Raw genomic sequence first — 1,100,463 nt, 5'->3', positions numbered from 1 at the left:
CCCTCTCTCTCCTCCCTCTCCTCCCTCTCCCTCTCTCTTTTGTCTTTCTCTCTCCCTCACCCCTGCCCTCTCCCCATCTCTCTCCCTCCCTCTCCTCATCTCTCTCCCTCCCTCTCCTCTCTGCTGTGCTCATCTCAGGAGCTGGCCTCTCTCTTGCCTCCAGCACACAGACTCCCTCTCCCCACTATAGAAACATGGCCGCCCCCCGGTGCACACCCTGACCTCAGTGCACCCCTTGCCCTGCAGCTGGACTGCACGTGGCGACTGGGCCCTCACCTGGCCTGGCCTCGGATGGATGCCTGCGTCCCCTGCAAGCGACCCCACAGATGCAGGTCACATGTTTACGTTGTGCCAGGTGGGAGGGACATTTTGATCAACAGCCACCATAAAGCCACGGGGTCGGTGGGGGCGGGTGTGGCAGGGCAGGGCGGAGGTGTGAGGAGGATCTATTTAAGGGAAGGAGAGCATTTACTACAGCAGGGAACAGGAGGAAAGGAAACGGCCACCAGTGCTGGTACTCCAGCTTGGCCCGCAGCTGCCCCCTCGCCATGCACCTATTTGATTGGCTGCTTCCTGCTTTTCCTGTGTGGGTGGATGGAGGGTGGGACGGGAAGGCAGGAGGGTGTCTGAGCATCCGTGATCTGGGCCCGGAGGGGACTGGCTCCAGCTGGGTTTGGAACTCAACAAAGTCCCTAGTGGTGGCACCAATCATCACAGAGCAGCACGTTTACCCAGAACTTCTTGAGTTTTGCTCAGCAAAGGAACACGGAGCAGTTTCCGCAGCTCAGGAGTGGCTGGTCCTGCAGCTGAGGAGCCGAGCGTCCAGCCTTCCTCATGCCCCATCCAGGGGTCGGTGCTTCATCCGGGGACAATGGGGAGCCAGAGAAGGACGTTGAGGGGGCAGTCACCCATCAGGGGCGCACTGTGGAACCAACTCTTTAGCTGCTGGTGTGGAGAAGGTGTGGGAGGCAGGGGGCAGGGAGAGCATGAGGAGCCTCATCCCAGGCTACAGAGAAACACGGAGGCTCACCAGGGCCGTGGCTGGGAGGTGGCACTGGCCGAGGGCCTGAAGGACTCTGCTGCTGCTAAGACTGTGGGTGTGGAGGGGAGGGAGCCGAGTGGGACCGCGGTGCCAATGGCTTCAGAAGCCACTTTGTTAATAGATAAGCGAGGAGAGGAATGATTAGAATGAGTAACCAAGCAGAAGGTGGGCGGTGGGTAAGAGGGATCACTCGTGGAAAATTCCTTGCTGCCAATCTGGCTGGAGAAGGATCTGGAACCTTGAGTCGAAGGCTGTTGCTCTGCAGAGTTCTCCTGGAGCCATGATCCACCTGTCAGGAGGACACACCCAGGCCACCCAGGGCCACCAGGGATCGCTGGCGCGATCTTGAGTTTGGGTCCTGGGCCATCACCTCCCAGAGCCCCCCGATCTGTAGGAGGCGCATACATTCCCATGGAGCTCCCTGATCTGTAGGAGCTGCCACTTCACTGGCAGCTGCAGAGCATCTCCAGCATCCATGCCGCAGAGCCAGGCCTCCCCCAGGCAGACACAGAGTCCTTCCGATCCGGCCTGCACTCCGGGACCACATGGTCTGGTACAAGGTGCTAAGGCCCTACGGGGACAATGTAGAGGGCAGAGATGGAGGGGCCTAGAGGAGAGGTCTTGTGGGCTTCCTGGAGGAGGTGGTGTTTGCATGGAGATCAAGAAGAGCACGCCTGTGGGCCTCAGTGCAGCCAGTGCACGTCCATACCACATGCATGTGTACACAGATGCACACGCCTCACGCCTGACTTGGATGCCTCTTCCTGTAGAGGCTGAGGTACTCCTCACAGTGACGTGCCCCACCCGGACAGGCCAGCTCTCCCCCTGTCCCAAGAGCACAAAGAAGACCCAAGAGGCCTCTGGCCCGGCTGGGTCCAGGGTGAGGAAAGGCCTTCCACAGAGAGCACTTGCCCTGGGAATTATTCTCCCTCGAAGACGCCGTGTGGGTGACAAGCCCTCTCTCCCCACCCACAGGCTGGTTCTGAAAACCCGAGGGCGGCGGCCCCTCCTCCTGAGCCATTTCCTTACTTCTTGTGGCACTAACATCATTTCCAGGAGCAGGTATAATCTCTCAGAATAGCTCCTTCTGGATGACGCAGCCTTAGCTTGGCCTCCCTGAGCCCCAGGGTGAGGTGGGAGTTGCAGGTTGGCTGGGTCAGGACCTGGGCCAAGACAAGAGGGCCCCAGCCACAGGTCCTGGACTCCCCTGCAGTACCTGTCTCCCTGGCACCTCCCCAACCCTGCCTATCTCTCACGGGCATTGGGGAGGCACCCAGGATGTGGACAGCTCCAAGTGCAAACCCTGGCTCTCTGCTCACTTGCTGTGGATGAGTCTGTTCTCACACTGCTATAAAGACATACCTGAGACTAGGTAATTTACAAAGGAAAGAGGTTTAATGGACTCACAGTTCCGTATGGTTGGGGAGGCCTCAGGAAACTTACAATCATGGCAGAAGGTGAGAGAGAAGCAAAGGCACATCTTACATGGCAGCGGGAGAGAGAGAGAGCACACGCACGAACAAGAAAATCACTCATCGGATCTCGTGAGAACTCACTATCACGAGAAAAGCATCGGAAACCACCTCCATGACCCAATTACCTCCCACCAGGTCCCTCCCTCGACAGGTGGGGATTATGGGGATTACAATTTGAGATGAGATTTGAGTGGGGACACAGAGCCAAGCCATATCATGCTGTGTGGCCTTGGGCCCATTACTTGACCTCTCTGTGATCCAAATCCCTGACTCCTAAAAATGAAGAAGCCTACCTCACTGGGCTCTTGTAGGAGGAAATATATTCACAGCTATACACCCACCCCATAAATCCTGGCCCACAGGAGGTGTACAGCGAACACCGCTGTCATTGTTCCCAACTCTGCCTCAGTGTAGGTCAGCTTTCTTTAGTGCATGCCTCACACGAGGCTCTGTGGCTACTCCCCACACTGGAGGCCACCTAGTTCTATGGCTGTGGAAACTGAGGCACAGGCCTGTCGGTCAGGAACAGTGTCAGGCTTGGGACTGGCAGACCTGAAGCTGAGCAGCGCCAGGCCTGTGCTCTGGGCCTCGGCTGCCTCCGGGGATCCACAGGTGGATGGCTGGGTCCATGTTCTTGAGTGGAGTGGGGAAGTCAGGCATACACACACACGCCTGACACACACACACACACACACACACACCACCCATGCGCAGGGCAGGTGCTAGTACAGAGGTGTTTACAACGTGCTGAGGGGGCAGGAGAAGGTTTCTCTGAGGATGGTGCTTGACTAGGTTTTGAACTTCAAGCAAATAGTTCTGAGACCAGGAAATCAAAAAGGGGGCTCCCAACAGGGGCACAAGCTGTGCCAAGGCCCAGCGGTAGGGAGGTGCCTGAGCACGGGCACAGCGGGAGTGGGGCTGGGAAGGCAGATTGGATCCCGGGGCTATCAGGGATCTTGATGATCCCTGTGCAGTCCACAGGGCTGGGGCACAAGGAGGGCCCCCAGGCTCTGCTTTCACCCAGATGGTGCCGCGGGATGGGCCTTGGGGCAGAACTCTGCCAGGTTGACCAGGCCAGGCCTCTCAGGGAGGCAGGGGTGGTGCTGGGACCTGCTTCCTGCCGCACCCTCCCCCACTGTGACAGGTCGCCGGCCCTGCCTGGGCCCCTTCCTGCCCACTTGTCCTCCCCCAGGGGTCATCCTCCCCCGCCTCCCCAGGGCTCTCTCTTGGCCACGTGAGGGCAGCATGGAAGTGCTGGGCTCTTGTTGGGGGTGGCAGTGGAGGATGACTTTCCAGCACCTTTGCCTTCAGGGGGGGTGACAGCGGGCATGCTCTCCCATGGCTCAGAACCTAGTGCCTGCTCACAACACACCTGTAGCGGCCCCTCCCCTTCCTGGTCTCACTGTCCCGCTCCCTGCCCTGCCTCCTGTGGCCCTCAAACAAGCTGATTGCACTGGAATCCCAGTCTCAGGGTCTACTTCTGGGAGCCCAGCCTAACAGCCCCTCCTAGCAGACGACAGGTGCCCTGGGTGTTGGGGTCAGGGACATTGGCACAGAAGCAGGGAAGCCTGGAGAGCCAGGGAGGCCCTCGGGACACAAAGGGGCTCTGTCTTCAGGGCCTAGCCCAGCCCCAAAGGGCCGTCTGGTCCCACTGCCTGGGTAGGCCCTTTCCTGGGGCTGCTCCTCCTGTTACACCAGGACTCATATGCTGCCTTCTCCTGGAAGCCCCCCTGATTGTATTCCCTCCACCCAGAGCTCCCCATGGGTTTGCTCTGTTTCATTCCCTGCTCCCTGGGCTGAGCCCCGCAGTCTCCCTGCCCCTTCCCTCCAGCTGGAATGGCCTTGGCTTTCCACCCCTCCTCTGCTTCCTGGAGAACACGTGTTCTTCTCTCACGCCCCCTGTGGCATCCTCTGCTCCTGGGGAATATAGCAGAGCGCTGTCAGCCCCTGAGCCTCTGGCTGGCCCAAGGAAGGGTCCTCCCTGGCTCCCTGGCCTGACTCTTGATCTCCTTGCGGGCAGGACCAGCTCCAACCCCCCTTGACAGCTGCAGGGCTGGGGCACAGCCAGGGCGCAGTCTGGGTGCTGAGACCAGGAGATGGCACCTCCCACTTCGAGGTCACCTGTCCTTGACCAGAGGGTGAGAGTAGTTAGGGGTGGCAGGTGGGGCCATGAGCAGGGCTCTGCTGACCCGGGGCACGTGCCACCCTTGCTTCCCCGGCTGACCATCCTGTGCGTAGAGGTGTTGGTAGGGCAGGTCCTGAAGGGAGGAGAGAACAGGAGGATGAGATATCCCATTGACTGAGGCTGAGCAGAAAACCAATTAGCCACGGTCGCCTCTGGGCTCCACCCAAAGGATTAAAAAGACAAAGGCAGACGGGGCATCCCCAGCTGGAGGAAGAAAGGCTGCCACTGTGCAGTGCAGCTGGGGGAACGGGGCGGCGCTCTCACTGGGGCCTCTTGCCCATCTCCCTATCCCAGGCTTCCAGAATATTCGCTCTTATCCTCACCTGCACCGTGCTCCTCCCACACCTAGGTCTCCACCCCACCTCCAGCCACACCTGTGCCAGGGGCAGAGTGGCTCAGCCCCTCCAGCTTCATGCCCTGCCCCTCCCAGCCAGGTGGTCCCCCTTTGGGTCACCCACACACATCCCTGGCTCACCTGGGCTGCCCCTAGACGTCTGGGGATGGCCCGGGGTGGCCCTGCCTGCCTACTTGTCCGATTCCCTCATAGACAGTGAGTAGGACAAGAGCAGAGGCTGTGCCGGTTGATCTCTGTGCAGCCCTTCCATGTGCCCAGTACGGGCCTGGCACCTAGCCGCATGTGGCACCCAGCCGCATGTGGCACCCACCTGCTGAGTGGCCATGTCCACAAGCACTTTCCAGTTATTAGACGAAAGCGTGATGGAGGGTCCTGCATTAGCTTGCAGGGACCATGTTTGCTGGCATGTTCCATGCGTGCCTGTAAGTGCTGTTGGTACATATGTGTGTGCACGTTAGTATCCATGCATGGGCCGTGGGAGGCCATGCATGCCACACGTGTGTGTTTGTAAGTGCTGTGGGTGCGTGTGCACATTGCACCCGTGCATGTGTGTGAACGAGTTCCATCGCAGTTGCACAGTGCTGCAAGCTGGCACAGCCACAGCCCTGCCTCCAACTTTCCCCATCTGGGCCGAGGGCTGGGTGGCCCAAGCCCCCTGTGAGGCTGGTCCTCCACCATCGGAAGGTTCTGGGAGTCCCAGATGCCAAGCTGCTGTGTGATCCTGGTCCTGACCGTCCCCCTGTGAAGTGAAGGTGACATATTAGCTTATGGTCCTCAAAATGTGGTCTTGTGAACAGCCGCTGACAATTCCCTGGACCTGGTTCAAATGCAGACTCCTGGGCTTGTCCCGGGTCTCCTGGGTCAGAGCTTGTGGAAGCAGGGCCCTGGAATTGGCATTTTAGCCCGTACCCTCGGGAGCATCTGTGCCTCCTGGGGGCTATGCTGTGGTTGGAATCATTCTTGCTGCATCGCTGCTCACCGTGTCTTATGGAAGAACAAGTTGTCTCCAGGGCTGGAGACTCCTCCCTGGCCTTGATTTGTTGTCCCTTGATGCCACCAACCACAAATGCCCTCACCACATGAGGCAGGACTCTGTCCTCCTGGTACAGATGAGGAAACTGAGGCCGAGGACGCAGAGGGCAAGCTGGGAAAGAGCCAGGCCCACACTCGAGGCAGCCTTGCAAATGCCAAGGAGGCGGCTTTTCATGCCCCGTGGGAGAGAGCCTGCCGACCGCCACATTGATGGAACAGGCTGTCTTAGTGGTAGTGAGCACCCTGTTGCTGGAAGTATTCAAGAGGGGACCTGAATAACCACCCATCGCAGCAGCCCTCTTCCTGTAGAGGCTGGGAATTTTTCTGCCTCCAAGATGCCACATGGAATTTCAGTAGTCGATGGAAAGGCCCTTCCAAAGCCAGGATCCTGGGCACCAAATGGATGCTGCTGGTTTGAGTTTTGATCTTGTGTGTGCTCTCTGGGAAGCGGAGTAAACTGGGATCTTGAGGAGCCAGGCGGGCTCAGCCCTGCTTCCGTACTGGAAGCTCCACAGTGCCTCAGCAGCTCCTCATCACACAGCCGCCCATTCGGGGTCTGGGGCAGGGCCCTGAAGTCTGAATTTCTAATGCATTCCACGAGGCTCCCAAGGCTGGGGAGCAGAGCCTTGGGAAACTAGGTCCTGGGGAGCCGCTGGCTTTCTCTGCCACGCATCAGGCAAGAACCCCAACCTCCATTTCTCACCCCAGGCAGGGGGCAGCATCCAGGGGGCAGAGCCCAGAGAGCTGAGCCTGGGACACTGCCCAGTCCTCCTGCAGAGAATCTGAGCAGGCTCAGCGGCCTCGCCGGCAGGTCTGCACTCTGAACCCAGCACCAGCCTTCCAGAACAGCCTCGTGGGGTCAACAGGGCAGCCTCCCTACACAGCACACAGCCTCGCCGAGGGTTGGGCCTGCAGCCAGCTTCCCGAGCAGCTCTGCCATTCGTCCCTCCCTGGTGGCACACTGCCCGGTGGCTCAGCTTAGCAGCGTCTTTCCAGAGCTGAGGGATGGGGCTGCGGGAGGTATCGGCCAGTCAGGGGCCTGGGCTCCCTGGGCTGCCTGTGTTGCAGGACCCCCATCTGGGCAGAGGGCTGGGTGGCCCAAGCCCCCTGTGAGGCTGGTCCTCCACCATCGGGAGGTTCTGGGACTAAGCCAGACTCCAGACAACCCTGGCTGACCTTCCTCTGGGACTTGCTGCCAAGGGACTCGTCCAGCCGGTCCCAGTGACCTCCACTGAGCTGTGCCCAGGGCTCCCAGGTCACTGCAGGACATTCCTTGAGAGTCGCCAGGCCCCAAAGCCCAGGAGAAGTGGGTGGAGGCCCGTGGCCACACGGGGTGGAGCCGCCCCTGCTCGGCTTTCCTGGATCTCAGGAGCAAGCCAGTGGGTGACGGCATGGCCCGTAGGAAGGCCCCTTCCCACTCTGACTTGTGCATGCACCCGCCCCCCACCCCTTGGCCCCGACACACACACACACACACACACACACACACACACACACGTGAGTCAGCTCTGGAACTCTTCAGGGAGGTGGGCAGGAAGGATGCCCAGGGGGGATTGTAGGCAGCCCCTTTGGACCCCTCCCTAAGGACACACGGCCCAGGAGGTGGGGACACGTGAGCTTCCCCGGGCAGGTGAGGGACAGGGGCTCGGGAGGGTTCTGGGGTGAATACTGTCCCCCTCCACTCCATGTCTGCCTGGAAACTCAGATGGTGACCTCTGGAGGTCGGGTCTTTGTAGACATAATTATTTAAAGTAAGATGAGGTCAGACTGGATTCAGGGGAGCCCGATCCCAATATGACTGATGTCCTTAGAAGAGAAAAAGCAGAGACACAGAGACAGGAGAGAGACCAGCCGAGCTGAGGAGCACCGAGGATGACCAGAAGCTGCACCTGGCCAGGAGAGAGCCCTTCCTGGAGCCCCTGAGGGGAGCACCGTCCCGCCAACACCCAGGCTTTGGGCTTCTGGCCTCCAGCAGCGTGAGGTAATGAGCTTCTGTGTCTGACGCACGCAGGGCACCAGACCCTGGGGGGTGGCTTACCCGAGACATCGGAATCAAGACACCGTGGCCTCTGCACTACATCCAACCACGTCCTCAAAACTTGATCGAGTTCTCCATCCAGGAAGATGGAGAAGTGTGGTCCCTACCTTCAGAGTCAGATGCAGTCACAATTTGCTACCAGGAGCCCTGGGAGGAGGCAGTGTCTGCGGGGGTCGGAGCCAGACAGAGGTGGGTTGGGATTCTTGACTTCTCTGGGCCTCTGGTTTCTCGCCTGTGAAATGGGGCCATGACTGGGCTGCTATGAGCAACAACAGAAGGCTTGTAAAGTGCTTATCAGGAGGCGGGGCCCACGACCATCCCGACATAAACGCGAGTCATTATTTTCAAAATTCCCCGACAAAGAAGTGTTTGTTAATCACAGAAGCCAGGATCTTGTGCCAGGATGATCAATGCAACTTTTCCAGGATTTGGCACCTGGTACTTTGCTCTCAGCCTTGGGGTCCTTGACATTTCAGCCAAAGACCCAAAGGCTGAGAGCAAAGTACCAGGTTCCAAATCTCCGAAGCTGGTGCAGGGGTTGTAACAGGGCCTCTTGTGCAGGGGTTGTAACGGAGCCTCCCGTGCGGGAATTGTAACGGGGCCTCCCGTGCGGGAATTGTAACGGGGCCTCCCGTGCGGGAATTGTAACGGGGCCTCCCGTGCAGGGGTTGTAACGGGGCCTCCCGTGCGGGAATTGTAACGGGGCCTCCCGTGCGGGAATTGTAATGTGGCCTCCCTTGCAGGAATTTTAACGGGGCCTCCTGTGCAGGGGTTTTAATGGGGCCTCCTGTGCAGGGGTGCAGGGATTGTAACGGAACTTTCTGTTCAGAGATTGTAACGGGACCTTCTGTGCAGGGGTTGTAACAGGGCATCCTGTGCAGGGGTTGTAACAGGGTCACCTGTGCAGCGGTTATAACACAGCCTCCTGTGCAGGGTTTGTAACAGGGGCACCTTTGCAGGGGTTGTAACAGCTGAAGCCTGAAGCTGGTCCTGTAGCATCGGCCCTTCACCCATGTCCCAGTTTTCTGTTGCTGAGTGATAAACCACCCAGTATTTCATGGAGCAAAACAGCCATTATTAAAGCCCCAGGTTCTGTGGGGCAGAAATTCAGGAGGGGCTTGGCCAGGCGATTCTTCTGCTCCGTGCGGCCTTGGCTGGCATCGCTCGGTGGTACTCGGCAGGTGGGTGGCTGGGTCTGGAAAGCCAAGGTGGCAGCACTCACATCTGGCACCTTGGCTGGGGTGACTGGCAGACTGGACGCATCTGGGGCTGCCAGTCAGAGCAACCCCACGTGGCCCAGCCTCAGGGTCAGACTTCCACTGGGAGGGCTAGGCGGCATACGCTAATTCACTTGTTCATTCATTCATTTGGCAAATATTTATTGTGTACCCACCATGTGGCAGGCCCTGTTTTAGGGGCTGGGGATACATCAATCATCAATAAAAACTCCTGTCCACGCAGTGCTTTCATTCTGGGGGGGAAGCAGATAGAAACCAGATTAATGAGTCAGAGAAAATGCAAGAGGGAGGACAGCGACCCAGAGGAGATGACATGTTGAGGAGGGGCCTGACAAAATTGTAGGTCCCATGTTCCAAAAGTGGCACTTGGGCAAGACCTGGAGTGAGTAAGGGTGCTGGGCACACCAGCCCCCAGGGGAGGAGCAAGTGCCAAGACCCGGAGGCAGGAGCAGGCCAACCTGTGGGTGCAGGAGCCCTGAGCACCGAGATGATGAGGTCAGAGAGGTCGCAGGTGGGGTCACGTCAGCTCCTGAAGGCTGCAGGAGGGATTTTGGGTGTTACTGAGTGGGTGGGAGTGTAGGAAGGTGCCGAGCAGAGGTGACCAGGACCCCTCTGGAGGCTCTGTGGCCATGGAGACAGCAGCAAGGAGCCACGGCGGCCACCAAGGCCAGGGATGGTGGCTCGGAGCAGGTGGAACCACAGTGACGGGGAGGTGCTTTCCATTTCTGGGTACATTTAGCCAACGGGAAGAGCTAGCAGGCTTTGCTGATGGTCCAGACGTGGGACATGAGAAGAAGAGAGGAGACAACCATGACATGAGCTTGGGGCCCCAGCAAGGTAGAGCCACCGCTGGTGATGGAGGAGCCAGCGGGGAACGGCCAGGAGGGGGATGGGACGCCGTAGGGGCATGTTGAGTTTGAGAAGCCTCAGGAGCAGGCAGCCAGGTGCAGATGGTGCGGAGGCAGCTGGATAGTGGATCCAGGGATCCAGGAGCAAATCCAGGCTGGAGATGGGCTTTAGAGTTGGGACAGAGATGGAATTTGCAGGCCTGATGGGAATGAGGTCACCGGCAGGGAGGGCAGTGGAGAGGAGAGCCCTGAAGACAGGGGCCAAGGTGGCTGGCAGGAGCCGGGTAGAGAAAGCCTTTGAAGGAGGTGGTGAGAGAGTGCCATGGAGAGTGCTGAGGGAGGTGAGCTGGGGGCTGGGAACTGCCCGGCTTCGTGGGGAGCAAGGGCAGGTGCTTCCCTGCAAGTGGGCATTTGAGGGGAGCCTGGGAGGATGGCAGGGGTGTCCAGCAGCCAAGACAGGGAGGTGTGCCTGGGACAGGTCAGCCAGGTGCAGGAATGAGTCGGGACGGGAGGCAGGTGAGCAGCATGCGGGTGCAGGTTTCAGACAGGCTCAAGGGCCAGCAGGCTGAGAAGGCAGGTGGGCCCAGATCCCAGGGTCTCGATGTCCTGGGGCGGCGAGAGAGTTCTGAGAGCTTCAGGTGTGGCAGTGCCACCCAGGAGCAGGGGCCGCTGCTTCGCTGCGCCTTGGCTGGAACCCCGCGGGCGCACTGTGCAGGGAGGCTAATTACCGCTGCTGTCAGGCAGCTTCCTCACCAGCCTTCGAGGCACTCAAAAATAACTTGTACAAAATGAGTCACTTGATCTGCCAGGCCACCGAGTCGCAGACTTGTCTAACTGCCTCTATGCTCCGAGGCGGGTGGGATCTCGTCACACGTGGAGTCGCTGCATTTAGCACCTTTCTCTGGGTAACAGGCCACAGTGGGGTGTCCCCGTCTCTGGTCCTTTTTCTACGGCCTGATGCTCCCGCCTCTGGGGCCAGCAGGAGGGCTGGCCTCCACCCACACTGGAAGGGGCACCCGAGCATGCCTGGATGCCTCCCAAGGGCTGGAGATCCACAGCATCCCAGTGTCATCTGCAGCCTGGGTTGGGGACATGGTCTCCTTCCGGCCGACAGGTTCACACTGGACTTTGGATTCAGAACGGGAGATTCCAGTCCGATTCCAAAGCGGGAGGCTGGGAGACAAGGCGAGCTGGGCAGGTGGTCCACAGGGCAGCCCGGTCTACTCCTTCCTCGCAGTGACAAAGTCAAACACAAACCCCACAATCCCAAGCACAGCGAAGGCCAAGGAAGTTGTGTGCTTTGTAGCCTTTGAGGAAGAATTGGCAAGATGTGTTTTTTGTTTTGTTTTGTTTTGTTTTTGGTTTGGTTTTTGTTTTGAGACCCAGTCGCACTCTGTCACCAGGCTGGAGTGCAGTGGCGCGATCTCGGCTCACTACAAGCTCCGCCTCCTGGGTTCAAGCAATTCTCCTGCCTCAGCCTCCCGAGTAGCTGGGACTACAGGCGTCCATCACCACGCCCAGCTAATTTTTTGTATTTTTAATAGAGACGGGGTTTCACCGTGTTGGCCAGGATGGTCTTGAACTCCTGACATCGTGTCTGCCCACCTCGGCCTCCCAAAGTCCTGGGATTACAGGTGTGAGCCACCGCGCCCCACTGGCAAGATGTGTTTTTAAACCTTAAAATGTTCTGTTCCTTTTAACCCAGGAATTCCACACCTGAGGCAGGAATCACAAGTGAAATTTCAGGTCGGCCTGTGGCATCACATGTTCGCTAAAGTGGTCTTGGTGATAGCGACATGTTGGGTACCACATAAAGGCCCAGTGATGAGGGGTTCAAGGACTGACGGTCCTCATGGGGGGCTGAGAGACAGCCCCCAAAGATGCCATGCCCTAATCCCTAGCAGCTGTGATGATGTCACTTTTCATGGTAAGAGGGACTTGGCAGAGGGGATTAGATTAAGGATCTTGGAATTAGGAGATTATCCTGGACTTCCCAGGTGGGTGCAGGGCCAGCGTTAAAGGAGGGGCGGGAGGAGAAGGGGCGGAGAAGAGCACGTGTTGGTGGCTGCAGGGAGAGAGAGAGGGATCTGAAGATGTCTCGAGGCTGGCTTTGAAGGTGGAGGAAGGGAGCCAGGGAATGCAGGTGCCTGGAGAAGGTGGAAATATCGAGGAAATGACTCTCCCTGAGCCTCCAGGAGGAATGACGTCTGCAGGCACCTTGCCTGTGGGACTTCGGGCCTCGGCAGCTGGGAGGCCACCCTTGTGTTGTCTGAAGACACTACGTGTGTGAGAGTGTGTTGAGCAGCTGCAGGAAGCTACATGGCGGGAGGTTATTGGGCCACACCCCAGCAAGAATGTTCCAGGCTCACGCTGAGTAGGGGAGGCAGGCTGCGGGCCGGTGCGGGACGATTGCACCTCTGTCCATTGGTTAAGGACCTATAGGGCATTTCCCGGGCACTGCCAGGTGGGAGGGGAGGCCGGGAGTGGGGCCTTGAGCCAGGCCAGCTGGGAGGCCTGAGTGCAGCCTTCTGAGGACGGGAAGACCAGATGGAGAGGGAGACGGGGCGTGTAGGAGGTTGCGGGGAGGAGACCCCAGGGCAGCTGAGGGCCGAGAGCATGGGGCAGCCTCCCTGGGGTCCAAGGGAGGAGCAGCAGCTTCAGCCCAGGCCCAGGGGGATGAGGCTTCAGGCAGGACCTGCGTGGGGGTGTCCAGGCTGAGAGAGCAGCCTTTGAGGTAATCAAGCTCGCATTTTTACTTGGTTACTTCATTCCTGTTAGGAAGCCACTGAGAGACCATGGGCTGTGCTAGGGACTGGGCCTGCCGCACCCCCTAGGCTGGCACTGGGCCTGCACCCAGGACCTCGAGAGTAAAGAGTGGCTGCTTGGCCTGGACTTGGGGAGCTGCCGATGAGATGGGGGAGGGGCACTTCCAAAGCAGCAGGTGCCTTTGTCAGACTCCAGGCCCCCGAGCCAAAGCCTGGTCACTGAGGACACAGCCCTGCCTTTCCCTGCCCCAGGGAGCCCACACCCCACCTCCTGCACAGGCGTACCACCCCAGTGGCCAGCCTGGCCCCTGCTGAGACCACATCAGTGCCCCTGCCTGCCCCAGCCCTGCTGAGACTGCTCCAGCGCCCGTGCCTGCCCCAGTCTGTGTCGCTCCATCAGCCAGACCTGCCCACAGCCTCCCCTGCCCGCTACGCTCCAGGCCACAGAAAGCAGCCTCCACCGTCCGCAGCCTCTGAGGGCAGCCTCGGGCTCAGGCCCCTGCTGTGTCCCCTGTGTCGGTCCAGCTCCTTCCCTGAGGCAGCTCCCCCATGTGTCCCACTGACGCCACATGCTCCACAGGCCATGCTGAGCTCACCATCCCCCAGACCCCACCCTGGCCCCTTCCTGGCTGACGCTTCTCCATCCTCACACTGTTCAAGCCAGAAATCTGCCTCACCCTCCGCCTCACGCCATCCATCTGCAGACCCCACCGGTGATGTTCCTTAAACGTCTCTGGACTGCCCTAACCCCACGCCCGGTGCCTCTGCCCAGTCCAGGCCTTTTCACCACCACCCAGCACATCCCTGCGTCCTCCTGATGCCGCCATCAGTCTCACACCCAACCCACCTTCGTGCTTCTGTTGGACCTGACCCAGACCGCCCCCTCTCTAAATTCCTCCACGGCTCCCCAGCACCCTCAGCAAGCTCTGCACCCCTGGCCTGTGCTCCGGCTCTCCGTGCCCTGTCCCTGCCGGCCCTTCAGCTTCCCGAGCCTGTCCCGGCAGTGGCCTCCCTGCAGTTCTCCCAGCACACCTGCTGTCCCTTTCCTCGAGCATCCCCTGCCCCCTCTTCTTGCTGGTTATTTCCTTATTGTTGACAATCCAGCTCAAGGTCTTGGCCTCCGGGAAGTTCCCTCCTGGGTGGGTCTTCCCTTTCTGTGCACTCCCAGGGCCCGGGCCCCTCCTGTCGCACCTGTGCTGAGAGTGAGGGGGACTGGCCTGATCCACCCCCATCCCAACATGCCCCACACATGCTGGGCCTGGGGACGGTGGCTCTGTAGATTTGGGTCCTGTTGGACCTGTGTCCCTGGGGCCCTGAGCCAGAGGAGCAGCAGATGGAAATGTTGGGAAGGAGCGGAAGCATGTGCCGTGCACAGAGGGTGGGTGCTGCTGGGGCCAGTGAGTGCTCAGGGTCCTGCAGGTGAGGGAGGGCGCGGCTCAGGGGCCATGGCGCAGGCATGCACAGCTGCAGGTCTGCCTCTGGAATGGGAGTTCAGAGGCCCCACCCCAGCCCCAGCCCGGGCCACTCACAGTCTATCCCATCAGCTCCTCCTTTTATCTCCTTAACATAGACCTTGGTTTGTGATGCATCCTTTACTCCCTTGGGAGTTGATCATCTCCCCTGACTCCTGCATCCTTCCCTGCAGGAGTGTCCCTAAGGTTGATGGACCAGTGGGGGCCCAGGACCTCCCAGTGCTGGAGGCAATGCCAGCTTCCACCCAAGAGAGTTCCCCCGCATGACCCCTGTGGCAGATTCAGCTGATGCTGCTCTGCGGGCTCGGCCCCCCAGCAAGGATTCTGAGGGCAGAGGTGCAGTGCTCCCACTGCGGGGTCAGTTTTGGGACCAGGTGTCTGCTGAGGATGAATCACACCTTTGAGTCTCGTCCATGTTTGATTTAGATTATATTTAGATAGAGACATTCCCCTTGGGGTAGCAGGTGCCCGGGGAGAGGGGTCCAGAGGCAGGGCAGGGACCTGAGAAAGCTGCTGTGGACTGAATCATGTCCCCCTAAAATTCACACGTTGGAGCCCTAACCCCTGATGGGACGGTGTTTGGAGAGTGGGGTGGAATGAAGGAAGGCTTTTGGGTTTTTTGGATGATGATGCTATTCAGCTGCAAATGTGGACCGTTCTTGAAGAAGACAGAAAAAATGACCCCAAGGGAATTCAGAGATCATCTGGCCACTGCCTTGATTCAGCTGGCCAGGTGGCCTTAGGTGGGACTGCCTTGCAGAGTCCTGAGGATGGGACTCTGGCCCCGCAAAGCCACGGGGGCAGGGGCCTTTCAGAGACCCGCGTGTCAAGCCTGCCTGCCGAGTGGTGCGGTGACGCTGCCTCCCCAGCGGGCCCGGAGAGCTGAGTGTGGAGCCGAAGGGGATTCTGCAGCCTTCATAGCGAATGCAATTGGCCTTGCTAAGCTGTAGACATGCGTGCCCCCCATCACTTCCTCTTTCTTTCTGATTTCTCCCTTTTGGAATGGGAATGTCTATCCCATGCCTGTCCCACCATGGCGTTTTGGAAGCACGTAGCTTGTCTGCTTTCACAGGTTCACAGCTGGAGAGGAATTTTGCCTTAGGATGAATCACACCCTTGAGTCTCATCCATGTTTGATTTGGATTATATTTACATAGAGACATTGGACTTTAGTCTTTAGAGTCGATGCCGGAATGTGTTAAGACTGTTGGGACTCAATAGAGTCAATGTGTTTTGTATATGAGAAAGACATGAATTTCAGGGGACCAGAGGCAGAATGCTATGGACGGAATGGTGTCACCCCAGAATTCCTAGGTTGAAGCCCTAACCCTCCAGGTGATGGTATGTGGAGTGGGGCACTTGTTTGGATGAGGGCCTGAGGGTGAGGCCCTTATGATGGGACCAGTGCCCTTACAAAGGAGACACCCGAGCTCTCTCCATGTGAAGATGCGGTGGAAAGTCAGTGTGGCCGTGAGCAAGCCAGGAAGAGACCCTCCCCAGAATCCGACCATGCCTGCACCTGGATCGTGGACTTCCAGCCTCCAGAACCATAAGAGTGAATGTTGGTGTCCAAGCCCTGCCTGTGGTGTGTTGTCATGGCAGCCCGAGCAGACGAATGCAGAGGATTTCTTGGGCTTTGTCCCCTGGTAGGAAACATCTCTGCTCTGAGGACAGGAGGGCCAGGATCCCCCCTATCCTGAGCAGCCACAGTGGGGTCTCGAATGACTCCCCAGTGACCTCTTGTATTACTCTGTTCTCATGCTGCTCTGAAGAAATACCTGAGACTGGATGATTTATAAAGAAAAGAGGTTTAATTGACTCACAGTTCCACATGGCTGGGGAGGCCTTGGGAAACTTACAATCATGGCGGAAGGCACCTCTTCACAGGGCAGCAGGAGAGGGAATAACAGCCAGCAGGGGAAATGCCAGATGCTTATAAAACCATCAGACTCACTCATCACAAGAACAGCATGGCGGAAACCACCCCCATGATCCAATTACCTCCACCTGGTCCCACCCTTGACGCCTGGGGATTATCACAATTCACAGTGAGATCTGGGTGGGGACTCAGAGCCAAACCATATCACCTCCCCAGTTCCATCCATAAACACACGTCTTTGAACTATAGGAGCCATTACAGATTGCCAGATGGTGTTTTGACTTACACACCATTGGCCTTCAAAATGTTTAAACATTTTTTCAATTAGGTGTCAACATTTAAGAACAGGGTAATTTTATATTCAGCAAGTTTAGATTTCTAGCTTCCCTTGGAAAAATGTCAGAGGACTCCCCCACCTGCAGTGGGCAGGGGCAGAGGGGAGGCCACCCCTCAGGGTGCGATGTGCTTTCCCCGCCTGAGTGCTGGCTGCCCTTCACTATTGCTCTCGAGCTACGTGTTTCTACCGTGGAGTCTCATGTCCATGGCCTCCATCAAAGGTGCGATAATGGCAGAGCCTGGGTAGGTCTCTCTCTCTCACTTGAGGGCCCCCCTCTGGGAAGCCCAGCCCCATGGGCACAAGCCTTGATGGTTCTCAGGTCCTCCAGCCTAATCAGGGGGTCACATGCCCTGTGGCATCACAGCCTCAGACATGGGAGGTGACCACACATCCACTGCCCTTTGAATAGCAGTGGTAAGGACCAGACATACATGAAAAGGTGTTCAGAAGGCGCATTCAGGGTGTAGCAGTTGATACAGGAAGGAACAGGCATGATACTGCGTGATCTCTGTGTGTGTGGAGCGGGGGCATCATGCCTCTCCTATGATTCATGGATTCCTTTGTTTACTAACAAATGCTGTCAAAGTGCTCACTGCACACCAGAGCCTGGACGGGGCGCTGGGACTCACTGGTGAGGCCTGAGACCTCTGCCCCAGCCGCAGCCTCTCTAGGCCTCAGTTTCCCTGCCTGTGATGGGAATGGGCTGAATTAGGAGTCCTGGGGGATTCCAGCCATGCTTTCCTGGGAGGTCAGGACATAGAATGTAATAAAATGGGGTCTCAGGCCTACACCCAGCATTCAGGCCAGACCGAGGCTCCCCCCATAGCTGCCTCCACCAACCTGGAGAGGAGTGTCTAGAACCTGCGGTAGAGATTCCTGTGCTGGCAATGTCCAGACCTCCTTCTCTTCCTGGGCACATGGGAGGACGTTGCAGGAGTCCCTGTGCTCAGGTGGGGCCATGTGACCAGCTGCAGCCAATGGGCTATGAGTGGAAGGATGGGCTAGGCAGGTAGGAGTCGGTATGGGTTCTCTGCATCCTCCCTCATCTCCTGACAAGCAACCCCAGAAGCCATCTGCTGAGCCCCTGGAACCTGTGACACAGACTAGGGGTGCAGGTTGCCAAGTACCTGCAGCCCTGATCTGCAGTGGCATAGCCTGACATGACAACATTTAAGAACAGGGTTCATTTGTTACCAAGCATAACCTCACCTGTGCTGACCAAAACATCACGGGGCTTCTCTTCCATGCTTTCCCCCACACCATCTTTAGGTAAGGGTTCCCCTTGGGATCAGCTCTGAGGAACTGTGGCTGCTGCCTGGGGCCCCCTGCCACTCCATTCCTGGGACAGGGTCCGGGTTTTCAGCAGGTGTGTCTTCTGCACTGTTTTGAGCTGAGGGCATGCTCAGCATCTGGGTAGATTTTGCAGATGAGACTGGGAAGACCTACAGTAAGTGCATGCACTGGATTGGAGTCCACCAAGGCAGGTCCACATCAAAGATGGGAGCTCCTTGTGTGCCAGGATCTCATCAGTAAAAGTGGATGATCACAGGCCCACCTTTGCAGAGTGGTGTGGGGAGCAAGGGGTCCATGTGGCACCACACTGAGCAGGGTCTACACTGAGAGGGATGGGAAGGCTTGTGGCCTGGGACCCACTGAGACCAGGATGGCCAACCCAGAGCCACTCGCTGCTCCTGGGAACACTGGGTCAATGGTCACTCAGCAAGCCTGTGCTGGACCCAGGGGTAGGCCCTGCCTGTCCTCCACTCCTGTGACCAAGGGAGCCCCTGCTACCTGCAGCACAAAGGCCACATGCCCCAGGCTGGCCCAGCAGGGTCCCCTTTCTGTAGGATACACCACGATGCCTGTAACTGTCCTTCCACACGACAGGTGGGATTTTTCCAGGCAAGCTCTGGGGCTTCCCAGGCCCACATCCCGGCCCCTGAGCACTGGCTCAAACGCAGGAACAGAGACCAGGAAGCCAACGGGCTGCATAGGAAGAGCGAGTGCCAGAACCAGCTTCACGACATCCTGGCTGTGGGACTCTGGCAAGCTGCCCCATCTCCAAAGGAATTAGTCCTTCCCACCAAAAATCAAAGAAGATTATGCCCATTCGAAAAGGCTGCTGTGAGGGTGATGAGATATGGCACAGAGAAACAGAGGGCACAGAGGTCAGAGGGGCAGGGGCCTGGACTGGCCTTCATAAAGCTGGTGCCTCCATCTGATGTGCCTTCAACCCTGAGGAGAGAGGGACCTCTCCCCAAGGCAGGCAGGAGGGACTGTCTTACTTATTTCTCCCACAGACACTAGGTAGCACACATTCAGGCCAGTCTTTGCTTTAAGTGCTTGGGAATACTAGCTCATCCCATTCCACTTATGCCAGATGATAGCTCAGAAGGAAGAATGGGATATTCTCATATGGTATGATGTAGTGGAGTATGGCATACTATATAGTATAGTGCAGTAGACTGTAATAGAGTACCCTATCAACTGATGGAGTGGGTAGAGTTTAGTACAGTGGCGTATAGTACAGTGTAGTACCGCCTGATGGAGTGGGTATAGTATAGCATAGTGGGGTATTGTGTGGAGTACAGCCTGATGGAGTGGGTATTTTATAGTACAGTGGAGTACAGTGCAGTACAGCCTGATGGAGTGGGTAGTGCATAGCATAGTGGAGTATAGTAGAGTGCAGTACAGCCTGATGGAGTGGGTATAGTATAGTATAGTATAGTATAGTATAGTATAGTGGAGTAGAGGGCAGTACAGCCTGATGGAATGCGTATAGTATAGTATAGTGGAGTATAGTAGATTGTGGTACAGCCTGATGGAATGGGTATTGTATAGCAGAGTAGAGTAGAGTAGAGTAGAATGCAGTACAGCCTGATGGAGTGGGGAGTGTATAGTATAGTGGAGTATAGTAGAGTGTAGTACAGCCTGATGGAGTGGGTATAGTATAGTATAGTGGAGTATTGTGTGCAGTACAGCCTGATGGAATGGGTATAGTGTAGTATAGTATAGTATATTGGAGTACAGTAGAGTGTAGTACAGCCTGATGGAGTGGGTATACTATAGTATAGTGGAGTATAGTATAGTATAGTGGACTATAGTGAACCATAGTAGAGTGCAGTACAGCCTGATGGAGTGGGTATAGTGTAGTATAGTATACTGGAGTATAGTAGAGTGCAGTACAGCCTGATGCAATGGGTATTGTAGAGTATACTGGAGTATAATAGAGTGTAACACAGCTTGATGGAGTGGGTATTGTATAGTGGAGTATAGTAGAGTGCAGTACAGCTGGATGGAGTGGGTAGTGTATAGTATAGTGGAGTATAGTAGAGTGCAGTACAGCTGGATGGAGTGGGTATTGTATAGTGGAGTATAGTAGAGCACAGTACAGCTGGATGGAGTGGGTAGTGTATAGTATAGTGGAGTATAGTGGAGTGCAGTACAGCTGGATGGAGTGGGTAGTGTATAGTATAGTGGAGTATAGTAGAGTGCAGTACAGCTTGATGGAGTGGGTAGTGTATAGTATACTGGAGTATAGTAGAGTGGAGTACAGCCTGATGGAGTGGGTATAGTGTAGTATAATGGAATTGAGTGTCGTGGAGTATAGTAGTGCTTAGTGTAGTGGAGTGTGGTGTGGTGTGATTTAATGTAGCATAGTAGAGCATAAATGAGGAAGGCATAGAATAGCACCAGTTATAGCACGATGAGCAACATGAGGCTAGAGAGGTTAAGTGACATCCCCAAGGTCACCCAGCTCCTAAGTCACAGAGCCTGCCTTCTAATGCAGACCTGTTGGGCTCCAGGGCTTTGTTCCCCACTGTGTCTTGCAAGCAAAGAGCCTTCACTCAGGAAACAGACCTCATCTGTCCTGACAAGTCAGAGGCTGACCAGCCATGAAATGATTTCAAGAGAATGCTTTTGGGTCTGCCGGCTGGGGGCTCAAGAGGAGGGTTTAGCATCTGTGCTGCCTCCAGGTGTGAGGTGGCCAGGGGGCAGTGGGCGGGGCCTGGGGGGTCATAAGGTGTTCTAGACCTTCTACCTTGGTGGTCTCTGAGCCTTGAGGCTGGAGAACACCATGGGGGCTGAGGTTAGACAGCTCTGAGTCTGGGGGCGTGCTCCAACCAGAGGTGGGGCCATGTGAGGAGAGAAGGGGAGCGCCATGGATTTGGGGGAGAGCAGCTCCTGGGAGCCAAGAGAAGGATGTGTCTCCTGGGAGGAGGCTGATGTCTGAGGCTGAAAGACCAAGGTGCAAGACAGTCTGAGAACCGACTGCTGGATTCAGGAACGCAGGGGCACTGGGGACAGGTTGTGAGTGGTTTGAGAGGTGAAGGAGAAGGTGGGGCCAGGATAGGACCACTGGGGACGTGAGCACATGCACGTCTCTGCCTAGCTGGCAGTCTGTCTTCCCAACAAGCAGGCTCTTTCTGCCCTGGCGTCACATTGTGTTCTAATCATAATAATTATCAGAGCATGATGAGCTCTTACTGCGTGCCCTGCATGGGGCTCAGATATCTGGGCTGGTGGAACATCCTTCTGAAGTGCTGGTCATTGAACACCTCCCCGAAGTGTGTGTGCGTGGGAGCACTTGTGAGCCTGTGCGTGAGAGCACGTGTGAGCGTGTGGTCCTGGAGCGCTGGACCAGGAATCCCACATGGGGCTTTGCGCTCCAGCCCCACCCCTCACCACTGTGTGGCCTCGTGGGGTCCTAAGGAGATGCCAGTTTGAGAGCTCCCTGCCACCTCCATCCTCTCCAGGGCCCTGGCACCAGCCACAGTACTCAGCATGGGCCCTGGTCGCTGAAGGATCATGGTTGCTTTTGCGTCCAGAGGCAGAGCTGAAGGTGGAGCAGGGGGCTGAGTTTCACTTCTAGTCCCTTTGGGTGCCTGAAGGAAATCATCTCATTCCCACTGAAAGCCTCAGTGTCCTGGAGTCAGGCAGAGGTGAGCGAGTCCTCCGTGGGCACGTTCTCAGCCGGGTGATCGTCATCCAAGCCCGCACAGCCGCCCCGGATCTTCAGTGCCTCTCTCCAGCTTCCTGTGCTGCTGTCCCCAGCTACCTGGAGCTCAGTGGCTTTGCCGCAGTGCGAGTTCCAGCTCTCGCAGCTGTGGAGGCCAGAAGTCTAAAGTCAAGGGGTCGGTGGGGCTGGGTCCTCCTGGAAGCTCCCCGGGAGATTCCGTTTCCTTGCCTTTTACAGCTTCTAGAGGCCGCCTACGTTCCTTGGGTTGTGGCCCCTTCCTGGAATCACAGCAGCCTCTTGTGTCCATCATCCCATCTCTGACTCCGACCCTCCTCCTCCTGTGAGGATGCTTGTGATTTATGGGGCCACCTGGATCACCCAGGACCTTCTTCCGTCTCCAGATCTTCCATGCAGCTCTTTCCCCATGCAAGAGAACATACTTCCGGTTTCAGGGGTTAGGGCCTGGGCACAGTTGGAGGCCATTTTTCCTTTGGCAGGGCACCCCCACCTGAAGGCACACTGACTCTGCTAGCTGCCCTCAGCATCTGTAGCACTGGCCTTGGTCTCAGTGACCCACACAAGTTCCGCATGTGCTGAAAACAAGAGCAGGAGCCGCGTGACCTCAGCCCTCCCATCTTTTGAACGGGGTTGACCCAACAGCATGTCAGAGTTGCTGTGCAGGTCAGAGGATTGGTGTGTTGAAATAGGTGACACACGACCCCGCCCTACAGATGCTACCTGCTGAAGGTGACAGCATCATGGTCGGTCTGCCAAGTGCCCGGGACGGTCATGGAGGGAGGCCCACAGGGACCTCAGACTGCACACAGGCAGAGGTGGCTGCCGAACCCCGACCAGGGGACCCCCACCAAGCAGAGCTCAGGTGAGGAGGGCCTCGTGGGTGGGCACTTTGCTCATCACTGAGGTTGCTTGCTTGGCGAAAGACACTTTCCCTGAAGTGCCTGCTCCCAGGCTGGCTCCTAAATGTCAGCTCAGTTGAATCAGAAAACACAGTGCCGCACAGAGCCCGTGGGGTGCTGGGAAGAACCTCGAGAGGCTCTCCTGAGGCTGACTTCCCCCGCATCTGAGGGGGTCCCACCTCTGAGTGGGGCTCAGAATCCCCCCAGGAGAGGTCAGGCCATTGTAGGAATCCTGGCGTGGCCGGGGGGAAGCCTCCCAGGAGTGTAGGGTGGGGCCATGGCACCCAGCTGGTGGCATTCTCGCCAGCAAAGGCTTCATTCAAACTCAAAGTAACTTCAATAGAGGAGTATTAATTCCAGAGCAAACCAGATGGGACAATTCCTCTGCTTAAAAACCTTCTGCGCCCCTCATCAGAAGAGAATTCCCAAACGCCTTTGTGGGGAGCCCTGAGGCCCACTGCCCCACATCCTGTCTCACCTGGGCCATGGCCCTCAACACCCAGGCATCCATGTGGGCCACCAGCCTCTGGGGACACTTATCCCTTTGGCCTGGAGTGGCGGGCTCTGGTTCCCACTGGCATGCCTGCAGGCAGCTCCATCCCAAAAGGCCAAACCCCAAGAGAGACCCTCAAAGGCTCCCCCTGACCCCTGTGCACCTGACAGGAGGCTGCTCACCTGCGCAGTTTCCTGAAATGCCACAAGGCCCTCAAAGGTGGGCCCTGCAGGCGAGTCAGGCCTGGGCGGCTGCATCCACCCAGATCTGACCAGGGCTGGTGTCCAGGGGCAGCTTCATAAACACCACACACAACCCCCGCATGGAGGCCACACCAGCACCCCCCTCCCTGCACTGAGCACATTGGAGACGTTGCCTGTCTTCCTCTCCACTGCCCATGGGGTAGACAGATACTGTCCTGCTTCCACAGATGGGGAATCAGGGGCTTGGAGGACCGGCTCCATGCTTCAGGCTCCATGCTCCATGCTCCACGCTCCACATGGTGCATTCAGTTCTCACCGGGACCGCCAGGCAGTCCAGGGTGCACAGCACCATGACACCCCTCCAGCCAAAGCCCCAGGCCACGGGGGCTTCTCCAAGTCACAGAGCTGGGCGGGCAGAGCCAAGGCTGAGAATGGCAAAGAAATGGGCCAGGCGGCAGATCAGTGTGAGTGTGGCAGCCGTGCCCAACAGGCGCCGAGTGCCAGGCTCAGAGGCAGGCTTTGCTGCCACACCCTGCAGCTACCCTGAGGGTCCACATCGCCACCCCGCTGTGCGGTGAGGAGCTCAGAGGGGTCAGGGCCATGGGCAGCTTCATGGCCCTGTGTTCCATTGCCCCATCTGCTTGCTATGTGACTGCCATGGCTTAGATGTCTGTCCCCTCAGACCTCAGGTTGACGTTTGATCTCCAGTGTTGGCAGTGGGGCCTCATGGGAGGTGTTGGGTCCTCGTGGCGGTGAGGGGTGAGTGGGCGCCCGTGGGAGCTGGCTGTTGAGAAGAGCCCAGCACCTCCCACCTCTCTCTCCATGTGGTCTCTGCACACACGGGCTCCCTTCACCCTCCACTGTGAGTGGAGGCAGCCCAAGGCCTCCAGCAGAGGCAGGTACTGGCTTCTGTGCATGGTTCCGGTGCAGCCTGCAGAACCGCCAGCCAGAGACCCCTGTTCTCTCTACCTCGCTGAGCCTCAGGTGCTCCCTGATAGCAACGCAGAAGGACTAAGCCAGCGACCTTGGGAAAGGTACTTAACCTCTCAGCGCCTCCCCCACAAGATCTGTTTGGATCCACTCAGGGTCCCAGCTCTGCTTCAGGAGATGATGATCCACTGGGGTCCCCGACCAATGGTCAGGAGAGACCCCGTGATAACAACGTCTCAGGCAGGGACGGTGGGCAGGACCACGTCTCCAGGGCCACCAGGCAATAAGCCCGCTCTGCAGCTCGGCAGGGGGGTTGGCAAGCGTGCTGGGCCCTGGGCCATGCCAGGCTGGAGGAGTGAGGTCTGGCCCTGTCACTCACCCACCCAAGACCTTCTGGGACTCCCAGTCACCTAAGCCCAAGAGGTACAGCCTGGCAGCCACATGGCCCTGTGATCAGGCCCCAGCACATGCCTGGCCCTGGTGTGCTCTGACCCATGGTGACTCGAGCCTCCAGCCTAAACACCCTTCCCTTCTGCCTCCATCACGGCACCAGGCTGCCCACGAGACCCCAGCCCCCTCACGCAGCTCCCGACCCTCCCTACACAGGGGGAGCTGGCATGTGTGAGCCAGAGAGGGCAAAAGCACACTCACGCCAAGAGCTCCTGGGGGGCAGGCACTGAGTGCTCACGGCCATGGCCCTCACCCTCACACACACCTATGAGCTATGTTAGTCCATTTTGAGATGGGAAATAGAGACCAAGGGAAGTTAAGATGCTTGCCCTGCCCCCCACCAAGTAGAAAGTGGCAGAGCCAGGTTCAAACCAGAGTTGCCAATCCCGGAGCCCAGCTCCCAGCCCCTCCACTCTTGGCTGGCTGTCCACCCACGCCTCCCGCACTCCCTGGTCCAGGCTCATAGGCTTGTCAATTCCACCCCTCTGCTGATGGCGCGTGGATCTGCACCTCCAGCCCCAACATCGCCCTGGAAGACCAGGCTTATATATCAGCGATCTCCACTTGATGGCCTAACAGGCATCACATAAAAGCCAAACCTTTTACTTCCCAGCTCAAAGCCTGTTCTAGTCTTCCCCGTCTCGGCTGCTGGCCAATCCATGCTTCTACCTCTCGGGGCCAGTCCTGATTCCTCCCTCTCCGTCTCCCTCTCGGTCTCTGCCGGCTTCCAAATGGCTGGTGAATCCCGTCAGCTCTCCCTTCAGCTGCCATCCAGAGCCCAGCCTGGTCTGCGCCACCACCCTTGAGCATCTGCTTCTCCCTGGTGCCCTGGTCTTGCCCTTACCAGCTCTTCCCTACACAGCACCAGGGACACCTCCGCAACAGAAGGCAGAACTCGTCCCTCTTCTGCTCAGAACCTTCCAGTGAGCTCTGAGCCACTCGGAGTCAAATCCAAAGTCCCTCCACAGCCTCCGAGGCCCAAAGGATCTGACCTCCTGACTCTTCGTCCCCTCCTCTGGTTCACAACTCTGTGCTATACCCGGACTGCACCGCACGCCTCTGCGCTACGCCCGGACCGCACCGGACGCCTCTGCGCTGCGCCCTGATGGCACCACACGCCTCTGTGCTATGCCCGGACAGCACCGCCCACTTCTGCGCTGTGCCCTGACAGCACCGCACGCCTCTGCGCTATGCCCTGACCACACCACACACCTCTGTGCTATGCCCAAACTGCACCGCACACTTCTGCGCTATGCCGGGACCGCACCGCACGCCTCTGCGCTATGCCCTGACTGCATCACATGCTGCAGCCCCGGGTGCTGCCGCCTCCGAGGGGAGGTGCTGCCCAAGCTCTCCTGGGTCTGCTCCAGTGCCCCTTTCTGGGGAAGGGACCTTCCCTGACCCCACATGTAGAACGAAAAACCCCCACGGTCTCTCTACCACACTAGCTCTACATTCATTTCCTCCTTAACTCTTAGCACCACCTGGCACAAGTGCTTCCGGTTTATCGTCACTCTCTCCCAGTGGAATGGAAGCTCCTGGGTGTGGGTCTTGGCACCTTGGTTGTCTGCTGTATTCCTCATGCCTAGAACAGATAGGCACGTAGATACGCTGAGTAAGCATCTGTGGAATGAACCTGCCATCATTTGGGGGGATATTTTTTTATTGCTATATAATACAAGAGTTGTACATATTTTGGGAGTGCATGTGATATTTTGATACATGTATACAGTGTAATGATCAAATCAGGGTAATTAGGCTATCTGTCACCTCCAACATTCACCTGCCCACTCATTCTTCTTCCTGGGGGTCTCCTCCATACCAGACACCACCGCGAGTGCCAGAACCAATGAACTCAGCAACATTCCATTTCACGTTTGAAATCTGCATCAAGGGTAAATCTCCAGGGTTACAAAAAGATCAGTGAAATTCATTCTCAAGGACCCAGATTAAATTTAAATAGAAAAGCACTATTTATCCAACCCAGGAAAACATTTATATAAATGTGCTTATATAATACATTAAAATGCCAAGGAAAGCTACTTGTGCAGTCACATCAGTATTTCTCACGCGGAACACGGCATATGCTGCAACCACTCAAATCCACTCTGAACCTTCGGCTCTTAAAGCTCTGAGATTAATCCTACATGCTTTTCCCCTTAAGAAATATGTCCTTTCTTTGTTTTACTCCTAAGTAGCTGCAGGTTTTGTGATTTCAAAATGAAATGAAGCCATCCCAGGGGGTGGTGAGCCCAGATCTTTATGATAAACATTCTTCTTTTGTTTTTCTCAAATTTGTGAAGACTTGTTGGTCTCTGTGGGGGAGATGTCGGGTCCTGGAGGGGTCAATCTGATTAGTGGCTAATCTCTCGGCGCTAGTTGCCCAGTGCAGAGGACCCTCCTCGTGCCTGAGCTCAGCTTCCAGGGGTTTTGTCCCTGCCTGCAGGGCTCAGAGCTTCCTCAGAACGGGTCTTCCACAGAACCTTTTGTTCTCGAAATAGCGTGTGACTGACAATTCATTCCTCCGAGTTGAAAAATAGTTAAATGAATTAGACGTTCTCAGAAACGCCACATTTGAATTGGGGGGTGTTGATTCAAATACTGGAAGAGAAATCATTTTGAATTTTTAAGAAATGATGAAATATGTATTTTTTTCTTTTGTATTTTTGAGGTGGGTGACAGAAAATCAGTGAATTTTTTAAAACCTGGAATTGTTTAAAAAATATATCATGTTATGTGTGACAAATTTCATGGTCCCTGGTTGCAGCAGGTTTTATTTGGAGGAAATTTTTCGAAAGCATAAATCTGTTATCTTCCCACTCGCTCATTAGCACCTCCCTGCTGCCAGAGGGAAATGTTTTGCCCTGGGCCACCCAGTGACCCCCTTGCATTGGATCCTGGAATTCTCTGTTGGCAACCTGTATATGTGTTCCCAAGGAAAACGTGGAAAGTGCTTGTTTAAAAAGAAACCAGTGGGGCGCAGTGGCTCACGCCTGTAATCCCAGCACTTTGGAAGGCCAAAGCAGGCAGATCACCTGAGGTTAGGAGTTCAAGACCAGCCTGGCCAAAATGATTAAACCCCGTCTCTACTAAAAAAATAAAAAAAAATTTACCCGGGCGTGGTGGGGGCGCCTGTATTCCCAGCTACTCGGGAGGCTGAGGCAGGAGAATTGCTTGAACTCAAGAGGTAGAGGTTGCAGCGAGCTGAGATCGTGCCACTACACACCAGCCTGGGCAACAAGAGCGAAACTCTGTCAAAAAGAAAGAAAGAGGGAAAGAGAGAGAGAGGGAGAGAGAGAGAGAGGGAGGAGGGAGGGAGGGAGGAGGAAGGAAGGGAGGGAGGAAGGAAGGAAGGAAGGAAGGAAAGAAGGAAAGAAGGAAGGAAGGAGACACCATAATTGATACGAGCTTCATTTGAGCAGATGACAGGGTCAGGTTGGTTAGAAAGAAAACTTAATCTTCAGTTACATTAATAGGAGCAAAGTGTCCAGAATAATGGAGGCGATCATTCAGCTGCACTAGGGGTTGATCATACCATTCTTTGCAGCGTTGTGGTTGGTTCTGGGTCCCTTTAGGTAATCTGTGCCTCGGCCGATTAGAGTGGGCTTATTAGCAATGATGGGGTTGGAAAGCCAGTCTGAAACTGGGTCCTTAGAGAAATGTCTGAAGGAATCAGAGCTGTTTCACTGAGAGAACAGACTCTGGGGACCTAGGAACTGTCTGCAGATTTCTGGAGGACTATCATGGGGCATGCGGAATGGGTTTCATTGGCCCTGAGGCCAGAGTCAGGACCACGCGGTATTCTGTGCATCTATTCTTGCATTAAAAAAATGTGGCTGTGTGTGCTGGCTCACGCCTGTAATGCCAGCACTTTGGGAGGACGAGTTGGGTGGATCATGAGGTCAGGAGTTCAAGACCAGCATGGCCAAGATAGTGAAACCCCGTCTCTACTAGAAATACAAAAATTAGCCAGGCATGGTGGCAGGTGCCTATAATCCCAGCTACTTGGGAGGCTGAGGCAGGAGAATCGCTAGAACCCGGGTGGCAGAGTTTGCAGTGAGCCGAGATCACACCACTGTACTCCAGCCTGGGCGACAAGAGTGAGACTCTGTCTCAAAAAAAAAAAAAGCTTACTAGTGTAAAACCACAATGTATCATTATGTCTTCCAGTTCTGTGGGTTGACCAGGCTCTGCTGGGAGGCTGTAACTTGGGTCTCACCACTGGCTGCAGTGGGGTGTCTGCCAGGGCTGCTCTCACATGGGTGCTCCCCTGGGATGCCCTCCAGGCTCATCACTCAATGCTGTAGCTGAGGCTGGCAGTCAGCTGAGGGCCGCACTGGGGCTGTTGAGGACAGGCCCACACGTGGTCTCTCCATGTGGCTTGGGGTTCTCCGGGATGGCGGCAGGGCTCCAAGAGGGAGTGAGTACTCCGAGATGCCCAGGCAGAGGCTGCTCAGCGTCTTCTGACCCAGCTCGGAGCCCCAGAAAGTCACTGCTGCCATTTTCCACTGGCCAAGCAAGGCCCTGAAGCCAGCCTGGATCCACGCAGGAGAAAGTTTTGAAGGGAGAGGGGCACGCACTGCCAATGCCAGCCTTCGTCAAGGCCAACCACCAGACAAGGAGATGAGGGCCGCAGGGAAACCTGCAGGAGGGGCATCCTTCTCCTTGTTTATTTCCTGCCATTGGCAAAGGCTATCAATGACCAGTCCTGGGGCATCGCAGGGAAGGAGCTGTCAACAGGCCTCAGGCAGACAGGCCCAGTTGCCAACCGGATCCATCTGCCTGGGGCCACCATAACAAACTAGCGAAGACCAGGGGCTTAAACAACAGAAACTGATGACCTCACAGTCTTGAAGGCTGGGAGTCCAAGGTCAAGGTGTGTCATAGTTCACCTGTGTTGCTGTAAAGGACTCCTGAGATTGGGTAATTGATAAAAAAAACAGGTTCATTTGGCTCCCAGTTCTGTAGACTGTACAAGAAGCATGGAGCCAGTATCTGCTCGGCTTCTGGGAGGCCTCAGGAAGCTTCCCCCAATGGCGGCAGTGGGAGAGGAGCTACCTGTGCAGACCTCACATGGTGAAACAGAAGCCAGCGAGTGGGGAGGTGCCAGGCTCTTTCCAACAGCCAGCTCTCACAGGAGCTAACACAGTGAGAACTCACTCCTGACTGCGAGGAAGACACCAAGATATTCATGAGGGATCCGCCTCCGTGACCCAAACACCTCCCACCAGGCCCCACCTCCAACATCGGGATCACATTTCAACAGGAGACTTGGCAGGGTCAAGCCAACCCTATCTAAACCACTGCAGGATGTCACCAAGGCTCCAGGCTCAAGAGTCAAGGCTTGGTGTCTCCCGAGGCCTCTCCTTGGCTTGGAGATGGCCACTCTCTCCTTGCAACCTCATGGGGTGTTCCTGTCTGTGTCTCCATCACCTCTTCTCATGAGGTCTGCAGTCACACGGGGTTAGGGCCACCCTCATGACCTTACTTTACCTTAATTTCTTTTTTTTTTTTTTTTTTTTGAGACAGAGTTTCACTCTTGTTGCTCAGACTGGAGAGCAATGGTGCCATCTCAGCTCACTGCAACCTCCGCCTCCCAGGTTCAAGAGATTCTCCTGCCTCAGCCTCCTCAGTAGCTGGGATTACAGGCACCCACCACCACACCCAGCTAGTTTTTGTATTTTTAGTAGAGATAGGGTTTCACCATGTTGGCCAGGCTGATCTCTAACTCCTGGCCTCGGGTGGCCCCCACCCTTGGCCTCCAAAAGTGCTGGGACTCCAGGTGTGAGCCACCATGCCCAGTCACTTTAGTTACTTCTCTAAAGGCCCCATATCTGCCTACAGTCCTATTCTGAGGTCCAGAGGGCCAGGACTTCCACATGAGGCTTTTGTGGGGACACAAGTCATTCCACAGCACCAAGGGAGTGCGTTTCCTCACGAACAAGGAGAAGGGCCCACGTCACAGAGGCCAGGAGAACTGTCAGCCAGGAAAAGTGTGAGGTGGACATTAGACCAGAAGAGGTTTCAGAGGGTTCCAGGAGGAGATGTTTGCAGTGGAGACTGGAAGAGTGAGCAGGAGTCAGCTGGTGGAGGGGCGGGGGATGAGGGGAGATGGAGGGGGGTCAGGAGCATTTGGATAAACAGGAAGAGGAGGAGGCATCTCTGGTGAGGGGTCTGCAGGGACACACACCTGGCAGTGGGATGTACAAGGTGGGGGCTGTCTCAGGCCAGGAGTCACAGAAGCGGACCTGAGACAAGGGTGACTTCAGGGAGAGCTCCCAGGAAACCCAGGAGGGCATGGCGGGCAGGAGCCCCCGAAAGGGTGTGAACAACCAAGCCCGAGACCCTCCCCACACCTGCACAGCCCCTCTCAGGGGTGGAGGGTGACAGCAATCACTGGTGGGGCAGGAGAGTGGGCAGCTGAGAGCCCACCTGAGAGTGCGGGAGGGGTGGGAGGCGGGATCGCCCATGAACCAAAGCTCCAAACTCTCTATGGGACGTCACTCACAAACACAAAGTCAAAGATAAAATCGTTAGGAATTTCAAGGCGGAGACCTAAAAGCATAAACCCCCAGAACGGGGCCCCTCTGAGCGAAGGGAGGGGTCCTGGGTGAACGCACTGGTCTCACAGAGAGCAACTTTGGAGAGACTGCAGTGCCCATCCCCAAGTGCCCTGACGGGGTCAGGGAGGGAGCTGGGGCATTTGCAGGGCTCCTATCGTCCGGGCTGCCGGGTGGGGGGCTGGGGGAGGAGGGCCACGTCCTGGGCACACCCTGCTCGGTGCGCACAGGGCTGTGGGCTTTCCGGCACAAGGCCGCCCTCGAGCAGGGGAGGCGGGGCTGGCTGTCTGGAGGCTGCACTCTGGGACGGGGCGTGCGTGAAACAGTTCAGAGTCTCTAGAGCATCTGCCGTGTGGCCACAGGAAGCCCCAACATGGGGGGACCCTCAGTCCGGGGGCCACTGCCCTCCTCCTGTTTTCATCCTAATCATGGTCAACCCCTTCATCAAAGGAATCCTGACCAGCCCAGACTTGAGCCCTTGGTCCTGCTCCACCTCCCAGCCTTGGCCGACCCTCAGAGGAGACCCCCGAGCCCCCCACCCTGAATCAGCCCTTGCCACCCAGTGCTGCCACTGTCCCGCCAGACCAGGCATGTCCAGTCCCCGGTGTCCCCAGCCTCCCAAGCTAACAGGACTCTCTGTGGCTGCTGTTCAGCTCAGCTTCCTCAACGCGGGGGTGGGGACAGCCACAAGTCCAGGACCCTTACGAGAGGCCCCGGAAGCCAGTGGGCTTCAGAATTCAGCCTTGACAAAGCCACGTGGTGCCTGTTCTGTGTATTTCACCACACCCATAGGGGGCTGGGCCAGACCGTCCCATTCAAATGAATCCACTGCTCTGCAGCCAAACAACATCCAAGAAATAGAGATCAATCATCAGGCCAGGTTTTGTCACCAAATGAGTTATTAAAGAAAAACACCAAGAAGACATACTTGAAGTGGTCAAAGCTTTGAGGATAAGGACTGGGACCTGTGACGCCCTCTCCAGCCCCTCCCCCAGGGGTCAGCCTTGGATTAAAAGATCCTGGGTGGGCCAAGTTCTGAGCATGCAGTTGGTGCTCACAAGTCAGGGGTGAGACAGAATGTGGCTTGCAAATGGCTTCAGGCTACAGCTGTCTAGGAGAGAAGGCATCAGTGGTCCATGCCTCCCCTGCCCCAGAGTCCAGGACAAAGGTGCTGCTTTGAAAAGGCCTGGGAGGAATGCAGAGGGGGCCCTTATTCTATTACTGCCTGTGGGCGTCTATTTGGTAAGACTAAGTGCCTGCCATGGGTCCTTTGCCACCTTTACCGCTGTTTTCATATGTTCTTCTCCCGTGGAGTTCTACCACCCCCGTCAGAGGCTTGTTTATTGTTGAAGCACAAAGGAGTGGCAGGTGTGACTCGGAGAGAGGCCCAGCCTCACAGCAGGCAGGGAGGGGCCTTCACCTGGGGCTCCTGGGACCCCAGAAAGCCAGGGGTCAGGGAGTATGCAGCAGACTCACGCTTCTCCAGGCTCGGGGGGCCAGGGAGCACGTCACAGAGGCCTCAGCATTGGGGCGTGCCCGCGGCCCGCCCCTGCAGGGTGATGCTGGGTGAGGCGCCCCCCTGCTCTGAGCTTTGGTGTCCTTATCTACAAAAAAAGGAGAGTAAGAATAAGAGGAACAACACATCCCATCCTCCTTGGGGTGCCCCAGGGTTAAGAGATGACACAGAAATGGGAAGAACCATGCGGCAGACTCAGACTCCAGGGCTCTGGGAGAGAGGGCTCTTCACCACCATCTGCTCCATTGACAGGCCAGTCAGCTTGGGGCCTGGGAGGAGCATGGGGATGTGGGGCACTTCCGCTCTGCTGGGGAATGTTAAGCAGCTCTCCAAAGTGGGGGGGCTTCACAGAAAGCCTTCTCCGCTGCCCTTGCTACGGTTGCCAGAGAAAATAAGGGATGCCCAGTTAAACTTTAGTATGAGATGGGCAATGAGTAATCTTTAGAATAAGTATTTCTTAATATTGCATGGGATGTATTTATACCAGAAATGTAGACATTGTTTATTTGAAATTGACGTATAGCTGGGTACCCCGGATTTTTATCTGCTAACTCTGGCCCGCCCATTGTCCAGTCGGGAACTCAGGGGCCGGCAGGGCCCAGCTTCCAGCTACCACAGTACCTGTGCTGAGCAGGGTCTCGATCCTGGGAGGAGTTGGCAGGCAACGTTGTCCCAGACCTCCACCCTGCCCCATGTCTGGCTACATCAGAATTCAAAGATCGAGAACAGAGTTTGGGGTGAGACTGTCTTAGGGCTGGGTTGGCCACTTTAGCTATGGGTCCTCTGGCAAGTGGCTCAACCTCTCTGGGCCTTGGTTTCCTCATCTGCTTAAAGGAGGAGGTGCCGACCTCACTACGGTGCTGTTGGGATAAGCAGCAGCACAGGGCTGTCCTCAGGACCTGGAACTCGGCACACGGGGCCCATCCAGGGACCCAATGGGAGGACCCAATGGAAACCAGACACGATGACATCAGCTCCTTGTAGGATCCTTGTGAGGATGAGCAAAGTCACCTGTGCGTAATTCCTGGATCACAGTTTTGAGTCGTCACCTCCAGGCAAAGGGTGACATGTGTCGTTCATCGCTCATTCACCAGCTACCAGCTTCAGGCACCAGGCAGCTCCAATGCCTGGTCATTGTTTTTGACCGGCTCTTTCCCTAGCAATTAATTTTCACGGGCGGCCGGCAGCCTGTTGCCGACCAACTACTGATAGGAATAAATCAGCGTAGGGAAGATGATGGAGCCTGGGGAAGGCAGGCTTTCCATTCAGATGGAAATCAACTCCCACTCTCCACTCCAGTGCCCTGCCTCTGCCTCTCGGCCCCTCCACAGGGTCATGTTCAGGGAAGGGAGGGCACGGCCCCACCCTCTGTTGGGGCTACCTGCCCTGATGCACCTGCATGGCCCACCAGCAGCACAGTGCCTACCTGAGGTCCACAGAAGTTTCAGGGGCTCAGGAAAATGTTCGAATTTCTTAGAAGTCAGAAGACTAAAATGAACTTTTAGTTTTAGTATGTTTAATTTTAATGTGATGTTTTCCATTTTAGTGTATAATGTGAATATGCACATCTTTCTAAGCTGCTCCACTGTGGTAGACCAGACCTGAGCTCCCTGTGGGCAGGGACATCGGCCCCTCCCTGTGGAACCCCCAGCCAGGGCTCTGCATGCTGCAGAAGGGCATTGCATGCGTGAATGAGGGGCCTAAAGCCACTCTATCAATAGATCCCCTTCTTGCTGGCGTGACATGTGGGAGGAATCACTGTACTGAGCGGCTGGCGGAGCTGTGGCCGTTCCGTGAACCCAAGCCCATCTGAATCCCTCTCGCCCTCACGGCAGAACTGGGAACCCAGGGTTGAGCCTGGCATCGTCTCCAATGTTCCCTGACTTGCTTCGCCTGAGACTGTGACATCTTCAGGAGCAGGTGGTGGCGTCCTCTCCTCCTGCCCCCTGCACCTGGACTGGGGCATAAACTGAAGCACCTACATCCATCTTTCCCATTTCCATATGGGGCTCCACATCCTTCTAAATCCACGAAGGCTTGCTGGAAACCACAAGCCCTGCAAGGGACATTCTGAAAACCCGACCTTTTGTTGCTGTTGTTGTTGAGATGGAGTTTCGCTGTGTCACCCAGGCTGGAGTGCAGTGGTGCGATCTCAGCTCACTGCAACCTCCGCCTCCCAGGTTCAAGCAATTCTCCTGCCTCAGCCTCCCGAGTAGCTGGGATTACAAGTACTGGCCACCACGCCTGGCTAATTTTTGTATTTTTTTGGTAGAGATGGGGTTTCACCATGTTGACAGGCTGGTCTTGAACTCCTGACCTCAGGTGATCTGCCCACTTTGGCCTCCCAAAGTGCTGGGATTACAGGCGTGCCTGGCCTGAAAACCTAATCTTTAGAGGAAGAGCCTGAGGTCAGGGAGGCAAAGCAACTTGCCGCCAAGCTCGATGATTTTAAGCTCTGCTCACAAAGTAAGGCTAATCATATTAATAACATAGCTTCACATCTGCATAATTCTGAGTCACCCACGAGGCCCTTGCACGGTACACAGGCACGCGAGTGGCCTGCGTCAGCGAGGGTCTGGGGGCCAGGTGTGCGGGTGGTGGAGTGGAGGCCGGAGTATCCCCGCCATGATGCTTTTCCCTGAGCTGCGTCACTGTTCACTCCGTGCCTCACTGTCTGCACCTGGAAGGTGAGGCCTGGTGCACAAAGGGCCCGGTGTATGGATGGATGAGGCTCAAACCCATGTCTGGCCGTGTGGGCCAGAGCAGAGGTGTCCTGGAGGCTCCTTCACCTCTGGGTGTCCCTGGAGCATGGATCCTCATCCTGCTGCTGCTGAACCATGAAATCCCCTCCCACGAGCCTCCGTTTCTCTTTCTGGGTGGAGTGATGGAATGCACTTTGCCAGATATCCTTAAAGACCCTGGAGATCGCTTGGCCTGGGCCCGGCCTGTCAGGCAGCCTGGGGAGCCCTGTTCTTTCCCCTTCTCTCGATTTTTCCTGTTCGTTCAAGCCCCTGCTCTCCCTGAATGCCTCCCTCTCTGCCTCTCTTGGCTCAGGAAGAGTTTCTGGAGAGATGGAGAAGAAGTCAGTGCCCAGGAGGAGGTCCCCACAACCTTTGGGAGAGTCTTGTGATTAGGAACAAAAGCTCATCCCTGGGCACCCTGTATCTGAGTCAGTGAGTGGCCCCAGTGGTGAAAGTTGGGAGGAGGAGAGAGGAATCCCTGAGGGCTTCCTGAAGGAGGCAGACTCCTCAGTTTTGGAGTGGGAGAGAAGAGAGTGGTCATAGGATAAGGAGTCCAAGAGTCCCACACGAAGTTGGAATGGTCTCCAAAACTCTGACCAGCACATTTGAAACCGTCTTTGCCAAGGCTAGGTGTCCAGTGACTGTTACACATTTCTGTGAAAGTAAATGTTTATGAGTGATTCACAAAGCCATCCATCACTCACCCAAGGCCCCGTCTGGTAGCTCAGCCCCTAAGGTCTGAGCTGTGCTGGGGGGCGGTGCCCACAGACCCACCTGCACAACCAGCAACCACAACCCAAGCCCAGGCAACTGATCAGGAAAATTCTCCAGTCACCGCCAGGCTCTGGCCAGGCAGGAGCCCAGAGGCTCATGCAAGCGAAATGGATGTGTCTAGAGACCAGAGATTTGGACTACTTGCACACTGGCATGGAGCTGGCCCGAGCAGGCATTAAGTGGATGCATAATTTATCATCTGTCGAGAGCCGAAGCAGCTGTCTGAGACCCCCACAGAGCAGGATGAGAGTCGGGAATTGGGGAGCATCTCCCAGCCAGGAACACGAAATCCAATTTCCATCCTGTCCTAAGGACAAAAAGCTTTCTGTAAACAGCCACACCAAATTCTCAGATCCAATTAACCATGGCCCGGGGGCCTTGCCAAGAGGAAGGGAAATCCAGGCTTCTGAGAGTCCAGCGGCCTAAGTTCTGGGCAGCAGAGTCAGGACCAGTCCCCAGAGGTGGACACCCCACCCTGACTCTGCCCCACCAGCCCGCTGCCTCCAAGAACTTCTGCACGCATAACATCCCTGCCCGCACACCGGTCCTTCCGTCCCGTCTCCCAGACAGGACTCCATGTGCCGCAGGGCCCCAGTCCACCTGACACTCCTTCTCCTTCACCTGCAGAAGGCCTCGGTTCTCGGTTCTCCCCTCTCCTGGGCCCTGCCGCTGTCCCCAGTCACTGCCTCTCCTCTCTGCCTCACTACCCAGGGACTTGTTCAGAAGAGCAGCCCACCTTTGTGGCCTTCCTCTCCCGCATCCGTCCTGGCTGTCTGCCCCTCTGACTCTGGACCCTGAGCTGGCCCAGTGCCCCCAGCCCCTGCACGTTAAAGGCACTCCTGTCCAGGGTTCTTGGCTGCGCAGGGCATACCCACCCCCAACCGCCCCCCAGGCTCCTGGACCACTCCCAAAGCTGCTCTACAGCCTCTGCGGCCCTGCGCGGGTGAAGTGGCTCCTCTGGGCTCTCCCGGGCTCCTTGCCCTGTGACTTTGAAGTCCCTCTCCATTATGGCTTCATGCCCCTCCAAGCTTCTTTAGTGCTGGCTTCACCCCAAATATCCCTACCAAACTCAGAAAGCACCCGGTGCCCACTAGAGGACCACTCCACAAGGCATTGCTGGAAAGCCCACCTTTTCCAAAGCCATCCCACAGGGCAGAGCCCGGGGTGAAGTTAATCACTGTGACACACATGTACATGCACACACATACATGTTCGTGGCCAAATATGAGGGGAAACTGTCTCTTGGAGATTCAGTGGTGCATTAGCAGATTAAAGACTCTGAGAAGTCTGGCAATTAAATGCAACTGTTTAACTTGGTTTAACCCAGTATTTTCTCAAATGCAGATGTCTTTTTGATGGCACATCTATTAGCGCCTTAAGAACGAGTGTTCTATGGGACTCCAGTGTGGAAAATTACTTTACAGCTGGACTTAGGAAATCAAGGCTACAAGTGAGAGAAAACAGCAGATGCTCATATTGTGTATGTTTTGTGCTAGGCACTTTTCAATGTGCTTTACCTATAAGAAGCCTGTTAATCTTCACACCCACCCCAAAAGGTAGGTGCTGTCATTATCCCCTCTTTCCTGTTGAGGAAGCTAAACCACAGATTGCTCAAGTAACATAGGAAGCCAATTGTATCAGTCAGCTTGGGCTAGGTGATGCTGCAGTAACAAACATCCCCACACTCAGTGGCTGATAGCAATCCATGCCTACCTCGCACTCAAGCTGCCTATCTATCATCTTCACTCCAGTGTCCAGGTGAATGGGGCAGCCACCAGGTGGGGTACTGCCCAGGGGAGGAGCCTCGCAGAGAACCTCATGCTTCCCAAGAGAGACACATCACTTCCAGTGGCCTTTCATTGTCGAAAGTCAGTCACATCTCTACTCCTGAGTTCAATGGTGTGGAGGTATAGTTGGGCAGTGAACATATGCAAATGGTCATGTGGGCATTTGAGCCCTGGATGTCTGACTGCAGCCCCTGCTCACATCCACCATGCTCCACAGCACTGGCTCTTAGGTGAAGGACTCTGGTCCTCATGGCGGGAGAATCCCAGTGAGTGACTCTGTGACCCCCCAATTCCCTGTGCAGGACTCTGTCACATGGTCCACACCATTGCCCCCTCTTAGAATGTCCACACCCATCCCTCCCACCAGCTGAAATCACAAGCACCTGCCCAGGTCAATGTGAACACAGTCCCTTCTACAAAGCACTACTCAGTTCTCCCATTGGAGGAACCCACTTCCTACCCTGAACTTCTGTGTCAGTCTCCTGGAGTTTCCTTTGTGCTCTAGCCATTGGTGGTCTAATTTAGTCCCTGCCCCCACTCCTTCCTTAGCCATTGGCTGTGATTCCTTGAGGATAGGGCTCTATCAAGTCCCTCTGACTCCCTGCCCTGTGGTCCTTTCTACTGCAGTGAAGACTCCACGTGACTATGAGAGTCTAGGAGCATGATCACAGCTTTGCAAGACCAGGGGTGGCTTGTCGGTGGGTTCAGTGGGCCCACATATATTGCAAAATAAGTAATTACTGGGCACCTCTATGCATAGCTACCTTTAAGGAACATACAACCTAACTGAAGTAACTCTAAACTATCTAGAAAGTATTCATCAACTTAATAGAAGAGCCAGGACTATGGGGCTTATAAGGACTTGGCAAACCAAGGGTCTGGGGAGGCCAGGGAGGTTTGCCAGGCTGGAGCTGGAGCTGAAAGTCAGAGCCAGCTGCAAAAGGTGGGCAGAAGGAGAAGGGGCTCCCCAGGACAGGAAGCCACTTAGCTTTAAATCACATAAAGGCAGTGGCAGTAACAGCAACACGATGTTGTTAAAATTTGACCTGGGTGAGGGAGTCTATCCCTGACTTGCTCCTGATCTAAGGAGAAAAGCATTCAGTCTTTCACCATTAAGTATGTCAGCTGTAGGCTTTTCATAAATCCCCTTCATTGGGTTAAGGAAATCCCCTAATTCCTACTTTGCTAAGGGTTTTTTTTTTTTTTTTCAGTCAGAAATGGATGTTGGATTTTGTCCAATGCATCTCTGAATCTATTGAGATGGTCATGTGGTTTTTCTTTTGTAGCCTGCTAACATGTTGAGTTACATTGACTGATATTTGAATGTTAAACCAACCTTGCATTCTTGCGATAAAACCCACTTGGCCATGATGTATCATCCTCTTTACATATTACTGGATTCAGCTTGATAACATTTTGTTAGAAAATGTTTACATCTGTGTTAATGAGAGATATTGGTCCCTAATTATCTTTTCTTGTAATGTCTTTGTCTGCTTTTGGTATCAGGGTAATATTAGTCTCATAGGACAAGTTAATATTTATTCTCTCCTCTCTTATTTCCTAGCAGTGTTTGTGTACAGCTGGTATTATTTTTATTGAAATCTTTGGTACAATCCAAACATTGGGGAAGCCATCTGGGCCTGTAGTTTTCTTTGTGGGAAGGTGTTTTACCACAAATCCAATTTCTTTAACACTTACAGTGCTATTCCAGTTACCAATTTCTTCTTTAGTAAGCTTTGATAGTTTGTATTTTTCAAAGAATTTGTTCATATCTTCTAGGAGTCAAAAGTATTGTAAAGTTGCTCATAACATTCCCTATTATCCTTTCAATATCTGTAGGATCTATAGTGATGTCACCTATTTCATTCCTGAAACTGGTGATTTATTTCTTCTTCTTTGTTCTATCAGTCTGCTAGAGATTTATCAGTTTTATTCATTTTCTCAAGTAATTGGTTTTGGTTTTATTGATTTTCTTTATTGTTCTTCTGTTTTCTATTTCACTGACTTCTGATCTGCTCTTTATTTATTTTCTCCTGTCTACTTTGGGTTTAATTTGCCCTTCTTTTGCTAGTTTCCTGAGGTGAAGTCTAAGATCATTGATTGGAGACCTTCTTCTTTTCTAGTCTAAGCATGTAGTGTTATGCATTTCCCTCTAAGCACTGTTTAAGCAACATTCCACCATTTTTAATATGTTGTGTTTTTATTTTCATCCAGTTAAAAATATCTTCAATTTTCCATTTTGATATTTTCTTTAGCCCATGGGTTCTTTAGAAGTGTATCAATTGTTTCCAAAAATTTTGAGATTTTCTTTTGAGATATAATTCTGTTATTGATTTCTGACTTAATTACATTGTGGTCAGAGAACATATTTTGTGTGATTTGTATCATTTCGAAGTTAGTAATACTTGTTTTTATAACACAGAATATGGTCTAATGTCATTGTTCAGTATACACTTGAAAGGAATGTACGTTCTTCTGGTGGTGGTAGCATGTGTATAAATGTCAATCAGGTCACGTTGGTGATAGTGTTATTCAAGTCTTCTATTTCTTTATTGGTTTTGGGCTTACTTGTTCTATTAATTACTGAGAAAGGTGTAGTGAAATCCCAGACCATCATTGTGGAGTTTCTATTTCTCCATTTAGTTATATCCGTTTTATTTATTTTCACTTTATTTACTTTAAGCTCTGTTGTTATGTGCATATACATTTAAGATTGTTCTGTTTTCTTATTGAATTGATCTCTTAGTCATTATGAAATGATTCATTATCATGATTCATCTTTTCATCTCTGATAACATGCTTTCCTCTGAAATGTACCTTGATGTTGTTTTCAAAACTGATTAAAAATACCCTAGCAATCTGTGGTAACTTGATGCCACTTTCCTGGGCATTCTAATGGTGCCAGTCCATGATATCCAACTTTGCCATTTCCTGATGCCCCTGAAAAGGTGGACCTGGGGCAGGAGCCAAGCTTTCCTTTTGTCTCTGTGAAGCCCAACACCTCTGTTGCTTGCTGGAAATGGGGCAGAGGCCCCTTTCCCATTTGCTAGGCCCTGACTGTGAGGCAGGAGAGTCTGAGAGAACATCACTCAGTTCCATTCATCCCACAGGCTCAGAGCCACTGCCTGATGCCAGAGTCGAGGGCACCAAGCACTAAGAGTTAGCCATAGGGCCCCTGGCCAGCAGCAGACAGTGCAGAGGGTCCAGGTGGCTGGTGTCTGCATGGTACAGGGTGGCACATGGGAGGGGCCCCTTGTGCTGGACACTGAAGGATGAGTGAGGTCACCAGGCAGAGGGTGGAGGAAGCAGCACATGTCAAGGGAAGGGCTGAGGGAAGCAGCACATGTCTGAAGGACGGGCTGCAAGATGGCTCTAGGAATAGTGAAGGCTTTGGGATGTCACATGTAACCAGGGTGGCCCTCGCCTCTCTCTTAGCCACACCCACAATGTCCAAATTGGCCTTACCCAGCACATAGCAATCATGTCACCTCCTCCTCTCCCTGCCCTTGGCAGGCATCACTAGTCGATTGTGGCATTATTCCCATGGACCCCAGTGTGCAACTGGAAACCTATTGAACACTGCCAGACTGAAACCCGCTCCCATCACAGCTGACTGTGAAATTAATTTTAACCTGATATTCCAGCTATGGAAAGTTAGAGACAAACGTGAAGGTTTTCCCTGGCTGTTTTTACCTCCCGAAGCTGACTCTGGCCCCAGACCTCACCAAGCCCAGCTGTCCTTGGGAAAGAGGCTGATCTGATACTGCTTATCTATACCAACTCCCGCAAAAAAAAAAAATAATCAGAATGCAAGAACTGAGGGAGAGGCAGAGGGGAGGAAAAGAGCAAAGAGAGAGAGGGAAGGAGACAGAGGAGAGGAGAGTTGAAGAGAGAAGAGTGAGGAGCCCCACGGATGCCTTTGGACACCCCCGATCTGACACTCAGGAAAACCCAGCAGCAACTCTCATCAGGTGGTGGAGAGATCAGCTCTGTTGTGCTGGGAACATGAATTAGACCCTGCAGCGCCCCCTTCAGGCTTGCCTTCCCAGGGCAAGCCCTCTACAGTTCATCAAGAGAAGTCTTTCTTTATGTGGGTCTTTTTGAGAAAAATAAAAACTGAAAATGCTGTCTGCATCTTGCCTTTGGACATGTGACCTGAAGAAATGCTTTATTTATATGTCTAGATGTATACCTGTGCCCACACACCTGCTCCACAGCACACACATGTGTGCATACCACAGGAGTGGGCACAACACCCACCCCAACACACACCTACATGCGCATTCCTCGTCCTCTGATCTGGTGCCCACGACTGCAAACCCATATCAGCTCACGACAATCTCATTTCCTACTGAAATTGAAGGGCTGTCCCTGCCCATGGCTGACTTAGGCTAAGCCAGGATTTATGTTGGAAGGAACAGAGGCATGCAGGACACAGGCATTTTCAGAAATGCACGTACTGAAAGGGCCAGTGGAAGGGTGGGAGCAGATGGTACCCACCAGCCATTCTGCCGACTCACACACATGTTTCCAGCAGGCATTGACAGGGTGTGAGCCTTCTTCCATGAACGGGAAGCTGAGGTAAAGGGTGGTGGGAAGTCTCCTGAATGTAGGGTTGGGGTCTGGGATGGCCCCTTGGTCACCCTATGGTGAGCAGTGCTTCCCCCACTGCTGTGTGCACACTGGTCAACTGGGGAGAACAGTGGCTCCCTTTTGGGCTGGTGGGCCCCCTGACTTAGGAACTCGGGATGTGAGGGGCGCTACCATCATATGTTCCATGTCTCTGCTCCAACTGAGTCCAGAGACGCCAGTGGCTGCCTGGAGCGCCCTTGCCTGCGCTGATGACCTGCTGCCAGGGAGGCCAGGCATGCCTGCGCCTTCAGCACCACCCTTGCGCGGACAGCTCCACTCAGCCTTCTGTGAAGCTCACCTGCTGGTTTGCAGGCAGCTCAGGCACCTCCCGCTCAGCATGGCAGAACCAGCTCCAGACCTCTCCTCATCCTCATGTCTCCCTCCTGCAGCCCCCCATCTCCCTAAAGGGCACCCCCACCTGCCAGGTGCTCCAGCCGTGAGACATCATGGGCGCTTCCCTCCCAAACCCTCTGGCTGTCCCTTCAAGCCTTCAGAGTATGTTGGAGCTGGGGACTAGATGGTGAGGAGCATGAGAGGAAGGGAGGAGACTCCGAGACGCCAACATGTCAGTGTTGGTGGCGGGAGACACCAGGGGCTGAGAGGGAAGGCGAGGGCAGCAGGATGTTTTGGGGGAGCAGGCTTTGGACTCAGCTGTCGGAGGGGCTTGTTGGACAGCCAGGGAGAGGTGTCAGGGTGGTGAGTGGAGGTGCAGGGATGGAGGTCGTTCCCAACAGCCAGGGCCAGGCACGCAAATATGGGGCCCTTGTGTGGTGTGCAGGGGGTCTCAGGAGGAGCAGCACTGAGCTCTGGGGCCCCAACCCCCAGAGGAATCAGCAACTCAGGTGGGGTAAGGGAGGGGCCGCAGGGCCCCAGACACCCAGAAGGAACCTGTGCAGGAGGACAGGGCGAGCATCCAGGTGAGGGCATTCGAGACGCCAGCACACAGAGGTGCCAGGCGTGGTGGCCAGGCTTGGTGGCCCAGGGTTGCTGTGGGCCTTGATAAACGTCTGGCCAGAGGGTACCAGGGAAGGTGAGGGCAGACGGGGCTCAGACAAACCCCTTCTCTTTCAAGAAGACCTGCTGTGAAGAAAAGAATGGCAGAGCCTAGGGGGCCACAGGGGGATGGCTTGTCCAGGGGTCCCGCACTCCCTGGGTACAGCCTCCTGGGTGAAATCCCTAAGAGGGAGCCTGGGCTCCAGACCTCTGTGCCTCAGTTTCCTCACCTGGGGGGTGCAGTAAGAGCTTCGTGTGGGGCTGCAGTTGGCATCTTTAGGGCCTAGGAAGGGTTGATGGGGAGATGAAGGTGGACAAATAGGAATGGCAGTTATGGGAAGGGAGGGTGCAGGAGCTAGGGCGAGGGATAGGCAGGGCATGCCCTTTGAGGGTGGGTGGGAGACAGGCCCAGGCTGTTCCATCCAATGGCCTCTGTCCTCAGGAAACATGAGCAGGAAGGTCAAGACCTGCATGTGCAGACAGGAGAGGAGAGAAGTGTTCTTTTTCCTGGGAGAGGGGAGGAAGGTTTGCCACACAGAACTGTGTGCATACATGTGTGTGTGCATCTATGCGTGTGTGCGTGCACGTATGTGTGTGTGCCTGGGTGTGCATGTGCATGTATGCATGTGTGTGTGTGTGGTCCTAGGTATAAAGTGAAGCCAGCTAGCAGGGCAGGGCAGGGCTGCGTGCATGGAGAGAAAGGGACGGGGAGGGAACAAGGGAGAGAGGAGCACAGAGCTCCAGGTGGGCGGCTGAGGATGTAGGGAAGGAAGCCATTATAGCATCATGATGAGGTGGGAGGAGGGACCCCACACCTGCACTTCCTGGGCCTGGAGTCTTGGGGTGCTCCATTAGAGACACAGCCTCCTCCACAGAAGCTGGCAAGGCAGTCAGAGATCACAGCAACAGGCTTTCCCAGGTCAGGTGGGCTGGAGCAGCTCAGAGGATGAGGGTTCTGGGGGCTTCACCACCCTGAGAGGGCAGCGTGATTGCTGAGCAGGGACACTAGGGGCAGCACCAGGTGCCAGCCTCATGCCAGGTCTACGCCCAAGCCGCCATCTCCCTCTATGGGCCCTGGGGCCATCTCAGAGCAGCTGCAGGAAGTAAAGCTGGCCTGGTCTGGCCGGAACGGTGCTGCCTAACTTAGGAAAGCTCGGACTGAAGTCAGGAGCCAGCCAGGTCCAGCTGTTATGGGCGAGTTACCCCATCTCCAAGCCCAGGTCCCCTGGCTGGAAAAGGGAAAATTGATCCACTCCTGGACGCGTCCATCACAGGCACTGCGCCAGGCGCGAGGACACAGCTGTGGACAAAAGATCCCCAACCTCGAAGTTCATCTTGATGGGAGGGTTATTATCATTACTTTAAATGCCTTTAATTTGAGATTCACTTCCTCTTTGACTCTGAGCCATCTGGAGAAGACTTTGAGATGGAGAGATAAGGATGGCCATCCCATTCTGCACAGGTTGCAGTGTGGACGGCTATGGCTGTAGAAGGCAGCAAGCCAGGTGCCGGCCTCCAGGGATGAGGGCATGATGGGGGTGGCAGCCATGGGGATTGGGGAGTAGGTCTGGGCCCTGAGGAGTGGGGTGCAGGGCCTGGAAGCAGCGATGGAGAACCAGGCGAGCCCGGCCAGTCCCCAGGGGGTACGGTGTGAGGGTGGGCAGGCCTGGCTGGGGTTGGGGAAGGGGGGAATGGAGGCGGAAAGGGCTGGGACAGTTCTGAGCAGGACTGGTGGGCTCACCGGGGTCTGAGGTGGAGCAGTTGTGGGCTCAAGTTAGAAGAACACGTGAAGCAGGGTTGAGGGGACCCAGGAAGGTAGACTTGGGGGGCTGGGACCCTGGAGGCCTGCATTAATTTCCTGGGGCTGCCTTCACAGATGATCACAAACTGGGGCCTTCAAACAGCAGAGATGTCTTTTCATGTGTTCTGGAGGCCAGAAGTCTGAGATCCAGGTGTGGTCAGAGCCTCACTCCCAAGGTGTTAGAGACTCCAGGGAGGCTACCTCCTGCCTCTCCAGCTCCTAGTGGGTCCAGGCGTTTCTTGGCTTTTGGGTGCATTGCTCCAGCCTCTGCCTCCATCTCCGCGTGGCCTCCTCCCCATGTCTCTGAGTCTCTGTCTTTTCTTCTTATAAAGACACCAGTTGTTGGGTTTAGGGTGCACCCTCATCCAGTATAAACTCATCTTACCTGATTACATCTGCAGAGACCAGACCTCCACAGAAGACCACAGTTTGAGGCTCCAGATGGACGTGAATTGGGAGGGGACATTATTCACCCCTCTACGGGGATGGAGGAAAACGGTGACAGGACAGGAAGGAGGAAGCTAGGATGGCCCCTTAGAGGAGCTGCTGGGCCAGGTGGCCACTTTCACCCCCTTTCCCCTGCCCCCCATGCCCTTGGCTCTCCGTGGGGTTCATCTCCCAGGTGGCCCCCAGCACCTCCTCAAGGCTCTTTCCTTTTGCAGCGCCTCAGAGCATGTCCAGCACACTGTGCACAGCCTGGAAGGCCTGGGCCAATGAAAAATCAGCAGAGAAACACCAGCTCCCCGACCTAGGTGGGAAGGTTCAGAGGCAGCCTCTGCCACCCAGAGACCGACCTGACAGCAAAGTTGCATCCTCTCGCAGGACGGGAACGAGCTTGAAGGACACCCACTTTAAGCAAGGCCAAGGCTTCAGTGCCACCCTCAAAATGCCACCTCTCCTGCGCTAAAGGAGGGCCCAGGACTTGCCCAATTGCCACTTTACCCCGCTGCAGGCCTCCTTCCCTGCAGACGCGACTGAGTAGATGCCCATCACGGAACTGCCGCTTCCGACCGCATCTGGTCTGGAGACAACCCCACTGCTGCCTCAGCCCTCCTCACATTGCCCAACCGAAGCCCAAACCCTACAAGTTCTGACACCCTCTTACCACCACATCCCACGGCACGCTGTCCCGTGACACACCGAGGAATGAACCTGACCTGTGCTTGGTGTGGCCTTGGACCACCCCTCCCCTGCCGGGACCCAAGCCCAAATGCCTCGCCTTCTCTTCCCAGCTCACTGTCCTCCCTCCCTGCCTGTGCCCCCTGGGGCCACCTCCCAGTAAGCTGCCTGCTCCCAAGCCCTCCAGCCTGAGTCCTGGTGCCAGGCTCCAGATGAGCAGTGTGTGTGGTGTCCACGCCACCGTGACATGGCCTGACTTCCTGCTCTGCTGTGTCCAGAAACAGCAGAGGGGCAGGAGCTGGAGGGGCAGGAGGGGCAGGAGCTGGAGGGCTGGGGCCAGATGGAGCCCCAGGGGCCAGTGCTTTATGTCATCTCAGAAACACAGGGAGCATCTCAGAAGCACAGCCCGTGGCTTTCACTCAACAGATACAACCCCAGCCGCCTCCATCCCCATTCCCTGTGGCCACCCACCTTACCCCAGCCCAGCTCTCCATCCACCCCCTCAGGAAGCTGAACCACGTCTGATCTGCCTGGAGAAAGCCCGGCCTTCCTAACGTGGTTCTTGGCGCCCGCAGGGTGTGGACGTCCCACACCCACCCTTGCCCCGCTCCGTACCACCCACCACATGCATGCTCACCTGAGGCCTCTCCCGGGCTCTTCTCTCCCTTTCCACCTGCTCGACCCTGGCTCATTCCCCGAGCTCCTGACACTGCCTCCAGGAAGCCCTTCCTGGGCCGAGGCACGGCCTCCTCGCCACCCTCCCCAGACAGCAGGCCCATTGTCCAGGGCTGTGTCCGCCCTGCCCCAGGGCGCGGCCTTCAGGGACTGCCCCCGAGGCCTCTTTCATCTTCAAGTCTCCAGGACCACAAGGGAAGTCTTGATGAGGCAAAACTGAAGAAGAGTTAAAAGCTTGTGTCTGCACAGAAAGCTGCACTCAGCTTTATAGCAGCTTTATTAGTGATTGTCAAAACTTGGAAGCAACCACGATGTCCTTCAGCATGTGAGTGGATAAACAAACTGTGCTACATCCCGATAATCGAACATTATTCATGCGCTTTCAAGCCATGAAGACACACGAGGAGCCCTAAACGTATGTTGCTAAGTGAAAAGAGCAAGTCTGAAGAGGCCACACTGCAGGATTCCAACTAGGGGACATTCTGGAAAAGGCAGCACTGTGGAGACTTCGGTAGCACTATGGTAAAAAGATCAGCGGTTGCCAGAGGGGAGGGGGAGGGAGGGGTGAGTCAGCAGAGCCCCACGGGGGACAGTGATGTTTAGGGCAGTGTCACTGCTCTGCACGGTATTATAATAGTGGATGCATGCTACTATATATGTGTCCAGACCCAGAGAATATCCAACACCAAAATCAACCCTAATGTGAACTGTGGGCTTCGGTTAATGACGCCACATCAGTATCGGCTCATCAGCTGGTACCTCCTCAGTACCAGATGCTCGACATGAGGGAAACGGGGGCACATAGGAACCCTCTCTATGATTTTCTCATTTTTTTTCCTTTTTCTGTAAACCTAAACCTTCTTAAGACATAAAGTTCATCATTAATTAAAACATGCAAAAGCTGGTTGGTAAAGACACGAGGTTTTTGCTGCTCTTGAGCATCAATCGGTTTGCGTGTAGCCAGGCAGAAAGTGGCCTGGGGTGAAGCTGGCCTGGTCCCCTGCCTCTGGGTCCAGCCCCCAATTTCCCGCGAGTTTGTGGGGAGGCTGCTTCCAGTGCGTATGTGCTCCAGGTGGGAGGAGGCCAGCTGGGCCTCCAGGCATCTCAGCTTGCTTGGTCAAGGCTGCAGGAGGCTCCTTCCCTCCCTGGGGCTCTCTCCTGAGGGCAGGCAGCTCTCTCCCACTCTGCAGGGATGGTGCAAAAAAGGCTTGGGCCCTACTTGTGGAGCCCCGCCTACCCTCCTCTTTCTCTCTCTGCTTGGATGTTCAGAAACCCACTTTCCAGGAGGGACCTGGCACACAGCACTGCAGCGATGGAAACAGGCCAGGGAGTGGTTGTGAGATGGAAGAGCTGAACCTTTGCCCCCAGCACTGATTGGCTGGCAGCCTTGGCTGCAGCCAGGCCTGGCACAGTGAAAATGCAGAAGGCTGTCCAGGCAGCACCAGCAGGTGGCCACTCAGCTCTGTGCCCAGCACGTCGCCAGCCCTCTTTGTGGCCCTGGGCTGCCAGCCTGGGTCTGCGTGGCCTCTGCTTCTCCCGGGGAAGGGAGCGGCTGCCTGAACAGCAGCATTGCATTTCTCGGCACTGCAGATGACACCAACCTGCAGGAGGCCCCATCTGTGCTCAGGGCTCCCAAAATTCTCTCTGGGCTGGACTTCTCTCCGAGCTTCACACTCAAAGCTCAAGAAGCCTCCTCGCCTTTCTCCCAAGTCCACCCCCTCCTGCAGGAGTCCGGTCATTAGCCTGGGGTTGGGGGGCAGTCTCCATCTCTGTCTTTTCCCTTTCCCTTCCATCCCACCCTCCATAGAGTCCTATTCATAGAGCACAGGGATCATGGCTGGCCCTGGCTGCCCCTCCTCAGCCCTGAGCATGACCATCGCTTTGTGGGAGCTCAATCCATAACCACATTATGGCCAGGTGCATGGCTCATGCCTGTAATCCCAGCACTGTCATCCCAGTACTTTGGGAGGCCGAAGCAGGAGGATTCCAGGAGCCCAGAGGCTGGAGACCAGCCTGGGCAACATGGTGCAACCCTATCTCTACCAAAAAAATATAAAAATTAGCCCGCATGGTTGCACATGCCTACGGTCCCAGCTACTCAGGAGGCTGAGGTAGGAGGAGGGTCGCTTGAGCCTGGAAGGTTGAGGCTGCAGTGAATCCTGATAGTACCACTGCACCCCAGCCTGGGCAAAAAAAACAGACCCTGTCTCTAAATAAATAAATAACTGAATTGGGCACCTGGGCAAAAGTGAATGCCATAGCCACTTGCAGCGACCTGGGTTACTGCTGGGGGAGTGGTCCTCACATGCCTGCTCAGGCTGATGAGACAGGACCCCACACTCATCGAGTGGGACCCGCAAGTGTCGCTGCCTCCCTGGCTTTGCTGATGAGACCACAGAGTTGCCGGGGTGCTCATATCCAAGACAGAAGCAGGGCTGGCCCCGCCCCCGGCTCCCCCACCAAACCTCTGGAAATTGCACCAAGGCCCAGGTGGGTGAATCCCAGTGAACCGAGAATCAGGCCCAAGCAGCTTGGCATCAACCCCAAATCCCGCCTACTCAGGGCCTCAGTTTCCCCATCTGCAAAGTGGTGCTGTCCTCGCCCCAGCCGATCATGCTCCAAATTCGCAGCTGCTGGAGAACTCTCTAGAGGAGAAGGAACAGCTGAGACACAGCTAAAGCAATACTGGCGTTCACCACAGAAAGAGCAGGTTCCATCCACGGAACTTTCTGGAATCCACATGAGTGAGGCCTGCCTGAGAAGCACGTGCAGGATTGGGGTCTCACCCCTGTGACAGTGCAGGACCCAAGTTGGGCCTATGCGGAGGTTCCCAGCGCCTTGGACTTGGTGCTGAGCTCTGAGCCGGAGCCCGAACCACATTTCCTCTTTGAAGGTTTGCTAGAAATCTCAAAGGTCAGCTGTTCTCATGTTTCCAGAATTTATTGATTTTGTCTGGGCTGGAAAGGCAACAAAAAGGCTTTTATTGCTGTTTCTGTGGCTGCACTGGGGAGCGGGGAGAGGATGCACTGCCCCCTGCACCTGTCCCAGGGGCCCGTCGGCCAACATTCAGGCCCCGAGGGGCCCCCATCGCCTGTCCCAGACTCACCCCACCTCACCCGACCGGCCTGTCCTATTGCGTGTCCTCACATGCCTGTGCCAGCTGATGAGACAAGCCCCCACACGCATGGAGCAGCACCTGTGTCACTGCCTCCCTGGCTTTGCTGATGAGGTGATGGAGTCACTGGGAAGGGCGCATCCAAGCCAGAAGGAAGGCTGGCCCCGCCCCCAGCTCCCCCACCAAGCCCCTCCCCACCCCAAGGCTCCGGGGAGTCCAGCTCAGCCTCCTGGAATGAGAGGAGACTCAGGGGCACTCCGAGTGCCTCTGAGAAGGGGACAGCCTGTGACAAGGGTGGGAGAGGCAGAGACGAGAAAAGGAAGGCGAGGGCATGGGCAGGCCGGGCGCAGGGAGCTCTGAGGGAAGCTGGTGCACTGCTGGCCACCGCCTGAACTATCATTCATTCCCTCACTCATTCATTCTTCACTCACGCATCGCTCCAACCTCCTGGACTGAATTCCCCCTTGTGTGCCCAGCCCCGGCTGATGCTGTCCACCCCGGGAACCGTCAGCCCAGGGCAGCTGTCCGGGAGCCCCTGATCCATCACGGGATCAAGTGCTCCAGGTCCGTGCCTTAGGAAGCCAGGGCCCATCCTTCATGCAGCGGGCAGGCTGCACCCGCAGTGTATTCTAGGCTTAGGATCCTATTCTAGGCGGGTGTAAGGAGGCATTGCCTTGGGCCAGCTGGGTGGGGTCCCTCTTCACCCCCGCCCCGGGGCTGTGCTTGCTCGGGTTGTTCCGATTCTCACCGCCCAGGGCTGGGAGGCGCTGCAGACTGTGCGTGGGCGTCTTACAGGCTAGTGAAGCAGCAGTGTTCACATCCTACCTGGACAGGTCCCCTCGACCCCCAAGCCTTGCTCCTCTCCTATAAAATGGGGGTGCTTCAGTCCCCACCCTCGCCGAGCGCTGCTCTGGGGCCGCTGAGAGGCTGATCCCCTTGAGCTGCCATATATTAGACATGCACCACCAGCTGCTGCCATCATGCCGGGTACGTGGCCCTCCCCACGGAGGACAGAGGACCCTCACTGTGGCTGCCGTGGGGACCTGTGCGGAGGAAGCTGGAGGCTGAGGGGCTCACCCCAGGGCTGCTTTTCCCAGGGGGTCCCAGCTTGGTCCCAGCTCCCTGCATGGGTGGCCTTTGTCTCAGCTGCCACCTGTGACTGAGGCTCCTCCCACCCAATTCCTTTCTCCTTTAGGAGTGTCAAACCTGCATCATGGTCTTGTCACAGCCAAGCCAGCCCTGAGCTCCATCCCCTGAAAGGGCAGCCCCTCCGCAAGCCCCTTCCTCCCTCCCAGCCCTGGCACAGGGCCTGGCATGTAGCAGGTGCTCAGTAAACACTCATAGGTGGAGACAGCAGGACAGACGGGAGCTCTGAGTCTCCTCCCCTGCAGTCTTGGTGATGAGCCCCTGCAATGAAGGGGGGCTGCACTGGGAAGTAGTGAGCATCCCATCATCAGAGGCATGCAAGAGGACCAGGATACCCATTTGAGGGAGACTTTGTAGGCACAAGGGTGAAACATGAATCAGCACAAAGTATGGCTTCTGAAAACTTCTTTCTTGCCTCAAAACAACAATAAAGCCCTATGCTGGGCGCTCCAAGCTCCATGGGAACGCTGCAGGTTGAGCAAGTGATTTGGAAACATCGCAGTCAACAAAGCTGCCGTCTCCCGGTGCGCCCCTTCTCGCTGGGTTCTAAATGAAAGCTGTTCATTAGGGCGACAGGTTTACCATCTTGCAATGAGAATTGCTGGGAGGTTTTTCCCCCTGAGGAGGAGAAATCATGTTTGAGTAGCGAGCACAGTTGCAGGGGACAATGTTTTCGTGGCTGTGGCTGTGGGAAGAGCTTTATTTGGGGATTTTTCCTCTCCGTGTCAGCAGCACAGGAGAAAATGACTCCAGTGAGCTTCGCTGCTGCAGTTTTATGGCACCGCCAGGACGCTGGGTCTGAAATTGTGCCCATTGCTCAGAGCTCAGTATCTGTTCCTGGGAACTGGGAGGCAGCGGTCGCATCAGTGTGGTCTGGAGGTTCCCAGGTTGGGGGCAGCACAGGCCTCTGGCCCCGGCTTCAGCAGATCCAGCCCTAGCACAGAGCACAGCAGAGCCTGGGCTCAGGGGAAAAGTCAGGGTTGGGAGCTAGGGAGGGGCCCACCTGGGGAAGGCTTGCTCACTCACTCGCTCAAGCAGGGGCGGGGCTGGAAGAGGGCCCTCAGGGCAGTCCTGAGCCGAGGACACCACTGCCACCAGGGAGCCAGGCCAGAGGCCAGAGGGAGAACTTTCTCCATACAAGCCAGGTTTGAAGGTGGCGCAGAGGCAGGCTGGGGCTCAGCAGCCGAGAGCTCCATGCTCCAGGGGCACAGACCCCTGCCCTCGAGGCTGTGAAGCCCAGGGTGTGGCAAGGGAGTGCCGTGCAGGGCAGGACACCTGGAGGCAACTATCAGTGCAGGCCCAAGAGACACCAGCCTGCAGCTGCTCAGGGGCCAGTGGGGCTTCAGGGAGGAGGTGGGCAAAGCAGTCTTACCTCCCCTGCAGGGCCGCCTCCCACCTGAACGACCGCCTGGCGGCAGTGTCTGACGTCCCTGTGCAGAATCATCTCTGTCCCCACCGGAGGCCCCTGGGGCCGAGTGGCTTCACTGCAATTTTGGGAGCGTGTGGGACCTGCCCTGGGACCCCCTCTTCGTGGGGCTGCCAAGCTGGGGTATCATACTGCAGCCGCTGGTGGTCATCCCAACACTTTGTGGGCATTCATGAGAAGCAGGAAAGCAGGTGGGCACCAATGAAAGGAGACTGACCACTGACATCCACACACCTGGACGCAGAGGGGACTCCCAGCCCCAGCGTCTCAACACGGTGGCTGGAGGAGTGTGATCTTCCTCCCCTTAGTGCTCCTTCCCCAGCCTGGAAGAAGCTTTCAGGGCCTTCCTTCCACTGAAGCCTCAGTTCCCCCAGAGGGCTGGCTACAGGCTCACGTGGGGCCCGAGGGGAGGAGTTTCATGGGGGGGAGGAGTTTGGTGGGCGGAGGAGTGTCATGTGAGGGGAGGGGTTTCATGTGGGGGGAGGAGTTTCATATGAGGGGAGGAGTTTCGTGTGAGGGGAGGAGTTTGGTGTGAGGGGAGGAGTTTCGTGCGGGAGGAGGAGTTTGGTGTGGGGAGGAGTTTCGTGTGGGAGGAAGACGTGGGGAGGAGTTTTGTGTGGGAGGAGGAGTTTCGTGTGGTGGGGAGGAGTTTCATGTGAGGGGAGGAGTTTCATGTGGCGGAAGAGTTTCATGTGGGAGGAGGAGTTTCGTGTGTGGGGAGGAGTTTCATGTGAGGAGGGAGTTTCGTGTGAGGGGAGGAGTTTCATGTGAGGGGAGGAGTTTCTTGCGGGCGGAGGTGTTTCGTGGGGGGAGGAGTTTCATATGGGGGAGGAGTTTCATGAGGGGGAGGAGTTTCGTGTGGGTCCTGTGGTGCTGCCTGCTGAGGGCATAGACATGTGTCCCTCCATTTCTGTTCTCTCCCTTGGCCCGGCTCAGGCCACGTCCAGAGAAGCCACAGAAACTCCAGTAACTGTATGTCAGCTGAGACCCCAACCCAGAGCCGTGGGCGGCTCAGGGCTCTGGGAGGCAGATTTGTGGGGCAGCTGCCTGCCTCCCTGCAAGGTCCATCCCCGGCGAAGTCACAGCCCTGTTGGGAGGGGCTCCCACTGCGTCATGAACGCTGGTCCCCGGCTCACCTCATGTCGGGGGCACCTGGGGATGGAATTCCAATCCCAGCCCCAGCCTAGATCAGCCCTGTGGCAGGTGCGGGCCGCCCTCTGCTCCCAGCCTCGGCCTCCCACATCCTGGGGGATGACCAGGCGCCTCACCGAGCTTTGGGAGACAGGGTCCTGGTAAAGGGTGCGCAGGGTCTCCAAGCTGCACGACATAGCAGGTGCTAAGCAACTCAGCTGTTGGCAGGGTTTGTTAAGAGAGGTGCAGGAATGTGCTGAGGTCACACAGGGGGGACAGGACAGAGCCAGGATCTGAACCCCCCTCAGGGATAGGCCATTCTAGACTCCTGGCATTGCATGTCACAGGCTGGGTGGGGACCTGGCAGGAGTCCAGGGCCAGCCCTTAGGGCAGGTGGAGCCACAGGGCCTCTCCTTCTCCAGGAGCAGAGGTGCCCCATCCTCCTGCCGGCTGGGGGCTGGGCCGAGGCCTCTGGCGAGCCGATGGGAGATAAGAGCTCTGGCTGGAGCTGTGCAGACAGGCTGGTAGTTTTCCGTCATCCCCGCAAATGACAAACCTTGCAGGAGGCCAGGTTGGGCTGGAGGGTCCCTCCTCCTCACCTCTGAGCAATGTGACCAGGCTTACCTTTCCAGAACCTCTGGGCTGGGCTTGGGAGCCAGTCTCTCCCACCCTCTGCAGGCCCCGGTGGCTATGCAGCCACCCCATGGCTTACTGAGCCTGAGAATAAATTTTAACTGGGGTGCTGCACTTTACAGTTTACAAAGCACGCCCACACCCACCTCCAGGAATCTCCTGCCACCCACTGCCCCTGTGAAGTCCACATCAATATCCACATCTACAGATGGAGAAGTTAAATAATGCCAAGAGGACAGAGGGGACTCTGTGCTTGCTGCTCAATTTTTCTATGGATCTAAAACTGCTTAAAAAATAGTCTATTCAACAAAATGTCACGTAAATGGAGCCAGGGAGCACGTTGACTTTGAGGCGGGCTTCTCTGGCTTTGCGGCTCACCCAGGCCTTTGCAAGAAGTTGCAGCTTGCCCTCTTCACTGCTGAGTAGTATTCCATTGTCTGGAGGCACCTGCAGTTTGTTTATCCATTTACCAGTTGTTTAGGGTTGTTTCCAGTTTTTTGCTATTATGAATAAAGCTATCATGAACATTAAAAACAAAACAAATACTGGCCAAGGGTTGCACAGGTGACAGGCTGCAAAGCCCAGCTCAGCAGGGAACCAGCAAAAGCCATGTGGCTGCCTCCAGAGTCAACATGGCCTGGACCTGCCCTCCGGGGAGCCAGCGCCCGAGCTGGCCTGGCTGCTGCACAGCCATGTGACGGCCACATAACGGCCACCTCCTCCCAAGGCTCCCTCAGTGCAGGCCCACAGGAGGCATGGCCTTGGGAGGAGCTAGGACATGGATCACAGCCTTGCAGCCCACAGACTTGCCCACGGGACAGGCCTCATGTTCCTGCACCACCAGTGGATGGACATCAAGGACCCCTCTCCACGCCCAGAGCCACAAACAATCTTAGATGCTGCACCTGTATCCTCACCAGCCCAGGGACATGAGTGTGGACTGCCCAGCCCTGCCCCTCCCCTGCTGGGGTACCTGGTTATTGCTTGACAGCCCCAAGGCTCACATTTCTCAACTGCAGGGGCATCAAAACCCTCCCTGTAGGCCGGGCACGGTGGCTCACGCCTATAATCCCAGCACTTTAGGAGGCCAAGGCGGGTGGATCACCTGATATCGGGAGTTTGAGACCAGCCTGGCCAACATGGTGAAACCCCGTCTCTGCTAAAAATACAAAAATTAGCCAGACGTGGTGGCAGGTGCCTGTAGTCCCAGCTACTCAGGAGGATGAAGCAGGAGAATGGCTTGAACCTGAGAGGCAGAGGTTGCAGTGAGCTGAGATTGTGCCACTACACTCCAGCCTGGGCGACAGAGTGAGGCTCCATCTCAAAAAAACCAAACCAAAACAAAACAAAACAAAAACCCTCCCTGTAGGGTCAGAGTGAGGCCCCAGCACAGCCATGGGGGGAATGGGCCTTCCCTGACCTGGCTAGCACCAGGCACCCTGCCAGGACTTTCCATGGGCTTCTCAAAATTGCCCCCCACACAGCAGGTGCTGTTACAGGCCTTGGGCTACAGCTGGAGAAATCAAGGCAGAAGAAGGAGGGAACGTGCCCCCGTCACACAGGCCCATGTGGGGAGGGAAATGGACTCAGGAGGTGTCATGGGCCAGGGTGTGTCCTCCCCAAATTCCTATGTAGAAGCCCTGACCCTCAGGACCTCAGAATGGGACTGTGTTTGGAGACAGCTTCTTTAAAGGGGTAATTAAGGTAAACTGAGGTCATATGGGTGGGCCCTAATCCAGTCTGACTGGTGTCTGGTAAGAAGGGGAGATGAGGACACAGACACACACAGAAGGAAGACCAGGTGAAGACGGAGCGAAGATGGTGTCTGCAAGCCGGGAGGGAGCCTCAGGAGAAACCGCCCCTGCCAACACCTTGATCTTGGACTTCCAGCCTCCGGAGCTATGAGATGGTAAGCTTCTGTTGTTGAAGCCGCACAGGCTGGGGTATTCCGCTAAGGCATCCCCAGCGGACTCATGTGGGGGCTAACCCCAGAGCACCCGCTCCCAGCTGCTGCTGCTGCAGCTGACCCTATAACCTGCCAGGAGGTGGCTGCCCACCCCAACCCACCTTCGCCACCCCACCCCACCCAGACAGGGCAGGTCCTTGTATAAAACTGCTACAGTTTACAATTTTGTACTTGCTTATGTGATCGTCTATTGCCTGCCCCATCACAAGACTGCACAGGTCATGAGGACAGGGGTGTCTCTGTCTTGCTAACCTCGTGGCCGGTGTGCTGTGGGCACTTGATATATGCTTTTTAGAGGAATGATTATAAATGTGCATTGGTTTTTGCTATATGACAGAATTATAGAAGGGCTTAAACCGTTGCAGGAAATCATGGAGGTTCTGTGTTTTTCTCAGTGTTCTCACGCGCAGCTGATGTTGAATAAACGCTTCTTGAATAAATGAAATGGATGATGGATGAACCAATGGATGGATGGAGGGATGAATGAATGAATGAATGAATGAATGAATGAATGAACGAACTTCCTCTCGGAGAGCAAAGCCAAAGATAGCAGAAGCAGGAGCCTCTGCTGACACCTCACAGATCCGGGAGGGTTGTTGGGGACACAGTCCCATGGGAATTATCTTCCAATCTGGAGTTTCTTCTGCCTTTAGAGAGAAGCCCGGTTAATGCTTGGAGGAGGGCCGGTCTCGTGGTCAGCCGTGTGTCAGTGAGATCCCGTGGAGCGCTGTGCTTAGAAGGGTGCCATGCTCAGAGGGCACCCACTTGGGGTTTCGTGCTCTCCAGTTGCCTCTTGAAATTCTTAACAACCTTGGCTTTGAACTTGTGCTTTTTGAGGGATGTATGAAGGGACCAGACCCTTGGCTCACATGTGATCTCCCCTCTGGCTAACCCCAGGACAGCTGTCATGCCCACTCCCTACCCTGGACACTTTTCCTGGTCTCCTCTCCCCGATCTCATCCTACAAACAGTCACCTACCACCCCTGGAGGGGCCCAGTGAGACCAAGCAGGCATCCCATGGCATCAGGGCAGGGCAGGGTGGAGGTCACCCCTGGCACGGGTTGGCATTCAGCCCACTCCCCATCCAGACATCCAGCACATTTGGGAATTGAGTTTCCATCCCTGGGGACCTCAGGGCAATAGGCCCATAGGCAGGGGAGACTGGCCTCCCTCAGCCGGCGCTCCAAGCTTTCATTTTGCACAAAGCCAGCCCTCCGTCCCTGCTCCTGCAGCCAGTGGGCCTTTGGCCTCTGAGTATGGCCATGTCACAAGCCCATGGCAGATGCTGTGTACCTGGCCCAACCCCACAGGGCTCCCACTTAGGGTGGGAACAAACCACAAAAGTACCCACCCTTTCAGGCGGTGAACACTCCCTGGGAAGCCGCTTCAGCCACTCTTGGGCTTGGGAAACCCACATCTCTGGAGGCACCGCAGAGAGGGGCTCGGGCTGCCTGCTCTAATTCTGATGTCTGGCTTGGTCGCTGAGCAGCCTGGGGACTCGGGCAAGCCAAGCCACTCAGCCTGGCCGAGCCCTCCCTGGCCCGGGATAATAAGAGTGGGCAGGAGCAGGTGCCTCCCTGCTGAGGGGCAGGGACGTCGTTCCTTGAGATGCCCCTCAGTGGTGGGGAGCACGCAGGACACTGGGTAACAACGCCTGGCCTTGCACTGCAGCAATCCAGCCACACGCGTTCCCTGACCTCAGGTCATACTCTCAGCGCTGTGTCTGAAGCCTCTTCCTGCTCTTGAGTGGCTAAGCCAGGGCGTCAACACCTGGATGCCATGGTGGTGTTCTCTGAGAATCACCTGAGGCTGGGTCAGCCTGGGGAACAGACCTTCATGGAGTTGAAGGGGCCCTCATCCCACCCCAAGAGCTGGGTGACCAAGGACTGGCCAGGCGACCAAGGGCCCTTGCCTCAGCAGCCAGCTCCTGCCCGGTAGGTGCCAGAGGAGGTGGACGGGGCAAACACCCCCGGGTCCTGGTGGAGCTCTCTGGCTGGAAGGGTGGTCAAGGGACCAGCAGTCGGGGGACTCAGGTCAGGAGAGGAAGGGTGCATGCAGCATTGCGGAGGCTGGCCAGGCTGCCCAGTGCTCCTGGGTGACTGTGTTGTCCCCTGAGTCCTGTGGCCATTGTGTATCTGTGGCAATCTGAGGGATGCTTTGAGTGAACCAGGGGCATCCTGTGGTGCTGGAGGCACCCCTGCTCCTTGGACAGAGCCAAGGAAGAGGCGAGAAGCGTGTCCGTTACAAGCACGGATCTCCCAGAGGACCCAGACCTGGGAGCCTGGGATCATCAGCCGCATCTGACGGAAGAGAAGACGGAGGTGCGGAGCCTCCCTCCCCGCTACGTCTGCTCTGAAGATGCTGTCCTGCTTCCCCAACCGGATCAGAGCCACCTTGAGGGCAGAACTGTACCTTTGACACATTCACATAAATTCTTCCAACATTTATTAAGTGCCCGCTGTGTGCAGGCCTCTGTGCAGGGCCTGGGAGTGAGGTGAGACAGAAGCAGGCTGCCTGGAGGAATTTCTTCCCATCCTAGGACAGGGCCTGAGCACCCAGGCTATGCACAGTTGTCCAGGGAGCCCCTCCCCTCCAGCCAGGGCCGTCCTCCCCGTGCCCCCAAGGTCAAGTGGCCACTCATCTGGAGGGCCTGTGCCAGGCCAGCTGGAGCTTTTGGGGTTAAGACTAGGTCTGGTCTGCCCAGAACCAACACCCTGCAGAGTCCAGCCCTTTAATGAGCGTGTTTGACATTTGTTCCTGGGGTCTCCAGGGTCCTCATGGCTCTGCACAGAAGCTGTGGGAGGTCAGGGGGGTGGGCTTCGGCCCATTCTCCAGAGGACGCAGGCTCAGGGCGCCACATGATTCAGTGAGGTTTCAAGCCTGAGTCAGGGGCCCCAAAGCCTGGGGGCTGCATGTCCAACTTTAGCAACCTTGAGAAACCTACCCCCGTGCCAGGTGACAAAAGCGTCACCCACAGTCATTCCTCATCCCACCCTCATAAGGGGGTCCCCAAAGAGGCTTCGTCACGAGGCTCTGAAACAGACAGCCCTGAGCGGGCCCAGGTGACATCCATCAACTTCCTACAGCCCTCCTGCCCTCTCCCGGCACATGAGCAATCGTCTGTTTATTCCCAATTTGCAAATTACGCCCCTGCATTCAGCAAACCCCACCTTGGCAGGGAGCCCCAGCCGTGGCACTGGCGACCGCCGGGCTCCGTGGGTTACTGAACGGTATCGAGAGGAGAGAATCCCTCTATTGTTTGCCTCCTATTTGAATAGTGGCGGAAACAACAGCAATCAATTTTGAATAACAGTTTCATTTGGACTAATTAGAAGCGGACTGATTTTGCTTGAAATTCAGTTTGCAATGGCAGCACACTCTAGGAAACGGGTAACTGATTTTTCACCACAAACATGTTGGCATTGTGTGTCCTGGGTGGGGTGATCTTTAAAAGCAGCCTCATTGTTCTGAATTGTTTCTAAGATGACATAATAAACACAGAGCCAGGCCTTATTCCCATTGTGAAGGGGCACAGCTCTGCTGTTTTTATGGAGCTGCTGAAGTTTAAGTGCACGGGTTATGTCAAAAATAATGAAGCAATGCCGGTGGAGTGTGAGCATTGAGCCCCGTCTGATCCCATTGGCTCAACGTGTAATCTAGGCATTGTTTGCAATGGAAAAGGCAGAGCGACAGCTCAAAGTTAGGTGGCGTGGACGCTGGATGTGGAAGATAGAAGACAAATTGGAGAAGTCACGTGCACACTCTGAGCCGGTTTTCTCATCTGTAGAATGAAGCTAATATCGTGGACGGTGACGGCTCGCCGAGGGATCCCCTGTGGTGGGGTGAGTATGGAGCACATTCCAGCGTCTGGCTCTCAGACAGCATCTCTCTATGGCAGCCCCTTTCTGGAGCTCAGTTTTCTCATCTGTAAAATGGGTGCATCGATCCTGCCTGGCAGAATTATGAAAAGCACATGCACAGAGCACCTGGCCCAAAGACTGGCACATGGTGGGCACACATCGAACACTAACTGCTGGGTTCACTGTCATGTCTGCTCTTTGTCATTATTATGCTTGAAGCCACCCCTCTCTGGGCCTCTCTGCAGAGTGGGAAGGGGGCTATTGAATGAGACGGCCCCTCGGGTATCTCTTTCCCCAGCACTCGCTAAGGAGTCTAACAGTTGAGTTAGGCTTCTAAAGGCGGTATGGAAATGCCTGTTTTCATCGATGCTGCAGTCGGTTAAGAGCTGATTAACCGGGGAAAAAGCCCGCCCCCCACAAGAGCAGAGCAGACACTGCAGCAGCCGGGCCGCACGTGAAGTGGAAAATCGTCCCCCGCAGCACCAGCCCCCAGCTCCCAGCACGCCGGCCTCTTGCTGTAAGAAGTTTCTCACCGACAGCCTGGGGGGCCCGTGTCCTGGCACAGTGAGGACGGCAGGAGTGGCTGTTGGATTTGGAGTCCAGAGATGATCCTTTTAGGACTTCCACATGGGAGAGGACAGGTGGCTCCACACCGCGGGGGAGGCCTGCTCTGCCCAGCTGCCGCCTGGCTGGATTACTCACTGTCCCTGTGCCCCGCTGGGCTCCATGCACTGAGCGGGGCAGTGTCTAGTCCAGCCTCTGGGACCTGGGGCTGGGGAGGGCAGGGTTGGAGGCTCCACGGGCGCTCTGGAGACGGGGCCTGGTCTGAGTCGTGAAGGCCATGTGTGAAGCTGTCACGTGACACAGGGCGGGAAGGGCACTCCTGGGGGACAAAGCATTAATTCACAAAGGCGTGGGGCACGGCCAAGCCAGAGCAGGAAGTGGGATGAACGGAGGTGAGGACAGAGGAGTTGGCAGCGATTGTGACCTGCCCGGGAGCCCTAGGAGGGTGGGATTGTGCTGGGCCAGTGTAGGCCGCACAGCCACAGGCCAGTCTGGGACACCGGGCTGGGAGCCACTGCCCCATGGCTGTCCTCCCCCACAGCCTCCCCAGTGCAGAGCCAGGGCCTGGTGGGGAGTGTTGCTGGAATGAATAATAAATGGCCCAGTCTGGTGCAGCTGGAGATGGAGGCCAGGACGGGGATTGGACAATTCCCCCACCCCAATAGGGAATCTGGCATGAATGTCCCGCTGGGGTTCTCTGCAGTCCCCAAAGCCCTCCTCTGGAGGCAGAGTTTCCAGAATTGTGGAGATCTTGTGGGACTGGTGGTCTTCTAGGTGGGTCTAGCTGCCAACTCCTAGTCTATAGACCTTCCTGTCAACCATGCATCAGGTGGTGGAGGGAGTTCGTATCCTGTTCCCCTTTTCTCCATGGCTGCCAGGCAGCTCTGGGCATGTTTTGTGCTCGGACATAAGGGCAGAATGTCTTTAACTGAGCTTTCTGGGCCAGCGCCCCACCTCTACCTTGCATGGTTTGACTCCTTATCAGGACCATCACAACACCATTGTACCCAAGGCTTTTACTAGGAGCAGCCACAAACCCTCTTGGCAGGAAGGAAGGGCATTTTCGGTCCCCAGGGCTTTCTTTTGGCCCGGAGTTTGCAGTTGACTCTGCTTCCCAGGCAGATTTCAGAGGGGTGGCACTGAGCCCTGCTGGAGTAGAGGCCCTGGCCTTGGCAGGAGACACCGCAGCCTATTTACACTGGTGGTCAGGCAGGGCATGCCCCAGGGAGCCTGTCAGATCCCCAGTCTCCCCATCCTCCTCCACTGCCTGCTGCAATCCATGCTCTCCACGGTCCTGCTGGGTCACGGGGGTGCGGACCCCCGGGAGTGGGGCCAGAGGTCCCCTGGCCACTCAAGGGAAACCCGGTGGGAGGACAACGGGGACCTCAAGATGGAAAAGCTTCCCCTGGGCCTTGGAGTCTTAGGCATCTCCCTCCTCTGCTCCTCAGCTCTAGGGACTCTCCTATCTTTGTCAGCCCCCATCTCACATCCATGTCATGACCCTCAGATCCCCCCTGGCACGTAGCGGAGGCTGCCCATGCCTGCCCAGGGACGGTGGAGGCACCTGCATAAAGGGGTACCTGTGGCACTCCGCACAGGGCCCTCCGCACAGGGCTGCTCCTCCCCCACCCCTTGCACGTGGGGGCCACCACGGGCTGACGGGAGTGGGGACATGGAGGGGCCGTGGCTGTCCAACCAGCCTCGAGATGGGCCTGCAGGCGCCGTGTGTTTTGATCCGACACGGCACGGAATATTTGAGCCCTGCCGATGGATGTGATAGAAAAATACAGCCGGCTGCCAGCACAGCCGGGAAGGGCGGCTTCCTCGCCAGCAAGTGCCACGGCAACGTGTTTCCCCCACCCTCCAGCCCCCACCCCCGGAGTCGGGGGCAGGATCCAAAGCCTGGAGCTGCTTCTATAAAGTACTAACATTGCTGCCTGCACCAAGGAATATTTCCTTTTGAATTCCATACTGAGCTGCAATGGAATATTTGGATTCTTTCTTTTCCCTCCTTTCCTACCAACAGCCATAGGATTAAAATACAGGAGTTAATGAAAACATATGCATGTCTATGTATATCTGGTAGGAGCTGCATCTGTGACAGGCTTGGGCCAGGTACACAGGAACCCTGAGCAGGACGGCGTTCGAGCCAGCACCCTCCACACAGGGCAAGCCCTCCTCCGTCGGTAGTGGCTGCTTTATTTTATTTTGCCTGAAATCTCCCAAGAGCCCAACGGGGAGCTCTGCCCAGGAAACCGGTCGTGGAAAACGCTGCTCTGTGGCTTGCTTGGGACGGGGTGAGATCAGAGCCCAGGCTCTCTGCAGAGGGACCTTTCTGAGTCCACAGTTTGCTCTGCCCCCTCACCCCTAGGGGTCCCTGGCCACACAGTCACCTCTAGGCCTCAGTTTCCACAACCACATATGGGGGTTGACATCAGGCCACTCTGGATCCATGAAGTCGGCATGAAGAAGTGAGGCAGGCCCAGGCCTCGTCCGTGGAGAGGAGAGCCACTCAGGAAGTCAGGGGCCGTGGTGGACAGGTCGGCAGAGGGGAGGGCCCTGCTCTGGGCGTTGAGAAGTCCCCTTGGCGGGTGGTTCCTGGGCTGGGTTTGGAGGCACTCGGGGCTCATCTTACCCTCGGGGTGGGTGTCAGTGCCCCCTTCATGGATGAAGACACCAGGACTCAGAGCAAGGTGACACGTGTCCCTGCAGCAGGCAGGGTGAGAAGCCAGGTTTCTGTCTCTGTTTATCCAGCTGAAAAGAAAGTCTCTCCAGGCGGCAACCAAGATCGAGTGGTGAACATCTGCCGGCTGCAGTCCCGGCCATAGCCCTGGAGGGTGTGACTGGCAGGGTCAGGACGGGAAGAGGAGGAAGGTTTGCTGACATTCTTCCCCGAGCGTGTACCAGGCTGCGTGCCCTGCTGTATCCTCGAAGTTAATCTCCCAGGATCCCTGGGTGTGGGGGGGCTGTGGTTATCCCCTTGCAGGGAGGAGGATCTGCAGTTCAGAGGTGACATGCTCAGTCGGCCACACTGCTGAGCAGGTGACAGGGCAGGCTCCAGCCCTGGGAGGTTGCATTTCCTCTGCAGACCTCACAGCCCCCAGGGGGTCAGATCAAAACCTGACACTCTGTCCAAGCACCCTCCCACCAGCTTCTCCCCTGCAGCCTGGCACACGGCCCCTCTGTCCAGCCTCCTGTCTGCATTGTCTCCCCCTCCCCATGCTGGCACCCCATTTCCTAAAACACACTTGCACCTCCTACCTCCAAACCCTTGCTCATCATGCTGTGCCTCCACGTGGGGTCTGCCCTCAGCTGTGGGAAGTTGCCCATTCCTGAAGACCTCCCAGGAGGCAGTAGGAAATGGTGGAGATACTCAAGAAATACTTGTTATCTGGTTGAATTTGGGGCCAGGAAACCTGGGCCCTGTTGGGTCTTATCACCAGCTGTGTGACCTCAGGCAGGTTAATCCACCTCTCTGAGTCCCATGAAATGTACGAGTTATCCCATGAAATGCTGGTGCTCTCAAGGGAAGGGTGCCCTGGGCGGGACTTGGGGTCTTGAGTGCTGGCAGGTGAGGGGTTGGGGGTCTGCCCTCCCGTCTTGCAGTTGTGAGTTTTGGACCCCTCCTGCCGGCTTGGTAAGATGCAGATTCTGGAGCAGAAATCCTGAGCTCTGGAGTCTTTTTCATGTGTGTACAGTGATTCTCTCGCAGCCCAAGGCCTGCCCTCAGAGTGTCCCTGGGTGCGATGTCAGCCATGGAGTCTCTGAGGTGGGGTCTCCTGTGGTCCCAGGCTCAGGGGATAGATTGCCCAACAGATTGGCAGGCCTGGCAGGGCCCAAGAGGGCTCCCAGGACCCCCTCCACTTCCCAGGTGGGGCACCGAGGCCCAGAGAGCAGGGATTTGTCTGAGCCAGTACAACAGCTCCAGGACAAGCTGGGCCAACAGTTCAGGACTCCCTGCCCAGGCCTGGTCGGGGGAGGTCAGGGATGTCCTCATCGGCCTTGACTGGCCATGTTCTCCACCCCTCCCCTGCCCCCACTGCTGTCTGTATCTCCCCACCTGTGTCTGAGACTAGCACACAGCAGGTGTGAGCATTAGCACATGTGCCAGCTGTGGACACGGCTGGGAGAGCTCTTCCCAGCTGGGGTATCCTGAAGACCCATCATCTGGGGTGGAAGCCAGGCAGCTGCGGCGAGGGGGTTCTCCAAGGGCCAACTCTGGCAAGTCAGGTCCCCCTGCTCTGGAACCTGACTTCGCGGACGGGGGCTTGCAGAAGAACACAGGACCCAGGGCTGACCCCTCCCCAGGCAGACCCTGGCCCCCCATGCCAAAGAGAGAGGTGGGTATCCAGGATGGATCTGGGCTGGGCTCAGCAGGCAGGGTCTGGCAGGGGAGGGTACACATAGGGAAGCCCAGGGGGGCCTCCCAGGGATGGGAAGGGGGACGGGAATGGGGAATGGATGGTCACAAGCAGGAGGCCTGACACAGCCCCCACACGCCTACCGAGCTGTCTGTGCGTGTGTGTTGGGGGGACCCCTGCCCAGCTCCTGCCAGGCGCAGGTCCCGCTTTTGCCCCTCCCCTCCAGCCATCCTGGCAACTTCCAGGCCCTGTGACACGGCTGAGTCTGAGTGGTCCCTACACCATGAAGGCCCAGCACCAGGAAGCCCACCTTGGTATTCTGTCCCCCACTTTCCACTGCCCTTCCTCAAGCAGCAGTGTGAACAGTGTGGACACCTGCTGGGCCTGACGGTGGAGCAAGGGGGAAAGGCAGGGCTGCACTGGGAAGACCCTGGGGGCACCACAGGAAACAGGCCGGCCCCAGGCCCCTCTCCAGACATTGCTGGTTTGTTCCACTCCACTGCTCTGGGGCCTCAATGACTTTCAGTTTGTTTCGGAAATAAGAAAGTGCCTGTTGTTCAACCTGGCTCTGGCCAGGCCTCTGGCCTAAGAGTGATGGTGTGGGGGCTTGCCGGCCTCACGCCCACCCTCTCTCCACCCAAGAGCCACGCCCACAAAATGTTCAGAGCCAGGAGGACTAGCTCAAAGCTACTCTCAGTCTTGGACTGGAAGAGCCCCACCTCTTTCCACCGGAGGCCCTGAATATCAGAGTGGGGAAGGGCAGGGGGCAGGGATGGGAATGCAGGGAAGACAGTCCCCCAGAATCTAAACTTGGGGTCAACTTGGGGGTTCTAGGCTCCTTTCACCTCTTCGCTACTCTCAGCACAGGAATTTTGAGTACATATTTTCCATGTACATAAAGGGTTAGCTTGAGAAAAAGCAAGACCCCTCCTTCTCATGCAAGAAGGAAGTTGTAACCCGGAGGCCCAGGGTGCCCTCCGTCCAGCATTGTGGGGTGGGGGAGATGGGGGAGGGTGTCAGGCAGGGTGAGGGTCTGGAAGATACCCCCAGCCCCCAAGCTCAAGGACTGACTGCGGCACCCAACATTAGATTACAAAGGTTTATTTAGAAAATAGTTTGGTTGTTTTGGCTGTTGTTTTTGGCAAACATTTAAATACTTTCAGTAATCAAAGATTGTCGGTGCTTTCTCCTTGCCCCCTGGCAGCCACCCCCCGACTAGGTCCTGGAGAAGTCAGCCCTTGGTCAGACGGGGATGGGGAGTGGTAGTGTCTTTGGGGGGCTCCTTGCTTGCCCATTTAGGGGGCTACCTCTGCCACTGCTCTCTAAAACCCTGACCTCACAGCCACACCTCGGCAGGGCTCCCAGAGCTGGATCCAGGCAGGGAGCCCCAGAAGCAGCCCCTTGCTGAGGGGGGAAGGCAAAGGGGTCTCCCCCTCTCTCCTCCCCACTCCCTGGAGCCCGGCTATCTCTCTGCCAAGCTCCTGCCCTGCCGCACCCTCCCCTGCGCCCTGGAGGCCAATCCATCCCCGGGTCTCTGGGAAAGCTCCCCCGTCCGGGCCGCCCCTTCTGCCCAGCCCCGAGCGCGGAGCTGTCCAGGATTCCCAGACGGGTGCGAGTCACTGCCTGAAGCCCCTTCTCCTCCGTCGGAAGAGGATGTGCTTAAAGGATCGCCGGAAATCCTGGTTGAAGACCGTGTAGATGACCGGGTTGAGCGAGCTGTTGCAGTAGCCGATCCAGAAGAAGAACTTGAAGAGCGGGCCGGGCACCTGGCAGGCCTCGCGGCAGATGCCGTACAGGCTGTAGCTGAAGAAGAAGGGGAACCAGCAGAGCACGAACACGCCCATGACCACAGCCAGCACAAAGGTGAAGCGCTTCTCGCGCGCCTGGGCCACCTTGCGGCGGCACACGCTGCTGCGCGCCCGGCGCCGGCGCGACAGGAAGAACTCGACGGAGCGCGAGCTGGCGCGCGACAGGCGGCCACCGGGCCCCGGGGACCTGGAGGCGGTCAGCGCCCCCGACTCAGCCGCCCCCGGCCCCGCCCCCTGCCCGTCCGCACCGCCCGCGCCCCCCTCCGCGCCCGCTCGCCGCCGCCCGCCCCGCCGCAACGCGCCCCGGCGCCGCCGCCTCTCGGCCGCTGCGCTGCTCTCGTCCGGCTCCACGTCGGCGGGCGGGGGCGCGCAGTGCCCGTTCTCGCCTGCGCCTGCCGCCGCGCCCAGCCCGTTTTCGGTAGTCGGGGACGCACCGTCGGGGCCCACGGGGGCGCGCTTCTCGCTGAGCGTGCGCGTGCGCAGCTTGGCCACTCGGTAGATGCGCGCGTAGACCAGGCCCATGATGAGGCAGGGCGCGAAGAAGGAGCCGATGCAGGAGGACAGGATGTACCAGGTCTCGTCGTTGAGGCCGCACTGCGGGTAGGCGGCGCCGTCGGGCTGGCGGTAGAGCGAGACCAGCGGCGGGAAGGAGATGACGGCCGAGATGAGCCACACGGCCACGATGGTGGCCTTGACGCGGCGTGGTGTGCGCTTCAGGTTGTACTCGACGGCCTGCGTCACCGACCAGTAGCGGTCCAGGCTGATGGCACACAGATGCACGATCGACGAGGTGCAAAACAGCACATCGAGCGCCAGGTACACGCCGCACCACACCTGCCCGAAGTACCAGTAGGCCATGAGCTCGTTGGCCAACGAGAAGGGCATGACCAGCGTGGCCACCAGGATGTCGGCCGAGGCCAGCGACACCAGGAAGAGGTTCTGTGGCGCGCGCAGCGCCCGGCTGGTCAGCACGGCGATCACCACCAGCACGTTGCCCACCACGGTGAAGACGATGAGGAAGCCCACCACGGCAGCCAGCCCTGCCACCGCGCCCGCCGAGTACTGGCCGCGCGGCGGCCCCCAGGAAGCCCCCGAGGCATTGGCAACCCCGCCGCTGCCCCTCTCGCCCGCGCCGCTCGCATTGGGGCCCGCCGCTGCCGCCACCGCCAGCGCCGCCGCCAGCGCCGGGGACGCCATGGTCCTCCCGCGAGCTACGCCGTCCCTCCTGGAGCCGGGGCGCAGCCGCGGCAGCTCGGGCGCCCCCCAGCCGGGGTCGGCGCCCGCATCGCCGCCTGCTGCTCGGGCGCGCCCGCCGGGGACCGCGGCGCCCAGCAGCCGGCCCTCGGCCGTGGTGGCTCCGCGGGCGGCGCGCCGGAGAGCGTGGCTGCCGGGCTCCCCGCAGCTGCCGAGCGTGTAAGTGCAGAGCAGGAGGCGCCCGGAGCGAGCGGCGACGCGGCTGCGGGGGGAGGGGGGCAGGTCCCGGGGTCCTCGCGCGGCCCCGCCCTCGGCCCGGCTCACGGGGAGCGCCCCGGCGTCGAGCCCACGGCGACGCGGCGCCCGAGCGGGCGTGCCTGAGCGGCCCCGCGGTCCCGGAGCCCAGCCGGGGCGCAGGCGACAGGCGGCGGCGGCCCGGGCGCTCCGCCTCCCATCCGGCCGGCTAGGGCTCGGCGCGCCGGGGCGCCGGCCGCCGCTCCTCCGGGCCCCCGCGCCCGCGCGCTCCCTCCGTCTCCAACTTTACTTTCCCGGGCGGGGCGCCGGCGCCGCCGCGAGTCCTCCGGCTGCTCCCGGGCGCGGGCGCCCCCCGCGGTCCACGCTTGGCCGTGCGGCCGCCGCCTCGCTCGCCGGAGCTGCGCCGCCGCCGCCGCCGCCGCCCTGCGCTGGGCGCGAGTGCGGCCGCCTGCGATCGGCTTCCAACTTGGGTCGAGTTGCGCAGCGGGGCGGGCGCGCGGGGCGGGGCGGGCCGCGGGCCCTGGGGAGCTGGCCGGGAACCGGAGCCCGCGGCCGCCTGGTCGAACCTGCCCGCGCGGCGCCGGGGAGGAGTCCGGGGCGGCGGCGCGGGGCGCGCGCTCGGCGAGGGCGCCCCCTCCAGGGCCGCCTGCAGCCTGCGGGACGGGGCCGAGCGGCGGCCGGCCTGGGTGGTGAGTTCCAGAAGCTGCTCTTTCTAAGACTGGAGCCTCCTTCGCCTCCCCCGGCGCAGGCATGGGCGCAGGCGGGGGCGCGCACACGCGCGCGCGCAGCACGGGCGGCTCGGGGTCCATGGCCTGATGGCAGAGCAACCTCTCGCAGCCTGGGGGAGGACGCGACGCTACCTGCGTGCGCACAGGTCCTGCCGAGCTCAGGGTCCGGACCAGATCCTGGATCGGCGCTCCCCGTCAGAGCCACCTCCGCACCCACCCCGGCCTCAGTTCCCTCGGCCCACTTCCCAGCGCTGCTGGAGCATGAATCATAACTAACGGCGGTGTCTGTGGAAGCCCTGGGCAAGCTCCCAAGCTCTGCACCCATGTTAGCAGTGATTGAAGTTTAATCCTTAGGCTCTCAGGCCCTGCTTTTAAAGGATGGAGAGGTGTTCAAAGTCACCACCTCTGACAAACACCCAGAACGGAGCTGCCTGGATGATGGAGCTTTTTGCAAGGGTGGGCTCAGGGGAGAGCGGCCGTTGAGGTAGCCCCCGTGCACCCTCGCCCCCGTCCGCGCACCTCCATTCTGCAGATGTGCACTGCCACGTGCACTGCCACTCTGTGGCCCATGTTGGGTGCTGGCTTCTGCCTCCAGGCAGCCTGGGGTCTGTGGGAGAGGGACTTCCAGGGACGAGGTGATCCAGGAGGAGAGCTGGAGTTCTCAGGCCTGACGTTTCTCTGCTAGGACCGAAGGGACGACCCTTCTCCCAAACGTCCAGAAACGAACCCCAGCTGGCTGGCCTCTCCCTGCATGGGCCCGCAGGAGAGAGGGAGGGAAGGTCTGTCCATCCTGTGGCTAGAACCGGCGGGGAAGGGGCGCTTCTGAGTGCCCGGGAGGTCATCATGAAGAGCGGCTGGAGTGACTGCCCTACCCCCGGGATGCCTATCCATGCCCGTGGCCTGGGGCAGCTTCTCTCTGAGCTCCTGAAGGGCGCCAGCTTTAGCCTCAGAGCCTGTCGTGTTCTCTGCTGCTCAGCCCTACTGGGGAGCATGTCTGTCTCCGCAGAGACACTGCCAGGAGCTACGGCTTCGTTCTTCACCATGTTTGTCACCAGCAGGGCCTGCATTGGGGGTGTGGAGGCCGAGCCAGGGCCCGGCAGAAAGCAAATATTTCAGATGATGGGCCTGCCAAGCAGGGGCGCACGTTGGAGCCAAAGCCTTCTGTGCCAGTCCTGTGCTAGTCTAGGGCACATATGCCCTTCGGGGAGGCAACAGGCCATGGCTGTCCTGTGGGAGGTGTGTGACCTGGGGATGGTGGAGGGTCACCATCCTTACTAAAGGCCCTCCTGGTTCTGGTTGCCTAAAAGGTGCCACCTGTCCAGGGCACCTGGAGGTGCATTTTTCAGGGAAGCCCACACACACCTGCTTCCTTCATGGTCGGCCCGCTGGAGCCCTTGTCTCTATTGAGCCCTCTGCGATGGCAGAGAGTGAGGGGGGCCTGGCCTCAGTTGAGGTGCTCACCATCTGTGGGTGGATGGGGCCACCCACTGAGGTGAATGCGCTGACAACCATCAGTGCCCTGGGGCTCCTCCCCCAGCCTGGGAGCGGGGTTGTCAAGGAAGCCTTCCTGGAGGAGGTGACCAAACTGTGCTTAGAGAGTGAGGAGGTGTTATGAGGAAGGGGGAGGCCTCTGTAGGCTGTCCTTCTTCCAGTGGGAGTGGGCTTTGTACTGGGGGCGTGGGGAGACAGGAGGACTAGGAAAGAGCAGTGGCAGGGGCCAGATGCAGGCTTTGGAGAAGGTCTCTCTCCCTCGGCATCAGCGTGCCTCCCACCCCCATCCTGAAGGGCTCTCTTTTTGAGAAGTGCTTTGGGGGATGCGCAGGGGCATGGGGATCTATCTAGGATCCTGGCTCCTATGTTCCCAAGAGATGGCAGCCCAGGCACGGGAATTTGGAGGGAAAAGGACACGGAGCACCTGGGGCCCTGAGCCAGATGAGCCTCCCACTGCCCAGGAGGGCTGAAGGCAGGGGCCACTCACAGGCCAGGCTGAGGGCATCTGGAGTGCCTGGCCAGTGAGCGGCCCAGGCCCTTGGGGATGGCAGCCAACAGGCTGACATGCTGCTGGCAACACCTCCTGGCATGACCAGGGAGGGGTCAGAAGGGTCCACTCCAGGGCCTGGATGGAGCCAAGGGCAAAAAGCTGGGGCCTGGAGTCATTAGGAGGAGCGAAGCCCTGGGCCATGCATAGGGGTTGCATTGCACGCAGGCCTGCCTGTGGTGGGAGGGCCCGGGACCGCAGCTGTTTGCAAGGAAGCTGGAGAGGACTCTTCCCCCAGACCTTGAAATTAGGCTTGAGGAACTGCTCCGGATTGTCCGTAACAAGCAGAACAGCACGTACCCAGCAAGACTTCCTGTCCTGACGAGGCACGACGCGAGCTGGCACGACCAGGAGGGGCGAGGAAGGAGGGTGCTGGGGGAGTCAGGCTGCACTGGCGGGGGTTGTGGGGGCTGTCTGTGTGTACGTGTGCAGGGGAGTACATGGCAGAAGTGGGCATATTTCAGAGGGGAAACCTACAGGTGTTTCCTAGAACTGAGAACCTAGAAGTGGCACGTCCTGGAGCTGCAGAGGCGAACCTGCCTGTATCTCACCCATGATGCGTGGGGCCTAGGAGGACAGGGTTGGTCCAGCAGGGCCATACAGCCATGGGACATTGGGCCCTGGCTGCTGTGCCGGAGAGAGCTGGGTGCCTGCCTGGGATGCCGCGCTCTAGGCTTCGTGAGCAGCCTCAGCTCGGGTGGAGGGGAGTTTGGCTCCTTGAGCCCCCTCCCTGCACATGCAGGCATGCATGCACATACGCAGATGTACAGTGTCCACACACATATATGTATCCACACACATCCTTGTGCACACATAGATCCATGCACACACATGAATATACATATCATGAATACACGTGTGTTCATGCAAGCATGAACACCCATACATACACATATCCACACATGCATGCAAGCATGCAACCTATTCATGCACACTTGCATGCCTTCACACACACATGCATGCACACATCCACACACACACTGTCTACATATACCATGTGGATTTACAGTGCATCCATGCCTACAGAATATACACACATGTATGCACACATACATGTTCCCACACATGCACACATGCCTGCGTGTGCATACACATGCCCGTGTACTCTTCACATGCAGGTGCATATATACATATGCACTATCATACACACGTGCTTTTTGCACACGTATGTCTACACATGCATATGTATCACACTGGCATATGTAGAAATGATGCACCCATGCTGTGCACACACCTGTGCATACTGCGGGCACGCACAGCCTTCCCTGTGCAGATAACACGAATCCATGCACATTGCACACACGTGTGTATGCCTGTGCTGCACACATCTGTCCCTATGCATGACACCAGTCATGCATGTGCACACATGGCTTCGCATATATGGATGTGTACACACATATGCGGCACCTGTGGCCTTGCCCACCCTCCTAGGCTGAGGAGAAGATGTATTTCTGGGTTGCTGCTGCAGCCAGCTCTTCCGGGGCTGCGGCTGGGTTCTGCCTCGCCTGCCTGGTCTGCACAGCTCCACCTGGCTCCTGCGGTCAGCCCTCCTCTCCACGCTGTGAGCTGTGAGGACATTTCTCATTAACTCTTGTGGACCCTGGGCCTGACCATGTGCTGTCCGCAGGCCTGGATGCCCTCTGCCTCATCTTTCCTGGGGCTCGCTTCCTTCAAGACTTGTCCCATGATGTTCCTCCTTCAGGAAGCCTCCCGTGACCTCCCGGGCTGGATCTGGGCCACTTTTGCCGGCCTCCTGCATGCCCCATGGGGCATGGCCATCATCAGTAACCATACATCTCAGCTGTGTCCCATCCCCACTGCCTGGTCCAGGGCTGGGCTCTCAGCTCACAGAAAGAGCTGAATGAAGGCCTGGTGGCAGGATGGGTGCCGTGAAGGGCAGATGGGCTTGTGGGCCTGGCTCTAGCCTCCTTAGCCGCACTGATGCTTGCTGGGTGCTGAGTGCAGGGGGTGCCTTCACCTGGTGGCTGCTTGTGCCAGGCCCCAGTGCCCCTGGCCAACAGGCCCTTTTCTCAGTTCCATGGAGTTTGGGGTCATCAGATGTGGCTTTAGGCTCCTGCTCATTCCCTTACTTATTGTCTGGCAGTGGGGGAGCCTTCTGGCTTCCAGGGCCTCAGTTTCCCCTGTCTGTAAAATGGGAGCATTGGACCAGAGCATTCCGAGGCCCATGCCAGCCCTGAGTGACCCCCTCCCCCAACTTGGCTGTGAGCTCCTGGGGGTGGGGGTGGCGCCTGCCTGCCCATCTCTGCCCTCGGTTGGTGTCCGCAGGGGAAAGGGAAGAGGCTGGACTCGGGGAGAGACCCCTCTCCACTCAGCCCTGGTGGGTGCGGGAACCAAGGGAAGCCAGCCCTATCTTCTTGTCTCAAGACCAAGAGGACATGTTTTCTCCCTGGAGCTGAGCTGAGCTTTCTTTCCCTATGTTTATTTGAAATTTCATTTTTAAAGACGAGTCAGGGAAAAATGAGGCTTGCTTCTCTCCCTGCCCCTCCCTGAAGAATTCCAGAAGCTGATTTGTCTTGTCAGGATGTGGCAGGGAGCCGTGGCCTGGGCTGGCTCTCTGAGCTGTTGCATATTGATCAGCATTGATGGGTTTGGCACAGTCGAGTTCTTACAGAGCTGGCGGAAGTCCCTCTGGAGAAAGAACTGCTTCGGGGACTGGCTTTGATTTGCAATGAGTGTAATAGATTAAAGCAGTGGGTCAGCATGTCTTATTGAGCACCAGCTGTGTACCTCAGCCCTGGCCCTGCTGGGATCCAAGCTCAGATCCCCGCCTCCCCCGACCCTCTCGGTTGCCACCGAGCCCCACCTCTGCCTGCCCGCTGCACCTGCTCCAGTCTCCACCTGGCTTCTCCTGCTAGGGGCTGTGCCCTGCCCGCTAGCTGCCTGAGCCTGACATTCAGGGCCCTCCAGTGCCCAACCTCAACCCACAGCCCTTCACTGGTTCAGTTGTCATGCAGTCCGCAGACACCAGGAAGCATCCTCTGCGTGCAGCCCTGGAGATGTAGAGGTGACGAAGGCAGGGCGGCCCAGAAGACCTCACCTCCTGCTCCACCATCCTGGGCCTGGGCCTAGCGGGGTAGGCTGGCAGCAGGCCTGCTGCCTGGACTCTGGGTTCGAGCTGGCTGGGTTTTCCTCTGTGACCTTTCCCAGCCTTGGTGGCCGCTGTGCACACTCCTCAGAATGACGTCTGCAGAGCTCTCAGCCTGGGGCCTGCCCGTTGCTGGGTGGTTGCAGGAAGGAGGCCACTTGACCCCGTTCCAGCCAATGATACCTCCCTGAGGACAAGGGTGAAAGGTGCCGGGAGGCCCACTGCCTGCCTTCCTGCTTGCTTGGGCACATGTGAGGATGTGATGCCCGGAGCAGCAGCAGCTGTCATGTGACCAGGAGGAGCTGAGGATGAGGATGAAAACCATGGAAGGAAAGAGGGTGTGTCCCCTGTGCCATTGTTCTTGAGCCTCCAAGAACCCACCCGGGACCTACCCTTTGTCCAGACTTCCTCCTGCCGAAGGACGTACTAAGTGGACTTACTGTTTTACCCTTTTAGGGAGGAAGGTTCTGTAACTTGCGGCTGAATGCGTCCAAGCCATGAGTTGTCCCCCAAGCTCGTGAGTTGTCCCCAGCTCAATTCTGCCTCCTTTGGAGAGTGACGTCCCACACACCTGTGCAACCTTGCATGCCAAAAGGACTTTGCAGACATGACTGAGGACCTTGCATGCGGGAGGTGATCCCCACGACACCTGTGGACCCAGTGTCATCAGGGTCCTTGTAAGTGAAAGAGGCAAGAGGACCCCAGAAGAGGAGGTGTGATGACAGAAGTGGAGGTCGGAGTGACATGGAGACGGGACCCCTGGCTGCAGGATGCAGTGCTTCTGGGAGCTGGAGAGGCCAAGAGACAGACTCTGGCCTGGAGCCTTCGGAAGGCACCGGCCCTGCAGACCACTTCAGACTTCCGACCTCCAGGGCCGGAAGAGGAAGCTTGGTGTGGTTCTAAGCGGTGGCATTTGTGATCATTTCTCACCGCAGCCACAGTAGATGGAGGCAACACCCGTGGGTGTTTGAGGGATGGATGAGTGGAAGCATGCGTGTGGTGGAGGCCACTGCACCGTCCAATTCCAGACAGTCCCGAGGAACGCCCGCTGGCAGCCCTGCCTCGGCTGTTGAGTCATTATGTGATCTTGGGCAAGTCTGAACCTCTGCTTCACCACCTGTGAATTCAGGGACAGGACTCAGTGGTCTTTCTCGGTCTTTCCAGGCCCTCAAGTCCTGGAGGGCACTGTGGGAGTGTGAGGTGGAGCCCGGGAGTCCCGCGGATGGAGATGAAAATGCCAGCCCTGCTAGATCCAGGCGGGATGGAGTGTGGGGTGTGGGCACAGTGGCTTGTACAGGCCTGGGCTGGGCAGACTTGCCCCGGAGTCTCAGGCCACTGCGGAAGGAGGACGCGTGGCCAGCAGGTGCCACCAGGAGAGGAGAGGAGGGCCAGGCTGAGCTGCATCTCTGGACTCCAAGGAGAGCTTGGAGAGGTGACTGAAACCCTGCCCCACCCCCAGCCTGTCTCCATCTGTGGGTCCTTGGGCAAATTGCCTCATCTCTCTGAGCCTCGAATGCGTAGCTTTCAGGACTAACTAGGGTACTGTGTACCAACTGCCTCTGCCAACGCCCCTGCACTGGGCAGCCCTGGGTACCTGGCTTGGGGGAGGAGTAGGCCTGGGAGGAGACTGATGCTACATTTCTCTTTATCTATCCCTGTATTGTTTAATTTGTTCCAAGTGCTTGAGTTACTTTGGCAAATAGAAACAATTCTAATAAAGAGAACTAAGACCTTAGGATCCCTGGCGCGTAGCAAGCTCTCGGCAAATCGCAGTTGACCCTCCTCTTCCTCTTCCCCCTCATCATCTTCATCATCATTATCATCATCACTGTTGGATCTGCTCCCAGCTGACATTTGAGTCTGCCTTGTGATGTGCCTCAGGCCGTTCCCAGCCTCTGCTTGCACACCCCAGGCGATGGGGAGCTCACTGCTTTCTGAGCAGCGTGCTTCCGTCTTAGGACAGCTCTGATTATTTTCAACACAGCAGACGGTTGTGGTGCTCCGCTGTGTGAGGTTCCATGCCACGCTTGGGGTCACAGATAAATCAGCCTTGGGCAGTGCCTGGCCACAGGAGCTGAGGGTGCCTGTGCTGGCTTGGGGCAGTAGGAAGGGCTTCTTGTGGAGGGGGCTTCTGCCCTGGCCTTCACAGCACAGGGAAGGCTTCCTGGGCCATTTCCCCACTGCTCTATGGGCCGCCCCTCCCCGCCTCAGCCGGGCTGCCAGAGTCCAGGACCTGTGGCCAGTGCATCCTCTACTGACCCATGGAGGCTCACCCCTAGACCTCCCTAACCTGGGTGGCTGTCCCCTGGAGACCTCCGAGTACTTCTCAGAGTGTTCAACAGAGTTTGAAAGCCTTTTGCTTTATTTCACCTTGATATCGCCCCTGAGGGTTGGGTGCCATGGTTTCCCCACTTTGCAGATGAGAAAGCGGAGGCCGTGGGAGCAGATGCGGCTCCCCAGGTCCCCAAGGAGTGGCTGGTAGATTGGGGCTCGGGCTCAGGCCTTGCCCCATCCAGTCTCTACCCACAGTGACCACCTCTGCGGTAGCCACCCACCCCAACAAAGACCACATAGGGGCCCCTGGATGGACACCGGGGCTTCTTTCCCTAAGGTGGTCACCTCCACGGGGACCCCAGTCAACCACACTTTCCTGCTGTGGGGGCTGCTGTTTACCACGTAGCCTGTTTGGGATGCGCACCCCAGTGCTAATCAACCCTTCGCCCCAGCACCCGGCATGGTGAATGCATGAAGGAACCCCTCTCTCCACGAGGCAGGCAGTTTTCCTTCAGTGAAGACACTGAGACCCAGCAAGCACCTGTGCCCAGCGCTCACCTGAGCCACTCTCCACCCTGCATTGCTGCCTCTCATTTGCTGAGCCCTGAATATGTGCACAGCTCCAAAGGGCCACAGAGTGGTGCAGCTCCTGTCCCCAGCTGTGGCCAAAGGTTACGGAAACCACAGACGCCACACACCACCTGCTCTCGTGCCCGCGTGGAAAGTGTGGGCGTGCCCGCGTGGAAAGTGTGGGCAGGCCCACAGGTGGCGGGTGCCCATGTGTGAGGCGTGACGTGCTCCCTAAGGCCACCCTTGCCATCCTCAGGTTTGATACCTTGTATTGCAGCTGCTTCCAGGTAGAATCCAGAGAATGTTCTGGGTAGGAATGGTTAATTCAACAAAAGTAATTTATGCCCACGATTTGTGAATCTGACCAGAGCAGACAAGTGCTTCAGAGCTGGAGGGAGTTCAGAGATTTGTTTTGTTTTGTTTGCTTTGAGGTTTTCTTTAATAGGAAAATGAAGAAGAGTCCTTAACATGTTTGGGAAAATAAACTAAGAATGCTCACATTTGCCATGACCCTGGGAGCTTCCTCCAGCTTCCTGCATCGATCCTGATTCCCAAGTATTTGTGGAAGGCAGGGATGCGGGCTGAGCCGTCCTCGCCACTGCCCACAGCCCTGGAATGTTTGTGTTGGAACCTGGACACCTTGGGCCCACACTCAGCAAGATCTGCTATGTTTTCTTCTCGAGTTTTCCCATCCCAGAAAGGCTCTGATTTAAACCAGAAATTTGTCATAGGAGGCAACGGGACTGGACTGAGATAACTGTGAGTAAGTCAAGGTACAGGTGATGTTGCTGTAACAAGAAAACCCCAAAGCACAGCAGCTTGAGCAAGATAAAAGATCCTTTCTGTCCCACATGGAAGCCTGGGCAGGACTTCCTGGCCCCTTCTGCCTTTTCCCTGCCATCCCCAGTGGGCAGCCCCAGTTTCAGGCCCCTTTTGCCTTTTCCCTGCCATCCCTAGTGGGCAGCTTGGGCCCCGGCACCACATCCATGGCATCACAACAGTGGGATGGGGGCCCATGGCCCTTCCATCACAGGGCGACTTCACCTGGAAGTTGTGTTCCTCCCTTACGCTGATGCCCCATTGGCCAGAACTTGGTCACATGCCCACCCCTAATGTCGGGGAAGCTGGGAAATGTAGTCTTTACATGGCAGCCATATTCCCAGATCAATATCCTATCACCGTAGAACAGAGTTTCTCCACCTGTGTCTTGTGACATTTTGGGCTGCACTCGTCTTTGTCGTGGGGGCTGCCCTGTGTGTTGTAGGAAGTTTGGCAGCATCCCGGGCCTCCATCCACTAGACACCAGGAGCACTTCTCAGTTGCAACAACCAAATATGTCTTCAGATATTGCCAGATATCCCCTGGGGGGCAAAATCACCCCCAGTTGCAAACCACTGGGCAGATCAAGGGCCTGCAACTTCAGGGCTGCAGCACCCAGGTCACAGGAGGGCTGGGAGGGTGGTCCGTGGCACATACCCTATCAGAAGGAGACAGCTACCTCTCAAGTCCACCCTGCAAGTTCTCATGCAGGAAGAGGGACAGAGATCTGGATTTTCATGGGAAATATACTAATGGTTTTCTGATAGCACACAATTAAAAAAAAGAAAGAAAGCCATGGTTATGGAATGAATTGTGTCCCCCCAAAAAGATATATCCACGTCCTAACCCCTAGCACATGTGAATGTGATCTTATTGGATTGGAGCCCATCCTAATCCACTATGACTGGTGTCCTTATTAGAAGAGGAGACACCCAGGGAGGGAGGCCATGTGCAGATGGAGGGGGAGACTGGAGAGATGGGGTCACAGCCAAAGAACTCCTGGAGCCCTCATGGGGAGCACAGTGCTGCCAACACCTTGACCTCAGAATTCCGGCTTCCATTGCTGTGAGAATAAATTTCTATTGCTTTAAGCCACTAATTGAATTTGCTGGAGACAGAAGGAGGCTCCGCAGACACGTGCTGATAGGCGAGTATGCAGGCCCAGCCGCCACTGATGGACATGCTCACTCTCCATTCATCCAACAAATGTTTATGAAGTGCTCACTCTGTGTTGGGCACTGTCTGAAACCTAGGGATACATCAGTGAACAAAATGGACTCCTAGAGCCTAAAAGGTTGTCAACTGAAGAATGACAAGGTTCGTAAGTTTGGAAAGGAGAGCCTTATTTCTCATAAAGGGTTGCAGCCTGCAGAGCAGCCATTCTGATGGCTGAGAAGCGTAGCCTCAGGCCAGAAGCTGCAAACAGACATTTTGAGGGAGGGGCAAAGGGAACAGGAAGGTTCCCTTTGCTGAGCAGGGGGTGCCTAATGTACATATTCAACAAGCTATGGAAGGAGTCATGAATATACATGAAAGGAGAAACACGTGCGTGCACTTGAGCTTCCTGCCTCTCCATAGGACCCACGTTCAAGACACGACAATGGCAGCATGACCTAAGGGTGGAGTTTTCCACCCTCTGATGTGGAAAGGTGAAGCGGAGGACACGGAAACCCTTGCTGTACATCCCCCGCCGACTGGCCAGAAGCTCTCTGTGGCCCGTGGTCTCCTATCAGGAAGGAACGCTGGCTGGTTGCTGTGTCAAACTCGCACCAGGGAGGGGCAGGTCAGGTGTTGGTTGAAACCAGGGCGGAATCTTTCGGAAGATCCGGTTTCTCTGCAGCCCTTAGAGGGGAAGCCCAGTGATGGTTAGCAAGGGAGGGAGGGGGTACAACGAGGTGGGTCCCACCTCCCTCACATCACGGTGGGAACTCAGCTTCCAAGGTTTCTCTGGGGTCCCTTTGGCCAAGGGGTGTTCTGCTCAGTCTGTTGGGGGTCTTAGGATTTCATTTTTATTTCTCACGACAAAGGACGTGAGAGCGCTCTCTGCAAAGTGTGACGTCCTTCAGGGATGTATTTGCCTTTTCTCTGGTTGGAAGGTGGTTGGAGTTGGGGTCAGGGCTAGGGTTGGGATGTTGATGGGGTTGGGTTAGGGTTGGAGTAGGGTTGGGTGCTGATGGGGTTAGGTAGGGTGAGGATTAGGGTCAGGGTTGGGGTGCTGATGGCATCAAGGCACAGTGGAATTGGAACGCCGACCATCACCTGTTCCTCTGCCAGCTACCAGCCTCCCGCATCCCTTTCCTTACTTCCCTCTGCCCAGCCCCTGACCTCCTGGCTCTTACCTTAGTCTGGTGCTCTATAACCTTCTGACGCGCTGAGGGACTCACCCCAGGACTCAGTTTATCTTGCTGACAAATGAGTGGGTTGGCTCTGATTTCTCTAAAGGCTCTCCCACTTCTAAAAATTCTAATTGGGTGGGATCTTCTTCAAGTGAGCAGGAACTATCAGCTATTGTTATGCAGGAACACAGGAGTACAAAGGTACTTTCGAAATAGAGCCAGAACAAAAGATGAAGTAGATTGCATCAGGCTCGGTATTATACTTAGAGAAACTATTTAAAAACCAAAGTACTTTTGAGTGCAGTGTTCATTGGAATTGCCCTGGGAAACTGTGTTTGACTCTAACAAAAGCTTTGTATCGACAGGATGTGTTATCGCTCAATTTCTAGGAAAGAGCGGTAATTAGATGCCTCACACCAGATATTGTTTCAATTGCAGGAAATAAAATACAAATCCTGCGAGGAGGCACATTCCTCCTTTTCATGACCGAGGAGGCACCCTTCCTGGTTCCAGGTCACAGGACCCCCGCCTGCCGCGGTCTTGGAGGTCCGCCCCTGCCTTCGTAGCTGGGAGGGAAGGGAGAAGGTGAAGTGCAGGTGTCTTTGGGAAACTTACAGCACCGGCGGCAAGGCCCGCCAGTGCCCAGGAGGGGAATTCCACCGCCCCCACGTCCCCTGCCCCCCACCAGCCAGCCCTAAGCGCCAGGCCTCGGGGGGCAGAGGGACCACAACTGCATGCCTCAGGTGCCATTCTGCCCCTGCCCCATGCACTCCCCCAGTGTGTCGGGGGGGCTGGCCATGGGGCATTCGGCCTCAGGGGAGCTGCCTGAGCCCAGGCCAGTTGGGCCTCGCCAGGAGGGACCTTCCAGGGATCTCCCTCGCTGTTTGGGCAGGAGTGCAGCCCAGCCAGGAGCCCCCAGGGGTGGCTGGGAGCCTGTGCCCCTCCTCATGCCTCCTGCCCCACAGGTGCCACTCCAGGAGACCAGGCTCTGCTCTGTCCCCGTGCCCCCCCAGTGCCCTCCCACAAGGGTGCCTCAGCACAGAATGCCTGTCCCACCCTGACCGTCTTGGCCTGCTCTTCTTTAGCCGCCAAGAACAGCCCAGCCATCTCCTCCAGGAAGCCCTCCTGCACCCCTGGAAGGGTTAGATCCCCCCTGGGCTCCTCAGGACGCCTGAGGGCTGCCAAGGCCCCAGCATGGGGATGAGGGGACGTGGACTCATTCTTTGGCTGCCTCTTGTGCCCTCCGGGGCTACTCAGGGGAGGGACCTGGGACCAGCCCGGGGTGGGATCCTCAGGAATGGCTGGCAGGTGGGTGCGGAGGTGGGGAGAGTGGGCATCCTCAGTCCTGCTTGCTCTCAGGCAGGTTCTGGGCTGAGAGTGGCCAGGTCAACCTCCTCTCTCCTCAGCCGGCAGATGCAGCCAAAGGTGCCAAGGGAGGGGGTGTAAAACCTGCAGGAGTCCCCCAGGTCAAACTGCAGGGTGTGCCGAGCCTCAGGGTTCCAGGGGACAGAGGTGGAGGGGCCCTGGGCTGGGGCATGAGGTGACCGGCCTGGTGGGAGGGGACAGGGACAGGGTAGCCTGGCTTACCTTGCTCCTGATCTCTCTACCTGGGCCTCTTTTTCCCAACTGTTCCCCTGGCTGAGATTCGAGGTGTGGGACAGAGGTGGGGTACGGTCTCCCCAGAGCCCTCCCTGCCAGGCCAGGCTCAGGCAGGGCTGCCACCCTCTTGGGAGGCCTCCAGCACTGCTGGGTTCCCCTAGGCCCTGGCGTGGTGCCGGCCCTCACCATTGCCGACTTCCCTATGGGGTCCCTTCTCCCTTGCTCTACACAACCTACCACCGTCTTCCAGGACCCTGCAGAACCCACCCCGAGTGGAGAGTGGTGCAGGCCCCTCGCAGGGTTCTTGGAGACACCAGGCGCCCGGCTGTGTTCCTGCCGCACACCCTTACTGTGGGAACTGAGCCGGCCTGCCATCCACCTCCGGTCCCCAGCAGACCTGCTCTGCAGGCTCAAGCGGGGCCAGCTCCCAGAAAGGAGGGAAGCCCCAGCTGCCCAACCCCAGCTCACATCCCGAGGCTGCTGTGGCGGCATTCAGTCGTTGCTTCAATTTCATTATCAGTCCTGCCAGGGAGCATTCTCTGGTGGAGGACTCTTCCCAAGTGACCAGGCTGCTTCCCTGGGTGGGAACCTCATGCTGTTTAAATATAAACAGTGGAGTGTGCATGAGGAAGGCCAGCACTCCGGGCCACCTATGGGGAGTCCAAGGTCGCAGGTGCTATCTCCCCACATCTGTGCCTGACTTAGTGGAGCATTTCCATTGACCGCCCCGCCTTGGTGACTGGCACGGCAGCTGGCTGCCTGCAGGCCAGCCCACGGCTGTGCTAAGCTCCCTGGCCAGGCATCTCACCTGCTCTTGGGGTTCCTGAGAAAGCTGCAAAGGGACAGGATCATTCATGAACAAATGTGTGTGGCACGACCCTCCTGCTCCCACCTCTGTGTCCAGAGTGGCTGCCCGAGGCCTTATGTCTGCAGGTGCAGGGCCGCCCTGGGCCATGGCCAGATGGACCACGGGCCACTCAGTGCAGCTTCTCCTCTGCTCTCCCCTGCACTGCCCGGGCGCCATCGCCTCTTGCTGGGTTCTGCCAACCAGGAGCACTCAAGTGGGACTCGGGAGGTTTGGAAGCTGAGGGCATGGTCCTGTGACTGCTTCTTCACCAGAGGGGGGCAGACACGTGGGCATGTCCCACCGGCTGTGACTGCCTGAGATCTACTCTTGCTGGTGACGAAGGTGGCGGCCAGGACCCACCTTTCCTACAGCCCCTGACCCTGATCATCATTGCTGGCCCCCCAGACAGTCCCTGAGCATCAGGTCCATGGGGCACGTTCTGGTGTCAGCTGGGAGGGGGACAGAAAGTCAGAGACTAGTGAGGAAGAGGAGCGAGGATGGGTAAAATAGAAAGGCAGGACAGGGCTAGATGGTGCATGGCCCTGACCCCTTTCAACAGTGCCTAGTGGGCAGGGCGGGGCAGGTGACACACACACACACACACACACACACACACACACGCACATGACATGGCTCTGCAGGGCTCAGGGCCGTGGCAGCAGGGGCCGGGGCTCTGGGCTCATGTTTGCTACGGGAGACACGCTTGGCATGTAGTGAAACCAACCAACAGGTGGAAGGGAGGCAGCGTGGCGTGCGGGGTGATGCAGGGCCCAGGCTCTCCGACTCCACCGGCCTCGGGCTGGGGTTTCACAGACCTTGCCCATCCACACACGCTGACGGCTGACGGCTGTTTGTTGAATCCCCACTCCTGGACCACAGGCCACTCTGTCTCTGATGTTTCCAAAGGGAGCTGAGCAAGGCCCGCCCCATGGGATGGGCACGCTTCCCATCGGGACCGGCATTCATGTGGGTTTTGGAAAATCTGGGCCCTTGTCTCATTAAGCCATTAGGAGTGGGTAGCCATGGAAACCATGGTACTTGGGTACTCAACACGAATGAATATTTATTCAATTAGCAGGGCCGGGGTGCTAGGCGGACCTGGCTCCAGCTGTGACTGGATGGTGGGGGCTCCCAGGAGCAAGAGCCACCTTTTAGAGGGCAAACCACGCCCAGGAACTTCACCTACATGATCTGATTAATCTTTGCTGTGACCCCTTGAGACAGTCACTGCTGTCCCGTGGTGTGGAAGAGAAGGCTCAGGAGAGCCAAGCAGGACATGAGGCCCAGAGGGTCTGCCCAGGAGACACAGCAAATGGCCCTTCCACCTCTGGGGTCCCTGGGCTGGCAGCTGACAGCTCTGTGTCTTGGTTCCCCCGCTCGATGGCCGTGGGTCCTCCAGCAGCTCACTTGAATTCCCTGTGCCCTCGTGGGCCGTCTGGGTTGGGCCCAACCTAACGCCTCCTCAGGTTGCTGGTGGAACTGGAGGGGCCTGTGTGTCCTGTGCCTGGCCCAGGGCCTGGCACACAGTAGGAGCTCAGCCAGTGCCAGCTCCAGCTGGAAAGAACAAGGAGAGCCCGGGGCTACCCAGGAGCACGGAAACGTCCCTGGAGGCTCTTCCCAGTGGCACACGGTGCTGGGGGAGTGGGGGCAGCCTCTCATTCTCCTGGTCTGATTCTGCACTGCCCGGCTGGTGCTTCTGGAAGCTTTGGGGACTCATTCACGTGCCCTGCATGTGGGGGCGTGTGTGGGTGTGCACCCACGTCTACATATGTTGCTCCAGAAAGGCAAGGCCAGGGGCCACCCTTTTTCATGAGACACGGATGGCTTTGCAGATCTTGGTTTTTCCCTTCTGTCCCTGCTGCTGCAGCTGGCAGCAGTGCACAGCCTGTGTCTGTTGTTTGCATCTCCCTGCCTCCTGCACACATGCAGGGCCACAGCCTTTGGGGATCAGACCCTCTGGGTCCTCTGCCTGGTCCTGGTGCATCTCCCACCCCCAAGCCGCTGGTACTGCTGGGCCCGCCACTTGGTTTGGTAAAGCAGCTGCACACGTTTGTTCAGGAACAATGCTGTCCCTGGCTGCTTTCCCACTGCAACGCAATAGCTGAAAGGCAGAAGCCACCCAGATGTCCGTCATCAGGTGATGGATAAACACAGTGTGGTCCATCCATACCACAGAATATTATTCAGCCTTGAAGAGGAAGGACATTCTGACACAGGCTACAACATGGATGACCCTTGAGGACACCATGCTCAGCGAAATCAGCCAGTCACAGAAGGACAAACATTATCCAATTCCACTTACATGGGATTCCTAGAGCAGTCAAATTCATAGAGACAGAGAATAGAAGGGTGGGTGCCAGGGAGGCCCGGGAGTTGTTTAATGGGGACATCTTCTGGTTTACTGAAAACATCCTGGAGAGGTTTGGTGGTGGTGGCTGTGGGACACAGTGTGGATGTACTGAACACTCCGGAACTGGTTTAGATGGTAAATGTTATGTTCTGTGTATTTGACCGCAATTAAATTGTTTTTAATTTTGAAAAAGGAAAGCCTTCTGCATCTCAGGTGGCAACTGGGTGCTGGCTCAAATGCACTCCCTCTGAGCGAGCTTCTGGGGGCTCGCTGATAGCACAGCCACCCCGCCCAGCTCGACCTGGAATGCAAGGGCCCTGGAGCGCTTGTTAGGGATCGCCTATAGCCGAGCTCCACCGGGCGGGCATCCAGGGGATATGAGGGGCCACAGCCTGCCCACTCCACTCGCCCACTGGAGAAAGTCTGCGAAGGGTCAGTGTGGGCAGCTCCCCCTACCCAGGGCGGGGCTCAGTTTGAGGCACCATGCTCCCTGGGCAGTGCTCTGAGCTCTGGGCCCAGCCACCCAGGGCACCAGGCACCAGGGCTGGGCTCCTGCCTCTGCCTGCCCTTTCTGCAGCTGCACTCTGGTCTGGCTTCCCCAGGGGAGCTACAAGGGAGGGTCCCAGACTCTCTGGAGCTTTGGGGACAGCCCCCAGGAATCTGCACAGCAACAGGCTCCCTGGGGGACTGCCATCCAGGTGGGCCGAGAGACCACCGTTTGAGAAGCTGCTTCAGAATTCCCAAAGCTTTGTCCTTTTCTGATTTCACTTCATCCTCACCACAGCCCGGCAAAACAGGTATCAAGACTCCCCTTTAAAAACTTGACAACTTTATTGAGGCATCATTTATAGAGCACACATTTCACTTCGCTGCCGTGACGATCTGATGGAGTCTGGTAAATGCTTTATAAACTGTGAAGTGGTGTGCACACACGGGGGTTCGTTATTACAGCAGATTATAATTGTTATTACTGTACAAGCTTTATTATTATGATGGTGGGGTGTTCTTGCATCATTTATCTCAAGGGTTCCTGGAGGGGTAACTAGGTAGGGGGCATGAGTTGGCCGCTTTGCAAGATTTTTGCAAACAGCAGCGATTTGCTTGCATGCGATGTCTGTGTGCCTCACTTAGACACTTTGGTGGAGAGCAGGGTTTTCGTTGTGTTGTTTTTTTCAACATTTTGTTTGGACATAATTTCAAACAACAGAAAAACTACAAAAATAAAAATAGTACAAGAACAGCATAGACCTTTCACCTGGGCTTAATGACTGCGCCCAGCCTGCCCCATTTATTTTCTCATTGGCTTGCTTGCTGGTGCGCTGCGGGTGACTTTTCTGAACCATTCGGTATTAAGTTGCAAGCATGTATCACACCTCCTTGCCTTTAAAGAGACCCTAGAGACAGACAGCTCTTCCCACATCATCCCTAACTGTGTTAGGATGCGAGCTTGCCATCACAGCCGCATCCTAACACAGTCCTCTCTCCCAGCTGTGTTCCCGTGTTCCCAGCTGACCCCAGAATGTCCTTCACGGCTCTTGTCCTCCAGCACAGGGCCACTCTGGGGTCAGGTGTTGCATTGATGCGTCTTGTCTCTGTGGTTCTCTTTCATCTGGAACATTTCCATGGTTTTGGTCATGTACACTGCTGACATTTGGGAAGAACACGGGGCTTTTTTTTAATAGATGGGTCCTCATTTGGGGTCGTCTGGCAGTTCCTGGGACTGGACGGAGCCTGCACATTTTTGGCTTCAGCGCCACAAGAAAGAGTGTGTGTCTTTCTTGGGCACAGGATGTCCATTCGCCTCTCACTGCTGGTGTTGTTTCTGATGCTGGTGATGTTTCTGATGGAGGAGCTGCGGAGTGATCTGCTGGACAACCGCTCAGTGTTTCCTTCCAGCTCAGGGGCACTCTCGGGGGTCGGGGCGGGGGACGCTTTACCAGCATGGACACGGTCTGCTCCTCACCAGAGCTCCCCCTGGAGGAATGTCCCGTGAACGACGCCGGCCAGAACGTCAGCTTTGGAACCCGGCACTTCCCCGACATTCACCAGTCAGCAGCTGGCCTTCCGCTGAAACAACAGCCCTTCCATCTCACCTATCATCCATCAGTCACCTACCTATCTATCTATCCATCTATTTCTCAATCTGTCGTCTATCAATCAGCTATCTGTGTAATCCATCTACCTACCTATCTACCTACCTGTCACATATCTATCATCTGTCTATCTACCTATCATGTACCTACCTGTCTATCTTCTACACATCATCGACCTATCAATCATCTCTATCTCTCTGGCCATCAATCATCCGTCAGCTACTATAGTATGTTCTTTTGGATCCCCATTTTTTTTTCAAGGATTTGTGATTCATTGCTGTACTTCCATATTTTGGTGCTCAAATGGTTCCAAATTTGGTCAGAAGGCGCCCCTCCGTGCTGGCTCTGGAGTCTGTGACATGCCACCTTTGTTTGCCTGTGTGTGTGCCTCGTTACTTTCTGGCATAACATGATGTTCCAGGCTATTTTTGTACTTTTCTTGCACCAGCCCTAAAATCAGCCACTTCTCTGAGGAGCCCTGGTAATATAATGGGTAATATATTAGCAACCAAGGTCTGGGTATATAATGGGTAATATATTAGCAACCAAGGTCTGGGTATATAATGGGTAATATATTAGCAACCAAGGTCTGGGAGCCAGTGGCAAGGTCTGGGTGCCAGTGTCAAAGATAGAAGGGTTTTAAGCCTTTCAGCCGACAGACCTAAGAGATGCACACAGGCACATCACCCAGAGACACACACACACACACACACACACACACGGACATAAAGACAGGCACACGAGGACACGCGTCTGCACGTGCTCACGCACGCATGCGTGTTTCTGAGAGCATGACTCACGCATGCGTGTTTCTGAGAGCATGACTCACGCATGCGTGTTTCTGAGAGCATGACTCACGCATGCGTGTTTCTGAGAGCATGACTCACGCATGCGTGTTTCTGAGAGCATGACTCACGCATGCGTGTTTCTGAGAGCATGACTCACGCATGCGTGTTTCTGAGAGCATGACGCACGCATGCGTGTTTCTGAGAGCATGACGCACGCATGCGTGTTTCTGAGAGCATGACGCACGCATGCGTGTTTCTGAGAGCATGACGCACGCATGCGTGTTTCTGAGAGCATGACTCACGCTGACGTGCAGTCCCTGCCTGAGGGGTTCTTCCTGGCCCTCCACGTTCCTGATGGTCTGTCTCTTCTTCCAGTGACGTGGATGTGTGACCTGGTGTGCACGGCTGTGCCAGCGCCTGTGATGCCTTTAGTGTGGCCATGTTCATTCCACTACAAGAGTAAAACTCATGCACCAGAGAAGCTGCCCTGGGCCCGTTCGCACTCCCCGCTTACCTTCTGACCTTGCCTGAGGCTGCCGGACAGACACCGTGTTCATGGCTTCTTGGATTAGTTCTTCATTTCTTTTTGGTTTCCACTGTGGCTGTGTTCTTCATTTGAGATGTAATTTGCCCATTTTTCCCGTTTTCTGTCCATTTTATTTTTCCCTTTCTCATACCTCCTGATTTAATATGTAGAACACGAATATGCTTCTGCAAGTCAGAAGTGCAGAAAAGGTGTGCTGGGCTGCCTCCCTGGAGAATCCCTCCCCGCCCCTCCCCCACTCCCTGCAGGAAGCTAATCTAATTGTTGTCTTGTTTATTCTTCCTGTGCTGCTGCTTGTAAAGACAGGCAGTCGTATCTACACTCCGTGCAACAGGCAGCGTACTACTGTGTTGTTTGGCGTGGTGCTTTCTTTCACTTATCAATATCTTCTAGAAGTCTTATAGAAAAAATCAGCAAACTGCGTGAACACACAGTTCCCAAGCAGGGATGTAAAAACGGCCCTTAGCTGCCTGAAAAGGTGTTCAACTTCCTCACAGAAGAGAAATGCAAATTGAAGCCACACCAAGGAAACACTTCTCTGCCATCACATTGGCAAAAATCAAACGTCTGAGGACACACCCTGCCGGCGACGCTGTGGGGAAGGTCGTGGGATTAGAGCAGAGCAGCTCTTACACTTTGCATTTGTGCTTCTTAACTTTGAAAAGTTCTTTGTGTAGTAGAGACATGAGACATGAGCCTTTTCTCTAGGAAGCGAGTTCCAAATATTTTCTCCTGGTTCATTTGTCGTTTCGTTTTGCTTAGTTTTTTCCTTGCATAAGCTGCTTTCATTGGCAATTGTATGAATATTTTCTTTGATTACACCTGGATTTGTAGTCACAGAAAGCCCTTCTTCATTGCTCTTATAGAGGAATTCACAAATGTTTGCTTCTAGCATTTGTATATTTCAGTTTTTTGCATTTAGGACTCCCATCTACTTGGAGTTTATTCTTGGGCATGGTGTGAGAAATGGATCTAATTTTATCTTTTTTGCAAATGGTTTTCCACTTGTCCCAGTACCATTTTATGTGAAATACCAAGACCGTTCTAGTGACTGGAGCGCCCCCTCCTCACACACGGCGTCAGCGGGGGGCCTGTCTCTGTCCCTCCTCTCCCACGGCCCTGTGTATTTTTGTGTCATTTGGCACTGTTCTCATTAAAGAGGCCCCACTGCGTGCTTTAGCGTCTGATAGGGCTGGCCCCGTTCACCCCGCCCTTCCCTGGCAAGGCTTGTTTATTTTTCCATGTGAACGTTAGTATCAGTTCTAGCTCTCTTTGAAAGAGAAACGCATGGGGTTGTTATTAGAATCGCATTAAATTTATACCCTAAATTAGGGAGAGCTGACATCTCGGTGATGCTGGAACATCCTAACTGTTCTATTTCGGGTTTTTTTTGTGTCTTCAGGAGTGTTTTATGATTGCCTTCGTATAGGTTATGAACACTTATTGTTAAGTTTCTGTTGACGGGTTAGAGAGCACGGGTTTGGCTGTGTGCTGGTTATTCTCTGTGTGCCCCCCAGACACCCCCACCCAGCCTTACCCGTATCCCGTATGGCTGTGTCAAGGGGCGCCCCTGCCCACCAGCTGCTCATCGTGTATGGCTAAGAGGAAGCTCACAGAAAATAATGGGGTGGGGCGAGAGAGATCGGGGTTTTATCCCCAGACCCCTTCTCCCGGTCCTGGGCAGGAGCGCCTGCGTCTCCCTGCCATGGACTGCTGGGCGGCCCGGGCCCTCCTCTGGGGTCTGCCTGCGTCCCTCCTGTCCTCAGGCGTGGGTCAGCCCTGGCTCCCCGGCTACCTACCCCAGGTTCTGCTCTGTCCTTTCCTAGTTCCCCTGACTCTACCCATACCGTAGAGACCGCCCCTTCTTTAAACCCTCTGGGCTCACTCTGCTGGTGTGCGCCCTCTGCTCCCGCCTGGACTCGACTCGCTCTGCTGGTGGGCGCCCTCTGCTCCCACCTGAACTCGACTCGCTCTGCTGGTGTGCGCCCTCTGCTCCCGCCTGGACTCAACTCGCTCTGCTGGTGTGTGCCCTCTGCTCCTGCCTGGACTCTGCCCCAGGCACCTGCCCGGCACCCTCACCTTTTTGGAGAGAGCCCCTTGGGAGCCCACCCTCTTCCCACTCACTGTCCCTTGCCTTGCAAGGAACAGATCCCTCCCCAGCTCTTAAGGCAGCCGCATCAGGAGCGGCACTCACAGCAGACCATCCCCTAGGCCAGAGGGGTCTAGGGTTGGTGCACGGCCCCAGGCAACTCGGGGAGCTTCCATGCGGGGCTTTATCCAGAACTCCCGAAAAGAAGGCATTTCTCCTCACCCTAGAGGGCAGGAGCCGGGCTGTTCTTACCACCGGAAAGCACAAGCCTCCCTCAGACTAAAGCAGAACTGCAAGAAGAGGAGACTCCATCCCAAGAACGGGGTTCGGCTCCTGGATTCCACCACGCCCAGAGCCCGGGATTAACCTCCAGGCTTTTCCATCACATAAGCCAATAAAGTCACTTTTTTGTTTCAGCCAGTTTGGTTTTGTTTCTGTCACTTGCAACCTGGGTCCCCCGACCTGCACAGGCTTCCAGAGGAGTTTTGTACCGTGTGAGCCAGGGTGATGATGGGGAGCCCAAACACGAGGAGGGGCAAGCTGAAACCCATCAGAGAGAGTCCCTGCACCGCAGCTCAGGCCACAGCAGGACCTGTTTCCAGCCCCAAACAAGAGGTGACCTAAGCATCACACCATTCTTGGTTCAAGAGCCCCTCCAACATTGCAGGGGCAGGCCCACCACCTGAAGCCCACCCGCACCCCACCCCTGGGGGCTCAAGTCAAGATTCTGCAGGCCCAGGGCAAGCTGACCAGAGGAGCAGCCCCCAGAACCTGCCAGAATGAGGCTGTGCCTTTGGGGCAGGCTATGCAATGCATATGGTCACCCTCCCATCACTTATCTGCACATGGTCCTGGGAGGCACATCATATCAGCACCTCGATTTTGCAGTTGACAAAACCAAGCCTCAGAGAGGCTGATTGATTTGCCCACGGTCACCCAGAGAAGGCTCCCAGTCTGCCTTGCAGGATGGGCTGGCCAGCAGAAGGGGCGCGAGGCTTTTGCTTGTGGCCAGGGCAGTGCTGCAGGGTGTAGCTTGAACGTGGTCTGGCACAGCCATGAGATGTCACCTTGGTGGGGAGTTGGATGGGGGAAGGTGGCAGTGGAGTGGAGCCAGGCTTGGATGGCCTCAAACACCAGGCAGCTGAAGACTAATCCTAACACTGCCACAACTTGTAAGACTCTGCAACTTGTAAGGTTCTGCCTCCTTGGCTGCTGAGCTGGGTGGGTCTAGGGCTTGAGGAACACAGTGGATCACAAAAATGGCCTCAGCCCTTCACTCTTGAATGAGCTAAACAAATGGTTATTGTAAATTGCTAAATTGGGGCTGTTTGTTACGCAGCAGTAGCTAACTGACACAGGGTGACTGAAGGGGGAAAATAAATGAATGTGGTGACTACAGGGCCTGCATGGCTGGTCTTCTGCTGAACATGATGGTGCAGGGTCCTCACCACTGGGGACTGGCAGCATCCTGTGCCACAGCCTGGTGTGGAGCACATCCACACAGTGCTCCGTGACCCAGCGTCTCCTGCCTGAGGTCCCACCACAGAGAATGAGTCCCTCCAAGCCTGCCTCTGATGCCTGATAGAAGGTAGTCCCACTAGGGGCTCATTTTCTGCTATTGACATCTTGGTGGGATGAGGGGCCCCAGAGCAGGTTTAGATGCACTGGAGGAGCTGAGAGCTCTGGGGGTGTGAAGGGGGAGGAAGGGGATAAAGCTCACCAAGGGCAAATGTGGCAGCCAAATTGGGTCCCCCAGATTTATCCATACCCTGGTACCTGTGAACGTCACATTGCATATAATGTAATTTTGCAAGAAGGATTTTGTAGATGTAATTACAGTTACTAATCAGAGATGTTAAGACAGGGAGATTGTCCTGGATTATCTGGGAGGGCCTGGTCTAAGCACAGAAGGCATTAGAAACAGGGAACTCCATCAGGCTGGAGTCAGGGCAGTGTAGGAGAAGTCAGAGAGATCCAAAGAGTGGGAAAGACTCCACCTGCCACTGCTGGTTGGAAGATGTAAGGACAGTGTGATAGGGGATTCAGGGAGCCTTGCAGGGCTAGGGACAGCCCCACTGGCCATCAGCAAGGGATAGGGACCTCAGTCCTAGGATGGTGTATCATTCGGTTTATCTCCAGATAAACCGAACCCAGAGGTCGTGTGTGTGTGTATGTGTATGTGTGTGTGTGTGTGTGTGTCTGTGTGTGTGTGTGGTTGCAGGGGCTGTCAAGTCCAAAATCCGCACGGCAGGCTGGCAGGCTGGCAGGCTGGGAAGAGTTGTGCTGAAGCTCCAGTCCGAGTCCGTCGGCTGCCGAAATCCTCTCTTCCTCCATAGGGAGTGTGGCCTTTTCTCTGAAAGCCTTCACCTGATCAGATGAGGCCCTCCCACATCCAATCAGGTGAAGCAGATGGCCTGATTTAAATCTTAATCTTTAAGAAAAAAAATTACCTTCACAGCAACATTTAGAATATGGTTTGACTAAATAAATATCTGAGTACCATGGCCCAGCCACGCTGGAGCATAAATTTCACCATTCAAACTCAAGCATCGGGATTCTGCCACACCCTGCACCAGGCCAGAAGCAGGTTCTCACCAAGAGCCTCCAAAGCACAGCCAGGCCCTGGCATCTTGATTCCGGCCTGGTTAAACCTGGAGCAGGGGGACTGGCTGAGCCCGTAGGACTCCGGACCTACACAGCCGTGGGAGGAGAAACATGTGCTTCTCAACACCACGGAGCTTGTGGTCACTGGTTACAGCAGCGTGGGCAGCCCACAGGGTAAGCCCTTGATGGCAGCGGGCCTGCTGGGGTGGAGAAGCGCTCAAGTGGGTGAGATCGAGATGCCACACAGCTGAATCTGGGCATTGTCTTGGGCCTTTTGCCAAGTTCCAAGGTGAGCTGGCGTGAAATCTCTTAGCCAGCAGAGCAGGGAGATCTCTGTGACACTGCGGCTGAGGGAGACCCACCGGCCTCACATCAGGGATGTGCTGGCTGTTTCTCAAAGCCTCCAGTGAATAAGCCACAGTCCACCCCTCCACACTGTCACATGGGACAGCACCTCTTAAGCCATGGTCAGCCTTATCCTGATTGCCCTGGGGTCATTAGTGGCCTGCCACCCCTCACCTGCCCTTCTCACCCCGGGTGCCTCCCCCTCCAGCCTGTCCTCCAAGTGGCTGGGAGCCCAGGTGTGTGGTGCTCCTGGGACCTCCAGCCACAGAACAGGAGCTGTTCCCTCCTCCCCTGCTTCATCCCTCAGGACCCTGCAAAGGACTTTGCTCTAAAACCAGCTTCTGCTAAAGTCATTGATCACCTCAATTTCCTGAGTGAGGTGACATGGCCCTGGGGGATGGGTGACCACCCCAGCACAGGGATGATAGCAGAGACTTGGACCTCCTGATGCCCAAACCCAGCTCTTCCTCCACGGCATGGGGTGGTGCAGATGATGCTGTCATCCCACGTGTTCGTGGCACTTTGATCATTTTGAGGGACAAAAATCCTAAGTGACAGGTCATGAAATTACGGCCAGCATGGTTAATCAGCAGCGGAACTGGCCCCGGCCAGCATGGTTAATCGGCAGCTGAACTGGCCTCGGCCAGCATGGTTGATCGGCGGCGGAACTGGCCTCGGCCAGCGTGGTTGATCAGGGCGGAAGTGGTGTAGGCCAGCGTGGTTGATCGGGGCGGAACTGGCCTCTCTCCCTGTCACTAGCGGCAGAACTCGTCGAGTGGCCTATCGTGCTCTTTGATGAGCGTTTACAGCTGTGGCTTGTGTGACCTCTGATTCTCACGGAGAGGGCCCCGGACGCGCGTGGGGCCCTTCACAGTCTGGCAGTGCTGCTGTGCTGGGTTTCTGGGGGTGGAGGTTCCTCCCACACCCAGGCCACACCTTCTTCCAGCAAAGCGGGGCAGGGGTGCTGTGGGCAGGGTGGGCTTGCTGGCAAACCGCTGTCACATTCGCCCAGATAGCTGTGTTCTCCTCCTCTCCCTACTGGGGACTGGCCACTCCCCCAGGTCCTGGAGGGCCCAAGGACCAGGCTGAGGGAGGGAGGTCTCTTTGCTGAAGCTTGAGGGAGCCTGGGATCCAGGGATCCTGCAGAGCCCACCTGTGCCCAGGTCTGGGGTACAGGTGGCTCCCAGAGGGGAATCCTCAACTAACGGGAAACTGACAAGCTGGCGGGGACTAGAGGGCCACAGAGGCCCATGGGAGTCCCAGGGGTGCCTCACCCCGCCCAGGGAATCCCAAAGACTCCCTGGAGGAGGCCAGGCAGCTGGGCCACCACAGTTGGTCTGTGACTGTGGTTTCAGGGGGAGCATGGTGAGTGCTGCCCACGCACCTCAGCCCGGTGGGATGGCGCCAAGGCCTTGTGGCGCTGGACGAGGTCATCTCAGCTCTGCGCTGTGGAGGGGCCTCTGCCAGCTGCAGGCCACGCCCTCGCCTCATGTCCCTGGGACCTCACATCGCAGCCCCGGGACAGCTGCACCTGCCACAGGCCAGGTCAGGACTGGCCTCATTCCCCCGACCCTCGGTGTCAGGCCTCCAGGGTGGGAGCATGAGGCTGTGCTGGACCCAGAACTGCAGCTGTTGGTGGGGCCAGGTGGAGAGAGGGAGCCCCAGGCAGCCAAGCCTCCTCTCTGTACCCCGAACATATGAGATCCCCAGGGCTGCCATAAAGAGTGCCACAGACTGGGGCCTAAACAACAGAAACAGAAAGATCTCCTCTCCCAGCTCTGGAGGCCGGGAGTCCGGGTCAGGGTGTGGGCAGGTCTGGCTCCCCTCGAGGCTGCGAGGGAAGAATGGTCCCATCCTCTACCCAGCTCCTGGTGGCGCCAGCAGCCGCGGCCGCTCCTTGGCTTGAGGAAGTGACACCCCGACCCCTGCCTTCTTCCTCCCACGGCACTCTCCCTCCGTGCCTGTGTCCAAATCTCCCCCTTTATAAGGACATCAGCCAGATTGAATTAGGGGCTTCCCTATCCCAGCATGACCTCATCTTAACTCATGACATCTCCAACGACCTTATTTCCAAATAAGGGCCCACTCTGAGGTCCTGGGGTTGGGACTTCAATATGAATTTTGGGATAACACAGTTCCCCCATAACCCCAAGCATGGGCCCAATTTGCCCACTGCACGGGGCAGAACTAAAGCCCCACGCCGCCCCTACCCTCTTTGCAGGGGGTCAAGGCCATGCAGAGCTCCCTGGCCTCCCCCAGGGAAGACCTGACCTCCAGGCCAAGCAGCTCACCCAGGTCCCTCTCCAACCCCACCCGGAGCTCTCTTTGACAAACGCAGAGGTTGCATCTTATCATCTCATGGCCTCTCCGGCCCTGTGGGCGCCGCTTGTAGGCTGGCCCCGGGAAGCTGTCCAGTTTAAACCTAGCCAGGCGCGGTGGCTCATGCCTGTAATCCCAGCACTTTGGGAGGCCAAGGTGAGCGGATCACAAGGTCAGGAGATCGAGACCATCCTGGCTAACATGGTGAAACCCCGTCTCTACTAAAAAATAAAAAATAATTAGCCGGGCGCGGTGGTGGGCACCTGTAGTCCCAGCTACTGGGAAGGCTGAGGCAGGAGAATGGCATGAACCCAGGAGGCGGAGCTTGCAGTGAGCCGAGATCACGCCACTGCACTCCAGTCTGGGCAACAGAGCGAGACTCTGTCTCAAAAAATAAAATAAAATAAAAAAATTTAAAAATAAATAAATAAATAAACCTGGGGCAGCCGTCTCTCCAGGGTAAGCGACAGTGAATCACACCAGTGGACGGGCAAAGCCAGGGATGAGCAGGGCCCACTCCTCCGTGGGTGGCGAGGGAGCAGGCCACCTCACCTCCCCGGCTCTCTGCTGTAGCAGCCACTGAGGGTCTGCAGGAGTGCCACCCTCACCCCACCAGAAACGCCCCACCTTCCTGTCTCCTTTCCGCTCACTGTCCTCACAGCCTGTCCTATGCCCAGCCTTGCCTCAGTGGAGATGAATAAGCCACAGTCCACCCCTCCACTGTGTCACGTGGGACAGCCCTCTCAAGCCGCAGTCAGCCTCATCCTCACTGCCCTGGGGCCGGTGGTGACCTCCTACCTGCCCTCCTTACTGTGAGCGCCTCCCCTATCCAGCCCATCCTCTGAGCGGCCTCCAAAGGCCCCCCTAAAATGCCTGTCTCATCGTATCCCTTCCTGGCTTATCCAAACCCCAGTGGAATTACCAGGCTCTGTGCCCATCTCACCCCTCCTGAGACCCCACAGAAGAACAAGTGAGAACTGGTTCATGCCAGGAAGGAGCTTGGGAGGGATACAGGTGCCAAGCAGTGAGAGACGCCAACCAGTTTCTGGACCATGGAAAGGAATGGGAGTGGACTCTCGGTGAACGGAAGAGAAACCCACAGCCTGGCGTCTCCACGAGTGGCCGCAGGGGTGAAGCAGGGTGGGCTCCGGACTCAGAGCCCAGGGACAGCCAAAGGCAGGTGTGAGAGGAGGGGCTGGAGGGGACAACTGCCCCTCACCCCCAATTCCTCACTTGGAGTGAAGACAGGAAGCTTATACCCCAGGAAGTAAATTAGATTATTCTCCAAGCAACTCAAAAGAACTGCCTGTGGATACCAGCAGGCCCCCCAAAGGCCTGTCTCCTTCCAGCTCCTGGGACACCAAGCGGGAGAGGTGGCCGCTTTGCCATTCCCTCAAAGCGGAGCTTCCAGGTGACACCTTGTCCTACCCCAGGGGAAAGAAGAGCTACTCAGACAAGAGCAGAGGTTGCTCCCGCCTGCCCCTGCCCAGCATCCCTCCAACAGCCTGAAACGGCAGCATGGACCTCAGGGGAAGCAGGGGCTCTTGAAACAAGTCCCAGCACATTAAGCTTAAAAACAAGAACTTCTAATGAAAGTGCTCAGAGGACTCATGAAAATATCACAATCATAGGAAGACACAAATAGAAACAATGAGAGAACAAGAAAGAACACTGGGAGGTTGAAATACAATTGCCAAAATACAAACTTCAGCAGAGAATATGGAAAATAAAGTCGAGAACATCCACCAGAATTTAGATTAAAACAAAAGTAAAGGACCAAACCAGAGGACCTAATATCGGACAGACAGAGTCCCAATAAGAAACACAGGAAACAGAGGGAGACGATGGCCAGGGAATTCACAGAACAGATGGTACAGCACCAGTGTCACGATTTCTTCCATTTCCTGTGGCCTTCCCTGGATGGTGGGAGGAAAATAGCCCATAGCCAGAGGCATCGTTGCTGAATTTCCAATCTCCATGGATGGCTTCCAAATTTCCAGGAAAAGAAAACAGGTGAGCCACAAAGGGAGCAGAATCAGAAGGACTTTTTTTTTTTGAGACAGAGTCTCACTGTCACCAGGCTGGAGTGCAGTGGCTCGATCTCGGCTCACTGCAACCTCTGCCTCCCGGGTTCAAGCCATCTTCCTGCCTCAGCCTCCAGAGTAGCTGGGACTACAGGCACGCACCACCACACCCAACTAATTGACTTTCTAGATCTCACTGGCAACACTGGAGTCTGGGGAGAAGATGCTTTCTCGGTTCTGAGGCAAGTAATGTTCGACCTGGCATTCTATACACAGTCAAATGGTTTATCAAGTGAGAGGACAGAATAAAAACATTTTCACAAATGCCAGAGCACACGTATTTGTTTTTCATACCCTTGTTGCTAGGAAGTTACTTGAGGATGTGCTCCAGCAGGAGCAGGTGGCAAAACAAAGAAAGGGAAACACAGGCACTATGACTCTGTAGATCCAGCTCTGTGTGGAGGGAAGGGAAGGTCGGGAATAGTGGAGCAGACCTGGGGACAACCAGTCCACACTGGAACAGACACCAGGGGATGCGGGGAGGCTTCTGGGCAGCAGGGGGTGGGACAGAATGGATGTTATGATGGAGAAACAACGATTTTGAGGGAGAAAAATAATGATAAATAAAGGCATACATATAAAAATTGGGTCATTAAATCTCCACGAAAACAAGAAATCACACAGGAGACTTGGGGAAAGACTGAAATGTGATATGATCTGGAACAATGAGTGGAGAATGAGTAAAGAACCCATTTGGCTGGGGGCGGTGGCTCACGCCTGGAATCCCAGCACTTTGGGAGGCAGAGGCAGGCAGATCTTTTGAGCCCAGGAGTTTGAGACCAGCTTGGGCAACATGGCGAAACCCTGGACCATGCCTGTGGTCCTAGCTACTCAGGAGGCTGAGGCAGGAGGATTGCTTGAGCCCAGGAGCTTGAGGCTGCAGTGAGCCAAGATCATGCCACTGCACTCCAGCCTGGGCGACAGAGCGAGACCTTGTCTCAAACAAACAAAAAAATAACCCACTTGCTCTGCAGTTACCCTCAAATTCCCAGGGATTGTGGGAGAAGACGTCACGGCAGGCCTGGCCTCACCCTGAGTGATACTTACACAGTCATCACCATCCACACACTCCTGGCTGATTTTTGAATGTCAAGGCATCTCAGGGCCAGGCCTAGTAGGGCCAGGCATGGTCCCAGGACCGAGGACACCCCCAGCCTGGACGCTGTGGAGGGACGTGGGAGGTGGAGCTGGGTCTGTGGTTGGACCCACAGCTTTTTGGGATTCTGTTCGTTTGCCCACCGGCTCCTCTGGCTTCCATCGCTCTCCTGCACTAGAACGTAAGCTTCATGGGGCTGAGCCCAAGACCGTCTTGTCCCCTCCTGCTGGGGCCTCCTCACATGGAACCTGGGGCCAGGTGTGCACTGGGCCACATTCACGGGCAACCGACTGAGCTCCTGGGCCACCCAGCCCCTGGGAAGAGCCAGCTGCCACAGTCACAACCTCGTCCCCAGGTCACAGCCGCTGCTAGGCCCTCGCACTCCTCCAGAGCTCCAGGCCCATCCCTGTGCCGCGTCTCCTGACAGCCTCGCCTCTGCCCCACCTGGCCCATGGGATGGGCCTTCTCCCCTAGAGCCTGGGGGTCTAGCTGCGTCCTCCAGGGTGAGAGGGCACTGCCTGGTACATAGGGTGCTCAAGGCCACCTCAATACTGTCTATAAAACTGGGTTTGCCCCACTAAGCACCATGGTGATGTCGTCTTTCCAAGCCACAGCCTTTGCCTCCATCAAGGGGGTGGGAATTGGGGCCAAGGGTTTAAGCCAAGTTTTATGAAAACGACTGGGTGAAACCTCCACACTGCAATGCCTGTTACACAGTCTCCCGCACCCCACACCACGCGCCTTCACACACACACGGGGAATGAGCGTCTCTCGTCTCCGGGGTGGCTGATGGGACCTCAGGGGCACCTTCCTTGGGGCCATCCCACTTTATGCCCTTCCCTCCTTTCTGGCAACAGACCTCTGCTTTTGCTGTCATCTGACTATGCCTGATCCCACGGTCCAGTCTGCCCAGGTCTCTGGGTGGGCACCTGACCTAGGTGAGCCCACTCCCCAGCCACGGGGATTGCCCCAGAGGAGCCCATCAGACGCTTCCCCGGGACACATTTCTAGGGCCACAGGGCTGGGCACTTTCCTCTCCCCTGGACTGCTAAGCTGGGCAGACGCAGCGACTGTAAGACGTGCCTGGCAGCAGCCTCCAGCCTGGACTTGGACAGAGATACGGGCCCCTTCTCATGTCGTTGGGTCCTGCTGTGCCTGGGCCCATCCTGGTCCCCAGACCCCGTTACAAAATCTTGACTGGCTTGAGTCAGGCCGTGTGTGGTCCCTGCTGCCAAGAAGGCTACATCTTCTGGGGCTGCCCCTTTCCCACGGGGAACCCCCCGTGTCCTCCCTCTTGCACAGGAGCCCCCGTTTTGCCTGTGACTGCCCAGGTCTTTGGGTCCCCGCTTCCCATCCCCGCCAGCAGGGCCTCATACACGGCGGGCCGGTTGCCTGCCCAGTGGAGATCTCGGGATGTGAAGATGAATGAGGAGTGTGGCCTCCCTGGTGTGGGGACCTACTCTGTCGTGGGCAGGTTAGCGACATCGTCCTTCACGCCATCTCGCCTTACAGGCTCCGAGAGTAACTCATGTGGGTGCAGCACTGGGCTTCGAACCCAGGCCGCTGGGACTCTGGGCCCATGCTGCCTCACCTTCCCCAGGGGCCAGCGCCTATGGCATTGGGCTTGTTTCCAGATCTCAAGGCTGCAAGGCCGAGGTCAGGGTTGACTTTTACCTGCATATTGAGTGACAAGACTTGAGAGGCATCTTTCAGAACCGCTCGGCTTTGGTGAGGCAGTTCTGGGCACCTGAGCTCACACCTGCCTGCCACAGGCAGCGCCTCCGAGCACCAGGAACATGGGGCCGGTGTCTCAGTTTCCCTCAAGAGGCCACTCATGGCCAGCACTGCCCGGTGGCTCCAGGCTCCTGACAGCATTTTGTTATTTGGAGTGATCCTCCAGAGGCAGACGAACTGCTTGAGCTGCCAAATTTCCCCCAGAAAGAAAGAAAAAAAAAAGATGATTTTGAAGCTTTTAGAAAAAGCAAATATTTTACTTTACAAAATGCGATCTTCTCTACATTCTTCAAGGGAAGGGTGTGCAGAGAAGTCAGTGGAGGGAAAAGCTCTTCTCACAGAGCTCCGGGCTCCGCTCTGGAGAGGCGCTCAGGAGATGCAGACACTTGTCAATCACGGTTCCAGCGCGATTCAGGGGAGAGAAGGCAGGTGGGGGGCAGGCTGCAGGTGGCCCGTAGCTCACCTCCCCCTCTATCTTTGGGACAAGTCCCTGCCTGGCTCTGGGCGGCAGTGTTTCTGAAGCTTCTAGCCAATCCTGAGCACTCCTGTGTCCACACCTGGAGTTCCATCCCCCAGGCAGGCGGGTAGGGCCTCAGGGGTCAGCTGCTGGGGCCTGGCTCCAGTCTCGCCCCCCTTCCCCAGGACAGCAGCCACCGGCAGCCCTGCTCCCTCAAGCTCCACTGCAGACCATGCAGGAGCCCACCCGCCAGCCCTAGACCTGAAGCAGCATCTCTGCCCAGAAGCCCTGTGGAGGCACCTTCCCAGGAGGGCGGGTGTCCTCTGGAGTAAGCAGGTGTCCCTCCATACTAAACATATTTACTGCATGCCCACTGTTCGCTGTACATACAGGTATGTTCCTTGTGAATTTCACCGCTTCTGTCTCTCCCACAGATGGCGAACATCTCACGGGACACGGCTAATGTCTACTGAGCATTTTACCCTGGTGGGGTGTGTGTGTGTTGGGGGGAGGCTGTTGTTTGCATTCATTAACTCATTCGGCCTTCAAACCAGCCCTCTCAGGGAGAGATTATGATCATCCCAATTTTACTGAGAAGGAGCAGAGGCCCAGCGAGGTTCAGAAACTTGCCTGAGGACACACAGCGAGGAAGCATCAGAGCCCACGCTGACACAGACAGCCCACCTCCCGGGCCTACTCTGTCTCATGCTGTGCTGTCTCCTGAAAGCTCCTTGCTGATTAGTGGGGATGAGGTGGCTCCCATTTTAATCCGGGAGCATCAGTGCAGGAGGCCCTTCTTATTATCTCACTGTTCCCCATGCTGCATGGAGAAATGAGGAGTTCCTCCCATTTCACAGATCGGGTCCTCAGGGGTGAGTGGGGAGCCACACGTTCAGCCCCGGGCCGTGCTGCCCTTTGGTGAGGACACCGTCTCTGGCAGGGTCTGAGCTTTCAAGCTCCCCCGGACAGGGTGCGGCCACATCACCTGTGCGGTGTCTGCAGCGCTGCCCGCCACCGGGCCTCGGACCCACACATGGGCAGCACGCTGAGTCGTTGCCACAGGCCTGGGGGTGGCCACTCCTGGGGTGAACATTCCCTTGGGTGGCAGGCAACAGGCCTGGCCCGGCTCTCTTTTCTGTTTCTGCCTCTCCATCCTCTGTAAGCCCAGGGAGAAGAGGCTTCCTCCTTGTGCAGTGGGGATGATAAAAAAACAGCCCCGCCGGCTCATGTTTAGAAAAGTGCAGGCGAAGTTTCCTTGGAAACGACACCTGCTTTTCTCCGGCATGGAGATGCACCTCCTCGCCAGGCTCCCCCGAGCACCAGTGCAAACAGGGCTCCTGTTGGGGCCTGGCCCCAGCCCCAGGTTGCTGGCGAGTGTTTATCTAAGCCCCCGTCTGTAACTGGCAGCCACAGCTCAACGAGAAATAAGGGCATGTCCTCATTACTGCTAAATGCAGCTTGAAGAAGCTCATGGCTTTCCCTTATTTGATAAAACAAGAAATCGATCATAAGCACTGCTCTCAGAAAATCATGTGGGCCCTGGGAAGGGGATCCAGAGGAGCGAGGCTTGGTCCCTTCCCCTGGGGAGCCTGCAGCCCAGCAGGGCATCCCAGCAAAGCAGACGCTGGAGGCCGAATCTCAGAATGCAAGAGAATGGACTTCCTCCACCCCAGCCTGCACTCCGGAATCGCAGAATCTGAGCACCTGAGGCCAGGGCACCCTGGAAGCATGAGCTGTTAGTCTCAGAATGTGAGGATACTGGAGGCTCAAACCCTACAAACTCCTGAGTGTGTTTATCTCAGAAGACTAGAAAAACCCGCTCAACAGCAGGGCCAAGAGCCGGGAGGCAGGCACCGGGCTTAGCAAGCATCCTTCCCCACCTCCAGCTTGCCTCTGGACTTCACCGGAGGCTCCTGGATTCCCGTGGAGCCCACCTCTGTCTCTGTCAGGCCAGGCAGAGGTCACAGGGCCAGCCTAGGCCCAGCATCTACACTTCGAATGACGTGGCCAGGAGCCATGGGGGCCATGAGAGCCATTCTGCCTGTGTCTGGACTCTCCACGGCCACTGGCTCTCCAGTCAAAGTGGAAGGAGACAGCACTGGCCATGAGAACTTGCCGCTTGATAACATTTATGCCTAGTGTTTCATTATTGGAACGCTAAGCCTGTGGGAGTTATTTATATCCAACTGCTCAATGTCATCACCAAGGTCTGATTTTTTACTCATGTAAACATTTTAAAAATTGCAACCTCAAGCATAAATGGGTTAAACCCAGAAGGGGCCTAGGGGTGATGAGATGGGCCCTTGTGAGCTCCCAGCCCTGGGCAGAAGAGCTGGCCTGGAGATCCCGGCGGACATGGCCATGATGGCCCTGAACCAGCAGCTTCCTTAAGAGTGAAGGGGCTGACGGACCCCCTACTCCAGGGCCAGGGCCTGGCCCCCAGGGAATTGCAGGCCCCCCAGCTCCTCTCTGCCAGCTCATCCTGCCACCTCCCACCTCAGGGCAGGCCCGGGAGGTTCTGTGGCAGGTGGTCTGTGCACAAAGCCTATGGCACCCTGCCAGACTGTTAGCTGTCATGGGAAAAGAACAATGTCACAGGGAACATTGGTGACAACTCAGGGTGCTACAGGGCCATGGACTGAGGGCGGGACGGCACTGCTATGTATCTATGCACATGTATACAGTTATTTATTTTCAAATGTCTTTAGAGCAGTTTTAAGTTCATAGGAAAAATGAGCAGAAGGTACAGAGTTCCCAAACCTCTCGTGCCCCCTGCCCCCACCAGCACCTGCCCTGCGCCCCCTGCCCCCACCGGCACCCCCGCCCTGGGGCCCCAGCCCCCACTGGCCCCTGCCCTGCACCCCCAGCCCCCACTGGCCCCTGCCCTGCACCCCCAGCCCCCACTGGCACCCGCCCTGTGCCCCCAATCCCCACCGGCACCCACCCTGCACCCCCAGCCCCCACCGGCACCCACCCTGCACCCCCAGCCCCCACGGGCCTCTGTCCTGCGTCCCCAGCCCCCACCAGCACCCCCCACGCCCCCAGCCCCCACCCTGTGCCCCCAGCCCCCACTGGTCCCTGCCCTGTGCCCCCAGCCCCCACCAGCACCCGCCCTGGGCACCCCCAGCCCCCACCGGCACCCTAAATGCCCTGCATGTCCATGGCACTCAGCATCCGTGGAATGTAAACCCGACCAGCTGTGCCCCGAATTCCTGGGAGCCAAGGGGAGGACCTCCCTGCAGGACACACTGGGGGTTTCCTAGGTTTGAGGTGGTGCAGGGGAGCATGAGAGGGGGTCTGGCCGGAAGATGAGTAGGGCAGCACGCCCTTGGTCCCCACCCTCATGAATAGAAGGGCGAGCAGATGTGGCCCCAGGAACCAACACCACCCTGGAGTCAGGGTCAGAGTCGGGGGCCAGACTGGAAACTCACCAGAGCTAGGGCCACTCTGCTCCTCCCCATTTGTCTCTGGATAGGGGGAGGGTCTGGGTGTGTGCTCGTCCTCCAGGACCACACCTTGGGGTGGGGCCACCGCATCTCCCCTTGAGGTCAGGGTAAGAACTTCAACTTTCAAACAGGTGATGGCAGTTTGAAACAAGGTGGAAATGAGGCCACCCAATCTGAGGCCCTGTGGGGCCCCCCACCATCCTCTGAGCTTCCTGGGGGCCAGGCCCAGTGGGGGCTGAATTTGGGGCATCAGTAATTGAGCTTTTTGCTATACAAGGAGGAACGGGGCAAGAAGCACGTCAGCTGAACACTCTGGAAATGAGAGACTAAGCACACAGGAATCCCAGAGCTCCAAATAGTCATCTGCTGCCAGGTCTCCCGGCATCCAGCCCTGCAGTGGCTGTTCGCCTGGGATTGATGTGAAACCTGGAGCCGTGCAAGGACGGAAATTCAGTCTAAACAGTCGTTAGCATCTCTACCCCTGAGATCGCACAGAGACTGGATGATCAATTTTTCAGTGACTTTAATGGAATATTATCTCCTTCTCCTTTGAAATCAATTTCACCAAGGCCAAAGCTCTGGTTAGGTTAAATAGCTATTGAAATGCAGGAGACAGAATCAACCAACAAGCTTTCTCAGAACTGAAGTGGGAGAACAGGGCAGATGTCAAAGAACTGGGGAGCCATGGATGGTTCTATGGTCTCAGGAGAGAGCAGGGCCCATGAGTTATTCATCAATCCTTGACAGAAGGGTGGTGAGAAAATGCTAGTAATTGCCTGTGCGCACCTGTGAGTGAGCGGATGGATGAATGACTGAGAGTGTGCAGGAAGTGAGCTTGTTCACCCGATCATGGGTGTGGCAGTGACCATGACAGTGACAGCAATTGCTTGCCTGCCTCAGAGACACAAAGTGAGGATGAAGTGATGCCAGAGTTCCCCAGCTCAGCCCCCACAGCCCTCTGGGTCACCATCGGGGATTCTGAACCCAGTTGGGTGTTGTTTCCCATGCTGGCCCAGGGACCGCCCCGGGTGGTGTTGGATCCTGGGGCCACATCTGCTCGCCCTTCTATTCTGGAGGGCGGGGTCCGGGGGCGTGCTGCCCCACTCATCTTCCACGCAGACCCCCTCTCATGCTCCCTGCACCAGCTCAAACCCAAGAACCCCCCAGGAGACAGACAGGATGCAATGGCCAAGATGGCGAGTCAGGCAGAGCCCAGCAGCGGGTCCTGTCCCTGTCCTGGGGAAGCTCAGCCCTGGGGGTGCCCGTGTGCACAGACGGCCCCTTGCAGGGCAAGCCGCAGTGACACCCACGGGAGGGGAGCAGGCCCCGTGCCCTGAGAGGTTCCCAGGGGAAAGCTGCTGCCCGGACGATTTTTTTTCAGGCATCAGGAAACTCTTCCGGTGTTTTCCTGATCCTCACACCCTCTCCCTGGGGACAGGAATGACGGCCCAGGCCCGACCAGGTGCCCTGGGCTGGGTTTCCGAAGCTGGGCCAGAGGTGGGGCCAGGTGAGGGGAGCTTCTTCGAGGTGGTCAGGACCCTAGCCTTCGTGTCTGACCAGTGTGGATTCTGATGCCACCACTCATTGGAAGGCCCTGGGAAAGCCGCTGCCCGCCGTGAGCTGCGGGGCTCCCCTTTGGGGAGTGAGGGGGTGGCCCCATCTCTGGGAGTCCAAGGAGGACAGTGGAGACAGAGGGTGAGAGACGCTTGGCCACCACACACGGGGGGAGTCCAGCAGTGGGATCCGGGGGTGACTGGCAGGGGGAGGGGCCTGGACTCTGTCCTGCTGTGTCCCGGGAGGCTGGCTGGGCTCCAAGGCTCCCCGCAGGGGGCACCGCTCAGCATGGGGGCATTGCAGAGGAAGGGATACTTGGACAGCCAGACTTGGGGGTAAACCTGTGGGAGCCCCACCCCCACTGGCCTTCTTGTGGGGATGGCAGGATTCAGGGCCCTCCTCCAGGCCTGCAGACGGCCACAGCTGGTAGCCAGTGCTGAGGCAGGAGCGGTGGCCCCCACGGTGGGGAGGGACTGGGCCCTGAGACCTGGGGAGCCCCAGTCCCTGTGCAGGGAGAGGCTGGGGGACGTGGGGCTCCCCGCTGGGCTGTGCGGGGGCCATCTGCAGGGAGACCTCTTCGTGTTGCTTCTTGCTTTTCTGATGACAGAATTTGACCATTTCCACCATGGACATTTGGGAGAATGTAAGAAAAGGCAAAGCAAATAAAAATCATTTGCTGGCCGGGCGCGGTGGCTCACGCCTGTAATCCCAGCACTTTGGGAGGCCGAGGCGGGCGGATCACGAGGTCAGGAGATCTAGACCATCCCGGCTAACACGGTGAAACCCCGTCTCTACTAAAAATACAAAAAATTAGCCGGGCGTGGTAGCGGGCGCCTGTAGTCCCAGCTACTCGGGAGGCTGAGGCAGGAGAATGGTGTGAACCCGGGAGGCGGAGCTTGCAGTGAGCCGAGGTCGCGCCACTGCCCTCCAGCCTGGGCCACAGAGCGAGACTCCGGCTCAAAAAAACAAAAAAAATCATTTGCTGCGGATCACCCCACCCCTGCTGAGTAATTATAGGGGCGCAGCAGAGATCAGGGGTCTCAGGGGCCTGGGGCCTGAACCGCAGGGTCATGGCGCCTTCCGTCAGTGCTGCTTATAGAACACAGGAACTGAAGGTCCCCGCGCTGTCCACATGGTCGTGTGGCCTTGAAGTCGGGTGGTGAGACATGAGTGTCTAAGTGGTGTGTCCCAGAAACCGACTCCCAGACTCATACAAAGCTGGGGCGCTCCAGGGTGGGCCACAACCATCCTGGGGGGTGATGAGGACGGCTTTCTGCTGCTGTGCCAGCCTGAGACCACCCAGCCAGCAGCTCCCAGTGCAGGGTGGGAGGAGCACATGGCCGGCCGAGGGCCAGCGCCGACCCTGCCGCTCCCCAGGGCCCCTCCCTGTGAGTATGGGGGCAAGCAGAGGTGGTGTGCGTGGGGACACCCACCAGCATCCCGGGCGCTGACTGTGGGCTGAGGCTCCGGGGAGATCTGAGCACAGTCTGTCTCCGCCTGAGACCCTCCCCTCAGTTGTGGGGAGACATGGGGGGCAGAGGCTCAGAGGGGGACAGTCCTGCCTGATGCACTTGGCAACCTGCTACCTGGAGGTGGCCCCCAGAGCCGCTCAGCGCCCCCACCCCTCCACGCCAGCTGCGTCCCACTGACTCCACTCAATGGGGCCCTGCCGCAGGGTCCCCACACTGAGGGGCTCACGGTGGATGGGGAGGAAGAACCGCTGGAGTCACATGGCCGTGGGGAAGGCTGTGGGGTTTTTAATTCCCTGGGAAAAGCGATGAGAAGCAAAGCAGCTGGGTTAGGGCTCAGGGCAGTGGGGCGGTGGGTGGGGCATGTTTTGAGGAGTTTGCAGAGGTCAACACAACTGCCCTGAGGCAGGAGTTGACGTCCCTGAACTGTACTCGCAAGTATCTGAGCCCAAGATACCTAATTCAAAGCCTTGAGCCTGGAAGAATTCAGCCCTCCCTCCCTCTCTCTCTCCCTCCTTCTCTCTCTCTCCATCCCTCCCTCTGTCTCTCCCTCTCTCTCTCTCCCTCCCTCCCTTCCTCTCTCTCTCCCTTCCTCTCTCTCCTCTCCCTCTCTCTCTCCCTCCCTTCCTCTCTCTCTCCTCTCCCTCTCCCTCCCTCCCTTCCTCTCTCCTCTCCCTCTCTCTCTCTCCTTCCCTCCCTTCCTCTCTCTCTCCCTCCATCCCTTCCTCTCTCTCTCCCTCCATCCCTTCCTCTCTCTCTCCCTCCATCCCTCCCTCTCTCTCTCCCTCCCTCGCTTTCTCTCTCTCTCCTCTCCCTCTCTACCTCCCTCTCTCTCTCCTCTCCCTCTGTCCTCTCTCCCTCCCTCCCTTTCTCTCTCTCCTCTCCCTCCCTCTCTCTCTCCCTCCCTTCCTCTTTCTGTCCTCTCCCTCCCTCCCTCTCTCATCTCCCACCCTGTCTCTCTCCCTCCCTCCCTCCCTCTCTCATCTCCCACCCTGTCTCTCTCCCTCCCTCCCTCCCTCTCTCTCTCCTCTCCCTTCCTCTCCCCTTTCCCTCCCTCTCTTTCTCCCTTCCCCCGCCCCCTTCATTATGTCCTGGGGTCAAGTTGCTAAGGAAAGGGATATTTTTTACTTCTCAGGGCCATAAGGAGCCAGCTCAGGGAAGGGCAGGTGGGGGCCAGCCGAGATGCTCAGAGATAGCCTGAGACCCAACTCTCCCCACGACAGAACAGCCAGGGGAGGGCCGGGGGCTGGCTCCGGGGTGCCCATTGACGCCACATTCATCAAGGCAGGATGGCTTCATGGTTAGGACTGTGGCCCCTGACCCTGGCGGCCTGAGCCATGAAGCTCTGCCGCCTAACATGGGTTAGGTGCCCATCGTGGGAAGTTGCTGAACCTCCCATGCCTCAGTTTCCCCCTCTATAAAACAGGGCTGAGAATGACGCTTATTTCATGGGATGGAACATGAAGCGCCCTGGAGAGCAGGCACAAGGGCACATTATTCCCCCATGTCCTGGCCCCCGTTGCACACATCGGCCACCTCTTCCTTGCTGCAGCCGAGGCTGGGCGAGCCTTTGGTTTGGTGGAAAGAGAAGGCGAGGGGAGGACTTGGGTGCTGAGTTCAGCCCCTCAGAAGCAGCTTGGTTCTACCCACAGAGAGCCAGCCCCGGAATGTGCCCCCTGAGGCAGCAGCGTGTGGGAAAGGGTGGAAGTGGCCCCCCAGCCCCGGCGCTTGGCCCTGACCACCGCAACCACGGCCGGCCAGGCACATCAGCCCTGACTTCCAGTTCCCAGGCAGGGGCCACCAGCCAGGGCACGTTTATGTCAGTGAGGGTTTTTGTGGGATATGCAGTTCAATAAGCCCCCTGGGGCGCGTGCCTGGGACCGCTCTGCCTGGCGCCGGGGGACACAGGCTGGCCCGTGGTCCCGGGTACTGGAAAAGGCTGCGCTGAGCCAGGACGTCCGGGTCCCACCTCCTGCTCCCGTACGTCCCCAGGCAAATACCTCAAGCTCTCCCCGCCTCAGTTCCCTCCACTAGAAGCCGACCGTAGCACGGGTTGGCGCCTCCTTGATGCTTGGAAAGTGTCCCTTCCCCGCGGACCCTGAGTACCACCCTCCACAGGAAGAGGGCCAGGCAGTCTCCCAGGAAGGCCGGCAGGTGCCAGCCCTCGCACGCACGCTGTGATTGCGCCACACTTAAAACAACTTTTAAAATCACTATTACTCCTCTACTAATTGTGCTCATTGCTCATCCCTTCCTACCATCCTCATAAATCACATGTAATTGTTTTCGGCTAATCCTTTAGAAACCCATTGTTAACTCAGCTCCTCAAAGTGTCTGCCCACGCCAGTGTGGGGCGGGGCACAGCGTGGGGCAGGGCACAGTGTGGGGCGGGCCACTCTCGGTGGTTTGGGCAGGTGGGTATTTGGTTTTTGTCTTGGCTTTGGTGCTTTGATAGCACCTGGACGGATGCTAAAATTTCCTCTGGAAGTTGGAAGCTGGCGTCCCAGCCTCATCCCAGAGCCGGAGATGAACTGCCCGGTAACAACAGCCGCGGCCATCTCCAGAGGATTAATTGGGTGCGAGCTCCTGCGCTGGGCGTTTTACCTCATTTTACCTGCATTCTCTGCGTTAATCCTCACAAGAACCTGATGAGGAAGCGTCGTTCCGCATTTAATCACCCAGGAAGTCAGGGCTCAGAAAAGTGCCTGTCACTAAGAAAATCACTTTTTCTCCCTCCCGGCCCTCCCTCTTCCTCATCCCCCCAGCTCTCCTCGGCTGGAGCTGCAGGAGGGGGTCCCTGGCTCTCCTCACTCTGTCTCCTTGGCAGTGGGGGCAGCACCTCCTGGGCAGGGCTGGCTGCCTCGCCAGAGCCCCCTCCTGAGACCCCCTTCTTGGGGCACAGCTGCACCAACTGTGGGAGGGACGAAGGCCCCTGGGCGACGCTCAGAGCCCCACCCTCGGGGGCCGTGGGTGGAATTTTAAGCTCAAGAATATTCTTAAAAAGTACCCATGCGGTTAGTTAAACCTCCTAAAATAATTGCAGTCAAGCAATTACATCTTTTAAGGGCCTTCAGAGGTGCTAGGATCCAGGCTCATGTATTTCAAGACCAAAGCAAGTCATTTCGTGCCACGCCTGGGGTGGGATTGCTTTGGGGGCTGATCCTCTCTGTTCAACAGCTGCTCCCGGATTCAGATTCAGGATTCGTGGGGGTGCAGGGTGCAGTGCAGCCTTTTGTGATGACGCCCCTCCTCCTGCCAGCCTGCACACCTCCAGGCCAGGGCAGGGAGCCTGAGGATGAGCCGGGAAGGCCAGGAAGGGGGAGCGTCAGTGCTTTCAGATTCCCAGCAGAAGAAAGAGCAATTCTGCACAAGGCATTTTGGAGAAGTGGCTGCCTCCCAAAGCAAGGCCTGGCTGGCAGGGCCAGCTCCTGCCCCTCTTGACCACCTAGGCTGTCCTCTGCAGGGAGGGGCAGAACAGCTGAGAGGTGCAGGTCCTAGGGGCCCGCCCACCCCTGGGCCCAGAAGCGCTTTTGGGAGTCATTCCTCCCTCCTCTCTCTCTGAGTGTGAGTCTGGCATCTGCATCTTCCGTTCTTCCTCCCTCCCTGTCTTCCTCTCTGTCTCGCCCTCGCCCTCCCTCCCTTCCTTGATTCCTCATGAAACACTGTTGTGTGCCAACACCACAGGGCAGCAGTGATTCCAGGCAGCCCCGACCTTGGGGAGCCTCCAGTCCTGAGCTGGCAGACAGCAGGGTAGGATTACAGGGGATGGGCACAGGACTCGAAGTGGGTGCCTGCACGGTCCGGGGAACCAGGGGTGCTTCATAAAGCAAGGAGGCGGAATGTAAGATGACCACTCAGCAAAGGTCACCCCCGGCCCCCACAGCACCACTGGGAAGCTGTCTTGGCAGTAGGGCCGGAGGGTTGCCAGCGTGAGTATTCTGGGCCCACACCACAAGCATCTCCTGCCTCTGCCAGTCCCTCTACAAGTGCCCAGCCTCCACCATGAAAAGGGCATGACTGGCTGGTCCCCTGCTCCCAGCAGCAGGGACGAAGCACAGAGCAGAGGAGAACCCTCCGCCTGGAGCCCTGCCTAGCCCCTGCCAGCTCACAGACTCAAGAGCAAGAAAGAAACACTTTCTGCTGCAAGCCATTGTGCTGGATGGTTTGTTACGCAGCTTTCCTGTGGATAGAACTGACCCATGCAAGGTGACTCTAATTCTGGAACTTTCAGCCAGTAGGCCTGGGCTTTGGGGGATGAGCAGCCTGGACAAAGGGAATGGTGACCCAGGAAGGGGTGCTGAGCCTGGAACCAGGACTCTGAGCCCACCCCTGGCTCTGCCCACCCTGCACACTCCTCCCCACCCAGCCAGACCCAGAAGGACGCCCTTTGCGGCTGGAATCCAGAGGCCCAGGGACGAGTTTATCTGTGGGCCCAAGGGGCAGGGTCATCTGCAGAGTCAGCTAAGCCAGACTGGAGTTGCAGCAAGACCAGGGAGACCCTCCCACGGGCCCCTCACCATGGGCTCTGCTGTGGCCACACCCCAGAGCCCATCTCTCACCTGCACCTTCCTTTCAGGAACCCTCTTCTCCCCCAGTTCCTGCAAGAGAAGCCAGTTGCACCAATGGACTAACCCCAGGCTTCACCTGCCCCCACTTAACGGTCCATACCCCCCCACCCTCCACCCAGCCCCCACCTGACCCTCCACCCAGCCACCACCTGACCCTCCACCCAGCCACCACCTGACCCTCCACCCGGCCCCACCTGACCCTCCACCCCGCCCCCTCCTGACCCTCCACCCAGCCCCCACCTGACTCTCTACCCAGCACCCACCTCTGGACCTGAGCTCCTGGCCTTTCCTCTGCCTAGGAGAGTCATCTCTGCCCATGATTCCCCCCGCCCCCCGCCGTGGCCACTGCCCATCCTCAGGACCATGTCTGCCACTCTGGTAGGCAGCACTCCACCTGCATCTGATGGCCCTGGGCACTTTCTGCATGTGGCAGCTTGGTATTGGTTCATGTACCTGTGCATGGCAGTGAGCACTGAAGCCACAGGGGCCCTCGGACAGGTATGCACCTGGACTCCTGCAGTTGCTAGGATGCAGATTCCCAGGCCATGCCTCCAGAGAATCAACTGCATTTGACTCAGAGGTGGGACCCTGGAATCTGTACTCCTTGGGCCACATCGAGAAGCATTACCCCTGCCAGCCACAGGGCCTGGGTCTGACGCACCACCCTGCCCCCTCTCCTCCCGGGCGTGGAGAGCAGGCATTTGTCCCAGGAAGCTGGTCTCCTCCACCGCCAGAGCTCTGTGCCCAGAGGACATTCCAAGCTGTCAGCCTTGGAGATGAAGAAAAATGGCCTGGTTCCCCCCTCTGGAAGAAACACTCCATTTTGGCTTCCTCATTTGGAGAATGGGCTCCACCATCTTGGACCCCTGCCTGGGACCCAGGCGAGTAGAGACCACAGCCCCGTCCCTGCACTCCTGCAACTCTGGCAGATGGTGGTCAGCCCATCTCTCCCCGACACCACACACCACCCTGCTCTGGCCCTGGGGCACTGGCATTCCTTCAGGAGGTTGGACCCAGAGGCTTCAGGGCCCCTCCACTTTGACAAACCTGAAAGGAGACCTCTCCCAGTTCCCTCCCACCCCCAGCCCCCAGGTCCCAGCCCCACGGGAATGACAGACGGCAGGCACGGGCCTCCGCCTCCACAGCTGTCCCAGCCCCACGGGAATGACAGACAGCAGACACGGGCCTCCCCCTCCACAGCTGTCCTTCCCTCAGACCAGGTACCTCCTCTTAGCTCCTCAGACCCTAAGCTGTCACAAGAGTGCTGGGTGGCCCTCAGGACCAGAGTCTCCTGGGGCGATCACTGAATGTGAGCTTACTTTCTCTTCCCCGGGCCCCCACTCCCACCAGAGCTTGGGCTGGGCCATGGGGCACAGGCAGAGGAACCCCCCAAGACCAGGGCACAGGGCCCACCCCGAGACTGCATGACCACAGAGCACACTTTTCCTCGGAGCCAGGTAGGAGGGGGGTTCATGGCTGCAAACAGGGTCAACGTTTCCTTCTCCTGGGTTTTCAACACAGAGGAAGGAGATACAGATAGCACTGAAGAACAAAACTTGGTACCTCAAAATCAAATCCAGTTCTGAATAGCATTTGTTATTCAGCCGTCCTGCAGCTCTCAACACTGTGAGTGGAAATTTTATGTCTTGGAAGTGAGACCTTTTACTCCCGGGGCTCAGGCAGAAAAGGCCTGAATCATTCCACAACAAATTAACTCCCAATTAGCCAGAGCATCTCAAAACAACAAAGAAAGAGCACTCAGTGGATTTCCTCCACCTATTTAAACATTGCTTTCAACATGGTGCAGAGATGTTTACTCAAATACACATTACAATCCCAGAGGGCTGAACAATTAGTCTCGGCTTTCCAAGGCAACCGTGTACTGACTTGTTAAGGAAGGCACCAATTTATCAGATAAATAAACCATTTTTAAGGCGGCTGTAAACTGATTTCTATGTTTACTTAAATGGACTATGGTGATTCCAGTACCTGCTTATTCCACCTGTTACACAGAAAATAAGCACAAATTGGACCTCACACTTTGATTTTCCCGTTCCCGCCTTCACAGGTCCCCTTCCCTCTGTTCACTCCTCCTGGGAGGCCCGGCATGTATCTCCTGAGGATCTGCGGCCACGTGTGGCCCTGGGAGGCCTGGCATGTGTCTCCTGTGGATCTGCAACCACATGTAGCCCTGGGGACAGACACTTGGAACACGTCACCTGTCTCCTGTCTAAATGTATTGGCCTGTTCCAACCCCATCGAAAAGACCAGAAAAATGGAAACCGTGGCAATGCTCACAGCACTGGAAAGCGTGACTTTGGGAGACCCTGGATCACTTAGTGCCCCCGGGATGAAGCTGGGGAGGGCCCGGGGCAGGATAGGCCACCAGCCACCAGTGCCGCGACATGGCAGAGTGAGGGAGGGAGTCGACAGCACTGCAGGGGCGCAGGGCACAGCCTCGTGGTGACTTCAGGGACAGTTGCACACAGCATGAGGGCAGGCGGCCTGGGAGCTCAGGAAGGCCCGAGGGGTCTTGTCACCCTGCCAGGGTGTGTTTTTGTGAGCTGGTGGTGGCAGGTAGGGGGCAACCAGCATGGGTTTTTAAGCAGTGAGGAGACTTTTAAGAGAATGATTTTTTTTAAATCCAAGATGAAAATGGCTTTATAAAGCCAATATCTGTTTGCAGTTAAAAAAAAATAGATAGTATAGAAAGCTATAAAGAAAAGAATAGAAATCATCCCAAGGCTCCCACCCTGAAATCACAGTCACAGGTCAAGTTTTGATGAAGACCCTTCCGAACACCAGTGTCTGAACACGCACATTCATCCCTCGGTGCAGCTGGACCTGCTCCATGCTCTGTGACTCGCTTTTGCTGCTCAGTAATAGGTTCTGAATGGCTTTTTCTGGCAATGGACTTAGACCTGGCCCATCACTTTCAGTTGGATGGAATTCCTGTTCAGGATGGACCCAAACCCATGAGATGGGTCCCCTGTTGAAGCACATTTAGGCTGGTCCAGCTTTTCAACATCATAAACACCACTGCAAAGAGCATTCGCCCCCTGCATGGAGCCCTGACCGTGGGAGGAGGTCCAAGTCGGTCCACACACAGCCTGCTTGGTGCCAGGCCCCGCTGGGTGGGTTCGGGGTTGGGGGCAGCTCAGAGCCAGATTATTAGGCAAATGTGTCACGGAGCCTGACTCTTACATACAATACAGTCACAGATCACCAACATTAGAGAAGACCACTGACATGAAAGACACATCCAAATGAGAGAGGAACTGGGAGCAGAGAGACTCCCTCGCCCAAGAAAAAGAGAGAGCCTCAGAGACCTGAGAGAAGACCATACATTCAGAAAATAAGACACAACAGAGTCCCATAGAAAATGAACATTCAGCCCCGATGCCTGCATATTAATAAATGACCACAGACAGCAGAGCAGGGAAAGTGAGGACACACCACAGGAGAGCAAGAGAACAAAGAGACAAATGTGGTGAAGGATGGGGGAGGTGTGGGAATTGGAGGAAGAACCCAGAAGAGCCAGCAGTGAGCAAAAGCATTTCTGAAGGAGAGGATGGTGACTGTGGAAGGAGGAGTGTTCACAGCAATAACTCACACCTGTCCCAGAACAAAGACCACGAATAAGAGCCCCAGGACCTCCAGAGTCCAGTACGAGGCACAAATACAGAGCCACAAAGGTGCATTCGTGTGCAATTTTACAGCACCAAGAATACAGTTTTCAGGGGAAAAGTGGAAACAGGTCACAAACAGGATGAGGAGTGAGAATGGATTCCAGCTTCTCAGTAGCCACCCTCTGTGGCTGGGAGAGAGTGGAGCTGAGAAGGTTCAGGCCCACCCCCTCCTGGAATTCTATACCCAGCCCTGCTATCCACAAGGCACCAGCTATGGACAAAGATTCTCCATTTACTCAGAGTTTACTGCCCATGCCCCTGGGTCAGGACCTCCTCCATGTTTCTCCTGTGATATGCACCACCACACAGAGGAACAAAACAATATAAAGGAAGACACAAGACCTAGGAAACGGGGTTCCTCATAGGGAAGAGACAGGATGTTCTCTCAGGGTGACAGTGGAGCAGCTTAGAGCAGGAGAAAGAAGAGATGTCCAAGACAGGGGTTCCCAGAGAGAGAAGCGGGCAGAACAAGCCACCTGCTGTGGGACTAGCCACCTGCTGTACCTGACGTGAAAGAGAATAAGGTCGCTGCTTTGTTGAAAAGTTCAGGGCTAGAATTAGTAAGGGGAACACGGAGAACCGAGCGAGGAGAAGTGCAGGGCACAATATGAGGAGACGCACGGAAGGGAACACACGGGGTAGGGACTGCGGTCGGCCATGGGGAGAGGGTGGAAAATGTGATGGGTCACGGCAATGGTTTAACTAACGAATTGCTTTGTTGCTTCAACCAAATTTAAAAGATTTAATCAACACGTTGATGTATTGATTAGTATTTGAACAGTAATTAGATCCCAAACATGGTTTTCCTGGATGGGGAGGTGGGGAGGAAGCGGGGATGAGGCCGTCTGCCATAGTCAGAAGTCAAGAGGCGGTATCTAAAATCTGAAAATCAACAGCAGATTAAACATGCCATTTGGAAATATAGAGAAAAATACCAAACTAGTGGAACCAAACAAAAACAAAAACAGATGAAAAGTTGAAAGGAGTGGCTCCCAGGGGAGTGAACTCATGGCGGGAGAGGGGGAGGGTGAGAGATGGTTGCTTTTTAGGATAAACCTGTGAGAATGAGTTGGCTTTTTAAATTATGTACTTAACATAATGTTTCCATAAAATAAAAAACTATAAGCAGGAAGCTGCTGATTTAGAAATTGGTCATGTGCTTTCTGTCTGGAAAGAGCAAAGCATTTAGGGCAGGGCCTCCCCAGAGCCCCCACCGCCCTGCACTCAGGCCTCCACCCACCGCTGGAGGTGGATGCTGGGACCCCACTCTAGTTGGTGCAGGGCCAGACCTGCTCAGCAAGAGCGGAGGAGGAAGTCATCAGAGCCCTGCCTGGTCCAGGGCTGGTGGAGGGAGGCCCGGGCAGTCTAGCCAGATGGGGCAGAGGTGCTGTCTGGGCCCAGGTCCAGTGACCCAGTCAAGTTGACCCCTAACATCACCCATCACAATGACATGGTGGGGTCCCAGGAGGGCCAGGAAGTCCTCTAAGGCATTGTTCGTGCTGTTCTCTCGCCTGTAACACCCTTCCTCCTGCTTCATACAGCAAATTTCCACTTCAACTTCAAGACCAAGTTCCAGCATCCCCTTGGGAAGGCCTTTTCTGACCCCATGACTGGACCAGGTGCCCCTACATGTTACTGGCCTTGGGCACCCCTCATTCAGAGCAGTGGCCTCATGGTGTCCCTACTCATCCCGCCAGGGTCCCCAGGACACAGGAGGCGCTTGACAGGTGTTTGCAGAACAAGCCTTGCTTCTGGCTCACAAACCCTCCCCAGGAGATGTCGGTAACGGCGGCAGCTGCTGCAACTACCTTCAGTGTCAGAGCTCAAGCCCCAGGGCCAAGGTCCCCCAGCAGGATACATATCTGTTTGGAGACACACTCCTGGAATGTTCCCTGCCTGGCTTCTGTCTCCCCCAGTCCATGATTGCAACTCACAGGGCCTGGCCCAGGGTAGGAAGACAGAGAACAGTGGGCCAGGTTCAGCCCTAGATGTCCCTGGAGGGCCCCCACCGACTGCTCCCCTAAACAGACCTACCCAGGAACCAGAGCCCGGGGGGACCTGGAACCCCCTCATCTCCAGGGCCAGCCACCAGGCCCCGGTCAGGAACAGAAGGAAAGGTAGACACATCTGACAGCCTGAAGAAGGGCCCACAGGGACAATGGCCGCTCCTGGGAACGAAGCCCTGTTTGGGGCAATCTCAGACCAAAGAAAGCCACACATGACAGAGACCCTCAAGCTAGGGGAGGGAGAGGGGGCTCGAACAGCAGCAATTCTCTCCCGCACGGCTCTGGGGGCTACAAGTTTGGAAGCCCCCAGGGAGGATCTTTCCTGCCTGTCCTGGGTTCCCAGCTGCACGGTTCCGTCTCTGCCTCTGTGGTCCCGGGGCCTCCCTGTCTGTGTCGGTGCCACCTCTTCTTCTTCTAGGGACACCTGTCATCGGGGCAAGGGCTGGTCCTCGTCCAGTACAACCTCAATTCTGCAAAGACCCTATTTCCAAATAAGGTCACCCTGTGGGGTTCTGGGTTAGTGCAAGGTTAGCTCCAGGATAGCCAGGCCAGAGAGGCTGAGCCAAAATTAGCCTGCGGGGGACACCCCTGTCTCGTGAACCCCCGGCCACTCTGCTCCATCCCTGCTTCTAACACTGCTGAGCAGGAAACTGTGGCCTCTTGGCCTGGGGCTGACCATCTCCCGTCCCAGAATCTCCAGATCCTTCCTCTACTACCAGACTCTGTCCAAGGGCCCAGCCACCAGGCACAGGAGTGCCTTTCCCAGCATCTACAAGAGGTAGCCTGGCATCAACTCCCCAGGAAGACAGCCCCATGGGCAACGGGAGCTGGAGGGCGTCCTCCCCGTCCTCCTTCTGAGGGGATTGTGCCAGGCATGGCACGTCCTCATCCCATGAGGACGTCTGGCTGCTCCCGGGGACCACGGCTCGCCCGTTAGTCACCTGCGTCGTTTCTGCCTTTCCCTGACTCCCCTCCCTTTTCCTCCCTCTTGCTGCCCTGAAATTGCACCCTTCCCTCCCCAAATAAACCCTTAGCGCTTAATCCATGCCTCAGGCTCTGCTTTCTAGAACTCTTAGCAAAGATGAGTGGCAAGGGCAGGGAGGAGTATTTCAGTCAGAGGGAACAGGCTGTGCGCCCGGTGGGGAGACGCCCTCATGCGATACGGTAGCAGGCCCAGGCATGGGATCAGCTATCCTAGTGAATTCCTGGCTTTGCCATTTCCAAGCTCACCGTGACAGGCTCCCAAGTCTCCCGAGCCCCAGCCCGCTCTGTACAGGAGGGGCAGTGATGCAGTGTCACCACGGTACGCGGTTGCTGGGCTGCTGGAGTGGGTGGATCTGTCAGCAGCGTGGCTCGTGGGGAGGCCTGGCTCCTGGGCCTTGCCCCCACCGGCCCCCAGACCCAGGAACTACAGCACAGGGATGCCCCCCACTGACCCCAGGAAGGGCGGCCTCCAAGGTGAGAAGCCCCGGCGCACCCACCTTTCCCAATACTTCCTCCAGCTTCTATTTGAAAGCCCATGTGTAACTGGAGAGCCTCGTGCGGCATTCGTTTCTCATTTGCACCTGCCAAGGCTGCCCGGAGCCTTTCCTCGTTCTTTCCAGTTGTTTGTTGGCTTGTTTTTGATCAAAGTCAGGAAACTACTTAAAAAAAAAACAAGGCTAGTGAACTGGAAAATGTGGAGTTCAAGTTTGGGTCAAAATAACCAACTCTGAATTCAAGGTAAGCTTATGGCTCCAAGCAATTAGTTCCAACCTGATCACAGCTGTGTGCATTCACACACTGACACACAGAGACACACACACATACACACATCACACATGCACATGCTCACACACACACCCTCCACAGACACGACACACACACATGCACACACACACACAGAGACACATACACACACACACACCCTCCACAGACATGACACACACACAGGCACACACACACAGAGACACATACACATCCACACATCACACGTACACACACACCCTCCACAGACACGACACACACACATGCACACACACACACAGAGACACACACATCCACACATCACACATACACACACACACACACCCTCCACAGACATGACATACACTCACAAACACACATGCACACACACATACAGAGACACATACAGAGATACAGAGACATACACACATCCACGCATCACACACATGCACACACACACCCTTCACAGACATAACATACACCCACACACATGCACACACACACAGAGACACATGCAGAGATACACACACACCCACACATCACACACATGCACACACACACCCTCCACAGACATGACACACACGAACACACATGCACACACACACACAGACACATGCAGATACACACAGAGACACACACACACCCATGCATCACACACATGCACACACACCCTCCACAGACATGGCACACACTCACAAACACACATGCACACACACAGAGAGACACATGCAGACACACACACACATCCACACATCCACACATCGCACATATGCACACACACATACCCTCCACAGACATGACACATGCAAACACACATGCACACACACACAGACACACACATACACCCCACAGACACGACACACACCGAGACTGCTGGACAGGCCCAGGCAGCACAGAATAGGGAAGGAGCTGGGCAGAGCCTGGGGTAGTGCCATGGCAGTCCAAGCAGGGTCTGTGTCCATGGTTTGCTGTGACCCCGGCCTCAGCTCTCACTGCTGGAGCAGTCATTCCTGCCATTTGCTGATCCCAGGGGTGCTGGGGTTTGTGCTGGAGTCACACAGCGTGCCCTTCACTGTGCAGCCAGGGAAACTGAGGCAACACTGCAGAGTGAGGCCCACAGCGGCGGCAGCGGCTCTCAATTTGGGTTTGTGAACGTGGTGGTGAATTTTACGTGTCAACTTGATTGAGCCACAATGTGTCCAGATATTTGGTCCAACATGACTCTGGCGGTGTCTGTGAGGTGCCCCTGGACGGGATTCACATTTGAATGGGCAAACTGAGTCAAGCAGATGGCCCTCGCCAGTGTGGGAGAGCAGATTGGCCTCGGCCAATCAGTTGAAGGCCCAAATAGAGCAGAAAGGCTGAGTAAGGGGAGCTCCTGCTGCCTGACGGCTGAGCTGGTTTTTCGCTGGCCTTCCAGCCTGCACTGAACCATTAGCCCCTCCTGGGTTTAAGTCTCCAGCCTGCCAGCTTCCAGGCTAGAACTGCACCGTTGGCTCTCCCGGGTCTCCAGCTTGCCACCTGCAGATCTCAGGGCTTGTCCACCTCCAGGGTCCAGTGAGCCCATTCCTGACAATCAATCTCTTGCTATCTCTCTATACATATCCGTCCTATTGGTTCTATTTCCTGAGAGCCCTGAATACAGGGAGTGAGGGGCGTGTGGGCTTTGAACCCGGCTCAGTGGGACTTTGCACAGTGATCATTGCAGCCCTGAGATTCCTGGGACACACATACCACACACCAGCCACAGCTCTGGGCACTTGGCTTGTAGCCGCCGCGACACTCGTCTGTAGTTTATAGGGGCACACAGAGGACTGAGGGAACGTGCTGGAAGCCATGCAGATAGCAAGCGACCGAGCCGGGGTTTGAACCTGGGCGGGGGCCAGCTCCAAGGCCTGTACTCTCGACCTCTGCCCCAAGTCTTGTGGCCCCCGTGACCAGGCGACTCTGGCCTTCTGGGCCTGCCCTACTCTAATCGCCTCAGTGGCTGCGCTGGCCCCGCAGTGGCTGTGCTCTCAGAGGCAGCAGCGGGCAGTGCTGCTGGGACCGTCTTGGAACTCCGCTTGGGTGTGGGGACTGGCCGGGGCAGAGGGGGAGGAGTGGGCGGCTGGACAGGATGATGGGAGCAAGGTGAGGGTCACAGGGCCCACAACTGTGAGAGGTCCCGGCTGATGTGCCAGTCAGCATTCTCCACTGAGAAACAGCTGATGGGAGAGAGGTCCATGTTGAGACATGTATTTTAGGGAATCAGCCCACGCAGTTGTGGGGGCTGGCAAGATCCCCCTGCGGATCAGGCTGCAGACCCAGGCAGGGCTTCTCCACCACAGTCTCCAGGCAGAATTCCTGCTTCCTCCACGTAGGCTCAGAGTTTGCTCCGAGGGCCCCAGTGGATTGGATGAGGCTGCCGCAGGCTATGCGGGGCCATCTCCTTTCCTTAAAGTCAGCTGACTGCCAATGTGCGTCACATCGCAAAACACTGGCACAGCAACCTCTAGACATGTGTTGGGATCATGGGGGACCACGGCCTGGCCAGGTTGGCACATACAACCGAGCAGCATGGTTGGGAAGGGACCACAGCAGGCTTGGAATTAGGGGCTCCAAATTCCAGCACCAGCTACCAAGGTTTCTGCAACTTGGAGATTGTTGCGCTAGGTGTGGCCTCAGTTTCCCCATCAGTAAAGGGGGGATCCTGTCCCTCAGTATATTCCATCCTCCCTGTGCTATAGAGAGCAGAGGAGAGAAGACCTAGTCCCTGCCCTGAGTCGAGGGGGGCCTGCTGGATTTTGATGTCTGTGTAGGAGTTTGCTAGGCACCCCAGGGCAAGGATGTGCCCCAGGTGGCCGGGTCATGGGGAGAAGCAGAGGGTGTTGGGGAGGTGGAGGCAGGGTGGGCTGGCTCTGTCCTTCTCCCTGCCACAGGCTCTGGTTTGGGGTGAGGAGGAAGAAGTTTGTTGTCCACAAATATGACCCCGTCATTTCCCAGCTCAGGGACTGCCTATACAGACAACATCCGAAGACCCCAGTATGATTTCTGGGCTGCGTTGGTTAGGGGAGCGCACTGGGCTGAGGCCAGCTGGGACGAGGACCCACAGGGTAGGGACGGGGTAGACAGGGCCAGCCCTGGACAGCCCCGCCCCTGGTGGCCCCAGGATGACCACAGTTGGATGCTTGAGTTCTGGGGTGTCCCCTAAAGCAAAAGCCTCGGTGTTGCCGTCATAGCTCAAAGCAGGTTTGGGGCAACTTTGTGATACTCCTCATGGTACGCCCACCTCACTTCCACCACTGGTGACGTCGAGAGCCAGGTAACGACGCCCCATCCAAGGGCCGTGAGAGGGAGTGGTCTGAAAGCACCAACACCGGGGGCTGGCACAAGGTCTCACTCATTCATTCCTGCATTCATTCATTGAACAAATAGGTCAGAACTCCTGCTGTGGGCCTGGCCCTGCCTGGACTCTGGGGAAACCGGAACAAACAGCCAGCCTCACACATCCCTGCCCGCCGTGTAGCAGACCTTGGGCGGAGGAGCAGGCAGCCTCTGAATAGTCAATCCACGGCCAAGAAGGTCCACAGAGGGCGAAGACGGCCGCACTGGGGACGGGACGGGGCGTCTGTGCGGGTCTCCTTCTCCTCTGCCCGAGGGGTCTGCTCCCACCCTCTTTCTTACCGAGCAAAGCATGCCCAGACCTTGATAAGCTCAAGCCTGCTCCTGACCACGTGGAAGGGAGCAGCTCCACACGGGCCAGTCAAACTCTGCAGACAGCACAGGCTTTGCATGTGGGAGACAGAGCAGCCGGCTCCATCACCAAGTATGTTGCTGATGCTCATTTTCTCGGTTTTTTTTTGCCCAAAATGTCAAATTGCTCTGCTGCGTGCTCCTGATAGAGGCCTGACAGGGCCGTGGGAGAAGCACGGTGGAGGGTGGTGCTAGGAAGACAGGGAGCTCGACGAAGACCCTGGTGGGACCCCTAGGGGATGTGGATCTGGAAGCTTCCTGGCCACCCCAGGAGCTGCAGCTGAGGAGCTGGCAAGGGGGGTTGGGTATGCCATAAGTGACACAGAGCAGGAGCAAGAACAGGCCAGGCTGGCCTCGAGTGACCCTGGACACATGCCCCCTCCAAGCCAGGCCCCACACCTGCAAAATCAGGGTGGGTGGCCATCGCCACCAACACAGCGAACCCGCAGCAGGACCCCCTTCACTCCAGGGTCCCCACTGCCACTCTGTGTCTGAAGGCCCCCCGCAAGGAGGACCAGAACCTTCTGTGTGCCTCCCCGCACACACTGAGTTAGAATTCCACTGGAATGCGGAGCGTGGTCAGGCGTGACCTCCCTCCATGCCTCCTGACAGGAGGCACAGCCTTCTCCCACTCCCCCACCGCGGTGTGCTGGACTAGCAAATTCCAGAGCAGAGAGGCTGTGGCCATGGAAACCTGGCAGACCTCAGATTCCCCGGGACAGGGCAGGAGCAGGGCCGGGAAGGGCCTGGCAAGCCCACTGCGGGGGGTGGGTGGGCAGGATTGTCAGAGGATGGCCACTGTGGCAGAAGCCTCAGAAGATCAGACGCTTCCAGAGTCTGGACGAGCCGCCTTCCCGGCCGGTGCTTCCCGGCTCTCTGCCCCCTGGGTGAGTGTTCTAGGTGGGGCTCCTAGAAGCAGGGATGGGTCCAGTCTGATCCCTCTGGGTGTCCCAAGTGCTGGATACATGGTTACAGGGCAGCAATGTGGGGCCGCTCAGCTCTCTCCTCCAATTCTCTGGAGGAAAGCACCAAAGCAGGCTCAGAGAGGAGAAGCCACGCCCCCAAGGTCACACAGCTTGGACTCTGCGGAGCAGAGATCGTAGTCCTGGTCCTTCTGACTTCCAGGCAGCAGACAGCCCCGAGGCGTCCCAGAAATTAGCGCAAAGTTCTGCAACCGGGTTAGGAAATCATCACCCTGCAAACCCTGGAGCGGGGAACTTGGTTGAATGAAATTCAGGTCAGGAAGGCTGGAGGCCTCCGGGCCTCCTCCCCTGGATGAGCACGCTAGTGCTCCGGACGAGGCTGTGAGTCCGCAAGCCTTCGGTAGAGGATTCTGGCTGCTTCCTTGTGTCTGGGGCGTGAAATCCTGACCATGACCTTCAGGAAGCTCGTCCCCCTGCCAGGAGGGCTCCATTGGCCCTGGCCCAGGTCCTCGGTGGGTTTTCACAGTACCTGCAGCTCCCCTCACCTACTCCATGACAGCCAAAACAACCCCAAACAGAGACCGATTATTAATTTGAGCCCTTCTCACCTCCTGTTACCCCCAAAATGCATCCAGACCTGGGGAGGTTGTGGGAAGGGGCCTCCTTTTCACAGTCCTCCAGGTCCCTCTTAGCACAAAACAGCATTTTGGGGTGCGGCCTTGCTCCTAGACCGTGGTGTGGACAATCAGCCAAGAGTGCAGCACCCCTCCCTGAACAACCCCCATGACGGAGGTGGTCCCGAACACGTCGCTCCTGCTGAATCATCACCCCTAGCCCAGAGCCAGGCACTGCAGGCCTCAGCACTTCCTTGTTGAATAAATATCATGGAAGGAAGCCCTAAGAAGTCAGTGGCAACAGCTCGTATATGTCAGAGCAGGCGTCTCTAGGCTCCCTCCATTTCCGTCCTAGAATTCAATGGCTACCATAACCCCCCATCCCCAGTAGCTGATTCCAGCAGCGAAACCCTTGTAATCCATGTCCCAGTGGGAGTCCCATGCCACACATTCACAGAGGGCTCCCACGGCCAAAGTCTGGATATTAATTAGGATCCAAGAGTGTGACGTGATGAGCAGTTCTGAGGCCTGGATCTTTGCTTTCACCTTTGAATGTGTGAATCATGGAAGTCCGGGCAGCCTGGAGATGTGCTGGCATGCCTGGGACCTGAGCTGGTCTGAGGTGGAGCAGGTGGGTTTCTGATAAATCCTATATGCCTGAATGTGTGAGTGGATGGGTGAGGGGATGTACAGGTGGGTGGGTGGGTAGGTAGCCTGGGGAATGATTGTGCAAGGCTGGGGGAGTGGATTGTGGTTGAATAATTGGATGGATGGATGGATGGATGGATGGGAGGGCCCAACAAGGGGCTGAGAGGCCTGCAGCCCAGCCCGCTGCCACCAGCACTGGCTGAGGTCCTTGGAGGGTGCAGTCCCAGCAGGAGGGTTGGGCATGGCTCTCTGCCGGCTTGGTGTCCTTCTGGGGCACACAGGGATGCTGGAGGCTCCATCCTGGTTTTGAGACCCCAGGGTCAGAGGCTCCAGGTAGCACCTGCGACATCCTGCACTGAGTCTTGCAGAATGGGATGGGATGCAGGTGGTGAGGGGAAACTCTAGTGGGCCGAGTGCTCCAGAGCGAAGGCGGGCTGGGGTATCTGCAAGGGCTGGCCTGTTGGTCCCTCCCTGATGTGAAGCCCTGCGGACCTCCATCCCTTCAGTGCTGGTGGGTTCGTTCACCCCTTCTGCAGTAAATTCAGGGTGGACAGGGGAATATCACCTTCCCCTTTAAAGAAGAGGAACCAAGTCCCAGGAGGGCAGAAAGACTTCTGGGGGCCCTTCCACCCTGCAGAGGCCAGAGGCAGCTCCGGCCCCCTGGCCACCTCCCCGTTCTGTCTCCACGATGGTTTCAGGAGGAAGTGGGCGTCCGCGGAGGCAACCACATGGCCCTTGGCTTGGCTGTCCCCATCACCAGCCCCCAGTCCCCTAGGGCGGGGCCAGGCTCTATTTCGGGAGTGAGAATGGAGAGAGGCGGGGGAACCACAGGCTCCCCAAGGGACTGCTGCCTCACAGGAGTCATCCAAAAAATTCCTGCCATGCAGCCCAGAGCAGATGGAGCCAGTGTGTAGCCAGCAGAGCCCCCAGCGCAGTGGCTGGAGGAGGGAGGGTGCGTGGGCGTGGGGCGGAGAGAGCCTGTACTGGGAGCCAGAGGCCTGGGTACAAAGCCTACAGCTTCAGTGTGCTCTGAGAGAGTAGGCAGAAGTACCTCCCGTAGGCCTCGCTCTTAGCTCCTAAATTGGCTCACGCTGGCCACAGCTCACACTTGAGGCCCCACACCAGGCACTCATCTGCCAGCCACCCCTGCCTGCAGGAACTACCATCGGCCAGGACCTAAGTTGGATGGATCTAATCACCCCATCTCCAGACACGCTGTACTCGCAGCCTCAGCTCTCTGCCCTCTGCTATTCTGCCCGGTATGACCAGAACCACCCTGGACACAACCCTCCGCCACTGGCACATTCTGCTCCCAGACACTCCAGCCTCCTCCAGAACCCCCTCCATGGATATTCCAGATGTGGCGGTCCTGCAGCCTTGGACTCCCTCGGCCCAACACACTGATGAGTGAGTAAGAGTGTAGCTGAGCTTCCAGGTCCTGCAGCCTCCGGGGAATGTCCAGGGTGTGGATAGACACTGGGCCTGAAGCTCCAGGCTGTGGTCAGCGCTGGGATGGAAGGAGGCAGGTGCACAGGGAGCAGAGGCCGGGGACACAGCTGACTGACCCTCTAAGCATGGACAGAGGAGGAGGTGCTGGAAAACAGACGGAGAAGGAAGGGAGGGAGTGGCCAGGAAGCGCTCTGCAGCAGCGACTCAGCGTCCTGCATCTTCATGGCATCCAAGGCCCCATGCCCAGAGGAGTGGCGGCAGAGGAAGCTGGGTATGGCTTGTGGGGTGCAGTCCCCCCATCACTATCTGGGGCCATTTGTGCCAAAACCAATGCACTGCCACAGCCCCTGAGTCCAGCACATCCTCGCACCCTGCGTCCCTGGACTGTGGTCCACCCTAGCCAGCAGCACCCAGAGCTCTCCTAACCAGGCAGGAGCTCCATGTGACAGATGAGGAAACTGAGGCCAGGGCAGGTGGCGCCGACCTCACTCCAGAATAGGCACGGACAGTGGGACCCAGAATGCCCACGGGCACCATGTTGGGAGCTGGATGGGCACTGAGGGTGAGGCTGGACCCCTTTCTGAAGGAGGGACGTGGTGTCTGCTCCTGTACCCCATGGTGGGTGCTCACCATCTCCCCAGCCCACAGTTTACTTGGACAGCCCCACAGTGACCCACTTTCTCCCCGAAATGGGCTGGATCTGCCTCTAGGTGTTTTCTGTCTCGGCCCAGGCTTTCCTAACACCGGCTGGTGCCATCCAAGCCTCCTGCAGGGTCAGCAGATTTGCAAACCACAGGTTTCTCCAATTTCTTTGGAGAAAAAAAAAAGGAAAAAAGAAAGAAGGAAATAATTTTCCAAAGTATTATGTTTCTTCCCAATAAATCAAGGCCACCAGGCCTGGCAATGGCCCCAGACTTGTCGGGCAGCAGAGCTTGGTGACACCCTGGGATGGGCTGGGAGCAACAGAGCTTGGTCACACCCCGAGATGGGCTGGGGAGGTTTGGGTGTCCAGCATGGGGAGTGGCTCCTACCTGGAGCCACTGCCAGGACGGGAGCATCTCCAGAAGCCACCAGGAGGGGATCTGGCCCAGTGAGGTGGGCAGGGAAACTCCTGTCTACCCCCGCACGGATGGCAGGGCCCCTGTGTTCACAGGGTAGGGAGGCATCACTGCTTTCCAGGTGTGAAGCGGGGGTCTGGAGGCCTCTCTAAACCAGCTCAGTGGCCACCGTCAAAGTTCCTTCCCTTTGACAAAAGTTTCCGGAGGCTGTTAGGGGACCACCCCCAGCAGTCCTGCCCCACCCTGACCCCTGGAAGGCCTGGGTCCTCCACCACCAGTGTCAGGGACGGGCAATCAGGGCTCACAGCTTTTCGGGAAGGGAAAGATGCGTGAGGAACATGGTGGCCATGAGGCCCCTGGGTTTGGGGCAGGGCTATGAGGCACCCAGCCCAGCACGGGGCCCACCTGTGCTGAGGAACTGACAGAAGGTCGCTGGCCGTCCTTCAGGGACACGGTCACATGGTGGCTTTAACAAGATGTGTCCACATCCTGATCCCTGAGCTGGTGAATGTGCCCTCACATGGCCGAGGTTGTGAGGAGGCTCAAATCTCATGCTGGACGCTTGGAACCGCTTGCTGCCCTAGGAACTGCTCTAGTTCACAGCAGCCCACCAGACAGAGGGAAGCTGCCGCACCTGGGGCCTCTGTCCTAGTGGAGAGGGCAGGTAGAGACAAGAGGGACAAGTGGTGAAAAGAGGGCCATTGTGTAGACGCTTCTCTGTGCCACGGAGGAAAATGAAACAGGAAGGGGCTGAGAGGTGTAGGGTGGGGGCTGTGGCTTACAAAAGGTGCTCAAAAGAGGTCACATTAGATGGGGATGCAGGAAATGGGGTCAGCAGCACATTTCTGGAGGCTGCCTTCCCAGCAGGCAGGCAGCAAGAGCGAGGACGTGGCGCGTCAGATGGGAGCTGCTTCCGGGCCCCACCTCCAATCCAGGCCTCGCGGGGGCGAGACTGGAAGGACCCAAGCACTGTCCCAGCCATCCCATTGTCAGCCACACAGCCTGAGGCTTGGTCTGGAGCCCGCTGGCAGCCCATGGGCCAAGACCGGCAGGAGGGCCCCCTCAGAGGCCGTTCCAATAACCCAGTGGAAAGGTGGCAGGCTGGGAGTCAGCGAGCGATTGACTTAGGGTGGAGGACACATCTCTGGATAAGGGATGGTCAAGGAATGCCAGGAGGACTGTCCTGTGGACATCACAGTCACCGACGCTGGGGCTGCAGCCTGCCTGCCGCTAAACACCAGGACAGCCCTGGAGAGTTGGTTGGACATTTATAGCAGAGGGAGCGTGTGTTTCATCCCCTAGCCTGCACCTCCCAACCTGGGGCTTTAGGTTGGAGAAAGGGGGCTTCCCCACCAAGTAAGCCATGTGACTGGACGTCTCTGCACCTGAGGCAGAGATCATAACCCCAGGGCAGTTTGACCCATTTAGGGGAGAACAGTTTCCCTCCCTCACCTCAAAAGGCTCCCACTCCACCCACGCAAAATAGCAATTAAGAGTCGAGCCAGGAAAAAGAGAAATAATTAATATTTTCTCCAAAGCAGAGTTCCTTGTTTAAGAGCTAAATAACACAGAGACAGCTTAACCGCTACCCAGCACAATCAATTCTCTCTGGTTCTAACCTGCTCATGTGTGTTTCTTTAATCAGAGCTATTAAGAGACATTTCTGAGAGCTTCAATGTGGGGTTGTGCTGGGTTTTTGATTTGCCAGAAATGATGATCGGGATGATTATACGCCCACACGAGAGGCGCCTCAGCAGAGGGTCATCCTGGCTTCACAGTCCACAGAGCTGGAGGCAGCGCCGGCCGTGGGCACTGACTGGTCCAGTCCTCCCAGCAAGTTCCTTCCTTTCTCTGTGCCTCATCTGTGAAATGCAGATTCCACTAACAATCTCTAAGTGGTTATGGGAAGTAAGTGGCTTTTGACATGCAGAGGTGATAGAAATAGCGATCTTTATCGCTATCTGTTCGTAACAAGCACTGGGTCTAAGCACCTTAGATTTACTCGTTAGCTGAAGCCCTGCAAAACCCCCACCGCTAGATTTCACCATGATTCCCACTTTACAGATGGGAAAACCAAAGCACAAGGTGTAACTCACTTGCTGTCCAGCAGAGTAGCAGGTGGGGACACTGGGGGCTCAGAGGGTCATTGGTTGAGTGTGTGGTGCTCGGGGGAGTCCCAGGGTGGACCTTGGGGAAGAGAGTCCACGTGGACGTCCCCAGGGAAGAGGTTGAGGGGAGGCCCTGGAATTGCAGGGAAGGGAGGTGGAAAGAGTGCCAGTCACATGAGGCTGGTGTGCTTGTGGTGGGGGCGCCCGGAGGAGGCAGACACGGGGCGTGGGGTCCCAGCCAGCTGTCCTGGGAAGCCCAGACACCCTCAGGAGCCTGTGTGTAAGGGGCCACCCTCCCCATTCTCCTGGGACTAGGGGAGTTTCCTGGGACATGGGATTTTCTGTGCTAAAACCAGGACGGTCCTGGGCGAGCCACGACAATAGGTCACTCTATGAGTTGCTCCCAAACCGCAGAGGGTGCGAGGAAGCCCAGGAAGCCGCCAGCCACGGCTCCCCACCCACCTGCTGCCTGGCCTCCCACCGCTCGGCATCTCGCCTTCTGGGAGGCTGTCTCCTTGCAGGAGTTTATTTTCACCCACCGATGGGATAATTACAGGGAAGAGGGGAAAAAAATGAAGTTGACAGAATCACAGATTAGAGAGAAATGCAGCCCACTTCCTCTGAGTTCCTCGGTGCATTTAAAGAAACCTGAGATCATCAGTGCCTTTGTCTCTGCACACCGCGCCCACCGGTAATAGCTCTGGCAGCGGCTCCTGTCCTTAGCTGGTCCCAGGGAGGCAGGAGAGTCCTGGGAGATTCCAAAGGATGGGGCCCAGCCCCGCGGCCCGTCTTCCCGTGGGGCTGGCATGTCGGCCCTCCTCTCCAGGTCTCAGGTGGCAGTTTGATCCTTGGTGGGGACGTGCCTGGCACTGACAGAACCCAGCCAGGTCCCAACATCCCTTACAGTGATGGGAGCTCTCCCTGAAGTCCCCACCCTGGGCCTCGCCCCCATTAGCTACAGAAAGCCCCCCACACTGACAGGCAGAACTCCCAACTTCCCCTCCCCACCCTCTCTTCTTCCCATGATGCCAGATGGGGCCTCTGGAGGCCGAAGGGGTCCAGAGCCCTGGGCTGACTGTTCCAGAAGGCGGCTGCCCCCACCCTGCCCCCATCTCTGCTGCTACCGTGCCATTCTGTGCTTCTCTCAGGGACAAGCTGCAAATGGCCTTGGGATGGGGACAGGTTCCGAGGTCAGCCACCCTCCTCCAGAGCCACCCGCACCCTCACTGCTGTCCTGCCCCTCACCCTTCCCCCCCCTCTTAATTAATGGACTTCAGTGTTTAGAGCAGTTTTAGGTCACAGGGAAACTGGGCCTGAAGCACAGCACGCAGCTCCGCACACCTCCCGCCCCACAGGCTCCGCGAGTGCCTCGTGCACTGGTGCGGTGGGGGCGTCTGCCGCACTGAGGGGCCATATGGACGCGTCGCCATTAGCTGAAGCCCACGGTCGGCACGAGGGCTCCCCGTCTGTGTGGCACCTTCTACGGTCGTGACAAATGTCCAGCCCCCACCGTGACGGCATCACGTGCTCCTCCTGTCCACCCCTCCTCCCTCTCCTTGGAGCCCCCCTTGCCAAGCACGGGGGAGGGGGGCTGGATTCAGAACTCAGGGACTCCAAGGAAAGGAGCAGACCTGAGAGCTAACGTGGGGTGGGGCCTCTCTGGGTGGGCCAGGCCTGCCCCGCAGGGACAGCTGGGCCCCCCGATCTTGGCCAGCACCGAGGGCTGCTCCCCTGACCTGGGGCAGGCCCTGCACTGAAGCCCCTGTGGAGGCCTCAGCTCTGCACTCCCCACCCCTTCCCCTGCAGCCCCTGCCCCTGGAGTCAGCACTGAGCTCCCCCCAGGAGGCTGGACCAAGGATGCTGCCGGCCTTAGCGGAAGGAGGGTCACCCCACGGGGAGAGATAGGAGCAGAGGCAGATGCAGGAGCGGGGGAAAGGAAGAGTGTTGGGCACCAAAATGGGGGGTGCCTGGGAGGGACCCGGGCATCATAACGGGCGCCCTCCCGTCGTATGGGCAACCTCTTATTTTTTGGATGGGGAAACTGAGGCCCAGCTTGGGAGAGGTTCACCCAGAGTGACACAGTCAGTCCGGGCAGTGGGAGGGGGGTCAGTCCGGGCAGTGGGAGGAGGGTCAGTCTGGGCAGTGGGAGGGGGGTCAGTCCGGGCAGTGGGAGGGGGGTCACACAGCAGAAGCATCTCCTGCAGCCCAAACACCAAGCACCCCAGAGCCCCTGAGACCTGGGGGCCACGGGATCGCGGCCGAGGGAGACTGAGGCCAGCCTGGAGGTCCTCTCCTGCCCTCGGGAGATGTGTGGCTGGGCAGGCGGCTCTCCTTCTCCAGGCCTGTTCTGTCATCTGCAAGTGGGCCTCCTAATTGTGCAAATACCAGCAGGCGGTCTGAGTTGAAGGGAGCTGGGAGTGCCCCACAGGTGCTGATCTGTGTTACGTGTTACCTCCCTTCCCCCAGGGAACCCACCAAGAACTCCGGCAGGCGCAAAGGCAGCGGTGCAGGAGGAACCAGGGTTGTGAGGCTGCTAACGCCAGAGCTCGCCTGTTTCTGTAGCAACCTGGAGCTGCGACTCGCTTCTGGAGGGGACGGTGGGGCTCCAGGATGACCTGGGATGGGGGGCGCACTAAGGCGAAAAGAGGGCCAGGACCCAGCCTCCCCCACACAGCCCCTTGCAGCGGAACCCTGATCCTCCCATTCCTGAAGAGACCCCATGATCAAAGCAGCTGCTGCTGCCTGGAGATGGAGCCTCCCGGGCCCTCCGTGGGAGGGGCTGGGGCAGGAGGCTCACAGAGGGCGGGAAGGGGTGACCCCAGCAACAGCAGGGATGGCTCTTGTTTCCCAGGGGCTCACCCCGCCCGCCTGGCTTCCTCTTCTCAGGCCCCCTGGAGGACAGCACCAGCATCCTCCAGCCTTGTTTTCTAAGGAGGATGTGAGCTGGATGGGGAGCCAGGTGACAGCTTCCTGGGCCCAGCCGGGTGAGACAGCCAGGACCCTGCCCTCTGTGGCTGCCAAGGCCCAGGGCACCAGCTGAGAGGGAGCAGGGCAGAGCTGGCAACTCCTGAGCCCCCGCGGCCCACCCCCAGTGGAGCCCGGTCATGTGCAGGAGCTGTCCAGGGTGTGGACGGGCTCCGCACCAGTCTCGGAGCTGAACCACAGCCAGTGCAGGGCAGTGGCAGGGAGCCAGTCTGGGCTCTGAGAAGCAGTGACCTCCCTCCCCATCCGGGGAGGATTCATGCGCCCGCTGGCTGTGGGGAGCACCTATGGCACACAGGGTGGACTTGGCGACCGCTTCAGAGGCTCCCCTGGGAGGATCCACCCTCTTAAAGGATTCACTGAGAGAACCTGGCCCTGGGTAAACAGGGGCTCATAGACCAGGGCCAGAAGGGAGAGAAGCCATGGTTTGCCTCCAAAATGCAGAGGCCCTGGTATTCATCCCTCAGAAGAAGAAGGGGTTCCTAGCCCCTGCTGGCATGCAGACAGGTACACCTGCTCACAAGTGCCTCCCCCACACGGATGCACAACCCCCCACACATCCCACACAGCCCCACACATCCGCATGCAGGCACACAGACCCTACAACTACCACGGCCACGTACGGGGGCCTTGCCGCTTCCACCGCTCACTGAAGGTGGGGTGGGAGGGTTCCAGGGAGGGTACAGAGGTGAGGCTGGCAGCAAACCCCACAAACAGAACAATTGCCCCAGGCCATCGCATCAGGAAGGGCCAAGTCCCACGCAGCTGAGGATTACTAAGGGCTGGAACGCTCTTAGATTCCAAACTCAACTCTGAGGCTCCCATTTCAGCAAATCCATCCAGCCTGGCCTAGGCCAGCTCACCTCAAATTTAATTCAGTTCAGTTTATTTCATTTCAATTCAGTCCAGATCCAACTCAATACAGATCCAAATTTATTTCCATTCATTTTAACTCAACCCAATCAAAATGCAGCTCACCCCTAACCCATCTGCCCAGTCTGCAAGGAGCAGCGCCTCCTATGAGGGACCTTCCAGAAATTTCCCCCAAAACCTAGTACAGACTGCCCACCTGTCACCTGCCCAGCCATCCGCCTGTCGGCCTGCCCATCCGCCCTCCTGGGCGGGGCACAGACCCAGGCTACCCGGCCCAGCCCCAGAATCCTGTTCATCAGTGCCACCATCCTCTCCTGCTCTCCCTCCTCCTCCACTCCTCCCCTCCTCCTTCCTCTCCCCTTCCTCCTCCCACTTCCTCCCCCTCCTCCTCCCCCTCCCCTCCTCCCCTCCACTCTTCCCCCTCCTCCTTACCCTCCCCACTCCTCCCCTACCTCCCCCCCTCCCCCTCCACTCCTCCCAGCATCATCATCATTCTTATCCTCTTTTCAGCAGCAGCAGCAGCAGCATTTTCAGCTTCATCATCGTCTCCTTCACCTCCATCTTTGTCTTTGCTGAGTCCTCCCTCTGCACTGGGGATGCCCAGCCCATTCCAAGCACAGCAGCTTCTATCCTCGCAGGAGCCCCGGGAGACAGTCTCCGTCAACCTTGTCACTGGAGGGAAAGCGGGGGTGCCCAGAGGAACAGGAAGTGGCCACCACAGCCAGGAGCAGGCTGCAGGCCGGGCCCATCCCAGGTCCCGCACCTCCCCTTCCAAGGTTCCTGCCTGGCCCCAGGGGCATTAGTGCTCAGGAGTGTTGGCACTCACTGCCCGGTGCTCCCCAGGCCCCCAGCCCTCTTGCCTCTGCCCCTCAGTGCTTCCAGCACCCTGAGCAGCCCCTCACCACCCGCGGGTCCCTGCAGCAGCTCTGCTGCCTTCTCCTGGCACCCGGGCCCTTCTGCCCCCGCCCCTCCAGGGAGAGAAGCTCAGTGGGTCACATTTGCTGCACCCGCGACTCCGTGTCTGCCTCCATCTCCCTCCTAGCCTGGCGAGCCCTCCCAGGCCCACTCACTACACTCCCACCAGGCCTGTTGGAGGTTCCTGGGTTGGTTTTTATCAAAACCATTAATGATTTCAAATACTCTAAAGAGGGCCATCTTCTCCTGCCTCCACCACAGCCACTTAGATCCACTGTGGCTCACTGAGATTTGGCAGAGACTTCGGTTGTCATGGTGTGGGTGTGGCCGGCCCCCCTGCTGGGACGGTGCCGACCCGGTCAGGGCAAGCATGGCCCCCAGGAGGGGTCTGTCTGGTGAATGATATAGAAATGGATGAGCAGAGAGGCAGTCTGATTTTTTTTAAAACAAAATTATTTGATGATTGTACAAACACTCTATGTCCAATATGAGAATTTTGCAAAAATACAGAAGAGTGGAAAGTGAAAAGAAGAAAACCACAAGCCCCCAAACTCCCTAGAGAAAACTGCCATGAACATTTTGGGGTTATTTCTTCTATACAGGCTTCCATAGTATGCATAGTTTTGTATATTACCTTTTGCACTTAACATTTTCCAGTCCATTAAATGTCCATTGAAAGCATGATTTTAAAAACCATGTTATTATGGAATTTCTCCAGGTGCTCACCCCCACTTCAACAATCATCAATATGTTGTCAGTCTTACATTTGTCTATTGTCACTCCTATTTTTATTTCTGCTTTTGGTGGAATACCCTTATGGGTTGAATTGTGCTCCCCAAAAACATATGTTGACATGCTGACCCCTCCCTCACAGACTTCAGGATGCGACCTGATTTGGAAATAGGGTTGCTGTGGCTGCCACTAGTTCAGTTGGCGATGGTCATGCTGGAGTGAGGTAGTGCCTAACCCAATATACCTGGTGTTCTTGTCAGAGGGAAGATTCAGAAAGAGAGACAGAGGGAGAAGGCCACACACACACACCTTCAATCCTATGATGGCCATGGGAAGGTGGAGGCAGAGGTTGGAGTGACAGAGCTGCAAGCCGAGGAGCATGGAGGATGGACGAGGTCACCACCATGGAAGGATTCTACTAGGAGTCCCAGGGGGAGCTCCACCGACACTTTCATTTCAGCCTCAGAACTGTGAGATGTTAAATTGCTGTTGTTTTAGTCACGCAGTTTGTGGCACCTTGTTATAGCAGGCAGATTTCTCCCTGATGGGGTGAAACTGATACAAACACTAAAGCATGACTGTGTAATGTTTCATCAGATAGCGGTGCCATGTGACGAGATCATGAGTGGAGGAAAATTGTTGAAAAATGACGTACAAAGCCTACCATGAAAACGGACACCAATAGAAGACAGGAAGGAAACACATCAAAAAGTTCTTAATTATTTTTACTGAGGGATTCAAATATTTTGAGTCCTTTTCTTGTTTGTTTAGTTTTTTTGGGTTTTTGCAGGGAGGCGAGGTCTCACTATATTGACCCAGTTGGAATGCAGTGGAATGGTCACAGCTCACTGCAGCTTCAACCCCCTGGGCTCAAGCAATCCTCCCACCTCAGCCCCCTGAGTAGCTGTGACTAGAGGCACATGCCCCCACACATGGCTAATTTTTATTATTATTTGTAGAGACAGTGTCTCACTATGTTGCCTAGGCTGGTGTTAAACTTCTGGGCTCAAGTAATCCTCCCACCTCAGCCTCCCAAAGTGCCAGGATTACAGGCGTGAGCCACTGTGCCTGGCCTATTTTGAGTCCTTACTCTGTGCCAGGCACCACACAAGGTATTGTACCTCATTTAATATGTCCAAGAACCCTCTGAGGTCACTCTCCTGGTAAATGGCCAAGTTAAGATCCAAAACACACCAGACCCAGCCCTTTCTCCATCCCCACCAGGGTTTGGATGGTTACATGTGTCCTGTGTATCTCTATCTCTGTGGATGGTGCCTAGAGCAGACATTCCAGCTCAGCACCAGCTGGACTACTGGTTCCTTGACCTTCTCTTCTCCTCTGATACAGCCATTCACTCCTTCAGTATCTCATCTCCCTGAAAATGCCGTAGATTTTCCCATTGCCATAAAAGGCACACCTTACAGAGTCTTACTTTCAAGACTTAGAGCCTCACGTCTTTCCATCTCATCCCAGCAAGTACTCACCCCAGCAACATGACTGTCCTGGGACTCACAATCCTTTATGCCCATCACCCCTTTACTGGCCCTCACCCCCTTCACACCCTCATTTCCCTCATGCACCTTTACTACCCCCACCCCCTTCGTGCCCTCATTCCCTCACACAAACACACATACGTACACTTTCAATCATCTTACCCTTCTCTCATTTTAGCACACTCAGTTATAACACCCCAACCCTGGTGACATTCAACTCTCCACCTAATCTGTATTTGCACTTGGTCTAGAAACAAAGAGAGGACACCAATTGCCAATATCATGAATGAAAGAGGAGACAGTACTACAGACCCTACAGACATGAAGAGCATAATAAGGAAATGTAATGAACAACTTCATGTCAATGAGTTGAGCAGCTTTGATGAAATACAAGAGTTGAAAGATAGTTTATCAAAATGGACTAAGCATGGATACAGGAATTGCACAATTCAGTAATGGATAGCAGATGGTGGGAGACAGATTTCTGTCTGATGGGGTGAGAGGTTACAGATAAGCAAGGGGAGGAGGCTAGAATGATCCATGTGATAATTGCTTAGGAATAGACCTCAATGTGAACTCATGTCCAGCTTCGTACAGATACAGGGGGTTATATATAGAAATATGTAAAGATACGTATATATACACAGGTTGCTATGCATGCATATTTCCTTGCTTTGCCAGCTGAGAGGGCTGAGAAGCAATGACTCCCCAGTAACAGCAGGTCCCATTTTTGGTTTCTAATACTGCTCTCCAATGAAAAGAACCAGGGCTCTTCAGGGAAATGGGTGATTCTAAGCCTGTGTAAAGAATGATCCAAGATGAGTCTGGAGCACCTTGTAGTGCTAGAAACTGAGAAAGTGCTCAGAAAAGGACCGCATGCACACACATGTGCACACACACACACAACTGAGGCTGTGTCAAAGGAACACAGGAGTCAAGTGAAAGAGCTTCCAATGGCTAAAACCAGAAAAATTTAAACAACAAAATAAGGCGCTACCCAGCAGCCATGAGTTTACACTGATAGGAATAAAATGATCAGATACTGGGAGAGATGAGCAGATCTCCAGGCAGGATTCCAAATAAGTTATGGAGCTACTCTGCCCTCAGGAGGAGAGCATGGCTCCCCGCTCCTTAACTGTGAGCTGTGCACAGTGACTTCTTGCCAGAAAGCAGAGTATGGAAGGGGGAGGGGCAATTTTTTGGTGACCAAAGTCAACATCAGCAGTGATGAGCTCTGTTGACACTGTGAACCCTTGAACCACAGACGAGAAGAGCACCTCACAACTGTGGTATTCCTCCCTAAACCCATTGACACTGTTTAGCCATGAGAAAAACATCAAATACATCCAATTAAGGGACATTTTACAAAACGTTTCACCAGCACTCCTTAAATTCATCAAGGTCATCAAAACAAAGAAAGTTTAAGAAATTGTCACAAGAGCATAACATAACAACTAAAAGTAATATGGGATTCTGAATGGGATTCTAGCAAGAAACAAAAGGCTTTAGGTAAAAACTAAGAAAATATGAATAAAATATGGACTTTAGTTCATAATAATGTATAAATATTGGTTCATTAATTGTGACATACATCATATACTAATATAAGATGCTAATAATAGGGGAAGCTGATCGTGGAGTTTATGAAAACTTCTTTTACTATCTTTGCAATTTTTCTGTTATCTAAAACTATTATAAAATAAAACTTACTTTAAATAGTACTATATCAATTAAAGAAGTCGAATTTAATTAAACATGTGTCCACAAAGAAAACTCCTTTGAGAACACTGACAAACATTTAAAATAAATAATAACAACCCCCCCACAAGCTCCTTCAGAAAAAGAGAGGTAGGGAAAACACTTCCAAACTCATTTTATGATACCTGGCACCAAAACCAGGCAAATATATTATAAGAAAAGAAAACTACAGACTGGTATCCTTCATGAACACAAGTATAAAACTTCTTAACAGAATATTACCAAATGGAATCTAGTAAAAATGATGAGGTATGTGTGATAAAACTTCATGATTAAGTGGATTTCTTCCAAGAATGCAAGGTTAGCTCAACATTGAAAATCATTCTACATGACTCACTACATCAACAGACTAAAAAAAAAGAAATGATAAGATCGTCTGAATAGATGCATGAAAACAAATGCATATGACAAACATCAACATCTGTTCATTAAAAATGCTCTCATTAAACTAGGAATACATAGCAACTTCTCCACCTGATAAGAGGCATCTAGAAAAACAAACCTGCAGATCATATCATACCTCATGGTGAAAGAAGAAATACCTTCTCCAAAGCAAGGATTCTACCTTCACCCCTGAGGGTCCTAGCCAGTGCAATAAAGAAAATACATGAAGAAAGCGTCTAGAACCAGCCCATGAGTTTAGCAGTCACAGGATATGAAAGGTGTAGTGTAGTTCTATATACTAGCAACTTAAAATTAGAGACTGAAGTTTTAAAATACCATTCACAATGGAATAAAATACTTTCAAAAGTATTAGAAAGTGAAAAGGTAAGATACTTAAGGACAAACCTAATAAAATATGTACAAGATTTGTAGGTTGAAAACTACAAAGCATTTCTGAAATAAATTAAAGACCCAAATAAATGGAGAGATATACTGAGTTTACAGGTGAGAAGATCCGTTGTTATTAAGATGTCCTCAAAATTAATCTATCAATTTAATGTAATCCCAGGCAGCTTTTTAAAAATAGAAGTTGACAAATTGATAATAAAAATTATGTTGAAGTGTGAAAGACATCAAATGGTTAAAGCCATGCTGATGAAGAAGAACATATTTGAAAGACTCACTCAACCTGGTTTCAATACATCATAAAGTTGCGGTAAGCTAGATGGTATGGTATTGGCGTGATGATAAGCATGTAGTTTAATAAAACAGCATGCAGTCCAGAGGTAAATCCACAAATGTATGGTCCACTGATTTTCAAAAAACATACCAAGGTAATTCAATAGGGAAAAAATAGTGTCTTCTTAAAAAGTGCTGAAACACATTTAACATCTATACGGAAAAGAAAAAAATGAACCTTAATCTTTAATCTACACCATATACAAAATTAACATTAAATAGATCATCAGAACAAAATTAACACGAAATAGATCATTAGACTTAAATGTAAGACTTAAACCTATGAAACTTCTAGGAGATTACATAGGAGAAAAGCTTTGTTACATCTTGGTCAAGCAAAGATTTATGAGATCAAACATGTAAAACACAAACCATAAAAGACAAAGTTAATTGGGCTTCAGTAAAATAATAAAATTTCTGATCTTTGAAAAATACCACTAAGAAAGTGAAAAGACAAGCTAGAGACAATGAAAAAGCATTTGCATTACATATGTCTGACAAAGGACTTGCTTTCAGAATGTGTGAAGAAATTCAACCCAATAATACACACAACTCAATCATAAGAAAGCAAAAAACTTTAAAATAAGCAAGAGATTGGAACAGAAACTTTACAAAAGAGAAGATGCCAATGAGTAATAAACATATGGAAGGAGGCTCAACAGCATGGGTGATCCAGGAATACGAATGGGGACCACACTGAGACACGTCTGCACAACCTCTGGACAGCTAAGGCTAAACAGATCGACAACGCCCAGCATGGGGCAGTATGTGGGGCACCTAGAACTCTCTAGCATTGACTGCAGGAACGTGAAAGAGGACAATCTCCTTGGAAAACAGGCTCACGGTTTCGTACAATGTTAACTATAGGACGTGGTTTGACTCTGTGTCCCCACCCAAATCTCATCTTGAATTGTAATCCCCAACGTTGGGGGAGGGACCTGGTGGGAGGTGATTGAATCACGGGGGTGGATTTCCCCCATGTTGTTCTGGTGCTAGTGAGTTTGCATGAGATCTGGTTGTTTAAAAGTGTGTAGCACACCCCCCCCCTTTTTCTCTCCTGTTGCCATGTGAAAACGTGCCTGTTTCCACTTCGCCCTTTCACTGTGATTGTAAGTTTCCTGAGGCCTCCTCAGCCATGCCTCCTATACAGCCTGCAGAACTGTAAGTCAGTTAAACCTCTTTTCTTCATAAATTACTCAGTCTCAGGCAGTTCTTTATAGCAGTGTGAGAGTGGACTAACACACTATACAATCCAGAACATGTCTATGCAAAGACTTGTGCACAAAGGCTTTTTATTCGCAATAGTCCCAAACTGGGCACAGCCCAAATGTCTATCAACAGGTGAATAAGCAAAACAATGTGGTCCCTCCATACAACAGAGTCCTGGTCGGCAGTGAAAACGGGGAACTCCCTGTGCACAGACCCAGATGGATCCTAAAAGCATGCTAGTCAAAGAAGCCAGGCACCAAAGTGTGCATACTGCATGGGTCTGTGTAGAGAAAATCCCAGAAGGATAATTCTAACCTGGGTGACCCAGAGCATGTGCCTGAGGCTGGGGGAGGACGGACAGGGAAGGGATGCAGAGGCTTCTGAGGTGACGGAAATGCTTCATGTCTTGAGTGTGGGGTGGCTCTGCAGGTGCATAAACTTACCCAAACTCACCAAATGGTAGAGTTAAAAGCAGTGCATGTTATTGTATGTAAATCATAAAATTTAAAAACATAGAATTATGTATTATGGTATAAGAATTATAAAACTTAAAAATTGCTAACTTCCCACCCCTCTCCCCATCCCACTCATCCTCTATTTATTTTCTGTATAACTTAATGACTTCTAGCATACTATTTAATTTACTTATTTATTATGATTTTTTTCCTGCCTCTTCCTGAGCAAGAGAAGGGATTTTTATTTGTTTTATTCATGGATGGATTGCACAGAGCCTAGGACCAAGCCAGGCACTTAGCAAATTCTCAGTAAATATTTGCTAAATTAATCAGTTAGTGAGCAAGGAACAAGTCAGAAGGACTTGCCCTTTTAGATCACAAGCATTTCTGTAAAGTTATAATATGTTTAAAGTAGGTGGTTTTGAGCAGGGATGGGCACTATCACCAATGGAAAGTAACAGAGTGCCCAGAAAGGGATGCAACCACATAAAGAAATGACCCCAGCAGGGTGGGCCACAGGTCTGCACCAGGAGGAAGGTCTCCCTTCATAAACGATGCTGGGAAAATGGTTATGGTACACGTGAGAACGAACTGGTTGCCTTCTTCACAACAGATACAAAAACTCACATCTAGGTAATTTAGTGCTTTAAATGTGAAAGACAACACTTTAAAACGAAAAAAAGGAAAACTATTTTTATAACCTCAGATTGGGTAAGGATTTCATAGCAAGCCACACAACCCACCAACCATAGCAAAATGACTGATCCGTTTAGCTCCATGAAGGTAGTAACTTCTGTTCGTTATAATCCAGCATGTATTCTCTTTATTTTTTAAAAAAATGCCTGGTGAAATATCTACAAGGAAACGAAATGGAGCTGAGATTTTGATGCAAAAGATATTTAAGTGATTATGGTAAAAAAAAGAACAAGACACCAGAAAGAAAGTGAAAAGACAGTAATATACTCAGTGCCACACACATAACTCAACAAAGGATTTTGGTCCAGAACATGTAAAGAGCATTCACAAACCAACAAGAAAATAACAGTGACACAATAGAAAAGCACATAAAGACAGAAACAGGGTTGCACAGAAGAAGAAATACAAATGGCAGCTAAACACTCATCCATTATTACCTCAACCCTTATGCAAATTAAGAATTGCAAATTAATACCACCATGAGGTATCCTGTGAGGCCTGCCAGGTAGCCCAAGGTAAGACATCTAACAACAGCAAGGGCTGTGAGGCAGGGACCTGCAGGGACTCTTCCGCTCAGCCAGAGGGGTATAAATGACACAGCGCTGGTTTGGGCAGATGAACATCCCACTCCCATAGCCCCACAGCTGACCGCAGGTGAGCCTAACCCTTGAAGGAGCATTTGCTGAGCGGCTGTGGTGTGCTGGATACTCTCAGCATAGTTCACTCAACCTTCAAAGCATTTTATAAGATGGCGAGCATCATTTTAAGAGGCCATGCAGAAACAAAGTGGCCAGTCCTGGCTGGCCCGCTGCCTCTCCCATTATGCCAAACCCTGGGATATGGCCGTGGGCGCCCAGGAATCTCCTCTCCTGGGGTGATGCTGACATAGGCAGGGATCAGCACCCTAGAGATAAGGCAGGCAGGTTCCTTACATGGGAGGCAGCATGGAAATATTCATGTTACTCAGCTATTCAAATTATTTTTCAAGTGGGTCGGAAACACCTGTTTCTTTACTATCGTGAGGCATCATCAGCCTAGTGCAAGCCATTCTGCGGGAAAGAAGCCTGCGCCCTGTCTGGCAGGGCCTGGCTCATCTCCTCGTCTTTGGAAACTCCATTTCCCCCATAATGGAATTGGAAAGTTCCTTATGATTATTTAACAGTCGACGCTGAAGCACGGACCCCTGACATGGGCCCTGGGCATCCAAAGAACAAAGACACAGCCAAGGCCCCCAAGCCCTACCTGCAGGAAACTGGGTGCAGTCAGTGAACAGGAGCCTTGGGCCGCTGCAGTCGCGAGGCTGGGTGGCGGTGGGCCTGGAATTCGCTGCCGCCTGGTCAGCCTTCAGCTAAGTGGCCTGCCTGGAAGACACCGTAGCTCCCCATGGCAGGGCCCTGGGGCCACCTTCCTCTGCGCTGCTCTTGGGCCGGGTGTGAAGTTGTCGTGTGTAAGATCCCTGGAGCGAGATCCCGGGGTTTCAACCCCAGTCCTTGCAGGATGAGCCAGAGGCCTTCGGCATTGCCCTGGCTTCACTGTGCCTCAATTCCGTGGTGGGTAAAATGGGGCGAGGACAGAGCCTCCCTGATACTGCCCCAAGGACCCAAAGTTAATACAGGTGAGACTCGTTCAGAAGGGCCCTGCACAGGGTGAGTACAGACACACGTCAGCCGGTGGGATTACTATGGCTTCACAGTGTACATGCAGAGGACTCTAGCAGTGAAAGCTTAGCCCGGCCCTCCCCTGCAAATCCCAACTCTGCTGCAAACACGTCCCCAGCAAAACTCCAGATCCCACAACCTCAGCCTGCTCTCCTGCAGGAGGCTCACCTGCTTCCGTCACCAGGGACCTTGTCCTGCCCAGACCTGGAAACCTCAGAGCCCGTATCAGTCAGGGCCGGCCGGGCCAGACTGCGGTAGCCCTCAAGCCGAATCCCAGGGACTAGAGCAGGACAGCCAGCGCCCCACCCCCATTCACGCAGTCCCTCGAGGACGCAGGCTGACAGAGGCTTCACCACTCTGGCTCTCAAAGCTGCCACCCAAGGGGATAGCTATGTGCCCTCCTGTCCACGTCACTGGCCGAACTCACCCATACCCTGCCCGGCTTCTGAAGCAGGGATCCTGTGGGTGGCCGTGGCCAGCAGTGCCGCCTCCCGAAGCCATCCCTGGCGCCACCTTCTCACACCCAACTTCAGTGATGCTTCCACACATCCCGCCGGCTCTGCCTCCGAGTGTACTTGGCGTTCCATCTGCTCTCACCACCTCTGCCGCCCGACCCACGCCCAGGCCGCCGTATCCTTTGGAGACCTGCTGTCCCTGCCCGGCCATCCCCCCTTACCTCCTGCCCACAATCTGGTTCAATCCCACGATGGGGAGCTTTCGGAATTCAGGCTCCCCTGCTGCCCACAGCCCAGGCAAGGTTCACAGGCCTCCACCATGAACCAAATCCAAACTCCCATGCCTTCCAGGTGGAAGCTGGGCAGCCCCTGCATCTGTCCTGAGAAGGGCATAAGCCATCTCCCCTGCACCTCAGCTCCCAACGGCCCCCTCCCTGGACGAGGCCCTCTCCTCCACCCGCTTCTGCACAGGACAGAAGATGATGTGGGCTTCAGGAATCACACGCTGCAGAGGCCACCAGCCCCCCGACCTTGCCACACGCCTCTCCGAGCAGCCCAGAGACACCGCAGTTTCTCATACGACGTCCTGGAGGCTTGTCAGGGGCGGGGATTCAAAATAATGTCCTCGGGTTGACCATTTCAAAGCAAGCAGTGCACCACGGATGTCCCCGTGGCCTTACCTGTCCGTCAGAAGCGTGACTTTGAATTGCATCGCAGACTTTAGATTTCCTTGGATAACTGCCCAGAGTCAGACACTGTCATAGTCCATCTTGTGCTGCCACAACAGAATACCGTAGACTGTCATTTATAAAGGAGAGACATTTATTTGGCTCACTGTCCTGGAGGCTGGGAAGTCGAGGTGGAGGCAGTCCCTGGAGAGGGCCTTACTGCGTCCTCCCGTGGCAAGAGCCGCAAACAAAAGGGGCGGAACTCACCTTCCTAACAAGCCCACCCCCACAATCACGACACCGATGCACCCGTGGTGGCAGAGCCCTCGTGACCACACCGCCTCTTCCAGGCCCCACCCCTCAGCACCGCGGCCGGCCGTGGGATCCAGCTTCCACCGCGTGAGCCTCTGGGGACGCTCTCAGGCCACGGCAGGCACGCAGGTGTGTCTCAAGTTCTTCTACCAATAATCAAAGCCTCTGATGCTCCTATTGCTTGTGTGATTTTTTAAAATTGTCGGCATCACAGACTATCGGGATCATTTTTCACAATTTTCAATATTCCTTAAAGCAGTGCTTGTCACCTAGGTGGCCTCGATTCCTGTTCTTTGGGTGCAATTTGAAACATGTGGCCGGCTCCTTACTGTGGGATGTGAGGGCTGGTGGTGAATGACCCCTGGTCACACAGCCAGAAGGGGCAGCGCGTGGACAGGGGCCTTCAGGGAGGTCTGACTGTGGCCACAGAGCCTGGGCCAGGGAGGGGGTGGGCGTCCGGTCATCTCAGGATGGCTGCACCCACCTGCACCAGCTTCCTCTCCCACCCTCCCCAGGCCCCCATCACCCCCACTGCCACTACCTGTCCCCTAGCCACCTCCTGCTCACCATAAGGGATTGCACTTGCCCCGCCTCCTCATGGCACCTGCTCTGGGCTCAGAGGGCGGCTCACACACACCTCCATGGTGTGCTCCCCCACCGGTGGGTGCTCCCTGTCACCTGCACCTCCTCCCTCAGGGCCTTAGGGACCCAGGTGGAGCTGGTCACTTCTGCCTCCCCTCTCCCATCACCCACCACAGCCACTCACACCCAAGACAGAGTCGGGCTCCAGGCCTCTGCGGCCCCACGTCCCCAGGGCCCCGTCCCAGGACTGCCCTGATCCCTTGCAGAGTTCTGGGGTGTGTGGCAGGGGGCACAGCACATAGAGCTGAACTGTAAACAGCACCCCATGCAGTTACATGAGCATCAGACATTTCTGTCACTCAAGACATGCAGAAGAGACAAATCGGGGAGCGCTCTGTATGACTCACACGACCGCAGCTCGACTGCCAATCCTGCGACCAAGCAGAGAGGTGAGGTCACTGTGCAGTGCAGAACACCGCAACGTGAGCCTGTCCTGTGTTCTCTCCAACTCCCGTAAAGTGTTAGTTTTAAACTTCACTTCGTCATCAACATTTAAAAACTAGGACATTTTACCAACCAGCCAAATGTCTGGCCTCTCCTAAAAAATCCAGAGTTCAGCCCACCTAGGGCCTACACCCGCTCAGCACAGCTGGCTGGAAGCAGCAGCCCCCCAAACCCCCCTCTCCACCTCAACATCCCCCCCAACTCCTGCCAGTCTCCCACCCACCCAGCCCCACCTCCAGATGGACTGTGGCCTCCAGTCCCCCCCAGACCTTCTGGCCTCTCGGCTCACGCCACCACCTGCCTGGCCCTGCGGGCGCTGGGTCCTCAACAGCCCTGCCAGGCATGCTTTACAGTTGCAGAACAAAACCAGATGTGGCCCCGGAATGCACTAAGGGCATGCACTGCATCTCCCGCACCCGGCCTGGCTTCGCGGGGAAGATGGCACCACTGCACAGACTTGGCCTCCTAGGGCCTCCTGGGAAAGAGTCCAGTCTCCATCCAGCTCCCACGCTGGTGCTTCTAGACCACTCCTCCATCTTTCGCGTGGCTCCTCTCATAAATGGTGCTTCAGGCTTGATTCATCTTTTACGCTGGTTGCTGTTAAGGCCTAAGAACCCGCACCTGCCCAGCATCCATGGAGTCCCATCCTGCCGCGACCATGTGCTCGGTACTTCCAGAATGTTTTGTTGTGGTTGAACCATTTCAGCTTTCTTTTCTCTTTTCTTTCTTTCTTTCTTTCTTTTTTTTTTTTTGAGATGGAGTCTCGCTCTGTCGCACAGGCTGGAGTGCAGTGGTGCGATCTCAGCTCACTGCAAGCTCTGCCTCCTGGGTTCACACCATTCTCCTGCCTCAGCCTCCCGAGTAGCTGGGACTACAGGCGCCCGCCACCACGCCCAGCTAATTTTTTGCATTTTTAAGTAGAGACGGGGTTTCACTGTGTTAGCCAGGACGGTCTTGATCTCCTGACCTTGTGATCCGCCTGCCTCGGCCTCCCAAAGTGCCGGGATTACAGGCGTGAGCCACCACGCCTGGCCCATTTCAGCTTTCTTGGTGCATAGCCGTATGGGGTAAGGAATGGATAATATTCCTCTCTCTAACTCCCATGCCTCGCATTTGGGTTTCATGTCAGATTACCCTGACCAGCCCAAAAGCATGTGGAATAATCACTGTGACACGAGCTCCACCCTGATACTGATCTCAGTAGAAACATGTGCCATGCTTCAGGCTCATTTTTTTGGGCAACTGTTTTAGACACGTGTTCTTTGTCAGATTAAGGAGACAGCCTTTTCTTTCTGGCATGCAAAACTTTGTTTTTAAATTAAAGAAGTTGGATTTAATTAATTAATATGTTATATTAATCTATCAGCATCTAGCAGTATCTGGCATTTAATAAGTGCCCGACAAATATTTAGAAATAAATGTATAAATGTATGAATCTAATAAAACTGCAGTTTATTTTCCTTATCCTACTCTTTTATGTGATTTATTGTTTTTCTGAATGTACAACCTTTGAATTTCTAGAATAAGCTTTCCTTGGTTACAGAAGATTAATCTTCTCCCGTGACGTGATGCTGGATTTTATCTGCTGGTATTTTGATTGGGTTCTGAGCCTATATTCGTGATGTGCTAGTTCTGTAGTCTGTGTGTCTGTGTATGTCATGTTTTACAGATTTTGACATGAACCTAGCTTCATAAAAATTAATTAGGGGGTTCTCCATCTTTTTCTCTCCCCTGGAAAAAAAATTGATAGAGCTCTAGTATCATCAGTTCTTCTGATGTTTAAAAGAAGTCACTGGAAAAACCACCAGACCCTAAAGCTGTGGGAAGAGGCAATGGTGAGAATTCTTCAATATCTTCCTTACATATTCAGGTTTTCTTCTTCCTGTCTTGACGTGATCTTGATCATCCATATTTTCCAAGAAAATATCATTTTTATCAGAATGCGTAGATTAGTTACTTAGAACCTCTTCAGGTCTATTTTTGTGTTCCCTTTCTGTTTGCTGGTTTAGAATTCATTTTTTCTTGTTCAAATGGGCTGGAGGTTTGTTTCTGTTGGAGAGTGTGTGTGCACACCTGTGCCTGTGTGCGTGCCTGTGTGTGTGCACGTATGTGTATGTGTGTGCATGAGTGTGTGTGCATGTGTGTGTGTGCATATGTGTGCACACGTGTGTGGGGGGGGTGGGTGGTAGGGTAAAGCTCATAGATCCATGTATCAATTCCGCCATTAATTAAACCTACTGTTAACGCCACTGATCTCTGCTCTGATCTTTTTTATCTGTTTTGACTTTCAGTGCCTCAGATCAAAATACCAGCAGGTAAAATCCAGAGGGCACTGGTGGCTGAGGATGAGACCTGGGGTCTCCCTGTGCAGGGTGCAAAGTGACAACTTCAGCTTCATTGCAATCTTCTCAAGTCTTTCCCCCTAAGGTTAGGGCGCCCGTTGTCTCTTAGGGAAGAAAGATGTCCCGGGATCCAGGTCACATGAACCCATGGACATGTGACTGTAATGACTGTTCAGAACTTGAAAAGAGCGAGTTTCAAGGCTGCTGACAAGGGAAGTGTGGGAAGAGGTGTGTGGCTGGACCCCCGGGAGTGGGGGTCTCGGTGATGAGCTGGACGAGATGCCTTCTCATGTGGATATCTTCCAGCCTCACTCTCCAGCTGCCTTAGTGCATATGAGGGCATGTGTCTGAATGGTCATGTATGAAGGGTCAGTGCAGTAGTGGGGGGCCAACAGCACGGACACCCCCTCACGAAGGCCGCCCTAGCTGCCCTCATTCTTGTATGTCCAGCCTGTTGACAGCCCAGGCCAATGCTGACCTCCCACGAGGCACTGTCCCAGGCTGCCCTATTGGTAGGTGGATTCTGGTAGCCCCTTCTCGTGATGGAGGGGCCGGTGGAAAGGCTGCGAGGAAGCTGGGGCTGTCACTCCACACCTGCACAGAGAGGCTGGATGCTTGTCCTCAGCCATAAATGCCCTCGTGGAAGGAGATACGTGTTTGGGATGTGAATTGCCTTTCCCAAATCCCATTCAATTGTCAGCATCGTCGTCTGTGGTCCTGCAAACACCTATTCACTCCCGAGGTATCTCGTCCAACATTATTTCTGACCAAGAAACTCAATTTTCTCTGAAAGAAAGTGTAGCTCTGGGCTTTTGTCCCTGGGTTTCGTGGGCCTAACTTACACGCCGTTCCTGGGCACAGCTGGCCTGATGGAGGAATAGAAGGGCCTGCAGGAGACCAGCTCTGGAGCTGGATTCTACAGGGGGATGGGGCACAGGCTTTAAGTGAATGACTAATGCCTGGCGCCATTTCCCCCATTTCCAGTACACTCCATTGGGAGCCACAGGCAGGAGGTGAGAGCAGCCCCCGAACTGTTACTCAAATAACCCATTAAACAGTGCTCAGCCGCCCTCCGTGGCTCTGGGCCGGACGACCTGGAGGGTCCGGTGTTGGTGGGAGGAGTGCTGTCTTAGGAAACAGCTGTGGTCCCTGCAGGTTAGGAACTGAGATTGCTGTCAGGCCTCTGGTGGGCTTTACCTTCCAGCCAGCAGACAGGAAAGGGCTTGCCCTGGGTGCTAAGCAAATCCTCAGAGACACGGGGGCCAGGAGGATGCTATAAGTCTCAGGGTGCCCGCCAGCATTCCCATACTCAGTAACACGGGACAAAGAAAACGACCAGCACAGACAGGCCCTGGAGGTCTCAGATCCGCAGAAATGGAGACGGGCCGCCTGACCACCTAGCCGTGGTGGGATGGAGGGTAGGGGGAGCCTGGGATGCAGTGAGCCCCCGAAGTGGGTGTCTGCCTGCAGTGAGGCTAGCCTGGGGTGAGGACCTGTGTGGCTTCAATCCCCTGGGGAACACGAGCCGGACTGGGAAGGGAAGGAGCTCCAGGAGCGGGGATGCCAGCCAGTCCCCAGGGGAACTCTGGGGCAGTGCAAGTTGGACATCGGAGTGTCCCCACTGATGGCAGCAGCCAGGGCGTTGACACTCCTGCCCCTTCCGCCACTGGCCCGGAGCAGGGGTGCCTCTGGCCCTCCAGCGGGCAGGTGAAGCACGTTCCCCACAGAGGCAGCGATAGCTGTGGGGGAGGTGCACAGCTGGGGTCCACGCACGGCACCAGGACCTGGAGAACACAGGCGGGGGACTGAGCTGCCGAAACCGTGGGTGACAGGGAAACCCCGAATGATCCTGATGCTGTGAGAGGTTTGAGGACAAGCATCTGAGGGCGCAACACCATCCCATCTCACAACAGCAAGGAAAGGGGCATGAGTGGGTCTCGGGGAGGAGCGGCTGGGCCCCAAACATCAAGTTCAACACGCTTCCTCGGTGTCCAAGCAGGGTGTCAGGCGTGTAGGCGGATGGTGCATCTGGAGCTCGAGGCGCCGCTGGGGCTGTTGGGGTGAACGGTGATCGGGGCGGGTGGAGGAGGTGGGGCGGCGAGGAGATGGAGGAGCGAGGGCAGTGGAGAGAGGATGAGAAGCACAGGCGCGGCCAACACGAAGATCAGGGGCACGTGGAAACCTACAGACAGACTGAGGAAAAGGGCGACCCCACCTCCGCAGCTGGGAGGGCCACCAGCCAACCTCCAGGCCCAGCGTGGGGCCCGCGGCCTTCACCGTCCAGCAGAGCTGCGGGGAGGGGACCTGACTGGGGGTCCCAAGGAGAATGGGAGGTGGGGCTGTGGGGCCTGTTTACAAAAGGAACGGAGTTTGCAGCAAGGGGAGCAGGGAAGTGGGAAGTCACAGGACCACAGTGTTCTGCACCCCGAGTCCAGCCACACCCCCACCAAAAGCCCCCCCCGATATCCCCTCCGGCCCTGTCCCAACGTCACACTTTCTCCTTCAGTGTCTGGGTGTCTGTTCTTCTCAGGAGGCTCCGAACTGCAGCAGGACAAGGGTTGGGCCTTCTGGAATAATCCTGCAGCTGGCTGGGGTTCGGAGGTGCTGGGGGAGAATCACAACGTGAGCAGAGTACATACGCGGGTCGGGCATCCTGCCCAGGACATGCACCTGTGGCCTCAGGAACCCTCTCCCTTCACAGATCCTCAGCATCATCCTCTGAGGTTGGTTCTCACTTTGCAGCTGAGGAAACTCAGGCACGGAAGTCCCATCATCTGGTCACTTCCCGGGTGACTGCTCAGTAGAGCAGATTCAAACCCAACCTCCCAGCTCCAGAGTCCAGCTTCCACTCCCTGTGCTCCCGGGAACCGGTCTTCTGCACCAAAGTCATTTCCAGTAACAAAATATTCCCCCTGTTATGATCCCACCCACCTCATCCTGTAATCCCCTCCTGGGTGTGCTTTGGGAGGCCCTAAAACCAGGGCTCACCCAGGACACACACAGCCTCAGCGTCTTTGCAGGCCCATTGTGACCAGTGGAGGGTCTTGACCTCGAGTCGCCCAGGTTCTTGGTGTTTTGAACAAAGAATTGGATAAAATGCACAAACGAAGCAACGAAAGAGTGAAGCAAGAAAGCACAGATTTACTGAAATGAAAGTACACTCCACAGAGCGGGAGCCAGCTGGGGCAAGCGGCTCAAGGGCCCTGGCCGCAGAACTCTCTGCAGTCCAAATACCCTCTAGAGGTTTCCCATCCGTTACTTGGCCTCACCCCACGCAGACGAAGTAGTGGCCCATGACCAGCCCTGAAGGCCGGAGGGGACTCATCAGAGGTCCCCTCCACCCTTCATCTGTGACGCCTGCGAAGGGAGCAGCCCCAATCCCTCCTGCCTGTCCGCCCCCACCATCAACCTGGGTGTGGAGAGGTGGGGGCCTCCCCACAACACTCAGTTTCTGGAAGCCAGCATGAAACAGCCCCAGGCTCCCTGCCTCCAGACCCCACTCTCCTGCCTCACAATGGCTTGTTTTGGAATCTTACCTATTGTTTTTTGTGTGTGTGTGTGGTTTTTTTTGTTGTTGTTTGTTTTTTTGAGATGGAGTCTTGCTCTGTCACCCAGGCTGGAGTGCAGTGGTGCGATCTGGGCTCACCGCAAGCTCTGCCTCCAGGGTTCCCACCATTCTCCTGCCTCAGCCTCCCGAGTAGCTGGGACTGCAGGTGCCCGACACCGCGCCCAGGTAATTTTTTTTTTTTTTTTGTATTTTTAGTAGAGATGGGGTTTCATCATGTTAGCCAGGATGGTCTTGATCTCCTGACCTTGTGATCCGCCTACCTCGGCCTCCCAAAGTGCTGGGATTACGGGCGTGAGCCACCGCGCCCAGCCCCTATTGTTTTTAAGTATTTAAGTTTCTTTTTTTCTTTTCCAATTCTGCCTGTATTTGTGAGCCTGAGGCTGATTTTGGTGTTCTGGAAATTTAGGTTAGAACGTGAGGGTGTGTAGATGTGTGTCCATGTGGGATTTCTGTGGAAAGGCTGGTGTGGTGGCTGTGGCTCAGTCTCAGCAGGGGCCCAGATGGCAGAGAGCCCCAGCACCGATCACAGGCAGGCCCAGGCCGGCCACCGCTCCCCAGGAAGAGGGGCTGCCAGCCCTGTGGGCCAGGTTGATGAGATAGCTTTCCTGTAACCAAATGGGGGCTTAAAACACCAGACATTCATCCTGCCATGGCTCGTGGCAACCTCCTGTTTGTTCTCCGAAAACATTGTTCAAAAGCCTGATTTTGGTCTTTGGAGGCCCAAAGACCAAAACGAAGATGCTGGCAGGGCTGTGTTCCTTCCAAAGCTCTAGGGGAGGCTCCATCCTGCGTCTTCCAGCTCCCGGTGGCCGCGGTCCTTCCTCAGCCGGTGGTGCATCGCCCCGTCCCTGCCTCCGCCTGCACACAACGCCTCCCCTCGGGCTGCTCCTCCTCTGTCTGTCTCAAATTCCCTTCACATTTTCTCATATAAAAAAATTTCTCCTGATGTGTCACTGGGTGCAGGTCCCACCCGGATAATTCAGGATTGCCTCCTCATCTCAAGATCCTTAATTACAGCTGCAGAGACCATTTCTCCAAATAAGACCCCTGCACAACTCCAGGCACTGGGGCGCCTTTGGGTGGCCACCGTTGAACCTATGATGACAAATGCTGGCCAAGCCAGTGAGCAGAAAGGTGATTTAACCTTTCTTTGAAGTCCACCCTCAGAGAGAGGGTGCATAACTCCTCACTCCCTACGTGTGGAAGAGAGGACAGTGAGGCAGGAGGGGAGAGATCACCATCCCGAGGAGAGAGGGGAGTGGAAATGCACCAAGGCATGGGGTCCCGGCGGGATCCTGCGCCCAAGGAAGACACCGAGGACGGAGGAGACTGGAATCCAGCTAGGCTATAGTTCACAATGATGCATGCGTATCGGGTTAGTAGCTGTGACACATGCCCCATGCAAACGGCACACGCTAATAACGGGGAAACTGGGTGGGGCGCGGGCAAACTCTCTAGACTCTCTTCTGCATTTTGATGTAACCTAAAACTGTTCCAAAAAATAGTCTATGAAGACTAAAAAGTTGAGCCGGGCGCAGTGGCTCACACCTGTAATCCCAGCACTTCAGGAGGCCAAGGCGGGTGGATCACTTGAGGTCAAGAGTTCAAGGCCAGCCTGGTCAATATGGTGAAAACCTCTCTCTACTAAAAATACACAAATTAGCCAGGTGTGGCAGCGTGCGCCTATAGCCCCAGCTATTCGGGAGGCTAGAGAATCACCTGAACCCGGGAGATGGAGGCTGCAGTGAGCCAAGATTGAGCCACTACACTCCAGCCTGGGCGACAGAATGAGACAACCTCCCCCACCCCGCCAAAAAAAAAAAAGACTAAAAAATAGAAAAAAAAAAGAAGGCACGCATAGGTCAGAAGTGGTGAGAGAAGAGGCAGGCACCCACATCCCCCACCCCCAACAACACACACGACCCCAGCCCCGCACCCCCAGCCCAGCGAACCCAGGCCTTGCGCCCTGCACACCCACTGTGCTCTAGGCACCCCCAGCTGTCCTCCCGGAGGCACGGGGCACCGGCGCAGTCACAGGTGTGAACGTCCACCTCCAGCCCACCTCCAAGCAGGGAGCATGGAATGACTGCTCCCAAATCCCAGAATGAGGGGCTCTGCTGCAGGGCAGGACCAGGACCGCCGAACCTCAAGCCAACTGCATATAAGTCTACTGAGCAAGCGGCCCGCCCGGACCTGCAGGAGACCCTTGCTGATAGGAGAAGGCGGAGGTGACTTACTCTCAGCCACTGCGGCCGCTGGGGCTGGGCGGGGCCGGAGCAGCTGTCTCCCGTCACGCATGATGCATCCGCCCCGAATCCACGGCTCGTGGCAACCTCCTGTCCTCTGAAAACATTGTGCAAAGGACTGATTTTGACTAAAGGAGCTCAGGGCAGCCACTGTGAAAGAGATGTGTGTTTGTCTAAATTATTTAGAGTGAGGGAAGCGGGCTCGGGGGCAGGAGGCGATGAAGTTCTCTTCTGAATTTCATTTCAGTCAGCCAGGCTTGGAGCCGGTCAGCTGCTCCCCCAGGAACGCTTGTGGCTGCAGGCAGAAGGCTCCTCAAGCCCCCAGGAACCCCTGGGAAGAGCAGGGCCCCCCAGAGCGAGTCCCAAGCCTGTGGGAAGAGGGGGCCGAGCTGAGGGTACGCAGGGCTGGGGTCAGGGGAGCTGGATCAGGCCTGAGTCTGGCCTCTCCTCTCCGCTGCACCGAGATGAGGAAGTGGCCAAGAAATCCAGTCCAGTCCAGAGCTTGCTTCTTAAACAGCAGATGCTGGTGAAATCAATGAATCTGTGGATTCCTAACACGGGAAATGGGCGACGCGGAGATGCTGTCTGGAGGACGATGCGTCCCGAAACCTCTGCCCAGGCTGCCCTGAGCCCATGCCCCCTCCAACATCTCTGAACCCCACATCTCCATCCTCTCTGTCATGGCCGTTTCTGCTCCATCCCCTGCACCCATAACTCCGGACCCTTCCGGACGCCCATAGCAGATACCACGCAAGGCCGGGCTAGGCCAGCGGGGATCCTGGGGCTCATCAGGACCTGTCTGGCACCCACGTATCCGCCCTGCCTGGGGAAAGGCCTTTCAGGGCACCCTGTGACCCAGGCTCAGACTGCAGGGCAAAGTCCAGGGGGCCTGGGATTCAGAGGCCACAAAGCTCAGGTCCTGCCATCCCAGCACCAGGCCAGGGACAGAATTGGGAAGGGGTTGGGGTGCCTCTGCTGTGCGGGCAGCCTGAGAGTTTCAGGGAAAGAAACAAGGTGAGGAGCAGGTACTTGGAGACCACAGAAATGGTTGCAGAGTCAGCCCTTGCCAGGCACCTCACTCCTTACTCCTCACCTCCTATATCCTCACTCCTCAGCTTCTCACCTCCTCACTCCTCACCTCCTCACTCCTCACCTCCTCACCTCCTCACTCCTCACTCCTCACCTCCTCACTCCTCACCTCCTCACCTCCTCTCTCCTCACTCCTCATCTCCTCACTCCTCACCTTCTCACTCCTCACCTCCTCACTCCTCACTCCTCACCTCTTACCTCCTCAGTCCTCACCTCCTCACTCCTCATTCCTCACTCCTCACCTCCTCACTCCTCACTCCTCAGTTTCTTACCTCCTCAACTTCCCTCCTCCTCACCTCCTCACCTCCTCAACTCCTCACTCCTCAACTCCTCACTCCTCACCTCCTCACTCCTCACTCCTCACCTCCTCACCTCCTCACTCCTCACCTCCTCACCTCCTCACTCCTCACCTCCTCACCTCCTCACTCCTCACCTCTTACCTCCTCACTCCTCACCTCCTCACTCCTCATTCCTCACTCCTCACCTCCTTGTTCCTCACCTCCTCACATCCTCTCTCCTCACTCCTCACCTCCTCACTCCTCATTCCTCACTCCTCACGTCCTCATTCCTCACCTCCTCACATCCTCTCTCCTCACTCCTCACCTCTTACCTCCTCACTCCTCACCTCCTCACTCCTCACCTCTTGCCTCCTCACTCCTCACCTCCTCACTCCTCACCTCCTCACTCCTCATTCCTCACTCCTCACCTCCTCATTCCTCACCTTCTCACATCCTCTCTCCTCACTCCTCACCTCCTCACTCCTCACCTCCTCACTCCTCACCTCCTCACCTCCTCACCTCCTCACCTTCCTCACCCTCCTCTCCTCCTCACCCTCAGCTGCTATTTTCTGCAGGGCCTGGGCTTCACTCTGCTGCTCCTAGCTTGCCTTGTTCTTAGTCAACAGTGAACCACAGGCCAGCTGCAGCTTCCTCATATTGTGATGTAACTCAGGCAAGGGCTGGACACAGAGCTTTTACCACGCCTTCTGTCACTGAGAGCAAAACAGAGCTGTGGGGGTCTCGGCTTCCCCCACTGCACAGCAGCTCCCGAGCTGCAGGGAGAGCGGGAGTGCACGGGCACCAAACTGCGCCTCTTGGGGGTGCTGCAGCGGATTTTCTAACAGATATTTTCCTCTCCTTTATTCTAGGATCTGGAAGAACTGTGCCTCACCTCCGTCTCTCTGCCTCTGACTGCTCCCTCTACTCCCCAGGCCTTGCTGTCAGCACCTGCAACAGAGCTGTCCCTGCTGTGGTCTGGGGAAAGTTCCAGCCAGGCCCTCTGTGGCGCATCTATCCCTGGGGTGGGGCATCCAGGGTATTGAATCTACAAAATGCATCCATTTCACCTCCAAGTCAGCTCTGTGCACACCAAGCCGTGTGCAGGATAGGCTACCCTAGAGAGCCTGGGTACCCACGCAGCCTTCCACGAAGCCCCACCTACATGGCTGCTGCAGGTTCTCACCATCCTGTGCTCACCGGGAAGGCTGGCAGGTCCACACCGGAAACCATGGGCTGGGGAGAAGCAGGGCCTTGGTGCTAGAGAGACCTGCCCAAGCATTCTTCTGCAAGCCCCGAGACAGAGGAGTGAGCAAGCCTCAGGGGCGTGACAGGTGCTCAGGAGAGAGCAGGACACATGCAGAACCTGGAGAGAGCCAGAGAGGGACCGGCCACAGAGAAGCCCATCGCCTGCCAGCACTGACGTGGACGTTGGGAAAAGGTCAACCCCCAGCCCCGGGCTCCTCCCGCTGCTCTCAGCCCGGCCTGCTGTGCACCGTTCGGCTGGGTGGGGCTGCAAATGTACCCCGCGTGCTTGTGCTCCAGCCGCATCAGCCCCGGCCCCCAGTGCTCACTGGGTCCCCACTGCAGCAATGGAGCAGCGAGGAGACCAGTCTGGAGCCATCTAGACCCACAATGAGGATAGCAGGATTCCTGGGGACAGCCCAAGGCATACCTGTCCTTCATAAATGCTGATAAACAGCGTAAAATAGAGCTGGGAAAGATTAAAACCACAGAGCCAGCGTCCAGAGCGGGGCCTGCCTGTCATTGGTGTTTATGTCGCCATAGCAGCGACCAGGCAGGTGACTTGCTCCTGGGGGCAGGCCCCTGTTGAATGACCTCCCAGGATGAAGCACAGATCCCACCCCCTTAGTCCCCAGAACTCCTCACCTTGCAGCCCACTCCTCACACCAGGTCCTCTTCCCTGCAGGTTTCTGCTGGTGGCCCAGCCCTGGCTGGGATTCCTCACTCCCACGCCTCAAGCCTGAGAATCCTTCCGGAAACACAAGGTGAGCACATGCGACATGCAGATTCCACAGGGTCTTTTCCACATTAGCCCCATGCCCAGTGCTGTTGTTCGCCTCTCTACAGGTGGGAAATGGAGACCCAGAGTGGTCAGGAGGCAGCTCCAGGGAGGCAGAGCTCTGAGCCACACTTGTGCCTGTCTGTCTCCACAACCCAGGTGGCCTTTCCAGGGGGAGGGTGCCTGAGTGTCCCTGAGGCCCAGCAGGTGGCTGTGTCAGGAGATCTGAGCAGCCCTGGCCCTGGTGTAAAGAAAGCCTGGGACTCTCTCGCCAGAACCTAAGGGGTAGGTCGTTGGCAGAGGCAGGGGCAGGCACAGCGTAGAGAGGCGGCCCAGAGGCACCTGACACTTAGGAGCGTGGATGCTGACTCTGCTGGGGGCTTTGTCCCTGAGTGAAAGTCACTAAGCCATTGTCGTGTTCTAAAGCGTACATCTCAGAATCTCAGGGTCTGCAGAAGACTTTGGGGACCTCGGTCCCCACCCTCCCATGCTTCCTCCCCAGCTGGAGCCCCACCTCCCCACCTCCCCACCTCCCCACCTCCCCACCTCCCCATTGTCCTCGGAGTCCCCAGCTGGCCTCTCTCAGCCCCCTGGGAAGTTCACAACATTTGCAGCCCCATATCCCAGAACAAGCAGCTGGGCCTGTCCCTGGGGCGGTGGGACCTATGCTGGCTCCACAGCTGCGGGACAGGTTCCGGGTTCCCGGGTGTCCGCCCTTGTCTGAAGAATGTACACCCATCGTGGTGAAACCATAAAATCCTCGCCATACGACAATGCTGATGGCAGCCGTGGGCCACCGAGCCATTTCTCGATTCCCCGTGCCCACACTTGGCCCAGAGTATCACACCTAATCCTTCCCGCAGTGTGTGCTGTTAGTGTGAGCCCCATGTCATGGATACGAGGCACAGAGGCAGAGTGCTGGTAGCCTGTGCCCTGGTCGCAGCCCGGGGTTCCCTGGTCATCCTGATGCCAAAGCTCACCACTTCCCTGTGCTGTCCCCTCTCAGAAAGCCGCCTGCAATGCGCCTGTGGTGGGGGGTGGGGTGGCGCATGTGTGCCTAGGAAACGTGCCTGTGCCTCTGTGGATGACGTCGGGACTCGACGCCTCCTGCAGGAGGCAGCCTGGGGCTTCTGGCTCATCTCTATTCTGGCTGGCAGGAGCCAGCCCTTGTCAAGGCTGTCTCGGCCGCTAGAGCCGGGCTTCAGGTGTGAGCCTGTGCCTAGGACATGCGCAAGTCCACAGCACAGCCAGTGCATGCCGGGCCTCAGAGCCTCCTGTGTGATGGGAGCCCTTACCTGCTCTGAGAGTGGCGCAGCTCTCAGGAGGGGTCACCTCCGCCTTAGGCTCAGCTCAGCCAGACAGGCTAGCCTCTTACACTGCACACAGTAGGTGCTCAATAGGGAGTTTTTGGTTAATAAATTACTGAAGGAAGGAGGAAGAGAAAGGAAGACAGGGAGGAAGGAAGGGAGGGAGGGAAAGAAGGAGGGAGAAAAGGAGGGAGGGAGGGAGGGAGAAAGAAGGGAGGGAGGAAGGGAGGGAGGGAGAGAGGGAAGGAGAAAGGGAGGAGGGGAGGGAGAGAGGGAGGGAGGAAGGAAGAGAGGGAGGGAGGGAGGAGGAAAGAAGGGAGGGAAGAAGGGAGGGAGGGAGGGATGATGGGAAGGAGGGAGGGAGAAAGGAAGGGACAGAGGCAGGGAGGGAGGGAGGGAGGAAGGGAGGAAATGCTCTTTGTCCCCGCAGCCTGCTCTGAGCAAGGCCCTGGAAGACACAGGTGTCTGCTCTGTGGCTCTGGGCATCCTGGGTCCACGGAGGTCCACAACGGCTCAGCAGGGTGTCCTGGAACCACAAGAACAGGATGAGGGTTGTGACCAGGGCAGAGGCCCCTTGGACAGTGACCCTGAGGCAGCTCTCCAGGGACACAGGGTCAGGACGGGGGTCGGGATGAAGGAGGCAGTGCAGACAGGAAAGCTGGCCTGGACCCAGCCCCCTGCACATCAGTGCAGCTGCAACCCCCGGCCTCCACCTCCCCACAGCCCTCCTGTGCTCCTGGCTCCAAGATCACGGCCTACCCCACGTCCATGTGACAGGGCCCTAGTACTGGGGAAAAGAGCAGCAGCAGCATTACATGTGCAATTGGGAAAATTATGAAAATTATTGATATTTATAAAAAGACCATTTTTTCCAATCCTATGTCTACAAAGAGCCACGGGTCACTTTTTCCTGTGCCTGGAGTCTCCTCTGCAATGGAAGGTGGCAAGGATCCTTGGAGGGCCGCCGACTCCACATTCTAGGGAGGAGATAGCCGGAACCACCTAGAACATCCTGTTTTGCCAGAAAGCAAGGATGCTTTCCAGACACCAGGGGTTCTTCCGGAAGGACAAAGCATCCTGCTTGAAGGCTCTCCCTCCTGCCAAGTTATAATAATCTGAGCACAAAAACAATAATAATTACAACACTGATTAATTAAATCAGTTGAGTTTCAGAAGGTCTCTCGGTCCGTAAGGCTCCTCACAGGAGGAAAGTTAACACACAGCGTGCCACCCCTCATGGTGCGGGCTGCAGACTTTCTTCCTAGGGAGGGAACTAGGCCAGGGCTGCCCTGCCGGACCCACCTCAGGCCCAGCCATGAAGGTGCTCCAGGAGTCTGTTCTGGCCTGTGCCACATCCAGGCTTGGATGGGGCTGGAGATACTGGCCTTGCATCCTTCTCACTCCTCTCCACTTCCCGTAGGCTGGACCTGCACCTGCCAGGTGACCATGGCCTCGGTGTGGGAGCAACATGGGGAGACCTGGGTCCCTGAGTGGCCATGACCATCGACCTGGAGCAATCAGCTCAGGACTGTTAGGTGGGAGCAGCAATCATCCAGCTCCTTCAAGCTGCAGCATCCAGGGGTCTCTTCATTCCATTATGGATATAGCCTAAGAAATGGTGACAGTAAAGGGTCTCATACAACACGTCCCATTTTTATTAATTTTAATAAATAGGAGAAATTGAATATACATGGGTAGTCCATTTGTTGAACTAAGCTTCTGTCTGCTTATAAAGGTTGGATACACATTTGCTTTTCTGTCTAAGAGGAGAAGAGTGTTTGCAGGAAACTGAGACAGCAGTGTCTGTGTTAAGAGTAGGAAGGCAGGGCCTGCTCCAGAACCTGCCTCCAAATCCCAGAGACCACGGTGCCCCCAGAGTGGCCTGCCCGAGCCCACATCCCAAAAGGCACAGCTTGTTCACAGGCTCCGTCCTTCAGCACCCAAGACAGGACACCATGCCAGTGCTAATGACCAGTCCACATATAACAGTCTGGGCCAGGGAACCCCAGGGAGGAAAACCACAAGGCATTGCTGTGAACTGAAGGTTTGCATCGCCCCCAGATCCCCTGTGGGATGGTGTATTGGTCTGTTCTCACACTGCCAATAAAGACATACCTGAGACTGGGTAAGTTATTCAAAAAAAAAAGGCTTAATTGACTCATACTTCCACATGGCTGGGGAGGCCTCAGGAAACTTACAATCATGGCGGAAGGGGAAGCAAACACGTCCTTCTTCACATGACAGCAGTAAGGAGAAGTGCAGAGCAAAAGAGGGGAAAGCCCCTTATAAAACCATCAGATCTCCTGAGAGCTCAGTCACTATCACGAGAACAGCATGAAGGTAACCGCCCCCATGATTCAATTACCTCCCACTGGGTCCCTCCCACGAGACACAGGGATTATGGGAACTACAATTGAAGGTGAGATTTGGGTGGGGACACAGCCAAACCATATCACATGTATTGAGAGGTGAGGACTTTGGGAGGTGGTTAGGGTCAGACGAGGTCCTGAGGGTGGGACCTCACAGTGGTCCCTTATGAGAAGAGACTCCAGGGAGATGGCCTCTCTCCACCATGTGAGACACAGCAAGAAGGCGCCGTCTGCAAATCAGGAAGGGAGCCCTCACCACACACCATATCTGCCAGCCCCTTGCTCTTGGACTTCCCAGCCTCCAGAACTATGAGAAATAAAGAGCTATTATTTAAGGTCCCCATCTGTGGTATTCTTACAGCAGCCCAAAGTGACTCAGACAGACACACATCCTAAAGAAAACACCAGGGTGCAAAACAGAGAAAGATGAGAGCCCAAAGAGTCTATCAGCATAAGCCGTGAACTTGAACAATGAAAGGAAGCTCAGCTGCACAGGGGCTGCAGATCTGGGAGACACTCCAGGTCCATGTCATGTTCTCCAGACTCCACGGACACCCTGCGGGACCAGAGGAGGTGTCAGTGAAGGCAGGTGTTACTGTAACACCAGAATGTCACCCAGGAGTGGCGGCTCCAGGAGACAGGAGGACAGGGAGGCAGAGGGGGAGGGAGGCAGGAGAAGGGGAAGGAGGGAACAAAGAACAGATAAGACAATGAAAGGAATATTAACAGGCCACTATGTCGCCGGATTTTTAGGCTTGAAATCCAAAACCGTATGTTCTGCTTTTTGAAGTGTTGAAAGCAATAAGGAGATAGATAGATTACTTCCATGATTTTAACTGAATGTTTAGAAGAGTTTCATTATAATCAATGTTTACATATCTGGGGAAATGTAATCTGTTGAATTCCTGTTTTGATGTATGAGTCATGTAAGCCCTGTGTAAATATTTAGAGAAATGTTGGCTGTTTGATGTCTTCAAGGAGTATTTGTCATTTATAGATTCAGAGAAGTGAGGCAGAGGAAAGGCCCCTCCTGGACACCCAGGTCCCTTGGCTTGAAGATCTCCTGGCTGAGTGAACCCACACTGCCCACCCCGTCCCACTGTTCTCCTGCTTGCAGCACCCCCAGAAAGCTCTTCCTTGGCACTGGCCCCCACTCAGCCAGGTAGAGACCCTGCCGGAGCCTTGGACCCTGCCCTCACCCTCACTGCCCCCCACGCAGGGCTGGGCTCCTTGATGGCAGTGACAGTGCTGGGCACTGAAGCCCTATAGCGAAAAGTGATGTCTGAGTGGATGAATGAGTGATTGACAGAACCCTAGAAGGTGGACTTCGTAAAGCAAAGAAGTGGCCTGGCGATGCCCCCACGCTGGTCTACACCTTCCACACCATCCCCATCAGAATCCCAGCTGACTTTGTTGTAGATAGATGGGGACGGAATTATTCTAGAATACATGTGGAAACACATGGGCCCAGAAGAGCCAAGGGAATCTCGAGAAAGAACAACCAAGTAGGAGGACTCCAGCTTCCAAGCCGAGCACACAGCGACAGCAGCAAGGCGGTGTGGCGTGGCGTGGCGCAGGGAGAGACAGCCAGACCCGTGCAGCAGACCTGAGGGCCACAAACAGGCCCGTTGTCTCTGTCCACTGACTTTCAACATGGTGGCCAAGGCCAGTCTGATGGGGAAAGAATCATCTCTTCCAGGAGGAGCCTGGACCAGGGTGCATGGCTCGGCGGCTCACCAGGTGCCTAATAGACATCAACCCAGGCCAGTTCTACAGCCGCCCAGGGAGCCCCTGCCCCGGGCCGGGCCCCAGAGGTACAGGGTGGAGCCAGGAGGCCTCAGTCTAGCCTAGGGGTATCACTGGAATAGAGTGAAGCAACCCCAGCTGGTGTGAACAGCAGAGAGGGCACATCCGAGACACGCGGGAGGAAGGGGAGGCAGCGATGTTCTCTGCCGGGGGCACAGGAGCAGTGGGGGCTCCCCAAGCCTGCCGCTCCCGGGACAGGGCTCCTGCCACAGCAGACATGGAAGCAGGGATGGTCCAGGGATCTTGGTCACCAGAGCCCCCTGCCCATGCGAGTGGGAAATTGCGGGAGACGTGGGCTGGGCCAGTCCCTGCACGCTCCGGACACACTGCCAAGGTGCTGGACCTCAGGTGGGCAGCAAGGAGCCTTTGGAAGGTGAGTAAGGGGGTCAGGGCTGCGCGTTCAAAGGTGGCCTGAGACCTACAGCATGAGGGAGGGAAGTCCAGCCTGCCGCAAGCCCTCCTCACCTCCACGCCTCCACTTTCCTGCCCCCGCCTGCAAGAGCGCACCAGGGTCCTGGCCTCCCCGGACCTCACAGGGGATGCACAGCCTGGCGGCAACACGCCCAGGCTCTGAGGAGGGCCGCTGGACTCGGACACAATGGTGTCGCTTAATAGATGTGTGACGGGGCAAGCTTGTTCCTTGCCTCCTGTGGGGTCACAGCAGCCTCTGTCTCACAGGCTGATGGTGCCTGGTTGAAACTAAACACTCAATAAATGTCAGTCATTTTCCTTACATAAAATCTGTGCTTTGAAGAGGCTGCTGAATAATTGGAAACTCTGGTTCCTGCTTCAGCTAAATTTGAATACTTAGATGGAAAACCGGGCCTTTTATTTTTACTGGGGAAGGGATTTAACTCAGTCTTTTGGAAGTACTTAAGAAAGCAGAGAATGTCTCTTTTCTCAGAGAATATTGTACCCTGAATCAAAACAGAGAGTCAAATTATCTTAATGGTTGTTATATAAAGTGATGCTTAGTCATTTTCTTAAACTATTTGTCTGAAATGGGAAATTTCTCTAAATCACATATAAGACTGAAACCAACTAAAATTCATTTTTCTCTCCAACAAAATCAACGGTAAGTGTCCCGCAGCTGAGAGTCTTCAAATCACAGTCATTGCAAGGACAATATTAATCACGGCACACGCGGCCCCGCCCGCATGTCAATACCCTCACCTACTGTCACATTCAAGGTGTCACCATCTCCAGCAGGCAGGCCAGCTGTGGCAGGGATGGACACACCACAGGGCCGGACGCCAGCCACACACTCACACCGGCTCAGCACCCAACCAGAGAGGATCTTCCGGAGCCAGCACCCCCGCCGGCGTGGGCCGCCTCCTTGGTTGCCAGCAACTCGGCTTTGAAGATGGAAAGTTTTGCCATGGGCCGGGGCTCTGCAGTTTGGCTTCTGAATTCAGTCCACGGGGACAGACAGCGTTCGCTAAGATGAAACCACGTCTCGATGACGCTGTGTCGTGGAAGGTGCCCCGACTGCTGGTGGCGTGGCCCAGCCAGTGTTTGGGCCAGCAGCACAAATAGCCAATTTCGGTCCCCGCCGCTGCAGCAGCTGCCAGGAAGCTGGGCGATAAAGTGGCCCCCATTTTAAACCGATGGAGCTGCAGTTGGGGGGCGGCCGCGCAGACAGCTGCAGAATGAACCGTGAGCCTCCCGGAGCAACGATGAAGTTTAAGGATTCGAGTTCTTGACTCAGGGCATCTGGGGTCTTCCAAGCCCTGGAGCAGCGCCCTCTCCCTGGCTGCCCTTCGCTCGTTCGGCAGGCACCATTCAAAGACCCCCAAGTACCTCCCAGAGGGGGCGTGTCGAGGGCTCCCACTTGGCCAGGAGGTGCTCCACCCCAGGCCCCCTTGTGCCGCTGGGCCTCCCCAGCCTTGGTCCCTGTGGACCTGAGCCAGCAGCGATGCCTGCTGTGTGGGGCTGCTGTGGGGACGGAGCTGGTGACCCACAGAAGGCTCTCCGCAGGGCCAGTGCACAGACGGGCTCTGCCATCGGAAGCCACCATGTGCACACAGGCCAGCCACTAGGGCCTCACAGTCCCGCCAGGGGTCAGGCAGGAAAGGATGAGGGCCCAGAGTGAGGGCTCCGGTGGACTTCCTGCAAGGCAAAGTGAGACACAGAGAGAGGTTGAGGTCGCCTCCATCTGGGCACCAGGTGAACGGACAGCCCCCAAGGAGAAGGTGCCCCAGGGCCGAGGTCTGGAGAAGTCGGTTTTTGTGTGGTGGGCTTTGGGGATATGGGCATTCCAGGCTAAAAGCTCAATCTAAGCAAGGGCCTGAAGGCTTGAAATCCCCCGAGCCCCATTTGGGGGCTGCAGTAGACTGTGTGCAAGCAAGACTAGCGGGGAACAAATGGCGGGGGTGGGGGGGCAAGGGACAGAACGTGCCAGACCTTGCATGTCAGGCACCGGCTTTGGCCTGCAGCCCAAGGGCAATGGGGAGCCATGGAAGAGGTTTGGGCACGGGAGTTAAGCCAGAAGAGTGCTTAGGGAGGCTGTCTCAGGTGTATCTTCAGATGCAGGGGCAGGGCAGCCTGGACCATGCCACCCAGAGCAGACAAAGGGGGCACAGATGAAAGCCAAGCCTGATTCAAAACAACAAGGCTTCTTAGTGGGCAGGTGACATTATTTTTAGGTTATTGGAGTCATTATTGTTATCATTATTAAATAGCCCCCACCTTACAGGGATATTAGAACTTCATGCTTTTCAAATTATTTACACATATTTTGGCTCATTTGATTCTTCCAAGAGTCAGTGAGGTCAGGGTGCGTCTCATTAGTGTCATTCCTGTTTTCCACACGTGCACGACTTAGCCTCTTACTTGAAGCCAGATACCTGTGTGGATTGCATTAGGATGGATATGCAGACTCCCAGTTCCTTGTCCTGGGACTCAGGGACCACAGACTCTTTAACTACCCATCCGAGGAATTGAATCTTAGCAGCATTTATTTTAGAAGGTTTTAGGTCCAAGTGTCAGAGTGCGGGCTAGAGACTTACGTTGCCCTCAGATCCTCATTGCGGTCTAGCTGCAGACCCAAAAAAGTGCAAATTTAGAGTATGTGTGTGTCATATGTGTGTGTGTTTGTGTCTGTGGTGTGTGTGTTTGTGTGTGTGGTGTGTGTTTGTGTGTGGTGTGTGTTTGTGTATGTGGTGTGTGTGTGTGTGGTGTGTGTGTTTGTATGTGTGTGTGTGGTGTGTTTGTGTGCGGTATGTGTGTTTGTGTGTGTGTGTGTGTTTAAACTGAGCACATGAGATCAACAGAAATCATTAGACTTCAGGAAATTAAGGTCAAGAAAAACCATCATTCATAGAAAGGGTTTTCTCCTCCTCTCCTCCCCGACTTCTCCATTCCCCTCTCTTCTCCTTTCTCTCTCACTAGGGATCCTCCTCCTGTCACCTTCAGCTCCTCCCAGTTCCATCCTCTCCCTCCCTTTCTCATTCCCTCCTTCCTTCCCTGCCTTCCTTCCTTCCTGTTATTATTGGTGTCCTGAGAATTCAGGCAGTGCCTTTAAAATTCCTGTTCTCTCTCAGTCAGCTATCGCTGTGTAACAAAGGCTTAAAACATAGACCATTCATTTGGCTCAAGATTCTGAGGTTCAGCAGTTCAGGCTGGGCTCAGCTGGGAGGTTCTTCACTAGGCCTCTCATGCGTCGGCCAGCAGAGGCAGGTTGAGAGCGTGGTTTTGCTGGTTCCACTTGAGCTTCCTCACATCTCAGGGACTTCTGCAAGAAAGACGGGTGGCTCAACTCTGCTTATGCTGCCCTGTCCCTAGCAGGCTGGCCAGCCTGGCTCAGATGGTGGCAGCAGGGGTCCCGACAAGGACGAACAGCACACAGGGCTTCTTGAGGCTGAGGTTTGGAGCTGCTATGTCATTGTCACTTCCAGCCCATTCCACCAGCCAAGGCAAGACATGAGGTCAGCCAGGGTCCAGGGGTATGGGATTAGGCCCCAGCCCTTGATCAGAGGAGCTGCAAAGTCACATGGTGAATGGTGTGATATGAGCAGGAGTGCAGCCCTGGGGACCCTGCTGCCATGGACCCCTGGCCCTGTGCTCAGGCCTGCCCATCTCCCAGTGTGACTTCCTGTCCTGTGCATTACCAGATGTTGGCATCCCGGGTTGAGGGCCCCCTCAAGTCCCCTCCTCCCTGGACCCTTGGGCCCAGCAGCAACTCTGCAGGGCCTGAGCCCCCACCGGCCCAACCTGGGCAATGGAATTCCCTCTGGCCATGACCTCCTTTCCCTGTGGGCCAGAACGACTTTGGGGAGGAGGCTTGCCGGGGCCAGGCAGGACCCTGAGTGCCAACCCAGGATGGGTGTGGGTTCATCTCCAGGAAGCCTCCCACCGGCCCCCAGAACACCTGCTGTGTTCTCCCACTCGAGGAGCTCTCAGCAGTCTCCCCTGGGGACACCACAAATGTTTCTGTAAACAGCCTCGCACACGAGTCCCGTACATGCTGGAGCTGCGGGCTCTGCTGCGTTTTCCCTGCAGGATGGGCTCCCTGATGGCTGCCCAGTCAAATGCATTTTGCTTTATTTTGTCACAGGGCCAGGCAAACAATGGTCATTGGCCAAATCCAGCCCATGGCCTGTTTTTCTAAATAAAGTTTTATTGGGACACAGCCACACCCAGTCATTCATGAATCCTCCATGGCTGCTTTTACTACAAAAGCAGAAGTGAGTAGTTTCAATAGACTCACAAAACACATAAGATGGGTCACAAAACCAAAAATATTGATTTTCTGGTTCTTTATAGAAAAGATCTGCCAACACTTGTCCTGTATTAACAGATCCCTGGTGTGATCTTCTAAAACCGCTCTCTGGCTACTCTGTGTTTAAACCCTTCAGAGGTTTAAACCCTGATGGGAGGAAGTCCCCATGCCCCTTCCTAGTGGCCAAGTTGTTGTCTGCTCGAGAAACAGAGGCTGCTCAGGGCTCCCTGCACTCATCTACCCGGGGCAGGCCTCTGCACCTCTGCTCCTGGGATTTTCCAGTTTTCTCTGTTGACAAGACCACACTGCCCTGGACCTCCACTTCCTCCATTTCTGAGACTCACCAGCAATTCCAGCAGGACTCAGCTTAGGCCCCGCCCTCCCAAGAAGACTTCACCGCTAGATGGGTACCTCCTCTGTGCTCCTGCAGCTCCAGGGCTGCCCTGCCCTATCGGAAATCACTCTCAGTCCCTCTCACGATGCGGCAAGCTCCTGGGAGCCAGCATGGGATCTGTCCCATCTCTGTGTGCCAAATGCCCAGCACAGGCTGCAGGCTGTGCATTTGGAAATGTGCACATAGGAAATGGCCCATGGATAGATGGGTGGTGAGGGAAGGAAAGAAGGAAGGAAGGGATTGAGTGGGTAAAAGGATGCATGGATGGATGGATGGGTGGATCAAGGAGTGGATGGATGCATGGATGAATGGATGGATGAGTGGATGGGTGGGTGAATGGATGGGTGGGTGGATGGATGGATGGATGGATGAATGGATAGAGGGGTGGATGGGTGGGTGAATGGATGGGTGGATGGATGGATGGATGACTGGAGGGGTGGATGGATGGGTGGATGACTGGATGGGTGGGTGAATGGATAGGTGGGTGGGTGGATGAATGGATGAATGGATAGAGGGGTGGATGGGTGGGTGTATGGATGGGTGGTTGGGTGGATGGATGAATGGGATGGATGGATTAATGCATAGGTACATGGTGAATAGATAGTCATGAATGGATGGACGGATAGATGTATATGTGGGGAACAGATGGATGAGCACACAAACTGTCTGCCTGGGAGTCTGGAGACCTAAGATTGTCTGGACCTATAAGTTCCTCCACAGACTCAGCCCTGCCCCTAACAGCAATGCTGTTAAAATTAACCATGGATTTTTTTTCTTTCTTGTTCTAAATGTACTGGGTAGCTGAGCCCGCTGGTGGTTTGCAGAGCGGGTTTCATCTGCTCTCAAAGCCAGTCCACATGAAGCCCAGCCTTGGTAGCTGTTTTTCCTCCTCTATCTTTCGAGCAGACGCATTTGGCAGACAGCAGATTTTGTCATTTTTCTTCACTTGGGCTGTTATTCCTGAGTAATAACTCATGCTCACAGGAAGGTTGGACTTCTCAGTAATGATATTGAAATTGGATCCCTGGGCACAGGGCATGCAGCAAGCCAGTGAGGCCCTAGCATGTCAATGAGGCGGGCCTGGCCTGGCAGTGCCCAGGGCTGTCTGTCTGGAGAGGGGCTGCTCTTGTACAGCATCTCCCTGAGCCAGGGCCTGGGCTGCACCTCGGCAACCTCCCAACTGCCTCCAACTTGCACAGCAGAACCACGAGAAAATCCCCAGTGAGTGTCTCCTAGTTAAGGACCTAATGTGTCTTACCCAGGAGTGACCATGTCCCAGCTCTGAGCACGGACATCTGTGGTAAGAATAGTACCACGTGCCCGGGAGTCAGGCCCTTGTCACTGAGTCCAGTTCAGAAAGCCCCTGGGCCTATATTCAGCTGTGAATGCAGAAGACACAAATCAGACCACACCACTGTAGGACCCAGAAAAAAAATGCAAATGCATGGTCCTCACCGAAAATTATTAACAATTTCAGGATGGCAACAAGAGAGAATTAAACCAAGCACCGAGTCCCCTTGAGCACTGAGACCTGAGCACAGGGTCCTCCTGAGCACCAAGTCCTCCTGAGCGCTGAGTCCTTCTGAGCAACGAGTCCTCCTGAGCACAGTCTCCCTAAGCACGGGTCCTCCTAAGCATGGAGTCCTCCTGAGCACCAAGGTCTCCTGGGCACCAAGTCCTCCTGAGCACGGGGTCCTCCTGGGCACTGAGTCTCCCTGAGCACCAGGTCCTTCTGAGCACTGGGTCCTCCTGAGCATGAGGTCCTCCTGAGCACGGGGTCCTCCTGAGCACTGAGTCCTCCTGAGCACAGGGTCCTCCCGAGCCCAGGGTCCTCCTGATCAGTGAGTCCTCCTGAGCCCGGGGCCCTCCTGAGAGGGGTTCTGTGTGTCTGCTGGGGGCACAGCCTGTGAAGCTGGCCAGGGACACAGCTTTGGCTCTGAGCTCCCTGAGGCTCTGCTCTCTGCATGCCTGGGTTGAGCAATTTCACTCACAGCCCAGCTGCAGGTTATCAGCTGGGGCCATGCAAGTAGGTGCCACTAAGGACAGGCTTGCAGGTGGCCATTATTCAGGTGGCAGGCACTTCCTCCTCACTCCACCTCATCACCGTTGCCCATCTTCTCCCCAGTGGCCGTCCTGAGCGTGCTCTGGACCTTGGTGGATGGGCCCCGGGCTGTCTGTTGTTGCTGCTGTGGTTCTGTTTGAAAAGCTCCCCTTGTCACCAGGGACGCAGGCTCTGCCTGGAAGGGCTGTCCCTGGCTTCCCCCCGGCCTGTCCTCTCCCCTCCTGTTTGAGTTGCTGTTCTACAGTCTCCATTGCAACCTCACCTTTTCCGAGGTCGCCCATGGGTTGGCACACACTGTTGGCCATGCACCCTCTGCCGCCTCTCCAGAGGATGGCAAGGAAGAATATGAGGTGAAACAAAGGCACTCACACACATGGGTGCACTCTCACACACACTACACTCACACACACTGCACTCTCACACACACTGCACTCACACACACTGCACTCTCACACACTACACTCTCACACACACTACATTCTCACACACTCTACACTTTCACACACTACACTCACACACACTACATTCTCTCACACACTACACACACACACTACACTCACACACACACTACACTCACACACACTACATTCTCACACACACTACACTCACACACTACACGCTCACACACACTGCACTCACACACACTACATTCTCTCACACACTACACACACACACTGCATTCACACACACTACACTCACACACACACTACACTCACACACACTACATTCTCACACACACTACACTCACACACTACACGCTCACACACACTGCACTCACACGCACTGCACTCTCACACACACTACATTCTCACACACACTACACTCTCACACACTGCAGTCACACACTACACGCTCACACACACTGCACTCACACACACTGCACTCACACACACACTGCACTCTCACACACACACTGTACACACACCACTGTAGGACACACCACTGTCTCCTATGTGACGAGAGGGGCAGCCCCAGGCCAAAGGTGAATGAAAAGGAGACATTGGTTCTCGGGCCCAAGTGGTGGCATCACAACAGCGTCGTAAAGGATTTTCCAGGGTGGTCCCATCTCCACACAACTCCGATGTTAGGATCACTGACTTCGGTGCCTCATGTCTCCCAGGATGACCTCCAGGGTGTTTCGAAAGGAAGAAGACAGCAGCCACGGGGCGCCGGAGCAGGTGGGACCGGCTCTGCCCCTGCAGCCTGGAAGAAGGCCGGGGTTCTCCCACTAAGTCACGCAGCTTCCAAAGCTGGGCGACCCCACCCACCTCTTCTGCTGTGAAAGGGGCCTCCTCACCCGGGACGCAGTGCAGGGGCTGTTGCCATTTCAGGAGAGTCCCCTAGAGGCCAAGGACCCCACCTCCCGAGCAGGTTGCAAGACCTGCATTTGGGCGGGACTGTATCCCCAGAGTCAAACGGCAGCTGCGGAAACAGAAGCAAGCTTACTTTCTTTTCCACTGAACAAATTCAACTTTGGGATGCAATGAAGCGCGACTTCTTCAAATGGACAAACAGGTAGCAAGCGCTGACTTGGGAGAGCGATCTCTCAGAGTAAATTGTAGGACAGCAAAGTCGCAAGACTCCTCTGCTGTTCCCAGATAGGACTTTCCAGGCACAACTGTGCAGTTGTAGCTGTGAGTGCAGGAAGGGCTCTGCCGGAGGCTCAAGGGCCTTCCCTCATCCGCCCTCCACGCGCCCTCATCCTCTCTCCACGCGCCATCCCTCCTGCCCGCGACCTCTTCTCCAGCGGTGAGCCAAGCCACGTGGCCGGCAGGGGTCCTGGCCGCACTCTCCCCTCCCGGTGTCTACTGTCTGTGCCATGTGACTTTGCCTTTGCTCCCACCAGCCTTGACTCTGGTTCACTTGTGAGTTGTTTGATGGCAGAGGTGATGAAGCAGGGCCTTGGTGTGTGCCTGAGGGGTAACCAGGAGGGGAATACACCCTAGGAGGGCAGCCTCTGCAGCCTGGGCCCCAGGACAACCACCGGAGGAGGGGGACCTGCGTGGGAGCCACATCCATCAAGAGCACAGCGTGAAGCAGGACCAGTCAGTCCTTGCCGTGAGCAGACCTCAGCCGACCCTCAAGCCCGAGAGGAACACGCGCTCCCCTCCTCAGGCCAGGGTGGACGCCTGCAGCTGGTCTGCAGCAGCACTGACAGGCGCGTTTCCCCCACAGCCCCTCTCCATCAGACACTGTGTGAGACTCCCGACAGCTCCAGATCACTCCTGTGAGCTTCAAGAATTCAGACCTTTTTATTTGTTGTTGCAAGGTTTGCAAAATCCTTTTGGAGTATTTTGATGCATATAGAATCTTCCGGAAGGTCTGGGTTTTGTGCCTGAGGACAAGGCTGGTGGTGGGCAGGGTATGTTAGATAAGTGGCCAGGCCCTGGTGAATATTTTCATTTTGGAAGGCACTAGCTCTGAGAATGCTGCACACATGCAGGGGTGCCCTGGGCACCTGCCCCTGCCCGGCACAGGTCGTGGGAAGCTATTAGGAACCCTAGACTGGGTATCGGATCCCAGCTGTATAGCCTCCCTTTGCTGTTCCCTCACCCCGTGAGATCCTGGGGCAGGCCCTCCTCACTGTGGGCGTCGCATGCCCCATCTGTCCAAGGGGACAACCAGACGGGCTCTGGGGCCTTCTGAGGCCAGCTCAGCTCTGGTCTTCGGCCCCGTCCACAGCCCACCCTCCGCTCCCCAGCTCCTCTGAATTCTTGTCACTTTGGCTTGGCTGGCAGGGAGGGCACCCCCAACCTGCCTCCAGCCTGCAGACCCCCCTGCCACCCACTGTGGAAGGCTGGGCAGGAGAAGGGCCACAACCCAGGTGTCCCCGTCAGAGTTCTAACTGTGTGGCTGCTTCTGACACACGCAAGGGTGTTTTCTTCCACCTCTGCCTCCCTGAGACAGCGTTTCCCTGGGGAGCCCTGAGCACTCCCTCACTCTACCACCCCTTCCTTTCACCCCAGGGCCCCCAGCTGCCTCAGGGCCCTCTCACCTCCTGCCACAGTGACAAGGTTAGGGTCAGGGTCAGGGTCACCACACACAAACACACACAACACACACACACGCACACCACACACACATACACACCACACATCACACACACACACACACAGCACACACAACACACACTATACAGCACACACACACTACACAGCACACTACACAACACACACACCATACACATCACACACACCATACACATCACACACAAGCCCTGGCCATGAAGGGCCGACTGTTAGAGCTGCTGTTTAGCCTCCTGGTTGTCGAGGGAGAGCAGTCGCCTCCCTGCAAGTCTGCCATGCAGCTGGCTTCTCGGCTGGGTGCCGAGGCTGGGCTTGGTTCCCTGGGCCAGCAGCTGCAGGTGTGGTCTGAGCTCTGCATTTCAGGATGGCTGGGCGGTTGTCCGCTTGTGTGTTCAGACACTCACAGCACAGCTGTCTGCATCTCGTGCCTGTCTACCGGGGGATCCTGACCCCACCCCCTGGGAAGACCGTAGGGGATTACGTGAATGACAGGGCAGACACCAGCCCCTGATACAAGCAACCCCACAGGGCCGCTGAACCGTGACCAGGATTCCTGTCCTCAGGGAGGTGATTTTGGACCCACCCCACCCCTCCGTGCAGGCAGGTCGCATTCAAGTTCCTTCCGTGACCCGCAAGAGGTTCGGAGGCTCCCAGGTCCCCAGCCCCAGCCCCTGGTCTGTCACAGACGATGGGCGGTTCCGCAGATCCCCTCCAGGCTCTGCCCAAAGCTTGCCTGTCTCTCATCTGGGATAAGCTGCCTGGTGTGGGTTACAGTCCAGAGGAATGTCACCCGCAACCACTGGACATGGGGAGCCCCAAAGAAATCAGGGTTGGACCAAGGGCCGAAAATGAAGGAAAAATGTGCAGGGTGAGACTACGTAGGGGGACAGCGCTACATATCCATGGGGAACACCGAGACCTGAAACATCCGGGGACAGGTGTGTGCCCAGTTGCCAGTGACACCAGGCTCTGCACTGCCGGGAGAGGCCAGGCAGAGCCATCTTGGTGAGAAAGCACCGGATAGCCCTCCCCAGACAAGCGCCCCCTCCCCTCATTGGTCAGGGAAGCCACTGGGGACCTGGGAGTTTTTGGAAGGGCCTGTGGGGGATCAAAGGGAGGAGGTGAGCCCAGAGAGCTGGCTGCAGACTCCAAGGGAGTGGCTGCGTGTCCCAGCGGGGAGGTCCATGCTATCCAGTCAGGTGGGTGGGCATGTGCCTGTCGGTGCAGAGGCAGATAGCAGGGGCTGGAGTCCAGGAGAGAGGTGGCCCCTGCAGCAAGTGTGTGGTGGGGGGCGTTCAGAGGGAGCAGGGAGAGGTGTGGGACCCCTGCTCACCAGGTCCCTGGTTTAATAAAACGTGACCAGAATGACTCCATCTTGAAGTGTGTAACTAGGCACTCACAAGGCACCTGTAAGGTAATGCTTGTGTTCTGAAAATAGCCACATCCTAAGCTGACCACCAGTGATAATTGCAGAATATTTATGGCCATACAGGACATCTCCTGGCAAGCCTGCAGGACATCCAGATGTCCTGAGAGTGCAGGCCACTGTGCTCAGGGATGAGGACAGTTAGCGGCTGAGGCTGGAGGATGCACGGTCACTGACAGTCCTCGGTTGAGTGAGAGCATCTGCACGTTCCAGGCTCAGTTAGAGCTCCTGATGGTTTCTTACGAAATGGCAGCACCAGTGGAGGATGCTGCCTTCATCCTCCCGCTTTTGGAGGACGCCCTACTCTGTAATGAAGTCATTTCGAATCAACTTGCCTCTTTCGCAGAGCTCTGTGACTCGCTTGAATTCTTTCCTGAGTGAGATCTAAGAACCCGTGTTGGGGTCTGGATCGGGACCCACTTTTCTGGCAGCAGCACATCCTCCAGAGCCCTTTCTGGCTGGGGACTCAGGGAGCTTGTGGGCCAGGGCAGAGAGACAAAGGAGAGGAGGGAAGGCTGGGGACAGGGACAGAAGGTCCAGGACAGACTTGGGGGCCGTTAGCAGAAGAGACCAGAAGGGCCCAGCAGGAGAGACCACGTCCCCGAGGCTGGAGGGCGGGTGTGTGGGGAGATGTCAGATCTGCAGACACCGTGTGTCTAGCGGCCCCCATGTCGTGTATGTCAAAGTGTGCAACTCTGCTGGAGCCTGGAGCAGGGCAGGATGGAACAGAACAGCCTTTAGGGGAAGGGAAGGGGACCGGGGGCTGGAGACCAGGGTGCCTCATGCCGTGTGAGGTTGGGCAGACGCCAGGAGAAAGCCCCAGCCTGGCAGGGAGCCCGGGGCTTCCTGGGGCTGCTGAGAGCTGGCCGGGGTGCCAGCGGGTTGGATTGTGGGGTTTGTATCCTCCTTGTTTTGAAACAGGGACAAGCAGCCTGCTGAAAGCAAACACAACTGCAAGGTAAAATAAAATGCTAGAGAAGCTCCCAAGGAAATCTGAGCCCAGGGAGAGGAAAGACGGCCGAGAGTGACTAAAGCAAGGCTGGTCCCACAGTGAAGGCCCCAGGCACTGCGACCCTGGGAGAGGCTGCCAGGCACAGGGGAGGGGAGGCACCAGGAGGGTCAGAGAGGAAGCACACAGGGGAGTGGGGACCAGAGACAGGTCTCCCTGGGCCCCTCTGCCAGGCCCAGCCGGGTGGAGACGGGCTGTGCCAGGAGAAGCCTGAGCCAGGGTTCCAGGACGCCCAGCCGGCTCCTCGGTGGAGGAAGGCGTGGCTCAGAGCTCGGCGCTCCAGGCCTTGGTGTGAGACTGAAGAGGGGGTGCTGTGTATGTGTGCGGGCGGGGGGGTGCTCCAGGCGTGAGGCATTGCAAGGCATTGCACCCTAGGGATGTCATGGGATTGTTTTCTGGTGCAGGGTTGGCAGCCTCCTGTGGGGCCCGGCCGCTGTGTGTTCTGAGCTCTGACACCTCCTCACCACTGGGGAATTCATGACGCACTCCCCGAGAGGGCCAGGGCGCACATACTTCGTAGTTACATTGAGTTAAGAGAATGTTATTTTTAAGTATTTTGGAAAAACACTTGAAGAAGCCAGGACAAATCCCCAAAGCCATGTCAGAGATCCCTGGTTTAGGGGCGACTTCCTCTCCCTCTTCCAGCCTCACATCCTCCACCAGCGAGACGGAGGGTCAGCGACGGAGACGCCAACATTTTCCTCCAGTCGTCTCCTCTTAGGAAGAAAAACGAGCTTATTCTCACCAAAGTGTCAGGGGCTGGGTTTGTCATCAGCATGGTGTGTATTCATGTTTGAAAAACCAGAGAAAGGGAGTCAGTGGGTAGGCGACAAGGGTCACCTGAATGTGGACCTGCAGGCAGAGGGTGAAGCCCCTGCCTTTCCCCCACCCCAGGCAGCCCCCATGAGAGGTGGGAGAGGGAGCCGGACCCCTCCTCACTCAGACCCCAGCCAGCGCCTGGGCTTGGAGTTGGCGCGTTGCTTCCTGGCCGTGCTTCTGCCCCTTGGGCCCTCACTTCGCTGATCTGTAAAATGGCACGAGAATAGTTGTATCCATCCTCATGGAGTTGCTGAGGGGATTGATTGAGAACATGCAAAGTCCTTAGCACCTTAGCACAGGGCCTCCACTTAGGTGCTCAGTAAACACCAGATATTACCATTAGGCACCTGTGCAGAGAGGGGGAGCGGGAGAGGGAAGAGGGGGACCAGGGGAGGGAGGGAGCCCACATCCCCGGGCACAGGCAGACTTGACATCCTTATTTGCATGAAAAAAGAGTGCACTGGCTTCCGGGTGTCATAAACCTCCTGTTTCAAGTACGCACAGCCAATTTATTTTTATGAAGCACTGAGGCCTTAGACTGTCTGGAAGCTGATTGGCCACACTCGGTGCCATTTCTCTCCCGACCTGCAGGCTTTCCTGCCTTTTGTTTTGTGTCTTCTTTCCTCTGGGCAGAGCGGGGAGTGGATTCCTCGGCTTCGCATTTTTTCCTTTTTTTTGCAATAAATGAAGAGGAAACAGATCCATAGACACAAAGGTGTGGCCTGGCCAGCCCTGAGCATCTGAAGTTTGAGATCATCCTTCTAGGGGGCTCTGGGGCTCAGGCCTGGGCCAGGAGCCAGGCCCTCCCTGCAGGGTGTCCTGCCACAGCTCACAGTGCATAGGCCACCAGCACACATGCACCTGCCACGCGCCAGACCCACAGAAGGGATGAGGGAAGCCCTGGGGGTCCCGCCAACGATGCTGAGTCCACAGCACTGCGGTTTCATCTTCCTTATTGTTGTCACAACCCCAGACCCTGGAGCGGGACACAGCACACCTGTGCCCCATGAATATCGCGGTGTGAATGAGTAAGTGACAGAAAGCACGGATGGGCGATTTTAAAGAATAGGGACCTGTGGGCTGTGACGGGCAGGATGCCTGCGCCCCAGGGCTCACGGTCTCGGCAGGGATGTGGTTTTGGTAGCCCCTACATCGAGTGAGGACTTCTGTGATAATGACCACTGTCAATCACAAGAAAGAAACTGAGGCACAATGAACAGAGAGAGTTTATTTGGGTCAAGGTTGAGGACGGTGGCTGGGACATTGGGGGTGCTACCTCGGCCTTTGTTACAAGCAGGTTTTAAAGGCAAAGCAGGTAAGGAGTGGGCGGATACAAAGTCCTCTGACAGGAGTTCTCATTGGTTTAAGAGACAGCATGGATCGGTGATTGGCCGTCACCATTGATTCTAGAGGATGAGTTACAGGGTCCAGCAGGAGGCACTTTATGGCTACCCGGTGTCAGCCTAGAGCCCATACAGCTGGCAGATTCAAGAGGTCGTTCTCTAGCTCGAGGGGGAGTGGGACGTGGCTGCTGTCACATTTTAATGCCTCTCTGGGCCTGATAATTTAACGGAGCTCACATTCCTCAGATTAAAAGTTTCTTTTCTTTCTCACATAAAATGCTGGCACAGGGTCAGGAGCATGGGTGCTCTGTGGTAACAATCATAAATGTGTTACATTCAGCTTAGCAGAAAGCTGCCTCCTTCTGTATTGTGAGTTCCGCCTAAAGGTTTCTAGGTCTGTAGTGAACTGTACCTAACTGCAGGTGTACAGACGTGACCCACTCCTGCAGCAACCAAGCCGGCTGTTTCTGGACGTCACCTCCATCTCTGTGGGCAAATGCTATCCAACCGCGGGGCCACCCTGGAGTCTCTCAGAACCTATTCCGCCCCCAGGGGCTGCCCAGCTGAGAATCGTTCCCTCCTCAATCAGCTTTAATTTGCCTGAAGTTTTTCTCTGAACAAGTGCAACAAGGGAGGATCAGCCTCAGGGGAGGGAGGGGGACAACCCTGGGGAGGGAGGATCAGCCCCGGGGGAGGGAGGATCAGCCTTAGGGGAGGGAGGATCAGCCTTAGGGGAGGGAGGATCAGCCCTGGGGGAGGGAGGATCAGCCTCAGGGGAGGGAGGGGGACAACCCTGGGGAGGGAGGATCAGCCCCGGGGGAGGGAGGGGGACAGCCCTGGGGGAGGGAGGGAAGATCAGCTCCAGGTGACTGAAGACCCTTGGCCTCCTTCCGGTGCTGCCCAGAACCGGGCTCCTTATCCAGCTGGGGGAAGGGATCCATTTGGACCCTTCTGTCTTCAGGAGGTAGTGGGGACAGACTTGGTGACAGGGTGGACAGGTGAGGGTTCAAGGAGGACAAGAAGAGCCCCAGCAACCGCAGGGCAGCCAGACTCTGAGGGGCCACAAGTCCAGTTGCCCCAGGCACCGGCTGCCGTGGCACATTGTGAAAGGCTGAGTGTCTCCCGACTCAGAGAAGCTGGTCATGAAGACACCAGAGCCAGCAGAAGGGATCACGTGCCACCCAGCATCTCCACAGAAGAACGGGTCACTTGGGCCCTGGCCCTGGGTGCCCATCACAGAGAAGGAAGCAGGGCAGCTATTGGTGGGCAAGTGTCCCCCGGTAGATGGAGCCATCCTGCCCCCACCATCCTGGAATGGAAGGGTCATCAGACTTGGGTTTGAGGAAGACCATGCCGCCAGTGCCGCATATGTCAGAGGGGCCAAAGTGAGGGTGAGACTTAGGTGAGTGGTGGGGTCACAGAGAGGAAGGGGTGGGGCAGGCCTGTGTCCTCACAGGACCCTCGTGGGGTGTGGCATTACCCTACTCCACAGACCTCAAGACCCAGGGCCAGAAGCAGTGAGCAACCACCCACGGTCACCACCGAATACAAACGCGGGGCAGGGGCAGGCTTCATGCCCAGCACCCATGCACCACGCCCCACACTCTTCTTGTGGGCTGAAATCAGGGTCTCCAGGGGCAAAGCTCTTGGGGAGCAATGGGCTCCCGAGCCTAGCGGTGCACATGCTTTCACGCTGCCTTCCCAGACGCTGCGGCCACGCGGGTGGGGCCTCTCCTCCCGGGACCTGGCCTGGGGAGGGGCCTGAGCTTTCAGGATCCCCTGACTGTTTACCGGTACCTTAGCCAGGGAAGAGCTCTCAGGGCACCAGAGAACTGCCCAGAGCCGCAGAAATGACCAGACGGGAAGCAGATGTTCCAGAACCGCAGAGGACGAAGTCTTGGCCGTGCCAGGTTCTGCACAGGTGGGCAGCCAGGACCGGCACGTGGACAGAGGAGCCTCAGTCAAGGAGGGACTGCAGAACCTGCCAGAACCTGCCGGGACCTGCTGGAACCTTCATTTTCCCTGGAGGCTGGGTCTGGCCAGGTCCACCCCTCCCAGTGGCCTGGAATTGCCTGCGGCCGACCTGCTCACCGCTATGGGCAGCAAAGAGCACCTTGGAGCTGCCAGAGGTGGCCGAGGACAGATGCCATGCTGGGGCCTCGGTTTCCTCCTGAGAAAATGGGAGTAATAACCCTGCTCGCATGCTGTAGGAGGATGCGAGGTAGCGCTGGTGGGAGATGCAGGCAGGGCCACTCAACTTCCCTCCACCTCCGCCCGCTCAGGGCCTCAGTTTCCCCACCTGCAACTGAGAAGCCTGAACTAGACCATTTTAGAAGGAACTCCTGTCTGGGACTTATTTATTCAACCACATACTCCATTCTTTCGAGAAGTATTTATTAAGACTGCTTTGTTCCCAGACCCCACAGCCAGCGAGGGGAGGGCTCCCTGGTCTCCAGCAGAAGACAGGTGAACAAGTAAGCAGCTCAGGAGCCTGAGCGGACAGAGTGGCTGTGCTGGGAGGGCAGGCAGGCAGAGGAAGGGCGGAGATTTAGTGGGTGGTGTGCTTGGAGGTCACGGGAGAGGTGCCTCTGCGGAGGGCAACAGGAGGCGTGGAATTGGGGAGGGGACGGCAGGCACAAAGGCCCTGGGCAGAGGCATTGGGCCAGGCACACTCCCTGGACTCACAGATGCTCCTTCCCCTGGTGAAGGCTGGAACCCCTGGCCAGGCCTGGGCCGGGGAGACCCAAAGAGGCACAGTAGCCAGTCGGAGTTTTATCCAGAGCATGAGGGGCAGCCCCTATGAGTGTCAGCTGGGGGCGGTGGCATATGGTGTCTGCCTTCCACTCTCAAAGGCCTCTCTGGCTGTCTTCAGGACCGCAAGCAGAGTGGGAGTCCCCGGCCAGGGCCAGGCCATGGGAACAGTCTGGGGAGCAGCCAGGGTAACTTGTGCCAAGCTGACGGCCAAGGAGGTGAGACTCAGGTGCCTTCGAGAGCAAAGTCTGCCTGCAGACCCGGGGGCATCAAAGCAGATTCTGGGGTTCTGGGCTAAGCCCCTGGACAGGTGGCAGGGCCGGACCTGAGATGAGGCAGAGAGCAGAAGAAACCAGCGTCCATCTACACATGCTCAGGTTGTGGTGCCTGTCAGATACCTGCTGGAGGAAACGAGGGATTCTGCACAGAATTCTTCAGGGATTCTTACCAACAAGCGGGAGACAGACGGGCCCTGGGACCCAGGCCAGCACTCTGCAAACTGTTCTACACACCTGGGGAGCCCACGGGAGAGGGCAGTGCTCAGGGCTGCAGCCCAGGGCCTCTGTGCACAGAGGGGAAACTGAGGCTTAAAGAGGAGGAGCTGTTGACTAAAAGTCACAGAGCTGGCCCTGGAGCCCAGACTCCCCCTCCCAGGTCTGCCCCCATGACCTGCAGTGAGTGCACACGCACTCAAGCACAAGCACACAAGTGCACACACGCACATGCACATAAGCACACACATGCACACACGCACACGCGTACAAGCACACACATGCACACACACGCACACATGCACACACACGCACACACCATGCAGCCTTGTTCCCGGCAGCCGACAGCCCCCACTCCCTGGCGTACCGCGTTTGTTTCCTCCCGAAGGCCTCACCCGCCCAACAGTGCCTCTTCAATGCTGGAAGATGCCAATCTCTGCCTTGAGAGGGCTTGGAGCATTTCATTTCCCTTTGCCTCCTCCCTCTGACCCACCAGCTGCTCGCCTTTACCGGTGCACCCAAGAACCCTGGGCGCAGCAGCAGCTCCAGGTGCAGCAGTGCAGAGGGTGAATTCAGACAGGCCCCTCCCTCCCTCCAGCCACTGGGTCAAGCCCCAGGGAGGAGAGGTCCCTGCTTGGGGCCACGGAGGGGAAGGAGAGCAGAAGGAACTGAATGGAAACCCAAGGCTCCACCCCCGCCCCCACCTCAGTAACCCTGGCCCTTCGGGCGAGCAACATACCCTGGTATTTATAATGGATTTTCCACATCCTTTGATGTCTTGCAAAACATAATAACACGCAGAGTCATTTTCCAAAAGCAAGTGGGCTGAAGTTCGCTGAGAGGGGTCTGCCACCAATTTACTCAAAAGCAAGCCTTTCTTTTGCCCAAGCTGCCCTCTCAAGGGGTGCCAGTGCAGAAGCACAAGGGGCGCCAGTGCAGAAGCACAAGGGGCAAGGTGGGCCAGGACCTATAGACGGGAGAGCTGCTCCGGCCAGGATGTGGCTCCAGGGCTCAACCCAGCAGCCAAGACAAACTCAGCATTTAACCACGGATGAAAATGAGCACCTTCGGGATGTTCCTGAATCCCCAGGATTCCCCAGGGAGGGTGCTGCCTCCAGAGCCTCCAACCCCGTGGGGAAGGGCAGGGGAAGCACTGTGCCCTGCGGGTCCTGCCCCAACCCACTACCTGGAAGTGGGCCCAGCTGGGAGCCGGGGAGTGTCAGGCAGAGCCACCCCTTCTCAAGCCCTCTGCTTCCCACTGTGAGCTCCCTGAGCCCTGGCGGGAAGCTCAACATCCGCGTGGGTAAATGGTGGTGAAGGCAGCGGTGAGGGCCGGAGAGATGACACTCGCTTTTACTTCAGTTAGCACCAGCTAACAGCAAAAGAGAGGAGGATACTGCAACTGTTCAGTAATTGATTAACCGGTGTAAAGCAAACTGGTGAAGTGACTTACGTCATTGGTTTAAAAGAGCAAAGACACGCTACTATATTAACTTTTGAGTTTGTAGGTTTGTAGGGGAAGGAGAACGATGAAAAGCTCTAACCTCACTAAGCTCCGGGCGCTGGGCAGCCGTGACAACAGAGCTGGTGCACACAGGCTGGCACTGTGGGGCGGCCCCTCTGCCTGCCCTGCCCACGCACTGCCATTCCACAGTGTACAGATGGGGAAACTGAGGCACGGTACAGGGACATGGTTTCCCCCCTTCCTGGAGCCAGGACCCATTTCTTTCTCCACCTGGAAAGGTGGGCAGCAGGAAAACACCACACACCTCTGCTTTGAGATAAAAAAAAACTGCTGGCTGCTGGCACTGCCAGGAAAGGCAGCCCCAGCACTCCAGGCCCCTCCACAATGTGCTGGGCGGCTCCCCATGGAGGGCTACCGAGTACAGTTCCTTCAGAGCATTTGGGTTGGGTGGGCTGGCAGAGGGGACAGGTCAGAAGGTGAGGCCGGGCCGAGCCACGTCTTCCATCCATCTTGGAGGCAGAAAGAGGCCACTTCCAGAGCTCCTGGGGTCTGAGGCCATGTGAGAGACGCCGGCCATACAGCAGCAGATGCCAGACCTCTCCCTGTCTGCACGCAGGGATGCCGGAGTGCAGAGCCAGGACCAGCTCTGTACAAATAAGTAACAGTCTAGCTATCAGACCTGCCCCGTAAGGAAGTGGCCACCCCATGTGGGAGTTCCTTGTCCCTGGAAAGGTCCAAACAGAAACCACGGGACCCCATCTCAGAGGAGCTACGTGCAAACATTTGCTCTATGTGAAATATATTTGTTACAGTATTCAACCTTAAAATGGAAGGAACGGCCGGCACACCATGACAGGGAGCACCTTGAGGGCGTTGTGCTCAGTGGAATAAGCCGGTCACAAAAGGACAAATCCTGTAGGAGTCTATCGTACGAGGTCCCTAGAGTCAAACTCATAGAGACAGAGAGAAGGGCAGGTGCCAGGGGCTGCGGGAAGGGGAGCGGTTGGCGTTTAAAGGGGACAGGGCTTCAGTCTGAGAAGAAAGGCTCCACGGGTGGAGGGTACTGAGGGCTGCGCAGCATTGTGAATGTGCTTAGTGACACCGAACTGTGCATGTGAAATGGTTAAAATGCTAAGTTTTATGTCATGTTATCAATTACATTTTTAAGAATGCATCCATCGTCACCCGCCCGTACTGTGAATGAGAGACGCTGTCCCTGCTTTCGAGACTTATGGTCTGAGGGGAGAGGCAGCCTGGAAAGTGGCAATTAGGATGCCCAGAGGGGAGAGAGAGCAGCAAAGAGTGAGGGTGTCCTGGGAGGGCACAGAAGAGGAACCAAGAGCGGGGCGGGCTCCCAGGAAGGAGTGAGTGCCAGTCCCAGGTCGGAGTAAGGGGCCACTCTGGCAAAAACCACATCCAAAAGCCCAGAGGAGACAGAAGCTGCACATCTGGGGACCTGAAAGCAAACCCAGAGGGCCAGTGTCACAGACAGAATGGGCAGAGTGGGAGGAGGCCTCATCCCAGAGCATCCACGCCTTGGAAAGCAGGTGCCCCTGGGAGCCAGGCAGGTCCACGCTGCCTTCCCACCTAACAAAGGAAACAAATGAACAAACCCCAGCTCCCGAGGGGCCAGGCCCTGGGCACTCCATTCCCCAGCATCACCTGACTCAGTCCTCAAGATCCCCCCAAAAACGCCCATAACAGTGGGTATATTACTCCCATTTTACAGATGAGGAAACTGCAGCCTGATGGAGGTGAGCTCCGCCTCGATGCAGGAAGTGTTTTATGACAGTGCGGTAGAATTTTAAAACAAAAGAACACGCGATCAGGCGTGCACTGTGCCACCCACGCTGACCGAGATGCGTCGACTTCTCACAGCACAGATTCCTCTGCTGACTCTAAACCCAGGAGCTTCTGAGCCCTCAGCCCTAAACCAGAGCAGCCACTCTGAGCTGAGTGTCTCCTCTGCATCCGGCACGATTTCAGACTTGACGGGGGTGCAGAGAAAATGTGAGGCGTCACTTCCGCCCCTCAAAAACTGACATTTTAAATGAGAGGTGCAGAGTCTCATGTGTGGGAAAAATTGGAACAATCGTGGGACTGTTGCTTTAAAACAGCCCCTGGTCCACGGTTCCCCATCTCAGGGCTTATAAGAGAACAAGGCTCACAGAGCATTGGAAGCTAGGACAGGTATGAGTGTGTGTCGCCTACAAAGTGATTCCAAACGCAGTGAGGTAGAGAGATGAAGCCAGCCCGCCAGGATGAACACAGGGAAGGAGGTGCTTCATCTCCTCTCTCACGTCCCAAAATAGAAAAATGCTTTTTTCCCCACCAGAAGACGGGGTCTGCCTCCTATGCACTGACACTGCCTTCTCTTCCCACTCATCAGTCTTCAAAACCCACCGGGAGTGGGGACAGTTGAGCTGGAGGTGAGCCCTGCATTCAGAAGGCAGCATCCTGCCCTGGACCACGGCCCTGTTCACACTGGGTATACAGCAGGCGTTTTGTCTGACACTTCATCCATTCAGTGGGTCGGGAAACAGGGCTGCCGGAAAGAGACAAACCAGAAATGTGTCTCCCAGGAGCTGTGCACGCCAGGCCACCCCTGCGGAGTCTGAGGAAGGGGTTAGACTGTCAGCCCGGGGCCCGGCCGCTTGGGCTGAGGGCCATCCACTCATCCCGAGTGTGGGTGAAACCTGAGTGGGTGGACCCTTTCTCACCTGAGGATGAGGAAGAGGAAGCCCAGCAACCGGGGCCTTGGAAAATTGCGGCAGGACGAATCAAACACAACCGCATCTCATAAGGCTGGGAGGGAGGGTGCCCCATGAAAATGATTTCTCCAGCCGCCCGCCCGAAGGGTATTTTTAGCAACTGTCGCATGCCCACCATGGGCAAGCCAGGCTGATGAGAAAGACAGCGGGAACTGGAGAATGGAATGATGGCAACGAAATAAAACCACGCGTGGATCAAAACTGCCTGGGAACAGAAACATACAGAACTGATGCTGAAGAAGACAAAATATGTGACGCGGAGAATGAAGCGGGGAAGGAGGGAGCCCGGGCATGGCAGGAAGGGGCAGGGAGCTGGGCAGCAGGTGCTCCCCAGAGGAAAGAGAGGCAGGGTGGGGAGCAGGTGAGGAGGAGGAGGAAGCGCTGAACTTTCCTGAGCTGCGGAGGCGGGCGGGGTCGGGGGTGGTTTGGGGACAAACCAAGTTCCCAGTAACTTGAAGAAGTGCACTTCAGAGGACCAGGCCTCACGCAGCTCCGGCTGAGTTTGTGAGCCCGGTGATGCAGCAGCACCCTGGCCTCCACGCCCGGAAGGAACATGTTGGTGCCAGGCCACCTTTCCCGTTCCTGAAGGTCGCAGAAGGGCCTTCTCAAATCAATGGGCAGACAATGCTATCCTCAGGAACAACTTTGAAAAGCTGACTTGAACATGAGCCCCAAACCCTGAGGGATGAATCAAAGCTAAGAATTCAAGACTAGGGAAGTTACTGGGACCCCAGACTCAAGAATCAGGCCATCGCTGGTGCAGGGTAGGGGCAAGAAGGATGGGGTGTGGTGGGGAGTTCTGCCCCCATGACTTCCCCGCCCTGCTTTTCTTGGGCTTGGTTCCTTCCTTGATTCTACAAAATGTGCTTTGGACCAATCAGTGAAACGATATTAAATTGTCCATTTTGTAGGTTAAAATTCTATAGGGTTCAACCTAATATTTGGCTTTGCGGTTCAGAGAGACTCTCTTTCCGCATCTGATTCTTCAGCATTGTACCTGGCACCAGAGCCTTCCACATGCCAAGCTGTTGCAGGCTGGGCCCCCATCCAGGAGCAATTACTGAACGAAACACTTCTTTTTCCCCTTAAAAAGACTCGTGAAGCCACACCATGCCACTGTTATTGCCAAGGTGCTTGAGCGATGATTTTCCACATGCTTGTGGCCGTAACTTACATTTAATGACATGAGTCAGGGGCTTGTTTCTGCACCAGAAGACCAATAAGCCTCCCGGTGACAGATAGGGTCTGTCACCCCATTCGTCAAACTCTACGTCATGTCACCTCATGATATTCCCAATGATGCCTTACAGTCGCCATATGCACAACGGCCTCCGTAGTACGCAGCTGAGTGTGAAACATATGGAGAGAGTAAAAGGCTGTGCTAATGTCTGCTGGAGTCAACGATTCCTAAGTGGAGGGTCTGTGCCATTTTGCTTTTCCTTCTTTCTTATAATTTTCTGCAGATTCTTCATTTTCTACAGGGCATGTCTCACTCCGTTCAGCTTTCTGTAACAAAATACCATAGACTGGGTGGCTTATAAACAACAGGAATCTATTTCTCTCAGTTCTGGAGGCTGGAAGTCCAAGATTAAGGTGCCTGCAGATTTGGTGTCTGGTGAAGCCACCTCCCCATTGGACAGCCGTCTGTCTTTTTGCTGGGTGGCATGTGGCAGAGGGGGTGAGGGGTCTCTCCCTGGCCTCTTTCATAAGGAAACTAATTCCATTCATGACCTAATCACCTCCCCTTGTCCTAGCATCATCAGCCTGGGGATGAGGTTTCACCTCCCCTCCTCCTAGTATCACCAGCCTGGGGATGAGGATTCACCTCCCCTCCTCCTAGTATCACCAGCCTGAGGACGAGGATTCACCTTCCCTCCTCCTAGCATCACCAGCCTGGGGACGAGTATTCACCTCCCCTCCTCCTAGTATCATCAGCCTGGGGATGAGGATTCACCTCCCCTCCTCCTAGTATCACCAGCCTGAGGATGAGGATTCACCTCCCCTCCTCCTAGTATCATCAGCCTGGGGACGAGTATTCACCTCCCCTCCTCCTAGCATCATCAGCCTGGGGACTAGGATTTCAACATCTGAGCTTGGGGGACAGAAACAGCCCGTAGCAAAGCATGTGCATTTTTATCATGGAAAACGTGTTTTTCAAATTTGAATCAGCATTTTGTCTACATGATGGCATAGACACCGGGGGTCCCCACCTGGTCCCCAGCACTGGCGGCTGCACCGTCGCCAGCTCCTGGGAGTGAGGTCTGACAGCTTGCAGCCACTCCATTCCCCAGATAGCTGAGTCTGGCCACAGGGAGCTGCTGCTCCTGGGGAGCTGTCCTCCCACCAGTGAAGGCCTCGCCAGTGACTGACCACGTGGAGGCACAGAAGGCGTCCCCTGGCCTCAGGGCAGGCCCACCCCAGGGTGCAGCTCCCACTCCGGAGCACCTGTGGGGGACCAGACCACGGTGCAACTCGAGCTGAGGTCACCTCCCTGCTCAGCCCCTTCACCCACCCGGTCCTGCTCCCCACCCTCTGTCCTGAGGAAACCCCAATAAATCATGTGATGTGATGAGAATTATGTCACTGCCACAGGACTGCTGTGAGAATCGTGAAGTAAAGGGGCTGGCACCTGGTACACTGAGGGGCTCACCAAACTCCAGCGTCCCAGCACTGTGGGGCTCCAGCCGGCCAGGCATCTGATAGGCAGCGCCTTGGCATTCCAGAAGGGCGGCTGTGAACACGGGGTTCAGAGCCTGCACACTGGCAGAGGCGTCTGCACCATAGACCGAGCCAGGTGCCGGGGCAGAGCACAAGCAGCCTGTCCTCGCTCCAAGACCCCAATTCCCCTTCTCCTGTCAGTGGGAACCTAGGTCCCAGGCTCTCTGTGGAGCCCCATGCTGCAAAATATCTTAGTCGGCGCCCTGTTCCTGTCAGGCCCAGGTTCTGGGGAGAGCAGGGGTGGGAGAGGGCGCTGGGTGCTGGCCAGGGCAGTGCACACAGTTGTCTGTCCTGGCCGTAGGGCAGTGACCCTGTTCCCACCACAGGCGGCCCTGGCAGGCAGGCAAACCACCAACAGACCCCAGGCCCTGCACCTGACGTCTGCTCTGGAAGTCGGTCTGCATTTAGTTTTGGGTTTAACAAACATTTTTAACCCCATCATTTTCAACGAGTGTAAGATTCACAAAAGCATTGGAAGTTCTATTAAAAAGAGGCTCAAAATTACTACAGAAACCAAAGGACAGAGTTTTAAAAATAGCAACTGGTGAGAAAAATGACAAATGCCGCACATTTGATGGGGTGAGTCATCTCCTGGCGGCGCCATCCTCAGCCACACCCGAGTGAAGGGCTGCGCCTGATGCTGTCCTCAGGGACCAGCTGGACAGGGACGCGGGGACGTGCTTCTCTATGTGCGGGGAGAGGCGGGCGTAGGCGGCTGGCGCTGGCTCCCCGACGGCAAACCAAGGAGCTTAAAGGCCAGGCAGGGACAAGGGGTTGCTGAGGAAACTTCCGGGGCTTCTCAGGTCCAGGCTGACCAGGTTTACACACCAGAAAGTGAGGGCCCCGCACAGGGCAGGGATCCTCGGCCAGGGCGAGGTGGGCAGGGCAGGGCTGCCCCATGTGGACATTCATTCATTCCTACCCACGCCTGCCACACATTCATTCATTCATTTCCACCTGCACCCATCACACATCCATTCCTTCCCTCCCCCGCCCACCACATTCATCCCTTCCCCCCGAGCCTGCCACACATTCATTCGTTCATTCCCACCAGCGCCCACCATTCATTCACTCCCACCCGCGCCCACCACACATTCATTCACTCCCACCCATGCCCATCACATATTCATTCATTCATTCCCACCAGCGCCCATCACACATTCATTCCTTCCCGCTGGCGCCTGCCACACATTCATTCCTTCCCGCTGGCGCCTGCCACACATTCATTCATCCCACCGCACCCGCCACACATTCATTCATTCATTCCCACTGGCGCCCACCATTCACACCCAGCTGCACCCGCCACACATTCATTCATCCTACCCACCCCCGCCACTGCCACAGACCCCAGGACTCCCAGGGAAGGACACACCCTTGGAGAATGCGGGCATGGAGTTCCCAGGAGCCCCTCACTCTCTGTGGAGAGGAAAGCTCTGGCTCACAGTCCAAAGGGCCTGATCCATCTCCTGCTCAGTGGAGGCACCTCAGAAACTTCTGGAAGTTTCCTGCCCTAGAAAGCTCACCTTTTTTGCCTGAGGCTTCAGGAAATGCTGCTGCCCCAACCCTTCAAGACCTTACTCTGAACCAAGGAAGGGTTCTGACGTGGGGAGCCTGCACCGTCCTTCCCACTCCATCCCAGCACCCCCCAGGCCCAGCACAAGCGTGGCAGCAACAGAGGCAGCTTCAGCGAGGACCCTCTAGAGGGTGGGAGAGAGTATCTGGGAAATCAACCCCAGAGGAGCATCCAGAATATCACAGAGAGGCACCTGGTCGGACTCCACAGGGCACAGGATGCCCACCAGCTTGGCCTGGCCCATCCTGGGGCATCCCACCCAGCCTGGGCTGACCCTCGATCCCAGTCCCGGAGCTGCCTTAACGAAGACCCACAAACTGGGAACTCAAACAACAGGAATGTTTTCTCTCCCTGTTCTGGAGGCCGAAGTCCCAGATCAAGGTGTCGGCCTGACGGTGCTGCCCCTGGGGGCTCCGCGGGAGGCTCCTTCCTCTTCCTGCCTCTTCCAGCTTCTGTCGCTGTCTCCACATGGCCTCCGTCCCTGTGTGCGTCTCCCCTCGTTTCTGATAAGGAACATGTCCCTGGATTTCGGGCCCATCCACGATGGCCTTACCTCAAGATCCTTCACTTTATAGCAGCTGCAGAGATGGCTTTTCCAAATAAAGTCGCATCCGCAGGATCTGGGGCTGGGGATGTGCTCATATCATTGAGGGCCATCATTCAACCCCTCCAAGCCCCTAGGTCTCCTCGGGCGGCCGAGCTTCCCCAGCACCCGCCACCTGGAGTGTCCTCCCAGAAATGTCAGAGTCTCTCCCCTGAGGGGCTCCCCCATCCCACCTGCACAAGGTCCACCCAATCCCACTTAGGGCCAGGGGTTGAACTTCGTCCAGGAGTGGCCTCCCACTCTGGTGGGGCAGGATGTGTTCCCGCCCCAGCCCAAGGTGTGCCAAGGCCTCACCTCCCCATGACAAACGCCCAGCAAAGAGGCAGTGAGTGTGGCATGGGGGTAGGCCACTCAGCTCTGCTCCTGCCCAACTGTGCAACCTTAAGCAAGTGCCTGCACCTCTCTGAGCCTCGGTCTGTCCCTCTGTGGAATGGTATGACCAGAGCAGTTCACCCACCTCCAAGGTGTCAGCCTGTCTGTGAGTCAAACAAGGCCAGAGTGCCTGGCAGCCGGGCACCTCACTCAGTCCACAGCTGTTGTGATTAACCTGTACTGCATCCAGGGGACAGGCCTCCCAGGGCAGTGGGGAAACCCACACCCCATACACAAATCAGCCCCATGCCCCAGCAACAGAGCAGGTCACAGGGAGGGGCAGGGGCTGGGCAGGCCGCCCCAGGACCCCCACATCCTTGCTGAGCCTAGAGGAGGAGGAAGAGGGCATTTCCTGTGACAGCGTGGGGGTGGGGGAGGTGGGGAGAAGCCTCCAGGCAGAGAAAGGTCACCTGGCATCGCATCCAGAGACCATGTGCCCTGGGCCTCCTCCGGCTTGTGGGGAATTTCAGCCCTCACCCTCAGGGCAGTGGAGAGCCAGGACAGCCGATGGGCTTCCAGCTGCTGGAGGGGTGCAGAGGAACCGCCCTGCACATGTCCCAGCAGGAGACCACCCGGCCTGAAGGACGGGCTGCCAGGCCTGGCTGTGTCATCTGGAGAAACCAGGCCTGGAATGCTCCAGCCTCGTCCGGCAGGCAGGGGTGACTAAAGACTGTACCTGTCCCGCCTGCCTGCACAGGGTGGTTTTTATCTGGAGAAAGCACTTGGCCCCATGCAGACACACTCAGTACCCCCCGTCCCCACACTGATGTCCTTCCCTTAACACGGGCCTGGAACCCGCAGAGGGTCCAGCCAGCTCCGGAACTAAACTAATATGGAGAAACCCCCCAACCCGAAGGACAGAGACCAAATAAACCTTCGGAGGAGGATAGAAGAAGGTGGCAATGGCGCTTCTGTGGGGCAGCCTGGAAAGTAATCCTCTCTCCCAGGCACACGGCATCCTGACGGTGGGACAAGAAGAAGATGCCTGGAGAAGAGCACAGAGCACGTGAGAGCCCCGGAAACCCGCGCAGAGCACGCGAGAGTCCTGGAAACCAACCCACACAGAGCACGCGAGAGCCCCGCACACCCGCGCAGAGCACGCGAGAGTCCTGGAAACCGACTCACAGAGCACGTGAGAGCCCCGGAAACCCGCGCAGAGCACGCGAGAGTCCCGGAAACCAACCCACACAGAGCATGCGAGAGCCCCGCACACCCGCGCAGAGCACGCGAGAGTCCTGGAAACCGACCCACGCAGAGCAAGCGAGAGCCCCGGAAACGGACCAACGCGGAGCAAGTGAGAGCCCCGGAAATCGACCAACGCAGAGCACGCGGGAGTCCCAGGAAACCGACCTGCGCAGAGCACGCCAGAGTCCCCGAAACCCGCGCAGAGCACGCGGTAGTCCTGGAAACCGACCCGCGCAGAGCACGCGAGAGCCCCGGAAACCGACCAACGCGGAGCACGCGAGAGCCCCGGAAACCGACCCGCACGAAGCACGCGGGAGCCACCGCTTCATTCCACGCACCACCCACTTGCTGGGCGTCTTCAGAGTTCTAAAAACCCAAGAAAGAAAAAGATTGGAAGAGGAGGTGAAGATGTCCCAGAAAGTGGAATAAAAATGTACCGAGATAAAGCGCAGAGACAAAGGCAAGACCCGAGCACTACAGTGAGGCCCAGCTGCCGGGGAGAAGATTTGTAGAAAGTTCCAGAGTGGGAAAAAATGGAAGGGAAAATGGAAGGTGCCCAAGCACCATTTAGGAGAACACTTCCCAAAGCTCAGGCCAAGCAAGTCCATCTGGATGCCTTGGAGTCCCTCGCCCTGGGCAGGGGGCCCACGTTTAGCCTTCTCCTGGTACTGTTTTCATAAACGAGGCTCGGCCACTTCCCGTCCGGCAAAGCAAAGCCCGCGCACCACAAAGGACGGGAGCACAAAGGCATAGATTTTCTCTTCCTTATGACTTTCTTTTCTCTCTCTCGCTCTTTTTTTTTTTTTTTTTTTTTGTGTGTGTGTGTGTGACGAGGTATCACTCTGTCACCCAGGCTGGAGTGTGGTGGTGCAATCTTGGTTCACTGCAGCCTCCGCCTCCCAGGCTCAAACGATCCTCCCACCTCAGCCTCCTCAGTAGCCAGGACTGCAGGCACATGCCACCACAACCAGCCAATTTTTGTATTTTTAGTAGAGATGGCGTTTCACCATGTTGCCCAGAGTGGTCTCAAACTCCTGAGCTCAAGCCATCCACCTGCCTCGGCCTCCCAAAGTGCTGGGATTACAGGTGTGAGCCACTGTGCCTGGCCTTTTTGATTTTCTTAACATTTTCTCTTCTCCAGCTTACTTTATTGTAAGAACACAGAATATAATACATGTAACAGACAAAATATGTGTTCATCAACTGTGCATGTTAACGGTGAGGCTTCCGGTCTGCTGGTGGCTATTAGTGGTTATGTCTGAAGGGAGTCCAGAGTTACATGCAGACTTCTTACTGCTTAGAAGGTGGGTCCCCCTAACACATACACACATGGACACACACACACCTGGTTTTGTTTCACTGGAGAACCTGACATACATAGAAAATAAGCAAATGAGAGATGGGCAATTCGCTCCAGGAAAACAAGATCAGGAAAGAAAGGGACGGAGCATCGCACAGTAGAACAGCTGAGTCTTCTCTGAGCCAGGCAGGTCTAAGCAGCCCATGCTCCTTGGGGAGCCCTTGGCCAGCCTCCTCGTCCCCACGGACGGCTTTGTCCCTGGGGGAGCCACGTGTGGGTGACTCAGGAACAGCAGCTGAGTCACCGTCACGGTCCCAGACCGCCCCCTCTCTGCCCCTCTCTGCTGTTTCCAGGGCCTCTTCCCTCCCATTCCTCCACATGACGTTCTCAGCGTTGGCCGCCCTAGCGTCTGCCCCAGGCTAACTGATTTGACCCCATGGCTTTGAGACTCCCGGCTCGTCCCTGGTCCACCCTCTTTCCATCTTGTCTCTCTCCTGTGCCTTCTTCCCGTCCACCCTCCTTCCAGAGCTGAATCTCCCGGGGGTCCTCCACCTGGAGCCCCGTGCCCACAAACCTCAGCTTTCCTGATCCCGCCTGAGCCCCTCTTCCCTCCCAGGCCCTTTTGCTCCTCCACAGCCTGCTCTCCTGGGGCCTGGCCTCCTCCTTCTCCCTCCCACTCAACTTCTTAGCCACATCTTGCCAGCCCCTCCCTCCTCCCACCCCATGCCATCAGTCGCAAGCCCCCAGGTGCCCCCTAAGCCACTCCTCACCCGCTGTCTTCCAGCCTCTTCCCTGAGCACTGGCACCCTTCGGAAGGAGCTGAGCTCTTGCTTCCGGCCCCTCCTGTACTCCTCATCCCCCACAGTCCTAGGCTTTGAGTCTAACCACATCAGCATCTGCTCTAGAACCTTACTGAGCTCCCCGTGACCCGCCAACCACCACCCAGAGGCCTGCATTCCAGGCCTCCCACGATAAACTCCGTTTGCTACCAAAGCCTATACCCGACTCTGCACTTAGCAAAGCTGCATCACCTATGGAAAACGTTCTGAAAATACCCCAGATGTTCTTACCTCTGACTCGGTCACTCACCTTCCCTGGCTCACCTGTGCCATCCATCCTAGACCAAGGCGAGGCTTCCCATGGGCTTCCCGAGGAGCCCTAGATCCTCGTGGACTAACTGCACAGCCAGCAGTAGCCGGAGCGGTGCTGCTGGTCAGACAGACCTGGCTGGAATCCTGGCTCCACTGCTTTCTGGCTGCATGTCAAGGTGCAAGTCACTGTGCCTCTCTCTGGACCTGTTTCTTCATCTTTAAAGTCAGGGAAAAATTTCACAGCACCTCGAGGTGGTTGTGAAAATTCAATAAAATAAATAATATATGCCCCCCACCTATTGCAGAGGCCGGGATGGGGCCAGTGTTTATATCCCAACCTCACAATTTGGCACTGAACATGGACATCCCAGGCAGCTGGGCCCCGTGTGAGCATCCTGACTCCCCAGGCAGGCTGCAGACTCAGAGCAAACACTGTGCCTTCCTTTGATCTGTTCACCCCTTGGGCCTTCATACAGCCCGACGCCCGGCAGAACCACCAGAGACTGAGTAAGGGAACAGTTGGGAAGTGTTTGTTCCTCTTTAATTTTCTGGAAGAGTATCTCTGGAATTGGCATTCTTTCTTCCTTCGATGTTTGCTATGATGCACTATTGCAGCCCTCTGGACCCAGAAGTTGCCTTATGGAAAAGTGTTTAACTAAGAATGCAATGTCTCTAATACCAGCATGGCTATTCAGGGTCTCTGTTTCTTCCAACGTGAGCTTTGGTAGTCTGTGTCTTTCAGCGTATTTGTCCATTTCATCTAAGCTGTCAAATGTACTGGCCTAAGGTTATTGACAGTATTCCCTTGTTATCACGGAAGCACCTGTGGAGTCTGTGGTGGTATCATGTCTCTTGTTCCTGATAGTGAAGCTTTACATCTTCTTTCTTTTTTTCCTGACCACTACAGCTAGAGGTTTATGAATTTTATTGATATTCCAAAGAACCATCTTTGGGTTTCATTCATTTTCTCTGTTGTTTTTGTTTTCCATTTCACTGATTTCCACTCTTATCTTTATTATTCCGTTTCTTCTAGTTATATTGGGTTCAATTTGCCCTTCTTTCTTCCGGTTTTGTGATGTGGGAGTTGAGTTCATTGATGTGAGACCTGCCTTCTTTCCTAATACAAGCATTTGAATGCTATACAACTCCCACCAAATACTGCTTCAGCTGCATCCCATAAATGTTGATATATTGTTCAGTTAGAAACACATTCTAATTTTCCCTTTGATTTCGTCTTTGACTCAAGAGTTCTGTGGAAATGTGTTAGCTGTTTTCCAAATATCTGGGGATTTTCCAGATGTCTTTCTGCTGCTGCTATTGATTTGTAAGTTAGTTCCACTGTGGTCAGAGAAGATATTTCAAATGATTCAAGTCCTTTTAAATTATTAAGTCTTGTTTTATGACTCAAAATATGACCTGTCATGGCAAATGTTCTGTGTGTGCTTGAAACGAAGTGTTCTGCTGATGTCAGGGTAGGGTTTCCATAAACGTCACTTAGGTCAAGATGGTGGATGGAGTTCAAGTCTTCTATATCCTTGCCAGTTTTATGTCTACTTGAGTCAACTTTTGAAAGATGAGTGTTGAAATCTCCAATTATAATTGTAAACTTCCATCTTGCTTTGTAGTTGTTTCGACTTGGAAGGTCTGCTAGAAGGTGCATAAACTTTGAGGATGTTATGTCCCTCAATGAACTGACCTCCATGGCGTCATGAAGTGACCCCTTCATCCCTGCGGCCATTCTTACTCTGAAGTCTACTTAGGGAGTAACATCTCCACTCCAGCTTTCTTTTGATGAGTGATTGCATGTATGTCTTTTTCCATTCTTTCAGGTTTATCCTATTTTGCCTGCATATTTAAAGTTTTTTATGCCTATCATATTTTGGTTCTTTCTTTTTCTTTATCTGGCAAACTCTGCCTTTAAATTGAAGTGTTTAGAACATTTATATTTAATTATTAATGATCACTTTTAAAACTGTCGTCTTGCTGTTTTTTCCCCCTTTTTTGGGTTCCTGTTTCCTCTTTTTCCACCTTCTTCTGAATTCATTGGGAATGTATTACGGGTCTATTTCATGTCCTTTGCTGGCCTGGCCACGGCATCCCGCATTGAAGCCTGGACATTCTCTGCAGGCAGTGAGCTGGGGAGGCGCTGGCTCGCAGAACGGGTTTCCTGTCTCTTAGCAATTGCGCTCCTTGGCTGAACTGCAGCCAATGTCATGAACGCCATGTTTCATTTGTTCTCTCTGGAGCTTTGGCTGTTTTTTATTGCTCCCTGTTATACCATTTTGGCTGGAATTGGAAATCTCTGAAAATCTCTTTAAAATTGAGTCCATTGGAGCCAGCGTCTCTTTGCTTGCAACCAAAGACTTGGAACTGAGCCTCCCCCTGCTGTCCGAATCCTGTCCACCCCGCCGCGGCCTGGCATCTCCGCCTCTCCTTCAGGTCTCCCTTCAGACACCAGCTCCTCCAGAGCCTCCTGGCCCCAACGCCTGCCTTAGATGCCTCACCCATCCCGGCCCCTCCCCACCGTGCCTCCGTTGTCTGCCTCCTGTTGACCTCCCCCACCAGACTTGGGATTCCTTGAGCATGGGGACTGCCCCATTGCCTCACACTGTGCCTGGCACATAGTGAGTGCCCAGCTGGCTTGTGTTCACCAAATAATCAGTGATTTTCACTTCTCCTACCCATGAGATCCCAAGCCTTTCCTGTCTGGAAAGAACAAGGCACACTGGGGAGAGCTTACCTGCTGAACCCTGGCCCCCACCTCACCAGCTTCAGAGGCAGGAGTGCAGAGTGGGTAAGACCGAAGACCAGGGTCAGCGCCTGGGTTTGAAGCCTGTCCTGAACAGGTCTCAGCCTTGTGGCCTGGGGCGAGGTCCTCGCCTCTCTCATCTGATGTTCCTCCGTGACTGGTAACAGTGGTCATCGCCTTAGTCCTCTGGAAGACCAACCAGTGCCTGCCCAGGGTTGGCAAGTGCTGGACGGATACATGCTGTCACTGCTGTCCTTCCATCACCACCCCATGATGCAGGGTACTGTGCTGGGCACACCAGGGAAGAACACAGACAAAAGTCTCTGCCCCACGGAGACAGCCCACACACAGGAAACCAGGCAAGTGAGTCACACAGCACATCAGGAGGTGGTCATGCTATGGGGGGAGATATCAACATGGAGCAGGGGGCAGGAGCAAGAGGAAGAGGTGCAGCAGGGGCAACATTGAGCCCGGTGGGTGGCGTGGGCCTCCTTTGAGATGGGACTTGGAGCACGAACTCCAAGGAGGTGGCCATTATCAGACTTGCATTTCAGAGCAATTGCCCAGCTGCTCGTGGAGAAGGTGTTGAGATGGATGGGGTTGGGGGACTGTCCCCAGTGAGATGCAGATCAAGGGGTGGTACTGACCACATTGTCAGGACAGAGGCAGCCATCGGGAGGACTGTGAGACTGTGTAGTATATATGTGGCCCTGTCCCTGTTTCCCAGCATACAACTCCTAAAGCCCTTGACTCTCTGGAGTGGTGAGAGTGTCTTCTGTGTGCTCATGAGCTGGCTGGGGGCTGGGGTCTCCTAGACAGCTTCAGGATGGAGCTGGTCACCCAGAAAGACCAGGCATGATTAGAGGATTAGGACTTCCAGCCCCACCCCTTGACCTCTAGGAAGGGGAGATGGGAGGGGCTGAAGGTTGAGTTGATTGCCAATGGCCAATGATGCAATCAATCAGGCTAGGAAGGGGAGATAGGAGGGGCTGAAGGTTGAGTTGATTGCCAACGGCCAATGATGCAATCAATCAGGCTAGGAAGGGGAGATGGGAGGGGCTGAAGGTTGAGTTGATTGCCAACGGCCAATAATGCAATCAATCAGGCTAGGAAGGGGAGATGGGAGGGGCTGAAGGTTGAGTTGATTGCCAATGGCCAATGATGCAATCAATCAGGCTGAGTAATGGAGCCTCCATAAAACCCAAAGGACTGGCTCAGGGAGCTCCTGGAAAGCTGAACACACAGAAGTGCCTGGAGGGAGTGCCCAGGACGGCATGGAAGCTCCATGCCCCTCCCCAACACTTCACCCTACGCATCTCTTCATCTCTATCCTTCACAGTGTTCTTTAGAATAAACCAGTAAACATGCATAAAGTGTTTCCCTGAGTTCTGTGAGCTGTTCTAGCAAATTAAACCCAAGGCGGGGGTCGTGGGAACCCTGACTTAGAACCAGCTGGTCAGAAGCACAGGCTATGCCGGGACTTGCCATCAGCCTCTAACGTGGGGGCCATCTTGCAGGACTCAGCCCTCATTGTGGGCTCTCACGTCACTCCAGGTGGGACCAGCATCTGAAGGGCGGGGCCATCTTGCGGGACTGAGTCCTCACTGTGGGTTCTCACGTCACTCCAGGTGGGACCAGCATCTGAAGGGGGCGGGGGCTGTCTTGCGGGATTGAGCCCTCACTGTGGGCTCTGAGGCTCACCCTGGGTGGACGGCATCAGGTTGGAGTTGAATAGAGGACCCCCGGCTGCTGTCCACTGCAGGACCACTTGCTGGTGGGGAGAAACGCACATGTTTTGGTGATCAGTCAGCTGTGTTGACTGAGGATGGGAGGAACCGTTTGGTTTGTCCCTGTGTTTTACAAAGGCTGATGTCACTGCACCGACGGACGGGCCTAGAGTGGTGAGGGGAGAGGCCTGGTGGTTTCCCGCTGCTCCCGCCCTTCGCCCTGCCTCCCTCGCTCCCTGCTTCTCAGCACTCCCCACCTCCATGATGGTTTTGAGGCCCTGGGCCTCAAGTTTGTTTTGCTTCAGCCCAAGGTAAACATGCCTGTTTAATTTATGGAGAAACATCTGCAGAGTCCAGTTTTATGGCTTGTTCTTTGAAACGATCACTTCGGATACATAAAAAATGAGGTCAGTAACATTGAGTCCCAAAGCAAAGAGCCGGCCTTTCCGGGCTCACCACGTAGCTTCCTCCCCGGCCCTGCTCATGGCCCTGCCTGGCTGTCTCCTCTGCCTGGAGGCCTCTCACTCACCTTTAGGGTGGGCTCCTGGCAGGGCAGGGTGGCCTGAGGGGCCTTAGGGAGGATTTAGGGGTGAACACCCAAGATCCCGGGTCCATGAGATTCCTGGAGCCAGGAGAAGGTGGCTTCACCACTCAATTCAGTCATAGGGACCAGCCAGGCCCAGTCCCACAGATGAGGAGTCCTGGAGGGTCCTAGGCCTGGTAAGGGTGGTCCTGGTTCTACAGGGGGTCCCCTGGAGAGTCCCGTGAGTACTTGGGGGAGATCCCCTGGTGGGCAAAGCAGCCCACGAGGGAAGCACCTCAGCCACACCCCTCCCTGGTCAGCTCAGGTCCTCAGGAAGCAGATGCTGAGCGGACCTGGGGCATGCGACAGGTGACAGTAATGCCCAGAAGAGATGGGGCGTCAGGAGTCACCCGACTGGCCTGAAAATCTGATGGCACCTCCAGCGCCACGGCGAGCTCTGGGGCCAGGGCCACCTGCTGCAGGGACCACGGGTTGAGTGGCAACATCCAGGCCCCAGCCACTTGCATCTCAGCCACTGGAAAGGTAGGGGCCTCTGGGGGGCTACCCTGTTCACAGATCTTTCTAGGGGAGACCCCAGAGACGGCCTCCCTGGAGCCACATTGCGAGTGGCCAGAGCCGCATCCCGCATCACGCCCTCTGAGGGGCCAGCAGACAGCTCCAGGCGGAGCTCAAAGTGTCCTCGGACTCCAGCAGGAAGTGCTGGACTGGATGTCGGTGGGGGCCTTTGAGATCCCGATTCTGCAACCTCAGCTCCCGGGGCTCTCCAGGCCCACAGTCCTGCTGACTGAAATGTTGGCAATGGTGGCCACTGCGCCTCCGCTCAAGAGTTTGCAGGAAGTTCCATGCGGGAGATCAAGTGAGAGTGGCCAGGGGCCTCTAGCAGTGACCAGCAGACAAAGCCTGGTCTCCAGGCATCACCAGGCCACTGGGCCAGGAGCCTGAGCTGTGGGCTCTGTGGTGGGTGGATGCTGGTTTTCTTCACTGGTACGGGAGAAAATGGGGATCCTGAGAGATCCCATGGAGAAGCTTCCAGCAAGCTGGGCCTGGATCCCAGCCCGCCTCTGCTCAGGTGTTCATAGTTGTGGACGCTGAGTATCTGCCGGTCCTAGTCCCTCGGAGGGACCCATGCACTCCAGGACGCAGCCTCAGACCCAGGGAGGTGGTATCATGCACTGACGATGGCAAGGCCTCCTGGAAGCCCCTGGGGCAAAACCTCTTGGCAGTGCTCAAGGCCCCACACTGGAAAGTGGACACAGCACAGTGATTTGCCATGCCCAGGCCGGTGCAGAGCAGCAGGCAGCCCACGTCACTCTCCTGGGCCATCTCTCTGCAGGGGACAGCCACCATCCGAGCCCCCCATCCAGGGGTTCCCATGTGGGGACACCTTCTGGCAGCCCAGCTGAGCTCCCACCCCTAGCAAACACTGCCGGCCTCTCACCCCAGAGCGCTTTCAATGGCAGCAGCCTCCAAGGGCACCCACTGAGAGACCCCAACTGAGAGCCCCCAACCACGCCCTCCGAACTCCTGGCCAGTGGGACGGTGAGTGAGGAGGCCCGAGATCTGCCTCACAACTCGGTAACAGAGCAGAGCATGCCTGCTCCAAGCCGGGGTTCTCTCCAGACATGGAAGGAGGGAGGGAGAGAAGGAGGGAGGGAGGGAAGGAGGGAGGGAGGGGAAGGGGGAGGGGAGGGGAGGGACCAGGGAGGATAATGAAAAGGACCTGGCACTATTTGTAGAGACACACTTCTGCCCACTGAGAAGGTCCTCGGCCTTGATGTCCAGCTCTGCGGTGACGGAACCTGGACAGAGAGAGCAGGACCCCAGCATGAGAGTAGCAATGGACGTCACAGCAAAACATCCACGTTTCACAGTCACGACTTCCAGGAGCAAACCGAGCCTCTCCAGCAGCAGGGTGAGAGGTGACAGGGCACAGTTGAGGAGTCCCAGGGCTGCCGCGATAGGGGTGCCCACACAGGGCTTCAACAACGGGCGTCCACTCCCTCGCAGTCTGGAGTCCCACGTCCCAGATGGAGGTGCGGGCAGGGCCGTGCTGCCTCTGAAGGTTCTGCAGGAGCACCCTTCCTGCGTCTTCCACTCCTGGTGGCTCCAGGCGTCCTTGGCTTGTGGCCGCATCACCCCACTGTCTACTCTGTCGTCTCAGCCTCCTTCTCCTCCTCTCTGTGTCTGAGTCTGGATTTCCCTCTTCCTGTGAGGACACCCATCACCAGGTTCAGGGCCCACCCTACCCCCATATCTCATCTGAACTAATTCCACCGGCAAAGAGCCTATTTCCAAATAAGGTCACATTCTGAGGTTCTGGATGAACATGACTTTACGGGGGACACCGTCTAACCCTGAACATATGGTGTCGGGAGCAGGCACTGCAGGAACTGAGGTGAATCTGTTTCCATCTCTGTGACTCCTGGACACCCCAGACAGCCTTAGAGCCATGGGGAGGCCGCAGTGCCACCAGTCAGGCTGGAGACCCCTAAGTGGGTGCCCAGACAGGGCCCATGGCAGGAGGGCAGTGGGCACAGAGGAGGAAGGCCGGGCTGCTCCCTGCTTCTCCTCTCCCTCCTCCTTCTCCACTGGAAAGTTCCACAGAAGAGTCATCTGGAGGTGAGCAAGGACTCAGTAGGGCTATTGCCCTGGAGAGGAGGCGGCCGAGGAAGGAGAGCCCAGCACGGCTCTCGGAGGCTTCGCAGGGAGTAGGAGTCAAATACCTGGGAGGAACGAGGGCCCTCTCCAGGAAGAAAATGTCTCCAAACCCTCAGAACCCTCCGCAGACCTCATTGCCAAACAAAGAAACATGTTTTCTCAAGTTCCATCCTCAGCTTCAAGATGACCCTGCGTGGGCGAGCTGTGTTTGTTTGACCCCAGCTGGAGAGGAGGGGCCTGTGGTCACAGCCCAGTCACCAGCCCAGTCTCGGGTTCTTGGCCCCATACAGGCGCTGAAGAAAGGCAAGGGGGCTGGGGTCGCTGTGGGTGGTGCCACGTGGGAGGACGCGTGTTAGAGGCACACAGCCGGTGTAGGTCCCTCCCTTTGTCACTGGCCAGCAGTGTTCTGCCCCCGGTCAGCTATTTCCCTTCCACAGGCCTCAGTTCCCCTCTGAAAACACCAGCATCACCGGCCAGTGGTAAAAATTAAACACGCTCTTAATCTTCCAGGCTCTGTCCTGGACACACGGTGACCATCACCAGCATGAGTCAAAGGCCACAAACCAGGCATGTGTGGCTTCAGGACGAATGGACTGCACCCACACCCCATTCAGTGGGGTGACCCCTTCCTGCTTCATCCTGCTCCCCAGCAGCCACCTCCTCCCTCGGGGTGCTGGCTCTCCCCAGACGCACAGCAGCCCGCACAGACCCGTGGCCTGTGTCCTGTCTCCCCATCCCCCCAGGACAGCCAGGCTGTGTAGACAGGGCAGGGGACCAGCATCTTCTGAGGCCCCAGACACGGCTCCTCACACACCTCCACCCCGCAAGGGGGATCCTCACGGGGCAGCAGTGATGCCCCACGGAGTGTCCTGGAGGGTGGGGCAGGGTGAGCGCCCATGCAGGCAGGGCAAGGCCATGCAAGGCAGGCTCCCCATCTCCGGCTCATCAAACATCTGCTGCCGCGGGCCCGCCCAGAGAAAAGTGGGATCAAGGCCTACAGGGGCTCCTGCCTCGCGCTCTGCTGGGGTCCCCAGGGAGGTGAAGCCTTTGCTGGTCCACTGCGGCCCTAAAGGCTGCAGTTGAGACACCCGGGCTGCCAGCTCCAGACTTACAGGGGCATCTCCACCCTTTACATGCCTAAACCACCCCCCGACCCCTCCTTCTCCCACACTGGGACCCTCCCAGGGCACTAGACCCCACCCGGCCCCAAGGTCCCCAGGGGCCATAAGACCCCCCTCCCACCCCACCCCAGGAGGAACACTGCCCGTAGCTCACTGAGGCAACGTCCAGCCTCTAAGCCCAGAAGCTGCCTGTGCTGGAAAATCACCTCCCATTTCCGGGTGAGGCCTGGGCCGGGAGAGTGCTCTCTCCCCACCCTCTGCACCCCGCCCCAGCTTCTTCCCCTGCCTGCCATGTGCCTCGGCCCCCAGGAGCCCCAGTCCCCGCCCACAGCCTGCAGCAAAGCCCCATTCACACCTCCTATGACATGGTCCTGCTGCCCTCCAGAACCCTATCGCCTAGTGCAGGACGGGTGACCAGCAGGCAGGGCACAGCAGCTAGGAGCAGCTCCTAGGAGCCCCCGAGCCCCGCCCTGGCTGATGCCTCCTGGGCCATGTCTGACACATGCTCAGAAGCCCATTTCTCAGATGCGGTATCCTCAGCCTTTGGGAGGGATTTGCGACACTTGAGCAGGGCCCTGAAGCATGTGTAGGAGTTCTCCTATCCCGACTTTCAGGCCACCTGTGGTCAGGGGGCTCCCTGTGCTGCCCGAGGTCCCACCGTGCCTGCTGCACTAGCTGGGGTGCCCTCCCTTTCAGCGGTCCTCAAAGGAGTCTCACCACGCTAGGAAATTGTAAACCCCAGCCTCAGCCTGCACGGTCCCCTCCCCCTGAGGCGCCCCTCATTGTCTTGTCCCCTCTTCTGTGGGTGCTCCCTGACCCTCCTTTTCCCCCTCCAGGCTGGCCCCAGGCGCTCCCTCTCCTCCTACAGCCCTGAGAGGTCATAGCTTTGACCTCCCCACATTGCCAGCACTCACGTCTGGGTCTCTGTCTCTCCCACCAGAATAGGGGCTCCTTTACGGATGGGGGTCCTGTCCAGCTCCTCCCTGAACCCCGGAAGGCACAGGGAAGGAGCCACTCTGTGACTCCAATTCCAAGACTGCCTCTGAGCTTCATAACTGCCTCCCTCTCTGCCATTGAGGGCTCATGCATTTTAAAACTTTCTCCGGAGGAATAATTCACTCTTTGCCATGACCCAGTTATCTTTCCAGTTTCTGGGCAGAGGTGCTGAGCGATGTTCTGAGGGTGGCTTGGTGAGCAGGCTGGCAGCGGGAGAAGGGTCTCACCTGCAGGCTGCCCAGGGGCTCTTCCTCCCACCCTCCCGGGCCCGAGGCCCCTTCCCACACCCCTAGCTCCACAGCAGCAAAGCGGGGCTGTGGGGTGGGCCAATGCCTCGAGGCGTCACCACAGCCAGGCTCTGGAGCAGAGGGCCCTGCGTCTGTGTGCGCTGCCTTTGCAGCCTCAGTTCAGGCTCAGGCGCAGCTCTAAGCCTCAGTTTCCCCAGCAGTAAATGGGCTGGTTCGGGGATTCCATGAGTTGACACCTGTTGTCAGCACCGCACTGGGCACCAAGGGAAGAGCCCAGAAAGGGACTCTGGACTCAGAGGGAGCCAGGGCCCAAGCCTGCTTCTCCTGCTGCCTGCTGGTCTGTCTTGGGGTCTGCCTTCTGCTCTGTCATGTCCCCCGCTGAGCCTCAGTTTCCCCAAATATAAATGTAATTGAGGTTTTTAGTACCTTCCTTACTGGTAGCTGGGAGGACCAAGTGAGAAAACGCCTCTGAAATAACCTAATCAAGTAGACAGTGCTCGCCAGATGAGCTCAGAGGCTGCAGTGGAGACCACGTTCCTGCACCCGACAGACACTCCAGGCCCGCCCCAAGGAGCCCGTCCGATGGAGGAGGCACGCACATGTGTTACAGGACCAGCAGATGTGTATGCCCACAGCGCTGTAACACACCCCTGACGTGGAGACAGCAGGGTTTGCAGCAGAGAAAGGGCTTATTGATCACAGGGCAGTGAGTGAGGGGGTGGGAGGGAGCCGCAAATCCCTGTCCCTGAAGAGTTCCGGGCTGGGGTTTTTAAGGGGATCATGGAAGGTGAGAGGCTGGAGAACTGGGTTGGCTGATTGGCCAGGGTAAGGGACTGAAATCATCAAGGTGTGGGGACTTGATGATTCTTCGGTAGCTCAGGTCCTCCAGGGTCCTACGGGCCAGCTGGCGTCAGGAGCTTCCTCGGTACGCAGGGCCTGAAGGGGCATCTCAGAGGGAAACACACGTTCCCAGCGCTCATCCGCAGAGCAGTCGAGGAGGCAGTGGACTTGTGGCCGGGCCTGTGTGACTCTGGGGCCACAGGCAGCAGACAGGCTTGAGGCAGCCCGTCAGAGCATGACCACCCAGGGACGAGTGTGAGGGCGCCGGGCTGGGTTAATTTTCGTTTCTCCCCCTCCCTTCTTCTCTGGTTAATTTTATGAAGTTTATGGGGACGATTTCACACACACACCTGCGCGCACACTCCTGCCCACTCCATACAGCTCCCAGGCAGTCACAAGGTGAAGGCTGCCCTTCTGACAAGGGGCTGGTGCTCTGCCAACTGGAAGGGGCACAGGGAAGGGACCCCCCGCCAAGCCCGTTGGCCTCCAACATCCTCCCAGGAGGCAGGTGTTCAGCCCCAGACACCCCCACCCCAGCCAGCCGACGCAGCTCAGGAGGGGGTGGGAGTGGAGCTGCTCCCACCACAGCGCACCCACATTGCCACCCCAGGTGAGGCGGGGACAGCACCGTGGGAGGGAGGGAGGGGCACAGTGACAGCTGCACGTGGAGACGCAGCGAGACGAGTCTCAGAACCTTCCAGACAGAGCTGGTCAGAATCTCATCAGTTAAGGTTAACGTTAGCTTTGGGAGGCAACTTCCAGCCCCGCTTAGAGTGGTGCAACCACATCACTCCAGTTTTTGCTGTTGGATTCTCCAGGCAGCACTGGTTTCCGGATCCCTGACTTTTAAACAGGAACTAGCGTCCTTTTTCTGCCCGGCCAGCATCTCCTGCAGGCGGGCCTGGCTGCAGCTCAGATGCCGGGAGAGTAGGTTCACATCAGGACATGCCGAATCAATCCCTCACTCTCATCAGGACCCCCACGGGGGGAGCACCAGCTCCAGGGTTTCCCATCAGCCTCTGGTCTGAGTGGCTGCTCCTAGCCCCCCTCCCATGAAACTCCCCAGCAGGAGCTCTGGCCTCTCACAGGCGGGGTTCAGCTCCAGAAAACTCCCGCTGAGGATCTGTGCTGACCTGGGGCTTCCTGAGAAGAACGAGGGTCCCGAAGAGTCCTACAGACCCTCAACCACAAGTGTCCTTGGAGGACAGGAAAGGAGCTGGGAGGCAGGACACTTCGGCTTTGGCAGGGCCTGATCCTGTGAGCCCCCAGGTGCAGGGCGGGTTACAAGATGGACTGTAGGATGGGGTCACCCACTGCTCAGTCCAGCCAGCCAGCCACATGACCATTCATCCAGCTGCCAGCGCATCCCCCTCATTATCCATCTACACACGGCCATTCATCCTCCATGAGTCTATCCCCACACCAACACCTGCCAGTGCAGCCGCCTCACCATCCATCTACACACACACCGGCCAACGCCCAGCTCCTCCAGTGCCACCCACCATCTCCCACAAGCCCAACCTAACAGTCCTCCTACCCACTAGCCATTCATTGCCATCAAACCATCCAGCTACCTGCGTACCCATTCTCCATGCACATCCAGCCAGCCACTCACCCTGACCCACCTGTCAACCTACCACCCACGTGCCCTTCATTTACCCAACACACACTTAGCAACTAGTTATCCACTTGCTTGCCACATCAATCCAATAGCAACCAGTACCTCCATCCAATCAGCAAAAGATTCATTGATCAGCCCCTTTATTCAACCAGGAATCCATTCACCCATCCACCCCAACCCAAACCACCTCTTCAGTAATACAACCACACACCAACTAATCCACCAGCCGTCTGTCAGTCTGGCTGATCCTCCTATTCACACATCACCCATGCATTTAACCAGCCACCTACCCATCTGTCCATCAGTCTATCAGCTATCCACGTGCCAAACCATTCCTCCACCCACCCCATCATCCACCCATCCATCCAACACCCCAGGCAAGCATCCATAGTGACTGCCCCCCATCCATCTACCCATCTCTTCACCTGTCATCCGTCCACCCCTTCCAACTATCCAGGCCACCTCCTGAACCCTCCTTCCATCTCTTCCCCACATATCCAGCCACCCACGAATTCATTCAACAAATATGCATTCACTAACAAACACTTAGCAAGCACTCACCAACACCAGGTGTTGACTGAGGTGCTGGGTACACCTCAGGAACAAATCAGACAGAGGAGCACGCATTCTAGCTGGGTGAGACGAACAGGAAGCATCAACAAAGAGCTGTTGCACGTCAGGGGATAAGTGCTACACGTAAGGCAGAACTGGGTCCTGGAGGGAGAAACGGGCTTCTCTTCTGGGTGAGGCGGTGGGGAGGGCCTCTCCGAAAAAGGCGGCAACCGAGGAGAGGAGGGAGACATGAAGCACGAAGGGCATTCCAGGTAGAGGGCACAGGAAGCACGTGGCTCTGAGGCCTGAGCATGCTCTGGAGGTTGGAGGGGACTGAGTGGCTGTCAGCCATCCAGAACTGAGGCCGTGAGAAGCAGCAGATGCCAGCCCCTCTGTGGGTGAATAGGAGGCAGGGCTGGCCTGGACAGGTACGATCAGCCTCACATCCCAAGCCCGGGCCACCTGCCGTAGCCCCAAGCCTCTGGAAACAGGCTCATCCTCCACCTGAGTGACGTTCAGACTTGGGGAAGGGTGGGAGCGGCTGGAACATAGGCTGGGAGGTCAGCAGGGCCCGCCCACTGGCAGTGGGCACAGAGGTGGCCAAGGCACTGACTCTGGGCGGGAGCTTTGCCCTGACTCCTGCAGCCCCCAGCTGCCTGCCTTTCCCTCAGAGGCTCCACGCTTGGCTGTTCCTCAGTCCCACGGTTTCTCGGGACCAGCATCAGGGCCGCATTGAGCCTCCACCTTTGAGGCCACACCAGGCCCCGGCTGGGTGGAACCCTGAGGATCCAGACTCACAGAGGCCAGGCACACACGCCACCTTGACATGTGTTGCTTTCCACCATGAGGATCGTGTCTGCCGCCAGCTCCCCTCAGGCTGCTCAGGGCCGTGCCCTCCACAGACCACTCACCCTCAGCAACCAAGCAGGGGTCCTGAGACGAGGCTGGAAGGGTCCGGGTTTCCTGCCCAGCCCCCGTTCCTGTTCGGGTGGCCTTGGATGAGTCGCTTTCTCTCTCTGCTCCTAAGCTGCACTGTTCCTAGAATGGGATCTCGAACGTGGACCCTGAAGAGCTGTGGTGACAATTATATGTGACAGCCGATGTGAAAACAAGTTCTAAATGTTTTCTGAGCCCTTCCTTATTTCACATGTGCTCACGTCGGCCCTGGGGGACAAGTCATTGCCAGTCACACTAGAGTATACACAAGGTGTCCCCCTGTGCCTGGCCCTGGGGAGGAGGAGGTTGGTCCTACCTGGGGCAGGAGGATGGAGAGAAAGGAGACCAGACCCAGCTGTGAGGCTGCGACGGTTCTGGCCAGGCAAGCAGGGGCAAGCAGCATCTGCAAAGAGGCTGGGGTGTAATTCTAGCAACAGCTTGATGGGGATCTAAGTCGGGGGAGGCTGGAGAGGTGGCTGTGAGTAACCAATGAACTCTACTAAATAGGAATTCAATCCAGGGCCTGGCACTGTAACCCAAATATCTCCAGGGGTCCAGATGGCCCAGTCCATGCACAGACTTCCCTTCAAAGGAAGCCAAATCAGAGCTGAGGGACTTGAGGAATTGTAGTTCTTCACTGTCAATTTCCTCATTAAACCTCCCTGCGGTTTACAGGGAACACCATGAAGAAATCCAACCCAGACATCTTTCCTTCACAGACTCCACACTCAGCTTCTCCCCCTCCCACGCTGCTCCTCCCTGTCCTTCCCAGACCCCACACTCAGCCTCTCCCTCACACTGATCCTCCCTAGTCCATCCCAGACCTCATCCTCAGTTTCTCCCCATCCCACACTGCTTCTCCTTGTCCTTCCCAGACCCTATGCTCAGCTTCTCCCCATCTCACCCTGCTCCTTCCTAGTCTTTCCCAGATCCCACACTCAGCTTCTCCCTCCCAGCTGCTCTTCCCCAGTCCTTCCTAAACCCCACACTCAGCCTCTCCCTCCCAGCTGCTCCTCCCCAGTCCTTCCCATACCCCACACTCAGCTTCTCCCTCTCACACTGCTCCCCGCTAGTCCTTCCCATACCCCAGGCTCAGCTTCTTCCTCTCATGCTGATCCTCCCTCATCCCTCCCAGACCCCACATTCAGCTTCTCCCTCCCACCTGCTCCGCCCTTGTCCTTCCCAGAACCCACGCTCAGCTTCTCCCCATCCCAGGCTGCTCCCCCCATCCCTCCCAGACCCCATGTTCAGCCTCCCCCATCCCAGGCTGCTCCTCCCCTGTCTTTCCCAGACCCCACACTCAGCCTCCCCCTCCCAGGCTGCTCCTCCCTGTCCTACCCAGACCCCACATTCAGCTTCTCCCTCCCACACTGCTCCTCCCCTGCCCTTCCCAGACCCCACGCTCAGCCTCTCCCTCCCACGCTGCTCCCCCCTGTCCTTCCCAGACCCCATGCTCAGCTTCTCCCTCCCACGCTGCTCCCCCCTGTCCTTCCCAGAACCCACACTCAGCTTCTCCCCCTCCCAGGCTGCCCCTCCCCATCCCTCCCAGAACCCACACTCAGCTTCTCCCCCTCCCAGGCTGCCCCTCCCCATCCCTCCCAGAACCCACGCTCAGCTTCTCCCACTCCCATGCTGCTCCCCCCGTCTTGCTGCTCCCTGCTCCTTTCTCCTTCCTCCTGGGCCTCCACCCACCCATCCTGCCTGCTGGTCACAGTCACTGTGCTAACGCCCTCCCCCACACAGCCCACAGGGCCCACCCCCCAGGCTCGCTGTAACTGCTTTCTCTGAGAGGGCTGTGCGTGGGCAGCTCTGGTGACACACACTGGCATGTCACCCTGGGCGTGTCGTGGAGAGCCACTGGAGAAACCCTACACTAGAGCAAGGAATCAGCAAGAAGAAGGGCAGCCTGAGCCAGAGCTGGGAGGGGAGTGGGAAGGCTGCGGGGTATAGGGAGGCGGCAGGGTGGGAGTGGCGAAGCCCTGCGGCAGAGGGGGAAGCTGCTCCCGCCCACATCTGCTCCCACAGGAAGATGCCAGAAGACCCTTCCCCCAACTTTGCCTTTAGTTTCTGGTTTCCAAGGAAATCTGAGAGCCTGGACACGCTTTAATGAGCCCTGGAGGTGACACCTCCTGGTGGGTCCCACTTGAAAGGCTGTCAACTCTGCTCTAGGCCCTCCCTTTGAGCCATCCTGGGGCACCTGCCTGGGACATACATCCCCAAGGAGACACCATCCCATGAGGCACAACGCCTGCACTAAGCGTGCTGCAGTCACCTGCTCTGTCATTCTGGAAGGGGGCTCAGCCCACCCTCACTGGGGCAGAAGGCAGAATCAGACCACCTGTGTACGAGGGGCAGTGATATTCAGAAAGAAATCAGCACTGAGCTTATGAAAACACCAGCGGCACAAGCAGAAGAGCAAGGGAACAAGGGCTCAGAGGAAAATCCTTCCTCACAAATAGATGTGCTTCACGTAACAGAAAAAAATATATATATATTTTTAAAAAAGATTTACTGTGCTATCCATAAGGCACAAGGACTACAGCTGCTAAAAATCAAAATCAAGCTCACAGGGGCCAGGACACTCTGATCAACAGGAGGAAGATTCTAAGAGGCAATGTCAATGGAGTGATTGCCCACCACGTGCCAGAAAACGGGGTGCCCCTCACACATATGGACTCAGCACTTCCCGGCGGAGTGCCCTGGCATGCAGGAGTAGCCTGGTATGTGGGCGAGTCACAGGTGAGTCTAGACGGGGTGCCTGGTCCTGTATCCTCCAGATGTTGCATGGAAATTGTCATTATCAGTGTCTTCCCCCATGAGCACAAACCTGAGAACTGCTGTGTGCACTTCATCCACATCCACATTCTAAGCTCCAGCGTTCACTACAAGTATCCTCATTTTAAAGACAGTAGGCCCACATGAAGTAATTCTCCCAAAGTCACGCATCTCACCGTGAAGGAACCAAGATTTGAACCCAGGCAGTTTGGCTCCAGGTGCTGTACCTCCAACCACTAAACTACAAAATCACTAACCTTTACTAAATGCTTTCTATGTGCCAAGCACAACAGCCGCATTATCTCATTTAATTCTCCCAGTGACTCTCTAAGATAGGAATTTGTGTTTCTATGTTAAAGATGGTACAATGAGATGAACTGAGGCTAGGTTACACAGCTGGGATATGATGGAGTTCTAACAAAATGGTTCAGGGCTCTGAAACTAAAATCAAGGGAAAAGTGTATCCGAGACCACCTGATCCACCAAGGAGAACCAAACAAGTAGATCACCCTTGAAAACAATAACAAGAAATTAAGACAGTGTGGCATTGGTATAAGGATAGGCAAATTGACGGGCAGAACCTAAGAGAGAGTCCGGAAGCCACCGCCATTTGTGCAGTCACCTGATCTATAACAAAGACAAGTCTGAGATGTGGGGCTGGGGGGCTGGTGGGGTGTGGTCTTTTCCATTGCTGAGTCGACTGGATATCCAAATGGAAAAAAGAAAGCAGCCTTACCCCTGCCTCACACCACATACAAAAATAAATTTCAGATGGCCTGGAGATCTAAATGCAAAAGGGAACACAATCATGCTTTTAGAGGAAAACACAAAAAAAACTTCATGACCTCAGCTTAAGCAAAGATTTCTTAAACAAAACACAAATCATTAACCCTGCATTTGTGGGAGGCCAAGGTGGGCAAATCACTTGAGCCCAGGAGTTTGAGACCAGCCAGGGCAACATGCCAAAACCCTGTCTCCACAAAAATTACAACAATTATCCAGCTGTGGTGGTGCACACCTGTAGTTCCAGATACTCAGGAGCCTGAGGCATGAGGATTGCTGAAGCCTGGGAGGTCAAGGTTGCAGTGAGCCAAGATCGCAGCACTTTACTCCAGCCTGGGTGACAGAGCGAGACCCTGTCTCAACAAACGAGACAAAACAACAACAACAAAAAACTTCATATCATCAAAAGACACTGTTATGAGAACTGCAATTCATATATCTGAAAAAGGACTCTTAACCAAAACATATGAAGAACTCATGTAAACCAACAAAAATAAGATTGATATCCCACAGAAAAGGGGAAAAATACTTGCACAGATGCTTCGCAAAAGAAGCAATTCAAATGGCCAAGCAATATACAAAAAAGTGTTTGACACCATTAATCATCAGGAAAATGCAAATTGAAACTACAGTGTAATCCACTTACACACCTACCAGCATGACTAAAATAAGGAGACAGAAAATAATAGGTGTTGGCAAGGATATGGAACAACTAGAACTGTCTTGCAGCTGCTGGTGAGAGAGTCAATGGGGCAGTCACCTGAGGCAGAAGTTTCACCCAGCCCCAATATGACCTCATCTTAACTGATAACATCTGCAACAACTCTATATACTAATAAGCTTGCATTCTGGAATTACTGGGGGTTAAGGCTTCAATATATCTTTTTTATTAATTAATTTATTTATTTGAGACAGAGTCTTACTCTGTCACCCAGGCTGGAATGCAATGGTGCAATCACAGCTCACTTCAGCCTTGGACTCCTGGGCTCAAGAGATCCTCCCATCTCAGCCTCCTGAGCAGCTGGGACGACAGGTGCATGTCACCATGCCTGGCTAATTTATTTTATTTTTTTAGATTTGGGGGTCTTACTATGTTGCCCAGGCTGGTCTTAAACTCCTGCTGGGATTACAGGTGTGAGCCACTGTGCCCAGCCTCCTGCAACATATCTTTTGGGGGGACACTATTCCACTCATAACAGTGTGTTTGTCTATAACACACCTTATACTCCAATAAAAGTGTGTTTGAATTCACAATAAAAATAGCTGATATGCATTAAACATTGGCAACGACCTGGCCTCTGCTCCATGCACTATACATGCCTTGCTTCCTCCTCACTCAAAGTGCTCTGGATCCTTGGAAAGGAGGCCTAGACGTGGGTGCAGTGGAGAGAAAGGGAGAGGGGCCTGCAGCCCATGCAAGGCAGACTGTCCTCATGTCCTGGGCATTTGCCTCAGGAGAATGTAATGTCTGTGTCCCACTCCCCCACCCCCCACCCCCAGGCTCCTGCCCAGGAGAAGGTCAAAAGCTGATTGGGTCTTAGGGCATGACCCAAACAGAAGGCTCACTCAGCTGCACTGAGGCAGGAGAATAGGGTCTGGAGGCAGGGAACCTGAGGCCAATTCACGCTGACTTCCTAGAGCTAAATCAAAAGGAAAACCTCAACTTTCCACACCTAAGTAACAGAAGGACCAGGGGCTATTCCCTTTGCAAACCCCCCTCCTTTTCTGCTTTGCAGATTGAAAATTGAAACTACCTCTGATTGGTAACTTTCTGCAACCAATCAGATATTTGCATAGGAGTGTAACTTTGTAACTTCACTTTAGCCTCTAACTGGTTGCTTTCACAACCAATCAGACGCTTGCATAGGGTGTAACCTTTGTAACGTCACTTCAGCCTCTGATTGGCGGCTTCTCAATCAGACTGATTGCCAGCCATTACCTCATTTACATAGGGTGTACACCCAGTAACGAATGGGAAATTTCTAGAGGGTATTTAAATGCCAGAAAATTCTGTAACGGGGCTCTTGAGCCCCTGTGCTCAGCCGGCTCCCAACTTGTAGAGTGTACTTTCATTTTCAATAAATCTCTGCTGCTGCCCCCCACCTTGTAGAGTGTACTTTCATTTTCAATAAATCTCTGCTTCTTTCCTTGCTTGGTTTGTGCATTTTGTCCAAGTCTTTGTTCAAAATGCCAAGAAACTGAACACCTTCCACCAATAATAATGCCTGGGGCTCAGGTGCCTGTGACCTGGTCCTCTCTGTTTCTTCTTCCCTGAGGAGCATCTTGCTCAGCTCCTCTTAGGAACCAAATATTTGGGTCCCCCCAAAATGTATACATTGAACCCTATCCGTTAGTGTGGCTATAGTTGGAGCTGGTGCCTCTAAGGAAGTAATTAAGGTTCAATGAGATTATGAGGGTGGAGTGCAATCCAACAGGATGAGTGTCCTTAGAAGAAGAGACACCAGAGAGCTCTCTCTCCCCCCACTCCCTCACACTCAGAGGACAGGCCTTGTGAGGACACAGTAAGAAGGCGGCCGCCCACAGCCCAGGGAAGAGCCCTCCCCAGATGCTAGCCCTACTGGCCTATGGATCCTGCACTGCCAGTCTCAGCCCTTCTGGCCCCAAGATCCTGCACTCCTGGTCTCCCGAAGTGTGAGGGATAAATGTCTGCTGTTGGAGCTGCCCAGTCTGTGGCATTTCCTTATGGCAAAGAGAGCCAACTAAGACAACTCCTGACATTCATTAAGGAAAATGGAAGAGCCGGTAACTCTGCTGCTTTATCCTTCACAGAGGCAGGAATCTGAATTTCATCAGGATTTAAAACTGTCTGTCGCTGGAGGCTGGGTAATGCTGACCAGGACAAGATCATTATCTGTGGAGGCCCTTTCATTTCATCATACTCTCAAGGCTGAAACTTGATTTCTCCCTCAGAGCTCAAGGCAAGACCAATACTCTCCTCTGTGAACAAGAAACACAACAGCTGCTGTAAAATCTTCAGTGTAAATGGCAGACTTGCAGCTGCAGAAAAGCAAAGTCGTGGTACAACAGAAAAATTTGAGAAACACTTCCAAATCGCAAGCGAAATTAAAATATAGAAGTGAAAAGTCAGGAACAGAGGCAGGTTGGATGTGAAGGTCTTACAGAGCCAAACCACACACAGCAGATGCTCCTGAGGAGAAAATGAAGAAGGGAGCAGAAGTAGCAGCCAAAAACATAATAGAAGAAAACTTTCCAGGTGGAGAAATTGAAAATGCTGAGCAAAAAAATAATGCAGAGAGAGCAATAATGCCAGAGGGTGTTGTGCTACACTGAAGTTTGCACTTCAGGAAAAACAGGGCATCAGAAAAGCTCCCAAGAGGACAAAAGTCAACAGATTATCTTCAAATAAGCTAAAATTAAGTTGTCTTCAAATGTGTCTGCTGAAATAAAAGATGCCTCCAGACCATGTGATATGGTTCCGCTGTGTCCCCACCCAAATCTCATCGTGAATTGTAGCTCTCATGATCCCCAAGTAGTGTGGGAGGGACCTGGTAGGAGGTAATTAAATCATGGAGGTGGTTACTCTCATGCTGTTCTCATGATAGAGAGTGAGTTCTCACAAGATCTGATGGTTTTATAATGGGCTTTTTCCTCTTTGCTCAGCACTTCTCCTTCCTGCCATCATGTGAATAAGGACACGTTTTCTTCCCCTTCCACCATGATTGTAAGTTTCCCTAGCCCTCCCCAGCCATGAAGAACTGTGAGTCAATTAAATCTCTTTCCTTTATAAATTACCCAGTCTCAGGCAGTTCTTTACAGCAGCGTGAGAAAGGACTAATACACCATGGGATAACTGATACTGGCATATCTGTGTGGGAAACCCTAGGACCTGAGAACTTTCTGGCCATTTCTAAAAGCTCCAGATGGCTGCACCTGTCGCCTCTTCTGTAAAAGCTGCTTGAACGGAATCCTTCAAAATACCAAACAGGACAGCAGGGACATCACCATAGAAAGAATTGGGCTGGAATGATAGGCCAGGTAAAAATAAGAGAATCAAAGCATTCACAACTCTTGTGAGAAAGGCTGCTGCTCACACAAATTTAAAATACAGTTATAACAATGCCAACAAAGTGGAACGCATTGGAAAACTTTAAGGGGTTTAAAATTTCAAGTAAAAAGTATGAGGTTTGTAAATTCAGAGGAAATTAATGCACTTAGGAAAGGGATGAAGATAACAAGGAGGAGCAGCATTAAGTTCTCTGTTTTCCATAAAAGGGAGTCAAATGTCATTGTTTAATCTTTCATTGTTAGACAAATATAAGTTTAAGACTGTTTCAAAAACACGATATCTGCCTTCTAAATCATTACAGATTTTTTAAAAGAAGAAATATATGGACAGAAAAAATGTGACTGAAACACCAGGAGTTTGATGTTGGTCTTGTTGCTCACTGCACAGAAAGCCAGTCACCAAGACAATGAATACTGCAGGGAAGAAGGAAGGCTTCATGCAGGTGCGCAGCTGAGGAGGTAGGAGCTCATTCTGAAATCCATCTCCTCAACTGGCTAAATTTAGGGGTTTATAGAGCAGGGAAGAAAAGTAACCACATGTAGAAAAACAAGAATTGGGGGGTGCAAAGAAGAGGAGGTGGTCAACAGGAAGAAGGTGGTCCCTTAGACAGTCATGATGGGTGCAGGTCAGCCGTCTCATTGTCCGGGAAGGGGGGGAGGGGAAGGGAGGAATGGGAGGGAAAAAGGAAGATAGGGAGGGGGGGAGAAGGGAGGGAAGGGAGGAGAAGGGAGGGATGGGAGGGAAGAAAGGAGGGAGGGGAAGGAAGAAGGGAGGGATGGGAGGTGGGAAGGAAAGGAGGGAGGGGAGGGAAGAAGGGAGGGGAAGGAAGGGAGGGGCAAGAAGGAAGAAGGGAGGGAGGAGGGAGGAGAAGGGAAGGAGGGGAGGGGAAGGGAGGGATGGGAGGGAAGAAGGAAGGGAGGGCTGGGAGGGGAAAGGAGGGAGGGAAGAGGAGGGGAAGGGAGGAATGGGAGGGAAAAGGAAGGAAGGGAGGAGAGGGGATGGAAGGACAGGAGGGAAGAAGGGAGGGAGGGGAGGGAAGGAGGAAGAGAGGGATGGGAGGGAGGGGAAGTGAGAGATGGGAGGGAAGAAGGAAGGAAGGAATGGGATGAGAGGGAAGAAGGGAGGGAGGGGAGGGGAAGGGAGGGAGGAAGAAAAGAAGAGAGGGAGGGAGGGGAAGGGAAGGGAGGGAAGGGAGAGAGGGGAAGGGAAGGAGGGGAGGGGAAGAGAGGGATAGGAGGGAAGAAGGTAGAGGAAGAAAGGGACGGGAGGGAAGAAGGAAGGGAGACTGGGAGGGGAAGGGAGGGACAGGAGGGAAGAAGGGAGGGAAGGAGGGGGAAGAGGGGGAGGGGAAGGACGAGAGGTCAATATGACACACTCATTCCAAATACCAGGTAGAATTATGTAAATATAAAGGATTTCTGATTACAAAAAAAAAAAGACCAGTCTAATGTCTTACCACTTATAAGAGACTTCATAAAGCAAAATAACACAGAAAGGTTTAAAATGAAAAGATGAAAAAAATCACAGACTACAGTAAAAGTCAAGAAAGCTGGGGCTGGCACATTAGTATTGCAAAATTGAATTTACAACAGGAAGCATTCACTGTTACATCAGGAATCATTTTATAATCTTCACATATGCAAATAAAGATGGAGTGCTAACAGTAAGCAGCATTTGTGAACTCACCAAGACAGCAGCAAAACACCAAAAAAAAGGGAAATCTTTATAAATATGGGGGAAGGGATTAGGTCCACTCTGAAGGCCATAATACATGAGTCCAGCGAGGGGTGGGAAGACAAGATGAGCAGGGCTTTGGCGTTGCAGGAGCGCCTGGCACAGGGATGCCTACTGCAACCATTTAGACGCAAAGTAAATCTAAGTAAATATTTAAAATGCAAAATTTACACCACTCTTGCTTTCTCGTAATGCAATGGAGCTACAAATCATAAAAGTTTAAACAAAGAAGCCAACTGCTTAGAAATATAAAAGTAAGGGAGCAAAGAGGACATACAATGACGTATCGTTTGTACTAAAATAAATATAAGCATACTACGTAGCAAACGAGACAGAGCCCAAACTGTCACTGGGCATCAATCTGTAGCTTCAACCGCGAATGCCATTTCTTAAAGTCAGACAAAAGAAACATGTGGGGCGCAAACCCCAGGAGTTTAGGAAAACACTTCTGGTTTAAAGAGGCATGTCAAGTGGCCCTCACACAGACCCCGCCGACCCACCACCAGAATCCCTGCAATCAACAGAGACCACAGCTCACACCGCCGCCACTCCCGCAGGTGGACAGGCAAGCTAGGCTGGGGAAATGGGGTGAAACCCACCACTCAATGCCGCCTTAGGCCCCCTGCCCCTAAAGGGACCCCGTGCCTGAGGTCCACCCACCATGGGGCTTGGGGTCCTGGAGGGCCATCACACTAATCCCCCCTGCCACCTCTCCCCATCTCCAGCGTTCACGGTGACCCAGGAACTTTGTGCTCAGCCGTCTGGGGCAATTCTGTCCGCCTCCAATCCATCTGTCAAAGCCCTGAGTCCCAGGACTTCAGAATGTGACCGTGTTTGGAGACAGGGACTCGATAGGGGAGATTAATACGAAGTGAGGTCACATGGGTGACCCTAATCCCATCTGACACGTGTCCTTATAGGAAGAGGAGATGAAGACACAGATACGCACAGAGGGGCAGCCCTGTGAGGACACGTGGAGAAGACGGCGCGTGCGAGCCAGGGAGACAGAAACCAACCCTGACAACCCCTGATCTCAGACTTCCAGCCTCCAGAGCTGGGGGAAAGTACGTTTCTGCTGTTGAAGCTGCCAGTCTGTGGTGCCGGGTTACGCGCCAGTACCCACGCGCCAGCCGAGACAGCAATAGCGAGACACTCCGGACAGGCGGAGGGCGTGCGGCCTTCCCACCGCCCACCTGAAAACACTGCCTAAAGGTGAGCCCAGTCCACGAAGCCTGCATGAAATGACGCGTTCAACAGCAGGAAGGACCTGGGTGGCATAAAAAGAAAAAGAGTCAGGGAGACCAAGTCAGGAGAGGGGAGAATGAGAGTGGAAATGGTTTGGCTGTGTCCCCACACAAATCTCATCTTGAATTGCAGCTCCCATAATTCCCATGTGTTGTGGGAGGGACCCAGTGGGAGATAATTGAATCGTGGGGGCGGTTTGCCCATAGCGTTCTCATGGTAGTGAGTAAGTCCTGAGATCTGATGGTTTTAAAAGCGGAAACTCCTCTCGCTTGACTCTCATTCTGTTTTGTCTGCTGCCACGTAAGACGTGCCTTTCGCCTTTCACCAGGATTGTGAGGCCTCCCCAGCCACGTGGAACTGTCTGTCCCTTAAACCTCTTTCTCTTCATAAATTACCCAGTCTTGGGTATGTCATTATCAGCAGTGTGAAAACGGACTAATACAAGACTCTTCAAAGGACGCCGAGCCCAGCACCTCCCCAAAGCCTGAGGAACTGGAGCGACATGAGGGCTTGGTTCAATCTTCCTGACCGTTGAGTTCTGACCCCACCTCCCGGGGGGCAGGGAGATGTGGAGTGAGGAGGTATTCACTGAACATTTCTGGACAAGTGGAGGCCGCAGTGGGCACTTGGGCAGACAGCAGTCTGTGACGTGCAGGCTGCCCAGGAGGCTGGAGCTGGGTGCAGGGCCCCATAGCAGTCAGCCCCTGCAGCCAACAAGCACCTGTGAAATCTCGACGGCGCGCAATGCAGTAATTTATCTGGGCTGCGCCGGGAGGCTGGCTGGCTGGAGCCGTTGGGTCTGGGGTGTCCCCTTGTTGCTTCTCCTTCGTGGACTGGGGGCTGGTGGGGACGAGCTGCTTCCCTCAGCAATGGCGAAGGTGCTGGGGAGAGTAGAAAACCCTCCACCTCTGTAGGCCCAGGCCCCGGGCCTGCACACTCTCTCCTCCGCCCACGTGCCCCGGGGTGAGCCCAGTTCAGGGCCAGGACACGCATTCCTCCTTCTGAGGGAGGAACGGTCTCCTGGCAGAGGGCCTGGATGCAGGGCAGAGTGAAAAATTGTGGCCAATTATGCCATCTGCCACACCGGCCTGAGAAGTTGGACTGCATCCCAGGGCAGCAGGGGCCATCAGCAAGTGACAGGGAGCTGGGCTGCAGGGAGGTGGGAGGCCGAGAAACCTGTCGGAGGCCACTGTAGTTCATCGTCCAGGAGAGAGATGGCAGAGGCCTCGATCCGGGGGCGGGAGAGAGGGCAAAAGGCCACAGAAAGAAGAGTTTAGGAGGCAGAACCTTAGGCCTGGACCCTGGCTGTCTGCCAGCCGGTGGTTCAGGATAAGTTCCTGGTGACTGGCTGGAGAAGCTGAGGATGGGAGGGGCAGAGCCCAGGGGCAGAGTCACTGGGTAGGGGAGCCCTCCTCCAACCCAGACTCTGGCCCGTGTGGCTGAGACTCCGTTCTGTGTTGTGTAGTGTGTGTGTGTGTGTGTGTGTGTGTGTGTGTGTGTGTGTGTTTACAGCAGTATGCGTGTGTGCCGTGTGTGCTGTGTGTGGTGTGTTTGCATGTCTGATGTATGTGCCGTGTGTGCTGTGTGTGGTGTGTTTGCATGTCTGATGCATGTGCCGTGTGTGCTGTGTGTGGTGTGTTTGCATGTCTGATGCATGTGCCGTGTGTGCTGTGTGTGGTGTGTTTGCATGTCTGATGCATGTGCCGTGTGTGCTGTGTGTGGTGTGTTTGCATGTCTGATGCATGTGCCGTGTGTGCTGTGTGTGGTGTGTTTGCATGTCTGATGCATGTGCCGTGTGTGCTGTGTGTGGTGTGTTTGCATGTCTGATGCATGTGCCATGTGTGCTGTGTGTGGTGTGTTTGCATGTCTGATGCATGTGCCATGTGTGCTGTGTGTGGTGTGTTTGCATGTCTGATGCATGTGCCATGTGTGCTGTGTGTGGTGTGTTTGCATGTCTGATGCATGTGCCATGTGTGCTGTGTGTGGTGTGTTTGCATGTCTGATGCATGTGCCATGTGTGCTGTGTGTGGTGTGTTTGCATGTCTGATGCATATGCCATGTGTGGTATGTGTGGTGTGTTTGCATGTCTGATGCATGTTCCATGTGTGCTGTGTGTGTTGTGTTTGCATGTCTGATGCATGTTCCATGTGTGCTGTGTGTTGTGTTTGCATGTCTGATGTATGTGCCATGTGTGCTGTGTGTGGTGTGTTTGCATGCATGATGCATGTGCTGTGTGTGGCATATGATGTGTGTGGTGTGTTGAATGTATGATGTATGTGCTGGGTGTGTGGCATATGCCGTGTGTGGTGTGTGTTCTGTGTGTGTTGTGGTGCATGTATGAAACATGTGCTGTGTGTGGTGTATGTGATGTGTGTGGTGTGTTGCTTGTATGGTGTGTGTGCTGTGTGTGTCCTGTCATGTGTGTGGTGTGTTGCATGTCTGATGCATGTGCCATGTGTGGTGTGCATAGTGTGTGTGGTGTGTTTGCATGTATGCTGCATGTGCTGTATGATGTCTGCATGAGTGTGTGGCATGTGTGTTGTTCTCCATCAGAGCACCCCTTTCCTCAGGGATTGGGGCATTTACACCCCTAGAATAGACCCTCCATCCCATCCTTCTCCCCCAGATCTCTCGGACCTCTGGACTGAGCTATGGGGAGCCTGCCTGAAGTTCCCTCCCCACCCTCCACTGGACCAGCCCCTCCCCAGAACCTAGAGCCTGTTCCCCTGCCTGGGATCAGGTCTTGGGGCCTGGAGGGTCACCACAGAGGCCCTCTGCTGTCTCCCAGCCTGGAGCCTTGTGGGAAAGAAGTAGCTGTTGCTGTGGCAACCTGCAGATAGGCCCACCCCTCCTCCCCACTGGCTAAGCCTCCGGGGTCTGCCCACACCTCTCCCAGGTGGGCAGGGAGAGAAACCCGAAATCTCTGATGCACTGAGACCTGCAGCTTCACTGCCAGGAGGCCAGGGTCTCTGAAATGAACAATCCCAGAGGGGAGGCAGAGTCCTCCTGCCCAGTGGCCTGGGACAGTGGCATTGCACTCCCTGCCCTCGGTCCATCATACACACAGGGATGCCCGCCCTGAACCCCTCAGGGACCCCCACCCCTAGATCTGTCCTCCAAAATCCTCTCAAACCCCCACAGTCACTGCCTCCTCCTGCCCTACACCCTTTAAGTAAACTCAAACAGCACCAAGAGCTAATTAAGGCAAGGTGACTCCATGACTCCAGAGCTCCGTGGGACCCTGGGGACACCCCACATGCAGAGTGGGCTTGGGGAGCAGGGTCTGCTCTCAAGGTCTTGGGTCTGTGAGGCTGTCTCCCACATGTGGGCCCCAGTCCCTGAGCAGAACCCACAGGCATCCTCAGCTCTGTCTCCACACTCCAGGAGGTCAGGAAGACACAGTCCTCGCCCCCGGCCTTCCCAGACCACGCAACCCTCGACTCCGCGAGGAGTGACGAGGACCCTTCCCTTCTGTAACCTGCCGCTGGGCCCCCAGGGCGAGGCACCCTGAGAAGATGCCTCTCTGCCCAGCCTTGCTCTCCGCGCTCCACACGCTAGCCTGTCTCTCAGCCCCTTAGGCTGGTGCCCAAGGCCGCTCCCATGAGAAACCTCCCCCAAAAAATAAAGGAAGTCCCTGCTTTTCTTCTCTCTTTGGTCTTCACAACCTGGGGAACTTGCAGCCTGGGTGCTGCTGGAGGCAAGGGTGCCAACCACCCTGCCCCACCACCCCCGGTACACAGCAGAGCCCATGTGCAGCTCCAGGCTGGGCTCTGAGCTAACAGCCAGGCCAGCAAGTGCGAAGGGCCTCTCTCAGCTCCTGCTCAGCTGGGAGCCTCCCCAGGCAGCAGGGTCAGGAAACGGGGCACCCTGCTGACCCCCCACCCTCATTCAGGGGCCCTCATTGTGTGGGGGCTCCAGGACAAGGACCTGCCCCTGGGCACAGATGGTGAGAGCAGGAGGCCAGGCCAAGGTGTCAGAAACCACCCCCACCTGGACGGAGGAGAAATCCCGCTCCTACAGAGAGCAGGGGCTGAGTGAGAGAGGGGAGTGGCGGACAGTGTGAAGGGAGGGCAAACATCCCTGCCCGTGTGTGGGTGCTCCTGGAGGCCTCTGCCCATGAACATGCATACACAACACACCACACACACACAACACACTTACAAACCACTCACACAAACCACACAACACAAAGCCTGAGGTGAGCACAGTCTTCCCGAGACACGCAGCATGGCCCCAGAAAGATTGATGGTTTGACAAGGGCAAGTGAGGGGGGAGGAAATACCTGTTTAGACAGATGAATGGATGGGTGACAGACGATGGGTAGATAATGGATGGGTGAATGGATAATGGATGGGTGGATGGATGATGGATGGGTGGGTGGATGGGTAGATGGATGGATGCATGTGTCGATGGAGGTTAAGGTGGGTGGATGTATGGGTGGATGATAGGTGGTTGCATGGGTGTAACATGGATGATGGATGGATGAGTGGATGATGGATAGATGGATGGATGAGTGGATGATGGATAGATGGATGGATGAGTGGATGATGGATAGATGGATGGATGAGTGGATGATGGATGATGGATGGATGAGTGGATGATGGATAGATGGATGGATGAGTGGATGATGGATGATGGATGGATGAGTGGATGATGGATAGATGGATGGATGAGTGGATGATGGATGATGGATGGATGAGTGGATGATGGATAGATGGATGGATGAGTGGATGATGGATAGATGGATGGATGAGTGGATGATGGATAGATGGATGGGTGAGTGGATGATGGATGATGGATGGATGAGTGGATGATGGATAGATGGATGGATGAGTGGATGATGGATGATGGATGGATGAGTGGATGATGGATAGATGGATGGATGAGTGGATGATGGATGATGGATGGATGAGTGGATGATGGATAGATGGATGGATGAGTGGATGATGGATGATGGATGGATGAGTGGATGATGGATAGATGGATGGATGAGTGGATGATGGATGATGGATGAGTGGATGATGGATAGATGGATGGATGAGTGGATGATGGATGATGGATGGATGAGTGGATGATGGATAGATGGATGGATGAGTGGATGGGCGGATAGATGATGAATGGGTGAATGGATGATGGATGGGTGGGTGGATGGGTAGATGGATGGACGCATGGGTGGACATTAAGGTGGGTGGATGATGGATGGATGGGTGGTTGAATGGGTGGATGGATAATAGATGGATGGATGATGGATGGGTGGATGGATGTTCAAGTGAGTGGATGGATGGGTGGATGGTGGATATATCACGGATGATGGATAATGGATGAGTGGATAGGTGGATGGGTGGGTGGATGATGGATGAGTGGATGGGTGGATGGGTGGGTGTATAATGGATGAGTGGATGGGTGGATGGGTGGGTGGATGATGGATGAGTGGATGGGTGAATGGGTGGGTGTATAATGGATGAGTGGATGGGTGGATGGGTGGGTGGATGATGGATGAGTGGATGGAGGATGGATGGATGCATGTATGCATGGATGGATGATGGATGGGTGGATGGATGGATGGATGATTATATCATGGATGATGGGTGGATCAATGGTACATAGGTGGATGGATGGGTGGATGGATGTTCAGGTGGGTGGATGAATGAGTGAGCAAATATTTGGGTCATAAATGAAAAGTGTGTGATAAGTGAAGGGACAATGAGTCAATCAATGGCCCAAACTGGGGCCATATCCTAGCAGAGTGTGGCCAATGAACAGAGGCCAGATCAAGCAGCCCCCAGGGTAGGGCTGGGCAGCTGTCAGAAACACACCCTCTACAAGCCCAAGCCAGGGGAAAGACGGCAGCAAGACAAGGCTGCACAGCCTTGAGCCTCACCTCCCTGTGTGTGTGCATCTGTGTGTGGCTGTGTGTACACATGGAGTTGTGTGTCTGAGAGTTCCAGTGTGTGTTTCTAACTGTATGCAAACCTGTTTGAGTGTGCTCTCATGGGTGAATGTATGTGTGCATGTGTCTGTGTGTTGGGGCATAGCTGTGCCTGTGGCGTGTGGGTGAGTGCATGTGTCTGTCTGCCTGTCTGAAGTCTCTGTGTTTTCGCGTGTTGGATGTATCTGTGTCTGCATGTAAGCGTGTCTATATGTGCCTGCATGTGCTGGGCGTCCTGTCCACACCTTCGGCCTGGGACCTTTCTCTGTTTTGAGCTCTCCCTCTTCCCTGTCAGTGCCGTGCTGGTAAAGATTTAACAACTGGCTCTGCATCGGGGCTTGGGAGAGCCCTGACTTTAGCATTTGCTGATATCCATGGTGTAAACCCAACCGTGGCTGACTTGGAGCCCCCAAGGCACTGAAAGCAGCATTGGGAGGAGACACAGAAGCACAGCCAGCTCTCCGGAGCCTGTGTCACTGACCCCAGATGCTTCGGCCTGGCTCTGACTCCTCATGCATCAAAGCCCTCCTCACGTGGTTCTACCTTGGACCATAGGCTCAAGCACCTCCACGGTGGCCTGGGGCCTCTGCTCTCTCTGCACAGTCAGGGGCCAGCCTGAACCGTCCAGGTGTGCTGGGTCACAGAACTCTACCCAGGGGTTCCAGGGGCAGGACAGGGCAGCGCTCTGCAGAGGAGAGGACCAGCAGCTCCCCAGGGTTGGCGCCTACAGGCCACAGCCCTGGAGCTAACTCTGCCCTGAGAGAGTGACCACCCCATGATCCCTCCCTGCCCCAGTGCCTCCAGGAAGCCCTCCCTGCCCTACCAGCCACCTCTCATCTTGCAGACAGCAGTGCATTCATCATGGAACCCTCGAGACTCTCCTTGAATGCGTGCCACGCTGACTCGAACCCTGGGTGGGGCTGTGGGACACCACTGCTGATCCATTCTACAGAAAGTCTACTCTCCTCCACTCTGTTCCAAGCATCGTGCTAGATGCTGAGAGTACAGAGACAAATAAGTTCTATCCCCGCTGTCATGGAGCCCCCTAAAATGAGCCCCACCACTGCAAACTATCACTCCTTCAAGCTCAGCCTGGCCCCTGGCCAAGCTATATCCAGACCTGACAGCTGCATGTTAATAAGCCCTCCCCTGCCATGGCCACAGTGCACACTGAGCAGCACCACCTGGCCGGTGGGCGTACCACCCCTGCAGGCTGCCTAGACGAAGGACAGCCCTGCTCACCCCCCAGGCCCCCATCTCTCACGCACACACAGTCGGAGGCAGGACAGAGCTCAGCTCCCTCTGCCCAGGGCTGCCTGCCAGGTCAGAAAGCAGTGCCCCCACCTCAGTGGAGAGGGAGGAAGGGTGCGTGCCCTCGGCAGACAGTGTCCGGGGCGAGGGCGGGCCCTGGGCTCTGCTCAGAGGGAGGAGGCCTCTTCACTCTTCTGTGTCCAGCAAGGTCAGATGGCCCCTGGCACAGTCTCCCTGCTTGTGAGTGTCTCACCATCTGTGCACAACCTTGGCCGCCAGCTCTGCCCTGGGCCTGCCCCCAGCCTGGCCCTCCTCTTCCCCCACCTGTCATTAACCTTCTCCAGGGAGGGTTTGTACAGCATGGCTCTGCCTGTAGCCTCTGTGGTTTCCCATTGCCCTCGGGACAAAGCCGGGACCCCTACGCAGCTAGCATAGACCGTCTCCTCTGTCCCGGGCCGGGCCTGGCCCTGCCCTCCGCCCAGGCTCTGGACACATCCTTCCTCTCCCCTGGACACTCAATGTGAGGCCTCAGCCCTGTCCTGGGTTCATGGCTGCACACGCCTGTGCGTAGCGCATTTTGCACTGCTCCTTGTAGACCATTCCTTCTTTCCACATGCACTCTGAGTGCCCGATCCATGCCAGGAAAGCCACAGGGAGCAAGAGTGCACGAGAGACAAAACCCATAAAACAGGGGGGTCACCTGCAGGGGAGACCTCGCTGGGGTTGCTTAGGGAGAGACACGGGGGCCGGGGAGGGAGCCACGTGGACACAGGGAATCCTGTTCCAGGCAGCAAGTGCAAAGGCCCTGAGGCACCAGCTTCCAGCAGGCTGAGGAAGAGCCTGAGGGGCAGGGCAGCTGCGTGGGGTGAGGGCCGTGGAAGATGTGCTTGGGAGAAGACAGGGCTGCCAGGCTGCAGGGTGGGCATGCCGGGTGTGTGAATTCCGTAGGATGGGCTTCTGGGAGCAGCCCACAGAGTGCCTGGCCCAGTGATACTGATACCTAATCGGGCTTCCCATGTGCAGGCCCCACCCTACATACACATTCATGCACCACAGTTATGCAATCCTCACAGCTCCCCCACTAGGCCCATTTTGCAGATAAATAAGCAGAAGCAGAGAGGTGAAGTAGAAGGCCCAGGGCCAAGCAGCAGGCAAGGGCAGAGATGGAAAGCAAACCCAGGCAGGCGACTCTGCATTCACCCACGTGCCCCACCCCACTGTGGCTTGGTCCCCAGGAACAGGGATGCATCCTCCTCCTCCCTGAGCCTGGCCCCAGGCCAGTGAGGCCCCATCTGCGTGGATCATGAGGTGACAACTTAGCACCCCACAGCATCCAGAGACCTCCCAGGAACTCGCTGAACTGGAGGGGCCTAATGCACCTTCGTCCTCCAGGGTCTATGGGCTCTGAACTCACTAATTCATTTCTTCATTCCCTCACTCATTCACTCACCTACTAACTCATTCACTCACTCACTCATTCACTCACTCACTCATTCATTCATTCACTCACTCACTCACTCATTTACTCACTCATTCACTCACTCACTCACTCATTCACTCACTCATTCATTTGCTCACTCATTCACTCATTCACTCATTCACTCACTCATTCACTCATTCACTCATTCATTTGCTCATTCATTCATTCACTCACTCATTCACTCACTCACTCATTCACTCATTCATTCACTCGCTCACTCATTCACTTGTTCACTTATTCACTTGCTCACTCACTCACCCGCTCATTTGTTCATTCACCCATTCACTCACTCACTCATTCACTCACTCATCCATTCACTCATTCATTCATTCACTCACTCATTCACTCACTCACTCATTCACTCATTCATTTGCTCACTCACTCATTCACTCATTCATTCATTTGCTCACTCACTCATTCATTCGCTCAATCACTCATTCACTCACTCACTCATTCACTTGTTCACTTATTCACTTGCTCACTCACTCACTCACCTGCTCATTTTTTCATTCACCCATTCACTCACTCACTCATTCAGTCATTCACTCACTCACTCATTCACTCTTTCACTCACTCATTCACTCACTCATCCATTTGACAAATCTAGCCTAGCCCTACCTACTCCCTGGGGCCAAGCTAAAAGTGCTGAAATGCATCATTGTTGTCCCACCATGGGGACATCTCAGGCTGGTGCTCATGGACACAGACAGGGACAAGGAGGGAGGCCCAAGGATGTCTGAGCTCTGAGGAGACCTCTCTGCTGGGCAGAGTCCAAGGGCACTCCCCTGCTCGGTGGGATGGCAACCCTCTCTACCCTGTAGGGCCACAGTGTCCATTCCAGTCCCAGGTGTCTGAGGGACACAGAGACCCTGTGGTTTCCTGCCTGGCCCCACATCCTGCTCTGTGTCCCTGCCTGAGAAAAGAGGAGTCACCTGACAGTGGTTACAGCGATGGCACGCAGCCTCCTGCCATTCCGGCCAGCATCAGAGACCGCTGAGCTCAAGGGGCCGGCAGACAGACTACGGCAGGAGCTGGCTGTGCCTGGCAGGCCCTCGGACATACGGAGGCGGGCAGGGGCTGGTCAGGCCAGACCTCAGGCAGGGGGACGTGGAGCCAAGGTCTCGAGCCAAGACGGACTGGGAAAGAGAGAGGGTTAGCTGTCCTTGCCTCAGCCCACGGGGGAGGGGGTGGCTGAAAGGGGCTGGAGATGTGGTCACTGAGGGGTCCCAGACACCAGACAAGCCGGAAGCCTAAAGCAGAGGGAGCCCCGCGCCCCAAAGGACAGCCCAGGGAGACTGCAGACATCGGAGCTGGGGTCCTGCCGGGCTCATCACTCCTGGCTGCACAGGCTTGGGGTAATGGTGACAGCCAGCCCATCTGGAGCAGTTACTGAGCGCCAAGGCCACACCTGGCCTCACCATCTTTGACTCACTCGAGCCTCGTAACAACCGGTGAGGTCTCCATGGTTCCCACACAGTTAACTAAAGCTCAGAGAGGCCAACGGTCTCCTACAAAGGGGGCTATGAGCCCACCACAGGTGGGAAGCCAAGAGCCCCTGCTCCCTGCCCCTCCAATCCCTTACCGAGGAAACGGGACACATACACATTCCCTATGGACATTCCCTAAGGAGGCCCAGAACCTGCCACTTCACTAGTGAGGTCCTGGGCCCGAGACCCTGTGGGATGATCAGGCCAGCCCCAGGAGCCTTCCCTGCGAAGCTTGAAGTGCCCCGACCCACGTGCCCAAGGAGGCCAGCCTAGGGAGTGACGAGGGCTCCAGGCATGCCCTGCCTGCCTCTCCCTGGTCCATGGCCTCGGGCAGCTCAGCTCACCCTTAACCCACTGGCTCTCTGACCACCTATAGGCCCCGGTCCTCGTCCCCACACAGCTCCCACAGTCCCACTGGAGGCCCCCCGCTGCCCCACCTCTGGTCCTCAGACATCCTGGCAAGCCCCTCCCGAGCCCCTCCCTCTGCAGGAGTCCTAGGGACCTGGAAGGGAGGTGGGGCAGTGGGCGGTCCCACGAGAGGCTTCTAACAGGAGTAGCCTGGTCCTGGGCTCAGACCAGTCCAGGTCCCACAAAGGCCAGCCCGGTGTGGCCAATGGGCTCTGCCTCAGAACCAGCAGGGAGGTGATAAATGCAGGTCCCTCACCTCATTCTGACTTCCTGAGTCCAGGTCTCCAAGTGGAACCTGGAAACTGGATTTTACAGGTGCCAGGGCCTTCTTAGCGGGAGGCTGGTGAGCTGAGAATGCTGGTCCCAGAGGCCTGGCGAACCCCAGCTCGTGAGCCCCCACCCGCAGAGCAGCAGCTCCTGAAGCAGAGCCCAAAGGCCACTGCCCCCCATGCCCTTGGTGCCCAGCACAGTGTGGGCAGAGTAAGGAGCCAGGAGGATGAGTGAATGAATGAATGAATGAATGGGTAAATGAATGAATGAATGAATGAATTCAAACTCCCTTCCAGTTCAGCCAGTGCAACTGCCCCCAAGAGGCCTGCTAATCCACAACAACTTAGAAGAATGTTGACCCTGGCCCAAGACCCTCGGCCCCTCAATGCACAGGGCCTCCTCATGCCCCCTCCCACCCTGGGGTCCCCGCTCCCCTGACTAGAGACATCAGAGACCAAAGTGGCCGAGACAGAACGACTCAGGGTTAATTTCCTTGTTCTTTGGGCTGTGTGCCCCAGGGCCAGTAACTCAACCTCTCTGAGCAGCTGTTTCCCACTTCTGAAAGTCCCACTTACTTCCCAGGGGTGTTTGGGGCCCAGTGAGATAACAGATAGTCTGGCCAAATGGGGAAGCACAACCCACTGGAAGGTGCTGACCGGACAGGGCTGGTACGGCGGCAGCAGCACCCTCACTCTATGCTCCACACACACAGCCCTGAAGCCGCTGGGTCTCCCTGCCTGGGGCTTTGCACACACGCACATAGGCCCAGAGAGGTGAGCAGGTTGCCAGAGGTCCCAGCTCCTCCAGGTGTGGGGCAGGATTTGAACTTGGGGCTCCCTGGCCTGTGAGCGCTGCTCTGAACCCTTCTGCCAGCACAGGTACCCCATACACACCACACTGGCTCCTCCACAGCATTCCCTCTGCTTGGAATGCCTTTCAAAGTTCAGCACAGACCCGCCACCTCCTCCTGGAAGCCTTCCCTGACTTCCCAGCCCCACAAGCTACTGGTGTACATGCCTCCTCTCTGGCAGAAGCTACTCTAAAGACACGTGCCCTGTTGTTGGTTCATTCAGCACACTCTGTGCAGGCACCATGTGCTTCTCAGGGGTGTTCTCTCCATTCCCTGGCACACAGTAGGGCTGGTACTTTGCTGGCGCCCTGCTCCATGGGTCCCTGTCTGAATCATTTCCACCCTTGGGCAGCTATGAGTAAATGCCGGGACCTCCAGCCAAGATCTTTTCATTGGCTCTTTGTTTGGGCTGTTTTTGCCCTTTTAAAGTAAAAATAGTTTATTTTTAACATATTGATGCTGTTGTTTTCTTTTTAAGAAGGTGCAAAAATAAAAAACCAGGCTGGTTTCTCCTCTTGGCCAGTATGTCTGTGGCAGCCCTTATCAGACACCCGGAAGCTCTGTAAAGGACCCCCAGGCACCCGGGTTCCCGGAGAGAGTGGAGGGGCTCAGGATTGGGGGCGCTGCCACCAGAGGTAAAGGAGGCATGGCCTGTCCTCTTGGGGACAAACCAAAGGTGCAGGGGAGGGCCCAGGAGGACCCTCTACCCCTGGAACAAGGGCCTCTGTGGGTGGAACCAAGAGCGTGAGAGCTGCCTGGGCCATCTGGAAGACGAACAGCAATCCTCTCTGCAAGTCCCTCTGGGCAGCGCCTCCCTAAAGCCAGCTCTGCCCTTGGGAAGCTCACAGGACAGAGGGGGAGGCAAGGGGAGTGGAGGGCTGAGGCCAAGTAAGGAAAGGGGAATAGGGACACAAAGAAGAGCCCAGGAAGGCCTCTCGGGAGAGGCAGCTCCTAAACCGAGCCCTGAAGGATGATAAGAGTTATGCAGACGAACGAGGACCAGACAGGACACTGCAAGGAGCCGCCCCCCTGAGACGGTAACCTTATCCCCCACCTGGAGACTCAGTCTCCTACGCTGTTGAATGGGACAGTCCTAGTGGGTCTGGCCAGGCAGGGTTCTCACAAGGACCCAGCAGCAGTCTCACTACCCATTTGTTCATTGCTTTCATGATCAATCGTCACCTGTCTTCCTTGACACCATCCCACGCCAGGGCCTGGAGAGGCCAACAAGGATCAGATAAGCCCCTGGAAGGTTCTGGCTACTCCCAGGCCAGAAAGGAAGATGGATGAGAAGAGATGATGACAGTCTGCATTCAGGCAGGGTCTCCAGACGGGGAGGGTCTGAGTCTTTCAGGGACATTCACATCCACTTTGCTACAGATCAAGGATGAAGAGGAGGTGGGTGGCTCTGGAAGGCCAACAGGGAGATGTACTGAATGACGAAAAGTCCCCAGGCAGGGCCCCCAAGGCAGAAAGCTGAGGCGGGAGCTCAGAGACCCACCCTAGCTCGAATATGCCACAGAGACAGCAATGGCTGCACTGAAAAGGCAGTGGGACCAAGTGCAGCCACCCACAGCTCTGCCCACACTGCTCTGGCCCACAATTGCCCAGTGACCCCCACAGGGACTTGCTGAGGCCTGGGGTAGGGCCCACTCCCCAGGGCAACCAATCAGAGACAGCTGTGGCATATGGACATGAGGCCAAGGGCAGGAGCAGCTCCTGTCTGGGTCTCAGTTCTCTCCTCATCTCCCCCGTGATAAAGCAAAGACAAAGTGAGGCTTCCAGGAACTCAGCGCTGCAGAGGTGGTTGTCGCCATGGCAGTCTACCCTGAGCCAGCAGGACCCAGTTCCTGATGGGGAAGTGGGAGGGGGAGAGAGAAGAGAGAAGCAGGTGCAGCCGGTCCCCTGCCAAGGCGCCTGGGCCAGCGCTGGATGCAGGGGATCCCACAGCGCACCATCTGCCCTACACGTAAAGACTTTCTGACCATTGCCTAGGTGTGGTTCTCTGGGCTGGGAGCGGCCTCCTTCCTGCCCTGCAGACCATTCCCCCAACAGCAGCCAGAGGGGTCTTTCAAACGCCAGAGTCACCCCCAGGCTCAAAACCCTGGGAGCCTGCTGTCTTCAGAACACATTTCACAGTCCTTGGCCTGGGAGGCAGCCTGGCTGGGAGTTTCAGGCCTGGGCCTAAATCCGGCCTCTCAGAGCACCAGCCATGCGGGTGGTCAGTGCTCCAGCAGCCGGGCCCAGGGCCTCCCTTGCACACAGAGGAGGGTCCACGGCGTCAGAAAAACAAAGAAAGAGTATATATGGACCAAGCTCCTTGCTGTCAGGCACGCACAGCCCTCAAGGACAGAGTGGACGAATGCACAAGCCTCAGCCCTGGACCCAGGCTTCCCCTGCGCACAGAATCCCTCAGGCTTCCTGCCCTCAATGAGGTGGGTCTGGGCACATGAGGCCCCTGCTCCCTGACCGCTGGGCTGTGGGAGGGCCACCTGGGTCACCCCAGAGGTCCAGCAGCTCCTGGAAATCAGTGCCCACCAGGTGCGGGAAGCGCCTCTGCCCTTGCCCCTCCAGGCCCAAGGCAGGGAAGGGTAATTTTCTGGACAATGTCCAGGTGAGGCTGCTCCTCCAGGTGCTCCCAGGTAAGCTCCAGGTAAACGGGCTTTCCCAGCCCCTGCTGGTTTCCCTAACCACCCCTCTCACCCCAAAACATCCTTCATCAGCCCCACAATTGCCCACTGGAGATTCTGTGGCTCCTTCACGCCAGGTCCCTGATTCATGGAGAGTCACTCAGAGGGAGACAAACTAGAAAGTAGAAGCGGTGGCTCACGCCTGGAATCCCAGCACTATGGGAGGCCGAGGCAGGCAAATCACTTGAGGTCAGGAGTTTGAGACCAGCCTGGCCAACATTGTGAAACTCCGTCTCTACCAAAAATACAAAAATTAGCTGGGCATGGTGGTGCATGCCTGTAATCCCAGCTACTCAAGAAGCTGAGGTATGAGAATTGCTTGAACCCGGGAGGCACAGTTTGCAGTGAGCTGAGATCGCACCACTGCACTCCAGCCTGGGCGACAGAGGGAGACTCCATCTCAAAAACAAAACGTAGAAGTCCCATAGCCTCAGCCCTGGGAGGCTGTGAGAGACAGCCCGGTCCCCACCCTCACTCCCTGCCTGGCCCAGGGAGCAAAGCCCCCACAAAAAGCAAGTGCAAAGCAATGCATGGGCAGAGGTGCAGGAGGGGAACTAGGCTGGCAAATGCGAATTTAAACGAGCCATTCATTGCCAAGCAGTGTGTCATGGCACTCAGAGACATATAAAGGGACGCTTGACATAAAAAGGACCCCCTTAGCTCCAGGCCCACCTCCTGTTCTTGTTCTGCCCGATCCTTCACCTGCGGGCATGAGGCTGGGTGGGGTGTCCCTCCCCTTCCTGTGATTTCTCCTGCAAAAAGCATCCAGGGCAGCATTTATGGACCACCTGCAGCATACCTAGCCCTGGGCTAAAAAAAAGTAAGGAATGTCAACTGCCGTGTCTGGGAAGCCTTGCTGGTGCTGGTGACCAGGGCAGGACGCTGAGTGGACACAAACTAGGGAAGGGGCGGGGCTTGGAGTCACCACCGCCGGCGGCCTCCCGCCTCTGAAAAGGTCCCTGTCCTCAGGCTGGGCCCTTCCAGCCGCATAGCTCAAATTAATCTTCCTGCCTCCCCAGCCTGTGGAGAGGGGAGGAAGCTCTGTGGGCCTGGGACTGCCTGGGACTCCCACTAACACTGTATCTGGGAGAGCAATGCCCCCCCCACACACAGATGCATACAGACACATATGCACACCTGGCCCACACACACAGACACATGTGCACACCTGACCCACACACACAGACAAATGTGCACACCTGCCCACACACAGTGCACACCTGCTCACACAGACACATGTGCACACCTGCTTACACACATACACATGTGCACACCTGCCCACACAAATATGTGCACACCTGCCCACATGCATACATACACATGTGCACACCTGCCCACACACATACACATGTGCACACCTGCACACACATACACATGTGCACACCTGCCCCCACACACATGCACACCTGCTCACAGACATATGCACACCTGCTTACACACATACACATGTGCACACCTGCCTAAACGTGCACACCTACTCACATGCACACAGACGTGCACACCTGCTCACACTCAAACACACGTCCACACCTGCCTTCACATACACACATATGTGCACACCTGCTCACACAGACACAGGCACACCTGCCCACACACATGCACAACTGCTCACACTCAGACACACGTGAACACCTGCCTTCACATACATACACATGTGTACACCTGCTCACAGATATGCACACCTGCTTACACACATACACATGTGCACACCTGCCTAAACATGTGCACACCTACTCACATGCACACAGACGTGCACACCTGCTCACACTGACACACGTCCACACCTGCCTTCACATACATACATATGTGCACACCTGCCCACACATACATACACATGTGCACACCTGCCCACACACATGTACACCTGCTTACACTCAGACACACGTGCACACCTGCCTTCACATACACATGTGCACACCTGCCCACACATACATGCACATGTGCACACCTGCCCACACATATGCACACCTGCCCACATTCACATGCACACCTGCTCACACTCAGACACACGTGCACACCTGCCTTCACATACGTACACATGTGTACACCTGCCCCCACACACGTGCACACCTGCTCACACAAACACACATGCGCATCTGCTTACACACATACACATGTGCACGCCTGCCCCCACACTCATGCACATCTGCTCACATGCACACAGACATGTGCACACCTGCTCACACACAGACACATGTGCACACCTGCCCACACATACATACACATGTGCACAACTGCTCACACACACGCACAACTGCTCACACACAGACACATGCACACCTGCTCTCACACACATATGCACACCTGCTCTCACACACGTGCACATCTGTTCACATGCACACATACACATGTGCACACTTGCTCACACTCAGACACAAGTGCAACCTGCCCACATGCATACACATGTGCACACCTGTTGCCATGCACACATACTCATGTGCACATTTGCTCACATATATGCATACCTGCTCACACACACAGGCACGTGCATACCTGCTCACACACACATATACATGTCCACACCTGCTCACACACAGACGTGTACACCTGCTCACACGCATACATATATGTTCATGTGTGCACACCCCCAGCAGGTGCATGTGCCCTGTGGTTGCCTGACTTCCACACCACAGGCTTGTGAAAGTGATGGGCACTAATGTTGCCAGCTGCATCTCTGGGCAGGTTTCCTTGGCAACCTCTCTCTCCTACTCTCTCAGTTTGGGTCCCAGCGTCTCCGTGAGAGCATCAGAGCCATTGGGAGCAGAGTTCTGTAACCTCTTAAAAAGATGTGTCAGGTTTGACAAACACATCTTGGCACAGCACCCAATCATGGAGCTCTGCGTTTCAGGTGCTGGCCTCGTGATGGAAACCTGCTTGGACCCCAAAACGCTGTGCAACCTTCTGGAAGACTCGGCCTTTCTGAACCCCAGCTCTGGGGCTGAGGCCATGGGAGCAGTGCTGCTGCCTCACAGGCTGCGTCCAGCACACGTAGCTGGGAAGGGCAGCCAGTCATCCCAGGAGCTGCACCTGGGAAACGCTCTCCCTTGCAGACCCAGGAGGGAACCATCCCTGCTGACACCTTGACCTCGGATTTCTGACCTCCAGAACTGGGAGACGATTCATTTCCGTGGTGAAAGCCCCTGGTCTGTGGCATGTTTTCCTGGCCACCTTGCACTCTGTCCTAAAGCAGAGGGGCAGCCATCAGCCCCACCTCCACCTGCCCCGCACACCAGCTCTGTTGCAGGAGCCTCAGGTCCCCCGGCCTGTGTCAACTAACCCAGGGGTCAGTCAGGAAGTTTTGAGAGCAGCTGAACTGAGCCGCGAGGGACCAGCCAGTTGGATCCGTCAGAACTGACCCTGCCTTCCGATGGATTGGACACCTTCCGGCTGCAGGATAGAAAGTGACCTTGGGTGTAGGGCCAGCTGCACATGGAAGACACCTTTGGAAAAGCTCGTCCTGAGACCGGATCCCTGGGGCCTGCCCCCTCAGCCCGTATCCTGTCCTGCCAGGCCCGGGTGCCCCTCCCCTGCCTGACTCAGCTTCCCTGACCCCACCCTGGACTCTGCTTCCCCAGCCTCACCCCATAGCCCAGGCCTTCCCGACCCTGTTGGACACCTGCACCGGGCCCCCGAGTCTAGCGGAGCCTTCCCGCCCCTCCCTTCTGCTCCAGCGTCCACAGCTTGACCCTCAGCTTGGCTCTTGAGGTGTCTGCGGCCTGCCCCTCGCAAGGTGACCCCCCCGCCAGCCTCCTCCACCCCACAGGCTCCTCCTGGACCTGCCACCTTCCTCTTGTCCGGATGGCACTGAGGCAGGGGCTTTGTCCTTCCTGCACAGTCTTCGAGGGGCTGGAGGGTCCTCAGAGGCAGAGCTCCTGGGGGCGGTGGGGCCATCACCTCAGTGGGAGGAGCAGTCCCATGGATCATTCACCAGGCAGAGGGGCTGGGGGGTCTGGGGCTGGCCTTGCCCCTGGTAAACCAGGGGGCATCGTGAGTCTTGCCTGAGTCCCTCGAGGAAGGGGCTCCTTTCAGGAAGCCTTTTTCCAGAACACACAGTAGGGGCTACAAGCAAGCCTGTGCTGAGCCCAAGTGAAACTCAGCATTATAAGAACAACTGGATAAACATTTAGAAAAGATAGAATGGGATCTGACTTTATGGCATATCCCAGAGTCAACTCCAAATGGATCAGAGATTGAAATGTAAAAAATGAAACCACAGGGCCTGGCGCAGTGGCTCACGCCTCCCAGCACTTCGTGAGGCTGAGGCGGGAGGATCGCTTGAGCCCAGGAGTCCAAGACCTGCCTAGGCAACTTAGGGAGTCCTCGTCTCTATTTTTAAAAAAAAAGAAAGAAAGAAAGAAAGAAAAGAAGAAATGAAACTACAAATGATCCCAAGGAATTTGCAGCGTGTGAATTTTTTATAATCTAAGAGCGGGAATAACTGTGGCTCCAAAGTCAGAAGCAATCATGGAAGATACTGATGATATTGATGTGTGAATGTTATAATTACATACAAAAAATTGAGACCATGCCAAAAAGCAAAATATAAACAAAGTTAAAACACACATGATCAACACAGAGGGGAAAAATCCACAATTTATGTCACGGTCAAAGGGCTGATCTCCCTAACGCAGAAAGAGCTCTGATAAAAACAGGGAGGGGAAAAGACCAAAACCTGATCAGAACAAAAGGGACATAAAAGATGTCAACAGGCAGGTCGGAGAGACACGCAGACATGCAGACCACCCTCAAACAGAAGCCATCAGAGGGACCTCACTTAACAAGGGTGCCTGGGAGCTGCCTGGAGACACCGCTTCTTCCCCATCAGTGGGCGCTGCCCTGGGGCTTGACCACGTGCTCTGCAGGCAGCTGTGCGGAGAAGTGGGCCCTGTCTCCCACCGCTTGGAGCATACACGACAGTACCATTCCTGCGGGGCACAAAGTGCCGCAGTGCGCAGGGAAGATCCAGCCACCTATGAGCAAAGTACAGGTGTATCGCCTGAAGCAGCCGCCTCCAATGTAGGAAATCACATACGCCCAAGGGCGTTTGTTATGGCATTATAAGCAGTATCAAAACAACGGAGACATCCCAGCTGTCCTTCAGCAAGGGCCTGGTCAGATGAACCAGGGTGCGGCCATGCGATGGGCACCAGGCAGCCGTGAGGAGGAAGCAGTCCTCTCTACGCGCTCTCCCGCGCCTGCTCTCCAGGACGCGGCCTTCAGGGACAACAGAGAGGAACAAGGAGTGCAGAATGCCCCCTTCTGTGCAGCGGAAAACATGCACTTGACCTTCTGCTTCTGCCATGACAAATGAACATGCACAGGACAAGCATTCCTACCATACACGACTATCAAGCTGGGCAAAATCGACAAAGCGGCTGTTTGCAGACACTGGGCCACAGGCTGTGACACTGTGCCCTGTGCTCTCCCTAACTTCTGCCTGGAGGCACTTTCTGGACCCAGGATGGGCAGGTGGAGCCTAGGCAGAGCACAGGGGTCTCACTGAGCTCGGTCAGTCTGGGGAGACTGAGGCAGCTGGGATTTGCAGGGCAGAGGATCAGAGAGGAGGGAGCTGCACAGAGAAGAGATTCAGAAACGCATGGAAGGTCTTCTAAGGGCTTCTGGATACTGAGCTGCCCACGTGAAAGGCAAGATGAGGCCTGACGGAGGACATCTCTGAATGAAGGGACTGGAGCTAAGGACAGCCCGGAGGCGACACGCTGCTGAGAGTCATTCACATCCCAACCAGCCAGAGCTGGAGGCCTGGGTGCCCAGCAAGAATGCCAGGCATTGGGAGTTGGCTTCCTGGCCCTAGAGTAAAGGCTGCACCAGACCCACCCTACCAAAGCTGAAAAGCAGCTCGGCAGGACCATCTGACCCAGGAAAATGCCCACCAGCGAGGATGCACTGCTGCAAGTCCAGGTGCAACAGTGGAGCATCTTTAATGTCCAGCGTATGTTAAATAAATAAATAAATAAATAAATAAATAAATAAATAAAAATTTTAAAAAAACCCTACACATGGAGATTTGGGAAAATCTGACACACAGCCAGGGAAAAGGACTAACGGTAAATAGAAATACACCCAGAGACACTGGAGTTCACAGACGAGCACTTAGAAATGCCTATTACAAATATGTTCAAGAGCTTAGAAGAACAGACGGTGACGATAAGCAAACAGATGGAGACTCTCGGCAGAAATGAAACGCCCTGAAACAAAATGGAAATTCTGACACTGAAAACTACACTCTCTGGAACAAAAACAACCCTGGGCGAGCTTCACAAACAGATTGGAGACAGCAGAAGAAAGAATCAGTGAACTGAAAGACAGAGCAACAGAAGTTATTCAATGTGAAGGAAAAAGAGAGAGAAAGCATTGAGAAAATAGAGAGATTCAGTGAGACAATGTCAAGTCGTCTAACATAAGTGTCAATATCCATTGAATCCATTCCTGGAGCCCCAGAAGGAGAGGAGAAAAAGACTGCAGCTGGGATAAAAAACGGATTTGAAGAAATAATGGACAAAATTTTTCAAAATATCATGAAAAGTGCCAGGCACAGGGGCTCACGCCTGTCATCCCAGCACTTTGGGAAGCCGAGGTGGGTGGATCTCCTGAGGTCAGGAGTTCGAGACCAGCCTGGCCAAACTGGTGAAACCCCGTCTCTACTAAAAATACAAAAATTAGCTGAGTGTGGTGACGTGTGCCTGTAGTCCCAGCTACTTAGGAGGCTGAAGCAGGAGAATTGTTTGAACCCAGGAAGCAGAGGTTGCAGTGAACCAAGATCATGCCACTGCACTCCAGCCTGGGTGACAGAGCGAGACTCCATCTCAAAAAAAAAAAAATCATGAAAAACATCAACCTACAGAAGAAATAACAAGTCCTAAGCATAACGTGCATGCATGCACACACACAGACACACACACAAACACACAGACACACACACAAACATACAGAGACACATACACAGAAACACACACACCACACACACAGACAGACACATGCACACCACACACATAGACACACACACAAACACACACACAAACACACACCACACATAGACAAACACATGAACACACACACACATACACACACACAGAGACACACACACAGAGACACACACCACACACAGACACACACACCACACACACCCCACACACAAATATGTGCATGCACACACCCCACACACAGAGAGACACACACACACCATACACATACACAAACACACCAAGGTACTTTATAACAAATACTGAAAACCAAAAATAAAAATACACTCTGAAAAGCAGCTAGAGAAAAATTAAACATGACATGTAGGAGGGGAAGAAAAGAAATACCTCCAGCTTCTCATTAGAAACAATGCCGGCAGGAGACAGTGGATGACATCCTTGCAGACTGAAAAAATCGTCAGCCTAGAATCCTACATCTCACAAAAATACCTTTCAAGAGCGAAAGCAGATTTCCAGTTTCAGCTTGAAGACAGCAGAAAGAGCCTTGGTTCAGCCCTTACAATAAGAAAAAAAGCTGAGAAACTGCAAGTTAACGATTTTTTCATCAGGCCTTCAGAGAAATGGAGTCACAGGGAAAACAAGCAAGCCAAAATCTGGAGAAAAACAGGCTTCCGGGGAGAAACAGGACCTGAGCATGTTCTCACCTGGGGCAGATGCCACTGAGTCTATTACAGGCTGTTAGATATAGATCTATATTGTGTAGAAATGTGTAAGAATTTACTAAAGGCCAAGCATGGATAAGCATGGGAGTGTGACACCCCTGGTGCCACAGACATATGGGAGGTTCTCACCCTCTTGAAGCTTTTCTTCCAAGGATCCCACCAACCGCTCCCAGGGAAGACACAAGGAAAATCCTAGGGAGACTTTACCTGGGGTAGTGGTGGAAGGAAACACATTTACCCCCAAAATTCTGCCCAGACCCATCCCCACTCTCTGCGCAATGGAACAAAGTCTGCAAAGAAAAACAACAACAACACAAAAATCCGAGCCTCTGTCACTGGTAGGAGTCCATGGAAGCTGGGAGAGGAAAACAGAAAAAAGAAAAAACTCTACCTTAGGAGAGGGTCAGACACACATGCTAACCATGGCACCACCCCGGAAGAGGGCAGGCACATGTGGGAAGAGCCTGGAACAACATTGGATGGCCTAACATACATGTAGTGCAGTTCCAGAAGGAGAAGACACAGAGAAGAGGCTGGAAGAAGTATTTGAAGACCTAACGGCTAAAAATTCTCCAATATGAGTGACAGACACCAGATCACAGATTCAGGAAGCCCAGAGAACATCAAGAAGGGTAAACACCAGGAAAATCCACACCTGGATACATCTTCAAACCACCACAAAGGAAAGACAAAGACAATCTTCTTGAAACCGGATGGGGAAAAAGATACATTATCTGCAGAGAAACATAGATAAGAATTTCCACAGACTTCTCATCAGAAACCATGCAAGCAAAAAGACAAAGGAGAGATTTCTTTTTTTTTTTAAGAACTGAATGAAAAATGAAGACCTCCAAAAAAAAAAAAACCTGAAAGAATTCATTACCAGAAAACCCACTCTACACAAAAAATATTAAAGTCCTTCAAGTGGAAGGAATATTATATAGACAGAAACTTGAATCTAGAAAAAGAAATGAAGATACTGGAAATTGACTGAAGACAAAAGAAAATCATTTTTAAATTTAATTTCTCTAAAACATCATTGTTTAAAGGGAAGATTATAATAATTTATTGTATGTTTGTGACATATGTCAAAGTGAAGTGTGTAATAAAAACGACACAGGAAGAGCAGGGAGGAATTCCATGTATACTGGTCCTTACACTGCACTTGAAGAAGTACAATATTATTTTAAGGTATGCTCAGATTGTTTAAAAATATAAATTGTGGGCCGGGCACGGTGATTCACGCCTGTAATCCCAGCATTTTGGGAGGCCGAGGCAGGTGGATCACAAGGTCAGGAGATCGAGACCATCTTGGGTAACATGGTGAAACCTCGTCTCTACTAAAAACACAAAAAATTAGCCAGGAATGGTGGGGGGCACCTGTAGTCCCAGCTACTTGGGAGGCTGAGGCAGGAGAATGGCATGAACCTGGGAGGTGGAGCTTGCAGTGAACCGAGATCGCGCCACTGCACTCCAGCCTGAGTGACAGAGCGAGACTCCATCTCAAAAAAAAAATTGTGTGTATGTATATATATATATATATATATATATATATATATATATACACATATATATATATACACATATATATATACATATATATATATATATAGTGAACCAGAAGAATACCTCTAAAAGGTTTTTTAAAGAGGCATCAATAAGTCAATAGAGGAGATATAATGGGATAATAAAATGCTCAATTATGATCAGAAGATGGAGGAAAAGATGGGAAATGAGACAAAAAAGCAAATGTAATAACCTGTCACATGGTCCTGAAGCACAGCAGCATAAAGCGTAGCAGTACAAAGAACATAGCTTCACTTATGGAGCATAAAGTGAATCCCTATGAAGGATTTATACCTAAATTTCAATATACAGAAAAGACAGGGGGACAGAGGAACAAGCTGAGCCTGTCATGAAGAAACAGAAGAACTCAAACTGTGGGCGCTCTTCAAGACATAGCCCTTCAAGAGGAAAAGTCAAGAAAATAATGTCGAGAAACTATATTTTTAACCTAAAACTTTCAATCTGGAAGGAACAGGAACTTTTCTAGTTTTAGAGACAGGTGAGGCAGTGCGTGAAACTTGGTTAAGTCTTGGTTCAAAGTCACAGCTATGAGAGATGTAGGGAGCACTGGGCACTTTTAACCTGGACAGGATATTAGATAGTATTTGAGAACTGATTCCTAATTTCCTTACATGTGATCAAGGTATTGTGGTTCTGTAGAAAATGTCCTTGTTTTCAACACATGCAAGTGAAAGGATTGGGAGCAAAGTGTCACAGTGCCTCAAACTCATTGTGAAATGCTCAGCAAAACTTTAGAGGAAGGAAAGAGAGAAACATACATGGCAATATGCTAATAATTGTTGAACCTAAGTGGGAGAGATACAGGTTTTCATATGCTATTCTTCATTTATTCTTCCATAATGAACATTTTCATAATTTAAAAAATCCTCCCATTATCCACAGACCCGATTTTCAGGAGGTGCCACCATCTGGTTCACAGGCATATGCCCAAAAGTAAGCGAGGAGCTCTGAGCAGCCAGCGTGGCAGTCACCAAGCCCTCCAGGCTGCAGCTCCCAAGGTGGGTGTTTATTGATTGAGCTCAACGTCTGCTCCCCCTTCCCATCTGCTCTGACTTCCGTTTGGAGATCCACGTGGTTTAGGAGAAGCTGGCTCCCCTCCAATCTGAATATTCTATCCCCTGACCACAGAGAGTCAGGGACACACATGTGATCTAAGGCAGTCCAGTCCCCCCACAGGGGGCAGGAGTTGCCCACAACCAGCTCAAGAATGAAGGGGAACCAACCCTAAGCAAAGCCAATCCTGCAGAAGCAGTGCCCAGAGGTTAAAGGACCTTGGGGACATCATGGAGAGCCCCTGGAGCATCCCTCACCCGAAGCCACCACGTCCACCGGATTGGTCTGTTGAAGAAGCCAATAGATTCATTTAGGCTGCGATGCTGCTGCTTGCAATCAGAAAGATGCTGAGTCATACAATTCCATAGAAGAATCCCTCGGACCCTCACTTCCAGCCGGAAATCAGTAAACAATGTTCAGGTGCCATTCTGAAATCTGTATCTTGTTTCCGGGAACTCAGGAGTGGAGACCCTGTAGACTAAGAGAGGCAAGGGCCGTGCAGGCAGGCACGCCACCCGCACCCACAGTGAGCGCTGACAGCCCGCAAGCCGGCAGGCTCTTCCCAGGAGAGGAAGCCTGGCACTCAGCCTCTGCATAATTAGAGAAATGGAAATTAAAACCACAACAAGATCCACTTCACACCCACCAGGCTGGCAAAATCTCCAAGCCGGGATAATATCCAGTGCTGGCAAGGATGTGTGACACCTCAGATACCCAAATGCTGCTGGTAGGAGTGTAAATTTATGGAATTCACGTTGGATAGCAATTGGCAGATATCTACATATGTTATATGCACGTGTATATACATGTATATATGTGTGTATGCATATGCTTGTGTGTGGATGTGTGTGAGTGTGTGTGTATTTCCATGTACAGTCATGTGCCACATAAAGCACTTCTGTCAAGAATAGACGGCATATACAGTGGTGGCCCCATAAGATTAGAACAGAGCAGACCTTGTACAGGTGTACTGTATTTGATCTTTTATACCATATTTTTACTACACTGTTTCTATGTTTAGGTATGTTTACATGCACAAATACTTACCATTGTGTTACAATCACCTGCACCATTCAGTACAGTACCACCCTGCCTGGGTTTGTAGCCCGGTAGCAGGAGGTCCTGCCATACAGCCCAGGCGTGTGGGAGGCGATGAGTCTGTGCCATCTAGGTTTGAGTAAGTTCACACTATGATGCTCGCACAGCGACGAAATCGCCTAACAGCGCCTTCCTCAGAACCATCCCTGCCATCGGGCGATGTGTGACTGTATGTGTATATGTGTATACACAGACATGTACGTGTATACATACAGTGCAAAATATTGACAGTTGGTGAATCTAACTGAGGGGCATGCAAGTGGTCCTTGTCTATTCTTTCAACGTGTCTGTTTGCTCGAAAGTCCTCAAGGTAAGCTGGGGGAAATCATCTAAAAGGCGGCAAGAAAGGAAAGAATTTATACACAGAATCTGCAAACAAACAGTATACGTAAAAGAAAACAGCAGCTCCAAACTTAGATGTATCAGTAATTGCATTAAGTATAAACAGACGAAGAGCTCTACTTGTGAGCCTATGTCGTTGACTCTGTGTGTGTGTGTCTGTGCATGTGTGTGTGATGGATTTGTCTGTGTGTGTGTGTGTGTGTGTCTGTGCATGTGTGTGTGATGGATTTGTCTATATGTGTTTTCTATTTTTAAAAAGCCAACATTGGCAGAGCAAATGCAGTTACCTGGAGCTGTCCAGCAAAGGTAGCCTGATACCCAGCATCCTCTGCATGTGGCATGTTCAGGGAACGTTTTCTCTAAAATAACTAAGAAAACAAAACAACACATTCACACATGGGGGATGTCTCTAGCTGTCACGCCATGGACTTAGGGGCTGATGCTTGGCTGACGCCCCAACCCCAGGTGGCACTGCTTGGCGCCCTCCCCAGCGAGGGTCTCCTAGCCTGGCTCACTGAGAAACCCCACCACACATCACCCTGGATCTGCCTCAGGGAGAGAGGTTCGCTGAACTGCACTAACACACACCCCAGAGACCCAGGTGCCAGCCAGCCAGACGCCTTGTATTAAGTGACCTGAGGGATGGGCCATCTGGCAGCCAGACCTTCCTGTCACTGAGCCAGGGCTCTCCTCCCTGGGGACAAGTCCAGTGGGAAGGCAGAACCACAGGACAGCTTAGGAGCCGGAGCCAGGCCAGGAGAGGGGGCAGCTTCAGCCAGGTGCTCACCTCCAAACAGGGGCAGTGGGGCAGTTGGAGTTGGGGAGAGGAGACCCTCCACAGTGCTGCTGGGGATATGTTCACCTGCACATATTCTAGGCTTCCTGGCTGTGTTGAGACTGGGATACCTTTGGTCAGGTGGCTTTGTCCTCCCCCTCCATGTCAAATGTCTGCATGTCGCTCCTCTGCACCTGCCACCGCCATGTCTATCCACCCTATTCGATCCTCACTGACCCTGGAAAAGCCTACCTCCCAAGACAGCACTCAAGGTCAAAGGTCAAAAAAAGCCAGACACCTGTGGAATGCAGCCTAGGTCTCTTCTCCCTGGAAATTCACCTGAGAGTCTGTGCCTGGAGGCGCAGGTGCACCAGGAAGTTCCACCTAGAAGTGCAGGTGCTCAAGGGATTCTCACCAGGAAGTATGGGTGCATCAGGAAGTTCACCCGTAAATGCAGATGCAGCAGAACATCTTACCTAGAAGTGCAGGTGCATCAGGAAGTGCAGATGCCCAAGGGATTCTCACCAGGAAGTTGCAGATGAACCAAGAAGTCTGCACCAGGAAGTGCAGGTGCACCAGGAAGTCTGCATCTGGGAGTGCAGGTGCACCCGGAAGTCTCATGTGGAAGTGCAGGTGCACCAGAAAGTCTCATCTGGAAGTACAGGTGCACCAGGAAGTCTGCATCTGGGAGTGTAGGTGCACCTGGAAGTCTCACCTGGGAGTACATGTGCACCAGGAAGTCTCATCTGGAAGTGCAGGTGCACCAGGAAGTCTCACCTGGGAGTGCAGGCGCACCAGGAAGTCTCATCTGGGAGTGCAGGCGCACCTGGAAATCTACATGTTCCACATGAGGTGACTCCTGGGCCTGCTTTCTGATTCTGTTTCCAGCCCTGCCGACATTAATCCACCACCCCAGTGTCTCTCAGCTCTAAAGCCATGACCCCCTCACACTCCACGCTTCTGGCCTGGCCTGTGCCTCTTTGCCCCTGTGACAGGGAAGGGTGGCGGAGCAAGTGCTGCACATAGGAGTCCAGGGCTGGCCGGTCATGGCCACCTTGGGCCCAGGCCTCCTCCTCTTGTGAGGAGGCAGGCAGGCAGCCAGTGATGCCTGGGCACCCTCCTGACACTATGCCCTCCAGGGAGGACAGGAGTGCCAGGCCTGGGAGTGGAGTATGGAAGCCTCAGAAGTTGCCTGCTCCAAGAGCATGGGGGGCTGAGCCAGGCTTTCTGCCCAGCCGGGAGGATCCAAGGGCCCCTTGTTTCTGAGGGCCCTTTGTTTCCGAGGGGCCCTGCACTTTCTGAGGAACTTCCTTGGATTCAGCCCTCTGCCACGTCTCAAATTCTCTGCCTGCTTCTGCTACATGCAGCCATGAGGTGGGGCCCACCCAGCAGCTCCCAGCTCCATGAGAGCGAGTCCACGGCCATCTCCAAAGACCACAGTGGCCTGGCCAGGTGGATGTGACATCTTTACTGCCCACTGCTGAGACCTTTCTGCCTCTTGTTTCAATGCTGGGGTGTTCAGGGAAGGACTGCCAGGCCCGGTGCCTCGGGGCAGAAGCTCCATTTTCACCAGAAGCTGAGAATGAGAGGAAGGTCCAGGTAGGTGCAGAGGTGAGAACCCTGCAGGGGCTGAGCCGGCCCAGCCCAGCCAAATCCCAGCCCGGGACCAGGGGCAAACTGTTTAACCTCGGTGCCCACAGTTATAAAGCAGCAGTGATGGCAGCTCCAGGCTCCTACGCACTTCGACAGGCACATGGTGGCCTAAGTGAGGGCAGGCCGCCTGCCCAGGGCCCCCGCTGCTGCAGCTGCGTTCCTTGTTGTTGCTGTTGGCACTGTCCTATCAGAAGCACCTGGGCATACACCACAGCAGGAAAGCTGGAAGTCTCATCTGGGACTCTCATCTGTGGCTCCCACCCTGGCAGAGCCATCTGGGCTGTTCTGAGCACAGGTTCACCCACAACCTAAGGAACGGGAAACTCCTTACATTCGACGCCTCTTAGCTTGTTTTAAACAAGGCCCACGGCTTCCATTTTCCTACACTATGGCAGGCCATGACCTTTACTCATGCCTCCCACACAACAAAATCAAATAAAATAAATCCTGGGTAATTTGTGGTAAATTGTGAACATTGATAAACTGACAAAGAAGCTTTATTCCAAGAGCTTGGGTTAGAGTTCAGTAGGGACTGACAGGGCCTTCAGGAACACGGCAGAAGTAAACACAGATCCCTTCTGTACCACAGGACCCCCAGCAGTTTGGGAGGCTGAGGCTGGCAGATCACCTGAGATCAGGAATTCGAGACAAGCCTGACCAATATGGTGAAACCCAGTCTCTACTAAAAATACAAAAATCAGCCATGCATGGTGGCATGCACCTGTAGTCCCAGCTACTTGGGAGGCTGGGGCAGGAGAATTGCTTGAACCTGGGAGGCAGAGGTTGCAGTGAGCCGAGATCGCCCCATTGCACTCCAGCCTGGGTGACAGAGTGAGACTCCGACTCAAGAAAAAAGGAATTCAGATAATCAGATAATGGCCTTATCACACACAGAGGACGAGAAATTAAAGGACCAAAAAGATTCAAAAAATAACTACGCCCACCCTGAGAAGCTCTCCTAGAATGAAAATACATAACTGAAATTCAAAGGCAATGAATGCATTTGACTGCAGAGCAGACACAGCAGAGGAGAGGATGGATGAGCCTGGGGGAAGCGGAAGCCGTTCTCCACGCAGCACAGGAAGTCAGACAGAAAGTGCGGAGGAGAAAATGGGAGGAGGGGAAGCCGGCAGAAAGGGTCTGGCACACATCCATGTTGACACCCGGAAGGAGAGAGAGGAAAATACAGAGTAAAGTCTGAAAAGAGGGTGACTGACCACAGGTCTGTCTGATTCTGTCAAGAACAATTCAGAAGGAGCTGCAAGTAAAGCACTTGGGTTAATGAGTTTGGCAGGTTTGCTAGATACAAACCAAAATGCAAACATCTGTTGTATTGCCATATATGAGCAACAAAAAAAAATAGAAACTATAACTTTTTAAATGATGCTGTATTAGGGCTGGGCATGGTGGCTCATACCTGTAATCCCAGCACTTTGGAAGGCCAAGGCAGGCAAATCACTTGAGGTCAAGGGTTCAAGACCAGCCTGGCCAACAAAGTGAAACCCCATCTCTACTAAAAATACAAAATTAACCAGACATGGTGGCACACGCCTGTAGTCCTAGCTACTCGGAAGGCTGAGGCACAGGAATCACTTGAACCCAGGAGGCAGAGCTTGGCAGTGAGCCAAGATCACGCCACTGCACTCCAGCCTGGGTGACACAGTGAGACCCTGTCTCAAAAAAACAAAAACAAAAAAAGATACTGTATTAGTTAGGATTCTCCAGAGAAACAGAACCAACAAGATGTGTGTGTACGTGCATGCATGCATGTGCCTGTGTGTGTACGCATCGTGCATGTGTGTGTGTGCACGTGTTTGTGTACACAGAGAGATTATTGATTTTTTTTTTTTTTGAGACAGAGTTTCGCTCTTTCACCCAGGCTGGAGTGCAGTGGTACGATCTCGGCTCACTGCAACCTCTGCCTCCCAGTTTCAAGGGATTCTCCTGCCTCAGCCTCCCAAGTAGCTGGGATTACAGGTGCCCGCCACCACACCCAGCTAATTTTTGTATTTTTAATAGAGACGGGGTTTCACCATGTTGGCCAGGCTGGTCTCAAACTCCTGACCTCATAATCCACCTGCCTTGGCCTCCCAAAGTGCTGGGATTACAGGCGTGAGCCACCGATTTTTTTAAGGAATTGGCCCACATAATTGTGGAGGTGTAGCAGGTCCAAAGTCTGCAGGGCAGGCTGACAGTCTGGAAACTCAGGGAGCAGTTGGAGTTTGAGTCCAAAGGCCACTTGCTGGCAGAATTCCCTCTTCCCTTGGGGAGGTCGGTCTGTGTTCTAGTCAGGTCTTCACCTGATTGGACGAGGCCCACCCACATTATGGCGCGCCGTCTGCCTAACTGAAGGTCAGCTGATTTCAGTGTGTATCTTATCCGAAAAGCAGCCTCACGGCAACATCCTGACCAAGTACTTGGGCACTGTGGCCCAGCCAAGTTGGCATACAATTAACCATCCCAGAGACCATTACAGTAGTACAGCTGGCAAGAAGTATCTAGGAATAAACCTAACAAAATACGTGCAAGATACACAGAGAAAAAATAAGAAGTTTTACTGCATGTCATGAATGAAGATCTAAATAAATGGAGAAATAAAACATACTTGTTTTCAAAAAATAAACATGTATATGGATTGGAAAACTCAATAATATTACAGAGATACCAATTTTTCCCCAAAATGATGTGTAGAGCCACTACAATGCCAATCACAATCCCAAGTGGTGCGTGCATGTGTGTGAGTGTGCACGCATGTGCATATGTGTGTGCATGGGTGTGTGCATGGGTGCATGTATGTGCATGTGTGTGCACATGGGTGTGTGTGTGTGTGTGTTTGTAGACTTTAACAAGATGATTCTAAAATTTACATGGAATTGGAGCAGGCACCACTGTAAACCTATTCTGATTCTGGTGCCCAATAAAGATCTTTTTTAACTTTTTAAAAAGAGCCAGGAATAGCCAAAATATTCTTAATGAAGAATAAAAAGCGGGAAGGTTGGTCTTTCTGTTCCCTAAGATTTCCTTTAAAGCCTTAGCAAAGCAGACAATTAGGTATCGGCACACAGGTAACGCATACCAGACGGAAACAGAGCAGGCCTGGATGCTGGAGGAGACAGGCAGATCGATGGGGACAAGACAGTCCCATTTAAAATCAGTTTGGAGAACTGATTATCCATAGAGGGAAAAATATTACTTACACTCCTGCTCTGTACTGTCCACAAAGGTCAATGCTGAGAAAAAATAATTTTAAATCAAAAATCAATACCAGGTGGATTAAATATGAAAGATGAACCCACAGACCTTTTGGAAAGGCATAAAGAAGAAAATCTGACTTCAGAGTAAAGAGACATTCCTTAAGCAAGACACAAAGGACACAAGCCATAAAGCAAAAGAGGAATTAATTGGACTTCATTAAAATGTACTACTTCTGTTCATCAGACACCGCATTGAAATGGAAAGATAAGACACACTGGGAGAAGATGTCTGCAGGACGGATAATTGGCAAAGAGTCACTTAGGAAATATATAAAGAATTCTTGTAACTAGTCACCAAAAAACAAAAAATATGTAATGGACAAAAGACTTGAACAGGTGCTTCACATAAAAGAAAATCCAGTTGGCAAATACACATAGGCAAAGATGCAGAACCTCATTCCCTACCAAGGAAATGCAAATTAAAACCATAGCAAACTAAAACCACAGCTAGTGCTACTTCACATTCACTAGACCGTCAACATAGTAAAATCTCAGGAAGCTGGGAGAATTGCTTGAGCCCAGGAGTTCGAGGCCAACCTGGGTGACATAGCAAGACCCCATTTCTAATAAGGAAAAAAAGTTTAAAAATGTTAAATTCAGACAAAACCAAGTGTTGACAAGGATGTGGAGCAACAGTACCTTTTATAGGTTGCTGCTGGGTATGCACTTTAGAAAATCATTCAGCAGTATCTAGTAAAGTTGAAGCTGTCCAAACTGCTGACAAAGTAGCTCTGGCTATTTTCAGTAAATACCTGCTTGGAAAAGATGGTTCCAATGTTTACAGTGGTCACAGCAGCATTTCTTTAGTGGTGCAGGCATACCATGGAATACTACACAGCCAGGAAAATGAACAGCGACAGCTACACACATCTGCAAAGAAGAGTCGTCTGAGCAATAGAAATGAGTCACGGAAGCATTCCCAGGATGTGATCCCATCAGGTAGCATTCGAAAACAGACAAAAACTAAGCATCTGTTTAGGGGTGCCTACGTAGGTGGGAAAATTGTAACTAAAAGGCAGAAAATGATTACCCCAAAAGTCAGGTGAGTGGTCCCCAAGGGGAGAGGGAAGGAACCCAGGAAGTTTCTGGGATGGTGGCAATAGCGTGTCGCTCCAGGGGCTCACATTACCATTCGTGTGTGCCATTCACTTCATGACAATAAAATCATATTGTTTACAAGGATGCCCTGCTCTGCCCATTGGTCTGGGAGGGGCTGTCTTGCCCTGTACAGAGAGAGTGCAGGTGCAAAAGTGCAGAGGGACCAGGGGTGAGCCCAGTTCTGGGACCAGACTGCCAGGAGACCAGAAGCACGGAGGCCAGGGCCCTCCCTGAAGGTATCTAATTTGACTGAGTCATGCATGGGGCTGCACCTGTGACGGCCACAGAGGCCCTGCAGCTGTGCCTGGCAGACACCTCCCTGCACCGGAAGGGTTCCACCATCTCTGACCAGTCCCCTCATCGCACCTCCTCTTACGGGAGCCCAGGAAAGAGCCCAGGCAGGCACCTCTTCTCCTCCAAGGCATGGCACAGCCCCGGTCACAGAAATGGGAGAAAGTCTGCTTTGACCACCCTTCAGTGTGCCCCTGTCCCCACTGACTCAGACTCCAGCTCCGCCCGCCCCTCCTTCCAGCCCCCTTTGAGGACATATTGGTCCCCTCCCTTTACAGAAGAATCAGACTTGCAGGCTCTGCACCTACCCAAGCCCCACGGCAGGAAACAGGCTTTGCCTGGTGCCTGCACCATGCCCCCTGCCTGTGCCCGGCCTTGTTCTAGAACATAATACAGGACCAGCCATGCCCGCTGTGAGAGCCTGGAGGAGGCAGCTGGGTGGGGCAGGGGCAGGCTCTGAGGATCCAGGGGACCATCCCCACCAGGCTGCCCAGAGGACAGGCAGAGTGACCAGCAGGCTCCTGGCACCAGAGGGACCATGGGCCTGGCAGATGGCGGTGGATGGGGACAGTAGGAGCTCCCCACGCCACAGGGTAGCAGCCTTCGGGACAGGCAGGCAGAGGGTCTCAGGTGAACCTGGAGCTGAGAGCATTCAACATGACCACAGGGGCCATGGGGCCGCAGGACCAGGGCAGCCCCGCAGAACGCAGGGAAGATGGCTGATTCTCGAGCCCCATCTGGAGCCAGGGCTGGGGCCGCACCTGAGGGACCCACGCTGGGGGCACAAACAGCCTCTCCCCAGGCCTCTCTGCACCCTGTGCTCCCTGGGAGGAGCTATGGGAATGGGCTGTCTACTGTGCCTTCCAAGGCCAGCTCATTATTCCTGGTCAGTCCCTGCAGCCCAGACCTGGCTCTGTCAGGCCCTAAGGGCAGTGCAGGGAGAGCTTAGAGGAAAGCCCCCAGAGAGACTGGATTCCCTTTGGTGGGGCAGAGGCTGTTCAAAATGGAAAGCCACCCCCTTCTCTTCATTTCTCAGAGCAACACATTCAGCCCCACTTAGCTCTCTTCACAGCCGCAGTAGGACTTTGGTCTGTGTCCAGAACCCCCAGAGGCTACCCCGCCTCAATGCACACACATGTCGGGATGAGCCAGCATCTAGCAGGATGCCTGGCTGTAGCTCAGCATGGGCAGTGTTGGCAGGGGCAGGCCACAGTCCAGGCTCTGCTCCCACACACGCCCACACGCACTGACCCGTGGCCCTCACCAGGAGCCTATGAGGTCGGTGCTCCTTTGTCTCCGTGGACCAATGTCATCCAGCGAGCAAATAGTAGAGGTGGGATTTCAACCCAGGCCATTGGTACCATAGCCCACATGCTAACCACTGTGCTCATGATCACCAGATCACTGTAGGGGGCGAGATGGCAAAGTCAAGGAAAAATGACAGAGCAGAGGGACAGAGCTAGTCTCTCCCAACACTGAGAAGTCAGAAAAGTCTGTGGGTCCAGAAGCAGCTCCCCTTTAGGTGTAGGTACTTTTTTTCTAGTGTCTGCTGCCTACTAGGTCCTTTAATAAATATTTCCTAGGTAGATAGGTGAATGGGTGAATGGACAAGTAGATAAATGGATGGATGGATAGATGATTGGAGGATGGAAATGGGTGGATGAATGATGAATGGATAGGTGGGTGGGGGGGTGATGGATGGATGGATGGATGGATGGACGGACAGATGGATGGATGGATGGAGGATGGAAATGGATGGATGGATGGATGGATGGATGGATGGATGATTGGAGGATGGAAATGGGTGGATGAATGATGAATGGAAAGGTGGGTGGGTGATGGATGGATGGATGGATGGATGGACGGATGGATGAACGGACGGACGGATGGTTGGATGGATGGAGGATGGAAATGGATGGATGGATGGATGGATGGATGGATGGATGGATGAATAAATGGGTGGGTAGGTGGGAGTGTTAAAGGACAGGTGGATAGGAGGATAGAGAGAAGGGAGAGTAAAGGGTAAATAAGTGAGTGGTTGGATGGATGGATGGGAGAATAAGTCGGCATGGTGCTAATGTGATATTTATTTTATGTCCTCAAAGGCTTTTTTTGCACATATGATAGATTATTCAGAAATTACTTTGGGTTTTAAAAAATTAAAATTTGTATGTACTGATGATACAAAATCAGAAACGTATGTTTTTCTCCCTTAAACTATTGAGCCGAATCTACAAATCTTATCATTATAAGTTTAAGAAATCTCAAAACTCTTTCTAAAAGTTATTTCATTAGCAGTAGTTCCTACTACTTAATAAAACACCTTCAAAAACTTAATTACATCAACAAACTTAATATATTAGATCTTGCCTGACAAATATTCCCAAATTAACTAGTTCTTTTAAATTTAAAAACATAACTTCCTAATATGATGAAACTTAGATTCTCTTAAATGTTCCAACATTTTATATAAACTTTATGATTTCAACTGATAGTCATAAGTCTAAATCAAGTAATTCAGTGTATATTTCAAATGTTAATTAAAAGGCCAAACTGTCCCTTCTAATAACCCCAAATCTCTTAAACATCACAAATGCTTATAATACCAAACACGCCCAGATTCCTTCACTCAAAACTATGAATACTGGAAGTTGATACCATAAAACATTTCTGTACCTAATTCTAAATATTCCCTTGGGTTTAAACATTTTTTTTTTTCACTGAGGAAACAACTAAGAGATTTGAGCAGCATTATCTAGGTAATTGGAGGTTAGAAAATACTAGCATTATCAGTCAGTGTACTGATGGTATTTTCATCTACCACACAGACGGGAGTTGCAGAAACCTATTTATGTATTGTTACAGGGACTCCAGATCTTAGAGTTTGGTTTTGAGCCCTCGACCCCATATAGAACTTGATCCTGTTCCTTTCATGCACATCTATAAACCCCACCCAGGGGGTTCAAATGGGTTTTGCATTTATCAGACTTCTCCATGATTGGCATAGTCTTCCTGGTGAGACCTGGAGTGTGGCTCCCAGACACCCAAACTTGGCTGGAGTCCTGAAGCAGGCGCAGCTAATCTGGCTGATCTACTCCTTCACACTCGTGGAGCAGATGGGGAAACAGACCAGAGGGGCAGCCCAGGAAGCAAATTTGGATGATCCAAATCTCAAAGCTGAGTTGGAATCTGTGGACAAAGCTTCTAAAGTCATACGAGTGATGTGTGGTGTTTGGATGGATGGATGGATGGATGGATGGATGGATGGATGGATGGATAGATGGGTGGATAGAGGATGGATGATGGGTCTTTGGGTAGATGGGTAGATGGGTGGATGGATAGGTGGGTGGACCACAGTCTGATGGGTAGATGGGTTGATAGGTGGTTGTTTGAGTAGGTGGATAGAATGGATGGATAGAAGTTTTATGAGGGTATGGGTGAATGGGGAGTAGTGGATAAGTAGGTGAAGCAGTCAATGGGTAAGTGAGTGAATGTGTAGGAGGATCATGCATGAATGGGTGAGTGGATGTCATGGGTATATGGGTATAGGAGAGGTAGATAAGTATGTGTACAGATGGGCAAAGGGAAGGATGTGGGCGTGTTATGGGGTGGTTGGGTAGGTTGACGGATGGATGGGTGGATAAGTATTGTGTTACATGGGAGAAAACAAGTTTAGTTAGGTTGATGGGTGAATGGATGAGTGAGTAGTTGGATATAGACATGGAAGCTGGCTAGCTGGGTGGATGGATGATGGGTGAGTGAATGGATGGGTGGGTGATGAAAGAAAGGGAGGACGGATGGGTGGATGGATGGATGAGTGAGTGAATGAATGGATAGGTGGGTGAATGGAATAGGTGGATGGATGGATGGACGGATGGATGGATGGATGGATGGATGGATGGATGGATGGATGATGAAAGAAAGAAAGCATGAAAGGATGGGTGGGTGAATAGAATAGGTGGATGAATGGATGGATGGTTGGAAGGATGGATAGATAAGTGAATAATGAATGGGTGGACGAATATGTGGATGAATGGATGGATGGGTGGATAGATGGATGATGAAAGAAAGAAAGGGTGAATGGATGGGTGGATGGGAGAGTGAATAAATGAATGGGTGGATGAATGGGTAGATGGATGGATGGGTGGATGGATGAATGAATGAGTGAGAGGATGGGTGGGTGATGAAAGAAAGGAAGGATGAAAGGGTGGACGGGTAGGTGGATGAATGTATGATAGGATGGAAGCTGGCTGGATGTGGGGGTGGATGAGTTGAATGGACAGATGGGTAAGAGGGTGAGTAAGTGGGTGGATGGTGAAGGAATTAATAATGTTATTATTATAAACATTATTATTATTATATGAATAAGTTTCTGGTTTAGAAGACTAGTATCCTTCTGAGAGCTCTCTCAGAGTGTCAGGCTCTACAAATTTGCTTCCTTGGGCTGCCCCTCTCTGGGTTGTTTCCCCATTTGCTCCATGAGTGTGAAGGAGTAGATTGGCCAGATTAGCTGCGCCTGCTCCAGGGGCCCAGCCCAAGCCCAGGTGCCTGGGAGTCACACTCCAGGACACTCGACCCCTGCCCTCTGGGGCCAGGGTCAGCAGCCTCTGGCCAGACCCCTCTTCTTAAAACAAGCTCAGGTAGGGAGAGAACACTGCCCTGCTGGTGGTTGCCATGGAAAATCCTTCATTGCTTGTTTTTCTCCTCGACTGATTAAGAAAAGGGAGTCATAAAATGACAGGGCGTCACTGGGCCTTGCCGCTGGCCAGCTTTGACTTATCCCCTGACATTTCCCAGGAGCCAGCTAACCTTTTCTGCCACAAATAGACTGAAGCGGGTCCCTTGAGGCAGTCTAGCCTGAACAGAGTCCATCTCAGGGGAGGTCAGGACCCGGGATACAGCAACAGGAGCCGGGTCATTCAAATAACCAGGAAGGAGAGCAGACAGTGCTGGGACCGAGAGCACAGCGAGGACCCTAAGGAAGCCACCAAAAAACAGCCTTCGCAACAGTCAGGACTGCTGTCAGGACCACCAGGCAGAGCCCAGGGAGCAAACACCTGCTCTCCCTCCCTGGGGTCCCCGCTGTGTTCCCAGGCATGACACTCACCTCCCAGAGCAGCAGCCTGGCCTCTGCTCCTCTCCGGGCAGAAACGACACAGGGATGCTCCCCAGTCAGTGTGCTGGGGTCCTAGGGGCGTTGGCGACGCCGGGGCAGGTTCCACCATAGATCCTGCTGCCTCAATCCAGAGGGCTTTCGGAAGGCGCCCCTGCTATGGCATCGCAGAGGGAGGAGACCCGGGATGTGGCCCAGCAGGGCTGTGTATACACCAAGATGCCTCCGTCTGCCCTTCCAGCTGTAAATCAAGACTCAGCCGTGGAGAGGGAGGATAAAGTCCACAGGGGCTGAACCTCCTCCCCAGCCCTGGTCTCAGCCTCAGGATAGAAGACTTTAACCCCAGAAGGCCCTCAGGAGGCCAGGCAAGCCAACACCCTCGAACCTGTGCCACGATGGGGGGCGATGGGGCGAGGACAGAGCCTGGAGTCACAGACCAGGAAACTGGGTTGCCTCAGCTCACCCAGGGTCCCAAGGCCAGGACAGGGCAGAGCCGAGACCAAAGTCCCTGCGAGGCCGCCCTCATGAAGGGACTCGGGAGGGTTCACTGGGTGAATGGATGAGCCTGTACAGTGAATGAAGGCCGAGCCCACGGCTGGGAGCTGCCATCCCCGGCTTCCTCTGAATACAGACAGCCTGATGCGCAGGTCTCAGATCTGGAAGGGGGCCTGGGCCCCTTGACCCCATCTCTTCATTTACTGCTGGGGAAACCGAGGGCCAGCCTGCCACAGTAATGCCGTGGGTGCCTGAGTCATCTCCTCCTCCTCCTCTTCCTTCTCCTCCTCCTCCTCTTCCTCCCCCTTCCTCATCTCCCCCTTTCCTCCTTCTCTTCCTCTTCCTCCCTTCCTCCCACCCGTCTCCCTCTCCTGAGCCCCAGCTCTGCTCTGCCACCAGGCCTTGTCCCTTTTAGGGTCCAAAAGAGCAGGTCCTGCCCTGGGGCCAGTCAGCATGAAAAGGGATGACCATCTCTTCCTCCAGAGGACAGGGACTCTATGCCCCAGGCACTCCAAGGTCAAACCTGGCTCCCACTCAGACTATGAAGACAGCATCCACTGGGTCAGAGTCATGAAGCCACGGGTCCCAGGGGACAGCTCAGGTGGCCACAGGGCCAGACTGGCAGGCTGCCCTCTGCCTCCTGTTAGCACAAACACCCCTCCCCTCAGGCCTGAACTCTGACATGAGCCAGTGGGCACCGGGCCCTGTCAGGAACAGGAGGAGGCCACAGCCATCCTCAGGAGAGAACAAAGGACACACAGGCCTCCGGGGAGAGCAGTGGGTGGCAGTGACAGGAGGGGCTACTCAGAATTCATGAGCGAGGGCCAGGCAGCTTGGCCACCTTGGAGGAGCCGCTGCACCTATCCAAGCCCAGGTTTCCCTGCTGAAGGCAGCACCGGTGTCTCCTCCTGGGGGTGTTGAGAGGGTCATCCCAGGCCAGGGAGGTCGAAGGGCTCTGTGAGCTGTGAAGCGCTGGGCACCTGTGGGGCGGGGGCGTTCATCCTGCGGTCAGTCTGCCCTGGAGGGCGGAACACCTACGCACTGTTCCAGCGGGAGGGGTATGGCGTCCAGTGAGGCCCAGCTCCCCGAGCCTTTCCTGATGGCACTGGAAGACAGGCAGCATCCCAGAAACATATAAAAGGCCCAGGGGCTGGTGCTGGGGGCACATGACCGGGGCGACCCTGGGCTGGGCTGTGTACCCCCGGAGCACTGCAGCAGACAGAGCAGGGGTGCGAACTCCAGGGTCCCAGGATCCATCTCCTTCCCTGCAACAAACCCCTCTCTGCTGGAAATCCCTGGAGCGGTTCCTCCATCCTGCTCTGAACCTCCTTGACTGATCCCACCGACCGGTGCACTGCACAGCTGCCTGGAGACCAGAAGATTCCATACGTCTCCCTCCACCTGCCCAACACCCACAAGCCCAGGAGGCTGCCCTCCATAATTCTGGCTTTTCTGCGTATTTTTCAAAGCACAGGGCACTGGAAGAATGCCTGCATGAGACATTCTTGCAAGCCAGAGCCCGCTGGAGGCATGCAGGAGAGCAAAACCTCCCTGCTGTGTCTGCAGATTTGCACACATTTCTGGGAAATAAACCTGCGGCCCCTCCTCTCCCCGAGACGTTGGTTTATCTTCCAGGGCAAAAGGATACCGTCTTTTCTGTGGCAAAGATGGGGGCGAGATGGCTAGCAGTCCCCTTAGAAGATCAAGGGTTTCCTCGGCTGACACAAACCTGCTCTGTTTGCCCCCTGAGATGTGGGGGACAAGGCAGAGGGATAAGGACATGCTGTACCCTGAGTAATAAATGGTCAGGACCCTTCAGGCTTGTCGCTTCCTTACTGGTCACGTTTATGGAAGTGTGGCGCAAACGTGGCCGCTACTTGGTCAAGTGACTGCGAGTTCCCGTGCGTCTCGGGTCACCAGTGTTTCTCCCTGGCTGTGCCCACACCTCACCTGGCCTCCCAGGCCCTGTCTCCCTGAGCTTCTCACAGCACGCTCCCTCGCGGTCTGTGTACCGCCTCTTGGGTCGCCTTCCACACCTTGAAGCAGGAGTGTGAGTTCCTTCCGCGGACCCGGTGCGGGCTCCTGTGGCCCCGCTCAGCCCGTTCTCATCCTTCAGGGAGTCTCAGATTATTTTTGTTTGTTGTTTCTTTTTTTTTCCTTCCAACTTCTATTTGAGGTTCTAGGTATACACGTGCAGGTCTGTTACACGGGTAAACCGCGTGTCACGGGGTCTTGGTGTACAGATTATTTCATCACCCAGGCACTGTGCATTGTACCGACAGGTGGTTTTTTTTTGTTTTTTTTTTTTGTTTTTTGTTTTTTGTTTTGTTTTTTTTTCTGAGATGGAGTCTTGCTCTGTCACCAAGGCTGGAGTGCAGTGGCACGATCTCGGCTCACTGCAACCTCTGCCTCCTTGGTTCAAGCAATTCTCTGCCTCAGCCTCCCGAGTAGCTGGGATTACAGGCACCCTCCGCCAAACCTGGCTAAATTTTTTTGTGTATTTTTAGTAGAGACGGGGTTTCACTATCTTGGCCAGGCTGGTCTTGAACTCCTGACCTCGTGTTCCACCTGCCTTGGCCTCCCAAAGTGCTGAGATGACAGACAGGAGCCACTGCGCCCAGCCAACAGGTGGTTTTTCTATGCTGACCCTCCTCCCGCCTCCGCCCTCAAGTGGGCCAGTGTCCATGTGTCCATCTGTACTCAATGTTTAGCTCCCACTTACAAGCGAGAACATGTAGTATTTGGTTTTCTGTTCCCATGTTCCATCACTTGGACAGGAGTCTCAGAATAAACACAGCCTCCTCAAGAGAGGCCTTCCCTGGCCACTTTCCCAAAACTAGTCACCCCTCTCCCACGTGTCACACGCCCCTCCCGTCCGCCTCACACCCCTCTCCCACGTGCCACACCCCCTCCCCCCACCTCACACCCCTCTCCCACCCGTGTCACACCCCCTCCCCCATCTCACACCCCTCTCCCACGTGTCACACCCCCCTCCCGTCGGCCTCACACCCCTCTCCCACCTGTGTCACACCCCCTCCCGCCACCTCACAGCCCTCTCCCACCCGCATAGCCCTTCTCACTCTGGTTTTCATGCCATCTTATTCCAGGTCCTCTGCAGAGGAGACACCAAGCGGGATTAAATGTGCAAGGAGACTTTTGAATGGAGGGATGCACCCACCCCTGAGTGGCAGCACAGAGGCCAGGAAGGCTGGTGAGCATGAGACCTTGACGAACACGGGGAGGCCAGGCGGCAGCCCCTGGGCCCTGGGAGGCTGAGGAAGGTCCGCAAGGCCATCTGGATGACCATCAGCAGGGGCCCAGCATCCCAGGCACGGGCCTGCCTTGGTGTCCCGGCCACGCGGGGAATACCTGTGACGTGGGATCTCAGCCTGGCCCTCTGCAGCTGGAGGTGCATGAGCCAAGTTCTGTGAGCCATGGACAGATGCTCTCCACACTGGAATGTCCCCCGTCCCAGGCATTGCCCATCCCGGAACCCAGAGGTTCACCGGCACGCAGCAGATGCTTCACTGATGGCTGAGTGAGGTGTGTGCTAAGGGGCAAAAACAGCCGCAAGCCCCCACCTCACATGCTGTGTGCACACCCCTTTACATCTGTCCATGTAACTCAGAGACTCCATCGGGGAGTAGACCATCTTTCTCCACCCCTTGACAGGAGCCTGGCCTTGCGACCTGCAGTGCCACAGAGGCTGGAGAAGCAGGGCAGAGGGGATCACCCCCCACCAGGCCATGCTGGCGGGTAACTCGCAGTGGGGCTCACCACGTGCAGGCAGAGGAGAGAGGCCTCTCTTCCTCATACACTCACATGAAGCAGAAGTGCAGGGCATCCTGGCACTGTTCTTGCAACTACGTTCTAATTTCCTCTCTTCTGTTTTCGCTCCGTGAGCCCCTCTGCAAGTGCCTCTGCCAGCATGGCCTGCTGGGGCATGATCCTCTCTGCCTGCTGTTCCCACGACCAGGATGATTCCTGGAGCTCCAGTTGGAGCATCCAGTCGGAGGCGGGCGGCAGACAGGGGGCAGCAGGGACAAGGCCACGCATGGGCCTGGGAGGCCCCTGGCAGGGACCCGCTTTGCACAAAGCTTTGGGCACTGCTGTGCTTCTTAGAGCACCACTTCTGACCGCGTCCTGGGGCTGGCTCTCCCTTGCTTGCAGGAAGCCTGTGACTCCTCTACGTGAAGGTGCTGGGGCTCTGGAAGGTGACACCAGCCCGGTCATCCCCATCTCTCCAGCTGACATCAAGCCCAGCACCAAACAAGGGAGGGAGACCATCTAGAACTTCCAAGCCACTGGCTGACCAGAGTGACTGCCACCAGCTGAGACCAGGGAAGCCGTCACCTGATCCAACAAGCATCGGCTAAATAAGATAGCTGGTGTGTTAAGCCACCCAGGTGCAAGGAGTTTTATACAGCCAAAGCTGGGGAGCCCAGACTGCTCTTCCTCGGGTCCCTATGGGCACTGCAGGCCAAGGCTGAATGCAAGAGCCCGGTCCCGCCCGGAGATGCAGACGCAGCATCCCCCACACCTCCAGGATGGGGTGCGGGCTCCAGATTCTGCTGCTGTCTGCCTCCGTCAAGTATACACATGAGGAATTCCACTGGACAACACGGATATGCTTCCATTCATCACCCAGCTAGTTCCCCAAACTGGAAAAAGATGGTGCTGTGCGTTTTTATTTCCCTACTTCCCAAAAAACGTGAAGGAGAAGGCCGAGCAAGGTGGCTCATGCCTGTAATTCCAGCACTTTGAAGGCAGAGGCAGAAGGATCACTTGAGGACAGGAGTTTGAGAACAGCCTGGGCAACATGGCGAAACCCCATCTCTATAAAAATCAAAAATTAGCCAGGCGTGGTGGCGTGCACCTGCAATCCCAGCTACTTGGGAGGCCGAGGGGGCGGATCGCTGGAGCCCAGGTGGTCGAAGCTGCAGTGAGCTGAGATGATGCCACTGCATTCCAGCCTGGGCAACAGAGCGAGACCCAGAAGCAAAGAAGAAGAATCATCCTGGTCATGGGAACAGCAGGCAGAGAGGATCCCCAGGCCATGCTAGCCGGGGACTTGCAGAGGGGCTCACGGGGCATGCACACAAGAGAGGCAATCAGAACACAGTTGCGAGAACAGCACCAGGGTGCCCTGCACTCCAGCTTCCTCCCTCACCCCCACAGCTGTGGGGCAGACACAGACACAGAGACACACACATCTCCAGCATTGCTAAAACATAACTCGTTATTAACACGGACACAATAATGATGCCTAGTGCACAGCAAATACTCAAAATGTCCCAATTCTCCAAAATTGTCCTTTCCAGCCACATATACGTATATAGGATCCAAAAGTCCCAGAGAAACACACGTTGCAGGCGTTGACAGGGCTCTCCGGTGCCTCTTACACCAGACGAGCTCTTTTCCTTTAGTGACACCACTGGCTTCCAGGGTCTGGCCAGCTGTCCGGCAGGATGCAGCATAACCCGGACTGGCCCAGCGTGAAATTCGGGTGTGGTGTTTTGTGCAGCAACACTCACAGGAGACGCTGTCCTCCGCCCGTCACAGCAGGGGACATGTCAGCTGTACCTCCCAGGTGATGCTACATCCAGTCATGGGGGAAGGACTGTCGCCAGCTGCTCCTGCGTAAGTCCCCCCTCCCCTTTGTAACTGGTGGTCCTAGGAGCGTGAATATCCTGTTCCCCAACAGCCCTTAACTCAATGGCTTTGGCACCCGAGTTAGTTGCCTGTGGCTGCTGTAACAGATTACCACAAACAACACAGGTGTGTTCTCTTCCAGCTCTGTAGACCGGAAGTCTAAAATGGGTCACACCGGGCCGAGATCGGTGTCGGCAGGGCTGCATTCCTTCTGCCTGTGTTCCTGGGTACATGTGTGGCCCTTTCCTCCGTTTCCAAACCCCATCCCTCCAAGCTCCGCGTCCATCACTGCATCCCCTCCTCAGGCTCTGACCCTCCTGCCTCCCTCTTAAAAGGACCCTGAAGATCACCAGAGCCCACCTGGATAATCCAGGGTGGCCTCCCCGTCTCCAGGTCCCTCACTTAGCCACATTTGCAAAGCCCCTCTTGCCATACAAGGGGACCTGTGATTACAGGTTCTGGGGCTTAGGACAGGCACCTGCCTTGGGGATGCTATTCAGCCGACTTCAACATCCGCTGCTGATCTTCACCTGAATGTGTTCATTCCAGGGGGAGTGCACAAATGGGGACTTTCAAACCCATCGCCTCTCCCACGTTGGCTGGATTGTTCCAGGAGGAAGTGCTCCCTCCTTCTAGGGCCGCCATGGACTATACTGTTCATCCAATGCTCTTCATCCTATGTCTCAAATTTGGCCGCCAGAGCCCCTTCCACCTGGCCTTTTTGGCCTGTTGAGGCATCCCCGTCTGTCCTCAAGTGCATCCGCCCTCCTGGCGCAACGCGATCCATACTCCGGCTCATCCTGTGCCCACCTCCACCAAGATCCAGACTTAGGCCCCACCGTGCCGCACAGCTTCGGAAACCACCCGTGTGCCTCTGTGCTTGGGTAGCACCCATGTTAGCTCCTTTCAGTGGTTAGAGACAGAAAATGGATGTTTTTTGAATTATGAGTTATTGCTGCCGCTTCCAGTCCAAGCACAAGCCCCCGGGAACCCTCTTTGTCTCCCGTTCCACATCCCTATCTCCCGCCTCCCAGCGAGAGAAAGAGTCCTGGTTCCAAGGAGGACCACCAAGCTGCTGGGGGTGACCAGCCCTTAATCCACAGACAGTGGTTTCAGACGACCACAGCAGCACTGCTGCTGCGACAAAGCCGGCCTGCGACGCGGAGCTGCGGGTCCCCACAGCCAGAGGCCCCTTCGAAAGCCGCTTCCATTCTTGTTTCCATCTGGTGTTGCTGTCAATTGTTTTAGGTTCATTGATTTCTGTTTGAATTCAATGCTCAATTTTTTTGTGCTTGTCAATTTAATTCTATTTCTGAACGTGTAAACATTTACGTGTTTCAAAAGTCAACACCTATGTAAAGGATTCTCTGACTTCTCACTCCACCCAGTCCTCCCACCTGGTGGTTATTTATGTGTGTGTGTAGTTTCTGTATGTAGTTTACATGTGTGTGTAACTCGTGTGTATGGTTTATATTGTGTGTACAGTTTGTGTGTGTGGTTTATGTGCATGTGTATAGTTTGCATATGTAGTTTATATGTGTGTAGTCTGTGTGTGTAGTTTATGTGCATATAGTTTGCATGTGTAGTTTATATGTGTGTAGTTTATGTGTGTATACTTTGTGTGTGTGGTTTATATGTGTGTGTGTAGTTTGTGTGTGTATCATTTATATGAATGGATAGTTTGTGTGTGAAGTTTATGTGTGTATAGTTTGTGTGTATGGTTTATATGGGTGTGTATAGTTTGCCTAGTTTGTATGTGTGTGTGTATAGTTCCTGTGTGCAGTTTATGTGTGTGTAGTTTGTGTGTGTGGTTTATATGTGTGTGTAGTTTGTGTGTGTATTGTTTATATGAATGTGTAGTTTGTGAAGTTTATGTGTGTGTAGGTTGTGTGTGTGGTTTATATGTGTGTGTAGAGTTTGTGTGTGTAGTTTGTGTGTGATTTATGTGTGTGTAGTTTATGTGTGTGTAGTTTGTGTGTGTGGTTTATATGTGTGTGTATAGCTTCTGTGTGTAGTTTATGTATGTGTAGTTTGTGTGTGTGGTTTATATGTGTATCATTTCTGTGTGTAGTTTACGTGTGTGTACTTTGTGTGTGGGGTTTATATGTGTGTGTATAGTTTGCATGTGTAGTTTATGTGTGTGTACTTTGTGTGTGTGATTTATATGTGTGTATAGTTTGTGTGTGCAGTTTACATGTATGTACTTTGTGTGTGTGGTTTATATGTGTGTATAGTTTGTGTGTGTAGTTTATGAAAGTGTAGTTTGTGTGTGGGGTTTACATGTGCGTGTAGTTTGTGTGTGTAGTTTATGTGTTTGTGTATAGTGTGTGTATGTGGTTTATATGTGTGTGTGGTTCGTGTGTACTTTATGTGTGTGTACTTTGTGTGTGTGGTTTATTTGTGTGTGTATAGTTTGTGTGTGCAGTTTACAGGTGTATACTTTGTGTGATTTATATGTGTGTGTATAGTTTGTGTGTGCAGTTTACATGTGTGTACTTTGTGTGTGTGGTTTATATGTGTGTATAGTTTGTGTGTGTAGTTTATGAATGTGTACTTTGAGTGTGTGGTTTATATGTGCATGTAGTTTGTGTGTGTAGTTTATGTGTTTGTGTATAGTTTGTGTATGTGGTTTGTATGTGTGTGTGGTTTGTGTGTAGCTTATGTGTGTGCACTTTGTGTGTATACTTTGTGTGTGCAGTTTACATGTGTGTACTTTGCGTGTGTGGTTTATATGTGTATGTAGTTTGTGTGTGTAGTTTATGTGTTTGTGTATAGTTTGTGTATGTGGTTTATATGTGTGTGTGTAGTTTGTGTATAGTTTATGTGTGTGTATTTGTGTGTGTGGTTTATATGTATGTGTATGGTTTGTGTGTGTACTTTGTGTGTGTGGTTTATATGTGTGTGTGGTTTGTGTGTATAGTTTGTGTGTACTTTGTGTTTTTATATGTGTGAACAGTTTGTGTGTGTAGTTTATATGTGTGTGTGGTTTGTGTGTGTAGTTTGTGTGTGAATAGTTTGTGTATCATTTATATGTATGTGTAGTTTGTGTGTGAAGTTTACGTGTGTGTAGTTTGTGTGTGTGGTTTATATGTGTATGTATAGTTTGTGTGTGTGGTTTATGTGTGTGTAGTTTGTGTGTGTGGTTTATGTGTGTGTGTTTTGTGTGTGTGGTCTATATCTGTGTGTAGTTTGTGTGTGTAGTTTGTGTGTAGTTCACAGGTGTAGGTGTAGTATGTGCCGTGTGTGTGCATGTGGGTGATTTGTGTGTGTATAGTGTGTAGTTTATATGTGCATGTATAGTGTGTGTATGATTTGTGTGTATAGGTTGTGTGTGTAGTTTATGTGTGTGTAATTTACATATGCATGTGTAGTGTGTCTGCCTGTGTGATTTCTGTGTGTAGTTTATATATGCGTGTGTAGTGAAGGAATGTGTGATTTTTGTGTGTATAGTTGACGTGTGTGGTGTGTGTGCGTGTATAGGATTTGTGTGTGTGTGGTTTACATGTGCGTGTATGGTGTGTGCCGTGATTTACGTGTGTGTGTACAATGTGTGTGATTTGTGTGTGTGTGGTTTATGTGTGTATGTGGTGTGTGTGATTTGTGTGTGTGGTCTCCATGTGCATGTGTGGTGTGTCTGATGTGTGTGATTTGTGTGTGTGGCTTACATGTGCGTGTGTGGTGTGCGTGATTGTGTGTGTGGTTTACATGTGCATGTGTGGTGTGTCTGATGTGTGTGGTTTGTGTGTGCGGTTTAAGTGTGTGTGTAGTGTGTGTGATTTGTATGTGGTTTACATGTGCATGTATGGTGCATGTGTGTGATTGTGTGTGGTTTACATGTGCCTGTGTGGTGTATCTGATGTGTGTGGTTTGTGTGTGTGGTTTACGTGTGTGTGGTGTGTGATTGTGTGTGTGGTTTACATGTGCGTGTGTGGTGCGTCTGAGTGTGTGATTTGTGTGTGTGGCTTATGTGTGTGTGTGATTTGTGTGTGTGGTTTGCATGTGCATGTGTGGTGTGTGTGTGTGTCCCCTTACACCCCCTTCTCACCCACCTGCAGGCGGCCTCGGCGCTGCACCTGCCACACTGAGCAGCCTGTCTGTCCTCCCGTGCTCCGACTCCCTGAGTTCTCCCCAGTCCCCCCAGGCCCCCCAGGCTCCCCACGGCCACATGATGCCCCGCGCTGTGGCTGTTCCCGTTTGCACAGCCCTGCCTGGTGAATGAGCACTCAGGTCGTTCCCACTGTCTCGCTGTGACAAATGAGGCTGTGCTGCATCCCTCAAGCATGCACTGTTCCCTATTTGCAGAGGTGTCACCTCGGGGGAAATTCCTAGAAATGGAATCGCTGGGTCAAGGGGCAAAGCCAGTGTAATTTTGTTAGCTACTGCCACCTTCCGCTCCCTCGGGTGAAGGACAGTTTCCCTCCTAGTGTCTGAGGGAGCCAGTTTCCCACGGCCTCCTCCACCGCAGTCGCGCTTTTGAATCTCTGCCAGTCTGATATGTGAGAAACTGCATCTCCGCATAGCTTGTATTTGCATTTCTTTACTACGAGCCTCTTTCCCTATGTTTCAGAGCCATTTGTTATCTTGTTCTACACACTCTGTCCATGGATTTTACCTACTTCTCTGTAGAGTTTCCGGGTTTTTCCCATTGGCTTGAGTGAGCCACGCACACAGGGAACCAGAGGCAAAGGGGACGTGAGACCTGCCCACGGGAGGATCAAGGAGGTGACTGCCCCACAGACGGCCTGGGGAAGCCCACCCAGCTGGGAGACAGTGGGCGCGTCGCCTTGGCTCTGGAAGCAGTGGGAAAAGCAGAAAAAGGTCACCCCAGGAAATTCCAGTCACAAGCCCACCTCAGGGGCAGTGTGGCCAGAACTCACGCTCACTAGATGACTGGAAAAACCCCAGGCCAAAAATTTAGTTTGAGGGAGTCCTGGCAACCCAAGCTTCTGGGAGAAGCAAAGGCGAAACCTTTCCAGAGAAAGGCGTTGGAAACCTGGACCTCAGAGAATCCTCGCAGATGGGGGTCCGGGGAACGCAGCCTTGCCACCTTACAAGTTACCCACACGCAGGAGAAAATCTGCCCTCCCCAGGACAGGAGCCCCCCGCAACGGCGTCTGGGAAACGTCAGGTCCACTCTGCCAGCCACAAGGCCCCTGGAAGCAGCGTGGCCTGGGTGCAAAGCAACCGACACCTCACCCGCGCCCCTGGGCCTCCTGAGGAAAGAAAGCCCCAGGTCCCCAGAGTGCCTGTGCGGCCCCTCATCTCCGTGCATGACAGCCCCTTTGGCTGTGACCTGGGGGAAAGAAATTGAATCCCATCATTTGGGACTTTCACTTAAAACTCAAAGTTCTGAGCTTTGGCTTTTAAATGGTGAGGGCAAGAAAATGCATTTTCACTTTAAAGTCTAGCAACTGTAATTGGCAAGGGCGTTTGACCTACAGATTTCTTCGATCAAGTAATACAGGAATGGAAGAGCCCCCCACGTTTGGGCCCCTGTGTGTCACAGTCTTGCCGTCGCCATGGCACAGCTGCAATGTCGCGTGACTGTGCAGTGGAGACCGCGTGGGGCCGCCGTGTGTCACAGTCTTGCCTTCACCATGGCACAGCTGCAATGTCGCGTGCCTGTGCAGTGGACACCGTGTGGGGCCGCCGTGTGTCACAGTCTTGCCATTGCCACGGCAGTGCTGCAATGTCGTGTGACTGTGCAGTGGACACTGCGTGCGGCCGCCGTGTGTCACAGTCTTGCCATCACCACAGCAGTGCTGCAATGTCACGTGACTGTGCAGTGGACACCGCGTGGGGCCGCCGTGTGTCACAGTCTTGCCGTTGCCACGGTGGAGCTGCAATGTCACGTGACTGTGCAGTGGAGACCGCATGCGGCCGCCGTGTGTCACAGTCTTGCCGTCACCATGGCACAGCTGCAATGTCGCGTGACTGTGCAGTGGACACCGCGTGGGGCCGCCGTCACAGTCTTGCCGTCACCATGGCACAGCTGCAATGTCGCGTGACTGTGCAGTGGAGACCGCGTGGGGCCGCCGTGTGTCACAGTCTTGCCATTGCCACGGCAGTGCTGCAATGTCATGTGACTGTGCAGTGGACACCGCGTGCGGCCGCCGTGTGTCACAGTCTTTCCGTCGCCACAGCAGTGCTGCAATGTCACGTGACTGTGCAGTGGACACCGCGTGGGGCCGCCGTGTGTCACAGTCTTGCCGTCACCATGGCACAGCTGCAATGTCGCGTGCCTGTGCAGTGGACACCGTGTGGGGCCGCCGTGTGTCACAGTCTTGCCATTGCCACGGCAGTGCTGCAATGTCGTGTGACTGTGCAGTGGACACCGCGTGCGGCCGCCGTGTGTCACAGTCTTGCCGTCACCACGGCAGTGCTGCAATGTCGCGTGACTGTGCAGTGGACACCGCGTGGGGCCGCCGTGTGTCACAGTCTTGCCATTGCCACGGCAGTGCCGCAATGTCGTGTGACTGTGCAGTGGACACCGCATGCGGCCGCCGTGTGTCACAGTCTTGCCGTCACCATGGCACAGCTGCAATGTCATGTGACTGTGCAGTGGACACCGCGTGGGGCCGCTGTGTGTCACAGTCTTGCCATTGCCATGGCAGTGCTGCAATGTCGTGTGACTGTGCAGTGGACACCGCATGCGGCCGCCGTGTGTCACAGTCTTGCCGTCACCATGGCACAGCTGCAATGTCATGTGACTGTGTAGTGGACACCGCGTGCGGCCGCCGTGTGTCACAGTCTTGCCCTCACCACAGCAGTGCTGCAATGTCACGTGACTGTGCAGTGGACACCGCGTGGGGCCGCCGTGTGTCACAGTCTTGCCGTCACCATGGCACAGCTGCAATGTCGCGTGACTGTGCAGTGGAGACCGTGTGGGGCTGCCGTGTGTCACAGTCTTGCAGTCACCATGGCACAGCTGCAATGTCGCATGACTGTGCAGTGGACACCGTGTGGGGCCGCCGTGTGTCACAGTCTTGCCATTGCCACGGCAGTGCTGCAATGTCGTGTGACTGTGCAGTGGACACCGCGTGCGGCCGCCGTGTGTCACAGTCTTGCCCTCACCATGGCACAGCTGCAATGTCGCATGACTGTGCAGTGGACACCGTGTGGGGCCGCCGTGTGTCACAGTCTTGCCATTGCCATGGCAGTGCTGCAATGTCGTGTGACTGTGCAGTGGACACCGTGTGCGGCCGCCGTGTGTCACAGTCTTGCTGTCACCACAGCAGTGCTGCAATGTCGTGTGACTGTGCAGTGGACACCGCGTGGGGCCGCCGTGTGTCACAGTCTTGCCATTGCCACGGCAGAGCTGCAATGTCACGTGACCATGCAGCTAGACACCGCGTGACCGTGCAGCTGGATACCACGTGGACGGCGGGTGGGAGGCATGAGTTCCAGCTTTGGCACAAACGAGCTTTGCATCAGTTTCATTAATCCTGTTGTAACTGCCCAGTGTGTTCACCTCGCCGGCTGCCTAGACACAGCCGAATTATCAAGACAGGGGAATTGCAAAGGAGAAGGAGTAACTCAACGCAGAGCCAGCTGTGCGGGAGACCAGAGTTTTATTATTACTCAAAAGGGTCTCCCCGAGCATTTGGGGATCAGAGTTTTTAAAGATAATTTGGCAGGTAGGGGCTCAGGAAGTGGGGAATGCCGGTTGGTCCGTTTGGAGATGGACTCATAGGGGGTCAAAGTGAGTTTTTCTTGCTGTCTTCTGTTCCTGGGTGGGATGGCGGAACTGGTTGAGTCAGATGACTGGTCTAGGTGGTGTCAGCTGATCCATGAGTGCGGGGTCTGCAGAATATCCCCAGCACTGATCTCAGGTTTTACAATAGTGAGGTGATCCCCAGAAGCAATCTGGGGAGGTTCAGACTCTCACAGCCGGAGGCCGCAAGACCCCTAAACCATAATTTCTAATCTTGCAGCTAATTTGTTAGTCCTACAAAGGCCGACTGGTCCTCAGGCAAGAAGGGGGTCTATTCGGGAAAGGGCTGTTATCAGTTTTGTTTCAGAGTCAAACCATGAACTGAATTCCTTCCCAAAGTTAGTTCGGCCTACGCCCAGGGATGAATAAGGACAGCTTAAAGGTTAGAAGGAATATGGAGTCGGTTAGGTCTGATTTCTTTCACTGTCATCATTTCCTCACTTATAATTTTTGCAAAGGCAGTTTCATGGGGGGTAAACCCAAACGGCCCCCTGCAGTCCTGGGAGTGGCTTCATGAAGGGGACCCCGACAGTTCTCCTCTCCCTAGGGGCGGCCCCCCAGCTGACCACAAGTGTGACCACGAGGCCCTTGGGTAGGGCAACAAAAGGCCGGGGAAGGTGGGGGTGTCCTCCCCAACTCCCGAGCCTCCTTCCACGTGGAGAAAACTGACTTCTCCGACCCCTGCCTCTCTCCCACCATTTGTCACCCACCCCCACGCAGGGAGGGGTTGGCAAATCCAGGCGGGGTCTGCAGGGCAGGCTGAGCTCACTCTCCGCTGCCACCTGCAGGGGTGGCCTGCTCTGCTGAACAGGTGGGGGCTCCCTGGAGGCTGGCCTGGGCTGCACCTTTGGGCAGGTGGCCCCTCCACTCTGGGGTTCAGGGAAGGCCCCCTTGGCCTTCACTCTGAGCCGCGTCCTCCGACCAGCCTCCATTGGGAATAACGGGCAGCCTGGCATCACAGCCTCTGTGGGCCCCTCCTCTGGGCTAAAGTATTACGAATGATGTTTCATAACTGCGTTTGTAGAAAGATGACTACAGCCCAGGCTGCACTGTGTTTATTCTGATTTTAGAAGGCATTAAACCACTTTCCTGACCCCTAAAAGTCTCCTGGGCCCTGGCACTAAGCCTGCTACACCCTGTGAAAGGAAAATCAATCTCAGGCCCCAAAATTACCAAGCCAAGGGAAGAGTCAAGCTAGGTACTGCTCAGGCAAACCTGCCTCCCAGTCCACTCCTGAATAAGATGGCTACAGAGACTAAAAAGCCACTACCTCCCTCAAAATTTGCCCATGAGGAAATTCCTCATAGACAAATGACAGACAGGACCCAACGCCATCCCTCTGCTCCCCTGAGACAAATCCATATCTGATGGCTTCCTCTGCCCTATTGTTGATATAAAAATACAGATTCCCTGAGCCAGACTAAATTGTGTTTCAGTGGGAAGCCGATCAAGGTCTCAAAAGAATGCAACAGTTTGTCTCTTACCTACTTATGACCTGGAAGTCCCCCACCCCCGCAAGTTGTCAAGCTGCCCCACCTTACCTGACCAAACAAACGTACATCTTACACATATTGATTGATGTCTCATGTCCCCCTAAAATGTACAAAAGAAAGCATGGTGGCTCACGCCTGTAATCCCAGCACTTTGGGAGACCAAGGCAGGTGGATGACGAGGTCAGGAGCTCGAGACCAGTCTGGCCAAGATGGTGAAACCCTGTCTCTACTAAAAATACAAAAACTTAGCCATGCATGGTACCATGCGCCTATATTCCCAGCTACTGGGGAGGCTGGGACAGAGAATTGCTTGAACCCGGGAGACGGAGGTTGCAGTGAGCCGAGATCGCACCACTGCACTCCAGCCTGAGCAACAGAGTGAGACTCTATCTCAATAAAATAAAATAACAAAAAAAAAAAAAAAAGCAAACTGTACCCTGACCACTTTGGGCACATGTCGTCAAGACCTCCTGAGGCTGTGTCACAGGCCCTTACTTCACCTTGGCAAAATAAGTGTTTTAAATTTATTGAGACCTGTCTCAGATATCTTTTGGTTTACAACCTGATGGAGGAGTTGGCACTGATAGAAGGGTTTTGGGTTTCCAGCACCTGCCTTCATGCCTTACTTCTCGGTGGGCTCAGGACTCAGAATGGAAAAGAGTCCCAGGAGACCCCAGTAGCTCTTCAACTCTTTTACTCTCGCTGTTTTCTCTCCTTTACAGCAGACACCACTATCTGCAAAGGGTCCTGTTCGCTGCTTCTGCCTGCCAGGAAGCACAGCCTAGAGGGCAGTGTCCATGACTGTCCTGAGTAACCACTGGGTCCCCAGCATCTCAGCTTCACAGCTGTTCCGTAATGACCTTCAGATGGAGGGACGAGGCGGGTGGGTGGGGGGATGGATGGATGGATGCATGGATGGGTGGATGGGTGGATAGGTGAGTGGGTGGGTGGATGGATGAGTGGGTGCATGGGCAGGTATGTGGATAGATGGAAGTATGGGTAGATGGATGGGTGGATGGATGGGTCAATACGTGGATGGGTGGGTGGGTGAATGGGTGGATGGATGGATGAATGGATGAGTAGATGGATGCATGAATGGATGGTTGGATGGATGGTGGATGGATGGGTGAGTAGGTGGATGGACAGATGGGGAATGGATGGATAGATGAACAAATAAGTGATGGATGGGTGGGTGTATGGATGGATGGGTGGGTGGATGGGTGGGTGGGTGGATGGGTGTGTGGGTGGATGGATGGATGTGTAGATGGGTGGATGGATAAGTGGATGGATGGGTGAATGGGTGGATAAGTAGATGAATGGGTGGGTGGAGAAATACATGAGTGTGTGGATGAATAGGTTACAGAGTAAAATGCCACCACCAGAGCAGTGCAACAGCGTGCTTTGCACTCAGCTCTGCCATGGAAAAAGTGGTTCCTTCCCAGGCTCTCACCAGGCTCACATGGGCTCCAGACCCCTGCACCCCCAACCAGACTGGGGACACAGGGACTGTCTGCTCAGATCTGCATCCATGCACCTGGCCAACACCAAGTGAGTCACAGGGAACCAGGTGGCCTGAGAGAAGGACCGATGACAGATGGCCTCACCCATGTCGCCAGGAGGCTTGGGTCCCAGTCCTGTGGCCCCACCAGCCAAGAGCTTGTGGACATTCAGAATCAGGCTTGCTGGTTTAAGCCCGGGCATGCAGCACCAACATTGTCTGCCCATGGGCTCTCTGGGTCGTGCCCTGCCTGACTCAGTCCCTGCATCACCAGTGCCAGGCCAGGCACAGACAGGCTCAGTGGGGTGGGCTAAGTAGTGCTGGGGACCCAAACCAGGCATCAGAGGGATTGAGATGCCCCCAGGCTGACTCCCACTCAAGCGGGTCCCCCCGCCTCCCCCCGAGCCCATCCCCTCTGTCCACCTGCTGCCACTCTGACAGCTACAACCAACCCAGGCTCGGGGCTGCCTGGACTCTGCCTACAACTTCACAGGCTCACTCCCATGCTGTCCTTCACACCTGGAGAAGTGCCAAGGTTACCAGTGCCACAGAACAAACAGCCGCATGCACTCTGCACCCTGCTCAGCCATTGAGACAGCAGATTCTGTAGCTTTGGGCAGTTCCCACATCCTTCCAGTCCTGATCTTTCCCCTGGAAGCCAAGGAGCATTCAGCGCCTTCTCTACGTGCTCTTGGCCCCTGTCCACAACAAAGGCCACAGGTCTCTTGTTGTGGAACTATGAGTGAACCCAGCGTTCTCCCCAGGGACCCCAGCACAAAACAAGCTCTCAACACACATGAGTGAATAAAATTGTCCCAGAAAGCGGGAGACTTTACACAGTGGCTACAATGTCCCTAGTACACTGCCACAGTCCAGAAGGGAGAGAAGGGGCTGTGCACACCAGGAAGCCAGAAGCCCACATGCACCTGCACAGGGTCTGTGCATGGAGCTCCGGCAGGTCCAATCTCTTGGCCTTCAGAATAATGATGTAAATACAGGCACAAACATGGAGCAGGCGCCACTCAATGTGCAAACCCTCCCCCTTCTTCTGGTGAGGCCAGAAGTACCTAGGTAGGAGCAGCCCCTACCTCCGACCACCTCCCTCCCTGCAGTGGGAATAGCAGCCCAATCCCCAGGCTGCAGGGATCCACAGGCTGTGCAAGTGTGGCTGTACCCCAGCATGCCCTGGTGCGAAGCTGTGCCCAGGGAGATGTTATCTGCACCCCAGACTGCCTGTGGTGCTGCAGAGTGGTGCCGAGGACGGAGCAGGGCACACCTGGAGTCTATATCACCTGCCTTCCCTAGGGAGTCTTGGGCCCTCTCCACATTCAAGGCGAGGGGAGCAGGGGATCTCCACGAAGACCCCCTGAGCACCTCCCTTCTCTTTTTGCTGATAAATAACCCAAGGCTTAAGGGGTTTTGGAACCAAGACATGGTCACTGATGTTAGAGGAATGGCTCGCTCTCCCTCCTAGCATCCCTACCAGGTAAGGGGGGGCAATTGGTTGCTCCAAGCACCCTGGTTGCTGTAGGAAGGAGAATGGAGACATCGGGCTGAGCCCACTGGCCTCCTTCAGCGCTCGGGCTCTCCCCTGCAGACAGCCTTCCTCAGCAGCCGCACAGCTCAGGGCTTCTCCTCCCTGGGTGCCAGTAACCCCAGGTAAGCCTCTGGCTGCCCGGCAATTCCAATACCCAGAGGGAGGAGCCAACAGGGCAGGCCACGTTCTCACCAAGCCATCTGCAGAGGGGTCAGGTCCACCCTGAGTCCTCCCTTCTCAGTAACAAGCTGCTACTGTGTTTTCCATTGTCCCACAGCTGATTTGTCAGTCAGTGCAATCACAGCGAGGACAAACACTAATGCCCCTCCTGAGACCTCTCTTCCGGCTGATGGTGTGGACCTTGACTCCACAGCAGGTGTCTGCAGGCCCTCCAGCTGGCCCTCGGTAGCCTGGAGTGGCTCATCCTGGACAGACTCACCGCTATGACGCAGGGGGAACTGCCAGGAGTCCCTGAGCGAGGTGATCTGAGAAATGCCATGGCAGTGTTCTAAGCCAGCAGCCTGGCTTACTCACAACCTCTCTGCTGTGTGACCTTGAGCAAGTGCCTTAACCTCTCTGAGCCTCAGCTTGCCCCTCTGTTAAAGAATGATCATATATGACACCTAACAACGTTATGTGGAGTATCAGCAACAAGGAATCCACTGCAGCCAGTGTTGCAGGTGCAACTGGCTGGGGCTGGTGTCACGGGTGGTAAAAGAATTTACCGAGACAGTCGTGGGTAAAGAAAGTCTGAAGACACCTTGCAAGAGAACAGCAGGCAGCATGGCAGAGAGAAGGCCACCTCCCCAGGGGCAGGGGCCAGGGGGAAGTTTGATAGGGTCACACTGGAGAGGCGACATGCAGACAGGGTCATGCTGGAGAGGCCACATGCAAACAGAGTCACACTGGAGAGGCCACATGTGGATACAGTCATGCTGGAGAGGCGACATGCAGACAGGGTCACTCTGGAGAGGCCACACGCAGACAGGGTCACGCTGGAGAGGCCCCACGCAGACAGGGTCACGCTGGAGAGGCCCCACGCAGACAGGGTCACGCTGGAGAGGCCCCACGCAGACAGGGTCACGCAGGAGAGGCCCCACGCAGACAGGGTCACGCTGGAGAGGCCCCACGCAGACAGGGTCACGCTGGAGAGGCCCCACGCAGACAGGGTCACGCTGGAGAGGCCCCACGCAGACAGGGTCACGCTGGAGAGGCCCCACGCAGACAGCATCACGCTGGAGAGGCCACATGCAGACAGGGTCACTCTGGAGAGGCCACATGCAGACAGGGTCACTCTGGAGAGGCCACATGCAGACAGGGTCATGCTGGAGAGGCTACATGTGGAAACGGTCACACTGGAGAGGCGACATGCAAACAGGGTCACGCTGGAGAGGCCACATGCAGACAGGGTCACGCTGGAGAGGCCCCATGCAGACAGGGTCATGCTGCTGGAGCTAACGTGCAGAGTGAGGTATTTGGTAACATGAGGTTGTGCAAGCGGGCTGCTTGTGGTTAGCCATTTCTTAGAACAACGGCTCTCCCCGACCCTAGTTCATGTTCTTGCCAGCTAGGGCCTGTGGTGCCATGGAGCTGTGCAGAGGAGGGAACCCCTTCCTCATTTCTATCAGCTGATCGGGACTCCACAGTTTGGTTTCGCTGCATATGACAATCCCAGCAAAAGAAGCATAAACAAGAAAGAAGCTGATTTCTTTCTGAAGGGAGAATCTGGGGATGACTGATTGAGGGTGAGGTGGCAGCTCCTCGATGTCCTCAGGGACCCAGATCCTGGCTGTCCTGCTCCTCGTCCTCCACGCATAGTGTCTAGCCTCAAAGCCACTCCATGGTCCAAGGTGGCTGCTGGTGCTCCAGCCATCAAGACCACAGGACAGGTGGAAGAAAGCTGGAAAAGTACAGGGCAGAAAAGGGCCCCTCCCAGAAGTCCCAGCTGAGTCAGCTTGTTTTTGAGCCATCTTCCTGGAAGTCTCCTACAGCACTTCTGCCTTTAACCCACTGGCCACGACTTAGCAGCTCGGCTCCACTTAGCCTCAGGGAGGAGGCTGGGAGATGCAGGTTTTCATTCTGGCCAGCTACATGCCCCACGACGCATCAGGGTTCTGCCTCCGCGGAGGAAGGGAAGAGGACCATGTCTGTACAAGGGGAGCTAGACCCACGATAAACATGAGCCACGCTAATGTTGTCAGCATCCCCAGAACAGCCGGCAACACAGCCTCACATCACACCCAACCTCCCGCCAGCCTCCAGCCCTGGGCAGCGTCCTCACTGCACCGCAGCCTAGAGAGGGAGCCAGAGTGCAAAAGGGACAGAAAGGGAGAGAACCGGAGGCCACGCTGACCCGAGCAGCCAGGGACAGAGGACAGACCCGGGAGGCAGATGGGAGTTCAGGGCAAGGAAAGTCTTGGGGGCTGCCTGGGGCGGGGGGAGGGAGATGTGGGGGGCAGAGGTAGGGGTGAGCTGCACCTGGGAGGGAACATGCACCCTCTTCCTAAGGAGACCCTGAGAGGCTCAGGGGAGACGGTAGCATGCAACAGCACCTGCTGCTCCCCTCTGCAGGAGGCCGACTCCACGGAGGACCATGCTCTGGCAGAGGAACCCAAATATGCATTTTTCCCACACCTCAGCCTCTCCTGGCCCCAAGGCAGGTACAGGCTCAGAGCTGGGGAACCGGCTGGAGATTTTCCTCTTTTTGCTGACTCTGCCCTGGCATATTCTGAGATACAGGGGTCAAGACTTCAACATATGAATTTGGGAGTCACAGTTCAACCCAGCATGCTATACAGATCTCAAGGGTGTCACTCAGGGAGTTGACAAAAGCGGACTCCACCAAGATAAGAACCTGACCACCCCCGAGATATGCGCTCATCAGTCCCCACTGCACCCCCTCCAGAGGCGACTTTTCATTGCAGATCAGCGTGACCTGTTCTAGAGCTTCCTACAGGCAGAGTCAGGCCGCACTGGCCCGCCCCAGCTCTCAGAGGCCGGCCATCACTGTGCACCCACACACCACCAGCTGTAACCCAGGCACAGGACCTCAAGGTGGGCTGGCTCAGCTGCCAACAGGAGCGAGTGGTGCTGAGGTCCTCCCAGGAGCCGTGGCCCAGCACCTCCTGGCCGGAACAACCATCCTATTCAAATAAACGAGTAACAAGAATGGGCACGCTCTCCACTTCCAAAAGCAATGCTGGCCGGGCGCAGTGGCTCACGCCTGAAATCCCAATGCCAGAGGCGTGTGAACCAGAGCAACTCCATCTTGAACAGGAGCTGGGTAAAATGAGGCTGAGACCTGCCGGGCTGCATTCCCAGGAGGTTAGGCATTCTAAGTCACAGGATGAGATAGGAGGTCGGCACAAGATACAGGTCATGAAGACCTTGCTCATAAAGGAGGTTGCAGTAAAGAAGCCGGCCAAAGCCCACCAAAACCAAGGCGGCCACGAGAGTGACCTCTGATTGTCCTCACGGCTCATTATATGCCAATTAGAATGCATTAGCTGCTAAAAGACACCCCCACCAGCACCATGACAGCTTACAGATGCCATGGCAATGTCTGGAGGTTACCTTATAAGGTCTCAAAAGGGAGGGGAGGAGACCTCAGATCCTCTTCATCCCTTTACTTTCCTGATAAACTTGCTCTCACTTTACTCCGTGAACTCGCTCCAAAGTCTTTCTCGCATGAGATCAAAGAGACCTCTCTTGGGGTCTGGATCAGAGCCCCCCCTTTTCCAGTAACACCAGCACTTTGTGGGAAAGACAGAGGCGGGAGGATTGAGTGAGGCCAGGAGTTCAAGATCAGCCTGGCCAACATAAGGAGACCTAAGTGTCTAACTTAAAAAAAAAAAAAAGGCCAGGCACAGTGGCTCACGCCCAATACTTTGGGAGACCAAGGTGGGCAGATCACTTGAGCCCAGCAGTTCGAGACCAGCCTGGACAACATCGTGAAACCTTGTCTCTACAAAAAAAAAAATAATAATAATACTAAGAAATTCCCGGGCACGATAGTGTGCACCTGTAGTCCCAGCTATTCAGAAGGCTGAGATGGGAGAATCGCTTGAGCCCAGGAGGTAGAAATTGCAGTGAGCTGAGATTGTGCCACTGCATTCCAGCCTGGGTGACAGAGGGAGACCCTCTCTCAAAAAAATAAAAAAAGAAACCCAGGCAGGCATGGTGGCATGCACCTATAGTCCCCAGCTGCTCCGGAGGCAGAGGCAGCAGAATTGCTCGAGTGCAGGCTGTAGGTCAAGGCTCTAGTGAGTTACGATTGTGCCACCGCACTCCAGCCTGCGTCACAGAGCAAGCTGCAGTCTTAAAAAATAAAAATAAAAAATAAAAGCAGTGCTATTCTCCTACAAATGAAGAAATCTCATCAGACAAATACTGCCACAAACCAGATGAAAATCATGATCTAATATTCCAACAAGAACTTCAGCTCCGAAGGGAGACTACAGCACAGAATAAGAACAGAGGAGAATAAGCACAGAATAAGAACGCAGGGAAGAGGTGGCCAAACGGCAGCGGAGTCTGTGGTAGGAAATGACAGAATTCAGGAAGGAAACTGAAGAAAAAGACAAAACCATTTCAGAAATGAAGAAATGAAGTTACAGGTAATACGAGAGCAGAGACACCACGAAAATCATGTAAAAAAGGAAAAAGTGAGCAAATGGAAAGAAAGAGGAAAGAGATTAAAAAGGATTAGAGAGAAAGTGACTATAAAAGACCAGTAAAGGGCCGGGCGCGGTGGCTCCCGCCTGTAATCCGAGCTCCGAGCTCTTTGGGAGGCAAGACAGTTGGATCACAAGGTCAGGAGTTCAAGACCAGCCTTGCCAAGATGGTGAAACCCCGTCTCTACTAAAAATACAAAAATTAGCCGGGCATGGTGATGTGTGCCTGTAATCCCAGCTACTCGGGAGGCTGAGGCAGGAGTATCACTTGAACCCAGGAGGCAGAGGTTGCAGTGAGCTGAGACTGTGCCATTACACTCCAGCCTGGCAACAGAGCGAGACTCTGTCTCAAAAAAAAAAAAAAAAAAAAAAAAAAAACAGTAAAGGGGCTCCAGCGTACACATACGATAGGCAAAACTAACAGATCAGAACAATTGACTACTTGATTTATGTGAGAGATGATCTCATATAAGCTAGCGTTGCCCAGGCTGGCCTTGAACTTCTGGCCTCCTGAGTAGCTGGGACCACAGGTGTGCACCACAGCACCTGATGAACAAGGATTGAAACTATCATTCAAGACCTCTTTTATTGAAATGCAGGCAGACTTGCGCCTGCCTGTAAAAGTGCATGCTGTATACTTGTGTGTGTTGGCCCAGAACAGTCAACACAAAACATGCCTTTGTAAAATCACTGGACTTTGAAGATAAAGAAATAATCCTTTAGGCAGCCAGACAGAAAGACCAAGTATCTTATAAAGCAAAGAAAACCAACTTGACATCAGACTTCTCCAAAGTGACATTCAATACCAGAAGAAAAAAGAAGCAATGCCTCCTTATCTAGAATTTGTGGGTAGAATTCTGTCCCCCAGAAAGATATGTTACACTTTGGGAAATTGAGGCAAGTGGATCACTTGAGATCAGGAGTTCGAGACCAGCCTGGCCAACATGGTGAAACCCTAGCTCTAATAAAAATACAAAAATTAGCCAGGCATGGTGGGGTGGGTGGGGGCGCCTGTAATTCTAGCTACTCAGGAGGCTGAGGCAAGAGAATTTCTTGAACCCAGGAGGTGGAGGTTGCAGTGAGCCGAGATCGCGCCACTGCACTCCAGCCTGTGCGACAGAGCAAGACTCTGTCTCAAAAAAATAATAAAAATTTTAAAAGATATGTTAAAGCCTCAACCCCTGGTACCTATGAATGCAACCGTTTTGGAAATAGGGCCTTTGCAGATATAATCAAGTGAAGTCGCAGTCACACCTGATTGGAGTGGGCCCTGATTCAATACAACTCACCTCCTTATAAGAAGACAAAAAAGGCCTGGTGTGGTGGCTCATGCCTGTAATCCCAGCACTTTGGGAGGCCAAGGTGAGTGGAGCACTTGAGGTCAGGAGTTCGAGACCAGCCTGGCCAACATGGTGAAATCCCATCTCTACTAAAAACACAAAAATTAGCCAGTCATGGTGGCGGGCACTTGTAATCCCAGCTCTTTGGGAGGCTGAGGCAGGAGAATGGCGTGAACCCGGGAGGCGGAGCATGCAGTGAGCAGAGATCATGCCACTGCACTCCAGCCTGGGCGACGGGGCAAGACTCTGTCTCAAAAAAAATAAAAAATAAAAAATAGAAGATGATTCGGCTTATGATTCTGGAGGATGGGAAGTCCAAGTTTGAGGGGCTGCATCTGGTGAGGGCCTTCCTGCTGTGTCATCACATGGCAGAAGGCATCACATGGCAAGAGAGTGTGAGAGAGTGAGAGAACACATGCCCAGCCTCGAGGCCTTTTGTTACCTGCATGGATCATCCATGGATCATCCTAAACACCTCCCCTTAGGCCCTACCTCCCAACACTGTTGCATTGAGGACTGAGTTTCCAACACGTGTTTTTAGAGGGACACATTCAAATCACAGCTTCCCCCCTCCACCACCCATTTTAATCCTGGGCTTTGCCTGGCTCCAATTCCTCTCTTATGTAAAGCAATGGATCAGACACACAGCCTTGGGGGATCTGTGAGAACTGAAGGGACTGGGGCCTCTCTCACACAGAACCCCAAAACCCTCCCATGCCTCCAGGACCCCCAGCAGGGAAGAACCCCACCTAACTCAGGGCCCAATCAGAGGCAGGGCCAAGGGTTATCCCTGCCCTCAGACTGGTTTTCCCAGGCTAGGGTCTGAGAACCCCGAGCAGCCAGTCCTTCTTCCCATGGGATGCGACTGGGCAGGGCCAGTGAAGGAACCCAGAGGCATGTTAGTCAAAGTGGGTTTCAGTCTCTGGGTGAGGGGTCCTGCATGGTGAGAAGCTGGGCCCACCTCCCACAGAGCCCACAGAACAGACTCAAACTCAGACACCAACAAGAAGATGCCAAGGCTGGGGAGGGCAGGCCCAGCCCGCAGAGTTCCTGCAAGGACTCTTCCCTGGCTGTGGTCGGAGCAGCTGCTCAGGAAATCCCTGGCAGCAGAGTGGGCACCCCCTCCGGGCACCAGGAGGAGAGGTGTGCAGGGGGGATTCCGGGGCAGCCATTGGGATTTGAGACTAGCCTGGACACCCACATCCACTTCTCCCCTACCAGGCGTTTCTCCCATCAGGGAAGAGGAATGCTCAGATGGGCCCAGAGGCCATGCAGAAAGAAGGAGGCCTCCCCGGGGGCTGAGAAGGCAGTGATGGGAGGCCGGCCCCAGGCTTGGGGTGTGGGTGGTTTCAATTGGAAAACTTTTATAATAAAAAATTGGAAGAAAGAATGTAATTCCCTCTACAAAAATATGTCCTCGTGATGCCACGTACCCACCTATACCCACCTGACCCCAGGCGCCTCCTTCCACAGCCAGCCACTGCAAAGGAGGCCAGGGAATGCGTCTTCCTGGTGCCCACGAAGGAGACACAGAGCTGGAGGGCATGGGGACCCAAGGTTCCAGGCTTCGGAAGGGAAAGCGTCCACAGCGACCCCACAGTAAGGACAGCCTCTGATGGCAGCCCCCACTGGCCAAACTACATCCCCCTGGGCAGAGTGCACCGGGCCTGGCTTCCCTCCATGCTGGTTCCAACTCACAGCCGGGGTGAGGCCAGGGCGAGGCCAGGTCCCCCCTCACGGGGAAGGCTCCCTGGGTGCTTCCCTGGTCAGGGCTGTGCATTCTGGTCACCAGTCCCTCCCTGACCCCAGTGACTCTGGCTAGGCCTCCACCCCTGCCCAGACCCACCCCACCACAGAAGACCCTGATCTACCATTCACTCTTTTTTAAATATTTTATTTTTTCAGAGACAGGGTCTCACTGTGTTTCCCAGGCTAGAATATAGCGGCTGTTCACAAGCATGATCATAGCTCACTGCAGCCTGGAATCTCTGGCCTAAAGCAATCCTCCTGACTCAGCCTCCTGAGTAGCTACAGAGCCACAGGCCACACCCGGCTCTCAGCATTCCCTCTTTTACTTTATTTTATTTATTTATTTATTTATTTATTTATTTATTTATTTATTTATTTATTTTGAGGTGGAGTTTCACTCTTGTCACCCAGGCTGGAGTGCAATGGTGGGATCTCGGCTCACTGCAACCTTTGCCTCCCAGATTCAAGTGATTCTCCTGCCTCAGCCTCCCCAGTAGCTGGGATTACAGGCACCTGCCACCACGTCCAGCTAATTTTTGTATTTTTTTTTTTTAGTAGAGATGGGGTTTTGCCATTTAGGCCAGGCTGGTCTTGAACTCCTGACCTCAAGTGATCCGCCCACCTCAGCTTCCCAAAGTGCTGGGATTACAGGCATGAGCCACCATGCCTGGCCGGCTTTCCCTCTTGAGCACATGCATGTAGGCAGGAATCCCAGCCCCCTTTGCAGATGAGCAAACTGAGGCACAGAGAGGTTCAGCCACCTGCGAAGGTTGCACAGCCAGGATCCACCGCCTTCTCGCAGCACCCACCCTCTTCCCAAGGAGTGCCCAGTTCAGCAAGGCAAGTGACACCAATCCCAACTGGGCAGCCAGGTTTTATGAGGCCAGGACAAACAGCACTGATTTGAAGCCTCGTAGAAGGGTTCAAATCACAGGCCCTGCCACAGGCTGGCCTCAGGGTCCTGGGGGAGCTGTGGGCATGCTTCTGAGCCGTAGCTCCTCTATCCACCCAAGGGAGCTGGTAGCACTGGCCTTAAGAGTGTGCTGTGAGCCCGGGGGGTTGCAGGTGGGCATTGAATGATTCCTACCACCCCACAAATACTACTCTGCCCCTCCAACGGGGGCAACCCCTCATGGCCTGCCTCGGCAGCCTGGAAGTTACACTCTATTGCATCACCCCCAGGAAGATGGAGAGAGGCCCCCAGGACCTCATGAGGGTGGTTTTCTGCGTAATGAGATGCCTTGGATATTCCTAGAGGTCCGAGCCTAGGCCTCTGTCAGCACATCAGTGAATGCAGCCCTGCTGGACAAGCTCAGGAGGACTCCAGGATCCCGAGTGACACATTCCACATCCACACAGGCAGACCGGGGCCTGCAATTACAGATGGGAGGTCCCAAGGTCAAGGCGGGGGCTCCCACATGTTCCCAGGAAAGCACCAGGCAGGGAGGGTGGTGGGCAGCAGTTCTGGGCTCTGCTCCTCCCCAGGCCCCATTTCTTCATCTGTAAAATGGGGAGAAAATATTTTCCCTTCCTAACTGCATTGGAAAGACGAGATAAGCAGCCGACTGGGGAAGGTGGAACTTCCCACTCATGCAATATTGGGCGAAATAAGTGGGTTCAGAGACTGAGCAGTGGTGCTGGCCCCAGACACTGGTGTGGATGCAACACGTCGCAGGACTCAGCCCGTCGAACCCCTGCCCGCCGCTGCACTGATGCCTCCTTCCCCCTCAAAGAGCCCTGATGCCCGGCCATCCTGATGGCGGGAGCTCCTCTAGGCCTCCACAGCCGTGGTCCAAACGAACCCTGCACTCCACACCAGGGCTCCTCACCACTGGGGCACCCTGGGCTGCCCTCGGGGCTGGCACTCTCTACATCCCGGCATCCAGCACCGCCCCCTGCTGAGGGCTCGGCCAATGTTTCCTGAATGAATGAGTGGCCCCTGGATGTGAGCATGGGTCACACACCTCACGGTGATTGGGTGGGGGTTTCTCATGAGTAGAGGGACCCCCACATGCCAGGGCTGCGCTGAGCAGGGACGTCAGTGACTCCCTCTCTGAAGGCGGCCATCTGAGGCAGGACTCTAGGAGCCTCTGTCACACCCGGCAGTGCACAGGATGATTCAGAGAGAGGCTGTCCCAAGGCCTCCCGGCTCACTGGTCGCAGTCTTCCCGGTCCTCCCGCCACCCTCCACACAGCACCACTGCCACCCACATCCCTGCTGGGCAGGAGAGGGGGTCGGGAGGGCAGACACAGGGCAGTGGGCGAGTCTGATCCAGGTTTTGTGAGGCCTCCCTATAAAGAAAAGAATACAAACTTACAAAAACAAAATTAGGTATGACAGTGAATATTTCTTTAGGATGAGGAAAAAAAAAAAGCAAACATACAAAATCCAGAAAACCAACATCGTGTTTTTACGAAGGGCCTGCTCCATCTCCATAACACTTCTTCCTGCACTTTTTGGCTGCGTACTTTTTATCTATCTCATTGTTTGAGAATTTTACATCACCTACGATAGAAGGAATAGAAACATAATTGCTCTTCCTCCAGCATGGCTGATTGAAATTTGTTTTTTCTTATTTATAATTAGAACACATAGAACAGATGACTTAACACATGTGCACACAGCTTTGCAGTACAGCTAGAGGTCTGTGTACATTAAACAACAAGTTCTGATCAATTCTATTTACAAGATTCCTGTTTGCGAAAGGAAGCAGGCCAGGCATAGTGGCTCCCACCTGTAATGCCAGTACTTTGGGAGCCCAAGGTGGGCGGATCACTTGAGCGCAGGAGTTTAAGACCAGCCTGGCCAACATGGTGAGATCCTGTGTCTACCAAAAAAAAAAAAAAAATAGCTGGATGTGTAGTTCCAGCTACTCAGGAGGCTGAGGTGGAAGGATTGCTTGAGCCTGGGAGGTTGAGGCTGCAGTGAGCTGTGACTGCCCTACTGCGCTGCAGCCTGGGCGACAGAGCAAGTCCCTATATCAAAAAAAAAGAGGAAGCAGCAATGCTGGGTGCACATTTATAATTGTATACGATGCATTTATCAACAGACCATTTCTGCTCTGGCGAGGCCCTGATGAGAGCTGAATACTCTGCTTACAATGGCACACGCCCGAGGACCGTCAGAGAGTCCACCGGGCGCTTGGGCTCCGTGTGTTTCAGACCAGCCTGGCCAACATGGTAAAATCTGCATCCATGTGCAGTGCAGAGCATGGCAGGGTGCATTCTCCTCCTCACCGTCTCTCCCAAGCACCTTCAGGTCGTGATGCCGAAGAAACCATCTATGCCCAGGTCTTAATCCATAAAGGTGCCTAACAGAGGTCAGCGCTATTGAAAGGAAAGTCTAACATCGCTCTGGAAACATTCGCTAGAAATGAGAGACATGGCAGGCCCCGCAGGGCGGCAGGGGGAAGCCGCAGGCAGACCAGGAGGCAGAAAGGAGCGAGGGAAAGGCCAAGCCACAGCCTCTGTTGGCTTCCTGGGAAAGCCGGGCAGAGCAGGGGAGACAGCTTGGGACGGGCTGATTTGTCTGATTCTGGGTTCCGGGGCTGTCCCTTGTGGTCTGGTTCTGGGCCTGGGTTGACACTGGGCAGGGAAATATTGGCTGGGGGTACAGAAGATGAATGAAGTGGTTTGGAGCAGGGGCTCTGGGCAGGAGGGGAGGTGCCAACAGCCCTGGTCAGGAGGTTGGCCCTGTCATCATGACCGCAAGTAGTCAAACGCAGGATCTAAGGAGGCACAAATCAAGGACGAAGCCAGCAGGAAGGTCAGTGGGGATGAGGGGGACTTGGGGTCTTTCTTCCTCTGCCTCCTTCCCCTTCCCACACGGGAGGGTAAATTGTGTTCTTCTGTGAAAGTCACAAGAACTCTCAGACACCCAGAGAGAGTTCATACACAAACACAGGAAAAGACACAAGTCGTATGACCATCTCAACAGATGCAGCCGAGTGTTTGATGACACTCACTGTCTGTTCTTAAGGAAAAGCTCAGCCCTCTGGGAAGAAAAGACCCGTTGTTAAGCTGATGAAGGCCATCTATGGAAAAAGTCAGAGCTGCCAACACAGCTAACAGGAAAATGTTGAAAGCTTTCTTTACAAGATTGGCAAGGGGACAAAGACACCTATTGGTGCCGCTGCTATTCAATATCAGCCTGGATGTGGCAGACTGCACAGTGAGTTGGGTAAAGTTTGTGAAGAAGAAAACAAAACTGTCTTTATTCACAGATGATATGGTTGTGTATGCAGAAGAGTCTACATAATCCACAGGGAAATTCTGAGGATTCAGAGGAGTTTAGCAAAGTTGTTGGGTTCAAAATCCATAGGCAACATTCCATTTTCTTACTATATATTAGCAACAATGTTGGAAAAATAAAATTTATAAAAAGACATAATAGCACAAAATATCAAGAATCTAAGAATAATGTACAAGGTCACTATACAGAAATGTTATTAGCAGGCATTAAAGATGGTCTAAACAAATGGAGATACCATGTTCATGGATTAGAAGACTCAAAATGAATTCTTCCCAAATTAATTAATTTTTTCCAAATTGATTTGTAGAACTAAAGAAATTGCTATCCAAATCCTAACCAGGTTTTTGTGGAACTTAAAATACTTACTCTAAAATTTGTGTTGTTTTCGTTTTTGATTTTTTTTTTTTCTTTTTCTTCTTCTTCTTATATTGAGACGGGGTTTCTCTATGTTTTCCAGGCTGGTCTCAAACTCCTGGGCTCAAGCCATCTGCCCGCCTCAGCCTCTCAAAGTGCTTGGATTACAGGCATGAAGCACTTCATCCAGACTAAAATTTGTATGGAAATACAAATTCAATTTGACAAATATTTGGCCAGGCATGGTGGCTCATGTCTATAATCCCAGCACGCTGGGAGGCTGAGGCGGGTGGATCACTTGAGGTCAGGAGTTCGTGACCAGCCTGGCCAACATGGTGAAACCCCGTCTCTACTAAAAATACAAAAATTAGCCTGAAATCACTTGAACCCAGGAGGCGAAGGCTGCAGTGAGCCAAGATTGTGCCACTGTACTCCAGCCTGGGCAAGAGAGAGAGACTGCATCTCAAAAAGAAAAAATAATAAATAAAAAATATTTCTTGAGCCCCTTAGTCCAGGGACTGCTTCTGGTACTTGGGATGCCTCTAAGAACCCCACCCACAAAGACCCTTCTTCGTAGACCTTAGCAGGAGAGACACACAGTAAAGAGTAAACACAATACATAAGCAAAGTACCCAGTATGGCAGGAGGTCATAAGTGTTTTGCAAAAAACCAAGACTACAGAGGGGAGGGTCACCAGGACATCTAGGGGCAGAGGTGGGGTGAGAATCCAACCTTCCACACAGGCCATCTCTGCGACCCATCTCTGTGACCCCAACAAGAGGCCCCTCGCCGGCCATCCCCGTTCCAGCTTCTGATGTCCTGATGTAGAAGCGTCTCCTCTGCAGCTCTGAGGTGAGAGGCCAAGCCCTCCGTGACCCCAAAAGGCCAGGGCTCCCCAAGTGTTATCCACAAACACCCCTGTGGGGACGGCAGGCTCCTACAAGGCGCCCTTGCACAGGTCTCTTGCAGAGCTTCTCCACCCACTCTCTGGGCCCTGACACAGTGGGAGGGTGCCTGTCCTTACCCCAGCCGGATGTCCCACCACACTCCTGCCTGGGGACTTCTGGCACGCAGGAGAGGCTGGACACACAGATGCAGAGAGGCTTGCCCCAACGCCATTGCCCGTTTTACCTTGAAGTTCGTGGTTCTTTAATTCTTGTTCCAAACTGTGAGTCAACCTTTAAAATATATGATATTGAAGTTCTCCTTCAGCCTCCGGTCTTTCATCACAGTTAAATCCAGAGATTTCACGAGCAGTAGATAAATCTGCAGTAGAGAAAAGTGCTCCAAAGGTGGGCGCGCCAGGCTCCCATTTGGAGCTGTTTATAAATGCTTTTATGTAGACCCCTCCTAGATGACGAGGAATGGCCTCAGAGCAACCCTGGGAAGGATGAGGAGGGGTCCGGGGACTCCAGACGAAATCGCACAGCCACCTACCGTGTGAGTGGAAACCCATGCTGCTTCTGCCTGGCCTCTAGGATCCGCGTTCAGGGGAAGCCGTGTCCCTGGGGTCATGAGACGTGATTGTTCAGACCAATGGATGAGGCTGAGCAGAATCATTTCATTTCCCCCGCACTTGCCAAGGGCAGGGACTTTCCCGTTTGTCCCTGCCTGATATGCAGGAAGGACTCAGAACTACTTAAGAACAAATCAATGAACCTATGGCTTTATGGCAAATACCACAGAAACAACCTTAGAAATGGGCTGAGGAGGCTGTCTGGCCTCTAACAAATGACCTCATCTCTCTGAACCTTAATTTCCTCATCAGTAAAGTGGCAGTGCAGCCCCTCCCTCACAGGACGCTCCATGGCAGAGTGCAGCCCTGCCGTGCAGCAGCCGGTATGACCTCATCCTTGTGATCAGGAGGGCCCTGCTGAACTGTTTCCGCCCCGCAGGTGCCTACGAAGCCCGGGAAATGATGTGGCCTTCCTGGAGCCATGCAACAGCACTGTTGTCACCAGGAAAAGGGCCTGTGGCACCCGCCTGGCCACTCACGTCCTAAATGAGACAGGCCCTCTTCATCGGCCTCAGTGGCTCATTGAGATGAGGACTTGGGAATTTTGCTGTTTCACAGAGCAACTGAGCGCCCAGGTGGCTGCCCCAGCAGACCCTGGAGACGTTTCAGGAGACCTGCCAGGGACCTAAGCCTCTGCCACTGCACCAGGCCCTGGCCAGAGGGCTGGGCTCAGAGCTCTTTATTTTTTTATTTTTATTTTTTATTTTTTAGAGACAGAGTATTGCCCTGTCTCCCAGGCTGGAGCACAGCAGTTGAAACCATACCTCACTGCAGCCTCGATCTCCCAGGCTTAAATGATTCTCCTGCCTCAGCCTCCAAGTAGCTGGGACCACAGGCATATGCCACCATGCCAGCCTTATTGTTAAATGTTTTTGGTAGATCCCATCTCCCTATGTTGCTCAGGCTGGTCTTGAACTCCTGGGCTCAAGCGTTCCTCACATCTCGGCCTCTTGAGTAGCTGAGACCACAAGTGTGTGCCACCGCACCTGGCCCCAGAGCCCCTTTTAAACTGCAACTCACAGTCTCCAAGTTAGACTCACAGAGAGAAGATCTAAATATGTGTCTCCTTGAGGGAGGCTGAGGAGTGGAGGAGGATGAACTCTTACAAAACGTCAACCTTTTTAAAAATGTGTTTTCAGTAATTGCTGTTCTGCGCCAAGTTTTATCCTAGTGGGAGTTTCATGTCGGAATTACTAAGTAGGAGTTCATAACAGACAAGTTAATCGCCCTTGTGTAGGGGCGAGGCACCGAGCAATGATCTCTGTACCCAGGTAGGTGCTTCCTGGATCCACACAAGCACAGGAGATGGCAGGTGGGGAGTGGGTGGGGGGTTATGAAGGGCAGCCGAGGAGGGGCAGGGGGCAGGGGGAAGCAGGATCTCTGATGGTAGAAGGGAGTGGTCACTACGTCCCCAACACACCCCCTTCATGTCCCCGCTATAGCCACACACCACGGGGGAAAGGCTACAGGCCAGCCCCCATCCCCTCAGGACCATGATGCGGGCATCTGCAGAAACGGGTGGGGGCTGTCTGGCCTGAGAGGCCTAGAGCCAGGAAGAGGTGGTTTAGAGCTGCCCTCCTCCTCCAACCTCAGCCCCAACCCCCTTCCTCAGCAGCAGATCCCACCTGAGTCTCTCCTAGGCCTGTTCTGGATCCGAAGTGGGTATGAGATATTCACCATCTATTCCTTTGCTCCACCATCACCAGAGGCTTTGTGGTACCTTATTTTTGAGAAGAGGCAACATATTCTAGGACTAGGCTGGGAACAAGGGAGAAATTCATCATGCATCCATCCATCCATCCATCATCCATCCCTCCATCCATCCATCCATCCATCCATCCATCATCCATTCTCCCACCTACCCACTCATTCCCCATCCAGCTACCCACTCATCCATCCATCCATTTGTCCATTCACCTACCAATCCATTTATCTATCCATCCATCCCCATCCATCCATCCATCCATCCATCCATCCATCATCCATTCTCCCACCTACCCACTCATTCCCCATCCAGCTACCCACTCATCCATCCATCCATTTGTCCATTCACCTACCAATCCATTTATCTATCCATCCATCCCCATCCATCCATCCATCCATCCATCCATCCATCATCCATTCTCCCACCTACCCACTCATTCCCCATCCAGCTACCCACTCATCCATCCATCCATTTGTCCATTCACCTACCAATCCATTTATCTATCCATCCATCCCCATCCATCCATCCATCCATCCATCCATCATCCATTCTCCCACCTACCCACTCATTCCCCATCCAGCTACCCACTCATCCATCCATCCATTTGTCCATTCACCTACCAATCCATTTATCTATCCATCCATCCCCATCCATCCATCCATCCATCCATCCATCATCCATTCTCCCACCTACCCACTCATTCCCCATCCAGCTACCCACTCATCCATCCATCCATTTGTCCATTCACCTACCAATCCATTTATCTATCCATCCATCCCCATCCATCCATCCATCCATCCATCCATCCATCCGTCATCCATTCTCCCACCTACCCACTCATTCCCCATCCAGCTACCCACTCATCCATCCATCCATTTGTCCATTCACCTACCAATCCATTTATCTATCCATCCATCCCCATCCATCCATTCATCAATCATTATCGATCCATCTATCCACTCATCCATCTATCCACCTACCAATCCATTCATTATCCATTCATCCCTGTCCATCCATCCATGTATCTACCTATCAATCCATTCATTATCCATCCACCTACCAATCCATTCATTATCCATCTACCCCATCCATCCATTCACCTACCAATTCTTATATTATCCATCCATCCCCATCCATCCATCCATCCACCCACTCATCCACCTATCAATTCATTCATTATCAATCCCTCTCCATCCATCCACCCACCCACTCATCCATTCATCATCCATCTATCCCCATCTACCCATCCACCTACCCATCCATCCATCCACCCATCCATCCATCCACCCACCCACCCACCTATCAATTCATTCATTATCAATCCATCCCCATCCATCTACCCATCCACCCACTCATCCATTCATCATCTATTCCCATCCATCCATCCACTTACCCATCCATCCATCCACCCCATCTACCCATCCATCTATCCACCCCATCTACCCATCCATCCATCCACCCATCCACCTACCAATGCATTCATTATCCATCTATCCACCCACCCACCCATCCATTCATCATCCATCTATCCCCATCCATCCATCAACCCACCCACCCATTCAGCATCCATCTATTCCCATCCATCCATCCACCCACTCAACCACCCATCCACCCATCCATCCATCCACCCACCCATCCACTTACCAATTCATTCATTATCCATCCATCCCCATCCATCTATCCCCCCACTCATCCATCCATCCACTCATCATCCATCTATCTCCATCCATCCATCTGTCCCCACCCATCCACCTACCCATCTACCCACTCATCATCCATCTGCCTACCCATCCAGCCACCCATCCATTCTTCATCTGGATGGACAAATCTTCATTGAGCACCAATTCTGTGCTGGGCAACAGGAGACAGAGATGCAGGAAACACAATCTCTGCTCTCAGAGAACATGCTTTCCAGGGACAAGAAGACATGGATAGAAGCACCAGGTGAAGATGCTAGGACATGGCTGATCTGTGGTCCATATCCTGTTGGGGAAAACTGGGGGCCTGGGGATGTTGGTCTAATGAAGAGAAGACTTGGAGGAACTGGCATATGCTGCTGAGAATGTTTGGTGCCCACCATAATACCTGGGAGGGGGGAGGGAGGACAGAGGGGTGACCACAGTGAAAATGTGGAGGGATCAGTGGAGTGTAAGCCCAGCCATTGAAGGAATGTTTAGGTGAGGCACTGCAGAAGTCAGCTGGACACAATCAGGAGTGTAAGTGTTAAAGAAAGAGGAAAGAAACACAAAACGCAGCCTTGGGGCTGACATATCTCTGGCCGGAGGGGAGGTTATCTCGGGGCTGGCATGCCTCTGGTGAGGGAGGGGTTTGGAATGTTTCTGGTCTGAGATGTTATTTGTGGTTTTTGGTCATGCTGACCTTAGCCATTAGGCTGATGCCCTTTGGATTTAGGCGGTTTTTGATCAGGGTGAACTTAAAATGGCAGTGCTTGTCCAAGATGGCAATACTCCTGCTGCTGGTTGGCCACTCGGAATTGTCTTCGTGGAGAGAGAAGACTTTATGGTTATGGGCCACAATATCTAGGGTGTGGCCATGGGAGAGGAGGGCTGGGGTAGTTTTGAGGTCAAGACCATGAAAGGAGAGCAGGCCAGGGTTTTGCAGGGATCACCCCCTGGAAACGGAAATCACCAAAAGTTATAAGAGGAGGAGGAGTGCTGGAGAGCGATGCGGTCCTTGAGGGGCAAGCGGGTGTCCATCTCCAGTTACAGCACAGTCAAGGGGATGCTCAAAGTGTCGACAAAAAAGAGTCAAACTCTGTAAAATATTTGAAGAGAGTTATTCTGAACCAAACCTGAGTGATCATGGCCCATGATGCAGCCCCCGGGAGGTCCTGAGAACATATGTCCAAGGTGGTCAGGGTGCAACTTCATTTTACACATTTTAGGGAGACATGAGACCTCAATCTAATACATTTAAGAAATAAATTGGTTCAGAAAAGCAAGAGAGCTAGAAGGCGGGGGGTGGGGGGGGGACTTCCAGGCTATAGGCAGATTTAAAAATTTTCTGGGTGACAATTGGTTGAGTTGATTTAAAGACCTGGGATCAATAGAAAGAAAATGTTTGGGTTAAGATAAAGGATTGTGGAAACCAAAGTTCTTATTTGCAGAGGAAGCCTTCAGGTGGCAGGCTTCAGAGAGAATAGACTGTAAAATATTTCTTATCAGACTAAAGTGTGTTGATGTTAATGCTGGAGCGATAATCATGCAAGTCCGATCCCCACTTCCCATCATGGCCTGAACCAGTCTTTCAGATTACATTTTAAGAGTGCCCTGGGGAAAGAAAATTGGAAAGGCTCCTCCTCTCCCTCTCCCTCCTCTCCCTCTCCCTCCTCTCCCTCTCCCTCTCCCTCTCCCTCCTCTCCCTCTCCCTCTCCCTCTCCCCACGGTCTCCCTCTCCCCACGGTCTCCCTCTGCCTCTTTCCACGGTCTCCCCCTGATGCTGAGCCAAAGCTGGACTGTACTGCTGCCATCTCGGCTCACTGCAACCTCCCTGCCTGATTCTCCTGCCTCAGCCTGACGAGTGCCTGCGATTGCAGGCGCGCGCCGCCACGCCTGACTGGTTTTCGTATTTTTTTGGTGGAGACGGGGTTTCGCTGTGTTGGCCGGGCTGGTCTCCAGCTCCTAACCGCAAGTGATCCACCAGCCTCGGCCTCCCGAGGTGCCGGGATGGCAGACGGAGTCGCGTTCACTCAGTGCTCAATGGTGCCCAGGCTGGAGTGCAGTGGCGTGATCTCCGCTCGCTACAACCTCCACTTCCCAGCTGCCTGCCTTGGCCCCGCAAAGTGCCGAGATTGCAGCCTCTGCCCGGCCGCCACCCCGTCTGGGAAGTGAGGAGCGTCTCTGCCTGGCCGCCCATCGTCTGGGATGTGAGGAGCCTCTCTGCCTGGCCGCCCAGCCTGGAAAGTGAGGAGCGTCACTGCCCGGCCGCCATCCCATCTAGGAAGTGAGGAGCGTCTCTGCCAGGCCGCCCATCGTCTGAGATGTGGGGAGCTCCTCTGCCCTGCCGCCCTGTCTGGGATGTGAGGAGCGTCTCTGCCCGGCCGCCCCTACTGGGAAGTGAGGAGTCCCTCTGCCCGGCCAGCCGCCCCGTCCGGGAAGGAGGTGGGGGGGTCAGCCCCCCGCCCAGCCAGCTGCCCCGTCTGGGAGGTGAGGGGCGCCTCTGCCCAGCCGCCCCTACTGGGAAGAGAGGAGCCCCTCTGCCTGGCCAGCTGCCCCATCCGGGAGGGAGGTGGGGGAGTCAGCCCCTGGCCCGGCCAGCCGCCCCATCCGGGAGGGAGGCGGGGAGGTCAGCCCCCCGCCCGGCCAGCCGCCCTGTCCGGGAGGGAGGCGGGGGGGCCAGCACCCCGCCCAGCCAGCCGCCCCATCTGGGAGGTGAGGGGCGCCTCTGCCTGGCTGCCCCTACTGGGAAATGAGGAGCCCCTCTGCCCGGCCAGCTGCCCCGTCCAGGAGGTGAGGGGCACCTCTGCCCAGCCGCCCCTACTGGGAAGAGAGGAGCCCCTCTGCCCGGCCAGCTGCCCCATCCGGGAGGGAGGTGGGGGGGTCAGCCCCCCACCCGGCCAGCTGCCCCATCCGGGAGGGAGGCGGGGAGGTCAGCCCCCCACCCGGCCAGCCACCGCGTCCGGGAGGGAGGCGGGGGGGTCAGCCCCCCGCCCGGCCAGCCACCCTGTCCAGGAGGTGAGGGGCACCTCTGCCCAGCCGCCCCTACTGGGAAGTGAGGAGCCCATCTGCCCGGCCACCACCCCGTCTGGGAGGTGTACTCAACAGCTCATTGAGAACGGGCCATGATGACAATGGCGGTTTTGTGGAATAGAAAGGGGGGAAAGGTGGGGAAAAGATTGAGAAATCGGATGGTTGCCATGTCTGTGTAGAAAGAGGTAGACATGGGAGACTTTTCATTTTGTTCTGCACTAAGAAAAATTCTTCTGCCTTGGGATCCTGTTGATCTGTGACCTTACCCCCAACCCTGTGCTCTCTGAAACATGTGCTGTGTCCCCTCAGGGTTGAATGGATTAAGGGTGGTGCAAGATGTGCTTTGTTAAACAGATGCTTGAAGGCAGCATGCTCGTTAAGAGTCATCACCACTCCCTAATCTCAAGTACCCAGGGACACAAACACTGCGGAAGGCCGCAGGGTCCTCTGCCTAGGAAAACCAGAGACCTTTGTTCACTTATCTGCTGACCTTCCCTCCACTATTGTCCTGTGACCCTGCCAAATCCCCCTCTGCGAGAAACACCCAAGAATGATCAATAAAAAAAAAAAAAAAAAAAAAAAAAAAAAGAAAGTTGGAAAGGCTTCAGGATTGTCAGTTAAATATAATTGTTTTTGCCTGGGTCTACTGACAGACAGGTTTACATCGTCTCTATTACTTTTCTTTTTCTTTTTTTTTTTTTTTAAATTTGTTTTTTGTTTTTGAGCTGGAGTTTTGCTCTCATTGCCCAGGCTGGAGTGCAGTGGTGAGATCTCAGCTCACCACAACTTCCGTCTCCCAGGTTCAAGTGATTCTCCTGCCTCAGCCTTCCGAATAGCTAAACTACATGTGTATGCCACCATACTTGGCTAATTGTTGTATTTGCAGTAGAAACAGGATTTCACCATGTTGGCCAGGCTGGTCTCGAACTCCTGACCTCAATTGATCTGCCCACCTTGGCCTCCCAAAGTGCTGGGATTACAGGCATGGGCCACCGTGCCCAGCCTATTACATGTTTTAAGGTCATAAAACTGCTACTTCTGGAATATTTCTTAAACTTGCTTGATTTGTCTAAATTGAGCTAAAGCTGTAAGGTCTGGCTGCTGGGCTCCCTGAAACCTTGCACATATCTTACTGTATGACTGTATTTCGTTTTGAGTCTCTGGATTCTGGGGTTTGGACAGATGACCATAGTGAGGCCTGCAGAAATATGCATGTCCTCAGTGATTGGACTGCCAGCTGCAAGGCAGAGCCAAACCCAATATGGCCCCATCATCCCTGGCTCAGCTGTGCTACCTGGCCATGCTGGAAGGGGTTTGATCTTCCAGGAATTTGCTTCACAGCTCTTTCCTGTCCCAAGATCTATGCCTGATGTGTAAATTCAGGACCCAAAAGGGCACAAAAAAGCAATAACTACTAAATATAAGGAAAACAACTCTGTATACAGCATGTATAAAGAAAAGCAAGATATATTTGGGGAGATAAAAGTTGTAAAGGCATTAAGATGTGTGTTTGTTGAGAAAAAATAAATTTGTGCATTTAAGAAGTTAAAAAAAAAAAAAAAAAAAAAAAAGAGTGCCCTGGCAGAGGAGGAAGTCCATTCAGATGGCTGGGGGGCCCTCAGAATTTTATTTTTGGTTTACAAAAAGTTTAGGATATGGGGGACGTTGCTCATGGCTGGTCAGGAGCTCGAGAGTGGAAGGGTTTGAGGGAACTGGGGATGGGGGAAGGGGTCTGAGAAGGGGATTTACAGAGCTGTCTGGGGCAAGGGGTGGCCTGGGGGGACTCGAACTTTCCATACAGAGGGAGAAGCAGCATAATGAGCTTCATCCTGGGGTCTACAGTGGCAGACAGTGGGGAAAGCAGTGACAGGGAGTTTGCCAGCAGAGGAGGCAGCTGAGGGTGTCTTACTCAAAGACCCTCCCTGAATGCTGGGAGCTGGGAAGGGGTTGGTTTTGCCCAAGCACATGGGGTCTCACTTGTCTTCAGGCAATGGTGGCTGCCTGAGGATAGCGGAGGCTCATTGCCCTAGGCCAAGTGGGAAAACTGCCTCACCCAGAAGGTCACACCCTCCCCCACAACCCAGTGCCTGATTGATGAGGGGAGGGAGAGGAGACACAAAATGGTCCTGGCCTCAAGGCAGGGACAGCCGTGAGGTGCAGTGCTCCCGAGCTCCCCTTCATCCAACCAGGCTGAAGCAGTCACAGCCTTGCTCAGCTCTCTGCACCGGCTCTCTACCCCCACTCTCCTTTCCTAGGAGCACCCCTCCATAATCACCTCCACAGGAATTCCATCTCAGCTCTGCTTCCAGGAAACCTGACCCAAGACAGAGGTTGTTGCAAGGGCAGAGGCCACAGGCATCTACACCAGCCTCTGTGCGTTCAGTCTGTGAGCGGCCCAACGCTGCCCATGTGCTCCTCCTTAAAGCCTACTCAACCCTGGGGTCTACAGGCAAATTCCTCGCGGGCACCTTCCCTTGTCCTGGCTGCCGCTCTGCTTCCTTTGCAAGCTCCTTCTCGCACCCTTGCGCTGGCTCCCTCCAGAGGGCTCCATCCCCTGCCCACTGTGCCTTCGTGGGTGGTGCCCAGATCTCTGTCTCCTCTGCCCTGGACCCCTCTGCCCCTGACTGGCAGATCTATAGAGTTCAGTGCCCCTGGAGGGCTCCACGTCCATCCCACAGGGACCCGGACTCTCATCTTCCTCCTGAGCGTGCTCTCCCTGGAGACCTGGCATTGGAATTCGCCCTGCCACCTTCTGGTCTCCCCAAGTGGAAACCTGGGCGTCAGTCTGGACGCTTGTCACCAAATTCTGTCCCTTCCACCTTCACATGGCCTCTCCATCTTCACTGCCTCCGTGTCTCTATCTCATCCCGATCACCTTCGCCTCTCCTCTGGCGGAGAGCACCAGCATTCCCACTGGTCTCTGCTTTTCCTCAAACGCATCTCTGTGTAACTCTCCCCTCAGGATCACTCTGTGGCCCCCATTGCTCTGGGTGGAATCTTCCTTCCAGTGGCGTTTCAGTCCCCTGGGTCTGCCTCACTCTTCACCACCGTCTTGTGCTTCTGCACTGAGCTCCAGCCAGACCACCTGCCTGCAGCCACCTGGCGCTACCTGTTCCCGTGTGCTTCCTGCCTTTGCCTGGAGAGAATAACAATCTATAGTCCAAACTCAAGGACAAAAACAAACTGCTTTTTGGCCGTGGTGGCATGAAACCCCAATAAGTCAATGACAATGCTGCATGCTTCTGAAAGCCGGCCAGTCAGGGACAGCCCCACACTACAGAACAGGCCCAGGCAGCAAGAACCTTGTGCCCCTGAAGTCAGGCTGAACACTCTCACTTCTGAAAGCTGGACAATCCTCAATGCCAGGCTTCCCAAGAGACTCAATTTGTTTTGCTCTGAGAGATGGTCCTATAAGCACAGTTCCCCTTTTCTCTCGTAAGCAAGATACTCAGCTTCAGCACTGACCAGCCTCACAATCCGTCCTCACCAAGTGGAGGGCCCTCCCTCCGGGTTCCTCCACGGCCGTATCTGTCTCTGTTCATACACCTTCCCCTCAGCACTTAGAGACACGGGCTGGCATGGCGGGTGCTGGCGGCAGGGGTGAGAAATAAACTTTCAGCCCTAGAGGAGGAGCCCAAGAGGAGAGCATGCCGTCACCTGGAGTCTCTGGTATGTGCCTGGCACCTGTACTGATTGCATTAACCACTGTGATTTTTTAGAAGATGTACTAGTTTGAAATGTATAATACATACGGAGAAGTGTATGAAATATGTACAATTTAAAGATAAGGAAAAATGCATGCCTGTGTGCCCACCACCTAGTGAAGAACTACAACCTGGACACCACTTTGGAAGCCTGTCTGTGTTCACCCGTCGCATTCTCCCTCCTCCCCCAGCCCAGGTATCCTCCATCCTTTAGCCATCCCCTGACTTTCTTTAGTTTCATTGCCTGTGTATGCAGCCACGAATAAAATATTGCTTAGTTATCTGGGAAACCGGGCTGTATAGGAAAAGGGCTCTTAGAACCCCACACCACTGTCAGATGCAGGATCCCAGAAGACTCTGCTCCCAGTCCAGCTTCCAATTCCTGTGGGTTTATAACGGGCCTTTCTAGAGACACTGGGGGCAGGATTCACAGAGCTGGAACATTTGCAGTTAGGACCACATTCCAGATGACCAACAGGGACATGCTTGGGGGGGATAGGCCAATTTGGACTATCCCCTTCTAAGCCCACCAAGACCTACCTGTAGCTCTCAGGAGTGGGGTCAGGGCAAAACATGTATGTGGGGTAAAACAGGTGACCTCTGATTCTAGGCACCAGGAGATGGAGAGAAGAGCAGGAACGAGGGAACACAAGGGGAAGGCAGGCACAGGTGAGAATCTAGGCCAGGCTCACCTGGCCATTCTGTCCTGAGGCTTAAAAACATGCAATGATGGCAATGACAGCATTTGATCTGTCTCTGGAGTCACTTCGCATGAGGTCATTCTCCCTCCACCACCCTCCTGGGGGATTCCTTTACCTCCTCTCCCCCATACATCCCATATTGGGAACTTGTGCTTCCAGCTAAGATGCAGTAACAGACTGAATTTACCCTCTTGCCTGAAACAACTCAACAGCTGGAAAAAAAGAAATGAAACGATGGCTCTGAAAATACTAGAAAAGCAGCACAGGACAGAAGCAGATCACCTTGATTCCAGGGACCTGAAATCTTCTCTGGAACAACACAAGATACAATTTAAATGTAAATTAGGGTAGGCCCAGTGGCCCACGCCTGTAATCCCAGCACTTTGGGGGACCAAGACGGGAGGGTTGCTTGAGCCCAGGAGTTGGAGAACAGCCTGGACAACATAGGGAGACCTAATTTCTACCAAAAAATTTCAAAAATTAGCTGGGCGTGGTGACACGCACCTATAGTTCCAGCTACTTGGGAGGCTGAGGCAGGAGGATCGCTTTAGCCCAGGAGGTCGAGGCTGCAGTGAGCCATGATCATGCCACTGCACTCCAGCCTCGATGACAGAGACCCTATCCCCCCACGCAAAAAAAGGAAATGAATTAACATTAATTCCTCTCAAGATGCCCAGGCTCTATTCACCCCCTTTGTCATTGTCCCTCCAGTTGGAAATTCCTCCCTCCCCCCGCAAAATCCCGCCCACCCTTGGAGGCCTTTTCAGATCATTCTTGCCAGATGAGCTCCCCTTGTCCCTTCTCTGAGCCCAAAGGGGCCCAGCTGCTGTCTGTCTCCCTCCTTCCCCTTGTTTCCCGCGCTACCTCCAGGGCACTTCCCAACTCACTGGCCAAGCCCCCAACGAGCGGTCTATGCTAACTTTGGCTCTGTGAATTTCCTAGAGTGTCATGGGTTGGGGAAAAGCGCGCGAAGTCCTGCCTTGCAGCAGGCGCGAGAGCAGGCGCTTGGGACGCGGGTTGGGGCAGGGGCCCCGGGACGTAGGGGGACGTCTGCGCGGCCCTGCGTCCCCGGGACAACCTGGCCTGGGCTTACCCACGGCCAGGCGCTCCGCGGAGGGCAGAAGCGGGCTGGGCCAGGCTCCTCAGCGCCAGGCCCGGGCCGCAGTGCCAACCCCGCAACGGCACTGGACATGCAAGAGTCGGCGTCAGTGCGCGTGAAGCCGGAGCATTATCAGGCTCAGCCAAACGCGGCCCGGTTCTTGGGCTTTCCGCTCTTTCTGTGGGGCAGAGAGGGAAAGAGGCCTCGAGTCGTGCGGGCTCCAGGCTCCGGGCTCTGGGTGAGGCCTGATCCCTGCTCCCACCCGGCCACCCTCATTCTCCAGTTGTATCCCCTGCCAGAGTCTGCAGCCTCGGGCCGCGGCGTGGTTGCCTGGGAAACGCTTGCGCCTGCGCAGGGCTTCCTAGGCGCTGGAGTCCGCCGGCGGCCTCGCCGCTGCCGGCCGCTCACGGAGGAACTACAATTCCCAGGAGACCGCGCGGTGGGTGGGGGCGGGGTAGTGGGCGGGGCATCGGCAGGCTAGGTTTTCTCCGCGCAGCGCCAGTCGCAGAGGAAGATGGCGCCGCGGAGGGTCAGGTCGTTTCTGCGCGGGCTCCCGGCGCTGCTACTGCTGCTGCTCTTCCTCGGGCCCTGGCCCGCTGCGAGCCACGGCGGCAAGTACTCGCGGGAGAAGAACCAGCCCAAGCCGTCCCCGAAACGCGAGTCCGGAGAGGAGTTCCGCATGGAGAAGTTGAACCAGCTGTGGGAGAAGGCCCAGCGAGTGAGCGCGGCCCGCGGTCGGTGGAGCGGGGCCTGGGGGCGGGGGCCGTGGTTGGGGTCGTTGGAGCGGGGCCCAGGGGTCGGAGGCGGAGGGGGGCGCAGCCGGGGCACCTGTGCCCTACGCGCCCTGTCCTTGGCACAGCCTCCCCCAAGTGTCAGGTGGGGCGCCCCGACCCCTTCTGCAGCAGGAAAGGTACCCGTGCCGGCGACGACGCCGTGTGAAGCAGGTGGCGGCCGGCACCCCGAGGGTCAGTGTCGCCCTCCCCAGCCTGGGCGGCCTGCTGACCCGAGCGTAGGGACAGAACCAGGCTAGATCACAGGTCTCCTGCCTCCCGAGCCTTTGCCTGTTCCCTCAACCTTATCTCCCTATGTGGGGAAACAAGAAAAACAAAATGTTGGGTAGAAAGACGTGTCCAGGGACAGAAGGAATCCCAGTAGCAAGCCCGTGCTTGTTCATTTGAGCGAGAAATGAGGAGGTGAGGAGATGGGATCGGTTTAGAGCACATAAAACGCGACCTTGGGAATGCTGAAAGTCAGTCTTAACAGGGCGCTCACCTGACCTCTCCTTCATTTGAGAGATGAGGGTACGGAGGCCCCGAGGGGAAAGGGCACCCCCAAGGTGGCTCGGCCGGTGGGGCCCCCCGGGACAACAGCTTCCTAATTGGTGCGTGACCCTGGGCCAGCTGCTCTCTTCATTAAGATACGGTTGCTTCATTTGTTAGGTGTTCCTGAAAACACCTGAAATGGGTGTTTTCGAACTATGCCGACCATCTGGGCCTCATTATCTCATCTCAAATGCAGGAGTCAGATTAGATCTCTGTCTCAATAGTCCAGTTTTAAGCATTCCTGAGTCTTTGAGAGGGAAAGTAAGTGATTTGCAGAATAAGAAGGAACTTTTGGAACGAAAAGGGAGAGGAGAAACAGGTGGGGGACAGACAGACGACAGACGGTTATAAGACTGCGTGGGGATGGGGATTGACGCCTGGGCATCAGCTCCACAGGCCCTTCCTGAACTGCTCCTGGGACCAGCAGTCAAGCCCCAGGCGTAATGTTCAGCCTGCGGAGGTGGGAGGTGGGAGAACGCTCTGGGCTGGAGCGGCAGGGCGGCTTCTTGGAGGAAGGGATTCTGGAGGGGCTGGGGACACGGCTGGGTTTGGATGTGTTGATGGCCTCCCAGCAGCAGGGAACAGGTGTGACCAGGAGCAGCCGGGATGCAGTGCTGCCTCCCCGTGCCCACTGCACTGGGCATCTGTTGAGTGGGTGGAGTCCCCCCTCCCCATGAGGAATGGGGAGCCCGAAATAGACTCCCTGACCGATTGGAGGTGGCGCTGAGGAAGTGCACTCGGACCCAGGAACCCCAGCGGCTCCCTTTTGGGTGCTGGCCCAAGTCTTCCACCTGCTCTGCAGGGCCGCCCTGGTGCGCTCCACCTTACCTCCAGCCACCTCCAGCTGGTCCTCTGTCTTTGTCAGCCCAGGCCTCCTGCAGCAATACACCTGCCCTCAGGCTGCCCCTGCACTGGTCCAGCTACCCTCGGGCTGCCCCTGCACTGTCCCCCGGTGCTGGGTGCTCGCCTGACCAGTTTCAGTCTTGGGTTGGGTCATGTCTCCTAAACCTCCCTGAGGTTCACTGGGCACCATGGTAGGGCGAGCTGCTCACCTCCACTTTGGACTGAGCCTTGGACTAGATGATCTTTCTGGTCCCTTTAAGTCCTGAAGTTCTAGTTGTGTGGGCAAGTCTTTTTTGCTGAACAGAACGTGAAGTTCTTCGGGGGTGAGGGTGTTTTGGGGGATTTTGTGTGTCTTCCCCCATTCCAGAGAGCCTGGTACTATGGCAGGCAGGCCTGCAGAGCCCATTCGTCCTGATTTTCCTTCCAGATAACGGAAGCTTGGAGGGTGGCGGTGCTGTGAGGGTGTTCTATCCTGGAGCCAAGTGTGCAGGCGTCAGACCCGTCCGGGTCTTTTTGAGGTTCTCAGTGGCGGTAGTGCATCCCGGGTGGTCTTTGTGCTGTGGCTCTTTCTGCCGAGCGTGCCAGGGCCCAGGGTGGTCAGGAGGCAGGAGGAGCCACAGTCAGTTCAAACGTAGGGGGAGAGAATTGTTCGTGCAAATAGTCACTCCAGTCGGCTTCTTACCCCACCTGACTCGCCGCTCTAGGTAGGTATCAGACGGAGACGGGGTCTTGGATCGCCCCCTGGAAGATAATTGAGGTGAGGGCTGCTTTTTCAGAGAAGCACTTCCTGCCCGGCTCTGCAGCCACTGCTCTCAGCCTCCTGCGACCTGCGCTCAGCAGCCAGGACGGTCTTGTCCTTTCTTTGGTTTGCTTCATGAAAACATCGTGTCCCTGTTTTCTGCATGTAAAGCCACATCCTGGCATATAGGATTGCGTAGTGTGTCAGTAGGCATAGGGTGAAGGGAGCGTTTCAGGAAACCTTTGCCTTTGATGGGCTTGGGCTGTGAGACCTGCGTTGAGGTTGCCGCCAAGAAGATGCTGAGACCCGCTTTCATCAGGCGAGACCCGGCCAGGGGGGTGCTGCTTCATCCTCTCCAGCAACTTGAATCTTGACTTTCTGTGACTCTCCCAGTTCCTCTTTCACAGGCGGGCTCCACTGTGTTGCAAGACTCCTGAGCAGAGGCTGTCCCTGGAGCTTTGGAGGTCAGAGGCCATGCAGAGCCCTTGTGCTCACAGACGACTTCTGAGGACTCTGCCTCTTCAGAGCTCTGTGTGTTGTGTTGATGCTGAGGAGTAAGCTCCAGGGTCTGCATGGTCCAGCTGCGGCGCTCAGGGACACACTCGTGTACCTCTTGGCCTGGGCTGCACGGTGCCATGAGCTCGGAGTCCTTGGCCATAGGTCCTTAGTTTTTTTGGTTTTTTGTTTTTTTGTTTTTTTTGAGACAGAGTCTCACTCTGTCGCCGAGGCTGGGGTGCAGTGGCGTGATCTCGGCTCACTGCAACCTCCGCCTCCCAGGTTCAAGCGATTCTCGTGCCTCAGCCTCCTGAGTAGCTGGGATTACAGGCATGCACCACCATGCCTGGCTAATTTTTATATTTTTAGTAGAGACGGGGTTTCACCATGTTGGCCAGGCTGGTCTCGAACTCCTGGGCTCAAGTGATCCTCCCGCCTCTGCCTCCTAAAGTGTTGGGATTACAGGTGTAGTCCCAGGAGGCACCGCACGCAGACAGTCCTTAGTTCTGACGTGAATGGTGACTGCAATGAGAGTGTGTGAAGCATCTTGTTCTCAGAGGTCTGACGAGTGGAAACTGAGGTCTGCAGAGAGGAGCCCTCAGAGCCCCACCCCAGCTCTCAAGCGTCCCCCCTGGCTTGAGAAGGGCCTCTGAGGATGGGCCAGCCAGTGGCCTCCATGGGCACCTAGGACTCGCCAGGCCAATGCATGACCTCACAGCAGCTCAAGGCGGGTACGGCTGTGCCCTTGTCCACGGAGCTCAGGTGGAAGGAGCTGGGGCACAGTGGCTGGGCTGGGACAGTGCATGCCACCTGCCGTGGTGAGACAGGTACAGCGTGCCAGGAAGCCTTGGTCACCGCCACAGCCTGCTCCTCATGGTGGGTGCCTTGCAGTCTGGCGCGGGCACTCAGGTGAGCGCTGGGAGGATGGCACATGCCCTCTGAAGAGGTGGTCCATTGGCGGTCCTGGTGGCATTGGAACCTGCCCAGCCTGAACTGTGCGGTGTGTGCAGGTTGACACCAGTGGTGTAGCTGTGGACCCTGGCCTGGGTTTCCTGGGGCGTTGAGAAGCAGCAGCAGGTTATTGGAAAGTTCCAGAAAGCTCTGCTGGCACGCGGGTGGTGCTGTGTGGGGAAGGGCCACTGCTGAGGTCCCAAGCAGTGCTGGGCCCTTGGGTCTGGTCAGGAGGACACGGTCGGCTCTGCTTGTGTCTGGGGACACAGGACCGGCGTCGTTTGATCAGCTGAGCCGGCTTTCTTGCCTGCATGTATACCCTGGTTGTTGATGATTTGCCTCGCTGCTTCATGTTTGACAGGTTCTTTTCTGCAGTTGGTTTCCACAGGGTACTTCTAACTTGATGCGTTAACATTTAACTTGAGAGAGGTGAAAGAATCCAGACGTGGGGTCTGGGGTCTGCACGTGACCTGCTGGTCTTCCTCTGCACAGAGCTGGGGCTGCTTTTTGTGGTGGTGCTGCCAGGCTGGCCCCTTCTGCGCTGAGCACTGGCAGCCACACATCAGGGGAAAGGGAGCTGGCTTTTGTGAGACATGCGGTGTGAAATTTAGACCCCCTGTTGCCTGAGAGTTGGGGAATCAGAGGGAGAAAATGACTTTCCCCTGTGGGTTGCAGATTTTACAGCCCACAGAGCACCTGCCCTTGATTCTCCCAGCACCCTAGGGAGGCAGACAGGAAGCCAGTGAGGACTGCAAGTTACAGGGGTTGGTGCCTGGCTGTGAGCCTGCCAGGATGGGCCCAGGACTTCAGCAGCCCTGGGTCTTCAGCTCCGCTTTCCAGCAGGCAGCCCATGGGCAGTCATGGGACACCTGCATCCTCTCCCCTGCAGCCAAAGAGGGCAGACCCGGGGCCCCTCAAGGCCAGCACACACTTGAGAGCATGGGCCTGAATTGCCTGCCCCAGGGTGCTGCTTCTGGCTCAGACCATCACTGTGGGCCTCGCATCTCAGACCCTCCCGGGCAGTGCAGCACGGTAAGTAAGGCGCCTACAGGGTAGCAGCAGCCACGGGGAAGTAGAGATGGAAGCAGACCTGTTCCTCCAGGAGTTTGGGTCACAAACAAGATAGGCAGGTGTGGGCTCCCCCTCCTCCTGAGGCACCGACTGCCCCTCCTGAGAGTTCAGCGTCACTCAGGTGCCTCATTGTCCTGGGTCCTCCTGCTGGGAATGCTCAGATCAGACCTCAGGTCTCCTAGGGCCTTCCAGTGGACGCCGCAGGCAAGTGTCCAGGGCACAGAGGGGCACGGGGTGGAGCTCTGGGGAGAAGGGGCTGGGTGGATGGGGCTGGCTGGGTGGATGGGGCTGGCTGGGGAAGAGGCACACAGGTAGGGGTGTGTCGAAGGCTGCCAGGGAAAGGGTTTTCAGGTTGGGACAATCCTGGAAAGCAGCCCCTGCAGAGATGGGGGCGCAGAGCATCTACCAGGAGGGCCCAGACAAAAGACTGTCCTGGGACCACCCACTAAGGGTTAGAGAACCTTCTAGAGAATTAGAAGCTTTCCTCTGCCCTAGGCCCTGCCATTCATTTTGTGCCTACCGTTTGCTATCTTTTTACCATTGGGGATCTTGGCTCAGTAATCTGAATTCATCCCTAACTAAATTTTAAACTCCTGGAGGGTGGGGCCTGTGTGGCTAGGGCAGCCACAGAGTCAGGCTGGGCTTCTGAGAGAAGAGAGGGCGGAGCTGACAGCCCCAGCACCCAGCTGGAGACAGGGCCTGTGGTCAGGGGTCTCCTTCCTCCCAGGCCCAACACAGACTGAGCTGCAGGGAGCAGGATGGGCTCAGTCTAGATACAGGCAGAGTGAGGCGAGGAGGTTCCGGAGTGTGGGGTGTGCCAAACACACAGAATTGGCTTCGTGCGAGTCTTGAAAGAAACGTGTGCCCCTGCGCGGCGCGGACCTGAGGGCTGGGCCTCCTGAGGTCTCGGGCTGCAAGGCAGTGTGGGCCACAAGGCGGCGCGGGCTGCGGGACACTGGGAAGGCAGCCGGCTCTTGACGCTTCGTGGGGATGTTCACTGTTTTACGTAAACTTTATTGAAATATAACACACATACTTTGGATACTAGCTTGTGTTGTATTTATGTTAGAAAATAGCTAATGAAATATAGATAAAAGATTAATATTTCAAACGTCTAAGGGAAAACAGACTCCATATTTAAACACACATGATCAGAGACAGGCGTTAGGTGATGGGCACCTGGAGCTCAGAGGCAGGAGCTGGGGTTCCCTCCTAGAGCCACGGGCAGCTCATGAGGACCAGCCCCGGGGGAATGTGAGAATGCAGGTGCTCAGGGAAGGGGACCCTCCTGAGAGCCGAGAGATTTGGGGATCTGCACTGCACAGTGCCGAGCACTTCCTTTGCTGCAGGACTCCACAGAGGCTTTAATGCGCTGGCGTCACTACAGGCATGCGGTGCAGCCTCCCCAGTTAGCCAGGGACAGCACCCTGTCTCCGTGAACCCTGGTCCCACCTCATGACACGTTCTGGTTCACACAGCTGGGCCACTCTGCTCTGCACGGAAGAGCCTTCGCTTCCCTGAAGGGCTAGCCTGCCCCAGCGCACGCCTCTTAGCGGCCGGGCCAGCCCCGAGGCCAGAGTTGATGAGAGCTGGCCGGTGGGTTTCATTCTGCTGCTTGCCTCGGCCGCCTGGCATTCTGGCCCAGTCTTTCTGACGTGGGGACACTCTTGGCCTAAATCCTGTCTTTGCAACCAAAAAGCAGTGTGCCCAGCGGTCACCTCACTTGCTTCCTTCTCTCACCCAGGGTCCCAGAGCTGGGAGGGCAGGGGTGGGATGAATGAAGCGTGGCCTGCCCTGCGGAGAGGGATGAGGGTGGGGCGGGGAAGTTCCTCAGCCCCAGTGCGGCAGCTCGTTCCGGGGCGCTGCCTGTGTGGTCTACGCCAGCAGGTAAGTGAGAGGGTGACAGATTCCTGCTCCAGAAGGATCTGGGGCTGTGTAAGAACCGTCTCAGCAAGACAGTTCGGATCATGGTACACTTGAGAGGTGGTGACTGAGGGTCTTTGGGAAATGAAGATGGGGCAGATCTGAGATTACAGTGATTTTTTTTAAAAAAGAACTTCTAGGTGTCTGTGTCCTTGCAATATGTATCTGCAATGGTAATGCAGTGGGTATCTTCTTCCTGCTCTGTTTATCCGAGTGCCCGATGACTGTCCTCAGGTGCTAGGGTGGGGTGTCCTGTTACAGCCGGACAGGAATGAGCAGCCGCTGCTGGTGGGGAGCCCCCGATGGACTTGGGGTTTCCGGATCGTGTATACAGACAGGCCTAGAGACTGGTGTCCATGTTGAGTTCTTGTCTAAACCTGTGGGGTTTGAATCCTGCTGACAGTGACCCTGACTCCACCTCTTCCTGGTCTCCCAGAACCTCCCGGTGGCCAGCCTCCTCCGAGGTCAGTTTCTCGCTGTGTCCTGGTCCGTCCTGCTCGTGGCTCACAGGCTCCTCCCCTTCGTTCGCAGCTGCATCTTCCTCCCGTGAGGCTGGCCGAGCTCCACGCTGATCTGAAGATACAGGAGAGGGACGAACTCGCCTGGAAGAAACTAAAGCTTGACGGCTTGGACGAAGATGGGGAGAAGGAAGCGAGACTCATACGCAACCTCAATGGTACGTTTGTTTCTTTCCTAATGCAGGTCGAGTATCCCTCTTCCTAAATGCTTGAGAGCGGCAGTGTTTTGGATGTCGGATTTTGTTTTTGGATTTGGGAATATTTGCATTATGCTTAATCTGGATATCCAAAATGAGCCTTTCCCCGAGCATCCTGAGTGCCCAGAAAGCTTAGGATTTGTGTTGGGGGCTCACCCTCATGAGGGAGGTGGCCACTGGCTTCAGTGTTTGGGGGGGCTAACCCTCATGAGGGATGGTGGCTGCTCGCCTCAGTGCTGTGGGCTACGCCTCTGACTCCTTGGCTTTTGGCCAAGGGGCCCATTGGGCACAGCCTGCGGGGGGCTATCCTCCGAGCACAGATGCGCCCTTGGCCGTGGTCTCAGTTTGCTGTCACAGATGCCATTGGCACGCCAGAGGGAGGGCCAAGGCAGGGGCTCTGGGTGCAGGAAGGGGCCGGAGGACAGCAGGAGGCTCTGTCACCCAGAGGAGGAAGCAGGTCTGCCCTAGCATCTTGAAGTTTTGGGGACATACTCCAGATGTCATCAGAATGGACACTTGGTTGTCATGCGCTTAGTGAGTCCTCGTCCCTGTGGGTATTCAAGAAGAGGCAGGACAGTCGCCTGCTTGGTACCAGCATACGGAAGACAGGTGTGTCCTCAGAGCCGGGAGGGTTTTAAATGACAGAGTTGCGACTGTTCCTTTTGGACCCCTCTCCTCCGCCATCCTCCCTCACCACGGGCCCGTCGGCAGGGCACTGGCGGGCAGAGGACGCACACCAGGTGGGCCCGTGGGACTGGGGTTGGGGCTGCTCCGGAGAGTCGAGTGCTCAGCTGCCTGCTGTCAGCTATGTGTAGCAGCCCTAGGAGCTGCTGTGCCTCCACCCAACTGCTGCCCCTGGGCCTGACCCCAGGCACCCCTTCCCCAATCCCCTCCCCCGCTGCTCCCTGTGTGACCTGGGCCCCCGGCACAGTCCCCTGCCCCCCACCTCCGTTTCCTCCTCCTGTCTCACAGGACGGTGGTGTGAACCAAGTGGGATACTCCCCACTGTGGTGGGGGTGGGGGTGGCTGCCATCGCACTTGTTGCTGTCGTGAGGGTGGCCCCAGAGCCCTGGCCATGTCTGGAGTCTGCTGTAGCCCTGCTTTTCACACGCGCTGATGGCCTCAGGCATTGCAGCGCCCGGGTTGTCTCTGGTAAAGAGAGGAGGTGTCTACGGAGTTCCTTCGTTAGGCCTGATGCTCTAACACCTACTCCTCAAAACTCGTTGTCGTCCCATTTGACAGGCTCAGAGAGGGTGATTTGTCTGGAGTTGCAGAGCCGAGTAGTGCAGCAAAGATTTGGAGTCAGGGTTTTCTGACTCCTGAGCAGGTGGTCTGTTCCCAGCCACCCCTCTTCTCCCATTGGCAGGCATCAGCAGACATGTCATGTGGCTGCGCCCGGGTTAAAGACAGAGGGCCGGCTTCATTTTTGCTGGTTTATGCCACCATGTTCAAGAGTCTGGTTGAGACGTAAGCCAAGATACGGCGGCAGGGACTGCCTGGGGAAGAGAGACATGGCTGAAACAATTCTGGATGGTTGCGTCCCCACCAGCGTGTCTAGTGGGCCATTCCCAAGGGCCAAGAAAGAGCCTGTCCTGGAGGTGCCCCCAGGAAGAAGGGACTGGCTATGCAGCAGGGCAGCATTCGGGGCCTGGAGGAGACAGAGTAGCTTGCAGGGGGCACAGAAGTGGGCTAAGAACCAGCTCCCTCCTGCAGGCCAGGCAGTGTCCTTGCAGGGTGTCCAGGTCTGTGGCCCAAGTGGAGCTGTCTTGTTTTCTGCCATTGCCTAGTGACCTGGCAGAAAACTTAGTGGGACTCTAGGAGCCGGCGTCCCAGAAGCAGACCCTGCCCACACTCAGGAAAGAGGCTCGTCCTGGCCAGTTCCCCGCCATCTTCTGGGTGTGGTCCCTGGACCCCCGAGGTCCCCCGTGCCATTATCAAGTGTGATACCATACCTGGGGGACCAGCCATAGCCAGGTGTGCCTGCCCTTGGCACCCTCCATGCTGAGGTCCACCCTGAGACAGACGGGCCACGCTCCACTCTGCCCTGCCCTGCTCTGCTCTGGGGTTCGCTCCTGTCCTCACCCCCACCGCGCCCCCAGGGCCACTTCACTCCCCAGGCAGGGAGTGTGGGGCGGCGTCCGTCCTCCCCAGGCAGGGGGTGTGGGGCGGCGTCTGTCCTCCCCAGGCAGGGGGTGTGGGGCGGCGTCCGTCCTCCCCAGGCAGGGGGTGTGGGGCGGCGTCTGTCCTCCCCAGGCAGGGGGTGTGGGGCGGCGTCCGACTTCCCCAGGCAGGGAGTGTGGGGTGGCGTCTGTCCTCCCCGGGCAGGGCGTGTGGGATGACGTCCGTCCTCCCCAGGCAGGGAGTGTGGGGCCGTGTTCATCCTCCCCAGGAGCTCTAAGGGCTCGGTGCTCCTGAGGCCGCCTCCAGCTTCAGTGCTCTGTGACTCCATTCCATGCAGAAGAACCCAGCACCTCCAGAATCCAGAACCTTCCATAGTCCCTGCTGCTGATCGCAGCCGTGGGTACTCTGCCTTTTGATGGGGTCTGACCAGCCACTTTGGGCTCTGGCTCAGAGCTTTTGGCTCCAACTAGGAAGGCTTGAGCCAGGCTAGCCTCAGAGCCCCAGGACATGGCCCACCCTCCCCGTCTCCCCCTCTCCTCCTCTCGGGCTCAGGGGTGCACGGCCTGGGGGTGGGACCTCAGTGCTGCTGAGCAGTGGCTGGACTTGGGGGTCTGGGCAGGACGGCCTTCACAGGCAGGCCTGGCACTGGCTTTCTAAGGCCAGGAGGCATCCAGGCCACTTTTTTAAAAAGTTTGTGTATTTTTGTATGTATTTATTTCATTTATTTTCTCATCCCCCACAGCCGGTATTATTTATTTAATTATTTATTTATTTTAAAAGATGGGGTCTCACTTTGCTGCCCTGGCTGGTCTTGAACACCTGGGTTCAGACGGCCCTCCTGCCTTGGCCTCCCAAAGTGCTGGGATCACAGGCATGAGCCACCGCGCCCGGCCTAAAATAGTTATTTCAGGTATAAATTCCCTGCCATGGAAGACAGGCCCAGCATGTGGTTGAGCTTTGAAGCATGCATCTACGGGACCCGTGCCCAGCGCCAGCAGCTCTTGACTGCTGTCAGGAGAGACGGCTTTCCTCAGGGACAAGACCACAGGCTGGTTTTTCACGCTTAGGAAGATCACAAGCGCTTCCAGGCTGGAACACAAGAAGCACATGCTGCGTGTGGCCTTGAGACCCCCATGGCCCAGGCTTCCGGACAGAGTGAGACAGGAGGGATCAGAGGCCAGGGTGGTGTCGATGAGAAAGGAGGCCTGAGGCTTTCAGGGTGTCCCTCGAGCAGGGACACTCCCCAGGGCTGGCAGTGACAGAGGATGGACCTTTGGGAGAGGTGCGGGGGTGGGGCCTGCTGAGCCCAGAGCATGTGGAGGCCCCGCTGGGAGTAGTTCTGTCCAGTAGGGTCACGGGTGAAGGCCCAGAGGAGGCGCTGGGGTCCGGGAGTCACCATCTGGGTGAAGAGGTCCTCGGGGTGAGGGGAAGTGTGAGGCGAAGGGAGGCTCCGAGCCCAGCATCTTGGGAGAGGCCTACTCGGGGCCCTCTCGGCCCGGAGGGGAAGGCAGGACCCCATTCTGTGGGAGGCGGGGCCCTGGGAGAATTCCCCCAGCCCCCAGGAAAGGGCGGGCAGGCAAGCCCACCGCCCGCTAAGGAGGCGGGTGTGGTTGCATGGGCCCCGGATTCCAGGGGACCTAGTAGAGGGCCTGTCACACAGAGCCACAGCACAGGACTTGGAAGTGGGAATTGGGGCCTGGGGAGAGCTACTGCCGTGGAGGGCGAGGCCAGCCCCCAGGCTCTGCTCTCACATCCCAAGTGCAGGACTTGTCCTGTTGGCACCAGGGCCCGCGTCGAGCGCCTGCTTTCATATCATGTTGGTGGCAGCGTGTGGTGACAGACACAGCCCACAGATGCCGAGTCCCCCCTAGGGAAGCGGGGCTAGGGGAGCACCACGTGGGCAGATCCTAGAGGGCTCCCCGAGTGGCTGGGCCACAGCACACTGCAGACTATTTATTCCTCCTGGCTGCTACCAGTAACTTTTTGTTAGAAGCTGCTGACACTGACGTTTCTCCTTTAGAAACTGTTTTTCCTCCCAATAAATATAAGATGTGTGCTGTCAGAAAGCCCTGCCACCCTGCACAGTCTGCAGGTGGCCTCTGTCCTGTGGTCCTTAGAGTTTTTGCCCTATGGCAGCAGGTGAGGCTGCAAATTTTGTTCTTGAAAATCTGTGCAGCTGGTCGCTAAAGACGGGCCAATCGGTAACCACTCTTACAGCCCAGCCCACCAGCTGCTTTCGACAGCTGCGTCTCAGGGGGACACAGCTTGATGGAGGACTCCAGCCGGCGTGTCCCTGGTAGGAAAGAGGGAGGTCCTGGGGGTGTCCCGTGAGTCGCCAGACCCGTTCCTAAGTGCTGGGAGACCACAGACCCCACGCTTGTTTACATTCTTGTTCTCCCCAGATCTCCAGTGGTCATCCAGGAAACAGGTGAAAGGAAACTACTGGAAAATGAGAGGCAAACCTGTCTCACCCACCGTGGCAACCCAGATGTGTTGGCTTTTGACTGTTTTTCACAGGAAACCATATCAAATAGAACCTCCCCTCTCTCCTAGTCATCTTGGCCAAGTATGGTCTGGACGGAAAGAAGGACGCTCGGCAGGTGACCAGCAACTCCCTCAGTGGCACCCAGGAAGACGGGCTGGATGACCCCAGGCTGGAAAAGCTGTGGCACAAGGTACTCTTCGATTGTTTGCATACCTTGCAGAATTGGTGCCGTTACGTTGAGTGTTAAGGCGGGGGCTGTGAGGGGCAGTCTCTGCTCTGCATGGGAGCCGGGGTTTGGGAAAGTCTCAGGAAGACGGTGGCTTCCTAAGGAAGCCATTCCACTGTCATTCTGTGAATCTTTTCAGCTTTCCTGTTTAGAAGATTCCTTGCTCTTTGAGTAAAGGAGCTCTGTTTGGCCTTTGGCCTGCAGCTGTCAGACCTTCAGCTCAGGTCACGTGTGGTTACGGGATGGTGACGTAGCATGGGCTGCGTTCTTTACTCCGTGTCGGATTTTTAATGTAGTGAGTGGTGCCGTGGACGTGCCTCTGTGATTAGAAAGGTGCCCTCGTGTGTGGGGCTGGGCTTTCACCCTGTGCCTGGGAAGGGTGCGGGGCCAGGCGCTGGGACCCAGCAGGGCCTGGTGGGCTGTGGCAGGGTGTTTACCTGCCGCAGCTCCCCCATTTCCAGCGGCTCCTGCTCCAGAACAGTTTCTCTGGATCACATTGATTTGGGGTCAACAGTTAGACTTCTTGTACTAGCCCAGTCTCAGCTCAATGTCCTTGGCCAGGAGAGATGGAGTCGGTAGAAGGGGGCAGAGAGGGAGAGAGGGCCCTGTGTGGCCTCCCTGGACGTGTGTGAGCCACGTCATCTCACAACCAGGAGGCAGGTGGGATGACAATGAGGGGCTGGCAGAGGTCCCCCTAGGAAGGTGGCCTTGCTGTCCTCACCACCTGCAGCCGGGAGAGCCAGGCAAGCCCGGGGTCACCGGGCTGCTGCCCTGTCCCCCTCCTTGGGATCTTCTGCTCCCCACCCCAGCCAGCTCGGTAGCTGTCCCCTGTTGAGCCTGGACACGTCCAAGAGAAGGGTGGTTGCCTGCCGGCAGCTCTTCTCCGGTTTGTTTTTTGTTTTCCTGCCCTTCGTGAGGCCAAGAACCTGGCCTGGCACTCACGTAGGCAAGGGCCTGCCTGGCCATGAGGAGTGGTTGGCTGAAGAGCGGCCCTGGCCACACGAGCCCGCGGCGGGTTCACTCCAGGCCTTGTTTCCCTCTTAGGCGAAGACCTCTGGGAAATTCTCCGGCGAAGAACTGGACAAGCTCTGGCGGGAGTTCCTGCATCACAAAGAGAAAGTTCACGAGTACAACGTCCTGCTGGAGACCCTGAGCAGGACCGAAGGTGCCCCCCGCCCCCACCCCCTCCTGCCCTCTGCCCCACCCCCTCCTGCCCCCCACCCCTCCTGCACCTGAGGCTCGTTGTGCTCAGTGGGCAGCCTCAGCTCCCCTCAGGAACACAGCAGGGGCAGGGAGGCGGCACCAGACGCCCTCCCAGGGTTCCACCGGACTTGTGAGTGGGGAGGTTGCTGTGCAGGCAGGCTCTGGGAGTCGCCTGCCTGCATTGGATGAACCAAGTCTCACCGGCGCCTGCCCCCACTATGGGCACAGCTGCTGCCTTTGTCAGACCTGAGCTTCGCTGATGGGTCCTTCATTCTGGACTCGTGACCCTCCCCAAATGTGTGACTTTCCCACCCCACAAAGCTGGAGTAAAATGGAGGGTGACCCAGCAGAGAGGGGGCAGGGCAGGGGTCCAGAGTCAGCCCCCAGGGGACCTGGTGCCCCAGCTGTCACCGCCAGGCGCCACTTGGTGCGCGTGTCCCGGCGTCTCGCCTGTCTCGCCTGGAAAGGAAGCTGTGCCAACGGTCGTTTCTGCGGCGCTGCAGGACCGCGGAAGGGGGACATTTTCAGCCCAGAAATGAGAGCGAGTTTGAGCTCCCCAGCAGTGGGCGTTCTAGACAGTGGTCTGGGCAGGCAGTGCGAGGACTCCCAGCCTCATGGCGTCCTGCCTTCGGTTTTACAGAAATCCACGAGAACGTCATTAGCCCCTCGGACCTGAGCGACATCAAGGGCAGCGTCCTGCACAGCAGGCACACGGAGCTGAAGGAGAAGCTGCGCAGCATCAACCAGGGCCTGGACCGCCTGCGCAGGGTCAGCCACCAGGGCTACAGCACTGAGGCTGGTGAGTGCCCGCCCGGGACTGTTGGTTCCCGAGGGTGGGGCCGTCTCTGGTTGTGTTTTGGGGACAAGCAGGCAGGTGCTTGTAGCGACGGGAACCTGGGCCTGTGGACGCAGCGGAGACCCTCGGCGCGCTCAGTCTACCCACGGGTGGTCACAGGCCTCGCTCCCAGGAGCTGCTCCGTGAAGGTCACTCGCCGTCCCCAGCCTTGTACCTGGAGACTAGCAGAGGGCAGTGGCGGCAGCGGGCCTGGGAGCAGCCCTTCCCAGCGTCTCCCCAGCCTCAGCAGCACGGCCCCTCCCGTGCTGCTGTTGGCCAAGAACAGAGACCACTCGTCAAACATAGCTCCGTCTCCATCTCATGCCACCCACACCGTCCATCAGTCCCCCTCAGCCCGGCAGGGGCAGGACGCCCGCTGAGGCCACAGAGCTTGTGGCTCCGTCTCAGCAGCTCATCTCCCTCCACTGCAGGCCCTCAGTGGCCAGGCTCTGCACCACTGCTTCTTGCCCCGTACCCGGGCCAGAGCCTTGTGCAGGGTGTACCAGAAGCCTGCTGGCCTCACTCACGCAGCTTCCGATTCTGTACCTCATCCTCCACGTGCACACTGAGCACCAGCTGCACGCCAGGCACTGCTCTAGGCTCGAGGAGACAGCAGCCGCCAGGAGATGGCATCTGTGCCCTCATGGTGATAAGACAGCAGGGCTGGTCTCTGTCCCCGGTGCCAGGCAGAGCCACCGCCTCGTCTCCAGGATGGTCTGCCCAGAGGCAGCCTCCAGCACAGCAGTCAAATGTGTCCACGCGGGCCCAGGTCCCCTTGGGTGGCTGTGCTGCTGTCACCTGAGTGCCCTTGGGCAAGACCCCTCACCACCCACCCCCAAACCCAGGCTCCCTTAGCCTGACCTGGTGCTGGTGACTGTCAGCCGTAGGCTTTTGGCCGTAGTGCTGGGGGCTGGACCACCTTGTAGGCCTGCGATGCAGTTTGCTGAGTTCCTGTGCTGGAGAGACCCGGATGAGCCTGGCTATAGTCCATGCAGGAAAGGGCGACTCAGCCCCACACACTTCTCTTCCCACCTCGGGCTGTCCCCAAGGCAGTTGTGTCCAGCGGCTCCTGCAGTTCTCTTGCGGGTCTGCCTGGGCCTTCCAGCAAGCCCCACCAGCCCAGGGTCCTCGGGGTCCTGAGCAGGAAGGGGTCAGCAGAGGAGGGAGCAGGGGCCACTGTTGCGGGGCTCCATGGGCAGGCGGCTCTGGACTACTCACTCCTGGTTGGAGAGTGGTGACAGCCCCGGAGTCTCTCACTGCGTCCCTTCGTGAGCACCAGGGTCCAGGAGCCGTCTTGGTTTGTTTGGCTCCTCCCAGGAGCCCGAATGTTTGACTTTCACGAGCACAACATCCTGCTGGAGACCCTGAGCAGGACCGAAGGGAAACGGCCTGTGCCTGCGTCTGGACCTGGCTGAACTTGCAGGTGCCCCCACCCGAGGTCCTGGCAGCCTCTGCACACAGGCCACGTCCATCCTCTGCCTCCTGCTTCAGAGGCAGCCAGGGCGGGCTGTGGCGCTTCCCAGGCTCTGATGGAGGCAGGTGTTTCTGGACACAAAGGAGAAGCAGTTGTTTGGCCAAGGGGACAGAGAAGCCACATTTCAGCGAGGTCATGTGAGCTACTGAGCAGATGCCCTCTGTGCCCCATAAGACTTTGAGTGCACGCACCCGTGTTTCACACACATGCAGGTCGCGCCTGCAAACCCTCATAGGCTCCACGCACACTCAGCGTGGTTGCCGCGGGGCTGGCTGTGGTGTGCACCCCGGGTGCTGCTGAGGCCACTCTTGCTCCTCCCCTGCAGAGTTCGAGGAGCCCAGGGTGATTGACCTGTGGGACCTGGCGCAGTCCGCCAACCTCACGGACAAGGAGCTGGAGGCGTTCCGGGTAAGGAAACACGGCCCTCTCCTTCTAGCTCTCTCCTGTGGTGAAGATTCTCTTGCAGTTTCCGGGTAAGGAAATGCAGCCCTCTCCTCCAAGCTCTCTCTCTCAAGATTCTCGCAGTTTCTTCCTTAACCACTCGGTGAACCTGCTTGCGTTTTCCTTCTCATCTGCGTGGGAACTCGTGTTTCAGGGGCGGGGCCAGGCTCTGGAGGGAGGGGCTTTGGTTCTTTTGTCCGTGTTCACGTCTGAGCGTGGCCTTGGTGCGGGTCCTGTGGATGGTCAACAGTTGGTCGGGACCCAGCCACAGCCTGGGGGGAGGGGACCAAGGACACTACCGGGATCGTTTAGGGGTGTCACCACTTCCTGAGATGGAGGCCCAGGGAGGGAAGGAGACCACCTCAGGTGGCAGGGGCTCCTGGGGCGTGTGGAGTGCCAGATCATTCTGAGGGTGGAGAATTCATCAGCTCGGTGAGCACCCAGCAGGGCTGTGAGGAGTGGGGAGTCCATCGGGGGTCCTGGGTGGGCAGCCTTGAGTATGGTATCCGGCCATGAGTTCACCCAGGGTCCCTATAGCTGGTGTCTGTTGGGAGGGAGGTGGGTGTGGTCCTGCCCTCATAGGACTTGGGACTTTCCTGGCCCCAGGAAGGGCCCTTAGCACCTCCCCCAGAAAGGGGTCAGGAGCTTCCCTCTGGGGCTGGGGCACCTTAGCTGGCCGCAGGCACGTGCATGGGGCTTGGCAGGTGGGGCCACATGGAGGGCCCTGGGTCTGGAGCGTGGGGTCAAGGCAGGGCAGGGCACCTACAGGAGCAGGGACAGAGCTGCAGTCCAGCAGCAGTGGAGCCCAGGCAGGCTGGGGGCAGGGTGCAGAGGCAGCCACCACAGAAGCACAGCCCCTGGACATGGGGTCTGGCTGGGAACGAGCTGGAGGCCCCCTAGATTCGGGGGGCGGGGGTGCCATTTGCAGAGACAGGGAAGGGGTCGGCTTAGGGCTGCCAAGGAGGCGCGGGCTGGGACCCGTTGCTAGTGTGATGGCCTCCCAGCTGCCGCCCCCTCATTGCCCATGTCACCGCAAGGCCTGTCCTGCCCCGGGTATGGCGCCGTCCTTTGGCGTCCTTGCAGTTCACCCGGGACCACAAGATGGCGTGGCGAGCACGGGAAGGGAACACTCACCTATGGAAACCTTGTTCCAGGAGGAGCTCAAGCACTTCGAAGCCAAAATCGAGAAGCACAACCACTACCAGAAGCAGCTGGAGATTGCGCACGAGAAGCTGAGGCACGCAGAGAGCGTGGGCGACGGCGAGCGTGTGAGCCGCAGCCGCGAGAAGCACGCCCTGCTGGAGGGGCGGACCAAGGAGCTGGGCTACACGGTGCGCACGGGTTCCAGGACCGGGGAGGCCACAGTTCCCCTGCAGGAAAGATGAGGCCGCCCACATGCAGCTCAGGGCTTCCTGTAGATGGGGTGTGGGCCCCACGCTGCTGTCTTCCCTGTCCGAGTTGAACCCCAGGGCCACAAGTGTGTGGGGCACTGAAGGCCACAGCAGCCATGCTAGGGGAGCCCCCCGGGCTTGTAGTGCAGTCCCCCGACCCTCAGGTGAGAGCGCAGGCCCCGGCGGGCCACTGCCTCGTCCTCCTGTGACCAGGATGGGGCGTGACCTGGATACCCACAGCCAGCCCATGAGTCAGGGCACTCTCCAGCCTTTGAGACAGGCGAGCCTCCTTCCCCACAGCCCCTGGGATGTGAGGGGAGGAGGGGCAGAGCCCAGGAGAAGCTGAAGCCAGCGCACAGCCTTGCCACAGAGGCACAGAAAACCCTGGAAGCTCATGCCAAGTTCTTTCTGGAGGGAGCTGGGGCTCAGGAGCCCCATCTGTGCCTTTTAAACTTTGAACTGCAGGCATGTGTTACCGATTCAAAAATAGCAAAGGCCTAAAAAATAAATGAAGGTAGAAGTTCTGATAGGAGAGGGTGGTGCGGGTCTGCCTGGCAGAATGTGCAGGAGAGCAGCCTGTGGCCCTTGCCCGTGGGCAGGAGCTCAGGTCCAGGGTGAGCACCACCATGTGGGGTTTGCAGGGCGCTCCCGCGAGACGCGGGGATGGAATGCTAGCGTGCACCTAGCTTCACCTGACCACGGCAAAGCTCGGTGTTGGTTAAGAAAGCCGTGTGGCACTGCCTGAGGCACCCGCACCGTTGGGGCAGAGGTCAGGGCCGCTGAGAGAAGGGACCTTCGGTGAGTTATTCACCCTGAGCCACGGGCTTCTATGTGGAGAGGGAGGTGGCGCCCACGAGCAGGGTTTTGTGAGAATCTGGGGAGAGCTACAGTGACCCCAGCCCAGGCTGGGCTGACGCAGCACCTGCTGCCACTGGGGTGGTATCTGTGGGGATGCTCTGGGCTGTTGTGATGTGAGGAGCTGGAGGTCCCTCTCCTTCCCTCCCAGGCCCTGAGGAGGAAGGCGCCTTTCCCAGAGCTCTGTCCCAGTCTCTCTGGTCATTGCTTTTAAAAATAACACTGTGGGGCTGGGCACAGTGGCTTACACCTGTAATCCCAGCACTTTGGGAGGCTGAGGTGGGTGGATCATCTGAGCTCAGGAGTTCGAGACCAGCCTGGGCAACATGGTAGAACCCCATCTCTACCAAAAGTAGAAAAAATTAGCCGGGCGTGGCGGTGGGCACCTGTAGTCCTAAGTACATGGGAGGCTGAGGTGGGAGGATCACTTGAGCCTGGGAGGCAGAGGTTGCAGTGAGCTGAGATCATGCCACTGCACTCCAGCCTGGGTGACAGAGCGAGACCCTTTCAGTAAGTAAATAAATAACACCATGGGCCTATCACAGAGACCCTGAGCTTTCCACTTCAGCATGAACTGCTCCTGGCTGGTGGCTCTTAGCGTTCTTTGGTGGGATTTTCTAGTTAGTACTGAGCTGCTTTTGTGATTTGAGCATTTCTGGATGGGTGTGGAATTGGAAAGTCAGATGTGCAGGGCTTGCGCCTTTTCCTTTTGGATCGCGCGTCTCCTGACATGAGGCTGAGCTCACAGAGCTGGCCTCGAGGCGCGCTGTCCCCAGCTGATGAGACGTTTCTGTCCACAGGTGAAGAAGCATCTGCAGGACCTGTCCGGCAGGATCTCCAGAGCTCGGCACAACGAACTCTGAAGGCATTGGGGAGCCCAGCCCGGCAGGGAAGAGGCCAGCGTGAAGGACCTGGGCTCTTGGCCGTGGCATTTCCGTGGACAGCCCGCCGTCAGGGTGGCTGGGGCTGGCACGGGTGTCGAGGCAGGAAGGATTGTTTCTGGTGACTGCAGCCGCTGCCGTCGCGACACAGGGCTTGGTGGTGGTAGCATTTGGGTCTGAGATCGGCCCAGCTCTGACTGAAGGGGCTTGGCTTCCACTCAGCATCAGCGTGGCAGTCACCACCCCAGTGAGGACCTCGATGTCCAGCTGCTGTCAGGTCTGATAGTCCTCTGCTAAAACAACACGATTTACATAAAAAATCTTACACATCTGCCACCGGAAATACCATGCACAGAGTCCTTAAAAAATAGAGTGCAGTATTTAAACCACCCGCTTGTTGGCTGGTCACTAAGTGTCCTGGTGGCTGGGGCCGGAGCCAGTGCTCTTGAAGGGATCGCGTCATAGCCAGCTTCCCCTCTGGGCCCTGTGGGTCTTTGCAGCCAACCTCCTTTTCCCGTGAGACGGCCCGGCCTGATTTAAAGCCAAGAGCGCTTGAGTTGAGTTTGAGGGGAAGATGTGGAGCGTGTGGTTCTGTGGACAGTCAGAGACTGTGGCCTGGGGGCAGCGTCTTTCAACTCTCACCTCTGCAGCTCAGGGACCTCGGGAGACCTCACCAAACCTGCAGGGCCTCCGTGTCCCTAAGTGTGCTGTGTAAATGCCCCATCTCATGGGGGAGAGACAGCCACGGAGGCCTTCCTCTGACCATAGCTGATGGACTGGCGGTTGCTCAGGTCCGGCTCCGAGAATGTTCCTGTGTCTGAGCCTGGAAGAGGCTCGGGTCTGGCTCCAGGCGTGGTTCCCTTCCCGTGTCTGAGCCTGGAAGAGGCTCGGGTCCGGCTCCGAGCGTGGTTCCCTTCCCGTGTCTGAGCCTGGAAGAGGCTCGGGTCCGGCTCCGAGCGTGGTTCCCTTCCCGTGTCTGAGCCTGGAAGAGGCTCGGGTCCGGCTCCGAGCGTGGTTCCCTTCCCGTGTCTGAGCCTGGAAGAGGCTCGGGTCCGGCTCCGAGCGTGGTTCCCTTCCCGTGTCTGAGCCTGGAAGAGGCTCGGGTCCGGCTCTGGGCGTGGTTCCCTTCCCGTGTCTGAGCCTGGAAGAGGCTCGGGTCCGGCTCTGGGCGTGGTTCCCGTGTCTGAGCCTGGAAGAGGCTCGGGTCCGGGTCCAGCTCCGAGCGTGGTTCCCGTGTTTGAACCTGGAAGAGGCTCCACCAGGCGTATTGTGTTTTGACTGCAGCTGGATCTTGGCTTGACTGTTGAGATCTGCCAAACATCCGCTAAGCTATCATTTCTGAGAAAGGTCAAGGCTAGAGGCAGCATGTCGGGAGTTGGCGCATCAGGGTTGGAAGGGCCCCAGGGTACAGCATGTGGGTGCCTGTTCCTTTGTGGACTTGTGTGTGTGTGGCTGGTGGGGCGGGGGGTGGATTCTGGTTCTTTTTTTTCCCATTATCCTGAGAGCCTTAAGGTACTCAGTGTGTTGGTGAGACTCAGCCCTGTCATCTAGCAGAAGTGTGTTCCTTTTCATTGCTGTATAGTATTCCATTGCATGACTGTCCTGTGCTCTGATTTTAATGCACTTTATTGTGGGTGGATATTTGAGTTGCTTCCTTTCTGGGGTAATAACACTCACTTGGAAATAGCTGTGGTGAACACTCGTGTGGGGGTGGGGGTGGGGGCCAACTCTAGGAGCACCTAATGGATCTTACGAAGCGTGTTGTCCAAGTATAGAGATGATTCCAAAGTGGTTGGACTGTGTTTCTTTCTCCCAGCTGGGTGGAAGGAGAACACTAGTGGATTGCTGAGACTTGGTGCTCGGTATTTTTAATTATGGACAGCCTGGCTGGCGTTTTGTGGTGTCTAATTGCGGAGTAGCGTGTCTTACTGTATAATGGCCTCTTTTGTATGTGGGAGACCATGGTGTTGAGGGGAGGCAGTTACACAAAAAACCCAGATACCGAGTGTTAGTTCCATGGGTGTGGCTGGTCATGGTGCGCACTCACGAAGGATGTAGGTGATGCCCTCCACTCCGCAGAGCCAGTCCCACAGGGGTACCCATTCTGACTCCTACCACCGCAGCTCCCTACCTCCCGCCTGCCATGGGTTCCACGTGCATGGCTCTGGGCAGTCTGTGTCTTTGCGTGCGTCTGTGTATGTCTGCGTGTATCTGCTTACATTCGCTCAGCATCTGAGATTCACCCAGGCTTTTGCGTGGATCAGCGGCAGACTCCTGATTGCCGCGTGGCGGCCTGTTGTGTGGGTGTGTGCCGCGTGTGTATCCAGTCCCTACTCAGGAGTGTACGTTTCCAGTGTGGGTTGCAGTCAGGATCCATTTCTCCCTTAACTTTCAGATTATTTGCTGCATAGGCTTTTTTCTCCTAATTTGGCGCCTTTGTCAGAAATCAACTGACCTACCTGTGTGGGTCTGTTTCTGTTTGTCCTTACGCTCTTGCCATTGCCACACTTTAGACAAGGTCTTGCTCTGTCCCTCAGGCTGGAGTGCAGTAGCGTGATCTCAGCTCACTGCACCCTTGACCTCCCATACTCCAGCAATCCCCTCGCCTCAGTCTCCTGAGTAGTAGCTGCGACCACAGGCGTGTGTCACCACACCCGGCTGATTTTATTTTTTTTATTTTTATTTTTTTTGTAGAGACGGGGTTTTACTATGTTGCCCAGGCAGGTCTTGATCTGGGCTCAAGTGATGCTCCTGTCTCAGCCTCCCAAACTACTGGGATTACAGGTTGTAGGTGTGAGCCATGGTGCCCGGCCGCCACACTGTCTTGGCTACAGTTGGGTTTATAATAAACCCTGAATCGAGGTGATGTGCATTTTCCAACTCTTCTTTTTAAAGATTCTTGTGGCTGTTTATGTCCTTGGTGTTTCCATATATGTTTTACAATCAGTGTCTCAATTTCTACCAAAAAAACATGCCTTCTGGAATTTCAATAGCAATTCCCTTGAACGCATTTTTGAATACCTTTTCTGAATGTCTTGAATACATGTTGGGAAGAATCGGTGTCTTAACAGTCTCCAGTGTCCACGCGTTGACTGCCGTGTGTGACTCCAGTCGGCGTCTCAACAGTCTCCAGTGTCCACGCGTTGACTGCCGTGTGTGACTCCAGTCGGCGTCTCAGCAGTCTCCAGTGTCCACGCGTTGACTGCCGTGTGTGACTCCAGTCGGCGTCTCAGCAGTCTCCAGTGTCCACGCGTTGACTGCCGTGTGTGACTCCAGTCGGCGTCTCAGCAGTCTCCGGTGTCCACGCGTTGACTGCCGTGTGTGACTCCAGTCGGCGTCTCAACAGTCTCCGGTGTCCACGCGTTGACTGCCGTGTGTGACTCCAGTCGGCGTCTCAACAGTCTCCGGTGTCCACGCGTTGACTGCCGTGTGTGACTCCAGTCGGCGTCTCAACAGTCTCCGGTGTCCACGCGTTGACTGCCGTGTGTGACTCCAGTCGGCGTCTCAACAGTCTCCGGTGTCCACGCGTTGACTGCCGTGTGTGACTCCAGTCGGCGTCTCAACAGTCTCCGGTGTCCACGCGTTGACTGCCGTGTGTGACTCCAGTCGGCGTCTCAACAGTCTCCGGTGTCCACGCGTTGACTGCCGTGTGTGACTCCAGTCGGCGTCTCAACAGTCTCCGGTGTCCACGCGTTGACTGCCGTGTGTGACTCCAGTCGGCGTCTCAACAGTCTCCGGTGTCCATGCGTTGACTGCCATGTATGACTCCAGGTATTGAGTTCATCTTCAACTTCTCCCAACAATGAACTGGAGTTTTCTGTGCATGTGTCTGGCATGTTTTCCTTTAGATCTAGTCCTAGGTGTTCGATATGCTATTGAGGACTGTGTATTTTTATTTCATTTGTCACCTGTGCGTGGTGCTTTAATCCTGTGCCCTAAACTCCCGCCTTGGCCATGGCGGTGTTTCTGTGGACTCGTGGGGTTTCCGTGTGCACACGCGTGTCCTCTGTCTGACAGTGGCTTTGCTTCCCCTTGTCAGTCTGTGCCTCGGCTTCTCACTGCACTGGTGAGGTGAGCCGGCGCTCGCTAATCTTATTCCCAGTCTCGGTGAACATGGGCTCAGTCTCTCCCGGCTCAGTGTTGGGTTTGCACTGGTGCACTTACAGGCAGAAGAGCTTCCTCATTTGCTGAGGGCTTTTCCTGAATCCGTGTTGAATGTGGTCAGCTGCCTTTCCTGCACCTAGTGAGATGCTCATGAGGTCACTTCCTTACCGCATTACTGTAGTGAATTACGCTGACTTTCATATGCCAAGATGACCTGGCATTTCCAGGTAAGTCCCTGTGGCCATGGTGCATTGGCCTTTTCTCTGCATGGCCAGATGAGATTTGCTCATACCGGGCTAAGGACCTCCTGTGTAGGAATGCTCTTGAGGGACACTGGGCTTGGATGTTCATTGTCTTGTCATGTGATGTGTCTGTCATGGTTTGATATTGCATTAAGTGGGCCTCCTGAAACAAGTTCTGCCATAGTTTGTATAGGATTGGCATTATTTGTTTCATAGAGATGTGATGGGTGAGGCCATCTATGCCTGCCATTTTCTTTTTGCTTAGGTTTTTCATTAAGAACTTGATTTTTAAAAATAGACATGAGGCCTGGCATGGTGGCTCACGCTTGTAATCCCAGCACTTTGGGAGGCCAACGTGGATGGATCACCTGAGGTCAGGAGTTTGAGACCAACCTAGTCAACATGGTGAAACCCCGTCTCCATTAAAAATATAAAAATTAGCAGGGTGTGGTGGTGCATGCCTGTAATCCCAGCTACTCTGGAGGCTGAGGCAGGAGAATCACTTGAACTCAGGAGGTGGAGGTTGCAGTGAGCTGAGATCACACCACTGCACTCCAGCCTGGGCAACAGAGCGAGGCTCTGTCTCAAAAAAAAAGACATGAGGCTTTTGGATTTTCTGTTTCTTCCTTTGTCATTTTTTTAAAGATAGGTTTGTCGCAGAATTTCATCTAAGTTATCAAAACAATTTACATAAATCATTCACAGTATCCTCTGTGCAGTGATGTCCATTCTCATTCCTGCTCTGGGCCATTTGTGTTTTCTTTTCCCCCTGATCAGACTAGCTAAGAGTTTATCATTTTTACAGATATTTTCCCCAAAGAAACCTACTTTTGGGTCCATTGATTTTTTTTTTCTATTGTTTTCTTTTTCATTGACTTTTGCTCTTTTCTTATGAATTTCCTTTCTTCTACCTATTTTGTGTTCAATTTGCTGTCCTTGTTTTAGGTTCTTTTGATAGAGGCTTAGATCATTGATGAAGAATATGAAAGAATGGGATAATACAGTTAAAAACTTGGTCTACTTATGCCCATTAGAGAAAACATTCTTAAGCACGCATGGAATCTTTTAAAAATGGACGAGGTACTAGGACCCAAAGCAAATGTCAGTAATTCGCAGATGATAATGTATAAATATATGATATGTAGGTAAATAATACAAATCACATTCTTTGGCCAGAGTGCAATTGAGGAGGAAATCAGTAACAAAAAGACAATTAAATCCATTTGATTCTTTTGTTTTCGTTTTGTAGTAACTTGCACTTCCCTGGTGCCAGAGGCATGACACCTTTTTGTCTGCTCTTGGCCATTTGGGTGGCGTCTTTGGGAAGGGCCTACTTAATTCTTTTGCCTATTTAAAAAACTGGGTCTTGGAAATCTTGTCTTTTTTTTTGAGTCAGGATCTTTCTCGCACAGGCTTGGAGTGCAGTGGTGCGATCATAGCTCACTGCAACCTCAAACTCCTGGGCTCAAGCGAGCCTCCCACCTCGGTCTTCTGAGTAGCTGGGACTACAGGCATGCATCACTATGCTCTGCTAATTTAAAGAAAAGGTTTTTTTTATAGAGACTGGGTCTCGCTGTGTTGCCCAGGCTGGTCTCGGAGTCCTGGTCTCAAGTGATTCACCTGCCTCCACCTCGCGGAGTGCCAGGATTACAGGTGGCGGGAGCCGCCACACCCAGCCTGGTCTTAGCGTTATTCCCAGGTCTAGGTGTGAGTCCTTCCTCAGATATGTGTTGTGAATAATTTCCGATCCTCTGGCTTGCTATTTTACTTTCTTAATGGTTATCTTTTGGAAAGCAAAGGTTTCCAGTTTGATGAAATCTAATTTTTATTTTTTATTTTTCCGTTCTAGTGGTCTTTCTATTTTCTCATCAAATTGAGACTTTGGGGAAACTACACAGCAGCAAACCAGGATATATCCTCTTAAAAACAGCTCGAGCCGGCCGGGTGCGGTGGCTCATGCCTGGAATCCCAGCACTTTGGGAGGTGGAGGTGGGCGGATCACGTGAGGTCAGGAGTTTGAGACCAGCCTGGCCAACATGGTGAAACCCCATCTCTACTAAAAATAAAAAATTAGCCAGGCATGGTGGCAGGCACCTGTAATCCCAGCTACTTGGGAGGCTGAGGCAGGAGAATGGCTTGAACCTGGGAGGCAGAGGTTGCAGTGAGCCGAGATCGCGCCATTGCACTCCGGCCTGGGGACAAGAGCAAGACTTCGCCTCAAAAAAAAAAAAAAACCCAGCTTGAGCCAAGTGTGGGTGGCTCCCGCCTGGAATCCCAGCACTTTGGGAGGCTGAGGCGGGCAGATCACTTGAGGCCAGGAGTTTGAGACCAGCCTGGCCAACATCACAAAATCCCATCTCTACTAAAAATACAAAAATTAACCAGGAGTGGTGGCAGCATCTGCCTATAATCCCAGCTACTCGGGAGCCTAAGGCACGAGAATCACTTGAAGCTGGGAGACAGAGTTTGCAGTGAGCCAAAATCGTGCCATTGCTCTCCAGCATGGATAACAGAGCAAGACTCTGTCTCAAAAAAAAAAAGCTTGAAAATTTAAAAATATCTCAATAATTATGAGATGCAGTGATTTTTTTTTTACTTCCCTAAGCTGGGTTTCCAGGTATCTCTAGGTTCAGCTCCTCCGGGGCTGGAAGTACATGAAGGGCAGCATTGCCCACCTTGACCAGAGCAGGCTCGGAGCAGGGCAGTGGAAGAGCTGGTCCCAGCTCAGCCCAGCCTGCTGGGTCAGCATCCATCTGAAAGGTCATCTCTACCCAGGAACTTGATGGCTTCCAGCTCCACCCTAACAGAAACCTCCCCAGCATCTTGCCGAGTTGTAATCCAGGGTGGTGGTATAGACGGTCTTGGGGTAGCTGGTATAGACGGTCTTGGCGTAGCTGGTATAGACGGTCTTGGGGTAGCTGGTATAGACGGTCTTGGGGTAGCTGGTATAGACGGTCTTGGGGTAGCTGGTATAGACGGGCTTGGGGTAGCTGGTAGTGGTGCTCAGGAGGCGTGTGGGCTGCTGGTGCAGCTGGAAGCGCACCTCAGCCATGGTGTTGTGCCAGGTGTGGTTGGGGATGCAGGGGACGTTCCGGCCGCAGGAGGCCCCTGCCAGGCACAGGCAGCTGCGCGGTGTGGAAGAAGTGCCGCTCGGAGTCATGCTTGACAAGGAAGTACACCTTACTCCTCTCAGTGGTGAGGGGTCAAACCACTCCTTCCCAGCGATGGGGCCAGCAGCCTGGCGAGGGCTAGGCACCGGGGAGGGATGCTGGATTTGGAGCTGGGGGGAAGGGGTCACCCTGCATTGGGCTCCAGTGCTCCGGGTGCCATGCCTGCTCCCCCACCACTGCCACCGCAGCCGCTGCGGGACACCAGGGGCTGGGGCTGAAGAGCAGCCTCGAGCTGGGCTGTCCAGGACACGGTCGCCCTTCTTCCTCGTGTCCGTGAGCTCAGGCACAACCTGCAGCTTAGCCAGCCCACTATGGCTGCGTGCGTGGCAGGACCCGGGCCACCATGGCTGCGTGCATGGTAGGGCACATGATTATTTTAGCCTCTGGTATCACTAACCATCCCTAAAGTCTCCAATGGTCTGTTCCTGTCTTTCCCTCTGGTTCACTTGTGGGGTCATGTTGTCTTCTGTTCTTTGTTATTTATTTTTTTCTTGAGACGGAGTCTTGCTCTGTCGCCCAGGCTGGAGTGCGTTGGTGCGATCTCGGCTCACTGCAACCTCTGCCTCCCAGGTTCATGCGATTCCCCTGCCTCAGCCTCCCAAGTAGCTGGGATTATGGGCACCTGCCACCATACCCAGCTAATTTTTCTGTGTGTGTGTGTGTTTTGTTTTTTGGTTTTTTTTTTTTTTTTTTTGAGATGGAATCTCAATTGCTCAGGCTGCAGTGCAATGGCGCAATCTTGGCTCACTGCAACCTCCACCTCCTGGGTTCAAGAAATTCTCCTGCCTCAGCCTCGCAAGTAGCTGGGATTACAGGCCCCTACCACCACAGTGGGCTAATGTTTGTATTTTTAGTAGAGACAGGGTTTCACCATGTTGGCCAGGCTGGTCTCGAACTCCTGACCTCAGGCAATCCGCCCACCTCGGCCTCCCAAAGTGCTGGGATTGTAGGCATGAGCCACCATGCCTGGCCTAATTTTTCTGTTTTTAGTAGAGACAGGACTTCACCATGTTGGCCAGGCTGGTCTCAAATTCCTGACCTCAAGTGATGTGCCCACCTCGGCTGCCCAAAGTGCTGGGATTACAGGCATGAGCTTCTGTGCCCGGCCTGAACTGTTAAGTGTTTGTGAAGAATTATTTGGGGGCCTATTTGAGAGCTGTTATATGGATCATCCTCCTGGAGAGGGTTCTTAAGCCTCTGAGACCGGGTTTGGGGCTGAGGCTTTCTGACCCACACAAGTCATGCTGACCCCTGAAGGGCCGCAGGCCAGATCTTGCCAGGTGAGCACTTTCCCCGCTCACATTCAGGATAGGGCGAGGGGGTTGGTACCGATTCACCCTCAGGGCCTAGATTTGGGGGCTTCAGCTTGCTGCAGATAGGTGCTCCCTTCACTCTCACCTGAGGCTGGGCTGGAGCCTGGTGTCTGCCCCACCCTGCTGGTCAGCCCCCTAGGACCTGAGCCCCGTAAGCCTGGACTGGCCACGCCCTGGGGCAGCAGCACTGGGTGCTTGGCGCTCACGACCTTCCTGGGCCCCTGGGTCCCTCACTTCTCCCTTGTTTCTACCTTCCTGGCTTGTCAGATTCCCACAGCTCTTAAGGAGAAATTCAGTATTTACTGCAGCATGTGTTTTCAGTGTGATGGTTCATCTAGGTACCCTAGCCTGTCATTGCTGGAGTTGGAAATCTCTGTTGTCTGCTGTTGTTTTGTGAAACAAGCGCGTGAGGTTATAAGTTTCCCTCAACGTACCACACTAACCACATTTCCCTAAGTTTTGATGTGTAGTGTTTTCACTGCCATTCAGTTCAAAATATTTTCTCATTTCAAGTATGATGTCTTCTTTGATCCATGTGTATTTTTAAGTTGCTAAGTGTACTTACTTTGGCCGGGCATGGTGGCTTACGCATGTAATCCCAACACTTTAGGAAACTGCGGGGGGGAAGGATCACTTGAACGCAGGAGGCTGAGGCTGCACGTCACAGGGAGAGACGGGCCGCGGTGATGTACGAGCTTCCTGTTGATAGGCAGTTAAGTTGGTTCGGGATAACGTGGCCTGCCTGGCACGGGTATTCCCAGAGTCACAGATGCTCACCCGTGCCAGCGTTGGCTGCTTGGGACATGGGGACGGCGAGGTCCCCACACCCCACATGTGAGCTGCTGGTAGCTGGGCTGAGCCCAGGTCCCATCCGTGTGTGGGGCGTGAGTGTGCGGTGCCATCGGGTCTGCACGGGCCTCGCCTCGTCCCGGACGCTCCAGGCTTCCTGTGGCACGGGTGCCGAGAGGGACCAGCCTGGGCCTGCTGAACCGAGGGGGTGGTCTAGGGCAGAGGCTCCTGCTCTGACAAAAGGGAAGGTGAAAGGCAGGAGCACCAGGAGGGGCAGCACGAGGACAGGGCGTGGGGTGGCAGCCGAATGGGTGGTGTGGCTCGAGGGCAGTGGGCCAAGGCCGGGGCAGTCTCAGGCCCAGGGATGGAAGCCCCATGCGGGCACAGGTTGGAGTCCAGGGTGCCCGAGACACGATGGCCCGTGTGCTCCACCTCCTCACATCTTCAACAGCTTTGCAGAGATGACCCTGTCAGGCTTTGGCTGCTGGTCACAACTCCAGGGGAAGGTCAGGCTTCCTGTTCAGTTTGTCCAGTCACAGCTCTGGCCTTGAGTGGCTGTCCTGGGCCAAGGGCAGCTGCCCTGAGATCAGAGCAACCCCGCCTTGGCCAGCATCGTCCCTTCCCACGGCTCCTCCACCACACAACTGGGACCCATGGGTGCCAGATACAGCGTGGGCCATCACAGCCTCCCCGGGCACTCTGCTGGAGGCCTGGGTGTACCTGAGCCCCATACCACGCCCACCCGTGGTGCCCTGGCTAGGTCTTACTCTGACCCCTGCTTCCTGGCTTTCCACAGCCGTGGGACCAGCCCCAGCCCCACATCCACACTTCGTGTGGCCATTTCCTCAGGACATGGCCTGGCCACTCCATTGTGCCGAGAGGATGTGGCCCAAGGCACACCCAGACACACTGGGTCTAGGCTCCAAACCCGCCCCCACAGCCCCACGATCCCATCAGCAGCAGAGGGGCTGACCCTTTCTCCCACTTTGTGAACAGGAAGCCTGAGCTCCAGCAAGCTAGGGTCACGGGGAGGGGTGGGGCTGTGCCACCCAGGTTGCGTGTCTGAGCTGGTGCATGTGGCCAGCCCCGGAGGTGGACATCTCAACTCTGCCACCCTAAGGGCCCGACACGGCTGCAGCCCTGGATCAGGGTGCAGGCCATGCCTTGCCCCAACTTGCAGCTGAAAGTCTTGTCCATGGACCCTCCAGGCTGAGAGCCCAGCCCAGCCCTGCCCTGTCTGTCAGAATGCTCCCCAGGGCCTTTGCGTCGAAGCGGGAGATCTCTGTCCTGGCCCCAGCTGGCTCCGGTTGACCCTGCATCCTGCCACCTTGACGCCAAGCGTCCTCAGCAGTCACATGCAGAGCGGGGGCGCCAGGAGGGCCAGTGCTCTGAGCCTGCCCACTGAGGGCCCCGCTGAGCAGCAGTGGCAGCTGCCTGCCATACCCGGGGCAGGCCAACCACAGACTCTCTGGGTCCTTGGTGGGCTCCTGGGGGAGGGGCGGGGGAAGGACGGGCAGGAAGATGAAAGAAAGGGACGAATACGGATGGAGCCATGCAGAGCAGAGAGCCCCATCTCCAGGAGCAAGGCAGGGGGCCCGCCCGGTGCTTCCTCCTGCCACAGGGGTTGAGGGCATGCAGGACGCCCACCACCTATGCACATAGCCCCGTCACCTCACCCACCCCCAAGCCACAGCACCGCACCGACGCAGGAGGAAGCCCCAACCCCGTGCCACCAAGGAAGGCAGCTCTGCTCGCCCCAACCCCGAGCACCCCCAGGTGAAGACATCAGACCCATGTCCAGGAGCAGAAACCAGGAGAGAGAAAATAGGCATTGTCAGAAACAGAACAGTCACAATGGCTCTTTACATGACTGGCTGTAATAGGTCCCAAGAAGTGGAGCGGTCAGGTGGCTGGGAGAGTCCAGGCTCCGTCCCCAGGTGCAGGGTGGCGGTGGCCCAGGCAGGACAGCCGGGAGGCGGGGAGGGGATTCCGGGAGTGTCTGAGCCGCCAGTCTCAGGAGCGGGCATGGTGCCGACAGTGGGAGCGGGCACTGGGTCCTGGCTCTGCAGGGCCACAACACCCAGGTGAAGGGATGAGCATTTTGCCAGGACACGGCTGTCATCCATGCAGTCACCCCCAGGGTGAGAGGGCGGTTTGCATCCCAGGCACCACAAACCATGCTCCCAAACTCCTGGGCAGCAGCCTCTGCCTGAGATGCCACAGCAGCTACCAGAGCTGCCTGATGCCTGGAAGCAGGGCCTCAGTCAGCCTGGGGTCCAGAGCAACTCTTTCAGGCCGAAGGGTCAGCCCCGGACACCTGTGAGGCAGGAGGCCTGGCCGTGGGCCCTGAAAACTTCCTGTTTGCACCATGGCCCGGAGACCGGCCATGCCTGCTCCTGCGACTGGGAGCTCCCTGGGGACCAGACCACGCCCAACAGAAGGGGCTGGCCTGCCGGGGGCCACGGGGCCGCACAGCGCACCGGGTTTGCGGTCAGCTCCTGGCGCTGTGACCTCACTGCGGGGCTGCCTTCCTCTGCTCCAGCTCCGACAGCTGCTCCTCCCGGGCCCGTGCGTGCCGCACCCCCACTCTGTGCGCCGTCTCGGTGGCCATGATGTCGATCTGGGCGTAGAGGGAGGCGCCAGCCCCTGAAAGAATTCTGTAGTGAGCGGCAGCCTGCGCCCCGAGCCACCCAGCCCTGTGACCCTGCCCTCCACACCAGTCCCCCAGCCAGGCCCTCGGAAGCATCTGAGTGGGGACACCCTCAGGGGATGTGGCCTGGCCAGGGATGGAGTTGGGGACATTTGCCTCCTGGGGGGAGGCTGTAGGAAAAGCTCCCTGGCCAAGGGCTGCTGGGTGGGGCTGGGGGCTCAGGGCCCTGAGGCTGTGGTCCCAGCCCCCAATTGTCAGTGCCTCCACGCAGGGCGGGGACCCACCTCGGACACCCTCGCTGGCCTCCTGGAGCTCCAGGCCCATGTAGTGCAGCTGCTTTCTGGAGGATGGGCTGACGGGGATGTTCACGTAAGTGGGCGACTCGCCGCGCGGCCTCTCTGGTCCTGGGCTGTCCACAGCCACGGGTCCTGGGGATCCTGTGGGGGGAGCGGCTGTGAAGCCCCGGTGGGGACCGAGAGGGGCACAGATCTCAAAGATTGTGCAGTAAAGAGCTGCCCACCCTGCCTAGCCCCTCCTCCCCACTCCGCCTCTCCTGCACCTTGGAAGTTCCCGCTCCATGTTCCTGACCGTCCATCTTTGGCCCAGCGCTGCCCCATCCTGAGGCCCCCCCCACACTGTCCACTCCTGGTCCAAGTACCCACAGAGCAGAAGGAAGCGCTGTCCCCTCCACTGTGCCGCCTCCCCTGCAGGAATTGCCGACCCCCCCATGGGCCCCCCAAGGCCCACTCTTCTGTCCCTGCGCCCCTCGCCCCGCACCTTCCCAACTCTCTCCACCAACCGCCCCTCCTTGGCTGTCCCAGCACCTTCTCTACCTAACCCTCCCGGGCCAGCACAGCCCTGCTTTGTCCTGGCCCCCAGCACCTCCCCCTCACTGTCCTCCGGGGTCACCCCCACCTGCTGCAGGCTCCAGGGACCCCCTCCTCTCCTGCACACAGGCCCACGCTCCCTCTGCATCCCCTCCAGGACACCCAGGTGCCCCACACCCTCTCCCCCCTCATAGGAGCTACTCCCTTCCCCCGACCCCCTTCCTAATAGCTGATGGTTCTGTCTGCACACCCCATTGGTGCTGGGGAGGGCAGAGCAGGAGCAGGATAGGAGGGGACCCCACAGGCCCGGCTGGGTGGGACTTGAGGCAGGCTCCCACCTTAGGGGGTTGGACGCACACCGGCCCCTCCTCTGCAGGCCTGAGGGCTCCGCACCGTGGGCACCCAGGTTCTACAGGAAGGACCCCGTTCTCCAGTGCCTCCTCCCATTCTTGTCATCAGGACCTCGTGAGGGAACGCACAGCCACGTGAGGCAGGGGAGGTGACAGCAAGTCCCCCCCCATTCCCTGAGCCAGTGGCTGGGAGACACAGCCAAGCCCCACCCACAGTGACCTCCCCACCCCCAGCACACTCCGAGCCCTCAGAATTCAGGTGGGGGCTGGGATCCAGCGGGTGACAGCCCTGCAGGGTCGGCCTCCCTGAAACACCTGCCTGTCCAGGGGAGGGGCCTGACTCAAGGCTGGGCCTCCCTGCCCCAGGGATGCATCCTCAGCAGACCAGGTTCTCCTGTGGCCACCCGCTGCCCGGCACCTGCCGCAGACATCCACTCTGCCTGGCTCCTCTCACCCTTGTCCCCGTCACTCCCTGCAGCAGGGCTAGGGGTGAGGAACTTTCACTTGCTTGCTCCCAGTGGGGAAACTGAGGCCAGGGAGACCTGACTCGCTGATTCTGCAGGCAGCAGCTGGGACAGAGCGAGATGGAGCCCAGGTCGACGAGGGTTCGCTCACCTGATTCCATGAACTAAAGCAACCAACACAATTCTGCCCCAACCCTGCCTGGCCCTGAGGCCCTGGGGAGACCCCCCTCCTGCAAATGTGTGGTCCTAGAGGGCTGGTCCCCTCGGAATGCCAGGACCCCTTCATCGAGATGAGCCACAGAACATAGCGGCCAAGTTCTGGTGCCCAGGCAGGCACCTGGGCCAGCAGGGACAGGGCCAGCAGGGCCAGCTGCCTAGAGGAGGGGGCATGGCTGAGGGGCTAGGCCAAGAGGGGGTGGTGGGAGAGGCAGGTGGGGTGAGGGCCTGGGGAGAGCTGAGGGAGCGCCGGGGCCTGGCGTCTGGAAAGGGGGCCTTGAAGCCAAGGGGCAGGGCCGGGGCTTGCCCACGGTGGGGCTGGACACCCCCCTGCAGCCTGGTACCTCGTTTTAGGATTGCATCCGTTCTTCCAAGTTTGCTCCCAAGGTTGGGCGGTGAGGGGTGAGGGTGGAAGCAGGAAGGAGCATGAGGCCTGACTGCAGGGAAAGGGGACGAATGTTCCCAACACCACCCGGAGTCACACGGGGGCTGTAAGCAGCGCTGGGCCAGCAGTGTGTCCGTATCTGTATCTCCCCCAAGGCCACTGGCTCCAGGGCCCTCAGTGCTCCTCCTCCCGTCCCCTCCTTGGGACTTGGATTTTGCTTCGGCTTCTGTGAGCATCGCTTCCAGTACCTCGGATACTCTTTCAGTGAAGCAGCAACCGGGAATCGGCTGGCCCTTCTGCACTCTCCTCCCAGACCCCGCCCTGGGCTGGCAGCCCGACGCTACCACTTGGGCCTGGCTCATCTCTGTCCCATGACAGACCCCAGGCGCCCCTCCTGAGCCCCCGGCCTCTGTGGAAAAGATTCACATCCTCCAGCAGATACTGGGCCTGTCCCCTTGATCCCCACACCTGTGTCCCAGGGCACCCCTGTCTGGGTAAAAGACATCTGAAGGGTACGGGTGGCCTCGGGGAGGCAACAGCAGGCTGCCCAGGAGGACCCTTGGGGCAGGGCTGGCCCCACCACCTCTGGTCTGGTGGCTGCCTCAGCACACTGGACTGCAGGGATCGGTGTCCAGCCCAGGGCCAAGGCAGACTGGTGGGGGCTTTCCCAAGCTGCCCCTGCCTGCCTGTGGCTCCGCCCCCATCCCTGACTGTCCCCTCCAGGCCTGCCTGGGCGCCTCCCCCACCCTGGGTGTCCTCTCCAGGCCTGCCTGGACCCCGCCCCCCTGTAGGTGCCACCTGCCTGGGAAGAAGGGATTGAGGAATCCAAGGTTTAGCCCGCAGTGGCTCCTACTCCACAAGGAAACAGGCACAGAACTGGCCCTGATGCCACCCATCTACCCCAGGCCAGCCGTCCTCATCTCCAGCCTCTCAGCCCTGCCCAACCTTCAGCAGGGCTCTGTCCCCAGTGACTGCCAGGCTTCTCTAGGGAGACCCTGGGGATCCGTACCTTCCCACTGCCTCCCTGCCTGGCCCTCCCTCCCAACCTGGCCCCAAAACTGCACCTGCCAGGGCACCAATGCCCTGCCCTTCGCCGAGTCGCTCACCACCAGCCCAGCCTCCACAGGCCCCCACCGCTGTCTGAGGACACAGCCCCTCCTCCCTGAGCTGGGGCTCCTGGACCCCAACCCTGACTGCCTTCCTGCCATGCCCCCTCCCAGGAACAGGTCCACACTCAGGGCTTGGGGACCCGTGGACCCCAGTCTGTGTCTCCCAACCTTCAGTCCATCCTCCAGCAGCCTGCCCTCTACCCACTGCCCTGCTGTCCACACCTGGGCTGGGACTCACCCCCACTGCCCACTGCCACCCAGCAACCACTGTCAACTGTCACCCAACACCCACTGCCACCCAACATCCACTGTCAGCCAACAACCACTTTCACCACATTGCCCACATTCCCTGCTGGCAGTGGGCCCCCCACCCTCCCCCCTCCCCATCTAGTCAAACTCTGGCTGCCATCTGCGCCCACCCAGACTCCCGCCTTCCTGTCCCCGAGCTCTGGGGGACTGGCTCCAGGTGCCTACCTGAATGTGCTGTCGCAGGTCCTGGGGCTGAGGCTGCCGCTCCCTAGACCAAAGAGAACCTGGGTCAGTGCATCCTTCAGTCTTCCCCTCATCCTGTGCCCGGGGGGCCACCGAGAACAAGGACACTACCCCCCAAGAGTGACACAGGCTGGGGGACCTGGGTCACCTGCAGGGAGTCCAGCCCGCCATACCTGATGCCTTCTCTCCAGGGCCCTTTGCCCCACAGCCCCCAGATCTCCGGGCCACCCACTGCCTTGACCACCCAGCCTGGTGGTAGCCCCCATAACCACCCATGGGGGAGCTGGAGGCCTCGGCATCTGGGGAGGGGGCGGTTCCCAGCCCTGAGGCCCAGTCCAGCCCCACTATTTTGCTATTAGAGCTTTATCGGAGGAGTACCACGCCCATGCAAGGTAGTGTCTGGGCTCCGACCTCAGAGCTGAGCGGCTGCTCCGAGGGTGCCTGTGATTTCCTTTCCCGTCCTTGAGGGTGTGGGCCCTGCTCTCTGCAGCTGGTGGGGAAGGCTCCGCAGGGGGGTGCCCCTGGAAAATGCCCCACTGGGAGGCCCCAGATGAGATGAGCAAAGTTCCCTGACACTGCAGGCGACCTTCTCCTGGGCCTCTGAAGTGGGCCGTGCCTAACGGGGTGCCCCAAGTCCCTGGAGGAGCCTATGGTGGGGTCTGAAGGGCGCTTGCGGGAGGGACAGCGGCCCACGGCTGAGCAGAGGCTTCCTGCCCACCTCCAGCCCAGATGAGCAGAAGCGGGGCCAGCCCAAGACAATGTCCCACATGGGTTCCGGCAGCCGGCAGCTAGAAAGAAGGCGCAGCACCCTCCTGTTCTGAGGGGCCTCGTGGGTGGGGGCTGGGAGGCCGGAAATGGGGGCTCAGCACCTAGCACTGGTGCAGGCCAGACTCAAGGGCAGACAGTCACAGGGCTGGGACCCTCACACGAGGCCCCCTGAGCAAACTGAGCTGGTCTAGACTTTGAGAACCTTTGACAACAGGCCGACACCCCCTGAGCTCATCACATACACAGGCTCCTGAGAGGGCCCCTCCCCAGCTGCTCCCGGTGGGGGCAGGCGGGTAGGTGTGGATGGTGCAGAGCCCGAACCAGCGAAGGTCCACCCTGTCCCCTGCCTGGCCAGGCCCAGGTGCTCCAGGGCCGTCAAGAAAACAGAACCAGTGTCTGTCCCATCTGGTTGCCCCTGGCCTGAGGAGGAGCCCCCAGCCTGTTGGCCACCCACCTGGGAACTGGGTACTGAGGCTGGAGACCCTGGGCTGCCGTAGCAGGCGGTGGCCGGAACCTTCAGACGCCCGGAGCGAGGCCCACTCACGAGCATCGTGAGGAGAGGCAGATGTCCCGGCCGCATCCCCACAGGGAAAGGCTGTCCAGGGGCCCAGCCCCGCCAGGCAAGAGGCCCCATGACTCCAGGCCACCGCTGTGGGGTGCTTCAGTCTGGTCCCATCAGAGGGACCTTGCCCCCACTAGCCTTGGGCAGGCGACCCGTGGGAACACAGAGGGCTGAGCGTGGATGATGAAGACTAGCGGGAAGGGCCTGGCTCCCCAGCAAAGGAGCCACAGCCTCACTCGTCCTGCAACAAGACTGGCGCGGCCACCTCCGGAGGTGACAGCAGCAGGGGTAATGGTGACGGGCAGCTATTGAGCGCCTGAAGAGTGACCTCATCAGACCCTCAGTGCAGCCCAGTGAGGCGGGGTCTGTCATCCCGTTTGCAAGAGGAAACTGAGGCTCAGAGAGGGGCGGGGCTTGTAGGGTCACCCAGCCAGCAGGTAGTGGATGTGGCCCAAACTCAGTCCCCAAAGCCCACGCTTGCTCACCAGGCACTGCTGCAGAAGCCCTCCAGAACTCCCCGCTCAGAGTCAGTCCCTGACAGGGTGGCAGGCAAAGGGACAGGCAGGCACCCACAACAGGGTGGCGGGTGAGGGGGCAGGCAGGCACCCACACAGATGTGCAGGGGTGACTGAGACAAGCCTGGAACTCGGCCCCATGTAGGGGAGACAGGCAGGGCAGGGGCCCTGGGCTCAGAGCCAGCCCCCTCCTGAGGTCCGCCCTCACCGGGACCTGAGGAGCCCCATGCCTGAGGGACTACTGCAGACCCCACTGTGGTCTCCAGGACACACCCAGGAATGTGCCACACGTGCACACACCACACATGCACATCCCAGCCCGGGGGCTGCCCGGAGCTGCCTCTCCGCACACCACAGCATTCAGGCCCAAGGCTCACAAGACAGATGAGGCCTCTCGCACTCTCTGAGATAAAGGCCAGGGAAGCCGGGCCCGGGGACTTCGCATCCAGGCAGAGGCCCCACGTGGAGGGTGGGCGAGGAGGCGGAGAGGGCTGGGCAACGGACTAGGACAAGGTGGTAAGGAAAGAACATTTTATTTCCAGTCTATTACAAACAGTGTCTGGGTTTAGAAACAGCTGACAGTGAAGGGACAAAGAGGTGTTCACAGGGAGCTGCTGGGCTGTGGTCAGGGCAGGCTCCAGGCTGTGCAAGAGGAAGCCACCCAGGGCGGGGGACAATGGGCCCAACACAGCCCCACCTCCGACGCAGGGGCTGAGGCCTGGGCCAGGGGAAACACAGGCCAAGCCAGCCTTTGGCCCTGCGAGGAGGTTCAGACAGGAGCCAGCAGAGCTCCCACCAGGGGCCCGAGGCACGGCGCCTCTCCCAGTGGGGTCAGCAGGCGAGGCTGCTCTGAGGACACCACCTGCTCCCGGAACCTTCCCACAAGGGCTTCACTGGGGAACAGTGGGGCCCAGAACCCAGAGACCCCGCAAGCCACACAGCCTCCTGAGCTTCAGTTTCCTCCCATAGATGGGGATGAGGCCCAGCGCACACGGAGCCCAGGGGGGCTGGGCTGGTGGAGCCCAGGTGGCCGGAGCCTCTGTGGTAGCTTGATGCTTAACAGGTGGTGTGACTGCCCCAGAGAGGTGATGGGGAGAACCGGCCACCCCCGAAGGGGGCGTGAGGCCCAAGGAGGACAAGGCCAGCGGCAGGGCCTCCAGCCCTTGGCACCCCAGTGCAAGGCACGAGCCAACAGAGGTGCAGCACTCACCTGATCCTCAGGGGTGGGGGACACGGAGTGAAGCAGCTGAGCATTGGGGCTCTGGTGACCCCGACCTGCCGGACCCAGAGCCCCTGCCTTCCAGAACTCACCTCCCCAAGTCAGCCCCTTCCTCCGGTGGCAGCCACAGGGCGCGCCCTCCAGCTCCCCTCTCCGGGAGACCCCCGGTCCCTCCCACAGAACACAGAGCACCAGTCTGCAAGGAGGCTGGCGCCACTTCCTCTGCCATCTGGGGGCAAATTCAGCCCCTTTGCAGCCGCGGGGCGGGATCTGCGGCTCTCAAGGAGGGGGGTTTACCTTGAGTCCTCCACAGACTGGACATGCCGAAAAGAAAGCCGGGGGTGGCCCCGCGTGGGGGCCGCCTGCTTCCCAGGGCTCGCCAGGGGCAGGGCCAGGCAGTGTGGCCTCGCTGCCCTGGGGGGCCTCCATCACCAGGCCCCGCCGTCTCGTGCCCAGCCAGCCAGAGGGACACCCGGCGGACGTCTGGCCGCCTGAGTCCCTGGCCGCACTGTTGCCGGGGCTGCCCTGTGAGGGGGGGCTGTGGTCTCTAGGAGCCAGGCAAAGGCTGCGTGGTGTGTCATAGTGGGCCCGCAGGGAGGTGGGCACCTGGTACTCGACTGTCCCGGGCAGGCAGGTGCACAGGCTGGGCTCGGGGGCCCCCGCTGCTGGCAGGCTGAGCAGTGAGCCCAGTTCATCTGTGGCCCGCCACACGTCCAGGCTGCTGCCCGCGTAGGACGAGAGGCTGCTGGAGTAAGAGGAGTGGCTGCCAGTGGCGATGCCGCTGTCCGAGGAGCTCTGGCGGCCAACCTCCTGCAGCTGCCGCGGACGCAGCGGCTTGGGGGGTGGCCTTGAGGCACCCACCATGGCTTCCCCGGCGGCCTGGGCAGCTGCTGGTCTAGGCCCCTCCTGTGACGTGCTGGCTGACGACGAGGATTGCTCTGGCCATGCGGTGAGCCGGCTGCTGGCGCTGACGTCCAAGTGACTGGCCTCTGAGGATGAGCTGGACAGGCTGCGGTCATCCCCTGAGACAGAGCAGGAAGCCAAGGCAGTTGTGGGGGTACAGGGGTCTGGGCAGGACGTGGCTGATGCCTGGTGGACCCCCACAGGCCAGCACTCTCTGGTCTCGCCCCACCCCTTCCAGCCCCCAAGCCCCGGGGCCTACAGCAGAAACCTGGCTTCACCAACAACAACCCCTCTACCCCTCATCCACTCCTGTTCTTTGTCCGTTCCTGTCCTTCTGCCACCTGTTCTCCTACGGCCTGCGCCCCTCCCTCTCAGCACCCCTGCCACTACCTTGGTCCCCGCCTCCTCCCCTTCCCTAGAGCTCCCCACCCTCCCTGCCTAACACCCCACGCTCCATACCCAGCCATCCCGACTACCTTCCAGGGCCACCTGGGGCAGCTTGCCCTCCGCACCATCACGGCCCCAGGCTGGTCTGGACGTCCCTTCCCCAAGAACTTCCCAGGCCCTGCCAGCCTGGACACGAGGCACCAGCTGTGCCCACACACCTCGACTCGCCCCCTGCCCTCACCATGCTGGCGTCCTTGCCTCACTCCCAGTCTCCCTCCCTGCGGGGGATGAGAAGCACACCCAATGCAGATCCCAGGCTGCCTCCCGCCTGCCAGGCCAGGCCCCTCCCGTGCTCTTGGGAAAGCCACTTTCATCTCTGCTGCGTCTCTAAGCTGCCTGCTCTGCCTTCCAGGGCTCCCAAATGGAAAGCAGCTGTGAGTCACCCCCAGGAAGGCAAAAGCTTATTGCAAACCTGAGTCCCCTCCTCCTGGGGCAGGGCAGGAGGGGAGATGACCACTGTCTGCTTGGTGCCCTCTGGGGGACAAGCAGTGATCAGAGGGCACTGGCCGGACCAGCACGGCTCCTGCACTTGGCCGTGGGAACACAGGTCACCCATGCAGCCACCCTTCGGGGAGCACAGCGGCCCCTCCTGCTCTGCCAGCCCCTTCCACCACCACCTCTCCCCACAATGGCAACAGAGCCAGAGCCACCGGCAGCTGAGGAGGTGCCTCTGCTCCTGGGCAGCCAGCTCACCTGCCTTAGAGCCTTTTGTCTGGGCACAGAAGGTAAAACCAACATGCAGGGCCTTGGTCTCCCCCAGCCACAAGCTGGTGGGCAGGAAAGGATTCAAAGGCTCTCAGGGCAGAACCACCTTTCCCGTCAGCACCTCAGACCAGAGTTTAGTAAATGTGGAACCATAAGTGAAGGAAGGAATGAATGAATAGGTGGGAGAAGGAAGAAATGAATGAACAGACAGAAGGAAGGAATAAGCGGAGGGACAAGGAAAGAATGAATGAGTGAGAGAGAAATTGAGTAGGGAGAGAAGAAAGAAATGAATGAGCAGGGGAAGAAGGAAAGAAGGAAGCTGGGGTGAGCAGGAAGGAATGAACGAGCAGGGGGAGCAGAGGAAGGAAGGAACAAGCAGGCGAAGAAGGAAGGAATGAATGAGCAGGGGGAGAAGGCAGGAATGAATGAGCGGGGGGGCGGAGGAAGGAATGAATGAAGGAATGAATGAGCAAGGGGAGAAGGAATGAAAGAGCAGCGGGAGAAGGAAGGAATGAGCAGGGGGGAAGGAATGAGCAGGGGGGAAGGAATGAATGAGCAGGAGGAAGAAGGAAGGAAGGAATGGGGGGAAGGGAGAAACGAATGAACGAGCAGGGGGAGAGGGAAGGAATTAATGAGCAGGAGTGGGGAGAAGGAAGGAATGAGCCGGGGGAAAAGAAAGGAAGGAATGGGGGGGAAGGAAGGAATGAATGAGCAGGAAGAAGAAGGAAGGAATGAATGAGCAGGAGGGAAATGAAGAAATGAGCAGGGGGAGAAGGAATGAATGAGCAGGGGAAGAAGGAAGGAATGAATGAGCAGAGGAGAGAAGGAAGAAATTAATGAGCAGGAGGGTAATGAAGGAATGAAATGAGTGGGGGGGAAGGAAGGAATGAATGGGGGGAAGGCAGGAATGAATGAGCGGGGGGGCAGAGGAAGGAATGAATGAGCCGGGGGAGAAGGAAAGAAGGAATGAGCAGGAGGAAGAAGGAAGGAAGGAATGAGTGGGGGGAAATGAAGGAATGCATGAGGGGGGAAGGAAGGAAGGAATGCGGGGAAGGGAGGAATGAATGAGCAGGAGGGAAATGAACGAGCAGGCGGAGAGGGAAGGAATGAACGAGCAGGGAGAGAAGAAATGAAGGAATGAGCAGAGAGAGAAGGAAAAAACGAATGAGCAGGGGGAGAAGGAAGGAACGAATGAGCGGGGGGGTGAAGGAAAGAATGAGCAGGGGGAAAAGGAAGGAATGAATGAGCAGAGGGAGAAGAAAGGAATGAATGAGCAGGAGAGAAATGAAGGAATGAATGAGCGGGGCGGTGGGGGGGGTGAAAGAAGGACTGAATGAGCAGGGGGTGGGGGGAAGGAAGGAATGAATGAGTGTGGGGAAAAGGAAGGAATGAATGGAGGTAAGGCAAGAATGAGCCGGGGGGGCGGAGGAAGAAATGAATGAGCAAGGTGGGGAAGGAAGGAATGAATGAGCAGGGAGAAAAGGAAGGAATGAATGAGGGGGTGAAGACAGGAATGAATGAGGGGGGAAGGAATGAGTGGGGGGGGCGGAGGAAGAAATGAATGAGCAGGGTGGGGAAGGAAGGAATGAATGAGCAGGGAGAAAAGGAATGAATGGGGGTGAAGAAAGGAATGAATGAGGGGGTGAAGAAAGGAATGGGGGGAGGAAGGAATTAATGAGTAGGAGGAAGAAGGAAGGAATGAATGAGCAGGAGGAGAAGGAAGGAATGAGCAGGGTGGTGGGGAAGGAAGGATGAATGAGTAGCGGGCGGGGCGGGGAGTTGGGGGAAGAATGAATGAGCAGGAGACAGAAGGAATGAATGAATGAGCAGAGGGAGCCTGCAGCCCCCACACATGCATGGATGCCTCCTGAGCTCTCCTGCTGGAGGCTTAGCCGAGGTCCCACAGCCCAGGTCAGCCCCCGGCCCTACCTCCACTGCCCGGCCTGCCCGCATGTGAGAGGAGGCTCAGCCGCTTCTCCAGCTGTAGGGTTTCCAGGGCTTCCTGGGCCACACGCTCCTCCACAGTCGAGGGTCCCGGGGGACTTGGGTCTGTGGCAGAGAGAAGACTCGGTGGAGGAGGTGGCCACCACCGCCCACCCTCGCCCGCAGGCACCAGGCCCAGCCTGACTCAGTGGTTATCCCCCTCTGTGGAGTGGCAGTCCCCTGGGAGTCCCCGCTCCTCCCGATGCCTCATCCCAGAGGCTGGCCCTCAAACGCAGACACCCACACCACCCCTATCCAGGCCACCATGCGCCCAGCTGGGTCCCTGTGCCCGTGGATGGCCCTGCCACCTGCCCACTCACCAGGACCCCACGCCGGCCAGACCCCTCCTTCCTCATCTTCCTCACCACCGAGTTTTTCAATTTTCTGTTCCAAAAAATGACCAGCCCCTCCCCCATCCCCAGGGCCGGCCTCGCTGCAAGAGGGGCTGCCTGCCCCTCATTCACGGTGCCCATTTCTCACAGGCTCCCCTCCACCTGGGGAAATGCCCGCCCACCTTGCAGTGTCCCCACCGTTCCCTGGGGTCTCGGATGGAGACTCATACTGTGCCCAAGGCTCAGAGCATGGTGGTCTGCGGACCCTCGGCCCCACCTAGCCCCTCCCCTCAGGGCTGCATCCAGGGAGCACCAGCCTCGCCTTCTCTATTCATCGTCCATGTGTCCTCTGCGACTGAGTGGCAGGAAACCTCCCCTTCCTGCCCAGGCAGGGTGGGACCTCTCACTGGCCCCTCAGCACCGCTGCTGCGAGCCTCAGCATCACTGCCCTGGTCCCCAAGCCCCCGCCCATGCTGGGATGTCCCAGGCACTAAGTGATGTGAACACTGGGCCAAGTGGCTACCTTGCTCCAAACAGCAGGGCTCAAGACCCTGCCCCTTCCACATCCACAGCACCCACGGCCACAGCCATCCCAAAGAGTTTCCCTGGCAGGGAAGCCACAGCCACACCCGCAAGAGCAAACCGACCCCGTCCTGCTCCAAGTGGCCTCCTCTGGGCCTCCAGAACACACCTCCTGACACCCACCTTGGGGGCACCTGCAGGACTGAGCCGAAACAGGTCCAAGGACCTGCTCTCCCCAAAGTCCAGGAGCAGTGGCAGCATGAAAAGTTTACACCAAATTCTGCAGCGCACAGAGGACCAGAAGGTACAGTCCCCAGCCTGGGACACCTAGATCAGAGCCTCAGCGGACAGAACCCAGCCTGGCGGAGGCTGGAGCCAGACGTCCCGACCCCATGGTCAGCGCTCCGGAGAAACAAACAGAGAAAGCAATGGTGTCCCTGTCCAGGTTCACATCTAGGCTGAAGAGGCCCTGTCCCTGATAGGACACTGTCCTCTGCTGATGCCTTCAGCCCACACAGGTGCCCAGCTGGGGCCCTTGCTCACTACAGGAGACCCCATCAGGACCTCAGAACAGGGCCCTCCCCACGGGCAGGTGAGAGCTCACAGCACCGGGCCCAGGAACACAAGAAGGGCCTGGAGGAGCCTCCCCCACCTCTGGGTATGGCCACCCCAAGGCACTGCCCCGGTCAGCCTGGGGCCCTGCCAGCCCAAGACCCTGTGGCCCTGTCTGTAGCATTGCCGGGGACAGGGATGGGGGTGGCACAAGCCTCTCTCCTGTCCCCTCCCTGCCTGTGCCTGGGAGGGTGGAAGGCGATGGCAGCCAAGGCTGTGCCAGCTCAGGCATCAGTCCCTCCCGACACGGCCTGCTGGTGGCCATGGAGCCCACAGGCCACACGGCTTAGCAGCTCCTGGCACTTTCACAGACACATTCAGCCACGTGGGCAGGACAGCAGGCACCAGTCCTGGCTCCTTGGTGCACTGAGGGTCCAGGCTGAAGACAAGCACAGTGACAGGACAGCACAACTGCCCCTCAGCCCTGGGACATTCCGACCAGGGCCACCCTCAAAGCCAATGCCCCACAGGTGGGACGGAGAGTGGCCCCTCGGTGACACCAGGGTCAGGATGCAGGACACAACCTCCCACCATTTCCCGTCCAGTAACTGGTGGGCCAGCAAGACACGGATCGACTCCCAGCTCCACCACACGCCCCCTGAGCCTCTCACCCTCGTCTGCAAAATGGGGTGCAGCAACGGTGCACCCCCGTGGAGGCCAGGCCAAGAAGGTAACATGCACGCCATACTCGGAGCATGGTGGACCCCAGACCTCTGAGCCCTTCCCTCCTGCTCCTGGTGGGTCTGGCTGCCTCTGGGACTCGGTGTCCACATGCGGAAGACCAAGGGGCTGGACTTCCTGCATCTCTTGGCCCCTCCAGTGGGTCACAGCGGGCTCAGCACAGGAGGACGGCAGAAAGCCCAGAGCTTGAGGATGCCGCCCGCAGGGCTCTATTGTGGGAGTCCTGTGATCACGGGGCTCCAGTGTGCTGCCAGCACAGGCAGACGAACCCATCAGCCCAGACCCTCCAGTAAGTCCAGCCTGCGGGGGCTGGGCCCACGGCTTCTCTGGTGGGGTGCTGCCCAGCATAGTGTCCCAGCTCAACCCACCTCCGGGTGGCCTGAGGCCCCCACACACCTGCAGAGGCACAGCTTGGGGGCACAGCTGCAGGCCGAGGCCCTGACAACAGAGCTTTCTGAGAGCTCCCAGCTGACTCTGACAAAGATGTCCTGTGGAGTGGGGTCTGGGACTTCTGGTCAGCCCAACCCCCTCCAGCTGTCAGCAATGGCCCCGCCTGGGGCTGGCCCACGTGCTGCCTGCGGTGGAGCCTGTCCCATCTAGTGGCTGTCCCAGGCAAACCCTCCCTGGCATCCTCTGCCCAGTACTGCTTCCCTGCTTCCCTCTGCTCCCCGGGAACTGCCTGAGGGGAGCAGGAGAGAGCAGGGAGCCCTGCTCAGCCTCCTGCTGCCCCTGCCCGGCCCTGTCCCCGCCCTGCACTCTGCACACCCTCGCCTTGCACAGCCAAACACACCGACCACATCATCCACGCTGACCACACCATCCACACCTGCCTGCAGCCGCTAGGCAGGAAGACACCTGCAGGGGTGCATCCACTAGGCAGGAAGACACCTGCAGGGGTGCATCCACTAGGCAGGAAGACACCTACAGGGGTGCAGCTGCACCATCCAGCATGGCAGGGCAGCGGGGAGGGCGCTGGCCATAGGTGCCACCTCCCCACTCCCAGGGCTGCCCCCAACGGGACTTTGCTGGTGTGGGCAGGGGGCATTGGGGGCTGTGGCCAGGAGAAGGGAGGCCCAGGTCCCACCCCACATGCTGCTCGCCTCTGCCCTCCCAGTCACCCTTCCCCGCCACACCACGGCGGGGGTGCCAGTGCCAGGAGGCGCCACATGTGAGCTTGCTGCTCACCCGCCACATGGCCTAGGCCTTGGCCTCACTTGGACGTTGGGTCAAGCGCTGCCCTCGTGGAGCAAGAGGAGCATTTGAGAGAGCCCATGGAGGCACCTGGCCCAGCACCCGCCCCGACCTGGGGAGCCCCACCGTGCCCAGGCACCAGAGCCCCTCTGGGGTCCAGCAACATCCCTGGCCAAGGACTCCTGCAGAGAGTGCCGCAGCCACAGCCAAGGAAGTGTGGGTGAGACAAGACGAGACCCCCTCAGCCCAACGTGTCCTGAGACCCCACAGCCAGGGGACCTCCCGAGGTGGCCTTGGGCCTAAACACCGGGCTCAGGCAGAGCCAGTCCCGACCCCAGCTGCAGAGTCAGACCAGCTGCCCCCGGGCCACCGAGCTCGGGCAAGGCCTTCCCTGCTCCTGGGCGTGGAAGATGGTGGTGGTGGGTCAGAGGGTCTCTTACTGCACAGTGGCAGCTGTGGCTGACTGTCCCAGCCAGAAAGCTCTAGGGCCAAGCGTTCCAACAGCTCGGACCCCCGAGGGAGAGCACCTGCAGGTACGAGCCCAGCCCCCGCTGCTCTGAATCCCTCAGCAGGGCTTGCAGAAGCCCAGGCTGCAATCCTGGCCTGGAAAGGTTCTGGTTCCTTAGCTGGGGGTGGGGAGGCTGGCCATCTAACTGGGGCTGACAAATCACTGTGGCCCCCCGCCCCGGGACGTCGCACAGCCTGCCGAGCGCACCCTCCCCGGCCGGCCAGGCTCCCACACGCACCTGGTAGAACCGGCCGCAGCCCAAAGGGGCCCTTGGTGGGGGAGATGCCTCGGACGATGCAGTCGAACAGGAAGCTGATCTGCTCCCCCTCGGCCGAGGACAGGAAGAAGACGCCAGCCCCTGCAGAGGAAGGACAGAGACAGGTCAGTCTGGCCCGAGGGCGGGCTGGGGACCCTGAAGAGGAGGAACACAGGAAACCGCAGCAAACTCCACCAAGAGCCGACAATGACACCCTGCCTGGCCCCACGAAGTCAGATGCCCAGAGCCGACACCCCGCCTGGCCCCGTGAATCCGGGTGCCCAGAGCCGACACCCCACCTGGCTCTGTGAAGCTGGGTCCCCAGAGCCTCTGGACTCCCCAGGGACCCCGCCGCACCCTTCAAACTTGGGCGCTGGGGTGAGTGCTGCCCCGCCCATCCTAGGTCCTGCAGCCGACAGGGCATGGGGAGGAGGGAGGGGGTGCCCTGCCCTGGACAGATGGGTGCCCCCGCCCACATACCTGCCTTCCGGGCTTGCTTGGGGGGATGGGGGGATGTGGCTGCTCTGCCACCCAGCAGGCACTTGATCAGTCCCTCCTCTGCCCCAAGGTCCCAGCGACCCTGCCCCCACAGCCGTCTTGAGGGCAAATGAAGCAGCCAGGAGACCCCAGAGACATCAAGTAGGGTCCCCTCAGGGCTCCAAGGCCACAGGAGAAGGGAGCTGTGCCACCTGGAGCTGGGGTCACATCCCAGGAAGGCTGCCATGTGACCACACTTCCTTCCCCCGGGCTGTTGGGAGGGCTGCATTCAGATGTTTGTAAAAGGTGTGGCACGGCACCTGCCCACACATGCTGCAGCCGTCACTGCTGGCCAGCACCGCGTCCTCCCCACCTCCTCGGTCATCTTTCAGGGGAAGCTGGAGCTGCCAGTGTGTGGGTGCTGCCCTGAGGCCGTGTGCAGCATCCTGGGGCCAGCATCCACCCCTGCACCCCCACAGCAGCAGGAGGGCCCCCAGGGACCAGCCCAGCGTCACTGGCAGAGCGATGCAGCCGCCACCCGTGGAGAAGCCCCAGCTGCGAGTCACGGGGGCGCTGCCCTCCCGGCCAGGGGTGAATGAAGCCCTGGCGGCCGCGTGAATGGGCCACTGGGCTGGCTGCACCCGGCTGGACACTCCGGCTGGCGTCACCTCACAGGAATCCCGCCCGCTCCGGGGCCTCTGCCCATTGCCCAAAGAAAGGTACGCAGGAGGGAAGGCGCCGGGGTGGGCAGGAGTTGGGGGGAAGGGAAATCTCGGCATTAGAACCCCCGCTGCCTGCTGCCCAGTCATGCTCTGCCTTCACGGAACACAGGCTGTAGATTCCAGGGACACGGAACTCAGGCCAGCCCCGACACGTGGCGACGCTGCCGGCCCCTTGGCAGCCACCCCGGGCACACGAGGGCGAGCGGCACCTTGTGCTGTGGATGCTTCCTTCCACGTAGTGTCCCCAAACCGGGTCATGGGACAGCGCCATTCCTACTTTAGCAAAAAGGACACTGAGGCCCAGAGAAGGCACGCCACCTGTCCACCATCACACAGCCACGAGGTGGACTCAAGTCCAAGTCCCCTGGCCCCCTGTGCACCTTCTGGCCCGATAGAGCTTCCAGTCCTACTGTGGGTGAGGGGTGCTCCTGATCAGAATTGGAGGTGGGCATGGAGGGGAGGCCAATGCCCGCTGCGATGCCATCCAGGAGGATGCCCCGAGAGGCTCATGAGGGCCGTGATGGGGTGGGGCCCCCAAGCTGGGTAGGGTGGGCAGAAGAGAGCCTGCACCAGGCCCTGGGGGCAGGCAAGGAGAAGGCCGTCATGCTGTCTGCTGGCTGGCTCACTCAGTGCCAGGCAGTCGCTCCCTGTCCCCGTGGTCCACCCCTCCCTGTGAAGGGCTCAGCCGGCACAGCCCCAGCTCTCACGAAAGGCCAGGCTCTCTAATCCTGAGCTTACAGACAGCTGGCAGTGGCCACGGGACAATGAGTCCCCCGACTATAAAAAACCACATTACGGAAGGAGTGGAGCCGGCCCCGCATTCCATGCGGCGTCTGCGGAGCGTCACTCACCCCGAAGACACGGTCAACCGGGCAAGGCCTGGAGCACAGCCCACCGCCAGCCTCGGGCTCCCACGTGCCCACGCGACACCCTCGCCAGCCACCCCCATCATCCATGCCAGCAGAGCTGACATCAGTGGCCCTGGAGGAAGATGCCCATCTCCAATGCTGGTCTGCCAAGGTCTTGGGCCATGGCCTCCCAGGACACCGCACGACTAGGCTCTCGCTGGGCCTCCCTGGGTTCATGCTCCACCCCCGCTCCCACCCAGCCCCCCCCGGTCTTGGGAATGCTCAAAGCTCCCTCTGCACACCAGGTCTGCCTGCCATCTCCACTCAGGAGGCTGCCGTCCCCACCCTCCACACCCCTACATCTCCACTCAGGAGGCTGCCGTCCCCACCCTCCACACCCCTACATCTCCACTCAGGAGGCTGCCGTCCCCACCCTCCACACCCCTACATCTCCACTCAGGAGGCTGCCGTCCCCACCCTCCACACCCCTACATCTCCACTCAGGAGGCTGCCACCCCCACCCTCCACACCCCTGGCCACCTAGAACACCCCAGACCTTTCCAGACTCAGGCCACATAACGACACCTTTCATGATGCTTTTCTTGGCCTCTGGCCCCCTTCAGTCCCCTGACCCCGACAGCCCCTCTGTGGTGCTCTCACGGACGCCTCCTCTGGGGTTCAGCCCCACCTGCTGCCGTCCCGGCTGCCAGGCTGAGCACCTTGCCGGCAGGGAGCACAAGCCGTCTGTGGTCTCAGTGTCCACCCAAGCGCCCATAACCAGGAGACCCCCAGTGCTCGGCCTTGGGTGGAAAGACATAGGTGAGAGGCTGCTGACCGCCCCCCTGCCCCTTCCCCAAGACAGGGTGCGCATGTTTCCTGTTTGCCTGTGTGTTTGGGGAAAGGGGGGAGAACAGGGCCTGCCCCATTTTGCTATATCACACAGGTGTGACTGCAGCAAAGCCGGCCACTCTGTTTCCCCTATCCCTGCCCTCAGAGGCCGCTCCTTCTCCAGAGGCTGGTCCACTCCCTCCCTGGAATCGAAGCCAGCCAGTGATGGCTCTGGCATAAAGTGGCATGAGGGATGCTCTCCCAGCCCTGCCCCAAGACCGTCAGAGGCCTGGCAGCTTCTGCTCTCTTGGAACCTATTGAGAAGCCCAAGGTGTCCTATCGGAGGGTGAGGTTCCTGGAGGGAAACTGAGGCAACCCAGCCAACAGCCGGCACAGTGCTTTCCTGGGCCTTTGGGCCCCACCATAGCCAAATGCCACTGCCCGAGGGACCCCAGGCAGCACCTCATGGGGCAGAGATGAGCTGTCCTCACTGAGCCCCGTCCAGATCCCTGGCCCACAGAATTGCCAGCCAGGGAACAGCCGCCAGCCGCTAGGTGTGGCAGGGTAAATAGGAGTTAGCTCAGCTGTTAGAGGGTAAGCGGTGGAGGGGGGTGAAAAGGGCACGTCAGACATCTTTGAGCACAAACGGGTGTCCCAAAGGGCTGTATAGGAGCCCTGTTGTGGGGGATAGGAGGCGTGAGGGTAAGAGGAAAGAGCATGGAAGACGCAGAGAAGCAGGACAGAGTCAGCAGAACACAAGCAGAAGGCCAGGAGCTGCGGGGCTCAGGGCGGCGCCAACTCTGGACAGAGGCTGGGGTTGCTGAGCGGCAGGCAAACCTCACCCACGTTACAGACGCACCTGCTTCCTGAGAAACACGTCTCCAGTGAAAAAGCTGTTGCACTAACTCCAGGACTCACCGGCTTGAGAAAGAAAATGCTCCTCCACGCAGACATTTAATGAGCCAATTAGATCTAAGATGGTTTCCATCTGAATATTCTTGAGTGCCCTCGTGGCTGCCCCTTGATGTCAGAATCTTAAGTGCTCATAATCCCAGCTCCTCAGAGAACAAACATCGGGGTGACCAGGGTGTCCTGGATGGCTCATGCCAGGTAGGCATGGGCAGGACTGAGAAGTCTTGATAACATGACCCTCAGCCCTCTCCATCCCCCAAGGTGGCAGCTTCTTGTACACTTGGGAGTGGCCCCACCTAGTGGGTCTCGGGTGGAGGAAGGCCTGGAGCCTGGCAGTGGGTGTTGGCTCCCACCCCTCCTCTGCCCTCCTGAAGCAGCCCCAGTCCAGGGGCACCACTCTAGAAGGCCCCCCCTTCCCGGGCCGGCCCTCCTCCCCTTGTCCATCACCACCTTGTTAACATTCCTGCAATCCACAGGGTTCCCATCCCCCAACCAGGCAGCTGCTGCCTGGGGCAGCCTCGCCCTCCATCTTCTGGACCTCAATCAGAACCTTCTCTGGCCCCTGCCAGCCTCTTCCTCCAAGCTCATCTGCACCCCGGGGTCAACATTAGCATATAAAACACTCCCCATGCTCAAGCACCTTCAATGGCTCCCTGCTGCTCCGAGACAATGGTGCAAACAAACACTGGTCCAATTAGCCAGCTCTCTACAACCCAGCCCTGTCTCCTCCTCCTCCTCCACCCTCACGCCTCCTATCCCCCCCAACAGGGCTCCTACACAGCCCTTCGGGACACCCATTCGTGCTCAAAGATGTCTGAAGTGCCCTTTTCACCCCCCTCCACCCCTTACCCTCTGACAGCTGAGCTAACTCCTATTCACCCTGCAGAAGTCCCCTGAGGCTCGCCCCTCCAGAGAGCTTCCCCGCAGTGCCCCCAGCCTGGGGTCTGTGCCCCTCCTGGCTCCCCTCGCACCCTCTGAGGACTGAAAATGCCTCACTCAGTCTCACGCAGCCTCTGAGGCCGGACCGTCTGATCCCTAGGCCCAGCGCCCGGCAATGAGAAACTGCTGAAGGCGCTCCCTGCTGCCTGACAGAGGCCAGGGTTCCAGCCAGCTCTGTCCAGGCTGCCCCCGCAGGCTGCAGTGGCCAAAGGTGGCCGGCAGGGGGCTCTCCAGAGCTGGGCAGATGCCGCGTTCATGTAGCAAGAGCCTCCTAGTTCAGGTTTTCATTCTTTACTCTTCTTTTTTTGAGACAGAGCCTGGCTCTGTTGCCTTGGCTGGACTGCAATGGCGGGATCTCAGCTCACTGCAACCTCCAACTCCCAGGTTCAAGTGATTTTCCCACCTCAGCCTCTGGAGTAGCTGGGATTACAGGCACCTGCTACCACACCTGCCTAATTTTTGTATTTTTAGTAGAGATGGGGTTTCACCATGTTGACCAGGCTGATCTCGAACTCCTGACCTCAGGTGATCCTCCCACCTCCGCCTCCCAAAGTGCTGGGATTACAGACATGAGCCACTGTGCCTGGCCACATTCTTAATCATTTTTAAAAGTCAAAATGAGTTTCAAATGCTCCGGGCGGCCCCCAGAGGCTGGGCAAAGAGGCAGATATGGTCCTTGGACTGGACCCAGCTGGAGAGAGCAGGTAAGGGGGGAAAAAGGGGGCACCTCCAAAAGCTTCCATTCACCCTCAAGGCCCAGCTCAAACGTCCCCCTGCGCCTCCAAAGCCCTCCCTTCCTAGGCTCTGGGTGGGCTCACCCTCTCTGGGGCCCACCACCGTCTGTGCTGCAAGCTGAGCCTGTCCCAGGGCGAGTGGCCCTCTCTGCATCACTCTCCACCACGCACAGTCCATCCCCGAAGGCGGGGCCCAGTCACTTGCCCGTGTGTGAGGCTGGAGCCTGCAGACCTGAGCTGTCCACAGACCGTCGCCTGCCATGTGCCAAGTGCGCTCGGGCCAAGCTCCAGGAGTCCACACTACAGGCCCGTGACCAACAGAGACGGGGAATTGGGCCACACTGGGGACCCGGGGGTTGCTGTCACCAAGCCACCTCCTGTCCCATTCTGAACAGGCAGCTGTCCACAGAGAGACCTCTGCCCCCCAGGCACCAAGACCAGCCAGGCCTGTCTCCACCCGACCCCCACCAGGGCCCCCGTGATGCACAGCCACGCCCAGTGTCTCAGGATGAGTGAGGCGCAGCCATCGCCTTGGGCCAGGGTCACCCTCTCTGCTCTCTGCAGAGCTGGCTGTGGCGGGGCCAAGTGAGGCGGTTCTGGGGATCGGGGGCCAGGCTAGGACCTGTCCCTGGGGAAGGAGGGAATGTGGATTTCCTACACCCAAGAACTTCCAGGGCCTTCCCACGACTCCAGCCCAGCTGTGACCTCCAGACTGAATGTGACGACACCCACAGACTTATTGGGATTCAGATTCTGGATATTTCTCCGTCCCAGTGGCCCCAGTTGTCGGCCAAATGGTGGCCCACAAAATGTGTTCACATACCAGGGCCTGTGAACAGGAGCCTCTGCGGATGGAATTGATGGTCTCGGGATGGGGTCACCCTGGGTCATCCAGGTGGGCCCTAAGTCCACAGACTGCAAGAGACTGAAGAGGAGGCTCACGCAGGAGCCAGCAGGCGCAGGGACTGGAGTGGCACAGCCACGAGCCGAGGCCGCCGGGGCCACCAGCGGCTGGAAGGGGCAGGAAGGACCTTCCCATGGGTCCTCCCCAAGAGCTTTTGGAAAAAGCCAACCCTGAGGACCCCTTGATTTGGGGTTTCTGGCCTCCAGGCTGCAGAAGGAACCCGTTCTGGACACTTGGCCCTCTCTTGGGGGTCATCTGCTACAGAAGCCCCAGGAAGCTGATGCCGCTGCCCCTGGACCACCCGAGTTGCCGGCTCCCTCCCGCAGGAGGCCCCAGGCTGCCCACACGTGCCGCAGACTCCCCGTCCCTCCAGCCAGACGGCCTGCACTCAGTGCTGCGTTGAGAACACCACCGCTTGGCCGAGTCTAAGACCCAGCCTAAACCACCCAGGGTGGTGGCCACGCCTGTCTCCAGGAGGATACAGCCCAGCAGGGCCTGCTGGGGACAGGGATGGGTGGCTCGGCCAAGCCTTCCAGCCTGGCCTCCAGAACCCACCTACCCTACGGGGTGTGCAGCCGTCGGTGACCGAATTCCCAGAGCCCTTCCTCTCTCAGGCCAGGGTACCACCGGGGACGAGAACATTCAGCACTGAGCTGCAAAGGCGGGTTCTGTGGGGCCAGCCCCCGTTTGCGGGTTCTGTGGGGCCAGCCCAGTCTGCAGGTTTGTGGGTTCTGTGGGGCCAGCCCGGTTTGCAGGTTTTCAGGTTCTGTGGGGCCAGCCTGGTTTGCAGGTTTGCGGGTGGGGCTGCTCTAACAGCTTGCCCCGGAGAGGCAGCAGCAAGACAGACGGCCCCACAAGAGTGCCCCCAGCTTTTGAGCAGCCCAGGAAAACGGCACAGTAGCCTCGCCCTGGGGAGAAGCACAGCCCCAGGTGTGGGATTGTTTACCAGCGGAAAAGGGGCCACCCACACCTCGGCAGGGATGTGAACCTCCACGGCCTCAGAGGAAAAACATCCAGTGTCCCCATTCCATTATGGCCCAGACAAAATAAGCAGGTCTCCAAGGAAACGGGTCCTCCTGCTGTGCCCCGGCTTAGAGGGTGAGCACGCGGCGCCACCCCGGCCGGCTGCCTGCCCGTGCCAAGGAATTCCACAGACAGAAAGGAAGGTATGGGTCCCCCTCCTCCAGGCACCCCCAAACCTAGCACACAACAGACAGGACAGGCTGCCTGTGTCAGGACAACTACAGCCTGCAGCTCTGGCTTCCCACACGACAAAGGACAGGGACGCTGGGCCCACCCACTGTGCCCAGCCACCGCCAACCCACTCCCCAGTGGCTCCCGAAGCCCCAGTACTGAACCTCTGGCCTGCCGCAGGGAGGGCCTGGGGGCAGATGGGACCCCGACAGGTGTCCTAGCTCTCCCGGGAACCACCCCCCACCCCACCCCCCGCACCAGCTCACAGCTGGCATAGGCAGCGGCCCTGCCCATCCATACTGGCTCTCCAATCCCAGAGGGGCCAAGGCCCTTTGGACTCTGGCTATGGCCCCTGCCAGCCCCAGGGGCCGAGACTCCGGGCCAGCTCTGCCGCACGTGCCTCCTGCAGCTGGCTGTGTACGCCCCCAGTCCGTGGAGCCTGAGCCTCACTGCCCTGTTCCCCTTTCAAGGGTCAGATGTCGTCTCCTCAAAGGCCCCAACAGGGCTGGCTCCTGCCACAAGACCTACTGGGTTTGCTCCCAGCGCCCAGCGCAGAAGGTGGCAGAACGTGGCACCCAGATGGGCTTGCGCCCGTGCCCCAGCTGGCCTTTGCAGGATGAGGTCCCAGGCGGCCAGTGTGGCCCGTGTCCTTGCCTGCGTTTCCTCCACCCAGACACATCCAGGCTCCACCAGAGCCCCCACCAGTGTGAGCCAAGTGCAGTCCCTCAGTCCTCTCAGCCCCAAACCAGGCCCACAGGAGGTCCCTCTGCCCGCCTTCAGCCCGGCCAATGAGCAGCTGCCCCTCCAGAGAGAAGAGAGGAGGCGTCACACCCTCCGCGGGGACTGCAGGTCCACAGGGCAACCTGGCGCATCTGCACCCAACATGGGAGAAAGTGGAGGGGGTTGCTGGAACAACCTGCTCCTGCACAGCCCCGGCGGGCACCTCAGACTCTCTGGGCAGGGCTGGGTGCCTTCCTGCTCCGATTTCCCTCACTCCCCTGGCTGAGTGAGGACAGCTCTCAGGCCTTCACAGGCCCAGAGGACTCAGGCCATCCCCACCCACGGCCTGGCCACCTCACTGGGGACATTAGGGCAGCTCTGGGCGGCCCACAGGCGGGGTGGCTGGCATGTCCACCAGGAATTCTTGGTCCAAGAATATGTTTCTGCGGTGCTTATGCGGGAGCTCACACTCCCCACTGCTAAATGCGTTTGTTCTTTGTTTTTTCCTTTCCATGAAATCTGGATATGAGCGGCTCTGAGGCTCTGTGGCCTCAGGCCCCTCCTCGCATCCCTGAACTCTCTCCCTCCAGTGAGGAAGAGCAGAGGTAGCCGAGGCCCCTCCTCGACACTCCACACTGAGGTTCCTGCGGGCAGAGGACCTTGGACATCGAGCGTGGGGAGACTCCGTCCACCTGCCGGCGCATTCTGGAAATGCCAGCAGGCCAGCCTGCAAGTGGGGTCGGCCGGCCCGAAGCCAGCAGTTCTCAGGGGAAGTGGGGGGTGCTGCTGCTGCCCAGTGACCCCACACATCCGTACTTACAGTACCCACACCTGGTCCCGCCTTCAAAGATGAATCCGCTTGGCACGGCCCCGTAGCGCCGGAGGTCAGACAGCTTCCACTGCCCCGTGACAGCCGGGGGGATGTCCCTGGCCAAGACGAGGACATCATTGCAGAGGTGCAGGGTAGCCGGGCCGCTCTCCAACTTGGTGCCTGGAGCCACTGTCACATGGAACCTATGCACTGCGGGCAGGCGGGGCAAGAGGGCATCACGGGCGGGCAGGGTGAGAGGACATCACGGGCGGGTGGGGTGAGAGGGCATCACGGGCGGGTGGGGTGAGAGGGCATCACGGGCAGGCGGGGCGAGAGGGCATCATGGGCGGGTGAGGTGAGAGGGCATCGAGGGTGGGCGGGGCGAGAGGGCATCACGGTCAGGCGGGGCGAGAGGGCATCATGAGAGGAGGCAACAGGGGCCACTGTGGACAGGTGGGGTGAGAGGGCATCTCGGGAGGAGGCAGCAGGGGCAGGGGCCAGGCTGGGGCAGGTGGGGGCAGCCGCCCAGGTGTCAGCCGGGGAGGCAGCGACGGCAGGATGAGCAAATGGCACTCCTCACAGCCACGAGGGGGCCTGGGGGCTGCACTTCTCTCCTTGCCATCCTCCCAGGAACTATCTTTGTTCAGGGGCAAGGAAGTCCCAGAGGGGCCTGACCTCGGACCTCCACCTCCCTCCCCTCCCACCACGGAGGTGCTAGGGAGGACAGGGCAGCTGAGTGCCCTGGCTGGGCTCCCACCCCCGGCACCTCTCCAGGAAGGCTCTCTCTCCACAGCTGTGTGGCTCCATCACAGAAGGGGAAACCGAGGCTCAGGGATCCCCCAGCCTCCAGTTCGGGTGTGGAGAGTCTGGAGTCTGTATCGAGGCCCCAGCCTGGCCACGGGAACCTCAGGGCACCACCGGCCCTCTCTCCATCCAGGTGGCCATTCACCCAAACCCTGAGCACCCCCATGGTCCTGTGCACTGGCTCTGCCCAGGCCCCTGCCCCTGAAAGCCTCAGAGAGGACAGTGGTCCTGAATGCTGTCCCCACCTCCCCTGTCTTCCCAGGTCAGCACACCAGGCAGACAGCAGCCTCCCCACCAGGGGCCCCACCTGCTCCATCTCCAACCCCCAGAGCCAAAGGGACCCCTGTTCCCATCCCACCTCCCCCTTCTCTGCCTCCTCTACCTGCTCCAAGCTGTGGCCTCAGGCGCATCCTTGTCAGGCCACGTTCTATCAAGATGAAGCTGCCTGGGCGGTGCCCAGCGGCCTCTGTGCCATGGCCCTGCGCCAGCGGATGAAGGAAGCAGACCCATGCCGCTGAGCCAGGCTGGAGGGAACCCCCAACGGGAGAACTTTCTGGAAAGATGCAGTTCTTCCCTCCTAATGTCTCCTTCCCCTGCGCCCTCCTGCAGAGCCAACCGCACCTCCTCCCACTAAGCCCCCAGCTTCTCTCTCCCCACTCAATGGAGCAGGAGGGGCTGCTGCCTTGGGGACAAGACTGGGGGAGCGGGACACTCACCTCCAAGGCCAAAGAACTCAGCCATCAAGGGCCAGGATATTTTAATCAATATTTTAAAAAGTAAAGTTATGCAGAGTCCATGCTGATCAAAATAGCAAGTTTTTTTGTGTTTGTTTTTTTGAGACAGGGTCTCACTCTGTCGCCCAGGCTAGAGGGCAGTGGCACAACCTCAGGTCACCGCAACCTCCACCTCCCAGCTCTTTTTTTTTTGAGATGGAGTCCTACTCTGTTGCCCAGGCTGGAGTGCAATGGCGCGATCTCAGCTCATTGCAACCTCTGCCTCCCAGGTTCAAGCGATTCTCCTGTCTCAGCCTCCTGAGTAGCTGGGATTACATGTGCCCACCACCACACCAGGCTAATTTTTCCATTTTTAGTAGAGATGGGGCTTCGCTATGTTGGCCAGGCTGGTCTCGAAGTCCTGACCTCAGGTGATCTGCCCGCCTTGGCCTCCCAAAGCACAAGGTTTACAGGCATGAGCCACTGCACCTGGCCATCATTTTTGTATTTTTAGTAGAGACGAGGTTTCGCCACGTTGCCCAGGGTGGTCTGGTCTCTATCTCCTGGGCTCAGGTGATCCACCCACCTCAGCCTCCCGAAGTACTGGAATTACAGGTATGAGCCACCGTGCCCAGCCTAAAATAGCAAGTTTTTAAAGGGAGGGCAGCTGTGGCTGCTGGGATTATTGGGTGGGTGCCAGGGTAGGACCAGGACTCAACTCAGTGGACATTCTACTGTTTTGCTCATTATGGGGTTTTGGCACTGATTTTGGTTTCTTAGGAGATGCAGGATTATGCTTGCTCTGCCGCTGAGTGCCCAGGGCCCCATCACCACCCACCTCTGCTCACAGCCCCAGGGCAGCTCAGCCCCCAGAGGCCCCCAGGCACCCATTCGAAGCCCCTGCAGGGCTGGGACTGACGTTCCACCTCTTCCAGGGCCAGTTCCACAGGGGAGCACTCCCTTCCCCTCCCTCTCCCCTCCCTCTATTCCCTCCCTCCCTCCCATCCTGTTTTGGGGGGAAGCTGGGGTGGGACCGCCCAGCCTGGGGCTCTCCTTCCTAGCCAGGCTCTGGGCTCCACTGTCCAGTGTAGGAAGCAAAGGGCAGGGCTTTGGGAAGCCACGTCCCTCCAAAGGCCACCAGCTTGGGTTAAAGGCTCCAGTTGTAACTAACGGTCAGGCTAGGGAGCTCTAAAGACACCATAGCCCAGCAGACTCCCCCTCCCAAACCCTCGTGGGCACCCCCAGGCTGGAGCTCAGTCCACCCTAAGGCACCCATGAATGTCCCATCTTCCTGCACGGTTCCCTGGAGCCGCTCCCACCTCTGCAGCCCACGTTGGTGAGGGGCCCCGGCACACCTGAACGGGGAGCCCCCGCCCGGCCCCGGCCCCCGTCACTCACCCTCGCCGAGCGCATAGCGGATCCGGGCATCCCACGCACACATGGCCTCGTGGCTGTCAAAGCCCAGCATGATGGCCTGGGACAGGCAGACAATGGCCAGCGTGTGGACCAGGCCCTCGTAGGGCAGGCCGGGCTCCAGCCCGCAGATGTCCTCTAGCGTCAGGCTGCTGCGCTCCCGCAGGCCCTTGATACGCTCCGACTTGTCCTTGTAGACCAGCATCAGCAGGCAGTCTGCAAGGAGCGTGGCCGTCAGGGACGCCAGCCAACACCGCCTGCCCGCACCCTTGGCGTCCCCGGGGAGGCCGTGACAGTGCAGAGACCCGGGCTGGGGTCATGACCTCAAGCCAGCCACTCAGCCATGCCAAGGCTTCGACTCCCGGCATACAAAATGGGGCGATCCCCTCCCCTTGCAAGACCCACAGGCTGCAAGAGCGGAAATGAACTCAGAATATTCATGTCTGTGCCCAGCCCCCGACGCTGGCTCCCATGACTGGGTTCTGGACCTTCACTGGCGGATTTGCCCTGTCCCAGGCCCTGGAGCCCCCTGGGCCACACTGAGGGCTGCAGGATCTGTGGTCACGGGCTTGGGGGCCCAGCGTGGGGCCTGCCCGGTGGCTGTGGCCTCCTGCCCTGGTTCTGCCAGTCCGCTCCTATCCTGCCGCCCTGCCAGCCACACCTGTGCCCACTCCCTGCTGCCTCGAGACCCACCGCCCCTCCTGGTTCCTTTAGTTCCCAGGTTGTGGCTGAGCTTCAGCCCCAGGGGGTAGGGGAGGTCGATGGGCCTTGGGTCCCATCCCCATCCACCCGGCCACTGCCCAGCACAGCAGGCCCTAGTCTCTTCCTCGGCTGCTGGGGACCTGCCTGCGTTCTGCCTCCCGGACCCTCCAGGGCAACTCGGGTCCCCGTCTCCACCCCCACCTTCCCATTTTCCAACGTCACTGTCACCACAGGCAACCGGCTGGTGCTGTCTACTCCACCAGGTGCAGCTCAAACCTGGCACAGCACAGTCCCTGTGTGGCCTTGGGCAAACCACCTGGCCCGGGGACACTCCTGTGAATGGCGGGGGCAGCAGGTCTGCCTGAGAGAGCAGAGAGGACGGCGCAGGAAGACTCCCGGCCCTCCCGGCATGGCTCCAGGCTTGATGACCAGGCCTCCTCCCACCTAGGCCCCGGCAGCTGGGCTCCAGGATACCCGGCTTCGGCGAGGGTGTAGGTTTTGGGACCTCATACAAACACCCCAAATCCCTGTGAGCATGCAGGAGGGGATTGGGGAGAATGTCCCCGAAGAGGATTGCAGAATGACGTGTCATCTGAAGCTCTGAAAAGCAGGTGCTCACTCTTCACACAGGCCCTGCAAAGCCACGTGAGAACCAAAATCCCAAATGAATTTGACGCAGACACTCATTTTTGCAATGGAGTCCAGAGCAGACATGGTGCTCAGCTTCCCTCCCCAGCCGTGCCCACCTCCCCGGGCCACATGGCCACAGCCCGCAGAGCCAGGGGGTCTGTGTGACCACAGGGGCCAGCGGTCAGCAAGCTTCCTCTGCAAGGGGCCAGAGGGCAAGCATGCAGCTTTCAGGGCCACACAGGCTCTGCGGCCACTACTCAGCACCGCCACCCTTGCTGCGTGAAAGCAGCCTCAGACCCTGTGTAGACCCTTGGGCGCAGCTGCATGCCAGGAAGCTTGATTCACAAAAGCAAGGCGTGGTGTGGGCGCGGCGACAGTGCGTTCACTTCCCATTGGAGGATCTGTCCGCAGCGTCTGAAACGTTTACAGCTAGAAAAAAGCTAGGCATTCCCAATTTGAGAAAGAAGCCCCCTCATTCCCGCACCTACAGAACTCCGCCTGCCCAGCTGAGGCTTTCCAGACAATCTCCTGGCCCCCTCTGGAAACTCCAAGGCAGGAAGCAGGACGCCCGGCCCCAAGAGAGAAATCAAACACAGCGGCGTAATCGGAATTCGCCGTAACAGCAATGTCCCTCAAATGCGTCACCAGAGCACCCAAGAAATGACGGTGTGTGGGAACAGCATGAACACGGGTGGCTCCGCGCAGGACGGGGGCCCCAGGGCCGCTTGAGCCGGAGGACAGCCCGCAGTCTCCACCGTCTGCAGTTGAAGTGTGTTGTGAGATCGCTGCAGGGGCCCGGGCCACCTCTGCCTTGGGGGACCCTAAAAAGCTGAGCCACACCCATGTTGAAACTTCCACTGAGGATAATCACGCACCATACAGACCACCCCTTCACTCCCTTCCCCTAAGGGGCAAGGCCCCTGGGAATCCCTGCTCTGACCTCCCAGCTGTATGGCCTTGGGATCTTGGCCTCAGTTTCCTCATCTGTGACCTGGGGACAGTGGCACCCCCACCTGCAGCAATGCCGTAAGGACCATCTGCAGGAAGGTGTGGAGGCCCTGTGTGCAGTAAGCACTCAATACATGCTTGCATATTCAGGTACACATCTGTCTGCGTTACCAGCTATAAGGCCAGAGCGTCTTCCCTGCAATCTGGCTGCCCATGCACAGAGGGACCAGGTGACCCATGGCTCACCCTCAGTGCTCAGCAAGGGGCACACACTGGCCAACCATCCACCACCTTCCACCTCGAGGGCCTCAGCTTCCTCGGAGCCTTGGTGGGCTGATCACCCAGAAGTCAGGCAGGGACCTTTCCTCCCCTGTGGCTCTGCTCTGTGGTGGTGGCACCTTGGCCACACCCTGGCAGACAGCTCCGGCACCTGATAACAACCAGTTCCTTCCATTGCCCCCAACCAGCACCTCCTTTGTTCAACAAGTTACATTCCCAATAATACAGTCAGGACTGGGGTCAGGAGCTTGCCTGTAAAGAGCCCGACGTCACCCTTTTGGCTTGATTGAGCTTAAAGTCTCCTTTACCATACTTAGCTGGAAAGCAGCCACAGATGACACGTGTGGGAATGGCTGCGAGCCAATAAAACTTTATTTACAAAAACAGGTTCCGGCAGGATTTGGCCCAGAGACCACAGTGAGCCGACTCCTGGCCAAGAGTTGAATTTGCCACGACGGCTTCTCACACCTTCCACAAGCCAGCCGGCCCCACCCTAGACCTCTACCCCTGCAAGGCTGGTGGTGGGGCGCATGCTGAACCCACGCTCGACCCTCAGACCTCTTTCTGATTCACGGACGCCACCCCTCGGCCTGTCTGACTTTTCTGGACTCTGTCTACAAATGCAGACTCACATCCTGCACCTTGGGAACGCCTGAAAATCCAGGAGCACTTACAGGCAGGGGCTGAGCGTGGCCCCCAGCAAGACGTGTCCACTCCCGACCCCGGAACCTGTATGTCCTTATTTGGGAACAGGGTTTCTGCATATGTAATCGAGTTCAGGATCCTGGATTGTCTGAACGCAGCAGCAAGTGTCCTTGTAAGGGGGAGAACAGGAGGCGCAGACACAGGGAAGGTCACCTGAATGGGGACGGAGGCAGGGACTGGAGCGCTGAGGCCACAGCCAAGGGACACCTGTGTCTAACAGGAGCTGGGAGAGGCAGGAAGGAGCCCCTCTGGGAAGCCTGGAGGGAGCGTGGCCCTACGGGCCCCTCGACTGCAGAGCTCTAACTCCCAGGACTCAGTGGGTGAATTCTCATTGTTTGAAGGCCCAGCTGTGGTGCTTTCTTCTGTCGGCCACAGGAAACTGACGACCACCCAAACCACCGATTTCATTTTCAAACATGAACAGAAGCCGAGAGGTCAGAGCTGGGGGCCCGCTCGTCCCTCCTGCCTGGCAGAAGCTTCTCCGGCAGCTGACGCCCACCCCCTCACGCTCAGGCCGCCCTCTCCTCATCACCAACAATAAATCGATCCTGTTTTTAAAGTGCATCTCTCGGGGAGTGCCAGGGGGCAAAGCGCTGCAGGAACTGGTACCAGAGAGATGGAAGCTCCAGGCCCAGGGCTGAGACCAAGCCAGGTCAAGGCCGGGACACCAGAGCCCCAGGACGCAGCGGCTCTCCCTGGGACACAGCACGTGTGCCGGGTAGACACAGGTCTGGGGGACTCAGGAGTGGATGGCCACTGGCCAGCTCCCCGGGCGCCAGGCCCAGAGGGCCCCAGCCACACCCTCCCAGGAGGCCTGGGCACCTGGGAGTCTCTCACCCAGCGGCTGAGGAAGCACCATCGGCCCTGCTCACCCACCCTCCGGCTGGGGGTCTCTTGCCTGGCGGCTGAGGAACCACCATCAGCCCTGCCCACCCACCCTCTGGCTGCGGGCATTGGCTGCAACCTGGCCAGGGAAGGCTTTTGCAGAACTTGGAGGGTTCCCGGGGCTCTGGCAGGCAGCACTGGGCTGGGTGGAGGGCACCGGGTCGTGATGCTGAAAGGAGACAAACGAGGAAGAGGCACCAGGAGAGGCCAAGGCACAGAGACCATGTGGAACAAGCAGGCACACACGCACACTCACACAGAGGCACACACACTCATACATGCACACTCACACAGACGCACACACACACATGCACACTCATACACAGACACATACACGCACACACACAATGTGTGCACACATACATGCACGCACACACAGGCACACACATGTACACTCAGGCACACACACTAATGCACACACAGACATGCACACTCATACACATACACAGGCACACACACTCATACACGCACACTCACACATGCATACACAGGCACACGTACACTCATACAGGCACCACACTCACACGTGCACAAAAGCACGCACACTCATACACACATACACACACAGACATGCACACATACACAGGCACACTCGTACACAGGCATGCACACTCATACGCGCACACACATACACGCACACACACACTCCATGCATACACACACAGGCACACACAGACATACATGATCACAGGCACACATACATGCACACACACACGCACACAGACACATACACAGGCAGACATACAGGCACGCACACATACACACACATACACAGACATACATGCACACACAGGCATGCACACAGGCACACACACTCATACATGCACACACACAGGCATATACACACGCACACACAAAGGCACGCACACACCAATACACGCACACTCAGACAAGCACACACATTCATACATGCTCACACAGGCACACACACATACACTCACAGTCACACACACTCATACACGCACACACGCACATGCACACTCATACATGTACACAGAGGCACACATACATGCACACACAGGCACACACTCGTACATGTACATTCACACAGGCACACACACTGCTGCATGCCCATGCAGACACCGGCACACACTTGCACACACAGACACACGCACACAGACAAGCATTTGAGCTCACACACACTCGCACACACAGGTATTCACACGCATGTGCACACGTGCACACACACTCCCACAGGTATTCACATGCACGCGGACACACACTTGCACACATACACCCCCACACAGGTATTCACATGCACACACACACACTTGTGCACACACACCCCCACACACAGGTATTCACATGCACACACACACTTGCATACACACCTGCACACACAGGTATTCACATGCACACACACGTGGACACAGTCATGCACTTGCACTCATGCTTGTGCACACACAGAAGCGTGCACTCATGCACTCAGTGCTGGGGTCTGAATCTGAAATTCCAGTGTTGAAATCTTCACCCCCAAGGCGATGGGTTAGTGGTGGGGCCTTTGGGATGCGATGAGGTCATCAGGGTGGAGCCTCAAGAATGGGACCAGTACCTGATGAGGGGGCCCCAGGGCGCTTCCTCCCCCTACACCATATAAGGACAGAGAAAGCGCCACCTATGCAGCAGGACATGGTCCTCACGAGACACCCAGGACGCGGATCCTCACCAGACACCCAGGCTGCCTTGATCTTGGACCTCCAGCCCCCAGAACCGTGAGCAGTGACTGGCTGTCGTCTGAGCCGCCCAGGCTGTGGCATTCGCTAAGAGCCGCCTGAGCTAAGACAGCCACACAAGCCCACACTCACACATTCACTCTTACACACTCACCCAAATGCTCACACTTGCTCACACGTGCACACGCTCCCACGGTGTGTACAGGTGCACATGTACATCCTCACACACACACACGCACGTGCACACACGCTCCCCCTGCATTCACCTCCACAGCCACAGGGAAACGAGGAATCCAGGATGAGCCCTGGGACTTGGGTTGGGGAGGGATGTCTGGGGTGGGGGGGGGGGGTCTTCCCTGGACACGTGAGGCTGAGAAGCCCACCAGACACCGGGCGGCGATGCACACAGGCAGTTGGACGCAGGCTTCTGGAGATGTAAAAATAACTGTGGAGTCATGAGCACACGGAAGGCCTTACAGCCAGGGCGGAGAGCCGGGGAGGGCGGGAGGGAAGAAGGAGGAGGGGGAGAAGCCGCAGGGAAGATGGAGCAAGCAGGCATGGTGGCCCAGGGAAGGCAGGGGCATGTGTGGGCCGGGGACGCAGTGGGGGGGGTCCCCGCCCACACTGAACACGATGGGAGTCCGCAGAAGTGGCTGCGGGACAGCCTTTGGAGGTCACAGTGACCTTGAGGCTGTGCCCTTAGCAACGCAGGTGGTAGCCGCCTGAGGGGACCCTGCTGGGGTGCAGCAGCCTGGAGCCGCCCCCAGAAGCTGGGCAGGAGCAAGGGGGGCGGCCATCGACCAGGCCGGCCTGCTGATGCCTCCTCGGGCCAGGCCACAGCCAGGACACACGAGACCAAGATCCAGTGCCTAGCCCCGGACCCATTCACAATCTGGTTCGGGAAGGAAACGCGTGAGGGTGCCCCTGCCCGGCACAGGTGTTGGAGGTGTGGTGCAGGTGGGCCCCCCAGACCACAGACATCACCAAGGGCAGCCCAGGACGAGGCTCCAGATGCCAGGGCCAGGCCCTCGCGCCCACCTCTCCATTGCCCTCAAGAGCCCTGTGAGTAGACGAGGACGCAGGCGGGGAATGAGCCGTCCCAGGTCACTGCTCCCACATGTGGAGCTGAGAGCTGAACCCCAGCTCTCTGATTCCCTGTCCTGACGCGGGGGCTGAGGGAAGGTCGCCCTGTTCTTGATGTTTCTATGGGGAGAGGATAACTGGCCACCACCCACGCCCGGTCTTCAGCCCGGAGCTGGGATGTCAGCCCCAGTCCGTTGGGGCAGGAGCCAGACGCACAGGAAATCCACCACCAGGAGGCTCTGCTCAGGAAGGGCCGACCCAGTGTCCACCCCCAGCCCCTCGTTAGCGGAGGCGCTGTGGAGGGCAGGGCCCCAGGACAGCACTAGCCGTGGGGCAGCTCCGGGGCTCACGGGGCACCTGCCAGGGGGCTCCCGGCTCCTGCGCCGTCTCCGTGGGGTCCCTCCTGCAGGCCGGGCTCAGTCCCACCGAGAGCAAGGATAGGGGAGACTAAGCAAGGGCCCAGCCATCAGCCCGGGGGCAGGCGCGGAACTTCCAGCCAGCTGTGGGGGGCAAGGTTTGGGCTGGCTGGGGGGAACTGGGCTCTGCCCAGCAGTCCATGTCTTGGGCCAGATCCCTCGGGTTTCTGAGTTTCAGCTTCCCCCCACCATGGTGACTCCAAGACCCTGCCAGCTCCAGGACTCGGGCCCTCCCGGTGGCTTTTCTGAGCTGGATGAAGCCCCCAGGGGCAGCCCCTGTGGGAAGCAGGCCCCCTCAAGTGTCTGGCCTGGGGCCACACTCTCCACAGGATGTCAAGAACACTTTCCTCACCACCCCCAGCCCCCGCACCTGGGAGGAAGAAGAGAGGGGCTGGGCCAGGCGCCGCTGGCATGCAGGGCCACCAGCAGTGAGTCCTGGGCCACAACTGGACACAGACCACCCTCCTCCCCCGGGGCCCTGCCCAGAGAGGGGACGCAGACACGCATTCCGCAGTGAGGACGCGGTGGAGACATTGAGGAACGTGGTCCCACTGCAGGGCACCCTGCAGTCCCACACCGAGGCAGACGGCCCGACGTCCACTGGCCATGCCAGGCGCTGTGGCTGAGCAGCCCTTTGATAAAAGGGTTTCCCTTTCATTCGCTAAACCTTGTCATAACAGAAAGACGTGCTCACGATTGAGAAAAACGCAAGGAGGAGAAAGGTGCCAGTGGAAAAGGTGCACATCGGGGCCCTTCCCAGAAGGAAATCACCACTGGTAACAAAAAGAACCCTGCCTGTCTTACAAGGAAGCAGACGGGACCCTTCCTCTCTCCCTCACACCAGGAGCGCAGGGTCTGTGCTGTCTGCTCCTCCAGGGCTGGGGCCTGCTCCCTCCACGCCGGGCCCATCCACAAGGGAGGTGGTCTCCAGCGCTGAGCGGGAAGGCAGCTGGGTGAAGGCAAAGGGGGCAGCATCTAGGGAGGCTTATGAGGGGCCAGGGGAAGAGGCATCAGGGCCTCTGAGCGGAGAGGAGGTGCCAGGCTGGCCTGGTCAGGGTGGGGAGGTGGGCGTGAGAACTCCGCTCTGTCCCATCCCCTCATCTGACCGACCTCTGGGCAACCCCACAGGGTGTCAGTTTCAACCCTGGGCTGCTGGAGTGACCAACACAGAAAGCAGGTGTCCAAAGCAATGGGTCCCAGGCCAGTGAGTCAGTGGGTGCTAGGGACACCTGGCCTCAAGGCTTGGAATGAACATCCACCCAGAGGGGGCATGGCACCTTCTACTACCCCACATCACCTCCCACGCCAGCCCCAGAAGGCTGCAGATCTCAACTGCGCAGGATACGGGATAACCCAGCAGACGCTCGGGAGCCACCATGTTCACCTACAGACTCACAGATTGTCCCACCTGGGGGACCCATTGCAAACTCCTGTCACTCCACTCAGGCACTCACCGGCCGGGGGAGCACACCCTCTTGAGGCTGGCAGGCCCTGCCTCCTGGGACTGTCTGATGCAGAAAGAAAATCCCTCCAACAGGGACAAAGACTTCTCCCCCGACACTCCTCTTTGGGGGCTGCTGTCCCGGGTGCCTTCCTGGGATGCGGCCTCTCTGGAGGGTCTGCACCGGCTCCAGCCCAGCACCATCCACCAAGCATCACCTGCCCCACCACGGCCCCGACCCAGCCACAGCTGACTAAAGCCTGTCATCCGCCCCAGCCTGGCAGGGCCTCTCACTCTGCCCAGACCCCATCCCTTCCTATACCAGGTCCCCTGCAGCCCCGGAGGACAAAGACGCCCTCCCAGGCTCTGTCGGTGCCCCCACAGCTCCAGGCAGGAGGTCTGGGCACGGAGGGCTGAGTGGAGAAGTGACCAGCGTGCAGTCCAGGCCCTGCAAGGGGAGGCGGAGGCAGGCAGGAAGTGCTTTCCTCCAGGACCACCTGAGGCCCTGCAGAGGGGACGCAGGAGGGATCCCTGCCCCACACCCTCCCTGGGAGTCACAGACACCCGTCCTGGAGGGTGCTCTGGCAGCCCCCTGGCGTACAGCCCCCCATGCACACAGGCCGAGCATCCCACCCAGACCCGGGCCTGGCCGGCTCTGCCGCACCTGTCCTCTGGAGCAGCTGCAGGCCCGGCTCAGCCCTCCCTACAGGCCCAGCGCTGCAGGCGGCCTGGGCTGCCAGACCTGGGGGCTCCATGCTGACCCTCCCCAAGCTGGGGTGCTGGCTCAGGGCGGGGACTGGGGGGGGACCCCTGCCTCCTCCCAGAGGACTGTTCCCCCAGCAATGTGGCAGTCACTCTGCCCTGCCCTACCGCAGCCCAGCCTCTCGTCTGCCTGGGAGGGGTCCAGGGTCAGCGCTAACCCACGCAGCACCCCTGGAGGCTGGGTTCGGGGGCCCTGCTCTGAGCGTTTCCACAAGCACAGCTCAACCCTCAGGTATGTGGGGCTTTGCTTCTGGGGGGCCCCTTGCTGCTCTGCTGGGGGGCTCAGGGCCTGCGTCCCCTCCGCCTACAGGGCCACCAGGCAGCCCCTCGGGCCTCAGTCTGCCCTGCTGGAAAGAGGGTTCTTCCGTCCAGGGCCCCCACCTGCGCTCCCAGGGGCGCCGGGGGGTCCGGGTCCGCACGGGGCTCTCGGGTTTCCCGGCGGGGTGACAGCGGCGGCGATTTTGGGCAAGCTGGCATTACTGCCCCGGGCCTCGGTAACCCGTGTCGCTACCCCCGCGCCCCCCGTCCCCCGCCCGCCCCGCTCACCTGCCACGGGCGACGGCTTCCGCAGCACCAGCCACCTACTCTTCCACTGCGGGGACAGGGGGGAGCGTGAGCCGCCGCCCGCGCCCGCGCCCCCCCCCCCCGCGCCCCCGACGCGCCCCGACCTTCTTGCCGTCCCGCAGCTTGACCTGGCCCTCCACCAGCGCCGCCTCGGTCATCTTCTGTCATGGTTCCGCGCCGCCGCGCTCGCCCCGGCGCCCCAGCCCAGGGTCACTTTCAAAATAGCTCGCAGGGCCCTGGGCTGGGCCAGGAGGGCGGGCCCGCGGGCAGGGCGGCGACACCGGCGACTCCAGGGCCGGCGCGGGCGGGGCTCCTTCTCCTGCGGGCGGCTCCCCCACCCCCACGGGCCCCTCTGGCCCCACCGTCCCGCGGCGGCCACTGGAGCCGCCCGCCCTCTGGAGCAAGCGCACCATCTGGGCTCAGACGCTCAGACCAGCGCCTGGCGGGGCGGGGGTCGGGCGGGGACTTCTTTTTCAAAAAGCAGAGACAACCACCTAGCAGACATCGGCCCCGCTCTGGGCACTGCTCCCAACTTTAAAGTTGGTCTTCAAACAATCCGGCTTCCCAGACTGGCATCTGCCCCTACCCCAGGGGTCACTAGACACCCGGACAACAGACTGGCCACAGGCAGCCCAGGCCTAGGATGCTCTCACATCCCCAGGCTTCCCCCACACTGAGGTGACCCCTCCCCAGGCAGGCAGTAGGGGTCGGGGAGCCCCTGGCAGCCTCTGTCTCTTCCTCCATTTCTGTTCCCATTAAAAGCCTGCAGGGACCCCAGTGCAGGTGGGCGGGTCCAGGACCCACAGTGCCGCCTCAGGGCCCCAGGTCTCCACCTCTTCTGCCCCCATCCCAGGCAAGAGCAGGCCCTGGTTAGGCCAGCCGGCTCCGATGGGCAGAGGAGCTGCCTGCTTTGTAAAGGACCTGCCAGCAGCCCTCCCAGCTGGGTGGACTTTGCGCTTCTGGACTCCCCCTCCTTGACCCTGTGGCTCCAGTCCAGCTGTCCCCAAGCTCTGGCCTGGGCATTAGATGTCACATCCAGGTTCTTCTGCAGAGAGGCCATGTGCTTTGGGGGACCTGGCAGGTCCGTGCCTTGGGTGTCAGCCCCATCCGAGAGACGGCCTCCACCACCCTGGGGTTGGGGACACCCAGCAGATACGGGAACAGCAGTGGGGAGGGGCGATGGCACCCTAGAAGATAAGCACCTGGACAAACAGCAAAGCTCCGTCCACATGCCCTACCCTAGACCCCATCCTCACGGGGCTGACGGTTCTCGGGGGAGAAGAAGGAAGGGGTAGACAGTGTCCCGTTAGGGAGGAGACGTCTTCATTTCATCCCATCCAGACCCTAGGCTGGGCTCTGTCTGCCTCGCACTGAGGAGCAAATGGAATCAGGGCAGCGTGAGGCCTCACAGCCAGGACTGAGCCACATCGGCTGACCTCAGAGCAGGGCTCAGAGGCATCGGGAGCCCTGGGCGCCCCTCCCCACTGCCCCTGTGATCCAAGAGACAGGTCTCCGGTGGGCCACAAGGGTTGGCTTTGGTGCTTCGGTGATGTCTTGTCAGGGCCTCATGCAAGGCGGGGGACACCAGGCCCAGGAAGCAGAATTTTGCATCCCCCACCCACCCCCGCAGTCACCTGTGCAGCCACCAGCCGCCTTCCGCAGAACAGTTGCTGGGTCACAGAGCCCCATTCATGCTCCCCACACATCCCAGGCCCCCAAGGGGCTGGCCCAGGACAGCCGGTGCGGAGGCGGGGGCCGTTGGGGCTGTAGCCACAGACACATCCGCTGCCCTGGGCGCCTGGCACTTGCTTATCCCTACAGGGAGAGGCAGGGCCCTGCTGCATTCCTGAGTGCTGGCCCGGGCCCAGGCTCCTGCCATGCCTGGCAGCTGCACCTGCTCCCACACAGCCTGGAACACACAGGATGCCGGAGGGTAGACAACTCCCTTCCCTGCTCCATGCGGCTCCAGGGCTGCTGAAAGGTGGAGGAAGCTTCCTGCAGGAGGAGGAGGTGGCCTGGCTGCCACTCCCAGACTGGCCGAGAGCGCTGTGACCCTGGGCAAGCTCCTGCCCCGCTCCGTGCCTCAGAAGTTATAGCCAGAAGTTTCCCCAGAAGTTATAGCCAGGGTTGCTGGTTGCAAATGGAGAAATAGGCTGGCCACTGAGTAGGAAGGGGTTGATTGGAAGCAAATCAGGTCTCCAAGAACCAAGGGGAAGGCTGGAGAGCTGGTAGGCAGTGAAAACAGAGCCACATCCTGAAAGAGGAGGACACCACAGCTCAGCCCCACAGCACAGCTGGGCTCCACACGAGGGGCAGGGTCACCACCTTCAAAGGAGCCCACAGTCTCAGGTCACAGCAGCACCCCTGTCTGACCACAGAGCCCTGCTGCGGCTGCCATGCTGCTGCTGGACACTGTGGCCAGGGACACTGCCATCTCTGCCAGACCCCATGGTCGTGGCACATTGCCACCCGCCAGTGGCTCTGTGGCCAAGGGACCTGTCCCTGACTAGCCACACCACCTTCAGCCACCATGTGATCTTACTGGTCTCAGCTTCCTCTTCTACCTTGATACTGTGATGAGCCCCAATGAGATGGCGTCCATGAGCATCTTTCAAAATGATCCAGGGTTTTCCAAGGTGATTCCAAGGGGATGATGGGGACCAGGGGTGGGCTGCTTTGTCTTGCATCTCCAAGTGGCCTGGTGTGTGGGAGAGAAACACGTCAGCTGAGTGTGGCAAGCACTGTACCCTGTGGTCACACCCGTTTGTGCATCCACATTTCCCAGTACCACCACCCCGCCCCCATCAGGTAAGGCTGTATGAGTGAGTTCTGGCCAGTAAGGCATGGGTGGAAGGGGTAACCAACACTTCTGGCCTGCCCATAGGATGCCTGATACAGTTCGACTGTGTCCCCACCCAAATCTCATCTTGAATTGTATTAATAATATTAGCTCCCGTAATCCTCATGTGTTGTGGGAGGGACCAAGTGGGAGGAAATTTAATCATGGGGGTGGGGTTTTCCTGTGCTGTTCTCATGAGAGTGAATAAGTCTCATGAGATCTCATGGTTTTATGAAGGGCAGTTCCCTGCACATGCTCTTTGCCTGCCGCCATGTAAGAGGTGCCTTTGCTCCTCCTTCACCTTCACCATTTCCCTTTGCCTTCAGCAAGCACCTCAGCAGTTCATGTTTTTTTTTTTCCTGGTGGAGTGACCCAAACCTTCATTCCTGAAGTGTCTGGGGGATTTGTAGTCCTGCCTGGATTGGGCTGTTGTAGTTTCCCATTGACCTTAATCACAGGGCATGGTAATATTAATAGACGCCCTAATGGATCTTTTGTAATTCTATGCATACTCTTACTTACCTCCTTTGTGGAGCTGTAGACTGATTTCATCTCGAGAGTCTGGGTCAATCACTCCAGCCAACACTGTAACTCCTTCTTAGCCTGTTGACTTAAAGGTAGGAGGAGCCCAGAGTGTCCAGGTGGCAATCTTAACTTCTAGCTTAATGGAACAGTTGTGTCTCCTGGTGGCAGCGTTCCTCCCTCTGGAACTAAGACCTCTAGGCCAGCAGAACATAATGTCGTGGGAACAGGAAGCAAACATTTTGCTAGTGGATCACTAGGGGTGATGGCGAGTGGTGCCACTTCCACTTGAGTGCCTTGATTCCTGGACCCGTGCATCCTGGCTAAGGGAGAAACAATATCATATCTTGGATGCTGATTCAGAGCATACATGGCCTTCTGGAGAACTTGGTCCCAGCCCTGCAAAGTATTGTCACCTAGTTGGTGTTGTAATTGTGACTTCAGAAGGCCATTCCACCGTTCTACCAATCCAGCTGCTTCAGGATGATGGGGAACGTGGTAAGATCAGTGAATTCCATGAGCATGAGCCCACTGCCACACTTCTTTAGCTGTAAAGTGAGTGCCTTGCTCAGAGGCAATGCTGTGTGGAACACCCTGATGGTGGATGAGGCATTCCGTGAGTCCATGGATGGCAGTCTTGGCAGAAGCACTGCGTGCAAGATAGGCAAACCCACATCAGGAGTAAGTGTCTATTCCGGTGAGGACAAACCTCTGCCCTTTCCAGGATGGAAGAGGTCCAATATAATCAACCTGCCACCGGGGAGCTGGCTGATCACCCTGAGGAATGGTGCCATATTGAGGCTCAGTGTTAGTCTCTGCTGCTGCCAAATTGGGCACTCAGCAGTGGCTGTAGACAGGCCAGCCTTGGCTAGTGGAGGGCTACGTTGCTGAATCTCCATGTGTAATCTCCATCCCTGCCACCATGGCCACTTTGTTCATGGGCCCACTGGGCGATGACAGGGGTGGCTGGGGAAAGAAGCTGAGTGGTGTCCACAGAACAGGTCATCCTACCCACTTGATTATTAAAATCCTCCTCTGCTGAGTTCACCCATTGGTGAGCACTCACAGGGGACACAAATATCTTCCGTTTTTGACCACTCGGAGAGGTCCATCCACATACCTCTTCCCCAAATGTCTTTGTCACCAATTTTCCAATCATGCTTCTTCCAAGTCCCTGACCATCCAGCCAAACCATTGTCTACAGCCCATGAATCAGTACATAATCACACACCTGGCCATTTCTCCTCCCATGCAAAGTGCACAACCAGGTGCACCGCTCCAAGTTCTGCCCACTGGGAAGACTTCCCTTCACTGCTGTCCTTCAGGCATGTCCTAAAAAGGGGCTGTAGTGCCGCAGCTGACCACTTTCGGGTGGTGCCTGCATATCGTGCAGAAGCATCTGTGAGCCAGGTCCTAGTCTTCTCTTCCTCTGTCAAATGATTGTTGCAGGCCGAAAGAGTGAGGGTCACGATCAACTCAGTATACCACCAGAGGCTATACGAGTAAACAGCAAACTGTTCTCATAAAAGCAGGTTGTTGGTGAACTGACAAACCACATATGCTGCCCAGAAGGACTGCTGAGAGCAGTCACGACCCACGCACAAGTGTTTCTTGTGATTAGGTAACTATGAAGCCTGTTAGCAATAATGTGAACCTGAGATCAATTAAGGAGCTGACCAATCATTACCTCCTGCTCCCTGATCTTTCTACCCAACATGAAGGGCTATAGAAGCTCAGGGTGGCTGCCCTTGCTCACTAGAAACTGGGAGCCCTCTTCTTCCCCGTGCTCTTCCTTTAAAATAGTTTCTTGTTTTTTGTTTTCATTTCTACATTCATCCTCCTTCGTTCAGTCCCGTAGTAACCATGGCAAACCGCGGCAAATGATCACAGGGAACTCCCCATGAGGCCATTGGTGCAGGCTGGGGGAGAGGAGGCAGGGTGGCAGGAGTGGAGACCATGGGCATTTGAGCCACTTCCTCATGTAAAACTTACTTGTGCCTTCAGGATCTGCTTGAGCCCAGTCACATATATACCACTTCTCTTTGATGACGGAATGCTGCTGTGCATGACCCACTTTATGGCTAGACGGGTTGGAAAGCACCCGTTCATGACGGGCAGTTCAGGTTGCATGGTGACTTGATGACCCATAGTCAAATGTTCAGTTTCCACCAAAGCCCAGTAACAGGCCAAGAGCTGTCTTTCAAAAGGAGAGTAGTTATCTGCGGAAGATGGCAGGGCCTTGCCCCAAAATCTGAGAGGTCTGTGCTGTGATTCACCTATGGGGGCCTGCCAGAGACTCCAAACAGCATCCCTATGTGCCACTGACACCTCAAGCACCATTGGATCTCTTGGGTCATATGGCCCAAGTGGCAGAGCAGCTTGCACAGCAGCCTGGACCTGTTGCAGAGCCTTCTCCTGTTCTGGACCCCACCCAAAGCTGGCAGCCTTTCAGGTCACTCGGTAAATGTACCAGAGTAACACACCCAAATGAGGACTGTGTTACCTCCAAAATCCATATAGGCCCACTAAGCATTGTGCCTCTTTCTTGGTTGTAAGAGGGTCCAAATGCAGCAACTTATCCTTCACCTTAGGAATATCTCGACAGGCCCCAAACCACTGGACCCCTAGAAATGTTGTTGATGTAGAAGGTCCCTGAATTTTAGTCGGATTTATTTCCCATCCTCTGGCACACAAACGTCTCACCAATAAGTCCAGTGTGTTTGCTACTTCTTGCTCACTGAATCCAGTCACTGTAATGTCATCAATGTAATGAACCAGTGTGATATCTTGCAGAAGCGAAAAGCGATCAAGGTCTCTCCGAATAAGATTATGACACAAAGCCGGAGAGTTGATATACCCCTGAGGGAGGACAGTAAAGGTATATTGCTGCCTTTGCCAGCTGAAGGCAAATTGCTTCTGGTGGGCCTTATGGACAGGAATGGAGAAAAAGGCATTTGCCAAGACAATGGCTGCATACCAGGTACCAGGAGATGTGTTAATTTGCTCAAGCAATGAAACCACATCTGGTACAGCAGCTGCAACTGGAGTGACCACTTGCTTAAGCTTACGGTAATCCACTGTCATTCCCCAAGATCCATCTGTCTTCTGCACAGGCCAAATGGGAGAGTTGAGTGGGGATGTGGTGGGAATCACCACCCCTGCGTCTTTCAAGTCCTTGATGGTGGCACTAATCTCTGCAGACCCTCCAGGGATGTGATATTGTTTTTGATTTACTCTTTTTGTAGGTAGAGGCAGCTCTAATGGCTTCCATTTGGCCTTCCCCACCATAATAACCCTCACTCTACCTGTCAGGGAGCTAATGTGGGGGTTCTGCCTGCTGCTAAGTATGTCTATACCAATTACGCATTCTGGCACTGGGGAAATGACCACAGGATGAGCCCGGGGACCCACTGGACCCACTGAAAGTCAGACCTGAGCTAAAACTCCATTAATTACCTGACCTCCATAAGCGCCTACTTTAACTGGAGGACCACAATGACGTTTTGGGTCTCCTGGAATCAATGTCATCTTAGAGCCAGTGTCCAGTAGTCCCCAAAATGTCTGATCATTTCCCTTTCCCCAACATAGTTACCCTGGTATAAGGCTGGAGGTCTCCTTGGGGAAGGATGGGAGAAAGATTAACAGCATAGGCCGGGTGCGGTGGCTCACGCCTGTAATCCCAGCACTTTGGGAGGCCGAGGTGGGTGGATCATGAGGTCAGGAGATCGAGACCATCCAGACTAACAAGGTGAAACCCCATCTCTACTAAAAATAGAAAAAATTAGCTGGGTGTGGTGGCAGGCGCCTGTAATCCCAGCTACTTGGGAGGTTGAGGCAGGAGAATGGCGTGAACCCGGGAGGCGGAGCTTGCAGTGAGCCGAGATTGCACCACTGCACTCCAGCCTAGGTGACAGAGCAAGACTCTGTCTCAAAAAAAAAAAAAAAGAAAGAAAGAAAGATTAACAGCATAAATTGTCAGTAGTGTAGTGGAGTCCTTCCTCAAGGGGACCCAGCCTCCCCTTCATTCAAGGGGTTCTGGGTCTGTAAACTGTCTCAAGTCTGGAAATTGATTGAGGGGCTGTGATTCTCTGTTTTTATAATTCATATTAGTCTTTTGTCCATTCGCCCTAGAAGTTTTCTGCTTATATAAATTAAGCAGGATTGCAGTAGGCTTCCTGTCAATTTCACTTTTTAGGAACACTGTGATTAATTAGCCAATGCCAGAGCTCTACACAAGTCAGACTATTCTGATTGCCACTTTGCCTCTGCTGTCCATTATGGTAGCTGTGCCCACCTTGCCTTTGATGGTTGAGTGCCGCCACTTGGCCCCTGCCACCTCAGGATCCAGTTATTCCCATCATCCCATTAAATCATATTTAAATTTTGTAGTTGAGTGACTGTGGTTCCCACTGTTAGATCTGACATACAGAGAAGAGCAATTACAGGGCCCTTCAAAGACGCAGGTGCTGCCCTCAAAAATCTATTTCGCAAGGCATTGGTCAAGGGTATATCTTCTGGACCCTCCCAGCTGGGATGAGTAGGTCTAAAGTGACTAATCCACTCCACCACCTCAATCTCCCTAAGCCTTTGGATCCCTTCCTCTACATTAAGCCAAGGGAGATCAGGCATTTCCAACTTGCTCACAGTGGGCCATCTTTTAATCCATATTTCAGCCAACCAAGCAAATAAACTATTAGAACCTTTTTGAACTCCTGAGCTGTGACATTAAATGCAGAGTCCCTGCTTAGTGGGCCCAAATCAATAAATCCAGCCCGATCCAACTCTATGTTCCTTCCACCATTATCCCACACCCTTAATATCCATTCCCATGCCTGTTCTCCAGATTTCTGTTTATATCAATTAGAGAATTCAAATGCTTATTTTCAAGTGTAGCACACCTCCTTATGGGTCACACTCTCAACCTCACCTCTAGGCGCCCACTGGGACTTTAGTCTAGTTATAGGTTGAGAAACAAACAGGGGTGTTAGGGTTGGCTCCTCAGGAGAATCAACATTATCTTGTCTGGCAACTGCCTCATGGGAGGCCATCACTGTTGCCTCAGGCAGTGCAGGATTTATCTCCTCAGACAAAGGTGGAAAGGCTGATGGCAGCATGGGTTAGGGAGGGAATGTTGCCACTACTGGGGATGGGGAAGCTCTTCCTTCTGGTGAAAAATGTTCATCAGAGTTTACAAACTCAGTGTCCCCAGCTTCATCAGGGTCCTCCCACACATCCCCATTCCAAGTTGCAGGGTCCTATTCTTTTCCAATCAGTGCCCTCACTTTAACAGTAGACACCTGGCGAGGCTGTGCACGTACCTTTCATTGCAGGTCAGTCACTCGCATGGTAAGAGCTTGTGTCTGTTTTTCCACGATTTCAGCTCTTTCTCTAAAGGAGATAAGACTCTCAATGAGGGCAATCTTAGAAGATTTGAGGCTCAGTATCTGCTTCTGAAGCTGAGAGTTAGAATCCCTGAGTTCATCATTTTCTTTCATCACTTTGTCCACCGAACTTTAGGAGCAACCAACCAGCTTCATTAGCTCTTTGGTTCTCCACATGTGGTCAAAGGTATTATGTATAGAGTCACTAAACTCCCTGCCTCTCATGAGCAGTGAATCAAGAGTGTCAAATGCATTTAATTTGCATAGCTCTCTAAATAGTTCATGCCAAGGACTATCGGTGTTCTCCATGCCATTAGAAGTAGAGTCCTTAGAATTTTTGGGTCTAATCATATTAAGCAGGCAACTCCAGAAATCCCAAAACCAACAAAAGAAGTCCATCCTTAATATTCTATTCTTCTAGAACCACTCCTGGTACCAAAATCTGTATTAGGGCTCTCTAGAGGGACAGAACTAATAAGATAGATAGACATATATAAAGGGGAGTTTATGAAGTATTAACTCACGTGATTGCAAGGTCCCGCAATAGGCTATCTGCAAGCTGAGGAGCAAAGAAAGCCAGTCTGAGTCCAAAAACTGAAGAACTTGAAGTCCAATGTACAAGGGCAGAAAGCAGCCAGCACAGGAGAAAGATGTAGGCTGGGAGGCTAGGCCAGTCTAGTCTTTTCGTTTTTGTGTCTGCTTATATTCTAGCCACACTGGCAGCTGATTAGATGGTACCCACCCAGATAAAGGGTGGATATGCCTTCCCCAGCCAAATGACTCAAATGTTAATCTCTTCTGGCCACACTCTAACAGACATACCAAGGATCAATACTTTGTATGCTTCAATCCAATCAAGTTGACACTCAGTATTAAACATCACAGTGGAACTTCCCGAGAGTGGGTCTTCCTCTCCCCAGTCCACTGACTCAATTGTTAATCTCTTCTGGCAACACCCAGAAACACCCAGATACACTCAGAAACAATAATTTATATCCTTCGACCCAGTCAAGTTGACACTTCATATTAACCATCACAACCAGGAACAACTTTGTGTCAATGAATATAAAAAATTAGACAGATGAATTTTTTTTTTCTGTGAGACAGAGTCTTGCTTTGTCACCCAGCCTGGAATGCAGTGACAGGATCTCAGCCCACTGCAATCTCCACCTCCCAGGTTCAAGCAATTCTCTTGCCTCAGCCTCCTGAGTAGCTGGGATTACAGACACCTGCCACCACACCCAGCTAATTTTTGTATTTTTAGTAGAGATGGGGTTTCACCATGTTGGCCAGGCTGGTCTCAAACTCCTAACCTTGTGATCCACCCGCCTCGGCCTCCCAAAGTGCTGGCATTACAGGCATAAGCCACCACACCTGGGTGACAGATAAATTTATAAAAGCATAACTTCCTGTAACTGACTCAAGAAGAAATAAAACTAGTCCCATAACTATTAAAGACATTGAATCAGTAGTTAAATACAATCCTGTAAAGAAAACACCAAGACAGGTAATTTTATGGGTGAATTCCATTTAACTTTCAAAGGATAGATCCTTCCAACTATATACAGAATTTTCCAGTGAATTTTGATAAAAGAAGAACTTATTTTATGAGGCTGGGATAGCCTTGATAACAGTCATTCAGAGAATATAGGAAAGGAAAATTATAGGCCAATCTCATAAACATACATGCAAAATCCTAAATAAAATATAAATTTTAAAAAGTTTTTAAAAACCAATACAGCATGTATCAGTCAGGGTCCCAATAGGCGGGCACACACAGTGGAACAGTTCAAGGAGGGTTTTTATATACAAAGTTGTGGTCAAAATGTGGACAATCACAGTCAGAAACTCCAGAGCCCAGGGCTGGTTAAGGTGGAGGGGCCACACCAGTTCTAGAATGCTGGCAATGGCAGGAGTGGACCCCGGAGCCTCAGAAGGAGAAAGTCTTTTACATCTTGAGAGCAGCGCTGACCTTCAGTCCCAGGATGCAGCCAACCTGAGGGTATTTGTTTGCTACGGGGACCATAATAAACTGCCACAGATTGGGTGCCTTCGACAAGAGAAGCTTATCACCTTGCAGTTCTGGAAGCCAGAAGTCCAAAACCCAGGGGGCAGCAGGCTTGGCTCCCTTGGAGTCCAGCAGGGGGCACCTGCTCTAGGCCTCTGGCCCTGGTTTGTGGACGGCCATCTTCTCTCCAGGTGTCTCCCATCGCCCTCCTACTGTACATGTCTGCGTCCTGTAAAAAGAAGCCATTCAAAACCAAAGTTGTTGGAACTTTAAATTATTTTGCATCTTCAAGGAACATGATTATAGGACCTGAGTTGCGTATGACGGTCAGCTGTAGCTTAGGCAGCTGTAACCTTTGTTCCTCTGATTATAGATTAGCTTTTTCTTTACCTACATTGTTCTGTAAAATGTTATAAAAGACTACAGGACACCAGGGAAGACCCCTTCCCTCTTCATGTTGATCTTCACTGTAGATTTGCTCCCCTCTGACTTCTCTTACACAGAGACCTCACTGGCCACCACGTTGTCTAAGACAGAACGTTCAATAGGCTCTTTCAAATTGGAAAAGGAAAAGAAAACAAGCTGTGATTAATCAAATTGCTGTGACTCATAAACCAGCCTTGCATGGGAAGCACTGTAACCCTGTTCAATTTGTTTATTTTCTGCCTGTATAAGCAAGACCTTCACTTTTTGGCTTTGGGGTACTGGCTCTAATCCTCTGGAGTCTGTGTGTCCTGAGTGGCTATTTTCAGCTTCGTGCCTGCATATGCTCTTTTAAACTGGATTCTGATCCTTTTGATTATTTCAGGTGGATAGTCCAAATTTTCTCTTCTCATTAGGACACCAGTCATATTGAGTTAGTGCCCATCCTAATAACCTAATTTGAACTTGATTGCCTTTTTAAACATTCTATCTCCAAATACAGTCACATGCTGGGCTATTAGGGGTTAGGACTTCAACATATGAATTAATTAATTTATTAAAACAGGATCCTGCTCTGTACCCAGGCTGGAGTGCAGTGGCGTGATCATGGCTCACTGCAACCTCCACCTCCTGGTGGAGGTGATCCTTCCCCTTCAGCCTCCTGAGTAGCTGAGACTACAGGTGCATGCCACCATGCCCGGCTAATTTTTTTGTAGAGACTGGGTTTCATCCTGTTGCCCAGGCTGGTCTTGAATTCCCACCTGGGCCTCCCAAAGTGCTGGGATGACAGGTGTGAGCCACTGCGCCCAGTCATCATATGAATTCTAGAAGGACATAATTCCACCTGAAACACTGAGGTGACTGACCCCAAAGAAAGGGAGCCAGGAAAATACATGCCCAGTCTCTCTCCCCTGCCTCTGATCTCCCAATAGCCCAACAAGAAACAAGAGAGTGCACAGCCCATTGCAGACCAGAGAGGCCAGCCTCCCGCGGCAGAGCACGACGGGAACAAGCAGGGCACAAGTGGGAGGGGCAAAGGGAAGACCCCAGCTCACACTTCAGCTCAATACCGTCCACTCGAGGAATACAAGGCCAACCTGAGTTAGAAAACCTATCATGTGCCGGGCGCAGTGACTCACGCCTGTAATCCCAGCACTTTGGGTGGCCGAGTTGGGCGGATCATTTGAAGTCAGGAGTTCAAGACCAGCCTGGGCAACGTGGTGAAACCCCATCTCTACTAAAAATACAAAAATTAGCCGGGCGTGGTGGCAGGCACCTGTAATCCCAGCTACTCGGGAGGATGAGGCAGAAGAATCACTTGAGCCTGGGAGGCAGAGGTTGTGGTAAGCCAAGATCGCGCCACTGCACTCCAGGCTGGGTGGCAGAGTGAGACCCTGTCTCAGAAAGAAAGAAAAAAAATGAAGAAAAGAAAGAAAGAGAGAGAGAGAGAGAAAGAAGAAAGAAAGAAGAAGAAAAAAGAAAAAAGAGAGAAAAAGAGAGAGAGAAAGAAGAAGAAAGGAAGGAAGAAAAGGAAGGAAAGAAGGAAGAAGGGAGGGAGGAAGGAAGGAAGAAGGGAGGGAGGGAGGGAGGGAGGAAGGAAACCTATCATGGAAGTCATCATGTTAGTGAAGCCAAAGGGAAAATGTGTACATTTATCTCAACAGAGGCTGAGGAAGCATGTGAAAATGCTCACCGCTCATGGCGGAAGGGTCAGGGACGGCTCACATCGGATGTGGGTGAAGCGGGGCTGAAGCCATGAGGTTCAGAGCCCCAGAACCAGCTGCTGGAGGCCCCCACACTCAGGAGGAAGAGCGGCTCCACTCTCAGGATCCTGGGGCACAGGTGCCAGACTCAGTCCCCCAGCCACTGCCCAGGCTGCACCAACACTGTGGCAGGGGCAGGGGTCTTCAGTGGCAAGTTCGTTCCGTGAGCTCGAAGGCTCTGAGGCCCATGCACAGCAGCAGGGGCCGTGGGGAGAAGGGCCTGGCCATGTCTCTCTTCCCTCTTTGCTCAGAACCCGGCTTTGCTTGGGGCGGTAACTGTGTGGCCCCAATGCCCCATTTCCTGCCCTCCCAGCCTCCGTACAGCCTGGGGCGGCGCCAATCTGCTGGGGAAGGGGCTCCCGACGAAAGGGAACAGCTGTAACTGCAAACCACTGCCTCCCCGAGACCAGGACGCCAGGAAGGAGGTGGGGCGCAGGAGAGAAGGTCCTGGGTGCCTCGAAGCAGGGAGGAGGCCTGACCCCCACCAGCCACACTCCCGCCCTCTCTGCCCTCTGGCCCCACCTCCCCCTGTCTCCTGTCCTCCCTGGCTGGAGGGAGGGTACGGCCTCTGCCTGCCCAGCAGTGACCCTCTAACTGGGCCCCATCTAGCACATGGGCCCCTCCCTCCCTCAGCCCCCACAGAGGCAGCCTGTGGCCTCCTCCCTCCCGGGAAGTGCAGCCCAGGCTCAGGCAGGCGGGCTGCCATCTGGAAGACCAACGACGGCCTGCGGGTGTTCCCGTGGGGCCGCTCTTTCTTCTTCAGGTTCAATACTCCGTGCACCACGCGGATCGGACCCCTCCACGCCTGGGGGCCTGGACTTGGTTTCCACTTCCTGCCCTGGGACAACCCAGGTGCTGAGCCCCGGCCTGGGGCTGGCCTGGGAGGGGGCTGGACTCTGCTGGGGCCTGGAGAGGCCCAGACCTCATCCCCTGACAACTCTCTGGGCCGTGGGGCCAGACCCCGCTGTGGGGCCACAGGCTCCGTCTCCACTGAGGACTGTGTGCGCTCCAGAACGGCAGCCTGAGGCCTGCTGCGCATAGACCTGGGCCCCAGTCATGGCCTGGAGGGGAAGGCGGGGCCGCAGGCAGGGGCCAGGCAGCGTGGGCCGGGTTCTTGGAAATATCTTTATTGTCAGCAAGGCAGGGAATGGTGGGAACCAGGGTGTCCCGCTGGAGGGTCAGGAGGGAGCCACAAGCCGCCTGGGAGGCCGTATCCGGTCGTTGATCCAGTCCACATAGTTGGCCACGCGGGTGTAGACCCCCGGCTTGTGGAGCCGCCCGCAGCCGTCACCCCAGCTGATGATGCCGTAGAGGTAAGCCACGCCGTTCTTCTCGCAGGCCAGGGGCCCCCCTGAGTCCCCCTGGGCAGAGACGTTGGTCAGAGCCACCCTCCCAGGGGCCTGGTTCAGGGACCCCCCTCTCCCCCAAGTGGCAGCTTGGGGACAGAGGACAAAGGCATTTCTGAGCAAGGGAGCTGATCCACTCTCCTGAACCTCATGAAAAGGTGTCTCATTCCCTGGGGGCAGCACTGGCTGGGCCAGGGCATCCAACCACGTTATTCCCCTTCCTGAAGCCACGGTCCCCCTCTCCCCACCAGCATGAACCCTGTGTGGACCACACAGCCACCCTGTGTCCCAGCACCTCCTGAAATGACTTCTTCACTCCCTGGAAAACTCCTACGCATCACTCAGGACCAGTGCAAACACTCCCTCCTCCAGGAAACCATCCTGACTTCCCTTATCGAGGTCCAGTGACAAGCCCTACCCACTCTACCACTCCTGGGCTTTGTGGCCTTGGAAGAGTGAATTGACTGCCTGGGGCTCAGTCTCCCCAGCTATAAAATGGGGCATAAGAGAGCCGTCGCATGCCAGGGTTGCCGTGCCGCCTGAGCACACAGGCCTGCAGAGCCCAGGACGTGGTTGGGCTGTTGGGCTTATTGAAGGTTGAAGAACTTATTGAAGGTTGAAGAGCTGGCTTGAGAGAACTCGGGGCAAAGGGGCCTTTGGTGCCTAGTGTCACACGGAAAGCACTGCCTTGGGCTGGACAGCCAGGAACTGTCCGGGCTCTGTGGGACCCCAGGCCCCTCTCAGAGCCTGGGTCTCCCCTTCTGTGTGAGGAGGATGCCCTTCCGGCAGGGCTCTGGGTGGCCCTGGGGTGCTGGCCACCGACAGTAAGTGTGCTCCCTGCCCAGGGGTCCCTGGCTGGCCCTGCCAGGTTGGGGTGCCGCCAGGCTCTGGGCTCCCCAGGGGCAAGCATCTCGGAGACTCAGGACCAGCTGAGCCCCCACCAGTCGGGTCCTGGTGGGGCGGGCACCAGCTCACCTGGCAGGCGTCGGACTTGCAGTCGAAGTAGCCGGCACAGAGCATGTTGGGGCTGATGTCGGCGCCGTAGACCTCAGGGCTGCTGCACTTGTGGTCGGCGACCAGGGGGACCAGGGCCTCCCGCAGGGAGCTGGAGTAGCCGCTCACGTCTGTGGGACACAATGCCCTCAGCGTGACACCCACACTGTGGCTGGCCACTGTCCACCCTGGCGGGGCGCTGGGCGCCCCCCTCCCAACTCACTCTCATCCAAGTGGCCCCAGCCCGCAATCTGGCACTTGTGTCCTGCGGGGAAGGTGCTGCCGGGCTCGGGCAGGCAGATGGGCTGCACGAACTGCGAGCGTGTGGCACAGCGGTCCCCTTTCTTCTTCAGCCGGATCAGGACTGATCAGAAGAGTGGCCAGGGTCAGCCTGTGGTGTGCGGGCTGAACGGGAGGCTGTCGGGGCCCGTGGTGGAGGGAGGGTAGCCAGTGGGGTCCACAGGGCAGCCTGGGAGATCCAGAAGGGAGCGGTGCCCTGTCCTCCCTGCCCTGCCCCCAGCTTCCCCCGCACCACATGTCTGCCCAGCTCCTGCCCCTGTCTGGGCCTGGCCTGGGGAGCACAGGGCCCACCTGCCCAGAGTGCAGCCACGACACGCCGGAGCTCACCGAGGTCGTGGTCGCTGGGGTTGAACACCGAGTACAGGGTGTACGGGATGTACTTCTCGATGCCGAAGGTCTGCGTCACGTCCGTCGTGCGGTTGAAGAAGTGCTGGCCCAGCACCACGGAGACGCTGTCCCTGGGGGGGCTGTGCAAGGGGGGCTGGAGGCTGCATGGACCAGCCCTCCCCCAGCCACCGGGCTCACCTCTCCCCACCCCCTGTCAGGCCCACGGAGGCCAATGGTGTGGGACCCTGGTCCCGGGGAGGGGTCTGAGCAGGTGCCTGGGTGTGGGCTGTTGATACTGGGGAGACAGGGACCACCAAGCAGGGGCTATTGCCAGTCACCCCCAGATCCAGGCATGGGAGCTGAAGTGCGGTGCCATCCCTCCTGACAACACTGGTCACAAGCCCTGGGGGGAGTCTCAGGCCAAGCCCAGGCAGGATCGGCTGCAAGGCCGACCCGAGTGGGTGGAGACCTGGCCTGCTCAGGCCCTGCCCCAGCTTCCATCCACATTGTGGGGTCCCCAGATGCAGCCCTCACTCCTGCTGGGCACAGAGCCTGGGCCCCTGAGCCTGGCTCCCATCTGCTGTGTGGAGGTCGCTCCACCCTGCCTCGGCCTCCTGCCCTGGGCTCCATGTGGGGAACCCCATTTCTCCACACTGAGGAAGGCTCTGGCCCCATTTGCAGGCCCAGGAGCCGCCGGCTGCAGGTTCTGCAGGGCCACGCAGGACCCCACCCTGGGAGCTGTGGTCCTCGAAAGGCCGCCAGACCCTCGGCTGGCCGGACCCCTGCCCCTAATCACTGGGGTGCCCATCGAAGGTGGAAGGGCGTCTGGCCCAGGCTGCTCCGTCTCAGGGTCTCCCCACTCGAGGCCCGCCTCCCAGAGTGTGGGCCTGGGTGGCTGTGCGCCCCCACTGAGGGGAGCCGGCTGAGTGGGCTGGGCCTCAGTTTCCCTGGCTGTGCTTGGGCTCCTAGGGCTCTGACGCATTGTCACTGCGCTCCCTGGCTCCCTACTGAGAGCCAGGACTCTGGGAGGGGCGGGGCCTGCGGGGAGGACAGGACCTGGCCCACTGCACTCTCCGCAGGCGCTGGGTCCTCTGTGGAAATGCCACTGACCCCTGGCCTCCCTCAATAGGGACAGGGTTTCTGGAGTGTCCATGCATGCCCAGCTCAGGACTGAGCCCCAAGACCCAGAGGGGTCAGAGAGGGTTACCGGGGACCCCGGGAAGGGGTCAGCAGAGGCACCGGGATGGGGTCCGCAAGCGGGTGGGGACAGGCGCATAGTGACGCTGGATGGTGTGTGGGGCCTCAGGGCAGGTGACTGGGGCCCAGAGGAGGTGCACCTGTGGGAGAAGCAGTGGGCGGCCGACACCACCCAGCAGGTGTGGACCAGGCTCCCGGCGCAGAAGCTGTCCCCGATGTAGATGGCGGCCAGCCAGGGGTGCGAGCCGGGCAGCGAGGAGGAGCCGCCGATGATACGTGGCCGCAGGAACGTCCTCTTCTTGTGCCTCCTGCCGCAGGCCTGGCGCCCCGGGGAGGCTGGCTCAGGCAGGGTCGCCAGGAGATCCGGTGACAGTTGGACTCTGGTGAGGGATTCTGGGAGCAAAGGTCACCGGGTCACACCCCTGGGGTTCACAGGGCCAGCCCCCTTCCACACACAGGCCCTACCCGGCAGGAGGCGCTGCAGAGGGCCATGGCCGGACCCCCTGTCCACGCTGCTCAGGCCCTGGCGCCCACTCACCTCTGCCCTCAGTTTCCAAATCTGTAGAATGGGGTTTGATGCCCGATCCCGAGGCTCTGTGAGGGCCAGAGGGGCTGGACACACGGAGGCCTTTGTGGCCCCCTCAGCAGCCCGGAACCCCACAGCCAGCCCCAGCACAGTCAGAGACCCCCACATGAGAGCCCCGGGCTGGCCCCGCCGGGGTCCTAGGGAGCCGGGGGGCCTCTCCCCAGGGCAGGAAGCAGGTGGCCTCTGGGGGGCCTGCACGCTGCCCTCCCTGCACCTCCCTGAAAGGCTTCTGCGGCCATCCTGGGCATGGTCCAGGCTGGGCAGGTGCCACCCCGAGGCCGTCGCCTGGTGACCAGCCCCCTGCAGCGGGCTGCTTCCCCACTGTGACCCCAGTACCGACCCACTGCGTGACCTTGGACCAGCCTGATCCCGTGAGCTCCAGTTTCCCCATTTGTCAGAGATGCAGTAGCCAGGTGTGCGGAGGGGCTAGGAGGATCACGGGGAAAACTGCTGTGACCTCGGTGGGGCCCAAGGCAGCACCCCCCGCCAGCCGCGCACCGCAGGCCTCCAGGCGGCAGTACTCCCAGGAGAGCGCGCTGTCCTTCACCACGTAGCACCAGGGCCTCTCGTCATTGTCCGGATTCCTGCGGTGCATAAGTGGGGGCTGGCAGGGAGTCACACTGCCCCTCGAAGAGGGCATGGGGAGGGGGCATCGGAACCCCCAGCAGGGCGGTTCCCCGCACCTGGAGCAGTGGGAAGAGAGTGGCCCTCCCTCGGGCAGCCTCCCAGGCAGAGGTTCCGGGGCCTGTCTGGACGGAGCTGGCCCCGCCTGGGTCCTAGGGAGCCGGGGGGCCTCTCCCCAGGACAAATCCTGCCTGCCCCGCATGCGGCGGCCTGGAGCGGCGTGGTGCTGACCGGCAGTAGGCATGGGGGCCCAGGCCCAGCAGGGCCGCGGCGCCCACGGAGTCCACGTGCAGCTCCTGGTAGAGCAGATCGGAGTTCCAGGCCAGGCAGCTGAGGCCCGAGGCTGAGGTGCTGGCCACGCCACGGTACCCAGTGCCGTTCCCCAAGAAGCAGCGCTCATCAGGCTCTGCGGGCAGAGGGGCAGTGAGGCCGGCCCACGGTGGGTCCACCCGGCACTGCCCCAGGGCACCCCGGGGGGCTGACCCACTCACCGATGTTGCAGAGCCGTCCAGCGAAGCCTGGTGGGCAGGCACACACGGTGGTCCCGGTGGCCACGATCAGGTGGCAGGTGCCCCCGTTCAGGCAAGGGCTGCTCAGACAAGCTGGGGGCAGGGCCGAGGAGCTGGGCCAGGGGCCGCGCAGTGCCCCACGACAGCGGAGTCGGGGCCGGGGTCCACCCCTTGTCCCTTGTTTCTGGGTGACCTCAGGCCATTCCTCCCACTCGGGTGTGGACAGGGACACCCGTCAGGGGTCAGTGGCACGGCTCACACCCCGTGGCGCACCTGTATGTCGGGTGCCTTCGCACCAGGTCCGGCCCCCGAAGCACTCGCACTGTTCCACGTGGCCCTGGCGCACGCGGGCCCAGCGGTCGCCCCCCTCCAGGTACTCGTAGCGGGTCTCATCAAAGCATTTCTCTGAGGGGTGCACAGTAAGCCCTCACACCCTGCCACCTGCTGTCCCCGTGCAGGGCCCCTGCCCTGCACTCGGGAGCCACCTGTTCTCCCATCCTCCGGGGACTTGCTCCGGCCCCTGGACCCCTGCGGACCTCCGAGGCCCAGCTCACCTGTGCCGCAGTCCTTGCCGGTGAAGGCCCGGGGGCAGCTGCAGTGATAGGACTGGGGGTCCTGGGTATTGGAGCAGGAGCCTCCATTGAGGCAGGGGCCGGAGGCACAGGGATCCAGGGCAGCTGGGGACATGCGGGAGGGGGTGTGAGGGGCGGACTGGGAGGCTCAGGGTCCCTCTGTGACATTCTCTGCTTGCTAAGGCGTCCATCAGGCCCCAGTGAGGGGCTCTGAGAGCAAAGGGGCCCTCTCTACGCCCCTCGGGGTGCAAGGTCCCTGGGAGGGGCACAGACCTCCCCTTCCTCCCAGCGTCCCCCACTCAACACCTGGGCCACTGGCCCAGCTGTGCACGTGGCTTCCTGGAAGCCTGACACCCACACTGTCAGGCAGCAGACCCCTCCCATGTGTCCCAGGACCCATGTGAGCAGGGCGGCTGGCACCGCACCCCACAGACCCTGCCCACCTGTCCCCTGCCTGGGGCACGCCTGTGTGGCTGCAGGGCCCGGCCTCACCACCAGGCGGCGCCTTGGCCCCAGCGATGGCCGCGCAGCCACCATGAGACGCAGGTCCCACCTGGGAGAGGCTCTGGCCCTAAGTGGCACCCACCGGGGTTAATCCCAGAGCTCCTCTTCTGCTCCCCTCCAGCCAGGACCCCTGCCCGGGTCCGCCCCATCCTCCCCTTGGCCCTTCTGGCCTGGCCCAGTGCCCCCTGCCCGCCCCAGGCTACCCAACCCAGCACCCACCTGGGCCCCCTGGAGGCGGGGTGGCCTCCACACAGTAGCCCCAGGCCCTGTCCCGGTCGTAGTTGTGAGTTGTGGCACACCTGGGGGGCGACACCTGCGTGCATGGGGGTCCCAGGCAGAGGCCCCCCACCCCACCCCACCACCCTGGAGGGTCTCTGGGTTCACTGGGTCCGCCTGCTGCGTGGTGAGCGCCTACTGTGTGCCCGGCTCCCAGAAAAGCAGGCAGCGTGGGGCAGGTGACCCCAGCTCGGGTGCCCCGGCTGCCCGGACCCACCACTTCCTGTGTGCACTGCCCTCCGAAGTGCAGGCATGCAGCATGCGGCCCCCGTAGCGGAAGGGGAACCTGCAGGGCCTCCCGTCCTCGGTGAGTGCTGTGGGGAGGGGGTGGCAGGGTCAGGGCTCCCTCGAGGGGCACCCGAGCCCCTCAGGACCTCCAGCCGCAGCCATGCTCCTCCCACCCAGCCCTAAGGTGAAGCACGACACCTCCTCCCAGGCCCACCTGACCCACCTTGGGCCTGGGGGCTACTGCTCGAGGGAACTGCCCTGGGCGGGGGCGGGAGCCCCCCACTTTGGGGTCCCTCTGCCTCTGGAGCACTTGTTGCTGGGGTCTCAGAGGTCACAGAGGTCACCAGGATAGTGGGGATCGCAGGGGTCGCTGTGGCATTAGGTTCTGGGGACTCCGTACGGTTCTAGGAGGAGCAGAAAGGGTGTCAGTGTGGGACAGACCCTCACACTCAGGTCCTGCCGGGCAGGAGGTCACAGCCCTGAGCCTGTTTCCATACTGGGGCCCCCAGATCTCGGAGCAGGTTCCAGGAGGACACACGACATTCCTGAGGCCTCAGCCAGGCCCTGACACCTTCCCCGCCCTCGGCCCCTAGTTAACACCTGCTCAGGGTCACTGCCCAGGCCCAGGCACTGCTACCCACCAAGCTTAAACCCTGACGTCAGTTTTTGGTGATGGGAGCAGCTAGGAGGCCCTGGGAGGTTCCCCCAACCTCACGCATCCAGACCCAACAGAGGTCCAGAGAGAGGGGGCAGCCCCCAGACCCATAGGGGCCCAGGCCAGGCCGCACAGGGATGACAGCCCCCAGGTGGGGCTCCGTGAGCCCAGGCCCCAGCCTCCAAGGCCAGTCCAGCACCCACCTGCCCTGTGAGGGCCAGCTTTCAACGTAAGCCCCCTGCTCGGACCCCCGCCCCCTCAAATCCCCACGCTCTGTGGCGACCCTCCCTCTGGCCTCCTCCCAAGGACCCCAAGTAGCCACTGGGAACCTCTGGTCGCACTGCGACAAGGTCAGTGCTCACCCCGCCAGGCTGGGGCTGGAACCCCCGTGGCAGCAGCAGCAGCAGCAGGAGGAGGAGGAGGAAGGGGCCCAGCCCCGGTGGGGGCCAGGGGCTGGGGACCCAGGCCCAGCGCCCCATGGCTCCTGAGCTGGCCTGAGGGGCAGTGGGAGGCGGGAGCAGAGCGGCCAAGGCAGGTGGGGTCAAGGCTTCGTGGAAATGATTAACCCTGGCTGCCTCCCACGTCAGGCGGGCCCAGCCGGAGAGGAAGTCCCCGAGTCCCCTGGCCCCCACACCTGCTGCCCACCTCACTTTGACCCTACCTGGAAGCCCAGCTGTCTCTCTGGCCTCGGCCTGCACTGGTCCTAGTCCTAGACCTGACATGGTCCTTGGGCCTCAGCTTAGAAGCCTCCTCCAGGAAGTCTTCCAGGATAATGCAGATAGGTTGGGGCCTAGATGGTCTGGCGCCGCTCCCAGTCCCTGCAGGCCACAGAGCTGGCCACCATCTGCCTGTGAATTGTCCATGATGAGAGCCACTACGGGCGCTGGGCCTTGGAGGTGTCCAGCTCTGTGCCCAGCACAGCACAGACAGTAGCAGTGGGGATGGGATTGTCCCTGTCCCACAGACGGCAGCACTGGGGGCTCCTGGAGGGTTCGGTGCTGCATCCTCTCGGTGGCCCCAGGGCTGGCCAAAAGGCCAGGCACAGGGAGGAGAGGGGCCACGCAATGGCTGAGTGTAGCATAGGATGACCTGAGATCCTGCCCCACCTGCCTGTTCTGACTCTGGGGGTGGCCAGGGCCCCCCAGCAGCCCCTGGTGATGTTCAGAGTGTCCCTTCCTCCCCGTCTCCCAGACAGACCCAGGAGTCCACTCCAAGAAGCCTTTCCAACCCCAGCTCCCCACCGCCGCCTGGATGGTACAGGCCAAGTCTGCGGCAGCACAACCCTGGGCCAGGTACCCTGGGGCCTGGGATGGAGCTGGAGTCACGGAATTCGTGACTTGGGGCTGTGGGCAGAGCTGCCTGAGGAACCTCTTCTGCAATATTGGAGCAGCCGCTACGGCACCTCGGGTTCCTCCTGAGTCAGCAGCGACATCCCAGGGCTGCCGAGGTGGGAGGAGGGGTGAGTGAACCACTGTGGCCTGGAGACCAGCGAGGGCTGAAGCTGCCTCCCTGTATCCCCTAAAACCCCTCTCTCTGCCCCCCATTTGCCTGTCTGTGCAGAGGGAGAGAGAATGGACACCCACTGACCACCCAGCTTGACACCGTGGGCCCCAGGGGGCACAGTGCACATGGAGGCGTGGTGGGCCCTGGGGGCACGGTGAATGGGGGGTTGGGGGTTGGGGGGGAGGTCATGGTGGGCCCTGGGGCACGGTGAATGGGGGGTTGGGGGTTGGGGGGGAGGTCATGGTGGGCCCTGGGGGCACGGTGAATGTGGAGGCATGGTGGGTGCTGGGGGCACGGTGAATGGGGGGTTGGGGGTTGGGGGGGAGGTCATGGTGGGCCCTGGGGGCACGGTGAATGTGGAGGCATGGTGGGTGCTGGGAGCAGGATGGATGCGGGCTTGTGGTGGGTGGTACACACAGCTGGCACTGGGCTTCATCTTCCATTCCGACCCCTCCCCCAGCCCCCTTCCTAGAGCACCACTAAGTGGGGTGCATCCACTCCCTGGAAGCTTCTAGAACAGCCCCAGGGGACTGGCTGTGCTCTCGGGCCTCTAGGATGGTCTGAGGAGCTCACCAACCACCCTGTACCGAGGGTACTTGGCTTTAGGGGTTCCATCAAGGCAACCTGGGGAATGGCCCTGCCTCTTCCGACTCAACCCAGCCCCCAAGGCCCCGGCCTCCCCTGCAGCCACACCTGGTTCCCTTTCTGTAATCAGACCCTCCTTAGCCCCAGGGCCTTGGCACAGGCCCAGGGCTCTTTCTAGACTTCCTCTGCCGTCCAGTTGCAGTTTACATGGTCCCTCCCCAGAAAGGCCCTCAGACCACCCTGCTAAACAAGGCTGGGGCAGGGTCCCCACGTGACGGCGAGAGCCAGTCTCTGCCATCTGGTCCTGGCCCTCAGGCCCCAGGAGCCAAGCTTCCCTCTCCTCAAAGCCCCCTTGACCTTACCCTGGGGCACTTCTCCTCCTCAGGCCCCTCTGTTTCCTGCATGACCTCCTGGGGATGTGCTCGGAGTCCCCGAGAACGAGGAGTCTGTGTCCCCAGCACCCAGCACCAGGCCGACGCTTGGGTCCTCAGAAATGCTTTATTGGGCAGCAGGAGGCCAGGGCCAGGGAGCCCCATGGCCAGCATGGCGAATGTCCGGGGCCAGTGCCTCCAGCGAGGTCACCCCCTGCCCTCCTGGCTGGGCTCCTGAGGGTGTGGTGGCCAGGGTGGCCCCCCTGAGGCCCACAGAATCCACCTGGGCTGCCCCACCCCGACATGTCCACAGGAGAGTTGGCCAGGCCAGGGCAGCTCAGACGAAGGTGGCGTGGTGAGCGCTGGTCTTGGGCTTAGCAGGCTCACCCGGGACGGGGCCCAAGCCAGGGAGGTCTGATGTAGGAGGCCCACCACTGGCCTGCGACCTCCCAGGGCCAGCCTGTGCCCCCGCTATGCCACCATCCCGCCCGGGCGCCGAGCCAGTTACAAGATCCACATCGATGATTCTGTTGACTGGGAGGTCTCGGCTGCCATGGGTCCCACTTCCTGTCACAAGGAGAAGAGAAGCTGTCACTTGCCTGGCCCGGCCCTGGGCCCCCGGAACCCACCCCCTACCCCGAAGGCCCCTGCACAGACAGCATGGTAGGGGTCCCTGAAATATCCCAAACACATCCCAGAGGCAGCTGGCGTCCCGCTGTGGGCCTCCAGGCTGGGGCAGGTACGCCCAGGGGAGGTGCAGTGTTCCCAGAGCCCTCCACATAACACCTGCCACCAAGTGGGGGAGCCGACCCACTCAGAAACCCTACCACCCTGCTTCCCCACTGCAGCTCAGGAACAGAGCTGGGCCCCCGGCAGAGCCCCCGCCCCAACTGCCCCCCTAATTCCTCCTGGGGGCGTCCTCAGGGGCCCCCCCAGGCCCAGGGCCCATCCTCAAGGGCCACCCCCAGGGGGCTGAGCACTAGGGTTCAGTTCCAGATAGGCTGGACCCTCTTGGCCTGGTGGAACGGGCCCTGAGCCCTGTGTCTGCTGCCCCATCCCACCCTGCCAGGCTGGCCACCTGCTCGCCCACCTGCCTCGCTGCCTCAGCACCGTCTTCACCGTACACACCCTGCTCTGGGCCTCCCGGTCGTGTCCCCTCCCCCTCCATCCCTGGCCCCCCTACTGAGGCCCCTCTTTCCGGCTGGTCAGTGACTCTTGCCCCACTTCTGGCTCCAATGCCCACTCCAGCCCCAGGAGATCCCGGCTGCCTGAACCGGCCTTGGAAGCTTCTAGACCCAACATGGGCAGGCCATCTCCTTGCCAGCACCCCCGGGAGGCCTCCCTACCCAGGGCGTCACTGCCCTGCCACATCTGGTGACCTCCACGTGGACCCCTGGAAGACACAGTTGTGTCTATGCCAGGGTGGAGTCCCCAGGGGCCAACGAAGGCTGGGGCCAAGGAAAGTGAACGGTGCACGCAGAATGGCTGGGTTCATGTGCCGCCCGGAGCTCCATGGCAGGACCCCAGGGCCTGGGAAGGGGCAGTGAAGCCCCCGTGCTGGGAGAGCCCAGCCCTTCCCGCCCACTGACCCCACCCCCCCATCTGTACGGTGGGGGTGACGTTGCCGACCCGCCCAGTGACCCCACCCCCCCATCTGTGCGGTGGGGGTGACGTTGCCGACCCAGAGGAGCAGGCTTCGGGGGCAGGTTCCTGCGTACCTAGCGTGTCTCCTAGGCAGGGGTCCAGGAGCTCCCTTCCTCAGTGAGCCTGGGGCTGAGGCCCTGAGACAGTCATGTCCATGCCAGGGTGGAGGCCTTGAGGCGCCTATGGGGTGGCAGGAGCCCCAGGCCTGGGCCCACAGCAGACAGGAGGCAGGAAGAGCCAGCCCCCGGCACATGAGAACCAGGGACAGGGGGTCCCTGCTACCAACTGCTGCCCTCCACAGGTGAATCGAAGGCCTGGGAAGGTGAAGACCCTCCTCGATCTACAGTTCTGAGGTCCCTGAAATGGCCGCAGGGTCCTTGCTGCCCCAGCGGCTCCGTGGCCACCAAGGTCCCCAATCCCAGCGTGCCCCTCCTCACCCTCAGTCCAAGCTTCCGGAAGCAGCCTCCATGAGGCATCTGTGAACAAGTCCGGGCTGCGGGCGGAAGGTGTGACTCCCCTCTTGAGCGTGCCCAGCCCGTTCTCTTGAACAGGTCCCAGCAGTGGCCCCAGAGGCCCTCATCCTGGCCTCGACGCAGCAGCCCAGCCAGCATGTGGGAGCTGTGTGGGGCCTGTGTGTCTTACTCAGCCAGGCCCGGTGGAGATGCCATCTGGAGGCCCAGGGGTCCATGTGGAGCAGCTGAGACTAGAAACTTCTCCCAGTCAGGCCTCTGCTCATTCAACAAGTGTCCTACTAGGTTCTGCCAGGGCTAGGAGCTAGCCCTGCCCCCAGGGGACAAGGGGACAGTTCTGCCCATCTCCTTCTTGTCACCAGGTCCGCATGGCTCCAGATGCCAGGCTGCAGGGCTGGGAGATATCGTGTGGGGAGAGGCAGGGGTTTGCCCCCTCTCGCCGGTCAATACCGTGGGCATTTGGGCATTTGCCTGGAGTGTTCATAGGGCTCTGAAGGGGCCTGCAACACCACACATGTCCAGAAGCCCGGCTCTACCCCGCCAGCCCCACATGGACAGATGGGAGGACAGGCCCCTGAGGGCCCCAGGAAGCTAGTGTGCTCAGGATGGAGAAACACTTGTTTCTGGAGACAGGACAGCTCTGTATGGACCAAGGATGTCCACATCACAAGGAGGGGGCCACAGCCAGGCCCTTCCTGCCTACGGGAGCCAGCCTCGCCCTCCTGTGCAGGGCAGCCAGCCCCAGGCCTGTGACTCAGCTGCCTGGCCCCGCCCTGAGCAGCACGCTGCCTCACCACCTACATGCCAGGGCCTGCCCGGGGAGCACCTTCTTGCCCAGCATTTCCCTGGCAGGGATGGCAACACAGAGGACCCAGCAGAGCCTGCACCACCTCCAGAGGGGCCTGGCCTCCTGGTCTCACTCCTGGTGCCACATCTCCAAACATCCAGACCTGAGGCCACACTGGGATCTTGTTCCCTGCCGCTTGGGCCACCTGTGAACCTCTCCCCGGCGCCCCACGGCTCCCTGCCCTCGGCTGGCTGGTCCTGCCGGCTCCGACTGTGCTGTCCAGCCTTCCCAGGAGGGGGTCCTGCTGGAGGCCCCACAAGATGCAGCAGGAAGGCCCCTCTTTCCACATGCGCAGGCCCCTCACCGGCTGCCGGTCGCCCCCAGGCCTCCCAGACACTTGTCCATGAATGTCTCTGTGCCAGCCACTGCCAGCTGCTCTGGCCTAGGCCTGGGGCAGGACCCCGCCCCACCCTGGTCCTCAAAGCTGAGTCAGGAACCCTGGCAGGCACAGCGGGAGCAGGGGCTGCACTGGCCTGGCCGGGGCAGGGGCATGGCCTGAACTCTCCCAGGCTCTCCTTCGAGACCCAGGCCTGGCACCTCTCCCACTGCCCGCCCTTCCTGCCCCCCGAGGGACCCCGTCCCCCAGGCACTTTGCTCAGCCTCTGCCTCCATGCTCCACATCATCTGTGCTGCCAAGCGCAGCCACCTCCTCTGTGAAGCCTCCCCAGCGCCCCTTGGAAGCTCGCAGGGCACAAGGACACCCAGGCAAGGCTGAGCCGGCTCACACTGAGAACACGGCAGGAAGGGGGGAGCGAGGGGAGCCAGAGGCGGGGACCCTACAATCCACTGTGGCTCCCAAGGCCCCTTCCCTTCCCAGCCTTCCCACCACAGCGCACCCCACGGGCTCCTGCTAAGGCCTGTGCACTCCTGCTGATGGGCCCCCATGGGAACGAGAGCACCCCCAGAACCTTAGTTCCAGAGTGTGACCCCCCCAAGGTCCCCCTGTCCGTGTGGGTCCCCAGCCAGGATCATGACTGTGTGTGATGGGCTGGGGCTGGGATAGAGCTCCTCAAATATTTGCTGGGCATTGGCGAGGGAGTGGACAGCGCCCAGCAGGGTGCACAGTGTGGTGAGTGGGGAATAGGGGAGTGGGGAATAGGGGAGTGGGGGTGACTGAGGGCACAGGAGTGCATGTGGCAGACCCCAGGGAGGGGCTTCAAGCCGGAGCTCCAGCAGTGCGGGCTGAGATGGGCACAGGTGGCCAGTCCTGGAGGGAACATGGGGGTAGGCCAGGTCACAGTCACTTGCAGGCCTGAGACTTCCACTCTGCAAGACCTGGCTGGAACTTCAGGTGGAAGGCAGACACTTCAGGGGAGGAGGGGGAGCAACCTAGGGTGGCTTCTGGTGGGATCCGGGAGGACCACGTGTCACAACCAGGCTGGGGGCTGTGGAGGAGGGCCGAGGCCAGCTGGTCAGTTCAGGAATCCCCTGGGGAGCCACGGAGCTGGGCAGGAGCCAGGAGATGCTGGGGGGAGACAGGGCTCTGGGGAGACGGGGCTCTGGAGAGAGGGGGCTCTAGGGAGAGGGGGCTCTGGGGAGAGGGGGCTTTGGAGAGGCACCTAGCAGATGCCCTCAGCAGCTTTGCAGGCCTGAGACCAGTGGCAGGCTCCTGGGGCTGTGTCCCCAAGAAAACCAGCGGTCTCAATCCACATCAGAGTGAGGGGGTCTAAGCTGCATCTGCTCCTGCGGAGGGCGGGGCACGGGAGCTGCCGAGGAGGCCTCTCTTGGACAGAGCAGGAGCCAGGTGGGGCTGCATCCTCACCCGGTACAACACAATGGCCATGCCATGGGGGGTACTTTCACCCCCAGGGTGAGGGGCGTGACCTCACTTCCAGGCTGCAGAAGCCCCGGCAGGCAAACATCGCACATCTGGCAGGTAGCTGAGCTCCGGGGGCCCTGAGGGCAGCCACTGGGCCCAAAAGTGTTCCTAGGGGATACTGGCAGCTGTGACACTGGGGCCTCCAGGTTGAGTGACCCCTGAGCCCGCCCAGTGAGCTGCCCCAGGGGACCCCAGCCCCAGGAGAGCTATGCGGGGACCCCTCCTGGGGTGGTGCCTAGCATCTCCCTGCCGGCAGGTGGAGTCCATCCTCTTGGGATGTCTGCACCAGGAGCTCAGTCAGGCCATGGGGCTGGGTACTCAGCCTTACCAAAGGGGCTGGGAGGAGCCACTGGCCTCCAGCCCCCAGCCAGGACCCCTGACTGTCGCCTTGCAGCCAGCAGGGCAGCAGTGAGACCACCCAGCTCCCGGGCTTTTTGTTGGAAACGAAGCAGATCTGGTTAAGAAAGCAATTGGGAATTATTACCAACACAACCGTAAGAACCCGTTTTAAGATGGCGCGTACAGAAGGAGCACTGTGCATTGGAAACTCGGGTGTGGGTGCACGCGACCTTTTGAATGCCTCTCTCCTTTGTGAAAACACAAAGCGCAGACGTCTGCTTCTGTGCAGGGGTGGAAGATGACTGCTAAAGGCGGGACACAGCAGTGCTGGAGGGACAGCTGCTCCCTCCCCACGAGAACAGAAGGTGAGCATTTTGGAGGGTCCCTGTGTCGAGACACAGATATGCACAAAACGTGCCATGCAGACACATGGCAGGTGCACACACCGACACATGCCACACGAACACACACCAGGCATGCACGCACATGGGTATATCTGCCTGACACACTGATATGGTTTGGCTCCGTGTCCCCACCCAAACCTCACCGTGAATTGTGATAATCCCCCGGTATCAAGGGTGGGACCAGGTAGAGGTGACTGGATCATGGGGGCAGGTCCCCCCATGCTGTTCTCATGATAGTGAGTCTCAGGAGAGCTGATGGTTTTATAAGCGTCTGGCATTTCCTCTGCCGGTTCTCGTACTCTCTCCTGCTGCCCTGTGAAGAGGTGCCTTCTGCCATGACTGTAAGTTTCCTGAGGCTTCCCCAGCCATGCAGAACTGTGGGTCAATTACACCTCTTTTCTTTATAAATTACCTAGTCTTGGGTATTTCTTCATAGCAACATGAGAACGGCCTCATACACACAGCACTGTGTGGACACATGCACACCTCTGCCAGCGTGCCCTGGAGCCTCACGAGGGGCCTGACACTTCTCCCGCTTGAGGCCTCTGTTGTGTGTGTCAGACAGCTAAGGCTCAGGGCCATTAGACTGGGTGGCCTGGCAGCAAGTGGCCAAAGGGAAAGGAGACCCACCCACATGCCTCCCGGGACCAGACATGCATGGGGGCACCGGCCAGCCTGCATGGTGCATGGTCTCGGTCTCGGTGCGTGGTGCTGGGGCTAGACAGACGGGGTGGAGTGCCGCGTGGCGTGTGGCGCTGGGGCTAGAAGCATGGGGCGGTGCGGTGCATGACGCTGAGGCTAGAAGGGCGTGGTGGAGCACCACGTGGCGCAGGGGCTGGAACAGGGTGGCATGGCACGTGGTGCTGGGGCTAGGATGGGGTGGTGTGGCATGTGGCACTGGGGCTAGGACAGGGTGGCATGGCACGTGGTGCTGGGGCTAGGATGGGGTGGTGTGGCATGTGGCATTGGGGCTAGGACAGGGTGGCATGGCACGTGGTGCTGGGGCTAGGATGGGGTGGTGTGGCATGTGGCACTGGGGCTAGGACAGGGTGGCACAGTGCATGGCACTGAGGCTGGAAGGGCAAAGTGGTGTGGCACAGCTCTGTGGAGACTCCCCCTACCTCAAGGCTGTTGCTGGCAGCCCCCACGCGTAGCCGGCATGCTGCCCACCATGGCAATGGGGAGGGCGGGAGCCCGTGGGCTTGGCTACACCTCCTGTTGTGTTTCTCACCCCGGACGCTGGGTCCAGGGCGGCTGCCACATTGTGAGGAAGCATCCCACAGCAACTGTCAACGTCGGAGAGCGTGACCCGGGATGACCCCCAAGCTCCTAAACCCTGAAAACGGACAGGTCAGCACTCAGTCCAGGCTCGCCCCGGCCCACAGATGTGAAAGAGGTTCCATCAGGCCACCACGGCATTCACAGCCTGTTTCCTTTGCCGCCATGGGCAGGTGAACTCTCCAATACAGAGAATCCCATTAGAGTGGGGGTTCCAGAAGCAAGCTGCACAGAGCAGTTTCTGTCCCAACGCCCCCCAGCAGGCTTGAGCCAACATCACAGGAAGACTGGGCAGGTCCTCAGCAGTTGTCCTGTGTCGCCACGGACAGGCACGTGGAGGACACACACCTACGACCTATGGCCAAAGCCACTCCCACCTCCTTCTCCCACTCACTGGGTCTCCTCCTAGGAGACAGCCCAAGAGCCAAGGATCCAGGGTACCCACCTGCCCAGGGGCTGAGGAGCCAGCGGGGCGGGGAACCAGTTCTGGCCAGTGGCAGTCGGGGCAGCCACCAGAGCGCAGGGGGACCTGCTCCTCCCAAGGCCGGTACCACCCACCCTCCTGCCACAAACAAGTCAGGGATGTCAGCCGGGGCGCTCAGCTGGGCCTGCGCTGTAAACCACCTCTGTGCTAATGGCCCTTGGCAGGCAGGAGAACTGACCCCCCACGTGGGTCTGTCTGGCCCTCCCAGGCAGCCTGACACACGCCACACCTGTGCGCAGAGCCAGCCACAGCCCCAGGGCTGCAGGGCCGGGGTGTGGGTGCGGGACTGCAGCCCGAAGGCCAGCAGGCCAGCTCATCTCAGCACCCGCCACCGGGCCACCAGCTCTTCTGCTGTCCCGCCGCACAGCTGTGCTGCTGGGAGCACACCAGGTGCTCAAGAGTTTTGTTCAGTGGATGGTATATTTTTAAAAGCCAGTAGATTACGGTAAATCCACTTAATCTCCTAAAAATGTGTGATATTTCCCCTAGATTAAAATACTTTTATTATTTTCTAAAGTGGAAACAAAGTTTCAAATGAGAAAGAAAAGTTGTAAGCCAGTCCAGTGATGATGTCCAGAATTTATTACTCCTGGAAGAACAGACTCAAAACGCAGGTGAGAGCCACACAGGTGTCCACCAAGACGGATGGAGGGGGACTCAGGCCAGGGGTGGAGGCTGCAGAGTGGCACCGGTGGGCATGCCAGGCACCTCAGGCTTTCTCATCCAGGCGTGTCCTGGCTGTGAAAGGGACCAGGTAGCCCCTCCCATGCCACACGTGGCCTCCAAAGGCCCAGATATGTACAGATCTACAGACGTGCACTCCCTGGTCCCCCGGCGAGGTCCAGGCTACAGGTCTGACAAGACCAAACCTCACGGCAGGCCTCTCACTGCTGTCAGCATCCTGGACCAGGGCACAGGACGGAGAGGCGCTCCCATCGCCCCCAGCAGCAAACCACAGCAGAGGTGTCCACGCACCCCTGAGCACACTCCATGACGCGCACCCTGAGCGGCTCCTCTCTCCAGGGGATGGCCACGCAGGCCACGGCCCTCGGACCCCTGGAAACACCTTTCCCTACCGGCTGCTGGGAGCCTCGCCTCAGTTTCTGGTATTTGTGGCTCACGGAAACATCCCTGCTGCCAGGCCATCCTGTTCACCTTCACACTCACTGAATCCCCTGCTTCCTTTGAGAAATGCCCGTGACACCCGCGGTCAGAGAGCGCTGCTGACGTCACCTCCACTCCCGAGCACCCACACCACCTGCTACGGGGGCCGCCGGTGGGTCCGAGCTGCACTCTCAAGGCTCTTCCGAGGACGGGCCTGTGTCTGGGAGCCCTCTCCTGCTATGAACACAGCGGGCTTCACTTCCTCACTCAAGACAAATGCTATTGTTTTCCAGTCTTGAGACAGAAACACTAAAAACGATCGCTGTCCAGATTTGGAAAGGAATGCCTCCATTTTCGGAAACCCCCAGGCCTCACCCAGGGTGTTCCCAGACCTCGCTGCAGGCACTGCCACGTATCATTCCTGCAAGAGCCTCTCAGGACACCAGGATGCCTGCCCAGAGCGCCTCGGGGGGACCATCCTGACAGACACTGGCCTGGGGCCACACGAGCCCCTCCTTTCCAAGAGGGCCAAGGAAGCCCCCAACCAGCAGGTGAGGAGGGGGTCACGGAGACCACCAGCAAACAGTGGCAGCCGGGGGCCCACTGTCCTTTCTGACTGGAAGCTGAGCAGACCACGCTTACGGGGCCAAGGTGGAGGGATCAGAACCTGGAGGTACCTGGTCTGGAAGGTCCTGGCACTTCCTGGGGGGTGGAGGGCGGCGGCAGCAAGGTGCTGTTGGGGCTGCTGATGTCCCCCTCCCCCATCAGGGTCAGCTCGGCCACGTGCTCATCCTCCACCGTCTGGATGCCCCCGGCCTCCACTTCCTGAGACTGCCTCTTCCAGATCTGGGCGGTGCCCTCCTGCGCGAGGGAGACGGGGGACTGGGGAGTGCAGAAGGGCCCGCTGGGAGACTTCTGCCCGGGGGGGGTCGTCCCAGGAGGTCCAGGGGGGCTGGAGGCTGAGCCCGGGCTGGTGGACGGGCTGTCGCTGCTCTCCTGGACTGGCTCCCACTGCTCGCCAGGCTGGGAGGCGCTCTCCCGGCCGTTGCCTGTGGCGCTTCTCTTGCTAAAGCCCTTGGCCACAGCAGCTGGAGTGGGGAGGGTGAGTTCTGTGGAACCAGGAGGTAAACGGAGGAACTCTGGCAACACCAGGTCTTCCTTCCTTAGCAGCCCACGTTGGTCATCTGCTCTGTTGCTCTGAGCTTTGGAAATAAGCTCAAAAAACTCTATTGGAAGAAAACCCAGAGTGACCGTGTTTTAGAGAGTTTCACATTAATGACTGTCACCGCAGAACATTCTAGAAAGCTCTCATCCTGGGCTGTCCTAACACCCTATCAGCTGTGGGTCAACAAGAGCCCTTTTCCGTCCACACTATCTTCCCACAGACAGCGGAAGGGACAGCCCTGGGGCTTCTAGCATACTCTGTCTTCAGGAGTCTGAAAAAGCTGTGTACTCCCTAAAAACCACGCTGTGTGAGGTCCAGACTTGAACAAACGAGACGCTTGACTCAACACGGTTACGCGCTGATGCCGTCTGAGTAGGAAACTGTGGGACTCTCTGGCCTGGGCTTTCAATTTAACACTTGGGGCCCTCTGAGGACTGGCCCCCTCCTCCGGTTGGTCAGCATCTGAAGCACCCGCCCGGGTCCCAGCTGCAGCTGCAGTCCTCAAAGTCGGGAGCAGAATGAACCCGAGGAGGGGTGGTAGAGGAAGGCCCTGAGACGGGTGGTCTGGGAAGGGGCACCCTCAAATCCACGCCTGCCTCTCGGGGTCACTGCCTCTGGGCAGAGGGTGGTCCTCCCAGGCCTAGGGCAGAGGGGGGCAACACGTGCTCTCCCTCTCCGCACTGAAGCTCCACAGCCCCGAGGGGCCAGGACGGGTGCCCCTGGGCCTCCCACTGCCCAGCCACTGTGGGGGCCTGCAGGTGCCTCCAGCTTCTTGGCTGGCTCCTCCAGAACTCTCCTTTTCTTACCTGGGCTGGGTTTTCTAGTGTAGCAGGCCCCAAGGCCACCATTCGAGGTAGATGGCGTCTAAACTGGGCTTTCTCTAGCATTGGAATTATACTCGGAGTTTTTAACAACTACAAGGAACCTCAAATCTCTGACTTCACTGGTTCTCAGAAACATACAAGCTTCAAAGAGGGCGTGTGATTTACTTGTGCTCGGTGGCCAACAAAGGCTGGAGGTGTGTTTTAGTTTTACCGTGAGGTCAGACTCCACAGCCAGCTGTGACAAAGCCGTGACACGCCAGGTGGACTGGCAAGTACGCCCTGGATGAAAATTCAGGTCACGGTGACAGCTGCTGGTTTTGACTCTGTTTTCAATGCTTCTCCTTGTTATAAACTTCTGGAGAAAAAGGAGCTTCAAGAAAGGACTCATCTCTCCATCTCAGTCTTCCAGTGTGCCTGTTGTCTCTCCTGGAGGCCAGGGGTGTGCAGGCTGACCTTCCTCACTGACCCCCGCAGCCAAGAGAGCTCAGCAAGCCCACGGTCCTTCCAGACCAGTGTGCTCCACCTCCCCTCACCTGGGTGCCCAGCTCTGCCTAGGGTGGACTCTCTAATGCTAACTGTGCCTCCAGTCACGCTGGGGACCCTGGCACAAGCCAGTGGTGGGGCCATAGGGAGGAGCTGGGGTGAGAGGGAGGCAGAGCCTGCGGGGGCCTCTGGCATCTCAGGGCAGACAGTGCTGCTCACATCGGCTGCCCCTGATGCCCTAGGAGGCCTGGCACTCAGTCTCAAAACTGGGGTTTCGGTGGAGTGATCCCAACAGCCCACAGACTGCCCCCGGGAGAAACATGTCTTCCAGGCCACAGGGACGGACCGCAGTCACCCAGATGCTGACAGCTCAAAGCAGATCTACTGACTATACTGGAAACTAACTGTGCATTTACTAAAAACGTGGAAGTTTTAAAAAGTTCACATACCCTCTGCTTCGTCCAAATTAATTTTCTGATATTTTTTTTTCCCAATCTTTGCAATAGATTCTTCTCTCTTTGAAAGCCGGGGATCCCTAGCATTTTTTCCATTTTCTCCTTTTATTTTAATAGAATTAGACTTGCCTAGTGTTCTTTCCTCTCCCTGCATTAGAAGGAAAGTCAAAGTTCTACTTTCATTTCAATACACGACAATACATCATTCATTAGTTAGAGAGTAGAAGGCTCTATGAAATAGATTGCATTGATACAGAATTTACATGCATTGCAGAAAAACCATTGCAATGATAAGGATTACAAACAAGAATAGCATTTAAGGCACAACCACTCCCACCTCAGAAGAAAAGAAAGCCAGTCCTTCACAGGTAAGAGGGAGCTGGGCATCGGCAGGGACGAGAGAGACCCCGCCAAGGAGCGTGGGGGAGACACACAGTGATAAGCAGGCGGTAAGGAAGCACCAGGGCACTGCGCAGGGCAGGCGGGGGCCACAGCGAGAGGAGCAGGGCACAGGGTGGGCCAGGGTGGGGAATTACCGTAGCCGAGTGGTTTCTGGAGCTGGAATTTACAGCTGTGTTCTGTTTCACTGGCACACCTTTCTGTTTATCTGCGGATGCTAAACATAAGAAAGCTTTATGACTTCAGGGACTCGCAAATCCATCTGAATGTTTCATAGACAACCTGCTCCTACTGTCTCTGAGAGCAAAGCTGTAGAGAAGCCACAAGGCATCTGCTGCCCTTATTCACCACGCACAGCCCTGAGGGGAGTCCCCATGGGACAGGAGAGAGGGCCCGTCCTCCACGCACACAGCCGGGCTCCGTACATCTAACTAGGGACTTGCTGGAGGAGTGATGTTGAAATTGAAAAGCTCATTTCATATACTATTTGGCATAAATATTCTCTAGAAAGTCAGAGTCTTACATTTATGACATATTTTCTTTCTCTTTTCTTTCTTTTTTTTCTTTTTTTGAGACAGAGTCTCACTCTGTCTCCCAGGCTGGAGTGCAGTGGCACGATCTCGGCTCACTGCAACCCCCGCATCCTGGGTTCAAGCAATTCTCCTGCCTCAGCCTCCCATGTAGCTGGGATTACAGGCATGTGCCACCACACCCAGCTAATTTTTGTATTTTTAGTAGAAACGAGGTTTCACCATGCTGGCCAGGCTGGTTTCGAACTCCTGACCTCAGGTGATCCACCCACCTTGGCCTCCAAAAGTGCTGGGATTACAGGCATGAGCCACTGTGCCAGTCCATGACATATTTTCAAATACAGCCTTTGCCCCATGCCAGGGCCACAGGCTGGCCTCTGCTGGCACTAACGGCCTCAAGCCCATTTCTGTGGCCCAAATGTGACTGGAGGAGTCGCGCTCCTGCCCCACATACAGCCCTACAAAAACGCTGAGCGCCAAGCTCCACCACAGGACTTGCCTGTACACAAACAAGCCCCGAGGCCCAGCAGGCCCTGGGCACAGAGGGTCAGCCGGGGCAAAGCTGCTGGCCGCCCTGCTGGGTTACACATGCTGTGCCTGCCCCACCTGCCTGGGTGGGTGTCAGGGCCCAGCGTAAGGCTTTCCCTAGAGCAAAGGGTGGGCTCGGGGAAGGGTCTCTGCTCTGTGAGGAGTTGGGGAGGGGAGCAAGAGTTGGAGCTCCAGGACTAATGGCCTCAGCGCTTGCTTCTGACTGGGACCCATGGCCCAGGTCTCCCTGGGTGGGGACAAGTGAGCCACGTGCTCCCTGCGTGACATCATCAGGGCCAACAACCTGAAAGGCAGAGGGGCAGCCCAATGTCACCTGAAGTGGCTCCTCACAAAGTGAGCTCTCTACCTAGAACATCTGCAGGTGGGTTTCCAGAAAGCTCTTTCCAAGACACACCTCCCTACGGCACCTGCACCTGCAGGCCCCAAGGCCACGCCTCTGCCTGTCCCTGGGGACAGCTACAAACAGGACCCACCCTCCTGGGTCTGAGTAACCTTCCTCACGCACGGTTCTCAACAAGGGCTCTAAGGAGGGCCGGCTCCTGCGCGTCAGGATGAGGTGGGGGCCGGGCGACGAGCCCATCTCCGAAGGCTGCTGGCCGGACCCAGCTTCCCCAGGGCAGGACTGTCATGACCAAGGCAACACGTTGGAAAGAGCTCTGTCGACCGCCCGATTCCCTGCACGCAAGGAACTGCAGAACCAGCCCAAATGACCGAGCCTGCAGCCTCCATTTTGCCGGGCAGAGCACAGGCGCCTACTGCCCTGGCTTCCTGTTTTGTGCCTGGAGGGAAGGGCGCCAGATCAGGGCACCAAGGAGGGACCAGGGGGCCCAGACCAATTCTCTTTTGTGTACTAACTCCAAAGCCTCCCCCTCCCCTGGGCCAGCCCCGCCTGCCCTCTCTCCTGCACAAGCCCCACTCACCCCCTCCCCTGCACTGGCCCCGCTCGCCCTCTCCCCTATGCCAACCCCACAGCCCCCTCCCCTGCACTGGCCCCACTCGCCCTCTCCCCTATGCCAACCCCACAGCCCCCTCCCCTGCACTGGCCCCACTCGCCCTCTCCCCTATGCCAACCCCACAGCCCCCTCCCCTGCACTGGCCCCACTCGCCCTCTCCCCTATGCCAACCCCACAGCCCCCTCCCCTGCACTGGCCCCGCTCGCCCTCTCCCCTGTGCCAACTCCACAGCCCCCTCCCCTGCACTGGCCCCGCTCACCCTCTCCCCTATGCCAACCCCTGCCCCCTACCCTGTGCAGGCCCCACAGCCCCCTCCCCTGCGCTGGCCCCACTCGCCCTCTCCCCTGTGCCAACTCCACAGCCCCCTCCCCTGCACTGGCCCCGCTCACCCTCTCCCCTATGCCAACGCCACAGCCCCCTCCCCTGCACTGGCCCCGCTCGCCCTCTCCCCTATGCCAACGCCACAGCCCCCTCCCCTGCACTGGCCCCGCTCACCCTCTCCCCTATGCCAACGCCACAGCCCCCTCCCCTGCGCTGGCCCCACTTACCCTCTACTCTGTGCAGGCCCCGCCCACCCCCTCTCCTGCGCAAGCCCCACCTGCCCCTCCCCTGCACTGGCCCCACTCACCCCCTCCCCTGCACCGGCTCCATAGCCCCCTCCCCTGCACTGGACCCACTCACCCTCTCCCCATCCGCTGCACCAGCCCTACTCACCCTTTCCTCTGGAAGGATCCTTCTCCTCCAAGACAACCCGCTGTCCGTCCAGACTCGATATAGGGGCGCCAAGGTCCAGGGGCTCCTTCTCTCCACTCTAGGGCAGAGATCAGCACTGAATAATTTACCCAGACTGGAACTTCAGGGAACAGATGTGTGTGATCCCACCCGACTGCATGACTGTCCTAGGCTTGATGGAGTCACGCAGGAGATGGCCCCGAGGTGAGGCCTGCCTGACTGAGGCACACAAGCTGGGGCTGAGCCATGCTCCTGACATGGGTCCCGACTACACGACCATCCTAAGCTCGATGGAATCACGCAGGAGGTGGCAACCCTTGGTCGCTGCTACAAGGGGAACACTGACCCTCGGACGCTGCTATGAGGGAAATACTGACCCTCGAAACTGCTATGAGGGGAATACTGAGAGCAGATGTTCCCCTTTGTAAACAAGGAAGCAAAGACAGACAACTTTAGGACCAGGTTTGAGGCTGAAATGAAGCGCCACTAGCCACCGGGCTGGAGTTCTTGTCTCTGCATCAGAGCTCTCCTCTGGCAGAGAATCTGACTCTTCACCTGCCATAGTCACTGTTAAGAAAAGACATCTGAACATGTTTGGCATTCACGATCTGTCAGTCAGGGGAATGACAGCTGTCCAATGCCAGGCGGGAGAGGCTCTAAGCTCCTGAAGGGGCTGGTCCGCTGGGCAGGCGTGGTGGGCCCTGCGGGGGAAGCAGAGGAACTGCCCCAGGTCCCGCCTTCTCCACCACATTCGTGGACACAGGGGGCCACAGAATTCACTGGAGAGGTCAGGAGACAGCGTCCAAGGAAAAGCCACATCCCAAACAACCCATTCCACACGAATCCTCCATAGCCCCCACAGCCTCGGCAGCCGAGGGCCGCAGCTCACAGGGAACGAGCCTGACCGCAGCCAGCCCTTCCACCCTGGTGCCCCCCAACCATGCCACGAGCACGCTGCCACGACCAACCCCATTTTACAGTCAGGGAAACTGTGACACACAGGGGCTAAACAATTGCGCAGCGTCTCCCCAGAGTCGGCCAGAGGGGCACACCTGGGAGCCAGGCCAGGTCTGTCTCCCACCTGCAGATTTCTGGACTCCAGGATGGAGCCTGCAGCGCGGGGAAGAGGCTTCAGGTTACCCTCGGAGGTGGTGTCTGTAAATAATTTAATAGGTTCTTCTTGTTCACTTCAAAGCTCTTGAATAATTTTGAGTGTAGTTTCAGGGAAAACTAAAATCCTGAAAATACTTGAAATCATTGCTCCAATAAAGTTTTCAAGGAAAGAAGACTAGGCAGACACTGTGCCCGGAACCCCCACGCTCCAGAGCACCCTCAGCGGGGCCCAGCTCTCGCCATCTCGCGTGGCCTGCCCAGCACCTGCGGTCACCACCCCACGCGGTGTTTTCTTTCTTAACCCCATTCACATCATAATGGCGCAGCCTGGAAATGCCAGCTGAGTTCTTCCATCTACAAAGTGCAGGTGAGAATCAGGACATCTCCATGTGACCGTGCACTGGGGGCATGAGCACAATGCCCGGGCCCAGCAGGTGCAGTGGGGGCAGGGCCATCCGCACTCTCTTATCTGATCACATTGGCCAACAGCGGAGGATAGTCCAGGGTTGGTTGCTTTGTTTCTCATTTTGGCCTCCCTGGAGCAAAACCACCTCTCAAATATCAATTCTTTTTGGAATGACCAAGGTACAAATAAACCATGATGGCTCCCACTGCACAGAACGAGAACTGGGGATGGCAGAGGCTGTCTCCTCTCCTCCAAGGGGGACAACCAGATCAGGGGAAGACACCGCTTCTTGGTGTGCCCTCTTCAGTGAACAACACAGAGGCTGCCAAAGGGAACAGACAGTGCCTGCGGTGACGACGCCCGGGCCCCGTGCAACACTCACCAGCCTCACCAGCAGGCCACTGAGGTCCAGGCCGTATCTGGCCACCACGGGCCGCAGCACCTCCGTGACGGGCTTGGTGGGCTTGGCCTTGAGTCCCACTGACCGGTTAATCGGAACAAGATCCAGCCTGGTGGGGGATGAAAAAATTCACTACCAACTCATGTCAGCCCTCATTAGGAGATCAGTCTCACGAGCAGAACTACAGCACAGCCCCAGGCCGCCCTCAAGGCCTCGGTGTGCCCCCCAGTTCAGCCCCAGCTGATCAGAACGTGCCTTCCTCCACGTGGGAAAAGTCAGGCCAAGCAAGGGCTATGGTCTCCTCCTCCAGGGATAGCAGTGTCCTGCACAGCAGCCTGGCTACCTGTGGGGCATCCACCCTACAGAGAGCACTCCTGCCCCTCCCTCTCGGCATCTTAGGGGGCTGGGCTCACCAGGCCAGGGCAGTCCCTGTTCACGGGACAGGGAGGAGAGGGCGCCTCTCACCCCCGGGCTTGTAGGGGGGCTGCCTCGTGTGGGCCTCCACCCTCCCCCCGCCCCGACACCCCATCGTAGCCCAGCATGGAGCATCCACAGGCCGCCCGCTAAGCGCAGAGACCAGCAGGTGGTGGGCACACGGGGTTGGCTCTGGGAGCCTCAGGTGAATGACAGCGATCTTCCTCTTACCGAAACAAGGTGCGCTTTTCTAGGCGCAGGTCCCTTGACTCCAAGATGCTACTGTCTTGGTGCAGCACCAGAGGCTGAGGAACAGAGAGACCAGAATCAACGTGGGCACAGCAGGCAGCCCCCCAAACGCAGACCCACGTGCCCCAGGCACACAGCTGTGCAGAGCAGAAGAGCAGCTTCAAAAACAGCCATCCAAAGAAAGCGATCACCCTTTCCACACCAACCCAGCACCCACGTGCAAAGTGCTCCCAGCAGATAGCTCAGTTCAGATAATCCGGCCTCCGCCCCAGGCGCTGTTGAAATGAGGAGCGCAGGAGGGGGCAGCCTGAGGACTCTGACAAAGCTGGGGGCCAGGGAGCGGGGAGGTCATGGCCTGAGGGCAGCACGAGGGTCAGGCGGGCCCAGTACCTTGTCCCCGCCCACCAGGAAGAGGTCCGCGGCCGCCCCGTTGATGCCATGCCGCTCACAGAGTCCGGACAGGATGTCTTTGATGGAGAAGCCCGCCTTGACAGCCACCACGCAGGATGTCCCATCCGGGAGATGAATGCAGCAGTGCTTGGTGGCCTTGTCCTTCTCGGGTGCCAAAGTCCTGCAGGCCTCCGACTGGGGAGCAGCGAGACAAGCAGCCGTGAGGGAACCAGCGTCACAGGGGTGCGGGGCACCTCCCAGAGCAGCCCAGCTGGCCCAGGCCGCACGTGCTGGGGAGGCTGGCGCCCTGCCACGGTCCCACCTGCAGCTCCCCAGGTGCACACATCTCAGGCTCAGTCCACACTGCCTGAGGTGCTGGGTTTTGTGAATTAACACGAGAGAGCGGTCATCATTCTCTCAGCTCTGGGCCTCAAGGGCCATCGTGCTCAGAAGGCACATCTGGGCTTCTCCACCCAGAAGCAGGGCTGTCCTGCGGGGCCCACTGAAGCTGCCCTGTGAGGACCACTCCCTCCCAGGGCTCTGGGTTCCAGCACCCTGTCCTCTCTATACACAGCTCCCCATGCACATCGTTCCAATGGAAACGTCGCCTGGACTGTGACTTCGTCGGCACTGCCTTCCGGTAGTCTGAGGTCTCTTTTCCCTGAGCATTATTTCAGGAAACTAGTTTGTACAGTGGTAGGCTGGCTGCACAAGTGGTTCCCAACCATCCCCTTCCCTGTATCTGTGCCCCTCATAATGCGGCTCTGTGGCTCCTCCCATGAAGAGGTGGAGTCAGCCCCAGCCCAGACCTGGGTGGGCAGAAGGAGCGGCTCCAAGCCTGGGCCTCCAGAGGCCGTCCTTACTCTGCTCACTGTCAGGGTCCCTGAGCCGGCTGTGGGACGGGGTGAACTGGCCTCCGCTGAGTGAGGCGAACGAAGGGTCCTGTCAGTGCTCCTTCCCCAGCCAAGGGCCAGCCATGCAACTGAGGGCCTCTGGGACCAGCCAGCTGGCTCACGTGCCAGGTAACCAGAAACACACGGCAAGGCCGGCCAGAATGGGCAGAACCACCCAGGCGACCCAGACACCCAGCACAACAGTAATTGTTTCCAGCCTCTGAGTTTGGGGGTGCGGAGGTATTAGGCAACAAGAGCTAACTGATACCTGGTAAATCCTTACAGCTTTCAATGTTATTTGGAACAACTGAAGAAGAAATTATATTCTACATTCATTCCTGCCTGAAAATTTCAAATGACCAGGATGCTGGCAACCAGTGAGGTTTTCCAAAATTCCTATCAAACAACATCTAACAAGCTCACGAGTCCTGCCTGCGCCTGCTCATCTCCCTCATCTGCTGGAAACTGGGGCCAGGACGAGCACCAGCCAAGCAGTGAGCAGGTGTGAGAGGGTGTGGGTGAGACAGGCGGCCCGCAGGCAGAGGGGTAAATCCTGCAGTGTGGGAGTGGGTGGGATGCTCACGCGCTGAGACAGGGAGCGCCTGATTTCGACACCTTCTGTTGATTCTTAGTGGGAGTTCACAAAAACTAAATTACAACAAAAAGACTTAAGAAATAAATCCAAAGATACTTTGAGTTCCCTCCCTCGTATAACTAATAGTTTTTCGTGCCCTCTCAGGAGCCCTAGGCTGGGGGACCATGAGGCCGGGGCCTGATGGGGCACTGGGCCACCCTGCACTTTGCCACTGTGCCTGGGCCGGCACCCGAGCCTTGTCCCCCAGCTTTACAAAGTGAACGCTGAGTTTTGTAAACACAGGTTTCCATGGGAGAGAGGTGTCATCAGTCAGCTGGTGGGGACACCCCTGAGGCCTGTGGGACGAGGGGAGACAGTGACTCACCAGGTCCAGGCTCCCCGCAGAGGACACAGAGCCCTGCGACTCTCGGCGACACAGGCCTCCATTGGCATGCAGGGCGTCTTGACAGGGGAAACACAGTGACTCACGTCAATCAGAACCCTGTTTATTCGGTCACATCTCCCAACCCTCTGCCCCCTTTAGGCTGAGCAGACAGACGCCAGGAAGCCCCCCCCACCCATCCCCCACCAGGCATCACTTTGCCGTCTCTGGTGGAGACGAGTCACATGTGTCTTCCTAACCCTGGAAGCCAGTCAGGGACCAACAAGGCTCTACCCACCATGCAGCAGAGATGCTACTCTCTGCCCTGTCTACTGCCACATCCTGGCTCCAAAACATGCTTGGCTCATGGCAGGTGCCCAACAAATCACATCAGTACGTGCAGTTACACAGCACAGACCCAGGTGCATGTCCCGGTAAGGGCCTTTCCTCCATTCCATCTGGAGCTTTCATCCCCAAATGTAGTTTCTGGGCCTAACTGGAAACCCCCAACTGTGGCAACAGCCAGCGCTCTCAGCCGGATGCGGCCTCCAGACCCACTCGGTCCACGTCCTTTTCCTCTGACGTCCTGACATGAACCGTAATGAAGTGTCAATTTTCACCAACCTCAACTAACTATATTCTTAGGCTAACCTACAAATCATGAAAATTCGGACACAGGACTTTTCAAACAGCACCTGCTCCCAAACCACACCGCTGCACATGGGCTCTGGGGCCTGAGGAGAGAGGGGAAGGCAGCTCCCAGACCTACTGGCCTGCAGACTGCAGCCACCTTCCACAGGAACAGATGCCCAGGCCACATCCTGGGCCAAGATCAGAATGTGTTACTTCTGGGGGTGCCTGCAGTCTGGGTTTTATTTTTTGGTTGGCTTTGTGTTTTTTAGAGACAGAGCGTCGCTGTGTCCCCCAGGCTGGAGTACAGTGGCACAATCATAGCTCACTGCAGCCTCCAACTCCAGGACCCAAGCAATTTTCTTCCCACCTCAGCCTCCCCAGTAGCTAGGGCAACAGGTGCGCCACCACACTTGGCTAATTTTTAATTTTTTTTTGTAGAGATGAGTGTCTTGCTGTGTTGCCCAGGCTGGTATTGAACTCCTAGACTCAAACGATCCTCACACCTCGCCCCACCGCCAAAGCGCTGGGATTTAAAGGCATGAGCCACCAGGCGCCACTGCTATCAAGGTTTGCTTTCATTTATTTATTTATTTATTTATTTTGAGACAGTCTTGTTCTGTCACACAAACTGGAGTGTAGTTCTCCACTCACTGCAACCTCTGCCTCCCGGGTTCAAGCGATTCTCATGCCTCAGCCTCCCAAGTAACTGGGACTGAAAGTACCCACCATCACACCCAGCTAATTTTTTTTTTTTTTTTGAGACGGAGTCTCGCTCTGTTGCCCAGGCTGGAGTTCAATGGCACAATCTCAGCTCACTGCAACCTCCACCTCCCGGGTTCAACTAATTCTCCTGTCTCAGCCTCCTGAGTAGCTGGGATTACAGGCATGTGCCATCACATCTGGCTAATTTTTGTATTTTTAGTAGAGACGGGGTTTCATCATGTTGGCCAGGCTGGTCTCGAACTTCTGACCTCAGTTGATCTGCCCACCTCAGCCTCCCAAAGTGATGGGATTACAGGCATGAGCCACCGTGCCTGGCCCCTAATTTTTTTTTTTTTTTTTTTTTTTGGATTTTTAGTAGAGCCTTACCATGTTGCCCAGGCTGGTCACCAACTCCTGAGCTCAGGCAATCCGCCTGCCTCGGCCTCCCAAAGTGCTGGGATTACAGGCGTGAGCTCCCACGCCTGGCTCTATCAAGGTTTTCAAAGCCCTTTGCAGATCTGCCAGGTATGGGGATGGGCACGAGTGGATGGACTGTCTGAAGCGAACACTCCCATCTCCCAGGTACTCGGGAGGCCTGGCCCCACCTAATAACATAGTGTCCATCTCCCAGGTGGCCTCCGACAAAGGTGAACTCTGCAACTCTCAGCTGCCTTTGCTCGGAGAAGAGCACCTCACAGCATGGCCAGAAGCTCAGGGCTGCCCACGTCAAGCCCTCACCAGCGCGTCCTTCAGCGCCCCGGGAACAACGCTTCCCCCTGCAGGCGGGGAGCAGCCACGCACAAATGCTTGGCACTGCAGGGCACACACAGGAGCCGCAGCCACGGAGCGCAGAGCACCCTGCTCACCTGCCTCCACCAGGGCCATGCCAGCTGGTGCTATCGCAATCACCTCACTGCCTGATTTAAACTTGGAGACCACAGGCTAAGTGCCAGTCCCCTGCCTTCAGGCAGGACACTCATTCCTGAAAACTAATCCCTTTCCCAAAAATCTCTAGAGAAGAAAATCTTCCCAGTTCTCCCCTATGTGCTTTTCAGCACCTGGTACAGAACAGCCTCATCTTCGCCAGCGTTCAGCATGGGCATCTCCATGCCCTCTGCCCTGCCACCTGCCAAAACCACCCGGCTGGTGTCTGGAGCTCGGCCAGGAGCCGCCAAGGGCCCTGCAGCCCCACCCCCTGGCGCCCTGGGAGCCGTCTCTCTGCCTAACTTTTGTTACAGGAAGTCTCAGATGTGCGAAGAAAAAAGGGACAGAGCATCCAGAATGGGCAGCCCCCAATATCAAATACCAATCTTAACTTGAAAAATGCTCACTACTCCAACTATGCTACTACATTTTAAAAAACCACACACATGTAAAAGGCACATGGACCCTGACATCTACCTAGGAAAAAGCCCTGGCAGAGAACCAAGCTGCCACTGGGGGAGACACCCAATAGCACATTTGTGTGTTCCTATTTTTACTTGATTGTATTTTCCAAATTTTCTACCAAAAACACCTATTACTTGGATAGTGAAAAGCAGGAGAGGACACAGATGTTCAGCCGCCACTGTGTGGGGTAGGCCTGAGGTAGGCATGGGCTGAAATGTATTGAGCCCTTTTCTCTGGAAGATTCTGGAGCAGCCCTGCTGCCCTCTGGCTGGCTGACAGGTCGTGTCCCCAGACACAGCGGCATTCCTTATTCATTCAGAGAAGCTTCCTCGACCCGCCAACAGGGCCTCTCACTGCACACATGGCCCAAGGTCACCGCCAACCACCAGAGCGACGCCAGGACGGGGACGCGGCTGCCTGGCCTGGACACCACAGCCCAGGAGCCACCCCACAAACCGTCTGCGTGGTCCCCGTGCTCCCTCTTTTTCTGGGACCTCCCGGTGCTCCTGGTCCGCGACCACGAGAAAAACGCGCCTTTCCGCTTCTTCTCGCTGTCCTCATCCCCCAGCTCTTCATTCAGGGATCGGCCGGATTTTGATTTTCCACTTAACTGTCATCAAATGGAAACCTTGGTTAAAACAATGTGAAGTTATTTTACTATTACGTTAAGTGCAAAGGAGGCAATACTGAGCTGTAAACACAAGCACTCTATGGGATGGTATCACTTCTACAGGTCATGGTGTGGCCCTGACAGGACTCCAGACAGCAGCTGGAACTTTCCAGCATGGAGCGTCACCCACCACTGGTGAAGACGCCGACAGGGCCTCTTTTCACTCCCCACAGAACAGCTCTCAGCTGATGACACACAACCCACAGGGGCGTGAGGCCAGCCTCGGGGAGGTCACCTTTTTTGGCGTGGACACACTGGAGTGGTCTGAACCGAGGCTGTGCTTGGAAGCCGGGCTGCTGGGGACCTGCTGCGAGTCCGGGAGTGCACGGCCCTCCACTTCCGCCAGGATGCATTCCTGGTACAGCGGGGACTTCAGAAAGCGAGTGTAGCTATCAAACTTCATGAGATTGAAGATCTGGGGAGAAGATGTAAGGTGGGACAGTCACAGGAGGGACCCAGACATGCAGCCTCAGGCGCGAGGCTGCTTGGCGACCTGTAGGCAACCACTGGCCCTGTCCTGAAAGGACATCGTTTCAGTCCATTTTCCCCCGCCAGCCCTGAGGGTACTTAAGAGTTATTTCCAGTGTGCCTCTATATCTGAGTCTTCTTTCTCATAACGAACCAGCCTTTATCACTCTTAAAATTAAGTGAATCCTGACAACTTACAGAAGCCATCAACACGAGCAGACCCCAGAGAACTTTTATTTTGTTAAATAAGATTAAAACCAAAAGCGACTAGAAATCTTACAGTAGACTGCTTTGAAAATGCCACCCTATGCTTCTGTGAACGTGACCCACGTGCCGCAGCGACATGCACAGGCACGTCTCGAATAGCCTGGGGCCTAATGCCCATGACCACAGCAATGTCCTACGATGCAAAACTTCAAACGCAGATGCGCCATCCCCCAGGCAGGTGTGATTCCACACACGCACAGGATCGAAACATGAGCCAGCGTGAACAGCCGGCTCATTGCAGACAGACACGCAGTGGTTCGGGACTTATTTCATGGCCCTACTGAAAGCCCCACTTTCTGTCTGCGTTTCTCTACCCTACTGAAAGCCCCACTTTCTGTCTGCGTTTCTCTACCTGCGTCTGTGATGCTCTCGATCCACTGGCCTGCCTGATAGCACGTGTTCTTTGAAGGTGGACCCTATACCCCGAGCCCTAGCCTGGACTCCCCACAAGCTCCCACAGCCTGCGGTTACCTGCAGCTGCTGCTCCTTGAACATGTCTGGGTGAGGTGCGCGGAGGACGTCGTCTGCTAGCTGGGCCTGGCTGTCGATGTTGACCGGGGTGGTGGCTTTGCTGCAGAGAAACTTACTGAAAATCTCCCGGGCCCTGTAGGAAAGCTGACAGGAAAGGCACCTGAGCAGCCCGGCAAGGCTTCCTCTCCCCGCACTCCTGCTGCCTGCCAAGGCCCGACACCCCCGGGCTCTACAGATGTGTTCTCACGGGCCCCAGTAAATACCTCTTGCTTGAATAAATAAATAAAAGTGTGGCCAGAATGCAGCAGCACTGCGCGGGCTCCTCTACGATTGTTTAAACGGATACTTAAAGTGTCCCAAAGACCCGGGCGATGCTAGCCCAGCAGCAGCTGCGCAGGGGCAATACTGCCGTGTGTCGCCACACACCTGGTCTTGGCAAGGTGGGAGTGCAGGAGAGCAGCGCCCTCTGAGCATTGCGAGCAGACGAAAGCAGCCCCGAAGCCTGGAAGCCAGGCCACAGGCCAACTGAGGAAACAGCAGCCAGGCCGGGCCAGGCCAAGGCGTCTCTCCCAGGCTTCTCCTGCACCTCCCACGAGGCGCAGGAGGAGCTGCGAAAGCACGGCCCGGGATGCCCTCCTGCCTCCAATTTGCTTTCAAATTCCCCTAAATACACGTTCCTTCCTCAGAATTCCAGCACACTGAAAGACACCCCATCTGCTGTGAAAGCTGTGGCTGAGGGCGTTATACAAACCAGGTTTAGGCAAAATTAAATATCATGTATATTTAAAAATTTATTCTGAAAAAGAAATGATTTTTTTCAAGCCATGTGAAAATATTTTATCATCCACTTTCCAACTGCTCTAGATGCTCCCTGCACCGAGCCAGCCTCCAATGAGGCCACGCGGCCCTCTCACACACACGCGGCCCTCTCACACGCGGCCCTATCACACACGCCCCTCACACACACGCGGCCCTCTCACACACGCCCCTCACACACACGCGGCCCTCTCACACGCGACCTCTCACACGCCCCTCACACACGCGACCTCACACGCCCCTCACACACAGGTGGCCCTCTCACACGTCCCTCTCACACGCCCCTCTCACACACGCCCCTCACACGCCCCTCACACGCAACCTCTCACACGCCCCTCTCACGCCCCTCACACACACCCCTCACATGCCCCTCACACACGTGGCCCTCTCACACACCCCTCACATGCGTCTCTCTCACACGCCACTCTCACACAGCCCCCACTTCCCAAGCGTGGACTTACCTCCTTTTTGTCATGTGCAGGAACATGATTAAAATATTCACAGGCCTGCCAGAATAAAATGTTTTCTTCACTGAATTCTTTCCTTAGAAAATCCTAAGAAAGACAAAGACACCATTTATTAACACTGACACAGGGTCCTCCTTTTTCCTACTTCCCCTTCTACAGAAACCACGGGGTCACTGGCTGCTCAGTGAGCTGCCCGAGGGCCTGGAGAGAGAAACCTCATCGCTGCCCAGCACTTTAGGGAACCGCACTGCTGCTTCCAGCTGTTTCCCCAAAAGCAAAACATCTCTTTGAAGAGCTGGCAACAGGCACCTGGCTTCTTAACACAGATAGGAAGCTCCAGTGCTGCGGGCTGCAGAGAGACCCCAGTAGAGAGCGGGAGGGCCAGGGACGCTCCCTGGGGGCAGAACCAGGGGCAGGATTCAACCCACCCTCCTCTGAGCTCTTGAGAGGGTGGCGGTCCAGGGAGGGGAGACCCCTGCCACGGGGCTGCTCAGGGCCCGCAGGGTGCCGCTGTCTCTAGGGCGGCCCACAGATCCTGCTCGGTAGTCTCTGCAGAGCACAGACCGCTCCGCTGCTCCTGGGCCCTTCCCTACTCACAGAGAAGTAGCGGACACCGACGGGGTCCTGCAGCAGGCGCTCAAAGGACACGGCCCAGCTGGCGACCCTCCTCTCACGCAGGCGCCGGCAGCTCTGCACGCTGGGGAGGCTGGCATTGCTGCTCAGGCTGTTGTTGCTGACGCAGTCCTTCAGGTCGGCGCCCGTCAACTCTGCGGGACCAGCACAGACAGCACCTGCACCCCTGCCCTCCGCCCCGGCCCAGTGACTGCTCTGCCCGCCCACAGGAGACCCTGGGACACGCAGCAAGCTCTGTCCCCTCCAACACCCATTCAGTCAACAACTATGCACAGCACACCTACCACCTGCCAGTGCATTCTACACACAGGGATGGAGCAGGGAACAAAACACAGACCCCAACCTTGAGCGGCTGCACATGTGTGTGCACGAGCACACACACATGTTCACATGTGCAGGCCCACACAGCACCCTTGCACGCACACTCATATGCTCACACGTGCACACTCGCCCAAGCAACAACAAACTACAGCCACAGGGTTGAACAGGAAAAGCAACTAACCTTACACAGGAGCATGTGCACACAGAGCACTAAGACCATCATGGCAACAAGATGTTTCCCAAACAGGCTTGCTAGAGCGAAAGCAGCTGGGCGCGGGGCGCCGCGTATGCCACGTGAGTTACGTCCTGACCCACGGTGCCCTCGGGAGCGTGCTCAGTCGAAGGGGGCACGAGGCTCACCTTCCGGATGCGAAGCCCACACACCCGTGACTGCACACTGCTCTGCATGTGGGCTCCTTCTCAACACGAAACTCTCAGGCACAGTGTCCAGAGCTAAGCCCTCAGCCACGCATGTCGGCTCGGCGGCTCATTTACAGGAGACCCGATGTGGGATATGGCACAGCGCGCTCCCAGGACACCGGATCCTGCCTGACGTGTCTGCAAAACGGCCCTCAGTAGCCTTTGGTTCCCAGTATCTCCTGAGCTCTCGAATAAAGAGAAGGGAGGTCCCCAGGAAATCCCCGTTCATCACCCTTGTCCACTGGATGCGAGCAGTGTGGGGGCGCCCCCGTCCCTCCTGACGCGAGCAGTGTGGGGGCGCCCCCGTCCCTCCTGACGCGAGCAGTGTGGGGGCGCCCCCGTCCCTCCTGACGCGAGCAGTGTGGGGGCGCCCCCGTCCCTCCTGACGTGAGCAGTGTGGGGGCGCCCCCGTCCCTCCTGACGCGAGCAGTGTGGGGGCGCCCCCGTCCCTCCTGACGCGAGCAGTGTGGGGGCGCCCCCGTCCCTCCTGACGTGAGCAGTGTGGGGGCGCCCCTGTCCCAGAGTGGCCGGCCTGGCCTGAGCCCAAGAAGGGATGTGGGCCAGTGTGAGCCCAGCTTCAGGGACCGCTGCCCACCGTGCCAGAGCACGTATGTCTCCTCTGTGAGCATAGGGTGTCCCACACGGGCTGTCCTTAGCCTGCAGCTGAGCCATGCCCTGCTGACCACAGATGACGTGTGACAAGGTGGCCACTAAACCTGTGTTGTTAAGAAGCCCTGGGCTTTGGGCTTGGTTTTCTGCTGCAGCTTTATGGAATGCAGCTGACTGACAGAGCAGCCTCACAGAATGTTCTCAGCAGCATAATAAAATACGCTATGTTCCCCTCCTGCCCCTTCACCAGCCTCCTGTGGCACGGTGCGCAGGATAAGCCGCCCAGGCTGGCACTGCTGTAAAGTCAAGGCCACAGGACTGATCCCAGCGGACGAGCTGATGGGCTCCAGCTCCAGGCCAGCAAATAGAACACATCTTATTATCAGCAAGGGGCCAGGGGTAGAAAGAGACCAGGAGGGGGTCAGTGAGGCAGCATCAACTCCTCTCAGGGGCAGAAGCGACACTAAACCTTATGGATTCAGCCCAGTCTGCAGACGTGCTGTAGGCGACAGGCAGAGGCCTGGCAGGAGGCTTCCAAGGAGGCCACAGCGTGGGCCCCGCTAATCCAGAGAAAAGTGGAGCCCTAGAGCCCAGGAGACCAAACCAGGGCTTTGATCCAACAGTGTCCCTCATGGTCAGCATGGCAGCCAGAGGCTACGCTCGGCAGGAGTCATTCAAAGTGCGAAGAGCATTTAGATTAAAAAAGAAAATGTTAAAGAATAATCAAATAATGTAAACTGCTATAGAAAAAAATTAAAAGAAGACCGAAAGGAAGTTCTGGGATAGGATCAGAAACACGGTGGTAATGTTTCCTTGAATCCACCATGCTGTTGATCTGTTATAGATCAAATGTGTGACCGCGGTGGCCGCCAGCACGCACTGAAGTTTCAGAGGCCTGCGGCTGGGGCTCACACGGAAGCCCTGACTCCGAGCTGCGGTGGAAGGGGCGGCACGCACTGCAAGAAGACGCGCACCAGCGCTCACACGCAGGACAGGGCGGCCAAGCCAGGAGGGCTGGGGCCAAGGACAGAAGGACAGGGGCCATGTGAGGCTCCCTCAAAGAATCCCAACATCCAAGACTCCCCCCCATGTGGCAAGTGCCCCGTTCTGCATGTAAGCCAGGTGTGAAACTCTCACACACACTCAACTTGCACACTCACTCTCTCTGGGGCAGGGGTCCTTGGAGTGGGCTGACTCTTTGTGCTTGCCTAATATCCTGTCACCAGGGAAGTGAGGAGCAAAACATCACAGACAGGAATTCTCCCTAAATGGACATATCACGCCGATACTTGCCTATGGGTGTCTTGTTAGAACCACACAAGTGGAGCGTGAAAGCTCCCGTGGAAAGCTAAGCAGAAATGAGGGGAACAAACAAGATGAGCAAGACGCCAGAGCAGGCCAGCCTAACACGAGAACACACACAGACCACAATCCCGAACACGCAGAGCCAGACAGGCCTAACACGAGAACACACACAGACCACAATCCCGAACACGCAGAGCCAGACAGGCCTAACACGAGAACACACACAGACCACAATCCCGAACACGCAGGGGACAGCATCGGTGTCACCTGCAGGACACAACAGAGTACAGAAACAAACCCTGAGTGTCTAAGTCACGGTCAGGGTAGTGAGTGGGGTGCACGGGGAAGATGACCTCTGAAAAACTATCTAGTCGGATCTCTTCCTTCCAGCACACACTGAAACAAATCCCAATGAATCAAAGATTTAAGTGTAAATTAGAGAAATACCAGAAGAAAATGTGGGATGATCTTTTAAAACATTGGAGTGAGGAAAGCCTCCGGAAGGAAGACACGAAGCCCAGAGCCACGAAGGCAACACTGATACAGTGCACGGCACAGAGGCGCAAATCTCAGTAGGGAAAAGCACCATCAGCCAAGTCCCTGGACAGGAAACTGTGGGGCACCGGCCACACATCACACAGGTGGCGGGCTGGCTCCCTTTTCTACATCAGAGCACCTAAACGCCAAGAAGAAAACCATCAACAAGCCAAAAGGAAAACAGAAGGGTACAGGCAGCCACCAGGTAGGAGGAGGCCCCCGGACACTCGTAGGTTCACTGGCCTCATCACAGAACGCCAGCCATGAGCCTAAGCCTCAGGCTGTTTGTAGCCATCCTCCTGGCCAAGATCACGATGGCAGTGAAGTCTGAGCCAAGAGGCACCTTCTGCACTGCTGGGAGGAGCAAACGCAGATCAACCCCTCTGATTATATTGATCAAACATGAAGTATAAATGCCCAGAGCCGGCTACTGCTGCCGGGGTGCACTTCGTTCATCAGCCACGGTGAAGCTGTAGGACCTCCCGCCCAGTGCTGGGAGACGGAAGACCAGAGCTGGCTGGACAGCCCCCCCAAAGGCACAGAATACACAATGGCACGCCCTGCACCAGAAACAGCCTCGGGGGCCGATCCTGTTCTGTGTACATTCCAGTGCATGGGCACATACTACCTATTTAAAAAATAAGATCATGCAGGCTGGATGATCACTTGAGGCCAAGAGTTTAAGACCAGCCTGGGCAACACAGTGAGACCCTATCTCTACAGAAAATGAAAATAAATTAAAAAATTAGCTGGGCAGGGTAGCAGGCACCTGTGGTCCCAGCTATTCCAGAGGATGGCTTGAGCCCAGAATTCGAGGCAGCAGTGTTGCTAACCTTGCTATATTTTATGCTGACAAATGAGGCAATCCTCATGAATGAAGTTTCTGCATTATGAGCACCATGACATTTTTCCTCCAGCTTTTTTTCCTGAGACAATAAAGGCTAGCTGAGAACTGAGGGAGAAATAGACGTTAACTGGCCTCCAGGGAGCAAGGGAGAACTTCCATGACAGGACAAGCCACGCTGAGCTGGGCAGAGCAGGGAGCCAGCACGGAGCAGCACGAAGTTCACCCTGGGGGACAGTGATGAGCAAGAGACTGCAGGGTCCCTCTGGCTGCCTGGAGGGTGGCCTGGAGGCTGCCTAGGCGAGGCCCAGCTGAGGGGCCCTGGGAAGAACCAGGACGGGAAGACAGGGGAGGCAGAAAGGAGGCTGCCCCACTGCACGCTGTGGCTGGCACAGCTCAACCCCCCACGGTTGCTGACGCTTTTGCTCCTCAAACAAAAGGTGTTTCAATTCCAACACACAAGCACGGTGACGTGAACCGTCTGCCTCCCTTGCTGCCGGTGGAGGGGAGATGGGCCTCTCCCTGGTACCATGTGGAAGTCCCACACCAGCCCCCGGGCCCACCTCCCCTGTTCCCTGGCCACTCCCTAGGCCTTGCCGCCTCCCTCAGCAATGGGACCAGCTACCCACAGGGCTGCTCTCCCCATTCCCACACTGGTGTATTTGTGGAATGAATGAATGGTGACTGATATAAATTCTGAGTGAAAGATGACTGGTGTATTGACTAACATCATGTTCAAAAGTTTTGGCAGATACTAATTATTTTCTAAGACTCACAAATCAATAACTGACCCTTTAAAAGTCTAATCAAGAAAGAAACATGATTGTATTTTAAACAGTAAATGATGACCTGTCTGGTGTGCTCGGCTCCCCTGTGCCTGGTGTGCCCGCCCAGGGAATCTGTATTCCCTCCCCAGTGTGCTCCTGCTCCTGCCCTTGGGGTCCTGCAGAGGCAGATGCTGTGTACAGGAAACCACATGGCAGACCCTCCTGAGAGAGCACAGCCTCGGGTACAGAGGAGCACGGCAGAGAGCAGATGCAGGCATGGCTTGGGGGCGGTGTGGGTGCCAGACCCTCTCCTGGGCCTGCCCAGGCTCCAGGACCCACTCAAGTGAGAGTTGCTTTAGCTGCAAATAAACCATTTCCAAGGAAGGGAAAGAGGTTGCAGTCCATGCTCTTCTCTGGTATTGCAAAGACAGGAGGCGTCACCTTGCCAATTGCTCCCAGCACTGCTGGGGGTGAGAGCCACGCCCCCTTCACACAATCTCATTTTGTAGCTTTCTGCTGACATAGGAATTGTGCTCCAGTAATTCCTCCCAGTGTGAGGCCACAGCAAGCGGGGGCCTCAACTCAAGCACAGGAGCCTGGAGAGTAGAGGAAGCAGACACATTACCTGGAGGAGCCGGAAAGAGAAGCCTCTGGGCCACAGCCCCGGCTGCCCATGCCACCCCTGCCTAAGGATCAGGACAGAAAACTCATGACCCAGCTCCTCAGCTTCCCGAGGGCACAGACGGGACCTGCTGGGCACGTGGACCCTCCTGAGTCCAGGCACTGAGTCCAGCGATTCGCAAAGGACAGTGGAATCTCCAGCAACACACACGTTTTTCAAAAACTGGCTACCGGAAAACGTCCACCCGGAATTCTTGCAATCATAAGCTCTCCTGGTGAATTTTTACGATTCCATCTGGACAAAATTCATGCAGGTGACTTGCAGAGGAACACAGCAGAGCCAGGTGCGAGGCAGAGCCCCCTGAGCACCATTTTTCTTTGCTACGTGGCTCAACACACACGGAAAGTCGTCTCCTCTCTAACACTCACTTTCAATTATGGATTTCACAATTCACAGCACTTTCATGTGCTCTGGAGTTGTTCTCGTCACGTGGAAAATAGTGCACAGTCACAGAAGGCCTGACCTTGAACCCTGAGCAGCACTCACCTAAAATAAAATTCCTTGCACAAGCCACCATTCCGACCCCAGCTCCAAGGCCAGAACGCGGGAGGGATGCCACCACGTCTGTAACTCACTGGCCTGCTTGCAGTGGCTTGCCTGATTCTCTGGTGCTGAACACGTGAGTCAAACCCACACTTGTGATCTAAGCCAAAGAAGAAAAGAGATCCACAAAACACAGCCCACATCCCAACACCACCTTAGAGAACACGGTCCAGTTTACGGTATTGTTGTGGGATTTTTTCTTTCGACTGACCCATCTGAGTCAAAGAAATGCTTTCCTGGTGAAAAAGAGTTTAAAGTCTGTTTAGATTTGCTGCTAATTGGAAAAGCCGCCATGTATATATTGGTGGGTCAAACATGTAGGTTACGTTACAAATGTTAATACCGTAAGATGAAAAGTTTGCAGTTAGTTCTGTAACACACGGCCCGGGCCCGTTGTTATCTCATCCAAACCGTAACCTCAAACACTCTGACTCTTTAAGTCATAACTCCAAGTCAGATCACGAAACACGTCACTGCACAGGCACCCCTATGGGCCCCTCATCCCCGACACAATCCCGCTGCGGCAAACATACCTGAAGACCACATAAGTCAGTGTGCCCCTGACAACGCGACAAGGTACGCAGATGGGGACAAGGGACTTTACCTGGGTAGAGCTGATAAGAGCCACTGTGATGCCACTTAACCAAATACTTCCAACCATGCACTGCAAACCACCCCTCTGAGTCCATACCAGGGTCAGCCGGCAGAGCCCGGGCGGCCCCGAGCAAAGGCCTGCGTCCCACACAGGGACATTGCTCCTGAGCTCACACTCCCAGGAGGCCAATTATTGCAGTTTCTCCCGCGATCCCAGCACACGGCTGACAAAGACGGCTCTGCCCTGCCTGCACGCAGGCTCACGGATGGGAAGCCAACAGGAGACGTCGCACGAAGCCTTGCCGAAGACGCATGCATAATTCACAGCAGCCCCTCAGCTGCTGCCGCCACGGAGCCTGAATTATTGAAGGCGGGCCGAGCACAGCTAGGTGACTGCACGTGGCATAAACACTGCAGATGGAACCCCGGCCTCCCAACACGCTACTCCACTTCAGCAATTTGTGCTTTATTAAACAAGCAGTGGCAAAGGAAAAAAAAGTACTTGTAGGCTTTTTGTATAGTTTTTAACTCTTCTTTCCACATGTAACTTAAATTAAAAAATTTTTAGTCCCATAAATATAAAACCTATCTTTTTATAAGCAGGTGATCACTCAAACAGCGTGTTATCAGGAATATGTATTTAGTTAGGAAATAAGCAACTATACCAAACTGGACCACCTGTGAACCATAAGGAACATTTTTACAACCAAGCAAAATATGCCAACTCACAGACATTTCTGAACAACCTGTGGGCATCCTGGAGGCGGCCTGCCCACCACATGGGGTGGTCCCTTTCCGAGGTGGGGTGCCACACCCACCTCTGTTGCTCCTGCCCCCAGGCCGAGCAGGGCCTCATCTCTGAGAGGATCTCCTGGGTCTTGGTTCAAGGGTTAGGAAACATCCGCTAACACCACAGGTGAGGCCCAGCAAAGTTCCCTGGAGAGGGCGGGTGACACACAGTCTCCATTTTTCTAGGACACTGCACTCTCTGCAGTTAGGACAGAAGCGGCCCCCGACAGCAACTGCAGGAATGGGCATGGCCATCCCACTGACACTTCATTACACAAAGCTGGTTGGTGGCAGGGTTTGGCTGAAGGCGCTGTTTGTTGACCCCATCTACTGACTCCCGGATGGACACTGCCACACAAGCAGCTCTAACTTGATGGAAGCTCCACTACAAAGGCATCCAATCAAGCTCCACATTTTCCAAGAAAAAAGTCCTGGAAAGGCTGTAGAAGGCAGAGCTTGGCCTCATTCGGCCCACCCGTCCATCATGTGCTTCTTGGCCTCCAGTTTCTGAGGCACAGGAAGCCCTTCTCCCCCATTCACAGGGCGGCCCAGGCAGGAGGCGTGGGTGCAGGCTCTGAGCCCGCCCTGGCCGGAGTTCTGCACTCCTTTCTGGCCGGTCACCTCGGCGGGGCCCCACAGTCCCGTGGGCCTCAGTCCCCGTGTCCATCTGCGGCTGGCAGGGGCTTGCAGGGCTGTTGTGAGGGCCAGGAGAATGAAGATGGGCAAGTGGCCGAAGCCCAGATGTAGGCACTATCAGTGCAGCTAAATGTGCTTATGGGGGAGCCGGGACATACGAGCACCGAGATGCCACAGGAAACCTTTGTTCACACCCAAACCAGCCCTCTCCTAGACAATGTGTGCCATCCTTTTTGGGGGGGCAACTTTTTCTTTTGAAATAATTTCAAACTTGCAGAAAAATTATAAGAATAATAAAAGGGACTCCCATATCCGTTTGCCCAGATTCACCAAATGTCCGCATTCTTCCTGCTTGCTGTATCATCCCGTCCCTCTCCCTTCCGCCCATTCTCCCTTCCTCTAAACACGTTCACACCTGCACACACGCAACCTTTTTCCAGACTATCTGAGATTAAGTTGGAGACAGCATGCCTCTTTGCCCCTAAACACGTCAGTGTAGATTTCCTAAGAAGGTGGACATTCTCTCATAACCAAGTACCGACATCAAAATCAGGAAATTTAACAAGCCATCTTCCAGCTTCGTCAATCCTGTCCTTTCCAGCTCTTTTCCCCAGAGCAGGGTGGAACTCAGGGTGGCTGCTGCTGTGTGTCTGCAGTCTCCTTCCATCTGGAATGTTCCCCAGCCTCTCTGTGGTTCCAACCCTGACAGAGGCTGGTTATTTTTAAGACTGCCCCTCAGTTTGGGCTTGGCTGATGTTTCTTTGTGACTGGCTGGAATGCCCTGGAAGCCATGCGGTGTCCCTCTGGGACCTCCTCTGAGGAGGCACGTGGTGTCAGTTTACTGCAGGGTGGGTGACGCTGGCTCTCATCATGTGGCTGGGGCACCAGATTTGTCCGCTGTCGTTTCTAGGGTTCCCTGGTGATAATAAGCTTCGTGCAGAACTACCCCGAGGCTCTGTAAGTGTCTTGCTTCGCATCAAGCCTGAGTCCACAACTTTAGCACCCTCTGATGATTTCCTGACGCACTGTTCAGCTGTATTCTGCTCTAAGAGCCCCCCTCCTGTTACTACAAAGCCATTTATCTGTGTTAGTGTGGACTTGCTGGGTTTTTATTTTAGTCCATGGCTCATACCCCATGAACACCTTTCTTTTTTGGAAGCTCAGTCCCTCCTTCAGGCTGGCACCTGTATCCTGCTCATGTGTCCTCATCATGCCTTAAGCACTGCCTTATTTTCTGGTGTGAAAAAAAATAAAAGCGAAGCTCCAGCTTCATCCTGTGTTTTTCCCACTCCAGCCCAGGAATTAGTCTTTGCTCCACAGAGCCTGACACCCTCTACAGAAAAGAGGTATAGACACCAAAATCTGGACATGCAGGTGCTCACTGCTACTGGGGTTTCCCTGCCTCCAGCCCCACCCTGGTGGACAGAGCTGGGAAATGTGGATGCACACGCACACACTGCTATGTCTATCTCTCCATCCACACATCCCTCTATTGAAAGCCATCGGTTCATACTGACGCCTCCAATGCCAACCCAACACCCTGAGCACATCCTCACCTCCTCTTCCATCTCTGTAACTCCCTGCTGGCAGTGGGGAACTGGCTCCCATGAGCTCTGATGTGTTTGTCCCTGTGCTCAAGCCTGGCACAAACAGAAAGCAGCTTAAGAACGACTGACCCACACCCCTGCACAGACAGACCTACTTACTCGCCCAGCTTAAAATCCTACCACCTACTGTTTAAAGCCTGCACTTGATCACCAAAGTGATTTTGTTTCCCTTTCGAAACAGCCAGGCCTCGTGAATACCTACCATGCAGTCACTACAGCGGCAAAATTCACTTTCACAGAAAATCCCCATGTGGAGACTTGTGCCTCAGGACAATCCTTCTGTCTCTGGCTGCCATGATGTGATTGATCACATGGCCTTGAGCATGTCTGTGCCTTGGTTTTCTCATGGAAGAGAACTAATCTTTGCAAGGCTTGGGGCAAGTGTAGACGAAGGAGCTTACACCATATATCTAAATGCTGGAAAATTGTAACAAAGGCTAACACATTGTTAAATAAGCTATATGCCATCTCGCTACCCTCCAACAACCTGGAAGGCCAGGTTTAATTTAGAATTCTGGAACCTAAGTTCTGCACAGAAGTGTGGTAGTGCAGGGAGGGCTGCCACAGCCCATAGCCCCCTCCTTACTCCCTTAGCTTCACCCCAGCCTCATACTGGGGTGTGAAATTTTGTATCCACATTTTGTCACATCACCCCACGTCAATAGCCCCCTTTGGGTCTCAGAGTATCTATTTCATTCCCCAGTTATCAACTGGAAGATGCTTTTCAAACTTAAAGCAATGAGGCCTTTCTTCCCAGAGAAATCTTACGGGAATCCCTGTGAGGGGCTGGCTTGCGGAGGAAGGAGGACATGTCGGGCAAGAACAGGTAGGGTAGGCTCAGGCCCCCTCTGCTTTAAGCAGCACAGGCTGCGGAGGCCGGCCCAGCTCTGCATCTCAACAAAAGCCTGCCACAACAGCAGAGCCTGCTGAGGGTTAGAAAACAGGGATCTGGAATAGCACCTCCTCAGAAAAGTGTTTACATGCTATCGATCTCAGTCAATCAGCCCATTTTACAGATGAAGCTGCTGAGGTCCAAAACATTCCATGACCTGCCTGGGCTGACATCAGTGACTATGCTGGGCCCAGACTCCACATTCTCCATGGTGAGGTCCCGGTATCCCCAGCAGCACTTTCTGGGCTGACCGTGAGTCTGGCCCCCACAGCCAGACCTCACAGCCCTGCAGAGGAGCTGCCACGCCTGGCAGGTCTCACGGACCCCTCGAGATATAGTGTACTTCCCGTTACCTCAGAGGGCCAGAAGAAATGTGGGCCCAAACAGGAGAAATCTGAATTCTGGGTCTTTCCTGGAGTCAGTACTAGAAACGTGTGATTTATAACTATTCTGGCAGAGCCCAGCAAAACAAACTCTCTACGTCTGAAGTGACACCAAGTCCTTCTGGAGAGTGAAATGCCAACAGGCGGGGGTGAAATGCTGCCAGAGCCCATGAGGCCATGCGAGTGAGCAGAGCGGCTCCTGCGAAGGTCAGTGTGGGAAGTGTTAGGCGATGTGCAAAGACGAGTGAATTATGTCACTTGTCACTCTGAATTTTTAGGATTCTAGGCTTAGAGCTACCAACTATGACCATAAGTAGTTGGTGAGGTCACATCTGACCACAGGGAGCCCTCAGGATGCTCCAAGAAAAGACACAGAACATTTTTCAAAGATCAACCCTAACTGACTTCATTTATTATGCTTACTTGAGCTGAAAAAACTTCACATTACTCATTTAGTGGTTAATTCCTTTGTGAAACTGACTTACTTCATTTTGATGAATAAAATATTTATACTTTGTAAAGACATTCTTCTTCTATTCTTGTGCCAGTGGCCACACAGGAAGTTCAGACCTTCTGGTTGTGGCTTGGCCCCACCAGAGGACACCACCCAACGCAGAGGACGCCACCCAACGCAGAGGACGCCACCCAATGCAGAAGCCCAGGGGCCCCAAATGCTGACCTCATGAGGAAGACTCAAAAGTGGTCCTAAACCCTTCCCTCAAGCCAAGGTGGGGCCACCCACACAGAAAACTGAAGACACAGTCCTGGGGACCTGTGCTTCCACTGAAAGAGTCCAGGGATAGAGAGGACGAAAGGGCACCCTACCCAGCAGGACTGAGGCCAGAGGACCAGGCTTCAGGGAAGGAGGAAGGGCCTGAGTGTGTAAAAGCATAAAGGATTTGTGACATTTAGAGGCCACCCCATAAGCCAAAAAGAGGTAACACAAGACACGGAAAAAAGGCCTACTCTACACATCAGGGGCAGATGGTGGATGCTCTCAGCCATGGTGGCCATATAAATGGTATTTGCTGGGACTGTGATGACTTCACATAATTTTAATAATAAATATAATATGTTAGATGTAAAACTAAGCATAATGCAATGTTTGTACCTTTTATATAACTTCTGATATCAAACAATCAAACTTAAAAAGTCATTTGTCCTAAACCGGGCTTCCAAAAATCTGGTCACCATGCTGGTCCCATGTCCACTGGCCCAGGGAGGTAGGCAGCGCTCACGGGCTCCAGGGCCTGCTGCCTGTGGTCTGGCCCCTTCCCAGGGGTGGAGCTGGGGCTCAGGGGGCCACCTCTGGAGACTGCTTCTCCTTGCTGACTGTGGAGAGGCTCTGCAAAGCCCTGGACTTTTACGCAGCAAGAGACGAGGCTAAGGCAGGGCTCTCCTCCATGGGGAACCCAGCCATTCTGCCCATTCTCTTCCTAAAACCGGGTGGGCAAGTTTAAGGTGAGCATGCGGTAAATGAGGCCACCGCCTCCTTCTCACGATTCACAGGTGCTGACGGGATGTCTGCTCTATGGCAAGCTGTATTCTAGGAGGTGGATCCTCAGCCTGGTGTTACCTAGTCCACAGTGTGCCGGTTCACGGCGTGGTTCCAGAGTCACACTGTTTGGATCTGACTCAGAGCTCCGCTCCTTCCTCACTGGGCAAGACACTCCCCCCGCTGTAAAACCGCAGTAAAAACCGTGCTCGGACTTCACAGGGACAGCGTGAGAACTCCCCTCCTCACCAAGTAACTTACGAGTTACTTAACTTTCCTATAAAGCTGGGATAATAACTATGCGTCTATGCTGACATGAAAGGAACACTGTGACAAACAGTGCGAGGCACATCCTAGGCATCCAATAACATCGTCTGACTAAGTGGATTGCTTGTCCCAAGTAACAGCTAATGAGAGACTACAGGCTGAAAGGGATATAAACTGACATTATAATGCATAATTCATAAAATATTTTCTTCCTTGAAAAAATGTAAATATAAATCTAAAATCCCTATTGGGCTTATCACCTAAAATTCTGGTCCTATACCCCCTCCCCAAAGATAATCCATCTTATTAATTTGGTGTTGGTCTGTCGAATTTTTAAAGCATTTTTACCAACATACATATGCTCCCATGGAAATCATGTGTTTTGCTTAGGAAAGCCGCCAGGGTTGATCTCACTGAACTCTGCCAGGTTTAAAAGTTGGACCTGGCCATGGGCTATGCTTTCGGTTTTGTATAATAGTTAGATAATAATATTATTTGTAAATGATGATTATCTTTTTTCTTCCCAAGTTTAATATTTTTTTCTTGCCATGTAGTGCTGGCCAGAATCTCAATACAATGTTAAAACAGTTGCTGAGATAGAGAACATCCTTGCCTATTCCTGGCTCTAATAGGAATTTTTCTAATATATATACTATTACTAATAGTATAATTATTATTATATGTATTCTATTAAGTATAACTTTGTAAAAAAGGAATGAGTGCTTTTTCTATTCATTATCATATATATTCTATTACTAATTATTAATACTAATGAGTATTACTAATGAGTATTACTAATACTAATAAGCAATTAGTATTACTAATACTAATACTAATTCTAATAGTAATACTAGCTAGTAGTTAGTATTACTAAAACTAATACTATTACTAATAGAATATATAATATATAATAATTAATAGAGTACATTCATGTATTCTATTAAGTATAACTTTTTAAAAAAGGAATGAGTGCTTTTTATCAGTAATTCTATTAGATGCTCCTTTGGCCTCCAGTGTGGTAATAATATGATTTTCGTCCTTTAATCTATTAATGTAACACAATCCGTTGTTTTGTTCACCAATGTATCCCTAGTTCCTAGAAGAGTTTTTTGAAGAAAAGTGAGAGCCCCACAAAAATCACTGTTGAATGAATGGTGGGATGAATGGAAAATTCCCTAAGGGTGAACTATCTTTGCATTTCTTGTGTAAACCAAACTTCACAAGGATGCATTAAAAAATGCTACTGGATTTGATTTGCTAATTATTTTATTTACAAACTTCTATATTTACTCATAAGTGAAACTGGCCAATAATTCAATTTTCCTGTGCCATCTTTCTCCAATATTGGTATCAGGAATATGCCAGTCTTGCAAACTGAGGTGAGAAGCTTCCCATCTTCTATGCCCTGTGTAAAGACAATATTAAGTTGGAAATGTTTGTTGCCCCCCCTTGTGGAAGATCATTCAAGCCCTGTGTACTGACGTCAGGCAAACCATGTGTTATGCTTTGGCCAATGAATGTGAAACAGTATGGCTGAGAGCCATGACCTGATTCTGCCCTGCCGTCTTTTCCCTCGGCCACAAGGCCTGCAGTGCCCCATTTAGGAAGCGCTCCAATAGCCTGGCTCCTGGAGGAAAACACTTAGAACAAAAACAAAGCCAAACTGCAGTAGGCATGTAATGTAGTGTAAGAAATGAACATCTGCTTTGTTAAACCCACCAGGATTTTTGGTGTTATTTGTTATTGCAATATTACTTAGCCTAAGCTGACTGATATACTCATCTGTATATTGGTTTGGGCATGGTGCCTATGGGGGTTTTGATCTTTGACTTCCAAATCATTTTTGCCTATGTTGATTTATCTAATCAGTTTCTACTTCTTCTTAGGCCAACTTTGATCATTTATATTTTCCTAAAGATTGTCCGGTTAATCAAATGTACAGTATAAAGTTGTTAATGGAATTGTCCTATAGTGTTACTTCTTAGTCTCTAACTGTACTTAGGACCTGTCTTTCATTCTTGATGTTATCTTTGTCCTCTTCCTCTTTTTCTTTTTTTGTAGAGATGGTGTTTTGTCCAGGCTGGTCTCAAATTCCTGGGCCCAAGTGATCCTCCTGCATCAGCCTCCCAAAGTGCTGAGATTACAGGCATAAGCCACTGTGCCTGGCCTCCCTCTTTTTCTTGATTATACTTTTGTTCATACTTTTAGTTGTATACTGTTTGGTTTTTTCTATTTTGATAATTTCTGCATTTATCTTCATTTCCTTAATTTGCATTTCCTTTTTTCCGTACTTGCTTCTGTTGAAAACTTATTTCCTATATTTTCAAACTTTTTTCTAATATATACATTTAATGCTACAATTTTTTCACTGAAAATCACTTTGATTATATTCTACTGGTGATGATGTGTAGTATAGAACCATAAATGGTTCTAAACTGTATGATAACTCCCATTTTAATTTCTTCCTTGACCCATGGATTATTTAGAAGTATGGTTTTAAACTTTAAAATGTATGAATTCTTTTTTGTTATCATTTTATGATCGACTTCTATTCAAATACACTGCTGTCAGGAGCTATTCTCTGTATGCTATAATTTTTTTAAATTTGTAGCAACTGCATGTGTGGCATATTGTATGCCACAACTTTAGTAAATGTTCCACGTACTTTAGAAAAAAAGTGTATTTTCCATTTGGTACAAAGCTCTCTATGTGTCTGTTAGATTTAATTTGCTCATTTTTCCATTCACATACTTTGTAATCTTACTATTTTTTTTTTTCAGCTTGATCTCTTGGTTTCTGAAAAAGGTGTGTAATAATTCCCCCTCGGAGTACTTACCCATGTTGATACCGTGCCATTTACTTCTGTTCTGCAAATCTCATGCTACTTTTGGTGCACACTGTCTTTTTTGTTCTTTTTATTGCTTTTTCACTTTGTCTGATATTAATATTGTTATGCCACTTCTCTTTTTTCTTAATATTGCTTGTTATATCCTCTCATTTAGTTGTTTTCAAACTTTTGTCACTTATTGTTGTTTGTTTGTTTGTTTTCAGAAGGAGTCAAACTATATTGCCCAGGCTGGTCTCAAACTTTTGGCCTCAAGTGAGCCTCCTGCCTCAGCTTCCCAAGCATTCCCTATAATCCACAGCTAGGATTATAGGTGTGCACCACCGTGCCTGGTTCAACATCGCTTATTTTAAAATTGGGTTTTTAACAATCAAAGTGGAGAGTTTTTCTCCTCTGATGCTCTTTCTCTTGTTGATCTTGTAAGCTTCTTCAGGACCTCCTGGCTTATTTTCTCTACCCAGTCCCTCTAAATAATTTTATTCACTTCCAGTGGTCAATTATATTGAAAATGCAATTAAAATGCCATTACAAATAATGGCAGTTATCATTTATATAACTCCTTATAATGTACCAGGTATTGTCCGATGTACTTCACATATATTAAATCATTTACTTCCTGTAAGAAGTCTGTAAGTAATGGGTCCTACTATTATTCCATTTTACAGATGAGAGAAATGAGACCCACAGCTAGGAAGTAGCAGAATTAGGATGTAAACCTAAATAATTTGGCTCCAGAGGCCATACTCTTAATTGTTCTATGTCCTATTGCCTCTCAAACCACATCTTCAGCATCTTCTGGTTTCCCATGTGTCTTATGGGTTTGAGACTCGCCTTTTCTGCATGATCTATAATTACTCAAGTTTACCAAGCCAATGAGTTTCATTGAAACGCTGATGACTCCCAAATTTCTATTTTCAAGCCCAACCACTTTTCTGCATTCTGTACTCATTTATCCAACTGTCTACACAATATCTCCAGTAGATTTTGAATAAACATCTCAAAAATCCCATGTCCAAAGCAGAATTCTTGGTTATCACCCCCCTATCTGCTCCTCCCACCCTAGTCTTCCCCATCTCTGCAAACACCCTCATCCTCCGAGCTGCCTGAGGCAAAACCCTGAGGTTAGTCTTGGGACCCCTCTCACGTCGTTCCACTGCTCCTCCCATGGACATGTGCACACACGACTACTCTCTCTTGGGTTCCTCGCGACCCCCTGGCTGCCATCTCAGCTTTTTCCTGGTTCTTCCTGTCTTCCCAAACTCATATGAGGGTTAATCCTCACCCATCTGTCAGGTCTCAGCTCTGCTCGGCCATCCTGACCACAGGGTGGGCTCTGGCCCGGCCACGCACTTGCACAGCTCCTTCTTCTTCTATCGCAGCCAGTGTGGCATCCCACCACAGCCCACCTCGGCACCCAGAGGCACACAGGGGCTTCCCACTGGCTTCTCTGATGCAACCAGTCCCTTTTTTCTCAAGTCCTTGCAAGGTCTTGTGTGTCCCAGGCTGCTCCCTCACCTTCTTTCGAGCAAGAGTCTATTTGAGGGTGATGCATTAGCCTGAAATCATCTCCATTAATGCTGGTGTTAGATACTTATAGAGGTCATTCATCCAGAAGAGATGGTTTTTTAAAAGGCAAACCAAGCCAGATTTAGTATTTATTCCTGGGAGGAATGGTCTCAAGACTTTGAGAGCAAGAATGAGTAACTACATATTGAAGATCACATATGTATAATTACAGCAATTAAAAAAAAAAAACCCCAATTGTCCAAATGTCAATGGCTGCATGTGGCTTGTGATAACATTTCCAGGAAAAGCATCAACACAGATTCCAGAAATGCTATGTCTCAACCAGCTTGGACAAAAGTGAAGATGACTCTGGAAAGCTGCCAGTGACTTGAAAATTGCCTCCAAAATATATAAGGAAATGCAAGGGCCAGGAATAACCAAGGCAATCTTAAAGACAAGCAAAATGAAGACTATAGCACTAGATATCCAAATGCCAGGGACGAGAATTACGACATGAAGTCCTGATCCAATGATAGACAAACAGACCAATGGAACAGAATACAGAGGCCAGAAACAGACCCACAAATATATGATTACCTGATACAGGTGTTGCTTCAAGTTATTGGGAAGGATTGTCTTTTCATTACATGGAGCTGGGACAACTGAATACCATGTAGAAAAAATGAATCTTACCCCTACCTCACACCATAGACAAAAATACCAATTCCAGATGAATCAGAGATTTAAATATTGAAGATAAAACAAAACAGATTTACTTTCATGGTCTTGGGAAGGGCAAAGCCTGCTCTAAAGGGACATAAGCATTACCCTAAGGGGAAAAATGATAAACTGGATTATATTAAGAACTTTCAGTCATCACAAGATACCACTAAGAGAATGAACAGGTAAGGTATAGAAAGGCTTAACTACATACATAAATCTATCACAAACACATAAATCCAAAACACAAGGTATATCTAATACAGCCAGCCCTCCGCACCCACAGTTCTGCATCCACAGATTCAACCAACTGTGGATGGAAAATATTTGGGAAAATATTTGGAAAAAAAATTAATGGAAAAAAAATAACAATACAACAAAAAATACAAATAAAAACAATATAGTATAACAACTGTTTACATACCATTTACATTGTATTAGCTGTTATCAGTAATCTAGAAATGATTTAAAGTACCCAGGAAGGTATGGGTAGGTTATATGCAAACGCTACACCATTTTATATCAGGGACTCAAGTATCTGCAGATTTTGGTATCCTCAAGGGGTCTTGGAACCAATTCCCTAGAGACACTAAGGGAAAACTATACGTAAATCCACCATAAAATCATTTCCAGAATATATTTTTAAAATATTCTATAAATCAATAAGGAAAGGCAGATAACCTAACAGAAAAATAAGCAAAAGTCTTGAACAAGCACTTCACAAAATAAGATATTCAAAGGGCCAAAAATATATGAAAAGGTGATCAATTCATAGTCATCAGGGGACTGAGAACTAAAACTATTAATACAATTAAAGCCCTATGTATGTGGCTACAGGGAAAGTGTTGAGAGGATGTTGAACACCTAGAATTCTTATATACTGCTAGTCAATGTGGACACTGTAAAAATCATTTGGAAATTGGCAGTATTTACTATAGGTGAATATATACAAACCCCCAGCCTATCAGAGCAGAAATGTATGCAGATGCCCACCCAAAAGACCTGTACAAGCATGTTATATGGCACCATCTGTAACGGCCAAAAGTCAGAACCAACACGATGTCATCAAGAGAAGAATGGAGGAACGATGCCATATTTGCACCATGGACAGTCCACAGCTAGGAGAGTAAACAGCTCCTGATAGACTCACAGGAGCAAAATGCACCATCCTATGTTAAATAAAGGAAGCTAGACACTAAACAGCATACGCTGCGTTGAGTCTTTTTTTTTTTTTTTAGATGGACTCTCACTCTGTTACCCAGGCTGGAGTGCAGTGGCGCAAACTCTGCTCACTGCAACCTCTGCCTACTATAACCTTCACCTCCCAGGTTCAAGAGATTCTCCTGCCTCAGCTACCCTAGTAGCTGGGATTACAGGCATGCGCCACCACATCCAGCTAATGTTTTTTTTTGTTTTGTTTTGTTTTTTTGTATTTTTGGTAGAGACGGGGTTTTGCCATATTGGCCAGGCTGGTCTTGAACTCTTGGCCTCAAGGAATCCACCTGTCTCGGCCTCCCAAAGTGCTGGGATTACAGATGTGAACCACTGTGCCCAGTCAGTCTTCTTTTTTTTTTAAGTTTGAAAACAGGCAACAGCCGTCGGGTGAGAGGTCCCTTCCGGAGCTGGTGACTGAGGGCCTGCAGGGGCGCTTGGGCTGCTGGTAATGTTCTGTCTCTTGGTCTGAGTGCTGATAACACACATGTGTTCATTCTGTGAAAATCTCTCAAATTGCTTATTGATCATGTATGTACCTTTCAGCGTGTAAGCTATTCTTCAATAAAAAGTTTTCATTACTTGAAAAACAATTGCAACAAAAATGCATCTGAAGTGTTTAAATAGTGTCACGAAATGTGAGCAGAATAGAGCCACCTTTCTACATCAGTATCATTTAATATAAAATGCAATTCCTAATAGAGTATTCTCATTAGATATTTGTTACCTACATTCCTTTCTAGATTTGTTATTTACATTTCACATATTCGGCTGAGCATGGTAGCTCACGCCTGTAATCCCACCACTTTGGGAGGCCAAGGTGGGTCTATCACCTGAGGTCAGGAGTTCGAGACCAGCCTGGGCAACATGGTGAAACACCATCTCTACTAAAAATACAAAAATTAGCCAGGCGTGGTGGTGTACATCTGCAATACCAGCTACTTGAGAGACTGAGGCACAAGAATCACTTGAACCCAAGAGGCAGAGGTTGTAGTGAGTCAAGATTGCACCACTGTACTCTAGCCTGGGTGACAGAGCGAGACTCTGTCTCAAAAAAGAAAAAAAAAAAAGATGTGCTGAAGGAGCAGACGGATGAAATGCCGTGGAAGGGCACCACGTTCAGAGAGATGCCGGCAGGAAGGGTCAGTCGCAGGTGCTCTGAGGGCCGGGCAGAGGCTTGGTCTCTGCACTTCACCTAGGGAGCCAGCCAGGCCAAGTCCAACCTGGGCTGGGCAGCTTCCTCCCCAAATTCCAGCCATTTCCCCATAGACCCAGCATGGTGCTGGCCTCAGATGCTCCAGGGACGGGCCTGGGGAGAGGAGAACCTGCTCTTTCTGGGTTGTGAGGCAGCTTTTGGGAAATCAGTGAAGCTCTTTGTACAAGGTGCCGTCATGACCTGAGTTTTGTTCTGAACTTTACAGACCACATCCCACAAGTAAGGTGAAAAAAATTATATCACAGAACTCTATCTGCCGTGGGAGAGCACCTGGGACAGGCCTTCCCCTCCTGCCAGACAGTAGAATAGTAGACAAAATACGCAGAGCATCAGAACCTGCGGGAAAAGACAGAAAAAAGAAAAGCAAAATATGCGAAGCAACAGTTCCCAAAATTGGACCACAGTCACCAGAAGGGGTGTAATTCCTGATGAAAAAATTAATAAGGTGAGCCCTGTGACCACCCAGAGCTGTCAGCCCAGAGGCACTCCATGAACCACAGCACAAGGTGGGGCCCAGGTAGAACCACCGTCCAGAGCTGAGGAGACAGGTCAGAATCGGGGAAGGCCAGGGTGGCTGGAGCTGCAGGTGCAGGAGAGACCTAGCAGGGAAAGTGCCCAGGGACCTCACAGGAGCCTCCACCTGTGGCTGAGTTCTAAGCTGTGCATGCACAGCCGAGACCCCACGAGGCAGGCAAAGATCAGCCGGGGGCTGCGGCGGGAACAGCTGCCAGAACTCACACAGGGTCAGGGGGTTCCCGAGTTCCAGCCAGTTCTGGGTGAATCCCCAGCTTTTAGAGGAGTCCCCAAATGTAGCTTTACAAACCTCTGTATTTTTTAAAGGAAGGCAACAAAATTCAGCACTCAGTCAAGAACTGCCAGACAAATGAATACTCAGAAAAATGTAACCCATAACCAGGAGAAAAGTCAGTCAATAAAGGGACCCAGAAAGACAGAGATGATAGCACTGGCATCTAAGGGCTTTACATGTCTTATAAATATACAAACATTTTGGGGTTTTTTGTTTTTGTTTTGAGACAGTCTCACTCTGCCCCCAGGCTGGAGTGCAGTGGCACCATCTCAGCTCACTACAACCTCTGCCTCCTGAGTTCAAGAGATTCTCCTGCCTCAGCCTCCCGAGTAGCTGGGATTACAGGCATCTGCCACCATGCCCAGCTATTTTTATATTTTTATTAGACACGGGGTTTCACCATGTTGGCCGGGGTGGTCTTGAACTCCTGACCTCAGCTGATCCGCCCACCTCAGCCTCCCAAAGTGCTGGGATTACAGGCATGAACCACTGCACCCAGCCAACATTTTTGGGGTTTTAAAGCAAAGCGTGAAGAGAATCAGTAGAAAGAAATGAAAAAAATAGAAGGAACTGCTAAAGATGAAAACACAGTCTCTGAGATGACAGGCTGATCGGCAGGAATTCCCTCACAGGAGGGAATGAGCTGTATATCTGACACTAAAATGACAGATCAGTGAACTGCAGGATAGAGCAAGAGAAACAATGAAATGGCAAGCATGCAGGCGACACAGAAGCCTGAACATGAAACGGCCTCCATGAGCTGAAGGGAAAACCAGGTGGCCTAACATGCTTGCATAATTAGAGTCTCAAAAGTGGGAAACAATGAAAAAAATACCTGAACCCCAACAAATCCCAAACACAACAGACACAGAAAAACCAACCTGAGACTCATCATAATCAAATTGCTGAAAACCGACAATAAGGAGAAAGTCTTAAAAGCTTTCTGTTAGGTGGTATGCCCAGAGGGGATCTCTTCCCACAGTCTATCTAGCCTGGGGGTAGGGGAAGGATCTTCCTCAACTGCATAAAACTGCACAGGTCCTGTCCCTGAGAAAAGCCCTTGAGCTCTCCCCACACTCAGGATCTACTTCTAGACCTTTTCCTTAAATCATTTTGGCCAATCTGATTTTCAATCCAATCTACATAATGCTTTCTTTCTGCAAACTTCATACATACTCTCCTGAGAGCAAATCTATTAACATTTTCAGACCATTTTGAAAGTCCTTAGGTTAAAAGTTCCAGAAATTTAAAATATTAATTATTTTAGTAAACTATTAAGATATACAGAAAAGTGCACAGATTATGAGCATATGGCTTGGTGGAGTTTTGCAGGTGAACATCCTCCCAGACCGAGAAGCTGAGCAGGAGGAGCTTCCCTGGAGCACCCAGGCAGCCCTCTCTGACGCCCCCAAACACCCCAGGCAGCCCTCTCTGGTGAGGCCCCCAAACACCCCAGGCAGCCCTCTCTGACGAGGCCCCCAAACACGCCAGGCAGCCCTCTCTGACATGGCCTCCAGACCACCAAACAGGGCGGACACTGCTTCTCACGCCTAGGGTTGCATGAGAGGAGTTCTTCGTTTGTTTTATCTTTTCCCCAAGAATCTAACTAAGAAACTCCCTTGGAGTGGGAAGGGGTGGCGCCTGCTTCCAAGTGTGGCCTCTGGGGAGGGGATGCAGCCGCAGGGGCACCAAGGGCTTCTGTGGTCACCCCAGCCCTGAGTCAATTCTCAGGCACAGGCCCCCTGGCTAGCACACGTTAACTCTGGAAGATAGGTATGCAGTTAGTGGTTTTATTACCTTTGAATTTGTTTGCTTGAAAAAATAATTTCACAATATTAAAAACTAGTAATAAAAACTCTCCAAATATCTTGTAGAATTGGAAAGAAACAAGTACATCGGAAGGCATCCTGGCAGAAATCAAGTCTCCACACTTCCAAAACTGAAAATCTCCAGTCTGACTCCTGTTTACAAATACTAATACGGTATTCCACACCCTACAAATACACTGTGTGATTCTGAGCATCATTTTGAAGTCCAAAAGCAAACCAAAAGAATGTGACATATTAAATCAAGTAAAGGGTTCTGGTTAAAACAACCACTCCCACAATAGCGCATTACAAATTAACATTCTGTTTCTGCTATTTAGCAAACATTTTTGGAAAATGTGCAATTAGGCTGCACTGTTTTTCTGATGAGGAAAATGTAAATTTATCAACTAATTCTATGTAAGTACTGATGGTTCTACTCTCAAGCTTTTCCCTTTCTCTTTCAAAATTGTATAGAATACAAATTTTGGCATTTGCCAAAAATATCAACAATTATACTTTATATTTTAAAGAGGAATGCAGTTTAAAGTCCCCCAAGTTAATCCGGCAATTACGGTAACCCTCCCCCATCAGGCAGCCGTTTGTGACAGCTCCCCAGGCCTCAGTGCCTGTTCGCTAACAAGGACCGGCGAGATGAAGACACAAGGCTAGGAGAGAGAAAGTGACTTGCCCCAAGAGATCGGCCTGTCAGCTGTGGAGCTGCAGGTGGAGCCCGAATCTTCCGCCATGGCCAGGTCTGAGCTCCAAAGGCCCGCGTGTTGGGTGAAGGCACTGGAAGAGCCTGGCAGGCGCGCAGAGCAGCCCAGGAGGAGGCGGCGGCAGTGGGTCCACCCCGCAACACCAGTCACACAGGAGTTTCTGCTTCTGTGCTTGTGTGTGCTTTTTGAGAAGGTTTCACGACTAAAAGGAAAATCACTGAAAGCCACTGTCCCCGCCCAAGCCTCGCCCTGACGCTCTGGCTGATGTCTGCTGAACACCCGATCATTCACTCAACAGACAGCTCTCGTGCCAGCCGCTGTGCCGGGTGCCGGGACAACTCTGACCTGCCACGTGGAGGTCACACCAGCTGGGGGGACAAAAGCACCAACACAGATGAATAATTAAAATGATGGAAGCTGCCCCTAGCACGGGCAGGAAATTGACAGTGGCCATCGCTCAGGATGGGGGCAGGTGGTCAGGAAGGGAAGAGGGAAACCGCATGTGCCTGAGGCACCATTGGAGACCAGGGTGGGACGCAGGATGGTTGGGGGAACAGGGGCTCTGAGCTGGTGGAGGGGTCCAGTGCAGGGGCTGGGCAGATCACTGCTGCTGCTGTGGGGGCAACCACCAGCGTTCAGGAGAAGGGAGCGGGAGGATGGCTGCAGAGACAGGGCCAAGACTGAGGTCTGCATGGAGGACGAGTAGGGGGGCAGCTGAGTGGACAGAGTGGGGTCAGGGCAGAGCTGAGGCACAAGGCATGAGGAGGACATGGGGATGGAGGACTGCGACTAGTACGTGTCGGGGGTCCCCAGGGTGAGGCTGCGAGAACGGAGTGTTTGAGAAGCAGCTGGAGCACCGGGGTCATGTATGTGGGGTGTCATGTGGACCTGCCACCGTCCCCCAAAGCCAGAGCCGCACAGTTCCCCGGCTTTCCTGCTGGCACAGACGCCGTACGCAGGAGGAGGTGGGCGCTCTGGGAGCTCCCCGATAGTCTCCACACCCCGACTTCAGAAGGTGAGGTGGTCACAGCGGGAACATCCACCTGTGGAGGCTGCAGTGGGTGAGGGGATTCTGGCAGGCCTCTTGGCACAGAGCTTGACCAACGGAGGAAGCCACAAGAACGGGCTTCTGTGCGGCCGCGGCTCCAGCTCTGTGCAGAGCCAGACCAGGAGAGGTGAGAGGTTCCTTTTTCCAGGAGCAACCGGGCATCTTCCTTTTCTCATTTCTTCACAACGCCCCATCTCCCTCCAGCTCGACCTCACACTTCTGTCTGAATAACTTCCCACAAGGCAGACCATTCCCCTGCTAAGCCTCTCTATAATGCTAGAATGTGCTTCCTTCTCTCCAGCTGGAATCTGCTCCCTGCCCCCACCCACAGCCCTGCCGTGCCCCCCAGAGACCAGCTGTAACCCTTTTTCCCGAGGGCACTCTTTGGCTACAAACGGGTGGCCATTATCAGCCCCTTTCTTCTGAAAAAGTGAAAAAACACACTCCAACTTGACAAAGATTGCCAAAATAGCATAGTCCAACTTCCTTAAAACCGAGCCACAAAACTAAAACTCTCCAGCGAGAGCCTAAGCTATAAAAGCACGATACGCGTCACAGAATGAAACCGTGGCATGAACACGAACTCTCTCACTGGCACGGCTCGTTGAACACAAAATATTTCTAAGTGAGTGATCTATTAATCACCAAAACTAGACAGGATGACCAGGCAGAGACAGCCCAGCTGAGCAGATTGCTCCCCAAGCCAACTCCTCAGTCCCTCCTTGGAACTCGGGGAGCATTTTTCCCATAAAAACACTGGGGTGCTGGAGTTCCCAGGCCCACCTCAGTGCACTGAGTCTCCCACTGACCACAGCCTATAAAAAGATCTCTGTGTGGAAACACAGCCAGAGTTTCCCTGGGACCACCCCCCCACCCCGACCCCGCCCAGGCTCCTGTCACTGCCGTGGAGGGCAGGGTGTGGGGGAGGGGGCCTCTTTCTGCCTGAGGCACCAGAAGGGGCAGCAGGGGCTGCAGGCGCTGGAGGGTCCAGGGCTGGAGCGGGGGACTCTCCAGGACCATGGGGCTGGGCGTGTGGAGGCCCAGGGCTGGGGGGTGGGTGGGAGCCAGGGTGGAGGGGCCTCTCAGCCAGGGCTTTCCCCTGCAGGCCTGAGTCTGGCCATCTCACCTGCAGACTACTGTGAGCTGCTGGATCTCCCCACTCTGCCTCGGTGCCCTACATCTAACAACGGCAGAATGTGACACCGATCTAGAGCTCATGTGCACATTAAACAAGATAACTGGCTCTTTTTACTCTTATAAGCAAAGAAACTGAAGATGGAAAAATAACAAAAACACAAAAAGGAACTAAATAAACATCCAGCCCGCCCACTGCGGTTCCTGAAATTCAGGGTGTGCTGATGACTGTCTCCTCCCTCCCGTCTCCTCCTCCCTCCCGTCTCCTCCTCCCTCCCGTCTCCTCCTCCCTCCCGTCTCCTCCTCTGTGACTGGGGCTCTCCATGGAGGGACGGGCCTGTCCCAGTGGCCCCAGGGTCTGACACTGGGAAAAGAAGGAGGAGCAGGGGGTGGAAAGCCCTAGCACCAGGGGATCTCTGCGTGGCCAGGATACACTTCCTCAGAGGGACACACAGAGCCAGCGTGGCGAGGAGCCAGGACACACTTCCTCAGAGGGACACACAGAGCCAGCACGGCGAGGAGCTAGAGACTTCCCACCCTTGGGAGGTGCAGGTTTTTAAACAACTGTAAAATGGACACATAACACAACTCTGGGTTCCTGCATCTATTGCTGACAGAAGCAATCTTTTGGAGGCAAATAAAACTTATTATATATGGTGAAACTAAACATATTAGGCAAATCTTTCATGTATAAATTGCCTGCAAGAAATGAATGTCTTCTGCCAGAAAGGAGAAGTGAGAACACGGCAGAAAGAGAAAGCATGAACAGATCATTCAAAACACCGGTCACTTTATCCTGGATTTGGTTCCGGGTCCTGTTTCTTTTCATTAAGGAAGTTTATCCTCCCTCCACCTTAAGACTGATTAAATGACATGATTTTCATTGTACATAAAATAGGAAATAGAATTCCTTTTATTCTACAAAATACATCTCCACCACACGAGTGTCGGGATCCCTCTGGTCTCGGCTTCAGGTGCCAGTGCGTGTGTAACCCAAGATATGCTCCTCCTCCTACAGAGCCGCTGGCCCACAAGGGCTCTGAGCTCTGTCTGCCCACCTGGGGTCCTCCTGGCCTTCCTACAGAGTGGCTGGCCTGCGAGGGCTCTGAGCTCTGTCTGCCTACCTGGGGACAGCAGCCCTTTCCGAGGCCGAGGACTGAGGCCAGCAGCTGCAGGACCACAGAAAGTGAGAGAACGACATTTGGTTTCTCTTTAACGCACAAATACAGTGGCACCTCAAACCCACCGGCCCCTGGGCAGCTTCTGCAGCACAGCCTGTGCCTCAGCCCATCCCTGGCCCACAGCGATGCCAGGTGCACCTATTCCAGCTCTCAGGGACAGAAGTGGGGACAAAAGCGTGAGGTGACGATGAAACCCGAGAGCCTGCGGACTGTCAGGAGTGTTAGAAGAAAAGAGGAATATTTCGGAGGAACTCTCCTTACTTTGGAGAGGTTTTTTTAAATCATTGAACCAAAATGATAAGGATGACATCAGAGAAATCTTCAGTGAAATAAGACATTCCTGCCTACTTCCTTTTCAATCAGTCCATGAAAAGAATCCCTGTGCACAAAATTCTTTAAACACAGAAAGTAAGTTTTTGATTCCTCTTCATCCCACACTCTCAATTCGTCTATTATACTTTTCTTGAGAAAATTCTGGGTCTCACCCAAATTTCCTGAATTGCTCAAATTCAGAAAGCACTTTGAAATCTTAACTTGCTGGTTTAAAAGCTGGTTATACAACAAGGGAAGAGCAAAAACACGTTTTAACTTGTCAGACACAGGCAGGCGGGTGGGTGCACTCCTCAGACACACAGCGCTCTATCACACTGGTGTTCAGGGCCATGGCAGTTCTCTTAACAAACAGCTTCCAAAACACACGCCGAGGCCACCTGGGTGTCACAGAAAGCGCCCCCAGAATTAACTCACCTAGAACCCGCCCACAAGGAGACAGGGAAAGGCAAACAACCCGTCCTTCCTGAGGGCATCAAATGGCAAATACACTTTCACAATTTGAAAACTTTATGAAAAATAAAAAATATATACATCAGAAATTGTGACTTACCGCCATCAGACACAGTTGCAGACTGAAAGAAAAGAGAGAGAGACATGAGTTAATTAAGCCTCATGACAAAACTCCAGGAAACGAAAAGTCCATCTGAGGAACACAAGGGGCAGACTCTGGGAGGTTCTCAGAGGCACTCTCCAGGTGGAGGTGTCCCGGGAAAGCCAGACGGCCCAATGAGTCAAGAGTCACGGCTCCCACTCCGCCCAAACTAGGTGACACCCAACAAGAGGAAGTCATCCTTTTCATGTGAAAAGAACAGATCCCAACATGTCTGACATTACAGTCTTAGTAACAGCGTCAATGAAACCAACTTCACAAACTTCAGTAGCATCATGCCCTGTAAGTGACACACACACTGGGGGCAGCCACCAACAGCCCACTCAGTGCCCACGTGCCGTGACGCCACCCAGGACCACACTCGGGGGCAGCCACCAACAGTCCACTCAGTGCCTGTGTGCCATGACGCCACCCAGGGCCATACTCGCCGCCCCTCACGCTCTCCAGCATCACTGCCCTCCCACAGGAGTGGAACGGGGCCTAGAGAGGCGCAATGACCACTCAGGGTGGCAGCAGAGGAGTCAAGCCCAGAGCCAAGCCCCGGATCTGGTGCCCGCCCACCCAAGCAGTGCAAGAGCGGCCACCAGCAGGAGGGTTGGGGAGACGCCTCCGAGGAAGGGGCTTGGAACAGTGGAAGGGGCTGGAGGAGAGCAGGGTGGCTGGCTTAAAGGCACCAGGGACAAGAACAGACAAGTCAAGTTATGAAGGAGGGGTGGCAGGCGGTACCGGAAGGCCAGCGTGACCAGGAGGAGGCCGAGAACTCGAGACAGTCAGCTGAGCCAGGAGGAAGCCGAAAAGAACAGGAAGCCACGGCGGCCCCAACGGGAGCCCTGATCAGGGCGACCTGGCACTGCACTGGCAGGAAGGGCCCAGGGCGCAGAGCCGTCAGGCAGGTACGGGACAAGCCCAGGACTCAGCCCAGGAAGGAGAGGAATCAGAAGAGGCTGGCTCACCAGGGGACACGGATGCCAGGAAGTGAGAGGGGGTGAGCAGAATGGAGCTCCAGAGGCTGGACAAACCCGTGTTTGATCTGATCCCTGGGCAGGCACTCTGCTGCTATCTAGGCAGGAACCCCTTCCTGCGGGGACCTCCCAGACGGCCTGGCAAGGACCCACTTCTGTCCTCCTCTCTGCCAAGGCGAGGGCTGCCAGGGCCAGGGGAGCGAACGAGAAGGTGCTGCCGTGATGGGCAACCTGGTACCTCCTGGCCACTCCCGAGAAGTGGAGGTCACTGGGGCTTTAAGACCCCCCCACGCCAAAGTCCAAACAAGTGAGGCCCAGAGGAACCTCCCAAGGGGGAGGGGACCAAGGAAAAGGAGCCAGGGCTTCCAGCTGCTGCCCCTACCGTGTGGCCCTCCGGGACACACACTGTATGGGTTTTAACACGAGCGGTACACCCACTGGAATTCTGCACATCCTGTCTGACCACCCCAACCTCGGCACAGGGCCCCAGCCCTGCCTCCCAGCCTGCCGGCAAGGGCAACCATGCCCCGACGCAGCCTGGCCATCCGGGGTCCACTGCCAGCCCTGGCCCTGCGACCTACACCAGCTATGCGCATCCTCCTCCCCCGCAGAGTCTGTCCTCTGGCACCCAAAGTAAGCCCCCTGACAGGCACTGTGTGAGACCACCTGGGGCCAGCTTCGGAGGGTCCTGCCCCCCAACCCACTTCCCAGTAGTGAAAACACACAGCAGCCTGCATCCATCTCTTCACTGTCCTCTCATTGGCCAGGAAGGGGAAAGAGCACACACCCCTGAAGCCACCATGTGGCCCTTGGCCCTCAGCCGCAGGAACTGGTTTTTATCAGAGGCTCTGGGGCAGCCACGTCACAGATGCTGACATACACATTTTGGAAGGCTGTCATTCCTTCCATGCCCGCAATAAATCATCCACAATCATGTCGCAATCTAAATAATATCACAGGAAGGCTGGGCGCAGTGGCTCACACCTGTAATCCCAGCACTTTGGGAAGCCGAGGTGAGTGGATCACCTGAGGTCAGGAGTTCGAGACCAGCCTGGTCAACATGAAGAGACCTCGTCTCTACTAAAATATAAAAATTAGCCGAGCGTGGAAGCAGATGCCTATAATCCCAGCTACTCGGGAGGCTGAGGCAGGAGAATCGCTTGAACCCGGGAGGTAGAGGTTGCAATGAGCCGAGATCGTGCCACTACACTCCAGCCTGGGTGAGAGAGTGAGACTCCGTCTTAAAATAAATAAATAATATCACAGGCAATCTATACCTTTGAGATTATGAGAAGAAAATCCACAAGGCCATACACAAAATCAGAAATGCTGTCAATAAGATCTGAAAGATAAATCATAAAATGTAAACTTCATAAATATGAAGGAGGTGTTTCACTTCATGTCACGCTCATGAGTAAAATTCAATTCTCAGAATCTGGCAGGCCGAACAAAGTGCTCTAGAAAACCTCTATACACGCAGCATTTACATCCCCCAAATTAGCTGAAACTTGAGAACCAGGAGAGAGGAGTGTCCCAGAGGCCAAACAGACTGAAGGAGAAGGTGGCCAGGGAGTGTGTGATGCCCACTGAGAGGCCAAAGAATATGGGCATGGGCCATCGCTGCTCCTGTGATGGGCACAGGCTGCGGGCACGTAGGGCTAGACCAGAGCCTCTGGGAGGCTCTAAGACAGTGCACGGATGCAGGTAAAGTGTAGAGCTGTTTTAAAAGTAAACTTTACCTTTTCAAACAGCTTTAAATTTATGGAAAAAATTATTTTAAAGACAGTAGAGAGATACACATACTTTTTTTTTTTGACAGTCTCGCTCTGTCACCAGGATAGAGTACAGTGGCATAATGATGGCTCATTGCAGCCTCAATCCTCCTGGGTTTGAGCAATCCTCCCATGTCAGCCTCCTAAGTAGCTGGGATCCAGGAGTTCACCAACATGCTCAGCTACTTTGTGTATTTTTTGTAGAGATGGGGTCTCATTCTGTTGCCCAGGCTGGTCTTGAATTCCTGGCCTCAAGCAATCCTCCCACCTTGACCTCTCAAAGTGCTAGGATTACAGGTGTGAGCCTCCATGCCCCACCCAAACATGCTTTTTAATATACCGCTACTCCAAAAAGAGTAAAGGGAAATCCCTGAAAAGAGACGAGGAAGGAACAGAGGGGGAAGCAGTTAGAAAATGCCAATGCCACTAGGGCCGGGTAGCCCGCAGTGAGCCTCAGCCACAGCACGGTTGTCCCCTCAACCTGAGATCCTCCATCCAGCTCAGCCATGGCCCTCGGGGAGTAGTGTTGTCCTAGGTGCAACACTCCTGGAAGCCACATATATTAATGCAAATCCTTCCAGAAAGAAAACAGCCCAACAGGGGCCCTCAGGAGTTCCAGATAGTGAGCCCACTCGAATATGAGTTCACTATGAAAAACCCAAGGAGAAGCCCAGCATGAGTGGGTATCAGCAGAGACAACAATGAGCAGAGTCTCAGACATGGGAACAATCTAATGCAGAGCGTTGAGTAACCATCTGTGAAGCTGTCGAGAAACAAAGGCTGAAGCAGAACACGAGCACAGTGCAGGTCGGAAACAGAACCATATGGAATGTCCGACAGTGAAAATACAGTAAGTGAAGTTAAAGATTCAATAGGAAGGCTAAACAGAGATTAGGCAGTTGAAGAGAGGATTTGGGAACTGGAAGATGGAACTGAAAACAATTACACTGACCACAGTACAGAGGGATGGGCAGAGAAAATAAGGAGGAGAGAGAGAGAGCAGCAGAGAACTGAGGTGGTCTCCTCAGGATCTGAGATTCAAAAACGACTGTGGAGAACTCCTGAAGACCGTCACCTACAAATGGTGCTGTGAGCAGGACTAATGCAAGCCAGCAAGACTTTTCAGTGGATCCCATGATGTTGATCTCCCAAGGTGGTCACAGGAATCAAGACACCCACCACAGTGGCTCAGCACAGCATCCAGTCGGCACTCAGCACAGATATACTAATCATCAGTGTCGCTTCCAGGCCACGGCTGGGCTTGTCTGTGCTCAGGAGTGGAGCTGAGGAGGAGGCAGAGGGACTGAGGGCTTGTCTCAGCATCAGGAAGGGCAGGGAAGGAGAGGGCACCTTGCGGTTCCTTTCTTCATTTCAAAAAGGGACATTATATCTCTGACAAGAACTTTTAGAAGTTATGTCATCAATGCAAGTGGAAAAAATAATGCAAAATGATATCATGGTATAATCACAAATATGTAAAATTTTCTTTAAAATGTAAGATCTGTGAAAATACACTCTTAAATACTGAAAAGACGTAACTAGCCACAAAGGAACAATATCCAAAGCTAACAGCAGTCAACCGCCCTTGAACGGTGACGTTACGACTATTTTTTGACAAATAAAACTTTGTGGTGTACAAAGTGGTGCTGGGTGCTGGCAGGGAAGCCTCTGGCCTTCACATACAGGTGGCTGGACCCCAGTTTACACAGTGCACAGCTCTCTCACTCCCAGGTATATTCATTAAACAAAAGCAGTAAGATTCATGGTAATTATAAATGATCTCTTTGCAAATTAAGTAATCTTGTCAGGAAAAGTCATGACCAATTTCTCTGAAAGTATGAAAACTTGGAGGACAGCAGTTTGATGTCCAGGTGATATGGTTTTGTTGTGTCCCCACCGAAATCTCATCTTGTAGTTCCAATAATCCCGTGTTGTGGGAGGCACCCAGTTGGGAGGTAACTGAATCATGGGAACAGTTACCCTCATGCTGTTGTGATAGTGAGTTCTCACAAGATCTGACGGTTTTATAAGGGGTTAGTCCCTCTTTTGCTCAGCACTTCTCTCTACTGCCACCATGTGAAGAAGGACGTGTTTGCTTTCCCTTCTGCCATGATTGTAAGTTCCCGGAGGCCTCCCTAGCCATGTGGAACTGTGAGTCAATTAAACCCATTTCCTTTATAAATTACCCAGTCCCAGGTATTTCTTCACAGCAGCATGATAACGGACTAATATAGTAAATTGCTACCAGAAGTAGGGTGCTGCCGTAAAGATATCTGAAAATGTGCAAGTGACTTTGGAACTGGGTAACAGGCAGAGGTTGGAACTGTTTGGAGGGCTCAGAAGAAGACAGAAATATGTGTGAAAGTTTGAACTTCCTAGAGATCTGTTGAATGGCTTTGACCAAAATGCTGACAGTGATATGGACAACGAAGTCCAGGCTGAGATGGTCTCAGACAGAGATGAGGAACTTGTTGGGAAGTAGAGTAATGGTCACTCCTGCTATGCTTTAGCAAAGAGACTGATGGCACTTTGTCCCTGCCCTAGATATCTGCGGAACTTTGAACGTAAGAGAGATGATTTAGGGTGTCATGCAGAAGAAATTTCTAAGCAGCAAAGCATTCAAGAGGAAGCAGAACATAAAAGTTTGAAAAATTTGCAGCCTGACGATGTGACAGAAAAGAAGAAAAAATTTTCTGGGGAGAAATTCAAGCCTGCTGCATAAATTTGCATAAGTAATAAGGAGCCAAATGTTAATCACTGAGACAATGATGAAAATGTCTCCAGGGCACATCAGAGACCTTTGGGGCAGCCCCTCTCATCACAGGCCTGGAGGCCGAGGAGGGAAAAATTGTTTCCTGGGCTGGACCCAAGGCCTCCCTGCTCTATGCAACCTCAGGACATGGTGCCCTGAATCCCAGCTGCTTCAGCTCCAGCCATGGATAAAAGGGGCTAACGTAGAGCTCAGGCCATTGCTTCAGAGGGTGAAAGCCTCAAGCCTTGGCAGCTTACATGTGGTATTGGGCAAAGAAGTCAAGAATTGAGGTTTGGGAACCTCTGCCTAGATTTCAGAGGATGCATGGAAATGCCTGGATGTCCAAGTAGAAGTTAGCTGCAGGGGTGGGGCCCTCGTGCAGAACCTCTGCTAGGGCAGTGTGAAAGGGAAATGTGGGGTTAGAGTCCCCACACAGAGTCCCCACTGGGACACTGCCTAGTGGAGCTGGGAGAAGAGGGCCACCCTCCTCCACACCTCAAAATGGTAGATCCACCAACAGCTTGCATCATGCACCTGGAAAAGCTGCAGACGCTCAATGCCAACCCGTGAAAGCAGCTTGGAGGGGAAGTGTACCCTGCAAAGCCAAAGAGGCAGAGATGCCCAAGGCCGTGGGAGCCCACCTCTTGCATCAGCATGCCCTGGATGTGGGACATGGGAGTCAAAGGAGATCATTTTGGTTTAATGACTGCCCTATTGCATTTTGGACTTGCATGGGGCCTGCAGCCCCTTTGTTATGGCCAATTTCTCCCATTTGGAATGGGGATATAGACCCAATACCTGTAATCCGATTGTATCCTGGAAGCAACTAACTTGCTTTTGATTTTATAGGCTCATAGACAGAAGGGACTTGCCTTGTCTCAGATAAGACTTTGGACTTGGACTTTTGAGTTAATGCTAGAATGAGTTAAGACTTTGGGGGAACTGTTGGAAGGGCATGATTGTGTTTCAAAATGTGAGGATATGAGATTTTGGAGGGGTCAGGGGTGGAACGATGCAGTTTCGCTATGTCACCACCCAAACCTAATCTTGAATTGTAGTTCCCATAATCCCCATGTGTCATGGGAGGGAGTCAGTGGGAGGTAATTGAATCATGGGGGCAGTTACCCCCTGGTGATAGTGAGTGAGTTCTCATGACAGCTGACGGTTTTATAAGGGGCTTTCCCCCTTTTGCTTGGCACTTCTCTCTCCTACTGCCATATGAAGAAGGACATGGTTGCTTCCCCTTCTATCATGATTGTAAGTTCCCTGAGGCCTCCCCAGCCATGTGAAACTGTGAGTTAATCAAACCTCTTTCCTTTAAAAATTACCCAGTCTCAAGTATTTCTTCATAGCAGCACGAGAACAGACTAATACAACAGGTAATATTAAATTTTTATTTAATGTATGTGATATGATATTTTAATATATGTATACACTGTAATATGATTATCACAATCAAGTGAATTAACATGTACCTCCACCACCTCACTTAGTTGCCTTTTTTGTGTGTGGTGAGAATCTATTCTCTTAGCAAATTAAGATTTACTCTCTTAGCAAATTTCAAGCATACAATAAATGCAGCATTATTAACTACAACCACCAAGCTGTACATCAGGTCTCTAGAACTTATTCATCTTATAATTGGAAGTCTGTATCCTGTGTCCAACATCTCTCCACCACTACCGCCAGGCACTGGTAAGCACCAATCTACTCTCTGCGTCCATGAATTCAATGTTTTTAGAGTCCACATGTAAGTGAAGCCACACATGTTTGGCTTCATCCATGTTGTTGCAAATGGCAGGAGTTCCTTTAAGGCAGAATATGCTATTCTCATTCTCTCTCTAAACACACACACACACACACACACACACACACACACACACACATCGCACATTTCCTTTATCCCTTAGGTTTTCATATCTTAGCTATTGTGATTAACACTTCCATGAACATGGGAGCACAACTATGAGAGACTGATTTTATTTCCTCTGGAGATATACCCAGTAGTGGATCATATGGTAGTTCCATATTTAATTTTTCAAGGAACCTCCATGCTGTTTTCCACAATGGCTGTACAATTTACATTCCCACCAACAGTGCAAGGGTTCCCTCTTCTCCTATCCTCACCCACACTTGTTATCTTTTGCCTTTCTGATAACAACCATTCTACAGACATGCAGTGACAGCTCACTGTTGTGACTGCATTTCTCTGGTGATGGGTGATGCTGAGACCTCTGCATATACCTGTTGGCCATCTGTAGAGCTTCTCTGGAAAAATGTCTACTATGGCTCTTTGCCATTTTTCAATTGGGTTATTTGGTTTTTGCCACTGAGTTGTATGAGTTCCTTATGTATTTGGATATTAACCCCTTACTGGATATACAGTTTGCAAGTATTTTCTCCCATTCACAGGTTCGTTTTTCATTTTGTTGGTTGTTTCCTTTGTTGTGCAGAAACTTTTTACTTCAATGTAATCCCACCTGTTTACTTTTAGTTTTGTTGCTTGTTCTTTTAGTGTCATGTCCAAAAAAAAATCATCGCCGAAACTGATGTCATGGAGCTTTCCCCTGTGTTTTCTCCTAGGAGTTTTTTTGGTTTCAGGTCTTAAGTGTCTTTAATCCATTTGTGAGATGATGTTTGTGTATGGTGTGCGATGAGGACCCCATTTCTCCATATGACTTCAGGGGTAGCCATTCCCACATCTCCTGGCACATGTGGACCACTGTAAACATGTTTATGCATTAAAGCACAGCATTCCTAATGTGTACTCTCATATACAGTACTATTTGTATTAATAACTTGTTTTCATTGGCCTATACTTCTTGGATTCTTCCCAAATTTCCATATATACACATTATACTTACAAAAAAAGTACAGCCACAAAAACAAAGCCACCCATGGAAAAAGACCCCAGTAAGTCAGCACTTTTCGGTGCTTACAATTTAAACATATACCGTAATTAAACAGCTCTAAAAATTTCTATAACATGCCTCCAGAATTGGAATTTACACTCAAGTAAACACATTTCTGTTTTAAAGAAACTGACGAAGTATTTTAAAATGTAACTTAAGTCCACACAACCTCTGCTCCTCGGTGGGTCTCTTGAACGCGGCAGCTCAGCTGACAAGGACTCAACTGCTCCTCTGCAGGCAGTCTGTCTGGGCCACCCACATTCACGGATATTTTGAAATGAATGTTTTGAAAGTTTTAAATTATTTATATGAGTAGTGTCACATGAGGAATCTAACCTTTATTAAGGTTTATTGTTAGTAACACTAGACAAAAGGAATTATTAAAACACATAATTTCCAAATTCTATTGGTTTACAGTAATATACTGTAATATACATTTTTCATTTTCAGCCACTGACAAAATTTTCTACCTTGAACATAAAAACTATTCAATCACCACTTGATGTTCCTAAAAAAACGGACCAAAGGCCTGCAAGGTGCTCAAATGCACTAAATGTTTTCAATACAAAGAGAAGAAATATAAATAAATGAATTAAGAATTTAATAATCAGCTGGGCATCGTGACTCATGCCTGTAATCCCAGAATTTAGGAGGCCTAGAAAGGAGGATCACTTGAGCTCAGGAGTTCGAGACCAGCCTGGGCAACATGGCAAGACACTGCCACTACAAAAAATACAAAAATTAGCTGGGTGTGGTGGTGTGTGCCTATAGCTCCAGCTACTTGGGGGGCTGAGGCAGGAGGATCGCTTGAGCCCCCTAAGTAGCTGGGACTCTGATGGCTCCTGCACAGAGGGACCCAGTCCCTTCCTGCTGGAAGAAAATCAAGGCTGCAGTGAGCCGTGATCACACCACTGCACTCCAGCCTGGGTGGCAGAGTGAGACCCTGTCTCAAAAAAAAAAAAAAAAGAATTTAACAATCCAATTTGCACCTAATATATGCTTTACCTTTTAAAATTTCATCATTCATATTTCAAGGCAATCTCTTGCTGGACTAAATGCAGAAGAGCACAGCATCCACGCCAGAGGCTGAGACTGAGGCCTCGGAAAGGTGCATCTGGGAGGGTCTCTGAGGCGGGCAAGGCTGAGTGCAGCACAGAGTGAGTGTTCAGGAGAAGATGCCCTGGCTTAGTGGCTCACTGCACTCCCACATGCTGGGGTGCTCTCTGCTCCACTAGCACAGGGGTCTTCAGACCCAGCCATGACCCTCCAAGGGACCGGCAAATCAATTCACAGTCTGTGAGCAGCATTTTTTGAAAAATGAAATGGGATGAAACAGAACAACACGGAAGGGAAGCATGCAGCATGTCTCCAGGCCCGTGCTGTCTGTGAACCCCACTTCTGAGCTGCAAGTCTGTGTGTGGACACAGTGCATGTGCATGCCTGTGAGCAGGGTCTTGGAGGGCACGTGTCTCCCCCCAGGGTGGCAGCGCAAGGACTTCGATGGCCCCTGCACAGAGGGACCCAGTCCCCTCCTGTTCCATCTCCCTCTCCACTCCTCAGCATGGTGCCCTCCTCACTGCAGCCCAGCTCCCACGTGCAACCTCGCCTGGCAGAGCAGCCACCACGGTCTGCGGGGAGGGCAGCACACCTGGGGCTGAGACACAGACCTGCGCTTCTCCCTTTAAAGTGTGTGTGTGTGTGTGTGTGTGTGTGTGTGTGTGTGTGTGTGTGTTCCAAGGAGCTTTTCAACCTTGAATAAAATCAGAAGGAACTGAACCAGGGCAAAAACCAAAATGACAGCCTTTCAAAGCAGCAGCAGCTAATATTCATTTCATATCCTTGGCGGAGCCTAAGATAATATATTCTGACAACTTTTGAGCCCAAAGTAGTGTCCTCCTGGGACAGCAGTAGGGGCCATCTGACTTTGGGATGCTCCTCCTTGTCACACCATAACCCTCTGTTGGGACAAACACCACACAGGCCTTTGCCCTCCTCAGCTCGCCCAGTCTCAGAAGCCAAGGGCCCTCCAGCACGCAGACAGGTGGCAGGCTGCCAGGCATCCAGGCCGACATTCGTGACTCAGGTTTCCAATGTGTCAGTGCCAACCCCCCGCAAGGAAAGATGAGTGTAAAAGTCAGCTGTGCTGAGAGGTTCTGGACAGGGACTGGCGTAACACAGCTGGCCACCAGGAGCTCATCCCGTGCTGGAGATGAGGCTGGAGATGAGGCTGGAGATGAGGGCTGGAGATGAGGGCTGGAGATGAGGCTGGAGATGAGGGCTGGAGATGAGGCTGGAGATGAGGGCTGGAGATGAGGGCTGGAGATGAGGGCTGGAGATGAGGGCTGGAGATGAGGCTGGAGATGAGGGCTGGAGATGAGGCTGGAGATGAGGGCTGGAGATGAGGCTGGAGATGAGGGCTGGAGATGAGGCTGGAGATGAGGGCTGGAGATGAGGGCTGGAGATGAGGCTGGAGATGAGGGCTGGAGATGAGGCTGGAGATGAGGGCTGGAGATGAGGGATGGAGATGAGGCTGGAGATGAGGCTGGAGATGAGGGCTGGAGATGAGGCTGGAGATGAGGCTGGAGATGAGGCTGGAGATGAGGGCTGAAGATGAGGGCTGGAGATGAGGCTGGAGATGAGGGCTGGAGATGAGGCTGGAGATGAGGGCTGGAGATGAGGGCTGGAGATGAGGGCTGGAGATGAGGCTGGAGATGAGGGCTGGAGATGAGGGCTGGAGATGAGGCTGGAGTTCACGCCCAGGGAAACGTTTCCTCATATGAACCAAGACTCAGCGACTGTCTCAAAATGACCTCCCGTGCAGCTAAACCCTGGTCTCTGAGCCTCCTGTCTCCCTCAGTCTGGCCCCTGAGCTCCGACCCCTCCTGGCAGCCCCCTTGGCGGTGTCTGGCATACCCATGGGTTGGTTACGGGGTTATGAACTGCTCTGCCCACAGGGACAGGCGGTGCATGGCAAACGCAAGCTGAGAACGCTCCCACTCACTTGGCAAAGCATCTGCTGAGCCCCCATGACGTGGCGAGCCATCCTGAGATGCTGGATGTACAAAATCAACATGCAAACCCCAAACTGGCAGCCCTGCCCCGCAGAGCCCAGTCCAAGGCAGAAAGCCATGGGGCAAAGAGCAGGGGCGGCTAGGATGGCGCTGCTCACTCTGGCAGGTGCATGGACAGGGCAGGGCAGGGGCAGCTGGAGGCTCTGTGGTGCTCCAGGCAAGAGATGGGGACGAGGGCAGGCTGCAGCAATGGGGGTGAGAAAGTGTAAACTCAGGGATTTTGAAGGCCGAGCCCAGGAGCTTGCTGACGTGGAGTATCAGAGGGTGTGGGCTCAAGCAGAAGGGACAGGGACATCCCTTCCTGAGATGTGGCAGACTGAGGGAGGGGTACACTGGAGGCGAGGGGAGAATCCAAGTCTTGTTTGGTACTTAAGTCTGAGGGGCCTCCTGGATGTCCGAGGAGAGACGGTGAGAAGATGTGGACCTGTCACTGAGACCGGGGCCCAGGGCAGAAGTGTCTGCTGCAGGGCCAGGCTGGGAGGGCAGCATGCGAGGGACGAATCGAGCCTGTCGTGGAAGGTGGTGGCGGAAGGAGACCGGTCCCCGCCCAGCCTAGGCCTCCCCCGTGAAGACCTGACAGTGGTGAAAAGCCAGTGGAGTCGGAGGAGAGGAGGGGAACCCGGAGGGCGCTGCTGCAGAAGCCCAAGGCAAGCTGGCCCAGCACTCGGAGCTCGGCAGCTCCTGCTGTCTGCGGAGGGCCGGGGTCCCTGCATCATGCGTAGGATGGCAAGCGTTGCAAGGAACCTCAACCAGCCTCCACATCCGCCCAACGGAGACAGGGATGCCTGCGTTCACAGAGCCGCGTGGGACATGGTAGGAGAAGGTGCTGAGTGCTCAAGGGCCTCGCCAAGCGGGCTCGCTGCCTTCCTCCTCAGGACCCAGGGGAAAGGGCTGGGGGTTTTTGGCCCGAGAAGGATACACCTCTGACTATGTAACATGGACGGACAGCTTACAGCACAAGGTGTCCAATTTCTTAATGAAAAGAAGGGGGAAGAGGTGAAAATAGAAATGTATTAAAACAGTTTTTCTCAAATATACTTGGATCTTTCCTTATATAGATGACGAGACTCAGAGTGTCAGAAAACGAGAGAAGAATCTGCAACCAGCATCTGAAGTGGGACGCGCTGATGCTCGCCGGCACAGACTCCAGGCCCTCCTGCACCAGGCTCAGGGCAACAGAGGTCTGGGGCGAAAGGTAAGCTGACCGATACAGCAGGACACAGGCGGGCAGAGGCCAGGCACACGGCCACAGCACACAGGGTGTGCACGCCCTGCGATCCCAGCACCAGTCAGCACTGCACTTCGGGGTCCCAAAGGAGCATGGGCACACGAGGGCCATTTAAGAGACGCGGTCAGTGACACTGATGAGAGAGACTGGGTTAATCCAGGCTGGAAAAGAGACACGGTGAAATGCGAACACCTTCCCGGATGGCCCACCAAGCTCATGCTACAGAGACTCAGAAATGACCCAGCAGAGGTGTCCACAGACACGTCAGCCCAGGCACGCCCCCGAAACCCTCTTGTGTCCTGCGGCGGCCATCAGCCATGCACCACTGCCACCAGCCTCAGGCCCTAACACAACCTGGTCCCGCAGGGGCTGGGACTCTCTGTCGGGGGACCCTGGAGCCTGGCCCAGCCGGCCCGCCCGTGGTAGACTCGCGAGGGAAGAGTGAAGGTTCCAGTCAAATGGCATGGGGCCCAAGGCTGCAGCCAGAGTGACTGCTGCGTGTCGCCAGCAGCCACCGCCCCCTCGTGACCACACTCCGTCTTCCTCATTATCCTTTCACTTCCCCAGGCTCCAACACGGGTCCTGCCCTCTGCCCTGCATGAGCGTCTGTCTGCCTCGAGCCTCGCTGCCAGGTCTCACCGCATCCTCTGTGTGACCGCAGCCACGCCGGGCCGCAGACTGCACCAGCTCCCACGCCTCCTCCCTCCTGCCCTTCCTCAGCGACCATGGCCTCCACACTGCCTACAAGAGAATATTCCACGTTTTTAAACAGTGCAACCCTTTTTAAAGATTTTTAAAATATTAAACAGAACGTCAATGCCTGAAGGGGAGAGAAGCCCTGTGGTCTCTAGAAAGTTCTTTCTGTCACGCTCTGGCAGCCTGAAGACAACCCCGTGCTGAGAGAAATGAAGACAAATCTACACCGCACCTCATGTGCTCCCAAGTCTCTAAAGGGCTTTGCCTTGAGAAACAAAGTTTCTGCCAAGTGTCTGACACTGCAGAACTTCTTCTCATGAAGGAAAGAAAGGACACCCTGAGACGTCACAAAACCACACCCTGATGGCCGCCGCCACCTCCATGCCGGCCACACAGGGCACACCTGGGGGGGCCAGCGTGGATGCACCCGAGGCGGCCTCTGACAGCTGAGGACTAAAGTCAAACCCCTAGCTCGAGCACAGGGGGAACATCGGGGAAGCCAACAGCTCGGGCGGCTCCGCGACAACTGTCATGCTTGTCCAGCCGTGCGCCAGCAGGGCCTTCACCTGGGCACTCACTTGCAGTGGGGACTTGTTCCCACAACTCACAGGAGAGGTGGAACTGCCCCGGAAAGTCCCACCCAGGACCCTGTGACAGCCACAGGCTGGCTGAACGGCCGCTGCCTGCCAGGGAGGCTCAAGCTGGGCTGCCCAGGGCTGCAGCAGCCCCCCAGCCCAGAGCGGCCACCCCACAGCAGGGCACCCTGGGAGGGGTGCGCAGACAGACCACAAGGGCTCTCTTCCTCCAGGCAATTCCTATTTCTTTGGGGCTGGGGTCTCCGTGCCTCCTCTCAGCATCTAACTAGTGTCAGAGCCTGCAACACCTGACGCCACATGGTTTATGAAACAGGATGAGGTGCCCCGATTAGGTGACAGGCACGGGCATCTTCCCGGCCTGCCAAAGCCAGGGAACCAGGCATCGACTGATCTGGCCAGCCAGAGCCTCCATTCTCTCCAAGTGGAAATCCCGGCAGCTCCCCCGCGTGCTCTTTGAATGGAGTCGGGCAACAGCTCCTAGAAAGGCGGGGGCATCCTCCCCCTCAAGATGAGGGGAGCTGGAGACACACGGAACTCCAAAAGAGCGCTGCTGCGGACACGGACGGCGGCACCCCAGCATTCCCTGACCCTCCCATTTTTTAGAACAACTACCTGAAGCTTAGAAGGAGAAGCAATTCTGCCGACCCCAGAGGCTTTCCAGCCCCTCGTCTGCTGGCCAGGACCCAGCCAGGCAGAGCTGCAGCAGAGACGCCCACCCACCCGCTGTGCCTCTGACTGCGAGAGGGGGAGCCGCTCACTTCTGATGCCTGACGACCACATCAGCCAGATTCCAATACACTCCCGTGAACAACTTATCTGCCAGTGTAAGCATTTGCAAGAGCTTCAAAAGGAAGTCCAAATCATGTAAACAGATACTTACAAAGGCAGGTTTTTAATGACTTTACTCGGAATAAAAAAACAAAATTTTCTACACCTTGCCTGGATATACACTGAGATGAAAGTGCTGCCTACAAATAAGTACAAATGGCTAACTGATTAACTGGCCCATTAAACCCACGACAGCTCCAAAATTCACTTTCCGACGCAGGATATGAAACAGAGGTTACAGGAACACATTCCCCCTGCCCCAAGACAGCCAGAGGCGGCCCGCGGCAGGCACGCCCCAAAGAAGACCAGAGCTGCTCCCCGAGCCTCACGCAGCTTCACCTTCCAAGCAGCTTTCCACGTGCACAGAAAGCCGGTTGATTTCATCAGGCTCATGCTGGCCCTGCCCAGCAGACCCATGTCTATTTCCCACTTAAAAGGAAGGACGCGGCTCATTTTCCTGTTCCCAACCCCTCCATGCCCCTCATCTCTAAACTAGTAGTTTGTCCTTCGCTTCTCTACAGAAGACTTTAATTAGATATTAGAAAAACATTAAGATTATACAATTCCCAGAAAAGAATGAATTCGAAATCAGTGCCCAGTAATTACTAAGACTTCTGTACATAATTTAAATTTATTTTTATCTTTGCACCAACACAGCCTTAAGAGGAAAATAGAAATTATTTTTATTTCATCTCAAATCTTTTAAAAAGCCATTTTAGAGTAACTTCAACTTCATAAGCTTATATAGTAATCACCAATATGATCTATAGTAGCTATCTATATGCACAATAGCCAAATCAACTCATCATATTTAGAAATGTTAAGCTACCATCATTTAAAGAGCCTAAGATTTTAATGTATTTATCTAGCCTAAAATTAATATTTCAACAAAATCAATTCACTCACATCTTTCAAATCTATGAGAATTACCACGGTAAAGGAAAAACATCTGACGCTTTCCGTAAGTTCTGACTTAAAACCTGGCAGCTTGGGCTCCCGAGGGGTTGAGGCCGGCGGCCGGGTGTGTCGGGCCCGGGACGTGCTGCGGTCCCAGAGCCTGGGCTGAGCCCCCGCAGCACTCGCTTTGAGCTGTGGTGCAGACACATGAAAACCATTTCCAAAGCTTATCCTTACAAGCATTTGCAGGTCCCACAGCTGCCACTCGCTAAAACAGGATAGCCAGGGTGCCACGCTTTCCTACCACTGATTAAATGAAAAGAAAAAGCCGGAACTACTTACCTGCTGGTCATTAGAAACATGGGTTTCGTTTGACAACTCTTTCCCCAAATTCATTGTAAGGCACCGAGCCACACTAGGCACCCGGGTCTAAGACACACCATTCAACACCGCAGCTTGTGCGTGTGAGAAAAGTTTAAAGGCATTTCCGATGAAGTTCCCTCTCGCTCCCTTCGTAACCCATGGCAACAGGACACTGCAGGAAGCTGTGGCTTGCCAGGGTTTCAGACTCTATCTCAATTGTCTCATCCAAAGAAAGAAGCGCCGTTTACATAAATCACGCTGTGAGATCATTTTTAAACTATTTCCTCTACCAAATCAGAAGAATAAAACTTCGGCCGACAGGGGTAATTTCTCAGTCAGTAAAACAGCTGCAGAGAATTTGTTTTTTTTAGCATCGTGGTGCAGTTCACAACCTTAATTACAGCTGCCAATGAATCTATTCTAAGCCTCCACATGCACCAGCTTACTGGGTGGCAGCCAGCGGGATCTGGCACACGCCTAAAGCCCTCTCAGTGCTATCTGTATTCCGTGATCTGCTCTGCCCACCCTCCAAATATATGAAACAACCAGAAAGCGAGTGAACCATGATGGATCCTGGCTCTAAAAAGGAAGGAGGAAAGAAAAAGAAAACTATTTGTAAAGCCTAGGGATCACTGCAAAATCATCTGTTAATTTTCTAGAGATTTAGGGGTAAACTGCTCATCCCAAAGTGCTTCCCTGCTGTCAAAATCATGCAGCATGGGCCACCTAGAGTCTCGTCCTAATGGGCTCTAGGAGTCCTAACCCTGAAACGTTAGGTTGAGGGAAGCTTCGCCATTAGACCTGGGGAAGCTTCTTGCCAGGAACTGCAAACTCAATGCCCACAGGGCCACCAGGCTAGGTCCATGGCTCTGGGGTCTGGGGTTGGGCTGCCAGCTGGGAAGGAACTGTGCCAGCTCTGCTTCTGCCTTTCTGTGGAGGAACATGAGCATTCCCCGCACGAGAGTGTTCAGTGAGCAGAACCCACAGCACTGGACACACACTTCGTTTCAGAAATGCACAATGGCTGCTTGCAGAATGCGCAGCAGCTCAAGCTTCCTTAGAAGGCTTTTCTCAGGAGCTGTGCACGTAACAAAAGTGTGGGGGAGTCTGCAGGGGCGGGGGGCAGGCGCCCAGCCACACCCCCAGCAAGCAGAGGAATCACCCCAAGGCAGCCACACCTCCCTCTGCACAGCTGCTCCTCGCTGAAAGGGGTGCCACCTCCACTTCTGTCACCAGCCCAGGAAGGGGCTCCCGCCCAAGCTACCGGGACCCCCGGTCAGCCCCATAGGTCTGGAGTGGCCTCAGAAGCCCTGTTCCTCGACAGGGCCCCGCCTCTACCTACCATGGCCCCACCCACTTCCCCTGGGCTCTGGGCCAGAGGGTCTACATTAGGTACGACAGGCATGGCAGGCAGTATGACAGAAGGCGGAGCACGTATAGACCAGACCACATCACCATTCCTGGGCTAAGCCACATCTCTCAGACAAAACCAGCATCCTCGTCCCCTGCCTTCCCGTCAGCATCCACCCCACCACACACACACAGGCACCCCCCAACACACACAGGCACCCCCCAACACACACAGGCACCCCCAACACACACAGGCACCCCCACACACACAGGCACCCCCCCTACACACACATGCACCCCACACACGTACCACACACACACATGTACCCCCCCACACACAGGTACCCACACACACACAGGCACACACACAGGCACCCCACACACACACACATGCACCCCACACACGTACCCCACACACACACGTACCCCACACACACACAGGCACCCACACACACACAGGCACCTCACACACAGGCACCCCCACACACAAAGGCACCCCACACACACACAGGCACCCACACACACACAGGCACTCACACACACACAGGCACCCCACACACACAGGCACCCACACACAGGCACGCACACACACAGGTGCACACACACACAGGCACACACACAGGCACACTTTCAGAGAAAGCAATCTGAAGGTTCTGGAACAACAGCAAGGGGTTCTGGGGTGGCTGGGTGAGCCCCTGACGCTGACCTGCCCGTTAACCTCATTGGCTTCTGAGGGGCCTGCACTACTGACAGTTTACAGAGCTTTGGAGGAGACAGTGGTCTCCAGGCGGGAGCAGAGGACAACAGCATCCTGGCCCCCCAGGGCCCCCAGACCCTGGGAACAGCCACCAGCGCCTGAGAACCGAAGGCAGCCTGGGCATGCGTGGGGCCTTCTGCTGAGGGGTTATCACCTAAGTGCTAAACTGATTTCACCTCAGTTCTTTCAGACAGAAACATCTTCATCCCATTGTGTTCCATCGAGGACGGAAAGGAAGAAACACAATTTCACATTGTCTACGTGGTTTATTCGCAAAGCCCACAAAGCAGCCCAGGCTGCTAGGGGTCCGCCTGTTGCTGTCCGGTCACTAACAACAGGGCCTCCAACAACAGGGCCTCCGGGTTCTCCTGTCTCTCTCTAGGCTCCCCCCATCTCCTCTTTTGTGGGAGCCTGTCCTTTTCTGCAGCTGCTGACCTCCCCTGCCTAGCCAGTAACTCCCCTCTGCAGATGGGTGAGGAAAGGGATGGGGCAGGGCCAGAACACGCCTGGGAGAACTCCTGTGACCGCCTGAGGGCCCCAGCAGCAAGTGCCCTGGGGAGACGGGGATGAGCCCCCTGCCACATGGTCAGAGGTCCAGGAGCTGCTGACAGCCACATCCCCAGAAGATTCTGGGCCCCAGCCCATTGCCCCTGCTTCGTGCTCCACCTCCCTTGTTTGGATGGATGTGTTTACTCAGTGCCTGGTGGGAGTCGGGTTCAGACCCCGGGCCCGGGAAGCCCAGCACAGCCCTTCACCAACACATGCATGGCCAGTCTGGGCACAGGAAGAAAGCACCGCAAGGCGGGAGCACCCGATCATGCGCTGCACAGGCACCGCCTCACCAGGACGGGGCGTGAAGAGAAAGTGGGCAGAGTGCTAGCTCGGAAAGGGCGAGCCGTTCTCAGCCCTCCAACGCAGGCCCACCGCGGATCCCAGAGAAGGCGAAGCCCCCGTGTGGTGAGCTCGGCAAGTGGGCATGTGAGCCTGGAGGCAGCTGTGGTGCAGCGGGGACTCAGGCCTGCATATCACCGCCCAGCTGGACAACAGGACATGCTTCCTGAGTACCCAGAGGGAGCCCCTCACCTCCCCAGGGGTCTGTCCTGAGCTGGAAACCCAGGGTGAGCAGGGGGGCAGGGCTAGATTGGAGGAGTTCGCAGATGGGAGCTCTGGGTCCAGCCAGGGCAGCAGGGATGATGGGGGTGGCGGGGCAGAGGGCATTCTGGGCGGGGAGGAGCTGAGCCGGGCAGAGGTGAGGACCCACGTGGGCTATGTCCTGGGGCCAGGAGAGGCCTGGCTAACTGGAAAGTTCCAGTGAAGGCAAAGGGGCCTGTGGGTGACCCAGGGTCTCCAGGACCTGCCAAAGAGCTCCTCCTTGACTCTGGGCCTCCTTACAGACTCACCTGTCTCCCAGGCCTCTCTCACCAGTTCCTGCGCCCACCCACACCAGTCTCTGCTAGAGGACACATCCCGTGATGCCCCAGCCTAACCAGGGCCTCCTGAGCTTTCCGGCCATGCCTGGCGCACAGCTCGACCTGGAGGGAACAGAAGCACTCTCTCCTGAAGGTTTCTCAACAGCAGAAAGGAGACGGGCGCGGAACACCCAGGAACCGGGACGGCCCTGGTGGATCCCGGCCGCAAGCCCTGCTGCCTCCTTCACGGGGCCGGACCACCTCACTCTCAGCTAGGAGGGCGTGCGAGGCAGAGAGGCGGGAACTGGAGGAGCGCCTCTGCTGACTGTGCCCGGGAGACATCTGCAGAGCTCACAGATATGAGCACAGGCCCTGATTCTCTCCCTGCTCTTAACCCTGGAGGCCTCTGGTCGCCAAGCCAAAGGCCCAGGTGTGGCTCCTCTATGGGCAGGGCCCTCAAATCTCCCCCAGCTGGGCTCTCCCATCCTCCTGCCCTCCACCCCTGACCCCGCATAACCAACTAGACAGCTGGCCGCCATATGCCAGTCTGACCCTTTGCAGTCTGCCCAGCACCCGCCCCAGCCCTGTGCCTAACCCCTAACCCCTAACAGTCTGGCTGTCCTGCCTGCCTGCCTTCCTTCCCCATTGCCCTTCTCGGGTGGGTCATGGTGCTGCCCAGGCCAGCACCCCCCAGATGAGGTCCCACCACTGCCTGGCCTGCAGCTGCTCACAGCCGTCTCCACCTCGAGCACGCCCCACGCAACGGTGCCCCATGCAGCCCATCCAGGACCAGCTCCACAAGGCAGGGAGGGGTCAACACTGAGCATGTTCCCCACTGCCTCCCCAGAGCCAAAATAATGTCGGGCACATAGTAGGTGTTCAACAAACATTCACTCAATGAGAAGGCCCTGAAGCACTGAAGAATCCTATTACATGTCCGGAGTTCACAGGATCTTAAGGACAGTTCAGAAAATTTCCCATATAATGGGTTTAAAAAGCAGACTGGTGTGTGAAAGACCAAGACAAGCAAAGATTTCTAAGTTAAATTCTGAAAATAGCAAAGTCGCAAACCTAAGAGACAGGGTAAAAGGAGCTTATTCTGAAAGGCCTGTGAGGATCTCATTCCTACACAATGTGACGTGCGGCACGTCGTCCCAGAGGTGAGTGGGAGGCCAGGAAGAAGCCAACATTATCAACCCAACAGCCAAGAAGGCCGTGTCCGACTCACACTAAGGCTTAGGTCGGACTCAGGGCTCCGTCGGTTTTTGCTGGGATTTACAGCTCTGGATGGGCAAGATCACAGTACAGGCCTCAAGATGGAATCAAGGCAACTCACTGGGGACAGACGCAAAAGCTCCTGCCACCTCCCTCCCTCCTCCCTCCCTCAAGACCTGTCCTCCCTCCCTCCTCTCACCTGTCTCCCTCCTCCCTCCAGACTCCCTGTAAAGGGCCAAGAGTAGGCACTGCCCGCTGTGCAGGCGACACCACGCACTCGACCCCACTCTGCCGCTGTAGCATGAAAACAGCAGACGGAACTGCAGCCCAGGGAGACTCTATTTACAAGAACAGGCAGTGGATCTGGCCGGGGACTGCGGTCTGCCATCCCTGGCCCTGAACATCCCCTCTCTGCCCAGTCCCTGAGTCCAGGTCTCTCCCAGGCTCCAGCCCAGGCTCCTGGCTCCAACAGCTCCCGGGGAACCTGCAAACCGCCGTCACCTCATCCTCCTGTCACCCAGGATGCCCCTTCTGCTCCCCTGGAAAGGTGCAGCTTCTGCCCTGGGTGCAGGAGGCTCCATCCAGTGACCACCTGGATTCTGCCTGCCTTGTGTAGGGTGCACCCCTCTGGGTCCCGCACCCTGCCCAGCCTCCTCTCGCCACGGGGAGGGTCCTTCCAAGCAGAGGTGCCAAGCTTCCTCCTGCAGCAGCCAGGCCCTGGCTCTCCCAGGCAGCGACCGCCAAGTCAGGTGATGGGAAATCAGCCAAGGCCCCCAAATTCTCCAAGCCACACACAGGGCAGTCGCCCTCTCCTTCAGCTCCCGGCAATAAATTTACCCAAAGCTTCTGTCACACTTAAAATATCTAAGTCCAGGTGTCAGCCCGGCTCTCCCTCCCTCTGTCCCTGGGACACCCAGCTGCCCCAGGCCCTGGGCTGTGTCCCAACACCTGCCCTGGCTCCCTCTGAGCGTCGGGCACTCCCCACATCACCTGGCCTCGTTTCCGGGGGCCACGAGCCCCTGGACAGTCTTCTGCTGCTGCTGTTTGTTCAACTCTCCCAAGCAGAGGGCAAGCTCCCAAAGGCAGGACGTTGCCTGGCCCAGCTCTACTGAACCGCAGCTCAGGAACAGTGCGGCCCGACCTCCATGGGGACATCTGCAGGAGCAGGTTCTGCGGATACACCCACCCTGCCAGGGCCTCTGGGTGAGAGGAGCCCAGTGCCAGGAAGCTCAGCACAGGCTGCAGGGGCTGCCCTCAGACACGGAGGCCCCAAGTCACAGTTACGGCAGATGGACGTAACGAGCCCAGGAGCCCCGACGTGCAGCCAGTGATGCGGTGCTAGTGTCGGATGGTGACATCCAAGCCAGAACTCAAGAGATGACAAGGCCATCCCCAGGGCTTATACAGCAACCCTTACAAACAGTTACAAGATTCATCTAAGATAAATCCTGCTTATTTTCCTGGTGAATAGAGAAAAGCACAAATATGAATAAAATACAGTTCCTGGCCATCTCAAGACACGTGCAGAATCGGAGAGGGAAGCGTTTGAAACCACAGACCATGTGACTGAGCAGAGTCCCAGACTCCCAGTGCCCGGCCTCTCCGGCAGCATGGCTTCTGCAAGCCTGGGGGGCCTGTGCCCTCCCCATCCCGGCACTGCCCTTCCCCAGCTTCCCCCGCCCACTCCTCAAGTACCTCCCAGCCCTCCAGGCCACCCTCAGGTTTCTAGTACCAAGCTTCCTTCCAGTCCCTGACCCCTGGGTCCCAGGGGTTCTGTCTGCCTCCCTTCACTCTGGTGACCCCACTCCCTCCCAGCTCTTGTTGGGAACCACTGTTGGTCTTTGGGCTGTTCCCGCCAAGCCTGCCCCAACCCAGGAGGGCCGGCAGGTCCACGCGCTGCCGCCTCACTCCCGCATGGAGCCCTGCAGTGTGCGCCGGGTGAGCGGGACGCTGCGTCCATCTCCACGGCAGGCAGGGCTGTGGTTTCCCAAGCAGATTCTCCTACACGCAGAACCCGCACACCCCTGTCCGTCTCGCCTCTTGCCGCTGCACTTCTCCCCACCGCCAACAAGCAGCAGTTCAGGCCCCGCGGCTCCTTACCGGGAGTCAACTAACCACAAGGCCTGGGGTCTCTCGGGGAGGCTGGAGCCCAAAACGAACGTCAAAGAAACAGAGCATGAGCCAAGCTGAAACAGGATTTTTAAAAATGGTTTCTCTTTAAAACAGCTGAAGCTCTTTGATGACGGAAACAATAGAAAATTATAATCGCCGATCACTTTTTCCATTTTAACATAATGCCACTTTGCAGAAATAATTCCAAAAACACTAGGATTTATGGGGTAAGAAGAGGGACAGAACTGCTAGTTCCAAACAGCCTTGCCATGCACACTCACTGACGCACACTCACACACACGCCCTCGCGCACACACACCCCCACACTCACTGATGCGCACTCTCACACACACACTCACATACACACGCCTTCACACATGCGCACACACTATTTCACACACACACACATACACCCTCGCGTTCCAAATGGCCTTGCCATGCACTCACAGACGTGCACACTCTCACACATATACACACCCTCACACACATGCCTTCACACACTGGCACGTGCACACACACCCCTTCGCGTTCCAAATGGCCTTGCCATGCACACTCACACTGATGCACACATGCTCTCACACACACACACCCTCGCACACACACACCCTCACACTCAGTCTCACACTCAAACACACTGACACACCCTCACTCTCATATTCACACACACCCTCACACACACCCTAACTCACACCCTCACATCTTCACACACACCCTCACACAGACATCCTCGCACCCTCACCCTCACACAGCCTCACACACACCCTCACACACACCCTCACCCTCACACTCAGCCTCAGTCCCACACTGACACACCCTCACTCTCACATTCACACACACCCCCTCACGACATCCTCGCACCCTCACACACACCCTCACACCCTCACACCAACCCTCACATCACACACACCCTCACACAAACCCTCACAACACACCCTCACACACACTGATCCTCGCACCCTCACACACACCCTCACATACACACACCCTCACACACACCCTCGCACCCTCACACACACACCCTTGCACAACACATACCCTCACAGATACACCCTCACATACCTTCACACACATCCTCACACACTGACACCCTCACACACACCCTCACACGCACACACTCTCACTCTTCATGACATGAGGCGACACACTGGTCAGGACAGCTAAGGGAAAATGTGCCCCTCAACCTGGCACTCGCAGGAGGTCCTGCAGACCCAGTCCTGCCTGGCTTGGGCAGGGTCTGGAACCCCACCCACACCCCATGTCCCCCACCTCGGTCCCCAGCACCCTACCCCTCCTTCACTGCCGCTGCCCTTTGAGACAGGGAACACACGTGGAGAAACCTGTGAACAAAACCCAAGTGCACCAGCCCAGCTCCATCCACAGCGGACGGCCGCCCTCCATCCCCCTCGGGGCCGCAGCCTGCTGTGGGTGAGGGTGACGAGGGGGAGCGCTACACGCTGGCTCCTGGCTCCCAACACTGACTTCCCCAGGCAGGTTGGGGGCATTGTTCCCTGCAAGCCTCAGTCCCAAGAACACAGCTCTACCAGGAGCCTGTCCTGTGAGAGGCACTGATGCACGTGGGCCTGTCTTCTAGGCCCTTGGTGTAGCTCGAAGACATTTCGCCAACACTTTAGACCATCTCTGTCTGAACCTGACTTAACACCTGGAAGGCAGAGACGTCCCCTCTGACTGCATCCTTCCTCAACAGGCCTGTCACTGCCTCCCTTGCAGAACAAACAAAACTCGCCCCTGCAATTCCCAGAGCAGCTATGTCATCCTCTGACCTCCACCTCTTGCCTCGGGAGCTCCTCCAGGTGCTCCCCACTGAGGGCCTTCCCTCGCTCCTGCTACCTGGCGCCAGTTCATGCCCTCGGTTTCCATCCCACCCGGCTCACAGGCCAGCCTGCCCCTCGCCATTTCTGCTCATGCGCCCAGGTCCCAGGCCCCATCTTGCTTTCAGGCCCACTTTCAAACCCTCATCCCAGACGCTAACACAGCCTGCTCCGGGCTGATGCCCCAGCCATTCAAAAGGGCGGGAAAAAAGTACTCACAATCAAGCTGCCATTTTTGTCATCAACTATAACACAAATTCAGAAGAGTACAAAACAGAAAAGCATGGCTCGGTGGTTTATCATGAAGTGAAGCCCACGTAGCCCTCACCCCGTTCACAATGAAAAGCAGAACCATGTTCCAGCTCTTCTTTATGGTGCTACCAGTGAAGCATGTAACCTAAAACCATGGTTTTCAACAGTCTTGCCTGTTTCCAGATTTCTATAACTGGAATGACACAGGTGCGTTCTCTTGCATCTGCCATCTTTCTGTGATGTTTATCCATGTTATTAAGACAGCCATAGTCCATTAGCTTCTACAGCCACCGAGCATCCCACTGCAAGAATAAATCACAGGCTATCTGTCCTTTCCACCACTGGTGGGCAGTCAGGCTGCTTCCGTGTAGGGATCTTATGAATACTGCTATTTTGAATTCTTGCACATGCTCTTGGTACACATGATGGAACTCTAGGAATTTGCCTGGAAACTTTCTCATATGTGACTTTGGCTAGCACCTGTAGTAAAATGTCTACTCAAATCCCTTGCCCACTGTGCATTTGAGCCGTTTGTCATTCTCATGGACGTGCTGCATTCTCAGGGTCCGTCGGCCTTTGTGGGTTAGCCGCACTGTCCTCTCGCCCTTCTTTCTAGGAACGGTATGTTTTGATGAGTGCAAGTTCCTAATATTCATTTAATCAAAATCATCAGTCTGCCTTTACAGTAAGTGCCTTTTGTGTCTGTTTTAAAAGCTTTTGCCTCCTCAATATCATGAAGATATATCTGTAACTTTCTTTTGCCCTTCATAAGGACAATTAGAAAATATCTGAGACAAATTAAAATGAAAATACAACATACCAAAACGTATGGAACACAGCAAGAGTAGTACTAAAGGGGAAATTTATAGCCTTAAATGCTTACATAAAAAATTTAAAAGATCTCAAATCAACAATTTAGTTTTACAACTTAAGAAACTAGGGAAAAAACAAAAAACAAAAAACGAAACCCAAAGCTAGAAGAAGAAAGGAAATAATAAAGATTAGAGCAGAGATCAATGAAATAGAAAATAGAAAAACAAGAAAAAAATTAACAAAACCTAGTTGGTTCTTTGAAAGGATCAACAAAATTGACAAATCCTTTGCTCAATGAACTAAGGGAAAAAAAGAGAAGACTCAAATTACTAAAATCAGAAATGATAAAAGGGACATTATTACCAATTCCACAGACATAGCAAGAATTATAGAGGAGTACTGTGAACAACTCTACACCAATACATTGGATAACCTAGATGAAATGGTTAAATTCTTAGAAACACAAAACCTACCAAGACCAAATCATAAAGAAACAGAAAATCTCGCCAGGCGCAGTGGCTCAAGCCTGTAATCCCAGCACTTTGGGAGGCCAAGGCAGGCAGATCACTTGAGCCCAGGAGTTCAAGACAACATGGGCAACATGTTGAAACTCCAGCTCTACAAAAAAAATGTAAAAGTATGGCTAGGCACGGTGGCTCATGCCTGTAATCCCAGCACTTTGGGAGGCTGAGGTGGGCGGATCACCTGAGGTCAGGAGTTCGAGACCAGCCTGGCCAACATGGCGAAACCCTATCTCTACTAAAAATACAAAAATTAGCCAGGCATGGTGGCACACACCTGTTCTCCCAGCTACTCAGGGGGCTGAGGTGGGAGGATCACTTGAACCCAGGAGGTGGAGTTTGCAATGAGCTGAGATTGTGTCACAGCACTCCAGCCTGGGCAAAAGAGTAAGACACTGCCTCAAAAAAAAAAAAAAAGAAAAGAAAAAAGAACTAGAAAATCTGAATAGACCTATAACTAGTAAGCAAACTGAATCAGTAATAAAGAAAAATCTCCTGATAAAGGAAAGCCCTGGACCTGAGGGCTTCACTGGTGAATTCTACCAAACATTTGAAGAGCTAATACCAATCCTTCTCAAACTCTTTCTAAAAGAAGAAGGGGGAGAGGGAGGAGGAAGAGAAGGGGGAGGAGAAGGGGGAGGAGGGGGAGGGGGAGGAGGAAGGGGAGGGGGAGAAGGAGGAGGTGGGGAACGGGGAGGAGGAAAGAAGGGGGAGGAGGGGGAGGGGGAAGAGAAGGGGAGGAGGGAGAGGAGAGGGAGGAGGGTGAGGGAGAGGAGGAGGTGGAGGGGAAGGGGAGGAGGAAGAGGGGGAGAAGGGGAGGAGGAGGGGGAGAAGGGGAGGAGGAGGAGGGGGAGGAGGGGGAGGAGGGAGGAGGAGGGGGGATGGGAGGGGGAGGGGAGGGGAGGGAGGAGGGGAGGAGGAGGAAGAGGGGGAGGTGAGGAGGAGAGGGAGGAGGGGAGGTGGAGGAAGAGGGGGAGGGGGAGGGGAGGAGGGAGGAGGGGAGGAGGAGGAAGAGGGGGAGGGGAGGAGGAGGAAGAAGGGGAGGGGGAGGGTGTAGGAGGAGAGGGAGGAGGGGAGGAGGAGGAAGAAGGGGAGGGGGAGGAAGGGGAGGAGGAGGGGGGGACAGAGAGGAGGAGAAGGAGGAGGAGAAGGGGGAGGAAGGAGAGAAGGGGGAGGCGGAGGAGGGGAAGGAGGAATACTTCCTCTTCTATGACAGTATTACCCTGACATCAAGCCAGACAAAGACAATACAAGAAAACTAGAGACCAATATTCATGATGAATATTGATGTAAAAATCCTCAACCAAATACTAGCAAACTGAATTCAGCAGCATATTAAAAGGATTATACACCATCACCAAGTGGAATTTATTCCTATAATGCAAGGGTAATTCAACATATGAAAAATCAATCATTGTAATACACCCCATTAACAAAATTAAGAGGGAAAATCACATCATTAACTGATGCAAAAAAATTTCACAAAATTCAGTACCCTTTCATGACTTAAAAAAAAACACTCAGTAAACCAGAAATAGAAGGAAACTACCTCAACATATAAAAGGCATTAGTGAAAAATTAACAACAAACATCATCTCCATTGGAGAATGACAAAGCTTTTCATCTAAGATCAGGAACAAGGCATGAATGCCCACTTCGACAATTCTTTTCAACACAGTACTGTAAGTTCTAGCCAGAGCAATTAGGCAAAAAAAGAAATGAAAGGCCCCCAAACTGGAAACAAACAAGTAAAATTATCTCTGTTCACAGATGGTAAGATATTTTATGTAGACTATTCCACCAAAAAAAAACCTACTAGAGCTAACAAATGAATTCTGCCAACAGGAGGACACAAAGTCAACACACAAAAATCTGTTGCATTTCTACACTAACAGTGAATAATCTGAAAAGGAAATTATAAAAACAATTACATTAACAATAGTATAAAAAGAATACTGAGGAATTAACTGAACCAAGGAGGTGAAAGACTTGTACAATGAAAACTAGAAAACATTGCTGAAAGGAATAAAGACATAAGTAAATATAACATATCCCATGTTGATGGATGGACAGACTTGATATAGTTAAGATGTCAATACTCCCCAAAGCAATCTGCAGATTCAGTGTAATCCCTATTGAAATCCCAATGACTTTTTTACAGAAATAGAAAAACCCATCCTAAAATTCACTTGGAATTTCAAGAGACCCTAAATAGCCCAAACAATCTTGAAAAAGAAGAACAAAGCTAGAGGACTTGTACTTCCTGATTTCAAAGCTACAGTAATCAAAACAGTGTGGCACTGGCAAAAAGACATACACATAAGACTAATGGAATAGAACAGGAAGCCCAGAAATAAAACCTTACATAAATAGTCAAATCATTTTTGACAAGGGTACCAAGACCATTCAATGGGGAAAGGATAATCTCTTCAATAAATGGTGCCGGGAAAAGGATATCCACATGCAAAAGAATAAAAATGGACCTTTACCTAACACCATATACAAAAATTACTTCAAAATGGATCAAACACATAAATAACACCTGAAACTATAAAACTTAGAAGAAAACAGGGTTTTCTTCAAGACATTGGATTTGGCAATGATTTCCTGGATATCAAAGGCACAGGCAACAAATGAAAAAATAGATAAATTGGACTTCATGAAAATTTAAGAACTTTGTACACCAAAGATAATATCAATAGAGTAAAAAGGCAACCCACAGAATGAGAAAACATTTGCAAATCACGTATCTGATATGGGGTTAATATCTGGAATACATACAGAGGAACTTCTATAACTCAACAACAAAAACAAACAATCCAATTAAAAAATGGGCAAAGGACTTGAGTAGACATTTCTCCAAAGAAAATATGCAAATAGCCAAAAAGCACATGAAAAGATGCTCAACATCACTAAACATTAGGGAAATACAAATCAAAAAAATGAGATACCACTTCACACTCACTAGGATGACTACTATCAAAAAACAGAAAGTGCTGTTGTCAAGGAGAAGCTGGAAACCTTGTGCACTGTCATTAGGAATATCCAGTGGTGCAGCCACTATGGAAAACAGTACGGTGGTTCCTCAAAAATTAAAAATAGGACTACCGTATGATACAGAAATTCCACTTTTGGGATATGCCCAAAAGAATGGGAAGCAGGAACTCGAACAGGTATTTATACACCCATATTCATAGCAGTGTTATTCACAATAGCTAAAACACGGAAGCAACACAAGTGTCTATCAACAGGTGAACAGATAAGCAAAATGTGAGTATATCCATACAGTAGAATATCATTCAGCCTTAAAAAGGAAGGACATTCTGACACAAGCTACAACATGGATGACCCCAGAACATTATGCCAAGTGAAATAAGCCAGTTACAAAAAGACAAATACTGTACGATTTCACTTAGAATAGTGAATACTATTCTAGTGATACCTAGAATAGTCCAAATCATAGAGATAGAAAGTAGAATGGTGGCTGCCAGGGGTTGGGGGTGGGGGGAATGGGGAATTAGTGTTTAAGGGGTATAGAGTTTAACAAGATGAAACAACTTCTAGAGATGGATGGTGGTGATGGTTGCACATTATGAAAGAGTTTAATAACACTGAACTGCATATTGAAAAATGGTTAAAATAATAAATTTTGTTGTATGTATTTTACCACAATTAAAATAAATTGAAAGGCCAGGCATGGTGGCTCATGCCTGTAATCCTAGCACTTTGGGAGGCCAAGGCAGGTGGATCACTTGAGCTCAGGAGTTTGAGACCATCCTGGACAAGATGGTGAAACCCTGTCTCTACAAAAAATACAAAAATTATCCGGGCATGATGGCTCACTCCTGTACTCCCAGCTATATGAGGGGGCTGAGGCCAAAGGATCGCCTGAGCCCAGGAGGCAGAGGTTGCAGTGAGCCAAGATTACACCACTGCACTCCAGCATGGGTGACAGAGCAAGAAGCTATCTCAAAAAAAAAAAAAAAAAAAAATTGAAAAAGATAATCTCTGCCCTTTATATTTGCATGAAGATTTTAGAATCATCTTCTTTAATCAAAAACCTCTTGGCATTTTGATTAAAACTGCACTGAATCTATAGGTCATTTTCTAAATGTATATACAATTGATTTTTGTATATTAACCATATATCTAGCAACCTTGTTGAATTAATTCATTTTAATAACTGATCTACAGATACTTTGGAATTTCTTTTTCTTCTTTTTTCCTTTTTTTTTTTTTTTTTTTTTTGAGACAAGGTCTCACTTTGTCCCCCAGCCTAGAATGCAGCGGCACAAACGCAGCTTACTGCAGCCTTGACCTCCCAGGCTCAGGCAATCCTCCCACCTCAGCCCCACAAGCAGCTGGGACTATGGGCGCATACCACCATACCCGGCTAACTTTTGTATTTTTTGTAGAGACAGGTTTTAGCCATGTTGTCCAGGCTGGTCTCAAACTCCTGAACTCAAATGATCTGCCCACTTCAGCCTCCCAGAGTGCTGGGATTACAGGCGTGAGCCACCACGGGACTTTTGGATCTTCTGTTACAATCACATCATCTGAGAACAGTAACAATCACATCATCCGAGAACAGTAACATTTTCACTTCTTCTTTGCAAGCTTTTTAAACTTTTGTTTTTACTTTCTTAGTACACTAACCAGGACTTCCGGTAACGATTTAAATTGAAATCTTTCTCTTGTTCCTGATGGCAAAGGGAAAGCTTAATTATGATGCCACACAGTGTTTAGATATCCTTATCAGATTAAGGAATTTCCCTTTAATTCTTTTAACTTTGTTTTACCATAAATGGATACCGAATTTCACCAAATGCCTTTCCTGCTTCTGTTGAGATAATACTTTTTTTATGTATTCTGTTAAAATAGTAAGTTAAATTGATTCATTTTCAAATGTTAAAAAATAGTGTGTCCTTGAAACAAATGTGTATGTTACCCTTTTTATAAATTGCTGGAATCACCTTGCTAATGTTTTGTTTAGGATTCTCACATCTATGTTTATTAGCAAGCTTGGCCTATGATTTCCCTTTCTTATGTCCTTTGTCAGATTTTTGATACCAAGGTTATATGGTAGCCTCATAAAATGAGTTGGGAAATAATCTTTCTTTATTTTTTGTTAGTTTGTCATTTTTCTGTTTCATTATTTGATGCTTTTACCTTTTATTATTGCCTAGCTTTGACGTCCTGTAATTCTGTTCTACAACTTTTTGTCTAACTTCTTGAGATGACATTCTATTTTCCTTCTAATGTATACACTGAAAGCTGTGAACTCTCCTTTACGTGCAGTTTCAGCTATATCCCACAAGTTTAGATATGTAGTATTCTCATTGATGTTTGTTTCAAAACGCTTTCTAGCTCCCATTGTGATTGCGTCTGTGAACTCTGGATTATTTTGCAATGGACTGCTTACTTAGCAAACACATTTTGCTGTTGGTTTACAGTGTACCTGCACTGTGGCAGGAAACAGTTTCTGCAGGACAGGCTTGAATATTTTTGAGACTTGCTTTACGGTCCAGCACATGTAATGCCCAGGTTCATCAGCTTTTGTTAATGTTCCAAGGGCTTAGGAAGAATGCACTTACTGAGTGTGGCATCACATGAAAGTCCATTTGGGAGAGAGAGTCATCAACACACCCAGTATGATTAAGTACCAACTAAAGACAAAATGTGAAAGGCAGGTGTGTACCTGGCAGAATCTAATAAAGCCCTAATCCCCTACAGCCAGAAGGCAGACATGGCAGAGCCCCACTCAGGACTTGTAAAGGTGAGCAGAGCCTCCAATAAGTGGAATTCTCAGCTCCACCAGGCTTCCCATGTTGCGGGAGGAAAACAAGGTGTTCCTGGGGCAAGCTGGCTGGGCAGCCAGCAAGGGTATTGCTTAATTTACACAGTTTTAAAGAATCAAGGCCTAGGGCAGCAACCCCCATAAAGTCATGATCCTTTGTCCAATTTGAAAAATGTGAGCCATTTCTCAAACCTGGAAGCCACTAATTAAAGGAACGCCAGAACAGAATTAGGCAGGTCCCTGTAACACCAAGGCATGTGTCATCAATAGTCATTTCCCCAGTCTTTCTCCATAGGGCTGTTGGCCACTTGCTTGGGAAGTAGTGTGTTAAGGAAAGGGGAGTGCCCAGAGCTTTCTGGTTTTGTTGAACTTAGGGTATGAATGGACACTATCTGTGGACCCAAAGCACTACCACGTTCTCCCTATAAAGAGGGGGCGTATGGAAGCCAGGTTATGAAGGGAGTCCTGGCCCCAGTCTAGCTCACAACAGATCCACAGATCCACCCATGGTCATTTCCCTAGTTCCCAAATATATACATGAAATGACTGGCAGAACCCTCACATTGGTTCCTTCACTCACTAGGTAAGAGCTACTAAGCTGGAAAAGTCAAGGAGAAGCCCGTGGCACAGTCTCCTTCCCCCAACTCAAACCAAGACGGTTAGTGAAAAACAATGCCACATCAGGGAAGAAACAGCCCAGACTGGTACCATCCTCGAAGACTTCAAAAAAGGTGAAAGTGGTAGTCCCTGTCATACCCAAGTTAACTCATACCAGTCCGGTCCTACAAAGTTCAGATGGATCACGGTGATGACAGTGAGCTACCACAAACTTAACTAAGAAGCAGCGCCATTCACAGCTGCTGTGCCAGATGTGGTACCTTTGCTAGAGTACAGTAACATCCCCCCAGGACGCAGTGTGCACACACTGATCTAGGAATGCCTTCTTTTCCATTCCTATCAGAAAGATGAAACTCAGTTCACTCTCACATAGGCTAGGCAGTAGTGTACGTTTGTAGTCCTGCCCCAGGCCTCGTTAACCCTCCCACCCTCCAGCAAAGTAGTCCCAGAGGGCCTGTATGATCTGGTTCAACTCAGAACATCACAGTGGCTCATTATACCTTTAACATCAGGCTAACTGGAGCAGATGAGCAAGAAGCGGAAAGTACGCCGGAGGCCTTGGCACACCACACGCACTCTGGAGGGTGCGAGACAGAACCTAGAGAGACTCAGTGGCCTGCCCCATCGGCAAAGTTTTAGGAGTCAAACATCCCTTCCAAAGAAAGGGACAAATTATTTTAACTCACAACTCTTGTCTGTCAGACAGAAGCCAATGGCTGGTAGGCCTCTTTGGGTTTGTGAAAGTTGTCAGGTTCAAAACGGAGTCACTATGTTAAAAACCCTGATCAACAGAGCTAGGGAAGGTTGGGAAGGCAGGGTTCAAATGCCTGATAACAAGACTTATTACAAAAGACTGGAAAACTACAACCTTGCACAAAGGCCAAACAACCTTACACACATACGCAAATTACTTCTGCGAGGACATCTGCCTAGCAACTGCCTGTCCAGCCTCAGAATCATGCCACCCTTGTTATTGATCCTTGTAGCCAAGAAAAATTATCTCAAAACGATTATGTAATCATATTCATTTTTCCATTAGAAACCTTTATCTTCCACTACTTCCCTGAATATGCACATAGTTTACCATAATGTGTATCCCATCGCAATGCCTATTCCTGAATAAATACCATTTTCTTTTGGAGAGTCTCCCTCCCTATTTGTTATTTAGGATGACATAAATGGTGTCAGAAGTGGGATGTGGAGAAGGATCACCTGTGGAAAGAATCATCAATTCTTAGAACTGGTATGAGGCACTCAACTGAGCCCTTTGAGCTCTCTGCTTCCATGACTCGCCTCTTCTGCCCTTGAAAGTCTCCTCTCAAACCAAGCCTCCCATTTTTTGTTAGAAGCTCTTTTTTACTTCATTTGGGATCTGAGTTAATAAAGGACCTTAATAAAGGACCTTGCATCTGTCTCGGATGATAAAAGACCTTTTGTCTCTTCTGGCAAGCCCCTTCTGGTATAAGGACAATGTCCCTCTGGTTACTACAGAATTTATATTCTGTCTGGTTCTGCACACCCGGTTTAATGTTTTGTTTGGACTGCATGCCTGGCTTAAAATTTCTGTGAACACACTTATTTTTTGTTTTATTTTGATTTGCTTACACACATCTGTATATGATTTGGCTCTTTTTTCCCTTGCTTGATTCTGGCCATGATCTGAGAGCAAAAATAAAGATTCTAAATAATGGGTATGGGATGGCCAATTAACAAGGGCAGTCAGCACCACATAAGGCACCAGTCTAAACTCCCTGACAGGAATTATAGGATTTTCTTTGCTCTTGAGAGATTAATAAGAAATGAAATGGGATTCTTAAACATTGAGGCACACCAAGTCTTCTAGGACTCTGGCCAGCTATACTGTGGTCCGTTCTCGTGTGGTGATGGGCAAACTACATCAGGAAAAACGCAGCACTGGACAGCCATTTTCTGTCTAAGCTTGTCAAAAACTGCAACTAACTACAGGGTTAACTCTCCATCTCTTTTTTCTGCCAACTTTGAATCTGATGACTTTTCTGCCAGCATTAAGATAAACTCATTGCTTATGGAAACTAAGATTTTCTTTTAAGTGTTAAAGGGCTTTCAAACTAATGGCTTTATAAATTATGCCAAATCTATGGCAACCAACGATGCAGACACCTTTTGGAAATGTAAATTTAGGTTTGTCTAACAATTGCTTAGGGTGATGAAAAAGCTAATTGAAAAATCGATATTCTAAAAAAAAAACTTTATAAATGTTTATATAAGCTAAGGGCTGTCAGATCAAACAGGTTAAAACCTTAAGCTCAGAGCAATACTAAAAGGTATCTCTGTCTGACATAAAAATTATTTTGTCTGACACTTAAGAGCCAGAAAAAGCAAACAAACAAAAAGATTTGTTACTAATTCAAGGCAACCTGAAAATTTTGTTGTTTTTTTTTAATACAATTTAGCCAGGCCTAGCTAAAATGTAAACATTTGAATATTCAACCCTAAATTCAATTGAATCTGAAAAAAGGATTAAAAGGTTTTTAAAAGTCAAACTGCTATGAAAACTGCTTTATCCATAATTCTGGTCCACAGCCTTCATTAATTACTTATCAGGGTAAACAGAACTTAGCCACAGATAAAAGTTCCGTTTTGTCAAAAATATAATTTGATCCAACTATATTTTATAAACCAGTGAATTTGTATTACTATGTTTTTCTGTTTCATGACCAAAATTCTAAAATGAAAGCCATAAGATCTTTATTTGTGTCTGTATTTGCTTTTATGTATGTTTATACATATTGTATGTTACATCTACATGATAAAATCTGACATAGTTAGCCAGAAATCCCTTAAGAAATTCTATTTGGATTGGCTTAAACAAGCACTCATGTAAAATATATAGTAATTAACCCAAATGCTTTTTAGTTCGTGTGACTTAAATAAATCTTTTTTGTTTTTTTTGTTTTTTGTTTTTTTGAGATAGGTTATTTCTCTGTCACCCAGGCTGGGGTGCAGTGGGACAAACATGGCTCACTGTGGCTTCAACCTCCTGGGCTCCAGTGATCCTTCCACCTCAGCCTCTTGAGTAGCTGGGACTACAGGTGTGTACCATCATACCTGCCTAATTTTTTTATTTTTTGTAGAGATGGGATCTTGCCATGTTGCCCAGGCTGGTCTCAAACTCCTGGGCTCAAGCAATCCTCTTGCCTCAGCCTCCCAAAGTGCTGGGATTATAGGCATGAGCCACCACACCCAGCTGACTTAAGTAAATCTTGGATAAATAAGTTGGTTTTAAATTTGTTGATAAAATAAAAATAGAAGTGTCTTCAAAACTGTCAGCATACATTTTTGCCCAGCTTTACTGGTCAGAGAGGATTATATTTATCTCTACTAGATGTCTTAAGGTTATAAAAGTATAAATCCAGACTAAAGACACAATTATCTTTATTTGTATAACTTTTTAATGACTAAGACTAACACTGTTAGTTTAATCAAAATTGCTGTATCTTCTGTGTTATCAGCAAAATACCCCTATATTTAAGTTTCTCAGGTGAAAACCTGATACTCATAGGCTATACAAATGGTGAAAAGGGAAATAACTTGAAATGAAGACTAGCTTTTTCTATATCTCAGTTTTCATAAGTAACCTAGGTATAATTATTAAAAATAAATAAAGTACATAAACGTAGATGGGAAAGTGCTTATAGACTGTCATGTAATCTGAAATCTTAAAGTTATGCTATGTTAAATTAAATGATACTCATAAAATGTCTAAGTCATTTCCATATAAGATAAAGTACTAAAACATACATTGCTGAACACAAATGTAAGTTTGTTCTTGGCTTATTAAATTTTAGAGAAGGACTAAATATATTTTTGCCTGTTAATACACAAAGTAATTATGTAACGGGAAAACATGTTTCCAAAAATTATAAAATGGTTCTCATCTATAAAATACTGATTCCAAGGTTTTCACTAAAAATTACAGTTACTAAGAGTTAAAGTTCTTACATATATATATTTCAGTATACAAAGTATACGAAAAGTAAGGTATGTTTCTGATGAGAAAAATTATGAGAGGAATAAAAATGTGTTCTTTATTGAAAAAAAGAGTAATTTTGTCTAGTTTGGAGATTATTTAAAATTTGTTTCAAAATATGGATTTAGAAAGCAAAGAGAAAGAAACCACTAAGTAGGAGAGCGAGAGATGTGAAGAAAGTTATAGGTATGTAGATGTATCTTAGTAAGGAAGGTTAAAAACAAAAATGAATAATTTTGTATGACAAAGACTCCTGTGTGGTAAATTTTTGTCCTAAAGTAAAATGCCTGTTGTTTTAAGAAAGAGGAAGTACAGAACAAAGCAGAAAGGCTTAAGGATGTCATCGAAGGCCTATATTGGTCATAAAAGTCTGTGAAAGATAAATTTACGAAATAAATTTTATATGATTAAGTTGGTTATAATTAGAAGAAAATTATGTGTAAGTCCTTCTAAAGACCAAACTTTAATATTAAAAATACACTAATACAAAGCAAAAAACGTGGTCGCTTATGTTAGAACAACAGGGTTTTCCTGAAGTATTGATCGGCTATTAGTAAAACTGCAGGACGTTTTGATTTTTAATTCTGAAGTATGTTTATAAAACAAGCTTCTGAACTGCAGCTTTTTTCTATTTTAGTCTCCATCTAATTTCCCTCGTATGAGGTTAGAAATGCTGTCTTCATTTAGAATGGCAATTTCATTTCTCCAGGCAGGGTCTTCCTCTCCAGGTGAATCTGACAGCCTCGGCTTGGGCTTGGCCTTGCTGCGTGTGACCTGCTGGCCGCATATCACTGCCTTCCACTCTCTCCCCTTGAGAAGCTGCAGCTGCTTGCTTGGCTAGGGCAAGGACTCTTTCCTTCAACTTTTTTGTCAGCTCCTGGAACTTTTTTCTCCAGTTTTAACTGTGTTACTATGGTCTGATGCACTGTTTTCCGCCTGTATAACTCGATTCTGTACATTCGGCTTTTCTGGATGTGTCTGAATTGTTCCATGGAACCAGAAAACTTCCCATACTGTGACTTAGAGCCCTGTACTGCCCTGCTCAAGCCACTAACTGTCACATTGACATTCCTCTATAATACGGTGCGCACTCGTAATACTGGACACCCTCTTCCTATGTCTCATTAAATTCAAGTACTTTTCATCAGCTTCTACTTCCAGGCAAACCAAACGGGCTTCCCATGAGGAGAAGCAATCACACCACAGGAGGTTTTTCTTTACCTTTTTGGTAACTGGCCTACGAAACAAAGATTTTATGTTTTATCAAGATAATTTCCTGTGTTGTCTTTATTAAGTTTTTTATTTTGTAGGAAAACTGAGCTTTGAGTGGGTTGTTTGTTTACATTCATGGAACTCCCTGTGTTGCTTCTGAAGTCTTTCTCATTCTGGTTAAATGAATGACTATTATCTAATAGTGACCTGTGCTCCTGTTTTGATCAGGCGTTTTAAATCTTTTGGCATCTTTGATGGGCTTCCCCAAGATATAAATTCTAAATTAAATCTTTTTGACCCATAATTAGCTTTAGTATTTTCCAGTCAAGCTTCTGGAGAGCCTCAAAGGACGTATCTCTCATCTTACAAAGACTTATCTGGTACGTCTGGTAAATGATTAGGCTTATCTGGTAAATTGTATAAAAAACACTGTAAAATGATACGTGATGCTAGACCTTCTTTCAGTTACATTTATGGGTGTGTTTTTATAGGAATGTTCCAAAATTGTATAAAACTCTCAGAAACCTAATATGCCATAACTCTAGTTATTATGTTGTATGCTACAGAAATAGCCAGATTTCCTTGTCAATTGCTAATTATAATGAACTTCCACCAGATTTTAAACCATAGCTATTCTGTTTTCCTTATCCATTGTTATTGTTTTGATTTTTCTCTAAAAGCATTTGCAATCAGATTCATGGAAAAGACTCTAAGAAGCACTCTTAAATACAGGTTTCTAATAACTTTAAGATCGACAGACTAACTGAAAATTCTTCAGAACTCTAATAAGGAAACAGATGAATTTGTGAAACTACTTATCAAGATCAAGCAGAACAAAAATTAATTACATGAGATTAAATAACTGATGAGATGTTTTTATGACTTTTATTTGAAACATTGTTGGTTCTTTACTTAAATGTTTTGTTTTCCAGATCTAAGGATGTTTTCTTTCTTTCTTTTTTTGAGACAGAGTCTCACTCTGTTGCCTAGGCTGGAGTGCAGTGGCGGGATCTGGGCTCACTGCAAACTCCGCCTCCCAGGATCACGCCATTCTCCGGCCTCACCCTCCCGAGTAGCTGAGAATACAGGCGCCCACCACCACGCCCGGCTAATTTTTTGTATTTTTAGTAGAGACGGGGTCTCACCACGTTAGCCAGGATGGTCTCGATCTCCTGACCTTGTGATCCGCCCACCTCAGCCTCCCAAAGTGCTGGGATTATAGGCGTGAGCCACCGTGCCTGGCCAGAACGTTATCTTTCTTAAACTGTTTATAACTTACAGCAATCTGGTAAAGTATACTTCTGTGAAAACAAAAGTAAAAACATTTGCTTTTTCTCCCTACTCGATCCCTCCAAAATTTGGAAACTGTTCACATGTATTCTTATGGCAATGTGGTTATTTACAAAAAAAAAAAAATCTGTTCCCTCTTTGTAGCAGGATACAACTGAGACCAGTGGTTCTGTTCCCAATGCCTTGTCTGGAATCTCAAATTTGAGAACGTGCATAGAATACCCTGCTTCAAGGGTTCCTAGACTTACAGCGGGTAAGTAAAAACTGTCACTTCGTATCAGGCCCAGAAACCTTAAGACTGTAGGCAAAATCTATAGTCTGCCTTGGTTTGGCTTCCCAGCCTCAGGAGGTTGTTAAAATCGGAGTGATTTTTTTCTTGTGTGATCAATGTAGAGAGAAGCAGCCATGTTTCTGAAGAAAAGCTGCAATACTCCTGTTATTAGACTGGAGCCCTGTGCACTGTTTCCAAGCTCCTCAATTCTTCCAGCTTCCTCCCATCCAACTTTCTCCCATAGAATCACTAAAAGCAGAGAACTACTCTATTCCTGAAGCCCTATAAGCTGAAACTAAATGTTAAGGGACAAAATCCCATTCCTGATGCGTGGGCCACACCAAGAGTTCACCAAACCACTGATGCCACAACCAGAGACACTTAGACCACAAGACAGGACTAGAAGCCGACAGCTTCATGCTGTGGGCAGCTTCTCCAAGGCACTGGAATAAGAGTCCATATTATAAAGACACATTTACCCCTCTTAATGCCTACCTTTTTGACTCGGCAGAATAATGGTGTAATCGAAATTTCACAATCAGTAGCTTCTGCTGGGAACTAGATAGAACCCTAAGAGATCCTTGAGTCCCCCTAGTGGGTGACTTTGGGAACATCCCTAATACAACTGGTGCTCACTCTGCTTTAATCCAACTCAGTCATGGGACACTAGATGATAAAATTGCTCTAAATTATCCATTGCGTAAAGAAGGAAATGTCTGTGCTATTGCTGATACTACCTGCTATACCTGGATAAATTCTTCTGGGAAAATTAAGGACCATATACCCAAAATAAGAAAACAGGTCGGGGCATGGTGGCTCATGCCTGTAATCTCAGCAGAGGCGGGAAGACAGATTGAGCCCAGGAATTCAAGATCTGCCCGGGCAACATGAGAAACCCCATTCTCCACAAAAAGGAAAAAGTACACACACACCAAAAAAGGAAACAGGCCATATATTATAAAAAGTCTCACCCAATTCCCTATGGTCATTTGATTTATTCAACTGGTTGTCTTTAAGCCTATGTTCATGACTCAAAACATTATGCAAACTAGGATTGTCATATTATTATTAATTTCACTCTGCATTTTCCCTTTATAAATTTTTTATCTGTTGCTTAAGTCTCTGCAGAAGTACAACTCCTAACAGAATCGTGCTGGCCCAGCGCGTTGAGATGATGCCAACACCCATGGAACAGACAAAACCGTACTTAACAGTGGACTCAGGTAGACTGCGCCTGAGGGCCACTCCCTCCACACCTCCCTGGTTGCTCAAATGTGGCTAAATGAGCTCTGACACTGACTCCTGGTCACCAGTCACTTCCTGATGATGTGGAACCAGACCACACCAAACTGGGACAGCTCCATCCCAGCACCAAGGGGCAATCAAAGCCTGACTGCAGGATGACTGGTCAGCTATGCTTTTGGAGAAAGATCTCAATTAAAAGGGGGAAATGTGAAAGTTGTCAGAAAGAAAATGGAGTCACTTGTATTAAAAACCCTAACAAAGTGTTACAGAGCCAGAGAAGGCCAGGAAGGGAGGGTTCTCATGCTCATAGACCTGATAACAAATCCATCACAAAAGACTGCAAAACCACAACCTTGCACACAGGCCATCTCAGCCTCACATACAAAAATATTCCTCTGAGGACATCTGTCCCGCAACTGCCTGTCCAACCTTGGACTGGTCCCATCCTTGTAAGATAATTATCTCAAAACAATCCTGTGATCCTCCTCATTTTTCCTTGAAAAACTGCTGTCTTTCTTGACCTCCCTGAATATTCATAGTTTACTACAGCATGCATATTCTCATTGCAATGCCTATTCCCAAATATTAATAAATATCGTTTTCTTACAGAGAGCCTTCCTCCGTGTTATTCAGGACGATGGGCTCAAGAGGCAAACCACCCCTCACTTGGGAAGGCTGCTCAGATCCCTCTCCAAGGAGTCATGGAAGGCAGCCAGCAGCGAGCAGGGCCCACACAGAAAAGGACAGGCAGCCCTGCCACCTGGGCCATCCTCCTTGGCCCCAGTAAGAGATTTACAGCCAGGAAGTTTAAGGTGTGGGGCAAAGACAGCAGGGACCACAAGCCATGTGGAAAGCAGCAGGGCCCTGGTGGAGATGGAGCATCCACTGGGGACACCCAGTGATTAGACGCTGGAGCTGTCTATCAGGAGCATGGCACTGACCCTGGCATGGGGCACACCCAGCAGCAATCCACCATGAGATAGAAGTTTACACCCAGCAGGGAAGGGGCAGGTTGTGCAGAGCACGTGGCCCAGACCCACATATCATTCACCAGGGCACCAGCACAGCTCTGTCAGCCCAAACCTAGGGCCACACAGTGAGTTCCTCATGACCAACAGAAAAGGAGGAAAATGAACAGGACTTGTGCACAGATGGTCAGCTCAGCATGGCAGTATGAGCCAAAAATGGTCCCGGGGTCCTCAGCCTCAAGCTAGGCCCTGCCTTAGGTAGCACACACCCCTTTTGAGTCTTCATCAGCAGCATGAGCACCCCATTGCAGCCGATTCTGATTGCTGCCCGCCCAGATACAGCACGCTAGCCCTGACCTGCCCTCGAGTTCCCCGGAGAGACCAAAGCTAAACAGGCCATCCAAGGGCAGATTCCTATTTGCAGCCACAACGTGCCAATCCCCAGGACCCCTGCCATCCCTGAAGCCACCTTTTCTCCTGGAAGAGCAGGAGCTGGAGCAGTCACTGTGGACGGAGTCTGGCCACACCGCTCATGCAGATCCTTCCCAGCTAAGAACACTCTCGCCCGTCCCACACGCGCTGAAGGAGACATGTACAAGAATGCCGTAAGGGCAGACTCTCTCCCACTCCCACTGAGTGTCTATCGATAGCGGAAGGCATCAATCATCGTCATATACTCATAGCAGAATGCCATACAACAAGTAAAAGGACTGGACTGAAAGTCCAGGAGTAAATCTTGAAAACATGACACATGTTCTAGAATAAGACATTAATAAGAAGACATAGAATACAGCTGCACCTGTATAAAATTTTAAAACATGCCAAATGAGACAGTCAAAGGATCAGTGGTTGTCAGAGTTCAACGGGAGGGTGCAGGGTAAACAGGTGGGGCATAGAGGATTTCCAGGGCGGCGGCTTTCTCGGTGATACACAGCGGTGGGTGCACGGCACGGACATTTGTCCAAACCCACAGAGAGGACAGCACGGGCAGGAACCCTCGTGTGAGCTGCGGACCTAAGCTAATAATCATATGTCTACACTGGCCTGTCAACTGTAACAAACACCCACACCAATGCAGGACGTAATGATCCCGACGGCGCATTTTTAACAAGTGGGTGGGGGCATAAGGGAACTCTCTGTACTTTCTGTAAACCTAAAACTGCTATAAAAAATAAAATCTTTTCATTGTTCTTTACAAAAGAAACACAGATAGACGAGCCACACAAAATGACACTTACCCATGTCTGTGGATCACGCCCCGTCTTTAAGGGGGCAATGACAGGCCCTACCTCGTAGAGTATTTGTGGGGATTAAACCAGCTCATTTCTAGAAGTGTTCACTGGAGTCTGGCACACAGAAGAGCACCCCAGAAAGCCCTGTGACAGCTCAGACACATTGCAGGGTAGAAAGGTTCCCAAATGTGCATGGGACGCTGTCCCCCAGAAAACAGGGGTTACCACTACAGAGGAGGAGGGGAGGGGACCACAGGGACTCAAAAAACAGCCAGACGTATCTGCAAGGTGGACTTGCATTTTTTAAAACTTGAAGGAGAAAAGAAGAAAAATGAAAATTAAATTACCTCAAGATCATCAAGGGAGCGAGTGATACTGAATCTCTTGGATCTCCCAAATGATCTCCGAGCAGACGTGCGTTGAGAAGGCTGAGTGAGTCCAGTTCCCCGCCCAAATTTTGAGCCCTAAACACGAAGAAAAAAGGCATCAGGTTATTCTTTTGCAAAGAGATGTTTAGTCTTGTCCAATGCATGGCATAGCAGAAAATCAAGGAATACTGTGGAACAAAGACTTTTTAAAAAGAGAGATTTAAAAGTCATCCCAGGGTAAATCTTAGGTATATTTTATACAAGAAAAACATGCAAAATTGAAAAAAAAACAGTCATCCCAGGATCGTCAAGTATTTGCTCTGCCAACTGTGTGCCTCTGACAAAGCCTCCACCTCTGTAAACACAGAACAGGATGACGGCAGCCCACCCACAAGGCTGTTACCCAGATCAAATGAAATCACGTGCAAGGGTGCTTGGAAAGTGGACACAGTACACTGAGAGTAAAGATGACTAGTATGATGATTAGTAAAGATGAAGGCAGGTTTTCAGCAAAGTCGTGCTTTTTCATAATTTTGTAAGCACTTTAGGAAATGAAAGAATCCCTAAGCATTCAGCTGGTGTCTGAAGACCCAACCAACTCCGGCGCAGGAAATAACTGGCTATTAAAACATCCTGTCTCTCCTCCTCCAGGAAATGACCAGAATTAATTCAATTCGACAAACATCTATGTTGTGCCCATCATTATGCTAGACACTTCCCCAGATGAGAAGCTGGCTCCAGCAAATCAGTCGCCACCTCTTAAAAACAAAAAGCATCACAGTTGGGAGCTCTGCTTTCCTGAGGACTTGGAATCCTAAGTGACCAATTTCAGGCTTGAAGGAAGGGAACCTGTTTATGTCAAGATTTTGAGGCTCTGCAGCTACTTTTGTCTCTCCACCTGCATAAGAGTCTTGTAGAAAACCTTGCCACAATTCCTTGAGAGTCCCTAGGGAAACCTACAGCATGCCTGCACCTTTCTGGAAGCAGATGGAGCAGGCCACCCTCCCGCCTCTCCCCTCTCCTTGACCACCACGCTGACACACCCCATCATGTCCTCAGACCCATTCCCGCCTGGGTCTCCCTGCACTGCGCTGCTCCTCCTCAACTGAAAAGTCCTTCCTACCCCACCCATTGTCACGGCCCAGCCCCACACCACCCCACACCCCGGGGCCTCTGCAGCCCCTACCCTCCGCCCACACCTCCATCCTCCACCCTCCCTTCTGTCCACACCCCCATCTCTCCACCCTCCCTCCCCCCACACCATCTCTCCACCCTTGTCCCCTCCCCACACCCTCATCTCTCCACCCTCCCCTCCGCCCACACCCCCATCTCTCCACCCTCCCTCCCCACACCCCCATCTCCCCTCCCCCCACACCCCCATCTCTCCACCCTCCCTCCCCCCACACCATCTCTCCACCCTTGTCCCCTCCCCACACCCTCATCTCTCCACCCTCCCCTCCGCCCACACCCCCATCTCTCCACCCTCCCTCCCCCCACACCCCCATCTCTCCACCCTTGTCCCCTCCCCGCCATACCCCCATCTCTCCACCCTCCCTCCCCCCGCACCCCCATCTCTACACCCTTGTCCCCTCCCCACATACCCCCATCTCTCCACCCTCCCCTCCGCCCACACCATCTCTCCACCCTCCCTCCCCCCGTACCCCCATCTCTCCACCCTTGTCCCCTCCTCCCCCATACCCCCATCTCTCCACCCTCCCTCCCCCCATACCCCATCTCTCTACCCTTGTCCCCTCCCCCCATACCCCCATCTCTCCACCCTTGTCCCCTCCCCACCGCACACACCCCCATCTCTCGACCCTTGTCCCTGCCCACACCCCCATCTCTCCACCCTCCCCTCCGCCCACAGCCCCTAAAGACGGGCAGAGGGGTGTCACTATCCTCTTGGCAGGTGAGAGGTCCAGCACCCAGGGGCTGTGGCTGCCGGGAACACGAGAGGATGCTCGGGGAGGGACGCCACCACTGGGCCCCCACCAGGCCGAGAGAAGGCTCTAAGGCTGTCATCCTGAAAGTGGCGATGCCCAGCAGAGGGCAGCCGGCAGGCAGAGGCCTAGAAGCACAGCGGCCAGGTGCCAGATGGACCGGCCAACACAGGTGTCAAGCACACTCCAAGCTGAGGCGCCACAGTTGCCAGCTCACTCCAAGGCACTAGTGGCACAACTGCTTGTTTTCAAACTAAGGAGCAGGCCCCCGTGCACGCCGTGCCTCCGAGGCTGGAGAACGGACTGCACTGGCCTGCACCGGCCTGCACCTGCCTGCACCTGCCTGCTGCTCCCATGGGGCTCAGCTCAGGCTCCCGCCAGCTCCTGCCTTCTGTAAATCAGCCTGTAAGACACTCTTTGGAGGGAACCTGTGGTCCCATTAGGACACAGATGTGGCTTCCTGGTGTCTCTGCTCCTGATGGCAGGCACCTTGAGTGTCCTGCCAGCGTGCTCTTCTGTGGTGACTGATAAATTGCCACCCCCGCTCCCTCCTGCTTAGGCTGGCGTCCGTGTCCACGCTCTGGGTCCACACCCCGGGCGCCCGCCTCATGGCCTTTGTGCATGTTCTTCCCTCCCCTGACCCCTCAACCCAAACAACCCCTCTTGTAAGAGACCTTTAAGCCCCCGTCTAAGTTAAGACTCCCCAGCGTCCTCTCTCCCAGTCTTTGGGTCTTTTCCTTCCCACCAGTGACACCGCTGTCAGCCATGAGGAATCTCCCCCAGGGGACTGCCATGGGACGACAGCAGCAGCGCCCTTCGCTTCGTCTGATGCTGTCTGAAAACTTGCTGCCCAGCACAGCGCCCGGCTCCTGGCAGGTGTGCGGCCCCGGCAGAGGGGAGGCCTGAGAAGGCGCTGGGCAGTGCTCATGAGACACACGACACGGAGGCCACAACACGGGGGACTGACTGCCCAACAATGGGGAGCGCAGGGCACCTGTACGGCATGCAGACGTGTGTTGCGGCAACAGCAATAACGGGAAATGTTCAGTCCACTGCTAAAGCAATGAGTGACTTTGTTCTCATTATAGATTTGCTATTCTGTATTTTCTGCTCTTGAGAAGGGTGGGGAATGAACCCATGGCTTTGTGAGATTAAGGCTGTCAGAATCAAAATGAATCACTTGTGTTAAAAACCCTAACAAACAGAGCTGGGGAGGGCCATGAAGGGAGGGCTCACACATTAGTGTGCCTGCGAAAAACAAATCCATCACAAAGATGTGCAAATCACAGCCATGCACACAGGCCATCACAGCCTCACTCAAAACACACTGTGAGGACATCTGCCCAGCAACCGCCCGCCCACCTCCAGCCTGGTATCATCCTTGGTGCTGATCCTTGTGGCAAGGATAATTATCTCAAAACAATCATGTGATCCTCATTTTTCCTTTAAAAGCCTTTGTCTTCTTTGGCCTCCCCAGCTATGCACTGTAGACCATGGCAAGTATCTGCCTACTCCAATGCCCTGCTCCCAGATAAACATCATTTCTTTCAGAGAGCCTCTCTCTGTTATTTAGATGGACAGTGATAAGAGAGTTTAATTTTTTTTTTCTTTTGAGACAGGATCTCACTCTGTCGCCCAGGCCGGAGGGAGAGGTATGATCATGGCTCACAGCAGCCGCGACCTCCCAGGCTCAAGTGATCCTCCCACCTCAGCCTCCTGAGTAGCTGGGACCACAGGCATGTGCCAACAGGCCCGGCTAATGTTTGTATTTTTTGTAGAGACTGGGTCTTGCTATGTTGCCCAGGCTGAGCTGAAACTCCTGGGCTCAAGCAATCACTTACCTCAGCATCCCAAAGTGCTGAGATTACAGGTGTGAGCCACCACACCTGGCAGCCCTGACCACGCCCCAGGTGAGCGGCCCTTCCACAGTCAGCCTTGCAACTTGTTCCCAGCACAGGCAAAAGAAAGGATGTCTGACGCCTGCCCACACGTGGATGCACTGTGCACTTTGGAGATGTAAAGGAGAAAGGAAAAGTCTAACAAGCAGACAGAAAACAATTCTTGCAAAGCACTAAATCAACTCATGGAACGAGGGCCAGTAACAGATGTGACAACTTCCACAGCAGGGAGAGACCAGCGTTTACTCGTGTTTCTCAAATTGACAAAGTTTTGTAAATTAATAAATTCAGATCATCACCGCCGATTTAGCACCCCTGCTGGTGTGACATAATCTTGACTCTTCCCCAAAGAGTACTAAACAGGGAAAACAACAATAAAAATGGCCTAAAAGACCACTTGGTTCAAACTCCAGCTTTTAAGTTGAGAAGACTCCTCACGACTGTCTGAGAAGACAGGTGGCCCCCAGGGCACCATCTCCACCTCCCAGCCTTCGGCCACCACACCCAGCACTCAAGGGCACTGAGTGGAGCAGACACCGCCCGCCCGCCAACCACAGAGGCCGGTCACCCTGGCCCCCAGGCATCCAGGATGCAGTGAGCCAGCCTGAGCCAGCCGGCTTCAGGGAGAACCAAGGGCCTCAGGCCAATCAACCTGCCTGGCTACAGGGTCCCAAGGGACGGCCGGTCAACCGGCATTACTACCACACACAGGCCCAGAAAAGCATCGGGTTCCCTCCAAAGTAAAACCGCTAGAAATGAGGGGAGGGGAAGGGTAGAACCTTAACCCCTGCTCAGGTACCAAATTTCTTGGCCACTCTCAGTGCCAACAATGAATTGCTGGGCACAGTGGCTCACGCCTGTAATCCCAACTCTTTGGGAGGCCGAGGCGGGTGGACCACCTGAGGTTGGGAGTTTGAGACCAGCCTGACCAACATGGAGAAACCCTGTCTCTACTAAAAATACAAAATTAGCCAGGCATGGTGGCACATGCCTGTAATCCCAGCTACTCAGAAGGCTGAGGCAGGAGAATCGCTTGAACCTGGGAGGCAGAGGTTGCCGTGAGCTGAGTTCACACCACTGCACTCCAGCCTGAGCAACAAGAGCAAAACTCTGTCTAAAACAAAACAGTGAATCATCCCATGCGACCATCAGTTCGGAGCAAAGAATCATTTTGGCGTAAGAACCATTCCAACGCCTCAATCCACAGATGAGAACTGGGAAGTCAGGGAAGCAAGTCCGTGCAAGGTCACACAGCTCATGGCTGACCTGAGACAACACCCAGCTCCTGCTGTACTACTGCACTGCCGTTTTTTATTAAACTTTCAAAATATTTATTCAATCTGATTTTAAAATCCAGATAACACAAAATTTACCAAGTTAGCTGGCTCAGTAGCATTAGGTGTGTTCGTACTGTTATGCAAGCATCACCACCGTCCTCCAGAATTTTTCATCTTCCCAGAACGAAGCTCTGCCCCCATTTAACACGCACTCTCCATTCCCCTCCCCCAGGCCCCCTCTCCCGCTTTCTGTCTTTATGAATTTGACTGCTCTAGGAATCCCACATAAGTGGAATTAGATAGTGTGTGTCCTTCTGTGACTGGCTGATTTTGCTGAGCATGGTGTCCTCAAGGGTCATCCATGTTGTAGCCTTCCTCTTCAAGGCTGAATAATATTCCGCGGTATGGATGGACCACACTGTGTTTATCCGTCACCTGATGATGGACATCTGGGTGGCTTCTGCCTTTCAGCTATTGCAAATAATACTGCTATGAACATGTGTATAAAGAGCATCTCCTCAAGACCTTGATTTCAATTCTTTGGGTATATACGTAGAAGTAGGACTGTGGGCCATGTGGTCATTGTACTGTTGGTTTTTTGAGGAGCCACCACACTGTTTCCCATGGTGGGTGCGGCACTTGGCATTCCCAGCAGTGCGCCAGGACTCCAACTCCTCCGCATCCTGCCCAACACGGGTCATTTTTCTCTCTTGTGATGGTGGTGGCAGTTGTTTTATAGTAGCCATCCCAAGGAGTGTAAGGTGCTGACTCACTGTGTGTTTAGTTGGCGCTGGCCTAATAATTGATGATGTTGGGCATCTTTCCACGTGCCCATTGACTACTTGTGTATCTTCTTTGGAGAAACGTCTATTCAAGTCCTTTGCTCATTTTTTAATTTTTCTTTTTCTTCATTTTTTTTTCTACTTCACAGTTTCACACTGGATCTTTGCCCATTTTTTTTTATTTTAATTTCTCTTTATTTTCTTTTCTACTTCACAGAATTCACACTGGACTTTTGCCCATTTTTTAACTGGGTTGTTTGTTCCTGTTGCTGAGTTATAGGAGTTCTCTATAGACTCTGCATATTAACTGCATATCAGATACATGGCTTGCAAATGTTTTCTCCCATTCTGTGGGTTGCCTTCATTCTGTGGGTTGCGTTTTTTAATGTGTAGAGTTTTTACATTTGATGTAATGCAATTTATGTATTTTTTTCTTTCGTTACCCACACTGCTAGAACTAAAAATTCCTAACCAATTCGGTCTAAATAAACACTAGTCCCTAAGCCCCAGTGGGGCAAGGACCATGTCCTGGTCACGACTACACCCCCACCCCTCCCACAGTGCTTGGTGCATACCAAGTACTCAATGAATACTTACTGAACAAATAGACTGTACACAAGAGAGTATGTAGCTTAAAAGAGAGACCAGATCATCCGAAGGTATTTCCAAAAAGAGGCAATATAGAGACTTACGAGGAGTCAGATTTCTAGCTCACATCTTCGCATCTCCTGCTATATTCTTCAGGGTTCACTCAGGAGACAGAAACCACCCGTAGTTCTAACAGAGAGTACTATGTAGAGAAGGGGTAGCTTGGTATTGAGGGATGGAAAGGCAGAGGGACTCTGAGATGCCATGGAGTAGCAACCTCGGGAAGCCGCTGCCACCCCAGGGCTGGGAAAATGCAGGGAAGCAGAAGGAATTACTCCAACTTGGCAGCTCACAGGAAAACAGCCGGTGGAGCTGGGGCCCAGACCACCGAGGGACAGGACATGGGGCTCCAGCCCTTGGGTTTTGTTTGTTTGTTTGTTTGCCTGCTTGTTTGTTGAGACAGCGTTTCACTCTGTCACCCAGGCTGGAGTCCAGTGGTGCGATCTGGGCTCACTGCAACCTCCACCTCCCAGATTCAAGCAATTCTCCTGCCTCAGTCTCCCAAGTAGCGGGGACTACAGGCACGCACCACCATGCCCGGATAATTTTTTTGTATTTTTAGTAGAGACGGGGTTTCACTATGTTGGCCAGGCTGGTCTCGAACTCCTGACCTCAAATGATCGGCCTGCCTTGGCCTCCCAAAGTGCTGGGATTACAGGTATGAGCCACCACGCCCGGCCCAGTTTTTTTCGAATTTTTAGAGTTGGGAGTCTCATTCTATCTCCCAGGCTGGAGCGCAGGGGTACGATCATAGTTCACTGTAACCTCCAATTCCTGGCCTCCCAATATGCTCGGATTACAGGTGTGAGCCATGGCACCCAGCCCATCCATTGTTTCTGAGGGGCCAGAAGGTTGGCGCAATGAGCTGGGCAAACTGCAAACTGAGAGGGGAAGGAACTGCCCCTGTGAGGGTGAAACGTTGCTATGGTGACACTCCTGCCTTGCCAGCTCCGGGGAGCGCCCCTGGGGACAGAGCCTGACAGGGATGCAGCTGTGAGCAGGAAGGTGATGCGGAGACCCTGTCGGTGTCATAGAGGGTGGGCTTAGGGCTGAGGGCAGTAAGCTGAGTAACCGGCACACCTGGTTAAATCTGTTACAAAACTCTGTGCGGCAGGAAGAATTCCAAGCCCAAAAGCAAAACTATTTTAGAATCAACAAAATTCCATTTCAAACATAAAACTAGACAAACTTACAGCAATGGTTACAGAGTAACGTGTAAGGAACCAAAGAAAGGTTTCTGGGTCATAGCAAAGCACGTTTTGTGAAAGGAAGGAGAAAAATGTGCACAAAGACTGGGTGTCCTATTCAAGAAAGAAAAAGATGAATATTACACATGAAAAGACATTTAAGTAGAGATATTAATTTAAATTATTCCAAAATATCTTAGGGCCTATGATGTCCCAAGCAATTGACTAGGACTAGAACCTTTAACGACAGAAACAAAGCACATAATTTCTTCACCGGTAAAGGAGGTGGGTGTGGACTAAGGAAATAAACCAACCAGGCTTGAAATCAAAACAAAACAAAACATAAGGCAAGAAAGCAGGGAGGGAGAACCTAGAAAAAGTGGATTCACAGGAAGAATGCAGTAATATCCCAGAGCCAAGACTCAATGTGCCAGTCACCCAACACATCAGTGACCCGCATCTGCCTGATCTTCTTCTTGAGCTGTCAGAACAATCTGCCACTTATAGTAACAATTCGAAAACAGAAATGGAAAAGTTTAAATAAAAAGACGAGTGCTGACTCAGAAAAGGCTGCTTTCACCAGATTAATAATAGACAAAACAGGCTTTATCCCTAATTTTAAAATTTTTAAATAAAAAGTTATTGAAATCCTCTGGAGGGAGGATAAAAATAAAATATAAGATTCAATATACGAGGAAAAGGAGAAGAAAGGGAGGGAAAAGAGAAGGAAGAGGAATAGAAAAGTTCTACCATTAATTTTTTGTTTTGTGAGACTACAGTAATCTTGATACCAAAACTCGACAAAGATAATGAGAAGGGAAAGTACGAGATAGTCTCACTCAAACACAGACTTTAAAATTATACAAAAATAGTAGCAAACCAAATACATCAGTGTATAAAAAATGATCATAAGTTAGGTTTATCTCAGGAATGCAAGTATGGTCTATTATTTGAAAATCAATCATTGTAATTTGCCATGTTAGCATCAAAAGGCAGAAACATGATCTCAATGAATGCAAAATAACAAAGAAAACAGCTAAAATTTAACACCTATTCATGAAAACAAATATTAACAAGTAGTAACGAAGTGAACTCTCTTAACCTTAATAGGGTAGCTAGATATAAAAAGCAACTAGTCAATTATACTTCCACATATCATAAGAGCTGGCATGCATAATTTATTCTATTTTAATTCCTTTTTCAACCAGCTTCCTCAGGTTGAAGCATTTACAATTTTTAAAAGGTACCATTTATAATGGCAAATAAAATTATAAGGTACCAAGAAATAAATCTAGCTAGAGAATAAATTTAATTAAAGATGTTTATGAAGGAAATTACAAAGTTTTACTGAAATAAGCCAAAATGAGAGAGAAGAGAGATACTATTTTCATGGATAGGAAGGCTTGATCTCCTAAAGATATCAATTCCCTCAAACTGAGCTACAGATTAAAACACAAAATATCAATAGCATTTCGGGGAATTTGTAAACTGGTTGTAGAATCTACATAAAACAGCGAGGCCCAAGCACAGACAAGAAAACCTGCCCTAGAAGACAGAAAGACGTATTATAAAGCTATAGTAATTTTTTAAAGTATAGGTGGGGATACTGACTAGGAAGGAACACAGAACTAAGAAACAGACCCACACGCACATGAACACATGATCCATGACAGAGGGAGCACTGCTGATCCACGTGGAAGGACGAGATTAGTGCTAGAACCACTGGTTACCCACAGAGAAAAAAGTTAACTTTCGTCTCACCTGATTCTTTTCATAAACATTAACTCCAAGAAACTTTAAGGGGAAAAAGGGAGAAAATCTGTTTTGACCTCAAGTAGTAATAAATGTATTAAATAAGACACAGACCGGGTGCAGTGGCTCACGCCTGTAATCCCGGCACTTTGGGAGGCCAAGGCGGGAGAGGATCACTTGAGGTCAAGAGTTTGAGACCAGGCCGGGCACGGTAGCTCACGCCTGTAATCCCAGCACTTTGGGAGGCCGAGGCGGGTGGATCACGAGGTCAGGAGATCGAGACCATCCTGGGTAACACGGTGAAACCCCGTCTCTACTAAAAATACAAAAAATTAGCCGGGCAAGGTGGCAGGCGCCTGTAATCCCAGCTACGCGGGAGGCTGAGGCAGGAGAATGGCGTGAACCCTGGGGGACGGAGCCTGCAGTGAGCCGAGATCGCGCCACTGCACTCCAGCCTGGGAGACGGTGAGACTCCGTCTCAAAAAAAAAAAAAAAAAGAGTTTGAGACCAGCCTGACCAACATGGTGAAACCCTGTCTCTACTAAAAATATAAAAATTAGCCAGGTGTGGTGGCATGTGCCCGTAATCCCAGCTACTCGGGAGGCTGAGGCAGCAGAATCGCTTGAACCCAGGGAGGCGGAGGTTGCAGTGAGCCGAGATCGCACCACTGCACTCCAGCCTGGGTGACAAAGTGAGACTCCATCTCAAAAATATACATATATAAAAGACACAAAGTGTAAACCATAGGAGAAAAGATTATACATCTGGCTAGAAGAGTGAAAACAGGAGTCATGCCCGGGGCAGGGACACGTGCGAAGTGCACAACCAGCCAGGGACTAACAGCCAGCGTCTATCATTCCCGCAGTCCATGAGGAAAAGACAGCCCAAGAGGAGAGAGGGACCAAAAGGTTTGAGTAGGCGCCTCAACAGAGAGGAAACGCAGAGCCTTATAAGCAAGGGAATGCAAATCAAAGCCACATGAGACACCACTTTACAGCTCCCAGATTAGCAAAAGATTTAAAAGTCTGGCAAGCCTACCTGGAGACAGGTACAAGAATGCTCACTAGTGCGTTATGAGTAATTCTTTAGTGGCTCTGTGTATGTAGCAGTAGATTCACACAATGGATTATACAGTGTTAAAATGAACAGACTGTGACTACCAATAACATCATGGATAAACCACTGAAATAACATGAAGTGATTAAAAACAAGTTGCAGACAACTGTGTTATTAAGCCATTTCTATAAAACTGAAGCAGCAGCAAAACGAATCAATACACCGCCACCGATTCCAACTCTTAAGACACTTCCGGTTCTGCAGGGATGTGGCGGCCACCTTGCCCTGAACAGTCTCACTTTCCTGGAAACCCCATAGAACACGAGCCAACAGTGAAGGGGCCACACTGGTCTCTGCCCCTTTGCTCAGGGATCCTCTACCTCCATGGCCCCCAAGCCATCTGTCCTAGTGATCCCAGCTTCTCAGGGAGCCCCTGCCCTATTCCAGGACGGTGGGGGCTTCTGTCCACTGCTTCCCAGCCCCTCCACAGGCCTGAAGCTGTCCTCACTGCGATACCATTCCCCAGAGAGCGCACTCGGTGGCCGTGGTCAGGATGAAACCCATGGGCAAACGCTGCAGGGACTAGGAAAGGTCACCTGGTGCAGGTGGCACAAAGCCCCAGGTCCCCAGCTCTGCCGCAGGCCCATGAGGCTCCTCTCCCTGGAGCCGCCGTTCCTTCCCAGGACTGGGTGGACTCCGAGTGCCGCTGCCCAGTGTCTGCCTCCCTTCCTTTCGCTGGGGATGGAGAGCAGTGCGATGCTGGCCCCCGGGATCCCTGTTTACACAGCGTGATGGCCAACGCCACCCTTCCCAGAGAGACTTACATCATGGGGCCTGAGCTGTGACCCTTTTAGAATTATCCACACTTTTTTTTTTTTTACAATCTATTTTGAAACTTCCTCTCATTGTACTGGAAAAGCAGCGTAAAATCTATGTGCTGAACCTGAAACTCTCCTGGCCTGCAATCCAAGGAGCCTGTCATTGGCTACACCATGTAAGTACAGTTTGTTTCCAAGGCCATCTCTCACCGACTTTGTTCTTATTAAAATAATTTTTTAAATAATTTTTACTTTTCCTTCAAAGGAAGTTTTTTTTTAGTAAATATGTTCATATTCCCATCATAAGAAGTTGAAACAACACAAGATAAAAATTCCCTGGATTCTTCCCAGTTTTCATTTACTACCTCTGAGATAACTACTATTACCCATTTGGAGTGTTTCCTTTGTATTCTTTCCATATATTTACATATAAACATATGTGCACTTTAAAATGTATAGGTTTCTTTGAGGGGTGTTAGAATTTTTTACACCAAAACAGGATATTAAATATATGTGTTTTTGTGACTTGCATTTTCCACTCGATATGCCCTTGGGAGCTTTTCCTATCAGTAATGTATTGATCCGCTTTGCGTGACAGGCTGCTCGCCATTCCTGCAAGAACCAGTCTCCCCTTCTTCCACAGGAATAGAAATCTTAGCTAGACACACGGCTGTCCAGCTAAGGACTACATCTCCCAGCCCTTTGCACTAGGCAAAGCTACATGACTAAGTCTGTCCAATGAGATGTGTGCAACTTCCAGACTGTGCCTCCACCTCCCTCTTCCTGCTGAAGGAAATGGGGAAGTGAAGCTAAAGGAGCGATCTCAAAGTTCAGGGCAAAAGCCACATGTGGAGAGCAGCAACCACACAACAGTAGGCACCCTGGGTTCCTGAGGAGGGTGGAGCCTCCACACCAGCTCTGGAGGGTTTACTCAAACTATACTTCTTTATCTAAACCACTATTATTTTAATTTGTGCTGTTATAGCATAGAAACTCGTATTACTTTAAAATGAGTGTATGGATCCCATAGTATGGAAATACTACATTTTTTTTACTCCATTGTCAACAGACAATTTCATTCAATCAAAAAAAATATTAAGTGCCTTCTAACTGCCAGGCACTGTTCTAGGTGCTGTTGTTGCGAACAGGCTGCCAATAAGATCCTGGATCACAATTCTTCACGCCCTTCTAGTACAGGTATCTTCTCTCCCTGAGTGAAGGAAGAAGGCAAGGAGGAGGAGCCTGTAGTCCATTCTCTCACTTTAACTGGGGTTACCCCAGACAAGAAAGGTGACCTAATCAAATCTCCCTGTAAACTTGCTAATGAAAGACCTCCTGGCAAACCCAAGGATATTTGCTAGCAGGAGAATCCTTATCTGTGGAATGCCTTCAGCGGGATGTACTTGGTGTGTCTAGGATTGCTCACAGTAAATAAACTTGGAATCCTAGGAGTTATGGAGTATGGATCCCTGAAAAATGCCATATAAACTATGCAGCTCTCAGAGTACAAAATGGAGATACTTCATGGTCAACAGCTTCCTCCATGTGACTGATGTAAGCAGGTGCATTTGCTTAGAGACCTCCCATGTGAAATCTGGGCCAGAGCACATCCTCACACAGCAAGAAAGAACCAGGCGGTGTACTTGGCAGACAGCTTCTCTCTGCTTCTATAAAGCCTCACGATTACATGTGTCCTAGAAATTATTAGGAAGCTTGATATGCAATAAGATCAGTGACTCCCAAAAGCTGCACCTAACAGTTTTATCACTGTGTTCTCTTAAAGGGAAAATTTGTTTTAAAAAGGCAAAGGAATTCCTTCTCTTACTCCTTCCTCAACTAAACGTAATAGACTGAAATTTTGCACTCATGGACTCAGGTTTGTAAGACATTTAACTTTAAAATGTACCTTTATTTTATATAACCCAATCTGATTTTCTAACTCTAAGCCAAAATTACACCTGATACAGATTTAATTCAGTCATTTCTAAGTAAACAGTCAAATTAACTTTTCCATCAATTCTGCTCTTTAGTGCTTCAGTCGCATCACACTCAAGCCCTCTCGGGTGCGCCGCACTGTTCCCCTCCCTGCAGTTTCAGTGTATGAGGGGACGTTTGTGTAACTGTTGCTTCAACATCACAGGGTAAGGCCACCAGCCTCTCAGGTGTCACTTGGTTTGGTCCTGTGCTCATCTCCTTCTCCCACTGCCTGGCCTGGGTGCAGGCCCATGAGCACATTTACTGTCCTGTGCAACACACTCTCTCAAGCTCTGTGACCCCCAGGAGCCCAGAGGAACTTCTCATGCCACTCAGAGTCATCCCTTGCCCTGACCCCACTCCCACCTTCTATGGGGCAGTCCCCCTCCAAGTTCTAAACACACCAAAGAAAACAGATCTCTTGCACTCCTGGGTCCCAAACATGAGGGCAGCTTCCATCGGGGCCACCATGGAACTCAAAGTGGAATGTGAAGGCTCCTCCCACCCACCTGACCCCCTGGTGCTCTCCAATTCTCCTCTTCTTGACCCACAGCTCAGGCATTTCTCACAGGGAGGGTAGGAAAGGAAGTACTGATGCTCGCAGTGTGCAGCTCGGTCTTTGTGCCTTTCATCGGAACCCTCAGCTCTCCAACCTGGAATCCAACAGCTGAGCCTCTTGGCCTGACAACTTCCCCTTGGAGTTAAAGGTGACCCTGTGACCTCCCATCCAGACTGGACATGGTTAGTAGACAAGGGGGAGGAAAAGTCAGGCCAGGTAACAGATCCCAGATGGCCACTCTGCTCACAGAGCTGCCCACACACCCCATGACTTTGCTTCCTTTAGGACACAGTCGCATGTAGTTTGAAGAACCAGGGCAGCCAGGTCAAAAGTTTTCTAAGTTTACAGGAGAAAATTATAAACCAACACTCCCAACACAGCTCCGGCTGACTTTGCGTAGAACCCTAGAGTAAGAGAAATCTCACTACCATCTGCATTACTACCTAACTGCAAAACTACTATATCTATACCTGTATCTCTCTATCCCTACTGTGTGTATGTATATATAGTCGTAGTCCATTTCCTGTTGCTATAACTGAATACCTGAGACTAGGTCATTTATTTTTTAAAAAGAGAAATGTATTCATCACCGTCCTGGAGGTCAAGGGACTGCACCTGGTGAGGGCCTACGTGCTGGCGGGGACTCTACAGAGTCCTGAGGTAGCACAGGGCATCGCATGTTGAGGGAGCTAAACTGGCTCTTCACAGACCCACTCTCTAGTTTTCTTAGATACGATGAAAATGTATTTGTTTAAACGTATGGAGTACAAGTGCAATTTTGTTACTATACATGCATAGACTGCACAGTGCTGAAGTCTGTGCAGTCTATGCACAGTCTGTGCAACATACGTTGCACCCATTCAGAAGTGTCTCATCACTCACCCCTCCTCCCACCCCTCACCTTTCCAAGTCTCCATTCTCTACCATTCCACTCTCTCCATCCATGTGTACACATCATTTAGCTCCCGCTTATAAATGTGAACATGTGGGATTTGTCTTTCTGTATCTGACTTGTTTCACTTAGGACAGTAGCTTCCAATTCCATCCATGTGGCTGTGAAAGACAAGATTTCATTCTTTTGATGGCTGAATAGTATTCCATTGGGTATAGATGCCATGTTTCCTTTATCCATTCATCCACCGATGGACACTTAGGTTGATTCCATACCTTTGCTACTGTGGATAGTGCTGCAATAAACAGAAGAGTGCAGGTATCTTTTTGATATAATGATTTCTTTTCCTATGGGTAGACAGATACCCAGTAGTAGGATTGCTGGCTCAAATGGTAGCTCTATTTTTAGGACTCTGAAAAATCTACATACTGTTTTCCATGGAGGTTGTACTAATTTACCTTCCCAACTACAGTGTATAAGAGTTCCCTTGACAACATCTGTTATTGTTTGAGTGAGGTAAGATGATATCTGACTGTGGTTTTAATTTGCACTTCTCTCATGATTAGTGATATTGGGCATTTTCTCACATGCCTGTTGAACGTTTGTATATCTTCTTTTGAAAAATGTCTATTCGTATCCTTTGCCCACTTTTTAATGGCGTTATTTTGTTGCTGTGAGTTGTTTGAGTGCTCATATATTCTGGATATTAGACCCTTGTCAGGTGCATATTTTGGAAATACTTTCTTCCATCCTGCAGGCTATCTGTTCACTCTGTTGATTATTTCTTTTGCTGTGCAGAAGTTCTTTAAGTCCCACTTGTCCAATTTTGTTTTTGTTGTCTGTACTTCTGAGAATTCAACAATAAATTATTTGCCTAGACCAACATCCAAAAGAGTTTCCCTAGGTTTTCTTCTAGTATTTTTATAGTTTCAGGTTTAAGTCTTTAATCCAGCTTGAGTTGATTTTGTGTATGGTGAGAGATAGCAGTCCAGTTTCATTCTTCTACACAGGGCAATCCAATTTTCCCAGTACCATTTATTGAAAAGGATGTCTTTTCCCCATTGTATGCTCTCGTTAACTTTGTCAAAGATCACTTGGCTGTAAATATGTGGCTTTAATTCTGGGTTCTCTATTTTGTTGTCTAGTTTTATACCAGTAACATGCTATTTTGGTTACTACAGCCTTGTATAATTTGAAGTCAGGTAATGTAATATCTCCAGCTTTGTTCTTTTTGCTTAGAATTGCTTTGGCTATTCAGGCTCTTTTTTGGTTCCATATAAATTTTAGGATTGCGTTTTCTACTTCCGTGAAAAATTACGTAGGTATTTTGGTAGGGATTACATTGAATATGTAGATTGCTTCAGACAGTATGGTCACTTTAATGATATTAATTATTCCAATCCATGAATATGGATGTTTTTCCATTGGTTTGTGTCATCTGCAATTTCTCTCATCAGTATTTTGTAGTTTTCCTTGTGGAAATCTTTCACTTCCTTGGTTCAATTGATACCTAGGTATTTTATTTTTGTAGTTATTGTAAATGGGATTGCTTCCTTGATTTCTTTCTCAGCTAGATCATTATTGGTATAAAGAAATACTACTGATTTTTATACATTGATTTTGTATCCTGCAACTTTGCTGAATTTGTTTAACCAATCTAAGTTTTTCAGTCAAGTCTTTAGGTTTTTCTAGATATAAGATCACATCTAGCCAGGGGCGGTGGCTCACACTTCCCAGCACTTTGGATAGCCGAGGCAGGCAGATTGCTTGAGCCAGAAGTTTGAGACCAGCCTGGGCTACACTGTGAGACTCCACCTCTACAAAAAAATTTAAAAATTAGCCAGGCATGGTAGTATGCACCTGTAGTTCTAGCTACTTGGGAGGCTGAGGCGGGAGGATCCCTTGAGTCCAAGAGTTTGAGGTTACAGTGACCTAGGATAGCAGCACTGTGCTCCAGCCTGGGTGACAGAGCGAGACTTTGTCTCAAAAAAAAAGATTATGTCATCAGCAAACCACGATAATTTGACCTCCTCTTCTCTAATTGGTATGCCTTTTATTTATTCCTCTTGCCTGACTGCTCTGGCTAGGACTTCCAGTACTATGTTGAATAGGAGTGATGAGAGTGGGCATTCTTGTCTTGTTCCAGTTCTTAGAGGGAATGCTTTCAACTTTTCCCCTTTTGGTATGATGTTGGCTGTGGGTTTGTCATAGATGGCCTTTACTATTTTGAGCTATATTCCTTCTATATTTTGTTTGTTGAGGGTTTTTATCATGCTGAATTTTACCAACTGCTTTTTCTATGTCTATTGAGATGGTCATATGGTTTTGTTCCTAATTCTATTTATGGGATATATCACATTTATTGATTTGCATATGTTGAACCATCCTTGCATCCCTGGCACATAACACATCATAGCGTATTATCTTTTTGATGTGCTGCTTGAGTCAGTTTGCTAGTATTTTGTTGAGGATTTGTAATCTATGTTCAATAGGGATATTGGTCTGTATTTTTGGTGTTGTGTCCTTGTCTGATTTGGGTACTGGGGTGATACTGGCCTCATAAAATGAGTCAGGAAGAAATCCCTCATCCTCCATTTTCTGGAACCGTTTCAGGAGGGTTGGTACTAGTTCTTCATAGGTTTGGTAGAATTCGGCTGTGAATCTATCTTGCCCTGGACTTTTCTTTGTTAGGAGATGTTTTTGTTACTGATTCAATCTCACTGCTCGTTATTCAGACCCACCCTTTTGATAACTAATCCACTCCTGTGACAAGCTATCAAGGATGAATGGATTATGGATTCTGCCATTCATGAGGGCTGAGTCCTCATGACCTAATCACCTCTTAAAGGCCTCACCTCTTAATACTGTCACATTGGGGATTACATTTCAACATGAGTTTCAGAGAGGACAAACAATCAAACCATAGCATATCCCTATTATGTAGCTTTTAATCTATATAATAAATTATAAAAGTAACCAAATTTACTAATTGATTTTATGCCAAGGTTCATATCAAACAAATCAAAATAAAACTTAAGCCGCATTCCTGAACCAAGGAATCCTATCCTTTACCCTCCAAGCATGCATAAATCACCTTTCAGAAAACTCCTCCCAAGAAAATTCCCACTCTCTATTTGACCTCCAGCTACCAAAAATTCATTCATTTTCAATTTTTCCCCTTTGGCAGATTTTTTTATAACTAGTTTAAAATATTTTGACCAAAGCACTAATTTCTTTTACATACAAAGAGCTCTTACTAATCAATAAGAAAAAGGCCTACAATCAGGTAGAAAAATGGCCAAGGTACATGAATCAGGAGTAGACAATAAGAGAAATATTTATGGTCTATTAAGATACAAAATTGCTCAATTTAAGAAATTAAATAACACTATTTCTTTCCTCTCATATTGGCAAATAAATAAAACACTGATAAAACTCCAGAGCTACATGGGTAGGAAGAAAAGGGCCTCTTCTCCAGCTACCTAAGATGCTGAAAGGGAAGAAGGCCAAAGGGAAGGAGGAGGCCCTGGCCCCTGCCACCATGCAGCAGCAGATGGCCAAGAAGATGGACGTCTGAGGAAAGCCCTAAGAATTTCTGCAGTGGACAGGACGTCCAGCCATTACAGGGACCTTGCCCACTTTGTCAAGGGCCCTGCTGTATCAGGCTGCAGTGGCAAAGGGCCATCCTCCATGAATGGCTGAAAGCACCTCCTGTGATTGACTGGTTCACCCAGGCCTCAGGCCACAGGCAGCTACCCAATGGCGTACGCTGGCCCACAGTACCAACCAGAGACAAGCAAGAGAAGAAGCAGAGACTGTTGGCCTGGACTAAAAGACAGCACTGGCACAGGGGACATCCCCACTAAGAGATGGACCACTTGTCCTTCCAGCAGGGGTTGATACTGTCACAACCTTGGTGGAGAACGAGAAGGCTCAGCGGGTGGTGATCGCACGTGACGTGGCTCCCACTGAGCTGGTTGTCTTCCTGCCTGCCTGCGTCCTGAGATGGGGGTTCCCGACCGCACTGTCAAGGGAAGGCCTGACGAGGGCGTCAAGCCCGCAGGACCAACGAGTCTGCTCCACTGTCGCCTTCACACAGGTTAACTTGGAAGACAAGGGAGCTCTAAGCTGGTGGAAGCTATCAAGACCCACGACAACAGATATGACAAGATCTGCCATCGCTGGGAAAGCTAGCTCTGGGACCAAAATCTGTGGCTCACGTTGCCAAGCTGGAAAAGGCAAAGGCCACAGAACCTGCCAATAAACTGGGTGAAATGAACACTGTTGAGTTTTCTGTACATCAAAATAACACAAATTCTCCTTCAATAAAAAAGGGGGCATTCTCTCTCTCTCTCTCTCTCTCTCTCTCTCTCTCTCACACACACACACACACACACACTACTGACAAAAATATAAACTAGAAAACCTCTTTGGTGAGCAATTTGGCAAACTTTAAAATGCACATACACTTTTAAAAACAGCAATTCCACATCTAGGAACCTACCCAAAAGAAAACTCACATATATACAAAGATAGAACTTTAAGAATTTTTACTGCAATCCAGCTTATTATTAAATATAGAAACAGTCTAAGGTTGCCATCAACTGGGGACTGATTCAGTAAGAAATGGCACAGGCATATGACATAATACCACGTGGCCACTACAATGAAGAAGAGTTTTTAAAATTGATATATAACTATGTACATGAGAAATTTGTTTTAGAAAAAAGTAACTCACAGCAGTATGTCACATGTATTTTCAATAAAGGGAAGGAAAAGGAAGAGAATATCCAAGAGCCTGTGCAAACAGAGTAAGTCCATGAAAGGAAGCGAACTCTGAACTGCAGCTCCCCGCGCGGAGCGGGGCAGAGGCAGCAGCAGCATCTAAGGCTCTGACTCTTACAGTGCTGTTCGCATTGTGTCTGTGATTGTACCTTTGGGTATGTCGTCATGAACAAATGGTGGAGAATGAGATGATGAGCACCCACCAACACACTGCACCGCAAGAAATAAAACTGCACCAACACGAGCGAGGCGCCACGGCACCCCTCCCGGGAGAGGCCCCCCAGCCTGGTGCTTGCTCGTCCTCCCGCTCGCCCCTGGCTTGTCCTCCCACCGAGGGGCACGCGCCACCCTGGACAGCAGACTGCGCTGCTCACGGGCTTGAGGCTTCTGTATTTTGCCTTTTTTATGAGCGCGATTTTCAGATGTACTTCAGGTGATGCAGGTACCACTATCTCACTCAGATGTAGCTCTCGGGTACTCCAGTACACCCATAAGGTATTTCTCCATTCTCTGTTAATGGTCTTATCTCAGTAAGCAACAGTTGAGAAGGAACTCACTCCTGCAAATCCAACCTTCTGCGGGCAGCAGTCCTCAAGTGCTGTGGTCTCAGGACTCCTGGGAGTACCTACAAACGACTGAGCACCTCAGCGAGTCTTTATTTTTGTGGGTTTCAGCTACTGATGTTTCTCATACCAGAAATTAAACTGAGGAATTTAAAAATATGTATTCATTCATTTCAAAATTACACCAATCAATCCTTTACATATCACAAATAACATATTTTCATTTTTAAAATTTCCAAAATCCATTGTATGGAAATTTTAAGAATTTGGGTGCTGCTACTTAACCAGGTATTTTAATTAATTAATTTAATTAATTAATATAACTTTGAGTCAGTTTGCAGAGACACAGAATTAAACACGCTTGCCTTAAATGAAACACAAGGCAATCATTTTTGATGACAGAAGCATTTCGAGATCCTGGGTTCTCTTTCACATCAGCCCCTTTTGTTAGTCACAGGCCTGAATGCTTATCTCCATGAGAACCAGCTTGTGCTGGCTACAGACATTAGGCAGAGACAAAGAGCAAACTACACAAAAGGGAAAGCAGTCCACTTCCAAACATCATCTCACCCACTTCAAGAATTTCAGACCCTCAGCGAGTCTACAAGTAACTCAGCTCCCCTTCCTTGCTCCTCCCCAGAGGAGGGAGAAGCTGACAAGGATGAGCTGGCACAAGGTCACCACGTGGCTCGGTGTGCAGGGGGTTAGAGCTTTCCATCTCACCAAGGAGACGTAGAAATGCCGAGCAACAAGGGGTCTGGCTCGCTGGTCCCCAGGCTTTCACAGGAGCAAGTGGCCACTGAGGGCGGAAACCCGGGCTGAGCCTGCAGACAGCAGGATGGAGGCGGCAGTGACAAAAGCGTTGGCAAAGGACAACAATGGAGAATCTGGTGGCAGTTAGGACACAGAACTATTGGCCTTAGAGACCAACTTGTGACTAGATGCAGTATTATATTTCTTCTAATAGTCAGCTTATTTTGCATACAGATTAAGAAAGGCTGGTGCCAGTAATTTCAAAGGGAACGTTTAACATTCATAGAACTAGTAATAACTGTGTAGAGGGAATGCTGAAGATTGTTCTAGGGCTAAGGGCGAGTGCCTAAGCCAAGGACACCGTCAGCAGGGGCCCCTGCCCAGGCCTGGGCCTCAGAGCGCGCTGGACACCACATGCCTGCAGTCCACTGGGGGGAGGAGCTGACGTGGCTGTCCAGGCCGGAGCTGCTCCACAGCCACAGAAAACCCTGCCCTGGGGTGCAGGCAAGCCAAGGCGGACTCAAAAGCAGAAGCTGGGAGTGAGATGCCCTTGGGGGTGCTGAAGAAGGGTGCATACAGACGCTGGGTAGCCTAACGGGGCACTGTGCCAGACACCAAGGCATTTCTTCTCAGCGCCAAACCCACCCTGCCGTGCCCAGCTTCTGATCCTGGCACTGGGCCTTGAAGACCACATGGCTCCTGCCCAGGGGCTCAATGTTCAGCAATGGGCACAGGCACTGCCTCCCAGATGGAGTGGGGTGGACTGGCATGTGAGGGTCCCACATCGTTTTTCCTGGGGACTGGGGACAGCCACCAATCCTCACCTGGAGCTGCTTCACTCTCTCACAGCTGCGATGGACTCACAGTCCTGTCAGATAAGGCCCCTACTCTGGGTATCTAAGCCTCCCACGCCCACTTTTCTAGACTCAGCCCCTTTCCACACTGATGACCTTAGCCTTTCTTTTCTCTTTCAGCAGCTAACCTTCTTTTCCTTTGTTAACGATTCTGTATACTGAATTTTTCCTGTTCAAATTACTGCTGCGTTTCCTGTCTCCTGGCTGGATCCTGACTGATTCCACCTGAGTTTGTGCAAAGTAAAGCCCTGAAGTCCCCGTCACTAAGAATCCGGAGTCACGTGAAGCTCGCTGCCTGACACCATGGCACCCTCCAGGGGCCTCCTCTGCTCTCTCCCTCCCTGTGCCAACTCTGCTGCTTCTTCTAACTTCCAGGCACTTCCTGCATCCCTGCTGGCCCCTTCTCTCAGCACAGGCCAGCGTCCAGGTGGGGCCCTGATCGCTGCGGACGGTCACGGCCACCTTCGAAACTCTGCAGACCTGTCCACGGCGACGTCCGGACCCATCTTGTGGCCGCCTCATGACCCCTGGAAGCTTCTGCTGCTCTAACTGGGGAGGCTATGGGATCAGACTCACCTAACTACACAGGGAGGCCCACTTGGCAAAGTAAACAGCAACACTTAAACCTCAAGAGATTACAGCAGGAACCCATAAAACACAACACGTTACTACCTGTTTATTTTTAGATAGTGTATCACGCCACATTATGAAGGCCACTCCAAATCCCACACGGAGCGCCAGGGCTGTCTTGGTCCCAGCACTCACATGCCCTGTGACTGTGAGCAAGTCACCTGACAGCCAAACCTCAATCGCCTGGCCTGATGGCCTCAGGATTCCTATCAAGGTAAGGATGCACTCTGCAAAGCAGTGACCGCCACACCGTTATTTCCAACCCTGAGGACATGCTAGCTCCCCTTCTGCTCTGCTCCAGTGTGGGTGGGAACAGCCAGGACCCTCATCTTCACTGCAAAGAAGCCCAAGGCTGGCATCACAACCCCACCTATTCCCCCATGTCACCCGCCCCAAGGAGGAGTCCATTCACTGGTGGGATGGGGACGACAGCATTATCTGTCTCTCAGGTCCGCTGAGGACCATAAGCACCACTGCCAATTATCTAAAATGGCATCATACTCCCCACTGTCCAGGTCACTTTGAATTTCAAGGAGAAAGCAGGTGAAGGTGCCCTGTAATCCACAAAGAACCACATAAACACCAGTGTCAACCTTCACTACACCACAGCAGTGGAGAAAACACAGTTTTAAATATGTACTCAAAGAGATGAGGAATCTCCTGATTCCAAAGAACATTTTCACCACTTTCCAGGGCCCTTCACCTCCCATCCCTGCCCAATACAGGCAGCCCACACTGAGGCCAGCTCCCTGGGAGTGGCCCTGCCCCACCACCTACAGGCTCCACGGAGAAGTGAGGTGAGGCCCAGGGCGGGCAGGAGGGCACCTCCCTGAGAATCCAGACCAGGGCTCAGATCAAGAGACAAGGAAAGACAGCAGCAGCACGTGCAGCTGCAGAACGACTCCTCTAAGGAGGCTGAGGCCAGGCGCGTGTGGCTCATGCCTGTAATCCCAGCACTCTGGGAGGCTGAGGCAGAAGGATCGCTTGAGCTCAGGAATTCAAGACCAGCCTGGGCAAGATGGCAAAATCCCATCTTTACAAAAAATATAAAAATTAGCCAGGCATGGTAGCAAGTGCCTGTAGTCCCAGCTACTCAGTAGTCCCAGCTACTCAGGAGGCTGAGGTGGGAGGATCACTTGAGCCCAGGAGCAGGGGCTGCAGTGAGCTATGATAGAGCCACTGCACTTGAGCCTGGACAACAGAGCCAGACCCTGTCCCCAAAAATAAAGAGGATGTTGAAAATCCATATGATTACAAGTGTTTTAAAAAAAAAAATTCTATGCTTACATACATCAAAATGTTATCAGTGATCATTTTGAGGAGATAAAACGAGAAATCTGTTCTTCCTCCATTTTTTAAATTTTATTTTATTTTAGAGCCAGAGTCTCGCTCTGTCACCCAGGCTAGAGTGCAGTGGCTGCAACACAGCTCACGGCAGTCTTGAACTCCTGGGCTCAAGCGAGCTTCCTGCCTCAGCCTCCAAAGCACTCAGTTACAGGCGTGTGCCACGGCAGCCGGCTCCTTCCTTGCCTTTAAATGCTCTCAGGTGCTACATTTCATCATGGAAAACACTAGGGGAGGGGGAATCAAGTAGAAATATTCATCAAACACGGCCTTTCCTACTCCCCGGCCCTGCCTACCCAGCCAGCAGCCTTAGAGGGTCTTCTTAGGATGGTCTCAGGATGTGAACAAACACTAAAAAGGTGTCTTTACATCGTAAACAGCCGGAGTAGTTTCTCTGAAACAAAGGGAGCTAAGTGCCCACCCCCATCACCTGTCACAAGGGCCCTGGCTCCAAACACAGCACAGCCCCACACGGCAGCGCCGCCTCTGGCTGGAGGAAGTCCTTCCAGAGGGTTCCCTGCACCCAACCGCACAGGCACAGCCCCGCACACTCCCACACTGGCAGCACCGCCTCCTGCTGGACAAAGTCCCTTCCAGAGGGTTCCCAGCTTTGCTCATTTACTCTTTCCTGCTCCAAACTTAGCTCCTAAAGGCAGGGCCCCCAAAGGGATGCTGATGGGTCCAGGTCTTCAAGGCAGCACTACACACCTTGAGGTACCCCTCAGTGAGCAGGCGGCGTGGGGCTCCCCAGGCCCACTGCGGAGTCCAGCTGGTGTTTTACACAACAGGATATTCCCCATGGAGGAAACAGCACGAGGAACCAGCTTTCAGTGCTTCAAGAATATTCTCGCCTCAAGAGGGGTGTGGGACACTGGGATGAAGATTCTGGGGTCAGACCTAAAATGGGCTTCAAGGAGCCACAGGGACAGAGCTAGGGAGGAGCAGGAAGGGGAGGAAGGGCCTTATCCTGAGCTCCAAGACAACAACTTCCCTCTCGCCACCACCAGTCCTGCCCAGATGTCCTGCCCAGGACCAGCCATCAGAGCCAGAACCAGAACCAAGGACTCGAACAGGGCAGGGGGCAAGAGGTCCCAGCAAGACACAGTCCGCAGCCCACAGGCAACGCAGACACCCTGTGATGGCCACAGAGGCCACAGGGCCAGCAGGAGGAAGCCAGGACTGTGCAAGCTGGTGACTGGGAGTCACCTCCCCGTGACTGCTAAGTGAGGAGGCCGGGCCTCCGCGCTGAGTGGCTCCTGGCAGGCTTACCTTTTTATCTTCCTTAGTCTTTCGAACATTTCGATGGGGACCAAAAATGCTTTGCATTCCAAAGGCCTTCCTGGACCACTCCCTCTTCGGGGCATTCAGCGGGGGCTGCGCGAAGCTGCCCTCCACCCTGTAGCGGTCTGCGGGGATCTTGCTCATAGGAGGGGGCAGTGTGCCGCAGTTGATGCTGGACCAGCCATCGGTGGAATCTGTGTAAGAGTCCTGGTCGCTGGTGTGTCCGCACTGCCACTCCCGGAGCACGTGGACCGGGAGCCAGCGCTGGTTGAAACCACAGCCAGCACCCACGGTGCCCCTCTTGGAAGGGGGGACTGAGCTCCTCAAGGAAGCTGGGGGCACCTCCACAGGAGAGGCTGGCCCTAGGTGCTTGTTTAGGTCCCAGAACCTGTCAGTCTGATGAGCGGCCTCAAATGGGGGGCTCCCTTCGGGGTCCGGACAGAAGGGCCCAGTCCAGGGAGCACCCCAGGGCTGGGCACCCCTCCCACCCACACCGTCCCACGCGCTGCCTCCGGGGCCGTGTCTGCTCGAGCTCCCACCCAGGTCCACCACAAGGACCCGGTTGCTCTTCTCCTCCTGGTGGAAGTTCCCAATGCCGCTGTCACTGTTGCTGCTGGTGCTGTTGTTCTGGTGGGCATCGGCGTCCCCGTCCAGAAAGGCGCGGGCCCGCATGCCCTCAATCAGCTCACCCATGTCTCGGTACAGGACAGAGATGAACTGCAGGACGGGGAGGGAGGACGCCGGGAATTCCAGACAGCCATTGGTGTCTGGGTCGGCCGTGCACTCAAACCCAAACCGCCGAGCAATGCCTTGGTGGATCTTGTGATTAAACAAGTCTGGGTCCACCATGAACACGTGGCAGGAAGTCCGCAGGGCGCCCTCCTCCTCCTGGGCCAGGCTCCCGTCGTCATTCGTCTGCATGGTAACCAACCCGAAAAATCGCCGGTCGTCCGGGCACACGGCGCTGAAGGCCAGCTTCTCGGCCGGGTACTCGGCCACGACTCCAGCCTTGTCAGTGCTCAGCTGCACACAGTCGTGCATGATCTTCATGGTCACCAGCGAGTGGATTTTCTGCTCTGCCCGCAGGCGCCGCATGCAGCCGCGGATGGCTTGCAAGCTGTCGGACTCCAGGTTGGAGCTCGTGGAAGGAAGCTCAATGGAGCCTAAGTAGCCCACGATCATCGCCACGTTTAAAATACTTGCATCCAATGCAAAATCGTCATGACTTTCTAGTCCAATGCTGAAAACCGAATCATCATGAATAACTTTTGATATTTCCTCCTTAGAAAGCATGTTGGGATTTGGATTATTTATACTTTCATGTCCAACATCAAATCGAGTTGCGGCCGACTCTGAAAGGGATCTTTGTTTCAATTTCAAGGGCTCTGAATTGCTCGCACAAAGGCTCGGGTTTTCAAAAATCATATTGAAAATTCCACCAGACTGCATTTCCTCCACGACTCGCTCTGCTCTGTTTATACCTAGTGCTTTAGAATCCAGCTTGGGCTTCAGCCAGCCTTTTCCTTCATAGAGTCCCCCTTCTTCATCACTGGAACAGGATTCGAAGCGGCCGACGCCTTCAGCAATCACCATGTGAAGGACACCAGAGCACTTCCCAATTAATTTCACTACATCTTCATGAGATGCTTTTTTCACGTTGATTTCATTGACAGCAAGTATCTGGTCTCCAGCTCGGAGGCCCACGAAATCCGCAGGGCTCCCTCTCATGACGCAGCTGAGCACACAGGGTGCCTGTCCCGAAAGCGTGAATCCGTAGCCGGCCCTCCCCCGGGCAACCTCCACACTCCGCACCCTTGGGGGCGACGGCCCAGGCAATGGGCGTTTGGAGGCCTCCCCAGCTCTAAACATTCTGATGAGCTTCCAAGACCAAGAGCACGTCTCATTGTTCCCTTGGAGCCATATTTCAAGGAATGCTTGATGCTACCATGTTTGCTTCTTCAAACAGTGCCCTAAGAAAGAAAAACGAACAGCTCATTATTAAAGAGCCCATCTTTCTCCACCACTCACTGGTATTAGCTAAACACAAAAAGATAATTCATAATAAAAACCACCACAGAAAGAGCCTCTAAGTGTCTATAGATAATAAATCTTCAAGTCAGGCTAAGAAACTTCCTTTCGGAGTAGAAAATGTCTCCCACAACTGCTACCTTGTTACCACACAAGTTCCTGCCAGGCCCACCTGCCACGGGTGTGAGGATGCAGGACTGCTTCCCAGCACTGCTTCCACACCCTGTTTGGATGGAAAGAGCCCCTTGCTACTCAAAGTGTGGTCCGTGGACTGGCAGCCCGTCTGAAAGGCAGACTCTCGGGCTCCACACAGAAGAAACACACCCAAACCCACGTTTCACAGGATGGCAGAGTCCAAGCGTGAGAAGCAAGGCCTGCTACAGGCTTCAGGTTCAAAGGCACCTGCAGAACACTGAGTCTAACCCCTTAGTTGATCATAAATCCCCTGACATAGAGTTTTCCCTCAGGAGAGGGGTCACCTAATATTCCATGACCCTCCCACATTAATTTATTTTGAATATACTGTGTGGGGGAAAACGTATTAGCCTGAAACAACCTCGATCAATACTGCAGAGGCCACTCAACAGGCTAGATAAAAACCACCACCTAAAAAAGCAGAAATGTCATATTAACTCAATTCTTCCAGGGGGTATAAAAGTATTGGTTGTCATTGAGAACAAACTTGTCAGTGGTCCGCGGATCACCCCCAGGCCAGTGATTCCCTAGGATTCCCAGGACTTGGCACAAAGGTGCTCTCACAGCTGAGATTCATTACAGCGAAAGGATTCCACACAAAATCAGCAAGGGCAGAGGTCCATGGGGCGATGTCCCAAAGAAACCAGGCTTGAGCTTCCAGAATCCTCTCCCAGCGGGGTCACGCAGGACGCACTTAACTCCCTACACAGTGAGCCGTGACAACGCATGTGCAGTGTCGTCACCAGGGAAGCCCACTAGAGACTCGGTGCCAGGGTTTTTACTGGGGGCTGGGCACATGGGCACCCTCTGCCTGCTTCGTGCCCAGACTCTGGACTCCCAGAAGAAAGGAAGGTTCTCAGCACAAACCTTGTTCCCCACACAAGCAGCTAAGCACAGGGAGCCCCTCTTCATTGAGGGTGGTGGGCACCGTCCTGACACCAGCGGGGGGCCAGCCTTGCACACAGGCCTCTCAGGATGGTCTCGGGCCTGCTGTGTAGTCTCTTCTGCAAGACTCTTTAAAGATCACTTTAAAAAGCAATACAGTAAGTGATTGTGTTGTGAAGACACAAAATAGAATAGAGGGTATGTTTTTTTAAAGAAATAATTGTTTTAGGCCAGGTGCGGTGGCTCACGCCTATAATCCCAGCGCTTTGGGAGGCCGAGGCAGGTGGACCACGAGGTCAGGAGATCAAGACCATCCTGGCTAACACGGTGAAACCTTGTCTCTACCAAAAATACAAAAAAAATTAGCTGGGCATGGTGGCGGACGCCCGTAGTCCCAGCTACTCGGGAGGCTGAGGCAGGAGAATGGCATGAACTCGGGAGGTGGAGCTTGCAGTGAGCCGAGATCGTGCCACTGCACTCCAGCCTGGGTGACAAAGCGAGACTCTGTCTCAAAAAATAAAATAAAATAAAATAAATAATTGTTTTAAAGTTAATAACTTCTAATAGAAAAGATTTTTGTGTCTTGGGATAAAGTTTCCAGCAATAGGATCATAAACAGATTTGAAGTAATTTACACACATAAAAGCTACAGAACTAGATAGAGTGGAAAGGCTATTACTAGGTGACTCCAAAAGTGGCTTCAGTGATGACAAAACACGGACACAGAACATGCGTACTTAGTAAAATTATGTTTTGATGGAAAAGAGTAAAAAATGAATATAAATTACATTACTCAATATCTAAGTAGTACTGTATTAATAATTTAAATATTAGGACTGGGCATTTAACTATTTAAAATCATTAAAAAATGAATTTAAAAAATAAAATAATTAAAATTATTTTATAATTTTTTAATAATTAAAAATTATTAAAAATCATCATTAAAAAATAAATAAATAAATGTAAAAGTTGGCCAAGAAACACGTCTGGGGATCGATCTTCTTAAGAGGTGTGACAGGCTGGCTGATGGCCCCTGATACACCCACATCCTCACTCCCAAGCTTTTGGATGGCTCCTCCCATCCACGTGACCACGTGAAGGCTCTAGAGATGGGGAGAGTGTGGGGTGCGCCTGTGTGAGCCTGGGGTCAGAGCCAGAGGGGACGGCCACATGAGGAAGGATGCGGAGACTGCAGGGATTCAAGGATGGGTCTCGAGCCCAGGCAGACGGGCAGGCGGTCACCTCCAGAAGCCGGAAAGGTGAAGGAAGCAGACTTAAAGTCACCAGAGGAACCAGCTCTGCCACACCTGCCATCAGCCAGGTCACACTGACTGCAGACACGAGGCCCCCGAAAACGCAGGAGAATGAATGTGTGTTGTCTTAAGCCCCCCAGTTTGCAGTAATTTCTTTCAGCAACCCCAGGAAACAAATACAAGGGGGAATCACTTTGTCACGGGTGAGGGGAGAGGGAAAGCAGGACATGCGTGAAACGGTCTCACTAAAGCACGCTCAGAAAAGCATCTGTCACACAACAAAGGTGCTGCTGTTCCCGGCAAGTGCCAGCTATCACTGTGAACAGCCCCAGGACAGCAGGTCATGAAGCCTTGATGGCTTCCTCGGGGAACAGAACACCTCTCGGCTTTCTCTTCCAAACAGGAATAGATGCTGCCTCAATGAAAGACATGACTTCCCAGTTTATTCGCACCATCCGCCTCACACTGTGTGACATAATGATGGACAATGTCTTCTATGCAGTCCACCCAATTTTTCTACTAGACTCTTACTGTCATGGGCCTCTGCTTATTAAAAAGAAATGGTTTGTAACTCATGTAAGTAATATCTTATTATCTATAATCACGTTTCTTTGTTTTTATTTTTTAGAGACAGGGTCTCACTCCATTGCCCAGACTGGAGTGCAGTGGCACAGTCATTGCTCGGTGCAGCCTCAAACTCACTCCTGGGCTCAAGCCATACCAAGCACACCCCCATACTCGGCTAACTATTTTTTTTTTTTTGGAGAAAACTGTATTGAGATATTTTAAGTCACGTATCTAATATAAAACCAGTTTGCATTGTTTCAGCTTGTCTTCCTTGGAACCTGTGGTTGCCCTTCACCTCCTTCTGGCAATTTAAATTGCTCTGATTTCGGCAGAATATTCCCCGGACATCAGGACCATCTCCACATTCATCCCAGTCTTTGAGACAGCTCCCGGAGATCAGCTTCCTGGTCAAGCACAAGAATCTCAGCAGCACCGTGATCTTCCTCTCTCTCCTGGCCAGGTAAGACCCCGACTTTCAGGTGGTGGTTCCTCTTGCTGAGGCTGCTCATCACTGGGCTCAAGCACAGGCCCAGTTAGCTCAGGAGGCTGCACATACCGTCTTGGTCTAAGCCTACATGCTGATCTTCCTTGCCAACTCATATTTCAAACGGCTGCTTCTCAGTAGTGGGTAAAGAGTCCAGAACGCAGGAACGCAACCCTCACACCCTCACAGGTCCACAGTGTTCACCACGTGGGCAAAGGGGCCAAGGAGAAGACACCCAGTGAACCTTGGCTAATGTTTTAATTTTTCTGTAGACGAGGTCTCACTATGTTGCCCAGACTAGTCTCAAACTTCTGACCTCAAGCAATCCTCCCACCTTGGCCTCCCAAAATAATCACATAAGTTCAGCTTATAGTTTAATTTTTTTTAAAACTGTATCAATTAATAGTAAAGCTAGCAGAACAGACAGTGAAATTTAGAAGACCATGGGGTACTGGATTCCAGCTGAACTTCCATTACACCATCGGGGCTACCAGTAAGAACGCCTGCTCCCAAGCCCCTGCACCTCCCAGGGACTCTGACTTAGTAAGTCTGGGGCAAGGCCAGGAAGCTCCAACTTCCCCCTACACACCTTCCAGCTAACTCTGAATCACCTTGACTGGAGATCATTTAACCCAGCCTCTTCACTGTGTGGAAAAGGGAACAAGGTCCAGCCAGAAGTAATTCATCCAAGCCCTGAGGCACAGATGGGATGTGACACGAAGGTCCCCACTCGCCGCACAGCACTGCCACCTCCCATCAGGAGTCACCGACCACGTCACACAGGCTGAGTGTCCCTTAGAAGAGATTTTTGGGACCAGAAGGGCTGTGGATTTTTTCTGATTCGGAACATCTGTATATACGTAATGAGATATGTTTGGATAGGACCCAGGTCTGAACAGGAAATTCATTTATGTTTCATATACACCTTATACACACAGCCTGAGGGTAATTTTGTGCGGTACTTTTGATAATTTTGTGCATGAAACAAGGTTTGTGTACACTGACCCATGAGAAAGCAAAGGTGTCACTAGCTCAGCTATGCCTGAGGTGCCACATCGGTGTCAGAGGGTTTCCGATTCTGGAGCATCTGGATAAGGGATGCTCAACCCGCACTGTCACTCCTTCACTCATTCATCATTAAAAACTCATGGTGTAAAGAGGACAATAAAACAAAACAAAGAAAAAAAACTCAGGGTGATCTAGAAATAAATATTGCTGCCATGACACTTTTCTATTCCCTTCTAAAGTTAAAACCTCCTATAAAAGGTCCTGTTCTGATAAACTCCTCCACTCATGCCGGGCAGCACCCAAGACCTGCAGGTACAGAGATGGGTCCTAGGCCTGAGCTACGATGCAGCAGGCCCCGAGCGAGGCAGGGCTGGAAAGACCAAGCCAGCACCCGTCCGCACTGCCCGTGCACACAGTGTGAGGCGAGAGAGACGCCGTCCTCCGAAGGCAGAGAGAGTCTGGGGGCACCGAGAAGAAGAGAGCAAGGCACAAGAACAGCACAACATCAGCAATCACGGCCTCCAGGGTGACCCCACGGGCTGCAATGGCAGCCGCCACGGCCAGGACTTGCTGTGCAGCGCATGTCATCCTAAACACCATCATCGCTCTGAGGAAGGCTCTGTTACAATTCTCGCGTGCAGATGAGGGAGTGGGGGCACAGAGAAGCTAAGTAACTTGTCTACCAGCACACAGCCAATTAACGGCAAAGGTGGATTTGAACCCAGGCTATTCTTGGCTTACCCACACTTACGTGGATGCACAGAGGAAGGGCCTGAGACAGCAAGACACCACGCCACCTTCTCCACCTGGGACCTGCCCCCGCAGGCGCCTGCCCACCTCACACCCTCCCATAGTCATCATGTCCCAGCAGCCTCCCCCCACCACCACCTCACAGTGCCCACAGCTGCCGAACACCCACCTGGCACCCCCCTCCCACCTCATCAGGGACACACACACCAGACGATCTGATACCCGCCCCATGCAGACCCGCACTGGCCATCCCTGCATCCAGCCACCTCCCATCATTCACCTGAGAGGCCCTCCAAGTCCCTGGCCACTCTTCCCAGACCTTCCCTGGACCCAGAGCAGCATGGACCTGCCCGCCCTGGACACAGCAGGACACGGTGCCAAAGGGAGTGAGCTGGCAGATTCTGGAATCACCAAGGCCACTTCCAGGCCATTTTACTGAGCCACCAGTCAATACCTCTCCACACTTCCCTTCTTGGGGTGCAGCGTGGACTGGAGACAGCCCTTGCCTTGGCCTTCCAGGCCCCAGCTCCTCTCCCGCCCGGTTCCCCTCAGAGGACACCTGCCATTTCCCGGGTCCCAGCTCCTCCCCGACACGGTTCCCCTCAGAGGACACCTGCCATTTCCCGGGTCCCAGCTCCTCCCCCACACGGTTCCCCTCAGCGGACACCTGCCATTCCCGGGTCCCAGCTCCTCCTCAACACAGTTCCCCTCAGCAGACACCTGCCATTCCCAGGCCCCAGCTCCTCTCCTGCTCAGCTCTCCTCAGAGGACACCTGCCATTTCCCGGGTCCCAGCTCCTCCCCCACACGGTTCCCCTCAGAGGACACCTGCCATTTCCCGGGTCCCAGCTCCTCCCCCACACGGTTCCCCTCAGCGGACACCTGCCATTCCCGGGTCCCAGCTCCTCCCCTGCACGGTTCCCCTCAGCGGACACCTGCCATTCCAGGGTCCCAGCTCCTCCCCTGCACGGTTCCCCTCAGCGGACACCTGCCATTCCCGGATCCCAGCTCCTCTCCCACCCAGTTCTCAGCAGACACCTGCCATTCCCAAGTCCCAGCTCCTCCTCAACACGGTTCCCCTCAGCAGACACCTGCCATTCCCGAGTCCCAGCTCCTCTCCTGCTCAGCTCTCCTCAGAGGACACCTGCCATTCCCAGGTCCCAGCTCCTCCCCTGCACGGTTCCCCTCAGCGGACACCTGCCATTCCAGGGTCCCAGCTCCTCCCCCACACGGTTCCCCTCAGCGGACACCTGCCATTCCCAGGTCCCAGCTCCTCCTCAACACAGTTCCCCTCAGCAGACACCTGCCATTCCCAGGCCCCAGCTCCTCTCCTGCTCAGCTCTCCTCAGAGGACACCTGCCATTTCCCGGGTCCCAGCTCCTCCCCCACACGGTTCCCCTCAGCGGACACCTGCCATTCCTGGGTCCCAGCTCCTCCCCTGCACGGTTCCCCTCAGCGGACACCTGCCATTCCAGGGTCCCAGCTCCTCCCCTGCACGGTTCCCCTCAGCGGACACCTGCCATTCCCGGATCCCAGCTCCTCTCCCACCCGGTTCTCCTCAGCAGACACCTGCCATTCCCGAGTCCCAGCTCCTCCTCAACACGGTTCCCCTCAGCAGACACCTGCCATTCCCGAGTCCCAGCTCCTCCTCAACACGGTTCCCCTCAGCAGACACCTGCCATTCCCGAGTCCCAGCTCCTCCTCAACACGGTTCCCCTCAGCAGACACCTGCCATTCCCGAGTCCCAGCTCCTCCTCAACACGGTTCCCCTCAGCAGACACCTGCCATTCCCGAGTCCCAGCTCCTCTCCTGCTCAGCTCTCCTCAGAGGACACCTGCCATTCCCAGGTCCCAGCTCCTCCCCTGCCCGGTTCCCCTCAGCGGACACCTGCCATTCAGCAGTGCTGCGAGTGCCGACCGCGTCTGGGACTCCACGCAGGCTCAGGCTGCAACATAAGGAAAACAGTCCCTTCCAGGAAGACCTCTCAGCCTTCAACAAAGGGCCTGGGAGGGCACAGGTAACCCGGGATGCAACAGATGACAGCACAATCCTGACAGAGCGGCTCCCAGCCCTGAACGGCGCCAGCCGCTTCCCAGAGCTAAAGGCAGACAAGAATCTTCGAATGCAAAGGGCCCACCAAGCCCTGAGCAGGGAGATGAAAAAAGTCCCACAAAACTTTCAGAAGAAAAAGACAAGTCTCACACAAAGGCATGAGAATCTGCCACCAGACACCTAAGAACACAGAGCCTGCAGGTGCGTGGGCCTTAGGCAGCCAGGTGGTGGCCTGGGGAGACCATCACAGGGCTGCACAGGCCACCCAGAGCACGCAGCACCACAGACCAGCTGTTCTCCCCATACACCTCGCACCCCAGCCGCCCGCGGAAATAAGTACGAATCGCTAGCCCCGCTCCAAGACTTACAATCTGCAAACGGGGAGGGTGCCTCGCCATTTCAGTGCCACGGCCCGCCTGCAGCAAGAGGAGCGCCGAGCCAACACGCTTCACATCTAAACCTGCCCTGAGTCCTGTGACAGTGAACAGAATCCCTCGCGTCGAGGACACAGCCTCTTACTAACGCCGGCTGTTGAGATCGTCACATGTGTTTCTTTCTGTTCACCTCCTGAAGTGCACCGGCCCTGTCTGGCCAAAAATTGGGGTGCTGCAGGCGTTGGGAGGAACACAGCAGACGCAGACCTGCAATTCCCCAACCAGCTCAGGGCCAGGGCCCTAGCAGCACCAGATGGACGGGCACTGTGCACACGGCCCCTGGGCCCAGAGCTGCCCGCACACCTGACCGCATGGTCCTGGGGCAGCTCACCAAGGCACCACTCCAAGAATCGCACAAACACCAGCCATGCTTCCTAAGCCCCTGCACGCTTCCTCTGCCCAGGCGCCCCCAGTCATCCTGGTGAGTCTGGCTGGAACCCAAATACACCAGGTAAGGAAAATATGCCCTGCTCTTTCTAAGAGACTTTTTGGAACTTTGGGAAGAAAGAAGGAAGGACCCTTTTTAAAAGGACTGTTTGTCAGGCAGGACCTTCTGAGTGTAGAATTTCGCGTCTCCCGCCCAAACACCAGGGCACTTAAAGGAGTTCTGCTAACACAAGGAAACAGGCTGCCATCTGTCCACACACTTCACAGTGGGGAGCGCTCTCTCCATGCCAGGCACAGTTCTAGGCACGAGCAGGGGCCACGAGGCCTCGAGGCTGGCACACCCACGGCCCAGGGCAGGTGCGCGATCCACGCCTGCCGAGTGAGGGGAGGAGGGAAGGGTGCCAAGAACCTATTTGACTGAAACATTCTTGACTTTCTCAAGTGTCTGAATGCAATTATTTCTGTGCATGTTTTCTACATTTTCTAAAAAGAACTTTTTTGTACTAAAAAAGTAAAAGTAAGAGGGTTGATGAAGTTTTACATAAAGGCCATCATAATCATGAATAAAATAAATAACTCCTAGTTTTACGAAAATCTACCTGGCCTCCTCTCTTCAGACCCACAGCATCCCACCCCAGGCTGGCTTGGTGGAGACGGACCTCATGCCGTGTGCACACGCTGCCGCAGCGTGGCCTGTCCCCAGCGGTGCGCGGGCTCATGTCCAAGACAGTCTGCCTAAGAGCAAGGTGCGTCGGCAAAGGCCGTATCCCAGGACCGGAAAAGCAGCCGGCGGCAACACGTCGGCAAAGGCCGTATCCTAGGACCAGAAAAGCAGCCAGCGGCAACACATCCCATAAAGCTCCTAAGCTTGTGGGGGGAGGCAGTTAAGAGGTGTGAACGATGGGCTCACTCCAAACCCCACATCCATCAACAACAAACTTGGTCAGCACCAACTCAGAAAAGAGAGTGATGTGATGAGAAGGAAACCAAACATCGGAAACTGACGAAAACCCACCCTGGCACATTGCTTAGTTGCCTAAAATGAGGAGCTAGGAAGAAGCCTCCAAAAAAGCACCTGGAATCCACCGTCACTCCCTGACCCCAAACCCCATCACCCCATCACCCCTCTACCCAGCCCAACCCAGCTCCTCCAGTGAGGGCTGTTGCTACTTGCCGGGTTCACAAGGCAAGAGCTGTGTTGTTCCCACCCACCAGCGTCCCCCAGGACATTCCCTACCCAAACAGAAGCAGAGTGCCACAGAGGGTGGGCTCAGACACCCGGGACCACTCTCTGCTCCCTGCTCGGTCCCCTGCACCAGTTACTGCCTCCCCAGGCCCTGTGCAGTGATCCTGAGGCTTCGGTGCCGGAGCAGACCAACAGCTATTTGTGTTTAAGGAAGGAAATGTCATCAAGGCCAGTGCCTGACTGAGGAGCAGAGGGTGCCACATGTCTACAAGCAAGGCAGGACAGGAGCCCAAATATTCAACTCCAGTTATGCTAAAGAAATTTAGATGAAACAGGGGTGGAAAGGCTGTGCCGCTTATCGAGCGGGACTTCCCAAATCAGCCTTTGCCCCCACACTCACACTCCCCATGGTGGAGTGATACCTGCATCCGTCTCCTCGTCTCCACACCCTCCTCTAAACTCATGTCATCGTCATCGCACCTCCTGCCACTGACTCTCCTCTGAGCAGCCCACTGCCAGGCGGCCCCCAATGCTCCAGCCAGCCAGCTCCTCCTTCCGCTTCTGTCCAAGGCAAGCCTGCTGTGCATGTGACATCAAGACAATGGTGCTGTGTGCTGAGCACCAACAAGATGGCTGGAGCCTCTGTAAAGAGACGAAGGGTGGGCCTCACAGCCTCTCATGGAATAGCCAGGCCCTGAGAAGCTTATGGGCATTAGTCCTCACCCTTCAGGACCCCAAGGCAGAGCAGGGCTCATCTCAGAGGGATGCCAGGTATGGCTCGTGCCTGATGGAATGGACACCAGTGAGACTCCCAGGAGGCCCATAAAGTTAGAACTATCACTGCCAGCTTGAACTACAAGGGTCAGAGGCAGTACAAAATAAAAAGTGGGTGCTGGACCCGGAAATCCTATCAGCAGGAAGCAGGCTGAGAAAACAACTCAACTGCAAGCAGCTGCTGTGTTTCAAACAAAGGAAAGCATGAGTCAGAGAGAGGAATCAAAGCCTCCAAGGGCAGAGGGACAGTTATCAGTCCCAAATCATGACACTTGAACAAGGAACTGCCACCATCTGCCAGGCTGGGTCTCGGAAGTGAGGCCCACCTGAGGCTCCTTCCTGCCTCTGAACTGCCACCATCTGCCAGGCTGGGTCTCGGAAGTGAGGCACATCTGAGGCTCCTTCCTGCCTCCATTTTCCCTCATTTTGAACAGGAAGGTCTGGCCTGTGGTGCTTGCCATGATGGCACCGTGGCTGTGGTTGGATGAGCTGACGGCGTGTCTCTCTAGTTCAGGTCAATAGACCGGGGTACCGTGCACCCCAGGAGCTGCATCTCAGCCCACCTAGAGCCAGTTTAGAGGATGACGCGGGACTCTGAGCAGATGCTGTCATGGAAGGACCTTGCGGGGAGTGTATTTTGTACATGGGAGGGACATGAATCTCTGGGACCAGCAGGTGCACAGTGACAGGTGGTCTCTGAGATGGCCCCCATGACACCACCTCCTGGTCATCCTGCCCCTGCAGTCCCTCCACTGGGGTGTAGGCTGGACCTAGCGACTCGCTTCTAACAAACAGAATGTGCAAAAGAGATAGGATGTCACTTCCAAGATGAGGTTTTCAAAAGACCATGGCTTTCGTCTCGCTCATGCTCTCCCTCACTCCCTCTCAGGGAAGTCACTGCCTGGCTGTGAGCTGCCCAAGGAAGCCGCCCACGTGACAAGGAATGGATGTCTCTGGCCAACAGCCAGCAGGGATGTGAGGTCTTCTAACAGCGATATTAGCGACCCTGGAAATGGATCTTCTGAGGCTGCCAGCAGCCTCATGAGTGTGCATGGAAACGAATCCTCATCGCACAGCCCTGGCCAACGCCTTGATCACAGCCCTGCGTGAGCCTCACCAGGCAGGACTCCTGATCCCAGAAGCCTTGCAGCTACAGACGCAGTGTGCTGCACAGCGGCAGCGAACCAACGTGCCACGTGATGCAAAATAGCTCCAGGGTCGTTTGACTTGCTGCCATTCCTGCTATAAGCACAAAATGGTGCTGTACTTATATCTAGGTGGCAATGTAAAGCAGGTAGTTTCAAAAATGGTCCCTGAAATCTACTCTGTGAGGAGGTGATTAAGGAAATCACACCAGATACACCAGAGACAAACTCTACAGAATGGGGAAAAGCGGCTAAAAAGAAGCCGAACTGATCATAATCTCACAAGCGAAGTCTAATTATCCCGTTTTACAAATGAGGAAACCGAGGCTCCAGCACCACGACTGGAGGCAGTTAGGATTCAAAGCCAGGCTGGCTGACTGCAGTCCGGGCTCTACAGTGCAGCCCCAGCTGCCTCCCTCTCCACCAGCACACTCCCGGGAGAAAGCGGCCTCCCTCAAAGCTCACGTTTCCACTAACAAAAACTACCTGGTTCTCAAGAGTGTCTCAGTTCCTGGGTAGCTTTAGTCTCCTGAATCTGAATACTAATAACCTACGTTTAGGCAGCAGGTCAGCAGCCACCAACATTATGAGTAGTTTTTGAATAAATATGCATAGTTTTTGAATAATACATTAGGCTGAACTGAAAAGTACAATACATAAAATGTCCCAGGTCAGCATTTTGTCATCATGCATAGTTTTTCGTGGGTTTTTAATAAATGTCACTTCTTGAGGTTTTAACATTTCAAATCCAAAGAAACCAAGAGGCTGAGCATCAGGGACACACACATTAAATGCCTCAATTCCGGCCTCATGGAGCAAATGCGCTTTCTTCCTCTTCCATTGTCAGTCTCAGAAAGATCCCACACATTGCTAGGCAGCAGCACAGCGACTCAGTGCTTACAAGAGAATTCACTCAAAAACTAATGCAGCTTTTAGAATTCAGAAGTATGGCAAACATGAATGATTAGGGGAAAGAAATAAGAGGTAAAGAAGAAATTAAAGACTGGCAACTTTCAGAATGCTTCGTTTCTTTGAACACTTGAGAAAAAGGTATATACTATTACAGTCCAGCAACAGTAAAAGGAAGTAGCATTCAGAAAGTCATATAAAGTTGAAGAAATAGTTGTGCTAACATCACACTAATACTAATCACATAAAGTGTGAACACTGGCTTTAGCTTCTGTAGCTCCGTTTTACTTCTAGAGAACACATCAGGGGCAGGTCTGTGGGGCGGGGGGAAGCCAGGCACCCAGGGAGACAAGCTGGCTTAGTTCCTCCTTCCTCTTGTTCCCCCCACTACCAGGGCAAGCTCAAGTTGCTGAGGAAGAGGAGGGGGCTTCTCCCAAGGAGGGGAAACTCTGCAGGATCCTCCAAGGACCCAGAGTCCATGAAGCAAAAGAGCCTCCAGGGACAGAGTATCTGCACAGATGCTGAAATACAGCACTGCTGGTTCCAGTGTCCTCCAGCAAGGGCCACAGAGGTGAGACTGGGGGAGCCAGCAGGTGCCCTGTGGCTGTCACCTGTGTCCCCATCCAGTCGGAGGCCCTCCCACATCCTCCCTGCCTAGGTCGCCGTACCGAGGCTCACCTTGCATGGTGGCCACACCTCCTGCTGGACTCCCCGCTGTACCCCACTTGCCGGCCCACCCTGCCCTCACCCTCCTCCTGCCCACAGCTGCCAGCGCTTTGTCCTTCCCCACTTCCTAATCCCTGCCCAAGCACCTGTCCCACTGGGTCCAGCCTCTTGAGGCTCTCTCACTGGGTCCCTCCCCAAACCTCAACATCCCCCTCGGTCAGACCCACTTCCTCGTGGCCCCATGATTTTCCTGCTCACTCATTCATTCGTTTATTCATTCAAGAACTGTCTCGTGGCTTCTGCAGCAGCTCCAGGTGGGCAACTACGAACAGGCAACCAGTGACGGTCCTGAACTCCCAGGGCCAGCTGCCCCGGGGTCACAGACAGTTAAGACAGCCCAATGCCACAGTGCACAGCAGGGCCAGGCCATGCAGGAGGACACCATTTGCAAAAATCACTCTCTCTTGAAACGGGCCCTCTCTCCTCCCCCCACGACTCTGTGGCTCAGCTCATAGCTCACCTCCTACCTGAGGCCCCCAATGACTCCTCCAACACCCCCAGCCTCTAGGCTCTGAGAACCTAGCCACAGAGCAGGGGCCCCACACTCCGGCTGTGCCTGTTCACTCCTGGGGCGCCTCCCTTCTCATGCACAGAGACGTCACCCCACAGCCTTCCGGGGCTTTCTGATGTGGTGCTGTGGGCACACACACAGGCCCCCGTGCAAGGGGCAGGAGGAACCACTTCTGTAAGCAGGGGGAGCGGAGCCCACCAGTCACAAGAGGCTGGGAGGGGCTGAGCACAGCAGGCCCCACCTGCCCGTGTCTCTGTGGTTTTGAAGGCCACACAACGTGAACTCCAGAAACTCCAATCCTGCAGAAGCACCACACCACAAAGACACTCAGACAAGAGCGGGAGCCAAGCCCCCAACCCCACCCACCCCAGACCACAACGGCCAGGGCCCAAAGCCACGTCACAGGCGCCAACCTGACCCTGCGGTCAGTCCAGCAGGGCCTGCCCTGTGAGCTCACTCTGGGCACCGGCCTGGTGATGACCTGGCTTCAGGAAAAGTGAACAGGACACACGGAGGCCACAGCCCTCCAGGATACCCCCGTGCGCCACAGCTGATGAAACTTCCTGATTCCAGAAACAAACACTATTTCAGTATCTTTGGAACACTGAAGGTCAAACCTCCTCAATTCTTCCTTTCCATTTGTATTTGACTTTCCCTTTTTATCTCTACTTGATATTTACTTCTGTTTGTGGTTTTTAAATCTGTGCAGAGTGAGACTATAAATGGAGTTGCCAGATTTAGAAAAAAAAAAAAATACAGGATACCCAGTTAAATGTGAATCTCAGATACATGACAACTTCCTAGTATGAGTGCGCCCCAAATGCTGTGCGGCAACACTGTACCTGGCAAGTCTAGCCCTGGAGAGAGGCTGTGTTTAAACCTGGCTCATTCCAACGTCCATGTTCTTCTCCTCCTCCTTGCTGGCACCTCGGAGGTCCCCCATCACCCCACCTGGACATGTCACCTCTGCGCCCCCCACCCCTTCATTCCCTCATACCTGCTTCCTTGGACAAAACCCACAGTGGCAGGTAAAGGACAGGAAAGGACAAGCACAGCCCAGACCCCGGCCTCACTCTCCATCCCCAGCCCTCGGACCCCGGCCTCACTGTCCATCCCCGGCCCTCGGACCCCGGCCTCACTCTCCATCCCCGGCCCTCGGACCCCGGCCTCACTCTCCATCCCTGGCCCTGGCGGGCCTCTCCTTAGCCCAAAACACCCCAGAAAGACTGAAACCAATTTTTCTCATCAACAAATGGGTCTTATTTCCAATCAGCCTCCTACATGTGATTCTCCTATTCACCGACACCTGGTAACCCACCTACAGGATTCAAGGGAAAAAGACACAGAGGGTTCCACCACTGTTTTGTGTTCACTAGGCCTGAAGGGGTCCTTTTGCTTTTAGTATCTTATCCACTCTCAGAAAGACAAAATCATTGCCAATGTTCACAGTACTGTGAGCCTCTTCAGCACCAAGCGTGTTAAGGACAAGCTGTGCACCTGTCCTGCCCACAGGGCAGCCGGGACAGACCCCATGTAACAGAGGAGGGCAGCCGGGACAGACCCCGTGTTACAGAGGAGGGCAGCCGGGGACAGACCCCGTGTTACAGAGGAGGGCAGCCGGGACAGACCCCGTGTTACAGAGGAGGGCAGCCAGGACAGACCCCGTGTTACAGAGGAGGGCAGCCGGGGACAGACCCCGTGTTACAGAGGAGGGCAGCCGGGGAGGCTCCTGGGGCCTGAAGCGCTGTGCCCTTGTGACCTCCTCACGTGGCTCCTCACCACCCCCAGGTCTAGGCAGGTGCAGTGGGGCAAACGGCAGCCCCAAAGATACCAGGGCCCAATCCCCAGAAGCTGTGATTGTGACCCTATTTGGAAAAGGATTATGTTAAGGATTCTGAGATGAGGCAATGATCCTGAATTTCCCAGGTGGGTCCTAAATGCAATCACAGGTGTCCGTAAAAGAGGGAGGCAAAAGGGACACACAGACCCAGAGAAAGCCACGTGAGAGAATGCCACATGGGGACAGAGGCAGGGACTGGAGCAATGCAAACACAAGCCTAGCAATGCCGGGAGCCCTGGAAGCTGGGAGAGGCAGGAAGGGTCTCCCCCTAAAGCCTTCGGAGGGGTCACAGCTCTGCCACACCTTGACTTCAGGCTTCCAGTCTCCAGAACTGTGACGGGACCGGGGGCTGCTACTGGGCTAGCCCCTCGCTGGTGATAATTTGTGCCAGCAGGCACAGGAACTCCTAGGAGGGGCGGGCCCAGGCAGTCCTCCTCCTCCCAGGGCCAACGTCCCCAGCCTCGCAGGGAGGAATCTGGCTGCTAAAGGCTGGAATCCACAGAGCTGTCCCTCTTCCACACGATTGTCTACTAACTCCCAGGCTGGACTCCAGGCCCCTGGAGTGCAGGGCGCTCTGGCAGGCGGGGCAAGCCAGCCCCTCACCCTGCCTAAAGCACCTTCACTGCACTCCAGCTCAGCAGAGCCCGCGGCACTGCTGTCTCCAGCAGCCTGGCACACAGTGGGGGCCAGACCCAGATGCACTCAGTGAAGGCCTGGGCGCCTCCGAGGCGAGCACCTGTTCCCAGCAGAGTGCAAGCCTGCAGCGATGCCACCAGCACCATCGCTAATGGTGACCAGGACTCCCAGGTATCAGCCACTGCTCCTAACCGTTTTCCACACATCATGCTATTTAAACCTCACAACAACCTTATTTTATAGACAAACTGCAGCACAGAGTTAGAAAAGACTGTGGGGGTGAGGTGAAGACCGCGGAACAGCAGCCACAGGCCAGGCTGAGCCTTTCCTCCCACCCTCAGTGAGCCTGGAGGAGACCCAGCCTAGCACACCTGCGTGGGGTCCAGGGGTCCAGGGGTCATGGGCCTCTGGAAAGTCAAAGAAGAGCCCATAGGCCCTATCCTTATGGTGCTCGCATCAGAGGAAGGCAATAAAGGACGCACAGTCTCTCTGCCACCAGGCTCATCAGGTTAGTTGACCCATCCAGGAAATGCATCTATTCTAGGCTAACACTTAAGATCCAGAAGTCAGGTGTTGGTAGGGGAAGAACTTTCTTTTAACTGGAGTGCTAGCTCCCTGATCACTTGAACGCTCTATGAGAAAAACAAGCAAACTGCCAAAGACCAATGCCTGGCTACTAATCAAAGTGCCGGCAGCTCTGTCCGTAAATTGACAGTTCCCACATCCTCCCACGCTGCTAAATCAAGTTCCAACCAGACACAAGACACAAAAACCAACTCTGGGAGGTCCTGGAGAGCTATGAAAAGCAGGCAGAAAGTGGAGGGGAGTTGTCCCCTGAAAGGAGAGAGCTGCACCAACTAAAACAAGTGTTTCTAAAAATGGCTAGAGCACAGGTAGAAGTTGTGATCCTCCCAGCTTGAAGAGTCCAAGATAGGGCTTGGGGAGGGCTGGGTGGCTGAACAGTGAGGGGCATATCTCAGAAAGGAGGTCACTGGGGAAGAGGCAGTCGTGAGATCTGTTAGTAAATTCTGCCTAGGTCCTGGCCAGTGGTGAGCCATCCATGCACAGAGAGACCCCAGAGTCCAGCAGAAGGAGGCAGCCGGAAGGTCAACAGCACCAAGCAGAGACTGCAGCAGAGATTTTCATTTGAGTCCAGACAAATTAACTTCCAGAACAAAAATCAACACTCTTCAGAAAAAAGAAGTCACTACAGTTACCATCTACAATGTCCAGTACACCATCAAATAACACTAGATGTTCAAAGAAACAGGAAGATGTGGCCCATAGTTGGAAGAAGCCAATAGAAATTGATCCTGAGGTAATGCAGGTGTTGAAATTAGCAGAAAAGAACATTAAAGCCGCTAGTATGTGTTCAAAGATTTAATGACAGTATGATCACAATAAACAAATGACAGAGCAGAGAAATGGCAACCATAAAAAATAAGTGAAAATTCTAGAAATAAAAACTACTGTAACTGAAATTTTAAAATGCACGAAACTTAATAGCAGTTTGAAGATGGTGAAAAATTACATATCCAAGAAGTTCAACAAACCCTGAGCAGGACAAATACAAAGCAAACCCTCCTAAGAACATCACAATCAAACTGCTGGAAGCCAAAAATCCCAGGAGGAGCTTGAAAGCACCTCATCATATAACATAAAGGAGCAACGCAGCTACCAGAGTGACTGACTTCTTAGAAACAGCAAAGGGGCAACATGACGAGACTATGAAAAAATAAAATGAAAAGTAAAAATTGCCAGTTGTGGGGGTGCATGCTTGTGTTCCCAGCTACTCAGGAGGTTGAGGCAGGGGGATCGCTTGAGCCCAGGAGTTTGGGGCTGCAGCGAGCTATGACTGCACCACTGCACTCCAGCCTGGGCAAAAGAGTGAGACTCCGTCTCTTAAAAAAAAAATTGAACAAACATCAAAGAGATCAACAAGATGAGAAAAAAGAGAATTAGAGGATCAACCTAGGAGGTCCAACCTCCAAATAAAAGTTCCAGAAAGAGAAAACAGCAAAACTGAAAGAAAATTATCTTTGAAATTTAAAAACTTCTATCCTCAGACTGAAAGGGCCCACGGAGTGCCCAGCACAATAAACGGAAGCAGATGCCATTATCGGGCTTCTCAGAACACTGAGGGAAAAGAGCCGCTTCTATGAGCTTGAGGCAGGAGAGATCACACACAGAAGAACTGAAATCAGAATGGCGTCAGACCTCAACAGCACAGAAACCAAATGCAATGAAGCAACATTTTCAAAATTCCGAAAAAATCATTGTCTAAAATTTTATACCCAGCTAAGTTAAAAGGTAATTGGAGAGTAAAATAAAGATGTTTTCTAAATCAAGGACCAAAAAAAATACCTATGTGATGTTTCTTAGGTATCAAAAGAGTAGGACTTCAGCAAAACGAGGAGTGAGCCAAGCAGAGAGAGAAGAGCAGGACCCAGTGCACAGGGAGCCCCACAGATGGAGGACAGCAGCGGGAAATGCAGGTGACAGCGGCGCAGCAGGTCTCCTGGAGACCAGGGCAAACGAGAGCAGGGAGAAGGCTCCAATCCCAAAGGGGTGGGGATGGGGCTAGTGTCCTGGATGCAATGAAAAACAAACCATTTTGATAGGTGGGTGACTAGAAGATGCTAATCCACAGGGCTGTGCGAGAGGACCTGTGCTCAGGGCACTCCTTGGCGCAGTAATGAGCAATGCTTACAGTCACACAAGAGCAAGGACTGTCGATTTCACCAAAAATGCAGTGATTATGATGGCACATAGAGGGACAGGGAGGCTGGTGGGACAGAGGAGAGCTAAACCTCCCCACGGCCTTTGGGAGAAATAAAAAAAGAATGTCTTAAGCTTTAAAGGAGCAGCTTCAACAGCAGTAAATGCCTGAGAAAACAGACCACTTAGGATCCCGCCTCTGGGGGCTGCGGCCAGGCAGGGCAGGAGAATGCCTACAACTGGACGCTTCAATCCACAGACTCAGCCCTTTTTCAGGCATGCTGGAAGGACAACTAAGATCACTGCTAAGGGACACAAAGATGTAGGAAAAGATATGTGAGTAGAGTGTGTATGCGTATCGGGTATCACCATGATTACAGAGTTGGGGACAGCAAGTGCATGGAAAAGCAGAAAGAAAAGAAAAACAGAAAGAACAAACTAGATGTTTCTTTTCTCTTTCACTGAAGTCCAGACCTTAAAAGACACAGAAGAAGGGAACTTCTAACACAAGAGTTCCTTGCCCGGAGCCCGAGGCAAGAGGCTCCTTCATGGAAGAATCTAGGCAACTTCTGCAACGGTGGCCCCCAAAACCACAGGTAAAACTGCATGAGCACTGTGTGGAGTATCCAGTTTGGAACTGGTAACGACCCCACCTCCTAAAAAGGCACAGCATGAGTGACCTCCCACAACCTCTCATGACTGGGGCTTGCATCCTGAGCAAGGCTTGTCTTCCTTCCCAGGACACCTGTTTCCAGGATGGCTCCCGCCTCTCCCCAAGGGCAGGGAAGTGAAACCACAGGGACCTTCCCTGGACAAACCCTGCCCATCCCAGAGAAGAGGCATGAGACGGGTGCTCCTCGCACACAATGGGAAAAGTGAAGTCATTTCGAAGACAAGTGAGGAGCCTGCTGTAGGCTGAATAGCGATCCCCAAAGATATCCAGGCCCTAATCCCTGGGACTGTGAAAGCCATACGGCAATACGGATCTGCAGATGTGAGTAAACTAAGGCTCCCAGGACAAGGAGATTATCCTGGAAATTTGAACATGGCAGAAGAAGACAGAAGCTAGGCGCGGTGGCTCGTGCCTGCAATCCCAACCCTTTGAGAAGCTAAGGCAGGAGGATCACTTGAGGCTAAGAGTTCAAGATCAGCCTGGGCAACATAGTGAGACCCCATCTCTACCAAAAAAAAAAAACAGAAAAAATTAGCTGGGCATGGTGGCACATGCCTGGGGTCCCAGCTACTCAAGAGGCTGAGGCAGGAGGATGGCTTGAGCCAGGAGTTCAAGGCTGTAGTGAGCTATGATTGTGCCACCGCACTCCACCTGGGCAACAAAGTGAGACCCTGTCTCTAAAAGGAGAAAATAAAGAGGAGGAGAAAGACAGCGATGTGACAATGGAGGCAGGGCAGGAGCCGGGAGCCAAGGAATGAGGCCAGCCCCCAGAAGCTGACCAGGGGGGCAGTTTTCCTCCAGCCCCCAGAAGCTGACCAGGGGGGTGAACGGCTCTCCTCCAGCCTCCAGAAGCTGACTGGGGCGGGCCAACAGTTCTCCTCCAGTGCCTCGGGAGGGAGCTTGGCCAGCTGACGATGACACCAGTTTCAGCCCAACTAGGGCAAATAAACTTTTGCCATTTTCAGCCACTAAGTGAGTGGTGCTTTGTTACACAGCAATAGGAAACTCATACAACTGGGAAGGGAAATGTTTCTAGGAATTCCACCAAATTCAAATAAAATGTAAAATGGTCTGGGCTTTAGGATTTTGTGTGCTTGAAGCCCTGCATGTGTTAAGTCGTAACTAATGAGTTGTTTATTCCTTCAGCCTGCTTTTTGTTGTTGTTGTTGTTGGTTTGTCTTTGTTTTTGAGATGGAGCTTTTTTTTTTTTTTTTTTTTTGAGACAGAGTTTTGCTCTTGTCACCCAGGCTGGAGTGCAATGGCGCAATCTTGGCTCACCGCAACCTCCGCCTCCCAGGTTCAAGCGAATCTTGTGTCTCAGCCTCCCGAGTAGCTGGGATTACAGGCGTCTGCCACCACACCCGAATAATTTTGTATTTTTAGTAGAGACGGGGTTTCACCATGTTGGCCAGGCTGGTCTCGAACTCCTGACCTCAGGTGATCCACCTGCCTCAGCCTCCCAAAGTGCTGGTATTACAGGCGTTAAGTCACTGCACCCAGCCCAGCCTGATTATTTTGCTTGGTCAGTCTCAGACAAAAATAAAGGTCCAAAGTCAATGTGATCCACATACTGTCAACCAGGCCTGCAGAGCCCACTCAGCCCCCTTCTATCAGCCGGAAGCGCTGACTAGCGGCAGCCTCAGCCTGTCCTCCATCTCCTCTACCCCCGACCTTCCCACAGCAGCAGCCAGGCCGGCTGGGTCACCAGCTGTCACCTCTGGGCCCTCACCACCTCCAGGACCTCACTGAGTCCCAGCTCCCAGCGCCACAGGTCTCCTCGGCCTGGCCACCCCTTCTTCCCCGAGACCCTCATCCTAAACAGGGCAGAAAGGGAGCCAGCCCTTGACCCTGGATTCCCTCCTCTTTGCAGTGCCTGTCGAGTGCCTCCCTCCCACCTCCTGACCCTCCCCAGGACATGCCCTCAGGCCGCGCCACCCCTGCCCTCTCCTGAGCACTCCACAGGTCAGTACTGTACCTCCAGTCCACGTGAGGGGCCTTTCCTCCGCCCTTGTCTTTGTCAACCTCCCTGAGACCTCCGGTCACCACTGCCCTGTCGCTCCTCCCTCTGCTCTGCCAGTCACAGAGGCATCCGCATCATTGCAGTTACCAGGGCTAGAACTGTAAGCCTGTCTGATGGCAGGTTCCAGCCTCAGGAGGTCTCAGAGATAAGGCTGGACTTGCAGTTTTAAGAAAAAGACCCAGACAGGGGTGCACCAACTTGTGCAGGCTCAGCCACCCCACTGCCCTTGCCTGAGCCCCTGCCCTCAGCCAACATGGCCTCCCCCACCTGCAGAGCATCCAGCTGAGGCACCACGCAGGGCCCGGGCACCGGATACCCATCATCTCAAGTCCCCAAAAGCACTGGCCACGATGGACCTTTTTATATCGCTTTTTCAGGGGAAGAAACTTCGCACTGTGACAATTACTTTCTAAAGTGAAATATAAACTGGTTCTCCCTTACTCAGAATTGCTCTGCCCTCCCCACGTCGCCTTCTCTAGGGGAAGGCCAGCAGGACTCCACCCCAGCAGCCCTTGCTGCCCAAAGCCGCCTCTCTGCCCTCCTTGGTAGTCTCCTTGCTGTGAATGGTGGGGCTGCTGCCTTGCCTGGGAAGGCCCCCCAGCGCCCCTTCTGTGCAGGCCTTGCCGGCCATCCTGCACGTCCCTGTGGCCTCAGAAGGGCCCTGCACAGGACGGCATGGACCACGCTGAGGACTTCAGACAAAGACACTCTTAGCCCTTGCAGCAGCTCCAAAGACAGGTCCAATGAGGAAACTCAGGCACAGAGAAGGTGGTCACCTGCCCAGGGACACATTCCCAGCAAGTGACCAAGCAGGTGAGAGGCCAGGTGGTCCTCTCTGTCCACACTCCACGGCTCTGGGCCCCCTCTGTGTTCACCCTCCACTGTCTACACTCCATGGCTCTGGGCCCCTTCTCTGTCTGCACGGCTATGAGACTCTGTCTACACTCCACAGCTATGGGTCCCCTCTCTGTCTACACTAGATGGCTCTGGGCCCTCTCTCTGTCTACACTCCACGGCTCTGGGCCCCCTCTCGGTCTACACTCCACGGCTCTGGGCCCCCTCTCTGTCCACACTCCACAGCTCTGGGCCCCCTCTCTGTCTACACTCCACTGTTTATACTCCATGGCTCTGGGCGCCCTTTCTGTCTACACTCCACAGCTCTGGGTCCCCTCTCTGTCCCCATTCCACAGCTTTGGGCCCCTCTCTGTCTACACCGCACGGCTCTGGGACCCCTCTGTCTACACTGCACAATCGCGGCACCGCGGCTGAGGCGACCCCAGGTCGCTGCAGTGCGTCTGGAGTTCGGGTCTCGGAAGGCAGCTTCTGCCCTAACAAAGCGGCCGCTCGTGGAGTCCGACGAGGGAACCCTCCCAGCGCTCCCGGGCGCATCTCGCCCGCGGGACCCCCTGCCCGGCGCCGCCCCCGCGGGTCCCGCCAAGGGCCCGGGCGGGCCTCACAGCGCGGGGCCCCAGGAGGCCGCGCACCCGCCCGGCCGGAGGCCCCACAGGCCCGCGCCCCGCGCCGCCCGCCCCCGCCCCCGCCCCGCCCCGCCCCGCGCCGGGCCCGGGACCAGGAGCCTGAGTCAGGCCGGCGAACAAAAGGCAGGGCGGGCGGGCGGCGACCCCGAGGGGACGGGCGCCGCGCAGGGCTGGCCGGGATCGGCCGGGAGGCGGAGGGCGCGGGCGCGCGCCCCGGAGACGAAAGAAAGAGCGGAGGCGGCGCGCCCTGCCCCCGCCCCGGCCCCGGCCCCGCACACCTACCGGGCCGCGCCGCTCGCTCCCGCTCCGGGCGCTTCGGCCCGCGCCACCGCCCGCGCGCGCAACGGTCGCCTCGGCAGCCACCGCCCCCCGGGGTCGAGGCGAGGGCGGGGCCGAGGCCGGAGGAGGGGCGGGGACGGAGAGGGGCGGGGCGAACCTGGTGAGGCGGGGCCAAGGGGGTGGGGTTGGGGCGGGGCGATGCGGGGGCGGGGCACGGGGCGGGGCGAGGGCCTTCGCGTCGGGACAGCGTGGTAACGGGACTGCCAGGGAAGCAGGGATGAGAAGAAGCGAGGGACGGGGCCTCCACGGCCGGGGGCGGGACTTCCGTTGGGGGCGCGGCGGCGCTGGTGCGCACGGTGTGTACCCGCACTGGCCCGGCCCTGGTGCTGGGAGCGACTGCGTTCCCGCAAGCTGGTTTTCTCTGCCTCCGCTGGCCCGGGACACCCTGCGAAGGGCAGGTCGGTGTGGCCGGGAGGAGCCGCCCCTGCCTGGGCTGTCTCTGTCCTTCGCCGTCGGTGTCCGAGGAAGTCCCGCTCCCGTTGGGTCTCTGTGCCCGGGAAACCTGGCTGTGGGGAGTCAGGCCCCGGCGCCCTGGCTTTTCGGCTGGGCAGATGCCCGGAGCTGGCGGCAGCTTCGGGGGCGGCGTGAGTTCCCGCGGCGAAGCCACGGGGACAGCCAGGAAAGGCCGTTCCCTCCGGGCCCCGGGACGCCCGCGAAGGCGGCGCGGTGACTGCGGCGTCCAGCGGGTCTGCCCCTCCCGGAGCGCGGGCAGCAGCGAGGGCGGGACCGGAGGCACCGCTGGCACGAGAGGAGGAGCTGCCCGGCCCCGGCCTGCGCCTCTGGCCCTGTCCCAGCCGCCGCCTTCACCCTTTAGGCCGGAGTTCCTTCCTCGCCCTCTTCGTGTCTTCCTTCCCCGGCGCTGGGTCTCCCTGCCCCTTCCTTCCTGCCTTCCCCTCATTCTCTCCCGCCGCGTTTTTCCCTCGAGACGCATCCGTCGCTGCTGTTCACGCTCCAGCCCTGCCGCCCGCCCAGGGACTCGGCCCCTCTCGGGTTTGCTTCTTTCCTGTCACCTGCCTTGATGGGCTCAAAACGCTTCCCCTCCGTCCCCGCCACCGCCCCATGGTTTCTTGGCAGCTCTCCATCATCTAGTCTTGTGTGATTAGTTTGGATCCCAGGAGGAAACCAATGGCATTCTCAGTGGGACAATTAATTAAGAGTCCAGCAGGGTTCCCGCTGGCAGAGGCGCGGTCCGGGAGCCGGGAAGCCACAGGGCGGTGCTGAATTGGGACAGGTAACAGCAGGGAGGGAACTGTTTTCACCTGCAGGGCTGAAGGAGCGCGGCCAGAGCGGTTACAGGAAGCCAGACAAAGAGAGAGAGATACTTAACAGGAGCTGCGACCTATGGCCAAGGGACACAGCCAGCCCTTGATGACCCAGCAGAGAGAGCCAGGGAAGAGGCCAGGCGCGGTGACTCGTGCCAGTAATCCCAGCACTTTGAGAGGCTGAGGCGGACAGATCGCCGGAGCTCAGGAGTTCGAGACCACCCTGGGCAAGATGGCAAAACCCCATCTCTACTAAAATACAAAAAATTAGCCAAGCGTGGTGGCACGCGCCTATAGTCGAAGCTAGTTGGGAGGCAGAGTCAGGAGAATCACTTGAGCCCCGGAGGCGGAGGTTGCTGTGAGCCGAGATTGTGCCACTGCACTCCAGCCTAGGTGACAGAGTGAAACTCCATCTCAAAAAAAAAAAAAAAAGAGCCAGGAAAGAAACTGCCCCCACCCTGGCCCCCCCAAAACTGTGGACCTTCTTGGCTCCTGCCTATGCGCAGATGGTGGAATCTTCCAGAGCAGCGCCAAGCCAGAAGGAAGCAGGCCGCAGAGCTCAGCCTCCTGAGGCTCCAGGGCAGGGACAAGTGGCCCTGAGTGAGAGATGGGGAAACACCACCTGCAGGTCTCTTCTTTCCCTTTGGCTTTTTCCTCTACACTTGCCCGGCCTCCAGGTGCCTCATGGACAGGGGTAGGGGAAGAGGACGAGCAGCTCATACGAGGGGTCACCGAGCCTGTGAGAGAACTCATGCCCAGCAGGGGGGTGGCCCAAGAAGCTGTTTCTGTGGGAGGAAGCACCCTAGTCCATCCCCGTGAAAGCCAGGGCCCCCAGAAGTGGGGAGAAATTGCCTGAGACGGAGAGAAGGTGTCAAGTGTCATGCTGGAAGGTTTTGAAAAGGTAGGTCTTGCCAATTAAGCAAAACTCATTCAGTCCATCTGGAGGGGCTAGACACAGAACCATGCCCAAGTCTCTGGGTGGTCAGTCCCTGGCCCCTGTGGTTCTCCTCCTGTAGGCTTCACTCTTGGGCCCAGACTGGCAGGGCGGCCTCTGTTGGCACAGGGAGGGCCATGGAGAAGCGTGCACCTGCTCTTCCGTGCCTGCCAGGCAGCGGCTCAGCGGCCCTACCCACAGCTCATAGGCTACAGTTGCTTAAGGAGGCACTCCTGAGTTGAACAAGTGGGATGGATGATAATTCTTCCACGGGACTCGGGGTGTGGGGGCGTCCCCCCACATTCCAACACAGGCTACGACACGGATGACCCTTGAGGACACTATGCTAAGTGAAATAAGCTCGTCACAAAGGACAGATACTGTCTGATTCCACTTATAGGAGGTTCTTAGAGTAGGTACATTTATAGAGACGGATAGTAGAAGGGTGGGTGGCAGGGGCGGGGGAGAAGAGGACAGAAGTTATTGACAGTTTCAGTTTGGGAAGATGGAAGCATTCTGGAGATGGGTGGAGATGTTTGCTCAACAGTGTGAAGGTGCTTGATACCCCTGAGCTGTACCCTTAACAATGGTTAAGATACAGCCATTATGGAAAAGAGTATGGAGGTTCCACAACAAATCAAAACTAGAACTACCGTGTGATCCAGCAATCTCATTGCTGAGTATGTATCCAAAGGAAATGAAATCAGTGTGTCAAAGAGACGTCTGCACTCCCAGGCTCAGCACGGCACCACTCACAATAGCCGGGATGTGGAACCCACCTAAGCGCTCGTCGATGGATTAGGTGGATAAAGAAAACATCGTGAATTACTGAATACTCTGGAGCCTTAAAAAGAAGGAAATGTGCCATCTGCAACAACACAGATAAACCTGGGGGACATTATAACAGTGAAATAAGCCAGGCACAGAAAGACAAATATTGCCCGGTCTAACTTACATGTGGAATCTGAAAATGTCCAAGTCACAGAAACAGAGAGTAGGATGCAGGTTACCAGAGGCTGTGGGTGGGTAGGAATTGGGGAGACATTGGTCAAAGGGCACAAAGTTTCAGCTATGCAGGATGAATTAAGTTCAGAAGATCTATTGTACAGCATGATGACTAGTCAATAATAATGTACCCTTGAAAATCTCTAAGAGTAGATTTTAAATGTACTCATCACAAAAAATGGGATGTGAATGATGGGACACATTAATTAGCTTAATCACTCTGTAGTGTAAACATATATCAAAGCATCAGATTGTACAATTTTTCATTTGTTAATTAAAAATATATAAATATACTATGGGATTTGCACTAATTAAAAAAGTAAAAAATAAAAATTGTAGGCCAGGCACGGTGGCTCATGCCTGTAATCCCAGCTCTTTGGAAGGCTGAGGTAGGTGGCTCACTTAAGCTCAGGAGTTGGAGACCAGCCTGGGCAACACAGTGAAACCCCGTCTCTACCAAAAACACAAAAAATTAGCTGGGCGTGGTGGTGCGTGCCTGTGGTCCCAGCTACTCAGGAGACTGAGGCAGGAGGATCACTTGAGCCTGAGAAGTGAGGTTGCAATGAGCCAAGATCGCGCCACTGCACTGCAGCCTGGGCAACAGAATGAGATCCTGTCTCCAAAAAAAAAAATTGTGATGGTTAAGTTGGTAAGTTGTACGTCATGTGTGTTTTACCCCAATAAGAAAACATGTAAAACAATGTTCTCTGAGGGGCCCACACCTTACTTGGGGACCTGGTTGTGGGTGTCCTCAGCAGGTGGAGGCTGATAGGGGGAGGTGGGACCTCGGACTGGGTCCCTCCCACAGCAGGGCAACAGGATCCTGATGGCAGAGGCAGGTAGATGCACTTCCTGGGCAGGGAATGGCAGGCAGAGTGGGCAGCCAGGCTGGAGTCAGCCCACTCTAGGGGCTACACCAATGGGGCTCGTAGGGGTGGGGGGATGGCGGCTCACTCAGGGTTGACGGCGTCCATAATTAGAGACAAGGAGAGCTGGGAGCTGGGACCTGGGGCCCCTGAGGCCCCCAGCAAGCCACATGCCTCATGCAGTCTCCATGTGGGAATCGGTGCAAAGGCCCAGAGTCCCTTCACGGGGACCGGATCCCTTTGCAGAAGGCCCTGGAATGCCCTGTCAGCCTCTAAGCAGGTGTTTCCCTAGCCTTCCCTTGGGCCTGTGGCAACATGCCAGGGTCCATACGTCCCGGAAAGGAGGAACCTCCAGACTTTGGGGGCTTGCTTGTGTCAGGGTCTGAGCCGACCCAGGCAACAGAGGAACCCAAACCCCATCTGTCCTCCCGAGAGAGTTGGGGTTCGTCAGAGCTTGACCAGGTCCACCTCAAGGGACACCCATGGGCCTGCATGTCCCCAGTGAGTATTTTCCTGGCCCCAAAGCATGGGGGAAGCTGTGCCTCAGGAGCTGCACCAGGAAGCCAGGCCCAGAGGGGAGTGCTGGTGGCCAGGCGTCCGGCAGGCCTCTGCGCGGCTCACACCCTTCCTGCCCAGTGGGGATGCTGCCCACACCCACGGGGCCCCCTTGTCAGCTGCCCCCCTCCTGTCAGGGCCCAGCTCTGTGTCACAACCTTTGTGAAGCCAGTGTCCCCACTCCAGCCCCAGCCCTCCCACACGCCCACCAGACCCCACACACCCGCCGGGCCCATCACTCTTGGGGGTCTGCGCACACTCCCCATGCGGCAGTAGTTTATCTGCCATCGAATCCTTGTGTGCGCTCAGAGCAACGAGCACGCAGGCTCAGGGAGCTCAGGGCCAGCAGGTACGGGCCCACGGTGTCTCTCGACGGCTCGGCCATGGGAGGGGGAGGACCCAGAGGGACTCTGGCGCTGACGCTGGGAAGCAGGGCAGGGATGGAGCGAAGGGGCTGGCGTGCCCCCAAACAGAGCTAAGGGGACAGGTTTGTGTGGGGCCCGGTGAGTTTGGGGGAGATGTGGGAGCTGAGGGCCCCCACCCAGGCCCCGTGGGACAAATGAGCCTGCCAGCCCCTTGCCTGCACTCTGCCACATCTGAAATGCTCTGTCCCGGGACTACCTTCCAGGTGGGGCAGCCTCCTGTGCCCGTGTTGTGGAATTCACCATCAGTGAGCAGATGAAATAAATTAAATGAAGCATAATGTTTTTAACCAGAATACACAAAGTTAATTAAATAGAGCATATTGTTACTAAGTAGAGCTCATGGCAATTAGGGACGTTGTCACCAAATAAAATATGCATTAATTAAGTAGACCATATTATTCCTACACAGAACTTCCTCGGGCCGCCAGGGCCAGGGGCTGGGGAGGTCCCAAAGGCCAGCGGGCAGGGGCAGGTTCAGGAATCAGGAAGGGCTTGGCCACGTGTGTGGCGTGAACCCCTCCTGTGGGACCCGGCTTTGAAATGTCTCTTCTTGTCAAAGAACCGAAGCTTGGCAGCAACAGAGCTGCTCCAGCTGGAGGAATACCAATTTGGAGAAGATGTCCTTTTTTTGTTTTTTTTTTCAGACCATGTGATGTGCCTTGAGAAAATGTATGTTTAGGAGGGTGTTTTCCTTTACAGAAAATAAACGTGAAATAAATCAGAAAGCATCGCCTCAAAACAAGAAAATGACATCGGAAATGTTTTAAATGTTGCTCTTCGAGTCCACCTTGAACAATCACGCAAACGCCGCCCTCCCGGGGCTCTGCACAGCGTCGGGGCCTGGGCGCTGCTCGCTCTTCCGCTGTTCAGTGAGCAGGTAGCGCTCAGAGCTCACCTTTTCCCGGAGGATTATAAAAGAACTAGGTGCCCCTTTTTCTCTGTCTTCCTCAGTAACTCCCTAATATATGCCCAAAGCTGATGCTGGCCCCAACCCATTCACCCATCAAGTCCCAGATCACCATCATAGCCAGGTCCCCGAGGCCTCCCCAGCCCGAGGGAGCTCCCGGCCTGGGCGGAATTCCACTCAATCCTGCCGGAGCAGCGTCGGCTCCCGCAGGCACTGCTGACCGGGCTCCCATTCGGTGCCTAGCAGCGCACTAAGGGCCTGACGGGGGCTCTCTGACCCTCTCACAACCCTGCACATGCCCGTTTACAGATGCAGAAACTGAGGCCTGGGGAGACAAAGTGCTGGGAACACGTTCCCGCTGAGCCTTTCCCCGGTGTGCAGCGCTGGCCCCGCCTGGCTGCCACAGGCTGCCTTTCCTGCCCCTGACCCTCATTCCTCCTCACTCCCTCGCCCTGCATCCACCTGCGGGAGGGAGGAGAGCAAACCCCACACCGCAGCCCCCAGCACAGGCTTCCACCCCAGGAGGCCGGGGGAGCAGGGCCCACAGGGGCTGGCTTTAAACCAAGAATGGAGCTTGGATTAATATCTCAGGGTTAGGGTAATGGATTTGGACTGACTCTGAATTGAGACTGTATTTGCCAGTTGAGTGACAGAAGCTGCTTTTTATGTAGGAGCACACAGAAAATCCCCAGGCAGCCAGGAGCTTTCAGGGCCGGAGGAGGTTTGCCCACCGCATACGCAGTAATGGGGAACAGAAACCGGGCAGGCTGCATTTGGTGATCTCAGGAGAAAGGCTTCCTCAGTGTGTCGAAAGAAACCACACGCGGCCTGGGGCAGAAGACCTGCCCTTAGGGTGGCCGAGTGGCCTCTCCTGGCTCTAAGCATCAAAGGTCCTGCACCCCTGGAACCTCCTCGGTCCTAGGCAAAACAGACAGTTGGTGACCCTCCCTGTGGTGGCCTCACGAATAACCAGAAGGACATGCCAGGCTGGACGGAGGCACTGCCTTGCTCACCTCAGGCATCTGGGCTCCTCTCCACGTTCCCTGGGCTCCGTTCTTTTGGTGACGGCCCCAGCGGTCCCTGGAGCGCAGCCCGGCACACCGGCAGGAAGTGGTGAAGCCGTGGCTCCCTCCATCTGGGCTGGTGTTTGCAGGACATTTTCCTCACGGCGAAGCTGAGGGGTGACAAAGGAGTCTACGGAGCCCTGCCCCAGGCGCGGGCGCTCCCCAGGGCATGAGAACCCAGAGTCCCGCCCATGCACAACTCCTGTGCCAGGACACAGCCTGGTGGCTCTGACCAGCCAGTCGACAGAAGTCTGCTCTGGAAGGGGACTGGGGTGGGGGCAGAGGGGATGAGGAGGAGCCGGGAGGCACCACCTCGAGCTCACCCCCAACGGTGACAGTGGGGCTGGGGCTTGTTCCGGGGCGGGGCAGCCCGCCGGACCCAGCCCGAGAGGTTAAGCGCGCGGCTCGGGTCCTGGAGGCCACCACGTGGCCTGCGTCCTTGGGCCCTGGGAGCTTCCAGGGCTGAGGAGGCCACGGACACAGGACTTACAGGACAAAGGGAGGTGTAGCAGAGCGCTGGGCACCAGTCCCCCTTCCTTCCAGGCCCCCGTGCTCCCAGAGGCCCAGCCACGCCACCCTGGCACACCCTTTGTCCCTCACATTGCTCTGGTCACTTCAGTCATGACCCCCAAAACAGGCCTCTGCTGGAGCCGTAGCACTTGCTATGAATAGAGAGCGGGAGCTGAAGGAATGGTTTCCGCACGCTGCCTGAGCGGCCGCCTCGGTCTCCCCTTACTGCAGCCAGCCCGCAGGTCCGGATTCCCTGCCTCTGCTGTCCCACCATCCAGACAAGACCCACCAGCTGGGCCACCTGTCAAGTCCTCAGTGGGGGCCACTTTTCTGCAAATGCCCCAAGAATGCTATGGGGCTCTCCGTATCAGTGCTGTCCAGAGAAACAGAATCCAGTAGGGTGTGCAGATAGACAGAGATGCAGAAAGAGAGGAAGGGGAGAGACTGATTTTAAGAAATTGATGCATGGGCTGGTGGGGGCCGGCAGGTCTGCATTCTACAGGGAGGCGCTGGCTGGCTGGAGACCTGGGGAGGAGCTGCCGCCGCCCCTCAAGTCCAGAGCACCGTGCTGGCAGCCTTCCCTCCTCCTTGGGAGCCTTTTTCCTCTCAAGCCCTTCAACTGCTCAGATGAGGCCCACCCACACCGTGGAAGGTCATTGGCCTCACGTGCAGTTCCCTGACTTAAATGTTAACCTTATCTAAAAAATACCTTCACGGTGACATCTAGACTGGCATTCGACCAAACACTGAGCACCGTGGCCTGGCTGCTACCTCTGCCTCCCACTGGATAGTCCTTTTTTTTTTTTTTTTTTTTTTTTGAGATAGGGTCTTGCCCTGTTGCCCAGGCTAGAGTGTAGCAGTGGGATCACAGCTCACTGCAGCCTCAACTTCCCAGACTCAAGCCATCCTCCTACCTCAGCCTCCTGAGTGTTGAGATTACAGGCATGCACCACCGTGCCGGCCCTCACTGAATGCTTTTTTTTTTTTTTTTTAGATGGAGTTTCGCTCTGTTGCCCAGCCTGCAGTGTAGTGGCGTAATCTCGGCTCACCGCAACCTCTGCCTCCCAGGTTCAAGTGATTCTCCTGCCTCAGCCTCCCAAATAGCTGGGACTACAGGCACCTGCCACCATGCTCGGCTAATTTTTGTGATTTTCAGTAGAGAGGGGTTTCACCATGTTGGCCAGGCTGATCTTGAACTCCTAGCCTCAGCCTCCCAAAGCGCTGGGATTACAGGCATGAGCCATGCGCCCCGCCGGATGTTTCTTAATGTCGCCCAGCGGGGCGGTGGGGTAGTTTAGGGAGCAGCTGAGCAGCCAGCACACACAGATTCACCCCCACACCCGCCCTTCAGCCCTCCCCTCCAGGGCATCCTGCTGGCGCTTCCCATTGGCCAGGGTGAGCTGGGCTTCAGCCAGCCCAGCAGATTGCTCATGCCGCCCCTGGGGCTCAAGCCAACAACCCAATTCCCAAACCCAGGTGGATGCCATCAGCCAGTGCAGTCCCGTACGGCTTCCTGCTTAGCCTGGCACTCCTGGAACCCCATTCCACCTGTGTCCCCAAACGCCTGCTCCTACAGATTGTTGACCTTGGCCCAGAGCAACCTTTCGCCTCTCTGTCCAGATTACGCTGGGATGCAGCAAATCCCAACGGGCAGGGGGTGGGAGGTGAAGTCTTTGAAAACAAGGGAAGGCTCGTCCTCTCAGGCTGGAGTCTGGGCTGCCTCCTGCAGTGGCTTCAAAGTTTAATTTCATCTTTCTGTCGAGAAGTCCCCACCCCACGCCTTAGGAGCCCACTCCTTCCCCACCTGTGCCCTGAACCTACCAAGAGGGTTCACCTGTGCCGCCCCTTCCACAAGGCCCTGCACCTGACTCTTGCCCTGTCTGTCCTATGGCTCCAGGAGATGAGGAAACCCTTCTGCGCTATCACAGAGGTCTTCTGATTTTCCACCTGTGCCTTCTGCTGGGATTCAAGCCCTCCAATTTGTCTTCATCTCAATGGATGTTCTATCTTGACCCAATATTCACATCTCCATTGTCGTCATAGCGTCTAAGTTCCACAGGCATCTCCCAACACCATGGCCTCACCCATGCCTGCCCTGGTAGTCATCTGAGTGATCGTGATGCCTGTGTGTGCAGTGAATTCTTAAGGCCCCAGCTTCCCCCTTAAGGAAGTTATTGTGTAGCCATCAAATATGTGAGCATTCCAGCCTTCGAATCCCATTTTGAGAATCTGTTTCCTGGGGCCTTTCCTGGTATTAATTCCTCTATCAATCAAGAAACAGATAGCACACTCAAAAGGAGTGATTAAGGTTTGTTGAATGAGGGGCTTGTTTACAAACCTGTGGAAAGGTTAAGGGAAATGCTGGGGGCAGTGAGGTAGCCCAGGTCGGGCAACAGTAGAGCACTATGGGCCGCCGAGGCTCAGGGAACGAAGGGCTATCAGACTCCAGAGAGAGCACAGCCCTCCTGCTCCCATCTCTGCTGGTGTATCCCACTGGCCAAAGCCAACCAGAAGCCAGAAGGAAAGGGAGCCTGGTGGCTGCAGTTCGCAGAGGTCGGCCTTCGGGCACAAAGCAGAATGCAGAGCAGCTCTGAAGAAGGGAGGGGGGCCCAGCACAGGTGAAAGAGACCCAGACGGTCAATGCAGAATTTCATAGGCAACATACATGGATTTACGAAGTGAACCTACTCACACACCTGTGAGTAAGGGAATGGGCTCAGTGTGACACTAAAATGCACTGGAGACTACACAGCTGGGACAGCAAATGGCAGGCTGCTGTAGACATCACCACGGATGAATCACAGAAGAATGCTGAGTGAAAAAAGCAGAACACGCCAAAATGATTCTATTTATAGAAGGTTCAAAAACAGATGAAACGAAGTATATTTTTCCAGATACATACGCATGTTGCCAAATTGTTTTTTAAAAAAGCAGGCTGGGCGTGGTGGCTCACACCTGTAATCCCAGCACTTTGGGAGGCCGAGGCACATGGATAATGAGGTCAGGAGATCAAGACCATCCTGGGTAACATGGTGAAACGCTGTCTCTACTAAAATTTCAAAAAATTAGCCAGGCGTGGTGGCGGGCACCTGTAGTCCCAGCTACTTGGGAGGCTGAGGCAGGAGAATGGCGTGAACCCAGGAGGCGGAGCTTGCAGTGAGCTGAGATCACACTGCTGCACTCCAGCCTGGGTGACAGAGCAAGACTCCGTCTCAAAAAAATAATAATAAAACAAAAAACAAAAAAAGCAAAGTTGTCATTTTATTGTCCTCTGACCACTATTATTTCTGATGAAAAGTCAGCCAAAATATGCATCATTGTTCTTTTCATGTAAGGTCATTGTTTCTGGCTATTTTCAAGATTTTTCTCTTTCTGTTTGGATTTCGGCATTTTGGCTATGATGTTTCTGGGTGCGATTTTCTAATAATCCTGTGTGGGGTTTGTTGGATTTCTTGGATGTTTAGTTTATGTTTTTCACCACATTTTGGAAATCTGTCACCTTTATTTCTTCAACCATTTTTTCTACCTCATTTCTCTCAACTCCTTCTGCAGTCCCAGTTCCACATGCAGTCTGCCACATGATGGTGCCCACACGTGCCCAGGCTCTGTTCATGCTGCTGCAATCATTTTTATCCAGATGCTTCAGACTGGGCCATTTCTATTGCTGTATCTTCAAATTCACTGATTTTCTTTTCAGCCATATCCAATCCACTTCTAAGCCTATGCAGTGAAATTTTCATTTCAGTTACTGTATTTTTCATTTCTTAAATTTTCATTTGATTCTTTTTATAGCATATGTTTTTCTTCTTAAATTCTCCCGTCTGTTCATTCCTTATAAGAATGTTTTTCTTTAAGTCCTTGAACATACTTAGAACAGCTGATGTAAGATTCTGGCATGCTGCGCCAGGTGCAGTGGCTCATGCCTGTAATCCCAGCACTTTGGGAGGCTGAGGTGGGTGAATTACCTGAGCTCAGGAGTTCAAGATCAGCCTGACCAACATGGTGAAACCCTGTCCCTACAAAAATACAAAAATTACCTGAGCATGAAGGCAGGTGCCTGTAATCCCAGCTACTTGGGAGGCTGAGGCAGGAGAATTGCTTGAACCCGAGAGGCAGAGGTTGCAGGGAGCCGAGACTGCACCATTGCACTCCAGCCTGGGCAACAGAGTGAGATTCTGTCTCAAAAGAAAAAAAAAAAGATTCTGGCATGCTGATTGCAATATGTAGGTCATTTGGGTCAGTTTCCATTGTCTGCATTCTCTCTAGAGAACAGGTTACATACCTGTTTCTTCACACTTTTTACTGTATGCTGGATATCATTAATGATCTGCTGTAGAACTTCTGGATTCTATTATCTTTATCTGAGAAGTGTTGATTTTCTTCTAAGAGAAACGTATTTTCACTGGACTCAAATCCCAAACTCTGTCTCCCCCACGATGGGCAGCAGCTAAAAGCTCTGTTCAGTTCACTCTGTTGTTCCTGTTAGACCTGGACTCTTATCTTCTGACTCCTCAAGCCTGTAAGGCTGCAGTCTTCTGCCACCCCAAGCCATGTAAAGATTAAGACGTGCCCTTGGGGAAAAAAAATTCGTAGGCTCTTCCATCTCCGCCCCTGTAGATCGAATGTTACAGGGTAGACTTCCATGCAGTTTCTTCCTGAGGGGCAGGGAGTACACTGGGTCCCCAGGCCAGGTAGTGTCTGCCCTGGGGAAGTGAGGCCTCCTGGTGATGTTGCCATTTGTCCTTCAATTTGGAATCCACCCCCTACCCACCTAGCTGCCAACGTTTCACCACACCTACTCCATTCCTCCAAGTTCCTGATCCTGATCCTTGCGTGCCATTACCTGGGAGACCGAGGTCAGTGTCTCACCCCTATCCCAAGGGGTCCCAGGCCCTCATTCTCCTTCTCTCCCAGGCTCCCAGCCACAAGCCTCCTCCAGGACCCTCCTGAAGCCCTGCTGGTCAGTGCTACCTTGGGCATGAATGTCAGTGTCCTGAGATGGGTGGATCTCTCCAGCTTTCCTACACTTTTACAGGTAGATCACATGAATGACTCCAGCTGTGGCTCACACACAGCCAGGCATCCTATGTGGTTCGGTGTTCCCAGGCAGGATCCATTCCAGCCTCAGCCCTTCCATGGCACCACCCAATATTCATGGTTCCAGAGTAAGAGCTCCAATGCTGGCCACACATGCCCAAATATAGAATAAATATAAAGCTAATAAAATGTGAAATAAAATGTCTTCTATCCACCCACCTTGACACAAATTCATTTAAAACAACAAAACTGAAAAACAGAGCTAAAGCTATGGCTTCTCAGATAACCACACAAAAGCAAATATCCAAACTGACAATGTTTGTTGCCTGTGTCTGCAGAACAGTGACCGTCAGCTGTGCCTGCCTGAGTAATAGCAGAAGGATACACACTGTTCACAAATGATTATATTTTATTCCCCAAAATAACTTTTCCTGCATTCATTTCAGCAAAATCTCTAATTATGTTGTTATAATCTACATTTCCATATAATTTATGTTCTATTTTCAATTTGGAAGAACTTTTCCCTGATGAAGCAGAAGCAAACATAACTGTCAATAAAATTTTTCAAGCAAATATTTATCGTTGGAAAAGAGCCACAAATTTTATGTATCAATTCTAACATTATTATGGTACTGCCTATAATACATTATTGTTATCGCAGAAAATATTGCAAACTCCCTACTTTTTTTTTTTGAGACAGGGTCTTGCTCTGTTGCCCAGGCTGGAGTGCAGTGGCATAATCTTGACTCACTGCAACCTCCACTTCCCAGGCTCAAGTGATTCTCCTGGCTCAACCTCCCGAGTAGCCAGGATTACAGGTGCCCGCCACCACACCTGGCTAGTTTTTGTATTTTTAGTAGAAACAGAGTTTCACCATGTTGGCCAGGCTGGTCTTGGAACTCCTACCCTCAAGTGATCCACCCACCTGGGCCTCCCAAAGAGCTGGGATTACAGGTGTGAGCCACCATGCCTGGCCCAAACTTCTTAAATTTCATCACAAAAATCACTGTGATGTATAGCAAGATTTTCACCATCTCTTAAAGCAACACCTAGATTCATACAGTATTTCTAAAGCCCTTCTTTCAAATTTGCCAGTGCTGAGATATTATTTTTAAAGTACCAGAATATCACTCAGTTTATTCACATCTCTCTTCAATTGAGATTATTCCTTAATCTAAAATGGCAGAAAATAATCTGTATAGAATCATTAAAGATTATTTACATGTGAATTGTTTTCATCATGGTATCAGTCCGTTCTCATGCTGCTATAAAGAACTTCCCTGAGACTGGGTAGTTTATAAAGGAAAGAGTTTAATTGACTCACAGTTCCACATGGCTGGGGAGGCCTCAGGAAACTTACAATCATGGTGGAAGGGGAAGCAGGCACATCTCACATGGTGGCAGGCAAGAGAGTCAGCAAGAGCAGGGAAAACTGCCTTATAAAACCACCAGATCTCATGAGAACTCACTCACTATCACGAGAACAGCATGGGGGAAACCACTGCCATGATCCAATCATCTCCCTCCCTCAACATGTGGTGATTATGGGTCCCTCCCTGGACACATGGGGATTACAATTTGAGATGAGATTTGAGTGGGGACACAGAGCCAAACCATATCAATCATCATGCAAATGTTTTCATTTCTTTGTTCTGATTTCTTTAGATTTTACTAGAATGCTATTTTTATTGCTTATTTTACATGAGGTCTTTGTAGTAGACAAAAGCCATTTTCCAATTAAAAAATATATCTAAACATTTTAAACATAAAATAGTCAACCTTCTTTTCTTTCCTTTTTTTGGGGGTAAGCCTTTGCAAATGTTACCAATAAAAATTAACATATCAAATGACTAGAACAGAGCATGTCTAAAATTAATTTCATTTTCTTCTGAAGACCATGATTTATTTTTATCTGAGAATATTCTGCTGTTTCCTTTAACTCTTCTAATACATCTTGAATACTGTATAAATTCAATCTAATTGCTTTAACAGCATTTAGTTGACATTCTTTTGTGGTTCTGAGGGTGATTATAAGGTCAAATATGATACACATTGAGTCAAGATGTCCCATCTTTGGGAAGATGCAGAAACTATCAAACATAATCCTCAGGGTATTCCAAAGCACATCCTCACTCTTGGCATCCTCAAAACCACATCTCCTGACAACAAATTCAAACTCTGTGCTGTACATGGCCGAAAGGTGGCTTCTAGGCTTCCTCTTCCCTTACCCATTGTGATAGCACCATTATCACAGCCTCCACAGCCTCCCCTTGACAATCTTTTAAAAATAAAAAAAACTAACTAAATCAGCCAGATGCGGTGGCTCACCCCTGTAATCCCAGCACTTTGGGAGGCTGAGGGGGGCAGATCATCTGAGGTCAAGAGTTCAAGACCAGCCCGACCAACATGGTGAAACCCCATCTCTACTAAAAATACAAAAATTAGCCGGGCATGCTGGCGCATGCCTGTAATCCCAGCTACTCAGGAGGCTGAGGCAGGAGAATTGCTTGAACCCAGAGGCAGAGGTTGCAGTGAGCTGAGATGGCACCACTGCTCTCCAGCCTGGGCAACAGAACAAGACTCTGTCTCAAAAAAAAAAAAAAAAAAAAAAAAAAAAAAAAAAACTAAATAAATCTAAAATTGTTTTTATTTGATTTTTGAAAATTTAATTGACTCATTAAATAAAATGGCCCACTGGCTGCCAGTGTGAAAGTGAGGAACTCTGTGATGTGTGAGTTCTGGCCCTTTCTGCCTGCAAGGAGAGGTAAGAACCCCAGTCTTGCAAAATACTCTTCCACTGCCACGCGATCCTGTAGTGACTGCTCTGCTCATGTGTGAGAAGCTCTGGAAACAATCACAAATAGAAATATGAAGAAAAACAAGACAAGTAGACACTGGTGCTATTAGGAAACAGTATTTCATTATGCGAGACTCTATGGCATTCGCACCACCTGAGAGGAAGAATGAGACAAGTTCATTAATTCTTCTTTTATCCTTAGCTGAGCACTTTCGATGTGAAGCCTAATGAGGGAAAGAAAACAAGACTTCTTCCACCTAGGGTATAGAATGATGGAAAAGATTTTCACTCCCGTGGCAACAACCAGAAGAACCCAGAAACAATATTATACATTTCTATGAGATTACTAGTCCAGTAGATGCAAGGAAATTTTGATGACCTAAATTCCCAAGAGAGACCAGCCCTTCCTATAGAACAGCAGCTTCCATCCCCGAACAGGAGGCTGGTCTGCATGTTAGCAGACGAAGGAGCAAGGCTGCCACAAAACGGGAGACCGCAGGGATGAAGAGAAAGCAGCCCAGTCCTACACGATGCGTCACTCAGCCCAGCCAGCCTACTGGCTCCCATCCAGCCTCCATTTTTGCCATGAAAGTAGCGATGGAGGAGAGGCTGGGAAGCAGGCAGAAATCACTTAGTCCTCCGCATTGTCACAGTGCTGCGATTCCATTGCTGTGCCAGAGTGAAATCTAAGTTGAACCAAATATACCTAAAGCTCAACCCTTCCTAGCTCAAATACTGACAAGATCTAAAAAGGCTGCAGTGGAATGGGAAGTAGAGGGTTAGGCTAAACATGGGTAAACTCAATGTAATTAATTTGTGGCCCAGCTCCAAGGATGACTTGACTTTTAGAGGAATCTGAATGATAAGCCCCTTACTCAAACTGAGGAAAGGGTTTACATTATGTGGGAAACATGCATAACAAAATCAAAACAGAACAAAATATGACCTATGAGTTTCCACTGTTTATTTACATCCAATGTCTGGAATGAAACAAAAAATTATAAGACATGTTAAGAAGTAGGAAAGTTTGACCCATAATCAAAAGAAAGCACAATCAAAAGATGCAGACCGAGATGATCCAGTAATGGAAATTAGCAGACACATAATGTAAAGAAGTATTATGAATACATAAAAAATGTACCGATAAAGATGCATAAACATAAAGCGATGGGGTATACTAGAAGATAAGTAGAAACTCTAAATAAAATATCAAAAAGAAAGTCAAGCCAAAAATGACACTATCATGGTATCTGAAATAAAACATGTATTGGTGAGGCTTCTGTGCACTGCAAAAAAAAAAAAAATTTCAACATAAATAATCTAAACGAAATCACAGAGCACAAAATGGAAAGAATAAAATGAAAAGAGCACCTGTGACCTGTGTGATAATATCAAGTGGGGTGACATATGTGTAACTGGAGTTCCAGAGAAAGAGTACAGGTAAAATGGGGAGAATCTAAAGAAACTGTGGCCAAAATTTTCTCAAACTGAATTTAAAAAAATCACTCATAGATCCCCAAAGCTCAATAAATCCCAAGCAGGACAAGTACAGAGAAAATACACCCAGGCACAAATTGTTGAAAACAAAAACTAAAATCTTAGAAGCAGCCAGAGGAAAAAAAGATAGATTACATACATTAGTACAATAATAAAAATGATGGCAGGGTTCTTATTAGAAACAATGAAGCCCAGAAGACAAAAGAACATCTTTAAAGAACTAGGAGCATGGGAGGAGGGACTGTCAACTGAGAATTTCTATATCTAGTGAACACATCCTTAAAAAATGAAAGCAAAATAAAGGTGTTTTCAGATAAACAAAAGCTGCAGGAATCCATTGCTGGTAGATGCACACTACAATGCTGAAAGAAATTCTTTAGGCTGAAGGGAAGTAATGACAGAGGGAAACCTGGATCTACACACACACAAAAAATGAAGAACAGAAGAAATGGTAAATGTGTGTGTATATATAAAAGACTTGTTTTCCCTTTCTTAATTTTTTAAAACAACAATTGAACACCTACAGCAAAAATACTAACAATGTACCATGAGGCTTATAAATACAGGTAAATTACATGCAACAATAGCACAAAGGATGGGAGGGAAATGGAATTATAAGTTGAAAGGTTTTTACATTATATATCAAATAGTATAATATGATTTCAAAGTAGATTGAGGTAAATTAAGGAAATACATTAGGATCCCTAGAGCAATTTCAAAAAGATAATACAAAGATTGTTGTAAATTAAAACCCAATGGAGGAGATAATTTTTTTTTAATGTTAAAAAGTCAATCAAAAAGAAGGCAGGGGCCAGGTGCAGTGGCTCATGCCTGTAATCCCAGCACTTTGGGAGGCCGAGGCAGGTGGATCACCTGAGGTCAGGAATTCAAGACCAGCCTGGCCAACATGGTGAAACCCCATCTCTACTAAAAATACAAAAAAATTAGCCAGGTGTGGTGGTGGACACCTGTAATCCCAGCTACTCAGGAAGCTGAGGCAGGAGAATCGCTTGAACCTGAGAGGCAGAGGTTGCAGTGAGCTGAGAACACGCCATCGTACTCCAGCCTGGGTGACAAGAGTGAAACTTCATCTCAAAAAGAATAAATAAATAAATAAAAATTTTAAAAAAGGCATGAAAGGAGAAACAATAGTGTAAACAACAAACGTAAACAATTGAAAACAATTAGCAAGATTACAGGTAGACTTAAACCCAACTACATCAATAATTACCTTAAATACAAATGGGCTACATAGTACAATTAAAAGACAGCATGTCAGACTGAATTAAAAAACCAAAACTCTCTATATTCTGCTTAACAGAGACACACTTAAAATATAAAAACAAGTTTAGGTTAAAAGTAAAAGAATTAACAAAAAAAAAAAAAGAAATACCATGGAAAAATACCATAAGAAAGCCGGGTGGCTATATTTTCAAACATTTGAGGCAAAAATTGTAAGAACTAAAAAAAGAAAAATAATCAGAAATAAGACCATACCATATAGTTGAATATTTAACATTATTCTATTATAAATTGTTGGGAAAACCAGACAAAATAATCAGTAAGAACATAAGGCCGGGTGCGGTGGCTCACGCCTGTAATCCCAGCACTTTGGGAGACTGAGGCGGGCGGATTACGAGATCAGCAGATCGAGACCATCCCGGCTAACATGGTGAAACCTCGTCTCTACTAAAAATACAAAAAAATTAGCCAGGCGTGGTGGCGGGTGCCTGTAGTCCCAGCTACTTGGGAGGCTGAGGCAGGAGAATGGCATGAACCTGGGAGGCAGAGCTTGCAGTGAGCGGAGATCGTGCCACTGCACTCCAGCGTGGGCGACAGTGTGAGACTCCATCTCAAAAAAAAAAAAAAAAAAAGAACATAAAAGATTTTTAAAACACCATAAAACAATCTAACCTAATTAACACATATAGAAGACTATACCCATCAACTATAGAATAAATACTCTTTTCAAGAGCACATGGTACATTTACCAAGAAAGAACATTTACTGGGCCATAAAATAAATCTCATTAAATGCTAAAGGACTGAAGTCATACAGCATGCATTCTCTGACAACAACAGAAATCAGTAACAATGTCTAGAAAACCATTCACTTTTGATGACAAAGTAACATAATTCTAAATAACTCAGGTCAAACAAGATATCACAAAGAAAACTAGAAAATTATTTTTAACTGAATAGTAAAGAAAACAAAATATATCAAAATTTGTAGTATATAACTAAAGTTCTTATAGAGATACTTATAATTTTTAAATGTTTATATTTAAAAACTAGTTTGAAATAAATGATCTGAGCTTCCACATTAAGAAGCTAGAAAATAAAGAGCAAATTAAACCTAAAGTAAATAGAAGGAAGGGAATGACAAAAATAAGAGTGGAAATCACTGAAACAGAAAACAGCCAAACCGCAGAAAAAGACAAAAGAACCAAAAGTTGGTTTTTCAAAATGACTAATAAAATTGATCTACCCTTAGTAAGACTAATGAAAAATAGAGGGAAAATACAAGTTACAAACATTAGGCTATCACACTGAGCCTACAGATATAATAATAAAAGGATAGTAAGAGAACAGTACAAGCAACTTTATAACAATACACTTGACAACTGATATAAAATTTTAAAGTTCCTTTAAAAACTGCAAAAAAATTACACAAGAGGAAATAGAAAGTTTAAACAGCTCTATTTCAATCAAAGAAACTGAATTAATAGTTAAGAACTTCATGGCTCATGCCTGTAATCCCAGCACTTTGGGAGGTCGAGGTAGGCGATCACAAGGTCAGGAGTTCAAGACCATCCTGGCCAACAGGGTGAAACCCCCGTCTCTACTAAAAATACAAAAAAATTAGCTGGGCGTGGTAGCGCACGCCTGTAGTCCCAGCTACTTAGGAGGCTGAGGCAGGAGAATTGCTTGAACCCAGGAGGCAGAGGCTGCAGTGAGCCGAGATCGCGCCACTGCACTCCAGCCTGGGCGCCAGAGCGAGACTCCATCTCAAAATAAAATAAAATAATAATAATAATAATATAATTAAGAACTTTAAAGGGATGCATCAAAAAATAAGACAGAATGATAAATAGATGGATAGATATGTGATAAGGAAAATATAATAAAATGTCAGTCTAGGAAATGAGCATGACTATTCATTACACAATTCTATTCATTTTTCTGAGTGGCTGAAATTCTTCATAATAAAAATTTTGGGGAAAAGCTAACGTTTTCCACAAGGAAATTGATTCAGAAATAAAACCCCAGGACCATGTGGTGTTGGAACAGATCAAATATTTAAGGAAGAAATAATACCATCCTTACACAATTTTTTTCAGAAAAAAGAGAAAGATGGAACACTCTTGCACTTACTGTATGAAACCCATGTAACTCTGATATCAAAACCTGACAAGGACATCAAGAGAAAAAGAAATTACAGCCCAATGACCCTCATGAACACAGACACAAAATCCTTAGCAGAATATTACTACATTGAATAGCACATCATGAACAAGTGCAGTTTATCCAAGGAACGCAAGGTGGGTTTAACATTCGAAAAGCAATTCTTCAAAGTCACCACATTAATAAAAATAAAGGAGAAAAATCTTATGGTCATCTTAATGAATGCACAGATAGCATTTGTTAATATTCAACATCCACTTATGATAGAAACTCTACATAAACTAAAATTAGAAGGGAACTTCCTCATTTGATAAAGGGCACCTATGAAAAACCTACAGCTGACCAGGTGCAGTGGCTCACGCCTGTAATTCCAACACTTTGGGAGGTCAAGACGGGTGGATCACTTGAGGTCAGGAGTTTGAGAACAGCCTGGCCGACATGATGAAATCCCATCTCTACTAAAAACAGAAAAATTAGTCAGGCATGGTGGTGGGCACCTGTAATCCTAGCTACTTGGGAGGCTGAGGCACGAGAATCACTTGCACCTGGGAGGTGGAGGTTTGCAGTGAGCTGAGATCGCGTCACTGCATTCCAGCCCGAGGGACAGAGCAAGACTCCATCTCACGGAAGGAAGGAAGGAAGGAAGGAAGGAAGGAAGGAAGGAAGGAAGGAAAGAAAGAAAGAAGACCTACAGCTAATGTCATACTCATTGGCGAACAACTGAATACTTTCTTTCTAAGATCAGGACTAAGGCAATGGTGCTGCTCTCCGAACTTCTTTTCAACATTGTACTGGAGCTCATAGCCAGAAAATAAGGCAAGAAAGAGAAATAAAAGACATAGAGATAAGAAACTTGTCCTTATTCACACACAGATAAGAAGCTTGTCATCAAGAAGATGTTATTGTAAACATGGAAAGTCCTAAAGAATTACAAAAGAAAAAGCTGTTAGGATGAATAAGTGAGTTGAGCAGGGTTGCAGGCTACAGATACAAAAATCAACTGTATTTCTAGATACTAGCAAAAAGTTAGAAAATCAATATACTGATAAATAAATTTAATAAAGGATGTATTAGACAGCTCCAAATGGTGAGATACACCATGTTCATAAATTGTAAGACAATATTTTCAACATGTCAGTTCTTATCAAGTGGGACTATGAATTCAATTCCATCTCAATACAAATTTCAGCAGGCTTTTTTGGGGATAGAAATCAATAAGGTGATTTAAAATTTATACAGAATGGCAAAATATATGGATTAGCAAAAACAGTTTTGGAAAAGAAGAAGTTTGGAAGACTTACACTAGGTGACCTGAAGATTTTCTATAAAGGCACAGTAACCAAGATAATGCAGACGCACAGACCAACAGGACCGAATGGTGTCTCAAAATAGACCCGCTCGGCCGGGCGTGGTGCCTCACGCCTGTAATCCCAGCACTTTGGGAGGCGAGGCGGGAGGTTCACCTGAGGTCAGGAGTTCAAGACCAGCCTGGCCAACGCAGCCAAACCCCGCCTCTACTAAAAATGCAAAAAAAAAAAAATTAGCCAGGCATGATGGTGGATGCCTGTAATCACAGGTACTTGGGAGGCTGAGGCAGGAGAATTGCTTGAATCTGGGAGACGGAGGTTGCAGCGAGCTGAGATCGTGCCACTGCACTCCAGCCTGGGTGACAAGAATGAAACTCCATCTCAAAAAAAAAAAAAATAATAATAATAATAGACCCCCTCCTGTTCTGTGAATTGCTTTTTGACAAAGGCACCAGACACTCGCGATAGGGAAAGGGCAGGCTTTCTAACAAACAGTTCTGGAATAACAGGGGAATCACGTGGAAAAAATGGCTCTGATATCCATTTCATTTCCTACAAAGCAATTGAGATGGACAGAGACCCAGATGTAACCACAGCTTCTAGAATACAATATGGGAAAATATCTCCCTGGCCTTGGTGAAGATTTCTTAGGACACAAAATGTTTTAGCCATAAAAAAAATTAGCTAAAATTTGATATTATCAAAAGCAAAATCTGCCCAATTGAAAGACACCATTAATTCCACTTTCCACCAGGATGGAGTGACAAGCTCTGGATTCACCTCTCCTCCATCCCTGCTTCAAATGACTGGAAAACTGGACAGAACATGGGGAATGACTGTTTCCGGGCCTTGGACTGTAATTCTAAGGACAAGAGGAAGGAGTGAGGGCGCCTTCCGTCTGAGGGCCTGGGGCTCCCCCGGCTTGCAGATTTGCTCAGAGTGGAAGGTCTTGGTCAGCCCAGGCTGCCGAGGCCCAGAGTGGGTGGGCTCCCCAGAGGGCACAGTCTGAGGTCGCAGGCTCAGCTCCAAGCCCTGAGGCTGTGGCTGTGGGGCAGGTGGACCTGGGGCTGCATTGCAGGGGTAATGGGCTGGCCTCGGGGTCCAAAGTCCAGGACACAGGTCTCCTCCACCTGACCAGGACGGTCCCATTTTCTCCCTTACAGGCAGCTGCTGAAGGTTCACCCAGGGCCTGCCTCCCGCAGCCCACACCAGGTGCCCCGGCTCCCTGGGCACGGCTCCCACATGGAGGCTGGCGCCCACTCAGGGCCCTGCTGCAGCCGCTCGGTGGAGCGCTGCTATTCTTAGCTGTAACCTAAGCAGCTGCCCATTAAAATTCCATTAGTTTCGAAGGCTGAGCGGCAGTTGATATTTCTAATTATCATGAAATTAAAATTGTCCCTGTAATTTAATGATAATTGCACAAGATGCCAGCTGGCACCCTGGGGAGCCACACTGTTCCCGAACAAAACTTGGAAAGTCTCTTGAAAGTTCTTTGAACAGGAAAAGACAAAGGCGTTTTGGAAAATGAGGGAGGTGGGGGGTCAGCCCCGTGGTTGAATCCAAATTCCGAGCGTGAATGGGCTCTCCAAACTAGGGCCTCTGCGCCAGGCGGCCGGGCGGGGAGCAGGTGGGCTGTTGGGGGAGGCCGGACTCCAGACCCCACCCGCCCTGAGCTGAGGATTAAACAAGGGAATAAGTCAGGAGTCTAACCCTGCGGGGAACTAAGGAACACGTGGTCAGTGCAGCACTGTGGGGAAGGTTCTAGAAGCTGGCAGAAGCCCTCTGTGGGGTGGAGGGGCGGTGCCTGCAGGAGGAGGAGCAGGAGGAACCCGCTGCCCCTGTGCTTCCCCTCCCCGCTCCCCTTTCGCAGGTGAGAACAGGGTTCCCAGGCGCACCTGGGAGCTGTGCTTGTTTCAAAGCCGCTCCCCAGGGGTGCGAGGCTGAGAGGTGCTCGCAGAGGACAGAGCCCCAGAACCTGGACCCCGAGCAGTAGGACAGAGCCAGCCCCTAACAACCCTGCGTGGCAGGGCCGAGCCAGCACAGCCCAGTGCCTGGCTCCACTCCTGGCCTCCTTCCTCCTGACTTGGAGACCCTGTGCAGGCCTGGGGCATGGGGTACATGGGCCACAGCCTGGGACCCTGTGTCCTCCTGGGTGGCCCTGCTGCTGTGGGGTCCTGACCTCACCCCACCACGTTGCAACCCTGGGTGTGGGGTCAGAGCCAGTCTAGGGCTGAGCAAGACCTGAGCCCTGCCCTCCCCTCCTCAGGGCCCTTCCCTTACTCACCCGTGCTGCCAGGATCTACAACCAATGCCAGGCTCCCAGGCTGCCCTGCCCTCCTCATGGACCTCCACAACGCCACCCCTGCCTGCCGCCCCCATCTTCCCCTCCTTGAGGGCCAACCCACAGCCCCTCCCCCACAGGCCCAGTGTACCCAGACCTGATCTACGCTGGCTTGAAGGCAGGATGGGGTCAGATTTGACTCTGTGTCCGCAGAGTCCGGTGACTGGACAGTCCCCAGATCTGGGGCCCCGTGGAGCCTGGTGAAGTGACAATGGTGTGTGCCTAGGACTGGACCCCTCCTGCAATGTCGGCAGCCTGGGGACAGCCCTGCAGAGCTCAAAATCACACCGGCTTTCATAGCACCCCACGGGCAGAGAGCGCTCCCTAGCCCAGCTGCAGCTCCTGCCACCCCGCCCGCTGGCTGTGCCCCAAGGCCATCTCCTTCTTGGGGAACTTTGCTGACAGTGGCACCACATTCTGAAGGTTTTTCCTGCCTTTCTCCTCAGGCTGCCCTCCCGGCCTGTGGGTGGTCTGCTGGCCCAGGAGGCCCAGGTGACAGTGTGACCCCACGTTTCCCACCACATCAGCCTTCCAGCCTGCAGCAGGTGGAACCTTACCTCCTCCCCACGCCCCATTCAGCAGCCTCACGAGCCAATGCCATGCTGTAGGAGTTGAACCTGTCATTTTCAACACTCCCTCCCCTTTTGGGCACTAAATTCCCTCTCAAAAATTGCATTTGGCTTCAAACGTGGAAATAACGCTGGCATGGTTGGGAATTTTATTTCTGTCTCCCACAGAAGCAGCCAGGCCCAGGTGACAGCCCACAGTGCCCTCAGGCCCCTCCGCTCTGGTGGGCGTGGCCCTCACCCTCAGGACTGCCTCAGGGCCCTAGAAGGCCGATGGAGAGCCAGACACCTCCTCCACCTCGTCTGTTTGCGCAAGAAGCAATATGGAAAGGAAAAGCCTACCTGCCTGCCCCTTTAAGGCAGTTTGCCAGATTTGGCAGGAACTTCTTCAGGTATCTCACTTGTCTCATGGGACCCTGCAGGCTCCTAGATAAGATTGCTGGATCCCTGCAGCTGGCTGCCCCGGCTGCCGACCTCTGTGCACCTCAGGGCGGCCTGAGGTCAGGGCTGGTCAGCAGGGCCCGGCAGGAAGGAGGCTGCACACAGCAGGAGGAGCCGACAAACCGGCACCTGCGGGATGCCTGCATCCCTGTCTTGCTTCTCCTGACCATCAGTGGCCTCTGCCAACCATGGCCCTGACCTCCTGCCTCCCAAATCCCCGCTGCCTCACCTCTGACCCCATCTGTCTGCTCTAGAAGCACACAGGTGGGGATTCTTGGAAGTGTGGGTCCTGGCAGATGGTGTCAGTAGAACACTCCAGAATGTAGCGTCAGAAATTGGCCTTGGACACTCAGGCACAGCACCTGCTTCGAGAAGGAAGAGCAGAGGCCCCTGGAAGGAGGGGCTGGGCAAGGGGTGGTGAGAAAGGGGTGCCCTGGAAGGTGAGGCCCTGCCTGGCTCTCGGGGTGGGGATGGAGGCCCCTCCTCCCAGGACGCTGGGGCTGCACACTTCCAGCCCCATTCAAACGCTGGCCCACAATAACCACTGTCCAGCCTGCATGCTGCTCAAGTGTTGTTACCGCCCATGGTAGCTATCTCACCCTTTTTTTTTTTCTGAGATGGAGTCTCACTCTTGTCACCCAGGCTGGAGTGCAGTGGCGGGATCTCGGCTCACTGCGACCTCTGCCTCCCAGGTTCAAGTGATTCTCCTGTCTCAGTCTCCCGAGGAGTAGCTGGGATTACAGGCATGCACCACCACACCCAGCTAATTTTTGTATTTTTAGTAGAGATGGGGCTTCACCATGTTGGCCAGGCTGGTCTCGAACTCCTGACCTCAGGTGATCTGTCCACCTCAGCCTCCCAAAGTGCTAGGATTGCAGGCATGAGCCATGGTCCGGCCTCTTTCACCTTTTTAAAGCCCTTTTGCTATACAGAAACTTATGGAATATTAATCAAGTTAGACACTGTATTTTCACCGTATGCACTCAGAAAGGCCTCAGAGCAGAGGCGTGCATCTTTCCACGTTTCCTCTAGAAGAGCTCCATTTCTTTGGTGTTTGTTTGTTTTGTTTTTTGAGATGGAGTTTCACTCTTTTTTGCCCAGTGCAATGGCGCCACTTTGGCTCCCTGCAACCTCCACCTCCTGGGCTCAAGAGATTCTCCTGCCTCAGCCTCCCGAGTAGCCGGGATTACAGGCGTGTACCACCATGCCTGGCTAATTTTGTATTTTTAGTAGAGACGTGGTTTCTCCATGTTGGTCAGGCTAGTCTCGAACTCCTGACCTCAGGTGATCCACCTGCCTGGGCCTCCCAAAGTGCTGGGATTACAGGCTTGAGCCATCATGCCCGGCCAATATCTCCACTTTTTTTTTTTTTTTTTTTTTTTTTGAGACAGAGTCTCGCTTTGTCGCCCAGGCTGGAGTGCAGTGGCGCGATCTCGGCTCACTGCAAGCTCCGCCTCCCAGGTTCACGCCATTCTCCCGCCTCAGCCTCCCGTGTAGCTGGGACTACAGGCGCCCGCCACCACGCCCGGCTAATTTTTTTGTATTTTTAGTAGAGACGGGGTTTCACCATGTTAGCCAGGATGGTCTCGATCTCCTGACCTCGTGATCCACCCGCCTCCGCCTCCCAAAGTGCTGGGATTACAGGCGTGAGCCACCGCGCCCGGCCAATATCTCCGTTTTTTACATGAGCCTTTAATCCACCTGACACCAACTTTGAATAAAGAGCCCATATGGAAAGCCACGTGCGAGGTTGTACAGGTCCTTATTTTTTGCACCAGCACACCTATGCACCGCTAGACATGAGGGTGACCCTCGTGGCGAGCTGGGCTGTCCCCGTGTGGCCGCGCGTGCCCCACACTGTTTGTTCTGTGGCAGCGCCACGTGGCTTTGAGTGCTGGGAACTGACATAGGTTTCTCTCCCTAGTGAACCGGCCTGGGGCCGCTGCTCCTCTTTTCCTTTATTTTCTTCCACAAGAAGCTTAAAATCATTTTATCCCACTTTCCTTTTCAGGTTCAGCCTTTTAAGTCAAGCCAAGGACCCACTACTTGTTTTTCTGATCCTCTCCCCTCCCAGCCTCGCCTCCGACAGCCACGGTGTGCGTTGCTCCCCTCTATGTCTATGCATTCTCATCACTGAGCTTCCACTGTTCAGATGTGCCAGGCTCTACTTGGAATTACATTTACATCCTGCCTCGGGAGCTTGGCATTTTCTTCTTATCCACCCACACAAGAACATGGCAAATCTCCTTTTCTGTTTTTGTTTTGTTTTGTTTTGTTTGAGAAAATGTCTTGCTCTGTCACCTAGGCTGGAGTGCACGACACAATCTCAGCTCACTGCAGCCCTGACATCCCAGACTCAGGTGATCCTCCCACCTCAGCCTCCAGAGTAGCCAGGACTACAGGCATGTGCCACCACGCCTGGCTAATTTTTGTATTTTTTGTAGAGACAGGTCTTGCTATGTTGCCCAGGCTGGTCCCGAACTCCTGGGCTCAAGCGATTCACCTACCTCGGTCTCCCAAAGTGCTCGGATTTCAGGTGTGAGCCACCGTATCTGGCCTGTTTTGTACTTCTAAAAAATCGGGTTTTGGTATTAAGGCTTTGATTGGTTCATAACATGAATGGGGACATTTTTCTCTTTTTTAGGATCTGAAATTATTTAAATAGCATCTTGAGGAGGCATTCTGACAAAATCTATTAAAAATCTAAATGCATCCTCCTTTGATCCAGAAATTCTGTATGTAGGAATAGTACAAAAATATTTGCTACTGATTCCTCAAGAAGTTAAATATAGATTTACCATACGACCCAGTAATTCCACTTCTGAGTATTCCCACAAGCACTGGACGTAGGGTCTCTAAGAGACATTCGTACACAGCCCATGTTCATGACAGCACTACTTACATTAGCTCAAAGGCACAGCAACTCGAGTATCCAACAAAAGATGAATCAAGGCCAGAGACGGTGGCTCACACCTGTGACCCCAGCACTTCGGGAGGCTGAAGTGGGCAGATCACTTGAGCCCAAGAGTTCCAGACAAGCCTGGGCATCATGGCGAAAACCCGTCTCTACAAAAAATATAAAAATTAACCGAATGTAGCAGCGAGCCCCTGTAGTCCCAGCTACTGAGGAGGCTGAGGTGGGAGGATCACCTAAGCCTGGGGGGGTCGAGGCTGCAGTGAGCTATGATGGCACCACTTCATTCAGCCTGGGTGACAGAGTGAGACCTTGTCTCAAAAAAAAAAGAAAAAAAGAATGGATAAACAAAACGTGGTGGAAGACAGTGGAATATTACTCAGCCTTGAGAAGGAAGGAACCTCTGACATGTTACAGCATGGATGGGACATTATGCCGAGTGAAATAAGCAGCACAAAAGGACAAATATTGTGTGATTCCACTTATATGAGGTCCCTAGAGTAGTCAAATGCACAGACAGAAAGAGTGGTGGGTGCCCGGGGCTGGGGAGTTGGGGAGATAATGGGACTTTGTGTTTAAGGGGGACAGAGTTTCCATTTGACAAGATGAGAAGAATTCTGTGGAGGGATGGTGGTGATGGCTGCATAACGATGTGAATGTATTCGATGCCACTGAACTGTTCTCTTCTAAATCGTTAAAATGGGCCGGGCGCGGTGGCTCACGCCTATAACCCCAGCACTTTGGGAGGCCAAGGCGGGCGGATCACTTGAGGTCAGGAGTTCGAGACCATCCTGGCCAGCATGGTGAAACCCCGTCTCTACTAAAAATACAGAAATTTGCCAGGCGTGGTGCTGCGTGCCAGTAATCCCAGCTACTCGGGAGGCTGAGGCAGGAGAATCGCTTGAACCCGGGGGGCGGAGGTTGCAGTGAGCTGAGATCGAGCCACTGCACTCCAGCCTGGGGGACAAGAGCAAAACTCCGTCTCAAAATAAATAAATAAATAAAATAATTAAAATTGCAAATTGTATATTGAGTGTATTTCACCACAACAAAAAGAATATGAGGACATGCTAAAGACTTTAAAAATATCCACTTTCTAAAAAGAACAATACAGTTGAAAGATTTATTAGACCAGGTTTCAAGACTTACAGTAATCAGGAAAGTGTGTACTGACGTGAGGACTGACATCATTATCAATGGACAGGATGCAGACTCCAGAGCGGGCCCGACACATCCACAGGCCATCCATCTTCAAGAAAGAGTCCAAAGCCACTCCATAGCGACAGGACACCCTCTTCTACAAACGGTGCTGTAACAACGGGATATCTGTGTGGAAAAAAGTAAATCTCAACCCGACCTCACGTGTAAGCCATTTGTAGCCTGACTTTCCCTTTCCTGTACAACTTTTCGTTTCCCCTAGAGTTATAAGTGTTTTGTCTCATCCTTCAAAACTCACTAGTGTACACAAGTACACAGAGAGACATCCGCTGCACCACGGTTTATTGCAGAGAAAGCCTGGAACAGTCTCTCCATCAGTAAGGGACCCACGAGATGACTGTGCCTCCACACACTGGAATCCGATTCTCCCGTTCAAGAGGAGGAGGGCATTCTGCCAGCATTAACAAGAAGCAAACCTTTTTAACGCAGGTATATTGCCGAAAATGGCAAGGTTCAGAGCAGCAGGTACTTGTGCGAGAAAAGCCTGGGCAGGGGACAGACGCACACTGTGCCAGCGCTGGTTCTTAGCGGCAGATCAGGCAGGCTGGCATGAGCTGAAGGGGGTCACGAGGGCGAGCAGCAGCTCACACAGTCTCTGTGAGATCGGACTCAGGCTGAGAGGTGCACACCCTAAAAACCGTTTCCAAAGGAGAACTTCCCAGTGCTGGTGTAGCTTAGTTCCAAAGCTGCAGGGCTTCCTCCGTGACCTCCTAGGAAGAGCTGTCCAAGACCCCAGACATCCCCTCTGCCCAGCACGCCCGGCAGCAGGAGTGCACGGCTCACGCCGCAAGGGCAGCCCAGAGCCCCGCAGAGTCTTCTCTCGCCCTGGGCACACCCTCAGCTGTAGCCTGTGGGCTACCTGGAAAAAGGATCAGGGAAAACATCCAAATGAGGCCCAAGTGTGGCTCCAGCCCCAAAGGCGTTCCCCAAACGTCACAGCCTTTCTTAGGGAGTGCAAGGTCGGGCACTTGGCCCCAACGGGGAGGGCAGACCTGAGACACGTGTGGGTTTTACCACGCTACCCAGCATACCCACTCCCTCCTGTCCTCTAGGTCCTCTAGGGGGTAAATATGACATTTGTGGGGGACGAGGCGCTCAAGGTCTGGACATGGTGGTGCAGAGCAGGAGAGCAGATTAGCCTTGACGGAAAGCAGTGAAGCTGAGCTAGTGCCCAGCAAGGCGGAGATAAACAGAGGGCAGCGAAAGGCACCAGGTGGACTGCTGCATGCAGGGCAGGGGCTGTGCAGGGGTCCCACTTCCCTGAGCTGAGGGGAGCCTGTGGTGGTCCCTGCACAAGCCACGGATGTACCAGGAATTCACATGTGCGCAGTGTTCACGGCTTGGCTGGTCATGTCCCTCACAGATGTGTCAGTTCTTGGCTTCTATTTTAGAAGGTAAGGCGGTCCCCAGGGGCTTCCAACTGGCTTTTTCTACTGTAAGATGCTCGTGTTCTAGGGGTAGGGTGCCCTCTCCCTCCGGACCCAGCTGAGATGAACTTGGGCTGAAACCACAGGCAGCACCTTCTCCCACACGCTCCACCTTGCGTGCCTCTCGCATGTTCTGAGTCCTGGAGATGGCCACGAGCGCAAAGCCAGCACACAGAGGTTCTGGTTTTTCCCCATGCCCGGGCAACAGCCAAGGCCTGTGCCAGTCCAACCATTCTATCCTCCCCTAGGCCAGGATGCCTCCTGAGCACCCCTCACCCACCTCCCAGGCTCCACGCCACACCTGACCCTCCCTGCTCCGGGACTCTCTTGTCCCAGCAGAAAGCAGGGTGTCCCTGTCCAGGCCCACCTCGCCCTCAGAGCCAGCTCCCACCTAGACAGTGCAGCTCCCAGTGCTCAGGTGAGGGCGCCCCTCCCACTCCATCCGCTCACATGACATTTTTTGAAGGCCTTTTCTCTCACCCCACGGCTCCAATCCCCCTACAGCCTTATTTCCCTGGAAAGCACCTCTCTTCTAACATACTAGACACTTACGTGTTTATTGTTGGTCTAGCCCCACCCTCAACTCGAAACCCTGTAAAGACAAAGATTTGTATCTGCTTTCCACCTGACCCTATCCCCAGTGCCTACAAGACAGCAGGGAGTCCCTCTGGGCCCGCTTGGGGGCACGGTTCCCACACGCTGTCTGTGATGACGCCACCCAGTCACACGGAGGGCCCCTTTGTGTGACAGCGCCCGTGCGTCCACCAATCGCCAGTGAGCCAGCTCTGGGTACCGGGCAAGGACAGACGAGGCTCGCTCAGGTCACCTGTGTGCCCGCTCCAGCATTCAGGCAGTGGTTCTCAGGTCTCGGCCTGTGGGTCACCAAGGGTCCCTGAGGTTGCAGCTGCTTTCATCATAGTCTGATGATCACGGGGTCTTCACGGGGTCTTCACGGAGCTGACATGCGCACTGATGTGGCAAGACCTGAGCAGGAACGCAGGCAGGCCCCGAGCCCCGGCGCAGCCCTGAGGGGTTTTCGCACCGCACAGCTGCAGTGTGAAACGCCGGTCACTTCCAAATGTCCGTGATGGAGTGAAAATGGTCGAGTGTGTGAGGTCTTGACCCCTGGGTCCACATCTTTTCAACGTCCTGCCCGAGCAACTGGAAGGCGCGCCTGCCCCACGTCCACGCTGAGGAAATGCAGGTGTGCAATGGGCTGAGCTGCCGTCTGGATCTGGAACACACGTATGGAGCACACTTTTTACTCAAAAAAAGGATGTGCAAAAACTCTGGTTGTTCAGCCTTGGGTGTCCTGGCAGACTTTTTTTTTTTGGAAAACGAACAAAGTGAGCCTGTCTCATTCAAAGAAAATAGCTGACAGCATTTGTTACCAATGATAAAATTCAAGCTTTCATGCAAAAATCAGAATTCTGAAAGACACCACCATGAGTTCACCACCTTTCCAACTGAAAGACTTTTCTAAGATTGGTGATATCGCCAAAAGTGATTTTAAAATACTGATTAAGGAACTGTGTCAGCATTTGGAATATCCGCATAACTTAGTGAACCAAAGGCCCAGCGTGTGAGGTCACAAAGGCATGATGGACAGAGTCCTTGAAGCACAAGACGGACCAATGGATTCTCCTGAAATGAAGTAGAAGTTCATTGATAGGGTATCAGATTCCACACACAACCGGCCAGTAAAAAACCACCACCTGTCGGCCGGGCTAACACCTGTAATTCCAGCACTTTGGGAGGCCGAGGCGGGTGGATCACGATGTCAGGAGATTGAGACCATCCTGGCTAACACAGTGAAACCCCATCTCTACTAAAAATACAAAAAATTAGCCAGGTGTGGTGGCGGGCGCCTGTAGTCCCAGCTACTCAGGAGGCTGAGGCAGGAGAATGGCGTGAACCCGGGAGGCAGAGCTTGCAGTGAACCCAGGAGGCGGAGCTTGCAGTGAGCTGAAATCGCGCCACTGCACTCCAGCCTGAGTGACAGAGCGGGACTCCGTCTCCAAAAAAAAAAAACAAACCACCACCTGTCCAGTGTTGGAATAGGATCACGGAAGAATATACCGATTATTTGCAAAGGTTATTAAAATGTTCCTTTTCTTTTCAAATACACATCTGGGTAAGAATGAGCTTCTCCATTCACTCCTATACTTCACAACCAAAACACCCCCAAAGTGGACGGACCCAGAGCCTGCTGAGAGGCCAGTGGGCTTCTCTTAAGCCAGAGATTTACGACCATGTAAAACTATGCCACACTTCTCCCGAAAACTTTTTGTTTTGGAAAATATATTTTTCATACAATTGTTATTTATGTTAATATGTCATGGGTTTATTGCTATTTTGAAATGAATACATGTTTTCTAAAGGTCTCAGGTTTAATTTCTAATAAGATATTCTAATGTGTATTAATATTGGTCATTAGAACTCACATAAGCAAAAGTTCTTTGGCACTTTTAATGAATTTTATTTTATTTTATTTTTATTTATTTATTTATTATTTTTTTTTGAGACAGAGTCTCGCTCTGCTGCCCAGGCTGGAGTGCAGTGGAGTGATCTCAGCTCACTGCAAGCTCCACCTCCTGGGTTCACGCCATTCTCCTGGCTCAGCCTCCCAAGTAGCTGGGACTACAGGCGCCCGCCACCACGCCCGGCTAATTTTTTGTATTTTTAGTAGAGACGGGGTTTCACCGTGTTAGCCAGGATGATCTCAATGTCCTGACCTCGTGATCCGCCTGTCTTGGCCTCCCAAAGTGCTGGGATTACAGGTGTGAGCCACCGCACCTGGCCCACTTTTAATGATTTTTAAGAGCGTTGAGGGGTCCTCAGACCAGTTTGAGGACGGCTGCCGCAGGGTGGCCTGTCTAGGAGTGGCACTGACCAGAGGAAATGCGTTTCTTCAGCTTTAGGACGGGACACCAAATTGCTCCTGGAAGCGGCTGCACCACATCCCACCAGCAACGCAGGAGTCTCCATTTCCCGACGTTCGTCCTGGCCTCCAGCAGCCACATGATCTCAGTCTGCGGTTCCAACTCCCCGACTCCGAGGGAGGCCGAGCGGTCTTCTCACGCTGACTGGCCTTGGACTTTTGGCCCCGTTCTTTTTTCATATGAATTTAAACATCATCGCGTCCATGTCAAAACCAAGAAGTGATATTATTGAGACTATGTTTGGAATGACATTAATAAAATGATGACATTGACTTTGGAGCTTTCAGGAGTGTGCGAAGTTTCTCCAGCGCTCAGGTATTATTTAGATTTTTCAGTAAGACTGCATAGTTCTCTTCAGTAGAGGTCCTGTTCCTTCTGGGTTAAATTCATTCCAACTCTGAATGGGATATTTCTTCATCCTCATTTTCAACAAGTTTAAGCTGGTTTAAAGAGCTCCCAGTCTTTTGTACATTTGGCTTTCTGGGTATACAAAAATGAAATCTGAAAACAAAGGTAACTCTACTTTCTTCATTTCTTATCCTGCTTATTTTATTTATCTTTTTTTAATTTTTTTTTTTTTTTGAGACCGAGTTTCACTGTCACCCAGGCTGGAGTGCAGTGGTGCAATCTCAGCTCACTGCAACCTCCGCCTCCCGGGTTCAAGCGATTCTCCTGCCTCAGCCTCCCAAGTAGCTGGGATTACAGGCATGCACCACCACGCCCAGCTAATTTTGTATTTTTAGTAATGACGAGGTTTCTCCATGTTGGTCAGGCTGGTCTTGAACTCCTGACCTCAGAGGATCCTCCCGCCTCAGCCTCCCAAAGTGCTGGGATTACAGGCGTGAACCACCGTGCCCGGCTTTTGTTTATTTATCTTAATGCATTAGCTAAAAACGTCAAAACAACATGAAATACTACAGGTGAAAAGCAAGCACATCTGCCTGGCTCCTGATTCTAGTTTTCAATGTTAACATGCTGCTTTGCTGAATCTTATCAAATATTTTAGCAATGGCTGAGATCATTTTTTTTCTCCTTAATGGACCAACAACTAAGGAAGAAATCAGAAAGTTGTTAAGGACATGCTGCTGATGAAAGGCACCAACCCCACGATATTCTACAGCTGAGTTCTGCTGACATGAGGCGATGCTGCTCCAGCCTGGAGAAGGTCGGGCAGCGCCTGCCCCTTCTCTAAGGTGATGGAAGGGCATGAATCACTGACTCTGATTAGAGAGGGCGAGAAGAAAACAGACCAAACCACTTCTAACCCAAGCACAGCAGCGACTCGCGGTGTGCTGTCCCGGATGCCTGGCAGTTACTGAAGTACCGGTGCGTCATGGCTGACTCTACAGCAGTTTCAGGGTGAAGAAGTTGCTACATCATTTAGAACCTCCATCTGTTATGTCTTGTGGGAGCGTCCAGCCTAACCTTCCTGCCAGGGCCGCGGGCACCCTTCCCTCTCGAGGGCTTGTGACTGGCTCCCTGTTAGGAGGCTGGGGAACCCCACACTGGCCCCATGGGAGCTGCTAGCCAGCCTCAGTGGTCAGCAGCTGGGGGCAGGTGCCTGTGTCATGGCTGGGTTCCCAGCATCTAGGGTGGCACAGGTGTCCAGTTGGAGCCCAGTGTGTTTGTTAAGCAAATGATTTCTTGGGTGGTGTCTTGCCTACGAGGCGGGTGGGTCCCGGAGCTGGAAACTGGCTAGAGCAAAAGCTCCCAAAACTCAGGCCCGCATCAGATGTGCCCGCATCCTCTGTCCTCCTGGGGCCACCCTTCCTTCTGCTTCTCGGCAGGTGCTATGGCAGCCACACTGGCTTGCAAGAGCTGGCTCTGTGCATCTCTTCTCAACCACAGGGTCAGCGGCGTCATCTGGCAGCTGGAAACTGGCACCGTAGCGCTGGCTGCTGCTCCCTCCTCCCACCACTGCCGCCGCTCCTTACACCCTCACGACACTCTGCCTCTCATCCCACAGCAACATGGGCCGAGTCCTCGGCACACAGGCTCTGGGGAGATGGCTGAGGAGGGTGGGAGCTCCAGGACCCTCAGAGTGAAGTGAATCCTGCTTGCCCAGCTCCCCTTTGGGCTCCACAGAACACGCCGGCCTCTCCTTCACACAGGCAGGCCGAGGGCACCCTCCACACCACCATGGTCCACAGGCTGGTCCCACACCCAGTGGAGTCCAAGCTGCTCTCTTGCCTGGCTGACCTCAAGACCCCCTAGAGGGTAGGATGAGCTGCTGCTGCTTGTCGCAGGATGACTGCAGCACTGCCTGGCAGGATGCCTGCTGCCACACCTGCCTCTGCACCTGTCTCCACGGCCTGCTCGCTTGGCAGCCAGAGGGAGATTTTTCTGAACCCTGAGTCAAACCATGCTGTTCACCTGCTGACCCACCTGCCAACAACCTTCTATTTGGGCAGCAACTTGCCTAATTCCAGGAGGTGACTCAAACACACCTGGCCCCAGCCTCCTTTGCAGCCAGGGCAACCAGACGCCCGAGTCCCGGCCAAGGAGGCTCATAGAGAATTCAGCTTTGGGAAAGCTGGAGCTTCTAGAAAGAGTTTGAAACTGGTGGAAGGGCCGGCAGTGAGGTGAGCTTGCAGCTGTGGCCGCTCCACCACCCCTCTGTCCCCCACCGATGTCAGACCCAGAGCTGCACTGGCCAAAAGACTCCCACTAAGCTTGAAAAGCATGAACACTCCTCCCCACGGGCTGCACGGGCTTCCGTGGCCTGGCTGCTGGCCACCAGCCTCCTAGCTGCTCCTGGGCTTGCTCCAGTGTCCTCTGCCTCTGGGCCTTCGCACTGGCCGTTCCCTGTGTGGCCACTGTTCCCAGCTCCACGTATGTCTGCCTCCGTGTCCTCAGGCCAACCCCTCCCTTCCAGCACTTATCACAACCTGCAACCATTTCTCTACTGACCCATGTGTCTTCCCCGCATGGGAGCATAAGCTCCAAGAGGCCAGGGCCTTTGTGTCATCCACCATGATATCTCCAGCACCCAGAACACTCAACAGGGCTGTGCATGTGAACAGGTGTTACGACTTTTATTAGTGTCATTGCTAAGGAGGCAGTGGAAACACCTGATGCTCCAAACAGAGCTGAATAAAAGCCTCCTGGAAGGTCGCTGGGGTTTTCATCAGGCGTCAGAGGCCATTTAAGGAGAGACGCAGAGGTCCTGGTGAGGGAGGACACAGGGTTCCCTTCAGGAGAGAGCTCCCCCAGCTCCAGCCTGCCCCAACCCGTTTCCATCTGCTTTCATTTTCGGGATCCATCAATCAGGGCATCCTCACCAAGCCAGCAACAGCAAACTGTGCGTTCCAGGCAAGAATGAAAAAGTATACGTTTAATATCAAAGCCACGTCAAGTATCATTGATAGTAACGACACTGGAGAGTGGCTCTAGGACGTTCTTACTCGGAGTGAACCCCAGAGGCCCTGGCCTGTGTCCGAGGAAGGGCATTCATGCTGGAGACTGGAGCCTCACGGTCCCCAGGGCCTGGGGGTTCCTCAAAATACCCCTCAGAAGGGACATCCTGCCAGAGGCCAGGTGGAAGGCGGTCTCCGCTCGCGGGGCGGCCCCCTTGCCCGCCTGGCCTGAGTGGCCTGCCCTGGGTGGCCTGAGCAGTACCACCAGCCGCCCGGCCCCGCCGCCGCCGCCGCCTGCTGGCCTAGACGCTGGACTTGGTGATGATCCTCTCCAGCAGACTCATCATGCGCTCCTGCAGCTGCAGGCTCTGCACCTGCAGGATGTGCTGCTGGTCCAGCACGCGGCGCACCTCGCGGCAGGTCTCCTCCACGGCGCGGCTCAGCCGGCGCTGCTCCTCCACCATGGCCTCCAGCAGCCGCAGCTGCTTCTTCTGCAGGTGGCAGCTCTGCACCTTGCGCTTCTTCACCGGCCGCTCCTCCGACCTGGAAGGACAGTGCCGGCTGTGGACGTGCTGGCCACAGAGCCTGGGCACACCAGGGGCCTCACCGGACCCTCCCGACAATCCTACTGGGCAAATGGGGAAACTGAGGCCCCAGGGAGTCAGGTCACTTACTCAGGGTCTCATATTCCATGTGCAAAGGAGGGGCCAGAACCCACCGCCTTTGACAGAAAGTAACAGGGGTGGCCGGGTGTGGAGGCTTATGCCTGTAATCCCAGCACTTTGGGAGGCAGAGGCAGGTGGATCACCTGAGGTCAGGAGTTCAAGACCAGCCTGGCCAACATGGTGAAACCCCATCTCTACTAAAAATACAAAAATTAGCCAGGCGTTGTGGCGGGTGCCTGTAATCCCAGCTACTCGGGAGGCTGAGGCAGGAGAATCGCTTGAACCCACGAGGCGGAGGTTGCAGTGAGCCAAGATCGCGCCACTGCTCTCTGCACAAGAGCGAGACTCCGTCTCAAAAAAAAAAAAAAAGAAAAAGAAAGAAAGAGAGGCCACAGGCATTGCCGTCCTTTGCGACTAGCGGATGACCCCAATGACCAGGGTCCCAGGACAATCCACACCCCTTCGGTCTGGAAAGGGTGGGATGTTCTGGGCTGCAGAGGGGCATATCCTGCCAGGGAGCACCCTTCACCCACCAAACTGGGCAGGTGGGGGCTCAGCCCCAGTTGGGGGCCAGGGGTGGAGAGACCACCCCCAGGGAGAGATGAAGGCAGGGGTGGGGGGTGCTGGGTAGTGCAGAGTACTCAGGACCCCTGTAGGGAAGCCAAGACCACCAGCCCCACCCGGCCTTAGGCAGATGGGGAAACTGAGGTCCCAGAAGGAAGGGCCTGAGATGTGAGCCCCCTTATCTCCCGGCGGCCTAGAAATGGGGCCGGCACACCTTGGTAGAGAGGCAGAAGGACAGGCACCTAGAGGGTGTGGGGCCCACAAGAGGCCTGGGCTCTCTCCCCAGGACCTCAGAGCTCTGGTAGAGGTGGTGAGTAAAGGCAGTCCAGCCCTGTGGGCGCCTCCTGAGAGCTCTGCTGCTGGGGTAGGGGCCACCCGTGGTCTCAGCAGACCTCCCTGAAGGGCAGGGAGCTGCCAAAACCCACAGACCCCAGGGCCCTGCTCCAGTGCCTGCTCATCCCTGGCCCACACTCTGCTCTGAGCTGAGAGGGTACAGCCAACCTCAGGGGCGTGAGATCCGCGCTTTGGGCCTGATCAGGGAGGGCAGCCCCCACGCCCCAGTCCTGTGCAAGGCCCCAGGCAGCTGAGTCTGAGAACTGGGCTCAGTCCACGGGAACAACAGCCACAAATCTCAGGCCTCCTGCTGGTTCCTTCTAGCTGCCAGCAAAAGCGTTTTTGTCTCAGGTCTTCAATGAGAAATCCTGAGTCAAGCAGCGGCCCCCGGCATGAGAGGGACCCTCCTCGGAGACGCCTTCTCTACTAAAGATACTTTTCTGACACCTCCTGTCAGAAAGACTTGAAGACCAGGGCAGGGGAGAAGCTGTGACTCAAATCCACAATCTTCCTGTTCTTGCCTCCAAATGGCCAACTTCTATTTTACCTTGAAAGCCCACCCCAAATGTCCCCTCCTCAAAAGCACCTTCTCTGGGCTCCCCAGGCCCACCCCGCAGGTGTCTGTCCTGCATGCTGCCTGGCTCCCGGCTGCCCTGTGAGCATCTTGCAGGCACAGTCACGTGGCCAGCACGGGACGGGTCTGAGGTGTGGGATGGATGGCAGAGGGGACGGGTCATGCCCACGGCAACACGTGATGAGGTGCAGCCCGACACCCTCCCCAGTGCTGAGAGGGCAGCTAGCCTGTGAGGGTGGGGTCTGTGTGGGCTAAGGGAGGCCAGGGGGCGCATTCTGGGGTCTGGGGCTTGGTCTCCCTCCGTGTGCCGGGCCCCATGCTGCGTCTTCTCTCCTGTGATGCTCCCAGCCACCCTCTGAGAAAGGTACTGATTTACCCCCATTTTATAGGAGGGAGACTGAGGCCAGAGAAGTCAAGGAACTTTCCGTGCAGCTCAAAAGTGATGGAGCTGGGAGACAAACTCGGTCTGCCTGTGGACACTAAAGCCCTCCCTGGTCTGAGGCCGCCTGTCCCTGGAGGCGCTGCCCGCAGCCACGGCCTCTGCAACCACTGTGGCCGCCGCCGCCGGCCTTGCCACTCCCAGTCCCTTTCTCTAAATGGTGGGGGCTGAGATACCCCAGGGCAGGGGAAGGACAAGCAGACACACTACCTGAACTTAAGGGACAGTAAGCTGGAGGAGCTGTCGGAGCGATCATCCTCGAAGCGGCCTTCGTAGGAGCACTGGTTATACGGGAAGTACAGAGGGGTGGACTTAGCGGGCGGCGACAGGGACGCCTCGGTCTGGGACGTGGAGGGCCCCGGCGGCTGGCTGTCCGGCAGTTTGCCATCACAGGACTCGGGGACCTTGGCCAGAATCCCATCAATGGCTAGGTAATAGGGCCAGTCGGGCGGGGCGGACTCGCTATCTGTCATGCATTTTAATTTCCTGAAACGAGAGACACAAGAGCCAAGGGTGAGAAACAGAGCTGGCCCAGCCCCTGTCCTGCCCAGCCTCAGCAGAGGGGCGCGCCACGCCGGCACAGGCAGGAGCCGCTCTCGGCTGGCAAGGGCCTCCCCAGCAAAATCGGCCAGGCTCCAGGGTCAAGATGACAATGGACTTAGAAAGAAGCTGGGCTTCAGGACCTACACGGGCTCAGATGTTAAAAAGGAAGCACACGTCCCAGTATTACTAAGGTTATCTGTGCATGCTGGGACCTTGGGGCTGGTCCTATTGCTTTTCCCTTGCTTTTCTATAGTTTCTAGACTCTCTGCAATGAGCAAATACTGCTTTTTAAATAATTCATTTTGAAAGGTAGAGTAATAAGGTTTTATTGTAATAATAAGGTATTATAAGATATATAAATATAGTGATAATATTTTGTAATATAATAACTGTGTTGTTCGGGAGAGAATGCCTCAGGGAGCGACAGCCACTGGCGTTAGAGCACAGGCTTCAGTGTCCACAGCCCTGAGTCAGTATCTCATCTCCACACTTTGCTGTGTGACTTTGGGCAGGTTCATTCACCTCTCTGAGCCTCTATTTTTATATCAATGACATAGTGATGATCAAAGTAAGCCCCTCCCCCAGCTACAGGGCAGATTTAATAAAGCAAACAGCAGGCTGGGCTCCCATGCCATTCTTGGTTGAACCTACAGTCTGGGCAGGAGCCTAGATCCAGCGCTACAACCTGCAACCTGCCCAGAGGCCCTGGGGTGGGCCGGATGGGCCCCTTCCCACACTGCCTGATGCCTCATTACCACTGGGACCCCCAGCACCCACCTACTCCTGCAGACAGGTCCTGCCCTGAGAGGCTAAGTCCCCAGGCCTCCCCTGGGCCTCGGCTGCCCTCTGGGAGGTCAAGGCAGGAGACACAGGGCCCCATGGCGGCCAGACAGCTCTGGCCAGGCCAGGGAAGAAGCCACAAGGTGGGGGTGGGGCAGGGGCATCTCTGCCTCACTGGACCCAGTACCTCCTAAGGCCCAGTGCCCACTCCCCACTCTGCCTTTGAGTGACAGAGTGCCCCAAGGCCGGGCTCCAAACCCAACCTGTGCTCGGAGTGGGTGTCTCCTCTCTCCTACTCTTGCTACCTGCCAGGGTGTGGCCATTGGCCGTTGGAAACAATAAGCTGGATTCTGAATGAGGTGCCCCCAGCAAACAGGCACAGCCAGATGGTGAGCAGGGGATGCTGCCCAGGGTGGCACGTGGCTGTGAAGACACCAGCACAGAGCGTGTGAGGGCAGGCGCTGGGTGCCCATCCCTAACCTCTGCCCCAGGCTTCTCTCTCTGCCCTACTTGAGCCAGCCCACTCTTTGGAGAAACGAGAAAAGGCCTATTCTCAGTGTAGGAGGCCCCCAAACTGTACTTCAACAAACCATGCTCCACAGAACCAGCCACCCTCTCAGGCTTCTTCAGCCCAACAGCCTTAATATATAAAGAGTTCTTGTAAAAAAAAAAAAAAGAAAAAGAAAAAAAAAAGAAAAGCCTCTGCTATGGGGAGACTGCGGGTATAAAGAAAAAGGACAAAGATCGAGTCACCCAGCCACAGCTTCCTCTGCTAAGGACTATGTGGCCCTGGGCAAGTCCCTCTCATGCTCTGGGCCTCAGCTTCCCCCTCGGTGAACTAAGGCTGACTGTGGCAGCTCTGAGGGGCTGCGGTGTGGAAGTGCTTCATCAGCCATGACGTGCAGTGCACCGGTGCAGCCCTTGGCCAGCCCAGACTGCAGGGTCTGGAGTGGAGGCCCCCACTCTGCTGCACCCTCATCTCTCAGCCTCCAGGAATGGAGACAGAAACCCTCCCCTGGGACTCTGAAGAGGCTTTCAGCATAAATAATGAATAACCTGGCCAGACACCAACCAGAGCCAGCCAGGGAGGTGGTGCCCGTGAATTCCTGAGTCAGAGGGGAGCCTGCTGGAACAGTCGTGGCCACCTCCCACTGCCCTCTGCGTCCCTTCCTCACCAGGTGCCTGAGCAGGACTAGGAGGCCACGGGAACAGTGGGGCCGCGGGCAGCTGCCTGTGTCCACCGAACCTCTGAAGATACCCAGGCTCACACCTCAGCCCTCACGTCGCAAGCCAGCCGCTCAAACCCAACATCCGTCATGCTCAGCACCCTAGGTCCCGGCTTTGGGGCCTGCCTAGGGGCCTTTGGGCAGGGCCAGGCCCCGGACCCCTCCTTCAAGGCTCAGAAAAAATCAAATCAACGCAACTGAAAGCGGAGACCTCACAGGCTGGCGGTCTGTCCGGGGCCTTGCTGGGCCTCTTCCCCACTCCCACTAGGGCTGGGGACTGGGGGTTCCCTTCTGCTGTGCTGGAGGCCGGCTCCTCGCCTGAGGGGGGCAGTGGGGGTGGCCTCTCCCACAAGTGGCTCAGGTGCTCTCAGCCTCTCTGCCCCAGGCTCACCTGCCTGACCCGGAGGTGGAGCAGCTGAGTGAGGCCACTCCCATCCTGGAAGCTGACAGGCTCTCCGGCAGCCCCAGGCCCAGCCCTGTCCAGGCCGCCCACAGGGCCGGGTGCTCTCTGCTGCCATTCTCCCCCTGCAGCTTCCAGCTCTTGCTGCCACCCTCGCTCCGTGCAAGACCCTCCCCACACCCAAAACCATCACCCCACACCTGTGACCTTCACCGCACACCTATGACCTTCACACCCTGCAAGACCCTCACCGCACCTGTGACCTTGCCTGTGCCTGAGACCTTCACCCCACCATGACCCCTGCCCACCCGGGACCCTGTCCTAATGGGCTGGGGACCCACGCACTTTAAGATGCTGGGTGTGTGGGACCACACCTGTCCCCTCCTAGACGCCAACATCTCCCTGGCTGGGTGGTCCCCTCCGGCCTTCCCTGCAGGTTGCCAGGGCAGGAAGGGCCCACCTGCCATGTAGCAGGAGCAGAGGTGGGGCCAGGCCGGGAGCCCCCACGCTGGGAGTCCTGGGCCAGGGCAGGCCTCCACCTCTTTCTTCTTCGCACCGTAAGCCCCACCCATGCGCTGGCTGGTCCTGCACCTCACCTGGTGATTTCTGGAAATACCCCACCGTGACCCTAGGGCCAGCCCCAGTGGGGCTCACCGGCTCATGGCAGAGGCTCAGTGGATGCTCCAAGTCGCAGAGCACTGAGCCTCCTTCTCACTTGCAGTCTCAATTTCCCCAATGACGCAGTAGGCCCCTGAAACCCCTGCTGAGCTTGGGAGCTTGGTGGTGGGGAGGGCACTGGCAGCCGCCGCCTCCCTATGGGGGAGCAGGGTGTGAGGTCAGTGGGCACCACCATGAGTGTTGCTGCCTCCGAGGGACAGTGCCCAGACCGCCCATACGTCCTGGGAGCCATCCTGGCCTCTGCCCAGCACCAGCCCCACCCCTGCTACCCCTCAGCTCTTAGACTGGTTTCCTGCCCTTGCTGGGCCTCAGTTTCCCCACTTCCCCAATGGAAGGCTGCACACACGGTTTCCGTGGGCCCCGTCTCACCCCGTGGGGTTCTGCCCATACCCGGCCAGAGGAGACCGACAGGCAGGCCACGACCCACACATCGTCCCGACTCAGAGCTCCAAGAAAGTCAGGAGCGGCCCGCCACGCCCGGGCCCGCCCGTCCTGGTGGGGCCCACACTGCCCGCTCGCCCACCTGTACTGGAAGGTCATGTTGGTGATCTTGATCTTGATCTCCTCGCCCAGCCTGCGCTCGCCGGTCATCTCGAAGAGCTTGCTGGCCATCTTCTCGTACACCTTGGCGTTGCGCTTGGTCTGCTTGAGCTCGTCGAAGAACTCCTCCCAGACCAGCATGAGGCCGCGCATCTCGGCGTCCGTCCAGTTGCGGGCCCGCCGGTGCTTCTCCGCCTGGGGAGACACGAGGTAGCCGGGCCCCTCGGCCGCCGCCATGCCGGAGGCGCCTGTGGGGTGAGAGAGCGCGCTCAGCGAGGGCCCCGGCCCGGCCCCACGCACCATGGGCGGGAGGCGCCGCTCACGCTCGCTCGAAGGCAGCTCCACGCTCAAAATGGGGCCTACATCTGACAGGCAGGAATTTAGTTAAAAGCTTTTAAACGGGAAACGTCATTTTGATGTCACGTTTCCATAGCAACAGAGCAACTGCATAAGCTACAACAACAGAAACCTTTTAACTGAAAGCACAGGAATCAGGGCTGCACTGACGGGCCATCAATATTGCGGCGAGCGGGCCAGGCCCAAACCCAGCGGCCCGGCTCCCGGCCCTGCCTCTCACCGCCGCCCAGGCGGATCGGCCCCCAGTTCAGTGCCGCCCCGGCTCACGCAGGCCAAGAGGGGGCCTCGGGTGGGAACAGGCAAGGAGAAAGGGGGCAAAAGGTGGGAGAAACAGAGAGGACGAGCGACGAGGAGGCTGAGTCCCCCAACGCTGGCCACTGGCCCTGGTGGGGGTCCTGGGCTGTGGGACCCTTAAGCTCCCTCAGAAGGCCCCTGCCTTCTGAACTGGGGCTGGGCCCTGGGGCTCCTGGGTGTCCTGGTCCTGGGGTCCTGGGGCTGGGCCCTCACAAGAACCCCAAACCCCCACCCTTGGCTCCTTTTGCTTCTCTTGCTCCAGCCCCCAGGCGCCCTGGGCCTTAGGTCTGTGGACACTGGAAGCCCGGGTTGGTCAGAGCCAGGCCCTGCCCAGAGGTGCAGACACAGGGTACACAGACACGGGCCTCTGGCACCGGCCGGTGAGGACAGCAGTGATGGCAAAGGTGAGCTCTGTTTGAGACACAGGAGGGAATCAGCCCAGCAAGCCAGGGGGAGGCCACAGGGCACTCCTGGGAAGAGCCACGGGCATGGCAGGGCACAGTCTGGGTACGCAGGGAGCTGATGGGCAGCCAGATTCGGCACAGCGTGCGGAGACGGGGCTCGAGGCCCAGGCTGCGGGGCAGGCCCCTGTGGGGCTGAGGGACTGAGATGCCCCCAGGCTGGCCGGAGGACCACAGCCTGCCGAGAGCCCCAGATGCAGCGGAACCGGAACCGGAGCGGTGGCCTGGGGGTTCTGCCCGGAGAAGTGCCGCCCAAGGGCATCGGCACCCGAAACGTAACACATGCATGTCAGGCAGGGCTCTGTGGAGCCCACGGCACCTGTGCAGCATGGACTGTGCTGGGCGCGGTGCCCAGGCTAAATGCCACTGTGGTCAGCAGAGGGACAGCAGGCACCCCCCTGCCCTCCTCAGGCCTGACCAACTGCAGGAGACTCTCAGGTGTGGGCTGCCCCAAGAAGGGCAGCTGAGCCTGGAATGAGGAGGCATCTCGGCCTCTGCCCGCTGCCCCTGCTGTCCTCTGAGGCACCTTGGAGGTGGGACCGAGGCTCTCAGGGGAAGGACAGGGCAGGGGCATGGCGGGGGTGCCCAGCCCCACTGTGGGTGCCCAGCATAGGGAAGGCGAACTGGGGCTCCCTCTTGCCCGCAGTCAGGATAGGAAGTGTATGGGGAGGGCCCCAGGGATGTGTGAGGAACTCAGAGGGGTCTCTGCACCCCCTACACTGGGTCCCTGGTCAAGGCCTGGCCCCACCATCAGCCCCATGAGACTAGTCCAGTCCCTTCCATCTGGGCCTCAGGAGACATCATCCCTACTGCCTGGCACTGGGGCATCTCCACTCGACTAAGGTCAGCCCTCCGTGCTGGGGGCTGGCACAGAGAGCTCTGTGGAGTGCCTGCAGATGAAGGAGTGACTAGAAGGCCTACCTCCTCTAGGAAGCCCTGGCTCCTCAGGAACAGGGTTCGGCCCTCCCCGGTGAGGTCAGGGACCGGTCCGAATGCCCTTTCCGTAGCCATGACTCCAAGGGCAGAGGTGGGGCTGGCTCCCAGCATCTCTTGGCATCTCCCGGCACAAGGGGTAAGCAGAAAGGCATGGGGTCCCAGCAGTGGTTCTGGGTGCAGCTCTAGCGACTCAGCATGGACCTTAGTCATGTCCTCCCCACTAACCTGTTTCCTCACCTCCACAACAGGGGTAACAGGATCTGACTATATCACCCAGCATGGTGCTGGCTAAGGGGGCACAGCCCTCCCAGAACCCTGGGGAGGTCATGGGGCCTCTACGTGCCCTCTACCCCCTTCCACAAATCCACCTTGGAGCTGCTGGGGACAGCGTCAGGCCTACTGTCCTGGCTGAAGGGGCAGCTGCTGGCCAGTGGACACCACCACCACTGCCGGGGGCCCCCACCGGACGGCTCTAGAGGAGGCACCTACACCCCTGCCTGCCCGAGTTCCAGTGGGCGCAGGGAGGCAGGGCCCTGCCTGGCAGGGTGCCACCCCACACCCGCACCATCCTCCAGGCAGCATTCCCAGGGTAAAAGGCTCAACTCCAACCCTCTCTTCCCAGGCTCAGTGCACATGGGAGGCCCTGGACAGGGCAAGCTCCATGGCCTTTCCCGAGGCAGAGCCCTCACACTGACCTCCAATGTGAGGACAAGAACCAGGCAGGCAGCAGATGGCAGCACCAGGCACCCAGCTGCTCCTGCCTGGGAGGGTCCCCACATCTGTCCCCTGCTGGGGAGGGGCTCGTACCTTGGCAAAGCTGCATGGCCTGCTGGGACCCTCAGTCGCTACGGGGTCTCCTAGGGCCAGAGGCTGGTCAACCAGCAGCACCTGAGGGAGAAGGGGCAGGTCAGGCCTCGGCAGGAGCTGTCCCTGGTGCAGACCTGGGACATGGGCGGGGCCCTGCTGGGCTCAGGCTAGAAGCATGCTCCCTAGGCCTCCATCCCTTCTAAATAATGAGGCTGGGCCCAACTAGACTCTCATCCTGCTCAGCATTTCTGGGTGGATTTTCTGCCCTGCCTGACAGGCCAGCAGGACATGGGGACTGACCAAGGGTGGGGGCAGCAGGGCTCCCAAACACAGAAGCCCAGAGAGGAGGTGGGCGTCCCACTGAGGGGCACCTTCCAGGAGCAGCAGTGGTGAGCACAGCCTGTGCAGATGGGTGGGGATTTGGCAGCTGAGGAGTTCAGGGCTTGGGTGAAGGCAGAGAACCACGTGGAGTCCTGGGCCCAAATCACGGGGGGCCCCTGGGCAGGCTCCGGAGCCTGGACTTCCCCAGAGCAATTGGGGCCAGGAGGGGAAGGATGTGGCCAACACTGCCGCCGCTGGGGCAGGGTAGAAGGTTGGGCGGGTGGGCTGTCCAGAGGGTACAGGGGCCAGGATCCACCTCAGGACCAGCCTGTCCTAGCAGTTTTGGGGGTAGCTGCCTGACCAAGCATGGAGGGCAGGGGCCTGTGCACACAAGGGGAACCCAGACCCACAACTTCAGCCCTCTGCCTCCAGTGATGCCCTGACCCTGACCTCACAGGTCCACAGGGCCCACCCAGGGCCCAGACACCCCCGACCAGGACACCTGGAGGCCTGGTGTAGGGTGGAGAAAGCCGGCCACACTGGCGGGCCCCCCCAGAGGATGTGGCTGCAACAGGACTGGGTCCTCTGTGGCTCAAGCCACTTGCCCAAAAGGCAGCCAGGCTGCTGGGGCTGCAGAGCCTGGGGGACCCGCAAGCGATGTCCACATGGTTTCCCAAAAGAGGTCCTGGTGATGACACAAGGCCGGGTCCACCTCTACCCACAGACACTGTCACGGTGCTCATGGACCAGACTCGTGGGCTCGCGGAGGATGCCTTTCCTCAGGCCCCACTGCAGGCTTCCCTGAGGGGTGCACCCCACACCCCCAGGAACGGGGCTTCCTCTGTCCTCGGTTGGCTGTGTCACATCATGTAGAGGCAAGGCCCCCCTACCCAGTCCCTTCAGTGGCGGCTCCACCCGGTACTCACCTCACCCTGGCTACTTCCCTCATCTGACTTACAGTGCTCCACGCACCACGCAGGGGAAGCGACTTCCAGATCCCAACAAAGCCAGTAGCAGCCAAAATCAAATACCACCGAAGGCACAGGGCACAGCTCGGCAAGGGGACAGGGTGTGCTCTCCGATGAGGAAGAGGAAGGCTGTGTTGAGGGCAGCTCTGCCGTGGCATGGGGAGGGACTGCAAAGCCCACTCACGAGGGGTTCACCGCTGCTTCCCACTGGACCCCGGCCCCTCTTCTTTCTGAAATTACCAGCCATGCCAGGTGTGCTCAGTGTGCCAGGCTGTCCACACCTGGACCAGGGAGAAGGGGGTGCTCCATTTCTCTGAAGTGACCAGAATTTAGGTAGCTCTGAAAGGAGAGGCCACTGGGGGGCCCTGGAGCGGTGTCACCTATGAGGAGACAGATTTAGGGAGCTCAAGTGGCATGCCCCGCCCCAAATGCTTTAGGCCTGTCCACCACATCCCTCCGGCAGACTGATCCCTATCCCTGCTCAGAGAAAGGGGGCCCCCGCACGTGCCCAAGAGGAGCAGGCAGCAGGAGCTGGCCCCTTGGCCGACTGGCCCCCGTCTCTCCTGGCACAGACAGCAGAGCAGGGAAAGAATGGGTGGACGACCCCTGCCAATTAGCCAGAACCAGACGGGACCTCAGCAAACATTGACTAAATACCCTGCACCAGAGGAAGCCACAGGGTTTTTGTTCTTGCAGGTTGGTAAGACATCTGCATCCCAAGATGACTACACCACCAATCACCAAGGCTTCCGAGAGGCTCGTCCGGAGCTTAGAAGCATCCCCGCTGGGCTGAGCAGAGGCTTCTTGGAGTAGGCGCTGGTTCAGACAGGACAAACAAGCTAGAATAGACGGGGCAGGCCCTGCGGACACACAGCAGCCCCGGCCACACCAGAGGTGGGATGTGCCAGCTGCTTTGGGGGTTACCTGGGAGCAGCTGGGCCAGGGACGCAGGTGTCAATGGCCAAGGAGGTGGAAGGGTGGTGGGCCCTGTGAGAACACAGCTCTAGTCTCTGTGCTGGGCCTGATGACCTGCTTCAGTGCCATGGGCCAAGTCCTGAGGCTTGTGTATGTCATATAAGCTTATGATGTCACTTGACCATGAAGGCTCCAGCAGCTCCAGCAGCTCCCACAGCTCCCATCTGCAGGGCAGGAAGACCACCTGTACTGTGGTTTGGGAAGGCCCTTGCAGAAGCACCCAGCCAGGCCCATGCCCTGGGGCCACTTCCTCATCCCTGGCTACAGAAAACACGGGGCCTGTCCCTGCTGGCAGCTGCCTGGGGGACCCTCCATAATGCCAGATGTTAGCTGGTGGGACAGTTTCTGCCCCTGCTGGAGAAGCACTTAGGAGACTGCTTCCTAAGACTCCAGCTCAGCAAGGTCTAGGTTCTCATGAAGCAAAGCAAGCCTCACACAGCAACAACTGATGGTTTCCATTTTTTTCCTTTAATTTGGATGTACAATGTTTGCAGCAGTTAAAAAATTAAATATACATCTCTCGTCAGTCCTTCCCTTTGCTCTCAGAAGCATTCAGGTCTGGGTGGGGCTCCGGGACTCGCCCATCACAGCCCTGCTGGCTCCAGGGGAGCTCAAGCTCAGCTGACAGTCCCTCTGACCACGGTGCAAAGCAGTGAGACCTGGACAAGGAGGCCCCACTTGGGTCAGAGCCCACCCTCCGTAGGCAGGTCCACGTTGGCCACGATCCTCCAAGGCTGGCAGTTACCACCCAGATTGCAGCGGGAGACTCTGCTCTTAGAAACAACTGAGGGGAAGGCGTTCCTTTGACTGCACCAGAGCGTGACAGGCACATGGGGGAAGAGCGGCCCCTGAACCTTCCAGGTTGCCTTCAGTTGTCATGCGGCATTCTGAGCAGCTCCCTCCTTCCCAGGAGGCCCAGGCCCGGCAAGCGAGTGTCCTCGTCTGAGCCATCCTGAGCTCTCCAAGGTCCCTCAGCAGCTCTCAAGATCTTCCTTCTTCTCACTCCTACACGTGACCCCTCTGGAGGACAGCTCCAAGTCTACCCTGGCCAGCAGCTGTGGTCCCGGGTCCTCCCCGCAGAGGGAGGAAGCGGGGGAGGGACAAAGCCCGATGAGGATGTCTGCTGGGAAGGATGCTCACAGGTAGCAAGAGAAGCCTGACTCCACCCACCAGACACACAGAACTAACCTCACTCCACCCCGCAACGGGAGGAAGTTCCACCTGCCAGGCGGCCACACACCGAGTTATTGCTGTCTACTATCCGTCCCGAGCTCCACGTGGGGCTCATCTCAGCTCCAAGAGGAGGAGCTGTTCATTGGCTCCGAGGGCTCTGAAATGACCCCCTCCATGAAGATGGGGGCGAGGGGTGTCCTTTAGGGCACAGGGCCTTCTCAGATGCTACATTCTGGGTGTCTGGAGGGGGTTCAGCTTCACATTTTCCCCTTGAAAGGACACATGCGCTGGCAGAAATGAGGGTGGACAGTAACAAAGAGCACTTGGCAGCTGGAAACATCACCTACATAGACTCAGCTGGGCCCGCAGCGGAAGGGAGGCACATTTTGGGAAAGAAACACGCTTCAGTGCATTGCCAAACAATTCTACCCTGGTTTCATTAAAATCTTTCCCGATATTACCAGCAGGAAAACAAAAGCAATCTCCCCACAGCCCACCCCCAAAACTTGACAACCAAATTAATCACATTTGCAACAAAATTTGGATAATACGATGGGTGCTTGCCACAGATTTTTAGGAACATGATAAAGTCTTCCTCCCTTCTGCAGAGAGCTGATATGGAGACCATCTTCGCCAGTGGGATCCTAGTGGGCAATGAATGAGCCCTGCCCTGACCACGTCCCACGCCTGGATGTCCGTCACGCGGCTAACTTGACCTGGCGGGTCTAAGGAAAGTCAACTTCCAGGAAGAACCGACACGGGCACTCTTAGAGGCCATGCATCTCCGTCTTGAGAGGTGTGTGTGTAAAATTATAGATGTGTCTATATGCACATGCATGGATACTTTATGTATATGCGTGGGTGAAGTCATTTTTACTAATGAGCTCATATTCATCTCCGGAGCACACAGGCAGGTCTTTGGGGGTGGGGGACACCTACTGCCAGAGCGGGGTGTTCTGAGCCCCTTGCTAAGGACTGGTTTAGATCACGTCGTAAACAAGAGGAAGACAAACTCTATGTTGAGCCCAGCGATATGCATTCCAAGGGAATGGCTCTGTTTTACATTCACAGTGTTATTTCTTACAAATGTAAACATCTAGCCAGGAACAACATCTGGCCTGTGATACTGCTGTCTCAGAGCTGCTGACATAACCTGCGGGGGAGGCGGGAGGCGGGTGGGGAGCAGCCAACAGTTCTGAGAACTTTCCCCTCGTTCCCAAACCTTCTAGCGGGCTTTCCAGGAAAAAGCTAGGATGAGAAACAGGAGCCCCCAACCAATACGGAATGGTGATTTTCTTACGTGTTATAATTCAGTAGCTTCCCTTAAGGGCCTCCTCAAACATCGGACCCCTTTCTACCGCTCCTGCTGCCCCGCCACGAGGACGAGGTGGTCCTGGCTGGGGGAGGCCTCTGTTGGGAGCTGGTGGGAAAAGCCTCATACAGGCCTGGCAGAGGCTGCTCAGAGGAGGGGCTCCCTTTCAGCTCCCCCTCACGTATGTGGGCAGCATACAAGTCCACATCTCAGCTGCTCCCCAGCTGCCACATAGGAGAGGGACAGGTGGAAGCTTGGGGGTCTCAAGGCAGCACCTGCACAGAGTTCCAACATTTCCTCCACTTACCACATTCAATACCCAAAACATCGACGGGCATGACCAAACCAAGCCACATGACAGTCGCCAACCTTGCCTGGCTCGCCTCTAGGGCTGAGGAAGCAGAGCCCCTGCCTCGTCTCACAGCCAGTCGGCAAGCAGAGCTCCCAAATCCAGCTCCTACATCAGCAGCAGCCCGGCCATCCAGAATCCACTTCCATTTTAATGACTTGGCTCCTCTGGGCCTGCAAACAGGAGGCTGGTCCAGGGACCTGGCCTGGGGATAGGAGTGGCGGCTCTGACAGGGCCGTGGGGCAGTCTCCGATGAGCACAGATCTGCACTCTCCTGACTAAAAGGGGTCACCGTGCAAGATGTCAGCTGGAACGGGGGCAGAAGGGATGCTGGGCTCTGTCACTAACAGTGCCAAGACACCAAGCTTTGCTGTTGACCGAGAGAGGCTCAGACAAAACACAGCTCAGTGACACTCTTAGGGCATGCATCCATGGAGCAGCAGGTCCCAACACCTGCCAGCCAGCTCCTAGGCAGACGCCACCCCAGGGCTAGCAAGGAACAGGAGTGGGAGGCCCATGTCTCTGGACACAGTGGAGGCTGCTCACAGCCAGGGAGGGCTGGCCTTCTCAGCTGAGTGACAGGGAGGCTGCTGTCCCTGACTGGTGGGTGGAGAACGACAGTCGTCTGTGCCCGAGGAGGAGGGGCTGCAGGTGAGCGCACCCCTAGGATAATGGGGGCCTGTCCTCAGTCCTGCTGTGGCCACCTGCCCACTAACGCCTCTCTACATCCCAGTCACCTTGTGAATGCATAAACAGGAACATGTACAACGGAAATGTCAGCGGGTGCTCAGGAGGGCTATGCCAGTGGCTACAGGAGAGGGAGCGTGGCCGGGGGCCCTGTCCACCACCCCGGACGCTGTCGCATGCAGCACAGGCCTTGCGATTCACATACTTTACACGGGCATAGAAAGAGTTACGTTAAAATTAATCTCTTTACTGATATAATTAAATTTTAAATCCTGAGAAGAAAAGAGAGAAGGGAGAATGGTGCCGGGTGTCTAGCACCCCCAGCCACTGGCCCAGCACAGGCCATGGCATCTGTGCATCCAGACACGGGGCGTGGCATGCACACCCCACCAGGGAGACCCAGGCCAGTGTTCCCAAAGCCTGCTCACGGCACCTTCTACTGCAGGACAGCAGAGGGGCCAACAGCCAGCCTGCAGGAGGGAGGACTTCTGGCCCAGATGCAAGAGCAGCTGCAACCTGGCAACAACCAGCAGGTGACTATCAGGAGAAAGGACCTGGTCACCCACATGGGGTGCAGCACAGCTGCTCCTGCTTTCTGGAAGGCCTCAGGCTCAGCCCCACCAGGACTGCAGACACTCCCTGCCTGGCCACTGCCACAAAGAGCACTTCTGCCACATGGCAGAGACACGCACGTTGCCTGGCCGCCCGCGGCATGTGCGGAAGCCCATAGGGACCAAGCTGGCTCGGTGGAGGCAGGGCACAAGGGCGCAGACTTCCAAAGGCTCCGGCCCCAGCTGCCGCCTCACAGTCTCTCCCACCATGGCGCTCAGCAGGTGGTGACCTTGTGGACATTTCGTAAACAAGTCAGCAGCCGGTGATATGGGCTTCCTGGGGCTGCAACCACCTCAAGCACAGACTGGAAGGCCCTGCGGTCGAGCTCCTCCTCTATCTGGTGTCTGTAGAAGTCTGTGGCGACCAGGCAGAAAAGGTTCACGTCCACCTGCTCCAGCTTGCCCATCCTGCTGATGACATGTGGGAGGCTGGTGCAGGAGTTAAGGAAAAAGGCCGGCAAATGAGGGGAATGCTGCCTCCCTGTCCTCACCTGGGAGTTCCTCTCCTGAAACAGTCTACAAAGGGGTCCAGGGAGCCTGGAGAGCGAGCAGAGCCCCGGAAGGGCCACCTGGATGCCTCCAGCTGCATCAGCGCCTCCACCTCCATTCCTGCAACCCTTGGCTGGCTGGATGCCCTGCAGGCAGGGCACCCACTCGGCAGCACTCACCTGGCCTGGCTCCTGTGCAGCGCTGGTGGCCGGTGCTTCCGCTGGCCTCCACTAGCCCTGCTCCAATGCAGTGAGGGCAGAGCCGTGCCAGGCACGCCGGGCAAGGCTGTGCTGTCAGCACCAGGACAACTGTGCTGCTTGGAGGCTCTTGTGGTCTGTCTTGGGGAAGGGCTGTGGAAAGGGAAACTCCTGGCAGCCAGCATCTGGGGGTGGGAACTGGATCTTTACTTAAGCCTTTCCCCGAGAGGGCGATCGAGGCACAATGACCAAAGCTAATGAGAAGCAGTGTCAGGAGAAGCCCAGCCACACAGAGCCCGCGAGTGGGCGGGACGTCTGCAGAGACCACCGCCCACCCTCGCTCCCCTCACCCAGGCCCTCCACAGAAAGGCCCCTCAGCTGCGACCCTCCTGCCATACACCGGCCCCTCTGAGAGGCCCTGGTCAGCAAATGTCTGGACGTGCTCCTTTCTGTACCCCTGTCAGCATTTTACTTCCCTGGGGCTGAGGGCCTGTCACCCTGGCATCTGTGGGGTTTTTGCAAAGGTTAGGTTTCAAAACCTTATCATGAAACATGAGCCTCGGTGTTGACAAGGGAAACGGGGCCAGCACCAGGGACCCAGAGAGGATACATCGCCGCGACCCACGGGCTGGTGGACGCGCTGACAAAGAAGCAGGAGAGGCTCCACGTGGCCATGGCGACCGGGGCCCTCTGCGTGAAGTTGGAGAGGGACAGCATGACCCAGTCCCGGACCATGGACGACTGCCCGGTGCTGTGCAGAGTCTGAAACACCTGCAAGGAGCAAGCAGGTGCCTGAGTGTCAGGGCTGGGGGGACGGGAAGCACCTGCTGCGCCTGGGTGGCGGGGGTGGGGTGGGGGCCAGAGGCATTGCTGCTTTAAAGCGGAGGAGCTGGGCTCTGCTGGCGAATCTGCTGGGAAGTCGGAGGCAACTCCACCTCCAGGCTTTCCCACTCCATCCCCATCCCACATGCAACCTCACCTTATACACCACGGTGGCCATGAACTGGGGGTATGGCTGCTGGTTGGACAGAAACTCTCCGATGACTTTGTTCATGATGTCCTGGGGTGGGAAGAAGTCGTCTAGAAACTGGGGCAGGATCCTGGCCACCACTCTGGCTTCACAAGGAAAGCCTTTCCTGATCCTGGGAGGAGGGACGCAGGTCAGAGACTGGCACCAGCTCCCACAGCTGCCCCACCTGCCCGCGGAGGGCCTTGGCTCTAATACTGGGGAAAATGCCGATGTGAAATCAGGGCTGGGAGGGACCCTCGGCCGTGAGGGACTTTCCAAGTGGGGAAAGTCAGAGCCTAAGCAACTGGAGTACGAATTTTGAGACTAAAAAGGCAAAACCCCAGCCCTTCCTCTGTCTAGCTCGTGGAGGCAGGCTGCTCGGCACAGGCCCTGGGCTCCCACACCCTGTAGGGACCAGAACTCCTAAGAGGAGTTTGAAAGCTACGTAAAGCCTGGGCTCCCACGCCCTGTAGGGACCAGAACTCCTAAGAGGAGTTTGAAAGCTACATAAAGGAATATGCAGAAACGGCGCAGCGGGAAGGATGTTACAAAAGAGATTTTTAAAAATCATAACAAAAGAACCCGTTCCCATTATGTTTTTGCTGCTTTCCACATGCAAATGCTCCACAAACATCCCTATGTGTTCTAACGCTTCGTGGCACTGTTGTCAACCAGGACTTTTTTCTTGTTACCACACAGGGCCCCATCTGTGCTCTCGCTGCTTCTTCCCTAACCAGATCCTGAAACACGCCCCCTGAGCAGTATCCCTTTCAGTGCTGAAAAGCAACCATCACGTTCCCGTCTCATCAGTGCACACATGCCAGCCGTGTGTAACTGAGACACACGGGAAGCAGCTACGAAAATGGCAGTGCACTTCCTCACAGGTGCTCCTGGCTCTACCCGCCCGCAGACCCTCGCCCAGCAGTGGCATGGCAGCCGCTCTGAAGACACTGCTCCACAGAGAGAAATCTGTGGTCAGCTGCGAGGTGCCTCCCTGTGGCGTCTGGAGAGCGGTCAAGCGGAAGGCGTGCACCACACTCTTTGGAGCACTCGCCACCTAGCATTGGGCCCACTAGACCACAAGCCCCTTGAAGGCCAGGACTGGTCGTGGCGCCTCCCTGTGCCCGTCTGCCAGTCGCAGTGGTGCTCAGTGAGCATATGGGGACTGAAGAACGATGCAGAGGTGCATTTAAAAATCGACATGGGGGCCGGGCGCAGTGGCTCACGCCTGCAATCCCAGCACTTTGGGAGGCCAAGGAGGGTGGATCACTTGAGTTCAGGAGTTCGAGACCAGCCCAGCCAACACGGTGAAACCCCGTCTCTACTAAAAACACAAAAATTAGCTGGGCATGGTGGTGTGTGCCTGTAATCCCAGCTACTAGGGAGGCTGAGGCAGGAGAATCACTTGAACCCGGGAGGCGGAGGTTGCAGTGAGCCGAGATCACACCATTGCACTCCAGCCTGGGTGACAAGGGAAAAACTCCATCTCAAAAAGAAAAGAAAAAAAAAAATCAACATGAAAACAGACCAGCACAGGCTTGGCTGTTCAGAATGCCTCATCTGGTCAAACAGTGGAGCAAGGTCCACCTGAGTATGCTCTTGAGAAAAGCCAAATGGCTCCCCACTGGCCACCCTGATTGGAGAGCACAGGCAAGGCAGTGCAACAAGGCTCCAGATCCACCATGTCGCCAGGACTGAGGCCTGAGAGCAAATCAGGGGCCCTTGTCCTTGAGAAAAAGCCCTACCAAGCTCCTAACCCACTTCCAGAGCAGGTGAGGGAAGCCAATTCTATGCACGCACAGCAGTGGGGGGTGGTGGGGGGCAGAAGCCACTGACCACACGGGTCTCAAAGATGCATGTGTGGGTTCCACCTTCATCCTCCTGCCGCTGCTCCTCACCCTGCTCACAGGCACCACGGCCCCCCTCCCACAGCCCCGTGGGCTCCCCTCTCACGATAGGCAGCCAGGCTGAGCCAGCTCCTCCTCACTGTACAGGCTTCTGCCCCACCCTCCCAGAGGCTGGTCATTCCTGCCCCCTGCCACACCCCCAACTGCCAGGTACTGTCCCTGAGCCCTCAGGAGAGATGGGCAGGCACTGGGACAACCTTGGAACTGGTCAACGCTACACCTGAGTGCTGGGGTCCAAGGACCACCAGCTCGCCAGTGGAACCCTGAGCCAAGGCAGCCCATGGTCAGGCTGTGGTGGGGAATCACTGGCAGGACTCCAGCAACAGCGCCAGGGGATCAGCAGACACACACAAAAGCACAGCTTCAGGCCAAAGTTCTAGGGAAGCTAACGGCTGAGGGATGGGGCTTCGCTTCTTACCTATCAAAAAGAACAGATACCCGCTCCATAGCAACAATCACTGACTCGCTGTCGGGGGCTGCAGGATTAGGGTCTGAAGTTCTACCCGGACTGACTTTCTCCTTTCCTGTAACAAAAGTGTTCAGTACGAAGGTTACCTCTATACAACCCAATAGGCTCTGTAGACAGTGCTTTGTACACAGGGGTCCAGTGAGTCCCTGGAGATCTGAAAGCAGGTGATATCAGCCCCTTGCTTGCCCAGGACCCAGCCCAGCTCAGCCACATGGGATGAGTGACCACAGGGACGGTCAACCCTGACCAGGTACTCCAGCCCTGGGGGCTCCAGAGCCTTTCTTGCAAGGTGATGGGGCCGGCTTGGGGCAACACCAGAAGTGTGAAATCAGAGGGCACCTAGTCGAGGTCCCTTGAGTGAGCATGCTCCTGCCTCCCTTGAACAGGACTTGGGCTGGCCTTATGGGCACCGTGTACATGCTCACCTGTGTACATGCAGGTGAGCATCAGGCCCAGAGCCGCCATGGCCCGGTGCGGGCTGTGCACGTTCACTCTGTCCACACTCAGCTTGACCAGCGATTCTGCATCCAGGCGGGAGAGCTGCTCAGAGAGCAGGAGGCGCTCCAGGCCTCTGAGGGCACAGTGGTAAATGATGGAGGGGGTGGACTCCTCACTTCCAGACAGCATCACCCCACACATCTGCACAGGGAGAAAGGCCTCTGTGTCAAAGAATCGCTGCACAGTCTCAGGTGTTCATGCCTCCTCCCGACCAAGTCAAAACTGGCCCACTGGTATGATCCTGCAAGGAAAAGAGAAGGGAAGCCCACTCCCCGTGTGCAGAGGAAGACAGCCAGGGCCCACTCACCTGTATTATTGATGCTGAAAATTCCGGCCCTACGTCCAGAGGATAGTTCTCAATGAGGTAAAACGCAGTGGCACACATGACCAGTACGTGCTGCTGGCTGTGAATGTTCACGCAGCTGAAAACGGGAGACAGCATCCAGGCTCAGCCACCCCCATCCAACGTGGAGAGGGCTTCACAGCATGTCCGGCCCCACGCGGGAGTGTAGAGCTATGGGCCAGGCGGGCTCCCGGGAGCGCCTACCCTGAGTGGCTCCCCCAGGCCCCTGCAACCTGGCCTGACCCTTCAGCCTCTGCTTGACCACTCCCTGAGTGGCTGAGCCCGTCTACCTCCCCAACGCCCTGCCCTCTCGGCCTAACTCAGCCTCCCCTGTGGCCACCTCCATGCTGGCCACCACACACTTCCTCTCTCTGTCCCTCAACGAGGCCCTAGATTCCCACACCCCAGGCCAGTCCCCTCTACTTCCTGAGTGCCCTGTGCTTTTCCTTCATGGCACATGCCATCATGACGTGCTGCCTTCTGTGATCCCCCGACAGCGCCGGCCTTCCCCATGGCACAGTGAGGACCTGGTAGCCAGGGACTGAATGAGTGGCCACTGTGAACAGAGGAGCCAATACGATGCCCCCCAACACCCACAAAAACGTGCCCAGTGATGCGTATATCTGTCACCACGTGGTCCCACCTCCACCTCGGAGGCACGTGACACGGCCCCTCTGCCCATGGTGCTGAGGTCAGCCCCACGCACCATTTCTACCTGGATGCCACAAGCTCTCTGCATCCCAAACGCAACTCCTGGACCACCTCAACTCTCCTTCCCTGAGTCCTCCATGCCCACAGCAAGAGCCATAGAACAGCCCAACACACCAGCACAGGCAGGGCTTTGGCCTGTGTCTGGGGCCTGTTCTGGGGCTGCCCCCCAAAATCACGTCACTGCACCAACATATGTGCCTGATTTGCAGGCCTGTGCCCCGTGTGACTTGGCCCTATGCCAGGCTCCAGGGATGCAGAGACAGTTGCCAGCCGTCCGCCTGTCCTGCTAGCACAGCACCCACTGCCCAGCAAGGATGACAGGCGAGAAGGGCCTCCCCACGGGCTTGTGACACTCTGGCCTGGATGAGGGCAATGGCCCCTGATGAGCCGCTGTCCCTGCTCCAGCATGTCCCAAATCCTGCCAGACGGCCACCGGCATGTGCCCTGGCTCACACCTCCCTCCTGTCTGAACTGTGCCTACAGAGACCTTCCCGTCTCCCTCCAGGTCTTCCACTCAACTTTGACCTAGCCCCCGTTTCCTGCCCACTTGTCAAAGGGGATCACTGGCCATTCCTCCCAGACCCCTTCCCATCTTTGCTCCTAATTCTTGCCCTCAACTCCCCCATGTGGGTGGCTGATGAAATTCCACCCTCCCTCTAAAGACAGCTCCCGTGTGCAGAAGCCTATGACTCAGAGAGGCTGGGCCCATCTCTGCTAAAGCCTCTGCGACTTTGGAAGAGTGGCGGTGAGACCAGGGTGTCACAGAGCCCTCTGCGCTTGTAAGACATCGCTGTGAAGAGCTTGACTTGCTCGCTGAGGGGTTGCGGCACCAGCCGTGCTTTGTCAAGGACACGTGTGTACAGAACCTGCCGTCCAGCAGCTTTAAGATAAGGTGAGGTCGGAATCACAGTGGAAACAAGAGGGAGGTACTGGGCCAGGGCGGGGAAGGTGCAGAGAGGAGGCTAGCCTGGGTAATAACAGGGTTCTGGGAGCAGAGAATGAGAGCCGATGGCCTCGAGAGCAGAGTCAGGAATGGGCACGTGGGAGAGTGTGCTAAGCGCCACATGAGACAGCAGCAGAGGCGAGAGCTCCAGCTCGCTGGAGGTGCCCGAGGAAGCCTCTAGGACGCACCTGTGCTCTTGCGTCTCACTGACCTCAGCCATGGCACCCACCTGGGTTCCCACTGATACCTGGCCTGCCATCTGGCCAGGAGCCTGGGCACTTGGAGAGGGTGATGCTGCTTCCTTCACAGCTCATTCTGAGACCCCCGCCCCAGCCCCAGCCAGGCTCCCACTCACTGGGCGATCCCTTTCAGGTTGGAGAGGAGATAGTCGCTGATGACCGGGATGAGCTGCTTGGCAGTGTCGTCCAGCAGGTCGCACTCCAGCACATAGAGGACGCCGTGCAGGGCTCCAACCCTGCTGGGCAGGTGGCTGCTCCTGAGCGTGCTCTCCAGCAGGCGGCTGACAGGCTCCGCCACGGCCTTGTCCTAGGCACACACAGACAAAAGCTGCTGCATGCCACCAGAGCTCACGTCCCAGTGGCTCCTCCCCACAGCCGAGGCGGGGGCGCTGCCCTCACGCTTGTGTGCAGAAGAGACTACACAGCAGGCCGGAGACCATCCTGAGAGGCCTGTGTGCAAGGCTGGCCCCTGGCTGGTGTTGGGACGGTGCCCACCATCCTCACTGAGGAGGGGCTCCCTGTGCTCAGCTGCTTGTGTGGGCACCAGGGTTGGTGCTGAGAACTTGCCTTCCCTCCGGGAGTCCAGAGTCTGGGCACGAGGCAGGCAGAGGGTGCCCATGTGCCCAGCCCCCAGTAAAAACCCTGGCACCGAGTCTCTAGTGTGCTTTCCTGGCGACGACACTGCACACGCGCTGTCACGGCTCACTGTGCGGGGAGTTAAGTGCGTCCTGCACGACCCCGCTGGGAGAGGATTCTGGAAGCTCAAGCCTGGTGTCCTCGGGACATCGCCCCATGGGCCTCTGCCCTTGCTAATTTTCTTTGCTGATTTTGTTTTGTGTGCTTTTACCATAACACATCTTAGCTGAGAGTCTTTCTAGAAAAGCCTGGGGTAGTCTTGGGGATCCCTGATAGTGGTTTCTGTCAACTTCAACCAAAATGGCCTCAATTTCACTTAGTATCCAAAACCTAGCAGGGTTAAATATCGACCTAAACACTTAGCCCACGTTCTTCACTTTCAATCTGCTCTTTAACAGTGAGGAGACCCCTGCAGAAGTCAGCAAGGAATGTCACCCTCCTTCAGCCCAAGACTATGGGGACACAGAATTCCCATGGAGCGCTGGATGGCCAGGCGGCCTCTTGTTTTTGTGGAATGATGAGGTTCTCGGCAGTGGTAGGAGCCTCTCCGCAGGGGAAATGGCCGGACGACACAGAAGCCACTCCCAGCCATCCCAGGAACAAGGACCAAAAGAGGAGGCTGTTCTTTGTGGGTCACTTCCTTCTTGGGCCCCCACCTCACCCTGTGCTATCCCCTCACACGCACAACGCCACACGGCCCCTCCCTAAGGACTGCGTACGGCCCCAGGTCCCACTTCTGAAAGCCCCACATCAGGACCTGCTCTCGGGTGGCACGGATTTCACAACGGTGGGCAAATACCTCAAAACGACATGCTCTGGATACGTGGGTACCAAGCATGACGCGCTGAAAACCTTCACAGAGGATGGCCATCTTCCAGAAAGCATGAGTGCACAAAGAGCTGGGAGTGAGTGTCCATGACCATCCTGCCTTAGGATCTGCTTTTCAAAATGATTATTTCTCATTTGATTACTGATGGCACAACACTTGCCTAGGGGGATCTGGGCCTGAGCACAAAACCACAGTTACAATTCAAGTTAGCCCAGCAGCTGAAACTTCCCACAAAGGAGAAGGACCCCTTCCAAGAGCCGCTTTGACATCGTGTGGGCAACACCCAGAGGGTGTTCGCCGTGAAGAGAGATGCCCACACAGGGAACCCACACACTCAATTGTTTCCACTCCCTGGACGGCTGCTGAGTCACCAGCATGGCACCAGGCTGAAGGACACCCACAAGGGAAGATGACTGGCGTTTGGGCTCGGGGAGGACAGAGTCTAGGCAAGAGCAGTCAAGACTCGCAGAGAGGGAGTCAGGCTCCAGGTCACGGACATGTGCTCACCTCAACCTCTGCTGCATTTTGTGTGACCCAGACAAGCCAGCTAACCTCTGACCTTGGCCGCCTAGGGTGGGGCCAAGGTCACCCTTGGCCTTGTCAGGTGGGGGTGCGGGAGGAAGAGCTCCGCAAATGTTAGCGGCTGGAGTGATGGCAAAAAAAAAAATCATTCACCGTCATGACAGCATTGTCGTTCCTGACACACAGGAGCCCGTCCAGAGCACGGGCTAGGCAGGCCCTGATGGGCACCACCATGCCATTCTCACCAAGGGCCCCAGACGGCTGGCACACGGCAGCCACTCAGGTGTTTGTTGAAGAAATGAGTTTCCATTGCTATCATAAAATGGATTACTAGGTAATGCCACATGACAAGGAACCAGAGGTGCCAGCTCTGACAGTTCTGCCATCCTTGAATATGCTTCGCCAGATGTCGGGACCCACGGGCAATGATTTCACGTGTGCAGGTGATGGATACTTGGCAAATACCATGTGGTGATGTGCCACAGAATACAGGTACCATGCTGCACTGGCTGAATCCTGATAAACCAGAAGCAGAATAAGGAGGAACTCAAGAGGATGAACACTTGACCGCTGGGATGGTCTGAATGTTTCTATCCCTCCTGAAACTCCTACACTGACACCTAATTTGCAGTGCCACAGTACAAGAAGGTGGGGCCTTGGGAGGTGATGAGGTCATGATGGGAGAGCCCTTGTGGATTGGGGCCCTTCTAAAAGGCCTGAGGGAGCTTGTTCACTCCTTCCACCGTGAGGACCCAGCCAGAAGATGCCATCTATGAAGCAGAGAGCAGCCCTCATCACACACCAAATCTGCTGGCACCTTGACCATGAAAACTTCCAGCCCCCAGAACGGTGAGAAGTAAATTTCCACTGTTTATAAATTACCCAGTCTAAGGTAACTTGTGGTAGCAGCCAAAAAAGACTAAGACAACCACCACGCTAAAAAGAGACTATAGCACCCAGATTTGGGACTAGAAACACAGGGTCACTGTGACAAAACGGCCCCCAGGAGAGAAGCTGTCCAGCCAGGAAGCTCGGGGGGCCTGGAACATAACTGAGAAGGGGAGTGAGGCAGTCAGGCCTCAGGGCAGAGCATGGGGAAGCCAGTAGCATTTCCACCATCTACGATGCCTCAGCGCCACCACACACCGTGGTTCTGTGGGGATGGGCTACTACAATGATGTCATAAGCCCAGGGATACGGGACCCCAAACCATGGCTTGGCCGCCACAACCCACATCACAGTGACCTGTGAATGGCACTGACCGTCGCTGAACCCCCTCCATCTGAGAAGCACTGCAGCTCACGTGGGCCGTGGAGTCCGGTTCGGGTCAACTCTTGGAAGGAGGCAGCCGCACCCGGCACCTCTGGCCAACACCAGGTCCCAAGGCAGATGGGCCCCCGTGGCTTCAGCACAGAAACCTCTGTGCCACCTGTCACTTACCATCCCAAGGACGGCAGCTGCCTTGCAGGTGGCAGGCACCAGGTACTGAGCGAGGATCTCGTCTTCTGAAGGGTGCACCCTTCGCAGTTCTGTCAGCGTCACATACATCAGCTCAAACTGGTTGCGCTCGGTGAACAAGTCTGAGACCACTAGAAGCTGGAGATGTGGAAAACCAGGAGGGCAAGGGGAGAATCGCGCTGTTAGAATCCAGGCAACGCATCCAGAACGCTACTACTGGCAAGTCGTGTTCTTACACCCAAGAGACATTACTGTGCGGGACGCATGTGTGCGTGTGTGTGTGGTGTATGCGTGTGCTGTGTCTGTGTGGGTGCGTGGTACACGTGGTGCATGTATGGTGTGTGTATGGTGTGTACATGTGGCGTATGTGGTGTGTGTGTGCGCATGTGGTGTGTGTGCGTGGTGTGCAAGTGGTGTGTGTGTGGTGTGGGGTGTGTATATACATGTGTGTACATGTGGCATGTGTGTGGTGCATGTGTGTGTGGCATGTGTGTGGTGCGTACATGTGTGTGGGGTGTGTGCACGTGGCGTGTGTGTAGTGTGTGCCATGTGTCTGGTGCATGCACATGTGGCATGTGTGTGGTGCATGTGTGTGGTTGTGTGCTGTGTGTGGCACATACATGTGGTGTGTGGGGTGTGTGCACGTGGCATGTGTGTGTTGTGTGCATGTAACCTGTGTGGTGTGGTGCATGTGGTGTGTGTGGTGTGTGTGTGTGTGTGTGGTGCATGCATGTGGAGTGTGTGTGCATGTGGCATGTGTGTGGTGCATGTGGTGTGGCGTGTGTGTGTGGCATGTGTGCTGTGTGTGTTGTGTGTATGGTGCATGCCGTGTATGTGTGTGCATGTGGCATGTGTGTGTGGTGTCTATGGTGCGTGTGGCCTGTGTGTGTGTTGCATGCATGAGGGGTGTGTGTGCAAGTGGCATGTGTGTGGGCGGTGTGTGTGTGTGGGGTGTGTGGCGTGTGTGGTGCGTGTGGCACGTGCAGGTGTGAGGGGAATGGGAAGGCTCACTTACGGATCTGACCACCTCACTGATCAGGATGGCCGGGGTCCTCCTGGCTGAGCTGGACGGCAGGATCCAGCGGCTGTACAACTCAAGCAAAAACTGCGAACAGGAGTGGATGTCAACTCCAGCCCGGTGTTTCCTGTGGAATATGCGAGATGGGTATTTTCCAAGTACATGAGATGAGAGGCTCATTTCAAGAAGCACCTCAAACAAATCAAATGACTGATAAGAAATTTCAAATTTCTGTTAAAAAGAAAAAGGCCATTGGAAAACCTGGAGTTGACTGGAGACGTGGGTGGTGACGAAGGTGCAGGGGCGTCGGCCTCCTCCTCCTCTTCCTCGTCCCATTCCTCCTCCCTCAGGGGTGTGATGCTGTTCCCCAGCCACACGGAGTGTATGGACACCTGCCACAGAAACGGGGCACTGCTCAGTGCTGCGGCCACAGTGCCAGGCTCCTGGTGGGTGGGTGTGGCCACTGGGACTCAGCACATGCCTACCGTCTAACAGTCTGCCCCTTAGCAAGGGTCGTTCAGACACCCCAGGTTACGGGCAAGGGAGCCCACAGAGAGGGTGGGGCAGGGGCTGGACAGCTGCTGGGAAGCTCCAGCACATGCTAAAGGCATGAATCAGGGGCCAGTCAACCCCAGGAGCAGCTGAGGAGGGTGACACAGAAAGAGGCTCTACGAAGGGATGCTTTCACTCCTAAGTGACATCTGAATGGAGTCCCCAAAACACGGAACCAATACGTGAGATTCCTTTTCCAGTCTCCCGCACTGGCAGTCATTGCGGTAAACCCAAGGCCAGAGCTCCCTCGCGCCTTTGTGACCCGCGCTCTAGATCACGCAGCCACCACGCAGTCAGCACACCTCGACTGTCCTCCTTTCTGCCTGGTTCTCGGGAAGCCTCGAGCACTTGGCACAGTGCTGTGGGCTGTGTGCCCATAAAAAGCTGTTCTCCATCATCACTGGCACTAGCCCCAACTCACGTTCTTGGCACCAAGGGCCATTTCCCCCCTGGGACCCAGCACCCTGCAGGGAGTGGGCGAGGAGTCTGTATGAACAGCTCTCAGGCCAAGGAGGAGCCCCTGCACTCCCCTCGCCCAGACCCCTAACCCCCACCCCTCTTTCCCAAAAGCAAGTAGCGGCTCAGTCCAGTGGCATCTAGGGGCTAAACATCCCAGACAGGGCAGGGGTGGCACTGTCCTTCAGCCCCAGACAGGGCAGGGGTGGCACTGTCCTTCAGCCCCAGACAGGGCAGGGGTGGCACTGTCCTTCAGCCCCAGACAGGGCAGGGGTGGCACTGTCCTTCAGCCCCAGACAGGGCAGGGGTGGCACTGTCCTTCAGCCCCAGACAGGGCAGGGGTGGCACTGTCCTTCAGCCCCAGACAGGGCAGGGGTGGCACTGTCCTTCAGCCCCAGACAGGGCAGGGGTGGCACTGTCCTTCAGCCCCAGACAGGGCAGGGGTGGCACTGTCCTTCAGCCCCAGACAGGGCAGGGGTGGCACTGTCCTTCAGCCCCAGACAGGGCAGGGGTGGCACTGTCCTTCAGCCCCAGACAGGGCAGGGGTGGCACTGTCCTTCAGCCCCAGACAGGGCAGGGGTGGCACTGTCCTTCAGCCCCAGACAGGGCAGGGGTGGCACTGTCCTTCAGCCCCAGACAGGGAAGGGGTGGCACTGTCCTTCAGCCCCAGACAGGGCAGGGGTGGCACTGTACTTCAGCCCCAGACAGGGCAGGGGTGGCACTGTCCTTCAGCCCCAGACAGGGCAGGGGTGGCACTGTACTTCAGCCCCAGACAGGGCAGGGGTGGGACCGTACTTCAGCCCCAGTATGATCCCATGACAGTTGGTTTGCGGACGCTGGACACAACGCAAACATTGAAGGATGTGGCCAAATGCAGCGGGGTTGGGGGGATAGGGAATACCTCGGGCACAGACCAGTGTCCCTGGGCCCAGGACAAGGCCAGAGGCACCCAGTGAGCCCCAGGCCTCTCACTCTCAGCCTGCCCTTCAGAAACACTTTCATGAAAAATACAGTGCATCCTATTGGTCATTTTCACTTATCTTGGGGTGGAAACATCTGTCAAAGGTGAAAGGACAGAAGAGTGGGACTTCTTTTTCCAACTATGTCTAGAAAAATACAGGCTGGTCCAGTAGCTCCCTGCTTCCTGTCACTGAAACCGGCAGGCACAAAACAGGACAGTACAGGCAGAGAGCAGGGAACAGAAACAGGCTTGTGACATCACAGGGTTTCTGCTGTGAAGGCTGCAGGCCAGGAACTCAGAAGAGGAAACTCTCAGAGCTCATAAGTGTTTCTAAACACCATATTCTGACCCATTTCCACAGAAACAAAAGCTACAAAGAGAACTGTCCTGCACAACTGCTTTCACTAAATCAGGAACCCGGTGAGCGAAAGACACAGCACCGGGGTGGAGGGAAAGGTGCAAGTCGGCCAGCACAGCCGGGCCCCGCCCAGCATACACCTGTAGGGCTCCACGCCATGTGCCATCATATGCAAATGGCCCTACGTTTCTGTTTACATTTTTTTTTAAGGGACAGAGTACTGGTCTGTTGCCCAGGCTGGAGTGCAGTGGTGCAATCATGGCTCACTGCAGCCTCAACCTCCTGAGCTCAGGTAAGCCTCCTGCCTCAGCCTCCTAAAATGTTATAGATTACAGGTGTTAGCCACCACACCCAGACCCTTGAATCCCTTCACTTATCTGAGGAGGAAACAGAAGCACAGACCAATGTGACCTGCTAGGAAGTGGCCGAGCTGTCTGCCTGCACACGGGGCTCCCACCCAGAACTGGCCACAGGGACAGGGACACTCAGGGAGCCCCCCAAGAGCTGGCCCCAGGGACACTCACGGCCACGCCTGCGGCCCCCCATACCATGGCCCTTCATGGCGTCTACTTCCTCCTGAGCATTTCAGCTGACTCCACTCTGTCCTCACCCCCCTTTTTGTGTCTCACGGTCCTTGCTTAAGTCCAAGTCACGCCCTCTCACTGTCTCTTACACACATCTCTATCGCTACATGTGAGGTCTCTTAACTACTTTCTGGAATACAGAACATAAATAAAAACAAAACTAATGCTTCCTCTGCTTGCGGGACCTAGGAATAAAACAGATAAAAACAATGAACATTAAATTTTTTTTTAAAAAAAAGGAAAACTTCCTTTCATTTAAAAAGTGCACTGAGCTTTTCTCCTGGGTGTGTCAAGCGCCAAAGTCTGAGGACAGAAACGGACAGAGGCCAGGCGGCGGGGGCGCGAGACTGACCTGGCCGAGTTTGTAGCTCATGCTCCCCAGCTCCCGCTCGGGGTTGATCTGTAGCAGCAGCTTCTCGTGGCTGATGAGGGCACCTGTGAACACCAGCACCCTGAGTCTTGATCTGCACAGGGGGGCAGGGCCGCAGGCCCACCCCATACCAGCCCAGCTCCTGCCCAGACAGGCACCCAGCCGTGAGCCACCTGCCCTCGCCGCCACTGGCAGGAGGGCCCAGGTTGTGCAGAGCCCTGTGGGTCTTGGGGATTTGTCACTTTATAACCAGTTAAGCTGGCAGGGCCAGTGGGCAAGCTGGACTCTGTCACTTTTTCTCTATGACAAATAAGACTGCAGCAGTCACTTGTCACCCCTCAGCTCCCACCTCTGTGAATAGGAACTGGTTGTGGGCTGAGCTGCAAAAGCTTAGGAGTCAGCAGTTGCAGGCGAGCCGACAGTCCAGGCAGGCAAGCTCTCTGGGGGACCCAGATAAGCATTTTGGTGAACAGTGCCTTCCAGAACCCCACCTCGGTGCCCAGGCTGACCAGATACAGCCGGCAGGAGCGGGAGCAGGATAATGCCCCCACTTAACCTTTCACACCCCCCCACGCCCCAGGCCAGCCTCCTCATGTCTTTCTGCTGGGCATCCCCCCAATTCCCGGGCACCAGCCTCCCGCTAAATGTCCCCAGCTAACCCTCTGCCAGACCCCAGATCAACTTGCCTCCTCCAAAGGGGCCTCCACGCCCCCTTCCCTGGAAGCACTTGCTCCCCTTGGAGCTCCAGGAGCTGCCTGTGTATGCCTCCCACCCACCTCTGTGCCCCTCTTTTCTGCCTTCTATGACAGGTCATTGCTCCTGGGTCCTCCTGACTTATGAGCTCCTTGAAGGCTGGATCCATGGCCCTCCAAGTGCTCAGTTTACTTCAACGCCCTAATAAACATTTGAGTCTCATAGACACTGCGTATAACACATTGCACGTCCACATAGAACTTTCTGCAATTAAAGCCTTCAAGGTGCTTAAACTCCTAAATAGCTACGGAATCACAGAGCTCTACGCTAAAATACTTTTGAGTGAAAAACGTGCATCCCAAATCCCCACACAACTCTCTTCTTTTAAACCAGGTGACAAGCTCCGATGCCTGTGATAGGGCAGGCACACAACCGGAAGGCTTGGTGGGAGAGTGGGCAGTGACAGGCAGGGCCCAGGGAGGGGAGAGGTGCAGGGAGCGGGGTGCTCAGGCCCAGCTGTGCCCTGCCCTGCAGCCACTGCCACACATGGTTTCTTAGGAAAAGCTGGAGATTCAGCTTGTGTAGATGAACTTGGTTGAGTTCTTAACATAAGCAACTAATTCAACTTTTAAATCCTGCTGGTCTTACAGCCCGTGAGAATTCTTTCGCTTCTCATTTCTTGACTGGCAGGAGAGAATGCTTCTCATTCATTTCCAGATTTTACTTCCTCCCTGGGCCTGACTAAGACTCCTGCTTATGAAAGGGGCAGCGTATTTAGCACCACAGCCTCCAACTCAGACCACACTCAGGTCTTCCCGCATCACTGGTGTGGTGAGCATGCCAGTCTTCTCTCATTCTAGCCCAAGTACAACCGCTCCCCCGCACCCTTTCCCTCAGGTACCTGTAGTAGCCGGAGACAGAGAAGGGACAGGATCCCATGCCTGATATAAATGATGGGTGGCAATATTCTCTCTCTTTGAAACCATTGCTTGAATCTCTTGCTCCACAATCCCTCTGATAATGCTCAGCTTCCTCCCAAACCTACATTTTAGAAAAAAGGTAAAGAGTGTTTTGTTTCCTTCAAAATCTTACAAGTGAAAAACACCAGAACTTTCCCTCCGCTTTGCCTAAAGGAACCTGGTGTAATACCAAATGAAACTCACTTCCTAAGTGAGCACCTGTCCGTGAGCCCTTAAGTGGGTGTTCTACTAGTTGCCTGCTCATTCCTGCTCTGCTAACGTCTTCCCCTAAATGCTCAATAACCCCACGTCAGTTCCTGTCACGTTTCCAGCTTCTCACTGACCAGGAGGCCACCTTTGGGTCTGCATCTCCTGCACAGGCCACACGGACGGTGTTTTCAATTCTAGCAATGAAGGAAAACGGCCTGGTTGAAGCTGCTGGACGCTTCAGCGGGGAACCCACTGTCCCCAGCACCTGCTATGTCCCAGAGACACGTGGGAACTCAAGCAAACCTGGTGTCGAGAGCTTTCAGAGGCTTGTTCCGGGGCTGCTGCTCCAAGCAGCTTACAGCTGGGTTGCCGGCCACAGGCACAGTCATTGCACTGAGCACCAGTGAGGTGATGGCCTGCACGGCCAGGACGTTGATCTGGGTCCTCTCTGTGTCTTCCTGGAAGGAGAGCCCACATGTCAACAAGAGCAGCAAGACACCCACAACCACCTCTGCCTGCAGAACCCAGAGTCTTCCCTGCCTCAATGGGAGGAAGAGGAGCCTTAAGTGCTACCAAAGGATTTCTGTCAGGCTGAGCTCACGGGGCACAAGGCAGGGCCTCCGCACACACGGGCCCTGAAACAATCTGATGGGCAAAAGCCCATTTTTCAAATCAAGGACTCCTTTGGGCACAAAACTCCAAACATGAATTACTTTTTAATAAATTATCTTTGAATTCCCTCATACATTTTACAGGCCTTGCTTATGACACCCTGTTAGCTTCTATGCATGAATTTAAAGACAATCTTGATGACTTGTGACATATGTCTACCCTCCAAACTGTCATTTCTGTGAGTTCAAACCACACCTTCTATCAGAATCAAGGGCCTGCATTCCACAACTTCCCATTCTGCTGGCTCCGCTGTACCAGAGCACAGTTATTATTAATATCGTGTTAGCGTAATGTACGTGAACACTTCAAGAAGCCTGATAAAATCTCTGCAAGACATTAGAAAAATGAAACCAGGTACTACTCATGGCCTTTATAAAGTGCCTTTTCATTTTAATTCAACCTACACTCCTCTGAATATTGATAAACTAAAAGATATTTTCCAGAAAGGGCACAATCGTATTGATCCTTAACATGGAATGCACCGTAATAAAATGCATTCCAGCCATTGGTAATCGCAGCCCCCAGACCTCAGCAGGCTTTGTCCCTGCTCTGGAATATCAGTCAAGACACCATTCAGCTACTCTTTCAAAAATAAGGTAAGAGAAAAAAAGAACACCAGCTTGCTGCCTTATTTTATTCCCCACCAAAGGCCTGCAAGCGGCCATAACTGCCCATGTGCCAACCAGCACAGGGTGTGGCCTTACTTCTGGTGGGCTCTCCTCCTGCTCCATCACGAGGGGCTGCGTCACCAGGACACCAAGGAGGGTGGCCCAAGTTTCTTCAAACTGAGTACGACTGGTCCAGCCTAGAAATATAAATGTTACATGAGAGAGTGTCAACCCTTCTCAAGCCTGTAACGGAGAGCTGACAGCTACGCCGACACAGCACGGCCCCTGGAGAAGGCTCCACGCCAAGGGCAGTGAGTCCCTTAAACCTCACACAGTTCTATGATGCGGGGAACACTATCCCCTCCATTTCATCATTGAGGAAACCGAAGTATAGACATCGGCTGCACTGTCCGAGACACATGAGAGGCAGGTGGCACAGGCCCAAGTCGGCCCTGGCAGCCTGGTCAACCCCCAGTGGAGCAGACACAGGGACAGGGCAGGGACGCCCATGCAGGCAACCTCGTGCAGGGCCAGGGCCACTTCTGCCCCACTCACTAAATGGGCTAAAATCTTCCCTGGAGTCCAGCCCTGAGACTGTGCAGCTGGCTGCACAACTCTGTGGATAAAACTAATGGCCACCAAGCTGTCCGCTTAGAGTGGGTGAAATCTGTAGTATGTGAATTCTACCTCAATAAAGCTGCTAAAAATTTAAAAGTCAAAGTAATGGTTCCTCTGACCTGTCTAGAAGAATAGATTAAAAAGAGTGTATCAAGGTAGGAACGGGGATTCAGTGAAAATACATCCGACAGACCCTCCATCCCTATTGATGAGCTGCATTCGAGTGTATCTAACGAACAGTTGTTTCTGACAGCTGTGCTTCATGTCCCCATCATGATGTCTGAGGCAGCCACGCCACTTGTGGTAAGGCCAGAGAGACGGGATGGGGTGCTTAGGACAGGAGAACTAGAGCAATGGACATCGGGGTCCCCGTGATAAACGGGGTAAAGAAAGAACAAGAGACAGAGAGAAGGAGAGCGTGCAGGACTGATTCAGACACAGATACAGACAAATATAACAATTTACGTTACAGGGAAAAAAATGAACAAAGAAAATGAGCACAGACAAGGCAAGGACTGCGGCACAGTCTTGGGTCACGCACGTCCGATGGGCAGTTCAAGAGCAAGGGCACCCAAGTAAGCAAAGGTGCTCGTGTTAGGCAAGGGGGAGAGAGCAGGAGGCCACTGATACCGATCCTCACAGCCAGGAAGAGGAGGAGCTCCGTGAGGCAGCTGGCGTGAGGTACCTGCTCAGGGCTCTCTTTGGACATTGAATTATAAAGGGGAAAGTAGAGGCAAGGTGTCTCCTGCCACAACCTTCTGGGATCCAAACAAGCCTCAAATCTGCAGAAGCCCGAGGGACTGGGGAGAGGACTGGACAGTGGAGTCAGGGTGCCCCTGCCAGACTTTCTAGGACAAGACAGGAACATTCCAGGAAACACCACAGCAGGGCACAGTCACTGAGAACTGACTGATTACAGTCCCACCACAAGATCACACCTCTTGCCATCAAATAGGGGCAAAAGTGGTGACTTATTCATTTAGACACTTATTTAGAAATAAGGGGTAACATTTGTTTAGAAATGTAATTTCTAAATCTGCAACAATTCTATGAAATAGACACGACCCCCATTTTACATATGACAAAACTGAGGGTCTCTAGAGGTTAGACGGACTTGCCCTGCGCTGCTCAGGTAGGAGGGCTGGAAGCAGACCAGGACTGTCTGAGCCCCAAGCCTGCTTTCTCCCCATGCTGCCTCTAGGCTCTGGGGAAGGCGAGTGCCAAGAAACCTGACTCCATCTGCTCCCGTCTGCTTGTTCCCATATGAGAAAATGGACCACTGAGACACAACAGGATCAGACTGGTGAACACAAGAAAACATTCTGAGACAAGTGCTGCCACTGTTTAGCCTAAATGCAAAATCTAAGGCAGAATTTGGTCTCACGTTGTCCACTACACATGAACCTTTCCTGACTTCAAACAAGCCCGGAATACACAAAGCTGGGATTCAAGCCACAAAACACAGGAACTGGGATCTATTTTCTCAGTATAAAAGGAGTTTTGCCAACACTGCAAAATGTATTCACATAGGTTTGTATTATTATCATGCTTAAATCTTTTCTGGAGTCAAATGAGAAGATCCCAGTACTGGGGGCTCTGGATTTCCTCCCGGTAGATGTCCGACAATGGTGACCTGAAGGAGAGGCCCCAAGAGTACCTAGTGTGTTGATGCGGTAGATGAACTCCTTAAAGACTTCCTTTTCCTGGAGGAACTCCACGGGGATCTCAGGGAATGCTGTGCCAAAATCCCCTCCCGGTTTGGGTGACCATCCAAGCTTCCACACCTGAGAAGATGAAAAGGAAGTGACATCATCCGAGTTGAGTCAGGACAGACATACTGTGAGGAAGCAGGAAGCCCGACTTCTCTCCACTGGGCTCCCTCCTCACTACCCCAACACTGTCCCAGAGCTGGCACCTTCTCCCCCAGAAAACAGCTCCAACTGCTTCCTGGGACTTCCTTCCCCATCAAGTGGCCCTCCCAAATCTGCTCTGCCCTCCCACTTCCTGTCCTCATCCTGAGGCTGCTGGCACACCCCACTCAGGGAGTGCTGGGAGAAGCAGGCAGGAGTTAGAGACAGCACCCCTCGCCCACAAACAGCAGGTGCTGTGCTAGAATAAAGGCAGGCGTTCAATGAGGTTCAGCTCAGATATGTTTATTGGCAAGCAGGCATGAAAATGAACCATACAGCTTATTTCTGTAAACTCTGAAGTCCAGTTCTCTGTGCGTGAGGTGCTCAGACAAGTGCCATGCACAGAAGAATCCAGAGGCAGGCTTGATGCTGTTCAAGTGGCAGGATCAGCTCACGGTCTGGCCAGCTCAGCTTACATGCCTTCAGTGAGGTGACAAAGGACCCAACGGAACCCCAGGATTCCCACAGCCCATCTGCACAAAGGCAGAGGGGGCTCTATGATAATGACCAGCTAATCTCTTACCTCACCACAGGAAAGCCCTCTCTTTAAATCGGTTATGCTCCCCTATGCTCCTCTCTGGTACCCACCCAGGGAGAGACTGCAGTGCCTGTTACAGCTGCCTTCCAGATGACCGCACTCAGGGAACTCCTCAATGCCAGTGAAGAGCTTGCTGGAGGAATTTTACCTACAGCGTGCAGCCCGTCCTGGCCTATCCTCAGGTGTGCTCTGGACGGCATGACCTCAAGACCGTGCCCTCCTGCATGGTCTCCACGAGCCCCTCCAAAGGAGCAGTTACTGTCTCATAACCAGATGCTAATGAACCCACAGTGACTCGCTGTGCACCAAGAGTGGGGCCGAGAGCAACCCCATGCAGCAAGTGTGGCCTGCTTCTCCAGCACCCCTGCTGCTCTCTTCCCAGGAAAGCCTACAACTCCCTGTTCTGCAACTGCTTCCAGCACCGCCAGGCACTGGCCTCTTCTTCGGAATAAGCCCGCCATCTGGAATACCTTCATTCCCTGCGGCAGAATCCTTATCTCTCAGGATCAAACAATACTGCGTCCTTGGAGCAAGCCTCCCTAGACTCTCCAGCATACATACACACACGTGCACACACACACACAGGCAGGCACGCACCCTTCTCAGGCAGCCACAAGCCTCTTCCCTGGGACCTGGCTCCATTCTCCCTGACCTACACCTGCTGGCTCACACCCTGCCAGGTCGGCCTTTCTTTCCTGCCTGAGGATGCTGCAGGCCCTAAGGAACAGGCCCCATCATCTTATTTCAGCGGGCTGGTGGGAGATGATGCCATTTCACTGGGCAGAAGTCAGTCCCCCTCCATCAACCCTCACTCTCCTCAAGCTAAGCTCCTCATGTTATCTGAAACAAGGGTTCTGATCAATAACACCTACCTTTTTTTTTTTTGAGACGGAGTCTTGCTCTGTTGCCCAGGCTAGAGTGCAGTGGCGCGATCTCGGCTTACTGCAACCTTCGCCTCCTGGGTTCAAGCGATTCTCCTGTCTCAGTCTCCTGAGTAGCTGGGATTACAGGCGTACACCACCACACCTGGCTAATTTTTATATTTTTAGTAGAGATGGGGTTTCACCATGTTGGCCAGGCTGGTCTCGAAATCCTGACCTCAAGTGATCCGCCCACCTTGGCTTCCCAAAGTGCTGGGATTACAGGCATGAGCTACTGCGCCTGGCAATAACACCTACTTTAAACCAATTCTGAAGACAACTGCAAAACTGTGTAGAAAAACATGAATTATCTCCAAAGGAAAATCTCACTCACTCGAGGGGGTGTGGTTTCTGGTCTGCTATTAAGCAAAGTGGTCTAGTTGCTCTAGAATCAGGTCTAACACTAATCTCTTAGGGATGTAGGGCCTCAGTTCATTTTAGAAAACCCAGTATTTCTACTAGCGACCTCCACACGTGGTGCCTGAGGAAAGCAGCCTGGCACCAGAACCACAGTGGGCACCAGAACCACAGCAGGCAGCCTCTGGGCTGCGGGGATTCTGTCCCGCCCTCTCACGTGTGCCCAGCCCAGGGCCTACCGGTGCCTTTCACCGTACTTGGTCTTCTGCAAGGAACGAGCAGACTCACCAGTGGGGGCACACGTGTGTAGCTGTTGACAAGGGGCAGGCGGGCCAGGCTGATGATGATGTTCCTTAGCAATGGCGTGAGAAACGCCGGCACGCCGCTATTCCTTTTATGACCCAAGGCCAACACCGACTGCAGAGACTCCACCATTTCTGCCACCATCTCACAGGCTGCAGTGATATACTTAGGATCTAAACAAGCAACGGTTAAGAGAGGACTTTTTAAAAAACACATCCTATATGCCCAGTGTAGAAAGCATGACCTACAACCAGCTGCTCAAGCTGTAACTGTGGAATCCACTTAGACTCTGAGTTGGCCACTGAAGGCCTGCAGATTCTACCTTCATATCCGCCTATACCATACAATTCTCCCCATTTTCTGCTGGGATTGCTGGAATGGTCCTGAACCTGAGCTCTGGCCTTGGTTCCCAGCCCTCTGGCCCACTCTCTGTGATAAGGCCAGCAGCAGCCTGTGACAGCTGGAAGCCATCCTGTGGCTCCTCAGCCTCAGACTTCCTTTAGGACACCTCCTCTGCCCCTCGTCTTTCTCTGGTCTCCCAGGACCTGTGTCTGTCCCTCAGCTAGTATCAAAGGGCCATGTTGTCATCCTTGCTTCACTGGCTTTCCTAGGTCAGAGTGCTTGAGGGGCTTGGGGCATGGTTCTGGTGGGCATGGAAACTCCCAAGGCAGACGCTGTGGACACTTCACACCCTTGGGAAGATCCACAGAATGGTGTCTTGAGTCTAGAATATCATACCTACTAAAATATGATTTGTTGAGGCAGTGAGTGTGTATTACGTGGCTATTACCCACAGGCCACGAGATTCTACAGTTTGGGCAACTTCCTAGGATAGAGAAGGACTTCTCATTGGACTTAAGCAATTAAGCCCCACGCTAACGAGTTGGCTTTATTAATATTTTTTTTTTTTTTTGAGACGGAGTCTTGCTCTGTCGCCCAGGCTGGAGTGCAGTGGCGGGATCTCGGCTCACTGCAAGCTCCGCCTCCCGGGTTCACGCCATTCTCCTGCCTCAGCCTCCCAAGTAGCTGGGACTACAGGCGCCCGCCACTACGCCCGGCTAATTTTTTGTATTTTTAGTAGAGACGGGGTTTCACCGTTTTAGCTGGGATGGTCTCGATCTCCTGACCTCGTGATCCGCCCGCCTCGGCCTCCCAAAGTGCTGGGATTACAGGCGTGAGCCACCGCGCCCGGCCTATTAATATTTATTGGATGACCTTTAAGAAGTAACGTCCTATCGAGGTGATTAAAAAAACAAAGAAAGCTTCCCACTCTTGCCTAAAGAGGGCCATGGGGAATAAGCATAATCATCTTCACCCAAACAGAACCCACTTCAGGGCCCGTTGCTCTAACTCAAACCGCCAAGATGTCTCAACTGTTTTAAAGCAATGGAAATCTAACTAAAAATCATGATAGCATTTGTTGAGTATTCATAACAAGACTGTCATCCGTTCCAGGTGCTTTACATGGAGGGATTAACTGATTGATTTCAATCCACACGGTTGGCACTATTCTTATCCTCACCACAGAAGCACAGGATCCACAGCCTGAGGTGCCACTCGGCTGGAAGATGCAGAGTAGGGAGGTGGGTGTTTTCATATTCCTTAGGTAGCAACAAGAAATCATGAAATCACAAACTGAAGCCTGAAGGACCCACAGAGGTTTGAGATACAAATTCAGAGAAGTCCTTGGCTGTGCATTAAAATGCCATTGCTTCTGGGTCATTCTCTAATTACAAAACCTTGAACCGGGAACCAGAAGAGAAAAGTACTATGCAGAAGACTAAAGACAGGAAAACTCCATCCACAACCAGGATTGCACAAAAGCGGGGAGAAAAAGCCCAAAAGCACTGGTGCACTCATGATTGAAAAGGCGTGTTTCCTGAGCCACAGAGCATGGAAAAGATGCCTGATGCTCCAGGTAAGCGTGCTGTGTAAAATGTGTGGACAGGCTCCAGGTGAGGCACCCCCACCTCTGTGGGACAGGCAACAGGGGCCATTCCCCACCAGACACTGGGCTAAAGAAGCTGAAGCACCCCAGCAGCCTAGGGGCCCTGGCAAGAACAAAAGACACTTGGCCAAAGAATCTTCCTCCCAACAGGCACTGCCACCATTTTCCTAGTAAAATACCTACTCTAGAATTGGGAGGAAAGTGCATGAAAAGCCGTAGTATATGTCTAAGTCTATAACTGGCTTAAATCACTGGGATTTGGATTTTTTTTTTTTTCTGTAGGAAAAGCGGAATTTTCTTTTAAATATCCACCAAAACAGATGGCTGAACCTGACACTGAGGTTACTGAATACTCATGTGGGAAACATTTATTTATTCATTATCACTCAACAAAAGGTTGTTGCTTGCTGACCAGAGGCCGAGCATTAATTTCTGAGAACACAAAGAAGACAAACCTGTTCCCTGCCCTCAAGGATCTCAGAATAACTGCAGAGTGTGGGAAGTGCGGGGGGAAGGGAGCGCTCCCCCAGTGGCATCCCAGCTGGTCTGTAGGGTCAGAGACAGCCGCATGTGTACGGATAAGGTGTTCACTCGGAAACAAAAGAGCTGGCAAAGCAATGGACTACAGCCTCCCTGACAGCTAGGGAGGAGCAGCAGGACACAGCGGAGCTACGGTGCGCTTCCAGGAGTCCACACTCACCGCGGTGCACGTCTCTGTGAATGATTTTTAAGTCCTGGAGGAACAACATGTAAGAAAAAAATGGGTCCTGAGACTTACTCTGTGTGTTTGGATCTACTTCCTCCTCCTCCTCGCTGATGGCTTTTGGGGTATTTGTCCTTCTTTCTGGACTAAGAAGCTGCTCTCCAGGCTGCACTGCAACTAAAATTACAACAGAACAAAGAGAAGAATTTCTACACACTTCCATCAGTGCTTTTTATTCAACATTTTACATTTGTGCAGCCTCACAAAAGTTGAAAGGGATAGACAGACTAGCCTAGATTCCTTAGAACCAATTTTAGACAAACAGACAATACTAGACTGAGGTACCAATCTCTTGGTTAGTGGTATATGTCTGAAGATTTGAACTTCAGATTTCATTCAGATTTCTAAGTCCCTCGACTGTCTCCTGTTGGCCATCTCTCACCCTGAGGTTATTATGAGACGGCTCAAGATACTATCAAAATCATCACTATAACCTCCAAGAAGTCTGGCTTTTAAGTAGTAATCCCTGGATCTTTGTTTTCAAGTTGGCTACAAATGCACAGATGAAAACAATTATGAAACATGAAAACATCACTCTATAACATTTAATTTAAAAATACAAAGCTTCAAAACGCCCTCTAACATGTAAACTATGACGTCCAATTTTTTAAAAATTGTGGCTAATGACCCTTGTTGAGGATACTGTTCCTTGAAAAGAACAAGCCACTTTTATTTTACAGTACGTTAATATTACAATGCAGTATAAAAACAAACATTTTAACTCTGACAGAAAACAAATAATCTTCTGAATGTAATGTTATTAATCTTATGATCATATAAGACTAAATACATAAAACAGCTAAGACCAAAGATCACAGAGACATAAAGTTTAGAGGTATTTTTGATGAAAGCTGAAACTTCAAAATCTAAATAAAATGACTAAAAAAGCAAATTCCAGTTAAATTCCAGTGTAGACTCCAATATATTGGAGAGTAAGAGATGGGGCCCAGCCCTTCCTGATGCATATTTTATCTACCTCTCCATCCCCAATTCCTAGCTTAGTACCTGGCAAACAGGCAGCACAAAATAAAAACATGGTGAAGCAGACAGGAACTATGATAGGAACCCACCGTTCATGGACGGGGACTCACCGGCCTCCAGGATGAAGTGCACACAGTAGATGAGGGAGCAGGCGTGGGTCACAAACTCTGTGGAGGAGACCACGCTCCAGAGGCCAGGCAGCTGCAGGGCCAGGCAGCAGCAGTCCAGCCCTGCCTGGAGATCCAGACTCAGCGGGATCTGCTCATGGATCAAATGCCAGGACAGGGCCTAAAGGGAAGTACCGAGTCACAGAATGCCCACTCGTGTACCTTCGTTTGGGGAAGCCGTGTGAATCACAGTTGTGGAACCGTCCAAAGCACTGAGGGGCAGCGCGTCCAGGTGCCCTTGCCCTTCCAGAAGGACAGCTCTGACATGGCTCCATTACATTCAGTCCTGACCCACCTATTCCCCAAAGTGCCAGTCCCCTCTCTGCCACAAAGCCCCCTTACTCTGCTGCCTCTCTCTCCTTCAGCGCTGTGGGCTCCTGTAGAAATCTCTCCTGGGCTACGTGGCCACCAGGCCAGAGGCTCTTCCTTGGGGCTCCCACAGCACCAGGGCTTGCCTCTGTCATAGGTTGAATTTGAGAGCGTGGGTTCTAGGGATAGCAGGCCTTGGGTTCAAATGCCAGAATGGCTACTTCCTAGCTCAGAGGACCTGGGCAAGTCACTGAAATTCTCTAAGCCTTGCTTTCCTCACCTGTCAAATGGGAGTAACAGAGCCTATCTCACAGGGGGTTGTGAGAGTCAAATAAGATGACGCATATAAAGTATTTCATCCTGCATACAGCAGGCACATAATATAATCAGCAGCAATCACCCTGTGCTGTGATCACACGCTGACTTTCCCACTTCCCCACTAAGCTGAAACCTGAAGGACAGGGATCACAAACCATATGACTCCACGTGGTTCAGAATAAGGGTGTATTTATCATTTTGTGAGTAATGGCACTGATGCCCTTTGGACTCCTCCCTTTCTTTGGTGTGAGGTGGAGGCGGAGCCTCTGTGGGTCTGCAAAGTGTGTCCTTGCTGAGGGCAGGCAGCACAGCGATGGCCCTTTAAGGATACAGGCCAGACTTTAATGCATCCAGAACGTGTACACATTCTGGGGGCGAATTACAAGCACTAACACAAACCAAGTAAGTATTCCTTGGCTGACATGTCCAGGCCAACTTAAGACATAAAGTACTTCCAGATGATTATTTTTCATGTCTCTAAAATTAGGATCCACCTAACATGGTAGGTGCAGATGAGAAGGGGACCTGGCTGACCTCACAGGCCACCATGAGGAGTGGCGAGGTGAGGGTGAAGGATGGCTACAATAACTTGACGGTGACAAGACTTACTGCCAGGCTGAGATGGAAAAGTGACTGGACTGGTCAGAGATCTTGCTTTTCAAATAAAACTGCTTTACCCTCTTCAGTGTCAGCCCCATGCCCCCTCCCCACAGCAACACTGAGCTCCCGAGCTGCCTCTTACCTCAAGGGTTGCCACCACGAATTTCACAATGTCCTTCTCTTTCTCAGGAGGAAGGTGCAAATGACTGGGCAGTTTGGAGACCACCACCAGGTACTGTGCCAGGGCCCGGGCCAGAGTGGGCAGGGACTGATACAGTGCAGCATCCCCTGAAACAGAAGGACCTCGTGGGTGGGTGCAAACGTGAGCACAGATGCATCAACTTCGAAAGGCAGTCAAGCAATTCTCTGAGAATCTGATGAAAGCTCAAGACATTGTTCCTCAGTGGCACATCTACACATCCGTCCACAGGACTGCACGTGGTTTGGGGCTGCATCTCCCCTGAGGTCTGGCCCAGCCTTCCTCAAGGGCTTAGAGCCCTATGTCCATGACCATGTCAATGAATGGCAAAGTGGCAAACACACAGGAAGAAATTCTGAGCCGAGGACACCCGTGCTGCTCTTTAGCTACCTCTGTAAACGCTTTCAATGTATTAGATCCACTGCCTTTATTGTACATTTACTTGGTGCAAAGTACTATACTGGCCCTGGAATGCTTTTTAAAAATAAGATAAATTTTAATTTTAATTACCAAACAGATCATTCAACTTGCTCCAGTAGGCCGCCGGCTCTGCAGGCAGCTCGGGCTGGAAGACATGATGGACAGCAGGGAGCTGCTGCACGGTGCCGCTCACACGGGCCAGAGTCACCTCACGGGCTGCTTCAAAAAGGGCACTCTTCTGGCCACCAGAAATTTCACTCATCCCTAGGCTTAAGCATGGAGCTAGCAGGCTTAGGTTGAACTCCTGAAATCAGAGCATTAAAGGTTAACAAACAATAACAACAGATTATGAGCTTTCAATCAGGTAAGAAAAACACAACAGAAAAAAGAATAAGGCAAATGTTTCTGAGAAAATACAAATTGGTATACCATCAAAAATATTTTTAAGAAAATTCTACTCTATGCCTGTTATAAATATTTGAACAATTTCATTCAACATATGCTTAGTAAAATATATATCTGTTCTCTCTTAGTATTTTAAGTAATATTTTAATTTTTTATGCTCTTGGATTTGCTTGAAATAAAAATTTTGGTATGACAATTTTAATTCATAAAAACAAAATCAAAGCTAAAGTGTCATCCAAGACCTCAGTGATACACCAACCACCCTAAAGTTTGAAAAAGATGTTCAAATGCAGCTGAAATACGTAAAAGTAGCCATATGAATGCCAAAATTTTGGTTGGAAAAATGGTATTTCTTATGTCAATTTGGATTATGTTTTAGCAACCCTTTTGTTTAGCCATTTAAAGATTGGTGGCCGATCCTTCAGGTAAAACATCTATCTTAGTTTAATACTCAGAAAAGCATCATGAATGCCAAAAGTTGAAGCTTTCTTTTACAGTCAGAACTTTTACAGCTGTTCAAAGCCCAATTAGCAAATTTGGAAAACCTAATAAACAGATCACTAAGCAAATTTATCACTCAGTAAGTTAGCTTTCACTGCATGAATCTTAAGATAAACAATTTTAGGCCGGGCGTGGTGGCTCAGGCCTATAATCCCAGCACTTTGGGAGGCCGAGGTGGGCGGATCACCTGAGGTCAGGAGTTTGAGACCAGCCTGGCCAACATGGTGAAATCCCGTCTCTACTAAAAATACAAAAATTAGCCGGGCGTGGTGGTGCATGCCTGTTAATACCAGCTATTTGGGAGGCTGAGGCAGGAGAATCGTATGAACCCAGGAGGCGGAGGTTGCAGTGAGCCAAGATAGCGCCATTGCACTCCAGCCTGGGGGACAACAGCGAGACTTTGTCTCAAAAAAAAAAAAAAAGATAAACAATTTTAGTAAATGGATTTTGGGCTAATTCTCCTGTTGTTTTCAGTTGAGCTCTTCAGTACATCAGAACACACTGTTGTGTTGCCCTCCCCACAAGGTCTCTTTTCATGAACACCTGCCGTCACTCCCGGCCTCTACAGGCATTTGTCCTCCCAGGTGCCCACTTCCCTCCCATTTGCTGCATATCAACGCAGGGCTAAAGCACCAGGAGGTTTCTCCCGTCCTAGTAGGTCTGAGAAGAAGCCCTGCTTGGGCCATGGCTGCACCATACCCAAGAGGTGGCCCCCCCACTGCTCACAGGACCTGCCCACGGGTGAGGGACAGGGACACCAAGGCTTTGCATGGCCTCCTAGCTCTGCGCAGGGTGCCCTCTGACATCTGGGGTTGGGGGGTGAAGAACCTCACTACATCTAACAGAGGTGTGAGTAGAGGAAATCTCGCTGCATCCAAGGGTCTCTTTTACGACTAAAGATCAACTTCCAAGACACTAGAAACAAGTTATTGACGTCACGCATTACGACACTGTGTTGAAGTCTACGGCAAATACGCAACCTTGACTTCCATTCTGTCTTGGCCATGGAGCTTAGATGATAACATCCTGTGTTTGTTCCTCCAGTGGAGGCCAGATAGTTCTCATCCCAAACCATACACCCAGCCTTGGGGCCAGCTGGATTTCAAAACAACACCTCCGTGGATTCTAATGTGGCTGAAACAATGTGCTTTTCTGTCTCGATCAGCATAACCCCCATGTCCCGACCCCATCTGAAATGGAGTCCTCCCCACTTCCCGGCCCCATTCAGAGTGGAGTCTCTCCGACATCCCGTCCCTGCCCAGACTGGAGTCCCCAACATGTGTTGTCAACAAGTGGGTCACATGATGATGAGACAAATCCCACTTGGAAGTCACAAGAAAAGCTGAGGATTCCTTGCCTCCACTGCTCCCCCCGTACCGAGTTCATCATGAAGGCATTCATATCTTCAGCAGGAATCCGATTCACCAGCTCTGCACCTTCCAGCAGTGCAGAATCTGACCTGGTCCAACACTGGGATTTGACAAGATGAACGTACCAGTCCTGGGAAGAAAAAAATGGATAAGGGGAACATGATGGGCGGCGTTCAAGGGGACTTCACATCCCTGGAGCTACAGGCCTAGGCCAGTGCTTGGGAACACCGCACTAGGCTGAGAGGGCTGCCGGCCGGCAGGCTGTGGCTATACGGCTCACCACACCACAGGTTTTCCCCTTTGGACTTCTGTTACCTGCCTGGGCACCCTCACAGCCTCCCCCTTCACCTGGTGAACTTCCAATAGGCCTTCCAAATATAGCTAAACCACTAAGGGTTAGCGGCCCCTTTGCCATCCTCTCCTGGGTTGTCTGCTTTACTCATCTCTCCCCAGCAACCAGGGCAGGGCAGGTGCTTAGCGAATAGAGCCTAAGAAGGCAGGACTGAACCTTCGCTTTCTTATACTTGGGCTGCTGGTTTTTGAAATCTAAATTCATATTCATAAGCTGAACTTTGTCCAGGAAAGTAGAGTACCAAGGCTCTACCAAGGCTCTACCAAGGCTCCAGGTGGTCCCTAACCATGAGGTATGAGCAGTGGAGGTGCTGACAACATACCAGAATGGCTGGCAGTGGCAGTGCAACTCACAGGTGGCCAGAAGGTATGAGGAGATGGAGGGAGGCTAACGGCATTGACATGTGCTTGAAGGCCTGTGCAGTCAGGGGCCTGCAGGCCACGGCCGACTATTCCTTGATTCACCCACTAACTACTCACCCCACACTCCTACCAAAAGGGTCCCACATCAGCACTGCTTGGCTCCCTCAGACCTTGATGGCCCCCCACGTCTCTAACCACAGCTTCACTGAGCCGAGCCGAGCGCCAGAACTCCTTGGGTCCACGGCACCTCCTCTGCACTCTCTGTATCTGCCACAGGTGACAGAGGCACTCAGCGCCCTGTGCCTCCCATGCAGACACGCTGGACACTTACTTTGTCCGGACTCACTGTTTCCAGTGACACGTGCCCATCCCCGTCCAGCGGGTGGGAAGAGACTGGAGGAGAGGGACTAAGTGAGTCTTGCATGGTGGAGAGACGAAACCTGTCCAGCAGGGAATAGAGCCTTTGGTGTCTAAAATACAAATAAAAATGAAATTACAGTATAATTTGTTTTTTTTTTTTTTTAGTCTTAGTCTAAACTCTGCACACTAGGATTCTAGAAATATACACTCTAAGGAGATGCACTATTAGTGGCTTCTTAAAGGAAAATACACTTGTTTAAACCTTTTTCTTCACAGCTATCTTCTCATCAATACTCAAACAGGTCATGATACAAATGCAGGCCCTAGTTTACTTTTAAGTATCACAGTTTGTACTCCATTAATATTTTCCAGAAATTTCATTTATACTCAAACACTGCAACAGGCAATACACAGTATAAAAGCTAATAAAGGCTTTCTTAATAAATGTAAAACAGATCATCTAAGACTCAAATGCACAAATTCCACTATCAAATATCCCAGTAAGACAACTGATAGGAATTCATGGTCATTTCAAAATAAAATCACCTCATCTGGCACAAGATATTTATAATCTTTTAATCTCCCTCATCTGGACTGAAGACTAAGTCTAGGGTCAAAAAGTAATAATAGTTTATCTCCCGCCATCTGCTATGAGAGTGACAACTTCATAATGCAAATTACAAAAGAGCTTGGCCCTACAGACTGAAAAATCATCCCAAACTGTCCACCTAATTGTGCCCAATCCCATTTAAAAACACCATCAACAAGGTACTCTAAAGACTGAAAAGCATAATAGACAAGGTACTCTAAAGACTGAAAAGCATAATAATTTTTGTGTGTTTTTCCTTTTTTGCAGTTTCAGCTCAAAGTACACAGCATGATAATTATATTCTCCTTCTCTGCTGTCTCTCTCTCCCTCTCACACACACAATCCCTGCCCCCCACCCCGCCCCGCAAGGGAAGGAAAAAGGTAAAAGTTTAACTTATTCTGCAGTCATGGAAATACACTCACATAGGAGATGTAGGGATTTCTGACAAAGGCTTCTCAAAGACTTTGCAAACACAACTAAATGATTAAATGCTTTGAAGACATAAAATGGCAACAGGATGCAGATGTAAGTCCTGCATGCCAAGGATTGAGTAATGTCTCTCAGATTTGCCAACTCTTGTTTAGCAATTAGATGACATGCTTTGATTTTGCTAAGATAAACCTGATAACCTATTTTCCCACTCATCACAGGACAGTGAATACAGGCATTCTAAATGCTACCTCTCAAACAGCCACCAGGAGTGCAAACTGCCTCCACTCACGTCACAGACGTGATCCTGCCGGTCATCCTTTACTCTTTAGAAAGTGAGATCTGGTTGTTTTAAAAGTAGGAAGGTTCTATTATGGCACTTCTGCAGTAAACCCACCTATAAGGCACATCGATTTCTTGTCCTGTGAATTTATTCCCGTACAAATCTATATCCTTTATATCCTGGGTTGTCCTAACACAAGGACGACCTGTGTTTCCAGCATTACCTCTGAGCGAGCCCGCTGCTCTGAAGGTATTCCTGGATTCTGTTGAGTTCTTCCATTGGCAACTGGGCCATGCTGCTCTAATAGACAAAAACACATTAGTGTGTTTGTAACACCTAACAACCCAAAATAACCTCATGCTCATTTAAAAAGGATGAACTGATGTGTACAGTTCATCCTAGTAAGGGCAGACTAGAAAAAAATACAAGAAACAGTCAGATCGGACACACGAGTAACGGCAAGTTTGCAGATGTTTCCATGTTTCTATCGGTGACCATGTCAAGACCATACTTACGGAGGAAAAAGCCAGCCACCTGTTTTGCTTGGCCTGCTAAATTTTCAATATAAATCAATATCAGGGTTTCTCTTCCCAATACCTGTAAATTTGCAGCCAGAAGCATTTCTACCCGGCGACAAGCAAGGATGTCGACCATGCGAGCCAGCACACGGAAAGGGGTGCACAGAAGCCTGTCCACATACAGCGTGAGCACAGCTCCCGACTGGCTGAGATGGATCCCCTCCAAGCACTGAAGAGTTTTCTTCAGCATGGTTGGCTAACAGCAAGAAGGAAAAGAACAAAAGATGACTATTTTGCAAATCAGAAATTAAAGTTAAAAATTTCAATACTCCATTTTTAAGGCAGGGAAAACTGCAACTGGCAATAGTCGGCAGGATGAAGACGTACAGTTGAAAGGTTTTCACAACGAGACTGAATTGCCTGGATGAACAGGCCGCTGGCAGCAGAGTTCCGATGAACGGCACTGATGAAGTCCTGTACTGGAGGCTCGTGGGAAAGGCTGATCAGATCTTGAATGTGATTTACAATGAGCCACGTTAAGTGCTCGGAGTCATGGAGGTTCTGACACTAAGGAAAAATATGATGAGAGATTCATTTTCAAGTACACAAGAAGAGACCAGGTATTAATGCCATAGAAAGGCCAGAAAGGGTAAGAAGGAGAAAACACATCCCAAATATAAACCTCACTAAAAATATACAGTGTATGAGCACAAATAATTGAGGAGGTAGGAAACTCGATTTACCAAGGCCGTCACCTCCAACCACGCACTGCGGCAGAGGCTGTGTGAAGTTAGGCCCCCTGGGGAAGTAGGGTACAGCAGTCCAGCTCTCAGAGACACTAACAAATGGCCAAGGGTCAAAGGACAAAGGCAGGCCTCAGCGAGATCCGCAGGTAGCAGGGGCAGCGTTGCGCTGGGATGACCCCATCCACAGCACTGCCTGCCCTCTCCCGGGCTTCGGGCCGGCTAAGCCAGTGGGGTTCTCCAATTACTCTTTTTCCAATTTTGTGATAGTTCAGTGGGAAAAAAAGAATCCCCTATCACTGCCACAGTTTTGACAGAACTGTTGAATCCAAAATATGAATGGATCCCACATATCAAATAAATCTTAAGTGTAGATATTTAAGATTTATAAGAAAATAAAAATATATATTTTTAAACATGCAGAGCCTTTTCATCTTGATTCATAATCCTAGGCAGAAACTGTAAAATGTGATCAATTCCTTGATATTTGGTTAACGATTAATATTTTTCATTTGGGATCATCTGACAGTACAGGTTGAATAACCCTTATCTGAAATGTTTGGGATCAGAAGTATTCTGAATTTAGGATTTTTTTCAGGTTTTGAAATATGTGCATTATACTTATTTGTTGAGCTCCCTAAATCCGAAAATCTGAAACCTTCCAATGAACATTTCCTTTGAACATAATGTCAGCACTCAAAAAGCTTCAGAATTTGGAGCATTTTGGATTTCAGATTTTTGGATTTGGGATGATCAAACTTTATTAACTTATAAAATTAGTATCTTTTTTCTTATATTTCTGTGAAAAACAGCATTATAAATTATATTATCCTTAAAAGTAGAACAAAATAGAAAAACTACTTCAATAGAGAAAGTAAAGCAAAAAGTGACTATTAATAAATTGTCATCACCAGAAAAAGTCTCTAGGATAACACCTCTTTCAGTTGGAGAGTCGGCTTCCTTTTCTGATTCAGAATATTTAACACTGTTTTGCTATGTGACAGTAGTATCTATAAGATACCATGTTTGTGACAAAGAAATGCATATGTTTTAAATATTTTTAATATAAATATAGAAAAAGTATTAAATCTAGACCAAAATCTAACAGCAAGTTATCTCTGAGTAGTATGATTACAGGAGGTTTTATTTTCCTCCGTTTATTTGTTTTTTTGTAAATTCTCCATGGTAAATATGTGATGCTAGTTTTATGGTTAAAAACTCCCACAAGTTATTTTTTTTTCTTTAAAGAGAACGGCATTTAAACAGGAATCCATCATAAAATGTGACAAAGAACATCTAACACCTTTTCTACAAATTAACTTAAAAAAATTATTTTAGAGCAGGGGTCTCGCCTTGTCACCCAGGCCGGAGTGCAGTGACACAGTCACAGCTCACTGCAGCCTCAAACTTCTGGGCTCAAGCAATCCTCCCTTCTCAGTCTCTCAGGTGGCTGGGACCACAGGCATGCACCACCACGCCAGGCTAATTTTTCTTTCTTCCTCTCTTTCTTTTTTTGGTAGAGGCAGGGTTTCTCTGTGTTGCCAGGCTGGTCTCGAACTCCCAGGCTCAAGCCATCCTCCGCCCTCAGCTTCTCAAAGAGCTGTGATTACAGGCACGAGCCACCACACTTGGATAATTTTTTATTTTTTATTTTTTTAGAGATGGGTGTCTCACACCATAGCCCAGGCTTGTCTCAAACTCCTGGGCTCAAGTGATCTTCCTACCTCAGCCTCTCGAGTTGCTGGAATTTAGGCATAAGCCACTGCTCCTGGTATTAATTTTTAAAAAAATTTAAAATCAGAACCCCACTACAGTCAATGCACTTACTTTGTTTTTTAAATCATTAGTTATTATTATTCCATTGCTTCCCTCAAATTAACAAACATACCCAGCATCATGTAGGCGTGAGCCAATAGCCGGGCATTTGATAAATGAGTCAGCTGCAAAAACTCTCACAGTCCAACTTAGAATCCAGTGACTGGAAGGCCAGGCCTGGTCTCCAATTATATGTCACAGCAGAAGTAAACATTCATTCTAGATTTAGTTTCGATGGAGCTTGGCAGGACACCGGGCGGTCTGGGTTCCAGAGGGTCCATGCAAGTGTCATCTACACAGGATGTTCTCCTGGTCCCCACCTCCCTCAACCCCGTTTACAGGCATTTCAAACTTACGACATAATCACAGAAGAGAATGAGAGCCCCTCTTCGTACTATTTCTCTATTGCACATTCCAAGTTTGGCTGCCAAGTCAGAATCCTCCTCTTCTCCAGACATCTGGGGACTAAGTAACTTTGTGCTGGACAGACTGTGTCTTCTAGAAGGAGCAACAGATGCATTGACAATGTTTCTGGATGGCAGTGAGCTTATTTGCAAAATACTGAAGATGATTATGTTTAATTCTAGTTCTAAAACAGACAAGTTGTTTTAAATATTGCCATATCAGAATGTTGTATGTGTAATATATACTCTCAGTTATCTATTCCTAAGCTACAATAAACCACATATGAAAAACTAAAGAAAACAGAATTTAACAGGCAGAAAATTAAAATGCTTGCCTGAATAGCAAAATCCACCATAAAGCTGCACATTCAATCAGCACCTTTATTTCAGAACTCACACTGGCTATGTTTGATAATTGAGCAATTGCTTTTGAAATTCTCCATCTGCCGTGAAAGTTGCCAACTGCCAGAATGAAAACCTCCCTGCTTTCATGTTTTACTGTTCGTTTCCCAATGAAACATCACCACTCTAAACATGTTGATGTTATACGTTATGGAAATCCTGTTTAAAAACACTTCTTCCCCACTAACACAGGTTATTTCACTCTACACTGACTTCTCACTTTATTGTTTTTTTCTTTTTGAATACGTGGGAATTATAAACCTTGAGACTCTTGGCTCTAGTCCATACAGTTAAAATGTTGACACACTCCCAAACTGCCCCTCTGACCTTCAGGGTCTGACCGAGCGACGTCCTTCCCATTGCGGCAAAGGGCCTTAACGGGGACAGAGGTCACATCAAGCTAAGAATATTCTGAAATACAACAACTTTTCCTGTAATCCCTCAGGATTTAGAAGAGAACTGGTAAAAACCAAAATTCTACAGATTTAAACTTTTTAAAAAGTGCCTTTTCTCTGTTTCCCAACTGGTGAAGTGAAAACAAACTACAGCCTAGCCATACAATGCTCAGCAGTTGCAAGGAGCGAGCCACCGACGCGTGGGCAACACGCGACAGAACTTTAGACACTGCTCACCGAAAGGGGCCAGACTCAGAAGGCTGCACACCGCGTGGTTCCGTTTCTTTCTTTTTTCCCCAGAGACAACGTCTTGCTGTGTCACCTAGGCTGGAGCACAGTGGCACGATCATAGCTCACTGTAACCTCTAACTCCTGAGCTCAAGTGATCCTCCTGCCTCAGCCTCCCAAGCAGCTGAACTACAGGGACGTGATTGTAATTTTTAAATTTTTTTTTTCTGGAGATGGGGTCTTGCTAGGCAGCCCAGGCTAGTCTTGAACTCCCAGCCTCAAGTCATCCTCCCACTTCAGCCTCTCAAAATACTGGGATTACAGGCATGAGCCACCACACCTAGCCTATAGATTCTATTTCTATGGCCTTCTGCAATGGGCTGAACAGAGGGACAGAGCACGGATTGGTGGTTAGACCTGGGGAGGGGCAGGATGTGGCAGAGGAAGAGGGAACTGTTTGAAGTGACAGCACTCCTCTATATCTTGATGTGGTTGGGGGAGGGGGGCTGTTACTGACTACAGTTGATAGAAAAGTACATTTTACTGTATTGTAAATTATGTGTCAATGTGAAAACTAACGAACAGGAAACGTGCCCTTTCTCAGTGGGCCGTCCTGCCAGCGCAGTGTGACTTACACTCAAGCTGTAATTGTGCACTTTGCAATAATACAGCTATAGGGTAATGAGCCTCTGAAAGAGAAGAGGCAGTATTTGCAATTCAAATATGAGCAGTAGACATAAAGAAGGTCCACTGTCAACTCAAATTCAGCCCCAATTTGTAGCAGCACAAGCCCCCCCAAATCTCAGGCCATACACCGCCCGGTACTGGTGGCGAATGAATGTCCCAAATCTAGGGTGACTCAGAACAAGATGAGCTGGGAAGTGACCAACACATCATGTGTACCACAACACACCCACAAGCGCCAAAGTATAGGCAGGACTCTAACAGTTCACCAAGAGGTAAGACAGATTGAGAGTGAATCATAAACCCACAGTGACAGAGTCCATAAGAGAGGGGCTAGGCTAGGGCAGGACCCACATAAGGACCTCCTGGAGCAGAGCACCCAGTGTCGCCTGGAGCCAGCTCCCATCTGGGAGCCAGCCTGAGAGGAGATGCACACAAACCGAGAGAGGGTCAAGAGTAAGCAGCAGGAATTTCTGCAACTGGATACAGCAATTTTATGGCTGCTGAGTCTATGGCTAAAAAAAGAGCAGCTGTGTTTTGTATTTCACACTTCTAGTAATTCATTTTTCTCATCTCATGGAAATAAAAAGATACTCATCCCCCACCACCCACAGCTGGAAAAACACAGTGCTAAGAGCAGGGGTTTAAACCAGAACAGCTCTGCTCTCTATGGGCATCTTGGACACTTATGGGGATTTATTTTTTCCTTCCACCACGGGGACACCTTAGACACTCACATGCTTGTTACATATTATCTTAATTTTACCTTTACATTACCATTAAAGAACGATATTTTTTGAAATTTAATTATTAGGTTAAAAATCCATTGATCCATTAATTTTTTTTTTTTTTTTTTTTTTTTGAGATGGAGTCTCACTCTGTCACCCAGGCTAGAGTGCAGTGGCGCGATCTCAGCTCACTGCAACCTTTTCCTCCTAGGTTCAAGCGATTCTCCCGCCTCAGCCTTCTGAGTAGCAGGGACTACAGGCACCTGTCACCATGCTCGGCTAATTTTTGTTATTTTCAGTAGAGACAGCATTTCATCATGTTGGCCAGGCTGGTCTCGAAGTCCTGGCCTCAGGTGATCTGCCCGCCTTGGCTTCCCAAGGTGCTGGGATTATAGGCATGAGCCACCACGCCCAGCCTAATCTATTAATGTTATTTCAGGATAATAGAAGGAACAATACAGAAGGTTATAAAGGAAAACTGGATCAGAGGGGGTCACGAAACAGTCACAGAATTTACCTACATTTACAAAAAGCTGTAGTTTGCCCTCAGAGGGCTGAATGAAGACGCTTGCTGAATTCCAAACTAAATTTACCTTTGGTTTATTTCTTTTAAACACTCATCATCTAAGCATTTCTGTTACTCCAATTCAGGGGACACAATTCCCAGATTCAGAGCTTTCTGATATAACATCAGAGTAAGCAGGCCCATCTGTCAGAAAAGGAGTGATCTGCTGAATCCGCAGCTGATTTCTATGCACGTTAAAGCAGCACAGAACTAGGAGACACTGACTTTCTGTCTCCTGCCCCCACAGTGCTCAGTCATCGTAACAGGCCTAAGACATCCACCAAGCATTTCAAATGTCGTCACTGGTCTGTCTCCTCCAACAGAATGACCAGACCCCACTACATACGGCACAGAGTGGATGGTTAAGAATGCCTCCCAACAGTGGACTTTCCAGCTGAGTGCCATGAACTGGCCCTACTGGGAGCCCTGGCAGCACAAGGTCCAGTATCCATACTGAGCAGAGAGGCACGGCAGCACCTGCCCTCTTTTGTCTCCAGAACTTCTTTTCCCCAGCGTGGGATCTTGAGCCTTCCAGAAATACTGTGCTGAGGATTCAGCTGGGCGGGGGCCAGGGTTGGGGGTGGTCACAGCTTTTATTTCCATACATATACAAATAATGGAGTGTTGGAGCACCTAGAAATGGAGCTTAAGCCTGAAAACCTTTTGCAAAAAGAGGGCCACCCATAACGAGAACCTTAGTAAGCCTTTTTGAATGGTAAAATAACATTTCCAAGAGGTTTTGAAATTTGCTACACTGTTACTTCATTATCTAAGGATAACCAGAACCACATTTACTTTATAATGAGGTTAAGACATTGCAACATGTCTGGCTATGGAACCAATTTAAGGACTAGAACTTAGTAGGAGCCACAGAGCATGACAAGCATATCCCACAAGATGCAATGGTGTCAAAGAACCTGCCAAAGAAAATCGCATTTAGAAAGCAACTGCTATTTTGAATGCCTTTAGCTGGACCGCATGTTTGTCCCAATAATATGCTGTCCATGAAAGGAATATTAATATGCAGCAGAAATTTCACAAGCCCTCACAAAAAATGGAAAATGAAAATGCTTTAACGGTGGCCAAAGCTCAGGTTACTGGGAGTCTCAGGACAGGGTGCTGGGCTGGCGCCCTGGGCTGTGGGGCATTATGAACCTACTTCGGGGTCTGCTGCACTTCTGCCCACCAGCGGTAGTCGGTGTGGTTGACAAGCAGCAGTATCTGACACCAGAGCAGCACCAGGGCCGGGTGGGTGGTGATCATGGAACGAGCCCGCAAGTTCAAGCTGTCCAGGGTGTAGAAACTGCCGCCACAGCCATCACTGCGGAACAGCCTAGTGGCAGCTGCTGTGATTCTCCGGAACATTCCTAGAAACAAAGTTAAGGAGAAATGTCTTTGCTTTCATCTCGGTCCAGTGCCACATGGCTACGCGAAGATTTTACATAAAAATGAAACAGGCTGAGTCGTCTCCCATACTTACGTATTCAGAACACCTGGCATTTAGAAAATTCTGATTTTTCTAAGCAGAAACAGATATCCTACTTTTTTTTTTTTTTTTGAGATAGAGTTTTGCTCTTGTTGCCCAGGTTGGAGTGCAGTGGCGCAATCTTGGCTCACTGCAAACTCCACCTTCCGGTTTCAAGCTGTTCTCCTGCCTCAGCCTCCCAAGTAGCTAGGATTACAGGCGCCTGCCACCACGCCCAGCTAATATTTGTATTTTTAGTATAGAGGGGGTTTCACCATGTTGGCCAGGCTGGTCTTGAACTCCTGAGCTCGTGATCCACCCGCCTCAGCCTCCCAAAGTGCTGGGATTAAGGCGTGAGCCGCCGTGCCTGGCCAATATCCCACTTATTTAATGGACTGGTCAAGAAAGCTAGCATTCCTCCTCTCTCACTGTCGACCTCCACATTGGTCGGCAATGCCAAGCCCTCCAGGAGCTCCAAGCCAAGAGCTGCGAAAGTCTGAACACAGCTCCTGGAGAAGGAGTCAGGGAACACTCAGCGCCTCGAATCACTGCACTCGGGCCACAGCGGGGCCCCCACAGGACTGAGCCACAGCTACACAGGCAGGAACAGCACTCGGCACCTGCCAAACTCAACAGCTCCTGGGCTTGCTAAGGACTGAGGGACAGAAATGCTGAAGGAGGCCAGGTGAGAAAGCAGGACCCCCCTGCGGTCCAGGCTCTGTGTGCCCTCTGCAGGCTCCTGACACCTGACAGCCAAGTGGCCTCTGTGCCCGGCCATGGAGCATCCTGGGCCTAGGCAGGCCAAGCGGTCAGCCTCCCCACACACAATGCTGGCACCTCAGCAACACACTCAGCTAGATTCTACCGGCAAATTTCTCCACAGCATCCTTCTCAGGGCTCCAGGAATCATGACTTCATTCTATCCTCTCCTTTGGATAAACAAGGTCAAAGGCACAGAGACATGCACAGGCTGCAAAGCCCAGCAGGGAGAGGCAGCAAGACTTGGGAAACAGAGAAAGGCCCAGCTGGCCAAGGCCACCCTCTCCCCCAGATCTGGGCTGCCTGGCATCACTGTTGGGATCAAAATTTTATTTCTGATTTAAATTTCAGGCCGGGTGTGGTGGCTCACGCCTATAATCACAGCACTTTGGGAGGCCAAGGTGGGCAGATCACTTGAGGTCAGGAGTTCGAGACCAGCCTGACCAACATGGTAAAACCCTGTCTCCACTAAAAATACAAAAATTGGCCGAGTGTGGTGGCGGGTGCCTGTAATCCCAGGTATTTGGGAGGCGGGAGCACAAGAATTGCTTGAACCCAGGAGGCAGGGGCAGCAGTGGCCAAGATCGTGCCACTGCACTCTAGCCTGGGCAATGGAGCGAGACTCTATCTCAAAAAAAAAAAAAAAAAAAAAAAAAAAATCAACACATCCCCAAAGTGAAAGGGTCCTAAAACAGGTAAAAACAGAGTACAGGCTTTTTAGGGCTCCACAATGCCTTAAACTATAACCTGAGACCAAGGAAGCGAGCTAACAGAAGCAGCACACTCAGAGAATGCAGACCAGGTCACGACGAGGAGTTCTAATGCCTTGTCTCTGGCTCCTCCAGGTTTCCTGGGATTTCTCTACACTTGCTTCCTGGTCAGCATTGTCCCCTCCAGCCCATTCTGCACTGGCCTCATCCTTCTGTGGGGCCCTCTGTTCCTGCATGGGCCCCCTGAGTGAAGAGGCATGCACTGCCTTCAAGGAAGATGCAGCCAGGCCACAGAGCACGTGCAGGGACAGACCCGGGATGTAGGGGTTTTGAACAGGTAATAGAAACCCACAATCCAAGCTGTGTTCTAGGTGGCTGAGTGTCAACACAGGCTCTGAATCAGACTGCCTGGTTCAGATCGTGGCTCTACTGTCTACTACCTGGGTGACCTTGGATGCACCTTACCTGGGGCCTCAGCTTCCTTAGGTGTAAGATGGAATTAAGAGCAGTATCTGTTCGCAGGGCTGTAATAAGGAGCAAACAGGAGAACCCAGGTAAAGGGCTCAGCACTGCACAAGGCATGGAGGAAGTACTCAGCCCCCGGGGTGGCAGCTGCTGGAGCCTATTAGGGAAGTTCAGGTGGAAGATGAGACGGACTCTGAGGGCCACCTCCTAGTAGATAGAGAGGAGGAGGTAAGGTTAGGGTTCCTGGGGTAGCGGGAGGAGGAACATACTATGATGCTGGGATTCTGAACATCCCTAATGATCTAATTAACAAGAAGAGGCCCTGGAGAGTGACAGTGGTGCTAGTTCAATTTTAAGTGCAAGTCTGAGGTACTGGCAGGACAAGTCCCGTGTCGAGAAGCTGGATGCCAGGACTACAAGGACCAGCAAGAGAAAGTTGTCCATGAGAGCAACAGCCAAGGTCACAAAGGGGATGGACCTACCAAGGCCAAGGAGAGAGGCAGAAACACAGAGAAAACAGTAACGAGAGACCATGGACAGCAACTCGAGGAACACAATCAATTAAGTGGCTAGACAGAGAAGACCCCACAAGCTACTGAGTGACAAGAGGGCAGCTCCACAGAATCAAGCTGGAGGGCCTAGGATGAGAGAGACCTAGAAAGAAAGAACACAGGCAGCCTCTGCAAAGGCCTTTTTAGTAAAGAGGGCAAGAGGCAGGCTGCCATGGCTTGAGAAACAAGAGGGAAACAAACCACCATGGGCAATGAGAATGGAGTGTACACAGAGGGAGGGACCCCTCATGAAGGAAGCAGGAGGGCACAGGAAGTGCTGGTTTGTTTTTCATTTAAGGCTGGCTTAGTGTGGCTGTTAAGTGTAAAAGAGCAGCTACAGGCAGGAAAGGAAAGGTAAGACATACATGTTTCGCTACGGTGAAGTATGCAATGGATTTTTTTTTTTTTTTCAGACAGGGTCTCACTCTGTTTGACCAGACTGGAGTACAGTGGCACGATCACAGCCCACTGTAGCTTTGGCCTCCGGGGCTCAATTGATCCTCCTGTCTCAGGTTCCTGAGTAGCTGGGAGTATAGGTGTGCGCCACCATGCCCAGCTAATTTTTGTATTTTCTATAGAAACAGGATTTCAACATGTTGCTCAGGCTAATCTCAAACTCCTGGGCTCAAGCAATCTGCCCACCTTGGCTTCCCAAAGTGCACAGGATTACAGGTGTGAGCCACCACACCTGGCCTGCAATGGATATTTTTAAATAAGCATCAAAGGCAAAATTCAATTCCAGAGAATCCAGAAGGATGTGGCGTCAGGAAGCAGACATAAGAGGGGCCAGGAAGCCGGCAGGAGGATGAGGATGAACTTGGGGACAGGATAGAAGGTCCCCTGTTCCGCTGGGATGTTATGAGGAACCCAGGGTCCCTTCCAGGTGGAGGGAGGAACAACTGGACAGAGGCTCATGAGAAGGATTCATCACTCTCTCTGCGGAGAGCAAGGCAGACACCTGCTGGGCATGGTGTGGGCATATCAGAATAGCAAAAGCTTTAGAAGGCATGGCACTCGCTGCAGCTCATTCTGAAGCCACCACTAATCCCATGGTGACACCCGCCTGGTCCCCTCCTTCCAAGGGTTTCCCTGACTTTCCTCATCCTGGAATCACCTGTTTTTATCCTCACAGAAAACACATCAGAGACCACAGTGCTGCTGCTGGGAAGCAGCAGGACGACGTCTCTCAGTCCCCTTTTACAGGGTGGGGCTGTGACCTGTCACCACGAGAGAACACCAGCAAAGGCATGCCTGTCACTTATCCAAGGCCACAAAGCCTTCTTTACCTTCCCTCTCCTTGTCCCCAACCAGACACAGAGGATGTGAAGGCCTGGAGAACAGAACCAAAAGAAGGAAAGGAGCCTGGGTCCCCGAATTCCCACATGGAGGAAAACCATCCGTGAACCAAGAACACCCTCAATACATTGTCATAAAACCAAGAAACAACCTTCTCTGGTGTGAAGCCATGGAAATGTTGGTTTATTTGTTACAGTAGCTACCATTACCTAACAAAGACAACAGTGGCACTGAGAACGTGGCTGAGATGAGAAGATGCTTCTCGGTGGAACCTCCCTTCCTAGGGTCCCGAGTAGTGATGAGCAGCAGTCTGAGACAGAAAGAAGGCAGAGCCTGTGGATCACAAGGGTGGCACAGGGGAGCCAAAGGGACTCAGGGGAAGAGAAAGGGACCAAGTGCCCGGAGACCACGATGGCAGTGCAGGAAAGGAGGCGGGCAGGAAGGCGGATGCAGGCTGCACCCAGAGAAACAGCTACAGCTGCACGCAGCAGCTCCGCAAGCCGTGTTTTTGTGAGCTAAACAAAGAAATATTAAAAGGAACAATGGAAGCAGGAATTGGAAATAAAGAATGCTGTTTTCAAAACAGGCAGGATGTGGGATCGCATCCCAATTCCACCATCGAGAGCTCCTAGGGCAGAAACCTCTCTGGGCTGGGCTTGTTCAGCTATGACACAGAGAGAACCATCTCTTCTCCACGCCACACAGTGACTGGGGCCCATGGTGGGTATTCTGAAAGTGGCAGCGGCTACACTCACCACTATCAACCCAAGAAGTGGCCTGATGAGAGAAAGATCGATGGGCAAGAAAGAATGCTTGGGTTTTCATTCTTGGTTTTGGCACAGGATCTTTTAGAACTTAAGCACAAAGCGGGAAATACTTCACAGAGCAGTTCTAAGAATTAACTGGGATAATTAAAATTAAACCTACCACATACCCATGAGAAAATTCCATTGCTCCCAGCATTATAATTGTTAGTAGCCCTGTCCTTTCCCCAAGCATGAACTTGAATCAATGTCAACTTTATTACTATAGAAAGGACCACTTTCTCTCTCTTCCAGTATTCCTGCTTTGCCCCAAAAAGTGGAACCACAGACGCTTTGGAAAGGACAGGGAAGAGCTGTCGTGCAGCCATCCCCTCTGCCACAGAGGAAGGGGTGAGCATGCCTCCGTGAGCGTCATGGCACATCTCCACCACCCACGACCAGGACTCAGGGAGGAAGGGGCAGCAGCTCCTGCCACCCTGACTGGGTATAGTCTGGATGGCAGGCAGGGAAGAGCACAAGATGTGTCCTTGAAAATCACGGTGAGCAAAGCTGGAAGGCCGTGTTGAGGCTACAAGGCCAGACAGCTCTAATTCAGCCACATGGACAACAAACAAAGCTGATGTTTCCACCTCCTGGGCCTCTGGTGCCATCATCTGTTTCTAAACCAGTCTATCTTGGACCAAAAGAGAGGGATGCTGGTTACCCCAAATGTTGTAAACAGGAGGACAGCTATCTTTCTTGGCTATTCTGCTTATCCTAGATGGAATGTGAAATAGGCAAACCACTTTGGGATGAATACCCTCCTCTCCCAACAAGAGGAAAAGCAGGAAACAAAAAGTCAAGGGTGCCATTCTGACTAGTTCCTGAACCAGGTATTATTTAAGAAGTACCCACGCCTGAAATGGACAAATTTAAAGGTCTTCATTTTCGGTTTATGGGTGGAATTCATAGCCTTTGTTTAAGCAGTACGTGAATACATATTACCAATTTTACATGCTAAACACACCTTACTTATATAAAAACACGAGATGAATTATTTCAACTCTTATCTTGAAACCAATCAAATACAGTAATTCTGCCACCTAGTGTCTTTCAAATAAATGCAGTCAAAGGAAACAAGAAGACAGAAACACACATTTATATATACACACACACACAACTTACTTGCAAATGTTGGGCAGATTAAATAAGGTCAAAAGATACCAGCAGGAAACCCACGTGCCCTCTCCAAGCCCTCCACTCCCACCAGTAAAGCTGCTTCTCAACAGACCTGCACTGTCTCATACAGGAGCCACTATCCACACAGAGCTGTTTAAATTTAAGTTAATTAAAATTAAATAAAATTATAAATTAAGCTATCCAATCAGACCAGCCACATTTCAGGTACAGAACACCACATGTGGCTAAAGGCAACTAAATTAGACAGTGCAGACATCCTGTCTCTGCTGGAAGTCCTATTGGACAACACTTCAACAGTAACAATATTTTGCCTCAATTGTGAGATGGAAGGAGAGGAAATCAGCGCAATAAGACAGTGACCACATTTGAGCTGCACAGAGATCGCTCGGACATGTAGAAGGACACAGAACACACCACCCTTATCCCACAAAGGCAAGACTAGTCCTTAGAAATGAGGCTGTCTCCTCCTGGCATCAAATCCAAACCAACTGGTGGCAAAATATTAAAATGACCAACATACTAAAATTGACCTATCATTCATTAACAAGCCATATTTTCTCAACTTTAAACTTATTACAGTGGTCAGTGAAGCATAATCCGAAGATCTTTAAAAAGAAACAAGAAAATTATTTCAATAATAGCAAGTAAGGCTCAAAAACTAGAGTCCACTATGAAAATTAAATTTTGGCCATGGCCTGTGCGGAGGGTGACAGCAGCTGAATGCAGAGGCCATGAAGAGGCCCCTTTCTCCAGGATTCTGTGGCGCCGTGCGGCCGGGCCCTACCGGCATCCTGCCTGCCTGCCTGTACTCTCAGCTGCTCTCTTGGGTGCCGGAACTCTTCTCTGCAAAAAGCTAGCTACTTCTCTCCCTCAGAAATCCTGCCTCTGCCTGCCCACCCATTTCGTCTGTCACTGCACTACTGTTCTTCTTCATAGGAAATATCAAGACTTGTGATACTGACGCACTGACTGGAAGTTCCGTGCAGGCAAGAGCCAGGATGCTCAACTGAACTTGGCACAACCAGAGCCTGCTAGCATGGAGGCGGGCCACGCCAAGAGTATCCTCAAATGGACCAAGGCTGAAAATGCTATCTTTTACTCTAAGATATGTATGCAAAATGTGTACAAAAATCCAGTAAGAGAAAGGAGCTTTGATCACAAAAGCACCCTGCTCCCATCCCTTTTTAAGGCAACTACTTGTTATCATTTCTGTTTTCAGTTCTGGTAGTTACCTCCAAAATTCTAACTGCTGTGCTGCTATCCCTTGCAGCAGACCATCAGTTACTGCATGTGCTCCTCTCCCTTACTCCCGGAGACCAGCCCCACCTCCTCATCAATGGAATGCTGTCCAGTCTCCCATTTGGCCCATGTGGACCAGAGCATTCAGGGGTTTATGGTCACCCATATTACTCATGCAAGGCCAATCACATAGGCCTACTTGAGGGGCTGAGAACACAGCCTGCTAGAGGTCATCTTCGGTCATGTGAAAACAGCCCACCAGAGAACAAAACTAACACAGGAAGCAGAGATGAGACTGGGCGTGGTGGGTGACACCTATAACCTCAGCATTTTGGGAGGCAGAGGCAGGAGGATCGCCTGAAGCTAAGAGTTAAAGACCCGCCTGGGCAACACAGCAAGACTTCCATTTCTACAAAAAAATTTTAAAACCTATCCAGGCATGTTGGTACATGCCTATTGTCTCAGCTACTTAGAAGGCTGAGGCAGGAAGAACTCTAGAGCCCAGGAGTTCGAGGCTAGAGTGAGCCTCGCACTGCACTTCATGCCACTGCACTTCAGCCTAGGCGACAAAGTGAGACCCTATCTTTAAAATAAAATTTAAAAATTATATAAATGAAAAGAAGAAAGCAGAGCTGAGATGCATAAATATACAATGCAGACCACAGAATTACAACACTAGATGCAGTCCTACCAACTACCCTTGCCTGCACTTTCCAGGAGCTTAAACCAACACATTCTTTCTCTTACTCTAGTTTAAACTGGGGTTTTATCCCTGCAACTGAAAGACTGTTGAATACAATCACCACATCATAATTTGTCATGATTTATAGACTTCAGACAACTTTAGACATCACCCATTAACTCTACCGTAATAAAGATGAGATTTAGCTCATTTATACTACCTCCTAACAATCTGAATTACATGTTTAGTTCTATTTGGAGACCTCTGAAGCCTCTATATTTTGGTCTGTCAACTTCAGATGATGTAACCATATAATCCCAACAATGCTAGGTGAAGATTTTAGTTCCCCTTCCACTCCCCACCTCTATCTCTACCATCTACTTGCCAAATTAACTTGGTTAGTTTTCCTTTTATATTCATCAGAACCGAAGACATTTTCATTCTGTTCTGAAACCATAATTAAGTCAGTAAGTCTTCAGTGTTTCAGTCATACATTGATTTCAAAAATGAAAGCTCGGGCCGGGTGCGGTGGCTCACACCTGTAATCCCAGCACTTTGGGAGGCCGAGGCGGGTGGATCACCTGAGGTCAGGAGTTCGAGACCAGCCTCAACATGGAGAAACCCTGTCTCTACTAAAAATACAAAAAATTAGCCAGGCGTGGTGGTGCATGCCCGTAATCCCAGCTACTCGGGAGGCTGAGGCAGGAGAATTGCTTGAACCTGGGAGGCAGAGGTTGCGGTGAGCCGAGATGGCACCATTGCACTCCAGGATGGGCAACAAGAGTGAAACTCTGTCTCAAAAAAAAAAAGAAAGAAAGAAAGAAAGAAAGAAAGCTCAAGCAGTATTTACATTATGACTATCTGAATCTAGTTCCCAAGAGAGCCAAGGATCCTAGAAGGATGGCATCTCTTTCTATAGGTCTTTGATCGTGACTCCTAAGCCGCTTAAAGGAGAACCTTTTTAATATCAAGGGCTTCCAACAGATCAACTGCTGAACAATCAAGCCACATTTTGGTTTGCCTCATATTTGGACCATGACTTAATGCTGTTTGCTGTTACTAGAAATTAGAATTGCCTTTCTATTTTCTTGAGAGAAGAAAGACGTGCCTATCCCCTAGAACTAGGCTTCTAGCTATTTAGTCATTTATTTAAAGCAAAGCATTCTCATTACAAACGATCGTTCTTCTTGGAAAACACACTGTCCTAATTTGGACTGGCTGCTTTCCATGCTTGCTGCACAGCTGGCATCTTATGACTTTCTTGGGTTCACTGTCCTTGTCATTTTCTTTCTCTAGAGACATGGTCTCGATCTCGCCCAGGCTGGAGTGCAGTGGCATGATCATGGCTCACTACAGCTTGACCTCCTGGGCTCAGGCTCATGCCACTACTCCTGGCTATTTTTTTTTATTTTTTTATTTTTGTGGAGATGGGGTCTCTTGCTATGTTGTCCAGGCTGGTCTCAAGCTCAAGCGATCACCCCGCCTCAGCCTCCCAAAGTGCTGGGATTTCAGGTGTGAGCTACCATGCCCAACCTTCACCGTCCTTGATCATTTGTAAAAGTAACAAAAACATCTTGGCCTCCAAATTTAACACAGGAGGAGGAAGCTCTCAGGTTTACTTTTTTTTTTTTTTGGATTTTTTTTTAATAAGAGGCAGGGTATCATTCTGTAGCCCAGGCTGGAGTGCAATAATAGCTCCCTGCAGCCTCGAACTCCTGAGCTCAAGAGATCCTCCCACCTCAGCCTCCCAAGTAGCTGGGACTACAGGCATGTGCCCACCATATCTAGCTAGTTTTTGATTTTCTTTGTAGAGATAGGGGTCTCGATATGTTGCTCAGGCTGGTCCCAAGCTCCTGGCTTCAAGTGATCCTTTTACCTTGACCTCCCAAAGTGTTGGGATTACAGGCATAAGCCACTGTGATTGGCCCATCTTAACCATTTTTGGCTCTTGTCTTGTTTTGTTTTGTTTTTTTGAGGCAGGGTCTTACTCTATAGCCGAGGCTGGAGTGCAGTGGCATGAACACATCTCACTAGAGACTTAACCTCCTGGGCTCAAGCGATCCTCCAGCCTCAGTCTCCTGAGTAGCTGGGACCACATGCACACCACTATCCCCGGCTAGTTTGTTTGTACAGATGGGGTCCTACCATGTTGCTGAGGCTGGTCTCAAACTCCTTGGCTCAAGCAATCCTCCTGCCTTGGCCTCTCAAAGTGCTTGGATTTCAGGCATGAGCCATGACACCTGGTCCTCTTAACTATTTTTAACTGTACAGTTCAGTAGCATTAAGTACATTCATAATGTTATACAACCATCACCACCATTCATTTCTAGAATAACTCTCTTCATCTTGTAAAAATAACTCCCCTCCCCTGCAGCCCCTGGCAACCACCATTCTACTTTCTATATCTATGAATTAACTACTCCAGGTCCCTCATGTAAGTGGAATCACATAGTATTTGTCCTTTTGTGACTGGCTTATTTCATTTAGCATAATGTCCTTAAGGGTCACCCATGTTGTAGCATGTGTCAGAATGTCCTTTTTTTAAGGCTGAATAATATTCCACTGTAAATATACACCAGATTTTGCTTATCCATTCATCCATCGAGGGACACTTCAGTTGGTTCCACATTTTAGCTATCGTGAATAATGCTGCTATGAATGCTGGCATGCAAATATCTTTTCACCACCCTGCTTTCCATTCTTTTGGGTATATACCCAAGAGTGGAACTGCTGGGTCACATGGTATCAGGTGTACTCTTACAGCAACAAATATTTTCAACTGGCACACTGGGCAAGGCAGAGTTTCTACCGGGCAGCACAGCTCCTACACTCTGAGAGTGTATAGTGCAGAATGGGGAACGAGACACTCCAGGAAGACTAATGTGATTCACCTACCAGACTTGAAGATGTGGATCAGACACATTAGCAGTGTGCCTAGTTCCTGGCAATAGAAAGTATGTTGCTGCTCACTCATTTCCACCTTCAGCTGTTTTGTAACAATGTCTTCTAAAAGAATACCAACCAGTTGTAATAGAAACCTTCCAAGAAACAAAAAAGATGACAGTGAATTAGGTGACTACTATAAAGCACTTACGCCAAGTATACATGAAAAGATATATGGTAAATATAAAGTAAAAATATAGGTAGAGTACATTAACCGCTAAAGTGAAATGCAGAGCGCCGTCGCCGTGGACACAGTCACTTGGTCTCTCTGTGTATCACCTTCCTCACTGAGGATGAAATGGCAGGTAGCATTTTTTTAAGCTTTGTGAACTGTACACCATTACACAAATACAAGCTGATCATCTGTCACAGGAATTTAATGTATCATCAATTTTAGCCAGCTGCTTCAATGCGACACAGGGAAAGCCATGGGCTGCCTGCTGAACCTGCAAACCAAAAGGTGCCCAGCAGGCTTACTGGGCTTATCTCCTTCGACAACACAGGGCATCTCCACTGATGACAAACCAAGTGAAGGCTGCATGAAGTCACAGCCACTTAGCAGAAGCAGCACATTTGCAGAAGCAGCTCTAACTCAGTGAATGCTCAGAATCTAGCAAAGGTGGAGAGGGACCCATCTAGGCAGCAAGCACTTACGAGTGCCTCATCACTGTCCTTGGGGAGCTTCCAAACAATTTATGAGGGAAGACAGGATTTGATACTACACGTATTTATTGGAGGCAGGCTGCCCTGCAGGGAGAAGACTTTTATTACTGACAGCGTGTAAAACTGCCAGCACATGGTGACAATCTGAGACTCACTTTTACTGGCTTCTCTTGGGTTTCAACTTCCCTGACGTCAGCGTGCCCCTACTGCCTGCCCCCAGGACAGCCACCCCACTGCCCTGCCCTGCCTGAGGCGAGCCACTGCTGTAGCATCTCTACTGAGGACAAGAGACAGAACATGACAGAACTTCAAGACAGGTATGAACCAAGAGCCATAGATAATGCAGGACGGATTAGAAAATTACACTGATACAGACTTCTTTACCCAACTCAGAAGTGAAGCAAGACCAGGTATTATTCCAGACTTACTGACTGTGAAACATCACGTGACTTCCCAAAAGGCATGGGTTAGTTATAGGCTCAGATAGAAAGCATACCTTGAAAATGTTTCTTCTGGCAAATTCTTTATTTGTTTCCCTTCACTGTGTTCTTCTAGCGTTGAAGTACTGTCCCCATCTCTTAACCTATTAATTACTGTACAGGAGATTAAATACGGAGAGAAGGAGAGCTCCTGAATACGAGAAAGAACAATATCTTCAGTTGACTGGGAAATCAGAACCCTCAAAATGGCCAGAATTCCCGATATCCACAGTTGAACAGTGCTCACGGACGCCTAAAATAAACATAATACATAAGTCACAGCTGAAGAAAAAAGGAAGATTAAATTTCCCCCAATTGCCAATTTTGTGAAAGAAAATAACTCCTATTTTACTATCCTACCAATAAACCTCTCTATCACTGAGTCCCAAAGTGTGCTCCCAGAAAAGCAGGCATTAGTTTCACCTGGGAATTTGCTAAAAATGCAAACTCTTGGCTTGGTGCGAGAGCCACCTGTAATCCCAACACTTTGGGAGGCCGAGGCGGGCGGATCACAAGGTCAGGAGATCGCGACCATCCTGGCTAACACAGTGAAACCCCGTCTCTACTAAAAATACAAAAAATTAGCCGGGCACAGTGGCACGCACCTGTAGTCCCAGCTACTCGGGAGGCTGAGGCAGGAAAATTGCTTGAACCCGGGAGGCGGAGGTTGCAGTGAGTCGAGGTAGCGCCACTGTACTCCAGCCTGGGTGACAGAGCAAGGCTCCATCTCCAAAAAAAATAAAAAGGCCGGGTGCGGTGGCTCACGCCTGTAATCCCAGCACTTTGGGAGGCTGAGATGGGCGGGTCACGAGGTCAGGAGATCAAGACCATCCTGGCTAACACGGTGAAACCCCATCTCTACTAAAAATACAAAAAAATTAGCCGGGCGTGGTGGTGGGCGCTTGTAGTCCCAGCAACTCGGGAGGCTGAGGCAGGAGAATGGTGTGAAGCTGGAAGGCAGAGCTTGCAGTGAGCCGAGATCATGACACTGTACTCCAGCCTGGGCGACAGAGTGAGACTCTGTTCCGCACCACCCCCACACCAAAAAAAAAAAAAAAAAAAAAAGCAAACTCTCAAGAAGCCCTACCCAAACTGACTGACTCAGACATTCTGGGGGTGGTCCCAGTAATCAGAGCCTGAACAAGCCGTCCAGATTCATCTGCTGAGCCAGGCGAGAGACTCACCATTGTGTTTGGAGTGACGAACATACTCCGTAAAAGCATGTCTACCGGACGGAGGGAGGAAGGGGCCAAAATCTCAAATAATGTATTTAACACTCCAAGGGCTTCATGAGAGTCAATGTGCATCTGTGGAATTAGACACCACAAACATTTCTACGTAAGCCAAAAGAAACGACAGCTTCCTGTACACCAGCTATGTAACTCAAGGGCAAATCATCATAATCATCTCATCGTCACCTTCCCTCATTTAAAAGCATTTTAAGTTCAGTGGTGAACCAAGCAAACATTTTTACAACAACACTGTATAGCTACATTTTTCCCATAACAGAAATCTTGTCATTTAGATTTTTATTACATAAATAATAAATGCTTTCTGTAAAAGACTCAAATATACAAAAGTGTGAAAAAAAATCAACTAGCACTGCAGCACCCTGACACAATCATTACCAACATTTTGGGGACCAGTCTTCCAAGCGTCCCTTTGTATACACATACATGGGATGGTGTGCACTTTTTTTTTTCTTTTTCTGCACTCCATCCCTCCCACAACAGTTGTAACAAATGCTAAGTGGTGTGTGTATATCCCTTTCTTAATCTGCCCCATGTTCCTATAGCCATATCCTTGCCCCCTCACCCACAGAGGTTTTGTTTTAGTTGTTTTGAAAAATCATAAACGTCTCTGCTCTTCTCACTTAACCCAGTGCAATGGAGAACTCCCAAGGCAACTGGCTGAACTTCCTTTCTTCCTTCCTCCCTCCCCTTCCTCCCTTCCATTTCTTCCATTTATTTCCTTCCTTCCTTCCTCCCTCCCTCTCTCTTCTTTCTCTCTCTCTCTTTCTAACAGAGTCTCACTCTGTGCCCCAGGAGTGCAGTGGCGCACGAATGGGCTCAAGTGATCCTCCCACCTCAGCCTCCTGAGTTAGCCAGGACTACAGGCGCACACCACCACACCCAGCTACTTTTTGTATTTCTAGTAGAGACAGGGTTTCACCATGTTGCCCAGGCTGGTCTCAAACTCCTGAGCTCAAGCAATCTGCCTGCCTTGGCCTCCCAAAGTGCTGGGATTACAGGCATGAGCCACCACACCTGGCCAGAACATTTTTAATCATGCAAAATAGCCCAAGCTAAAATAGTCTAAGCTTATACCACAGTGTGTTCAACCATTACTTATTGATGGTGGGCACTGACTGTTTCCAATTTTTGTTTCTACTGAGTGTGTATACATAGTAAACAACTCTGCAAACAGATGTGGTGTTTTTCAAGGCACAGATGTGAAGCTCACAACACTGGCCACATCTTACAACAAGGGAACAACTGACTTGAGCTCCAGGATTCCTGCATCCTGGACCCTCGCCTGTGCTCACCAACTCTGCCTCCTCCCCAGCAACTCTGGGAGAACCCACAGTGCTCTGTCATCCATGCAGCCAATCCTAACCCATGTCTGTGAACACCACAACGGCGATTTGTGTCTCCTGTGTCATGAACTGATCCTCCCTGTTGCTTCTGCCCTCAGTGCGTAAACAGGCCTTCATTTCTGCCAACTTAACCCATTGCCGACTCCTCTCCTCCTCTGGCTACTGCCCTATTTCTCCGTTCCCTCTTCAAGTAAAACCTTTTCCCAAGTCTCTCTCCTGTCCTTTCAGGAACACATTCCCATTAGGGTTTGGCTCCCTTTGCTCCTCCAAAAGCACTCATCAGTGCCCTCGGTGCTGCCAAACCTGGGCCAAGTTCCCAAGGTGCTGACAGCAGATGTCGCCCTCCTGCACAAAATGCCTTAAAAAAAATCTTGGCTTTAGGAACCCCACACCTGCCTACTCCCCCTGCCCCAGCACTGGCTCCCCTCACCTACCTGACCTTGGAGCTGGGACTCAGCAGGCTCGGTATTCAAGCTCCTCCTCCTCTCCAGCCAGTCTGGGTCCACTGTGAGTGGACATCTCAGATGCTGACCCCCTGCCCCACAGTCTCTCGACAACTCCAGGCTCATACACCTGATGCTGGCCTCACCTCATTAGGCACCTATGGGGTCTCAACTGCTACATCCAGACAGGCTCTGACCTCCTGCTGCCCCCAATGTCTGCCCTACCTTGTCCACAGCCACCCTGTCCTCACCCTGAAATCACCCCCAAAGCCCTGCTCTCTCTCACATGCCACATCTAAGCCACCAGCAAACCTTGCTGGTTTTGCTTTCATGCTGCCAAGGGATGCTGACTTGGGCCATTCCACTCCAGTGCCGGGTCTCACATGGGTGGCCCTGCTCTGCCCTCACCTCCCCCTCAAGGCTATTCTCAACTCAGGAATAAGAATGATCCTGCTAAAACCTACACCACATCAGCGCAAACCCTCTCAAGGCTCCTCCACACTGGCCTCACCCCACCAGGCCTCACTCCCTTCCCTCCCCATGGCTGCCCCACTCCTCCACCCTCATTGCTTGTACCCTAACAGCATGTCCGCCCCCCGCCAGGGCCTTTGCACTGCTATTTGCTCTGCCTGGAATGTTCCTTCCCCAGGTATCTCCTAGGCTTGTATCTTTCCTTTCTGCAAATTCACTCAAATGTCACCAGATCACCAAAGCTTCTTCTCATCACCAGCTGAACAATGCCACTCCCACCGCAGACACCACCTAACTCTCTTCCCTCCTGGATTCTTCTGTACGGTGTTCCTGATCAGCCGCCATGGTATAGACTTCACTCACTTGCTTTTCTATTGTCTGTCCCCTTACCCGCATCCCAACAAAATCTTCACTCCAAGAAGGCAGGGGGTCTTTCTTTAATCTGCTTTGATCACTGATGTATGCACTGCCAGTAACAGGATAGTATCTAGCACTACTTCTGAATGCAACATGCACCTGTGGTGAGCTACCTGGCAGGTGCTGCACTAAGCGTTTCATAAATGTTGTATCACACAATTTCCATTGCGGCAGATATTAAGTCAGGTATTTACTATGTATTCAGGCCTTCGATCTCCACTCTACTCAGATTACGCACAGAAAAGAATGGGATAAAGCTTCCAGGGCACCATTCTAAAACCATCTGTAGGCAGGGAGACCCTGACCACACTAAAACTGCTGTCAATCTCACCAGAAGCCAAGATCCCTGTCCTGTTGTCTAACTGGTCTCAAGATAACATTCCATTATGAAATCAGAATGGGGGTGCAGTCATGAAGGCAGTAACATCAATATCACATGCCTCTAAGTTTAAATCAAATGCCAAAAACCACGGACTACTCGTACTATACAGAGTAGTTGTTTATTGTGTATAATCAAGATGAACAAACATGTATTTGCTGAGTCCACTTAAAAGGCAACCTCAAGCTGTGCCAGGCAGCTCATGAGATTTTCTGGCAGAGCTGCCTCAAGGAGGTCCCCACCACCCTTCTCTGTGAGCTACAGAGGTGCTGCTACACTGGGGGCACAGTGGCCTGTGCCTGACTGGGGGCAGGCTGCTTCTGAAACTGGCACTGCCAGGCCATTTCCTTCCACTGCAGTTGTGGAAACAATGATTCATGTCATTTGATCATAGAAATTCTGATTAGTGATGAATAGGCCAGGCGAGGTGGCTCACACCTGTAATGCCAGCACTTTGGCAGGCCAAGGTTGGTGGATCACTTGCGCCCAGGAGTTTAAAACCAGCCTGGGCAACACAGCGAGACCTCATCTCTACTAAAAATACAAAAAACTAGCCAGGCGTAGTGGTGCACACCTGTGGTCCTTGCTACTCAGGAGGCTGAGGTGGGAGAATTGGTTGAACCTGGGAGGCAGAGGTTGTTGCAGTGAGATTACACGACTGCACTCTAGCCTGGGTGACAGAGTGAGACCCTGTCGGAAAGGAAAGGAAGGGAAAGGAAAGGAAAACTGCTAAATTACAAGCAGTAAGGTAACAAAAACAAAAATCTAACCACCAAATAAAACACTGGGTTGACCAGAATGCAGGAGGCAGTGTAGGAGGTAAGGGTTCGGGCTTTAGAGTTAGCCTTGGCCCGCCCTCACCCCAGCACTCTAAAGCTGTGTGCTGCCTGATCACCTCCATAACCTCTCGGAGCTGTGGGATCCCCCCTGTAAAGTAGGTGGGCAATACCAACCTGAGATGGCATTGTGAGAAGAAATGAAGTCAGCTGTCCCATGACTAGCACGGAGAACTGCTATCAAGGCACAGATTAGGACTGAAGGAAGAGCTGATTCCAGCCACCCACCTTTCACAAGGACCTTAAGCTACCATCACTATGCAACAACAAGCCAAGGCTGCGGGGACAAACCTGCTGTTTGGCTAACATTGGGAGGATGATGTCAGCTATCTGTCGAGACAGTCGCTTCCACTTGTCTTCATTCTCCTTGTGGCACTGCTGCAGGACAAGAATGAACATCTCCAACACCTATAAGAGCGTGCACAATTAGAAAGTCTGCTGCCAAGAGACGCCTTTCCACCCCTACGTGTCCGTCTGTTATACTTGTCCCAGTTCAGCTGGAAGACTCTAGGATCCAAACAGATGTGATCCCAGCGAGGACAGGGGGACACTAATGCAACCCCCACTCTATGACATGAGAAATGTAGGGGAATCAGAACGAAACACAAGTTCCTCTAGGGCACATACAAGGTGCACACTTTGCTCAGGAGGATTTGCCATCATTGTTATTTGTATAGAATTTGTAATATTTCACAATCAGAGAAAAGGCACAACATGAAAATCAAATGTATATTAATCTTTGGCAAACTTCAAACACAGCCTTGACTAAACTATTCTGCAGGTGGCTCATTGCCTTTGTGGACATTCACTTCAATTCTGTGTTCTCTGCAGAGGCAATCTACTGAAGAGCACCTGCTTCCCAGAGGTATACATGGTTGAGCACAAGTTTATTAGTGATCATTTCTAAACAGACATATCCAGAGCTCACTGAACATGTGGCTGATGAACTCCTCTCCATGACACCCACCCACCCAAGCAGCTCTGCCTGCCACCACCTGCTTGCCAGTTGCTCATTTTCAGACCTCTTTATGATACATGTACTTTTGCATTGCAATTATGTGATTTAATTAGGCATTAAGTATTTAATTAAATACTACAGGGGTTCATTAAAATATGAATGAACAAAGAAAGTGCTGCTTCTTATGAGAAAAGCTATGGCTTTATGAAGATTCAAAGACAAACAGCTAAAAAGAATTGACAAAATAAGTGAGGGCTAGACAACAGTGCAAGTTAAAAGAAAGGAGAAGTCATTTAAAAAGAGAGATTTCTGCACTCAGCCTTCCTCAAAATGTCTTTGAATTCTTATGCCACTTTAAGAAAACAAAACCAGAAATCAGCTCAAAGAAAAAGACCTTAGCCCTATGTCAAAATAGTGGTAAATAAATATACAAATAAAGTTTTTATTTCAGAGTTGAGATTTCTATCATTTTAAGGTTTCTACCATCTTGACCAACACTGTCAATTGATTTTTGGTCCTCGTTTTGGAAAAGAGGGCCTCACTATCTTGAACGATCTCGTGACTCTCAGACCAGGAGTCAGGTGAACTCCTGTGGCTGTGCCCACTTTAAAGATAAACACCAGGCTGGGCATGGTGGCTCACGCCTGTAATCCTAGCACTTTGGGAGGCCAAGGCAGGAGGATCACTTGAGGTCAGGAGTTCGAAACAGCTTGGCCATCATGGTGAAACCCCATCTCTACTAAAAATACAAAAAAAAAAATTTGCTGGGCATGGTGGTGCATGCCTGTAATCCCAGCTACTCGGGAGGTGGAGGCAGGAGAATTGCTTAAACCCGGGAGGTGGAGCTTGCAATGAGCCAAGATCGTGCCACCACACTCCAGCCTGGGCGACGGAGAGAGACTCCATCTCAAAAAAAAAAAAAGGATACACACCAACAACACCTCCTGCCACTGCACCTCCCCAACTCCACCACACCCCCCCACCCCCCGCCTCCCTCCCCATCCCCCTGCACCGGCATCTACCCAGGCCCCAGAAAGCCCAAACCTGGTTCAAAGTAACACAGTTAACAGTGAGCGTTACCACATGGCACTTCCTTCCATCTGCACGGGTCAATAAAGTATCCACGACAGTTCCAACATACATTCCTCTTACCTGATGGTACTGGATGAGTCTCAGTAACATTGACACCACCACCTCTTTTTGGGTTTCAAGCTCTTTTCCTGCATCAGCTTTATTTGTTCCTCTTAATACAAAGAGGTCGTGGACTATGGGCTGCAGAGCCGGTATGGCTGTGGGGACAAAAGGGTACCCTTATCAGGCATTTCATGGAAATTACATTTGGAAAACTGCTCTCAACATCTACAAAATGCTTTCAAGAAATAAAGAAAACCCTTACACATACTTGGTTTATGGTAAGAGATGAATTAAGGTTATCAATCATTATACCATGTGGAAGGTCAAAGCTCTTCCTCTGAACACTGATCATTTTGTGATGACTTCTAAAAAAAGAAAAAAAACCTAGGGCTCCTATAATTTAACACCACTTCTGAAAAAAGGTGACTCAAATTCAAAAGTCAATTTGAAAATGATAAAACTTTCCAAATAACCAAAACAGCAACATTCCTGGTCTCAAGAATAATCTACTTGATTCATCTGAAAAGACAATAAAGACTTCCACATAATACATTTAGTCAAAGCCACTGGATTATTATGCTTTTTTAAGTAAACTCACTCTGTCATTAGATAGATAAGGGACTTTCCCCCAAGTCTTATTTTGGTCTAACACAGGAGTCAAAATAAATTAACTGGTCTACTATGACCACATATAAAAAAATATAAGAAATGCCTTTCATTGGCACACAGGCACACTCTGACCCTCAATGTCATGAGCACATAGGAACACTGACCCCTCAGTGACACATACGCTCACACATGAGCACACACACAGAGGCACACTCTGACCCCCTCAGTGACACATACGCTCACACATGAGCACACACACAGAGGCACACTCTGACCCCCTCAGTGACACATACGCTCACAAATGAGCACACACAGAGGCACACTCTGACCCCTCAGTGACACGTATGCACACACATGAGCACACACACAGAGGCACACTCTGACCCCTCAGTGACATGTACGCACACACAAGCACACACACAGGCACACTCTGACCCCTCAGTGACACACACACACGTACACACACACACACGCGAGGCACCCTCTGACCCCTCAGTGAAGGGCACAATGCAACCCTCTTTGACACACACACAAACACTCTGACCTCTCAGTGACACATACTCTCTCCGGCCCTGAGACATGCACACACAGGAATACTCACTGACCCTTCGGTGGCATGCACGCATGGGTATACTCTCTGACCCTCTCACAGATGACCAAGCTTCCCAGCACAAAGTACTGGGTGTGGTTGCCTACTGATTTTCTGTCCAAAGACCCTCCAAGTCCAGGAAACCAAACACCTATGCCTTTAATAATCTATACTTTGGCTGTGTGAATCTGAAGCCCTTGTGAGGCCGTGGCAAACACTAACTGGCTTAGCTATGTAAACACTGAGAGGTCAGCCAAGGCCCTGCCTCGCAACACAGCCCGGTTGATGCTCTTCTGCACACACGCTGAGTCGAAAAGACTCTAAGTAGTAGTGCCATTCTCACATCTGGGAGTTTGCAAGGGTCTTAGGATGTGTCCCTGTCAAAGTTCAAAAGCCTACAGATTCCAGCAAAGGAGTCAGGGAGGGGTCAATAGGGCAATGCTGGAAGATCAGTTCAAAAAGCTCAAAGAAAGATTTGCAACTCATTCATAAAACCACACTAGCTCCTTCCACAGGCTGGGGGCTTGCACAGCTGGCCATCTCCTGGGTTCCTTATTTAAGCTCCAGCAAAATCATCAGGCAAAACAGAAAGCCCTGAACCCAAGTCAAACTATATCTCCAATACCACTGGATGAGAGATCAAAATTTAATTCACGGCAAGTTCGATTTAAGAATTTTTAGTGTTGCATCGCTTCTTGGCCTTTTGGCTAAGATCAAGTGAAGAACTTTTAGCGTTTCATGTGAATGAACAGGAACTTTATATTCAGAATCTATCTGTACCTTAGGTTATCTTACTGTTTCTTGAATTTTTTTCCCTGAGAAGATTACAAATTGCTGAGAGTAAAGAATATGCTCTCTTCTCTTTTGAAACGTCTCTAACCAGTACCTTCACATACACAGACACACATGCAGAGCCTGAGAAGCACATGGCTGCCACTGACAACGTTCAAAGTGGGTATATGAAAACGAACACTGCCAAGCACATCACGACACCGAAGACGACAGTGAAAGGTGTGTCCCGTTACCATGTGTCACAGCCTTCCTTCCACTGGCCATGATGCCATCACAGAGCTGAATGATTTTAGGAATTCCAATGATCTGTTTTGAATGATAGCGTTCATAAGATAGTAATACCAAGAAGAAAAAGATGTTTGGAATGATTGCCTCTGATTCCCTAAAAACAAAAACATCCATTTAGACCTTTCTTTTAAAATTAAGATACATATCAATATAAGCAACATAAAATAATTCATGATTCAACCTTGACAGCAAGCACACATCAAGCTAACAGGTGTCCGTGATCTACTCTAACCCCACCCCTGCCACAGTGCATCCCATCTGTGCCCTCGCGCAGAGCAGGGACATGTGTAAAGGTTCGGAGGCAGCAGGTAGAAGGCACCCGACGGCACAGGGGCACAGCAGCTACGATCTTCCTAGCTCTCCTCTGCCTCTTTGCTCTTGAAGAAATTGAAACTCAAAAGAGAAACAGTAACTTGCCCCAAAACACAGTGGAGGTGTCATGTAATTAGAATAAACACTATGTTTCCAGACCCCAGGGAATCTGGGAACACTTTCCTTCTGCACTAAATTTTCCTAATTACAATGTTTATTAAGCATTTTAGGTACTAAAAGAATTTTAACTTTTAATAATTATAAACCTGTAATGGACTAGCAAGAAGTATTAAAACCTCAACATCTAGCAAGAAAAAGCTGCAGAGAATACAAATGCATAATAATTACTAAAGACAACATTATATAAAACTGCTTTCTCTAAGAAGATTTAAAAACTAGTGCTCCACCACAAGATTTCATTCCACCATCTGTCAACACAATTAAATGCTTTGAAATGTGCAATGAATACTGACAACATATGGAATTTTCAGATACATAACTACTTCCAAACAAGTCTTGAGATATACATTAATTTTTAAGAGAAGCAAAAATGCACAGTATGTTAGTCAGATTTCCATTTAAAGAAAACAGCAAAAATGCCTAACAGTAGTTTAAACATTCACTTAATAACCTAAATTACATGTAAGTACACAAGAAGAAGAAAAAAATCTAAAATAATAAAATGCTATTACCTGAACTGGCCCACTTCAATGTATTCAAACTGTTTCAATACAAAGCCAATAAACACCTACAGGAAGGAAAATAAAATTTCACATCAATAATAGGATTAAAATGTAAAAACCAGGCTTCTTTTCCTCCTGCTTATCTGCATAAATTTTAAATAAAATTCTTGACAGCTGATAAATTTGACTATAAGCATAACTCTATTCTGAAATCAGCCTAGATAATTGCAGAACACATCCAGGAATCCCCTCAACAACTTTACTATACCCTGAGGTGAAATCTCATTGGAAAAACAAATAATAAATTCCAAGAGACATCAGACAATACCCAAAATTACACCTTGGGGACTCATCTGTTCACGTTAATGGCAGATAGGGTGGCACAGATTCCCTGAAACTGGTTTAGTAATAAGATACCCAAAGGAGTCGACCTTCGTCCCCCAACCATCTGAGAGGCGACACGTAAGGGCTGCATGGGAGCCAGTTTTGTGTCACACTGTATTCCCTGCAGCTGTCAGCTTTCCCAACCTGACGGGGAGCTTCCATGGATAAAGCATGGAGCATATGGCCTGGTTTTCTCAGAGCCTCTGGGCAGAATGCAAACATACAGCAGGAGCTCAATAAATCTTTATCAGCATAGAGTTCAATGGTTTGTCTGTTCTAGTGTTCTATTCTTGTTCATAAAACTGTCACTGTACTGAATCTTAAGAACTGGGAGAAAGGGGACCGGTTGATGAAAGGCAATCAGAACAAACATGAAACCAGAGCAGTCTTTGTTCTTACTAGAATGGAACAAATCAGGGCTCTGGCTTCCCTTGGGGTACCCGTGCCCCCCTGAGAGCCTGCTCCTCTCAGCCCCTGCTGCCCACAGCCATAGACCAGGGCTTCTCCCCAGTCAGCCTCCTAGTGTCAAAGGAAAGGAAAAGAAGTTCCCAATGACTATTTCCTGAGGAGAGCAATGGCCCATTTAGACGGATTTTCTTCGGACAGGTTTTGTGAAAGAAAGATGAAAGCATCAGGCCAACGCAAAGCCCACCCCTTGATGCCTCCTTCATTAAAAGCAGACCCCAGGCCGGGCGCGGTGGCTCACGCCTGTCATCCCAGCACTTTGGGAGGCCGAGGCGGGCAGATCACGAGGTCAGGAGATGGAGACCATCCTGGCTAACACAGTGAAACCTCGTCTCTACTAAAAATACAAAAAATTAGCCTGGCGTAGTGGTGGGTGCCTGTAGTCCCAGCTACTCGGGAGGCTGAGGCAGGAGAATGGCGTGAACCTCTGAGGCGGAGCTGGCAGTGAGCCGAGATCGCACCCCTGCACTCCAGCCTGGGTGACAGAGCGAGACTCCATCTCAAAAAAAAAACAAAAAAAAACAAACAACAACAACAAAAAAAACAAGCAGATACCACCCCAATACCCACTGTGGAAAATCAGTGTTGACCGAGTGCCCTCAGTTCTCCTAGGGAAACAGACCCTTTCAGGTGAGTAACAGTGCTGACAGGATTAACAGATTTACGTCTAGAAGGAAATAGAGAAGTGTAATATTTCTAACTCACAAATATTCCTACCCCACATAAGAAAGTAGCCCAAGATCACGGCTCAAAAATGACAGTTAAATTTTGACGATGAAAAGGCAGTTTCATCTGCAGTGATTTAACTGGGACGAATCTTGAGGAAAATGTGCATCATGAAGGGACAGGACTAGCCAGAATCTGGTGCCCACAGCAACTATAGGAGGAAGGTAATGCAGTCAAGAGGGGAAGCGTGCAAATGCTTGTGCAGAGCCACACAGCTCCCACATGGACTCCAGGAGCACGGGTCTCAGTTACTGTCCTGCTAAATTCCATTCCTTTTTAAAGAGGTAAGTGAACCTGTTAGATAGCTTGAAACTGCAGATGATCAATTATGGTAATAATTGATAATCTGTTTAAACTAACTCTAGATTTTGCAAAAATGTTCCCCAAACAATAAATCTTAATTGTATCTCACAATTTAAATTCAAACTTATTTTGGAGGGGAGGCAAGTGGATGGGACAAACCTTTGGAAATCCCTAACAGCCAACCCCAGGTTAGCCTTGAGTCCAGGGAGCTGGGGCAAGGATGCTGACTTGCTGAGGCTGGCTATGCCCCAGGCCTTCTGCACCAGCTAGGTGCATGAAAAAGATAAGCAGCAGCAACTGATGAGGGAAACATGCAGACCACATTTCTTTAAAGTAGATTTCAGTGTCTTTTAGGGTAATTTGTACTAAATTAGGAACAGGTATGATGGATGAAAGATAAAAGTGACAAACCTGATCTGAATCCAGAAGACAGTAATTAACCCGTAACTGAACCAGCTGCGCCAGCAAATCTAAAACCTGCTTCTGTAACTGCACACATGTTGTAGTCGTGTACTGTTTTAAAGCTTTTATAACAAGAGGTTCAAACAAACGAATGTGATTATGAATAGCATTCTATAAAAAAGAAAAAAAGAAAGAAAGAATCCATAAGTAAGCCTTCAACTAAAAGCTTCAAGCAAAATACCTGGAAAGTCTCAGCTCCAGTTTCCTCTCTAGCACTGACACGCCTGAGTTCACATGCCACAAACGGCACCATTTACCTTATCTGCACGGTTCTTTGTGACACTCGTGAGGTTTGTCTTCAACTGGGTAGACACTTTCTGGAGGACATCAAACCATCTGCCAAATGGGAATAAAAGGGAAGCAGAGAATGAGAATATCTTTAAATAATCTCCTCTGCACTCAGATATACTCCTGCTCAAACCAATTTCACATTCACACGATCAGAACGTGTCAGATTGAGAAACAACTTGAAAGGCCACTCAGTGTGGCAGCATCGCCCTCTTCAGATAATGACACTCTATTTAGAGTTTACAGCTGCCTGACAGCCATCAAGTCTCCTCACTCGCAGAAGGCTACTCAAGTCTGAGCTTTTTTCTGCTACAGGAAACTGACTACTCAGCCCAGTCTTAAGTGAGATTTGAGAGAAAGGTGAAGGTCATTTAAAAGATCAGTAATTTAGAAGAAATTACATGATTTTTTTGGAGGACAAGCCTTTAAAATATTTACATCAATGATATCCCTTCTAAGAAACATATATGAAATTAACCCAAACATGCACACACTCACATGCTTATTAATACCCCAAATGGTTACAGAAAGCATTGAAACAGACTTACTCCTGAAACTCCAATATATAGTAAGTACATCACTAACATACAGCCTGGAACATGGGTATTTTCCTTGACTCCTGACTCTAGTGTTTTAATTGTAGCTATTTAATCGCTAAATTTATAAAAGGAAAAACAAGGGATTCTATTATTGCTACTATACAGATTAGCAACTCAAATACCTGTTCATACTTAAGGCAATTTAAGAAGTCCTGTATACTAGGCATTAAAAACACAAACATAAATTTAAGTGAAAAGAGGCCGGGCGCGGTGGCTCACGCCTGTAATCCCAGCACTTTGGGAGGCCGGGACGGGCAGATCACGAGGTCAGGAGATCGAGACCATCCTGGCTAACATGGTGAAACCCCGTCTCTACTAAAAATACAAAAAAAAGTTAGCCAGGCGTGATGGCAGGCGCCTGTAGTCCCAGCTACTCGGGAGGCTGAGGCAGGAGAATGGCATGAACCCAGGATGCAGAGCTTGCAGTGAGCTGAGATTGCACCACTGCACTCCAGCCTGGGCGACAGAGCAAGACTCCGTCTCAAAAAAAAAAAAAACAAATTTAAGTGAAAAGAGACTTCTAGTCATAAAGCTGACAAAACACAAGGTAATATATCCAAGATGCTTCTATGGCCTTCACACACCTCTGAACACCAGCACTACTGTGCTGCTATGAAGCTGTTCTTTCATCCTTGTTACAGGCCTGAAAAGTGCCACCAACACATGCCACACCACTCTACAGGTCCTGTGCTTTGAATGGGTGGGGACATTATGAACTGCATTCTGGTTTGCTGACACACTTTGGCAATGAGAGCTGGCTGCTTCTCAGCCCACTCAGTGTTCCTCCTCCTCTACCCCCACCTCTGAGATGTGTAAGTCCCAAGCCCATCTCACTCACTGGCCACACACTTCTTGGAAGGCCGGGCTATGCCTTAAATCATCTTTGCATCAACCATATATATCTCCTAGAGTTCTCTGAATACAGCAGACTATTAGAAGATGTTCGCTAACATTTTTCGTTTTTATTCTTTTACAAAGTATTTCCTGCTTGCTCTTTCGTGCTTCCACCAACGACAGCATTCTTGCCACAACTGTTACCCCGAGGTGTCGTTCTCCTGCTCCGCCTGCACCATGTTCCTCAGGCTGGCGTCAGCGAGGGCCTGGGTGAAGTGGGTGTACGGGGCCATGAAGCAGTAGTGGTACAAGCCTGGCCTCACACTGGAGGAGCCAAGGCGCTGTGCTCGGCCTTGTGACTTGCTGGGGTTGGAAGATAAGCCATCAAACTGGGAGGCCAAGTTTGTGCCAAAGAGAGTCTTCAACAACTACAGTGAAAAAAATGAGGCATCAACAATGTGGCGTGAACAACACTTTTAAGAATCTCCCACACAAATATCAAATCCATCTGTAAATAACTGGATATGTTAGCAAAGACTCACAGCGTGAAATTCTTCCTGTGAATCACTATTAATACCTCATGAGATATTGTATGAAGTGCTGTTTGTACCTTAAATAGGCGTTTTGGGTTTCCTTGCAATTCTAAATGAGATTGAGCATTCTAAACAGAAACTCCGAGGGACTGGAAGTTAACTAGCGAGGTTGCAGAGGAGCTTCTGGTGTCCTCTGCCCTCCACAGTGACAGACCTCGTCCTCCTGGGGAGTGAAGGGAAGGATGGCCTCTTGGCTCAATCATGGACTGAGCCAAAAAGTGCTGCGCTGGACCCCACAATCCTCCCAGCTGATTATGCCAACAGCGCCTGCCTCTTAAGGAGTAGCAGCGTTTTGCTGTCATACCCGAACGTCTTAACAGAAGAGGAAAAGAATGAAGCTCTTACTTGTTGAACACAAACAGTTGCCATCATTGGTTCTCGACTAAAGCAGGATTTCAGGTATCCTAGGATCTCTTCAACACACTGTAGAAAGACAAGTGAGACATTAAGCGACTCAGAGATGACCCGTTATTGTACGAATCCTAGACAGAAATTGAAGGTACAAGATAACTTCCATTTAAATTGTGTAAATAGTAGAGGAAAATCAGAGGAAAGTTTTCAATTTCTTATTTTGAACAGTCAGTAAAAAGTCTTGAAATCCAAGTTATATACATTACAACCATTCTTTCATGCATTTATGTATCTGTTCATTCACTCATTAATTCAATAAACTGTTATCAAGTACCTGTTGTCTATTAGGTATCCAGTCCTGTTCGCAGGGCAGGAATTCAGAAGTGTGCAAAGCAGCTAAGAGCCCTGCATCTGTAGAGCCCCTGAATATGTTCAGTGAACACAACTATGATACAGCAATGTGTGATTTACCACAAATCAGTCCTAGAATTGTCTTAAAATAATCTGCAAAAATGACCAAATAACTACCTTAATGTTACTCTTCTCACAAGCATTTTTATCAACATCTATAACGAGATGTACAGCACCCAATGTCCTTTTCAAGAATCAAGAAGGGGCTGGGAGTGGTGGCTCACGCCTGTAATCCCAGCATTTTGGGAGATCGAGGCAGGTGCATCACTTGAGGTCAGGAGTTCAAGACCAGCCTGACCAATATAGTGAAACCCCATCTCTACCAAAAATACAAAATTAGCCAGGCGTGGTGGCGCACACCTGTAATCCCAGCTACTTGAGAGGCTGAGGCAGGAGAATCGCTTGAACCAGGGAGGCAGAGGTTACAGTGAGCCGAGATGGCGCCATTGCACTGGAGTTGTTACCTGGGCAACAAGAGCGAAAGTCCATCTCAAAAAAAAAAAAAAAAGAATCAAGAAAGAAGAAGATGCTAACTCAAAGAGCGCCACCATTCTGAATGCCTAGATACCTAGGCATTCAGAATGCACAGCCTGTTTCACCACTGCCTGGCTAATCACGAACTGGTTTCCATCAGCTGCTAAAAGCCAACACCAATTAGACTGAAAATGCCTCTCTCTCCACTTGTTTAACAAAATATCCTCTACTAATAAGCAATAGATTCTTGTTGGTTTCAAATACTCAAGGGCCACACATTTTTAAAATTCTGATATGCTCAAAGTATATTCTAAGTGTTTAAGGTTGTTCTTGTCAGAATTGAATTTGTCACACACCACTTTTTGTTTTTACTAGCTCCCAGCAGATACCCAATACATGTTAACTGAAAAAATTACAAATAGAACCTGTGAATCACTACTTGTCTAACAAAGGACTTTAACAAATGTGTATGGAATGCTTGATGTGCACCAGAAACTGAAGCCCTGGAAAAGGTGAGAAAGCATGCTGTTTCTGGCCTTTCAAGAGCTCCCCAAGTACCAGGGAACCAGGGCTCTGCTACAAATACTAATATCTAATGTAATAGAGTGAGACTTCCACTACTGAGCACAATGAGGGTGAGGGACTGGGTTTACCCTCCTGCCTGAGACAACCAAAGCAAACCAAAAAACAAAACAGACAAAACCCAGAGTCCTCAAGACACTGGACATGAGCAATGAAGGACAGTGATCCCTGGGAGACGAGAGACTAAGTCAGCCCTATGGCTGCCCCAACTCGCTGCTTTGAGAGAGTTCCTAGGCTGTGGCACAAGGAGGAGGGACAGGCAACCCTCTGAATTGAAGAGGTGCTGAGAATCTAAGGAGACCAAGACAGCCACAGTTCATAAGACAGAGCACCAGAGAAGAGAAAACAAGACAGAGAGAGCTCTGGAGATCTGGGGAAGGTCCCTCTCGAGTACTCAGCAGAGATATGTGTGTGAGAAAACTCCCTGAGGCCAGGGAAAGAAGCATTGGAAAGGATTAGAAGGAGCAGAGCTCAGCGCTCACACAGGGCTAGAAAGTCACTGTTCTCAGCAGGCGGACTGGAAAACCCAAACTTTCTGGTTCATTAGGTAGAGTACTCAGGATGGTCTTGCCTCCTAAGCATGGTACCTAATTATTCCTAAAGAGGAATAATTAGTCCAAAAAAAAAATTAGTCCTAAACTAAGCACTGCTCCAACCCATCTGACAAATTATAAAGCAAGACCCAAAAGAGTAAACCATCTATATGTAACTCAACTAACCTCAGAACAAAGCTCAAGAAGATCTATGGGAACACAAAAATATATAGCATCCAACAAAGTAAAATTCACAAGGTTGGGCATCCAATAAAAAATTGGCAGCCATACAAAGAGGCAGGAAAATACAACCCAAAACGAGGAGTATCAATCAACCAATGAGAAACACCAAGAACTGGGAAGTTATTAGAAGATCTTAGAACTAGCAGAGAAGGATATTAAAACAGTTATTACAATTGTGTTCACAAAGCTAAACAGAAACACAGGGAGACATTTTTAAAAGACCTAAATCAAACTTCTAGAGATAAAAACAAAATTAGTGATATACACTGAACAGGGGCCAGACACGGTGGCTCATGCCTATAATCCCAACACTTTGGGAGACCGAGGCGGATGAATCACCTGAGGTCAGGAGTTCAAGGCCAGTTTGGCCAACATGGTGAAACCCCATCTCTAATAAAAATACACAAATTAGCCAGGTGTGGTGGCACGTGCCTATAGTCCCAGCTACTCGGGAGGCTGAGGCAGAAGAATTGCTTGAGCCTGGGAGGTGGAGGTTGCAGTGAGCTGATATCGCACCACTAAACTCCAGCCTGGGCAACAGAGTGAGACTGTTTCAAAAACAAAAAAAAAAATACGCTGGACAGGATTAACAACAGATTAACAGATTAACAACAGAGTAGACACTGTAGAAGAAAAGATCAGAGAACTTGAAAACACAATAATAGAAACTATACAAAACAGAAAACACATAAAACAATCAAACACTGAAAAGAGCATCAGTAAGCTATGGGACAACACTAAGCAATCATTCAGGAAATCACAGCCCCTTTAAGAGAGGGAAAAAAGGAGGGAGGCAGGGCAGAAAAAAAATCTTTGAAGAAATAATGGCCTAGCTGGGTGCAGTGGCTCACGCCTGTAATCCCAGCACTTTGGGAGGCCCAGGCGGGCAGATCACGAGGTCAGGAGATTGAGACCATCCTGGCTAACACAGTGAAACCTCGTCTCTACTAAAAATACAAAAAATTAGCCAGGCGTGGTGGCAGGCGCCTGTAGTCCCAGCTACTCAGGAGGCTGAGGCAGGAGAATGGCGTGAACCCAGGAGGCAGAGCTTGCAGTGAGCCAAGATAGTGTCACTGCACTCCAACGCAGGCGACAGAGCGAGACACTGTCTCAAAAAAAAAAAAAAGAAAGAAAGAAAGAAAGAATGGCCTAAAATTTTCCAAACTTTAAAAATACTATGAAGCCACAGACCCAACCTCAATAAACCCAGGCACAAGAAACACAAGATATAAAAAAACTACATCAGGGCATATCATTATCAAATCACCCAAAACAGACAGTATAAAGTCTGTCACCCATGCTGGAGTGCAATGGCATGATCATGGCTCTTTGCAGCCTCAACCTCCCAAGGCTCAAGCAATCCTCCCACCTCAGCCCCGAGTAGCTGGGACCACAGACGCATGCCACTGCGGCCAACTATTTTTGTTTTTCTTTTTGTAGAGACAGTTTCCCGGTTTGCAGATAAAGTCTTAAACCAGACAAAACATATAAAATGGAACAGTAAGGAGTTACATGAAAAATCGTCTATAATATAATGCAAAAGAAAAATCCAATGCATAATACATTTCAATTATGTATAAAAATGAGTATGGAATAAATAAGGATTAGAAGACAAGAAAAAACATTACCTGTCAAGAATGTGGAATTATTATTTTTTATTCCTAGTGTTGCTATTTAGAAAAAGAAAATGATTCTATTTTAATTCTAAAGTCTCTGTGCCTTTAAATCCTGGAACTAGGTAAACTCACAGAAGTCTGAAGAAAACCTGCTCATACCCGTCGCCACATCAAGCTCACCTCTCCAGCTACACTTGTGCTCAGACCTCAACACCCAGCCCCGCACACATGCAGAGGCCTATGCATGTTGGTGCAGGGGCTCTGATGCCTTCACCTAAGCAAGGTCACAGATAAGGCTCAATAGTTTGTATATCTCAAGCCTGGCCTGACAATCTAAGCATCTGGATATCTTTCCAGCTGCCTCAGAACTGCTGTGTGGCAGAAAGAGATCTGAAACCTTGCCATGCTGTGAGTCAGTGAGGGAGATTCCTCAAAACAGTCAGGGGCCAAGTGCAAACAAGAACCTGTGAAAGCTTCTACCCTACATATCCCCCTCTAAAAGACCACGGATAAAAACTCAACAATTAAGCAGGTGAGGCTTCCAAAGTACAAACAAAAGGATATGCGAGAAAGCTAAAATGGGCCTCTGTCTTGAAACAGCAAAAAAGATGAACTTAGAAAAACAAAAAAGGAGAGGTGAGTAAATCTACCTTTAACTGTAAAGACACAGGCCAGAGAATAAGATGCTTAATTATCCAGTTATTCTTATGCCAAATGTAAAAATTTTCAGAGATGAGCTTATTATCTTTATGTACCTTTAAAAATATATACATACACACACAACCATATGGCTGATTTCAAGAATATAAAGATCAACTAACATCAATCTTCATTAAATTGTGACTTATTAATAATTTACTTTTATTATTTGGATAAGGCAGCATTTGATACATTCACTGACTGTAACTGAAAAACAGCCATTTCTATATATGACAGTCATAATAATAAGGTTAAAAAAAAACCCACATACAAAAAAGAAAATCTTACTATTTAAAGAATCCCAGTTAGATGATTTTTATTTCAGTATAATCTCACGTTCAAATTTAAAACATATAGTATTTTCCATTTTGCTAAAATGTGTTATACATGGAGACTGCTGGCCACTAAAAACTACTTATTAAGCACAGTGGTTTAGGGCAAAGAGAGGGAGATCTGAAAATATGGCTGGGCGTGGTGGCTGACACCTGTGATCCCAGCACTCTAGGAGGCTGAGGTGGGTGGATCACAAGGTCAGGAGTTCGAGACTAGCCTGGCCAATGTGGTGAAACCCCATCTCCACTAAAAATACAAAAAATTAGCCAGGCATGGTGGCAGGTGCCTGTAATCCCAGCTACTCCGGAGGCTGAGGTAGGAGAATCGCTTGAAACCAGGAGGCAAAGGTTGCAGTGGGCCGAGATTGTGCCGATGCACGTCAGCCTGGGCGACAGAGCAAGACTCCACCTCAAAAAACAAGGGATGCTTCCAAAATGGCCGAATAGGAACAGCTCCAGTCTACAGCTCCCAGTGAGATCGACACAGAAGACAGGTGATTTCTGCATTTCCAACTGAGGTACCTAGTTCATCTCACTGGGACTTGCTGGACAGTGGGTGCAGCCCACGGAGGGCAAGCCGAAGCAGGGCGGGGTGTTGCCTCACCTGGGAAGCACAAGGGGTCGGGGGACTTCCCTTTCCAAGCCAAAGGAAGCCATGAGTGACTGTACCTGAAGGAGCAGTACACTCCTGCCCAAATACTGCACTTTTCCCACAGTCTTCACAACCAGCAGACCAGGAGATTCTCTCCTGTGCCTGGCTCAGCGGGTCCCACGCCCATGGGGCCTTGCTCACTGCTAGCGCAGCACTCTGAAATCGACCTGGGATGCAGGAGCTTGGCTGGGGGAGGGGTGTCCACCACTGCTGAGGCTAGAGTAGGTGGTTCTATGCTCACAGTGTAAACAAAGCAGCAGGGAAGCTCGAACTGGGCAGAGCCCACTGCAGCTCAGCAAGGCCTACTGCCTCTCTAGATTCCACCTCTGGGGGAAGGGCACATCTGAACAAAAGGCAGCAGACAGCTTCTCCAGATTTAAACATACGTGCCTGACAGCTCTGAAGAGAGCAGTGGTTCTCCCGGTACGGCATTCAAGCTCCGATAATGAACAGACTGCCTCAAGTGGGTCCCTGACCCCCATGTAGCCTGACTGGGAGACACCTCCCAGTAGGGGCCAACAAACACCTCATACAGGCAGACACCTTCGTGCTCTGGGACGATGTTTCCAGAGGAAGGATCAGGCAGCAATATTTGCTGTTCTGCAGCCTCTGCTGGTGATGCCCAGGCAAACAGGGCCTGGAGTGGACCTCCAGCAAACTCCAACAGACCTGCAGCTGAGGGGCCTGTCTGTTAGAAGGAAAACTAACAAACAGAAAGGAATAGCATCAACATCAACAAAAAGGACACCCACACCAAAACCCCATCCGTAGGTCACCAACATCAAAGACCAAAGGTAGATAAAACCACAATGATGGGGAGAAACCATAGCAGAAAGGCTGAAAATTCCAAAAACCAGAACACCTCTTCTCCTCCAAAGGATCACAACTCCTCACCAGCAAGGGAACAAAACTGGATGGAGAATGAGTTTGATGAATTGACAGAAGTAGGCTTCAGAAGGTCGGTAATAACAAACTTCTCCGAGCTAAAGGAGCATGTTCTAACCCATCACAAGGAAGCTAAAAACCTTGAAAAAAATGTTAGACTAATGGCTAGAATAACCAGTGTAGAGAAGAGCTTAAATGACCTGATGGAGCTAAAAACCACAGAACGAGAATTTTGTGAAGTATACACAAGCTTCGACAGCCGATTCAATCAAGCAGAAGAAAGGATATCAGTGATTGAAGATCAAATTAATGAAATAAAGCGAGAAGACAAGATTAGAGAAAAAAGAGTGAAAAGAAATGAACCAAGCCTCCAAGAAATATGGGACTATGTGAAAAGACCAAATCTACGTTTGATTGGTGTACCTGAAAGTGATGGGGAGAATAGAACCAAGTTAGAAAACACTCTTCAGGATATTATCCAGGAGAACTTCCCCAACCTAGCAAGGCAGACCAACATTCAAATTCAGGAAATACAGAGAACACCACAAAGATACTCCTCGAGAAGAGCAACCCCAAGACACATAATCATCAGATCCACCAAGATTGAAATGAAGGAAAGGGCAGCCAGAGAGAAAGGTCGGGTTACCCACAAAGGGAAGCCCATCAGACTAACAGCAGATCTCTCTGCAGAAATCCTACAAGCCAGAAAAGAGTGGGAGCCAATATTCAACATTCTTTAAAAAAAGTATTTTCAACCCAGAATTTCATATCCAGCCAAACTAAGCTTCATAAGTGAACGAGAAATAAAATCCTTTACAGACAAGCAAATGCAGAGATTTTGTCACCACCAGGCCTGCCTTACAAGAGCTCCTGAAGGAAGCACTAAACATGGAAAGGAACAACCAGTACCAGCCACTGCAAAAACATGCCAAATTGTAAAGACTACTGACGCTATGAAGAAACTGCATCAGTTAACGGGCAAAATAACCAACTAGGATCATAATGACAGGATCAAATTCACACATAGCAATATTAACCTTAAATGTAAATGGGCTAAATGCCCCAATTAAAAGACACAGACTGGCAAATTGGATAAAGAGTCAAGACCCATTGGTGTGCTGTATTCAGGAGACCCATCTCACATGCAAAGACACTCATTGGCTCAAAATAAAGGGATGGAGGAAGATCTAACAAGCAAATGGAAAGCAAAAAAAAAGCAGGGATTGCAATCCTAGTCTCTGATAAAACAGACTTTAAATCAACAAAGTTCAAAGGAGACAAAGAAGGCCATTACATAATGGTAAAGGGATCAATTCAACAAGAAGAGCTAACTATCCTAAATATACACGCCCCCAATACAGGAGCACCCAGATTCATGAAGCAAGTTCTTAGAGACCTACAAAGAGACTCCCACCCGGTAATAGTGGGAGACTTTAACACCCCACTGTCAATATTAGGCAGATCAATGAGCCAGAAAATTAACAAGGATATCCAGGACTTGAACTCAGCACTGGACCAAGCGGACCTAATAGACATCTACAGAACTCTGCACCCCAAATCAACAGAACATACATTCTTCTCAGCACCACATTGCACTTATTCTAAAACTGACCACATAGTTGGAAGTAAAACACTCCTCAGCAAATGTAAAAGAACAGAAATCACAACAAACTGTCTGTCAGACCACAGTGCAATCAAATTAGAACTCAGGATTGAGAATCTCACTCAAAACCACACAACTACATGGAAACTGAACAACCTGCTCTTGAATGACTACTGGGTAAATAACGAAATGAAGGCAGAAATAAAAATTTTCTTGGAAACCAATGAGAACGAAGACACAACATACCAGAATCTCTGGGACACATTTAAAGCAGTGTGTAGAGGGAAATTTATAGCACTAAATGCCCACAAGAGAAAGCAGAAAAGATCTAAAATTAACACCCTAACATCACAATTAAAAGAACTAGAAAAGCAAGAGCAAACAAATTCAAAAGCTAGCAGAAGACAAAAAATAACTAAGATCAGAGCAGAACTGAAGGAGATAGAGACACGAAAAAAAACCCTCCAAAAAAAATCAATGAATCCAGGTGCTGGTTTTTTGAAAAGATCAATAAAATAGGTAGACCGCTAGCAAGACTAATAAAGAAGAAAAGAGAGAAGAATCAAATAGACTCAATAAAAACGATAAAGGGGATATCACCACCGATCCCACAGAAATACAAACTACCATCAGAGAATACTATAAACATCTCTACCCAAATAAACTAGAAAATCTAGAAGAAATGGATAAATTCCTGGACACATACACCCTCCCAAGACTAAACCAGAAAAAAGCTGAATCTCTGAATAGACTGATAACAGGTTCTAAACTTGAGGCAATAGTTAATAGCCTACTAACCAAAAAAAGTCCAGGATGGATTCACAGCCGAATTCTACCAGAGGTACAAAGAGGAGATGGTACCATTCCTTCTGAAACTATTCCAATCAATAGAAAAAGAGAGAATCCTCCCTAACTCATTTTATGAGGCCAGCATCATCCTGATACCAAAGCCTGGCAGAGACACAACAAAAAAAGAGAATTTTAGGCCAATATCCCTGATGAACATCGATGTGAAAATCCTCAATAAAATACTGGCAAACTGAATCCAGCAGCACATCAAAAAGCTTATCCACCACAATCAAGTCAGCTTCATCCCTGGAATGCAAGGCTGGTTCAACATACGCAAATCAATAAACGTAATCCATCACATAAACAGAACCAACAACAAAAACCATATGATTATCTCAACAGATGCAGAAAAGGCCTTTGACAAAATTCAACAGCCTTTCATGCTAAAAACTCTCAATAAACTAGGTATCGATGGAACGTATCTCAACATAGTAAGAGCTATTTATGACAAACCCACAGCTAATATCATACTGAATGGGCAAAAACTGGAAGCATTCCCTTCGAAAACCGGCACAAGACAAGGATGCCCTCTCTCACCACTCCTATTCAACATAGTATTGGAAGTTCTGGCCAGCGCAATCAGGCAAGAGAAAGCAATAAAGGGTATTCAAATAGGAAGAGAGGAAGTAAAACTGTCCCTGTTTGCAGATGACATGATTGTATATTTAGAAAACCCTATTGGTTCAGCTCAAAATCTCCTTAAGCTGATTAGCAACTTCAGCAAAGTCTCAGGATACAAAATCAATGTGCAAAAATCACAAGCATTCCTATACACCAATAACAGACAAACAGAGAGCCAAATCATGAGTGAACTCCCATTCACAAATGCTACTAAGGGAATGAAACACCTAGGAAGACAACTTACAAGGGATGTGAAGGACCTCTTCAAGGAGAACTACAAACCACTGCTCAAGGAAATAAGAGAGGACACAAACAAATAGAAAAACATTCCATGTTCATGGATAGGACGAATCAATATCGTGAAAATGGCCTTGCTGCCCAAAGTAATTTATAGATTCAATGCTATCCCCCCATCAAGCTATCACTGACTTTCTTCACAGAATTGGAAAAAACTATTTTAAACTTCATATGGAACCAAAAAAGAGCCTGCATAGCCAAGACAATCCTGGGCTAGAAGAACAAAGCTGGAGGCATCACACTACCTGACTTCAAACTATACTACAACACTACAGTAACCAAAACTGCATGGTACTGGTACCAAAACAGATATATAGACCAATGGAACAGAACAGAGGCCTCAGAAATACCACCACACATCTACAATCATCTGATCTTTGACAAACCTGACACACATAAGCAATGGGGAAAAGATTCCCTATTTAATAAATGGTGTTGGGAAAACTGGCTAGCCACATGCAGAAAACTGAAACTGGACCCCTTCCTTATACCTTACACAAAAATCAACTCAAGATGGATCAAAGACTTAAACATAAGACCTAGGACCATAAAAATCCTAGAAGAAAACCTGGGCCATAACATTCAGGACATAGGCATAGGCAAAGACTTCATGTCTAAAACACCAAAAGCAATGGCAACAAAAGCCAAAATTGACAAACGGGATCTAATTAAACTAAAGAGCTTCTGCATAGCAAAAGAAACTATCATCAGAGTGAACAGGCAACCTACAGAATGGGATAAAATTTTTGCAATCTACCCATCTGACAAAAGATTAACATCCAGAATCTACAAAGAACTTAAACAAATTTACGAAAAAAAAGCAAACAACCCCATCAAAAAATGGACAAAGGATATGAACAGACACTTCGCAAAAGAAGACATTTATGCAGCCAACAGACATACGAAAAAATGCTCATCACCACTGGTCATTAGAGAAATGCAGATCAAAATCACAATGAGATACCATCTCACGCCAGTTAGGATGGCGATCGTTAAAAAGTCACGAAACAACAGATGCTGGAGAGGTTGTGGAAAAATAGGAACACTTTTACACTGTTGGTGGGAGTGTAAATTAGTTCAACTATTGTGGAAGACAGTCTGGCGATTCCTCAAAGGTCTAGAACTAGAAATACCATTTGACCCAGCAATCCCATTACTGGGCATATACCCAAAGGATTATAAATCATTCTACGATAAAGACACATGCACATGTATGTTTATTGTGGCACTAGTCACAATAGCAAAGACTTGGAACCAACCCGAATGTCCATCAATGATAGACTGGATTAAGAAAATGTGGCACATATACACCATGGAATACTATACAGCCATAAAAAAGGATGAGTTCATGTCCTTTGCAGGCACATGGATGATGCTGGAAACCATCATTCTCAGCAAACTATCACAAGATCAGAAAACCAAACACCGCATGTTCTCACTCACAAGTGGAAATTGAACAATGAGAACACATGGGCACAGGGAGGAGAACATCACACACCGGGGCCCATGGGGAGTGAGGGGACTGGGGGAGGGATAACATTAGGAGAAATACCTAATGTAGGTGATGGGTTGATGGGTGCAGCAAACCATCATGGCACGTGTATACCTATGTAACAAAACTGCACATTCTGCACATGTAACCCAGAACTTAAAGTATAATAAATAAATAAACAAATATAAATAAAACTGAAATTAGCCACCAAAAAAAAGAAAAAGAAAATCTACGAGACTTTTAACTCAGGCTCTGCCGCTGACTTTCTGTGAGATAAGTCAGAGACTATCTGTGTCAGAGAATATGACTGTCAACCCCAGCTCTGTTACTTCCTCAGGCACAAAAGAGCAAGTCACACCTCCCGCCCCGCCCCCTTACCCGTCTGTTTTGCCCCTTTCCACTTGAAAAGGTCAAGTTAAGAAATAAAGGACTCTACAAACACATTTTGAAACCCACTGATTTTCCAAACTAAACTGGGTCTAAGCTAATACATGATAACAGACAAAAATAGAATACAAATAGAAACTTCCCCCTAAACTTCATGGCTAAGGCAGAGTCAGACTTGGGTCCTGTGACGCAAGCACGTGGGGCAGGGAGGAGTCTCCCGGAGGCACCCTGGAGAACCAGGCTCCATCCTAGATGAACTCAGCCCAGAAGACGCACATCAAGTGTGCCAGCCACAACCCAAGGAGAAAAAACAAGACACAAACCTTCCCAATGTCCTGCAGTGTGGCCAGCTCTAGTATCTGAGAAAGAACATCCAAGGCTGAGCGGAGAAACCCTCCAAACTTTTCCGTGCTGTTCTGAAGATCCAGCGTGACCTTGGGAAGGTGAAGGAGAGAACACACGGTTACTGGCCCTGTCACGATCTCATAATGTACAACCAAAGACACAAACATCGACGGCTGCAGCAGATGCCTCCACTGTGCGGCGCCGTACACTCACCTTGCAGGGTGTGTCTGCGTGTTTGTTGTCAGCACTGGAAAAATATTTTGGAAAGAAATTCCTTTCAGATAGCTATACAAAAACTACTCTTTCAAAGGCTTTCAGGTTACACTGGCGCTACTGGAAGAAATAATTCCTAACTTTCTTTCATAATGAGAAAAAAGGGTTAAATGTCCATCATAATCAGTATCTGGTATGTGGTATATCAAAAAATAGAAAATACTAAGTCCTATTCCTTATACACTAGGATCCCTGGGAGAAATCACTGTCAAATTCACATAGGGTTGGTTCAATTTGGATACAATAAAATATTAAATCAGGTGTAAGATGTGTTAAGATTCTAAAGGATTTCATGTAATTAAATTATACAGCAATTCTATTTTACAGACTCAGAGAATGGGTCAGGACCAAAGACATGCATAACAAGAAAGGTAAGGCGAGACTGACTAGGAAAATAAATATTGGTAAAACACTGCCTCAGAAAAGAAGGTGCTCAGTGAACATAAATCTAAGAACCCTTGTGAAAGAGAAGCTTTCTCTGGGCGAAGTCAGAAGCAGGCAAGAGACAGACACAGAAACTGAAAATGTGAGTGGATCTAAATACCATGACTACGCTAGTCAACCTGGGTGTGCCCTAAGGCCAGCCAAAGGAAAGAAAAATCCAGCAGTGACACCACTGAGGGTCCAAGGAACGAGGTGATGTGGTGATGTCATGTGAGATGAAGAGCCCAGGGAAGAAAGGGTTCTCCTCCAATATGCACAGCAATCTGACCTCTCCTGGACAACAGGTAAGTGGGAGGGAAAAGAAGGCATGGAATTCTGGAAAGAGAAGTTCACCATGGGAAGTTCTAGCTCTCAAAGAAGGGAAAAGAGGTCATGAGATGAGAATTAAGATGAAAAAGCTTCCAGGTCTTCAGAAGAGCTGCAAAAGTTCTGTGGAGACTCGAAACCAAAGCAAGAAACCAGGGAAGACAAAAGGAATCAGAGGAGTGCAGGAAGGGCCACACAAGAAATGGGGAGTGGAGACGCTGAGCAACTCAGCAGAAGGAACCAAGGAAACCAGAGGCAATACTCAAAGATCCAGCAAGACACGCCAGGCACTCCAAACGCACTTCAGCTGAGAAGCTGCGCAGCAGGAGCTGACCGCGGGGATGACAGAGCAAAGGAAACAGGAGTCCAAGATGCCAGGGAGGCCAGAATTACAGCAGAACATGCTGGAGTTCAGGGTATTCAGGAAGGAAAATAATAAACAGATAGCAAGCACTAGGAGCATGGAAAGGTGCCCTGAAATTCAAGATGATATGAGTTGAAAACAGGTGGAAAAGAAGTATCTTCTCTACGGCATTTTTCAACATGCCGTCTTCTGCTTTGGGAGCTGACATGAGAACCATGCAGCTTAAAGAGACCTCAAACCTTGTAAAATATGAAGACTTTCATATCTTCCAAAATTATCAAACATCCTTCAGAAAATAAGCCACATACGTTTGATAAATGATTTTCAGGGGAAAAAAAACCCATAAGAAGTAACTATTAGTAACAAAAACAGAGGAATACCTGAGGATTCATTTATCAAGAAATGTGCAAGAGCTATGTGAAATAATCTTTAAGTTTTTTTTAAAATCCTTTAAATTTCATGTGCTTCTGAGGTAATTTAAAAAGTTCTGAACAAATAGGAAAGCATCCCACATTCTGGACAGGGTGACTTAACATCTGAGGTATAAGTTCTCCCTAAATCAATCTACAAGTAGAAGTTGATTCTATTGTTCACATCCCAAAATCAATAAAGAAGAATATCCAGAAAATTCTAAAGAACAACAGGGGAACTGATCCCCTCATAAATACCATTAAGCTACAATAATTAAGAAGTATACTTGTAGCCGGGTGCAGTTGCTCACACCTGTAATCCCAGCACTTTGGGAGGCCAAGGAGGGAGGATTACTTAAGCCAGGAGCTTGAGACCAGCCCAGGCAACTTAGGGAGACCCTGTCTCTACAAAAAATGTAAAAATTAGCTGGGTGTGGTGGCACATGCCGGTAGTCCCAGGTACTCAGGAGCTGAGGTGGGAGGATCACTTGAGCCCTGAGACTGCAGGGAGGCATGGTTGCACCACTGCACTCCAACCTGGGGACAGAGCAAGACTCTGTCTAAAAAAGAAAAAAAAAAAACAAGGATGCTTCTAATAGATGAGCAGACAGATAGATTGATATAACAAAATAATAAATGAAACTACTGAAACTAGAGAACTATGAGAATGTAAGTAACTCAAGCCAATTAGTGCAGAAAAATTCTTCTGTAAACATTATTGGGGACAACCAAAAACAAAAATTAAATTAGACACATACTTCATATCTAACAAATTGCAGATGAACAGAAAATTTTAAAGTTAAAAAAAAAAATGAACTAAAAAACTAAAACATCCCTAGACAGAAAGGCTGGCTCTTGGGGGTATCTGGTGAACAGTTTCTTACGCTGACATAAACTTTCCCTAGCTGATAACAAGTGGCTCACCATGCCCAGACTATTTGAAACACATGGTTTATGCCGAACACCTGCTTTTCTTCTGTGAGTCTGGAATTGTGGCTCATGTTAGGCAGAGGGTACCTGCAGGACCAGCATGTTGCTGTATTTTTGTGTGAGCCTCACGGGAGGGAAGGAAGCCTGTACACGGATCCCTCCAGACTCCACCAGGGCCACTTCCCCCTATAACCTGGCTGCACATCCTAGCTCTGTCACTGTAATCAATCTTAGCTGTGAGTACAAACAATATGAAAATCCAAAACACCTGTATGATAGAAGCTATCATAAACAAAGCTGAAAGACAAACAAACTTGAAAAAACTAAATGTAACTCATATCTCAAAGGGCTTATACATCCTACAAATCATAAGAAAAACATCAACTATCCATTAGACGTAAGTATGTGTGCATATATATTTTTAAAAGATGCAGAGGCCCATACCTTGTAGTTAGCGTGTGTAGCTTTCAGGACATCATGCAGTTTGAGGTATGAAGGAAGATGATAGAAACTCCCCAGTGATGAGGATTTACTTGTTGTAACAGGACCTGAGGTATCAGATTGTCTAGAAGCTTTAAAAATATGCACACAAAAGATAAACTTTTAGATCAAAATAACTTGCCAAGTTTTAAAGAGATTACTGGAAATCATGATTTTTTAAAGTATTCTAGTATGAAAATATTCAAGTATTTCCTCTGACCTTTTGATTAACTAGAAGTAATGAGAAATTGACTAACAAACATAAGTAGAGCCTAAGTACTTTTTAAATAACAAAATAAGAAGAGCAGTGTGCACAGTTGTTTTGTTATGATTGCTTGTTTGCTTTGTGAGAAATCAGTTAGAGAATCATAGGAGCAGCTGATTCAAGGACCACTGGCCAATTCCAGAACCTCTCTGAGCCTAAGATTCCTTAGTGGCCAACAACTTCATGAGCACACCAAGTAATCAAACAGGGATGATGTAAAAATGTTTTAAAGACGGCAAAGGCACAAACATTATCATTAAACCGATACTAAATATTAAAGTGCCAAGCACTATATACAACTATTCTACTTCAGTTTGAAGACTTTTGACTTGGAGTCCTTAGTTTATTTAATTCATCAGAAAGATGATAGTAATATACTGATAATTTTACACTTGTAAAGGCTGAGGCTTTTCAACAGGTCAATCTTCCTCCTGTACTACAGTCAATCCTTAGAAAAGAGCATCTTTTAAAACGCTTGAGGCCGGGTGCAGTGGCTCACACCTGTAATCCCAGCACTTTGGCAGGCCAAGGCAGGCGGATCACTTGAGGTCAGGAGTTCGAGACCAGCCTGGCCAACATGGTGAAACTCCACTTCTACTAAAAATACAAAAATTAGCCAGGTGCAGTAGCATGTGCCTGTAATCCCAGCTACTCAGGAGGCTGAGGCAGGAGAATTGCTTGAACCTGGGAGGCGGAGGTTGCAGTGAGATGAGATCGTGCCATGGTACTCCAGCCTGGGTGAAGAAGACTCCATCTCAAAAAAAACCTTGAATGTGTTGGTCAAGGATACAAAATTTCATTTATAGACAGGAGGAATGAGTTCAAGAGATCTACTGTATAGCATGGTGACTGCAGTTAATAGCAATGTACCATATGCAAGAAAATCACTGAAAGAGTAGATTTTAAGTGTTCTCACCACAAAACAATGATACGTGAGGTGATGCACAGGTTAATTAGCCATTCCACAATGCATATGTATTTCTTCTTTTTTTTTTTTTTTTGAGACGGAGTCTCGCTCTATCGCCCAGGCTAGAGTGCAGTGGCATGAACTCAGCTCACTGCAACCTCCACCTGCCAGATTCAAGCAATTCTCCTGCCTCAGCCTCCCAAGTAGCTGGGACGACTGGCGCGAGCCACCATGCCCGGCTTTTTTTTTTTTTTTTTTTTTTTGTGGTATTTTTAGTAGAGACAGGATTTCACCATGCTGGCCAGTTTGGTCTTGAACTCCCGACCTCGTGATCCGCCCACCTCAGCCTCCCAAAGTGCTGGGATTACAGGTGTGAGCCACCACGCCTGGCCAATGTACACATATTTCAAACATCATGTTGTATATTACAGATATATACAATTTTGTCAATTAAAAATAAATAAATAGGCCGGGTACAGTGACTCATGCCTGTAATCCCAGCACTTTGAGAGGCTGAGGTGGACGGATCACGAGGTCAGGAGATCAAGACCATCCTGGCCAACAAGGTGAAACCCCGTCTCCACTAATAAAAAATACAAAAAATTAGCCAGGTGTGGTGGTGCACACCTGTAGTCCCAGCTACTCAGGAGGCTGAGGCAGGAGAATTGCTTGAACCCAGGAGGCAGAGCTTGCACTGAGCCGAGATTGCACCACTGCACTCCAGCCTGGGTGACAGAGTGAGACTCTGTCTCAAAAAAATAAATAAATAAAATAAATAAATAAATAAATAGCCTTGATATAAATGCTATATACACAAAACAAATGGGAGAACCATCACTGGCCCCTGGGTGCCAAGAGACAGCGTGAGAATGGGTCTGGAGGGAGACTGTACAGACAGGTGGCCAGGCGTCCCAGATAGCAGAGGCAGCAGCAGTCACTTCATGCTTTGCCAGGCTCCTCTCCTGCCCCTGCCACTGCCCACCGAGAGCAGTATGGATGGGAATTCAATAAACTGCAGTCACACCTAAATCCTAGCCCCTTCTGTTCTGACCTTTTCATGGGTAAAAAAAGGTCCTCCAAACTTGTGAATGGTTTAAGCTCCTCCAACTCAGATGACTTTATCCCCACTTTCTCTCGCCTTTAGCTCTTCCAAATGTAAATATTCCATTTCCAATCAGAATTTTTGACATATCAGAATCAGTTTTTTCACTCACTACATCTATTCCTAAGCATCTACACCACTTCCCTTACTGAAAATCAGGAGGCCTCTCCAGCCATCACCTGCAACCAGGGAAGCATAGGAGAGTGATGCTCCATGCTAGGGCTGGAAGCCTGGAGGCTGTAGGGGCTGCATGTCAGCCAGTGGCACTTAGAAATGCTTCAGACCAAAAGGTGGTCTGTGTACATCAGTCATTAGTTTCTAATATCTTGAACCGCACCTGGAGAAACTTTCTCTCACTTTACTGATGTGTATTATATTTATTTCTCTAAAACACCAAGTTACTTAAATCCTATGTTTCTACATGACAGATGCTGCACTCATGTCCCTCCCTTCCCCACGCTGTTTCCTACCTGCACTGGCCTCACTGCCTTTCTTGGGACTCAACGGTACAGATGCTTGTTCTCCTGGTTCTTTCTCCTTCCCCTTTCGTCGGATGGGACTTAGAGAAGGGGGGTTTGTTAGAGAAGGCAAGGCTGCCTAAAATAGAAAAACAAAAACAAAAAACAAAAAAACAAAAACATGTGATGGAAGTATAACAAAACTGAAAATTAGAATATTTGGTTTTACCATTTATTAAAAAGAGCTAACCCATGTCACTCATTTTGTTCTTGGACCCTGATATGTACAGTTCAGACACTGTACACATTTTATTTACTTTTACCCACACAATGATACATGGTAGGGACTGGCCCACAACTTCCTAACAGGTGCACAGAGAATGAGTTGAAGATGGAAGGAGCCCTCAGGGAGCCCCCAGGCCCATGCCCTCCAACAGCAAACAACCAGGGCATTCTATGTTGGCCATGACGCCATGACATGAAAGGGGTACAAAGCAGCATTTTTTTTTTCTTTTTTGAGACAGGGTCTCACTCGTCACCCAGGATGGGGTGCAATCATATTTCATTGTAGCCTCAACCTCCTGGGCTCAAGCAATCCTCCCACCTCAGCCTCCAGAGTAGATGGGACCACAGGCACACGCCACATCACCCAGCTAATTTTTTAATTTCTTGAGGAGACAGGATCTCACACTATGATGCCCAGGCTGGTCTCGAACTCCAAGCTCCAGTGATCCTCCCATCTCAGCCTCCCAAAGTGCTGGAATTACAGGCATGAGCCACCGTGCCCAACCCAAAGCAGCATTTTAAACTCCTGTTTCTAAAAGAGGAAACAGGCTCAGAGATGAAGTAACTTATTCAAGGTCACAGCTGGTTACCAGCAAAGCTAGAAGTCAACAAATCCAGATGTATTCATAAAGCCTCAACTATCTCCAATACACAACACATGAGAGCATATAGAACATCGAGACTCCCAATGCTCTAGGAGGCAGCCATCATGGAGCAGAGTGAAGGCAAGATGACTGACATGTGGAATTGAGGTCCTAGCTCTGCTACTTACTCACTCCCTGATCTTAGAAAAGTGCTTGTTATGGTTTCAATGTCTATAGTCCCCCAAATTTATACACTGAAACTTAATTACCAGGGTGATGGTATTAGGAGGTGGGGCCTTTGGGAGGTGACTGGGTCATGAGGGCAGACCCCTCATGAATGAGATTAGCATCCATATATAAGAGGCCCCACAGAGCTTCCTCACCCCCTCACCACATGAGGGCAAGGCGAAAGTCCTGGATCTTGGACTTCCCAACCTCCAGAAGTGTGAGAAGTAAATTCTGTTGTTGAAGCCACCCAGGCTATGGTATTTTGTTATGGCAACCCATGCTGACTAAGACAGTCACCTTAAACCATAATAGGATGAATGGCTACAATCGGGTGCATGGACTGGAAGGCATCAGGGAAGAAATGCAGACAGTAAATGAAAGGTTAGCCGGGCATGGTGGCTCACGCCTGTAATCCCAGCACTTTGGGAGGCCGAGGCAGGCGGATCATGAAGTCAGGAGATCGAGACCACCCTGGCTAACATGTTGAAACCCATCTCTACTAAAAAAAAAAAAAAAAAAAATTAGCCAGGCATGGTGACATGGGCCTGTAGTCCCAGCCACTCGGGAGGCTGAGGCAGGAGAATCGCTTGAACCCGGGAGGCAGAAGTTCCGTCACAATTTAAAAAAAAAAGAAAAACAGAGAGGCTGCTACACTGAAAACCCTGCTTGGTAGAAGGCACCAGTCACAAGCTCACTGACTGTATGAGCCCATCCACAGTAATGTCCAGAAGACGTAGAGTCACAGAGACAGAAGGCAGGTTAGTGGCTGCCTGCAGCTGGAGGCATGGAGGTTTTGGGTAAAGAGTACAGAGTTCCTTTATGGGTTCTAAAACTGATTCTGGTGATGGCTGTACAACTCTGTGGGCATACTAAAGAGAATGAATTATATACTTTAAATGGGTGAATTATATGAATTATCTCAAGAATGCTGTTTCCTGGCTGGGAGCGGTAGCTCACGCCTGTAATCCCAGCACTTTGGGAGGCCGAGGCGGGCTAATCACGAGGTCACAAGTTCGAGACCAGCCTGGCCAACATGGTGAAACCCCGTCTCTACTAAAAATACAAAAAGTTAGCTGGGTGTGGTGGCAGGCGCCTGTAATCCCAACTACTCGGGAGGCTGAGGCAGGAGAATCACTTGAACCTGGGAGGCAGAAGTTGCAGTGAGCTGAGATCGCGCCAACCCACTCCAGCCTGGGCGACAGGCTGAGACTCTGTCTCAAAAAAAAAAAAAAATCAAAAAATTAGCTGGGCATGGTGGGTATGCCTGTAGTCCCAACTACTGAGAAGGCTGAGGCAGAAGGATCACTTGAGCCTGGGAGATCGAGGCCGCAGTGAGCTATGATCATGACACTGCACTCCAAGCTGGGCAACAGAATGACACCCTATCTCAAAAAAATTAAATTAAATTTTTTAAAAAATGCTGTTTCCAAAACAAAAGGCTAGTGCAGTAATCCAAATGAGATAGTATATCAGTCTGGACCAGAAGTGGCAGAGAATATAAAGTATGCATATGTACATGTATTATGTGTCCATGTACAGGTGCATGCATATGTGCAGAGGTCCCCAAACTTTTTGGCACCAGGGACCGGTTCTGTGGAAGACAATTTTTCCACAAACCAGGGTTGGCGGGGGATGGTTTCGGGATGAAACTGTTCCACCTCAAATCATCATCAGGCATTAGATTCTCATAAGGAGCATGCAACCTAGATCCCTCAAATGTGCAGTTCACAATAGGGTTCATGCTCTGATATGGTTTGGCTCTGTGTCCCCACCCAAATCTCATGCTGAATTGTAATCTCCAGTGTCGGAGGTGGGGCCTGGTGGGAGGTGATTGGATCATGGGGGTAGTTTCTAATGGTTGAGCACCATCCCCCTGGTGCTCCTTTGTGTAGCAACTCCCCCTACAGGCACTCTCCTTTCTCCCTCCTCTCTCCCTCTCAATCTTTCTTTTTCTCTCTCTCTCTCTGTCTCTCTCTCTCTCTCCTTCTCTCTTTTTCCTGTGGGCCATGTGAAGATGTGCCTACTTCCCCTTCACCTTCTGCCATGACTGCAAGTTTCCTGAGGCCTTCCCAGAAACAGAAGCCTGTACAGCCTGCAGAACTGTGAGCCAATTAAACCTCTTTTCTTTATATGTCTCAGGTATGTCTTTACAGAAGTGTGAGAACGAACTCATACACGCTCCTATGAGAATCTAATGCCACCACTGGCCTGAGAGGAGATAGAGCTCAGATGGTAATGCTTGCTCACTTCTTCCTGTGCAGCCTGGTTTTTTTTTTTTTTGTTTTGTTTTGTTTTTGAGACAGAGTCTCGCTCTGTCGCCCAGGCTGGAGTGCAATGGCACAATCTCGGCTCACTGCAAGCTCCGCCTCCCAGGTTCACGCCGTTCTCCTGCATCAGCCTCCCAGGTAGCTGGGACTATGGGCGCCCGCCACCACACCCGGCTAATTTTTTTTTGTATTTTTAGTAGAGACGGGGTTTCACCGTGTGAGCCGGAATGGTCTCGATCTCCTGACCTTGTGATGCACTGGTCTCGGCCTCCCAAAGTTCTGGAATTACAGGCGTGAGCCACCACGCACGGCCTGCAGTCCGGTTTTTAACAGAGGTTGGGGACCCCTGCATATGTGCATGTATATGTGCATGTACATGTATGTGAATACAAAGGTACACACTTTCTTCTCGCAAAATATTTAGTAGGGGAAACAAAAGACTTGGTGAGTGGAAATGAAGACTTGTGGTGACCTGTTTCTAGCTTGATAAGACACAAAGTGGGGTAAATGGGGCAGGGGCAGATGTGGGGAGGAGGACAGAAAGCTGAGCTCATCACACCGTGTCTGACATATCCACAAATCAGCTATATGTAAGTGTCACGGGGCAGCTGGCTACATTGAACTGCAGCTCCAGAGACAGGTCCTCTGAGGTCCCTCATCTAGACACTGAAGACAGGAGAACAGCCCCGACTCTCAGGCTGCCCTGCCCAATACTGGAGCCACTACCCACATAAGGTTATTTAAATTTAAATTTAATGAAAATTAAACCGAATCGGGGTTCAGTTCTTCAGTCACACTAGCTGCATTTCAAGGGCTCAACAGCTATATGTGTTTAGTGGCTACTGTCTTGCCTGGCATAGCTATGGAGCACTGCCATGGTTATAGAAAATTCTGCCACTCTCTAGAACAGCACTGGCCCAGAGACTACAAAGAGAGAAGACGGCCTAGGACAGAGCCTAGAAAGCATGTGCTGGTGGGCAGGAAGGACTGAACCCAGTGACTGGGGAGTGGCAAGTGGGTAAGGGAACACCCAGGAGGCCCTCTGAAAGCCAACTGAAGAGGACACTCAAGATGGGGGTAGCAGCCTGCAGGATACAAAGAGGGAAAGGCAGGCAGGACCAGAGCAGTGCCCAGAGATGTAAAGACATGATCTGGGCGGGAAACGCTGCTATGGAGTGTGGCAACAGAAACCACCAGCAGGGGTTAAGGAAGGATGGCTGAAGTAGTAGACAGGGTCCAGGCCAAGAGAGCCAAAGAAGCCTTGCAAACAAGGTCCACCTCAGAGCAGTGGGAAGCTCTGTGGGCTGAGGCTGGGACTCTCCAGAGATGTTTGCAGAGAAGGGAGAAGACTGATGGCAGCTAAAGGAGAATGGGAAGTTAGTAGGGAGATTTTTAAAGGTAGAAGACAAGGCAAAGAGAGAGTAATCAGATATAAACAGTAAGTGAACTGGTCTATCTTAGGCTGGGCGTGGTGGCTCATGCCCGTAATCCCAACACTTTGGGAGGCCGAAGCGGATAGATCACTTCAGGTCAGGAGTTTGAGACCAACCTGACCAACATGGTGAAACCCCGTCTCTACTAAAACTACAAAAAAATTAGCTGGGTGTGGTGGTGCATGCCTGTAATCCCAGCTGTAATCTGCCTCGAGAGGCTGAGGCAGAAGAATCGTTTGAACCCAGGAGGCAGAAGTTGCAGTGAGCTGAGATCACACCATTGCACTCCAGCCCAGGCAACAAGAATGAAACTCCATCTCAAAAAAAAAAAAAAAAAAAAGTATGTGAACTGGTCTATCTTAAATCCATTGTACAAATAGTTAACATTTGTTTTGAAGTTGATTTTATTGCTTCACAGAAAAGCAAAACTGTCCCTGAGATTGGCAGAACATTCTACAACCATGGAAATGCTCCATAACTATGCTAGCCAGGACAGTAGCCATTAACCAAGATTTAAGGAGACAGCAATGAGGTACTTGGCCAGGAACATCAATTCTGAGCTTTCTTGGCTAATGCTGGAAACCTAAAACTAAAGCTAGGTATTTCCCTCTTAGGGATAACAGTGACTGATGATACTAAAAGAGCTATAAAACACATGGTCACATTTTTTTCTTCTTTTGGAAAGAGTCTGACTCTGTCACCCAGGCTGGAGTGCAGCGGCACAATCAAGGCTTACTGCAAACTCCGCCTCCCAGGTTCAAGCAACTCTCTTGCCTCAGCCTCCCAAGTAGCTGGGATTACAGGCACGCACCACCATGCCCATCTAATTTTTTTTTTGAGACGGAGTCTCGCTCTGTCACCCAGGCTGGAGTGCAGTGGCACGATCTCGGCTCACTGCAAGCTCCGCCTCCCGGATTCACGCCATTCTCCTGCCTCAGCCTCCCGAGCAGCTGGGACTACAGGCGCCCGCCACCATGCTCAGATAATTTTTTTGTATTTTTAGTAGAGACGGGGTTTCACTGTGTTAGCCAGGATGGTCTTGATCTCTTGACCTCGTGATCCGCCCACCTCGGCCTCCCAAAGTGCTGGGATTACAGGCTTGAGCCACCACGCCCGGCCCAACCCATCTAATTTTTTGTATTTTTAGTAGAGAGGGGGTTTCGTGATGTTGCCCAGGCTGGTCTCGAACTCTTGGCCTCAAGTGATCCACTTGCCTCAGTCTCCCAAAGTGCTGGAATAACAGGCACGAGCCACTGCACCCATCCACATGGTCACATTTTGATGTTAAATTTAGTGTCACAATCTGAGCAATTTTGTTCATTTAAAGCAAAAAGAGAATAAAGAAGGGACAGATTACTAAACAAAGGTAGTCTGGAAACCCATAGTCATTAAGGCTGTATGAATCCAGCACCCAAGTGGGACATTACCTTTATTGCGGGTCCAGGAGCCACGTCATCCAGGACGTGGGCACAAATGTTAATCACCTTCAGCAGGTGAGAGAAGAGCTGCTCCACCATGGGCACCAGGGCCCGGTCCCCCAGGGCTGGCCAGACCTCCTCTTGCTTGGTGGCTGCTGGGTTGGCTTCTTCTTCAGAGGCCCATGAACTTCTCAGAGATTTGGGAGCACTGGCTGTGATATGGGCACAGACATTACCTCTCCACCCCAATAGCATGGGAAGGACAAATTGCTTGGGGAACTGAAGTCATTTAAGACCCTATGTTGAGAGTTGGCCAGACATCTGTGCCTGATATTCAACTGATAAGCCAAACTCAAACTGAAACTGATGTTTCCCGCACAAATCTGTGTTCCCAATTTCCATGACTGTCACCACCACACACCTGCCCAGGATGTGAAGTCATCCCAGGTTTCTTTGTCTTCACAACCGAAGTTCAGTTGGTGAACCAGGCCTGGCAATTCTGCCTCCTTCATTCTCTTACAATCAGTGTCTTCCCTACAGTCCCAAAGCCATTATCTTGCCTTAGCATCAACATTAATCTCCTGAGTCTCCCTACCTTCTCCTCCAGCCCATGTTCAAGTTGGATGAATGATCTTATTAAAATACTCATCTTTTAGTCCCTTTCACGAAACTCTCCTATAGCCCCCTGAAGCAAATAGCACAGGCCCCAATTCTTTCATGGAGATTGGCAACTTCTCCCAAAATCAATTTCAATGGACTCCGTCTTCCTTGCTGGCCACATCCTCCATTATCATCGCCAAGGTGCTACACCCTCTCCGTGTTGTGCTCTTTCCTACCAGCCCATAAATCTGCCCAAGGAGAGTGATTAGGGCCACTCTGTGTGACCACTGCACTTTTGTTTACGTGTATCCCCCTCTAATCTAAAACTAACTTGAGAATGAAGTCCATACATTATACTTTCTTAACATCCCAGTGCCCGAGGGAGTACTGGCATATGGTGCCCATTAAAATGAAATTCAAAATGAGTTTACTTGTAGTTAACTGAGGGGCTATATTGGGAAGAGGCTACTTTAAAATACTCAGCACAGAACAGCTGCCAACTGCATGTGTTTATGCATATAGGTAACATCTGAAATTTGACTAAAGGGACAAGCCATCACTGGCAATGACCTTATAGTATTTTCCCCTCATATGCTCACCACCCCCATTCCCCCTAAGGAAATCAAAATCCAAGTCCTGGAGTCCCTGTTTCAACTCAGTACCAGTACCTGCAAGCAAGTTTCCGGCCAAAATCAAAGCATCTTGATGGGCTGAGAGATCCAATGGGAACCAAGCTGACGAGAGCAGGGTCAGAATCATTGTGGCCATCCCAACGGTACAGCTCTTCCTAGACTCATCTGAGGCACTCAGTGGAGGCACTCTGGAAGCAGACATTTGCAAAGTCAAATTATAGACAATTTTTAAGCAAACAACAGTCTTCCTTTCTCTTGCAATTCCAAGAGGAAGGCATGTCACAATACATTTTATACCAGCTCAGAAATTGTTTTATTTTTAATCAACTAACATCTTTCCTATAAATCAGAGCTCCATAAAAATCATTTGAGAAATGAAATCAGGTAGTAGATCTGAATGAAAGTATTGGGGCCTAAGTGTCCAATGAAGGAATGCTTTTACTAGGGCATATGACAATGGTTCTGCTGAACTGGAGATGAGACAGCTACCCAGACATTTGGGCATGTTAATGCCATTGAGTAAACAGGCACAAAATAAAAGAGAATTGGCTGGGGTGAACTCTTTATTACTATGGAAAAATAGTGTACTTGATACACAATGGGGCAGGTCTGACGTGGTTAGTTTTCCTGATATTATTATGTTGGTTCCCCAATGGTATCCTTTAACACGCCATATCTTGTAGTAAAAGTTATTGAAAGACAAATTGCAACCTCAAATAAGCAGGACTACCCAGGGCTCAATCCCCTAGAAAAGACAGTGTAAGTCAAACTACCAAGCATTGAACTCCAACCACCTGAGGTGCTGACTGAGCATTAAGAGAACATAGAATGGATATGGAGAATAGAACTCATAAATATCAACCCCTTGTGAACAGATGCAGAAACGAGGATTATGGTGTCTACCCATATTTTCTTTTTTATTTTATCATTTAAATCTATATTTTAAATTGTAAAAAGTATTAGAACTGTATGTTTACTTGAACGGATTTTTAACTTTCTTTAAATTAATACATTTTACTCCAATGCCAAAGTTGCCCAGAAGTGAAGTCTAGTGCCAGACCTATGATTAGAAACCGTAGCTGCTCAGTCTGTATGTGAGGAAGGTGGGAAAGCAATCATTCTAGAGCAGATAATGTAATCCACTTCAAGCAAATATCAGTTGGTCATTTGCTGACACACACAAGAAATCTGCAGGTTTACTTCTCAAATGTGATGTGAGTCACCAAAATCATTCTCAGTAATTGATACACAAAATGAAAGCCTATTCCTGAATGCTGGAGAAGACTTGAAATTATTTCCCAGATGCTAGTAGGGCCATCTACTGGAGGAAAATCATTTTTAAATAAAAGCTGTTAATACAAGAACAGTAGTTCCTAAATCATCACCATTTCGTATGCTAGGTCACAATTAAGTGAAAAAAGGTTCCTAAACTTCTAATTCACAGCAAATAATTTTGGAAAGAGTCAAGCTAATGAGAAAAGCCTTTTGCCAGCATATGAAAATTCCCTTAAATGAACTTGAAGACCACACCCTGAAATTCCCATCAATGCCTAAGAACATTTGGCATTCATTTCCCACAGCTCCTGTCACTAGTCTCACACAGCTAATATAGCAGAAACAAGTATTCCATCAGATATTTTTCCAAAAAGCCAAATTGATAAAAGACTTAAAAAGAAAGAAAAAGGGCATCCTAATAACTATGTTTATGTCATACTGTTGTAGACAACTATTAATATATACTGAGGAAAATACATACCCACAGTGCCAACCTAAACTCCAAATGCAAACTGGGAAGGCAGTGGAAAGAAGACACAAAGCTTCACAGCATCCAAACTGAGAAGAAAGAAACAATAAAATCACACCCAAACACCACAAAGGTTTATTGAATTATATCTCCTGTTACCCTTTATAAAAAGTACAAACAATGAGAAGAAAACTGAGATCTGTGTATGATAACCACAGGATATCTGTCCCACCATGGTACAACTTCCTACTTTAGACACCTCAAACACGTGTTATCAGAATGGCAATTATATCCCAATGAAGAGAGGTTCCTGTGCTGCCCACACCCTGGAATGATCTCCCACCCTTCCGCCTCTCAACTGCCCCTGCACATCCTTAGGAGCTGAGCTCCAGCTTACCACATCGTCTCCCTGACCAGCCTGCAGAAACCCTAAGGGCAGGAATCCTGTTTTTCCATCCCAAGCCTACAACAGTGCCCGACACAGTCGGCCACAATAAAAATAAATAAGCAAAGTTTACGATATTTTGAACAAATCAAGGGAAGACCATACTGCAGACAGCCCAAACAATATTTAGTCTTCTATAACATGGAAGTATTTCTTTTGTCAAATAAAATAAAAAGGTCTGGCTGGGCGCAGTAGCTCACGCCTGTAATCCCAGCACTTTGGGAGGCCGAGGTGGGTGGATCACGAGGTCAGGAGTTCGAGACCAGCCTGACCAACCTGGTGAAACCCTACCTCTACTAAAAATACAAAAATTAGCCAGGTGTGGTGCCACACGCCTGTAATTCCAGCCACTCAGGAGGCTGGGGCCAGAGAATCATTTGAACCCAGGAAGCGGAGGCTGCAGTGAGCCAAGATCATGCCACTGTGCTCTAGCCTGGGCAACAGAGTGAGATTCCATCTCAAAAAATAAAAATAAAAAGGTTTAACCTGGTCACCAGCAAATTAACATTACTTTTGTATATTATTTTTTTCTGATAACAAAAGTTATACTTGCTCATTTTAGAAAATTTGAGAATATCTGAAAAATATAAAGAAGAAAAAAATCATCCACAATCCCAAAATTTATCTTGGTGATTATCTGCCAGTGTGAGAAATGTATATATGTAAATATTATTTTTCTTAACTGAAATCCGACTATACCCCCACCAGGTTTGTATTCTGCCTTTTTTCACTCAATATTACAATCCAGATTATACATCTCCATATTGTTAAAAATTCTCCAAAGCATCACACTATATACTAGCATATGTACATAATTTAATTATTCTTGGATTCTTGGATATTATGGTTCTTTTCTAATGTCAGCAACATAAATTCTTATTATAAAAATGTAAGGCCAGGCATGGTGGCTCACACCTGTAATCCCAGCACTTTGGGGGGTCGAGGAGGGCGGATCACCTGAGGTTGGGAGTTTGAGACCAGCCTGACCAACATGGAGAAACCCTGTCTCTACTAAAAATACAAAATTAGCCGGGCATGGTGGTGCATGCCTGTAATCCCAGCTACTCAGGAGGCTGAGGCAGGAGAATTGCTTGAACCCGGGAGGTGGAGGTTGTGGTGAGCTGAGATCATGCCATTGCACTCCAGCCTGGGCAACAAGAGCAAAACTCTGTCTCAAAAAAAAAATAATAAAATTAAAAAAATAAAAATGTAAAAATGTAAATTATAAATATTTTTCCCTTAGTATATATTACCAGGTCACTGAGTTAATTATAATCTAGACATTTTAAACTTCTGATACATTACCAATGCAGGTGACAGTAGTTTACTTTTTTCTTTTCTTTTTTTTTTTTTTTTTTTGAGACAGAGTCTCGCTCTATTGCACAGGCTGGAGTGCAGTGGCTTGACCTCAGCTCACTGCAACCTCTACCTCCCAGGTTCAAGCGATTCTCCTGCCTCAGCCTCCTGAGTAGCTGGGATTACAGGCGCCCGCCACCACGCCCAGCTAATTTTTGTATTTTTAGTAGAGATGGGGTTTCACCACGTTGGCCAGGCTGGTATCCGACTCCTGACCTCAAGTGAGCCCCCAACCTTGGCCTCCCAAAGTGCTGGGATTACAGGCATGAGCCACCATGCCTGGCTTATTTTAATTGTTGTGTCTTCCTAAATTGGCTGAATTTTTTTATTTTGGGCGTGTATTACTTTAATAATCAGAAAAAACATAGTCATTTACATTCCTGGAGTAAGCTGAGATTCTTTTCACAGAAGCACAATTTCTTAGCAAGCCTCATGGATAAGTAAGAGCTGTAAGACAAGCACCTCACCGTAAGATGACCATACAACTAACTGGCCATACAAGCTACCAAAAACTATTACAATGTCAGTAAGACCGATCAAGAAAGAGACTTACTGTGAGTGCTCTGGTGGTTGATGTGATTAGTTCATGAGAAACTGCTGCAATAACTCTTGAAAGGTTATTTTCCATAGTGACGTCTGTTATGCTTGGTAGTAGGTTATAGCCTCTATATATTCTAATAACAAAAATATAGAGACTTAAAATACACTATTAAAACATATATTTTTAAAGATCAAATGGCATTTAAAAGTTTAAGATTAAAGATTAAAAAAAGTTAAGCAGTCTCAACTTTTAAGTGAAACGGGCTGAAAATAAATTTTGATCATTATTCCATAACAATGGCTGAATTTATTCCCTCCCTTCCTCCCAGTCTGCCCCGAACACTTTTGCTGCAGCCATACTCCCCTTACAGCGTTGCCTACTATCTGTTTAAGTTGAAATACATGCTTCATGAAGTTATTCCTGCTTCCAAGAAAAAAGAAATTCCTTTCTCCACTTCTCATCTCCCACGGCACTTTTTTGCATTCCCTTCATGGCACATGTCAATTTCTATCCCCCATTATAGTTATATACAAACTCTAATTCCTTTAGAACACATGGAAAAAAGGCAAAAAATAAAATAAATTATAAATGAATTATAATACCCCAGTGGTTTGAATAAAGCCAATCTGATTTTGTATCCCTCACAGTGTCTTGTCCACGGAGACACTCAACAAAACTAAGGAGATTATGATTTTAAGTTAACACATGAATGCTAACAGAATAGGCAGCTAAGCAGCACACTCTGCTGCACAATTGGTCATTGTATCTATCACGCAAGACCCAATTGACCACAGCTGAATTGTCAAGAGGCCTGCTGAAGTTTGGAACTGGGAGACTTTTCCAAGTAGTAGTTAGTAATCAATTTTAATGATATCTCAGTTGGCATCTATTAATAAATATTCATCTTCTGAAATGACATTAAGAAGCAACAATTTATTCTAAGCTTATCAAATTCCTGATAATCAAATCCTCTTTCACTGCTTCTACTTATCTTAAAGGAGTATTTGTCCTGAATCTTCTCCAAGAGAGAAAATGCCAGTTCTGAGTTTAAACAAAGGAAATTATCTGAGGGGAAATATTAAGGTGGCCAAAAAAATGTCTCCATGTTTTTTTTGTTTGTGTGTGTGTCTTTTTTTGAGACAGAGTCTCACTCTGTAGCCCAAGCTGGGAGTGCAATGGCACAATCTTGGCTCACTGCAACCTCTGCCTCCGGGGCTCAAGTGATTCTCATCCCTCAGCCTCCCGAGTAGCTGGGATTACAGGGGCCCGCCACCACGCCTGGCTAATTTTTTGTATTTGAGTAGAGGTGGGTTTTGCCATGTTGCCCTGGGTGGTCTTGAACCCCTGAGCTCAAGCGACCTGCCCACCTGGGCCTCCCAAAGTGTTAGGATTACAGGCGTGAGCCACCGCACCCAGCCTTCCATGTGTTTTTTAAAGCAGTCTTTACATGAAAAAAGACGTTATTTATTCAGGAATTATGACTTTGATATTTGATAAGCTGAGTTCCTAATTCAGAAAAAAAGCATCAAGTGATCATTTAAGCTTAGAAGTCATTTAGTCCAAGTTTTGTAAAACACTGTTACTCAGCAGAAAAAAAGAGTATCATATAAAGCCAATTTTTAAAATAACATTTAAAAGACAAAATTAAAAAGCACAAGTCTTATCACTTCTGCAATCTTCTCTGCAAGCTAGAATTCTGAAGATTATAGCTTCATTAAAGCACTGTGTCCCACTCACCTAAGAAGCAGATAAGAATGGGATATATGTGGCCATTTGACACGATATTCAAAAGCTCCACAATAAATGTGAATGATAATCTCGCAAATCACTGAACTAGTGGATAACCCTAAATAACACTGACTTTAATAGCCCGCTCACCAAAAAATCAACAGGCATGATAGAATACAATCCTCTTTAAAGGTAACACAACTAAAGTGAAAATGTTTTAACAGATAATACGTAAGTGTCACAAACAAAAATACAACTGTCAGCACATGGAATGTAATAAACTATTAAGAGATTTACAGTGTCACAGCTGAGTGATTGTGGCAGAGCTTAAATACAGAGGTGGTGTGGTCAATCCTCAAAATGATAATATCCTATCAAAGGACTGACCTACACTCAAACATCCTGAGCTGAAGCTTTTTTCTAGAAAATAAAATGTTTTCAATTAAAGCCTAAAGAAAGGCATCAGGAAAGGGCATTTTCCCGACAATGTGAAGATGCCACTGGGTCAGCATACCTGGTTATTGTGCTGACGGAGAAATGAGATGGAGGCTGCGTCTCATGCATGAGAAGTTTCAGGTAAACACTGCTTTGATCTCTTGCCACGGCCACTACTGGATCAGCTTGTCCTTGGTCACATTTATAAAACAGCTTTGGGACAAGCCTAACACAAAAGTAAGGTTAATTTGCTTAAGAAAGTAGATGAAACTCACCTGTGATAGACCACCCTCCTCCCTGCAGATGGCTAAGCCAACACCTCTGGTTACCAGCGGACACCACTTCTCGCCCCCTTTCTCAGGTGGCGTTCTTCAAGCACGTGACAGCGTTGTCTCCAATCTCAGGGTCACTCTCATGCACCCACTCGGACATAACTGGGTGCTGTACTTTCTTTTTTTCTTTTTTTTTTTTTTTTGAGACAGAATGTCACTCTGTGGCCCAGGCCGGAGTACAATGGTGCAATCTTGGCTCACTGCAACCTCTGCCGTCCAGGTTCAAGTGATTCTCCTGCCTCAGCCTCCTGAGTAGCTGGGATTACAGGCGCCTGCCACCGCGCCCGGCTAATTTTTGTAGTTTTAGTAGAGACAGGGTTTCATCACCTTGGCCAGGCTGTTCTTGAACTCTTGAACTCCTGACCTCGTGATCCACCCACCTCAGCCCCCCATAGTGCTGGATTACAGGCGTGAGCCCCCACGCCCAGCTGGGTGCTGTACTTTCTTTTGTCTGTCATAAAATTTAATCCCTTTCTATTTACACTATTAAATGCTTTAATTAAAAACCAACTTTGAAAGTTCTCTTTCTAAACCTTCTGATCAACAAGTGCTGAACAGTGTCTGTCCACAGAGTACTGAGCACAGAGCAGGTCTGAATGCCAGCTGCATTCCTTAGGCACTTTTGCAATTTTGTCTGCAAAACTGTCCCAAACACTCCCAGATGGCAAAGCTTAAGCTGCGATTCCTAACAAATCTAAACTGAATTCAAATGGAGAATACGGGTAACATTTTCCTACAAAAACAAAAGGGTTCATATCTGCCATCAACACTCAGTAATACTTTTAGAAACAATGAACTATTTTATCATATTGGTCTGCAAGCCCCATGATCTTCAATTAAAGTCTCTTTCCTCATGGAGACTTGATCATGAGTAGAATTTTTTCTAGAATATAAGAAGTAACTACTGGCTGGGTACGGTGGCTCACGCCTGTAATCCCAGCACTTTGGGAGGCCGAGACAGGGGGACCGCTTGAGGCCAGGAGTTCAAGATCAGCCCGGCCAACATGGCAAAACCCCATCTCTACTAAAGATACAAAAATTAGCCGGGCATGGTGGCACACTCCTGTAATCCCAGCTACTTGGGAGGCTGAGGCAGGAAAATCGCTTGAACCCAGGAGGCAATAGTTGCAATGAGCCAAGATTCCACCACTGCATTCCTGCCTGAGTGACAGAGCGAGACTCTGTCTCCACAAACAAACAAACAAAAAGAAGTTGCTATCATTTGCAGAAAATGGTAAAGCTGCAAAATCTCTGAATAGGCAAGTCATATAAACCTATTAAGTAAATGAAAGGAGTGTCTCACAAGTAATCAAAGAAATGCAAATTACAATGATGAAAATGAAAAAGAATATGCACCAAAATGTAACTTTGGTTTTCTTTTCAGTAGTTTGATTACAAAGATTATTTCGTTTTTTTATATTTTCCTTAAATTCTGTTCATTAAACATGTATTACTTTCAAAAGAAGGTAAGTTATTTTAAAAAGAAATATCAGCCGGGTGTGGTAGCTCACGCCTGTAATCCCAGCACTTTGGAAGGCCAAGGCAGGTGGATCACTTGAGGTCAGGAGCTTGAGACCAGTCTGGCCAACATGGTGAAACCCCATCTCTACCAAAAAATACAAAAATTAGCTGGCAGTGGTGGCCCTCGCCTGTAATTCCAGCTTCCTGGGAGGCTGACGTGGGAATCACTTGAACCTGGGAGGCAGAGACTGCAGTGAGCCGAGATCGCACCACCACACTCCAGCCTGGGCATCATAGAATGAGACCCTATCTCAAAAAAAATAAATAAATAAAGAGAAGTATCAACTTCTGCCCAAAAAACTGATACATATTTAACTTTTTTTGAAATATTTGTACTGGTGAGAAGAATCAGGCACAATCACATTCTGGTAGTGGGAGTATACTTTGGCATGTTTCTGCTATATGTTCTCAGAAGTGGGAGCTGAGCTGTGGGTACGCAAGGGCATACAGTGTGGTATAATGGACATTGGAGACTCACAAGGCGGAAGGCTGGAAGGTGAGGGACAAAAAACTACATATTGGGTACAAGGTACACTACTCGGGTGACAGGTGTACTAAAATCTCAGACTTCACCATGTAACCAAAATTCAGCCATGTAACCAAAAACCACTTGTACCCCAAAAACCATTGAAATTTAAAAAAATGTGTATATGTAGAAAGAAACGAAGGAAGGAAGGAAGGAAGGCAGGCAGGCAGGCAGGCGGGAAGGGGAAGGGAAAAGGGGAAGGGAAAGGGAAAGGGAGAGGGAAGTAGGGAAGGGAGGGAGGAAGGGAGGAAGGAAAGAAGGAAGGAAGGAAGGAAGGAAGGAAGGAAGGAACAATGGTATGTTTTTGAAGAGCAGTTTCACAGTAAGTACCAAAATTATTTAAAAATCCACTTCTAGGTGATCTACTCAAGAGAAATGAAGACATGTCTACACAAAATCTTGCAGGCAAATGTTCACAGTACCATAATTCATAAATTAGCCAAAACATGAACTCTATAATATCCATCTGATGGATAGATAAAATATGGTATTATTCATATAATAGAATACTTTCGCCAATAAAAATGAACAAACTACTGATACATGCTACAACAAGAACCAATCTCACAATTAAGTAAAAGAAGCCAAATGCAAAAGTCCATCTATACTATGACCCCAGTACTATAAAATGTCCAGAAAATACAAATCTTTGTTTGTTTTGAGACAGTCTCTCTCTGTTGCCCAGGTTGGAAGGCAGTGGCGCGATCTCTGCTCACTGCAACCTCCGCCTCCCAGGTTCAAGTGATTCTCCTGCCTCAGCCTCCCGAGTAGCTGGGATTACAGGCGTGTGCCACCACATCCGACTAATTTTTGTATTTTTAGTAGAGACAAGGTTTCACCATGTTGGCCAGGCTGGTCTCGAACTCCTGACCTCAAGTGATCCACCAACCTCGGCCTCCCAAAGTGCTGGGATTACAGGCATGAGCGCCTGGCGAAAACACAAATCTTAAGGGACAGAAAATAGATGAGTGGCTGCCTAGGAGTTGGGGCAGGAACCGGAGGTTACAGCAAATGGGCACAAGGATACATTTGGGGTGACAGAAATGTGATAAAATTGGAGTTTACTATACACTCAAAGTGAGTACATTTCAAGAAATGTAAATTATAACCTCCATAAAGCTATTAGAAGATTTGTTTTAAATTTAAAGCCTGGCCAGGCGCCATGGCTCACGCCTGTAATCCCAGCACTTTGGGAGGCCAATGCAGGTGGATCACGGGGTCAGAAGTTCGAGACCAGCCTGGCCAATATCGTGAAACCCTGTCTCTACTAAAAATACAAAAATTAATTGGGCGTGGTGGTGTGCCCCTGTAATCCCAGCTACTCGGGAGGCTGAGGCAGGAGAATCGCTTGAACCAGGGAGACAGAGGTTGCAGTGAGCCGAGATAGCACCTGGACAATAGAGCAGGACTCTGTCTCAAAAAAAAAATAAAAAAAAAAATTCAAAGCCGGGCCTGGTAACTCAACTTCCAGGAATTCTCAGAAAAAGAAAACTATACACAAACATTTATGTATAATAAGTAATTGCCAAAAAAAGTATATAAAATTTTATCCCAACCGCATAGCAAAACAACGACCCATAACTAAAATTACTGTTTCATAACAGGAAAATGCTAATAAAATATTAAGTGGAAATTGTCAGATTACAAAATTGCATGTAATTTTGACCTGATTTTGAACAAGAAACTCATAGAGTATATAGCAAAATATTAACAGTGATTACCTCCAGGTGGCAGCAGAATTGAAGGTGATTTTTTTTTTCTTCTTAGTACTATTCTCTATAGTCCAAAATTTTTACAATGAAAGTGCATTACTTTTTACAATGGACAGTTAGTATTTTGTTGTTTTTTTAATTATAATTTTAGACTTTTTTGGATTTTTTTTTCATTATAGTTTAAGAATAGAATGGCTGAAATGAGCTCAGATTCAGGAATACTGCTCTACATCCTTTGAATTCTTCCCTCTCTTTCCATTCTCGTATCTTTTAGTACTTCAACCAAAAAAGGAAAAGAGATAAAATATTGGTAAATACCTAATTAGTGATGCTGCGGCAACATGTCGCACCCTGGGGTCTTCATCTCCAAGCAAATGGATGACAACATTATTGAGCACTCGTTCTTGCAGTTTTAAAAGCTTTAGAGAGAAGGATAATAAAAATAAACATAATCTTGTATTTGACTAAATTTTAGGTAAGATATTTTGGAAAGCTAGTGAGAAAGAACTCAACATTACTAGACTTAAATCCATATGACAAGATTATAACTTTCATGATATAAACTGTGAAATAAACATCTAAAACATGACGAATGCATTTAGAGAAATTCCACAAGGAAAGCCTCACTTTCACCTTCTTGAAGGTAAAACAGCATCTCACAAAAATAAACCGCTTACCCCTGTATAATGATGAGCCCCTCTGTGTAAGTTTTCTGCTTTTGCCTCCAAAAAGCTCACCAGCCTAACAAAAGAGCACATTTAACAATGAAATCATTTAGTTACTCAGTAAACACTTACCGCCAGCTTGCTCCAGAGCAGGCTCATCCAGGTGCCCTGGAAGGACCTTGGGCAGCACTTACTCAAAACAACAAAAAAGGCCAATGGCTTTAAATAAATAGAGGTGGCATTCCTCTCACAATTCCAGACTCAATAAGACAGTACTCAGTAAACTGTTTTTCTTTTTCTTCAAAATAAATACTATTTCAAAAGACTCTGTAAGTGCCCTATAAAATTGGCTCAAGCCACAGAAGGGGTGAGCTGGGCCCTCCATAACCTGCTATCTTGCTGCCCACTCATGCACGCTCAGCGTCCCTATCTGTGGGTGGAGCCGAGAACAAGCCCAGATTTATAAACATTCTAAGGATTAAATGAAATAACCCACAAGGGCTCTATAAAAGGTGGCTTGGAAAAAAAAAAAACAAACCCTAAATTATAAAGGAAAATTTCCCTTCTAAAAGAAAGTACTGAAAGAAAACTTCTCCAGCCAAAACTACTCTTAGAAAATGAAAGTGCCAACACAGCTCATGTTATTTTTTTTTTTTTGAGGCCAAGTCTCACTCTGTTGCCAGGCTGAAGTGCAATGGCCACAATCTTGGCTCACTGCAACCACAGCTCACGTTTTTTAATTGCAACAAAATATAAACCAGCTGTCTTACCTAGGTTCAGTATAATGAAGAGTATATTCTTTTTAAACAAGCAGAATTAATATAAGCTACATTTTTTTAAAAGTTTAAGACAAAGATGAAAAATTCTAAGCTCTTTTATTCCCACTATCCAGAATACTTAAATGACGAGGACTACCAAAAAAAAAAATCTACTCTTCTACTTATATTTTAAAATTCTAGGCCAGGCACAGTGGCTCATGCCTGTAATCCCAGCACTTTGGGAGGCCAAGATGGAGGATCAATCAAGCCCAGGAGTTTGAGACCAGCCTGGGCAACATAGCAAGACCCCATTTCTACAAAAAATATTAGCCAGTGTGACGGCACACACCTATTCTCCTAGCTAATCGGGAGGCTGAGGCAGGAGGACCACTTGAGTCCTAGAGTTCAAAGCTTCAGTGAGCTATGATTGTGCTACTGCATTCAAGCCTGGGCGACAGAGCAAGATCTTGTCTCTAAATAAATAATAAAATAAAATAAAATTCCAAGCATAGGGCAAAGTTCAGCAAAAAGCCACTGGGAGGAGAAAATCACTGTCATCTACCTAAACCACTCGGATTTCTGATGGACAGGGTACTTGATAACATCATTCCTTGCATCAAGTGATCCCAGAACTTTCAATTGAGCTTAGTTCATGAAATCTAATGGATGTGACTCACTTACCTGAAGTCAATCTCTGCAAGGGTTTCCAGAAGCTCTGTCCTCACCAGCCAATAGGAACTGTTCCTCAGAGTCAGCACATCGATGATCAGCTGCAGTCCTAACTCACTGTAGCTGCTGCTGCAGAGACTCATGACACAGTTCTGGAACACAAGGTCCAAGGCAAGAGGACAGCAGGTTAGTCCCACTCAGTACCCGCGTCTTGACGGTTTGAGAACCGTCACTCTTCAACACACAATGTTCTGGGTTTAACTGCAACCAGGATGTTGCATTTTTCCCACACCTCTCAAGAACATTGATTAAGAATACTTTATCTCAGTAAATACAAGCTTAAAAGTAAATGTGTCCCTTTCACATAACTGGTTCTTTCTTCCTTCCATTTCTGCTTATGTCATGGTTTCAACTCTCAAACAGCAACTTCACAAACATTGATCAGTTACAGAGGGGCCTGCCGCACAGCCCCAACACCACTTCTAAATAAATCTCAGACCCAGGGGTAGGAACAAGGGACCTACACCAAGGACCACCCCACTATGTCACTATGTACTCCACAGCACGAGAGAACAGAACAGGCCCCTACTGCTGTACCCCTCCCCTGCAGCCCCAAGCACCCAGGGGCACCATCACATGCATGGCTGACACAAAGACCCCCAGCTAGCCACAAGATTGAGCTCTTAGCATGCTTCCTTCTGCTCAAAAAAGACACAACTGACTGAAAACCTGGAAACTAGAGAGAAATTACTGTCAGGCATGACATTTTAAAAGGGGGAGTTATCCCACAAATTTGACAATTGTAGGTTTTTTGCTTTGATTTTTACCAGTTAATTTTTACTCTTGTTGACTGGCCAGTTGTGACTTATGAGCCAGTTGGTATGGAAAGGTTCAACATGCTATCACTTAAAGAATTGAGCCTATTCCACTTTATACAGAAACAGAGGTTGAGTAAATAATCCCTAAGGCTCACTTTAACTCTTACCATACTATGGGCCTAGCACAGTGGTTTTTTTTTTTTTTTTTTTAATTCAACTGATTATTATTACTATTATTTTTGAGACAGTCTCACTCTGTTGCCCAGGCTAGAGGGCAGTGGTGTAACCACGCCTTACTGCAGCCTTGATCTCTGGGGCTCAAGCAATCCCCCCTCCACCTCAGCTTCCCGAGTAGCTGAGACTACAGGTATGCACCACCATACCCAGCTACTTTTTTTTTTTTTTTTTTTAATTTTCTGTAGGGACAGGGTCAACTATGTTGCCCATAGTCTTGAACTCCTGGGCTCAAGCAATCCTTCCACCTTGGCCTCCCAAAGTGGTCAGATTACAGGTGTGAGTCACCGTGCCCAGCATATTCAACAGACTTTACACTTAATGATAGGTTATTTCTAAATATATCCTTTAGGAAGAGGTCTATTTCAAACAAATATTCTGAGAATTAGAACTTAAACTGAAGTTTATGAAGCATTAACTTTACTGGCAACGTTTTCTTTCTAAAGCTGAGAGATGGATACATGGTGGGTATTACTGGTTACAGCTTTAGAGTGCATGGAAATATTTCCTATTAAGCTCCAATTTTAATTGTAGCAATGATAAAATGTCCACTAAGTGAAGAAATGGTTCCACAGAAGATTATGCTCACCCTCACAGCTGTACAAGCTAACTTGCAAGTAACAGAAGACTCATCCTTCAGTGTTTTCCGCAGCAAAGGAATGCAATCCGCCAAAGAAAATGTATTTCCTAACCAGAAGAACAAGCAACAAACATCATCATCTAAACTTAAACCTTAGTAAGCATAACTAGAAAAAACACAGCTGAAAAACTGGCCGTTACCTGTGAGGGTTCTAATGGTGCCCATCCAATCTCCCACGTGGAAGCGGGACCTGCTGAGGATGGAGCAGATGAGGGTCCCACAGAGAATGGCAGTGGCTCCTCGAACCTGTGGGTCTCCATGATCGATGTAGTTCAAGATGTCTGAGACATACTGTTCCTCTGTGGAGATAAATTGCTCAGCCATGGAACAATTCCCTACTATCAACTTTCTAACTCGAAACAAAAGCTTAATTCTCAGGAAAGAGAAAAAGAGGTGTGAAGAGAAGATCCAAATTCAGAAATGACTTCACTATAATAACCCTAAGTGATTAAAAAAAAAAAAGTTTCAGGATTTAAGAATTAGAGATTCATCATATTGCCAATATGTCCTCAATACCACAGACTTTCTGGATTATAATTCTAGGTTGTCAGATAATAAATCTGATTAAAATTCCAGATTCCACTTAAAAAAGATTAGAAAAAACCCTATTACACACTTACCTCATATAAATTCAAAAACACAAGTGTACCCTCTCACCCAAAGAAAAAGAGAGAACGAGAAGGCTCCATAGTAAGCATGGGCGCGATGGAGACTTGGGTCCACTGCTGCCTCAGCCAGTCCTGGTTCCCACTCACCCTGAGTGTGAATGCCTGGCCTGGCTGAGTGCGACTCAGCGCCACTGCGACCAGGCACAATTTGTGCTTTAGGTTTAAATCCGATGTGTATATATGTTGGCTCTTACGTGCTGAGGTTTCTACTTTTCTCCTCTATGGGTTTCATCTAAAGGGAACCCATGAAACAAAGAACTTCACTATTCATGTGTTTTCTGAAGAGCTACAACGCAGGTCAAATATCCCAAATGAACTCAAAACACTTACTGCTCTAAAACTAAAATAGTCAATACTGAAATAGTTTTTACAATAATGATTAAATCTGAGAAAATAAGATGTGAACTTTTAACATACCAGGGTATTCCGTGGTGTCAAGAGGAACTTTATAGAGTTTGCTGAAGAAAGATTCCGGGTGGAGGGCCACAGCTGCTCCCACACAGCTGAGGGCCAGGGCCTTCACGCTGACCCTCACATCCCTGTCCGGAACCAGCACTGCCAAGAAATCACCCAAGCCACCTTCAGCCTCAAACAACAGATTGTTTTCAAATGAACAAAACCAGACCCAATAACCTACCTGCTCCCATCATTTCCTCCCTCCCCTCGGCTAGTGAAAACCAAACTCATCCTCAGATTCTACTTCCTCTGCTGCACGCAAGGCAAAAACAGGCCACCAAGCTGACCTCTGAAACCTAGTTATTTCCTTCAACTGTGCACATCCCCTTTTGTACTCACCATTTTTTCCCCCTGTTAGCAAAAACGAAGCAGATAAAAGGCGGACACAATGGACAAGAGGTGCAGAGTCATCATCAGTGGACTGTCCAATGTCACCTTTGATGCGGCAAGGCTAGAAAGGAGACAATGACACTTGTTTGTCTCATACTCAACAATACATTCATGCATTAGTTCATTCAACAGATAGTTCCAGAGCAGCACTTAAGCCAGGTGCTGGGGATAAAGAGATGCCCTGGTTTGTGCCCATATGCACACCTGACCTCACAGAGACCATGGCCAAGCAGAAACAGACAAGTCAGAGGCAGCAGGACACAGGGTCACAGGGCTGTGGCAGGGGATAAATGCAGCATGCAGGGAGGGTGGGCGTGGTAAGAAGGCAGTTGACACTAGGCATTCAGGAACGGCTGCTGCAGAAGCAAAGCATGAAAGGTCTTCTACAGGACAAGCAGAAGCTACTTGGGGAAAGGCAACAGCCTGGGGAAGCCCAAATCTAAGAGGAAGTGGGCCTGGTAGATAGGGAGATGCCAAAGGCTATAATTCTGATTGATGGGACGAACTGTGAAACGCTATTCCTTGTCCTTGAGGAATTAAAAGTGAAGACAGTTACATTTACATGTAAAAAGATAATATGAAGAGAGACTTTTAGAACAGTTCAGTAGAACCAAAACAAGAAACGTTGCAGGCCATACGCAACCATCAAATGAATGATCCAAGAAATCAGACAAGGAAACATTCAGTACAGAATAGATTTGTCTGGGGCACACTCTCAAAGGAGGCAGAACTCAGGCAATTCTCAAGGCTGTGGGTAGTACCTGGAAAGGCAGAAAACAACAGGCCTGGGAAGAGCTGGTATTTAAAGGGGAAATTTAAAGGCCCAGGGATGGGAAAGCAATAAAGTAGACAGTAGCCAGGGCGATTTTAAATCCTCACACAAGCTCAGAAACACCAAGTCGTCTCAAGCCTATGTCCCTCACCTTGTTTTCTTGATCACCCGGTTCAGTAGCTTCATCTCTCAACACAAATTTATCAACACTGCTGTCAGAAGGCTGCCTGCAGTGACTCATGTTTTTCAATAAATGTGCCTGTTGAAGGGCTTTAAAAACAGAGAAATCAAGATTAAGTGACAAATTTCCACTTAAAATACAATTATACATTTATGCTAAGATAACTCAAAAGTATAAGATTTAGATCAAGAAAAAGTATGATTATTCCTCAATTGGTCATTTTCATCAGCTATTCAGAACTCAGAAAACAGTATCAAAGGACTTCTTCTTGGAAGCAAAGATATAATTAAGATGTCCAGGTCTGAATACAAACCACTTTGTAGCGCATCACCTGTAGTCCACATACCCATGGAAGAGTTCCTGAAGGCCTCCGAGGCTTCATCAGGAAGAATACCTGTGGCTTCCTCATCTTCATCCTGGGGCTGTCCAATCTGCAGGCCCAAATACTGGTTGTCGGTACCGTCTAACACCTAAACGGTTCAAGGGGGGCTGTGAGAATTTTGAAGTGTGATCACCAAGAGACAAGCCCTCCAACATGGAAGTGCAATGAGGAAAGAGCACATTTTACACACAGAACACAAATGTACTCATCTGTCATTTATTTCAAGGCACAGAAATGCACGCATGGAAACTGCTAAGAGCTTACTGATCACTCATTCCCACTACATTATGAAAAGCTCTATTAGCTCTAAAAACTCCAAAAAAATTCCAATGTGGACATTTCTTTTTAATATGAAAAAGAAAAAACCCATACAAAAATATTTGTCTTCACAAACAAATTTTACAGCAAGTTGGAAATATGAGGACAAAGCTTTTCGACAAAAACCTAACAATATAACAGGTTATCTCCTAAATTGCAAAGACTAAATCTACTAAATTTAGGGTATGGTATTTCATATGTTTAGCCATCAGCTTGGGGCATGATTCCACATCACAAGATGTTTCATGTCCACTTGAAATGTCCTGTGTAATTTACCTAAAAAAACTGAACAATGGACTACCAGCAAATTATTACCAAAATACTATTTTATTAAGTTTGTTAACTACTATACTATTAAGTAAAACACTCAATGATATGAATGTTTTAAATTAAAATTGGAATGTAAAAGCAACTCCATTTCTGGGTATTTAGCCAAAAAAATGGAAAGCAGAGTCTCCAGGAGCTATCTGTACACCCACGTTCATAACAGCATGATTCACAATGGCTAAAACATGAAGCAATACAAGTGTCCATGGACAGAGGAATGGAAAAGCAAAATGTGGCCTATCCATACAATGGAATAGTATTTGGCCTGAAACATTAGGAAGTTCTAACATAGGCTACAACATGCATGAGCTTTGGGGACATTATGCTAAGTAAAACAAATACTGTGTGACTCCTAAAGTATATGAGAACCCAAAGTAGTCAAATTCAGAAGACAGAAAGAAGAATCGTGGTTGCCAGGGACTTGGCGGGAAAGGAGGAATAGAGTTCAATGGGAACAGAGCTTCAGTGTTACATGATCAAAAGGTTACAGAGATGGGTGGTAGCAATGATTCCATGACATTATTTAAATGTATTTAATACCAGCGAACTGTATACGCAAAAAATGGTTAAGAACATAAATTTTATGTTACACATATTTAACCACAGTTTTTAAAACTGAAAATAAAATGGAGTATAAAACTCAACATGGACTTGTAGCAAACATTATTAGACTATCCATGAGGGTTTTTTGTCCACTAACTTAGAGATGAGAAGTGCTTAAACCTATGCCGCTATCAAATGGGAAATGTTGTAAAAGTTTTTTGAAAAGTCAAAAGTTCTTAAAATAATGCACAGTATTAATCACATTTCATTAAGACCACAGATCTGTTTATAATAGGCTCCTTAAGGATTTTTAAAAATAATTATTTAACCAGGGCCCAACAAGGCCTTAAAAAATGTAAAATGCACTCAATTTTAGCAGAGTTCATATAATCAACTATTCCAATTTTTTACCTCAGTGTTCAACACAAAAGACACTAAGTTGTTTCCTTCAGTGAAGGTATCAGATGAGGTCAAGCTCTCCATTAATGATCTAAGCTGCGCTGTCAATAGGGGTATTAGATAACAAGAGAACAAGCAGGAGGGTTCAGGTCTAGGTCTCCAGGGAAGAACTCAAAAGATGGCAGGTGGCAGGGCCGGGCATGGTGGCTCACAACTATAATCCCAATACTTTAGGAGGCCAAGGTGGGTGGATCATCTAAGGTCAGGAGTTTGAGACCAGCCTGGCCAACATGGTGAAACCCTGTCTCTACTGAAAATACAAACATTAGCTGAGTGTGGTGGTGCCCACCTGTAATCCCACCTACTCAGGAGGCTGAGGCGGGAGAATCGCTCGAGCCTGGGAGGCAGAAGTTGCAGTGGGCTGAGAACGAGCCACTGCACTTTATTTTTTTATTTTTTTTGAAATGGAGTCTTGCTCTGTTGCCCGGGCTGGAGTGCAGTGTCACGATCTCGGCTCATTGCAACCTCTGCCTCCCAGGCTCAAGCAATTCTCCTGCCTCAGCCTCCCTAACAGCTGGGACTACAGACATGTGCCACCACGCCCAACTAATTTTTGTATTTTTAGTAGAGACAGGGTTTCACCATGTTGGCCAGGCTGGTCTCGAACTCCTGACCTCAAGTGATCCGCCTGCCTCAGTCTCCCAAAGTGCTGGGATTACAGGCATGAGCCCCTGTGCCCGGCCTCCACTGCACTATGGAGTGAGACTCTGTCTCAAATAAAAAATAAAAAAAAAGATGTCAGGCCCCTCTGCCCACTTACAATTTCAGAACTGTCTGAAGGGGTAACAGCTGAATCAGGCCCTTCGGTGGTGGTCTGGGAGCTGTCGCTGATGGGCGACGAGGCCTGGGTCCCATCATTCAGGTCCATGGCAGGGTCAGATGGGACGGCGCTGACCTGGCTGGAGCTGTGGCTCAAGATATCCTCCTCATCCCCATCAGTGGCAGAGCTTGTCAAGTCACAGCTGGCCAGATCCACTGAGTCCGCCTGCAGTGTGTGCTGTGACCGTGGCTGTTCTGTGATGATGTCATGACCTGCTGACCCTGGAGTGGAAACCCCTGAAGAAGCAGCCAGCTCTCCACTGATCTCATCCTTCACTGAGGCTGAAGACAGAGAAACACTCATTTGTCAAATGGCGAGAGAAAACATTCAATAGGGAATCACAGGCTTGCAAAATAACGAACAGTTCCACCGTTATCAAATGTTTCAGCTGCACAGCATCCTGAAGATGCTGAAATGCAGGACAGCAGTGCATCCTTCAAGCATCTCTCACACTGCCTCCCACTACAGTACCCACCTTATAAAATAAGGCTTATCAGAAGGTGATATTCTCAAATGCTGTTTCACTGCAAAAACCGAAGTTCAAGTTCTTAACCGACTACTCCAAGCCTTAGCTGGAGCAATATATAAAGACATTTGTAATTAAGGGGCAGCCTAGTCAGGGGCGCAAAGCTAGGCGGTCACAGACACGCAGGCCCTCTAAGCAAGCAGTGGTCAGAAACAACTGTCAACTCATCTCTCTGGGGTGGGCTTGCCTTCTTCCAAGCCACATTCAAGATCTCGACTCCAGTCCTATTCTCCTGGAAGATAAACCTGTAACACATTTTCCTAGTTGACTTTCTAAATTACCATTTAAAAACAAAAAAGGCTATATAAAAATTATGGCAAAAAGGTCGACATGAAGCTGTTGGCAGTGGTCACTCCTGGGGCAGTTGGGTCGGTAAGCATGTGAGCTTTATAGTATCCGGATTGCTGTGATGTTTTATTGTTGTTTAATTTGTGTAATCAAAAAAAAATCTATTTTTATTTTGTAAATAAATAATTACTACTAGAATTATTCAGATTTTCCTCTCTAAATATTTAAGTCTTACTTTCAGTTATAGCTAAAATATTCTTTTAGATAGGATTATACAACCAAAACCACCCTCATATAATCCAGTTATTAGTACCTTCAGTTAATCCTCATCTTTTATAAAGTACACAGAGAATTTCATTAGATAAGTATCTGTAACTGGCCGGGCACAGTGGCTCACTCCTGTAATCCCGGCACTGTGGGAGGCTGAGGCAGGCAGATCACTTGAGGTCAGGAGTTCAAGACCAGCCTGACCAACATGGCAAAAACCCGTCTCCACAAAAAAATACAAAAATTAGCCAAGCGTGGTGGCGGGCACCTGTAGTCCCAGCTACTTGGGAGGCTGAGGCAGGAGAATCGCTGGAACCCAGAAGGCGGAGGCTGCAGTGCACCAAGAGCACACCACTGCACTCCAGTGACACTGGGTATCTGCACTGGGTGACAGTGTGAGACTCTATCTCAAAAAAGAAAAAAGATAACTATCTGTAAACAAAGGCAGATTCTTTCAAGTTAAACTATCCATAGGCAATTTTTCATCCCATAATTTTTCATCCCATTTCCCAACCCCCAGCATAACCCATCCAACTCATGAGATGTTTCGACCTGCCATCCCCTACTCACAAAGCCCTATGCTCAAGCCATAAACCTAATTTTAAAACAGCCTAAACCATGGAAAACAACAAATATATGATGCAAACACCACAGACACACAAGCTTCAGAGTAAGTATTATAAAAGAAGCCCGAATATGCCCCATTTAAGCAACCTGGCTCCACTGCTGCCCCCAGTCGTGCTGTCCACCAGGTGCAGGGGGACGAGCAGGAAGGGCAAGGGGTGGAAGGCAGACAGTGAAGGTCCACACCAGCGGCTAACTAGTGAGAACTACCTGTTAAGGCAGAGCTGCTGACATCCGATCTCGATTCAGAGTCATCCTCCAAGGCTTCTTCTTCTCCTAAGAGCACTTTGCCTAGTAAATAATGTACCAACATTCCTTTTAGTTTGCTAAAAATAAGGACTTCAAAATTAAGTAAATGCACTCTAAAATGAAACTCATAAGAATATTTAATTTACTCTAATATAGTTTATCATCATATATAAGTATTTTTATACCTCCACAGTATTAAACACAAAGAATGTAGAGATGTTATGTTTAGAATGCTATTAAAGTCAATAAACCTATATGGAAAAAGTTAAAAGCAATGATTCTCAAACTATACCACAAAACATTTTAATAATTAATATTTATTGATTTTGATTATTAAATAATCTATATTACTACTTAAACTTAAAAATGGTAAGTTATAACTGTAAAGATCCAATGCTATTGGCCTTTGAAATATTCATGTCATAGCTCCAATGACACACCAGAATTTATAATAAAACTCTAATACCTAAAAGTCACTTTCATTTTATTATCTTTTAATTTTCTAGACTTTATGATTAACAATCAGAACTTAAGCATTATATGATCTGGAAGGATGAAATAATATTTCATTTGAAAGTTCTAAAAATACATTTTATTGTTCATCTTCAGAATTACATTAATGAGAACAAATGAAACCAACAGTCTTAATATGATTTAAAACTGAACTCATTAAATCTTTGTGGCTACATCACATGTGAGTGTCATTAAATGACACTATCAAAATAATTATTGGGAATTTCTAATTTCTGCTCTTCAAAGAAAAAGTCAGAAGTATGATAACTTCCATAAACTTACAATGATGTGAGATTAAGAGTGAAAAAATGAGCAAAGGAAACCCAAAATCTACATGGAATTAACACAGCAACTTGGCCTATCTACTAAATAATAGGAAACTTTATTACAAAATAAGTTCTTTACCTTGAGAAATCAAATAAAATGCCAAAAAGGTGAATTCAGATCTTAACAAAAGCCATCTCTATCTTCCAAATCAGTGGTTTGCAAATATGTTCCACAGAGCCGTCCCCAGGGTAATTTCCTCAAAGGCACAAGAGCTAGGCTGCCACCAGAAGAGAGGCTCCAGGACACCCCCACTACTTTCACCCTAATCCTATATCCAACACAACTCTACCTTCATCTGTCTTATAATTTGGGCAGATTTCACTTAAAAAGGATTTTCCAGCTATAACAGAAGAGTTTGAAGACACAGCTCTCAATGGGGGAAAAATACCAAAAAGGCTTAAAAGAGACAGGATATATCCCATGTCCCAGCCAGAAGAGGATAAACTCATCTGAGCAATGTGAATCAGTCATCTTCGTTCTCACCGCCACTGGAAAAAGCGACTAAGAAACAAACAAGTGTCAGCGTAACTTAGTCACACGTCCCAAAATCTCTCCTAATTCAAGAATATAGACATTAATTTTTCCTAGAATCCTTTTGGCTTCTAAACAATGTTTCACTAAAATCTCAAACTTGATTAAGTATCTCATACTATGATGACGCAAATATTATAGATTCCAAGTTCTCTTAAGAAATGTTTACTTAATTCAATGAAGGCTAGAATGCTATTCCTGTTAAGATCCCATTTAATACTGCAAATAATATTAGGCATTAGGCTCTCAATTAAATACTCAAATCATGACACAAAAAAGGATCAGTCTTTTAAGATTTCAAAATAGAAAGTGACAGCAATTCTTTTCCTATGCAAACCCACACTGGAAAAGAAAATAACTGGCATTGCAAAAGATAATGTGTACCAAAACTAGCAGATTATATCACAAACACTTTAATAAAAGTTAAGTTTTATCAGAACATTCTGATATGTACAAAGTTAAATATGGCTGAAAAATGATAACCAGGTCCAAATTAAAATAACCCAACAAAGGAAACTTTTTTTTTTTAAGACACAAGGTCTCATTCTGTTGCCTAGGCTGGAGTGCAGTGGCATGACTACAGCTCACTGTGACCTCAAACTCCTGGGCTCAAACAATCCTCTTGCCTCAGCCCCCTGAGCAGCAGCTGAGGCTACAGGCACATGCCACATGCGTGGCTGTTTTTTTGTTTTGTTTTGTTTTGGTAGAGACCGGGTCTCACTATGTTGACCAGGCTGGAAAAGAAGCTACTTAATAATATTCCTGACTAATACTAAATAAAATTTACTGAGAAGGTAACTCACAAAATATAACAACACATTCCCTAAGGCAGGTATTGGCAAACTACAGCCTGTCTGTTTCTGTAAGTAAAGTTCTACTGGAACATAGCTGGCCAGTAGCTCATGTCTTTACAACTGCATTCCTGTCACAGGGCAGAGCTGAATGTTGCAAAAGAGACCATATGGCCCATAAAGCTAAGATGTTTACACTCTGTCCCTTTACAAAAAAAGTCTGCTGACCCCGAACATTAGAAATTTATGATGCGTTCAAAATTTATGACAAAGCAATTCTGATATGAAAGTAATTTTTAAAAGCCACCCTACAAAACTATTCAGGCCTGGTTATCAGATTCCAGCAACATTCACACATATAATCACTCATCTGAGAAGAGATATACACAGAGTCCAATACAGTATTACAAGAAATACAAGATACATTACATTACAGAAATACAAGAAAATCAGTAAGATTCAACACAAGACTCTGATTTCTGAAATAATCACCTTTTTGTTTTCTTGAAAGGACAGGGCTGCATGAGGAACCCCCTCCAGCTGCAAATCACAGAAAGTGACAGATAAAGTAACAAGCTGATAAAATCTAGAAGAAATGTGAAAATCTTCAAACAGCTTGATTCAACTTTAAAACTAGAGAAAATGTGAACGTTTTTCCACAGGAAACACTTAACATCGCAGTTCAACATTTTAATTTCAATATGAAAATTACATTAACATTCAAATATATAGTTCTAAAGATATGACCTAAGAAATCAAAAAAGCTAAGATAAATTGCATTGTAAAAGCCAAATTAAAAGTATTAGAAATCTCAGATTATTTAGCTGACTAACAGTCAAGTATAACTTTTCATTAGCGATGGGTATTTCCACTCATTATTTGTAAGGCACGCATTCCATACAGAAAAAAATTCTTCCGTGTAAAGGACAGGAAACAAGGCAGATTAACATTTCCTGCTCATGGTTCTGGCAAACATTTATGTTCACACGAGGCAGCAGTAAGACTTCAGTCAGATTCTCTCTAATGTGGAGGCTGTGAGTAAGGCCACGCTGCACACACACTGTGCACTACACCGACCACGTTGCAGTGGCTTAGGAGAGGCCGGAGTCAGCAGAAGTTTATCCATAGCCTGCTAGGCACCAGACCCAGTGGTAGAGGCTGGGATCCAGCTCCCAAAGGCAGCTCTCATGCCAGACAGGACCCACCAAGCTCACTGCTCCAGGGCAGCACTGCATGGTGGGGTAGGGCCCAGCCCCAAGAGCATGGAGAGGAGGTGACTGGGCAGTGGAGGCAGACGCAGAGCTGGGGACAGACGGATTTTCTCAAGTCAGGCCAGGAAGGAACTCTCAGATCCCTCTGACGACTTGAAGATGCCATTTCTGGCAAATTAACATGAGGATCCTGGAACTATTTTCCCTACTGTTTTCATTTCTCAGCACCTAAAATGCCACAGGAGGCAGCCAAGGCAGAGAAAAGAATCAGGAGGAGGGGCTTTAAATGTGTGGCCTCATTTTGCCACCCAACCTGCTAAACTTTAATTCTCTTATTTTATTTTTAAATTTATTTTGAGACAGCATCTTGCTCTGTCACCAGGCTCAGTGCAGCTGCCATCAAGATTCACTGCAGCCTCAACCTCTTGGGCTTAAGCAATCCTACCACCTCAGCCTCCAAAGCAGCTGGGACTACAGGCATGTGCCACCATGCCCAGCTAATTTTTTTTTTTTTTTTTTTTTTGTAGAGACAGGGTCTCACTTGGCCAGGTTGTCTCAAACTCCTGGGCTGAAGCGATCCTTCCAAAGTGCTGAAATTACAGGCGTGAGCCACCACACCCAGCCCAACTCCCCTATTTATAAAATAAAGATGAAATTTGTATTATAAGTTTTGGCAAGGAAGATGGAATGCAGACTGCTTAGCACAGGGCAGGCCCATAATCAATAGAGTGTAACTAGTATTACTGCAAAGTTAATTGTAAGAGTAGACCTTGCTAATAACTTGCCTATAAGTTCCACAATACTCCCACTACGGCTTCGGCCACCAGACTCCTCCTTAGCAGCGGTGAGCTGCCCAATGCCCCCGACTGCGGTCAGGGTTTGCAGAAGCTCGGGTGGAGGCGTTCTGAAGAGCTGCTGCAACAGCTCCAGGGCTCCGGTCACAACATTGTGGTCTTGGTGCTGTGTATGATGTAACGTCAGTTCATAAACCTAGAAACAGAGAAACACAGGTGTTCTGGTCAGAGTTTATAAAATGCATCCTAAGCTTCACTTTTTTGTTGTTTTTAATAGGACTTCATTGACAAAGTTTATACCTTAACTTCTCCCCCTAAATATTTCCCTATCACTTCCACCAATGTGATCATTAGCTTCCATGTTGTTTTCTAAATTCCCATGATTTTTTGTTATATTAATTCCTTAAAAATAAATGGAGCACTTGCACTAGAGGAGCAGCATGAGAATGAAGATCTCTATTTCCCAAAACTGGTGACTAGGAAAGGGAAAATAAAGCCCAGCATACACGGAGGGGAGAGTCAGCTTGACACACATTTAAAAATCAAAAAACACTATTATGAGTGCCACTGAGAAAGAGCTACCAGACATTTTAAAGGCAGTATGCCATATTTATTAGCACTTTTAATACTATATCACAGTGCTACCCAACCTTTCTGGCACCAGAGACTGGTTTCATGGGAGACAATTTTTCCACAGGGCCAGGGGATGGTTTCAAGACGAGACTGTTCCACCTCAGATCATCAGGCATTAGATTCTCATAAGGAGCGCACAACCTAGACCCCTCACATGTGCAGTTCACAATAGGGTTTGCACTCCTATGGGAATCTAATGCTGCCACTGATCTGACAGGAGGCGGTGCTCAGGTGGGAATGCCAGCTCACCTGCTGCTCACTTCCTGCTGGGCAGCCTGGTTCCTAACAGGCCATGGACCAATACCGCTCTGCAGCCTGGGGGTTGGGGACCCATGGACCAGTACCACTCTGCAGCCTGGGGGTTGGGGACCCCTGCTATATCACATTATATGAACATAATGAATTTATTCTTTTTCCCTTTAATTACAGTTGCCAGATAAAATACAAGGCACTCAAATTTAAACTGTAAACAAACAACAAATAATTTTGTAGTGTAAGTATGTCCCACATGATTTGGAATATACTTACACCATAAAATTACTCATAATGTATCTGAAGTTCAAATTTCACTGGTATTCTGTATTTTTATTTGCTATTTGCCAACCCTATCTTTAATATTATAAAATACATGTTTCTTTTTTTCAAAATCAGACAGTGTAGAAGAGTATAAAGTAAAAAGTCTCACTTTTAGCTCTTCTGATGGTAACTTCTATACCCCTGAATCCCAGGTCAGCAAACCACAGTGCACAGGTCAGGTCTGGCCTGCACCTGCTTTTGTACCTAAAGTTTCACCGGAACAGAGCCACATTTATGGGCTGCCTGTGGCTGCTTTCATGCTACAAAGGTAGTGTTGAGTAGCTGCCACAGACTTGGGATGGCCTGCAAGACTGAAAATATTTACTATCTGGCCCCTTACACAAAACATTTTTGGGTACCTGCTCTACGTAATCAGCTTATACTTTGACTTCTTAAGCCATCCATTTTGAACAAAGAATCTCCTGGCTCCTCTCAATGTAATAAGGAAATCAGCACCCACATTTCCTTCACCTCATCTGCCCCCTCCTAAATTCTGTTAGCAACAGCACTGCTTTCATACTATGGAGATTTCCATTTACATGCTCCTAGGTAACACTATTTACATTTAATGTTCTCTGCCTAGAAGTTGAGCCAAAAAACTTAACTAAAAATAAACAGTATGTATCTTACACATCACGTGTTCATAAATGTTATTCACTGCATAATTTATGAACAATAATGTTCACAAATGTTATTCACTGCAATAATGAAATATTTCTTTCTGAGTCCAGTCACAATAACCTAGACTCAGAAAGAAAGAAAGATTTCAGTACTACTCCATGTCATTTGAAAGAGAATGTCCCAAGGTTAATGGTCAAATGGGTTCTCTTACTCTAATCTATTACTTGCTTAAAATTTATTCTGCACCTTATTTTGCTTCATACTTGGATCACAAATTTCCTTTATAAATCTTGCTGACCCTCCTATGGATGGTTACTAATTGCCTTTTTCTCCCTCCTTGTTGATAATATATGCATATGCCTTCCCTCTGCCCAGCTTCTTAAACATACTATTTATTCAAGAAGAATGGTTTCTAATACGAACTACGCGCCAAACAGCAATCATCCTAGAATTGCTTTTACTGCATGCCTAGGTGAGAGAGTTTGCTTCTTGGATTTCAGGGCTTCCTCTATTTTTCAATTTATTCCTTTTTCGAAAAGCACACATGGAAAGCAAACTAAGTTCCTGCATATCTAAAATTATCAATATTTTGCCCACACTTGCTTAATAGTTTGGCCAGGCCTAGGATTATATTAAATTCTAATTAAATATGGTTAGCCAAACTACATTTGCTGAATTGAACGTCTCATGGTAATTTAATTAAGAACAGTTTTTAGTCAAAAGAAGATGGAGTAAGATATGTTATAGAGATAATCATATCTAGAGTTTAGAATTTGCCAGTTCAAAAATGTGCCACATCATTTATTTACTTTGGAGAAAGGTCTTAAGAAAATCAGCAATTAAGTCTCACATCCATACCCTTTTTTCCCCTTCACCCTCTATCCCTGTCCTTCCAGGATTACTGCAATCCCAATTTAACACAGTTTCGATCTGTTCACAAATGTTAGAAACCTCCGTAACCAGCACTCTTGCTAATCTATGAGAAAGCCTGCAGGCCTTTTCAGGACCCACCCTTGCTCTGTCTACGCACCCACACTCGTGTGCTGTGAGCACTGTCTCACCCTTTCACTCCTGGGACTTAGCAAAGACCACATTTTCTGTCTATAAAGCTCCTGTCTTCTCCCAACTCTGTGCCGGGTCAGATTCCACGTGCCCATAAGTGACGGCTCATGACTGAACTTCTCCAGGCCCCACCATGTGCACCTCAACCTTGCTAAACGGTTTAGTAATTATTTGCTTTTCCCATCAGACCAATGATCTCTAAACTTTTATGATCAAGCAGCCTTCTTAAAAGCATCAGTTAAAAAAAATTGAGCATATAGTTTCAATACTTTTTAAAAGAGTACACTTATCTTAAAATATTATATAAGAAATACTGGACTCAGATATAAAATATACACTAAATCTGACAAGGCTTTTCCTCCAATTATTGATTTACAGGAAATACAGAGAAGAGAAAAAGGTGTTAATTTACACAGTGGAGATGGAAGCAGTATATCAGACCACAGGAAAACTTAGAAGACAAACAATCTGGTTTCTCAATAAATGAACTCTAAGGGAAAAAAACTGGGATGGAGGGGAACCAGTTCATCAAAGAGATTTACAATCCTTATCGACCAATTTTATTTAGATGCTGATTCCAAAAGAGTAGAGAGAAAAATTGATAATGAGTTGGTGGGTATTTGATGTAGGAAATGTTTAATATTTTCAGGTCTAACAATGGCACTGTTTTGTGACGTTGTTTTGCAGTTTTGTTTTTTTGAGACAGAATCTTGCTCCATCACCCAGGATGGAGTGCAGTGGTACAATCATGGATCACTGCAGCCTTGATCTTCCAGGCTCATGTGACCCTCCCATCTCAGCCTCCCAAGTAGCTGGGACTACAGGCATGCATCACCACACTTGGCTGATTTTTTTCTTTAAGACATGGGGTTTCGCCATGTTTCCCGGGCTGGTCTCAAACTCCCAGGTTCAAGTGATCCGCCCAGCTTGGCCTCCCAAAGTTCTGGGATTACAGGCATGAACACTGCATCTGACCATCATTTTAAAAATAAAGTTTTAAAAATAAAGAAGAGTCCTCATCTATAGAGATACTGAAATACTTATAGATGAAATAAGAGGATAATTGGGGTTTGCTTTCAAATAATAAAAAAAGGGAGAAGTAGGATTATAAATGAAATATAACTGGTCATGAGTTGATACTTTTGTATGTGTGGAATTCTCAATAAAAAGCTAGCTTAAAAAAAAAACAAGGCAAGGTAAAGATGAAATAAACTATATTTTAAATGTATTATTACCATGGCTACACCCTTTTTACTCAACAAAACACTCAGCAGTGTTTTTTGTGAAGGAAATATAAATGTCATATCCCATGAGACTCTGCTTTTATTCTGAAAAATAACCAAAGGGCAGCTGGTTGGAACAGAACTCTCAGCCCCAATACTTTCTTAAGAGTCCACTTTTGCTCAGCTGTTTATCAACACGCAGCACTTACATGGCCTTAACATGTGCCAGGAAGCATTCTAAGCATTTTACAAACACTACCTAACTCAGTGCTTAAATTATTAGCATTATCTTCAATTCATGATTCTATTAAGAATCATTTTAAGCCACTTACAATTTCGTATCCTACAAAACTTAGCTAAATGGCACACATTAAGCACAATAAAAACCCTGACATAACATTTTAAGTAAAGTTCAAAAAATCCAATTGCTTAAAATGAGGCTGCATGGTTACATAGTTAGTGAAATAACCTGAGTAAGCGTGCTACAAAGAACTGAAGTCAACTGCCAATCACAGTACATTAGAATTACTGCAAGGTTTCTCTGCATTGGAAAGAGAAGTTCCGACATTTTGTTCCGACACCCCAAACGACCACGTCCCTATCTCCTTGAGTGAGCATATACCACCGTGCCTAGACCAGTGTGCTAGGCCACAGCCTCCACGGGGCAGAAGCTGCAGCTGAAATACTCACCATTGTATACCCAGCCCCTATCCCAGAGCCTAGCACACAGTGGGTGCTCAATCAGTATTTACTGGGTGGATGAACACATATCGTGACCTCTGGTTTTAGAAACAGGGTAGCAGTGGTCTCTGAGAGGCTTAGGTAACACGGCACCTGAGGAGGCATCACCCGCATTTGACTCACGGTGACAGGGACATACAGAGGGAAGACAGCTAGAGGTCAGCACCTAGGGTTGGAAACGAGCAGCGCAGCTCCAGAGTCCACACCTCTAACTCTCGGTTCTGCCGCTTCTCTTCCAAATTAATCGGTTCTTTGAATGTCAGTCATTCACATGCAGGGCCTAGAGTAAACCCTGTGCTCCTACCTGGACAAGCTGCTCTGCAGAAGGAGAGACTTCCATTTCTTTCCTTGTCACTCCGAAGCTGCCTTTCAGGCTTGTGTCCTTGACCTGCTGCTGCAGCAAGGGCACCAAATACCTCAGGGTGAGCAGCACGCCAAGAATCAGCAGAGTGGAGTGTTCATCCTCGACAGGAACGAGTAAGCCTGTGGGGGTGGAAGCAAGACATCTTAACATCTGACTCACTGTTTGGAGATTCCCGGCTTAATCTGTTAAAAAAGAAGAGATCCTGAGAGATCAAGATGGCACAAACATGATCATGAACGAGTACGCCATGAGGCCCACTGGGAATGGCTACACACCCACATCCCTAGCTCAGCAAGGTCCTTTCCAGAGAGCCTCACTGCCTTTGAAAGCCAGGTCGTTATTTCATATCGCACGTCCACATGCTCGCTTCAGCACTTGCCAGTGTTCGTTTCCACAGTTACCCAAACAACAGGAGAAACTGTCAACTGACCTACAGAGAACCCGCAGGAACCCGAGGCACAGTCTCAAGCCTACAAGACTCACCATAGTCATGGCCGACACAGACAGAGGGCCAGGCCCTGGGTGGCAGACAGGGCTCACACCAGCCCACACCCACTGCCCAGTCCCTGGGCACGGCTGCATCTGCAGGGTCACAGAGACCCATGCGGGCTCACAGCAGCCCCAGTGCAGTTCACATTCAATCAACCAGTGCCAAATAGCCTGGTCTAGAAGCTGAGGGATCATCTGGTTTTATTTATTTCAAAGGTCTATCTTGAGTACATGCTGGAGACTCTTCCACTCATATGCCTCCACCTTACCTAAGAGCACATTTAGTAGCCAACTATAGAAATATTGTGTCCTTCTTGAGTGCTGGCAGATGCTCACTGCTGATCCAGCCGCTGTCCGCCGAATGGTGGGGGAGCTTGACTTCAGGTTCGCTATGAAGGCCTTTAACAAAACCTACGGAAGCAAAAGTCCAAGTAGATAAAAGATGAAGCTCCTATGAAGCTTATCATGTATTACATAAAACTTAACGTGAATTAGAAGTTTCCAATTCTTGCAAAGTATAAACAGTTTGAGGCTTTTCCTACAGCTGAACTGAAGTACCCCAAATTTGGGACACTCAAGAGCAGTTTACAGACATGTGTAGTCTATTTGCTTCTTTATAACCTTCACTCAGGGGACTGCTCAGCATCCATGTCCTCTCCGCAATGGTGGAGGCCTCAATTCTAGATACACTCTGCCCACAGTATTTGGGGACAGTTAAAAAAAAATCAACAAATGACAAAGTTAAGGAGAAAAGAGTACTAGCCAACTGCAGTAAATGCCCCACCCTAAGAGATGGCTTGTAGAAGTCCTGCTAATGTCACGAAGTTCTCAGGACTGGAACATCTTCGATCGGAAATATCTGCAATTTAACTGGACATGACCGCATACTACCCACAAACTGTTCTCCTAAGAAATTAGGGAATACTTTCTCATGGGCCTCTAGGACAATCCAAAGGAGAAAGTGCTATAACTCTAATGATGGCCATTTAAATCTTGATAAAAATATCCTAAAATTGAAAAGGGGTGACCCAGCTAGTCGCATTATCTTGGTGACTATGTTACTTAAGAACATCCATTTCCCATTATTCAAAACTATGCTCTGAGCCATGACTTGATTCCAATCATTGTTCAGCATGCACTGAGCAAGCACTATGAGTCGGGGACTCTGTCAGAGCTACGCCTGGGCAAATAAGCAGTAAACTAGTAACTGGCATCTGATTTATAAATAAGTTTCTCTTTCATGGCGTGGTTAGCATAGTCTGTTTCTCAGAGGCTTATCGCCTCCCAGGGAATTTACACGAGACCTCTGTATTGGGAGCAGGCCCCCCAAAATCTGGCCATAAACTGGCCCCAAAACTGGCCATAAACAAAATCTCTGAAGCACTGTAACATGTTCATAATGGCCCTAATGCCCACACTGGAAGGTTGTGGGTTGACAGGAATGAGGGCAAGGAACACCTGGCCCACCCAGGGTGGAAAACCGCTTAAAGGCATTCTTAAGCCACAAACAATAGCATGAGCGATCTGTGCCTTAAGGACATGCTCCTGCTGCGGTTAACTAGCCCAACCTCTTCTTTTAATTCGGCCCATCCCCTCGTTTCCCATAAGGGATACTTTTAGTTAATTTAACATCTATAGAAACAATGCTAATGACTGGTTTGCTATTAATAAATATGTGGGTAAATCTCTGTTCAGGGCTCTCAGCTCTAAAGGCTGTGAGACCCCTGATTTCCCACTTCACACCTCTATATTTCTGTGTGTGTGTCTTTAATTCCTCTAGCGCTGCTGGGTTAGGGTCTCCCCGACTGAGCTGGTCTCGGCACCTCTGGACACTGTTAGGCACAGGATGAGACCCCAGCCACAGGACTCCCTCCCAACCCAGCCACAGGACTTCTCTCCTTGCCAGCCACAGGACTCCCTGACAAGGAGCCACAGGACTACCCCACCCCCCAGCCACAGGACTCCCCCAGTGGCTTACTGCCTCCAATTTCTCCCTGAGAAAACACCTGGAGAACAAAGTAGAATCATCTCTGACAAACTTTTTTAGCTGCAAGAAAAGATACTAACATCTTAAAAAACTACTTTGGCCAAGCTCAGTGGCTCACACCTGTAATCCCAGCACTTTGGGAGGCTGAAGAAGGCAGATCACTTGAGGTCAGGAGTTTGAGACCAACCTGGCCAACATGGTGAAACCCCGTCTCTACTAAAAATACAAACATTAGCCAGGCATGGTGGTACGCACCTGCAGTCTCAGCTACTTGAGAAGCTGAGGCACAAGAATCACTTGAACCTGGGAGGTGGAGGCTGCAGTGAGCCGAGATTGTGCCACTGCACTCCAGCCTAGGCAACAGAGCAAGACTCTGTCTCAAAGAAAAAAAAAAAATCATTGTATGAGTCCAAATAGACAAGCACAATGAGAGCTACTCATTATTATGATGAGTCAGCACACGGTGAGCTTAAATAGTTTGGAATAATAAAGAATAAAATTTAGTCAGAGAGCTCCAAGGGGCCTCCTCAGGTCTAATCTCTACAATCCCAAGAATCCCTTCTCCAAGCCAGCTAACAGGAGGCCCCAAGGCCACGCTACAACTGTTCAAACACAGAGGAGGCATACTGTATTTTAGAATAGATAGTGCCACTTTTCAACACATGCACAACATACCTGTAAGAGTACTTCAAAAGGGAAGAGATGCATGAATCATTAAACTTCAGAGCCAAGGGTACTTTAAGGAATGGAAATTAAAATCATAATGTGATTCCAGAAAACACCCATCAGGAAGGCTAAGAGTAAAAGCATCAGCAATTCCAAGTGCTAGCGAGGACCAGAGCTCCTGGAATCCCCATACACAGTGGCAAAAGGGTGAGCTGGTACAAGCACTCAAGGAAAGCTATTTGGCAGTTTCTACTGCAGCTGAGATGCACACACCCTATCACCCAACAACTCCACCTCTAGCTGTGCAAGATGGAAACCTGCACATGTACTCCAAAAGACACACCTAAGAGTGGTCACAGTAGCACTGCTCGCAATAGCCAAGAACTAGAAACAACCCAGTGATAATACAATGAATAAACTGTGGTATATCCCTACAATGGAATGCTATGAAGCTCCTAAAACTACAGGAATACTAATACACACGATAATATAGAAGACTCTCATGAACTTAATGTCGACCAAAATAAACCAGACAAAAAGAACACTTAATCCATGGTCTATGTACACAGAATTTAAAAACAGACTCTGGAATTAGAAGCCAGCAGTCATGACCTTGGGGAGGAAGGCAGGAGCAGTGACGGGGGAATAGGGGAGAGGCTTCTGAGTGCTTGGTAATATTCTGTCTTGACCTGGGTGGCGGTTACAAGGGTTAAGTTCACTTTGTGGTTATTCACCAAGGGATACACTAATGATTTCTGTCCTGTATGGTATGTACATTTCCTGTCAGGAAAAGGAAAAACAAGGGAGTATCAGTGTTTGGCAGGTAATTTTGAGAATAAGAATAAACCAGAGGGTGGGAGATTTCTAATCCAACACGCTGGATTGAACTTGTGAAGCTCTGCTACCCAGAAACCCCACAAAAATCATGTAAAGAAGTTGTATAAAGCATATATTTACACGAACAGAAAGAACAGAACAGGGACATTAGCAGACTACGGGTGTCAACAAAACTTCGGAAGCTAAAAAGTAACAAGAGCTACATAACTGACTGATTTGTTAGCCCGTAGGAAGAAGTTCAAATGCAAGCTTTGCTGGGGACAGGGGAGGGTAGGAGGGATACCAGCAAAAAGCAAGCTTATTGAAGCCACAGACGCCAAGAAGAGCTCGGGCTTTGGAGGCGCCACATACATCTGAAAGTGGAGGGATGGAGAGGGTGAAATAGTGGCTGGTCTCATGGCTCCTTGGGCAAATTCCCACCCACTCACCTGAGGTCTTCCCTCCAATCCAAGGCAGCCCAGGAAGCAGCCCCTCCCCCACCTCCGGCAAAGATTGAGAGGGATAATCTCAAGAGGTGTTTACATAGGCTGAGGACAGACGTGAGATGCACACAGAAAACAAAAAGTAAGAGGGCACCCTGACCAGCAACACTGTCAGTCCCCTCCCTTCCAGTCCCCGGTTGCAGGATAAACATAGCCAAGCTTATAGCCTCCAAGCAGGAAAATGAGTAATTTCCTTCCAGGGATACTAGCTGACTCAAGAGGAAAAGACTTATAGATACTGGTATTTAAAGATCTAATGATGGGCTCACGCCTGTAATCCCGGCACTTTCGGAGGCCAAGGCAGGCGGATCACCTGAGGTCAGGCGTTCGAGACCAGCCTGGCCAACATGGTGAAACTCTGGCTCTACTAAAAATACAAAAATTAGCCGGGCATGGTGGTGCACACCTGTAATCCCAGCTACTTGAGAGGCTGAGGCAGGAGAACTGCTTGAACCTGGGAGGCAGAGGCTTAAGTGAGCCAAAATCCCACCACCGCACTCTAGCCTGGGCGACAGAGTAGGACTCCATCTCAAAAAAAAAAAAAAAAAAGTAAAGAAAATAGCTGGACGTGGTGGTGCATACCTGTAGTCCCAACTACTTGGGAGGGTGAGGCAGAACAGCTGCTTGAGCCCAGGAATTTGAGGCTGCAGTGAGCTATGATCGCACCACTGCACCACAACCTGGGCAACAGGGCAAGACCCCATCAAGAGACAAAGAAAAGAAAGAAGTTAAAAACATAACAATGAATAGAAGAGTTTGAGATGGATATCTAAAAAGTACCAGAAAAAGAAAAGAAAAAGGTAAGATGTGAGTCAATCTAGGAGGACCAACATCCAACTAACCAATTTCAGGAGAGAACACAGAAAATAAAAGGCAAGAACTTCTCAGAGAAATGTTAAGAAAATTTTCCCAGAACTGAAGGGATGTAAGTTTCCAAATTAAAAGGCCTACTAAGTACCTAGCACTTCACCTCCCCAAAAATGGAAAGCTTCCAAAGAAAAGTACATTCATAGGTTAAGGAATCGGGTCACGTTGGAGATTTTAAGACAACAGGGCAAAGACTTTGCATTTCTGAGGGAAAATGATTTCTACCCCAGAACACCATACCCAGCCAAGTGTACAGGAAAAAAAATGGCATTTTTATGAATGCAAAACCTCATACAATTTCCCTCCCATTCATCTTCTCTCAGGAAGCTACTAGACGATAGAAAAACATATGGCATCTAGGAACTGGGCATCCAACGGGAGAACTGCAAAGGAAATTCCAGGCTAATGGCAAAGAGAAGTCCTAGGATACAAGTGTACTACAGACCTGAAGATCAACCTGCCCAGACTGGGGCAGAGAGCTGGATAACTCAAGTTGGATGACCACACTGGGGAAAAACTGATTCAGTAAACTACCTGTCATGAAAAATTGTACTAAACACATATTACAAAGAAGTTGGAAGGTGTGAGAAGACAAAAAGGCCAAAGAATAATAAGCAAGCGATATAGAGGTAACGATTAACTCCAAGAAAACAGATGTGAAGATTAACTCCAGGAAAACAAAAAGTTGTACAAAGACATATAATCAAGGCACAAGCCAGCAAAGAGCAAGGCAGCAGCAATGGCCTCTGAAAGGAACCAGGGTCTGAGGAAAGCTGAACCTAGAAGTCAGGATCTGGAAGAAGATTGAACACGACATGGTGATGAAAGCCAGCACCAGCCTGCCCAAGAAGCTGGTGCTGCTGAAGGCCCCAATCAAGAAGTGGGCGGCTGTCTCCTCCACCTCCAAGATGCCTTCCTAAGGATGCTGGCCCCAGCACAAGCCAACACTGTAGCCCCCACCTCCATGATTAGACCTTGCAGGTGGCCCCCCCGTCCCCAGCACTGGGTCACCTAGAACTTCGATAGGGGCCTGGCCTATGAGTAGGTGATCAGCAGATCCCCGGGTGCTGAGAACCCAGCTATGGCCATGAAGGTACAGTCACCAACTTCATCTGTCCTCCTCCTCCTCCCCAGGTCCTCTCTCCAGTTTCAACCCAGAGCAAAAAACACAGCTTTCTCATCAAATAAGAAACACAATCAAAGAAATATAATACGTAAGCAACCATGACTATTTACTTAGGCATAATAACGTACACACTGAATTCTGATAGAACTATAGTGAAAGTAAAAAAATGTCTAAAATTGAAAAAAAAAATAGCAGTAGAAGCATGTTATTTAGAAATGTGGAAGTTGCTGGGCGCAGTGGCTCACGCCTGTAATCCCAGCACTTTGGGAGGCTGAGGTGGGAGGATCACCTGAGGTCAGGAGTTCGAGACCAGCCTGACCAACCCGGAGAAACCCCATCTCTACTAAAAGTACAAAATTAGCCGAGCGTGGTGATGCATGCCTGTAATCCCAGCTACTAGGAGGCTGAGGCAGGAGAATCGCTTGAACCCGGGAGACAGAGGTTGTGGTGAGCCAAGATTGCGTCATTGCACTCCAGCCTTGGCAACAAGAGCAAAACTCCATCTCAAAGAAAAAAAAAGAAAGAAAGAAAGAAACATGAAAGTAAATATTGGAAGAAATACTAAGAGTTATGTTTGCCTGTGAGACACAAGGATTAAGAGAAAAAGTAGGAAGGGAACTACTATCTTTGTTTATAATCCTGTTGGTACTACTGAATTTCATTGATAATATATATATATATATTTTTTTTTTTTAAGAAATGGCATCTTGTTTTACCACCCATGCTGGAGTGTGGTGGCACAATCACAGCTCAGTGTAGCCTCGAACTCCAACTCCTGGGCTCAACCGAGCCTCCTGTCTCAGCCTCCTGAGTAGCTAGGACCACAGGCACATGCCATCATGTCCAGCTAATTTTTTTTCAGTTTTTTTAGAGATAGGGTCTCACTATCTTGCCCAGGCTGGTCTCAAACTCCTGGCCTCAAGCAATCCTCCTACCTCAGCCTCCCAAGTAGCTACAATTATAGGCACAAGCCACTGTACCAGGCTCTTGATAATAAATTTGAATAACCATAAATGAGCAGAGAGGTAGCAGAATAGATTTTTTTTAATGCCAAAGGTTCAGGAAGGAAGTAATTAACGGATTCTACGTTCAACAAAGTGTTAGCATCATCATACTCAAATGGTGATCGAAATCATGAAAATGATGAGAACTAAGAGTACAAAAATACCATCTATCATCTGAGCTCTGACAGCCAGAGATATCACAGAGGGGACTGCCTTCAACAGACCCCAGTGTACAGATGGGCAAACTGGCGCTGTGGAGCTCTCACAGCCTCTGACCACAAAGGAGCACCTACTCCCATTCCAAAGAGATGGTAATAAAAATAACAGCAGCAGAAACTACCATTTACTGAGCATGAAGAAATATTACACTAAATTCTTTAGATTCATCATCTCCCTTCGTCATTCCAAAACCCCATGACTAGTTTGAATATCTCCTTAGTATTAACAAGAAAACTTCGAAGCTCAAGAGAAAAAACATGAGAGAGGCTAACAGTTTATTCCAAATCATTCAGCTAATAAGAGCAGTAGCAGCTAACATCTAAGCCCTTCCCGTGGGTGACTATGCTACACTCTAACACATATTCCTTTATTTTACTCTCAGAGTTGCCCTATATGGGTCCCATTAAGGCTTATTTTTCAGAATACGAAGGAAATAGCTTAGAGCTGTTGGGCAGTTTGCCTAGAGGAAAATAACTAGTAAAGAGGACAGAATTCTAATCCAAGTCCATCTGATTCCACTCTACCCAGTGTGTATCATCACCTCCCAGGAGGGTCACTTGGGCTCAAACCCAGGACTGACCTACCAAAAAGGAAGAGGCTAAGAATCCTGTAATCTGTAGAGCATGTGACAGGGTCACTATTTCTGGACATTATAAACAAAACACTAAAGTGGGTTTGAAGATGATTTGTTGGAATGCACAACAGGAAGCCAACAGGCTCTGATAGCTGCAGGACGTTCAGACCCACAAGGCCTCGTCAGTGAGCTTTCTCCTACCTGCAGTCTTGGCACAGTCATCTTCCCGCAGCTAGGTTAAAGAGTCACTCTAGTACGCCGAAAACAAATCTGCTCTGGAAAAATGCCTTTTCAATTTGCATCTAGAAACCATCTCCCAATTCAACTCTTCACCCCACAGTAAGAAATGAGAAGTGGAAAGAAGTCCTTAGGTGCCTCAAAAATAACACAAATGATGGTAGTCTAAATTACGACATACAACATACCCCAAGAAGCACTCCCACAGGACTCCCTGTTCAGAAGCCCTCACCCTCCACAGACTCACTCACAGCATCACTCGCATGTTTGTGACCTGAGGCAACAATCATACCTTAATTTCATTGTCATTTGCAAAATTGCCAAAAGAAGCCATAATTTTGGGAACAGCTGCAGCCAAGGTCTCCTGGACTGATTCTTCGGGTCTCTTGCTTGTTCGAGTCAGGCACGGCAGAAGGTTCACCAGGTAAGGCCTGTGTATGCAAAAGAACGCAAGTCATTCTTCCAGCTCTCCTTCAGGAGAAACAGAAGCAATTCATTCCCTGTTAGGGAAAAGCCAGTTTTATATTCCAACAGTCCCTAATGGGATGGGGAAAACTCAGCTGAAAGAACAGGAGGATGAAATGTGGATGAAGCTCAAGTGTTGGGAGACATCCTTCATTTCTCTTATGATCACAGAGGATCTAAAAGGCTGGGTTTAAAAATTATTTGCAGTAAATCATAATACTTCTTAAAACACTCATTTTTAATTAGAAAATAAGTGTAAGAAAATACCATTTTAAAAACAAAAATTTTTAAATGGGAATAAAGCTTTCCTGAAAAAGGAGAATTATAAAATGGGGTTGTGGGGAGAGAAGAAAAGCCGAATGTGTAGGACACAGAGCAGTGAGTCACAGATCACAGGAATTCACCCAACACACAGAGTGACAGGGCAGGCCGGGTGCGAGGTGCCAGGAGTGGTGCAGCCCTGCCCTCTAGTGGCAGAGTCTGGCAACAAGCACGGCCTCAGAGGGTGGCTGGGGAAACCTCCCTAAGGAAGTGACTGTTCCGCTGAGAACTAAGGGGGAAAAAAAAACCATCAGGAGGAAGAAAAACCTGACTCTAATCAGACTAATGAGTCAATGCAGGGTGTCTGAGGTGACAGAGCCATTGACGAGTCTGGAATCTCTATCTAAACGGCACTGGGAAATGGGTACAAGAGTTTAAATAAGGGAATGACAAGACCCAGTTATATTCTTTAAGGTCACTTTGGCTGCTATGTGCAGAACCTGGATGTGTTGCTTCAGAAATATAACACATTTTTTTAAATGATAGTAAAAGAAAAAAGATTATACAAAAGGAAATTTCCTTAGTGATTATACCTCTGCAGCCATATAAGTTCTTTTCTGGATTTTGGTTTTTTTGAGACAGGTCTCACTCTGTTGCCCAGGCTGGAGTGCAGTGGTGCGATCTTGGCTCAACACGACCTCCACCTCCCAGGCTCAAGTGATCCTCCCACCTCAGCCTCTCGAGTGGCTGTGACCACAGGCACGCACCACCATGCCTGGCTAAGTTTTGTATTTTTTGTAGAGGCGGCGTTTCACCATGTTGCCTAGTCTGGGTCAAGCAATCCACCTGCCTTGGCCTCCTGAAGTGCTGGGATCAAAGGTATGAGCCACTATGCCCGACCCATATAAGATTCTTATTGAAACTCAGTTCATATTAATAGTGAGGGTTTAGACCACATTCCCAGTGACTCAGGATGGAGCTGAGGGTCTATGGGATATCAGCATCAGCATGTATTGCTGGTTAAGGAGAAGGAGGGAGCTGATGAAAAGTGGTCCTGCTTTTGTTTCTCAATCCGTTAAGATACAACTGTTTTGACTAAACCAAACTATTCACAGTGCAACAACCATATTTTTAACTCATGTAACAGACAAATGGATATTTTGCTATAACTCCTATAGTCAGCAATAATGAAATTGGTACCTCAACCTTCAACAATTTGGCAAGTATCTTTTAAGCAAGTACTATGTGCAGACACTGTTATCGCTGCTGGGCTGCAACAGAGCATAAGACAGTAAGACCCCTGCTGTCCTGGGGCACACATCCCATAAGTCTCTTGCGGAAGGGTGGGATAGAAAATAAACAAGCACACAGATAGACTGTACGTGACAATTTCTGACATGGATTAGTGCTATGAGGGAAACATAAACAGGGCAAGGTCGACTGCAATTTGGAGAGGGCAGAGCAGACTTTTGAAATGACATCTGAGCTGAGACATAAAGGATCAGTAGCAGCTGGCCCCCGACAAAAACCAACATCCAGAGTGTACAACTTACCTGCATTTCTGAGGCCGAACCAGGTGAGCCAGCTCAGCAAACCTCCACAGGGCAGCACGCAAACTCCGAGGGGCACCATTCTGAGGGGGTGCAATGAGGGTTGCATTAAGAGTCACATACTAGTCACCAAGAGGGTTGCATAGAAACGAAGCATTTTCTTTCCTTGTTACTTTCTAATTTTAGAGAAAAGGCCATTTAAATGCATAAAACATCTGGTAACTACTTTAAGGTCTAGTGGGCTTCAATTATAAAGATATAAAGTAAGTTACCATTTTTAATTCTCATCTCATCTAATAAAGAGTAACCTTTTGAAGAAAAGTAAAGCAATCGTCTACCAAACAGCATTTCCTTCTAACATTGTGAATTACTGAATAACGATGAAATCCCACACCTGCTGCTTAACAGAGTGAAGTTTGCTCAGTGATGGAAATAAGGGCCCAAGACCTGGTATTCGACAGCACAGCAGAGGGATCATAGACAATAATATATAGTCGATAATAGTGGTTTGTTTTTTGTTTTTTTGTTTTTCTTTTGAGACAGGGTCTCACTTGGTCGCCCAGGCTGAAGGGCAGTGGCACAATCTCAGCTACCTATAGATTCAACCTTCCAGGCTCAATTAATCCTCCCACCTCAATCTCCCAAGTAGCTGAGACTATAGTTGTGCACCACCACACCCAGCTAATTTCTGTACAGACAGCGTTTTGCCATGTTGCCCATGCTGGTCTCAAACTCCTGGTCTCAAGCATCCACCTGCCTCAGGTTCCCAAAGTGCTGGGACTAAGGTGTGAGCCACCACACCCGGCCCAATTTTATTTCATTTTTATTTTTTGAGACAAAGTCTCACTCTGTCGCTCAGGCTGGAATGCAGTGGCGTGATCTCGGCTCACTGCAACCTCCACCCCCAGGTTCAAGCGATTCCCCTACCTCAGCCTCCCGAGTAGCCAGGATTACAGGCGCCCGCCACCACACTTGGCTAATTTTTGTATTTTTAGTAGAGACAGGGTTTCTCCATGTTGGCCAGGCTGGTCTCGAACTCCTGATCTCAGGTGATCACCTGCCTCAGCCTCCCAAAATGCTGGGATTACAGGCATGAGCCACTGTGCCCTGACTGTTTTAGTTATTTTAAAATGTACAATCAGGCCCGGCACAGTGGCTCACGCCTGTAATCCCAACACTTTGGGAGGCCGAGGCGGGCGGATCACCTGAGGTCAGGAGTTTGAGACCAGCCCAAAGTTCGGTTGAACCCGGGAGGCGGAGGTTGCAGTGAGCCAAGGTCATGCCACTGTACTCTAGCATGGGTGAAAGCAAGACTCTGTCTCAAAAATAAAATAAAATAAGTAAAGCATGTAACTGGATTGTTTGTAACACAAAGGATAAATGCTTGAGGGCATGGATATCCAACTTTCCATGGTGTGATTATTATGTATTGTATACCTGTATCAAAATATCTCATGTACCCCATAAATATATACATTTACATGTACCTACAAAATACGTGTACCTATAAAAATTTAAAATTTAAAACATTTTTAAAAAAGAAAAGCAAGGCCCACCTTTTTAATTTCCTTATAGAGCTCGAGCTGTAACCTTGGAAGATTAGAATCCATCAAAGCCTACAACAAATCACAAGAGATTTATGGAAGACACATCCCATCACTAGTTCTAAAACGAGCTAAAAGGAAACTAAGATTTCAATTTTGGGGCAAAGCAAAACATAATAGCAACTAAATTAAGAATATATTCATTAAGAATGAAAGAAACAAATATATGCAGGAAGTTACTGAATAAACTAGATACAGGTCATTCACTTAAACAGAAAAATGGAAAGAAAAACAATTTAACTTTCATTATCATCAAATACTACATAACATCAAAATTAAAATGGTAGATGGTTCAAATACAATAAATCCTGGCCAGGTGGGGTGGCTCATGCCTGTAATCCCAGCACTTTGGGAGGCCAAGGCGGGCAGATCACCTGAGGTCAGGAGTTCAAGACCAGCCTGACCAACATGGAGAAACTCCGTCTCTACTAAAAAATACAAAAATTAGCCGGGTGTGGTGGTGGGCGCCTGTAATCCCAGCTACTCGAGAGGCTGAGGCAGGAGAATAGTTTGAACCCGGGAGGCGGAGGTTGCAGTGAGCCAAGATCACGCCATTGCACTCCAGCCTGGGCAACAAGAGCGAAACTCCATCTCAAAAAAAAAAAAAAAAAAAATTATATATATAGGATTTATATATATATAATAAATCCTAAAGCCCCTGGAGTAAATCTTTAATCTTCACTAGCAGAACATTCTGTTGGATGATACGGGCTCAGACGGCACCCTGGACATCTGCAGGGTCCCGAGCACTGTGGGTGTACTTATAAACCACAGACCCTCGCTCTGGCCTAGAACACTTCCCAAGGCGGAGTCCTGCATCCTTTTCTGCAGGTGTGGCCCCTCCTCACTGTCAGGTATGCCCGTGGTCCCTGCCCCCCTGACCCAGAGCCTGCTGCCAGCTGGGGCCCCACATTCCTCACAGCACATCTCTCAACCCTCCTTGCTCACTTGTGAGGCTAAACCAGAAAGTACGTCCAGATGGTCAACTTCAAGCTAGTAACGATGCTAACGGCACAAAGTCCACATTAGAGAAGGGCTTCTCAAGCTAGGGGATGGGACAGGGAAGACTTTGGTGCCCCACTCTCACCCATAGGAGCCTTCTCTTCCAAATGCTTGCCCACCCAAGAGGGAGGAAGCTGTGCCAAACATCAGTCGATGATCTCTTTAACCGTGGCATGGGCAGTTGATGTAAGTGGACTGAGATGGTCTTCGTAAAACTTGTGGGTTAACCTATTGGGTCAGCAAGCTTGAAAATCAAAACCAGATCACATTCTGGGAAATTCTGAGGAGTAAAAACATCTCAGAAACGTTTAAATCCTAATCCTGTTGTTGCAGTTTGTACTGAAAGTCCTTAAATGAGCAAAGCGAATTGGACAAACATTTATTTCAACATTACTTCTTAAATAAAACTAGAAGCCTTATCAAACCTTGATTTAGCTTTACAAATGTTTTGTAAACAAATACCAAGCTTATTGTATAACAAGAGAAAACTAAAACTCAGCCCCTCCTAAGAGCAGGGAATGGTCTCTCACAATCTACGCCAGTCGCTGGGTGATGGCAGCACGCTGCTGGCCTCTTCCCTCTTGCCCCTGCTTCCGCAGACACACAGGTGGCTGCCTCTCCTCACAGCCCTGCCACCATCCTGGCTCGAGGCCCTGCACTCCTGCTGGGTCTACTCACTCCCACCTGGACTCCCTCCCACCTGTCCTCCTCTACCCCACGTCCTCACCGGGTCACTCTTCCTAAATGATACACTCCCCTGACCACATCCAAAGTCTTCAAGAGCCCCTAATTCTCTACCAAACAAGGTACAACCCCTTGACCTGACCCTCATGGTGTCCCACTCTCTGGCAGCATAAGATGGGTTCAGCCTCCACAGCTTCCTGGCACCCCTTGAGACAAGAGGCGGTGATGATTAAGAAGGTCTCCAATCTACTCTTTCACCTACTGGCTGCTGACTCCAGGAAGCCTTTCCTGCCTCCCTAGACAAAAATCACTTCAGCCTCTTGACGGTGGTGGTGATTTGCCAGCACCTCACAGAACGGAGACTTTATGCCACATATGAAGTTCTTGCTGGACACACGTGCTTCACCGCCTGAGACTAACCTACCTGAGGGAGGCATGCTGCCAGGCTATGTCAGATACCCAGTGCATTTCTCTACAGAAACCACATGCAAAATGTGCCCATTTTCTTGGGCTAAGTAGAACCTAGTTTTCACCATACACACACAGCCATACTCATGAGAAGACAAAGTCTAGGACCTGAAGGCTACGTGACCATGCCTATGCTCCCTACAGCTGGCCTGGGGTCACACGTGCTCTCCCACGCCTCCCCCTACTCTGCCACAGTGAGAGCAAACCTAGCCAGATCCTGATCCCGCTGCCAGCCCGCTGGGCCTGACAACTACAGCATCTGAGGAAGCAGGAATCTGAGAGCAGCCAAACCCTGCTGCACCAAACTTAAGCATAAGGGAGAAATGGCTGGAAACAAAGAAGAGGACATGGGAAAGAAGCAAGGAGACAGCCAGGAAGAGCACCTGAGACCTAAAACCACAACCTAGGGCCATGGCCTACAGTCCTCAGACACACACCAAGCCACTGTGTCCAGCAATTCCTGGAAAAAAAATGAAGGAGGTTTAAAAAAGAACAATACTTACACATTAAATGACCAATATTAGAACAGTTTCTGTTCATATTCTCTCTGCCCTCTTAACGTCCCATTTGCCATGAACCAAGGCAACCTGGGATAGCCCTCTTTTTAGATTTTCTGACTCTGAGGATCAAATATCAAGAACTGAAACATCAAGGGCCAGGCACAGTGGCTCACACCTGTGATCCCAGCACTTTGGGAAACCAAGGAGGGAGGATCACTTGAGCCCAGGCGTTCAAGACCAGCCTGGGCAACCTGGCGAGATCCCATCTCTACAAATAATTTTAAAAATTAGCTGGGCATGGTGGTGCACGCCTGTAGTCCCAGCTACTCAAGGGGCCAAGCCAGGAGGATAGCTTGAGCCCGGTAGCTCAAGGCTGCAATGAGCCGTGATCAGCCACTGCACTCCAGCCTGGGTGACTGAGCGAGACCCTGTCTCATGCAAAGACAGACCGCCCTGGTCCTGCCAGTGAGAATAAAAGAAGCAAGCAAGGATATTTAGGCCTGTGGAGAAGCAAGCTTAACTGGAAGCAGGCCCTAAATGGCACCATGCAAGTGGTGCCAATGATCAGCAGGCACGGAGAACAAGGTGAAACTGATATACGTCACTGCATAAGTGAGATGCGAGCAAAGCAGGAATTGCAAGCGGAGAGAGAAGACAGTGACCACTCTAGGGACAAGACAGGGAGCTAGAATCCCATGGCTCCAGAGAAGCCAGCGTCCTGACCACAGAAAGCGTGATTAGCCAAACAACAAAGTGCTAGCCACAAAGCAAAGATTCCCTGGGCAAAAGGATACCATGGAAACCATGTGATGGAAAAAGAGAAGCAGTGCCACACCCATCAATCTTGCTGGGTAAGAGTGTAAGGATGTCATTATTAATAAGAACACTTCTTACCACTTTGAGGATCCAGTAGTGGCAATTAGTCCTCACACATACACAATTTAATCCTCACACATACACAGACACACACTCATACACATGCCACAAAAACATTGATCCCATTTTATGGTTAAGAAAACTGAGACTCATAGAAATTTGGGCATAGCTCTGGCTTCTCTGGTGCCTGTAGTGACATTTTCCCAGGAGCATCCAGTGGCTACCATCGGTTCCCTTCATTGACCTAGGCACCGTGCAGGCACAATTGTCAACATAGCGCCTTCTGACCGGGCAGGTGTGGCAAGCAATGCAGGCAGATACCAGAGCATCTCCAAACCATACAATAGAGCACCTCCAAACCATACAAGAGCACCTCCAAACCATACAACAGAGCACCTCCAAACCATACAACAGAGCACCTCCAAACCATACAAGAGCACCTCCAAACCATACAAGAGCACTTCCAAACCATACAATAGAGCACCTGCAAACCATACAATAGAGCATCTCCAAACCATACAAGAGCACCTCCAAACCATACAAGAGCACTTCCAAACCATACAATAGAGCACCTGCAAACCATGCAATAGAGCACCTGCAAACCATACAAGACCACCTCCAAACCATACAACAGAGCACCTCCAAACCATACAAGAGCACCTCCAAACCATACAAGAGCACCTCCAAACCATACAACAGAGCACCTCCAAACCATACAATAGAGCACCTCCAAACCATACAACAGAGCACCTCCAAACCATACAACAGAGCACCTCCAAACCATACATCAGAAAGGAAAAAAGTGCAGACATCCTCAGGGACTCAAAACAGAAGAACACTCAATGATCGCTTCTTCTCTCAGCCTACAACAATGATAGCTCTGAGGAGAACATCATCCACACGGTTCTTACTTTGATAACTTTGTTGAGGCATTCGTCAGCCACCATCCTGACATCTGACTCTGCGTCATCACTGCACAGCAGAAAAAGTTCCATAGCGATGCCCAGAAGTTTCTGAAATTCTGGAGAATTTCTAAGCAAAAAAAGAAGAGAAACTGTCAAGAGGAGCCTAAGGTGACATGACAATGAAATGTAATGAGGTATCCGGTGTCCTGCATGGAATTCTGGAACAGAAAAAGGACATTACATAGAAATTAAGAAAATCTGAATAAAGTCTGGACTTAAGTTAATAGCATATCAATATTGATTCATTAAACATGAAAATGTCTCACACTAAATTAGGATGATAATAACTGGGGTAACTGGATGTAGGGTATATGAAAACTTCCTACCCTATCTAATTTTTTTCTATAAATCTAAAACTATTTCAAAATAAAGTTTATTTTTTAAAAAAGAAGAGATTGTACTTGTAAGGCAATTCTCATTTTTCTTTTTAAATTTTCGTTTAAAAACTTCAGATACTTCAATCCTAGACAACCCACTGCTTTCTACCAAAAGTTTACTTTTACTCTTAACCTACAATATTCTTGGAACCTTGAAAATCAGTTCAGCAGTCTATCTCTCCTGCCCCTTTTTAATCTTGCTTTCGGTATGGGCCAAAGTATAACCATATTTCACCCTAAGATGCCAGATGATCATGGTCAGATTGTGTTTTTGTTGTGCGAGACAAAGAGTCACAAAAACTGGAGTTTGTTTACTATTTGTAAACTATTTTAAAATGTTTAATTGAAAGAAGCTGTTTAGGCCATCATGCTCCAACTGTCTAAACAAAGCCAAGAGAGAGCTAAACTGATGAGCCATGTACATGAAACTGACTTCACAGCATTCAGAAGCATCCAAACCAGTAACACAAGGATGTTCTTGAAGTAATCCCAAGAATAGCAAATCCCAGTAATACGGGGGATGTGCTATTTTTGAAGCATCAAAATGAGGTTGCTCTTTCATGATCCCAATCTAACTACTCTGAAACCAAATGTCTCTTTCTCTTTATCTCTAGGTAAAAATTGCAAACAATGGTTGGAAGATAGCAATGAGCCTAAGAGGCACCAAAAGTCCACATCAGTAATGATCAACAAACTTATAAAAGCATAAAACAAAACATGCCACTTAGCAGTATTTCAGACCTTATCTATGTGGAATACAGACAGCCATGAATAACGAACTGAGGAAAGGTCTTTGAAATGATAGATCATTCAAACACTGTGCTCCAAAGCAGTACTGTCAACAGAAACAGAATGTGAGCTACACTTTTATATTTCCTAGCTGACGCATCAAAAGTAAAAAGAAAACAGGCAAGATTTTCATAATATTTAATTTAACCCAATACACCCAAAGTATTATTTCAACATGTAATTAATGTGAAGAAATAATTAAGATATATAACATTTTTTACAGTATATCTCAATTCAGACACTAAATTTTCATCAGAAAACCTTTACCTGTGATTAGACTTCATAAAATTCAGTTGAAAAAGTTCGTATACCATTTCCAACCACACTTAAAAGTTTTCCAGTAACTAAATATTGATTTTTACATTTAAATTCAATAAAATAGATATAGGGCTAATCAGCTTATCTATATCTTCTTGAGAGAGCTTTAATAGTTTCTGTGTCTTTCAAGGAACTCATCCATTTCATCTATAAGTTGTCAAATTTATTGGCATAAAGTTGTTCATAATATTACCATATAGTCCTTTTTATTTATTTATTTGTTTTGAGATGGAGTCTTGCTCTGTCACCCAGGCTGGAGTGCAACGGCACAATCTCAGCTCACTGCAACCTCCGCCTCCCAGGTTCAAGCAATTCTCCTGCCTCAGCCTCCCAAGTAGCTGGGATTACAGGCACACAGCACCACGACCAACTAATTTTTGTATTTTTAGTAGAGACAGAGTTTCACCATGTTGGCCAGGCTGGTCCCAAACTCCTGACCTCAGGTGATCTGTCCACCTCGGCCTCCCAAGGTGCTGGGATTACAGGCGTGAACCACCACACCTGCCTCATACAGTCCTTTTAATATCTATATAATCTATACTACTGTCATCTCCCTCATTCCTGATATTGCTAATTTGTGACTTCACTGTTTTTCCTATCAGCTTTACCAATTTATTGATGTTCTTGATGAACCAGCTTTTGGTTTTATTGATTTCCTATGTATTTTTGTTTTCTATTTTACTGACTTCTGCTCCTATCTTTATGATGTCCATTCTTCTAGTAACTGTTTTTGTTTTTGAGACAGGGTCTCATTCTGTTGCCCAGGATGGAACACAGTGGCACAATCACAGTTCACTGCAGCCTCAACCTCCCAGACTCAAGCAATCCTCCCACCTTAGACTCCTGGTTAGCTGGGACTACAGGCACATGCCACCACACCTGGCTAATTTTTTTGTTTTTTGTAGATATGGGGTCTCCCTAGGCTGCCCAGGCTGGTCTTCAACTGCCAGTCTCAAACAATCCACCTGCCTCGGCCTCCCAAAGTGGCAGAACTGCAGGCATAAGCCACCGTACCTGGCCCTTCTGGTAACTCTGGATTCCATTTGCTTGTCATTTTCAAGTTTCCAAAGGTAGAAGCTGAGGTCATTGATTTGAAATCTTTCTTTCCTAAAACAGGCATTTAATGCTAGAAATTTCCATTTACTATGCTGTAACAGCACCCCACAAGTTTAGAAATCTATTGTTTTTATATCAGTCAATCCAAAAGACTTTCAAATTTCCCTTTTGACTTCACTTCTGACCCATGGGCCATGTGGAAATGGGTTTTTCCACATATCTGAGGCTTTTCCAGGTTATCTTCCTATAATATATTCCAACTTAATGATACTGAGGTCAGAAAACATACTCTGAATAATTTGAATGCTTTTAATTTAGAGACTTGTTTTATGGCCCAGCATCTGCTCTATCTTGGCAAACATTCTGTGAGCACTTGAGAGAGTGTCTCTTCTGCTGGTGCTGGGTGGAGTGTCCTGTAAATGCCAATGAGGTTGCACAGGGGACAGTGTTGGTCAAGTGTTCTAGATCCAGATATTATGGCTACGTGTTCTACAAATCATTGAGAGCGGCTACTGAAATCTCTATCACTGTGGATTTGTCTGTTTCTACTTGTAGTTCTGTCAGGCTTTGCTTCATGTATTTTAGCTCTGTAGTCCGGTGCATAAACATTTCAGCTTGCTATGCCAGGCTGATGAACGAATCCCCTTCATCATTATGAAATGACCATCTCATCCTGGGCAAGAGCCTTTGCTTTGAAATCCACTTTGTCTGATATTAACAGAACCAGTCTAGCTTGCATCTAATTCTTGTAAGCACAGTGAACTTCTTTCCGTTCTGTTACCTGTAGGTTATTTTTGCCTTTATATTTAGAATGTGTTTCTTGCAGGCAGCAGCATATACCGAGTCTTACTTTTCCATTCAATCTGAAAAATCGCTGCCTTTTACATGTAATGTCCTTTTTGACATAGTTAGGTTGAAATCTACCATCAAGCTCTTTCTTTCCTTTATTTGCCTCTTCCCCTATTTCTGGCTTCTTTGGGATTCACCATTTTTATTATTCTAATCTCCTTTTTTGGTTCATTAGCTATAATTCCTTGTTGTGCTTTTAGTTGTTGCTTAATTGTTTATACTATGTATCTTCATCACAATCTACCTTATTACACCATTTCACATGCAGCATAAATTAGTTTCCTGCAGCTGCTGTAACAAATTACCACAAACTATGTGGCTTAAAAGAAACAAACAAACAAAAAATTTTTTCTTTCACAGTTTTAGAGGCCAGAGTCCAAAATTAGTATCACTAAACTGAAATTAAGGAATTCCCTCGCCCTCGCCCTCGCCCTCGCACAGTCTCCCTCTGATGCCGAGCCAAGGCTGGACTGTACTGCCACCATCTCTACTCACTGCAACCTCCCTACCTGATTCTCCTGCCTCAGCCTGCCAAGTGCCTGGGATTGCAGGCACGCACCGCCATGTCTGACTGGTTTTCGTGTTTTTTGGTGGAGACGGGGTTTCGCCGTGTTGGCCGGGCTGGTCTCCAGCTCCTGACTGCAAGTGATCTGCCAGCCTCGGCCTCCCGAGGTGCCGGGATTGCAGACGGAGTCTCGCTCACTCAGTGCTCAGTGTTGCCCAGGCTGGAGTGCAGTGGCGTGATCTCGGGTCACTACAACCTTCACCTCCCAGCCGCCTGCCTTGGCCTCCCAAAGTGCCAAGATTGCGGCCTCTGCCCAGCCGCCACCCCGTCTAGGAAGTGAGGAGCGTTTCTGCCTGGCCGCCCATCGTCTGGGATGTGAGGAGCCCCTCTGCCTGGCTGCCCAGTCTGGGAAGTGAGGAGCGCCTCTTCCCGGCTGTCATCCCATCTAGGAAGTGAGGAGCATCTCTGCCCGGCCGCCCATCGTCTGGGAAGTGGGGAGCACCTCTGCCCCGCCGCCCCGTCTGAGATGTGAAGAGCACCTCTGCCCGGCCGTGACTCCGTCTGGGAACTTAAGAATGTCTCTGCCCCACTGCCACCCCGTCTGGGAGGTGAGGAGCGTCTCTGACCAGCCGCCCCGTCTGAGAAGTGAGGAGCCCCTCCGCCCAGCAGCCGCCCCGTCCGGGAAGTGAGGAGCCCCTCCGCCCGGCAGCCGCTCCGTCCGGGAGGTGGGGGGCAGCCCCCGCCCGGCCAGCCGCCCCGTCCGGGAGGTGGGGGGCAGCCCCCGCCCGGCCACCCGCCCCGTCCGGGAGGTGGGGGGCAGCCCCCGCCCGGCCAGCCGCCCCGTCCGGGAGGTGGTGGGCAGCCCCCGCCCGGCCACCCGCCCCGTCCGGGAGGTGGGGGGCAGCCCCCGCCCAGCCGCCGCCCCGTCTGGGAGGTTGGGGGGCGCCTCTGCCCGGCCGCCCCATCTGGGAAGTGAGGAGCCCCTCTGCCCGGCCGCCACCCCATCTGGGAGGTGTACCCAATAGCTCATTGAGAACAGTCCATGATGACGGTGGCAGTTTTGTCGAATAGAAAAGGAGGAAATGTGGGAAAAGAAAGAGAGATCAGATTGTTACTGTGTCTGCGTAGAAAGAAGTAGACATAGGACACTCCATTTTGTTCTGTACTAAGAAAAATTCTTCTGCCTTGGGATGCTGTTAATCTATAACCTTACCCCCAACCCCGTGCTCTCTGAAACATGTGCTGTGTCCACTAAGGGTTAAATGGATTAAGGGCGGTGCAAGATGTGCTTTGTTAAACAGATGCTTGAAGGCAGCATACTCGTTAAGAGTCATCACCACTCCCTAATCTCAAGTACCCAGGGACACAAACACTGCAGAACGTGGCAGGGCCCTCTGCCTAGGAAAACCAGAGACCTTTGTTTACATGTTTATCTGCTGACCTTCCCTCCACTATTGTCCTATGACCCTGCCAAATCCCCCTCTCCAAGAAACACCCAAGAATGATCAATAAATACTAAAAAAAAAAAAAAAAAAAAAAAACCAACTTAAAGGGGTAAATGATATCTTAAAAAAAAAAAAAAAAAAGGAATTGGCAGCACCACATTCCCTCTGGAGTAGGCTCTAAATGAGAACTGCTCCGTGCCTCTTCCAGCTTTGGTGGCTGCTGCATTCCTTGGCTTATAGCTTCATCACTCCAATTTTCAAGGCCAGCACCTTCAAATCTTTCTGTTCCATCTTCACAGGGCCTTCTCTCTGTGTGTAAAATCTCCCTCTGCCTCCTTTTTATATATATGTGATTGCATTTAGTGCCTACCCAGATCATCCAAGATAGCCCCCTCATCTCAAGATCCTGAATTTAATCACATCATAAAACAATTTTCCATATAAAGTAATATTTACAGGCTCCAGGGATTAGGACTTGATATCTTTTGGGGAAAGAGGGGAGCATTATTCTGCCCAGCGCAAATACATGTCAATTTCTGCTCTTCCAGCCTTTATGCTATTGTCATACAATTCACTTCTACGTGTTACAAACACTGAAATATATTATTTTTGTTGCGAACAATTTAATTAATCTCTTTTTAATATTAGGTAGGGTCAGAGTAACGAAACTTAGTCTGGGGCTAGGTGGGCAAACCCTTCTGAGTACCCTACCTGCTCTATGAGAGCTGAGGTTTTCCACTCCAACTGGTGTGATTAGAAATTCTTCCTGGCCCTGTGTGACTTTCAGCAACTGTTCCTTCTAATCCTTTCAGGTGGCTCTACCTCCAGCCCTGGGTCATTTCCGCACAAGCAAGTGCTCGTCAGTACTCAGCTACACACATGACAGGGTACTGAGAGGGCAGGGTGCAGGTCTCCGGAGCTCCCTCTGCAGCTCTCTTCCCTGGTATTCTTCCATATGGGCTCTCACCACCTTGCATCTCTGCACTCCCAGCTCTGCCTCCTCAACCCAGCAAACCACTGGCTCAGCCTCAGTCTCCTCTCAGTTTTTCCTCTTGCCATGACCAGGCAGTAATGTAAGGAAATTGTAGGGCTCTCCACATTCATTTTCCTGGGATAACTATTCTTCTTTGCCTGATGCCCAATAACTTGAAAACCACTGTTACATATATTTCTTCCGTTTTCAACTATTTCAAGGCAAGAAGATAAATGCTGTCCTTGTTATTCTATCTTAGCCAGAAGCAAAAATCTTTCATTATTTTTTAACTGAATTTTTTAACACATTGTTAATATATTTTCCAGTCACAAATATAAATATCTATTGGTCAGAAGTGGTGGCTCATGCCTGTAATCTCAGCGCTTTGGGAGGCCAAGGTGGGAGGATCACTTGGGCCCAGGAATTCTAGACCAGCCTGGGCAATACAGCAAGATCTCATCTATAAAACATTTAAAAATTAGCCAGGTATAGTAGCACTGCCTAAAGTCCCCCAGGTACTCAAAAGGCTGAGGCAGAAGGATCACTTAAGCCCAGGAGTTCAGGCTGCAGTGGGCTATGATTGTGCAACTGCATCCTGCCTGGGTGACAGAGTAAGATCCTGTCTCTAAAAAAAATTTTTTTAATAAAAAGTAAACAAAATATAAATATCTATGAATGTTAACTAACATTCTCTTGTATAAATGTATCTGGCCAGGCGCAGTGGCTCACACCTGTAATCCCAACACTGGGAGGCCGAGGGGCGCGGATCATGAGGTCAGGAGTTCGAGACCAGTCTGGCCAACACAGTGAAACCCCATCTCTACTAAAAATACAAAAAATTAGCCGGGTGCGGTGGTGTGAGCCTGTAATCCCAGCTACTCAGGAGGCTGAGGCAGGAGAATCACATGAACCCGGGAAGCAGAGGTTGCAGTGAGCCGAGATCGCACCATTGCACTCTGGCCCAGGCGGACAGTGCAAGACTCCATCTCAATAAACACATAAATAAATATATCTTAAATTTTCAATCCCCTTTTAGTGGTAGGCCATTAAGGTTATTTTTAATTTTCTAATGGGATGAAGGGCACTGCACCAATATCATTACACACTTTCCTAGGGGTAAGCACCCTAGAGGTAAAACTGCTAGGTCAGACATATAATAATCTAAAGCTTTATATTTTCCCAAATTGCCTTCTTAGAAGGTTGTATCACCTCTGACAAAAATCTGAATATTCTTAATGTTTGCCAATTTGACAGGTAAAAAAGGTTCTTATTTTTGTTTCAGTTTCAGTCTACTGATTACTAGTGTCCTAATCAGCTTGAGTTTCTATAACAAAATACCACATACAGACTGGGTGGTTTAAACAATAAGCACTTACTCGTCACAGTTCTGGAGGCTGGGAGTCGGAGAACAAGGTGCCGACAGGTCGACAGTGTTTTTCTTAACGATATTTATAACTGCTCTTTACACAGGCTAGTAACCTTTGATCTATATGCTGTCAATACTTTCCCCAAGTTCAATTTACTTTCAATTTTGTTGAAGGTGGATTTTGACATATTGAACTATATTCCACTCAAAACAGTTTTTTCCTTTATAATGTTAACCTTCCTCAAACTAAGATTACATTTTTTAAAGAAATTATTTCATTTTTTCACATTTAGGTAATTAATCTGAACTTTATGTTTGTTTGCAATATGAGGTAGAGATATAATGTTCTCCCAAAGTCAGAGAAATGTATCATTTCCCTCATTTCCCTAATACATATATGTTACACCCATCATAAATTCATACAGATACACACATACACTCTTCTTTCTGTTCTATACCTGTTTTAACATCCAATCACTATTTTAATGTCACATACATTAAGTCTCACCATATTAGTGTTGATTTCTTTTTCTTTTTTCTCTTTTTTCTTGAGACAGAATTTTGCTCTTGTCGCCCAGGCTGGAATGCAGTGGTGCGATCTAGGCTCACCGCAACCTGTACCTCCTGGGTTCAAGCAATTCTCCTGCCTCAGCCTCCCAAGTAGCTGGGACTACAGGCATGCACCACCACACCCAGCTAATTTTTGTATTTTTAGTAGAGGCAGTGTTTCACCGCACTGGTCCAGCTGGTCTCAAACTCTTGACCTCAGGTGATCTGCCTGCCTCAGCCTCCCAAAGTGCTGGGATTACAGGCATGGGCCACCACACCAGGCCTGGTGATGATTTTGAGATATTCTTTGCAATTATGTATTTATTCTTGCAGTGAACAAGTTCAAAAATACCTCTACTAGAATTTTGATCAAGATTATTTTAAATTTCTGTGTTAATTTAGAGAAAATTCAACTTAGTAATATAAAATCTTCCTATCTAGAAAGTGGTCACCTATATCTTTCAGAAACATTAACAGAAGTTTTTATAAAGTTTTTGCATATTTATCGATTCCTTAGAGTTCGATATATTGGTGCTACTGTGAACTAGATCTTTAAACGTTATATTTTCTAGCTGATTTATGCTAATATATGGGAGATCTATGGATTTTTGTATATTTATGTTTACCTAGCCACCTTATCAAGGTACATATTAGTAAGAGGTTGCTCAAGTAAGCATTCCTGGGTATTCCCAAGAGGATACTTGTGAAAAATGTGTAGTCCCTACCTACTCAAACAGAATGCAGAAGTATGTTTGGGAAAAAGGACAGTGAGGTGCCTTCATTACTGTATTTTTAACAAATTTTCCAGATGATTTTGATGCTCATCCATACTTAGGAACCAGTAACTTAGACCACTTTAGAGAGCTTAAAGCAGACTACATTTTCACAATATACATGAAGTTTTAAATGACTTCCTACATTGAAAACGTCAGAAGCTGCCATTTATATAACCTCATTAGAGACAAAAATTAGTCTAGCACAAAAGCTATAAAAAAGTTCCAAAAGTTTAATTATATTTTAGGAGAGTTAACAGGAAACAGCGATGAGCAATAAGTTTCCATAAAACATATTTACATAAAATATCACCTTCAGCTATATACTCTGAAATCCCTAAAAAGTATAGAGTGTATCCTATGAAACCAAGAATAACCTCTCTGACTCCAAAAACTCCTTTTAACATGCTCTTCTGTAGAACAAGCATAATGAACTCTCAGCATTACTCCATAAAAACAAGAGACAGACTAATGTGAAAACCATTAACAGCTATTATTTTGATTTAATATGGCATATAGAACCACAAATCAATCTTAAGATGTCTCAACATACTTTACTAATATATGAATATAAGCCAACATTCCATGAATTCCATTTGAAAATTATCAAAAGACAAAATGACAAGAATAAAGCCTGACGCACTCAGATTGAAAGAGATCTTATTTCCTGGGTCAATAAGCTTTCAGAGAGAAATTATGTTCTCTGAGACCTGGATGGTGGAGATCAGATGAACAATGACCAAATGTTTGCCAAGTATTTAAAGTCATTTCACAAAAAAAGTAAAGATGGCCAGGGGCAGTGGCTCACGCCTGTAATCCCAGCACTTTGGGAGGCCGAGGCGGGCGGATCACGAGGTCAGGAGATCAAGACCATCCTGGCTAACACGGTGAAACCCCATCTCTACTAAAAATACAAAAATTTAGCCAGGCATGGTGGCGGGTGCCTGTAGTCCCAGCTACTTGGGAGGCTGGGGCAGGAGAATAGCGTGAACCCGGGAGGTGGAGCTTGCAGTGAGCTGAGATTGCACCACTGCACTCTAGCCTGGGCAACAGAGCAAGACTCTGTCTCAAAAAAAAAAAAGTAAAGATAACATATAGCTTTGGATGATGGGCATCGCAATGGGATACGCTTCCCGCTCAGGTGGCTAATGAACATATCTATGCAGTTGCTTTTTCACAGTGTTTCACATGTACCATCTGATCCCACAAGAACTGTGTAACTAGGGATTACATTTCAAAAATGAGCCAGTAAGGCTCAAACACGTTACAGCTTATCTAAAGTCACCCAGCTTACACAGGTAGCAGAGATAGAATTCAAACCTTTTTTTTTCCTACTTTTATCATAGCGTTGTATTCTACAATAGCATGCTAACTTAGAATTTTTATATTTTTATTTTCAGGACATATGCTCATTTGTTATTTCATTTTCTTCCCACAACATTTCCACAAATTAGACAGAAACAGAACAGAATCATACACAGTATTTCACAAACAACAGAAATGAGTTAACCTAAAATGAAACGGTTTTGTGAAATCACTTTGAAAGTATATAATACAAATGCACAGAGGCATTAAAAATAAGCAGATCACCAAAAAAAAAACACAAATCCTGTAGGAATCCACTTACATGAGGTCTCCAGAGCAGTTACACTCATACAGACAGAAAGTAGAAAGGGACTACAGGAAAGAATGGATGATAGGGAGTTTAATGAAGACAGATGTTCAGTTTTGACAGAAGAAAAACTTATGAAGTAGATGGCAGTGATGGCTGTACAACATTACGAATATATATACTGAACTGTACCCCTAAAAATGGTTAAGACAGTCAATTTTATGTGCATTTTACCACAATAAAAAGACAAGAGAGGGCCGGGCGCGGTGGCTCACGCCTGTAATCCCAGCACTTTGGGAGGCTGAGTTGAGCGGGTCATGAGGTCAGGAGATCAAGACCACGGTGAAACCCCATCTCTACTAAAAATACAAAAAATTAGCCGGGTGTGGTGGCGAGCACCTGTAGTCCCAGCTACTCGCCAGGCTGAAGCAGGAGAATGGCGTGAACCTGGGAGGCAGAGCTTGCAGTAAGCCAAGATCATGCCACTGCACTCCAGCCTGGGTGACAGATCGTGACTCCGTCTCAAAAAAAAAAAAAAAACAAAAGTGAAAAGCAATGGCCAAGAGGAAATTTTTTGAAAAAACAAATGAATCACCGGGCGCCCTGGCTCACGCCTGTAATCCCAGCACTTTGGGAGGCTGAGGCGGGCAGATCACCTAAGGTTGGGAGTTCGAGATCAGCCTGACCAACATCTCTACTAAAAATACAAAATTAGCTGGGCACAGTAGCACATGCCTGTAACTCCAGCTACTTGGGAGGCTGAGGCAGGAGAATCACTTGAACCCAGGAGGCAGAGGTTGCAGTGAGCCGAGATCACGCCATTGCACTCCAGCCTGGGCAACAAGAGTGAAACTCCGTCTCAAAAAAAAATTAAAAAAAGAATCACCACACGTTTTTGTCAGTACTAAAATCAAGATTATTTGTCTAAAAATTTTTTTCTGACTGACTATAAAGGCTTTTTCTAGCTTCTACCAGGAGAATAACATGAATTATTTATTCCAAGGGAAAGTAAGGCAAGGCAACTATTTCACGCATGCCCATGTGGGTAACAGAATTCAGATATCATAGGTGAATATGTCTCCTACTGAGCCATTGGAAACAGGCCTAAATATATTTACCATCTACAGCTACTAGGAACAACGGTCAGAAAGATAGTCAAAAGCAAAGCAGCTACAAAAGAAGGTGCTGCTAGTTCATCCCAGTGAGAAAGATCAAGCAAGGAAAGCTGACCTACAGTCAATGCCCCACGATCCCCACTAATCCCGAAGCACAGAGGAGTGGGCTCCAGCCACTGCTAGGAGCAGAGGTACAATAGGACAGCAAACTGCCAAGAAAAAGCAAATAAGAGAGACAAACTGAACTGTCTTGTGCTGTTCCTACTATTGCAACAAATGCAAAAATATCAAACCATAGATGGTTTTAAAATAACTATAGTTGCTAAGGGTGTTAACTAAACATAAACATGTTGTTCAATTACCATAATGGTTTTAATTTTTGCATAAAAGATTACAAAAAGGGAACATTATTCATTTCAGTGTCTGGATATCCTTGTATATAGCCAGAAATATGGGAAAAGGGTCCTTCTTCATCTTAAATGGATTTCTGAATCCATTTAAAATAGCTGGGACACAAAGAATATTCTAGCCCATTAAGACTGAAAATATACAAAGTTCTTATTTTCTCTAGACAGTTCAAAGTGCAATTACCTGACAGACTGTGCCACTATGTTTTCACATATTGTCAGACAATGATTCACACGGTCTTTCTTGGTAGCTGAAAGTTCTTTCTTTCTAAAAATAAAAAAAAGAAGGAAATTAATATGTGTTGAATTACCCACTCCACTTAGTTCTACACCTCATTCATTCATTCAGTGAGTGTTTCTCGACTACTATGAATAAACCGTTATACTCCATGTTGCGGGCAGAATGGGGATCTGGACAGGGAAGCACAGGGCACGAGTTCACCAATGGCTGTCAAGCTACGCTGCTCACAGAAAAAACAGATGATGTTACTAAAGCAGTTCATTTCCCCCATTTTACTTTATTTTACTTTTTTTTAGAGTCAGGATCTTGCTCTGCTGCCCAGGCTGGAGTACGATAGCACAATCATGGCTCACTTTAGCCTTAAACTCCTAGGCTGAAAGGATCCTCCCGTCTCAGCCTCCTGAGTGGCGCGGACCACAGGCACGCACCACTGGGCCTGGCTAATTTTTTCAAAATATTTTGTAGAGACGGGGCCTCACGATGTTGCCCAATTGCTCAAACTCCTGGCCTCAAGCGATCTTCCCATCTTGGCCTCCCAAAGCACTGGGATTATAGGTATGAGCCACCATGACTGGCCTCACTTCCCCCATTATAGAGAGAAGAAATTGAAGTGCCAACCATGACATGCCCAAGATCACACAGATATGAAGTCATACAGCCAGCATTTAAACCCAGGTCTTCTGGCTTTAAATCTCCTCTGTATTTCACCAATACTCAATCAATTTCACGTTTGAATCATGTGTTAACATCACTAAAGCCAAACTGCATCTTACAACCAGTGGTATAGTTTGATTAGAAACTTTCTTTCTTTCTCAGCAGTACAGAAGATGATGGCATAGATTACAAGAGATGGGAAATTCAATTAGAAGAAACACAGTCTAATACCTACTCTATATATACCAGGCTGCCTTCAGTTCTCAAAATCGTTAACTGACTACAATCAACATACCACACAGACCTCAGTAAAATATAAGCAATGGCTAACTGCTTCTATGTCCCCAAATAGCTGGGAATAAGCCTCCTATTAAGACTTCTCAGCCAAGCAAAAGGAGATAAACAGCCTGGCGAAGATGATCAGGCTAAAGATGCCTCCTTCCCATCCAAACCTATGGCTTCAGATGTCTTCACAGTTGGCACTATCAAAATAAAGTAGAGAGGGGTGATCCAAAACATAGGACCAACTAAAAACAACTAAACTAAAAGACTACTAAGTTTCTGAGAAAATTGTATTACCAAAGAAATAAAAAATCTAACTTAAAAACACTGCCTTGCTATCTCATTTTGTCCAATAAGCAAACCTGGAAGTTTAAGAAACTAAAACTAATTCCTTCCCCCATGGAATTTAGTTAAGATGATGAACTGATAACTCAAACTGACTTGTTCTACATGAAAAGTAAGTATGGTGATTAAGTGAAAAAGAAACCACCTTGCTCTGAGCAAGAACTGGAAAAACAGGGTAAGAACAGTCCTGGCTTTTCAATCACTTTTGGTAAATGTAGTCACTTTCACTTCACCTTCAAAATTAAAACAAACGGCCAGGTGTGGCTCACGCCTGTAATCCCAGCACTTTGGGAGGCTGGGGCAGCAGATCATCTGAGGTCAGGAGTTCGAGACCAGCCTGGCCAGCATGGTGAAACGCTGCTCTACTAAAAATACAAAAAATAGTTGGGCGTGGTGGCGGGCGCCTATAATCCCAGCTACTCGGGAGGCTGCGGCAGAAGAACTGCTTGAACCCAGGAGGCAGAGGTTGCAGTGCACCAAGATTGCGCCATTGCACTCTAGCCTGGGGAACAGAGCCAGACTGTCTCAAAAAAAAAAAAATTAAAACAATCCTCCGCCAGCCTCCTCTAATTGTGTAATCAAGCAATCTGCACGGGCACACAAGCGTAAGGAGGGGCATGTAAACTCAAGGACACTACAGCATTCTATTTATTTATTTTTTTTTTTCCCCCGAGACGGAGTCTTGCTCTGTCGCCCAGGCTGGAGTGCAGTGGCGCGATCTCAGCTCACTGCCAGCTCTGCCTCCCGGGTTCACACCATTCTCCTGCTTCAGCCTCCCAAGTAGCTGGGACTACAGGCACCCACCACTATACCCGGCTAATTTTTTGTATTTTTTAGTAGAGACGGGGTTTCACCGTGTTAGCCGGGATGGTCTGGATCTCCTGACCTCGTGATCTGCCCATCTCGGCCTCCCAAAGTGCTGGGATTACAGGTGTGAGCCACCACACCCGGCCCAGTAATGCTGTATTTTAATTGATCTTGGTTTTTTTTTTTTGGAGATGGAGTCTTACTCTGTCACACAGGCTGAAGTGCAATGGCGCACTCTCAGCTCACTGCAACCTCTGCCCCTCGGGTTCAAGCAGTTCTCTTGCCTCAGCCTCCCAAGTAGCTGGGACTACAGGTGCACACCACCATGCCCGGCTAATTTTTGTATTTTTAGTCAAGATGGGGTTTCATCATGTTGGCCCGGCTGGTCTCGAACTCCTGACCTCAAGTGATCTGCCCACCTTGGCCTCCCAAAAGTGCTGGGATTACAGGCATGAGCCACCACGTCCGACCTGATCTTGATGTTTTAATGTCATGTGTGTTGGATTATTTGGATGAACATTACCTCTGGTTTGTTTCACTCTGAACATGGGAGACTGAGACACAAGTATCACTTGAACCCAGGAGGCAGAGGTTGCAGTGAGAAAAGATCATGCCACTGCACTCCAGCCTGGGCAACAGAGCAAGACTCTGTCGCCAAAAAAAAAAAAAAAAAAAAAAAGACAAAGCATTTCCATTACAAGTATTCCCCTGTGTTGTCCTTTTATAACCACATTCACCTCCCTCTCTTTTCTCTCCTCTGCCACCACTAACCTACTCTACTACCCCATCTCTAACCCCAGGCAACCACTAATCTATTCTCCATCCCTAAAACTGTGCCATTGCAAAAAAACATAGAATCATACAGTATGTATAACCTTTTGGGATTGGCTTTTTTCATTAGCATAACTTCACCTAAACTGTTGCATGCTATCAGTAGCTCATTCCTTTTTATTACTGAGTAGTTTAACCATTCACCTGTTGAAGGACATCTGAGCTGATTCCAGTTCTTAGATATTATGGGTAAAGCTGCTATGCATACTTGAGTATAGGTTTTTATGTGAACATTAAGGTTTCATTTCTCTAGGATTAATGCCCAGGATTGTAGTTGCTGCTGGGCTGTATACTAACGGTATGTTCAGTTTTATGACAAACTGCCAAACTGTTTTCCAGAGTGGCCGTACTATATTATATTCCCACCAGCAATAAGTGACCTAGTTTTTCTAAATCCTCACCAGCATGTGGTATTGTCAAAGTGATCTTTTCATCTAAATGCATATATATACATATATATGTGTGTGTGTGTGTGTGTGTGTGTGTGTGTGTGTGTGTGTGTGTGTGTGTGTGTGTATATTTAGAGACAGGGTCTCACTCTCTTGCCCAGGTTGTAGTGTAGTGGCATAATCATAGCTCACTGCAGCCTCAAACTCCTGGACTCAAGCAATCCTCCAGCCTCCTCAGCCTCCTGAGTAGCTGGGACTACAGGCACACACCACTATGCCCAGCTAATTTTTTAAAGTTTTTTGTAGAGACCTTATAGGTGCTGCTATGTTGGCTATGCTGGTCGTCTGGCCTCAGGCAATCCTCCCACCACACCGTCTCAAACTACTGGTATTACAGGCATGAACCATTGTGCCCAGCCAAAATGATCTTTTAAAAACATAAATTAAACTACTTGTTTTGACCACACAAGCTTATCTTGGTGCACAAGACGCTCGTCTCTAACCTCTCATCTCTCGCAGCCTCATCCTTATTTCTGCCCTTCACCTTACTTCAGCCACTGGCCTCCTTACTGGTTCTCAAACATGGAAAGCATTTCTGCCTTCTGTTAACTCTGCCTGGACCTCTCTTCTCCCGCTATACACATGGCTTGCCCCCTTTCCACTCAAATGTCACCTTCTAACCACAGCTCTCCTTTGTGCCCTAAATAAAATTGCACATTGTCTCTCCCCTCATTCGGTTGTTTTTCTCCATAGTGGCTGCTCAGATGAAAGGGTCCTTCCAGTTCATCTAAGCGAGTCCCACTACCAATGGCTGGGAGCTCTCCGCAGGCTCACCTCAGCTCACTCATCACAGCTACAGAAATGCTCAACGGCCCTACAGCAGATAAGCAAGGCCACCTCAGCTACACCTGGACACATATGAGCAACACAGGTCTTCCTCCCAAATGCTTGCATTGTTATTAGCAACAACAAAGGTAAGGTCTAAGCACCTACAGTGGAGCTTCCCAAACTCCAATGTGCATGTAAGTCACTCACTGAACCTGTTAAAACACAGACTCTGATTTGTCAGGTCAAGCAGAGAGAGTCTGCTTATGAGATCCCAAATGATACCAAACGACTGTCCCTGAGACCTCACTGTGATAGCAAGGACCTATGGACATATCATGTCTCTAACATACATTCTAGCCCCCAAATTGATCCAATTTAATACAATATTAAACAGTGCTTTATAAGGTATTTTATTTTTCCTCCTTGTTGTCTGAATAAGACTAAATGTTTTGAGTGTGGATCCATTCAAAGGTAGTTTATCAAGTGGTTGACTTATTTACAGGAAATGGAGGTGATGGGGATGGGGACTTCTCAAGGTAGAGAGAATATGTCACCAGCACATTCTACAGCCACAAAAATGTGAGACCTTTGCCTTTACATCTCCAAAAGTCCTCTTTTAAAAAGAAATTCTAAAATATTACATAGCAATTAATAAGAATTACAGGTACTGCTATGGAACAATATCTATGACACATTGTTAAGTAAAAAAATACATATGTAATGTGATCTCAGTCAAGCAAACAAAAAATGACACATTTAAATGCTTGTATATGCATATTAAAATCTGGGAAGAAGACACAAGAAACACTTTTGTTCTTAGGAAGTTAGACAAAGATGACAGACTTGCAAGAAGGGCTTTGTTTTTCATCTGTGCTGCTTGAAGATATTTTTATAATGTATATGTGTAACTTTTATAATTTTCAAAACTAGTTTAAAAAAAAAACAAAAACAGCCAAAAAAGAAATGCTTTCCAGCAGGGTGTGGTGGCTCACACCCTGTAATCCCAGCACTTTGGGAGGCTGAGGCGGGTGGATCACCTGAGGTCAGGAGTTCAAGACCAGCCTGACCAACATGGAGAAACCCCGTCTCTACTAAAAATACAAAATTAGCTGGGTGTGGTGGCGCATGCCTGTAATCCCAGCTACTAGGGAGGCCGTGCAGGAGAATGTCTTGAACCTGGGAGGCAGAGGTTGCAGTGAGCCGAGATCGCGCCACTGCACTCCAGCCTGGGCAACAAGAGTGAAACTCCGTCTCAAAAAAAAAAAAAAAAAAAAAAAAAGAAATGCTTTCCAAATGTGGTCCTATCATATTTTAACCTAGGAGTGGGAAAACTATAACCTGCATATTTTTGGCTAGTTCACAAGCTAAGAAATGTTTTTACATTTTTAAATGGTTGACCAAAATAATCAAATACTATCTCATGACAGGTGAAAATTATATGAAATTCAAACTTCCTTGTCATTAATAAAATTCTATTGGAACACAGACACTCATACATATTGCTTATGGCTACTTTCATGCTACAATGGCAGAGCCGCGTAGCTGTGACAGAGACACTGTGCCCACACAGCCCGAAATACTTACAATCTGACCATTTACACAAAGTTTGCCCATGTTCATAGGTGGAAGACAATATTGTTAAGATGCGAATACTCCCCAAGTTGATCTACAGATTCAACACAATCCCTCTCAGAATCCTACTTGGCTTCTTTGTTGAAACTGACAAGCTGATCCTACAATTCGTACGGAAATGCAAGGGACCCAGCATGGCCAAATCAATCTTGAAAAGGAACAAAGTTGGAGAACTCACATTTCATGAATTTAAACTGTGACACAAACTTCAGTAATCAAGACTGTATGGTACTGGCACAGGATCGACATAAAGACCAACAGGTAGAACTGACAGTCTAGAAATAAATTTATACAATTAAGGACGATTAATTTTCAACAAGGGTACTAAGATAATTCCATGGGGAAAGAATAGTCTCTTCAACAAACAGTGCTGGGACAACTGAATAACCACATGGAAAAGAATAAAGTTGGACTTCTACCTGAACCATATATAAAAATTAACTCAAAATGGATCAGACTTAAATGTAAAACTCTAAAATTCTTAGAAGAAAACATAGGAGTAAACCTTTTTGACTTTGGATTAGACAATGATTTCTTAGATATGACACTTGAAGCACAGCAACCAAAGACAAAATAGATAAACTCGACTTCATCAAAATTAAAAACTTTTACACTTCAAAAGACACTATCAAGAAAGTAAAAAGACAATCCAAAGGAAGGGAGAGTTTTTACAAATCATCTATCTGATAAGAATCCAGTATCCAGAATATATAAAGAACTATTACAATTCAACAATAAAAATACAAAGGGAAAAAATGAGAACAAGGGTTTGCAAGGTAAGTATAAGAAAGAGCCTGGGTTCTGACCGGGTGCAGTGGCCCAAACCTGTAATCCCAGCACTTTGGCAGGCTGAGGCGAGTGGATCACCTGAGGTCAGAAGTTCGAGACCAGCCTGGCCAACATGGTGAAACCCCATCTCTACTAAAAACACAAAAATTAGCTGGGCATGGTGGTATACGCCTGTAATCCCAGTTACTTGGGAGGCTGAGGCAGAAGAATCACTTGAACCCAGGAGGTAGAGGTTTTAGTGAGCTGAGATCACATCATTGCACTCCAGCCCGGGTGACAAGAGCGAAACTCCGTTTCAAAAAAAAAAAAAAGAAAGAGCCTGGGTTCCTTAACTTATTGTTGAATTTCCCCAGACTTATTTTTGTCTTCTGATAAGCTCTTGCTTGTTACCAGTTTAAGCTATTGCAGCAGGATTTTCTGTTACTTGCAGCTGAATACAAACCTGATAACGCAAGCTACTGCTAAATTGTTATACTTAGCAGAGTTCAACAAGTGCAGTTGGTTCCGCATTCAAAATCCAGTCAGTCATTCCTCACACTGCCCACAGCCGACAGCCGGTACCCTGACAGAACCCACCATGCTTATCTGAGCACTGCAGTGGCTTCCTAACTGGTTTCTGCTTTTGCCGGTGTTCCCCTTCACTCTGTTGTCAGCCAGAGTTCACTTAAGATTGAAATTCAGATCATGCTACTCCTCTGCTCTAATCCTCCAGTGACATCCCATCTCACTCACATAAATGCCAATATCTTTATTCCATCTACAAGGCAAGTAGTATTGGTCTGATATGGCACTCCCTTGACCTCTTGGACCTTACTTCTTACTACAAATGTCCCCCTCACTCAATTCACCCAACTAAAATGACATCCTTGCTATTCCTGAAACAGGAAGATTTTGGACCTGTTCCCCCCATCTGGAATACCACTACTTCATACACCCTTACACTAGACTCTTAACTCGCTTGAGGTCTTTACTCAAAAGCCATCATCTGGCCAGGTGTGATGGCTCACACCTATAGTCCCAACACATTGTGAGGTTGAGGTGGGAGGATCACTTGAGCCCAGGAGTTCAAGGCTGAAGTGAGCTACGATAGTGATACTGCATTCCAGCCTGGGTTAAAGAGCAAGACCTTGCCCCCCAACCCCAAAAAAAAAAAAAAAAAAAGCTGTCTTCTCAGTGGACCTTCCCTGAACACCGTATTTAAAATATCAACACTGGCCAGGTATGGTGGCTCATGCCTGTAATCCTAGCACTTTGGGAGGCCAAGGCAGGCAGATCACATGAGGCCGGGAGTTCGAGACCAGCCTGCTCATCATGGCAAAACCCCATCTCTACTAAAAATACAAAAATTACCCAGGCGTGGCCGGGCACAGTGGCTCATGCCTGTAATCCCAGCACTTTGGGAGGCCGAGGTGGGCGGATCACAAGGTCGGCGGATGACGAGGTCAGGAGATCAAGATCATCCTGGCTAACACGGTGAAACCCCGTCTCTATTAAAAATACAAAAAAATTAGCTGGACGTGGTGGCAGGCGCCTGTAGTCCCAGCTACTTGGGAGACTGAGGCAGGAGAATGGCGTGAACTCGGGAAGCGGAGCTTGCAGTGAGCTGAGATCGCGCCACTGCACTCCAGCCTGGGCGACAGAGCAAGACTCCGTCTCGGGGGAAAAAAAAAAAATTACCCAGGCATGGCAGTGCATGTCTATAATCCCAGCTAAACAGGAGGCTGAGGCATGAGAATCACTTGAACCCAAGAGGCAGAGGTTGCAGTGAGCCAAGATCACACTAGTGCACTCCAGCCTGGCTGATAGAGCAAGAACTGTCTCAAAAAAAACAAAACAAAACAAAATAAAATAAAAATGTCAACACTTAGTGCTACAGCTCTTTTGGAATTTGTCTAGCAGGCTTTCTGGGTTTTGCTGGAAAGCCCTTAACAATTTTTTTAAAAATAAAAATAAGTTAACACTCGATTAACCCTGACATTTCCCTATCCCCTTCCCTGCTTTGAAGTTCCTCCACGTATTAACGTACTGTATATTTTACTTATCTATCTTGCTTACTGTCTATGTCCTTCATTAGAATGAAAGCTTCACGAGGGCAGAGCTTTGTCTGCTCACTGCTGAGCCCTGCACCTATAACAGTGCCAGGCACATAGTACATGTTTAGTAAATATTTACTGATGAATGAATAAAGTCAGGGAAACACCAGATAGGAATCTGAAGGAGAATAAGAAACTGCCAGAAGCAAGTATTAATTGCCTCCTAATTACTGTGAGGACCCTCCCAAGCATGCTAGATTTGCTGAGCCTGCAGCCAGCCCCATAAGGAACTCCTGCATCCTGTATGCTGAGCAGAGCACAAACACTCATAAACTGAGGCCCATGCATGGCGTGACACCACAGTTCCACACCAAAGAGCAAGAGCCATAAAAACAGAACAGATACTTTCTAAATTGCTTTCATCAATCTTACTTTGAGAAGAGGATTTTTTGGCTGAAGCACGTGAACAGAACTGCCAAAATCCAAACTTTGTGAGCAGTGTTTGTTACTCAAAATTAGTGAATACCTCCTTTCTCAACAGCAAAATACAGAGAAATATGACAAATATGCATTTTATTTAAAATAACTATAAAACTATAAATAAACCTAATGCAGTTGATTTCAGAGCATGCTAAGAACCTTTAAAAGTTATTATTCTAGCCAGGCATGGTGGCTCACACCTGTAATCCCAGCACTTTGGGAGGCCGAGGTGGACAGATCACAAGGTCAGGAGTTCAAGACCAGCCTGGCCAACATGGTGAAACCCCATCTCTACTAAAAATACAAAAATTAGCTGGACATGGTGGTGGGCGCCTGTAATCCCAGCTACTCAGAAGGCTGAGGCAGGAGAAGCATTTGAACCTGGGAGGCAGAGACTGCAGTGAGCCGAGATTGTATCACTGCACTCCAGCCTGGGTGACAATGTGAGACTACATCTCAAAAAATATATAGATATATATTATTCTAAACTACTTTTGTTTTTAGAGCATTTTAAATCTATCTTACAATATGAACAGGTTATATCTGGCAGGATACATGAGGAACTGAAATAGTGCTTGTTCTTGGGGACAAAGTTAGGTACTCAGAGGAAAGGGGTGGAAGGAAGATATTTTAATTATTGCCCTTTTGTAATTACAGAATTTGTATCATGTCAATGTATTACTTATGCAAAAATAATACATTAAAAAAAATTTTTTTTGAGATAGAGTCTCGCTCTGTCACCCAGGCTGGAGTGCAGTGGCGTGATCTCAACTCACTGCAGACTCTGCCTCCCGGGTTCAAGCGATTTTCCTGCCTCAGCCTCCCAGGTAGCTTGGATTACAGGCACGTGCCACCATGACCAGCTAATTTTTGTATTTTTAGTAGAGACAGGGTTTCACCATGTTAGCCAGGCTGGTCTCAAACTCCTGACCTCAGGTGATTCGTCCACCTAGGCCTCCCAAAGTGCTCGGATTAAAGGTGTAAGCCACCTTGCCAGTCCTGATTAAATTTTTTAAATAAGGTAATCATATATTACCTTAAAGTAATGAAACAAAATCTATCTCCTTTGTCAAGGCAGCAAAGGAAATTTCTTGATACCCATATTTTGAAGATAAGCAAATGCAGGTTCTGTCAAATCAGCATAAGAAAGAGAAGGCATATTTTTAGAATGATCAAGTGTCTGAAGCAGCCCAGCAGAAAGGTCTTCCTTCCCATCAGGAGCCCTGTTTAGTGTTTACACAAGATACATGCAATGTGTGAACTTTTATGACACCTACCTCCTAGAAAAGCACTACAGTAAATTTCTGGATGAGAAATTACTTACTGAAGAGATAAGCCAAATTGTTTTAAAATTTCTCCAAATATCCAAAAAGTTTTTCCATCCTTTAGAATAATTTATTCCTAAATTTTATTCCAACAAATAAGCTAACACTGCTCTCCGAATCATTTTCTAATTAAACTTTGAAGACGAGACAAGGATCATAACAGAAACAAAGAACAAGAAATATTACTAAAAATTAATCAGTCTTAACAGAGATATTCTTACCAAATGCCATCTGGGACACATCCAGATCGGAAATAGAATACTGAGAGGTAAGAGAAAGGCCTGAACTGCACCAGAGTACTTCCTAACTCCTACTGTACACTCGACACACAGACTTCCAGGGAAAGTCCTGGGGTTCCGCTAGATGTTTTAATGGTCTCTCTTTTCCTGTTTCAAAAATTCTCCCCAAGAACAAGCAACAGAAACCCCTAGCTTCCAAAAAGTAACAAGCTGTCAGCAATGAAGCAAACAGAAACCCTTTCACTGGCACATCTGAGATGCCCACGGAGTCTGCGGACCCCCCGTATTCTGGCAAGCCTGACTGGAATACTGGTAAAATGTACACCTCATTCATCCCTCGGCAATTAACCTCCCCATCAGCAACGTGTTGGTTTTATTCCCAACACACATAGGCAAAAAACTTCAATCAACTCTTCCTAATATTTAAGATAATTTCATTAATCACCACGTAAGTTCACCACTTTACTTGGCAACCACAACTCATTCAAACGCCTGCAGACCAACTTAGGCTTAGATGAGCAGATCTCTTAGGTGGTGCTTAAAATCGTGTTACTACCACCGTGATCATGAACTAAATGAAATGTCCTGACAATGTAGGAAGAGCCTCAAATCTCAGGCTGTTTTAAGTGCCACTAGGAAAAGAAATCTCCCATTGGACGCGCCCTCACTCCCCGCCCCCCCCCTGCCCCGCCACTCCCGCCGAGGCGTCCTAAAAGCATTATGTCATCCACTGCCCCCACATCTCTCCAGCTCCAAACCCCGCCTCCTCTCGAAGTGTCCCGCGCCCCCAGCCCTCTTCCCTCTCAGACTAGAAGAGGGAAGTGGCACTGAGCAAATCTCGGCTCCTCCAAGTTCTCTTCACAACGCAGTTAAAAGAACCCCCGCCCTGGTTTCTCGCAAATAAAAAGAAACAAGTTCTCGCCCCAACTCTTCGCATCCTGCGAAGGGCGAGAGGGCTGAGGCCGTGACTCCCCTCGGTGAATTCAGGACAGGCCCCAACAAGGCTCTGCCTCCCCTCGCGAGAGGACAAGGGAAGACCCAAGTGAGGGAGCGGGGCTGAAGTGGGGGAAGGCCTCGCCCCAGGAGGGGGCGGGTGTCCCTCATGGGCTCTGGGTTGCTGGGTCACTCTGTCTCTGCGGGGCCGGGGGTTCGTGTCGCCGGCCCGCAGGCTGCAGGGTTACCGCCATCCCCGCCGTAGCCTGGGACCCGCCGGGACAGGGAGCTGCAGCGGGCCCAAACTCACGGTCGGTGCAGCGGCTCCTCAGCCACAGCCGGGCCGGGTGGCGGCGGGGGCGGCGGCGGGGGCGGCTGCGGCTGAGGCAGCAGCGGCTGTGCCTGCGGCGGCGGCTGAGGAAGCTGAGGAGGCGGCGGCGGCGGCGGCGGCGGTGGCGGCTGTTGCTGCTGCTGCTGCTGCTGCTGCTGCTGCTGCTGCTGCTGCTGCTGCTGCTGCTGCTGGAAGGACTTGAGGGACTCGAAGGCCTTCATCAGCTTTTCCAGGGTCGCCATGGCGGTCTCCCGCCCGGCACGGCAGTCCCCGGAGGCCTCGGGCCGACTCGCGGCGCCGCTCAGCACCGGGGCAATGAATGGGGCTCTGGGCCGCAGGTAAAAGCAGAACCTGAGCGGCCGTCCATCTTGGACCCGTCCCGGCAGCCCCCACGGCGCCTTGCGTCCCAGACGCTGCGCCGGCGGAGGCGGGGCCGCGCCGGCGGAGGCGGGGCCACGCCGGCCAGCATGATTGACAGCCCTAGCCTGCGGACTCTGCCAATGGCTGGCCAGGGAACCAGCCCGCCCCTGCCCCCGCAGGTTCTGCCTCACACAGCAAGGCCGCTGACAGCGCAGCGCCCCACCCGGGCGAAGGCGCGGGGCTCAACGGAGAGGGGACGGGGCGTGGTGAGACTGTAATGGGGTGAGGCGAAGCTGTGTGTGAAGTGTCGCGGCGAGGCGGGACGAGGAAGGGACGGGGCGGGACTGCATGGTAAGGGAGGCGTGGCGATGCGGGGGGCGTGGCGATGCGGGGGGCGTGGTGAGGTAGGGGCGTGGCGAGGCCGGGGCGGGGCACAGCAGGGAGGCCGCCTGAGGGGCGGGGCGAGACGGGGGCGGGGCGGGGCGATGCTGGGGACGGGGACATTAGGCAGGCCGGCTGAGGGGCGGGGCGGCTGAGGGGCGGAGCGGGATAGGGGAGGGGACTGGCCGGTGAGGGGTGGGGAGGCTGGGGGCGGGGCAGGAAGGTGAGAGGTGGGGCGAGGGAGGGGTGGGGCGCGGAGGGGCAGGGCCATGGAGGGGCTCGCCCATGAAGGACGGGGCCATGGACGGGGCGGGGCCGTGGAGGGGGCGCCGAGCGCGGGCGCAGGCCCATGCGGAAAGGATCCCCCGCCGACGCCTGGAGCGGGGCGACAGCCGGCCGTGGACTCTGAGCCGAGGTGGCCTTGGGGTTTGCCCTCCCGCCACACTGGCCCGTGGCCAGAGCCATACTCACCCGGACAGCCCTGCGGGGAGCCAGCTGCGGGGCTCTCTGCACGGGGAGAGGGTGGGCGAGCTCCTGCGCAGAGCGCAGAGAATGCGCGTGGTCGGCACGACCTGAGGACCCCAAGTGTGACCCCCACCCCACCCCCAGTGAGCTGGAGAGGCCCCTGCAGGGCGGTGTCCACAGGCCTGGCGCCCCCCATCGGTCCCAGCGCAGCGCCCCGGAAGGGAGGAGAGGGTCTGGGGCAGGCCTGGGTGGTCAGCGCCTGCTGCCCACAGAGGCACTGTGATTAGTGCAGCGAGAAGCAGCTATGGCCACAAGATGCCGCCCACAGGAATGAGTCCCGACCTGGGGGCGTTTCTTTATGGGAGTGCACCCCTGCTCTGACCTTCCGGCAGGACCCCCAAGGGGCGTCATTCAGCAGCAGCTCAGCAGAGGTCTGTGGGGCACCCCCTCACGCCTGGGACACAGGCCGTGGCGGGCAGGGTCCTGGTCTCCAGAGCCTCCTGCCTTTTGGGTGGTAGAGGGGCAAACGGAGAGGGCAGCTGTCCAGCCTGCCCAGCAGGGAGTAAGGTTGGCCTCAGAGACAACCGCCCAGCCGGGGGGTGATGCAGGCAGAGAGGAGCCCAGTAAAGCCTACTTTAGCCAGGCCACACCTGCAACCCAGAGTCCCCTGCTCTGTGGCCACAAACAGCACCTCCGCCTTGTCTCAGAGCCTGTCCTAAAGGGAAACCCAGCATTGTCCCCAGTGGGGTAGCAGTAGCCTCCCTTTTCTTGAGAAGGACAGCAGAGAAACAGCTGTTAGTTCCCAGTTCTTGGGAGGCTGATGTGGGAGGATCACCTGAACCCAGGAATTTGAGGCTGCAAGTGAGCTAGGATTGCACCACTGCACTCCAGCTTGGGTGATAGAGCGACACTGTCTCTAAAAAAATTAAGTTCCAGCGAGGTGCGGTGGCTCACGCCTGTAATCCCAGCACTTTGGGAGGCCAAGGCAGGCAGATCACCAGAGGTCAGGAGTTCGAGACCAGCCTGGCCAACATGGCGAAACCCTGTCTCTACTAAAAATACAAAAATTAGCCGGGTGTAGTGGTGCATGCCTGTAGTCCCAGCTATTCCGGAGGCTGAGGCAGAATTGCTTGAACCTGGGAGGTGGAGGTTGCAGTGAGCCAAGATCATGCCATTGCACTCCAGCCTGGGTGACAAGAGTGAGACTCTGTCTCAAAAATAAATAAATAAATAAAGTTCCCAGTTCTCTGCTGTTAATAAGGGCCTTTGTCCACTGTGTCAGGCCTCAAGGTTGTTAGTTACCTCAGTGGGCAGACTCATAAGATGGCCCCAGCACCCCTCACCTCCTGGTATTGACACCCTTGTATGACCCCTCCCCGTGAGCTTGGGCTGTACCTGGTGGCCTGCTTCTAACCAATGGGCAAAGGTGATGGAATGTCACCCCATGACTAGGTCGCAAAAGGGTATGACTTCAGTCTCCCTGGCCCTCTCTGTTGCCTTCTTGGCATGGATGCTCTGATGAAGTCAGCTGCCATGTTGGAGAGGCCCACATGGCGAGGACATAAAGGCGGCCTCTGGCCAACAGGCAGTGAGAACTGAGGTTCTCAGTCCAGCAGGCCATGAGGAACTGGATCCTGCCAACACCACGTGAGATTGGAAAGGGACCCTTCCCCGGCTGAGCTCTCAGGTGGGAGGCAGCTGGTATTTGACTGAACCCTGGCGAGAAGTGGAGCTGGTTAAGCTGGGTCCAAATTCCTGACCCACAGAACGTGTGACGATACATATGGCTCTACACGTAACTACATATAACTCTATGACTAGACATGTGTGCTGCCAAGCCACAGTGCTGGGGTGATTTGTTCCAGCAGCAGATGACTGTATTTGTTTACTTGGGCTGCCATAACAAAGTACCACAGACCGGGCAGCTTAAACAACAGAAATGTATCTTCTCATGGTCCTAGAGGCTAGAAGTCCGAGATGAAGGTGTTGGCAAGGTTGGTTTCCCCTGAGCCCTGTCCTTGACTTGCAGACAGCTGCCTTTCTTGGTGTCCTCACGTGGCCGTCCCTCTGAGCATGTCCGTGTCCTAATCTCTTCTTGTAAGACATCAGTCGGATTATGGCCCACCCTAATGATCTCATTTTAGCCTCCTTACCTCCTTAAAGAACCTGTCTCCAAATACAATCCCATTCTGAGGTTCTGGGGCTTAGGACATCAACCTGAATGAGGGACACAGTTCGTCCCATAACAATAAGTAATAGAGTTGCACCCTAGCAGCCGCTCTGACCTTCTTTAGAGACCTTTTTATCTAAGCAGTTTGCCTCTTAGCTAGTGTATGACAGTCCCTGTCCTTCCTTCAGCTAGCTATGGCCATATAACTAAGTAAGTGCTAGCCAGGGAGATGCAAGCAGAAGTAATGAGTAGTACTTCTAGAAAGGAATCACATAAAATGAAGGGAAAGACACACCTTTTTCCTGCTCCCTGGAATGGGATGTGTTGGCTGGGACTTGAGCAGCCATTTTGGATCATCTGCATAAAAGCCACATCCTGGGGTGATGGGAGCTGGAAGGAGGGGGCCCAGATGACTGTGTGCAGTTGTCATTCCAGCCTGGCCTGGAATTCTTTCATCTGTAAGGGAGAAATACACTTCCGTCTGAGCTGCTGTGACTCCAGGTCATTCTGTTATATGCTCCCAAACCAAATTATTCCAACCCATCCAGGGAGGCAATGGATCATCGGGACTTTACATGGCCACAACAAATCACAACTGCTTCAGCCATGGCTGAGAAAACATCATCTGCCTAGAATTGACTATCATCCTGACAGGAAATCTAATGTGAAAGACTTACAGAAATGGACTGTCAAGACACAGGTTTTTAAAGTTCACAGAAAAGTTTGGCATCATCTAAAAAGAGTAAAGATCAATACTGGGCAGTCTGGCATGGTGTCTCTGAGGCCTAAAAATGGGCACAGTCCCTGAACAGCAAAAACATTTCCCGTAATTTATCCTATGCAAACAGTCAGGCATGTGTGATCAATGATTTATTATAGCAACACTTAGGACAAAAGATGGAAAAAAGATAGATGCTGGGCAGAAGGAGCTGAGTTAAAGGAATCCCAACATAGCCACAGGCAGTCATTAGAATCCTGTTCCAGATGAGCACTTGTGACACAGGGAAAGGCTTACAACATGCTAGCCGACTACACACCATGTAGAGCCTGATAACGTCCCCCATTCTAAAGAAAAAACAGCGTACACATACACAGAAGAGAGATGAAGGCGCAGTGGCTCACACCTGTAATCCCAGCACTTTGGGAGGCCGAGGTGGGCTGATCACCTGAGGTCAGGAGTTCAAGTCCGCCTGACCAACAAGATGAAACCCTCTCTCAACTAAAAATACAAAAATTAGCCGGGCATGGTGGCAGGTGCCTGTAATCCCAGCTACTCAAGAGGCTGAGGCAGGAGAATCGCTTGAACCCAGGAGGCGGAGGTTGCAGTGAGCTGAGATCGAGCCACTGCACTCCAGCCTGGGTGACAGAGCAAGACTCTGTCTCAAAAAAAAAAAAAAGAGCGAGAGAGAAATAAGGTTCCTAGTCACCAAGTCATAGCAGTGACTCTCTCTGGGCAGGGGAATTGAGGGCGGTTTATATCTTAATCTTTGTGCTTTTCCATATTTTTCAAATTTTCAGCAATGAACATGAACTATTCAGGGGAAGATTGTTAAATGAAAGAATCTCACTGGGCGGGGAGCTAAGCATGACACCTGGCCACCTGCCTGTGCCTGTCCTGCCGAGAAGAGAGAAGAGGCCTTGAAAGCAGCCAGAGGGGGTGCACACCAGCCTGGGCAGGGGGCAGTAAGCGGGAGCAGCCCCGACCCGAGACCAGGTGGGATGCACGCGGGGTGGGGCTGGAAAAGAAGGAAACCCTGACGCAGACCCCAGGGGGAAATGAGGAGCAGTCGAGCAACTGGAGAGCAGAGGAGGCTCTTTGGTGGCCTCCAGCCCCACCCCTGAGAGGGCTGAGAGAGGAGCAGGTGTGAGGGCAAAACAGGCAGGAACCTTCCAGAGAAGAAAGCCAGGAGCTGGTAAAGAGCACGGGCCCAGCTGCAGACAGAAACCTTTCCCGTCTCATAGGATGGCTGAGGCGCAGGACAGCGGCGGGGGCGCGTCCTCCTTCATCTGTCCTGTTTCCTTAGGTTCTAGGTGCACCGCTGGTAAGGAGCTTCTTATGTGGGGTCTTTGACAACCCTCGTTTTTAAACTAGAGCATTTCCTTCATTAATATTAACTGTAATCGTTGATATACGTGAGGTCAGTCTTTCTGTATATCCTACCAGCTCTGTTACCTGGTTTTTGGTTAAGTCTGATTTTATTTTTGAACCTCTGTTAGTTTGAAAGTGATCACTGTTGGCCGGGCGCGATGGCTCACACCTGTAATCCCAGCACTTTGAGAGGCAGAGGTAGGCAGATCGCCTGAGGTCAGGAGTTCAAGACCAGCCTGGCCAACATGGTGAAACCCCATCTCTACTAAATATTTAAAAAAAAAAAAAAATTAGCCAGGTGTGGTGGCAGGTGCCTGTGATCCCACCTACTCTGGAGGCCTAGGTGGGAGGATGGCCTGAACCCAAGAGGAGGAGGTTGCAGTGAGCCAAGATCACACCACAACACTCCAGCCTGGGTGACAAAGTGAGACTCCATCTCAAAAAAAAAAAAACATACACCGTTGTCTCCTCTTTTCATGGTCACCCTAGAAATTACAACATTCATCCTCCAGGTATCAAAATCTAACGTAAATCTATTCTCTTCTTGATTATGCAGGGAGCTTACAACATTTAAATGCTATTTTTGGTTTCTCCCAATTTGGAGGGTATTATTGCCATGTGTTTTAATTCCATATAAACACACACATAGGCCAGATGCAGTGGCTCGCGCCTGTAATCCTAGCACTTTGGGAGGCCCAGGCAGGTGGATCACCTGAGGTCAGGTGTTCAAGACCAGCCTGGCCAACATGGAGAAATCCCATCTCTAGTAAAAATACAAAAATTAGCCAGGCATTGTGCCAGGCACCTGTAATCTCAGCTACTCAGGAGGCTGAGGCAAGAGAATCATTTGAGCCCAAGGGGCAGAGGTTGCAGTGAGCCGAGACCGTGCCATTTCACTGTAGCCTGGGCGACAGAGTGAGAATCCATCTTGACAAAAAAAAAAAAAAAAGCTACACACACATATATGTTACAAAAGATAGAGACACAACAGTTGTAGAGCAGTCAGCTTTTGTTTAAATTGGCCCCCGAATTTTCCATTTTTATCACTCTCCATTTCTTTCCTGAATCTCTGATCTTCCTCTGGGGTCATTTTCTTCTGCCTGGAAAGCATCCTTTAGAATTCCTTGGACAGTGGGTCTTCTATTGCGGAAATCTTTCCAGTTCAATCAGGAAGTGTTTTTATTTTGCCTTCCTTCTTCACGGATTTTGGTGGGTATCGAATCAAAGGCGGCAGTTGCTTCCTTTCAGGAGATTGAAGCTTCGTCACCCTTTTTTTTTTTTTTTTTTTTTTTTTTTTGAGACAGAGTCTTGCTCTGTCACCCAGGCTGGAGTGCAGTGGCACAATCTCGGCTCACTGCAAGCTCCGCCTCCCGGGTTCACGCCATTCTCCTGCCTCAGCCTCCCGAGTAGCTGGGACTACAGGCACCCACCACCATGCCCGACTAATTTTTTTGTATTTTTAGTAGAGACGGGGTTTCACCATGTTAGCCAGGATGGTCTTGGTCTCCTGACCTCGTGATCCACCCGCCTCGGCCTCCCAAAGTGCTGGGATTACAGGCCTGAGCCACCACACCTGGCCTGTCTTCCACTTTTCATTCTTGCTGTTGAGACATCAGCTGTCAATTTCATGGCTGCTGCTTTGAAACTAATATGCCATTTTTTAAATCTGGCTGCTTTTAAGATTTTCTCTGTCTTTGGTTTTCTGTAGTTTTGCAGTGATACGTCTGGGGGTGTAAGGAGAGACAAGTCTGCTTGTTGGCCAGATGGCCCTCGAGGTCCCCTTTGGTAACCTAGCAACAGGCTGGCTCAGTAGGAAAGCTCAAAGCCTTACCTATACCAGCTCCAGAAGTTCTGGAACGCAGATCCCCCTCGGTGAAAGATTTCTAAGGTCAGGATGTTCTTTTCACCAGCAAAGACATTCCCCACAGCCTGAAATCTCCCATTGCTATGCGATTGGCTAGGTGCTCTCGGTTCCCTTCCAATTTCCCTACAAATACCCAGAATGACAAGAAGCCAGATCCCTCTCCTAGTGAACTCCCTAAGGTGTGACCAGCTGTCCCTGGCCCTGGGATGATGAGAACTTGGGAGAGAAGTGCCTCCTTCTGATAACCCTCTGCCTCTGAGTGTCCCCATTAAATGCATCTTATGCCTGTCCTGTGTATTGTTGATGGTGTTTGTCATTGTCTGGACTTGCTTTCACAGTATGGATTTCTTTTTTTCTCCTTGGAATTCACTGGGCTTTGAATTTGTGAACTGATGGCTTTCATCAGTTTCGAAGCCTCTCAGTCACCGTCCTTGAAACACGGCTTCTGTTCTTCTCCTTCTCTCTCTCCCTGGTACTCCAAATAAATGTATATTAGATCCTCTCACCATATCCTTTCTTCTGCATTTTCCATTCCTTGGCCTCTCAGTGCCTTATTCTGGGTAGTGTCATCTGACTTACTTCCTAGTTCTCTCTGGCTATTTCTATTCTGCTGTTAAACCCTTGCTTTACCATTAAGTTCTGGAATTCTGCAGTTTTCGGGACCGTAATTTATACTGACTCTAAAGTATGCTGTTGTCACATTTTATAGTTTCTGATTTCCTGCCAACACTTTCAAGTTTTGCAAATTTCCTCTTTGAACATGGGAAACATAGTTGTTTAAGTGTCTGTATTTCATATCTCCATTATCTAGACACTAGATAGATTCTAGGCCTCTGAGGGTATGTTTCTCATGCCTGAAGTTTCTGCTAATTCCCATCCATCAGGCCTCATATCACGTTCCTGGTAATTTGTGTTTGTGTGCTGGACATTGTATTTGAAATTTATTAGAGAGTCATTTGAAGCTTAAGGTATTATCTTCTTCCGGAGAGGATTTTTGTTTGCAATGCCAGGCTCCTGGGACACTAGAAGTCCTAGGCCATCTTAATCCAAGTTCCAGTTTTGAGGAACTGGATGTGGTTGATATGAAGGGATTGGTATGGTCCCAGAGGACCATCCATATTTCAGAGCTGGTTTACTTCCAAGTCATCCTTCTTCTTGGGTGGGGTGGACCCCAAAGTGGACCCCAAAGTGGAAAGGAATTGCCTGGGACCCTAAACTTGGCATGCGCTAGATTTCATTTTTAGTCCCCTATGCTCAAGAGGCTTAGCTCAGACGGGGCACGGTGGGTCACGCCTATAATCCCAGCACTTTGGGAGGCCGAGGTGGACAGATCATGACGTCAAGAGATCGAGACCATCCTGGCCAACATGGTGAAACCCCGTCTCTACTAAAATTACAAAAATCAGCTGGGTGTAGTGGCGGGAGCCTGTAATCCCAGCTACTCGGGAGGCTGAGGCAGGAGAATCGCTTGAACCAGGGAGGTGGAGGTTGCAGTGAGCTGAGATCGCACCATTGCACTCCAGCCTGGCAACAGAGTGAGACGCCACCTCAAAAAAAAAGGAGGCTTAGCTCAGCCTTCCAGATACCTTGTCCAGATCAGCAAATACCCGCAAAGCAGAAGCAGCCCTGGTGTTTGGCCTCTCTCTCTGCGCTCCCACCCTCTTCTGGCTTCCAGCCCCGAAAGCTGCTTACTCTGTTAATGTTTATGTTTGTCTGGATTTATTCATTATGTTCATTAGGATGATAGAAACGGATTCTATCGTCCGTCATCAATGTACATGGAAGTTCCTCCTGAAAATAAAGATGGTCCCAAACTTAGGCTGGTTCAACTAAAATTTTTTGACTTGATGATGGTGCAAAAGCAGTACACATTCAATGGAAACCACACTTCAAATTTTCAACTTTGATCTTTCCCCAGGCTAGTGATGTGCTACGTAATACTGTCTTGTGAAGCTGGGAAGCTCCCAGGCAGCCACGCAGTCACAAGGGCAAACAGCAGATGCTCTGCAGTAGACTGTGCTGCTGTGTGATTTTGCCAATTGTAGGCTGACGTCAGTGTCTGAGCATAGCTAAGGCAGGCTGGGCTCAGCTATGATGTTTGGTAGGTTAGGTGTATTAAGGGCATTTTTTACTTATATTTTCAACTTATTATGGATTTATCTAGAGGTAACCCCATAGTAAGTCAATAAGCATCAGTATTAAGGATAATGTTGAAAGTAGTTGGGCTGGCGTGGTGGCTCACACCGGTAATCCCAGTACGTGAGGTTGGGAGTTCAAGACCAGCCTGACCAACATGGTGAAACCCCATCTCTACTAAAATACAAAAAAAAATTAGCCGGGCATGGTGGTGCGCGCCTGTAGTCCCAGCTACTCGGGAGGCTGAGGCAGGAGAATCGCTTGAACCTGGGAGGCGGGGGGCGTGCAGTGAGCCAACATTGCACCACTGCACTCCAGCCTGGCAACAGAGCAAGACTCCGTCTCAAAAAAAAAAAAGAAGAAAGAAACTAGCTATCCTCTTATTCCTAATTTTAACATTATTCCCTCCAGCGTGTGCCCTTATCGGGTAAAATGATGCCTTCTGGGCTGATAAATATATTTTATCATGCTAAAGAAGGAGTAACTAATTTATTTTATTGACCACCTAAAAAGTAGGTGTTGAATTTGGTCAAATGCCTTTACAGCATCTATGAAAATAATCTATTTTTTCTTTGGGTATATTCACATGATCTATTATATTGTGTTACTGAATTTCCTTGTATTGAACCATCCATGCATTATTGAAATAAACCCCACTATGTTATGATGTGACATTTTTATGTATTGTTGGGTTCTGTCTGGTAATACTTTATTAAGGGTTTTGTATTCATAAAAGAGATTGGTATGAAGTTTTGTATAAGGTCTTTATAAGATTTTGGTATCAATTTATACTTGCTTTATAAAAAGAATTGGGAAGTTTTGTTTTTCTAGAGTCTGGAATATTTCAAGCCCATTCAAAGTTTTATTTGCTCTCTAAGGTGTGCTAACATTCCCATGTCAGATTGTTTGAGCCTGGTGTTTTTTTGAAGGGTAGCACTTTGACAACTTTACTTCTTCTCTTGAAAATATCCTATTTAGGCTTCTATTTTACTTGTGGTTAGTTTTGATAAATTATGTTTTCCTAGAAATGCATTTCATCCAAGTTTTATGTTTATGTTCATAAATTTCTGCAAAGTATTCATTATCTTTCTCTCTTTACATGATTTTTCTCCCCTTGAAATTAATTTTTGTGTATTTTTAGTTTCTTAATTAGGTTAGATTTTTATTTATTTGGTTAGTTAGTTGATTCTTTTAAGAACAATGTCTTTTGGCCAGGCACGGTGGCTCATGCCTGTAATCCCAGCACTTTGGGAGGCTGAGGCAGGCGGATCACAAGGTAAGGAGTTTGAGGCCAGCCTGGTTAATATGGTGAAACCCCGTCTCTGCTAAAAATACAAAAATTAGCCAGATGTGGTGGCACACACCTGTAGTCCCAACTGCTCAGGAGGCTGAGGCAGGAGAATCACTTGAACCTGGGAGGCAGAGCTTGTAGTGAGCTGAGATTGCACCATTGCACTCCAGCCTGGGCAACAGAGTGAGGCTCCATCTCAAAAAAAAAAAAAAAAACTTTATTATTTGTGTTACAGCTTTCCTGTGTTATAGCCAGCACTTTCTGCTTCTAACTCTGGCTTGATCTTTCTGGTGATTCACTCCTATCCAGGAGCCACCAAGAGTCACCTCATTAGAACAAAAGATGCTCACCCAGGAAGTTCTCAGGATTTTAGGAGCTCTGTGGCAGGAACTGGGTGCAGACCAATATATATTTCTTACTATTTCATACCACCCACAACCTTCACCACCATCCCCTCCATAAAATCATCTTTTATTGGCCAGCATGGGGGCTCATGTCTATAATCCCAGCGCTTGGGGAGGCTGAGGTGGGAAGATTGCTTGAGGCCAAGAGTTCATGACCAGCCTGGGCAACACAGCAAAGGCTGGCATGTCTCTAATTCTTTCTTGCAGCAGCCCCTCTCTTCACCTCCAAGCCGGAGCGTGGCCTCATCCCTCCCAGGTGACTCTCTTCCCAGAAATGGTGCTGTCTCAAGAAGCCCCCTCTCTCCAAGCATCTGCCAGGCCGTTTGAGCTGCCAGGAGTCTTTGTCCTGCCCCACCAGCTCTGTCTCATCTAGATGGGGCCTTCTGTCCAGTGCTACTGAACAGAATGTTCTGCATGCCTGGCCAGTGCAGAGACCTCCTTGCACCCCTGCTCCAAGGCTGGCTCTGCCACTGACAGATAGACTGACATTTGCACTGTTCTGAGCCCCTGGGGGTGCAGTATGCAGAGCTAGGCCATCTCTGTCGTCCTACAAGAACCAGGCAGCCCTGAGCAAGGCTTTTAACATGCAAGGTGTACTCCACTAGTCTTAAGATATCTTGAGCCACTGTCTTGCTGCTCCCAACTCCCAAGCCACGCTGACTTTCTTTCCCTCGGGACTGAAACACCTCTGCTGATCCCTGATCCATATCCCTCCCCATGAAAGAAATATAATACATAAAAGAGAGCCCTCTCCACTGAGCACCTCCCTTCCTTTGTAGCACTTACTTCAACTGACCCTTACAGGGATCGTGTAACTAGACTATGAATGTCATGAAGGCTACGTCGTGTCTCCGACCCCCTACTAAAGGCTCCAACCCCAGGGAGGACCCCTCCCCTGGCCTGGGGAGGAGGATCAGGAAGATCTCTTTAGTAAAAGGTCCGGTTGGACTGGGACATAGGTCTTTCCTGAGCAAGAACTCTAAAGCCCACTTGTTTCCTTACTAGAAGATGAAGGTTAGAAATGTTCTTTCTTATTTAAAACCATGGCTTGCAATGCTGCTTGGCCCTCAAGTCAAGCAGAAGCACAGCCCACATACCACACAACACAGGATTTCCTCACGGCTCATCTTCCAAGTGAGAAGTGAAAGGAATGTCGTGGGAAACCGCAAGAGTCTGTTCTAATGATAAAGCAGAGGTCCAGAGAACCGCACTTACCCTCAGCAGTGCACAGTGGTGATGAACAACACGCCAAGCAGAAGAGAAAGGGGCCAGGACCTTGGACGGGGGCTGAATTCAGAATCAGCGCACAGGAGAAGTGAAGTTTGAGACTTCGAGAATGAGCCGAAGGGAGACCTTTCTCACTGTCAAGGCGGTGAAGCACAGGCCGCAGAGGGGAGGTGTTTGACCTGGGGGCGCTCATCACATGCTGTGCCTAGAATCGAAGTCCGGGCTCACACCAGACCTCCAAGGCCAGGTGAGTACTCCAGGGGAAGGGAGGGTGCAGGGGATGAGAACAGGGAAAACCATGAGGTTTTGGAGAGGGAACTTTGAATTAGCAATTTATAAAAATGTAGACTAGGCCGGGCATGCTGGCTCATGCCTGTAATCCCAGCATTTCGGGAGGCTGAGGCGGGAGGACCATTTGAGCTCAGGGGTTTTAGACCAGCCTGGACACATAGTGAGACCCTATTCCTACAAAAAAAATAAAACATTAGCCACGTGTGGTGGCATGCACTTGTGGTCCCAGCTACTTGGGAGGCTGAGGTATGTGAAAGGAACATACCTTGAGCCCCCAAATCACTGAAGCTAAAGGGGAAGTTCAAGCTAGGAACTGCTCCCATTCCATTCAAAGTCATCCTTCTGCTCACTGAGATAGATGCATATTCTCTCTCTCTTTTTTTTTTTTTTTTTTTTTTTTTTTAATTTGAGATAGAGTCTTGCCCTGTCGTCCGGGCTGGAGTGCAGTGGTGTGATCTCGGCTCACTGCAAGCTCCGCCTCCCCGGTTCACGCCATTCTCCTGCCTCAGCCTGCCGAGTAGCTGGGACTACAGGTGCTCGCCACCACACCCAGCTAGTTTTTTGTATTTTTTAGTAGAGATGGGGTTTCATCATGTTAGCCAGGATGGTCTCAATCTCCTGACTTTGTGACCTGCCCGCCTCGGCTTCCCAAAGTGCTGGGATTACAGGCGTGAGCCACTTTGCCCAGGCCTTTTTTTTTTTTTTCTGAGATGGAGTTTCACTCTTGTTGCCCAGGCTGGAGTGCAATGGCACCATCTCAGCTCACTGCAACCTCTTCCTTCTGGGTTCAAGCTATTCTCCTGCCTCAGCCTCCCGAGTAGCTGGGATTACAGGCGCCCGCCACCACGCCCAGCTAATTTTTTGTATTTTTAGTAGAGACAGGGTTTCACCATGTTGGCCGGGCTGCTCTCAAACTCCTGACCTCAGGTGATCCACCCACCTCCGCCTCCCAAAGTGCTGGCATTACAGGCATGAGCCACTGCGCCCAGTCAATAGACGCATATTCTGATTGCCTCCTTTGGAAAGGCTTATCGGAGATTCAAAAGAATGCAACCATTTGTCTACCTGTGACCTAGAAGCTCTCTCCCTGCCTCAAGTTGTCCCCGCCTTTCTGGACGGAACCAATGTACTTCTTACATATATGAATTGACGTCTCATGTCTCCCTAAAATGTATAAAACCAAGCTGTGCCCCGACCATCTTGGGAACATGTCATCAGGATTTCCTGAGGCTGTGTCACTGAAGTGGCATAATACCCAAGGTTCTGGGGTAATACCCAAGGTTCATTGCCTCATGCCAAGGAAATCAAGAACATAGATACACACGGAGTGGGGTTAAGAGTGGAGCTTTAATAGGTGAAAGAAAGAGAAAAATGAATAGCTGTCTCCTATAGAGAGAGAGGGGTGCCCCAGTGGGTCTTCCAGCCTGCGGCAGAATGGACAGGGTTTTATAGACAGGCTTGAGGAGGTGGTGTCTAATTTACACAGGGCCCAAAGATTGGTTGGACCAGGCATAATGTTTACATAGCATGCAAAGAAGCTGCCCACCCTACCCTCACCTTTTATTATGCAAATTGGTCTCTACTCGGGGGACACTATGTTGCCTGCTCCTTACTGTGCACATGGTTGACAAGGAAAGGGAAGATGGAGCCGCCATGTTGGATCTGCCTGGCCCCAGGTAGCCTTTTCTTATTGGCACAGCTGCCAGCATTCACCTGTGCAAGCTTCCAGCTTGCTTGTGTATGTCTGCAGCTCGATTTTACAGGCTGCTCTTTGTTAGAAAAGAAAATGCTTGGGGGCTGCTTTTCATTGAAAAGAAAACCTTACCGAGGACTTTCTTACCCTCAGTATCTGCCTAAATAATTTCTTTTTAACTCGTATATCATCACAGGTGTGCACCCTCAACCTTGGCAAAATAAACTTTCTAAATTAAATGAGACCTTTCTCAAATTTTGGGGTTTCAGAGGTGGAAGGATCACTTGAGCCCAGGAGTATGAGGAGCTATAATCATGCCACCAAACTCTAGCCTGGGCAACAAAATGAGATCCTGTTTCTAAAGATGCTTTAAAATGTGTAAATGTAGTAGACTCATGATTCAGGAAAAACCCAAGAAAAGTGTGAGGAAAGATTGAAGAGACACCAACCGAGATTAGTAAGGAAATGTAGAAATGAGGACTTCTTAAAATTGCTATGACCTCCTATCACTTTTCTGAAGAGTGACTTGGCAATGTCTTTCAAAAGATTTAACTGTGCCAACCATTTCATCACACTTAGCATGTACGCACAGGGCATTACTGTAGGGAAGTATTAAATAACCATCGAAAGACCCAGGAACACAGCTACTCAGGAGACCGACGCAGGAGAATCACTGGAACCCAGGAGACAGAGGTTGCAGTGAGCTGAGATCACGCCACTGAACTCCAGCCTGGGTGACAGAATGAATGAGACTCCGTCTCAAAAAAAAAAACAAAAAACACAGGGACAAAGATGTTAAAGCAACATTAATATCAAGAAGATGAGGCCAGGCGCAGTGGCTCAGGCCTGTAATCCCAGCATTTTGGGAGGCCAAGGCAGGTGGACCACCTGAGGTCAGGAGTTTGAGACCAGCCTGACCAACATGGTGAAACCCCATCTCTACTAAAAATACAAAAATTAGCTGGGTGTGGTGGTGCATGCACCTGTAATCCCAGCTACTCAGGAGGCTGAGGAGGGAGGTGGAGGTTGCAGTGGGCCGGGATCAGGCCACTGCACTCCAGCCTGGGTGACGGAGCGAGACTCTGTCTCAAAAAAAGAAAAAAAAAATGAAACAACCTCAATGTCCAAAAATAGAAAATTGGTAGAAACATTAATACTTCCAAATATTGGAATACTGAAAAGCCATTTAAAATGACTTATTTATGAGGAAGTGGAGAAATTGGAACCTTGGTGCACCATTGGTATGTTAAAAACTTCCAACAAATTGAATTGAACAGAGTTTAGCTGATCAAGGAAAAAAAAAACAATTCACAAATGGTGCAGGTCCCAGAATCACAGCAGATTCAGGGAGACTCTAGGGATGCTGTGTGGTCAAAGCAAATTTATGGACAGAAAAGGGAAAGTGGCCACAGAAAGCAGAAGTGAGGCACGTTAACAGCCAGATGAATTCGCCTTCTCCGAACACAGTTTGAACAGTTTGCGGCCTGTGAGTGGTTGAAGTCTGGCTGCAGGAACTGGCTGAGACACAGCTGTTGTTACAGAAGCCTACTGCTAAGTTAGGTTTTCAGTCTGCCTACCTACTATGCTAGGTTACGATTCATCTGCAAGGACGCAAGGATGGCAGTACAGAAGCTTTCTCGGGCCAGTTTTCAGTTTAACAAGTGGAAATGTAAAATGAGCTGGGTGGGGTAGCTCATGCTTGTAATCCCAACACTTTGGGAGGCCAACGCGGCTGTATTGCTTAAGCCCAGGAGTTTGAGATCAGCCTGGGCAACATGGGGAAACCCCATCTCTACTAAAAACACAAAAATTAGCCCAGTATGATGGTGGGTGCCTGTAGTCCCAGCTACTCGGGAGGCTGAGGCAAGAGAATCGCTGGAACCTCGGAGGTGGAGATTGCAGTGAGCCGAGATCATACCACAGCACTCCAGCCTGGGTGACAGAGCAAGACCCCATTTAAAAGGAAAAAAAAAAAAGAAATGTAAAATGATGCAGCTAATATGTCAGAGGCGTTGGAACCAGAACAACTTCATCTTGAATAGGGGCGGGGTAAAATGAGGCTGACACCTGCTGGGCCGCGTTCCCAGGAGGTTAGGCATTCATAGTCACAGGATGAGGTAGGAGGCTGACACAAGATACAGGTCACAAAGACCTTACTGATAAAACAGGTTGCAGTAAAGAAGCTGGCCAAAGCCCACCAAAACCAAGATGGCAATGAAAGGGATCTCTGGTTGTTCTCACAGCTCATTATAAGCTAATTATAATGCATTAACATGCTAAAAGGCACTCCCACCAGCCCCATGACAGTTTACTGATGCCATGGCAACATATAGAAGTTACCCTATATGTTCTATTTTTTTTTTTTCTTTTGAGACAGAGTTTCATTCTTGTTGTGCAGGCTGGAGTGCAATGGCGCAATCTCGGCTCACCACAACCTCGGCTTCCCGGGTTCAAGCGATTCTCCTGCCTCAGCCTCCCGAGTAGCTGGGAGTACAGGCACGCGCCACCACGCCCAGCTAATTTTTTATTTTTAGTAGAGATGGGGTTTCTCCATGTTGGTCAAGCTGGTCTCAAACTCCTGACCTCAGGTCATCTGCCCGCCTTGGCCTCCCAAAGTGCTGGGATTACAGGCGTGAGCCACCATGCCTGGCCTAGAAGTTACCCTATATGTTCTAAAAAGGGGAGAAACCCTCAGTTCTGGGAATTGCCCACCCCTTTCACGGAAAACTCATGAATAATCCACCTCTTGTTTAGCATATAATCAAGAAATAATCAGCAGGGCGTGGTGGCTCACGCCTGTAATCCCAGCACTTTGGGAGGCTGAGGCGGGCGGATCACAAGGTCAGGAGATTGAGACCATCCTGGCTAACATGGTGAAACCCCGTCTCTACTAAAAATACAAAAAATTACAGGCGGGCGCCTATAGTCCCAGCTACTCAGGAGGCTGAGGCAGAAGAATGGCATGAACCCGGGAGGCGGAGCTTGCAGTGAGCCGAGATCGCCACTGCACTCCAGCCTGGGCAACAAAGGGAGACTCTGTCTCAAAAATAAATAAATAAATAAAAAGAAATAACCATAAAAATAGCCAACCAGCGGCCATCGGGGCTGCTCTGCCCATGGAGTAGCCATTCTCTATTCCTTGGCTTTCTTAGTAAACTTACTTTCATTTTATTCTGTGGACTCGTCTGAATTCTTTCTTGAGCAAGATCCAAGAACCCTCTCTTGGGGTCAGCATTGGGACCCCTTTCCAGTAACATATGTACAATGGAATAGTTTTGGCCTTAAATAGGAGGGAAATTCTGACACACACTACAACATGGATGAACCTTGAGGTCATTATGCTAAGTGAAAAAGCCAGTCACAGGGTGGGGTGCAGTGGCTCACGCCTGTAATCCCAGCACTTTGGGAGGCCGAGGCGGGCAGATCACGAGGTCAGGAGATGAAGACCATCCTGGCCAACACGGTGAAACCCCGTCTCTACTAAAGATACAAAAAATTAGCTGGGCTTGGTGGCAGGCGCCTGTAGTCCCAGCTACTCGGGAGGCTGAGACAGGAGTATTGCTTGAACCCGGGAGGCAGAGGTTGCAGTGAGCCGAGATTGTGCCACTGCACTCCAGCCTGGGCGACAGAGCGAGACTCTGCCTCAAAAAAAAAAGAAAAAGAAAAAGCCAGTCACAAGGGGCAAATGCTGTCTGATTCCACTGAGACAGGAGATGTAGAGTAGTCAAATTCATAAAAACAGAGGGCAGAATGGTAATTGCCAGGGGCTGGTGGAATTAGTGTTTCATGGGGACAGAGCTTCAGCTTTACAAGATGCAAAGAGTTAACTGTGCAAACTGATTGAATGAATGATAGATGGTGGGGGTGACTGTATGACATTGTTTCTGAACCCTATGCTTAAAAATCATTAAGATGGTAAATTTTATGTGTATTTTACTACAAATTTTAAAAGAAAGAAAAGAAAAGGAAATACCTAGTTTCTGGTGAAATTGTTTGCCAAAAGAAAAACCTGATTTTTGGTGAAAACTGCAACAGGGCATTATAATACGTTTTTGGTGAAAGGGGAAATTGTTCTAAATTTTCAGAAGGGCAGTTTGGTCATATAGGTGTAAAAGCAAACTAAATATGGCCTGAGAAGGACTCTGTACTTCTGTATTTGAGTCTTTGTGGATGAACTACAACCTAACTTATAGGTAGACAAGATTGAAACTGTAACTTACGCACCTGTAACAGTAGCTGAGTCTTTGCCAATCCCAGCAGCCATATTTCACTCATACACTGCTGAGAGTTCAAATGAGGCAAATGCCGAGCTGCAACCAACCAGCTATTTCTGTACCTCACCTCCAATTTCTGTACGTCACTTCCCGTTTTTTGTCTGTAAATTTGTTCTGACCATGAAGCATCCCTGGAGTCTCTCTGAATCTGCTGGGATTCTGAGGACTGCCCAATTCACGAATCATTCATTGCTTAATTAAACTCCTTTAAATTTAATTCGGCTGAAGTTTTTCTTTTAACATGGTGTCAGAAGTGGGATCCAAAGTAAAGCTTCTAATGACCCCTGGGGCACTGAGTGAACAAGTAAGGTACCTGCTGGACACACTTGTGTCCATTGATTTCTCAGAGCAGCTGGGGATCATGGATAAGTCCTCTCTTGGATTTTGGAGATCCACAGTTTGTGTTTCGAGCTCTCTGAGTTTTCTTTGTGCAAATTTCTGATCCAAACTGGGTTTGGAAGTCGCCAAAGAAAATGGATGGGTCCAGGAATAGATTTGATACGGTAATTAACCGGCCTGGATCCAGTTAGAGGCCTCTTACATCTGACTGGGTCTGAAAGAAACTGGTAGAAAATGGTAATATTGCAGGGGGTGTAAAATTTGGCTTTTGAAAATTCGTGGGGATGTTTGTGTTCTACCCCTTTGTTTCATTTTTCTTGCACACTTAGGTAGGAAAAAATCATTGGCTAAATTAATCAAGGGAAGCTGAGCGTAAAGCCAATATTCAGGTAAAAATGGGTTCCTTAATTTCCGGAAAACTGGGTTCCTTCTGGCTTACACGTTAGGCATGGAAAGTGGTGAAGTCTTACAGAAATGGTGAAATCTTACTAAAGATGACTACAGTGGAACATTCTGAATGAACAACAGTGCACTGACATGCATTTAAAAATGAAGGCTCCCAAAAATCAAATCTGCTAACCTTTTAGCTTAGTTACTATCGCAATCCAAAGGAGATAGGCTGCAGCACAAATTGGCTGACTTTGAATAAGTAATGGGGTACATTTTACCTAAGTAAAGCATGGGATTGGGTTAGAGGCCCTCCCCTCAGTAAAGTCCCTCTGGGTTAAAAATGGGTTAAAGATGACAGGGCCCAACCCAGGGCTAGTTTGAGACTTTTTTTTTTTTTAGACGGAGTCTCGCTGTGTTGCCCAGGCTGGAGTGCAGTGGCGCCATCACAGCTCACTGCAAGCTCTGCCTCCTGGGTTCATGCCATTCTACTGCCTCAGCCTCCTGAGTAGCTGGGACTACAGGCGCCCGCCACCACGCCCGGATGGTCTCGATCTCCTGACCTCGTGATCTACCTGCCTCAGCCTCCCAAAGTGATGGGATTACAGGTGTGAGCCACCACACCTGGCCAAGCCCTTACAATTTTTGTGAAAGAGCAGAACAGTGCTTTAAGAAAACCCTGTTGGCCAGGCGTGGTGACTCATGCCTGTAATCCTAGCACTTTGGGAGGTGGAGGCGGGCAGATCACGAGGTCAGGAGTTCAAGACCAGCCTGGCCAATATGGTGAAACCCCGTCTCTACTAAAAATACAAACATTAGCCAGGCGTGCTGGCAAGTGCCTATAATCACAGCTACTCCAGAGGCTGAGGCAGGAGAATCGCTTAAACCCAGGGGGCAGAGGTTGCAGTGAGCCAAGAGTGCACCACTGCACTCCAGCCTGGGTGACAGAGCGAGACTCCATCTCAAAAAAAAAAAATAGAAAGAAAAGAAAACCCTGTTGTGCTTTTACTTCAATGTTCAATTTCTGGAAAAAATGAATAATACTCCTTTAAATTTAGTCAATATGTTCACACACAGAATTTCTTTTACAAGATTAATTTTTACAAACCTACAATTTGCTCAAACTTTTAGCTTTATCTTATCTAACTTAAAAACCCTTTAACCCTCTAAACTAGGCAAAAATTTACATTCCCATGCCTTCTTATAATCTTTTACCAAAAACACATTTCACTCTCCTCACACACCTTGCATGTAAAACTATTTTTTTAGTAGTTTCAATTACATGTTATAATGGTAACTCTTAGCATCTTTTACTTTTGGTGCATGAATTTCACAAATCCTTTAACAACTTACACAGGCCATCTATGGCATGGTTGGACTTTCTCACTTGTCCTAAACACTCCTCTTTTTAAACACCCCTCTTTTTAAACAACCAGTTATTTTACTTTAGGGCAAGAATTTACCATACGAGATCCTTTCTTATATAAAATTTATTTTCTTTGTAATCTTCTTTGCCTAGCTGGGGGCATGGCTAATTCCACATGTCCGCAGGCCTTATCTAGAATCTAATGCTCCAAAATAATTTGAACAATTTAGAAAAGTCAAAGCAGTTTATGACCTTAAAAAATTTAGCAAACCTGGCTGGGTGCAGTGGCTCACACCTGTAATCCCAGCACTTTGGGAGGCGGAGGCGGGGGGATCATGAGGTCAGGAGTTCAAGACCAGCCTGGCCAACATGGTGAAACCTCATCTCTACTAAAAATACAAAAATTAGCTGGGCATGGTGGCATATGCCTATAATCCAAGCTACTCGGGAGGCTGAGGCAGGAGAATTGCTTGAACCCCGAGAGGCAGACGTTGTAGTGAGCCTAGATCACGCCATTGGACTCCAGCCTGGGCAACAAGAGTGAAACTCCATCTCAAAAAAAAAAAAAAAAAAGAAGTTAGCAAACCTAATATCTAACCTGCCTAATTTAGGCCAAATGTCTTTATTTTCACCAGTAACCTTTAAAACTTTTTATTTCCCAAAGATTACTGAAGTTACATGCACTAAAAGGCATTAGAGTTTTTATTTTTCTTTCAAAATATTTGATTTAAGCACTCATTTTTCTTAAAGCCAATTAATTAGAGCTCTTTTATTTATTTTTATTTTTATTTTTATTTTGAGACAGAGTCTCACTCTGTCATCCAGACTTGGGTGCAGTGGCACAATCTTGGCTCAGGGCAACCTCCACCTCCTGAGTTCAAGTGATTCTCCTGCCTCAGCCTCCTGAGTAGCTGGGATTACCAGCATGCGCCACCACACCTGGCTAATTTTTGTATTTTTAGTGGAGACGGGGTTTCGCCTGGTTGGCCAGGCTGGTCTCGAACTCCTGACCTCAGGCGATCCACCCACCTCAGCCTCCCAAAGTGTTGGGATTATAGGCGTGAGCCAATGTGCCTGGCAATTAGAGCTCTTTTATATAAACATTAAACACACAACACATATATAACTACACAGACAGACAGAAGAAGATCCAATAGTTGTAAGATTTTTCATTTACCACTTTCTAAGTTTCTAAATTGGATTACTGGCTTTAGGATGGAGTCCTTGGAAGAACAGGACCAGGAAAGCATGCAGTTTCTAGGGCCTAATATAATAAGCAGGCACAGCTGGAAGGCAAAACGGATCTCCAAAAATTAAGGGTCTCTTTTTTTTTTTTGAGACGGAGTCTTGCTCTGTCACCAGGCTGGAGTGCAGTGGCACCATCTCAGTTCACTGCAACCTCCGCCTCCTGGGTTAAAGCGATTCTTCTGCCTCAGCCTCCCAAATAGCTGGGACTATAGGCGCATGCCGCCATGCCCGGCTAATTTTTTTTTATTTTTATTTTAGTAGAGGTGGGGTTTCACCATGTTGCCCAGGCTGGTCTCGAACTCCTGAGCTCAGGCAATCCACCCACCTCGGCCTCTCAAAGTGCTAGGATTACAGGCGTGAGCCACCATGCCCAGCCTGAGGTCTCGTTTTTATACCAGATCCTGGATCCCCCCCAAAAAAGAGGGAGTCAGCCCCATAACTGCCATTAGACATCCCTAAAGTATATTTCCTGCCTAGTTATTACACACCAAGTCTCTATGTGAAGTAATTTCTGATACCCCCAAGTAAAAAACAGTAGATAATCCAATGCAAAACAGAACAGAGCCTTAGATTTTGAAAGGAATCTATCTACTTCCAATTTCTGGGGTTTCATGAGTAAAACAGAGTTTTTTCCCAAAACGGGGTCTCTGGCACCTCCTGTTTTCCCAAGGAGTCCCAGGCTGTTAGAGCCAGAATATCTACTTTTAATTAAGCTGACTTTTAACCATTGCACTCTTTAATAAAAGTTCTTTTAAATTGCTTATTACCCAACTTTCATCAGGCCAAACAGCCAATATTCCTGCCTTTAAACTATTGAAAGTAACCTCCCAGGTGCTCTGAGAAAGGCAATTCAAGACAGTTTGTGGAGGGGGAGAAAATCAAAAAATGGCAAAGGTTACCCAAATATCAATTAGAAAGTACTCATTCCCTAAGCCAGGAATCAAACCCAGATCACCACTGAACTATAGCACTGGGCAGTCTCCATTGCCCTTCCCAGAAAGAGTCTAGAGTAGTTAATTTTCAGCTGGCAAAGCCTCGTAACTACTCAAGATAGATTGTAGAGCTAACTATGACATGAACCCAAAATTCCTGTTCCACTTGGAAGGTGGAGACCAAGTAACCGCCACATGGTTACAAGGTCAAACTCCCAAAGACTTAAAACAAGATGGAGACCTCATCTAGTTTTTTTGTTTGTTTCAGGGATCTGCAGCAGTTACTGACCAGCTTGTTGGGCCATCTTGAGCGGCGAGCAAGCTTATGGGGTTTTAAGCCCATGTTCTATCCTAAGGCGCCCCTTTTTATCACAGAACAGCACGGGAAGACACATAAAGCCTACGAGATTCACTACAGCCTGAGATTAGCCTCACAAATCCTTTTTTCCATTAATCAAAACTTTACAGAGGAGATAAGCAGTGATTTTTTTTTTTTTAATTCATTCAACCAGTTTGAACACACAGAGAGAGAGAGGTCAGAAATCTGACTGGTAAGAAATTCTTACCCTTTTGCTGTGTGCCAGGCTTCTGGATTCCCTTTCCCTGAGTAGCCCTAGTGACCCAGCTCTCCACATCATATCCCTGAGGGCCAAGCCACATCATAAAGGAAAATGATCTTTTTTTGTTTCATTGAACCACAGGCAAAAGCCTCTCAACTTTTAAATTTGAGCAGCAAGTTGCCACCCAACTGGCTGCATGGGGGCACCAAATATCAAACTGGCAAAAGGCCAGGCGCGGTGGCTCACACCTATAATCCCAGCACTTTGGGGGGCCAAGGCAGGTGGATCACCTGAGGTCGGGAGTTCGAGACCAGCCTGACCAACGTGGAGAAACCCCGTCTCTACTAAAAATACAAAATTAGCTGGGCATGGTGGCACATGCCTGTAATCCCAGCTACTAGAGAGGCTGAGGCAGGAGAATTACTTGAACCTGGGAGGCAGAGGTTGCGGTAGCCGAGATCCTGTCACTGTACTCCAGCCTGGGCAACAAGAATGAAACTCCATCTAAAACACACACACACACACACACACACACACACACACACACACACACACACACAAATTGTAAGGGATTATAAAAGGTTTATAAGAATCTCACCTCATGGTCAAACTGGTTAAGCATAACATCAAGTGTTTTAAACCTTTAATATATTTGATAGGCTTCCCAAAATCAAATTTCAGCTTCAAAATAGTCTTTCTGACCTCTAACTTTGGGGTGTTACAGAGATCCCCTAAAGCATCCAAAGAGAGGTAAACGGGATAATCTGATATGTTAAGTTACATGGGAAGCATTGTCAAAAAATAATGTTTACTCCTCTTCAGGTTACATTTTAGTGAATGATATTAATATATGTTCCAAAATTAAATGGGATTTCTAAAATTCTAATATGCCTGAGTCTATGCTATCAATATAATTATGGTTAAGTTACTGTAAATCATAGAAATAACCAAATTTCCTTGTCAATTGTGTTTTTAACTATGACTATTTAAAGTCATTTCCACAGTTAATTGCTTAATGCTGGTGCGGTTTCTGAAAACTTCAAAAGTATGGTGTCTTTTAGGAGATTCATAAAAGGATGAAAAGGACCCTAAAAATCAGTCTTGGAATACAGGTTTCTAATAACTTTAGAATCATATCATTTGAACTGGGTAAGAATTCCTGGAACTTTAATGAAAAGACTGACTGGCTTATAGAACTGCTAACCCAAGTAGAACAAAAATTAATTGAATACCAAGAAAAGAGTTTGCCAGATTTTCATCTTAAATCAGCTGACACTGAAATAGTTCAGATATACAATTTGAATGAAATCCATGGTCTAAGTCAAATTACCTGTGATAACCCATCAGTTATCCGTGCAATGCACCTAATTTGGAGAAGCAACTGGGATTCAAGAGGACTGAAGTCTAATGTTAATTAAGTATGGACTCACGGAGAACCAGGACGGCCACCTTGTCCTTCCTGAGTCCTTAAAGCTTTTGTTATTAAAAGTTCTGCATTTCGTGACTCATCATGGAAAAGATAAAGTAATCCAAATTAAATACATTGGTGTGTGGGAGGCAGAGGTTGGAGTGAGCCGAGATTGCACCGCTGCACTCCAGCCTGGGTGACAGAGATTCCATCTCAAAAAAAAAAAAGTGTATATGTGTGTGTGTGTGTGTGTGTGTGTGTGTGTGTGTGTGTGTGATAACTTACAAATTGCTAAAATAGTTTATAACCCTGGGCTATTTACATATTTTATAAAGGGATTTTATTCAATCGTCATTTTCAATGCATGTTTTCCGGGTTGTATAAAAGCTCTCGCATGTTAAGAGGGCTGATGTTTTAACAGTAGGTTATTATGCTACAGTATATTTTTCTATGGTTCACTGAGGTCAAACCCTTTGCATTCTAGAACCCGAAGACTGGATCTTCTGAGAACATCAGAGAAAGACTGTCCTTGCCATCCGCACTGCAACAAAACTTAGGGATCTTGAAACTTGGGTTCATAATCTCACAACTGAGAAGGGTCCATCCACACTCCTGGAACTGTACACCCATTGGAACCTTTAAGGTAAAGCCAAGGAAGTCTCTCCCCAGAAGATGGCATCCTTGATGTGAACGGCTTTTGCTAAGATCGTGGATCAAGACTTCTACTGTCATGAGACTCTCTTTTTTTTTTCTTTTTTGGAGATGGAGTCTTGCTCTGTCACCCAGGCTGGAGTGCGGTGGTGCAGTCTCAGCTCACTGCAACCTCTGCCTCCTGGGTTCAAGCGATTCTCATACCTCAGCCTTCCGAGTAGCTGGTATTACAGGTGCCTGCCACCACACCAAGCTAATTTTTGTATTTTTAGTAGAGATGGGTTTTTGCCAAGTTGGCCAGGCTGGTTTTGAACTTCTAACCTCAGGTGATCCGCCCACCTCGGCCTCCCAAAGTGCTGGGATTACAGGCATGCACCACCACGCCTGGCCATGAGACTCTTATCTTTGAGTATCTGTTCCTTGCTTATGCCTCTATGAATAATAGAAATGAAAAGACGATCTGTTGTGTGCACTTATGGGGTATACTTTCATTTGTGAAGGATTTTGCAGCCAGCCTTATACACGGATAACTTTATACTTTGATAGATAAAAGATGAAGGTCCAGTGTAGGTGAGAAACTTTAATGAGACATATGTTGCCTGTAATCAGTCAGAAACAGAATATCGGTTCACTCCTCTTAACCCACACTATGGGTTAAAGAGGGCATTGCCAGGAGGGCTTTACTCTTCCAGAAGGGCATCACTTTTCCATGGTTTAGAGTAAAAGAGGCCATAACCAGAAATGTATCCCTCATGATAGGCTGTATAGCAGACTCTACTGTAAAGGCTATAGTTACACAACAGACTTTCAATTCCCTTGTGAAAGGTATGCTAAATAATAGAATTGACTAAACAGAAAAGTAGTACCTGTGCAGCTGCTGGCACCTGTGGCCTAGGGAGAAATACATCAGGTATTATAGAGATTCAGTTGTGGGAGATTAATGAAAAGGCCACTTAGTTGAGTGAGTAGCCTCTTATCTAGCTCATTGTCTGATCTATTTGATTTGGGGTGGTTTGGTGTATAGGGACCCTGGGTAAGGAGCATACTGCAAACTCTTGGTATTATCCTCCCAGTAATCATAATAATAGTCTCCCTGGTGCGCTGCATTCTCTCAAAGGTTTTAAATGTCTGCATGCAGCCATCTCTAGAACAACAAATGGTCTCTCTTCAACTGGAATGGCAGAAGCTGAAAGAAATGTGTGACCATGAGGACACCGTAACCTATGAATGACGTGCTGAGACCAGAAACCCAAAACGATGGTAACTGAGAGTGGTGCTAAGGCCCTAAGTTTTGGTCACACTCTCGCCTGTAGGGTCCAGCCCTACTGGGCCTGTGGGTTTTTCTCCTCACCTGCGGAGATGAGAGATCACAGAAATAAGGACACAAGACAAAGAGATAGAAGAAAAGACAGCTGGGCCCAGGGGACCACTACCACCTAGACACGGAGACTGGTAGTGGCCCCGAATGCCTGGCTGCCCTGTTACTTATTGGATACAAGACAAGGGGGCAGGGTAAGGAGTGTGAGTCATCTCCAATGATAGGTCAGGTCACGCAAGTCACGTGTCCACCGGACAGGGTGCCCTTCCCTGTTTGGTAGCCGAGGCGGAGAGAGAGAGGAGACAGCCTACGTCATTATTTCTTCTATGCATTTCAAAGACTTTAGCACTTTCACTAATTCTGCTACTGCTATCTAGAAGATGGAGCCAGGTGTACAGAGCGGAACATGAAAGTGAAACAGGAGCGTGACCGCTGAAGCACAGCATCACAGGGAGATGGTCAGGCCTCCGGATGGCTGTGGGCGGGCCTGACTGATGTCAGGCCTTCCACAAGAGATGGTGGAGCAGAGTCTTCTCTAACCCCTCCGCCCCTCTCCCCTGGCCAAAGGGAGACTCCCTTCCCTGGTCGGCTAAGTAACAGGTGCCTTCCCAGGCACTGTCATTACCACTAGACCAGGGAGCCCTCTAGTGGCCCTGTCTGAGCGTGACAGAGGGCTCACACTCGTCTTCTGGTCACTTCTCACCCTGTCCCTTCAGCTCCTATCTCTGTATGGCCTGGTTTTTCCTAGGTTATAATTGTAGAACAAAGATTATTATAATATTGGAATAGAGTAATGCCACAAACTAATGATTGATAATAGTCATATCTAATCATATCTATAATCTATTTCTAGTATAACTATTCTTTTTGTTTTGTTTTGTTTTGTTTTTGTTTTTGTTTTTTGAGACAGAGTCTCGCTCTGTCACCCAGGCTGGAGGGCAGTGGCGCAATCTCGGCTCACTGCAAGCTCCGCCTCCCGGGTTCATGCCATTCTCCTGCCTCAGCCTCCCGAGTAGCTGGGACTACAGGTGCACGCCACCACGCCCGGCTAATTTTTTGTATTTTTAGTAGAGACGGGGTTTCACCGTGTTAGCCAGGATGGTCTCGATCTCCTGACCTCATGATCTGCCCACCTCGGCCTCCCAAAGTGCTGGGATTATAGGCGTAAGCCACTGCGCCCGGCCTAGTATAACTATTCTTATTCTATATATATATTTTTTATTATACTGGAACAGCTTGTGCCCTCGGGGTCTTGCCTTGGCAGCTGGGTGGCTTGCCGCCCACACTCACCTAAGTGAGAACCTGGACAGAAAGGGGAATTTATTAAAATAAAATTATGGGAGGCCATTGTTTTGGACTGAGCTCATGCACTATGTCCCAACAGACTAAGCCAAACAAAAATGGAGTCACTCATGCTAAATGTGACATAATCAAACTAAGACTTTAAGGAAACACATAGATCCTAACAGATTCCCCTATAAACAGGACGTTCCAGCATAAGGAGGTACCCTCAGTCCTTGTTCCTACCTTTGCAAAACTCACTGTTCTACTGTTTCTCAGAGGGTTTCAGGACCAAATAAGTACATTTACGATGGTGATAGTGACATCAATGACTAAAGTTTTGGTCAATCTCTCAAAATTGAGAAAATGACCAAAAGGGTGGAATTGTTAAAGCAAACTAAATATGGCCTGAGAAGGACTCCATACTTCTCTATTTGAGTCCTTGTGGACGAACTGCAACCTAACTTAATTGGTAGACAAGACTGAAACCCTGACATCCTCACTTGGGAGTCTGCACCTGTGGCAGTACCTGAGTCTTGGCCAATCCCAGCAGCCGTACTTCACTCGTACACTGCTGAGAGTTCAAACTGTGTCCAAATAAGGCAAATGCCGAGCTGCAACCAACCCAGCTGTTTCTGTACTCACCTCCAATTTCTATATGTCACTTCCCTTTTTTGTCTATAGATTTGTTCTGACCACGAGGTATCCCTGGAGTCCCTCTGAATCTGCTGTGATTCTGGGGGCTGCCCAATTCGTGAATCGTTCATTGCTCAATTAAACTCATTTAAATTTAATTTGGCTGAAGTTTTTCATTTAACAGAGGTATATAATATGTATTCTTTAAAATGTTCAAACACTGTTTTGAGTGCATATTGTGCTTTTTTGTTAAAAAAAAAATTATGATGTGATGTTTACTGCTCCCTTGAGGTACATAAGAAAATCCTAAAACCCCTGCCAACTGAGCGGACCGCTTCTTGGTCGAGGAGACCTCAGAGAAACCTTAAAAACTGAGTTCCTGGCCGTGACAGGACAGGTCAGACTCGCCTCAGTGTGCCCCTTCCTTAATACCCTTTCACTGGAATGCCTTCCTAAAGAATAAACAGAAACCAGCTCTAGAAAAAAAGAACAGACATCTCACTCTTCTATTGCCTTTAGCCAATCATCTGAGGCCACGGCCAGGCAATGCTTCCCTTCCTGGTAAGAGACCACAGAGCCTGCAGTGGCCGTGGCCGTCTCCAGAGGCGGTGCAGTGAGGGTTCTCGTGTCCTCTGCTTCACCTTTTGACGTCAGAGGGAGGAAAACCACATCCTCCGATCACGCTAACCCCAACATTTTTTGAACACGTGACCCATGAAGAGGCATGAAGCTAACTGCACACTGGGTGTTGCTCCCCTCACAGATATTCATAACTCCTCCTACAGCGTATTCCATATGTATATTCAGCCACCCTGAGGATCTAGGGGAAAAGCGCAGTGTCCTTTTCCTGTTCTCTCACTCAAGAATCAACACAGAATACTTCTCCCCACCCACAAGCAAGCAATCAGTTCTGCAGCGGACACCAGCTGGGTGTCCTCTCATTCAAGTCTGACGGCATCTACCTGTAGACAGCGCCTGACCACACAGATCGAGGACTCAGTTCCCACAAGACTGAACCCCGTTTCCAATGCCAACTGCAAGCCCCTGGTTATTTGGCCTGTGATTCTGACTGACCTGCTAAACATTGGGGGTTCCCACAGCCCCCTCCTTGGGTTCAATTAATTTGCTAGATCAGCATACAGAACTCAGAGAAACACATTTCCTGGTTTATTACAAGGCATATTTTACAGGATACAGATGAACAGCCAGATGAGAAGATGCATAGGGAGCGTTCTGGAAGGGTCCCAAGCACAGGAGCTTCTGTCCCCGTAGAAGGGAGGTGCGCTGCCCTCTAGAAACCTCCACGTTACCCGGAAGCTCTCTGAACCCTGTCCTCTTGGGTTTTTATGGAGGCTTCATCACATAGGCATGATTTAATCATTAGCCATTGGCGATCAGCTCAACCATCAGCCCCTCTCCCTTCCCAGAGGGCAAGAGTAGGGCTGAGTCCCAACCTTCTAACCCTACCTTCTTCTTTCTGGTGACCAGCCCCACCTCCTATCTTGAAGCTGTCTAGGAGCCACCAGCCACCTCATTAACATACAAAAAAGACATTCATCACTTTGAAGATTCCAAGGATTTGGGGAAATATATGCCAGGAGACTGAACGAAAACCAAATATAACTTCACAATATCATGGATGACTGAAATATGTAATAAAAGATTAAGCAGGCCAGGCACAGTGGCTCACACCTGTAATCCTTTGGGAGGCTGAGATGGGCAGATTACTTAAGGCCAGGGGTTCGAGACCAGCCTGGTCAACATGGTGAAACCCCATCTGTACTAAAAAAAAAAAATTAGCCGGTGTGGTGGTGGTGCCTGTAATCCCAGCTATCCGGGAAGCTGAGGCATGAGAATCACTTGAATGCAGGTTGCAGTGAGCCGAGATCACGCCACCGCACTCCAGCCTGGGCAACAGAGCGAGACTCTCAAAAAAAACATTAAAAATTTAAGCAGCCAAATGACATGGAAAGAAATAAATCACTATATTAATTATATAAATAGCAAACAAAATGTTGATACGGATTGCCTATGCACAGCAGCTAATATTAAAGACGAGATTTTGTGTTTTTTCTTTTTTTAAATATATTTTTGTATGGAACGCTTCACAAATTTGTGTGTCGTCCTTGTGCAGGGGCAATGCTAATCTTCTCTGTATCATTCCAGTTTTAGTGTATATGCTGCCACAGCGAGCACTGTTCTTCTTAATTTCAAAGTTCTCTTCAATACATACATGCTTGCTTATAAACAGAAAGAGAAAAATGAGATGTTCAACATGTTAATTGAACAAGTTACCAAATGGTCTGTGTACAAATCCTGGCCTAGGTTTATTTCTCTCAGTCAAAGCTTTCACTTGGGCATGGGGAAATTTAACTCAGACTAGCTTAAGCAAAAAAAGAAACAAAGAAACAAAAAGGACTTTATTAGTTCCATAGCCACCAGCCCAGGGTATGAACGATGCCCTCGGGCCCTGGGCCCTGCAACCCTGGTCGGTTCCCAGGTCTAGTTTCCTCCTCAGCAGGCAAGATGGAGGGAGTGCTACTGGACAGGGGTCCCGATCCAGACCCCAAAAGAGGGTACTTGGATCTCGCTCAGGAAACAATTCGAGGCTAATCCATAAAGGGAAAGCAAGTTTCTTAGGAAAGTAAAGGAATAAAGAATGGCTACTCCGTAGGCAGAGCAGCCTAGAGGGCTGCTGGCTGCCCATTTTTATGGTTATTTCTTGATTATATGCTAAACAAGGGGTGGATTATTCATGAGATTTCTGGGAAAGGGGTGGGCGATTCCCAGAACTGAGAGTTCCTCCTCTTTTTAGAACATACAGGGTAGCTTTCAGACGTTGCCATGGCATCTGAAAACTGTCATGGCGCTGATGGGAGTGTCTTTTGGCATGTTAATGCATTATAATTAGCATGTAATGAGCTGTGAGGATGACCAGAGGTCACTCTCATCGCCATCTTGGTTTTGGTGGGTTTCCCAGCTTCTTTATTTACTTCTTTATTTTATTATTTTTTTTGAGACGATGTCTTGCTCTGTTGCCCAGGTCTCGGCTCACTGCAGCCTCTGACTCCTGGGTTCAAGAGATTCTCCTGCCTCAGCCTCCCGAGTAGCTGGGACCACAGGCATCCATCACTGCACCTGGCTAATTTTTGTATTAGAGACGGGGTTCACTATTTTGGCCAGGGTGGTCTCTAACTCCTGGCCTCAAGTGATCCACCTGCCTCGGCCTCCCAAAGTGCTGGGATTACAGGCATGAGCCACCGCGCCTAGCTCCGGCTTCTTTAAAACAGTCTGTTTTATCAGCAAGCTCTTTGGGACCTGTATTTTGTGCCAGCCTCCTATCTCATCCTGTAACTAAGAATGCCTAACCTCCTGGGAATGCGGCCCAGCAGGTCTCAGGCTCATTTTACCCAGCCCCCATTCAAGATGGAGTTGCTCTTGTTCAAATGCCTCTGACAGGCAGGTGTCCCTAAACTTCAACACCTGCGCGAGGCAGGCCTTTACAGAGGCCCTGTGGCTGGCAAGGAAGTCAGGTCCTCAGCCCAGCCAGGTCCCCAGCCCCCAGCAGAGTCGTCTACACTGTGATTCCGCTGTGGACTTTGTCTACACTGATGGAAGAACTCCTGGAAAGAGTCAGAGTGGAAATGGGGGTGGGGGTGGAATAATGGTGATTTTTCTTTCCTGCATGTTTTCCTGTATTTTCTGCAATGAGCAGGTATTATTTTCCCACGATTATTGGCATAGTTACTGAATGGTGACCACGTATTCAACACTGTGCTACATGATTTACAGACTCTGAAACCTGCTCTCAGCATCCCGGGGGCACCAACTCCTGCCATCTTCATTCTGCAGCTGAGGACAGTGAGGCACAGAGGAGAGGGGTCCAGAGTCCCGCCGCGGTCACCCGCTTCCAAAAAGCCTTACTCTTTAATGAGTTTTGCCTCAATCAGAAGAAAAGCAAAGCTATTTCCATTCCCCCAAAGAATAAAGACCCCAAGTCTCCAAGATAACGTCCCCTTCCCCTTCCCCTCGTACAAAGAAGGCTCCCAACCTCATGGTGACATCCCCGCTGGTGTTTTCCTCCCAGGACGGGCCCCAGTGCCCCTGCTGGAGCCGGCGGTGGGCACCTGCGGAAGCTGATTTTCCCCACACCCCGATGCAAGGGAAACGTCCGCCTGGAAGCCTGGTCGCTCCTGCTGCTCTTGTGAAAGCGGCCCAGGGAGCGCTGTGTCCCTCAGGCACTGTGGTTCCTCTCCCGCGCGCAGCTGTCCGATGTGTCACTGTCTGGTTCAAAGTCACCGAGGCCTGTGCCCTGGCTTCTCACGCAGCAGGCAGCACAGAGATCCCGGCTGCAGGCTCCAGGCAGCCCTGACAGCAGTGGAGAATGGATGGGGCGGAGGTGAAGGCACCCGGCTGGTGTCCCCGTCAGCTCCTCCCTGAACCAGCCCTCACCATGTCAAGTGCTGCCCTGCCCTGCGGAAGCCGCAGCCAGCGCCGGGCCGGCCCATCCTGCGAAGCACAGTTCAGGAAAAAGGCCCAAGTTCCGCACCTTCTCTAAGGATCTGGGCGCAGCTTCAAGGCCGCCAGCGAGGGCCCTCAGCAGGGTCAGCTCTGGGGCCTCAGCCCTCCCTGTCCCTCCTGTTCGCTCCCCGCCCAGCTCCAACGTCGCCCCCTGGGAAATCTTCATGCCCTGGCACACGCACGGGTGCCTCCGCGGGCTTCAGTGCCGGTCCACACCCTTCCGCTACGCCCTGGCGTGGGGTTCGCCAAGCGCACAAAGCCACGTCTCCCCGCGGGTGAGCACCCCAGCTGAAGAGGCACCACGCACTGCTGTGAGCTCTCAGCTTGTGCAGTTTCAGCGCCCTTAACCTCCACGGGAAGCTCCCAGGCTCCTAAGCGCCACTAAAGCCCAGGAGGGCGGGCTCCTCATCCCTGACACAGTACCGGCCTCTCGGGGGCCCTGACGTGGACTCCCACGGTGCAGGCTGTCACCGCATGCCGGGCGCACCTGCTGGAGCCCTGGCCGCCAGGCCCTGACTGCAGGGTCATGGGGAGCCGCCCCTTTCAAGGGCAGATAGATATGCTCAGAGAAAATGAAAACTGGCCACAAACACACAAACCGAAGGAATCTCGGTGAGGGGCACAAGGCAACGGGACAGCCATCGGGAGATGCAGGAATGCCAACGGGCTCGGACTGTCTGACACCCGGGCCCTGGGGAAAGGGAGGCCCGGCCGCCCCCTCTCTTCCTGGACCACCACATCTCTGGCCGAGTGGTGAGACCAAGTCTGGGGGTGGCGCGAGGCACTGCAGTGCTGGGTCATCCATTCCCAAGCCCCCGCTGGCCTCTCCCTGGGTGCAGGGAAAGCTCCCACCCTAGCATGCAAGGCGCCCACACCTGGGCACCCCAGCACGCAAGGCGCCCACACCTGGGCACCCCAGCACGGAAGGCGCCCACACTTGGGCGTGTCTGGGGCCTCAGGGGTACTCTTGGGGCTTTTTCTTCAATCCAGCTTTAGTGAAAAGACAACTCAGGTATTAGTGCAGAAAGGTCTGTACACTCCCAAGGCATGTTTTATTTAGATGTATTTATTACAATTCCAGGTGGGACGAGACGCTAACACATGCTCCTTCCTGGCGCCAGGGTCTGCTCTGTGGTCCGCACCGGGGTGCTCAGCATTGCTTGGGTTCCACTTCCTTCTCACTGGGGACCATGGTCAGGCAGCCCTACAACACACAGCGGCGGCCTCAGGCACACGGCTGATGCGAAGGTTTCACTTTCCTTAAGTGCAGACAACCATTTACAAACTTTTGGGTGGGGGGTGCTTTTTTATTTTTTATTTATTTATTTATTTTTTGAGACATAGTCTCACTCTGTCGCCCAGGCTGGAGTGCAATGGCAGGATCTCAGATCACTACAACCTCCACCTTCCAGGTTCAAGCAATTCTCCTTCCTCAGCCTCCTGAGTAGCTAGGACCACAGCCACACGCCACCACACCCTGCTAAGTTTTGTATTTTTAGCAGAGACGGGGTTTCACCATGTTGGCCAGGTTGCTCTCGAACTCCTGATCTCAAGTGATCCTCCCACCTCAGCCTCCCAAAGTGCTGAGATTACAGGTGTGAGCCAGCGTGCCCGGCCAGGGGGCTGCTAATTTTAAGGCAGGCAAAAACCTGAAAAATTTTCTCCTTATTTACTTCATGATGTGGTAGATGCTTAGCTCACATACATAGGAAATGCAGCAGGTAAGTTCTGCATGTACCATGGCTGAGGCATGAATGTCACAGGGTCTCTGGCTGCCTAAGAAGCAGTGTGGGGAGAATGGGCTTCACTCTGTGCAATCAGATTCTCTCAACGGCAGGTTTTCCCCAAAACGTGGGAACCTGGGTTCCATCTCCAAGTGTGGACACTGGGACCGGGGCCCAGGGAGGAGCATTTATTTCCATGCAGGGCTGGCTACACACTGAGGGTCAGGGAGAGCCATTTTGTTAGTTCACACCTAACCCTTAGTTCTCAGAGGAAAGACAGCCATGGGAAATGCCACTTTGAGATATTTCCCACCTAAAGCTTATTTTTTTTTCCTTTTTTTTTTTTTTTTTTTAAGACAGAGTTTCACTCTTGTCACCCAGGCTGGAGCGCAATGGTGCAGTCTCGGCTCCCTGTAACCTCCGCCTCCCAGGTTCAAGCGATTCTCCTGCCTCAGACTCCCAGGTAGCTGGGATTACAGGCACATGCCACCATGACCGGCTAATTTTTATATTTTTAGTAGAGATGGGGTTTCACCATGTTGGCTAAGCTGGTCTTGAACTCCTGACCTCAGGTGATCCACCCTCCTCAGCCTCCCAAAGTGCTGGGATTACAGGCGTGAGCCACCACGCCTAGCCTATTTTTCATACTGAAAGAAAGATGGATTAGAATGTTAGTGGCCAAGCTCTGAATCAACCCCCTGGGAACACACAGGGTGCAAAGTAGGATGGCCCACGAATCCAAGGAGAGACACTTTGCATGGAAAAAAGGCTTGTCTACATTTAATGCTATTACAGAAAGTCTTTCCAAAGGATTCCATTTTTCTTTCTTTCTTTTTGAGATGGAGTCTTGCGCTGTTGCCCAGGCTGGAGTACAGTGGCACGATCTCGGCTCACTGCACCCTCCACCTCCTGGGTTCACGCGATTCTCCTGCCTCAGCCTCCCAAGTAGCTGGGACTACAGGCATGTGCCACCACACCCGGCTAAGTTTTGTATTTTTAGTAGAATTGGGGTTTTGCCATGTTGGCCAGGCTGGTCTCAAACTCCTGACCTCAGGTGATCCACCTGCCTCGGCCTCCCAAAGTGCTGGGATTACAGGCGTGAGCCACCGCACCCAGCCAGGATTCCCTTTTCAAAAAGGAATCCACTTTCCCCGTGCAGCGGGCGAAGGAGGTGAGTCTAAGAGCCAGAGCAGGGAGAGATGCACTGTGAGTGCCATCTGACGAAGGTTCCACAGGATGCCGATTTCTGAGCCCAGTGTAAACTATTTTGTCAGCGACACGGGAACCTGTTTGTAAATGCTGGAAGGTAGTCCTGTTTTGGATCAGAACAGTCTTCATCCCAGCAACAAACCTCACTGCGAGGGTGTTCTCATTGTTCTGGCTGGCCTCCACCTAGCACCATGTGGCTCTCAGACTGTATAAAACTGCCTGTAGGAGCCATCGCAAACAGAAAAAGTACCAGGTTTTCACCTTGGCAGTCAGTATGTTTTTTTTTTTTTCACATACACACACATATATTAGTTTTTAAGTCTTTTTACCCCTCTTCTGAAGAGTCTATAGAAGAAGCCTCTGTTTGGTCTGGAAACCGGGGTATGTATGTTCTTGTCTAGATCTAATGGCAAAGCTTCCTCACTTTCACTTTTGTTGATGTCTTTGAAACACCCAGATTCGATCATCTGCATGCACAGAATAACAGGACAGAGAAGCCGCAGAGAAACTGCCAGGTCAGTGGGTGTCTCCCAGTGCCAGCAGCTCCTGCCCAGCCCCGTGCGGGGCACCTCAGAGCTCCTGCACCCACTGTGGGGCCCCTTTTCTGGGTTCCTCCTTCCCTGCTTCCTGACCTCTTCTTGGAATAAGTAATGTGGTCTCCTCTCCCCTTGTCTCTGAGTGTACTCCCAAAGCAGGGAACTACCATGGGAACCCTGGCTGCCAGCCAGCCCTGCTTAGGGAGTGGGGCTCGGGGTGGCAGGCAAGCTCCCATCAGACCCAAAATAGCTACCTCCTGTCCACTTCCTGTCATTGGGACCAGGGACAGCCGCTGTGCTTCTGGACAGCTGCTGATATGGTCCTTGGCTTGCCCATGGTCTAGTCCTGTGGTCAAAAGTCTTATACAATCTTTTTTTTTTTTTTTTTGGGTGAGACGAAGTCTCGTTCTGTCGCCCAAGGTGGAGTACAGTGGCGCAATCTCAGCTCACTGCAACTTCTGCCTCCCAGGTTCAAGCGATTCTCCTGCCTCAGCATCCCTACTAGCTGGGACTACAGGTGCCTGCCACCATGCCTGGCTAATTTTTGTACTTTTAGTAGAGACAGGGTTTCACTATGTTGGCCAGGCTGGTCTCGAACTCCTGACCTCATGATCTGCCTGCCTCAGCCTCCCAAAGTGCTGGGATTACAGGCGTGAGCCACTGCGCCCAGCCGTCTTATATAATTTTATCTCCCAAATACACACAGACACACACACACACACGGACACACACACACCCTTTTCCCTGGGTCACTGTTGGAACTAACGTAAAGCGGCTGTGCTGGAAGGGCAGTACCTCATTCTGCCAGGGGATGGAGACACACCCGGTAGCAAACCGAGCATAGAAGTCTTCATCTGCGGTGTCCAGGTAGATCCCTTTCACCACCGAGAACTGCTCGATATCCAGGACGTCCTTACAGTAAACGGCATGAGGCTGTGTAGCAAGAACAGGGGCAGCCTCTGAGATGACTACAGCAATTCTCAGCTCCCTCAGTTCCCAAGAATGAAACGCCCAGCAAACTGACGCATAAACACCGCCACTCTCCCTGTCTCCATTCTTTTGCCAGGCCCCTCTCACTTGAGGCATTTTCTAAATCACAGAATGTGTCCTCTGAAGAGGTGGTTCGCCAGCTTTTAGTGTCACCAATTTTGTGGTACTGTCTGTGCCAGGTCCCTTGCATGCCCTGGCTCTCTCCCTCTTTCTCACACACACACACACACACATACACACACACATACACACACACACACACACACACACACCCCTCCTGAGGCCATGCCCTTCTCCTTTCCGTAGTGCAAAATGGATTGCAAACAGAGGTCAGGGATGCAGGGCAGGGTGGACTGCACGTATTGGAAGATGCAGCACAGAACCGGAGAAGTGTGAACAGGGACAGAGGCCACCAGCGGTGGGATCCCTTAGTGACAATTCTCGCCCCTGCCTCCAATTCTTGGTGCACTCCTGGCAAAGCACCCGGAGAAAACCTGAGGAACAGCAGCAGCTCCCACTTCCCATCCTCCTGCAGGTCCACTGAGTGGTCTCCAAGGCTGCAAGGGACCTCATCCCTCCGCTCAGCTCCCTGAATCAGCAGGTCCCTCCTCTGGGACAGGAACCCAGGTCTGCAGCTCCTATCCCGGCACTGCTGTCCTCAGAGGCAGAGGGTCAGGCAGGCAGGAGGGAGTGCCAAGGTCCGGGTCTCCACCTGCCGCCAGTACAGTTCCTTGCACTTTCAGGGCAAAGGAACAAAAAGCACGGAAGTCGGCAGCTGTGGGACCCTCATCTGCTCATGCCGGAGGCACCCGCAGTCCTGAGAAACTTTTCACCCAGGACTTGTGCACTACAGTGAGTGTTTCAGCAAAGCAGTGGCTCCAAAGGCCACGGTCAGCACAGCTGTTAGAGTAGCTGCTCTTCACTCATTCATACCCTCAAGGTGGGGAGGCGGAAGTGGACCGGCAGGCCCCGCCCCTCGGGGACAGTCCAGAGGAAGGTGTCCCAACAGCACACTCACAAGGAGGCACAGTGACCACTTCAGGGTCCTCAGTACGGGGCCAGGCCACAGTCCCAGGACCTCATGAGAAGCAGAGTGGGGACACGCGTTCCAGACAAAGGAAGCAGGGCCTCACGGCTGTGGGAAACACAAGAATGAGAGAGAAAGCCAGCCCTGAGACCAGAAAGGGGACACGGGTGGCCAGGCGTAGTGGCTCATGCCTGTAATCCCAGCATTCTGGGAGGTCAAGGCAGGAGGATCACTTGGGGCCAGGAGTTCAAAAGTAGCCTGGGCAACATAGGGAGACCCCCGTCTCTAGAAAAGAAGTGAAAATGAGCTGGGTGGTGTGTGGCTGTGGTCTCAGCTACCTGGGGGGCTCCCCCAGCAGTGAGGCTGACAGTGACACGAGGCAGGGAGCTAGAGCACCGCTGAGGTCTGTGAGGGGCCCAGTGAGTGGCCAAAGCACACTGGGGTGACGGGGGAGGGAAGAAGAACCAGGTAGGACAGGCACCATGAGCAAAAGCCACATGCTAACTGTACCTGCTGATTCTGTATCTGTTGTAATAAAAAACAAAAAAAAACAAAAAACTGTGTTGCAGCCGGGCACAGTGGCTCACGCCTATAATCCCAGCACTGTGGGAGGCCAAGGTGGAGGACCACTTGAGGCCAGGAGTGCAAGACCAGCCTGGGCAACACAGTGAGACCCCCCATCTCTATTTTTGAAAAAAGAAAGAGAAAAACCGTGCTGTGCGGATCACTGTTCCTAGGGCCCTGCTCGTCCTGGCAATGCACTTACATCAGGACAGAAAGGGGGCTCCAGCATGTTTGCCTCCAGCCTCCTGAAGTTGATGTCCTTGAACACGGGGTGCTGCTTCACCCCAGCCGCTCCCTCGCCCCTGCAGCCCAGCCGCTTGCTTGGATTCTTGGTGAGTAACTGCAAGAGGCAGAAATGCAACCCACTTGAGCCTCTGGATAAAAATGAAAACTCAAAACTCCCCTGCATAATAATAACCAAAGGACTCGGGAGGGCAGAGCAGGTGCATCTAACAAATCATTTCTTTTTTTTTCTTTTTTTGAGATGGAGTCTCGTTCTGTCACCCAGGCTGGAGTGCAGTGGTGCGATCTCGGCTCACTGCAAGCTCAGCCTCCCGGGTTCACGCCATTCTCCTGCCTCAGCCTCCCGAGTAGCTGGGACTATGGGCACCCGCCACCGTGCCCAGCTAATTTTTTGTATTTTTAGTGGAGACGGGGTTTCACCGTGGTCTCCATCTCCTGACCTCGTGATCCACCCGCCTCGACCTCCCAAAGTGCTGGGATTACAGTCGTGAGCCACCGCGCCCAGCTGCATCTAACAAATAATTTCCAAGCATCAAGCAGACCTCAGGAACTCAGACTTTACTCATTAAATTATATGACACTTCACAAAGGAGGGGGGCGAAGGTTTCGCCTTTGAGCTATCAATAAATAAGGGGTCGGCTATGTTATTCCTTAAGTTAAAAAAATTAATCATAAAAATGTGGGGATTTTTAAAGAGGAAACAGAAACTGTTGTCAATTTCAGAAATACCACTAAGGACCTCAGATGAGGCAACCACTTAGCAAACCTCGTTCTCAAAATATCTTCTTAATATTTTGGTATTCTAGTATATTCTTAAAATTACCAGAAAGGATCTCTTTAGAAAGTATTCCTCACATACATATTTACCATCATCACAAAGGCAAATAAGCCTTCCTCCGCAATTCTCATCAATCAGAAAAAGCAGGGCTGTGCTCAAAAGCAACACATGAAAGACCTGGACCCCTGAAACGTGACCTAGACCTGGGCTTGGGAAACCACAGTCCAGCCACCACAGGCACCAGCTGCCTGGTTTTGGAAACAAGGCTTTATCGACACCACCCTTTTCCACTATAGCGGCAGAGTTGAATCGCTGTAATAGACCTGCAAAGTCTAGACGCTGTTTACCATCTGGCCTTACAGAAAAGTATGCTGATCCCTGGCCAACTCAAAGTCCCAAAGACCAGAAAGCATTCTGGTCTGCGCTTCTATCTCCCACCGCTCTCAGCTCCTTGCTGGGCTGTGCCTGCTCCAGGGCTGTGTCTACAAAGCTCTTCGGCTTGCTGACTCCTGCTAAATTCTTCAGGTTTTAGCTTTCTGGCCCCCATACCTGCACTAGATTAGGCTCCCCAAATTTTTTTGCCACAGCCTGAGGGGATCCTCCACCTCTCCTCGATGACAAGTATTTCTTGCTGAGAATGAGTCATTTGGACGCGCCATTATTGCCAGGCTGTCCTGCTAGACTCAAAGCTTCCTGAAGCTAAGGCTGTGTGACTCTGGCCCACTGTGATACCCCAGCACCTAGCCAGAGCAGGCGCTCAGTAACAGTTGCTCAATGCGTTTATTCTTTGCATGCTTTGTTAATTTAAAACGGATGTGAAGACCGGGCGCAGTGGCTCATGCCCGTAATCCCAGCATTTTGGGAGGCCGAGGTGGGTGGATCACGAGGTCAGGAGATCAAGACCATCCTGGCCAACATGGTGAAACCCGGTCTCTACTAAAAATACAAAAATTAGCCGGACGTGGTGGCAGATGCCTGTAGTCCCAGCTACTCAGGAGCCTGAGGCAGGAGAATCCCTTGAACCCGGGAGGCAGATGCTGCAGTGAGCTGAGGTCGCACCACTGTACTCCAACCTGGGCCAGATCTGTTTCTTGAGACTCCGTCTCAAAGAAACAACAACAAATAAATTAATAAAACAGATCTGAAAATTAAGTGTAATGCAAATACCATTTCTGCATCTCAGGGACTCCACAGCCCCATGGTTGAGCTTGCTGCCAGCATACTCCACTCCCATCGAGGGCCAGGATGCTCTGAATGTGTGTATCCCCCACAAATCTGTAAGCTGAAACTTAATCCCCAATGCAATAGTATTGAGAGGTGGGACCTTCTGGAGGTGATGAGGTCATGAAGGCTCTGCCCTCGTGAATGGGATTCCTGCCATTAGAAAAGGGGCCCCAGGGAGCTGGTTTGTCCTCTGCCCTGTGAGGGTGCAGTGAGAAGGCTCCATCTTTCTTTCTTTTCTTTTCTTTCTTTCTTTCTTTTAAAATATAGACGGCATCTCACTGTGTTACCCAGGCTGGTCTCTAGCTCCTTGGCTCAAGTGATCCTCCCACCTCAGCCTCCCAAAGTGCTAAGATTATAGGTATGAGCCACCAGCTCCAGCCAAGGCTCCATCTTTGAAGCAGAGAGCAGCCCTCACCAACACCAAATCTGCAGGCATCTTGATCTAGGACTTCCAGCCTCCTGACTGAGAAAATAAACTTCTGCTGTTGATAAATTACTCAGTCTAAGGGATTCTGTCATAGCAGCCCAAAGGGACTAAGACAGATGGCCTGACCAGGCAGCACAGAGCAGAGGAGAGGGGCTTGGTCCAAAAGCTGGCCTCAGGTCCAGCTGCCAGCAGTTGCTGTGTGACGTCGTTAACCCATAGAACCCATTCTTTAAGAACGAACTGTTTCTCCTCTTAGTAATTATGGAGGATTATTTGCTACTAAACATTTTACATGTATTACTTCATTTTATCCTCCCAACAATCCTATAAAGTAAGAGCTACTCTCATCTACATTTCATAAATGAGAAACTGAGCTGGGAGAGATGATCCTGTAATGGGAGCTGAGACTCACCTGGCCCTAACTTCAAAGCTAGAGCTTCTCACACAGAGCCCTCACTCAGACACCTCCTTTCCCAGCACCTCCAACACCACGGATTTCATCTTGAAAGCCCCTGAGCCTTTGTTTCTATCCACTTACGACACCCATTGCATCCTGCTTTATTTTTCTTCCCCTCCCCGAGCCTAGCAGAACAAGTATGCATTCTGCTTTTTCTTTTCTTTTTTCTTTTTTGAGACGGAGTCATGCTCTGTCGCCAGGCTGGAGTGCAGTGGCACAGCCTTCCGAGTACCTGGGATTACAGGCGCCCACCACCGCACCTGGCTAATTTTTTTTTTAGTAGAGATAGGATTTCACCATCTTGGCCAGGCTGGTCTCAAACTCCTGACCTCATGATCCACCTGCCTTGACCTCCCAAAGTGCTGGGATTATAGCATGAGCCACCGCACCCGGCCCATTCTGCTTTTTCACTGCAGTCATTTCTGTTTGTTTTAGGCCTAACATTAAACTGTGAGCTCTTAGGGGCAGACTCCATTTCTGGTACATATTTATACATTCTTGCAGCCCTGTCAGTGTCCTGTGGGAGGAAGACTCCATTATTTAACAGTCAGCTCTAAGCAGAGTGAGGTAGCCGGGAGAACTCCAGGCTGACCCCTGGCTCCAGGACGAGCCTGTAGCACCCATGGCTTCATATATGGAAACACATGAAAAGGACATCAGAATAACTCCTCTCCAGCCACTGCCAGCCCATGTCAGTTACCCAGGCACAGCTGCTAGGAATGCCCACACCCAGGCAGGGGCCTATGCCTGGCTGCTTGGTCCTGTGGCCTTCTCTTCTCCAGTGACTTCATCCTCCATCCCCCCAGTGACCCCCAGCCACTCTCTCCCTGGTCACACCCCAGACTCTTGGCCAGCAAGCACTCTGTCAGCTCCACTCCAAGCAGCTTCCTCTCTGAGCGTCCCTCTCATCTTTCTAACTCTGGCCTGGAGGTGTATGGACTCCCAACTTGGACCATGCTTTGCCCATCCTGTTGAACCTGCCGTTCCCTGTGTCCATTTCCTCGTCCACTGGAGCCAGCGTCGAGCCCATGGTCTGTCCTCTAGTCACTCCCTGGCATGCAGCCCAGCTCCCCGGCCTCTCTCTAGCTGCTGGACAAACCAGAGCTGGGCGAGTGCAGCTCCCTGCTGGCTCTGAGCCTGCACCGTCCAGGTGTGGCAGAAGCCCAGCACACAACCACGGCCACTCCCCTCCCTTCAGGTCCGCATGGGCTCTTGATGCTGTTGAGGAAACCCCTGCTTTCCAAGCCTTCAAGCCTCCCCTTTCCTCACACCTGCCTCCCACCTTTGCTCCCCACTAGGGGCTGACCATCTGAGAAAAAGAAGCTCCATAAGAGACCGTTCACAGCCCTGCTCACGTCTCCCCAGCTGTGCTGCACTGGCCACAGACTCTGCCTCCTCTCCGGTCACTGGAGGAACTGCCCACACACTCCCCGTGCGCTGGCTGCTGTCCTCCCCACTGCAAGGACTTGGCTCCAGCGAGTGCCCCCTTCCCTCCAGCCCATCTTGGAGTCAGCCTGAAGTCTTCTCCACCACCTGCCTTCAGGATCCATCCTGAATCTGACAGCGGTCATCTGCCATCACTTCTCACACCTGCTCTGCCATCACCGAGGTCTGCGTCACCTTTACTCTCACCTGAATCGCTGCAAAGCCCCCAATGGCCTTCCTCCTCCCTGTCCATTCATTCTCTCCCAGTGGCCGGCAAGCCCAGTCTCATCACATCACTCTTCACAGAGCCCTGCGATGGCTTCATGGCCATCAGAGGAAGCAACACTCAAGGCTTGACAATGATGACAATAACAAGTGACAGGTGGTTCAGCATGGCCTGGGCTTCCTGCTCTCTGTCCCGTCCCCCTCTAACCCCCTCCTGCTCTTGCCAGCAGCCTGCCACTGTGGCCTTGCTATTGCAGACAATCTCTGTCTGCTCTGCCCAGCAGGCCGACCCCCTCTCACCCCCTAGAGCCTGCCGCCCCTCCAGGCAGTTCCCCGTCCTCCAGAGTGCGGGTCCTCCCCACAGCCCACACGTCTATGCATTTGTTCTGTTTCCTGTCAGTTCTCGCTGGCAGGGCGGGGACTTCTGTTCTATTTGCTGCTGTTTCCCCCAATGCCTAGGACGGTGCCTGGAACATACAAGATGCTCAATAAATCCTTGTTGAATGAAAATAAATGAAAAAAAAAATGTGCTAAAAAAATACTGGTTTAAAGTAAGTAACAAAGAGAGTTTCCCTCACTGATTGAGTGTCTGGGCAGTGAGGGGTGGTAACACAGTCCAGTCCCAGAGGCAGATGGACCCTGACAGCCACTGGCTCATTCTGGGACCAGGGACCAGGTCTCCACCGCTTGGGGCTCATCTCCTTGCTGTGACTCGCGGGTGCCACCGTCAGCCTCAGAGGCCCTTAGCACAGTTAAGGAATGGTCTGTCCAGCACCAGGCCCAGAGCCAGGCACACAGAAGGCCCTCAGGTCAGAGTGTCTCTGGGACTACAATCCCTGGCAGGTGGCTAAACCCTTACCCACCTCAAAATACATGAAAGATTGGTTTTATGTCTAACTTCATATAAAATTGGTCAATGAAACAAGGCTTGGCTATTTTCTGAAAACTGAATTAATAACCTTGGTACCACTCTTCCCTTTCAGTAGCATTATTTGAGAAATCAAACCATGAATTTTACTGTGTTTTGCTCCAATCAAAACCCAATTAAGTCATTTCCAGATCATGTCTGGAAACTTTTCTCACTGGCTCTTTTTGTCTGATGAAATCCCAGTGGCAGGAGCATGGGGAAGGAGGCAGGTAGACGTGAGCTTCCTAAGCAAACGTGTCCTCCCTGCTGGGCCAAGAGACAGGTTGACGTGAGCCTCCTGAGCACATGTGTCCTCCCTGCTGGGCCAGGAGGCAGGTGGACCTGAGCCTCCTGAACACGCGTGTCCTCCCTGCTGGGCCAGGAGACAGGTGGACCTGAGCCTCCTGAACACACGTGTCCTCCCTGCTGGGCCAAGACACAGGTGGACCCGAGCCTCCTGAACACGCGTGTCCTCCCTACTGGGCTGCAGGGGCAGGGGCAGGGCCTGGGAGGTGGGTGACCAGGACTTGCTGAAGATGACAGACCAATTTTTTTTGTTATAGCTGCCAGTGAAAACAACTAGAATGAGTGAGAAGTGCCATTTCCCAGCCTCTACAGAGCCTGACTTACCATCCTGCAGATAGATTTGGCATCCTCTGAAAACTTCTCAGAATACTCCTCGGTATCATTCTTGATTCTTTGATCGACCTCCTCCCATTTGACTTTCTCTTTGTATTTTTTGAATGGAGAATGTCCCTGAATCATTTCATAGATCAGACAGCCAAGTCCCCACCAATCGGGACTAAACGTATACTTTTCATTATTGACAACTTCAGGTGCTACATAACAAATACAGGAAATGGAAATTAAGTTAAATTTTGATTTTAAATTTTCTTATAATTCCCAGTAACACAGTATACATTCAACGTGTGTGACAACATGGACGAACCTTAAAAACATTATGTTAAGGCTGGGAGCGGTGGCTCACACCTATAATCCCAGCATTTTGGGAGGCGAAGGCAGGCAGATCACCTGAGATCAGGAGTTTGAGACCAGCCTGGACAACATGGTGAAACCCTGTCTCTACTAAAAATACAAAAATTAGCCAGGTATGGCGGCAGGCGCCTGTAGTTCCAGATACTCAGGAAGCTGAGGCAGGAGAATCGCTTGTGCCTGGGAGGTGGACGTTGCAGTGAGCCAAGATTGTGCCACTGCATTCTAGCCTGGGCGACTGAGTGAGACTCTGTCTCAAAAAAAAAAAAAAGTTGTGAAATTAGATGGTGGTGATGGTTGCATGACTCTGTGAAAATACTAAAATCCGTTGTATTACACACTTCAAACTGGTGGACTTGATGATATATGAATTATATCCCAATAAAGCTAATATTTTTAAACATTTGTATGATTCATCCAAGATGAGCTGAATTGCCACAGAGTCACATTCACAAGGGAAATGGTGGTCTAGGGAAGGCTCCACCTCCTGAAGGGGCTCCCTCCAGACACACAGAGCCATGCCCAGGGCGCCCCAAGTGTCACGTCTTGCCATCTATCCCAGGGCAGTGAAAAACCCCACAAGACGCAAGAGCGGAAAGCCACAAGACCTTGGGGTCTTCCTGCAGGACTCTGCGAGGCTCTCAGAGGCCACCCCTGGGGGTTGGCTGGCACTGCCCCCGGATCTTTGGAATAACCAGAGTGGGGTGATTTCCTGAGGCTCCGAGAGGCCGTGGTGCACAGGGGAGGACACTGGTAGAGTGAGGAGACCTGCGGTGTCATCCCGATTCTGCCCTCACTTCGCTGAGTGACCTCAGGACTCACAACCTCTCAGGCCTCACCCCTCATCTGTAAGAAGCTGAGGGCAGCCTACAGGATCCCCAGCAGCCTCAACACTCTGACAGGTTAGAGATTCAAAACACCACTGCGCCATCTACTAGTGTGTCCAAACCGAGGCCCCGGTCCATTCAGGGTGGATTTCTCTGTGTTCTGAGGCACTCAGGCACCCGGATAGAAAGGACAAGGACGCCGAAAGCCTCTCACGAACCCATGTAGCCGACTGTTCCAACTCTTCCTCGAACCCTCTGTCCTTCTGGGATCTCTGTGGCCAAACCGAGGTCTGAAATCCGGATGTGTCCTGTGTGTTCAAATATGTTATTACACAGGTCACGGGGGAAGTAATGACACCGTAACAACAATTAAAATGGGAAAAAAGGCCCCTCAAAAACCATGGCTGGAAATAATAGCATTTCATACTCTGGAACAGTAAACGTAAAATGGCATTTAACTTTTTCATGTTTAGTAAAATTCCATACAATGCATTTTCACTAGCAGCAGGAAAATTCGATTTTTGCCTGGCTATTGATCAGGAAGCCCTTTAATCATAGGCCACCACTTGATAAGACAGAAACACTGGATTTATTATTTTATGTCATACAACTTCCAGGTACATCAATAAAAATATAATGAATATTATATCAACTACAGAACAGTAAATAAATACTTTCTGTCAGAGTACCAGTACTATACACAGGGACAGCTACACATGAATGATATGGAGTTATTCTCTTGAGAACAAATGGTAATAGAGTCAGGGAAATAATAAACAAAATTAAGGTACTTAGGGAACTATATTATGTGTTAATGCGTTGAATATAGAAGGATTTAAATATTTGTTGAATTCCTATGGAACTAACAAATTAGGCCAGACACGGTGGTTCACACCTGTAATTCCAGCACTTTGGGAGGCCAAGGTCGGAGGATTACTTGAGTTCCACATTTTGAGACCAGCCTGGGAAACATGACAAGACCCTGTCTCTATAAAAAAAGATTTTTAAAAAAATTAGCTGGGTGTGATGGCACATGGCTATGGTCCCAGCTACTCTGGAGGCTGAGGCAGGAGGATCGCTTAAGCCCAGAAGGTCGAGGCTGCGGTGAACCATGATCACACCACTGCAGGGCAAGAGTGAGAATCTGTCTCAAAAAAATTATAAAGAAAATACGAAATTATCGAAAACATTCTGTTGAGTGTGTAGAAAGATTAGCCAGCCCTGGAAGCGGACACTATCTTCAACTTATTCACCACTTATCCTCAGCTTCTAATATCATACCCTGGCCTACAGTAGGTGCTCAATAAATATTTATTGGTGAAATGAATGAATAACCAATAAATGTTTGCTAAAAACTAAAAATATGCGACATGCCCTCCAAGGCACTGTAGTCATTTTAAAACAGTCTGCATGATGCTTTAGAGAGGAAAGCCGGCCTCTGACTCAGATGCATGCACGTGATACACCACACCCCGCCCTTGCTGCGCGCCCACCCTGGGAGGCGGGAGAGCACAGGGGTGAGGAGCACAGACCCAGCCCGATGGCGTGGGTCTGAGTCCTGGCTCTGCCATGTACTATCATGTCTCAGTTTCCTCCCCTTGTACAGATGCATTCTTTCAATAATCCACATTTCATTTTCTTTTCTTTTCTTTTGTAGAGACAGGGTTTGGTCATGTTGCCCAGGCTGGTCTTGAACTCCTGGGCTCAAGCGATCCTCCCACCCTGGCCTCCCAAAGTGCTGGGATTACAGGCGTGAGCCACCGTGCCTGGCCAGCTTTCGTGTATTTTTCATTTAAGTAGAGTGCTAACATGTTGTGACTTATTTTTTTCGTATCATTGTCTTATTTTTCTTATAAAAATGGATTTTTAAACTGAGAAATGCAACTTAAAACTACACTGAAATACCAATTCCCAGCTAACAAACTGACAAAAACTCCAAAGTTCGAGAACTCGGTCTGCTGGCGAGGCTGTGGGGAAACAGGTGCTCTCGTGCACTGCTGGTGGGAATGCAGACGGGAAACACCCTGGAGCGGAATCTGGCAATATCTGACAAATTGCGTATGAATTCACCCACTTCTAGGACTCTATCAAGGATACATTCAACGAAATAGGAAATTACATGTGCCCAAGGCTCTCCATCGCGGCACCAACGGAAACAGCACCGGTGGAGATGACACGCTTACCAGCGAGGGCTGCGCAAACAGGTCAGGTTCGCCTGCAGGAGGCACAGCAGACGGACGGAAGCCGTCCATGAGTGTTGCAGAGCCATCTCCACCGTATATTCAGTGAAATAGCCACGTGGAGGACAATACATGTGGTCTACTACTTTATTTAAGAAATGAGTGGGGAACAAATATATCTATACATATATAGTATGTAAATGAAGGAATGAAATATGAGTTAAAATAATTACTTGGGGATGGTCAGGGATGGAATCTAGACATCTTACGATACACTCTATTTTGCGGTGTTATCTTTGGAACCACATAAATGTTTTACATAATTATAACATTAAAAAATTAGATTGCTGGCCGGGCGCGGTGCTCAAGCCTGTAATCCCAGCACTTTGGGAGGCCGAGGCGGGCGGATCACAAGGTCAGGAGATCGAGACCATCCTGGCTAACACGGTGAAACCCCGTCTCTACTAAAAAAAATATAAAAAATTAGCCGGGCGTGGTGGCGGGCGCCTGTAGTCCCAGCTGCTTGGGAGGCTGAGGCAGGAGAATGGCATGAACCTGGGAGGCGGAGCTTACAGTGAGCCGAGATCACGCCACTGCACACCAGCCTGGGCGACAGAGCAAGACTCCGTCTCAAAAAAAAAAAAAAAAAAAATTAGATCGCTAAAAATTGAAAGCAAAATTAAGAAAATGAACCTAATGGTGTATCCAGCTGGTGGTTTAACCGCACAGAAGGGAATGATACTGAGTGACTTTTTTTTTTTTTTTTTTTGAGACAGAGTCTCACTCTGTCACCTAGGCTGGAGTGCAATGGCTTGATTTCAGCTCACTGCAACCTCCGCCTCCCAGGTTCAAGCGATTCTTCTGCCTCAGCCCCTCAAGTAGCTGGGACTACAGGCATGTATTACCACACCCAGCTAATTTTTGTATTTTTAGTAGAGACAGGGTTTCACCATGTTGGCCAGGCTGGTCTTGAACTCCTGACTTCAGGTGATCCACCTGCCTTGGCCTCCCAAAATATTGGGATTACAGGCAAGAGCCACTGTGCCCGGCCTCTGAGTGACTTTAAATTAATTTGAGTGAACAACCCTAGAACCAAAGAACTTTTGCTAATGACTAAAAGAACTGCAAAGAAATATTTTACTGGTTTTGTTGTTGTTGTTGTTGTTTGTTTGTTTGTTTTTTGAGACGGAGTCTCACTCTGTCGCCCAGGCTGGAGTGTAGTGGTGCAATCTCGGCTCACTGCAACCTCTGCCGCCCGGGTTCAAGCGATTCTCCTGCCTCGGCCTCCTGAGTAGCTGGGATTAGAGGTGCACTGCCACGCCCGGCTAATTTTTGTATTTTTAGTAGAGACAGGGTTTCACCATGTTGGCCAGGCTGGTCTCGAACTCTTGACCTCAAGTGATCCACCTGCCTCAGCCTCCCAAAGTACTAGGATTATAGGTACAAGCCCCACACCTGGCCTACAATTTTTTAAAATTAGCCAGATATGGTGGCTCATGCCTGTATTCCCAGCTACTCAGGAGGCTGAGGCAAGGCGGATCGCTACAGCCCTGGAGGTCAAAACTGCAGTGAGGCATAATTGCACCGTAACAACTAAAATATCCTTAATCGCTGCTGGATGTGGTGGTGCATGCCTGAAACTCCAGCTACGTGGGAGGCTGAGGCAGGAGGGTCGCTTAGGCCCAGGAGTTTCAGGTTGTAATTGTGCCACAATCGCACCTGTGAGTAGCTACTGCACCCAGCCTGGGTAGCATAGAGAGACCCTGACCTTAAAAAGAACTTTAAAAAAAGGAAAACTGTGGTCATCGGCATCAGAGGACTGTGGTCCCCAAGAGAAGAGACAGGGAACTGGCCCAGCAACCATCCTGGCATCCCACCCGGGAGTGCCTTTCAGATCGTGGCGCAGGAGGGGAACCTGGGCAGAGCAGGGGTCTTGCTAAGTTAGCCAGGCAGGAGTTAGCACTGGGGAAAGACAGCTCAGCTCAAACATGTGGGGTAAAGTTCTAAAGAAGAGAGAACTACACAGAAAAATCTCCTAAAAACACAGAAAAAGGTTATCAGTGTGCTCCCCTGCCTTGTTATCACTTCTAACCATTTCTCATGATTGTCCCTTTATGTTTCTTTATGTTTATGAGCAAGCACACTACACACAATTCCCTGCTTTGTTTACACAAAAGGGAGCACACTACACACACACTCTGCACCGTACCCTGTTCCGATCAACCACATAGCTTGGAGATTGCTCCACTTTGCATACAGAGCACGTTCTACCTACCCTTGTTAAGCCTTTTAACAACTCAGTAAGTGAGCAGCTTCGCTTAGTGCCCTCCCCACCCAAAGCCACCTCTGGTGAGCAGCACAGCACCAGGAATGAACCACAGGCTAAGTCAGGAGCTACGGACACAACCTTGGACAAGTCTGATTCCTAAATCTTGGTATCGCCTTCCATTAAATGAGAATTCCAGTACCCTCCTTCCTCACAGGGCAGGGTGTCATACATGAATTAGATAAGCATGAAAGCATCTGGCAGAGGCATAAAAGGAGACTAGCATTCCAAGTCCCCCACGACTGCCCTCAATCTCCGCCTTAGACGCCTGTCCTCTTCTCGGCAGGAGCCACTGACCTTGCCATGTGTGCTCTACTAGACTGTAAGACCCTTCTTTGCCAAGAAAACTCACTTGAAAGAAGCTCTCTCCCAGCACTGCTTGTGAGCTATGTGTGAGCACAACCACCCTCCCCAGCAGTGCAACCATCCTTGCATTCTGGGTATGACTCTCCCTTAGAGGAACCAAGGTGGAGTGTGCACCCATGCTGCAGACAAGGAGCCTGCTGAAAAGGGCCACTCCCTGTCCACTATTACAGGGTCTCCAAGCAGCCATCTGCACCCTGCTCTGTGACACATGCTATGTGACAAGAGGACAGCACCAGGGGCAACATGACAAAGTTTAGAGGGGAATGGAAATAAAAAAGAATAAAGCAAGAGGTGGGTCAACAGCAAGAAACAAGAGGGAGAAAACGTTCTGACTTTGTGTTTACTTTAATGTGCTTCTAGGTGGGGCACAGTGGCTTATGCCTGTAACCCTAGTGCTTTGGGAGGGAAGGCAGGAGGACTGCTTGAGGGCAGTAGTTTGAGAACAGCCTGGGCAACATAGCATGACCCCTATCTCTACAAAAAAAATTTAAAAATTAGCCAAGCATGGTGGCGCACAGCTGTAGTCCCAGCTATGCAGAAAGCTGAGATGGGAGGGTCATTTGAGCCCAGTAGTTCAAGGCTGCAGTGAGCTATGATTACACCACTGCACTCCAGCCTGGGCGACACAGCAAGACCCTGACTTAAAAAAAAAGGCTTCTAAAACTCAATCATTAATTGAAAATTATGACCATCTCTGCTTCTTGCCTAAACACAGGGGAATGACCAAATTGTCAGTATTTCATCTTTTTAAAATGAACACATACCACAGAGTTTTTCTTTTTGTTATTGTTTCCATTCTCTCCTAATCATTAAGTCCACTTTCTGCATCCAACTTTCTGTATCCAAGTCCCTCTAACAAAGTCTACCCATTAGATGTGAAAGGCTTGCCCACTTACCACGATCATCAAGGAGAATATTCTCAGGCTTCAAGTCTCTACAAGAAACAACAACAAAAGGCCCAATTATTCAGAAGTTGGCACTGTGATTCCTGAGTACCCAGTAGGAACAACCAGCGTGAGCAAGGGCTAGCGCGGCAAAACACGAAACTGCCCTTCATGAGCCACGGCAAACAGGCAGGACAAGAATGTTACAAAATTCATCTCAGCAAACAACTCACATGTGACGACAGTGTAAAATGAACTTCTTTGCATAGTTATACAGATTTGAAGACATTTCAGTGATTAAATATGCAGCCCAGTAGGAAGGAAAGCAAACAGTCCTTAATGAACGTGGCACAATTTCTCTTACCATTAACATATTTTTAAGTGTTTCAAAAACTGAAAATTCCCCATATTAGAATGCCTCAAGCTGGGTGCAGTGGTGTGTACCTGTAGTCCCAGCTACTCAGGGGGCTGAGGTGGGAATGTCACTGGGACCATCGGTCATTCATTCAACAAATGCTTAGTGATACCTACTGATGGTGAGTCCCGTGGACACAGCGGTGGATGGGGCAGACATGGTGCAGCCCCCACTGAGTGCAGGCGGGTGAGGCAAGTGGGTACCGGAGGTTAGAGGATGAGCCAAAGCTCACATGAGAAAATCCAGCTCATCTTGAGACTGAAACCAAACACAGCGGCTCAGCCGTAGTCACCTGTGAAGTGTGATTTACTCCAGGAGTAACAAAAGAATCAAATCTCCTATGGGTGTGTTCCATGGTCCAATACCACCAGACTCTTACCTCTAAGCAATGGCAACAAGGCTTCCTCAACTCAGGCGACCACCTCTGTGTCTAGAGGACTCATAGCCAGGGCAGCAATCCACCCCTTGCTCAATGCTCAAGGTGCGGAGGTGTCAGCCCCACTGCCAAGCCTGGTCTCTGGTCCTTAAGAGATATTTATCCCATATTGGCTGTGGGATATATAAGATAAGGAGAAGCCAAAGGTCCATCAGAATAGGAAGAAATGAGATCAAGGACTCCCAAGAAGCTCATCGTCTGACGTGACCATCTGAGCAGACAACACGGGGAGCAGTTGGAGGATGTGGGGGAGGGGCACATCCTCATGCTCACACCCTCGTGCTGTGTGGGCCAACTCTGGGCGGATGAGCAGGAGTCTCTCAGAATGACAGGAAGAGGGGCTGGGTGGAGAGTGGCACCCACACAGGAACACCTTGTGCAAAGGTACAATGAAGTGAGGACACCTGAGCAGCTAAAACCCTCGCATGATGAGGGCAGGGGGTGTGGGAGCAGCAGGACCCAAGGCTGGAGGGCTCTGTGGGGAGCTGCATCACAAAGGCCACGAGGGCCAGGCTTACAAGGTGACAAGGGAGACACCATCAGGTCCCACAGCAGGCCCCTTTCCCTTGGATATCAAAATCCAAGGGTCCTCAAGTCCCTGATATAAAATGGTGCAAAATTTCCATATAACCTACACACATCCTCCCAATTACTTTAAATCACCTCTAGATTACACATACTACCGGACACAATGTAAATGATAAGTAAATCATAATTGTACTATATTGTTTAGGGAATAGTGACAAGAACAAAGTCTACATGTTCAATACAGACGCAAGCATCCTTTTTTTTCTGAATATTTTCTCTTTTTTTTCCCCCTTTCATCCTGTTGAGCAGGATTTTCTGAATATTTTCGATTCACAGCTCTTTGAATCTACAACATGGAACCCATGGATATGGGGGACCGACTATAACTGGCAGATGAACCCACAGAAGGGAGGAAATGAAATTACCCAGGGAGAGTGACTGAGAAGAGACTCAGAGCCCAGGAACTCCAGCATTTAAGGGACAGGAGGGGGAATTGTTTTTTCCTAAAACTAAATACATTGATTACACTAAACTATGAAGTTTAATTTAATTTTCTTTACTAAATTCTAAGATGCAAAAAAGAAACTACTATTTCAAGACATTAAATTGTTATGTTATATGGCAGGACATAATAGATCCTTATCAGAACTATCAACATACCTAAGAACCTTGGAAATGGGCTCTTCTTATGCTTACATGAGTAGCACCACCTTTATTTGATCAACTTAACCAGTAAAAAACAAACTTCTGCTTCAAAAAGACAATTTATTAGAGATTTAGGCTGGGCACGGTGGCTCACACCTGTAATCCCAGCACTTTTGGAGGCTGAGGCCCGTGGATCACCTGAGGTCAGGAGATCGAGACCAGCCTGGCCAACATGGTGAGACCCCCATCTCTAGTAAAAATACAAAAAATTAGCTGGGCATGGTGGCGGGTGCCTGTAGTCCCAGCTACTTGGGAGTCTGAGGCAGGAGAATCACTCGAACTGCAGTGAGCCGAGATTGTGCCATTGCACTCCAGCCTAGGTGACAGAGTGAGACTCCATCTCAAACACAAAACAAAAAAACACCCAGGGCCCTCTGACTGGCCATATTTCCAATAGTGTAAGTGACCAACCCTAAGAATCACCATCGAGGGCCTCCCAGCTATTCTCCTGCCCATCCTGGAAGCAGCCAGTGTGAACCAGGGAAGCCTAGGGCTGGGAGAAACCGGCTCCAAGACTTGCAGGCTCCATTAGGTAGCACCGTTCTTACCTGTATACAATTCTTTCCCTCTGTAAATCTTCCAAGCCGCAACACAGCTCTGCAGCATAGAAAACGGCTCTCTGCTCATCAAAGCCGGGATTGCCCAGGTTGTAAATGTGAAACTTCAAATCCCCTCCATTCATAATGGTGAGCACCAAGCACAAGGCATCTTTGGTTTCATAAGCGTAGGCTAAACTAACCTAAAGACAGCAACATCATAAAAACAGAACACGAACTTGCTCTTTCATTGGTGATTTCCTCTATTTGCTAATAATATGCAAATAATCTGTGTTAGGTTTACAATCAGAACATGTGAATACTATATGTTTCAGAGAAATGTACAGGACATATCACGTGCCTCTTGGACCTTGGCATGCTGAAGATTTTACCGCAGCTGTGTAGCCAAAAGAGAGAACTTTCTACAGCTAAGCGAAGAAGTGGCGAAACTTCACCAAGATACTTGGGATCATGACTCCTCTGTGTTGTGCTCTCATCACTTGAGCCCTGACATTCTGTACTTCCCGGGCAACCGCATTCAGCACATAAGCTATGCCCCACCAGCAGTGCAAGAGAGGTCTTACTGTGCCACATCCTTCCAACATTTTGTGCTGTCAATCTTTTTAGTTTGAATAATGCTGGTGGAGTAGTCTCTTACTGCGGTCTTAATTTGCATTTCTCTATATATGCAAAGATAGGGGACCCTTTCATATAATTAATAGCCATTTGGATCCTCTTTTGTGAAATGCCTAGTCTATTTTCCCCCCATTTTTCTATTGGTTTGTATGTCAGTTCACACACACACACATACACACACACCCTGCTGGGATTCTGATTGGGGCTGCATTCAATTCATTTAATCTACAGATCAATTAGGGAAAACCAGCATCTTTACAGCATCGGGTCTTCCAATCTGGGAACATGGTCTCCCCCTATTTATTTAGACCTTCTTTCTTTATTTTTTTGAGACACAGTCTTGCTCTGTCGCCCAGGCTGGAGTGCAGTGGCACCATCTCGGCTCACTGCAACCTCTGTCTCCCAGGTTTCAAGCGATTCTCCTGCCTCAGCCTCCCGAGTAGCTGGGATTATAGGCACCTGTCACCACGCCCGGCTAATTTTTGTATTTATAGTAGAGATGAGGTTTCACCATGTTGGCCAGGCTGATCTCAAACTCCTGACCTCAAGTGATCCACCTGCCTCGGCCTCCCAAAGTGCTGGGATCACGGGCGTGAACCACAGTGCCCAGCCTCCTTCTTTAATTTCTTATAATAACATTTTACAGTTCTCAGTGTAGAAGTCTTGCACATTTTTGTCAGTTCTTTGCCTAGAGTTATTTTTTAAGAGACAGGGTCTTGCTATGTTGCCCAGGCTGGACTCAAACTCCTGGGCTCAACTGATCCTCCCATCTCAGTCACCCAAGAAGCTGGGACTACAGGTGCACACCACCTCACCGGGTCTTTTCTTAGATTTTGATGTTTCTTGATGCCATTGTAAATGGTATCAGTAACATTTCCATTTTCTAATTGTTAGTGGCTGATTCACATTTAATCACTTGGTTAAATCCTTAATAGGTTATCTAAAAATCTGGGAATGTCTCCACATACAATGATGTTGTTCGAAAATAATGAGTTGTGGCCGGGCACAGTGGTTCATACCTATAATCCCAGCAGTTTGGGAGGCCTAGGTAGGAGGATCACTTGATCCCTGGAGTTCCAGACCAGCATGGGCAATATAGTGAGACCCCCATCTCTATCTAAAAAAAAAAAAAAGAAAAAGAAAAAGAAAAAGAAAATGATGAGGGCTTTTTTTTAACCTTTTTTCTTCTTTTCTCTAACCTTAATCCCTTTCACTTTTTCCTTTACCTTACTGCACTGGCCAGAATTTCCAATATCATGTTGAATTGAAATGGTCAGCAGGTATCTAGCCTCATTCCAGATCTCACGGGGAAAAGCTTTTAATATTTTCATATTAAGTATGATTGTGTTAGAGATTTTCTGAAGGAAGTTCCTTTCTGTACCTGGTTTGCTTCGAGTTTTTAAGCATGACTGGGCATTAGCTTCTATCAAAAGCTCTTCCTGCAGCTGTTGAGATGACCATATGGTTCTTCCCTTTATTCTGGTAACGTGATAAATTACATTATTTGATTTTCATTCCTGGAATAAATCCAACTTGGTCATGATGTATTAAAACAGTAACAGAGGTGCTGAGAATGGAGGAGAGGAGGCCCCAGCCGGCATGCAACAGACCACAGAATTAAACCACAAGGAATTCTCACTGGCCCTTGAATTAGTAAGGATCCCTTACTTTCTCTCCTCTTGTGAATATTCATTCAACATCTGCTTAATATATATTAAAATTATATTGAGAATCTTTTATCACGCCAGCCTTGTTGTGGGCAGCTGGGATGCAGTGGTGAGCATGGCCCTGAGGAGCTCTGTCCTAATATCGTGGTGGAGGAGGCCTGGGCAGTTACAGATGACAGATGAACCAATGCAAAGAAACCATCCAACAGAGTGATGGGCGACTCACAGACTGCCTATGGGGAGGGAGACCAAGGGCAAGAGGGAAAGGCAGTGATGCTTCAGGCAGAGTGCAGTCAGACCCCAGGCCTGATGTGGCAGAGGCTGCAGGAGCCAGGTCCCTCAGTGCCTGAAAGGCCAGAGCTGAGTCTAATTTTATTCTCAGAGTGGCAGGTGGCCACTGGAGTTTTTAATCAGGAAAGTGGATGACTAATTTAACTTGTCCACAGACTGCCTTGCACTGCTCCGTGGAGAACAGACTGTGAGGGGCGAGGGTGCAGGCAGGGGCAGAGGGCTCCAGGGAGAGGCATTACTGCCATGGGTCAGGGCGCAGCAGGGATGAACATGCCACTGTAAGCAGGGGGTAAACACCATCACAGAAGGAGAAAAATGTCTCTAGGTTAAGCAGGGAGAAAACACCATAGGGAAGGAGAAAAATGTCTCTAGGTTCCTTGGGAGAGGCCAACGATATAGAAATCAAAGCATTTAAGCAAAAGAAACTGTAACAACTGTTTCTGTTCTTTTCATAAAGCTAGATTGTGGATTTCTATGTTCCAAGGTAGTTACACGGGGGTTTTTTTTGTTTTGTTTTTTTGTATTTTTTTTTTTGTTTTGCTTTGTTTTTGAGATGGGATCTCACTCTGTCACCCAGGCTGGAGTGCAGTGGGCAATAATGGCTCACTGCAGCCCTGACCACCTGGGTTCAAGCAATCCTCCCACCACAGCCTTCTGAGTAGCTGGGACTACAGTCACACACCACCATGCCTGGCTAATTTTTTTTTTTTTTTTTTTGGAGATTGAGTCTCACTCTGTCACCCAGGCTGGAGTACACAGGCTGGAGTACAATGGCGCAATCTGGGCTCACTGCAACCTCCGTCTTCTGAGTTCAAGCAATTCTCCTGTCTCAGCCACCCAAGTAGCTTGGATTACAGGTGCTCGCCACCACACACCCAGCTAATTTTTGTATTTTATTAGAGACAGGGTTTCACCATGTTGGCCAGGCTGGTCTCGAACTCCTGACCTCAGGTGATCTGCAGGCCTTGGCCTCCCAAAGTGCTGGGATTACAGGGCGTGAGCCACAGTGCCTGGCCTTTTAAAAAAAATTTTTTTTGTAGAGGCCAGGCTTGGTGGCTCACACCTGTAATCCCCAGCATTCTGGGAGGCCAAGGTGGGTAGATCACAAGGTCAGGAGTTTGAGACCAGCCTGGCCAACAAAGTGAAACCCTGTCGCTACTAATAATACAAAAAATTAGCTGGGTGTGGTGGTGGGCACCTGTAAAACCAGCTACTCGGGAGGCTGAGGCAGGAGAATCACTTGAGCCCGGGAGCCGGATGTTGCAGTGAGCCAAGATCGCGCCACTGCACTCCAGCCCGGGAGACAGTGCGAGACTCTGTATCAAAAAAAAAAAAAATAGGGTGATGGGGGTCTCCCTATGTTGCCCAGGCTGGTTTCAAACTCCTGGGCTCAAGTGATCCTCCCACCTTGGCCTCCCAAAGTGCTGAAATGACAGGCATGAGCCACCAAGCCCAGCCAAAAAATATGTTTAAAGCAACTCCCAGATAAGCCCATTTTATTACAGATTTTCAAGTAATTGCACATGAGAGTGACATATCATATACACACACTGTGCTATTTTTTTTTTTTTTTTTGAGATGGAGTCTTGCTCTGTTGCCCAGGCTGGAGTGCAGTGGCGTGATCTTGGCTCACTGCAAGCTCCGCCTCCGGGGTTCACGCCATTCTCCTGCCTCAGCCTCCTGAGTAGCTGGGACTACAGGCGCCTGCCACCACGCCTGGCTAATTCTTTGTATTTTTAGTAGAGATGGGGTTTCACTGTGTTAGCCAGGAGGGTCTCGATCTCCTGACGCCTGCCTCGGCCTCCCAAAGTGCTGGGATTACAGGCGTGAGCCACCGCGCCCGGCCCCACACTGTGCTATTAAATTCAGATGCTGGCTGTGAAGGTACACTGGGAACATTTGTCCCCCTGCACAAAGCAGCTAACCTCCGGGCTAAGAAATAAATGGCTTGGAGGAAATAGCTCTAACACTACAAATCATTTTATAAATTCTCGTTCACACTCTCCCTTCAACCAGTCTTCATACTTCAGTAGCTGCTACAGGACATATGTAATTAGGTAGAGAGAAACTGGGTTTGGAGATGAGAACCACACTATACAATGCACACCGTAAAGCCTGGAACTGCTCCCCTGAGCTCATACCAGTCCGCCCAATGTTCTGTCCTTTCCAGAAAGGTGGGAAGGTGGTATTTGGGCTTCATACAATTGGGATATGCTAGTTGAGGGCCTAGCGGTAAACTTCCCAGAAAAAGGAAAAGACGGAAAGCAGATTGAGGCCAGAGGGAGGAGGCCCACATGAGAAGGGGGCTAGAGAAGGTATCCTCAGCCAGACGTGGTAGCTCACACCTGTAATCCCAACACTTTGGGAAGCTGAGGCAGGTGGATCACTTGAGCCCAGGAGTTCAAGACCAGCCTGAGCAACATAGGGAGATCTCATCTCTCTCTCTTTTTTTTGAAACGGAGTCTCGCTCTGTTGCCCAGGCTGGAGTGCGGTGGTGCAATCTCAGCTCACTGCAACCTCCGCCTCCCAGGTTCAAGTGATTCTCCTGCACCAGCATCCCAAGTAGCTGGGACTACAGGCACGCGCCACCAGGCCCACCTAATTCTTTTTGTATTTTTAGTAGAGACGGGATTTCACCATGTTGGTCAGGCTGGTCTCGAACTCCTGACCTCAGGTGATCCACCCTCCTTGGCCTCCCTAAGTGGTGGGATTACAGGTGTGAGCCACCGCGCCTGGCCAGAGATCTCATCTCTAAAAAATAAGAATAAAAATAAAAAAATTAAAACCTAGTTGGGCATGGTGGTGTGTGCCTGTGGTCCCAGCTGCTTGGGAGGCTGAGGTAGGAGGATCACTTGGGCCTGGAAGGTTGAGGCTGCAGTGACCCAAGATCGTGCCATTGCGCTCCAGCCTGGACAACAGAGCGAAACCCTGTGTCAAAAAAAAAAAAAAAAAAGAGAGAGAGAGAGAGAAGGTATCCTCAAGCACAGCCAAGTCACAGTGTCCCAGGGGCCAGAGAAATTGACTGGAGGCTGAGAGCAAACAGAGATAAGCTCTGGCTGGCTGTGATAAGGGAAAGGAAAGGGCAATTCACCAAGAAACACGGGTAACTAATGGACCTGGAGCCTCTGCAAGCTGGCAGGTGTGAAGAGTGACAGAATGGGAGGCGGGGGACTACAGATTTATAACAAACCAGAAGTTAGAAGCAGTATCACTCCTTCTATGTTTTCTAAGGTTTGAATAAGAAAGAAGAGAGCTGTTACTAAAAACAAAACTGTTACTAAAAAGAGCAAACCCCCACATAAACTCAGAAAACAAGAAATGACTTCCACGGCTTCAGTGAGCGTGAGCTGAGCGGCATGTCGGCTGACAAAAGTGCTATGAATCAAACAATGCACAGTGAAGACTAAGAGGAGACACTTACTACGAATCTACTTTGCACTTTCTCCAGAATTCTTTTCTCATTTAGAGCCATAGCTTCACCTTTCCTCTTCTTTATTCTTTTTTTTTGTAGCTTTTTGCAGGCATACATTTTTCCTGTGGCTCGCACTTGACAGGCGCAAACCTAGTTTAAACAGCAAAATAAAGGAGGTTTATGTCCACCTGGCATTTCTTAGGCCACACAAAGGAAGCTCTTTGCTTGATGAGACCCTCACTGGCAGAGACCAGCAGCAGTGCATGAGGAGCCGAGACCGTTTCAAAGGTGAGCTTCGTCAGTGTGAGTCGGCTCCTCCCTCAGTGATGCACTGTACTCTATCAACTCTAAGACAGTGTACAAATGGAACTAGTTGGCATAGGTGATCACGGTAAATGTTTAATTTTTAAATGTCCCCATATGTGTATTTTACTTTTTGTAAAAGTGCAAAAGTTTTAAAAAGTAAAACTGAAAAGATTCTTTTTCAGCTGGGCATGGTGGCTCATGCCTACAATCCCAGCACTTTGGGAGGCCAAGGCAGGCAGATCACCTGAGGTCAGGAGCTCGAAACCAACCTGGCCAACATGGCGACACCCCGTCTCTACGAAAAATAAAAAAACAAAAAAATTAACTAGGCATGGTGGCGGGTGCCTGTAGCCCCAGCTACTCCAGAGGCTGAGGCAGGAGAATCGCTTAAACCCGGGAGGCAGAGGTTGTAGTAAGCCGAGATCGCGCCACTGCACTCCAGCCTGGGCGACAGAGTGAGACTCCGTCTCAAGATTCTCCTGCCTCAGCCTCCCAAGTAGCTGGGATTACAGGTGCCCGCCACCATGCCTGGCTAATTTTTCTTGTATTTTTAGTAAAGACGGGATTTCACCATTTTGGCCAGGCTGGTCTTGAACTCCTGACCTCAGGTGATCTGCCCACTTTGGCCTTCCAAAGCGCTAGGATTAACAGGTGTGAGCCACCGCGCCTGGCCTAAAAAGATTCTTGATTTTTTAATTTAAAATGTCAAGAGTATAAGGAAATATATTTCATAGAATTCACAATTTTCATATCTTTATTCTATTACTTCTTAAAGTAGTATTTATGTATTATTTTAACTTTATGTCATGAAAAATTTCCAACATACAAAAGTGGAAAAAATAGTATCATGAGCCTCAGGTTCTGGTCCCCGTGCCTCTGTGTCATCAACATTAGGCTGCTGTTTCTTCCAACTCCCATCCACTGCACACCCCACAGGGGACTGCTTTAAAAGCAAACATAAGACATGATTTAATTTTATCTATCAATAAAATAATTTTGGTGGTAAAAGAAATACAAAGTTAATTGTGGAAAATATTGGAAGTAATAAGGACAGTGATAAAAACTCACCCGTAATTCCAAGATAATGACTGTTAATATTTTGCTCTATTTGATTTTGGGCCCACCTTCTTACATGGGTATGCAAGAATACATACCCTGTTCCCACCACTCCAGCCTTTCATGGCAAAACTGGTCTCGTATTGTAAAATAGGTAATATTTCCTAACCTCCTTTTAAAAAATCTTATTGTGTGACTATTTTCCTATCGTGAAATGTTTTCCTAAAATGTGACTATCCCAATATGTATTTAATCATTTTCTTACCATTAAGACTTGGCATAAAAATCTCTTCATATCTCTTTATCGTTAATTTAAAACAAATTATTCTAAGTGGAATGGGCAAATCAGAGAAAGGGAATGGAAAGCAGACAAGAGTGCCAGGCACTGTGCTGAGAGCTGGGTGTGAACACTCGCTGGCTCACAGCAGCCTGGCGGGCAGGGCCGATTATTTCCCTGCTAGAGATGAGATCACGATGGCGGGCCCAAGATCACGCTGCTGGAAGTGATACGACAGGACCCTGACCTCGGGTCTGCCCACGTCTGAAGTACGTGCTCTTTCCACTACAGTCTGTGGCCTAAAACCATGACAGCAGAGATGTCTACTCAATTCCTTTACCATTGTGCTCACTCAGGACCCTACAAATTCATTTCGGAGGACTTCAAGCATAAGCGAAAGAATTACTGTTGACAAAATAAAACCAACTAGGTTTGCTCTCTCAAGCCCACTGGAGGAAGTGCTAGCACTTGGAAAAAGCAAATGCACGATTAGAATCTGGATTAAAGGGCACCGAGGCTGTCCCCGCATGAGGGCAAGCAGGGCTCCTTCTGACAGGCATTCAGAGTAGGGGTGAGCTGACTGCTCACTGCCTCTGGGCCTTGACTGAGAGTACAACACCTCCAGAGCAAGTCTGTGGGAAACTGCCATGCTTTATTCGTGCAGCCAATCATTTGTTTGGGAACCCAAGTAAATCTGTTAAAAAGTAATCTATACAATCATAATTATACTGAGTCTTTCTTATCTTCTTTTTTAATGTATTTATTTATATTAAATATTTAAATAGAGATGGGGTCTTGCCATGTTGCCTAGGCTGATCTGGAACTTCTGGGCTCAAGCGATCTGCCTACCTTGGCCTCCCGAAGTGCTAGGATTACAGGCGTGAGCCACCGCGCCCAGCACCAGGTCTTTCACAATAGCTAAAATTTGCTAACATGTCCCTATTATATCCTATTAAGACTGACATGTTTTAAAAACTTACATGTGGCTATAATTAGACTTTCATTCCTTTGTAAACACATGACCCATGTTCCAGAAATTTTTCCTCTGTTCTTTCACAAAATCTGAGTCATTACATTTGCAGATCATTAAAGGCAGATTAGCAAGAGTCCAAGTAAGAAAATGACTTTCCTGTTCTAGGACATATTCAAACAGAGGGTGGATTTCTTACAGAAATATCTATCATGGAGGGATTAGAGCAAGCATACGATTGGATTAGGCAAAATATTCTTCATGGTCTCTGGAACTGTACCAGAGGGACAGTACTGTTACTTCTCCTGAAGTAACAACTACGTTGGCCAATTTCTTGTCATGTCAAGCTGCAGGTGCATAACAGATATAGGTGCAGTGTGCTGCCTCCTAGGTCAGCTTTCTAATTAACTTCAAGGCAATGCTAGTGGCTTTTCCTTTGAATTGTAATATGGGAGCAGTAATATCTGAGTCACACCCGGGCAGTGTAACCTGCTCCTGAGTTAAACATACAGTATTAGTTTGCCAATGGCTTGCCTGGCTCTTAGGGACTTAAAAGTTCTTGAACTCCATATGATCACTCCAGGTAACTAGTAAGGTAATTAATATCTCTTTAAATCCCCAGACCAGAACTGCTGCTGTTCTCCATCCACCAACTACAGTGGTCTCCATCTAGGAGACCCATCATATTTAAACAACACCCCGGGCCAGGCACGGTGGCTCACGCCTGTAATCCCAGCACTTTGGGAGGCTGAGGAGGGCGGATCACCCGAGGTCGGGAGTTCAAGACCACCCTGACCAACATGGAGAAACCCCCTCTCTACTAAAAATACGAAAATTAGCTAGGTGTGGTGGCGCATGCCTGTAATACCAGCTACTCGGGAGGCTGAGGCAGGAGAATCGCTTGAACTCAGGAGGCGGAGGTTGTGGTGAGCTGAGATCACGCCATTGCACTCCAGTCTAGGCAACAAGAGCGAAACTCCATCTCAAAACAAAACAAAACAAAACAAAACAAAAAAAACACCCCTCGTGAGTCTGTGAGTCATTTCCTTAGGATTTTCCCAAATTGACACATTTCCAAACACCTTTTGATGTAGGTATGAGGTACATACGTGTCCAAACAGAGTAGGGTTACGTAAGTATATTTACTAATTCACTCTGTACTATGTGAATTTGGGACCAGTCTTAAATGTATGGAAATAGAATCATGGAAATTCCACAATGCGGAAACAGAATCGTCTTTCCATCTGGGCAAAGTGACTGAGCTGGGGCATCAAGCATGGAAACCAGCTTCTTCAGAACTATGAGGTAAAAGGTGAAGTCACCAAGAGAAGGGATTCTTAAAAACCTTTTGCTCAAAATTCCATGTGGATTCTCACAGTTGGCAAAGATTATTCCCAAAACACCCACTAAGGCAACAGTGTACTGGGAGAGCTGATGCATTACCTGAAGCCATGTTCTCAGGACCTTGCTCCCCACCCAGCTAGCAGCGCTGCTATGAACTGGCTCCCGTTACTCACCTCTCCAAATCCGCCTTTTCCTAGAACTCTGTAATGTCTAAATGTGTTCTTTGTTACGGGTTGCCTAATCAATGAGAAAAACAAGTTTCAGGTCTCACATTGCATTGTTCTTTTAAAAAAGAAAAGTTTACTCAGCGCTTGTCTTCGCCTCATTTATTGAACCATTCTGCTCAAAGGGGATGCCCGGGACAAAGGGTGTCTGTGCTCAGGGACTGTGGCTCCCTCTAGCAGGATAGCTCTTGACTTGCTCTAAGAGCAATTAATTCATCTTTTTTTTTTTTTTTTTTTTTGAGATGGAGTCTCACTCTGTCGCCAGGGCTGGAGTGCAGTGGCACGATCTAGGCTCACTGCAACCTCCGCCTCCTGGATTGAGGCAATTTTCCTGCCTCAGCCTCCCGAGTAGCTGGGATTACAGGCGCCTGCCACTATACCCAGCTAATTTTTTGTATTTTTAGTAGAGACGGGTTTTCACCATGTTTACCAGGCTGGTCTCGAACTCCTGACCTCATGATTCACCCGCCTCAGCCTCCCAAAGTGCTGGGATTATAGGCGTGAGCCACCACCCGGCCAATTAATCTTAATTAATATTTAAGACACTGAAGCAAAAGGCAGAACAGTCTAATTATCCTCACTAACTAAAGATAGGTCTGAAACCAGCCAACACTAGGAAATATGTATGTTCATAACTCCTGGTATACTCTTGGGTAGATCCCTCTCAACCTGTCAGAAAGCAGGTGAAGAAGATGACGTATATACGTTGTGCCATCCTTTGAAAAAAGAACCTCAAAGATGTTTATACCCAGCGCCTCAAAAACAGCATGTATAAGCAAGAACTGGAAATTTAATCAATCAATAATAATAGTACTAATAATAACACTAGTAGCAGCTAACACTTTTTTTTTTTTTTTTGAGACAGAGTCTTGCTGTGTTGCCCAGGCTGGAGTGCAGTGGAGCCACCTCAGCTCACTGCAACCTCCACCTCCTGGGTTCAGGCGATTTCTCCTGCCTCAGCCTCCCAAGTAGCTGGGAGTACAGGTGCATGCCACCGTGCCTGGCTAAGTTTTGTAGTTCTAGTAGAGACGGGTTTCACCATTTTGGCCAGGCTGGTCTTGAACTGCTGACCTCAGGTGATCCACCCGCCTCGGCCTCCCAAAGTGCTGGATTACCGGCATGAGCCACTGCGCCCGGCCCACAGCTAACACTTTTTAAGCACTTATTTTGTGCACCAAACATTGTGCTATAAGCGTTGTACACACATTTCCCAGGTGATCCTAGCAATGGTCCAAGGAGGCAGATTCTATAATTACCTGTAATTTATAGAACAAGGACCTGCCACTCATACAAGCTAAGCCACTTACCTGAGGCCACATAAACAGTAAGAGGCTGAGCAGGGTTTAACTGCCAGGTCCCACCCATTGCATCCTATTCTAGCACTAAAAATCTAAGCTAAGTTTTATTTTCTAGCCACTGAACCAACAGGGATACCTGCCATTTTAAAAAGAGAGAACAGAGTCTATTAAATTAGAAGAAATGGTATAACACTAATACCTATGAAAATTTCTGTATAAAAATATCATATACAACTCAAAATTTCTAATTGTATTTTGACAGATGGAAAAGTCTACGTCAATCAGTATGCATTGTGAGAAGTTAACACTTCTTTTATTGAGGTCTCTTTTCTTTTTTTCTGTTGTATTAGAGATGGGGTCTTGCTACATTGCCCAGGTTGGAGTGCAGTGGCTATTCACAGGCTTGATCATCCCGTACTATAGCCTTGAAGTCTTGGGCTTAAGCAATCCTTCAGCCTCAGCCTCCTGAGTAGCTGGGACTACAGGCATGTGCCACCTCAATTGGCTTTTATCAAGTTTAAAATCAGTACATACCTTTCCAGCCATTTCCATTGTAAAAACTGAGAAAAATATGAGCTTTCTTGGTATTCTTCAAATGGTTCCCCTCTTAGGTAGTTATGGGCAACTCTAGAAAAAGATTTTTTAAAATTATATACATTTGTTGTATTAAGAAATAAAAACAAGTGTGTTTTAGTGCATTAATAGGCACTGAATATGGGAAAGCCAATCATTACACACAATTCAATATTTTGAATTTGCAATTACAGAAGTCCACGTTAGGTTCTAACGCTATAAGTGAAAACAGAAGTGAAATAGAATGAATGAAAAAAGCAGTGAAATAGAAGGATGCATTCCCTTCTTGGGAGTGAGGGTGTCAGCTGTTCTGTTATCAAGCAGCATGCTTCCCATGTGCAAGACACAGTGGAAGGGTCCTCTGGAGGACAGCATAGAGGTCAAAGCCATGGGCCACTGCAAGTCCGGCTTCAGCCACTCACTGGCTGAGGGACCTGAGCCAACTTACCCAACCTCTATAGCCTCAGTTTCTCCTTCTGTAAAACAGAGATAATAATCATGCCTATTTCATACAGTTACTGTGAGCGGGTAAGTGCATTAATACTTCCAAGTATTTATTATTGTTTTGTTATTTGTTGTTGTTGTTTAGAGACAGGGCCTCACTCTATTGCCCAGGCTGGAGTGCAATGGCACAATCATGGCTCAATGCAGCCTTGAACTCCTGGCCTCAAGCAATCCTCCCATCTCAGCCTCCCAAAGCACTGGGACTACAGGTGTAAGCCACCAAGCCTAGCCTTATAATTGTTGTGTTATTACTATTACATGTCACTTAGTGCACATGTACAAGAAAGAGTTTAGGGTGTGTACATGCCCAGGAGAGGGATGTGAAGGACAAAAGCGTGGACTGAAAGATTGGCCCTTCCTGGCCTCTGTGGCATCCCAGATGAAGACAGGAAGAAATCTGATTCTTATCACAATATCCCAGGACCAGTATCAGAGAGCAAAGACCAAGCCTGTCCTGTCTGCCATACCAGAGAAGCAATCAAATGGAGCCATGGAGCCAACATCTCTTTTCTTTTTTTTTGGTCTGGCTCTGTCACCCAGGCTGGAGGGTAGTGGTGAGGTCACAGTCACTGCAGCCTTGACCTCCCAGGCTCAATTGATCCTCCCACCTCAGCCTTCTGAATAGCTGGGACTACAGGCATGTACCACTATGCCTGGCTAATTTTTGTATTACAGACAGGGTTTCACCATGTTGTCCAGGCTGGTCTCGAACTCCTGAGGTCACGCAATCCTTCTGCCTTGGCCTCCCAAAGTGCTAGGATTATAGGCATGAGCCATGGCACCCAGCCAGAGACATCTTTTTGGAAAGCAGTTCAAATCACAAACACTAGAATACCATTAATGTGAATATCCAACAAGAATAAGTAAGATGACTTGAAATTGAAAATCTCTTTTTTTTTTTTTTTGAGGCGGAGTTTTGCTCTTGTTGACCAGGCTGGAGTGCAATGGCGTGATCTTGGCTCACCACAACCTCCACCTCCTGGGTTCAGGCGATTCTCCCGCCTCAGCCTTCCTGAGTAGCTGGGATTACAGGCATGTGCCACCATGCCTGGCTAATTTTGTATGTTTAGTAGAGACAGGGTTTCTCCATGTTGGTCAGGTTGGTCTCGAACTCCTGACCTCAGGTGATCCACCCACGTCGGCCTCCCAAAGTGTTGGGATTACAGGCGTGAGCCACCATGCCTGGCCTGAAAATCTTTAGTCTACATTTACTCTAATCCATTTACTCTAATCCATTTTCAGAGGAGGGGGCTGAGGGACAGAGGGAAGGGTTCTAGTCCGGTGCCATACACCTGGTTAGGAGAAAGATGGGATGCATGCCATTTATCTGTGGGGTGTGGAACTGGCCGCTGAATTCTCACTAAAGGAATAAGCATCTAAACCACCCAGCTCCTCAGTGTGCAGAGAAGCCACACCTCAAGAGAAAGCCAGATAGAGAGAGAAAGCCTTGTTTTTTATTTTTATTTATTTATTTATTTATGAGACAGAGTCTCGCTGTGTTGCCCAGGCTGGAGTACAGTGGAGTACAGGGGAGGCTCATTGCAGCCTCCACCTCCCAGGTTCAAGTGATTCTCATGCCTCAGCCTCCTGAGTAGCTGGGATTACAGGCGCACACCCCCAGGCCTGGCTAATTTTTGCATTTTTTTGGAGAGATGGGGTTTCTCTATGTGGGCCAGGCTGGTCTTGAACTCCTGGCCTCAAGCGATCTGCCCGCCTCGGCCTCCCAAAGTGCTGGGATTACCGGCGTGAGCCACCGCGCCCGGCCTGTGTGTTATTTTAGAGGCAGCCGCATCATTAAAGCATCAGGGTCCAGCCCCAGCCCCACTATGCTCGGACTGCACTGGCTCAGGTGCGCCACTCCCTGCCACATGTGAGCTGCAACGGCCTCGCCGGCTCATCTCCTGGACCCCATCTTCCCTCTCTTTAACCTCTAAGTTGCACCCAGAGCGATCTTTTTAAACACAATGCATATGTCATCTGCTTGCTCTCAGAGCAAAGAATAAACTTTCTCATGGCTCCCTGGGCCTCCGTTTCCTCCGCTGTGACATGAGTGACTGTCTGCATGCATACACAAGGCACTGCAGATTTTGGGCCTGATCACCTCAGAAACTGTTCTTTCATCCCGCATATGTAAAGAAACTGAATTTAGCCAAAGTGCTTTACCTCGGAATTCTCCTTGGAAATGCCCTGAAAAAAGATGTTTTTGGTGAGTACCTAGGTCTGAAAAAAATCTTTTTGTCCTAGACACAAGCAGAGCAGAGAGGGCCTGGAGTCACCACAGGGATGCTAGGATACTGGTGCTAAACGATGGGACCCCCTTCAGTGTGCCTCGTGTGTACATGGAATTATTACTCTTCATTCACCTCTTTCTAGAGGAAGTAATCATTTTAATGTGTAAAGTACAGTTGACCCTTGAACAATGCGGGTTGAGACGCCAGGAGCCACTTATGTATGTATTTTCTTCCGCCTCTGCCACCCCTGAGACAGCAAGACCAGCTCCTCCTCTTCCTCCTTCTCCTCAGCCTCCTCAACGTGCAGATGACGAGGATGAAGACCTTTATGATGATCCATTTCCACTTTATGAATAGGAATTATATTTTCTCTTCCTTATGATTTTCTTAGTAACACTTTATTTTTTCTAGCATACTTTATTGTAAGAGTATAGCATATAATACATATACAAAATATGTGTTCATCTGCTGTTTATGTTATCAGTAAGGCTTCTGGTCAACAGTAGGCTAATGGTAGTTAAGCTTTTGGGGGAGTCAAAAGTTACACACAGATTTTCAACTGCGCAGAAGGTTGGGTGGTGTCAGCGTCCCTAATGCCCATGTTGTTCAAGGGTCAACTACACTCTAGGAACTTGTCTTATGCAGAGAAACCTCCTGAAAGCTGTCTGTTTTGGGGTTAGTCATAGATAATATATGCAGGGCTCAGCATGAACCACTTACCTAGTACATTCCTCAAAGGCTTTTTTGGAAGGGTTCTCCTCCTTCAGTCCCAATCTACATTCTGTCACAACATCTGGAGGTATTTCTGGTAAAGGGGCTGCCAACTTAATACAGTACAAACCAAATACATAACCATTAGTGATTTCATAACTTACTAGTGAACAGAACCTAATGCTTATTGTAAAAAAATGAAACACAAAGTGTATAAAATGAAAGTCAAAGTGCCACCTGGACCCTCCACCCCGTCCCACTCTCCAGAGTTCTGCTGTTGTCTGCCTTTTCAGATCTTCTCCGATGCATATCAAAACACACACAGGGCCAGATGCAACGGCACACGCCTGTAATCCCAGCACTTTGGGAGGCCGAGGTGGGTGGATCACCTGAAGTCAGGAGTTTGAGACCAGCCAACATGGTGAAACTCCGTCTCTACTAAAAATACAAAACTATTAGCCAGGCGTGGTAGGTAGCTACTTGGGAGGCTGAGGCAGGAGAATCACTTGAACCTGGGAGGCGGAGGTTGCAGTGAGCTGAGATCACGCCACTGCACTCCAGCCTGGGCAACAAGAGTGAAACTCCGTCTCCAAACCAAACCAAACCAAACAAAAAAACACACACACAGAATGGAAAGCAGGGTCTCAAACAGGTATCTGCACACCCATGTTCATTGCAGCATAATTCACCATAGCAAAAAACAACCCAGGTGTCTGTGGATGAATGGATAAATAAAATGCAGTATATATACACAGTGGAATATTATTCAGCCTTTTAAAAAAAGGAAATTCTGAAATACGCTACAACTTGGATAAACCTTTTGGACATTATGTTAAATGAAATAAGCCAGTCACGGCCGGCATGGTGACTCACCCCTGTAATCCCAGCACTTTGGGAGGCAGAGTTATGTGGATCAGTTGAGGTCAGGAGTTCAAGACCAGCCTGGCCAACATGGTGAAACCCTGTCTTTACTAAAAAATACAAAAATTAGCCAGGCGTGGTGGCAGGCACCTGTAATCCTAGCTACTCAGGAGGCTGAGGCACGAGAATTGCTTGAAGCTGAGAGGCGGAGGTTGCAGTGAGCTGAGATTGTGCCACTGCCCTCCAGCCTGGACGACAGAGCGAAACTCCATCTCAAAAATAAATAAAGAAGCCAGTCACAAAGTGACAAATCCTGTATGATTCCACTTATATATGGTCCCTAGAGTAGTCAAATTCATAGAGACATAAAGTAGAATGGTGGTTGCCAGGCGCTTGGAGAGAACTGGGAATTGTTGAATGGACGCAGAATTTCAGTTCTGTGAGATGAAAAGGTCGGTTCTGGAGATGGGCTGCAGAACAGGGTGAATATATTTAACACTACTGAAGTGCACACTTACAAATGCTGACGTTGGTAACCTTCATGTTACGTGTTTTTTTATCACAATTAAAATTAAAAATCAAACACACACACCTCTTCAGATAGTTTCTTTTTCCTCATGCAAATGGGAAAAATATATGTTCAGTTTTGTGGTTTTTTTGGAGACAGAAAATCTCGGCTCATTGCAGCCTCCACCTCCTGGGCTCATGCAATCCTCCTACCTCCACCTCCCAAGTAGCAGGGACTATGGGCGCATGCCACCACACCTGGCTAGTTTTTTTGAGATGGAGTCTTGTTCTGTGGTCCAGGCTGGAGTGCAGTGCATGATCTTGGGTCACTGCAAGTCCCGCCGCCCAGGTTCAAGCGATTCTCCTGCCTCAGCCGCCCAAGCAGCTGGGATTACAGGTGCCCGCCACCACGCCTGGCTAATTTCGAACTCCTGACCTCAAGAGATCCTTTGGAAGTCTTCAGCCTTCCAAAATGCTGGGATTCCAGGTGTTAGCCACTGTGCCCAGCTGCACCTAGCTGATCTTTGTATTGTTTGTAGAGACAGTGTTTCACCACGTTGCCCAGGCTGGTCTTGAACTCCTGAGCTCAACTGATCTGCCCACCTTGGCCTACAAAAGTGCTAGGATTACAGGCATGTGCCACTGTGCCCAGCCTGGGTCCAGTGTTTAAAGTATGTGCTGACGTCTATAGAGCTACCCCACTTTCTTGAGTGACTGCACGGTCTCCCGGTGTATGAGTTTATCTGCCCCCAGTTACATCCTAGTTGCCAGTTTTCCCACGCAAACAGCACCACCGTGAACGTCTCTATACATGTGTATTTCTATAGGATAGATTCCTAAACACAGAGTTACCAGCTCAAAAAGATGCAAGCATTTTAAACTTCATATTTATTGTGAAACTGCCCTCCAAAGAGGCTCTGCCACTCTGTATTCCCACTCACAGTGTTCCAGGTGCCCAGGCCCTGCTCTCCTTAACCCTCATCCAGAGAATTCTGGAAAAAGGAAACACATGACAAAACCACTGTCCAGATTCAATGAAAAAATACCCAAGTCATGCTCAATTGTCCACCTAATTTGTAATTAGAAACAAGAAATGCATTCCAGACTGATTTCTGACTGTGATAGGGCCAAGCGACCAGAGGAAATCTGTGTTTATAAATCAGTTATTTCCTAACATAAGTTGAAAGATAGTAAACAATAAGAAAACTCACATTTTAAAAAATCAACAATATTATCACAATTAATCATGATTAGTAGCTGCCATTTAAATTATCTAATACATTTGAGGCATTTCAATAACTATGGTCTCGGGCGGGCGTGGTGGCTCACGCCTGTAATCCCACTACTTTGGGAGGCGAAGGAGGGTGGATCACCTGAGGTCAGGAGTTCGAGACCAGCCTGACAAACATGGTGAAACCTGTCTCTACTAAAAATACAAAAATTTAGCTGGGCATGGTGGCAGGCACCTGTAATCTCAGCTACTCAGGAGGCTGAGGCAGGGGAATCACTTGAACCCAGGAGGCAGAGGTTGCAGTGAGCCAAGATCACGCCACTCCACTCCAGCCTGGGCTACAAGAGCGAAACTCCATCTCAAAAAAAAAAAAAATATATATATATATATGTGTGTGTGTGTGTGTGTGTGTGTGTGTATATGTACTCACACACACATATATACATATATATGTATGTGTATACATACATACATACACACATATATATACATATATGTATATATATACACATACACATATATACATATATATACACATACACATATATACATATATATACACATACACATATATACATATATATACACATACACATATATACCTATATATATACACATACACATATATACATATATATACACACACACACACACATATATATATATATATAGTCTCATTTAGCCCTACAACCACCACCCTGATGGATGAGGAGAGACTTGGGAAGTCCCTCTCCAGTGCACCTGCATCACCAAGGGGAGAGCCAAGACTGAAACACACACACCCTGCTGGACTCTCCAGTCCTTTCTTTCTATGCAGCAAGGCTGTCATAAGAATAAGATCGGTCCATTCATTTTCCTATTTAAGAAAAGAAGTTTGGGCCAGGCGCCGTGGCTCACGCCTGTAATCCCAGCACTTTGGGAGGCTGAGGTGGGCAGATCACGAGGTCAAGAGATCGAGACCATCCTGGCCAACATGGTGAAACCCCATCTCTACTAAAAATACAAAAAAAAAATTAGCTGGGCATAATGGCACGTGCCTGTAGTCCCAGCTACTCGGGAGACTGAGGTAGAAGTATCATTTGAACCCAGGAGGCAAAGGTTGCAGTGAGCCGAGATTGTGCCACTGCACTCCAGCCTGGTGACAGAGCAAGACTGTTTCAAAAAAAAAAAGAAAAGAAAAGAAAAGAAAAGAAAAGAAAAAAGAAAGAAAAGAAGTTTGTTCATTCACTCATTTGCTCCACAAATATGCATTGTTCCAGGCACTGGACACAGCAGAAAACAAGACAAAATATTCTCAGAAGACAAAGACAATATTTTAACAGTCATTTCCCCTCCAAAGTCTCAATTTTTCTGAAACTAAATAGCAGGTTGATTCTATCAAGACCGTTTAATGATTAACACCAAATAGTGTTCCCATTTTCTATATCATAGAAAATTTTTATATTAATAGTTATTTATTCTCACACAAAGGAAAAGCAGTGTTTCTAATATCCATGAGAGAGAGGGAGGTAAGCTAAGGTGACCTGAAGTATGGCAAGGTAAGGTACAGAACTACCAGCCTGATGCAGAACTGAGACTTCTGGGGCTTTACATTAAGGATCAATCATTGTTTTTCAGAATAAGTAGTTACCAGGGCAAATTTACCAAATGACTTAGTGCCTTGCTTTTTAAAATTTTAGGCAGAGGAAATTCTAATAGGAAAGACCACTGGTGGAGAGGGAAGGGAGGGTGGATTTTGCAGAAATATGCTTCTTTTTCTGTGTTGAAAATTACATTTACTTTCCTATTTTAAAAAATTGGGTCATCTTTTTATTGTTGCATTGTAAGAGTTATTTATATATTCTGGATACTAGACCCTTACCAGTATTTGATTTACAAATCCTTTTCCCCATTCTGTTGGTTATGTTTTCACTTCTTGATAGTGTTCTTTGAAGCATAAAGTTTTAAATTTTGATGAAGTTCAGTTTATCTATTTTTTCTTTGTTGCTTGTGCTTTAGGTGTCATATCTAAGAAGTCACTGCCTAATTTCAAGGTATTGAAGAGTTACACCTACACTTTCCTCTAAGAGTTGTATAGTTTTAGCTCTTATATTTAGGCCTTTGATGGATTTGGCATTAATGTTTTGTTTATGGAATGAGGTAGGGCTTCCGTGTGATTCTCTGCATGTGGCTATCCAGTTGTTCCAGTACCATCTATTGAAAAGACTATTCTTTCTCCCAGTTGAATTGTCTTGGCATCCTTGTGATAAGGCAATTAATTGACTGTTAATGTGTTATCGTTTGGATGTGTGCCCCAAAGTTCATGTGTTGGTAGCTTAATTCCCAATGCAACAGTGTTGAGAGGTGGGACCTTTAAAAAGGTGATAAGATCATGAGGACTCTGCCCCTCAGGAATGGATTCATGCTGCAATCTCAGGACTGGTTTTGTTATTGTTGCGGCATTGCGGCAGGTTCCTGATAAAAAGCTAAGCTCAGCCCCTTCCACCACTCCCCACCCAGGCGTGTGCATACCCTCGTATTCTTCTGCATGGATGATGCAGCAAGAGGGCTCTCACTAGATTGGACTCCTTGACCTTGGACTTCCGGCTTTCAGAACTGTAAGAAATAAATCTCTGTTCTTTATAAATTACCCAATCTCAGGTATTCTGTTAGAGCAGCACTAAATGGACTAAGACAAAATGCATGAATTTGTTTCTGCACTCTCGATTCCATACCATTGACTGCTGTATGTCTACCATCATGCCAGGACCATACTGTCTTGATTACTGTAGCTTTGTACTAAGTTTTGAAATTGAGGAGTGCGAGTCCTCCAACTACATTCTTTTTAAAGAATGTTATAGTCCACGTCCCTTGACTATCCATATGAGTTCTAAGATTAGCTTGCTTGTTAATTTCTGCAAAAAAAAAAATGGTAGTTAGACTTGTGATAGGGATTATATTGAATCTATAGATCAATTTGGGGAGTACTGCCATCTTAACAATATTAAGTCTTCTGATCCACGAACAGGAGATGTCTTTCCATTTCTTGAGATCTTCTTTAATTTTTTTCAGTGCTTTCTAGTTTTCAGAGTATAAGTGTTACACTTATGTTGTTACGTTCATTCTTAAGTATTTTATTCTTTTTTGATACTATACAAAGGGAATTGCTTTCTTAATTTCTTTTTTTTTGGATTTTAATTGCTAATATATAGGAATACAATTAAATTTTGTATAGTGACTTAGTATCTTGCAGCCTTACCAGACTCACTTATTAGCTCCAACAGTCTTTTTCTTTATGTGTGTATGTGTGAATTTCTTAGAATTTTCTATATCCAAGATTATGTCATTTGCAAATAGAGTTTTACTTCTTCCTTTACAATCTAAATACCTTTTCTTTTCTTTTTTTTTTTAAACAGAGTCTTGCTGTGTTGCCCAGGCTGGAGTGCAATGGCACAACCTTGGCTCACTGCAACCTCCTCCTCCCGGGTTCAAGCAATTCTCCTGCCTCAGCTTCCAAGTAGCTGGGATTACAGGTGCCTACCACCATGCCCAGCTAATTTTTGTATTTTTAGTACAGACGGGGGTTTCACCATGTTGCCCAGGCTGGTCTCAAACTCCTGACCTCAGGTGATCCACGCGCTTTGGCCTCCCAAAGTGCTGGATCACAGGTATGAGCCACTGCGCCTGGTGAATACCTTTTATTTCTTTTTCTTGCCTAATTGCCCTGTCTAGAACCTCCAGTACAATGGAACTTACAGTTGACCCTAGTTGAACAGAAGTGGTGAGGGTGCACAATCTTGTCTTGTTCCTAATCTTAAAGGAAAGCATATAGTCTTTTACTTTTTTTTTTTTTTTTTGGAGATGGAGTCTCACTCTGTCATCCAGGCTGGAGTGCAGTGGTGCAATCTCAGCTCACTGTAACCTCTGCCTCCCAGGTTCAAGTGATTCTCTTGCCTCAGCCTCCTCAGTAGCTGGGACTATAGGCGTGCACCACCATGGCCGGCTAATATTTGTATTTTTAGTAGAGATGGGGTTTCACCATGCTGGCCAGGCTGGCCTCAAACTCCTGACCTCATGATCTGCCCACCTCGGCCTCCCAAAGTGCTGGAATTACAGGTGAACACCACCACACCCGGCCTAGTCTTTCACATTTAAGTATGATGTTGGCTGTGGGTATTTCATAGATATCATTTATCAGGCTGAGCAGCCCATAAACGTCTCTCTCTCTCTATTATCAAGTGCTATCATTTGAACGTTGGTCCCTTCCCCTCAAAGCTCATGTTGACGTTTAATTGTTATTGTGACCATTAAAAGGCATTTAAGAGGTTCCACTTTCATGAAGGGACTAATTTCATTCCTAGTTTGCTCAGTGCTTTTATCACGAAGGGGTGTGGATTTTATCAAATACTTTTTCTATTTTTATTAAGATAATCATGTGGTTTTTAAATATTTTATTCTATTAATATGGTGTATTATAGTAATTGATTTTCAGATACTGAACCAATTTTGTATCCCTAGGGAAAAGCCCACTTGGTTTTGGTTATGATTCTTTTAAACCATAAATTCAAATTTGGCTGAATTTTAATATTTGAGAACCCTGAGAGGAAAACTAAGAAAAACTAACAATGTCTGAGTGACTGGATAAAGAAATGCAAGAATGAACACACGGTCTTGCTTTACTTTCAGGTACTTTGAATATTATGGGTTGTTAAAATTTGAGTAAGTGACCTCAAGGAGTTCTCTTTTTTCAACTCCTGGCATCAAGAGAGCCTCCTGTCTTGGCCTCCCAAAGTGCTGGGATTACAGGCATGAGCCACCGCACCTAGCCTAGGGGTTCCCTTTTTAGCATGTAAAAGAAAGAGAAGTTTATTCTTGCTGTTTTAAAATAAAAGACAAGAAAAGGAAAAACTACAATAATGACGTGAATCATTGCTTTTTATTTGTTTGTTTTTTGTTTCAGTAAAGCACAAGAGCAGGGCCATCAGGTGGGAAGAGGAAGAATGTGGCAGTTTCCCCAGTTGATGGTAAGAAAAGAAAAAAAAAAAAAGCTTTCCAGCTACATCATCTCCAGGCAGCCCATAAACATCTCTCTATTACCAAGTGCTATTATCTAAACATTTGTCTATCCCCCACAAAGCTCATGATGACATTTAATTGCCACTGTGACAGTATTGGGAGGTAGGACCATTAAGAGGCATTTTTTTTTTTCCTGAGGCAGAGTCTCGCTCTGTCACCCAGGCAGGAGTGCAGTGGCGCGAACTCAGCTCACTGCAAACTTTGTCTCCTGGATTCAAGCGATTCTCCTGCCTCACCCTCCTGAGTAGCTGGGATCATAGGCACCTGCCACCATGCCTGGCTAATTTTTGTATTGTTAGTAGAGACGGGGTTTCACCATCTTGGCCAGGATGGTCTCGAACTTCTGACCACAGGTGATCCGTCTGCCTCAGCCTCCCAAAGTGCTGGGATTACAGGCGTGAGCCACCGCGCCCGGCCTAAGAGGCATTTAAGAGGTTCCACCTTCATGAAGGGACTAGTGCCCTTATCTTGTTATCCCTGGAGTAGGTTTGCCCCCTTTTGTGTCCACATGCTCAGACATGTGTGCAAGCAATCCCTCTCTTTCCACTTCCACCAAGTGATGATGCAGCAAGAAGGCCCTTGCCAGATGCTGGCATTAAGAAGGGGGAAAAAAAAAAAAGGTTTTTATCTGAGGAATGTGAGCCCCTTCGAATTATCAGGCCCAGAACAGTCATGACTCACTCCCCCTTGAGCTAAATAATTACTTCTTGAAGCCACTTGCTAGTGGTCCCTAGACTGATGCCAAGTATCCATAAATGCCATATACTGGACACCATAACTTATATTCTCACTCTGTAGTTCAACAATATATAGCCAATGATCAGTGGATCATTGTTCTCTCTTAAACCAGTGAGAATTCGGGTCAAACAACATTGTATCAGCTCACTCCTTGTTCCCTTTGCCTTTAAAACCCTGCCAGTAACCAAGGCCAGTAGAGCACTTCCCAAGGCAACTTGGAAGTGTGTCCCACGCAGCTGTCTTTACTTTAGCTCAAGTAAACTCTTTTTTTTTTTTGAGAAGGAGTCTCACTTTATCACCCAGGTTGGAGTGGCACAATTTTGGTTCACTGCAACCTCCGCCTCCCAGGTTCAGGTGATTCTCCTACCTCAGCCTCCCAAGGAGCTGGGATTATAGGCATGCACCACCACATCCAGTTAATTTTTTTTTTTTTTTTTTTTTTTTTAGTAGAGATGAGGTTTCACCATGTTGGCCAGGCTGGTCTCGAACTCCTAACCTCAGGTGATCTGCCCGCCTCGGCCTCCCAAAGTGCCGGGATTACAGGCGTGAGCCACAGCACCTGGTCCAAGTAAACTCTTTAAATTACATTTTGTGTCTCAGCTTCTTCATTTTAGGTCAACAACACCTTGAACTGGGCATCCTAGCCTCTAAAACTGTGAGCCAAGAAATTTCTTTTTATTATAAATTACCCAGTCTCCATGCACGCATATGTTCATTGCAACACTATTTGCAATAGCAAACACATGGAATCAACCTAAATGCCCATCAATGATAAACCGGATAAAGAAAATGGGGTACATATACACTATGGAATACTATGCAGCCGTAAAAAAGAGAACGATCATGTTCTTTGCAAGAACATGGATGGAGCTGGAGGCCATTATCCTTAGCAAACTAACACAGGAACAGAAAACCAAATACCACATATTCTTACTTAAGAGTGGGAGCTAAATGATGAGGACACATGGACACACAGAGGGAAACACCACACAATGGGGCCTATTGGAGGATGGGGGATGTGGGGAAGGAGCAGATCAAGAAAAATAACTAAAGGGTGCTAAGCTTAATACCTGGGTGATGAAATAATCTGTACAACAAACCCCATGATGCAAGTTTACCTACGTAACAAACCTGCACATGTACCCCCGAACTTAAAATAGAAGTTAAAATAAATAAATACATAAATTACCCAGTCTCTGGCATTCTATTACAGCAGCACAAAACAGACTAAGGCACCAAGCCACACATGTATAACCTCCCCTTCCCTCCTCTTCCACATTTGCTATATCTACCATGATTCATTTTTAAATTTTTTCTTTTGTTTTTCTTTATAATTATTTCTTTCTTCTTGATGCCCTCCCTTGCTATATGGGTATTTCTTCAGAAGAGGTGAAGAAAGAAAAGGGAGCTAATTTAAAAAGAATAATAACTAGATAAATGGAGCCGGGTGTAGTGGTTCACGCCTGTAATCCCCACAATTTGGGAGGCCGAGGCAGGCAGATCACTTGAGGCCAGGAGTTCGAGACTAGCCTGGCCAATATGGCAAAACCCCGTCTGTACTAAAAATATAAAAAGTAGCCAAGTGTGGTGGTGCACACCTGTAATCCAAGCTACCCAGGTGGCTGAGGCATGTGAATCACTTGAACCCGGGAGGCAGAGGCTGCAGTGAGCCAAGATCGTGCCACTGCACTCCAACCTGCACAACAGAGCAAGGTGCTATCTCAAAAAAGGGAAAAAAATAAAAATAAAAATTAGAACTAGATAAATGAAACTTCTACTCATTCTAACTAGTGTCCTGGGGGTACCTACAAATATGCTCATGTTGTAACAGCTGTGTTTGAGAGAGTAATCTGTAAGGCTGGAGGCTGGGGTAGAAAACTCATTAGGGTCTGAATCACACCTCTGACACCCACTGCTATGTATCTTTGTGCTGCTAGATGGTCCTGCTGGCCATCCCCTCTGGCACTCTATTTTTTGTACAACGAAGCTCCCCTAAGATGATGGCCCTATATCCAGTTGGCTATGTTTCAAATCCAAATATTTTGAACTCATTCTCACCACACTATTCACTAATTCCATTCTCCACATGTTCGATTCCTGGTTCTGACACTTACTAGGTGTGTAACCTTGGGTAAGTCACTTAGTCACTGATTTTCAGTCTTATCATATGAAAATAGACTTGAGAATAGTATCTACCTCATAGGTTTGTTGTGATAATTACATAATGTATTACATGTTAGAGCAGTGATTTTTTTGTGTTTTTTTGTTTGTTTTGTTTTGAGACAGAGTCTCGCTTGTTGACCAGGCTAGAGTGCTGTGGCACGATCTCAGCTCACTGCCACCTTTACCTCCCAGGTTCAAGTGATTCTCATGCTTCAGCCTCCCTATTAGCTGGGATTACAGGCATGCACCACCACGCCTGGCTAATTTTTGTATTTTTAGTAGAGACAGGGTTTCACCATATTGGCCAGGCCTGTGTCGAATTCTTGACCTCAAGTGATCTACCCGCCTCAGCCTCCCAAAGTGCTGGGGTTACAGGCGTGAGCCACCACACCTGGCCTAGAGCAGTGTTAATTACATGTTTGCTATCCCTGTTGTTCCTTTTCTCCTTCCATCCTTACAATATAGGGCCCTGCCCAGAATTGAGGACTTCTAACAGAAGTCACATGAAAGGAAGCAGGTTACAGCTCTAATTTCAGTGACATACTGAACTACAAGAACCAAGTAAGTCAAAAGCATAAAAGCTAAGACCCATTAAAGCTTTTAGGAAAAAATGTTATTTTTAGTCCAAGAGAGACAAATAAAATTCTCCAACTCTATATTCTGAAACTTTAAATACACTGAATCAATTTTCTAAGAGATCTAATTGTTAGTTTCCTCATGACATCAAACAAAATGCAAAAGAGGAACATTTATAATAAATTCAAGCTTTTTAAAGATTAATTAATTGATGTTGGGAGGTAGTTTTGAGACAGGGTCTTACTCTCTTGTCCAGGCTAGAGCATAGCAGTATGATCCCAGCTCACTGCAGCCTTGACCTCCTGGGCTCAAGCAGTCCTCCCACCTGAGCCTCCCAAGTAGCTGAGAACACAGGTGCACGCCACCATGCTTAGCTAATTTTTTTTTTCTTTTTTGTAGCAATGCGGTTTTGCCATATTGCCCAGGTTGGTTTTGAACTCCTGAGCTCAAGCGATCTGCCTGCCTCGGCCTCCCAAAGTGCTGAGATTACAGGCATGAAACACTGTGCCTGGCCTTACTTTTTATTTTTTTAAGACAGGGTCTTGCTCTGTCACCCAGGCTAGAATGCAGTGGCATGACCTTGGCTCACAGCCACCTCAATCTCCTGGGCTCAAGCGATCCTCCCACCTCACCTCCCAAGTAGCTGGGACTACAGATGCACACCACCATGTCCAGCTAGTTTTTTTGTTTATTTTTTTGTAGAGATGGTCTCACTATGTTGGCCATGCTGATCTCGAACTCCTGGGCTAAAGAGATCCTCCTTCCTCAGCCTCCCGAAGTGCTGGGATTACAGGCGTCAGGCATCACACCCAGCCAAATTAAAGCTTTTAACATATGTTACGTCTTATCTAACAAAGTAAAAATGGCTATGCACTCTAATTATTTATCTACAAATTTTTATTCTAAAGAAGAAAACACACCTTATCATTGAAGAATCTATCTAAGATTGACAGTCCACAATCACTTCGGTCCTCATCATCGGCAACTTCATATTCTGCCTGATTGGAGAGATGGAAGAAAAGAAAGAACAGTTAAGCTGGGTGTGGTGGTGCATACCTGTAGTTCCAGCCACTTGGGACGCTGAGGTTGGGAGGATCACTTGAGCTCAAGAGTTCGAGGCCAGCCTGAGCAACATAGCGAGATCCCATCTCTTAAAAAAAAAAAAAAAAGTTAAGCTTCTTCACCAACAATGTTTCATTATGTTTCAAATTATTTGGTTTGATATCCTCAGAGTCACAGACCAACTCTACTGATCAAGAGTCTACAGCTCTTCTTTGGGAAAGTAAGGTGTATGAGGCGGAAGAAGTCAGTTTTTTAAAGGAGGTTAATGAAGTTTTAGAGCAATACTTCCCATAATACTCTGTATGCCATATTACATTGTATCCATTAAAGATATCTCAGGGCCGGGAGCAGTGGCTCATGCCTGTAACCACAGCACTTTGGGAGGCCGAGGCAGGCAGATCATCTGAGGCTGGGAGTTGGAGACCAGCCTGGCCAACATAGTGAAAACCCGTCTGTACTAAAATTACAAAAATTAGCTGGGTGTGGTGGCGCATACCTGTAATCCTAGCTACTCAAGAGGCTGAGGCAGGAAGAATTGCCTGGACCCAGGAGGCGGAGGTTGCAGTGAGCCGAGATCATGCTACTACACTCCAGCCTGGGCAACAGAGCAAGACTCAGCCTCAAAAACAAACAAACAAACTTCAGTGCTGGGAGTTCTGGATACTGTGTGGCATGCAATTAATGGAAGAGAAAGCAAGTCTGATCCTGCAATGGTCCTTCGATATGCCAACTGGGCAGGCTATGAGCCCCAGTTAGTCACTCAAACATAAATCCAGGTGCTGCTGGGAAGGTACTTGTACATACGATTAAAGTTTATAATCAGTTGACTTCAAGTGAAGGAGATTATGCTAGATAATCTAGGTGGCTCTGACCTAATCAGTTGGAAGGTGTTAAGAACAGAGATGAGTCTTCCTGGAGGAAGAAATTCTGCCTGAGGACGGCAGCTTCAGCCCATTACTGGAGAGTCCTACCATGCCCCTTCTGACGGTCCGCCCTACAGATTTCAGACTTTCCTAACCAGACCCCACAATTATGTAAGCCAATTCCTTGCAATAAATCTCTTAATATCTCCTCCTATGGGTTCTAGTTCTCTGGTTGAATCCTGACTGATACAGATGCCACTAATTCATTTAATGAGCAAGAAATAGGGCAAACAACCATGCCATGTGCCATGAGGGGGAAATGAATAAGACACAGTCCCTTCACTTGAGAAGCTCACAGAGCCTGTCATCACCTATCACGAGGATAGTCAAAGCAGTAAGTGTGACAAAATGGCACAATCAGACATTATTTCTGAACCTACACAACTGCCATCAAAAAAACAAAAACATAACCTGTAACTGCAGTCACATAGCTGTCACCTCATAACGACAGGTATCATGACAATATCAGAAGACTGAAACCTAAAACAGAGTTTCAACAATGCAGTTTAGCTATTTTAACGTAAGGAAGAACAGTAGGTCCCTAAATTCTTAAAATACAGCAGCTTGGCAAACATTACCCACTACATGAGAACTTACACCCAGGGTTCCATCCCCCAAACTGAGTAAGCATGCCCCAGCATACTGGAACTCTGTCTTCAAAAAGAAGAACTGGCCAGGCGCAGTGGCTGATGCCTGTAATCCTAGCACTTTGGGAGGCCGAGACGGGCAGATCACCTGAGGTCAGGAGTCTGAGACCAGCCTAGCCAACATGGGGAAACCCCGTCTCTACTAAAAATACAAAAATTAGTTGGGTGTGGTGGCACATGCCTGTAGTCCCAGCTACTCAGGAGGCTGAGGCAGGAGAATCACTTGAACCTGGGAGGCGGAGGTTGCAGTGAGCTGGGATCACGCCATAGCACTCCAGCCTGGAGGACAAGAGCAAAACTCTGTCTCAAAAAAAAAAAAAAAAAAAAAAAAAAAGAAGAAGAAGAAGAAGAATCACCTTATTCTAGCAACAGTGCCAGAAAGGAAAGGACTGGGAGAGATCTGAGGGAAGGAAGCAAACAACAAAACAGCCGCAAATGTTTTTCTGAAAAGAATATATCATAAATAAATATATATACATTTTAAAGTTTTAAAAAGCTGTGTTAGAGGAAAATCAAATCCAAACTCAATGATATAAGACATATATGTCCACATATAATAAGCACTCAATACATATTTGCCGATACAATTAAGACAGGCCAAAGCAGAGAGAGGAAGGATCATAACCCTGGTACAAAAGTGAGAGAGATTTTCTGCTAAATTCCACCAATTTTCTATTGGTCACTTGCTTCTGAATTTCATAGCTTTGAAAGTCTAGGCTTCCCAATGGTACCCACAAAGACTGAGAAACATAAAGTTTCTTTACCTATAAGGAAATCACAGTAAATCTCAAACAGGATACATGAGAATGTTGGAAACTTTCTTGAGCATAGTAAATTCCATCCAAAGTGATCATTCTTCTTACACAAACTTTATCCCTTCCATATGCTTCTGGGTTAAAGCGTTTTTAAGTTAAGAGCATTGGCCAGTTGAGTGCAGAAAGGACACTTTTCTGGTAGCCGAACAAGCACTATCATCTTAGAGCCGGGCACAGTGGCTTATGCCTGTAATCCCAGCACTTTGGGGGGCCAAGGCAGGTGGATCACAAGGCTGAGGCAGAAGAATTGCTTGAACCCAGGAGGCGGAGGTTGCAGTAAGCCAAGATCATGCCACTGCAGTCCAGCCTGGGAGACAGAGAGAGACTCCATTTCAAAAAAATAAAAAATAAAAAAAGCATTATCATCTTAATTAGTTTGTCATCTTCATACAATTCAAGCCTCAAGTTTCAAAGTCATTCAATGACTACATGTGATTCTCCAACACTTGAGACGTAATTCTACACAAAATACCACTTCAGACTAAAGGGATTTCTGTCCTAATAAGATAATATGACACCAAGACAACCAGTCCCTCCACTCCTACATCATTGCCCAGGTCTAGTTTTTACATTTTCTTTTTTTTTGAGACGGAGTCTTGCTCTGTCGCCCAGGCTGGAAGGCAGTGGTGCGATCTCGGCTCACTGCAACCTCCGCCTCCTGGTTCAAGTGATTCCCCTGCCTCAGCCTCCCAAGTAGCTGGGACTACAGGCACGCGCCACCACGCCCGGCTAACTTTTTGTATTTTAGTAGAGACGGGTTTCACTGTGTTGGTCAGGATGGTCTCGATCTCCTGACCTCATGATCCGCCCGCCTCAGCCTTCCAAAATGCTGGGATTACAGCATGAGCTACTGCGCCTGGCCAAGTTTTTACATTTTCAAAAGCATAAGATTGGGTGGTTGCTCAATATGGAGATAAACTGCTCACCACTGCATCCAAGAATTCAATGTGCCTCTTTAGAGTGGGTTTGGTATCACAGAACTGCCTGAAGAGACGTCTTCCTATCGGTTGCTTGTCACAAAGACTGCTATAATCCTTTTCTGGGTGAAGCAAAGGGATAAGAAGCAAACAAATAGAATCATTACAGTCCACCACATGCTGTTCTAAGCCTTACAGTTCTCACTCGATACAGTAAAAGTCAAGAACAGTATTTGCCGTATTATTTTCATCTTGTTGTTGTTGTTGTTGTTTGTTTCAGACAGTCTCCCTCCTCTGTCGCCCAGGCTGGAGGGCAGCGGTACAATCTCCGCTCACTGCAGCCTCTGCCTCCCGGGTTCAGGCGATTCTCCTGCTTATCTGTTAAGCATCTAATATCTAGAACATAGAAAGAAATCTTATACCTCAACAACAAAAAGACAATCCAATTTTTAAAACGGATAAAAGATTGGAACAGACATTTCTCTAAAAGTTTACAAATGACCCATAAGCACATGAAAATATGCTCAACATCATTATTCATTAGAGAAATGCAAATCAAAACACAGTAAGATACTTCATACCCACTAGGATTAGATTCAATGAAAAATAAAGAGGAAAATCAAAAGCGTTGGGAAAGATGTGAAGCAACTGAACACATTGCTACTGGGAATGTAACACAGGGCAGTGGTTTGGAAGAGTCTGGCGTTCCTCAAAAAGTTAAACACAGAATTACCATATGATTCTACTTCTTTTTTTTTTTTTTTTTTTTTTTTGAGACAGAGCCTCACTCTGTCATCCAGGCTGGAGTGCAGTGGCATAATCTCAGCTCACTGCAACCTCTACCTCCCGGGTTCAAGCAATTCTCATGCCTCAGCCTCCTGAGTACCTTGGATTATAGGCACATGCCTCCACACCCAAGTAATTTTTGTATTTTTAGTAGAGATGTGGTTTTACTATGTTGGCCAGGCTGGTTTCAAACTCCTGACCTCAGATGATCCACCTGCCTTGGCTTGCCAAAGTGCTGAGATTACCGGCATGAGTCATGGCGCCTGGCCCAATTTTTGTAATTTTAGTAGAAACAGGTTTCACCATGTTGGCCAGGCTAGTCTCGAACTGCTGACTTCAAGTGATCCACCCACCTCAGCCTCCCAAAGTGCTGGGATTACAGCCGTGAGCCACTGCGCCTGGCCAACAATTCTGCTTCTGAGTACATACACAAAACAAGTGAAAGCACGGACTCAAACAGGTATTTGCACACCAATGTTCCCAGCAACACTATTCACACAGCCAAAAACTTGGAACAACCCAATGTCCATCAACAGATGAACAGATAAGCAAAATGTGGTATGTCCACGCAATATCCAACTCAATGCCACCGAACTGTACATTTCAAACAGTAATTTTTGTTATGTATATTTTATCATCATTTTTTAAAAGCCTAGTACATGAATATTCATAGCAGCATTATTCATAACAGGCAAAAGTAGAAAACAACTCAAATGTCTATTAACTGATGAATGGCTAAATAAAATGTGATATATCCATATAATGGAATATTATTCACCAACAAAAAAGGATGAAGTACTTTGACAACATTATGCTACGTAAAAAAAGCCTGTCACAAAAGACCACATAGTTTATGATTCCCATTTATATGAAATGTCTGGAACAGGCAAAGACATAGACAGAAAGTGGATTTGTAGTTGTCTAGCTCTGGAGGTAGCGGGCAGGAAGGAGTCAGGAGTGGCTATCAATGGGTGTGGCGTTTCTTTTTGGGGTGCTGAAAATGCTGTCAAATTGACTGTGGTGATGGTTTCACAACTCAATATATTAAAAACTATTGAATTATATACTTTAAATGGATAAGTTGTATGGCATATGAATTATATCTTCAAGAAGCAGTTATTTAAAATACTCAGTGGAGTTAAAACAATGGGGGGGTTACAACAATGAGGGAAATACTAGCTCCTTTATACCACCTGAAACTAATTTTTATAAATATAATACTTCATCATCTTTCTTTAAAAGGAACTACAATAGTACTAAAGGAAAGATGGATTGGTTTGTAAAAATAATCTTGGAATAAATGTGTCCTTCCTACAGATAACACAAAGCTCAGAAGCTAACCAGGAAAAGACTGATATATTTGTCTCTATAAAAATACTAAAACTTCTGTATGAAAAAAAGACACTGAGGGCCAGGCGCGGTGGCTCAGGTCTGTAATCCCAGCACTTTGGGAGGCTGAGGTGGGCGGATCACAAGGGCAAGAAATTGAGACCATCCTGGCCAACCTGGTGAAACCCAGTCTCTACTAAAAATACAAAAATTAGCCGGGCGTGGTGGTGGGCACCTGTAGTCCCAGCTACTTGGGAGGCTGAGGCAGGGAATCACTTGAATCTGGGAGGCGGAGCTTGCAGTGAGCCGAGATCATGCCATTGCACTCCAGCCTGGCGACACAGCGAGACTCTGTCTCAAAAAAAAAAAAAAAAAAAAAGATAACACCTTTTATATATAAAGAACTTTTATAAATGAATTAGAAAAGAAAAAGGAAACATTGAAAAAAAAAAAGGAAATGTTCTACCCCATCCATAATCGAGAAAAGAAACCATTTTTCAAATTGCAGTTTAGCAAATATTAAAAATACTGACAACAACCAGTATTAGCAAAGGCATCACAAAGAAAGTTTGTTACATACTGTTGACAGAAAGGTAAATTGATACAATCTTTTTGGCAGTGATTTAGCAATATCAAAATTTTAAATGCATGTACCCTTTGAACTGAAAATTCTATTGTTAAAAAATACAGTTATGATTGCTCTATAGACATGATTCTATATCTGACTTCTTTTTTTTTTTTTTTTTTTTGAGACGGAGTCTTGTTCTGTCACCCAGGCTGGAGTGCAGTGGTGGGATCTCCAAGCTCCCCAGGTTCACACCATTCTCCTGCCTCAGCTTCCCAAGTAGCTGGGACTACAGGCGCCCGCCACCTCGCCCAGCTAATTTTTTTGTATTTTTAGTAGAGACGGAGTTTCACCGTGTTAGCCAGGATGGTCTCGATCTCCTGATCTCGTGATCCGCCCACCTCAGTCTCCCAAAGTGCTGGGATTACGGGCGTGAGCCACCACACCCGGCCTTCTGTATCTGACTCCTTAGGCTCATGTTAGGACCTGTAGCTAACTCTCATTCTTTACAGTTGCAGAGTATTCTGTTACACTGATATACCATATTTTTATCTGACTAATCCTTTCCTGAAGATCATTAGAAATTTTTCTTTTCTTTTTTCTTTCTTTCCCTCATTAATTTTTTTTCTCAAGACAGGTCTCACTATGTTGCCCAGGCTAGACTCAACCTCTTGGGCTCAAGGGATCCTCCTGCCTCAGCCTCCTAAGTAGGTGCACCTACAGGTATGTGCCACCATGCCTGGCTCAATAATTTTTTTTTTTTTTTTTGAGACAGAGTCTTGCTCTGTTCCCCAGGCTGGAGTGCAGTGGTGTGATTTCGGCTCACTGCAAGCTCCGCCTCCCGGTTTCACGTCATTCTCCTGCCTCAGCCTCCCAAGCAGCTGGGATTACACACACCCGTCACCGCACCCAGCTAATTTTTTTGTATTTTTAGTAGAGACGGGGTTTCACCGTGGTCTCGATCTCCTGACCTCGTGATCCGCCCACCTCGGCCTCCCAAAGTGCCGGGATTACAGGCGTGAGCCACTGCGCCCGGCCTGGCTCAATAATTTTTTAAAACGTGCATAGAAAACTGTCTGGAAGGCTACTAAACAATACTTAACAGTGTTTCTTCTACAGACAATAATTGGCTCGGTCATGGGGAGAGGAATTTTTACTTTTTCTTCAGTAATGTATAGAACAATGAGTATATATATTACTTGTAAAAAATGTTTCTAATGGGGAGCGGGCATAGTGGCTCACACCTGTAATCCCAGCACTTTGGGAGGCCAAGGTGGGCAGACTGCTTGAGCTCAGGAGTTTAAGACCAGCCTGGGCAACATGGTGAGACCCCACCTCTATAAAAAATATATATTTTTAATGAAAAAGTCAACAGCCAACTTTATAACTGCAGATCAGAAAATCTAAAGGATTTTTTTTCCTGAGAGGAATCATGAAGATATAAGGAGAATTTATCATAAAATGTTTGAAACAAACATGGAACTCAAGAAAGAATAACATCTAATGAATGGTATCATGCCAGATGTACCATCCAAGCATTAGTAGGCACTATTTACTCACCAATGGAATGTCTAAGCTCACTGCACTGGCTGACAGGAGGCAGTGTCAGTATCTCCTTCCATTTTTTACTACGACCACTTTTTTTGCCATATCCTCCTGAATTTGGGAGAAAAAAGGCAATTTCCTTTAACAGTCAGAAATATCCAATTATAACAACTACTTCCACCAATATATCTTAACATTTCTGTTTGAGTGGTTTGGGTACCTATCATGAATAAAAATACATGCTTATAATAATTTGTCTTATCTGGAAAGCTGCTTGATGAAGTATAAAATTCCCAAGGGAAGCAATCTGTCACTAGCTCTGCCATTTAGAAGCCATGGTGAGCCTCAGTTTCCAAATCTGTAAACAAGATCTAACATGACATATTGTTCAGGGCTGCTTATAAGTATTTATCAAAGAAATATTTATTGAGCATCTACTATGTACCAAAAACCTTCAAAGCACTAGGCATATGATGGTAAAAAAGACCAAGTCCCTCCCTCGCATTCTAAGTGAGGGAGTGATATGGTTTGGCTCTGTGTCCCCACCCAAATCTCATCTCAAATTATAATACCCACATGTCGAGGGAGGGACCAGGTGGGAGTCCCGTGATTGGATCGTGGGGACGGATTCCCCATGCTGTCCTGCGATAATGAGGGAGTTCTCATGAGATCTGATGGTTTTAAAAGTGGCAGTTTCCCTTGTGCTCTCTCTCCCCCTCTCTCTCTCCTGCCACCATGTAAGACGTGCCTTGCTTCCCCTTCGCTTTTCACCATGATTGTAAGTTTCCTGAGGCCCCTCTAGCCATGCAGAACTGTGAGTCAATTAAACCTCTTTTATTTATAAATTACCCAGTCTCAGGTAGTATCTTCACAGCAGTGTGAAAATGGACTAATACAGGGAGACAGGTGCACAAATCAGATAATGATAAGAGATAAGAAAAAAATGCTAATCATATAGTGATAAATATGAAACAAAATCAAGCAGGGTAAAGGTGGAAGGTGCTGTTTTGACTAAGGTAGGATCAGAGAAGACCTCCCTACAGGGGTCACATTTAGGCAGAGGCCTGAAGGATGTGAGTGGCAGAGTCTTGGCAAGTGCTGGGAGAAGAGCATCCCATGGTGAAACCAGAATGATGGAAAAGGCTACACTATAATACTTCAGAAAGATCTTTTAAACAAGCACCATTTTTTCTTTAATTCAACTCAGAGAAATGAGCATCTTCAATCTCAAGCCTTCTGGGCAGCTAAAATTTTACTGAATTTTATCCAGGAGAACATAATGGCTTAGGCTGGGTGACTAAGACTCCAGGACCATTTGGAAGAATTAGGAAACCAGGGCAAAAGCCACATTTCCTTGGAACACGATGAGCTCTGTCTTAAATACGGTGAGTGTGGAAAATTGTAAGAGACAGACATTTGGAAGATGGGTAGACTGGGATGAGCTCAGAAGAGGCTCGGCTAGAGATACAGACTTGATATCTGCAAAAAAGAAAACCATCAAAGATGTAAGAGCTTCTTCCTCAGCCTTAGTTTTGCTCTTCTACTCCCCCTACTCAATATTTCAACTGAGATCATGAGCTCTGGACTCACGTCCCACACCACAAGATGTCCAGAGCACCTGGCATTCAACATGTTCACCCTAGACTCATAATCTTCCCCCTCAAATCCAGTCCACATTTTTTCTTTCTGTTAAGATTTGTTTATTTAATAAACATGTAACAACCACCTGCCAATGCCAGAGAATATGTCAAGTGCTGTGTCAGTGACAGCCATGTCCTATGTCACTGAAGGGTGGGGAAAGGGTGACCTGTTCCTCCTGTCCCTTCACAGAGAACACAGAAACTCATTCCAGAGAAGCAGTAGGCACTGAAAAAAGGCTATCATCTTTGGTTATGGGTTATTTTTTTCAGGGTTATTGCTGGTTCTCCCTTCAGTTGAAATAAGAACTGTTCTTTGGGATATGCCATTTTTATCTGACCTCTTAAAGGAGTACAGAGCTGAGCTGTCACTTGCCTGATGCAGTATTTTGCCCTCTAGATTCCACAAGTGGAAAACAAGCATGATCTACAAGTGCCCTGAGACATGGCTTACATCTTCAGTGGTGCTTCTGTGCCCAAGCTGCTGAATCATTGAGCAGAGAACAAGTCCCTCTTGGTCTTATTCATATTTCACTATCTCTGCTTTCTCTTGTTCCCTGGCTTCTCCCAACTTTACACTACTCAAGTAACTAGCAAGAAACATGGCAGCCTGGCTGCTATGTCCTTCCTTTCCTAAGCCTGACACTGCCTGTAGGCTTAGAACCAGTGCTTCCACCTTCCCAGGATCCAAGCAGCGAGGCAGGCAGGGCCTGGATGAGGTGGTGCTGGCAGCAGTGGCCAGTGCCGGCGGAAGCCAGGAACAGGTGGGAGCCCTACCCCCTTCCAGGTTGGTGGGGCAGGAGCCCCACACTACTGGGAGCAGCTGCAGCCACCCAGCCACAGCTGCTGACCTGGGCATCCCTGTGCTCTCAGGAGCCCAGGAAGCCCCCCTGCCCCTGCAGGCTCAGAAGTGCCTGTTCCCACTGACTGGCCTCTCACTGCTCCTGGCACCTGCTCCGATTTTGGATCAAAGTTGTGGCTGAGCCCAGGCACTGTCACAACCCAGCCAGGTGTGTGCACGATAGGGGCGGTGCTGACACACCAGCCACCTGCCACCTCAGCCCCCTCCAGACTTTGGACACCAATGAGCATGGCAGGGAGGCCAAGGCGTGGCTGAGTTCAGCTCAGTGCAGGCCAGGGCACACAAACAGCCAGGGCACCATGAACAAGGGCAGGAGGCAGACAGGCTCCTGGGTAGAAAGGGGCAGGGTCCCCAGTGAAACCTCACCTTCAAGCCAGGGATAGACTGAAGCCTGACAGCCGGGCTGCCAGTTCTGCAGACTGGAGTGAGAACTTATGGTGGTTTTTCTGGGCCCGCCCACGGACCAATCAGCATGTACTTCCTCCCCTCTGAAGCTTATAAAAACCCCAGACTCAGCCAGACTTGGGCAGAAAACAGGACAACCTGCCTGCAGAGAGGTGCTACCCACTGTGGGTCTCCTTTCCACTGAGGGCTGTATACTCATCAGGACAACCTGCCTGCAGATAGGAGCTACCCACTCCAGGTCTCCTCTCCTCTGAGGGCTGCACAGACGATGGGATGATCTGCCTGCAGAAAGGAGCTACCCATTTTGGGTCTCCTGAGAGCTGTACTGTCACTCAATAAAGCACCTCTTCTTGCTTACCCTCCAGTTGTCTGTGTACCTCATTCTTCCTGGACATGGGACAAGAACTTGGGACCCACTGAATGGTGGGACTGAAAGAGCTGTAATACAAACAGGCTGAAGCACACCCCCCAACTCACCACGTTGTGGGTGATGAGAAGGAGAGAAGAGAGGAGATAAGAGCTGTGGCCCCTTGGGGAGCCGAGACTTAGGACCTCCCCCAGCCAAGGCTGTGACACCCTCTTTGAAGCTCTGTGGTTCCTGAAGTCTCCAAGCTTCTGGGCGCCACCGCATTCCCTGGCACCCACAGTGGCAGCTGCTTGCAGTACGCTTGGTCTAGCCACAGCCACAGCAGGTAACCAGCGCCTGTGCCTGGAGCTGCCTGCCCTGCCACAGCTGGCATGCCTGGCTGTGCCCAATGGCCAGACCCCACACTCATTTGCTCATGCAACCCTTGCTGCTCTGCACCTGGCTTGCCCTTGGCAGGCATGGGATCTGGACCAGTAGTGAAAGACAAGCACAGCCTGCCAGGCCAAGTGGGTGGAAGGAGCCCAGTGGGCCCAAGCAAAACTCAGGTAAAGCCGCCACTGGCCACAGAAGTCTCCAGCTGGTGAAGTGACACCCTAAGGATCCTGTGACAGTGGCACAGCCGCTCAGCCCCAGTGGGTTTGTGTTCACGGGTATGTGGCACTGACGGTGGGGTAGGGTGGCAACAAGAGGTAGGCTGGATGCATTACCCAGGACTAGCCTGTCAGGCAAGAGGTGAGCTGTTCTGCTCCTCACAGATGGGCCCAAGGAAGACAAGGCTTCCAGTGAGTCCCTGTGCCTCATCTAGGTGCTGTTCTGGGGTATTTGCACATTGAGATCTCAGCATCTAGTAGGCTTGTTGTGGAGATTAAATAGGATAACTTGTATAGAAAGGTACCAGGCCCATGAGTGGGGTTCAGTGTTCCTTCCCTTCCCCTTTAGGGTATGTTTCCTACATCGACAGAAGATTCCCACTGAAGACTGGTTCCCGGGTTCCCATCTTGGATGATGAGGGAAACAAGTCAAGGTGCTAGGCTTTCCTCTTCATCCTGGCTGCTGCCACTCCCAGCCAGCTCCAGGCAGTGAAGGCTCCAGGGAGGCTGGGTGGCCATGGCAGCCCCAGTCATCCTTCCATACTGTGAATCCTGGCTAACAAATTATTTATTGAGAAGACATCTGCTGTCCATGTCCAGTGTGCCAGGCACTGTCCAGGCTCTGGGTACCCTGTGGAGGGTCAGGCAGCTGGTCCTAACAGGATGAAAGCACTCTTGTCAGACCCAAAGAAACTTGGAGCTGGGAAGGCACAAAGAAGGGTTCTTGCTTACATGTCTGAGATAAGAACCATTAGGAGGAGTGTCTAAAATAACCCCACAAGAAATTCTTTCACATCCTTCATGCATTTCATGCTTTTCACAACCTACATTTGGCACATATGCAGGTATTTCTGAGACCAGGTACACTGGACCATTTTTTTTCTTTTTTGAGATAGGGTCTTGCTCTGTCACCCAGGCTAGAATGCAGAATGCAAGTCTCACTGCAGCCTTGACTTCCTGGACTCAAGAGATCCAGCTACCTCAGCCTCCTCAGCAGCTGGGACCACAAGCATGCACCACCACACATGGATTTTTTTTGGGGGGGTAGGGGGACGGAGTTTCACTCTTGTTGCCCAGGCTGGAGTGCAATGGTGTGATCTTGGCTCACCACAACCTCCGCCTACTGGGTTCAAGCAATTCTCCTGGCTCAGCCTCCTGAGTAGCTGGGATTACAGGCATGTGCCACCACGCCCGGCTAATTTTGTATCTTTAGTAGAGACAGGGTTTCTCCATGTTGGTCAGGCTGGTCTCGAACTCCTGACCTCAGGTGATCCGCCCGCCTCGGCCTCCCCAAAGTGCTGGGATTACAGGCGTGAGCCACCGTGCCTGGCCACTCTTTTTTTTTTTTTTTTTTTTTTTGAGACAGAGTCTCCCTCTGTCACTCAGGTTGGAGTGCAGTGGCACCATCTCAGATGATTGCAACCTCCACCTCCTGGGTTCAGGTGATTCTCCCACTTTAGCCTCCAGAATAGCTGGGATTGCAGGCGCCTGCCACCACACCCAGGTAATTTGTGGGGTTTTTTTTTGTTTTTTTTTTTGAGACGGAGTCTCGTTCTGTTGCCCAGGCTGGAGTGCAATGGCGCGATCTCGGCTCACTGCAAGCTCCACCTCCTGGGTTCACACCATTCTCCTGCCTCAGCCTCCCAAGTAGGTGGGACTATAGGCGCCCATCACCATGCCTGGCTAATTTTTTTGTATTTACAGACGGTGTTTCACCACGTTAACCAGGATGGTCTCGATCTCCTGACCTCATGATCCGCCTGCCTTGGCCTCCCAAAGTGCTGGGATCACAGGCGTGAGTCACCGTGCCCAGCCTAATTTGTGTATTTTCAGTAAGAGACGGGGTTTCAGCATGTGGGCCAGGCTGGTCTCGAACTCCTGAACTCAGGAGATCCGCCCACCTCGGCCTCCCAAAGTGCTGGGATTACAGGCATGAGCCACTGTGCCTGGCCACACATGGCTATTTTTTTAAAAAGCTTTTGTAGAGAAGAGATCTTGCCATGTTGCCCAAGCTAGTCTCAGACCCCTGGGCCCAATCGACCCTCCTGCCTCAGCCTCTCAAACAACTGGGATTACAAGCATGAGCCACCTTGCCTGGCCTGGACTTTTTTTAGGACGGCAGCAATTGAGATAAGATGCTCTTGAAAGAACACCTGCCCCCTAGTGGCATCTCCACCACAGAACTGATGCCAACTACGATTTTGAGCCTCTGGAACCAGTGAACTCTGTTTCCAAGCAGCTTATGTGAACCTCTCCCTGTCTGCCAAATAAAAGCTTCCTCTTCCTTTCCCCTTTTCGGGTGCACCTGTGGCTCGCCATGGCTGTGCATCCCAAATTATAATCCTCTTTGCTTACTCCCTAATTCATTCATTAAATTCAGAGATATTTTTCTCTGATATCTTTTTTTAGATTGACAATAGAATCGATTAGCTCAATTACAGAATCCTATCAGACCAAGTTTTTAAAAGATTCTTAAAAACTTAGCATATTATCAATTAGCTTAATGTGTGAAGCCACAGTCTATGAGATAACCAAGAACCTTCTACATAAAGTAATTTTAAAGATGAAAGTTGTTTTCCCTTTTTCTTCCCACTCAATATGGATCTTTAGGATAGATTAATACAGCAACTGACTTTTAGGAATTTCTATAAAACCTAGTTTATTCTCAATTTTAGCTGTAAAAAAGAAGGAAAATATTTTATTGTCAAAAGAGATATAGTCAGGGCACCAAAGGCTCATGTTACAAAAGAAAAAATAGGCAAAATGAACTTCATAAGCCCATGGAATGGGGGAAAACATTTGCACATTATATACCTGATAAGGGATGAGTAATCAGAATATATAGTGAACTCCTAATAGTCACAACAGAGCTGCTGCTGGGAAGTGGCAGCCCAATGAGGGACATTTCCCAGTCCCCTGTGGGGAGGGGGGCCATCTGACTGTGATCTGGACAACAGAATGTGGACAGAAGTGTTTATGCCACTTCCACGCCTGGCCTGGAAGAATCTCCCACACGGTTCTCCGTGCTCTCTCGCTTCTTTGTTTCGTAGATGGACCGAGATCCACAGGAGGATCTTGGGAGCCATGTGCTGATGACTCAGAACTTCTGCCAGCCTGGAATCCTCAATGACTGCACAAAGCACAGTCTACTCACCCACTCCCTCCCTGACCGCCCTCAACGTGGCTTTTATGGAAATGAAAAATAAATTCTATTCTTATTGCTCCACAAACAACAGAGATTTTAAGGTTTACCTGTTACAGCAGCAAGTATCAGTTTAACTGATACAGATGTCAGTATCTAGAGGGAAATATTAACCTAATAAAAAACCCTGGGTAAACAGATGGTCTAGCAGTAGGCGTAGCAGCCGGAGCTCTGCGTTATTCAGTAGCAGCAACACATTTAGTTCAGTGTTGTCTGTGATGATAACTCAAGAGGCAGCACACACAGACCAAGTGCTTGGAGAGCCCCACGCTCTAGCAAACAGGTCAAACAGCAGTAGTATGCGCTGTTACTCATCATACCGAGGAAGGTATTTTGCTGGGGAAGGGAGCTCAAGCAAGAATTGCTGGCTTTGTAAGCAGCAATAAAAAAAAAGTGCAAACAGACCAGAAATTTGGGCCTTTAGAGAGTATGAAAGGCCGCCTGTTCCTGGACCCCCAAACAGTGGAAAATAAGACTGGAAAAGGCTTTGAAAGACAAAAGCAGATAAAAACTCAGCTCTGTGCAGCAAGCAGATCAGGGGTGTGGTTTTCCCACCCATACTGCTGCCTCAAGACAGCCCCCAACTAATCTGGGGAGTAGAGACTTGAAAGAAAGAAAATTCGGCCGGGTGCGGTGGCTCGCGCCTGTCATCCCAGCACTTTGGGAGACCGGGGTGGACAGATCACCTGAGGTCGGCAGTTTGAGACCAGCCTGACCAACATGGAGGAACCCTGTATCTACTAAAAATACAAAATTAGCCGGACGTGGTGGCATGTGCCTGCAATCCCAGCTACTTGGGAGGCTGAGGCGGGAGAATCACCTGAACCTGGAAGCGGAGGTTGTGGTGAGCTGGGATCATGCCGTTGCACTCCAGCCTGGGCAACAAGAGCAAAACTCTGTATCAAACCAAAAAAAAAAAAAAAAAAAAAGAAAGAAAGAAAATTCAAGCTTGAGAATGTGTCTAGGAAAGAACGGTGGGTGCAACTACTGGCACATGGAACTGGCTGGAAGCAAACATATCATCAAAGGACAAAATTACATCAAATTTCAAATTGGAATCTAGTTGGCTTTTATTTGCAATGCTAGAATTGGGCAACACCTCCTTCTAAAAAACAGAATGCAGCCTGGGCAACATACTGAGACCCCATCTCTAAAAAAAAAATTACTCAGGCATGGTGGTGTGCACCTGTAGTCCCAGCTACTCAGGAGGCTGAGGTGGGAGGATCACTGGAGCCTAGGAGGTCAAGGCTGCAGTGAGCCATGACTGCGCCACTGCATTCCAGCCTGAGCAACAGACAAGAGCCTGTGAAAGAGAGGGAAAAAAAAACAAGGAAGAAGGGAAGGAGGAGGGAGGGAAAGAGAGAGAAAGAAAGAGAGAAAGAGAAAGAAAACAATGAGTGTTTCAATGAGCTAAACAGAGGAGTTTGGTTTTATAGGCAGAAAAGGGCTGAAGCAAGCAGACACAGAGAACAAAAAGCAGACTAGTCCTTTCAGAGTTACTTCCCTTGCTCCTTGCCCCTTGCAAAGGTTGAAGCAGAGGGGACCTCCTTATCATGCTGGCTAAAACCGGCCTGTTTGGGGATTTGGCTACTATGTATCTCTCCTGATTTCTCCAAAGGTCAAACAACTTTCAGCATGGTGACATGGAACTTTAGCAGGACTGACTCAATTTTGGTTTGATTTTTGGGGCCTAGTGCAGGAGCTCAGTACAAACCAATGGCCACCTATAAATTTAGCTTAACAAGATCAAAAGCTGACTATGTTTCTGAGAGAAATATAGTGCTGAAGAACTTGGATCCAGGATGAAGACAGCCTTGAACTGCTTGAGCCTTGAAACAACCTTCAAGCCCACAAACTTAAATCCGTAGAAGTGGGTCTGCAAAGCTCTGCACTGCTCCAGAAACCTGTGGAGGTTTCATCTGTCTGTCCATGTTAGCCGGCTCAAGGAGGAAAATGTCCTGGGGGTGGAGCCATGGGACACAGTGAACACAGGTGAGGGCAGAACTGGGCGCTAATCAAGGAATGTTCCCCACCCGCACAGGGCCCTTTTGCTGACGGGCCAGTGTCTACTGAGGGCTCCCTGCTCCTCCTTTTCTAAAAGGGAATTTCTACAATAGTCACCCTGCCTCTGCTCCCCCACGGTATATTAGGTATGAGGAGGGAAGATCATTTGGTTCTTTATGTAGGCTGCGGAATCCTGAGGAGCCACGTCTGGCCCTCATGGAGGAAATAGAGCAGAGGTCTTTCCGGTCTTTTTTTGAGACAGAGTCTGGCTCTGTGGCCAGGCTGGAGTGCAGTGGTGTGATCTTGGCTCACTGCAATCTCCACCTCCCAGGTTCAAGCGATTCTCCTGCCTCAGCCTCCCAAGTAGCTGGGACTACAGGTGCGCGCAACCACGCCCAGCTAATTTTTGTATTTTTGGTAGAGACAGGGTTTCACCATGTTGGCCAGGATGGTCTCGATCTCCTGACCTCATGATCCATCTGCCTCAGCCTCCCAAAGTGCTGGGATTACAGGCGAGAGCCACCGCGCCCGGCCTCATTCTGGTCTTTGAAGGGAGATTAGGATACCTGTAAGGGAAGAAGGCTGTGCATGGATATTTGGTGGCTAGAGGGCAGACATGGCACAGACAGCCAGCTGTCCTATGCCAACTCAAGACGCACTCCCATTATGCAGAGTCGTTGCCAGGATGTGGCTGCCCAGCTAGTACTTCTGTGGCTCTGCCCCCTTTGCAGTTAAAAGTGGCCATGTGACAGAGCAATGTATAAAACAGGTGTACCACTCGGGTGACAGGTGCACCAAAATCTCAGAAATCACCATTAGAGAACTTTTCCATGCAACCAGAACACCAACTGTTTCCCCAAAACTATCAGAATAAAAAACAACCAAAAACGGGTGTACCCACTTCCAGGGTTGGACCATAAAGCCCTCCTGTCTGATCCTCCACATTACCTGAGCTAAGTACTTTCCTCCATGACTGTCAGCTTCTCAGAAGGAGATATTCATCTGTTTTTATTCATCCCTGTATCCCTAGAGCCAAGCTTAGTGCCTGGCACACAATAAACCGTTTTTGAGTGAAACTGAAGTAACTGACACCGTCGTTGAGATAGTATAAAGAGGGCACTGAGATATAAAGCCCAGGTCTGGCTGGCTCCAAAGCCCATGATCTTAACTGCTATTCATACATTCATTCATTCATTCAACAAATATTTACTGAGCATCTAATGTGTGCCAGGAACTGTTCTAGGCATGAAAAATACAGCAGTGAACAAAGCAAATAAAACTTCCTCCTCTTATAAAGCTTAATTTTAGGGAGAAAGCCCGACGAACAAAGTACAAGTAAAATATACGTATATGAGATAATAATAAGTGCTATGGGAAAAAATAAAGGAAGAAAAATAAAGAGTAAATGAGAGCCGGGTGTGGTGGTGTGTATCTATAATCCCAGCTACTGGGGAGGCTTAGGTGGGCTCGCTTGAGCCCGGGAGTCCGAGGCCAGCCTGGGCAACATAGCGAGACCCTGTCTCCAAGGAAAAAAAGAGTGAATGAGGGAAGGGGTAGTGGTCAGGAAATTCCTCAGGTGAGAGAACAAGCCCCGTAAGAAAAAATTCTCAAGAGACAGAGGAAACCGTGTGGAGGCAGAGTGAGAGAGGGCGGATGAGGTTGGGGCGGCGGTCTTAAGGCCACTGCAGAGACTACGGCTTTCACTCTGAGCTGTCTGGGAAGCCATGAAGAGAGTTCAGAGGAGGGGCCGACACAATCTGGCTTAAATTTTAATAGGACCACTCTGGCTGCTGTGCTGAGAACGGGCTGTCAGGGGGAAAAGGCAGAAGCTGACCACGGTGTTCCAGGTGAGACGCTGACGGCTTGAGCCAAGTGACAGCAGTGGAGGAGGTGAGAAAAGGTCGGAATCTGCTGCGTTTTGAGTTGAGGGCTGAACACTCTGTCCAAGGATTGAGTGTGGGGGTGCGAGTAAGTCAAGTGCAGCTACATGAGCATTAACTGAGGTGCAGATGGAAACATCGGGGTGCTGGGGTTGAGTATTTGGGGTCTGGTACAGGCTCTTTCTCGTACCAATGAGGCTTCCATACAGCGATGTCAGGTAGGCAGCAGCACAGTGAGCTGCAAGTTGAGTGGAGAGGCCCAGCCTGCAGGCGTGAACTGGTGACAGGAGCTTCTTTCAAGCCATAGTACTACAAGATCACAAGGGAATGAGTGTGGATAGAGAAGGCGAGAAGCCCCTGGACAAAGACGGGGGGCATTTGGTATTAAAAGATCTAGAAGATAAGGGGGGACCAGCCAAGCCATCTGAGGCAAGCAGCGCAACAGGAAGGGTGATGATGCAGAACACGCTCACGGAAGAAAGCATGACGTGCCACGTCAGTGCAGCCCACGGGGGCAGCAAGACAAGGACCAAGAACTGATGCCTGGGATGTGGCAAGGGTGGCTTTGGTGAGGTGGTGGAGGTGAGGACTCAGCACCCAGCATCTAACTGACCCCACACTTGTTTGAAGAGTAAATAACAAGGCCAGGTGCAGTGGCTCACACTTGTAATCCCAGCACTTTGTGAGGCTGAGTTGGGCAGATCACTTGGGTTCAGGAGTTTAAGACCAGCCAGGGCAACATGGTGAAACCCCATCTCTACAAAAAATACAAACATTAGCTGGGGATGGCAGTGTACACCTGTAGTCTTAGCTACTCGGGACGCTGAGGCAGGAGAGCTGCTTGAGCCCGGGAGGTGGAGACTGCAGAGAACCGAGATCATGCTGCTGCACTCCAGCCTGGGTGACAGAGTGAGACCCTGTCTCAAAAAAAAATTTTTTTAAAGAGTAAATAACACACACACACAGCAGCGCACACACTGTGCACCTCTAAACACAGGACTCCCCCTCCGCCCCCGCCACATATGACTAGACCTGGTGGGGCATGAAGCACACACTGCACACTGCAGCTACAAAAGGTCCCCTGGCTTGGTCTAAGGGACAGAGTGTCACAGGTTAAAGAGAGAGAGAGAGAGAAGAAAGGGCCCCCCCCCGCAGGTTTGGGGCACACGTGCTGGTGAACCCTAGCGCCACTCTACCCCTCATTCAGCTGTCCTCAGTTCCAAAAGTCTCCACTGGCACAGCACAGCAGTCTGGTTCCACGTCCCCGCTGTTTGGCCCGGGCCCGGTCATACTCAAAGGTGGGCCGGCTATGCTGTCAATACTACGTAAAGACAAGGAGGCCAGAAGGTGAAGAACCAGGCAGAGCATGATGAGTCGTGGGGCCATGGCGAGGTCAACGGTGGTCGGCAGGGCCACAGGCATTTCAAAGGAGGACCATCCACAGACACTAAAGTCTGGGCAGCATACTGGGTTGAAAACTGTCAGAGGATTCCTCTTAAGTTTTTGAGGTCCCCAAAAGCAGGCAGTAAAGTGGGGCCACAGTGTTTGAAGGCCCAAGGATCCCCTCTATGGGCTGCCTTCATCTGTTTCAGAGGTACCTGTTACAGGTTGAATTCGTCCCATCCTAAAAAACGTTTATGTTAGAGTTCTATTCCCCAGTTAGCCCCTAACCCTCAGACAGTGATCTTATTTGGAGATAGGGTATTTATAGAGACAATTAAGTTAAAATTAGGTCATTAGGGTGGGCCCTAATCCAACATGATTGGTATCCTTATAAAAATGGAAAATTGGACACAGACACACCCACAGAGGGCACGCCACGTGAAGATGAAGACAGATCAGAATGATGCACCTCCAAGCCAGGGGACACCAGAGACTGCCAGCGAGCCAGCAGAGGCTGGGAGAGAGGCCTGCGACAGATTCTTCCTCACAGCCCACAGAAGGAACCAGCTCCACTCACAACTTGATTTTGCACTCCGGCCTCCAAGACTGTGAGACAATAAATGTCTGTTGCGGGAGACATCAGGTTTGTATCACTTTGTTACACAGCCCTAGCAAACTCACACAATACTGTCCTCCCCGCTTTCTTCTTCCTGCTATTCCTGCCAAGTTTCTTTTCCTTCCATTTTTGGGCCACTTCTGCTTCAGATCCAGGCATACCTACCGTGTTCATTTCCTCATCCTTATTCATTCATTCATCCATCAGGTATTTATTGAGAACCTACTATAGGCCACAACATTATGCAAATGACCTCAGAGAAGCATATAAAGGGCTTCATGAGGTGCTGACAGTCCTCTGGCCAATGAAGCAAGCAAAGCTGGGCAAAAGGTGCTGAAACAAGCATGAAGAATCCTACAGATTATTTTGTTTGAGGTAAAGGTAGCAAAGCACAAAAATGTAATATGAGACTATTAATTTGTACTTTGGAAGTAATTTGCATATCAATTAACCACATATTTACTGGAGACTGAATATTGTTACCAAATTAGTCTTTATGACCATGACATAAATGTTAATAAGCAACTTTGCACACATATGTACAAAATACCGTAAATGTTTCTGCTAAAAAGTAACTTAAGAAAGCCCTAATTCTAGAGTTTTTTGAGGAGCTTTAATAAAGCCAAAATGATTTTGACTGTATCATTTTTCTTTAAGGTAACTATTGCCTAATTTGGGTCAAAATATAAAGCTCAAGAACATTCTTTTGGCCAGGCGCGGTGGCTCACACCTGTAATCCCAGCACTTTGGGAGGCCGAGGCGGGCAGATCACAAGGTCAGGAGATCGAGACCATCCTGGCTAACACAGTGAAACTCCATCTCTACTAAAAATGCAAAAAAATTAGCCAGGCATGGCGGCGTGTGCCTGTAGTCCCAGCTGCTGGGGAGGCTGAGACAGGAGAATGGCGTGAACCTGGGAGGCAGAGCTTGCAGTGAGCTGAGATCACGCCACTGCACTCCAGCCTGGGCGACAGAGCGAGACTGACCCCCCCAAAAAAAAAGAACATTTTTTTTTTTTTTTGAGATGGAGTCTCACCGTGTCGCCAGGTTGGAGTGCAGTGGCACGATCTCGGCTCACTGCAACCTCCACCTCCCGGGTTCAAGTGATTCTCCCGCCTCAGCCTCCCGAGTAGCTCGGACTACAGGTGCATGCCACCATGCCTGGCTAATTTTTGTATTTTTAGTAGAGACGGGGTTTCACCATGTTGGCCAGGATTGTCTCGATACCTGGACCTCGTGATCCGCCCGCCTTGGCCTCCCAAAGTGCTGGGATTACAGGCATGAGCCACCGTGCCTGGCCAAGAATATTATTTTATAGTATCAGTGGTATAGATATTTTTGGTCCTAAAGTAGCATAAAGCCAATAACCCAATATTTGATTCACTGACCAAGAAATAAAAATCCTGATTTAAAGCCATTATAATCTAGATAGACAAAGTAGAAAATATAAGAAAACCAAACTGACCTGGTTGCTAATAACCTGGCTGATTGATAGCATCCCAAATTAGCTGTACCATAATGATAGTAACAGACGGTAGACATTATTGCTTAGGGAAAATGGGGTAACCTTTTGTTGGCAGAGAAATAATTTGGCTGACTACTACATAGATTACTTCAAATATCTGACAGATAAGAAATACTAAGTTTATAACTCTTTCTAGAAAACTTGATCTTACATGCTGTTGAAAATTCTAATAGGCCGGGTGTAGTGGTTCACCCTGTAATCCCAGCACTTTGGGAGGCTGAAGTGGGAGGGTAGGATCACTTGAGTCCAGGGGTTCCAGACTAGCCTGGGCAACATAGTGAGACCCCATCTCCACAAAAACCACAAAATTATCTGTGCATGGCAGCGCATGCCTGTGGTCCCAGCCACTTGGGAGTCTGAGACAGGAGGACTGCTTGGCCCCAGAGTTCAAGGCTTTGAGGCTTCAGTAGCTATGATTTCCCCACCTGCACTCCAGCGGGGTAACAGAGTGAGACCCTGTCTTTAAAAAAAAAAAAGGCTGGGCACCATGGCTCACGCCTGTAAATCCTAGCACTTTGGGAGGCCGAGGTGGGCGGATCACCTGAGGTTGGGAGTTCGAGACCAGCCTGACCAACATGGAGAAACCCCATCTTTACTAAAAATACAAAATTAGCCGGGCGTGGTAGTGCATGCCTGTAATCCCAGCTACTTGGGAGGCTGAGGCAGGAGAATCGCTTGAACCCAGGAGGCGGAGGTTGCGGTGAGCCGAGATTGTGCCATTGCACTCCAGCCTGGGCAACAAGAGCGAAACTCTCTTTAAAAAAAAAAAAAAAGAAAAGAAAGAAAGAAAGAAAAGAAAAGAAAAGAAAATTTGGCCAGGCACAGTGGCTCACACCTGGAATCCCAACAATTTGGAAGGGCAAGGCGGGTGGATCATTTGAGGTCAGGAGTTCAAGACTAGAAAGAGCAGTCTTTTAATTTCCTCAGCTAGGGAATTTCAAAGGCAACTTTGAGGATTCTCTGCAATCGCTCCTCTATCCAGTGTCTTCTACCTTCAGCATCTCTCTGATCTCCTCTTTCCTCTCCGTTCTCCTAGCTACCCCTCTGGCCCTAGCGCATATGGCCTATGCCTGCTTACTATGTCATGTAAACAGGCCCTTGCAATGGCCCTTTGTTGGTTTCTTCTGCAGCCCTTCCCTTACTTCTCCCCCACGGTGTATGTCTTGGTGGGACTGTCATTCCAGCTGCCTGGTTCCCCCTTAGCCACGGATGCAGGAAGGGGGCCAGAGCCAAGCCAGCCAATTGGTGCTCTCTCCCAGGATAAGAATCATGAAATTCATGAGGCAAAATCAGATAAATAAAATAAAAAGATACCTGCTCTGTCACAGGAGTGACCGTGGAGACCTGATTATCAATCAGCAGCCCCCTGTCTAAAACTATCCAAAACTGCAACTACCAATGCCACCTGGGCGCTTCCTACCCCCATCCCTGCTGTAGTCTCCCGTGGCACTCACTGCTTGCTAATATGCCACACGTCTTATTTATGTGCCTCAAGACTGCCTCCCCTATAAGAATGTGGTCTCCAGAATGGCAGGAATTTCTGAACATGTTGTTTATTGCTATAGGAACAGTACCTGGAACATTCTGAGCACACATCTGCCAAATGAATGCATGAATGAATGAGTCCCACATCCTGTTCTTTCCAGACTGATTGTTAGGTTCTTACTTTGATTCTTTGAGCTACCCAATATCTTCTCCATAAATTTCCTATTTGCTTAAGTTAGCAAAAGTTCTAGGGAGGAAGCCTCAGCAAGAGACAGCATTAATAATAACAGGTATATTAACCATGCTGCAGGTGTTAAAGAAACTGCTCAATAACACCGCAGCCTGAAATCAGAACAGAATTGCAATATATAAGACCAAAACCCACATTAAATGCACGTATTACGTATTCCTCTCTGCATTTGTTTTCAATTTCTCCAAGAGATAAGACGGTGTTAAAGTCTCCTCAGAAGTATGATGTGAAATAATTTAAGCTTATTTAAAGCATAAAAGTTATAAGTTGCTTAACAAATAATATTATACAGGGAAAAAATCCTAAATTAAAAAAAAAAACAAAACAGGCCGGGCACAGTGGCTCACGCCTGTAATCCCAGTACTTTGGGAGGCTGAGGCGGGTGGATCACCTGTGATCAGGAGTTCGAGACCAGCCTGACCAACATGGAGAAACCCCCGTCTCTACTAAAAATACAAAATTAGCCAGGCATAATGGTGCATGCCTGTAATCCCAGCTACTCGGGAGACTGAGGCAGGAGAATTTCTTGAACCCGGGAGGCAGAGGTTGCAGTGAGCCGAGATCACGATTGCGCCATTGCACTCCAGCCTGGGCAACAAGAGCAAAACGACGCCTCAAAAAAAAATTGTTTTTATATTTATTAACAATATGATCTATGAACCTATGAATTATATCAAGGAAAAAAAAATAAAACAAAACACCAACAAAAACCCAATACGGGCCGGGTGCAGTGGCTCACGCCTGTAATCCCAGCACTTTGGGAGGCTGAGGTGGGCGAATCACTTGAGGTCAGGAGTTCAAGACTAGCCTGGCCAACATGGCAAAACCTTGTCTCTACTAAAAATACAAAAAATTAGCCGGGAATGGTGGGTGCCTGTAGTCCCAGCTACTTGGGAGGCTGAGGCAGGAGAATCACTTGAACCCAGGCGGCAGAGGTTGCAGTGTGCTGAGATCATACCACTGCACTCCAGCCTGGGTGACAGAGTGAGACTCTGTCTCAAAACAAAACGAAACAAAATAAGACCAAACCAATATGATCATTTCACGCTTCCTTCATGTCCCTGGCAGAGTGACACACAAACACTTTCAGTGCAGCATCATCTGCCAACATTCCTGAAAGGAAAAGGCTCTAACAATCTTCTGTTTAGACCATCTTAGTCTGTTCAAGCTGCTCTAACAAAATACTATAAACTGAGTAGCTTATAAATTGCAGAAATGTATTTCTCACAGTTCTGGAAGCTAAAAAGTCCAAGATCAAGACAGATTTGGTGTCTGGTGAGGGCCCACTTTCTGATTCATAGCTGGCATCTTCTTTCTGTGTCCATGGTAGAAGGAGTGAGGGGTGTCTCTCTAGTTTCTTTTATAAAGGCACTAATACCATTCACGAGGGTTCCACTCTCATGACCCAATCACCTCCCAAATGCCCCACCTCCTAATTCCATCCCCTTCGTAGTGAAGATTTCAACATAAGAATTTTGGGGGAACACAAATATTCAGACCATAGCAGGGACCAGAGAGGGAGGGGGGATTGAGACTGACTGATTCTATTTGAAATAAATCCAGGAAATGACCGGACTCACTAATAATATTAAATCAACATTGCGCTTCTCAGGACCAGAATATAACTCTTGTGCTACGTTCATTCATTTCAAAGGTTAATTTTCTAGTATATGAGCCAGTGAAGCTAAACAAGGAGCTGTCCATGAAGTTATGTGTCCAAGAAGACACCTCCTGGTACTTCCTGGGAGATACTTTAAAGTAACAAACACAGTCATCAACTTGGGAAAAAGCCCTAAATTATAACCAATACTCAGCATGTATCCATGTATATCTAATATTATATATTCAACTTCTCTAACCATTAATCAAGCTATACATAATGATGCTTTCTGACCACAGGAGCAAATACTCTCACTCAATGGGGACAGGCCTCATAATCACACTACTGTGGAGTTAATATGAGATATTTCAGGGAAAAAATTAAAACTTTCTTTTTTTTTTTTTTCGAGACGGAGTCTCGCTCTGTCACCCAGGCTGGAGTGCCGTGGCGCGATCTCGGCTCACTGCAAGCTCTGCCTCCAGGGTTCACGCCATTCTCCTGCCTCAGCCTCCCATGTAGCTGGGACTACAGGCGCCCGCCACCACGCCCGGCTAATTTTTGTATTTTTAGTAGAGACGGGGTTTCACCATGTTAGCCAGGATGGTCTCAATCTCCTGACCTTGTGATCCGCCCGCCTCGGCCTCCAAAAGTGCTGGGATTACAGCTGTGAGCCACCGTGCCCGGCCAAAACTTTCATTTTTCAAACTATCACTGTGGTCTTAGGTTTTGTGACAGAATCTGGTTTTATGTTATTTAGCATTTATAGAGCACTTGTATTTATCTCATTATCTAATCTCTGCAGCATTATAAGGAAGGCGGCTTGGTATAGTTCCTTTTTGTAAATTACATGCAGATAGGAAGGTAGTGTAAAAAGAAAACTGGCTTAGCTTCAATCTGACTTCCACTAAGGATGATTATTTTCCATGACCTATTTGGAGTTCACAGTCAGGGATAAGAGGCACAGTCAAATGCTCCACTGAAAATGGCTGCTGAGAACGCATACTGCTCTGGGACTCCCTGATTATCTTAAGGGAAAAAGATCCCATTCTCTTCCCACCCATTCTCAGTTCTTCTATTCAAAATAGTGTGAGTTGGTGCACAAAAATACTGAGAAGATGAAGTCTTTGTTTTAGACTTTTTTAAAGAGATGGTCTTGCTGTGTTTTGCCCAGGCTGGACTCTCCTGGGCCCAAGTGAGCCTTCCACCTCAGCTTCCAGAGTAGCTGGGACTACAAGCGTGGCCGCCACCTTCGGCTCCAGACTGTCCTTTAAATATGCATCGCCGGCTGCTGTGGCATCTTCAGTCGGCATTTACACTGTCCTGGAGCACAGTCCGAGCAGAGCTGCTCCATCACGCAAGGAAATAGAGGAAATCAGCAATTCCGTAAGAGTGACGGGGTGTGAAGAACTACCGTGGCTAGCACAGGGACTTGAGGTCCGAGGCTCTGTCGCCAGCTCTCTTGAGACGCAGGCAAGGGAGACATGAGGTCCGAGACAGAGGATTGCACAGAGGATTGTGGGGGTCTCCCGCTGAAGGGCTGGACCAACTGATGCTTTTGTGGCGGGATGCAGAGGACTAGAGAGACCAGCATGGGTGAAAACAGGAGGATATTTATGTTAAGGTACGCACCAGCTCAGTGGATTCACATCCAAAAAGCTGAGCCTTGAACAAAGACTAAGCAGGATTTTTATAAGCAAACTTACAGAAGCAAAACAAAGGCAGTTAATCATATAATGACAGGTCACATAATCTATAGCATAACTGATGACTTGGCATAACTTGTGGCCTTGCATAGCTGGTGGCCTTGTAGCTGCGTTGAAAGAAAAAACCAAGAACTGGCTAAACACAGATATTTGTCCTCTTTTTTTTTTTTCTTCACCCCTGCTCTGGAAGGGGGGTGTCTGGAGCCTATTCCTTTGGATTCGACTTCTCAAACAGAACAGCGTTATCTTATAACTGTCCTTAAAGTGAGCTTGCTAAGCAAAAGAAAACTTGTTCTTCTTTTCTTTTTAACCCTTGCCTTGCCACATTCTGGGCCTTGGCTTTTTCTTTTCTTGGAGTGAATGAATGCAGTACTTATTACTATTTTTAAATTTCTGCCTCACTTTAATAATGATAAAAGGCTGAATTTTTGCCAACTTGTCCATCTGTGACCACGTCGTGCTAAAGCACACTTGACACACCATAGAGCCTCAGATCAAACCTCAAAACCAAGCAGCTATGTTAAAAATAACATTGCCCTACAATCATTATCGGAAGGTTCTCGCCCAGAGTAGTTCCCAGGCTGCTATTCTTTGTCCCCCTTAAGACCATAAAGACGCCGTTCTTTTTTGGTGGGACAGGTTGTCCAACACAAGCAGGACACTGCCTGCCGCATCCTGAAGCAACACTGTCACCGAGGTCACACCGAGAGGACAGGACAAGGACACAGGGCAAGACTAAGAAGAGCAAAGCGCAGACTTCTCTCATCTGGGCCAGGAGATGGGGACTGGGACCTGGCCCGGGCAGCCTGACCACACTGCACAGACCCCGGCTCCGGCTCCGTGCAGATCTGGGTTCCCCCAGTGGGAGGTGTCGGGGCTCTCCAGGGAAATCGGGGTTCTCCGGGGATGTCGGGTTCCTTCAGGGGGGCCAGGGTTCCCCGGGATTCGGGGTTCTCTGGGGGGGGGGTCGGGGGCGCCTGCCGCGCACCCACCTTGACGCGCTTTCAGCAGCAGCGAGTTGGCCACGATGTTCTCGAGCTCCATGTCCTGGCGCCGCCGCCGCCGGCGGATTCTGCGAGACCGAGGAGACTGAGGAGGCGGAACAGGAGGAGACGCCGCCGCCCCCGTGCATAGCTCGCCGGGCACCACCCTCTCCTCGAGCTCCGGACACGATCCCGGGAGGCTGCTCCGCCGCCACCACTGCCACCAAGGGCGCCGCCGCCGCCGCCTCCGCAGGCCCTCACCAGCAGGGGAGCGGTCGGGGCGAGGGGAGGGGGCAGCCCGACCGCGGCGGGTCCCAGCTGTCACCGCTGCCGCGCTATCGCCCCGGTTCTTCTTGGCCCCATCGCCCTCGCCTCGCGCGCGCAACTCCCTCCTCAGTGCCCTGCCCCCGGGCAGCCCCGAGTCAATGCCGTGGCTCACTTCGGACAGGGGCTCACTGGCAGGGGCGCCCGCCGCGGCCGGCGACCCGCTCCCGGGCGGGCTCGGCGCTAACGGCTTAGCTGAAGAGGGAGCGCCCCTCGCCGCCGCGGCCGGGGCACTACAGCTCCCAGAAGGCCCTGCGCCAAGAGTACACGGCGGGCCGCGGCGCGTGGCCTGCTGGGAGTTGTAGTCGCTGAGCCTATCGGCGAGTAAGCCGAGCCTGCGGGCGCGGTGTTTACTTCTCGCGAGTCGGAGGTGCTGCGCTGTTCTCGCGAGACGAGGAAGCGGTTCCGCGGCCCGGCACGTGTCTTAGGGTAGCGCGCGCCTGTCTCTCTTCGGGTCTCGGGCCCTTGGGCGCAGCGGGGCGCGCGCCATGGCGAAGGCGAAGAAGGTCGGGGCGCGAAGGAAGGCCTCCGGGGCGCCGGCGGGAGCGCGAGGGGGCCCGGCGAAGGCCAACTCCAATCCGTTCGAGGTGAAAGTTAACAGGCAGAAGTTCCAGATCCTGGGCCGGAAGACGCGCCACGACGTGGGACTGCCCGGGGTGTCTCGCGCACGGGCCCTCAGGAAGGTAAGCGGGGGGCGCACGGGGAGCCGGAAGGCAGGATCTGGACCCCACGCTGCTCTCGGCCGGCTGCGTCCTTCTCGGTGCGTCGGTTTCCTCGTTGAGCGGCACAGGCCGTGACAGGCACACGGCACTGACTTGATAGTCCGAAAGCCTCTGCTGTTCTCTGAGCTGGAGTGACCTGGAAACTCTCGCCGTCTTGGAGACCCTGCACTCGTGTTATTTCGGCGACTCCTCCAACCGGGTCAGGCCGAGTCAGTCACTTCGGGCGGCGCCCTGGACCAAGCTGCTTGTTAACCCTTCCGCGTTTACTTTGAGCTCTGCAGGTTTGGGGACGGTGGATAGGGGCTGTGTAGGATGCTGCGTTTGATGTTTCATCGGCTCTCTCCCGAAGCGCGTAACCTTGTTCCTTGGGAAGTAACTCTATGGAAACTCATTGCTTCCTAGTTTTTTTAACTTTTTTTTTTTTAAATTTTCACTGAGGAACATACATTAGCAGGTTGGTGAAAAAATTAAGGCACAGAAAGGACAAGTGCATTTCCTAAGGTCACGCACCTGGTAAGGGCTGGGCATGCATTCACATTTCAATATCTACAAAGCCTTCTTGCTACCCCGAGCGCTTCTGTTTGACCTCGCTTCTAGGTTCGGGGAGATAAAGGTAAATAAGACTTGCCCTTGCCTTCATGAGCTCCTGATCTCTGTTCATCACAGTGTGCAAGCTGGATGGTCTTTGAATCAAAACACATATTATCCTTACTGCGCGAAGACGACAGCCTGTATAATGAATAGGCAAGATAGACTTACAGCTGACTTCGATAGGAGTCCCTCATTACACACCCCCGGGCCGGGGTGGGAGAATAAGGTAGTGTGGTTCCCTAGAAGAGACACATTTGTCTTCACCACTGAAGCCTCAGTTTTCTCATTTCAAAAGTAGAGATGATAGTATACATCCTACCCCTCGTGGTGGTTTGTGAGAATTAAGTAAGATAGCACATAGAGCACACAGCAAGTGTTCTCTAAATACTGTTATTCTTAACCTTCTTGGCTTGTCGTTCGAGTCCCGCACAGTCTGGCTGTTGTCCTTGCTTCGCCTCTTGCAACTCAGTTTGTCCAAAAGGTCTGCCTTACCTCCGAAAGTCTCTAAAGGGCCAGCTCAGGTTCACCACCCAAGCTATGTAACCCAAATAGGACAGGTTGCTCAAACTTCTGGTATTGAGCAGATCCACCTCCCTGCCCTGTGCTGAAGGCCTGGGACGGGGACGGGAATTGCTGCTCCTTTTTGGATCTCCAATGCTTGGCCCTTGGAAGAAACACAAATATTTGAAGAAATCAAAGATGGAACCTGAGTGCCTTAGGAGATCCCGGTCAGGAAAAAGTGTAATAGTTAGGAAAGTCCAAAAATTCTTCTAGAGGGAGTTACAGTCAAGTTTTGCAAGGGGAGTGAGCTGTTCATGGGCCCAGGGTGGGCAGAGGACACACATGCAAAGGCACATTGTCCCGGTATGGTGAAGTGTGGCACTCACAGCTGTCTGAGGGACAGCAGGTCGTCCAGTTGACTCCAAGCTTGATAACGCGTGTAGGGGCCGTGAGGCCGGCGCAGGAGGCCTGGGTCTTTTCATGTGGGTTAGTCCCTTAGAAGTAAACAGGCTGCCTCAGTTGGCTTCTCCCCTCTGGTCAGTTGTAGCACTCTGAGGCACTCAGTCTGGCAGGAAGAGGGCAGCCCCCAGGTGCCAGTCTCAGGACATTGCTTTATAGCTGTGCCTCAGTTTCCTTATTTCTGAAATAATTTATAAAATAAGTTATATTAATGTAGTTCTTAAATCAGTAACTATATTAATATAGTTACTATATATTAATATACTAACTATATTATTAATATAGTTACTATATATTAATATACTAACAATATTAATATATTAATATATTATTATAATATTAGCATATTAATATATTATTGTAATAGCATATTAATATATTATTATATTAGTATATTAATATATTATTATAATATTAATATATTATTAAAATATTAATATATTATTATAATATTAATATAGTATTAATATAATATTGATGTAGTATTAATATAATATTGATATAATATTAATATAATAATATTGATATAATATTAAAATAATATCGATATAATATTAATATAATATTGATATAATATTAATATAATAATATTGATATAATATTAAAATAATATCGATATAATATTAATATAATATTGATATAATAATATAATAATAATGTAATTATAATATTAATATATTGATAATGTGATTATAATATTAATATATTGATAATGTGATTATAATATTAATATATTAATATTAATGTGATTATAATATTAATATATTAATATTAATGTGATTATAATATTAATATATTAATATTAATGTGATTATAATATTAATATATTAATATTAATGTGATTATAATATTAATATAATATTAATATAATAATATATAGTAACTATATTAATAATATAGTTACTGGTCCCTTACAGTTGGTCAGGCCTTGTGCCACACGGTTTACATTTAATCCTCACCGTTATGAGGGGGAAGTACTGTTATCCCCATTTTATGCCGTAAATTCCATATGATGTCACAACATCTATATAGTTTAAGAAAGAAAGAGAATCACAATAATGTAGAATAACTCATATTACGTATTTATAGCCTAAGGGCTGTTCTTCACTAAGATTTACCCATAGAATCATATTCCAGATAATGAGAACTAATATTTTTAGAGGCAGAGATGGCTGATGCCTGCCCCATCTACCCCCTTCCTGCTAGAAGCCAGTGACACTCCCTCCCTCTGCAGGGACAGACCTCAGAAGTCTTCTCGGTGTATGCTGGGTTTGGTGGCTCACACCTGTGATCCTAGCACTTTGGGAGGCCGAGGCAGGCAGATTGCCTGAGCTCAGGAGTTCGAAACCAGCCTGGGCAACACGGTGAAACCCCATCTCTACTAAAAATACAAAAAAATTAGCTGGGCGTGGCAGCGTGCGCCTGTAATCCCAGCTACTGGGGAGGCTGAGGCAGGAGAATTGCTTGAACCCGGCAGGTGGAGGTTGTAGTGAGCTGAGATTGTGCCACTGCACTCCAGCCTGGGCGACAGAGCGAGATTCCATCTTTAAAAAAAAAAAAAAAGGTCTCAGTGTAGCATGCAAGCAGCCTCTGTCCGTACAGAGTTCATCGAGCAGTACAGGCTAGCACATGTAATGTGCTCCCATCTGATTGCCAGCTAGACCTTGTGATTTAAATAGTGAGATGTTGTTTTAAAATTTTGCTCTGCGGATAAAGAATGGTGAAGGTTCAGAGAGCTTAACCTGATTCAGTACTGTGTGTGGTTCACTATCAGCATCCAGCAGGATCTCGCTCTGGAATGGCTCGTAACAGAAGCGGAGAGAACAGAGCAATGGCGATGGAGCCCTCTGGTCTATCTGGGGACACTCGCTGTCTTTAGACTCTGGTTCAGGAAATTGTACCCAAGGTGGTTTGTTTGTGTTTTTTGTTTTTTTTTGTTTTTGAGACAGAGTCTTTGTCTGTCGCCCAGGCTGGAGTGCAGTGGCACAATCTCAGCTCACTGCAAGCTCCACTTCCCGGGTTCACGCCATTCTCCTGCCTCAGCCTCCTGAGTAGCTGGGACTACAGGCGCCCGCCACCACACCCGGCTAATTTTTTTGTATTTTTAGTAGAGACGGGGTTTCACCATGTTACCCAGGATGGTCTTGATCTTCTAACCTCGTGATCCGCCCGCCTTGGCCTCCCAGAGTGCTGGAATTACAGGCGTGAGCCACCGCGCCCGGCCCCAAAGGTGTTTTTAACAAACATTGTTTAGCACTGCCACGGTAGGAAGTTACTAGAAGTTACTAGGGATTAATAACTCAGCGTGTGTCAGTTGAAACAAATTGGTTCTTGAAATATTCTTGAAGAAAATGACGAAAATTGCCTTGGCAGTATTTATTGAACTAATGGATGGTTTCCTACTCTTCAGGTAGCAGAGGGGTTTTTCATGCATTTTAAGTGTAATAATAGCACTTTCACATTTCAAAGTGAGATAAGAGAAATGGTTTTTTCACATCCTTTTCTCCTGTCCACATGATTAATATTTCGGTTGACCTCTCCAGATGGAATGTGCTCTAAATGGAAAGGAGGGCCAGGTCGTGCTTCTGTCCCTGCTGGAGCATCTTCTGCTCTTGCCCAGCTGCTTCTTAACCCCTTCCACTCTCTTTTCCTCCTCTTCCAGCTCCTGGTTTTGACCTTAAATCTGGGTTTCTTAGCCTTTAAGTTCATCTCCGACCCTGGGGAAGTGACCTATGTCTGGAGCAAAATCTGACCTGTCCCCTCCTGAAACAGAACTTGGAACCAGAGTGGCAGTGACCAAGTCACCACACGCTCCCTCCTGCCACACGCACGCATTCTTTCAAAGTGACTTCACAAATTAGAGGAATCCCTGAGGAAGGCAAGGAACACTTAAGTCGGGTTAGATGAGAGGTTTCAAATGTCTGCCGAGGCACCGATTTGTGGTGGGTTTGTAAAACCACTGAATTGGATCATTCCAAGGGCCTTCCATGGCATCAAGATTTTGCCTTGATGCCATTTCCTTTCGGAATTGCTGTGTAAACACCAGTGTAATGGCAGTTCCTTAGCAAATAGAAGAAGTTCCGCAGCAAGAAAGAGTTTGCAATGTGGCCATCTCAGGTTGCAGAGGCCACTCGTTCCTCACCCATCTCTGTCCTCTCACAGCTTTCTTTAGGGAATTCAACCTCCAGGACAGCCAACTTTGAATACTGTTAAACTTGGTCTTTTTTTGTTGCTGCTGGGAAAATAACCAAATTATTTGATACTTGCTAACCGTATTTAAAATATTGCTCCTCTTGGTGTTATAAAGGTGAAGCCCCTAAACTGTGACCTCGCTAACTTGTTTATTGCCTTGTGTCTAGTATGAACTCACAACTACACATTTCTTAGGAGTACCTTTGATGGGAAATAGTACCCTCCTCCATGACGGAAGGAGTCTAAACCCATTTCCACTTTTCCAAATGTGCACGTTTTAAACCTTAAGGCAGCTGTTACAGCCGAGGGAGCCATTCATGCCTTGAGCTTGACTAGTGTGTTCTTTTTTACCCTTCCTTTTGGCACCGGTAGACTCTAAAGAAGAAAAGAAAGTGATTGCCCCATTATCCTTGAAAGTTGTTTTGCTCTTCTCAAAATTCTGTGATTAGTAGAGAAAGCCTATCGTGCATGAAAGCAGATTGGGTGTGAACTTTGACATCACTGTGCATAGCCCTGAACTTTAAAGTATGCACTGTTCTGATGTCCCCTGTAGTGGAAATCACAAGAATTTTTTGTGAGATTGTTTCTGACCTGTTTTCCAGCGTACACAGACTTTACTAAAAGAGTACAAAGAAAGGGATAAATCCAATGTATTCAGAGATAAACGCTTCGGAGAATACAACAGCAACATGAGCCCCGAGGAGAAGATGATGAAGAGGTTTGCTCTGGAACAGCAGGTATGGAAAGAAACTGGAGGAGGGTTTTTGCTGTACATTTCACAGGGAAGTCAAGGCCAAGGAGAAGGCTGACTCTGCATGTTTTGCATGTTCCTGGGCACTCGGAAGGTCCAGGGGATAGCCCTCGAATCCTGTGCCTTATCTGGCTAGGCCAAAGGAGAAGCAACCTCTTCTGCAAATGTTAGCTGAATGGATAAATGCCTTAACTCTACTACACGGCAGCAGTGTGCACAGGAGTTCTCAGCTGAGCAGCATTGCTGGAGTGGAAACTGGCCCCTGGGCTTATTTAAGAATTCCCCTCCATGAGGCCGGGCGCGGTGGCTCATGCCTGTAATCCCAGCACTTTGGGAGGCTGAGGTGGGTGGATCATGAGGTCAGGAGATCGAGACCATCCTGGCCAACGTGATGAAACCCCGTCTCTACTAAAAATACAAAAATTAGCCAGGCGTGGTGGCGCATGCCTATAATCCCAGCTACTCAGGAGGCTGAGGCAGGAGAATCACTTGAACCAGGGAGTCAGAGGTTGCAGTGAGCCCAGATCACTCTACCGCACTCCAGCCTGGGCAACAGAGCGAGACTCTGTCTGAAGGAAAAAAAAGAATTACCCTCCATGAGTTTCATTTCTGTCTGAATCATGAATCATTGCTTAGTTGACCCAAAATACTCTTTAAGGCTGCTTAGGATTCGTTGTCATATTTCAAATATAATGGAAATATATATATCTACCTTATCTTTTTTTTTTTGCTGTGAAATGGAAGTGGTAATTTTAGGAAACTTTTTTTCTCTTCTGTCAGCGACATCATGAGAAAAAAAGCATCTACAATCTAAATGAAGATGAAGAATTGACTCATTATGGCCAGTCTTTGGCAGACATCGAGAAGCATAATGACATTGTGGACAGTGACAGCGATGCTGAGGATCGAGGAACGTTGTCTGGTGAGGCTGGGGTGCTGTGCACGGGCCTGTGGGCGTGGAGTCAGGGAGAGTCTGTTCATTGTTAGACCTTCTGCTCTTCTTAGAGACTAGAGAAAGTTATTGCATGAAAGTTTTACTGATCATTAACCTCTCTACAAATTTCACAAGTGACAGTTTTTATGTATTTTTGTTTTTTTTTTAAGTTTTCAGAACTTTAAGATGGTGTGTAGATAGATGCTTTTATGGGCCAAGAAAGCATGTTGATATCCATTATTTTATTTGAACCTCAAAATAGCTCGTTCTACCCATGAGCTCAGAGAAATAAGGTGTTTTGCCCGATGCCAGAGTCAGAGCTGTGGGGAGAACCCACCTCACTGACTCCAGGTGCCTCACTGAATGCACTACTTTGCTCCCCCTACTTTATCAATTCCAGCCTAATATTTGTACCAGTGGCATTGATGTAGTTCCTTTAGCTTTTACCTACTGTGGAATTATAGCAGTTTGAGGAAAATCATATTGAGCCTCATATCTGTAGATAACAACATGAAACAGATAAATTTTGGCCTTAAATAATGTTAACAGAGTTTAAGATTCAGTTCGGGTCTGACTGTCTTGAACCCTATTTATAAGGTTGCAGTCATGACATCAATTACTTGACATTTCTTGTAAGTTAAAGTAGGTCCCATTTCCAGCATCTTCAGAACAAAGGTGTACAAATCTAAAACTGACTCTCAAAGCTTTGTCTTGTCAGTGTGTGAAAGTTAAGGCGTTAAAGCCTGGGGCTGCCTTCTGATATTTGGCTAATCCAGGGGGTAAAAGGCTTAGGAATTAGGGCAGCAAGCATGTGGTGCAGAACCCGCCATCTGCGGCACACCAGGAGGCCCCGCCACTGCTCGGCTTCACGGGCGTGAAGAGAATGGCCAGTTATTTTAACCCCTCTGTGCCTTTGTCTTTGCTCTTTTCATTGTTCAAGACTTCTCGTGGACCCTTAGCTATAAAACGCATTCCCTGGGGAGATCCTAATTCCCCGAGACTGGAGGTAACTGCCTTGGTGTGAGTTGGGCGAGTGGCCTTCCCCTCATTGCCAGGAGGCGCTGTGGCGCAGGTGACTAGAGGGGGCGCCGTGGCGTGCAGGTGACTAGAGGGGGCGCCGTGGCGTGCAGGTGACTAGAGGGGGCGCTGTGGTGCAGGTGACTAGAGGGGGCGCCGTGGCGTGCAGGTGACTAGAGGGGGCGCTGTGGTGCAGGTGACTAGAGGGCGCCGTGGTGCAGGTGACTAGAGGGGGCGCCGTGGCGTGCAGGTGACTAGAGGGGGCGCCGTGGTCCAGGTGACTAGAGGGGGCGCCGTGGCGTGCAGGTGACTAGAGGGGGCGCCGTGGCGTGCAGGTGACTAGAGGGGGCGCTGTGGTGCAGGTGACTAGAGGGCGCCGTGGTGCAGGTGACTAGAGGGGGCGCTGTGGCGTGCAGGTGACTAGAGGGGGCGCCGTGGTCCAGGTGACTAGAGGGGGCGCCGTGGCGTGCAGGTGACTAGAGGGGGCGCCGTGGGGTGCAGGTGACTAGAGGGGGCGCTGTGGCGCAGGTGACTAGAGGGGGCGCCGTGGCGCAGGTGACTAGAGGGAGCGCCGTGGCGTGCAGGTGACTAGAGGGGGCGCCGTGGCGTGGAGGTGACTAGAGGGGGCGCCGTGGCGTGCAGGTGACTAGAGGGGGCGCCGTGGTACAGGTGACTAGAGTCTCCAGGCCCTGCCCAGGGAGGTGGGAGGGACACAGATTGCACCACTGATCCTGGGCGACGCTCCCACCAAGACCCTGGAGTCAGCTTGCTCTGGGTTTGCCAGTCTTCGCTAGAACCAGCACAATCAAAAATAGGTGCTGGGTGTTTCCAGCCACTTGGGTTACGGCCAGTTGGGAGTGTAATGGGTCTGGGTTTTCTCAGAGTGGCTTACCTTGGGTATTTCTCAAGTGCCATTGTGCCTGTGGTCTCAGGCCAGGCTGTTGCGTGTGAGCATTTTTTTCTCAAATGTGGACTTTTCCAGACCACTATGGGGGAAGCACTGGCAGAGTGCTACAGGAAACACTTCCCACGCCAGGGCTGGGCTTCACTGTGGGGTTTTCTGCCTTTTGCCCCCAGCTGAGCTGACTGCTGCCCACTTTGGAGGAGGCGGTGGGCTCCTTCACAAGAAGACTCAACAGGAAGGCGAGGAGCGGGAGAAACCGAAGTCCCGGAAAGAGCTGATTGAAGAGCTCATTGCCAAGTCAAAACAAGAGAAGGTGGGTTAGTGAGTGTTCTTGATCATCTTCTCCACGGTAAGACAGGCTCACCAAAATGTGTTTGAGCTTTTTTTTCCTGTACCTTTTTAGGCTGTGTTTAATATTTTATATGAGTTCAGTAAAAGCATTTATTGTGAGTAGGAATTTTAAAAATCACATAAAGCATATACCTCGGACAGGTTTTGGTTCTTTTGCCTTTTTTTGGTTTATGTTTTGTTTTATTTTGAGACGTAGTCTCTGTTTCCCGGGCTGGAGTACAGTGGCACGATCAAAGCTCACTGTGGCCTCAAACTCCTGGGCTCAAGGATCCAGTGATCCTCCCACCTCAGCTCCCCAAGTAGCTAGTGGGCGCCACCATGCTCAGCTAATTACTTTTTGTAGAGATGGGGATCGTGCTGTGTCGACCAGGCTCAAGCAGTTCTCCCACCTTGGCCTAGTTCTAAAGCACAGGGTGGGCCACTGCACCTGGCGCGGATGGGTTTTTTGTTGTTGCTGGTTTTAGTATCTGACATGTGCCCAAAAAATCACTTTTTTATTCATTTGCAGTGAACTGCTCAGAGCATCTAAATTAATGGTTTATGGCAGGAAAAGATTTCCGTCTGATGAGATTTGGTAGCTTTGCATTTAAAATACTCATTTCTCCTGGCCTCTTTTCTGTGTTGAAACGTTTGGTGCCAACTGAGTGATCACTGTGTGTGTCCTTGGCACTGACATTGGGCCTCTGGGTTGAAGTCCAGTAGTAACGGTATGTGGTGTGTGTCTGTTATTTTTTCCCCAGAGGGAGAGACAAGCTCAACGAGAAGATGCCCTCGAGCTCACGGAGAAGCTAGACCAAGACTGGAAAGAAATTCAGACTCTCCTGTCCCACAAAACTCCCAAGTCAGAGAACAGAGACAAAAAGGAAAAACCCAAGGTGGGAGCCAAGTACTGAAACAAACTCTTCACTCACTGAGCTTGGGTGACCGACTTTCTCCAGAGAAAGGGCTGGGGCTGGACGGCTCTTCTACCTGTCTCCTTTAGGGCAAGTTTCTGTTGAACATTGATACTGAATTACCTGCTGTGTGTAATCTTGGGGTGGAAGTAGATTCAGTTACTTGAGTCTCTATTGCAGGTGAATTAAACTGAAAAAAGTGGTGTTTCTGGATGGAAGAAGTACTTCAGGGTGGACACGTTAGAATAGGTGTCTGAACTTCCCTGTGACATGTTTGTCTGTTGATACATAATACATACATTTAATATACATTTACTTATTTTTGCCTCTGTAAACAGTTGTTTCCTACTGCATTCTCTTTAGTCGAAACTATTGGAAAATGCTGCATTTGTTTAAGAAACTGCGTTCTCAGAGAAGTCTAGATCCCAGCAGATTAGTGTCATGTGGTCATCTGTGCATCTTTGTCAGTCAGCCTTGATGTTACCGTTACTTTACTTAGTTTCCCACGTTTAGGGCGTAATGCCTGGATAAGTAGCGTTTTTGTTGTTGTTTGAGACGGAGTCTCGCTCTGTCACCCAGGCTGGAGTGTAGTGCAACCTCCACCTCACTGCAACCTCCACCTCCTGGGTTCAAGTGATTCTCTTGCCTCAGCCTCCCGGGTAGCTGGGATTACAGGCGCGTGCCACCATGCTTGACTAATTTTTGTATTTTTAGTAAAGACAGGGTTTCACCATGTTGGGCCAGGCTGATCTCAAACTCCTGACCTCACGTGATCTGCCCACCTTGGCCTCCCAAAGTGCTGGGATTACAGGCGTGAGCCACTGCACCTGGCCTGTTTTCGTTAAAGCAGATGTATTCTGAGAATTTTTCTAGGGGTAAACAAATTCTTTGTGACCGAATGTCCACTGATTTCGCAATCCTCAGGGCTTATCAGAACAGTTTTCTCTCTAGAAGAAAAGACGTAGATGTGGCTTAGCTACTTCAATAACATTATCTAGCCATTACTAGAATGTGCCAGGAAGCTAGATCTTTTCTTTTTGTAAAATAAGAAATAAATATATTTTTAAAATGAAGAATTTCTTCTTTCTACCTTAGCCCGATGCATATGACATGATGGTTCGCGAGCTTGGCTTTGAAATGAAGGCGCAGCCCTCTAACAGGATGAAGACGGAGGCAGAATTGGCAAAGGAAGAGCAGGAGCACCTCAGGAAGCTGGAGGTAGGGTGGCAGCACCTCAGGAGCAGGGCTGTGCTGCTGTCCGTCCACAGCCCCTTCTGCTCCATTTTGCAGGATGGGCTGAAGAGAATACTCTGTTTGATCAGTGGAATATTTTAGTCTATTTAAAGTTTATATTTATTCATGAATACCTTTTTTTTTTTTTTTCTTTGAGACAGAGTTTCGCTCTGTCACCCAGCTAGAGTACAGTGGCACAATCTTGGCTCACTGCAAACTCCACCTCCTGGGTTCAAGTGATTCTCCTGCCTCAGCCTCCTGAGTAGCTAGGATTACAGGCGCCTGCCACCACGCCCGGCTAATTTTTGTATTTTTAGTAGAGATAGGATTTCGCCATGTTGGCCAGGCGGTCTTGAACTCCTGACCTCAGGTGATCCAGTCACCTCGGCCTCCCAAAGTGCTGGGATTACAGGTGTGAGCCACCGCGCCTGGCCCCAGCTAATTTTCAAAAATTGTTTGTATAGATGAGCATCTCCCTATGTTGCCTAGGCTGTTCTCAAACTCCTGGTCTCAGCTGATCCTCCCACCACGGCCTCCCACAGTGCTGGGGTTACAGGTGTGGGCTGCCATCACAGCTGGCTCAGCTGGCTGTTTTGACATAACCACATCACTAGCTTCTTCCCGTGTCCAGTGTGTGGTCAAATAGTGGAGGCCGTGGAGCTGCTTGCTCTTGGCGTCCTGGCTCCTATTCTCTCGGTGCAGGGGGTGATGAGTCCCAGTCGGGGCTGGCCAGCAGAATTGGGCTGTGAAGGCCTCAGAATAATAGGCTTGCCTGGTGACTGGAGAGTATTGGCCACAAAGTTTGAACAGTTGATTTTGTTAAATGAGGAATGTGCTGCTTAGCTAGTGTTTGCATGCCTGATTGAAAACTGCAGGCAGAAAGCAGGCTGGATGCACCAGCCTCAGAGCTGGGAGGACCGTAGGCCCAGCCCGCTGCCCAGGGCAGGACTGCACGGCCCCCTCACCATATGTTGGAAGAGTGTGCTCTAAGACATCTCATTCCTTCCTGCTCAGGCTGAGAGACTTCGAAGAATGCTTGGAAAGGATGAGGATGAAAATGTTAAGAAACCAAAACATATGTCAGCAGATGATCTGAATGATGGCTTCGTGCTAGATAAAGATGACAGGCGTTTGCTTTCCTACAAAGTAAGATGTTTGCCTTCATTTTCTCTTTCTCTCTCTTTTTTTAATTTAAAAACATTTTTTTGGTATTCATTTTAGGGATTTATTACAGTTGGGAATTTTAAATCTTTTTAACCAGTTTCTCTAAAGTTCTTTATCTGGGTGTTTATGGTATATCAGATATTAAAACTTTAGAGAGAAGACTTTAACAATAGTATGTGCACTCACTTGCTCACGCTCTCTTTCTCACTCTCTCTCTCTGTCTCAAAGGAACACAGATAAAACTGATTACTCGGTTAACATCAACTACTTTTGTTAATAACTGTATGATTCTATCTGCATGACCTCATCATACTATTGAGGGAGCTAACTCAAGGCTAGAGTTGTGAATTTTCTTTGAGTGATGTCATTGAGTTTCCATGACTGGTGTAGTTTTTAATTCACGAACTTTATAAATCGGTACCCTTTTCTCGTTTTAAGAGTGTATCAGTCAGGGTCCAGGGAAGAAAAATAGGCAGGACAGGTTTCAAGCAGAAGAGATCCACACAGGAAAATGGATACTGATAAAAACACTAGGTTACCTGGAGGAGCAGAAGGTGCTGTAGACACTCCTCCTGCTAAAGCCCGCAGCCACTGTACACCTTCCAAATCCCAGTCCCATGCTGCTCCCTGGCAAAAGCTGAACCGCGCCCAGCATCCTGCCGCAGGGTTCTCTAGCAGCCTGTAGCTCCTGCGGCTCGAATAGCCTAGAAGCGGGTGGTGGGCAGGAGGCCTAGTGCCAGTGGGCAAATGGAGCACACAGGTTTGTGTTCCTTGCAACCACGTAGAAAGCCCTGATGTGGGCAGCCTCTTGATGTGGCTGTGAGATGGTCCAGCGTTGTCTCCGCCTGTCCTCATGCCCTGTGGTTTCCACGCTCTTGGTAGGATGGAAAGATGAATGTCGAGGAAGATGTCCAGGAAGAGCAAAGCAAGGAAGCCAGTGACCCTGAGAGCAACGAGGAAGAAGGTGACAGTTCAGGCGGGGAGGACACAGAGGAGAGCGACAGCCCAGATAGCCACTTGGACCTGGAATCCAACGTGGAGAGTGAGGAAGAAAACGAGAAGCCAGCAAAAGAGCAGAGGCAGACTCCTGGGAAAGGGTTGATAAGCGGCAAGGAAAGAGCTGGAAAAGCTACCAGAGACGAGCTGCCCTACACGTTCGCAGGTGGGCAAGTGCGCGGGTTTCCTCAGGTTCTGGGATAACCTTTATGACCTGGCCATAGCTGTGTGTGTTCGTCTCCCTCCCAGGGGTTGCATTTGTGGAATGGGGACCAAGGATGCCCTTGGGAGTGCCTGGACACACCCCTGTGTCTGCTGATCCAGGTCTTAGAGTGAGTGGTCATCTTAGTTTGTGACTGTGGTTCTGTAGGCCGGCCCCCGATGGGCCAGATGCGCCTCTCTCTAGTGGTACCTTCACCTCCCTTTTAGTATATGGTCAGCCTCTTGTGGTGGACCAGAGGGGCAGGGCTGGGGAGGTGGGTGAGCATCTGCGAGAAGGCTTCCATGTTCCCACCTGGGCCTCCTGTTTGGCCACGTAACATTTTAGATGGAATATACAGTGTTGTTTTGTCTAGTATGTGGAGAAAAATTGTCCAGGCCAGGTGCGTGGCTGATGCCTATAATCCCAACACTTTGGGAGGCCAAGGTGGGTGGGTCACTTGAGCCTTGGAGTTTGAGACCAGCCTGGGCAACATTGCGAAACCTCGTCTCTACCAAAAATATAAAAAATAAGCCTGGTGCAATAGCTTGTGCCTGTGTTCCTAGCTGGTCAGGAGGCTGAGGTGGGAGGATCACTTGAGCCTGGGAGGCGGAGGTTGCAGTGAGCCGAGATTACACCACTGCACTCTAGCCTGGGTGACAGAGCAAGACCCTGTCTCAAAACAAAGAAAAGAAAAATGGTCAGGTTCTAGTAAGCAATGCCGAATTATTCTGTGCCTGCCAGACGCTTCCAGAGGAGAAGCTAGTGGTGAAGCTGGCCTCTGTGAAGTGCCCTCTGGTGGCAAGAGTCTCCTGAGCTGACACTGCTTGGCTCACAGTGGCTCCTTCCAGGTCCTTCTGAAGCAGTCTGGGCACTAAACCCAGCACCCTGCCACCAAGATGCTCTGAAACTGTGGGTGTTTTAGCAAATTCCTAATCAAGGAAAGGTGGGAGGGCATTTCCTTATTAGCCTGTTCCCAGGTGCGTGATCGCACCTGACAGCCCAGGTCAGGATGGCTGAGACCCCTCCAGGTGTACCAGGGCAAACGCTGGTGGGTTTGTTGTGATCGTGAAGTAGAATAGTTATATAAAATTACCTCTCTGTCAGCAGACATGTAAGTAATTCTCATTTTAAATGTGAAATGTGGGCCAGGTGCGGTGGCTCATGCCTGTAATCCCAGCACTTTGGGAGGCCTAGGCAGGCGGATCACCTGAGGTCAGGAGCTCAAGACCAGCCTGGCCAACACGGTGAAGCCCTGTCTCTACTGAAAATACAAAAATTAGCCGGGCATGGTGGCGAGTGCCTGTAATCCCAGCTACTCAGCAGGCTGGGGCAGGAGAATCTCTTGAACCCAGGAGGCGGAAGTTTCAGTGAGCTGAGATTGCACCACTGCACTCCAGCCTGGGCAACAGAGCGAGACTCCATCTCAAAAATAAATATATATACATATATATAAATGTTAAATGTGCAGTATGTTTTGTGTTTTTGATAGCCCCTGAATCCTATGAGGAACTGAGATCTCTGTTGTTAGGAAGATCGATGGAAGAGCAGCTTTTGGTGGTGGAGAGAATTCAGAAGTGCAACCACCCGAGTCTCGCAGAAGGAAACAAAGCAAAATTAGAAGTACGTGGATTGAGTGTGTGTGGAGCGCTGGGAGTGTCAGCATAGCCCCGTATATGAATGCCAGAATTGTGTGAAGTTGTGCAACGGCCATGTGTGCCTCAGGCCAGATGGGGCCAGCCCGTCACATGGTTACCTATGATGATGGCTGGGAGTACTTGGTATGGCACCGGCAGAGGCCTCCCTTGGCTTTGGCCCCTCTCTAGGCCTCGTGCCAGACCCAGCCAGAGGCAGGCATGGGGACCTTCACCTTCATCTCACAGGGGAGGACACTAGGGTTCACATAGCCAGCGTGTGGCAGAGCCAGACTTTGCTGTGGCAGATAGGTGGCTGTGATCGTGCCTCTTTCAGTGAATGGTGGATATTGCCTGTGAGGAGGACGCCGTGCTGCCCGTGTTCCTCGTCGTGCTTTCCTAGTGGTGTGTTGTCAGCTGTTCTGTAGAAGGATGCGCCTTGCCCTTAGCTTTCTCCCCCCTACACCTTCTAGTGCTTAGCAAGTTCTAGCAGTGTATTTGCTTACATTTTAGAAGGCTGCTCGTGTCTGTCACCCTGGGCTCCCCTGCCCCACCTGGTTGTCACCAGAATGTACGTGATCCAGAAGCTGTGTGCCTGTGGCTTTGTTCTTGGTGCTGAGCACTGAGCTTTATTTCCCAATTCATGTTCCTGCAGAAACTGTTTGGCTTTCTTTTGGAATACGTTGGCGATTTGGCTACAGATGACCCACCAGACCTCACAGTCATTGATAAGTTGGTTGTGTAAGTAAAAATGGTGTGTCATCTGGGATGTGGGGTTAAGCAGAACAATTTTTCTCCCATTTAGAGTCATAAAAATACATTCCAGAGTTACTAAGGTAGGTGGAATGATGGTGTCAGCATGCCAAGTGGGCAGGTGGTCACCCAGGGCTTGTGAGCCTCACAGCGCAAGCCGGCTTCTCACACGTGCCGCTCCAGCCACTGTAGAGCTGGGACTGACTTTTAACCACAAACAAGTTGATTTTGAAACAAGTGAACCCCTTTAGATTTGTGGCTGGGATGGGGTGGCTCATTGTAAGTTTCAAGCTCTGGGTGACTGAGCGGTATTTGGAAAGCACGGTAGACACCCCGCCCCTCACCCTTCAGTGAAACCCAGTTGGGTGGCTTTGCATGCCAGGGAGTGTGTACCTCTTGTCTGCATGGGGACCGCCAGGGCGAGCTCCTGCCCTCGTTGCCCTCTAAGGCTGTGTGACCCACTCAGTGGCTCCTGGCCCCCAGGGCTGGTGGCTGGAAGAATGCCAGAGGGGCAGAGTCCTCAGTTGAGAGGCGTGTGTTGGCTTCGGATCCATGAGAGTGCACACCAGCTTCCTGCCCTGTGCCGCGCGGAGCTCTCCACGTCATCTTCTGCATGCATGGAGGCACTATCAAAGAAGTACCTGTCGTGAGGAATAAATGAGTTAATATGGAAAGTGCCTTGGAGCTGTCAGCTGCAGCTGCCACACAGAGTGGTGCCCCCAACAACGTCTGTACCACAAATCGAGCTGTTTCTCCCACCACCTCCAGTCCATAATGTTATGGCCGAGTTTTTAGGAAATGGCAGAAGTGAGTGTAGACTCTTAAGAATGCTGTTAGAAAAAGCGGATTCATCCAGTTCTTACTTGCTCAGTCAACAGGTGACTGCATAGGAAAGTGGCTTGCAGGGCTTTTCTGTGTTTCTTATCTAAAGTCATTCTCTCCTGACTTTACATTTCTGCTTAACAGGCACTTATATCATCTTTGCCAGATGTTTCCTGAATCTGCAAGTGACGCTATCAAATTTGTTCTCCGAGATGCGATGCATGAGATGGAAGAAATGATTGAGACCAAAGGCCGGGCGGCATTGCCAGGGTTGGATGTGGTAAGCAGAGTTCAGTCTAGGCACTGCCCCTGCCACAGAAGTTCTGTTTGGCATCACAGAAGGTGGACGACGGGTACGATGCTCTTGGCTGTACCCTGTGCTTCCAGGGTGATGTGGAGTGAGCTGCACGGCAGCGAGGGTGATCTGGAGTGAGAGTGCACGGCAGTGAGGGTGATCTGGAGTGAGAGTGCACGGCAGTGAGGGTGATCTGGAGAGTGCACGGCAGTGAGGGTGATCTGGAGAGTGCACGGCAGTGAGGGTGATCTGGAGTGAGTGCACGGCAGCGAGGGTGATCTGGAGTGAGAGTGCACGGCAGTGAGGGTGATCTGGAGTGAGAGTGCACGGCAGTGAGGGTGATCTGGAGTGAGAGTGCACGGCAGTGAGGGTGATCTGGAGTGAGAGTGCACGGCAGTGAGGGTGATCTGGAGTGAGAGTGCACGGCAGTGAGGGTGATCTGGAGTGAGAGTGCACGGCAGTGAGGGTGATCTGGAGTGAGAGTGCACGGCAGCGAGCCTGGGAGGGGAGGGCACTCCTCCACTAGCCATGGACTAACGTGTGGGTCGTGCAGGGAGATTCTGGTTTGATTCCACGTGAATGGTGCTGTATTTGGTCCAGTGACAAAAACATTGGAAGGCAAATAGAACCACGGTATTGTCCTTAAGGGCCCAAGCCTGTGGGCTGGTTTAAATTGGTCTCGGTTTCTATGTTATTCAAAGGTTGGGAGACATTTGTACGCTGAGATTTTTAACAATTTTATAACAGCCTCATGCTGTATTTTCAGCTTTAGTAACTTTAAGGAAATACTTGCTGAGATACGCTCTTTATTCTGTTGCCTGGTGTTTGTGTTGAAATGGATTCACAATAGTTAGCAGAAGCTTAAAAATGTAGGACTTAGGTTAGTGATTTTTAATCAACTCCCCAAAACATGATCTGAGCCCGTGTCTATAACCATTGTTGACTGCTTTGAAGTCTTCATGGGCCTCAGTGTCCTCACTGCACGTTTAGCTGGTTGACCCACGGTGGTTGGACGCCTGTTCTGTGACACTGAGGCCAGAGCTCTGGGCCAAGGAGATGCACCCTCTCCTCGCCAGATCCTGTTCTTGGCTCCGGAGTGTTTGCGGGGAGGGCATATGGATGGACTTCATTTACCTTCTTTAACCTGTGGTAACACTTTCTTTCCAGCTCATTTATTTGAAAATCACTGGGCTGCTATTTCCAACTTCCGACTTCTGGCACCCAGTGGTGACCCCTGCCCTCGTGTGCCTCAGTCAGCTGCTCACCAAGGTGCGTTCTCTCCACATGCGGCAGGGGTCGGCCTGCTGCACCACGGGTGGCCGGAGCCACAGCCCCTCGGGGCCTTGTGGAACATGAGTGTGGCTGTTTAAGGGCTGCAGAGACCGAGCACTGCGGTTAGGCCAAAGAGGGCCCATCTAAAAGAGCCCCGGCTCGAGCAGCCCCAGATGTGGGTGGGAGTGGGAGGGCCTGGTTTGGCACCTCAAGGTTACAGATGGTGCTACCCCAGAAAACAACCTTTCAAGTTAGTGGTGAAGTTATCCAGTGTGATGATAAGGGCTTTTGTTCCCTTTTTGGCTTAAAAAGTTCAAGCTGTTCCTTTTTCTTTATTAGGCATGTGATTGGTACATGCTTAGTGCAGTAATCGTACGCTCTGTATGGGTGGAAGGAACTTTATAATCAGTATAGCTCTGGCCAGGCGCGGTGGCTCACGCCTGTAATCCCAGCACTTTCGGAGGCTGAGGCGGGCGGATCACCTGAGGTCGGGAGTTCAAGACCAGTGTGGCCAACATGGCGAAACCCCGTCTCTACTAAAAATACAAAAATTAGCTGGGTGTGGTGCCACATGCCTGTAATCCCAGCTACTCGGGAGACTGAGGCAGGAAAATCACTTGAACCCGGGAGGTGGAGGTTGCAGTGAGCCGAGATTGTGCCATTGCACTCCAGCCTGGGTGGTAAGAGTGAAACTCCGTCTCGGGAAAAAAAAATCACTAAAGCTCTTTATCTTGTTTTCATCTCATTTGATGCTCTCGACACTGCTATAAGGTGCGGGGGTTCCCTCTGTACTTGTGAAGCTCAGTGGGGTGCGTGGTTCATCAGGGAAGCCCGGTGGTCGGCCTAGCATGGCATGACATCGTCCCAGGACAGTAACCCCCCATATGTTCCTTTCCAGTGCCCCATCCTGTCCCTCCAGGACGTGGTGAAGGGCCTGTTCGTGTGCTGCCTGTTCCTGGAGTATGTGGCTTTGTCCCAGAGGTTTATACCTGAGCTTATTAATTTTCTTCTTGGGATTCTTTACATAGCAACTCCAAACAAAGCAAGCCAAGGTGAGTTGATTTGAGGGAGGTTCCTACAAATATGTTATACTTTAGAATTTTTTTAAGTAGTTCATACTCATTGTAGAAAGTTTAGAATATGCGAAAGTAGAGGAAACACACAACCTGCCACCCGCCGCACTGTCTGTCCCTCTGTGTGAGCGTGTGCACGCGCCACATGGGGAAAAGCAGTGCTACCGGTGACCTGTGCTGTCCAGCGTGGTTGCCAGGGGCCAGAGTCTGAACTGAGACGTACCCTACCTGTGACATATGCCCAAGTGGCGAAGACTTAGTGTCAGAAATACTTAAAATATCTTAATTTTTTGTATTATGTGTTAAAATCATAATATTTTGGTATTTGGGGTTAGATAAGGTCTATTGTTAAAATCAATCTTAACTTTTTACTTTTTCTCACGTGACGACAAGGCAGTGTGAAAGTTCTCGTGCAGCTCACACAGGCCGCGCTGCTGTGTCGCTTCTCTTAACGCTCTGAATTCAGGAGCGAGGGCGGCAAGAGCAGTGTTGGGATGAGGAGCAGTCTGCACACTGGCTGCCCTCCTGGGCCCTCACCCCAGCCCCTGTGCTCCTCCCCCTTCCCCTGATGCCAGCCCTGCTCCTGGATGCTTCCTCAGCACTTGCTGCTTCCCTCTGGGGGGTGAGGAGCTGCACAGCCTCTTCCTGAGCTCTTCCATGTCTGTGGACGCCTCTCCCAGCCTGACCAGAGGTTGGACCTCAAGGCTCAGACCCCTGTCCTCTATTTCCAGCTCACCGTGCAGTGCTAAGCGCCTGCATGTCCAGGGGACTGACCTGAGGAGCAGGTGCTGTGGCATCATTCACACCACCAGCAGAGTCCCTTCCAAGAGGGGTCTGGCCCACTCTTCCGGTTCAGTGCTCCCATTCTGCCACCACCTGCCTCCCAAGGCTCCTGTCTGTCAGGCTCGGTGCTGGGCGCCAGAGGGGCGCGGCCGCCCACATGCTCCCTGCCTCCGGGAGAGCCACCTGTAGATAGCTGCAGTCCCACGTGTGAAGGGCTGTGACGGAACAGGCTGGGCACAGGTGGAGTCAAGGAAGGGGTGGGCATCTCGGCTTTGGGGAAGTGTGGGGCGGGGCCTGACCCACGCCTTCCCCTCTCGCTTGGCCCGGCACCTCTGCCCCACTGTACCCACTCTCCACCCCTCCCCGTGTAGCCACACCCTCGGCCTGGATTGCCCTTCTCCGTGGCGAGTGAATTGACTCCTGCGTCCTACAGGCCTTTGCTGACGTCTGCCCCTCAGGCCTCTCCCGCCCTCCACCGTCACCCCCGACTGACTCTCCTGTCTCCCTCCTGCCCCTCCACTTTCCTTTCTCGTGTTCTGTCTGGTCCATTTGCTCCTCTGGGTGCTGTGCACTGCCTGTCTCCCCGACAGGGGCAGGGACTTCAGTCTGTTCCCGGATGTGGCCTGAGCGCCTCATCAGCCCCATGTGTGCCTAGTAGGCCCCAGGAAGTCTGTGGCCAGCAGGCCTCTCAGGCAGGATCAGGCACTTGGCTCTCACCGCGCCCCCTGCCAAAGCTTTTCCCCTCCCCTGAGGTGTCCCTGCCCACGCTGAAACCCTCAGTGTCTGGCACAACCCAGAAACATAAAAATCGGTGTGCGTCTGTTAGAGGGTGAACTTCCACAGGCTCGGTGCCGCAGAGCCTGCTGGGAGCCCAGTAATGTTCAGGCCATCTCTGTCCTGTCGCACTTGGAATTCAGGTTCCACTCTGGTGCACCCTTTCAGAGCGCTTGGGAAGAACTCGGAACTGCTCGTGGTGTCTGCTAGAGAGGATGTGGCCACGTGGCAGCAGAGCAGCCTCTCCCTCCGCTGGGCGAGTAGACTGAGGGCCCCAACTTCGACAGAGGCCAATCACATCCGGTATGTGAGGGGACCCCGCTTTGGGGCCTGTGCCCTACAGCGTCCCCAGAGGCAGGAGAAGCCACTCGTGCTTTCTGATGTGCTGTTCTTAGTGAACTTGCCGCCCGGCCGTTTGGTTTGATGGAGGCCGAAAGCCTTTCTGAGGCATGTTGGCTTGCTGTCCCTTTTTCTTTTCATTTTCAAAATACATTTGCTTGATTTCACAAATCATAATTTGGAACCAAAAATGGAGCCGCCCCATCCCAGCTGGCGCTGCGGTTCCCACAGCCTCCCCTCCTGCGTTAGGCCTGACCCTGAGCCTGCCTTGCCCGTGGTTGCATGGGCCCAACCCTGGCCGGCCAAGGTGGCCACACTGGAGTTTTCAGCCTAGTGGAAGTGGGGAAGTTCATTTTTGCCACGTTATTGGTTTTGTCAGTGACAAACAGAACAAGTTGGACCTCCTCTTGCCTCCTGCCCTCACAGACTGTCCTGCCTGGCTGTGGGCCTGGCCCTGCTGAAGCGCTGCGTGCTCATGTACGGGTCCCTGCCATCCTTCCACGCCATCATGGGGCCTCTCCAAGCCCTCCTCACGGATCACCTGGCGGACTGCAGCCACCCGCAGGAGCTCCAGGTGAGGCTTCCCGGCCACTAGGGTGCTCTGCCTGGGCTCAGACATGTCCCTGAGCTGGGGCCAAGCTGGTGGCAGTCAGTCATTTGATGCTGCAGCTGTAAGTCAACACCATCTTTGCAAAATCACAAATATGAAGGGAAGTAAAATCATAAGAGTGGGCAGTGACGGTGAGCAGTGCTGGGCTGGAGTAAAGCAGATGCTGCATCTCAGGCGGCAGCTGGGAACTGTCGCCTTGTGTGCTTCCTCCAAGAGGCCGCACGGAGGGTGCACCAGCGCCCAGGGGTCAGCCCCTGCCAGGCCTGGACAGTCAGCTCTGAGCCGCGCTCTGCAGTCCCGATGGGTTTTCCAAGGATGGTCTCACTATCCTGCACAAGGTGACAGGAAGCCCCAAGGGACAGTCTCAGCTGGACCCAAGAACAAGTCTTTGATGGCACATCCTGTCCTCTACAGGCTGCTCCAAATTCACCTATGGCCTACCCGCCTCCCTGCCTTTCACCCTGACCCTGACAGGCTGTACCCTGCATCCACTTCCTGCTTGACATGGCTGTGGCTTGTGCCTTTCATCCTGCCCCAACCCTGCCCCTTATTGGCCCGCACCAGCCCAGGATGCTGCTGGAGCCGAAGGCATCAGTGCCATCTCCGCAGCTACCCCCACAGGACCGTCCCGCACCACCAGCACAGCCCTGGCAGCCTTGCCTCGTGCCTTCCCCTCATGCGCTCCGGCCTCCTCGCAGGCCTGGCTTCGTCTCTGGAGTAGTTCTCTGCACCTAGAACTCCCCACAGCCATGCTGCTCGCGCCCACACCCTTGGGAAGCCAGGCCTTCCCTGGCCCACACTGTGCCGTGCTCCCTGCGTTTTGTCTGTGGTGCTGACCCCCGGGCACGTTACACCGTCCTTGTCTCTGCCCCACTAGGATGAGAGTTCCATGAGGACAGCAACTCGGCTCGTTCCGGCCAGGTCCCTGGAGCATAGAGCAGATAAGCTAGCTATCACAGACTCCGTCGCCTGGTCAAAGGCTGATGAGGATGAGATGTGAGCCCTGCCCCTTATCCTGTATCCACTTCCTGCTGGTGTGGCTGTGGCTTGTGCCTTTTATTTAAAAGAATTTGGGTTGGCCTGGCCGAGGGGCACAGCAGGTCTCATGGTCTCGGTAGACTGGGCCAGTCAGGCCCTTGAGTTTGGTCTCCATGGAGACGAGGCATTCCGGCACTCGAAGGTTACATCCACATGGGCCCAGGAGTGGCTGTATCTGTGGGTGCAGCCAGGGTTCCAGGACACACCTGTGCAGGAGAAAGCGGGTAGGACCAACCTCAGTGAACTACCTTTCGGGAGATTCCTCAGAAGCCACCAGCCAACTCTTCTGGAAGCCAAGGTCTTGGTGAAAATGGGTCTTAACCATCTGGTTCTGTTGGCTTGAAAATAAGGTCAAACTGCCAAGACTGGTGGAAACCCTGCCCCGCCTAGCACCCAGCGTCAGTTTGCACACTGGGCTCTAGCATGCACACGGCCCCCCGCGGCAGAAAGGGGTTCTCCTGTGAGCCTTCTCACGAAGCAAGTGGCTCACGGCCTTTCGTGCCAAGTTTGTCTGGGAAAGAGGGGTTCTGTTGACGTTTCTGGCTGTGAGGAGCACAGGCTATGGTGACCTCCAACTCCCCAAGTCCCCTCCTTTCAGAGAGTGCTCTCAGGGGCCAGCCCACGGCCCTCCCTCTTCAAGAAGACAGTGGCTTTACTTCGTTCCGGCTGTGCCAGGACTTGAGCAGCCACAGCCTTGGCTTACCCCCCCGCCCACCGGTAGGCGCACAGCAAGGGCACCATCCTGCTGCAGGGAGCTCGCAGCACTGTCCTCACGCTGCCTTGACACCACAGAACCCGTGCGTGGAGCTCAGGGCACGCAGCAGGTGAGTCATCGCAGAGTCGGGGATTTCGTGTTTTTCAGGAGCTGTGTCAGAGCACACTGACCGAAATGGAAAGCCAGAAGCAGCTCTGCCGGCCGCTGACCTGTGAGAAGAGCAAGCCTGTCCCACTGAAGCTTTTCACACCCCGGCTGGTCAAAGTGTGGGTGCTGGCAGCATCTCCCTGGGAGGCCAGGGCTGTGGGCTCAGTGGGAGCTGACGGGGGGCGTCTGCCAGTTCTGCAGTTGAGCAGATGACTACGGAGTGAAGCCACACTCCCAAGCAGGCTCTGGCTGAGAGGTGGGGACAGACTCTTGCTTCCTTAACAGTGGCTTTCTGGTTGTAGCCTCGAGTTTGGAAGAAAACAAGGCAGTAGTAAGGAGGAACAGGAAAGGAAGAGGCTGATCCACAAACACAAGCGTGAATTTAAAGGGGCCGTTCGAGAAATCCGCAAGGACAATCAGTTCCTGGCGAGGATGCAACTCTCAGAAATCATGGAACGGTGAGGGGGACGTGTGTGTGCGACACGATTGTGGTGTCACTCAGCTTTGGTGCTGTGTGGCCCTGGGCAGAGCACCGGGCACCTGGCATCCCACAGCCTTGGCTCTGGCTGGGGGTTGGAGCCAGGCAGGTTCACTTCCCCCTGTTTGAACTGAACGTGGCCACGGTGGCTAATGTGGTTCTGATGTGGGAGAGAGAGGGCAAGATGCTCTCCAAGAACTAATCCAAAAATGGGCATTTGCCTTTTGTTTCTTTTAGGGATGCGGAAAGAAAGCGGAAAGTAAAGCAGCTTTTTAACAGCCTGGCTACACAGGAAGGCGAATGGAAGGCTCTGAAGAGGAAAAAGTTCAAAAAATAAATTACATTTTATAAATAAGGCAAGGAACTGGACATTACCTCACATCTGCAATTCCAACCCTCTGGGAGGCCAAGGCAGGAAGATTGCTTCAGCCCAGGAGTTCGAGACCAGCCTGGGCAACACAGGAAGACCCCGTCTCTACCAAAAAAACATAAAAATTAGCCAAGTGTGGTGGCACGCACCTGTAGTCCCAACTACTCGGGAGGCTGAAGCAGGAGGACTGCTTGAGCTGAGTCCAAGGTTACAGTGAGCCGTGATTGAGCCACTGCACTCCAGCCTCGGCCACAGTGCAAGACTGTGTCGCTTAAAAAAAAATTTTTTTTTTTGAGACGGAGTTTTGCTCTTGTTGCCCAGGCTGGAGTGCAATGGCACAACCTCCACCTCCTGGGTTCAAGCGATTCTCCTGCCTCAGCCTCCCGAGTAGCTGGGATTACAGACATGTGCCACCACGCCCAGCTAATTTTGTATTTTTAGTAGAGACGGGGTTTCTCCATGTTGGTCAGGCTGGTCTCGAATTCCCGACCTCAGGTAATCCACCTGCCTTGGCCCCCCAATTATAGGTGTGAGCCACAGCACCCAGCCAAAAAAGTAATTTTTTTTAGAGTAATAATGCTATAATGTTGGTGTGATTCCAACCTCCAGCTCCCCCCACCCGCTGCCTGCGGTTTTGTTTCTGTTAAAACGTCACCTGATGAAATAGAATGAATCCTGAAATGCACCTCTGGGATCGGGAATGGTCTGTGTGTTATCAGCTGCGACTGGTTCACTGCGTCTGGACAAGCCTCATGGGGACTGGGGATTCTGGCCAGTGTAATTTCTGTCAACCACGGACGTTTGCCTTCATGTGTAGAATTTACTGTTGTTATGCAAATTATATTTTCAATTATAAATGAAACAAGTTTGCAGATATTTTAGAAATCAGAGAAGGGAAACATCACCCACAGTCCCTCTGCTGGAACAGCCACAGTTGGCCTTGTCCTACTTACGTCCTTCAGTGGATGCTTCTGGGTGCTGGGGTTCTCCATTCAGGACACTGCACTCTCGGAGGTGGGAGGAGACTGGGTTGCGTCTGTGCCGACCTGGGATGCAGTTTCAGGTCAGAATCAGAAGATGTGCAAGTTACGCATGACACAGCTTTTTAAAGTGCTTTTCCCCTGCACTAATCAAGAGGGAGGTCAGCCCTCAGGTGTGCTGGACCCGGGAGGGACTGTGAGCTGTAAGAAGTAACGAGCCCCTTGAACTTCACAAGCTGGCCAGGGAGCCATATCCCGAATGCCACTGCCACTTCCTCGTGGTGCAAGGCTTGTTGGGACCTGCCACCTTGCTGAGGGAGGTGCTGAAGTAGGTGGTTTCCCTGTTCCAATGCGGTATGCGGTCTTGCAGGCCGAGGCATTCCCCAGGGGATGACGGAGCCCCCGCTGGGCTACAAGCCAGGGCAAACACTGAACTTGTGTCCTTAGCCGGCATCCCAGGAAAGAAGGCCGGGGTCAAGTTCACACCTCATGAGATCACAGTGACCAGCCCTGCCCAGGCTGCCCTGGTACGTGCCTGAAGCATCGCGGAGGTCACATCTAGCCACGGTGACCGTGGTGAGATGTAAGGATTAACCAGACTACGACTGGGGAGGTGAGGAAGGTGACAAGGACCCAGTTCCAGCTTCTAACGGGGTGTGGGATCTTTGAGCAAGGAAGAAGATGCTAGGGAGAATGAGTCTGGCTTTGTTCTTGTTGGGAGGTGTTCAAGCCATGGCTGGACCAGAGCATGAGCCATCCTCAGTGTGAGAGGCAGTTACTGCCGCGGTTGGGCTGCCTGGTAGGCCTGGAGCTCAAAATGAGTCAGTCTCTCTCTGGAAAGCGCAAGACAGAGACAGCGCTGGTGGCAGCTGGGCTGAAGCCAGCAGCTTGGAGATGAGGCTCAGGCCCTGACGGGGGAAATCTTACCCAGCCTCCCCAGATGGCTCAGAGACAGGTCTGGCAGGTGCACGGATCCACAAATCTAGAAGAGTCTGGGGTTGTCACATCCACCAACTAGGCTGGCTGTCTATATACACTTTGTCACTGTGTAGGCCCAGGATTTCACCCATCTACAAATTTTCTCTGCCACACGGCTACTGCCACTTTAATTCACCAAGCCAAGCCTTTGCACTCAGGACCCTGGCCCAACCCTCTTTGGCCAAGCAAAGAGGAAACGAGAACAGGACAGAAAAAAAAGTGGGACCGGACCAGGCACCTGGCTGTCCATTGAGGCCTTGCTATGCGATCCAGGACGGAAGGTGCCGGCAGCAAGCTCATACACTCTAGCTGCGTGTCATGTCATTGAAGAGGGCGCGTGATCCAGCTGGAAGGGTGGATAAAAGTGTAACTGCCCAGTGGGTTCACCTTCCCTGTTACCTAGACAGCCAATTTATCAAGAAAGGGCATTTGCAACAGAGAAAAGGTAATTCACGCAGAGCTAGCTGTGTGGGAGACTGGAGTTTTATTATTACTCGGTCTCCCTGAGCATCTGGGGTTTGGAGTTTTTAAAGATAAGCTGGTGGGTGGGGGGCAGCCAGTGAGTCAGAAGTACCCATTGGTCAGGTCAGAGATGAAATCACAGGGAGTCGAAGCTGTTTTCGCACTGAGTCAGTTCCTGGGTGCCACAACATCAGATGAGCCTGGGTGGTGCCAGGTGACCCACCAAGTGCTGATCTTAGGCTTTACGATGGTGATGTTATCGCCAGGAGCAGTTTGGGGAGGGTCAGAATCCTGTAGCCTCCCGCTGCGTGACTCTTCAACCGTAGTTTCTAATCTTGTGGCTAATCTGTTGGTCCCACAAAAGCAGGCTAATCCCCAGGAAAGGTTTCCTTTGGGAAAGGGCTGTTATCATCTTTGTTTTAAACTAAGTTCCTCCCACAGTTCAACCTGCGTGCAGCAGTAAACAAGGAGGGCATGGAGGTTAGAAGCAAAATGGAGCTGGTTATCTCACTGTCGGCAAATTTTGCAATGGCAGTTTCATAGAGATGCCTGTCCTCTGGGAAAAAAGCTAATAACAGGTTGTCTTTTTGGCTGCAGGTGGAAAACTGCATCTATTAGGAAGAGGTGGGGCTTTGTTCTTACCCACAATTGGAAGTTCTCTATGGAGTAAAGGCGGTATGTGTGCCACCTGATTCCTTTCCCCATGTGTATCTGGTTAGGGTCGGCCACGTGAGATCCGCAAGCATTTTAGAAGGTGGGAGGGGAGGTGGGAGCTGGCTACAGGCCAGGCGTTGGCGTGGTTCCGTGAGTGTGCTCCAGCCAGGCCCAAAGCTTCTCCTGCCCAGAGGGACCGTTTCCTCCAGCGTGGGTCGGGTGCTTCTGCGCCCGGAAAGAGCGCCAGCTCCTCCTTCGGGTGACCCAGGGAGCGGGGCTGCAGGCAAAGGCGCAGGCGGCCAAAAAGGTGCCAACCGGGTCCTGTGGCTTTCAGTTGTCTCTGCCCACCCAATTCACACCATCTTTCCCCCTCAGCCGCCTGTCCTGGGACTTCAGGCTCAGCACCAAACGCAGCAAAAGTAGGTGCACAGAGAGCGGGGTCAGCTCACGCAGCCCGAGCAGAATGGCTGTGCTGCCGCCCCAGGCCCGCGGCCACCGCTGTGTGTGTGGCAGGAGTCAGCCCCCCAGCGTGGGGCCCCGAAGCCCGCGGTCCTTCCACGGGGAGGGCCAGGCCCGCAGGGCGCAGACGATGGGGGACAGGCTGCGCCAGCGCTCGCCTGAGGCCCCGCACACAAACCTCAGGCCCATGGGTCCGCTCCGCGGGGCAGGCGTCGTGGGCCCAAGGAGGCCAGGCCAGGAGTCTCGGCCTCGGGGTTACGCGGCGGCGGGCAGCTCTTCCGCTCCGCTCAGGGTGCTGCTAACCCACAGCCAAGCAGCGACCCGCAGGACCGGCGAGAACCCCGCCACTGACTCCGGCCGGAAGAGAACGTGCAGAGATGTACGTCACTTCCGGGGCGTGGCGTGGCCGGGCGTGGCCGTCCCGCCCCTGGCGGCGTGCCTGGTGCCCTGTTCCGCGTCTGTGCGACCGTCCGTCCCGAGCGCGCAGCCGCGGCAGGTGCGGGGCGGGACCGGGGGCGCCCGGGGTGGGGGGCGTAGGGGGCGCTCGGGTTGGGGGTGGGACAGGGGACGCGCGGGGTGGGGGAGGAGACGGGACCCGGGGTACGCGGGGGTGGGGCGGGTGAGAGGTGCGCAGGGTAGGGGAGTAGGGGGCGCGCGGGGTGTGGGGCTGGACCAGGGGCGCGCGGGGTGGGGGCGGTGGGAGGCGCGCGGCGTGGGGGTTAGAGGGCGCGCAGGGTGGGGGACGGGACCGGGGACGCGCAGGGTGGGGGGCGGGACCGGGGGCGCGCGGGGTGGGGGCGGGACCGGGACGCACGCGGGATGGCGGAGTGGGAGGCGCGCGGGGTTGGGGGTGCTCCTGCGTCCGGTGTGCACCCCATGGCCCCCGCCAGGGAGACCGAGTCCGGGCCAGGGGCCGGAATCGCGGGGCGCGGGCCGGGGCTGGGGTTGGGGTTGGGATCGGGATCGGGATCGGGATCGGGATCCGGGTTCCCCGCGGCTTCAAGTTTTCTCTCGCTGTTACGAGGGCGTGGGAGGCGCGGCCGTGGGGTGGGGTGGGGCCAGGTCCGCGATGTGCTCACCCTGGTCTCTCAGGACCGTTGCCTTTGCGGCTATTTTTTGTGCAATCCCCGAAGCCTGCGTTTCCTGCTGCCTGGGTTCGGGGCGGGGGCATCGCGCAGGCCAGAACGGCCCCTGCGTCCGTAGGCCAGAGCCCCTGCCATCAGCCCCTTTAGGGTGCTCGCCGGCTGTCGGGTGTGGGGGTATGCCAGGCCCCGGAGGACTCGGCTTCCCCGCTAACCCGACCCGCCGCACCCCACCCAGGCCAGGTCAGAGCAGCCCACCATGGGATGGGGAGGGGGTGGAGGCTGCACCCCGCGCCCACCCATCCACCAGCAGCCGCCGGAGCGCCGCGTGGTCACCGTTGTCTTTCTCGGCCTCCTGCTGGACCTCCTGGCCTTCACGCTGCTGCTGCCCCTGCTGCCCGGGCTGTTGGAGAGCCACGGCCGTGCCCACGTGAGTCCTTGCCCTGCGGCCCACAGTGCCCCCTGCCCCCCAGGCCCATCAGACCTCCCCAGCCCTTATCGTGATTCCTCATCCCCTAGGACCCCCTCTATGGCTCCTGGCAGGGCGGGGTGGACTGGTTTGCCACCGCCATCGGGATGCCAGTGGAGAAGAGGTACAACAGTGTCCTGTTCGGAGGTATGGCTGGCTCTGTGCCCTTGGCGGGCTCTCTACGGTCCTATGTTTGGTGGACGTGGTCCAGCCCAGGCCCCTCCCCAATTCTCGGTCCTTGCCTTCCCACTCCCTGGGCTGGCATGTCTGGTGCCCTTGCCCACATGTCCTGGCTTCTGGGCATGATCCCTTGCCTCCGCGTGTCACGTTCAGATCCTTCCTCATCTCTCCATTGGGGCCCCCTCGGCTCAAGGGCCATGGCCTGTGAGTGTAGGGCCCAGCATGACTGGACCCTCAGGACGGGGCTGGACATTGGCCTTGAGGGCCCCAAGACCACAGCTCATGGTGCCAGGCAGCCCCATGATGGTGACATCTGTCTCTCAGGTCTCATTGGCTCGGCATTCTCTGTCCTGCAGTTTCTGTGTGCGCCACTCACTGGGGCCACCTCTGACTGCTTGGGGAGGCGCCCGGTGATGCTGCTGTGCCTGGTATGTTCCTGGGCCTGGGTGCCCATGGGGAAGCCTCCTCCCACCCAGCCAGTAGCCCCATGGGGTTAGGTGGGGAGAGGGAGGTGGCTGTGGGCCCCTCATGGCCACTGGTTGGCCCTCATCGCATCCTGGAGGGGGTTCTCGGGGGACCAGTGGCTCCTGTTCCAGAGCCAGGCTTTCAAGGAGCTGCTCCTGGCCCCTAGGAAGGCACTGAGAACGCAAGTGGCCCTCAGATGCTTCGAAATAGGGCAGGGTTGAGGGGTGTTGTCTGGGTTGCCAAGCCCTACTCTGAGCCACTCCTGGCCTTAAGCGACCGCCCCTGCCTCTTGGCCCCTGCCCCTGGGCAGATGGGTGTGGCCACCTCATATGCAGTCTGGGCCACCTCTCGGAGCTTTGCGGCCTTCCTGGCCTCCAGGCTGATTGGGGGCATCAGCAAAGGGAACGTCAGCCTCTCCACGGCCATCGTTGCTGACCTGGGCTCGCCTCTGGCCCGCAGTCAAGGCATGGTAAGTGCACAGGCTGGGCCTTTGGGGTCCTGGTGGTGACTTCTGGGCCTGGGTCTCCCTGTGCAGCTCGGGTGGTCTTTTCCCTAGGCGGTCATTGGGGTGGCCTTCTCACTGGGCTTCACCCTGGGCCCTATGCTCGGAGCCTCCCTGCCCCTGGAAATGGCACCCTGGTTTGCCCTGCTCTTCGCAGCCTCCGACCTGCTGTTCATCTTCTGCTTCCTGCCAGAGACGCTGCCCCTGGAGAAACGGGTAGGGCTGTGGTCTGGGACCCACAGGCCTAGGGGCTGGAGGCTTGATTCCATAGCGATGTAAAGTGCCCCTGTGTGCCAGCCCCAGATGCCAGGGAGGCTGGGCCGCTCTCTTGGTGTTGGGACCCTTGAGGCCACAGTCCGTGGGTTGCCAGGCCAGCAGCCGCTCCTGCAGGCTCTCCAATGCCATCCCCACAGGCGCCCTCTATCGCCCTGGGGTTCCGTGATGCGGCTGATCTGCTCAGCCCCCTGGCCCTGCTGCGCTTCTCGGCTGTCGCTCGTGGCCAGGACCCACCCTCTGGAGACAGTAAGGACTCGACCAACCCAAGCGTGGAGCCTGCTCTCCCCTGGGCTTCCCCGGGCGGCGCCCTTCCCTGCTGTGGTCGCCTTCTCAGCACGCGCCACCTCTCCCCAGGGCTCAGCAGCCTGCGCCGCCTGGGCCTAGTCTACTTCCTCTACCTCTTCCTGTTCTCGGGCCTGGAGTACACGCTGAGCTTCCTCACACACCAGCGCTTCCAGTTCAGTAGGTGGGTCCCCATCTGGCGACGGCCTGCTGTCTCCCTGAAATAACGCCCCTGCTTCAGGGAAGCAACCCCCATCCCCAGGAAGCCTTGGCAGCCACTCTCGCCCTGGCCCTGCCCTGGGTGGCCCTGCCCCGGGTGCCCTGCACTAACACACCCGCTCCCAGCCTACAGCAGGGGAAGATGTTTTTCCTCATCGGCCTCACCATGGCCACCATCCAGGGTGCCTATGCCCGGCGGATCCACCCTGGCGGGGAAGTTGCTGCCGTGAAGCGGGTAGGGGGCTCCCTCCAAAGCGGGTGGCAGGCAGTCCCCTGAGTCCTGCAGGGCACGGGCTGTGCTGAGGCTGCCGTGCCCACCTGCAGGCCCTCCTGCTGCTGGTGCCCGCCTTCCTCCTCATCGGCTGGGGACGTTCTCTGCCCGTGCTGGGCCTGGGGCTGCTGCTCTACTCCTTTGGTGAGTGGCCCTGCCCTGGCAGGGGATCCGATGGGCAGCAGGGGCTGGGTGATGCACCCTCCCCTGGGCTGACGGGCACCTCCTCGATGTCTCCCACCAGCCGCCGCCGTTGTGGTGCCCTGCCTGTCCTCCGTGGTCGCTGGCTATGGTGAGCCCCCTTCCCTCGGCCGAAGCCACCTGAGCGGGAGAAGGGCAGTGGTGCCTGACTGTGCCTCTTCCCACAGGCTCACCAGGGCAGAAGGGCACGGTCATGGGTACACTGCGCAGCCTAGGTGCTCTGGCCAGGGCCGCGGGGCCCCTGGTGGCCGCTTCAGGTGAGGGCGCGGGATGGTGCTGGGGCAGGCTGGGGGCCAAGCACCTGCCCTCGCCTCCCAAGTGCCAGCCCCCTCGGGGACTGGGTGACGCCACCGTCTCTCCGCAGTGTACTGGCTGGCCGGGGCCCAGGCCTGCTTCACCACGTGGTCCGGGCTCTTTTTGCTCCCCTTCTTCCTCCTGCAGAAGCTGAGTTACCCGGCACAGACGCTCAAGGCTGAGTAGCTGAGCCACTGTGCCCAGGCTGTGGGCACCAGGCAGAGTGGGAGCCTAGGTCAGGCCCCTGCCCACTGCCTGACCCCCACCCCCCGCCAGTCCAGGGAGACCCTGTGGGTGGGGGCCGGCCCCTAAGCAGGAAGCTCAGGCAGCTCCTCCAGACTTACTTACTCCTTCAGTGACTCCGAGCTGCAGCACTCCAAGGCTGTCAGGGCTTCTGTTTGTTTTTTAAACTATGCACCAGGTTTCTGATGATGAAATAAAGCACCTGTTTGTTTTATACCAAGTGCCTTTCGCCATATATAGCCGTGCTTCTACCCACACCAGGAAAGGCAGCTGGAGCTGAATGAATGGCTCCACTGACCGGAAGGGTCCAAGGCTCTTTGAGACCCTCAGTTTCCCCCTCTGCACAGTGGCAGCCTGGGGACTCACTCAGGCAGGCTCCTCCAAGGCTGGGGTCAGCCCTGGCCAGGTGGTATCTGGCAGTGTGCCCCGCACCCTGGCAGGATGTCCCCAGCACAGAGCCCTCCCCATCAAACATGAGCACACAGTGACAGTGAGACTGGGACCATGGGGACAAGGACAGGCCAGCAGTTCCCTGGACACCCTGAGTTCCCGTGGAGAGGGACACCAGGAGTGCTGGGTGGCACGTCCTGCCGCACGCGTGGCTGCAGGTGACATTTTATCAAGACATGAACATTAGGAGGTCTCTTTTCAGCACGAGACAAACATGGGAACAAAGAAATTAAAATATAAAACTGCTTCCCAGATTTAGACAAGGAACTTGCTGAAAGAATTTTATTTGTGAGTAAAACATGTTACACTGGAGAAAGGACATTCAGGACCTGTCCTCCCAAGTCGGTGTCCATATATGCAACTATATTTCATGTTGTAATACAAAGGATTAAACTACAAAAGTGAAAATTAAAAGTCATTGCATATGTGGGGTAAAGGAGGGGATAAAGGAAGAGTCCACGGTTAAGGACTTTTCATTCTGCCTTGGCAACAAAACGACACAGAAGAGAGGCAGCACGCTTGCCCGCGTAGCAGGCCCTGCGGCTCAGAGGAAGCTGGAAGCGGCGGTCAGTGCCATGCAGCAGCCTGGTTCTCGCTCGGCTGGCCAATCAGTGGGATCCGAGGTGGCTCGGCCCATCATGCCCAGGATCTGAGCCCACATCTGGCACCAGCTCTACCAAGGGCCTGTTGGGCCCACACAAGCTTGCCTGTACCTAGTCAGGCTGGTACCGGCACCTCCTGAAATGGGTCACCCTCCGGTTCCTGCTCAGCAGCTCTGAGCCCTTTTCCAGCCTCTTGGAGGGAAGTAACAACAACAGCATCTGCCGAGGAGCACACGGTTCAGGCTCCATCAATGACGGTGATGTCGAGGGGCCCCAGGGCTACCCTCCACCTCGAGTTACCTTTGATCACAACTAGGGCATCTTTCTGGCTGAGTTAAGGTGAGAACAGTCCCCTGAAGCCTCCCCCAAATAAGTGAAAAGTGCTCTACTGTGGGGTCTGGAAAGAAGAAAGCAAAAAGCAGCCTATTCACGTTCACAGTCGAAAAATGTAAGCTAAATTGTAAACCTGCTCAAAGAAAATTCTAGAAAGGCCTCTTCCCCTCCTGATATACCTTCCCTATGACAGGAATCCAGAGACCCAAGTGAAAAAGAAACTGAGCTCCTGAATCTGATTCTGGTCGAGGGATCGTCGGTCAGACATGCATAGCATCACGTTGGGTGCACACAGGCCCATCTGCCGCTGGGGTTTCCTGCCCAGCATCTGGCCCAGACCTGCCTCTTCAAGGCCGCTGGTGGGCACACGAGTGTTTTCACGGGACCAAGGCTTTGTATATAGATTTAAGTGAGATCACTGAGCAGAGAGAATGCCACATGAAGCCAGGAGTCTGAGTCCGTCACCTGAGACTTTAGGGTGGAGGGGAAGCCAAGCAGAGACAGAATGTGGTGATTTCACAACAGGAGGGACGGCAGGAAAGGTGAGGCTCAGGAGGGTGACGTGCAGCCAAAGCTGCAGAAGCCTTCAGTACCTTCCAGCCAGGACCATGACTTAGTGCCTCCCCCCTGTGGGGAGAGCATGTCTCCCCCAGAAGCTGAGGCTCTGAGAGGACAAGGGGCAGGGTGGGGTGGGGCTGCTGAGCACACACTGGGTCAGCCCGGGGCTACACGGGGCTGGTCACGTGAGGGGACCTCTAGGCGGAGGGCTTGGCTTTTTTGCATTCCATTACACAAGGACAGAGCACAGACGTGGCCGGGGACGCTGGCAGAGCCAGGGTCGCTCCGGACAGGACAGTGTTAGCGCAGGGCTTTCAGGAGTCACTCTTCTTCTTGCTCTTCTTCAGAAAGGACGGGGTACGGAACTTCTTCTTCTTTTTGGACGGGGACTTGCCTGGAGACCCATCGCTGCCAGGGTCCGCGGCGGCCCCCTCCTCGACAGCTGAGGGGGCAGCCTCTTCAGCCACCGGGGCTGGGTCTGGGGCTGGCTCGGGGCTGGCCTCAGTAGGGGCCTCAGTGGGGCTTGGGGGTCTATGGGCTTCCTCCTCCTTCTCTAACATTGGGAAGCCGAGTGCTTCTGAAGGTTCATCAGGGGACAGATCGGGGAGAGTTGGCTTAAAGGTGGCAGCATCACTGTCATCTCCAGTAGTCGGCTCCGGCACAAGGTCTAGTGGGTGAGGTGAGAGATGGGATTAAGGGTTCCTGCCCAGATCTCAAAGGGCAGCTTGAGATGGGGGAGCCCCACACACGAAACTGCCATTTTATTTTACTCTACAGATTTTTACCAAGACAAGAAACTTAAAATATGGTCTACTCTACTGTACGGCTGGATGGAGCTAATATCATAAAATACAGACTCAGTCTCGGGGTAGTTTTTAGCTCCTTCTGGTGGGCAGTGTGCTGACAACACCAGACTCCGTCCCAGGCCTGGGTCCCCCCGCCGGAAAGACAGACTGCAGCACAAGCTGAGGACGACTAAAGGAGCGACGTCCCGCTTTCATTATGTGACGAGAAGTCTGCCCTGTCACCCTAAGGGCATGTACTAGTAGTACTGAAATTAAGTCTAAATTTGGGTCTACAACACCTGGTCTCCCCCAAAACAGCCAGTAGAAAATCGTGCATAACTCCCACAGCACGTTGTGTGACGTCAACATCCAAAAGAACAAAGCCGTTTAGGCTGGAAGTTAATTAAAAGGAAAGAGATGGCCTGTAAGGCAAGGAGTGGGGGCAAAAACTCCACCCAGCATCAGGAGTGGCCATCTGTGAAGGAGCACAGCGGCCCTGAGGACACAGCCTGGGGGCGCCTTCCTTGCACTTACCCGGGCACCCGCTCTGTCCATTCGTAAACGGCCTACAAAGTTACCAGCAACTGACAGGTTAGGCACCACAAGCTGTTTAGTGTTTAAAAATCAAGCCACACATCAGGGCCAGGGGAGTCAGCTGAGTGGTTAGGAGCAGCACAGGAGGCCCAGGCCCCAAACTCTCAGTGCTTTACCTTTGGGAAGCTGGAAGCACCCCCACCCTGCCAGCTGCCCCAGGCTAATTCCAGGCCACGCTTCATGAGAACCGGGAAAGGGCTATGGGCACACAGGCGCCGCTCCCCCTGAGGAGATGGGGCCCGCTCTGCTGGGCATGGTGTGGCTGATGCTAGGACGGAGGCTGCCCCAGGGCACTCGCTCTGGAGAGCTGCCATCATCTGAGTGAACATCACACTGCTTTACGAGGGTCCAATATCCGCTCCTCTGCCCACCTCCTTTGGACCAGCTTCAGCAAAGGTCCAAGGCAATCTGACCCCACACGGCAGGTGGCAGAACCCCACCCTGTCTGAACCGAGGCTGCACTTACATCTGATCCAGTGTGGCAAAACCCTCCCACCAAGCAATCCAAAGAGACCCTCAAAGGCTGGAGGTAGGAACTCCTGAGGCCCAGAGTGCTCCATGGCACCTAGGTGCGTGGAGGTACCCGCTGCCGCTGAAGGCAGCACAGCACTCAGGTGACTGAACCACTTCCAGGAAGGCCTCCAAGGGACTGGGTACAAAAAAGGGGGGCTTCTGTTTTTATTTTAAATAAACAGAAAACAAAACTTAATAAACAACAAAGAAGCAGGAGAATGAGGCAAAGCGCAGGGCACCGGTGGAGAGCGGAGGCAGCACGGTACTTACTAGGGTAACAGGTACTCTCTAGCGCATCCGTCTCCTGCTTGTGACGCAGCCACAGGGAGAAAAAAGCACAAGGAGAGAATCTATGCATTCAGTCACAGCCATCAGGTTACAGAAGAAGAAAGGCAGGGCCACGGGCTTCACGAGAGACATGGATGTACGAGACCGAGGGACAGACACCCGGGATCACACACCACAGACACACGGTGGCTGAGAGGCAGCCGGCGTGTGGCTCACACAGCGGAGGGCACCTCCGAAGGTGGCATCTGCATGACAACACGGCACGAGGAGTGTGCGAGCAATGGGCAACGTGGACACCAGCAACCATGGTGGGTTCCGACCCCCGAGGCCGGCCTTCCTACCTGGTCACAGCTCACATACAAATCTGTTTTGCCTGGAGTTACCCAGGACAGAAGCAATATAGGAGGAGAAAGGTGTCACGTCCTGGCGCTGATGCAAGCACACACTTCCGTGTTGCTGTTAACACGACTCCCGCCACATTCCGCCACAGCGCGCACGAGCCGTGCACCCTCCCACAGTGGCGGCCGCTGCCACCCAGAGCTCACCTTCCTCCAGCTTGATGGGAGTGCTGGGAGGCGGGTGGGGGACCGCAGGCTGGTCTGGAGGACTCTTTTCTTTCTGTTCTCTAGCCTCGTCCAGATTCTCTGCAGAGAAGCAAGAAGGATATGGTAGGAGCTGTGGACGCCACGCCATGAGCCTGTACCTGCCTCCATGGCAGATGGGGCAGCCCGCTCGGCCGCCCTCTGAGAAGGCAGGGCTCTCTCAACCCTTTCCCTGATCCTCTCCAAGAGAGGATAAAGGAAGCTGTGACCTGGGTGTTGACTGATGCGAATTTCAGAGAAACTTAACCAACTTCAGATACAAAACTTATTTCTATTCTTATTCCAAAGAGAGTCTGCCAGAGCCACTTCTGTGATGGACTCGAATGGTATGCCCTGGCCTGTCCCCCGCTGTCCTGTGCGAGTAGGGACCCCTCCCTCCCTGCCTTCTCCCTGCTGAGCAGGTGGCTGAGGGTCCTGAACCCACTCACCACCTTAAGGGACATCACATGAGCATTATTTTGGTTTTAATTCTGTGGTAGGGCATTTTATCCCAATAATTTAAACTTGGCAACTGTAATACGTATTTTTACTTTTTAAAGTGAAAAATGCTAATAAGAACCAGAGGAAAAAATGCAGGAACTAGGATCCTGGATATAGAAAAGGATTCCAAGTCTACTTCTCATTTCGGGGAAAATATGGACCAGCACTATTCTAACTCCTTCCATCTCTGTCTTTATTTCAGAAGTTTAAGATTAATAGCTTAGGATCAGCAGGTCCGTATTTTGAACCAGCAGCTATCATCATCCTTCTGAGCTCCCAGGGCCTCTGCTCCCACCCTAACAGCTGGCTCGCCTCCCCAAGTACCACGTTGGCAGCTACCTTCCAGAAGCCAGGTGTCCATAAAAAGGCCGCCATACCACCTAGCTGAGTGAGCATACAGCCTCAACCGGGAAAAGGTGCTGACCTCTGGCAGCCAGCCTGCATTTTACCTGTGGCACATTCTCCCCTCAGCCCATGCCAAGGGCCAGATCAGACCTCCTGTGGGTTCTCCTGCTGACAGCTCTGTGATCACAGAGCACGGCCAGAGCCTGTCCCCATCCACTCAGCTGCCATCACAGCCCTGCTGAAGGAGCCTCACACATCGGGGGGAAACTCCACATATCTTGTTTGACTTGTTTTTAAAAACAATCCAGGTTACTCAGATCCCAGGAGACTCCAAAGGGCAGACACATGTCTGTGTACATGTGCACAGAAACTAGGAGGAGGCCACATGACCCACAGCTCAAGCTGACTACCTCCAGTTCTCGCTCTAAGGCAGGTAATTACAGCAATGGCTCAGACAAAGCTTCACTGGAGGGAGACAACCAGCAGCAGGGCCTGGTGTGTGTGGCGGCCTGAATAGTAAATAGCGGTGTGACACTGAAAAACAATTCAGCAACTCAAATTTCAGTCACAACTACGTAATGCAGTGGCTGGTCTAGAACGAGACAAAAACCGGTGAAGAGGTCCTCTTAGGAGGAGTGCCTAGCTCCCAGGATGACGACGGCCCAGGAGAGCAACAGTCAGTCCCACACAACAAGGTGGCTCCAGCAAGGCTGACCCCGGAGGACTGAGAAGCACACTGAGGTTTCAGTAAAAACCTGAGTTGGAGCTTACGGCCCTGAGGATGCTGGCGGGAGCCTCCTGGCAGGGGTCCCTGTGCCCCTGGTTCTTCTTGGTGCCAGCACCAAGGCTGCTCAGAGCCTAGTGGACAAGAGAGCTGGCAGCAGGGAGCTTGGGGGAAAAGCAGCTGATGCCCAAAAGCCCTCAAGGAATAGGCTTTGGAGACCTGCTTCTCTCATTAGTTCTCAACATTTCCTTTTCAAAGCCTGACATTTGAAACCACCTGCTCCGTGAGGGTCTCAAACTTGAGCCGCTTATTTGTATTCATTTTAAGACTGCCCCATCTTTGACAAAAACAAGACCGCCTTTGTCAGCGGGCTACCAAGAGAAGTACAGGCTGCACCAGCCATTCCTGATGGGACCTGGGCACATGCCAGGGCAGTCAGCATTTTCACCCTCCGGCCTGTGACCACACCTGCACAGGAAACCCTCAAGGTTTATGGAGAAAGAGAATTTCTGTCAGAAACCCCAAGCCCTACACACAAGCACAGTAAGGACGTTCAGAGCGTCCCCCTGCACAGAGGCCGGGGCTGACTGCTGTGACCAAAGACTCAGTGAGGAAGGCAGTGCGCTTCTGTCCAAATCAGGGCTCGGCCACGCACAACCTCGTTCTCGCGAGCCGCCCTGTCTGAGCTCCCTATTCCTCTGCTCCAGCCGGGGGAAAATGACCTATCTCTCAGGGTTACTTTGAGAATGAGATGAGATGTACGCACAATAGCACTGGGCATGTGCCCGGCACAATGACTGCTCAGCAATGCTGAGTGTTAATGAATCAAACTGAGTAAAGGAGGTCTCTCCCCGGTGAAGCTTCAACAGACAGAAATACTGTGTTCGTAAAGAGACAAATGTCAGGGTGACAGGCAACATGGCCGAATAGGAACAGCTCCGATCTGCAGCTCCCAGTGAGATCAACGCAGAAGGTGGATGATTTCTGCATTTCCAACTGAGGTACCTGGCTCATCTCCCTGGGACTGGTTAGACAGTGGGTGCAGCCCACGGAGGGCGAGCCAAAGCAGGGTGGGGTGTTGCCTCACCCAGGAAGTGCAAGGAGTCGGGGAACTCCCTCATCTAGCCAAGGGAAGCCATGAGGGACTGTGGCTTGAGAAACAGTGCATTCCAGCTCAAATACTACGCTTTTCCCACGGTCTTCGCAATCCACAGACCAGGAAATTCCCTTGGCTGCCCATGACACCAGGACCCTGGGTTTCAAGCACAAAACTGGGCAGCCGTTTCGGCAGACACTGAGCTAGCTGCAGGAGTTTTTTCTGATACCCCAGTGGCGCCTGGAATGCCAGCAAGACAGAACCCTTCACACCCCTGGAAAGGGGGCTGAAGCCAGGGAGCCAAGTGGTCTTGCTCAGCAGATCCCACCCCCATGGAGCCCAGCAAGCTAAGATCCACTGGCTTGAAATTCTTGCTGCCAGCACAGCAGTCTGAAGTCGACCTGGGATGCTGGAGCTTGGTGGGGGGAGGGGCATCCACCATTACTGAGGCTTGAGTAGGCCATTTTCCCCTCACAGTGTAAACAAAGCTGCCAGGAAGTTCACACTGGGCAGAGCCCACCGCAGCTATGCAAAGCCACTGTAGCCAGACTGCCTCTCTAGATTCCTCCTCCCTGGGCGGGGCATCTCTGAAAGAAAGGCAGCAGCCCCAGTCAGGGGCTTATAGATAAAAGTCCCATCTCCCTGGGACAGAGCACCTGGGGGAAGGGTTGGCTGTGGGCACAACTTCAGCAGACTGAAGTTACTACCTGCTGGCTCTGAAGAGAGCGGTGGATCTCCCAGCACAGCACTCAAGCTCTGCTGAGGGACAGACAGCCAACTCAAGTGGGTCCCTGACCCCTGTGCCTCCTGACTGGGAGACACCTCCCGGCAGGGGTCAACAGACACCTCATATAGGAGAGCTCCAGCTGGCATCTGGCAGGTGCCCCTCTGGGACGAAACTTCCAGAGGAAGGAACAGGCAGCGATCTTTGCTGTTCTGCAGCCTCTGCTGGTGATACCCAGGCAAACAGGGCCTGGAGTCGACCTCCAGCAAACTCCAACAGACCTGCAGCAGAGGAGCCTGTCTGTTAGAAGGAAAACTAACAAACAGAAAGGGATAGCATCAACATCAACAAAAAGGACATCCACATGAAAACGCCATCTGAAGGTCACCAACATCAAGGACCAAACGTAGATAAATCCACAAAGACGAGGAAAAACCAGTGCAAAAAGGCTGAAATTTCCAAAAACCAGAATGCCTCTTCTCCTCCAAAGGATCACAACTCCTCACCAGCAAGGGAACAAAACTGGACAGAGAATGAGTTTGATGAACTGACAGAAGTAGACTTCAGAAGGTGGGTAATAACAAACTCCTCTGAGCTAAAGGAGCATGTTCTAACCCAATGCAAGGAGGCTAAGAACCTTGAAAAAAGATTAGAGGAATTGCCAACTAGAATAACCAGTGTAGAGAAGAACATAAATGATCTGATGGAGCTGAAAAACACAGCATGAGAACTTCGTGAGGCATACACAAGCATCAATAGCCAAATCAATCAAGCAGAAGAAAGGATATATCAGAGATTGAAGATCAACTTAATGAAATAAAGTGTAAAGATTAAAAGAAAAAAGAATGAAAAGGAATGAACAAAGCCTCCAAGAAATATGGGACTATGTGAAAAGACCAAAGCTACATTTGATTGGTGTGCCTGAAAGTGACAGGCAGAATGAAACCAAGGTGGAAAACACTCTTCAGGATATTATCCAGGAGAACTTCCCCAACCTAGCAAGACAGGCCAACATTCAAATTCACGAAATACAGAAACACCACAGAGATACTCCTCAAGAAGAGCAACCCCAAGACACATAATCATCAGATTCACCAAGGTTGAAATGAAGGAAAAAATGTTAAGGGCAGCCAGAGAGAAAGGTTGGGTTACCCACAAAGGGAAGCCCATCAGACTAACAGCAGATCTCTCTGCAGAAACCCTACAAGCCAGAAGAGAGTGGGGGCCAATATTCAACATTCTTAAAGAAAAGAATTTTCGGCCGGGTGCAGTGGCTCACGCCTGTAATCCCAGCACTTTGGGAGGCTGAGGCGGGCAGATCATGAGGACAAGAGATCGAGACCATCCTGGCTAACATGGTGAAACCCCATCTCTACTAAAAATACAAAAAAATTAGCTGGGCATGCTGGCGTGCACCTGTAGTCCCAGCTGCTGGGGAGGCTGAGGCAGGAGAATGGTGTGAACCCTGGAGGCGGAGCTTGCAGTGAGCCGAGATCACGCCACTGCACTCCAGCCTGGGTGACAGAGCAAGACTCCGTCTCAAAAAAAAAAGAATTTTCAGCCCAGAATTTCATATCCAGCCAAACTAAGCTTCGTAAGTGAAGGAGAAATAAACTCCTTTACAGACAAGCAAATGCTGAGAGATTTTCTCACCACCAGGCCTGCCTTACAATAGCACCTGAAGCAAGCACTAAATATGGAGAGCAAAAACCAGTTCCACCCACTGCAAAAACATACCAAATTGTAAAGACCATCGACACTATGAAGAAACTGCATCAGTTAACAGGCAAAATAACCAGCCAGCATCATAATGACAGGATCAAATTCACACATAGCAATATTAACCTTAAATGTAAATGGGCAAAATGCCCCAATTAAAAGACACAGACTGGCAAACTGGATAAAGAGTCAAGACCTGTCACTGTGCTGTATTCAGGAGACCTGTCTCACATGCGAAGATATGCACTGGCTCAAAATAAAGGGATAGAAGAATATTTACCAAGCAAAAGAAAAGCAAAAAAAAAAAAAAGCAGGAGTTGCAATCCTAGTCTCTAATAAAACAGACTTTAAGCCAACAAAAATTTAAAAAGACAAAGCAGGGCATTACATAATGGTAAAGGGATCAATGCAACAACAAGAACTAACTATCTTAAATATACAAGCACCCAATACAGGAGCACCCAGATTCATAAAGCAAGTTCTTAGAGACCTACAAACAGACTCAGACTCCCACACAATAATAGTGAGAAATTTTAACATCCCACTTTCAATATTAGATCAACGAGACAGAAAATTAACAAAGATATTCAGGACTTGAACTCAGCTCTGGACCATGCGGACCTAACAGACATCTACAGAACTCTCCACCCCAAATCAACAGAATATACATTCTTCTCAGCACCACATCGCACTTATTCTAAAATTGACCACCTAATTGGAAGTAAAACACTCCTCAGCAAGAGAATGGAAATCATAACAAACAGTCTCTCAGACCACAGTGCAATTAAATTAGAACTCAGGATTAAGAAACTCACTCAAAACTGCGTAACTACATGGAAACTGAATAGCCTACTCCTAAATGACTACTGGGTAAATAACAAAATTCACGCAGAAATAAATAAGTTCTTTGAAAACAATGAGAACAAAGACAAAGCGTACCAGAATCTCTGGGACACAGCTAAAGCAGTGTTTAGAGGGAAATTTATAGCACTAAATGCCCACAGGAGAAAGAGGGAAAGATCTAAAATAGACATCCTAACATCATAATTAAAAGAATTAGAGAAGAAAGAGCAAACAAATTCAAAAGCTAGCAGAAGACAAGAAATAACTAAGACGAGTGCAGAACTGAAGGAGAGAGACACAAAAAAGCCTTCAAAAAAAAATCAATGAATCCAGGAGCTGGTTTTTTTTAAAGATTGATAAAATAGATAGACCATTTAGCCAGACTAATAAAAAAGAAAAGAGAGAAGAATCAAATAGACACAATAAAAAATGATAAAGGGGAGATCACCACTGATCCCACAGAAATACGAACTACCATCAGAGAATACTATGAACACTTCTACGCAAATAAACTAGAAAATCTAGAAGAAATGGATAAATTCCTGGATACATACACCCTCCCAAGACTAAACCAGGAGGAAGTCAAACCCCTGAATAGACCAGTAACAAGCTCTGATATTGAGGTAGTAATAAATAGCCTACCAACCAAAAAAAGCCCAGGACCAGACGGATTCACAGCCAGATTCTACCAGAGGTACAGAAAGGAGCTGGTAGGTACCATTCCATCTGAAACTATTACAAACAATAGAAAAAGAGGGACTCCTCCCTAACTCATTGTATGAGGCCAGCATCATCCTGATACCAAAACCTGGCAGAGACACAACAAAAAAAGAAAATTTCAGGCCAATATCCCTGATGAACATCAATGCAAAAATCCTCAATGAAATACTGGCAAACCGAATCCAGCAGCACATCAAAAAGCTTATCCACCACGATCAAGTTGGCTTCATCCCTGGGATGCAAGGCTGGTTCAACATATGCAAATCAACCAGGTGCGGTGGCTCACACCTGTAATCCCAGTAGTTTGGGAGGCTGAGGCAGGTGGATCACAAGGTCAGGAGATCGAGACCATCCTGGCCAACATGGTGAAACCCCGCCTCTAATAAAAATACAAAAATTAACCGGGTGTGGTGGCGTGTGTCTGTAGTCTCAAGTACTCAGGAGGCTGAGGCTTGAACACAGGAGGTGGAGGTTGCAGTGAACCAAGATTGCACCACTGCACTCTAGCTTGGGTGACAGAGGGAGACTCCGTCTCAGGAAAGAAAAAAAAAAAAACCAAATAACAAAAAAACCATATGCAAATCAATAAACGTAATCCATCGTATAAATAGAACCAATGACAAAAACCACATGATTATCTCAATAGACGCAGAAAAAGCCTTCAATAAAATTCAACACCCCTTCATGCTAAAAACTCTCAATAAACTAGGTATTGATGGAATGTATCTCAAAATAATAAGAGCTATTTATGACAAACCCACAGCCAATATCATACTGAATGGGCAAAGGCTGGAAGCATTCCCTTTGAAAACTGGCACAAGACAAGGATGCCCTCTCTCACCACTCGTATTCAACATACTATTAGAAGTTCTGGCCACGGCAATCAGGCAAGAGAAAAAAATATAGTGTATTCAAATAGGAAGAGAGGAAGTCAAATTGTCTCTGTTTTCAGATGACATGATTGTATATTTGGAAAACCCCATCATCTCAGCCCAAAATCTCCTTAAGCTGATAAGCAACTTCAGCAAAGTCTCAAGATACAAAATCAACTGCAAAAATCACAAGCATTCCTACACACCAATAATTGACAAAGAGTCAAATCATGAGTGAACTCCCATTCACAATTGCTACAAAGAGAATAAAATACCTGGGAATACAACTTACAAGGGATGTGAAAGACCTCTTCGAGGAGAACTACAAACCACTGCTCAGCGAAATAGGACACAAACAAATAGAAAAACATTCCATGCTCATGGATACAAAGAATCAGTATTGTGAAAACGGCCATACTGCCCAAAGTAATTTATAGATTCAATGCTATGCCCATCAAGCTACCACTGACTTTCTTCACAGAATTAGAAAAAACTACTTCAAATTTCATATGGAACCAAAAAAGAGCCCGTATGGCCAAGACAATCCTAAGCAAAAAGAACAAAGCTGTAGGCATCACACTACCTGACTTCAAACTATACTACAAGGCTACAGTAACCAAAACAGCACGGTACTGGTACCAAAACAGATATAGAGACCAACGGAACAGAACAGAGGCCTCAGAAATAATGCCAGACATCTACAACCATCTGATCTTTGACAAACTGGACAAAAACAAGGAATGGGAAAAGGATTCCCTATTTAATAAATGGTGTTAGGAAAACTGGATAGCCATATGCATAAAACTGAAACTGGACCCCTTCCTTACACCTCATACAAAAATTAACTCAAGAGGGGTTAAACATAAGACCTAAAACCATAAAAATCCTAGAAGAAAACCTAGGCAATACCATTCAGGACATAGGCATGGGCAAAGACTTCATGACTAAAACACCAAAAGCAATGGCAACAAAAGCCAAAACTGACAAATGGGATCTAATTAAACTAAAGAGCTTCTGCACACCAGAAGAAACTATCATCAGAATGAAAAGGGAATCTACAGAATGGGAGAAAATTTTTGCAATCTATCCATCTGACAAAGGGCTCATATCCACGATCTACAAGGAACTTAAACAAGTTTACAAGAAAAAAACAATGCCATCAAAAAGCAGACGAAGGATATAAACAGACACTTCTCAAAAGAAGACATTTATGTAGCCAACAAACATGAAAAAAAAGCTCATCATCACTGGTCATTAGAGAAATGCAAATCAAAACCACAATGAGATACCATCTCACACCAGTTACAGTGGCGATCATTAAAAAGCGAGGAAACAACAGAAGCTGGAGAGGATGTGGAGAAATAGGAACACTTTTACACTGTTGGTGGGAGTGTAAATTAGTTCAACCATTGTGGAAGGCAGTGTGGCGATTCCTCAAGAATCTAAAACCAGAAATACCATTTGACCCAGCAATCCCGTTACTGGGTATATAACCAAAGGATTATAAACATTCTATGATAAAGACACATGCACACATATGTGTACTGCACCACTATGCACAATACGAAAGAGTTGGAAACAACTCAAATGCCCAGCAATGATAGACTGGACAAAGAAAATGTGGCACATATACACCATGGAATACTATGCAATCATAAAAAAGGATGAGTTCATGTCCTTTGCAGGGATATGGATGAAGCTGGAAACCATCATTCTCAGCAAACTAACACAGGAACAGAAAACCAAACACTGCATGTTCTCACTCATAAGTGGGGATTGAACAATTAGAACACATGGACACAGGGAAGGGGACATCACACACCAGGGCCTGTCAGGGGTGTGGGGCTAGGGGAAGGATAGCATCAGGAGAAATACCTAATGTAGATGATGGGTGCCACCCATACATGTGCCACCACCACGGCACGTGTATACCTATGTAACAAACCTGCACGTTCTGTACATGTATCCCAAAACTTAAAGTATAATTAATTTAAAAAAAAGAGAGAGAGAGACAAAAGTCTCTTAAAAATAATATTCAGGGCCGGGCGCAGTGGCTCACACCTGTAATGACAGCACTTTGGGAGGCCAAGGCGGGCGGATCACGAGTTCAAGACATTGAGACCGTCCTGGCCAACATGGTGAAACCCCATCTCTACTAAAAATACAAAAATTAGCTGGGCATGGTGGTGCATGCCTGTAGTCCCAGCTACTCGGGAGGCTGAGGCAGGAGAATTGCTTGAACCCAGGAGGCGGAGATTGCAGTGAGCTGAGATCGTGCCACTGCACTCCAGCCTGGCGACAGAGCAAGACTTCATCTCAAAAATAATAATAATAATAATAATAATAATAATAATAATAATAATAATAATATGCATGCTGGCTTTCCCACTAACTGATCCAAATTAGTGAATTCTTTTGTGAATGTCTGGTCACTCCATGTGGACAGAAACCTCCCTGGGAGAAGGACCAATGCCCTCCAGCCCAGAGTTCTGTGGGTTGCCCCTCGGTCCTGCTGTCTCCTCTCATCACAGCTGCTGGATGGGACCACGGCAGGACATCTTCGGGGTCAGCCTCGTTTTGGCAGAGGGGCCCCGGTGTGTCTTAGTATGGCGCGCAGACTCTTGTGAGTGGCCACCACTAGTCCTCCACATCGTCATTTACACACGTCTCCCTCCTAGCCAGGGCCACTCACAAGTGTGCCTAACTTTGCAATTTCTTTTTTTTTGAGATGCCCAGGCTAGAGTGCAATGGCACGATCTCGGCTCACCGCAACCTCCGCCCCCCGGGTTCAAGCGATTCTCCTGACTCAGCCTTCCCGAGTAGCTGGGATTACAGGCATGCGCCACTACACCTGGCTAATTTTGTATTTGTATGTATTTATGTATTTATTTTGAGACAGAGTCTCACTCTGTCGCCCAGGCTGGAGTGCCGTGGTGCAATCTCGGCTCACTGAAAGCCCTGCCTTCCACGTTCACGCCATTCTCCTGCCTCAGCCTCCCAAGTAGCTGGGACTACAGGTGCCTGCCACCACATCCGGCTAATTTTTTTTCTATTTTCCTAGAGACGGCGTTTCATCGTATTAGCCAGGATGGTCTCGATCTCCTGACCTCGTGATCCGCCCGCCTCGGCCTCCCAAAGTGCTGGGATTATAGGCGTGAGCCACCATGCCCAGCCTAATTTTGTATTTTTGGTAGAGATGGGGTTTCTCCATGTTGGTCAGGTTGGTCTCGAACTCCCGACCTCAGGTCATCCGCCCTCCTTGGCCTCCCAAAGTGCTGGATTAAAGGCATGAACCACTGTGCCCGGCCAGCAATTTCTTCCATTCTGGCCTGAGTGACTAGGTTGGAAATGAGTACTGGATAAAGTTCTGGTTTGTCTTTGATGCATGTGACTATTCTTATCACCACCCACAGCCAGCACCTGGACCACAAAGAAGCTCCCAGAGCACTTTCACCTTCTGGAGTGGCCGTGCCCAGGACCACAAGCACTCACCTTCAGAGCCCTTCTGCTTCCTCTCCACCTCCCTGCGGTACTCCTCCAGCTCACGGTCTGTGAGTGTGGTGAAGGGGTTGGGGCCCGTGGTGCTCACAATGACGTGGGGCTGGTACTCCTTTTCAATGATGGCCTTGGAGGCCGTCACCAGCTCTCCCTGTGGATGAAAGGCACATCTGGTCTGCAGGAGCCCGGCCCGATGGGGACTCTCCCTCCTCCCAGGCAGGCTGCAGGCAGGGCGGGGGCAGGAGGCTTTCCAGGAGCAGAGACCCCTGAGACTGCACTGCCATGGGCCCGAGGCCTAGGCTGAGCTGCAGCCTTCAGTGGTATATAATGGAAACACAGGTCAGTGCCACGATGAACAGATATTAACCACAAAAGAAATCCTACAGAGCCTTCCAGGTTTCAGAAGCAAAAGCCCAATGCAGACCCAAGAGCACAGAGCACCTCAGGGAGGGTGCCCACTCCTCACTGTGGAGCAGAAGGGGAAGAGGCCCTTTCCTGTTACTGTTTAAAAGTCAGTAAGTTTTCCTCATGACATCAGAAACTGTCACGAGGTACAGCACTCAGCGTAAGGCATGCTCAGAGCTTTGCTCATATTCTAAGAGCACAGGTAAGTTCTGTTCTTTTGACTGTGGTTAGTTTGTAACTAGTTCCTGGAGCTTATCCCAAAACATTCCGAGATGACAACATGCCCCAAGACACCAGTGTTTAGCTGAGGAATTTGGAAAACTCTGAAAATTTGTACCAAAGAAAAAAAGAAGAAAGCGAAGCACCAAGGCGGCTCACAGACCACACCAATCTTAAAGCAGGAGGTGGAGCCTGCAGGCCAGCACAGTGGGCTGGGTGGGCATCAGGGGGTGCGGTCCACTCACAGCCACCTGCCCCAGCACAGCGCTGTGCCCACAGTGCAGCCTGATTGGGTCAGGGGCAGGAAAATGTCCCCTAATTCCCTGGAGCTCACTTCTTTTTTTTTTTTTTTGAGACGGAGTCTCGCACTGTCACCCAGGCTGGAGTGTAGTGGCGCAATCTCGGCTCGCTGCAAGCTCCACCTCCCAGGTTCACTCCATTCTCCTGCCTCAGCCTCCCGAGTAGCTGGGACTACAGGCGCCCGCCACCACGCCCGGCTACCCTGGAGCTCACTTCTAAGACAGTTATCCAGCACTTACACACATGCACATGACTGACAGCTTCCAAAACCAAATAGAAACAGGAGAAACCACAATTCTTTGGATGCCAGGCCTGGTCCTTCAGTGCTGCTCTCAGTGCGGAGTGAACACCAGAGATGGAGAGCGTCCTAGCTGGGCTGACTCGGGAAATTCAACTCACACAGGCCGACCGCTCCTCAAGCAGAGACAGGGGAACTTGGACTGACTGGGATGGGCTGAGGGGTTACCACCTAGCATGCTGCGTACCCAGTGCTGACCAGTGACACAGAGCTCCGAGAGGGACAGATGGGCTGCTGGAACAGGCAACCTTTGCCCGGGAGCCTGGAGACTCTCGACAGTCAACAAGTCAAAGGGAACCCTCTTCTGAACCAGGTCTGACTCGAGGCCCATTGGCTTTTCGTTAAGAAGTTGCCCTGCCTCACCAAGACAGGAAGCTGAGTCCTGTCTGCCATGTCTTAGCGCTGTGGCCCGAGCCAAGTCTTTCCCTGACCAGAGGCCTGCCTCACTATCTGAAGGAGGAGCTGCTGGGCTGGCCACTGCTAAGAGCCCTCACATGATGGCACTCTAGAGATGGTATCCCAGCAACAGCAGTTTGGCTGGCTGCACCTGCATCCTGATATCACTGCCAATGAAATGAGAAGGTGATACAAGAGAAATGCTTAAGTTCATTTAAATCAAGTGGTTAAAATTAGTAAAGGAATCAAATATCAAGAATCAACTATCAGGCCAGGCATGGTGGCTCACACCTGTAATCCCAGCACTTTGGGAAGCTGAGGCGGGTGGATCACCTGAGGTCAGGAGTTCAAGACCACCCTGGCCAACACAGCGAAAACCTGTCTCTACTAAAAATACAAAAAAAATTAACCAGGCGTGGTAGTGGGCATCTGTAATCCCAGGTACTCGGGAAGCTGAGGCAAAGGAATCACCTGAACGTGGGAGGCGGAGGTTGAGGTGAGCCGAGATTGCGCCACTGCACTCCAACCTGGGCAACAGAGCAAGACTCCGTCTCAAACAAAACAAACAAACAAACAAAGAATAAACTATCAGCCAGGCACCACAGCTCATGCTTATAATCCCAGCACTTTGGGAGGCCAAGGCAGAAGGATTGCTTGAGCCCAGGAGTTCGAGACCAGCCTGGGCAACATAGTGAGACCTTGTCTCTACAAAAAATTTAAAAATTAGCCAAGCATGGTGGCATGCACCTGTAGTCCCAGCTGCTGAGGAGGCTGAGGTGGGAGGATTCTTTTGGCCTGAGAGGTCGAGGCTGCAGTGAGCTGTGATTGCACTACTGCACTCCAGCATGGGCCAGAGTAAGATGCTGTCTCAAAATAAAAATAAAAATACAAATAAAAATCCATTGGCACAGAGACATCAAAACCCTTGTTCCCAATTTTGATGCCCCAAAGGACAAGCGGGGCTCTCTCATACTGAGACAGCTGAAGCCCGAGGCACAGCGCAGCAGGTCCCCAGTGGTGGAGAGCTCCCTCCTCCACAGACCACAGCTAAGGGTTAAGCTGCTGTCAAGACCAGTTATGGGAACAGAGAATCACATTCCTCTGCAAGAAAGGACACAGAGCAATGACTGAGATGCAGAGAAACATACGCCACTCATGGACAACCCAGACAAGAAACCAAGATGTGCCTAGCTTCCCCTCCTGCCACTCCCCTCACCTCCCTGTCACTTGACAAGCCTCTAAAGCAAAACACAGGCCCAGTAACTTTCCATACTTGACTGAGGCAACCTGGGTGGAACAAGAGCTCCACCCGAGGCTGTGCAACCTGCACTAGCGGCTGACCTCTCTGACCATCAGATTTTCATCTACGAGCAGGGCCAACTTGGATCTGGACTGGCATTCCCAGTGCTGGACCATGCACAGGTTAGGTGCTCAACACAGGTCACTGAGAGAGTCCAAGGGGTGAGCTTACTGCCCCTCTGCATTTCTACCACACAGCATGAAGGGTGTTGGAGAACACAGCCCCTGGTGAGGTGCACATGGGAACACAAGAGTCCTTCCCTGGGCTGAATAGCTTGCAGTGTAGACTCACATCTTCATCTCTAATCCTTCATTTCACTTGCAATTGAATCCAGAGGGCAGCCAAAATTATTTCAGGTTATGCCAGGCGCGGTGGCTCACACCCTATAATCCCAGCATTTTGGGAGGCTGAGTCAGGTGGACTGCTTGAGCTCAGGAGTTTGAGACCAGCCTGGGCAACGTGGCGGAACCCAGTCTCTACAAAAAAATACAAAAATTTAGCCAGGTGTGGTGATGTGCACCTGTAGTCCCAGCTACTCAGGAGGCTGAGATGGGAGGAGGGAGGACTGCTTGAGCCCGGGAGGCGGAGGTTGCAGTGGGCCAAGACAGCCCGACCACACTCCAGCCTGGACAACAGAGTGAGACCCTGTCTCAAAAAAAAAAAAAAAATATATATATATATATATGTATTTCAGGTTACATGTTATGCTGCCCAAAACAAAGTCAACACAGCCTTCGGCTGGGCTGCGAACTCCTGTTTGAACTGTGATTACTGTTCCTTCTTCTATCAGAAGGCAACACTTGCACTGTGGGAATGGCCATCACCAGTGAGGGAGAAATGGAAGGCAAAGGAAAGTCCTTTCCAGAAAAGCCCCAGCTCCCTAAGTCCCAAATACCCATTCTTCAGGTTCTCAGATGGGAAGCAGGCATCCACGCACTCGCCTCACTGGGGAGGGGAGTGTGTGGGACACAGTCGTCCTTGCTTGGTCAAGGAAAAACTCAACTTCTCAACATGCAGCTCCATGTTCCAAAAGGAGCAAGACTGTCTGTGCTTTGAGGTTCACATGAAAGGAAGTGGAACAATTGCCCAGTAAAGGACTCCCATGGAGCCAAAGCACATTCTCACCAAAAAGAGGGATATTTTAGCCAGAGTGGGATAAAGATCAAGGGTGCAAAAGTAAACTTCAGATATAAGGAGGTAGAGAAAACACAAAGGTGGAACAAGGATTTCTGTCCAGGTGGTCAAGCTCTCTTCCTCTGGGGTCAGCGTACAGTGGTATTCTCTGCTAATGACACCTGGATGCAGCACTCGCAGTGAGCATGGTGTTCAGAAGGTACGGACCCTACCTCTATCGTTCAGGAAGCCCCCAGGTGACAGTGACACACACCCACATCTGAATATCACTGGGACAGAGCACACAAAGCTGTAACTGGTGGTTGAACACGGCGACCCAGGCTGCTTTCTGGAGAGCCCTAACAAGGTCCTCAGTGCTGCCCTCACGTGGGCTCTACACAGGAGGCCAGCTGGGCTCATGGCCTGCACAGCCCTCACACACCTGAGAGAAAGAATAACTGACAAGACCGCAACAAAGTGCCAAAAGATGAAAAACAAGCAACAGGCAGAGTCATCTTTCTCCCCTGCTCTGAGAAGCTCTTCCAAGAATGGCAGCTGGAAGGATGCTCTAAGCACAGGGAAAAACAGGACCTGTGGAATTAATAAGTAAATATGCAAAATAATGTTATTAGCAGGGATTACAGACAGGAATACAGAATCTTTGCTATAAACCTGCTTCTATGTGGGAACTGGAACACCACTAAAGTGACACATGCATCTCAATGAAGGTGTGACAAGTGAAAGAGACAGTTCTGGAAATTTCCTTTGACAAGAATATAAACATACCTCTCAGCTAAGACTCTTCAACCATGCGGTCAGCCCCTTTCTGCGTGGCACCAACTCCTGCACACTAGCAGCCTAGATTCTTAGGGAGGATTTCCTTCTACGTGGGTGGGTTCAGACAGATCTTCCACCTACTCCACATACTAGATGCCCGCACACAGAGGGAATCACAGTGAGGGGTTTCAGACTCTCCTAAGTCTTTCTCCTCTGTGGCATTTAAAAATGTTATTTAGGGTTTTTTTTTTTTTTTTTGAGGTACAAATAAATACATTTTATCAAGGGCTGACAAAGACTGTCTGAATTCCCATTCCTCTGAAATGACATCTTTCAATGATATGACCTCTAGTGGCTACATTCATGACATTTACAGTCAAAGTTGAACCAGCGAGGGTGGAAGGGCACTCGGGAGTGGCCGCTGCCAACAGCAACAGACTGCCCAGAAGAGGCTGTCTGCAGTCAGAGTCATGGAAAAGGCAAATTCTGAAACCCAAAACACGCACTGACCAAAGTCCCGTGCGGAACTGCAGAAATGCACCACGTTGCTCAGACTGGCCATTTCTCAGTAACAACTTCGAATGCTGGAAATTGTTATCACACCTCATAGCAAATGTTTTAATTAAAGAATCAAGTAGGTAGAACAGAACCTTCTGTACAATCTCACAAACAGGTTAAAGATCCATTTGAAGCTACTTCAGTAACTAAGACAATGCCTGAAGAGAGGAGACGGGGAGGGGGGAGGGGAGGGGAGCAAGGCGCATAGACAGGTAGTGAGGACAGGGCAGTGAGTACCTTTCTAAAAGAGAGAGATTTAGCGGGACTAAAGGTCTGCTCTGTAAGCTCGAGCCCTTCGATAGTTTCCGTACAGTCAGAGAGAGGTGCATCCTGAAACAGTAAACTGAGTCACCAGAGCACACCAGGCCCAGCCTGTGAAATATCAGCTGAGAGCACAGGATGGAGCTGGCTAAGAGCATGCAGCAGGGACAGCTGTCAACAGTAAGTGTGGCAGTGATGATGGCAGGACGTGCAGACACTGAACACGAAACCAGGACCACGGCTGGACAAATCCAACAATCGTCTACCCCTGCAGAGTCAGGTGTTAAAGCATTAGGTGGCATATTAGTTTTCAGAGATAACTACTTACACAATTATCTTCAATGTGCCACAAGGTAGAGTCATTTTGTAGAAATGTGTGTAAATGTGCACCACACTTACAGGCACCCACCCCTCTGCAACCCAAGCAGCACTTTGTTGCAGACAGCAATATGTACCAGAACAAGAGTCCCTAAACCCACCCTCTCCTAGCGCCTTACACAGAACGCTGCTGAACCCGGGCCGAATCTGAGCCCCAAAGCTGGTGGTGTATGTGCCACCCTCACATATGCATGCATTACAAGGGGCATGACCAGAGGGGTGGACACAGCCCTCAGCATGCTCGCTCCTTCTAGAACTCAACGAAAAGTGCCTGAACCGTTTCTCATCATGAAGGTTTTAACAAAGGTAACTGGTTGCCTAGAATACTTACCTCATAAAGTCACTCTCTCAATTTCAGAATAACTTTGGAGCAGGCGGTCACACAGCCACCACCCACTAAAGTCAGAGACACTCTGGGCTCTCACCTGGACGAGGCTCCTGTCCATCACTACACCACACAAAACCTGGGACTGAGGGCCAGCCGTCTTAATGTCCTGTAAATTCTGCTCTCGGATCTGAGGGTGGGAAGGAGAGGCACACATCAACAGTCCTGAGCAGCCATGCTGCCTGGGAGCCCTGCTGCTTGTGCACTTGGGCCCCAGCCACATGGAAGCTACATTTCAGCTCTCCCACTGCCCCACGCAGGCAGGATGGCCCCATGTGTTCTGAGTGACCGCCATGCCTGCTTAGTGGGGCGTGGGTCTGCAGGGATGGAGACTATTCCCAGCTCCCCACATCTTCCAGATGCTTGGGCAGGACACCTATCTCTCACTGTCATTAACTTGGGGGAAACACTCGCTGCATGTCCATCGTCTAGTGATGTGAGCACTGGCAGGGCTCCTGCTCTGATACACCAAATGCCACTCACAAGTCTTTGAACGAACCCTGAAAGGGACAGCAGTCTGCTCTTGCTAAGAACAGGTTTTGCAGCTTCCAATTCTGACCGGTGAGCAAACATCGTGAGCAAACATCAGTTCAAGAATCAATAGGGCCCAAAAAATGTCTGCTGCTCATACTTCACACTGGTGGTAGAACAGCAGCGGTGTGAAGAGATGGCTTCACTGCAACAGTGGCAACAACAGCAGATGCCCTCTGCTAGAAGCAAGCACCCGCTCCCCCCAAAGCAGCTGGCATCCCTTCCAATCCCACACCCAAGCCCCCGCTGAGTGCCGACGCAGGACGCACCTTGTTCCTCATCTCCTGGACCTCTTTTGGGTTAGTGTTCAATGGAACAAACAGGTTAGGGACAGCAGAGGTGGAAGTTCTATGTCCATCCTCTTTAGTCCACTGTAATATCAAGAACAGTTGAAAAGTCAGAATTATGACAACAATAAGTGACATAGCATCCAATCTATTCAGTTTATCTCACATCTGGTCATGCACTGAACATCACAGAGAGGACTGAACCAATGACCACATCTAATCTGGGTCACTCAGCAGAGTCGCCATGGGAGCAGGATGCAGCCACATAAAGACCAGTTAATGCTGGAAGTCAAAGTCATGACTGATGGAAAACCACCATCTGGAAAGCCCAGCTGAATCTGGGTCATAAGGTAGGCTGACGACAGAGCTGAGCCCCATAACCCTGGGACCAGCAGGGGAGGCCCCTCAGAGACCATTGGTTCACTGCTCTGAAAATCATCCAACACCAAAGCCAACTGGAAGCATGAGATGACAGGGTCATGAAAAGCAATGTGATGCTGCTACCCAGGGTTAGGGAGGAGCCTGCACCGTGAGGCAAGAGTGGGCATCACCAAAGTTTTGCATTAAAGTAAATGACAGCATCAGAATGCACTGTCTGCGTAACTTTCAACCCAAGAACATTACTGTATGGACACTTACACGGTAGCTACCTGGAAGAAGAGTTTGGTGATGTCGAATATTTTATATAACTTAATATTTTTGAGTGCTACAAAAATATCCCAAACAAACTTGAAGCGCTTCATGAGTCCTTAATATTTAAAGGCTGTTTTAGTATCAGTGCATCTCGTCAGCATGCTGAGCCTTCCACCCATAATTTTTTTTTGGATCTCCAATCAAATCTGAGATTTTTAATCAAATTCTAAGGCATGAGTAGGCACTGAACATTAAAACAAGCCCATCTTCGAGAGCAAATGTTATGCCTTTCAGAATACTTTCGAGAGGCAATAAGATAGCCATAAACCATACGACTTTAAAAAAAGCAACAAAACCAGCAAATGCTGAGCCACTGCGAGGAGAGTGTGGAATGGGCATGGAGCTCTGGGTACTCACTGATGGTTATCTTCTCAGATAAAAACAACTCCAGCGTTTTATTAAAAATAATTTTTAGTCAAAGCATTTCAAACAGCAACCTCAGAAACTTGAACACATTTGAAAAAGTAACAGCAATCATTATAAATGAAAAGATACCAACCTGGGAGCACTGCATGGACTCTGTCACTCCAGAACAGTAAGAAACAAATATAAATGCGGAGCAAGGCCTCCCCTTGGATGTACACATTGACTACTAGGCCTAAAGTGACTTAGTTGTTTTGCAAGCTAATGGTAAATAAAGCTCGCGCTGCTGCCTAAACGCTTTGGAAAACTTCCTCATGGCAATTCAGCACTGTGCTTCACATCAGCCGCAGAAAGGTGTTTTGGGGTTTTTTTTTTTTGTTTTATAACGCCCACTTCCTTTAACAAGTGAAACAAGTAAAAAATAAACAAATGAAAGAAAAGGGGAGACAGGAAGAAGGGGGGAAAGAAGACAAGGAGGGCAGGAAAGAAGAGGAGAGACGCACTCCCATGCTCAGAGCCCCATGGCCACACAGGGTCCCTGCCCAGGTGACGCGGCCGCTCAGGAGCACGGAGGCTTCTCACCAACTGCGTCAGGAAAACACCAGGACCACCTGGGGAAGATAAAACTTTTTTTCTTTAAATAAATCTATAAAGTAAAACACTGTTACAAGGGGAAAAGAAAGCCCCACTTTATGTATTTGGTTGCCCATGGTTTTAGGAGCATCTAATCTAATTTCAACTGAACTCCTAATGAACTAGTCATGCACAGATGAGTCTGCTTCAGCCCCTGTCTCCTCCATTCCAGGGGCTTCTGGAAATGGGCCTCTTCTACATACAGTTTAAAGCAGAGCTGGGTGGACTGTTAGAGGTAGGTTACAGGAGGAATAAAGACCCATCTTCAGAGGAGGTCTCAGCACCACGACATGGGAGCACCTCTCAGGACAAACGATAACTTGAGCGGCATTAACGCTGAAACGAAGCACCCCTTGCAGCGTCTGTCGCTGGTGCCTGCAGATGGCCTGCGCTGCACTTGGGTCATGCCGCACCCAACAGGAGTCAGAAGGTGACTCGCCACTATGGCCGTCTACTCACATGCAACAGTCCATGCAGAGGGCAGCTGGGGGTGTGCATTCGGAGGCTTTGGGATAGAAAGCAGGGGAATAACACTAAGGGCAGGGGACAAGAGTCAGCAGAGAACACGCCAGGGAGCCACAAGGGAAAACTGCTTAAGAAAACACTGAAGACTTAAGAAACTTTAGTGACTTGAAACCACTGGAGTTCACAACACTAAAATACAGGTTTAGGACTGAAGTGTCTTTTTGTGCATGAAGTATTAAGAGTCCCTGAATATAATTTGAATTAAATAAGAAGAGCTCCTATTTGTAGGTTAATACATGTAAATTATTGTATATTTTTGCTATATACGGAGATATACTGGAACTACTGCGGAGTTACATTACATCTTAAGCAGTTTCAAGCAGATAGTATTATCCGAATTTTAGTAATGCATTCAGTGGACTTAGGTTCAGACTACAAGAAAGTGAATAAGGAAGGTTCGCTTTACACCTGGGTCAGAAAGGCTGGATTCCCAAAGCCTCCGAAGCCCCAGCTACCCAACTTGCTCTACGTCATCTAACTATGAACAGTAAGGTAGGCACAGACCAAGCAGTTGGTAATACAGCTTGGCACGCAGACACCGGACGAGAGAGACTGCAGCAAGGGTTTCACGTGATCGTGTGTAATGTTCGTCCACACCTTAGTCTTCGACTTGGGACTGCTTCCATTCTGCCCTTCCTCGGAAGCTTCGTCGCCCCGGCCAGAGTTCAGCCATCTTGTCTTCTCCCGCTGCTGCTTCTGAAAACTGTGTCTGAGTGGGGAGCAAGTGCCCGAATCACCGTCACTAGCAAAGGAGTAACCTGTGACACTAGCAGGAACCTCCACATCGCTGTATTTTTTAGACTTCTCTCTCAGAGCAGGGTATCGATAAGGGTAGCCAGTTCTGTAGCCCTAGGGTCCAAGGAGAGTGAAAGACAGTCAATATTCCAGATCTCAAAACAGGGTTTCACTTTGGAAAATCATGTGGAAACATCCACAAAAGTTGAACACATGCATACCCTATGACTCAGTAATTCCACTCCTAATTTTACACCCCACAGAAGCAAATGTGTTCACCAAAAACCAGGTACTAAAATGTGGACAGCAACCCTACTCCTCGTAAACCACAATTGGAAACAACCCAAAAGTCCATCCATATAGGAGATGGATAGTCTAGTGTCTTCATAAGAAGGCTTATAGTGACACAATGTGCTCTAAACCAACCACGTGGATGACTCTCCTGAAGGCAACGCTGAGTGAAAGAGACCAACCTGCAAAGAACATACACCATGTAATACCATTCATTAAAAGTGCAGAAGATGCAAAACAACCTTTGTTTTGGTTGTCCTGGGAGACAGGACAGTTGTCACCCCTGGGATGGGACAAGTGAACTGAAGGAGGTGCTGGGGGTGTTCTGAGGTGCTGCTACCGTTGCTCTTATTGACTGCTGGTTATACAGGGGGTTCAGTTTTTAAAAATGAACAAACTGAACACTTGCGGTAGGTGCACTCTCCTGCTTACATATTTCAACAAAAAATTAAAGTTGAACACCCAAACAGGGTTTACTTGCTGCCAGCCACTGTGCAGGTTATATTCATCAACATACTTAATAGACTTTTACCTCTTAAGTTACAGTTTAAATACTGTGATAATCTTTAGGTAAGTAAGGTAAGTAAGTATACCTCATGACAACTGGTTCTCAGCAAAATTACTTTACGTCTGAATACAACAACATTCAAATTCACCTCCAGCTCTGCCTCATGACCATGTGCTCTGTGGTAAAAGACAGCCCCACTTACTTCATGCCTCTACTGGACCAACTCATCTGCAGAGTCCTCCCACAGACAGCATCTCTAAGGGCATGGACGGTGTCCTCTGCATCTCTCCTGGCCACACTTGGTAAGTGTGACAGACAGACTTCACAGTGGCCCCAGGCCCCCAGCTCCTGTAATCCCCTCCCACCTTGAGCACAGGTGAGATCTCTGACTTGCTTCTAAGTAGCGGAATTCACAAAAGGTGATGATGGGCTGTATCACAGAAGAGTTTAGCACCTATCTTATAAGAGTCTCTGTCTCTACTGCTGGCTCTGAAGAAGTAAAGCTGCCAAGAATGCTTCAGCCCTAAGAAAAGGAATTCTGTCCCCAGTCTAGAAGAGCCTGGATGTGGATCCTCTGAGTCAAGTCTCCTGATGAGAACCCAGCCCTAGCCAACACCCTGAATGCAGCCTTTATGAGACCCTAGGTTGAGTTCGCTGTGCCTGGACTCCTGCCCCACAGAAGCTAGGAAATAAATGGCTGCTGTTCGAAGCCACCAGGCCTGTAGTGATTTGTTGCCCAGCACAGAGAGGTAATACGGGGGATGCTGAAGAGCTGTCTGCTCAACAACCTAACAGATTCGCACCTGAACCAAGTCACTCACAGCACCTTCACAATACATCACAAGAGAATCAGGACTTGGAGGGACTGCACAGGGTCAGACATACAAGACACTTCAGTGGCCTGTGCCCTGCTGGCTGTGGTACTCTAGAAACAGTCCTCTCAATTCAGAATTCTCTCTCCCCTCTGGGTACTGCTCTTTTTTGGGGGCCATCTTCATTACTAATCACTCTTTCAATATTTTTTTTATTTTTTTAATTTAATTTTTTTTTTTTGAGACAGAGTCTCACTCCATTGCCCAGGCTGGAGTGCAGTGGCGCCATCTTGGCTCACTGCAACCTCCGCCTCCCAGGTTCACACTATTCTCCTGCCTCAGCCTCCTGAATAGCTGGGACCACAGGCACGTGCCACCACACCCGGCTAATTTTTTGCATTTTTAGTAGAGACGGAGTTTCACTGTATTAGCCAGGACGGTCTCAATCTCCTGACCTCATGACCCACCTGCCTCAGCCTCCCAAAGTGCTGGGATTATAGATATGAGCCACCACGCCCGGCCTCCTTTTATTTTTTTGAGATGGAGTCTTGCTCTGTCACCCAGGCTGAAGTGCTGTGGCTCGACCTTGGCTCACTGCAACCTCTGCCTCCCGGGTTCAAGTGCTTCTTCTACCTCAGCCTCCCGAGTAGCTGGGATTACAGGCACCCTCCACCACACCTGGCTAATTTTTGTAGAGAAGGGGTTTCACCATGTTGGCCAGGCTGGTCTTGAACTCCTGACTTCAGGTGATCCACCTGCCTTGGCCTCCCAAAGTGCTGGGATGACAGGCATCAGCCATCGTGACCGGCCTACATTTTTTTAAAAAGGTAATAACAATCATGAATGGAGTTGTTTTGGGTTTTATTTTCATAATTGTCCTCAGAAAGATAAGGTAAATGTGTGTACTGGCAGTTTTCCCATTTCTGAGCATGCTTTGTTGAGGAATAATAAAAGAGAATGACTCTGCCATAAAGACTATCTGCAGAAAAACACAGTTCTTATTAATTCAAGTTTCCTTTTGCTTAAAGAGCCAGAACTCAGTAATCTCCACAACTTCAGAATAAACCACCCAGGACTCATCAACATCATTTTATCCTGAAACCATATGGATTTTTCTTTATTCTTCCCCTTTAAATGCTGTTAAACCAAAACCAGAAGTAATACTCAGACCTCAGAACTACTATCTGGCTTGTAGTTAAAAACATGGATTTGGGTCAGGCGTGGTAGTTTACACCCATAATCCTAGCACTTTGGGAGGCTGAGGTGGGAGGACTGCTTCAGCCCAGGAGTTCAACACCAGCCTAGGCAACATGATGACATCCTGTCTCTCCAAAAAAAAAAAGAAAGAGAAAATATATATGGATTTGTTCCTTCTTTGAGAAACTGAAATTATATCTTGATTTTTTTTGGGGGGGGGACAATTTAGCATTTTTTTTCTAACTGTAGAAGTTCAAATGAAATATTATCTCTCTTTTTGAAATTTTTTTATTTTTTGTGGAGAGGAATCTCGCTATGTTGCCCAGGCTGGTCTTAAGCTCCTGGTCTCCCACCTCAGCCTCCTGAAGTGCTGGGATCACAGGAGTGAGCCACTGTGCTCGGCTGCAACATATATTATAGTGTGGAAATTGGCAACTATTCTCTACTCAGTTATTAGCAAACAACATATATGCCAACCCCGATGCTAAATTAAAACATGGACTATGATTAGTGATTGCTGTCTAGTTTATTTCTTATAAACTATATGGCCTTCTAATATTAAAACAATCTGTACACATTAAGGACACTGAGTAAACATTCATCATGCTTTTTGTAATGAATGTTTTACTTATTAATCATTCATCCTTATCTTCCTTCCCTACCAAATCAGAGTTTCTACCTGATTTTGACTTCCCCCTCTCCGCCTTCTAGGATGTGCTTTCAGCACAGTCTTTGGTGGCTGCTGTGCATTCTGACCCCCCTCTCTCCTCCCTCACACTGACTGTAAGTAGAAGAGCAGCAAAATGTCGCCGTATTTACCAGGAGGCAGGGGCTGTGTGACTGGGCCAACCTCAGCCCTCCTTACCTTGCACAGCCATGCTGGATGACCTGGCTCCTGACGCACACCTGGGCCATGGCTGCCCCACTCTCAAGCTTTCTCCATCTATGAGTCCCTGCAGCTTCACTACCCTGGCTGGCCACCCAACTCTAACTGCTTCTTCAGCCTTCTTCATGAGCTTTTGCTCCTCTTCCTACCTCCTTGACCAATCGGCACCCACCTCTGCCTGCAAGCTCTCATCATGCCTATGACTGCACAGATCACAGGGGCAGGGCTCATTTGGGAATCGTTTGTCCATCTCTCTTATTAGGTCATAAACTCCTGAGGGCAAGAACTGTGTCCTGTTCATGACTCAACAGTAGACAGTCAATTAATGCAATCAACCTCACTGATTATATGAACTCAAAAAGTTACGCTAGACTCTGCCTTCTCTGTTCGTCCCTGTGTCACTGATTGAGTCTACTCCACTGACTGACTATCGCGCCCAGGCAGAAAACCCTCAGTTCCTCCTTTCTAGCGGACAATATTCATCCCAAGTGCAAAGAATTTCAGTAAGAACATTTAACATAGCCTGAATCAGACCTATGAATACTTTTTATTCCAAACCTTCAGGAAAGTTAAACTTCCTGCCTCCTGAAGCCACCCTGCTTCCTGAAGCCACCCATCTCATCTGTGATCTGGTCCAAGGGCCACGCCTGTCTTAGGCTGGAACGTGCCCACTTGTCCAGTACTGGCTGGCAGCATACAAGGATACTGGCCCCTCTGAGGCCTTCTTTCCCCACACTGACATGTCCTCACATCTACACCACTTGAGGTCATGTGGCGTTAGGACGGACCATCGTGACCCCCATCTAAGAGGTCTGATGTGCAGCATGGAAGGGATCTGTTCCAGAGCCCTGTGTCTGATGATGTGGCTGCGGGACTGAGACCCCAAGGGCAGTGTTCTAATACAGCTCTAAGAACTGAGTATTTAATGATCCTGGTAAAGTCAAGATGAACCTGAAAGGTGCACCGTACGTTGCATGTTCCCATCTCCCCACTCCCATTGTCTGCAGCTGTGCTGTGGCCTCTTCATCCTGTCATCCTGTTTTTTTCCAGGCTTTCAAACGCAGGCTAAGATCCTACCTATTCTTTGAGGTCATTTCCAAGGGCTACCTTCCACATAAAATTTTCTCTCCAGTCCTTGCAAAAGAATGAAATTCTTCACGGCAACCCTGTAACACAGAACACATCCTGTGTGTCTGCCCTCCTATCACAGTGTGGGCTCACTTTCCCTGTGTGCTGCAGGCCCCATAAGCCCGCCTTCTGGACCATGCCGGGCTCTGTGTCCCTGCAATAAGCAGCTGAGGGGCTCCCACGCTGTGGACAGGGAGTGGATACCCATGGAACACAGTCATCAGGCCCCAGACAGCCAGGATTTGCTGTTAAGACAAAAGCCTAAATACCTGACTGACCGATTTCAAAAGTGCCACCTCTCTCGCTTGCTTGTGGGATGGTGGGGACTGAGCTGACACAGCTGGTCATCCAGCTGCCTACGCATTCTCTGTGCTCTTGTCCCCACTGAGTCCAAACACAAGGTTATCTTTAAAAAATAAAACAATACCAGGAATCCTTCACCTCTACATTTTATTGTAATTTACCTCAGAAGTTAAACAACCCTAGTGCTTCTTCATGACTTTGAAGGTGAAGGTATTCAGATACTGCATAAAAGACAGCAATCGCACTTGCTGTAAGAACACCAACACTGATGCTTTTAGAACAAAAGGTTTATCATCAAGTGGTGGCACCATTCTTACCAGATTATCGAGCATCCGCATGAGGGCTTCAAATTCCTGCTCACCAATCTGCCACTTGGGAGGCGATCCAGTGCCTTCCCCTACCGGAGACCCTGGGGAACGGGACTTGGCTTTGTACTTCTCAGGATTCAGCAGGACTAAGTTGTCTGGTCCTCCTGCACTGGCCAGAGTTCGAACCTTTTCCAAAACACACACAGCATGGCTTGAGTTCCTTACTGAGATCAAGAGGGTCAGATGACTTGAATAAAAATGTAGGTTTCAAAAGAAACCAAATCTCTAGAGTGTAAGAATAAAAAATGTAGAATGGATAGTGACAGACTGATCACAAAGTTACTTTCAGAAGTATTTCTTTAGCATGACAAAAATATTGGGCACCAAAGTTGGCAGAGAAATGAGAAAACACAGCACCTTTCAGGATCCTACAAAGGACTTGGGACTTCACTACGCCACAGACATAAGTCAAGAAGCAGAGGGGAGAACGTGAACTAACGGCTGACGGAGCGGAGGGGAACTCACAGCTGTAAGCTGCAGGCAAGTCTCTGAGTCTCTACTTCTGTATACCTGCTTTTTCAAAGAGTACTGTGGGGGTCACGTGACATCACATATGCGATGACACACACTAAGCACCTGATGCCAGGCCTATACACACCAGTACTCCATAAATGGTAGTGACTGACATATTTGAAAATTTAAAAATTAGAAATGAAAAGCCCAGTAATCCTTTGCCAACTTCAATCAGTGAAACAGCATTTGTCCTGATCAAGTCCCAAATCCATGAGCTTATCTTTGGCAAAGAGATTGCTCAAAGACTCCTCTCCTACTCGATAAGTATCAAAAAAAAATCTATGTGAACCCCAGACACATCTAAATAAACTGCAGAGTGACTGGAATGGCTGTCCCCTACCTGGATCTCACAGGCAACCACAAGGTTATGGATGTAATAGAAGGCCTCCTCAACGCTCTCTCCAACTGACACGAGCCCATGGTTCCGGAGAATAAGAACCTGAGGGGAAGCATGAATGCTCTGTGGAGCTGGGCAGGAAGACTGGTCCTTTGCTTTATTCTTCTTTCTGCTGTAATTTAAATACCAGATTAGATGCCTACTGACCTTGCTTTTAGGCCCCAGATTTTTCTGAATCAAAACTTTTTCCTCTTCATCAACCAGAATGCCATGGTAGTCATGATAAGCCACTTCTCCAAGGGAAAGCGCCTCCGGGGAGATTGGCAAGAGGCCACATTTCATTGCAGAGACCTAGAGACCAAATGGTCGCCATGAAGAAGGAAAACCTGGGGTTACACAATGACTGATGATATGGTAAATGCTTTCCTCACAGAAATAAAATGGGAAGGGAAATGTTTTTGTCCTCTTCTTGAAAATCAATCTATGAACTTAAGACAAACTTGGTTTCCAGTGCTAACAATTCACACTTAAAAACAAAACTACCCCTAAACTGGGAGAGCCTCAAAAGAAAATCCACATCTTTCTAGACTTTTTCCCACTGATATAAGTGCTATGTAAACCTGGATTTAATTATACAATGAGCACTGCATCTAGTGCAAGGAGCAGACCACAGACTCCTCTGAGGACTCAGTGCATTTCAAAAGAAGGCTTCCCATCAGGTATGGTGGCTCACACCTGTAATCCCAACACTCAAGAGGCTAAGGCAGGTGGATCACTTGAGCCTGGAAGTTCGACGTCAGCCTGGGCAACAAAGTGAGACCCCCGCCTCTACAAATAATATTTTTAAATTAGCCAGATGTGATGGCATGCACCTGTAGTCAAGAGGCTACTCTAGAGGCTGAGGCAGGAGGAATCCTGAACCCAGGAATTCAAAGCCAGCCTGGGCAACATATGAGACCCTCATCTCCTAAAAAAAAAAAAAAAAAAAAAAAAGGAGGAGGTTTTCCAAGTGCTCTAAAGTTTTTCTGTACTTTTTATCTTAGGTTGTAGATAACATTGAAACACCTAAAAATTAGGTGAAAGCAAATTTATACAAGTTTGTATATATATAATGTAATTATATATATACAATTTATATATAATTTCTTATATAATTTCTCTACATGTATTTAAGTAAAATTGACTCTCAAAGAGAAAAATCTAAGTGTTCATAGAGTCCTTAAGTTTCCTAAAATTCCCCAGAGTGGCCTCAGAATATGCCATTTTTGAAGGTCTTCTAAAGACAAGACCTATAGACAGCAACATTATGACCCTAAAGTAACAGGCTTCAAAGATTCAAAAACTATCTTTATCAATTCCATAGAGAAAAGTTAACCTAAAAAGACAATACCACATTTAACTCCTTCCAAAGTATCAGCTCTCATACAAGAAGAAATTTCCTTACCAAGCAAAATTATTTTGATAATTTTAAAAAGAGGCTGGGCACAGTGGCTCATGCCCATAAACCCAGTCATTTGGGAGCCAAGGTGGGCAGATCACTTGAAGCCAGGAGTTCGAGACCAGCCTGGTCAACATGGTGAAACCCCGTCTCTACCAAAAAATAAAAACATTAGCCAGGTGCAGTGGCGTGCACCTGTAGTCCCACCTACTCAGGAGGCTGAGGTGGGAGAATCGTTTGAACCCAGGAGATGCAAGTTGCAGTGAGCCAAGATCGTGCCACTGCACTCCAGCCTGGGAGACAGGGTGAGATCCTGTCTCAGAAAAACAAACAAAAACACGTTACGTGATAGCTGTTCATAACCATACTGTCAAAGGTACCTTTAATAGTTCTTTAAAATCCATAAACATTTTAGTGGCTGGAGTGACATGCATTCTTTCAGGAAAAAAAAAATCACATCATTCACACAATGATGTATCTAATAAAACCACGATGTTGACATAAGAACCATATGTTCAGAGTGAAACAAACCAGAGGTAATGTTCATCCAAATAATCCAACACACATGACATTAAAACATCAATATCAGGTCGGACGTGGTGGCTCATGCCTGTAATCCCAGCACTTTGGGAGGCCAAGGTGGGCAGATCACTTGAGGTCAGGAGTTCGAGACCAGCCAGGCCAACATGATGAAACCCCATCTTGACTAAAAATACAAAAATTAGCCGGGAATGGTGGTGTGCACCTGTAGTCCCAGCTACTTGGGAGGCTGAGTCAAGAGAACTGCTTGAACCCGAGGGGCAGAGGTTGCAGTGAGTTGAGAGTGCGCCACTGCACTTCAGCCTGCGTGACACAGCAAGACTCCATCTCCAAAAAAAAAACCAAGATCAATTAAAATACAGCATTACTGGGCCGGGTGCAGTGGCTCACACCTGTAATCCCAGCACTTTGGGAGGCCGAAGCGGGCGGATCACGAGGTCAGGCGATCAAGACCATTCTGGCTAACACGGTGAAACCCAGCCTCTACTAAAAATACAAAAAATTAGCCATGCGAGGTGGCGGGCACCTGTAGTCCCAGCTACTTGGGAGGCTGAGGCAGGAGAATGGCGTGAACCCGGGAGGCAGAGCTTGCAGTGAGCCGCGATCGCGCCATTGCACTCCAGCCTGGATGACAGAGCGAGACTCCGTCTCAAAAAAAAAAAAAAAATACAGCATTACTGAATCAATAAGGTCATCTGTTGTACAATAAACCCCAAAAGTCCTTATATAAAATTGGTGATAAAAAGCATACTTCTCAAGTACTGTGCTTTCACATGACATTGAGCAGATAGCCTGCACGTGCACTTTCATACGGAGGGGTCTGGGGCTTTGTCAGGGTGGCCCATTCACACCAGAAGGGGTAAGGCTTGGTGCACAGCTGAGGAGGAGGGTTCCTGAGCAGCTTGGAAGCTAAGCCTCGTAACAGCCTGCACTGCCTGTGTCTCCTCTCCCAGCCGCTCCTTTTCTTCTTCCCCGTCACAATCCAGCCTGGGTCCTGCTGGTTGGCTGCGGGGAGCTGGACAGGTTGGTTTCTAGGCCTCAACCTCTCCCTTTCCCCAGCTCGTCCCCACAGACTGTCCTCACGTTCAAGTCTCCCACACCCCAAACACCCTTCCCCGAGCCCACAGCACCCTCCACCCACCACCCCAGCTTGCCCTCTCCTTCTTTTCCCATTCTTCTCGAACGAGATGCCTGCTTACTGATGTCATTTTGCACGTCCCCACAGTCTTCAACACCCTGAAATCTTACCTCTCCCTCAATTCTCTATGACTTTGTTTTGTTTACTGTTATTTTATTTTTTTGAGACAAGGTCTTACTCTGTCACCCAGGCTAGAGTTCAGAGGCACAACCATAGCTCACTGAAACCTCAACATCCTTGGCTCAAAATCTTCCCACCTCAGCCTCCCAAGTAGCTGGAAGTACAGGCACGCACCACACTGGTTAATTTTTTAATTTTTTTTGTACAGACGGGGTCTCACTATGTTGCCCAGGCTGGTCTCCAACTCCTGGGCTCAGCAATCCTCCCGCCTCAGCATCCCGAAGTAGTGTGATTACAGGCATGAGCCACCATGCCCGGCCAATTGTTAAATCTAATAGGCATTTTCAGACTTATTACATGTTTTTCCAAATTAAATGGGATATATGGACCCCTTAAAAGGAAAAAAAATTATTTTAAGAAAGTCAAACTTAGTGGTACACCTTTTTTTTTATATTCAACAAAATTAGTTTTACTGACTATAAACAACAAGGGCAATTCAGAGGAAACGTGCAGTGCCTTTCACTCAGCAGCTTTAGACCTTGAGATGCTACCAGGGCAGCCACTCACCGCAGCCCCTGCTGGGGTGTGAATGTGCACGACGCACTTCACGTCCGGGCGTGCAGCATAAATTGCAGAGTGTAAGGTGAAGCCGGCCTGATTCACTCCCAGATTAGTGCTTCCACGATCTACTATATCTCCTTGTAGATTGATCTTAACCTGAAAATAAAAAAATAAAAATGTAAAATACCAAGAGGACTTCATTTTTTCTTTTCTTTTTTTTTTTTTTTTTGATAGGGTCTGGCTCTGTCGCCCAGGCTGGAGTGCAGTGGTGCGACCTCGGCCTCCACCTCCCAGGTTCAAACAATCCTCCCACCACCATGCCCAGCTAATTTTGGTATTTTTTTGTAGAGTTGGGGTACCGCCATGTTGGCCAGGCTGGTCTCGAACTTAAGTACTGGAATTACAGGCATGAGCCACTGCACCCCAGCCCAAGAGGACTTCAAATTACCCTAACTAGAAACTATTCAAACTCAAGATTACAATATTTGTAACTTCTCTCAAAGGTTTTTCTCTAACTGAACACACCACATAAAACATAGGCTCTTTCTTGTTTCTTGGGTTTTACATATTTAGCTGATCTGAAGATGTTGAATGACCTAACATGACCTGCACATACAAGCTGCCAAAGAGAAGGACATTCTTACCAAACTGGATGCAGTCACTTCACTGTAAAGAAGCCCAAAAGGGACAATGAGGAAGTGTTCCTGCTCGGAGTTCACTCTGGTCTGTGGGGAAAATGACTGAATTAGCTCAAAGATCCAAGTGAAATTATTTGCATCTCTTTCAGGCTACAAATTCACGGGTTTGTTCAGAACACTGAGTGAGCTATGCAGGGAAGCGTCCATGCACAATGCCTGTCACGAAGCCAAGGGGTACTGGAAGCTTTCCATTATTCTACTGTACTAATTTATCACATATATGAAGTGCTTCTTGCTCACGTTCATGATAACTGACTTTATAGAGGGAAAAAACAGTTCCACACTAGCCTTCTGACAGGTCAATAAATTACTGCTGGGTTACTCTGTCACACTTTCTGGTGGCTACTAGTGTCAAAGGCAAAAAGGTGTCACTCCTCAGGGATATAATAATGAAAACCAAAACTTACATTATTCTTTTTTTTTTTTTGAGACAGGGTCTCACTCTGTTGCCCAGGCTGGAGTGCAGTGGCGTGATCATGGCTCACTGCAACTTCTGCCTCCCAGGCTCAAATGATCCTCCCACCTCAGCCTCCCAAGTAGCTGGGACTACAAGCGCACAATACTGTGACCAGCTAATTATTGTATTTTGTATAGAGACAGGGTTTCGCCATGCTGGCCAGGCTGGTCTCAAAAACTCCTGGGCTCAACTGGATCTGCCTTCCTTGGCCTCTCAAAGTGCTGGGATTACAGGCATGAGCCACTGTGCCTGGCCAAAACTTACTTTTAAAAAGTCAAACAGAATGTCCTTTTTTTTTTTTCCTTGCTGCAGTAGGCACTGACAAAATGAATTTTTAAAAATACTTAACACCTAGGCTGGGCACTGTGGCTCAAGCCTGTAATCCCAGCACTTTGGGAGGCGAAGATGGGTGGATCACTTGAGGTCAGGAGTTTGGGACCAGCCTGGTCAACATGGCAAAACCCCGTCTCTACTAAAAAAATAAAATAAAATAGACAACTTGGCCACCTGTGGTGGCAGGCACCTGTAGTCCCAGACACTCAGGTGGCTGAGGCACGAGAATCACTTGGAACCCAGGAGGCAGAGGTTGCAGTCAGTCATGATCGTGCCACTGCACTCTAGCCTGGGTGACAGACAAGACCCTGTCTCAAAAAAATAAATAAAATAAATAAAAAATAAAAAAATAATTAAAACCAACTTGTACCCTTACTACTTGATCTGTTTTTTTTTTTGTTTTTTATTTTTGTTTTTGAGATGGGGTCTCACTCTGTTACCCAGGCTGTAATGCAGTGGCGCAATCATGCTCACTGCAGCCTCAACCTCCTGACTCAAGTGATCCACACATCTCAGCCTCCTGAGTAGCTGGGACTACAGGCACAAGTCATTAAGCCTGGCTATTTTTTTATTTTTTATTTTGGTAGAGATGGGGTCTCACTAAGTTGCCCAGGCTGGTCTTGAACTCCTGAACTCAAGCAATCCTCCCGCCTCAGCCTCTCAAAATGCTAGGCTTACAGGTGTGAGCCACTGTGCCCACCATAATCCATTTCTTAAGTCTCTACAACACCACATCCTCATTGCCTTCATTGGTTTGCCTCTTCCACAGTATGTTTTTCTCCCACAGTAATTAATTCAATGCAGATTTGGTTTACACTATGCATCAAGCATATGCTAGACACTAGGAATACAGCAGTAAAAAAGAAGAGACCTGCCCTCAAAAATATTCATTCTAGTTTTTATAATGATTTTAGTATAGGCTCAAAAGGCTTCCTAAAGATTAAGTTCAAATACATTTACTAATGGGTTAAGGAACCCAGAATCCTAACTAGGGTCGGACAGTTGGAGCTGAGTGTTTGTTGAAAAGGACTTAAGGTGTTTAGTCCAGCTTCCTAAGCCACATAGTGATTTCTTCTGTAGTGGCCCAAACAGAAGCATACCCAGGGTCTGCTTGTTTTAGTTTCAGTGATGAGGATGCTTACCCCAGCCTCCCTCATTTATTCATTCAGGAAAGAAATGACCACCTACTCGCTGAGAGCCCACCGTGTCATGGGCGCTGAAGCACTGTCATAAACAGATGCTGGAGAGACTTAAGGATTAAAACGTTCTTTCTAGCACTGAGAAGAAATCTGTTTTCCTGTGTTTGTCACCACTGCCTCTAGTATATAACACAGAACAAATTCTAACCCCCTTCTACAATTTAATTTTCAGACATCTAAATCTATCCTGTCTCCCCTTATATGATCTGTAGGCTAAACTCACCTGATTGTCTCTGTAGAGCATAACAGGGTTAAGAGCACAAAATCCAAAGTCAGATAACACTTAAGTTCAAATCCTAGCTCTGCCAAGAACTGGCTATGGTGTTCTGGGCACCCTGAGCTCCTGTTTTCCTCATGACTAAGTGGGGATGGAAGAGCCTGTGTCTACAATAAAGCTCGCAATAAACGGCATCTACCCATTATTACCATCATTAGTGGTAGTGGGAGCAGCAACACTAAATCATTGCTAGGGGTCATTTACATGGATAGTGAACTACAACACCCAGTCTCTATAAATCCCTATGACCCACTTCTTTGCAATGCTGAGTCAGCCTTGCTTTCTATTTCCTTAAGTCAGCTCCTTTATCTTTTTTTTTTCTTTTTTTGAGACAAAGCTCACTCTGTCACCCAGGCTGGAGTGCAGGGGCACGATCTCAGCTCACTACAACCTTTGCCTCCCGGGTTCAAGCGATTCTCCTGCCTCAGCCTCTGAGTAGCTGGGATTACAGGCACACCATGCCCAGCTAATTTCTGTATTTTTAGTAGAGACGGGGTTTCACCACGTCAGCCAGGCTGGTCTCAAACTCCTGGCCTCAAGTGATGCACCCACTTTTTCTGGCCTCCAAAAATGCTGGGATTAGAGGCATGAGCCACCGTGCCCAGCCTCCTTTATCTTAAAAAGCATGCTGACCTTTTTTTTTTTTTTTAAAATAGAGACAGGGTTTCACTATGTTGCCCAAGCTGGTCCCAAACTTTTGAGCTCAAGTGATCCTCCTGCCTTGGCCTCCAAAAGTGTTGGGATTACAGGTGGGAGTCACTGCATCCAGCCCATCCTGACTTGTTAAACTATTTAACACAAAAGTAAGCAGTTGTCTAATTGCTAAGCTCAGTCAAAACAAAACATAAAACAAGGGATCTGTGTATATACTGGTTGGAATGAAGAAAATTAAGGATGAAAATTAGAAAAGATTAAGTTTCAGATTTTTGTTTTGCTTCCTTTAAAAGCCTTTATTTTAAAAACACACATACAAGGGTATTTACAAGATATAAGACAATGTAAGTATAATAATAAATCAAACATCCATGTATCTATCAATTAGCTTAAGAAATACAATAATTCTAGTGGCCAGGCATGGTGGCTCATGCCTGTAATCCCAGCACTTTGGGAGGGCGAGAAGGGCGGATCACAAGGTCAGGAGATGGAGACCATCCTGGCTAAAATGGTGAAACCCTGTCTCTACTAAAAATACAAAAAAAATTAGCCGGGTGTGGTGGCGGGCGACTGTACTCCCAGCTACTCGGGAGGTTGAGGCAGGAGAATGGCGTGAACCTGGGAGGCAGAGCTTGCAGTGAGCAGAGATCGTGCCACTGACTCTAGCCTGGGTGACAGGGTGAGACTCTGTCTCAAACAACAACAACAAAAGAAATCTGATGTCTATAAAATGACATTTCATTGTGATATGAATTTATAATTTCCTGGTGACCAAATGATTTCAGTAACTTTTCATATTTTTATAAGGCATTCTTATTTCCCCTTCTGTGAAATTCCTTTCTTGCCTTTTGTCCATTTTATACTGGTTTGTCTTTTTCTTACTGACAGTTATCTATTCCAGATATTATTTCTTTTTTTTTTTTTTTGAGACGGAGTCTCACTCTGTCGCCCAGGCTGGAGTGCAGTGGCACAATTTCAGCTCACTGCAACCTTCACCTCCCAAGTTCAAGTGATTCCTGTCTCAGCCTCCCAGTAGCTGGGATTACAGGTGCGCGCCACCACGCCTGGCTAATTTTGCATTTTTAGCAGAGACGGAGTTTCACATGTTGGCCACACTGGTCTCAAACTCCTGGCCTCAAGGGATGTGCCCACCTTGGTCTCCCAAAGTGCAGAGATTACAGGCGTGAGCCACTGCACCCAGCTCCAGATATTAATTTCTATTGGCTACATGTGGGACAAACCTTCCAGGTTGCGGCTTTTATTATTACTGTCTTTATGGTATCTTTTACCTTTTTTCTGAGACAGGGTCTCACTCTGCCACCCAGGCTGGAGTGCAGTGGCACAATCTCAGCTCACTGCAACCTCTGCCTCTAGGGTTCAAGCAATTCTCCTGTCTCAGCCTCCCCAGCAACTGGGACTACAGGCACACCACCATGCCTGGCCAAATTTTTTGTATTTTTTGGTAGAGATGGGTTTCATCATGTTGGTCAGGCTGGTCTCGAACTCCTGACGTCAGGTGATCCACCCACCTCAGCCTCCCAAAATGCTGGGATTACAGGCATAAGCCACCACGCCTGGCCTATGGTATCTTTTAATAAGGAAAAAGTTTGTCTACTTTAAATGTAGACAAATTTATCCATCTTTTCTTTTACGATAAGTGATTTTTGTGTCATAAGACATCTCTCCTTAGGCCAGAGGTTCAAGGCCAGTGATTTTCACCTATATTAGTCCTAAAATTGTTAAAGTATTGCATTTCACATTTAATCTTTAATTCACTGGGATTGCTTTGTGATTATGTATAGTATAGAAGTCTCATATAATTATTTCCACTTGTGACTTTTCTACCCAAGCATCCCAGCAGCCATCATTGCCAAGTCCATCCCCCACCCCGCTGAGCTGCAATGCCGACTACAGCATGTCTGTTTCAATGCATGCAATTTGGCCCTACTGATCCCTCTGCATCTTCCTTTGCCCAAAGGACACTATATTAATTACCACTTTATATTAAGTTTGACATCTGGTAGGAAAAATCTCCTTGCCTAGCTGTTCTTCAGGAGTGTCTTAGCTATTCTTGGCCTTCCGCTCTTCCATCTAAATTTTAGAAGCATGCTGTCAGGTTCCACATTTAAAAAGTATTACACAACCATTTTTGTTAGTCATTTCTCTTTTGTCTCTCTCTCTCTCTCCATATATATATGTACATATTTCATATAGCTGTAAACAGTATATATTTCATATTTTCTCATTTCTGATACCTTTCATTTTTCATATTTCACTTGTTCTACATGATCTTTGTAATTGTTTTTCATAGTATACAACATTTGCTCAAATTGATATTGAATAACTGAGCCATTTCCTATCTACTGCTGAATACTTAAGGACTCTTAAAATTTTTCATTATTGGCTGGGTGCAGTGGCTCACACCTATAACCCTAGCACTTTGGGAGGCTGAGGTGGGCGGATCACTTGAGGTCAGGAGTTCAAAACCAGCCTGGCCAACATGGTGAAACCCCATCTCTAGTAAAAATACAAAAAAATTAGCTGTGTGTGGTGGCAGGTGCCTGTAATCCCTGCTACTTGGGAGGCTGAGGCAGCAGAATTGCCTGAACTCGGAAGGTAGAGGTTGAGTGAGCCGAGATCATGCCACTGCACTCCAGCCTGGGCCACAGAGTGAGACTCTGCCTAAAATAATAATAATAATAATAATAATAATAATAATTTCATTATTACAAATAATGCTGGGCCGGGCACAGTGGCTCACACCTGTAATCCCAGCACTTTGGGAGGCCGAGGCAGGCGGATCGCTTGAGGCCAGGAGTTTGAGCCCAGGCTGGCCAGCATGGTGAAACCCCATCTCTACTAAAAATACTAAAATCAGCTAGTGGCATGGTGGTGCACACCTGCGCATGGTGGCACATGCCTGTTCCTGCTACTTGGGAGGCTGAGGCAGGAGGATCACTTGAACCGAGGCGGCAGAGGTTGCAGTGAGCCGAGATTCCACCACTGCACTCCAGCCTGGGTAACAGAGTGAGACCCTGTCTCAAAAATAATAATAATAATAATAACGCTGTAATTAATAATGTTTCCTTCTTTTACTTATTTTAAGATTTATTTCCAACTGTAAGCTTAACTAACAGATCTATTAATACATACTTTAATTTTAGAGGCTTAAAACATTCAATTCTCTGAATCTAAAGCAAAAAGGAGAAAGTGCAAAATTACAAACATCAAGTAAAAATAGAGAAGGATATTTTGAAGTCAGTTTCCTCTGCAGTTGTCCCTCCCCGTCAGACCAGCCCTGCTCTCCCTGTGTCTCTTCCCACACATGTACTGCCCCTTCTCTGTGTATGAAGAATGAGACTCTCCTGTTGCAGACCAATGCAGTACCCAATTCAGTACCTCCAGAGGAGACCACTATCACGTCCCTGAAGCACAGGGCACTGGTCACAAAGGTGGGTCCAGACCATCACCTCAGAGGCTTAGCATTCTCTGGAATCCAGAATGGAGTTGAACAAGCACCTGCCAGGTTCTGCAGGTGCAAAGCCTTGACAGCATTCCACTGACATCAGAATGGGCAGGCCAAGCCATCAGCTAAGTGCCACCGAGAGAGGAAGCCCAGTCCACTGTGCTAACTGGGCCACCCCGTCTTGTCCCCCTCCCCCCAGCCCCCACAAACACTTCTCCAAATCCAATGCAATCTTAAAGATCTATTTCAGACAATCATCTCCAATCTTCTAACACCTGTTAGCAATTTTAAATCCCTTTAGCAGAAAATCCCTATGACCCCCTTTCAAAGAAAGGGCAGAATGACCTGCTGTCACTTTTTGTTGACACTGTATTTGCTTTTCTGTTAAGCGTCTATACCATACCTAGATAGTAAATAAGAAATGGATGCCATAATAGTAAAACAAAATAAACCAAAACCTTTCTTCCTTAAAGATTCTCTAGTTCTAGTTTATAAGACATAGGAAACATTTTAGGTAACTTGCATTTCTTTTTACTCGGTATTAAGCCCCAAGGAGATAATTTACAGAAAACACTTTTTTAATTTTGCCAATTCTTAAACAATTAAAGGAGGAGAAAACAAGCAATTTAACCAATTCAAACTTATTTAATCAGCATTCAAAATAGGACTAGGCAAACAGCACTTTAAAACCTGCGAAGAAGGTGAAGCTGTTATCACAGTTAGGGTTACGTTTCCAATCACAGCTGTAACATTTTCACCGCACTGATCTTCAGGCAACCACTTAGCACTAATCTCCACCACAGCATTCTGTCAAGTATAATTAGATGACAGAGGCCAGCAATTTCCCTGCAGGCACCAGGAAGGGAGCTGGCATTTGTGCTAGGCTAACTGGACCCACCAATCAAATGTCAAAAGGTCCCAGCGAGCTCTTGTTCACAATTTCACTGAGGTAATTTCAGTTCAGCCGGGGGTTTCATTCAGTTTTTCACCTAAGTTTACTGCATGCCTACTCTTTGCCACGGGTCCTGGGGCCACAGCAGGGACCACAACAGACGCTCTCCCTGTGGAATTTATATTCCTGTGGGCAGAGAGGGACAGCAACAGCTAAACATACAGAATGAATGGGGGTAACTGCTACAGGGGAATAAAGCAGCGATGACATTCTACACAGAGTGACCGTGCCGCACACAGGAGCATGACATGGTAAGGCTTACATTTTGAAAAGTTCATTTAAGCGGAAACAAGAACAGATGGATAGAAGGCAACTCAGTCTCTCTGGCAGAGACCAATATCAAGTCCCAGAGGCACAACACACTAATCACAAGGTGAGCTCCAGACCGTCACCTCAAGAGGCTTAGCATTCCTCTGAGTCCAGAATGGAGCTTAACGAAGCACCGCTGGTTATGAGTCCATGTGCAGAAAAACCCATGTGTGTGTGAGTATGGAGGAAACATTTCAGCAACGTGAACAGCGCACACACTGCTTGCCTCAAGAGAGATGGAAGTATTGGTGGAATTACTTTTTCTTTAGACATCTGCATAAGGTACACTTGATACAAAAAGCAGGCACTGTATTAACAATTTAAAATATCCTTTAAAAGAAATTACATGAAAAAAACAGAAGACTGGAACAAGTTTCAAAACCAAAGGAAGGAAGCAGTTCAAAGGAAGAAGCTATCTCTACAAAAGAGTGAAGGAACAGAAGAACCCTGGCAATGCACTGTGAATCTAACAAGGCAGGAAGGGGCCGGGCAGGGTGGCTCACGCCTGTAATCCCAGCACTTTGGGAGGCCAAGGCGGGCGGATCACAAGGTCAGGAGATCGAGACCATCCTGGCTAACACGGTGAAACCCCGTCTCTACTAAAAATACAAAAAAATTAGCCAGGCGTGGTGGCGGGCGCCTGTAGTCCCAGCTACTCGGGAGGCTGAGGCAGGAGAATGGCGTGAACCCGGGAGGCGGAGCTTGCAGTGAGCCGAGATTGCACCACTGCACTCCAGCCTGGGCAACAGAGCAAGTCTCTGTCTCAAAAAAAAAAAAGAAGGCAGGAAGGGTGGAATTCCAAGCCAGGTGAGCAAAGTCTGGCCACAGGCAGAAGGCAAGACATTATAACAGGTGGTCAAGAGTACAGAATGGCTACAAATGTCAGTAAGGGTACCCATTTTTTCTGTGACATGATGAGGTCATTTGGTGGAAGAAGGAGGTCAGGAGTCTCAAAGATAGTAGAGAAGGCTTAAATATTAGTAAGGTTGTAAGAGAGATGAGTTATGGTTGCCAGGCTAAGTCATTGGCCCATTTGAGATTTGGGTTCTGAATCTATGGAGAAAGGTAATGGGCTCTGGTGGGAGGACTTCCACAGCAGGATTTCGCTACTCAGAAGCTGGGAGGGAGAGTACAGGATTGGCAGAGTATTGCTGAAATGAGGGACTATGAAATACAAGATGGACAAAATAGGGAGTGAAGAATAGGCTAATGGATTGGGATGAAGAAGTGACTGTCCACAAGGGAAGGACTCATGTTGTCCACTGACACAACCACAGTTAGAACAGCGCTTGGTCCAGAGAAAGCAGATACCCAGAATGAAGGAAAAGAGATCCTAATAATGTTGAAAAATAGTTAAAACTAGAGTAGCTGAAGAAATAAGTTTGAGAGACGGAAGGCTTTGGTCAGACTAAGAAAGAAAACATCATCATTCTTAGGTTTTTAAGCATAAAAATAATTTTAGAAACTGCATATAATCTGGTAAACACTTAGTTGTTTTATTAGGTTAGCACGCAAGAAAGAAATTTTCAAGAACTGCTGTTCCTGTAACTTTTAACCCAAACTGGCTGATTCTCAGGTTATTACACTCTGTAGTCAGGAATCAGAAGAGGTATTCCAAGACTTACTGAAGCTCAGCCTGCTTCCCTCTTCTCCTAAATGGAAAGAGGTGGTGCCAGACACAAAATATTTCATTTATCGTTCAGTTACTAGCCCATTTAATACTCACTGTGATATGATTGTAGATAAGCTGAGACCACCCAAAGAGATCTGCTAGTCTATAAAACGCTGCCAATTTACACCGTAATAACTTCTCTCCTTTGTCATACGCAATAGAATCAGATCCTCTAAGATCGTTCACAGGAGTCACCATACCAAGACCTGAAATAAAGAAAAACAAAACTCAGCCAGGTGCAGTGGTATACGCCTGTAGTCCTAGTTACTCAGAAGGCTAAGGCAGGAGGATCACTTGAAGCCATGAGTTTGAGGCTGTAGTGCTTATGATAGCAGCTGTGAATAGCCAAGGCAACAAAGCGAGACTTACCAAAAAGCCTCAAATATTAACATTTCTTATCAAATGTAAATCAAATACTAATGGTTCTGAGATATTTATCTTCCACATTAGACAATAAAGTCTTGAAAACTTCAAAGACAATTTCATAATGACTGTTTTCCAATACTTACACAATTAAGTTAGAAATCAATAACAAAAAGATAGCCAAATTTGTGGCGTGCAGTAAAGCAAGCTTAAAAGGAAATTTACAGCATTAAACGTATACATTAGAGAAGAAAAGTGTTTTTAAGGCTTTCTGATTAAAGCAAAAGTTGAATCTCTGAGAAGTTTAAAAATAAAATACAAATAATAAAATAAGATAAACCTCTAGCCAGACTTAACAAAAGAAAGGAGATAGAAACAACCAATATGGGCTGGGCGCGGTGGCTCACGCCTGTAATCCCAGCACTTTGGGAGGCCGAGGCGGGAGGATCACAAGGTCAGGAGATCGAGACCATCCTGGCTAACAAGGTGAAACCCTGTCTATACCAAAAATACAAAAAATTAGCCAGACGTGGTGGTGGGCGCCTATACTCCCAGCTACTTGGGAGGCTGAGGCAGGAGAATGGCGTGAACCCAGGAGGCGGAGCTTACAGTGAGCCAAGATCACGCCACTGCACTGCAGCCCAGGCGACAGAGCAAGACTCCATCTCAAAAAAAAAAAGAAAAGAGAAAAATTAGCCAGGCATGGAAGGCATGGAGGATCCCTTAAGCCTAGGAGTTCAAGGTTGTAGTGAGCTGTGATCGTGCCACTGTACTCCAGCATGGGTGAAAGAGCAAGAACTTATCTCTAAATAAATAAATACACAAAACAAACAAACAAACAAAAAAACATAATTCACCATAACAAACTAAAGAAGAAAGACTAAGGGATCATTTTAACAGAAAGAAAAGAAGCATTTCACAAAGTTCAACATCCATTCAGAAGGAAAGTTCTCAACAAATCCGGATAATAACTGCAATGATGTGAAACACACTGACTATGTTTAAATCATAAATTCAAATAATACTAAAAAAAAAAAAAACTAATTGTTCATCACTGAAGGATGATTGGAAACCAACTTATTATTTCGGAAAGGGATCCTGCCTTTCCTACACAAACTGTATCACCAGGTAACCAAAAGAACTGAAGGGAAGTTTCTCCTGACAGAACATTCTTGCTAATTAATACAGACGAAATGGGCCAGGTGTGGTGGCTCATGTTCGTAATCCCAGCACTTAGGGAGGCTGAGGCGAGTGGATCACTTGTGGTCAGGAGTTTGAGACCAGCATGGCCAACATGGCGAAATCCGTCTCTACTAAAAATAACAAAAATTAGCCAGGTGTGGTGGTGTGTGCCTGTAATCTCAGCTATTCAGGAGGCTGAGGCAGGAGAACAGCTTGAACCTGGGAGGTGGTAGTTTGCAGGGAGCTGAGATCATGCCACTGCACTCCAGCCTGGGAGACAGAGCAAGACGCCGTCTCAAAAACAACAACAACAAAAAAAAACGGAATCCACATGAAAACTTTCCTAGTGGTGGCCATGTGATTTCAGGATGGAGGTTTGAGCTATGGATTAAATGTGACTCTTAATATTCTGTAGACATTAATTACAATATATATCAGATCTGTTGAATGCTATTCAACTTCTAAGAATACCACAGAGCAGACAGGTAAATAGCAAATGTCAGCAGATCTAACAGAAACCAGTACCTTATTTCGGGCAATCAGATTTGACTATCCAACCAGACCCATCAGAGACTAATCCAAGGTACAATATGCAGTGGCTCAGATTAGTTGATGCTTTGTCATGTTAACATTTGCAAACTCAATTGCCATGGCAAAGCTGCATTCTTGCACAGCTGACCATTCTTTGCTCACATTCACCCATCCAGTACTTTTCCTCTGGCTTTTCTTTTAGAATTTCTCTTTCTCACTAGTTGGGACACAGCAGTGAAGAATGCTAGGTAAGAAATGCTGGCCAGGCAAAACTGATGTGCTACTCCACAGCATTATTTCTATTAGTTTATTTTAATCTACATAGGGGCTGGGAAGACACATAAAAAGTCATCTGCCTCGGAAATAAAGTCTCACTGGCTAAGAAAAGAGGAGTCTGCAACATTCAAGATGATTTCAGAATTCCAGCCTATCTTTTACTATGACTAACGAAAACACATTAATTTTCAAAATACTCAACTCTGTTATGTTATACAGTTAAATGCCCACTTATTTCACATGAGCAATCTTCAGGAAATTTTACCTGAAAACTACAGAACATATATTAAAAATCAGGAACTACTCACTCATGTTTAAGGCAGCCATCCCTCCTTGCGGAGCTGCTGGGTAGACATTTGGTACATTCGTGGTCATAAAATCTGCAATCTGCTGTAATGCCAATAGGCCTGTGGGGTTCTTCCCCTTCTTAAATTGCTCCTGTATCATTGATTCCAATTCTTCACAGAAAGCCTAATAAAAAATATTAAAACACTGAGATACCATTTATTTTCTGTTCCTTGGGCAGGGGGTCAGAAGTAGCTATCACATAGACCAATTTTTGTTTTCATCCAGTGCTGGAAAGGCAAACGGATATTCTCACACATTACTGCTGAGAATATAAACTGGTACATTCTTTTCTAGAAAGTAATTTAATACAATAAAAGCTTAAAACTCTGAACAGGAATTCTACTCTTAGGAATCTATTTTAAGGAAACATTCAAGGAAGTGCTCAAAGACTGATTCATTTGTATGTTCATTCCAGTATTATTGATAAAAGGGAAAAACATCCTACGTTTCAATCAACAGAGGACTGATCAAATACACTGGGAATTCTACGCATGCATTCAACATGAAAAGCTAAAAAAACTTAAATGGCATAAAATTGCTCTTGATATATGTTTGAGTGACAATGTTATCAAGCAGTATAACCAGTCCTTATTACAGCAAATACATACCTAAACATAGAAAAAGATTAAAAGTAAATACATTGGCTGGGCACAGTGGCTCATGCCTGGAATCCCAGCACTTTAGGAGGCGAAGGCAGGTGGATCACCTGAGGTCAGGAGTTCGAGACCAGCCTGGCCAACATGGTGAAACCCCATCTCTACTAAAAATGTAAAAAATTAGCCAGGCGTGGTGGTGGGCGCCTGTAATCCCAGCTACTTGGGAGGCTGAGAAAGGAGAATTGCTTGAACCCAGGAGGCAGAGGTTGCAGTGAGCCGAGATTGGGCCATTGCACTCCAGCCTGGGCAACAGAGCAAGACTTTGTCTCAAAAAAAAAAAAAAAAAAAAAAAGTAAATACATCAAAATGTTCATTGTAATCCTTTTAGTGATAGGATTATTAGTAATTTTTCATATTCTACTTTATCCTTTGCAGTACTTTCTTCAAAATACTTTTCAAATTACTTTTAAATGTGGAAAAAACCCTAACCATCCATCCTTTATCAAATAATACTAAATCAGGCAAAAAAAAGTGCAATTGGATTGATGGTGATTTTAATAGAAAATCACTATTATAACAATACAGATAATTTATATTCCCAACCTGCACTAAAATAATTTTTTCACATACCCTGCAAAGAAATAAATATCGGCCAGGCATGGTGGCTCACGCCTGTAATCCCAGCACTTTGGGAGGCCGAGGCGGGCGGATCACGAGGTCAGGAGATCGAGACCATCCTGGCTAACATGGTGAAACCCCGTCTCTACTAAAAATACAAAAAATAAGCCAGGCGTGGTGGTGGGCGCCTGTAGTCCCAGCTACTCGGGAGGCTGAGGCAGGACAATGGTGTGAACCCGGGAGGCGGAGCTTGCAGTGAGCTGAGATCCCGCCACTGCACTCCAGCTTGGGAGATAGAGCGAGACTCCGTCTCAAAAAAAAAAAAAAAAAAAAAAAAAAAAAAGAAAGAAAGAAATATCTTGTCAAACAATTATAAATGATATCCGGTATGAAAATTTAAGTTCACTGGATGTTAATCCACATCAAATTTACTTCTAGTTTGTCACTGCTTGAGCTGAAAACATATTGCAGGAGATTGCCAAGGGACAGTCTAAGAGTACCTATCACTTGGGGGAAGCACACAACAGACAGATGTATTGCTGTTAATTAAGGGTAGAATAGAATGTCTGTCAAGAGCCCTCTGAGGACCCCCTATTTACCAAACCATGGCAAATAATGTTGCAGATCATATTTTGTAGTCATCCGTGAGGAAGGGAAAAGCTGAGAGGTACTCTGACTGCAAGCAAGAAATAAACAAAGGAAAAAAACAAAACATGGTGATTATTTAGCCATCTTTGTCATCAAAGCACAATGCAATGAGAGAGAAAGGGAGATATGTGCAAATAAAGATAGGGCAGGCGCAGTGGCTTCCACCTGTAACTTCCAGCACTTTGGGAGGCCAAGGGAGGCGGATCACTTGAGGTCAGGAGTTCGAGACCAGCCTGGCCAACATGGTAAAACCTCATCTCTACTAAAAATACAAAAGTTAGCTGGGCATGGAAGCTTGTGCCTGTAATCCTAGCTACTTGGGAGGCTGAGGCAGGAGAATCACTTGAAGCCAGTAGGAGGAGGTTGCAGCGAGCTGGGTATGGTGGTGCACGCTTGTAATCCCAGCTACTCAGGAGGCTGAGGCAGGAGAATCATTTGAACTCGGGAGGTGGAGGCTACAGTGAGCCGAGATCACGCCACTGCACTCCAGCCTGGGCGACAGAGTGAGACTCCATCTCAAAAAAAAAAGAGAGAGAGTAAGAGATACAGATGGCATCTCCTGAACATCACAGACAGTGCTGGTCACAGGGAAAGCAAAAGCTAAATTAAACAAGCTCCTTGCCTTCAGGAGCCCTCAGTCTGAAAATTCAAAGGATCTATTTCAATGGTTTTCAAATCCACATACAGATCTAGGGAAAGCTCAATTCGACACACACTACTAAGTACCAGGCGCTGTTTTAGACACTAAGGATATACATACTGATAAATAATATGGTCCTTGCCATCCAGAAACTTAAAGCTTGGTAAGGAAGACACAAAAAGAAGAAAACCACAGTACAGGAGCCCTATGCATAAAGAGCATTTCAGACGACCTGTAAGTGCAGAAAGGACACGTGGCACAGAGCTGAGCTTAGTCCTGAGTGAGGGCCTGGAGCCACCAATCTGGATCTTAACGTTTGGCTCCAGCCAGCTGTCACTAGCCTAAGGACCTTGTGTGTGCTACTTTGATCATAACTCTTGCTGGTTCAACATCCATACCCTCAGTTTGGGACCCTCATACCTCTCAGCTTTCGGACCTCCTCTCCTCCAAAGACCCTGTCATCCAACCCATCTCAGGCTCCCACGTCCATGGTCAGCACTACACCTGCTCATTCCTAGTAACCATGTCTCTCTTCAATCCCAAAGCCAAGTATGTGCCCTGCAACCACCCCCTCCTAGCATCCAGCTCACACTTTCTTCCATCCATTCATCACCCTAACACCTTCTCACCTTGGCTCACCTCCCCTGTTCTGAACTCCCTCACTGGCTTAGATCCATTGTAATGATTACATTGTAATCCCTTTCTTGCTAACATCTCCAACTCTACCAAACCATCTGGCAAAACCTCAAGCCCCAGGCTGGAGTGCAGTGGTGCAATCATAGCTCACTGCAGCCTCAAACTCCTAAACTCAAGTGATCCTCCTATCTCAGCCTCCCAAAGCACTGGGACTACAGGTATGAGCCACCGCGCCCAGCCTTGATGCTTACTGTGTTCTAAACAACCTGTGGGCAGGAACTTTACTCTCTTATCTCTGCATCCCCAGTGCCTAGAACAATGCCTGGCACACACTAGGTGCTATCAGTTTCAACTCAAAAATGACTCAACTATCCCGAGTCATTTTTACTTAGCTTCTTGTTGTTTTTACGTAAGTAAACTGCTCAAGCCAAAAGTCTCGGTGCTATCCTGATTCTTTTTTTCCCTTTCACTTCTTCCACCCCATCCATCAGCAAGTCCTATTCACACTACCTTCAAAATGAAAGCCATACAAATCTACTTCTTCCTACCTCTACTACGCCACCTTGGCCCAAGCAGCCATGATCTCTCATTTGGACAACAGCTTTTTCTCTTGCCCCAGCCAATTTTCTCTCTAAACCAAACCCAGAATAATTTTCTTTAAAATACCGTTTGTCCTTTCCCTGTCTGCAGCCCTCCAATGATTCTGCCACACACAGAATGCAATGGAAACTCTCAATCTCAGCATACACAGCCTTCCAGGATCTGCTCCCTCCTCTCTCTCCAACCTCACTCTGCCACTCCCAGGCCGAACCACACTGGCTGCCTTCTGCCTCTGTGGGCTCATCAAGCCCATCCCTATCCTAGGAATTTCATGTTAGCTGGTTCCTCAGCTGGGAACACGTCTCCTTTTTTTTTGGAGACAGGGTCTCACTCTGTCACCCAGGCTGGAGTGCACTGGCACGATCACAACTCACTGCAGCCTCAGCTTGAGTGATCCTCCCACCTCAGCCTCCTGAGTAGCTGGGATTGCCGGGGCATGCCACCACACCTAGCTAATTTTTATATTTTTGGTAGAGATGCGGATTCCCCAGGCTGGTCTCGAACTCCTGGGCTCAAGTGATCCACTGCCTTGGCCTCCCAAAGTGCTGGGATTACAGGCATGGGCCACCATGCCCAGCCAAGCACCCACACCCGGCCCCCTCTTGATTCTTGAAAGACTGGCTCCTTCCTGTCATTGAGTTCAGATTAAACCTTCCCTCCTGAGAACAGCCTTTCTGACCACAGTCACACTTAATCTAATCATCCTACTGCTTTCTGCATTGCCCTCCTGCTTGTTCTTTATTGTTTATTTCCTTCGACTAGAATGTAAAGTCCAAGACTTGATCTGGGTAGTTACAGAAGCAACATTTATGTCAAAATTCACCAAGCTATATACTTAAGATTTGTGTACTTTATGTAAGTTATAACTCAGTAACAACAACTAAACAAAATCTACTAAAGGCCTTGTATGTCTAGTTTACTGCTAAATGCCCAGTTCCTTAAACAGCACATAAGAGACAATCAACATCTTTTGTTTTTTTTAAGAAAATCAATAAACTTCTGCCAAATGACACTCCCCTGGTATGAAGGGGCACAGTAAGAACAAATCAGAAGAAGAAGGGACAAAAAAGGATGATGCACACACAAAGGCAGCAGCAGCAACATGAGAAAACTACGCAGATACAACGACCTGATTAAAGGTGCAATCTGGAAAACACTCAGTTGGCCATGACTGTGGCTCAAAATGCTGACTCTAACTAAAGGTATCAATCAATTAGCAGGTACTGTTAAGGCTGACCATACACCCAGGAGACTGAGCTAGGGTTTTTTTTTTTTTTTTTTGAGACAGAGTCTCGCTCTGTTGCCCAGGCTGGAGTGCAGTAGCACAATCTCCGCTCACTGCAACCTCCGCCTCCCGGTTTCAAGTGATTCTCCTGCCTCAGCCGCCCGAGTAGCTGGGATTACAGGCATGCGCCACTATGCCCGGCTAATTTTTTTTTTTTTTGGGACGGAGTCTCTCTATGTCACCCAGGCTGAAGTGCAGTGGCATGATCTCGGCTTACTGCAAGCTCCGCCTCCCGGGTTCACGCCATTCTCCTGCCTCAGCCTCCCGAGTTGCTGGGACTACAGGCGCCCGCCACTACGCCTGGCTAATTTTTTTTTGTATTTTTAGTAGAGATGGGTTTTCACCGTGTTAGCCAGGATGGTCTCGATCTCCTGACCTCGTGATCCACCCATGTTGGCCTCCCAAAGTGCTGGGATTACAGGCGTGAGCCACCGCGCCTGGCCAATTTTTGTATTTTTAATGGAGACAGGGTTTCACCGTGATGGCCAGCCTGGTCTCGAACTTCTGACCTCAAGTGATCCACCCACCTCGGCCTCCCAAAGTGCTGGGATTACAAGCTTGAGCCGACGCACCCAGCCTAAGCTAGGTATTTTTTTAATTGTAATTTAAAAATTGCCCCAATATATAAGGACCCTCTAGAAAAGTCACAAGAGTAAAAAGGAGAAATTAACACTTCCTATCCTTTACGACACTGAAGATTTTTCATTTATGATGTCTGATAACATGAACTGAACTGAATTCTTTCAACAACCATATACGTATACTCAAGGCACTGATTTCCTGTGATAAGATCAATGAACTATGCCACTCATACAACAGGGCATAAGACCTGAAGTATTAGAAAAGGAAAGATGACATCTGGTCAGAGAAAAGACTTCTCTTCTCACAGGGCTTTGCAGAATCATGGACACCCTCTTCTTTTGCTCCATCATGTTGAAGTCCTGGCGAAGGTCTGGTGCCATGTTCCTCTCCCTCAAGTACTCTGGGTTGTTCTCATCTACTCGGTCGAAGTACCTCTCCTTGTGAGGGGCTGTGGTCGGGGGTGGTGAGGTCACCACCGCAGCACGAGAATCACCATTCATTGTACAATCTTTCTAGGTTCCTACAGAATCAAAATAAAAGAAATTATTGTTTTCAAATCAATGTCTAACAGTGTTTCATGATGAGCACATGAGCTTGGTAAACACAATCTTCAACAGGAGGATGTAATGACCAACTGACAGTGGAAACCATGACCTGTGAGGCTTCTTTGTGGCCTCAGAGGCACATGGCTGATCAACCACCTCCCACCCTCCCACTAACCAATGCTGTGTTTTGTCCTAGCCATTGTTCCAAAGAGGAGAACAAGACAACAATCTAACAAAGCAATTAAGTCCTCTGACAAATCCAAAAAGAACTAAATATTAAACTTTTGACCACGTGATTCTTTACAGACATGATTTGTTCCACACAGACAAGATCTGCTAAGAACAGCACAGTTTATTCCAAAAGAAATTTGATTTCTGATTTTTTTTCCCATAAGGTACCAGCAGTGGTTTTGCAAAGGATCCCACAAACAGATCAACAGAAGAGAAGCCACTCACACATAACTCACAAAATGGTAAATGTTCCTCCCTAACAGCTCCTTTCTGGTTAAAAGAACAATGGCAGGTACCAGCAATTTGAGGTCAAGATGCTCAGTTTGTTAATAACCTAACATGCCAAGATGGCTCAAATTTAAAATTCTGTGAATATGGCTACTGACATTACATTCTTTTCTCGGGGGGAGGGGAACAGGGTCTTGTTCTGCCACCGAGGCTGGAGGGCAGTGGCCCAGTCACAGCTCACTGCAACCTCAACCTCCCAGGCTCAAGTGATCCTTCCACCTAAGCCTCCCAAGCAGCTGGGACTATCAGCGTGCACCGCCATGCCCGGCGAATTTTTTAAAAATTTTGTAGAGATGGGGGTATCCCTGAGTTGCAGAGGCTGGTCTCAAACTCCTGGCCTCAAGCAATCCTCTCACCTTGGCCTTCCAAAGTGCTGGGATCACAGGCATGAGCCACCACGCCCTGTTAGCTTTCAAATGTGCATATGAACCACCTGGGAATTGAATTAATACACAAATTAAGATTCATTAGGTCTGGAGTGGGGCCTGAAATTCTGCATGTCTCATCAATTCCCAAGTGATACCAATGCTGCTGAACTTGAACCGCACTTTGGATAACAAGCCTATAAAGTAGAGTTTATTATGCAAAAAAGATATTTTTATTGTGGAACCAATAACCAAAGAATCAGTTGAAGAAATTAGTGTTTTTTTTTAAGAAAAAGATCAATTTGATATTTCTGTTCTAAATGTAAAGATAAGATAAAAATATGCTTAAAGTGGCAGTATTTCTTTCTTTTTTTTTTTTTTTGAGACAGTCTCACTCTGTCGCTCATTCTGGAGTGCAGTGGCATGATCTCGGCTCACTGAAACCTCCGCCTCCCAGGTTCAAGTGATTCTCCTGCCTCAGCCTCCCGAGTAGCTTTGATTACAGGCACGTGCCACCACACCCGGGTAATTTTTGTATTTTTAGTAGAGACGGCGTTTCACCATGTTGGCCAGGCTGGTCTCGAACTCCTGACCTCAGGTGATCCGCCCGCCTAGGCCTCTCAAAGTGCTGGGATTATAGGCGTTAGCCACCGCCCCCAGCCACTACTTCGAGAACTTAAAGGCAAAACATGAAAACAATTGGGGGACTAAACATCAACATAGAATAAACGAACTAATGACCTCAGTGGAATCTTTTTTCTCTTTGTTTTTGAGACAGAGCCTTATTCTGCCACCCAGGCTGGAATGCAGTGGTGCAATCATAGCTCACTACAGCCTGGAACTTGTGGGCTCTCAAGCCATCCCACTGCCTCAGCCTCCTGCATAGCTGAGACTACAGGCCCACATCACCACACCTGGCTATTTTTTTTTTAGTTCTTTGGTAGAGATGAGGTCTCACTATGTTGCCCGGGCTGGTCTCAAACTCCTAGGTTCAAGTGATCCTCCTGCCTCAGACTTCCACAGTGCTGGGATTACAGGCAAGAGCCCAGCCTAAGTGGAATCTCTGAAACTTATTCTTCTCTATTTATATCCTTTAAATTGTTTAATTTATTCTGGTTACCCAATCTATTTATTGTAAACCTTCCAAAAGAATGACCAAAGAACAAAACAATAAGAGTTATCTGGCAATATTTCCTCATTAGATGTAATTAAAGCTGAACATTCTGAGCCAATAATAAAAATGTTCTGCTTCGTGTTTCAAAAACAATAAAAGACCAAAGAAAATCATTATGAGTCCCAATTATAAGCCATTTTCATCGGTAAAAAAGGATATGAGGGTATATTTTAGAGGTAACTATAGCTATTTCCTGGTTCCCAGAAGACAGTGAAAGACAGGAATCTTTGTAAAACCATCATATTTAAGATAAGGCAGGTATTACTTTCCCCTAGTTACAAATTGCTGTGTGAATGGGATAAGATAAACACTGCAGGCCAGGTATATACATGCTCCATTCCTTCAATAAGGAAGTCTATAAATGTAAATCAAAATGAAAGTATACACATTCTGAGCCCAGTAATCAAGATTAAGCATAATTCTACTTTGCAGTACAAACCTGTCCTTCATTTTTATCAATTATGACTGCAGGTTTCATCAACTTAGTTTTCAAGTAAAATCTCTACAGAGAAGTTATTATTTGCTGGGTACAGTGGCACATGTCTGTAATCCTGGCACTTTGGGAGGCCGAGGCAAGTGGATGCCTGAGCTCAGGAGATTGAAACCAGCCTGGGCAACATGGTGACACCCTGTTTCTAATAAAAATGCAAAAATTAGCGGGGCGTGGGGGCACGCACCTGTAATCTCAGCTACTCAGGAGGCTGAGGCACAAGAATTACTTCAACCTGGGAGGCAAAGTTTGCAGTGAGCTGAGTCATGCCGCTGCACTCCAGCCTGAACAACAGAGTAAGACTCCGTCTTAAAAAATAATAATAATATTATTTAATCAAAAAGTTAAAAAAAGAGAGAGAAAGGGAAAAACATGCAAAAAACTAACTTCTGGAACATTTTTCATAGTATCTTAGAATAAATTTAAACTAATTTAAAATAAAATAATTTTAAAAGTAGGAACAGGTCAGGCGTGGTGGCTCATGCCTGTAATCCCAGCACTTTGAGAAGCTGATGTGGGAAGATCACTTGAGCCCAGGAGTTCCAAGCTGTCTAGCTTACATAGTAAAGACTGCATCTCAACAAAAAAAATCAAAAAAATTAGCCAGGAGTGATGGCACACGCCTGTAGTCTCAGCTACTCAGGAGTCCGAGGAGAGAGGATCACTCGACCTGGGAGGTCAAGGCTGCAGAGAGCCATGATGGCACCACTACACTCCAGCATGGGTGACAGAGCAAGACCCTGACTCAAATAAATAAATGTAACATAAACATTAAAATCTGCTCAATACAATATCATGTAACTACAGAGACTCTTTAGCATAATACAGATAAAAGAGTATAAAACATATTAAGTGGCAAACTATATTTCTTATTCTATTATGTAATGCCATAATTATACACTGGCAAAATGATATAATGGCAAATAAGCTGGAATAAATTTGAGTAAGTTGATTAAAGTATGGATGAATGTTTCTCTATCTCAATATTCTATAATGTTGCTTTGATTTTACTTATGTAATACATTTTAAGATTTCACCATCAACAATATATTGATAGCTAAATTAATGAAATCTTTGGGAACAATATTTTCAAATAAACACAGACAACAGAAAACAAAAATCTGGATGAACCGTGACAAATAAGTATGGCCTGCCCAAGTGACATCTGCTTCCTCCACATCTCCCATCCCCCAGATGTCACTCAAATCCAAGTTGTCATCACTCACTTCCTGGACACTCAACGGCCTCCTAATTGGTTTCTCTACTTCCAGTCTCTTAACAACCCCCACAACAATCCATTCTCTAAAACTTGGCCATAGAGAGTTTTAATGTAAGTCAGATCATGTCACTCACTCCTCTGCTTAAAATCTGAGAACTAATATGTGGACCTTAGTAGGATCCTGATTGAAACAAACTGTAAAATAAAAATCTAAAAGTGACATTTGAGACAACTAGAAATTTGAACACTAGCTAGATTTTGATGGTATTAAGAAATTAGTTTTACATTTTAGGTGTAGTATTACTAGGATTATATTAGATACAGAAATGTTTCTGGATAAAATGACATCTGAAATGTGCCTAAAACTTATATGGGGGCAAGGGGAAATGAAGTTACATAAGACTAGCCATGAGCTAACCACTGACACTGGATGAAGGTTAGAGCAGGACTCATCACACCGTGCTGTCTATTTTGTATGTGTTTGAAACGCTCCGTGATTCTTCTTGCTCTCAGAAGAAAGCACCTCCAGACCTTACATGAGCTGGTCTCTGCCGGCCTTCAGATGAAGATATTTCAGCATGCTTTTTCAGACTGATACTACTAAGATCAGGATGAACAGCTATCTTAACATCCCTTTTTAAAAAATTTATGTTTTTATTTAATGTTTCCAAATATAAAAAGTCAAGACACTTACACCAACTATCTCAAATGACATAAAAGCAATTCAGTGTGTTTAACAATCATATTTCCCCTTCAGTTCTGCTGCTTTATACAATGGTATGATCGACAGGTAAATTGGATGGCATGTGCCTGGTTAGAAAATGTCATCTGTTGGCCAGGCACGGTGGCTCACGCCTGTAATCACAGCACTTTGGGAGGCCGAGGAGGGTGGATCACGAGGTGAGGAGATCGAGACCATCCTGGCTAACACGGTGAAACCCCATCTCTACTAAAAATACAAAAAAAAATTAGCCGGGTGTGGTGGCGCGCACCTGTAGTCCCAGCTACTCGGGAGGCTGAGACAGGAGAATGGCATGAACCCGGCAGGCACAGATTGCAGTGAGCCAAGATCATGCCACTGCACTCCAACCTGGGTGACAGAGCGAGACTCCAGCTCAAAAAAAAAAAAAAAGAAAGAAAATGTCATCTGTTTACAAAAAAAACAGCATGCAGCATAGTTTCTATTTTGTCTACAGTCAATTCACAAACTACTTACTTTGTTTTTTGTTTAGGAGGCACATGGAACTGAAAATTTTAGCTGCCCAATTTTATTCAACTACCCCACAAAAAAACACAAATGACAATCCTAACACTCTTCAATCTTTGGAGGGTTGAAATAGTAGACATTATTTGTTATCTTCAGTAGATTCAACTATTTAGCCTGAAAATGTTAACTTTTTCTCTTAACAGAGATAAATCTCCTTAGGGCCTTTCCTCTAATTTTGCTAGACTAGGTTCCAGAAGCCTAGTGAAGAACCCCTCCTGTGACATTTAAAGTGTGAAAACTGTAAAGTACTCTGTTGCATTATACAAATTCTTGCTAGCTGGACAGACTAAGGACAGTTGGTTTGCTAAATGGCATTGAAGAAAATCCTGACTGAACAGCACTCTCTGTTGCATTATACAAATTCTTGCTAGCTGGACAGACTAAGGACAGTTGGTTTGCTAAATGGCATTGAAGAAAATCCTGACTGAACAGCACTATTTAGTCCAAATAACGTCTCTTTTCTAATGTCCCAGAAAACACCACTCTACCTAGTACATTATTTACTGACTCGGAAATAACAAAGGTTATGCTGGAATATTCTTTCTTAGCAGAAGTACTGCAGCCCTGGGATGATCCATCTTTATTAATGTGTAACTAAACCTCAGGTCAGATACCAGACAAATTTTTGCTTCTCTCAAATATATAATGAGGGAATTCTGAAACTTTTGGACAGATTCAATTATTTATTGGCATCTCCCTTCTGGCACAGACATCTTTGCTAAGGGTAACTATTCCCAGCATTCACATGATTTACTTTTGAATCCCTAAAGCTGGAACATGAAAACTTACGGCTGAAACTAGGAAGAAGAGAGCCATTAAAGAAAGCCTCCGTGTAAAATGCCTGCTAGAGGACCCAAAGGATCTTGTCAGATTTCTAATGCTCTTTGATTGTCAGCTAATAATGAATTACTGCTCCGTGGGAAAAAGGAGATAATGAAAGTGGTATCCCCTGGTAATGTCCTTGGCCACCTGGCACCCGACTCCAGAGAGCCTTTGGAATTGTCAATAGGAGACCAAGAAGAGAGGTGATCTCTGCAGTATCTTCCCTTATTTCTACTAACTCCTGGCGCATAATAAATTTGCACTGGAGACACCTTCCACCTTACATGCAAGGCACCAGAGACTGAAAAATACGAAGAGCAGGAGATAACAAACAAAATTCTCTCAGTGCATGACAGAACTCCACTTACAGTATATCAGCAGGGGGAAAGTGTCCATGAGTGGGAGGTAGAAAGAACTGAGAGAGGATATTATGAGTTGGACTGTGTCCACTCCCCAAAATTCACATGTTGAAGCCCTAACCCCCAGTTCCTCAGAATATGCCCTTATTTGGAAATAGGGTCGCTACAGATGTAATTAGTTAAGATGGGGTCCACAAGGCAGACCTAATCCAAAATGACTTATGTCCTTATAAAACGGAAAATGCGGACAAAGAGACACGCACAGGGAGAACTAAGTGTAGATGAAGGCAGAGGTGGACGCAGTGCTTCCTCAAGCCAAGAAACGCCAAGGACTGCCGACTACCGAGCTAGGATGGGGCCCATTCTCCCTCACAGCCTCGGGAGGAACCAGCCCTGCCCACACCCTGATCTTAGACTTCTAGCCTCCAGAACTGTGAGATGACACATTACTGTTGTTTAAGCCCCTGGTCTGTGGCACTTTGTTACAGCAGCTCTAGGAAACTCATAGAGAGGGGCTGTCAGGAAAGCTTCACTGAGATGATTTCAGAGGTAAAACGTGACTGCCAGGTGGCTTGGGGAAGGCAGCAGTCACCTGGTGAATAAACATCTACTGAGCTTTAGGGAGTAGCACAGAAAACACAGCAGAGTGAGCGCAGTCAACCGTCGTCTGATTTCACATGCAGTACCTGGCACCCAGCAGGTGTTCCACATATTTTTAATGACCTAATTTAACTATTCTCTCTATTCTAAACCTTTCAGCCCCCACTCATTCTCAATATCCAACTCGAATGCTTCCCGCTCTATGAAGGTTCCCCACGCCCCAAGCCTGGCACCTGGACTCCTGTGTGTCAACATACACCATTCCCACCTCTCCCATGGCCACTTTCAAACAGGACCAAATCATATGCGGATAAATTATCTGGGTACATACTTGCTCCATCACTGGTCTGTGGGCCTGTGAAATACAGGGACAATACATTTCTAACTCATGTTTGTACAAGGGCCCTGGGGGAGTGTGTCATACATAGCAGGGGCTCAAATGAGACTGTTTATTCCCGAAGGAGGGTATTTGCCACAAGGGACATCTAACTTCCCTGGGACAAAGGGCTCCAAGAGGTCTGCATCCAAAATGAAACTGCATCGTCAGGAAATACGCAGTGAAACAGAAGGTGGAGAGTTCGCTGGAAAGAGTAACAAGATTGTAAACAGACTTGGGGGCTCCGACACTGAAGACTAAATCCAGGCAGAGGGCTGGGAACAGTGCAGCCGTCAGCACACACCCTGGCCAGCACCAAGAGACATGGACGCCCTGGCCAGAAATTCATTACAAACACTTGGAAACCTGCAATACTGGAAGGCTGCAGCACCAGCCAATGCAAAGGAAATCCCTGTAATCTACTGGCAGGAGGGAGCCCAACATCTGGCGCTATCTCCCAAACACAACCGTAGTTAAGCTCTAACCCCCCACTGCTTACAGTACTAGCCTAATGACACAGTTCTCCACCACCCTAAAAGAGAACACCCACCTTATGTTGAAGGTTCTTCTTCACAGCTTTAGGCTGACGGAGTGTGCCCTGTTTGGGACCTCAGAGCTCAGTTAAAAGCCTTTAATTACTCTGATCGGATCATTTCTATTCCTGTGTCTCCGGATGTCCTCTTGCAGAAGCAGCTGCTCAAAAGGCCCCTTTCAAATAATCACAGCTACAGTTATCACTGCTCACTATGTGTGTTTTAACTCATTTTTTCTGCAGATAAGGCACAACACAGTTAAGCAGCCAGTAATGGGGTTGCTGGAGTCTGAACTCGGGCTGCCTGACTCCAGAGCTCCTCCTCCTCCCTCTAATCCACATTCTCTCTGACAATCAGGATGTCTCAAAACAGCTCCAATTAGAAACAAAAGCAAAAAGTAAAACTGAACCACAGCAATTTGTCCCAGCCTACTCAAGTGGGTCCTCTTGCTTCCTCCCTTTTATGATGAATGGTTAGTTAACGGCTTCCCAGCCTAAATCATCCACATTTTATTAAGTCTTTTATACAATTACATAGCTGGTGTTGTTTTTCTTTTAACTACAGCATTAATTAATCCTATGGTATGTTATGAGAGATATTCCAGTTACTTGCTTAAGGTTTAGTAGGCAGTAAGTGGAGAAGCAAGAATCTGAAATTAAGACTATGGTTTGGAGACCGCACTCTTAATTGCTTCTCATTAAACTGTGTTCTTGTTGCTGACAACAGGACTCTCCAGTCCAAGGGTCAGTACTGAGCCAAAAATCAGAGGTTGGTTCCACTCATACTCCTATAAAACTTCAACACGTATGGAGTTACCTCACCTGTAAAGTAAAAACAGCTCCCCATCCCAAACTCCAGACCTAATTTTTCCCAAACCCAGTTGAGGAAAATGCAGCTAGAAAATGCAAGGGATCCAGAAAAGTGACCACGAATTGTCTAAAGACCCTATAAAGACCACTGCAGAGAACAATGTTCTCACACACACTCGTTAATTCCAACCACCCTGCAAGATTCCTCCATGTGCAGATCAAGACTGACTCAGTGTTTTTGTGGGTTTTCCTTCTTTCTTTCTTTTTCAGACTGGGTCTTGCTCTGTCATCCAGGCTGAAGTGCAGTGGCGTGATGTTGGCTCACTGCAACCTCTGCCCCCGGGCTCAAGTGATCCTCCCATCTCAGCCTCCCAAGTAGCTTGGGACTACAGGAGCGTGCCACCATGCCCAGATAATTATTATATTTTTTGTAGAGATGGGGTTTCACCAAGTTTCCCAGGCTGGTCTTGAACTCCTGGGCTCAAGCAATCCACCCACCTTGGCTTCCCAAAGTATTGGGATTACAGGTGTGCTGGCTCAGAGTTTTAAGCTTCAGAGGTCTCACAATAAATAAATGGCCGGCTCAAAACCTAAATCCAAGACTACTCACTCTCAATGCCAAGCTCATCTACTGTATTGCAGCACAGAAAATCAAAATGTAAACACGGGAAGAGCTAGCAGGCATACTGGGGCTCTTCTGTGTAGTTCAGCACCATCTCCCCACCATTTAGCACAGAACAGGCCTCAATAAATATTTGGTAAATGAATGAATGATAAAAGAACACAAAATCATTCTGTATTACTAATTTTAACAAAATTTGTTTTCATCCCAAAAAAAAAAAACGATTTAAAATAACCTCCAGGCCAGGCACAGAGGCTGACGCCTGTAATCCCAGCACTCTGGGAGGCCAAGGCGGACAGATCACCTGAGGTCAGGACTTTGAGACCAGCCTGGCCAACATGGTGAAACCCCGTCTGTACTAAAAATACACACACACAAAAAATTAGCTGGGTGTGATGGTGCGTGCCTGTAGTCCCAGCTATTCCAGAGGCTGAGGCAGGAGAATTGCTTGAACCCGGAAGGCGAAGGGTGCAGTAAGCCGAGATTGTGCTACTGCACTCCAGCCTGGGGAACAGAGGGAGACTGCCTCAAAAAATAAAATAAAATAACATCCAGAATCTTCAGATGGCCCATGAACAAATATCAATCAGCATACTCTTAAACAAGTTCTTCCAAGAAGAAATTCCACAAAGCAGACTGCAGTTAAGATTTCAGGAGTGAATCTAGAAATAATTTTATAAGTATGCTATCTCGCAATTGAGCAAATAACACAACCCAGAGAGACTCTGCTGTAGTTACTATACTAATTCACATATTCTGAGCCACATGTCCTGAACAATTACATGTGGGAAAAAGCAGAATTTGACTTATCTTCTGGCAATGTCAGCTACTTTCTCTATTTTTGCTCCCTCATTATACTGTTACTGTCCTTCAATTAATATAATATTTTAATTTTTTAACTATAGTTTTGTTGAAGTGATGAAATCTTTCAAAATCTTTTTATTGAAACAAAATTTTTTTTCTGAATTTCACTCTGTGAGGGTGGTTTGCTAAGTAAGGTTTGAGTTGGATTTTATTTTTCTGGAGCAGGGGGAAGGTAGGGAAGTTTGGCAGGATTGTAGATAAGGGAGATTAAAATACTGACCACAAAAAACAAACAGGCAGTTTTGACAGAATTTAATAATCAACAACTAAAAGTTCCTAGTTGTGAAGCAGTTGTTTTATCTGAAAGACAAATGATAAAAGAAAGCTTTGAAAATTATAGCAAGGGCTCATAAACTGAGAACACCACAATGGGTAAGTGAACTGAGAAAAACGTATTTATTCTGTACACGCAAAGGCTGAGACATGAGATACTTCATTAACTCTGAAACTTCTGAGGATGGTGCCAGGTTTTCCTTTTTAGAGCTAGGCAGGAAGCATTTAAAAATCACAAAAATAAGCCTAAGAAGACTTGCCAAAGGTATGTTCATTGAAAATTAATTGTGTCAGCTGATGGAGACTTGAAAGTCTTTATGCTATCAAGTAATTATGAGTACACAAAATTTTAGATGGTCTAGTCTTCACAAAAACAAGGAAATACTGTCAGGCAGGAAAAAAAAAACAAGAGAAAATAGTGTATGTATGGCATCTTTTGTGGGGAGAAGGAAGAGAATAAGAAAAACATTCACATTTCCTTCTATTTGCATAAAGAAATGCAGGAAGAATATACAACTTACAATGGTGATTTACTTGTAAGGAGGAACAGGGAGCTGGGTGGATGGGGACAGAGATGACCAGGAGATCCTTTATTTGTTCATAGATATACACACACACATTTTTAAAGATTAATTTATAAAAGGGAAATTTACAAAATAATAAAATTTGAAAAATAAAACAAGTGAGGCACAATGGGGTCCAGGAGTTCAAATCCAGCCAGGCAACAAAGCAAGACCCCATCTCTTAAAAAACCAAAAACTCAAACCATTAAGAACGTGAATAAAATAATAAGCATCACTGAGAGCAATAAGCCCCCCTTCCCTGCTGACATCAGCGCCCCCCACCTCCTGGAGAGTAGACTCCAGAGGGAGCCAGGGACCCTGACAAGAAAAAGGAAGGAAGTGTAAACACCTAAGAGTGATTATAAGCATAGGGCCACCTGGCAGAAGGGCACACAGAGCAGGACTCCAAAAATCTCCTGAACTTGGCATCTCAGATACATTCTAATAAATAAAATAATAAGCATCACTGTGAGTATAAAATGAACAGAGGACACTGTTGGAACATTGTATTTTCAGCAGCATAATGATACAAAACATTTGTTTAAAGTTTTATATTTTACAATATAAATCCTGTTTTTTGTTTTGTTTTGTTTTGTTTTTTGAGGCGGAGTCTCGCTCTGTCACCCAGGGTGGAGCAATGGCACGCACGATCTTGGCTCACTGCAACCTCCGCCTCCCGGGTTCAAGCAATTCTCCTGCCTCAGCCTCCCGAACAGCTGGGACTACGGGCACACGCCACCACGCCCAGCTAATTTTTTGTATTTTAGTAGAGATGGGGTTTCACCGTATCGCCCAGGCTGTTCTCGAACTCCTGAACTCAGGAAATCTGCCCACCTCGGCCTCCCAAAGTGCTAGGATTAAAGGCGTGAGCCACCACGCCCGGCCATAAATTCTGTTATTTAAGTGTTTTAGCAGGATAGCCTTATCCTGATCTCACAGGTCATAAAATGTAGGTCCTCGGAGATTGTGTCTTACCCTAAGGTAGAGACAGTAAGTTAACCAAACTCTCTAGTTGACAGTGTATAGGGGTTAAATGTGCCCCACATGGTCTCCACTCCAAAATGATTCTGTTCATATCAGAATAGAATCTTTTCTTTCTTATCTTTTCTCTGGGACTCAGTTTTTCCATCTATAAACAGGGTATAGTAGCCAGGCACAGTGGCTCATGACTGTACTCACAGCTACTTGGGAGGCTGAGGCAGGAGGATCTCTTCAGCCCAGGAGTTTGAGACCAGCCTGGGCAACACAGTGAGACCCTATCTCTTAGAAAACAAAACAACAAAACAAAACAAAAAAAAACAAGGTGTAGTAATGGCAACCATGAGTGATACAGTAAAATCAAAAATGCTGTCTGGAAAGCATTTAGAGTGTTTGGCAGACAGCAGACACTCACTGTAGGGTGGCTAAGATTACTGGACAAACCTAAGAACCAAGTATCCTGGCTTCCAAGCCTATGAACTTTCCACAGCACCAAATTGCTTCTTGCAATGATTTTTACTGTCAGTGACAACTGAAAATTTCTGATCCCTGTCATAACACTTGGTCTCCAAAATACATTAAATACTGTTTCTCATATATATAATTTGCTTCTAATTATTACTACCACTTTCCTATATTAACATTCAAATAATTTCTGAAGTCTAAAAATTCCAAGTAAAGCCTTGTACAGTGGCTCACAACTGTAATCCCAGCACCTTGGGAGGCAGAGGTGGGCAGATTGCTTCAGCCCAGAGTTTGAGACTAGCCTGGGCAATATGGCAGAACCCTAGCTCTACCAAAAAAAAAAAAAAAAAAAATTAAAAATTAGCTGGGCGTGGTGGCATGCACCTGTAGTCCCAGCTACTTAGGAGTCTGAGGTGAGAGGATCACTTGAGCCTAGTAGAGGCTGTAGTGGGCCATGACCATCCCACTGCACTCTAGCCTGGGTGACAGAGTGAAGCTCTGTCTCAAAAAAATTCAATAGGCATGACAGTACTGAGGTAGAGGGGAGAAGCCACACTCCAGAAGTCTCTATAGTTGGGTCATGGAGAGAAGTGGCAGATCCCATGCAACTTTTCAAATGCAACTGGAGCAGAGTCAAAGGATGACAATCATTTTCATGGAGTCAGCACTCAGTCACCAAATATCTACCAAGCACTAACTGTGAGGCTGCTATAGACCAGGCATTGCTCAGCAATCCACATTCTCAGGGGACATCAATGAACAAAACAAAGATTTCTTACATTCCTGCAGGGAAGCCAGGCAATAAACATGATAAATAAGTAAATCACACAGTCTGTTAGAAGGCGACAAGTGCTATGGGTAGGGAACTGGGAGTCCAGGGGGTGGGGAGGTGAGTCACATCATTAAGTAGGAAGAGCAAAGGAAAGCTCCCAGAGAAGGGGACAGCTAAGGAAGGACTCACAGACAAACAGGTGGTGAGAGCACTAGGCCAGGTGGCCATATATCCAGAAAGGCACTCCAGGCAGAGAGAAAGCTAGAGCCAAAACTCCAGGTAAGAACTGGCTTTTGTTTGGGAATGGGAGAGGGGAATAAGGCTGTCTGTTTATCATCTCCTTTCTTTAAGCATTGAGACAGTTCAGTTACATTTTGGTTAATAAGCAAAGATAAAAAGAGGCTAAGAAAAGAGCATCCTGTTTAATTTTAAATAGAAAACTAATGTCAGGGGTAGGATTTGAATCTACAGCTCCTAAAACCCTGGTTTGAACCTCTGAGACCCATTCAGTGAAGCTAGTTTCAATTCCTTCTGAGCGCATTCACTTTACCAGCTCTCAGCAGCATCTGGCACAGCTGCTCCCACTTTCAGGAGTCACTGTCCTCTTCCAGTTTTCAGACATCAGTTTCTGGTTTTCCTCCAACCTCTCCAGCTACTGCTGTGAGTCTCCCTTGCTGTTCTACCTCTTCTATCCAACTTCTACCTGCTGGGCTGCCCCAGTACCCTGAGCTGCTTGTCTTCCCTAGCTATACCATTGCCTTAAGCCAGGGGTGTCCAATCTTTTGGCTTCCCTGGGCCACACTGGAAGAAGAATTGTCTCGGGCCACACATAAAATACACTAACACTAATGATAGTTGATGAACTTAAATCTCATAATGTTTTAAGAAAGTTTACGAATTTGTGTTAGGCTGCATTCAAAGCTGTCCTGGGCCACATGTGGGCAACAGGTTGGACAAGTTTGCCTTAAAGGATCACACTGATCCAGGCCCATCCTTGGCTCTAAATACCACCTCCACCAGTGGTTCTCAGCCCTCGTCATACATTAGAGCCACCTAGATAGATTTAAAACAAACCATGGCTAGACCCAAACCCAGACCCACAGAATCTGAATCTCTAGGAATGGAGCTTGGGCATGAGCATTTTTAAAGGTGAGTCAAATGTGCACTCACAGTTGAGAACCACTGATTTATATACACTAATGGGCCCCAAATTTTTATCTCTAGCCCTAAACTCTTCCCTGAGGCCAAACTTGTATGTCCAAATGCCAACAAAACATCTGTTTGAATATTTAAAGTCTACTCAAACCTAACTTATTCAAAATAAGACTCTTAATCTCTAGTCTTGTCTCTCTGTATCTAAACTCATAAACTCTTAATAATTCATTCTCCATAAAGGTATTAATATATTTAAATGTCGCACCCTACTTAATTTGGGAGTGGTAGCTCATGCCTGTAATCCCAGCACTTTGGGAGGCCAAGGACCACTTGGGGCCAAGAGTTCAATGGCTTCCCACAGTCCCTAGAATAAAATCTGCACTCTTGACCCCAATATGCAGGGGCCTTCCCATTTTGGCCCCCAGCCCCCACGCTCCCTTGCTCACCATTTCCCAGACACACTAGTCTCCCTTCTGTCCTCAAACACTCCCAGCCCCTTCCTGCCTCAGAGTCTTTGTACTTGCTGTCCTCTCTGCCTAGAACAAAGAATTTATTCCAGCTACTTTGAATGCCTTAGTCCTTATCAGTTAGGCTGCAGGTCAAATTTCAACTGGAAATTTTGAAGTTTGCTTCCCTGCCCACCCTATTTAGAATAGTCCCCACTCCCAGCTCTCTCAAATCACCCTGGACTTTTTGTGTTTTCTTACCCTTCAAAGTACTTACCATCACTATCAGGGCACAGACTCTGGAGCTAGACTGCTTGAGTTCAAACTCCAGCTCAGCCACTTACTGACTCTGTAATTTTGGCAAGATTTCTTAACTTCCCTGGTGGAAGTTTCCACATTTGAAATATGAGTTTAACAACAGGTTAATGCATGTAAAATGCTTAGAATAAGTGCCTGACAAATAGGAAGTACTTAAGTGTTAACTCTTAGTATTACTGTCAGAAATAAACTATCTCCCCTAGTATAATAAAACTCCCAAGAGGACAAGAAACTGGTCTGTCTCATTCACTACTGTATTCACAGAGCTGTCACGTAATAGTCTCTCAATTAATACATATGGAAGAACAAATACATTTCCAGATCTAACATTTTGGACTAACAACGCTAATCTAAGTTTTGTTTCTAGAGGCATATGACTAAGAAAAACCTTTGCTTTGCTTCATTCAATCACAACTGACGTCCGACTGAAGAGACCCTTGGAGTACAGCAACAAACTAAAACACTCCAAATTTCACTCACAAGTTCGCCACTCACAAGGAAATTCCAGACTGCAAATGGACAATCTGCATATCAAATTGGGTTTTGTATCTCTGAATTAAGAAGGTCTTATGTTTCCAAAATCACGTCAATTCCCAAAGTTGATAAAGCAAACGTAGCTAGTATGTCTGCCTCTAGATGACTCGATTTGGAGACTAAAGCTCACACAAACAACTCCCAGAGGTAGGACAATAAGAAAAGAAGAAAAGGAGATTTCTAGACCTCAGGGAAGTTATAACTAAGTGAGCATGGTACCTGCTCACTTTATGAAACCCCATAAAGACTGCAGGAAGACTCAGCTAAGTCAGGAAGCACAGGTTGACCAGACACATCAGTATAGAAAACTCTACGTAAGATTTTATAAGGAAGGAAAAAACCAACACTCTATAATCTAATTAAACACGTAAGGAGGGATTAACAGTACTAACCTGAGAATGTTTCTCCTGAAAAAAAAAAAAAATGGAGCAATATCAGGGGAACCATTTAATAATTATAAAACAGTAAGATGGAAAAGTATGTCATTATAAAGTGATCTTATGAATAACGCAGCTGCTGAATGAAATGGCAGCAAACAATGTGTCTAAAGTGGTAACTGCTTGAAGGTTAAGCCTGACACTGGAAAGGAAACCTTACAGTAAAGAAAACCTCCAAAATGGGTGAGGATTAAATAAAAAGTTTCATTTCCTTTTGGCTTACATACTCCGAAAAGGAAGCAGAGGCTATCACTAAAATTTCTCTGTTTTGGTAGATGGGAAATGTCTGCTTTGGTTTTGCTTTTTTGAGACAGGGTCTCACGGTTGCCAAGGCTGGAGTGTAGAAATGTCTACTTTATTTGGCATCTCTCTCAGTATGTGAGCATGAATTTTTTTATATGCTTATTTACATTTAAAATTTCCCATGGCCTATGATTTCCTTTGTACACATATCTGTTGAGATCTTGATGTATTTATTTCTACACATCTGAAAAAAATAGTACAGGTATTGACCCTTTTATCATATTTGTCATTCTCAGACTACTATCTTCTATAATTTTATTTTTCAATAAGAAAATATTTTAACATTTTGCATATTTAGGTTGACAAACCTTTTCCTTTGTGATTTCTTCTGGTTTTAAAAAGAAAGTTATCATTCCTTCCCAGGCACACATCTAATAAAATGTTCCAAGAAAATGTTAAGGCGTTATCTCTGATAAACATTTTATTTTGCTTTTTCTCCACAGTGCCTCTATAATTTTAAACATTTCTTTTTAATCCACCTGGGATTTATTTTGATGAATGGTATGTTTTCCAGCTATCACATCATCAACAATCCCTTCTCCCCACAGACATAGAGGCGCAGGGCCCAATGATGCAGGTTTTGACTTTGTACCAGCAACGCCCTACGATCACTTCATAGGCTTATTGTCTTCTGTACTTCAGTTTCCACATTTGTAATAAAATACACTCGGTGATATGTTCCCAGGTTGTTGGGGCAATTAGAAATAATAAATGTAAAATGTCTAGCACAATGTCTGGCACATAGACGTCCCATAATAGTAAATATGTTTATTATTCTTTGTTTGTTGAGCCATGGTCTCACTACGTGGCCAAGGCTGGTCTCAAACTCCTGGTTTCAAGTGATCCTCTGACCTCAGCTTCCCAAACTGCTAGAAATACAGGCATGAGCCACTGCCTGGCCTTGGGTGTGGTTTTGGAAATGACTGAGTGAAGCAACTAAAGATAAGCCAACCATCTGTTTAACTGAACAAATGTGAGTGAACTTTAATGCACCCTATCCTGTTTATATTTCCAAAATCTGTCTGGTATCACTAGTGCAGAAAAGAATCTGGTTTGGGTGTTTATCAAAATTCCACCAGCCTTGCAATGCTGATTAATAAATGTGCTCAATTCCTATCTATGGTTTATAGTCTAAGGCCAGAGAACCCAGGTTCTGATCCCAGTTCACTAAACCGCGTAACCTTAGGCACATTTCTTCATCTCTGTCTATTTCAGTTTCTTCATCTGTAAAATGAGAATCATTATCTACTTCCTTGGTTTAAGATTAAACGAGTTAACTTATGTCAAGTGTTTAGCACAAGGTACATAGTAAACAGTAAGTGGTAGCTATCACTATTATTATTAGCAGTAGCAGCAATAGCATCATCTTTAAAGACTGACTGAATCTCTTTAAAAAGGACACCAGAAGAACATTCTGTAATGGACACTAATTAACTGTCTTTCTTGGTATTTGCAGGGGGACACATATCTCCACCACATAGTAGAGTTCCCTCCTAGAGGCTGTTATCACGGCTTCGTATGGTCATTTTTTTAATCCAACTGCCAGACTGCAAGCTTACTGAAGGCAAGAGCTATTACAATGCTTTACTTCCAATATTCCTAACACAATGCTCTGAATGCAGCAGATCTTAAATAAATGCTTATTAAATTACTAAAATAAAAAAAAAGCAATGAGACAGAACCTTAGAAGCATGTATTTTCTGCCCCAGAAGGAACTTTAGAAGTCATTTTACAGATGCTAAAATAGAGTTCCAGAACAAAGTAATGATTTTACCAAAGTCTCGTATACTGGCCATACTGGAGTCAGTTCCCCTGTATCATGGAAAACACACCAACACACCTCACTCACTCCCTGGGCTGTCAAACCGTGCACTTTGGAACCAACCTCACACTGAATACACCTTTTGTACATTTTAAACTAGTGCCCAATCACTATTTCCATTTGGAGACCTCAACTAAGGCAAATACTTGAAAATCCCTACCACTCAGATTTTCTTTTTGAGACAGGGTCTCATTCTGTCACCCAGGCTGGAGTGCAGTGGCACAATCTCAGCTCACTGCAACCTCCACCTCCTGAGCTCAAGTGATCCTCCCACCTCAGCCTCCTGAGTAGCTCAGACCACAAGTGCACCCCATCATGTCCGGCTAATTTTTGTATTTTATGTAGAGACAGGGTTTCGATTTACCCACACTGGTCTCAAACTCCTGGGCTCAAGCGATCCTCTAACTTCAGCCTCTTGAGTAGCTGGGACTCTGAGACTGCAGGAGCACCACCACACCTGCTAACTTTTAGAATAAAAGAAATTTAAATTGAATTTTTAGGTCAAAAAATGAGTAACAGCTTAGATACAAAGAGGAATTTGCGAATTAAAACACAGCTTTGAAAAAATTGCCCTGGCCGGGTGTGGTGGCTCACGTCTGTAATCTTAGCACTTTGGGAGGCTGAGACAGGCAGATCATGAGGTCAGGAGTTCAAGACCAGCCTGGCTAACATGGTGAAACCCTGTCTCTACTAAAAATACAAAAAATTAGCCAGGCGTGGTGGCATGAGCCTGTAGTCCCAGCTACTCAGGAGGCTGAGGCAGAAGAATTGCTTGAACCCAGGAGGTGGAGGTTGCAGTGAGCTGAGATGCCGCCACTGCACTCCAGCCTGGGCGACAAAGCAAGACTCCATCTCAAAAAAAATAAAAAATAAAAAATAACAGAATAAGAACGTTGGCTGGGTGTGGTGGCTCACACCTGTAATTCCAGCACTTCGGGAGGCCAAGGTGGGCAGATCACCTGAGGTCAGGAGTTTGAGACCAGCCTGGCCAACGTGGTGAAACCCCATCTCTATTAAAAATACAAAAATTAGCCAGATATGGTGGTGCACGCCTGTAGTCCCAGCTACTTGGAGGCTGAGACGAGAGAATCACTTGAACCCAGGAGGTGGAGGTTGCAGTGAGCAGAGTTCATGCCACAGCACTCCAGCCTGAGCAACGGAGCAAGACCCCGTCTCAGGAAAAAAAAAAAAAAAAAAAAAACTCTAGTAACCATTTACTTGAGTAACATGCAGAAATAATAAATAGGGAACAGTAAATATTCCAAAAGAAAATGGCTGACAACTTCCCAGAGCTGAAAGACATGAATCTACAAAAACCAAGCAAAATAAATAAAGATAAATCCATACCTTACACACATTGTAATGAATATGCAGAATAGCCAAGGCCAAAATAAAGAAAAGAAAATTCTAACAGAAGCCAGAAGAAAAAAAGACAGATCACCTACAAGGGAATAACAAACCGACTACTGCCAAACTTGCCAACAGAAACAACAAAAGTAGAGAGCAGTAGGATAACTCCAAAATGCTGAAAAGAAATAACTGTCAATCTGGATTTCTATATCAAGCAAAATTATCTTTCAAGAACTTAGGTGAAGGTTGGGAGTGGTGGCTCATGCCTGTAATCCTAGCACTTTGGAAGGCTGAGGTGGGAGGATACTTGAGCCCAGGAATTCAAGACCAGCCTGGGCAACATAATAGTAAGACTCGTCTCTATTTTTTTTTTTTTTTTTAAAAAAGAACTTGTGTGAAATAATTTCCGAGTAGCTGGGACTACAGGCATGCACCACCATGCCCAATGGTGGTGCACGCCTGTAATCCTAGCACTCTGGGAGACTGAGGCAGGCAGATCTCGAGTCCCAGAGTTTGAGACTAGCCTACACAACATGGCAAAACCCTGTTTCAACAAAAAAATACAAAAAATAGCTGGTCATGGCGGCATGTGCCTGTAGTCCCAGCTACTTGGGGGCTGAAGTGGGAGGATCACTAAAGCTCAGGAGGTCAAGGCTGCAGTGAGCTGTGATCGCGCCACTGCACTCCAGCCTGGGCAACAGAGTGAGAACCTGTCTCAAAAAAAAGAAAAGAAAAAAACTTGTGCACTCCAGTCTGAGTGTCAGAGCAAGACTGTGTCTCTTTAAAAAGAAAAAAAAAAAGTCTGGACTAAAACACTGAACAACAGCAGCATGTAACTTGAGAGTTGAATAATTGGAATTAAAGAACTTTCATGCCTTTGCTGTATCTAGGAGGGCGACAGAATATTAGTTTTAGACTTCGTTAAATATGCATAGCAAAATTTCAAGGGTAATCACTAAAAGAATATTAAGAGTATGTCATTTCCAAACCAAAAGATGGAAGAATATAAAGAAAAACAAACAACTCCCAGTTGTTTAAAAAGGCAAGCATGGGGAGAAAAGACAAACAGAATACAAAACCTAAGATGATAAAGAAAGTACAAATTTATCTGAATCATAACATAAATGTACTAAATTATGCCAGTTAAAAGACAGAAATTACAGGTAACTTATAAGAGACACTCTTTTAGTAAGCTGAGTAACGGTCCCCAAGTTAACAGGTCTGAATAATGCCTGGAACCTGTAAATATTACTTTATATGGCAAAGACTACAGATATAATTAAGTATTTTGGGATTGTGAAATTATCCTGGATTACCTGGGTGGGCCCTGAATGTAATCACCAGTATCCTTATAAAATCGAGGTGGGGGAGATTTAACCACACAGAAGACAAGAAACCAATCTGACCTGGGTCACAAAGATTGGAGTGATGCAGCCACAGCCAAGGAATGTGGCAGCCATGAGAAGCTGGAAGAGGCGAGGAACAGATTCTCCCATACGACCTCCAGAGGAAGAATGCACAGCCCTAGTGACACCTTGATTTTGGTCCAGTGATATTGTTTTCAAACTTCTGGCCTCCAGAACTATGAGAGAATAATTTCTGCTGTTTTAAAGCACCACGTATGTGGTAACTTGTTACAGGAGCCACAAAAAACTAATATACCCATGAAACAGAACACAGACAGTCTGAAAATAAATGGACAAAAATACAAATACCAGGCAAACACCAAACAAAACAAAGCTGGAGTAATTATATTAATATCAGACAATGAAGACCAAGAAAATAAAAGCATTTATTCGGAATGGAAAAGGCCATAAACCTAAGTACAGCTCAACAGGAAGATGAAAAGTATAAGGTTATTCACACCTAATAAAATACTGTCAACATATATGAACCAAAAATTGCTAGAACTCACAGAGAAACTGACAAATCTACCATAATGAGATTACCATAATAATCTACCACATTGCTCAAGTCAGTAACAGTAAATAGGAAATATGAGCAATGCAAGCAAAAAGTTAGATCATTAGAGATATACAGAACCTTGCACCTCCCTTTCTCACACAAATTAAATACATATTCTTTCTTTCTTGCTTGCTTGCTTGCTTTCTTAAGATGGAGTCTCATTCTGTCGCCCAGACTGGAATGCAGTGGCATGATCTTGGCTCACTGCAGCCTACGCCTCCTAGGTTCAAGCAATGCTCCTGCCTCAGCCTCCTGAGTAGCTGGTATTACAGGCGTGTGCCACCACACTGGGCTAATTTTGTTGTATTTTTAGTACAGATGGGGTTTCACCATGTCGGCCAAGCTGGTCTCAAACTCCTGATCTCAGGTGATCCGCCCACCTCAGCCTCCTAAAGTGCTGGGATTACAGGCATGAGCCACTGCACCCAGCCCATATTCTTTAGAATACAAGGAATGTTTATAAACATTCATGTCATATCTGGCAATAAAGAAAATCACAACAAATTCCAGGGAATCAGCAGCACACAAGCCATTTCTCCGGGTGCAATGCAATTAAAACATAATAACGGCCAGACGCGGTCGCTCACGCCTTTAATCCCAGCACTTTTGGAGGCCGAGGCAGGTGGATCACCTGAGGTCAGGAGTTCAAGACCACCCTGGCCAATGTGGTGAAACCCTGTCTCTATTAAAAATACAAAAACCAGCCAGGCGTGGTGGCGGGCACCTGTAATCCCAGCTACTTGGGAGACTGAGGGAGGAGAATCGCTTGAACCTGGGAGGCGAAGGTTGCGGTGAGCCGTGATTGCACCATTGCACTCCAGCCTGGGTGACGAGAGCAAAACTCAGTCTGAAAGAAAAAAAAACAACATAATAACAGAAGAGTTTCTTCAAACCATATATTTAGAAATTTAAAGGTACATTTTAAAATAATTTATGGGCCAAAAAAGAAATCATAATGAAAATTTAAATATACATTACTAACAAAAATATTACAGTTGGAAACTATTGGCTTCACTAAAGAGATGCTTCTAGAGAGCTATATAGCCTTAAACACTTATACTAGAAAAAGACGCCGGTGGCTCACACCTGTAATCCCAGCACTTTGGGAGGCTGAGGTGGGCAGATCACCTGAGGTCAGATGTTTGAGACCAGCCTGGCCAACATGGTGAAACCCTTATCTCTACTAAAATTATAAAAATTAGCTGGGTGTGGTGGGCGCCTATAATCCCAGGTACTGGGGAGGCTGAGGTGGGAGAATTGCTTGAACCTGGGAGACAGAGGTTGCAGGGAGCCAAGATCGTGCCACTGCACTCCAGCCTGGGCAACACAGTGAGAACCTGTCTCAAAAAAAAAAAAAAAAAAAGTAAGTGACCAACTTCTAAAAAGTTACAGAAAGAACAGAGTAAAACCCAATCTAGCAACCTGTACATTCATTATGCTTTAAACACTATATGTAATTTGTATCCTTAAAACAACTCTGATGGTTAGATTACAGCTATTTCCACAGCTACAAATGTCCTGCTTATCTGAGTTTAAAAGCACCTTCAGGCCTGCCTGGGCAACATAGCAAGGCCTTGGCTCTACTAAAAAAAAAATTTTTTTAGTTAGCTGGGTGTGGTGGGGTGGGTCTGCAGGCCCAGCTGCTCAGGAAGCTGGGTGGGAGGACTGCTCGGGCCCACGAGGTCAAGGCTGCAGTGAGAGCCAAGATCGCACCGCTGCACTTCAGCCTGGGTGACAGAGCAAGACTCTGTCTCCAAAAAAAAAAAAAAAAAAAGATATTTCCTGCTTTACAAACAGTACAGAAAACACCTAGTACAGAAAATAGAAGACACTGAATGCTGCAGACACCCTAGGTCAGTGACATTGCTGGTGATTCTGTTGTCAAAGTATGTGTGCTTCAGTCCCTGGAGACGTTGCTCAGAAAAAAACTGAAATGGAGTATCTGCGAAACCCCATCTCTACAAAAACACACAAAAATCAGCCGGGTGTGGTGCTGTGCACCTGTAATCCCAGCTACTCAGTACGCTGGGGCACAAGAATCGCTTGAACCCGGGAGGCGGAGGTTGCAGTGAGCCAAGATCGCACCACTGTACTCCAGCCTGGGCGAAAGAGCGAGACTCTCTTTCAAAAAAAAAAAAAAAGAAAGAAAAGAAAAGAAAAAAAAGAAAAGAAAAGAAAAGAAAAGAAAAGAAGGAAGGAAGGAAGGAAGGAAAGAAAGAAAGAGAAAGAAAGAAAGAAAGGAAAGAAAGGAAAGAAAGGAAAGGAAAGAAAGGAAAGAAAGAAAGAAAGAAAGAAAGAAAGAAAGAAAGAAAGAAAGAAAGAAAGAAAGAAAAGAGGCCGGGTGCTGTGGCTCATGCCTGTAATCCCAGCACTTTGGGAGGCTGAGGCGGGCAGATCACCTGAGGTCAGGAGTTCGAGACCAGCCTCAACATGGGGAAACCCCGTCTCTACTAAAAATACAAAAATTAGCCGGGCGTAGTGATGCATGCCTGTAATCTCAGCTACTCGGGAGGCTGAAGTAGAATTGCTTGAACCTGGGAGGCGGAGGTTGCGGTGAGCCGAGATCGAGCCATTGCGCTCCAGCCTGGGCAACAAGAGCGAAACTCCATCTCAAAAAAAAAAAAGAATAAAAACTGAGTATCCGGATGGTGGGGGTCATCTATTTCCCCCCTAAAGACTGGTCAATTAACATCACATCCCTTCCTACTGAAGGAGACACTCAGACCAAAAGGGAGTTCATTCTATGAGACTAAAGACCATTCCTAACCTTCCTTCCTGCCTGAAGCCCTATGTGACAATAACTTGAATAACTTGATTAATGGTATCATCTGGCAACAAGGTTGGCCTTTTAAGAAAATCTTAGAAAGCATGGTTTAACCACAAAGTTCCTACTAAACTGCAAACACATGCAGCTGTATCAGACAAAAAAATACCTCTACATAGGCTTTATTTTGAGAGAGAGGGAGAGACAGACAAAAAAGAGCTACAAGGCTCTCTATTGCATCTTCTGTGTCTTTCCCTCTTAAGGCCTGCTCCTCCATCCTCTATGTTCTGGAAAAGAAGGAAAGAAAGCACACTGACAGAATCCTCACATACTGTAAGCATTGTAAGTTTGCTTACCACAGCCTCACACCTCCAGTTAGATATGACTGTTATTATTATTACTCCTATTTCTGCAGATGAGAAAAATTAGTTCAGAGAATTTCACCATTTTGATCCAGGGCCACACATCTTGAGTGGCAACATTTTTAAAAATTAGCCAGCTGTGGTGGTATGCACCAGTAGTCCTAGCTATTCCGGAGGCTGAGGTGGGGAGGATTACTTGAGCCCAGGAGTTCCAGGTTACAGTCAGCTATGATTATACCACTGTTCCCCAACCTGAACAATAGAGCAAGACTGTCTCTAAATGAAGTATACAGAGTTTTAGTGTATTCAGAGTTGTGTAACTAATCATCACAATCTAACGTTATAACATTTTCAACACCCAAAAAGAAACCCCATACACATTAGCAGTCATTCCTCATTCCCACTCCATTCTCCCCAGCTGGAGCCCCAGTCAACCCCAAATCTACCTTCTGCCTGTATAGATTTGCCTACTGGGGGTCAGGTACAGTGGCTCACACCTGTAATCCCAGCACTTTGGGAGGCCGAGGCGGGTGGGTCACTTGAGGTCAGGAGTTCAAGACCAGCCTGGGCAACGTGGTGAAACCCCATCTCTACTACAAATATAAAAATTAGCCGGGCGTGGCCAGGCGCGGTGGCTCACGCCTGTAATCCCAGCACTTTGGGAGGCCGAGGCGGGCGGATCATGAGGTCAGGAGATTGAGACCATCCTGGCTAACACGGTGAAACCCCATCTCTACTAAAAATACAAAAAATTAGCCGGGCATGGTGGCAGGCGCCTGTAGTCCCAGCTACTCAGGAGGCTGAGGCAGGAGAATGGCGTGAACCCGGGAGGCAGAGCTTGCAGTGAGCCAAGATCGTGCCACTGCACTCCAGCCTGGGCGACAGAGCAAGACACCGTCTCAGAAAAAAAAATCAGCCGGGCATGGTGGCACACACCTGTTCCCAGCTACTCAGGAGGCTGAGGCAGGAGAATCGCTTGAACTTGGGAGGTGGAGGTTGCAGTGAGCCAAGATCGCACCACTGCACTCCAGCCTGGGCAAGAGAGTGAGATTCAGTCTCACAAAAAACAAAAAACAAAAAGATTTGCCTATTGAAGACATTTCACATAAGTAAAATCATGAAGCACATGGTCTCTTGTGTCTGGCTTCTTCCACTTAGCATGTTTTCAGAGTTCATCCATGTTGTACCAGGTATGAGTGCTTCAATCCTTTCTATTGCCAACTACTATTCCATCGTATGAACAGACCACATTTTGTTGATCCACTCATTAGCTGATGGACATCTGGGGTGTTTCACTTTTTGTCTGTTAAACATAATGCTGCTCTGAACATTCACACACAAGCTTTTGTACGGACATATGTTTTCACTTGGCCTTTGCATTCTCAAAGTGTTTTCACAACATTCTCTCTTTCATGTATTACATGGCTACTTAATTTTCCGATGGAGAAAAGTGAGGCTTGGGGCAGCTAAGTGACTTTCTCACCCACTCAACTACCCTCAGCAAACCACAGTAAACCCATAGTGAAGAGCCAGTACTCCTTTCATAATACCACACTGCCTATGGTTACGGCTCCCTCTCCTGTGAAATAAATTTCAAGCGACAGTGTGCAGATGAGGGAAAACATTTTTTAGGTAAGGAACTCCCTAAATCATTCTCAATACGTTAATCCACAAAGCAAATTTAAATTAAGCCCTTCAGAGTAAGAGAAGGAGAGAAGTGTTTGGGATGGGATATTCTAAAGGTCCCTCCCAAATGATGACTTTCTCCTCCCCATGCAAACAGCCACAGCTGCCATTCCAGGCTGCAGAGGCACACATGTAGTTACATCTACTGCGCCCCATTCCTGAGGCATGCCCTTTCCAGCAAATTTGAGATATACCTGTGGACTCTGTCCCCTAACGTCAGCCCCAGATGCCAGACTCCCTGGGCCCAAGGCCTAGATGCAGAGCTCGTCTGTTCTAATACAGATAACAGTATTTTGGAGGCATATATTGCTCAGATCAATTGTATGAACCCTCTTTCCCAACCTCATGAAGCACTGTCTAGGTTTATAATATTTCTGGTAATAAAGTTCAGAAAAAAACAATAATTATATTAATAATATAAGTCATTTGCTGACAGCTTAGTAGGTACCTTTTGGCATTTACTTCATTTAATCCTCACAATAACCATGTAAGATAGGGACTATTGTTACTTTAGTGTCCATACTTAATTATGTGGAGAAAATACACAGTTGGTAGGAGTATAAACCAACGTAACTTCTTAGGAGGATAATCTGGAAACATCTACGGAAAGTAAAAGTGTAATTACTCTTTGACATGGCAATCTCACTTCTGAGAATGTATCTATAGATATACTTCATAGGTGCCCAAAGATGGAAATGTAAGAATATTAATTGGGGCCAGGAGGGTAATTTGGAAATGTCTATGCAAATGAAAAGTGCAATTATTCTTTGACATAGCAATTTCATTTCTGAGAATGTATTTATAGATGTACCTCATAAGTGCCCAATATGGAGATGTAATATTAATTGGAGCACTGCTTATAACAGTAAAAACCTGGAAACAGGTCAGGTGCAGTGACTCATGCCTGTTATCCTAGCATATTCAGAGGCTGAGACAGGAGGATCACTTGAGACCAGGAATTCAAGACCAGCCTGAGCAACACAGCTCAGGCTTTTGAAACCTTATCTCAAAAAAAAAAAAAAATTAGCCAAGCCTGTTGGCATGAACCTGCAGTCTTAGCTACTTCAGAGTCAGAGGTGGGAGAATGGCTTAAGCCCAGGAGTTCAAGGCTGCGGCAAACTATGATCACATCACTATATTCCCGCCTAGGTGACAGAGCAAGAGTCTGTCTCAAAAAAAATAAATTAATTAAATAAATATATGCTCAACATGTTTAAGCTGACAGTTATCAAAAACAGTGTTACACATTAGTTATAACAACTGTTTAAAAAGGTACTTCTAGAAAAATTAAGCTCAAAAGGCAAACTGTATTAAATGTGCTTCCCCTCATTCCTTTAAACTCAAGGTTCCTCAATGTAGAAAGGCCAGAATAAGCATTAACAATTAAACAACTCTATTAAAGTTTAATATTATGCTATGTTAAGATTCCTATTTTTTTTTTTTTTTGAGACGGAGTCTCACTCTGTCCCAGGCTGGAATGCAATGGCACGATCTCAACTCACTGTAACCTCCGCCTCCTGGGTTCAAGTGATTCTCCCGCCTCAGCCTCTTGAGTACCTGGGATTACAGGCATCCACCACCAAGCCTGACTAATTTTTGTATTTTTAGTAGAGACAGGGTTTCATCATGCTGGCCAGGCTGGCCTCGAACTCCTGATCTCAGGTGATCCACCTGCCTCGGCCTCCCAAAGTGCTGGGATTACAGACGTGAGCCACCATGCCCAGCCTTGCCTCCCACTCTATTCAAAGTCATCCCTTTGCTCACTGAGATAGATGCATATCTGGTTGCCTCCTTAGGAAAGGCTTATCAGAAACTCAAAAGAAGGCAACCATTTGTCTCTCACCTACTTGTGACCTGGAAGCTCCCTCCCTGCTTCAAGCTGTCCCCGCCGTTCTGGACTGAACCAATGTACTTCTAGCATATATTGATTGATGTCTCATGTCTCCTTAAAATGTATAAAACCAAGCTGTGCCCAACCACCTTGGGCACATGTCAATCAGGACTTCTGGAGGCTGTGTCACAGGCACACATTCTCAACACTAGCAAAATAAACTTTCTAAGTTAACCGAGACCTGTCTCAAATTTTCGAGGTTCACGTGTTCATCTTGTTCTGAGACTGAAATGTGTACGGTGTGGGTTGAAACAGTGAGCAAGTAGAACCAAAATGTTTGGCTTAGAAGAAAAGTAGATACAGGTATATAAAAATGAGAAGGTTGAGTAGAATCCTAGTCTTACTTCCTTTTTTTTTTTGAGACGGAGTTTCGCTTTTGTTGCCCAGAATGGAGTGCAATGGCACTGCGACCTCCGCCTCCTGGGTTCAAGCGATTCTCCTGCCTCAGCCTCCCTAGTAGTGGGGATTACAGGCATGCACCACCATGCCCAGCTAATTTTTGTATTTTTAGTAGAGATGAGGTTTCACTGTTGTCCAGGCTGGTCTCAAACTCCTGACCTCAGGCGATCCACCTGCCTCAGCCTCCCAAAGTGCCGGGATTGTGAGCGACCGCACCTAGCTTGTTTTTTGTTTTTGTTTTTGTTTTTTTGAGACGGAGTCTCGCTCCGTGTCGCCCAGGCTACAGTGCAACGGAGCGATCTCCACTCACTGCAAGCTCCGCCTCCCGGGTTCACGCCATTCTCCTGCCTCAGCCTCCCGAGTAGCTGGGACTACAGGCATCCGCCACCACGCCCAGCTAATTTTTTGCGTTTTTAGTAGAGACGGGATTTCACCATGTTAGCCAGGATGGTCTCGATCTCCTGACCTCATGATCCGCCCGCCTCGGCCTCCCAAAGTGCTGGGATTACAGGTGTGAGCCACCACGCTCGGCTTTTTTTTTTTTTTTTTTTTAAAGAGACAGAGTAGTGCAGTGAAGTGATCATGGCTCACTGTAGCCTCGACCTCCCAGGCTCACAGGTTCGTACCATCTTAGCCTCAGGAGCAGCTACGATTACAGGCCCATCCTAGCATGCCCAGCTTCATTGGCTACTTTTGAAGGATATTAGCGAAACAATTCATTATGTGAAACCTAGTAAATAATGGAGAAGAATTAAGCATTTATCCTCCCTTTTCTGTAAGAGATACCTCAAGATAACCAAATAGTGGAGGCATGAAAAATTATCTTTATAAAAATATTCTATTTAATAAAAGAAGTTATAGAATTCAAATATCAATATATTCAATGCTTGCTGAAATGACTGTAGGCACTGACAATCAAGGGCTGCGAACAAAGACTACTAATCATTTCTGCCTACTTACCTAAGAAGTTTGCTTGACAAAAGTAAAGCTGAATCTGATCATACCTTTAGATCTAACCACCAGTTTTCAGTAAATTCTGTGAAACTATGCCACAGAGTAAAATTGAGACTGTGCATAACTCCACATGACAAACTACCAGGTTTCATCCATAAATAAATTACAAGAGAAAACTAAATATGGAGGGGAAACTATCAATTAAAATGAGTCACACTGTATAGATAGCATGTGGATCGATTGAAATTGTTAAGAAAAAAAATGAGAATTCTGACAATTTTAACACTGGCTGGATATTTGAAAGTATTAAGGAATTATTCATTTTCTGTGATAGTGGTACTCATGTTTACCTTTTGTTTAAGTCTTTAAGATATACATATTGAACTATTTAACGGTTAAAGGATATCTAGGACTGCGGGGATATGATGAAGCAAGATTGACTGTTGAAACTGGTTGAGAAAAGGGGTTTATACTATTCTCTCTACATATGTGTATATGTTAAGAGGTAAACATGGAAGGAAAGAAAGGAAGGGCAGTCAATCTAACTCTAAGTTTCAAGCAATAAGTAAATATTTTGTTATCTTTCAAAGCATTTCAGTATTTACTTTTCTTATTCAATTCAAAGACTATAAGAACTAAAAACTAAAAATCATGTAAATAAACAGTTTTTATGGCAAAATCAGTAACACAAAACTGAACACCAAACAAAACCTTCTCAGTATATCAGATAACATCAAAAGAATTAAGGGGAAAAATGACCAGCTTGTACGAAGTATATTTTAGAAGGAAAACTATCTCACAATTCGGGGACTGGCTAGAGTTTAGACTCACATCACTCAGCGACTCTCCGAAACTTTAAAACCTAAAGACACCACAAGTAGAAAACTAACAAATCATACCAGCTGTCCATACCATTGTAAACCACATCGAAACTCTGAAAAGCAGTTTTGACTGCCCAAATCATCCACTTCCTGAAAAGACAACTTTACTATTCTAGTTTTCTCCACTGTCAAAATCAAAGGAGTATATTAAAATTTTAACGTAGGCCAGGCGCGGTGGCTCACGCCTGTAATCCCAGCACTTTTGGAGGCCTAGGCGGACGGATCACGAGGTCAAGAGACTGAGACCATCCTGGCCAACATGGTGAAACCCCGTCTCTACTAAAAATACAAAAATTAGCTGGGCGTGGTGGCGCGCGCCTGTAGTCCCAGCTACTCGGGAGGCTGAGGTAGGAGAATTGCTTGAACCTGGGAGGCGGAGATTGCAGTGACTGGAGATCGCGCCACTGTACTCCAGCCTGGCGACAGAGCGAGACTCCGTCTCAAAAAAAAAAGGTATCATCGCGGGCCTTTGTCCATTCAAGGCTCCAAAGTTTACAAACTCACTTTCATACAATTCACACCCTCTGCCTGAAATGCCCTCCTCTCTCTGGTGCCTGTTGAACTCCTACTCATCCACTCCAAGCTTGTTTTCACTAGGCGCCTCTACTCATAGACACAGTCGACCTATCAGCATTCTATTTCCTATCCCCATTAAGATCTCAGTCAATTTTTCACACAAAAAATCTTTCTTTAACTTACCAGTAATGCATACAGCTATCAGCTATGTCTTTGGTCTTTGGAGATATGACAATTGCTTTTTGTCTTTCTAAACATAAATTATGCTCAAACCAACAACAGTTTCAGGCGAACCAAAATACGTTTTTCAAGGTGGGTATGCATAAAGTGAATGCAAATTACCTCCCAACTATCTTGAGCCATTACAAGAGCAAAGATAAAAGTCATCCTAACAGGGAAAGGCCCTCTGACATCTCCCAAAAAACGAAAATAAAAGATTAAGAAAAAAGAAAAGAGAGGGAGGGCAAAGGTGACCAACAGCCCCATCGCTGATAAAGTTCCACGATTATCTCTCGAGCGTCCGTCGGCAGATATGGCTTTTCTCTTTTGGCAGAAGCCGTCGTTTTTAAATACGAGAGCCGACAGATGCGTCCGTACACAAACCTTGCAGCCACCAGCGCTGCGGACCGCGGAACCGGTCTCACAAGCAGGATGCTGACCAGCGTCCAGCCAGGGTCGTCCTCCTCCGCCCCCACCCCTGCAGCCCACAAGCCGGCCAGGAACGAGCGGCCCGGGAAAAGCCTAGTCCCCGGGGTCCTATCCCGATGAAAGATCTGCGGCGCCCTCGCTCCCCGGCTCGGCCCAGGCCGAAGGCCCCGCGGGGACCCCTCCAAGACGCCCTCGGCGCCGCAGCGGCCTCCCCGCCCCCGAGGCTGCCCGGGCCGCCGCAGGCCCCGCGGCCCCCGCCCGCCGCAACCGCGGCCCAGTTCCCCGCGCCCCCGCCGCCGCCTCAGCCCGAACCGGGCCCCCGCCGCCCCCGCTAGCTAGCCTCACCTCAGAAGCGAATCGTGGGCAGCGCGCGGGATTCCGGGGTCCCAGTGCGGCCACCGCCCGTCGGCTCCGGCTCCGGCTCCGCCCCCGTCCCCTGGCCCGCAGCAGCGGCCCGCCAGGCCTCTCCGCCCCTCAGCCCCTCCGCTCGCCCCCACCGCCCGACCTGGGTGCGGCCTGCGGCGCTGCAGCCCAACAACGCGCCGTCCCATAGGCCAAGCCGCGCAGCACTGCCGAGCAACGTACCCTGCGATTGGCGGGACCCATGAGGGGCGGGTCCCCTGCGGGCAGGGCGATTGGACTCGCCAGGCCCGCCTCGGGGCGACCCCGCCGGGGCCTGCGGAGGCCCAGGGTCCCGCGCGGAGTACACCCCGGCCGGCAGCTTCGGGCGCCAGGTCATGGCTTCACGGTGGCCAGGTAGACTGCGGCGAGCCCCTGCCGGGTCCGCTGGACACGGTTTCATTGTGATTGACCTCCGCCGGAGGGGCTGTCGGAGCCCAGGGACCCTGCCCTCCCGCCGCCGCCCAGCGCACTCCCCCAGCAGACGGGCCCTGCCCCGCGTAGCCCCGCCTTGTGCAGTCCCCAGGCCGAGTTTTGGGGCCCGGGTGGGGTCAAGGCAGCAGGGCCTGTGGGCCCCGATAAGGCTCCACAGAGGACAACTGCCTGGCCCCCGGGCCCGGCCTGCGGGTGCTGAGGAGACCAGCGAGCACCAGCCACCTCCGCACGACCAGGGAGTGAGCCTGCGGGGCTTTGGCAGGACCAGCCTCAGACCAGCACCTTCCCGCACACTGTCCCTCCTGCTGGCGCATCTGACACCCAAAAAAACAAGCAGCGAGACAAATGGGCACGGCTGCTTGTCCTCTTGACACCCATAGAAAGCTTAGGTCCAGAGCTGGGCAGTGGCAGAAGAGTGTGGAATCCAGACCTCCCTGCTCAGCAGGAGCCTCTGTGACATTGCCCCAACAAGGGTCAGGGATACTGTCTGGATGGAAGCCAGCGACCCCTGTTCTAACCATTTCTGTTGGACGTTGGCTTTTCCAAGACGATTTTTCTGACAAGATCACAATTCTGTCTCATTCACTTCTGCTTCCCATAGTTAATCACTAGGGAAACGCAAATCAAAACCACTGTGGGATACCACTTAACATTCATTAGGATGGCAGTTGAAGAAGCAGGGAGTTGGGCGCAGTGGCTTCAGCCTAAAATCCCAGCACTTAGGGAGGCAGAAACAGGAGGATAGCCTGAGCCCAGGAGTTGGCAGACTTGACTGGACAACATAAGGAGACCCTGTTCTCTACAAAAACGAGAAGAAAACAAAAAGTTTCAAGGGGGGAGAAGGAGGAAGAAGAGGAAAAAAAGAAAATAAGTGTTGGCAAAGATGCGGAGAAATTGGAACCCTTTGTGCATCGCTGACGGGAATGTAAAATGGTGTGGCTGCTGTGGAAAACCGTAGAGTGGTTCCTCAAAAAATTAAACATAATTACCACATAATCCAGCAATTCCACTTCTGGATATATACCCCAAAGAAATGAAAACAGCTATTTGTACCATGTTCATAGCAGCATTATGCAGAGAAGGAAATTCTATTTATTGGGGTTTTGTGCCTTTTTTTTTTTTTTTTTTTTTTTTTTGGAGTCAGGGTCTCTGTCGCCCAGGCTGCAGTGCAGTGTTGCAACCATGGCTCACTGCAGCCTTGACCTCCTAGGCTCAAGGGATCCTCCTGCCTCAGCCTCCCAAGTAGCTGGGACTACCAGCACGTGCCAACATGCCTGGCTAATTTTTGTTATTTTTTGTAGAGACGGGATCTCACTATGTTGCCAGGGCTGGTCTCAAACTCCTAGGCTCAAGCAATCTTCCCAAATCCAAACTCAGCCTCCCAAAGTGCTGGGATTACAGGCATAAACCCATAAACCACGATGCCTGGCCAAAAGAAAGGAAATTCTGACGCATGCTACAACATGGATGAACACTGAAGACATGCTATGTGAAATAACCCAATCACAAAAAGATAAATGTATGATTCCACTTGTATGAGGTGTCTAGAGTAGTCAAATTCAGAGAGACAGGAGGTAGAATGGTGGTTGCAAAGGGCTGGAGGAATGGGGATTTAGTGTTTAATGGGTACAGAGTTTAAGCTTGGGGTGATGAAAAAGTTCTGGAGATGGATGGTGGTGATGACTGAACAATAATATGAATATTCGCAAAGCCACAGAACTGTACACTTTAAAATAATTAAAATGATAAACTTTATAATATGAAAATTTTATCATAATAAAACAATTTTAAAGCTATTAAAATATTCCTTCCTTTTCCAACTACAAAAAAGTAAAAAGGTCCAGGCGTGGTGGCTCTTGCCTGTAATCCTAGCAATTTGGGAGGCCAAGGCGGGAGGATTGCCTGAGCTCAGGAGTTAAGAGATCAACATGGACAACATGGCAGAACACTGTCTCTACTAAAAATACAAGAAATTAGCTGGGTCTGGTGGCAGGCACCTGTAATTCCAGCTACTCAGGAGGCTGAGGCACAAGAATTGCTTGAACCCAGGAGATGGAGGTTGCAATGAGCCAAGATGGCGCCACTGCACTCCAGCCTGGGTGACAGAGACTCTGCCTCCAAAAAAAAAAAAACAAAAAAACAAATACGGTCTTAGGTGAGAGTTTTAAAATACATTGAGTTAGAATTAGATATATACAACAATAATATCAAGTAATGAGGGAGACCAATGAAAGTCACCTGAGGTCCTTATGTTGTCCAGGAGGAGGATAAAAGTATTTATTAGTTAACTCTAGACTTCAGTAAGAATAGAGAGTGTTTAACTTTCTAACTAGGAGAAGGGGGGAAATGAAATGATTTGTTTTAAGTTGCTCAATCTCAAAGAAGGGGAAAAGGAGAGAAAAGGGAGGAAGAAAACACAAACACAAGTGAGACAATATGTAGCATAAAATAAGATGGTAGATTTAATTACATTAAATACACAATGGACAAAATGCTCCAGTTAAAAGACAAGGTGTGTTTTATATGCTATTAACAAAAAAAAAAATGAAATTAAAAATACACAATTTACAATAGACTAAAAGAAACATAAAATATTTACAAATCAAACTTAAGATAAGCAAGACCACAATGGACAAAAATATAAAATCCTATTGGTAAACCTTAAAGAAGACCCAAATGGAAAGAGAGGTAAACCATGTTCATGAATCAGAAAACTCAATATTGTAAAGACGTCAATTTTCCCAAAACTGATTGATAGCTATAATAAATTCCCAAACTATCAAGTGCATCATTGTTGTTGGAATTGACAAGCTGATTTTAAAACTTATATGGGAGAAAAACCTTACATGAAAATACAAAGAGCCAGAATAGTCAAGACACTCTCAAAGAAGAAAAATAAGGTGGAAAAGACTTACTTTATCAGATCTCAATACATAATTGATAATAATGAAGACAGCTTGATATTGGCACAAGAACAGACAGACTAATGGAACAGAGGAAAGAATCCAACAACAGATCTACATATGTCATATGTGGACATATGACAGAGGTGGCATTGCAGATGGGCGCAGAAAGTTAGATTACAAACAATGATAGGACAGGTGTGTAACCCTATGGAGAGAAAAAAATGAAAGTGAATCCTTACCTCACACCATATGCAAAAAACCAAATCTAGGTGAATTAAAGGCCTAAATATGAAATTTACATTTATAAGGATTTCAGAATATAATCTAAGAGACTATCTTCATGACCTTGGAGTGGAAATAATTTCAGTGGTTTTCTTTTTTTTTTTTTTTTTTTTGGTTTTTTTTGAGATAGGGTCTCACTCTGTCTCACAGGCTGAAGTGCAGTGGCACAATCACAGCTCACTGCAGCCTTGACCTTCTGGGCTCAAGCAATCCTCTCACCCCAGCCACCTGAGTAGCTGGGACTACAGGCACGCACCACCATGTCCAGCTAATTTTTGTATTTTTTGTAGAGATGGTGTTTCGCCATGTTGTCCAGGTTGGTCTCAAACTCCTGAGCTCAAGTAATCCTCCTGCCTCTGCCCCCAAAGTGCTGGCATTACAGGTGTGAGCCACTGTACCCAGCCTGGAAAGAATTTCTTAAGCCACAAAAAGCACTAACCAAAATGAAAACACTGATCAATTCAACTGCATTAAAAATAAGAACTGGCATGCACAGTGGCTCATGCCTGTACTCCCAGCACTTTGGGAGGTCAAGATGGGAGGCTCATTGAGTCTAGGAGTTTGAGACCAGCTGGGGCATAGTAAGATCCTATCTCTAAAAAAAAAAAAAAAATTATCTGGACATGGAAGTGCGTGACTGTAGTTCCGGCTACTCAGGAGGCTGAGGTGGGAGGACTGTTTAAGCCTAGGAATTGAGGCTGCAATAAGCCAAGATTGTGCCATAACACTCCAGCCTGGGTGACAGAGCAAGACCTTGTCTCAAAAAACCCCCCCCAAAAAAAAAGGACACCATAAACAGTCAAGCCAGAGTTAGAGAAGATATTTGCAATACACATTATGGATAATATCAAGACTATACAAAGAATTATTAGATTAATAAGAAAAAATCTGGTAGCTCACGCCTATAATCCCAACTTTGGGAGGCTGAGGCCAGCAGATCGCTTGAGCTCAAGAGTTTGAGAGCAGCCTGCATAACATGATGAAACCCGTCTCTACTTAAAAATACAAAAAATTAGCTGGGCTTGGTGGTGTGGGCCTGTGGTCCCAGCTACTTGGGAGGCTGAGGTGAGAGAATCACCTGAGCCTGACTCAAGGCTGCAGTGAGCTGAGATTGCACCACTGCACTCCAGCCAGGGCAACAGAGTGAGACCCTGTCTCAGAAAAAAAAAAAAAGAAAAGAAAAAGAAAAAGACAACAAGTTAAAAAATGGGCAAAAGATGATAGACACTTCACAGGAGACAAAATCAAAATGGTTAATAAAAACATAAAAATATGCTCAATCTCCTTGGTAATTAGCTAAATGCAAATTAAGGCCATAACTATACACCCCACCAGACTGGCAAAAGTGAAATGTCTGCCAAGGATGGGAAGGCAAGGGAATTCTGTTTTACTGCTGGTGGGCACGTAAACTAGAACAATATTTAGAAAGATCTTCATACCCTAGAACCCAGGAGTCAGACTCCTGAGTACAAACCCTAGAAAAATTTGTGCACCATTTGCAAAAAACACACGTGCATCAGAGACATGGACAAAACTGTTGCTAGCAGCATTGTGTGTAGTTACCCCAAACTAGAAACAAACCAACTGTCCATCTACAGCAGGCATGTCCAATCTTTTGGCTTCCATGGACCATACCGGAAGAACTGTCTCGGGTCACGCATAAAATACACTACCACTAACTATAGCTGATGAGCTAAAAAAAAAAATCGCAAACAAAAATCTTTATAATGTTTTAAGAAAGTTTACAAATTTGTGTTGGGCCACATTCAAAGGCATCCTGGGCTGCATGCATTGGACAAGCTTGACTGACAGTGAAATGAATCTGTGAACTACGATACAGCCAAACAATGGAAGTTTTTAGCAATGAACATGCACAAACTATACTACGCACAGCAACATGAATAAATCTCACAGACATAATAACGAGCCAAAGAAGCCAGCTGCCAGAATTTGCATCTGTATGATTCAAGGGGATAAAGCACAGAAACAGGAAAATACTGCAATGCCTGCATAATTGGGTGCTGAAGACTTTTTAGAAAAACAAGAACACAAGACTCACATAAGCCAGGGCAGAGAGGCCGGAAGTGACACTGTGAGGGGAGGGCACTTGGGTGCTGGCAAAACTATTTCCTGATGGTGGTTGCAGATCGTTCACTTCCTAACAGTGTGTTAGGTTGTGCATTTATGTTTTATTCACTTTTCTGTATGTTGTTTTATTCTGCAGGAAATGAATGAAAAAGGGATTCTGCCTCAGCTCTGAGCCCCTCAGAGTGGGGCCAGGGAAGAAGCAGACGGCAACGCCAGGGCAGCTGTCTGGCAGCCTGGAAGGCCTGCGAAGCTTCCTAGGGGTCCGAAGGAGGGTAGACAGGTAGGGGTCTGCTCTGTACCCATCAAATCTCCCTCCAGTGAGAATGGCTGGAAGATGGCTTAAAAGGGTTCACCACTCACACACACTTCTGAGGTGGTGGGGGTTGTCTGTCAAGCATCTTCACAGGGTCACTGCCCCTCTTCCCCAAGGACAGGCAACCTCCTGGCACTGCCCCCTCAGCAGGCAGTCTAGGTGGAGGGAACAGGGCGTGCAGGCAGAGATAAGGCAGGGGGTGTGTGCGAGGTGCCCAGCGAGGGGCTTGATGCTGCTGGGTCACAGAAACAGAGGTTGTGGCCCTTCCCCCATTCCCCTCGTCTAGAGACAAGCACGGCCCTCCCATGTTCCTGGTGTGACCCTGGTGTCCTAGGCCATCCCTCCAGCGCCTGGATCACCCTCAAAAGCCTCTTCCCTGCTGAGCTTCAATCTGCCTTTCTATGAAATGGCCCCAATAAGCCCTGCCTGCCTCAGGGAACTAAGCCGCAGGTCCCAGGTCCCCCTCTCCCCCAATGCCCACCCTCGCCCATCCTGAGGTGCAGGAAGCACCTCCCTGGGGCTGCGCTGAGCCCCAACCAGCAGGGGAGCTCCGCACAACGTGGCCCAGAAGGATCAGTGGGAACCGAGGTTTCTTCTGGTTCTAAAAACATCTTTTCAAGGCTGGGCGCCGTGGCTCGCGCCTGTAATCCCAGCACTTGGGAGGCCAAGGTGGGCGGATCAGTTGAGGTCAGGAGTTCAAGACCAGCCTGGCCAACATGGTGAAACCCCGGTTCCACTAAAAATACAAAAATTTGGCAGGCAGCTGTAATCCCAGCTACATGGGAGGGTGAGGCAGGAGAATCGATTGAACCCTGGAGATTTGCATTGAGCCGAGATCACGCCAATCCACTCTAGCCTGGGCGACAGAGTGAGACTGTGTCCCAAAAAAAAAAGAAAAAATCTTTTCACAATACAAATCTTTATTAACTGAAGGCACGGGGCTCACCACAATCCTTCGGATGGAACCACAGGAAGAGAAGAAGCATGTTTCACCCTGGGCTGGGGGTGCTTCCCAAAGCCACTGGGGCCCTTTTCCCAAGCCCCAGAACTGAGCCCACCTGAACTCATCTTGAAGGTAGGTATGTCAGTGAGTCCTCCCAAAGCCTCAGTTTCCCTATCTATAAAATGAGGAAGCAGGACTGCCCCTAGGGCAAGGCCTAGGCCTCCTGCCAGCCCACCCTCACAGACCCAGAGGGCAACGCAGGGTGAGGCGGGGCAGTTTCACTCCCCAGTGCTGTGGCCCCCTTGGTTGAGTGAAAGCACCTCCAGAGCCCTAACCCTAGCCCTGGGAGCCAGGCAAGAGACCCCCACAACGACCATCAGAGGTCGTGAGGGGTGGCAGGGAGCCTGGCAGGGAGCCAGGCAGGGGCCAGGGTCTAGGCTCAGAGCAGTGAAGGATAGATAGGGTCACATGCCAGTTAGTGGCAGAGGTGGGACTTGAACCCAGGCCTCTGTGAGACTTGGTTCTCTCACCTGTAAAATGGGTCTACTAGCAGCTGCTTCTCCAAGCAAATGATGTCAAGCACCCAGCTCGGCACCTCACAGATGTGGTCAGTAAATGGTAATCCCAACCCTACCCTTATATGTGGACTAGAACACTTATGGCAAGTCTCGGGAGGTCATGGGAACTCCTCATGGCTCCTTCTTCATGCTGGAGGACCACGGCCTGCCCCATCCCACCCCAACACACTCTTGAAACTGAGGCCCTCGGCCTAGAGCAGCTCACACAGACGTGGACAGCTGTGCTAGCAGGTGCAGAGTCTGGGAGGCGAGGCTGGACCAGGGCCCCAGCTGGGCTTCGGGTAACCACAGGCCTCAACTGTCCAGTTGGCCAGAGGGACCTATCACCTGGCTCTGGGCCCCAGGATGCTTTAGCCACTTGAGCCGGCTCCAGGTGACCGTGTAAGTGACATAAAGCAAAGGTGTCCTGGACTGCACCACTCACTAGCTCAGCACCCCAGGCACCAGGCTGGAAACCACATCTCGCACCCAATTCTCCATTTAAAAATTTTACAGGAAGGGGCCAGGCACAGTGGCTCATGCCTGTAATCCCAGCACTTTGGGAGGCCAAGGTGGGCAGATCACCTGAGGTCAGGAGTTCGAGACCAGCCTGGCCAACATGATAAAATCCCGTCTCTACTAAAAATACAAAAAATTAGCCAGGCGTGGTGGCGGGCGCCTGGAATCCCAGCTACTCGGGAGGCTGAGGCAGGAAAATCGCTTGAACTAGAGAGGCGGAGGTGGCAGTGAGCGGAGATCACGGCATTGCACTCCAGCCTGGGCGACAGGGTGAGACTACATCTCAAAAACAAAAAACTAAAATAATAAAATTTTACAGGAAGAGAAACTATGGCCACAGTGGGGAGTGGCATGACTCCCTAAGCAAGTTCAGGTCAGACAGGGCAAAGAATTCTGACTGCAGGGAGGAGGAATGGCTGGTTTTCCAGAGATAGATCAGAACAACAGAAGCTCCCTGTGCTCCAGCCTCGGCTGTGGTGCACTGACCTCTCACCCCAGGCAGGCTGAAGAGGAAACCCCTGCAGAGGTGGCCTTGGACACCTGGTTCCTGGAAGCAGCTGGCTGCCGTCATCTGCAGGGCCTGCAGTTCCACCGCACCCTATGGCCCCCTGGGGTCACAGCCTCCCACATCCGCTAACCAGCCTCATCACTTGTTTCCGCCAGCAAACCACAGGTCCCCAGAACACACCCAGGGGAAGGGGGCTGCAGGACCTTCTCCCCCAGTCAGTCACTGTCAGTGGGCCCAAGTGCTGACCTCAGTTTAGGTTTCCCTGACATAAGGTGCTAAGAAAAATCACAAGGATTCTAGGGTCCCTGCCAGCCCCTACCTCCCTGAGTCTGTTTCATTAAAAATCCAGCCTGGAAGGTGTGCCAGGGAGAGTGACCTGCTGGAACTCCATGGCAGAAAGTAAGGGGATGGATTGGGGCTGGGCCTGAGCCAGGTATTGCCTGGAAGACTTGGGCATCTGGGTACCACCGTCCCTACGCACCCTTGGCCTGCTTAGGGTCCACTGTTCCCATCCCATCGTAGCTGTTACTTCCTCCAAAAAATCTTCCGGGAGCCCCCAGTCCCTGCACACCCAGCTGCCCTGGACACTGTGCCGTAAGCACCTCATACCCAGCTGTCCCCAGACTGGGCTGTGAACTCAGCCAGGCCAGAGGCCCCTGTCTGGAATGGGACCAGGCATGCAGGAGGTACCCAATAACTGCTCGCTAATGCAGGGAATGAAGCAGCTGTAGCTGCAGGGCCTTCTAGCTCTGTAGCCCGCTCAGTGTATGCAAGTTCTGGAACGGGGACAGCCACTCAGGAGGTACCCAGTAACCAGGCACTAATGCAGGGAATGAAGCAGCTGTAGCTGCAGGGCCTTCTAGCTCTGCAGCAGCACTGCCCTGGCCTGACCTGAGGCAGCAGAACTGGTGAGTGGGGTGTGGGCTCCCAGCCCAGACTGCCCAAGTTTGGGTCCTGATCTGTTACTCGCTGTGCACCCTGGGGAAGTCACTCAGTGACCTGCACCCTGGAAGACAAGACAACCAACTGTTGGGGTTCCCGGGTACTGCTGCGGTCACCACTTAGACATCAGCATGGGCACCCAGTAAGCTGGTAATCCCCTCCTTCCCAATCAAGCCCCAGCCACCAAGGCAAAGCTCACTGCTGCTTTATTGGAGGCAACAGCCCCTACTGGAGCCTGTGTCTTAGCGTTCCTGGGGGTCCCAGGGCCAGCCCCGGCCCCCACCCAGCTGCCCTGGCCCTGCCTGGCTCCCAGCCCACTTAGGGGTGAGTGTGATGGGGGGACCAGTGTTCCTGTCCTTGGAGCCCAGGCACAGCTTGGTCCTGGGTTTCTGGGATTGGGACAGGGCAAGTTAGTGTGGGGCAACAGAGTCCCTTCGTCCTCTGGAGCCTGGCGCCTGGTTCAGCCCTAGAACCCAACCTGCTGGATGAGACTGGCTGGGTCCTACGAGATGTCCATCACAGAGGCCCTAGGCAAGCACAGCCTTGCTCCTGCTCACCCTCCCATGTGGGCCCATGTCCGTCTGTGTGGCCTGGGGTCAGGGCCCCTGTGACTGCCTTGGCCTGGCAGCCACATGGACTGCCATCACCTAGGCCCAGTGTAGCCGTAGGGGTGCCGCAGCAGCAGGCTCTGGTGGCTGGGCAGCACGTGGGTGTGGTAGTGCTCCACCATGCTGCCCACACTCACAAACAGGACCTCGCCCTCCAGGTAGAACTTAGAGTCCTGTGGGGGAAGAGAAGGGGGAGCGTCAGCAGGGCCAGGCCACTCTGCGGCTCTAGGCCTCAGTCTCCCCGTCTGTAAAACAAGGCAGCAGCATCAACAGCGGCATCACCAGGCTGGCCCCTGGCTGTCGGTGGTGCCCCCAAGGTGGCCTCCGCATCAGGCCTGTGCTCTCCATGTTCCCACCTCACTTCCCCTCCGTCCTCCATGTCCAGGAGCCTGCACCCAGAGCACTTCAGACAAGGTCAGGAAATGAACCTAGGCCAGGCACGGTGGCCCACGCCTGTAATCCCAGCACTGTGGGAGGCCGAGGTGGGAGGATTGCTTGAGCCCCAGAATTTGAAACCAGCCTGAGAAAGACAGTGAGACCCCTGTCCCCGCAAAAAGAAAAAGACAAGACAAGCAACCCAGGGTCTATGGCTGACCGCCCATCCCCACTAGGGTCAGTGGAGGACAAAGGTAGGCCACGAGAGGAGGGAGGCTGAGCAGGAGGGGTGGGGGGTGAGCGATGGTGGAGGGGAAGGGGAGGGCGGTATCCTGGAGGTGCCAGTCTCAGTCTACCCGCTGCCTATGCCTCATCAGGGAGATTCTGCCCTGCCCCTTGCCAGGCCATGCGGCCAGGGTCCCCGTCCCACTCAGAGCCCTCTCACCTTCTCAAAAATGCGATAGTTCCTCACTTTGTTAGAGGTTTCGTCCCACACAACCAGGACCTACAGGACGGAAGCGGGAGGCTGACGGCTCCCTGAGAAACAGCGGGACCAGCCTCGGGAGACCATGGGCTGGGGATAGGGGGGCAGAACCATCAAGGCTGGGTCCTGTGGCCCTCGGGGGGCGGGGAGGGACTCCAGACCACCTGCACAAGGACAGCGGGGGCGACACTGGCAGCCCTCAGAGAGCCTCTGATGAGCAACAGCTCATAACCACCAATAACCACTCCGACACACCCGGGAGAGCATGGCTCAGTGAGGTCACAACTTCACGCTCGGAGGGACACGGGCAGACCTGGCGTTCCCCTGCCCCATGTGGCCTCCGCCACCCCAGAGCATGAGCCCTACCCCACCCGAGTCCTGGCCCCCACTGGGAGGTGGCCATCATGGCCCCCAATTTGCAGATGGAGATCTATTAGGGAATAGATTGGGGGGTGCTGCTGGGAAGAGAATTCAGCTGAGACACCAAGTAAGAGTCCACAAGGGGAGTGGTTTAGGAACTGTGGAGTCCTGGGCCCACCCACAGCCTGGGTGTGTGGAGAGCCAGAGGGGCCCTGGGGCATCTTCCCCTGGCGCCTACCTTCCCCGACTTGGTAGAGGAGTTCCGGATGCAGTAGAGTCCATCCTGGGGCTCTCCCCGGGGGCTTGTAGCCTTGAACAACCTAAAATAAGACAGTCATATTAGCGGGTGAGTCCTCCTCGGGCAGCTTTCACACGGACCTTCCCGCCCCGCTCCCAAGCCTGGCTTTCTGTCCTCTCGCTGTTGTAGGTCTCAGGAGCTGAGCACGTCGGGCTGCCGTGAGGCTGACAGAAGCAGCCCAGCAGAGCCCTGGCCAGCCAGGGTGCCAGCTGGGCATGGGACAGAGCAGGGAGGTCCACTCCTCTGGTTTCTGCTGCACGCAGGGCCATGAACTTGTGCCAGCAACTCCCCAACACGGAAGCTAGTGAGAGGGACACAGAAGCAGGAAGCCGGGCATGGCGGAGGACCCAGCACACACAGGGCTTTGTGCTGACCTTTCCACTTCGCAGGACTCCGTGGTGTTGACGAAGACCGAGTTGGGCAGTGGCACCTGCAAGAGGCTGACGGTGTCAGTGCCAACGTCGGAGTGATCCACCCGCACCACCACTCCCCGGACGGTGGCCACCCGGTGCCGGGATCCGGGGCTTTACATGGTGCTGTGTCCCCCTAGGCTCCCGGGTTCTCGGGGGGTCCTTGCTCAGGACGGTCTGTGAGGGGCCGCCCTGGCCTATGGCTTTCCCACCACCTGTCCACCTACTGGCCACTGGGACCCAGGCTTGCCGCTCAGCCTTGCCTTCTCATAGTCCTCGTCCGAGTCGTCCCCGCCAGTGTCAGCCTGTGAGGGTTGCCGGGGCTTTTCAAAGGAGAAGCTCCTGAAACTCTGCCCATCGGGGGGTGATCGCCTGGAGGGGCAGGGAGAGGAAGGCAGGACCATTTCACTGTCAGACACGGGGCGGCCACCCTCTGCTCCCCTCCCCACTCCACCCTCTGTGTGAGGACGGCAAGCTGCCTGCTATGGCCCCTGTGACCCTAAAAAGCTCAGGACAACAGAGATCCGGGTAGGGCTCGTGCCGACTGCCCTGGGACAGCAGGAATCGCCCGACACCGGAGTCAGGGGTCAGGGCTGCCATGGATGCTGGCAAGGGAGTCCAGGGTTCCCAAGCTCAGTGTCATCACACCGTCAACAAGTGCTCTGGATGCTCGTGGGGAGGGGAGGTCCGGTCATGGCCAAATCACAGCCCACTCAGAGCCACAGGGGAGTGGACGTGAACTGGATGAACAATGCAGTGTGACCCCAAAGGACGCCCATGGCGTCCCTGCACGCCTCCCTGTGTGGCTAGCCGGTCCTGCTCAGCAAAGCCTCAAAGGCTCTAGGGAGGATTAACGGGCCACGCCAGCATGGGAGGCCAGCCTGTGGGTGAGGCTGAGCCCTGGAACCGCTATCCCCACAGTCATGGAAAAACGTGACTTCCGAACATCTGCATCTCTGCAGCCCTTGGTGAACTAGAACCACGAGTGTGACAAGGGCTGCTCAGAGGCACTTCCACACAGGCAGCAGGCATCTCAGAGGTGTTCGCAGAGCCCTGGGAGAAGGGCACCGTGGGCAAGGGCATTCGGGGGTGCGCGTGCCGGCCAGCACACCCATGCGAAACCTGCCCCTCCAGTTCCTGGACCCTTTGCCTGCCAGGCAAGGCAGGAAGCCCACCTGGGGTCCCAGATGCCTTTGACCACAGCCATTGGCGTAACTCTGTGGGAGTGGGGGACAAACTGGTCTCCTGGCACTTCCCAGAAATAAAGCAGAAAGCATTTCAGCAGGACGCGGTGGCTCACGCCCGTAATCTCTACACTTTGAGAGGCCGAGGCAGGCGGATCACTTGAGACCAGGAGTTCAAGACCAACCTGGCCAACATAGTGAAACCCCTGTCTCTACTAAAAATACAAAAATTAGCCGGGCGTGTTGGCAGGTGCCTGTAGTCCCAGCTACTTGGGAGGCTGAGGCAGGAGAATCACCTGAACCCCGGAGGTGGAGGTTGCAGTGAGCTGAGATCGCACCACTGCACTCCAGCTTGGTTGCCAGCGTGAGACCCTGTCTCAAAAAGAAAAAAAAACAAAGCATTTCCAGCAAGCTTCAGGGCTGAGTCATGGACATGCTCCACGTTCCACCAAGGCGGACTGGAGGCAACCGGGAACCTTCCTACCCTTGCACCTGGTACCCCGTCGTGGGCTAAGAGTGCCAGGGGAGCGAGGTGGGCAGAGTGCCCGTCAGAGGCCAGGCCAGGGTCCCTGTAGCTGGAGGCAGGGCTTGCAGCCGCCACACAAACTCACTGGAGGTGCGGGAGCTGCGGCTTCTCTGGCCTGGGCAGGACTGCGGGCCGCGCCATGGCCTCAGGCACTGGCAGCTTCAGCGCAGGAGGCCGGGGAGCCACGGGGGGCACAAAGAGTCCGGGCATGGCTGCCTCCCTTGGGGGGTCCTCTTCAGCTATCTTCAGGAACTTGGGCTTGTTGGCTGGCACAGGTGGGGGCTCAGATGTGGGTGGTCCTCGGGGGGACAGGTGGAAGGACTTGAGTTTGTCACAGTTTCTGGAGGTGGCAGTGGCCATGATGGCAGCACTGGAAGTGGAGCAGGCCCCGTGGCCAGGGGTCCAGGGCTCCGGGCTGGGGCTGGCACTCTCCCGGAAGCAAGGGGGTTTCCGGAGGCCGGGTGCGGTGGGCATGGTGCTCAGAGGGGGATCGCTCATCCTTCGGGGGGTAGCAGGTACCCTGGGGCAAGGCTCAGCCCGCCTCGGGCACAGTGGGTCCCTCTTGGAGTCCTCAGCAGCCAGGCCAACATCTGGGAGGCCGTGCTTAGGGGGCGGGGGTGGCAGTAGGGGACCGGGGCCCTTGGAGGTAAAGGAGTGGGCCCGGGGCATGTCAGAGAAGGCTGGCTTCCTGGGCGTGGGCACTGGGGGTGGTGGGTAAGCCGGTGGGTGCATCAGGGCATCTGCAGAGCAAAGAGACCCGGGTTGGACCCTGACAGAGACTGGGCCAACACTATCCTCTGCTGGCAGTGGTCAGCCAGGCCAACCAGGAGTGCAACCCATGGTAGGCCCACCCCACAGCCTGCCCACCCAGCAGCCCAGCACCCAGCACTCCCATCCTGCCTTCCCCAGGGTCCCAGACCACCCACCACCCCCAGCCTTCCCCATTCATCCTCCCTATGGCAGCCTGTGGACGCTTCCTGAAGCCTAGAGGACACCTGAGGAGCCCATCAGGTTCCCAGAGGTGGAAGGAAGAGAAAGGAAGAGAAGTCAAGAAGGATCTCAGGGCTCGGCTGGAGCGAGAGGGAGGACGGAATTCCCAAGGACAGGGGAGGGGAGCAGCTGGGAGGAAGGTGAAGGCCCGTGTTTGCTCAGAACATATCCAGAAAGCTGGGAGATGCCAGGGGATGCGGGGTCAGGGAATGTGTGCAGAGTTCAAAAATCCAGGCTGGACATGACTCGGAGCGGGCAGCCTGCAGATGACCCAGGCTGTCACCCAGGGAATTCGGGAGAGGAGTGAGGTCTGAGTCCCGGGTATCCCTCATGGGGCCAGCACAGGAGCTGAGGAGAAAGAGGACCCCGGGAGCACGGGGCGCCTGGAGGACGGGCTGGCAAGGAACAGGGCAGGCGCCAGGCTGGTGTGGCTCAGGACTGAGCGCTGGAACTGGGAATGGGGAGGCCACAGGCGTCCTGGACGAGAAATGTCTCGGGGAGAGGATGAAGGGGGTACAGAGGGAGGGTGAGTGGAGCAGTAGCATGCAGGAGCACTGGTGGCTCCCCAGGCCCATCTCTAGCCTCACTGGGCTGCAGCTCAGGGCTGGGCAGACGGAGTCTGAGTTCACCAAGGCTTGGCCAGCCAGGCTAAGACGGAAGGCAGTAGTGTGTGGGCGAAGGGACAGGCATGGTGAACACTGTGAGACAAGAGCTCTGCATGGAAGGAAACTGAGGCAAGCGGCCCGCAGACCCTCGTGGGCTGAAGGACTGTTGGCACTGGGACCCCAGAGGGAAGGAGGGAGGGAGCGGCAGGAGAAGAGGGGCTGGACCCGGGAGCCTGAAGGTGGGAGTGGATGGGAGGCAGAGAGGATACGGGGTCAGGGGCTGGGGTCGGCAGAGGCCAAGTCAGTGAGAACAGGAGGCTGGAAAACAAGGAGGCAGGGCGGACGCAGGGAAAATGGAAGGATCAAGGATCAGCCCCAGACATGAGGAAATTGACAAGATGAGGGGGCTGGAGAGACAATAGGGAGGGAGGAAGGGAGGGAGGCGACAGAGGAGGACAGAGACACGTCCTCCCCACCCAGCTCGTGCTTCCGTCATCCACGTGTGACCACCTGTATCAGCCTGTCTCTTTGACTAGGCCATGTGCTGCAGGAGGTAGGTGGACACTGGGATGGGATGGGGTGGGGTGGGACAACGACCTGGCCTGCAGCAGTGTCCACACAAGCTGGCAGCCATGGGGACATGGACCTGCCCTGAGCCTGCGCGCTCCTCAGCGTCCTTCCTTCCCCATGCTTAACCCCCAGGGCCACCCCGGCTCCACCTGCCACTTATCGCCATGTGCCTGTCCCTCCTCCTGGGAGGTGGGAGGAGGAAATGAGCAGAGGTGGCAGCAGCTACACCTCTTCTGCTCCAATCCTCATAATACTTGGGACACAGCAGGGAAGCGGAAGCCACCCAGAGCGGTACCTGGGCCAGCATCCCCAGCCTCGGAGGGGCTCTGCTCCCGGTCCCAGCCCCTGCTTCCTACACACCCAGAGCTCCCCGGGCCCACCCGCCCCACCTACCCTCAAGCCTTCCGGGCTCCGGGGAGTCAGGCTCCAGGTAGGAGTCATCCTCATCGTCGTGCTCATAGTCTGCATGGGGAGAGGGGGGTGGTGAGAGCCAAACCGGCCCAGGCCCAGTCTCCGAGCAATGCTCCATGCATGGGGCTGAGTCCAGGAGGCAAGGGGCAAGCACCTGCTGGGAGGACTGTGAGTCCAGACCCTGCCGCTGAAGGCCAGAGCCCAGGGATGCTACTGCGCACTGCCAAAGGGCCAGAGCAAGGAGCACAGCCGAACACACCTCCCTCTCCTCCACAGCGGCCAAGAGGAGGCCAGGTGGGGAGAGGCAAACGGGCAGTGGATGCGGAGAAAGACCTCACCTTCATTGTCCGTGGGGTACGGGGAAAGGCTGATATCCACAGGCCGCTCAACTGCGCCGTAGAAGCTGTCTGTGTCCGAGCTGGAGTCGCTGCAATGCAGGGTGCGTTGGGGCGGACGGTGAGCACCAGGCCTGGGAGGTCCCTTGATGCTCACACAAAGGTACACACAGGCACACGCGGATACATGGACAGATACACAGATGCACACACGGATACACTGACAAACACATGCACACATGGTTAAGCTGACAGACACACACATGCACACACGGATACGCTGACAGACACACACATGCACACATGGATACGCTGACAGACACACACATGCACACATACTCTGACAAACACACAAATGCACACGTGCACACACAAGCACACGCAGGAACACAGGCACACAGGCATGGATATATATACACAAAGACACAGGGACACGCGCAGACATGTAGACACACAGACACAAGGACTCTGTCACACAGACATGGAAGTATACAGATAAACACAGATACAGGACAAGCACACATGTTCACACACAGACGAGCGACACACGGACACGCACACACAAACACAAGCAACACGCGGACATGCACACACACAGAGCAACATGCGGACATGCACACACACACAGAGCAACATGAGGACATGCACACACACAGAGCAACACGTGGACATGCACACACACACAGAGCAACACGCAGACATGCACACACAAACACAGAGCAACACACAGACATGCACACACACACAGAGCAACATGCAGACATGCACACACACACACACAGAGCAACACGCGGACATGCACACACACACAGAGCAACACGCAGACATGCACACACAAACAGCAACACGCGGACATGCACACACACAGAGCAACACGCGGACATGCACACACAAACACAGAGCAACACGTGGACATGCACACACACAGAGCAACACGCGGACATGCACACACAAACACAGAGCAACACGCAGACATGCACACACAAACACAGAGCAACACGTGGACATTGCACACACACACACAGAGCAACACGCGGACATGCACACACACAGAGCAACACGCGGACATGCACACACACGGAGCAACACGCGGACATGCACACACAGTTACAAGGACAGACAGAAGAACTGGAGGCTGTGGTGCCTCCACTAGGTGCCCCTTCTGGCCCACAAGGATGGCCGCCCTGACTGTGCCCACGTCTCCACCTGCTCCTGCCTCAAGAGGGCTTGGGCGACTCTGGGCTGGGCCCGAGGCTGAACAGCTTGGACCAGGGGACGGGAGCCCGGAGTCAGGCAGGGACCTGCAGGGCAGCCTTGGCTGTGCCCAGCCCTCCCTGGGCCTCCTGTCCCCACCTGTGAAAGGACAGGAAGGTTTGTTCCCTCCACATCGTCTCGGGCCAGGAAGTCCCAATCCAGAGAGTATCTGCTGCACGTCGGGCCAGCTCACGGGGGAGGCTGCCAAGGCTCAGACTGCCCAGTGGCGCCCCGCCAGGAGAATCATTCTGGTCTCACTCTGAGTGAGCCAGGGTGGGCGTAGGGGGCTGGGAACCCAAAGTGCCCAGCTGCTGCCATGCCAGGCCTCCCTGGTGGCAGGCGTATAAACACACATGATCCCCTAACAGGAACTACCCATGGCGGCAACACAGAAACAGATGTGACAGATGGGGCTGGAGGTAGACAGGAGCAGAGAGATGCATGCACACCTGTGCATGCTCTGTGTGTGTGTGCATGTCTGTGTGTTGCTCTGTGTTTGTGTGTGCATGTCTGCGTGTTGCTGTGTGTGTGTGCATGTCCACGTGTTGCTGTGTGTGTGTGCATGTCCACGTGTTGCTCTGTGTGTGTGCGCATGTCCACGTGTTGCTCTGTGTGTGTGCATGTCCGCGTGTTGCTTGTGTTTGTGTGTGCGTGTCCGCGTGTCGCTCGTCTGTGTGTGAACATCTGTGCTTGTCCTGTATCTGTGTTTATCTGTAGACAGGAGCAGAGAGACGCAGCCCAGCTGGCACCTCCAGGAAACCTTTAAGGACGGAATTCTATGCCAAGCCCGGGGCTGGGAGGCGGACACCCGGGTCAGGCCCAGGCGCCCCAGGGACCCTCACTGCCCGGTATGCCCTGGGCCCGGGCTCACCTGGTGTCCAAGGGCAGGTCTTTCTTTTCGTGGAAGTGGCCAATCTCCCTGCGCAGCAAGGCCATCCAGCTCTGCAGGTCAGCGGGGCTGTGGTGGGCACGGTGCCACCAGGGTGGGCCCCACCGCACCCCTCCACCTTCACTGCCCTGCCTGCTCTGCTGTGACTCCCAAGGTCAGAGGAGGCGACCCGGCTGGATACAACATGGCTGTGTGGCTCCCCTCAGCCCACAGGGGCACCTCCCAGGACAGCATGTTCCTTGTGTGGGCGCTGGCACCAGGCTCTGGGCATGGGGATGGAGCTGGGGCAGCACCCACCCAGCTGCCTGTGTCCCAGCCACACCTTCTCTTTGCCCGGGGCTGAGAGGCCAGCGCCCCAGGACCAGCGAGCCCCCAAGGCAGGTCCAGCCTGGTGCCTGCAGGCCCACACCCCCAGTCACCTTGCACTCGTCCTCGGACCCCCAGTCACCTTGCGCTCCTCCTCGGAGGAGGCCGAGAAGAACCACGTGCGGTGCTTCTTGCTGATATGGATGATCTTGAAGGGGAAAACGTTGTTGGACGTGGTCTCCTCAGCCGCCCGCATCACCCTGGGGGCACAGCGCCAGGGGTCACGGCCTGGTTCACAGCTATAGGGATGGCCTTCCCACAGCACCCCCCTGTGAACACGTCTCGGCACCAGCACCACGCCCCAACGGAAGAGGGCAGATCGGGTGGGCCCTGGCTGCTGATGCTCCCAGTAGTGAGCTTCATGCCCAGGCAGGCGTAAGGGGGCATGGAGGGGCATGGAAGAGGGGTGCTGGGTGGGCTTCGTGGGAGCAGCAGTGCACAGGAGACAAGGACAAACCTGCCTCGATGCCCGCCAATGCCACTTTACATGGACGCCACCCTCCCACCTCTGGCCCCATTTGCCCAGGCCTGCTTGGCCTCCCTGGGGTACCCCACAGGGCTCCGTGCCCCTGAGGCCCAGCAGCAGCCCTGAGTGCATTTCAGGGAATGACTCGTGCCTGCTCTGCGGCCCACTCACACAGCCAGGATGTGGGGTTTGCGCTGAGTTTATCACGTGGGGAGCCCTGCCAGCCAGGCACCGGGGCAGGTGCACTTATACGGCCCATAAGAGCCTGGCCAAAACTCCTCAGGCCCAGCATTCCCTGATGGGCTAGACAATTCCCTGGGGCATGATTGCATCTGCCACTGGGCCCAGGGTTCATGGCATGGCTGGCACATGCTGGAGGCCGGAAGGCGCTGTGTCTGTCTGCAGAAAGGGAACGACCTTCCCCAGGGGACCCCGGAGCTCTGTGCCAGCATGGGGGCCTGGCACCAGGCTGGGTGCTCTGGCAAGGCTGCCCTACCAGGCCTGTGGCCAGGGTGCAGGCCGGGGCCTAGAGTCACTCCAAAGGTCCCAGTTCCACTACTGATACCATGTGACCCTTGGTTCCTCATAGGCAGGAGGGGCTGGGCCCTTAAGGGGTGGTAAGAGGCATAGATAAATGCTGTGGGGTGCAGGGCTCCGATGGGATAGCAACCAGAACCAGAGCTGGGTGCCAGCATTAACCCTTTGTGTGGGCCCCAGGCCATGGGCTGTGCCAGTGCACTCCCCCACCCACATGCCACCTGGCCACCGCCCACCTGCCTGTTAGTGCAGAAGGCCCTCCAGGGCAGCTCATGGCCCATCACTGGATAGAGCCCAGCCCAGGACATGCGTGAAGCTGGAAACTGATCCCGGCCTGGGAGGACCCTGGAGCAGGGAATCCTAGGGCCCAGCCTCTGTTTGGGACAGGGCCTGGGCTGGCTGGGGTCTGGGCTGCCTGGAAAGAGGTCATGGTGGGTGAAGGGGCAAGGTGGGGAGGGAGGAGAGATGCAGAAGTCACTGGGTGGTGGCCGAGTGGAGACTCTGGAGAGCAGGCTGTCCAGGCCTCTGGGACTTGTGCACAAAGCCACAGGAAGACCCTGGCACCCCCAAGGTCCTGCGCCTGAGGGCAGGACACGCGGAGAGGGCGAGGCACTGTGGAGGCTGGGCGGGGAGGACAGGGGATGGGCACGAAGGCTGCTTCGGGAAAGCACTTTCCTTGGGCGGGAATAAGGGGCAGGCCCAGCTGGGGCTCTGCTGGGAGGGACCCGCTGGCTGTGGGGGCCCGAGGTCAGCAGGCAGGTCGGGCACTTACCGGTTATAGCCACTCAGGGAGAAGGCGCCCTGCGGGGAGGCAGAGGTGCTACTCTTGAAGTAGTAGACGCAGCGTTTGTGGATGATGACAAAGCGCAGGGGCCCTGTGGGAGGTGGCAAGGGCAGGAAGGTGAGCCTGGAGGGGCAGCTGCCAAGACCCACTGTGAGGACCCTCCACAGGACAACTTGGGGCCAGGCCTCCTGCCTCTAAGCCTTACCAAATGGAAGAGCAGGGAGCAAGGCTGGCATGCTGCCCCCTCCCCAGGAGCCCACTCTGGGGCCAAATACGGAAAAAATTGTAGGCACACTGGCTAGCCCCAGAGTGCCACCCGAGGGCAGGCCTGGCTGCCCACAAAGAAGAGGTAGATTTGGGGGGCTGTGTGGAGCCAGCATGAGGCAAGGCAGAGCCAGGACCAGAGGCCCAGGGAGGCCACAGCTGACTTGCTGGGTGCTGCAGGGCTGTTGGAGGCTCCCACTACCCCAGAGCTAAAAGAGGGGGACTAAGGCCGGGTGCAGTGGCTCACGCCTGCGATCCCAGCTACTCAGGAGGCTGAAGCAGGAGAATTGCTTGAACCCGGGAGTCAGAGGTTGCAGTGAGCCAAGATCGTGCTACTGCACTCCAGCCTGGGTGACAAGAGTGAGACTGTCTCTAAAAATAAAAGATGGGGTGAGCCTGAGCAACATGTGAAACCCCATCTCTACAAAAAATACAAAACTTAGCCGGACACGGTGGCATACATCTGTAGTTCCAGCTACTTGGGAGGCTGAGGTGGGAGGATCATTTGAGCCCAGGAGGTCGAGGCTGCAGTGAGCTGTGTTCGCACCCACTGCACTGCAGTCTGGGTGACAGAGTGAGACATAAAAATAATAAATAGGCCAGGCGCGGTGGCTCATGCCTGTAATCCCAGAACTTTAGGAGGCCAAGACAGGATCACTTGAAGTCAGGAGTTCGAGACCAGGCTGACCAACATGGTGAAACGCTGTCTCTACTAAAAATACAAAAATTAGCTGGGCGTGGTGGCACACTCCTGTAATCCCAGCTACTCAGGAGGCTGAGGCAGGAGAATTGCTGGAACCCAGGAGGTGGACGTTACAGTGAGCTGAGATCAAGTCACTGCACTCCAGCCTGGGCAACAGAGCAAGACTCCATCTCAAAAAAATAAATAAATAAAAAACAAAAATAAATAAAAAATAGGCTGGATGCGGTGGCTCACACCTGTAATCCCAGCACTTTGGGAGACCAAGGCGGATGGATCGCTTGAGCTCAGGAGCTCCAGGCCAGCCTGGGCAACATAATGAAATTCCATCTCTACAAGAAATTTAAAAAAAAATTAACAGGGCATAGTGGCATGCCTGTAGTCCCAGCTGAGGGGATCACCTGAGCCTGGGAGGTTGAGGCTGCAGTGAGCCATGATCACGCCACTACACTCCAGCTTGGGCAACAGAGCAAGACCCTGTCTCGAAAAAATAAAATAAAAGAGGGAGACTCAGGAGCCCGGAGAGTTTGCCAGTGAGAGCCACTGGTGTGGGGCCACCCCTAGGTGGAAAGTTACACTGAAACCACCCTAGCTCCACTGCCCCAGCCCTGTCCCAGGCTGGGGGACAAGCCAGTTACAGCTCCTCCAAGGAGGCTGTCTGTGCAAAGAGGAGAACAGCTCAACCAGTGCCCGTACAGGAACCAATCAGTCCAGCCTGGACATCTCAACCAGGCGGCCCAGGACCAGGGAGTCCCTGGCAGAGGGCACTGCTACTGCAAAGGCATGGAGCACCTGCTGCTCAGGCCCTGATGCTCTTGGCCTTCAGTATCTCAGCATTTGGGTATCTCTCAAGCCTGAGGGCTGCTTCTTCCTCCCAGCCAGCTGTCCTGGGGGCCAGAGCCTGGGTCTTGTGCAGCTCCAGAGGTCCAGCACCCAGCCAGGACTTGACACATAGGTTCACTGTGGGCGAAGTGACCAACTAACTCACTGAACATTCACGGATTCAGTGAGGGCAGCACCAGAGGCCAGACCTACCTGGCCACCTGTGGTCCCCAGGTCCTGGCTGCAGGCTGCAGCTCCCCTTGCCAGCTGGCCAGCACTGTGCACCACCCCGGACCCTGCTACAGTCCTGGGGGCTAGGGAAGTCAACCTCTGCTTCTCCAGGGGTGCCAGCCACCAGAGAGGGAATGGGAAAATCCAGAGGGCACACCATGTGAGGAAGCAGAGGCTTGGAGAGGATGCTTACTTACATGGCTAGCCCTGCCCCCATGCCCTCCTACTGTGCACCCTACCACCCCAGGGACTCACATTTCAGCAGCTGCAGCTGGGTACCGCCCTTCTTGTGCAGGTAGCCAGCCTTGGCCACGCCCCCAGGCATGGTTAGCAGGTTCTGGGCACCAATGGCCTTCATAGGGACAGGCCAATGCATCTCTTCAGCCGCCATGAAGCTGCAATAAAGGACAAAGGCACGTGGCTCAGCTACGGTCAGGCAGGAGATGGCTGAGCCAGGGCGCTCAGGGGGACACTGCCAAGATCCAGGACACAGCTTGGAGGGTAGGGCCATGACAGGCAAGGAAACCCCTTTTCTGAGGGCCTTGGGCTTCCAGGTGGGACCCCAGGGAGAGACAGAGCCACGGGCTCCACTCAGTCAGCCCCTGGTCCACTCAGCCACAAACCCAACCCCAGGATCCTGAGCGCTACGTGCAGCCCTTTCTCTCCACTGGTTCATTCTGCACACAGCCACTGAGCGCAAGGCCCCACGGGGGCTGGGTAGAGATGAACGAACTCAGAAAACTGCCAGCCCAGGTAAGTGAGACCTCAGGCCATAACTACTTCAAGTCCCAGTGCCAGGTGAACCTATAAGGGGCCTAGACAGGAAGAAGGCAAGTGAGCAGCCAAGAGCACCCAGCTCAAACGACCTGGGCTCCCATCCTGGTGTGACTTTCTGGGAGATCCCAAGCCTCAGATGCTGGAGGACAGAGTGGACACCCAGCCCAGCACACAGCACACTGTTGTCAGCAGTGGTCGTGACCACCATTTGGTGGGTTGGCTGCTATCCACCCCACCAGCCCAGGATATCACTCCCCTTCCCTCTGAGCCCAAGCGAGGACCACACAGTCAGTGGAGGACCAGTGACTGCCTTGGGGCTAACCCAGGCCCACAGGACCCAACATCATGCCCTGCCCCCTACTCCAGCCCCCCTTACTCATGCTCCAGCTGCTCTCCTTGAGATACACCATGCTGTTTAATGCTTCCTCCTCTGCCTGAAATGACCTCCACCCCTTCCCATGCAGAGAACTTCTACTCATCCATCAAGACCCAGGTTAAGAGTCCCCTCTTCTGCTAGGCACCCTCATTGCCCACTTAAATCCAGCATCTTCCTCATCTCTTGTCCCAGTGAACAGTACCCCCCGACCCTGCACTGTTTGGTCTGTGCCTGCCCTCACTCCATCCTGGGTAGGGTCACTCCTGTGGCCCCAGTGGAGTTGGATGGGAGCAGGCCTGTGGCCAGTGTCCTGTTAAGCCCTTAGTGGAGCAGCTAAGGTCAGACCCAGATGCCCAGTGGGGCTGGGACTGGTTCCACTACAGCTCCAACCCCAAAAAACATACATAAAGAAAACTAAGCCAGGGCAACATAGCAAGACCCTATCTCTAAAAAAAAATTTTTTTTTAATTAGTCAGGCATGGTGGGGTGCATCTGTAGTCCCAGCTGCTCTAGGAGGCTGAGGCAGGAGGATCACTTGAGCCCAGGAGTTTGAGGCTGCAGTGGTCTATGATCGTACCACTGCACTCCAGCCTGGGCAACAAAGTGAGACACTGTCTCTATAAATAAATAAAATAGCCGGACGCAGTGGCTCACGCCTGTAATCCCAGCACTTTGGGAGGCCAAGGCAGGCGGATCACTTGAGCTCAGGCGTTCAAGGCCTGCCTGGGCAACATATAGAGACAACCATCTCTAAAAAATAATTAGCTGAGCTTGGTGGTGCACACCTATAGTACCCGGAGGAGGCTTATCCAGGAGGATCGATTGAGCCAGGAGTTCCAGGAGGCAGTAAGCTATGATTGGCCACTGCTCTCCAGTCTGGGCAACTGAGCTGGAGCTAAAATTAAAAAATTAAAAACAAAATAAATAAAAAGAAAAATACTCTCTGCTTTTAGCAAACCAGCACCCTCCAACAAAAGTGCAAGAGGAAGTCTTCAAGGCATCAGGCTGTCTTCTGCCGGCCTCGGCCTGGGTCACCCGGCTGGACCCCACCAGCTCCTTCTGCACCCAAAGACAGCCCCTCTGGGCAGGGAGGGGTCAGGGGCGGGTCCCAGCCGCAGGACCCCCAACCACAGGCCAAGGTTTGGAACAAAGGCGCCGCCACACCCCGCCGCCCGCCCAACCGCGCCCGGCCCGAAGGAGCCCCGCAGTGGGGATGGAGGAGGGAGCCCCGTGCCCAGTCCGCCCGCGGGGAGCTGCCCGCAGATCGACAAGCCCCGTGCCGGCCTGAGTCCCCCATCCGCCCGCCGGGACGGTCCACGCCCGCCTTTGTTCCCCCAAGAAGCGCGTGGGCGACCAGCAGCGCCCGGGGCTCGCGGCCCTGGTCCAGGGGCTCGGGGTGCGGGGTCCAGAGCCGGAAGCTCGCGGCCCGGGTCCCGGGGCTCGGGGGCCGGGGCTCGGTACTCACGGCGTCCACGCGGCGGGCATGGCCGGCTTCCCCGGGGCGATCCACGCCCGCCTCCCCTGCGAGCACCGGCACGGCCCCGGGCCGCGTCCCCCGGCCGCCGCCGCCTCGTCCCGGGCGCCCGCCTCCCGCCGGCCCCAGCTCCGCGGCCGCGGCCCGGAGCCCGCCATGCCCGCCGGCCCTGGCCTGGCAGCCGCCGGCTCCTCCCCTCTCGGCGGGGGACTGGGCGGGCAGGTGAGGATCCCGGCGCGCCCCTCCCGGCCCCGCCCCCTGCCGCGTCACCGTGCGCGGGAGGCACGTGAGCCCCCTGCGGGCCTCAGTTTCCCCACGCTGCAAGGAGGTTGGTGGGCGCTTGGGACAGGAGGCCCACATCTGTTGGTGCAGCCTGGAATCAAGAAGCCTTCGATGCAAACGAGGCCTCCCGCTCCACTCCCCCAACACCTGCCAGTCCACACAGCTTGGTTGGAAATCCACGGCCGGCGCGGGAGCCTCGGCTCTGAGGCCCCGCCCAGGTCCCATCCCGCCGGGCCCTTGCAACCAGCTCCCTCGGGAAAGTGGCCTCTGCAAAACGGCACCTGCATGGAGGGCGGCAACGGGGCAAGGGATCGGGCACGTGCCCCGCCCTCACCTTCTCCACTTTCCTGCGGGACTCCATGGGCCTCCAGCCCCGGATTCTCCAAGGAGCCAGGGGTCTGGTCCTTGGCACCTCCCACCTGCTTGCCCAAACGCAGGCACCTCACCCAGGAGAGTCCCCTGGGGTGGCCAAAGGCCGGCAGAGGCCCTTGCTGGCCTCCCAGGCATCCTGCCTCCTCCATCTTCCACCTGCAAACAAGCTGCCACCAAGATGGGCCAGATGCAGGTGTGGCTCTAACAGCCTGGGCCTGACCCTACCTAGCTGTCCATCCTGGGCACCCACCCTGGTTTCAAGGCCCCACCTCAGGCCCGCTATCTGGACTTCTTCCCACTGCACCCAGCCTTCGAGGCTCTGTCCCATCTCTGTGCCTCTGTTCTCAGTGCCCTTGTCTGGCCTGCCTCAAGGATCCCACCTCCTTCCAGCCGCCCTGCCAGGCCCCTCTCCATTGCCTCTTGGCAACCCCCTCCACTTCCTCTCCTCAGGCTTCCTCTGCCTCCAGCCCCCTCCACCCAGCACAGAATCAACACGCACACCATTCCCATCACTGCTCAGTGCTAAACCTCTAGGGCCTCCTCATGCCAACCTGGCCCTTCCTGATTCAGCCACTCCTGCCCTCTACCTTCTGTGCTCTTACGCCAGCCAGACCCTATGGCTCCAGTTACCTGAATCGAGCAAGCACCCACTTGCAGGCCTCAGCCCCTGCTGTTGCCACAGCCTAAAGTTGAAACTGAACTAACCCAGCCATCAAGAGTTGGCTCAAAAGAACATGGATCCTTCACAAACTTCCAGAAAATAGAAGAGGAGGGAACTCATTCTATGAGAGCAGCATTATCCCAATACCAAAACCAGACAAAGACATCACAATAAAACTACAAACCAATATCCCTTATGGGTATAGACATAAACATCCTCAACAAAATACTGGCCAACTGAATCCTGCAACATATAAAAGGGATTCTACACCAAGACCATGTGGGATTTATCCCAGGAATACAAGGATGGTTTAATATTCAAAACAATTAATGTAATACACCATATCAATAGAATAAAGGACAACCACATGATTTTGATAGACGAAGAACAAGTGTTTGACAAAATTCAACACTCCTCCATGATAAGAAGAGTCAACAAACCAGGAATAGAAGGGAAGTTCCTCAATCTGATAAAGGGTTCTATGAAAAACCCACAGCTAACATACCTAGTGGTAAAAGACTGAAAGTTTTTCCCCCAAGAACAGGAACAAGGAAAGGATGTCTGCTCTACTTCTATTCAGCATAGTACTGGAGATTCTCACCAGAGTAATTAGGCAATAAAAAGAAATAAAAGGTATCCAGAATGGAAAGAAAGAACAATTATTCACTGATTAGATTATTTTACATACAGAAAATCCCAAGGAATCCACTTAAAAATTATTAGAATAGCCATGCGCAGTGGCTCACGCCTGTAATCCCAGCACTTTGGGAGGCTGAGGCGGGCAGATCACCTGAGGTCAGGAGTTCGAGACCAGCGTGGCCAACATGGTGAAACCCCCATTTCTACTAAAAATACCAGGTGGCAGGCACCTGTAATCCCAGCTATTTGGGAGGCTGAGGCAGGAGAATCGCTTGAACCCGGGAGGTGGAGGTAGCAGTGAGCCGAGATTGCGCCATTGCACTCCAGCCTGGGGAACAAGAATGAGACTTCATCTCAAAAAAAAAAAATTATTAGAATAAATGAGCAGCAAGGTGGCAGGATATAAGATCAACATACAAAAATCAATTCTATTTCTATATACTAGCAACAATCCAAAAATGAAAGGAAGAGTTAGTTCAAGCGTTCCCTTTTCCAGGCAGTCTCCCATAACCTCTCTGGAGTCCTGTGTCCCTCCCTTGGGGCTAGCATAGCCTTCTCTGCCCCTAACACTGACCACACTAGTTGGTCATTGTCTCCCATCCTCACCAGCTCAGACCCAGCCCAGGGGGGACACCCAGGTAGCCCCAAAAGAAGGATGGAATGTTCACCCTGTGGGTGACAGGGACTGCAAGTTGCCTGGAAGGCACAGGAAGCTGAAACAGAGCCCCTACCCTGGGGCATCACACCCCACTGTGCCCCCGCCACCCAAAAGCTATAAGACCTGGCCTGTGTGTCAAAGTGGGAGGAGCCACTGTGAGGACAGATGGAACCCACCACCTCCTCCTGGCTCCACACCTGGACAAGGCTCAGCAGGAAGAGTTACAGGGACAGGTTACAGTCCTACATGGGTCCAGCTCAGTGGCCAGATAGGGGCAGGCCTGTGAGGGGCTCGTTCCTGCCTGGCTGCTGTCCCGCTGTGGGCAGGATGAAGGCTCTTAGGTGATCATCAGCTGACCCTGGGCAGGGGGACAGGTCATGACAAGGGCAGGTCATGTGGCACCCTCACCTCCCCTGGGAATTCCTCGCTTCAGGGACAGACGCTGACACCCACAGCCCCTCTCCAGAGGAGGGGCCATTCAAGGGGAAACCCACCCCTGCCACCTTACTATCCTCTGCCCCACCTGGCCCTGCCCTGTGCCAGGGGGTGATACCTGGCCAGGAGCCCAGTGCCAGGCCAGGCTGAGAGCAGAAAGGGGAAAGGTCGGCTGAGGCTGAGGGTGATGATGGGCCATGGAGGCCGTGGTGACCATGCTGCTCTTGGGGAAGTTCAGCCCAGCTCACAGAATCTGGCCCCACTTGTGCTCGGGAAAACCAGGGGGCATCCCCAAGGAGCACCCACACTCCTAGCTGGCCAGGCCTCCCTGGCTGTGCTTCTCAGTGCCCAGCCCCTCTTCCAGGGACCTGATGGTTAAATTCCATTCATTCATTCCAGGGGACTCCACAGGCCTACCTGCCAGCTCTCTGGGTGCTTCAGTCCCTTCCTCTGTAGAGGCAGACACCCTGGGGGGACCTGTCACCATGCTGCTGCGGTGTCGGCTGAGTTAACATGGGCAGGAGCTGTGAGGGAGAGTGCTGAAGATCTGGGTTCACATCCTTCCTGGGGCCCCTCCTTCCCCTGAGCCCCCACCTCCTCCAGTGTAAAGTGGGTATGGAGGAGTCCACTCTCAGAGTCCCCTGACACCTCTGCAGCTGCTCTCTGGGGCAGGGCTCTGGAGACACATGGGCCAGCGTTGGGCGGCCAAAGCTGGTGGTGGCTGCTGGGCTCCATGAGCCCTTCCAGAAAGTATGTGATCTTTGCATGTGTGCACACGTGGAGATTTGCATTTGAGCCTGTACACTTGTGCGTGTGTGCGTGTGTGTGTGTGTGTGCACATGCACATTAGGGAAGACGGGGCACCTGGGATACACTCTCCAGGTCTCTGTTTCTGTGCTCATCTCCCTACCTTCTCTCAAAGTTGCAATTGGTTCAGGTGACCCCAAGGCCTGAGGCTGCTGCGGTGGGGGGCAGAGCAGTCAGGTGAAAAGTGCTCAGTCCCACAGAGACACCCCATCGGGTTCCATTTAATGCAGGCTCTGTGGCTCCCACCACCCTGGGGCCCCATGAGCCCTGTGGCGTGTGTGGTCATGGCCTGTGCAGGCCCTCATGTGCGCTGTGTCTCTGCACACCCAGTTAATGTCACAGGTGGTGCACTCACACAGGACGTGCACATGAGCTGCACAGCTCGCATGCACACAGGCGTGAGCCCCTGCATAGGAGCAGGGTGGGGGCTCTGGGAGGCTGGGCTCCTGCAGGATCATCCTGGCTGTGGTAAGGGAGCCAGCACCTCATGTGACCACAGGGTCAAGGACTTACTGTTAGTGGTGATCAGGTTGGCCCCATTTGTGGGAGCCACAGGGCAAGTTGGGGCTGGGGATCCAGCCCAAAGGGAGAAGATACCAGGTCACCCTGTGCACTTTATTCACACGCTCATATATGCGCATCCTGTCACACTCATGCATGTACAGTTAACACTCACACCATCCACACTAACACATATATACACACTCATTCTCCCGCATGCCCACTCGCTCTCATGTTCTCATACACACTCATGCACTCATGTCTACTCATACGTGCACACTCACACCCATATGTATACTGATATACACATTCATCACACTCACTCATGCATATGCAAGCACTCATTCACACACACACAGCCTCCAACGACCAACAAGACCTGTCAAGTGCGGTCTTCTGTGTCTCCGTGTCCTGAAGCCTGAGCACAGAATCATCACCACCACTCCCAGCCCTGCCAGGGCCCAGTGCCAAGCTGTACCTCACAGCTCACTAAATCGACCAGGGTCCACCTGAGCTCAATACTTTACTTCTATTTTACAGACTTGGGTATAGAGGCTGGGAGAGGATCAGGCCTTGTGCCGAGCGCACTGGGCACTCCCTGTGGGCCAAGCTCTGTGCTTCTCAGTGATCGCCCCATCATCCAACACCTTGAGCTTCAAACCAGAGTCCTCCCCAAGTCACTGACGAAGAAACTTGGCCAAAGTCACACAGCCAGTAAATGGTGGCTCACGCACCACCCCCGGCCCAGCACAGCCACGGCCCAGCTTGGCGCACAGTGGGTGGCCGGTGGTGGGCGTGGGATGTGCAGATGGGGCGGCTTCCACCTTGGAGCCCTGGCTGCCCTGCCTCCCCACAGCTGTCTGCTCTTCCTTTTCGGTTTCCCTTGTTTCCTTCCTGTTCCCAGAATCTTTCTCTGTTAACATAATCAAAACCAAAATTCTCCCGTAAAGGCCCAGTAACCAGCTATGCCAGAGAAGCACTGCTGGCCAGGGGCAGGGTGGCCCAGCCTGGGCTCTGCGAGCACAGCCCCAGCCCGGCAGTCCCTGAGGTCCCTGCGGGTCCTCCACATTGCAGGTTTCAGAGCATGGCACTCCCCAGGTGGGCAGCAGGGACCTTGTACAGCTCTCTCCGTTACCCCCCCACAACAGAAACACACACTCACATACACAACGTGTGTACTTAGGACCCAAACACCAAGGCCACCCTGCAGGCTGTATCATGAGAAGTTCCCGGACCTGGGCCCCACCCCAGCAGGCTGGCCCCCGCCTCCCTGTCGGCCGCATGTGATGGGGGGGTGGGGGGGGTTCTAAGTATCACATTCCCTCTCTGGCCTCCCCCTGTGCCTGCCAGCTCGGGGGCCTCTCAAGGCAGACAGAGGCCACTCTCCTCAGAGCCTGTTGCCTTTTGCAGGCTCAGGGCCACCTCCTGTGGGCTCCCACGGCCAGCCCCGAGGAAGGCTGTGGCTCCCACGTGGGGCCCCCTTACTGGTTCTTCAGGTGCTAGACCAGTGCCGCCTCCCGAGCCCCAGTCCTGGGGCCGCCCCACTGACCTGATGGTGCTGACCCAACACATGGCCCTCCGTCCTCGTGACCTGCTCGGGGCCGGTGTCCTGGGGCCCAGGGAGGCCATGCGGCTCAGGGGCCACCAGCCCAGGCAGCCTACATCTCCCAGACATGTGAGGCCTGACGCGCCTGGCTGCCCCACAGCTGTGCCCACAGCTCACTCCTGCTGCTTCTGAGGCCTGTGGCCGCCGGTGCTTCCTCCCCACCCGGGACTTCCTGTTCCCTGCTCCCTGGGCAGCACCAAGTAGCCGGCACTTCCTGCCTTCTACCCTGTGAGGTCCTGAAAGCTGCCTGGGGCCCAGGGCTGCCCCTCATCCACCATCCGGGTTTTAACTCCTACCTTCCACTGCTCCTGCCCTCCCATCCTGTGGTCAGAGGCCAGGGCTCTCTGGCTCCAGCGCAAGGTCAGCTGCATCCCTGGGAGGAAGCTCCCTGCTGCCTCCCCGCAGGGCCACCTCTGAATACTCGGCTTCTCCCTAGCAAACCATGAAACAACCTGCACCCTGGGTGTCAGGCCCAGCACAGAGCAGCATTTACAACACACACAGGGATGGTGTCACCTTACCAGCATGCTCTTCCTGCCAGGGCAGCTGCTGCCACCCTGCTCTGCCATCTGAGGCCACACAGAGGGCTGTTATGTCTTGCACCCGGTTCTATGAATTTCAAGGTGGCCATCTCTGTGCCCTTTGACACCAAGGGACTGAGGGACTAGGCCTGGGCTCTGGCATTCCTCGATTCCTACTCTATCCCCAGCCTTTTCACGTCCCCGCAACCACACCAGCTCTGCTAACATCTGGTTTGCTAGAAAGTACATTATGGCTGAGTGGCAAAGCACGCTCCCGTACTCACCGGCCCCTGCCCCAAGGCCCGCTCAGAATTCGGCCCCTCCCAGGGCTGCTCTGCCCCCACCAAGCCCAGTGCCCTGCCCAGGCCCAGAGCCCGGAAGCAGGGAATGGGGATTCTAGCCACTGGCTGCTGAGCGCCCTCCCTCTCCTCCCAGAACTTGCCCAGGGAGGACAGGACCCCTGGGCAGAGGCAGCTGGAGAAAGGGGCTTTCTGGGGCCTGGGGCCACCCTCACAGCAGGATTTGAGGGTGACAGAGGCCACAGAGCACAGGCCACAAAGCTGCAGGGGTCTCATCTTGCCCGCCAGGCTTCCTAGGGCACGGCCCCCCGAAATCAGCCTCCCAACAAACCCTGGACCCCAGCCCCGTAACCGGCTGTGCAGGTCCCAAGCTGTCCCATAGCCTAGGTGTCGGGTCACTCAAAAAAGGCAGCTCCCAGGCTAAGGAGCTCCGTCTCCCCAGCTGTGTCTGCAGCCCCAGCCCTGCTGCCAAGGTCCCCCTCGGGGCCCGTTTGGGCTGCAGACACCCCACTGTCTCCTAGAGGGTGAGGAGCTTGGGCTTTTAGGTCTGGGGCCTCCTTAGCATGGGCACAGACACCCTGGCGTCCCCAGCCTGTGCCAGCCTCAGTCCCCTCAGGTGGCCAAGGGCAGACCACACCTTCAGCAGAAGGCTGGCCACAGCAGGCAGACAGACAGAGGGCAGCGAGGAGGGCACGGACAGAGTGGGGCCTCTTCCCATTCTCTTTCCTCCTTGCAGGAGGGTTGAGATCAAACAGCAGGTGAGGAACCCCTGGGCCACTGCCCAGCCTGGACGATGAGGCAGGCAGTTCTGACAGTTGGGGCTGCAGGGTCCAGAGGAGGGACCAGGCCCTGTGGGTTCTGGACTGGGGAACGCCTCCCAGAGGAGGGGCCCAGCTTTGATAGAGGAGGAAGTTTGCTGGAAGGAGCTGGGGTGAGGGAGCCACGGGAGGAAGGGGCTTGGGGTGAGCACACCCCAGGGTTGGGAGGAATCCACAGGCAATGAGGTGGCCAACGCACAGCTTCAGGGATGACAACCCATGAAGATAAGAACCCAGAGGCAGCCGGCGCTCTCAGGAACACGCCACCCCTTACTGGGCAGGCAAATGCAAGAGCGGACAAGGCCTGAGCTGGAAGCAGGAGCCAGGCTCGCCCCTGCCCTTGCTCCGCCAAAAGCCCCACACTCATAGACTCGGCAGAGGCAGAAGCAAGCAGAAGACCCACCTGACCCTGGCCCAGGCCCATTCCCCCCACAGCCCTGGTCCAATGCTGTGATGCTACAGGGGGAGTCCAGCCCAGAGGAGAGGAGCAGGCCAGGTGAGGGGACCCTGGGGGTGGGGGACAAATCCACACCAGCCCCTTCCCCAACCCTATCTTCCCAGAGGGAAGCTGGAGCTGGGAGTCCTGGGCTGCTGGGTGACCTCTGCAGACCCCTCCTCTCTGGGCCTTAGCTTCTCCAATTGCTCTCTCAATTCCTCTTCATCCCTGCGGCATATGACACTGCCGTTCATATTCCTAAACACAGGCCATTCTCCCCTCCTCAGCCATGGCCACTCCTTGACATTTACCCTGTGCCGGTAACCATGGAGATGACCCCACGCCTGCATCCAAGCAGGGGGTGTGTGCAGCGGGGCATGGCCGGGGCCGCCTCAATGGGCAGCCCTGGTGTCCCTCTCCATCCTTCCCAAGTTGCAGCTGCTCCCCTGCCCCTGAGCTGGTGCCTCAAACTGCCAGGCTTGGGGACTTCCCACCATGCCAGACACAGGGCACTTACCAGGATGAGTGGGAGCCAGCCAGCAGGGCAGGCAGAGGGCCAAGGGTCAGCCTGAAAAAGAAGAGGGAGGGAGCTTTCACTGGGTTCTGGGAGCCTTCAGCCCGCTCAGGAGTAAGGCAAACACCCAGCACAGTGGGTGGTGTCTGCAGCCACCACGGAGCTGACCCTGCCCTGGCACCTCCTGCCTCACGGCACCTGCCTCATCTCAAGGCTCACAGCCCAAGAGGACAGTCCTGTTGCCATCTGCATCTCTGGGGTTCAGAGAGGAAGCTAGGGATCAGTGGCATGGGGACTGGCACCCAGGGACCCTGTACCCAGCCTGGTACCTGCTTGCCACCTTCAGGAGAGGCTCAGGTGCTGAACATGCCAAGGAGGGTCTGCAGAGCTCAGGGAGGGCACTGAGTCCAGGGGAGAGAGGGAGGGCATTGAGCCTGTGGGAAGGTGGACACTGAGCCCAGAGGAGGGAGGGAGGGCACTGAACCTGGGGGAAGGTGGGTAATGAGCCCAGGGAGGGAGGGAGGGCACTAACCCTGGGAGAAGGTGGGCACTGAGCCCTAGGAGAGTGGGTGGGCACAGAGCCTGGGGGAAGGCGGGCACTGAGCCCTAGGAGGGTGGGTGGGCACAGAGCCTGGGGGAAGGTGGGCACTGAGCCCTAGGAGGGTGGGTGGGCACAGAGCCTGGGGGAAGGCGGGCACTGAGCCCTAGGAGGGTGGGTGGGCACAGAGCCTGGGGGAAGGCGGGCACTGAGCCCTAGGAGGGTGGGTGGGCACAGAGCCTGGGGGAAGGCGGGCACTGAGCCCTAGGAGGGTGGGTGGGCACAGAGCCTGGGGGAAGGCGGGCACTGAGCCCTAGGAGGGTGGGTGGGCACAGAGCCTGGGGGAAGGTGGGCACTGAGCCCTAGGAGGGTGGGTGGGCACAGAGCCTGGGGGAAGGTGGGCACTGAGCCCTAGGAGGGTGGGTGGGCACAGAGCCTGGGGGAAGGTGGGCACTGAGCCCTAGGAGGGTGGGTGGGCACAGAGCCTGGGGGAAGGTGGGCACTGAGCCCTAGGAGGGTGGGTGGGCACAGAGCCTGGGGGAAGGCGGGCACCCCCAGGGAAAATCTCAAGCTCTCAAAATAAGATGTTTTGCATGAGCCCCTCCCATGGGGCCTGGGTCCGCTCCACAGCCATCCCTGGGACCCTCCCAGGCTCTCCCCAGCCAGAAGCCCCTTCCCTCTATGCCCCATTCTGATTGCTGTCCCATGATGCAGGACTGGGAGGATTCCCGGGAACTCGGACTGGGCACTACCCAACTGGGATAGAGGGAGAGGGAACCCTAGAAAGAAGGACCCTGCCTGGGGCCACATGTTGTAGTGGGCTGAAAGGTGGCCCCCAAAAGCTTTGTCCACATCCTAATCCCCAGAACCTGTGAACACGACCTTATTTGGAAAAAGGGTCTTCGATGTAACTAAGTTAAGCAGCACATCCTGGATTGACCAAGTGGGCCCTAAATCCAAGGCAACTGTCCTGTAAGAGATGGAGTAGGAGAAGATGCCTGGAAAGGACCATGTAAGGATGGAAAAGAGGCTGGAGGGATGTGGCCACACACCAAGGGCACCGAGGATCGCCGGCCACCAGCAGAAGCTGGGAGGGGAGGAAGGGGCTTCCCCAGAGCCACCGGGGCAACACAGCCCTGTAGACCCCTCAGCTTTGGACTTCTGGCCTCCAGAATCATGAGAGTAAATTTCTGTTGTTTTCAGGCCCCTCGTGTGTGGAACTTTCTTAGGGCAGCCCCAGGAAATGAATCCACACGGGGACTCACCTGAGTCCTTCCCCAGGATGAACTGCAGGCTCCACTTAGTCTGATCCCGAGTGTGGGCGTGCCTGTCAGGGAGAGACAGGCTCCACAAGGCTGTGACCAACCTGGGCGGGCACTGCTGAGCTTGCCTCCGCAGGTGCCCACAGCCTCCTGAAGGCTGGGCTCTCCACCTCCCACCCTCCTGCACACAGGGTCCACCAGCCTCACCTGCCATGCCTGACCCACACCCGCCAGGCTTGCTGACCCCACCTCCTGGCCTCGCGTTCACCCCTTTGGCCTGCCCTTCCTTGTCTCAGGCCACATTCACCACGGCGCAGCAGCGAGGTTGGTTCCCTGTCCACGTGGATGGGGTGCGGCGCCTGCTTTCCCTTCCTGCCCTGGGCCCCCGACACTGGACCTGTCATGCACTTGCCCCATCCTGGTACCTGCAGTCACCTCCACATGGAAACCAAACGCTCCCTCATCCTTTGAGGATGGAACCATCTAGAACCTTGCCCTCTTCTCTGAAATCTCCAAGTCAATGGCACAGTTCTGCCACCAGCATTACCCCATGTGTCCCTGGCACTCCCCACGGGTCCAAGTCCCACTGAATCTCCAAGGCCCAGATGGGCACCAGGCCCATGGCAGGACCCAAGAGAAGGACAGACAGACAAACAGATGAGTTCACTGTCATGTCCATACATGAGGCCAGACCCCAGCGAGGTTGTAACCAGTACATCCTTCAGAGCTCAGAGTGAAAAAATTGTGACTTAGCGCTAATTGGACTCTCAATGAGAGAGGTTTTCAAAGAACTGGAGTGCAGCACGGCCGCAGCTGAGGCCCTTCCACACCCCTGGACCTCTGCCCAGTGAGACAAGCCGCCGGCCAGCCCTGGGCACGCACGTGAGGCTGCTCGCTGCAAAACAGAGAAAGGCTGGTGCACTGGAGACAGCAGTGTTCCCAGAAGACGCAGTGTGTTCGGGGCTCAGAGGCCCCAGGGGCTTCACAGAGCGGTGCAGGGTGGAGGCAGAGACGGTCAGGCCACTGCTGTGTGCAACGGACAAAGGGAATTAAGAAAAATGCAGACAAGGGCCCTGTAGGCACAGCTGCCTGCATGGCACCTGGGCTTCAGAGAGCAAGGCCAAGCTGTTGGTGGATGCTTGGCCCTCAAGCTCTGTCCTCAGAGGGAAGCTGCAATGTTCTCACATCTCCGGATGCCCCACTGGGCCTTCCTCTCTCAGGCCTGGTGTCTCTGTCCCCAGGAAAGGTTCTTGAGATGGGCATGGGAGTCGGGACTGCCCGGGGGCCTCCACACCTGGAAGAGGGTTGCCCTAGGCGGAGCTCTGGCCTGGCCAGGCAGGGGCCGTACACTGGCTGGAGGGAGGAGGCCAGGGCGGGCTTCCAGGCCGAGGGTGGTGAGGGTGAGGTGGGGCTGGAGACGGTGAGGTGGGGCTGGAGACAGTGAAGTGAGGCAAGGCGAGGTGGGTCTGGGGGAAGCCACGGCTGGCACTGCTGCTCGCCTGGAGCCACTCTCCAGTCTCAAACCACAAGCAGCAGAGGCGGCTCAGGATTCACACTTCAGTTCTTCACAAACACTGACGAGTTTCTACCTTTTAATCACTTGAGAAAAAATTCTCCAGAGTCCTGATGTGTGGGGTGGGCCGGGTCCACCACCCCAAGTTCCTGGCTCCCACCCAAGGCTGGGGCCCACCTCCTCCCCACCCTGCCTCGCCTCTCCTGGCCTGAAGGGTTTCACTGTCCCTCACCGCAGCCAGCCTGGGCACCCTATGCCCCAGCCCCGCAGGGTCCCGAGAGGGGCGGCAGTCCTGCCCCACCCAGTGGCTCCCACCAGAGAGGGCCGCTCTATGCATGTGACCTTGGCAGGCAGAATAGAGCCGTGGTCAGCGTGCAGGCTTTGGTGGGAACAAGCCTGGCTCAATCCCCTCCTCCTGGCCTGTGGCCCACTCTGAGCCTCAGTTTCCTCACTTGAGCAGTGGGGGTGGGGCAGCTGGCTGCTGGGCTTGCTCTAGTGTCAAGGGAAGGGAGGAACCGCCCAGCTCAGCGTCCGGCCGTGCTTTTCCTTCCTGCCTGCGGGCCTGGCCTCCAGAACAGGCGTCTCCCCGCGGCCCTTGGCACAGACAGAGCCACATTCCCAGTGCCACACCCCTTCCCTCTCTGCACCTTGGCAGCAGCAGTGCCCTCCACCTGGAACGCCACCCTCTCCACCTCCTCTGCCCCGCCCTTGCCCCTTGGCCCCTCATCTAGACCACACTCCCCTGGGCTGGACCCCAATCCGCAGGCCCTGGGCCTTCTCCCACACAGGCTCAGTCCACGGCAGGGCCCCCACTCCTCAGAGAGGCAGCCCCCACCCGGCACCCCCCGACGCTGTGGCATTTTCAGCATGTCTGTTGGCTATCTGCCCCTCCCCTGACACCAGTTCTGTGGGGAGAGATCTCTGCATGTCCGTCCCCCATGTCCTTGGTGCCTGAACAGTGCCCAGTGTGACACTGGCACCAGGTGCCTCCTGCAGCATGAACAGACCTCGTCCACACCCCAGCTGGCTGGAACCCCTACTCTCCGTGGGGCCTAGCTCATGGGCTCATGTGCTGAATTACACCATCTGGCCAGCCCCAGGCACCCCACTTCTTCCATCTCGGGGGACCCCTGGCTGCAGGAGGGGGGCACTCCAGGGGCTCTGCACCCACCAAGCGCAGCCTGGGCCTCCAGGGTGACCTCCCGGCCCCAGCATCCTCATCGATAGGCAAGGGCAGCAGCAGTCACTGAGCAGATCAGCTGTGGCCGGGACACCCCACGCCCACACCAGCCTGGCTGCTGACCCTCCGGGCCCAGGGGGTGTGCTTAGGTAGGAAATCTGCCGGGCACCTTCCTCATCTAGAGGAAGCAGAAGCAGAGGGCTCCCGCCAACCAGACCCTCCTGGGATGCGTGGGACGCCTGGGCCACGGGCACAGTGGGTGTGAAGGTTGGGGGTGCTTCCCTGCCCACAGTCACCTCTTGTGATAGGAGGGCTAGGCTGCTGGACCAAGGGAGGGGCAGGGAGCCCCCAAGGAAATGTCCACTGTGTTCTGAGTGCGCCAGCTCTGTGCCCGCTCCATCGCCAACTGCTCGTTTTGTTCTCCCGATTAGGACCTCGAGGCTGAGTGAGCTGCAACGCTTGGCTACCCAGCCAGCGTGGCTAGTGTCACCCAGAGCCTGGGGCCACCTGGCCCACCCCTACAACACAACCTGAGGGTGCCCTGAAAGCCTTATGGCCCTGGCAGGGCCCCTACCAGGCATTTCCTGCTGAGCCTGGCTCTGGGGTGGGTAAGAAGGAGAGGAGAAACCCCAGGCCCACTCTCAGAAGGAAGCCCACCAACCTTAAGGACAGTGGGGGTGGGCCCTGGCCTCTGTGGAGGGGGCAGGGCTCTGGGTAGGAGGCCAGGGGACACAGGGTGGGCCACGCCATGTGGGGTACAGGGAGGAAGCTACCGCAGGGCCCAGCTCAGCAGGACAGGAAGGCCTGGGGAAGCAGGGGCTCCAGCCCACCCTTGAGGAGTTAGGAGCTGCTTCTGTTTTAAACTGATCCCAAGAGCCCCTGGGGAGGCTGGTTGGGAAGCTCTCCCAGGCCACAGCCCCCTTTTGGGTCCCGCTCAATGCTGCTGGTTCCCTTGAAGAAAGAGTGGTCTGGTGCTCACCCTAGAGAAAACTCGGGCAAAGAAGCAGAGCTCCAGTCCTCAGTTTCCCCAGGAGTAACTGGGGCAGTCCCGGAGCTGCTGGACCCAGGACTTAGTGCTGAGGCTGCACAGAGGGCGGGGTCCACGCATCCGCAGAGACTCGGATGAGGAACAGGAGCAGGCGGTGCCGGGACAGAAGGAGACCCCCAGAGAGTTGCAGTGGAACCCACCAGGCAGCTGAGGAAACCGAGAGCAGGAAACCGAGGCCAGGGAATGGTGGAAGGTAGCCCACCTATTCAGTGGGCTCGGCTGGAGTCATGGTGAGGCTGGTCAGCCGGACCCTGTCTCTCTTGCACAGTGTCACTCCACTCGGCCTGAAGTCTCATGGTATCGGGCACAGGGGAGGCACTCAGGCACAGCACCTACAGGCAAACGCCACACCCTGCACCCGGGATCCAAGCTACTGTCACCCTCTGTCTGGGCTCCCAATCTGTTAGGGAGGCAGCCACCTCTGACTCACATCCTTGTGACATCTGTTCCACCCAGACACGTTGACACATCCGCCAGCGTCCTGGGAGCAATCTTCCACATGAGTTAGCCAAGCATGGGATTACATAGAGTCAGACAGAGCATAGCTTGTGCAAAGGCCCTGGGGTTGCAGGTAAGAGAAGGCACCCACCTTCTGACATGAGAGACAGAGGTGGGTCTTAGTTAGAACTGCCAGTCCAGGCCACATGCCCAGGTGAGGCAGACAGCATCTCAGACCTTCCCTGGGATGAGCTCCTGGGCACCATTCACGCCTGGGCTCCAGTCCCAGCCTTGGTCCCTTAAGCTGGAGACTAGGGGCAAGTCACTTCACTCCCTGAGCCTTGCTCCGTCCTCCCCCTCCACGCTTATTAGCAACAGGACTCTGAGGACCAAACCAGACAGCTCCCAAGCACTCTGCCATAGGCACTTGGCCCAGCACTGGGTCCCTAGGCCCTGGAAGTGGACAGCACCCTGCTTATCCCGGATCCCAGCACCAGGGCGAGATAACAAGGGAACAGAGTGGAGATGCCGAGGCCCTGGGGCTCCTGCTGGGGTGGCATGCAGTAGGGGCGCCAGTCAGAGAAACCCAGCCCCACTGCTCCCACCCAGAGCCAACGGCAGAGGTCAGGAGCCACCACGATGGGCACCCTGTGTAGGCAGCTGTGTAAGCCCTACAGGGTGGGCCTTGGGACCGTATAGCAGTAAGTGGCCTGAGAGCCCTGCGCCGCCTGTCCCTTTCACTCATCACCGTGGTACTTTTCGTACCGTGGCGGTCTTGGCGGCCTCCCTTGGACCGCACAAAACCATGCAGCTCCTGCACACACCTCGGGCTCAGCCCAGGCACTTTACGGCGTTTTATCTGGACAAGCTCCTGGGTCAGGGCAAAGGACGCTGGGGCCCAGGCGTGGCCCCCATCATGGCTCCTCTGTGCACCACTGAGGGTCCTTGGGCCCCTCGCTTACCCAGGAACCCTGTCACCATCTGTCAGCGGGTGCCACAGGCTGGGACCCACCAAGGCTGAGTCAGCACAACAGGGTCCCTTCCCTCTGTCCACTCATTTCAGCACTTGAGGGTTAGGTCTTTCTGCTGCCTTAATGCATTCGCTGTGATCCTTTTTCCCTAACGTTACGTGTGTGTGTGTATATAGATATACATACATACATATATACATATATATATACACACACACACACACATATACATATATATATACACACACCACATACATACACATATATACACATATATACACATATATACAAACATATATATACATATACACATATATACATATATACACATATATATACACACACACACATACATATATATATACACATATATACAAACATATATATACATATACACATATATATACACATACACATATATACACACACATATATACATACACACACACACACACACACACACACACACACACACACATATATTTTTTTGAGACAGAGTCTCACTTTGGTGCCCAGGCTAGAATGCAGTGGCACGATCTTGGCTCATTGCAACCTCTGTCTCCTTGGTTCAAGCACTTCTCCTGCCTCAGCCTCCTATAGCTGGGATTACAGGTCATACCACCACACCCAGCTAATTTGTATTTTTAGTAGAGACAGGGTTTCACTATGTTGGCCAGGCTGGTCTTGAACTCCTGACCTCAGGTGATCTGCCGGCCTCGGCCTCCCAAAGTGCTGGGATTACAAGTGTGAGCCACTGCGCCCGGCCCCTTTTTTTTTGAGATCAGGTCTCTCTGTCACCCAGGCTGGAGTGCAGTGGCACAATCTTTGCTCACTCCAACCTCTGCCTCCCAGTTTCAAGCAATTCTCACGTCTCAGCCTCCCGAGTAGCTGGGATTACAAGCATGCGCCAACATGCCTGGCTTATTTTTGTATTTTTAGTAGAGCCGGGGTTTCACCACGGTGGTCAGGCTGGTCTTGAACTCCTGACCTCAACTAATCCACCCGCCTTGGCCTCCCAAAGTGCTGGGATTACAGGCATGAGCCACCACGCCTGGCTAATATTTTTAAACTGTTTTCTAACATGGGTTTTTTTCCCGGATGTTGTTCGTTTTTACTCTCTGGGTTTATTATTCTATTCCCTTGCCTTCTGCTTCTTGTCATTTTTTATTCCTTAGTAAATTTTAGGTTGGCCTCAGGAGGTTTCCTGTCTAGGCTGGGTCTTGTCCTTGCGCTGGCTTCCTCCTGGGGCCACTCACAGGCCAGCACAGGTGGGCTCAAGGCGACAGGCCAGCCCCTCTGCTGGGGCTGCAGCAGGCATCGGGGTGGGAGAGCAGGCCACAGCCACTCCCAGGCCGGGGTCTCTGGCCGGACAGGGGAAGGGAGATGCAGGCAGGCCCAGGAGCAAGAGGGAGGCAACAGGAAGAGGTGCTGACAGAGAGGCAAAAAGAAGGAAGAAGGAGTGGGCCAGACCCCGGGTTGGGGAACCGAGAGCTGTGTGTTCCTCCTCAGCCTGGGAACCCCAGAGCCTCGGGGCCCGGGCAGGGGACAGGATGACTCATGCCCGCTGGCTCCTGTCCTCACCCTCAGCGTGGCCCAGAGGGGGCCTGGGTGACCTGAACGTTCCCAGGCCCCTCACAACGCTCCACTGTTCAGAGAGGCCCAGTGAGGACAAGGGTCTGGCGGTGGGCCCGGCCTGCCGGGAAAGGAGCCCAGCCCCCAGCCTCTGCCGCAGCCTCTCTGCACCCCTGCAGTCTGGGCCCCGGTCCTCCGCGGTCAAGACAGGCAGGGGTGGAGTCTGGATCAGGGTCTCCTCCTCTCCGCCCCCAACCATGCAACTGTCCAGCCCCCTTCCCAAGGCCAGGCCGCCCACAGCCCAGCTCCTTCCTCCCTCGGAGCCAGCCTGTCACAGCCTTTCTGCTGCAGCCTCAGCAGAGGTGGCTCTCAAAGACAGCTCCGCTCAGCCTCAGGGCTCAAGGCCACCCATGCCCTACCTCGCCGGACACCTCTCAGGCTGTTCCACGAGTTCCTCCAGCCGTTCCCCACCTGCAAACTCCCGCCTGGCCTTCTGCCCCCGGCCAGGTCACCCCAAGACACCCCCAATGCCCTTACTGCTCCCTGGGGATGGCGCTCCAGGCCAGGTCCTTCCTCAGAGGGGTGAATGGCTCTAGTTAGGGTCCCCAACCACCACAGCCCCAGACCCGTGGGAGCCGAGGCCTGAGCTCTCCTGCCTGCCCAGCCTCCCTGCACCCACCCCTGGCACGGGAGCCCGAGACAGCCTCCCCAGAGCCCCCAGGTGAAGTGCCACCTGGCCCGTCATCAGCCCGGGGGGGGGGCGGTCACAGGACAAGCACCTCCACGTACTGCTCGGGTGGCAGTAAGACTCTGGAGTCAGCAGGGCCTGTAAGCAAGCCCGCCGGTGTCTGCCCCTAGGGCCTCCTCCTGGCTGGGAAGCAGCCACGGGGCAGGCTCGGGCAGCTCAGGCAGGGGCAGGCTGCATCAGACAGGGAGGTGGCACAGCCCGGTGGACACTCTGGGGACACAGCCTCAGGAGTGACTTGGGGATGCCCTTTCCCTCCCCAGGGAGGCAGCTCTGGACCATGCCACTGTCTGCCAGAAAAGCCAGCCAAGGAGGAGGGAGACTGAGCCGGGGACAGTCAGTCCCACCAGGGCCAATGCCACCCCAATCTCAGCAGTCTGCTGCTCCCTCCCCTTTCATCCCCTGTAGCCCCTGTGCAGGGGTCACCGACCCCATCCTGGTCACGTCACCTCCTCCACTCCCACCCAGCCTTCTGCAGCCTCGACGAACCCACTTCTGTCTGTGGCAGCCCCCACCCTTTCCCCAGACCCCGCCCGAGCTCCTCATGGTCTTCTTGTGGCCACTGCTTGGAGGGCGTATGTTCGGCAGTGGTCTCCAGACCCCAGAGTAAGCTTGAAAACATAAGCCAGCCCCTGCTGGAAGCCCCACCAGGCCCTCGGGCCCCACCTCTCTAGCCCCTCTCCCTTTTCAAAACCAGGGTGTCTTTCACACAGCCTGAGCCCTCAGCCTGGCCCCTCCTCCTGCTCCCCCTCAAGGAGGCCCCCCCGGGGGGATCCGTGAGGCGCCCCTGGCATCTTTGGTGCTGCCTTTTCCCAGCTTCGTACTGGAAGGGCCAGGACCCTGCCTGCCGCAAGGGTGGCTCTGGGTAGGTCTTCGAGGGGGCCTGGGTCCCAAGTGGGTCCCCCCTGCTTCTCAGGACACCAGCCCTGGAATAGCTGTCCCCTTGATGCCAGCCGGCAGGAACCCTGGCATGGGGCAAGGCCCGCTAGATCCTCTGCAGAGGTGGGGGTTGGGGGTCCTTTCTCAATCTTCTTCCTTCCCCAGCAACTTCCTGCCCCAGAGGCAGGCACAGCCACCCCGACCACAAAACATCACCCTCCTGGTCACATCCTCAAGAAAATGGGAAGGTTGATCTCAGAGAGCCCCTGCCCCAAGTAGCAAACCTTCCTGAAGCCAGCACCCAGGACCCCAGGATGGCTCAGGGCTCAGAGGTGGCCACTGCCCCTCCCTCCACTTTACACACCCAGGGCCCCATCCCACCTCATTAGGCAGCTGCAGCCCAGGGTCTGAAGCTGAGCGAAGTCCAGTCGCGGTGAGGGTCCCGAGGGGAAGGCATTTCAGAGATTCCACCCCCAGGGTCCCGCCTGGGAGCAGCTCCTCCGGTGGGGAGGAAGGAGCCACCTGTGGGGACAGGCAGCCAGCAGGGGTACAGCAGGAACGAAGTCCTGAGGCAGGGCGGGTACGGGTGGCGGGTGGAGGCTGAGGCTGCACCCCTGAGCGCCATTAGTCCTAATCAGCCCGGAGGCCTCGATGACCTGACGCCGGCTTTGGAGTTTCCCAGGCCCCGTGCTGCGTGCAGCTCCTGGGGGGCCACTCCCACACACCCCGCCCCAGCAGCTGGATGGGCACACCCTCACCCTCACGCATCCCATGAGGCTGCACTTCCTGTCCCTGCCCTGCCCAGAGAAGGCGGAGGATGCCCAGGTCACACGGCCTGGCCTGGTGGAGCCACCTGAGCCACCCAGCACCTGTGTTCCTAGAGGTCTCAGCCTGGGAACGCCTGAGGCCACAAGAGGTGATGGCAACGGGAAGTCACTTCCCCCAGCTCGGGGGATGCACCCCCGTCATCTTCCCCTCTGCCCTGGTCAAACTCACTCTGCTGACCACTGATCTGCCTGCCAGGCCAGGCCCCAGCACTATCTGCCCAGCCATCAGCGGACCGCCTCGGGCAGCGCCAGCCACTCACCCCACTGGAAAGGGGCTTCCCTTTCTGGCCTCGAGTAGGAGGAGAGGAAGCAGCTGGGGTCAGGGAGGGGCGTTTCCGAGAGAGGAGATGAGTGCCGAGTTTCCTGGCCTGCCTCCTCTGGCTCTGAGCCTGGTCTCCATGCAGGGCTGTGTACCCCCACCTGCCACTCAGGGCTCCCAGGCCAGCTTTTCTGGATCTTTCCCCATTGCCCTCCTAATGGTGAGAAATCCGGCCTTTTGCTTGGACTTGCCTCAGGTGCCAGCTCTTTGGGACCCAAAGCCCTGGTGGCACAGGTAGGCCAGGCTAACTCCAATCTCAAGCCAACACACGTTTAGGAAGAGCAGCTACAGAGAAAGAAAGCACTTTCGTTCAGGGAGAGGACAGGGGACACCGACTCCGCTCGGCGGCTCTTCCTCACCAGGCTTTGGTCCTCCCTATCTACCGCTGCCAGGGCCACCGAGACCAGGCCCAGAAGCAGCTGGGTCCCTGCTGCCGGGTGGCAGGCAGCGGTGGCTGTCACAGCGCAGCCCGCAGGGGGAAGGGAGGAGGCTGTGATGGAAACCTGAAGAGTTTCGTGGGAGACCAAAGCACAACAGTCTGATATTATCTGATTGGAAACTCCACCAACTGGGCGGCAGCTGCCAGGCTGACTGGCACATTAGGCTCTGATGCTCAGTAGAGTTAAACACAGGTGGGGGGAGTGACAAGCCACCTTCAAAGAGCTTGGCACAGCCCGCCCGTTGCCCGCGCCACTTCCCTGCCCAGGAGTGGGAGGCTGGGAGAGCCGGCACTCCCCTCACCCTTCCTCTGGGACAGGCCCACGTGGGCACCACCAGGGCATGGGCTCTCAGACGCGACCCTGACCTTCCTGAGTTCCCAAGCAGGAGGGGCAGGCGGACAGGTCACCATGGATGGGTCAACATGCATGGTGGCCATAGACCAGGCTGGGGGCTCAGGAAGGCACCCAGCTCAGGGTGGAGTTGGGGGTGGCCAGGGAGGGTACCCTGAGCACCAAGCAGGACAGACACTTATGTCTTCAGCTGAAATTGCTTCTAAGGGAGAGAGTGGCAAGGTGGGCCAGGCAGGTGAGCTGCTACCCATGGGCACCTGCCAGCGGTCCTGCCCTCTGACCTGTGGCCTGTCTGCTCTTGCAGTGCATGCCTAGCCCAGGGCCCAGTACACAGGCACCCAGTGTTGCATGAGTGGGGCCCGGGGCTGGGCAGCAGCCTTCTGAAGGAGGTCCACCACTGCCCCAGAGGCAGAAACCAGGGTGGGTGGTAAAGGCGCACCACTGCCCCAGACTCCCAAGGCTGAGAAAAAGCCAAGGACCGCCCAGCATTCCAGGCTCCCAGAATGACCCCTGATCCCTTCCCACCTTGTCCAGGGGCAGCCAGCAGCAAGGGCCCACCCCTATGCCTAGCTCAGGACAGTGGACAGGGCTGCAGGGCATGGGGACCCAGGACCCTCAAATGCCACAGAAGAGCATCACTAGATTACAACACCCCTGGATCGAGGCTGAAGGAACTCCCCCAAACGGAGCTGCCCATTCACACAGTGTCAAGGGCAGGGAGGCCCTAGCTCGGGCCTGGGGATCTGGCCTCCCATGAGTTAGACCTACTTTCACCCCATTTCACAAGGAGGACGCTGAAGCCCTCAGACGAAGCCTGCTCTGAGCCCAGAACTCAGCTCCCCTCTGGTGCCTGAGAGAAGCTCTGTGCCGCTTCCCTCGGCCCCTGCCTCGCGGCCTCAGCCCCGTGTGCCATGGCACGCACACTGCCTTCTTGAGGCTGTTGCCTGCCAGCCTGGCTGACCCTGGGGTGGGGAGCTGGCCTCCCTCTGCAGGCTTGAGCAGACAGGCACCCTACGCCCCACCCAGCTGCCTGGAGCAGGCTCAGCAGGAGCGCAGTAAACATCTGATTCACAAGGAAGCAGAGGGCACTTCTTGGAATCAGCTCAGCTACAGGGATGGGGGTATGGATACCACGAGGGCGCTCTGCCAACCCCTCAGGGCTCCTCTGATCTCCCCAGGCAACTGCTCCAGGTGGCCGAGCCCACATTCTTCCCAGAGGCCAGCTGACAAAGATGGACCAGATGTGACCGGAATCCATGAAGAAAGGGCCAGTCACCTCAGGGCGTTGGGGCCAGCAGTTCCAGCACGATCTGTGATCGGGGGCCGGGAAACCAAGCAGGGCCTGACCACTCTCATGGCCTTGGAAGTTACAGAGCCTGGGGAGAAGAGAGAAGGTTGGGGGAGGGCACCTTTCTCCCCTCCTGGGAGCCTGCACCACCTCGAACTCCTGTCTGACCCAGGTCTCCACCCGCCCCGAACCTGGGCACGTGCTTCTCTCGCGTCACCCTTGAAGGATGAGTGTAGTCAGGGGCCCGGCACGGAACCCAAATCCAGCAGCGTGGTCCAGAGCCAGGGACTTCTGTCATCCCGTTTTGCAGATCAGGAAACTGAGGGTCAGGAAGTGCAATTCGCCTACAAGGCTCAGGTCTCCTGGCCCGTGGCTGAGGGCCAGTCCCTTGCTCTTGGCACCATCCTGTCTACCCTCCCGTGCACAGGCCAAGGGGTGGTGAGGAGGGTCCAGTGCCCCAGGGAAGGGGGCCAGCCAGTGAGCCTGAAATGCTCCCTACCACCCCCTCTGGGACTTAGGCAGCCCACACGTGGGACTGTCTCCAGCCCCTCGGTGTCCAGACAGGGCCACCAGAAGAATGCAGAGGCCTTCTGGGGAGGAGCCGCCTATCCTGGAGGAAGGATTCCAGGGTCTGCACGGCCCCTTCTCCTTGCCTCCCAGGCCCCTCCATACCCTCACCACACCTGGCATGCAAAGGCCACTCCCGTCAAACTGGTCTCCCACCCTCCCTACCGCCCGCCTTTGGCTTAGTCTGTCTGTACCTGCATGGCTGCCCGCCCGGCTCAGATCCCTCCTCCTGACGGCCCACCCTGTATTCATTGGCCCGAGGGGTGGGAGCCGCTCCACTGCGTCTGGGGTAGGACAGCTCTCACCTTGTGGCAAATTCCCCGTCTTTTCCCCGCCAGCCTGCCCTTCTCCTCACCCACCCAGGCTGCACAGTGATGGCCAAGCCACCCGGTTATTAAAGAACTATATACTCTGCCAGGCGTGGGGGCTCACGCCTGTAATCCCAGCACTTTGGGAGGTGGGCAGATCATGAGGTCAAGAGAGGACAGAGAGTGAGGAGGGCAGAGCCTGCCACACATAGTCACTGACCTGGGGTGTCCCCACAAGGGAGCTTTTGAGGACAGAACGCAGGAAGACCCAGGGGCTGCCCAACACTGGCCACTCCTGATGGACTCAGGCCTTAGTCCAATGTGGGCAGGAACCTGGGAGCCTTGGCCTTTACCCAGGCCTCTCCAGGCCAGTCCCTGCCCCCACCCAAAACAGGACATACAGCGGCCCTGAGGACCAGGGAGAGCACCCTCAGCGACCCACTGTCACTGAATACCAAGCACATGTCACCACCACCACCATCCCCCCTACGGACACTCATAGCCACCCACCAGGTACAAAGTGCTTCACAGCCCTCAGGTCATGGATGAGAAAACGGAGGGGTGGCAGGGGGAAGCCTCCTGGCCATGATCACACAGCTGGAAACTGGTGGCATCTGAGTTCACACCCAAGATCCTGGCTGAGTTTGCGCCCTTCCTCCCTGCCCCTCAGGAACCAAGGCTGGCCATCTCGTCTCTCTGGGCCCCTGGACTTCCCGTCTGTGGGCCTGCTTGTGTGCGTGCATCCCTGGGGGGTGGGGAGCTCCAGCTGACTCAGCACCCTGCTTCCTCTGTCCATGTGGGCAGAAAGGGCCAAGGCAGGCCCAGAGCCTGTCCTCCCTCTGTCTGCCTCTTCAGGCCAGCCTCCTTGGTGGGCTCCCCCATGATCCTGGAGGCCTGGGGACTCCCTGAAAGGCCAGGTCCCCTGTCAGCACCCCTCTCACCAGATGGCCCTGGCTGGCAGTTCCTAGACACGGCTGCCTATCTGTCTTCCTTCTGCCTGCCCCCTCCAGGGTGTGCCTAACGCAGGGCACAGAGCCAGGCAAAGGGAGCCTGGCGGGTGGCAGGGAGAGGGGATAGACAGAATCCTCACTCCCTTGCAGCCCTCGTCCCAGGCCTCCTGTCCTGCCAGGAGTGGAGTGCCTGGAGTGGGGCCCTGAGGTTGGGCTCCAAGAGGGCCCTTCGACGGTGTCTACGTAGAGGAGACAGTGGACAGAGTGGGAAGAACCAGGAGGGGGTGGAGCCCAGCCCCTCCTCTGGTCCCACAGGGCCTGAGCCAGTGAGGGCAGGAGCTTGTCCAGGCTCATGGAGTTGGTGCAGGGCTGACCTGAACCCAGAGGCTTGCTTCGGCAAGGAGGAGGCTGTGGGCCCTGCCTTCAGGCGGTTGTGGAAACAATTCTACACATTGCATCACCGGCCCATGTCACCTGCAAGGCCACACACATGTCATCCAGGCAGGCTGTCCACCCCAGCAGCCCACACGGAGTACCCGCCCCTGGCCACAGCCAATTCGAAGGACTTAAGTGTGGCCACTAGACCAGGAGGCACAGCTGTCCCCAGTGTCAACAGATGAGCAAACTGAGGCACAGAGAGGGGATAGGAGGTGCTCACGGAAAGGAGCACCAGCAGAAGGCTCCCCACAGCAGGGCTCAGGCCCTCAATACCCCCAGGGAGCCGAGGCCCAGAGCAGCGGGAAAGTGCTGGGCTGCAGGGAGGCCAGCGTACAGGTGGAAGGGGCTGTCCCCGCCCCCTAACTCCTCCAGTCCCTCTGCCACCCCTGAGATTCCCTGTTGCCCATGAGAGTCTCAGACGCCCGGCTATCAGTCACTCACACTTCAGTGTGAATCAGCGCCAGTGGGCGGCTTTTCTTGCCCTCCGTGAAGCGCGGCCGCTGCAGAGGGAAGTTTGGATTCCGGGAAGGGCGGAGAGCGAGTGCCCGCCGCAGCCTTTGAGTCTTGTGGGGAGGGTCGCGTAAAGGGGCCCCGCCGCGGGGCCAGAGGGGCGCGAGGGGTGCGAAACAGACGCGTCGCACCGCCTCCCACCCCTGAGCCCCCGGCAAGGGACACCCGGCCCCCGCCCCGAAGCCGCGCTCCCTCGGGCACTGCCCGCCGTGCCCAGGCCCCGTGCGTCCTTTGGCAAGGACACGGAGGCCCCGGGGCCCGGGGGAGGCTGCTGCGCACCCGAGACCCCCGACACCCGCCCATACCTGCCGGGACCCTGAGACTCCCCCGAGACCTGCCAAGACCTGCCGGGACCCCTGAGACTCCCCGGAGACTCCCCCGAGACCCCCGAGACCCGCCGAGACCTGTCGGGACCCCGAGACTCCCCCGAGACCCCCGAGACCCGCCGAGAGCCCCCAGACCGCCAAGGCCCGCCGAGCCCCTTCCAGACGCGGAGACCGCCCCCCCGCGAGACCCCCGAGACCCGCCGAGACCCGCCGCCGAGGCTTACCCGCCGAGCGCTCTCCTGGCCCGCGGGCCCTGGGTCGAGGCGGCGGCTTGACTCGGCCGCCAGGCGCTCCCGCCCGCGGGACCCGCCGCCGCCGCAGCTCCGTCCCGCCCGCGCCCGCCCAGTCCGCCCTCCTCCTGGCCCCGCCCCGGCCCCGCCCCTCCCCGGCGGGTCCCGCAATCCTGGAGGTCCGAGCTGGGCGTGGGGCGGGGCCGGTACCTCAGGGTGGGCGGGGAACTGCACGTGGCCTCCGCGGCCCCGGGACGAGGCCCCTGGGGGGCGAAGACTGGCGTTGTCGCGGGCCTAGACGCCGGGTCCACAGTAGGTGCTTAGTTCTCGCCCGTGAGTGAGGTAGCGTGTCTGTCCCTCCTGCGTGTCCCTCCCAGTGACACCCCAGTGCCCAGCGACCCAGGTGGAAAGGGCGCTGTCCACCCCCCCAGCCCCGTGGTCCTGATCCTGGGCGGCCCCACCCCTGCCCCGTGAGTGCGACTTAGGCCCTGGCCAAGACAGGAGCAGGGGAGGTGGGGGAGGGCTTGCTGGGCACCAGGAAACCTTGTCTTTGTTTCCAAATGTCCTCCAGGGTACTTTTCAGGCACTTCCCAGGGGGACCTCGCCTCTTGGACCAGGTCTGGACTCCGGTGGCCCAGAGGTCGTCTTGGGGCTGGGAGGCACAGGAGACCGGGTGCTTTACACTTGGCCTCCTCTGAGGCTCCCTTTCCTCCACCATCACCCTCTCCCTAAGAGTAGGCCCAGATGCCTTGGTGTAAGGGCAGGGGCGAGAAGAGGAGGGGCTTCCTGGGAGGAAATGGCTTCCCTGGGGAGCTCTCAGGGCCAGGTAGGTGGAGGGAGCCGTGGAGAAAGTGAAGAGGCTGGGGAGACCAAGCTGGGCCTGCAGAGCTTGAGGGCGAGCGGACCCCCCACCAGTGCGGGAGTCAACTGCTTGGGGCGTGGGGGGACTCCTCCCCATGAGGAGTGGGGACTGGACCCCAGGTCCCAGAGCCCAGGAAGCTGTGAGTAGAGGAAGGACAGGATCTTGCTGGGAACCCAAGGGAGCTGGGGGTGGGTGGTGGTGACCTGGCCCTGTCCAGGCAGGCGGCCAAGGTCTGACCCTCTGTACTGAGCACAAGAGGCCAGAGTCCAATGACAGGGGCTGAATTGGCTGCTCCAAATCAGGCAGGGGCAGGGGTGTCCAGGGCTGGCCCTGCAGCAGGTGAAGGACTGGGTTTGGGTCCTACAGGTTGAAATACCTGAGGGCCTCCAGGAGACACAGCCAAACCAAGCGGGTTCTCAGGGTTGCAGCTGGACCGAGTGTGGGCCAAGTCACCGTCCACCTGTCCCAGAGCTGCCCAATAATGGGTCCCAAGCCTCAGAAAGGGGATCCCTGGCTGCAATAGCCCTCCTCCCTGCTGGAGAGACACACTTGGGATCAGAGAGGTTAACTGGGGAGGGGAGTAAGTGGGAGGAGTCAGAAAACTAGGTGGCCAGGCCCTGAGCCCAGGCATAGAGGAAGAGCCAGTGCCTACCAGGAAGTGACCAGGACCAAGGCAGGGCCTCTGGAAGGGAAGGGACAAAGCAGGGGATGGCAGAGGCAGGGGAGGATATGGGAGAGTCTTCAGACAACAGGGCCCCTTTTCCCCATCTGTGAAATGGAGGGGGTCCTCTACTGGGGAGGCGGCAGAAGTGGATGGGGCATGACAGCAGGCAGATACTCACTCTACCTGGCCCAGGGCCACCCCTCACACCGGCGCTGGGGCTGTGACTCTACCCACCTACAGCCTAGCTCTCGGGGCTGAACTTAGACCCCAGTGAGGGAGTAGATGGGTGCTGGCTGGCTGGGGTGCTCACTCTCTGGGGTGCCTGCTCACATCCCCACCTGTAAGTGTCCTGGGCCTGGCTCCCCAGGTCTCAACTCTGCTCATCCCAGCATTGGGTAGCCTGCAACTCTTCTGCCCACCCCCCACTCTGGGCTATTTCACATTTTCCTAGCAGGGAGGAAGAGATAGGAACTACAGCCATTGTGGAAGTGGCTGGGCTCAGCCCCATCCGACGTTCAGTGCTGCCACTGTTAGCACCGCATGGGGCTGCGTCACTCCTGTAAGAGGCCACATGCGGAGGGAGCTCCAGGCTGGGCCAGACTGGTCTAAGGCTCCTGACAAAACACTCATGACCTTGGGGCTGTACATCTTGATGTCCCTGATGTCCAGTTCAGCTAAATAAATGCCTGGCCCCACACCAGACCCCGGGGACCCAAGATGATACAAGGAAGTCCCTACCCTTGTGGCTCACGAGAGGAGCAAATGGACAAATGAGCAGATGCCATTGGGTCACAGCAAGTGTCCTGTTCCCAGGGGACCAGCTGGGGAAAGGGGCAGAGACCGGGAGGGGAGTGGAGCAAAGCCAAACGTCGGTGCGGCCCCGCCAGGGCCTGACTACAGGGCAGGGTGTACAGGGCTGGCCTCAGATGCCAAGCTCAGAGTTGACGGAGCAGGGTCACTGCAGACAGTGTGGACGGACCAGGCGCCTAGAGAATGATCACCCAGAAATGCAAAGCACCTCTGTGCAGGGCACCTCAGCCAAACAGGGGGAACAGGGTGCAGCCTCCACCGTGGGGAGAATCCCACACCTCATATTCCTCCCCTTCTCCCCCCTTACCAGTCCAACCCCAGGGCGTGGGAGGAAGGAACTCCTAGTTGGGGCCTCAGGGCAGCTCCCAGCAGCCCCTCCGAGCAAGAAGCTGCTGGAGGCTGTGGCCAGAGCCTCTGGGCACCCAGGGGTTCCGCTGAGGCTGACAGAGCAGGGATGGGTGAGGAGGATGACCTCGCCTGCTGGGAGGGTATGCAGGGCAGGTGAGCAGAGGTAAGGCGAGGACCCCTGGCCGGCAGGGAGCTGGGGAGCAGACCTCCACAGGGCACATCCGGGGTAGAAGCCCATGGTGATGCCCCAATCACACCCACAGAATAAGGCCAAAGAGAAGGGGGCCGGTCCCCCGCCACACCCATCCCCCGTGTGCCATCGGCCATGCCACTGATTTGGCAGGACCCAGAACAGGCAGAGGCAGCTGCTGTCTGGGGGGTAGGGCAGGACCTGCTGAGGGTGAGGCTGACGGTTAGGATGGCGAGGGCAAGATCTGCCGCTGGTCTACGTGTCACAGGCGTCCCAGCAGGGGGCTTCATGCGCCTGCCAAGTCTCTTTTTCCTTCCCTGGGCCAGCAACCCTGGAGTCGTCCGCACTGATGCCTCTCTGCTCGCCCCACATCCCGTCCGCCCTGAAGGTTCTGTTGGCAAAGCACACCTGGAATCCTGCCTTTCTCAGCCCCTGCCTGCCTCATCCTCCCTCTCCTGCGCTTGCCTGGCAGTGTCCATCATCACACCAGAGGGGTGCAGTCACAGTGTGAGTCAGGTCATGTCACTTCTTCACTCAGAACTTTCTGTAGATCCCACCTCCCCCAAGGCAAATGCCTTCTATCCTTGCATGGGCAGGGCCCAGACCGAGCCTGTGCCACCTGCCTGCTCCCTGAGTTCTCTCTCCATAGCCCCGCTTAGCATTGGCCACACTGGCCTCCTGTCTCCTCCAGCACCGCAGACACATTCCCACCTCAGGGCCTTTGCACTTGCCATTCCTGCCCCTAGATCACCCTTGGCGGGTGTGCCTGGACCCCTCGCTTCCCTTGGTCTGGGCTCTGCTTCCAGGGCACCTGAGTTACAAAATAGACTCCCAGTGCATGATTGGTGAATGAACAGACAAAGGCCTCAAGGGGCAGCCCCAAGGAAGGGGCTAGGTAGGTTTTGTTTTTGTTCTTTTGTTTTGAGATAGGGTCTCACTCTGTTGCCCAGGCTGGAGTGCAGTGGCACTGCAGCCTCAACCTCCTGGGCTCAGGTGAGCCTCCCACCTCAGCTGGGACTATAGGCATGTGCCACCACACCCAACTAATTTTTATTTATTTATATTTTTTATTTTTTTGTAGAAATAGCGTCTCACCATGTTGCCCAGACTGGTCTCGAACTACTGGGCTCAAACGATCCACCCACCTCAGCTCCCAAAGTGCTGGGATTACTGGCATGAGCCACTGTGCCCATCCTAGCCAGGTTTTGGAGCTGCCACCTGGGTCCCGTGTCCAGAGGACCTTGGAAGCATGGACCCTGCCCTCCCACCTGTCCCTGTCCCCAGGAGTGGCCCCACAGTGATACAGTGTACCACCTCACCAGGCCGCCTCGCTAGGAGAGGCAATTCCTGAGTAGGGCCAAGGCCACAGGCTTCCCACCTGCTTCCCTGGGGATAGGAGGGGACAGGTTCCCACCCTACCTCCCCCAATCCCCACTCCCTGGGGGAGGCTGTGTGGAGTCATCCTGCCACACAGTCCAGTCCCCTGGCCACACAGCCCAGCACTGGAGGGAGGGGCAGAGGGGGTGTGGGGGAGGATTGTGGCTCATGGGAAGAGGAGTTTGAGGAGGCAGGCTGGGCCTCACACGCAGGCATCAGTCTGGCTCTGAGGACAGGGCTGGGGGCTGGCATCTCTCCCAGGAGGCTGGGCTGGTGGCAGGCACTCTGGCAGGGAGGGCAGGCTGGACAGGAGTGGCCCCTCCCAGGCTCTGGGCCATCTCTGCATCCCAGGCCAGGCCTGGCTGCCTCACGCCTTGCCCTGGGTGGGATGGGGAATATTTTCTCCTTTACCGAATGAAGGGGAAAGGAGCAGCCTGGGGCTGGAGGGGGAGCAGTGGAGGTTGGGTGGGATGGTAGGACGTGTGTGCTGGTTGAGGGGTGGAAGCATGGAGGCCCGCTCAGGTCTCAGCCAGACCCCACGCCAGAGTGCCCTGCACACTGGCCTCCCCTCTGCCTCCACTGCCCTCCAGCGTCATCCCGGGAAAGCCAGCTCAGTAGCATTACCCCAGGGGACCTCCCCAGACCCCCACAGTCATGCCCAGATGTGCACCTACATCCCACCACACTGCCCAGAACTAGCCTTCCTCACCACCCCATCCCACCCCCTAGGCTGGGGCGCCTTGAGGTCAGGGCTCTTCCAGTGGCTCTGGTCCCCAGGATGGTCCAACACGGGGCCCTGCTCAGAAAACATCCTCAGTGGGTGGCCCCAGCCTGTGGGCTTCTGGCCAGCTGCCCTCAGTGAGCCTGTGGAGGGTGGGGCCCACAGCCAGCTTGCCCACTGCCCCTCGTGCCTGGGACAGGCCTGGCTTCCTGGCCAGCCTGAGAGCTGGTAAAGGCTGACGAAGTCGGCGAAGGCTCTTTGGGGACAGTAGGACTGAGCTGGGCTCCCACAACCTGGGAGGACTCTCCTGGCAGGGGCACAGCGCTAGAGGGCAGAGTGAGGGAAATAGAGCCAGAGTTCACGCCAGGTCAAGGGCCAGCCAGCGCCCCCAGGCCACCAGCACTCCCCAGGAGGGCCTGCCCTGCCTGCCTGGCTGCCACACCTCTAGCCCAGGTCAGCTGCTGGCTCTGTCCTCTGAGGTTTGCTTGAGTCAATTTTCTACATAAAACGAGAGTGTCAGGCAGGTCCCATTAGGAAGCTCTATTTTGTAATACCAGGCCTGTGGGTGGAGGACCCAGGACCCACGCACGCACTGGCTTTTCTATTTTTACATCCAGAGTCGCCTGCTCTCACCCCCAGAGCCCAATTTGGAACTTGAAAGCAGCACATTCTATTCTGGGGCCACTTCCGGCCCCTGTGCCGTGGGAGGTGGGTGTTTGTACACAACAGCGTGCCCCACCCGCCTCCCTCCAAAACACCCCCTCTCCTGTCACCCCCCACCCCCACCACCACCCCCTGCCAGCCACGTGACCTTCAGGAACACACTGAGATCTGGAAGGGGAAGCCCATGTGGGGCTTGGGAAGGGGAAGCTGTGGCCTTCAACAGTGGTGAGGTTCCCACGTCACCCCAAGGGGTCCCCACCTATCACCCCAGCCCAGGGTCAGGAGAGGCAGCCAGCCCTTCCCCAGCCAGCGCTGGACACTGAGACATGAGGGTGCAAGGTGACCTGCGTGACAGCAAAGCCCCTCACGACCAGAGCAGGAAGGAACAAGAGAACAGATGAGCCTGGGAGGCCTCCTGGGAGAGGGGACCCCAGGAGACACTTGAGGGCTGCTCCCACCTCGACTCCCCAGGCCTCTCCCATGGCCGTGGCAGGACTGGGCTGCCTTGGCAGGAGTGAATGAGGGACTCGCCCCACTGGGACCCAGAACTCCCCGTCCCACCTGGCCTCAAGTGGGTTCTGAAGGGGTCTCACCAGGCCTTCAGCCGCCTGCCCAGCCGAGGACCCAGAGGACCACTCCCTCCCCCTTCCACTTCTCCATCCTTGGGAGTGGACCTTGGCCTTAATTCCACACTTGTGGGTCCCCTAAACCATGCTGGCAGCCCTAAAGGCCCCTGCTACGGCCCTGAGAACACCCCTCCCCAAAGTGCCACCCTCTCCCCGATGACATGGGCTCTTATGTGCGAACCCCCAACACTGTGATGCCCTACAGTGCCACCTCTCCACTCAGGGGCACCCCTGATGTGCCCAGCCCAGGGTCAGGAGTGGCCAGCTGCCCTCAGTGAGCCTGTGGAGGGTGGGGTTCTATCGGCGGTGATACTGGGGCCCACCAAGTAGCTCAGAATGGCTCTGGCCCAGTAGCCCTGTCTCTGAGCCCCCAGCCTGCACTGCCCCTCCTCCCGGCCTCTGACAGGGGGTGAAGCTGGAAAGATGAGCTGCCCCACCCAGCCCAGAGCTGGCGGGAACAGCAGAAGACTCAGGACCCCAAGGGTGGGGACTTTCCCATCACACTGAAGAGGCGGCAGGGGAGTGGGGGGGTAGGTGCTGACGCAGAGCTGAACAAGGTCTGGCCTGTGATGGTGTGAGGCCCAGTCAGGGATGTGCACACCCTCAGCCCTCCTGGAGTACCTGCTGTGCCAGGTACAGTACCAGGTGCTTTTCACATCCTTACACCTTCTCGTCCCTGAAGCTACTTAGCAGCCTGGCCAACATGGTGAAACCCAGTCTCCACTAAAAACACACAAATTAGCCAGGTGTGGTAGCACATGCCTGTAATCCCAGCTACTTGGGAGGCTGAGGCAGGAGAGTCACTTGAACCCGGGAGGTAGAGGTTGCAGTGAGCCGAGATGGTGCCACTGCACTCCAGCCTGGGCAAGAGCGAGATTCTGTCTCAAAAAAAAAAAAAAAAAAGAAAAAGAAAAGAAAAATAGAAAAGAAACACTTTAGATGAATTCAATTTAGCAGAGTTTATTTGAGCAATGAAATGATTCCTAAATCAGGCAGCACCCCGAACCAGTAGAGGCTCAGAGAGCTCCATCCAGCAACTTGGGCAGGCAGTATTTATGGACAGAAAAAGGAAGTGACACAGAAATCGTCTGATTGGCTACAACTGGGTGCTTGCCTTCTTTGAACCTGCCTGAGTAGTTTGCAGCCTGTGACTGGCTGAAAGCTCAGCTGCTCTGATGGGCCGAGACTCAGTGACTTCTTCCAAAGAGTCCTGTGACTATAGCAAACCCTAACCTGACTTAATCTGTAAACAAACTGCAGCTTGAGTATACTCCCAGGCTGCAGTTTATTTACAGATTAAGGCAGGTTAGGGTTTGCCATATGCTGAGGCAGCTTTAGGCCAAATTTAAGTTAATTTAACCTTTGCCTCTTTTAGGCAGCCTCTCAATTTTGAGAGATTGACTGAAACCTTGGGCACTGGCGTCACTTTCTGTCACCATCATAATGGATTTGTTTGGTCTCAGTGTGAAATTCATATTCACCGTGTCAAGTTAGTTGGATGATGATGTTTTCTTCATGTTTTGTTCCTCTAACTGTGATGAGACCATTTGATGTACTAAGGATGGCTGCATACAAGCATTTAAGACACTTGAGGGGACAGCGTATCAGAGAGACTGTTCTGACGGCTTTTGGGAGGATGATACAAGAAACTGAAGCACACTCCTTAACAGGAGGCTCGGTGAACCAAACGGATCAAAACCGAACAATTCAAAGTTCAGGCAATGAAGACTGTTCTACAGCATTCAAGTCCCGTTGGTCAGTCTTTCTTTGGAACATGATGGTGATTTAGAACTACAGTTGGACGGGCGTGGTGGCTTACGCCTGTAATCCCAGCACTTTGGGAGGCCGAGGCGGGTGGATCACCAGAGGTCAGGAGTTCAAGACCAGCCTGGCCAACATGGTGAAATGCCATGTCTACTAAAAATACAAAAGTAGCCTGGCATGGTGGCACATGTCTGTAATCCCAGCTACTCGGGAGGCTGAGGCAGAAGAATCGCTGGAACCCAGGAGTGGAGGTTGCAGTGAGCCAAGATTTTGCCACTGCACTCCAGCCTGGCAACAGAGAGAGACTCCGTCTCAGGAGAAAAAAAAAAAAAAAAAAAGAACCACAATTGTGGGGAGATGGCGGATAGGAGGCAGGACTAACTTGCAGCTCTCGCTTGGATGGACAGAGAAGCATGTGGAGACCCACATCATGAACTTTTGCTCCAAGAACTACTGCAGGAATATACCAGGAAAGCTGAGAGAATCCACAGACTCCTTTGAAGGAGGTGGATTGCCGCTGCAGGCTCCATGGGACAGCTGAGGAACTCTGAAGACAAAGGACATAGTTTCTTGGGAGCTCTGTGGCCCTATCCACCACCTGATCCTACCACTGCTGATGGGCTCTTGAAAGTACCACCTCCCGGCTGGAGGCCAACCAACACAAAAGCAGTGCACCTAACAAAAATACAACCAAGGACCCTCACCAAGTCCACTTCACTCCCCTGCTACCTCCACTGGAGCAGGTACTGGTATCCGCAGCTGAGAGACCTGAAGACAGATCACATCCCAGGACTCCTTGAAGACACTCCCCAGTACCAGTCCAGAGTCTGGTAGCTCTACTGGGTGGCTAGATCCAGAAGATAAAGAACAATCACTACAGTTTGGCTATCAGAACGCCCTATCCCTGGGGGAAAGGGGAGAGCACCACATCCAGGGAGCACCCCTGTGGGACAAAAGAATCTCAACAGCAGCCCTTGAGTCCCAGATCTTCCCTCTGACATAGTCTACCCAAATGAGAAAGAACCAGGAAAACAATTCTGGTAATATGACGAAACAAGGTTCTTTAACATCTGCAAAAGATTACACTAGCTCACCAGCAATGGATCCAAACCAAGACGAAATCTCTGAATTGCCAGAAAAAGAATTCAGAAGGTCGACTCTTAAGCTAATCAAGGAGGCACCAGAGAAAGGGGAAATCCAACTTAAAGAAATCGAAAACATGATACAGGGTATGAATGGAAAAATCTCCAGTGAAATAGATAACATGAATTAAAAAAATACTATCACAACTTCTGGAAATGAAGGGCACACTTAGAGAATTGCAAAATGCACTGGAAAGTCTCAGCAATAGAATCAAACAAGCAGAAGAAAAAACTTCACAGCTTGAAGACAAGGCTTTTGAATTAACCCAATCCAACAAAGACAAAAACAAAGAATTTTTAAAAAAGAACAAAGCCTCCAAGAAGTTTGGGATTATGTTAAATGACCAAACCTAAGAATAATTAGTGTTCCTGAGAAGAAGAGAAATCTAAAAGTTTTGAAAACATATTTGAGGGAATAATTGAGTAAAACTCCCCTGGCCTTGCTAGAGACCTAGACATCCAAATACAAGAAGCTCAAAGAACACCTGAGAAATTCATTGCAAAAAGATCATCACCTAAACATACAGTCATCAGGTTATCTAAAGTCAAGACGAAGGGAAGAGTCTTAAGAGCTGTGAGGCAAAAGCACCAGGTAATCTATAAAGGAAAACCTATCAGATAAACAGCAGATTTCTCAGCAGAAACCCTACAAGCTAGAAGGGATTGGGGTCCTATCTTTAGCCTCTTTAAACAAAAGAATTATCAGCCAAGAATTTTGTATCCAGTGTCATAAATGAAGGAAAGATACTTTTTAAGACAAAAAAGACAAAGATGTCTTTTTCAGACAAACAAATGCTGAGAGAATTCACCACTACAAAGCCAGCACTACACAATTGCTAAAAGGAGCTCTAAATCTTGAAACAAATCCTCAAATCACACCAAAATACAATTTCCTTAAAGCATAAATCTCACAGGACCTATAAAACAACAACACAATGAAAAAAAACCCAAGGTATTCAGGCAACAAATAGCATGATGAATAGAACAGTACTTCATATCTCAATACTGACATTGAATGTAAATGGCCTCAATGCTCCACCTAAAAGATACAGAATGGCAGAATGGATATGAATTCACCAAACAAGAATCTGCTGTCTTCAAGAGACTCATCTGACACATAAAGACTCACATAAACTTAAGGTAAAGGGGTGGAAAAAGATATTCCATGCAAAGGGATACCAAAAGCAAGCAGGAGTAGCTATTCTTAGACAAAACAAACTTTAAAGCAACAACAGTTAAAAAAAGACAAAGAGGGTCATTATATAATGCTAAAAGGACTAGTCCAACAGGATCACAATTGTAAATATATATGCCCCTAACACTGGAGCTCCCAAATTTATAAAAAACTTTATAAAATAGTTACTACTAGACCTAAGAAATGAGATAGAGGGCAACACAGGAACAGTGGGGGACTTCAGTACTCCACTGACAACACTAAACAGGTTATCAAGACAGAAAGTCAACAAAGAAACAATAGACTTAAAGTATACCATAAAACAAATATACTTAACAGATATTCACAGAACATTCTACCCAACAACTGCAGAATGTACATTCTATGAAAAGAAAATAAATCTTGGGGCCCCCAAATCACTAAGCTAAAGGGAAAAGTTGAGCTGGGAACTGGTTAGGGCCAATCTGCCTCCTGTTAAATTCAAAGTCACCCCTCTGCTCACTGACATAAGTGCATCTCTGATTGCCTCCTTTGGAGAGGCTCATCAGACACTCAAAAGAATGCGATCACTTGTCTCCTATCTACCTATGTATGACCTGGAAGCCCCTCCCCGCTTCGAGTCTCCCCGGGTTTGCTTCCAGTTGTCCCGCCTTTCCAGATGGAACCAATGTTCATCTTGTATATGTTGATTGATGTCTCATGTCTCCCTAGAATGCATAAAACCAAACTGTGCTCCAACCACCTTGGGCACATGTCATGAAGACCTCCCGAGGCTGTGTCACGGGCATGCATCCTCAACCTTGGCAAAATAAACGTTCGAAATTAACTGACACCTGTCTCAGGTTTTCAGCGTTCACATTTTGGTAACCATGGGGGGATTCTGAGTGGAGATGCCTCTGACTTTTGACAAATCTCCTATTGGTGCTTGGTACTGGAAGGAGCTAACTTTATGGCTCAAACCAATAGGACAATTTGCTGAAGTCCGAGAGCACCCCCTCCAGAGAATCCCTCATCTCCCCAAATTTGGTCAAGATTTAGAGGTTATTTTGCTGTATGACTCCTCTTTTTTTGGAGTTTTACTTGCTTCCAACAGGGAAGGCAAGATTTCCTGTTTCCATGATGATGGAAGGCAGGTAACTCCCTTATGGAGTTTGAGCTTGCTTCCAACAGGGAAGGTGAGTTTTTTCCTGCTTCTAGGATGGTAGAGAGAAATCTACAGCCTGAGACCCATCCCTGGGTAAGTAACTGAATTGGCATTTGTCTTGGCTAAAGTTAAGATTAACAACCAGCTGGTCTTAATTTCTCCTTATCATTAGAACACTCAGTAATCATATAAGCTGTGTGATCATTTGTTTTGTTTAACTGTTTTTTGTTGTTGTTGTTCTTTGTTTGTTTCTGTTTTTGTTGTTGTTTCAGTCTTTTTCCCATTGGGTTTGACCAACTGTATCTGACTTGATCCAATCCAAAGGAAAGTTCCAAATTATGGGGAACAAGGCCTCTAAAGTGGCTAAATTACCACACACACACACACACACACACACACACACACACACACGTGGTGTGCTGGGGGGAGAAAAATGGCCAGAAAAAAAGGGGGAAAAAAAAGAAGGGAAGTTTTTTTTCGTTTTTTGTTTTGAGACACATAATCTCAGTTCAGTGCAACTTCCGCCTACTAGGTTCAAGCGATTCTCCTGCCTCAGCTTCCCGAGTAGCTGGGATTACAGGCGTGCGCCACCACGCCCGGCTAATTTTTGTATTTTTAGTAGAGATGGGGTTTCACCATGTTGGCCAGGCTGGTCTTGAACTCCTGGCCTCAGGTGATCTGCCCGCCTCGGCCTCTCAAAGTGCTGGGATTACAAACGTGAGCCACTGCACCCGGCCAAAAAAGGAAACTTTTTTGATTTTGACTACTTAAGGGGTTTTATTTACATAACAAGGCTAGCTTGTTGCGAGCCATGCCAAACTGAAAGAGCAATGGCTGTCACCCCACCCTGCAGTTCTATACCTAAGGTCCTGCATTTTTTTTTTTTTCACCATGACAGCCTGGGTTTGGTTCCTAAACAAGCCCTTTCTGGTTTGATACTTGGTACTTCTGAAATAGCAGCACTTTGTCCTAGCTAAAATATGGTAATGAGATTTTAAAGGATTTTTTAAGGAGCTCAGTGGTTAAAAGTCAGCTTAAGTAAAAGGCTAACATCCAAGATATATGTGTGTATGTGTGCATATGTGCGGGTGTGTATGTGTGCGTGTTTGTATTTAAAAGGCCTTCATGTTTTTGTTTTTCTCTCCTAGGACCTTGTCTTTTTTATTTTATTATTATTATTTTTTTTCTTGAGACGGGATCTCGCTCTGTCACCCAGGCTGGAGTGCAGTGGTGCAATCTTGGCTCACTGCAAGCTCTGCCTCCCGGGTTCACGTCATTCTCCTGCCTCAGCCTCCCACGTAGCTGGGACTACAGGTGCCCGCCACCACACTCGGCTAATTTTTTGTATTTTTGGTAGAGACAGGGTTTCACTGTGTTAGCCAGGATGGTCTCGATCTCCCGACCTTATGATCTGCCTGCCTCGGCCTTCCAAAGTGCTGGGATTACAGGCGTGAGCCACCATGCCTGACCCTTTTATTTTATTTTTGAGCAAAATTTTTTTCACTTGATTTTTTTACTAAAATAGTTATTGCAACAGAGGCTACTCTTGGTTTTTGTTTTTGTTTTTGAGATGGAGTCTTGTTCTGTTGCCCAGGTTGGAGTGCAGTGGTGTGATTTTTGGCTCACTGCAACCTCCGCCTCCCAGGTTCAAGTGATTCTCTTGCCTCAGCCTCCCAAGCAGCTGGGACTACAGGCGTATGCCACCATGTTCGGCTGATTTTTGTATTTTTAGTAGAGACAGGGTTTCACCATGTTGGCCAGGCCAGTCTCAAACTCCTGACCTCAAGTGATCCACCCACCTCAGCCTCCCAAAGCACTGGGATTACAGGCATGAGCCACTGCTCTGGGCCTACTCTTGTGTTTTTAAGGAAGAGCGTAGTTTAGACACTTAGGAATTTAAGTGTTTAAAAACATTTGTTTTAAAAAATAGTTGTTTTTTAAGGCCAGGTGTGGTGGCTCACGCCTGTAATCTCAGCACTTTGGGAGGCCGAGGCAGGCGGATCATGAGGTCAGGGGTTCGAGACCAGCCTGGCCAACATGGTGAAACCCCGTCTCTACTAAAAATACAAAACTTAGCCAGCGTGGTGGCAGATGCCTGTAATCCCAGCTACTTGGGAGACTGAGGCATGAGAATTGCTTGAACCTCATTTAAAACAAAGGTTTTAAATTAAAGTTGTTACATTCCCGTATCTTTCTATATGTGCTTTAACAGTCCTTGTGACATTGAGTCACAGGGCTGTAACTCCTGGTGATGCAGGAGCTAAAAAGAAATTATTTAGGCAGATAGTAGGGACAACAGAATCCATAGTGAAATTTCCCTTTTAACAAAAAAGCAGCCCTCTTGGCTAGGCGTGGTGGCTCATGCCTGTAATCCCAGCACTTTGGGAGGCTGAGGTGGGTGGATCACCTGAGGTCAGGAGTTAGAGACCAGCCTGACCAACATGGTGAAACCCCATCTCTACTAAAAATGCAAAAATTAGCTGAGTATTGTGGCACACACCTGTAATCCCAGCTATTTGGGAGGCTGAGACAAGAGAATCGCTTGAACCTGGGAGGCAGAGGTTGCAGTGAGCCGAGACCTCACCACTGCATGCCAGTCTGAGCAACAAGAGAGAAACTCCATCTCAAAAAAAAAAAAAAAGAATAGAAAGAAAAGCAACCCCCAAATCATTTCTTTTCTAACAAAAAGCAGCCTGAAAAATCGAGCTGCAAACATAGATAAGCAAGCTGGCAGCTTGCACGGGTGAATGCCAGCAGCTGTGCCAATAGAAAAGGGCTACCTGGGAGCCAGGTATGTTCAACACGGAGGCTCCATCTTCCCTATTCTTTGTCACCACGTGTACTGTAAAGAAGCTGGCGACATGGTACCAGCCAGGTAGAAAACCCATCTGCATAATAAAAGATTAGAGTGGGGGTGGCCAGATTTTCATGCACTATGCAAATGCCACACCTGGTCCGACCAATCTTTTGTGCCCTATGGAAATCAAACACCGCTTCCTCAAGCCCATCTATAAAACCTCTTTCACTTCACAGTGGAGGTGGCAACTCATGTTCTCCGGGACCCCTCTCTCTGCAGAGGTCTTTTCTCTTTCTTTCGCCTATTAAATTTCTGCTCTTAACCTCACTCTGGTGTGCCAAGTCCTGGTTTTCCGTGGCCATGAGACAACGAATCTCGGGTATTTACCCCAGACAATGATGCTGGGTCTAAAAAAGACACCAGGTCCTGCCAAATCTTAAATACTGACAGTAAAGCCTCATCTTCAGGCCCGGTAGAAGTTGCCATTCAGAATAAACTGCATTCCTAAGACACAGGGCCAGAAATCAAAGCTACTCAACTCCTTAAGGCCCAGGGACTATCGCCGAAGAGGTGGGTGTGTGAGATTGTAAGGGCTGATTTTTGAAAGATAAAATACATTCAGTTTCTCTATAAATTAATCATAAATGTCAAAGGCACACTGATGCAAGACCAGCATATGAGCCCCTGTGTCAGATTAACAAGATTTTTTTGAAGCATTAACGGACTCCTTAATAAAGGTTATAAAGGTTATAAAAGGCTTATGGAGGTTATATCTGATGGTCAAGATTAACATTTTATAGATTGTTTATAAAATTTTGAAAAACAAATTTAAGTCCTGGCGTGGTGGCTCACACCCGTAATCCCAGCACTTTGGGAGGCCAAGGCAGATGGATCGCCTGAGGTCAGGAGTTTGAGACCAGTCTGGCCAACATGGCAAAACCCTGTCTCTACTAAAAATACAAAAATTAGCTGAGTGTGGTGGCATGAACCTATAGTCCCAGCAACTCAGGAAGCTGAGACAAGAGAATTGCTTGAACCCAGGGGGCAGAGGTTGCAGTGAGCTGAGCCTGTGCCACTGCACTCTAGCCTGGGTGACAGAGGGAAACTCCGTCTCAAAAAAAAAAAAAAGAAAAACTAAAAAGAAAAACAAATTTAATCGGCTTCATACTGTTTTTAGTAGGACTTATTGTTTGGAAAATTAAATCTCCTCTCTCAAAGAATGAAGGTTTTCACCTTTTTTTGAAATCCTTGCGTTATCACTTGGGTTAAATGAATGACTTATTTTACAATGATCTGTGATCCTATTTTGTGATATCGATTGTTTTAAAGATTTGATATTTGACAAACCTTCCAAAATCCAATGATAAATTATGTGTTTTTCTGACCTAATTAATCCTTTAAGATATTAGTTTCCTTAAAGTTCAAAAATGACATAATTTCACTTCTTTGGTATAAAAATTAGACAGGAGCCGGGCGTGGTGGCTCACGCCTGTAATCCCAGCACTTTGGGAGGCTGAGACGGGTGGATCACGAGGTCAGGAGATCGAGATCATCCTGGCTAGCATGGCGAAACCCCGTCTCTGTTAAAAATATAAAAAATTAGCCGGGTGTCGTAGCAGGCATCTGTAGTCCCAGCTACTCGGGAGGCTGAGGCAAGAGAATGGCATGAACCTGGGAGGCGGAGCTTGCAGAGAGCGGAGATGGGGCCACTGCACTCCAGCCTGGGTGACAGAGCAAGACTCCGTCTCAAAAAAAAAAAAGAAAAAGAAAAAGAAAAAAGAGACCTTCCATGACTTAACCAGTGACATCATACAGGGAATTACTTGTACCCACATAGGTGGTCCCCAGGTCTTGAATACATGATGCCTGGAAGCACAATGTACCTTTTGTAGGCCTCATTTGGATAGGGCTTCTATATCTGATTCGGTTAGTAACTGGAAAGGACAGGGTGCTATTTCCAGTGAGTACAGAAAAGCATTAGCAGGCCAGGCGTGGTGGCTCACACCTGTAATCCCAGCACTTTGGGAGGCCAAGGCGGGTGGATCACTTGAGGTCAGGAGTTTGAGATCAGCCTGGCCAATATGGCAAAACCCCATCTCTAGTGAAAATATAAAAATTAGCCGGGTGTGGTGGCACATGCCTATAATCCCAGCTACTCGGAGGCTGAAGCAGGAGAATCACTTGAACCTGGGAGGCGAAGGTTGCAGTGAGCCGAGATCATGCCACTGCACTTCAACCTGGGTGATAGAGCAAGACTCCATCTCAAAAGAAAACTAAAGAAAAGCATTAGCAATGATGTCTGGAATATCAAGGATAGAACAGTCACGGTGGATCACGCCTGTAATCCCAGCACATTGGGAGGCCAAGGTGGGTGGATTGTTTGAGCCCAGGAGTTCGAGACCAGCCTGGGCAACAAGACCCTGTCTTTACAAAAAATTAGCCGGGCTTGGTGGTGCACCACTGTAGTCCCAGATAATTGGGAGGCTGAGGTGAGAGGATCATCTGAACCCAGGAGGCCAAGGTTGCAGTGAGCTGAAATCATGCCACTGACTCCATTATGGGCAACACAGCAAGATCCTGTCTCTTAAAAAAAAAAAAAAAAATCAAGGATAGCTTTCCACGCTGCTCTGGGGTTTCAGGGTGCCTCTTTTTTTTTTTTCTTGAGGCAGAGTCTCCCTCTGTTGCCCAGGCTGGAGTGCAGTGGCGTGATCTTGGCTCACTGCAACCTCCGCCTCCTGGGTTCGAGCAATTCTCCTGCCTCAGCCTCCTGAGTAGCTGGGACTGCAGGCACACACCACCATGCCTGGCTAATTTTTGTATTTTTAATAGAGACGGGGTTTTACCATGTTCCCCAGGCTAGTCTCAAACTCCTGACCTCAGATGATCCACCCGCCTTGGCCTCCCAAAGTGCTTGGGTTACAGGCGTGAGCCACCGCACCCGGCCCAGGGTGACTTATTCGGAATATGGAGAGGCACTGGCATCAGTGGAATTGTTTCCTCATTTGGGGGGCATTAGCCCACAGACTCAACAATTTATCTGGTTTCTTGCTAGAGCATAAGCCTGTACTAAAGCCATCCACAGATTATGGTCCAGTGGATTCTCCTGTAAGGAAAGGGAAGGGACTAAGACAACAGGAAATAAAAAAAGGAAAAAATAAAAGGCTTTCGTGAAGACAGAGAAGTCTGGATTTGTGACCTTGGGAAAGCCGCCCACATCCAGGATCCCACCTGCATCTGAAGAAAAACCTCCCTTGTCAGCTTTCCGTTGAGGTCTCCAACACGTATACGGTTCCAGGAGCCTGGAGGGGCCCTTTTGACTTATGAGATGTGAATCCAAAGTTTGAGGCCTTGAAGTTTTACTGCCGTGTGGGTGGTGAGAAGAACTTGGTAGGGTCTCTTCCAATGGGGTTCAAGGGCAGTCTCTCTCTGATGTCGTTTCCAGAAGACCAAATCTCCAGGTTCTAGACTGTGAAAGGTTTGATTGTCCTCAGTCAATGGTGAAAGTACACTTTGTCACAATGCATTAAACTCTTGCAGTATTGGCCGGGCGCGGTGGCTCACGCCTGTAATCCCAGCACTTTGGGAGGCTGAGGTGGGCGGATCACGAGGTCAAGAGATCGAGACCATCCTGGCCAACATGGTGAAATCCCGTCTCTACTAAAAATAAAAAAAAAAATTAGCTGGGCATGGTGGTGCACACACGTAGTCCCAGATACTCAGGAGGCTGAGGCAGGAGAATCCCTTGAACCCGGGAGGCGGAGGTTGCAGTGAGCCGAGATCGCGCCACTGCACTCCAGCCTGGCGACAGAGCGAGACTCCATCTCAAAAAAAAAAAAAAAAAAAGTCTTGCAGTATTTAGTCATATCAGAGTTTAGGAGAGAGGAGACAGGTGAAGCTCTGTTATTAAAGGTATGGGCCTTCCAGTAACTATTTTATAAGGGATCAATCTGTTTTCTAGTGGGAGTGGATCTGATGTCTGCCAATCAGTAATATCTTTAGCCAAGACACTCCAATTGATTATGTTAGTTTTGCCAATTTCAGTTTTCACAGACTCCTTGAATTGAAACAAACCCACCATCAAAAAAGGTGGGCCGGATGCGGTGGCTCACACCTGTAATCCCAGCACTTTGGGAGGCCGAGGCGGGTGGATCACGAGGTCAAGAGTTCTAGACCAGCCTAGCCAAGATGGTGAAACCCCATCTCTACTAAAAATACAAAAATTAGCCAGGCGTGGTGGCACATGCCTGTAATCCCAGCTACTCGGGAGGCTGAGGCAGAGAATTGCTTGAACCCGGGAGGCGGAGGTCACGGTGAGCCCAGATCACACCACTGCACTCCAGCCTGGGCAACTGAATGAGACTCTGTCTCAAAAAAAAAAAAAAAAAAAGTACCTATCTGAGGCCTCCAGCTGAATCCAGTCCAGTGAATTATCAGAACCAATTTGATCCAATTTGATCCAGGACCCAGTCCAGTCTACTAATTGCTCAAATAAACTTGGAGAGTTTTTTTGTTTTTTTTTTGAGACGGAGTCTCGCTCTGTCGCCCAGGCTGGAGTGCAGTGGCGCGATCTCGGCTCACTGCAAGCTCTGCCTCCTGGGCTCACGCCATTCTCCTGCCTCAGCCTCCCAAGTAGCTGGGACTACAGGTGTCCGCCACCACACCCAGGTAATTTTTTTCTATTTTTAGTATAGACAGGGTTTCACCGCGTTAGCCAGGATGGTCTCGATCTCCTGATGTCGTGATCCTCCCGCCTCGGCCTCCCAAAGTGCTGGGATTACAGGCGTGAGCCACCGCGCCTCGCCTAAACCTGGAGAGTTTAAAACACAAATTTGTAGAGCTCGGAACTTGAATGAGAACTTGCCGATGACCCCAGTTGCTGCAAGAGATCAGTGGTACCATGAGCCCTAGTGGGTAGCTTCCCTTGGTCACTCTTTGACAATGAAACACTTTAGGCTTATAGTTGCTCAGGAAAGTGCCAGAGTAAACAATTAATTATGTGTGAATGACAAAACTTAAAATGCCCATAGTTTAAAACCTTATGACTCAGGAGGCTGAGGCAGGAGGATCGTTTGAGCCCGAGATGTTGAGGCTGCAGTGAGCTGTGATCACACCACTGCACTACAGCCTGGGTGACAGAGCAAGACCCTGTCACTAAAAATCAATCAACCAATCAATCAATCAATCCCTGGCAGGGCACGCTGGCTCACACCTATAATCCCAGCACTTTGGGAGGTGGAGGTGGGAGGATTGCTTGAGGCCAGGAGTTCAAACCAACCTGGACAACATAGCAAGACCCCTGCTCTACTAAAAAATAAAAATAAGTTAGCTGGGCACAGTGGTGCCCACCTATAATCCCAGCTACTCAGAAGGCTGAAGCAGGAGGATCACTTGAGCCCAGGAGTTCAAGGCTGTAATGATTTACAACGGTGACACTTCACTCCAGCCTGGGTGATGAAGTGAGACCCTGTCTCAAAAAATAAATGAATAAATAAACATGTTTGTTAGGGTTTGAATGTGTCCCTCAAAGTTCATGTATTAGAAATTTAGTCCCCAGTGCTCCAGTGTTGAAAGGTGGGACTTTTAATAAGCCAAGCCCTCATGAATGCATTAATGCCATTCTAGCTGACGCGGGTTCTCATGGGAGTGGGTTCCTAATAAAAGGATGAGTTTGGCCTCCTTCCCTTCTCTCTCTCTCTGGGGCATGCCCTGTTGCCCTTCTACCTTCCTCCATGGGATCATGCAGCAAGGAGGCCCTTGTCCCAGTGTGAGTTCCTAGACCTTGGGCTTCCTGGACTCCAGAACTGGAAGAAACAAATCTGTTCTAGCCTGGTGCGGTGGCTCACGCCTGTAATCCCAGCACTTTGGGAGGCCGAGGCGGGCGGATCACGAGGTCAGGAGATCGAGACCATCCTGGTTAACACAGTGAAACCCCGTCTCTACTAAAAATACAAAAAATTAGCTGGGTGGGGTGGCAGGCGCCTGTACTCCCAGCTACATGGGAGACTGAGGCAGGAGACTCGCTTGAACCCAGGAGGCGGAGGTTGCAATGAGCCGAGATCCCGCCACCACACTCCAGCCTGGCAGCAGAGGAAGACTCCATCTCAAAAAAAAAAAAAAAAAAAAGAAAAGAAAGAAATCTGTTCTATAAATGACCCAGTCTTGAGTATTCTGTTACAGCACCACAAAATAGACTAAGACAATGTTCTACTTCACTAGTAATTAAATAAATACAAATGAGCATTTTTGCTCATTGAAGATAAAACTTAGTGTCACCACCATCTATAATGGCAGGTAAAAGCAGCATTTTATTACTACACATTAACGTGTGTGCTTATTATAAGATCAGTCGGGCCAGGTGCAGTGGCTCACGCCTGTAATCCCAGCACTTTGGGAGGTCGAGGTGGGTGGATCACCTGAGGTCAGGAGTTCGAGATCAGCGTGGCCAACATGGGGAAACCACGTCTCTACTAAAAATACAAAAATTAGCTGGGTGTGGTGGCAGGTACTTGTAATCCCAGCTACTCGGGAGGCTGAGGCAGGAGAATCCCTTGAGCCAGGGAGGCGGAGGTTGCAGTGAGCCGAGATCATGCCACTGCACTCCAGCCTGAGCGACAGAGCAAGATTCCATCTCAAAACAAAAGATCAGTCATTGAGAATCCCCCAGTGGCACACTCTACCTGGCCCGGTGTTAGCAGGATAGGGGTGTGCTGTCATACAGCCCCCACTGCAGCATGACGGGAGCCCCCAGCAGCAACCCTGCTCCCTCCCTGCATTCTCCAGTGCAGGAGGCTGCTGAGAGGTGCTCCCTTGCCGGTATGCACAGACCTGAATTGGTAAAATGCTCTTTTCCCTGTCAATACCACACTTGGGGGGGTGCAGGTGGCCCTGTGACAACAGGGACATGCTCTAGTACTACACAGAAATCTGTCGATCCCGAGGCACAAGTTCAAATCCCGCTGACTTACCAACAAGGGAAAACGGTATGTAAGTCATGAGTGTGTTTCGAATTTAGTTTTTACTTTTCATCAGAGTTATACATGCACATTTTCTTTTTTCTTCTTCTTTTTTTTTTTTAAGACAGACAGAGTCTCACTTTGCTACCCAGGCTAGAGTGTAGTGGCACAGTCATAGCTGACTGCCACCTCAAATTCCTGGGCTTAAGCGATCCTCCCACCTCAGCCTCTCAAGTGGCTGGGACTACAGGTGTGTACCACCACGCTCAGCAGATTTTTTTGTAGAGGTGGGGTCTTGCCATCTTGCCCAGGCATGTCTCGAACTCCTGGGCTCAAGCAATCCTCCCGTCTTGGCTTCCCAGAGTGCTGGGATTACAGGCATGAGCCACCACACCCAGCCACATGCACATAATTTAAACAGCTACATAGTTTTACAAGGCTGCTTACAAAATACAGCAGTCCCCTGTACTCACATCTCTGGAGGCAACTGCCTTCAACTTGCAGCTCATTCTTTTGGTTTCATCTTCATATCCCTGAAAAGCACACTTAAATTGCTACTTCCTGACCTCCAGTATCACTATATCATCTTTGATTTAGGTCAAGAGTCACAGTTGACATTGTGAGGGGACAGCATGAACTCTTTCATACCTGAGCTATGTAATGGGCCATCATAACTTTTCCTTCCCTGCTTAACTTCTTGTTTCCTCTGGAGTTAATAAATGCTGTCTTTCTAATTTTGCTTACTTTTTTTTATTACTAATTCAACTCCAAATTCTGCCAAATGTCCCAGTCTCCCCCAAAGCATTTCAGTATGTCAGATATTCTGCCAACTCAAAGTAGACTCTGTTTTGTGAGCTGGGGGCATAGCCTTCACCCTGGGGCCTCCCTTCACCAGCATTCTTTCGCCCTTCTGTCTTATGTAGGATCCCGCTTCCTGGATCCCACCACTTCCTCTTTCTTGGTTTACTCTCTCTTTGACAGAGCATACCCTGGAGTCACTTCCTGAGAAAGGGGCCAGGGATGTACATTTTTTGAAGGCTTATCATTCTGAAATTCTCTCTTCTACCCTCACTCATGATGAATAGTTTGGCTAAGTATAAAAATTGAGGTTAGAAATCATCCAACTTCAGAATTTTGAGAGCTTTCATTCATTGACTTCAACCATCTAGTTGTGTTGTTGCGAAGTCAGAAGCCATTCTGATCCTGGCCAGTTGTACAGGACCTACTGCTTTTCTGTTTTTGAGACGGAGTTTCACTTTTGTCTCCCAGGCTGGAGTACAACGGGGCGATCTCAGCTCACCGCAACCTCCACCTCCCAGGTTCAAGCGATTCTCCTGCCTCAGCGTCCCAGGTAGCTGGGATTATAGGCGCCCACCACCATGCCTGGCTAATTTTTTGTATTTTTAGTAGAGACAGAGTTTCGCCATGTTAGCCAGGCTGGTCTCGAACTCCTGGCCTCAAGTGATCTGCCCGCCTAGGCCTCCCAAAGTTCTGGGATTACAAGCGTGAGCCACCACTGCTGGCCAGGACCTGTTGTTTCTCTCTGGATATTTACAGGATCTTCTCTTTGTCTCCCATGTTCTGAAACTCCCTTTGATGTGCCTTAAGTACACATCTGCTTTCATTCTTGGTTCTAAGCACTCAACAGGTCCTTTCAATCCAGAAACTTGAGTTTAATTTCTTTTTTTTTTTTCTTTTTTCTGAGATAGAGTCTCCCTCTGTTGCCCAGGCTGAAGTGCACTGAGATGATCTCGGCTCACTGCAACCTCTGCCTCCCAGGTTCAAGCAATTCTCCCACCTCGACCTCCTGAGTAGCTGGGATTACCACCATGTCTGGCTAATTTTTGTATTTTTAGTAGAGACGGGGTTTCACCACGTTGGCCAGGCTGGTCTCAAACTCCTGACCTCAGGTGATCCGCCCGCCTCGGCCTCCCAAAGTACTGGGATTACAGGCGTGAGCCACTGTGCCTGGCTGAGTTTAATTTCTGTGAAATGTTTTTGGATTGTTTCTTTGATGATTTTCTCCCCTCCTTGTTCTCCCTATCTAGACATATTATGTAGATGTTAAGTGTCCCAGACTGGTCCTTCAATTCCTTTTTTTCTCTCATTTTCAACTTTTTTCTTTTTCAACTTTTTTTTTTTTTTTTTTTTTTTTGAGACAGGATCTTGCTATGTTGCACAGGCTGGTCTCGAACTTCTGGACTCAAGTGATCCTCCCACCCTGGTCTCCTGAGTAGCTTGGACGACAGGCATGCACCACTGCAAGGGCTTTATTTTCAACTTTTTGCTCTAATTTCTATAAAATTTCCTCAATCTTATCTTCCAACTCTTCTACTGAGTTTTCAATTTCCATGATCCTATTTTTAATTTCCAAGTGCTCTTTATATTCTCCAAATGTTCTTTCTTTATGGCACCTAGTTCTTTTTTCATAAATACAAAATTTTATCTTTCCTTCTTGAATATATTAATGACAGTTTTTTCCAAGCTGTCTTCTCGCAGAACAGTCTCTGTTTCCTTCCAGTTGTCCTTTTTCTGTTTGTTTTGTCTCTCTCTTCCACATCAGAGGAATCTCTCAGATGTCTGGTCATCCCGGCTGGCTTCTCAGGCTGGAGAGTAGGGACTGGTAAGCAGTGACCTGGCAGGAAACCGCCCGTGTGATCTGCCGATCAGGTTCCCTGGACACCCTGTGACACCCTGCATAGAGGGGAGAGGTCTGGCTGCCGGCGTTCTGAGCACTGCGGGTGGGTGGATGGGACGGCGCTGGGGTCTTGGCATCATGTAAATGTGCATCACATCCTCCCACCTTCAGCATGAAACCTCAGCCCCGCTGAGCCTGATATTCCCCCGCATCCAGAGACCCTCCGTCTGCTCCACGCCAGGGAAGAAGCCACTGGTGTCTGGCCTGGCGGGGGAAGCCCAGAAGCCCAGCTGTGGGTGGAGGCTGTGGGGGGAGGGGATCTGGTTCCCTGCCCGTTTCTAGCCATCCTGCTTATGTTCAGCTCCCCTTCACCCACACTCCTACATGGAGCCACACATTCCTGAGCCTTTGGTGGGGAATATGAGGGCCTGGGTCTGGGGGCATGGGGAGCCCTGCCCTCTATCCTGGGGACCACCAAGGCTGCAGTTGGTCCTTCCTTCTGAGCCCCAGTTTCTCAGCTGTTCAGTGAGGACTACATTTTTCCCTGGGCTCTTCCCACCTGAAGGGACTTTTCAACTTGGGGAGGAGCCTGCCGGGAGCTGCCAGGTATGTAACTCGCCCCCAAGAGCATCTCTCCTGGGGTTCGTCTTCCTCGGCAGTTTCTGTCTTCAAAAACCTCTTTGTTATAAGTAACTCTTTACCATCAAACATCTTAATTTGCAGACTGCGCTGTAGCCATCACCCAACACCGGAGTTGAGTGGTAACACCTTGGCTATCAGCAGACGCCTCAGATGGCACCTGAACCCTCACTGGCAGCTGAGATGAAGGCTCCGTGGGGATGAAATACAGACACCCCGCTCGGTGTGTGGAGGGGCTGGGGTTGAACAGGAAGGAGGCCAGAAGACGGCTTCTGGGAGGAGGAAAATGGCTCTGACAAGGAATGGGAGCCACCAAAGACCCAAGAGCCACCCTCACCTCCTAGCCCAGGGGCTGTGCAGCTCAGGGCTCTACTGGGCATCACCCTCATAGGTGGCATCACCTCTACCGTACGGGCACATCACCCTCATCCAGATGAGGTGGCCTGGGAGCAGCAGAGAGCATGGCACACGCCAGCTATCATGGGTGTTTGCTACAAATGTCTTTAATACACGACAAAAGTAAGCTGTGGCTAATTTTCATTGAACAGACGCAAACATCAAGGCTACAGAGAGGAAAGATCTGTGAAGGCCACCAGAGCCTGCAGGCCACACGCCAGGCCCTCCCACTCCGGGGCTGTGCAGGCTTCTTGCTGTGCTCGTCTGTCCTCAGCTGCCGTGTGCCACACCCACCCATCACTGGAGTTTGTCAGAGACGCCAGGCCGACAAGTGCCCCTGGGTTGTCACTCCTCCCACGTCCTTGGGATGCTGGCTGGGACAGCCCTGCTCTGCTGACCCCTCACTCCTAAGGGGCTCGCGGAAGAGGCCGAGGGTCTGAGAGCTGGCTCCTTGGCCCAAGGCAGGGCTGTCCAAATCCTAAGGTCCCTCTGCTCCCATAGGAAGGCTTCCAGAAGCCTCTCTCTGGGGCCAGGGCATCTGGGAAGATGTCCCGGCCCTAACTATGATTGGGAAATGGGGCAAGATGGAGAAAAATGGCGTTTGTGAAAGGGCTCCCGGGGATATAGTCTGTATCACAGGCAGACAGGGGCCTGCAGGACTGGGCTAGGGGGCTGGCTGGGGGAAGGCAGCAGGTGGGGCAGCCACACCTCCACTGGGCTGCTCCCCCAGAGCTGGTCTGAAGACAGGCAAGGGGTATGGCTGTGACCAACCCTCTCCTGGCACCCCACCCCCAGCAACCCCTGATATTGGGGTCACAGCTCAGCCTCTTCCACTTACTCACGCATGCATACCACATATATTTACTGAGCAGCTAAACATTCATTCATGCATGCATCATACATTCATTCATTTATTCCACAGTCACCTGAGGGCCCTCCCCTGTGCAGCACTGTGCCAGACCCTGGGGGTGCTGAAACCAATCAGGTCACTGCTTACGATGTCCCAAGCTCTCTCAAATGCCCCATCCCCAGCCTCAGCCTTCCTGCCCCAGATGAGGGCAGATCCATCCTCCCCACTGCTCAGGCCAAGGTCTTCAGGTCCTCTTTGATTTTCCCTAACCCTACCTCACCCCAGTCTGTATGAGTTTCCTGTGGTTGCAGGAAAAAATTATTTCAAACTCAGTGGCTTAAAACAACACAGAGTTATTCTCTGATACTTCCGGAGGTCAGAAGTCTGAGACAGGGGTCTCCCTGAGCTAAAGTCAAGGTGTTGGCAGGGCCACATTCTTTCTGGGGCTCTAGGGGAGAATCCATTCTTGGCTGTTTCCACCTCCTAGAGGCCACCGGCATTCCCTGGCTCGTGGCCCCTTCCTCCAGGCTCAAAGTCAGCAACACTGGGTCAAATCCTTCTCACACTGCGTTACTCTGGCCTTCTCTTCCGCCTCCCTCTTCCACGTTGAAGGACCCTGTGATGACATTGGGATCACCTGCTGACCCAGGGAAAGCTCCCTATTTTAAGGGTAACTGATTAGCAACTTCAATTCATCTGCTGCCTTTATTCCCCTTGCCATGGAAGGTAACACATTTACAAATTCTGGGGATTAGGATGTGGAAGTCTGGGGGCGGGGGTCATGATTATGCTGATTCTGTCGTTATTAGGAATTCCTCGCTCCACTTCAGAAGCCCCCCCAGAACCTGGTGGGTTCTCACCATCTCCAAGACCACTGCTTGGGGACAAGCTACCACCATTGCTTCTTTTCTGGATTTCCTCTCCCCAAGAATCCTACAAGGCTCCCATTTTGCTCCAAAGAAAAGCCAGAGTTCCCACGGTGGTCTACAAAGCCGCCATGACCTCGGCCCTAGTCCCTCCTCCTCCACTACGTCTGCTTCAGCCACAAGAGTCTCCTTGTTTCCTGCACTGGCAAACACACCCCTGCCTCTGGGCCTCTCCATGGGCTGTTCCCTCGGCCTGGAATGCTCTTTCCCCAGAAATCTCCCTCCTTGACCCTCTGTGCATCTGTGCTCAGAGGTCCTGTTAACACTGCCCTGGCCCCTGCCATAGCACTGCCATCCCTCTTGGCCCTCCAGGAAAAGGAGCAAGTTCTCCAAACCCCGCTAGTCCAGGAGGCATGAGCTGTGCTTGACCTGGCTGCACAGGACGACTGAGCTAAGGGGATTCAGAACAAAGTTTTCTCCCATAGGGTGGCCGGGATGCTCTCTGAGGCCTAGCATTGAGGAAGTAAAAGAATTACGGAGGCCAGGCGGTGGCTCACACCTGTAATCCCAGCACTTTAGGAGGCTGAGGCAGGAGGATCACTTGAGCCCAGGAGTTAAAGACCAGCCTGGGCAACATAGTGAGGTGCACCCCACCCCCGCCGCCATCTCTATAAAAAATACAAAAATTAGCCTGGTGTCGTGGAACACACCTGTAGTCCCAGCTACTCAGGAGGCTGAGGTGGGAGGATTGCTTGATCCTGGGAGGTAGAGGTTGCAGTAAGCCGAGATGACACCACTCCCTCCAGTGTGGGCGACAAAGCCAGACCTTGTCTCAAAAAATAAAAATAGGGGCCAGGCGCGGTGGCTCATGCCTGTAATCCCAGCACTTTGGGAGGCCGAGGCGGGCAGATCACGAGGTCAGGAGATCGGGACCATCCTGGCTAACGTGCTGAAACCCCGTCTCTACTAAAAATACAAAAAATTAGCCGGGTGTAGTGGCGGGCGCCTGTAGTCCCAGCTACTCAGGAGGCTGAGGCAGGAGAATAGCGTGAACCCAGGAGGTGGAGCTTGCAGTGAGCCAAGATCACGCCACTGCACACTCTGGCCTGGGTGACAGAGCCAGACTCCGTCAAAAAAAAAAAAAAAATGCCATAAAGAATAAGGATCATTATACTTCACGTATGGATGGCAAAAGAGGGCCAAAAATAGATATGGAGATAATCCAGATAATCATTAAGTATATTTAAGAATAGTGTCAACTTTGACCATTGTAATTGGTATAAAAATATGACAGATTTCTGGATATTTATATCCAGATTATACAATATATACAGATTATATTTTATAGATACTAATGTTTGCCAACATTTCTAATATAGAGTTTGAAATGTTTCATCAAAACATTTAATACATGTAAAATATATACAAAGTTAAATACAGTAAAATCAAAATAATGTGGAAACTAGAATCTACTTGACATATCTCCCTAGCAAGATAGTGTTTTTTTCCAACTGTACTATATTATATGAAAGTCCTGTTGCTATGCATATTCTGTACATGCCATGGCTACGTCTACAAATATGAAACAGCTAGAATAAACGGAAAAATCTAAACACCAGAGATGTTTTTACGTGGTTGTATATGAAATTATCATGTTGACAAAACAGCCAGATAATAAAGTTTTCAAACTCAAGATTTTTGTCTTATATGTGTAACCTCTGTTCTATTTGTTACAAATTATAAGTCTATGTTACTTAAGTGTGTGAATGAATAAAGGAAACATCTAGTTTAAAAAAAAAAAAAAAAAGACCAGCCTGGCCAACATGGCAAAACCCCGTCACTGCTAAAAATACAAAAATTAGCCGGGCGTAGTGGCGTGCACTGTAATTCCAGCTACTCGGGAGGCTGAGGCAGGAGAATCGCTTGAACCCGGGAGACGGAGGTTGCAGTGAGCTGAGATTGCACCATTGCACTCCAGCCTGGGCAACAGAGCGAGACTCTGTCATTAACAAACCAACCAACTTCCCCCAGCGCTCAGGGGCCCACGCTGGGGAGCAAAGTGGGTCTCCTCTGAGACAAACGTGGAGACTGCTCGAGAGCGAGGGTGGAGAGGTGCTGGGGGCGCTGGTCGGGGCGCGGGTTGCGGGACGGGGAGGGGCTGGGCGGGGCGCTCGCGCTCGCCTTCTGCCTGAGGCCTGGTCTGGGGCCGCGGGTCCACACCGCCTCCTCGTGGACACTCGCCGCGAGGGCCCGCGCCGCCCGCGGAGGCTGGGCTTGAGCCCACGGGAAATGAATACGGATCCTATAAGATTCGAGCTTTCATCACTGGGTCACCAGACGGTTCTGGGCGCGTGTCCGGGGTTCATCCTGAATATGCGCTGATGGGGCCGCTGGGCACGGTGGCGGTGTGGCCGCAAGGCCCCGCGGGGCCGCGCCCACCCGGAGGGTCCCATACCAGCCCCTCCTCCGCGCCCAGGCCCTGGCTCTCCCCGCTGCACCCCCGCTGCCCGCAGCCCTGAGCGCGCCCCGCTTTCGCTGGCGGGACAGCAGCGTCCTGCCAGGGTCGCGGCGCCGCACAGCCCGAATACTTCCTCACGAAACTCCAGAGACCCCTTCTGTACCCGCTGTGTCCCCCGGCCTGCCAGTAGCTCATGGTTACCTCAGGGTCCCAGACGCTTAAATGGGTTCTGGAATTTTCTCTGCCTCCTCTTGCCTTCCGGGAGCAAATGCGATGGTGGCTGCCAGCTGCTCGCCTACGCTTTTCTGCTCCTAAGGGCTCGACAAGGCAAATGCATTGGCTCAGGTCAGGACAAAGAGCAGGATGATTTCCCAAGGTCCCGGGGCACTGGAGCTGCGGGGAAGGGCAGCGGCCCTGAGCCGGGACCCCTGTGTAGGGGAAGACCCCTGCCCCTCCTGGAGGCCGGCCGGCTCTTACGGGTTTTGGCCTAGCATCCCCATGTGTGTCCGGAATTGGTGGGTTCTTGATCTCACTGACTTCAGGAATGAAGCCGCGGACCCTCGCGGTGTTACAGTTCTTAAAGGCGGTGTGTCTGGAGTTTGTTCCTTCTGATGTTCGGACGTGTTCAGAGTTTCTTCCTTCTGGTGGGGTTCGTGGGCTCGGCGGACCCTGCACTCGGAGCAGCCAGCCGGCCCCACCGGCCACAGGCAGTGAGGGGCTTAGCACCTGGGCCAGCAGCTGCTGTGCTCAATTTCTCGCCGGGCCTTAGCTGCATTCCCGCGGGGCGGGGCTCGGAACCTGCAGCCCGCCATGCCTGAGCCTCCCCCGCTCCTCCGTGGGCTCCTGTGCAGCCCGAGCCTCCCTGACGAGCGCCGCCCCCGCTCCACGGCGCCTAGTCCCATCAACCACCCAAGGGCTGAGGAGTGCGGGTGCACGGTGCGGGACTGGCAGGCAGCTCCACATTCACTGGGTGAAGCCAGCTGGGCTCCTGAGTCTGGTGGGGACGTGGAGAACCTTTATGTCTAGCTAAGGGATTGTAAATTCACCAATCGGTACTCTGTATCTAGCTCAAGGTTCGTAAACACACCAATCAGCACCCTGTGTCTAGCTCAGGGTTTGTGAATGCACCAATCGACAATGTATCTAGCTAATCTGGCGGGGACGTGAAGAACCTTTGTGTCTAGCTCAGGGATTGTAAACACACCAATCAGCACCCTGTGAAAACAGACCACTCGGCTCTACCAATCAGCAGGATGTGGGTGGGGTCAGATAAGAGAATAAAAGAAGGCTGCCCGAGCCAGGAGCGGCAACCCGCTGGGGTACCCTTACCACATTGTGGAAGCTTTGTTCTTTTAGTCTTTGGGTCCACACCGTGTTTACGAGCTGTAACACTCATTTGTTGAAGGTCTGCAGCTTCACTCTTGAAGCCAGTGAGACCGCGAACCCACCGGGAGGAACGAACAACTCCAGACGCACCACCTTAAGAGTTGTGACACTCACCGCGAAGGTCCGCAGCTTCACTCCTGAGCCAGTGAGACCACGAACCCCACCAGAAGGAAAAAACTCCGAACACATCTGAACATCAGAAGGAACAAACTCCGGACACGCTGCCTTTAAGAGCTGTAACACTCATTGCCAGGGTCCACAGCTTCATTCTTGAAGTCAGTGAGACCAAGAACCCACCAATACCGGAAACACATGGGCTGGGCCAGGCAAGGGGGACGTTTGGGGCTCAGTCTGTCCTGGTCCCTTCTATGGCTACTCCAGTCCCTCCCCTGCTTGCTGCACTCTAGCCACCCCTGGACTCCTCCAAGGGTCTTGATCAGGCCCTGCACAGGTCCCTGGGGCTCTGCACTCGCCAAGCCCTCTGCCTAAGAGGTTCTTTGCCCAGATACTTACATTGTGTTCTCCTGGTCTTTATCCACGGGTCCCTGACTTTCCTGACCTCCCTGAAGGAAAGCCAGGAAGAGTGGAGAGGTCTGAGCTAGGAGCCTGTGGGAGTCAAAGAAGGTGCCCAGAGGAGGAGAGGAAGAGAAAGGGTGAGCCAGGTGGGGGGACTCTGCCCACCCCTCATACCCCGGCTGAGCCCTCCCATGCCTGCCTGCTCCCGTCAACCTCCCACCTCCCTGCTGAGTTGGAGCCGGGGGAGCCTGGAGGTGAGGATGTGCCAGGTAGGAGCCCCACAGGGGCCATGGGACACCAAGAGGTGATCCAGGAGGCATGCGTGGCAGCCCTGCCTCTGAAGTGTGGGGCCTAAGAGGGACCTGTTGGGCAGCTCAGGGCTTCTCCTTGGGGAGCTGACCCAGCCGTCTGTTCTGTGACCACCTTGACACCCACATCCAGTTCCTGCCGCAGTGCGCCTCTGTGAGCCCCACCCCCTGGCGGTGCTTGTGCAAACAATGGAAGGAATGAGTATTCCAGGCACTGAAGCAGCAGGCACAAAGTCCTGAGGCAGGAGAGAACTTGGTGTTTTTCATGGGAAGGAGTCAGTATTCCAGGCACTGAAGCAGCAGGTACAAAGTCCTGAGGCAGGAGAGAACTTGGTGTTTTTCATGGGAAGGAGTCAGTATTCCAGGCACTGAAGCAGCAGGTACAAAGTCCTGAGGCAGGAGAGAACTTGGTGTTTTTCATGGGCTCTTTCAGAATGACTGGTCTACAGTGAGCCGGAGAAAGGGGTGCAGATGGGTCTGAAAACAGCAGGGCCAGTGGACCACGCAGGCCTCAGCAGCTTCATCTGTGGGTGGGGCTCACGTTTACTCTACCCACCCATTCTGGGATTAGTAGCTACCCAGGGCTTTGCTGCTCTGGGGTGCTGGTGTCTCGCATTAGGCCTTCTCTTGCATGATCTCTGCTGATATCCACTGGCCATGCAGCCTCGAGCAGGTGGGGACAGACTTGGTCTACTCCAGGGCAGGTGCCCAAAGTCACACGGCAAAAGGGCGTGGCGGGAGGTGGTAAAAAGCTGGGAGCAACAGTCCATCTAGCACAAATACACATTTGCTGCAAAAAGCCCTGTTGTCAAGACAGTCCTCAGGTTTGACGATTCAGTAGAAGGACTCACAGTTATTCATTACAGCAAAAGGACACAGAAGAAAATCGGCAAAGGAAAAATAAGGCACATAGAGCGGGCCCGGCGGGGAGACCAGGTGCAAGTACCCACAGGATATCGCTCTCCCAACAGTACTGGGAGTGTTGCCAAACTGGGAAGCTCACCTGAGACTTTGTGTCCAGAGCTGTGGTTAGGGGTTGATCACATAGGCGGGGAGTGCCCATATGGCTGACCTGAGTTACTCGGTCTCCAGCTCCTTCAGAGCTCAAGCTCATGACCCAAGGCCTCAAGTTAGCTTAGACTAGCTGGTGTGGTCCAAGGCCCCCACATAAGCAAAGACACTCTTATCAGGTGGGATATTCCAAAAGGTCTAGGGCCAGTCCCTTTTTTGGAACATGCAGGGTTGAACACACTAGGCCTGCTGCACTAGCCCCATCCTGCACAAATCTAGATGAGTTTCAGAACACAGAAAGTGAATGCTGGCTGGGCGCGGTGGCTCACGCCTGTAATCCCAGCATTTTGGGAGGCCAAGGCAGGCAGATCACTTGAAGTCAGGAGTTTGATACCAGCCTGGCCAACATGGTGAAACCCCATCTCTACTAAAAATACAAAAATTAACCAGGCATGGTGGCACGTGCCTGTAATCCCAGCTACTCAGGAGGCTGAGGAAGGAGAATCACTTGAACCCAGGAGGCAGAGGTTGCAGCTGAGATCGCAGCATTGCACTCCAGCTTGAGTGACAGAGTGAAATGCTGTCTCGAAAGAAACAAAGAAAGAGAATGCGGAAAGAAAGAGGGAGGGAGGGAGGGAGGGAAGGAAAAGAAAGAAATTGCTCCCTGTATCAGCTCCTGCCCAACTCTAGGCCATACCCAGTTGTGAACTCACTCAGCCAACTCTCATGCCTGGCTCCTTCTCACCCTTTAGGTTGCAGAGCTGGACTGTTATCTTGTCTCTAATCACCCTCTTTAAAGTTAGGTTCCTCCTTTTTTTTTTTTTTTTTTTTTTTTTTGAGAGGGAGTCTCGCTGTGTCACCCAGGATGGAGTGCAATGGCGCTATCTTGGCTCACTGCAACCTCTGCCTCCCGGGTTCAAGCGATTCTCCTGCCTCAGCCTCCCGACTAGCTGGGGTTACAGGCACCCGCCACCATGCCTGGCTAATTTTTGTATTTTTAGTAGAGACAGGGTTTCACCATGTTGGCCAGAGTGGTCTCGAACTCCTGACCTCAGGAGTCCTGCCTGCCTTGGTCTCCCAAAGTGCTGGGATTACAGGTGTGAGCCACCGCACCCAGCCTGTTGTTTTCTTATACACATTTTCCCCTTCCTTTCCTTACACAAAATTTCCTTACGTTGCAATTATTCTTGTTTTGGAAAAGGATCTGTCTCCACTATTACAATGTCCACACATGAGTCCCCAGTGCCTGGCCCAGTACCTAAATTTGCATTGAAGGCAAGAGCATGCTGGGCACTTCCCATGTGACCTTACTGAATATTTACAACACCCTCTAAGACAAGTGTTCTTGGAGGTCTGGGATCCCTCATCCGCAATTCTGAAATCTAAAAAGCTCAGAAACCCAAAATAGTTTTCTTTCTTTCTTTTTTTTCTCAGAGACAGGGTCTCACTGTGTGGCCCAGGCTGGAGAGCAGTGGCACAATCACCATTTACTGCAGCCTCAAACCCCTGCCTCAAGCAATCCTATCTCAGCCTCCTGAGTATCTGGGACTACTGGCACACACCATCACACCCACCTAGTTTCTTTTAACTTTTTGTAGAGATGGGGTTTTGCTATGTTGCCCAGGCTGGGCTCCAACTTCTGGGCTCAAGAGATCCTCCTGCCTTGGCCTCCCTAAGTGCTGGGATTACAGGCATGAGCCACTGCACCTGGCCCCAAAATGTTTTTCTTAAAGGTGGTACAAAATCTGACTTCAACAGCTACAAGGCTTTTTCTGATCTTCATTCATCTCGCAGTCTGAATGGTCACCCTGTCTTTGCAGAAATTGTAATCTGTCTGGTTTTGTGGTGCTGTACCATGTCCCAGTGGGAGCACTAAGTCAGATTTTAGCTGTTCATTTTCCATTGCTGCAGAACAAACTATCCCAAATGTTAGTAGCTTAAAACAATAAGCATATATTATCTCATCCAGTTTCTGTGGTCAGGGACTCAGAGCAGTTTAGCTGGGCGGTCCTGGCCCGGGGTCTTCCATGGAGTCACAGTCAGTATGTCAGTGGGGGCTACTGTCTTCTGAAGGCTTGACTAGGGTCGGAGGATACAGTCCCAAAGTGGCTTCTTCACCACAGTGGGCAAGTGGGCGCCGGCTGCTGCCATGAAGCCTCAGTTCCTTGCCACATGGACCTCTTCACAGGGTTACTTGATGATAGGGTGGGTGGCTTCCCCCAGAGAGAATGCTCCGAAAGAGGGCAAGGCAGTAGCCGTGATGTCTTGTGGGAGCTAGCTGCAGAAGTCACACTCCATCATTTCTGCAGTACCCTCTTAGTTACCCAGGTCAGCCCTCTCCAGTGGATTGGAGGGGACTACACAGGAGCATGGATATTGGAAGGAGGGGATCCTCTTTGAAAGCTGGCTCCCCCAGTTATATGTACCTATTTGAAATCCAAAGATCCTCATTTCTAAAATACACATGGCGGCCTGGCGTGGTGGCTCACGCCTACAATCCCAGCACTTTGGGAGGCCGAGGCAGGCGGATCACTTGAGGCCGGGAGTTCGAGACCAGCCTGACCAATATGGTGAAACCCCGTCTCTACTAAAATACAAAAAATTAGCCAGGCGTGGTGGCGGGCGCCTGTAATCCCAGCTAATTGGGAGGCTGAGGTGGGAGAATCACTTGAACCTGGGAGGCGGAGGTTGCAATGAGCCAAAAATCACACCACTGCACTCCAGCCTGGGCGACAGATTGAGACTCCGTCTAAAATAAATCAATACGATACAGTACAGTACAATACAATACAATACACCACACCTGACCCCAAGGCTGTTGTTGGATGAGAGACTGTGGATTGTCACATGCACCTTTTACAGTTGAGGCAGAGGCTCAAGGTAGGTCACTGGAATGACGTGCCCCAGGCCACACATTAGCCTCTAACAGCTCTGGGTCCAGTTTTGTTTTTTCCACTCATGCCCCAGACAATCAATAGGCATTGTTTGTAACCATAGCCATGGGGACTGTAGGCTTGCTGTGCAGCAGCCACTGCACTGGACAAGCATTCCATGCACACTCCACCCTCTAGTCCCCACAACAGCCCAACCAGGTAGGGTGGGCACTCGCTCTGCCCTTCCTTCTGCTGAGAGGAAGCCCAGGCTCTGATGAGTAAGAAGGAGCCTTCCATAGCAAAGCCAGGCCTGTGTAGCCCAATGTCCGGGCCATAAGCACTTGGGTGGCTCTGGCTTTGCTTATAGGCTTGTCTGATTCTACAAGCTTGTGTTTTCCCAGGCTCAGCTCAGGCTTGGCTGTGGATCACATAAGGGAAGAAAGTCAAGAAGCTGCTCAGGGGCGGAGCCTGTGGGCAAGTGCACACACAGGGAAGACCCCTGCCCTATCCTGAGTAGGGAACCTTGGAAAGACCCCATGTGTGCTTGGGCATCATTGTGGGGAAGACTGGGCTGTGGAAAAACACTAGCGTTTGTCTGGGAATTTTGGGGAAGGAAAGGGATGGAAAAGCGAAAGGGTGGGAAGGGGCTGGTTTCCTGCTGCTTCTGCTATATAAGAACAGCATCTAGCAGGAAGGTTGTCCCGTGGGCCCATACTAGCCACCTTACAAAGCAGCGTCTGCAGTGGCTGACGCCTGTAATCCCAGCACTTTGGGAGGCTGAGGCCGGTGGATCTACCTGAGGTCAGGAGTTCAAGACCAGCCTGGCCAACATGGTGAAACACCATCTCTACTAATAATACCAAAAAATTAGCAGGGCATGGTGGCGGGCGCCTGTAATCCCAGCTACTCAGGAGGCTGAGGCAGGAGAATCGCTTGAAACTGGGAGGCGGAGGTTGTAGTGAGCCGAGATCGCGCCATTACACTCCAGCCTGGGCAACAGAGCGAAACTCCGTCTCAAAAAGAAGAAAAAAAAGGAAAGAAAAAAGAAAGCGGCGTGCGGGGCAGGGGGTTGGAGCTCTTTCTGGGCTCAGTGTCCCCAGGTGACGGAACACATGCCACGTGCTTGGTGCGCTGCGAGCTCAGCTCCTGGAGCTTCTGTTGCTGCTGTGGCCGCAAGGCCTGGACCCTCGCGGGGAGATTCAGACCCACACTTAGCTCCAGAGCTTGGGGGTTGTCGTTAAGCCCTTCCTTTCCATCAGAGGCTGATGAATCCCCAAACTCCTGGGCTGAGTTCGACTCTCCGACAACTCCTCAGAGGCGGATGTTTGGGGCCACTGGAATAAGCCCAGCACCAGCTGGGGTGTGGACAGCCTCGGGGGCCAGGCCAACTCTCCCGGACGGGTGCGGACGGCAGGGGCGGGGCCGGGCTGTAGGCGGTGGGAGGGGTGGGGCCGGGCGAGAAGGGGCTGGGCGGGCTGCCGTCGGGCGGGGCTGCGCGGGGAAGGGCGGGGCTGCGCGGGGGGCGGGGCTGCGTGGGGGAGGGCGGGGCCGGGCTGTTGTGGGTGGGCGGGGCGCACCGGGGAAAGTTCCGGGAAGGGCGGCAGCCGGCGGGGCCCGGGCGCGGAAGTTGCCGGCGGCCGCGCGGCCTCCCGGGCGGGCCTACAGCCATGTCCCGGGACCCGGGGTCGGGCGGCTGGGAGGAGGCCCCGCGCGCAGCTGCCGCGCTCTGCACCCTGTACCACGAGGCCGGACAGCGGCTGCGCCGCCTGCAGGACCAGCTCGCTGCCCGCGACGCCCTCATCGCTCGCCTCCGCGCCCGCCTGGCCGCGCTGGAGGGGGACGCCGCGCCGTCCCTAGTGGACGCGCTGCTGGAGCAGGTTGCGCGCTTCCGGGAGCAGCTGCGAAGGCAGGAGGGCGGCGCCGCCGAGGCCCAGATGCGCCAGGTACGAGGGCGGGTACCAGAGGAGCTGCGGGAGCGAGAGTGCGTGTGGCGGCCGCCGGGTCCTGGGTGGGTGAGCGAGCGGGCCCCGGGTCCTGAGGGGTTGAGGGGGTACTGGGTCCTGGGGTTGAGTTGGCCTCGGGTCCTGAGGGGTTGGGGGAGCACCAGGTCCTGGGAGTTGAGGGGGTGCCGGGTCCTGGGGGTGAGGGGGCCCCGGCTCCTGAGGGGTTGGGGGAGCATCAGGTCCTGGGGGTTGAGGGGGTGCCGGGTCCTGGGGTTGAGGGACACTAGGTCCTGGGGGTAAGGGGCCGTCGGGTCCTGGGGGTGATAGGGCAACAGCTTCTGGGGGGTGAGGGGACCCTGGGTCCTAGGGGAGAGAGGGGGACCAGGTCCTGAGTGGGATAAGGGGACACCACGGGCTGAGGTGTGCTGGGTCCTGGGGGGTTTGAGGCGTCACCAGGTGCTGGTGGAGGTGAGGGGGCTCTGGGTCCTGCGGGGTGAGGGTGCAAGGTTCTGAAGGGGATAAGCGAATGCTGGATCCTGGGGGGTTGGGAGGGCACTGGGTCCTGGGGGATGGTGAGGAGGCACTGGGTTCTGAGGAGGGGGGTTGGTGCAGTTCTTGGGTTCTGTGTGTGTGTGGTGTATGTTCAGGTGGGCTCTTAGGGGTATTTTGAGGTTCGTGTGTGGGAACACATTCCGAGGGGGGTGTGTGTATGCTGTGTGTATTCTGTGTGTATTGTGTAGTGTGTATGTTCCGGTTGGTTCTTAGGGGTGTTTTGAGGTGTGTGTGCGGGAGACACATTCTGAGGGGTGTGTATGGTGTGTGTGTGTACGCACACATGTGTGTCTTGGGTCCAAGGTCGTGTACTCATATTGTGTTCTAGAGTCCCTTCCAGCCCTCACCCATGCATGTGTCTTTCACTAGTGGCGCTTCAACTCTATGCTGGGAGCAATGGCAAATGCAGCCCGTGTCTGATAAAGGACACAAATCCTAGGCTGGGTGCAGTGGCTCACGCCTGTAATCCCAGTACTTTCGGAGGCAAGGCGGGCAGATTGCCTGAGCCCAGGAGTTCGAGACAAGGCTGAGCAACATGGTGAAACCCTGTCTACAAAAAGTGCAAAAAATTAGCCGGGCATGGTGGCACGTGCCCGTGCTCCCAGCCACTAGGGAGACTTAGGTGGGAGGATCACTTGAGCCTGGGAGGCAGAGGTTGCAGTGAGCCAAGATCGCACCACTGCACTCCAACCTGGGTGACAAAGTGAGACCTTGTCTGAAAAAATTAAATTAAAAATGGACACAAGGGTCCGGACGCGGTGGCTCATGCCTGTAATCCCAGCACTTTGGGAGGCCAAGGCGGCGGATCACGAGGTCAGGAGATTGAGACCATCCTGGCTAACATGGTGAAAACCCATCTCTACTAAAAATACAAAAAATTAGCTGGGCGTGGTGGCGGGCGCCTGTAGTCCCAGCTACTTGGGAGGCGGAGGCAGGAGAATGGCATGAACCCGGGCGGCGGAGCTTGCAGTGAGCCGAGATTGTGCCACTGCACTCCAGCCTGGGCGACAGAGCGAGACTCCGTCTCAAAAACAAACAAAAAAAGACGCAAATCCTGACTTTCTTCTCTTTGTCCTTGTCTATGATGTTTATGTCTGTTTTTTGATGATAAACTATAACACCACAACAGCAGTATAAGTAACAGTTTTTTTGTGCAATAGTATTTGCAAGCATCTGAAACATTCGGGTGAGCTCTGGCATCTATTATTCCATTTGATTCATGGCTATTATCCTAGTTTGCCCAGGAAAGAAACTAAGCCTGCAAAGGCAGTAGTCTGCGAAAGATAGTTTTTGTCTCCAGGGTTGGCCCCACAGCCTGATTTTAGAGAGAAAAAGAAACATGCCCTTTTTAAAAAAGAAAAAAAATTATAAAACAATTTTGAATATCTGAAAAATAAAGAATAAAATAGCCGCTGTAGTCCCACAGTGCAGGGATGACTAGTGTTAATCTCTTGGCATGCCTTCTTCCTGTTTTTCCTCTGTGTATAAGGTGTGTGTACACTTGGCATGGTTGTTTTCATGCTGTGTATACAGTTGTACTTAATATTAGGTTGTCAGTATCTACATCATTTAAAATACTTTCAGCAGCCAGTGTCTCCCCTACTCCACTCTCTCCCTCTTTCTGGAAGGTACATCCTGACTCACTAGAGCAGAAGGGAAGTTTAGAGGTCACCTGGTCTGCACCAACAGGTTTTAGAGTTGTGGATGCCAGGAGCCACAGATGAGTACAGACCAAGGACCCGGAAGGACACTCCGAAGTCATCTCCAGAATGTTGGTGGGACAGGATGCAGGGACCTCACAACCAGAGCAGTATACTTGCAGTCGGTGGCCATTGGTGTTCCGCTCACATGTGTTCCCTGGTGTCCTGTGTATCTGGCCACTCACCAAGCAGCTTATTGCAGCTTCCTGGTAGCCTCAGATAGAATTAGTTCTGTGTTCCCAGTATTACTGGCCCTGGTCCTGTCTTCCCAACATGTAAGCATGTAGGTTTTGTTTTGGGATTTTTATTTTTTTATTTTTTTGAGACAGGGTCTCACTCTGTTACCCAGGCTGGAGTGCAGTGGCACAAACATGGCTCACTGTGGCCTCAACCTCCTGGGCTTACGTGATCCTCCTGCCTCAGCCTCCCATATAGCTGGGACCACAGGAGTGTGCCATCACACCTGGCTAATTTTATTTTTTTTTTGTAGAGACGGGATCTTGCTGTGTCGCCCAGGCTGGTCTAGAACTCCTTTCTTCAAGTGATCCTCCTGCCTTGGCCTCCCAAAGTGCTAGGATTACAGGCATGAGCCACCACGCCCAGCATGGGGGGATTTTTAATTATTTAAGGAACATTTTAATGATTTAGTTTTGTTTGTTTGTTTTTTTATTTTTATTTTTATTTTTTTAGAGACAGGGTCTTGGTCTGTGACACTGCCACCTAGGCTGGAATGCCTTGGGGCCATCATAGCTCACTGTAACCTTGAACTCCTGGGCTCAACCAGCCCTCCCATCACAGCCTCCCGAGTGTCTAGGACTATAGGCGAAGAGCCTACCACAAGGACTATGAGCCACCACACCTGGCTAACTTCTTAAGTTTTTGTAGAGAAGGGGTCGCATGATGTTGCCCAAGCTGGTCTCAAACTCCTGGCCTCCAGGGATCCTCCTGTCTCGGCCTCTCAAAGTGCTGGTATTACAGGCGTGAGCCACTGTGCTGGCCTTATCTGGTATTTTATGCAATTACATATTTATTGCTCATCCCAACGTTCAATCTGAGGTCGGTCATGGAACCTGTGGAAGAATGGAGAGGTTTGTCACCTCCTGCAGGCCCTGGGTTCACTGAGGTGGCAGTGCAGAGTTAAAGACACAGCAGGAAGCAAGCCGTTGCTAGGTTGCTCTCATCTATGAGAGCCCGTTAGGAGCAGGAACCCTGGACCAGTAGGGACTGAGGGCTCCCAGAGAGAGTGCTGAGGCTCAGAATGTGGAGGAGCTGACCAGTGCGTCTGTGATCAAGCTGCGGTCAGTGTGTGATGGGGCAAGATCAGGCCAGAGAATTGTGGTCCTCAGTGCAGCCACAGCTGGACTTGAGACCTTACCTCATCTGTAACACAAGGCCTGAGTGGATAACTTTACAAAGCCCCTCCAGTTAATACTTTCTGGAATAATGGCACCAATTCATTGTGCAACCTGGTCCTGCCCAACCCCATCCTGTCACCATTCTCGGGACCAGCTTCATAGGCTTTGCCTGGTCCTGGCGTATCAGCCCCCTTTCCCTTCCGGCTTAGCTTAGCTTTGCTTTGCTTGTTTTCTTGGCTCTTTCTTTTCTTTTCTCTTCTCTTCTTTTCTTTCTTTCCTTCCTTGTTCCTTTTTTTTTTTTTTTAAACTGAGTCTTGCTCTGTCGCCAGGCTGGAGTGCAGTGGCGGGATCTTGGCTCAGTGCAACCTCCACCTCCCGGGTTCAAGCGATTCTCCTGCCTCAGCCTCCTGGGTAGCTGGGACTACAGGCGCCCACCAGCACGCCTGGCTAATTTTTTGTATCTTTAGTAGAGGCGGGGTTTCACCATGTTGGCCAGGCTGGTCTTGAACTCCTGACCTCGTGATCCACCCACCTCAGCCTCCCAAAGTGCTGGGATTGCAGGCATGAGCCACCGCCCCGGGCCACCTTCCTTGTTCCTTTCTTTCTTCCTTTCTCCTCCCCTCCCCTCCCCTCTTTTTGACAGGGTCACTCTGTTGCCCAGGCTGGAGTGCAGTAGCATGATCATAGCTCACTGCAGCCTTGACCTCCTGGGCTTAAGTGATCCTCCTGTCTCAGCCTCCCGAGTAGCTGGGACTACAAACGCCCACCACCATGCCTGGCTAATGTTTTTTGTATTTTTTGTAGAGACAAGGTCTCGCCATGTTGCCCAGGCTAGTCCCAACCCTTGGGCTCAAGTGATCCTCCCACCTCGGCCTCCCAAAGTGCTGGGATTACAGGCTTTGGGAGAATACACTTCTGTTGTTTAAGACACCAAGTTTGTGATACTTTGTTGCCGCAGCGCTAAAAGCCAAGAGGCCACTGTGCCTCTTAAGGCCAATCCACAAGACTATTAATAGAGCTGTTTACACTTTTGTGTTCTGAGCGTGGAGCTATGGAGTTGTGGGTCCCGGCGACAGGCTTTCCTGAGAGATGTCAGCCCAGTTGCTGACTAGTCTGTGTGTTGTGCCTGTGTGTGTAGACCCACAACTCCAGCTCGTACCTTGTTTTCTGACCACAGTGGTCGAGGTGCTGTTGTGTCCTAAGAACTGTTACTAACTGGACAAGGCACTCAGACAGATAAACCAGCACAAAGCTCTGCAACTTCAGAGCCAGTGACAAATGCCAGAAGCCCGGGGGCTGGAGGGGTCCTGGGGCCCTCATGCTGCCGAGGGGAGGATGAGTGGGGCAGCCCTTTGCAGGGCTGGCCTGCCCCCACGGGTTGAGCGTAGAGCCTGCGTCCTGATCTGTCTCTGTATGGCCCAGTCTTATTCCCATTTACTGGGCATCTGTGTGGGGCTGGGCTCAGTGTTGAGTACTAGGGTGTGGAGGCAAGAGAGAGCCACGCCCTCAGGATCTACGAGCTGTGGACATGCTGCCCTCCTGTTTGTGGAGCTGTTTGTTTCTCCTACTGTCAGCATTTGACCAACGCAGGAAGGAGGCTCCGAAATCAGATTTTACCTGGGCACGGTGACCCCTGCTGAGGCAGGAGGAGGATTGCTTGAGGCCAGGAGTTCAAGACCAGCCTAGGCAACATAGCCACACCCTGTCTTTATCAAAAAAAAAAAAAACCAGAAGTCAGGTTTTGCTCAAAGTCCTTTATCCCTGAAGAGGGTCTCACTGTCACCCAGGCTAGAGTGCAGTGGCACCGTCACAGCACACTGCAGCCTTGACCTCGAGCCCATGGTCCCAGCTATTTGGGAGGTTGAGACGGGAGGAACACTTGGACCCAGGAGTTCAAGGCTTCGGTGAGCTGTGATTATACCACTGTATTGCAGCCTCGGTGTCAGGGCGAGACCCTGTCTCTAAAATAATAAAATAATAATAATAATAATAATAATAATAATAATAATCAGGGTTCTCGCAGTAATAGGGCTTAGTATTTTGTTCCATTGTGATGAGAACATTCTAGGTTCCCGGTCTCTGTCCCTTCTTACCTCAAGTACTAGACACAGAGGCTGGACCCTTCTCCCGCCACTTCTGGGGGAAGCTTGGGCTCCTCCGTGACTTTTCTGAAACTGTTTCTTCACTTGTGGGATGGACTAGTTGAGCCTGCTTCACCTCCTTCATGTAATGTACTGTTTATTTTGGAGGATTCTTTGAAAACGGAAAAGTACAAATTTAAGGCCAGATATTAAAAAATTGTCAGGTCAGATGTGGTGGCTCGTGCCTATAATCCCAGCACTTTGGGAGGCTGAGGCAGGCGGATCACTCAAGTCCAGGACCAGACTGGGCAAAGTGGTGAAACCTTGTCTCTGCAAAAAATACAGAAATTAGCCAGGTACGGTGGCATGCACTTGTAATCCAACTACTTAGGGTGCTGAGGCAAGAGGATCACTTGAGTCTGGGAGGTGGAGGCTACAGTGAACCATGGTGGCACCACTGTACTCCAGCCTGGGTGACAGGGCGAGACCCTATCTCAAAATAAAATTGTCATTTTAAGAACCTTTTTAAATTCTTTAAGAAGTAATTGGGGTTGGGTGTGTTAATTTCCTAGAGCTGCTGTAACAAAGTAACACAAACTGGGGGGCTTCAAGCAACAGAAATTTAATCTTTCACAGTTCTAGAGGCCAGAAGCCAGAAACCAAGGCATCGGCTCTCTCTCAAGGTTCTAGGGAAGGACCCTTCCTCGCCTCTTCAGCTTCCTGTGGGGGCCACCAATCCTTGGTGTTCCTTGGCCTTTATCCACAAGACAAGACGTCACTCCTATCTTTGTTGTCACGTGGTCGTCTTCTCTCTGTGTGTCTGTCCAGACTTCTGTCTGCTTACAAGGACACCAGTCCCGTCCTAATCCATTTTGTCCCCACCTTAACTAATTACATCTGCAAAGACCCTATCTCTAAGTAAGGTTTCATTCCCAGATACCGGGGAATGGGAGGTTTGGTTGTGGACATCTTTTTGGGGTTACCCACCACAGTGGAGTTTCTACCTATCCCATCAAAAAAGTGCTTGGAATTGCCACTTTGATAATTTGATGATAACTGGGTGTGGTGGCTTGAGCCTGTAGTCCCAGCTATTCAGGAGGCTGAGGTGGGAGGATTTGCTTGAGCCTAGGAGTTTAAGACCAGCTTGGGCTATATATAGCGAAACCCTCATCTCAAAAAAACATTTTGATGATATGAAATCTAAAATTATGAACTTGCTTGTGAAAATAGAATTTGGCAGGGCGTGGTGGCTCACACCTGTCATCCCAGCACTTTGGGAAGCCAAGGCGGGTGGATCTCTTGAGCCCAGGAGTTCAAGACCAGCCTGAGCATCACAGCAAAACCCTGTCTCTACAAAATACAAAAAAGTTAACCAGGCACGGTGGCACGTGCCTGTAGTCCCAGCTACTCAGGTTAGGATGGAGAATCGCTTGGGCCTGGGGAGGTCGAGGCTGCAGTGAGCCATGATTGTGCCACTGCACTCTAGCCTGGGTGACAGTGAGACCCTGCCTCAAAAAAAAAAAAAAAAAAATTGCTGGGCGCAGTGGCTCACGCCTATAATCCCAGTACTTTGGGAGGCCAAGGCTGGCGGATCATCTAAGGTCAGGAATTCGAGATTAGCCTGGCCAACATGGTGAAACCCCGTCTCTACTAAAAATATAAAAATTGGGCCAGGCGTGGTGGCTCACGCCTGTAATCCCAGCACTTTGGGAGGCTGAGGTGGGCGGATGCCGAGGTAGGCGGATCATGAGGTCAGGAGATCGAGACCATCCTGGCTAACATGGTGAAACCCCATCTCTACTAAAAATACAAAAAATTAGCTGGGCGTGGTGGCGTGTGCCTGTAGTCCCAGCTACTCGGAAGGCTGAGGCAGGAGAATGGTGTGAACCTCTGAGGCGGAGCTTGCAGTGAGCTGAGATCGCTCCACTGCACTCGAGCCTGAGCGACAGAGCGAGACTCCGTCTCAAAAAAAAAAAAAATTCTTTTAGCTGGGCTTGGTGGTGGGCTCTATAATCCCAGCTACTGAGGAGGCTGAGGTGGGAGAATCGCTTGAACCTGGGAGGTGGAGGTTGCAGCGAGCCAAGATTGTGCCATTGCACTCCAGCCTGGGCAACAGAGTGAAACTCTGTCTCAAAAAAAAAAAAAATTTGAGATGAAGTTTCAGAACAGAACATTGTAGGCTGAAAAACTCCAGAGTTAATAGTTCAAATGCCCAACTTCTGAGTGAGTAATTGTTAGTTCAAACGCCCAACTTCTGAGTGAGTATGTTTGTGTCTGGTGATGGGGCATCCACGCCAGGTCTTCTTTTGCTTTCTGAACATTTGCTCTTGACACTGCTTCTTTTAATTCAGTAAACTGTGCTTTTAAATCTTCCACTTAGGAAATTGAGAGGCTGACTGAGCGACTAGAAGAAAAAGAGAGGGAGATGCAGCAGCTGCTGAGCCAGCCCCAACACGAGCGAGAGAAGGAAGTCGTCCTGCTACGGAGGAGCATGGCAGAAGGGGAGCGCGCCCGGGCCGCCAGTGACGTCCTGTGCCGCTCCTTGGCCAACGAGACCCATCAGCTGCGGAGGACGCTGACCGCCACCGCCCACATGTGTCAGCATCTGGCCAAGTGTCTGGATGAACGACAGCATGCACAAAGGAATGTGGGGGAGAGAAGTCCTGACCAGGTAGGCCACAGTGTAAGCAGAGTGTGGGGAAGACCTCTGTGTGCTGGGAGCATCGCCTACAGGCCCCTGATCACAGAGGTGGGGGGGCGCCCCAGAACCCACTTCTGTTCTCAGTAACGAGAGTCAGCTGACGGGGCAAAGCTCACTCATCCAAGGGTTTCTTTTAAAATGATGGAACATGCAAAATGTAATAGGAAAGCAGGCAGCCACCTCACTGCCCAGCACCAGGCCTGTGGCCGACCCCGCTCCCAGGTGGGAGATGGCACTTGGCTTTCATCTGCCTCAGCTGAGGATGAGGAGGAGGAGCTGAGCCTGGCAGAGCTGCCTGGAGGAAGTGTAGTCACATCCTCCATCCGAGGAAACTGAAGCAGAGCCAGGTGGTACTGCTGGGGATGGGGAGTGCCTCCAGTTCCACACCCCAAACTCCTGGAAGGACCGTGAGTGCCCGCCTTCTTCAGGCTCAGTGTGTCTGAGTGCATGCAGGCACAGCTGGAACCGCCATCTCCAAAGCTGGCTTTAGGCATGTCCTTGCCAGCAGCACGGCCTCCCGCAAGCTTGGAGACCTGGCTCAGGGCCACAGCCTCCTCATCATCAAAGCAAGGGCCGGGGGCAGCGGCACCAAGTGACAGTGAGGGCCAAAGAAGGGTTCGCTGGACCTCCAGGATAGGCTGGATCTGGGCTGTAGCTCTCTGTGGGGTCTAGTGGGAGAGAGAAGGACCGTGGGAGTTTCAGCATCAGGAGAAACCAGGGGGCTCCTAGGCAGAAAAGTAGGGGAGCAGTGGCCCAAGGCATCTGTGTGCCAGGCACCTTCCATCTTGCTGGTGCTTGTGGTGGTCTGTGTGTGGCAGGCAGGGGAATGGAGGCACTCCGTGCACATCTCACCTAGGCTGAGACCCCATCTCACTCGCACTGCCGGGCACAGGGCCTCTCGCTCGGGTCCTTTCTAGGCAGTTCTCTGAGGCAGCACCAAGGTTCATGCAGAAACACACGCGCTGGGATGTTCTGTGGCAGACAGTACATCCCGCACCCATCAGCAGCTTCACCGAGGCGCCCACTGGGGAGAAGGTTGGTCTGAGAACTGCCCACCTCAGCTGGGTGGATTCCAGGCGGGGAACCTCAGAGAGGACACAGCTGCATTCAGAAACCAGAGGAAAAGTGCCGTCTGGGCGGAGGCAGGGTGTTCTGGTCTGATTTTGAGTCACTGTGTCATTTCCCTCTGGGGATTTGAAAGGAGCCACACACAGTGTTGAGCCTGAGGCGGGGGTGGGGCCAGTGGCAGGGTAGGCCCTCATCACAGTCTCTAAATAAGTGTCACTTCTCAGCCCTGAACTCAGCTGAGTCACCCGGGGCTTCCCGGTGTAGGCTGTGTTAGGACGTGCACTTCCTTTGTCATTTGAGGGGAATTCTCAAAAATTATGTCACTGAGATACAGTCAGAATTGTAGGGTACACACGAGTTTCAGGAGACTTTTCATTCAGCTCTGTAGTTGTTAGTGGGGGTTGGTTTGGGTTGTGGCTTCGGTGACTCCTGACCCTGCGTGGGGCAGAGGTTAGATTCCTGTGTCCAGAATCACCTGGTTGAACCCGATTGTCTGCAGACAGGACAGTGTCATGGGCTCCAAAGGAGGTAAGCAGGGTGCATGGCCAGGCCCACCCTGGGCAGCTGGGGGCCCCCTCACTGGAGATCCTCTGGTTTACAATGGGATTCAGCTTCCTGCCTTCCCTGCTGTCTGTGATAATGGCAAATCTCTGGCAATGAGAAGACTTTATCATGTCTGGTGTGCCAATCCCTGCAGACATTATGGCTTTAGAATATTTACATTCCAAATATTTAAAAGACAAACAGCTCAAACTGGTAGGTGGGACGGGATAAGGACAGTGTGAAAGGTGGTGTGGCCTGAAGACCTCCCATCCGGGCTCTGGCCTGGGCCAGGTGGGGTGGGCCTGGGCAGGGAGAAGGTGGTCCCTTGTCCCTGCTTTGCTTCTCTACCAAATGAATGATCACTACCCGCTGCACTGGGGGACGCAGTGATAATCTGTGGCCTCAGCCTCTGGGTCTAGCTTTCTCCCCTCTTGCTGTATGTGACAGAGTGTCTTCTCTCTGTCCCTTCCTCATGCAGTCGGAACACACAGATGGGCACACCTCTGTCCAGAGTGTTATTGAGAAGTTGCAGGAAGAAAATCGACTGTTAAAACAGAAGGTGACTCACGTGAGTGTCTTTCACATTTCGTTTGAGAAGAACACATGGCTTACAAACTGTAAGTGAGGGTTCTTTCCTTGGCTGATGCCCAGAGTCGCCCCCCGCCCTCTGGCCACTAGGACTTGATACACACAGTCCCTAGAGACTGGACTTTTTTGCTTAAAACGACGTACGGGACATGTCCTGTCCATCTCCATCCCCCTAAAATTAATCCACAAGTCAGTAAAGGAGATGCAAGAGTTAGCAGCAGGAGGTCCATTTTCTAAGACAGCAAAGCTGCACCGAGTCCACCTCCGTTCATGCTGCTTGCGTACGGGTGTCATCGTGCTGCCTCAGGATTCTCTAGCGGGCCTAGTGTCTGCTCTCTACAGAACAGGGAGGGGCAGCTTCCATTTAAGAGGAAACTCTCACTCAGCGAATCACTGCTAATACATAATTCACACTGGGTGCTGGCTTGAGCAGCTTTGTCAGCTGCCTTCACCGTGAGCTTTCCGGCTCCACCTCTTCAGGTTGAAGACCTCAATGCCAAGTGGCAGCGCTACAACGCCAGCAGGGACGAATACGTGAGGGGGCTCCATGCGCAGCTCAGGGGGCTGCAGATCCCCCACGAGCCCGAGCTGATGAGGAAGGAGATCTCCCGGCTCAACAGACAGTTGGAAGAGAAAATAAATGACTGTGCCGAAGTGAAGCAGGAGCTGGCGGCCTCCAGGACGGCCCGGGATGCTGCGTTGGAGCGGGTGCAGATGCTGGAACAGCAGGTGTCTGTCCCTCGGGCTCCGGACGGCACTGACCAGATGTCTGCTGGCCGGTGGTGGCCGAAATCATGGGACAGGCTGGGCTGAAGGCTTGGTGGCACTGAGTGGGCAGTGGTCACTGTGGGGGTGGGAGAAGCCTGGTGGGGCGCTTCCTCCTTCCTTGAGCAGAAATGTGTGTCTCGCCTCTCTTCAGATTCTCGCTTACAAGGATGACTTCATGTCAGAAAGGGCCGATCGGGAACGGGCTCAAAGTAGGATTCAAGAACTGGAGGAAAAGGTCGCCTCTTTGCTGCACCAGGTGTCCTGGAGACAGGTAGAGTATGAGGGCGTTTTTCTTCCTGCTTAGGTTTAGTGTTTTTGTTTCTCTTCTCATGAGATTAGAGCCTTTCTGTGTCTGCCAAGGCCCTGATTTGCTGGTGATGAGGGTTGTGGCGAGCCCCTCCCTGCTGTGGGGAGAGCCACCTGGCCTGGTACCTGGGCGTGGTCATGGAAAGCCTCCCTGTTATACTGTTTAGTTATGGAGGAGGCTGGCATGGCGGCCTGTCTTAGCAGAGGTGGCTGTCCTCAGGGCCCGTCCGTCACTGTCATGCAGTCAGAGAGCATATCTCGGGCCTCAAAGTGTGAGCTCCCTACGTGTCCTGACCTGTCTGTGAGACGGGAACCCCGCTTACCTTGTCATGTAGATGTGATGGCCCTGGGTGTCCAGTAACATCCCCAGCTCAGCCTGGCACGTGGAGCTGGGCCTTGCAGGGCAGGGGCCCCTCACCCCACCCCTGGGCTCAGTGCTTTTCCTACCATGGGGTGCCTTGAGGGAGGCCTGGCATGAATGGGAACCGATGAAGTTCCTCAGTGTGTGACCCATGGCCTCTTCCTTCTCCTCACTGACTTGTGCTCTGCAAAAATCCAGGAGAAGTTTATGTAGCTCCTCATCAAGTACCTAACACACTTTTGGCCCTGGGAATAGCCTGGGCCCCACTCAAAGAGCTTCCTCTCCTGGCACAGACTGAACAGTAGTGATGCCTCTTGAGAATCGATGCGTCCCGGGCTGGAGCTAGGACGTCAGCCGTGTTTCAGGGTGTGAACAGGGACCCTGGGGCTGTGAGGCCACCCCCCACTGCCCTGTTCCGAGCAGCCACTGGGCCTCAGTGGTTTCTGCTTCTCCTCCGCATGAAGGGCACGGGAGAGTCATGGTGGACTATGGGACTAACCCTGGGACTAAGTCTGCAGCAGAGGGCTGGACAGGTTTTTCTGGCCTTCATGAATTCAAGGAAGCATGTGATTTGGATTGAAGGAGCACTATTGGTACAATCGTGAGGATGGTCTCAGGCCGCCTCTTGAAGATTTTGGACCAGATGAACTGGTTCCAGACTTGCAGGCCCAGATTCTTACCCCCGGGGGTAAAGTTCCTGGTGGGGCCTGCAGACCTTGTACTAAGTGGCCTCTGGTTCCCTTTCAACAGTAGCCTGTGGCCCCTCGAGGGTTGCTCAGTCCCTAGATGGCACAGCCAGGGACAGTGGTGCTGAAGGCATGGGTGATAAGCTGTAGTCCCACTGGGGAAAGTCCACATTCAGACAGGAAGTGGAAGCACCAAGGCCTGCTGGAATGAAGTTCCCAGGCAAGCAGTGAGGGCCACAGGCTGCAGTGCTTCAGGACGGATGTTTGGAGAACATGTGCCAGATCATGCCAGGTGGTTGGTGGGGCCAAGCCAGGGACACCTCTTGCTGCTACTGAAGGACCCCCTGAGCCCCAGAGTGCTCAGCACCCCCAGGCCCCACAGAGGAGGTGCAGAGTAGGGTTGGTACTCAGTTTGCCCAGCTCCCCACCAGAGGCTCTGCCACCTCCACTCTGTGGTGGCCTGTGGGCCACGTCATCAGGGCCACCTTCTCAGTCAGGTCTCCTGGGGCCGATAGGTCCAACTGAACAGGACTTCCACCAAGGGGCTGGGGGGTGGACCACGCCAGGGCCTACTTCTTCATGAGCACATGACGGAGCGTGTGTGTGATCCTCAGTCATTCACTGAGCGCCCCCTTGTCTGGGCTCTGGGGCGCAGCAGGAAGCAAAGTGAGGGGCTGAAGTTCCGCTCAGGGATAGGTGAAGTGCCTCTGGTTGCTGGAACCTGAGACCTGGCTTTGTGACCGTCAGCACAGCCCACGTATATACACCCTTGCCTTTTCTCCAGGATTCTCGAGAGCCAGACGCCGGCCGGATTCACGCTGGGAGCAAAACTGCCAAGTATTTGGCCGCCGACGCATTAGAGCTTATGGTGCCTGGTGGCTGGAGGCCTGGGACTGGGTCCCAGCAGCCAGAACCCCCTGCAGAGGGCGGGCATCCTGGCGCGGCCCAGAGAGGCCAGGGGGACCTTCAGTGCCCTCACTGCCTGCAGTGCTTCAGTGACGAGCAAGGGGAAGAGCTCCTCAGGCATGTGGCTGAGTGCTGCCAGTGACCGAGACTCACCCGTGCCCTTGCGGCCTCCTGGCCCGGTGCAGCTGCCCTCAGGGACAGGGTGGGTGCTCTCAGATGCCATGGGTTGAGCTCTACTGAGAGCCAAGGCCCCTAGAATAGTTGCGGGGCACTCTGATCGTTCACTTTGGTCCCTTTGGCTATGGAACAGGCTGGGTCACAGGGAACTGCCAGTGAGGCTGGAGGCTGGAGGTGGAGATGGGGTCAGGAACATCTGGCAGAGGGAGGTCCCAGTCTGTGTCTCCATCAGGCTTAAGCCAGAGCTATCTGGTGCTGGTGTGCCAGCCCCTCCCCCAGCCTGCCTAGAAAGGGGTGGCTGCCTGAGGGAGTCACTTGTATGGTCCCCAGGGTGGGAGCCCCATCCTGTTCTATGGAATAAAGCGTCGCCTCTCTGCCTCGAACCAGTCAAATGGAGTATTGCGGCTGCACGTCACACTAGGGTGGCCACCCCCGCCATTGCGAGCCACATGTCTGCACTGAGAAACTGCATTTCAGTAGCATTTGTCATCCAGCCGGAAGTTAAAGCACACTTACTTTATTCACCTATTTTTATAATAAACGTTCTTGCTGCTGTGACTGCTCTGAGAATTTGTGTTGGAAGCTGGGGTGCAGGGACTGAACAGTATTTACAGCAGCTGGCATGGGAAAACACTCCTGCTGTTGCCTTCTGCCAGGGCACCAAGACAAGGGGGTCAGTGGGAGCCTGGCTGTATTAGGGTTCTCTAGAGGGACAGAACTAATGGAACAGATAGATATATAAAGGGGAGTGTGTCAAGTATTAACTCACACGATCACAAGTTCCCACAATAGGCCGTCTGCAGGCTGAGGAACAAGGAGAGCCAGTCCCGAGTTCCGAAACTGAAGAACTTGGGAGTCCTATGTTCAAGGGCAGGAAGCATCCAGCACGGAGCAAGATGTAGGCTGGGAGGCCAGGCCAGTCTCTCTTTTCACGTTTTTCTGCCTGCTTTATTCTGGCCACGCTGGCAGCTGATTAGATGGTGCCCACCCCGATTGAGGGTGGATCTGCCTTCCCCAGCCCACTGACTCAAATGTTAATCTCCTTGGCAACACCCTCACAGACACACCCAGATCAATACTTCCTATCCTTCAATCAAGTTGACACTCAGTATTAACCATCATGAGTCCACCCCTTGTCTACTTGAACCCATACATAGTCCTGAGATAATAATCTTCAAATAAAGACAAAAATAAAGTCACAATTATGCCTAACATAATACAACTATCCTTCATACAACCGGAAACGCACCAGTCCCCAACCCAAATAATACTATTACATAAAGGTAACAATACTTTACTTTTTGTTTTTTGAAACGGAGTTTCTTGTTCCCCAGGCTGGAGTGCAGTGGTGTGATCTCGGCTCAGCTCACTGCTACCTCCGCCTCCCAGGTTCAAGTGATTCTCCCACCTCAGGCTCCCGATTAGCTAGGATTACAGGCGCCTGCCACCACGCCCGGCTAATTTTTGTATTTTTAGTAGAGAAGGGGTTTCGCCACGTTGGCCTGGCTGGTTTCGAACTCCTGACGTCAGGTGATCAGCCTGCCTCTGCCTCCCAGCGTGCTGGGATTACAGGCATGAGCCACCACACCCGGCCAAGGTGACTGACGGTACTTAAATGCTGATGTGAAGTCAATAAATCTTATGTCACACGATAAAGGAGAAAGGAAATGAAGAGATTTTCTTAGTACTAGCGTATACATGCACAAACGTTTTTTATCAAAAGGAGGAAATACTCACAGCAATTACAGTCCTGGTTCCTGCAGCTGGTCATGTGGTCATAGCCGTTATTGATGCCTACCTTCTTCTACTACCCATTCTGTATTCCCTTTGCCTTCAGCAAGCACCTCAGCAGATGGTGGTTTTTTTCCTGGTGGAGTGACCCGAACCTTCATTCCTGATTTGTAGTCCTGCCTGGATTGGGCTGTTGTAGTTTCCCATTGACCTTAATCACAGGGCATTAGATAATACTAAGAGATGTCCTAATGGATCTCCTGTATTCCATGCATACTCTTCCTTACCTCTGTTGTGGAGTAAGAGACTAATTCCATCTTTTTTTTTTTTTTGAGATGGAGTGTCGCTCTGTCGCCCAGGCTGGAGTGCAGTGGTGCAATCTCGGCTCTCTGCAGGCTCCGCCTCACGGGTTCACACCATTCTCCTGCCTCAGCCTCCCGAGTAGCTGGGACTACAGGCACTTGCCACCATGCCCAGCTAATGTTTTGTATTTTGTGTAGTAGAGACGGGGTTTCACCGTGTTAGCCAGGATGGTCTCAATCTCCTGACCTCATGATCCGCCCGCCTTGGCCTCCCAAAATGCTGGGATTACAGGCGTGAGCCACCACACCCGGCCGAGACTGATTCCATCTTGATAGTCCAGATCAATCACTCCAGCCAACACCATAACTCCTCCTTAGCCTGTTGACTTAAAGGTAGGAGGAGCCCAGAGTGTCCAGGTGGCAATCTTAACTTCTAGCTTAATGGAATAGTTGTGTCTCCTGGTGGCAGCGTTCCTCCCTCTGGAACTAAGACCTCTAGGCCAGCAGAACATAATGTCATGGGAACAGGGAGCAAACATTTTGCTAGTGGATCACTAGGGGTGATGGCGAGTGGTGCCACTTCCACTTGAGTGCCTTGATTCCTGGACCCGTGCATCCTGGTTAAGGGAGAAACAATATCATATCTTGGATGCTGATTCAGAGCATACATGGCCTTCTGGAGAACTTGGTCCCAGCCCTGCAAAGTATTGTCACCTAGTTGGTGTTGTAATTGTGACTTCAGAAGGCCATTCCACCGTTCTATCAATCCAGCTGCTTCAGGATGATGGGGAACGTGGTAAGATCAGTGAATTCCATGAGCATGAGCCCACTGCCACACTTCTTTAGCTGTAAAGTGAGTGCCTTGCTCAGAGGCAATGCTGTGTGGAACACCCTGATGGTGGATGAGGCATTCCTTGAGTCCATGGATGGTAGTCTTGGCAGAAGCACTGCGTGCAAGATAGGCAAACCCACATCAGGAGTAAGTGTCTATTCCGGTGAGGACAAACCTCTGCCCTTTCCATGATGGAAGAGGTCCAATATAATCAACCTGCCACCAGGTAGCTGGCTGATCACCCTGAAGAATGGTGCCATATTGAGGCTCAGTGTTAGTCTCTGCTGCTGCCAAATTGGGCACTCAGCAGTGGCTGTAGACAAGTCAGCCTTGGCTAGTGGAGGTCCATGTTGCTGAATCTCCATGTGTAATCTCCATCCCTGCCACCATGGCCACTCTGTTCATGGGCCCATTGGGCGATGGCAGGTGGCTGGGGAAAGAGGCTGAGTGGTGTCCACAGAACAGGTCATCCTACCCACTTGATTATTAAAATTCTCCTCTGTTGAGGTCATCCGCTGGTGAGCACTCACAGGGGATACAAATATCTTCAGTTTTTGACCACTTGGAGAGGTCCATCCACATACCTCTTCCTCAAATTTGTCACCAATTTTCCAATAATGCTTCTTTCAAGCCCCTGACCATTGTCTTCCAAGTCCCATCCAGGCAAACCATTGTCTACAGCCCATGAATCAGTACATAATCACACACCTGGCCATTTCTCCTCCCATGCAAAGTGCACAACCAGGTGCACCGCTCCAACTTCTGCCCACTGGGAAGATTTCCCTTCACTGCTGTCCTTCAGGCATGTCCTAAAAAGAGGCTGTATTGCTGCAGCTGTCCACTTTTGGGTGGTGCCTTCATATCGTGCAGAAGCATCTGTGAGCCAGGCCCTAGTCTTCTCTTCCTCTGTCCACTGATCATAGGGAACTCCTCATGAGGCCATTGGTGCAGGCTGGGGGAGAGGAGGCAGGGTGGCAGGAGTGGAGACCATGGGCATTTGAGCTACTTCTTCATGTAACTTGCTTGTGCCTTCAGGACCTGCTTGAGCTCAATCACATATGTGCCACTTCTCTTTGATGATGGAATGCTGCTGTGCACGACCTACTTTATGGTGATGGGTCAGAAAGCACCCAGTTTATGATGGGCAGTTCAGGTCATATGGTGACTTGATGACCCATAGTCAAACATTCAGTTTCCACCAAAGCCCAGTAACAGGCCAAGAGCTGTCTCTCAAAAGGAGAGTAGTTAGCTGCAGAAGATGGCAGGGCCATCTTCTCCAGATCCTACAGGCCTCCGCTGTGATTCACCTATGGGGTGAAAATCCTACAGGCCTCCACTGTGATTCACCTATGGGGGCCTGCCAAAGGCTCCAAACAGCATCCCTATCTGCTACTGACGCCTCAAGCACCATTGGATCGCTGGGTCATATGGCCCAAGTGGCAGAGCAGCTTGCACAGCAGCCTGGACCTGTTGCAGAGCCTTCTCCTGTTCTGGACCCCACTCAAAACTGGCAGCCTTTTAGGTCACTAGATAAATGGGCTGGAGTAACACATCTAAGTGAGGAATGTGTTGCCTCCAAAATCCAAATAGACCCACTAAGCATTGTGGATCTTCTTGGTTGTAGGAGGGACCAAATGAGGCGACTTATCCTTCACCTTGGAAGGAATATCTTGACAGGCCCCACACCACGGGAGCCCTAGAAAGTTTACTGAGATAGAAGTTCCCTGAAAAAAAAATTTTTTTTTTTTTTTGAGACAGAGTCTCACTCTGTTGCCCAGTCTGGAGTGCAGTGGCATGATCTCGGCTCACTGCAAGCTCCGCCCCCCGGGTTCACGCCATTCTCCTGCCTCAGCCTCCCGAGTAGCTGGGACTACAGGCGCCTGCCACCATGCAGGGCTTTTTTTTTTTTTTTTTTTTTTTTTTGGTATCTTTAGTAGAGACGGGGTTTCACCATGTTAGCCAGGATGGTCTCAATCTCCTGACCTCATGATCCACCTGCCTCAGCCTCCCAAAGTGCAGGGATTACAGGCTTGAGCCACCATGCCCAGCTGAAATTTTTTTTTTTTTTTGAGACAGAGTCTTGCTCTGTTGCCCAAGCTGGAGTGCAGTGGCAATCTCAGCTCACTGCAACCTCCGCCTCCGGGGCTCAAGTGATTATCCTGCCTCAGCCTCCGAAGTAGCTGGGACTACAGGTGCGCACCACAACACCCAACTAATTTTTGTATTTTTAGTAGACATGGGGTTTCACTATGTTGGCCAGGCTGGTCTTGAACTCCTGACCTCGTGATCCGCCTGCCTGGGCCTAACTGCTTTGGCTAGAACCTCTAGCACAATGTTGAATAGAAACTGCAAAACAGATATCTTTGCCTTGTTCCTGATCTTAGGGGGAAAGCATGCGGTCTTTCACAACATTAAGGATGATATTAACAGTGAATTTTTTGTAGATGTCATTCTTCAGGTTGAGGAAGTTCTCTTCTATTCACACTTGGTGAAATGTCTTTATTATGCAAAAGTGTTGGATTTTGTCAAATGCTTTTTTTGCATCTATTGAGATGATCATGCAATTAAAATTTCGATTAATATGATTACATTAAGTATGTGTTGGATATTGAACCACCCTTACATTCCTGGGATTCCACTTGATCACGGTGTATATTTCTTTTCTTATATTGCTGGATTTGGTTTTCTAGTATTTTGTTGAGGAATTTTGCATCAATATTCATGAGATAATAGTCTGTAGTTTTCTTGTGATGTCTTTGTCTAGTTTTGGTATCAAGGTAATACTGGCCTCACAGAATTAGTTGGGAAGTGTTCCTTCTTCTATTTCTGAAAGTTTGAAAAATTGGTTTTAATTCTTCTCTAACTGTATGGTAAAATGCAGCAGTGAAGACTTCTAGGCTTGAGCTTTTGTGGGTACTTTTCCCTGTTTTAAATTACTATTTCAACATCTTCACTCATTATAGGTCTATTCAGATTGTCTATTTCTTCTGGAGTCAGTTCTTGTAGCTTCTTCCTGTCTAGAAATTTGTCCATCTCATCTGCTATGGTTTATATGTTCATATGTTAGAACTTAGTGCCCAAGGTGATAGTATTAAGAGGTGGGGCCTTCTGGGAAGTGTTCAAATCATGAGTGCTCCATCATCATGAAAGGGATTACAGCTTTTATAAAAGAGGTTGAAGGGATCACCTTAATTCCCCTTTTTGCCCTTCTACCATATGAAGATACAGCAACAAGGTGCCACTTTGGAAGCAGAGAGTGAGCCCTTACCAGACACTGAATCTGTTGGTGCACTTTGCTCTTGAACTTCACAGCTTCCAGAACTGTGAGAAATAAACTTCTATTATTTATAAATTACTCAGTCTGTGATATTTGGTCATAGCTGCATGAATGGACTAAGATATCATCTAAATTACCAAATTTGCTGGCATATAATTGTTCTAGTATTCCTTTAAAATCCTTTTTCTGTGTGGCCAGTTCTGATTCTAGTAATTTGAATCCTTCCCTGGTCAATCTTGCTACAGATGTCTATTTTGTTTACCTTTTTAAAACTTTTGGTTTTGTTGATTTTCTCCATTATTTTTGCATCCTCTATTTCATTAATTTCTGATCTAATTTTTATGATTTTATTCCTTCTGCTTACTTTAGGCCTAGTTTGCTCTTTTTCCAGTGTCTTAAGGTGACAAGTTAGTTTATTGATTTGAGTGAGATCTTTCTTGTTTCTTAATATAAACATTTTCAACTTCTGGGATACATGTTACTATTTTTCAATTTGGGAGGTTTTCGACTATTATTTCTTTGAATATTTTTTTTGCTCTTTGCTCTCCTTTTGATATTCCCATTATACATAGGCTGGTATGCTTAATGGTGTCCCACATTTTTCTGAGACTCTTTATTTTCATTATTTTTTTCTCTATGTTCTTTGGCTGGCATAATCTCCATCAGCCTATCTTCAAATCCACTTATTTTTCCTTCTGCTAATTTTAAAATTTAGGCTGGGTGCAGTGGCTCATGCCTGTAATCTCAGCACTTTGGGAGGCCAAGGTGGGCAGCTCACCTGAGGTCAGGAGTTTGAGACCAGCCTGACCAACACAGTGAAACACCGTCTCAACAAAAAATACAAAAATTAGCCAGGCATGGTGGTGTGTAACTATAGTCCCAGCTACTGCGGAGGCTGAGACAGGAGAATCACTTGAACCCAGGAGTTGGAGGTTGCAGTGAGCCAAAATGGTGCCACTGCACTCCAGCCTGGGTGACAGAGCAAGACTCCATCTGTCTCTCTCTGTGTGTGTGTATATATATGTGTGTGTGTATATATATGTGTGTGTATATATATACACACGTAACTTTTCAGATTCCATAATTTCCATTTGGTTCCTTTAAAATAATTTCTATATTCATTTGATGCAGCCTTATTATATCATTGTTTTCTTTCTACTACCCACTAGTATTCCAGCTATGATGTTGCTCCTCAGGGTGTGTAGCTTTGCGTATGCCCACAGTCACCCTGGGATGACAGTCATTTTGGTAGAGTTCTCTTCCTCTTTCCCTGACCACATTCATTAAACCACTAATTGCCAATTCTATTGTTTTCAACAATGCCCTGGGGCACCATGCTCTACAAACAAATCCAATCAAATTCTGACTCCTTTGAAGAGAGAGTTTCTGGGAACACTGTGTGATATTCCTTCTGACCCCTGGATGCCTTCTCCCAGCTCTTTTCTTCAGTTACCTCCTGCAAACTATCTGGCCTGTAGCTGAGCCTGCATCTTGTCTCTCTTCCCAGGGTT

The 1,100,463-nt window shown here is 51.6% G+C and overlaps 14 protein-coding genes, 8 long non-coding RNA genes, 1 other non-coding gene and 4 pseudogenes across 134 annotated transcripts, besides 200 other annotated features; 10 read left to right on the top strand and 17 right to left on the bottom strand.

Moving 5' to 3' along the window:
• Positions 13,096 to 13,988: an enhancer, noted in NCBI's record as "H3K27ac-H3K4me1 hESC enhancer chr4:3822771-3823663 (GRCh37/hg19 assembly coordinates)". NCBI's record gives its function as "activates a minimal SCP1, AML or CMV promoter by ChIP-STARR-seq in naive H9 embryonic stem cells {active_cell/tissue: H9 hESC(naive)}" and the evidence as "EXISTENCE:reporter gene assay evidence [ECO:0000049][PMID:30033119]".
• Positions 13,989 to 14,880: an enhancer, noted in NCBI's record as "H3K4me1 hESC enhancer chr4:3821879-3822770 (GRCh37/hg19 assembly coordinates)". NCBI's record gives its function as "activates a minimal SCP1, AML or CMV promoter by ChIP-STARR-seq in naive H9 embryonic stem cells {active_cell/tissue: H9 hESC(naive)}" and the evidence as "EXISTENCE:reporter gene assay evidence [ECO:0000049][PMID:30033119]".
• Positions 42,588 to 43,121: an enhancer, noted in NCBI's record as "H3K4me1 hESC enhancer chr4:3793638-3794171 (GRCh37/hg19 assembly coordinates)". NCBI's record gives its function as "activates a minimal SCP1, AML or CMV promoter by ChIP-STARR-seq in naive and primed H9 embryonic stem cells {active_cell/tissue: H9 hESC(naive and primed)}" and the evidence as "EXISTENCE:reporter gene assay evidence [ECO:0000049][PMID:30033119]".
• Positions 43,122 to 43,656: an enhancer, noted in NCBI's record as "H3K4me1 hESC enhancer chr4:3793103-3793637 (GRCh37/hg19 assembly coordinates)". NCBI's record gives its function as "activates a minimal SCP1, AML or CMV promoter by ChIP-STARR-seq in primed H9 embryonic stem cells {active_cell/tissue: H9 hESC(primed)}" and the evidence as "EXISTENCE:reporter gene assay evidence [ECO:0000049][PMID:30033119]".
• Positions 46,791 to 46,910: an enhancer, noted in NCBI's record as "active region_21226". NCBI's record gives its function as "activates an Ori minimal core promoter by ATAC-STARR-seq in GM12878 lymphoblastoid cells {active_cell/tissue: GM12878}" and the evidence as "EXISTENCE:reporter gene assay evidence [ECO:0000049][PMID:35858748]".
• LOC124900651 (uncharacterized) lies at positions 51,869 to 54,215 on the bottom strand. The gene is made up of 2 exons (XR_007057997.1): positions 54,041 to 54,215; positions 51,869 to 52,412 (listed from the first exon to the last, which is right to left on the bottom strand). It is a non-coding gene; the product is annotated as an uncharacterized LOC124900651 (long non-coding RNA).
• Positions 53,538 to 54,170: an enhancer, noted in NCBI's record as "H3K4me1 hESC enhancer chr4:3782589-3783221 (GRCh37/hg19 assembly coordinates)". NCBI's record gives its function as "activates a minimal SCP1, AML or CMV promoter by ChIP-STARR-seq in naive H9 embryonic stem cells {active_cell/tissue: H9 hESC(naive)}" and the evidence as "EXISTENCE:reporter gene assay evidence [ECO:0000049][PMID:30033119]".
• Positions 60,746 to 61,430: an enhancer, noted in NCBI's record as "H3K4me1 hESC enhancer chr4:3775329-3776013 (GRCh37/hg19 assembly coordinates)". NCBI's record gives its function as "activates a minimal SCP1, AML or CMV promoter by ChIP-STARR-seq in naive H9 embryonic stem cells {active_cell/tissue: H9 hESC(naive)}" and the evidence as "EXISTENCE:reporter gene assay evidence [ECO:0000049][PMID:30033119]".
• Positions 61,431 to 62,116: an enhancer, noted in NCBI's record as "H3K4me1 hESC enhancer chr4:3774643-3775328 (GRCh37/hg19 assembly coordinates)". NCBI's record gives its function as "activates a minimal SCP1, AML or CMV promoter by ChIP-STARR-seq in primed H9 embryonic stem cells {active_cell/tissue: H9 hESC(primed)}" and the evidence as "EXISTENCE:reporter gene assay evidence [ECO:0000049][PMID:30033119]".
• Positions 63,489 to 64,174: an enhancer, noted in NCBI's record as "H3K4me1 hESC enhancer chr4:3772585-3773270 (GRCh37/hg19 assembly coordinates)". NCBI's record gives its function as "activates a minimal SCP1, AML or CMV promoter by ChIP-STARR-seq in naive H9 embryonic stem cells {active_cell/tissue: H9 hESC(naive)}" and the evidence as "EXISTENCE:reporter gene assay evidence [ECO:0000049][PMID:30033119]".
• Positions 64,175 to 64,860: an enhancer, noted in NCBI's record as "H3K4me1 hESC enhancer chr4:3771899-3772584 (GRCh37/hg19 assembly coordinates)". NCBI's record gives its function as "activates a minimal SCP1, AML or CMV promoter by ChIP-STARR-seq in naive H9 embryonic stem cells {active_cell/tissue: H9 hESC(naive)}" and the evidence as "EXISTENCE:reporter gene assay evidence [ECO:0000049][PMID:30033119]".
• Positions 65,547 to 66,232: an enhancer, noted in NCBI's record as "H3K4me1 hESC enhancer chr4:3770527-3771212 (GRCh37/hg19 assembly coordinates)". NCBI's record gives its function as "activates a minimal SCP1, AML or CMV promoter by ChIP-STARR-seq in primed H9 embryonic stem cells {active_cell/tissue: H9 hESC(primed)}" and the evidence as "EXISTENCE:reporter gene assay evidence [ECO:0000049][PMID:30033119]".
• Positions 66,425 to 66,942: an enhancer, noted in NCBI's record as "H3K4me1 hESC enhancer chr4:3769817-3770334 (GRCh37/hg19 assembly coordinates)". NCBI's record gives its function as "activates a minimal SCP1, AML or CMV promoter by ChIP-STARR-seq in primed H9 embryonic stem cells {active_cell/tissue: H9 hESC(primed)}" and the evidence as "EXISTENCE:reporter gene assay evidence [ECO:0000049][PMID:30033119]".
• On the bottom strand, positions 66,506 to 68,647 carry ADRA2C (adrenoceptor alpha 2C). Its single transcript, NM_000683.4, has one exon. The coding sequence runs from the start codon at positions 68,423 to 68,425 to the stop codon at positions 67,037 to 67,039; it is 1,389 nt and encodes a 462-aa protein (NP_000674.2). The 5' UTR covers positions 68,426 to 68,647; the 3' UTR covers positions 66,506 to 67,036.
• Positions 72,975 to 73,508: an enhancer, noted in NCBI's record as "H3K4me1 hESC enhancer chr4:3763251-3763784 (GRCh37/hg19 assembly coordinates)". NCBI's record gives its function as "activates a minimal SCP1, AML or CMV promoter by ChIP-STARR-seq in primed H9 embryonic stem cells {active_cell/tissue: H9 hESC(primed)}" and the evidence as "EXISTENCE:reporter gene assay evidence [ECO:0000049][PMID:30033119]".
• Positions 73,509 to 74,042: an enhancer, noted in NCBI's record as "H3K4me1 hESC enhancer chr4:3762717-3763250 (GRCh37/hg19 assembly coordinates)". NCBI's record gives its function as "activates a minimal SCP1, AML or CMV promoter by ChIP-STARR-seq in naive H9 embryonic stem cells {active_cell/tissue: H9 hESC(naive)}" and the evidence as "EXISTENCE:reporter gene assay evidence [ECO:0000049][PMID:30033119]".
• Positions 74,577 to 75,110: an enhancer, noted in NCBI's record as "H3K27ac-H3K4me1 hESC enhancer chr4:3761649-3762182 (GRCh37/hg19 assembly coordinates)". NCBI's record gives its function as "activates a minimal SCP1, AML or CMV promoter by ChIP-STARR-seq in primed H9 embryonic stem cells {active_cell/tissue: H9 hESC(primed)}" and the evidence as "EXISTENCE:reporter gene assay evidence [ECO:0000049][PMID:30033119]".
• Positions 79,497 to 80,696: an enhancer, noted in NCBI's record as "BRD4-independent group 4 enhancer chr4:3756063-3757262 (GRCh37/hg19 assembly coordinates)". NCBI's record gives its function as "activates an origin of replication core promoter dependent on BRD2, P300/CBP, MED14 and CDK7 cofactors, and independent of BRD4, by STARR-seq in HCT116 cells {active_cell/tissue: HCT116}" and the evidence as "EXISTENCE:reporter gene assay evidence [ECO:0000049][PMID:35650434]".
• Positions 79,497 to 80,910: a biological region, named in NCBI's record as "BRD4-independent group 4 enhancer GRCh37_chr4:3756063-3757262".
• Positions 80,205 to 80,910: an enhancer, noted in NCBI's record as "OCT4-NANOG-H3K27ac-H3K4me1 hESC enhancer chr4:3755849-3756554 (GRCh37/hg19 assembly coordinates)". NCBI's record gives its function as "activates a minimal SCP1, AML or CMV promoter by ChIP-STARR-seq in primed H9 embryonic stem cells {active_cell/tissue: H9 hESC(primed)}" and the evidence as "EXISTENCE:reporter gene assay evidence [ECO:0000049][PMID:30033119]".
• Positions 85,326 to 85,826: an enhancer, noted in NCBI's record as "H3K4me1 hESC enhancer chr4:3750933-3751433 (GRCh37/hg19 assembly coordinates)". NCBI's record gives its function as "activates a minimal SCP1, AML or CMV promoter by ChIP-STARR-seq in naive H9 embryonic stem cells {active_cell/tissue: H9 hESC(naive)}" and the evidence as "EXISTENCE:reporter gene assay evidence [ECO:0000049][PMID:30033119]".
• Positions 87,736 to 87,906: a silencer, noted in NCBI's record as "fragment chr4:3748853-3749023 (GRCh37/hg19 assembly coordinates)". NCBI's record gives its function as "represses an EF-1alpha promoter that drives an FKBP-Casp9 reporter gene in an ReSE screen in K562 erythroleukemia cells {active_cell/tissue: K562}" and the evidence as "EXISTENCE:reporter gene assay evidence [ECO:0000049][PMID:32094911]".
• Positions 87,926 to 89,125: an enhancer, noted in NCBI's record as "P300/CBP strongly-dependent group 1 enhancer chr4:3747634-3748833 (GRCh37/hg19 assembly coordinates)". NCBI's record gives its function as "activates an origin of replication core promoter dependent on BRD2, BRD4, P300/CBP, MED14 and CDK7 cofactors, with strong dependence on P300/CBP, by STARR-seq in HCT116 cells {active_cell/tissue: HCT116}" and the evidence as "EXISTENCE:reporter gene assay evidence [ECO:0000049][PMID:35650434]".
• Positions 88,430 to 88,955: an enhancer, noted in NCBI's record as "H3K27ac-H3K4me1 hESC enhancer chr4:3747804-3748329 (GRCh37/hg19 assembly coordinates)". NCBI's record gives its function as "activates a minimal SCP1, AML or CMV promoter by ChIP-STARR-seq in naive H9 embryonic stem cells {active_cell/tissue: H9 hESC(naive)}" and the evidence as "EXISTENCE:reporter gene assay evidence [ECO:0000049][PMID:30033119]".
• Positions 105,557 to 106,296: an enhancer, noted in NCBI's record as "H3K27ac-H3K4me1 hESC enhancer chr4:3730463-3731202 (GRCh37/hg19 assembly coordinates)". NCBI's record gives its function as "activates a minimal SCP1, AML or CMV promoter by ChIP-STARR-seq in naive H9 embryonic stem cells {active_cell/tissue: H9 hESC(naive)}" and the evidence as "EXISTENCE:reporter gene assay evidence [ECO:0000049][PMID:30033119]".
• Positions 109,066 to 109,867: an enhancer, noted in NCBI's record as "H3K4me1 hESC enhancer chr4:3726892-3727693 (GRCh37/hg19 assembly coordinates)". NCBI's record gives its function as "activates a minimal SCP1, AML or CMV promoter by ChIP-STARR-seq in primed H9 embryonic stem cells {active_cell/tissue: H9 hESC(primed)}" and the evidence as "EXISTENCE:reporter gene assay evidence [ECO:0000049][PMID:30033119]".
• Positions 110,671 to 111,473: an enhancer, noted in NCBI's record as "H3K4me1 hESC enhancer chr4:3725286-3726088 (GRCh37/hg19 assembly coordinates)". NCBI's record gives its function as "activates a minimal SCP1, AML or CMV promoter by ChIP-STARR-seq in naive and primed H9 embryonic stem cells {active_cell/tissue: H9 hESC(naive and primed)}" and the evidence as "EXISTENCE:reporter gene assay evidence [ECO:0000049][PMID:30033119]".
• Positions 112,802 to 113,302: an enhancer, noted in NCBI's record as "H3K4me1 hESC enhancer chr4:3723457-3723957 (GRCh37/hg19 assembly coordinates)". NCBI's record gives its function as "activates a minimal SCP1, AML or CMV promoter by ChIP-STARR-seq in naive H9 embryonic stem cells {active_cell/tissue: H9 hESC(naive)}" and the evidence as "EXISTENCE:reporter gene assay evidence [ECO:0000049][PMID:30033119]".
• Positions 113,303 to 113,803: an enhancer, noted in NCBI's record as "H3K4me1 hESC enhancer chr4:3722956-3723456 (GRCh37/hg19 assembly coordinates)". NCBI's record gives its function as "activates a minimal SCP1, AML or CMV promoter by ChIP-STARR-seq in naive H9 embryonic stem cells {active_cell/tissue: H9 hESC(naive)}" and the evidence as "EXISTENCE:reporter gene assay evidence [ECO:0000049][PMID:30033119]".
• Positions 120,481 to 120,980: an enhancer, noted in NCBI's record as "H3K4me1 hESC enhancer chr4:3715779-3716278 (GRCh37/hg19 assembly coordinates)". NCBI's record gives its function as "activates a minimal SCP1, AML or CMV promoter by ChIP-STARR-seq in primed H9 embryonic stem cells {active_cell/tissue: H9 hESC(primed)}" and the evidence as "EXISTENCE:reporter gene assay evidence [ECO:0000049][PMID:30033119]".
• Positions 120,981 to 121,482: an enhancer, noted in NCBI's record as "H3K4me1 hESC enhancer chr4:3715277-3715778 (GRCh37/hg19 assembly coordinates)". NCBI's record gives its function as "activates a minimal SCP1, AML or CMV promoter by ChIP-STARR-seq in primed H9 embryonic stem cells {active_cell/tissue: H9 hESC(primed)}" and the evidence as "EXISTENCE:reporter gene assay evidence [ECO:0000049][PMID:30033119]".
• Positions 130,345 to 131,251: an enhancer, noted in NCBI's record as "H3K4me1 hESC enhancer chr4:3705508-3706414 (GRCh37/hg19 assembly coordinates)". NCBI's record gives its function as "activates a minimal SCP1, AML or CMV promoter by ChIP-STARR-seq in naive H9 embryonic stem cells {active_cell/tissue: H9 hESC(naive)}" and the evidence as "EXISTENCE:reporter gene assay evidence [ECO:0000049][PMID:30033119]".
• Positions 131,252 to 132,159: an enhancer, noted in NCBI's record as "H3K4me1 hESC enhancer chr4:3704600-3705507 (GRCh37/hg19 assembly coordinates)". NCBI's record gives its function as "activates a minimal SCP1, AML or CMV promoter by ChIP-STARR-seq in naive H9 embryonic stem cells {active_cell/tissue: H9 hESC(naive)}" and the evidence as "EXISTENCE:reporter gene assay evidence [ECO:0000049][PMID:30033119]".
• Positions 150,279 to 150,836: an enhancer, noted in NCBI's record as "H3K4me1 hESC enhancer chr4:3685923-3686480 (GRCh37/hg19 assembly coordinates)". NCBI's record gives its function as "activates a minimal SCP1, AML or CMV promoter by ChIP-STARR-seq in naive H9 embryonic stem cells {active_cell/tissue: H9 hESC(naive)}" and the evidence as "EXISTENCE:reporter gene assay evidence [ECO:0000049][PMID:30033119]".
• Positions 150,837 to 151,396: an enhancer, noted in NCBI's record as "H3K4me1 hESC enhancer chr4:3685363-3685922 (GRCh37/hg19 assembly coordinates)". NCBI's record gives its function as "activates a minimal SCP1, AML or CMV promoter by ChIP-STARR-seq in naive H9 embryonic stem cells {active_cell/tissue: H9 hESC(naive)}" and the evidence as "EXISTENCE:reporter gene assay evidence [ECO:0000049][PMID:30033119]".
• LINC02171 (long intergenic non-protein coding RNA 2171) lies at positions 157,177 to 161,439 on the top strand. Its single transcript, NR_034136.1, has 3 exons — positions 157,177 to 157,861; positions 158,351 to 158,429; positions 161,171 to 161,439. It is a non-coding gene; the product is annotated as a long intergenic non-protein coding RNA 2171 (long non-coding RNA).
• Positions 159,436 to 159,730: a silencer, noted in NCBI's record as "tiled region #9480; HepG2 Repressive non-DNase unmatched - State 13:Ctcf, and K562 Repressive non-DNase unmatched - State 13:Ctcf". NCBI's record gives its function as "represses a minimal TATA promoter and a strong SV40 promoter by Sharpr-MPRA in HepG2 and K562 cells {active_cell/tissue: HepG2 | K562}" and the evidence as "EXISTENCE:reporter gene assay evidence [ECO:0000049][PMID:27701403]".
• Positions 164,189 to 164,690: an enhancer, noted in NCBI's record as "H3K4me1 hESC enhancer chr4:3672069-3672570 (GRCh37/hg19 assembly coordinates)". NCBI's record gives its function as "activates a minimal SCP1, AML or CMV promoter by ChIP-STARR-seq in naive H9 embryonic stem cells {active_cell/tissue: H9 hESC(naive)}" and the evidence as "EXISTENCE:reporter gene assay evidence [ECO:0000049][PMID:30033119]".
• Positions 173,862 to 174,506: an enhancer, noted in NCBI's record as "H3K4me1 hESC enhancer chr4:3662253-3662897 (GRCh37/hg19 assembly coordinates)". NCBI's record gives its function as "activates a minimal SCP1, AML or CMV promoter by ChIP-STARR-seq in naive H9 embryonic stem cells {active_cell/tissue: H9 hESC(naive)}" and the evidence as "EXISTENCE:reporter gene assay evidence [ECO:0000049][PMID:30033119]".
• Positions 181,102 to 189,927, bottom strand: LOC105374357 (uncharacterized). 5 transcript variants are annotated; one of them, XR_925067.3, is made up of 3 exons: positions 186,152 to 189,927; positions 181,924 to 185,976; positions 181,102 to 181,800 (listed from the first exon to the last, which is right to left on the bottom strand). It is a non-coding gene; the product is annotated as an uncharacterized LOC105374357 (long non-coding RNA). The 5 variants fall into 5 exon arrangements; XR_925065.3 differs by having other exon boundaries at positions 181,102 to 183,338; positions 183,511 to 185,976; XR_925066.3 differs by having other exon boundaries at positions 181,102 to 185,976; positions 186,152 to 186,407; positions 186,640 to 189,927.
• Positions 191,451 to 191,982: an enhancer, noted in NCBI's record as "H3K4me1 hESC enhancer chr4:3644777-3645308 (GRCh37/hg19 assembly coordinates)". NCBI's record gives its function as "activates a minimal SCP1, AML or CMV promoter by ChIP-STARR-seq in primed H9 embryonic stem cells {active_cell/tissue: H9 hESC(primed)}" and the evidence as "EXISTENCE:reporter gene assay evidence [ECO:0000049][PMID:30033119]".
• Positions 194,039 to 194,222: a silencer, noted in NCBI's record as "fragment chr4:3642537-3642720 (GRCh37/hg19 assembly coordinates)". NCBI's record gives its function as "represses an EF-1alpha promoter that drives an FKBP-Casp9 reporter gene in an ReSE screen in phorbol 12-myristate 13-acetate-treated (for megakaryocytic differentiation) K562 erythroleukemia cells {active_cell/tissue: K562(+PMA)}" and the evidence as "EXISTENCE:reporter gene assay evidence [ECO:0000049][PMID:32094911]".
• On the top strand, positions 199,674 to 201,996 carry LOC112268461 (uncharacterized). Its single transcript, XR_002959775.2, has 4 exons — positions 199,674 to 200,241; positions 200,365 to 200,587; positions 201,399 to 201,604; positions 201,802 to 201,996. It is a non-coding gene; the product is annotated as an uncharacterized LOC112268461 (long non-coding RNA).
• Positions 202,861 to 203,860: an enhancer, noted in NCBI's record as "H3K4me1 hESC enhancer chr4:3632899-3633898 (GRCh37/hg19 assembly coordinates)". NCBI's record gives its function as "activates a minimal SCP1, AML or CMV promoter by ChIP-STARR-seq in primed H9 embryonic stem cells {active_cell/tissue: H9 hESC(primed)}" and the evidence as "EXISTENCE:reporter gene assay evidence [ECO:0000049][PMID:30033119]".
• Positions 220,555 to 221,170: an enhancer, noted in NCBI's record as "H3K4me1 hESC enhancer chr4:3615589-3616204 (GRCh37/hg19 assembly coordinates)". NCBI's record gives its function as "activates a minimal SCP1, AML or CMV promoter by ChIP-STARR-seq in primed H9 embryonic stem cells {active_cell/tissue: H9 hESC(primed)}" and the evidence as "EXISTENCE:reporter gene assay evidence [ECO:0000049][PMID:30033119]".
• Positions 233,397 to 233,898: an enhancer, noted in NCBI's record as "H3K4me1 hESC enhancer chr4:3602861-3603362 (GRCh37/hg19 assembly coordinates)". NCBI's record gives its function as "activates a minimal SCP1, AML or CMV promoter by ChIP-STARR-seq in naive H9 embryonic stem cells {active_cell/tissue: H9 hESC(naive)}" and the evidence as "EXISTENCE:reporter gene assay evidence [ECO:0000049][PMID:30033119]".
• Positions 234,589 to 235,088: an enhancer, noted in NCBI's record as "H3K4me1 hESC enhancer chr4:3601671-3602170 (GRCh37/hg19 assembly coordinates)". NCBI's record gives its function as "activates a minimal SCP1, AML or CMV promoter by ChIP-STARR-seq in primed H9 embryonic stem cells {active_cell/tissue: H9 hESC(primed)}" and the evidence as "EXISTENCE:reporter gene assay evidence [ECO:0000049][PMID:30033119]".
• Positions 235,089 to 235,590: an enhancer, noted in NCBI's record as "H3K4me1 hESC enhancer chr4:3601169-3601670 (GRCh37/hg19 assembly coordinates)". NCBI's record gives its function as "activates a minimal SCP1, AML or CMV promoter by ChIP-STARR-seq in primed H9 embryonic stem cells {active_cell/tissue: H9 hESC(primed)}" and the evidence as "EXISTENCE:reporter gene assay evidence [ECO:0000049][PMID:30033119]".
• Positions 236,866 to 237,366: an enhancer, noted in NCBI's record as "H3K4me1 hESC enhancer chr4:3599393-3599893 (GRCh37/hg19 assembly coordinates)". NCBI's record gives its function as "activates a minimal SCP1, AML or CMV promoter by ChIP-STARR-seq in primed H9 embryonic stem cells {active_cell/tissue: H9 hESC(primed)}" and the evidence as "EXISTENCE:reporter gene assay evidence [ECO:0000049][PMID:30033119]".
• Positions 237,367 to 237,867: an enhancer, noted in NCBI's record as "H3K4me1 hESC enhancer chr4:3598892-3599392 (GRCh37/hg19 assembly coordinates)". NCBI's record gives its function as "activates a minimal SCP1, AML or CMV promoter by ChIP-STARR-seq in naive H9 embryonic stem cells {active_cell/tissue: H9 hESC(naive)}" and the evidence as "EXISTENCE:reporter gene assay evidence [ECO:0000049][PMID:30033119]".
• Positions 238,917 to 239,418: an enhancer, noted in NCBI's record as "H3K4me1 hESC enhancer chr4:3597341-3597842 (GRCh37/hg19 assembly coordinates)". NCBI's record gives its function as "activates a minimal SCP1, AML or CMV promoter by ChIP-STARR-seq in naive H9 embryonic stem cells {active_cell/tissue: H9 hESC(naive)}" and the evidence as "EXISTENCE:reporter gene assay evidence [ECO:0000049][PMID:30033119]".
• Positions 244,047 to 258,163, bottom strand: LINC00955 (long intergenic non-protein coding RNA 955). Its single transcript, NR_040045.1, has 3 exons — positions 257,909 to 258,163; positions 246,982 to 247,157; positions 244,047 to 246,098 (listed from the first exon to the last, which is right to left on the bottom strand). It is a non-coding gene; the product is annotated as a long intergenic non-protein coding RNA 955 (long non-coding RNA).
• Positions 246,395 to 246,895: an enhancer, noted in NCBI's record as "H3K4me1 hESC enhancer chr4:3589864-3590364 (GRCh37/hg19 assembly coordinates)". NCBI's record gives its function as "activates a minimal SCP1, AML or CMV promoter by ChIP-STARR-seq in naive H9 embryonic stem cells {active_cell/tissue: H9 hESC(naive)}" and the evidence as "EXISTENCE:reporter gene assay evidence [ECO:0000049][PMID:30033119]".
• Positions 247,416 to 248,074: an enhancer, noted in NCBI's record as "H3K27ac-H3K4me1 hESC enhancer chr4:3588685-3589343 (GRCh37/hg19 assembly coordinates)". NCBI's record gives its function as "activates a minimal SCP1, AML or CMV promoter by ChIP-STARR-seq in naive H9 embryonic stem cells {active_cell/tissue: H9 hESC(naive)}" and the evidence as "EXISTENCE:reporter gene assay evidence [ECO:0000049][PMID:30033119]".
• Positions 269,275 to 269,918: an enhancer, noted in NCBI's record as "H3K27ac-H3K4me1 hESC enhancer chr4:3566841-3567484 (GRCh37/hg19 assembly coordinates)". NCBI's record gives its function as "activates a minimal SCP1, AML or CMV promoter by ChIP-STARR-seq in naive H9 embryonic stem cells {active_cell/tissue: H9 hESC(naive)}" and the evidence as "EXISTENCE:reporter gene assay evidence [ECO:0000049][PMID:30033119]".
• Positions 269,919 to 270,564: an enhancer, noted in NCBI's record as "H3K27ac-H3K4me1 hESC enhancer chr4:3566195-3566840 (GRCh37/hg19 assembly coordinates)". NCBI's record gives its function as "activates a minimal SCP1, AML or CMV promoter by ChIP-STARR-seq in naive H9 embryonic stem cells {active_cell/tissue: H9 hESC(naive)}" and the evidence as "EXISTENCE:reporter gene assay evidence [ECO:0000049][PMID:30033119]".
• Positions 270,565 to 271,210: an enhancer, noted in NCBI's record as "H3K27ac-H3K4me1 hESC enhancer chr4:3565549-3566194 (GRCh37/hg19 assembly coordinates)". NCBI's record gives its function as "activates a minimal SCP1, AML or CMV promoter by ChIP-STARR-seq in naive H9 embryonic stem cells {active_cell/tissue: H9 hESC(naive)}" and the evidence as "EXISTENCE:reporter gene assay evidence [ECO:0000049][PMID:30033119]".
• On the bottom strand, positions 286,394 to 290,596 carry LOC124900650 (uncharacterized). Its single transcript, XR_007057995.1, has 2 exons — positions 290,109 to 290,596; positions 286,394 to 289,937 (listed from the first exon to the last, which is right to left on the bottom strand). It is a non-coding gene; the product is annotated as an uncharacterized LOC124900650 (long non-coding RNA).
• Positions 302,371 to 302,430: a silencer, noted in NCBI's record as "silent region_15208". NCBI's record gives its function as "represses an Ori minimal core promoter by ATAC-STARR-seq in GM12878 lymphoblastoid cells {active_cell/tissue: GM12878}" and the evidence as "EXISTENCE:reporter gene assay evidence [ECO:0000049][PMID:35858748]".
• Positions 302,610 to 331,420, top strand: LRPAP1 (LDL receptor related protein associated protein 1). Of its 2 annotated transcripts, none has more exons than NM_002337.4 (8): positions 302,610 to 302,823; positions 309,981 to 310,125; positions 314,839 to 314,960; positions 316,041 to 316,161; positions 316,840 to 316,998; positions 318,834 to 318,916; positions 320,104 to 320,280; positions 321,996 to 331,420. In NM_002337.4, the coding sequence occupies exons 1-8, from the start codon at positions 302,620 to 302,622 to the stop codon at positions 322,056 to 322,058; spliced, it is 1,074 nt and encodes a 357-aa protein (NP_002328.1). In that variant the 5' UTR covers positions 302,610 to 302,619; the 3' UTR covers positions 322,059 to 331,420. The 2 variants fall into 2 exon arrangements, 1 of the variants encoding a protein (NP_002328.1); NR_110005.2 differs by lacking the exon at positions 302,610 to 302,823 and adding an exon at positions 302,883 to 303,049.
• Positions 302,621 to 302,830: an enhancer, noted in NCBI's record as "active region_21225". NCBI's record gives its function as "activates an Ori minimal core promoter by ATAC-STARR-seq in GM12878 lymphoblastoid cells {active_cell/tissue: GM12878}" and the evidence as "EXISTENCE:reporter gene assay evidence [ECO:0000049][PMID:35858748]".
• Positions 302,871 to 303,120: a silencer, noted in NCBI's record as "silent region_15207". NCBI's record gives its function as "represses an Ori minimal core promoter by ATAC-STARR-seq in GM12878 lymphoblastoid cells {active_cell/tissue: GM12878}" and the evidence as "EXISTENCE:reporter gene assay evidence [ECO:0000049][PMID:35858748]".
• Positions 305,988 to 306,877: an enhancer, noted in NCBI's record as "H3K4me1 hESC enhancer chr4:3529882-3530771 (GRCh37/hg19 assembly coordinates)". NCBI's record gives its function as "activates a minimal SCP1, AML or CMV promoter by ChIP-STARR-seq in naive H9 embryonic stem cells {active_cell/tissue: H9 hESC(naive)}" and the evidence as "EXISTENCE:reporter gene assay evidence [ECO:0000049][PMID:30033119]".
• Positions 306,878 to 307,768: an enhancer, noted in NCBI's record as "H3K4me1 hESC enhancer chr4:3528991-3529881 (GRCh37/hg19 assembly coordinates)". NCBI's record gives its function as "activates a minimal SCP1, AML or CMV promoter by ChIP-STARR-seq in naive H9 embryonic stem cells {active_cell/tissue: H9 hESC(naive)}" and the evidence as "EXISTENCE:reporter gene assay evidence [ECO:0000049][PMID:30033119]".
• Positions 318,219 to 318,838: an enhancer, noted in NCBI's record as "H3K4me1 hESC enhancer chr4:3517921-3518540 (GRCh37/hg19 assembly coordinates)". NCBI's record gives its function as "activates a minimal SCP1, AML or CMV promoter by ChIP-STARR-seq in primed H9 embryonic stem cells {active_cell/tissue: H9 hESC(primed)}" and the evidence as "EXISTENCE:reporter gene assay evidence [ECO:0000049][PMID:30033119]".
• Positions 319,104 to 320,303: an enhancer, noted in NCBI's record as "P300/CBP strongly-dependent group 1 enhancer chr4:3516456-3517655 (GRCh37/hg19 assembly coordinates)". NCBI's record gives its function as "activates an origin of replication core promoter dependent on BRD2, BRD4, P300/CBP, MED14 and CDK7 cofactors, with strong dependence on P300/CBP, by STARR-seq in HCT116 cells {active_cell/tissue: HCT116}" and the evidence as "EXISTENCE:reporter gene assay evidence [ECO:0000049][PMID:35650434]".
• Positions 324,984 to 326,183: an enhancer, noted in NCBI's record as "MED14-independent group 3 enhancer chr4:3510576-3511775 (GRCh37/hg19 assembly coordinates)". NCBI's record gives its function as "activates an origin of replication core promoter dependent on BRD2, BRD4, P300/CBP and CDK7 cofactors, and independent of MED14, by STARR-seq in HCT116 cells {active_cell/tissue: HCT116}" and the evidence as "EXISTENCE:reporter gene assay evidence [ECO:0000049][PMID:35650434]".
• On the bottom strand, positions 333,550 to 371,726 carry DOK7 (docking protein 7). Of its 10 annotated transcripts, NM_001301071.2 has the most exons (10): positions 371,603 to 371,726; positions 371,481 to 371,526; positions 361,396 to 361,626; positions 358,490 to 358,690; positions 349,374 to 349,493; positions 345,236 to 345,355; positions 341,549 to 342,273; positions 338,170 to 338,212; positions 334,629 to 334,781; positions 333,550 to 334,340 (listed from the first exon to the last, which is right to left on the bottom strand). In NM_001301071.2, the coding sequence occupies exons 1-10, from the start codon at positions 371,654 to 371,656 to the stop codon at positions 334,207 to 334,209; spliced, it is 1,827 nt and encodes a 608-aa protein (NP_001288000.1). In that variant the 5' UTR covers positions 371,657 to 371,726; the 3' UTR covers positions 333,550 to 334,206. The 10 variants fall into 10 exon arrangements, with proteins under 10 accessions (NP_001288000.1, NP_001350740.1, XP_047306036.1 ...); XM_011513435.3 differs by lacking the exons at positions 333,550 to 334,340; positions 334,629 to 334,781 and adding an exon at positions 335,873 to 336,638; NM_001363811.2 differs by lacking the exons at positions 358,490 to 358,690; positions 361,396 to 361,626.
• Positions 341,909 to 342,430: an enhancer, noted in NCBI's record as "H3K27ac-H3K4me1 hESC enhancer chr4:3494329-3494850 (GRCh37/hg19 assembly coordinates)". NCBI's record gives its function as "activates a minimal SCP1, AML or CMV promoter by ChIP-STARR-seq in naive H9 embryonic stem cells {active_cell/tissue: H9 hESC(naive)}" and the evidence as "EXISTENCE:reporter gene assay evidence [ECO:0000049][PMID:30033119]".
• Positions 345,211 to 345,320: a silencer, noted in NCBI's record as "silent region_15206". NCBI's record gives its function as "represses an Ori minimal core promoter by ATAC-STARR-seq in GM12878 lymphoblastoid cells {active_cell/tissue: GM12878}" and the evidence as "EXISTENCE:reporter gene assay evidence [ECO:0000049][PMID:35858748]".
• Positions 348,477 to 349,443: an enhancer, noted in NCBI's record as "H3K27ac-H3K4me1 hESC enhancer chr4:3487316-3488282 (GRCh37/hg19 assembly coordinates)". NCBI's record gives its function as "activates a minimal SCP1, AML or CMV promoter by ChIP-STARR-seq in naive H9 embryonic stem cells {active_cell/tissue: H9 hESC(naive)}" and the evidence as "EXISTENCE:reporter gene assay evidence [ECO:0000049][PMID:30033119]".
• Positions 349,445 to 350,644: an enhancer, noted in NCBI's record as "CDK7 strongly-dependent group 2 enhancer chr4:3486115-3487314 (GRCh37/hg19 assembly coordinates)". NCBI's record gives its function as "activates an origin of replication core promoter dependent on BRD2, BRD4, P300/CBP, MED14 and CDK7 cofactors, with strong dependence on CDK7, by STARR-seq in HCT116 cells {active_cell/tissue: HCT116}" and the evidence as "EXISTENCE:reporter gene assay evidence [ECO:0000049][PMID:35650434]".
• Positions 350,195 to 360,092, top strand: LOC105374355 (vegetative cell wall protein gp1-like). 2 transcript variants are annotated; one of them, XR_007057994.1, is made up of 3 exons: positions 350,195 to 350,587; positions 358,260 to 358,731; positions 359,274 to 360,092. XR_007057994.1 is itself a non-coding variant. In XM_047416482.1 (3 exons), the coding sequence occupies exon 1, from the start codon at positions 351,582 to 351,584 to the stop codon at positions 352,614 to 352,616; it is 1,035 nt and encodes a 344-aa protein (XP_047272438.1). In that variant the 5' UTR covers positions 351,125 to 351,581; the 3' UTR covers positions 352,617 to 358,731; positions 359,274 to 359,417; positions 359,547 to 360,092. The 2 variants fall into 2 exon arrangements, 1 of the variants encoding a protein (XP_047272438.1); XM_047416482.1 differs by lacking the exon at positions 350,195 to 350,587 and having other exon boundaries at positions 351,125 to 358,731; positions 359,274 to 359,417; positions 359,547 to 360,092.
• Positions 352,347 to 353,313: an enhancer, noted in NCBI's record as "H3K4me1 hESC enhancer chr4:3483446-3484412 (GRCh37/hg19 assembly coordinates)". NCBI's record gives its function as "activates a minimal SCP1, AML or CMV promoter by ChIP-STARR-seq in naive H9 embryonic stem cells {active_cell/tissue: H9 hESC(naive)}" and the evidence as "EXISTENCE:reporter gene assay evidence [ECO:0000049][PMID:30033119]".
• Positions 353,314 to 354,281: an enhancer, noted in NCBI's record as "NANOG-H3K4me1 hESC enhancer chr4:3482478-3483445 (GRCh37/hg19 assembly coordinates)". NCBI's record gives its function as "activates a minimal SCP1, AML or CMV promoter by ChIP-STARR-seq in primed H9 embryonic stem cells {active_cell/tissue: H9 hESC(primed)}" and the evidence as "EXISTENCE:reporter gene assay evidence [ECO:0000049][PMID:30033119]".
• Positions 354,501 to 355,092: an enhancer, noted in NCBI's record as "H3K4me1 hESC enhancer chr4:3481667-3482258 (GRCh37/hg19 assembly coordinates)". NCBI's record gives its function as "activates a minimal SCP1, AML or CMV promoter by ChIP-STARR-seq in naive H9 embryonic stem cells {active_cell/tissue: H9 hESC(naive)}" and the evidence as "EXISTENCE:reporter gene assay evidence [ECO:0000049][PMID:30033119]".
• Positions 360,202 to 360,395: a silencer, noted in NCBI's record as "fragment chr4:3476364-3476557 (GRCh37/hg19 assembly coordinates)". NCBI's record gives its function as "represses an EF-1alpha promoter that drives an FKBP-Casp9 reporter gene in an ReSE screen in K562 erythroleukemia cells {active_cell/tissue: K562}" and the evidence as "EXISTENCE:reporter gene assay evidence [ECO:0000049][PMID:32094911]".
• Positions 361,105 to 361,816: an enhancer, noted in NCBI's record as "H3K27ac-H3K4me1 hESC enhancer chr4:3474943-3475654 (GRCh37/hg19 assembly coordinates)". NCBI's record gives its function as "activates a minimal SCP1, AML or CMV promoter by ChIP-STARR-seq in naive H9 embryonic stem cells {active_cell/tissue: H9 hESC(naive)}" and the evidence as "EXISTENCE:reporter gene assay evidence [ECO:0000049][PMID:30033119]".
• Positions 366,747 to 367,354: an enhancer, noted in NCBI's record as "H3K4me1 hESC enhancer chr4:3469405-3470012 (GRCh37/hg19 assembly coordinates)". NCBI's record gives its function as "activates a minimal SCP1, AML or CMV promoter by ChIP-STARR-seq in primed H9 embryonic stem cells {active_cell/tissue: H9 hESC(primed)}" and the evidence as "EXISTENCE:reporter gene assay evidence [ECO:0000049][PMID:30033119]".
• Positions 368,574 to 369,183: an enhancer, noted in NCBI's record as "H3K4me1 hESC enhancer chr4:3467576-3468185 (GRCh37/hg19 assembly coordinates)". NCBI's record gives its function as "activates a minimal SCP1, AML or CMV promoter by ChIP-STARR-seq in primed H9 embryonic stem cells {active_cell/tissue: H9 hESC(primed)}" and the evidence as "EXISTENCE:reporter gene assay evidence [ECO:0000049][PMID:30033119]".
• Positions 372,101 to 372,948: an enhancer, noted in NCBI's record as "H3K27ac-H3K4me1 hESC enhancer chr4:3463811-3464658 (GRCh37/hg19 assembly coordinates)". NCBI's record gives its function as "activates a minimal SCP1, AML or CMV promoter by ChIP-STARR-seq in naive H9 embryonic stem cells {active_cell/tissue: H9 hESC(naive)}" and the evidence as "EXISTENCE:reporter gene assay evidence [ECO:0000049][PMID:30033119]".
• Positions 385,174 to 385,977: an enhancer, noted in NCBI's record as "H3K4me1 hESC enhancer chr4:3450782-3451585 (GRCh37/hg19 assembly coordinates)". NCBI's record gives its function as "activates a minimal SCP1, AML or CMV promoter by ChIP-STARR-seq in naive H9 embryonic stem cells {active_cell/tissue: H9 hESC(naive)}" and the evidence as "EXISTENCE:reporter gene assay evidence [ECO:0000049][PMID:30033119]".
• HGFAC (HGF activator) lies at positions 385,546 to 394,027 on the bottom strand. 3 transcript variants are annotated; one of them, NM_001297439.2, is made up of 15 exons: positions 392,914 to 393,064; positions 392,120 to 392,300; positions 391,886 to 391,982; positions 391,612 to 391,691; positions 390,871 to 390,993; positions 390,590 to 390,721; positions 390,299 to 390,409; positions 390,039 to 390,213; positions 389,682 to 389,767; positions 389,136 to 389,156; positions 388,738 to 388,990; positions 387,401 to 387,540; positions 386,997 to 387,137; positions 386,756 to 386,904; positions 385,546 to 385,795 (listed from the first exon to the last, which is right to left on the bottom strand). In NM_001297439.2, the coding sequence occupies exons 1-15, from the start codon at positions 393,028 to 393,030 to the stop codon at positions 385,613 to 385,615; spliced, it is 1,989 nt and encodes a 662-aa protein (NP_001284368.1). In that variant the 5' UTR covers positions 393,031 to 393,064; the 3' UTR covers positions 385,546 to 385,612. The 3 variants fall into 3 exon arrangements, with proteins under 3 accessions (NP_001284368.1, XP_047306111.1, NP_001519.1); XM_047450155.1 differs by lacking the exons at positions 389,136 to 389,156; positions 392,914 to 393,064 and adding an exon at positions 393,213 to 394,027; NM_001528.4 differs by lacking the exon at positions 389,136 to 389,156.
• Positions 391,485 to 391,534: a silencer, noted in NCBI's record as "silent region_15205". NCBI's record gives its function as "represses an Ori minimal core promoter by ATAC-STARR-seq in GM12878 lymphoblastoid cells {active_cell/tissue: GM12878}" and the evidence as "EXISTENCE:reporter gene assay evidence [ECO:0000049][PMID:35858748]".
• Positions 395,119 to 549,141, bottom strand: RGS12 (regulator of G protein signaling 12). 21 transcript variants are annotated; one of them, NM_001394155.1, is made up of 18 exons: positions 548,957 to 549,141; positions 516,981 to 518,962; positions 491,979 to 492,095; positions 448,595 to 448,616; positions 420,791 to 420,960; positions 420,188 to 420,280; positions 418,911 to 419,054; positions 417,940 to 418,119; positions 417,491 to 417,644; positions 414,314 to 414,390; positions 412,462 to 412,656; positions 412,054 to 412,127; positions 411,391 to 411,517; positions 409,472 to 409,568; positions 406,863 to 406,942; positions 406,321 to 406,474; positions 404,077 to 404,625; positions 395,119 to 395,577 (listed from the first exon to the last, which is right to left on the bottom strand). In NM_001394155.1, the coding sequence occupies exons 2-18, from the start codon at positions 518,859 to 518,861 to the stop codon at positions 395,348 to 395,350; spliced, it is 4,344 nt and encodes a 1,447-aa protein (NP_001381084.1). In that variant the 5' UTR covers positions 518,862 to 518,962; positions 548,957 to 549,141; the 3' UTR covers positions 395,119 to 395,347. The 21 variants fall into 21 exon arrangements, with proteins under 21 accessions (NP_001381084.1, NP_001381083.1, XP_016864018.1 ...); NM_001394154.1 differs by lacking the exon at positions 548,957 to 549,141 and adding an exon at positions 541,933 to 542,011; XM_017008529.3 differs by lacking the exon at positions 548,957 to 549,141 and adding an exon at positions 540,128 to 541,507.
• Positions 397,744 to 398,244: an enhancer, noted in NCBI's record as "H3K4me1 hESC enhancer chr4:3438515-3439015 (GRCh37/hg19 assembly coordinates)". NCBI's record gives its function as "activates a minimal SCP1, AML or CMV promoter by ChIP-STARR-seq in naive H9 embryonic stem cells {active_cell/tissue: H9 hESC(naive)}" and the evidence as "EXISTENCE:reporter gene assay evidence [ECO:0000049][PMID:30033119]".
• Positions 398,790 to 399,688: an enhancer, noted in NCBI's record as "H3K4me1 hESC enhancer chr4:3437071-3437969 (GRCh37/hg19 assembly coordinates)". NCBI's record gives its function as "activates a minimal SCP1, AML or CMV promoter by ChIP-STARR-seq in naive and primed H9 embryonic stem cells {active_cell/tissue: H9 hESC(naive and primed)}" and the evidence as "EXISTENCE:reporter gene assay evidence [ECO:0000049][PMID:30033119]".
• Positions 399,689 to 400,587: an enhancer, noted in NCBI's record as "H3K4me1 hESC enhancer chr4:3436172-3437070 (GRCh37/hg19 assembly coordinates)". NCBI's record gives its function as "activates a minimal SCP1, AML or CMV promoter by ChIP-STARR-seq in naive H9 embryonic stem cells {active_cell/tissue: H9 hESC(naive)}" and the evidence as "EXISTENCE:reporter gene assay evidence [ECO:0000049][PMID:30033119]".
• Positions 400,963 to 401,462: an enhancer, noted in NCBI's record as "H3K4me1 hESC enhancer chr4:3435297-3435796 (GRCh37/hg19 assembly coordinates)". NCBI's record gives its function as "activates a minimal SCP1, AML or CMV promoter by ChIP-STARR-seq in naive H9 embryonic stem cells {active_cell/tissue: H9 hESC(naive)}" and the evidence as "EXISTENCE:reporter gene assay evidence [ECO:0000049][PMID:30033119]".
• Positions 401,463 to 401,964: an enhancer, noted in NCBI's record as "H3K4me1 hESC enhancer chr4:3434795-3435296 (GRCh37/hg19 assembly coordinates)". NCBI's record gives its function as "activates a minimal SCP1, AML or CMV promoter by ChIP-STARR-seq in naive and primed H9 embryonic stem cells {active_cell/tissue: H9 hESC(naive and primed)}" and the evidence as "EXISTENCE:reporter gene assay evidence [ECO:0000049][PMID:30033119]".
• Positions 410,347 to 410,846: an enhancer, noted in NCBI's record as "H3K4me1 hESC enhancer chr4:3425913-3426412 (GRCh37/hg19 assembly coordinates)". NCBI's record gives its function as "activates a minimal SCP1, AML or CMV promoter by ChIP-STARR-seq in naive H9 embryonic stem cells {active_cell/tissue: H9 hESC(naive)}" and the evidence as "EXISTENCE:reporter gene assay evidence [ECO:0000049][PMID:30033119]".
• Positions 410,440 to 410,591: a silencer, noted in NCBI's record as "fragment chr4:3426168-3426319 (GRCh37/hg19 assembly coordinates)". NCBI's record gives its function as "represses an EF-1alpha promoter that drives an FKBP-Casp9 reporter gene in an ReSE screen in K562 erythroleukemia cells {active_cell/tissue: K562}" and the evidence as "EXISTENCE:reporter gene assay evidence [ECO:0000049][PMID:32094911]".
• Positions 414,113 to 414,614: an enhancer, noted in NCBI's record as "H3K4me1 hESC enhancer chr4:3422145-3422646 (GRCh37/hg19 assembly coordinates)". NCBI's record gives its function as "activates a minimal SCP1, AML or CMV promoter by ChIP-STARR-seq in naive H9 embryonic stem cells {active_cell/tissue: H9 hESC(naive)}" and the evidence as "EXISTENCE:reporter gene assay evidence [ECO:0000049][PMID:30033119]".
• Positions 417,750 to 418,949: an enhancer, noted in NCBI's record as "MED14-independent group 3 enhancer chr4:3417810-3419009 (GRCh37/hg19 assembly coordinates)". NCBI's record gives its function as "activates an origin of replication core promoter dependent on BRD2, BRD4, P300/CBP and CDK7 cofactors, and independent of MED14, by STARR-seq in HCT116 cells {active_cell/tissue: HCT116}" and the evidence as "EXISTENCE:reporter gene assay evidence [ECO:0000049][PMID:35650434]".
• Positions 424,777 to 425,684: an enhancer, noted in NCBI's record as "H3K4me1 hESC enhancer chr4:3411075-3411982 (GRCh37/hg19 assembly coordinates)". NCBI's record gives its function as "activates a minimal SCP1, AML or CMV promoter by ChIP-STARR-seq in naive H9 embryonic stem cells {active_cell/tissue: H9 hESC(naive)}" and the evidence as "EXISTENCE:reporter gene assay evidence [ECO:0000049][PMID:30033119]".
• Positions 445,963 to 446,112: an enhancer, noted in NCBI's record as "active region_21224". NCBI's record gives its function as "activates an Ori minimal core promoter by ATAC-STARR-seq in GM12878 lymphoblastoid cells {active_cell/tissue: GM12878}" and the evidence as "EXISTENCE:reporter gene assay evidence [ECO:0000049][PMID:35858748]".
• Positions 446,803 to 447,072: an enhancer, noted in NCBI's record as "active region_21223". NCBI's record gives its function as "activates an Ori minimal core promoter by ATAC-STARR-seq in GM12878 lymphoblastoid cells {active_cell/tissue: GM12878}" and the evidence as "EXISTENCE:reporter gene assay evidence [ECO:0000049][PMID:35858748]".
• Positions 449,369 to 449,448: an enhancer, noted in NCBI's record as "active region_21222". NCBI's record gives its function as "activates an Ori minimal core promoter by ATAC-STARR-seq in GM12878 lymphoblastoid cells {active_cell/tissue: GM12878}" and the evidence as "EXISTENCE:reporter gene assay evidence [ECO:0000049][PMID:35858748]".
• Positions 461,302 to 462,230: an enhancer, noted in NCBI's record as "H3K4me1 hESC enhancer chr4:3374529-3375457 (GRCh37/hg19 assembly coordinates)". NCBI's record gives its function as "activates a minimal SCP1, AML or CMV promoter by ChIP-STARR-seq in naive H9 embryonic stem cells {active_cell/tissue: H9 hESC(naive)}" and the evidence as "EXISTENCE:reporter gene assay evidence [ECO:0000049][PMID:30033119]".
• Positions 462,045 to 462,094: an enhancer, noted in NCBI's record as "active region_21221". NCBI's record gives its function as "activates an Ori minimal core promoter by ATAC-STARR-seq in GM12878 lymphoblastoid cells {active_cell/tissue: GM12878}" and the evidence as "EXISTENCE:reporter gene assay evidence [ECO:0000049][PMID:35858748]".
• Positions 510,250 to 511,107, top strand: RPL7AP29 (ribosomal protein L7a pseudogene 29; annotated as a pseudogene).
• Positions 517,121 to 517,675: an enhancer, noted in NCBI's record as "H3K27ac-H3K4me1 hESC enhancer chr4:3319084-3319638 (GRCh37/hg19 assembly coordinates)". NCBI's record gives its function as "activates a minimal SCP1, AML or CMV promoter by ChIP-STARR-seq in primed H9 embryonic stem cells {active_cell/tissue: H9 hESC(primed)}" and the evidence as "EXISTENCE:reporter gene assay evidence [ECO:0000049][PMID:30033119]".
• LOC100286945 (X antigen family member 3 pseudogene) lies at positions 522,103 to 522,611 on the bottom strand (annotated as a pseudogene).
• Positions 525,990 to 526,708: an enhancer, noted in NCBI's record as "H3K4me1 hESC enhancer chr4:3310051-3310769 (GRCh37/hg19 assembly coordinates)". NCBI's record gives its function as "activates a minimal SCP1, AML or CMV promoter by ChIP-STARR-seq in naive H9 embryonic stem cells {active_cell/tissue: H9 hESC(naive)}" and the evidence as "EXISTENCE:reporter gene assay evidence [ECO:0000049][PMID:30033119]".
• Positions 529,925 to 530,574: an enhancer, noted in NCBI's record as "H3K4me1 hESC enhancer chr4:3306185-3306834 (GRCh37/hg19 assembly coordinates)". NCBI's record gives its function as "activates a minimal SCP1, AML or CMV promoter by ChIP-STARR-seq in primed H9 embryonic stem cells {active_cell/tissue: H9 hESC(primed)}" and the evidence as "EXISTENCE:reporter gene assay evidence [ECO:0000049][PMID:30033119]".
• Positions 532,181 to 532,240: an enhancer, noted in NCBI's record as "active region_21220". NCBI's record gives its function as "activates an Ori minimal core promoter by ATAC-STARR-seq in GM12878 lymphoblastoid cells {active_cell/tissue: GM12878}" and the evidence as "EXISTENCE:reporter gene assay evidence [ECO:0000049][PMID:35858748]".
• Positions 532,261 to 532,310: an enhancer, noted in NCBI's record as "active region_21219". NCBI's record gives its function as "activates an Ori minimal core promoter by ATAC-STARR-seq in GM12878 lymphoblastoid cells {active_cell/tissue: GM12878}" and the evidence as "EXISTENCE:reporter gene assay evidence [ECO:0000049][PMID:35858748]".
• Positions 539,657 to 539,852: a silencer, noted in NCBI's record as "fragment chr4:3296907-3297102 (GRCh37/hg19 assembly coordinates)". NCBI's record gives its function as "represses an EF-1alpha promoter that drives an FKBP-Casp9 reporter gene in an ReSE screen in K562 erythroleukemia cells {active_cell/tissue: K562}" and the evidence as "EXISTENCE:reporter gene assay evidence [ECO:0000049][PMID:32094911]".
• Positions 540,637 to 541,222: an enhancer, noted in NCBI's record as "H3K27ac-H3K4me1 hESC enhancer chr4:3295537-3296122 (GRCh37/hg19 assembly coordinates)". NCBI's record gives its function as "activates a minimal SCP1, AML or CMV promoter by ChIP-STARR-seq in naive H9 embryonic stem cells {active_cell/tissue: H9 hESC(naive)}" and the evidence as "EXISTENCE:reporter gene assay evidence [ECO:0000049][PMID:30033119]".
• Positions 541,876 to 541,925: a silencer, noted in NCBI's record as "silent region_15204". NCBI's record gives its function as "represses an Ori minimal core promoter by ATAC-STARR-seq in GM12878 lymphoblastoid cells {active_cell/tissue: GM12878}" and the evidence as "EXISTENCE:reporter gene assay evidence [ECO:0000049][PMID:35858748]".
• Positions 541,936 to 542,415: a silencer, noted in NCBI's record as "silent region_15203". NCBI's record gives its function as "represses an Ori minimal core promoter by ATAC-STARR-seq in GM12878 lymphoblastoid cells {active_cell/tissue: GM12878}" and the evidence as "EXISTENCE:reporter gene assay evidence [ECO:0000049][PMID:35858748]".
• Positions 542,596 to 542,705: a silencer, noted in NCBI's record as "silent region_15202". NCBI's record gives its function as "represses an Ori minimal core promoter by ATAC-STARR-seq in GM12878 lymphoblastoid cells {active_cell/tissue: GM12878}" and the evidence as "EXISTENCE:reporter gene assay evidence [ECO:0000049][PMID:35858748]".
• Positions 564,283 to 564,820: an enhancer, noted in NCBI's record as "H3K4me1 hESC enhancer chr4:3271939-3272476 (GRCh37/hg19 assembly coordinates)". NCBI's record gives its function as "activates a minimal SCP1, AML or CMV promoter by ChIP-STARR-seq in naive H9 embryonic stem cells {active_cell/tissue: H9 hESC(naive)}" and the evidence as "EXISTENCE:reporter gene assay evidence [ECO:0000049][PMID:30033119]".
• Positions 578,419 to 590,759, bottom strand: MSANTD1 (Myb/SANT DNA binding domain containing 1). Of its 4 annotated transcripts, NM_001330620.2 has the most exons (6): positions 590,308 to 590,663; positions 589,609 to 590,030; positions 588,362 to 588,442; positions 585,490 to 585,754; positions 581,550 to 581,825; positions 578,419 to 579,307 (listed from the first exon to the last, which is right to left on the bottom strand). In NM_001330620.2, exons 3-6 carry the CDS (start codon positions 588,375 to 588,377, stop codon positions 579,067 to 579,069), a joined length of 798 nt encoding a protein of 265 aa, NP_001317549.1. In that variant the 5' UTR covers positions 588,378 to 588,442; positions 589,609 to 590,030; positions 590,308 to 590,663; the 3' UTR covers positions 578,419 to 579,066. The 4 variants fall into 4 exon arrangements, with proteins under 4 accessions (NP_001317549.1, XP_047271611.1, NP_001036155.1 ...); XM_047415655.1 differs by lacking the exon at positions 581,550 to 581,825 and having other exon boundaries at positions 588,362 to 590,759; NM_001042690.2 differs by lacking the exons at positions 588,362 to 588,442; positions 589,609 to 590,030; positions 590,308 to 590,663 and having other exon boundaries at positions 585,490 to 585,873.
• Positions 583,459 to 584,355: an enhancer, noted in NCBI's record as "H3K27ac-H3K4me1 hESC enhancer chr4:3252404-3253300 (GRCh37/hg19 assembly coordinates)". NCBI's record gives its function as "activates a minimal SCP1, AML or CMV promoter by ChIP-STARR-seq in naive H9 embryonic stem cells {active_cell/tissue: H9 hESC(naive)}" and the evidence as "EXISTENCE:reporter gene assay evidence [ECO:0000049][PMID:30033119]".
• Positions 588,320 to 588,495: a silencer, noted in NCBI's record as "fragment chr4:3248264-3248439 (GRCh37/hg19 assembly coordinates)". NCBI's record gives its function as "represses an EF-1alpha promoter that drives an FKBP-Casp9 reporter gene in an ReSE screen in HepG2 liver carcinoma cells {active_cell/tissue: HepG2}" and the evidence as "EXISTENCE:reporter gene assay evidence [ECO:0000049][PMID:32094911]".
• HTT (huntingtin) lies at positions 591,072 to 760,351 on the bottom strand. 2 transcript variants are annotated; one of them, NM_002111.8, is given in 67 exon segments: positions 591,072 to 595,186; positions 596,054 to 596,214; positions 596,423 to 596,585; positions 598,778 to 598,883; positions 599,254 to 599,467; positions 599,634 to 599,748; positions 601,679 to 601,869; positions 604,990 to 605,145; positions 606,023 to 606,152; positions 606,287 to 606,417; positions 609,289 to 609,371; positions 610,901 to 611,040; positions 611,472 to 611,626; positions 612,545 to 612,645; positions 614,724 to 614,850; positions 617,080 to 617,267; positions 619,821 to 619,922; positions 620,897 to 621,074; positions 622,323 to 622,468; positions 622,890 to 623,103; positions 625,083 to 625,205; positions 626,121 to 626,259; positions 627,675 to 627,751; positions 628,049 to 628,225; positions 628,357 to 628,536; positions 630,884 to 631,025; positions 635,093 to 635,300; positions 645,939 to 646,081; positions 647,146 to 647,381; positions 648,313 to 648,435; positions 652,562 to 652,678; positions 654,381 to 654,517; positions 656,586 to 656,734; positions 657,645 to 657,700; positions 659,925 to 660,086; positions 660,233 to 660,311; positions 661,901 to 662,124; positions 662,635 to 662,712; positions 674,640 to 674,750; positions 677,833 to 677,960; positions 680,613 to 680,739; positions 686,825 to 687,027; positions 688,084 to 688,235; positions 689,804 to 689,880; positions 692,146 to 692,266; positions 694,376 to 694,522; positions 698,706 to 698,806; positions 699,065 to 699,128; positions 700,492 to 700,631; positions 702,121 to 702,218; positions 702,312 to 702,470; positions 703,257 to 703,394; positions 703,635 to 703,746; positions 704,609 to 704,727; positions 704,985 to 705,108; positions 707,428 to 707,768; positions 709,403 to 709,483; positions 712,096 to 712,143; positions 713,600 to 713,804; positions 718,769 to 718,947; positions 719,587 to 719,728; positions 727,609 to 727,747; positions 729,596 to 729,675; positions 731,149 to 731,208; positions 735,638 to 735,758; positions 748,010 to 748,093; positions 759,944 to 760,351. In NM_002111.8, coding segments are annotated over 67 exon segments (9,429 nt in total). In that variant the 5' UTR covers positions 760,207 to 760,351; the 3' UTR covers positions 591,072 to 594,972.
• Positions 596,147 to 596,805: an enhancer, noted in NCBI's record as "OCT4-NANOG-H3K4me1 hESC enhancer chr4:3239954-3240612 (GRCh37/hg19 assembly coordinates)". NCBI's record gives its function as "activates a minimal SCP1, AML or CMV promoter by ChIP-STARR-seq in naive H9 embryonic stem cells {active_cell/tissue: H9 hESC(naive)}" and the evidence as "EXISTENCE:reporter gene assay evidence [ECO:0000049][PMID:30033119]".
• Positions 596,806 to 597,465: an enhancer, noted in NCBI's record as "OCT4-NANOG-H3K27ac-H3K4me1 hESC enhancer chr4:3239294-3239953 (GRCh37/hg19 assembly coordinates)". NCBI's record gives its function as "activates a minimal SCP1, AML or CMV promoter by ChIP-STARR-seq in naive H9 embryonic stem cells {active_cell/tissue: H9 hESC(naive)}" and the evidence as "EXISTENCE:reporter gene assay evidence [ECO:0000049][PMID:30033119]".
• Positions 620,580 to 621,080: an enhancer, noted in NCBI's record as "H3K4me1 hESC enhancer chr4:3215679-3216179 (GRCh37/hg19 assembly coordinates)". NCBI's record gives its function as "activates a minimal SCP1, AML or CMV promoter by ChIP-STARR-seq in primed H9 embryonic stem cells {active_cell/tissue: H9 hESC(primed)}" and the evidence as "EXISTENCE:reporter gene assay evidence [ECO:0000049][PMID:30033119]".
• Positions 621,081 to 621,581: an enhancer, noted in NCBI's record as "H3K4me1 hESC enhancer chr4:3215178-3215678 (GRCh37/hg19 assembly coordinates)". NCBI's record gives its function as "activates a minimal SCP1, AML or CMV promoter by ChIP-STARR-seq in primed H9 embryonic stem cells {active_cell/tissue: H9 hESC(primed)}" and the evidence as "EXISTENCE:reporter gene assay evidence [ECO:0000049][PMID:30033119]".
• Positions 628,656 to 628,950: an enhancer, noted in NCBI's record as "tiled region #10599; HepG2 Activating DNase matched - State 5:Enh". NCBI's record gives its function as "activates a minimal TATA promoter and a strong SV40 promoter by Sharpr-MPRA in HepG2 cells {active_cell/tissue: HepG2}" and the evidence as "EXISTENCE:reporter gene assay evidence [ECO:0000049][PMID:27701403]".
• Positions 631,876 to 631,975: a silencer, noted in NCBI's record as "silent region_15201". NCBI's record gives its function as "represses an Ori minimal core promoter by ATAC-STARR-seq in GM12878 lymphoblastoid cells {active_cell/tissue: GM12878}" and the evidence as "EXISTENCE:reporter gene assay evidence [ECO:0000049][PMID:35858748]".
• Positions 699,442 to 699,621: a silencer, noted in NCBI's record as "fragment chr4:3137138-3137317 (GRCh37/hg19 assembly coordinates)". NCBI's record gives its function as "represses an EF-1alpha promoter that drives an FKBP-Casp9 reporter gene in an ReSE screen in K562 erythroleukemia cells {active_cell/tissue: K562}" and the evidence as "EXISTENCE:reporter gene assay evidence [ECO:0000049][PMID:32094911]".
• Positions 755,219 to 755,358: an enhancer, noted in NCBI's record as "active region_21218". NCBI's record gives its function as "activates an Ori minimal core promoter by ATAC-STARR-seq in GM12878 lymphoblastoid cells {active_cell/tissue: GM12878}" and the evidence as "EXISTENCE:reporter gene assay evidence [ECO:0000049][PMID:35858748]".
• RNU7-33P (RNA, U7 small nuclear 33 pseudogene) lies at positions 756,490 to 756,548 on the top strand (annotated as a pseudogene).
• Positions 757,036 to 757,175: an enhancer, noted in NCBI's record as "active region_21217". NCBI's record gives its function as "activates an Ori minimal core promoter by ATAC-STARR-seq in GM12878 lymphoblastoid cells {active_cell/tissue: GM12878}" and the evidence as "EXISTENCE:reporter gene assay evidence [ECO:0000049][PMID:35858748]".
• Positions 759,456 to 759,505: an enhancer, noted in NCBI's record as "active region_21216". NCBI's record gives its function as "activates an Ori minimal core promoter by ATAC-STARR-seq in GM12878 lymphoblastoid cells {active_cell/tissue: GM12878}" and the evidence as "EXISTENCE:reporter gene assay evidence [ECO:0000049][PMID:35858748]".
• Positions 759,516 to 759,745: an enhancer, noted in NCBI's record as "active region_21215". NCBI's record gives its function as "activates an Ori minimal core promoter by ATAC-STARR-seq in GM12878 lymphoblastoid cells {active_cell/tissue: GM12878}" and the evidence as "EXISTENCE:reporter gene assay evidence [ECO:0000049][PMID:35858748]".
• Positions 759,906 to 759,975: a silencer, noted in NCBI's record as "silent region_15200". NCBI's record gives its function as "represses an Ori minimal core promoter by ATAC-STARR-seq in GM12878 lymphoblastoid cells {active_cell/tissue: GM12878}" and the evidence as "EXISTENCE:reporter gene assay evidence [ECO:0000049][PMID:35858748]".
• Positions 760,086 to 760,525: a silencer, noted in NCBI's record as "silent region_15199". NCBI's record gives its function as "represses an Ori minimal core promoter by ATAC-STARR-seq in GM12878 lymphoblastoid cells {active_cell/tissue: GM12878}" and the evidence as "EXISTENCE:reporter gene assay evidence [ECO:0000049][PMID:35858748]".
• Positions 760,092 to 760,155: a tandem repeat, named in NCBI's record as "huntingtin repeat instability region".
• Positions 760,093 to 760,155: a repeat instability region, noted in NCBI's record as "repeat instability region; expansion of the (CAG)n trinucleotide repeat is associated with Huntington disease". NCBI's record gives the evidence for it as "EXISTENCE:nucleotide sequencing assay evidence [ECO:0000219][PMID:8458085]" and "EXISTENCE:polymerase chain reaction evidence [ECO:0000082][PMID:8133509, PMID:8458085]".
• HTT-AS (HTT antisense RNA) lies at positions 760,408 to 788,893 on the top strand. 4 transcript variants are annotated; one of them, NR_045414.2, is made up of 4 exons: positions 760,408 to 760,606; positions 764,859 to 765,054; positions 771,332 to 772,598; positions 785,334 to 788,893. The 4 variants fall into 4 exon arrangements; NR_185915.1 differs by lacking the exon at positions 764,859 to 765,054; NR_185916.1 differs by lacking the exon at positions 764,859 to 765,054 and having other exon boundaries at positions 760,408 to 760,675; positions 771,335 to 772,598.
• Positions 760,676 to 761,295: a silencer, noted in NCBI's record as "silent region_15198". NCBI's record gives its function as "represses an Ori minimal core promoter by ATAC-STARR-seq in GM12878 lymphoblastoid cells {active_cell/tissue: GM12878}" and the evidence as "EXISTENCE:reporter gene assay evidence [ECO:0000049][PMID:35858748]".
• Positions 775,935 to 776,014: an enhancer, noted in NCBI's record as "active region_21214". NCBI's record gives its function as "activates an Ori minimal core promoter by ATAC-STARR-seq in GM12878 lymphoblastoid cells {active_cell/tissue: GM12878}" and the evidence as "EXISTENCE:reporter gene assay evidence [ECO:0000049][PMID:35858748]".
• Positions 786,963 to 787,322: an enhancer, noted in NCBI's record as "active region_21213". NCBI's record gives its function as "activates an Ori minimal core promoter by ATAC-STARR-seq in GM12878 lymphoblastoid cells {active_cell/tissue: GM12878}" and the evidence as "EXISTENCE:reporter gene assay evidence [ECO:0000049][PMID:35858748]".
• On the bottom strand, positions 790,825 to 790,931 carry RNU6-204P (RNA, U6 small nuclear 204, pseudogene; annotated as a pseudogene).
• Positions 792,727 to 792,946: an enhancer, noted in NCBI's record as "active region_21212". NCBI's record gives its function as "activates an Ori minimal core promoter by ATAC-STARR-seq in GM12878 lymphoblastoid cells {active_cell/tissue: GM12878}" and the evidence as "EXISTENCE:reporter gene assay evidence [ECO:0000049][PMID:35858748]".
• Positions 794,017 to 794,066: a silencer, noted in NCBI's record as "silent region_15197". NCBI's record gives its function as "represses an Ori minimal core promoter by ATAC-STARR-seq in GM12878 lymphoblastoid cells {active_cell/tissue: GM12878}" and the evidence as "EXISTENCE:reporter gene assay evidence [ECO:0000049][PMID:35858748]".
• Positions 794,167 to 794,616: an enhancer, noted in NCBI's record as "active region_21211". NCBI's record gives its function as "activates an Ori minimal core promoter by ATAC-STARR-seq in GM12878 lymphoblastoid cells {active_cell/tissue: GM12878}" and the evidence as "EXISTENCE:reporter gene assay evidence [ECO:0000049][PMID:35858748]".
• On the bottom strand, positions 794,272 to 871,461 carry GRK4 (G protein-coupled receptor kinase 4). Of its 29 annotated transcripts, none has more exons than XM_011513447.3 (17): positions 870,910 to 871,461; positions 850,424 to 850,519; positions 846,193 to 846,305; positions 842,740 to 842,817; positions 830,698 to 830,801; positions 827,204 to 827,296; positions 825,321 to 825,384; positions 822,327 to 822,443; positions 821,204 to 821,344; positions 815,201 to 815,391; positions 812,581 to 812,618; positions 807,031 to 807,120; positions 805,623 to 805,831; positions 799,509 to 799,646; positions 797,521 to 797,658; positions 796,519 to 796,656; positions 794,272 to 794,460 (listed from the first exon to the last, which is right to left on the bottom strand). In XM_011513447.3, exons 1-17 carry the CDS (start codon positions 870,959 to 870,961, stop codon positions 794,407 to 794,409), a joined length of 1,854 nt encoding a protein of 617 aa, XP_011511749.1. In that variant the 5' UTR covers positions 870,962 to 871,461; the 3' UTR covers positions 794,272 to 794,406. The 29 variants fall into 29 exon arrangements, 27 of the variants coding, with proteins under 27 accessions (XP_011511749.1, XP_011511752.1, XP_011511753.1 ...); XM_011513448.3 differs by lacking the exon at positions 794,272 to 794,460 and adding an exon at positions 796,047 to 796,408; XM_011513450.3 differs by lacking the exon at positions 796,519 to 796,656.
• Positions 796,585 to 796,634: an enhancer, noted in NCBI's record as "active region_21210". NCBI's record gives its function as "activates an Ori minimal core promoter by ATAC-STARR-seq in GM12878 lymphoblastoid cells {active_cell/tissue: GM12878}" and the evidence as "EXISTENCE:reporter gene assay evidence [ECO:0000049][PMID:35858748]".
• Positions 796,645 to 796,734: an enhancer, noted in NCBI's record as "active region_21209". NCBI's record gives its function as "activates an Ori minimal core promoter by ATAC-STARR-seq in GM12878 lymphoblastoid cells {active_cell/tissue: GM12878}" and the evidence as "EXISTENCE:reporter gene assay evidence [ECO:0000049][PMID:35858748]".
• Positions 797,315 to 797,364: an enhancer, noted in NCBI's record as "active region_21208". NCBI's record gives its function as "activates an Ori minimal core promoter by ATAC-STARR-seq in GM12878 lymphoblastoid cells {active_cell/tissue: GM12878}" and the evidence as "EXISTENCE:reporter gene assay evidence [ECO:0000049][PMID:35858748]".
• Positions 813,308 to 813,808: an enhancer, noted in NCBI's record as "H3K4me1 hESC enhancer chr4:3022951-3023451 (GRCh37/hg19 assembly coordinates)". NCBI's record gives its function as "activates a minimal SCP1, AML or CMV promoter by ChIP-STARR-seq in naive H9 embryonic stem cells {active_cell/tissue: H9 hESC(naive)}" and the evidence as "EXISTENCE:reporter gene assay evidence [ECO:0000049][PMID:30033119]".
• Positions 813,398 to 813,517: an enhancer, noted in NCBI's record as "active region_21207". NCBI's record gives its function as "activates an Ori minimal core promoter by ATAC-STARR-seq in GM12878 lymphoblastoid cells {active_cell/tissue: GM12878}" and the evidence as "EXISTENCE:reporter gene assay evidence [ECO:0000049][PMID:35858748]".
• Positions 821,255 to 821,314: an enhancer, noted in NCBI's record as "active region_21206". NCBI's record gives its function as "activates an Ori minimal core promoter by ATAC-STARR-seq in GM12878 lymphoblastoid cells {active_cell/tissue: GM12878}" and the evidence as "EXISTENCE:reporter gene assay evidence [ECO:0000049][PMID:35858748]".
• Positions 824,400 to 825,599: an enhancer, noted in NCBI's record as "BRD4-independent group 4 enhancer chr4:3011160-3012359 (GRCh37/hg19 assembly coordinates)". NCBI's record gives its function as "activates an origin of replication core promoter dependent on BRD2, P300/CBP, MED14 and CDK7 cofactors, and independent of BRD4, by STARR-seq in HCT116 cells {active_cell/tissue: HCT116}" and the evidence as "EXISTENCE:reporter gene assay evidence [ECO:0000049][PMID:35650434]".
• Positions 870,789 to 870,838: a silencer, noted in NCBI's record as "silent region_15196". NCBI's record gives its function as "represses an Ori minimal core promoter by ATAC-STARR-seq in GM12878 lymphoblastoid cells {active_cell/tissue: GM12878}" and the evidence as "EXISTENCE:reporter gene assay evidence [ECO:0000049][PMID:35858748]".
• Positions 870,901 to 871,434: an enhancer, noted in NCBI's record as "H3K27ac-H3K4me1 hESC enhancer chr4:2965325-2965858 (GRCh37/hg19 assembly coordinates)". NCBI's record gives its function as "activates a minimal SCP1, AML or CMV promoter by ChIP-STARR-seq in naive H9 embryonic stem cells {active_cell/tissue: H9 hESC(naive)}" and the evidence as "EXISTENCE:reporter gene assay evidence [ECO:0000049][PMID:30033119]".
• Positions 870,901 to 871,438: a biological region, named in NCBI's record as "H3K27ac-H3K4me1 hESC enhancer GRCh37_chr4:2965325-2965858".
• Positions 871,009 to 871,438: a silencer, noted in NCBI's record as "silent region_15195". NCBI's record gives its function as "represses an Ori minimal core promoter by ATAC-STARR-seq in GM12878 lymphoblastoid cells {active_cell/tissue: GM12878}" and the evidence as "EXISTENCE:reporter gene assay evidence [ECO:0000049][PMID:35858748]".
• Positions 871,435 to 871,968: an enhancer, noted in NCBI's record as "H3K27ac hESC enhancer chr4:2964791-2965324 (GRCh37/hg19 assembly coordinates)". NCBI's record gives its function as "activates a minimal SCP1, AML or CMV promoter by ChIP-STARR-seq in naive H9 embryonic stem cells {active_cell/tissue: H9 hESC(naive)}" and the evidence as "EXISTENCE:reporter gene assay evidence [ECO:0000049][PMID:30033119]".
• NOP14 (NOP14 nucleolar protein) lies at positions 871,626 to 897,096 on the top strand. 4 transcript variants are annotated; one of them, NM_003703.3, is made up of 19 exons: positions 871,626 to 871,907; positions 877,292 to 877,426; positions 878,221 to 878,362; positions 880,469 to 880,608; positions 881,387 to 881,521; positions 882,635 to 882,757; positions 883,787 to 883,918; positions 884,819 to 885,098; positions 886,624 to 886,754; positions 887,421 to 887,506; positions 888,485 to 888,620; positions 889,803 to 889,904; positions 890,806 to 890,959; positions 892,681 to 892,840; positions 893,303 to 893,450; positions 895,387 to 895,505; positions 895,689 to 895,844; positions 896,102 to 896,220; positions 896,844 to 897,096. In NM_003703.3, the coding sequence occupies exons 1-18, from the start codon at positions 871,713 to 871,715 to the stop codon at positions 896,199 to 896,201; spliced, it is 2,574 nt and encodes an 857-aa protein (NP_003694.1). In that variant the 5' UTR covers positions 871,626 to 871,712; the 3' UTR covers positions 896,202 to 896,220; positions 896,844 to 897,096. The 4 variants fall into 4 exon arrangements, with proteins under 4 accessions (NP_003694.1, NP_001278907.1, NP_001278908.1 ...); NM_001291978.2 differs by having other exon boundaries at positions 896,102 to 897,096; NM_001291979.2 differs by lacking the exons at positions 895,689 to 895,844; positions 896,102 to 896,220 and having other exon boundaries at positions 895,387 to 895,493; positions 896,705 to 897,096.
• Positions 872,999 to 873,068: an enhancer, noted in NCBI's record as "active region_21205". NCBI's record gives its function as "activates an Ori minimal core promoter by ATAC-STARR-seq in GM12878 lymphoblastoid cells {active_cell/tissue: GM12878}" and the evidence as "EXISTENCE:reporter gene assay evidence [ECO:0000049][PMID:35858748]".
• On the bottom strand, positions 883,954 to 899,486 carry NOP14-AS1 (NOP14 antisense RNA 1). The gene is made up of 4 exons (NR_015453.2): positions 896,890 to 899,486; positions 896,240 to 896,339; positions 887,912 to 888,159; positions 883,954 to 884,879 (listed from the first exon to the last, which is right to left on the bottom strand). It is a non-coding gene; the product is annotated as an NOP14 antisense RNA 1 (long non-coding RNA).
• Positions 887,198 to 888,397: an enhancer, noted in NCBI's record as "BRD4-independent group 4 enhancer chr4:2948362-2949561 (GRCh37/hg19 assembly coordinates)". NCBI's record gives its function as "activates an origin of replication core promoter dependent on BRD2, P300/CBP, MED14 and CDK7 cofactors, and independent of BRD4, by STARR-seq in HCT116 cells {active_cell/tissue: HCT116}" and the evidence as "EXISTENCE:reporter gene assay evidence [ECO:0000049][PMID:35650434]".
• Positions 897,238 to 897,657: an enhancer, noted in NCBI's record as "active region_21204". NCBI's record gives its function as "activates an Ori minimal core promoter by ATAC-STARR-seq in GM12878 lymphoblastoid cells {active_cell/tissue: GM12878}" and the evidence as "EXISTENCE:reporter gene assay evidence [ECO:0000049][PMID:35858748]".
• Positions 898,128 to 898,367: an enhancer, noted in NCBI's record as "active region_21203". NCBI's record gives its function as "activates an Ori minimal core promoter by ATAC-STARR-seq in GM12878 lymphoblastoid cells {active_cell/tissue: GM12878}" and the evidence as "EXISTENCE:reporter gene assay evidence [ECO:0000049][PMID:35858748]".
• Positions 898,128 to 899,369: a biological region, named in NCBI's record as "P300/CBP strongly-dependent group 1 enhancer GRCh37_chr4:2937390-2938589".
• Positions 898,170 to 899,369: an enhancer, noted in NCBI's record as "P300/CBP strongly-dependent group 1 enhancer chr4:2937390-2938589 (GRCh37/hg19 assembly coordinates)". NCBI's record gives its function as "activates an origin of replication core promoter dependent on BRD2, BRD4, P300/CBP, MED14 and CDK7 cofactors, with strong dependence on P300/CBP, by STARR-seq in HCT116 cells {active_cell/tissue: HCT116}" and the evidence as "EXISTENCE:reporter gene assay evidence [ECO:0000049][PMID:35650434]".
• Positions 899,758 to 899,867: a silencer, noted in NCBI's record as "silent region_15194". NCBI's record gives its function as "represses an Ori minimal core promoter by ATAC-STARR-seq in GM12878 lymphoblastoid cells {active_cell/tissue: GM12878}" and the evidence as "EXISTENCE:reporter gene assay evidence [ECO:0000049][PMID:35858748]".
• Positions 900,028 to 900,337: a silencer, noted in NCBI's record as "silent region_15193". NCBI's record gives its function as "represses an Ori minimal core promoter by ATAC-STARR-seq in GM12878 lymphoblastoid cells {active_cell/tissue: GM12878}" and the evidence as "EXISTENCE:reporter gene assay evidence [ECO:0000049][PMID:35858748]".
• Positions 900,207 to 904,465, top strand: SLC75A1 (solute carrier family 75 member 1). Of its 6 annotated transcripts, NM_001146069.2 has the most exons (13): positions 900,207 to 900,263; positions 901,088 to 901,279; positions 901,369 to 901,465; positions 901,823 to 901,926; positions 902,274 to 902,432; positions 902,520 to 902,681; positions 902,879 to 902,987; positions 903,096 to 903,207; positions 903,369 to 903,477; positions 903,567 to 903,657; positions 903,758 to 903,805; positions 903,882 to 903,971; positions 904,079 to 904,465. In NM_001146069.2, exons 2-13 carry the CDS (start codon positions 901,109 to 901,111, stop codon positions 904,192 to 904,194), a joined length of 1,368 nt encoding a protein of 455 aa, NP_001139541.1. In that variant the 5' UTR covers positions 900,207 to 900,263; positions 901,088 to 901,108; the 3' UTR covers positions 904,195 to 904,465. The 6 variants fall into 6 exon arrangements, with proteins under 6 accessions (NP_001139541.1, NP_001350608.1, NP_001397632.1 ...); NM_001363679.2 differs by lacking the exon at positions 903,369 to 903,477; NM_001410703.1 differs by having other exon boundaries at positions 903,882 to 904,465.
• Positions 900,567 to 900,786: a silencer, noted in NCBI's record as "silent region_15192". NCBI's record gives its function as "represses an Ori minimal core promoter by ATAC-STARR-seq in GM12878 lymphoblastoid cells {active_cell/tissue: GM12878}" and the evidence as "EXISTENCE:reporter gene assay evidence [ECO:0000049][PMID:35858748]".
• Positions 900,567 to 901,494: a biological region, named in NCBI's record as "H3K27ac-H3K4me1 hESC enhancer GRCh37_chr4:2935265-2936132".
• Positions 900,627 to 901,494: an enhancer, noted in NCBI's record as "H3K27ac-H3K4me1 hESC enhancer chr4:2935265-2936132 (GRCh37/hg19 assembly coordinates)". NCBI's record gives its function as "activates a minimal SCP1, AML or CMV promoter by ChIP-STARR-seq in naive H9 embryonic stem cells {active_cell/tissue: H9 hESC(naive)}" and the evidence as "EXISTENCE:reporter gene assay evidence [ECO:0000049][PMID:30033119]".
• Positions 901,587 to 901,716: an enhancer, noted in NCBI's record as "active region_21202". NCBI's record gives its function as "activates an Ori minimal core promoter by ATAC-STARR-seq in GM12878 lymphoblastoid cells {active_cell/tissue: GM12878}" and the evidence as "EXISTENCE:reporter gene assay evidence [ECO:0000049][PMID:35858748]".
• Positions 901,737 to 901,966: an enhancer, noted in NCBI's record as "active region_21201". NCBI's record gives its function as "activates an Ori minimal core promoter by ATAC-STARR-seq in GM12878 lymphoblastoid cells {active_cell/tissue: GM12878}" and the evidence as "EXISTENCE:reporter gene assay evidence [ECO:0000049][PMID:35858748]".
• Positions 902,687 to 902,736: an enhancer, noted in NCBI's record as "active region_21200". NCBI's record gives its function as "activates an Ori minimal core promoter by ATAC-STARR-seq in GM12878 lymphoblastoid cells {active_cell/tissue: GM12878}" and the evidence as "EXISTENCE:reporter gene assay evidence [ECO:0000049][PMID:35858748]".
• Positions 903,157 to 903,226: an enhancer, noted in NCBI's record as "active region_21199". NCBI's record gives its function as "activates an Ori minimal core promoter by ATAC-STARR-seq in GM12878 lymphoblastoid cells {active_cell/tissue: GM12878}" and the evidence as "EXISTENCE:reporter gene assay evidence [ECO:0000049][PMID:35858748]".
• Positions 904,970 to 991,188, bottom strand: ADD1 (adducin 1). Of its 24 annotated transcripts, NM_001286645.2 has the most exons (18): positions 990,198 to 990,882; positions 966,903 to 967,060; positions 958,922 to 959,136; positions 952,972 to 953,134; positions 950,366 to 950,517; positions 940,939 to 941,019; positions 940,301 to 940,450; positions 936,705 to 936,848; positions 936,501 to 936,599; positions 935,597 to 935,773; positions 930,017 to 930,268; positions 927,188 to 927,289; positions 926,428 to 926,517; positions 925,601 to 925,693; positions 919,992 to 920,148; positions 908,920 to 909,018; positions 908,357 to 908,390; positions 904,970 to 906,861 (listed from the first exon to the last, which is right to left on the bottom strand). In NM_001286645.2, coding segments are annotated over exons 3-18 (1,989 nt in total). In that variant the 5' UTR covers positions 959,117 to 959,136; positions 966,903 to 967,060; positions 990,198 to 990,882; the 3' UTR covers positions 904,970 to 906,860. The 24 variants fall into 24 exon arrangements, with proteins under 24 accessions (NP_001273574.1, NP_001341686.1, NP_001341691.1 ...); NM_001354757.2 differs by lacking the exons at positions 925,601 to 925,693; positions 966,903 to 967,060; positions 990,198 to 990,882 and adding exons at positions 975,077 to 975,091; positions 991,008 to 991,188; NM_001354762.2 differs by lacking the exons at positions 966,903 to 967,060; positions 990,198 to 990,882 and adding an exon at positions 991,008 to 991,188 and having other exon boundaries at positions 929,924 to 930,268.
• Positions 908,367 to 908,882: an enhancer, noted in NCBI's record as "H3K4me1 hESC enhancer chr4:2927877-2928392 (GRCh37/hg19 assembly coordinates)". NCBI's record gives its function as "activates a minimal SCP1, AML or CMV promoter by ChIP-STARR-seq in naive H9 embryonic stem cells {active_cell/tissue: H9 hESC(naive)}" and the evidence as "EXISTENCE:reporter gene assay evidence [ECO:0000049][PMID:30033119]".
• Positions 910,299 to 911,194: an enhancer, noted in NCBI's record as "NANOG-H3K27ac-H3K4me1 hESC enhancer chr4:2925565-2926460 (GRCh37/hg19 assembly coordinates)". NCBI's record gives its function as "activates a minimal SCP1, AML or CMV promoter by ChIP-STARR-seq in primed H9 embryonic stem cells {active_cell/tissue: H9 hESC(primed)}" and the evidence as "EXISTENCE:reporter gene assay evidence [ECO:0000049][PMID:30033119]".
• Positions 911,195 to 912,090: an enhancer, noted in NCBI's record as "OCT4-NANOG-H3K27ac-H3K4me1 hESC enhancer chr4:2924669-2925564 (GRCh37/hg19 assembly coordinates)". NCBI's record gives its function as "activates a minimal SCP1, AML or CMV promoter by ChIP-STARR-seq in naive H9 embryonic stem cells {active_cell/tissue: H9 hESC(naive)}" and the evidence as "EXISTENCE:reporter gene assay evidence [ECO:0000049][PMID:30033119]".
• Positions 912,091 to 912,988: an enhancer, noted in NCBI's record as "OCT4-NANOG-H3K27ac-H3K4me1 hESC enhancer chr4:2923771-2924668 (GRCh37/hg19 assembly coordinates)". NCBI's record gives its function as "activates a minimal SCP1, AML or CMV promoter by ChIP-STARR-seq in naive H9 embryonic stem cells {active_cell/tissue: H9 hESC(naive)}" and the evidence as "EXISTENCE:reporter gene assay evidence [ECO:0000049][PMID:30033119]".
• Positions 920,276 to 920,345: an enhancer, noted in NCBI's record as "active region_21198". NCBI's record gives its function as "activates an Ori minimal core promoter by ATAC-STARR-seq in GM12878 lymphoblastoid cells {active_cell/tissue: GM12878}" and the evidence as "EXISTENCE:reporter gene assay evidence [ECO:0000049][PMID:35858748]".
• Positions 959,363 to 959,888: an enhancer, noted in NCBI's record as "H3K4me1 hESC enhancer chr4:2876871-2877396 (GRCh37/hg19 assembly coordinates)". NCBI's record gives its function as "activates a minimal SCP1, AML or CMV promoter by ChIP-STARR-seq in primed H9 embryonic stem cells {active_cell/tissue: H9 hESC(primed)}" and the evidence as "EXISTENCE:reporter gene assay evidence [ECO:0000049][PMID:30033119]".
• Positions 959,889 to 960,416: an enhancer, noted in NCBI's record as "H3K4me1 hESC enhancer chr4:2876343-2876870 (GRCh37/hg19 assembly coordinates)". NCBI's record gives its function as "activates a minimal SCP1, AML or CMV promoter by ChIP-STARR-seq in primed H9 embryonic stem cells {active_cell/tissue: H9 hESC(primed)}" and the evidence as "EXISTENCE:reporter gene assay evidence [ECO:0000049][PMID:30033119]".
• Positions 971,458 to 972,169: an enhancer, noted in NCBI's record as "OCT4-NANOG-H3K27ac hESC enhancer chr4:2864590-2865301 (GRCh37/hg19 assembly coordinates)". NCBI's record gives its function as "activates a minimal SCP1, AML or CMV promoter by ChIP-STARR-seq in primed H9 embryonic stem cells {active_cell/tissue: H9 hESC(primed)}" and the evidence as "EXISTENCE:reporter gene assay evidence [ECO:0000049][PMID:30033119]".
• Positions 972,170 to 972,882: an enhancer, noted in NCBI's record as "OCT4-NANOG-H3K27ac-H3K4me1 hESC enhancer chr4:2863877-2864589 (GRCh37/hg19 assembly coordinates)". NCBI's record gives its function as "activates a minimal SCP1, AML or CMV promoter by ChIP-STARR-seq in primed H9 embryonic stem cells {active_cell/tissue: H9 hESC(primed)}" and the evidence as "EXISTENCE:reporter gene assay evidence [ECO:0000049][PMID:30033119]".
• Positions 972,964 to 973,043: an enhancer, noted in NCBI's record as "active region_21197". NCBI's record gives its function as "activates an Ori minimal core promoter by ATAC-STARR-seq in GM12878 lymphoblastoid cells {active_cell/tissue: GM12878}" and the evidence as "EXISTENCE:reporter gene assay evidence [ECO:0000049][PMID:35858748]".
• Positions 975,225 to 975,294: a silencer, noted in NCBI's record as "silent region_15191". NCBI's record gives its function as "represses an Ori minimal core promoter by ATAC-STARR-seq in GM12878 lymphoblastoid cells {active_cell/tissue: GM12878}" and the evidence as "EXISTENCE:reporter gene assay evidence [ECO:0000049][PMID:35858748]".
• Positions 982,070 to 982,129: an enhancer, noted in NCBI's record as "active region_21196". NCBI's record gives its function as "activates an Ori minimal core promoter by ATAC-STARR-seq in GM12878 lymphoblastoid cells {active_cell/tissue: GM12878}" and the evidence as "EXISTENCE:reporter gene assay evidence [ECO:0000049][PMID:35858748]".
• Positions 982,260 to 982,309: an enhancer, noted in NCBI's record as "active region_21195". NCBI's record gives its function as "activates an Ori minimal core promoter by ATAC-STARR-seq in GM12878 lymphoblastoid cells {active_cell/tissue: GM12878}" and the evidence as "EXISTENCE:reporter gene assay evidence [ECO:0000049][PMID:35858748]".
• Positions 990,727 to 990,876: a silencer, noted in NCBI's record as "silent region_15190". NCBI's record gives its function as "represses an Ori minimal core promoter by ATAC-STARR-seq in GM12878 lymphoblastoid cells {active_cell/tissue: GM12878}" and the evidence as "EXISTENCE:reporter gene assay evidence [ECO:0000049][PMID:35858748]".
• Positions 990,997 to 991,186: a silencer, noted in NCBI's record as "silent region_15189". NCBI's record gives its function as "represses an Ori minimal core promoter by ATAC-STARR-seq in GM12878 lymphoblastoid cells {active_cell/tissue: GM12878}" and the evidence as "EXISTENCE:reporter gene assay evidence [ECO:0000049][PMID:35858748]".
• Positions 991,247 to 991,626: a silencer, noted in NCBI's record as "silent region_15188". NCBI's record gives its function as "represses an Ori minimal core promoter by ATAC-STARR-seq in GM12878 lymphoblastoid cells {active_cell/tissue: GM12878}" and the evidence as "EXISTENCE:reporter gene assay evidence [ECO:0000049][PMID:35858748]".
• Positions 991,727 to 991,776: a silencer, noted in NCBI's record as "silent region_15187". NCBI's record gives its function as "represses an Ori minimal core promoter by ATAC-STARR-seq in GM12878 lymphoblastoid cells {active_cell/tissue: GM12878}" and the evidence as "EXISTENCE:reporter gene assay evidence [ECO:0000049][PMID:35858748]".
• Positions 991,905 to 992,416: an enhancer, noted in NCBI's record as "NANOG-H3K27ac hESC enhancer chr4:2844343-2844854 (GRCh37/hg19 assembly coordinates)". NCBI's record gives its function as "activates a minimal SCP1, AML or CMV promoter by ChIP-STARR-seq in naive H9 embryonic stem cells {active_cell/tissue: H9 hESC(naive)}" and the evidence as "EXISTENCE:reporter gene assay evidence [ECO:0000049][PMID:30033119]".
• On the bottom strand, positions 993,936 to 1,041,947 carry SH3BP2 (SH3 domain binding protein 2). 4 transcript variants are annotated; one of them, NM_001122681.2, is made up of 13 exons: positions 1,041,894 to 1,041,947; positions 1,014,279 to 1,014,418; positions 1,011,995 to 1,012,097; positions 1,010,302 to 1,010,419; positions 1,009,836 to 1,009,906; positions 1,007,714 to 1,007,802; positions 1,007,358 to 1,007,426; positions 1,004,885 to 1,005,539; positions 1,003,353 to 1,003,461; positions 1,003,054 to 1,003,109; positions 1,002,620 to 1,002,701; positions 1,001,983 to 1,002,042; positions 993,936 to 1,001,335 (listed from the first exon to the last, which is right to left on the bottom strand). In NM_001122681.2, exons 2-13 carry the CDS (start codon positions 1,014,412 to 1,014,414, stop codon positions 1,001,198 to 1,001,200), a joined length of 1,686 nt encoding a protein of 561 aa, NP_001116153.1. In that variant the 5' UTR covers positions 1,014,415 to 1,014,418; positions 1,041,894 to 1,041,947; the 3' UTR covers positions 993,936 to 1,001,197. The 4 variants fall into 4 exon arrangements, with proteins under 4 accessions (NP_001116153.1, NP_001139327.1, NP_001139328.1 ...); NM_001145855.2 differs by lacking the exon at positions 1,041,894 to 1,041,947 and adding an exon at positions 1,022,555 to 1,022,741; NM_001145856.2 differs by lacking the exon at positions 1,041,894 to 1,041,947 and adding an exon at positions 1,016,642 to 1,016,862.
• Positions 996,689 to 996,878: an enhancer, noted in NCBI's record as "active region_21194". NCBI's record gives its function as "activates an Ori minimal core promoter by ATAC-STARR-seq in GM12878 lymphoblastoid cells {active_cell/tissue: GM12878}" and the evidence as "EXISTENCE:reporter gene assay evidence [ECO:0000049][PMID:35858748]".
• Positions 996,831 to 997,828: an enhancer, noted in NCBI's record as "H3K4me1 hESC enhancer chr4:2838931-2839928 (GRCh37/hg19 assembly coordinates)". NCBI's record gives its function as "activates a minimal SCP1, AML or CMV promoter by ChIP-STARR-seq in naive H9 embryonic stem cells {active_cell/tissue: H9 hESC(naive)}" and the evidence as "EXISTENCE:reporter gene assay evidence [ECO:0000049][PMID:30033119]".
• Positions 999,494 to 999,543: an enhancer, noted in NCBI's record as "active region_21193". NCBI's record gives its function as "activates an Ori minimal core promoter by ATAC-STARR-seq in GM12878 lymphoblastoid cells {active_cell/tissue: GM12878}" and the evidence as "EXISTENCE:reporter gene assay evidence [ECO:0000049][PMID:35858748]".
• Positions 999,804 to 999,883: an enhancer, noted in NCBI's record as "active region_21192". NCBI's record gives its function as "activates an Ori minimal core promoter by ATAC-STARR-seq in GM12878 lymphoblastoid cells {active_cell/tissue: GM12878}" and the evidence as "EXISTENCE:reporter gene assay evidence [ECO:0000049][PMID:35858748]".
• Positions 1,007,311 to 1,008,196: an enhancer, noted in NCBI's record as "H3K4me1 hESC enhancer chr4:2828563-2829448 (GRCh37/hg19 assembly coordinates)". NCBI's record gives its function as "activates a minimal SCP1, AML or CMV promoter by ChIP-STARR-seq in primed H9 embryonic stem cells {active_cell/tissue: H9 hESC(primed)}" and the evidence as "EXISTENCE:reporter gene assay evidence [ECO:0000049][PMID:30033119]".
• Positions 1,008,197 to 1,009,083: an enhancer, noted in NCBI's record as "H3K4me1 hESC enhancer chr4:2827676-2828562 (GRCh37/hg19 assembly coordinates)". NCBI's record gives its function as "activates a minimal SCP1, AML or CMV promoter by ChIP-STARR-seq in primed H9 embryonic stem cells {active_cell/tissue: H9 hESC(primed)}" and the evidence as "EXISTENCE:reporter gene assay evidence [ECO:0000049][PMID:30033119]".
• Positions 1,014,443 to 1,014,944: an enhancer, noted in NCBI's record as "H3K4me1 hESC enhancer chr4:2821815-2822316 (GRCh37/hg19 assembly coordinates)". NCBI's record gives its function as "activates a minimal SCP1, AML or CMV promoter by ChIP-STARR-seq in primed H9 embryonic stem cells {active_cell/tissue: H9 hESC(primed)}" and the evidence as "EXISTENCE:reporter gene assay evidence [ECO:0000049][PMID:30033119]".
• Positions 1,016,341 to 1,016,420: a silencer, noted in NCBI's record as "silent region_15186". NCBI's record gives its function as "represses an Ori minimal core promoter by ATAC-STARR-seq in GM12878 lymphoblastoid cells {active_cell/tissue: GM12878}" and the evidence as "EXISTENCE:reporter gene assay evidence [ECO:0000049][PMID:35858748]".
• Positions 1,016,451 to 1,016,520: a silencer, noted in NCBI's record as "silent region_15185". NCBI's record gives its function as "represses an Ori minimal core promoter by ATAC-STARR-seq in GM12878 lymphoblastoid cells {active_cell/tissue: GM12878}" and the evidence as "EXISTENCE:reporter gene assay evidence [ECO:0000049][PMID:35858748]".
• Positions 1,016,781 to 1,017,020: a silencer, noted in NCBI's record as "silent region_15184". NCBI's record gives its function as "represses an Ori minimal core promoter by ATAC-STARR-seq in GM12878 lymphoblastoid cells {active_cell/tissue: GM12878}" and the evidence as "EXISTENCE:reporter gene assay evidence [ECO:0000049][PMID:35858748]".
• Positions 1,020,838 to 1,020,887: a silencer, noted in NCBI's record as "silent region_15183". NCBI's record gives its function as "represses an Ori minimal core promoter by ATAC-STARR-seq in GM12878 lymphoblastoid cells {active_cell/tissue: GM12878}" and the evidence as "EXISTENCE:reporter gene assay evidence [ECO:0000049][PMID:35858748]".
• Positions 1,021,598 to 1,021,697: an enhancer, noted in NCBI's record as "active region_21191". NCBI's record gives its function as "activates an Ori minimal core promoter by ATAC-STARR-seq in GM12878 lymphoblastoid cells {active_cell/tissue: GM12878}" and the evidence as "EXISTENCE:reporter gene assay evidence [ECO:0000049][PMID:35858748]".
• Positions 1,022,072 to 1,023,156: an enhancer, noted in NCBI's record as "nonconserved acetylation island sequence 125". NCBI's record gives its function as "activates a minimal heat-shock promoter by reporter assays in Jurkat T cells {active_cell/tissue: Jurkat}" and the evidence as "EXISTENCE:reporter gene assay evidence [ECO:0000049][PMID:17135569]".
• Positions 1,022,648 to 1,022,887: an enhancer, noted in NCBI's record as "active region_21190". NCBI's record gives its function as "activates an Ori minimal core promoter by ATAC-STARR-seq in GM12878 lymphoblastoid cells {active_cell/tissue: GM12878}" and the evidence as "EXISTENCE:reporter gene assay evidence [ECO:0000049][PMID:35858748]".
• Positions 1,033,733 to 1,033,782: an enhancer, noted in NCBI's record as "active region_21189". NCBI's record gives its function as "activates an Ori minimal core promoter by ATAC-STARR-seq in GM12878 lymphoblastoid cells {active_cell/tissue: GM12878}" and the evidence as "EXISTENCE:reporter gene assay evidence [ECO:0000049][PMID:35858748]".
• Positions 1,036,187 to 1,036,526: an enhancer, noted in NCBI's record as "active region_21188". NCBI's record gives its function as "activates an Ori minimal core promoter by ATAC-STARR-seq in GM12878 lymphoblastoid cells {active_cell/tissue: GM12878}" and the evidence as "EXISTENCE:reporter gene assay evidence [ECO:0000049][PMID:35858748]".
• Positions 1,041,880 to 1,042,229: a silencer, noted in NCBI's record as "silent region_15182". NCBI's record gives its function as "represses an Ori minimal core promoter by ATAC-STARR-seq in GM12878 lymphoblastoid cells {active_cell/tissue: GM12878}" and the evidence as "EXISTENCE:reporter gene assay evidence [ECO:0000049][PMID:35858748]".
• Positions 1,046,516 to 1,047,150: an enhancer, noted in NCBI's record as "H3K27ac-H3K4me1 hESC enhancer chr4:2789609-2790243 (GRCh37/hg19 assembly coordinates)". NCBI's record gives its function as "activates a minimal SCP1, AML or CMV promoter by ChIP-STARR-seq in naive H9 embryonic stem cells {active_cell/tissue: H9 hESC(naive)}" and the evidence as "EXISTENCE:reporter gene assay evidence [ECO:0000049][PMID:30033119]".
• Positions 1,046,874 to 1,046,933: an enhancer, noted in NCBI's record as "active region_21187". NCBI's record gives its function as "activates an Ori minimal core promoter by ATAC-STARR-seq in GM12878 lymphoblastoid cells {active_cell/tissue: GM12878}" and the evidence as "EXISTENCE:reporter gene assay evidence [ECO:0000049][PMID:35858748]".
• Positions 1,047,274 to 1,047,583: an enhancer, noted in NCBI's record as "active region_21186". NCBI's record gives its function as "activates an Ori minimal core promoter by ATAC-STARR-seq in GM12878 lymphoblastoid cells {active_cell/tissue: GM12878}" and the evidence as "EXISTENCE:reporter gene assay evidence [ECO:0000049][PMID:35858748]".
• Positions 1,047,786 to 1,048,420: an enhancer, noted in NCBI's record as "H3K4me1 hESC enhancer chr4:2788339-2788973 (GRCh37/hg19 assembly coordinates)". NCBI's record gives its function as "activates a minimal SCP1, AML or CMV promoter by ChIP-STARR-seq in naive H9 embryonic stem cells {active_cell/tissue: H9 hESC(naive)}" and the evidence as "EXISTENCE:reporter gene assay evidence [ECO:0000049][PMID:30033119]".
• Positions 1,048,554 to 1,048,763: an enhancer, noted in NCBI's record as "active region_21185". NCBI's record gives its function as "activates an Ori minimal core promoter by ATAC-STARR-seq in GM12878 lymphoblastoid cells {active_cell/tissue: GM12878}" and the evidence as "EXISTENCE:reporter gene assay evidence [ECO:0000049][PMID:35858748]".
• Positions 1,049,124 to 1,049,173: an enhancer, noted in NCBI's record as "active region_21184". NCBI's record gives its function as "activates an Ori minimal core promoter by ATAC-STARR-seq in GM12878 lymphoblastoid cells {active_cell/tissue: GM12878}" and the evidence as "EXISTENCE:reporter gene assay evidence [ECO:0000049][PMID:35858748]".
• LOC102723763 (uncharacterized) lies at positions 1,059,122 to 1,073,300 on the bottom strand. Of its 3 annotated transcripts, none has more exons than XR_001741552.2 (3): positions 1,072,881 to 1,073,300; positions 1,071,183 to 1,071,292; positions 1,059,122 to 1,059,647 (listed from the first exon to the last, which is right to left on the bottom strand). It is a non-coding gene; the product is annotated as an uncharacterized LOC102723763 (long non-coding RNA). The 3 variants fall into 3 exon arrangements; XR_925058.3 differs by lacking the exon at positions 1,059,122 to 1,059,647 and adding an exon at positions 1,059,800 to 1,059,838; XR_007057993.1 differs by lacking the exon at positions 1,059,122 to 1,059,647 and having other exon boundaries at positions 1,070,473 to 1,071,292; positions 1,072,881 to 1,072,930; positions 1,073,246 to 1,073,300.
• Positions 1,063,643 to 1,063,692: an enhancer, noted in NCBI's record as "active region_21183". NCBI's record gives its function as "activates an Ori minimal core promoter by ATAC-STARR-seq in GM12878 lymphoblastoid cells {active_cell/tissue: GM12878}" and the evidence as "EXISTENCE:reporter gene assay evidence [ECO:0000049][PMID:35858748]".
• Positions 1,070,512 to 1,071,061: a silencer, noted in NCBI's record as "silent region_15181". NCBI's record gives its function as "represses an Ori minimal core promoter by ATAC-STARR-seq in GM12878 lymphoblastoid cells {active_cell/tissue: GM12878}" and the evidence as "EXISTENCE:reporter gene assay evidence [ECO:0000049][PMID:35858748]".
• Positions 1,071,252 to 1,071,820: an enhancer, noted in NCBI's record as "H3K27ac-H3K4me1 hESC enhancer chr4:2764939-2765507 (GRCh37/hg19 assembly coordinates)". NCBI's record gives its function as "activates a minimal SCP1, AML or CMV promoter by ChIP-STARR-seq in naive H9 embryonic stem cells {active_cell/tissue: H9 hESC(naive)}" and the evidence as "EXISTENCE:reporter gene assay evidence [ECO:0000049][PMID:30033119]".
• Positions 1,072,624 to 1,073,448: an enhancer, noted in NCBI's record as "H3K4me1 hESC enhancer chr4:2763311-2764135 (GRCh37/hg19 assembly coordinates)". NCBI's record gives its function as "activates a minimal SCP1, AML or CMV promoter by ChIP-STARR-seq in naive H9 embryonic stem cells {active_cell/tissue: H9 hESC(naive)}" and the evidence as "EXISTENCE:reporter gene assay evidence [ECO:0000049][PMID:30033119]".
• Positions 1,078,234 to 1,078,373: a silencer, noted in NCBI's record as "silent region_15180". NCBI's record gives its function as "represses an Ori minimal core promoter by ATAC-STARR-seq in GM12878 lymphoblastoid cells {active_cell/tissue: GM12878}" and the evidence as "EXISTENCE:reporter gene assay evidence [ECO:0000049][PMID:35858748]".
• Positions 1,078,554 to 1,079,073: a silencer, noted in NCBI's record as "silent region_15179". NCBI's record gives its function as "represses an Ori minimal core promoter by ATAC-STARR-seq in GM12878 lymphoblastoid cells {active_cell/tissue: GM12878}" and the evidence as "EXISTENCE:reporter gene assay evidence [ECO:0000049][PMID:35858748]".
• TNIP2 (TNFAIP3 interacting protein 2) lies at positions 1,078,696 to 1,093,384 on the top strand. Of its 4 annotated transcripts, none has more exons than NM_024309.4 (6): positions 1,078,696 to 1,079,018; positions 1,087,087 to 1,087,377; positions 1,089,497 to 1,089,586; positions 1,090,087 to 1,090,335; positions 1,090,526 to 1,090,645; positions 1,092,512 to 1,093,384. In NM_024309.4, the coding sequence occupies exons 1-6, from the start codon at positions 1,078,743 to 1,078,745 to the stop codon at positions 1,092,773 to 1,092,775; spliced, it is 1,290 nt and encodes a 429-aa protein (NP_077285.3). In that variant the 5' UTR covers positions 1,078,696 to 1,078,742; the 3' UTR covers positions 1,092,776 to 1,093,384. The 4 variants fall into 4 exon arrangements, with proteins under 4 accessions (NP_077285.3, NP_001154999.1, NP_001278945.1 ...); NM_001161527.2 differs by having other exon boundaries at positions 1,078,696 to 1,079,083; NM_001292016.2 differs by lacking the exon at positions 1,090,087 to 1,090,335.
• Positions 1,079,094 to 1,079,153: a silencer, noted in NCBI's record as "silent region_15178". NCBI's record gives its function as "represses an Ori minimal core promoter by ATAC-STARR-seq in GM12878 lymphoblastoid cells {active_cell/tissue: GM12878}" and the evidence as "EXISTENCE:reporter gene assay evidence [ECO:0000049][PMID:35858748]".
• Positions 1,087,195 to 1,087,244: an enhancer, noted in NCBI's record as "active region_21182". NCBI's record gives its function as "activates an Ori minimal core promoter by ATAC-STARR-seq in GM12878 lymphoblastoid cells {active_cell/tissue: GM12878}" and the evidence as "EXISTENCE:reporter gene assay evidence [ECO:0000049][PMID:35858748]".
• Positions 1,088,655 to 1,089,094: an enhancer, noted in NCBI's record as "active region_21181". NCBI's record gives its function as "activates an Ori minimal core promoter by ATAC-STARR-seq in GM12878 lymphoblastoid cells {active_cell/tissue: GM12878}" and the evidence as "EXISTENCE:reporter gene assay evidence [ECO:0000049][PMID:35858748]".
• Positions 1,089,690 to 1,090,190: an enhancer, noted in NCBI's record as "H3K4me1 hESC enhancer chr4:2746569-2747069 (GRCh37/hg19 assembly coordinates)". NCBI's record gives its function as "activates a minimal SCP1, AML or CMV promoter by ChIP-STARR-seq in naive H9 embryonic stem cells {active_cell/tissue: H9 hESC(naive)}" and the evidence as "EXISTENCE:reporter gene assay evidence [ECO:0000049][PMID:30033119]".
• Positions 1,093,385 to 1,100,463: the final 7,079 nt, after the last annotated feature.

The sequence above is a fragment of the Homo sapiens genome, chromosome 4 (genome assembly GCF_000001405.40).
Source record: "Homo sapiens chromosome 4, GRCh38.p14 Primary Assembly".
Taxonomy (NCBI): domain Eukaryota; kingdom Metazoa; phylum Chordata; class Mammalia; order Primates; family Hominidae; genus Homo; species Homo sapiens.
Note: the sequence above shows the minus strand (reverse complement) of the source record. Positions and strands in the feature narration are given on the sequence as shown.

Bases quoted from the DNA above. Each gene is read 5' to 3' on its own strand.
- ADRA2C (NM_000683.4), bottom strand. From the start codon at position 68,425: ATGGCGTCCCCGGCGCTGGCGGCGGCGCTGGCGGTGGCGGCAGCGGCG.
- DOK7 (XM_011513435.3), bottom strand. From the start codon at position 371,656: ATGACCGAGGCGGCGCTGGTGGAGGGCCAGGTCAAGCTGCGGGACGGC. The intron at 371,527-371,602 runs GTCGGGGCGCGT...CTGTCCCCGCAG, and splicing joins AGCTGCGGGACGGCAAGAAG to TGGAAGAGTAGGTGGCTGGT. The intron at 361,627-371,480 runs GTGAGCGGGGCG...CGCTCCTTGCAG, and splicing joins GAAGCCGTCGCCCGTGGCAG to ACTGCCTGCTGATGCTGGTC.
- TNIP2 (NM_024309.4), top strand. From the start codon at position 1,078,743: ATGTCCCGGGACCCGGGGTCGGGCGGCTGGGAGGAGGCCCCGCGCGCA. The intron at 1,079,019-1,087,086 runs GTACGAGGGCGG...TCTTCCACTTAG, and splicing joins CCGAGGCCCAGATGCGCCAG to GAAATTGAGAGGCTGACTGA. The intron at 1,087,378-1,089,496 runs GTAGGCCACAGT...TTCCTCATGCAG, and splicing joins GGGAGAGAAGTCCTGACCAG to TCGGAACACACAGATGGGCA.
- HTT (NM_001388492.1), bottom strand. From the start codon at position 760,206: ATGGCGACCCTGGAAAAGCTGATGAAGGCCTTCGAGTCCCTCAAGTCC. The intron at 700,632-702,120 runs GTGAGCATAATC...CTTGTGTTCCAG, and splicing joins TAGCTTGTACAGCTGTGAGG to AACTGTGTCATGAGTCTCTG. The intron at 662,713-674,639 runs GTTTGTGTCTTG...GTCTTTCTACAG, and splicing joins CACTGCAGGACATTGGGAAG to TGTGTTGAAGAGATCCTAGG.
- SLC75A1 (NM_001410703.1), top strand. From the start codon at position 901,109: ATGGGATGGGGAGGGGGTGGAGGCTGCACCCCGCGCCCACCCATCCAC. The intron at 902,682-902,878 runs GTAGGGCTGTGG...CCATCCCCACAG, and splicing joins CGCTGCCCCTGGAGAAACGG to GCGCCCTCTATCGCCCTGGG. The intron at 902,988-903,095 runs GTAAGGACTCGA...ACCTCTCCCCAG, and splicing joins GGACCCACCCTCTGGAGACA to GGCTCAGCAGCCTGCGCCGC.
- NOP14 (NM_003703.3), top strand. From the start codon at position 871,713: ATGGCGAAGGCGAAGAAGGTCGGGGCGCGAAGGAAGGCCTCCGGGGCG. The intron at 892,841-893,302 runs GTATGTGAGGGG...CTGCCCTCACAG, and splicing joins ACAGAGGCCAATCACATCCG to ACTGTCCTGCCTGGCTGTGG. The intron at 893,451-895,386 runs GTGAGGCTTCCC...CGTGTTTTTCAG, and splicing joins GCCACCCGCAGGAGCTCCAG to GAGCTGTGTCAGAGCACACT.
- HGFAC (NM_001297439.2), bottom strand. From the start codon at position 393,030: ATGGGGCGCTGGGCCTGGGTCCCCAGCCCCTGGCCCCCACCGGGGCTG. The intron at 392,301-392,913 runs GTGAGCACTGAC...TGCTCCTCCTAG, and splicing joins TCCAGCCCCAGCCTGGCGGG to AACCGTACGGAGTCCCCAGA. The intron at 385,796-386,755 runs GTGAGCTGGTGC...GTCTCTGCCCAG, and splicing joins GCAAGTCCGACGCCTGCCAG to GGGGACTCAGGGGGGCCCCT.
- ADD1 (NM_001354761.2), bottom strand. From the start codon at position 959,116: ATGAATGGTGATTCTCGTGCTGCGGTGGTGACCTCACCACCCCCGACC. The intron at 953,135-958,921 runs GTGAGAAGAGAA...ATTTTTTATTAG, and splicing joins CCATGATTCTGCAAAGCCCT to GCTTTCTGTGAAGAATTGGA. The intron at 930,269-935,596 runs GTAAGAATGGTG...CTTGGACCCTAG, and splicing joins TGCGGATGCTCGATAATCTG to GGCTACAGAACTGGCTACCC.
- RGS12 (NM_001394155.1), bottom strand. From the start codon at position 518,861: ATGTTTAGAGCTGGGGAGGCCTCCAAACGCCCATTGCCTGGGCCGTCG. The intron at 492,096-516,980 runs GTAAGCCTGCCA...CTTCGTGTTTAG, and splicing joins AGACTAAGGAAGATAAAAAG to GGCTCAAAATTTGGGCGGGG. The intron at 406,943-409,471 runs GTGAGTAGGGCT...TCTTATGTTTAG, and splicing joins GGATCCTTCCAGAGGAAAGG to CATCCGCAGATAAACAGAAA.
- GRK4 (XM_011513447.3), bottom strand. From the start codon at position 870,961: ATGGAGCTCGAGAACATCGTGGCCAACTCGCTGCTGCTGAAAGCGCGT. The intron at 812,619-815,200 runs GTAAGAACGGTG...TGTTTCTTGTAG, and splicing joins AGGGAAAGAATTGTATACAG to AGACTTGAAGCCTGAGAATA. The intron at 805,832-807,030 runs GTTCGTGAGAGG...TTTGTTATGTAG, and splicing joins TGGAACAGTCGGCTACATGG to CACCTGAAGTTGTCAATAAT.
- LOC105374355 (XM_047416482.1), top strand. From the start codon at position 351,582: ATGCCCATCTCCAATGCTGGTCTGCCAAGGTCTTGGGCCATGGCCTCC.
- LRPAP1 (NM_002337.4), top strand. From the start codon at position 302,620: ATGGCGCCGCGGAGGGTCAGGTCGTTTCTGCGCGGGCTCCCGGCGCTG. The intron at 314,961-316,040 runs GTACTCTTCGAT...TTTCCCTCTTAG, and splicing joins TGGAAAAGCTGTGGCACAAG to GCGAAGACCTCTGGGAAATT. The intron at 316,999-318,833 runs GTGAGTGCCCGC...CCTCCCCTGCAG, and splicing joins GGGCTACAGCACTGAGGCTG to AGTTCGAGGAGCCCAGGGTG.
- MSANTD1 (NM_001042690.2), bottom strand. From the start codon at position 585,809: ATGGTGCGTGGGGCCGGGCCGGGGCCCTCGCTGAGCGCGCTCTCTCAC. The intron at 581,826-585,489 runs GTGGGCGAGCGG...CTCTCGTTTCAG, and splicing joins AACATGACCTTCCAGTACAG to GAAATTAAAATGCATGACAG. The intron at 579,308-581,549 runs GTAGTGTGTCTG...CTGTCCTTCCAG, and splicing joins TTACTGTCCCTTAAGTTCAG to GTCGGAGGAGCGGCCGGTGA.
- SH3BP2 (NM_001145856.2), bottom strand. From the start codon at position 1,016,808: ATGGCGGGCTCCGGGCCGCGGCCGCGGAGCTGGGGCCGGCGGGAGGCG. The intron at 1,012,098-1,014,278 runs GTGAGTCCCTGG...CACCTCCCACAG, and splicing joins CCAGCTGCAGCTGCTGAAAT to GGCCCCTGCGCTTTGTCATC. The intron at 1,002,043-1,002,619 runs GTAGGCGCCAGG...TCCGTCCTGTAG, and splicing joins CCTCTACCAAGTCGGGGAAG to GTCCTGGTTGTGTGGGACGA.